Below are 977,273 nucleotides of genomic sequence, written 5' to 3'. Positions count from 1 at the left end.
AGGGGTCTCCACATTCTGCATGTGGATATCCAGTTTTCCCAGCACCATTTATTGAAAGCTGTCATTTCCCCCATTGTAAGTTCTTGGCGCCTTTGTAGAAGATGAGTTGGTTATAAATGCGTGAATTTATATCTGGATTTTCCATTCTGTCTCATTGATCTATGTGTCTGTTTTTATGCCAGTTCCATGCTATTTTGGTCACTATAGGTTTGTAATAAATTTTGAAGAAAGGTTGTGTGATGCCAGCTTTGTTGTTTTTGCTCAGGATTGTTTTGGCTATTCGGCATCTTTTTTAGTTCCATACAGATTTTAGGATTTTTTTTTTTTTTCTATTTCTGTGAAGAATGTCATTGGTATTTTGATAGGGATTGCATTTAATGTGTAAATTACTTTGGGGCAGAATTGTCATTTTAACAATATTCATTCTTCAAGACCATAAGCATGGAATATCTTTCACTTTTTTTGTGTCCTCTTCTGTTGTTTGTTTTTGAGACAGGGTCTCAGTCTGTTGACCAGGCTGGAGTGCAGTGGTGCTATCATGGCTCACTGCAGCCTTGACCTTCTGGGCTCAGGTGATTCTCCCACTTCAGCCTCCTGAGTAGCTGAGACTACAGGCTCACGCCACCCTGCCTGGCTAATGTTTTGTATTTTTAGTAAAGATGGGGTTTCATCATGTAGCCAGGCTGGTCTCGAGCTCCTGGACTCCAACAGTCTGCCCACCTCGGCCTCCCCAAGTGGTGGGATTACAGGTGTGAACCACCATGTGCCTGGTCCACACATTAATTTTATAACAATAAACAAAAGTCTTCTGTATCAGGGGAACCACCCCCAATATTTCAATGTAGGTTCTTTTCTATTTTCCGTAAGTGTCAGCCAGTCTGAGAAATAAAGAGAAAGAATACAAAAGAGAAAAATTTTACAGCTGGGCCTCTGGGGGTGACATCACATGTCGGCAGGTTCCGTGATGCCCACCTGAGCCTCAAAATCAGCAAGTTTTTATTGCGGATTTCAAAAGGGGAGGGGAGTGCAAATAGGGAGTGGGTCACAGAGATCACATGCTTCAAATAGCAATAAAAGATCACAAGGGCAGAAGGGCAGAGCAAGGTCACAAGGCCAGGGTGAAATTAGAATTCCTAATGAGGTTCCATGTCCCGCTGTGCACGCATTGTCATTGATAAACATCTTAACAGGAAGTGGTTCAAGAGCAGAGAACCAGTCTGACTAGAATTCGCCAGGCTAGAATTTCCTAATCCTAGCAAGCCTGAGGGCACTGCAAGAGACAAGGGCATATTTCATCCCTTATCTTCAACTGCATAAGGCAGACAACCCCAGAGCGGCTGTCCATAGGCCTCCCCTGGGAATGCATTCCCTTCCCAGGGTTATTCCTTACTAGGAAAAAAATTCAGTGATATTTCTCCTACTCGTTTTCTGCAATAAGAAAAACATGACTCTGTTCTGCCTGGCCCCGCAGGCGGTCAGACCTTATGGTTATCTCCCTTGTTCTCTGAACATTGGTGTTACCCTGTTCTTTTTCAGGGTGCCCAGATTTCATATTGTTCAAACACACATGTTTTACAATTTGTGGAGTTAACTCAATCATCACAGGGTCCTGAGGTGACACACATCCTCAGTTTATGAAGATGACGGGATTAAGAGATTAAAGACAGGAATAGGAAATTATAAGAGTATTGATTGGAGAAGTGATAAATGTCCATGAAATCTTCACAATTTATGTTCAGCGATTGCAGTAAAGGCAGGTGTAAGAAATTATAAAAGTTTTAATTTGAGGAACTAATAAATGTCCATGAAGTCTTCACAATTTATGTTCTTCTGCCGTGGCAGGGTCCCTGATTTCCCGCAACACTCTGAACTCTACTGATACACAAAGTAGTTAATGGTAAATGCTTTTATGCTCAGCTGAGACAAAGGAGAAAAAAAAAATTGGTCAGATTGATAGAAAATGAAACCTTACATACAAAGTCCCTGGAAACCACAGAAACCCAAAGGATCAAGTGGCCTGGGCTCTCCAGTTGAGTCCTGAGGGAACCAAAGGTAGTAGCAGGAAGTGGGGCAACTGGAATGAGCTTCTGAAGGAACTGCCATCAATTATGACAGATCTGCTCAATCCATTGCGTCTCATGAATGCACTGCTGAAAGCAGCTCCTTGGTGCCTAGGCTGCGTTAAGTGGAGTGCACCCGAGGGGAACAGACCCGAGGGAGCGTGTGGGTAGGTGGGAAGCAGAGCTATGAGAGGAGACCCGAGGGCTGAGGGTTGGGAGCCGCTGTTCCTAGTGCACCCTCCTCTGCTGGCAGAAAGTCCACGTGGAGGGCCCTGTCCCCTGGGCCTCCTTGCCTGCACCCCTGCTTATGAGAGGTGCCCCCGGGGGCAGGGGACAGCCTTTCCCTCCTGACTGCGACCCAGCCCCTGCAGCTGAGCCCGGATGCTAGAGCCTTGGGGTGCAGTACTGGGTTACGACCCCCAGAACCACACCCCTCTTGTTTTGGGAAAACTGAATAAAACCGCAGCACCCTGGAGACAGTGCCAGGGACCTGATGTGGGCCAGTTTCCCCAGAGATGGCCAGACAGACTTGGTGCTGCTCAGTCTTCAGAGCTGCTGGGTCTTCGGGGCCTGCAGGTGTCCCCCACGCCCTGGATGGTGTGGAAGGTCCCGGGGCCTTCTCACAGCACCACCTCCCGCTGCAGGGACCTAGCCACTCTCCACACTTGGGGAAGGGAGGCATCGGGTCATGCAGCAGAGTGTCAGGGGCCACTGAGCAGGCAGCAGGAAGGGAGAGGGGCACACACAGCCACACCACATACACACCCCATCACACACACACCCATGATACACCACACCACACACCCCATCGCACACCACACAACCACACCAAACATCCCATCACACACACCACAACACACACAACTACACCACACACACACCATCATACACCACACACCCACAATACACCCCATCACACCACACACCCCATCATACGCAACACACGCCATCACACAACCACACCACACCCCATACACACCACACAACACACAACCACACCACACACCCTCACACTACACCACACACACCCCATCATACACCACACACATCCACAATACATCCCATCACACCACCATGCACACACCTCACGTCACACCACATGCAACCACACCACACACACCCCATCACACACCACACACAACCCATCACACACACAACCACACCACACACATTTCCTCACGCCACCACACACACCACACAACACGCAGCCACACCATACACCCTATCACACAACACAACCACACATCCCAGCACACACACATCCCATCACACACTATCACACACGCCATACCCCATCACAGCAACACACACAACCACATCACACACCCCTTCACACACACCACACAGAACCACACCACACACCCCATCACCACACCACACACACGCCATCACCGCACCACACACATCCCATCATACACACCACACCCCATCACACCACCACACACCACAACCACACCATACACCCCATCACATACCACACACATCTCACGCACACCACACGATCACACACCACACACCATGACACACACACCACACACACCACACCACACGCTCCACACAGCATCACATACAGCATCATACACACCACACCACACACACAATTGCCCCACACACATCAAACCACACAGCCACACCACACACACCCCACACTCACATATCACACACACTCCACACAGACATACACACAGTAGGAGGTTCACTGCAAGGAACTGCCTTAGAAGACTTGGTCTGGCCTGGCCTGGCCAGTCTGAATCCTCTTGGGCCAGCGTGAAGCCACTGTCCCAGGGGGACTGTTTCTGGGGGACTCGGCTGCGGCCCTGAGCCCTGTCACCTGCCTGGATCCTGACCATGCAGGTGGTCCAGGGGCATCTCCTCGGCCGGTGAGGATGGTGGTCTCATCTACACGAGACTGCCTCACTGCGGCCGGAGCCCAGCCCGGCCGCGCAGAAAGCGGACAGTAGCGGCTAGGGAAGATGCGCACTTCCCTTAGGGAGAATAATGGGTCTGTTCGCATAGACTCAGACAGTGTTGGGTTACAATCTGCTGCTATGCTGTTCCTCTTCTTGCTCAACTTCACTTTCACACGTTTTGTCACTGTAGAACGCCAAGCCCTGGACCCAGCCAGACATCCCAGGACCAATTGGGACGACAGAATGGGGTTTAGAAACCCAGGGCTGGGCACCACATGTGCTGTCACTAGTTGGCAATCAGAAACACCGATTTTTAGCTGAGCAGACTAAAACGCTAATCCCCGGCCTCATGTGCAACTTGGAGGAAGCCTCCCCCCGGGGTCGGGGCACAGGCTTCTCTGCAGGGGAAGGGAGCAACCGTGCGTGGTTTCCTGGCTCTGGCAGGGCAGACCTGACTGCCCGCCCCTGGACTTCGTTTACATGAGCGAGAAAACCTTTAGACCTGTGAAGTCAGATATTTTGGACTGCCTGTTACCCCAAATGAAACCGAATACACAGGAGCATGTTTTTTTTAGCAAGGCTAGAGTTCCACAGCATTCACACAGTAAAAGTCACGTACAGCAAAGAAGCACACACAACTAAATGAGCTTACAATTGAGTACCGCGTTTCAGCTCACTTGAGATGTGCCTGAATCTAAGATGCACCGAGACTTTATGTACCACGAAGAAAGAAAAATGCTTCCATTTAAACAATGACCCAGGCTGGGCGCGGTGGCTCACACCTGTAATCCCAGCACTTTGGGAGGATGAGGTGGGTGGATCACCTGAATTCAGGAGTTACCAGTCTGGCCAATGTGGTGAAACCCCATCTCTACCAAAAATATAAAAATGAGCCAGGCATGGTGGTGCGCCTGTAGTCCCAGCTACTCGGGAGGCTGAGGGAGGAAAATCGCTTGAACCTGGGAGGCAGAGGTTGCAGTGAGCCGAGATTGCACCACTGCACTCCAGCCTGGGCGACAGAGACTCCCATCGCGCACACACACACACACACACACACACACACACACACAAAGCCAGGCTCCGTGGCTCACGCCTGTAATCCAAGCACTTTGGGAGGCTGAGGCGGCTGAATCACCTGAGGTCAGGAGTTCGAGACCAACCTGACCAACGTGGAGAAACCCCATCTCTGCTAAAAAATATAAAATTAGCCGGGCGTGGTGGCACATGCCTGTAATCCCAGCTACTTGGGAGGCTGAGGCAGAAGAATCGCTTGAACCCGGGAGGCGTAGGTTGCGGTGAGCCGAGATCATGCCATTGCACTCCAGCCTAGGCAAAAAGAGCAAAACTCCATCTCAAAAAAAAAAAAAAAAAAAAAAAAAAAAAAGCAATGACCCAAAGCTTCCATCTATCTTTTTTTATTATTATTTATTTATTTATTTTTGAGATGGAGGCTCACTCTATTGCCCAGGCTGGAGTGCAGTGGCACAATCTCGGCTCATGGCAACCTCTGCCTCCTGGGTTCAAGCGATTCTCCTGTCTCAGCCTCCTGAGTAGCTGGGACTACAGGCACGCATCACCACTCCCGGCTAATTTTTGTATTTTTAGTAGAGACTGGGTTTCACCATGTTGGTCAGGCTGGTCTTGAACTCCTGACCTCCTGATCCGCCCTCAGCCTCCCAAAGTGCTGGGATTACAGGCGTGAGCCACTGTGCCCAGCCTATTTATTTGTTCGTTTATTTATTTATTTATTGAGAGGGAGTTTCCACTCTTGTTGCCCGGACTGGAGTGCAATGGGAAGATTTAGGCTCACTGCAACTTCTGCCTCCCAGGGTCAAGCGATTCTCCTGCCTCAGCCCCCCAAGTAGCTGGGATCACAGGCGTACACCAGCACACCCGGCTAATTTTGTATTTTTAGTAGAGACGGAGTTTGATCATGTTGGCCAAGATGATCTTGACCTCAGGTGATCCGCCCACCTCAGCTTCCCAAAGTGCTGAGATTACAGGCGTAAACCACTGTGCCAGGATCTAAATATCTTTTAAAAATAGATTGTATATTGCCTAAATACTTTTTCCCTGTTGTTACATTAATGGGTGACTTATAAGTCTCCTACGTATTTATTTATATTTATCCTTTTATTGAGGTAAAATTCACAACATATTCTCCATTTAAATCATTTTAGTGGCTGCGTGCGGTGGCTCATGCCTGTAATCCCAGCACTTTGGGAGGCCAAGGCATGCGGATCACTTGAGGTCAGGAGTTCAAGACCAGCCTGGCCAACATGGTGAAATCCCATCTGTACTGGAAAAAAAAAAAAAAAATTAGCCGAGTGTGGTGGTGGGTGCCTGTAATCCCAGCTACTCAGAAGGGTGAGGCAGGAGAATAGCTTGAACCTGGGAGGCAGAGGTTGCAATGAGCCGAGATCATGCCATTGCACTCCAACTTGGGCGTCAGAGCAAGACTCTGCCTCAATAAATAAATAAATAAATAAATAAATAAATAAATAAATAATTTTAAAGTGTATAATACAGTGGTATTTATTACTTTCACAGTGATGGGCATACATTATTTCTATCTAGTTCTAATTTTCAATACAACCAAAGGAAACCCCTCCCCGTTAAGCAGGCACTCCCCACCTCCAGGTTCTGGCTGCGAAAATCTGTTTCTTGTCTCTATAGATTTGCCTCTTCTGGATATTTATACAAACAGAATCATATAACATGTGCCCGTTAGGGTCTGGCTTTTTTCATTTGGCAAATGTTTTTGAGGCTCATCCATGTTGTAGCATTCATCAGTACACGTTCCTTTTCAGGACTGAATAAGATTCTGTATTATTGATACATCACATTTTATCTATTCATCTGTTGCTGGACAGTTGGGTTCAAAAGGTTGTTTCCACCTTTTGGCTACTGTGAATCATGAGCATTCATATAGAAATTGGTGTGCGAATGCCTGTTTTCAGTTCTTCAGAGGTACATAACCAGTAGCAGAATTTGTTGGTCATATGGTAATTTAACTTTTTGAGAAACTTCCAAACTGTTATCCACAGCAACTGCACCATTTTACATTCCCGGTATACGCCAGTAATGCGTGAGGTCTCCAATTTCTCCACATCCTTGAAAAACACCTTTTATTGGGTGGCTTTATAGCCAACTAGGAACAGCTCCGGTCTGCAGCTCCCAGTAAGATCAATGCAGAAGGCGGGTGATTTCCGCATTTCCAACTGAGGTACCCAGTTCATCTCACTGGGACTGATTAGACAGTGGGTACAGCCCATGGAGGGCAAGCTGAAGCAGGGTGGGGCATCGCCTCATGCAGGAAGTGCAAGGGGTCAGGGAATTCCCTCCCCTAGCCAAGGGAAGCCATGAGGGACCATGCTGTGAGAAACAGTGCATTCCAGCCCAGATACTATGCTTTTCTCATGGTCTTCGCAACCCGCAGACCAGGAGATTCCCTCGGGTGCCTATGCCACCAGGGCCCTGTGTTTTAAGCACAAAACTGGGTAGCCATTTGGGCAGACACCAAGCTAGCTGCAGGAGTTTTTTTTCATACCCCAGTGGCAGCTGGAGCACCAATGAGACAGAACCGTTCACTCGCCTGGAAAGGGGGCTGAAGCCAGGGAGCCAAATGGTCTAGCTCAGCAGATACCACACCCACGGAGCCCAGCAAGCTAACATCCACTGGCTTGAAATTCTCGCTGTCAGCACAGCAGTCTGAAGTCAACCCGGGGCACTCGAGCTTGACAGGGGAGGCAGTCCACCATTACTGAGGCTTGAGTAGGCGGTTTTCCCTTCACAGTGTAAACAAAGACACTGGGAAGTTTAGACTGGGTGGAGCCCACCACAGCTCAGCAAAGCTGCTGTAGCCACACTCCCTCTCTAGATTCCTCCTATCTGGGCAGGGCATCTCTGAAAGAAAGGCAGCAGCCTCAGTCAGGGGCTTATAGATAAAATTTCCATCTCCCTGGGACAGAGCACCTGGGGGAAGGGGCGGCTGTAGGCTCAGCTTCAGCTGACTTAAATGTTCGTGCCTGCCAGCTCTGAAGAGAACCATGGATCTCCCAGCACAGTGCTCGAGCTCTGCTAAGGGACAGACTGCCTCCTCAGGTAGGTCCTTGACCCCCATGCCTCCTGACTGGGAGACATCTCCCAGCAGGGGTGGACAAACACCTCATACAGGAGAGCTCCATCTGGCATCTGGTGGGTGCCCCTCTGGGATGAAGCTTCCAGAGGAAGAAACAAGAAGCAATCTTTGCTGTTCTGCAGCATCAGCTGGTGATACCCAGGCAAACAGGGTCTGGAGTGGACCTCCAGCAAACTCCAGCAGACCTGCAGCAGAGGGGCCTGACTGTTAGAAGGAAAACTAACAAACAGAAAGTAATAGTATCAACATCAACCAAAAGGATGTCCACACAGAAACCCCATCCAAAGGTCACCAACATCAAAGACCAAAGGTAGATAAATCCACGAAGAGGAGGAAAAACCAGCACAAAAAGGCTGAAAATTCCAAAAACCAGAATGCCTCTTCTCCTCTAAAGGATCACAACTTGCCAGCAAGGGAACAAAACCGGATGGAGAATGAGTTTAATGAATTGACAGAAGTAGGTTTCAGAAGGTGGATAATAACAAACTCCTCCAAGCTAAAAGAGCATGTTCTAACCCAACGCAAGGAAGCTAAGAACCTTTTTAAAAAAGTTAGAGGAATTGCTGACTAGAATAACCAGCTTAGAGAAGAACATAAGTGACCTGTTGGAGCTGAAAAACACAGCACAAGAACTTCGTGAAGCATACACAAGTATCAGTTGCTGAATTGATCAAGTGGAAGAAAGGATATCAGAGATTGAAGATCAATTTAATGAAATAAAGCATGAAGACGAGCTTAGAGACAAAAGAATGAAAAGGAACGAACAATGCCTCCAAGAAATACGGGACTATGTGAAAAGACCAAACCTATGTTTGATTGGTGTACATGAAAGTGACGGGGAGAATGGAACCAAGTTGGAAAAAATTCTTCAGGATATTTTCCAGGAAAACTTCCCCAACCTAGCAAAACTGGTCAACATTCAAATTCAGGAAATACAGAGAACACCACAAAGATACTCCTCGAGAAGAGCAACTCCAACACACATAATTGTCAGATTCACCAAGGTTGAAATGAAGAAAAAAGTGTTAAGGGCAGCCATAGAGAAAGGTCAGGTTACCCACAAAGGGAAACCCATCAGACTAACAGTGGATCTCTCTGCAGAAACCCTACAAGCCGGAAGAGAGTGGGGGCCAATATTCAACATTCTTCAAGAAAAGAATTTTCAATCCAGAATTTCATATCCAGCCAAACTAAGCTTCATAAGCAAAGGAGAAATAAAATCCTTTATAGACAAGCAAATGCTGAGAGATTTTGTTCCCACCAGTCCTGCCCTACAAGAACTCCTGAAGGAAGCACTAAATATGGAAAGGAAAAACCGGTATCAGGCCCTGCAAACACATACCAAATTGTAAAGACCATCGATGCTAGGAAGAAACTGCATCAACTAACAGGCAAATAACCAGTGAACATCATAATGACAGGATCAAATTCACACATAACAATATTAATGACCCCAATTAAAAGACATGAAACAGAACCATTCACTCTCCTGGAAATGGGGCTGAAGCCAGGGAGCCAAATGGTCTAGCTCAGCAGATACCACACCCATGGAGCCCAGCAAGCTAACATCCACTGGCTTGAAATTCTCGCTGTCAGCACAGCAGTCTGAAGTCAACCTGGGGCCCTTGAGCTTGACAGGGGAGGCAGTCCACCATTACTGAGGCTTGAGTAGGTGGTTTTCCCTTCCTGCATTGGGAAATTTGCAATTTCCCAATGGCAAATTGGATAAAGAGTCAAGACCCATTGGTGTGTTGTATTCAGGAGACCCATCTCACATGCAGAGACACACATAGGCTCAAAATAAAGGGATGGGTCAGGCCCAGTGGCTCACGCCTGTAATCCCAACACTTTGGGAGGCCGAGGCAGGCGGATCATGAGGTCAGGAGATCGAGACCATCCTGGCGAACATGGTGAAACCCGTCTCTACTGAAAATACAAAAAAATTAGCCGGGTGTGGTGGCGGATGCCTGTAGTCCCAGCTTCTAGGGAGGCTGAGGCAGGAGAATGGCGTTAACCCGGGAGGCAGCAGAGCTTGCAGTGATCCGAGATTGCCCCACTGCACTCCAGCCTGGGCAACAGAGCGAGACTCCGTCTCAAAAAAAAAAAAAAAAGGGGGGGGGGGATGGAGGAATATTTACCAAGCAAACAGAAAGCAAAATAAATAAATAAATAAATAAATAAATAAATAAATAAATAAAAGCAGGGGTTGCAATCCTAGTCTTTGATAAAACAGACTTTAAGCCAACAGAGACAAAGAAGGGCATTACATAATGGTAAAGGGAGCAATGCAACCAGAAGAGCTAACGCTCCTAAATATATATGCACCCGATACAGGAGTACCCAGATTCATAAAGCAAGTTCTTAGAGACCTACAAAGAGACTTAGTCTCCCACACAATAACAGTGGGAGACTGTCAATATTAGACAGATCAATGAGACAGAAGGTTAACAAGGATATTCAGGACTTGAACTCAGCTCTAATAGATATCTACAGAACTCTCCACCCCGAATCAACAGAATACACATTTTTTTCAGCACCACATCACACTTATTCTAAAATTGACCACATAATCGGAAGTAAAACACTCCTCAGCAGATGCAAAATAATAGAAATAACAACAAACAATCTCTCAGACCACACAGTGCAATCAAATTAGAACTCAGGATTAAGAAACTCACTGAAGGCCAGGCACGGTGGTTCATGCCTGTAATCCCAGCACTTTGGGAGGCTTAGGCAGGCAGATCATGAGGTCAGGAGATCGAGACCATCCTGGCTAACATGGTGAAACCCCATCTTTACTACAAATACAAAAAATTAGCCAGGCATGGGCATGGTGGTGGGCACCTGTAGTCCCAGTTACTTGGGAGGCTGAGGCAGGAGAATGGTGTGAACCCGGGAGGCAGAGCTTGCAATGAGTCAAGATCATGCCACTGCACTCCAGCCTGGGCGACAGAGCAAGACTCTGTCAAAAAAAAGAAAGAAGGAAAGAAGGAAGGAAGGAAGGAAGGAAGGAAGGAAGGAAGGAAGGAAGGAAGGAAGGAAGGAAGGAAGGAAGGATGGAAGGAAGGAAGGAAGGAAGAAAAAGAAAAGAAAAGAAAAGAAAGAAAGAAACTCACTCAAAACTGCACAACTACATGGCAATTGAATAACCTGCTCCTGAATGACTACTGGGTAAATAATGACATTAAGGCAGAAATAAGTAAGTTCTTTGAAACCAATGAGAACAAAGACACAACATAACAGAATCTCTGGGACACAGCTAAAGCAATGTTTAGAGGAAAATTTATAGCACTAAATGTCCACAGGAGAAAGTGGGAAAGATCTAAGATCAACACCCTAACCATCACGGTTAAAAGAACTAGAGAAGCAAGAGAAACAAATTCAAAAGCTAGCAGAAGACAAGAAACAACTAAGATCAGAGCAGAAAAAAGGAGATAGAGACACAAAATACTCTTCAAAAATTCAATGAATCAGCCGGGCACCGTGGTTCATGCATGTAATCCCAGCACTTTGGGAGGCCGAGGTGGGCAGATCACCTGAGGTCAGGAGTTCAAGACCAGCCTGGCCAACATGATGAAATCCCATCTCTACTAAAAATACAAAAATTAGCCAGGCATGGTGATGCACGCCTGTAATCCCAGGTACCCAGGAGGCTGAGGCAGAAGAATCGCTGGAACCTGGGAGGCAGGGGCTGCAGTGAGCCGAGATCACACTACTGCACTCCAGCTGCGGTGAGCCGAGATCACTACTACACTGCAGCCTGGGCAACAGAGCAAGACTCTATCTAAAAACAAACAAAAAAAATCAGTGAATCCAGGAGCTGTTTTTTGAAAAGATTAACAAAATAGATAGACCACTAGCCAATAAAAAATGATAAAGGGAATATCACCACTGATCTTACAGAAATACAAACTATAATTAAGGAATACTATAAACACATCTACGTAAATAAACTAGAAAATCTAGAAGAAATGGATAAATTCCTGGACGCATACACCTTCCAAAGACTAAACCATGAAGAAGTCAAATCCCTGAATAGACCAATAACAAGTTCTAAAACTGAGGCAGTACTTAATAGGCTACCAACCAAAAAAAGCACAGGACCAGATGGATTGACAGCTGAATTCTACCAGAGGTACAAAGAGAAGCTGGTACCATTCCTTCTGAAACTTATCCAAACAATAGAAAACGAGGGACTCTTTCCAACTCATTTTATGAGGCCAGCATCATCCTGATACCAAAACATGGCAGAAACACAACAAAAAAAGAAAATTTCAGGAAAATATCCCTGATGAACATCGATGCAAAAATCGTCAATAAAATACTGGCAAACCGAATCCGGCAGCACATCAAAAAGTTTATCCACCACGATCAAATCAGCTTCATCCCTGGGATGCAAGGCTATTTCAACATACACAAATTAATAAATGTAATCCATCACATAAACAGAACTAATGACACAAAAGCCACATGATTATCTCAATAGATGCAGAAAAGGCCTTTGATGTAATTCAACACCGCTTCATGCTAAAAACTCTCAATAAGCTAGGTATTGATGGAACGTATCTCAAAATAATAAGAAGTATTTATGACAAACCCCAGCCAATATCATACTGAATGGGCAAAAGCGGGAAGCATTCCCATTGAAAACCAGCACAACACAAGGATGCCCTTTCTCACCACTCCTATTCAACATAGTATTGGAAGTTCTGGCCAGGGCAATCAGGCAAGAGAAAGAAATAAAGTGTATTTAAATAGGAAGAGAGGAAGTCAAATTGTCTATATTTCTAAATGACATAATTGTATATTTATAAAATCCCATTGTCTCAGCCCAAAATCTCCTAAAGCTGATAACTTTGCAACTTCAGCAAAGTCTCAGGATACAAAATCAATGTGCAAGAATCACAAGCATTCCTATACACCAACAATAAACAGAGATCCAAATCATGAGTGAACTCCCATTCACAATTGTTACAAAGAGAATAAAATCCCTAGGAACACAACTTACAAGGGATGTGAAGGACCTCTTCCAGGAGAACTACAAACCACTGCTCAAGGAAATAAAAGAGGACACAAATGGAAAAACATTCCATGCTCATGGACAGAAAGACTCAATATTGTGAAAATGACCATACTGCCCAAAGTAATTTATAGATTCAATGCCATCTCCATCAAGCTACCATTCACTTTCTTCACAGAATTAAAAAACTACTTGGCCGGGCGCGGTGGCTCACGCCTGTAATCCCAGCACTTTGGGAGGCCGAGGCGGGCGGATCACAAGGTCAGAAGATCAAGACCACGGTGAAACCCCGTCTCTACTAAAAATACCAAAAAAAATTAGCCGGGCGCGGTTGTGGGCGCCTGTAGTCCCAGCTACTCGGGAGGCTGAGGCAGGAGAATGGCGTGAACCCGGGAGGCAGAGCTTGCAGTGAGCCGAGATCGCGCCACTGCACTCCAGCCTGGGCTGGGCGACAGAGCAAGACTCCGTCTCAAAAATAAATAAATAAATAAAAAACTACTTTAAATTTCATATGGAACCAAAAAAGAGCCCTCATTGCCAAGACAATCCTAAGGAAAAAGAACAAAGCTGTAGGCATCATGCCACCTGACTTCAAACTATACTACAAGGCTATAGTAACCAAATCAGCACGGTACTGGTACCAAAATAGATATATAGACCAATGGAATAGGACAGAGGCCACAGACATAACGCCACACATCTACAACCATCTGATCTTTGACAAACCTGCCAGAAACAAGCAATGGGGAAAAGATTCCCTATTTAATAAATGGTGTTGGGAAAACTGGCTAGCCATATATGCAGAAAACTGAAACTGGACCCCTTCCTTACACCTTATACAAAAATTAACTCAAGATGGATTAAAGACTTAAACATAAGACCTAAAACCATAAAAACCCTAGGCTGGGCATGGTGGCTCACACCTGTAATCCCAGCACTTTGGGAGGCTGAGACAGGTGGATTACGAGATCAGGAGATTGAGACATCCTGGCTAACATGGTGAAACCCTATCTTTACTAAATATACAAAAAAAAAAAAAAAAAAAAATTCCTGGCATGGTGGCATGCGCCTGTAGTCCTAGCTACTCTGGAGGCTGAGGCAGGAGAATCGCTTGAACCTGGGAAGCAGAGGTTGCAATGAGCCGAGATCACGCCACTGCACTCCAGCCTGGGTGACAGGGCGAGACTCTGTCTCAAAAAAGCAAAGCAAAACAAACAAACAAAAAACAAACCCTAGAAGAAAACCTAGGCAATACCATCCAGGACATAGGCATGGGCAATGACTTCATGACTAAAACACCAAAAGCAATGGCAACCAAACCCAAAATGGACAAATGGGATCTAATTAAACCTAAGAGCTTCTGCACAGCAAAAGAAACTATCATCAGAGTGAACAGGCAACCTACAGAATGGGAGAACATTTTTGCAATCTATCCATCTGAAAAAGGGCTAATATCTAGAATCTACAAAAAACTTAAACAACTTTACAAGAAAAAAAAACAACCCATCAAAAAGTGGGTGAAGGATATGAAGGGATACTTCTCAAAAGAAGACATTTATGTGGCCGACAAACATATGAAAAAAAGCTCATCATCACTGGTCATTAGAGAAATGCCAATCTAAACCACAATGAGATACCATCTCACCCCAGTTAGAATGGCAATCATTAAAAGGTCAGAAAACAACAGATGCTGGAGAGAATATAGAGAAATAGGAACACTTTTACACTGTTGGTGGGAGTATAAATTAGTTCAACCATTGTGGAAGACAGTGTGGCTATTCCTCAAGGATCTAGAACCAGAAAGAAATACCATTTGACCCAGCAATCCCATTTCTACTACAAAGACACATGCACATGTATGTTTATTGCAGCACTGTTCACAATAGCAAAGACTTGGAACCAACCCAAATGCCCATCAGTTATAGACAGGATAATGAAAATGTGGCACATGTACACCATGGAATGCTATGCAGCCATAAAAAAGGGTAAGTTCATGTGTTTTGCAGGGACATGGATGAAGCTGGAAATCATCATTCTCAGCAAACTATTACAGGAACAGAAAACCACACACTGCATGTTCTCACTCATAAGTGGGAGTTGAACAATGAGATCACATGGACACAGGGAGGGGAATATCACACACTGGGGCCTGTCAGGGAGTGGGGGGCTAGGGGAGGGACAGCATTAGGAGAAATACCTAATGTAGATGACAGGTTGATGGGTGCAGAAACTACCATGTCACATGTATACCTATGTAACAAATATGCATGTTCAGCCCCTGTATCTCAGAACTTAAAGTATTAAAAACAAACAAACAGACAAAAAAAAAAAAACAACAAAAAAACAAAAAACAAAAAAACGCACCTTTTATTTTCTCTTTATTTTTAAAAAAGTCTCCATCCCAAGCCTGGGTGTGGTGACTCATGCCTGTAAATCCAGCACTTTGGGAGGCCGAGGTGGGCAGATCACTTGAGGTCAACAGTTCGAGACCAGCCTGGCCAACATGGTGAAATCCCAACTCTACTAAAAATACAAAAATTAGCCAGGCATGATGACACTTGTAATCCCAGCTACTCTGGAGGCTGAGGCAGGAAAATCACTTGGACCCAGGAGGCAGAGGTTGCAGTGAGCGGATATCACACCACTGCAATCTAGCCTGGGTGACAGAGTGACACTGTCTCAAAAAAAAAAAAAAAAAATCACCATCCTAGTGTGTGGTGTGGTGTGTCTATAGTGGTATCTTATTGTGATTTTGATTTGCATTTTATCAATGATTAATGATGTTGAGTGCTTTTCTTTGTTATTATTATTATTACACTTTAAGTTCTAGGGTACATGTGCACAACATGCAGGTTTGATACATAGGTATACATGTGCCATGTTGGTTTGCTTCACCCATCAACTCATCATTTACATTAGGTATTTCTCCTAATGCTATCCCTCCCCCAGCTCCCCTCCCCCCACTGACAGGCCCCAGTGTGTGATGTTCCCCCACCCTGTGTCCAAGTGATCTCATTGTTCAATCCCCACCTATGAGTGAGAACATGCAGTGTTTGGTGTTCTATCCTTGTGACAGTTTGCTGAGAATGACAGTTTCCAGCTTCATCCATGTCCTCTGCAAGGACATGGACTCATCCTTTTTTATGGCTGCATAGTATTTCATGGTGTATATGTGCCACATTTTCTTAATCCAGCCTATCATTGATGGGCATTTGGGTTGGTTCCAAATCTTTGCTATTGTGAATAGTGCCACAATAAACATATGTGTGTGTGTGTCTTTATAGTAGCATGATTTATAATCCTTTGGGTATATATCTAGTAATGGAATTGCTGGGACAAATGGTAATTCTAGCTCTAGATCCTTGCGAAATTGCCAAACTCTCTTCCACAAGGATCGCCACACTGACTTCCACAATGGTTGAACCAATTTATACTCCCACCAACAGTGTAAAAGTATTCCTATTTCTCCACATACTCTTCACCATCTGTTGTTTCCTGACTTTTTAATGACTGCCATTCTAGCTGATGTGAGATGGTATTTCATTGTGGTTTTGATTTGCATTTCTCTGATGACCAGTGATGATGAGCATTTTTTCATGTGTCTGTTGGCTGCATAAATCTTTTCTTGTGAGAAGTGTCTGTTCATATCCCTTGCCCACTTTCTGATGGAGTTTTTTGTTTTTTCTTGTAAATTTGTTTGAGTTCTTTGTAGAGTCTCGATATTAGCCCTTTGTCAGATGAGTAGATTGCAAAAATTTTCTCCCATTCTGTAGGTTGCCTGTTCACTCTGATGGTAGTTTCTTTTGCTGTGCAGAAGGTCTTTAGTTTAATTAGATCCCATTTGTCCATTTTGGCCTTTGTTACCATTGCTTTTGGTATTTTAGTTATGAAGTCCTTGCCCATGCCTATGTCCTGAATGGTATTGCCTACGTTTTCTTCTAGGGTTTTTATGGTTTTAAGTCTAATATTTAAGTCTTTAATCCATCTTGAATTAATATGTGTATAAGGTGTAAGGAAGGGATCCAGTTTCAGCTTTCTACATATGGCTAGCCAGTTTTCCCAACACCATTTATTAAATAGGTAATCCTTTCCCCATTTCTTGTTTTTGTCAGGTTTGTCAAAGATCAGATGGTTGTAGATGTGTGGCATTATTTCTGAGGCCTCCGTACTGTTCCATTAGTCTATATATCTGTTTTGGTACCAGTACCATGCTGTTTTGGTTACTGTAGCCTTGTAGTATCATTTGAAGTCAGGTAGTGTGATGCCTCCAGCTTTGTTCTATTGGCTTAGGATTGTCTTGGCAATGAGGGCTCCTTTTTGGTTCCATATGAACTTTAAAGTAGTTTTTTTTCCAATTCTGTGAAGAAAGTCATTGGTAGCTTGATAGGGATGGCATTGAATCTATAAATTACCTTGGGCAGTATGGCCATTTTCATGATGTTGATTCTTCCTATGCATGAGCATGCAATATTCTTCCGTTTGTTTGTGTCTTCTTTTATTTCGTTGAGCAGTGGTTTGTAGTTCTCTTTGAAGAGGTCCTTCACATTCCTTGTAAGTTGTATTCCTAGGTATTTTATTCTCTTTGTAGCAATTGTGAATGGGAGTTCACTCATGATTTGGCTTTCTGTTTGTCTGTTAATGATGTATAGGAATGCTTGTGATTTTTTCACATTGACTTTGCATCCTTAGACTTTGCTGAAGTTGCTTATCAGCTTAAGGAGATTTTGCGCTGAGACAATGGGATTTTCTAAATATACAATCATGTCATCTGCAAAAACGGACAATTTGACTTCCTCATTTCCTAATTGAATTCCCTTTATTTCTTTCAATTGAATTCCCTTTATTTCTTTCTCTTGCCTGATTGCCCTGGCCGGAACTTCCAATACTATGTTCAATAGGAGTGGTGAGAGAGGGCATCTTTGTTTTGTGCTGGTTTTCAAAGGGAATGCTTCCAGTTTTTGCCTGTTCAACATGATATTGGCTGTGGGTTTGTCATAAATAGCTCTTATTATTTTGAGATACACTCCATCAATACCTAGTTTATTGAGAGTTTTTAGCATGAAGGGCTGTTGAATTTTGTTGAAGGCCTTTTCTGCATCTATTGAGATAATAATGTGGTTTTTGTCATGTTGGTTCTGTTTATGTGATGCATTACATTTATTGATCTGCATATGTTGAACCAGCCTTGCATCCCAGGGATGAAGCCAACTTGATGGTCATGGATAAGCTTTTTGATGTGCTGCTGGATTTGGTTTGCCAGTATTTTATTGAGGATTTTTGCATCGATATTCATCAGGGATATTGGTCTAAAATTCTCTTTTTTTGTTGTGTCTCTGCCAGGCTTTGGTATCAGGATGATATTGGTCTCATAAAATGAGTTAGGGAGGATTCCCTCTTTTTCTATTGATTGGAATAGTTTCAGAAGGAATGGTACCATCTCCTCTTTGTACATCTGGTAGAATTCAGCTGTGAATCCATCTTGTCCTGGACTTTTTTTGGTTGGTAGGCTATTAATTATTGCCTCAATTTCACAGCCTGTTATTGGTCTATTCAGAGATTCAACTTTTTCCTGGTTTAGTCTTGGGAGAGTGTATGTGTCCAGGAATTTATCCATTTCCTCTAGATTTTCTAGTTTATTTGTGTAGAGATGTTTATAGTATTCTCTGCTGGTAGTTTGTATTTCTATGGGATTGGTGGTGATATCACCCTGTTATCATTTTTTATTGCATCCTTGATTCTTCTCTGTTTTTTTATTAGTCTTGTTAGCAGTCTATCAATTTTGTTGATCTTTAAAAAAAAATCCAGCTCTTGGATTCATTGATTTTTTGGAGGGTTTTTTGTGTCTCTATCTTTCAGTTCTGCTCTGATCTTAATTATTTCTTGCCTTCTGCTAGCTTTTGAATGTGTTTGCTCTTGCTTCTCTAGTTCATTTAATTGTGATGTTAGGGCATCAATTTTAGATCTTTCCTGCTTTCTCTTGTGGGCATTTAGTGCTATAAATTTCCCTCTACACACTGCTTTAAATGTGTCCCAGAGATTCTGGTATATTGTGTCCTTGTTCTCATTGGTTTCAAAGAACATCTTTATTTCTGCCTTCATTTCGTTTTTTACCCAGCAGTCATTCAGGAGCAAGTTGTTCGTTTTCCATGTAGTTGTGCGGTTTTGAATGAGTTTCTTAATCCCGAGTTCTAATTTGATTGCACTGTGTTCTGCGAGACAATTTGTTGTGATTTCTGTTATTTTACATTTGCTGAGGGGTGCTTTACTTTCAACTCTGTGGTCAATTCTAGAATAAATGTGATGTGGTGCTGAGAAGAGTGAATATTCTGTTGATTTGGAGTGGAGAGTTCTGTAGATGTCTATTAGGTCTGCTTGTTGCAGAGCTGAGTTTAGGTCCTGGTTATCCTTGTTAACCTTCTGTCTCCTTGATCTGTCTAATATTGACAGTGGGGTGTTAAAGTCTCCCATTATTATTGTTTGAGGGTCTAAGTCTCTTTGTAGGTCTCTAAGGACTTGCCTTATTAATCTGGGTGCTCCTGTATTGGGTGCATATATATTTAGGATAGTTAGCTCTTCTTGTTGAATTGATCGCTTTACCATTATGTAATGGCCTTTTTTGTCTCTTTTGATCTTTGTTAGTTTAAAGTCTGTTTCATCAGAGACTAGTATTGAAATCCCTGCTTTTTTCCTTTCCATTTGCTTCGTAGATCTTCCTTCATCCCTTTATTTTGAGCCTATGTGAGTCTTTGCATGTGAGATGGGTCTCCTGAATACAGCACACTGATGGGTCTTGACTCTTTATCCAATTTGCCAGTCTGTGTCTTTTAATTGGGGCAGTTAGCCTATTTACATTTGAGGTTAATATTGTTATGTATGAATTTGATCCTGTCATTATGATGTTAGCTGGTTATTTTGCCCATTAATTGATGCAGTTTCTTCATAGCACTGATGTTCTTTACAATTTGGCATGGTTTTGCAGTGGCTGGTACTAGTTTTTTCTTTCCATGTTTTGTGCTTCCTTCAGGAGCTTTTGTAAGGCAGGACTGGTGGTGACAAAATATCTCAGCATTTGTTTGTCTGTAAAGGATTTTATTTCTCCTTCACTTATGAAGCTTAGTTTGGCTGGACGTGAAATTCTGGGTTGAAAATTCTTTTCTTGAAGAATGATGAATATTTGCCTCCATTCTCTTCTTGTTTGTAGGGTTTCTGCAAAGAGATCTGTTGTTAATCTGATGGGCTTCCCTTTGTGGGTAACCCGACCTTTCTGTCTGGCTGCCCTTAACAACTTTTCCTTCTTTTCAACCTTGGCGAATCTGAAAATTACGTGTCTTGGAGTTGCTCTTCTCGAGGAGTATCTTTATGGTGTTCTCTGTATTTCCTGAATTTGAATGTTGGCCTGCCTTGCTGGGTTGGGGAAGTTCTCCTGGATAATACCCTGAAGAGTGTTTTCCAACTTGGTTCCATTCTCCCCATCATTTTCAGGTACACCAATCAAACATAGGTTTGGTCTTTTCACACAGTCCCATATTTCTCGGAGACTTTGTTTGTTTCTTTTTACTCTTTTTTCTGTAACCTTATTTTCTAGCTTTATTTCATTAATTTGATCTTCAATCACTGAAACCACTTCTTCCACTTGATTGAATTGGCTATTGAAGCTTGTGCATGTGCCACGTAGTTCTCATGCCATGGTTTTCAGCTCCATCACGTCATTTAAGGTCTTCTCTACACTGTTTATTCTAGTTAGCCATTCATCTAATCTTTTTTCAAGGTTTTTAGTTTCCTTGTGATGGGTTCGAACACCCTCCTTTAGCTCAGAGAAATTTGTTATTACGGACCTTCTGAAGCCTACTTCTGTCAACTCGTCAAAGTCATTCGCCGCCCAGTTTTGTTTCATTGCTCGTGAGGAGCTGTGATCCTTTGGAGGAGAAGGTGCATTCTGATTTTTAGAATTTTCAGCTTTTTTGCTCTGGTTTCTCCCCAACTTTGTGGTTTTATCTACCTTTGGTCTTTGATGTTGGTGACCTACAGATGGGGTTTTGGTGTAGATGTCCTTTTTTGTTAATGTTGATGCTATTCCTTTCTGTTTGTTAGTTTTCTTTTTAACAGATCCCTCAGCTGCGGGTCTGTTGGAGTTTGCTGGAGGTCCACTCCAGACCCTGTTTGTCTGAGTATCACCAGTGGAGGCTGCAGAAGAGCAAATATTGCAGAACAGCAAATATTACTGCCTGATCCTTCCTCTGGAAGTTTCATCCCAGAGGGGCAGCCACCTATATGAGGTGTCTGTCAGCCTCTACTGGAGGTGTCTCCCAGTTAGGCTACATGGGGGTCAGGGGCCCACTTGAGGAGGTAGTCATTCCATTCTCAGATTTCAAACACCATGTGAAAGAACCACTGCTCTCTCCAGAGCTGTCAGACAGGGACATTTAAGTCTGCAGAAGCTGTCTGCTGCCTTTTGTTCAGCTATGCCCTGCCCACAGAGATGGAGTCTAGAGGCAGTAGGCCTTGTTGAGCTGTGGTGGGCCCCACCCAATTTGAGCTTTGTTTACCTACTCAAGCCTCAGCAATGGCAGACGCTCCTCACCTAGCCAGGCTGCCACCTCTCAGACTGCTGCGCTAGCAGTGAGCAAGGCTCTGTGGGCGTGGGACCCACTAAACCAGGCACAGGAGAGAATCACCTTGTCTGCCGATTGCCAAGACCTTGGGAGAAGTGCCGTATTTGGGCGGGGAGTGTCCTGTTTTTCCAGGTAGTCTGTCATGGCTTCTCTTGGCTAGAAAAGGGAAATCCTCTGACCTCTTGCACTTCCCGGGTGAGGCAACACACCACCATGCTTCAGCGTGCCCTCTGTGGGCTGCACCCACTGTCCAACCAGTCCCAGTGAGATGAACCAGGTACCTCAGTTGGAAATTCAGAAAATCATCTGTCTTCTGTGTCAATCATGCTGGGAGCTGCAGACGGGAGCTGTTCCTATTTGGCCATCTTGGAACACCTTCCAACTTTATCTGAGTGCTTTTGATTTCTTCTTGGTCATTTGTATGTCTTCTGTGGAGAAAAGGCTATTCAAGTCTGTTGCCTATCTTGTAACTGGGTTGTCTTTTTGTTGTTGAGTTCTAAGAGCTCTTTATATATTCTGGATACTAGACATTTATCAAAATATGGTCTGCAAATATTTTCTCCCATTCACTGGCTTCACTTTTCACTCTCTTTATGGTGTCCTTTGGTGCACAAACATTTTAGTTCTGATGACGTCCAATTTATCTATTTTTTTCTTTTGTTGCTTTGCTTTTCATATCATTACAAAAATCCATCAACAAAATGCAGGTCATGAAGATTTACTCGTATGTTTTCTTCAGAGTTTGATGGTTTTAGCCCTTACATTTATATCTTTGATCCATTTTCAGTTAATTTTCCTATGAGGTGTGGTGTAGGAGCCAAAATTAAATCTCTTGTTTGTATATGCCCAGTTGTTTCAACATTTTTTTGTTTTGTTTTGTTTTTTTGAGACTGTTGCCCAGGCTGGAGTGCAGTGGCACAATCTCGGCTCACTGAAACCGCCACTTCCTGGGTTCAAGCAATTCTCCTGCCTCAGCTTCCTGAGTAGCTGGGACTACAGGCATGAGCTGCCACTCCTGGCTAATTTTTTTTTTTTTTTTCATTTTTAGTAGAGACGGGGTTTCATCACATTGGTCAGGCTGGTCTCGAACACCTGACCTCATGTGATCCACCTGCCTCAGCCTCCCCAAAGTGTTGGGATTATAGACATGAGCCACTGCACCCAGCCAAGCTTTTGTGTAAGAGACTATTTTTTCCTCATTGGATGGTCTTATATTTCTTGACTCACGATTCTATTCTATTGATCTATATGTCTATGCAGCACCATATTGTGTTGTTTACTATAATTTTGTAGTAAGTTTTGAAACTGGAAAGTGTGAGCCCTCAAAATTTGTTATTTTTTCCCCAAGATTGTGTTGAGGTTCAGGTCTGTTACAATTATCTATGAACCTGAGAATCAGCCTTTCTAGTTTTGCATAAAGGGTCATTTCGAGTTTGATAGGAAATGCACTGAATCTGTAGATTGCTTTGGGCAGTTTTGTCATCATAACACTATTAAGTCTTTCAGTCCATGACATGGGATTTCTTTCCATTTATTTACATTTCTTTACAATATTTTGTAATTTTCAGTGTATAACACACTTAAATTTTCAGGTCTTTTGTTAAATTTATTCCTAAGTATTTTATTCTTTTCAACGCTATCATGAGTAAATTTTTAAAAAAATTCTCTTTCAGATTGTTCATTGCTAGTGTACAAAAATACAACTGATATTTGCATGTTGATCTTGTACCCAGCATCTTTGCTAATTTTATTTAGCTCTAACAGATTTTTATGAATTAAAAAATGTTTTCTATAAATATAATGTCCTCTGGAATAGATACAATTTTACTTCTGCATTTCCATTTTGTTTGCCATTGATTTTTCTTTTCTTGCCTAATTGTTCTGTCTAGAATTTCTAGTATTGTGTGTGTGGAAAGCAGGTACACTTGTCGTTCCTAATCTTAGAGAGAAACAGCTTTTGTTTCTCCCCATTGAGTATGATGTTAGCTGTGGCTTTTTCATAAGTACTAATTATTCTGTTGATGAAATTCTCTTATATTCCTATTTTGTTGAGTGTTTTTATCAAGAAAGGACATTGGATTTTGTCAAATGCTTTTTCTGCATTAATTGAGATAATCTTATAGGTTTTTTCCTTCATTTTATTAATGTAGCATTGATTGATTTTTTTCTGTATGCAGAATTAGCCTTGTATTTCTGGAATAAATCCTACATGGTTGATATGTAAAATCTGTGTAAAAGGTGGTTGGACTAAGCTTTGGTAGGTTCTTAGTTTTTATTTTATATTTTTTGGGGATTTCTGCATTCCCTATATTCATGGGGATGTTGGTCTGCAAATTTTCTTTCCTTTTTTCTTTTCTTTTCTTTTTTTTTAAAGACAGGGTCTTGGGCTGGAGTAGTGGCTCATGCCTGTATTCCCAGAACTTTGGGAGGCCAAGGTGGGTGGATCACCTGAGGTCAGGAGTTCAAGGCCAGCCAGCCAACATGGAGAAACCCCGCCTCTACTAAAAATACAAAAAATTAGCTGGACGTGGTGGCAGGTGTCTGTAGTCCCAGCTATTCAAGAGACTGAGGCAAGATAATCACTTGAACCCAGGAGGCGGAGGTTGCAGTGAGGAGAGATTGTGCCACTGCACTCCAGCCTGGCTGACAGAGTGACACTCCATCTCAATAAAAGCGGGGGGTCTCACTCTCTCACTCAGGCTGGAGTGCAGTGGCATGATCACGGCTCACTGCAGCCTCAACCTCCTGGGCTCAAGCGACCATGCCTGGCCAGTTTGCAAATTTTCTTCTCTTGTGATATCTTCATTTGGCCTTGGCATCAGGTAATATTTATACGGATTTATAGAATGAATCAGAAAATGTTCCCTCCCCTTATTCCTTTTGGAAAACTTTGATGTTAATTTTTCTTTTTCTTTTTTTTTTTTTTTTTTTTTTTTGAGGCGGAGTCTCGCTCTGTCGCCCAGGCTGGAGTGCAGTGGCGCGATCTCGGCTCACTGCAAGCTCCGCCTCCCGGGTTCCCGCCATTCTCCTGCCTCAGCCTCCCGAGTAGCTGGGACTACAGGCGCCGCCACCACGCCCGGCTAATTTTTTTGTATTTTTTTTTAGTGGAGACGGGGTTTCATTGTGTTAGCCAGGATGGTCTCGATCTCCTGACCTCGTGATCCGCCCATCTTGGCCTCCCAAAGTGCTGGGATTACAGGCTTGAGCCACCGCGCCCGGCCAATTTTTCTTTTTCTTTTTTTTTGAGATGGAGTCTGGCTCTGTCGCCCAGGCTGGAGTGCAGTGGTGCGATCTCGGCTCACCGCTACCTCTGCCTCCTGGGTTCAAGCGATTCTCCGCCTCAGCCTCCCAAGTCGCTGACATTACAGGCGCATGCCACCATGCCTGGCTAATTTTTGTTATTTTTAGTAGAGATGGGGTTTCACCATGTTGGTCAGGCTGGTCTCGAACTCCTGATCTCAAATGGTCTCCCTGCCTTGGCCTTCCAAAGTGCTGGGATTACAGGTGTGAGCCACCATGCCTGGTCAATTTTTCTTTAAATGTTTTTTACAATTCACCAGCGAAGCCATCTTGCCCTGAGCTTATTTTTGTTGAAATAATGTTTGATTACTAATTCAAAAACGTTATAAATTTGCTCAGATTTTCCATTTCTTCTTTAGTTAGTTTTAGTAGTTTGTTTCTAGAAATTTGTTCATCTAGATTATTTAATTTGTTGGTGTATAATTTTTCATATTATTCTCATGATCTTTTTTATTTATATAAGGTTTATAGTAATGGCCTAGTTTCTTACTGGTTTTCATAATCTGACTCTTCTTTTTCTCTGCTCAATCCAGTTAAATCTACCTGAATGTTTGTCGTTTTTTGTTAATCTTGTTAAAAGAGCCAAATTTTGGTTTTATTGATTGTATTATTTTTCTGTTCTTTCTCTCTTTTTTTTCTGTAATCTGTATTAATCCTTTCTTCTGCTAACTTTGGGCTTAGCTTGTTCTTTTTTTTTTTTTTCTGGTTTCTTAATGTGTGAAATGATTGATCTGGGAGATTTCTTTTTCTCTTTTTAAAACGTAGGCATATATTGCTATAAATCTCCCTCTGAACACAATTTTCACTATGTCCCATAAGTTTGGATATGTTCTATTTTTGTGTTGATATATCCCAAAAAAGCTTTTTCTAATTTCAGCTGTAATTTTTTCTTTTGCCCATTGTATGTTGTGTAAGTTCCACATTAATCGTGAAAACTGAGTTTTCCTTCTATTTTTGATTTCTAGTCAGAGAAAGATTGTAGTCAGAGAAGATGCTTTGTCTTATTTCAGTCCTTTAAATCTGTCAAACTTGTTTGTGACCTAACATGTTGTCTGCCCTAGAGAATGTTCCATGTGCAATTCAGTAGAATGTGTATTCTGCTGCTGCTGAGTGAAACAGTCAGTGTATGTCCATTAAGTCTAGTTGGTGTGTAGTGTTCTTTAAGGACTCTATTTTGTTATTCATATTGAAAATGAGGTATTTAAACTCCAACGATTATTATAAAACTATCTATTTCTTCTCACATCTCTGTCAAATTTTCCTTCATGTATTTTGGGGTTCTTTTTTCATATGTACATCTGTAAAACTGATTTATCTTCTTGATAGATTGACCATTTTATCTACATATAATGTCTTTATTTGTCTCTTGTAACAAGTTTTGACTTAAAGTCTATTTTGTTTGATATCATATAATCCACCTCAACACCTTTGTTATCATCTGCATTTCTACTAATTAAAAAGCACTTTTATCATTTTGCTTTTTTTCCCCTGTAAGATTCACTTTATTTTTGTTCCTGAATTCAACTAATATTGCCTTCTTTTGTTCGATTTTTTTCTACCACACCATTTCCCCCCACTTATTATTTATTTTTTATGTAAAGAATATAAGGTAAAGAAAGGGGAAATGGACCAGGTGCACTGGTTCACCCCTCAGCACTTTGTGAGGCTGAGGTGGGTGGATCATGAGGTCAGGAGTTCGAGACCAGCCCAGCCAATATGGTGAAACCCTGTCTCTACTAAAAATACAAAAATTAGCAGGGTGTAGTGGTGCATGCCTGTAGTCCCAGCTACTCAGGAGGCTGAGGCAGGACAATTACTTGAGCCTGGGAGGCAGACGGTGCAGTGAGCCAAGATTGTGCCATTGCACTCCCGGCTGGGTGACAGAGTGAGACTCCATCTCAAAATAAATAAATAAATAAATAAATAAAAATAGATAAAAGGGGAAATGACTTGGCTGGGTGTGGTGGCTCACGCCTGTAATCCTAGCATTTTGGGAGACCAAGGCAGGTGGGTTGCCTGAGCTCAGGAGTTCAAGACCAGCCTGGGCAACACGGTGAAACCCTGTGTCTACTAAAACACAAAAGTCAGCCAGGAGTGGTGGCCTGTGCCTGTAGTCTCAGCTACTTGGGAGGCCGAGGCAGGAGAATTGCTTGAACTGGCGAGGTGGAGGTTGCAGTGAGCCGAGATTGCGTCACTGCACTCCATCCTGGGCACAGAGTGAGACTCCATCTCCAGAAAAAAAAAAAGGGAGGGGAGAAATGACTCGCTTAAGGTCACACACAAAATTCCCTTTATTTCAGAAAATCTTATTGAGTGCAAAATATGTGCTTAAAAGAGTGAAAGACACTAGAGAAAAATAGTGTTACAGCGCTTAACCTCACCGTATTTGCATTCTTTCAGGAGAGACCAGGTTTTCTTTTTATTTAAACCTCCAGTTTACTTGATATTTTGCTCCTTTAAAAAAACAGACCTTATGGTTAGAGCAGTTTTATGTTCACAGAAAAATTTAGTGAAAGGTAGAATGCCCATAGGCCTCCTTGCTCCCATCCCAATACACACTCCCTCCTTCACTGCCAATAATCTGAGCCAGCGTGGTGTGTTTTCTACAATCCATGAACCAACATTAACACACTGTTATCAACCAGTGTCCATAGTTTACATTAGTGTTCACTCTTGGTGGTGTACATCCTGTGAGTTTAAACAAATGTATCTACTATTATAGTATCATACAGACTAGTTTCAGTGCCCTAAAAGTTCCCTGTGCTCTACCTACTCATCTCTCCCCCCTTCCCGCTGAAGCCCTGGCAACTAGTGATCTTTTCACTACGTCCATAGTTTTCCCTTTTCCTGGATATCACAGAGTTGGAATCATACAGCATGGAGGTAGCCTTTTCAGATGTGTTTCTTTCACTTAGCAATATGAATTTAAGTTTCCTCCCATGTCTTTTCATGGCTAGAAACTGGGTGTATCATAGTTTATCCATTCGCCTACCAGAAGACATCTTCCAGTACACCACTTTGATTCCCTTATTTCCATTTCTGTATGTATTTTTAGTGTTTGTGTTAGTGTTTACTTTGAAGAATAACAATTAACTTTATATCAACCAAATTTTAATGAAATACCAACTGAGTTTCATAGTATACAAAGACTCTGCGCCTTTACAGCTCTGTCGTGCCCCTCTTCCCACACTTTATGTTGTAGTATCACAAACTGCATCTTTATATATTGTGTGCCCATTAACATAGCTTTACAATTCTCGTTTCAGGGGTTTGTCTTTTAAACTATTTAGTAAAATGAAAAAGGAAGTTGTAAACCAAAGAGTGTTTTTATATTTACCTATGTAGCTACATTTACCATTGTTCTTTGTTTTTGCATGCTTTTGAGTTACTGTTTGATGTCCTTTTGTTTCATCCTGGAAGACTCTCTTTAGGATTTCTAGAGCAGGTCTATTTGTGAAATACATCAGTTTTTGTTTAGCTGGAAATGTCTTAATGTCTCAATTTTTGCTGGATATGGTATTCCTGGTTGACTTTTTTTTTTTTTTTATCCCACTGTCTCCTGACTACCATGGTTTTGATGAAAAACTGATTATTAATTTTATTCAGGATCTCTTGTATGTGATGAGTCATTTTGCTCTTGCAGTTTTCCAGACTGTCTCTTTTTGTTTGGTGTTCAATAATTTGACTATAGTGTTTTTAAGTATGGATCTCTTTGAGTTTGCTCTACTTGGTGTTGTTGAGCTTCTTGGATGCATAGATCATGTATTTTATAAAATATGGGACATTTTGGCTATTCTTTCTTTTTTTTTTTTTTTTTTTTTTTGAGATGGAGTCTCACTCTGTCCCCTAGTCTGGAGTGCAGTGGCACAATCTCAGCTCACTGCAACCTTTGCCTCCCAGGTTCAAGCGATTCTCCTGCCTCAGCCTCCCAAGTAGCTGGGATTACAGGTGCCCAGCCCTATGCCTGGCTAATTTTTGTATTTTTAGTAGAGATGACGTTTCACCATGTTGAACAGACTGGTGTTGAACTCCTGACCTCAGGTTATCCACCCACCTTGGCCTCCCAAAGTGCTGGGATTACAGGCGTGATCCACTGTGCCTGGCCTATTATTTGTTTAGGTAGTCTTTCTGCTACTTTCTCCTTGTCTCCTCTTTCTGGGACTCTCGTCATGCATATGTTGATCTACTTGATGATGTCACACATGTCCCTTAGGCTTGGATCACTTTTCTTCATTCTTTTCTTTTGTGCTTCCCTGGCTGCATAATTTCAATTGTCCTATATTCAAGTTTGTCCCTTCCTTCCTTCCTTCCTCCCTCCCTCCCTCCCTCCCTCCCTCCCTCTTCCTTTCCTTCTTCCCTTCCTCCCTCCCTCTTCTTTCCGTCCCTCCCTCTTTTTTCTTTCTTTCTCTCTCTTTCTTCCTCTCTTCCTCTCTCTCTCTCTTTCTCTCTTTTTCTTTCTGATGGAGTCTTGCTCTGTTGCCCAGGCTGCAGTGCAGTGGCATGACCTCGGTTCACTGCAACCTCTGCCTCCCTGGTTCAAGAGATTCTCCTGCCTCAGCCTCCCAAGTCACTGACACTACAGGCATGTGCCACCATCCCTGGCTAATTTTCTTTGGATTTTTAGTAGAGACAGGGTTTTACCATGTTGGTCAGGCTGGTCTCAAACTCCTGACCTCAAATGATCTGCCTGCCTTGGTCTCCCAAAGTGCTGGGATTACAGGTGTGGGTCACTACACCCAGTCTCATTATTTCTGGTGCCTGTTTAAACCTGTTGTTGTAACCTCCTAGTGATTTTTCATTTCATTTCAGCTCCAGAATTTATAATTGGTTCTTTTTGGTAATTTCTTTCTCTTTACTGATATTCTCTATTTGGTGATACTTCATGCTTCTGGCTTCCTTAGTCCTTTGTACATGGTTTGCCCTAACTCTGAGCATTTCAAAGACAGGTGATTTAGTTTTTGTCCACTAAGTCCAATGTCTGGCTTCCTCAGGGATAATTTCTTTTTTTTTTTTTTTTTTTTTTTTTTTGAGACGGAGTCTCGCTCTGTCGCCCAGGCTGGAGTGCAGTGGCCGGATCTCAGCTCACTGCAAGCTCCGCCTCCCGGGTTCACGCCATTCTCTGGCCTCAGCCTCCCGAGTAGCTGGGACTACAGGCGCCCGCCACCTCGCCCGGCTAGTTTTTTGTATTTCTTAATAGAGACGGGGTTTCACCGTGTTAGCCAGGATCTCCTGACCTCGTGATCTGCCCGTCTCGGCCTCCCAAAGTGCTGGGATTACAGGCTTGAGCCACCGCGCCCGGCTCCTCAGGGATAATTTCTATTAATTTCTTCAGAGTATGCTTGTGAATGGTTCATACTTTCTTGTTTCTTTGCATGCTTCATAAATGTTTGTCAAAAACTCAGCATTTTGATAATTACAATGTGGCAACTCTGCAAAGTAGATTCTGCCCCCACCCTCCAAAGGTTTGTTGTTGCTATTTGTTGTGGGCTGTTGTTATTTGTTACTGACTTTTCAAAACTACTTTTGTAACATCTGTATTGTTTGTTGTGTGAGGCCGCTGAAGTCTGTGTTCCATTAGCTTAGTGGTCAGCTAGTATTTTTAACAGAGTAACCTTAAATACCGAAAACCCCCAACCCATAAAAGAAAGAGGGAAAATACAAACAAACAAACAAAAACATACCTACGGAAACTCTTCCAGTCTTTAGAGATTGGCTCTGTGTTGGCATACTCCCTTAACACTTAGCCAGGTTGTTTATAATTCTGTCTTAGCTTTCTCTTCTTGAATGTGCACATCTTGAAGGTCAGCCAGAAGTGGAGGCTTGGGGTCTTCTCAGGCCTTTTCTGAGCACTCCACCCATGCTGGGCATGCACGTGATTCCCTGGTACACGCAAGAGCTTTTAAAAGCCCTATTCCCCCACTTATGTTCTTCCTCCAGCTCTTCCTTCCCAGACTTTTTGGTCTTTCTATTGCTTGTCTCAGGCTGCTACAGCCAGTACTTTTGCCCTTGCTGCTCTTGGCAAATGCCCAAATGCAAATGCTACCCTTGCTCTAGTCCATCAGGGAGCTGCCAGCCAGGTCCAAACACACTCCCCTGTTTCTTTGAGAACAGAGTCTGTGTTGTTCACTCTGGCACTAGCAGCCTGTGTCGGGAATTCATGCTGCCAACTTCATGGCCACCAGCGATCTGGAGAAGGAGGGATGGCAAGCAGGCAGTTTAAAACACCACAGTGCTCTCTTAGTACATTGCAGCAGCTTCTTTCTTCATTATACTTTCCCTGGTTGCTGTAAGTTTGTGGCTAGATTTCAGAGTTCTGTAAAAGTTGATTAGGACGGCTTTTGCCAGTTGTATTCGTGGAGCACCGGAATTCCTTACTATGCCATTTTTGGTGATGTTGCTTCTCTCATAATTCTTAAAATTTTGATTTTGTACTCATAGAAAGAACTTAATTTCTTTCAGACATTGATTTTAATAATATATCACTCTTACGTACATGTAGAAAAGGACAATATAAGTAAATTGCTTAAGATATTCCCAAATGCTTTCATGTTCACTCACTGTCTCCTCTGAATCACTTTTCATTTCAGAGTCATTACCCTGCGGGTTTTTATACACCACTGCTCTCCATTCCATCAAGACAGCGAGCGCTGTAGCATTTTTTTAGAAAGTGCTCTCCGCCATCATTCTCAGGATTCACTCCCAGCCACTGGCACCCGTATGTGGACGAAGACAAACATCCTAACTGACACTCTGGACAACAGTGATTGTCAGATGCATCTGAATTTCAGTAAAATATTTTAAAAAGCGCACTTAATAATTGACAAGATGTGGGATGTATTTTTCCTGAGAAGTCAGATGAGGAAGTGATTAAGTCAGTCACAGAAAGCACCATCGAGGCAGGCACCATTTTAAGCCAGTCTGTAACAGATGGAAGGCTCTTGCCAGTGGAGTGGTGCAGAGGAGAAAGGGCTCTCGGTAGAACCATCAGCTTCACACACAGGAAACCAGGCATGTCCTGGTATTTGGAGTTGAGTCAGGTGCCAGTTGTTGTGAAAGGAAAATGACTTCTTCTTGAAGTGGGCAGTGGAGGGCTCCCACTTGAGAACTGAAACTCCATTCTCTAGGGCAAGAAAGCTTCAGCAGATTCTAAGGAACACAGTGATGTGACAGGCTCTCTTGGGCGGCCATCTGGAGAACGGATTGGACAGGGAGAGCAAGCTGTGAGTCCAGACCTGCTGCACCCTTCCTGGGTGCAGGTGCAGCTGCAGCATCACTGTCACCAAGGAGGCAGCTGGGGACCTGGGGTGCAAGGAGGCTGGCAGAGGGGCTGCCGGGTGTGGGCCAGGGAGGGATGAATCCACCTGATGAAAATGTAGGCTGGGAAGACAAACTGCTTTTCCTTTTCTGTTGTGGAGAATGTGAGCAGGTATTTGGCAGGTGGGACACCCAACCCACAGAATCCAATGCCTGTTGTCAGCTCTGGCTACTTTACAATCTGGGGACTCAGCCTCTTAGATTCTAGAAGCTGAAGCACACATATAAATTGTTACCAATCACAGCAGGTTTCAATGACATGCGCATGCTTTAATAGCATGAGGGGTGCGTGACCCCAACAACCAATAATTTTGTCCCTTTGACTCTTGTCCTTCCTTTTCCAAACTCACACATTGGCAATAAGGTTCATCCTAAAAAAGTCAGTATTTTTGGATATAAACATGTAACATATAAAAATTTCATGGCCGGGTGTGGTGGCTCATGCCTGTAATCCCAGAACTTTGGGAGGCCAAGGCAGGTAGATTACCTGAGGTCAGGAATTGGAGACCAGCCTGGCCAACATGGTGAAACCTCTTCTGTACTGAAAATTACCTGGGCATGGTGGCACACGCCTATAATCCCAGCTACTCAGGAGGCTGAGGCAGAATTGCTTGAGCCCGGGAGACAGAGGTTGCAGTGAGCCAAGATCGTGCCACTGTCCTCCAGTCTGGCCAACAGAGCAAGACTGTATCTAAAAAAAAAAAAAAAAAAAAAAAAAAAAAAAAAAATCCTACTGTGACACAAAAACAGAAAAATAAGCCGTAAAGTTAGAATAGCCTGAAGGCAGAAGGTAAACAAAACCATCTAATCTGGTAGTTGAGAATAAAAATCTGAAGAAAGCACTAAAAAGTTTCCCATCTCTTGAAACTTAATTTCATATTTACGTTTAGAGAGCAGTGCTCAAAAATGTTTTACTTTTTCAGACTGCAATTTGGAGCAGAACTGCTCTTCTGCCATCTGAAGTATCCAAATATGATCCCTAGGATGAGAGACAGCTGAATTATGGTCAGCTTCATCCTATGAATGAAGGGAAGTCAGACTGGCTTTCGGACCCCAAGAGCATATATTAACAGCATATATTAACTCAAACACATTTTAACAGTTTTCAACCTCCTGAATTTCTTTTTTTTTCTTCTTTTTTCTTTTTTTTTTTGAGACGGAGTCCTGCTCTGTCGCCCAGGCTGGACTCAGCCTCCCTAGTAGTTGGGACTAGAGGTACCTGCCACCACGCCTGGCTAATTTTTTGTGTTTTTAGTAGAGACGGGGTTTCACAGTGTTAGCCAGGATGGTCTCCATCTCCTGACTTTGTGATTTGCCCGCCTCGGCCTCCGAAAGTGCTGGGATTACAGGTGTGAGGCACCGTGCCCGGCCTTTTTTTTTTTGATACGGAGTTTCACTCTGTTGCTTAGGCTGAAGTGCAATGGTGTGATCTTGGCTCATTGCAAATTCCGCCTCTAGATTTCAAGCGATTCTCCTGCGTCAGCCTCCCAAGTAGCTGGGATTACAAGGCACCTGCCATCATGTCCGGCTAATTTTTGTATTTTTGTAGAGACAGGGTTTCATCATGTTGGCCAGGCTGGTCTTGAACTCTTGATCTCAGGTGATCCGCCCACCTTGGCCTCTCAAAAGTGCTGGGATTACAGGTGTGAGCTACTGCGCCAGGCCTAGGCAAGCGCTTTCTAACCACTTCCTGTAAAGCACCTCAATATGCATCACTGTCACGTAAACTCAACTTAGTGTTAATAAATGTAGCTTTGGGAGGCGGAGGCAGGTGGATCACGAGGACAGAAGATCGAAACCATCCTGGCTAACACGGTGAAACCCCGTCTCTACTTAAAATACAAAAGTAGCCGGGGTGGTGTCATGCGCCTGTAATCCCAGCTTCTCGGGAGGCTGAGGCAGGAGAACCGCTTGAACCCGGGAGGCGGAGGTTGCAGTGAGCTGAGATCGTGCCACTGCACTCAGGCCTGGCGACAGAGCGAGACTCCGTCTCAAAAATAAAAATAAAAAGTAATTATGTTGACTATCGGAATCAGTAAATCATCTCACTGAAAATAGTCTGAGTTGTTTTTAGGAGGATATGGTAATCTCTTATAAATATTTATTTTGCATTCCCTAAGTGATTAGGGAGGGCTTTAATAGTGTTTCTGTGGCTTCTTAAATATATGAGAACGAAAAAAATTGTGCTAGAACTTTTTCTGGATGTGTGTAAGTCCACACTTACATGCATTGCTGGATTTGAGTCTTAATAGGTAATTGTGTGACATCATCATTGCGTACCCTCTGAGTCACTCTAAAGAAATACGTTTGTTCTTTAGGAAACCTATTAAATATCCCATAATGCAACATTAGAAATGACCTCTGGAACTGACTGCAGAAACTGCGCACAGTTAGTAGGGCTTGGTGTTTCAACGCAGATCTGGTGAGAGGCCTACGGAAGAAGAGACTCAACATGGAGCAGGTGTGACTAGGGATAGTGAGTTAATAGATTTGGGCCGGGCATGGTGGCTCACGCCTGTAATCCCAGCACTTTGGAAGGGTGAGGCCAGCGAATCTCTTAAGCCCAGGAGTTTGAAACCAGCCTAGACAACATTGTGAGATCCCATTTCAGTTTTTTTTTTTTTTTTTTTTTGAGACGGAGTCTCGCTCTGTCGCCCAGGTTGGAGTGCAATGGCACGATTTCGGCTCACCGCAACCTCTGCCTCAGGGTTTCAAGCGATTCTCCTGTCTCAGCCTCCTGAAGAGCTGGGATTACAGGCACGCACCACTATGCTTGGCTAATTTTTGTATTTTTAGTAGAAATAGGGTTTCACCATGTTGGCCAGGCTGGTTTCAAACTCCTGACCTCAAGTGATCCGCCCACCTCAGCTTCCCAAACTGCTGGTATTACAGGCATGAGCCACTGCGCCCGGCTGAAAAAACCTTTATTTTAAATTCAAAATAATAAATGGGTCTGACCAGAAATGCCTGCCTCAAATTGCAGGACACATGACAAAGCCCATCCTTACTTAAGACATTTTCAGTGTGCGATGGGTCTACCGGGATGTAACCCCATCATGAGCCAAGGCCCATCTGCACCCTGCTATAGCTACTGGTAGATATCTTACCTGTCTCCCAAAAGGGACCCAACTACTTTACGTTCAAGGCACTTTTTTGGAATATTTAACAGGGAAAGAGCCTGGAACTAAAAACAGGTCTAACGCAGGTACTGCCACACGATGGCACTGCTTCCGTAGACCTGGAAGAGACGCGGGCGCGGGAGCTGGCGGGGGGCGCTGGGCTCTGCGGGGTCGGGGAGTGGCGTGCGGCGGGAGAGCCCGCACCTCGAGGGGCCGGCGGAGGACACGATGTCGTGACTGCGTCTCCCTCATCTGCTCTGCTTTTGGCGACGGGGTCGCGCCGCCCTTTCGGCCAGGACGCAGCAGCCGCGTCGCTGGGCCTCGACCCCCAGGGCCGGCCGGACCCGGGACCTCCGAGGAGAACAGCGAGAACCGGGCCGCATTACCTGAGGCGCCCGAGTGCGGTGCTGGCAGCCCTCCCCGTCTGCCAGGCCGCCGCCTGGGGACCTTACGACGAGGCTGTGGCTGTCCCCACGTCCCGTCCCCCGCGCCTCTTCCCGCATCTGGTCCCACGGTGGAGGCGCGGGGCCAGGGTCTCACACGCGTGCCCACGGTCGGGGGGCATCCTTGAACGCGCGGGTCCTCTCCCACGTGTCCCCACCCCCCGCCCTCCGGCGACAGGAGCCGGCCTGGGGCGCGCGTGCTGTGGCCAAGTCCTGGTTTTGATTTCACTCCCAGCCCCTAGGAGCGAGGAGGTTCCAAGCCCACAAACAGGAAGGAGAGAAGGCCCTGGAGTGCGGGCAGAGGGAGTGTCATTCCCAGCAGCGCAGCGCGGGCCGGCCCGGGCCGGGGAGGGGGCACTAGCGCGCGCACCCTACTGCAACGCGCCTGGGGGTCCCGCGGGTCTGGGAGGGGGTCCAGGGGAGGAGCAGAGAGAGGACGTGCCCCTGGAAGGCTCCGGGCAGCTCGGGGGGTCTCCCAGGCGCCCCCGCCCCTTCCCCCGCGGCCCTGGGGCGCCCCCGCTGTGCCGGAGCCGGGGCGGGGCGTGCACGTCAGCCGGGGCTAGAAAAGGCGGCGGGGCTGGGCCCAGGGAGGTGACAGCCGCGCTTGGACGCAGAGCCCGGCCCGACGCCGCCATGAGCGCCGCCCTCTTCAGCCTGGACGGCCCGGCGCGCGGCGCGCCCTGGCCTGCGGAGCCTGCGCCCTTCTACGAGCCGGGCCGAGCTGGCAAGCCGGGACGCGGGGCCGAGCCGGGGGCCTTAGGCGAGCCAGGGGCCGCCGCCCCCGCCATGTACGACGACGAGAGCGCCATCGACTTCAGCGCCTACATCGACTCCATGGCCGCCGTGCCCACCCTGGAGCTGTGCCACGACGAGCTCTTCGCCGACCTCTTCAACAGCAATCACAAGGCGGGCGGCGCGGGGCCCCTGGAGCTTCTGCCCGGCGGCCCCGCGCGCCCCTTGGGCCCGGGCCCCGCCGCTCCGCGCCCGCTCAAGCGCGAGCCCGATTGGGGCGACGGCGACGCGCCCGGCTCGCTGCTGCCCGCGCAGGTGGCCGCGTGCGCACAGACCGTGGTGAGCCTGGCGGCCGCAGGGCAGCCCACACCGCCCACGTCGCCGGAGCCGCCGCGCAGCAGTCCCGGGCCGACACCCGCGCCCGGCCCCGCCCGGGAGAAGAGCGCCGGCAAGAGGGGTCCGGACCGCGGCAGCCCCGAGTACCGGCAGCGGCGCGAGCGCAACAACATCGCGGTGCGCAAGAGCCGCGACAAGGCCAAGCGGCGCAACCAGGAGATGCAGCAGAAGCTGGTGGAGCTGTCGGCCGAGAACGAGAAGCTGCACCAGCGCGTGGAGCAGCTCACGCGGGACCTGGCCGGCCTCCGGCAGTTCTTCAAGCAGTTGCCCAGCCCGCCCTTCCTGCCGGCCGCCGGGACCGCAGACTGTCGGTAACGCGCGGCCGGGGCGGGAGAGACTCAGCAACGACCCATACCTCAGACCCGACGGCCCGGAGCGGAGCGCGCCGTGCCCCGGCGCAGCCAGAGCCACCGGGCACCCGCTGCAGTTTCTTGGGACATACGAGCGCAAAGAAGCTACAGCCTGGACTTACCACCACTGAACTGCGAGAGAAGCTAAACGTGTTTATTTTCCCTTAAATTATTTTTGTAATGGTAGCTTTTTCTACATCTTACTCCTGTTGATGCAGCTAAGGTACATTTGTAAAAAGAAAAAACCAAGACTTTTCAGACAAACCCTTTGTATTGTAGATAAGAGGAAAAGACTGAGCATGCTCACTTTTTTATATTAATTTTTACAGTATTCGTAAGAATAAAGCAGCATTTGAAACCGCCCTTGCTTCCTATATTCGCAGTGACTCCCGCCCGCCAGCCCGTCCGTCGGTGGCGCAGGACCCGGCTGGGGAAGGGTGCGTTCCGGACCCGCAGCCAGCGAGCACCAGGGAGCCCGGGCGCCAGGTGTGTGTGTGTGTGCGTGCGGGCGGGGGGATGGGCAGTAGGCCTGAGCTGCTCAGGAGAGAGTCTGTCGCTTTTGAAACGCGCTAAAGGTTCCCTCCTAGTCTTATTTAACTTGCTTAAGCTCGGTGGAGCACGGCTGAGCTCAGGTAAGCTAGCAGTTTTCCAGCGGAAGGTGCGCTCCCCAAGACGTGGGGAAGGGTTGGCTGTTTGGGGGGCCCCTGCTAAGAACAGTCCAAGAGCTCCCTAACTGTAGAGGCTGCTGGAGGGGCGAAGGGCAGAAGCCCGGCTGAATCATCTCCCACTTTCCCGGGACTTTGCTTTCACTTTCCTCAGTCTTGTGGACAGAGTCAAGAAGATTTTCATAAGTGCTCCAGAAAAGCCGGAATAGTCATGTAGTGGATTAAAAGGGCAGTCACAAAACTGCTTTTAAGACCAGCTGTCTTGCCTGTAATTGCAATGTTTTAAGATTTAATTTTAAAAAAGCCTTCTGCCTTTAACCCAGGAACACTTGGTATTAGGCACCATTTCTTGGTCGTAGGCTGCTACGTTTCTTATTAACCATGGCCTGTCATGATTATATTTCTATGAGGAAGGCAACAAAATATAGTGTCCAAAGATGATTAATTCTTGGTTTAAATCTTTGCCAGCAAAGCAAATGATAAGGGACTGTTCCTTAGTCTGTGATCTTTGCTCTTGGTGCACATTACCCAGCCTGATTAAACAGGTGTGTGGTGGAGCCAGCTATCCCCACCACCATTCAGCAGAGCGACGATCAGACCGGTTCAGAGAGCTACACTTTATGGGTAACAGTTTCACCTCTGATACAGTTCCCTAGAACATTTTCCAAAAAGTAGTGAACTGCGAAGTGCTTAAGTTTGACATTTATTGTAATAGAACAGTAATAAGTATGGGGCAAAGGTTTACGCTTTGCAGGGTATTCTTTGGGGGAATGTTAAAACAAATACTGTAAGAAAAACATGCTCAATCCTGGTAAAATGTTCAACTTGTTAAAATTACAAATGAACAAAATTTTTTCTTCTCATATATTGCCTGAATACCAAATGAAGAGCTTAAGCTTAAGATTCAATGTGAAAACAAAAGTAAATATGTTCCTAAATTTGCAGAAAAAACATAAAACTGTAGAAAAAGGTATTTTGATTTACAGTTCACAAAACTATATCTTAACATTTCCCCAGAAAAATATGTTTCAAGATCATAAACTACATTCACTGTGTCCATAGTTAACAAGTAACTACCCCAAATCACCACCACCACCACCACCCTTGCAGCCACACTGCAAAGTTCACAGATCCTGCGGCAACTGCTAGTGTTCTGCAGAGGCCCCTCCTGCACTCAGAAGCTCGATTTCCTCCAATCCAATGCAGCTGGTCGGGTGGGCGGTTACGGACTGGACGAAACAATTTAACAACCCCACCTCCTTTCCCAGGACACTCTTCACTTCGTAGCTCTGCAGGGATAAAAGGCACGCTGGTTAAAGCAAACAGCCTGGGACATACTGTTTCCAACAACACGGAAAACCAGAGCCAGAGTGGGTTTCCCCAGTCCACAACCTTCCACGCCTCAAATGGCTGAGAACAGTGGTAGGAAAGAGAAACAAATGAAGAGCCATTACATATATATATATCCATTTACTTTAGCAAGTGAAGGAACTACCCCATTTTGGTAAATGAATTCTATTTTTACTTGGGTGGGACATGATGCACACAGGCTCTGCTGGGAAGGCCAGGGCTGGGCACACAGTGCCCACAGCTGTCTCCCACTTCCTTTAGGACACTTCCTCAATCTAGCAACACTTCCGGTCAAGGGATTTCCTGGTGCTTTGCCCCAAACTTCCTTCCTTAATAGGATCCCATTTCTTCTAGAGTTAAACTGGGCCAACATCTGTGTTTTTGTAATGAGACTTCGCTTTTTCTTCAAATTCTTTTTGGTTAGTCCCAGGTGAGTTTCATCTCCAGATGAGACAGGTACAGGGAGTCCTTGGCCCCCATCCCTGATGAAGCTGAGAGGGTGTGGTGCACCCCATTATAGATCAAGCTGCATTATGCTGCTGCGGGTAGGGTTGAAAATAAAGGCTCAAAAGCACTGAGATATTGCATCTCTGTCTTTCTGGGAGATTAAAGCCCTAGAAGGAAACGCCACTTGCAGTGTAGTATCACGGGCACCCCACACCCCTCCGCTGTGCAAGGCACTTGGCAGTTGCTACAGCAGTTCTGTTTGGTGTCTGTTAACTCACCCCTCCCATCATTATGGTGTCATGGCCAAAGAGACTGAGGATGGAGAAGCCAGACAGTGTGGCCAAAGCAGGCAGAGTGTGGCTCCTTGGTGCCCTTCCCTTCAAAGGTGCGTGTCTCACTGCCTTTCCCTGAGTTTGAGCTGGCTTCAGTGTCTGGCTTCTCATGAACAGAGTGCAGTGGAAGGGACACCAAGTGATGTTCCACGCTTGGTTAGGAAAAGTGCCCAGCTTCCAGCTGCCCTTGGGATCCACACATGCTGTGAGGGAGTCCAGCCAGAGCTGCAGCCTGGACATAGGAGCCTTCAGTGACTCCTGCCAACCTTGGAGGCACCCGCTAATGCCCAGTGGAGCCAAGGGGAGCTATCCTGATGGAGCCCTGTCCAAACGAGTTCTGTGCACAGAATGAATATTGATGCCACCAAGTTTTGAGATGGTTTGTTTTGTAAAAATAAATGTCAGGATCAGTCGGGGATGTGAACGCTACTGATGCCAACTCGTGGGGGGACTTTTATTTTCCCATTTGTAAGACAGGCATGGTGCCTATTCACTGTGTTTCGTCAAGAGTTTTGGCTTCCTTGGTGAAAAAGAATAAAGTCAACAGAATGGTTTAATGTAATGATAGGGGCAGTGGGTGTTACTGGTCAAGACAGGTGAAGAGATGGAACTTGGCGATGGAAGCTGAGGCCTTCCCAAGGGCTCTGAGGTGGCATGGACAGCAAGTGCAGCTGCTTACTCGCTCCCAGCCACTGTGAGTAGAGCTGGGCATGGGGTAAAGAGCCTCCTAAGTTGTCTACTTCCAGGCTTGGAACTTACCCCACAGTCCACTGGTGTTGGCCCTGAAACCAGAGCACCCGAAAAGGTGATATTAAGGGGTTTATTAGGAGCCCATGTGGGCCTGTCACTGAAGAGATGGCAGTGAGCAGGACAGAGTCTCCAGGCTGCTGGACTGGAGGGGACACCAGTGGGTACAGAAGCAGAAGCAGGGGGTCACCGCACGGGGAGGGAGGGTGGAGGCGGCATGCTGGACACCCTTCTGTTGTCTTACAGTTTCAGTTAGTCTTGCATGTTTGTGCAAGTGTGAAACAGATGACCCTGTGGTCTTCTGGAGTAAAAGTACACAATTCTGACTTGGAAAAAGCCAGCAAAAAATCATTTATTTGTAAAATGTTAGGTTTGGCTATATTATTTGTAAATGGAGTTTAAAATTTTTTAGTAGTATTATTTTTGAGACTGAGTCTTGCTCTGTCACCCAGGCTGGAATGGAGTGGTGTGAGCTCTGCTCACTGCAACCTCTGCCTCCTGGGTTCAAGCAATTCTCCTGCCTCAGCCTTCCAAGTAGCTGGGATTATAGGTACACACCACCATGCTGGCTAATTTTTGTATTTTTAGGAGAGATGAGTTTTCACCATGTTGGCCAGGCTGGTCTCAAACTCCTGACCTCAGGTGATCTGCCCGACTGGGCCTCCCAAAGTGCTGGGATTACAGGTGTCAGCCACTGTGCCCAAGTAAAAATCTTTTATGTGTGGGAGAAATTAACATGGAGAGGGTTAAACAACTATATCAGCAGACTCCCAAGCACTATTCATATGAATGTGTGTCTGCACAGGTATAAAATGTGCTCTCTCTTAAAAAATCACTATACATGTTCCTTTAACTTTTCCTTTTCTGAAAGCCAAGGAAACAAACTTCAAGTTCCATGTCACAATAATGTTACTATTGAGAAATGAGATGCACAACTACAGACAATCCTATTGTTTTCACATCTGCAGCTTGAACACATTACAGTACAGGCATAAAGCTTAACACTCACATACCTTAACCGAAACAGTACATTTGCCCTAGGGAATGGAGTCACGGATCTTGTGGAAAGCCCCAGTTTGATTCTCTGAATTTTGGTGAATGTGCATGCTCACCCAGAAAACTGACAGAATCCATACTGGGTGTCTCTCAGCTAACGTCTCTACCTAGGCCCCTCTGGTACCCATCTTCTATCAGCTTCTTTCCAGACCTGCAGTAAAGACCTGATCAGCCACTGTGAGTAGAGCTGGGCATGGGGTAAAGAGCCTCCTAAGTTGTCTACTTCCAGGCTTGGAACTTACCCCACAGTCACTGGTGTTAGCCCTGAAACCAGAGCACCCAAAAAGGTGATATTAAGGCCGCTGCCACCCTCTAGCCCTCACCCAATGCATACACATACACATATGCACACACATACATCCATGTACACATGTCAAGCATATGTGCATACATAGCATAGTCAAGTGGACACATGCGCATGGGCAAAAGTGCTCTGAAGCACACACACTGCACAACGTGCACACACGTGCACTTAGGTACACACACCTTTGAGCTCTTTATAAGCAGGGCTTTTACCTATGGGAATATTCTAGTTGACAAGTTAAATGTATAGGAGGAACAAGCGCCTTAGCCAGAAGGAAACCAAGTGAAGGAAGGAGGATTTCTGCCAGGGTTCCTGGTCTCTGGATCTCTAAAGAGGGGTGGGGATTGGAAGGGGTGTCAAGCACTGTCCATTGCTGGAGGCTTCCTGGATGGTGACCAGCTACGCCCAGCAGGCAGCTGCTGCCACAGCACTGCCCCGCCCTTCTGAGTAGTATGGAGCAGCTGGAGAGCTGTGTGCCATGCCCAGGTGTTGTTGGTTGAATCTGTTGAGGTTGTGGGTTTTGGTTCATTTTGTCATGCGTTCTCAAATGCACGTTTCTAATGCTTTCTCCCAACATTCTCCATCAAGATGCGTTCCCTGAAAACTCAGATCTGCCATCTTTAGCACCTACTCAAACCCTGCTAGTTGGAAACTTCTACTCCATCAGCTGTGGGCAGTTCCCCACTTTCTGGGCACTGCCTCCTCCTTTCTTCCTCCCTACCCACAGGACTCAGACAAGGAGACAAGGAATTGGCCGACAGGCACCGCTGTGTGGTCGGTTGCCTGTTATACACTTAAACTTCCTTAAGGACAGGAAAGCACATATGCTGTTCCCCATTATGCCCCTTGGGCTGGCTCCCAACTCTGCAGGTGGTCACTCTGTGGGGCAACAATGACTTTCCCTCTGTGGGATGTCTTTGCCTTGGGCACTGCACTCATCCCCCTAGCAGGGAAATATGGGCACTACCTTGCTGGGACATTGGGAGGTTCAAGGGGGAAACGTGAGAATGTGGTAGGCTCACTTCTGGCCCGTGGTGATGACTCACCTTTTGTACCACTGGGGAACACTTGCTGATGAGTCCAGCCTCAGCATCAATCCCTGTGCGCAGCAGCTCAGGGACAGTTCCGAGCTTGAGCTCGGGGACACTGAGGAGCTTTAAAGCTGGTGGGTGTTGTGCCAGGAAGGAGCAGAAGCTGTTTTTTTTTTTTATCTTGAGCTGCAGTCTTGCTCTGTTGCCTAGGCTGGAGTATGGCGCAATCTCGGCTCACTGCAACCTCTACCTCCCCAGTTCCAGTGATTTTCCTGCCTTAGCCTCCCAAGTAGCTGGGGTTACAGATGCGCACCACCTCCCCCGGCTAATTTTTTTGTATTTTTAATAGAGATGTGGTTTCACCACGTTGGCCAGGCTGGTCTTGAACTCCTGACCTCAGGTGATCTGCCCGCCTCGGCCTCTCAAAGTGCTGGGATTACAGGCATGAGCCACCATGCCCAGCCCAAGAGCGGAAACTCTTTAGAGCATGCAGGTGATTCTAGTGTGTAGTCACTTGTGATCCTCAAAGCTCCCGCTCATAGACTTATCCATGTTCCAATTTAATCCAACTCTGATAGACATGGTTTAGATGAGAGAGGACAAACTGCTGCTCTGCCTCACGGGGCTGCTGGCCCCTCCTGAGGTGCAGTGGGCGAGAGGGTGGCAGGGGTAGTGGGGCAGGGAGGAGTCTCCATAGGACAGGTCAAATCACCACAAATTTGGGTTGGATACTTGGGAGGTTGAGGCGGGGGAATCGTTTGAGCCCAGGAGTTCGAGGCTGTAGTGAGCTTATGGTTGTGTCACTGCACTCCAGCCTGGATGACAGAGTAAGACTCTGCCTAAAAAAAATAAAATAAAATATTCTGGCTAGACTCTGGCCATGGGGACCCATTAGACAAAGACCCCTATTTGACCACAGAGCTCCAGGCATGACTGGCCTCCCCAGTCACCACACTCCCTTCCAGTGTGGCCCAAGTCAGCTCCCTGGATGTGGAGCCCTCTCTGGTTCCAGATGTCTCTTGTGAACTGGGGCTGTGCCCAGGGGCCACTGAGTGGCTGGTCCCTTTCTGTGGCTATTCCATGAGCCACTTGTGGTGCTTTTAGATGGCTTTGATACGACACAGGTGGCATCTCCAGGACAGATGTCTCATTTATGAGGGTCAAATTTCACACAGCAGAAACTCTTTGGCCCATCAATTATATATTTAGGTGGCTTTTCTTGGAGGAGCCACCCTACTTTACTAAGCTTCACCACAGTGACTCTCAGGGCAGGATAGTCACATTGCCGGTTATTCAGAGTCTGGAATACCCAGTGTTTAAAAAAAGAAAGAAAAAAAAAAGCATCTTGGGGAATTCCATCCAATTAACATGACACCTTGACAGTAGGACTCCAACCTCAAAAATGTGTTTCTGTAATCAAAGCCAGGGGCCAGGGTGGGCGCAGCGGCTCATGCCTGTAATCCCATCACTTTGGAAGCCCAAGGCGGGAGAGTCGCCTGAGGTCAAGAGTTCGAGACCAGCCTGGCCAGCATGGTGAAACCCAATCTCTACTAAAAATACAAAAATTAGCTGGGAGTGGTGGCTCATGCCTATAGTCTCAGCTACTCGGGAGGGTGAGGCAGGAGAATCGCTTGAATCTGGGAGGCAGAGGTTGCAGTGAGCCGAGATCATGCCACTGTGCTCTAGCCTAGACACAGAATGAGACTCTGTCTCAAAACAAAGGAACAAACAAACGAAAACCAAACAAAACAAAAAGCCAGGGGACAGCTTCCTGCATCTACCTTAAGGATGATCCAAAATAACCTCATTCCCACAGAGGAAAGGAACCCATCAGCCTGAATGGCAGACGTATCTGCATTTGACTCTCGAGTATCTACACCACTTCCTAGTGGGATGGATTGTAATGGAACACATTTGGGAGTGGGGGCTTCCTCTGGGGATGAGTTGCTCATGCAGGCTACCGAGTGTGGGGCCCCCTGGGCTGGGCCCCCTACACTTACCCCATCTTCACCGGCGGCAAACCTCAGCAGGGAGGAAATGCTGCGCTGCAACAGCTGCAAGAGCAGAAGCAGGGCTGGGTTAAACTTCTTCCAGTACAGTAAGTGCTCAAGTTAAATCACTCATTCCCAAAAATTAACATGTTACCTCCAAACTACCTGTCTTCAGAGCTTTGGTCTCACAGTCTTAGGTCAAAGATGTGTTTTAACATGGAGAGACTGTGTTCACACAGGATGCATCCTCCCACCTTTCCTAGGGAAGCTCCTAGGACCTAGAGGGAGCTCCAGATGCAACCCATCCCAGCCGAGTCCCAGTGCCTCTGCAGATGTGAGAAGGACGTGCACCTGCTTCAGCTCGGTCTCACCTTCCCTATGTTGGAGTGAGCTAGGAGTGAGTGCGTGCTCTGGCCTGGTTCCTACCTTGACCTTCACTCTGCACTGGGGTCTTGAGCGGCAGTCCAGGAAGACCTGCAGGTGCCTCTTGAGAATAGGAGATGTGACAACCCGGGAGCACTCCCCACAGGAAAAGGCGCCTCTGGTACATGAAAAGCCAAGGAAAGACAAGGCCCCGGGAGGCACAAGTCAGGAAAGCTCCAGTGGGAGATATTTTCCTAAACATGAGTGTCTGCTGAGATACAAAACGGGGCTTTACTCTCAGAATCAAGTTTCTGAGACAGGCCTGCAGCTGCCTGGACTCAGCCTGTCCAAGGGATGAACATCAGCTTCGAGTAGCACTGGCTGGAGGCTGATGAGAGGAGCAGAGGAGGGGATGCTGAGCCTCCCAGGAAGGGAAGTCAGAGCCTGGGAGGCCAGGTGTCAGCCTGCCCCCTGGCCTGGGAGAGAAAGTCGGCTCTCAGCTGCCAGCACAGTCACTGTTTTGTGCTACCATGCATGCCTGCACACGCGCTCATCTCTTCCACGCGGTCCAGTGATGGCTTGTGTAAGGCCACCAGCCTAGGCGTGCCAAGAAGACATTTGCTCTTTGTTTTGAGATGGAGTCTCGCTCTCGCTCTGTCACACAGGTTGGAGTGCAGTGGTGTGATCTCAGCTCATTGCAACCTCCACCTCCCCCTGGTTCAAGAGATTCTCCCACTTCAGCCTCCTGAGTAGCTGGGACTACAGGTGTGTGCCATCATGCCTGGCTAATTTTTGTATTTTTAAAATTAATTTTTAAAATTAATAGTAGAGATGAGGTTTCACCGTCTTGGCCAGGCTGGTCTTGAACTCCTGACCTCAAGTGATCCACCTGCCGAGGCAGGTGGATCCCCTCACCCACAGTACTGGGATTACAGAGTCTCATTCTGTCACCAGGCTGGAGTGCAGTGGTGTGATCTCAGCTCACTGCAACCTCTGACTCCCTGGTTCAAGAGATTCTCCTGCCTCAGCCTCCCGAGCAGCTGGGATTACGTGCACACACCACCACGCCCAGCTAATTTTTGGATGATCTGGATCTCCTGACCTCGTGATCCGCCTGCCTCAGCCTCCCAAAGTGCTGGGATTACAGACGTGAGCCACCGTGCCAGTGTCTTTGCTTTTTTTTTTTTTTTTTGGAGACAAGAGTCTCACCCTGTCGCCCAGGCTGGAGTGCATTGGCGCAATCTTGGCTCACTGTAAGCTCTGCCTCCCGGGTTCACACCATTCTCCTGCCTCAGCTTCCCGAGTAGCTGGGACTACAAGCGCCCGCCACCACACCCGGCTAATTTTTTGTATTTTTAGTAGAGACGGGGTTTCACCGTGTTAGGCAGGATGGTCTCGATCTCCTGACCTCGTGATCCGCCCGCCTTGGCCTCCCAAAGTGCTGGGATTACAGGCGTGAGCCACTGTACCTGGCCACCTCTTTGCTTTTTAAGGAGCAGAAAAGTAATGAGCCTGTCCCTTTCTATCACATGACACTGCACTTGGGAGGCCGGAGGACTGACTTCACAGGGATGGACTGCACTGCACTGACACCGGCCCAGACCCTGAGGGAGGGCAGCACAATGGGGTGGGTAGGGACATCTGTCCAGCAGCTGCTCACTGTAAATGTGGTCTCTGTAAACATCTGCACCTTTCACAAAAACCAGGCTATATGTAGTCACCAAGTTTTTCTCACTTATTCATGTTTGTCCTGTTTTTTTAATTCTCCTGACTGATAATAAAGGAGGTGGGGACAAACCCAGCACTTCTATCTCATAACAGGAGCAGCTGCAAGAAATAGCAGAAATCTCAGTAAGGAAAAACCACCGGGCCCCAGGGGCCTCTTCCCTTGCCGCTCAGCAGAGGCGGAGGTTGCCCCTTGAGCTCTCGAGGGAGTCACCTGAGGCAGCAAGGCCCAGGTTCTGGGGGCTGGGTTGCTTCTGTGCCCTTTGGGTTCTAGGGCTTTCAGGACAGCCCCTGTCCCCTTACCTGTCTTCCGGCCTCTGTTCCAATCTCCCGTTGCCACACATGTCACACACAGGCCATGAGAAAGCAGTGCTCTCGTCCACGCCAACCACAGTGCCTAGGCCCAAGAGAAGGAAAGCCTACCTCAGAGGCAGCTCTGCCCTGTCCGACTCCTTTGCTCCTCCATGTGCAGAGGACAACATGAGGGGCCTCGTAATTTTTTTTCCTTACTTGTGAGTTTATATATATGTTCCTAAGCTTTTTATAATTTCCACTTATTGTACAAAGAAAAATTATAACAATAAGAAGTACATTTTAAAACCTGCCTGCATATTACCACCTAACCAAAGTATTTTCGTTGGGATATTTTTCCAGTTGCATACGTAGTTACATCACCACAGCTGAGCTGGCCCTCAGTCCCTCAAACATTCCCCATATTGCATATTTAGGTCTGTGCTTTTTCTTTTTTTTTTTTTTTTTTTTTTTTTGAGACGGAGTCTCGCTCTGTCGCCCAGGCTGGAGTGCAGTGGCGCGATCTCGGCTCACTGCAAGCTCCACCTCCCGGGTTCACGCCATTCTCCTGCCTCAGCCTCCGGAGTAGCTGGGACTACAGGCGCCCGCCACCACGCCCGGCTAATTTCTTTTTGTATTTTTAGTAGAGACGGGGTTTCACCGTGTTAGCCAGGATGGTCTCGATCTCCTGACCTCGTGATCCGCCCGCCTCGGCCTCCCAAAGTGCTGGGATTACAGGCTTGAGCCACTGCGCCCGGCCAGGTCTGTGCTTTTTCTGTAGCACATTAATAGTATATAGACTCCTTAACACAGTAACGAGTGTTTGAGCTGTGATTATGCCACTGCACTCCAGCCTGGGTGACAGGGCAAGATCCTGTCCCCCACCCCCTGCCAAAAAAAAAAAAAAAAAAAAGATGAAATAAATGGTAAATTGACAAATGGAAAAGACACCTGAGACGTGTGTCAGAGACACCCCTGGGCATCCCAGAGGGTCATGGAAGGCTTCCTGAGGAAGGGAGTGAGGGGGTCCACAAAGCAACCAGGGTGGGCCACATGGGACCTCAGCACAGGGACTCTGCACACCATGGCAGGGCTGAGGCCGGGCAAGCACAGTTGGTCAGTGCTTGCTTGGGATTGGGATGGTCTGATTTTCTTGGATGTGAAGCACTGTAGATATCATCTTGAGACACCAGCAAATCGCAGACGTCCTTGTTGAAAAGTGGTGAAATTAGATGTTTGAAGACAAAGTAAAATCTGAGTTTCTAGAAAAATAGAAGGGTCTTCCTTTCCACTCTTGGTGCAAAAAATTTAATTCCCCACTAGAACAAACATTGGGAGAAAAATTACCTTTAGAGGATAAATCAGAAGTATGAGAATGAGTAGGCTTGGTTTATTAAAGTGCATTCATGCAATGCATACTTGAATGGCTTTTAAAAAATGAAAATAATAGATCTTGATTTTGAAAAGGCTGCCCTAGCTAATGACATTGTCAAAGTGGGTCAAAGGGATGAAAAGCAAAGTCAATAAAGGCTCATAACGCAGCTGGAAAGCAGTGTTGACTAATTCACAATAGGCAGGCGCATGAGGAGGTGCAAGGGGAGAAAGGAGCGGCTGCATCCCCAAGACCCCAGCATATCTGGCACCGTGGCCTGGCTCCTGCCCAGGGCCTGCAGGCCCACCAAAGGCCCGCTCACTGGTTTACTGGTGCTTGAATGACTGCTACCTTAATAAAAAGTAGACTGCCACCAGCCAAAGTTCCTTTTTATGCTAGGATATCCATGGGTGTTAACAGCATTTACATTTACATGGGATTAAGCAATTTCCTTCCAATTAGAGAATAAGGAACGAGTTGAGGAAATACATTTCATCTGAGGTCCATAAGCCATTGTGGAAATCTTTTCTGGCAACCCTAAATAAATTTCAAGAGATGGCTGGGAAGTGTATGATTAAACATTTACTTAAGACCGGGCACAGTGGGTCACACCTGTAATCCCAGCACTTTGGGCGGCTGAGGTGGGAGGATCACGAGGTCAAGAGATCGAGACCATCCTGGCCAACATGATGAAACCCCATTTCTACTAAAAATACAAAAATTAGCTGAGTGTGGTGGCACGCGCCTGTAGTCCCAGCTACTCGGGAGGCTGAGGCAGGAGACTCGCTTGAACTCAGGAGGCAGAGGTTGCAGTGAGCCGAGATCGCGCCACTGTACTCCAGCCTGGCGAGAGAGAGAGACTCTGTCTCAAAAAAACAAAAACAAAAACAAAAGACATTCACTTAAAGGAGCAACAGAAAAAGATAGTTTACATCAGGGTTGAGGACACCATACTCATGAACCTGCCAGCAGTTTGCCATTACGTCTTTACTTTGCTTATGTGCAGAAATATCTTGTAATTAGGTTTAGGAAGGGTGTATTGCTAGCTACGAACACATCTTTTTAAAAAGGTCCTTTCAAAGGGACCTCAGGATGGGTGGGTCTGGCGTTCACCGCAGCCTGGTGCACACATTTCTTCAGTAACTTGAACTCTGCTATACCCTCTTCCTCCCTATCTCCTGATGGAAAGAAGTCAGGGCTCACAAGTCTTCTATTTAGAGCCTGGAGCCTGGGTTTAGACAGGAGTTCATCACTCTTTCCACAGAGATGTGAGCCTACTGCATCCCTTCCTGCATCCCTGCTCCAGGTCCCATCGCTAGTGAGTGGTGGACAAAGAGGTGGTGAGCAGAGTGAGGGAGGGAAAACCAGCATTGCCAAACGACTTCACCCCAGAAGACACAGCAGAGAGACATTTCCGCACACCCCAGAGCTGCCACTCAGGGAGAACAGAGACGAGGAGGCCTTGTGACACCAGCAAGGAGTGAGTGCCTCCCCCTCACCCCGTCACTGAGGCCTGGATGGACAGAGGGATGCTGCCAACTCTTAGTGAGTGACTGCTCCATGCTCAGAATACATTCAGGGTCCTTTTAAACTCTGCTCAGAGAAAACGTTCCGTACTCAGCCATCTGAGACCCAGACGCTCAGCTCGTTCAGCTGTTGAGAGAGCTGCCCAAACCCAGCACCAACTCTGCAGAAGTGAAGGGGTCCCCTTGGAGCCATGCAGGGGACATGTCATCACCGAGACCTTCTGGACCACGGCAGGGCAGAAGCGAGCAAGGCTGAGGTGCTGAGATGGGGGCAACTGCTATTGCCAAACAGCAGTGAGGACTCCAGCCTTGCCTGGATTTGATAGAGGTGGGCAGGCCCGTGGCTGGCAGGTGTGCAGGCTGAGGACTGTGTAGGAGCAGGTCACTGCCTAGCTGCTACCTTGCTATGGGCATTCCTGCATGTGAGGCTTGGATAATCTTTGTTATTTTGCAGCTGGGGGTTTGTTTTCTCTTAATGCCCAGTTGACTGGTTCTCATTAAAGGATCTGGCAGCACTCAGCCCTGCCTCTGTGATAAGTCTGTTTACAAATCTTGAGCCCTATATGCGGGCCTGCAGGGCAGCTATAGAGCAGGCCTGGAAGCAGAAGAAGCCCACAGGGAATGGTACATGAAAATGGTGAGATATGAGGAAAATGAAATGTCAGAAATTTGAACCTATATAGAGAAGGAAAGAGTATTAGAGAAGGAATAAATGAAGGTAAAATAAAATCTTTTACATTTCTAATTCTAAATTGATAGAAAAGATAGTTTATTTAAATAATAATAACAATAATGTAATCAATGATTATACCTTTTGAGTAAGTGAAATGCATAACAGGAGTGTTACAAGGGATGGGAAAGAAAAAAAAAAAGAAATCAGGAACACTCTGATATAAGGTACCTGCATTACCTGTGAAGCAGGACAGTGTTATTTGAAAGTGGACTTGATTGGCTGTAAAGTGTATTGCAAACTCCACTAGAAAACCTTAAAAATCAGTATAATTGGACCGGGCGCGGTGGCTCACGCCTGTAATCCCAGCACTTTGGGAGGCCGAGGTGGTCGGATCACGAGGTCAGGAGATCAAGACCATCCTGGCTAACACGGTGAAACCCCATCTCTACTAAAAATACAAAAAGTTAGCCGAGTGTGGTGGCGGGCACTTGTAGTCCCAGCTACTTGGGAGGCTGAGGCAGGAGAATGGTGTAAACCCGGGAGGCGGAGCTTGCAGTGAGCTAAGATCGTGCCACTGCATTCCAGACTGGGCGACAGAGCAAGACTCTGTCTCAAAAAAAAAAAACAAAAAGTATAATTGATATTTTGAAAGAAAAGAGAAAATGGAAACATAATGCTCAATAAAAAATGAAAATAGTTAGAAAGAGAGTGGAAGACAAAAAAAAAAAGAAACAAGCCGTGCAATAAATAGAAAACAGTTATAAATACAGTTGACATTATCTCAGTTATATGAATAATCACTTTAAATGAGAATGGTCTCAATACACAAATTAAATAACAGAGACTATCAGAGTGAACGAAAAACAAGAACCAACTATATGTTGTTTATATAAAGACACATGGCTAGCCACAATGGCTCACACTTGTAATCCCAGCACTTTGGAAGGCCAAGGCTGAGGGATTACTTGAGGTCAGGAGTTTGAGAGCAGCCTGGGCAACACAGTGAAACTCTGTCTCAACAACAACAACAACAACAACAAAAATTAACTGGGCATGGTGGTGCGTGCCATCCCAGTAGTCCTAGCTACTCAGGAGGCTGACATGGGAGTATTGCTTTAGCTCAAGAGTTCAAGGTTACAGGAAGCTATGATCACACCAATGCACTCCAGCCTGGACGATCCTGTCTCAAAAACATTAAAACCAAAATATGCCCAGGAGTTTGAGAGCAGCCTGGACAACACAGCAAGACCCCATCTCAAAAAAAAGGATGGGCCGGGCGCAGTGGCTCAAGCCTGTAATCCCAGCACTTTGGGAGGCCGAGATGGGCGGATCACGAGGTCAGGAGATCGAGACCATCCTGGCTAACACGGTGAAACCCCGTCTCTACTAAGAAATACAAAAAATAGCCGGGCGAGGTGGCGGGCGCCTGTAGTCCCAGCTACTCGGGAGGCTGAGGCCGGAGAATGGCGTGAACCCGGGAGGCGGAGCTTGCAGTGAGCTGAGATCCGGCCACTGCACTCCAGCCTGGGCTACAGAGCGAGACTCCGTCTCAAAAAAAAAAAAAAAAAAAAAAAAGGATGAAAAAACCAATAAAAAATCCAAAACACTTCTGGTTACAAGCATTTCGGATATGGGATACTCAACTTGTATAATCATAATAATATAAATGCCATTTATTGATTTTCATCTTTGAGAATCAATCTGTAGAAAATGTGTGCAAAGCTTAATTATAGTTATACAACAGAATGTTACCAATCTTAACAATATAAAGTGCAGATGCAAAGGTAGGTAGATGGAAAGGAACAGTGTAATAAAAGAAGGGAAGGAGAGCTAATATTATTTTCTTCCAAAGTGATACTATCTCCAGCAAATGGAACAACAAAACCCCTCTGTTTAACATCATAATCAATGGTGAGAAAGTACATGGTTAACCCCTAAGATTAAGAACAGGGCAAGGTTGTTCCCACTACTGCTATTCTACATGGTACTGATGGTCCTAGCTAATGCAGTAAGACAAGAAAATAAAAGCTACACAGATTGAGAAGAAAGAAAGAAAACTGTTCACAGATGACTTAGTTTTCTATGTAGAAAATCCCAAAGAAACAACAAAAAACCACTGGAACTACTAAGTGATTACAGCAAAGTTGCAGGGTTAATATCAAAAAGTTAATTGTTTTCCTATGAAATGCAATGAACGATTGGAATTTGAAATTAAAAACAATACTATTTACAATAGCAACAAAATAAATGAAATACTTCAGTATAAATCTAACAAAATATGTATAAGATCTGTATGAGGAAAACTAAAAAACTCTTCCGAAAGATATCAAAGAAGATATAAATAAACACAGAGATATTCCATGTTCATGGATAAGAAGGCTCTAGTATTAACATGTCAGTTTTTCCCCACCTGATCTACAGACTCAACACTATCCCAATCAAAATCTCATCAAGTTATTTTGTGGATATCAACAAATTGATTCTAAAGTTTATATGGAGAGGCAAAATGACCTAGAATAGCCAAGACAATATTGAAGAACAAGAACAAAGTTGGAAAACTGACAGTACCCAACTTCAAGACTTAAAAGTTGCAGTAATTGGCTGGGCACAGTGGCTTACGCCTGTAATCCCAGTACTTTGGGAGGCCGAAGCGGGTGGCTCATGAGGTCAGGAGATCGAGACTATCCTGGCTAACATGGTGAAACCCCGTCTCTACTAAAAATACAAAAAAAATTAGCCAGGATGGTGGCGGGCGCCTGTAGTCCCACCTACTCGGGAGGCTGAGGCAGAAGAATGGCGTGAACCCGGGAGGCAGAGCTTGCAGTGAGCAGAGATCATGCCACTGTATGTCACTGAGTGACAGAGAGAGACTCCATCTCAAAACAAAAAAAACAAAAACAAAAACAGAAACAACCCCCCCGCCCCAAAAACAGAACAGGCAAATTTCATAGAAACAAATAGTAGATTGGTGGTTTCCTAAGACTAGGGTGTGGGAGGGTGGGTGGTAATGGGGCGTGAATGATAATAGGTGTGGGTTTTTGTTCTAAAATTAGATTGTAGTGATGTTTGCACAATTCTGTGAATACTAAAAACACTTTAAAGGAGTGAATTATAGGGTATTACTGAGTTATAGCTCAATAAAGTTGTTTAAAAATCTCCATGAACCCCAAACTGCTGAAATCCTCCTTTACAGAAATCAGTTAAGGATCAATGTCCAAGAATGTTTATTTATTTTTTTTTTTTATTTTTTTTTTTTTTTTGAGACGGAGTCTCGCTGTGTCGCCCAGGCTGGAGTGCAGTGGCCGGATCTCAGCTCACTGCAAGCTCTGCCTCCCGGGTTTTTACGCCATTCTCCTGCCTCAACCTCCCGAGTAGCTGGGACTACAGGCGCCCGCCACCTCGCCCGGCTAGTTTTTTGTATTTTTTAGTAGAGACGGGGTTTCACCGTGTTAGCCAGGATGGTCTCGAACTCCTGACCTCGTGATCCGCCCGTCTCGGCCTCCCAAAGTGCTGGGATTACAGGCTTGAGCCACCGCGCCCGGCCCCAAGAATGTTTATTACAGTCTTGTTTAATAACTGCAAAAACACGAGAGATCCTGGATGTCCATGAGTGGAGGGAGAGTTTATTCATATGAGGGGATGCTATGCAACTATTAACTTCTTGAGTTGGATCTCTCTCCCCACCTGGACAGATATTCCTGCTACAGAGAAGCAAGTGGCAGAATAATGTGCAGTAAATCATCTGATGTGCAAGCACACACACCCCCTCAAGGCGGGCAGCTGTGTCTCCTGGATGCGCCAGTGCAGCAGAAAGCCGGGGACAGAGGGCGGGCTGTTAACTTTCTCTTCATTTATTTTTCACTAGTTCCACTAGCCATGTATGACTTTTAGTACTAAGTTTTATAAAGTTAAAAAAGAGAAAATATTAATGCTGTTTTCAGCTCCAGACTCGCATATCTAACCAGCTGCTGAAACATCTCAGATGTATGCAAAACATGCAAACTCTCCTGACAGAACTGAGAGTGTCCCCTTAAAGCTGACCTTGCCTGCCACATCCTACTTAATGAACAGCACTACCATCACCTTATCTGAGCCAGGAGCTCAGAGGTCGTCAGATATATCTTCTGCCTCCATCTATGCCCAATTCATCACTTAACCTGCCGATTTCCCTAAGTCCACCCTTGAATTTCCTTCTCTACCGCTGCCCCCAATGCCATCCAGCCCCTCCACTCTGCTCTGCAGGGAGGACATCAGACCAGGCTGCCTGTACCAATGACAAAGCACACTCCTGACACCACCAGCCTGGTGGGCCCACCAGCCTCAGCTTAGTCCCACCCCCATCTGGCTGCCTGTCCTGCCTCTTTCTGGACACGCCTGCTCAGCAGCTTTCTCATGCCAGTGGCCTTACGAAGTCCTGCTTTCTTCCCAGGAATGTTCCTTCTGCTCCATCCCTGACCTAAGTAGTCTCATCTATGCTTCAGAGCTCAGCTTGAGGCTCCTGTCTTTGGGAAGCCTTCCCTGAGCTCCCCACTAAGATGTGGGCGCAGGTATCAGCAGCTAGAGCACTCAGAGCCTGAGGATAGGCCTGTCTGTGTTCATCTGATTCACCTCCTTCTGTGCAGAATCGAGTTTGATAGCAAGAACAATTTCTGCTTTTGTTCTTTATGTATCCAGTGTCTGGAACTTGGCAGGCACTCCACAAATACTTGTTGAATAAATGAGTAAATGAATATAAAGTATAATAGTTAAGAAAGTATAAACACCAATTCCTGTGAGACGGCTGCCTACCTTGAACACTGCAGATGGAGTTGACAGGTGTGGCAGAGTCCAGACTGTCAAGCATCACCGGATCAGGCAGCTCACAGGAACTTGCACCAGAGACCATACTCAAAAGGGGTTTCTGAAGCAAGACGACAGTCCGTTCAGCACAGACAATCCGACCTGCCGACAGAGACACTTCAGGTTACTGAAGCCTTGAAGAAAAAGTGAATTATGCTCATAATGGCAGTCTCCTTTGCTACCCCTCGAGTCATGCATGTGAAGGTGTAGTTATGGGACTGTGTCCAGCAGCACATGCATTGTGTGTACACATTCCCAAACCCCGTGAGCTAAGCTAAAGAAGCACTCAAATGTGAGAGTCAAGTCAATCCACAAACGGTAAATTATGTGGTATGTGAATTATGACTCGATAAAAATTTAAAAAGATAGCTTAGGCAGGATTTTAGTTTGATCCTGGAAAAAGGGGATGGCTGATCTAAGTATATGCATTTATAATATTCTAGCTTTTGGTTTGTTTGTGGATTCTGCAGCAGTACAGGGTGCCACCAGCAGACAATTCTGGAGTGAGCAACAGCCATCTCCATGGAGCTAGTTCTGCCCAGGTAGCCGCTACAGGGTCAGTGAAAGCTGGAGGCTGGTACATGGGGCATGTCTGTGATGGGCTCCGCGAAGGTGCTGGCAGCGTCCAAGCAACATGGAGGCATCCAGAGGTCACAAGAGCTACTCTATGGGCACCGATCAGTCGCCTCTGTATCAAAGCTGTGGAGAAGCAAGCACACCCTGGTCACGGAGAGCGTCCTTGAAGAAGAGGCTGTGAGGGGCAGCCCCAGCGAGTGCCTCCAGGACTTCAGAGCCCAGCACACACAAGGGGGCCACATAGACAAGCAGGGTTTTGGGGAGCTTGGGGTCACTCTCCTCCTGCGTTTGCAGAGTGACATCGGTTACCAGCAGCCAGATCTCCCTTTGCTCCAGAAGAAGCAGACTCTTCAGCTATAATTTGAAGACACAATAAAGATTATTATATCAAAAAATGTTTTAAAAGCATTTAAAAGCAAAAGTTATACTAACAATTTAAGATATTATTTCAAAAACACTTTAAAACATACACTAGATTTTGCACATCTTGGTCACTAGCCCCATGTGCCCTGGGTGCCTCGACTTTGCACCTGGTTAAAGGCTTCCTTGATTGGGAACAGGCCACCCTTCCCTGGCAGCATTCCATTTGTCCCCCGACATCTTCAGGCTGAATCCACTGTTCTTTTCCTCCTGGTCCTCTGCTCATATACTTACAATGTTAATTACAACATTGTTTCCTGTCTAGTACATACATATTATTCTTTCTGGGCAGTTGTAAGTTTCCTGAGGGTTAGGAACAGATCTTACTTGCCCTCAGACTTTGTACAGGGCCTTTGTATAAAGCTGGTGTCACATATTTGTTGCATCTGCAATAGGTTTTATTATTTTCTTTTCTTCTTTCCTTCTATATTTTTTCATCTTTTTCTTATCTTCCAAACCTGTAATGCCTTTTCAATTTTCATTAAACTGGTATTCTGCCCCTTCCTTTTGGTCAGGGCTTAGGACTCAGTAGACACAAATGGGGCCAAAGATGGTCAGCAGGGCCAGGGCCTGAGGATGTGGGTAGTTGGAGGTTCAGCTGGTGTTGCTGGCACAGTGTGGTCAGGCTGAGGATTCCACATGGCTGGTTAACAGGACTGGGCAGAGAAGGTCACTTGTGTGGTGTGTAGCTGGGGGTTGGGGTGAAGGAGGTGGCCTACATTGTCAGGAGGTTGATTACATACAGGAAATATGAATAAGTAATATTGAGGAAACTGAAGCCAAGCTTCTTGCTGTTGGAGAAGGGAGTTATACATATAGAAATAGCAAAACTTAGAATAAATTCTGTGGTAATGCTCTAGAGTTGGAAGTATTGGTATGAAATCATGATTTTAGATAGACAGAAATATAGAAGTAGATACAGTTGTGTATGTGTGTATGTGGATGAATATACACACACATTTCCTTCCTCTGTACACTGAGAGGGCATAGAGGCAATGATATCCCAATAGCAGGAAGCCCACCTAGAACCTGGATCTTGGCTTCTAAATACCATTCTTAACCAGGCACAGTGGCATAAGCAACTCAGGAGCAGTCTCAGCTACTTGGGAGGCTGAGGTGAGAGGATTGCTTGAGCTCAGGAGTTTGAGGCTGTGGTACACCAAGATCATGCCTGTGAATAGCCACTGCATTTCAGCTTAGTAAACATAGCAAGATGCCATCTCTGAAAAACTGAAACTAAAACTAAAAAAAACCAAAAACAAAAAACCATATCCATTAAAATCAACCAGAACTTCTTGAAAAGATGGCTGATTCCAGAGCACAGATAGCAAAAGATTAATCATGACACATCTTTCTGTGTCAGAAAATAAGGAGGTACTCAAAGAATGATGGGCATGTGTCCAAGGACACAGGAGCCAGCTTAAATATGGTAAAATTGAACATCAAAATGAACAGTAATAGATATAACTTGCTGAATAAAAGATGAATTCATTGGTCCATACTGATATTTAATAAGTGGGCTGGGCACAGTGGCTCACGCCTGTAATCCCAGCAACTTGGGAGGCTGAGGTGGGAGGATTACTTGAGCTCAGGAGTTTGAAACCTGGCTATATAGTGAGACCCCATCTCTACAAAAAATAAAGCTGGGTGTGGTGGCAAGTACCTGTAGTCCCAGCTACTTGGGAGGCTGAGGTAGGAGAATTGTTTGGGCCCAAGAGGTCAATGTTGCAGTGAGCTGTGATTGCACCATTGCACTACAGCCTAGATGACAGAGCAAGACCACCTTCTCAAAGAAAAAAAAAATTAAAAAAATTAGTGGGCCAAGCATGGTGGCTCACGCCTGCAATCCCAGCACTTTGGGAGGCCAAGGCAGGCGGATTATCTGAGGTTGGGAGTTGAAGACCAGCCTGACCAACATGGAGAAACCCTGTCTCTATTAAAAACACAAAATTAGCCAGGTGTGGTGGGGCATGCCTGTAATCCCAGCTACTTGGGAGGCTGAGGAAGGCTGCTTGAACCCGGGAGGCAGAGGTTGTGGTGAGCTGAGATCGCACCATTGCACTCCAGCCTGGGCAACAAGAGCAAAACTCCATCTCAAAAAAAAAAAAAAAAAAAAAAGAATTGGTGAATATTTCAGGAAGGGCAAAGATTTCTATAAGGTTATCTGAGGGTGGGAGTTCTGACATCCTTCAAAGATTTTAGATGCTCTTTGTAAATATTCTGGATTTGGCCAGTGGTCTCTCTTTCAATCTATTAATGAACCAAAATGTTCTAATCTCCTTTGAAATTAACTATGAAATTATCTCTACTACTGGGGTTATGAACAAAGTCAGTAACAATAAAATCATCTGGAAAAAGACATCAGTAACTAATTAAAGCAGTATTACCAGGGAAGGTAGATAGTCGGTGCCAAGATGGCCAAATAGGAACAGCTCCAGCCTCCAACTCCCAGTGTGAGCGACACAGAAGATGGGTGATTTCTGCATTTCCAACTGAGGTACCGGGTTCATCTCACTGGGGCGTGTTGGACAGTGGGTGCAGGACAGTGGGCGTAGCCCAATGAGTGAGAGTCAAAGCAGGGCGAGCCACCGCCTCACCCGGGAAGCACAACGGAGAAAGGAATTCCCTTTACTAGACAAGGGAAACCGTGAAACACAACACCTGGAAAATCGGGTCACTCACACCCTAATACTGCACTTTACCAAGGGTCTTAGCAAACAGCACACCAGGAGATTATATCCTGCGCCTGGCCTGGAGGGTCCCACACCCACAGAGCCTCCCTCATTGCTAGCATAGCAATCTGAGATCGAACTGCAAGGTGGCAGCAAGGCTGGGAGAAGGGCGCCCACCATTGCTGAGGCTTAAGTAGGTAAAGAAAGCGGCAGGGAAGCTTGAACTGGGTGGAGCCCACTGCAGCTCAAGGAGGCCTGCCTGCCTCTGTAGACTCCACCTCTGGGGACAGGGCATAGCTAAACAAAAGGCAGCAGAAACCTCTGCAGATGTAAATGTCCCTCTCTGACAGCTTTGAAGAGAGCAGAGGTTCTCCCAACACAGAGTTTGAGATCTAAGAACGGACAGACTGCCTGCTCAAGTGGGTCCCTGACCCCTGAGTAGCCTAACTGGGAGGCATCCCCCACTAGGGGCAGACTGACACCTCACACTTCCCATGGCCAGGTACACCTCTGAGACAAAGCTTCCAGAGGAACAATCAGACAGCAACATTTGCTGTTCAGCAATATTCACTCTTCTGCAGCCTCTGCTGCTGATACCCAGGCAAACAGGGTCTGGAGTGGACCTAGAGCAAACTCCAACAGACCTGCAGCTGAGGGTCCTGACTGTTAGAAGGAAAAATAATCAACAGAAAGGACATCCACACCAAAACCCCATCTGTACGTCACCATCATCAAAGACCAAAGGTAGATAAAACCACAAAGATGGGGAAAAAGCAGTGCAGAAAAGCTGGAAATTTTAAAAATCAGAGTGCCTCTCCCCTCCAAAGGAACACAGCTCCTCACCAGCAACGGAACAAAGCTGGATGGAGAATGACTTTGACAAGTTGAGAGAAGAAGGCTTCAGACAATCAAACTTCTACGAGCTAAAGGAGGAATTACGAACCCAGTGCAAAGAAACTAAAAACCTTGAAAAAAGATTTGACAAATGCCTAACTAGAATAACCAATGTAGAGAAGTCCTTAAATGACCTGATAGAGATGAAAACCATGACATGTGAACTACGTGACAAATGCACAAGCTTCAGTAACTGACTCGATCAACTGGAAGAAAGAGTATCCGTGACTGAAGATCAAAAGAATGAAATGAAGTGAGAAGAGAAGTTTAGAGAAAAAAGAGTAAAAAGAAATGAACAAAACCTCCAAGAAATATGGGACTATGTGAAAAGACCAAACTACATCTGACTGTTGTACCTGAAAGTGACAGGGAGAATGGAACCAAGTTGGAAAACACTCTGCAGGATATTATCCAGGAGAACTTCCCCAACCTAGCAAGGCAGGCCAACATTCAAAATCGGGAAATGCAGAGACCACCACAAAGATACTCCTCGAGAAGAGCAACTCCAACACACATAATTATCAGATTCACCAAAGTTGAAATGAAGGAAAAAATGTTAAGGGCAGCCAGAGAGAAAGGTCGGGTTACCCACAAAGGGAAGCCCATCAGACTAACAGCGGATCTCTCGGCAGAAACTCTACAAGTCAGAAGAGAGTGGGGGCCAATATTCAACGTGCTTAAAGAAAAGAATTTTAAACCCAGAATTTCATATCCAACCAAACTAAGTTTCATAAGTGAAGGAGAAATAAAATCCTTTACAGAAAAGCAAATGCTGAGAGATTTTGTCACCACCAGGCCTGCCCTACAAGAGCTCCTGAGGGAAGCACTAAACATGGAAAGGAACGACCGGTACCAGCCACTGCAAAAACATGCCGAAATGTAAAGACCATCAATGCTAGGAAGAGACTGCATCAACTAATGAGCAAAATAACCAGCTAACATCATAAGGACAGGATCAAGCTCACACATCACAATGTTAACCTTAAAGGTAAATGGGCTAAATGCGCCAATTAAAAGACATAGACTGGCAAACTGGATAAAGAGTCAAGACCCATCAGTTTGCTGTATTCAAGAGACCCATCTCACATGCAGAGATACACATAGGCTCAAAATAAAGAGATGGAGGAAGATCTACCAAGCAAATGGAGAACAAAAAAAAGCAGGGTTGCAATCCTAGTCTCTGATAAAACAGACTTTAAACCATCAAAGATCAAAAGAGACAAAGAAGGCCATTACATAATGGTAAAGGGATCAATTCATCAGGAAGAGCTAACTATCCTAAATATATATGCACCCAATATAGGAGCACTCAGATTCATAAAGCAAGTCCTTAGAGACTTACAAAGAGACTTAGACTCCCATACAATAATAATGGGAGACTTTAACACCCCACTGTCAACATTAGACACATCAACGACACAGAAAGTCAAGAGGGAAATCCAGGAATTGAACTCAGCTCTGCACCAAGCAGATCTATTAAACATCTACAGAACTCTCCACCCCAAATCAACAGAATATACATTCTTCTCAGCACCACATCGCACTTATTCCAAAATTGACCACATAGTTGGAAGTAAAGCACTCCTCAGCAAATGTAAAAGAACAGAAAGTATAACAAACTGTCTCTCAGACCACAGGGCAATCAAACTAGAACTCAGGATTAAGAAACTCAATCAAAACTGCTCAATGACATGGAAACTGAACAACCTGCTCCTGAATGACTACTGGGTACATAACGAAATGAAGGCAGAAATAAAGATGTTCTCTGAAACCAATGAGAACAAAGATACAACATACCAGAATCTCTGGGACACATTTAAAGCAGTGTGTACAGGGAAATTTATAGCACTAAATGCCCACAAGAGAAAGCAGGAAAGATCTAAAATTGACACCCTAACATCACAACTAAAAGAACTAGAGAAGCAAGAGCAAACACATTCAAAAGCTAGCAGAAGGCAAGAAATAACTAAGATTGGAGCAGAACTGAAGGAGATAGAGACACAAAAAACCCTCCAAAAAAACAACAAATCCAGGAGTTGGTTTTTTGAAAAGATCAACACAATTGAGAGACCGCTAGCAAGACTAATAAAGAAGAAAAAAGAAAAGAATCAAATAGACGCAATAAAAAAATGATAAAGGGGGTATCACCACTGACCCCACAGAAATACAAACTACCATCAGAGAATACTATAAACACCTCTACGCTAATAAACTAGAAAAGCTAGAAGAAATGGATAATTTCCTGGACACTTACACTCTCCCAAGACTAAATCAGGAAGAAGTTGAATCCCTGAAGAGACCAATAGCAGGCTCTGAAATGGAGGCAATAATTAATGACCTACCAACCAAAAAAAGTCCAGGACCAGACGGATTCACAGCTGAATTCTACCAGAGGTACAAGGAGGAACTGGTACCATTCCTTCTGAAACTATTCCAATCAATAGAAAAAGAGGGAATCCTCCCTAACTCATTTTTCAAGGTCAACATCACCCTGATACCAAAGCCTGACAGAGATACAACAAAAAAAGAGAATTTTAGACCAATATCCCTGATGAACATCGATGCAAAAAAATACTGGCAAACCGAATCCAGCAGCACATCAAAAAGCTTATCCACCATGATCAAGTGGGCTTCATCCCTCGGATGCAAGGCTGGTTCAACATACGCAAATCAATAAATGTAATCCAGCATACAAATGCAACCAAAGACAAAAACCACATGATTATCTCAACGGATGCAAAAAGGCCTTTGACAAAATTCAACAGCACTTCATGCTAAAAACTCTCAATAAATTTGGTATTGATGGTCGTATCTCAAAATAATAAGAGCTATTTATGACAAACCCACAGCCAATATCATCCTGAATGGACAAAAACTGGAAGCATTCCCTTTGAAAACTGGCACAAGACAGGAATGCCCTCTCTCACCACTCCTATTCAACACAGTGTTGGAAGTTCTGGCTAGGGCAGTCAGGTAAGAGAAGGAAATCAAGGGTAGTCTCAGGATACAAAACCAATGTGCAAAAATCACAAGCATTCTTATACACCAGTAACAGACAAACAGAGAGCCAAATCATGAATGAACTCCCATTCACAATAGTTTCAAAGAGAATAAAAGACCTAGGAATCCAACTTACAAGGGATGTAAAGGACCTCTTCAAGGAGAACTACAAACCACTGCTCAGTGAAATAAAAGAGGACACAAACAAATGGAAGAACATACCATGCTCATGGATAGGAAGAATCAATATTGTGAAAATGGCCATACTGCCCAAGGTAATTTATAGATTCAATGCCATCCCCATTAAGCTACCAATGACTTTCTTCACAGAATTGGAAAAAACTGATTTAAAGTTCATATGGAACCAAAAAAGACCCCGCATTGCCAAGACAATTCTAAGCCAAAAGAACAAAGCTGGAGGCATCATGCTACCTGACTTCAGACTATACTACAAGGCTACAGTAACCAAAACAGCGTGGTACTGGCACCAAAACAGAGATATAGACCAATGGAACAGAACAGAGCCCTCAGAAATAATACCACACATCTACAGCCATCTGATCTTTGACAAACCTGATAAAAACAAGAAAGGGGGAAAGGATTCCCTATTTAATAAATGGTGCTGGGAAAATTGGCTAGCCATAAGTAGAAAGCTGAAACTGGATCCTTTCTTTACTCCATATATGAAAATCAGTTCAAGATGGATTAGAGACTTAAATGTCAGACCTAAAACCATAAAAACCCTAGAAGAAAACCTAGGGAATACCATTCAGGACATAGGCGTGGGCAAGGACTTCATGTCTAAAACACCAAAAGCAATGGCAACAAAAGCCAAAATTGACAAATGGGATCTAATTAAACTAAAGACCTTCTGCAAAGCAAAAGAAACTACCATCAGAGTGAACAGGCAACCTACAGAATGGGAGAACATTTTTGCAATCTACTCATCTGACAAAGGGCTAATATCCAGAACCTATAAAGAACTCAATCAAATTTACAAGAAAAAAACAAACAACTCCATCAAAAAGTGGGCAAAGGATATGAGCAGACACTTCTCAAAAGAAGACATTCATACAGCCAACAGACACATGAAAAAATGCTCATCATCACTCGCCATCAGAGAAATGGAAATCAAAACCACAATGAGATACCATCTCACACCAGTTAGAATGGCAATCATTAAAAAATCAGGAAACAGGTGCTGGAGAGGATGTGGAGAAATAGGAACACTTTTACACTGTTGGTGGGACTGTAAACTAGTGCAACCATTGTGGAAAACAGTGTGGCGATTCCTCAAGGATCTAGAACTAGAAATACCATTTGACCCAGCCATCCCATTACTGGGGATATACCCAGAGGATTATAAGTCATGCTGCTATAAAGACACATGCACATGTATGTTTACTGCAGCACTATTCACAATAGCAAAGACTTGGAATCAACCCAAATCTCCATCAGTGACAGACTGGATTAAGAAAATGTGGCACATATACACCATGGAATACTATGCAGCCATCAAAAAGGATGAGTTTGTGTCCTTTGTAGGGACATGGATGCAGCTAGAAACCATCCCTCTCAGGAAAGTATCACAAGAACAGAAAACCAAACACCACATGTTCTCACTCATAGGTGGGAATTGAACAATGAGAACACCTGGACACAGGAAGAGGAACATCACACACCGGGGCCTGTTGTGGGGTTGGGGGAGCGGGGAGGAATAGCATTAGGAGGTACACCTAATGTAAATGACGAGTTAATGGGTGAAGCACACCAACATGGCACAAGTATACATATGTAACAAACCTGCACGTTGTGCACATATACCTTAGAACATAAAGTATAATAAAAAAAATAGTGGGAAGGTATAAGAGTTTAATCTAAAATTACTTAATACAGTACGACAAAAAGGTATCAATGGCTTTATATTACTTTTAATTGCAGCTTATTATTCCCTTTATATTGACTAGATGTTATGTGAAACTTCTGAATAAGAGGCTGAAGACATTCAGGGGAGTAGTAAGTGTGGCAATTGTTAGCCATTTCTATTATTATTAACCATTAAGCATAAGCAGCGATTTTAAAGGAGAAATGAAATAAAGAGAACGCACTTACGGGTTGAAGCCAAGTGTGGGGTCCAACATATAAACTTCTTTTCTCTTCCAGTGAGATCTATTCACTGAGGTTCTTTTCAACCAGTTGTTGTTTTCACTAAATTTAATATCCCCTTTTTTTTCTTACAACCAGTGAGCAGGGAATAATCAATGGCTTTGTATCAGGAGTTTGCAACAAAAAAAAAAATGTGTTGATCCAAGTGATGCTTGAAGCGGTAGAAAGATTAGGGAAACTATTTTTTAAATGCAGGCCACCTACTTTACCTCAATTCTGACTATTGTTCTTATGGCTTTTTTTTCATTTAATAAACAGTTATTTATTGAATATGTTCTCTGAGTCAGACATGTCAATTCTTGTGTCACCTAGAGGGATCTGTGTACCACATACCCATTTTTCTTCATTTTGTCTTATTCTTCTTGGGCTTAATAAAAACAAAAGCTTTGATGGGGAAAATGGAGTATGATAAAGCTGGAAATGTAGATGGTCACTCAGAGATATTTACAGAATCAAAATTCTGGTGTCTCAAGTTGGATGACTCCTTAATATATAAGGTGATATTAGAGTCTGGATGACTGCATGAGCTTTTCCGCCATTTAGTGTTATGTGAAATTTTCATCAATGTAACTTCATACATATTGAGACACTATTGATTTGTAACCTGAGTTTGTATTTATCTTGCAGCTGAGATTTTGGAGTGCAATACTTTTTCTGCTACTGATCTGCTAATTTAAAGAATGCTTGCTTTCTTTTAGCCAGTTTTAGAAAATGTTAAAAATATTTAAGAGTTTTTTCTTTTTTTTTTTTTTTTTTCTCAGACAGGGTCTCACTCTGTCCCCCAGGCTAGAGTGCAATGGTGCAATTTCAGCTCACTGCAACCCCTGCCTCCTGGGCTCAAGCAATTCTGCCTTAGCCTCCCAAGTAACTGGGACTACAGGAGCACAGCACCACATCTGGCTAATTTTTGTATTTCTTGCAGAGATGGGATTTTTCTATTTTGGCCAGGCTGGTCTTGAACTCCTGAGCTCAAGCAATCCACCTGCCTCAGCCTCCCAAACTGCTGGGATTACAGGAATGAGCCACGGTACCTGGCCTTATTTAAGAGTTCTTATTGATAATCCTACCAGTATAGTATTAGTTTGAATTAAGCATTTAAAAAACATACCATGAAAGTTTATTTTTCTAGTTATTGTATATATAATAGTACATTCTCTTGTTGCAATCAGATCGCAAAGCTGATTATTCTTTTCTGTAACCTTTTAATAGAGTATTTCAAAAAAGTTTTTATCTAAAAATAGATGGCAATACAGAAAACGTTTTCTCATGAAATATCCTAAGTGAGTAGACTTACTTATAAAGCAAAACAGCATGTTATTCTACACCTCTGTTGGTTATTTTGGACAACTCTGAATTTCCATTACATTTGAAAAATAGTCAAGAGTCAGGTTATTTTTAAAAATCACCTAAGGCGGCCAGGTGCGGTTCACACGTGCAGTCCCAGCAATTTAGGAGGTCGAGGCGGGTGGATTGCGAGGTCAGGAGATCCTGACTATCCTGGCTGATGTGGTGGAACCCAGTCTCTGCTAAAAATACAAAAAATTGGCAGGGGGTGGTGGCGGGCACCTGTACTCCCAGCTGCTCGGGAGGCTGAGGCAGGAGAATGGCGTGGACCCAGGAGGTGGAGGTTGTAGTGAGCTGAGACGGCCTGGGCAACAGAGTGGCACTCCGTCTCAAAAAAAACAAAAACACAAAACACCCTAAGGCACTACTATCTGTTTTTCTTTTCTTTTCTTTCCTTTTTTTTTGAGACGGAGTCTCACTCTGTCGCCAGGTTGGAGTGCAGTGGCGCGATCTCGGCTCACTGCAACGTCAGACTCTGATTCGGGCAGTTCTCCTGCGCCTCAGCCTCCTGAGTGGCTGGGAATACAGGAACTCACCACCACGCCCCGCTAATTTTTGTATGTTTGGTGGAGAAGGGGTTTCACCATGTTGACCAGGATGTTCTCAATCTCCTGACCTCGTCATCTACCTGCCTCGGCCTCCCAAAGTGCTGGGATTGCAGGTGTGAGCCACCGCGCCCGGCAGGCATCACATTTTTATCGAAGAAGAAAGAAACACACAACAGTTTCCCATCTCACCTTAAACTTTTGGTAAAAATATCTTGGATTTTCATTATATGAGAATGTTGCTACATGGAAGAAGGATGGGTGGGTAGAAAAATATGATGGCATACCTGTTTTTTAAAAAGAAATGAGGAATAGTGTTCTTTGAAAAATGAGGCAGAGAGGACCCTTACAAACAAACGAGAATTTATATGTGTATTTTAGCAGTGCTTATCTTTGGGTGATGGAGTTATCTATGTCATACTATCTTTCTCACTTTCATGTTTTTAATAGATTTTCACAAGCATGTATTCACTTCTATAATTGGGATACATGATACCCAACTAATGTACTTGAAAGTAAGTTTTAGCAATATTTCTAACCTAGCTACGTTGTGCTTTTTCAAAGAAGCTTGGAATAATAAGTACATTATTTATATTTTATTGCCATTGAAAACTTGGAACTTTGTTTTACAACTGTATGCATTTTATCATGCTTTCATCTTTGTAGATTGTCCATTTTTACATGAATGGCTTTTTTCAAAAGATCTGTTCATTTGTTATTTTATTATCTTTTAATAAATGTTTTATATCTAAAAAAATAAAGCAGTACTACCACTACACTGCTAAAATTTTATTAAAAATAGATTTCTTCTCTGGCCAGGCGTGGTAATCCCAGCACTCTGGGAGGCCAAGGCGGGTGCATCACTTGAGGTCAGGAGTTCGAGAGCAGCCTGGCCAATGTGGTGAAACCCCATCTCTACTAAAAATATAAAAATTAGCTAGGCCTGATGGTGCACGCCTGTAATCCCAGATCCTCTGGAGGCTGAGGCATGAGAATTGCTTGAACCCAGTAGGCGGAGGTTGCAGTGTGCGAAGATCATACCACTGCACTCCAGCCTAAGTGACAGAGCATCTCCAAAAAAAAAAAAAAAAAAAAAAAAAATTGGTGAATATTTCAGGAAGGGCAAAGATTTCTGTAAGATTATCTGAGGTTGGAAGTTCTGACAATGTCCAAAAATTTTAGATGCTTTTGTAAATACTCTGGATTTGGCCAGTGGTCTCTCTTTCAATCTATTAATGAACCAAAATGTTCTAATCTCCTTTGAAATTAACTACAAAATTATCTCTACTATTGGAGTTATGAACAAAGTCAGTAACAATAAAATCATCTGGAAAAAGACATCAGTAACTAATTAAAGCAGTTCTACCACTACATTGCTAAAAGTTTATAAAAAATAGATTTCTTCTCTGTCCGGGCACAGTGGCTCAGGCCTGTAATCCCAGCACTTTGGGAGACAGAGGCGGGCAGATCACTTGAGGTCAGGAGTTCGAGACCAGCCTGGCCAACATGGTAAAACCCCATCTCCACTAAAAAATACAAAAATTAGGCTGGGCGCCGTGGCTTACACCTGTAATGCCAGCACTTTAGGAGGCAGAGGTGGGTGAATCACCTGAGGTCAGGAGTTTGAAACCAGCCTGGCCAACACTGTGAAACCCTGTCTCTACTAAAAATACAAAAATTAGCCGGCATGGTGATGCGTGCCTGTAATTCCAGCTACTTGGGAGGTGGAGACGAGAATTGCTTGAACCTGGGAGGTGGAGGTTGCAGTGAGCCAAGGTCGCGCCACTGCACTCCAGCCTGGGCGACACAGAGAGACTCCGTCTCAAAAAACAAATAAAAATTAGCTGGGCGTAGTGGCAGATGCCTGTAATCCCAGCTACTCGAGAGGCTGAGGTAAGAAAATCTCTTGAACCCGGGAGGCAGAGGTTGCAGTGAGCCAAGATTATGCCATTGCATTCCAACCTGGGTAACAGAGTTAGACTCTGTCTCAAAAATAAATAAATAAATAAATAAATAAAAAATAAAAAGTCTTCTTATTCATAATGCCAAAATCCGGAAGCAACCAAGAAGTCCTTCAGTAGGTGAATGAATAACTAAACTGAACTATGTGGTACATCCAGACATGGAACATTATTCAGTGCTCAAAAGGAAATGGGCTATCTAGCCATGAAAAGTCATGGAAACTGAAATTCATATTATTAAGTGAAAGAAGTCCATCTGAAAGGCTACAGATTGTAAGATTCCAACTGTATACAACATTCCGAAAAGGCAAAACTATGGAGACGGTAAAAATAAGAATGTTTGCCAGGGATTTGTGGAGAGGGGGAATAAACAGGTGGAGCACAGGTGTTTAGCTCCATATGATACTATGATGGTAGATACATGTCATTACATATTTGTGCAAGCCCATAAAATTACACCACCAAGAGTGAACCCTTATGTAAACTGTGGACTCTGGGTGAGTATGATGTGTCAGTACAGGCTGATTAGTTGTAAGCAATGTGCCGCCCTGGTAGGGATGTTGATAATGGGGAGGCTGTGCATGTGTGGGAGTAGAAAGTGTATGGAAAAATCTCTGTACCTTCCTCTCAATTTTGTTGGGAACCTAAAACTGCTCTAAAAGAAAAAACTCTAATAAAAATTTTTATAGCCCTATGTAATCAGGAAAAGTTTTTTTTTTTTTTTTTTTTTTTTTGAGACGGAGTCTCACTCTGTCGCCCAGGCTGGAGTGTAGTCGCACAATCTCAGCTCACTGCAACCTTCTCCTCCTGGGTTCAAGTGATTCTCCAGCCTCAGCTTCCTGGGCAGCTGGGATTACAGGCACCTGCCATCATGCCCAGCTAATTTTTGTATTTTTGTAGAGACGGGGTTTCATCATAGTGGCCAGGCTGGTCTCAAACTCCTGACCTCAGCTGATCCACCTGCCTCGGCCTCCCAAAGTGCTGGGATTACAGGCATAAGCCACCACGCCCACCCCAGGAAAAGTATTTAAGCATAGATGATATAGACACCTATAATGCTAGTAATTAGGCAAAAATATTACCAGTGCAAATTTATCAGGAAAAAGTAGATCTCTCCCACACAAATATGCCCAATTAATTTTTGACAAAGGTGCAACAGCAAGTTAATGGAGGAAGGATGATCTATCAACAAATGGTGCTGGAATGAATGGGTATCCAAAGGTGAAAAAATTAACCTTGACCTAAGCCATGCACCTTATACAAAACCCAACTCCAAATGCATCATGGACTTGGAAGGTAAAGTGTAAAATTAAATTTTCTAGAAAAGAACACAAAAGAATAACTTTGGGACTGATGATAGGCAAAGAGACTTGATTTCTCTTAGACTTGACAACAAAACTGTGATCTGTAAGAAAAAAATTTGGTAAATCTGACTGTATCAAAATTAAAAACTATGTTAAAAAATCATTAAAAGGGTGAAAATACAATTTAGAAATCCTGAGAAAATATTTGCAAATCCTGTATCTGACAAAGGTTTTGTATTTAGAAAATAGAAATAACTTTAAAGACTCAACAATAAACCAACAACCAAGCAATCCAATTAGACAATGGGCAAAAGATGTGAACAGGCATTTTACCAAAGAGGACATATGGATGGCAAGTAAAAACATGAAAAGATGTTCAACATTATTTGTCCTTTGGATGAATCTCTAGATAATGCTGTTAGCCAACACCTTGTATTTCTTTTTTTTTTTTGTTTTTTGAGACGGAGTCTCGCGCTGTCATCCAGGCTGGAGTGCAGTGGCGCGATCTCGGCTCACTGCAAGCTCCGCCTCCCGGGTTCATGCCATTCTCCTGCCTCAGCCTGCTGAGTAGCTGGGACTACAGGTGCCCGCCACCGCGCCTGGCTAATTTTTTTGTATTTTTAGTAGAGACGGGGTTTCACCATGGTCTCGATGTCCTGACCTTGTGATCCGCTCGCCTCGGCCTCCCAAAGTGCTGGGATCACAGGCGTGAGCCACCGCGCCCGGCCAACACCTTGTATTTCTTTAATGATTTTTTTTTTGTTTTGTTTTTAGACAGAGTCTCACTCTGTCACCCAGGCTGGAGTGCAATGGAGCGATCTTGGCTCACTTCAGCCTCTGCCTCTCCTGCCTCAGCCTCCCAAGTAGCTGGGACTACAGGCATGCACCACCATACCCAGCTAATTTTTTGTAGTTTTAGTAGAGATGGGGTTTCACCATGTTGGATAGGCTGATCTCCAATTCCTGACCTCAGATGATCTACCTGCCTCAGCCTCCCAAAGTGCTGGTATTACAGGTGTGAGCCACAGCACCGGGCCTAAAAAACAATTTAAATAGAGATGGAGCCTCACTATGTTGGCCAAGGTGGTCTCGGGCTCCTGGCCTCAAGTGATCCTCCTGCCTCAGCCTCCCAAAGTGCTGAGATTACAGGTGTGAGCCATTTTGCCTGGCCACTGCTAACACTTTGATTTCAGACCTCTGGCCTCCAGAAGTGTGAGAGAATACATTTCTATTGTTTTAAGCTATCTAGTTTTTGGAACTTTATATGATAATCCTAGGAAACTAATACAGATATATATTGCATGGTTCTAGTTATGTAACAACCATAAAACAACATAATTATAATGACAGAGAACACGTGAGTGGTTGCCAGGGGTAGGGATGAAAAAACGATCGACGTGGCTATAAAGGGCAACACGGGAATCGGTGGTGATGGCACAGCAGAGGATTCTGACTGCAGTGATGGTGATGCAAGGCTGTACATGTGACAAAACTGCACAGAAGCGCACACACACACACAAACACACAGAGTGCACACAAGGATGTTGAAACCTGAATGTGCTCCATGGATTGTGCCTGTGTCAGTTTCTTGTTGTTTTTTTTTTTGTTGTTGTTGTTGAGACGGAGTCTCACTCTGTTGCCCAGACTGGAGTGCAGTGGCGTGATCTTGGCTCACTGCAAGCTCTGCCTCCCAGGTTCACGCCATTCTCCTGCCTCAGCCTCCCAAGTAGCTGGGACTACAGGCGCTTGCCCAGCTACTTTTTTTGTATTTTTAGTGGAGACAGGGTTTCCACTAAAAATTAGCCAGGACCATTAGCCAGGATGGTTTTGATCTCCTGACCTTGTGATCCGCCTGCCTTGGCCTCCCAAAGTGCTGGGATTACAGGCATGAGCCACTGCGCCCAGCTGGTTTTGGTTTTTACTGTGGTTACTGTGGGTGTGGGATATTAACATGGGGGTGGAGGGGTGCACCAGACCCCCCGGTATATTTCTTTGCAATCTACTGTGAAACTATAATTATTACAAAATAAAAGTTAAATATGAAAACTATCTTTTTCACCTTCATGACTTAGTCTTTAGTGTAATATAAATACAACTGAATCTGTTTTTTTTTTTTTTTTGAGACAAGGTCTTACTCTGTCACCCAGGCTGGAGTGCAGTGGTACAATCACAGCTCACTGCAGCAACCTCCTGGGCTCACAGGATCCTCCCACGTCAGCCTCCCAAGTAGCTGAGATGATAGGTATGCAGCACCATGCCTGGCTAATTTTTTATTTTTTTGTAGAGATGGGGTTGTGCTTTGTTGCCCAGGCTGGTCTGGAACTCCTAGCCTCAAGAGATCCTCTAGCCTCAGCCTCTCAAAGTGCTAGGATGACAGGTGTGAGCCACCACACCTAGTCTAGGTCTGTTTTTATGGCTCGAGTTCCAGCAGTGACTCATGGTGCCATTCTGAAAGTCAACTCTCACTGCCAAGGATGCAGGCCACTGGCTTCACTACGGACTGGCCCCAGGACTCAGCTTATTTCAATTCCTTCTTGAGACAGCTGGTTTCTGGTGATTCTTTTACAAAAGCAGACTACAGGAGACAGAATTTCAGTGGATCATAGAACCTGTTCCATTGGGTTCCAGGTCTTTGACTGTTTTGTGGCTACAGGACCACTGATTCCTAGGCACACATGCCCACTGGAAGTCATGCTCACTGAAAGCTGCACTTGCACTGGTGGAAGGCTGTTTTTTGGATAGGAGGTGATTAACATATCTTCTCTACTTCCCTGAGGGAGGACTCTTTCACAAGGCAAGCTGGATGACCTGCTTCACTCTTGGTCTTTCTCTGCCCCAGAGTTCCCCTCCAACTGGTTTTGGTGCAAGCATTTTGACATCTGCTTTCTTTACTTTCAACCTCAGTCTCAGCCAGAGGGCCATGGGCAGGAGTGTGAGCTGCAACTGCCACGTGGCTGCTATGAGGACAGCATTCTCCCTGTGGGTGAATGGCACCTTCACAGAGAGCCACCGCCTGGCCCATGACCCAGAAGAGCAGGAATGTGCCAGATGTCAAGGGCATCCCCCCCACACACTGACCCTTCTCAAGGTGAGCAGAGGAACGTGAAGGCAGTCTTAGGTCTCCTCAGGCTTGGAAAGTATGAGACATAGTACATGCCCTGCCTCATCCTTGCTGGGAGCCCTATCCTCCTATCTGCTGAGCCGGACACTGGGGTGCTCACAGGGAGTACCACTGAGGGACTCATGTCAGTCATTCTCTAATTCTTCATGAGGGGCACTGATCAGCTGTCAAATGATGAAAAGGGGAACAGATGAAGAGAAAACAAACGAAAAAGGGTATTTTAAAACTCCTAAATTCATCCTAGAACAATCCAATATGGTGAGAGAATGTCACACCCATTTGACAGACAAGGACATGAGACAATGTGGTGAAGCACCTGCACAAGCTCAGCCAGCATGTGGTTGGGGGTAGGGATGTGTTGCGTCCCTGCTCCACCCCCAGGGCTCCAGGTAACTGAAGGACTGTGGAGTCAGGAAGCACCATGGGACACTGGGCTGAGTAAGAGTTAGGAAACCCATGCCAGGCTCCACCTGGGTTTGGTTGTGTGTATCAGAGATAGCAGATACCAGGCCTAGCCTTGGTCTCCTCCACTTGGAATTAAGAACAGTGACACTATTGCTGCTAAAATGATATATACACGAGAATGGTTGGAAAATCTGACAAATCTCTCACAGAAATTAAAGGTGAAGTATTGATAATAAAAAATAAAGAGCTAAATGTGGTTCATTTATATTCACAACTCAGCCCTCTGATTTCCTTTCTGTGGGCAACACTCTATGCGTTGGCAAGCACTAGATAATCCACAGGTTAAGCTGCAGAAACACACACACACTTTCTGCAGAGAAGGAAAGGAAAGGCAATTGACAGTTACTAGCATATCACCTAAAGCACACTCCTTACATCTGAAATGTAAAAATTAAATTGAGATAAAGCCTTAAAGTTCTTTCATATGATGATCGTATGTACCAGCGCTGTGTTCTTGCACAGCACCTATGGCATCCTTAGGTAACAAGCTTGCACCCTACTCGGTGGCTGTCAGTAGATGGCCCTCCCTGTCTCCTCTCCCTGACACACACCACACTGCACATTCAGTACAACCTACAGGATGCCAGGAGACACAAGGGTTGTTTTTTTTTCCTGCGTCACAGTTCCTGTGTCCTCCAGCCATGCTCAGCACCTGAAGAACGTGAGCAAACCAAGGCCTGTGGGCTAATCCAGCCTGCCCCCTGCTTATGTGTGGCCTGTAAGCTAAGCATGGTTTTTATATTTATTCAAGGTTCTTACATTTTTAAATGGTTAAAAAAACCATAAGAATATTTTGTGACAAGTAAAAATTAAGTTAAATTCAAATTTTGGTGTCTGTAAATAAAGGTTTCTGAAACACAGCCCTGCTCATTCATTTGTGAACGACAACATGGCTGCTTTTGCACTGCAAGGTGGAGCTGAGTAGTTGCTATGAAAACCATACAACCCAAGAAGCCTAAAATATTGACTATCTGGCTCTTTACAGAAACAGTCTGCCCACTACTCCTGATGCAGATGGAAGAGGAGCTGATTTAACATGCTTGTGATAACAATGATTTAATGATACTCGTATATATGCAACTCATCAAGAACTTGACTAGAAGTTAAGAAACATATTCTTTTAGTCACTCTCTTGTTCTTCCACTAAGAATGATCAGAGAAATGCAAAGACTTTGTTCAAAATAAATGCACAACAGAAAATAACTCTGAATAACTTAAGCGGAAGAGAAAGGCTCCAAAACCAGGCAGCTGAATTGGGTTGTATGCAAGCATGAATGCTTTGTAGAGATTCATAACAAGCATGTAAGGGGAAATGGCACAAGGTGTCTGGGTGTGCTTTAGCATATTTCATCAGCAAAAAGAAAAGTGAGGGGTGTGAGTGTCAGATCTTGATAACCAGGCATAGTATGATTAGAAGACAGCCCCTGGTGCCACCCACACCACTGTCCCCTGACTCAAGGTGCACTGGGGCACCTGGCCGAGGTTGCTGGCTGAGGTGCCAGCCTCCTGCCCTCCCTTGAGACTCCTTGCTGGGCAATTCCTGGGTATTCTGGCCTGGCTGGTAGCTGGTGATCCACTGACAGCCCAGGTGAGTGCAGGCATCTGGGGCCTGGTTTGCTCCACTCATACACACCCTCAAGGAGGCAATGTGTGGGGCACTCACTCTCTCCTGCACCATGGCAGATGCACCCAGTGCACACTGCCTATGAGTAGATAAGAGTTTAACAAATAGGATGTTCTCAATCCCTCTTGGATGATCAGATCTACATGGATATTCCTCCATAAGGTAAGGGCCAGCAGAGGTTTCTTGCAGAATGTAGTGAATGCATTCAAACTGGCAAGCAGGTCTCCTTCCCTCCTCTACTCCTAGCTGATTGATAGCAAGCTCCTCTAGGCCGCTGCTCCCTAGAATAGGCTGAGGCCTCATAGGGACCATGGAGGTGGGATGGGAGGGCTTTCAGTTTCAAAGGCTCTAAAAGTTCCCAGAAGTAGCTGAGCTCAATCCTGAGATTACCATTTCCACCACATAAATGAGGTTTCTGCATCTCTTTCCTTTCTTCAACCTGCCTAAGTGTCAGGAAAGAATGAAAATTACTGGGCTGAGAAGCTTTGGGGACAGGGTTGTACTTGGGTGTCTTACACCCCAGTGCTTAGCACACTGGCTGATAGTCCGCACCTGTAAAAGGAATGGATTTACTGCCACTTCAGTATATGGGGCATACTTAACTGGACTTTAAAAACGCTTTTCTGTTTTGGCAATCTATTAATTTCCAAAGGAGACTGCCCTTTCACAAACCTCTAACACCGTGTGTGTGTGTGTGTGTGTGTGTGCATGTGTGTGTGTGAGAGAGAGAGAAAGAGAGAGGGGCTGAGAGATAGAGAGAGAGAGAGAGACTGAGAGATTGAGACAGATTATTACCTGTGGTCTTTGGTAAATCACCCTGGCATAGAAACTGCAACGGGTACCAAGATCATTCATCTGGAAAGGAATTAGAAAAGGTTGGCAGCATTACACAAAGCACACAGACACAGCTAATACCTAAATAACTTGTTAGAAACAAAAACATTACCTGGATAATGTCTCTTAAGCAGCGGGTAACTGGAGGCTGGTAAAGCTTATAAATGGGGTCTCCGTCAATTATATCAATTTGTCCCAGATTTGGATGAGCTGTGAGGATGTAACATAAGGCTGGAGGAGGCAGATGAGTTTTTATCTGTTTACATGAGGCAAAAGCAGAAGGTGAATATATTGTTAAAAGACTCAAGCACATGATTAAAATCTCCTCTTTAATATATACATACTCGCTTACAGATGCATCCTCTCTCTGGAATGCTATACAAGGAATGGACTGCATTGTTTACTTCTGGGACCAAGTATAAGAACTTCTTATGAACCTATTAATTCAAGATTTCATTTTAGAAATCTTTCAGGTTATACTGAAAATATCATCTAGAAATTACTTCCCCTTAAGTAATCTAGAAATGGCTTTTTTTTTGTTTTTTGAGACAGAGTTTTGCTCTTGTTGGCTGGATTGCAATGGCGCCATCTCGGCTCACTGCAACCTCCGCCTCCTGGGTTCAAGTGATTCTCCTGCCTCAGCCTCCTGGGTAGCTGGGATTGCAGCCATGCGCCACAATGCCCAGCTAATTTTGTATTTTTAGTAGAGATGGGGTTTCTCCACGTTGGTCAGGCTGGTCTCGAACTCTCGACCTCAGGTGATCCGCCCACCTCAGCCTCCCAAATGCTAGGATTACAGGCGTGAGCCACCGTGTGTTTTGACAACTACTATGCTGTTTGGCACAGTACAGGGTCACAGACTTAGCACTACTAAGAAGTCAGCCACAACCTAAGGAAGACAGCCTCAGTTGTTTTGGGAGCTCTGGCCCAAAGCAGCAGCTGGTTAACCTGCTGGAAAAGGCTCAAGAGGGAGGAGGGAACACTTTTCATCCATTTTGCTTCTTCTGAGACACTATCATAGACAAGCAGGGCAATGGAAGTTCCTGGCTACCCAGGACGTTGTACGAATGTCTATGGATTGTATTGAGTTCTTGCTCCAATTGGTAACTGAGTGTTGGTTCTATGAGTCACTAGAAGTTCGTGGGAAAAATTCTATATGTTTGCTTTAGTATGAGGCTGAGACCCCAATTGTTCCAACAGTATATGAGAGTTGTGGTTTACGCATTCATCATAAGTTAACTTCAAGAAAATGTTGTGCAGCACAGTAGGGAAGGCAGCCAGAGCTTGGTCTCCAGGACCTGAATCCCAGTCCTGGCTCATATTCATGTGTCACCACAAAGGAACTGGCTGCACAGGGGCTCCTTGTTGCTACTGGAGTGGGGGACACAGACCATGTGGGTGGCAGTGATGATGCCTGGCTTGGCACCTGGCATGGAGTAGTCCGCAACTGGGGAAGTTTTTCCAGTGCCGGGCTTACCTCTTCACAGGGCTGGTCGCGGCCAGGTGTTTTCAGAGGTATCGCTGGGGGCCATAGGGTGTCAATCAAACTAAAAATCCCCGCTATCCTGGAACAAGGAAAGTTAAAGGTATTCATCATCAGACTCCCTTACTGAGTACTAGGCCAGTGAGCTGGTAGAATGCTTAACAGCCTCTAATGCCTAAGGCCATGGAACTACAATTCGAGATGTGAGGCGATTCAGATGGGGAAGAAAGAAGACACACAGACAGATGGACAGACACTGTGGGAAATCAACTGCACAACAGGAATTTGCTCACTAAATTAGGATCCATCCACACAGTGAAATATTATACAGTCACTGAAATGGTTACAAAAAAAAAATTTATGGACATGGAAACACGTTTGTGACACCCTGCTAAGAAAAAAGTAGGCAACAAATTAACTCTCTCACTCACTGTGTGTGTGTGTGTGTGTGTGTGTATGTATGTGTATCTATGCATGCATCTATATACATATTAAGCCAAAGGAAAAGACTGAAGCCTATAAGAATGTTTTTAGTGGTTATCTGAGTAGAGTTTGAAGGTGATATTTACTTTCTTCCTTTGGATTGGGCATTTTGTATATTTTTCCCAAACAGATATGTATTACATGTAAGAAAAGTTATCTGAGCTGGGTGTGGTGCCTCATGCCTATAATCCCAGCACTTTGGGAGGCTGAGGCGGATGGATCACCTGAGGTCAGCAGTTCAGGACCAGCCTGGCCAACATGGTGAAACCCTGTCTCTACTAAAAATACAAAAATTAGCCAGGCATGGTGGCAGATGCCTGTAAACCCAGCTACTCGGGAGGCTGAGGCAGGAGAATCTCTTGAACCTGGTAGGCGGAGGTTGCAGTGAGCCGAGATCACGTCATTGCACTACAGCTGGGCAACAAGAGCCAAATTCCGTCACACACACAAAAAAGAAAAGTTATCTGAAGTAAAATATATAGAAGGACACAAAAGGACAACACTGTTATGATTTCAGTTATATGGTTCTCACCTTAGATCTGACTGCACTTCCGAGACCTGGCTCTAACCTTTACCTGAGCCCCTTGTTAACAGAGGTGGGAAACAGCAGGGCCCCTGGAGTCAAGAAACTCATCTTGCTTAAGCTCTGCCTTTCATACACTGTGAGACCTTAAGAAAATGCTTGACTCTTACATCAGCCCTTCTGGGAAACTGGGGGTTGCTGCTGGCATTATTGCAAGGAGTAAAGGAAGTAAAGAACATATGTGCAGCACCTACTAGGGTTTCTATACTCAGAGTGAGTATCCAACACATTAGCCACTTGATATTACTATAGTTACCAGTATTGTCATTGCTAAAGCCATAAACTTTTATGCTGTTTTTTGCTCAAAAATCTGCCCAGTTTAAGACAGGATTTTAATCCTAGTGTTACTCTGTGAAGAAACCGAGTAAAATTAGGAGGATGATAAAAGATGAGTGTAAAAAGAGGTCTTTATACAGTATAGAAAAATAAACAACCCTTTCCAGATAGTGACAGAGTGCTTATCAATTTTCCTAAAATTTTGGAGTTTCCCAAAAAGTGTTCTGTGAAGTGTAACCCATGAGAACAGAACTCCCTGCCTATTGCCGTGTGGTGCATCTGTGGCTGGCAGGACCCTCACACGCTACAGTGGGACTGGACATGGCGGAGGGCCTGGAGAGCCCTGTGTAAAAGGCACCTGTGGCATACTGTTTTAAACTAAAGCTTCTCCCATTTATAACCACGAAACCCTTTTTGGTGTCATCACTAACAATGTCCTGAGAAACTAGTGTTCCCTTGGAATTCTCTTTGAGAAATGCTGTTCGAGAAGCACACAGCCATAGGAAAGTTCTATTTGAATTTAATGGCTTTTATTTAGAGGATGGTACCAGCTAATTAAAAAAGTTTAGACACATTATACATTTATATTTAATGCACGACGCTTAGCTGAAGAATGGCTATGGTTAAATAAAATGCTTAGTCTCATAAAAAATCAGCTTCTCTACTGTTTTTAAAAACTATTTTTAAAATAGATAATGGTTTGGATGGCCACTGTTGCCTTGTGAAGCAGAGTTGTCTGGGGCCAGCTAGCACATTCAAATGACTCCCACTTCTGCTGGGCATAGACGTGGTGTAGAAACTCACTTTTAGCACAGTTAAAAAGTGTATTGTTCCTCCCACTGCAATTCATTCTTTACTATTCATTTGGTTACACAGGAAACATTCTTTTAAAAAAGTGATCCTTTAAAAATATGTTTAAGAAACAAACAGTCTGACAGGGGAGTGGCTACCATAAGTCTGTCTTTTAAAAAATTAATAAACATTTTTATTTAAAAAGTTTAAAATGTAAAGTAAATGTTTAATTAGAGAAAAAGGGGACATACAGATTAATTCATTATGCTTATGATTTGATAACATCATCATGTTGGAATAAATTTCTTGGGGTATACCTTAATTTATAGATTGGATAAAATGAGTCTGTAGACAAATTTTGGTCATTAATCTGTGACAACAAAAGTTTGTGGAGCAGACAAGGAGAGAAGCAGGGCCAGCTGTCCTACCCACCAGGTCCCCAGTTTGGCAGGCTCTGCAGCAGTCAGCAGCTCTCCCAGCAGCTCCCACAAGACACCCAGAGAGCATGGGTGGAGGTCAACTCAGCTACCCGTCACTGAAGGGAGAGCCATGTTTCCCATCACACTCAGTCACAGTTCATCTGACCTCTAAAAATCAGCTGTATTTGAAGAGCAGCAAGAAGAGGGCTGCGGCGTGGTGCAGAACATGCAAAGGAAGGTGACAGCATGGCACAGGCAGGGAACAGGGACAGCCTGGGAGCCTCCTCTGTGCACTCACTTGGGGGCTGTGGCAGACCCACCTGCATGCACAGGCTGTAGAACACGCAGCTGCTCCTGGAGGCGGGAGGAGGGAGGTAGGAGGCCTGGAGGGACCCAATAAGAGCTTTCCTAAAGTCACGCTCAGGAACCTGAAAGACTTTCAGCGCTATGTTTTTATTATAGTAACCAGTGTACTTTTTAAGTGGAAAGATACCAAGATCTATACACATGTTAAAATTATATCTACCAAGTTATACTTAAAATGGTTGAAATTATAAATTTTATAGTACGTTATTTTACCATAATGAAAATTATATTTAACATAAAAATAAATACTAAGTGTTTTTTTTTTTTTTCTTTTTTAACAGGGTCTCTTGCTCTGTAATCCAGGCTGGAGTGGCGCAATCATGGTTCACTGAGGCCAACCCTAAGACTGTTTTTGAGTCTTCCACATTCTTTAAAGCAAGGCCACCCCGACATGTGACTAGTCACTGAAGTGTAAGAGGCACTTTCTAAGAACATGTTCTCACTTATAAAAAAGCCCTTGGAGACACCCCTCAAGAGAGACAGAGTAAGGATGGGGGCACCACATCACTTACATCTCATGAGGGCCCCATGGAGAGGCTGAGACTGGGCTGTACTGGAGATGACCGGCACGCAGAAGGGGGTCCTGCCAACTCACTTCCTCCAGGGCTGAGCCTGCACACTCCAACCCCATGACACTGCGGGTGATGTGCATTTGCTCAGAAGAATGCTGGCCACAGACTTGGACAGAGAGGATACTGTCCACCTTCTACAGTGGAAATTCCAAATCTCTCTCAGCTTCATCTTCCTCCCTTGTAGGATTCTGTGATTCTCTAATTCCTAGTGCTGCTGCTGTCCCTCGCTGACATGTGCCTCTGTTTGAGGAGGAAAGACGATTCCAAAGTCTCCAGTGCTAGGTGTGGGTGGTGAAGCAGACACCTTTCTATGCGAACATGGCAGCATGGGGCGCTAGAAACAGTCAGCCATCTGCGATAAGTGCCTTCTGCACTTGACAGGTGAGTTTGGCTGACTGAAGACTTTCTGTGTTACAAAGTGCTCTCTGGTGCAAAACAGAATTGCACCTGAATATTTCCAATCTATTTGTAATGAAAAATTTACAAAGACAGAGCCACTAACTTTAATTTTAAAAACAGTTTCAAATTTGTTTTAGTAATTACCAGATCCTTGAGAGAGAAAAAAATACTCTAAACATTATAAAGGATTAGGAATAAACCGATGGAGATATTTACATGAAGCAAAGTTAACTTATTTCTTAGAATGAAAAAAAAATCAATTTTCTTGCCTGAATTCTGTTTTTGGTAACATATTTTGGAGGCTGTCAAAATCTAAGTAGAAAACAAACCACAAAGGAAGAGAACTAACTTGAGACCATCTTCAGAAAAAATTTACAAATTCAGTTCAAGAGTTGGAAGTGATGTCAAAGGACAGATGTTTCTCCTGAGTAAACTAGAGCCAAGATTTCCCACCGTGCGACAAGAAAGGTGCATGGAAATGAGTAAGCTACACAGATGCAGATAACTTTAACTGGGTACCTCCATTTCCTGAATTCCTAAAAAGGCAGCCCCAGCATCACCCATGAGCTCAGAAATGAGGATGGGGCAAGTCCTGGGGCAATGGAAATCGTCTGCAGACCAAGAAGAGAGTGGGAGTGGCACCATGCCCAAGAGAATTCTAAGAAATACACAACAGAGGAAGGAAGCAGAGTTCTCGCCTCACTGCCATTGAAACAATGCTAAATTTCCATATTTCTACACACATTTTATGGATATTTTGGTGTGGCAAATGATCTACTTCCTCTGGCCTCATTATAGCTGGTATTATTATCTTGACTGGTAGATGACAAATGTCATTTGAAAAACCAACCATTCAAAGTAAAGGCAACCAAGATTTCCATACTTCAGTCCACCGGAAGAGAGTAAACATGGAAAATCTTGTTTGTACACCAGAACATTAGCTGATATTATCAATTTGCTTACCTATTCTCTAAGTTATTTCAGGGGTTATTTTTTCCATCTGATACTGTCTCATCCAGCTAACTCTCAAATCTTCACAGGGCAATTTAAAACTGCCTGAACCACTTTCTTTTGGGTGTGGATAGAGTGGAATTTGCTCTAGGAGATTTAAGCCACAATGGTGCTGTGGACAACAGAAAATGGAAAGACAACAAGGAAGCACCTGGCCCATGATGCACTCATCCTCACAGAGCTTGGAATCATTTTTTTTTTCTAACCAAGCAAGTATTTTGGGTATAAAATGTTCTTAAAATTTGTCATGTTGCTGCTAATTTCTCTGTACCTGTCACTGTTGTAGAACTCATACCTCTCCAAGAGAGTTCATTTGGATAGTGGAATACTTTAGACCAGTCATTCTTAAAGTGGGGTCTGGGGGTTGCTGGAGGTTCCGAGAGCCTTTCAGGCAGCCTACAAGGCCAAAACTGTTTTCTGCCAAGCCTTTATTTTTCTTTCTCACTTCCATTCTCTCATGAGTGTACAGTGGTATTTTCTAGAGGCCCATGATGTGTGATATTACAACAGATTGAAGGCGGAGCACAGATGATAATCCATCATCTCCTGTTCAACCAGTGAAGAGACCTGCAAAATACAGGGCAATGCGACTCTCATCGCTAAATATTTGTTTTTGTGTTTTAGGAAATATTTTTCATAAAAAATGTTATTTAGGTCATCATGTAATGGGTTGATTATAGACGCTTTTAGGTAAATTAATGTGTTAAATCTTTTTCAGTTTTAATTTCTAATAAGGTAAACACTGAGTAACATATTTTTTAAAAAAAACCTCTTTGGGCCCTCATTACTTTTTTATATTACACACACTTCCCCCCCCAACCAAATACATATATTTTTTGGAGATAGAGTCTTGCTCTGTTACCCAGGCTGGAGTGCAGTGGTGTGACCTCCTGGGCTCAAGCAATCCTCTAGCCTTAGCCTCCCAAGTAGCTGGGACTACAGGTGTGCACCACTATTCCTAGCTAATTTTTTAAATTTTTCGTACAGATGGGGTTTCATCACTATGTTTCCCAGACTGGTCTCAAATGTTTGGCCTCAAGTGATCCTTCTGCCTTGGCCTCCCAAAGTGCTAGGATTATAGGTGTGAGCCATCATGACTGGCCAGCCCTCATTCATTTTTATTTGTTTCTTTCCTCCCTGCTTGTCTGTTACATGGTCCTGTTCTTTATATTGTCTCCCCTCTCTGACTATCTCCCTTTCCTGCCCAATGCTGGCCACACACTACACATCTTCCCCGACACAGCAGGGTCTCTACATGCCAGAGAAAACAGACTTCAAACATATCTGGTAGGCTGTATTTTAAGATATAATCTCAATGCAGTCTAAGAAACAATTTCCTAGTTGCTGATGAATCATTATTAATAGTGTCCAATAACCTTAGATAGGAGTCCTATTTTGAGTTGCAAAGGTAACTTCCCATTCATTGTAAAATTAGGTCAATGCATGTGGGTTATTTATAAACAATGTAACACTTCCTATAACTCCATTCTTTCCTGTGGTTCCACACTCAACATAAAAATAGTAGTTTCAGGAGCAGGCCAACCTGCAGTATTGAGAAAGACCTGTGGAGACTCTGAGGAAGTCTCTCTGGACCAGAAAGGAACTCTTCATGTGGCTCTCGGGGCTAGGGCCAGCCTCCCACACTCCCACCCTGGAGGTCCACCTCTGAGAAGGGCTCTTGGCACTGCTGTGGCTCCCACTACATGAATGTCACATCGGTGCCAAAAAGAACAGCAAAGGCCGAGCAGTCTTGAAGAGGCAATTCCTGTAACAATCACTGTTGGGTTTTGTACAAGGGCATAGGTGAGAAGAGGCAGAAAGGTCACCCCTGATGCCACTCCGAGGTGCCTCTGCCCCACCTCACCCTCTGTTCTGGGGCTGGTCACCACCGAGATCCTCTGGTTTAGTTAGTGCTGCCTGTTTTGTGTCCTCACGAGAATGTGAACCTCCTGAGGGCAGGCTCTGTGTGTCTGTTCTCTGTGGAATCTCAGTGCCTAGATGAGTCTGGTTCGTGGGAGGCGCATAACACTGGCATGGCATGAGGCCATGAATCTGACATGCTAGCTAGCAGGGCCGGCAAGACTCTTCAATCCCACCAGCCAGTACTGCACAGTGAGGACACATGGCATTTCAGCAATGCTGGCACCTGTCACATATCACAAGTGTCCCTCAATGCTTCAGTCTGAGAACTTTTCATGAGCCCTGATTTCTTCTGTAAGAAACCCATGGCTTCTGATAAATTTCTTTAACCTAAATTCTCTTGTTCATTTCATTCATTTAATATTAAACTCTAGGCTAGTTGGAGATACAGTTTAGGTATATAATTAAGAAGTAAAAATAATGCCTTCCAGAAGACAGCTTATCTCCTTTTATGTCACCCTTATATACACAAAAAACAACCCTGAGTGAATTAAACTTTTGCCTTGATACTGAAATGGATTTCCTCCAACAAGGTTTGTTCTGCTAGGTAGACAGTAACAAATAGCTCAAGAGATCATGAACAAACTGGCAGGAGCCATGGAAACCTTGAAACTCTAACAAGATTACATTTGCAGTGATTAAAATGTACCATTAGGCTGGTGGGATGGTAAAATGAGGCCATCACTCTGGAAAACTGTGTGGCAGCAATCCAGCCATTCATCTCCTTGCTGTCTATCCAAGAGAACTGGAACTTACATCCACACAGAAACTTACATATGAATGTTCGCAGCAGGATTATTCAAGATACCCAGAAAGTAGAAACAACCCAAATGTCCATCAACTGTTGAATGGATAAATTTGATGTATCTATGTCATGAAATATTCAACCAGAAAAAGAATGAAATTCTGGCCTGGTGTGGTGGCTCACACCTATAATCCCAGCGCTTTGGGAGGATGAGGCAGGTGGGTCACCAGAGGTCAGGAGTTCGAATTAGCTGGACATGGTGGCGTATACCTGTAATCCCAGGTACTCTGGAGGCTGAGGCAGGAAAATCGCTTGAACCCAGGAGGTAGAGGTCGCAGTGAGCTGAGATGGCACCATTGCACTCCAGCCTGGGCAACAAGCGAGAAACTCGGTCTCAAAAAAAAAAAAAAAGGAAATTCTGATACATGTTACATCATGGATGGACCTTAAAAACATTCTGCTAAAGTGAAAGACACCAGATACCAAAGGTCACATCTGTATGGTTCCACTGACAGGAAACGTCCAGAACAGGCAAATCCACAGGGATGGAAAGTAGAGGAGTGGCTGCCAGGGGAGGGGAAGCGCAGAGCTCCTGCTGAAGGTACTAGGTTTCTGTCTGAGGTGATGAAAATGTGCCAGAATTAGGGTGCTGGTTGCATAACTTTGTGAGTAAAATAAAAACCAATGATTCGTACACTTTAAAAAGGGTAAATTTTAGGGTATGTAAATTATGTCTCAGTTAAGCTGTTATTTAAAAAGTGTTATTAATTTAAGACAGGGGCCTCTAATCAGGAGACCACTAAACCTAACCTGAAATACATCCATTGCTATACTTCCTTCAACTCTGCTTAATGATTTTGCTACAAGCATTATCTTTCTTCTCTTTCCTCAAAGCCCCACTCAAACTAATCTCAAAGTTTCCAGGAAATGAAAAGCTGAGGACACTTCTGCAATAAGAGTAGTCCTGTTATCTTCACTGGAAAGCTGACACAGAGTCCAGGAGCAGCACAGGGCTGGGAGCGAACCCAGTGGCTTCAGCACTCTACTTTTGGAGTGGCTGCACTTCCTTTTCCTAAGTCAAGCTAGTGGAATACTAGTTCCATGTAATCCCCGGTGTGCCTGTCGGCCCCGCTAAGCCACAGGAGCGGGTCTTGAGCACCAGGCAAGACAGCCCTGCACTGTGGCTCCTCAGAGGACAGAGTCAGTACCTGTGCTGAGCCCAGGGTTTGTGGCAGCACAGGAGAACATGGCTTAGAATACAAAGAAAAATACTTCCTTGGGTTTCCACATCTGTATAAAACTGTGGCCATGTGAATTTCATACTTAAACCCTCTTCTATGACATAAGATATTGTGGAACAGTAAAATGCACACCATAAAACAGTATTCCAGTAATACTTCTGGTGTGCCCTGGAGCAGCCCTTCAATCACCATGGTGGGACAGCCAGGAAGGGAATCTGATCAGGCATTCTGACTCCAGAGATTTATCTCTGCTAAGAATATCCTATGAATACCGTATAGATGTGGGAACTTAACGAAACATTTCCAAAGCAAGTTCACTGAATTTCAGAAAGATAATTTTCTTTTTCTTTTCTTTTCTTTTTTTTTTTTGAGATGCAGTCTTGCTCTCTTGCCCAGGCTGCAGTGCAGTGGCACAATCTTGGCTCACCGCAACCTCCGCCTCCCAGGTTTAAGTGATTCTTGTGTCTCGGGCTCCTAGTAGCTGGGATTACAGGAGTGCACTACCACACAGGGCTAACTTTTGTATTTTTAGCAGAGATGGGGTTTTGCCATGTCGCTCAGGATGGATTCAAACTCCTGACCTCAAGCAATCTGCTCTCCTCGGCCTCCAGAAGTGCTGGGATTACAGGCATGAGCCACTGCACCCGGCCAGCAAGATATTTTTCAGATCGTAGCTAGCTGGAGAAACTGAAAGAAGGAAATTAAAACACCCATCTGAAATTAAGCCCTTTGCATGATTCCTTTGAATCTCTGCTTAAATTTATATAATTATATAAGATAACTTTGTAACTCTGGAATGTCTCACATTTTACAGGACATCTGCTAGTTTTTTTATTTTTTGAGACGGAAACTCGTCTTGTCACCCAGGCTGGAGTGCAATGGTGCGATCTTGGCTCACTGCAACCTCTGCCTTCTGGGTTCAAGTGATTGTCCTGCCTCAGCGTCCAAAGTAGCTGCAACTACAGGCATGTGCCACCATGCCTGGCTAATTTTTGTATTTTTAGTAGAGATGGAGTTTCTCCATGTTGGCAAGGCTGGTCTTGAACTTTTGGCCTCAAGTGATGTGCCCATCTCAGCCTCCCAAAGTGCTGGGATTCCAGGCGTGAGCCACAGTGCCCAGCCTGCTAGTTATATTTAAAAATGTCTTTTGTTAAAGACAGGGCATTAAAAATAATATATATATAAAATATATATGTGTAATATAAAACTAATAATATATATAAAGAAAAAATCTTCCTAATCAACTCTTGACTCAAGATTGGGGACATGAAATTATCAAGTAGTATAATTTAGAAACTTTGTTAAAAAAAATGTTCTTTACACACTTCTGTTCTACTTCATCAGGAAATTACACACACACACACACACACACACACACACACACACACACACACACACACACTCAACTTCACAGGAAATGAAGAGCTCCTGAAACATGTTGCTATCTGCAACTCTGCAAACAGTTCTCTCTTCTGTCCTGGTGGTACTTATTATTCCAAAAGCCTCACATGATCCACGTGCTCACCAGCGTGGAGGTGGAAAAACCCACACTTCCACACAAAATCTGTCAACCCATATCTCTTATAGACACATAAGTTTTTTTTTTAACCAAATATTACAAGTGTGCTCTGATACTTAACAAAAATCCTTGTCTCCTTACAATTCATCCTATTATCTTGAATTCACACATCATGTAGCTTCCCCTCATAATGCTTCAAAGACTGAAACTGTGAGTCCTATTAAAATAATTTACACTGACGTGCCAAATAATGAAGAGGAAAACAACAAAATATCCTTTATGGAGCAACCAGGCTTCAACCGAATCAGTAAGCAGCCTGCACTGTGCCACGGCCGGCATTGGAGTGTGGTTCATCAGAGCTCCCATGCCACCCCCAGTCACAGAGAGTTGCGGAGGGGAAGGGGCTGTGGCTTGTGTCACAGTCAGACATCTGGTGTGGACTCTGTTCCACCGATGCCTCCCCAGCAAGGTGCCCAGTACCATGAAGCTACGCTATGCTTCAAGCTGCCAGAATGGATGCAGAATTTGCTTGGGAGCCATGTGAAAGTGAGCTTTAACCCCACTTTCCTACTTTCCAGTTGTATGGCACAGGGTAAAATCTTTATTCCTGATGAGCTTCAAGCTCCTCATCTGTGAAGTGGGTAAAATAATATCTGCTTCTGAGACTTATTTTGAAGATCACACAAAACAGGCCTAACTGGCCTATGATAAACGGTAGCTCTTGACTTTTACACTCCCGTTTCCCTTGGTGCTCAAGTTAATCTCATTTTACCTGAAGGAGACACAGACCCATAGCCTCTGCTGGGAGTGTTCTGGTTAAAAGTAACCCAACCAACCTGGGAGAGCTATGGGTCCAGAAGCCATTTCAAAAACACTTAATGCTTCCTGGGGCCCTGCCTGTGGGTCATGAAAACAAGTCCAGTTACATACTCTGGCCAGGCAGTCCCACTTTGGGAATGCTATCTGCTCCCCCTCCAAAAATCGGTTCTTCTGCTGATAAAAAGACAAGCCACTTATAACACATAATTATATACAACCAATGAAGGACTACTACTCAAAATATATAAAGCTCAAAACCCCAAAAGAAAAATAAACAAAAGACTTGAACAGCACTTCATCAAAGTGGAAACACAAACAGCAATACACAGCAAAAGGCTCTCAGTCTCAGCAGTAATCAGGAGCTGGAATTTAAACCACAGTGAATTCCACTACAGACCCACCAGGCTGAAAAAAAAGCAGTCGGGAAAAAAGATAACGAGGACACCTAAGTGTACCAAATAATGGAAAGACAGCAGAGCAGCAGGAGCTCTACTATGCTAATAGGAATGGAGGCTGAACTCCGCTTCTGGAAGACAGTTTAGCATTATCCATTGAAGGTTAGGAACACCCCACCCCCATGATGTGCACACCTGTGGCCTAGGGGATACACAGCAGGGACTCCTGCCCCTGCCAGCAGTGACCAGAAATGCCTAGAACAACTGCATGAAGAAAGAGATTGTGGTAAATGCATAAAATGGAGTGAAAATGAATAAACCGGAGCTACCTGCAATAGACAGATGAATCTTACAAGGTTTATTGGTTTAACACTATGTGTCTCCAGTCCTCCTCTGTAAGGGGCCCCCACACCAGGGTCCTTTTGTGTGCATCTGGGGCCGCGGCATCTCTAGTGAGCAAAAAAAGCAAAACACAAAGAATGTGCAAGCATGATGCTGTTTCCATAAAGTTCAAAAACAGGTAAACCTATATGCGCACACATACACGCCTTTTTTTTTTTTTGATAGCCAGGTCTCAATCTGTCACCCAGTGATTCTCCCACCTCAGCCTCCCAAGTAGCTAGGACTACAAGTGTGCACCATCAAACTCGGCCAGTTTTTTATTTTTTTATTTGTTTAGAATGAATTCTTTTTAAAAAAATGTTTGTGGGTACATAGCAGAGAATCAGGAGGGTTCTTCTGTTTTCCCTAGAGTAGATTTTTATTTTTTGTAGAGATAAGGCCTATGATGCCCAGGCTGGTCTCGAACTCCTGGCCTCAAGTGATCCTCCTGTCTTGGCCTCCTGAAGTGCTGGAATTACAGGCGTGAGACACCGTGCCCAGCCTAAATATATTTTTTAAAGATGTATAAAAAGCAGTATAACTGCAAAGAACCACATGGAAGAAATTTCAGAAGTGTGAAGATCTTTAGGATCGGGGTGGGGGCAGCAGGTGGCTTTTGGATACCCGCCATGTTTATTGAATTACAGTGGTGGGTTCGTGAGTGAGCTTTATTTATTCACTTATTATTTGTTACAATCTACAATTATGCCATTGTTCATATGCTTGTTATATCTCACAGTAAAGAAGGTTAAAATATAATCTCAATAAATAAAGGAGATACAGACAGAGATACACAAGGAAGTGTGTTGCAGCACTGCTTTGAAGTGTTAAAAACCAGAAACAATCTGAATATCTATCAGGAGAGGGACATCCTGGTGAAATTAAGTGAAAAAGGCAAACCATATATTTTGTTTACAGATATGTCTACATTCATGGAGAAAGATGTGAAAGATTACTTACTGGGGTAAATATCCAGTGAGTAAAAGGTAAAAGAGAGATTATTAAATTGTTATAATTTATGTTAGTTATGTGAACAGCAACAACCAACAAAAGCAGTGGCTATATTACTATTGCATTTACAGATCATACTGAAAGCCCTAATCTGAGGCCTTTTACAAATGTATGGTCCACGTTCAACGGCTTCATCACAACCCACCCTGTTGTTGGTGTCTTGAGAAAGAGAAGTAAATTATCTTGCTTTCATTTAACAGTAATGAAAACTAAAAGTAATGATATTAAAAGTAATGGTAAAAACCGCAATTACTTTTGCACTAACCTTTTTTAACACCTGATTAGTTTTGTTAATAAGTATCTAAGTAAACGGAAAAAAAAAAGAACACTAACTAAACCAAAAGCAGGCAGTGTAATTATTTACTATGGATTTAATACTCTTCCTGGTTACTCAAGACAATCCTAGTATAGTTTATTGCTGTTGTTTAACAAAAACAGTGGAAAATACCAAGAATCTAAATTAATATCAACATCACTGACAAGAAATAATCAGATTTTTGTTTTGAGGGCCAGGGGTTATAACTATAAAACAAACGAGAAATTTATAGAAATGAATTATCCTAAAACTGGAAGTAATTAAATGTCAGCTGTAGTACCGAAAATCAGACTTTGGAATTTGGTGGACCTGTCTTGAGACTCATCTCACATACAGGGATCCAAATTACTTAATGTCAGTGAACTTCGGGGTCTTATCTAAAAAATAAATACCATGATCTAATTTATTACCTAGTTTGAAGGTAAAATGAAAAAAATAGAGTGACTCTAGTGAAACTCAAGCTTTCTTTTCTTTCCACTTTCAGCATCCCATATTAACAGAGAGATTTTCTTGGTAAATTATAAAGATTTAAGTGTTTTTTCCAAAATTCAAATCTGTAAGGTTTTCCAATTTTGAGAATTCAGCTAATAATAGCATATTTAAAGTAAGTATTTGGATTTTTAATTTGAGATTAATACAGGAACATTTCTATTCTGCTTCTGAATCATACTGCTACCCAGTGTCCCCATGATAGCAACTACTGCCGCAAGCTATTAACCTGAGAGGAAGAAAGAACAACAACTATGGAATATGCGAAATGTTTTTATGAGCAATTAATCCACAACAGATGCTTTCAGACTATGCTGCTGGACTCCTAAGGAGCTGGGTGGGGAGCCATGGTGGCCCAACTCATCCACCTTCCAGAACAAACAACTTCACATAATTTGTTTTATAAGCTGCTCCTTCCCCTTCCCTTCTCTCTCCTCCTCCCTTCCTTCCCTCCCTCCCTTTCCTTGTATATAGACAGGTCTCGAGATGTTACCTAGGCTGGCCTTGAACTCCTGTGCCCAAGTGATCCTCTTGCCTTGGCCTCCCAAAGTGCTGGGATTACAGGTATGAGCCATCGTGCCTAAACATATTTATATTAAAGAAAAACAGGGCCAGGTGCAGTGGCTCACACCTGTTATCCCAGCACTTTGGGAGGCTGAAGTGGGCGGATCACGAGGTCAAGAGATCAAGACCATACGGGCCAACATGGTGAAACCCCGTTTCTAATAAAAATACAAAAATAAGCTGAGTGTGGTGGTGTGCACCTGTAGTCCCAGATATTCGGGAGGCTGAGGCAGGAAAATCGCTTGAACCCGGGAGGTGGAGGTTGCAGTGAGCAGAGATCAAAAAAAAAAAAAAAAAAAAAAAAAAAAAAAAAAGAAAAACAAAAACCGAAAGTCTTAAAACCACTGGCCTCCACCACTGCACTCTAGCCTGGGCAACAGAGTGAGACTCTGTCTCAAAAAAATAAAGAAAATAAAATCACTGACCTCCTACTGGTAGATGATTATGATTTCTGTGGTAGGAAGGACAGTGAGGGGTAGGGTGGGGGAAATATTTTTAAGAGAAGAAATGATTAAAAAAAGAATAAAACAAAACCCTGCCCATTTACTGAATTCTAGACTTACTGTGCTATAAGGTAACTAGTTAAATTACTAACCTGGAGGGATAAGTGGTATGTTTTTATGCTGTCATATCAGCTGATCTTCCATTTGTTTTGTTTTGTTTTGTTTCTTTTTTTGAGACAGAGTTTTGCTCTTGTTGCCCAGGTTGGAGTGCAATGGTGCGATCTTGGCTCACTGCAACCTTTGCCTCCAGAGTTCTAGCGATTCTCCTGCCTCACCCTCCCAAGTAGCTGTGATTACAGGTGCCTGCCACCACGCCCGGCTAAGTTTTAGTATTTTCAGTAGAGACGGGGTTTCACCACATTGGCCAGGCTGGTCTTGAATCTCTGACCTCAGGTGATTCACCTGCCTCGGCCTCTCAAAGCGCTGGGATTATAGGCATAAGCCACCGCATACGGCCCATTTGGTTTCTTTTATCCCTGTTTTAAACTAAATCTCTCTGTACAAATCCCAATGGCTTCATTATCCATTCTTTCCCATTATTGGGTTATTGACAATGCCTAGCAATGTCCAACTGGATGATTTATATTCTTCCTTGGGAAAAACATGGAGCACTTTCAAACTGTATCATGTTTCTAAATTACTTCTGATTTCTTTCTTCTACCCATTTTGTTTGTAAAAACAAGACAACAAAGTCTTGGGTCAGTGCTGGCTAGATTTCTACTTTTTCAGTTAAGTAGAAAGAAAAAGTCTGAGGAAGAAGGGAAAAGCAACTTCTTACATGCTGGTTTACACTGCACAAGGTACTTCTATGAATGTGATCTCATTAAATTCTCCTAACAACTTTCGGAAGTAGATTTATCCTTGTTGATAACTAAGGATGGGATTAGTACCAATCAACCAGCAAATTTAAGAACCAATGTATTAACCAAGATATATGGATTCTAAAACCAGAGCTGTGAATCAGTGCCGAATCACAGCTGTCTCCCCTCAGTGATCAGGGCGCTCCTAGAAGTTTTTTTTTTTTTTTTTTTTTTTTAAACCAGCAAGTTCCCTTGAGTAAGCCTGGCCCACACAGTCAAATAATTCAGAGCTAACTTGGTTATACTGTGTCCCTTGGTCATGTGGGAAGTAGGTAGTGGAGTGAGGGAGGAAGAATAAAGTCACTTTTGAGAACACTTCTAAAAAATTTGTTTTTATAGCCAAGAAAAATTTTTAACAGTTTGTTAGGTTCAGATTTCATCATTTATTAATCAGGTTTTTTTTTTTTTTTGAGACGGAGTCTTGTTCTGTCACCCAGGCTGGAGTGCAGTGGTGTGATCTTGGCTCACTGCAACCTCTGCTTCCTGGGTTCAAGTAATTCTTCCTACCTCAGCCTCCCGAGTAGCTGGGACTATAGGCACGCGTCACTATGCCCAGCTAATTTTTTGTACTTTTAGTATAGACAGGGTTTCATCGTGTTACCCAGGATGGCCTCGATCTCCTGACCTCGTGATCCGCCTGCCTCAGCTACCCAAAGTGCTGGAATTACAGGTGTGAGTCACTATGCCTGGCCAAATTGGGTTTTACTGAACACTGTGCTAACTGCTATAGAGGATACAAAAATAACACTTGGCCCTGAACAGCAGCCTATTTTTGGTCAAAAGATGGTCTAACCAAATTGAGTATCCCTAATCTGAAATTCAAAACTTTTTGGGCACTGATGTGACACTCAAAGGAAATGCTCTTTGGAGTATTTTGGATTTCATATTTTCCCATTAGGGATGCTCAACCAGTAAGTATAATGCACATATTTCAAAATTCATAAAAATTGGAAATTTGAAACACTCCTAGTCCTAAGCATTTCAGAAAAGGGATGCTCAACTTGTACTGGAAAAATAAGTTTATGGGTGGAGGGTAAGGTCATTTTACTCTGAGTGCTTTCCCATGGGCCTCTGCCTAGAAACTCGAACCTATGAGTCCTAGCCAAAGGGCTCCTCCCCTGCTGACCAAAGCAGATGAAGGGGTTGTTCACCCACTCCAGCAAAAGTGTTATTAACCTGCTGCTCTCTGGAGTGTAAATGCCTTGAGGGCAGGAGCTATGAATTCACATGCCCATGCTGTTTGTTAAATGAGTAAGTGAAGCCATAGCAACATACAGAAGACTGTAGTCAAAGCAGAACTTTTATCTAATTGACAATAAGGTGAACTTATTTTTGTTGAGTAGTGGTAAGTACAGTCCAACAGTTTTAAATAGTTTTAGCTTCAGTAGTAGAAGGGTAGGTACTCAGGGCAGGAATGCTGGGAATGGTTAATGCTTAGCCTACACAGTTCAAACAGAATCTCTCAGATGGTTTGTGGTTCTCATTCATCCTCCTTCCTGTGATCAAACAGATGGGTGTTCCAAGCCTGATCACAGTCCCTTGTCTTCCCTTTGCATGCTTTAATCACTCTTGATTTTCACTCTCATTGATAGTGAAAGTAGATTACATGGAGTAGACATAAAATCAGGATTCTTATCTTAAGGATAAGAGATCTTCCACTGAAAGACAAAAGTGATGGCTGGTTTAGAGGGGTGCCTATTTTAATAAACAAATCCATGTTCTTATTTCCCCAAAATAGCCTTACTGGCCAAGGTTAATAATAACTGGCATTTCCTTTTTGAGCCCCTATTCCTTATGTTATACCTTTTTGATATATGTGGAATTATGCCCAGAAGTTCCATTGAGACACTATTCTTTTCCAACTGAACTTATGAAATATCTGTAGTTATTTTCATAAGAGCATAAGCACTTTCTAGACATTCAGTTCATTTTTCTTTTTTAAACTTGAGGTAAAATTAATATAAAATTATAGTAAGAAAATAATTAAAGTAAATTAAAACTTCATAAAATTAGTCATTTTAAAGTATGCAATTTAGTGGTATTTAGTACATTCAGAATGTTGTGCACACACTACCTCTATTTAATTGCAGAATATTTCCATATCCCAAAGTAGACCCCATCCCCATTAGCAGTCACTCCCATTTCCTCTCTTCTCAGGCCCTGGCAGCCCATCTGCTGTCTCCATAGATTTGCCTGGTCTGGACATTTCACAATAAGGGAGTCACAAGGCATGAGACCTTTTGTGTCTGTTTTTTTTTTTTTGGACTTAGCATCATGTTTTTGAGGTCCATCCATGTTGTAGCATGCTCCTTTTAGTTAGTTCACTTTGGATGTAATAAAAACCTATTTTATGGCCCATTTCATGTCTTCTCTTAAAAAATGTTTCCTTCCTTTACTTCCAGTTCTACTTCTCTGTTTGCATTGGGGTGATGTTTCAGGACAACGACCAGCTTGGTTTAATTGTATCCCTTTCAATTTTATTATTGATGCTATATCCCATATTCTTCTGACCTAAGCATATAAATTCCTCCTTTTTTCCCTCCTTAATTAAATCACTGAAGATTCATGACTGCTTAGCTGCTAATGAAAATGAAGAAACTAAAGCTTAGAAGTATAATATTAGTCAGTTTACTGTACTTCTACACATTCCTTTATTATTCTAATGAGAAAATAAGTCTTTGTAAATGAAGGATTCAACTTTTCAACTTCTGATTTTCCTCATTGTTCTTGTGCAAAATATACATTATCAAAATTATTTTAAGCAGATTAAGTTATTAAGATAAAGACTCTTTGTATAAGAATCAATTAATGTGTTCAAAGTAAAGCAACCAAATATATAAGGAAGTGAAGAAACAGTTGAAGCCTTAGAGAGTTATAAATTCTAATAATGACATGTGTGACTTGGGACTAGGACTTTAGATTTAAAAAATATATTTCCTTTAAAATAAAAATAAATCACGATCTCTATTAATCTTTGATTAGACTCACTAGTAAAAATGATTGTCAGTTTATAGTAACAACAAAGGCACTCAGAAATAAAGCGATTAAACAAAAATCAGAAAAACAGACTTCATCTTCCTAAAATGTAACCAATCTAAAGAAAATGTTTTGTAGAGCTTACTTTACCTTCTAAAATGCTCTACGTTTAAAATAAAAAAATCGCAATCCAGATGCTGAGAATGCATTATTTTAGCAGAAGACTTTACAAAGAGATACTTCACAATAGGTAAATATTGGTCAAAAAAACCCCAGTCTTAAAGGACAGTAAAGTTTAATTTAGACTTAAAATCCTAGTGGGAGGTAACATTTGGCAGAAAGAAAACAAACTATAGGGAAAACACAAAACACACTTCTAAACTGATGAAGGGCTTGAAGTAACAGCATGCTGCTCAGGTAGAAAGTGTCTACTGCTGCTGCTCTGAGCAGTCCTGGTCTCAAGATTCGCATTCTCTCTCTCTCTCTCTCTCTCTTTTCTTTTTTTTGAGATGGAGTCTTGCTCTTTCACCCAGGCTGGAGCGCAATGGCATGATCTTGGCTCACTGCAACCTCCGCCTCCCGGTCCAAGTGATTCACCTACCTCAGCCTCCCGAGTACCTGGGATTACGGGTGCACACCACTACATGGCACGCCTGCCTGGCCAGAAACTCCTGACCTCAGGTGATCTGCCTCTCGGCCTCCCAAAGTGCTGGGATTACAGGTGTGAGCCACTGCGCCCGGCCCAGCACTCTCTCTTAAGTGATACTTTATTTTCCTTTCAGACACTCTGGTGAAGTCACAGGAACAATTATATTTTTCAAAATCATGAAAGAATTCTTAAAAATGTCCTTTGAAGCAGCGTTTCTAAGCATAGCAATTAAGAAAGAGATTCTGGACCTCAAACCCCAAGGGAAGTGTGTGGCTTTTTAAAAGGGTGGCCTTTTTGAAGAAGGAAAATCAAAGGAAGTAAATTACTATTGAAGTTTCTTACCCAAGGAGAGCTCTTACCACTACATATTTCCTGTTGAAGGAGCCTCTGAAATGATTCTCCAATAAATAACCCAGCCCGGTAAACTCATGTGGAATGATTCTTAAGGGTTCCCTCTCCAGCACTTTGGTGTATCCCAGTTTCACTCAGCTAGACGGAACGTGATGGGCTCTGTGGGAGACTGAAGACCCCAGCATCCTGCCCAGTCACAGCTGGGCTGGCTGGTGGACCCTGGGCCAGTCACCCTACCTCTGTCTCAGGCCCTCTTCTGTAAGACCGGGTAGACGCTGAGCCTCCTCCTCTGTAACTGACTTTTGTGAAGACTAAAAGGAAAAGGGAAAGTGCAATGCATTCAACTTTTTTTTCTGTGAAAAATTCATAATGAACACTCACACTCTTGCCATCCGTGATAAAGTGCTTTCACTGCATGCCCATGTTCACTTTCCCTTAAATTAGTGAGGACACCGAGGGTCTGTGTCCACGGGCACATGGCTAGTGTGGTTGTCACCTGCACCGCACACAGACCCTGGCACCAAATGGGTCGCCACCCTTACTGCTATAATTGAGCTCCAATAATTATGAAGTATAAAAATACACATTTAAATCTTGCTGACAAAAGTTCTAAGATTAACCCAAGAAAACACCTAATGTGCATCCCACAAATAAAAATTGTTTGCTTATCATGTGTCAGAAATTCTGCTATCTACAGAAAATATAATGGTAAATGAGAAACAGCACCTGCCCTGAGGGAGCCTACCAACCACCAGGCAAGTGTGAAATATGGTGGCTGGGCACGCAACTGACACACCCTCACTGACTGTCTACGTGTAGACACCCTACAAGGAACAGTTGTAATGATGATGAAGCCATCATAGGTCCATTAGACTCAGAGACCAGTGGCCCAGAGCATGGCACAGGCCACCACTGGAGGGGATGGAGGCAGGCGGGCACATGGCGCAGGCAGCACTGGAGGGAGTGGGGAAAGGTGGGCACCTGGCACAGGCCAGCGCTGGAGGGGATGGGAAAGGTGGGCACCTGGCACAGGCCAGCACTGGAGGGGGTGGGGGAAGGTAGGCACGTGGCACAGGCCAGCACTGGACAGCAGCCCTTGTATGATGCATCTATGATGCACTGGAGGACTCCTCATATGAATGTCATGATGTTCTCATATTATTCATCAAAAAAAGGGGCACACTCAAACCTATACCAGTGACATCACTCACTGACATTAAAACATGCGTCTGTGTTGGGCCACAGGCCAGCAGACATCCCACACAGTCCTAGGCACAGGCACCAGAGTGAGCTGCAAGCTTACCTCCATGGTGCTGGTGGAGAGGAGAGGGCATCCTGGTGGTGGTTGCAGCACGAGGCAAGTGAGGCAGTGCTGGGCCCTTAATGAGGGTACAGTATGAGACTGGCCTGTGAGGGAAAAGGGGCTTAAATAAAGCCCAGGAAACTAGTGCACAGGCTAGCAGGGCAGTGGACTGGGAATCCCACTGGGGGCTACAAAGGAACTTTCTATCCTGACTCGGATTGGTTAATTTCTGAGCATGCTGACTGAGCTTGGCTTCTGATATAAAGCTTATCACCACTTAATCTGCTGCCATAAAAATGGAAGTTCGTGTTTAGACAATAGCTTCTCATTGGCTCATTCTCTGAAATGCACTTCCTCCCCTCACCTTTTCATGGAAGCTGACCAGGGCAGCAGTCCTCGCCTTGTCCTCACTCTGCAGGGGATGAAATGGCTATGTGGGCCTGGGAGCTTGCCCTCCCTTTCCATTTTAGCCCTTAGCCCATGCCTTTCCCATTCTCTCCAGAGCTCCTACATCCTACCCCACCCTCTGCACCCCCACCAAGGTGGGTGCTCTGAGCCTCCGCTCCCTGTGTGGGTGCTTGCCAGGTGGTGCCACATCACCAGCTATCCTTCTGAGTCTCCCCTTGGCTCCTACACTGCTGTAAGTGTAGAGGAAGCGAGCTGTTTTGTGCTCCTGGCATGTGCCACAGCTCCTGAGAGCTCCCTATGTATCACTTCTCTGTTCTCCTTCCTTCAACTGTGGGAAAAGTTTCCAGCCTTGTGGCCCTATCCCAATCTCTCCCTCAATTTCCCATCTATTGTAGGTACAGGAGTAAAGATAGTCTTACTTCATTTTTGTGTTTATGACCTCTTCTCTTCTTCACTCAAAAACTCATATTGAACCTCATTTCTCCAGAACCAATGCAAAATCCCTAATAATAGGATTTAGGCTTTATCTAGCAGACTTTATACCTCAGTATATTCTGGTTTGGGATAAATCCCCCAAATCTCGCACACAGCTCAGTGCCATGGCAACTAGCTAGGAACATAGTACAAATAGGGACTAAATAATATTTACTGAATAAGTGAGTGAATTATCTTATTTATTTATTTATTTTTTTGAGGTGAAGGTCTCACTATGTTGCCCTGGCTGGTCTCAAACTCCTGAGCTCAAGCGATCTGCCCACCTTTGCCTCCCAAAGTGCTAAGTTACAGGCATGAGCCACTGCACCCAGTCATAATCTCTCTTGAATAAACCCTCTTACTTCCCCTTTCGCATCTCTCTCTCTCTAAATCCTATATTTGTATTCACAGATAACATCTCACCAATTTAGAGACACTTTTCTTTCTGCTAGATCAAGATGTTTAAAGCTTTTGTTCTCATTTCTTTCATGAAACCTTCTGGGATCAGTCAGCTAAGGTCTAGTTATTTCAATCATCAACTACTCTAATACTTCCACCTGTCCTGTTTTGGGTTGAAAGGGACACAATTCAAGGTCAAAGACCATGTCAGTTGCTTTCTTTGTCATTCTCAACACCCAGACAGCACCCTCTGTAGACACTGAGTATTGACAAAATGCTCTTCAGTAAGAGCTTCTCCAGTACATTGCTGTAAAAGGGCCCTTCAAGTGGCCTACAGAAAATAGTACCTATAAATTAATAATGTATTTTGGACTCAGTGGTTGTTTTAACAAGTTGGGAAATAAATATCAGATTTTTGAACTGAAAGAGGTCTCCTTTCCCCACTCTCCCCAAAAGAATTTGTTAGCTATAGTTTCTATACCTATGATAGGTTAACATATTTCAGGGAATTTCTTTTCTTTTTCTCAGTATTGCCCTGGCAAATACAAATAAAAGCATATAATAAACAGCAATAAAAAAATAAAGTTCACACACAGAATTATGACACCAAAGCCCTGTGACTTCTCAGCTTGTTTGGCCTACTAAAGTGCTGCACAGGCTACTTGGGAGGACAGAGGTCGGTGGTGGGCGGGGAGGTGGGCTGGAGGGTGGCCCTTAGCAGAGAGTCACTGAGGAATAGCAGGAGTGCCCTGGAGAGGAAGGAAGCACAGGCTGTGCTGCATGTTCTGCGGTGAGCATATATCAGACTGGCACTGTTGTGAAAACTGTACAGTTTCTAAACCGAAGCTCGGGTTGTTTTTCTGACTCTTCTTCCTCTGACCAGTCGACATAGACGCTCAAATCCAAAAAATTAGTCTGTCAGAGAAACAAAAGCTATGCTGCTGTTTTTCTGCGAGCCTCTGGACTACAGTCCCCTGCAACACAGTCACTCAACAGCAGGTAGGGCTGAGTGATGCTTCATCACCAGAACTGTGGATCAGGTGAAATTTAGATCTGGTAGGCCAGATCTAAGAGGCTCTGTGACTTAGCCCAAACATACAACTATCTTCCAATTGGGAAAAGGTTATTTTCTGTATTAGATACTGAAATTATAAAATTAATCATTTTAGCTTGAATTTGGGGAATTATATTTTGTTAAGGTTTATGAGAAGTGTATTTTGTTAAAGTTTACGACAGTTGCTATGAAACACAATAATTTGGGGGAAAAAAAAGAGAGACAATGTTGTGTTTACTGGGCCACGGATGGATGATGTCACTAATAAGCAATTATAACATCCCGCATTCCAAAACGATTTAATAATTTGTTTTGAAGAAATATAGCTTCCAAAAGAACAAGAAAACAATCTAAACATTTATTTGGATGTTTTGCATGGCAAAATATAATTAAATATATAAAATAATTAATCCGTATCTAAAAAAGCATCAAATACTAGTCACCAACTTTAACAAGGAAGGAGGTTCAAAAGTTTATCAGTAAATGAATTTGTTGGAATACTCAATGCATTTCCCATGGAAAAAACATTTCCCATGTAAATGTTATAGATGGTTAGGCTTCTAGTGCCAACCACAAAAACTAGATTAAATGTTAGGTACATGTATGGCTATAAAGAAGAATGGTGAAAGAACAGGACCTTTAGAGAGACAAAGATTCCCAGGTCCCGTCTGGCTGCGTCCTTCCCCAGCAGTATTTCCGTAAGATGCTACGTCCTGCAGTCTTCAGCCAGAACAGCTGCCTCTGGCCTGGAGCACAGCTGGAACATCCTGTGGTGGGAGCCCCCTCATGTCCTTGCCAGGCTTGGGTGGGTGGCAGCCGAGTGAAAGAGCCCTCCCCTCTAAACGGCCCTGATGGTTACCATTACTACACTTAGTCTTCAGATGCTTGTGAGTCTGAAATGTTTACAATGAATATTTTTTTCTTTTTGAGACAGAGTGTCGCTCTGTCACCCAGGCTGGAGTGCAGTGGTGCAATCTCAGCTCACTGCAACCTCTGCCTCTAGGGTTCAAGCAATTCTCGTGCCTCAGCCTAAGTAGCTGGGACTACAGGCATGTGCCACCATGCCCAGCTAATTTTTTATTTTTATTTTTAGTAGAGACAGGGTTTTGCCATGTTGGCTAGGCTGGTCTCAAACTCCTGGCCTTAAGTGATCAGCCTGCCTCGGCTTCCCAAAGTGTTGGGAGCCACTGTGCCTGGCCTACAATGAATATTCTAATGAGGACTAAAATGAGGTTCAGTCTTAATAAGGGTAAGACTCATGTGACCCAACCAAGCTTTTCTCGTATCTAGACATGCTTTTCAAATATCTGGATGAATCGCATTCCGCAAACACATAATGCAATTAAATTATAATACAGCTGCCTGTTTAAAACAAGAGGAAGTATTTATTATAAAATATAGCTGGCCGGGCGTGGAACCTCACGCCTGTAATCCCAGCACTTTGGGAGGCTGAGGTGGGTGGATCACCTGAGATCAGGAGTTTGAGACTAGCCTGACCAACATGGTGAAATCCCATCTCTACTAAATACAAAAAATTAGCCGGGTGTGGTGGCAGGCGCCTGTAATCCCAGCTACTTGGGAGGCTGAGGTAGGAGAATTGCTTGAATCTGGGAGGCGGAGGTTGCAGTGAGCCAAGATGGCACCAATGCACTCCAGCCTGGGTAACAAGAGCGAACCTCTGTCTCCAAAACAAACAAACAAACAAACACACAACAAACCAAAAACCAAACCAAACCAAAACAAAACAAAAAAACAGAAAACATAGCTATACAGATCAATAAAAATGTGCTCTTATCTACTCAGGGCTTACAGGGGATATGTCTCCCAGGAAAACAAGCTCTTGGGCAGACCTGTCACTCAGCAGTATGGTATGCCAGGACTCAAAGTCAAGGCCTGTAGGAGAGCTAAATGCCTACTGAGGTCAGTCAAGGAAATGCTCACTAAACACTCACCATTTAGAATGGCCATAGCCAGAGTGGTCATGATGCAAACTACCGAGGATACTATCAATAAATGCTCCAAAAGCAGAATATCATACACTTAGAATGGGACATTTTCCCCCTCCAATACAGTTATAGCTCAGATGTTCTATAATTAAACAAAACATCAACAAGAGAGCTAAAATAACACACTACTTAAAGAAAGAGATGTAATAAGAAGATTGAGAAAAACCCCAATTCACTATATGACTGGGTAGTTCCATTAAAAATGTTTCTTTTTTTTTTTTTCCCTAATTCATAGATTAGAATGATTACTGGAGCTATAACAGGCACAGATAGGCCAGATCTTTGTAACACTCCACCTCTGCCTATCAAAAACAACATTTTAGGGCGAGGTGCCATGAAACCTGGCAGAGAACAATGCTTGCTTATTTTGGAAAGTGCAAAGACATGACAACTTAAGAATTTTGCTTAAAGCTCACAAAATGTTTTTTCACTAAATTAGGTTTTCATTTATACTTACCACCCAAAGATGCTTTATTGTTATAGTGAAGAAAACACACAAAAGACAAATCTTCATAATTAAAACACATATATAACATTTTAATCTTCTTTTAATAAAATTATGAATCATGAAACCTGCCTAATTCTTTTTGTTCTCAATTACAATTCTTCCCCTAAAGATACTTTATAGGTTCCACTCAACTTCTGGCCTTGTTTTATGGGCAAACTCTAGGATCCTGGTTTACTGCCTTTAAAAATAAAATTAGAGACAAAAGACTAATAAAAAGAACCAACAATTGTAGCAAACTGGATGCCATTCTGGCACGTTCTCACCTTCCTCTGGTGGCTTTCTGTAGAACCTTCATTCCCACCAGGCTGCAAGACTTCCCTTCCAACTGTCTTGCCTTCGACATGGTGAACTCTAAGTGCACTTCACCGAACATTCCACAGGCATCTTGTACCAGAAGGCAGGGTCTGTAAAAAACCATTCACATTTGTTCTTTGAGGAGGCAGTTTGGATTAATGCAGAGATCAAGATTTCCCTCTTCTTCTTCATTAGAAAGCCACTATATACTGCTATGACTGGCCAATATAATTTAAATAAATTAAAGAAAAACCAAGGGGAAAAAAAAAAAAGAAATTCACTGTAGTCATCTTCCTAAATGGGTGAGTCAGGCTAAAAAAAAAGTTGAATTCAAGACATTCTTTCTGTATGTGTGCATGCAGGTGTTTGAACCACCATCCACAGGCATGAAACAAAAACCTAAGCCAAATATGGCTGAAAAGTACATCAAGATGACCATTCTCTTAAACCAAATATATTACCTAGAAACAGAGTGTCCTTTTCCCATTTTTACCCTGTTTCCCATGAAAGAAATATTTGTTTTGTGTGGATGCTCAATACTGAGAAAAGCTGCAGGATAACATTACGGTGAGAACAACAATATGAGGCTTTCTGAGACAGTACACATTTAGAGACATGCATACCCCAGCAGGATAAAACCTGGTGTTCCAGCTTGCAGCAACACAGCCATAATGGACAGCCAGTGACATGATGGGATTCCCCCTAGTTTTTAAGTTTAGATGGTGTTATTCATGAAAGCCTATTTATGACTGAATTTCCAATCCTTTCGTTTTATAACTGAAGTAAATGAAGTTTATTTATCAAAAAATGACACATTCTCAGAAAACATTTCATGGAGGCTGAAGAAATTATAGTCAGTAAATAACATCACAAAATGGACATAAAAACTATTCTAAAGATAAGAATGTGAAAAAAATACATGTTGGAGGAGAACAGATGAAGTCAGGAGCCTTAAGTGCTGCCTTGGCAAAAGGGTCAAGAACTGTAGACTCCTTGATGAAGTCTCCCAGGCCCACAGGGCCAGCTGGTTTGCAAGAGAAGCAAAAATATATCCTGTCTGAAAAATAGCACCTTTACTTGGATTGCTAGTTCACCATGGAGTAAAGGCCAAACAAAGATGTGCTCAAATAAAAATCAAACACTCAGAAACAAACCATCATGTGGGAACAGTCAAAAGAAATAACACTAGACCTGCTGGGGACTTGAGATATTAGAATTAATGGATAGAAAATATAGAATAACTGTTTTAAAGAGGTAAAAAGTCCCCAAAATATGAATAGGAGACAAGAAACTCATAAAATGACTTGATAGATTTGAAGAAGGATGAAATCACACTTTCAAAAAGGAAAGCTACATTTACTGAAATAAAAATATTCATTGAGTAGGTGTAACAAATGGCTATATGCATCTGAAGAGTGTATATATCAGATCTGAGGTATAAATCTGAATAAATTACTCAGAATATAGCTTGAGAAGTGAGAGGAAAAAAACATGAGAGAAGGTGCAGAAATACAGAGGACAGTGAGAAGGTCTAACATGTCTAATAGGAATTTCAGTAAAACAAGACAGAGGAGGGGAAGCAATAACATGTAGATTTATAGTGACTGAGAATTTTTCCCACCTGATCTAAGATACAGGAAGAAAAACAAATACCAAGTAAAGCTGGCCACAGTGATTCACACCTATAATCCTAGCACTTTGGTAGGTTGAGGTGGGAGGATTACTTGAACTGAGGGGTTCAAGACCAGCCTGGACAATGTAGTGAGATCTTTTCTCTAGGAAAAATTTTTTAAAAAGTTAGCTGGGTGTGATGGCGCACACCCATAGTCCCAACTACTTTAGGGGCTGAGGTGGGAGGATCACTTCAGCCCAGGAAGTTGAAGCTTAAGTGAGCTGTGATCATGTCACTGCACTCCAGCCTGGGCAACACAGCAAGACCCTGTCTCAAAAACAAAAACAAATCGGGGAGAAAAAACCCAAACAAATACCAAGCAGTACAACTAAATGGAAATCCAACTAATAAACTCACCATAATGAAACTAGAGAATACCAAAGACTATGAGCTGTTAAAAGCAAGAAGCACACAAATAAGATTTTCAAAGCACACACAGTGAGATTTAGAAGACAGTACATCTGCAAAAGAATACAAATTTGACTTAAATCAACCTTCTACAGAACAATGAATGAAGCCAGAAGACAGTGGAATATTTTCAGAATTCTGAAAGCCATCTCAGAAGTGTATCAGCAAAACTCCTTTCAAGAATGACGGTAAAATAAGGACATTTGAATTTTTTAATTTTTATTTATTTATTTTTTTGAGATGGAGTCTCGCTCTGCTGCCCAGGCTGGGGTGCAGTGGAGCAATCTCGGCTCACTGCAACCTCCATCTCCTGTGTTAAAGTGATTCTCTTGCCTCAGCCTCCTGAGTAGCTGTGATTACAGGAGCCCCACCACCACACCTGGTTAATTTTTGTATTTTTAGTAGAGATGGGGTTTCTCCATGTTGGGCAGGCTGGTCTCGAATTCCTGGCCTCAAGTGATCTGCCTGCCTCGGCCTCCCAAAGTGTTGGGATTACAGGTGTGAGCCACCACGACTGGCCTGGGACATTTTTAGACAAAGAAAAACTAGGAGCATTTTCTACCTACAGAACCTGACGTATTTACTATTTTACTAATTACTAAAATGATTTCTAGACCAGGTGCAGTGGTTGACACCAGCACTTTGGGAGGCTGAGGTAGGAGGATCACTTGAGCCCAGAAGTTCGAGATCAGCCTGGGCAACAAAGTGAGACCCTGTCTCTACAATAAATAAAAACATTAGCTGGGTATGGTGGCACATGGTTGTGGTCTCAGCCACTCAGAAGGCTGAGGCGGGAGGATCCCTTGAGCTCAAGAGTTTGAGGGTTGCAGTGAGTTACGATTGTGCCACTGTACTCCAGCCTGGGAGGCAGAGTGAGATCCTGTCTCAAAAAACAAATAAAATGATTTCTAAATTATGTACTTTAGGAATAAGGAAATTATCGTGGAATAAAGGCCTGAGACACAAGAAGGACTAATAAGCAAAAATACAAACAACCCAGAATAAACACAGGATAGAATAACAACACAATCAATAATATTAAAGCTGTAGAGCTGAAAAACTGAAAATGGATAGCAATGAAATCAAACAGGCAGTGACTGGAGCTCAAATGTTCCCAAGTCCTCATATCACTCTAAGCCTGGAGTTAAGATATTAACTTAACAATAGTATATGCGGTACAATTTCAAGGATAATCACCAAAGACCAGAAACAGGGAATATACCTCCTAATCACTAGAGGAAATAAATGGAATGAGAAATATAGGAAAACAAACAAAAAGGAAAACAGAAAAAACATTAAATCGCCAATAAAATATAAAGTGATATGTGAAAGGATAAAGTCCTTGCATATTAGAAATGGAACAAAAATGATTTAAACATGTCAAAGACAGAACTTGTCATGTTGTTTGAAGGAAGAAAAAATGTCTTCCAATAAACTGGTGACAGAAAACCTTCCAAAGCACAGAAAAGTTCAAAGTAAAAGGACAGAAAAAAATGTTTCTGGCAAATATTAACCAAAAGAAAGCTGAAAAGGTGGTTTTGATGGTAAGCAAAATAGATTTTAAGAAAGTATTACTGGCTGGGCATGGTGGCTCATGCCTGTAATCCCAGCACTTTGGGAGGTCGAGGCAGGCGGATGACGAGGTCAGGAGATCGAGACCATCCTGGCTAACATGGTGAAACCCTGTCTCTACTAAAAATACAAAAAATTAGCTGGGGGTGGTGGTGGGCCCCTGTAGTCCCAGCTACTCGGGAGGCTGAGGCAGGAGAATGGCGTGAACCCGGGAGGCAGAGCTTGCAGTGAGCCGAGATCGCACCACTGCACTCCAACATGGGCAAGAGCGACACTCTGTCTCAAAAAAAAAAAAAAAAAAAAAGAAAGTATTATTAAGGATAGAGAGGTCACTAATATAGATAAGAAGGTTTAATTCACCAGGAAGACATACAATTATAAACTTTTATGCTCTTACTAGCCTCAAAATACATTAAGCATAAATTAATAAAACTACACAGAGAAATGAAAAAATCCACCACCACTGTGGAAGATTTTAACACATCTCTGCCAATTATTGGTAAGTCAACAGATGAAAAAGTTAGTAAAAAATTAGAAAATTTGCATATACCTAACTAGTTTGATTTGTTGGATAAACAATTAGAAAAACTGCCCGTAATTAGAAAAAATGCATTTTCAAGCACACATGGAAGATTTATAAGAGGTGACAAGAGGCTGGATGAGGTGGCTCAGATCCGTAAGCTCAGCACTTTGGGAGGCTGAGTTGGGAGGACTGCTCAAAGCCAGGCTTCAAGACCAGCCTGGTCAACAAAGCGAGATGTTATCTCTATAAAAAATAAAATAGGCCGGGCGCAGTGGCTCACGCCTGTGATCCCAGCACTTTGGGAGGCCAAGGCGGGCGGATGATGAGGTCAGGAGATTGAGACCATCCTGGCTAATGCGGTGAAACCCCATCTCTACTAAAAATACAAAAAATTAGCTAGGCATGGCGGCAGGTGCCTGTAGTCCCAGCTACTTGGGAGGCTGAGACAGGAGAATGGAATGAACCCGGGAGGCGGAGCTTGCAGTGAGCCGAGACTGCGCCACTGCACTCCAGCCTCGGGGACAGAGCGAGACTCCGTCTCAAAAACAAACAAACAAACACACAAACAAACAAACAAATAAATAAGCAAGCTGGGCACAGTGGTGGTGCCTATAGTCCCAGCTACTCAGGAAGCTGAGGCAGGAAGACAGTCTAAGCCAAGTAGTTGGGAGCTGCAGTAAGCTATGATCTGGTCAGTGTACCCCAGCAGGGGTGACACAGATTCTCTCCCTTCCTCTCTAATTAATTCTCACTACACACTTGGCCATAAAGCAAGTCACAGTTAATTTCAAAGTATCTTATAATATAGAACACACTCTTTGCCTAAAATACAATTAAATGAGAAACCAAGAAAGAAATATATATTTTAAAAATCTTCTTACATTTGGAAATTTCACGTTTTTTTAACTCACAAGTCAAACAGGAAATCACAGAGAAAAGAAACAATAATTTGACCTAGTTGATAATGAAAATACCACATGTCAAATTTATTGGCTTTAATATAATAAAACAATTTCTTTTCTGATATACATTTATTTACTTATTTTTTTGGAGAGACAGGGTCTCATTATGTTGTCCAGGCTGTTCTCAAATTCTTGGCCTCAACCAAGCCTCCCACCCTGGCTCCCAAAGCTCTGGGATTACAGCCACATGCCACCACACCTGGCTCCCTATATTCATTTTAAAATTAGTTTTTTATGTACTTATCACAAAATCAACCCTAAACCTCAGTCAATTACCAAGATCTTCTCTTAGGATGCTGAACTTCACAGGTATTCTACCCTGAAGAGCTCTTCTGGATCCTTCTACTGTGCTTCAATCTGAATGGGTCAGCATCTATACCTGGGCACAATATCATCCCGGGATCTCTTGGCACAAAATCTGCAGGTTCCCCTTTGCTGCTCTGCTATGTTGGAGCTGCTATTTCCTACACCCATATCTTTTAATTGACTTCTTCAATTCAGTAGTTCCTGTCTTCCAGTTTTCTGAAAAAAGAGTGTGAGGTAAAAATTTTAAAACCATTCATAAAGTTGTTGGTAATCGATCCACAAACTTTATGGGCAGTTTGGCTGGGCATGGATTTCTAGATGAGAACTAATTTTTCCATTCACAGTCCAATCATGCTTTGTTTCCCTCCCTTCTCTCCACGTCTGAGGTCTTTTTTAGTTTACAGTATGCTACCTGAGAGCAGGTATAAAAGTATACATTTTGATGTTGAATTTATAATGTCTTTTTTTTGTCTATATACCATTTAAAGTCCTCCTTACCTCCTAGTTAACTCCTCACATGACTTGCTTCTCCGTTCCATATCTAAATAGAGAAGTCCAAGGGGACTTCCTTGGGGACCAGGACATGGAAGGGAACTGGAGGTAGGACCAGGCTGCATTTCCTAGGAGTCTCCAGGTTCTCCTGTTACAGAACAACCCATGGTGGCCCCTGACCCTCCACATGTGATTACGTTAAGGCCTGGTCGTCTCCTACTGATACCCCCAAGACTTTGCTTTAAATGTTATTTTATTTTATTTATTTATTCTTTTTTTTTTTTTTTGAGACGGAGTCTCGCTCTGTCGCCAAGGCTGGAGTGCAGTGGCCAGATCTCAGCTCACTGCAAGCTCCGCCTCCCGGGTTTACGCCATTCTCCTGCCTCAGCCTCCCGGGTAGCTGGGAATACAGGCGCCCGCCACCTCGCCCGGCTAGTTTTTTGTATTTTTTAGTAGAGACGGGGTTTCACCGTGTTAGCCAGGATGGTCTCGATCTCCTGACCTCGTGATCCGCCCGTCTCGGCCTCCCAAAGTGCTGGGATTACAGGCTTGAGCCACCGCGCCTGGCCTATTTATTTATTCTTTTGAGATAGAGTCTCACTTTGTTGCCAGGCTGGAGTGCAGTGGTGCAACCTCGACTCACTGCAACCTCTGTCTCCTGAGTTCAAGCAATTCTCCTGCCTCAGCCTCCTGAGTAGCTGGGACTTTAGGTGTAGGCCACCACGCCCGACTAATTTTTGTATTTTTAGGAGAGACGGGGTTTCACCATGTTGGCCAAGATGGTCTCGATCTCTTGGTCTCGTGATCCATCCGCCTTGGCATCCCAAAGTGCTGGGATTACAGACGTGAGCCACCGCGCCTGGCCTACATGTTATTTTTTTAACCTATACAAAAGTCAAGACAAATACAAAAATCCCCACAGATCCAAATACAAAGTTTCTATATTTCTGATTGTGTTGAAAAGGGAGAGGTGTGGAATTGGCTACTACCTTTAAGTTTGCCCTGACATTTTCCTTTGTCTCAAATAACAAGGAAGGGTGCTTCTGTCTATTCTTTTGCCCTAGAGACGAGTTATCACTCTTCTCCTGGTATTCACACCCATCACACACACTCTCCCACTCTGTTCTGCTCACACAGCTGCAGCTCAGAGGCAGGCTGGCTCAGGCCCGAGGTGGAGTCATCACCCCACTGGTTCAACTGGATTGGAACTGTGGCATTCCACAGACTGCCCAGACCAGCGTCAGCTTATCAGCAGCCTGCGTTGAATTCCACCTACTTGTCAATGCTTTCTGCCCAGTGAAACGCTATTTCCTAAAATCAGTGCTAGTGTGACTGGTCTGAGCAGCATAGTATCCCCATGATTTACTTGCTTTTCCTGAACTACCACATATTTACCATAAATTTTATCACATTCAATGGAACATAAGTGGCTTCCCAGGGGGGCAGCATTATGTTAACAACTCTGGATCTTGCAAAAGTTGCTTATCTGTATGAGCTTGATTTTACTCATTTTTAAGACAAAATAAGAGAATCTAATTCAGAGGACTGTTGTGAACATTAAAGTCATTCACATGATACAGTAATTTAGGGCATGGTAGAGTGACTGGTAGATAAATCTTTTCTTGGTGGGGTACTTAGATCAATTTTTATAATAAAATTTTGTAAGTTTCTCCATATAGCTCTTGTACATGTTTTGTTAGATCTATGCCTAGACTGTCTATGGGTTTGTGTTCTATTTTAAATGGTGTTTTGTTTGTTGTTGTGTGTTGCTGGTGTGTGATCAATATACAATGGCCTTGTATATTGAACTTTTGTAATCCATCATCTTTACTAAACTTTATTACTATTTATAATCCTTTTAAATGTACTTTTATGCAATAATTTCATAATTCCAATTTTGCTTCTTATTTTGTTTTATGGCTGCCTTTTAGGACCTTCAGGGCAATGCTGAAGAGATGCCAGTGACTGGGCATCCTTATTTTGTTCCAACTGTAAAGAAAAAGTCTTCAATGTTTTTTTTTTTTTTTTTTTTTTTGGGACGGAGTCTCGCTCTGCCGCCCAGGCTGGAGTGCAGTGGCCGGATCTCAGCTCACTGCAAGCTCCGCCTCCCGGGTTCACGCCATTCTCCTGCCTCAGCCTCCCGAGTAGTTGGGACTACAGGCGCCCGCCACCGCGCCCGGCTAGTTTTTTGTATTTTTTAGTAGAGACGGGGTTTCACCGTGTTAGCCAGGATGGTCTCGATCTCCTGACCTCGTGATCCGCCCCTCTCGGCCTCCCAAAGTGCTGGGATTACAGGCTTGAGCCACCGCGCCCGGCCAAGTCTTCAATGTTTTACAGTCACTAATGTTTGCTTTTATTGTTGGTGGTTGTTCATTTTTGTTTTTTTGTAGATGTCCTTCATCCAGTTAGGGATTCCTAGTTTGCTAAGGAATTTTCTTTTTTAATCATAATGGGTGTTGGATCTTATCAAATGCATTATCTGTATTAACTGAAAGAACTGTTTTCCCCCTTTAACATGTTAATGTGGCAAATGACAATTACAAATTCTTTCTGAGTATTAAAGTAGTTTTTCACTCTTGATGTAAAGCCAAGATCCTATTTGCTATGTCTTATTTAGAATTTTTGTCTCTAGGTCCATTAATGATATTGGTCTTTAATTTTATTTTTCATACTACATTTGGTATCAAGATCATTTATATCAGCTTCACAGAACAAGTTGATTACCTTTTCTTCTGAAAATTTTTGATACAAATTCTAAGTCTAAGACTCAATCTGTTATTTTGACAGTTAGAAATAATTAGGTAATAAAATCATTTAGTTTAGTGTTTTCTTTCCTGAGAAGATTCAAAACTACCAGCTCAACATCTCTAATGATAATTGGACTATTTGAATTTTCAAATTTTTTTCTTAAGATATTTTGGTAATGTATTTTTCCAGGGATTTTTCCATCTTGTCTATTTTCAAACTTAATGGCATAAAGATGCTACAGTAATCTTACAGTTTTTCAAGTTTTATTAATATTACTAAAAAATACGTAATGTTTCATGAATTTGCATGTCATCCTTGCCCAGAGGTCATGCTAATCTTCTCTGTATCTTTCCAATTACAGTATACGTGCTGCCAAAGTAAGCACATCTATGTTTCCAATCCCTGATGGGACTGCTATCCCTAATTTTCCTTTTTACTATTATTTATCTTCTCTTTATCAATTTTACCATAGATTATCATTTCTCGCTTTTGTTTAGTCACTGTTTATGTCATTAATTTCTACTCATATTTATAATCTTTTTATCCATTTTCTTTGGACTTATTCTATTGTTCCTTTCCTATTTCTCATGTTGGAGGCTTAGCTCATTAATTTGCAGCCTTTCTCTCAAGCTAGCCTCCTACTTCAGCCTCCTGAGTAGCTAGGACTACAGGCACATGCTACCATGCCTGTTTTTTTTTTTTTTTTTCCTTTTGAAGAGGCGGGGTCTTGTTATGCTGCCTGGGCTGGTCTCAAACTTCTGGCCTCTAGCAATCCTCCTGCCTTGGACTCTCAAAATGCTGGGATTATCGACATGAGCCACTGTGTCCAGTCCTTTCTTCTTTTTGTTTATTTTTATTTATTTATTTGAGACTGAGTCTCCCTCTGTTGCCCAGGCTGGAGTGCAATGGCATGATCTCGGGTCACTGCAACCTCTGCCTCCCAGGTTCAAGTGATTCTTGTGCCTCAGCCTCCCAAGTAGCTGGGACTACAGGCGTGCACCACCACACCAGGCTAATTTTTGTATTTTTAATAGAGATGGGGTTTCACCATGTTGGCCATGCTCATCTCGAACTCCTGACCTCAGGTCATCTGCCTGCCTTTGCCTCCCAAAGTGTTGGGATTACATGTGTGAGCCACCGCGCCTGGCCCCTTTCTTCTTTTTAAAGTTGAGCTAATTTGACTAAAATTTATTCTAAATATCAAGTCAATGACATCACATAAATTTTAATATTTAGTATTTTTACTTTTCATTAGTTGTAGATATTTTAAAATTGTCATTATTTCTTTTCTGACCCAATAGGAAGTATTTTTCAAATTTTATAGGGATTTTTATGTTTTTGTTATTAACTCCTACTGCATTCGTTGTATGTTGCTATACACATTACTCCCACAAATCTGAAGCTTAAAATACAAACATTAATTTTTTTTCATAGTGTATGTGGGTTAGTGCCAGATCCTGTTCTGTTTGCATTCTTCTCCTCAAAAGGCCCTTAGGAGCTAGGCTATTATTATCCCTATTTAGCACATAGAAGACTGAAGATCAGAAAGGTTTACTATCTTGCCCAAAAACCTTACAACATTAAATAAGCAAACTAACAATAAAATGAAATGAATATATAAGCATATTTGATATAAATATCTCTTTAAATTTACAAAAGTGGGGAAATACCAGCCTAATTTCCAGAGCTAAACCTCCATTAGAATTCAAGTGCAGGTGAAATTGATTTATATACCACTGTAGTCAGCAATAAGGAATAGACCATCATTCTAAAGCACTGTGTTCTAAGAGAACTCTCTGCAAGTATGGAATAAACGTTCTATGTCTATGTTGTCTAATGTGGTAGCTACTAGCCATATGTGGCTACTGAGCACTTGAGATGTGGCTAATGTGACTGAGGAACTACATTTTTAATTTTATTTAATTTTAATTAGTTTAAATATAAATAATCACATGTGGTTAGTAGCCACCCTATTGGACAGCACAGTTTAAAGGCCTACAGAACTAGAAGAAGAAAAAACTATGAATACTTAAAAATTGGTTAATCAACCTTTCAAACACAGTAATTAAAAAGTGATGAATTTTTAAAGTGACTAGGGAAACCATGGCATAAATAAATAAGAGGTTATTTCAAATAACCTTCAATTTAAAGCTTTTCCAAATTATGTTTTTTAAAAAAATGCACAAAATTTATGTGTCATCAAACACTAATACTCTCAAAGTATTAATAGGTGTTTCTCAAAAATTAGCACTAACACCAAAATGTTGTTAGCAATATTTTTTCTAATATGTATTTTAACATATCAAAACCATATATAAATTACTACTGTGTTCAATCTCCTTGATAATATGATCTTTTATACCCAAGAATGCCAGGAAATACCTGAGTGGTCACCTGATGCAGAAAAACAGGATTTTAGGTCCTCCCACTGTGTATTAGCAGTATTTAGCAAGTGATATGTGAAAGAATGTATCGCCTATTTTAAGATAACTAGTCTTAACATTTCCACAGATACGTATGACATTATTTAATTTGTAGCGGCTATAAGATATTTATATAGTACAAACTAATTTCTCATGGTTCTGTGACTGAAGGAAATTTTATATAAAAATTAGGGTTCTGTAGCTAATAATTAGGTCTAGTCCAAACAAGTAAAAAGCTAGAATACTTCAAAATGAAGGTGAACAACTGCCGTCTTTGGTTTCTATAAAAATGAAAAGGCGAGCTAAGATAAAATAATTCATGTTCAATCCTACTCACCTAACCTCAGGAATTAAAGGCCAGAAAGTAAGTATGGTGTAAGCAATTTAATTTCTTTCAGCATTTTGAAGATATATCCCAGTGCCTTCTGGCCTCCATTGTTTCTGATGAGAAGTCAGCTGGACTGTCACTGGGGTTCCCTTGTATTAATATATGATGAATCATGTTTCTTTTGTTATTTTCAAGATTTTCTCTTTATCTCTGGTTTTCAACATTTTGACTTTGAGGTGTCTAGGTGTATGTAATACATTACACATTTTAACTTATTAAAATTTTGCATCAAATTTGATAAGTGCTCAGCCATTATTTCTTCAAATATTTTCTGCATCATCCTCTCTCTGGCACTCTCATTACACACATTTTGGTGCACTTAATCATGTCCAACATTTTTATGAGGTTCTCTTTCATTTTCTCCATTCTTTTCTCTCTTTCAGATTACATAATCTTAATTTCTCTCTTTTTTTTTTTTTTTTTTGGAGACAGGGTCTCACTCTGTCACCCAGGCTGGAGTGCAGTGGCACAATCTTGGCTTACTGCAGCCTCGACCTCCCGGGCTCAAGTGATCCTTCCACTCCAGCCTCCCAAGTCCACCATACTCAGCTAATTTTTTGGTGTGTTTTTTGTAGAGATGGGGTTTTTCCATGTCGCCCAGGCTGGTCTCAAACTCCTGAGCTGAAGTGATCCACCAGCCTTGGCCTCCCAAAATGCTGGGATTACAGGCGTGAGCTACCATGACCTGCCTCATTATCTTAATTTCAAGTCCACGAATTCTTTGCTCTGCCGTCTCAAATCTATTATTGAGCCCCTATGGTGAATTTTTCACTTTGGTGGTTGTTCTTTTCAACACCAGAATTTCTATTTGGTTCTTTTCATAGTTTATATCTTTTTATTGATGCTCTATTTGATTAGACATTGTTAATATTAACATACATTCCTTTAATTCTTTAGACATGGTTTCCTTTAGTTCTTTGAACATAGTTATAATGGCTGGTTTGAAATCTTCATCGGCTAAATCAAACATCTGGACCTCCCCAAATGCAGTTTCTATTGCCTTTCCCACCTCCCCCAACTAGTCTTCTGGGCTTGCCTCTCTAGCACGAAGCCTCCAACCTACGGGTGAGCTGGAGTGGGACAATCAGGTCCGTAATCTTGGCCTGACTCATTTGGTGGGTGATGAGAAATGTTGAAGGCTGGCCATGAAGGGTGAAATGTACCCTACACTGGGAGCTGGGGGAAGAGGGGACCATCTTCGTGACTAGACTCCCTGGAGTAGAGCCCCAAGTTAGTTTCTATAAAATGAGTTTGGATGGTTGGGGAGTGGGTTGTGGCTCACAGACCGTAGACTTGCCGTTCTCACTTAGATTTAATAGTTATTTTTGATTCCATTCATGGAATGTTTCTCCATTTGCTGTATGCCCTGAGGACAATTTCTAGAGATTTTAAATGCTTGTCTTTCATAATTTTCTCCAGCTAAATGTTTGTTGGAGAGAGAATCCACTGTGTCCTCATTCTGCTATTTTGAAAGTTGGTCTTCTGTTTCTTCGATTTATTCCCACCGGAAATAAAGATTCTCTAGATGATTAGCATGCGTCGTGTGAGAAAACAAAATGGGTCTTTCGCCCTTATTTGTAAGTCTTGAGAGTATTTGGAAACTATCCATTCTGAATTTGTAGACTTAAGTGTGAGTTGTTATTTCTTGAGACATCTTGATTTGTTTGAACACAAGAAATGAGCCAAGTACAAAATTGCCAAGCCAGATAATGGAAGTACAACACACGCAGTGAGGCATGAAGGGCTGCACAGCCATGAAATAAGTGTCACAAGATCCTTGATAACAAAAGCACTTGGGGGTTTGTCATTGTGCTCCAAAACAGTGCCTTGGCCTTCTTAGGGTTTCTAGTAAATCAATGATCCATTCATTCATGTGCTAAATACAACAGGACTGCCTCCTGGATAGACCCTCTGTGAGGTGCTAGGTACAGGATAGTGGGCAAACAGTCCCTGCCGTCTGTGCTCCTTGGCAAGAGAGACCAATCACACACAAATGTGCAACCACAGATTGTGTGAGTGCTAGAAAGGAAATAAAGAGTGCTGTGAGAGATAGCACTGGGGTGGAAGGATGGTCTAGTCAGGGTCGTCAGGGAAGGCTTCTTAAAGGAAGGTGATCTTTAAGCTGAGCCTAAACAGAGAGAAGCAACGAGTCATGCAAAGGCTGAGAGAACACTGAAAATAGAGAGCATAGCATGTATGAAACCCTAGGATGGGAAAGAGGTTTTCCACAGCTGAGACACTGGAAGGAGGCTAGAAGATAATAAGAGAGAAAGACAAGATAGGTGTCTTAGTCCATTTGAGCTGCTCTAACAAAAATACCACAGACTGGGGGGGTCATAAACAATAGAAATGTATTGCTCACAGTTCTGGAGGCTGGGAAGTCCCAGATCAAAGCACCAGCAGGTTTGGCATCTGGCGAGGGCCTGCTGCCTCATAGACGGCTGTCTTTTCCAAGCAACCTCCTATGGTGGAAGGGTTAATGACTCTCTCGGGCCTCTTTTATAAGGATGTTAATCCCAAAGGTCCCACCCCCTAATATCTTGGGGGTGAAGATTTCAACATATGAATTTTGGGGGAGATGCAAACATTCAGACCATAGCAATAGGAGAAAGCAGGGATAAGAGGAAAGACTATTTGTTGCATTATTCTTACTTTAAAATTAAACATATTTAGGAAAAAATTAAAAATTTGATAAAAATTATTTTCTCTAACGGCATTGGTGAGGGAAAGGGTTTTGTGAGGAGTTCGCTTGAAGAGAGAACTTTTAGACAGTCTCTTTAGACCCAGTGGGAGTCCACCGCCCTAATCAATGACAAATGCCTGAGAGGAAGGAGTGAAGGTGCAAAGTAGTGCTCACTGGCTAGCATGTTTTCTTTTGTTTATATAGTGTTAACGTTTTCAGAAACTAGTAACTAAAATTAAGAACTGGAAGACTTTACATAAAATTCAACTTTCTAGTTATCTTGAGAAACCTGCAACCCTGGTAGTGGCTGCCTCAGGATGAGACATGGGCTTCCAAGTCCATCCTGGTGCCCTCCCCTCCATGCCTGGTCCCAGTCCTCAGATGCTGCCACCCTCTTTGTCTCTTTGGCTTCTGTCAGCATGTGAAAACACATTCAAGAAACATTTCAAGGTAGAGACCGGAGAGCATAGTTGTGGGTAAGGGATGCGGGACAGAGCGCCTGCGCTGGCCTGAGGTTTGGAGGAGGTGAGTGGGTGTGAAGAGTGTAGAGCAGCCTCGGCATCAGGCATAGGATGGGCCTCATTTCAGAGAACAGGGAGCTGTGGAAGAACCCAGAGGCTGCTCAAGTGACTTGAGGCAGGATGCAAGTGAGAACGGGGCTGATTAACACAGAACTGGAAAGGGCAAACTGCTCTATGGAGAATGTGACTCAAAACAGGAGGGCAGGAACATTGGGATCCCAGCTCTGCCACTATCGACAAGGCACAGAAGCTCTCTGGGCTGAGAGTCCTTTTATAAGATAAGGGGATACTCTCTAGAAGTCCTTTCAGTTATTTTTGTTTAAGGAATGTTAAATAGATATGTATCTATAGAGAAGGCTGCAGCTGCAGCTCAGGCACCAGCACCCAAGTTGAGGAGCAGATGCTCACTGTGTGTGGCTGTGCTCTGCATGACAACCAGCAGACACCGGCACTGTCCTTAGTAAGCTCTGAAATACTGGGAACCAGTGGCTAGCCAGGCCACAGCAGGCTCAAGAGATCTGACATCTTAAAGTTATGTGATTAATGTTCATAAAATGGAGCTTCCACTTTGGGAAGCAGTTGAGTACCTTCCTTTGCTGTCCTGCCATAGAATATCCACTGCCAAGGCAAAGGTATACATCCAGTACACCACACTCTCCGCTGCTAGTGATCTTGAGCTAAGGCCTGGGCTGCAGGCGACTTCTCTGCCCCATGCAGCACTGAGCATGGTTGGTGGGTCCCTTATACCTGGTGTGAGGGGATGCTGCTATCTACAGGAGTGATTAACTTAGATAAGTGCTTAGAACAGCCATGATAAAATATCTCACAGAGAAGAAGTAGGACACGTGTTTAGAATGAGAGTCTCAGAACTGCACTGATTCCATCAGCCAGAAAGTCATTCAAAACTCCTTGGAATAAGAGTCCGCCAAGTGAATTCCACTTATTTAACGTTTAAGATCAATGTTTCTCCCATAGACACTCAGCCAAATAACCCCCACTTTCATGACTGTAAGACTGCGGTCTGCAGGGGAGCAGGCACCACATGACACGAATGGACACAGGCACTAGGAGTTCGGGTACCTGCACAATCCAGATTATGTGAACTCGTTTCACAGTCAGTTAAGTGCCTGCATCTCTTCTGTGCTCAAAATCTTAGTTTCCTTCACCTACCAGATAAATGCGCATTATTACAGATGTAGTTAACTGACAAGAAAATAGGGTTCCCGCTCATTAAGTGCCAGCTCTCCTAAGTCCTGAAGCAGGTGTCTGCGTTTTTATAAAAGGCCTAATCTTATGGGAAGGTGCTCACAGGACGGTGCTTGAGAACGGCACAGGGCATACCATTTCACACAGATGCGGCCTTACAATGGTGACCTCATCATTCAGCTACTGCTGTTTTGCTTTGCAAGGTAAAGCTCCATTGTGGGTAAAGCAATACATAATCATTAGAATACCATGTCTACAGCGGGTCCCTGCCCTTAGCCACCCACACTCCAACCCTCTCAACTGGGAAAACAAGGCAGCAGTCAGAAAGTGATTCCAGGGAAACAGGGTAGCAGCAGAATCGCCTGTTTCAGGCATCAGCAGCCATTCTGCAGGACTTGGACTCTGTGCATTTCTGAGCCATGAGGGTGAGGCCTGGACCATGTTGGAAGAGCCGATTAAAACTGGTGCCAAATGAAACCACATTCCACCGCGCATTCCCAGCAACATAAAATAAGACAGATAAGAGGTTCCTTGTTCTCGTTGTAAATATAAAAGTCCATTATGAAGTTAATATTTGTCTTTAAGAATTTTTTTCCTTTTCTTACCAACTTAATGTCCATTATGCCAATTAAAGAATATTTCAAAAACTGTAAAAATACATGTCTTATCTGTCAAGGCAACAGAACAAATCACAGGGAATAAAAAAATAAAACTCTTGATTTGTAGTGGAAGTTGTGGGAGTACAATTCAATGTCTCTTTTAAAAAAGTTTTAAATGTCCCTTCCTCGTTTCCAAAACTACGTGTTTTCCCTGTCTTTCATTCACTGGCTCAGTTTCATAGCTACACGAAGGAGGGACAGCGAGAACACAGCAAATGTGTGTGCCTGCGCACGCATGTGCTGAGAGGGCAGATTAAGTGGCTATGTGGGATGTTTACGTGAGTTATGGGAGCAGTTCTTAGCAGTCCACCAAGAATTCCCGGAATCGGAGTCAGGCCCGGCTGTTTCATTCTAGGTCACTGTCAACTTAAGCAGGCTCTAAAGATCAACAAAGACCTGCCCTTCACTTTATAATCTCTTATGAAGCCTCAACCCAAGGAAAAAACAGAAGAAATCAGAGGAAGAAGTGATAAAACCAGAGAGAGAAAAAAAGGGAGCATGGGGAGAAGAGGGCTGGAACCTGAGCGCAAGGGAGCCACTGAGAAAAGGCGGGGGCGAGAGCGAGGGCGGGGCGGGGTGGGGGAGGGGAAGCATTGGGGGCGGGGGCCTCGCCCACTCCTGCAGAGGCTTGGGAGGACGGCCGGGAAACCAGAGACAGCAGGACATTGTGTTCTTCTTCTCAAAAACAACCAGCCTCTGCACTCCCAAAGTAAACAGTTAATCCTGTTGTTTATCTTTTTAACATGAGATGTTAGCACGACTTCTACTGCACAGAAATGTGTTTTTTATTCATTTAAAAATCATATTTTCTCTTTGCTGGAATAAAAGTGTGACATGTAAACTTTTAAATATCAATGAACCGAAAGGAGTAACAATCTTACTTTCCTAAAAGTGACTTAACCAAAAGAAGAGGACAAAAACCCTCAGCCTTTTTTTCTTTTGAGACAGGGCCACCCTCCTTCTGTCTCTCAGGCTGGAGTACCGTGCTGTCATCTCGGCTCCCTGCAGCCTCCACCTCCTGGGCTCAACTGATCCTCCCACCTCAGCCTCCAGAGTAGCTGGGACCACAGGCGCACTCACTACCTCGCCTGGCTAATTTTTGTATTTTTGGTAGAGACAGGGCTAGGCCATGTTGCCCAGGCTGGTCTCAAACTCCTGGGCTCAAGTGATCCACCAGCCTCAGCCTCCCAACGTGCTGGAATTACAAGTGTGAGCCACTGTGACCGGCTGAGAAGGGTCTTTTCTTTTTTTTTTTTTTTGAGATGGAGTTTTGCTCTTGTTGATCAGGCTGGAGTGCAATGGTGCGATCTTGGCTCACTGCAATCTCCACCCCATCGGTTCAAGCGATTCTCCCGCCGCAGCCTCCTGAGTAGCTAGGGTTCAGGTGCCTGCCACCACGCCCAGCTAATTTTTTTGTATTTTTAGTAGAGACGGGGTTTCACTACGTTGGCCAGGCTGGTCTCGAACTCCTGACCTCAGGCGATCCATCGGCCTCGACCTCCCAAAGTGCTGGGATTACTGGCATGAGCCACCAAGTCTGGCCAAGAAAGGCCTTTTCCATACTCACACATCATCTTTATTTTAGAAAAATATTGTGTTGCTGAGATTAACAACAACAAAACCCTGCTGCAAGCTTGGTCTTTAAGGAAGACACAAATAAAACCGCTGACACAACTGGTGCCAGTCTAGACTTCGATTTGTTTACTGCCGGTGAATATCGAACTTTTTTTTTTTTTTTTTTTTTTGAGATGGAGTTTCTCTCTTGCTGCCCAGGCTGGAGTGCAATTGCGGGTCTCGGCTCACTGCAACCTCTGCCTCCCAGGTTCAAGCGATTCTCCTGCCTCTGCCTCCTGAGTAGCTGGGACTACAAGCATGCCCACTACGCCCAGCTGATTTTGCATTTTTAGTAGAGACGGGGTTTTTCCATGTTGGTCAGGCTGGTCTCAAACTCCCAACCTCAGGTGATCCGCCCGCCTAGGCCTCCCAAAGTGCTTGGGATTACAGGTGTAAGCCACCACACCTGGCCAAGACATCTTGTAATTTGATAGACGTTTACCCATGGAACAAGTTTTCAAAGATACTTACCTCTTTTGCCTTTTTTTTTTTGAGACAGGGTCTCAATCTGTTGCTCAGGCTGGAGTGCAGTGGCATGATCATGGCTCAGTGTAGCCTCAACCTCCTGAGCTCAAGTGATCATTCCACTGCACTCTCCCAAATAGCTGGGACTAAGGCCTGTGCTAACGTGCCCAGCTAATTTTTAAATTTTTTGTAGAGATGGGGTCTCGCTGTATTGCTCAGGCTAGTCTGGAACTCCTGGGCTCAAGGGATCTTCCTGCCTTCGCTTCCCAAAGTGCTGGGATTGGAGGCAAGAGTCATTGCTTCCAGCCTGCCTTTTTATTAATTGAAACTTTTATTAATTGTAGAATCGCATGCAGTCCTAAGAAATACCACAGAGAGAACCCCTGTACACCTTACCCAGTTACCCCAAGAGTATAAACTATATGTACTAGTAAACAATAATACAATATCACAACTAGGATATTGACATTGATAAAACCTGCCACTCTTTTACTTGGATGTGTGTCACATATTTAGTTTGACAGTTTTATCACCTGTGTAGGATCCTGTACCTTCTACCACAGTCAAAATACTTAACAGTTCCATCACCATAAGGGTCCCTCAGGCTGCCCTTTAATAACTCACCTCCTTCCATCTCCCAACCCTCATGACTAACATCAGAAAAACACTAAACTGTCCTCTCTTCTAAAATTTTGCCATTTCAAAAATGTTATAAAAATTGAATCATCCAGTATACAATTTTTGGGATTGGATTTTTTTTTCCTCAGCACAATTCCCTGGTAATTAAAACAAGCTATTATGCCTTTTATTTTTATATCAGCTTTACTGAGGTATAATTCACATACCATAGAATGGACCTGTTTATATTGTAGCAAAATACACATAAAATAAAATTTACTATTTTAATCCTTTTAAAGTGTACCACAGTGGCATTAAGTATATTCGCAATGTTCTGCAACCATCAGCGCTATCTAATTCCAGGATATTTTTATCATCCCAAAAGGAAACCTCCATCCATCAATTACTCCTATTCTCCCTTCCCCTGAGTCCCTGGCAATAATTGACTGGATTTCTGCCTCTATGGATTTGCCTGTTCTAGTTATTTCACATAAATGGACTCATATGATATGTGGCCTTCTATGCCTAGCTTCTTTTCACTTAGCATGATGTTTTCTAGGTTCACTCATGTTATAGCATGGATCAGTGTTTCATTCCTTTTTGTTGCTGAAAGATATTCCATTACATGGATATATCACATTTATTTATCTTCTATCAGCTGACAGACATTGCAGTTGTTTTGACATTTTTGCATTATGAGTAATGTTGCTATGGAGTGATTGTGTAGAAGTTACATGGACATATGTTTTCAATTCTTAAGAGTATATACCTAGCAGTGGAAATTCTGGGTTATATGGTAATTCCATGTTTAACTTTTTGGGGAACTGCCCCACTGTTTCTCAAAATGGCTGCAACATTTTGCATTCTCATCAGGTAGTGTGCAAAGATTCCAACTTCTCCACATCTGAATTCATCCACACTTAGTATTGTCCTTCTTTTTATTGCCATCCTAGTGACTGTGAAGTAGTATCTCATTGTGGTTTTTATCTGCATTTCCCTAGTATCTAATGATGTTGATCATCATGTGCTTACTGTCCATTTGCATATTTTGAATGTCTATTCAAATTTTTCAACCATCTTTTATTTGGGTATCTTTTTATTGTTGAGTTGTAAGTGTTTTTTACATATTCCAGATACAAGTCCCCTATCAGATTAGTGATTTGCAAATTTGTTTTTTGATGCATTAAAGTTTTTAATTTTGATGAAGTCCCATTTATGTATTTTTTCTTTTGTTTATGATTTTGTTGTCACATCCAAGAAACCATTGCCTAATAATACATAAGGTTAGGAAGATATAGTCCTACATTATCTTCTGAGAAATTTAGTTCTTACGTTAGGTCTGTGATCCATTTTGCAGTAATTTTTGTGCATGGTATGAGGCAGGGGTCCACCTTAATTCTTTTATATGTGGATACCTAGTCATTCCAAAACCACTGATTGGAATGACTCTTCTTTCTCCATTGAATTGCCTGACACCCATGTCAAAACTCAATGGACCAAAAATGTAAGATATTATGCCATTTTAAGAACATATACATCATGACAGTTGTATTAAAAGATAATGTCTTATATGGGTGTAGGTATTAAGAAAGAAAAGAGTCTAAACCTTCTCAAGAAGATCAACCAGAATTTTATCATTGACAAAGAGTTATACGAATGCATCTGTATTTCCTAGGGTACACAGAATAAAATCACTGCTGCATTTATTTAGGTCATGAATACACAGCTAATGTAACTGGCCAGTATCTCTCTTTCTATAGATCTGTTACTTTACCATCATTATGCAGAGATCCCTCTTGAAGAATGCCCCACCGTTCTCCCAGTCACCGAGTCTCAAAACCTGGGAGTACTCTATTTCCTTTCACATCCAGTTGCTGTAACCTGTCCATTTTCCCTCTGCATCACCTTTTTAATATTCTCCTCCTCATCCCCATTGTCATGGTCTTGTCCTTCCTGCCACCTACATGGATTAGGCAGATGATTCCCAACCTGTCTCTTAACCCCTGTTCTTTCCTTTCTTCTAACCTCTCCTGCAGGTTGCTACTACAGTGCTCCTTCTTATTGAATATAGTTAATCATGTCACTCACCTGGCCAGAGAACTTTGGGAGTATCCCAATGGCTCCTGCATGCCTCTTGGTACACACATGGTGGGGTCTAAGATCAAGATGCTACCACGCCCCTATCTATCTTGGCTCCCACCTGTTCCCCTCATAGAATCTGATAGTCCTTGCTACTCCCACTCATCTAGGTATCATTTTTCAAGTCAAACTGAAACTCCATGTCTTGTATGAAGACTTCTCTTATTCTCATGGTGTAAACAATTCTTTTTCCTTTTTTTCTTTGCGTTAAAAAGTGTTTTCTTTCTTTTTTTTTTTTTTTTTTTTGTCTTTTAGTTCTCATCACATTTACTATGTATTATAATAACATGAGGAGATCTTTTCTCTCTCCTGGAAGTTTCTTGAAGGCAGGAATCATATTTCTTATTCCCTATGTACCTGTCAGAGTCCTTAGCTCAGAGACTTATGCATTATAGATAATATATGCTTGTTACACCAAGTTGAGTTAATCAACAGGCATTTATTCACCCTTCATGGGGAAAAGGGACATAAGACATAGTTCCTGCCCTTGGGGACAATATGAGGTAGTTCACAAACCAAAACATATATTGCTACAAAGTATACAAGTGGGAAAGGAAGAACTTAGTGAAGTTGTAAATTAGGACAAGAACAATGAAGAAAAAGAGAGCAAGGAAGGAGGGATCTACACTAAGAAAGTTTATTGCTCAAAATGTGCCATCAGCTCAGCATCCCTGGGCACACTGTGGTCTTATTTTCTCTCATGCATTCCCCAACTGACTACCAAATGAGCAGCCATTTGGTATTCCCACTTTCCCATGCCCATTCATCACTGAAACCCGAGGGGCCAAGGGTTTCTAACTGGGTATAGAGTAAGGAACAAGACATGGGCCTGGAGATGCAGGTTTTGATGGTACCATGGGTAATTTAGTGTCCTACAGCTTCCCTTAGGCCACCAAAGGGCATGTTGGCCCACACAAGAGTCACACAGGCTTTCAGAGGCAGAGTTCTTGGAGGGAATAAAGCCTGTAAACCCTGAGGCTCCACTCCATGGAATGGATTAGCATCCCTCTCCTTAGTCATGAACAGTCTAAGGAGAATGAGAAGACAGTTGCTCATATAGTCTTCAGGCTCTATAGTTCCAGTGTGGGACTGGGCCAGAGTCTAATGAACTGGGTGAGGTGGGGGTAAACCACTACTGTAGTGTTCCTACTGGCACAACAGGAAACACAGCGTTGAATCATCCTTAGGGGATTCGCTTCTGAATCAGGGTTTCACATTCTAAGCTGACTGACCGGCTTGGAAACCAGTCCTGTCTAATGCAATGGCTTATAAATCACCTGTTTTTGTGAAGTATGCATACATGTTCTACCTGCTCTGACCCTACCAAATAAAAAAACAAGCTGCCTTGGCAAATGCATACACATACAAGGCTTTCTTCTTTTTCAAATATCAACGGTAATTTTGTAAATTCTGCAATCCTAAGAAAACCTGTTTTAGGAACAGTATCACTGAGAAATATTAAATTGTTTTGATACATTTTTCAATGAAGTAATTTCAAATTTGAAGACTAACCATATTCAGTTTACTGTACTTAAGACAGCAGACAACGGCCACTTTCAGAAGACAACTCTAGTTCTCAGAGAGAAGGAAGGTTCCTAGGTAGAAATTAGTTTTGTTTCCAGCCAGCCCACCTTGGAACTGCCTGCCGTGCCCAGCTGATGTCCTCCTGCTGCCTGCTCAGCCTGCTCTTTCCACTGGACCTGGGTGCCCAGCAAAACACAGCCTCTAGGATTTTGCTTTGCAGTGGTCACCATGTAACCTAGGTGTATCTCTTCCCTCTCTACACACTGGCTCCAAATGCTCAGTGCAGTCTCTGCTGGGAGCGTATGTCACCCTCTCTTTCCTGCCAACCTTTTGAGAAAGTGTGGGCCTCACAGTTCCATTTGACTGCCTCCTACTCACTTTTCTGATCATTTAAAAAAGTTTTTATTTAATTTCTGACCCGTATTTATTTTTTAAAAATTTCAATGGCTTTTGTAGGTACAAGTAATTTTTGGTTACACAGATTAATTGTATGGTGTTGAAGTCTGAGATTTTGAGGTTTTAGTGCATCCATCACCTAAGTAGTGTACAGTGTACCCAATAGGTAGTTTTTTTATTCTTCACCCTCTCCCACTCTCCCCCATCTGAGTCTCTGCAGTCCATTATATCACTTTGTATGTCTCTGTGTGCTGGCAGCTTAGCTCCCATTTCTAAGTGAGAACATACAGTATTTGGTTTTCCATTCCTGGGTTACTTCATTTAGAATAATGGCCTCCAGCTCCATCCAAGTTGCTGCAAAAGCCATTGTTTTGTTCTTTTTTTATGGCTGAGAAGTATTCCATGGTGTGTATAGTGATTTTTTAAAATCTACTCATTGTGTGATGGATGGTCACTTAGGTTGGTTCCCTATCTTTGTAACTGCGAATTGTGCTGCAATAAATAATATGTGTATAGGTGTCTTTTTTAAAATAATGATTTACTTTCCTTTGGGTAGATACCCAGCAGTGGGAATGTTGAATCAAATGGTAGATCTACTTTTAGCTCTTTAAGGAATCTCTATACTGTTTTCCATAGACCTGTACTAACTTACATTCCCACCAGTAGTGCATAAGCGTTCCCCTTTCACCACATCTGTTCCAGTATCTATTGTTTTTTAACTTTCAAAATAATGTCCATTCTTGAGGGGGTAAGGTGCTATCTCACTGCGGTTTTAATTTGTATTTCCCTGATAATTAGTGATGTTGAGCATTTTTTTTTCATGTTTGTTGGCCATTTGTAAATTGTCTTTTAAGAAATGTCTATTCATGTCATTTGCCAACTTTTTGATGGGATTACTTGTCTCTTTTTTCCTTGCTGATTTGCTTGAGTTCTTTGTAGATTCTAGATATTAGTCCTTTGTCAGATGCATAGTTTACAAATATTTTCTCTCATTCTGTGAGTTGTCTGTTTACTCTGATGATTATTTCTGTTGCTGTGCAGAAGCTTTGTAGTTTAATTAGGTCCCATTTATTTATTTTTTTGTCTTTGTTGTAATTGCTTTTGGGTTCTTAGTCATGAATTTTTTGCTTAAGGGATGTCCAGAAGAGTTTTTCCTGGGTTATCTTCTAGAATTTTTATGGTTTCAGGTCTTAGATTTAAGTCTTTGATCCATCTTGAGTTGATTTTGTATAAGGTGAGAGACGAGGATCCAGTTTCATTCTTCTCCATGTGGCTTTTCAGTTTTCCCATCACCATTGATTAAATAGGGTGTCCCTCCCCTAATTTATGTTTTTATATGCTTTGTTGAAGATCCATTGGCTGTAAGTATTTGGCCTTATTTCTTGGGCTCTTTATTCTTTTTCAGTGGTCTGTGTATCTACTTTTGTATCAGCACCATGCTGATATAAGGTAACTATAGCCTTATAGTATAATTTGAAGTCAGGTAACATGACACCTCCAGGTTTATTCTTTTTGCTTACTATTGCTTTGGCTATTCAGGCTCTTTTTTGGTGCCTATGAATTTTAGGACTGTTTTTTCTAATTCTGTGAAAAATGATGTTGGTATTTTGATATGATTTACATTAAATCTGTAGGTTGCTTTGGGCAGCATGATCATTTTCATGATAGTGATTCTTCCAATCCATGAGATGAGTCGTGTTTACATTTGTTTCTATCATCTATGATCATTTTCAGCAGTGTTTTGCGGTTCTCTTTATCTTTCACCTCCTTGGTTAAGTATATTCCTAGGTATTTTATTTTTTGCAGCTATTGTAAGAAAGACTGGGTTCTTGATTTGATTCCCAGCTTGGTCATTGTTGGTGTATAGCAGTGCTACGATTTGTGTACATTGATTTTGTACTCTCAGACTCTGCTGAATTTGTTTATCAAGTCTAGATGTCTTTTGGAGGAGTCTTTAGGATTTTCTAAGTATACAATCATATGAGTGGAAACAATACCAGTTTGACTTCCTCTTTTCTTATCTGGGTGCCCTTTAATTCTTTCTGTAGCCTGATTGTTCTGGTTAGCACTCCCAGTACTACGTTGAATAGAAGGGTGACAGTGGGCACCCTTGTCTTGTTACAGTTATCAAGGGGAATGCTTTCAGCTTTTCCCCATTCAATATGATGTTGGCTGTGGGTTCGTCATATATGGTTTTTATTACTGTGACGTATGTCCCTTCTATGCCAGGTTTGTGGAGGGTTTCTATCATAAAGGGATGCTGGATTTTATTGAATGCTTTTTCTGCATCTATTAAAATGATCATATGATTTTTGTTTTTATATTTTGTCAATGTGATGTTATCATATTTATTGACTTGTATATGTTAAACCATCCCTTTAAAGTTTTTAATCTCAAGTTTACCAAAAAGTTCTAAATACAGTAAAAATCATGTTTTTTTTCCCCTGAATTATTTGAGGGTAACTTCCTGACATGATACCCCTTCATTCCCAAATACTTTTGTGTGTTTTTCCTACAAATAAGGACTTTTTCCCATATAACCGCTCTACAGCCATAAAAGGAGGACATGAATCCTAATCTTCCCTCCATCTAATCTTCCTACTCACTCATGTTTCACCCATTGCCCTGGTAACGTCCTAGAGCAAAAGGAGATAGTTCAGAATCGGGCTGCATTTAGTTATCATGTCTCTTAATACTCTGCAGTCTGGAATGGTTCCTCAGTCTTTCCTTGACTTTCATAACCCTGACATTTTGTAAGGAAACAGTTCAGGTATTCTGCAGGGTATGAACCCTCATTTTGGGTTTGTCTGATTTCTTCTGATTATGAGATTCAGTTGATGTATCATTGGTAAAAATAACACAGAAGTGATGCTGTGTACTATTTTTTGTTTGTTTGTTTGTTTTGCATTCTTTCCACTTTTTCTTAAGACGGGCTCTTTCTATGCTGCCTAGGCTAGATTACAGTGGTTATTCACAGGAATGATCATTGTGCACTACAACCTCAAACTCCTGGACTCCAGTGATCCTCTCACCTCAGCACCCTGAGTGGCTGGGACTATAGGTTTGCATCCCGGGCTGGCTTCTAATTACATTCTGTGTATTACAATAATTAAATTCTGTGTAATTAAAATAATTACATTATTTTAATTTGTCCCGATACTGATGATGTTCACTTTTGAAAACTTAAGGTGATATCTGTCAGGCTTCTCAACTATAAGTTACTCTTTTTCCTTTTGAAGTTAAAAAACATTATGTGGGAGATACTGTGAAACCGTCTAATATTCTATTCCTTATCAAATTTCCAATTCATTCATTTTCTTAAATTCTTTTTCATTTTTATTTTTCATTTGTTTTTATATCAGTGTGACTCATGGAGTCTTACTGAATGGTTTATAATCCATAACTATCTTTTATTTTGATGCATGAATTGCCCCAGATTTGGCTAGTTGGGGACTCTTTCAAGCTAGCTTTGGTGTCCTTTTTCTTTTTGATGTCCCCATCATTCTTTGAGAACATTCTTACTTTCTAACATAACAAGATTTCAAGGCTCATCTTGTATTTTCTCTCATCCAAACTTGGAATCAGCCACTTTGCCAAGTCCCTTCAGGTATTTAAAAGCTACTATCTGGCACTAGGTGTGCTCATTGCTACTGACGTATCACTGTCCCAGGGCCTCTTAGAACAGCTGGGAAGTGTGTGCACATATACACCCTCTCACACACACTGACTTCTATTCATTCATCCATCCATCTTGAAAATCATGAGTTTGTACTACCCTAATTCTGATCAAACATGACAGGGTTCATTTTACTTTTCTTCCTTTTGATATTTGTGACTCACAGGTCCCTCAACAAATTCAACATGTTTAAAACAAAACACATCATCTTCTCAGCTTTCTCCAACTCTGTTCTCCCTCCTGAATTTTCTGTCTCATTAATGGTACCACCATTCATCTTGTTGCCCAAACCTTAGAATCCTTCTGGATCCCTCCCTTTTCTCCACCTCCCACATCCAATCAGAGTGCGAAGTTGAATTACCTTTCTACCTCTTGGATATCTCCAGTTCTACACCATGTCTTTATCCACCAGCTTGCCCTAATGGAGGACTCAGACTCTCTTGCTTCTCACATAGTCATTTAGAATCACTTCTGCAGGGGTTCCAGAATTTCTAATGGCTTTGTATCACACGTGGAAAAAAACCCAAAGGCCTTATTGTCATGGCTTTTTAGACCTCCTCATGATCAGAGTCCCAACCCTACCCTACCTCTCTGACCTTCATGTATGTGATGCACAGAAACACTGGCCTCCTTGTCATTCCACAAACATGCCAAACAGATCCCTTCTTGCATCCTCAAGTACCAGATCTCCCTGCTGAGATGCTCTCCCTACACATTTATATGACTTACCCATCTCCATTCAAGTATTACCTTCTCAGTGAGGCTTTCCTTGAGTCTTACGTAAAAATAGCAGACCTCCACCTTCACTGTCCCTTATCTTTATTTGAAGTTGTAACCATCATTTCTTTCTTTCTTTTTTTTTGAGACAGAGTCTCACTCTGTCACCCAGACTGGAGTGCAGTGGTGCAATCTCAGCTCACTGCAAACTCCGCTGCCTGAGTTCAAGCGATTCTCCTGCCTCAGCCTCCTGAGTAGCTGAGATTATAGGTGCGTGCCAACACGCCTGGCTAATTTTTGTATTTTTAGTAGAGATGGGGTTTCATCATGTTGGCCAGGCTGGTCTCGAACTCCTGATCTCAGGGATTCCACCCACCTCAGCCTCCCAAAGTGTTGGGATTACAGGCGTGAGCCACTGCGCCTGGTCTTAATTTCTTACATTATATCTATTGGTCTGTGGCCAGTCTTGCCCCAAATAATGGCAGTTCCAATGGTGTATGGATTTATTTATTTATTTTGGCTCTTATTTCTTGCTGTATCCCTAACACCTAGAACAATGCTTGAAACACAGTACGCACACAATAAATATTTGTTGAATGGATAAATGTTTCAGCATGGTCTTCTTAATTATATTACACAGTGGCTTCACATTATATCATGCTGTATGTCATATTCAATTAAATAATTCCCCTACACTGACACTTAGGTTGCTTATATTTTCCCCATTATTATAGGTATTGCTACCATGAAGAGGAACAGTGTTGCTTTTGTTATGTGTACTTTTTTAGTTTTCATGAATTAAATTTCTAGGGAGTACTGGATCAAAGAGTATAACACTATTGCTATATATACTGCTTTCCAAAATATATATAATGTCTAAAAATTTCAAGATAAATAACTATATATAAAGTCCTTTCATTTTTCTGAATAATATATATGACTCAAAATTTAAAGGTATATGGTGACGTTTCCCTCCCTCCAGCTCCCATCCTTCATCTTCTAGTTCCCAGCTACCTCTCACAGATAATCACTGTTACTTGTTTCTCACATATGCTTCTAAAGTTTCTCCGTATATATTCCAGGAATATAGCCCATTTCAAGCATCCCACCATTCCTTCAATGTAACCAATGTCACATATTTTTCTGTGACAGTTCATTGAGTGTTTCCTCATTCTTCTTGTAGTCACATAGAGAGCTGCATGGTATTCCACTACAAGCATGTGCCATAATTTTTAATTTCCTAATGCTGACCTTTATGCCATTTCCACTTGCTATCACAAAGAATGGGGCAAGGAATAAGCTTATATTTCATATATACACAAGTATATCTGTTGGATAAATTCCAAGAAGTAGAAGTGCTGGGTCAAAGAGCTGACCTGTTAAAAATTCACACACACACACATCTGTATATACACATGCCAAGGTGCTCTCTCTGGAGTGGTGACAATGTAATCTCCCTCCACCAAACGAAGAGTGTTTATTGCCTCTCAGCCTCACCAAACAAAAGTTACTAAAATTTTAGATTACTGCAAAATTGGTAGGGGAAAAATAATAGTGTTATTTTAATTCATTTTTTTTAAAATCATGAGACATTGAGCATATTTTCCTTTTATGAACTCTGTATGCATAACCTTTGCCCATTTTTATACTGAGTTGTCAGTCTTCCCTACTAATTTCTATAAGTACCTCATGTACTAGGAAGAGTGGCTCTTTGTAATACAAATTATACATACATATTCTCGATTTGCCATTTAACTTTTAATTTTGTCATGTGGGCTTAATTAATACTTTCTTTTGGATCCATGGATGTTGAATCACAGAAAAAACTTCCACCTCAACATACTTCTCCCACTATTTCTTCTAGAACTTTTACAATTTCAGTTTTTATGTTTAAATCTTTGATTCATTTGGAATCTATCTTGGTGTAAGATTAAAGTATAAATCCAATTCATTTCTTTTTCCAGATGGCTAACCTATTGTCCTTACCCATTTATTGAATGGTTCATCTTTCCCTATTGATTTGAAATGTATTTATTAACTAAATTCCTGTATATATTTGGGACTCTCTATTCCACTGGTCTATCTACTACATTAAGGTGAAAAAAATCCTTTAACTTAAAATTAACCTTAGAAAGTGGCTTTCATTAATTTGTTTCCCATAGCTAGATGTTATTTATCTTACGGTGTTTCTATAAAGACTAGAGAAGATAATTCCTTCCTGGGTCCAGTGCCTGGCCGTCACGTGCTTACCTCTCTCCCCCATTGTAAGTACATATCCAATTCGACTTCTTCAGCTTGGAGTCTTAAAGGTCTCCACTTCAACAAGGCCATCACTAGAACTCTGGCCTCCCCCAGTCACCCCTCACCTCAATAACCACCATACCACCACCAGTCCAACAACTTCACAGTCATCCTTGAGACCCCACTTCCTATCATCCCACATCCAATTTTTAGCTGGTACTGTAAACCATATCTCTAAAACAGACCCTGAACCTTTCGCTTTTCACCATAAGCACTCTGGTCCAGGTCGTCAGTCTGACCTGGCTGGATTTTTGAAATGGCCTAACTTGTTTCCTGTTCCTACTCTTGTACCTCCACATTCCATTTGATCTGGAGCAGCTGATGTGATCTTTTCAAAGCACAGATTGGATCACATGTATCTCATGCTGAAAACCTTAAAGGCTTCTCACTGTCCTTGGAACGAAGTCTGAACTTCTGGCACCTGGCTCTTCTCTGTGCTAAGCATCTGTCTCAGCCCCTGGGTTCTCTACATCCCAGGTACACTGGCCTCTCCTCTGCTCCTAGAACACACCAAGTCCATCCTTTTCTTTGCAATAGCTGGTGTCTTTGTGTGGAAAGTGTGTCTCCTGGAGCTTTTCATGGCTGACTCCACTTCATCCGTTAGGTTTCACCTTGAAGCTCTCCCTCCTCAGCTTCCCCTCACTGCTCATTCCAAGGTGACCTTGATGCTCCTACCCAGGTTACTCCATATCATGGCACACAGTGTTATGTCTCATAATAATTGGGAGTGCTTTTTTAGCACTTAGCATTTACCATGTACCAGGACCTGTTCTAAGTGCTTTGTGACTATTATCTCATTAATATATCAATCACATAAGGAGATACCATCATAACCACCGTTTTACAAATGAGAAAAGCAAAGCATAAGGTAATCTGTCCAAGGTTACCTGGCTACAAACCAATTGAAAATGATCTTATTTACTTTATTCTGGAGAGCTAGCCCCTTGTCTGTTTTGTTCATTGCTCTATATTCCTAAACCCAACATGAGGAGGTGCTCCATAATTTTGTGATGCCTAGCAAGCACTCAGTAAATGAAGGTAACACGGTTACCTCATCATCACAGAATGTGCCACATGAAACACCTTGCGTGATAGTGGGGCACAGCTAAGAAGGAGAGAGACCTGACATCAGCTTCCATTCAGATTTATGCAGTGCTTGGCTGTCCTACCTAACCCTCCCTGCCAGGTATGTAAGTAAGGGGATGCCTAGGGAGGCAAACAGTGGAGCCTGCAATCCCCAGGGCCCTTCTTCCTTGATAAACACCACAGGACTGGCTTGGCCATGTGGCTAAGCTTGGGTGTGAGGTGGAGTGACTGCTAAGGACCAGCCACCAGCACTCCATCTTCACAGCAGCCAGGACAGACCGAGGGTGGAATGCAGAGGTTCCAGGACAGACTGAGGGTACAGCCCATAGGTTCCGGAAATGTGAATACCATACCCTATGCCTCTGTTGACAATGTTTAAACAGTGTGTAGTTAAAAAGCATTTACATGTCACTAACTATATGAATGACCTCAAAAAGGTGTATCTAGTTGAACAAAACATAACATAAAAAGACCCAATCTCTAGTAATATTCTACAGTCATGATCAAATATAGCTGAATTTCTATTTCATGAGGGCAGGAATGAAAGTCTTTCCATTTTGAATAATAGTGTTCATATTAAAGCTTTTGAATACACAGTTTAGGTTTTTCATGGCAAATGCTTTTTTGTGTATATAATATACATAGGAAATATTCCACTAACTATTGAGTTGCAACTTTCTCTAAAACAGAAGTTGCAGTCAGGCACAGTGGCTCATGCCTGTAATTCCAGCACTTTGGGAGGTCAAGGTGGGAGGATCACTTGAGCCTAGGAGTTTGAGATCAGGCTGGGCAAGATGATGAAACCCCATCTCTAGAAAACAACAACAACAACACTAACCAGGTGTGGTGATATGTGACTTAAGTCCCAGCTACTCTGGAGGCTGAGGTGGGAGGATCGCTTGAGCATGGGAGACTAAGGCTGCAGTGAGCTGTGATTGCACCACTGCACTCCAGCCTGGGTAAGAGAGCAAGACTGTCTCAAAACAAACAAATAAAAAATTAAAATAAATAAAATAGAAGTTGCAGTTATAGAAGTATGGCAAATACTACAGAATGCAGACTAGACGGTAAAGAATTATACCTATTAATCATCTGAATATTACAATTTTCAGACTTTAGATATGGACTGAATTTGACTTAAAATACATTCAGTTAAAAAAAAAAAAGCATCCCACAGTTGTGTAGGTATTATTCATGTTTTAAGGCCTTTATAAACCTCGACAGTTATCTAGGTATAAGAAGTTAGCTGAGAAGACTAAATATACTAACAATGATTTCAATGCAGTAGAACAAAGTAGAATCAATTAAAATAATCCAGATTCAATCCATAAGAGTCCATATGCTAGAATCCGTATGTATGATTAAGATCTTTATAATTTCCCAAATTTGAAAAATATTGCAATATCTGTGCATGTTCCTGCCTTCTATCAAATCCCATTTTTTTTCCCGTTTATTTATTTAGAGACAGGGTCTCACTCTGTTGCCATCATGGCTCACTGCAGCCTTGAGCTCCTGGCCTCAAACGATCCTCTTGCCTCAGTCTCTCAAATAGCTAAGACTAGAGCACGCGCCATCATGCCCCGCTAATTTTTAAATTTTTAGTAGAGACGGGGTCTCACTTTGTTGCCCAGGCTGGTCTCAAACTCCCGGCTTCAAGCAATCCTCCTGCCTCCCAAAGTGCTGGGATTAAAGGGATAAGCCACTGTGGCCAGCCCACAGTTGCTTTTCAACCTTTCCTAAAGTTTCCTCTTTTATTGGTGAGCTTTTTTGAATACGAAAAACATTAACACTTTAAAAGAGTTTATGACAGGTCCCAAAGAAGTCAGCGGGGCTGTCCTGACCTATAAATCCTGGGCCTCAGAGTGCAGGTTCACTCACTGGCCTCACATAGCAAGCACATGTCAAATTCTTTTTTATTTTTTTTTGAGACGGAGTCTTGCTCTGTTGCCCAGGCTGGAGTGCAGTGGCGCGATCTTGGCTCACTGCAACCTCCGCCTCCCGGGTTCACGCCATTCTCCTGCCTCAGCCTCCTGAGTAGCTGGGACTACAGGTGCCCACCACCAGGCCCAGCTAATTTTTTGTATTTTTAGTTTAGTTTTACTATGTTAGCCAGGATGGTCTTGATCTCCTGACTTCATGATTCGCCTGCCTCGGCCTCCCAAAGTGCTGGGATTACAGGTGTGAGCCACCGCGCCCGGCCACATGTTAAATTCTTGACCCACAAAGTCACTGCTCCGTATACACAGTGCCCACCTTCACAGCATCCTCACCCAAGGCCTTCAATGCAAATCCTTGAATGCCAGGGCTGCTCCCACACATGGCAGAGCGCACTCTGGCTGGAATACCATGCCAGGGCCCGAGGCTCTGCACAGCTCTGTTGCCACTGTTAGTCCCCATCAGGATGTAAGTAGGTGAAGCGTACCTTCCCAGAGTGCTGGCTTTCTTCCCTCTGCTCAGTTCACCACTGAGCACCCAGAAGTTTAGGGAATTCAGTGTTGTCTCAACTAGTTCTTACGCATGGTAGGCTGGGTAAGATGTAGCAGTCAGCTGGGCTTCTGTGTCAGGCAGTATGTGGCCAAGTTTCCCTGCTTCAGTTGGTCTATCCCTTGAGTGTTCATCCTCCTCCCTTGAGGCTGCAGGGGAACCCAGCAGCACTCCAGTCACATGTGGCATTCCTTCATGCTTGTGTTAGTAACACCACCTTTTACTTAAGTTTCAAGAACTGTTAAAGCTTAGCATTATTACTATAAGTACTTACTACCCACTCTCATTAAACATATATTTGTAATGGCCATACTGTTTTAAAACGTCTCATCTACAGTAGGCACTCAAGTAAATGCATCGAATTGAATCTTGCTTGAGATTTAGAGCAGGAATCAGTAACAAATCTTATATCACAGAAATAAAAAATATTCAAAAATAACACAAGTTCATGCTTGGATACAGCAAGTAGTACAGAGAAAAGTCAAAATTGATTCGTCTGGCTGGGCACAGTGGCTCACACCTGTATCACCAGTGCTTTGGGAGGCCAAGGCTAGAGTATGGCTTGAGGACAGGGGTTAAAAATTAACTAATCTTATTTATTTAATTTCTTAGTGTTTGCAATATCTATTTGCATTAAGATTTGCTTATTTAAAAACATTTTAAAGTATACCTCAAATATGCATACCCTTTTCAGCATGTAATTAAAAATTTCCTTTTAAAAATCACAGTTCGGCCAGGCGTGGTGGCTCACGCCTGTAATCCTAGCGCTTTGGGAGGCCGAGGTGGGCAGACTGCCTGAGCTCAGGAGTTCAAGACCAGCCTAGGCAACACAGTGAAACTCCGTCTCCACTAAAATACGAAAAAAAAAAAAAAAAAAAAAGCTGGGTGTGGCAGTGTGTACCTATAGTTCCAGCTACTTGGGAGGCTGAGGCAGGAGAACTGCTTGAACCCTGGAGGTGGAGGTTGCAGAGAGCCAAGATCACACCACTGCACTCCAGCCTGGGCAAAGGAGCGAGGCTCTGTCTCAAAAACAACAACAAAAAACAAACAAAAAATCATAGTTCAATGGTTGTAGTGCATAGCACAAAATTTTATACTTTTAATACTTATTACCAAGTAATACGTATAAAAATATTTGGACTTTGAATTCTTTTAAAAAGGCAGAACATTAAGTTAAAGGACAAAACATTTTTTCCGCACGCCACCCTCTATCTTTTTATATGCTACATTCTACAGCTAATGGCATGCTAAAATGAAATTTTAGGACTGTGGGACTTTGTTGTTATTCTCTGCTTTGTTCATATGTTTTTACTTCTCTCTTCCTAAGAGTTCTTTCTAACTCTTTTGGTGGATATGAAGGAGTCCAATCGTCTTCTATGGGCCTTCCTAACTCCAGAGGCCAGACAGCACACTCTACCCATCTCAGGTTCCCCTGTGACTTGGGACCTGTCAATCAGAGCAGAGGGCCTAACTGTGCTACTTCTGCCAGCAGGCATAACATTAACAAAAGAACTCAGGGTGTTGGCCAACAGCTCTGCAGCATTAAATGGCAGGAATGGGGCATCTAGTGTGTTGATTCAGCTTGCAGCCCACACTAAGTGGTTCGAAAGCTGGAAGGCAACAGCTTCGGGGGTCATGCAGTTCCCTTCTGTCGGCTGTGGCTCTGGGGATGCAGGTGAGCTGACTTGCCATATTTCTGGTTGTATTAATAGAAGAGGCAGCAGCTTCCACAGCAGTGTTGCTTAAAAGTCACTTAAAATCCATTAATAAATCTCTCTCTCTTTTTTTTTTTGGTCACCCAGGCTGGAGTGCAATGGTGCAATCTTGGTTCGCTGCAACCTCTGCCTCCTGGGTTCAAGTGATTCTCCTGCCTCAGCCTCCCGAGTAGCTGGGACTACAGGTGTGCAACAGTAAGCCCGGCTAATTTTTGTATTTTTAGTAGAGAGGGGTTTCACCGTGTTGGCCTGGCTGGTCTTGAACTCCTGACCTCAAGTGACCCACCCGCCTCAGCCTCCCAAAGTGCTGGGATAACAGGCATGAACCACCTCACCTGGCCAATAAATCTCCTGTTTAAGTTGGATAGTAAAGATTCGTCACTGAGCCTGACACATTCAATATGTAGTCGAATATGACAATTCCACATCCAACATTTGATATGTGGAAGTGAAGTTATAGGGTAAAGGAAGGCCAGACACTCTTCCCTAGATAAATCAACAACTACAACGTAAAAGTCATAAACAAAATCATGAACAAATCCAACAATTTGGTGTCCATTTTTATCCAGAAATAATGTATCTCTCTGTGAGACAAGTGAAATAAGGAGTGAATCATTTCACTTACCTAGTCTAGAAATCCCTAGAGAGCAGACTTAATTAATTTGCTACACTGAGGTATTTTAATATATATTCATTGTTATGACTTATGCAACAAAACATTTTTTATAATGTGTGAAGAACTACAGAACTTCTCCATGGGAGTCACACATACAACAAAGGAGTGCACATGGATGATTCCACCTTCCCTCCCATGTACTGTTAGTGTCATTTTACCAAAGACAACCATAACTAGAACACTCCTTAGCTAGCATACCAAACTTTTATAAAAACAGAAATTCGGAGGCTAAAAGAAAGCTTTTACTATTTGACAAATGGTAGTTAAAATACTTAGTTCCTATCTAGCCAAACAATATTTTAAGAAGTATTTGAGAATGCACATTCTTTCAATACCATTATCACTGATCATAGAAGCCATGGTATCTAGGCACCAGAGACTCATAAAAAGAATGGTGAATCATTCAGAGAGCCTTATTTTGAATAGGAACCGTTCATGCAGATGATATCCTGAAATGATTTAGATTATGTGATAATGCTGGCATGTAGTTAAGAAGCCTGGAGAGGAGATAAAGGAAGAGTGAGGCCCATCAGGGATCTGGAATGGCACAGGGAGTTACTGAGAATGACAGAAGTCCTCACACTATCTCGTCCAGAAATACTTCATGAAGGCAGTAAATGATAAAAATATTGTCTGTGGAGATAGGATACCAGGGATACTGAAAAATGAGCAAGAGGAAAGAAATAGCAAATTAGTAAACAACTAAAGTCTATGTATAGAACAGTTTAGAGAAAAGGACTTTGTCCTGGGGCTATAGAAGCTTTCCCAGTAGCAAGAGTTATATATCAAACATTCCACAACAGAGCATTCATACTTCTAAAGTCTCTATCTGGCCATGACTACCAATGCTAGTATCAACTCTATGGTTTAAAATGCATTTGGGCTGGGTATGGTGGCTCACGCCTGTAATCTCAGCACTTTGGGAGGCTGAGGGAAGAGAATCTCTTGAGTTCAGGAGTTTGAGACCAGCCTGGGCAATAGTGAGACCCCGTCTCTATTTAAAATAAATAAATAAATAAATAAATTGCACTTGTATTTCCTTCATCTTCTTGTACTTCTTGGTATCTAATACCATTCTTGAAAAAAGGGAGCCAGGTCTCCTTGGAAAAATGGCTGATTCCGAGATGAGCACAGAAAATATACAAGATGAGCCTAGAACATCTTATAGTGCCAGAGAGCAAAGAAGTACTCAAAACAAAACAAAACAGAACACTCAAAATTATGGGAGTGTATCAAAGGGATATAGACATCAACTGAAATAACTCCAAGGGAAAGAAAACTGGAACAATCTGAGCAAAAAAATAAAATAGTATTGGATTACAACTCAAAGTGTAAAATAAATATGCACAAGTCCATAGTGATATAAATAATTGAAAAAAAAAAAAGTAGAGAAGAGACAAATCTCACATGCAGAGGAATTCCAAATAACGGCTCCACCATCACAGAAGGGGATCAGAGCTCTCTGTTTCTCAGATGTACATTGTGTATGATGGCTTCCTTCCAAAGACTTCAGGATGGAAAGGAGGAAAAAGTACAGTAACTTCACAGTGCAGGAACCTGACAAGTACTACCTCAGCCAGGGGATCAAGGAAAGCATCAACAGCAAGAACTCGTGTTGACAGTGTGTACATTGGATATGACATGATGAAAACTGTACTTTATCATGTGGTCTTCCTCCTAAGAACACATAACTCACATAACTCCAATCTCATCATATGTAATAAATCAGACAAATTCCAGTTAAGGAGATTTCTTTCTTTTTTGAGAAAAAGTCTTGCTCTGTCACCCAGGCTGGAGTGCAGTGGCACCATCTTGGCTCATGGCAACCTCTGCCTCCTGGGTTTAAGCAATTCTCCCACCTCAGCCTCCTGAGTAACTGGGACTACAGGTGTGCGCCACCACGCCTGGCTAATTTTTGTATTTTTAGTAGAGAAGGGATTTCACCATGTTGGCCAGGCTGGTCTTGAACTCTGGGCCTCAAGTAATCCATCCCCCTTGGCCTCCCAAAGTGCTGAGATTGCAGGCGTAAGCCACTGCACCCAGCACAGTTAAGGAGATTCTACAAAACACCAAACACTCCTCAAAACTGTTAAAGTCATAAAGAAGCCTCAAAAGTTGTGACAGCCAAGAGGAGTCTGAGGAGACATGGCAACTGAGTATAATGTGGTGTCCTGAATGGGATCCTAGAGCAGAATTAGGTAACACTAGGTAAACACTAAGGAAATGTGAATAAAGTACTTTAGTTCATTAAAAAATCACATCTACGTGCATTCCAAAAGTAGAATATATTTGTGTTGGACATACTATTTGAGTCTATGTCGACAAAGGTAAACGTCTGTCAATTCCAGCATCCCTCACCCTCCTGCGGAGGCCCCTGGTTGAGATTTGGTCCCTCAGAAGGAACAGTACTCTCATGACAGGCATGATTATCTTACTGTTCTGTCACTAGTAAATGTTTCCAAATAGCTGAAATTTTAGACAATCTCTTTCTCTCTTTTTTTTTTTTTTTTTTTTTTGAGACAGGGTCTTGCTCTGTTGTTTAGGCTGGAGTGCCGTGGTATGATCATGGCTCGCTGCAGCACTGAACTCCCAGGCTCAAGTGATCCTTACACCTCAGCCTCTCAAGTAGTATATTTTTCTTAGAGATGTGGTCTCACTATGTTGCCCAGGCTGGTCTTGAACTCCTGGGCTCAAGTGGTCCTCCAGTCTTGGCCTCCCAAAGTGCTGGGATTACAGATATAAGCCACCTTGTCAACCAACTATCTCATTTCTTAGTACAGGCATACCTTAGAGAGCATGTTTGGTTCCAGACCACTGCAATAAAGCAAGTATCACAATAAGGCAAGTCACACACATTTTTTGGTTTCCCAGTGCATATAAAAGTTATGTTTACACTATACTATAGTCTACTAAGTGTGCAATAACATGTCTCAAAGAGTACATACAATAAGAAAACACTTTACTGCTAAAAAATGCTCATGACCATCTGAGCCTTCAGTGATTTGTAATCTTTTTACTCATAAAGGGTCTTGCCTCAATGTTGATGGCTGCTGACTGGTCAGGGTGGTGGTTGTTTAAGTCTGAGGTGGTGGTGGCAATTTCTTAAAATAAGACAACAATGGGCCGGGTGCAGTGGCTCATCCCTGTAATCCCAGCACTTTGGGAGGCTGAGGCGGGAGGATAATGAGGTCAGGAGATCGAGACCATCCTGCTAACACAGTGAAACCCCATCTCTACTAAAAATACAAAAAAGTAGCCCGGCGTGGTGGTGGGTGCCTGTAGTCCCAGTTACCTGGGAGGCTGAGGCAGGAGAATGGCACGAACCCGGGAGGTGGAACTTGCAGTGAGCCGAAATGGCACCACTGCACTCCAGCCTGGGCGACAGAGCAAGACTCTGTCTCAAATAAAAACAAAACAAAACAAAAATAAAAACAAAAACAAAAAACAACAAAAAGATAACAATGATGTTTGCTGAGATGACTAACTCTCTTTCATGAAAGATTTTTCTATAGCATGCGATACTGTTTGACAGCATTTTAACCACAGTAGAACTTCTTTCAAAATGGGAGTCAATCCTCTCCAACCCTGCCTCTGCTTTATCATCCATGTTTATGTAATATTCTAAATCCTTTATTGTAATTTTAACAGTGTTCACAGTATTTTCACCAGGAGTAGATTCCATCTTAATAAAATACTTTTTTTGCTCATCCATAAGAAGTAACTCCTCATCCCATTCAAATTTTATCATGAGATTGCAGCAATTCAGTCACATCTTCAGGCTCCACTTCTAATTCTAATTTTCTTGCTATTCTACCACATATTCAGTTCCTTCCTCCACTGAGGAAGTTCTGAAGTCCAGAACCCCTCAAAGTCATTCATGAAGGTTGGAATCAACTTGCAAACTCCTATTAATATTGAGATTTTGACCTTTTCCCATTAATCATAAACGTGGTTTTTTAAAATTTTAAATTCAGGGGGTATATATGCAGGTTTGTTACACGGGTATATTGCGTGATGCTGAAGTTTGGGCTTCTAATGATCCCATCACCCAAGCAATGAAAGTACTATCTGATAGGTAGTTTTTCAAGCCTTCCCTCTGCGGTTGCTTCCCCGCTTTTGGAATCCCCAGAGTTTATTGTTCTCTTTGTGTCTGCGTATACACAATGTTAACTCCAACTTATAAATGAGAATATGTGGTGTTTGGTTTTCTGTTTCTGCATTAATATTGTTTAGGATAATGGCGTTCAGGTGCATCCACACTGCTGCAAAGGACACAATTTTGTTCTTTTTTATGTTTGCAATGACTGTTTCTAATGGCATCTAGAATGGTGAATTCTTTCCGAAAGGTTTTCAATTTACTTTGTCCAGATCCATCAGAGGAATCCTTGTAAATAGCAGTTATAGCCTTACGAAATACATTTCTTCAATTACTCCTTTATCCATGGGCTGCAGAATGAATATTGTGTTAGCAGGCATGAAAACAACATTCATCTCCCTGCACATCTCCATTAAAGCTCTTGAGTGACCAGGTACATTGTCAGTGAGCAGTAACATTTTGAAAGGAATCTTTTTTTTTTTTTCCTTTCTGAACAGTAGGTCTCAACAGTGGGCTTAAAATATTCAGTAAACCATGTTGTGAAAAGGTGTGAGGGCATCTAGGTTTTGTTCTTCCATTTATAGAGCACAGGCTGAGTAGATTTAACATTATTATCATTACTGTTTTTCTTTAGAGACAGGGTCTCACTCTGTCGCTCAGGCTGGTGTGCAGTGGCACAATCACAGCTCACTGACTCGAACTTATGGGCTCAAGTGATCCCCTTGCCTTAGCTTTCTGAGTAGCTGAGGCTACAGATACACAACATGATACCTGGCCAGCTTTAAAATTTTTTTGTAGAGATGGGGTCTCACTATGTGACCCAGGCTGCTCTTGAATTCCTGGCCTCATGGCATTCTCCTACCTCAGCCTCCCAAAGTTCTGGGATTACAGGCACGAACCATCTATGCCCAGCCCGATTTAACATAATTCTTAAGGTCACTAGGATTTCTGGAATGGTAAATGGGTATTTGCTTCAACTTAAAGTCACCAGCTACATTAGTTTCTAAGAAAAGAGTCAGCCTATCCTTTGAAGTTTGATGCCAGGTATTGACTTCTCCTCTCTAGATATGCAAGTTCTAGATGCCATCTTTTTCCAACAGAAGGCTGTTTTATCTGCATTGAAAATCTTTTGTTGAGTGTGGCTATCTTCATCAAGTATCTTAGGTAGGTCTTCTGGGTAACTTGTTGCTGCTTCTCTATCAGCACTTGCTGCTTCACTCTGCACTTTTATGTTATGGAGATGGCTTCTTTCCTTAAACCTCATGAACCAACTTCTGCTGGCTTCATACTTTTCTTCTAAAGCATCCTTACCTCTCTTAGCCTTCACAGAATTGAAGAGAGTTAGGATCTTGCTCTGGATTAGGCTTTGGCTTAAGGGAATGTTGTAGCTGGTTTGATCTTCTATTCAGACCACTAAACCTTTTTTCATATTAGCAATAGACCCATTTTGCTTTCTTATCATTTATGCATTCACTGGAGAAGCACTTAATTTCAAGAACTTTTGCTTTGCAGTCACAACTTAGCTAACTGCTTATTTTATTCTTTTTGAGACGGAGTCTCGATCTGTTGCCCAGTCTGGAGTGCAGTGGCGCGATCTCAGCTCACTGCAAACTCCACCTCCTGGGTTCACGCTATTCTCCTGCCTCAGCCTCCTGAGTAGCTGGGTCTACAAGCGCCCGCCACAACGCCTGGCTAATGTTTTGTATTTTTCAGTAGAGATGGGGTTTCACCGTGTTAGCCAAGATGGTCTCGATCTCCTGATCTCATGATCTGCCCGCCTCAGCCTCCCAAAGTGCTGGGATTACAGGCATAAGCCACCGTGCCTGGACAACTTGGCTGTTTAATGCAAAGGTCTAGCTTTTGATCTGTCTTGGCTTTTGACATGCCTTCCCCACTAAGCTTAATCACTTCCAGTTTTTTATTTCGAGGCCACCAAAGAGGGAGAGAGATGGAGGAACAGCCAGCTGGTAGAAGAGTCAGAACACACACATTTGCTGATTAAATTTGGCATTTAATATAGGTGTGGTTGGTGGTGTCCTGAAACAATTACAATAGCAACATAAAAGATCACTGATCACAGATCATCATAACAGATAATAATAATGAAGGAATTTGAAATACTACGAGAATTACCAAAATGTGATAGAGACATGAGGTGAACACATGCTGTTGGAAAAATGACACTGATAGAACTGCTTGATGCAGGGTTGCCACAAACCCTCAAGTAGTAAAAAAAATGCTCTATCTGCAAAGTGCAGTAAAGTGAAGCATAATAAAGTGAGCCATGCCTGTATAGCATTCACAAATTACTGCAAAGCTTTTCTGACTAAAGTTCTCTACATATAAGGAAATAGTTACCTCTGTGGGTGGGTTTCCTTATCCAAGGCTACACAAAAAGCCAACATGTATGTCTGCCCAATTTTCACCCACTGGGAAGCAGGTAAGCATGTCAGCTTTCTCCTTCCTCCCAGAGTTCAGAAGCACCTTCACCCAAATATCCTCTTCTTAGGGTAATCTGTTCTTTTTTAAGTTTTTTAGAGACAGGGTCTTGCTATGTTGCCCAAGCTGGAGTACACTGCCTATTCATAGGCACGATCATAGGGTACCACAGACTCAAACAATTGCTTCAAGTGATTCTCTGACCTCAGCCTCCTGATAGATGGGACTACAGGTGCCACTGCGCCTGGCAAGGGCAATCTGTTTTTTGATGCTTGGTTATAGTTCTTCCACAGTTTGTTTATTTTTTAAAATTTTGAGGGTACATAGAAGGTATACATATTTATGGGGGTACAAGGGATATTTTGATACAGGCATACAACACTTAATAGTCACATCAGAGTAGATGGGATATCCATTACCTCAAGCATTTATCCTTTCATTGTGTTACAAATAAGCCAATTTAATCTTTTAGTTATTTTATTTATTTATTTATTTATTTATTTATTTATTTATTTATTTTTGAGACAGAGTCACTCTGTCACCTAGGCTGGAGTGCAGTGGCGCGATCTCGGCTTACTGCAACCTCCACCTCCCAGGTTCAAGCAATTCTTGGGCCTCAACTTCCCAAGTAGCTGGGATTATAGGCAGGTGCCACCATGTCCAGCTAATTTTTCTATTTTTTTTTCTTTTGTTTTTTTTAGTAGAGACAGGGTTTCACCATGTTGGTAGCCTCCCAAAGTGCTGTGATTATAGTTGTGAGCCATTGCACTCAGCCTATTTAACTATATCTCTGTATCTCTGGACCCATTAACCATCTCCCTTTTCCCCAACCCACAGTTCTTTTTAACTGACAACACAGCAAATTTTAGGACTCTACTCTCAAGAAAAGTGTTACTTGATCATACAAATACTTTACTGGGGCCAGGTCATCAATCATTACAGCCAGATATATGAGATGCACTGGTGAAATCTGGATGGTGAAAAACTTTCTCCAGCTGTTCAATTCTCCATTCATTTCTGTGGAGGCAGTACACTACAAAGCAGAAAACAAATGTTCTGTAGAAGCTAAGTCAGCAAAGGTTGCCTGGCCCAGGCGTGAGAGGATGGTGCGGGTACAGGCTCTGAGCCAGGGGAATAGGTTGCACTGCTCAATGACAGCTCGCCTTCCCACTCAGCCATGGTGGGCAGGAGTACCACAGCCAGGCCTGGGCCAGGTGAGCAGGGTGTCCTCTGGCTCTTGGGCAGTGCAGTGCATGATGCTAGAAAAACACAATGGCTTTAATGAACACCCTTACTAATTTCAGGGTCTCTAAAGAGTGGAGGTTTTCCACTGGAGGAATTCAGTGAGTCAGAATATTGAGTTTCCTTTCTCATTTTTGTATTTGGAAAAGTTCTTTTTTCATTTTTTTTTAAATTTGTTTTTTGAGATGGATTCTTGCTCTGTTGCCCAGGCTATAGTGCAGTGGCATGATCTCGGCTCACCACAACCTCTGCCTCCCGGGTTCAAGCCATTCTCTGTCTCAGCCTCCTAAGTAGCTGGGATTTACAGGCACCCGCCATCATGCCCGGCCAATTTTTGTATTTTTAGTAGAGACAGGGTTTCACCATCTTGGCTAGGCTGGTCTTGAACTCCTGACCTCGTGATCCACCCACCTTGGCCTCCCAAAGTGCTGAGATTATAGGCTTGAGCCACCATGCCCGGCTCATTGTTTTTAAAGTTGCATTCAGGATCTAACTAGACAGGACTCACGGTTATTATTATTATTATTTTTTTGAGACAGGGTCTTACTCTGTCACCCAGGCTGGGGTGCAGTGGCATGATCTTGGCTAACTGCAGCCTCAATCTCCTGGGCTCAATCCATCCAACCACCTCAGCATCCAGAGTAGCTGGGACTACAGGCATGCACCACCATGCTCAGCTAATTTTTTATATTTTTGGTAGAGATCAGGTTGTGCCATGTTGCCCAGGCTGGTTCTGAACTCCTGGGCTCAAGCAATCTGCCCACCTGAGCCTCCCAAAGTGCTGGGATTACAGGCAAGAGCCACCACACTCAGCCTCAAGGTTATTTTTAACTTATTACGTTCATCATGCTGTTTTCAAGCGATAATACTGCCCTGTACTTTGAATATACCTAATAAACATTAACTGAGGGTGATGAGGAATGCAGTCAGTAAACAGTATCTCCCACCCCCACTTCCTGAGTGTCTGCCCAGGTTGCCCATGTTGGTCTTGAACTCCTCACCTCAAGCAATCCTCTTGTCCTGGCCTCCCAAAGCTACCATGCTGGTTTTTTTTTTTTTTTTTCAATCATTACCATATCTAGTCTTCAAAAAGAAAAAACCTAAATCTTTCCATATCCTTTGTACGCATCAGGTGGCATGGCCTGGAGGCCCAACAGCATCAGGCGAGAACATTCTCCTTGGTTCATGGCCCTGTTGCTTCTGTTGCCATCCCCCTCCTATGCAGAAGACTGTAGTCCTTTCCTGGTTACCCACACAGTCAACAAATGCAGGAGGTGACAAGGAAACACTTCCATTGACTTCTTTCCTTCATCAGAGTTTCAGATGACTGGCTTTTTGTTTATAAAATAATATGCAAATAATATTAATTTGCCTAACTCCTGATCACAGACACTTATCATGACAGCCAGGTTTCTTACAAGTTAAGTTGACAGATAAATGCTCATGCCTCAAATGAAAGTATTACTTGTATTTTTCAATTCTGTACTAGTGGTGGTTTCCATTAGAGTGAATGAGAATAATTGTTTTTATTCTGTTACCAGCGTTTCCAAATGGTCACTGTTCTACTAAGCATAGAATGTGAAATAAGTTGGATGCTACATTTATAGAGGCAAATTGCCTCATGCCCTTGTTGGCTTGAAGGCGCAGAGGCAGACAGACCTGATTTCAAGTTGCAGCTCAGCCTGGGAGCTTCTGCTGCAGGCCCCTTGGCTGTTTCTTCTGAGCAGTGGGGAACTCACCCACCCTTGGAGATACCATCCTCTCCAGAACTGCTGTGCAGCATGCCCCTGAAAGGCCAGCTACTGGAGATTTTTTATGCTTTATTCATTAATTCCTCAAAAAAAACCAAGACTAAACAAAAGACAAAAACCAGGCACTTGGGATCTCGCAGTTTCTCAACCAAGCTGCCTTCTTTTCCCCTGAGTATGTAACTGAAATGCTGTGCACTGGGAATGAGGACCATTAGAGTTTGCCGACATTCTTTGGCTAAGAACAAAAAAAGGTTTTATGATTTCAATTTAAAATAAATATTATAGAACAGACTAGAAGATAATATGCAAAATAATTATACAGGAAGCAGAATTAGAATAATATTTCTATTTTTGCAAATTTTGAAACCTATAATGGCACTATATTGAGTTTATCATTTAAAATTACATGAAAAATACTAATGAACCAGGCTGTCACATTATTTTATGCACAAGACGGGCTGTGAGTGCAGTGAAAGGGTGTGAGGTTGAGCAATGTTGCTTGTATTTTGAATTTTGCCAAGCCTAGCCCAGGCCTGGGTACCATGTGTTAACTCTCAAATTTCAGAGTAGGCGAAACTGCAGTTTGTTAGAAGAATATGAAATGGTAGTTCAACTCAGTATTTCACTCTCAGTAGGGTGAACCACAGTACAGCACATGTCATGATTAAATTAAAACGTAAGTATTTTTTATAGTACATAATGAAAAAGGTTGTGAAGAACATGTTTCCTAGCCACCCCTCCCCCCGCCATTTCTCTAAAAATAGTCCATTCCAGAGGGTTTAACTGAAAATATGTTCCATTTGGGTGCTGGGGAGGGGGATGCGTGTGCAGAATTCTCTTTTACATCTGTGACTCCTGCAAAAATATCTGGCAGTACATTCAGTTCTATGTCTTCAAGCCTCGCAGGGCCAATTTTAAAATATTATTATAAATGCTCATAGTTATCATCACCTAACTGATCTAAAGCAGTAAAACTGTTAGCCTTTTGGTTTTCTCAGACCATCCCGAGGTAAGGGTTGAATTCTGAATATTGGTCTCATTAGAAAGATTTAGTTTGTTAGACAGTAAATTTCATTATAAATGAAGGAGCTGTCTCACTGGCCTTCCAGAAAATAAACTACCATTATAATTTGTATGTTGATTCTCTGAATTTCTGGTGAATAGTGAACTCTTTGAAGAGTCAAATAAGAATTCTTTATCAACTCTTCCTTCCTCTTTTATATGTCCCAAATAAATAAAATCTAAATCTGTTTTAGAGACACACATTTCCTCTTTCACCATTTTCTCTGATAAATTTATTGTGATGATTCATAAATCCAGTACTTTTCTGTGTTGCTTTTTAGTTTGAATATATTCAGTAATATTTGTGTGGTTTTAGAATTCATTTATTAATGCATGCAATATGCAACCACCAGAAGGGAAGATCCAGTTGACTGTCAATGAAGCCTCAGTTCTTACTTTGAAGAACTGTAAATTGACCCTAAGACAGATTTTTCTAAAAACCTATTGTTATAACCGAGGGCACAGAGAATGCAAAGACTTAAACTAAAGACTGCAATCTTTCTTTTCCCCATTGTTACAAAGCCTTGGGGTAGTCACAAGTTTGGGTCTAGGGTGCCCATCTGCCCACTTCAGAGTCAGAGGATCATTGGGTTGCCTGAGGCAGGGCAGAGACTTGGAAAGAGAAAGGGCTTATTTTCTGCCTCTACCATCCAGTGCCTACATGAACTTTGGGAGTGGTCAGAGATGAGGGCCTCAGCCTCTTCATCGCTGTCTCTCTCTGTCCTTCCCTCCGAGGCCCTCATCCTGGCCTCTGCCTGCCTCTTCCCTCAGGGTGCTGGGGGCTGTTGTTGAGTTCTTGCTCTCACAGTCTGTAGGCTGCCCTTTAAGAAGGCCTGGGATTCAGTGTGACAGGGTTACTGTGACTTCTGCCCAGGTTGTAGCTTTTACTTTCTTGAGTCAACAGGGCATAATAAATGGATGTCATCTATATCCCACATGAACAAGAACCAGGCACGTCAGATCAGCCATATAGGTGCATGGTAAGACCACAGGGGGCTACAGGTCATGTGGTATTTTCTGAGTAAGGAGTTAGAACATTTGACCTATGCACACCTGTAAAGGCTGGGATGACAGCCAAGGCCAATGTGTGGGTAACTGAGACCAGCTACAGGTCCTCTTAAGTCCTACTGCCCTGGAAAGGCCAACTATGCTTCTCAGAAGGCAGCTTCAGATCGCCCAGGATGGATGAAGGGAACTGCATCTATTACGTGGACAGTAAACAGTAGTATTTATAGCAATGGAAAGTTCTAGGTCAAAGCACTTCACACATTTCTTTAACACTCTAAAACAACGTGTATAAAGTATATTATTCTGTCCACTCAATACTGGGAAAACTAAAGCTCAAAGCAATTAAGTAAGTTGCCCCAGGTCACAAACCTGTGGACACCAGAGCTGGCACTGGAATTTACAGCTTTTGATGACAAATCCTGGATGCTCTTCCACTCCTCTCTACTGCTCTTTTCAGCATTTACATTAAATATTGCTTTCATCATATTTTACATGTTTTTCCTCCTCAGGCTCTTCTGTTTTCCCCATTATTCATTCTTTCACTTGTGAACAATAAATTCTGGTATAAGGGTTTTAATTTTTACTTTATCTTAGTTCAAAAATTCAATTTGCTACCTGTATTATTTTGTAATTTAACATATTTGAGACAAAGTGTGGTGAGAAAACTTGACATTTCAAAATGTCACATCATTTTACCTCATGTGACAGAAGCTGTTTTATCTAAAAATTAACATATGAATACATTCAGCACTGTAATTTTACATTTTTTCTGCATGTAGTTCAAAATATTTAAGCACATATTTGTACCTTTAGGTATTATTTTGATGTGCAGTATGGGAACTTGGAACTATAGTAAAACAGTGGCTGAAAATTCCCTTTTATCCCTTTAAGAAAGGTCAAGGGAAATACCAGACATAAAGAAATTTACCTATTTATATATATCAGAGGTTGGCAAATTATGGCCTGTGGGGCAAATTTTGCCTGTCCCTGATTTTTGTACATAAAGTTTCTTTTTTTGAGACACAGTCTCATTCTGTCACCCAGGCTGGAGTGCAGTAGCATGATCTTGTCTCACTGCAACCTTAGCCTCTCCTGGGTTCAATGGTTCTCTTGCTTCAGCCTCCTGAATAGCTGGGATTATAGGTTCGTGCCACCACACCCAGCTAATTTTTGTGTCTTTAGTAGAGAAGGGGCTTCCCTATGTTGGCCAGGCTGGTCTTGAACTCCTGACCTCAAGTGATCCACCTGCCTCGGCCTCCCAAAGCGTTGGGATTACAGGCGTGAGCCACCACACCTGGCCCTTTGTACATAAAGTTTTACTGGCAAACAGCCACAACCATCTATCTAGACATTACTGTCTGCAGCTACTTTCAGTGTTTCAGACTGATGCTTTCAGACTGTGGAAAGGCCCGCCAAGCCTAAAATAATATGCTTGCCAATACCTGCTATGTATAAATAAAATAAAACCCTCCAAATCCAGACCTACTGGGTGTCCATCATCTATCTCATCTTTGTTATCTCACTTAATCTACTAAACAATCTCCTGTGAGGTGGATGACAATTGAGTCCTTACTACTATCCTAACACGTATGATTACTAAATCCCTAATACTGTCTACCCTATTCTGGGGGAAAAGAAAGCATCAGGAAGACTCAAACAAAACTTTTCCTTAAGTGATCTAGCTAAACTGTGAGAGATGCCTGCATCTCTTCAAACAGCCGCTGTGACACTTAAAGGAAGAATCTCAGTCCTTATGTTTTTACAACTTAATCATTTAGCACTTTTCAAAGGAAGGTCCTAAACTCATTTTTGCAAATAAATTAAGTTTAAATGGAGGATACATTTTCAATGAGACTGATCCAGAAAGTAGCTGAGCCCTACAGATTTTCAGCTACTTGAGAATATTGGCTAAGTTGGTTTATACTTTAATCCCAAAACAAGCCACAACAAAAAACCAACAAACATTCTCCATTCAATGTTTTTTATCTCCCATTTCCATTTTGTTAGACAGAAGTGAGTATATGTGTATTCACGATACACACAGGTTGAATATCCCTTACCTAAATTGCTTGGGACAGGATTTTTTTTTTCAGATTTGAAAATATTTGTACAGACATAATAAGATATTTTGGGGATGGGACCCAAGTCTAAACATGACATTCATTTATGTTTCATATACACCTTATAAAGAGCGCCTGAAGGTAATTTTATGCAAATTATTTATATTTTAAATAATTTTATATATGAAACAAAGTTTGTGTACACTGACTCATCAAAAAGCAAAGGTGTCACTATTTCAGCCACTCATGCTGGTGCTCAACCAGTTTTGGATTTTGGATTTTTGGAATAGGGATGCTCAACTCATATTAATGTATCCTAAACTACTGATTCTTAACATTGTTAATTTTTGCCTTTAGTCAGAGTTCTACCCATGAAAAACATGAACAATTCTGTTTAACTTTGCCAGAAATGGTTGGTTAAATTATTCTCTATCCCCATAAGATGATTCCTTGCTGTGACTGGAGGAAAAACAACCTTCTCTACTCAATTTTTAAAACACTATGGGGAAAACATCCTGAGTAGCCAAAATATAGCTTTCTTTAAAAGCATTATCTAAGGAAGCATGTTCTGTGGAAGGACGGCTAGTTTAATAGGGAAAACCATCTATATTTTTGAATCTCTTGTTTGTTTTTAAGGATGGATCTGAATAGCACCTAGAGAGTTCCTGTATCTTAACGAAGCCATTCTAAATCACATCCCATGACAGAATGAATGAGTTCATGTAAACACAGTCAGTGGTATCATGAGTAACAAAATCTGTTTTCATCAGAAGCCCTTCATCCTGCGTAAGAGACCTGTGCACTACTAGGCAGCCCAGGCTAATGTTAACCAGCTCCAGCTGGTCCACTGCTATAAAAAGAACTAATGAAAACACAAACGCTAACTTCTCCATTCCACTCCGGCCAGTACGTCAAGGCTGCACAAAGACAGCCCTTTCCAAATGCTCTCAGTGAATGAACCGGCGGGTCTGGTTCTCTAAAGTTGTTTACTGAACAGAGTGTGCAGGGGACTCGCTGAACACCGACGGGGGTGCTGGGGGCCAGGGAGTGGGGAGGAATCACATGATCTGTCAGTGCACAAAGCCAATTTTTCCCGTTTGGATTTAGTTCTATAACACATAGAAGGAAGAGAAAGTTTTCAAAAGCAGAGACAGAGTATCTTCAGCAATTTCTTAAACACATACACACACTTAGGGTACTTTGGTTTTCTTATGAAAATACGTATCTCAGATAAATTAATGCCTTATCAAATATTCAAAATTCTTAAGGGAAATCATTTCTTTTTTTGTGACATCAGAAATTCCTACTAACGGTAAATCATTTCTTATTCAGTGACTTACTTTACAAGAGGAGGCAATCTTATGGTAAAGAGATGATCCTTATTTTAATTCTTTACATGGCTAAAAAACTCAAAGCTGTTAGTGCGCTGGAAGGTCTCATGGCAATTTCTCTCATCTTCATCTCACAGATGGACAGACTAGGGCTTAGCGGATACTATGCCTGCTGTGGGCCACACTGCTTAGTGGCAAAAAGAACATGGGTGTCCTGGCACTCACGAGTGTTTTTCTACTCCATCTCATTCTAGATGTGGCTAAGTGAACATGGCCAAGAATAAACCAAAGAGGGTGCCTGGATAATTTCATAATATTATGGGCTTGACCTAACCTAGCCTTTTAATGTATGAGGTTACTTGCAATGTCAACTGAAAATTGAAGGAGTTGACCTGACATTTTTTCATTTTCTTGAAGAGGCTGAAAGTGTGATTCAATTAGTTATCCTGGTAGATGAAATGGTTTTCGCCTATCCATGCAGGGCCGATGCTGTGCCTGGGACATTAATCTGCAGTACAGATGCTAACTCTCGAGTCACCCCCATCCTCCTGGGACACCAGCCTCTACTTCCCATGACATCCTGTCATTACCTCCCACCTTCTGTGCACCCCCTAGCTGGCTGTGAGGCTGCAGCAGTGAGGCAGAGCACCAAAGGAGACCTGCGTCAGATCAGCAATGCCTGAGTATAGGCCTGACTCAGGCCCACTCTTACCTCTAACCAGCCCTTGGAGGGCTATGCCTCCTGTGGCCAGGAGGCCAGCAGCTTAGGGAATGTCACAGGCTGTACAGCTGCTCCAAGCGGTGGGTCTCTGATTTCAGGTCTAATCCTTCTCCTGCCCTCTCCCCATACCTATTATTTTTTAACTTACTGAGGTTGAAAACTTCAGAGCCATCTTTAGACCTTTCTTTTCCTTATTCCTCAAATCCTAACCATTGCTGAGTCCAAATTTTTCCATCATTCAAGAAGCCCTTCTCTTGCATCCATTCCTCTGCTGGGCCTCCCTGCAGGGCTGACAGGGCTGAGCACCTCACCCTGGACATTTAAGCTCTCAACTCTGCTTCCTGCCTGCCACTAAGACACTACTTGGATCATATCAAACGCCTCAGCAGTTTGCCCATCAGATAACTCTCAAGCCCTCTGCAACATGATCTAAATCTACCTTTCCAGTCTTATCTTGCAATGACTTCCCTCCATCTCACTCTGTCGCCCAGAATGGAGTGCAATGACATGATCTCCGCTCACTGCAACCTCCATCTCCCGGGTTCTAGGGATTCTCCCGCCTCAGCCTCCTCAGTAGCTGGGACTACAGGCACCCACTATCATGCCTGGCTAATTTTTGTAGAGACAGGGTTTCACCATGTTGGCCAGACTTGTATTGAACTCCTGACCTCAGGTGATCTGCCTGCCTTGGCCTCCCATACTTGAACTTTTAAAATTTGAAAATCTGACTACGGTCTAGGCACTCAACTTAGAACTAAGCACACCTTTTATTTCTCTAATAAGCATTTATGGGGGCCCTATATTCACACAGCTCTGTGGCAAACGGCACTGAGAGGCCTGGGCCAAATGGATATGTGCACACATAGGCAAGAAAGGGCACAGCCCCTTCCCTCAAAGACGCTCAGGTCATCAAGAGAGAGGCGTGCACAATAAGACAGAAGCAAGAACAGAGATGAGAGGATGAAGAGATCACATAACCCAAATCTACAATCTACAGATGAGGCAGCCAAGGCAGGGTGAGACGACATGACATGCCCAGATGATTCATTTGGGCTTCACTTTCAAGATGATTCATGTAAGGAATTATTAAAAAACCGAATGATCCAGACATTTGGAATTAGATAGTGGTGATGGTCACAATAACGTTGTGAACACACTAAAACCCATATGAATTGGCCGGGTGTGGTGGCTCACGCTCCTGTAATCCCAGCACTTTGGGAGGCCAAGGTGGGTGGATAACAAAGTCAGGAGATCGAGACCATCCTGGTCAACATGGTGAAACCCCGTCTCTACTAAAATACAAAAAATTAGCTGGGAGTGGTGGTGTGCGCCTGTAGTCCCAGCTACTCGGGAGGCTGAGGCAGGGGACTCGCTTGAACCCAGGAGGGGGAGATTGCAGTGAGCCGAGATTGTGCCACTGCACTCTAGTCTGAGAGACTCCATCTCAAAAAAAACAAAAACAAAACCCCAAAGAATTGTATACCCTTTAAAATGGTTTAAACGGGCCGGGCACACTGGCTAATGCCTGTAATCACTGCACTTTGGGAGGCCGAGGTGGGTGGATCGCCTGGGGTCAGGAGATCGAGACCATCCTGACCAACATGGTGAAATCCCCTCTCTATTAAAACACAAAAAATTAGCCGGGCGTGGTGATGCATGTCTGTAGTCCCAGCTACTTGGGAGGCTGAGGCAGGGAACTCACTTGAACCTGGGAGGTGGAGATTGCAGTGAACTGAGATCACGCCACTGCACTCCAGCCTGACGACAGAGTGAGATTCTGTTTCAAAAAAACCCAAAGAAACAAAAAACACAAAACCAATAAATTGTGTATACCCTTTAAAACGGTTTAAATGGGCTGGGTGGGGTGGCTCATGCCTGTAATTCCAGCACTTTGGGAGACTGAGGCGAGTGGATCACCTGGGGTCAGGAGTTCGAGACCAGCCTGGCCAACATGGCGAAAACTTGTCTCTACTAAAAATAAAAAAATTAGCCAGGTGTGGTTCCTGTAATCCCAGTTACTTGGAAGGGTAAGGCAGGAAAATCGCTTGAACCCGGGATGCGGAGGTTGCAGTGAGCCGAGATTGCACCACTGCACTCCAGCCTGGGTGATGGAGTGAGACTCGGTCTCAAAAAAATAGATAAATAAAATAAAATGGTTTAAATGGTGAGTTTCATCTTATAATCAAAACAAAACCAAATGATCCCATGTTACCATCACAGACAGATCTAACTTGTCCTTCTCAGAACCTGGCTGAACTCTGTCTTTCAAAATGTCTTCCTTGACTACTCCTGGCAGCTGCTGTAATTCTCTGATCTGTATCCTGCTAGTACGCTTTCTATTAATAGCTTGCATTCTATTAGAATAGAACACATGCATGTGTATGAATATATCCTCTCTGTCTTCCTGAAAAGATAGTGGGCTCCTTCAGCACAGACATGATATCATAGAATTCTCTGGTCAATCTTTAGCGTAAACTTTCTTCTCTTCCTTCCTTTCTTCCTTTTTTCATTTAGCTAGACCACTTTAAAGGCAGCACGGTAGGGGAAATAGAATACATGTGCTGAGCAGGTGGCTAAAATTATTTTGTAACTAATATTAATAGAGTTGCTCTTAAAGACATTAAAGAACCACAGAAGAAAAGAATGTGAAGCTCAGCACTATAAAGACTTAGCACCTGTAGTTCCAGCTACTCAAGAGGCTGAAGCAGGAAGATCACTTGACCCAGGAGGTCGAGGCTGCAGTGAGCCATGACTGGGCCTAGGCAACAGAGTAAGACCCTGTCACTCAAAAAAAAACAAAACAACAAAAAAAAGGGTAAATATACATATATGCATATTCAGAGTATCATGTAGAAAAAGCAAACAGACTGATCCTATATGACCCTACATGACCCTGAGAGGAAGTGTCAGTTCCAAGGGGCAGAAGATCCAGGGAGAGAGGTTCAGGCTCAAGATAGGAAAGAGCCTTCTGGGAAAGGGAGCTGCACAGGGGCTGCAGTAGAGCAATGTGCTGCCATGGGAGGTGCTCAAACGTGCAGCTGAGATGAAGCAGTAAATCAATAATTTGTAACTGGTATTTAAGGGCCAACTGAACTCTTAAGCTTCCATGATTCTGTAACACCAAAAAGACATTTAAACCAAGACCCCAAACAAGCATCTAAATTATTTAAAGCTGAATAATTCTACCACCTAAAAAGACATATGCAGAGATTCACTGTGTAGAATTATATCTCAGAGCACACAAGATCAACTCTATGACTAAAACCAACTTAATCATTAACAAAACTTAAAGCTGGCCAGGACTCTGTTTAAGATTATTCATTACAAAAGGCTTTTTAACACACATAACCCATTCACATGGTGCAAAATTCAAACTTCTCCCTTCTTTTCCTAACTGCCTCATTCTCCCATGGGGCAATTAACGTTGCCAGCTTCTTGTGTATCTTCCAAAGATAGTTCATGCATAGAAAGAACATTAGTGCCCATGGTACCCCTTTGTTTTAACCAAATAGTAACACACTTTTGTGCTTGTTTTGGACCTTGTTCATTTATAATAATACTGGTGATCATTCCATATTAACACAGAAAGACTGTTCACATTCCTTAATTTTAGATGACAGCATAATATCCCATTTTTGACATTGATATTGTTCCTAAACTAAGTTGTAAGTTCTCACAAATGAAGCTGAAGACCAATGGAACTAAAAAACGATTACTTTAAAGTTGGTTGCTCAGCTGTTCTTACCTCAAAGTATACACACACACAAATTTTAATTATATAAAACAATTATATGTGGGTTTTTAAAACTAAGGCCTTGTATACAGTAATAAATTACTTGTCAGGTAATTCCGAGAAAATAACACAACTGTTTATCTCCTCCATGTATAATATGCAGACATGTTTTCAAAATTTATCTATAGAAAATTAAATTATTAAAAACTATAGCTGAATAAAAAAATTAATTCCTGCTAAAATTTATAGAATGTTTACTGTACAACCTATCTATCACCCTTGGCAATATTATATTACAGTTTGAGTTAATGTATGCACCTTAAAGGGAAAAATTTTTTAAAATTCGTATCATTCAGATTTTAATAAACTCAGTTTGGTTTTCCTTCAAGACTGAATAATGATAGCTGGACTGTACAGAATGAAGAGGATGACAGGAAAAGTCTTTACAACAATAGATGCATCTCTTTTGCAGAAGATTAAGGAATGAGATTATATTACTTAAAAAAAAATCCAGCCAGACAAACCAACTAGAAAATGACATAAGAAGAATTCTGATTCAAACACAAATCACACATACAAAAGCGTGTTAACCCTGCATTGATCTCCTGACTTTAGAGATCCTTGCCCAATACACTAAACCTCCACAGTGCTCTTATTGACATTATAGATATCTTTTGGCCTAAAGGAACTCTATTAGAACATAATGTACCTGAAGCTGTGGCAAATCTTGATGACATGATTGTCAGTGCCCTGAAGACTAGGGCTTGTCTCTGGCACATCCCAAGAACTGAGCAGCAGCTGAGCACCAACAATGTGGCTCAGAGAAGCAATATTCATTTTAAGTTAGTATTTCCCACTCCCAAAATGGCATAAAGTAATCTAAGGTCAGTATTTTGGAAACATTGGCTCATATCATCCAGGACAAAACTTATTATGCAGGTGACTTTTATTCATACAGATATTTTAGGACAGGAGCTGTTTTTTCTCTCTTTTGTACATGCCACTGTTTGCACTGCAGGATGATGTGACACAGTAGGCACTTGACAAAGGTCAATTAATGGAACAATATCTCTTATATATTATCCTATTAAACCCTTGCAACAAAAGGTAACTTACAACAGGCCTTATTATTTCCATTTGACAGCACTGAACGGTGATGGTGCATCTTTTGATGGCCCCAATGTTCATAAACTATGAATGGATACAATTTGATATATTTATCCACTGCAAAATTATGTTTAAGGTCTTAGAAGTGCCCCCAGTTCTATGCCGTTAATCCTGAAACAAACATGAATAATAGTTGACTTCAAAGACTACTCAGAAATTTGGCTTGTATGCCACCCCTTCTCTGATGTTGTCATCTATGTCACAAATGCTCTTGCTTCAGACTATCTTAGGTACCAATGGAGGTAACAGTGCATGCTCCAGTTTCACCTCCCAGGCATTATAAAATGGGAGTTTAAAAATAGCTTAATTTTCTTAAAAAAGTAACTTCATAGACACCTGACAAATCATGACTGCTACCTGAGCCAGCAAGTATGATTAATGCCAACAAAGATACATCATGTTGACAGTATGCAGCTTTGATAGGATGTAATTAAAATGGAATTTTATGTTTGCAATCTTTTTCTCCCAAATCCATACCTGTCTAAATATCAAAAAAACACAAAATAGGGATCTTCGACAAAATATCTGTCCAGTAATCCTCAAAACTGTCCTGGTTAAGTAAAAAGCAAAAAGCATTTAAGAAAGTCTACAGGAGCCTAAGGAGACATGACAATGAGATGTAATGTGCTATCACGAACGGGGTGCTGCAACAGAAAATGGACACCAGGGAAAATCTAAGGAGATTTAAATAAAGTATGAACTTCAGTGAATAATATTGTGACAATACTGCTTAATTAATTGTTATGTATGTGGCATAATAATGCAAGATGTAACAACAAGGGAAACTGGATATGGAGTACGTGGGAACACTCTGTATTTGGGAACGCTCTGTATTATCTTCGCAAACTTTTCTATACAGTTAAAACTATTTTAAAATGAGAAGCATGTTAAAGTAATTAAATAAAAAAGTAATGATAAGTACATATTTGTAAATTCCCACTATAGAGAGTATCACTGCAAAGAAGGATCCAGTAGAACTGAACTGGTTCTATATCCTGATGACTCAAAGCAATTATTTTAGTAATTTGATTATAAACACCTTCCCTACTAAGAATCACTGTAGGTTACACACTTCTCTGATTCCTAAATATATAGTATATAAAATTTAAAAAGTGTGATTATACTATGCAGAAAAATCATTTGACAAAATCTAAGATTCTTTCAGGACAAAAAAGATTCAACAAAGCAGGAAAAGAAGGAACTTCCTCAACCTGGCACAGGGCATTGATGAAAACTTCACAGCTAACACACTCAATGGTGAAAGAATGAGAGCTCTCCCCAAGATCAGGAACAAAACAACGATTCCTGCTTTTGCTACTTTCATTCAATGCTGTACTGGAAATTCTAGCTATAGCAATTAAGTAAGAAAAAGAAATAAATAACAAACTAATTGGAAAGGAGGAAGTAAAACTGTCTTTACTCACAGATGACAATCTTCTATGGAGAAAAAATTTTTAAAAATCCACAAAAATCTATTACAGCTAAAAACTTCAGCAAAGTTGCAGGATACAAGGTCAACAAACAAAAATAAGTTATATTTTTATACACTAGCAATGAACAATCTGAAAAGAAAATTAAGAAACAAACTGGTTTATAATAGCATCAAAATAATAAAATAGAAACAAATGTAAACAAGGAAGTATAAGACTTGTACAATTAAAACTCCAAAACATTTCTGAAAGAAATTAAAGAAGACCTAAATAAATGGAAAGGCATCTTGTCTTCATGAACTGAAAAACTGAATATTATTAAGCTACTGCCATATAGTGATTCAATGCAATCCCTATCAAAAACCAATGGCTGGCTAGGTGCAGTGGCTCACCAGCCTGGCCAATATGGCGAAATTCCTTTTCCACAAAAAATGCAAGAATTAGCCGGGCATGGTGGAGTGCCCAGGGTTTAGCAGAGATGTCAATTACAGTGTGCGCACCTATAATCCAGCTACTCAGGAGACTGAGGCAGGAGAACTGCTGGAACCTGAGAGGCAGAGGTTGCAGTGATCCAAGATGGTGCCACTGTATTCCAGCCTGTGCGACAGAGTGAGACTCTGGCAAAAAAAAGAGAGAGAGGGAGAGAGAGAAAAAAAAAAAAAGAAAAAAAAAAAGGCTATTTTCACAGAAATGGAAATGTCAATCCAAAGATTAAGAGGGAACTGCAATGAACTAGCCAAATTAATTTAAACTGTCCCCAATACCTAAATGCATATACAGGCTAAAACTATACAATTCTTGAACAAAAACACAGGAGTAAATCTTCATGACCTTGGATTTGATAACAGTTCATAGAAAAGATACCAAAAGCACAAGCAACAAAAGAAAAAATAGATAATTTGAATGTCATCAAACGTAAAACTTGGCTGGGCACAGTGACTCACCCCTATAATCCTAGCACTTTGAGAAGCTTGCATGAGTCCAAGAGTTTGAGGCTGCAGGGAGCTATAATCCGACCACTGCACTCCAGCCTGGGTGACAGAGCAAGACCCTGTCTCTTTAAAAAAAAAAAAAAAAATTGGAGAAAGAGGAAGTTGAGTCTCCAGCTCCCAGCGCGAGCAACACAGAAGACAGGTGATTTCTGCATTTTCAACTGAGACTCCACCTCTGGGGACAGGACACAGCTAAACAACAACAACAACAACAAAGCAGCAGAAACCTCTGCAGATGCAAACGACTCTGTCTGACAGCTTTGAAGAGAGCAGTGGATCTCCCAACACGGAGGCTGAGATCTGAGAACGGACAGACTGCCTGCTCAAGTGGGTCCCTGACCCCTGAGTAGCCTAACTGGGAGACATCCCCCACTAGGGGCAGACCGACACCCCACACCTCACACGGTGGAGTAAACCCCTGAGAGGAAGCTTCCAAAGCAAGAATCAGACAGGTACACTCGCTGTTCAGAAATATTCTATCTTCTGCAGACTCTGCTGCTGATACCCAGGCAAACAGGGTCTGGAGTGGACCTCAAGCAATCTCCAACAGACCTACAGCTGAGGGTTCTGACTGTTAGAAGGAAAACTAACAAACAGGAAGGACACCCACACCAAAACCCCATTAGTACGTCACCATCATCAAAGACCAGAGGCAGATACAACCAGAAAGATGGGGAAAAAGCAGGGCAGAAAAGCTGGAAATTCAAAAAATAAGAGCACATCTCCCCCTGCAAAGGAACGCAGCTCATCACCAGCAACGGATCAAAGCTGAACGGAGAATGACTTTGACGAGATGACAGAAGGCTTCAGTCCATCAAACTTCTCAGAGCTAAAGGACGAATTACGTACCCAGCGCAAAGAAACTAAAAATCTTGAAAAAAGAGTGGAAGAATTGATAGCTAGAGTAATTAATGCAGAGAAGGTCATAAACGAACTGACAGAGATGAAAACCATGACATGAGAAATATCGGACAAATGCACAAGCTTCAGTAACCGACTCAACCAACTGGAAGAAAGAGTATCAGCGATTGAGGATCAAATGAATGCAATGAAGCGAGAAGAGAAACCTAAAGAAAAAAGAAGAAAAAGAAATGAACAAAGCCTGCAAGAAGTATGGGATTATGTAAAAAGACCAAATCTACATCTGATTGGGGTGCCTGAAAGTGAGGGGGAAAATGGAACTAAGTTGGAAAACACTCTTCAGGATATCATCCAGGAGAACTTCCCCAACCTAGTAGGGCAGACCAACATTCAAATTCGGGAAATACAGAGAACGCCACAAAGATACTCCTCGAGAAGAGCAACTCCAAGACACATAATTGCTAGATTCACCAAAGTTGAAATGAAGGAAAAAATGTTGAGGGCAGCCAGAGAGAAAGGTCAGGTTACCCACAAAGGGAAGCCCATCAGACTAACAGCAGATCTCTGGGCAGAAATTCTACAAGCCAGAAGAGAGTGGGGGCCAATATTCAACATTCTTAAAGAAAAGAATTTTAAACCCAGAATTTCATATCCAGCCAAACTAAGTTTCATAAGTGAAGGAGAAATAAAATCCTTTACAGATAAGCATATGCTTAGAGATTTTGTCACCACCAGGCCTGCTTTACAAGAGACCCTGAAGGAAGCACTCAACATGGAAAGGCACAACCGGTACCAGCCATTGCAAAAACATGCCAAAATGTAAAGACCATTGAAGCTAGGAAGAAACTTCATCAACTAACGAGCAAAATAACCAGTTAATATCATAATGGCAGGATCAAGTTCACACATAACAATATTAACCTTAAATGTAAATGGACTAAATGCTCCAATTAAAAGACACAGACTAGATAAAGAGTCAAGACCCATCAGTTTGCTGTATTCAAGAGACCCATCTCACATGCAGAGACATACATACGCTCAAAATAAAGGGATGGAGGAAGATCTACCAAGCATATGGAAAACAAAAAAAAGCAGGAGTTGCAATCCTAGTCTCTGATAAAACAGACTTTAAACCATCAAAGATCAAAAGAGACAAAAAAGGCCATTATATAATGGTAAAGGGATCAATTCAACAGGAAGAGCTAACGATCCTAAATATGCACCAATACAGGAGCACCCAGATTCATAAAGCAAGTCCTTAGAGACTTATAAAGAGACTTCGACTCCCATACAATAATAATGGGAGACTTTAACACCCCATTGTCAACATTAGACAGATCAACGAGACAGAAAGTTAACAAGGATATCCAGGAATTGAACTCATCTCTGCAGCAAGCAGACCTAATAGACATCTACAGAACTCTCCACCCCAAATCAACAGAATATACATTCTTCTCAGCACCACATCACACTTATTCCAAAATTGACCACATAACTGGAAGTAAAGCACTCCTCAGCAAATGTACAAGAACAGAAATTATAGCAAACTGTCTCTCAGACCACAGTGCAATCAAACTAGAACTCAGGACTAAGAAACTCAATCGAAACCGCTCAACTACATGGAAACTGAACAACCTGCTCCTGAATGACTACTGGGTACATAACGAAATGAAGGCAGAAATACAGATGTTCTTTGAAACCAATGAGAACAAAGATACAATATACCAGAATCTCTGGGACACATTTAAAGCAGTGTGTAGAGGGAAATTTATAGCACTAAATGCCCACAAGAGAAAACTGGAAAGATCTAAAATTGACACTCTAACATCACAATTAAAAGAACTAGAGAAGCAAGAGCAAACACATTCAAAAGCTAGCAGAAGGCAAGAAATAACTAAGATCAGAGCAGAACTGAAGGAGATAGAGACATTAAAAACCCTCCAAAAAAATCAATGAATCCAGGAGTTGGTTTTTTGAAAAGATCAACACAATTGAGAGACTGCTAGCAAGACTAATAAAGAAGAAAAGAGAGAAGAATCAAATAGACGCAATAAAAAGTGATAAAGGGGATATCACCACGACCCCACAGAAATATAAACTACCATCAGAGAATACTATAAACACCTCTACACAAATAAACTAGAAAATCTAGAAGAAATGGATAATTTTCTGGACACTTACACTCTCCCAAGACTAACCAGGAAGAAGCTGAATCCCTGAATAGACCAATAGCAGGCTCTGAAATGGAGGCAATAGTCTACCAACCAAAAAAAGTCCAGGACCAGATGGATTCACAGCTGAATTCTACCAGAGGTACAAGGAGGAGCTGGTACCATTCCTTCTGAAACTATTCCAATCAACAGAAAAAGAGGGAATCTTCCCTAACTCATTTTATGAGGCCAACATCATCCTGATACCAAAGCCTGGCAGAGACACAACAAAAAAAGAGAATTTTAGACCAATATCCCTGATGAACATCGATGCAAAAATTCTCAATAAAATACTGGCAAACCGGATCCAGCAGCACATCAAAAAGCTTATCCACCATGATCAAGTGGGCTTCATCCCTGGGATGCAAGGCTGGTTCAACATATGCAAATCAATAAACATAATCCAGAATGTAAACAGAACCAAAGAAAAAAACCACATGATTATCTCAATAGATGCAGAAAAGGCCTTTGACAAAATTCAACAGCCCTTCATGCTAAAAACACTCAATAAACTCGGTATTGATGGAACATATCTCAAAATAATAAGAGCTGTTTATGACAAACCCACAGCCAATATCATATGAATGGGCAAAAACTGGCAGCATTCCCTTTGAAAACTGGCACAAGACAGGGATGCCCTCTCTCACCACTCCTATTCAACATAGTGTTGGAAGTTCTGGCTAGGGCAATCAGGCAAGAGAAAGAAATCAAGGGTATTCAGTTAGGAAAAGAAGAAGTCAAATTGTCCCTCTTTGCAGATGACATGATTGTATATTTAGAAAACCCCATCGTCTCAGCCCAAAGTCTCCTTAAGCTGATAAGCAACTTCAGCAAAGTCTCAGGATACAAAATTAATGTGCAAAAATCACAAGCATTCTTATACACCAGTAACAGACAAACAGAGAGCCAAATCATGAATGAACTTCCATTCACAATTGCTTCAAAGAGAATAAAATACCTAGGAATCCAACTTACAAGGGATATAAAGGACCTCTTCAAGGAGAACTACAAACCACTGCTCAGTGAAATACAAGAGGACACAAACAAATGGAAGAACATACCATGCTCATGGATAGGAAGAATCAATATTGTGAAAATGGCCATACTGCCCAAGGTTATTTATAGATTCAATGCCATCCCCATCAAGCTACCAATTAGTTTCTTCACAGAATTGGAAAAAACTGCTTTAAAGTTCATATGGAACCAAAAAAGAGCCCGCGTTGCCAAGACAATCCTAAGTCAAAAGAACAAAGCTGGAGGCATCACGCTACCTGACTTCAGACTATACTACAAGGCTACAGTAACCAAAACAGCATGGTACTGGTACCAAAACAGAGATATAGACCAATGGAACAGAACAGAGTCCTCAGAAATAATACCACACATCTACAGCCATCTGATCTTTGACAAACCTGAGAGAAACAAGAAATGGGGAAAGGATTCCCTATTTAATAAATGGTGCTGGGAAAATTGGCTAGCCATAAGTAGAAAGCTGAAACTGGATCCTTTCCTTACTCCTTATACGAAAATTAATTCAAGATGGATTAGAGACTTAAATGTTAGACCTAACACCATAAAAACCCTAGAAGAAAACCTAGGGAATACCATTCAGGACATAAGCATGGGCAAGGACTTCATGTCTAAAACACCAAAAGCAATGGCAACAAAAGCCAAAATTGACAAATGGGATCTAATTAAACTAAAGAGCTTCTGCACAGCCAAAGAAACTACCATCAGAGTGAACAGGCAACCTACAGAATGGGAGAAAATGTTTGCAATCTACTCATCTGACAAAGGGCTAATATCCAGAACCTATAAAGAACTCAATCAAATTTACAAGAAAAAAACGAACAACCCCATCAAAAAGTGGGCAAAGGATATGAACAGACATTTCTCAAAAGAAGACATTCATACAGCCAACAGACACATGAAAATAAGCTCATCATCACTGGCCATCAGAGAAATGCAATCAAAACCACAATGAGATACCATCTCACACCAGTTAGAATGGCAATCATTAAAAAGTCAGGAAACAATACGTGTTGGAGAGGATGTGGAGAAATAGGAACACTTTTACACTGTTGGTGGGATTGTAAACTAGTTCAACCATTATGGAAAACAGTATGGCGATTCCTCAAGGATCTAGAACTAGAAGTATCATATGACCCAGCCATCCCATTACTGGGTATATACCCAAAGGATTATAAATCATGCTGCTATAAAGACACATGCACACGTATGTTTACTGCGACACTATTCACAATAGCAAAGACTTGGAATCAACCCAAATGTCCATCAGTGACAGACTGGATTAAGAAAATGTGGCACATATACACCATGGAATACTATGCAGCCATAAAAAAGGATGAGTTTCTGTCCTTTGTAGGGACATGGATGCAGCTGGAAACCATCATTCTCAGCAAACTATCACAAGAACAGAAAACCAAACACCGTATGTTCTCGCTTATAGATGGGAACTGAACAATGAGATCACTTGGACTCGGGAAGGGGAACATCACACACCAGGGCCTATCATGGGGAGGGGGGAGGGGGGAGGGATTGCATTGGGATTTATACCTGATGTAAAAGACGAGTTGATGTGTGCAGCACACCAACATGGCACAAGTATACATATGTAACAAACCTGCACGTTATGCACATGTACCCTAGAACTTAAAGTATAATAATAATAAAAAAAAAGAAAGAAAAGAGTCAGTCACAAAAAAATAAAAATAAAAATAAAAATAAAAAAAATTAAAACTTTTGTGTATCAAAGGACAGTATCAAGAAAGTGAAAAGACAACCTACAGGATGGGAGGAAAATTTCACAAATCATGTATTTGATTGGGGTCTTATATCCACAATATATAAAAAGAGAACTCTTACAGAAATGCAAATCAAAAAGACAATCAGATACCGTCTCATGCCAGTCAGAATGGCAATTATTAAAAAGTCAAGAAGCAACAGATGCTGGTGAGGCTGTGGAGAAACAGGAACACTGTTACAGTGTTGGTGGGAATATCAATTAGTTTAACCTTTGTGGAAGGCAGTGTGGTGATTCCTCAAAGACCTAGAACCAGAAATAGCATTTGACTCAGCAATCTCATTACTGGGTATATACCCGAAGGAATATAAATCATTCTATTATGAAGATAAATGCATGCATATGTTCACTGCAGCGTTATTCACAAAAGCAAAAACATAGAATCAACCCAAATGCCCACCAATGATAGACTGGATAAAGCAAATATGGTGCATATACACTATGGAATACTATGCAGCCATGAAAAGGAATGAGATCAGCTGGGTGCGGTGGCTTACGCCTGTAATTCCAGCACTTTGGGAGGCCGAGGTGAGTGCATCAAGAGGTCAGGAGATCAAGACCATCCTGGCCAACATGGTGAAACCCCGTCTCCACTAATATACAAAAATATTAACCAGGCGTGGTGGCGCATGTCTGTAGTCCCAGCTACTTGGGAGGCTGAGGCAGGAGAACTGCTTGAACCCAGGAGGCAGAGGTTGCAGTGAGCCAAGATCACACCACCACTCCAGCCTGGCAACAGAGCGAGACTCCATCTAAAAAGAAAAAAAAAAAAAAAGGAACAAGATAATGTCCTTTGCAGGGACATGGATGGAGCTGGGAGCCATTATCCCCAGCAGAGTATCACAGGAACAGAGAACCAAACACCACGTGTTCTCACTTACAAGTGGGAGCTGAACAATGAGAACTTGTGGACACAGGGAAGGGAACACACACTGGGGCCTGTATGGGGTAGGGAGTGGGGAAAGGGAGAGCCTGAGGATAAATAGCTAATGCATGTGTGGCTTAACACCCAGGTTATGGGTTGATAGGTGCAGCAAACTACCATGGCACACATTTACCTATGTAACACATCTTGCACATGTAACTTGTAACTTAAAATAAAATAAAATAAAAAGAGAAAACTCTTACAACTCGACAATAAAAATACAACACAATTTTAAAAAGAGTAAAAGACTTGAAAAGTCATTTCTCCATAGTAGATACGCAAATGGACAACAAGCACATGAAAAGAAGCTCATCATCAGTCATTAGAGAGATGTGAATCAAAGCCACAGTGAGATACCACTTCACACCCATTAGGATTGTTATGGTTACAAAAAGAAAACAAGTGCTGGCGAGGATGTGGAGAAACTGCACCCCTGGTGAAAATTTAAAATGATGTAGCCACTGTGGAAAACAGTATGGTGGTTCCTCAAAAAGTTAAACATAGAATTAACATATAACCCAGTAACTTACTCCTAGGCATATCTACACCAACAGAAATGAAAACAGATGTCCACAGAAAAACTTCTGTGCAGAAGTTCATAGCAACATTATTCATAAAAGCCAAAAAGTGAAAACAACACAAATGTCCATAAACTGATGAATGCATAAAATGTGATATATCTATACAACAGAATATTATTCAGCCATAAAAAGAAATGAAGTACTGGCACATGCTACAGAATGGATGAGCCTTGAAAACATTATCCCAAGTTTAAGATGCCAGACACAAAAGGTCAGATGTTTTATCATTCCATTTATATGAAATATTCAGAACAGACAAATACACAGAAACAGAAAGCAGACTGGTAGCTGCAACGGGCTGGGTAAGGGGTTAGTGGGGAGGGACTGCTTAATATGTATAGGATTTCCTTTGGTGTGATTAAACTGTTTTGGAATGATATAGCGTTGGTAGTTGTACAACATTGTGAATGTGCTACCACTGAATTACACACTTCAAAATGGTCAATTTTATGTTAATTTTATCTCAATAAATAAATAAATATAAGTTAATGCATACATACACATAAAATTCACATGGTTCTACCAGGCATTCCGGGAGCCTGCCGCATAGCATCCATTTCCTCCATGGTGGCAGTGACTGGAAACAGTCTCTTCTTATGGAAGCTTCCAGGTAGTGTATAAAGGGGACACATATGAATGCATATATGTAAATGGACATACTTAGTGTTTTTTACCACAACATTAACAGAGCATACTCTGACCAGGCAGAGGTGACAGATGAGTCATAGCTGTCACAAGGCCTAAAAGTCACAGTGCTCACAGGTACATGGCTTCATCGTTGCCCCTCGGCTCCTTGGGTTATACTCTCCCCAATTTTCCACCCAAACATAAAGCAGAGACCAGATATTATTATTTAGGAAGCACCTGGAAGAAGTTAAAAACTGAAACATAAAAGTAAATTACCAGATAATGCCTTTATTGTCTGCCATTAGGAATGACACTTTCTCCCAAATACGCGGTAGCTCTTGAACATATATCATTTCAGGAAATCTTGTTCTAGCCTTTTCTGGAGAGAAGATGATGCAACCATGAGCTGAGTACAAACCAGAATTAAGTTCAAAAATTTTCAAGACAAGATTTCCTGGTATCCTTGCTGTCACTGCAGTTTCCCACTTTTCCATAGCTCTTGAGGAGATGGGTCCTCAGAGATGTTCAGCTTCTCCTCATTCAATGTCTGCGGGATTTCAGGGTAGCCAGGGTTCTATTTAACTTACCTGTGTGCAAAGACTCGAAGTACAAAGCTGAATAAGCCACTTCTGAAGTTTTCCAAAAATCTGATTTCATTGGGAGGCATCAATAAGATTTTGACATTTATTTCACTCTTCTTCCCACTCCATAGCATGCATATAATCTAGTCCTCTCTTGTTCCCTCCTCTAGGAGCTGTAGACAACCTGCATTGAGATTCCACACCAAAGATAGGAAGGGTGGTCTTGCACTTACGGGAAACCAGGTGGCAGGCCAGGTACGTGTGGAGGGCCTCACACAGTTGCCTTGAGATACAGATACCAGAGGCCTGTGGAGTCTCTCCCCACAAGCTACCTCTGGACGACTCAGTTCTCCTTTTTTGTTTAATTCAAATGATGAGTTCCTTCCTCTCAGGTAATTTTATTTCATTCGATGTTAAATGTCATATTTTAATTCTATCATCTGCCTGTGGTTGTTTAATTTTTGCTTGAACTTTTAGTTCTACATTAATTGTAATAAATGCTTTAAAACCCTTACATCATTATCCACTGAATTCTCTATTTTCTTTTTTTTTTTGAGATGGAGTCTCGCTCTGTTGCCCAGGCTGGGGTGCAGTGGCGCCATCTCGGCTCACTGTAAGCTCCACCTCCCGGGTTCACGCCATTCTCCTACCTCAGCCTCCCAAGTAGCTGGAACTACAGGTGCCCCCCTACCACACCTGGCTAATTTTTTGTATTTTTAGTAAAGACAGGGTTTCACTGTGTTAGCCAGATGATCTCAATCTGACCTCATGATCTGCCCGTCTTGGCCTCCCAAAGTGCTGGGATTACAGGCGTGAGACACCGAGCCCAGCCTCTATTTTCTTTATAAACATCTTCACCCAAGAGCTGCCCTTGTTCCTCCCCTGCCACTTCCCTAAGTGTCCCTCCTTGTGCTGTTCCCTATTTGTTTATACTGACTGAACATTCTTCAGGGACCTTGGTTCCCAGTGTCTCATCCTCTATCTGATTGGAACACACATCACCTCTGTCCCAAAGCAGAGTATTCCTGGCAAGTTCTACCTCACTGGCCTCGTCAATCTCCTTAGACAAACAACAACATTTGTAGTACAACTCCATGGACTGGTTCATCCTGAGAAGGGAAGGGGAGCCACAACCTCACCCCACCTTCTTAGCTGCTCAATCAGCCATTGCTGTTTCCCATCAACACATACTTGCTGGGTGTCTACTGCATTCATGGTCCAGTACCAAAACCAGATGAGTCACAGCCCCTGACCTCCGAGGGCTTATTTATGGTTAAATGAGACAACTGAAGTAAAGAAAACACATAGAGCTTATTTTGAAGGCAATGACAAGTATCAGTGCAATGTTTAATACCTGGTTGTTAGTCTCATTATATAATCAAGCATCTGTCACTCTCTTTTGTATCTGTGCAAATAAATGTGAAAGTTCAGACCATTTATAATACCAGTGCCAGAGCAGCAAGTGAGGAAGAAACAAGGGCATCTGTTCATGTACAATCCTCTCTCCTGGGAAGACGGTGTCCAACCCAAGAATTGCTCTGCAAGATTTTTGCTCCAGTTCCCTGTGGAGAAGGAGCTGAGCTGGCTCAAGCCACTGAGAACTGTGGAGCCAAGAAATCAGCATAACAAGGGTGAGCCTACCAAACCTGCCAGCTGGCTGCACCAAATGCTCTGGGTCTAGCAGCAGCTGGAAGAGAGGGCAGAGTAGGTCATTTGACAGAGGCAAAAGGGGAGGAGAGGGGCAGCAAGGTGTGGCGGCTCAGCTGGAGGAGGAAGTCAAGTTGGGTCAGGCTTGATCTCGCCCTGTCTCTGCTTCTTGCCCACAGAGGCACGTGGCACTGTGTGCTTGCATCTGGCCACCCCTGAAGACTCTGCCAGGCTGTGTGCTGTCTCCCATGGCTCTTCTCTGTGCCATCATCTCAGCAAAGCACACTCCAGAGCTGCAATCTGACTCACAGGAAAGTTCTAGTGTGATCACAGTGCTGCTCCAGATTGCAGCTGCAGGAATGGGGTGGGGGTATGGTAGGAAGAGTGGGGAGACTGTTCCAGGTCTCCAGCCTCTTTCAGGAACAAAAGTTTCCAGAGAAAGGAGGTCAGAAATAGGGAGGAAAAAATTCCATGCCTTTTATATAGGGCCACCTTGAAATCCTTCTTGTTCTTGATGGATGACAGGTGCTGGAAAATCACCATGGCCAGGTTAAGATGCAAACTTAGAATGGTGGTTACACATACCATGACTGAATATGAATCTGGAAAATTACTCTTGCTGTTTTCATTCTATTATCAAAACTTCATAATTGTCTGTACTCATATCCCTAGGCTGTTGCCATTCCATTTCATTTTTTCCTTCAAGTCTATCACTGGTTTAATATATAGAAAAAAAGAGCATGGAAACTTTCACTGCAGTTTTCATATTATCCATAAGTTTACCAAGAAAGTTATTCAATGTGTGTAGCCATAAATGAGAACATAGGTCAAATGATATAGGTTCATATTATCAAGTGTTTAAAGAGCATGAACATACTACTTTCATATTATTTACACCTCTAACTCTACTCTGAAACTTTTACTGTTTCAATCAGATAGCTGTGTAACACAACACTAGATCAATAAAATGATAAAAGTTAAAAGAGACAAAGGGTGGAGAAATGGATCTATTTTCTGCTACCTACAAGGGAAGAAATGCTATGCACACAAAGACATAACAGTGCAAACTGTAACAAATGCCAAAAATAAGATATATATTTAAATAAAACATAAAGACTACTATTAGTACTAAACATAATCTTTAACCACAAGGAGGGTCCAACCCACGATGTTGGACCATACACACAAATTAACTCAAAATGGATCACAGACCAAAATATAAGGGCAAAAGCTATAAAATTCTTGGAAGAAAACATAGAAGTATGTTTGCATAACCTTGGATTCACCAATGGTTTCTTAGATATGACCCTGAAAACACAAGCAATAATAACAAAAATGATAAATTGGACATTGTCAAAATGATAAATCTTTGTGTTTCAAAGGACACTATCAAAAAAGTGAAAAACTCCACAGAATGGGAAAAAATATTTGCAAATGATAAAGGACTTATACAGAGAACTCTTACAATTCAACAACAAAAAATAACCCAACTTCAAAAATAGGCAAAGGACTTGAAAGACATTTCTCTAAAGAAGATATACGAACAGCCAATAGCCTATGAAAAGACGCTCAACCAGGTGCAGTGGCTCACACCTGTAATCCCAGCACTTTGGGAGGCTGAGGCAGGCAGATGATGAGGTCAAGATATTGAGACCATCCAGGCCAACATGGCAAAACTCTGTCTCTACTAAAAATACAAAAAATTAGCTGGGCATGGTAGCGTGCACCTGCAGTCCCAGCTACTTGGGAGGCTGAGGCAGAAGAATCGCTTGAACCTGGGAGGCGGAGGTTGCAGTGAGCCGAGATTGTGCCACTGCATGCCGCCCTGGCGACAGAGCGAGACTCCGTCTCAAAAAAAAAAAGATGCTCAACATTGCTAGTCATCAGGAAATGCAAATCAAAGCCACAATGAGATACCCACTTCAGACACAAGTGGATGGCTACAATAAAAAAGACAACAATAACAAATTTTGGAGTGGATGTGGAGAAAGTGGAACCCTGGTATATTTTACATTGCTGATGGGAATGTAAAATCGTGTAGCCACTTTGGAAAATACTGTGGCAGTCCCTCAGAAAATCAAACATAGAGTTACCTTATGACTCAGCAATTCCATGCCTAGATATATATTCAGGAGAAATGAAAATATATCCACACAAAAAACTTGTATGCAGATATTCATAGTAGCACTATTCATGTTAATCATAAAGTGGAAACAACTCAGGTGTGCATCAACTCAAAAGAGAAATAAAATATGGTATATTCACAGATAATGGATTATTATTCATCCATAACAAGGAATGAAGTACTGAAACATATCACAACATGGATAAACCTTAAAAATATTATGCTAGGTAAAAGAAGGCAGTCACAAAAGATTTGTGATTCTACTTATATGAAGTATCCAGAATAAGCAAATCTGTAGAGACAAAAAGTAGATAAGTGGTTGCCAGGGGCTGGGAAGAATTGGGAATTGGCAGTCAATTGGTATGGGGTTTCTTTTTGAGATTGCAGAAAGTTCTAATTTCATATTATAGTCATGATTGCACAAGTCTGTAATTACAATAAACATAACTGAATTGTACACTTTAAATAAATGAATTTTATGGGATATGAATTATGTATCAATAAAGCTCTTTAAAAATGTGATAGAGGTAAGATAGATTCCTTCGGGTCCCCATGAGTCAAGTTCCAATTTCTAGATCTCTCTGTGTATACATGACAGAACCATAAACACCAGACTGTAATTCCATGGGTTACGATATGTCTTTATTCTTACAGTAAGTCGGCATGTGGACAGGAAGAATGGCAAAGAATATAAAGGGTCTGGATGTCAATTAGTAGAATAAGCAGTAGTAAGACTAATTCTGCTACTAGAATTAGCCTTTGTGTATGTTTGGACAGTGGAGAGAGACTCTTGGATGAAGCTTACTAGATTCCTTTTGAAAATTTCGGACCACCTTTTCAGGTAGTCAAAATGGTTGACTACCTTTTCAAAAGGAATTTAGTAAAGCTTGATGCAAGAATCTTTTTCCACTGTCCAAACACACACAAAGGCTAAGGCCCCTAATCATCACATCCACGATCTACCAGTGCATGTTCCTCATTAGGCTTTAATATTGAGCCAGGGCTGAGAAGAAACAATGTCATATGGCCCTGGATATCATAAGGACTGACAATAACTGTTTTAGAGAGGAAACAAACAAAGGTTAAGAAGAGATGGGCAGCTGAGATTAAAAGGTTTATTTAAGACTCATGGACACAGAACTAATAATTAAGGGATGATTTAAATGAATTGAATGAGCACAGGTAAGAACAAACCTAAGGCATGGGCTATGGCATCAGTTATAAGGACATGCAAAAAAAAAAAAAAAAAAAGATACTCTGCACTCACAATCTTTCACATTACAATAAAAAAATTCAAATCATTGAAAAGGAACAATTCGAACTTTTCTACAACAGGAAGAAGCAAAGAGACTTCAGAAATAAAGCAAGTATGAGTGACAACAACCACCTTACGAAAATGTGATGCTAAGCAGATGGATGAACAGTCATTCCACCAACTCTGGCAGTATGTGGTGGTACATAAAAGAAAAGCAGGTGAAATGGTTCCCTGTGTTGTTGACGAGGGAGCTGTCTTCCCTTCAGGCTCTTCAACTGTAGACAGGGATATGCCACTGTTACAGAGAAGGAATGTATGCCACCCTATCTCAATACAGAGAAAAGGAGGCAGAGTCAAGAATATCTCCCAACTGTTCAGCGGGAAGAAAAGTAAGGTTCACAAGCAGGGAGAAGAGCTGTATTCACCCAACAGGACACAGCAGGTGAGCACACAGCTGGGGAATCAATGTGTCACAGCTGACCAGCTTTTCAAAAGGAGTCTAGTAAGCTTGATCCAAGAGTCTTTCTTCACTATCCAAACACATGCAAAGCCTAATGCCCCTAATCATCACATCCATGATCTACTAGTGCATGTTCCTCGTTTGGCCTTAATCTGAACCATTCTCACCATCAGGAGTTTGGGATCTTTGTTTTTTTGTTTGTTTCTTTGAGATGGAGTCTCACTCTGTCACCCAGGCTGGAGTGCAGTGGTGCGATCTCAGCTCACTGCAAGCTCCACCTCCTGGATTCACACCATTCTCCTGTCTCAGCCTCCCCAGTAGCTGGGACTACAGGTGCCCACCACCATGCCTGGCTATTTTTTTATTTTTGTATTTTTAGTAAAGATGGGGTTTCATCGTGTTAGCCAGAATGGTCTCGATCTCTTGACCTCGTGATCCGCCCACCTCGGCCTCCCAAAGTGCTGGGATTACAGGCATGAGCCACCGTGCCTGGATGGGATCTTTATTTGTTTAATGCTCTGGACAAAGTAAAAAAATTTCCAACCACAGTATCAGCACCATTCAACACTGGCCCCAGCATTAGCGCAGTTTTCTGCAATATGTTTATTCCAGAGGAACTTCCATATCTCCATCATTTAGACAGTGGTGGTCATACTTCACATACAAATTTACACAAATGTTTCTTTTCCAAAGTAAATGGGCATCAACTCCTATTTGATGGCAGTGGTAGGGGTAGAGGTGGGGAATGAGGTGGCCAAAAGTATAGAAATGAAAATCACCTTCAAGCAAGCTTCCTCAGCAGCCAGATGGCAGACTCAGTACCAACACTGAGTGCTGATTTGTAAAGGAATAGCTTATCTTTGCTTAGTTCAAGTTTGTATTATTGTAGCAATGCTCTTTACCACTATTTTTTTAAGCATCTATGTTGCTGTTAAAGAGGGAGTGAGCTGCTTTTTACTGAGTACTTGTCATATGGGAAGCATCCCGCTGAGTACTTCACATACATCATCCCAATCAGTCCTCACCATCAGTCTGCATTATAGTATTATAATACCAGTTTCACGGACAAGGAAACACAATTTGCCCCAGTCTCCCTGCTAAATGTCCTGTCACCAGTGAACCCACACCAGTCTGATTCCAGACTTTTTGTCCTTTCCATTAAACCACCGGTCTCAATGCATTTTTAAAAGAAAAATGGTACCTGCATACACATTAGGAAACAAGAGACAGAATGCCCTCATTGCAGTTCTGTTGTTCTATGTAAATTTGGATATTGTCATCCCCTTGTGCATCAAGAAAACATTTATTATCCAAGCCTGTTCCTCCTCTGGCATCCCACCCACTCTACTCTGCTAAGTGAGCTTCTGCGCTCACTGTTCCCTACACCTCCTGCTCATGAAGTGACCCAGCAACTCCTCCCAAATCTGGGGCACAGGTTTTCAATGCCCACTTTATTAGACTTTGCAGTACTATGGGTCCCCTCCCACATGGAAGCACCATCCTGAGCGCTTGCCACCAGTTCTGGTTTCCTCTTGCTTCACCAGCCCAGCCTCCTCTATTTCCTCAGCGGTCTCCTCTTCTACCTGCTTTCCAATGCAAGAGGACCTTGGAGCTGAATGCCTGCATTTCTTCTTTCCTTTGTCTCTACTGTTTCCCTAAAGTGACCTCCTCCACAGCCCTGGTTGTAGACTCAGCTGTGACAGGACACTGCTGCCTTGCACTCACAGCCATTAGCGCCTTTGGAGCTTGGCACCATAAACAAACATAACCTGCTAACATCCACAAACAAAATGAATGAACATACAAAGATACATAGTGACCAGACACAAGCTGAGAGCCCCCAAACATTTATGTCCAATCTAAAACCTTCTGGGTGTAAGGTATGTATGTCCAGCTTTCTCACAGGACATCTGTTCTTGGATGTCTCATAGGAATCTCAAACTCAGTAGGCACAGACTGCATTCTCAAGCTTTCTTCCAGACCTGCTCTCACTGTAGTTTTTCTCATCTCAGCAAATGGGAACATCCTTCAACTAAATAACTCAAGCTGAGGCTCGCTCTCTGAATATTCCCTTCTACTTTGCTCCTCCCCCAACCAATCCATTATGAAGCCATCACACACATCCAGAACACGGACCTTTTCTCTAGCTCTGGCAAAGCCACAGGAGACTCAGGAACCCACCAGTCCTCTCTGACCTGGACTATGGCAGTAGCTGCTTCCTGGGTCTCTCTGCTTTCACTGGGCCCTGGCCCATGTGCCCATCCTACTAAACCCCTGATAGCTAAAGCTGATTTTCAAGCGGGTCAACCTCATTCTTGATCAGTGGGCAGCCACAGCAGACACTGCAGCTCCTGCACATGGTCCACTAGGCTGTGGCCGGTTTCCTGCCTGGGATCTCTTGCTGGCCCGCGCAGCATGGTCATGCTGGCATCTCCCTCCTGTCCAAGAGCTTTTCAAAGGTATTCTCTCTTCTGTGAGCAATTCTCTTTCATCTTCTCTTTACCTAACACCTAAACTTAAAGAGTACTGCCTTAGAACACCATCTTTGAACCCTCTAAACTAAATTATGTACGTTCTCCTTTGTGCCCTATTTTTTTTCTCACCAGGGCACTTACTGCAACTTGTAATCATAAATGCATTTGTTGTAAATTATTTTGTGTGGAATCTCTCACTAGGACTATGCTCTAGGAACACAGAGACAATGTCTGGTTTTGTCAACCACTGCAGGCCCAGGACCTGGTCCAGGGCATGGTGGATTTTTTTTTCTTAGTGAAAAGAAGGAATAAATACACAACATGAAAATAAAGAAAAGGCCAAAAGACCAAAAACAGGAGTAAAACATCAAGGTATGGAAAAAGGAAAATGTGCTTTTTTTCTGAGTCCAGCTCAGTGAATTTCTCCAGCTTTTTGTCTGAAGACACAACTATTTAGCAAGTTCTGTCCTCTTGCAAAGGACTAACTCTCCACTTTAAAATATTTCTGCAATGAAGGGCAAGAAATAATTTGCATCTCTAAAGGATAAAGATTACATTACTTGGTCAGGTATGGTGGCTCACGCCTGTAGTCCTAGTACTTTGGAAAGCCAAGGCAGGAGGATTGCTTGAGGTTACAAGTTTGAGATCAGCCTGGGCAACAGAGTGAGACCCTGTCTCTAAAAAAAAAAAAAAAAAAAAAAAAATTAGCTGGGTGTGGTGGCACGTGCCTGTGGTTCCAACTACTTGGGGGCTGAGGTGGAAGGACTGCTTGAGCTCAGGAGGTTGAGGCTGCAATAAGCCATGATTGCTCCACTGCACTCCAGCCTAGGCAACAGAGCAAGACCATGTTTAAAAAACAAACAAACAAACAAAAAGTACTGGTCCCTAGGTTAAATATCTCAAGAAGAAAGGAAGAGAATGTTTTAGAAAGGGAGAAAGAAAGGTGATGTCTGCTGACAATCACCATGGGCTTGGAGTGAGGTAATATGGTCTGGACCTGCACCACCAGGACACAGAGAATCACTAAGGAATCATCACTTTCTCTCTTTGCCTCAGTTTTCGTTATAAATTACCTCGACGGCCAGTGCTCCCTTTCTCTTAAAAAAAAAAAAAAAATGCCTATGGCTTTATTAGTCATGCATTAATCTAACGATCATTCAACATGTAGTGGATCTATAAAAAAGGTGTGTTTGGGCTTTGAACAGACTGCCTATTCTGTGGTTAGGGAGTGCCTTCTGCATCAGTTTTTTGTTACCTTTGATTTTAGTGATTTATAAAACTTAAGTTTGCGTTGGTTACTCTGACCTACAACACCTTGAGAAACCTCACAGAAATGTTTTCATTAACAGCTCAAGTTAAAGGAAGTCATCCAGAAGAACAATGGACAGGGGACTCTAACATATTATATTTCTGAAATGTAAAGTCTATTTCTGATAATGTTTCACAGTGCAGAGGACATGAACCTTTTGAGAGAATCTATCTGACCCTGAACAGGACTAGCTGCTTCAAAAAATTTTCTTTTAATTTCAAGGTTGGCACTAATTGAGCTGTCAGCTTTCAGAAGATAAGCTGTTACTGGTATCAGAAAAGTGACACTGCCTGAGAACTGGGAACAGACTGAGATTGACACCTATGATCAAGGTGCAAAGTAAACTTAGACAGAAATTAATTGCAGGGTTTTATCAGCAACCACCTGACTTGGGCTGGGAAGGGGCAACTATTGTGGCAAACAAATCTGCCATAAGATACCTTCGTTTCTTTTCACCCAGGTTTAATTTCTTCTCACACGGTAATTTCTGGACTTCACAGAAAATACACAGTAATCAAGGTTGTCTTTGAGTTTACTAATAGCTTGAAAGATCTCTGGGGTAGAGCAGATAACGACAAGAGCTCAAGAAAAGCCATTCTGAAAAACAAGGAGACCAGACTTAGAGCTGCCTTTAGTTGGAAGGGGTCACTGCTTATGCAATTTTCCTTCTGTGTGTGCTGGGCTGATGAGTCTGTACTAGCTAAGCCCAAGTTTGTCTATCCTGTGGGACCCACAGAGTGTTCCATATGTCATCTCTGATCAGGAAGCTGAAAGCAGGAATCACAGGCAGAAAATCTTCCAGGCTACACATCTGCATCTTCTAATAATGTTCGTGCTACATGTACATGTATAAAAAACTGCCTTAGAATGCATACTGCTGTGTCTTGAAGGCAGATACATTCTCTAAGTTTTTCTTTCTAAATATATTAGCAAACAATTAGTAGTGAATAAAGTACAGTTTTACTTCTATATTAATTTGATATATAAACTAGAGAGCTTGATCATTATCACAGCAAAATAATCTAGAAAATATTAATGATCAGATCTTCTTGTACCCAAAGACATCTCAGCAGCCCTGTCCTCAAACTCAAGGCCAACACTATGGCCCTTAGTTCAAAAGTTCATCTTTGTACACAGTCCAACCAAGTCTCCCCAGGGCAAGGCACCTGCACTTCTGCTGCCCTGGACAACTTGACCCTGGGTCAGCCTTAAGCTAAACACGGCTTGGTTCTAACTCAATTTTCTGCCTTTTCTTTTCGAGACAGAGTCTTGCTCTGTCCCCAGGCTGGAATGCAGTGGCACGATCTCGGCTCACTGCAACCTCCACCTCCTGGGTTCAAGCGATTCTTCTGCCTCAGTCTCCAGAGTAGCTGGGACTACAGGTGCGCACCACCATGGCCGGCTAATTTTTGTATTTTTAGTAGAGACAGGGTTTCACCATGTTGGCCAGGGTGGTCTAGATCTCCCGACCTCGAGATCCGCCTGCCTCGGCCTCCCAAAGTGCTGGAATTACAGGCATGAGCCACTGCGCCCGGCCTCTCCCTTTTCTTTTAAACTCTAACACTCTACAACCATGTCATCTGGGATTCTATATCCCATTGCATTTTTCTTTGTGTCCACCTGTGTCAGCAGTGAGATCCTCCTTGAGGCTCCGTTTCCTCATCTGCAAAGTGGGAATAATATTACCTAGCTTCAATATTGTACAATCTCCGATGTGCTACAGAAAATGCATCACACAGAATGCATATTCATTAACTCTGAATAACTGGATGTTGTTTTCTTGTTTTTGAAGTTCATGCCTGGCCTTCTTTCAATCTACCACCAGCATATTCTCGTTGGATATGTCACCACATGTATTCCAAAGTACAACTCCAAAGCATTCACAATGCCACTCACATTGGTAGAATTTCACCAGATTTTAGCTTCTAGTTTTTCTCTCTTTGCTAAACAAGTAAAACCACCACCACTGGAGGACCTAGAGGGACAGCCTTCATAACGTGCATTGGCTGTGATTAGTCAGAGGAAGCAACCACACCGTCAGTTTCGTCGTTCCTTCTTGTCAGGGTGATTCAGTTCCCCACTGTCTCTGTTTCCTCGTCCCCTTGGAGTGTGTGGTCTGTGTGCTGAAATGAGGAAGCTCTACCAAGTTCCTCATTGCCAAGGTAACTAGTATTCCCTTCTTTAAAACCTAACACTGGATGTGTCATTAAAAAGGCCAAGCAAAACAAAAACACAAAACAAAAACCTATGTCTGATGGGTAGCTGTCTTAGAAAATTCTATATAAATTTACCACAGATTTAGGGCACAGGGTGCAAGACTGGTCTATATTTATAAGCCATGATAAAGACCTTAAAACTGATTTCATGGATTTCACAAACATGCATATTCCAAAAAAGAATCATTTTTTTTTTCTGTAATTCCAAAAGAAACATTCTCCAACTCTAGACCTCAAGGTGACTTTCTGAAATTCATAGTATTTTCAAATAAAGTGCCTCCACTTGAAGATTATTCATAATTCACATAGGAGCGTAGGTATCCTGTTTCTCTCTCTGGCATCAGAAGGCAGTGTTACGACACGATGATTGCTTTGTCTTTATGTTAGAGATGTGGTCTTGCCATCTTGCTTTGTCCAGGGTGGTCTCAAACTCCTGGGCTCAAGTGACCTGCCTGCCTAGGGCTCCTCCCAAAGTGCTGGGATTATAGGTGTTAGCAACCATGCCCGGCCAGGATGATTGTTAATTACTATTTCTTCAGTATGTGTTTTCTTATTAATAGTTAAACAAAACTGATGAAGTAGCATCTACACTTTTAATTTCTATTCTGTTGGAAATCCATCTTACTTCCTTGAGGGCAATTATCATTGCCAGAGATAACTTCAAAAGGCTATGCCAGGCTGGGCGTGGTGGTTCACGCCAGTAATATCAGCACTTTGGGGGGCTGAGGCGGGTGGATCACTTGAGGCCAGGAACTTGAGACCAGCCTGGCCAACGTAGCAAAACCTTGTCTCTACTAAAAATACAAAAATTAGCCAGGCATGGTGGTGCATGCCTGTAATCCCAGCTACTTGGGCACGAGAATCTCTTGAACTCCAGAGGTGGACGTTGCAAAAAGAAAAAAAGACTATGCTGAGGCTCTGATGTAAACAAACAAACCTCTCTGTCAGTCATGCGTCTACAGCTATCTGTAAGAACCAACACCAGGAAGGGCCTAAATCTGAGTAAAGACAACATCACTTCTACTACATTTGTCTGCACTTAACTGCATTGGATGATGCAGACAGACAACATTTACATCATTGCAGAAAGTTCCATTAGGCAGTTCTGATACAGATGGTTTGATACAGTACTCTCTGAAAGCCACAGGTTTACCAATTGCCATTACTTACTCAGGTTTTCAAGACATATAAAACTGGATGTTGCAATGGTCTTTTGAGGTATGACAACCACATGTCTTGGCTTTGCCAGAACAAAACCAATATTTCTTGCATTTGTATGACTTTCAAGAACATGAACCATTAAAGGTAAAAGAAAATGCAGTAAATTTAATTTTTAATAGGACTTTAAAATTAAATAGATAGATAAAATCCTTTATCATACCATGTAGCCCAAATTTTGATGCAAGGAAAAACAAAAACAGTGCACGTATATGGTGAATGCAGCTAAGAACGTGCTCTGGGAAGAGCCTCCACTTTCTAGAGCACTCTGTCTAAGTGACTCTTCACCCCTGCCCCACACCAGCATCTTGGCACTCACCGAGTTCCAGCTGGGTCTGTGTGTCCTGAGCTGGCCCGCTGCTGACCCCTGGTGCTGTCTCTGCTGGGAAGAGAATACACTCTTTGCACCACCACTCGGACCCCAGCTCCTGGCCATGAGGCAGCTCCCTGGCTTTCCACCACGTCCAGGAGAGAATCCCTTAGGGGAGTGCCGGCTGGGATGTGCTGTTTTGCTTCTTTGTGCCCGTGGGTCGAGGTTGTCCCTGTGGTGGCTACACCACTACACACAATCTGGCCGAGATACATAAAGGGAACAGTTTCAAGACTCACAAAGTTTCAGGTTTGGCTAACAACAAGCAACATGCTGCACACCAAATAATGACATCCTTAAGCAGCCCCCCAGTGGATCTGCACTACACTGAAGTGATGATGAAGATGAAAACAAAGGAACTTGTGGTGTGGGGCTCTGGGCCTGCCAGGTGGCTAAGATTGCAAGCTGAAGGCCAGTGAAAGAACAAGGAGCACAGCAGGATGTCTGCTATACCAGGCAGGTCTTTGAAAACACACAGAAAGTTTTGCTAATAAAATTCATGATAATTCAAGAAATTTTTCTCTTTTGAGGTAAGAATTCCAACAGAACAAACCAAAAATGAAGATAAAAGAATGACTAGGGATACTACAAATGCTTCATTTTATTAAGTTCTTGTATGTGCAATCTCCGAGGCTAAGCATTTTACATACTCACATATTCTCCCAACAACCCCTTACATAATATCACCTGTCATAATAAAACACCACCACTTCCAGAGTGCTTCCTATATATTCCAGGCTTTTAAATTTACATATTAAACATGCTTATCCTCACACAACCACCCAAGAAGATAGATAATATCACACCTCCATTTTACAGATAAGAAAACTGAGACACAGAGACCACGGATCTTGCCCGAGATGATCCAGCAGGAAGTGGCTGAGTTAGGATTTGAACCAGGTTATCTGGTTCCAAAGTTCACACGTTTAACCATTATGCTACAAGTAGTTTCATTATCACTGTTATAGGCCAAAAATGTATCTCATGGGATTAATATTACATAGCTGTTTAAAACTATATGTTAAAACAGTAATGTGCTTTGGGCCATATTTTTTATCTGTTATAATTAAATTGATTAGAGAGTCTTCCTTTTTGCATAATCCTCTCCAGATACTTCTTTTGATAGTCAAAGAGAGATTTTGCTTGACTAGCTGGTACAAAACAGGCTGAAAGTTTGTCTACTTTTCTTTCGTATTCCTCCTCCCTTGATCTGTCAGTCTCAGGAAGCATTCTGCTTAGCGACAACTTATATAACCCAGAGACCTTGAGGCCAGTGCACTGGGAGCCACACGAACATTCAGTGCTTAGGGTGGTCCCAGGGGCGCCCACAGCAAGTGAATTTTAGTAGTTCCCTAAATTCATCTTGGCAAATGATCATGGCTTAGGACAAGTAAAATTGCAAAAAACAACTCCAGCATATAATCTCAAGCTTATGCAGTTCTTTTTATCCCAAGGGATAATAGATATTGTGGAAAAGAAAAATATGATTTTTTAAATAAATAAAGGAGGGTTTTAAAAAATTCTTAGACATTACAAGAATAGAGAAAATGAACGTTGTCAAATACCAGCATGCACTGTATGATGATGTTTCTGTCAACAATGGACAGCATGTTTGACCGTGGTCTCATAAAACTATGATGGAGATGAAAAATTCCTGTTGCCTAGTGATGTATGCACGTTTGTGGTGATGCTGGTGTAAACAAAAATAGTGTGTTGCCAGTTGCATAAAAGTCTAGCACATCCTGTTATGTATAGTACCTAATATTTGATAATAATAAACAATGTTACCGGCTTATGTATTTACTGTACTATACTTTTAATTGTTATTTTAGAGTGTTCTACATGTTAAAAAACAAGTTATGTGTAAAACATCCTCAGGCAGGTCCTTCAGAAGGTATCTAGAAGAAGGCATTGTTATCCAAGGAGATGACAGCTTCATGCACATTACTGTCCCTCTACATTCCAGTGGGACAAGATGTGGAGGTGGAAGATGGTGATATTGATGGTCCTGACCCTGTGAAGACCTAGGCTACTGTGTGTGTTTGTATTTTAGTTTACAACAAAGAAGTTTTAAAAGTAAAAAGAAATAAAAAATAAAAACAGAAAAAAGGATATAAAGAAAAAATATTTTTGAATAGCTATTTGTATTTGTGTTGTAAGCTAAGTGCTGCTATAAAGAGTAAAAAAGTTAATGAAAAATTTAAAGTTTATAAAGTTAGAAAGTTACAGTAAATTAAGGTTAAATTATTTATTACTGAAGAAAAAATTTAATTTAGTGTAGTGCAAGTGTTCAGTGTTTATAAAGTCTACAGTAGTGTCTGAGGCCTTCACATGCACTCCGCACTCACTCACTGACTCACCCAGAGCAACTTCCAGTTCTATAGTCTCCATTTATGGTAAATGCCCTATACAGTTGCACCATTTTTTATCTTTTGGACTGTATTTTTACTATCCTTTTTCTATGTTTAGATATGTTTACATACACAAGTACTTACCATTGTGTTACAATTGCCTACAGTGTTCAGTAAAGTAACATGCTGTGCAGGTTTGTGGCCTGGGAGCAATCAGCCATACCATATACCCTAAGTGTGCAGTAGGCTGGAACATCTAGGTTTGTGTAAGTGCACTCTTATGATGGTCACACAATGACAAAATCACCTAATGACAAATTTCTCAGAACATATCCCCGTTAAGTGATGCATGACTCTGTTTTAATAAATTAGAATAAAGATTAAAGATACATAATTAGAAAGATGAAATACTGTAAAAAGAGCACCACTAAATGCTGAACTGAACTATAATATATTCAGGCATAACAATAAGTTCCTGCAGCATATATACTTGTGGTGGGATTTTTGGAGGGACACAAAAGGTAAACATCTTCACTTACACTGAAGCCCTTCCAAATCCAGTCACTAACATATTACAAGCATAAAACCTTTAAGTCAATAGGACTTTACCTGGATTTCAGGTGAATTATTTGTTATACCCTTAATTACAAACATCTGGGCCAAAGAGATGCTTCTTCTTGGAAGGGGTATGTCCGGATAGTACACATCACAAGTTTTTTTTGAATCTTCTTTGGCAACAACTTTCTCACAAAAGTAAGTATTCAGAATAACAGGGCAACTTCCATTTGGAATAATCAGTTTTTGCCTGGAAAAGAGAAAGACATGCAACAGTTTCTTTGCAATATTGGGGTCCCCTCATGTTCTTGCTAAATCAGGAATGCAAAGAGCAATGACTCGCCTGCTATGGACAGCTAGAGCCAAGCCCACCCACAGAGGCACAGCTATCCTTCATGCTCCAGCATGGCCGCCAGTAGTCTGACTTCACTGTTCTAGTGAAAGCCCTGTGTCAGGAAGGGATGGAAGAAGGCTAAGTCCCTGGGCTTGGACTTCCTTGTGCCCTCCCAGTATAGCCTCAAGACCCCTCAGGGGGAAATACAGAGGATGAACAAAAACTGTCAACAGCCTCAAAAAAGTGCCCAAACAATGAAATAAAATGTACAAATAAAACCTTCAGACATTTTGACAGCTCTAATCTTTCAAAGAACATACCATTAAATGTCAAAGGAGCATCTACCTTTGCTATCAAACTGACTATAGTTGCTGAATACCTCATATTTAAGTATTAATGAAAAGGAGTCAGGAAATAGAGCAGACAAAATTCTCCTGGTTCTTCTCAGTCCTTGGACAAGAGAAAACACTTTAATGCCTATTCCTTAAAACATGGTGCTGCTTAGTATTAAGAGAAATTTGGGACTTCTGATTCTGGGAGGATAGAGTATCACACTTTTCCCTATTCCTCTCATTAAGAACAACTACAATGGCTGACATTATATGTAAAGTAAACATAAGAAGACACCGAGAGGTGGAGAGAAGAGGCAGACAGGCTAAAACCTAGAGACTTTAGGAATGAGGCAGTGGCAAGTTCCTGGGTTTTCTTTCTTTTCTTTCCTTCCTTCCTTTCTTTCTTTTTTTTTTTTGAGACATGGTCTCACTCTGTTATTCAGGCTGGAATGCAGTGGTGTAGTCTCGGCTCACTGAAACCTCTGCCTTCCATTCAAACGATTCCCGTGCCTCAGCTTCCTGAGTAGCTGGAATAACTGGCATGAACCACCAAGCCTAGTTAATTTTTTAATTTTTTAGTAGAGAGAAGGTTTTGCCATGTTGGCCAGGTTGGTCTCAAACTCCTGACTTCAAGTGATCCATCCGCCCTGGCATCCCAAAGTGCTAGGATTACAGGTGTGAGCCACTGTGCCCAGCTCTGGGTTTTCTTTTTGCCTCGTATATCTCAGGTTTTGAGTTGAAGGAGCCAGCAACCCAGAAACAGCAACAGGTGCTGACAAAAAGCTCTACCAAAGCCTGCTCTCTTTAACCAAGGACCAAGGAACGGGCAGCCTAGAAAGGCAGAAAACTCTTAGATGGTAACTGCTCTACTCTAGGTAAACATCATGGAAAACCTATGACTTGTCCCCATGCATGCTAGCACAGGCCAAGTGAGGACCTGGACTTCCCCCCTCATTGGGCTGTAATGAGAGACCCCAATATCCCAGCTGGGGTATGAGAGAAGGTGGGGCCAAGGAGATGACTTTCTTTTCTTTTTTTTTTTGAGATGGAGTCTTGCTCTGTCGCCCAGCTGGGGGCACGATCTCAGCTCACTGCAACCTCGGCCTCCCGAGTTCAAGCGATTCTCCCACCTCAGCCTCCCAAGTAGCTGGGACTACAGGTGCCCACTATCATGTCCAGCTAATTCTTACATTTTTGTACAGATGGAGTTTCATCATGGTGACCAGGCTGGTCTCAAACTCCTGACCTCAGGTGATTTGCCCACCTCGGCCTCCCAAAGTGCTGGGATTACAGGTGTGAGCTACCGTGCCTGGAGGACTTTCATCCCCGACAGGCCTGCAATGAGTACTCCCCTCATTGTGACAGTGGAGAGACTACCTGGGGGCCTGGACTTCAACTCCTCCTGACAGTAGTAACCAAGCACCACTCCCTATCCCTCTGGGGTGGTGCCAGAGGAAGCGTGGCAGAGAATCAGGATTTATACCACTGCTCAGTGGTGCTGAGGCCACCCTTCCCTCCTACCCCTCCTACCCCTCAGCAGAAGGCATGTGAGAAACAGCAACAAGGCTTCCCTGGCCTTCCCAGCCAGGGTGGTGTCAGCAGAGGCTTAGCAGGGAGCTGGAACTCATACCCCTGCCCATCAGGAACAAGGAGTCTCTCCCTCTCTCAAGTGTCAACTGAGGAATCTGGACTTCCCTCTCCACCTGGCAGTAACAACCCCACTCCACTCCTCACTTTCTCCTACCAGAGCAGTGTCAGATGAAGCTACCTAAAAGAGGTTTAAATAAGATCCAGTCTCAAAACATAATACTCCAAATGTCCATGTTTCTATCAAAAATCACTTGTTATAATAGGAACCATGAAAAATCTCAACTTGAATGAATAAAGACAATTAACAGATGTCAATGTTGACATAACATAAAGGTTAGACTATCTGGCAAAATTCTAAAGCAGCCATTTAAAAATGCTTTAATAAGCATCTCGATGCACTTGAGACAAATAAAAAAAAGTATCTCAGCAAATAAACAGAATAATTATTTCTTAAAAATGGAAGTTTCAGAACTAAAAAAAATAGTGAAAATAAAAGAATAGGTTCAACAGCAGAAGGGAGAAGGAAGAGAAAAGAATCAATAAACTTGAAGACAAAAATAATAAAAATTACCCATTATAAATAATAAAGCGAAAATAGACTTAAAAAAAAAAAATCTGGTTGGGCATGGTGGCTCACGCCTGTAAACCCAGCACTTTGGGAGGCCAAGGCGGGCGGATCACCTGAGGTCGGGAGTTTGAGACCAGCCTGACCAACATGGAGAAACCCCCTCTCTACTAAAAATACAAAATTAGCCGGGTGTGGTGGTGCATGGCTGTAATCCCAGCTACTCGGGAGGCCAAGGCAGGAGAATCGCTTGAACCCGGGAGATGGAGGTTGCGGTAAGCCAAGATCGCACCATTGCACTCCAACCCAGGCAACAAGAGCAAAACTCCGCTTCAAAAAACAAACAAACAAAAAACCCCCAACAGAACCAAGGACCTGTGGGAAGAAAGAAATAGAAATGGAAGGCTACAGATAAAGTAATACAGGTAAATACAAGAGGCTTTCCTACTCCTCTTGAGTTTTCTAAATTTTTATTCTCATAAAAATTATAACACTGTCTGAGGTGGTTCTAAATGCATGCAGAGAAAACATTAAAGACAATCATATTATAAATAGGGAGGGAAAGGGGATATAAAGGGAGGTATGGTTTCTATACTTCACAGAAACTGGTAAAGTGTTGACCTAGTAGACTGTGCTAAGTTACGTGTATGTAATACTTAGAGCAAGCAATAAAATATCTATAAAAAGAGAAACACACCAAAACATTATAAATGAAATCCTAAAAAAAATTAATGTTCAAGTAACCCACATGAAATCAGGAAAAATAAAATAAATAAAAACAGAGAACAAAGAAAACAAAAAGTAAAAAGGTACACTTAAGTCCTAATGTATCAATAATTACATTGAGGATAAATGGTCTAAATAAACCAATTAAAAGACAAAGATTGGCAGGGTAAATTTATGATCCATCTACATGCCGTCTACAAGAAACTCACTTCAAATATAGAGATATAGGTAGGATAAAAGTAAAAAATGGGAAAAGATTCATCATGTAAACATTGATTAAAATATAGTGGGGGTGCTATATTAATATCAGATGAAGTAGATTTCGGAGCACAGAAAACCCCAAATATAGAAAGGCACATTACATAATGAAACAAAGATCAATCCACCTTGAAGACATAGCAATCCTAAATGTATCTACAACAAAGAACATAGATTCAAAATACATGAAGCAAAAACTGATAAAACTCAAAGAATAGACAAATCCTCAATTAGAACTGCAGACATCAATACCCCTCTCTCAACATTTGATGGAACTAGAGAGAATATCAGAAAGAATACAGAAGAGTACACCACCACCATCAATAAACAGGTTCTAGTTGACATCATAAAACACTCCACCAAACAACAGTAGAATACTATTTTTTTCAGGTGCCCACAAAATGCATGTGTCATAAGACACATCTAAACAAATTTAGAAGAACTGAAATCATATAGAGTACATTCTCTAATCACAGTAGAATCAAACTGAAAATCAATAACAGAACGATAACATGAAATTCTCCAAACACTTTGAAACTAAACAACATATTTCTAAGTAATCCAAGGGTCAAAGAGGAAGTCTCAATGAAAACCTAAAAACACTGAACTAAATGAAAATACAAATTTAACCTATCAAAGTTGTGAGAAACAGCTGAAGTGATACTGAGAGGAAATTTTACAGAACTTAAAGCTTACATTAAAAAAGAAAAAAGTCTCAAATCAACAATTTTTCTTACCTCAAAAACCTAGAAAAAAGTAAAGCAAAATAAACTCAGAGCAAGTGAAAAGAAATACTTTTTTTTGTGTGTGTGTGACAGAGTCTTGCTCTGTCACCTAGGCTGGAGTGCAGTGGTGCGATCTCGGCTCACTGCAATCTCTGCTGCCTCAGCCTCCTGAGTAGCTGGGATTACAGGTGCCCACCACCATGCCTGGCTAATTTTTATATTCTTAAAGTAGAGACCAGGTTTCATTCACCATGTTGGCCAGGATGGTCTCAAACTCCTGACCTCAGGTGATCCACCCACCCCAGCCTCTCAAAGTGCTGGGATTACAGGCATGAGTCACCGTACCCAGCCGGAAATAATTAAAGAGCAGAAATAAATAAAATTGAACAGAAAAACAACAGAGAAAAAAAACAATGCAATAGAGTTATTTGAAAAGATCAATATATTGACTAAAAAATGAAAAAAGGGAGAAGATACAAATTACCAATATCAAGAATAAGATGGAGGCTGTCACTACGGGCCCTGTACACATCACAAGGCTAGGTGAAGGACTACTATGGACAAGTCTACATACATACATTCTCAGAACTTAGATGAAATGGACAAATTTCTCAAAAGGAAACAAAAATAACTACCACAATTCATGCAATATGAAACAGATTATTTGAACAGCCTATAAATATTAAGGAAAATAAATATGTAATTTTTTATTTTTTTGAGACGGTGTCATGCTCTGTTGCCCAGGCTGGAGCACAGTGGTGCGATCTCGGTTCACTGCAACCTCTGCCTGCTGGGTTCAAGCAATTCTCTTGCCTCAGCCTCCCGAGTAGCTGGGACTACAGGCATGCACCACCATCCCTGGCTAATTTCTTGCATTTTTAGTAGAGACGGGGTTTCACCATGCTGGCCAGGCTGGTCTCAAACTCCTGACCTCGCGACCCGCTGCCCTTGGCCTCCCAAAGTGCTGGGATTATAGGTGTGAGCCACCATACCCAGCCAAATTTATAATTTTAAAACTCCCAAAAGTGGTATCTCCGGGTCCAGATACTTTCACTGGAGAATTCTAACAAATGGGAAAAGAAGAACTAGCACCAATTCTACACACTGTCTTCCAGAAAACAGAAGAGGAGGAAACTCTTCCAATCCCTTTTATAAAGCATGTATTACTCTGATACTAAAACCAAAGACAGGACAAACAAACAAACAAACAAACAAAAACTATAAACCAATATACCTCAATAACATAGATACAAAATTCTTTAACAATATGTTAGCAAATAGAATTCAGCAATATATAAAAAAAGTTATGCAATATGACCAAGTGGTGTTAATTCCAGGCAAGATGGCCTTGTTTGGTATTTGAAAATCACCTTCACCAAGTTGAAGGCTGAAGGAGAAAAATCAGTTGATTACATTAATCAATGTGGAAAAATCACTTGACATAATTCAACGCCCATCCTTAATAACAATTTTTAAAAACCTCTAAAAATTAGAAAGAGAACTTCCTCAGCTTAATAAACAACATCAACAGAAACCCCAGAGCTAGCATTACAATTAATGATGAAAGAGTAGATGCTTGCCACCTAAGATGGAAAACAAGGCAAAAATTTCCTCTCTCATAACTTTGATTCAACATAGTACCAGAAGTTCCAGCTAGTGCACAGTAAGACAAGATAGGTGGGGAAAGGCATACAGATTAAAAAGAAGAAATGAAAATGTCCTTATTTGCAGGTGACATAATTGCTATAAAGCATATGTCTAGGAATATACAAAATAACTCCTAGAACTATTAAGCAAGGTTGAAGAAACCAACACATACAAAAATTAGGTGTATTTGTACATATTATCAACGAATTCATGGACGCCAATGAAAAATATACCATTTAAAATTGTAAAACTAAAAAAAGAGACCAAAATAACCCATGTCAGTGTGAATCTCACAAAACATGTAATGACAGATAATTGGACAGAAATTAGATACTGACCATTGTTAATTGGTGTTTTTTCTTAATATAGGGAAATCTTAAAGACTGGAAAACTCATGAACATAAAATGACCAGTGGGATGATTGAGAGGAATGTTGTTTTAGATTGATTAATGTCATACAATTCCTATTTTTTCTTTAAAATTTTTATTTTTAGATAATTGTAGATTTACATTCAGTTGTACAAAATAACACAGATCAACTTCCTTCTTTCTCCTTTCCCTACCCCCACCCCTACCCCCACCACACAACCTAAACCCCTGACAACCACTGTCTTATTTTCTGTTGCTTATAACAGAATATCTGAAACTGGGTAACTTACAAAGAAGAGGAAGTTATTTCTTACACTTATGGAGGTCGAGGGGTTGCATCTGGTGAGGGCCTTCTTGCTGGTGGAGACTCTGCAGAATCTTGAGATGGCACCACTATTACATGGCAAGAGAGCGGAGCATGCTAGCTCAGGTCTCTCTACCTCTTATAAAACCACCAATCCCACTCCCATGATAACCCATTAGTCCATTAATTCATGAGTGGATTAATCCATTCATGAGAGCAGAGCCCTCATGACCCAGTCATCTCTTTAAGGCCCCACCTCTCAATACTGCCACATTGGGGATTAAGCTTCAACATAAGTTTTGGAGGGGTACATATTCAAACTATAGCAACCAAAATACGCTCTCCACTTCTTTAGGTATTGGCTTTTTTCACTTAGCATCATTCTCTGGAGATTAATCCAGTCATTGTCTGTTTCAATAGTTTATTTTTATTGAATAGTATTCCATGATATGGATTTAACATTCTGTTTAACCATTCACCCATTGATAGACATTTAGGTTGTTGCCAGTTTGGGACTACTATTAATAAAGCTGCTAACATTCATATGTAGGTCTTCATATGAACATAAGTTTTCATTTCTCTGAGATAAATGCCCAGGAGTACAAATGTTAGGTTGTTTGGTAGTTGTGTGCTTAGTTTTTTGTTTTTTTTCCAAAAGCAAAAAACTTCCAAACTTTTCCAGAGTAGTTATGTAATTTTACATCTCTGTAACCAGTATATGAGGAATGTAGTTTCTCCACATCCTTGCCAGCATTCAATGTTGATATTATGTTTTGTTTTAGCCATTTTGCCTTACTGTGGGGTTTAATGTGCATTTTCTTAATGGCTAATGATGTAGAACATCTTTCCTTGTGCTAATGTGCCATTTATATAACTCTTCAATGAAACGTCTGTTCATGCCTGTTGCTTGTTTCTTAATTGGATTGTTCATTTTTTATACTGTGTGTTTTTCAGAATTCTGTATGTTCTAAATACTAGTCCTTTCTTGGGTGTGAAGTTTGAAATTGAAATTATTTTCCCTATGTCTCTATCTTGTCTTTCCATTCTCTAAACAGGGTCTTTCTCAGAGCAAAAGTTTTCAGTTTTGATAAGTTTTAGTTTATCACGTTTTTTTTTTGTTTGCTTGTTTTTGAGATGGAGTCTCCCTCTGTTGTCTAGGCTGGAGTGCAGTGGCAAGATCTCAGCTCACTGCAACCTCCGCCTCCTGGGTTCAACAATTCTCCTGCCTCAGCCTCCCAAGTAGCTGGAACTATAGGGTGCATGCCAACACACCTGGCTAATTTTTGTATTTTTAGTAGAAACGGGGTTTCACCATGTTGGCCAGGCTGGTCTTGAACTCCCGACCTCAGGTCCAGCCTTGGCCTCTCAAAGTGCTGGGATTACAGGCACGAGCCACTGCGCTCGGCCTCAAGTTCCTTTTAAACAGATCAAATTTTTATCTTAAGTCTAAGTACTCTTTTCCTAGTCCTAGATCCTAAAGATTTTCTCTTTTTTCCCTAACATTTTTCTAATTTTATAGTTTACATTTATATTCATCATCAATTTTGAGTTAAATGATATATAACTTGTGAGAACGAGGTTAAGGCCTATATTTTTCTGCCTATGATTATTCAAAGTCTATCCTTCCTTAATTGAATTGTCTTGGCACTTTTGTCAAAAATCAGTTGGTAGGCTGTGCGCAGTGGCTTATTTTCCCAGCACTTTGGGAGGCCAAGACGAGCAGATTACTTGAGGTCAGGATTTCAAGGCCAGTCTGGCCAACATGGTGAAACCCCATCTCTACCAAAAAAGTACAAAAAAATTAGTGGGGCATGGTGGCGCACCTGCAGTCCCAGCTACCCGGGAAGCTGAGGTGGGAGAATCACTTGAACCTGGGAGGCAGATGGAGGCTGCTGTGAGCGGAGATGTTGCCATTGCACTCCAGCCTGGGCGACAGAGCAAGATCTTGCCTCAAAAAAGAAAAAAAAATCAGCTGGTGCTGAGCATGGTGGTGCACACATCTATGGTCCCATCTACTCAGGAAACTAAAGCAAGAAGATCACCTGATCCCAGGAGTTTGAGGCTGGTCTGGGCAACATAGTGAGACCCTATCTCTAAAACAAAAACAAACAAAATCACACTGTGGAGATCAATTTAAAAAAAAAATCAGCTGGGCATATTTGTGTAGTGTATTTCTGGGTTCTTTATTCTGTTTCATTGATGTATGTGTCTATCCCTTCAATAACACCATATAATATTGATTATTATAGTTATATAATAAATATTTAAATTGGGGAAAGTGATCCCCTTTACTTCATTCTTTTTCAAAATTATTTAAGCTATGTTAGTTCCTCTGCCTTTCCATGCAACTTTTAAAATCAGCACACACATATATATCTGCAAACAAAATCATGCTGGAATTGATGGGAATTTCTTTAAGCCTATAAATCCATTTGGGGAGCTCCTTATGATTTTGGCATCTTTATGGTTTTGAGTTTTTCAATCCATAAATATGTCTCCCATTTGTTAAGATCTTTGATTTATTTTATCAGTGTTTTGTAGCTTCAACATATAAGTCATTACATGTTTTGTAAGATTCACACTGACATGGGTTATTTTGGTCTCTTTTTTTAGTTTTACAATTTTAAATGGTATATTTTTCATTTTGGTGTCCGTGAATTCATTGATACTATGTAAAAATACACCTAATTTTTGTATGTGTTGGTTTCTTCAACCTTGCTTAATAGTTCTAGGAGTTATTTTGTAGATTCCTTGTCATTTCCTGTATAAGCAATTATACAGGGAGAGATACTGTGGCAATCATGCTACAGGCGTACATTTTTTTAACTGACTCATTAATTTGGGGAAGAAAACCCAGCCTTTCACTCAAAAACATGACCCCGCTTATAACTGTGGAATCAAAGAAAGCCCTTAGGTTTAATTCTAGCTTTGCAAACTTACTAATACGTACTTAGGAAAACAATATTTTTCAATTTAGACTATGAGTTAAAATCACTTTGAAAATGAAAATGACTGGGTTTTTCACTAGATTTACGGAAAATAAACTAGGATCTCTGGGTGGGGGCTAGCCAAGAGGGCTTTAAGTTCATAGAGAGACATACACCAGGAAACAACAAAACACAGTAAAGCATTACTGGTGCTGCAACAGAAAGAATATGGCCTTCTACACAAGAGACAGAAGATAGACTTCTTCATGTTAATTAAGTCCCTTCTAGAATGTTGCCTCTGTGAGAGAAGGAACTTTGCCTGGGGGGTTCACCAGTACCTGGAAAATCAATGACTTTGGAATGAATGTCATTCCTTCTTCCAGTGTCCTGGGAAAAGTTGCTCTTTCCTCTGTGCTCCAACAGTGCCTTTCACACTGTCATGTTCAACGGTCTGCCTCTACAACTAAAAACTGAACTTCTAGAATACAACAGCTGTTTCTCTTTTTACCTCTCTTTTTTATTAGGTACTTCCCAGTATCTGACATGTGCAAGGGACTCAATAGATGTTTATTAAATTAATGGATATACACACATTCACATTTACAGGGAATAGAGGAAGGCATGAGAGTATATTTTAAACAGATAAACCAGACCTTGTAACAACTGAGTCCCGTGTATTCTAATGTAGGCATCTAAGAATGGCATAAATTTAAAATAAAGACTTAGAATAAAAACGCTGGGTGGCAAGTGACCAAGCACATGAGAATCTAATGCACAGCACACGATGACATGGGAGGAAGGAGAGGACGTACAGCTTTTAGACCTAAAAACTCTGCAATTAAATCCTGGCTTTCCCACTTACAAGCTGTGTGACTGTGGACAAATTTAACGTCTTTGTGACTTGGTTTTTATAAATTGGGAGTATTCACAGTAGATGTAAGCACTACACAGATTTCTTGTGAAAACGAAATTAATGAATTGATGCAGAGTTCCTAGAAGGGCTTCCCACATGCAAGGGCTCAGTGGGAAGGATGTCGGCACTGCTGCTGTCATTATTGTGAATTATATCTTCAGCAATTTCAAATTAGTTGTTGCCTATTGTTTAGCAAAAACTAGGGTTATTTAGTGTTACTTACTCAAAACCTATTATCTTTATCCTCCTAAATATTAAAAAGAATCACAATCATTGGCAGTGGATATCACTTTTCCATCACCTGCTCATATGCACATTTGCACTGAGCCTTCTTTGCTACCCATACTAGCTGGTTAGAGTCTGATGATGGCTTTACTTTACTTGCTGTGCTCTTAGTCCTCTTCACAACAACCCCACAGGGTAAACATGACTATTCCAATCTTCAGAGGAGGCTAAATAACAACCAATTAATTATATACCACTAGTCCATGACAGGGCTGTAATACAAACCAACTGGCTTCAAAGCCAGTCTGTTCTCTTTCCAAGATACCAGGCCATCTCCCAGGAGGGAGGACAGGACTTCCTACTTGGATACGGGTAAGGAAGATCTTGCTACAATCAACCCTGGAGGAACCAACGTATGAGAAAGGGAAGGGACACAAACTGACGGGGCATTTGGCTAGCCAGGCACACGATTAGATGGGGTTCACATGAAGGCATGAAATTGGGTGGGGGGTGGGGATGGTGGGGTAGAGGAAACTATGCTTCTCTATCTGTTCACAGTTATCAAGTGTTAGGCAGTTTGGCAAGTTGCTGTGGAAAGATTTATATTTACTCTGCAAGGGTCCCTGTGGTGAAAGAACCTTGAAAGCCACCTTCTACATTGTGTTGGCCAGTAAGGTAGCCACTGGGCCATGTAGCTCATCATATTTAAATGAAACAAAGTAAAATGAAATAAAATAATTTAAAAATGCCGTTCCTGGGTTGCATGACCCATATTTCTGGTATTCAGTGTGGCTAGTGACTACCATAGTGGATAGCACAATAAATAGAACATTTCCATCAATGCAGAAAATTCTGGGGGGTTATCAGAATTCTGGTTCTCAAGACAGACAATAAATCACATTCTAGTTACTTCGTAAATTCTTTTCGACTGACTGGATTTGAAAAGGGCTACTACATCTCAGTGACTTTCAGAGCTAACTTCACAGACTTTGACACCACCTCTGTTTCTGACTTTGGACACCTGCGTCAACACACCAGCATGAAATACGACTCGGTGACAAGGCAATGTCAATAGTGCTTGCTACTAATGGATTTGTTAAAATAGCAAAATATTCTGCCCACCATCCCGGCCATTTAGTGACCGGGTACCACTCCTCCTCATCAAAAATCAGATTTACTCTAATAAAACTTTGAAAATACAAGTCTTAGAAAATGACTCTAAACTGAAGTATAAAGATAATTTCAGAAATAAGAAGTTTAAGCCTCATATTCCTTTTATTTTCAGCTTCTTAATTGACAAGACTTTATTCAAATGTGTTTTTCTACCCAAGTCAGACAGTTACATATAACTAAGAAACTGACTATAAAAGACTGGCGTTTATGATTGTGTGTGCTACTTTACAATTCCCCAAGTGTAACTTGTCTAATTCCCTTTTTATCAGAATAAATACAACACTGAGGAACAGACCATATTTTATATGATTTATTCCTGTATGAAAGTGAACAGTATAGTAAATAAACGTACATTTTTTCTAATTTAGATTCATACTAATTATGAAGTAGTATGAATCTAATAGGATCTATCTACAGGGTTTGGTTTATGAGTCTAGCACTCAAAAGTAACACGTTTCAGACACTTGGCTTCATTGAAGCACCTTGTTACTAGGTCAGTGGTAGCACAATGCCATGGCTGAGTATTCCATACATATGATTTCTGGGTAAAGAATTATAGTTGTTCTATTTGAATTTTTTTTTGAGACCTCCCCTCCCTTCCCCTCCTCTCTTCTCTTTTCTCGAGATCGAGTCTTGCTCTGTTGCCCAGGCTGGAGTGCAGTGGTGCGATCTTGGCTCACTGCAACGTTTGCCGCCTGGGTTCAAGCAATTCTCCTGCCTCAGCCTCCAGAGTAGCTGGGATTACAGGTGCCTGCCACTATGCCTGACTAATTTTTTTTTTTTTTTGGCATTTTTAGTAGATATAGGGTTTCGCCATGTTGGCTTGGCTGGTCTTGAACTCCTGACCTCAAGTGATCCACCCGCCTCAGCCTCCAAAAGTGCTGAGATTATAGGCGTGAGCCACCACATCCGGCCTGTAAAACATGTTTTTATGGTTGGATGTTTTGATGTCACAAGTTTGTAGAAGCAGAAGTAAAACTGGAGATGGCACAAGATAAGAACAGATTATAGTATTTGAATAATGCAACTGAGAATAAAAAGGGGAAAAAACAAATCAAATGAATTGAAAAATGTGTTTCTAAAATCCACAAAATATCCTAAATTGAACTTCCAGTCAAAAATTTATGTAGGAATTCAGAACAAAAGGATTCACACTGACTGGCAATAAAAGGATTTTTGGAAGACAATGACCACAAGAGAGATGAAACTGACATTACAAACATAAAAGAATCAGTAAAATAAGACTAAGAAATATTGTCCTCAGAAATCACAAAGCCCAACTTTAATTATTACCACATAGAGGCAAGTCCTAAGCTTAGTTTAGCTTCAAACAGAACAAACCTCAGCTAAACTAGATAAATGTGCAAGGCTGGTTAAAAGACAATGCTTTGAATTCTTAAAGCAGTAGGAACATTCTTGGATTAAAAGTGTTTTACAGAGGAAGCATAATTTCTCTTGAATGACGCTGCTTATTTTCACAAACAAAGAAATTAGGGCAACAAGGACAGCAAAAACCTCAGAATGTCACATAGCAACCAAAGCACAGCAGAACTATAGCAGGACATGTATCATACGCTAACATCAAAATAATACCCTAAGGTCAGATTCAACTACCTGCCTATGAGAAACACTACAATAAGCATAGTCAGAAACATGTGTATAATTTTTGGCCTTCCAAAAGTGAGACTGTGGCCTGAGAAGGAAAACTGCATCTCTACAGCTATCAGAGGCTGCAGTCCGAAGAGGATAACCCATCAGGGTCGGGAATCAGGCCTCCCAGACTTTGCTTCTCCTCCAACTTACTCCTGTCACCTTCCTCCAGGCTGGTGAGGATGGAACACAGACCTGGCCCTCGTCTCCAACATCCTGTTGCCCTCACAAATGTGGTGGCTCAGCAGAGGGGTGTCTGGCAGGGCCTGAGGGCTGCTGGGCAGCTACTACACTCATGACAGACCCCTCAATACATTCTGACCCTCCTGCCTTATCACAGAGGCCTACTGAGTGTGCCCTGCCTGAAGGTAAAGTATGTGGCTACAGAGAAGTCAGTACTAGGCCATTATACTTTCAAATCTTCATCCTCCAAGTTTGGTAACACTAACTTGAAACATAAACTTTTAACTAGTTACTTACAGTGCCCACACACACTTCCAAGACTCCCCAGGGGCCCGCTGTGCTAAGCCTGCCGAAAAATAATCAGGACAAACACCAAGTGGACTTTTCACTCGAAACTTCACTGTGTAGACTTTCTGATTTATATTTAGACAACTTATTTTAAATAGAACCTCAAGTACATTTTATACTTTAGGTATATTTGTCTTCAACTTACTACCTGAAAAATTAATGTAAATGGGTTTTTACTTAACAAACCCAAAATGCTGTTTGTTAAAATAAAGACATAGAAAGATTTGTTTTCATCAACGATGTCATTCTCTTGTCTGTAGGACATCTTATTTAGCACTCTTCTTGTCCTGCACTGGGCTTAGGGAGCTTCCTTGGGGATAGGCAGCGGCATCGCCCCTGCTCCATCAGAGATGCTGCGTCAATGTGTGGGAGAGCTCAAGAGGGTGACAGACCCATCCGATGGAAGCTTTTCATCTTTTATTTCTGTCTCAAAAATGTTTCTCAATTGCAAACCACATCTTCAAAGGAAACAATACAGGAATCGTACAAGTTATTTATTTTATTTTATTTTATTTTGAGATGGAGTCTTGCCCTGTCACCAGGATGGAGTGCAGTGGTGCAATCTCGGCTCACTGCAACCTCTGCCTCCTGGGTTCAAGTGATTCTCCTCCCTCAGCTTCCCAAGTAGCTGGGACTACAGGTGCCCACCACCACCATGCCCAGCTAATTTTTGTATTTTTAGTAGAGACGGGGTTTCACCGTGTGAGCCAGGATGGTCTCGATCCCTTCACCTTGTGATCCACTCGCCTTGGCCTCCCAAAGTGCCGGGATTACAGTCATCAGCCCTCGCGCCCAGCCCTCCTACAAGTTTTTACACCTTCTTTGACCACTTTATTACTGATAATATCTATCGACTGAATTCTTGGCCTCCTAAAATTTATAGTTAAAGATAGATGTATGTTAAGATTGTAAACTATCACTCTGCTGGGCTATAAATACAATGGTAAGGATTATCTAAGTTACCTTTATCAAAATAAACAGGTTATTGATATTACATTCAAAACAGTCTGTGGTACCCTCTCAGGAAAACAAAATACTATCTAATTTTTCTCTAGTACATTTACTGAGCATTCACTACATACAAGAGATTACTTGGTACACCGATGGATAGAAACGACAATAGAACCAACTTAAAAGTAAGTTTGGTCTATTAGAAGAGGGAAAGCATAATATAATGTTACTATATTTATTTAATACAGCAATTCTCTCATCCACGGTTTTGCTTTTTGTGGTTTCAGTTGTCCTCAGAACACCAAGGTATAAAAATAGGTGAGCACAGTACAATAAGATATTTTAGGAGACCACATTCACATAACTTTTATCACAGTATATTGTTATAATTGTTCTATTTTATTATTGTTGTTGTTAATCTTTACTTTGTCTTCTTTATAAATTAACCTTTATCACAGGTATGTATGTATAGGGAAAAATAGTTTATACACAGTTGGGTACTATGTATCCACTGGAGGTCTTGGAATATATCCTCCTTGAATAAGGGGGTACTAATATAATGTTTAATAATGACAATTATGTTTATTGCTATAATATTGGTATTTTATGTATTAATTAAATTTGCATTTTATAAATTACTTTCTTTAAGTTACCTCATTTGATTCTTGTAACAATTCTGGGAGGGAAGTAGGATATATATAATTCGATTTTTCATTTTATTTCACTATTATTTTATTTCCTCCTTCCCCCGAGGTTTACTGAAATAAAATTGGCAAATAAAAATCAAATATATATAAAGGTGGCACAATGTGATGCTTGAAGTACGTACAGAGTGTGAATGACGGCCACAACATCAACATCTCCATCTCCTCACATGTTCCATGAGTATGCTTACAATACTTAAGATCCATTCTCTCAGCAAATATCAGATATACATTAACTGTAGACACCATGCTATCCATTAGGTCTCCAGAACTTACTCATCTTATAAATGAAAGTTTGGACCCCTTTAACTAACATCTCTCCATTTCTCCCACCCTTAAGCCCTGGTACACCCTTCTACTCTGTTTCTATGAGTTCAATCTTTTTTTTTTTTTTGAGACAGAGTCTCGCTCTGTTGCCCAGGCTGGATCTCGGCTCACTGCAACCTCCACCTCCTGGGTTCAAGCAATTCTCCTGTCTCAGCTTCCTGAGTAGCTGGGACTGCAGGCACCCGCCACCACACCCAACTAATTTTTGTAGTTTTAGTAGAGACAGGGTTTCACCATATTGGCCAGGCTGGTGTCGAACTCCTGACCTTGTGATCTGCCCACCTCCGCCTTCCAAAGTGCTGGGATTATAGGTTGTGAGCCACCACACCCGGCTAAAACCTTTCATCTTAATCATTACTCTTATTGGCCACTTGTATATCTTCTTTGTAGAAACATCTATTCAGATTCTTTGCCCATTTTAAAAATTAGGTTGCCTTTTTATTACTGAATGGTAAGAATTTTAAATATATTCTCTATGTAACTCACTTATCAAATATATGATCTGCATATACTCCCCCCATTCTGTGGGTTAACTTTTCACTTTCTTTTTTTTTATTATTTTTTTGAGACGGAGTCTCGCTGTGTCTCCCAGGCTGGAGTGCAGTGGCGTGATCTCGGCTCACTGCAAGCTCCGCCTCCCGGGTTCACGCCATTCTCCCGCCTCAGCCTCCCAAGTAGCTGAGACTACAGGCGCCCGCCACCACGCCCGGCTAGTTTTTTATATTTTTAGTAGAGACGGGGTTTCACCATGTTAGCCAGGATAGTCTCGATCTCCTGACCTCGTGATCCACCCGCCTCGGCCTCCCAAAGTGCTGGGATTACAGGCTTGAGCCACCGCGCCCGGCCACTTTTCACTTTCTTAATAGTGTCTTTTGAAACACAAAAGTTCTTCATCTTGATGATGTGCAATTTTTTTTTTCCTTTTGTTGTTTATGCTTTTAGTGTCATACCTAAGAATCCATCACCACATTCAAGGTCAGGAAGATTTATTCTTGTGTTTTATTCTAAGAGTTTTATACTTTTGGTTCTTACATTTAGGTCTTTGATTCATTTTGAGTTAATTTTTGTATATGTTTAAGGTAAGGATCTTTATTATTTTGCATGTGGATATCTGGTAGTCCCAGCACCATCTGTGGAAGACCATTATTCTTTTCCCCTTGAATGATCTTGGTACCTTTGTTGAAAATCAACGGACTGTAGACAGAGGGGTTTAGAGGGCTTTCTAATATATTTCATTGGTCTACATGTTTATCTTTATGTCAACACTGTCTTGAATACTGTAGCTCTGTAGTAATTTTTTAAATTGGAAAGGGCGAGTCCTGTAACTTTGTTCTTTTTCAAGACTGCTTTGGCTATTCTGTGTCTCTTGGGTTTACATATGAATTCCCATGATCAGCTTGTTAATTCTACAAAGAAGCCAGATGGGATTCTAATAGGAATCATGTTGAATCTACAGATCAATTTGGTGAGTACTGCCTTCTTAACCCTATTAGTCTCTTTCAACACTGTTTTGTAGTTTTCAGAGTGTATTACACTTGTTTTATTAAATTTATTCCTAAGTACTTTATTCCTTTTGATGCCGCTGTAAATAAAATCGGTTTAATTTCATTTTCAGATTGTTCATTGCATTATACAGAAATACAGCTGACTTATACTGACTTTGTACCCTGCAACCTTGCTAAGCTCATTACTTCTAACAGTTTTTTTTTAGTGAATTCCTTAGGATTTTCTACATTTGAAATCATGTCATCTGTGAATAGAGATAATTTCACTTCTTCCTTTCCAATATGGAAGCTTTTAAATTCCTTTACTTGCCTACTTGTCCTGGGTAGAAACTCCGGTACAATATTTAACAGAAGTGGTAAAAATGGATATCCTTTTCTTATTCTATTGTAACCAGAAAATATACCCTGTAAGGCCTGAATATTTTTGTCAGGCCTCTGAGCCCAAGCTAAGCCATCATATCCCCAGTGATCTGCAGGTATACATCCAGATGGCCTGAAGCAATTGAAGAACCACAAAAGTGAAAATAGCCTTAACTGATGACATTCCACCATTGTGATTTGTTTCTGCCCCACCCTAACTGATCAATGTACTTTGTAATCTCCCCTACCCTTAAGAAGGTTCTTTATAATCTCCCCTACCCTTAAGAAGGTTCTTTGTAATTCTCCCCACCCTTGAGAATGTACTTTGTGAGATCCATCCCCTGTCCCCAAAACATTGTTCTTAACTCCACCGCCTATCCCAAAATCTGTAAGAACTAATGATAATCTCACCACCCTTTGCTGACTCTCTTTTCGGACTCAGCCTGCCTGTACCCAGGTGAACTAAACAGCCATGTTGCTCACACAAAGCCTGTTTGAGGGTCTCTTCACACGGACGCGTGAGACAATTTTAACTTATTAAGACTTGTTTGATGGTTTAACGAATAATCTATCCTGGAAAATGTTCCATGTGCACTTGATAAGAATGGGTATTAGGTTGTTGTTAGGTGGAATATTCTGTACATGTCTGTTAGGTCTAATTGCTTTACAGTGTTGTTCAAGTCCAATATTTCCTACTGATCTTCTTTCTAGTTGTTCTAATCCTTATTAAAAGTGGGAGTAGTTAAGTCTCCAATTATTATTTTAGAACTGTCGTTTTTCCCTTTGATTCTGTCAATTTTTACTTCTTATATTTTGGGGCACCTTTGTTAGGTGTATGTATGTTTATATCTGTTATCTCTTCTTGCTGTATTGAACCTTTTAATTAATATATAGAGTGTCCTTTATCTCTTATAACTGCTTTTGAAAGTTTATTTTATCTACAATGATATACCTATCTTGGTTCTCTTTTAGTTAATATTTGCATAGAATATCTTTTTCCATCCTTTAACTTTCAACCCCTTCTGTCCTCATATGTAAATTGTGTCTCTTGTATATAACATATAGATGAATCCTGTTTTTTTTAATGTAATCTTCTAATCTCTATCTTTTCATAGTTGAATTTCATCCATTTATATTTTTTCCATTTTTAATTGTTATCCATTTACATTTAATGTGATTACTGACAAAGAAGGATTTATGCCTGCTCTCCATGTTTGGGCTTTAACAGTTTGACTCTAATATATCTTGGCATTAATCTCATAGTGTTTATCTTGCTTGGAGTACATTGAGCTCGTGGTGGCATATATTCAGGTCTTTCCTTTTGGGGGGGATGTTTTGGCCCATTATTTCTTTAAATATTTTTTCTGCCCCTTTCTCTTTCTCTTCTGATATGTGAAAATCCACTTTGCTCACCCTGGCTCCAGCATGCTGCACCAGGAAGGCTTGTGGACTGACAGCTGGTTGCCATGAGGTTGGGGGTGGAAGATGGTAGCTGCTACAATGTGAAAGCTGAACTTGACCATGATTTTCTGAAATTTACCAGAGACTTTGCCCCTGGATGCTACAAGTGTTCTTCTATACTCAGCGTTCCAAAATAGTTATCTCACACAGTTCCTTACACAGTTAATTCAACTGTTTTGGTGAAGGCACAATTTCCCGGGGCTTTCTACTCTGCCATCTACCCTGATGCCATTCCAATAATAACTAATATTTACTGAGTACTTAGTCTGTGCCAAGTATTGTTCTAAGTGCTTTTCATCTTCCTCTGAGGAAGTGTATTATGAAGATCTCCATTTTACGGATAAACGGAGGCAGATTAATGAGCCTAATCAAAGAGAGGAGCAATGGTTGATCCAGGACACAAACATGGTAGATTCATGCTCGTAACTACCAAACTCTCCATATATTAATATATATTTCTATAAAGTGAGAAAATGCCTTGAAAAATCATCAAGGCATGTTACACATTTTGAAAATAAGAAAATAGGCCAGGAGTGATGTCTCACGCCTGTAATCCCAGAACTTTGGGAGGCTGGCGGGGAGGTCTGCTTGAGCCCAGGAGCTCAAAACCAGTCTGGGCACTCAAAACCAGTCTGAGACCCCATCTCTATATAAAAAATTTTTTTAAATTTCTAGGTGTAGTGGCACATGTCTATGGTCCCAGCTACTTGGGAGGATGAGGCAGGAGGATGCTTGAGCCCAGGAAGTCAAGGCTGCAGTGAGCTGTGATTACACCTCTGCACTTCAGCCTGGGTGACAAAGAAAAGAAAAGAAGAAAACAAAAGTTCAAGTTAGCGCACCGTCCAAAGGTCACAGATAGAGTCTGTTAATGGCAAAGCACTGATGATAAGTTCGTCTCCTAATTGCCAGCCCCTTCCTACCACACTAACCTCACTTCTCTAAGTAACTGAGCTTTTGAAGTCTGAATGAAAATGTTTTTCTAGTAGCAGGATCTTTGAATGCAATGGCAGAGTCCAGAATTCACATTCTTTAGAAGTATTTTTTATCCTCAGGCTGGGGAGGGTGGCTCCCACCTGTAATCCCAGCACTTTGGAAGGCAGAAGCAGGTTGGTCACCTGAGGTCGGGAGTTTGAGATCTGCCTAACCAACATGGAGAAACCCTGTCTCTACTAAAAATACAAAATTAGCCAGGCGTAGTGGCACATGGCTATAATCCCAGCTACTCGGGAGGCTGAGGCAGGAGAATTGCTTGAACCCGGGAGGCAGAGGCTGCGGTGAACTGAGATCGCACCATTGCACTCCAGCCTGGGCAACAAGAGCGAAACTAAAAAAAAAAAAAAAAAAATATATATATATATATATATATAGTTTATCCTCCAAAACCAGTGTAATCCCCATTTTCCTGCCCTCATGAGTTAAATGCAACCAGAAAAAAAGACCCCTCCACCTGTCTCTATTATCTGCACAGAACTCCCTATCTTATACTGCAATTACTTATGTACTTGTATATTTAAAATCTTCCAACCAGAGAACAAATTGTGTTTTCTAGTTATTTATCTGTTTCATATTCCTTAACCTGATGACTTATATATATTAGAGTTTGACCAAATATTTGCTGAATGAATGATAAATAAAACCATGCTTCCCAGAACCACACATTAATTCTACTTAAAATATCACTTCCACAGTGTCACATTTACACTAAGATATCCGTGATGGCTCGTAATAAAGTCCAAAGTTTTTAAGGTGATATTCAAGGCCATCCAATCCCCACAAAAAGCTCATCTGGTCTTTGGGGCTGAAACCCTGATTTGTGTACTTCTCGGCGCCTAATGTTGTGTCCTGCACATAGCAGGTGATCAGTAACTATTGACTGAGTGAAAGGAGCTTACACTATAGTAAATGTGATTTAAGATTGATCTACACGTCACTGCACTCTAGCCTGGGCGACAGAGCAAGGCTCCGTCTCAAAAAAATAAAAAAAATAAAAAGTAACAGTACTTCCAGTAGAGTTACGAAATCTCTTTCCCAGGAGAACTTCAAAAATAAAAAAAAGATACTCATGTACCTCAGTGACTGAGTATCCCTACTGTCTGGAGGCAAGAAGCTGGACTTTATAAGTCCTTTCTAGTCCTACAATTCTATGACTACTCACTTAAAACTGCATTATTAGCTTACTGGAAGAAAAGTGAAGTAGATTTGTACCTGTGACTGAATATGGAATTTCAGAGAAATTATTTAAGGTTAGGACGGAACAAATTTCAAGTTTAAGAAAGAAAAAAATGCCAGGCATGGTGGCTCACGCCTGTAATCCTAGCACTTTGGGAGGCTGAGGCGGGCAGATCACCTGAGGTCAGGAGTTCAAGACCAGCCTGACCAACATGGAGAAACCACATCTCTACTAAAAATACAAAATTAGCTGGGCATGGTGGCGCATGCCTGTAGTCCCAGCTACTTGGGAGGCTGAGGCAGGAGAATCACTTGAATCTGGGAGATGGAGGTTATGGTGAGCCGAGATTGTGCCATTGCACTCCAGCCTGGGCAACAAGAGCTGAAACTCCATCTCAAAAAACAACAAACAAACAAACAAACAAACAAATATATATATATCTGAGAATAAATATCACATTCTTATCCATAACTATTAATATATCTGGTATATGGTGGTTATATAGTTTTCAGCTGCACAGAATTTCCCCTTTGCTGTCTTATTTTTTCTTTTTTTAAACCTTTAATACCAAAATCTTAATATAGGTTAAACAATATGGGATTGTTTAAATAATTTATGAGACAGCAAATGAAGAAATATTATGTAAATATTCAAATAGTATATAAGGACTATATAATCATGCATAAATGCTTAATAAAATATCAAGTAAAAAAGCATAATGTAAAATGGCATGGCTAATTTAATTGCAACAATAAAAAAATACAAATGAGTAAAGAGTATAAAATATTTTTAAATATTTGTAGTTGTATTAAATATTATAACAGTGGGATAATTAGGGATATTTTACATTTTTAAAAGGTATAAACTATTTTTTTCTGTATGATATCTATGCTATAAGAATTCCAGAGAAATAAAATTTTAACGGTAATATTTACACTTATTTAAAATGCTTCTAAAAGCCTAGAATGATACAAGGTTCTTTATTTTCACTTTTAAAATGTTAAAAAGAATTTCCTTAGATACACGTTAGAACTCAGTGTAAACATCACTCTGTGCTCTAACTCAATGTTGCTTCTCTTTACTGCCCAATGCATGCATGTCCCCCAAACAGGAAATCAGCCTTCTTCAGTTAATTTCTTTCTTTTTTTTTTTTGAGATGGAATTTCACTCTTCTTGCCCAGGATGGAGTGCAATGGAGCAATCTCGGCTCACTGCAACCTCTGCCTCCCAGGTTCAAGCGGTTCTTCTGCCTCCGCCTCCCAAGTAGCTGGGATTACAGGCATGTGCTACCACACCCAGCTAATTCTGTATTTTTAGTAAAGATGGGGTCGCTCCATGTTGGTCAGGCTGGTTTCGAACTCCTGACCTCAGGTGGTCCACCCGCCTGGGCTCTCAAAGTGCTGGGATTACAGGAGTGAGCCACTGCGCCCAGACGTCAATGAATTTCTTTTACACAAAGGCAACAAGCCTAAAATAAAAGAAACCTGTGCGCAATTTTGCTTTATATTTCTTGCAATAGGGAACTGTAAAATAATAAGGTCAAGTTGAACAAGGAAATATTTTTAATAGGTTTATCTGAAAAATGATGAAATGATGTATTATATATATCAAACTATTTTATTTTTAAAACTAGTCTACTTTTAAAGAAAAGCGCAATGTAACAATGAATGATGAAAATTTCTTTAACTACAAATTTTTTTTTTCTCTTTTGGAGACGGAATCTTGCTCTGATGCCCAGAATGGAGTGCAGTGGTGTCATCTCTGCTCACTGCAACCTCTGCCTCCCGAGTTCAAGAGATTCTCCTGCCTCAGCCTCCTGAATAGCCACCATGCTCAGCTAATTTTTGTATTGCTAGTAGAGACGGGATTTCACCATATTGGCCAGGATGGTCTTAATCTCTTAGCTCAGCCTCCCAAAGTGCTGGGATTACAGGCATGAGCCACCACGCCCAGCTTTTTATAGAATTTAGTAGTTAGGCTGGGTGCAGTGGCTCACACCTGTAATCCCAACACTTTGGGAGCCCAAGGCAGCCTGGCTAACATAGTGAAACCCTGTCTCTCCTACCAATTAAAAAATTAGCTGGGCGTGGTGGCACACACCTGTAGTCCCAGCTACTCGGGAGGCTGAGGTAGGAGAATTGCTTGAACCTCGGAGGTGGAGGTTGCAGTGAGCTGAGACCGTGCCACTGCACTCCAGCCTGGTGACAGAGTGAGACTCCGCCTCAAAAATAAATAAATAGGAAGCAAATATTTAAATACAATTCCCCAAAGGGACTAAATCATGGTTAAGTATAAGGAATTGGATTTAAGTTCTTCTTCACACTTTATAAGTTTTACTACATCAAAAGACATTTAACCTCAGACTGAACATGAAAGTAATCAAGAAGCTGAAAGACTGGTCAGATATTGTGTTAAACAGATGTTTCCTCTCTCTTATTTCCAACAAGAGCAACTAAAAAATTATTCATAGGTATTAATCCCACACAGATGTCCTGTTACTCAAATACCTGACTTAAAAACTTTTGAAAACTTGCCCAGTTTCTCCCAGAATTAGAATAAAATTTAGATCACCTTAGAGACAATGAGTAGTTCCGTCTTTAGGAGTATTCTTACCAAGCTGATAGCATGCCAACGATCTGGACCCTTGCAGATTCTAAATCTTATTTTCTTAACCACTAGCACCCATCCTCGCATGTGACAGTCGACAGGGACACAATGGTGCATGACAACCCAAGGCACAGTGACAAGTGATGTGGCCAAGAGGAGAACATGGGATGTGGAATCCCACAGACTTGGGTTTCAAGAGGGATGAGGTGCCATGGCTCACACCTGTATAATCCCAACATTTTGGGAGGCTGAGGCAGGAGAATAGCTTGAATCCTAGAATTTGAGATCAGCCTGCGCAACATCTCCACAAAAAACAAAAAAGAAAAAAAAAGAAAAATGAGTCAGGTGTCATGGCTCACGCCAGTAATCTCAGCTACTTGGTAAGCCGAGGCAGGAGGATCGCTTGAGCCCTGGAGTTTGAGGCTGCAGTAAGCCATGACGGGGCCACTGCACTTCAGTCTAGGTGACAGAGTATGACCGTGTTTCAAAAAAAAAAAAAAAAAAGAGGGCCTGTGTGACCTGACCTGCCTCCCTCAGTGGGCTGTAGTGAGAATTTAATGAACAAAACATGTAGTAGTCCTTGATTGAAAAAGATTAGCTTCTTTCTTTCCTTCACTGACCAAAAAAAAAGAGAGAGACAGAGAAAATAGTAAAGTACTGTTTCTAATTAGCCTAATGATTCTAAATACTGGGAAGCATATTTGCCCCCCAAAAAAAAAATTGTCATACATCAAAACAGAGTTAAGAATTCTTTCTAGCCTTCATTCAGAAACTTTCTCAAGAGAGATAAAGGCTAGACTGAAAGTGCATCCAGGCTGGATGGGTAAGAGAATGCTGGAGAGGTAAGGTTTGGCGGGGATGAAGGGTGGGACAGAGGCACAGGAGTAGGAATAAGTCTCTTCCCTGTTCTCTTCCTTTCTCCCCACATCCTATAACTTTAAACAAATCTATACACATTCACAAATGGGGAAAGCTGAGTCCTTTGCTGCCAAAATGAAACAGTGGCAACCACAAGGGCAGTTGATTCTGGAGTCTTCAGCCTTCCGACACCCAGAAGCAACAGTGTCGGCAAAGGCAGTTACCTCAGGTGACAATGACATCTGTCAGCTTTTCTCCGCTGACTTTGAGGTGGAGCGCCCTGTGTGTTTGGTCCTACCAGTGAACCCTGCCTCCATGGGGGCTGAGGGTGCAGAGGAGAGAGAAATCCTTTCACAAAGACCAGGCAAGCCCTTCAGGCAATGCCCTGTCCAGTGCCCCACAGCATGTCCATTGTTCTCATTTTACCCCTGAAGGAAACCAAGGACTTTGATGTCCTCAGGCTCAAAACTGAAAATTCACAACCTCCATCACTGACCGTTACACAGGTAATATTAAAATCAACAAAAACTATTTAAAATTAGATATCTTTTTAAACCAATGAAATGTTATGACATCAATAAGATGGTCACAAATACCATCCGAGGAATGGGGAAATCTACATTATATAATGCCAAATGGCAAGAGGAAAAGAAAATTACGTCTAGGGCTACAGTTGTTAACTAGGTGAAATTATACTTATTATATGCAGATGTGATCACTCTAAGATACATATATACATGTACAGGAAGCATAAGAGATAAGAGAAATCTTTTTCTGGTTATAAAAGTAATAAGTGAACAATATAAAAAACTTGGAACATCGGAAAAGAAAGGAGGAAAAAAATCACAAGGCAGACAACCGAACACTCGTGTAATTCCCTCACCTCATTCTTTGAACATATTTTGTGGTTTGTAGTCATGCTTTACCAACAACATTCAGTATTCCATGTCTCAATATTATTTATATTATTATAATTTTTTAATTATTATATTTATTTATATTATTATAATGTGTCAGTTATTGTACATGTTATACAAGGCTATATGTTGACCCATAGTAACCCTTACATATAGGATGGGCATAAGAAGGGCAGCCACTGGGAGAGATGGTGCAAGGGACTCAGGGAAGAGGGCGAGAAAGTTGCCAGAGGGAGATGGGGGAGGATCCCAGCAGGGGCAGGGGTGGGCACTGCAGTTAGACTAGCAAGTCAGAAATGGCAAAGGTACAGAGAAGGCAAAAAGGATGCAAGCTGGAAAAAGCCAATGGATTTAAAAGTTAGTTGGTCAGAGACTGACTGCTGAGCAGCCACTCTCAGCAGAGAAGTTGCAGCTAAAGATCTACCGCAGTGGGCTGAGAACGGTATATGAAATCTGCACACAGTGGAGAGAGGCTGCTGGCAGCTTCTTTTTTTTTTTTTTTTTTTTTTTTTTTGAGACGGAGTCTCGCTCTGTAGCCCAGGCTGGAGTGCAGTAGCCGGATCTCAGCTCACTGCAAGCTCCGCCTCCCGGGTTTACGCCATTCTCCTGCCTCAGCCTCCAGAGTAGCTGGGACTACAGGCACCGCCACCTCGCCCGGCTAGTTTTTTTTTGTATTTTTTAGTAGAGACGGGGTTTCACGGTGTTCGCCAGGATGGTCTCGATCTCCTGACCTCGTGATCCGCCCGTCTCGGCCTCCCAAAGTGCTGGGATTACAGGCTTGAGCCACCGCGCCCGGCCATGCTGGCAGCTTCTTCAAGTGGTTGAGGGAGGTGTCCTGAGGCCTGGCTTAAGGGGACACAGCTCAGAGGGAGAAGCAAATGAGCAAGGTGCTGAACAGGTTTGGGATTAAATGTTAAATCAGTTCTGCTTGGAGGCTCCAGGTGGAAACTCTGAAAGAAATCCAATACTCTAATTGAGAAATACTTCTACCTGCTATGCTGCCACACAGACAGACATGACACTTCATAGACTCTGGCAGTACAGCCTGGGTCTCACTTGAACATATGTGCCATGGGGGAAGTCATTAAAACAACAGTAAAAATTTTAGGCCACTAATGTTCCATGGCAGGCATTGTGCCAGGCATTCTGCTGCTTTATCCAGTGGAGCATCCCAGCGGCTCCATGAAGGAGATGCTATTATTACCACAAGTTTAAAGTTGAGGAAGCTGACAACCTGGCAAACTGGAATGAAGAAGCTAGGCGTGAACTACCTCTGCCTTAGGTAATCTAACGCTATACCCAGAAAGGAGGCCCTGGGGTCACCGAAGAATGAAACAGTTTCATTGTGCAGCAGAGCACAGAAGGGACCATTCAAAATGAAATGTGTATGTCTTTGGAGGAAAATACGCACAGATGCTAACCCTTAAAGTGGCAAAATGTGGGAGTCTCTATGGACTTAAAATAGCTAGATCACCCTATGATCCATATAAAGGAAGGATAGGAGAACAGCAAGGCAAAAGAAGTATTTTCTGATTATGAAGGTCATAAATGGCCATTATAGATAACTTAGAAAAACAAAAAAAGTAAAAGAAGAAAAAATCATCATCAGCCAGACAGGCACAATGAATATGTAATTCTGTAGGAACATGTAAAAGCAGTTACACTGGGTTTCTGGGACTTTTGTACCTGAGCAAACCCAGGAGATTCTGGTGGACCGCTTCTACAGTCTGAATTTATGAGCAGAAACTGGAAGGCTTTTCAGGGAACTGAGGACTCGAAACAACAGCCAGCTACAAGAGGACAGCTGCAGGCGGGACAAAGGGAAAAGGGCACACCAGGCTACCCAGTGCCCAAAGACACAAGGATAGAGCTGGTGAGGGATTAATTTGGGGCTTCCAGAAAAGATGCTGGGCCTAAGAATCTGTACAGACAGTGGAGAGGAGAAGTCTTCCCTTGGCCTACCAGCACTATATGTGAAAGTGATATTGGAAAAGAGTCAAGATTGTAAAAATATCCCACAAGGTGAAAGAACAGCCATTCCTATCAGAAGAGCTGGGCAAATGCCAAGTTTCACACTGACAGTTGCATCTCATAGTCAAAGAGCTAATACCAGGGAAAATGATGAAATGCTCTTTAATTCAGCCAACAAAATGACCACTTTTGATAAGATGTATGGCTTGTCAATATAAGCACACCTGTCAGGTGTGGCCTATCAACATAAGCAAGGAAATTTTAGGGTATCTATGTCTGTTTTCCCAAAGGGAATACATCTTTCACTTTAAGCATATAACATTATGTTAATGTTATTCTTATCAGCAGGTCGTCTTTCACAAATTACTTAAAAGTGAGACCAGCAATCAGTTTCTGTTTGTATTTGCTAAAGTCAACCTGCTCAGAAAGAGAAAACCTGGATTTGGGTCAGGGAAGATATATGATGCAACCATATAGAGTCTTTCCTACCAATTATTTCATAATGTATTTCACTTCATGTTCTTCAAAAAGGAAGCAAGGAACATGGTACCACATGCGACTGCCCCTTGTTCTCATCTTTAAACCCACTCCAATAGGCACAGGGGACACTTCTGGGTCAAACCATACCTGAGACTCCTGTCTTCTCAACAACATTTGCATTTAAAAAAGGCCCCACGAATTATCAGGATCACCCCTCCTAAGAAGAATGTACAATTGCTTCTTTATGCTGCATGGACACTTGCAGACAGGCAAGGAAAGACCTGGGTAACTGGATGACCATCTCACAGGGGAGGGGGTCAGGAGCTGAGGAAGGAGGACACTTGTGTGTTCCAATCTGGTCAACTGGACTGTGCAAATCTTCTGTTTCCAATGGAACACACATATGTAAGGAAGACAGTAACAGCCAGGCAGGGCATAGCAACTTTAGTCAGAGGGCACATTGGTATATACTTATAGATAGTTAAACGCAACACATTTGTTCAGTACTGAATTGTTATTATTCCAATTGTTAGTATATTACTTTAAAATGTCCACTATTTATGCAAGTGAGTTTTTTAACCTCTCTATGACTAAACTGTTTTTATTTTCCTTTTATATTACACATTGGTTGTTTAAAGGAACACTCCAAAATGAACTAGTGACAAACTAGAGAAATGAAACAAGAGCAAACATTCTTTGAAGACTAAAACCAGCAACCACAAAGGATGTTAAAATCTACAGATAAGGGCCAGATACAGCACAAGACTCATCACTGCCTATTTCACTGGCTCGTTACAAGGTTAATTTGGAATTCAAACTTATGTTTAAAAAACGGTGAAGCTGGGCCAGCACGGTGGCTCACGTCTGTAATCCCAGCACTTTGGGAGGCCAAGGGCGGGGGGATCACAAGGTCAGATCGAGACTCATCCTGGCTAACACAGTGAAATCCTGTCTCTACTAAAAATACAAAAAAATTAGCTGGGTGTGGTGGTGGGCGCCTGTTGTCCCAGCTACTCGGGAGGTTGAGGCGGGAGAATGGTGTGAACCCAGGAGGCAGAGCTTGCAGTGAGCTGAGATCATGCCACTGCACTCCAGCCTGGGCAACAGAGCAAGACTCCTCAAAAAAACAAAGAAACAAACAAACAAAAAAGGTGAAGCTAGTTACTTATCCAGGGTTTGTGAAGACAATCACCATTCACAAATGCTGAGTGTAACCTTAACTTACTCATTATCTACTGGTATCTTGCTGGAACACTGCAGAACCTATCCTCTTTGGGGGGAAATAATTTGTGTTCAATTGTAGCTACAAAAAGACTCAAGATATATGCTTTATATTTATATGATATAAATATTCCATCAGAGCTCAAGAAAAGAGCTCCGTTTAAAAAAACACATTAGATCTACTATATAACAGTGCACCCAGGCTGGCTCTTTTCTTTTTTTAAACAAATTTTATTTTCTTGTAGATTCAGGGGATACACGTGCAGGTTTGTTAAATGAGCACATTGCATGATGCTGATGTTTGGGCTTCTACTGATGCTGTCACCTCAACAGTGAACGCAGTACCCAATAAGTAGCTTTTCAACCTTGCCCTCCTCCCTCCCTCCCCTCTTGCAGTTTCCATTGTTCATTATTCCTATCTTTATGTACATGTGTACCCAGTATTTAGTTTCCACTAACAAGTGATTATATGTGGTGTTTGGTTGTGTTTCTGCATTAATTCACTTAGGATACTGGCCTCCAGCTGCATCCATGTTCCTGCAAAGGCCACTGATACCAATTTTTATGGCTGCGAAGTATTCCACGGTGTGTATGTACCACATTTTCTTTATCTAGTCCACTGCTACAGGGCACTCAGGCTGACTCCAGGTCTTTGCTATTGTGAATAACAGTATAGCCCATTTCTACACAGAAGCATTAAAGTACAAAACTGGCTTCTTTAAATAAATTAAAGAACACAAAAGTCTTGTGCATATCTCAAAAGGTCTTAATTGTCTTTAGCAATACGCCAAAGGTTCATGAACTAGAAATGAGATGAGTCTACTTATACACAATGTTGGCCAACAACATTATTTAAGTATTTAAGAGATAGCCAGGCATAGTGTGGTCTTCAGGCTGTGTAGGAAGGGTTAAGCCAACACTTGTTTTTGCCCTCCAGGTTATTCACATTTTAATATAGTAACAATGAATAGCCTAGCATGTTTTTTAAAAATAAGAAATATATACACCAAAGATTATATAATCAGTTTCTGACTTGCATCCAGTTTAGGACATACCCAAACAGGTACACAGATTAGCATGAAAGACTTTGCCATATGACGCTCATTATCTCCTCACAACTGCCCTTCTTGTTATCAGTTCAGAACAGAGGCACAGCAACTGGCCTGGATAGGCGCCTTCTCTAAGACGGCATCCAGACTTAGGTTCCTAGGGTTCAGGAATGTTTTTCTAATTTATTCAGATATGCCTGCCCCATTAGTACCTAAAGTTGGTCCCTTTTTTTCCATCTTCACCTTCTCTCCACTTCATGAGGACATTCTACAGCATCTGAACTTGATTCAAAATTATTTTTCTCAGAGAAATAATATTATAAATGTGGCTATGAGGAGCTGAAGTCCCATTATCAGTAAAATGTTATAATGCATTAGTATAAAACAGACTTTTGGGGACTGGCCTGGGAATGCAGCTATGATTTCTACTGCTGTTCTCTGGGAAAATGCAGTCTAAGTTCTAAGCAAAGAACTTTTGGGAAACAACCTGTTCATACTTAAAGGTGTGTCCTTTGAAATCAGAAAGCAAAAAGTAGCAAAGGGGGGGGGGGGCATAAAAACACCTTAATTTATATTTACTATGCTGGCTGGGTGTGGTGATTCACACCTGGAATCTCAGCATTTTGAGAGGGAGAAGTGGGAGGGCTGCTTGAGGCCAGGAGTTCAAGACAAGCCTAGACAACATACCCCTTCTCTATAAAAAATTTAAAAAAATTATCTGGGCATGGTGTCATGCACCTGTAGTCTCAGCTACTCAGGAGGCTGAGGGGGGCTGATCACATCAGCCCAGGAGTCCAAGGCTGCAGTAAACTGTGATTGTGCCACTACACTCCACTCTGTGCAAAACAAAGCAAGACCCCATCGCTATAAAAAACAAAAATGAAATAAGAAAATAAACTTACTAAGCTTTACTCCTCATTCCATGACCTGTGACGACAACTAATCCTAAATATCCACCTACAGACTTAAATTACAACATGTAGTTTAGGCATTATAGGTTGCTGGCTAACCAAAGGATTTCATTTCTCAAGTAATGTGAAGGCCAGAGATGTTACTATGATACATGTATTCCAGAAAACATAAAGCAGTTTTTTTAGCCCAAGTACCTAGGTCTCAGACAATAGTTCTGGCTTGGAAGCAATACTTAATTTGCAGGTAAAGCCCCAGATTAAACCCAGTGTCTCTAGAGTAGAATGAAGCCAATGAATGGAAGGAAGAGGTGAGGTAGACTGAGATTCAGTATGGAACAATCATTAGGGAAGCTAAGCCAGTGAAAAAAAATTGCACATCCAGCCAGCCAGCCCCACTGAGGCCATCTAAGATCAGCCAGCTATCTTCAGATCTCAGTTGTGGTTCTATGCTTGAAGCTGCTAGGCCTATGGGCTAATTCTCATTGTCTGGCTTCTCTTTGGCCTAGCAAGATGGAAAATTGTCCCTGGCTGACAATAGATAATGAATGTAACAGGAGTTGGTATGGCATTCAGGGAGCATTAGAAATTGGGCACCTGTGTAGGGTCATATAAAAACTCATTAACATGCCTATACCGTCTTTAAAATCTTAAGACAACTAAGAGTTTTTGTTTCTGTTATTTTGTTTAGTTCCCAGAACAACCCTGTCAGACAGACAGACTATTGTCAACATTCTGACTTGATGAATGAAAAAGTAAGGCTCTGAGAACTGTCCAAAATTTCTTTGCTGGAACTGACAGTGTGGTATTCTTTCCATGTTACTGTGATTTCTACCAGATGAAGTAAGAACCCACATTCATAGAGTGGCTTGATACCCATCCCCTTGAGAATGTCTCACTGGCCATTGAGAGGTCATGTATACAGAAAATCACACGTCTTCCTTCCCAAAAAGGCACATCATATAGTGCAACATGCCCCACTCCCAGCCCCAACTATTAGCACCTCCATTAAAATGGAATATACACAGGAAGGAACATGAGTTCCATTATACTTTAGTTGTTAACAGTATAGATTTTTTAAAAATTACTTATTCTATTGCTCAATTTTTGAGGAACCAAATTAAAAGTTACTAGATTATATTATTATACACAAGTATCTATCTCTCAATTCCTTTTGTAGATTGTGTCTATTTCCCCAATGAGATTTTAGTGATGCAAGGGACTGGAGTTGCATCTTCTATTTATTTCATCTCTACAGTACGCAACAAGTGCTAGGCACATCCTAGGCAGGAAGAGATACATACTGGAATGAATGTTTCTCAGTTCTTTCAGAAAGCGATTCTTATCTTGGAATTGTTATTTTACGGCAATAAAGTGGCATGGCTGGATTCATTTCTAACATATTCTAATTGCTTTATTTCTAGGAGTCCATATACAGCTTCTAAAATCTACCCTTTAGGACAAAGAATGATCATTAAGTACAGAGTGGGAGAAAGGCTAGCAAAACAGAGATAGAAGACAGAACGAAAAGGAACAGACTATACCACTTGTTTACTCATAAGTACTCTAGGTTAGATCAAGACTAAGATTTAAGAAAAAAAATTTGCTATTAATTTCTAGACCAAGATCCGGAAGCATAAAAGTCTGGTATTTCCAAATGATCAAAATTACAGGCCACCTGCTTTTGAAAATTTAACTGGGCAACATGTATTTAAACACAAAGAGGAGAGGAGGAACCAAGATGGCTGAATAGGAACAGCTCCAATCTACAGCTCCAAGCGTGAAAAATGCAGAAGACAGGTGATTTCTGCATTTCCAACTGAGTTACTGGGTTCATCTCACTGGGGCTTGTCAGACAGTGGGTGCAGCCCACGAAGTGTGACCTGAAGCAGGGCGGGGCACTGCCTCACCCATGAAGCAGAAGGGGTTGGGGAATTCCCTTTCCTAGGAAGGGTAGCAGTGATAGATGGTACCTGGAAAATCGGGACACTACCACCCTAATATTGCGCTTTTTGAAAAGTCTTAGCAAACAGCATACCAGGAGATTATATCCGTGCCTGGCTCGGAGGGTTCCACGCCCACGGAGCCTAGTTCACTGCCAGCACACCAGTCTGAGATCGAACTGCAAGGCCGCAGCAAGGCTGGGTGAGGGGCGTCCGCCACTCTTGTGGCTTGAGTAGGTAAACAGAGTGCCGGGAAGCTTGAACTGGCTGGAGCCCACCTAAGCTCAATGAGGCCTGCCTGCCTCTGTAGACTCCACCTCTGGGGGCAGGGCACAGCTGAACAAAGGGCAGCAGAAACTTCTGCAGACTTAAACGTCCCTGTCTGACGGCTTTGAAGAGAGTAGTGGTTCTCTCAGCACAGAGTTTCAGATCTGAGAACGGACAGACTGCCTCCTCAGGTAGGTCCCTCACTCTCGAGTAGCCTAACTGGGAGACACCTCCCAGTAGGGGATGACTGACACCACATACAGCTGGGTGCCTCTCTGAGACGAAGCTTCCAGAGGAAGAATCAGGCAGCAACATTTGCTGTTCTGCAATGTATTTGCTGCTCTGCAGCCTCTGCTGGTGATACCCAGGCAAACAGGGTCTGGAGTGGACCTCCAGCAAACTCCAACAGACCTGCAGCTGAGGGTCCTGAGTGTTAGAAGGAAAACTTAACAAACAAAAAGGACATCCACACCAAAATCCCATCAGTATGTCACCATCATCAAATACCAAAGGTAGATAAAACCACAAAGATGGGGAGAAACCAGAGCACAAAAGCAGAAAATTCTAAAAATCAGAGCGCCTCTCCTCCTCCAAAGGAAGACAGCCCCTCGCCAGCAACGGAACAAACCTGGACGGAAAATGACTTTGACGAGTTGAGAGAAGAAGGCTTCAGACAATCGGTAATAAACTTCTCCGAGCTAAAGGAGGATGTTCGAACCCATTGCAAGGAAGCTAAAAACCTTGAAAAAAGATTAGACGAATGGCTAACTATAATAAACTGTGTAGAGAAGACCTCAAATGACCTGATGGAGCTGAAAACCACGGCACAAGAACTATGTGACACATGCAAAAGCTTCAGTAGCCGACTGGATCAAGTGAAAGAAAGGGTATCAGTGATTGAAGACCAAATGAATGAAATGAAGCGAGAAGAGAAGTTTAGAGAAAAAAGAGGAAAAAGAAACAAACAAAGCCTCCAAGAAATATGGGACTATGTGAAAACACCAAATCTACGCCTGACTGGTGTACCAGAAGAGTGATGGGGAGAATGGAACCAAGTTGGAAAACACTCTGCAGGATATTATCCAGGAGAACTTCCCCAACCTAGCAAGGCAGGCCAACATTCAAAATCGGGAAATACAGAGACCACCACAAAGATACTCCTCGAGAAGAGCAACTCGAACACACATAATTATCAGATTCACCAACGTTGAAATGAAGGAAAAAATGTTAAGGGCAGCCAGAGAGAAAGCTCGGGTTACTCACAAAGGGAAGCCCATCAGACTAACAGCGGATCTCTTGGCAGAAACTCTACAAGTCAGAAGAGAGTGGGGGCCAATATTCAACAGGCTTAAAGAAAAGAATTTTCAACCCAGAATTTCATATCCAGCCAAACTAAGTTTCATAAGTGAAGGAGAAATAAAATACTTTACAGAAAAGCAAATGCTGAGAGATTTTGTCACCACCAGGCCTGCCCTACAAGAGCTCCTGAGGGAAGCACTAAACATGGAAAGGAACGACCGGTACCAGCCACTGCAAAAACATGCCGAAATGTAAAGACCATCAATGCTAGGAAGAGACTGCATCAACTAATGAGCAAAATAACCAGCTAACATCATAAGGACAGGATTAAGCTCACACATCACAATGTTAACCTTAAAGGTAAATTGGCTAAATGCTACAATTAAAAGACACAGACTGGCAAACTGGATAAAGAGTCAAGACCCATCAGTTTGCTGTATTCAGGAGACCCATCTCACATGCACAGACACACATAGGCTCAAAATAAAGGGATAGAGGAAGATCTACCAAGCAAATGGAGAACAAAGAAAAGCAGGGTTGCAATCCTAGTCTCTGATAAAACAGACTTTAAACCATCAAAGATCAAAAGACACAAAGAAGGCCATTACATAATGGTAAAGGGATCAATTCATCAGGAAGAGCTAACTATCCTAAATATATATGCACCCAATATAGGAGCACCCAGATTCATAAAGCAAGTCCTTAGAGACTTACAAAGAGACTTAGACTCCCATACAATAATAATGGGAGACTTTAACACCCCACTATCAACATTAGACAGATCAACGAGACAGAAAGTCAAGAGGGATATCCAGGAATTGAACTCAGCTCTGCACCAAGCAGATCTATTAAACATCTACAGAACTCTCCACCACAAATCAACAGAAGATATATTCTTTTCAGCACCACTCGCACTTATTCCAAAATTGACCACATAGTTGGAAGTAAAGCACTCCTCAGCAAACGTAAAAGAAGAGAAAGTATAACAAACTGTCTCTCAGACCACAGGGCAATCAAACTAGAACTTAGGATTAAGAAACTCAATCAAAACCGCTCAACTACATGGAAACTGAACAACCTGCTCCTGAATGACTACTGGGTACATCACGAAATGAAGGCAGAAATTAAGATGTTTTCTGAAACCAATGAGAACAAAGACACAACATACCAGAATCTCTGGGACACATTTAAAACAGTGTATAGAGGGAAATGTATAGCACTAAATGCCCACAACAGAAAGCAGGAAAGATCTAAAATCGACACCCTAACATTACAACTAGAAGAACTAGAGAAGCAAGAGCAAACACATTCAAAAGCTAGCAGAAGGCAAGAAATAACTAAGATTAGAGCAGAACTGAAGGAGATAGCGACAAAAAATACCCTTCAAAAAAATCAATGAATCCAGGAGCTACTTTTTTGAAAAGATCAACAAAATTGATAGACTGCTAGCAAGACTAATGAAGAAGAAAAGAGAGAAGAATCAAATAGACATAATAAAAAATGATAAAGGGGATATCAACACTGATCCCACAGAAATACAAACTACCATCAGAGAATACTATAAACACCTCTACACAAATAAACTAGAAAATCTAGAAGAAACAGATAAATTCCTGCACACATACACCCTCCCAAGACTAAACCAGGAAGAAGTTGAATCCCTGAATAGACCAATAACAGGCTCTGAAATTGAAGCAAGAATTAATAGTCTACCAACCAAAAAAAGTCCAGGACCAGTCAGATTCACAGCCAAATTCTACCAGCAGTACAAAGAGGAGCTGGTACCATTCCTTCTGAAACTATTCCAATCAATAGAAAAAGAGGGAATCCTCCCTAACTCATTTTATGAGGCCAGCATCATCCTGATACCAAAGCCTGGCAAAGACACAACAGAAAAGGAGAATTTTAGATCAATATCTCTCATGAACATCTATGTGAAAATCCTCAATAAAATACTGGCAAACCAAAACCAGCAGCACATCAAAAAGCTTATCCACCATGATCAAGTGGGCTTCATGCCTGGGATGCAAGGCTGGTTCAACATACGCAAATCAATAAATGTAAACCATCACATAAACAGAACCAAAGAAAAAAACCACATGATTAGCTCAATAAATGCAGAAAAGGCCTTCAACAAAATTCAACAGCCCTTCATGCTAAAAACTCTCAATAAGGTAGGTAGTGATGCAAACAATGAGAGCTATTTATGACGAAACCACAGCCAATATCACACTGAATGGGCAAAAGCTGGAAGCCTTCCCTTTGAAAACTGGCACAAGACATGGATGCCCTCTCTCACTACTCCTATTCAACATAGTGTTGGAAGTTCTGGCTAGGGCAATCAGGCAAGAGAAAGAAATCAAGGGTATTCAGTTAGGAAAAGAAGAAGTCAAATTGTCCTTGTTTGCAGATGACATGATTGTATATTTAGAAAACCCCATTGTCTCAGCCCAAAATCTCCTTAAGCTGATAAGCAACTTCAGCAAAGTCTCAGGATACACAATCAATGTGGAAAAATCACTAGCATTCTTATACACCAGTAACAGAGAGCCAAATCATGAATGAACTCCCATTCACAACAGCTTCAAAGAGAATAAAATACCTAGGAATCCAACTTACAAGGGATGTAAAGGACCTCTTCAAGGAGAACTACAAACCACTGCTCAGTGAAATAAAAGAGGACACAAAGAAATGGAAAAACATACCATGCTCATGGATAGGAAGAATCAATATCGTGAAAATGGTCATACTGTCCAAGGTAATTTATAGATTCAATGCCATCCCCATGAAGCTACCAATGACTTTCTTCACAGAATTGGAAAAAACTACTTTAAAGTTCATATGGAACCAAAAAAGATCCTGCACGCCAAGACAATCCTAAGCCAAGAGAACAAAGCTGGAGGCATAACGCTATCTGACTTCAAACTATATTACAAGGCTGCAGTAATAAAACAGCATGGTACTGGTACCAAAACAGAGATATAGACCAATGGAACAGAACAGATTCCTCAGAAATAATACCACACATCTACAACCACCTGATCTTTGACAAACCTGAGAGAAACAAGAAATGGGGAAAGAATTCCCTATTTAATAAATGGTGTTGGGAAAACTGGCTAACCATATATGTAGAAAGCTGAAACTGGATCCCTTCCTTACACCTCATACAAAAATTAATTCAAGTGGGATTAGAGACTTAAATGTTAGACCTAAACCCATAAAAACCCTAGAAGAAAACCTAGACAATATCATTCAGGACACTGGCATGGGCAAGGACTTCATGTCTAAAACACCAAAAGCAATGGCAACAAAAGCCAGAATTGACAAATGGGATCTAATTAAACTAAAGAGCTTCTGCACAGCAAAAGAAACTACCATCAGAGTGAACAGGCAATCTACAGAATGGGAGAAAATTTTTACAATCTACCCTTCAGACAAAGGGCTAATATGCAGAATCTACAAAGAAGTTAAACAAATTTACGAAAAAAAAACAAACAACCCCATCAAAAAGTGGGCAAAGGCCATGAACAGACACTTCTAAAAAGAAGACATTTATGCAGCAACCGACACATTAAAAAATGTTCATCATCACTAGCCATCAGAGAAATGCAAATCAAAACCACAATGAGATACCATCTCACACCAGTTAGAATCGTGATCATTAAAAAGTCAGGAAACAACAGGTGCTGGAGAGGATGTGGAGAAATAGGAACACTTCTACACTGCTGGTCGGACTGTAAACTAGTTCAACCATTGTGGAAGACAGTGTGGCGACTCCTGAAGGATCTAGAACTAGAAATACCATTTGACCCAGCCATCCTGTCACTGGGTATATATCCAAAGGATTATAAATCATGCTGCTATAAAGACACATGCACACGTATGCTTATTGCGGCACCATTCACAATAGTAAAGACTTGGAACCAACCCAAATGTCCATCAATGATAGACTGGATGATGAAAATGTGGCACATATACACCATGGAATACTATGCAGCCATAAAAAAGGATTAGTTCATGTCCTTTGTAGGGACATGGATGAAGCTGGAAACCATCATTTGAACAAACTATCCCAAGGACAGAAAACCAAATATTGCATGTTCTCACTCATAGGTGGGAATTGAACAATGAGAACACTTGGACACAGGGTGGGGAACATCACACACTGGAGCCTGTCGTGGAGTAGGGGGAGAGGGGAGGGACAGTATTAGGAGATATACCTAATGTAAATTATGAGTTAATGGGTGCAGCACACCAACATGGCACATGTATACATATGTAACAAACCTGCACGTTGTGCACATGTACCCTAGAACTTAAAGTATAATAAAAAAATAAATAGATGAACAAAAAGAGGAATGAGGATATTCAAACACACAAGAAAGAATATTTCCAGTTGTCTCCTAAAATGATTTTTAATTAGTCCTTTCATCATTCTTACTTTTCCCTTTTGTTCTGTTTTTTGAGATGAAGTTTAGCTCTGTTGCCCAGGTCGGAGTGCAGTGGTGCAATTGCAGCTTACTGCAACTTCTGCCTCCCAGGTTCAAGTGATTCTCCTGCCTCAGCCTCCCGAGTAGCTGGGATTACAGGCACCTGCCACCACGCCCAGCTAATTTTTGTATTTTTAGTAGAGACAGGGTTTTACCATGTTGGCCAGGCTGGTCTCGAACTCCTGACCTCAGGTGATCCACCAGCCTCAGCCTCCCAAAGTGCTGGGATTACAGGTGTGAGTCACCACACTCAGTCTATTTTTACTTTAAAAAGCTTAAAATATCATCTATTTACTTTATTCTATTTTCTTCCCTTGTGTTAATGTGCATAGCAGACTTAATCATTGCATATGTAATTATCAATTCACTTCATCTGTATAATTCATGTACCCCAAGTCCATACTTTATCATATTAATTATTGAGTTTTAATTTAAGGCAAAAGCTACTTTTTCTTATCTTCTAATTAATAATAGAAAAATGACAGAAACATTTCCAAACACTTGGAAACTAAACAACACACTCCAAAATATCTATGGGTCAAACAGGAAGTCTCAGGAAATTAAAAAAAAAAAAAAAACATTAAACTGAATGAAAATGAAAAGATTACATATCAGAATTGGTGGGAAGTAGCGAGAGCAATGCTGAGAAAGAATTTTATAGGGCTGATGTTGGCCTCATCCTGATACCAAAGCCTGGCAGAGACACAACAAAAAAAGAGAATTTTAGACCAATATCCCTGATGAACATCAATGCAAAAATCCTCAATAAAATACTGGCAAACCAGATCCAGCAGCACATTAAAAAGCTTATCCACCATGATCAAGTGGGCTTCCTCCCTGGGATGCAAGGCTGGTTCAACATTCGCAAATCAATAAACATAATCCAGCATATAAACAGAACCAAAGACAAGAACCACATGATTATCTCAATAGATGCAGAAAAGGCTTTTGACAAAATTCAACAGCCCTTCATGCTAAAAACGCTCAATAAATTCAGTATTGATGGAACGTACCTCAAAATAATAAGAGCTATTTATGACAAACCCACAGCCAATATCATACTAAATGGGCAAACTCTGGAAAAATTCCCTTTGAAAACTGGCACAAGAGAGGGATGCCCTCTCTCACCACTCCTATTCAACATAGTGTTGGAAGTTCTGGCTAGGGCAATCAGGCAAGAGAAAGAAATCAAGGGTATTCAGTTAGGAAAAGAAGTCAAATGATACCTGTTTGCAGATGACATGATTGTATATTTAGAAAACCCCATTGTCTCAGCCCAAAATCTCCTTAAGCTGATAAGCAACTTCAGCAAAGTCTCAGGATACAAAATTAATGTTCAAAAATCACAAGCATTCTTATACACCAGTAACAGACAAACAGAGAGCCAAATCATGAATGAACTTCCATTCACAATTGCTTCAAAGAGAATCAAATACCTAGGAATCCAACTTACAAGGGATGTAAAGAACCTCTTCAAGGAGAACTACAAACCACTGCTCAGTGAAATAAAAGAGGACACAAACAAATGGAAGAACATACCATACTCATGGATAGGAAGAATCAATATCGTGAAAATGGCCATACTGCCCAAGGTAATTTATAGATTCAATGCCATCCCCATCAAGCTACCAATGAGTCTCTTCACAGAATTGGAAAAAACTGCTTTAAAGTTCATATGGAACCAAAAAAGAGCCCGCATGGCCAAGACAATCCTAAGTCAAAAGAACAAAGCTGGAGGCATCACGCTACCTGACTTCAAACTATACTACAAGGGTACAGTAACCAAAACAGCATGGTACTGGTACCAAAACAGAGATATAGACCAATGGAACAGAACAGAGGCCTCAGAAATAATACCACACATCTACAGCCATCTGATCTTTGACAAACCTGAGAGAAACAAGAAATGGGGAAAGAATTCCCTATTTAATAAATGGTGCTGGGAAAATTGGCTAGCCATAAGTAGAAAGCTGAAACTGGATCCTTTCCTTACTCCTTATACGAAAATTAATTCAAGATGGATTAGAGACTTAAATGTTAGACCTAATAACATAAAAACCCTAGAAGAAAATCTAGGTAGTACCATTCAGGACATAGGCATGTGCAAAGACTTCATGTCTAAAACACCAAAAGCAACGGCAGCAAAAGCCAAAATTGACAATGGGATCTAATTAAACTAAAGAGCTTCTGCACAGCAAAAGAAACTACCATCAGAGTGAACAGGCAACCTACAGAATGGGAGAAAATTTTTGCAATCTACTCATCTGACAAAGGGCTAATATCCAGAACCTATAAAGAACTCAAACAAATTTACAAGAAAAAAACAAACAACCCCATCAAAAAGTGGGCAAAGGATATGAACAGACATTTCTCAAAAGAAGACATTCATACAGCCAACAGACACATGAAAAAATGCTCATCATCATTGGCCATCAGAGAAATGCAAATCAAAACCACAATGAGATACCATCTCACACCAGTTAGAATGGCGATCATTAAAAAGTCAGGAAACAACAGGTGCTGGAGAGGATGTGGAGAAATAGGAACACTTTTACACTGTTGGTGGGATTGTAAACTAGTTCAACCATTATGGAAAACAGTATGGCGATTCCTCAAGGATCTAGAACTAGATGTACCATATGACCTAGCCATCCCATTACTGGGGATATACCCAAAGGATTATAAATCATGCTGCTATAAAGACACTTGCACACGTATGTTCATTGCGGCACTATTCACAATAGCAAAGACTTGGAATCAACCCAAATGTCCATCAGTGACAGACTGGATTAAGAAAATGTGGCACATATACACCATGGAATACTGTGCAGCCATAAAAAAGGATGAGTTTGTGTCCTTTGTAGGGACATGGATGCAGCTGGAAACCATCATTCGCAGCAAACTATCACAAGAACAGAAAACCAAACACCGCATGTTCTCACTCATAGGTGGGAACTGAACAATGAGATCACTTGGACTCGGGAAGGGGGACATCACACACAGGGGCCTATCATGGGGAGGTGGGAGGGGGGAGGGATTGCATTGGGAGTTATACCTGATGTAAATGACGAGTTGTTGGGTGCTGACGAGTTGATGGGTGCAGCACAGCAACATGGCACAAGTATACATATGTAACAAACCTGCACGTTATGCACATGTACCCTAGAACTTAAAGTATAATAATAAAAAAAAAAGAAAAAAAAAAAGAATTTTATAGGGCTAAATGCATATATGAGCTCTTTCCGTGCCTAATGCAGCCATGGCTGGTGGTCCCAAGCAGCACCTAAAGCGGGTAGCAACTCCAAAACATTGGATGCTGGCTAAATTGCCCAGTGTGTTTGTTCATCGTCCATCCACCAGTCCCCAGAAGTTGACAGTGTCTCCCCATCATCATTTTCCTAAAGAACAGACTTAAGTATGCCTTGACAGGAGATGAAGTAAAGAAGATTTGTGGCCAGGCATGGCAGCTCATGCTTGTAATCCCAGTACTTTGGGAGGCCGATATGGGCGGATCACGAGGTCAAGAGATCGAGACCATCCTAGCCAACACGTTGAAACTGTGTCTCTACCAAAAATACAAAAATTAGCTGGGTGTGGTGGTGGGCACCTGTAATCCCAGCTACTCAGGAGGCAGAGGCTGAGCCAGGAGAATTGATTAAAACCAGGAAGCGGAGGTTGCAGTGAGCCAAGATCACGCCATTGCAGTCCAGCCTGGCAACAGAGCGAGACTCCATCTCAATAAATAAATAAATAAACAAATAAATAAATAAATATAAAGAAAGAGAGAAGATTTGCATGCAGTGGTTCATTAAGATCAATGGCAATGTTCAAACTGATACAACCCATCCCACTGGATTCACAGACGTCATGGGCATTGACTAGATAGGAGAGAATTTTCGTCTCATCTATGATACCAAGGGTTGCTTTGCTGTACATCGTATTACACCTGAGGAGCCCAAGTACAAATTGTGCAAAGTGAGAAAAATCTTCGTGGGCACAAAAAGAATCCCTCATCTGGTGACTCATGATGCTTGCATCATCTGCTACCCTGATCCCCTCCATCAAGGTGAATGATCCCATTCGGACTGAAATGGAAACTGGCAAGATCACTGATTTCATCAAGTTTGGCACTGGTAACCTGTGGATGGTGAATGGAGGTGCTAACTTGGAAAGAATTGGTGTCATCACCCACAGAGAAAGGCACCCTTGATCTTTTGATGTGGTTCACATAAAAGATGCCAATGGCAACAGCTTTGCCACCCGGCTTTCCAACATTTTTTCTACTGGCAAAGGCAACAAACCATGAATTTCTCTTCTCCGAGGAAAGGTATATGCCTCACCATTGCTGAAGAGAGAGACAAGAGACTGGCAGCCAAACAGAGCAGTGGGTGAAATGGTCTCTGGGTGACAGATTAGATCTTTGTACATAATTAAAAATAATGTGGCATGATTAATAAAAATAAATTTAAAAAATGTGTACATGAGAAAAGGTTCAAATCAATAATCTAGGCTCCTCTCCAGGAACTTAGAGAAATAAGAGCAAAATAAACTCAAAGCAAGCTGAGAAAAGGAAATAATAGATTAGAGCAGAAATCAATGAAGCTGAAAATTTAAAATGAAGAAAATTCATGAAACAAACCTGGTTCACAGATAAGACCAATAAAATTGACAAACGTCTAGCAAGACTGACACAGAAACAAAGAACATGCGAATTACCAATAACTAGAGTAAAAAAGGGAATAGCACTACAGACCATGTAGACATCAAAAGGATAACAAGGGAACATCATGGACAGGTCTGCACAGAAAATTTGACATGTTAGGTAAAATAAACCAATTCCTTGAAAAAAATACAAACTACCACAAGTCAGCCAATACAGAGCTGATTATTTGAATAGCCCTATGACTACTAAGTAAATTGATATTGTGATTTCAAAATTTCCCAAACACATATCTCCAGGTTCAGACACTTTCATTATTGAATTCTACCAAACACTTAGGCAACAATTAGTATCAATTCTCCATAATCTTTTCCAAGAAATAGAATAGAAGGGAATACTTCCCAATCCATTTTATGAACCTAGAATTACCCTGGTATCAAAACAAAAGAGTACAAAAAGAACACTACAGGCCAATATGCTTTATGAATATAGATGTAAAAATCCTTAACAAAATATTAGCAAATAAAATTCAGTAATATGTAAAATATATGTATACATCATAACCTAGACGAGTTTATTCCAGGGATGTAGGGCTAGTTCGACATTTGAAAATCAATCTATGTAATCTACCACATTAAATTATAAAGAAAAAAATCGTATCACATAAATCAATACAGAAAAACCACTTGACAAAAATAAATACCCTCTCACGTTAAAACTTCTCAGAAAACTAGAAATTGAGGGAAATTTCCTCAATTTGAGTTAGAGAACATCTATAAAAAACCTAGAGTTAATATTATATTTATTGGGGAAAGACTGAAAACTTTCCTCTAAGATTAGGAACAAGCCAGAATGTCTATTCTCACTTCTTTTATTCAGTGTAGTACTGGAAGTTCTAGCCAGTGCAATAAGGCAAGAAAAGGAAAGAAAAGGCGTACAAATCAGAGAACAAGAATTAAACTAAGCCTATTTACAGATGGCATGATTGTCTATGTAGAAGTTATGAAAGAATATACAAAAAACTTCTAAAACTAATAAATGAGTCCAGCAAGGCTGCAGGGCACAAAAATCAACACACAAAAATCAATTATATTTCTATATAATAGCAAACCAGAATACGTGGACACCAAAATTTTAAAAAGCAACACTTTTTATGATTTCAGAAAAAGAAAGAAAAAAAGGTCGGGCACAGTGGCTCACACCTGTAATCCTAGCACTTTGGGAGGCCAAAGAATCACTTAGGTCAGGAGTTCAAAACCAGCCTGGCCAATATGGTGAAACCCCATCTCTATTAAAAATACAAAAATTAGCTGGAAATCGCTTGAACTCAGGAGGCAGAGGTTGCAGTAAGCTGAGATCGCACCACTGCACTCCAGCCTGGGCAACACAGTGAGACTCTATCTCGATGACAACAACAACAACAACAACAACAACAACAACAACAAAAGATAAAAAGAAAGACTTTGGTGTAAACTAACAAAACAACTATGAGAGTTGTATGCTAAAGCTACAAAATGCTAAAGAAAGAAATAAAAGAAGAATCAAACAAATGAAGAGTCATACTATGTTCATGAACTGAAAGACTTCATTATGTCATATAATTAGTAGTTCAATTCTTTCCAAAATAATATACATTTAACACAATTCCTATTGAAGTTCCAGAAAATTTTTTTTGTAGAAATAAAATTACTCTAAAATTTATGTGATAAGGCAAAGGAACTAGAACAGCTAAAACAATTTTGAAAGAGAAGAATAAAGTGCGATGAACCTGATTTCAAGACATACAGCTTCTGTAGTCATGAATGTGTGATGTACAAAGAAACATACACAAAGATCAATGGAACAGAACACCCATAAATAGATCTATGTGATTTTTGACAAAGGTGCAAAAGCAATTCATTGAAGGAAAGATGTCCTTTTCAACAAATGGTGGAGAAACTGGACACCCACAGGCAAAAAAACAGAAAAACCAAAACCTTCCACCTAAGTCTCACACCTTATATGAAAAGTAACTCAAAACAGATCATAAATACAAAATGACATAGGAGAAAATGTTGGATTTACAGCTAGGTGAAGAGTTCTTAGACTTGACATCAAAAATACAATTCATAAAAGGAAAAACTGGTACTTTGAACTTCATTAAAATTAAAACATTCTGGGAAAGACCTCGTTGAGAAGGTATGAAAAATATAAGCTAGAGATTGCAATTAAGTACTAGTATCTAGAATATATTAAGAACCTTCAAAATTTCACAATAGCAAACAATCCAATTAGAAAATGAGCAAAAATCACGAACACCTATTTCACTGAAGAGGATAAACAAATGGCGAATGAGCACATGAAAAGATGCTTAATGCCATTAGCATGAAAAATAAAAATAAAACCCTAAGCCTCCCAACCAACTGAACAGAACCCTCTTGGCCAAAGGGACCCCAGAGAAACCCTGAAAAACGAAGTCCCGGGCCGTGATAGGATAAGAGGTTGGTTACGCCTCAGTATGCTCCCTCCTTATTAACCTTTAACCAGAATTCTTTCCTAAGGAGTAAGTGGAAACCAACTCTAGAAAACAAGAAACAGATGATTCATTCCTTTATCGCCTTCAGCCAATTATCTGAGGCCAAAACCAGGCTCCCTCTCCCTCTTTGAAGTTTTGATGTGACAGCCCACCAGCTTGACAACGCATCCCTTCCTAAAAACTGACCACCATATCTCTGGACCAGTTCTGACTGACTAGCACAGGATGTACTATGAGGGTTTTCAGGTCCTCTGTTTCACCTTTTGATGCCAGAGGGCCAAAAACTCCATCCCTGCATCATGCTAATGCCATCATTTTTTGAACATGTGACCTATGAAGAGGCATGAAGCTCAGTTGTGCTTTTTTCATAAATCTTCATGACTCCTTCTATAGCTTATTGAATATGTATACTTAGCCAACCCATTGGGCATTAAGTACCTGTGTTAGGCTTTCCTACCTTAAATTGCTTTTTCTCAGCTTTTGCCAAAGGCTACATTTCCCAGCCTTTGGTGTGCCACCCTTTATGAGAAATAAAGCTCTCCTTTCCAATTTTTTGAACCACATGATTCTTCACTTGACAAGCATTAGGGAAATGCACATTAAAATCACAATGAGATATCATTACCTACTTATCAGAATAGAAATTAAAAAATAGTGACAACATCAAATGCTGGTATGGAGAAACTGCATCACTCACACATTACTGGTGGCAATGTAAAATGAAACAGCCACTCTGGAAACCAGCTTGGCAGTTTCTAAAAGAACTAAACATGCAACAACTATAGGACTCAGCAATTGCACTCTTGGATATTTATCCCAGAAAAGTGAAAACTTATCTTCACACAAAAACTTGTAGACAAATATTCATACCAGTACTATTCATAAGTTGGACGTCCTTCCATGGGTGAATAGTTAAATAAACTGATATACCCCCATGCCATGGATGTCCACTCTGCAGTAAAAAGTAACTACTTATACATGCAACAACTGGGATGAATCTCCAGAAAATGATCCCAAGTGAAAAAAGCCAATTTCAAAAGATTACAAACTATGATTCCATTTCCATAGCATTATTGAAATGCAAAATAATAAGAACATAAAATAGACTAGCAATTGCTAGGGGTTCTGGAAGGTGGAAGAAAATAGTATGCCTATAAAGAGTGGCAGGAAGGATCCTTTGGTGTTGAAACTATTATATCTTGACTACACTCATAACAAGATCTGGTTTTTATACAGTTCTGCAAGATATTTCCCTTAGTGGAAACTGGGTAAAGGATACATAGGATCTTTCTGTATTACTTTTCACAACTGCATGTGAATCTACAATTACCTCAAAATAAAAAGTTTAATTAAAAATCTCTGCACTTGGGCCGGGCACGGTGGCTCAAGCCTGTAATCCCAGCACTTTGGGAGGCCGAGACGGGCGGATCACGAGGTCAGGAGATCGAGACCATTCTGGCTAACACGGTGAAACCCTGTCTCTACTAAAAAATACAAAAAACTGGCCAGGCGAGGTGGCGGGCGCCTGTAGTCCCAGCTACTCGGGAGGCTGAGGCAGGAGAATGGCGTAAACCCGGAAGGCGGAGCTTGCAGTGAGCTGAGATCCGGCCACTGCACTCCAGCCCGGGCTACGGAGCCAGACTCCGTCTCAAAAAATAAAAATCTCTGCACTTGGATTCCTCTCATTAGCTCCAGGTGTATACATTAATTGAAAGATTTTCAAGCAGGGGAAGTGCTTTGATTTACTTTTATTTAAAAAAAAAATCCTTAGCTGCTGTGTGGAATCTGAATTAGAAACCAGTGGGACAGGTATTCCAAGGGAGTGGTAACTCTTCTTTAATGTCAGCTTTCCCCCTTCAGAAATCTCTGCTCTGATTCCTTATCACTCTCCAGTCACTCACAGCAACTCTGGGCACTCACAGGGTCTCCTCGGATTTGCCTCTGGTTACATTCACTACAACCCTCATCCAGGTACCCATAAAATAACAAATGGTTGGCAACCACCCACCCAGCCCAGAATTTTCTCTTTCACAATCTTAGTCATTAGAAAATGAAAGTTAATCCCTCGTGTACATGGGGATATCAGATAGAGATTAAAAAAAAAAAAAAAAGAAAATGACAGTTAAGATGACATTGCTTACAGAAAATTTCTCCCTTAATTAAGAAAACTTTGCTGCAGTTTCTTCTTGAGACTTTGTAGACCTTCATTTGATCAGGAGAGAGAGCAAGTGCATGTGTGTAACTGATTTGACTGGGGTTTCCAGAATGTGCCTGGGGGACAAAATATTTTATTGTCGTTTTGCAATTATGTATTTTTTTGAATGCCTTTCTTGGTAAAATAAGTTTTCAAAAAATATTTTTAAAAAATATCCCTGTAGTAACAGGGATACTTTTAAAACAAAATTCAAAAGTAAATTAAAATAACCAATTTTATTTTCCTTTTCACTTACTTGAATACAAAAAGTTAGCAAATAGTTTTTGGATGACATCAATATTTATTTTCCCCTATGCTTCAGGACGGCCTACCCACTCTCCATCAAAGGAGAAATCGAGAGAACAGTTTTATTGCTTGTTTCATTAGAAGTTTTGGTCCTAAGTTAGCCTTATAACCTTCTCATGATATTATTCAAGAAAGTGTTTAGAATTCAAATTCAAATTCAGCACAGTCCCTCAAACTGTAAACTACACAAGTTCCAAGGGTTTATTTACCTCCTATCAAGCATAATGTGGGGGAATAACACAGTCAACTTGGAACAATAAATTCAGCACAACTGTGCTTCCGTTTTCCTCTTATTTGTTCTCTCTCAGGGCCACAGTATATTTTTACTTCTTTCTTTAAAAGTTGGGTTAGGATAAGAAGGAAGCCGGTCCAATCCCTAATCCATGAACTAGAAAGGCCAGGTCAGCTTCCCACCTTGGAAGGAGAGGAACCCAGCTGCTAGCAGACAGTCCTAAGACTGCAGGTCCCACAATAAGCACTCAAACCACCATCTGATAGCATCCCTTGGGAAAAGGGGATTTTTTAGGAGAAAAGTGAAGGGCCTTAAGATTGTCAGGTATGCACCAAACCCCACTTCCCAAGACTGAATACAGTCCCCTGTTGGACACAAGTCTTGATTTATAAAGCATTTATATAAGTGGATTAGAAAAACGTCAAGTGGGCAAAGGACATGGCCAGAAAAACCACAAAAAAGGACATATGAAACGCTTGAAAAAGTGTTCAATCTCTTTAATTTAAAAAATGCAAATTAAAATGAGATGCCATTTATCTTTTAAAGTGAAATATAATAATCAATAGCACTGAAAAGTCTCAGCACTGCCCTGAGCCCCAGGTAGGATGGGCCCCATGTGGTCCTTGTCTGGCTAAGAGAGGTGGCCTCACTCTGGGCACTGCATACCCACTATCTCTTCTTTGCCTTTTAATAATGTAAGAAAGTACTTACGTATGATGGTGTGCTGGTAAGGAAAAAAATTACCAGTATATAAAATCTTAATATATTTTTAAAAAGGTTAATCTCTGCTAGTGCAGTAATGGATAGTTTCTAGTCTCTTTATCTATCACATCTCTCAGCATTTTTTTTTCAAATATCTCACAATAGGCCGGGTGTGGTGGCTCACGTCTGTAATCCTAGCCCTTTGGGAGGCTGAAGCAGGTAGATCACCTGAGGTCAGGAGTTCGAGAGCAGCCTGGCCAACCTGGTGAAACCCTGTCTCTACTAAAAATACAAAAATTAGCTGGTCGTGGTGGCGGGTGCCTGTAATCCCAGCTACTTGGGAGGCTGGGGCAGGAAAATCACTTGGACCTGGGAGGCAGAGGTTGCAGTAAGCCAAGATCGTGCCACTGAACTGCAGCCTGGGTGACAGAATGAGACTCCGTCTTAAAAAAAAAAAAAAAAAGAAGAAGAAGAAAACAAAACCAAACCAAAACAAATATCCCACAATAATTATTTCTTGCCCTTATTATTGGAAAAAAATAAATCTATTCATAAAGAGAAAAATATGATTCAATTTATATAAATTTCCTTTTGAAGGCTTTGGTTTACTCTCTATTTTATAAAGCAAGACAGACAGCTATATCAAATTTATAGAGGCAAAAACTGAAAACTCAAATATTAAATATAATTACTAGGACCAGAATAAAGAAGCTCAAAACTGAGACTGAAAAACAGCAGTCTTTGACAATGAACATTAACTTACTTAGTTCTTTTTTTTTTGAGGCAGAGTCTCACTCTGTTGTCTAGGCTGGAGTGCAGTGGCGTGATGTCATCTCACTGCAACCTCCACCTTCCAGGTTCAAGCAATTCTCTCGCCTCAGCCTCCCTAGTAGCTGGGACTACAGGCACCTACCACCACACCCTAGCTAATTTTTGTATTTTTAGTGGAGATGGGGTTTCACCATGTTGGCCAGGCCAGTCTTGAACTCCTGACCTCAGCTGACCTATTGCCTTGGTCTTCCGAAGTGCTGGGATTATAGGCGTGAGCCACCATGCCCAGCCTTAATTTACTTTCATAGTATTTTCTCCTTCCAAAGTTAATCTTCTCAGCAACCTCTGGGAACTCCTGTTTTTTCTTTATTCTTTTTTTTTTTTTTTTTTTTTGAGACAGAGTCTAGCTCTATTGCCTAGGCTGGAATACAGTGGCACGATCCCAGCTCACTGCAACCTCTGCCTCCCAGGTTCAAGCAATTCTCCTTTCTTAGCCTCCTGAGTAGTTGGGATTATAGGCGCAAGCCACCACGCCTAATTTCTGTATTTTTAGTAGAGATGGGGTTTCACCATGTTTCCAGGTTGGTCTCAAACTCCTGACCTCAAATGATCTGCCTGCCTCAGCCTCCCAAAGTGCTGGGATTATAGGTGTGAGCCACCATGTTCGGCCCTGTTTTTTCATTCTTTAAAAAATACACTAATTTTTAGAGTAGCTTTAGGTTTATGAAGAAATTAAGCAGAAATACTGAGAGTTCCCACATACCCTCTCACCTATCTCAGTTTCCCTATTAACATCTTGCATTAATGTGATATACTTATTACAGCTGGTCAGCCAATATTGACACATTATTGAGCAAAGTTCATAGTTTACATTGGGTTCACTCTTTCTGTTCTACAGGTCTATGGGTTTTGGCAAATGTATAATGGTACATGCCCACCATTACAGTATCATACAGAAGTTTCATTGCTCTAAACATACCCTGTCCACCACCTATTCATCTCTCCCTCCCTCTAAACCCCACGGATCTTTTTAATATTTCCATAGTTTTGCCTTTTCCAGAATGTCATACAGTTAGAATTATACCGCATGCAGCCTTTTTAGATTGGTTCCTTTCACTTAGCAATACACATTTAAGGTTCCTCTATATTTTCTCATGGCTTGACAGCTCATTTCATTTTGTCACTGAGTAATATTCTATTGTGTGGATGAATAAGCACCAGTATGTTTATCTATTCACCTACTGGAGACATCTCAGTTACTTCCAAGTTTTGGGAAATTATGAATAAAGCTGCTATAAGCATTTATGTGCAGGTTTGTATAGATATGTTTTCAACAATTATTCGGATAAATATCAAAAAGTGCAATTGCTGGATCATACGGTAATATGTGTATTTTTGTAAGAAAGTGCTGAACTGCCTTCCAAAGTGGCTGTTCCAATTTGCATTTCCATCAGCAATGAATGATAGTTCTATTGCTCCATATCCTTCCCTACATTTGGTATTGTGTGTTTTGGCTGTTAGCCATTCTAATACATGTCTAGTGGTATCTCATTGCTGTTTCAATTTGCAATTCCTAATGACATATGATGTTAAGCATCTTTTAATGTGATTATCTGCCATCTGTACATCTCCTTACTGAGTTGTCTGTTCAGAGCTTTTATTAATTTTTTAATTGGGTTGTCTGTTTTCTTACTGAGTTTTAAAAGTTCTTAGTATATTCTGAGTACAAGTTCTTTACAAGATATGTGTTTGTAAAGACTTTCTCCCAGTCCGTGGCTTGTCTGCATTGTCTTAACAGTATCTTTTACAGAGCAGAATTTAAAAATTTTAACAAAGTTCATCTTGTAAACTTTTTCTCTAACAGATAGTGCCTTTGGTCATTGCCAAACTTAAAGTCATCTAGATTCTCTTCTATCTTATATTCTAGTTTTATAGTTTCACATTTTACATTTAGGTCTACGTTTCATTTTGAGTTGCTTTTTGGTGTAAGACCTGTGTCTAAATTCATTCTTTTTCATGTAGATGATCAGGTGTTCCACCATAGTTTCTTGAAAAGATTATTTTTCCATTAAATTTCCTTTGCTTCTTTGTCAAAGATCAATTAACTATATTTACGTCAATTTCTTGTTCTATATTCTGTTCCATTGACCTATTTGGCTATTGTTTTGCCTGTATCACTGCCTTGCTTACAATAATTCTTGAAGTTGGATAATGTCAGTTCTCCTTGTTCTCTTTCAGTATTGAGTCGGCTATTATAGGTATTTTGCATTTCAACAGAAACTTTAGAATCAGTTTGTTGATAACCATGAAATAACTTAAAGGCATTTTGATTGGAATTACACCGAATCTACAGATCAAGTTGGGAAGAACTGATATCTTAATAACATTGAGTCTTCTTATCTATGAACATGGAATATACTGTTTAGCTCTTCTTTGATTTCTTCATCAGAATTTTGTACATTTCTTCAGGTAGATGTTTTATATGTATATATATTTAGATTTATACCTGTTTGATTTTTTGATGCAAATGTAAATGGCATTGTTTTTATTCTCCAATTGTTCATTGCTAGTATATAAGTAACTATTACATGTTAACATATTCTGCAGCCTTGCTATAATCACTTCCTAGGTCAGAAATTTTTTTGGTGATTCTCTGGGATATCTACATACATAATCATAATCATGTTATCTGCAAATAAGGACAGCTTTATTTCATCCCTCACAATCTGTGAGTGGTGAAAAGGGCATTCTTCCTTGTCTTGCTCCTGTTCTTAGTGGGAAAACATCTAGTTTCTCACCATTAAGTATGATGTCAGCTGCAGGTTTCTTAGAAGAGGTTCTTTAACAAATTGAGGATGTGTCTTCTATTGCTAGTTTGCTGACCTTTTTTTTAAACATCAAAAATGGGTATTGGATTTTGTCGAATCATTTTCTTCCATCTATTCATAAGATATGATTTTTCTTCTTTAGCCTGTTGGTGTGATGTATTACATTAATTGTTTTTTGAATGGTAAACTTGGTCAAGGTAGATAATTCTTTTTATATGTGTTAGATTTGATTTGTCAATATGTTGTTAAATATTTATGTATCTACATTCATGAGAGACACTGGTCCTTAGTTTTCCTTCCTTATAATGTCTTTGCCTGATTTTTAATACTAGCCTCACAGAATTAGTTATTTGTTATCTGCAAATAAGGACAGCTTTATTTCATCCCTCACAATCTGTGAGTGGTGAAAAGGGCATCCCTCCTTGTCTTGCTCCTGCACTTAGTGCTTAAGTGTTTCCTTAAGTTTCTATTTTCTGGGAAGGATTATAGAGTATTCCTTCTGCTTCTATTTTCTGGATGAGACTGTAGAAAATAGGTATAATTTCTGCCCTAAATGTTTGGTAAAATTTACTAGTGAACCCACCTGAGTCTGGTGCTTTCTGTGTGGAAAGGTTATTATAGATTTTCTTTAATAAATGCAGGTCTATTCAGATTATCTGCTTCTCCTTGTACGAGTTTTGGTAGAGTGTGTCTTTCACGTAATCGGTCTATTTCCACTAGGTTAATGAATTTGTGGGCAGAGTTTTCCAAAATATTATTTTATTATCCTTTTAGTATCTATGGGATCAGTAGTAATGGTCACTCTTTCATTTCTGATATTAGTAATTTCTGTCTTTTTTCCTTTTCTCTTAATCTGGCTCCACATTTATCAATTTTATTAATCTTTCAAAGAACCAGCTTTTTTTTTTTTTTTTCCTGTTGATTTTCTCTAATTTCCTGTTTTCAATTTCATTTTAGGTTTGGGAGTACATGTGAAGGTTTGTTACAGAGGTAACATGTGTCATGGGGGTTTGTTGTATGTATTATTTCACCACGCAGGTATTAGGCCCAGTACCCAACAGTTATCTTTTCTGCTCTTCTCCCTCCTCCAACCCTCCCACTTCAAGTAGACCCCAGTGTCTGCTGTTTCCTTCTTTGTGTTCTTAAGTTCTTATCATTTAGCTCCCACTTATAAGTGAGAACATGTGGTATTTGGTTTTCTGTTCCTGTGTTACTTCACTAAGGATAAGAGCCTCCAGCTCCATCCAAGTTCCTGCAAAAGACATGATCTTGTTCATTTTTATGGCTGCAGAGTATTCCATGGTGTATATGTACATTTTCTTTGTCCAGTCTACTGTTGATGGGCATTTAGGTTGATTCCATGTCTTTGCTATTGTGAACAGTGCTGCAATAAACATTCACATGGATGTGTCTTTATGGTATAATGATTTATATTCCTCTGGGTATATACACACTGTATTAGTCTGTTACCATGTTGCTATGAACAAACACCAAACACTGGGAAATTTATGAAGAAAAGAGGTTTAATCGACTCACAGTTCTGCATGGCTGGGATGGCCTCAGGAAACTTACAATCATGGTGGAAGGCATCTCTTCACAGGGCAGCAGGAGAGAGAATGAGTGCCAGCAGGGGAAATACCAGTCACTTACAAAACCATCAGATCTCATGAGAACTCATTCACTATCACTAGAACAGCATAGGAAAAATGGCCCCCATGATTCAATTACCTCCACCTGCTCCCACGCTTGGATGGCCTCAGGAAACTTACAATCATGGTGGGAGGCACCTCTTCACAGGGCAACAGGAGAGAGAATGAGTGCCAGGAGGGGAAATACCAGTCACTTACAAAACCATCAGATCTCATGAGAACTCACTCACTATCACTAGAACAGCACAGGAAAAATGGCCCCCACGACTCAATTACCTCCACCTAGTCCCGCCCTTGACACGCGGGGATTATTGCAATTCAAGGTGAGATTTGGGTGGGGACACAGAGCCAAACTGTTATGACTCAGTAATGGGATCGCTGGATCAAATGGTAGTTCTGCTTTTAGCTCTGAGGAATCACCATACTGCTTTCCACAATGGTTGAACTAATTTACACTCCTATCAACTGTGTATTAGGGTTCCCTTTTCTCTGCAGCCTCGCCAGCATCTGTTATTTTCTGACGTTTTAATAATAGCTATTCTGACTGGTGTGAGATGGTATGTAACTGTGGTTTTGATTTACATTTCTCTAATAGTCAGTGATGTTGAGGGTTTTTTTTCCCCATATGCTTGTTGGCCACATGTATGTCTTGTTTTGAGAAGTGTCTATTCATGTCCTTTACCCACTTTTTAATGGGGTTTTCTCTTGTAAATTTAAGTTCCTTATAGATGCTGGATATTAGACCTTTGTCAGATGCATAGTTTGCAAATATTTTCTCCCACCCTGTAGGTTGTTTACTCCTTTGAGTTTCTTTCGCTGTGCAGAAGCTCTTTAGTTTAGTTAGATCCCACTTGTCAGTTTTTGCTTTTGTTGTGACTGCTTTTGGTATATTTCTCATGAAATCTTTGCCCATTCCTATGTCAAGGATGGTACTACCTAAGTTGTCTTCCAGGGTTTTTACAGTTTGGGATTTTACGTTTAATTCTTTAATCTACTTTGAGTTGAGAATTTTTATTATCTTATTTATTATTGGTAAAAATTATTTTGTTCTATTTAGATTTAATTCACTCTTCTTTTTCTGGTTTCCTAAAGTGGAAGTTTAGATTTACTGATTTAAATATTTTTTCTTTTCTATTGTGTACATTCAATGCTATAAATTTTCTTTACACTGCTTTCACTGAAACTTACAAATTTGATTATGTTGCATTTTCATTTTCACTTTGTTAAAATAGTTTAAAGTTCTCTTGAGATTTCTTGATGTGTGTTAGAAGTGTACTGTTTAACTTCCAAGTATTTTGTTACTGAGTTCCAATTTAATTCCATTATGGTCTGAAACATATTCTGTATGATCTTATCATTTAAATTTGTTAAGGTGTGTTCTATGGTCCAGAATTTGGTCTGCCTTGGTGAATGTTTTGCATGAGCTTGAGAAGAATGTATATTCTGCTGCTGTTGAATCAAGTATTCTATAAATGTAAGTTAGATTCTGTTGATTGTGCTGTTCAGTTCAACAACGACTTTATTGAGTTCTGCCTGCTGGATCTATCAATTACTTACAAAAGAGTGCTGAAGTCTCCAGCTGTAATAGTGGTTTTGTATATTCTTCTTTGCTGTTCTATCAGTTTTTTTGCCTCATGTGTTTTAAATCTGTTGTCACATAAATACACATTAAGGGCTGTTACATCATCTTGGAGAACTGACCTCTTTTTCATTATGTAATGCTCCCTCTTTATCTTTGATAATTTTTCTTGCTCTAAAGTTGGCTTTGTTTGAAATTAATATAGGTACTCCAGCTTTCTTTTGATCAATGTTAGCATCCCTATCTGTGTTTTTATATTTAAAATGAGGTTCTTATAGTCTTCTTGTAGTTGAGTTTTATTTTTGTTTAAATCCACTCTGGGCCAGGCATGGTAGCTTATGCTCTAATCCCAGCACTTTGGGAGGCCAAGGCAGGTGGATCACCTGAGGTCAGGAGTTCAAAACCAGCCTGATCAACATGGAGAAACCCTCTCTCTATTAAAAATATATAATTAGCCAGGCATGGTGGTACATGCCTGTAACCTCAGCTACTTGGGAGGCTGAGGTAGAAGAATCGTTTGAACCTGGGAGACGGAGGTTGCAGTGAGCCGACCCATTGCATTCTAGCCTGGGAAACAAAATAACCAAACTCTGCCTCAAAAAAAAAAAAAAAAAAAAAAAAAAAAAAAAATCCACTCTGACAATCTTTGTCTTTTAATTAGAGTTCAGATCACTGATCTTTAAAGCAATTATTGATATAGCAGGACTAATATCTATTTGTTACTGTCGTCTATTATTTGCCCTTGTTCTTTCTGTTATTGTATTCCACTTTTTCTCCCTACAGTTTTAATTGGCCATTTTATATGATTCCATTTTTTTCTTCTCTTAATGTAATAATTTTAGTTGTATGCCACATAATGGTGGTTCAGTCAATGGCAGACTACATATATGACAGTGGTCCCTTAAGATTATCACGGTGCTGAAAGATTCTTACCGCCTAGTGATGTTGTCCTGAGAAACTGACTAATAAGGCTTTCTTGGAACTGGAACAGGAATGCATACATCAAGAAGAAGTAAGAGAAAAGGAAACTGCAGGAGAAGAAACAGAAGTAGAATCTTGGAACTGGAACAGGAATGCATATATCAAGAAGACGTAAGAGAAAAGGAAACTGCAGGAGAAGAAACAGAAGTAGAATCCCCAAGAAAATTCCCAGTGAAGGGTTTAGCAGAAGCTTTTACAGACCTCAATACGCTCCTTAAAAAGTCTTCTGAAAACATAAACCCCAGTACTAAAAGATTTTCATTAATGTTGAGGAATGTTCACGGTGTGTTCTCTGCTTATAAGCAAATCTATGATGATAAAGCAACAAACCAACTGATCCATCATGGATATATTTCTAAAAGGAATGACATCTCCTGAAGAGGAGCCTCAGGCAGGTCCTTCAGGAAGTTTTCCTGAAGAAAAGAATTGTCATAGGAAATGACAGCTCCATTCACATTATTGCCCATGAAGGCCAGCCAGTGGGGCAAGTTGTAGAGGCAGAAGACAGTGTGACATTGATGATCCTGACCCCGTGTAGGCCTAGGTTAATGTTTGTGTATCTCGGTTTTTAGCAAAAAAGCTTTACAAGTTTTTTAAAAAGGTTGGGCACAGTAATTCATGCCTGTAATCCCTTTGGGAGGCCAAGGTGGGAAGAACACCTGTGCCAGGAATTTGGGACCAACCTGGGCAACACAGCAAAGAACATTTTTAAAAAGTAGCTGGGCGAGGTGGCACATGCCTGGAGTCCTAACTACTTGGAATGCTTAAGTGAGAGGGTCACTTGTGCCCAGGAGTTTGAGGCTGCAGTAAGCCATGACTGCGCCACTGCACTTCAGTCCGGGGGACACACGACCTTGCCTCTTAAAAAAAAAAGTTATAAAAAATTTTGTTTTAATAGAAAAAATTTTTAAAATAAGGATATAAAAATATTTTTGAAATAATTTTGTACAACTGTACTATGTGTGTTATAAGCCAAGTATTACTACAAAAAGATAAAAAAGTTAAGAAAAATTAAGTTTATGAAGTAAAAAAGTTACAGTAAGCTAAGGTTAATTTATTATTAAAGAAATGCTTTTTTATAAATTTAGTGTAGCCTAAGTGTTCAGCGTTTATATAAAGTCTACAGTAGTGCACAGTAATGTTCTATACCTTCACATTCCCTCACCACTCACTGACGGCTCCCGACCCCAGAACAACTTCCAGTCCTGCAAGTTCCATTCCAGGTAAGTGCCCTATAGAGAGGCACCATTGTTAACCTTTATACCATAGTTTTACTGTACTTTTTCTATGTTTAGATATGTTTATTTTTTTTCTGACACCATGGTTCTAAAGGTGTTTTGTTTTGTATTTGACACACAGTCTCGCTGTGTCACCCAGGCTGGAGTGCAGAGGCCCGATCTCAGCTCACTGCAACCTCCACCTCCCAGGTTCAAGTGATTCTTGTGCCTCAGCCTCCTGAGTAGCTGGGAGTACAGGCGAGTGTCACCACACCCAGCTGGAGTTTCACCATTTTGGCCAGGCTGGTCTCGAACTCCTGGCCTCAAGTGATCTGCCTGTCTCAGCCTCCCAAAGTGCTGGGATTAACAGACATGAGCCACTGCATTTAGATATGTTTAGATACACAAATATTTATCATTTTGTTACAGTGTTCTATGGTGTTCAGTATAGTTACATGCCGTACAGGTATGTAGCCTAGGATCAGTAGTCTATACCATACAGCCTCAATGTGTAGTAGGTTATATCACCTAGGTTTGTGTAAGTGCCCTTATGATGTCTGCATAATGATGAAATCACCTAATAATGCATTTCTCAGAACATATCCCCATCATTAAGTGATATATGATTGTACTTCCTTTTTTACTTTTTTATGTGGTTCCTCTTGAGTTTGATATGCATTTAAAAGTAATTTAAGTCCACTTTTAAATAACACTATGCCACTTCCCGGGTAGCACAAGTACTTTACAATAACAAAATATTTCTAATTCCTCCTTGTATCTCTTATAATATTGCTGTCATTCATTTCATTTATACATGAACTATGACCACTGAATGCATTTTAGCTATTATTTTAAACTAACTTATCTGTTAGATCAACTGAGGTTTTATTTTACCTACATTTATTCCTTCACTTATAATCCTCCTTTCTTTATATAGATCTCCATTTCTGACCTATATTATTTTTCTTCCTTTTAAATAATTTCTTTTAACATTTCTTGCAAGGTAGCCTTAGTATTGACAAATTGTCTCAGTTTTTGTCTGGGCTAGTGTTTTATTTTTCTGTCCTTTGAAGGATATTTTTGCTAGATATAGGATTGTAAGTTGGTGAGTTTTCTACTTCAATACTTTACTTTTATTTTTTATTTTATTTATTTATTTTTTGAGATGGAGTCTCGTTCTGTTGCCCAGGCGTGCAGCAGTGCGATCTCGGCTTATAGCAACCTCCACCTCCTGGGCTCAAGTGATTCTCCTGCCTCAGTCTCCCGAGTAGCTGGGATTACAGGCGTGTGCTACCATGCCTGGCGAACTTTTTGTATTTTTAGTAGAGATAGGGTTTCATCATATTAGCCAGGATAGTCTTGATCTCCTGACCTCGTGATCCTCCTGCCTCAGCCTCCCAAAGTGTTAAGATTACAGGCCTGAGCCACTAGGCCCAGCCTCCTTTAATACTTTAAATATTGTGCTACATCTTTTAGTGTGCAAGATTTCTGAAGGGAAGTCTGACGTAATTCTTATCCTTCTTCCGCTATAGGTGGTATGTTTCTGCCAGCTCCCCCTCTGGTGTTTTTTATTCGTCTATAATTTTCTGCAGTTTAAGTATGACATGCCTAAGTGTAGATTTTGTTTTAGATATTGTTTTATTTATCCTGTTGCTGTTTAAGCTTCCTGAATCTATGGTTTGGAACATATCATTAATCTGGAAAAATTCTTTTTTTGACTTCCTGTCTTTCCTCTCCTCTGGTATTCCCATTACATGTATGCTATACCTTTTGCAAATGTCCCACAGTTCTTGAATATTATGTTCTGTTTTTTTCTTTTACTCTTTTTTCTTTTTGTATTTTAGTTTTGGAAGTTTTGGTTGACATTTCTTCAAGCTCACGAATTCTTTCAGTGGCCATGTCCAAGTCTACTGATGAGTCCATTGAAGGCATTCTTCACTTCCGTTATGGTGCCTTTGGTTTCTAGGATTTCCTTTTGATCTTTCCTAGGGTTTCCATCTCTCTCCTTTACCCACCTTTTCTTGCCTGTTTGTCCAATCTTCCCTTTAAAGCCCCCAGCATATTAATCTTAGGAATTAAAAAAATTCTTAGTCTGATTAATTCTAACATCTCTGCAAAATCTGAGTCTGGTTCTAATGCTTGTTCTGTTTCTTCAAACTGTGATTTATTTGTCTTTTAGAATACCTAGTAGTTTTTTGTTGTTGAAAGCCAGACATGACATATTATGTGAGACAGACTGCAGTATAAAGATCTTTAGTGTAAGGTTTTAAAATTTCACTTTTTAAAAAACTTTTATTCCTTTTTCATTTTACATGAGATATGTATTTAAACAAGCAGATGCTGGACTTGAAGGGGAAAGTATCAAGGATTCCTTTACTCACTTTTTTTTTGTAAAGACAGATTGGCCCCATGTGAAAAGCTATATAGAAAAAAGTGATGAAACTGTTCTTGGTTTTACAACGATTTATTTTTAAAAATTACAATTATCCAGTGGAACAACATATGTGAGGTTTGTTATTATCATGTTGTTGCTGTTGATGAAACAGGGAGAGTCCTGGAACAGAAAGATCAGAGCTGGATGAGCAAGCCACTAATGGAGAGTCTTTCCACAGAACCAGTATTTTCCCCATCCACTTCTCCATGAGATGTCAATCAAGACACACCATCTCAAAGTAGATAGTTTTTTAAAAAAGATACACCACTGGTAAAAGTAATTTAGGAAAGCCAGAAAACAATGACAGCAATATGCTTGTGTGCCTTCACCATTTCACGTCCAATAAAAGAATAGTAGCTCTCTGTCCAAAGATGGAAATAGAAAAATAAAACAGTAGCCCACAGGCAACATCTGGTGAACCTAACCAAGACTGGCACCAGTGGGGGCCATCTGGCGAACTATACTGATCCTATGCTGATAGCCAAGACAACACCTACAGAGGCTACATCTGGTTGACCTGGCGACTTTAATGATGGGCTGTCTTTTATTGTTTGCTATAGGGCTTTCCAAAGCTACCATTTTCTCTGGTGTCCATGTTTTTGTCTCTCCTGTTATCTTTGGGTTTCTCTACAGCCTTCTTTTTAAATAAGGTCTGAGGTGCTCAGTTCTTTCCGTTTTGTTCCTCTGTTACTACACAGGAGCCTTGCTGATGTGGTGGTATGGTATCAGGGTATGGGAGGTGTTCCATAGTCCTATGACGAGGTCTAGCTCTTTAGTAAGCCCACTGTGCCTCTGGGCTGTGATCTTGACAGGTGCTTCAGAGCTTTTTTCTCCCCAGAGAAACAGGAAAGCGGGAGGAAATCTGGAGTTGGTGTTGGTGTTTTTCCTTCCCCCCAAGTTAACTGGGCTCTGATAAAACCCCAATTGGTTAGACTCTGGTAAAATAGTTTATCTTGAGGGCTGAATGCTCCATTTACTGTTAAATGGCTACCTTTCCCTTCCCCCGATACAAGCACAACGGGTTGTTCCCTGATCTTCACAGTGAGAAACTAGCAGGGTTCCTAGACATAGAATGTAAAACATAAAACAAAAGTGTGCCCACTCTCCCCAAGACAGGACCCCCTGGAGTGTAACTTGCAAGCTTGTCCACACCAAGCCTCTGGCAATGTGTCAAATAATTGAAGTTTTCTTAGGCTGGTTCTGGGTTCCGCTGGATACTTCTGCTCCAGGTCTTTTGCTCTGGAAAGCTGTGATTCTCTGTTTATTTGCCTGTCGTTTGCTCCAGTTTGGGGGGCAGTTGTTTGTTCTGTGACAATTCTCTGATGAAGCTAAAAAACATTGAGTTTTAGTTTGTTCAGCTTTTTCTTATTGTGAAGATAGGAGTGACAACTTCCACCTGCCTTACATGCCAGACTAGAAACCAGAAGTCAGAACCTCCTGCTTTGGACTGCTTCATTTTTATCTATTTAAACACTGTCTTGTTACAGTTCCTGGATGTTCAGTTGCCACATCCCTGCAGCACCCTGCAGTTAGCTCTGGGAATCTCCTCAACGGTTTCATTTCTGTACATTTGGTTCCTCTAAACACCAGGCAGCTGAATGCACATAAAACAGCCAAGAAGAAGCTGGGTTCATTTTTTTCTTTTTGCTCATGGTCTGCCACTACGTGACAGTTACGTGGTTTTTAAGGCTTCTTAGCCAATAAAGAGTAGATTTTGCTCCCTGTGACCAAAATCCATGCCTTAAATTTTCTGATTTCTCTCTTAGCACCTAGCAAAGTAACAGTAAGGTAGCAGGACTCCACTCTTTGTTAATAGTAAACTCAAAATTTATTGATGTTTAATCTGGCTCTAATCCAATGGACCAGACCAGAATTAAATAACCAAGAACGGTGAGAAATGCACATGTTGTGATGTCAGCAAGGTCACTTGCTGACCCCAGGCATCATTGCAATGTTCCTTATTTCAGTACTGGGTGCACTGCCTCAGTGTGAGGAAGCCAAGCCTGGGAACAGCCCCACAACAGAACATCTTTCCTCTCTGTCCTTTCCACAAATTCAGAGGCTCTAAGTTTAACTCAGGGGAATACAAGATTCCTAAGGACACATAGGCTGATGCCACTATATGCTTCTGGATTCCTTCTGATCCACACTCAAGTTTTGCCAGGTATCTTAATGAGGTGGCTGGAACTACACTGAGAAGACTGCATCACATTTTCTACAACTGCAGGGAAAATGGGTAAGTCCCCGACACTTCCCACAAATCTAGACAGCAAGTACACAACCTGGTGTTCTCTCAGGACAATTCAATAGGCACGGCCAGCTCCAACTAGCCAGCAGTGCTACCACCTTGTGACTTTTTTTTTTTTTTTTTGAGGTAGGGTCTCACTCTGTCACCCAGGCTGGAGTGCATTGGCTCCTGGGCTCAAGTGATTATCCTGCCTCAGCCGCCTGAGTAGTTGGGACTAAAGGTGTACGCCACCACACCTGGCTAATTTTTGTATTTCTGGTAGAGACGGGGTTTCACCATGTTGGCCAGGCTGGTGTTGAACTCCTGACCTCAAGTGATCTGCTCACCCTGGCCTCCCAAAGTGCTGGGATTACAGGCATCAGCCACTGCGCCTGGTGGTGACCTCTTTTTATAAGTTCTTTCTTCATACAGAAAACTTTGGAAACAGGGAGAACATAAAATTTTCTAAATTTTCACCTATGTTTGTTAAAGAAAAAGAAAGTAGACTATTCAGTTAGTAATGCCATAGCTAGAACCATAAAAAGAAAGACACTTTTTTTGTTTGTCTGTTTTCCAGGCTGTCTCCTATTCTGGTAAATGGAATATCAGGATTCTCCACAGAATCCTGTGACGACAAGGCAGCAAGCAGCTGCCCTTTGGTACGGCATGTAAATGAACTCAGTCACCTCCTGGGTTTTCCCCTCTTCTTTCCCTGCTCTTTAGGAGGACACAGAATCATAGGGAGTAACGAGCTGAAGTTTGCTCTGTACTTTAACAGCAGGCAGGAAGCCAAACTGCAAATACAATGACCAGATTCAGTTTTACAAGCAAACACTGGAACTGAATTCACCCTAGTCCGGGAAGAATGCCTCGGATCAGAACTAGCAGGAAATCCAATTCAAAACAGGGTGTGTCATCCCTAATTCACAGTGTGGCCTTTACACCTTTCATGAAGTCCTTTGGAAATAAAAGCTTCCTTCTGTAAAAGGTCTCCCCTAAAAACTACATTTTACTAAATTGTATCAGAAATATTTTGCAGGAGATGTCTGAATTCCCAACACCAGCACCCTTGGTACAAAATGTTAGTTCCACTATTTCTCCTTTGAATATTGATTAAAGTTTTAGAATTTATTAATAATTACTTAATTCTCCCAATTCCCTTCCAACCTCTGAGTGTTCTCTGATATCATGTAGTAGCAACTCCCTTCTTGTTCTCTGGGTCACTTGAATAACTTAATATGAAAATGCTTTGAGACCTTCAGAGAATTAGGCCAGTGGCATATTTTGGCCCAGGCATCCCCAAGATGTGCCAGGAGGTTTACGTGCCTGTCTCTCTGCCTCCAGCTGGCCAGGGTTGTCCCAGGGCTCTGAGGAGGAACACACGCAAATGCTGAGAGTCTGCAGTTCCTCGGAGGTGGTCAGGAGAGGTCAGGACCTGCTGCCCATGGCTGACCCACCAAAATGGTGCTGTGACTATAGGATACCAGAGGGGCTGCAGTTAGGCATGTGAAATAGTGAGCCACATGCCAGATATACACATTTTAATCTGGATATACATGGGAGGAGAGTATATGAGAAATGATGAAGCACAGGCTTCCTAAACTGGTTTAGAAGAGGAGGAGGAGATTTCTCAGCCACACAATGACAGTACTTTTTATGTTAATTCTTAGTTTGCATAATCTAGTTTCAGGTGGAGAGTTGCCTGATTTACCTAATAAAATACAGGATGCCCAGGTAAATGTAAATTGCAGATAAACAAGTAATAATTTTTTTTAGTATACATGTGCCTAGTAGTTTATAAAAAATTCACATTTACCTGGCACCCTTTATTTCATTTGGTAACCCAACTCAGGTGTCAATTCTAAATAATTCATCTCTAAAATAACTTTTAGTGGTATTTTAGAAGCTACCACACCAGGTATCCTTCTGACACTTCAGGACGCTTAATCCGTCATTGTGTTTTTTCATGAGTGTATGGACAAAACTGGCATCTCCTCACCTCATACAGGAAAACAGAGAGGCCTGCAGTTCTGTGGGAAGACTTCAAAACAGCTCTCAAAAACTAAAATTGTATCACCAGAGAAACTGGGTTATGTAATGGTGCATACCACACTTCTGTTTTCCTGAGGAAGTTAGCACTTCTTATTGAGAAGGCTGCGGCCTGATCGTGCTGTTATCACCACTAAAAAACAAAAATCGGTGAGGCCCCCCAGAGGCTGCCCAGCACTATATAACAGAGAAAAGAGGGGCAGGCCTGGGTGCAGGGTGGTCAAATCCGTGATCCAGCCTGACCCCCATCACCAGCCGGCAGGGAGACAGACTCACAATGAAGATAAAACAGAGCTGCTGTACTGGCTGGACTTGAGGTGGTTTATCCAAGTTGGCACTACATCGAAGGACTTCTAAAAAGCTCAAGTGATAGTTACACCTATGTACTCTCCACATTCAGCAGGCCTTTTCCCTTAAAACATGCATAATCTTCAAACGTCCCTGACCAGGTGGAAATGCAACTTTCTTCCAAGCCACCTTCTCAGTCCACACTAGTCCATACTTGGCTACAGAACTGATGTTTGTGGCCACAATCCTACTAGAAACCACCTTTGGGTAATATCCTTATCTTGTTGATCTGGTTAGGGTCAAGTAAAACGAAATAGGTTTTCAATCAAATACTAAGAAGCTCACAAAATGGAATTTAGGTGAAAACACACCAAAGTAGTATTAAAGTTCAAATTCCAAAAGAAATACTTGCATTAAAAAAGAAAAGTCACGCATGGTGGCTCTCTATGCCTGAAGTTCCAACAATTTGAGAGGTGGGAGGATCGCCTGAGCCTGGGAGGTCGAGGCTGTAGTGAGCCGAGATTGTGCCCCTGTACTCCAGCCTGGGGGACAGGGTGAAACCCTGGCTCAAACAAATAAAAATAATAATAATAACAAAAATAAAGAAGAAAGAAGGAAAGAAGGAAAGAAAGAAAGAGAAAGAAAGAAAGAAAGAAAGAAAGAAGAAAACCACACACACACACACACACACACACACACACAGATCACTTTAAATCTTTAAACTATTCCTTTTAAAACAATGTGACAGAAACATCATCAGGTTACTAGGGATTTCACAAATGATGCATAATATAGAGCTTTCTCAGAAACAGACTACCACCTAAAGAAAAAATAAAACCCATCCAAAACCAAGAATCCTAGGTAAATAAAATGCTTTTAGCATTAAAAACTAATAATAAAGATAGGTTTAAAAACCATGTTTTTAAAAATTCCAACAAATACTTCTTACTTTTAACTGTCTTTTTTAAGAGAGCAAAGCAATGGAATATTGTGCATCCCACACAGTGACAATGTGTGATTTTGGGTAGGAACACATTTGAACCCTAACCAACCTTGGCAGGAGGAGAGGGTGGGGGAGTCATTCGACCTGGGGTCACGCCAGTAACCAGGACATAGAGACTTCCTCTTTCCCTAAGAGCTCACAGGCCCTTCCCATTCCCACGCTGGCTCAGATCCTTCAGCAGCCTTTCCTGCTGCTGACAACCAAATGGAGAAAATAAATGAACTTTAAAACAGCTATTTTCTTCACAGATTTAGGGAAAGACACCATGCGAGGGAAAACACATGTGGGTAGATACAAAATACAGTCACATATTTATTGCGGATGCTGCAGAAACCCTGGAGTCAAAGCACATGCTCCACTGGTAAGAGTGGAACACAGCAGGAGAGGCCGACCCCTTCAGTATCACAGTTCTTTTTCTCCTGCTCATTTATATATTTCTTTTCTTCTTTTTTCTTTTTGTTTTGAGATAGACTCTCGCTCTTGTCGCCCAAGCTGCCAGGCTGGAGTACAGTGGCACGATCTCAGCTCACTGCAATCTCTGCCTCTCAGGTTCAAGTGATTCTCCTGCCTCAGCCTCCCCAGTAGCTGGGATTATAGGCACCCGCCACCATGCCTGGCTAATTTTGGTATTTTTAGTAGAGACGGGGTTTCACCATGTTGGCCAGGCTGGTCTCGAACTCCTGACCTCACGTGATCCGCCCGCCTCCGACTCCCCAAGTGCTGGGATTACAGGCATGAGCCATCGTGCCCAGCCTCATTCATATATTTCTAAGAACTAGGAACATACTTCATTAACACAAAATACTCCCCAATCTTGCTGATTAGATTTCAAAACTAACTGGAAGAATTCCAAATGCAAAACGGATTTCTCTTCTAAGCTGTCTTGAGTAGAGGAAAATAAAAAATAAGGAGTGGCTGGGCGCGGTGGCTCACGCCTGTAATCCCAGCACTTTGGGAGGCTGAGGTGGGCGGATCACGAGGTCAGGAGTTTGAGACCAGCTTGGCCAACATAGTGAAACCCTGTCTCTACTAAAAATACAAAAATTAGCTGGGCATGGTGGGGCATGCCTGTAATCCTAGCTACTCCAGAGGCTGAGGCGGGAGAATTGCTTGAATGGGGACCCGGGAGGTGGAGGTTGCAGTGAGCCGAGATGGCGCCACTATACTCCAGCCTGGGCGACAGAGCAAGACTCCGGCTCAAAAAAAAAAAAAGAGAAAAAAAAGAATCACAACAAAACGACTGGGTATTGTTTCTGTTATCTTCCATGTAGGCTCTGTAATTTCTTCATTTATAGCCACACGCATCCCATAATACCCAAGACAGAAATTTCTGGTATTAATTATTTGCTCTTAAGGAGAAAGCAGTAAAGAAAGGAAGAAATGTGAAACATGGTTATTACTAGTTGATTAGCCAAAGCATGTCCAATTAAATCTCTAGTAAAACTGAATGAAGTTGACCTAAATTTTCCCTTGGAACAGCCCGCTAGAAACCAGGAAGGGTTCAGAGGCATACATGGATCCCGTCCAATCTTTGTGATATATCACCCCATTCTTCAGAGCCTCTTGATTGTCAGACGTCTTGGATCCAACATTCATTCTCAAAATGGTACACATGCATTTTCCTCTAAAGAAGTGAAGCCTTTTTACTTCTCTTCAGAGCAAGGCCATGTCTATACTTACATTGACGCCATATGCAGCAGCAGGAGGAGGTCATGCTGAACACGCAAAGGGAAGGTCACAGTTCTGGAGTCATATCCCTGGAAAAGTCTTTGAGCCTCATCCAGTTTGTTAAGATTTTCTCAGGGCCATCAGCAAACCCTACTTTCATCTACAGATTATAGGATGACAAGATGGGGTTCTTTTGGGAAGTCATGCCTAGTGTCACACAGCTTTGTGATCCACTGGTGGTGGGAATTCAGCAAGTTATTTAACCTCAATGACTTCAGGTTCACCATCTGCAAATTTACAATAATGCCTCCCTTCCGTTTGTGTTAAGGATGAAAAGAAATAGCCTACACAAAGCATTAAATATAGTTGGCTTCTTTTTTGAAAGGAGTAAGTTAAGAATTTTCATGCCATTCCAGCACATGGTCTTGTGCTGCCAAAGATTAGACTGAAAGGGGTGGGAATTGGCTCTGGGGCTGAGAGAGAAAAATATTCATGCTACAAAGATACTGAAGGCTAGATTTTTAAATGAACAAACAACTCTTTAGCCAGACTTCTGGGAGCTTGCCTGACACAAGCATAAAATTAAACAATTCAAGTTTTGTTCAGTTCATATCAGACACTCGACATATACCAGTTTCAAAAGGAAGAAAAAAGCTGAATGGAACAGGTCCCTGCCATCCATGGGGCTTTACACATGTTCAACGGATCATTAACAAGCTGGGGGATCATTTAACGAGCCGGCTGATCAATACAGGAATGTGTACAGAGCTTATAAAATATTTGCCTCTCCGTGTTACAAGAGGTGTGTCACTAAAATTCCTGTTTATAATTTTTCAGAAAAACTAAAGATAACTAAGTGGGAATCAAATAATAGATACTCCATATTCAAATATAACTATATTATCTATAGTTAAGTTCAGGCTATAAGATTCTTGGTAGCTAACCCCTTTTCCTCCCATAGGATTCGGGATGAATTTGTGCTACACCAATTGGTATAAGGGCTTAATATAATGACGAGAGGTAGAATTTTAAAATCTGTCATACTCTATGCTCATTGACTAATTCAGTTGTCTTTGATCATATACCTTGTTTAAAAATCTTTAAAGATGTCTCCAATCAAGCATATGCATTTATAAATTAATCTTTTTTTATTTTGCAAACTTGCTATCACATATAATCAAAGTATCTTTTTTTGTTTGTTTTTTTGAGGCAGGGTCTTGCTCTGTTACTTAGGCTAGAGTGCAGTGGTGCCATCATAGCTCAGTGCAGCCTTGACCTCCTGGACTAAAACAATCCTGCCACCTCAGCCTCCTAAGTAGCAGGGACTACAGGCCTATGCCACCATGCCTGGCTAATTATAAATTTTTTACTACAGACAGGATCTCGCCATATTGCCCAGACTAGTTCTGAACTCCTGGTCTCAAGTGATCTTCCCTCCGTACTTTTGGACTCCCAAAAGTGCTGGGATTACAGGCATGAGCCACTGCACTCGACCAAAGCATCTTTTTAAAAACTTTGTTATGGGGTTTAAAAGAACACATAGTGGCCAGGCACAGTGGCTCACTTCTGTAATCCCTGCATTTTGGGAGACCGAGGTAGGTGTGTCACTTGAGGTCAGGAGTTTGAGACCAGCCTGGCTAACATCGATGAAACCCTGCCTCTACTAAAAAGACAAAAATTAGCTGGGCATGATGGCATGCGCCTGTAATCCCAGCTACTCAGGAGGCTGATGCAGGAGAATTGCTTGAACCCAGGAGGCAGAGGTTACAGTGAGCTGAGATGGAGCCACTGCATTGCAGCCTGGGCAACAAGAGCAAAACTCTGTCTCCAAAACAACAAAACAACACCACCACCACCACCACCACCACCACCACACATAGCCAGGTCAGAGAACTGTCCACTCTATCATTTTCTTGATCATATGTACTTGGCATTATTAAATTATTTCCAACGTATAGTTCTTTACAGGAATCTTAGAGCTTGAGTTTCAAAGGTTTCACCAATTATTCACATTTCTTCATTTTGCTAACATAAGACATTAAAAGTAGCATAAGACTTGAGGCTGGGCACAATGGCTCACGCCTGTAATCCCAGCACTCCGGGAGGCCGAGGTGGGTGGATCACGAGATCAGGAGACTGAGACCATCCTGGCTAACACGGTGAAACCCTGTCTTTACTAAAAATACAAAAATTAGCCGGGCGTGGTGGCAGGCGCCTGTAGTTCCAGCTACTTGGGAGGCTGAGGCAGGAGACTGGTGTGAACTCGGGAGGCGGAGCTTGCAGTGAGCCGAGATCGCGCCACTGCATTCCAGTCTGGGCAACAGAGCGAGACCCCATCTCAAAAAAAAAAAAAGTAGCATAAGACTTCAGTGATATAACAACATGCCCTACCACCCCAGTTCTAGCAAGTGGCTGTCACCAGATGTAAGGCTCTGGTGTGAGTGTGCTCCTGTTTCCCAATGCCTTCAGCACAGCGTCTAGACACATAATGGGACCACCATAACATTCCTTGGTCAAATAAAGAGAAAAGCATCATAAATCAAATAAAAATATTTGTTTCAAATACTTCAAAAAGGAAATGCTATAAACATTTCTACTCTTCTTTTTTTTTTTTTTTTGAGACGGAGTCTCGCTCTGTCGCCCAGGCTGGAGTGCAGTGGCGCGATCTCGGCTCACTGCAAGCTCCGCCTCCCGGGTTCACGCCATTCTCCTGCCTCAGCCTCCCGAGTAGCTGGGACTACAGGCGCCCACAACCGCGCCCGGCTAATTTTTTGTATTTTTAGTAGAGACAGGGTTTCACCGTGGTCTCGATCTCCTGACCTTGTGATCCGCCCGCCTCGGCCTCCCAAAGTGCTGGGATTACAGGCGTGAGCCACCGCGCCCGGCCACATTTCTACTCTTCTAACAGAGATAATTAGGTGACCCCCAAGGCAAAATAGTTACCATTGCAAGAATGTTGTAGCCAATTAAATGGAGCAGCAGTTTCTATAATTTAATTTCTGTTAATAAGTTTCTGAATATTATAATAAGCACATCACAAGAATATACCTGAACTTTTAGGATGCTTGCATGTCTAGCATGAGGTGAAACTGGAACTAACAAAGTGCCTGGCTGCTGTACCAGACCAATGTATCTATGAATTGCCACCCATGCACTTTTTCATGTGGAGAATATCTGTGAATGCTCACTGGATAGCCTACAATTACTTCAAAATATTTTTTAAAAGTATTAACAACCTTAGAATTTAAAGTAAAAACTCCAACTACAGAATGTAGATTAGTTTAGTGAAAGACATTAGAATGAGAAAGAAAAGCTATAACACAATGAAATAGAATATAGAGTCAAGAACTCTTACGATGTATAGGAATATAACATACGATAGGAGAAGCATTTAAAATCAGTGAGGGAAAATTATTCAGAAAGTAGTGCTGATAAAATTGTTTGAAAAGTAATTAGAATTAATCTCTACCCTCAAATGATACATCAAAATAAATTTCAGATGAATTAAAGTTAAATACGAATAATGAAACCATGAAAATTAGCAAATTTTTCATTGATTTCATGATTACAAGATGTTCTCACTGTGAATAATTTCACAAACTTCTTTTCAAATTATTTAATGCCTACATATTATTGATAGCTTTAGGTTAAAAGTATGTTTTCTGAGAAAACTACAATCAGGATAGGTGAACATAATCATTTTGGATACTTAATGAATTTGATACAAATATATCAACAGAATATTGTGTAGACAGACCAGCTAATGAGGGAGGAGGCCACTCGTTTCTGAGCCCTCAGGGATCAGCAGCCTCAGGGACATCTGTGGTCATGGATATGCACCTCATATCAAGCAACCAGTGTCTGCGGGCACAGGGAGGGCTGGTATTAAGAGTATAAAGGATTGATGAGGAACTCTCTGTATCTTAGTAGCAGACTTCTATTTCTTTTCTTTTTTTTTTTTTTTGAGACAGAGTCTCGCTCTGTTGCCCAGGCTGGAGTGCAGTGGCCAGATCTCGGCTCACTGCAAGCTCCGCCTCCCGGGTTTATGCCATTCTCCTACCTCAGCCTCCCGAGTAGCTGGGACTACAGGCGCCCGACACCTCGCCTGGCTAGTTTTTTTGTGTTTTTTAGTAGAGACGGGGTTTCACTGTGTTAGCCAGGATGGTCTCGATCTCCTGACCTTGTGATCCACCTGTCTCGGCCTCCCAAAGTGCTGGGATTACAGGCTTGCGCCACAGCACCCGGCCGCAGACTTCTATTTTGCAAGTAATAGTAATAGTTACTTTTTTAAGTGGGGGTATTTCATAATTTAAAGGTGTATCTGCCAGGCACAGTGGCTCACACCTGTCATCCCAGAACTTTGGGAGGCCTAGACGGGTTGATCACTTGAGGTCAGAAGTTCAAGACTAGCGTGGCCAACTTGGTGAAATTCTGTCTCTATTAAAAACACAAAAAATTAGCTGGGCATGGTGGTAGGTGCCTGTAATCCCATCTACTTGGGAGGCTGAGGCAGGAGAATTGCTTGAACCTGGGAGGCAGAGGTTGCAGTGAGCCAAGATTGTGCCACTGCACTCCAGCCTGGGTGACAAGTCATTAGGGAAATGCAAATCAAAACCACAATTAAATACCACTTCACACCCATTAGAATGGCAATTATCAAAAAAAGAAAATAACAAGTGTTGGTGAGAACATGGAGAAACCGAAACTCCCATGCATTGATGGTAGGAATATAAAATGATGCAACCTCTGTGGAAAACAATATGGCAGTTCCTTAAGAAGTCAAACCATAAAATCCATCAATTCCACTCCTAGATCTATAGCCGAAAAAAAATTGAGAGCAGAAACTAAACAGATACTTGTATACTTATGTTCACAGAAGCATTATTCACAGAGTAGTCAAGAGGTGAAAACAAATCAAATATTTCACAGGATGAACACATGAATGGATAAAAAAAATATGGCATATACATACAAGGAAATATTATTCAGCCTTAAAAAAGGAAGGAAATTCTGACACATAATGTGGATGAAACTTTGAAAACATTATGCTAACTAAAATAAGCCAGACACAAAATAACAAATATTGTATGATTCTACTTAAGAGTTACCTAGAATAGGCACCTTTATACAGGTAGAAAGCAGAATACAGGTTACTAGGGACTTATGGGGAGAAGAAGGAGTTAGTGTTTAATGGGTACCAGAGTTCATGTCGGGGATGATGAAGAAGTTTTGGAAATGAAGAGCGGTGTTGGTTGCGCCACATTATGATTGTAGTTAATACCACTGAAAATACATCTAAGAATGGTTAAAATGATAATTTTTATGTTATGCATATTTTACCACAATTTTTTTAAAAAGCATTTCATGAAGCTGGGTATGATGGTTCATGCCTGTAAACCCAGCACTTTGGGAGGCCGAGCCAAAGAACTAACTACTTGAGCCCAGAAGTTCAAGACCAGCCTGGGCAACAAAGGAAGACTTTGTCTCTTAAAAAACAGACATTGGCCGGGCACAGCGGCTCATGCCTGTAATCCCAGCACTCTGGGAGGCCGACGTGGGCAGATCACGAGGTCAGGAGATCAAGACCATCCTGGCTAATATGGGGAAACCCTGTCTCTACTAAAAATACACAAAATTAGCTGACATGGTGGTGCGCGCCTGTAGTCCCAGCTACTCAGGAGTCTGAGGCAGGAGAATCACTTGAACCCGGGAGTGGAGGTTGCAGTGAGCGGAGATCGCACCACTGCACTCCAGCCTGTGCGACAGAGCGAGACTCCGTCTTAAAAGAAAAAAAAGGCATTTCATGGACTGTATGTGTATACACAAAAAAGCTTACAGAGGAAATGTATTTCTGCCTCAAAGAAGAGCAATTTCATTTATTCAGTCAACAAATGTATTACGCTTATGAGATCTGCATAGAAAACAGTTCAGACAATTTAGACCTAGAATTTCGTACAGTATTGGGAATGAGACAAAATATAATAAAGTCCTGTAAGTGCTATTATACAGCCATATATGTCACTATTCCAGTCCTAAGATTTGTAGATTAGCCTCCCAAGGGGATTGGGACACTTCCCAAGGATCCCTGGGAACAGTGGCAGGCCCTAATTATACCCCGTCTTCATCATTTTCAGTCTTTTCTATACCAGAGGACATCAAAGCTAAGGACAACAACATAACAGTATTCAGTTGGTTCTCAGACAGAATATTAGGTAGATGTTCACAAGGTTCTTCTTTGCTAAGTGTTCGGAGAACATACACTTAAAAAAGCAGAGAACAATCCTTCATATTTTGAACTATGAGCTTAATTCTGTTAGTAATTCCTCATAAGCACCAAAATAGGTCACTGGTTTCTTTAGCAGAAGATCTTTTAGCTGAAGAAACTGGCAGATAGAAAGTTTAAGTAATGGACTATTGTCAGAAAGCACACTAGAATCAGCTGAAGGCTAGTGGGGGTCAGATGTGCAGGTTAAGCCTCCATAGCACAGTGTGGCCCAGCCCCCCATTTCCATCCCCTACCCTGCACTGGGACTTCTGTTCAAAAGGAGGACATGTGCTCTTCCTTTTGTTGAACTTTAAAGAAAACAGGAAATCGTGTTTAAAATAATTTCTATGGTTTTGTGAATCTTCATGATTAACAAATAGTCATTCAAATTCTTCAGGAATGATGAAAAATATAAACCCAGAAACATAAGGGTAGAATGTTTTTGAAAAGCATAGCCTTTTACAGCCTTTAAAAGCAGTCAGAGGTGCTTGTGAAACCATGTGTGCTGTTTTGAGTGTTAGCCTCAAAGCATATACAAATACAATTTGTAGTATACTGTTTATTTGTTTTTACTTTTCATATGTCTGAATATCAGTCACCTACATACTTATATCTCCCTTATCTCCCTCATCATATTCTGGTTTCTATTTTTTATGTCTCTCCTAACATTGCCTATTCAAATTACTTTCAATCAGTAACTTGTGACAGCCTCAGAATCACATCCAAAAAACCAGTTCCACAGACTTTAGCACAGATTTGAGTATACCCCTCTTTTATGCCTCACTGTTTTCTTAGATTTCTACCGTAGTAACTGAAAAGTAACACTATACATATTTCTGTAGACACATCCTCTGCAGTGGCCTCCCAGCGCCTCCCTCCCCTCAAACAGGTAACAAGGAGCACACCTTCCTCTTCTCCATGTCGTCAGCGCCAACACAGAGCAGTGAGTGCACGCTTGTAGAATTGATAGATAAGTGCATTTGGGATATATTAACTTTATGAGCCCAGGGATGAGTTTAGGTGGTGAGTTTTTGTTTTAGAAATCCCTGTTCCAAACCCAATCTAGCAGTCATTTCTATACCAAATGAATGAAAAAAAACTCAATCAGTAACTTCAGAGTCAGACAATTTAATGAACGTAAAATATACAGGACAAAAGCAGGCATATTAAAGGCAACAAATCCTAGTTTTCCTCTGCACTCCTGTCAGCTAATACTTAAATTGTTATTATTAGATTCAGGGACTTTTGATCACAGACACAAAAGGTGCAATGCCATGGACCTTTTTCTGCAGCACTCTCCTGAATGCAAGCACTATGTTACTTTCACATTATAGAGCCCATGGTGAGTCACCAGCCACAGCCCAAGAAGGCACATGGTTCACCTGTGGGCAAGAGGCAGAGAGAACAACAGTAGGGTGACTATAGCAAAAACAACCTGTTTTTCAAATTCTAATAATAGACGGTAGGAAAACACACATTTAGACACACATCTAACCCTAGAACTTGTAGCCATTTTAAAGTTATTAACATAGATCCCATGCCAAGCAACAGTCTCTCCTCCACCCTCACCCTTATATCTAAAAATAAAATGAAACATTACAGCTACATATTTTGCTTGCCTCAGCCAATAGCTCAAAAAACCCCCTCAAGTCCTACTGTTGCTGGATCAGTCCACTGTATACTATGAGTCAGCACTTCTCCACATTTCTGGAAATTCCTCACCAGCAACATGACCTACAAGAGGAAGCCAACTTTCCATTTCAATGTATAACAGGAAGTATTCAAACAGATTTCACCTAAACTGGAGAACTGTTGTTAATGTAACTGCTGTTACATCAGAATGAGTGCAAATCTACTGAAAGACATCAAGTTGTTTTTTTTTTTAAAGTATAATATTTTATTTTAAAATATAGACGTATAGATTGTTAATTAGCTAAACCAGTATACTGATTTTGAACAGAGGTATTTTAGTGGCTGGAAGGCAAGAAAAACACAAACTTTAAATTTAACTCAATTACTGTCCATTTTTCTATTGCATATATTATTGCAGAGTTGTAAGACTTGGGCAAAACCTGTTTGTTAAGAATCTGTTTTGTTTTGAATATATGGTTTGAGCAGTAATGTACAGAAATAACATTGGAAGTGTAAATATTTTGAGAAAAGACATTCTGCAGCAGATGCTAAAATAGAGTTTAACTCTCTCAATGATTGGCTTAAATTTGTTTGAACAGAACAAGCTATGTTAATAGATTACAGAGATTTTATACTTCAGAAGTGGTCTTTCAGAATATTAACAGATCTTAAAACGGCCTGTAGATTAACTAGAGGGTTATTTCATCAGGGTCCTTGCTTTTACACTCAGAAAGCTGCTTTCATAGTTAAAATATCAACTACAAGAAGTCGTTTTTCCATAATTCTTACAGAGTTTCAAGACTCAAGTTCAGTAAAAAGCCAAATAGCTTAGTTATTACAGTCATTAATAAATTTATTTAACATTCGTGCAGCATCGGAATGCAAGACATCTGGTTCTAATTTCAATTTTGGCTTAGAATAAAAGTGCCTCCCCCACAATACTTTGATTATAAACTATCCTTTTCCTCCTCTCTTTTTTTCTTCTTTGGAAGCTGTTGTCCTTCATTCTTGCTGGAAGCCACCTGACCACTGCCAGGAAGAAGAATGCAAAACATTCCCAGGAGCGGCCGTGACGTCAGCGCCACATTCCACCTCTCCGTGGTCAGGGCTGTCGGGAAGCTCCAGCCTCCAGCAAAACCACTGGGAGCGATAGTAGCTGAGGCCTGCACTAAATCATATTATACTAAAACCTCCTTCATGTTATGCTTTAAAAATGCACAATGTCTTCCCCCCAAAACAGAGAGAGAGAGAGGAAACAGAGCTGGCTTTATAAGCCATATTTACTGTTTATCTTCATATTTACTTTTTATCTCCAAAAACACTTTGGGTTTGGGGAAGAGAAAAACAAGTAAAAAGTGATTAACAATAATCCTCAGCAGACCAATCACCATAGGCAGCAGTGTGTGGACAGGGTGAGATGAACAACAGAAGAGTTTGGGTTTCAGCTAGCACATCCCCCTCTATTAAACCATCCTCAACAACCCAGTCACTAAGCTCCCTCTCAGGAGAAAGACAAAAGTCCCATTCAAGGATGCTTTAGAAAAGCTAAGAAAGTAGTGAACGCAGGGAGGTGCATGGGAGAAGATGGCAGTGGAGCAATAGGAGGAGCTGAGGGAGTTCGTGGTGGTGACAGGCACTGAGGAGGACCAGGCCTGCTTCTTCCTCGAGTCGGCTAACCTGGGACTTGCAGATTGCGCTAGCGAGCTTTTATGAGGACAGAGGGGACGAAGACATCATAACCATTTCAAAGGCAACCCCCAGTTCAGTGTCCAGAGGCACAGCCCCCAGTAATAACAGAGTGACAGCCTTCAGAGACCTCATTCATGACCAAGATGAGGATGAGGAAGAGGAGAGGAAGGCCAGAGGTTTTATACTGGGGCCTCAGAGAGAGGTAGACAGCAGACTGTCGGCCCTCCCAGAAAGAAAAGTCCCAATGAGCTGGTGGATGATCTCTTTAAAGGTGCCAAAGAGCATGGAGCTGTAGCTGTGGAGGGAGTTTCCGAGAGACCAGTACACCAAGACCATTTGCAGGAGGTGGCTATGGCCTTGGGGCAGCACCAAAGGAAGAGTCTGCTTATGTGGCAGGATAAAAGAGACAGCATTCCCACCAAGATGTTCATGTAGTACTGAAACTCTACAAGAGTGGATTCAGCCTGGATAATGGAGAACTCAGAAGCTACCAAGACCCATCCGATGCCCAGTTTCTGGAGTCTATCCACAGAGGAGAGGTGCCAGCAGAGCTGTGGAGGCTAGCTCACAGTGGACAGGCGAACTTGGATATGGAGGACCATCGGGATGAGGACTTTATGAAGTCCAAAGGAGCCTTCACTGGTGAGGGTCAGAAACCGAGCAGCACTGCCCCCTAGGTGTTGAGTACCATCTCTCCAGTCCAACTGGCAGAAAATGAAGCCAAAGCCAGCTCTTCCATCTTAATCGTCAAATCAGAGACTACCACAAACATCCAAATTTGGCTTGCAGATGGTGAGAGGCTGGTACAGAAATTTAACTACAGCCACAGATCAGCAACATCCAACTCTTTATTGTGGATGCCTGGCCAGCCATGGCTGCCACCAGCTTTATCCTCACGACTACTTTCCCAAACAAAGAGCTGGTTGACGAGAGCTGGACCCTGAAGGAAGCCAACCTGCTCAATGCTGCCATCATGCAGCGGTGAACCTAACTGCCCAGCCAGCTGCCTGGCCTCTCTCCTCTGTTTCCCACGACCAGTGGCCATGCCCCATGGGGATCGTCCCTCCTGCCCCCTTATGCACACCAGTAGTCCAGTGTGACCTCTTCTCCATAGCTCTGGGTTCTTAAGTCTTGGTTGAACATTTGTTTTCTTCTTAGTTGCATTTCCTGGGTTTTTGTGACGATCAATGGACTTTAAGGAAAAAAAAAAACAAAACCAAAAACGAGTAGTGGATGTATTTTCACTAAAAATAAATATTATATAGACATAGAAACTGAAGACTGTAATTATTGCAAAAAATTCCAAACATACACATAATTCTTACACAATTTTTCATTTGTAACTTCCTAGACTCTATCAACAATTCAACAAGTGTATCTGTTAACTATATGTGCAACTACATTATACACATTTTGGTTTTTTTGCAAATACTATACTGAATATTTCCCCATTCTATTTAATATGATCTTTCACACTTTATGAAACTCTAAAACTAAAATGATTTTTGGGAGGGAGAGAAGAGTTCTATTGCAAAAAAATGCTTATGCACATAATTTTTTTATGCTAAACAATTTCCTTGGAATAAACTCGCAGGCATGGACATTTAGATTAAGTATGCAATTTCTTTTGACACTTGCTACATATTGCTATGCTGATTTCCAAAAGAACTGTACTCAGTAAGACAATTACACATTTCAGCATACCCACTGTAACTTTGTCAGCATTTGTGTGTGCACACATAATTACACATAGAGTTGACATAGACATTTTGCCAAGATACTTTACATTTCTTTGATTAATAATGAGACTGAAGATTCCTTTATCAGTTGGGTTTTGGGCAACTTCTGAGGTGAGAATTTTTAGAAAAAAACCCCGACATTGCAAGTAATGATTATAGCTGAAATCAAAATGCAGATTTTACCTTCATCCAAACAAAAGAAATTGTTGTATTTGAGTTTCTTAATAATATATGCTGTTTTTAGAAGCATCAACATTTGACATGACACAAATTGTAGTTTCTGGATAGGCAGTGTGTGTGGTGTATAGATGTGTGTTAAGTGTGTGTCGTGTGTGTGTGTGGTATGTGCATAAGTGGTATGTGATGTGTGGTGTGTGTGTCACATATGTGTGAGTGCACCATACTATATGCATGCACACATCCACATGCCACTACAGTATTTGTGTTGTAACAAAAGAGAACAAGAAGTCAAGAGATGTATGTTGTAGACCTAGTTCTGCCCCAGAAAAGTTAATTACCTTTTCTGAATTTCTTTCCTCATCTGTAAGAATCTAGTTTTACGAATACCATACAGTTATCTAAAGAGGAAGTAAGAAAATAAATGTGAAAGTAGGCTGAAAAGTTATTTGACTTGCTTTTTTGTCTGTTAGATTTTGTAATGTGTTACTAGAGAAAGATATCCAAGGTATAAAACTGGGAGTTCATCATAGTTGCCAAAATGCCAGTCTATAAGTGGCACTCTCCTGGGCCCTAAAACCAAGTACCTTAAAACTTCTACCTTCTGCATAGTATAACAGCCCCCTGGAATAGAAACCAGAATACCTAGATGCCAGGAACGTCTTGATAAAATACAGATGTAGAAATACAGACTTAGGGGGATCTACTATGTCTCCTGCTTACCCACCTTGTAACTACACTCTCAGGAGGCCACGGACAGGAATTTCGGCCTGCATTGCAGATGCTGCCTCAAGGGCTTCTGGATTTCTACAAGAACAGGAATGGCTGAGGCAGCAGAGCTAAGTGTCCAGAGGCAAGAGGGTCTGGCTAACATAACAAGCTGAAGGGCCAAAGTGTGTGTAAGCTAGCCAGGTATTTGGGAGTGGACAATTAATGAGAGGGTTTGTAGGGCCAGAATAGTGAGAAAGCCTCAGACACTCTGATCTGATCTGTAGGCAGGTGACAGAGGCCTGGAGGGACATCCTCAACAGTCGCTGGTTTGATCGACATCCTCAATAGCCGCTCTTCTCGCGTCTGACAGCCTCTCACTGCAGGAGTGGTTGGTCCTTTAAGGAAGAACACTTCCATAATATGGTAATCATGTAACAAGTCTTTCTTCTACCCATTCCCAAAGGATGTGCAGCTGCTTTTGAGGAGAAAAAGAAATAACTGGACTTCTCAGCACTTATTGGACACTGTCCCCGAGGACTCAACACCTCTGTGTCCTGATGGTGGGGTGGAAGCTGCATGGGAGTCAGACACAAATGGAGGCTGTGGTATTATTACCTGACCAGAATCTGGGTTTACAGATGGGATCTACACTCACACACAGGGAGAATTTCCACAGTTGTGTCTTGACCTATGCAGTGAGCATTGTTAGAATTCAACGGGCTCAAGAAAAGCTTCTGAGCTTCTCTTCCCTGCCACAATAGCAACCGAAAGCAATATGGCATCTTTTAGAGGAATCGCCAAAATTAATGCCACTGTCAGAGACTTGAAAGGTTCAGGGTGGTGATTCCTACCACATCTCTTTTTTTGTGTGCAGGCCTGTGCAGAAGACACACAGGTCTTTTGAGAATAACAGTTGATTATAACAAACTCTATCAAGGAGAAACTCCAGTTGATCAAACCTGGTAGATCAAATCAATGCATTCCCTTATCTGGTGTGCAGCTACTGATATGACAAAAGTGGTGTGTGTTTGCGTGTGCATGTTTTCCTATCCCAATAGCAGGAAAACAGAAAGCTACTTGCTTTCACCATCTTGCCTGAGCACTATGTCAATTCTGGTTCTGTGCCATAACTCAGTCTATAGGAACCTCAATAATTTTACCAGCCCACAAGACATCATAGCATCACGCTGATAGGATTTGTTAGTGAGAAGTAACAATACCTGAGGATAGCCTGGTAAGGCAAGTATATGCAGGAGGGCAGAGAACACATACTCCAAAAATCCAGCTGGCTCCCAGGGTAGCCTTTTGAGTACTACCTTGATTTATTTACTGAGTAACCCATAAAGCTTCCAGTATTGAGCGGGACAAGAAAAAGTCCTCCATATGGGTTAGGATGGAAGAAGGCAAGCAACTTTGCCCTTGCCCCTGTGGCCAATGAACTGGAATACTCGAAGTCAAAACAGAATAGTGGAAAGTCCCAAGGTTTTGGGGTCACGCAACACTCCATATTGCAAATAACTATTTTCCTTTTGATACACACAGATTGACTTAATACTGGCTCCTAGTGGAGAATGAACAGGGGACATTTCACATTAGTTCACTGTGCAACTGTGGCTATGGAACCCACATGAACTGGGTGTTGAGGCTACAGAGAAGGACATGTCAAGGATACTGTGTCCTCAGGTAAAAGTCATATAGATAGCATATTTAGGTGTGAACAGCATCTGAACCTAAGTTCCGTCAACAGGAAGCTTATATTACTGATGTGCCTACTCTTGTATCCTGCCATCCTTCCCTCAGCCCCCACCAGGGCTCATGGGAAAGTCTGCATGACTAGTTGTCTGAGGAGCTGGTATCCAGATGGAGCAACACAATATGAGCAGCTGAAGTCGGCTGTTACAGCTTTGCAGCTTCCTTCACAGAAGGCCCTGACAGAGGAGCAGAGCTTCCCATAGCATGTCTTGGGTCCAGTCTGCCCAGAAGAGATGGCACGATCACACTGATTCATAGGCAGCAGCAACTACTAAGCTAAACCATTGGGAACATGCTTTAGGGGCACATACTATGGACCATCTGACTCAAGCTAAAGACAGCTTGCAGGCCAAGCCTCTACTCACAAAGAAATCAGAACACAGACGAGGGAGCAAGAAGACTGAGGAGCTGGCAGCAGGTGGCTGGGAAGAGGCATATGGGTGGATTTCCTGAACCAGGAGTAAGACAGAATACGGTGTTCATCTGAATGCTTACTGCAGAGGAGGCTCTCAGAAACCAGGTGGACATGAAAAATCACCCTATGAATGCTTGTCTCACTCTCTCCACAGTAGCCCAGAGGTTGCTCAGTGGGCTCATCAGCAAAGTGACCACAGTGGTAAAAGTACAACATGGGCAGCCTCCCTGCACAGAGCTCAGCTATTTCCTAACACAGTGGAGTGTCAACTTGCCAGGAACAACAATCGGTCTGGAGGGACCGCCTGATACATAACATCCGGTTAATTACACTCAATCACGACAGGATACCATTTTATCCTCACTCGAATATATACCTACTCGGGGTTGGTTTTGTCTTCACTGTCTGCCAGTAACACTGCATATGTCCTTCAACCCACTAGGTGATACATTTGGATATTTTAGGGCATGCAGACCATGAAATGGGTAGTAACCACTTGTAGAAATGAGAAGTCTAATAATTATGCATACTTCTTCCTTTCTCGGTGTGGCAAGTATATGTTTACGCATGTTAACTCATTTTCTTCCTCCATTTCCCCAGTTTTAGATAGGGTGTATTGGTGATACTAGCCTTGCAATTCATTCCATAGGTTACAGGATCCCAGAATTCTAAGACAGAACACTGCCTAAATTAGAGAAAGAAAGAAAGATCACCCTGAGAACCTGTACTGGTGGAGCTGACTGCAGAAACAAAGGAGATTTTGGGACTGCCCTCTAGGTAGAGCAAGATCCTCATTATTTCTACAGGGGAGAGCTGTATGATGGTGTAAATAAGTTGTTGCTGCTGTTGTTTGAAAATGTAAGGGGGTTGATACAGAACAGCCAAACATGCAGCTGCAATAGCAGCATGTGTGCTGAACTGTCTAGTAGCTTCCCTCCTCCCTGTGTTACTTCCAGGTGGGTGGGCAGCAGCCAAACATGTTCTGCTTAGAAAGCCTCATCTGCATTCTATCATGTGTAACTGAGCTCTCAACTCTTGTAGCATTACTGTAAGAAACAAAGGAGGTACTACATTTGCAGAAATGGTTTGAGAAAGTACAGAAACATCCACAGAAGGCATAATTTTCCATTTTGTAGTTTAAGATTGAGAAAATGATGAGTCAAAAGATACATTCAATGTGCCAGGAGGGCAATATTCAAAAATAATAGAATTACACAGACTGAAATTATGCATAAGATATAGGCTAAGTATACATATGGTTGAGAAGTGATGGCAAAAAATTCACAAAAGGTAAAAGTTCGGAGAGAGTGAACACTAACATCCGTAGTAGGGAAGCCTGGGTGGCACTGCTAGTTTTGTCACTAGATGACCACAGATCAGTGCATTTGAAATGCTGCCGTATCATTTGATGGTCTCTATTTCTGAACGTCATGGTGCTCAATTGTCCACAAGTAGTTCAAATGTTTTAATGAAGCCAAAGTGGTTCTAGAGCTATTCCGAGGATTCAAGTCTGCTTGACAGGAGAGACAGAGAGAAAACCTAGAGTGGAACTATATTTCAGAGGCAACCCCAAAGCTCTAAGTAACTTTCTGAGCCAACACTAATGCAAACAAACATCCATCATTTGGATGATACCAGTCTATATTCTAAAAGTCTGACAGTCATAGATTTTGCATGAACTTCTGTCCTTAGTTACATACCAATGTAGTACAGCCAAGAATCATGCATCAAGTAATGTGTTATGTACTCTTCATATTTTCTCTGCTTAGTATTACCAAAGCAATTTTCCATCAGTCAACAGGCATGTATTGAACGCCTCCAGGGCAGATAGCAATAAATGCTCACTGATCCACATAAATGGTTTTTACGGTTTCTTTCGCTAAACAGTTAGAATTTCTGATACTGAAAGGTAACTGAAGGAAAATAGAGGTGTTTGCTTCTAGATGGTAATGAAAAACCCAGTGGTAGCAATTACAAATATTTTTTTAAATGAGCAAAATAGGTACATATCGCGACACTGTTTATTCAGTACGTCATCAAAAAGCTAAATGAAGAAACACTGAATTTGGGATCCAAATGAACCAGCTAGGTAAAGGCACGGCAATTACTCAATATAGATATAACATATTCTTAACATTATGCCTTTCTTTTATGGCAAAGACAATGGAGTATATCATATACTATGGACTGGTTGAACATAAATGCAAACATGTTAGGTCTAAGTTGGTATGGCAAACATACAAGTCTTGACCTGATAGATGTGACATTCTCTCCCTTAGGCAGCAAAGGAAAAGCCCAGAAAATAGCACAGAGTATCTAGCATATACCAGCAGTAACAGTCAAAAAAACTTGGTCCTATTTTTATAGTCAGAATACAGACAGTCTTCCTAGAGACTATCTGGATATGTTACAAACACTGAAAGTATTCATTGTAACCCATAACTTAACCATTGTTTTGTATTACTGCTTTATTTTAAAACAAAAAAGCTATTTTTCAATAACGTTCTGGGTTGCTTTTAAAAATGGTGATTTGTATATTATAGTGTGTTAGATCATAGAAGAGCATATTTAACCTGGGTTGCCTTGATAAAGAAATTGCTGACCCAGTTATTCAAGATGGAACGTTTGCCAATGAGTGCCTTTGTTGCTCATTACCAGAATGATGCAAAGGAACTTTTAGATCAACTGGCCAACAATGTGCTTCCCTTTGGCCTATCACTGCCAAAACAAGGGAGAGACAGAGAGGGAAAGGCGTCATCCGTCCTCTAGTCTTATAAGAAAACACACATCGGTCTTTTTCTTTGTTTCAACATTGAAAGCTATAGTTAATTCTTGACATTCTGTTTGTATTGATGTCATAGTCAATTCAGAAAAGAAAGCAGTGCTTACCTTGCTTATTTGCTCCTCTTTGGGTACCTCTAAATCACTCTGCTGTGCAAATGCATGCCTTCTTTCAGCAACGAAGCACTGCCACAATTCCCTTTATTAAACTAACATAATGAACAGGCTCTCCACATGAAGACTCTGCCTTAGGTAGTTTCCTTGCTAGCCTGTCTTTAGAGTGATGCCTGACAACAGCTGTCTAAAGAGCAGATGGACTGTAGACAGATACTCCAACCCCTATAAAACACTGTATTTACATGCAATGTCAATTTAAACTAAACCCTTTACTCTTGTAGAACTAATACTTCCATCAAGTCTTACCAAAAAAAATCAAGCAAAATTAAAAGCTACGGTTATGCTAAATGAAAAGTTGTAAAAAGTTTACTCTTTATAAGTGCGCACAGACATTCTCTCCAACAGACCAGGCTCAGTAAATTCAAATGACTGAAGTCATACAAGGTATCTTATTTGACCACAGTGAAATGAAATTTGAAATCAGTAGCACTATGAAATTTGGAAAATTCACAAAGATGTGGAACTTAAATGGCACACTCCTAAATAACCAATGGGCCAATGAAGAAATCACAGGGACATTAGAAAATACTTTGAGATTAACAAAAAGGAAAATACAACAAAGCACAACTTATGACATCAAGCTAAAGCAGTGCTTAGAAGAGTATTTATAGTTGTGAATGCCTATATTAAAAAAGACAGACCTCAAATCAACCAAAACTTTCATCTTAAGAAACCAGAAAAATAAGAAAACAAAACCTAAAGCACACAGACGAAGAAAATGACAAAGATTAGGCAGAAATACATGAAATAGAGAATAGAAAACGATAAAGGAAACCAATGAAACCAAAAGATGGTTGCTTGAAAACACCAACAAAATTAACAAACTATTAGCTAGGCTGACCTAGAAAAAATGAGAGAAGGCTCAAATTGTGAAAATCAGAATGGAAAGAGGGGAAGCACTACCAAGCTTACAGAAAGCAAAGGGATTCTATAGCACATTAAAAGGAAATAAACTAAGCAACCGTATGCCAACAAATCAGAAAATGGAAATAAAATGGACAAACTTCTAGAAAGGCACAAACTCCCAAAACTGACAGGTAGAAATTAAAAATCTGAATAAATCTATTATGAATAAAGAAATTCAGTCAGTAACTTAAAACTTCTGACAAACAAACAAACAAACAAACAAACAAACAAACAAAATTAGGCCCAGACAGCTTCAGTGGTGAATTCTACCAAATGTTTAAAGATAAATTAATAACAATCTTTTACAAACTCAAAAAAAAAAAAAAAAAAAGAGTAGGGAACTCCTTCTATGAGGTCAGTATCACTCTCATAATAAAATAAAGGACATCACAAGAAAATTACAGACCTGTATCTCTTACGAATATATATGCAAAAACTCTGACAAAATGTAAGTAAACCAAATCCAGCAACACATAAAAGGGATTATATACCACAACTAAATGAGATTTATACCAGGAATGCTAGGTTGCTTTACCACTTGAAACTCAATTAACGTAATGGAATCATCTCACTAAGGAACAAAAGTCACAGAATCATCTAAATAGACACAGAAAAAGCATTTGACAAAATTTAATACGTTTTCATTTACAAAAATACTGTCACTGAAATAAGAGTTGGTTAAATAAGAGTTGGTTACAACTCAAAAGATTCACTGGGGTGGCCCTGTCTTATCAATGGAGAACATTACAACAGTCACCTGTAGCCCCATACCACTTCCCCTTCCCTGGGGTAAAAACATAAATAAATCATGCAAATGAACACCCTACTAAAAGATGCAGCATAAATTTGTCATAGATGGATTGAAAAATAAGAAGTATCTCACTTCACTCCTAAGAACTAGCAGGGCAAGCTGAGTGACAGTGAAAGAAATCCTTAGAAATGGGAAGTCTCCCTTGCTTTGAAGAGGGGAGGAGGAAGGTCTCAATCTCACATCCTAATAGCCATAGTAAAAGCCATACAAAGTGACATGCCACTTACTAGAAACACCTGTACTTCACAGTTTGTGAAAGACTTTCAGATATATAATCTCATTTGATCCTCACAAAAGCCTTGTGAAATCTAGTATCCTAAGCCCTTTCGTTTCAAATTATCAAATCAGAGACTAAATTGTGATTTATAAATCCCATAAATTCAATCAATATGAAGTTTGACAGTATAAACAGCTCCAAAGAGCAGTGAGATCTGCCCTCAAAGTGTTGATATGTATAAAGCCCTTAAAAGACAAGGGAGCGCTCATCAAAAGTTACTATTTTCATTGCTATGATTCCTTCTATTGGGTTCCTGACTTTGGTGAAGAAAACTACAACTGCAACTTCCCTTCACTCATTCCACACTTTATTAAGTGACTTCTTTGGGTCAGGTCACGTGTCAAGCACTCGGTCTATCTTCCCTTGTGGAGAATACTCCTATAACCCCAGCTATGGAAATCTGAAAACCCGTTCAATCAAATTACTCTGGAAATAGACAATCACAGAAATAGTTTGCTAACTTGATAAAGACGCATCGACATTTTTTTTTTTTTTTTAACATGAAGCTGTACTTGATAATTTTCCAGGTTTCAAGTTGGGTATCAAAATTTGAGAGCCTTCTCTAGTAAAACTTGAACTCCACCCCATCCTCTCTCATACTCGCTTCTAAGAACGCACAGGAGTCACTTGACTGAAGTAGCTAGAATCCAGTGACACATACCACAGAGGTGACCAAGGTTTTCAGATCACAACCATAATGAACCTCAAAGTCTATACAGCTGGGACTGCTGATTTTACTCTGGGCCACAGATCCCTGTGACAATCAAATATAAAGGGATCCTCTTCCTAGAAAAAAGAGCATACACTAACCTTCACAGAATCCCTATCCCAGAGTTAAGACAATGACACTGTTCATCAATTCCTTTGTCTTATCTTTGGAGTTCAGCTTCTTAGTCACCTCCCTCAGAGATAATCTGTGCAACTACCTATCCTAAATGGGCCATCCATTCCTCTACACTAACTACTTTTGGGATGACACTCACCTCAAAGGGGCAGCAGAGGGAAATGATTTGGTGCTACAGGGAGTATCTCTTCAGGGCTTATTAGAACCAAGAAAGGCATTTAGCCTGCCCTGTTTGGGGTGTGGACAGACTGCATATCTTACCTCTTGGGCTGCCATTTTCTACTAACTCTTGTTGACTGGCAGGAAATAAAAAAGTTGATATAAGCTGGATGACATAGCCTGTAAAGATTTTTAACAGACAAAAACAAACAAGGCTTACTTTAAAATAAGTAAATATGCCAAGATACAAGAATAAAATAAAGTTTTAAAAAGACAACCCCAAGCATAAAAGACACACACACACACACACACACACACAAAGTCAAGTGGCTATGACTCCCTGAATGGGAAAGAGCAGGGTCTCTATAGCTGGGTCAGCAAGAATAGGGAAGCCCAGACCTGTCCCCTGACTCTGTGCACCACCCACTGTGGAGGGGCGGAGGGGCCTTTCCTTGGGGAGGGGGCAGCCAGCAAGTGGGAATTTTACAGGTCAGGATTGAGTAAGGAAAGGAGCAGAAACGCTTCTTAAAAACACAGCTGCCGAGATCACGCCACTGCACTCCAGCCTGGGCGACAGTGTGAGACTCCATCTCAAAAAAACAAAACAAAACAAAACACAGCTGCCCATGAGGACTCAGCTGGGGAGGGGTATCAAATCCACAATACGAAGGTCAGAGGAATCAGGAGCTGCGCCCTCCTCCCTCATATCTTGCCAACTTCTCTTTATTTTTCAGGAAGCATCTCTCAAGTCTATGCCTGGGCTCAGTGCGTAGATAGGAGCCCTATAGAAACCTCTCTCCAAACACTTTTCACCTGTAGTTGCCTTGCTTGTCATTTCTCCCCTTCACTAGGTGGTAGAATGAGGAAAAGATCTGTGCCCCGGCACCTACAGCCTCAGAGAACATTTGCTCCATCCGTGTCTGCTGGCCCTGCACATGAGAATGCAAGCAAAGGCACCAGCTAGAGATGGTCTCATCTAGAAGACGAAGTCATGAGACTTTTTTTTTTTTTGAGACAGGGTCTCGCTCTGTAGCCCAGGCTGGAATGCAGTGGCACATCTCAGCTCACTGAAACCTCCAGCTCCCGGGTTCAAGTGATCCTCCCACCTCAGCCTCCTGAGTAGCTGGGACTATAGGCACACGCCACCATGCTCGGCTCAGCCTCCCAAAGTGCTGGGATTAGGCCAGAAATGGAAAGATGTATACGAGTTTGAGGAGTCCCAAAGGGTACAAAAAATTAAAATGAATAAGCGTTTGAGAGATTTCAAAGCAGAGGTAAACACTGAGGGTGGAACTGCTCATGACAATATCAGCAACAGAAGGGAAGTAGGTACTTCAGGTACAAATACCTGCTGACCACGCTTAACATGTGCTGTACATAACCTGTAAACTGAGTCCTCACATGAAAACTGACAGATGCTAAGACATGAAGAACCATGCCAAAATATTTATTATTTACTCTGAGTAGAACAATATATGAAAAATATTGGCTTTGGTCTACATTAAAAGTGATATTATCATCTATTTGCAATTGAAGGCAGATCACTATCTTACCTAAAATGTAGCTGAATATTTTAAGGAAAAAAAGCAGAGACTAAGAACTCTACTACCTCCAGAGAGTTCCTCTTCAACAACTTCAAGTAGTCCTTTCTAGTCTTTTTTAAAACTCAATTATGTAGAGTCAACTTTGTCAATAATATAATCAGCCTGGTCACTCACATGGGCTGATCTCCCACAATTGTTTTCCTACCTCCAAGTTTTTTTTGTTTCTTTGTATTCATTCTGTCCATAGTCATTAAATACACATTGAAAACAAACACTGAGGAGGCCAGAAATACAGTGGTAAGCAAAACAGGTGCGCCCTGATGGAGCCTCCCAGGTTCAGGCGATTCTCCTGCCTCAGACTCCAGAGCAGCTGGGATTACAGGCATGTGCCACCATGCCTTACTAATTTTTCTATCTTTTTATAGTAGAGATGGAGTTTCTCCATGTTGGCCAGGCTGGTCTCGAACTCCTGGCCTCAAATGGTCTGCCCACCTTGGCCTCCCAAAGTGCTGGGATTACAGGCATGAGCCAATGCGTCTGGCCAACCATTAGTCTTGGAACCTAGAGCTGCATTACAATTCTTAGTTTTTCACTTACCGTTATACATACAAATGTCCAATTATATCCCTGTTTTCCCAGATCTTTCTCATATAATACGAAACCTAAATGAAATGTAACGACCAGAATAGACCATTACACCTTATAGCAGTCATAACATTGTGATAGTGACCAAGAAGTCAGTCAGAAGACAGCAGCACCTCACATATACTCAACAGTAATATCACAAAGATAGCATTAGAGTGGTGATTTCTGTGCTGTCTTTCAAGAAAGAGCCTTCACCTTTTCTGCCATTACCACCATCACTATTCAACAGTATCATGATGGCAGCTGGCTTTGCCAATTATGTTGAATTAACTTTTCAATATCCCTTTTTGCTTTCATAACAAAGAGTGGTTGCTTTTATCAATAAGGTCCAGCAAGGTTAGTAAAATTACTATTAAAGCCTCTGAAGTTTGCACAATGACAAATCAAATCCATTCCCAATGAAGGGTTTAATCATTACAAAGGAATGAAGAAACCTCTCATAGAGCCTCAGGAATAGATGCTGAGACCCTTCTTGCTGACTTGGCTCATCTGGAGAGGAAGGAGAAGATGCTGTGCCTTTTCCAGACTCTCAGCTGTGCCTCATATAAACTCTGAAATCCAAGTCAGGCCACATTGGGAGCACACAGACTGCGCTGATCCCTGAGAACAGCGAGAACACTTGATCCCAGATTGTACACTTTGAGTTTATATGAACGAAGCTGTTCACCATGCTGACATTTGACGTCATCCATCAACTACCCACTAACACTATCTATTAGTGCAGAATGCTTGGAATTTCCTCGTTTTTGAAGAGCTGGAAAGTTTCAAGTACGGGCCTTACATTTTAACAAAATAGTACATGCTATTACTTTTAGGGATTTAGGACCTTTCCTCCTGGATTACTCAATTAGGACATACTCATCTAATCAAATACTTAACCCACACACTAAGAGACAAACATGTTTGTTTCTAAGATATAGCTTTTAAACAATTCCATGAACACTGTAGGGTAACATTTTAAATCAGGTTAACTGCTTTCCTCCCAATCTTTTACTTTAGACACTAAATCCATCTTGTCTTTTCCTTATATTCACCTCTAAATCTTCAGTGCCCAGCAGCACAGTATTCAACTGTGGCCAGGCTGGTCTCGAACTCAGGCAGGCTCTCATGAGTATTGGATGGATACATTTTCCTTCATTAGGTAGATTTTAAACAGGAAAATACTGGTAAAATAGGGGAAGAAGTTCTCCAAGATATTATATTACTTTTTCTTTCACCCTGAGCCTCAAATAAGATGAATTCACCTTTTTTGGCTGGTGGTCCAATCTTTTTACTGTGATTCATTTAAAGCTCAACACTGAAGAAACTATTGTAGTTCTCACAACACTATTGGACTCGAACTGTTAGTGTTCCTAGCTGCTGTTCAGTTCTTGAGCACAAGCTATTCTGCTTTGTAAAACTGGTAAGCCTTACTTCCCCAAACTTACAGTTCTATTAGTCTACAAGAACTTTCCACTAGAATGTGTAGCAAAGTCCTTTCTGACAAGTTGCCCTGGGCCCCTCCCTTCCTGGTCTGAAAAGAGCAGGCTGGCTTCAGGCCACTCCCCAGCCCCTGCTCATGGCTGCTTTACCACTTGAAGGAGAACCTCAGCCACAGGATCAGGCACAGCTCTCCCTGCATTTCCCCCGACTGCCCCACTTTACTTGGGGAGTGGAATTCAGCTGTGGGCTATGCTGCTATGTTTATAACCTTGAGACAGAAGTTGCACCCGCTATGGGAGTCAGAGCAGGGGAAACCTTCTCTTATAATATACTTCCCAGCAAAGTAAGACAGAATGTGCTCCACATCCCTTTTCTTTCTTTCTTTTTATTTAGACAGAGAGTCTCACTCTGTTGCCCAGGTTGCAGTGCACTGGCGCAATCTCGGCTCACTCCATCCTCCGCCTCCCAGGTTCAAGTGATTCTCCTGCTTCAGCCTCCTGACTAGCTGGGATTACAGGTGCCCACCACCACCCGAGCTAATTTTCTGTATTTTTAGTAAAGACAGGGTTTTACCATGTTGGCCAGGCTGATCAGGAATTCCTGGCCCCAAGTGAACTGCCTGCCTCAGTCTCTCAGTGTTGGAATTACAGGCGTGAGTCACCGCACCCCGCCCCACATCCCTTTCTTTAAATTTTTTTTTTCACTGACTTTATACCACTTTTGGATGAGATGAGTATCTTCCTAACCAAAACAAAGAACAAATGGAAAAAAACGACTCAAAAGCAAATCATGTATTATTACCACAAGCTAAGAATGGCCTGGATGAGTAAGCACCTTTGCTAATTAAACACGGCTTCCAATTAATTCCTCAGAAATCAAAGTTATGTTCTGTGGTGAACATTTCCCTATATTCAACAGGTTTAGAGCTATAATCGTAGGTAAAGCATTCAGTTACACATTTTATAGCCAGTTTAAGAAGGTCCACCTGATGTCTCACTGCAATTACACTTTATGAACATTTTACTGGGATCTCCTTTTTGATCAACAGATGAGTATCTGTGAACACTGAGAAATGCTGCTACTTGATGGAGGAGAACCTTGAAGACTTAAACCACAGTGACCATGTGTTCATATGAACCCAAACTGTCCTTGCTAGGATGAATGTGGCTCTGCAGCATGGGCTCCCCAGTGCTTTGTTCCAGCACATGCTGCTCTTAGGCTCCTCACTTTCTGCAACCTCAGCTGACTTTTAAAGCAGTTAGTTCATCTACACTCAACCAAGAAATGAAACATAACCGAGGTCTGTCCTTCCTGCTTCTTCCATCTCTGTGAAGGTGCCACCATCTCCCAGTCAAGGCAGCCTAAAACTTCCAAGATGAAACTGTCACGCACAACCCCAATCCTCATCCTTGGCACTCTCAGAAGCCTGTCCCTTCTTGTGGCTGGTCAATGCTCCCCACCACGCTGTCACCACCCCACTAGTTGCTCCTCCTCTCACTGCCTTTTGCCTCCTCAGAGGCAAACCTCCTCAGAGGTGTGTTTGTCGCCAAGGCTGGAAGCCCAGCCCACCCTCAATTCATTCTTCACATTATTTCTGTTGGTTTTCTAAAACACAGACCTGATGCACGTCCTCTGGTACTCCTTGTGCTTTCCATACTGCATCTTTTCCTCACATGAAGTGTCAGCCCTTCATGCCCTGGGTGCTTCTAGCACTCTAGCTTCAACCTTCAACTCTAGCTTCAACCATACCACTTCCCCTTCAAATGTTCCACTTGGGTGAGTTATCCCACCCCTTGCTGCCCCTAATCCTGCAGCCAGCCCCTACAATTCCTCCTTCCCAGCTAAGCACAGCTGTCTTTCCTGGGGGCGCCTCCCCTAGGGCTCTGCCTCCCCATGCTCCCCTCTGAGCCCTGACAGGCTCCCCCTGCACCCTGCGTGGCAACTATCTACTTACAGGACTGTCATTTCCACCAAGACCCTGAAATGGCTGCATCCTCAGCACTCTACACTAAAGATATTTACTGCATGAAACAAAGGATGAAAGTATGCCAGCAGTATAACTTTAAACTCACTGCCACTTTAATACTTACTGAGGGACAATCTGCAAGAAGCCATCATTTATTGAGCAGCAGCTTAAAAGTTTGGCTCTTTTATTCCCTCCTCTAGATAGCTTAAGGAATATTCCAGGACTAAATTTCTAAAATTACTTCTACTACATAAAATATTACAAATTACTATGAACAATAAAATAGCTAAAATTAATTGAGCATTGGCCAGGCGCGGTGGCTTACGCCTGTAATCCCAGCACTTTGGGAGGCTGAAGCAGGCAGATCGCTTAAGGCCAGGAGTTCGAGACTAGCCTGGGCAACATGGTGAAACTCCGTCTCTACTAAAAATACAAAAATTAGCTTGGCACGGTCACCAAGCACCTGTAATCCCAACTACTCGGGGGGCTGAGGAAGGAGAATTGCTTGGACCCTGGAGGCAGAGGTTGCAGTGAGCTGAGACAGCACCACTGCACTCCAGCCTGGGCAACAGAGTGAGACTCTGTCTCCAAAAAAAAAAAAAAAAAGAAAAAATTATTGAGCATCTTCTATATACAGACTCTGGTACCAGACACTATGCTTCATTAAGTTTTTCGTAGCCCCTGAAGTGTTTTTAATCTCCATTTTACTCATTAGGAAACTATGTTCAGAGATGCTTAAAACTTTCCCATGATAAGAGGGCCAATAAATACTACAGAATCTACAATCTCACTGAGCTGTTATTCTGGCAGCTTGTACCAACAGATATTAACAGAAATCATCCTAATTAAACAGGATATTATATTTGTCCTCCTGTATTATTTTATTTCTGTATTACAGCTTCCTCCTTATAAGGAAATTTTTCTGAGGTGTCACTACCAGATATTGCTGTGCTTTTCTTGTTAACAGATCTGTTTCCGGGCAGAGTCCTGAGCCTTGGTGTTGACCGAGTCTCCTACTTTAACACAGCTTGCTGCTTCTCTTGCATACAGATTTGTGCACTCTGTGAATCCTGGTATTTTTCTAAGCCAATTAAAATCAATTTTTAAACAAGATAGGATGCAAAATAAACAAGCAAATAAATGAGAACTGGTGACCTAGATACAACCTTGGTTCAGCAAAGAATCAGAAGGACCAGGTTGGGGTGGTCTGGGCAGGGGTGGAGGGAGTCTCGGAGGCGGTGAGGTGAGAAAGGGGCAAGGTGTGTCTCAGGAGGAACAGAAGGCTACCTGTGGGGAACTGTGTGACTCACAACGGCACGACTGTGTCTTGCAACTTAACTGAATCAATCTGGACTATCATTTATTGAACTGCTGCTGTTTATTGGCCGCATGCTGGGTGCTTTCACATGGCATTTTCATATCTCCTAATCGCCCTAATGAAGTAGCTGTAAACGCTGTGTCACAGCTGCGGAAAAGGGAATTTGTGGCTCATTGCCTGTCCAATCTCAATCACAAACTCAAGTGCTATCACTTAAGTGCTATGCCTTTTATTAAAATGAAATCAGTAACTTAAAAAATAGACTTTTCTTTTTCCAGTTATAATATTGTATCAAACCTCCCACAACTCTTCCACTGCTAAATTTGACTGGCTTTACAAAAAGGGGAGAGTGGCGGGGCGGAGGGGGGGAAATAGTGTATTGGTTTAGATAAAGAAATCTTAACCATTTACTTCTTATCTTTTGGGTCCATTTTATGTGTGTCTTCTTGGCTCTGGTACCAATATACTTATTATTTCCTCTCCTCTTCATAGTTAAAACTGAATGTAAAGTCAGCACCGCATTCTCTGAGTGATACAAAAGGCGAGAAACACGTAGCCTTTTATTATAATTCTTTCACAGAAAAGAGTTACATTCAAATCCTTAGGTACATACAAGGCTACCAATTACCTAAAGATTATCAAAGTGATATTTTACTTGCAGTTTTAATTGTAATAAAAATTATTCTTCAAATTAGTGCATGGCTTTAAAGATCACTGCATGATCTTCGGATTATTTTAATTACAAAATAATGGTCTGACACACAACTATTCCTCAATATCTGTTTCTTTACATGAAAGGTAGGAAAGAAATTAAAAATAAAGTAAGTTTGAGACCAGACATCTTTGCTATCTTTCATGACTACACTCTAATCCGAGCATGCTCTGGGCCCAGCAGGGGCCCAGAGCATGCCCTGGGAGAACAGTGAATTGAGGGCAGGGTGTGCTACCAGCCTGTTTTCCTAGCAGATCTGCTAATCCAGGAGAGAAGGGACCAGTGCAGGTATACGAACTCAGCTACATTTATCTTCTGAGCTGCATGTGAGGACAATATTGCTGTTTCAAGTGGTACAAATAAAAAGCTTCCTTTCCCAACACACACTCTTTTTTTTTGGAGACAGAGTCTCGCTCTGTCACCCAGGTTGGAGTGCAGTGGTGTGATCTCGGCTCACTGCAAGCTTTTCCTCCCGGGTTCACGCCATTCTCCTGCCTCAGCCTCCGGAGTAGGTGGGACGACAGGAGCCTGCCATCACGCCCGACTAATTTTTTGTATTTTTAGTAGACACGGGGTTTCACAGTGTTAGCCAGGACGGTTTTCGATCTCCTGACCTCGTGATCTGCCCGCCTCGGCCTCCCAAAGTGCTGGTATTACAGGCGTGAGCCACCGCACCCAGCCTCCCAACAGACTCTCTTATTTGTCCCCTGTCATCTTAGTAGGTGAAGAAAACCTATGAAACACTTCCAGAACATCAAGCTGCTTTACCAGAGGTCTAAAGGAGCTTAAAGCAACATAAGAGAATTGGCTTTCCATAACTTTGTTTTTTTGAAACTACTGGGAAAAATGACAATAGATAAAACCCAAGCTGACCTAAAAGCCAAAGAATTAAATGTTAATTATGGCTTAGCCACAGATGTAACTACTTTCAGCAAATCAACTACAGTTAAAAACTCTGTACTCTTATCTGTAACATGAAAATAACAAATTCTACTGACATTCTACAAAAGAGGGCAGGTAATAAATTCTCTGTTGGACTGAATTCTCATTTCTTAAATCAATTCTTTAAAAAAGCTTAGGATTCTAGATGTTGGAATAAAATCAAACAGGTGTTTCATCTTGTTGACACCGAAAAATCTCTGAAGCCAACTTTGAAAAGGGAAGAAATTGAGAACTCCATTTTCATATTACTGACTTGTCTGAAGGAGAAAATGTGCCAGACGGCAGCTTGATAAGTTCACAGATCTCCTAAAGGCAAAGAGCTGCCACCAGAAAGAGAACCAACACTCAGAACTACTCCTGAGAGTGCGATGTTGTGACTGGGGCTAGAATAATAGGCACTGGCATTCCCACATTCTTACCCTTTGCATTATTCTCACAAGATTGTATCTCTCAAAGAGCTAAAGATGGCATACTTATAGAGAAAAATTATTAGGTAAGCCCAAAATAAACAAGACATTCATTTTCAAAATACTACTTCTGAATTTTCAGAATACACATGGGTATTCTACACAGAATTAAAAGACCTATTTTATGAGAACTATACTCCATAATATGCTGAGGATTCATGGTCAAATATATAGAAAGAAGGACCTCCACTTAGCAATCATTCATCAGACAGGTTTGATATTTTTCCTTTTGGTCAGTTTTTTTTCACTCAATAAGGAATGCTGAAGGGATTCTAGATAGCATGACCACACAGGTTGGAAAGAGAACTCACCCACGTGAGAACAACTGGAAGCCCAGCGATCATGCCTGCTCGTGTTCTCCTTGTCTGCTTGGCACTAATTTAGCAAGAGAGCACTACTGTTGAGTGAACACCACCCACCTCTCCTACTGTAAGCCCTCTGGCCTATAAGTTGTGGATGAGAATAAAAACTTTCCAACCATTTGTGTCTTAGCTGGGGTAGGAAGATCCACTGAACCATGTATTTTCATAGGTGCAAATACTAGCATACGAATTCCCATTCTCCTCCGGGTTTCTCACAAATCAGTTGGGATCTAATTTATAGATCCTGTGAGAAAATATGAAGACTATACGGCTACACTGGTCTTGCAAAGCCAAAATTTCCACTTAAGCCACAAATCATACTTGCCTCACTCCAGAAGCTCATAGTGTAGAAAAAAGGCAGACATGCAACCACAGATCCTATTGAATGTGCTAAAATAGATGCGTGTGGAAGGCCCATGGTGCCACGCAGAACAGAGGGACCAAGTATGTCCAGCGTTGGGAAAACGATGGCAGTGAAGGTACAAAGAAAAGGAGCAGAAGAATTATGAGCTTTTCAGGCAGACCAGTGGTGGGAACGGCTACTCCAGGAAGAATTAACAGAGCCCACAAAGCAAGGAGACACGATGGGAACCCTAGGTGGTCATAATAAGCCCTTATCATTTTGAGAACAAGCCAAGTCAAAGGCCACCTCTATCCTAATCCTTTGCCTTTAGCTTATAGATTATGTTGAAAAAAGAAAATAAGCTAGAAAAAGTAAGGAAAACCTTCATTCTAGCTGGGACATGTGTGGGTGTAGCGTATTATGCTTCTACGCTGTGAACTCACGGAAGACAGAGAATATGCTTGCTTCCAAGACCTTGTAAGATAGAATAAATCTGTATTAAATTATAAAATATTTTGTTCATATATATAATTAACCTGATGGGTGTGTTATGTGTCCAAAAGCACGAGTGTGCTAAGTGGTGTGTTCTTCCAGATGGCAGCCCTGGAGAGAGTGCAGGGGCTGGCACAGCCTGGCCATCCAGGCAATCGCAGGTTGTACTGAGGCCAGTAACTCAGGGGTGTGCTGGTTAACACCCAACCCCCAGAAGACCACCGCCAGAAAGGAAAGATTTTCTTAAGCAGTGAAACTGTTTGCTTTTCCAGTCTTTACCTTTGTGATAAAGAATACAAATGGACCCACTGAGAGGCTGCATTAGATATGAAGCATTCTATTCATTCAATAATGTTTAATATTTAACCATAAGTTTATTGCTCTAACTGTAAAGTTCTTACTAGGGCTTCAAAGCTGTATCAAAACTATCTTATACCTCTGACAAGTAATTACTTGGGTTGTTGCATCAAAATTACTTATTTTGAGGTCAGTGATGTCTAGATTCTCTAAAGTAAATAAACTGTGCTCTAGGAGAAAAAGTACAGTATCCTCTCAATAACTCACATTCTTTCAGAAACAAAATAGCACATTTCACCTCTACGACTTCACTTAGTTTACACTGCATGTGTGATATCAGCAGTGTTTTACTTGATCCTTGAACACCTGCAATACTCTGCAAAATTATGTTACAATAATCTGAAGAATTTCTCCTGGGCCCCACTGGCCCCTGAACCCAGAACACTCTCCTGGAATGTTGGTCATCTCTCAACAGAGTGTCCACCCTTCAGGTCAATCAGACACAAGCTCTCCACCAAGCCTTCTTGAGTTACATGATCAGACCTTGCAGGGAGACAGTCATCATCCCAATCTCTCCTAGGACAGAATGTGAAGGAGGGGTTAGCCCCAGAGCAGCAGACTTGTACACGGATGTCTGCAACAAGCTGCAGCTTTGTTCAATACGGCAAGGCCTTGACTGCAGCCTTCCTGTGCAGCATTTACTACTTTCAGGGAGACTATATAGAAAATGGGGGAAGATACGGAATAACTCTGAGGGTTGCTGCAAGGTTAAAGGAGATTCAGGAATTGGGCACTGTACTGGCATACAGTGAACATGAATGTAAAAGTTTGCAATCACCACTCTTATACTATTTATAAGTCTAATAATTAATCAGTTGGAGCATAACTGGCATTTTGGAACCTTGTGCACTCACAGACATTACAATAAAGGAATTATTGCCCTTAATTCAATATACCCATTCCTAATATGAGAACTAAGTTTTACTAAATATTTTATTGTAAACTATTTAGTTTTACTAAATATTTTATTGTAAATGTACTACACAAGTATGAATTTGGGTTACAAAACTAATTTATGAACTGAAACAAACACCAGAGAAGAAGTAGCCAATAATAACTTTTAATTGCTCCCTTCTCTTTTTATATCCATTTTTATTGTCATAAAACATATCATCATTTTGACCATTTTAAGTGGACTATTCTGAGGCATTAAGTATATACATGATATTATATATAACCTTCAACATTATCTATTTCCAGAACACTTTCATTTCCTGAACTGTTTTCCTTAGTAATTGTGCCTTCTTATATTTCCAGCAGAAGTGCAAAAGCATTCCAATTTCTCTGCATCTTTGCCAACAATTTTTATTCTCAGTGGTCTTTGATCAAAAAGTGGTATCTCATTGTGGCTTTGATTTGCATTACCCTAATGACTAACGATGTGGAGTGTTTTTCATGTGTTTACTGGCAATTAGTGTATCTTTTTTGGATAAATGTCCATTATAATCCTTTGCTTGTTTTTGAACTGGGCTTTTTTTTTTTTTTTTTTTTTTTTTGACATTGAACTATCAGAGTTCCCTATATATTCTGGATAGTAATCCATTAGCAGATACACAATTTGAAAATCTTTTCACACTGTATGGGTTGACTTTTCACTCTTCTGAGAGTGTTTTTTGATGCAGGAAACTTTCAAATTTTGATAAAGTTCAACTTATCTATTTTTCTCCTTTGTTGCCTGTGCTTTTGGTGTCATATCCAACAAATCACTGCCAAATCCAGTGTCATCAAGACATTCCCCTATATTTTCATCTAATTGTTTTATAGTTTTGGCTCTTAAGAGTTTCAGTCTTTAACCTATTTTAAGTTGATTTTTGTATATGGTGTAAAACAAGGGTTCAATGTCATTAATTTGCACAGGGATTTCCAACTTTCCCATTTGTTGAAAAAGACTGTTCTTCATATTGAATGATCATAGTGCCCTTGTCAAAACTCACTTCATGGTCAGGCGTGGTAGCTCGGAACTGACCAGCAGTTTGGGAGGCTGAGGTGAACAGATTACCTGAGGTCAGGAGTTCGAGCCTGGGCAACATGGTAAAACCCTGTCTCTATAAAAATACAAAAATTAGCCAAGCGTGGTGGTGGGTGCCTGTAATCCCAGCTACTTGGGAGGCTGAGGCAGGAAAACTGCTTAAATCTGGGAGGCAGAGGTTGCAGTGAGCTGAGATTGTGTCTCTGCACTCCAGCTTGGACGGCAGAGCAAGATTCCATCTAAAAACAAAAAACAAAAAACAAAAACAAAAGCAAGAAACAAAAACGAAACTCACTTCACCATATATGTAAGAGTTCTTATTTGTGGGCCGTCTAATTCTATGCCATTGATCTCTATCTCTCTCCTTATACTATTACCCTAGTGTTCCGTTGTTGTTGTTGAGACAGAGTCTTGCTCTGTCACCCAGGCTGGAGTGCAGTGGCACCATCTCAGCTCACTGCAAGCTCTGCCTCCCAGGTTCACACCATTCTCCTGCCTCAGTCTCCCGAGTAGCTGGGACTACAGGCGACCGCCACCACACCTGGCAAAATATTTTTTTGTATTTTTAGTAGAGATGGGGTTTCACCGTCTTAGCCAGGATGGTCTCGATCTCCTGACCTCATGATCCGCCCATCTCGGCCTCCCAAAGTGCTGGGATTACAGGCGTGAGCCACTGTGCCTGGCAAGCACCCTAGTGTTTTAATTGCTGTAGATTTATATTAAGATTTGAAATCAGGAATTGTGAGTCCTACATATTTGTTCTTCATTTTCAAAATTATTTTGGCTACTTGAGGTCTGCTGATAGTCCATAGGAATATTCGAATAGATTTTCTACAAAAATGCTGTTGGAATTTTGATAGGGATTGCATTGAACCTGTAGATTGCTTGCTAGGATACTGGCACCTTAACAATATTAAAGCCTGAAATTCATGAACATGGGATGCCCTTATATTTATTTATGTCTTCCTTAATTTCTTTCAGCAATGTTTTGTAGTTTTCTTCTTTACCTTTTAAGTTCAGGGGTACATGTACAGGTTTGTTTTATAGGTAACATATAATAGAAATTTGTTGTACAGATTATTTCATCACCCAGGTATTAAGCCTACTACTCATTAGTTATTTTTCCTGATCCTCTTCCTCCTTCCACCCACCCTCTGGTAGGCCACCATGTCTGTTGTTCCTCTCTATGTGTCAAGGTGTTCTTATAATTTAGTGCCCACTTATAAGTGAGAACATGTGGTATTTGGTTTCCTGTTCACGCATTAGTTTGCTTAGGATAATAGTCTCTAGCTCCATCCATGTTTCTGTAAAATCATGACCTAATTTTTTTTTTAATGGTTGCATGGTATTCTGTAGTATATACATAGCACATTTTCTTTGTTCAGTCTACCGTTGATGGGCATTTAGGTTGATCCCATTTTTTCGCTATTGTCAACAGTGCTACAACAAACATGCTTGCCTGTGTCTTTATGGTAGAATGATTTATATTCCTTTGGGTATATATACCCAGTAATGGGATTTCTGAGTCAAATTAGAGTTCTGATTTTAGCTCTTTGAGGAATGGCAATGCTGCTTTCCACAGGAATGGCAATATTGTTTTCCACAATGGTTGAAGGAATTTACACTTCCACCAACAGTGTACAAATGTTCCTTTTTCTCCACAACCTTGCCAGCATTTGTTATTTTTTGACTTTTTAATAATAGCCACTCTAACTGGTGTAAGACGGTATCTCATTGTGGTTCTGACGTGCATTTCTCTAATTATAAGTGATGTTTAGCTTTTTGTCATATGCTTGTTGGCCATATGAATGTCTTCTTTTGAAAAGTGTCTGTTCATGTCATTTGCTTACTTTTTAAAAGAGGCTTTTTTTTTTCCTTGCAAATATGTTTAAGTTCCTTATAAATGATGGATATTAGACCTTTGTCAGATGTGTAGTCTGCAAAATTTTTCTCCCTTTCTGTAGGCTGTTGATAGTTGTCTCTGTTGATAGTTTCTTTTGCCGTGCAGAAGCTCTTTCATTTAATTAGATCCCATATGTCAATTTTTTCCTTTTGTTGCAATTGTTACTGGTGTCTTCAGAATGAAATCTTTGCCTAAATCTTATGTCTAGAGCGGTGCTGCCTGGGTTGTCTTGCAGGGTTTTTATAATTTTAAGTTTTACATTTAAGTTTTTGATCCATTTTGAGTTGATTTTTATATATGGTGTAAGGAAAGGGTCCAAGGCTCAATCTTCCACATGTGGTTAGCCAGCTATCCCAACACCATTTATTGAATGGAGTCCTTTTCCCATTGCCTGTTTTTGTCAGCACTGTCAAGGATTAGATGATTGTGGGTGTGCGGCCTTATTTTTGGGTTGTTTATTCTGTTCCACTGGTCTGTGTGTCTGCTTTTGTACCAGTACTATGCTGTTTTTGTTACTGCAGCCCTTTTGTATAGATTGAAGTCAGGTAGCATGATACCTCCAGCTTTGTTCTTTTTGCACAGGACTGCCTTGGCTATTTGGGCTCATTTCTGGATACATGTGAATTTGAAAATAGTTTTTATTAGTTAAGTGAAAAATGTCATTGGTAGTTTGATAGGAATAGCATTGAAATCTGTAAATTACTTTTGGCAGTATGGTCATGTTAATGCTATTGATTCTTCCTATTCATGAGCATGGAATATTTTTCCATTTATTTGTGTCATCTCTGATTTCTTTGAGCAGTGTTTTGTAGTACTCATCTAGAGATCTTTCACCTACTTGGTCAGTTCTATTCCTAGGTATTTTATTCTTTTTGTGGTAAGTGTGATTGGGATTTGCATTCCTGATTTGGCTCTCAGCTTGATGGTTGTTGGTGTACAGAAATGCTAGTGAATTTGCACACTGATTTTGCATCCTGAGACTTTGCTGAAGCTGTTTATCAGCTTAAGGAGCTTTTCGGCCAAGACTATGGGGTTTTCTAGATAGAGGATCATGTCTTCTGCAAACAGGAATAATTTGATTTCCTCTATTCCTATTTGGATGTCTTTTATTTATTTCTCTTGCCTGATTGCCCTGGCCAGGGCTTCCAATACTATGTTGAATAGGAGTGGTGAGAGAGGGCATCCTTGTCTTGGGCTGGTTTTCAAGGGGAATGCTTCCCACTTTTGCCCATTCAGTATGATGTTGGCTGTGGGGTTTTTACAGATGGTTCTTCTTACTTTGAGGTATGTTCCTTCAATGTGTAATTCAGAGTTTTAACATGAAAAGGTTTTGAATTTTATCAAGAGCGTTTTCTGCATCTATTGAGATAATCATGTGGTTTTTTTGTCTTTAGTTCTGTTTATGTGATGGATCACATTTATTGATTTGCATATGTTGAACCAATCTCGCATCCCAGGAATAAAGCCAACTTGATCATGGTGGATAAGCTTTTTGATATACTGCTGGATTCAGTTTGGTAGTATTTTGTTTAGGATTTTTGCATCGATGTTCATCAAAAATATCGGCCTGAAGTTTTCTTTTTTGTTGTGTCTGTGCCAGGTTTTGATATTAGCATGATGCTGGCCTCATAGAATGAGATGGGGATGAATCTCTCCTCCTCAATTTTTTGGAATAGTTTCAGTAGGAATGATACCAGCTCTTCTTTGTACATCTGGTAGAACTCAACTGCAAATCTGTCTGGTCCTGGGCTTTTTTTGGTTGGCAGGGTATTTATTACTGACTCGATTTTGGAGCTCACTACTGGTCTGTTCAAGAATTCAATTTCTTCCTAGTTCAGTCCTGGGAGGGAGTATGCATCCAGGAATTTATCCATTTCCTCTACATTTTCTAGTTTCTTTGCATAGAAATGTTCATAATATTCTCTGATGGTTATTTGTATTTCTGTGGGGTCAGTGGTGACATCACTTTTGTGATTTCTAATTGTATTAATTTGGATCCTCTCTTTTCTTCTATTTAGTCTAGCTAGCAGTCTATTATATTAATTTTTTTTTCAAAAAAATCAACTCCAAGATTCACTGATGTTTCGGTTTTTCATGTCTTGATCACCTTCAGTTCAGGTCTGATTTTGGTTATTTCTTATCTTCTGCTAGGTTTTGAGTTGGTTTGCTTTTGGTTTTCTAGTTCTTTTAGTTGTGATGTCAGGTTGTTAAATTGAACTTTTTCTTTTTTTTTTTTTTGGTATTTTTCGTAGAGATGGGGTTTCGCCATGTTAACTAGGCTGGTCTTGAACTCCTGACCTCAAATGATCTGCCTGCCTTGGCCTCCCAAAGTGCTGGGATTACAGGCGTGAGCCACTGAACCTAGTCAATCTTTCTAACTTTTTGATGTGAGTGTTTAGTGCTACAAATTTCCCTCTTAACACTGCTTTAGCTGTGTCCCAGAGATTCTGGTATGCTGTATCCTTGTTCTCACTAGTTTCAAAGAACTTCTTGATTTCAGCTCTAATTTTGTTATTTACCCAGAAATCATTCAGGAGCAGATTATTCAATTTACGTGTAATTGTATGGTTTTGATCAAATCTCTTAGCCTTGATTTCTAATTTGATTGTGCTGTGGTCTGAGAGAATGGCTGTTATGATTTCATTTCTTTTGCATTTAGAGAGGAGTGTTTTATGTCTGATTATGTGGTCAATCTTAGAGTATGTGCTATGTAATAATGAGAAGAATGTATATTTGGTAGCTTCTGGGTGGAGAGTTCTGTATCTCTATCAGGTCCATCTGACCCAGGGCTGAGTTTAGGTCCTGAACATCTTTGTTAATTTTCTGCCTCGATGATCTGTTTGATATTGTCAGTGGGGTGTTGAAATCTCCCACTACTATTGTGTGGGAGTTTAAGTCTCTTTGAAGGTTTCCAAGAACTTGCTTTATGGATCTGGGTGCTCCTGTGTTGGGTGTATATATATTTAGGGTAGTTAGGTCTTCTTGTTGAATTGAACCCTTTACCATTATGTAATGTGATTCTTTATCTTTTTTGATCTTTGTTGGTTTAGTCATTTTGTCTGAAATGAGGATTGCAACTCCTGCCCTTTTTGTTTTCCATTTGCTTGGTAGATTTTTCTTCATCCCTTTATGTTGGGCCTATGGGTGTCACTGCATGTGAGATGGGTCTCTTGAAGACAGCATACTACTGGGTGTTTTTTTTTTTTTTTTGACGGAGTCTTGCTCTGTTGCCCAGGCAGGAGTGCAGTGGTGCGATCCTGGCTCACTGCAACCTCCATCTCCCAGGTTCAAGAGATTCTCCTGCCTCAGTCTCCCTCAGTAGCTGGGATTACAGACATATGTCACCACACCCAGCTAATTGTTTTGTATTTTTAGTAGAGATGGGGTTTCACCATGTTGGCCAGGCTGGTCTCAAACTCCTGATCTCAAATGATCCGCCAGCCTTGATCTCCCAAAGTGTTGGGATTACAGTGAGCCACTGGTGCCCAGCCGTCTATTAGGCCTTGAATCTTTATCCAGCTTGCCACTCTGTGCCTTTTAATTTGGGCACTTAGTCTGTTTCCATTCAAGGTTTGTAGTGATATGTGTGGATTTGATCCTGTCATCACGAAGGTAGTTGGTTATTTTGTAGACCTGTCTGGTTGCTTTATAATGTCACTGCTCTGTACTTAAATATCTTATGGTAGTGGCTGATAATGGTCTTTCCTTTAGATATTTAGTGCTTGCCTCAGAAGCTCGTGTAAGTCAGGTCAGGTAGTAACAAATTCCCTCAGCATTTGCTTGTCTGAAAAGGATCCTACTTGCCTTCACTTATGAGGCTTAGTCTGACTGGATACGACATTCTTGGTTGGAATTTCTTTCTTTAAGAATGTTGAGTGGTCAGGCCCAGTGGCTCATGCCCATAATCCTAACACTTTGGGAGAACAAGGCAGGCGGATCACCTGAGGTCAGGAGTTCAAGACCAGCTTGGCTGACATGGTGAAATTTCATTTCTACTAAAAATAGAAAAATTAGCCAGGCGTGGTGGTGCATGCCTCTAGTCCCAGCTATTTGGGAGGCTGAGGCAGGAGAATCACTTGAACCCAGGAGGCTGAGGTTGCAGTGAGGCGAAACTTTGCCAAGACACTCCTGCCTGGGTGAGAGAGAGAGAGAGCAACAGAGCAAGATTCCTTCTCAAAATAGAAAAAATAAAAGAAAAAAAAGCAAAGGAAAAAAGAGGCAAGGTGGGGCAGGGCGGGGCGAGGTGAGGCGAGGACAAAAGGGGTCTTTGCCTCCTGGGATTCCAGAGGCTTATGGTGAGAGCAGGTTGCTGCCTGTCAGTCCAACTCAGCCATTCCCCCAGAATCACTGGGGGCTAGGAAGGAGTCCCAGTATGCAGTAGCCCTGTGCCGGGTTCCCAGCTTCCTATCCCTTCAGCCCAGCTTCTGTTTCTTCCTTCCATCCACTGTGAGTACCTTCCCTCTCAAGATCTGTTAGGAATACACCAGGTCTTCCCGGTTCCTTGGTGACAGCTGTTCTACCTTAGCTGCATCTAGTTGGCCATCTTGCCCAAATCTGTTTTGTAGTTTTTACTGTAAAAGTCTGGCATCTACTTGGTTAAATTTATTTTCCTAAGTTGTTTTAAAAATACGCTACTGTAGTTGATACTGTTTACTTAAATTCATTTTTTAGATTACCCACTGCTATTGATAAAAATCCAACTAATTTTTGTGTATTAATCTGCATTGTGCAACTTTCCTCAATTTACTAACTTGCTCTCTCTCTCTCTCTCTGTGTGTGTGTGTGTGTGTGTGTGTATAATCTTTAGGGTTTTCTACATATAGGGTCATGCCATCTCTGAATAGAGATAATTTTATGTCTTTCTTTCCAATCTAGATTCTTTTCTTTTTCTTGCCTAAGTGCTTTGGCCAGAACTTCTGATACTATCTTAAATGGAAATGGTGAAAGCAACCATCTTTGTTTTGTTTCTGATTTTAGAGGGAAAGCTTCTAAGTTGTCATCATTTGGTATGTTAGCTATGGGTTTTTCATAACTGCTCTATGTTAGGTTGAGGAAGTAATCTTATGCTCCCAGTTTGTTGAGTGTTTTTATCATAAAGTGTTGGATTCTGTCAAATGCTTTTTCTGCATCAATTAAAACAATTGTATGGTTTTTCTCCTTCATTCCATTAATAGGGTATATTACATGGATTGCTTTTTGTGAACTATCCTTGTATTCTGGGAAATCCCATTTGGACATGGGGTATAACTCTTTTAATATGCTGCTCGATACAATCTGCTAGAATGTTGAGGATTTTTTTCAATATTCATCAGGGATATTGGTCTCCAGTTTTCTTGTAAAATTTTTGTCTAGTTTGTTACCAGGGTAATACTAGCCTCAGGGAATGAGTTAGGAAGTGGTCCTTTTCTTTCAATTTTTGGGAGGAATTTGAGAACAACTGGTGGTAATTCTTCTTTAAATGTTTGGTGGAATTTACTCATGAATCCATCTGATACTGAGTCTTTCTTCATTGGAAGATTTTTTTTTTTTTTTTGAGACGGAGTCTTGCTCTGTTGCCCAGGCTGGGGTGCAGTGGCCGGATCTCAGCTCACTGTAAGCTCCACCTCCCGGGTTTACGCCATTCTCCTGCCTCAGCCTCCTGAGTAGCTGGGACTACAGGCGCCCGCCACCTCGCCCGGCTAGTTTTTTGTATTTTTTAGTAGAGATGGGGTTTCACCGTGTTAGCCAGGATGGTCTTGATCTCCTGACCTCGTGATCTGCCCACCCTGGCCTCCCAAAGTGCTGGGATGACAGGCGCGAGCCACCACGCCCAGCCACTGGAATGTTTTTTATTACCGATTTAATATCCTTACCAGTTATAGGTCTATTCAGATGTTTAATTTCTTCATGCGTCAGTTCTTGCAGACTGTTTTTGTAGAAAACTGTTCATTTCATCTAGGTTACCCAATTTGTTGGTGTTCAGTTATTCATAGGATTCTCATATAATCCTTTTCATTTCTGTAAAATCAGTAACAGTCTCTTCTTCAGTTTGATTCTATTAATTTGACCAGTTTTCTTCCTGGTCAATCTAGCTAAAGTTTGGTCTATTTTGCTGACTCCTGCAAAGATGTGATGTTTTTAGAAATGTTCTCTGATTTTCTCTTATGTTTGTGCTCTTTCATCTCCACTCTAATCTTTATTATTTCCATCCTTCTGCTAGCATTGCATTTAGTTTGCCTTCATTTTTTCTAGTACCTTAACATGTACAGATAAGTTACTGATTTACTATCTTTCTCTTCTTCAATATATGTATTTACATCCATAAATTTCCAACTTCATACTGCTTTCATGTCATTGTGTAAGTTTTGGTACATTATGTTTTTGTTTTCATTCATCTCCATAATTTCTTCTTGGAGATTTTGGGGGAAAATGATGGACAGCAGGCAGGACTAGATTGCAGCCCTTACTCGGACAGACAGGGCAGCTCACAGAGACTCACATCATGAACTTTTGCTCCAGAACTACTGCAGGAATATACCAGGAAAGCCAAGAGAATCCACAGACCCTCTGAAGGAAGCAGATTGCTTCTTCAGGACCCAAGAGACACCCTAAATACTGTGTTGGTATCATTGGCAGAGAGACCTCAAGACAGTTCACATTATAGGACTCTGCAGACAACTCTCAGTAGCAGTCGAGGGTTTGGCAGCCCTGCTGAATGGCTAGATCCAGAAGAGAAATAATAATCACTACAGCTTGGCTCTCAGGAAGCCACATCCCTAGGAAAAGGCAGAGAGCACTACATCAAGGGAACATCCTATGGGACAAAAGAATCTGAACAGCACCCTTGAGTGCCAGATCTTCCCTCTGACACAGCCTACACAAATAACAAAAAAATCAGAAAAACAATTCTGGTAATACGACAAAACAAGGTGCTTTAACACTCCCCAAAAATCATACCAGCTCACCAGGAAGGGATCCAAACCAAGAAGAAATCTCTGATTTACCTAAAATAGAATTCAGAATACCAATTATTAAGCTAATCAAGGAGGCACCAGAGAAAGATAAAGTCCAATTTAAGGAAATTTAAAAAATGATACAAGAAATGAGGGGAGAAATCTTCAGTGAAATAGATAGCATAAGTTTAAAAAAAAAATCACAACTTCAGGAAATAAAACAGAGAAACGCAAAATGTTCTGGGAAGTCTCAGCAATAAAACTGAACAAGTAGAAGAATCTCAGAGCTTCAAGACAAGGTTTTTGAATTAACCCAGTACATCAAAGAGAAAGAAAAAAGAATAAAACAAAAAAACAAAAAAACAAAAACAAAAAAACAAACAGGCCGGGCACAGTGGCTCACGCCTGTAATCCCAGCACTTTGGGAGGCCAAGGTGGGCAGATCATGAGGTCAAGAAATTGAGACCATCCTGGTAAACATGGTGAAACCCCATCTCTACTAGAAATACAAAAATTAGCTGGACGTGGTGGCACGTGCCTGTAGTCCCAGATACCTGGGAGGCTGAGGCAGGAGAATAGCTTGAATCCGGGAGTGAGCCGAGATTGTGCCACTGTACTCTAGCCTGATGACCGAGTGAGACTCCATCTAAAGCAAAGAACAAGGCCTCCAAGAAGTTTGGGATTCTGTTAAATGACCAAACCTAAGAATAACTGGTGTTCCCGAGGAAGAAGAAAAATCTAAAAATTTAGAAAACATATTTGGGGGAAAATCAAGAAAAACTTCCCTGTCCTTGCTAGATATCTAGACGTCTAAATACAAGAAAGAACATCTGGGAAATTCATCACAAAAGATCATCGTCGAGGCATACTGTCACCAGGTTATCTAAATCAAAATGAAGAACCTTAAGAGCTGTGAGGCAAAAGTACCAGATAACCTAAAAAGAAAAACTGATCAGATTAACAGCAGATTTCTCAGCAGAAACCCTACAAGATAGAAGGGATTGGGGCCCTATCTTCAGACTCCTTAAACAAAACAATTATCAGCCAAGAATTTTGTATTGAGTGAAATTAAGCTTCATAAATGAAGGAAAGATACAGTCTTTTTCAGAAAAACAAATGCTGAGAGAATTCGCCACTACCAAGCTAGCACTAAAAGAACTGCCAAATGGAGGTCTAAATCTTGAAACAAACCCTAGAAACACATTAAAGCAGAACCTCTTTAAAGCATAAGTCTTAGAGGACCTATAAAACAAAAATACAATAATTTAAAAAGGCACCAAGGTATACAGCCAACAAACAGCATGATGAATGAAATAGTACCTCACATCTCAATACTAATGTTGAGTGCAAATGGTTTAAATGTTCCACTTAAAAGAAACAGACTAGCAGAATGGATAAGAGTTCACCAATCAAGTATCTGCTCCTTTCAAGAGACTTAGCTAGCACATGAGGACTCACATAAACTTAAGGTAAAGGGGTGGAAAAAGACATTCCATGCAAATGAACACCAAAAGTGAGCAGGAGTAGCTATTTTTATAACAGATAAAACAAACTTTAAAGCAACAGCAGTTAAAAAGGACAGAAAAACTGGAAGCACACCCAAGATGGCCAAATAGGAAGAGTTCCAGCCTCCAGCTCCCAGCGTGAGTGACACAGAAGACGGGTAATTTCTGCATTTTCAACTGAGGTACCGAGTTCATCTCACTGGGTCGTGTCGCACGGTTGGCGCTGGTCCACGGGTGCAGCCCAATTAGTGAGAGCTGAAGCAGGGCAAGGCATCGCCTCACGTGGGAAGCGCAAGGGGGAAGGGAATTCCTTTTCCTAGCCAAAGGAAATTGAGACACGCAACGCCTGGAAAATCAGGTAACTCCCACCCTAATACTGCGCTTTATCAAGAGTCTTAACAAACGGCACACCAGGAGATTATATCCCACACCTGGCCCAGAGGGTCCCACACCCACGGAGCCTCCCTCATTCCTAGCACAGCAGTCTGAGATCTAACTGCAAGGCGGCAGCGAGGCTGGGAGAGGGGTGCTGGCCATTGCTGAGGCTTAAGTAGGTAAACAAAGTCGCTGGGAAGCTCAAATTGGGCGGAGCCCAACACAGCTCAAGTAGGCTCGCCTGCCTCTGTAGACGACTCCTCTGGGGACAAGTCATAGCTAAACAAAAAGCAGCAGAAACTTCAGCAGAGGTAAATGCCCCCATCTGACAGCTTTGAAGAGAGCAGTGGATCTCTCAGCACGGAGGCTGAGATCTGAGAATGGATAGACTGCCTGCTCAAGTGGGTCCCTGATCCCTGAGTAGCCTAACTGGAAGACATCCACCACTAGGTGCAGACCTACACCTCACACCTCACATGGTGGGGTACACCCCTGTTACGAAGCATCGAGAGCAAGAATCAGACAGCAACACTCACTGTTCAGCAATATTCTATTTTCTGCAGCCTCTGCTGCTGATACCCAGGCAAACAGGGTCTGGAGTGGACCTCAAGCAAACCCCAACAGACCTACAGCTGAGGGTCCTGATTGTCAGAAGGAAAACTAACAAACAGGAAGGACACCCAACCAAAACCCCATCAGTACGTCACCATCATCAAAGACCAAAGGCAGATAAAACCACAAAGATGGGGAAAAAGCAGGACAGAAAAGCTGAAAATTCAAAAAATCAGAGTGCATCTCCCCCTCCAAAGGAACGCAGCTCATCGCCAGCGACAGAACAAAGCTGGATGGAGAATGACTTTGACGAGTTGAGAGAAGAAGGCTTCAGTTGATCAAACTTCTCAGAGCTAAAGGAGAAACTACGTAACCAGTGCAAAGAAACTAAAAACCTTGAAAAAATATGGGACGAATGGCTAACTAGAATAATCAATGTAGAGAAGTCCTTAAAAGAACTGATAGAGATGAAAACCCTAACACGAGAACTACGTGACAAATGCACAAGCTTCAGTAACTGACTCGATCATCTGGAAGAAAGTATCAGCGATTGAAGATCAAATGAATGAAACGAAGCGAGAAGAGAAGTGTAGAGAAAAAAGAGTAAAAAGAAATGAACAAAGCCTCCAAGAAATATGGGATTATGTGAAAAGACCAAATCTATGTCTGATTGGGGTGCCTGAAAGTGACGGAAAACGGAACCAAGTTGGAAAACACTTTGCAGGATATCATCCAGGAGAACTTCCGCAACCTAGTAAGGCAGGCCAACATTCAAATTCAGGAAATACAGAGAACGCCACAAAGATACTCCTCAAGAAGAGCAACTCCAAGACACATAATTGTCAGATTCACCAAAGTTGAAATGAAGAAAAAACCTGTTAAGGGCAGCCAGAGAGAAAGGTCGGGTTACCCACAAGGGAAGCCCATCAGACTAAGAGCAGATCTCTCGGAAGAAACTCTCCAAGCCAGAAGAGAGTGGGGGCCAACAGTCAACATTCTTAAAGAAAAGAATTTTCAACCCAGAATTTCATATCCAGCCAAACAAAGTTTCATAAGTGAAGGAGAAATAAAATCCTTAACAGACAAGCAAATGCTTAGGATTTTGTCACCACCAGGCCTGCCCTACAAGAGATCCCAAAGGAAGCACTAAACATGGAAAGGAACAACAGGTACCAGCCATTGCAAAAACATGCCAAAATGTAAAGTCCATCGATGCTAAGAAGAAACTGCATCAACTAGCGAGCAAAATAACCAGCTAATATCATAATGACAGGATCAAGTTCACACCTAACAATATTAACCTTAAACGTAAATGGACTAAATGGTCCAATTAAAAGACACAGACTCGCAAATTGGATAAAGAGTCAAGACCCATCAGTTTGCTGTATTCAGAAGACCCATCTCACATGCAGAGACTCACATAGGCTCAAAATAAAGGGATGGAAGAAGATCTACCAAGCAAATGGAAAACAAAAAAAAGCAGAGGTTGCAATCCTAGTCTCTGATAAAACAGACTTTAAACCATCAAAGATCAAGAGACAAGGCCATTACATAATGGTAAAGGGATCAATTCATCAGGAAGAGCTAACTATCCTAAATATATATGCACCCAATACAGGAGCACCCAGATTCATAAAGCAAGTCGTTAGAGATTTACAAAGGGACTTAGACTCCCATACAATAATAATGGGAGACTTTAACACCCCACTGTCAACATTAGACAGATCAACGAGACAGAAAGTCAACAAGGATATCCAGGAATTGACTCAACTCTGCACCACACAGACCTAATAGACATCTACTGAACTCTCCACCCCAAATCAACAGAATATATAAAAATCATTCTTCTCAGCACCACATCACACGTATTCCAAATTTGACCACATAGCTGGAAGTAAAGCACTCCTCAGCAAATGTAAAAGAATAGAAATTATAACGAACTGTCTCTCAGACTACAGTGCAATCAAATTAGAACTCAGGACTAAGAAACTCAATCAAAACCGCTCAACTACATGGAAACTGAACAACCTGCTCCTGAATGACTACTGGGTACATCACGAAATGAAGGCAGAAATAAAGATGTTCTTTGAAACCAATGAGAACAAAGATACAACATACCAGAATCTCTGGGACACATTGAAACAGTGTGTAGAGGGAAATTTATAGCACTAAATGCCCACAAGAGAAAGCAGGAAAGATCTAAAATTGACACCCTAGCATCACAATTAAAAGAAATAGAGAAGCAAGAGCAAACACATTCAAAAGCTAGTAGAAGGCAAGAAATAACTAAGATTAGAGCAGAACTGAAGGAGATAGAGACATTAAAAACCCTCCAAAAAAATCAATGAATCCAGGAGCTGGTTTTTTGAAAAGATCAACAAAATTGATAGACCGCTAGCAAGACTAATAAAGAAGAAAAGAGAGAAGAATCAAATAGATGCAATAAAAAATGATAAAGGGGATATCACCACCGACCCCACAGAAATACAAACTACCATCAGAGAATACTATAAACACCTCTACACAAATAAACTAGAAAACCTAGAAGAAATGGATAATTTCCTGGACACTTACACTCTTCCAAGACTAAACCAGGAAGAAGTTGAATCCCTGACTAGACCAATAGCAGACTCTGAAATTGAGGCAATAATTAATAGCCTACCAACCAAAAAAAGTCCAGGACCAGACGCATTCACAGCCGAATTCTACCAGAGGTATAAGGAGGAGGTGGTACCATTCCTTCTGAAACTATTCCAATCAATAGAAAAAGAGGGAATCCTCCCTAACTCATTTTACGAGGCCAACATCATCCTGATACCAAAGCCTGGCAGAGACACAACAAAAAAAGAGAATTTTAGACCAATATCCCTGATGAACATCGATGCAAAAATCCTCAATAAAATACTGGCAAACCGAATCCAGCAGCACATCAAAAAGCTTATCCACCATGATCAAGTGGGCTTCATCCCTGGGATGCAAGGCTGGTTCAACATACGCAAATCAATAAATGTAATCCAGCATATAAACAGAACCAAAGACAAAAACCACATGATTATCTCAATAGATGCAGAAAAGGCCTTTGACAAAATTCAACAGCCCTTCATGCTAAAAACGCTCAATAAATTCGGTATTGATGGAACGTATCTCAAAATAATAAGAGCTATTTATGACAAACCCACAGCCAATATCATACTGAATGGGCAAAAACTGGAAGCATTCCCTTTGAAAACTGGTACAAGACAGGAATGCCCTCTCTCACCACTCCTATTCAACACAGTGTTGGAAGTTCTGGCTAGGGCAATGAGGCAAGAGAAAGAAATCAAGGGTATTCAGTTAGGAAAAGAAGAAGTCAAACTGTCCCTGTTTGCAGATGACATGATTGTATATTTAGAAAACCCCATTGTCTCAGCCCAAAATCTCCTTAAGCTGATAAGAAACTTCAGCAAAGTCTCAGGATACAAAATTAACGTGCAAAAATCACAAGCATTCTTATACACCAGTAACAGACAAACAGAGAGCCAAATCATGAATGAACTCCCATTCACAATAGCTTCAAAGACAATCAAATACCTAGGAATCCAACTTACAAGGGATGTAAAGGACCGCTTCAAGGAGAACTACAAACCACTGCTCAGTGAAATAAAAGAGGACACAAACGAATGGAAGAACATACCATGCTTATGGATAGGAAGAGTCAATATTGTGAAAATGGCCCAAGGTAATTTATAGATTCAATGCCATCCCCATTAAGCTACCAATGACTTTCTTCACAGAATTGGAAAAAATTGCTTTAAAGTTCATATGGAACCAAAAAAGACCTCGCACTGCCAAGACAATCCTAAGCCAAAAGAATAAAGCTGGAGGCATCATGCTACCTGACTTCAAATTATACTACAAGGCTACAGTAACCAAAACAGCATGGTACTGGTACCAAAACAGAGATACAGACCAATGGAACAGAACAGAGTCCTCAGAAATAATGTCACACATCTACAGCCATCTGATCTTTGACAAACCTAAGAAAAACAAGAAATGGGGAAAGGATTCCCTATTTAATAAATGGTGCTGGGAAAATTGGCTAGCCATAAGTAGAAAGCTGAAACTGGATCCTTTCATTACTCCTTATATGAAAATTAATTCAAGATGGATTAGAGACTTAAATGTTAGACCTAATACCATAAAAACCCTAGAAGAAAACCTAGGCAATACCATTCAGGACATAGGCATGGGCAAGGACTTCATGTCTAAAACACCAAAAGCAACGGCAACAAAAGCCAAAATTGACAAATGGGATCTAATTAAACTAAAGAGCTTCTGCACAGCAAAAGAAACTACCATCAGAGTGAACAGGCAACCTACAGAATGGGAGAAAATATTTGCAATCTACTCATCTGACAAAGGGCTTCCAGAACCTACAAAGAACTCGAAGAAATTTACAAGAAAAAAAAACCCCATCAAAAGTGGGCAAAGGATATGAACAGACATTTCTCAAAAGAAGACATTATACAGCCAACAGACACATGAAAAAATGCTCATCATCACTCGCCATCAGAGAAATGCAAATCAAAACCACAATGAGATACCATTTCACACCAGTTAGAATGGCAATCATTAAAAAATCAGGAAACAACAGGTGCTGGAGAGGATGTGGAGAAATAGGAACACTTTTACACTGTTAGTAGGACTGTAAACTACTGCAACCATTGTGGAAAACAGTGTGGCGATTCCTCAAGGATCTAGAACTAGAAATACCATTTGACGCAGCCATCCCATTAGTGGGGATATACCCAAAGGATTATAAGTCATGCTGCTATAAAGACACATGCACACGTATGTTTATTGTGGCACTATTCACAATAGGAAAGACTTGGAATCAACCCAAATGTCCATCAGTGACAGACTGGATTAAGAAAATGTGGCATATATACACCATGGAATACTATGCAGCCATAAAAAAGGGTGAGTTCGTGTCCTTTGTGGGGACATGGATGCAGCTGGAAACCATCATTCTCATCAAACTATCGCAAGAACAGAAAACCAAATACCGCCTGTTCTCACTCATAGGTGGGAACTGAATAATGAGATCACTTGGACACAGGAAGAGGAACATCACACACCGGGTCCTATTGTGGGGAGGGGGTAGGGGGGAGGCATAGCATTAGGAGATATAGCTAATGTAAATGACGAGTTAATGGGTGCAGCACACCAACATGGCACATGTATACATATGTAACAAACCTGCATGTTGTGCACATGTACCCTAGAACTTAAAGTATTAAAAAAAAATAAAAACTAGACAAACACTGGCAAAATGACTGAAAATAAATACTGAATGTATACAACCTAAATGAAAGCAAATATGGAAGTTGACATGTCAGAATAGAAAATAAATGTCATATCCCCTGCCAAAAAAAAAAAAAGGGACAGAAAAAAACAGCAAAAACCACAATTACTTTTGCACCAAACTAATATAAAAGGCCTTGTCCAACAGGAAAATATCACAATTCTAAATATATATGCACCTAACACTGGAACTGCTGAATTTATAAAACAATTACTACTAGATGTAAGTAATGAGATAGACAGCAACTAAATAATAGTGGAGGACTTCAATACTCTTACTGACTGCACTAGACAGGTCATCAAGACAGAAAGTCAACAAAGAAACAATGGATTTAAATTATGCCCCGTTACAAATGGACTTAACATATCTACAAAATATTCTACCCAACAACCACAGAATATGCATTCTATTCATCAGCGCATGGAACTTCCTCCAAGACAGACCATATGATAGGCCAGAAAACAAGTCTCAATAAAGTTAAGAAAATTGAAATTATATAAAGTACTCTTTCAGATCACAGTGGAATAAAAATGGAAATCAATTCCAAAAGGAATCTTCAAAACCAAGCAAATACATGAAAATTAAATAACCTGCTTCTGAATGATTATTGGGTCAACAATGAAATCAAGATGGAAATTAGAAAATTATTCAAACTGAATGATAATAGTGACACAACCTATCAAAACCCCTGGAAGACAGCAAAGGTGATGCTAAGAGAAAACTTCATAGCCTTAAAGGCCCACATAAAAAAGTAAAAGAATACAAACAGCCAATCTAAGGAACTAGAGAAACACCTCAAGGAACTAGAGAAACAAGAACAAACCAAATCCAAACCAGCAGAAAAAAGGAAATAACCAAGATCAAAACAGAACTAAATGAAATTGAAACAAAAAAATACAAATGATAGATGAAAACAAAAAGCTGGTTCTTTGAAAAGATAAATGGACAGATCATTAGCAAGATTAACCAAGAAAAGGAAAGAGAAGATCCAAATAAGCTCAATTAGAAATGAAATGGGAGATATCACGACTGACACCACAGAAATACAAAAGATTATCTAAGGCTACTTACTAAAAACACCTTTATGCACATAAACTAGAAAACCTAGAGGATGCTGAATTCCTGGAAAGATACAGGAAGCTTCAATCAGGAAGAATTAGAAACCCTGAACAGATCAATAAAAAGCAGCGAGATTGAAACAGCAATAAAAAAATTACCAGAAAAAAAATTCCAGGACCAGACAGATTCACAGTTGAATTCTACTAGACCTTCAAAGAAGAATTGGTACCAATCCTATTGACACTATTAGACAAGATAGAGAAAGACGGAATCCTCCCTAAATCATTCTACGAAGCCAGTATTACCCTAATAACAAAACCAGGAAAGCACATAAGACATGCAAAAAAACTAGACCAATAACCTTGATGAAAATAGATGCAAAAACTCTTAACAAAATACTAGCTAACCACATCCAACTATCAAAAAGACAATCCACCATGATCAAGTGTGTTTCATACCAGGGATGCAGGGACAGTTTAACATACGCAAATCAATAAATGTGATATACCACATAAAAAGAAGTAAAAACAAAAATCACATGACCACCTCAAGAGACATGGATAAAGCCTTTCACAAAAGCCAGCATCCCTCAAAATCTGGCATCCCTTTTTGATTAAAATCCTCAGGAAAATCAGCATACAAGGACATATCTCAGTGTAATAAAAGCCATCTATGATAAACCCACAGCCAACATAACACTGAATGGGGAAAAGTTGAAAGCATTCCCTCTTAGAACTGGAATAAGACAAGGATGTGCACTTGCACCATTTCTATTCAACATACTACTAGAAGTCCTAGCCAGAGCAATCAGACAAGAGAAACAAATAAAAGGCATCCAGATCAGTAAAGAGGAAGTCAGACTGTCACTGTTTGCTGATGATTTGATTGCATGCCTAGAAAACCCTAAAGACTCCTCCAAAAAGCTCCTAGAATGGATAAACAGATTCAGCAAAGTTTCAGGATACAAAATCAACGTACACAAATCAGTAGCTCTGCTATATACCATCAGTGACCAAGCTGAGAATCAAATCAATAACTCAACCCCTTTTATAATAGTTGAAAAATAAAATAAAATAAAATACTTAGGAATATGCCTAACCAAGGAGATGAAAGGCCTCTACAAGGAAAACCAAAAAACACTGCTGAAAGAAATCAGAGATGACACAAACAAATGTAAACACATCCCATGCTCATGGATGGGTAGAATTAATATTGTGAAAATGACCATATGGCCAAAAGCAATCTACAAATACAATACAATTCCCATCAAAATACCACCATCATTCTTCACCGAACTAGAAAAAACAATCCAAAAATTTATATGGAACCAAAGAGCCCACATAGCCAAAGCAAGACTAAGCCAAAAGAAGTAATCTGGAGGCATGACATTATCTGATTGCAAACTATACTATAAGGCCATAGCCACCAAAACAGCATGGTGCTGGTACAAAAATAGGCACACAGACCAACGGAACAGAATAGAGAACCCAGAAATAAATCTAAATACTTACAGCCAACTGATCTTTGACAAAGCAAACAAAAACATCAAGTGTGGAAAGGACACCCTATTCAACAAATGGTGCTGGGGAAACTGGCAAGCCACATGTAGAATAATGAGAAACTGGATCCTCAGCTCTCACCTTATACAAAAATCAACTCAAGATGGATCAAGAACTTAAATCTAAGACCTGAAACTGTAACATTTCCAGAAGATAACATTGGAAAAACCCTTGTAGACACTGGCTTAGACAAAGATTTCATGACCAAGAATCCAAAAGCAAATGCAAGAAAAACAAAGATAAAGAGGTGGAACTTAACTAAAGAGCTTTTGCATGGCCAAAGGAATAGTCAGCAAAGTAACAGACAACTCACAGAGTGGGAGAAAATCTTCACAATCTATACATCTGACAAAATACTAATATCCAGAATCTAAAAGGAACTCAAACAAATTAGCAAGAAAAAAAATCCAAACAAAAAGTGGGATAAGGATATGAATAGACAATTCTCAAAAGAATATATACATATGGCCAATAAACATACGAAAAAATGCTCAACATCACTAATGATACAGAAATGGAAGTCAATACCACAATGCGATACTACCTTACTCCCTGCAAGAACGGCCATAATTAAAACGTCAAAAAATAATAGATGTTGATGTGGATGTGGTGAAAAGGGAACACTTCTACACTGCTGGTGGGAATGTAAACGAGTACAACCACTATGGAAAACAGTGTGGAGATTCCTTAAAGAACTAAAAGTAGAACTACCATTTGATCTAGCAATCCCACTACTGGGTACTGACCCAGAGGAAAAGAAATTGTTATAGGAAAAAAATACTTGTACATGCATGTTTATAGCGGTACAATTTGCAATTGCAAAAATGTGGAACCAGTCCAAATGCCCATCAATCAACGAGTCGATAAAGAAACTGTGGTGTATATATATATATACTATGGAATACTACTCAGCCATAAAAAGGAATGAATTAATGGCATTCACAGCAACTTAGATGGGATTAGAGATTTTTAGTCTAAGTGAAGTAACGCAGGTATGGAAAAACAAACATCATATGTTCTCATTCATAAGTGGGAGCTAAGTTATGAGGATGCAAAGGCATGATACAGTGGACTTCGGGGGTGGGGGAAGGGTGAGAAGTAGGTGAGGAAAAGACTGCAAATTGGGTTCAGTGTATACTGCTTGGGTGATGGGTGCACCAAAGTCTCACAAATTACCACTAAAGAACTTACTCATGTAACCAAATACCACCTGTTTCCCAAAAACCTATGGAAATACATTAATTTAAAAAAAAGAAAATAAAATCTTGGACCAAATGGTTATATAAGGCTGTGTTGTTTAATTTCGACATATTTATTAATTTTACAGTTTTCCTTCTGTTAGTGTTTTCTAGGTTCATTCCACTGTGAACAGAAAAGATACTTGGTAATTTGAAAGTTTTGAAATGTATTAGTTTGCTAGAGCTATCCTAACAAAATACCAGTCCGAGTGACTTAGCCAAAATTTATTGTCTCACATTTCTGGATGCTGGAGGTACAAGATCAAGATGTAAGTAGGCTTGGTTTCTCCTGAGGCCTCTGTCCTTGGCTTGTCTCTCTCACTGTGTCCCCACATGGCCCTTCCTCTATGTGCACACATCTCCTTCTTGTTATAAGCGCACCAGTCATATTAAATTAGGACCCACTCTAACCTTAATTACCTTTTTAAAGGCTCTATCTCCACATAGCCACATTCTGAGGTGTAACGCGAGTTAGGATTGTACATTTTAAATTTCAGGGAACCACAATTCAATTCATAACAATTTGTTTTGTGGCTTAACATATGGTCTAACCTAAAGAATGTTACGTGTGCACTCAAGAATGGGTATTATATTTTTGAATGGAATGTTTTACACATGTTTATTGGGTCTAATTGGTTTATACAGCTGTTGAATCCTTTATTTCCTCATGGCTCTCCTGTATGTTTGTTCTGTCCATTATTGAAAGTGGGTATTGAAGTCTTCAACAATTATTATAGATCTATTTCTCCCTTCAAGTCTGTCCATTTCTACTTCATATATTTTGGGGCTCCTTTGTTAAGTGTGTATATATTTAGAATTATTTTATGTTTTTGCTGTGTTAAACTTATTATCAATTTATAATGTCCTTTGCATCTCTTGTAAACTTTTTTAGACTTAACAAGTCAATTTTGTCTGATAATAATATAGTCACCCCTGTTCTTTTTTAGCATTTTCATTTTTTTGCTATCAACCATTTTGTATCCTTATATTTAACTTGATTCTCTTGTAGATGGCTTATAGATGGATTCTTGTTTTGTTTAATCTTTTCTACCAATTGCTACCTTTTAACAGTTGCGTTTCATTCATTTATATGATTACCAATAAAGAAGAAATTCACTTTTTCCTTATGCCTTATACACCTTTTTCTTATGCCTTATATACTTTTTTGCTTTTCAATTACTTCATTACTAGATATTTTTCTATTTTATGTGTGTGTGTGTGTTTCACTTTAATTCCCTTCTTTTCTCCCATTCTCTATATTAGTTATTTTCTTAATAATTTTCTGGGAAATTACAATCAATATCTTAAATAACAACATCCTTTGAATAATACCAACTAAGTTTCAATAGTCTACAAGCACTCTGCTCCTCTATATCTCTACTCCCTCCCTTTTTCTTATTGTCACAGACTATATCTTTATACGTATTATTAAATGCATTTGCCCATAAAATTATATAGGAAAAAGAGAAATAACAATACCAAAAGCACAGTAACATTGGCTTTTACATTTACCTATGTAACTACCTTGACCAATAGTCTTTATTTTTTTCTTTTGGCTTCAAATTGCTGTTTTAGTATTTCCTCCTTTCAGCCTGAAGGACTTGCCGTAGCATTTCTTGTCTATCAGTAATGAACTACTTTGGCTTTTATAATATTTGGAAATGTGTTAATTTCTCCTTTATTCTTATTTATTATTATTTTTGAGACAGCAGTTTGCTGTGTTGCCCAGGCTGGAGGGAATGCAGTGGCTGTTCACACACATGCTCATAACACACTGCAGCCTCAAGTTCTTGGGTTTCAGCAATCTTCCTTCCTCAGTCTCCCAAGTCATTGAGGTTATAGATGCATGCCACCAGGCCCAGCTTCATCTACTTTATTCTTAAAGATATTGTTGTCAGATATACAATCCTGACTGACAGTTTCTTTCAGGTCTTTAAATACATCATCCCACTGCTTTCTGGCCCCCATAGTTTCTTTTTGCTTTTTTTTTTTTTTTGCTTCTTTTTTTGATTGATTGATTTTGGACCTCATAGTTTCTGATGAGAAATAAGCTGTTAATATTATTGAGGATCCCTTATACATAACAAGTTCCCTCCCTCTTGCTGCTTTCAATACACCATCTTTGTCTTTGGGTTTCATCAGTTTCACTACAATGTGCCTTGGTGTACACCTCTTTGATTTTATTATGCTTGAAGTACACTGGCCTTCTTGGGTATGTACAGTAAAGATGTTCATCACATTTGAGGAGTTATATTATTCTTCAATAATTTCAAATTAACATTTCAAATGGTAGCAATTACCATGCCACATTCCCTAGCTCCACAATCCTGGTTCAGATTGCTGGGACCAGGGTGGATTACGTGTTTTGATTGCTAATTGCTGGTTTTGATCACTGAGGGGCTGGCACAGAAGCTGGCAGACATTGTTCCTCAGCCATTATTCTTCAAATATTTTTTCTGGTGTTTACTTCCTCTCCTCTCTTCTCCTTCTGGTACTCCTATAATACACAGGGTTCTACGCTTGATAGTGTCCCACAGGTCCTTCGGGCTCTGTTCATTTATTTCATTCTGCTCCTCAGACAGAAAGAGTTCAATTTTCTTTCTTCAAGTTCAATAAGCCTGTGTTCTGCCTCCTCAAATCTGCTGTGGAATCTTTCTAGTGTGTGTGTTTTTTTTTTTTTTTTTTTTTTTTTTTTGTGGCAGGGTTTCACTCTGTCACCTAGGCTGAAGTGCAGTGGCATGATCTCAACTCACTGCAACCTGCGCATCCCAGCTTCAAACCATTCTTGTGCCTCAGCTTCCCAAGTAGCTGGACTGCAGGAGTGCACCACCATATCCAGCTAATTTTTGCATATTTTATAGAGATGGGGTTTCTTCATGGTGCTCAGGCTGGTCTTGAACTCCTAGACTCAAGCAATCCACCCAGCTCAGCCTCCCAAAGTGCTGGGATTATAGGCGTTAAGTCACCACACCCAATCTCTAGTGTGTTTTTGAAATTTAAATTATTGTACTTTCAGCTCCAGAATTTCTCTTTGTTTTTTAAATAATTTCAATATCTTTGTTGATATTTTCATTCTGTTTTGATATCATTTTCCTGATTTCCCTTAGTTATTTATCTATGGGTTCCTTTAACTTATTGAACATATTTAAGACAACTGATTTCACATTTTTGACTAATAAGTACAATACCTGAATTTCCTCAGGGATGGCTACATAAAATTATGTTTTTCCTGTATTGGGCCATATTTTCCTGTTTCTTTGTTTGTTTTGTAATTTTTTGTTGAGAATTGGACATTTCAGTAGTATTTTATAAAAACTCTGGGAATCTATCCCACTCCTCAGGGATCGCAGAATCTTACTTGCTGAAGACTGGAATTGTCCATCTGTGATTTTTCCAAATTATACTTTAATACTTGCTGTAAGTGTTCAACTGTACTGTAGAGTTCCTCAACAGGCACTTCATATGGTTCCTTCCAGGTTGGTAGTTATTTAGATAGAGGGATGGATTTCTGGAACTTCCTACTCTACACCATTTTCATGACATTACTCCTCTCAGTTGCTCTCTTTACTTAGTATCTTACATTAGGAAGAGCATGGTAATTTGTTTGGTAATATTTAGTTCAAATGTTGCCATTTCTGCTTCCCTCTACTGGAAATAACAATATACATATGAATATGAGAGACTCTGAGCAGTCCTACAATATAACAACTGGTACACATTTGAGGAGCCGTTTCCAAACTTATTTGAGCACAAAACACTTTAATCATATTTCTATGAACACCCTGCTATAGTCTGAATATGTTTCCCGAAGTTCAAGCATTAGAAACTTAATTTCCAATGCAACAGTACTGGGAGGTGGGACCTAATAAATTATGAGGGTGCTACCTTTCTGAATGGATTTATGTCATTGCCATGGGAGTGGGCTAGCTATCACAAGAATGGCCTTGTTATAAAAGCACGTTTGGCTCCCTCTTGCTTTTGTGCTCTCTTGCCCTTTCACCTTCTGCCATGGGGAGATGAAAAATGAAGGCCCTCAACAAATAGTGGTGCTATGCTCTTGGACTTCCCAGCTTCTAGAACCATAAGACAAATACATGTTTTTCTTTCTTTGAGACAGTGTCTCACTCTGTCACCCAAGCTGAAGTGCAGTAGTGTGATCATGGCTCAATGCAGCCTTGATCTCCCTGGGCTCAGGTGATTCTCCCACCTCAGCCTCCCAAGGAGCTGGGACTACAAGCATGCACCATCGTGCCTAGCTACTTTTTGTATTTTCTGTAGAGATGGGGTTTGCCCAGGCTGCTCACAAACTCCTGAAGTCAAGCAATCCACTGCCCACCTCAGCCTCCCAAAATGTTGGCATTATAGACAAGATCCACTGCACCAGGCTGACAAATTTCTATTGCTTATAAATTATGCAGTCTGAGATTTTCTGTTATAGCATCACAAAACAGACTAAGATATACCCCATTGAAGAGTGTCATTTAATTTCACTTCCTCCTCATGCAGAATAAATGACTACCTTCCTTCCAGTTTTTCAGATTATCCAGATTATCCTCACAGTCTTTATCTTTTCCCTTTTCATACTGCATTAATTTTCTTTCCTACTTATTTCTTCTCAAGACACCCTGTAATTTTGTATGAAAAAGACTGAATTCCTCGTTGTCCCAACAGGAAGATAATCTCACCCAGTAAACAAATCTTCCATCTTTAGTACTGCTTTGGTCTCAGCAATAGGAGCCAGCAATTTATTTATTTCAAAGAATCTCACGTGGCAAATATAAAACAGGAACCAAAGCAGTTATGAATAGGCCAATGGGCTCTACCTCTGTCTGCTGCCAATTACCACACATGGGTTATACTAAAAACCCAGACAAGCCGACAGAGTTTCTCTTTTGGAATCACAACCTCTCTTGTGTTTACTCTAGGCTCTAATTACTGCTGGCACCAAAAAACTACCATTGACTGGGCCCCACAAATCGTCCCAAGTCTCCCATTTCAGTACATGGCATGATCATTCACTTGTTTGTGCAAGCCAAAAACTTAGTTGTCTTCCTTGTTTCCTATCTTTCCTTAAATACCACATCAAACCCATCAGCAAACCCTGTTGCCTGTAACTCCAAAATATATTCCAAATCCACTATTCCCCATCATAGTCCAAAGCACCACCTTCTTCCACACTTGGGCTACTCCCACAGCCTCCGAGATGCATTTATTCTGCCCTTCTACCTCCAGTCATCCTCCACAGACTTTAAAGGGTGAATCAGATCATCATGCCTCTCCTGTAAATCTCAGCTTGTTAACACTACACATGGGGAGGTTCTCCAGATTCATTTTCTGCTGCTACTGCCTTGGAATTTCCACTTTGTACACAAAGCACTATATACACCCCTGCATATGTCTTACACTAGGCCATTCTGACTTTTTGGTCTTTACTCATGTGGTCTCCTCTACTCCAAATGCCCTCATAGTCCCTCCCCTGCTTCTTTCTAACATAGCCCTTTTAGCTCAGATAGGACATCACCAACTTCAGGAAGCTACCCCTGATACCACATCTCTCAGTCTGTACTCTCCCCAGCACACACACACATAAACACAGGTACACACACACACACTCTCACACATACACTCACATACATAACCACCCAGCCTTATTGATCTACCTACTGGTTGTGCTTATCTCCTCAATCCTCTTGCAACCTCTGTACAGATACCTATTACTACGCCTACAATGGTCTTTTATAACTTGTTTGTATTACTTTTCTCTTCCACCACACTGTGAGCTCCTTAAGGGCAGAAACAATTTGACATTCATGTTGAATGTTGTATTCCCAGGAATTCTAGTACAAGGCTTTTTAAAGAGTAAGTTAAGTAAACATTCAGTAAATCATTTTAAATGAATGTACAAATCAACAAAGTCTCATTCAATTAGGGAGGATAAACAAGGCTGACAACATCTTCATGATGATTTAATACAATATTAATCATATAGTTACTGAGCGCCTACTACGTTTCAACCATTATTCTAGGCATTGGGAATACAGTAGTAAAAAAAATTTTGATTTGAATGTTTTAGCCAAAGCAGTAAGACATTAATCAGATAAAGAAGCATTAGTATTGGGAAGGAAATAACAAAATTATTATTCTAAGTGATACAACTATAAAAAGAAAAGCTGTCACCAGTAAATAAATATAAGAAAAAGTACAGGCATATCTTGGAGATACTGTAAGTATAGCTACAGACCACTCCAATAAAGTTATTAGTAAAGCAAGTCACATGAATTTTTGTTTCCCATTGCATATGAAAGTTATGTTTACACTATATTATAGCCTGTAAGGTATGCAACAGCATTATATCTTAAAAAAAGTGCATACCTTAATCAAAAACACTTTATTGATAAAAAATGCAGCCTTCAGTAAGTCATAATCTTTTTGCTGAGAGAGGGTCTTGCCTTGATGTTGATTGCTACTGACTGATTGGGGTGGTGGTGTGCAAAGGCCGGAGTGGTTGTGGCAATTTCTTAAAGAGAACAATGAAGTTTGCTGCATCAATTGACTCTTCCTTTCTAGAAAGAGTTCTCTGTAACATGAGATACTGTTTGATGGTATTACTGGAACTTCTTTCAGAATTGCAGTAAAACCTCTCAAACTTGCTGCTGTTTTATCAATTAAGTTTATGGAATACTCTAAATTACTTGTTGTCCCCTCAACAATGTTCACAGCTCTTCACCAGTAATATATTCATCTAAAGAAATCAGTTTCTGGCCAGGCGCGGTGGCTCGCACCTGTAGTACCAGCACTTTGGGAAGCCGAGGCGGTCAGATTACCTGAGGTCAGGAGTTCGAGACCAGCCTGGCCAACACAGTGAAACCCCATCTCCACTAAAAATACAAAAATTAGCCAGGCGTGGTGGCACATGCTTGTAATCCCAGCTATTAGGGAGGCTGAGGCAGAAGAATTGCTTGAGCCCGGGAGGCGGAGGTTGCAGTGAGCCAAGATTGTGCCACTGAACTTCAGCCTGGCTGATAGAGCAAGACTCTTGTCTCAAAACAAACAAACAAACAAAAACAAGAACAAACAAAACCAGTTTCTTTGCTCATTCATAAGAACCAACTCCTCATCCGTTAAAGTTAGGAGACTTCAGCAATTCAGTCCCATCTTCAGGCTTTACTTCTGAGTTCTCTTGCTTTTTCCACCACATCTGCAGTTACTTCCTCCACTGAAGTCTTAAACCCCTGAAGTCACTAATAAGGGTTGGAATCAACTTCTTCCATACTCCTGATAATGTTGATATTCTGACCTCCTCCCATGAGTCATGAATGTTCTTAATGGGAGGTAGAATGGTGAATCCTTTCAGGAAGGTTTTCAATTTACTTTGCTCAGACCCTTGAAAGGTGGCCGGGCACGGTGACTCACGCCTGTAATCCCAGCACTTTGGGAGGCTGAACTGGGTGGATCATGAGGTCAGGAGTTCGAGACCAGCCTGACCAACATGGTGAAACTCCGTCTCTACTAAAAATACGAAAATTAGCTGGGCATGGTGGCACACGCCTGTAATCCCAACTACTCAGGAGGCTGAGGCAGGAGAATCACTTGAACCTGGGAGGCGGAGGTTGCAGTGAGCTGAGATCGCACCACTGCACTCCAGCCTGGGCAACAGAGCGAGACTCCATCTCAAACAAACAAACAAAAAAAGGAATCATTATCTATGGCAGCAAGACTTGAAAGTCAAAGTTACCCCTTGATCCACAGGCTGCAGAATGGATGTTGTGTTAGCAGGCATGAAAACAACGTTCATCTCCTTGTACATCTAGAGCTCTCGGCTGACTAGGTGCATTGTCAATGAGGGGTAGTATTTTAAAAGAAATTTTTTTTCTTTCTTTTTGTTTTTCCTGAGTAGTAGATCTCAACAGTTTGGCTTAAAGTATTCAGTAAACCATTCTGTAAACAGATGCACTGTCATCCAGGTTTTATTGTCCCATTTATAGAGCACAAGCAGAATAGATTTAGCATAATTCTTAAAGACCCTAGAATTTTCAAAATGGTAAATAAACACAGGCTTCAATTTAAAGTCACCAGCTGTATTAGACCTTAATAAAACAGTCAGCCTGTCCTTGGAAGCTTTGAAGCCAGGCATTGCCTTTTCCTCTCCAGCTATGAAAGTCCTAGGTGGTATGTTCTTCGAATATAAGGCTGTTTCATCTACACTGAAAATCTGCTGTTTAGTGTAGCCACCTTCATCAATGATCTTAGCTATATCTTCTGGATAATTTGCTGCAGTTTCTCTGTCAGCACTTGCTACTTCATCTTGTACTTTTATATTATGGGGGAGTTTCTTAAATCTCATGAATCAACTTCTCATGAATCATGATCATGATTCTCACGAATCAGCTTCGAATTTTTCTTCCGAAGCTTCCTTACCTCTCTCAGCCTTCAAAGAACTGTAGAGGGTTACAGTCTTGCTCTGGAGTAGGCTTTGGTTTAAGAGAATGTTATGGTTTGTTTGACCTTCTATCCAGACAACTCAAACTTTCTCCATATTAGCAATAAGGCTTTCTCAATATTTGTATGCTCACTGGAATAGCACTTTTAGTTTCCTTCAAGAGCTTTTCCTTTTAATTCAAAACTTGCCTAACTGGCACAAGAGGCCTAGCTTTTAGCCTACCTTGCCGTTTGACATGCTTTCCTCACTAAGCTTAATCACTTCTAGCTTTTGGTTTAAAGTAAAAGATGTGCAATTCTTCCTTTCATGTGACCACTTAGAGGGCATATTAGGGTTATTAACTGGTCAGATTTCAATATTGTTGTGTCTCATGGAATAGGGAGGTCTGAGGATAGAAAGTGAGATGGGGGAACACCTGGTTGATGGAGCAGTTAGAGCACACACGGTATTTATCAATTAAGTTTGCCATCCTATATAGCCATGGTTCATGGCACCTCAAAATAATTACAATAGCAATATCAAAGATCACACATCACGGATCACCATAACAGATAATAATTATGAGAAACTCTGAAATATTGGGATAATTATTCAAATGTGATATAGAGACACGAGGTGAGCACATGCTGTTAGAAAAATAGCACTGAGAGACTTGTTGGATTCAGGGTTGACAAACCTTCAATCTGTAAAAAGTGAAACATGGGTGAAGTGCTATAAAAGCAAAAAAGCACAGTAAAATGAAGTGGGCTATATTCAATGCGACCAGCTGCAGGCACTCTGCTATGAGGTTTACAGATGACTTAACAATATCAAGGAGTCAAAGCAGCAACAGCAAAAACAAAACACATACCCTTTACTATACTAAAACAGTTCCTAAAACCTACTTTGAAACAGTATCTGAAGTACATACCAAACTACATATATAACAATATCTACCACATAGCTGTTTATGATAGTAAAAGAACCAATATGTACCACATCCTGAGAATATGGAAAGTGTTTTAAAAATTATATCACATGTGTCTGTTGGCTGTATGAATGTCTTCTTTTGAGAAATGTCTGTTCATATCCTTTGCCCACTTTTTGATGGGGTTGTTTGTTTTTTTCTTGTAAATTTGTTTGAGTTCTTTGTAGGTTCTGGATATTAGCCCTTTGTCAGATGAGTAGATTGCAAAAATGTTCTCCCATTCTGTAGGTTGCCTGTTCACTCTGGTGCAGCACAGCAACATGGCACAAGTATACATATGTAACAAACCTGCATGTTATGCACATGTACCCTAGAACTTAAAGTATAATAATAATAAAAAAAAAAGAAAAGAAATAAAAATGGTCCATGCATGAACTAAAAAAAAAAAAATTATATCACACTGTGCAGCCATAAAAAATGTTGAGTGTGGTGTGATGAGAAACTGGCAGCAGCTGAGACAGCTTCAATCTTTACAGGTTACTAGGGAAATCATATATCAAAAGCCTCAAAACCCACTGGTACTCTATGGCCAAGAATTTCTACTTCTAGAAATAGTCTAAGAACCAAATCAGAAGGCAGGTATAATGATAAATATTTCACCCAAGCAGTGTTTAAAACAGCTAAAAATAGAAAGCAACCTTAACAATCCTAAATAAGAGGATGTTTAAATTACCACATATTCATATAGTGGAATACTAAGTAGTGACTAAAAAGATGACGATATGAATGGACCGATGGAAGGGTATACTCATGACAATAGGGAAAGTCAGACTTCACTCTTCCAGCATACTGGGATGTGTATTCTGAGGAGAAGCAAAGTATTGGTATCAGGGGATACCAATAAATACTTCTGAATGAATGAGAGGTGTCCTGGTTGTCCCTGGATACACTCTCACACACTTAACCTCTCACCCACCCTCATTCTGGCATTAGATTTCATGGCAGGATGTAATCAGGCAGATGGTTTCTACCTTCCTCTCTCCCCAATATCATTATAGTAAATTCCTTCATTTGTTTTTTCTACTATATCTGTGTTCAAGTGGTGAGATGTTTCTTTGGAATCATTATAAAGCTTTCAATTTGCTTGAGTAGTAAAAGCTGTTTATTCATTAGTTAATAAATGTTGAAACTATGGGACATGGGATTCATTTTACTATTTTATTTTTATATGTCTGAAATTACATAGATTAATGCTTTTTTTAATAAGTTGGTTACTGTTATACAATTCTATGACTATTTCATAATGCAATTAATTAGAGGCAAGACATTTTACTTCTATCTTTATTTTCAGATTGCCAGAGGCAAAGCTGCATTACATCTCATTGGAATCCAATGAGAATTTATCAAGTAATGTCTACAGAGGGCTCTTGAGCACCTCGGGGTAAGCAGCCATTATACCTAAACTCACATTTATTACTCCAGGACCAATATGAGCATCTCAAGTCTACTGATTCTTTTAAAAAACTGTGCCCATGTTAAAAAACAGTTTAAATGAACACAGAAGGGTGCTAGTGGGAAAAGGACAGCCAGCCCACAAGGAAAAATATATTTACTATTATTTCTCAAGTTTCCATAAAAAAAAAAAAAGACTAGTCCTTTAAAAATTAGTTTGATTTTCTTTCATTAAGTATGAGGTGTTTTTTTTTGTTGTGCTGTTTTTTTTTTTTTTTTTTTTTTTTTTTGTAGACAGGGTCTTGCTCTGTCACCCAGGCTGGAATGCAGTGGTGCAATCTTGGCTACCTGCAACCTCCATCTCCTGGGCTCAAGTGATTCTCTCACCTTATCCTCCCAAGTAGCTGGGACCACAGGCACACGCCACCCACACTCAGCTACTTTCTGTGTTTTTAGTAGAGACGGGGTTTCACCGTGTTGGCCAGGCTGGTCTCGAACTCCTGACCTCAAATGATCCGCCTGCCTTGGCCTCCTAAACTGCTGGGATTATAGGCGTGAGCTAACGCGCCTGGCCTCTTCTATTTTCTTAAGTATTATATGTTGAATACAGGCAAATAATCACTTGACAGCCCACAGGCATTCCTGCGGAGAGTAACACCCAGGGGTTGTTTGGTAAGATCCAGACCAACAAACATTCCAAACTCTAATGATAATAACTCATTTACTTGTAAAGTCTAAGGAGTCACTGGGATTTAGAAATTCTTGGTCATATAAATCTTTGTAGATAAGCTTGATCTAATTTTATTTCTCATAAGCCCAAGAAAATGTCCTACATTTAAAGCCTCTAAAACATCTTCCCTGAAGGAAAATAATCATATTTAGGTATTTAAAAAACAAGGTCATTTAATAAATGCATTTTAAAACATATAAAGGTGTGCCGAAAAAATTAGAAGTTGAGAAGGGACCAGGCCTGGTGGCTCAGGACTATAATCCCAGAACTTTGGGAGGCCAATGTGGGAGGACTGCTTGAGGCCAGGAGTTTGAGACCAGCCTAGGCAATATAACAAGACTCTGTCTCTACAAAAAATAGAAAAAGAAAAAAAGAATTTAAAAAGCTGAGGAGGGAGGAGATTTTTTAAAAATAATAACAATAAAAGGCTCTGCCACCACAAATGAACTTAGACACTAATGAAAGAGCTAAATTCTACAAGGGAGTAAAACCAAGGGGTGAACAAAGAAGATCCGAATGAGGACTGATTTCTGAAGGAAGGAAGACAGGTTCAAGGTAAGAGAGATGCTGACAGAAGTCCTGTGCTGCTGTGCACTCCATGAACACGGAGAGGGGAGCATCACGTCAGAACCCTGGCCAGACACTACCTTTAAAGCCCTACTCCGTGAATGCAGAGATTAACCTACCCTAAAAAACCTATCAATTTGTTTTTAATCCAGTAAGTTAAACCTAAAGTTATTATAGAAAAATAGGCAGGATTACATAACTTACATATAGATTACGTATTACTGGGATGTGTTAAACACATAATTGAATATTTAAGAATTAAAAAAAATGTTGGAAGATTATACTCCAAATTGTTAACAGCAGTCATCTACAATGAGTGTGATTAATTGAAGAGGTGGGGGTAAGAGGATTCACTTTCTAAGTTATATATTTCTGAATTAACTTTTACAATGCATATTTGAAAATAAATGTTAAAGGCAAATATTTAAAGCAAAAAAGGAAGGAAGCAATTATTAGGAGGAAAGTTCTAAAAATTAAGCTTAATGAGATGTGAGTAGTCCCAGCGGTTATTAAAACACCATATAAAACTATAGTAATTGAAATAGTATAATACTAGCATGTGCAAATACAGTTACATTAAAAGAGCAAATAGCCCAAAATATATGTAGGTATTTAGTACACGATAAAGGCAGCATTAAAATCATATGAAGAAAAAACAGAATGTTCAATAAATAATGTTGGGACTCCTGGTGGCCATTTGGAAAAAAATAAAATTGCATTCATTACCTCACATATTACACATAAATTCCAGGGGTGTCAAAAGACTTAAATGTAAATTTTTTTAAAATCCATAAAAGTCTTAGAATAAAACAGAGAATAACTTTTATACCTCATAGTAAGGAAAACCTTTCTATCAATGACACAAAACCCACAGAAGAAAAGATGGGTAAAATCAACCACAGAAAAACAGAAAATTTCTGCTCATCAAAAACAAAGCAACAAAACAAACCCCTGCCCCCTAAAAACGTCAAAAGTCAAATGACAAATGGGGAATGAACTAACTGCAATGTGTATGACTGACAAGGCGCTACTTTTTTTTTTTTAATCATTTATAAAAAGTTGGTAGAAATCACTAGGACCGAGAGTCTAAGAGAAGAAAGGTCAAAAGTTATCAATGGACATAAAATGAAATACAAATGATTCTTAAACATGGAGAAATATGCCTAAGCCCATTTTATGTAAGAGAAATACAAATTAAAATGATAAACATCCTATTTCCAATTTTTAACTTGGTCTAGATCAATACAGTAGGTTTGTAAAGGAGAAGAAAAAGGCACTTCAGGCATTGCTAGTGGGAACATAAAATGGTGCCATTTGACAAAGTCTGCTAAAATTAAAGAGGCACATATCCTCTGATCTAGCAATAATACTTATAAAAATTTATCCTATAGCCCTTCCTCATACACAATGAAAACTTATAAAAAATTACCAGCAAATTAATAACTAGCTCTTAAAACAAGGGTGCTCAAACTTTTCCTCAGAAGTAGTATGTTTTTCTTCTATTCATGCTAAAAATCAATATCCCACTGCAAAAGAGAGCAAACGTAGTATCCTTTAAAATACTTTCTGATCCAATAATGACCACTTTTGCTCCTGCAATTCAAACACTAGTATATCTTAATTCATGCTTTTTATTCTCCCCTCTCAAGTGACTAAGAAATATGTAATTAATGTGTTATCCTATTGTCACATAATGCCTGTTAACAAAATTATTTTTCTAAGAAACATAAAAACAAAAACAGCCAGATCTTATAACACATCCTTGGGCAAGAATCTTAATACAGTTGTTTCCTCAACCCTCTCACCCCAAATTATCAGAAATTTGCTGACAGAAGTGGAAACGAGCCATCAGAGACAATCCAGTGCTTCTCTGACAGAAAACCCATGTCCAATCCTGGCTCTCTTCCTCTGGCATTGCTCTATGATAAAGTGACAAAAATGTTCCTGATAAAAATGTCTTTTCTTATGAGGCTAACTCACAGTTGGTGACTGCTGGATTCAGTTCTACGCACTCACCAGGGAGGGAAGATCCGGACAGTGTCCTGGGGACGGCTCCTGAGGTAGCCTGCAGTCTCCTTGGTGAAGAGAACTTTCAGGCCAGCTCCAGGCCTGGGTGTCACGCTTCGGGAGGGGCTGGTGGCTGGTGGCCCCAATAACTGCTCACACATGGCAACTTGCATGGCACATTCCTCATGCAGCTCTAAAATTTTCACAGTTAATACACCGGATTTTCTACCTAGAAGTTGAAGAAAAGAACAAAGCAAAAATGAAATCAAAAGACAGATGATTCAAGCGTGAATAAAGTGTCATGAAAAAAAGATCCACATGCAGATAGCACTCTTCACCTGGAGAAAATGGTCTCCACATTTTGCAAAGTAAAACAGAGACACTACCATGCTCACTATAACACTTTTCTTTAATCAAAATAGGCTTGCATGTTGCATTTAATAAACAGATTTTAAGCAACATAAAATAAACAGTCTTCTGTCATGAAGAAATAGGCCTGTATAAATAGAAACCTTAGACCCATCATTTTAAGGAGCACGCTTTTTACTCCAAGTCTCAAATCCTTTGATGACCACAAGGAGAATATGGCCACTGTGGATTCTTCTTCTTCTTCTTAAGGATGGACCCTCCTCTTTATTATGTTTTGATTCTCTGCTTTGAAATCATGTATGTTACTAGCTGGCTGCAACTATTCCAATCATCAGAAGGGCTAACAGTTGAAGAGTTATGTGGACTGCTGGGTATTAGAGCTCTAGATTGAAATGGGTGGAATTTGATCTGGATTCAAGTACTGGTTTCCTTATTAAGTTGGCCAAGTTCCATGGCATTCAACACTTCAATTCTCTTATGTGTAAAATGGAGATCCTGCCACCTGCCCCAGGAAACATTTGTTCGGATTAAATGAGATAACTGAAGTTGAGAGTGTGCATAGCCTACACCCCAGAATTCTTAGGTAGGTACCCAGAAACTGTCAGATGCGCCAGTATACCTAAACAAGGATACACATCTCAGCGTTGTTTATAAGAGTAGAAAACTGCACCCAGCATAAATCAGTAAGATGGGTAAACTATGGTGTGTTCATACAACAGAACACTGTACGGCACTTAAAATGAGGTGAACTAGATGTGTAAGAATCAGATGAAGAGGTCTCAAGAAATGAAAGGGGATAAACAGGATATACAGAGTATGACACCTACAATGTAATTTTAAAAAACACAGAAATCAATATAATATTGTTTATGAATACAAGATAAATATAAAAATATAAATAGAAGGATTCACAGAAAAGTCATGAAAGCCACTGTCTCTAAGGAGACAGAGAGAGGAGTATGACTCAGGAGGGGAACCCGGAGGGTTTCAAATTTATGTGTCATATTGTTTCTGTTACAAAAGTATGGGAAACAAACAAAAAAAAAGACAAAGGATTGACATGTGTTACTAATTCTAGGCAGTGAGTCTGCTTATGTGTTTCTATTACTCTCTGTGCTTTTTAACTAAAAAAAAATACATAAATTGAGAACAACAAAAATGAAGGGTACAACATACTGCCTTGTTAATAACAGATATTCACTAATGTGAGTTTCTCTACCACTTCAGCCAACTGGTTAATAGTGAATAATAAAAATTAATATTTAGACAGTGCTAAGATTTTAATTGTACAGTTTGAGTTTCTATTTCTTTCTCCCTCTCACTTTTTCTTCATTCATTTCACATTCAACCCCAAATTTTTCATCTCTTTCTTTATCTAGGTGTCCATGGCACATGCCCATATACTGGGCCCTGGGTCACCTTGCCTCCCCTGAGCACTGTCTTGGACAACTATTTCTTAAGGCAAGAAAACAGAATGGGGGAAGGATATGAATAAGCACAATGTACAAGCAGCATATAACGAGTTTCTGCTAGTCACTCTAGGGAGGGAACAGAGGAATGAAACCAACTTGTAAAGAAAGGCACTAAGAAGTGAACACACAGATGCTTCACCACAACAGGCATTCTGTGAATGAAAAGTAGCTCATCTTCAATTGGTAAACTGGAAAAGAAATCAGGATAATGTGGAGGTCACTTCAGTCCACAAAATTTTTTTCCTCAGCAGGGCAGCCAGAGCAGTCTGTGCAGAATTAGAGTCTTCAGAAGCAAAGGGAAAAGCCCTAGATTTAGGAGCTACAGTGGCCACAGGAGCATTCTGAGACATAATTTAAGAATTTTTAAAACTTGTACCTATACTCAACTCAGGGTTCATTCCCAGCACTGCACAGGCCTCAAGCCTCCCCTGTCCCCCACTGACAGCAGCAGCTGTCAGGGCTCCAGGGCCACTTCTGCTCTCAAGCACCAACGGTCTGCTCAAGTTCAAGTGTGCCAGCTGAGTACAGGCTCTTGGTTATGGGCACTGTGGCAGCCCCCAGCCATGCTCAGCTGCCTGCCCAAGCAGCACAAGTTCTCTTCAGAAACTAATTCTTGTCTTGGGCAGCTCAAGTCCCCATAGACCCTGACAGATTTTATAAATGCAGGCTATTATAGAAATACATAAATAGTATTACAGAAGAAATACTTATGTATCTAAGATGCATCATACTGCCTGACTACAGTTTCTTCGAAGATTTCTATGATAAATCTTGACAATATTCTAGTAACTATGAATTTTGATCAAGATCTATAGCACCAAATAACTTGTAGAATAACACTTTATGATGTTGGCTACCACTGCAGTGCTGCACACAGCAGCTCATGTGGTGACTAAATAGCCCTTGGAAGCAATACTGAGCAGCGCTCCCATGGCTGTGACACTAAGTCAGGGACAGGGCTATCCTTTCCACCAAGCATTCTAAAGCTCTTTCTACAAAACACCCTCCATGGCCTTCCTTCCCAGGAGAAAATAAAGCAGGGTAAGCTCCTCCTTGTCTGAGAGAGAAAAAAGCAAGGGGCAACTTATACCAAAAATGTGCTTGAAGGAAGCTTTTATTTTATTTTTAGAGACAGGGTCTTGCTCTGTCGCCCAGGCTGGAGTACAGTGGTGTGACCTTGGTTTACTGCAGCCTCAATAACCTGGGCTCAAGGGATCCTCCCACCTCAGCCTCTCAAGTAGCTGGGATGACAGGCTTACACCACCATAACATCCAGCTAATTTTCTTATGTTTTTGGAGAGACAGGGTCTCACTTTGTTGCCTAGGCTAGTCTTGAAGTCCTGGGCTCAAGTGATCTTCCTGCCTCAGCCTCTCAAAGTGCTGGAATTACAGGCTTGAGCCACCATGCCTGGCAGAAGTAAGCTTTTAATCCAAGCAGGGGATATACTCATTTTACAAACAAAGAACAATGCTTTGCAATTAGATGTTGAGTACATAAAAGGCCATTTTAGTGCTACCAGGCAACATTTTCCATAACTGCTACAAGACAGCCAAAATATCGCCTTGTCCAGGAAGTGTTTTCTGAATCCCAGCCAGAAGCAACTATTCCTTCCCTTGAAAATCCCCAAATACTTTATCTGTCTCATAAGAGTGTCCTCAGTTTTAAATGGACACAGTAGTGGCTAACCCAAGAGCACTACAATCACAGGTGCAAACACAGCAAATGTACCACGAAGTGCCTGGCCATGCAAGGATGGCAGCCACTGTCACTGCCATCAGTTCTTCAAGGCATTTTCAAGGCCATTCTCTTATTTGATCCACAACAACCCTATGAAATAGGTAAGGAACATATTAATCTCACTTTTCGCCACATAAGAAAACTGAAAAATAAAGCTAGTTGCTCAAGTGACTTTCTTAAGAACAGAGAGGATGACTGGCAGGTCTAATATCAGTAATCAAGTATCCTTACAAGTCAAGGACCAAAATGTCTCTCAGATAAATGCCAGTTAAGCATAGGAAATTGTGAGTGATGGGGTTTTTCCCCCCTACTTCATTATGCTATGACATAGGGCTTGTTTAAAATGTAAAGACAGACAATGCTTCAGGTTGAGAAATGGACTCTGAGGCCTATTGCTGTGGCTGGACACACTGAGGGTTTCAACAGAACTTGCACTGAAAAAGAGGATAACTTGCCAAGTGCTCATCATCAAAGAGAAAGTACCATAAAGATCAAATGGTGACCACAAATACTAACATACAATAGCAAAGATGTTAAACAATTAAGAAACAGGAACAGAAAGATTCAATGAAGATACACCAAGATATCTAGTAATTTCTATCCATGCATATGCCTAGCAGATGAAACAGAATTCTTAGTTAAAAATGGACAGTATTTAACTTAAAGAATAACATTTGCTGAACAACTGCATGAATTCGTTATTTAATCAGCTAACTGCTCTTTGAAAAGTCTTTCGTTTTAAACAACCAAGAGGCCACCCACACACACACAAATCTGAGCAAATGACTCAGCATGGTGGCTCACACCTGTAACTCCGGCACTTTGGGAGGCCAGGGCGGGAGGACAGCTTGAGGCCAGGAGTTCGAGACCAGCCTGAGCAGCACAGTGAGACCTCCCAGCTTTACAAAAATAAAAATATAAAAATTAGCCAGGCACATTGGAGTATACTGTAGTTTCAGCTACCTGAGAGGCTGAGGCAGGAGGATCTCTTGAGTCCAGGAATTTGAGGTTATAGTAAGCTATGATGACACCACTGTACTAACTGGCCTCCCTAGTCAAGTACCTGACTCACAGAGTGAGATCCTGTCTCTCAAAAAAGAAAAAAATAAAAATGAAAAAAAAAGAAACACAAAACAATAAATTGAGCAAATGATAGAATAATAAAATATGTCTGACTACTGATAAATGCCTTTTTTGTTGTTGTTGAAATATACAGGTAGTCAGGGTCCAATTATACTCATGTCAACTCAAGTCTTCCTAAGTAGGTTATATTGAATTAATATATGAGTGTAACAAATAACTATACAAGAAAGGACAAAGTGAAACAAGTTAGTATGAGGGGAGAGATACTGAAATTATTCTCCAATAGAGGGCAGGAACATCTGTAAGTCTTTCTAACAGAAACACTTTTCGTAACATAATTGCTGCCACTAATGTTAAGTTGTCTATTTTCCAAACACTGACCATATGGTAATTTGGAATTTTCCTCCTACATTACTGCTCTGTCTCTCTTTATCTTCAGAGATATCCTGAAAGGCTAGCCTACCCAGTTATCTTGCTCTAAAACATATGTTCTAGTATTCCCTGAAATTGGTACTTTTGTCTTCTTCTGGTCAATTCATCAACAAGTGTCCACTGTTCCTTTTCCCTCTCACGTTCACCCAGCATGCATGTGAGTGTGCAGATGCACACACATACACACACAGAGAATCATGAGCAAGTACCAGGGGTCAAGGATGGACATCAGGGGGTTTTAAAGTCAATCTGCTTCCCATATGGACAGGACCTCTATCTTTAACACTCTGACACTGGTTACCACCAGCTGTGATAATTATTTATCTTGCTGCAGTCACTCCAAACTACCATGCTATATAATCAGTGTACATTTTACTATTTTTGAAATATTTTATAGCTTTCCCCCCAAAATAATACATGTATCCATTACTAAAATGGTTTTATTTGGTGTGTTTCTGTTAGTTACTTGTGAAGTTTAATATCTTTAACAAACTCTATGCCCTATTTTACTGACTTCTCACAGCATTTTGAGGCTCCTAGCATTGTAAAATGAAGAAGGGCGTATACCTTGCTCTATGTTTTTCCTCCCCAACATGCTACACAGTTTTAATTCCACATAATTCCACTTTCATTGTCAAGGTTAATGTTCATAGTATATCCTATAACCTATGCCAAATCTCTGTGCTCCAGCCATGTCTGACTCCAAGAGTTAACAAATAACAAATTTACATTAGCACAATTATATAAACAAAATTCAATATCTGACCAGGGTCTTAGGATTGCATTTAAATAAGAATATCTCAGACTTAGGTCAAATGATCTGACTGTAATAATTCTTATGATCATTTAGGCCTTCCAAATGCCAAAAGAAAAAGGACTATAATTCTGGTGGCCCCAGCATACCCATTCGTAGTCTTAGCTTTCCCCAAAAGTTCACCACAGCTTTTTAGAGAACAGCCCATTCATGTTCTGCCTGGGACTAAATGTGGTCGGCTGGAGCCTGGGCAGGGAAAAAGAAGATCAAGTCAGTTCAGAATTATGAAGCAGGGAAGAAACAGGTCTTCTATCTTCAGATGTGTGAACCAGGGTGTTTCCTCTGGGTGTGATGGGAAGCCAGCAGGGAAGTCACATGATGAGCTGTGTTGAGACCAGACTGAAGAGGACAAGAGATTAAGTGGGGAAGCTAGTTAGGAGGGTCTGCAGCAAATCAGGACGGATGATGGTGTCTGGGATTTAGGGAGTGACAGAAGAGGTAAGAAATGGTCAGATTCTAGATATTCTTTGAAGGTAGAGTCAATAAGGACTTGTTAATGGACTAGGAGTGAATATGAGACAGAGTACAAGAATGACCCCAGTGTTTCTGGCCTGAGTAAGAATAAGAACAGAATTAACATTTACTGAGACAGTAAAGATTTCTAGGCAAATGTGTTTCTTTTCTGGGAGGTGCAGGTATTATGAGAATACTGGTACCAAGACATAAGTTTTTAATATATTAAAATTGAGATGCCTCTTATTTATTACAATAGTCTGGCACTAACTTACCTCCCCAATCTAATACCTGATTCTTCCAACCTGCTCTTCATAAGGCCCACCTGAATGGCATTCTTAAATGTAGATGTAATGATAGCTGCCCTGTACTTGAACCTTTCCATGGCTATCCACTGGATTAAATCCAAACTACTTGCCATTGTATGGAAAGTCCTTTGTTACCTGTTACTTCTTACTGCTCTAGCCTCAAATTCCATAGCTTCGTTCAAGCAATTTAAAATTATTTCTACGACAAGGTGAAAAATAAGCAATTGTGCATTAAGACAGTTCTATCACTGTCTCCCTGGTGAGCTTCTCCCTGGGCATGATTCTCCTTTCCACTCTGCAGTTTATCATTTCTCTTTATGTTATCACTGTACATCTTGTTTATACCTCTGATTTTAAAAAGTAAACAATTCCATCTATTAAACCATGAACTCTGTGTTGCACCTGGATCAGTACCAATACATATGTAAGAAATGAATGAATCCTAATACACACTGATGTAAGGCATGTGGGGGACTCTGTTTCCAGTCTTGATTTCACTGCTAACCATGATGCTCCTGACCCGGCTCCCCTTCACCTCAACTGCACTTTGCATGTACCCAGAGAATGCAAATTAAACTATGACTCGAATGATGCTCCAAAGAGAAATACAAATAATACATTCCGAAATCAAATCCAAATGACATTTTATCTATTCACCGTATTATACCATTTTTTCATTAACATGCACTAAAAACTCAATTGTATTTACTTGTTTATATTGTTTTTTCTTTTGAGAAGTTACAACTACACCTAATTTTACCAATGATTCTCAAACACACAGCACTGATATGCTCCCATAAGTATTCAGTAAGTGAATACCTGTTAAATTATTGATTGTGTTATTAATGATTGGTAAACCAAAATTGTAATTTCTGAGTAAATCTTATAAGATGCCATTAGGTTCATTTCACAGATAACTTCAGGATAAAATTCATAAAGCTGTAAGCAGAAGATCCTGATTATAATACCTAAAAATACGAATTCTGGAGAAATTCACACATTTATCCTATAAACAGCACAATTCATTTTTGTTTAAAATGTATGCTCCCCCATAAAATTTTAAGTCATCTGGAAATGATGAATAGACACATTTCTTTACCACAACTGCTTACTAAACTGTAAACAATTGTGCTTTCACTTCTTGATTCCACATTTTTTGCCTTTTCACCCAGTTTAAAACATTCTTCTCCAAAAGCCACAATTATTCTAAGCATGAAACAGAAATCTGAAACCCAACTCTTAAAAAAAACCCAAAAACAAAAAAGTAGACAAGACTGACCAGGCGATCAGAATGTTTTCACAATCCCCAGTGATGAGAGCAGTCAAAGCCTAGTTGAGTACCTCTGCCTCCAGGGTCACAGTGTCACAGTGACCCCACCTCCCACTGGGCATGTCGCTGTGACTCATTCTGTAGGAATAGCCTGTTCTGTTCTGTAGAGGGTGAGTGGGCAATGAAATGTCCAATTTTAAAAGAAATTCCAAGTAAGAATAAAGCATATAAAGGCTCTAGAAAAGCAACAGATCCCTTAAGTGAAGATAAGCCAGACAACAGGGGTGTGTTATGGATTGAATGTTGGTGTACCCTCAAAATTCCTATGTTGAATCCCTAACCTTCAGTCTGGTTGTATTTGGAGACGGGAGCTCCAAGGAAGTAACTGAGGTTAAATGAGGTCATAAGGGTAGCCTGATCTGACAGGCTTAGTCTCCTCATAAGAGACAGCACCGGAGGACTTCTTCTTTCCATGCACACACACGGGAAAGGCTCTGTGAGCACACAGCAAGAAGGCGGCTGCCTAAAACCAGTACGAGGGCTCTCACTAGGACCCCACCACGCTGCGCCCTGGCTACCAGCCTCTGGCACTGTGAGAAAGAACTGTCTGCTCTTTACGTCACAGTCTATGGGATTTTGTGATCAACTAGCCTGAGCTGAGACGGGACAATGCAATACATACAGGACCGCCCAATACACACACTGACACTGATGACCAGCCATGCCTTCCACTGAGTACCCAGAATACAAGTTCTTCTTTCTTGAAAACTTCTTCATTTAAAACACCTTATTTCATACAACTATAGATGATAATTTTGGCTCAGAAAATAGGATTCAAATGGAGTCCAGTAATCACAATGAAAACGTTTAAAAGGTCATATAGCTAATGACAAAGTACAGAAATAGATATTTAAGTATTTCTATTTTTATGAATGTGGCATCAACTGAGAAACAAATGTGTTGGGAAAAACTGCAATAATCCAATATTAAAATAGCAAGTTACTAATTATGGGTGGACACTATAATCCTCCTAAACCTACCTTTAAACCATCCCGGGGAATGCCAGGAGCACGTGGGCATCCGGCCTCCCTACCACGAGGCCAACACACTGAATCTCTGTAGCACAGAGAGTTCAAAATATGTTTACTGAGTCTAGGGCGTCCCCACTGTCACTTTATCCTTGATTCTTAAACTCCAACATCAATCCAGCCCCTGCCATAATGACTATCAATAAAGGACATTCTAACGAACAACTTTTAATTTATCCTAAGTTGGGTGGAAACAGGCAAAACCTGTGATGAGCCAGAACAAGGCATGTCCAAATGGAGCATGGCAAATTCCTAACTCCTAGACACAAGGAGGTGTTTGTGTCTTGCTGCCATCTTCCCATGGCATTTCAACAAATGGGTAGGGAAGAGAAGAAAAAGGAGAAGAGAAATTAGCTTAAGGATTAAAATAGATAATGTAGTAACAAAAACATAGAGTGACCACTACCGTGAAGTGCCTCTCCTGAAAGGTGTGCAGAAGACCAGAGAGCACCAGTGCTGGGAAGGCTCATGGGCATCAGACACAAAAGACACAAAAGTTAAAAGACACAAAGTAAAAAGCACTCTGAGAGAGAATTTCACATGGGAATAACAGACAAGGCAGGGGAAAACAGCAATACCAAATTTAAAAAGTGGAAATAACCCAAGGTTTAACAAAGTCACCCTTTCTGAATAAAAAAACTGCAGCACAGATGAAGTAACCCACATAGGCCTTCAGCCCTGGCCAAGTGGACCAGAACCAACGCTGCCTGATGAGGGCCATTTCTGCACGCTGATGCCATGTTGTAACATTTTTAAATTACTGGGCATGGCTTAGGGATGCCCTGTGTATCTTTGTAGCTCTTTGTGCAGTTCTTATTTGTTTATATTTTGGGGAATTAACTGTATTAACTACAGGATGCTGGAAGTATAGTTACAAACAAATCATTAAGAGATAAAAGTGTACGTCTTAGGCCTGGTGCCCAACTTATCCCACGAAAGCCACGGCTTTGACCCATGGAGATATTGCATGCTGTGCACACGGAGGTGGGGGGTCACCGAAAGGGGGCAGAGAGAAATGAGTCCAAGGCAGCTGGGCTGAGTGTGTAAACAAAGAATGTCATGTAAAAGAGTTTACAGGAAATGAAGCTTTGTCCCATGGACACCGGACAGTCAATGAAAACGTCTTAAAATAGGAGGGTAATAGTATCAGTTTTGCCTCTCAGGATGATAATCCTGATAGGGTGAACATAAGGGAAGGTTGGTGGCAGGGAGACCAGGTGGAGCCTGATAGGGCAATCCTGGCACAGGAGAATAGAGGCCTGAGCACAGGTGGTAGCAAATGGGGTAAATGAGGGGATCTGCTCGAGAGATGACTCTGAAGTGGAATCATCATCTGAACCTGGGGAGCAGATGGATTGAAAACATGTCTGAGAGTCCATGTGCGATGGCTCATGCCTGTAATCCTTGCACTTTGGGAGGCTGAGGCAGGTGAATCACCTGAGGTCAGGAGTTTGAGACCAGCCTGGCTGGTATTTTTTGTAAAAATACAAAAAAATTAGCTGGCTATGGTGGCGAGTATCTGTAACCCGGGCTACTCAGGAGGCTGAGATGGAAGAATTCCTTGAACCCGGGAAGCACCGGTTGTAGTGAGCAGAGATTGCGCCACTGCACTCTAGCCTGGGTGACAGAGCAAGACTCCATCTCAAAAACAAAAACAAAAACAAAAAACAGAAAACATGTTAGAGAAAGCCCAAAGACTGCTGAGTTAACAGGCAAGGCAAGGCAAGGCAAGGGGCATACTGGGTCTGAGGTGTGCAGGACACTCAAGTGCAGGTGGACTGGGGCAGGGCCACAAGATCCAGCAGAACAGAGGCTGGGTGGAAGCAGCCATGAAGGTCACCGAGTACCAAGGAAGGGCACATGGAACAAGAACTAAAGAGGCATAGGCAGAAGCCTGAGGAGCCCATGTTGAAGTAGCACACAGCCAAGAGTATGCAAAGAATACAGGGAAACGAGCACAGAAGGCAGAAAACCAAGGAGTGCTGTCCTTGAAGCTGAGGAAGACAGGTAACAGGCCATGCATGTGCTGCAAGGAGGCAGCACTCAGAAAGATAACGATTTCCGCACACTGGTGGAAATGAGGCTGTGCAGTACTATAACAGAAGAAGAGTGAATGCGGGCCACAGGCTACTCTTTCAAATCATTCTCACAACACAAAAGTTTCCATTTTTTTTCAACTTCATAAGGAATTTTACTAACCCAAGAACTTGTTTATTCCATCTGCCAGCCAAGAACTTGTTTATTCCATCCCTATATTATAATGGAAAAAAAAATTTACCATCTAGTCAGAAAAATAACAAGTACTGAATGATAAGTAGCGATCCATTCTAGGATCACCTTCCCAGCATTCTAGGATCACCTTCCCAGAAGATCTTCACCAGGGGCTGCGCAGAGCATGGATGCCTGCCTTGTGACCCGCACCCTCTGTAGCAAGCTGCAAGAAAGAGAAGGAGAAATCCAGTCTGGGTTTGTGCATTCCAACAGGCTTCTCAAGGCAAGAGGTTCCCAATGGAAAACCTAGAACCCTTTTGAAAATAAAAGTGAGCTGAAGAAGTTTGGAAAACCAGATTAGTGAAAGGTTAAGATGGCATACACAAAATTTCACAGCATGGAAAAATGCTAGCATGATTCCAAACCAGGCTAGAGACTCAAAATGACAACTTGTTGAGCAAGCAAAAGAAAATGCTCCCTTGCCAGTATCAATACTTTTTCTAAGGCCAAAAACAGCGTTTTCAATGTATAGATAATCTTCATCATAAACAATGTCCCAATTTAACCCTATGAATGAATTTTTATTTATCAAGCCACATACGGAAATCAACAAGTTTCAACAGGAAACATGTTTCACCCACTATATATTTAGAGTAGACTAACTTTGCAGTCTTATTTTTGGATCACTTACAACACAGCAGAAAGAAAGAATCTCTTAAACTTCAGGTCTATGAGAAACCAATTTTAAAACTGTAGAACTACATTTTTCTTTTCATGGAAAAAGAAATGGAGAAAGTACAGATGAAATAAATCCAACGGGAATCCAAATGCATCATTTAATTCTGTGGTATTACTGAATCTCACTTCATAGTTCTTTAGGTATGAAAATTCACAAGAAATAATGTATTTCTAGGAACAAAGGTACAAATGGGAGACAGCTAAAGAGTGGCAGATACGTTAGCTGCGGAACTGAGTATGGTATTAAGTACCCCTTCCTCTATTTCTTAGGTCCCACCATTATTTTTAGTAAGATTATCAAATAACTTGGCATTATTAAATTCTAATAAGAACTCTTTACTGTTCTGTTAATACACACTTAAAACGATCACTGGAAATTATGATATTTTCTGACATGGAATCACACCTCTAACAGTAGACAAACTAGTATCACAGTTTGTTTCCTGACTTGAACAGTTCAGCCTCAGTATTCACACAAAATCTTCTGGCCCATGACTACAAAGAACAATACTAAATATCACTGCTGCACTGAAACGTGGGTAAGGATATAACAGAGGGAAAAATAAAGCTTGAGCACTAGTTGGCTTTGTGGTTTTATTGGTCAGAGGGAAGCTGGAGATAACCCAGAGTCAGCTCCCCTGACCCCAGAGGAAAGGGGATATAAGAAAAGGAACGGAAGCAAAACCTCTCTGGCCAAATCAGAGCTGACCCATGCTGAGTGGGCACTGGCAGTATCCCTTCAACTGAAACACAGGGAGGGAGAAGACAATGTAGCAAAGAAGTTTAAGGACAAATTTTAAATGACTTTTTAAAAGATGCTGACCTACAAAATTAACAACCCTTCTTTAAACCATGTTATTCACATTTCTTAAATCTAAAAAAACAAATTGTTTTTAATAATGTTTCATATTACATAAAAAAATCCCCAGAGAAACTAAAGATTTTAAAGGCATAAAATATTGCCAAGAATTGGCTAAATAAGCAGCTCATCATACACCTACCTTTTCTGGGTTTAAATATTTAATACTAGGAGACTTAGATTAAATCATATGTATTTTCTAACACTTATTTTTTAATTAAATAAAGGGATCTTATTTTACCAACTGAGTTGCTTTGGTAGGAATGACCAATCTACCATTTTTTACCCCAAGTTAGGCTTTAATTATTGGAAAATACTGCATCAAGGAAATTAGTGAAATCTTGTAGACATCCACGTATCTACACAGGATTCTTTGTGCATTCTCCTGCTAACATCAGTTTCTGTATAGAAATTGCTGATCCCAGGCCGGGCATGGTGGTTCGTGCCTATAATCCCAGTACTTTGGGAGGCCAAGGCAGATAGGTCATTCGAGGTCAGGAGTTCGAGACCAGCCTGGCCAACATGGTGAAACACCTTCTTTTTTTTTTTTTTGAGACGGAGTCTCACTCTGTCGCCCAGGCTGGAGTGCAGTGGCCGGATTTCAGCTCACTGCAAGCTCCGCCTCCAGGGTTTACGCCATTCTCCTGCCTCAGCCTCCCGAGTAGCTGGGACTACAGGCGCTCACCACCTCGCCTGGTTAGTTTTTTGTATTTTTTTAGTAGAGACGGGATTTCACCGTGTTAGCCAGGATGGTCTCGATCTCCTGACCTCGTGATCCGCCCGTCTCAGCCTCCCAAGGTGAAACACCATTTCTACAAAAAAACATAAGTTGGGCATGGTGGCGCATGTCTGTAATCCCAACTACTAAGGAGGCTGAGATGGGAGAATCACTTGAACCCGGGAGGCAGAGGTTACAGTGAGCTGAGATTGTGCCACTGCATTCCAGCCTGGGGTGACAGAGTGAGACCGTGTCTCAAAACAAAAAGCATAAAGAAAATTGCTGACCCCAACTTTCCTTCTTCCTCTCCCAGCCACTCAAGTGGTGACTCTGGACCACAACCCCATCTCAGGGGCCCCCAGCCTCAGAGGAGTTCCTGGTAGCAGTAAGAAACAGGTGGGGGACCAGATTTCTGGCTACACACTTGCGACAAGACCGAGGAAACCCCACTCTGTGGGCTACACTGTGGGGCACCACATCCACTGCTCCTGAGGTAGCCTGAGGGTCAGGGCCGCCCCAGCCTCCCCGTTCCCCTGCATCTGGTGCACAGAGACACTCATGTAACGTTCACACAGGTAACAAGGAGGGTGCAGAAGTACTGGAGATTACAAACCAAGCCTGTCAGGCTGGTGACAGATAATCTTGTCCAAGGAAAAAGGATCACTACACTCTTCATTCTGGAAAACGACTGCACTACAAAAACCAGTCTTGTTACTGAATTTTTCACTTCTTGACGAAGTATAACTTTTTAGTACTTCATAAGTAAAATTCAGGGTGGAGTTTACTATCACTTCACATCTATCTCCCTATAATGGTAAGAACAATATTTGATTCTGACAAATTTCTTCTTTCGTAAAGGCATATTAAAAAAAAAACCCTGTCCCAACCCTTTTCCAATGGTAATCCTTGTTAACTGCTTCTGACATTTTATATTTATAGTATTTATAAAGTATTTATAATATTTACGAATATTTCCAAACCATTATATAATGTGAAGAAAGTCTAAAAGCATTAGAAGTGTCCAGGAGTGTTATCCTGAGTATTAATTTTAATCATCAGAATATGGAAATAGTATATGATTTCAGTTTCTCTTGAAATTGTATAAATACAACATTATTCAATGAGTAAGTCATCACAGTTTTTCTCCTTTACAAATCCTAAGAGATAATACTTTATCTCTTAGGCTTTGTTTCTTTCTTTCTTCTGATTCTTCAAAACATACTTCAATAAATGGAAAGTTACAGATGTCCTTGCCATGGTCTGAATGTGTCCCCCAAAGTTCATGTGTTGGAAGCTTAATCTCCAAAGCAACAGTGTTGAAAGGTGATCTTTAAGAGGTGATAAGACCCTGAGGCTCTGCCCTCATGGATTAATGCCATTACATGGAAGTTGGTTCCTCATTAAAGGATGAGTTCTACCACCTTCCCCTCCCTCTCTCACACTTGTTTTCCCTTCCGGTGAGTTGGGTATCAGGCTTCCCAGCCTCTAGCCATGTGAGAAACAAATTTATCAATTATTCAGTCTGTGGTGTTCTATTATGGCAACACAAAACAGACTAAGACAGTTATTAAAACATCTTCAAGTATAAAATATGGTTTTGTTTCCTTCTAAAGAATGAAAGTTTAATATCTTAAAAAAGGAAGCAAGGAAAAATGAATTATAATGTAATGATGGAATGAGACAGTTCTGTCAGTGATGATAATCTACTTGTTGCTTAATAAATACTGAACGAAAGTAGTAAGGAACAAAGTAAAAAAAAAAAAAAAAGATTAGCCAAAATATTATAGCCATTTGGCAAGAAAAAATAAAAAGGCACAATGCATCAATTTACAATATTGCTGTAGTAAGTTAAAAAATACTGAACAGAAAACCATCTATTTCTATTCTATTATTATTCTTTTTTTTGAGACCAGGTCTTGCCCTGTCGCCCAGGCTGTAGTACAATGGTATGATCTCAGCTCACTGCAAACTCCACTTCCCGGGTTCAAGTGATTCTCCTGCCTCAGCCTCCCAAGTAGCTGGGATTACAGGCGTGTGCACCACCATGCCTGGTTAATTTTTTTTTTTTTTTATCATAGTAGAGACGGTGTTTCACCATGTTGGCCAGGCTGGTCTTGAACTCCTGACCTCGTGATCTGCCTGCCTCAGCCTCCCAAAATGCTGGGATTACAGGCGTGAGCCACCACGCCCAGCCCATTTCTATTCTTTAAGTACTGGTAGTAATACGGGCACTTTCTATATAACACTTGTTAAGCTGTATATCTGTGTTTTCTGTAGTTTCTTATATTTCAATACAAAAAGGTAATTCAATAAAAGCAAATATTCACATGGCAAAGGTACTCCTAAACTGAAATTTTGTCCCACCCTCAATTTTCCAAAGGTTTAAGTTGTACTCACTTTTTACTGTGTGAATATAATGTATACTAAATAAAGTGCTTCTTACTGAACTTCAATAATAACCTAAAGAAATCTTTCAAATATAATAATCTTATACAATAAAAAAATTTAAAATATGGAATATTTAAAATCTGTTACATAAAATATAATTTTTCTAGCAAGAACAAATAAATAAGAAAACTTCCACCATCCCAAAACTGTTTAGCCACCTCATACTGATATTCTGGCTCATAAACTAGACAGAGGTTATAGTTACCCACTGTAAATATGAAGCTCACTTTCATAGCCTGTTCTGCACAGCTCCCACCACAATCATGCAGACCCTCCACTTTACCAACCTGTCCTGATTTTCTCTCTCTCTGCTTGTCATCCATCTAGTCCACTAAAGAGAAGGTCTAAGGGTGCAGTGACCAGATCTTGCTTATTCAGTGTGTCTTTAGAGCCCAGCAAGGAGTCTGGCACACTGGAGGCCCCTGCTGAGCAACTGCTGAGTAAATGAATGAGACCTGCCAGCTTGGTATCTGTAACCCTCACTTCCCACTATCCCATCTCCACCACCAGATATAGGGACCAGTAAAGCATTTACTTCATACAACAATAAACACAGAAATATGAGCATATACAAAATTTTCCTCTGTATGACTGAAAAACACTGAGAATATTACTTGGTTGCTTACCCTCTATAATACAATTTAAATAAAAATCATTGTTTTTGCAAAAATTTTCTCCCATTCTGTAGGCTGCCTGTTCACTCTGATGGTAGTTTCTTTTGCTGTGCAGAAGCTCTTTAGTTTAATTAGATCCCATTTGTCAATTTTGGCTTTTGCTGCCGTTGCTTTTGGTGTTTTAGACATGAAGTCTTTGCCCACGCCTATGTCCTGAATGGTACTACCTAGGTTTTCCTCTAGGGTTTTTATGGTATTAGGTCTAACATTTAAGTCTCTAATCCATCTTGAATTAATTTTTGTATAAGGAGTAAGGAAAGGATCCAGTTTCAGCTTTCTACTTATGGCTAGCCAATTTTCCCAGCACCATTTATTAAATAGGGAATCCTTTCCCCATTTCTTGTTTCTCTCAGGTTTGTCAAAGATCAGATGGGTGTAGATGTGTGGTATTATTTCTGAGGCCTCTGTTCTGTTCCATTGGTCTATATCTCTGTTTTGGTACCAGTACCATGCTGTTTTGGTTACTGTACCCTTGTAGTATAGTTTGAAGTCAGGTAGCGTGATGCCTCCAGCTTTGTTCTTTTGACTTAGGATTGTCTTGGAGATGCGGGCTCTTTTTTGGTTCCATATGAACTTTAAAGCAGTTTTTTTCCAATTCTGTGAAGAAACTCATTGGTAGCTTGATGGGGATGGCATTGAATCTATAAATAACCTTGGGCAGTATGGCCATTTTCACGATATTGATTCTTCCTATCCATGAGTATGGTATGTTCTTCCATTTGTTTGTGTCCTCTTTTATTTCACTGAGCAGTGGTTTGTAGTTCTCCTTGAAGAGGTCCTTTACATCCCTTGTAAGTTGGATTCCTAGGTATTTGATTCTCTTTGAAGCAATTGTGAATGGAAGTTCATTCATGATTTGGCTCTCTGTTTGTCTGTTACTGGTGTATAAGAATGCTTATGACTTTTGCACATTAATTTTGTATCCTGAGACTTTGCTGAAATTGCTTATCAGCTTAAGGAGATTTTGGGCTGAGACAATGGGGTTTTCTAAATATACAATCATGTCATCTGCAAAGAGGGACAATTTGACTTCTTTTCCTAACTGAATACCCTTGATTTCTTTCTCTTGCCTGATTGCCCTAGCCAGAACTTCCAACACTATGTTGAATAGGAGTGGTGAGAGAGGGCATCCCTGTCTTCTGCCAGTTTTCAAAGGGATTTTTTCCAGTTTTTGCCCATTCAGTATGATATTGGCTGTGGATCTGTCATAAATAGCTCTTATTATTTTGAGGTACGTTCCTTTTGCAATCTACTCATCTGACAAAGGGCTAATATCCAGAACCTACAAAGAACTCAAACAAATTTACAAGAAAAAAACAAACAGCCCCATCAAAAAGTGGGCAAAGGATATGAACAGACATTTCTCAAAAGAGGACATTCATACAGCCAACAGACACATGAAAAAATGCTCATCATCACTGGCCATCAGAGAAATGCAAATCAAAACCACAATGAGATACCATCTCACACCAGTTAGAATGGCGATCATTAAAAAGTCAGGAAACAACAGGTGCTGGAGAGGATGTGGAGAAATAGGAACACTTTTACACTGTTGGTGGGATTGTAAACTAGTTCAACCATTATGGAAAGCAGTATGGCGATTCCTCAAGGATCTAGAACTAGATGTACCATATGACCCAGCCATCCCATTACTGGGGATATACCCAAAGGATTATAAATCATGCTGTTATAAAGACACATGCACACGTATGTTCACTGCGGCACTATTCACAATAGCAAAGACTTGGAATCAACCCAAATGTCCATCAGTGACAGACTGGATTAAGAAAATGTGGCACATATACACCATCGAATACTATGCAGCCATCAAAAAGGATGAGTTTGTGTCCTTTGTAGGGACATGGATGCAGCTGGAAACCATCATTTGCAGCAAACTATCACAAGAACAGAAAACCAAACACCGCATGTTCTCACTCATAGGTGGGAACTGAACAATGAGATCACTTGGACTCGGGAAGGGGAACATCACACACCGGGGCCTATCATGGGGAGGGGGGAGCAGGGAGGGATTGCATTGGGAGTTATACCTGATGTAAATGACGAGTTGATGGGTGCTGACGAGTTGATGGGTGCAGCACAGCAAAATGGCACAAGTATACATACGTAACAAACCTGCACGTTATGCACATGTACCCTAGAACTTAAACTATAATAAAAAAAAAAAGAATCATTGTTTTTAAATTAGCTAGTGGACATGATCTTAAATTTCAAAAACAAAGTATCTTGCTTAAGAATAGGCAGCTAAAGGCTGGGCAAGGTGGTTAATGCCTGTAATTCTAGCACTTTGGGAGGCTGAGGCAGGCTCTACTAAAAATACAAAAATTAGCCAGGTATGGTGGCGGGCGCCTGTAATCCCAGCTACTCAGGAGGCTGAGGCACGAGAACTGTCTGAACCCAGGAGGCGGAGGTTACAGTGAGCCAATGCTGCGCCACTGCACGCCAGTCAGGACAACAGAGCAAGACTTTTCCCTTTCCCCCCAAAAATTTCATCATGAAAAATAATTTATCTGAAGTCCATCAATTTCTTTGTTACCACTTGTTCTTTTTTCCTTACTCTCTTCCTGTAAAACACAGCAAGTTTTTTTGCATTTAAGAACATATAAGGGTCCAGGTGCAGTGGCTAATGCCAGTAATTTCCAATGCATTGGGAGACTGAGAAGGGAGGTTACCTTGAGGCGAAGAGTTTGAGACCAGCCTGGAAAACATAGCAAGACTCCATTTCTATAGAGAAAAACAATTTATTTTTTATTTTTTTTATTTTTTGAGACGGAGTCTCACCCTGCCACCCAGGCTGGAGGTGCAGTGGTGCAGTCTCGGCTCACTGCAAGCTCCGCCTCCTGGGTTCATGCCATTCTCCTACCTCAGCCTCCCGAGTAGCTGGGACTACAGGCGCCTGCCACCACACCTGGCTAATTCTCTGTATTTTTTTTAGTAGAGACGGGGTTTCACCATGTTAGCCAGAATGGTCTCGATCTCCTGACCTCGTGATCTGCCTGCCTCGGCCTCCCAAAGTGCTGGGATTACAGGCGTGAGCCACTGTGCCCAGCCAAAAATTTTTTTTTTAAAAACAGCTGGGTGTGGTGGCATGTGCCTGTAGTCCCAGCCACTCTGGAGGTTGAGGTAGGAGGAGCCCTTGAGCCCAGGAGCTTAAGGCTGCAGTGGGGAATTGTGATGGTACCCCTGTACTGCCTGGGCAACAGAGGGAGACCCTACTCAAAAAGATAAAAGAACATTTGTAACTACTTTTAGTTTTAAAAACTATGATATCAAACATATTGTGAAAATATTTGTCATACTGTTACTAAACAGAGATCGAACAAGGGAGCCAGGGTGCAACCACTGCTGCACTCACATCTCCTGAACTCAGTACCACCCAGACCTGCCCCCAAAACAACTGGGCTATGAACATGGGCCACCAAGGTAGGCTGCCCAGTGTAAATCCGGCTCTGCTGCCCACTGGCAGGCACGCAGGGCTGTACCCATCCATATTCTCCTGTGTCTGCATTGTCCTCATCTCTAAAGTAAGGAGAGCAAGACCTAACTGGAAGGGTAATTGTGGTTAATGTACATGCACAATGCTTTGAGTATCATTTAGTAATCACTGCTCACCATCATGCAGATAATGAGCAAAGCAATGTTGGGAAACTGTTTCCTCTTTTAAAAAAAGGAAAATACAATGATTCCTGAAGATAAACAGAACATATTTTCCCCTTGCCTCTATAGCTGTCCATTCTCTATGCCACAGCTGCATTCTAAAGTGCAGGTTTCCAAGGCATCACCTTGGAAGTGAAATCCAGCCAAGGCCTTTGGAAGTGAAACCCAGCTCTGTATGATCTCGGCTCCCCTGCCTATCCCATGCTATGTCATCAAACCGTTCTCTGCAAGGCCTCTGTGTGCAACACCTATGCTTTTTGTTGCTCTTTTTTTTTTTTTTTTTTTTTTTCAGACAGGGTCTTGCTCTGTTGCCCAGCGAGGAGTGCAGAGGCGCGATCTTAGCTCACAGCAACTTCTGCCTCCCAGGTTCAAGTGATTCTCATGCCTCAGTTTCCAGAGTAGCTGGGATTGTAGGCGTGCACCACCACACCTAGCTAGTTTTTTTTTGTAGTTTTAATACTTTTTCGCCATTTGGCCAGACTGGTCTCAAACTCCTGGTCTCAAGTGATCAGCCTGCCTCAGCCTCCCAAAGTGCTGGGATTACAGACATGAGCCACTGTACCTGGCTCTTGCTGCTCTTTTTTTTTTTTTTTGAGACAGAGTCTCGCTGTGTTGGCCAGTCTGGAGTGCAGTGGTACAATCTCGGCTCACTGCAACCTCCACCTCCCGGTTCAATCTCCTGCACAGCCTCCTGAGTAGATGGGATTACAGGCGCCCACAACACACCCAGCTAATTTTTGTATTTTTAGTAGAAACGGGGTTTCACCATGTTGGCCAGACTGGTCTTGAACTCCTGACCTTGTGATCCACCCACCTCGGCTTCCCAAAGTGCTGGGATTACAAGCATAAGCCACCATGCCCGGCCTTTGGCTGCTCTTTTAAAGCCAAGCTCAATACCTTCTCAGTGTATCACAAAGAATCTTGAGATGTATGTCTTTTATACTGAAATGTACTAGAAGGGACCAACAAGCAAGAAAACATCGATTGTTATTAAAAGTTACAAGTAGGAGTTATAAAACAGCCCAGCAAAGTCAGCTATCCAGGAAGGAAGAAAGGAAAAATTGACATCCACATACCAAAGATGTTAAAAATAAAATTTCTTGAGCCTAGAAAGATGTGTTAGAATTCACTGAAATATTTGGTATTCATATGCATTTTTTAACATAAGAAAACAACATGCCCTTACCCTAACACCTGACAATTATACTCTTGATCATTTATCCCAAAAAAATAAAAACACGTTCACTCAAAAACTGGTACACAAATGTTCACAGCACCTTTTATTTGTAATGACTCAAATGTGGAAACAACCCAAAGGCCCTTTAGTCAACAAATAGTTCAACAAACTGTGGCACATTCATACCATGGAATACTACTCAGCAATATGGAGTGGGTTACTGACATACACAACAACCTGGATAAATCTCCAGGGAATTATACTGAGTGAAAAAAGCCAATCCCAAAAGGTTATAAACTATATTATTCCATTTCTGTAATTTATTTTATTTTTTGAGACAGAGTCTTCCTCTGTCGCCCAGGCTGGAGTGCAGTGGTACGATCTCAGCTCACTGCAACCTCTGCCTCCTGGGTTCAAGTAATTCTCTGCCTCAGCCTCCTTCGTAGCTGGGATTACAGGTACCTGCCACCACACCTGGCTAATTTTTGTATTTTTAGTAGAGGCAGGGTTTCACCATGTTGGCCAGGCTGGTCTCGAACTCCTGACCTTGTGAGCTGCCCGCCTTTGTGGGCATTACAGGCGTGAGCATTTCTTAGATGACAAACTATGTGCTGGGATTACAGGCATGAGCATTTCTTAGATGACAAAGTATGGAAATGTTAAACAGATTAGTGGCTGCAAAGCATCAGGGAGGAGAATGGGAAAGAGGTGACTGTGGCTATAAAGGGTGGCTCGATAATCCTTGTGGTGATGGACCCTTCTGTGTCTGGACTATGTGACAGTCATATGAATCTACACAAGTATCTTAGCCCATCTTGGCTGCTATAACAAAAAACCAGAGCTGTGTGGCTTCGAAGCAACAGAAATTTGTTTCTCACAGTTCTGCAGACTGGGAAGTCCAAGATCAACACTCTTGCAGATTCTGTGTCTAGTGAGGACTTCCATTCTCACAGATGGATTCTTCTTGCTGTATCCTCACATGGATACAGGATACAGGATACATTAGAAGGGTCTCTTCTAATTCCCTTCATGAGGGCTCCACCTCATGACCTAATCACTTTCCAAAAGCCTTACTTACCTCCTAATACCATCAAATTGGTGATTAGGTTTCAACATACGAATTTTGGGAGGATACAAAAATTCAGACCACAGTAACAGGTGATAAGATTACATAAAACAAAAAAATAGACACACAAGTAAATACATGTAAAATTGGTGAAATCTGAACAGGGTCAATGGACTGTATCGGAGATCACCATCCTGGCTGTCCTGTCATTCCACAGTTATAAAAGATGTCATTACTGGGGGCATGGTACAAGGGATCCCTCAGTATTATTTCTAACTGCCTGTGAATCTACAATTATTTTTAAATACAAAGTGTTTTAAAAGGGCAGAAGAGGCTGGGCACGGTGGTTCACGCCTGTAATCCCAGCACTCTGGGAGGCTGAGGCAGGTGGATCATGAGGTCAGGAGATTGAGACCATCCTGGCTAACATGGTGAAACCCCTTCTCTACTAAAAATACAAAAAAATTAGCTGGGTGTGGTGGCGGGCGCCTGTAGTCCCAGCTACTCGGGAGGCTGAGGTAGGAGAATGGCGTGAACCCGGGAGGCGGAGCTTGCAGTGAGCCGAGATCGCGCCACTGCACTCCAGCCTCAGTGACAGAGACTTTGTCTCAAAAAAAAAAGGGCAGAATAATGTGTTAGAGACATTCAAACATTTTAAATCATTTGATCATTTATCCCAGAAAAATAAAAACATATGTTCATTCAAAAACTGGTATACAAATGTTCACAGCACGTTTTATTTGTAATGATTCAAATATGGAAACGAACCAAAGGCCCTTCAGTCAACGAACAGTTCAACAAACTGCGGCACATTCGTACCATGGAATACTACCCAGCAATATAAGGGAGTGGGATACTGACATACACAATAACTTGGATAAATATACAGACAAAAACATACCTCTCAACCATGGGTAATTAAATAATGCTCCCCAAATGGAAGACACATGGAAAGAAAGATCTCAAGCTAAATCATTATAATCTACAGATCAATTCTGTAAACCATAATTTCTCATCTCTGGAGATAAATAAGGAGAATCTTAGTTTGACACGCTATACTTAATATCTAGAACAAAATTTAAGAAGTGATATTGTAAGGAACATTCCAAATAAGCTGTTTTGGTTATGAGACAAACAAAAAAATCACCTTTTTCTCCCTTCATTCTGGACCACCAGTCACACATGTTTAACTTGGTACTTTTCTATCCAGACAAGCAGAAGACACTCTGTCAACTACATATTTGACAATTTGATCAATTCACTATAGTGAGTAACCAGGATGACAATGTCTAGTGATTTCTATATATATTAATATCAATAATTAAGAATACAATCTGTCACTTCCCATCAAAATCATAAGACTTTAGGACATCCTATACAGTTCCACAATTTACACAGTCTCTGCAACCTTCAAACCTATGTCCTATGCTTCGCCAATTAGTGCTGTCCCAAGAATGTGATACAGACTTATATTCTGAAAGATTTTTTCCAAAGAAAAACATTTGTATTAATATTTCTAATTTTGCTAATTCCTTAATCCCTTGTCTTCTTAAACCTAACTTTCTCCAGCCCAAACAGATTAACTAATGAAGGTCTGTAGAGATTAGCAAATAAGAACTTGGACTTGACAGTTCAAATCTGGGCTTAGTCATCTATAGCATATACTCAACCTACAGTTTTTTCATCTGGAAAATAAGGAAAGCAAACTCCTTTAGAAGATTACTTTGCATACTAAATGATTTAATACGTAGTAAGCCTTCAGCATTGTACCCACCAACATCAAACCTCCAAATTTGATACAACAATAAGGATCATGTTGAAGGGGGAAAGAGGACAGATAGAATCCAAACTATTTAAGAATTTATGAACCAATTCAAAGTTTGCCCATGTTTTGCTCCTACTTGGAAGATATTTACAATTTGTCAAGACTATAATAACATCAGCAAAATTCAAGACAGCTACCTTAACCAAACACACAAAGTCCAATTTGGACTATTTGGTTATTCCCCACTAGTAATATCAAGAGGAAACTGGGAGAGGAGTAAAATGATTATTTTCATATGGCAGAAGAGCGGCAGGGTTTGAAAGAGCATGGCCCTGGGAACCAGGAGGCCTACTTTTGGCCCTGTCTCTTCTTTGGCTAGATAATCAGAGCAAGTCACCTCCCTACCCTAGGCAATCCGCCAAAGAGGGGCTCAGACTGGAAGGTCTCTAAGAGTCCTCACAGAATTAGCATTCCATCTCCTCACGTGGAAAAACGAAACAAAAGTGCTGCATGAATGCCAATGCAGCAGCAAATGATGTCTTCAGGTCTGGCCTTTTAGGCCTCTAGTAGCCAGAGTCCTGTGTGCCACGCTCCTCTTTTCCATCTGATAGCTCACCATCCACCATAACCCAACACAAAACTAATGTTAAAACTAAGAACTGAAAGTGGCCTTCCTGAAACCCAGTAATGCAAATATTTATATACAGTTGAAAGAAATTCAAGCTTACCATTCTCTCATATCATTACTGCAAAAGAAGGGAAGCAAAAGAAGGAGGAGCCATTTGAGAATTTAAGTGTCAAGGAAATATTTTTCTGGTTCAAGTAGAACAAAAGAAGTTTATAATGCATAGAACCCCAAACTAAATTGAAAGCAATGAGTGACACACAGAAACTATTTACAGATGGAGGGAGGTAGATTATAAGACACAGTGGTCACTCCCGTTCAAGGTCATTCACATTTGAGAGGTTAAATATACACATGCAAATACTGATAAAAATAGGAGAACATGAAGAATCACTGAAAAACTAAAATGAGATAACATACTGTAGAATTGCAAATAGTTCCTGCTGATTTTTATTAAATAACTCCAGAAATAAAATAATCAGGAGTTAAGGATATGGCTGGTAGTGTGTTACTGACTGTAGCCCATGTTGGGCAGAGTGATTAGGATGATTTCAAGCAGGGACTCCTGTCTCTACCAGATCAATGAAAGTCATTTTGGGCATTTCTGGTAAAATATTGGAAAGAAAGCATTTTTTTTATTGGACTTGAAGCAGAGAATTACCACATAGAGAACGACTGCCAGCCTTTTCAAAACCAATATGCCTGAAGCATGGTCCCTGTGGAATTCAATTACAAGTACCATTAAATTATTTTTTGTGCTTAAGCCAATGTGCTATTAAGACTTCCCTAAATAATAAGACCAGGAAACCTTTATGTTTGCCTGGCCTTCAGGGTGGTCAAATGAGTTGTAAAGATTATTATTAAATGTCGTAATCATTAACATAAAAAAAACCCCAAGAAACAAAGTCATAAGTGTAACAATGGACTGACCCACAGATATGTATAGAAGAAAAAGTGACTGGGCGCAATGGCTCACACCTGTAATCCCAGCACTTTGGGAGGCTGAGGTGGGTGGGTCACCTGAGGTCAGGAGTTCGAGATCAGCTTGGCCAACATGGCGAAACACCGTCTCAACTAAAAATACAAAAATTAGCCAGGCGTGATGGCAGGCACCTGTAATCCCAGCTACTCGTGGGGCTGAGGAGAAGAATCACTTGAACTCAGGATGCGGAGGTTGCAGTGAGCCAGGATCGCGCCACTACACTCCAGCCTGGGTGATAGAGCGAGACTCTGTCTCAAAAAAATAAATAAATAAAATAAAATAAGAAAAGAAAAAGTATTCTTGGGTCATACGTATTAGGTCATCCTGATACATATATATGTACTTCATATTACAGTACTTTAATACAAGAATGTGAGAGAAGGCAATTGCTAAGTGACAGCTGGGAAAGGATTTTTTTGTATTTTTTAAGAGACAGGGTCTTGCTGTGTCACACGGGCTGGTGTGCAGAGGTGCGATCATAGCTTACTGTAACCTAGAACTCCTAGGCTCAAGCGATTCTCCCATCTCAGCCTCCCGAGTAGTTAGGACGTTTGTAACGTGTGCCACCCTGTACAGCTAATTTTTACATTTTTGCAGAGAACAGGTTTCACTACATTGCCCAGGCTGGTCTTGAACTCTTGGCCTCAAGTGATCCTCCTGACTTGGCCTCCCAAAGCATGGAGATTACAGGCATGAACCACCACACCTGGCCTCAGAAAGGATTTTAAAAGGAATAAATGAGATAAGAATTGAAAAGTCTTCTAAAGAAATGTGTAATAGAATAGTTGAGAACATAACAGTTGAGTGATCTATTTAGTAGAATATATTATTGGGAATGGGGGGATCAACTCTAAGAATAATGTTTCTTATATTCTAGCATGTGCAAAACTCACCTGGGAGCCTATTAAAATGTATATCCCAATGATCCCCCAGGAAAGACTAATAATAGTTGGTTTGGAATTCATGACTGTGCCCATACCTACCCATCCCCCAACTCCAGATGGAGGGAACACACAGGAAAAAACCACCAAATCAGCACTGTTTAGGAGGAGAGGAGGCTTTTCTAGACATGTGGGATCTTTTCAATATCAAGCAATTTGTTGAAAAACAAGAGTTTTCAGTCATTAGACCTTGCAAGAATAAACTCATCTCTTGGAATAATTTCTGAAACCTGTAAGACACCTGAAAAAAAGAGTCAGTTTTCAGAGTACAAGTCCTTGACATCCATGATTAAGTTTATTCCTAAGTATTTTATTATTTTTTTTTTTGAGACGGAGTCTCACTCTGTCACCAGGCTGGCGTACAGTGGCACGATCTTGGCACACTGAAGACTCTGCCTCCTGGGTTCAAGCGATTCTCTTGCCTCAGCCTCCCAAGTAGCTGGGACTACAGGCGTGCAGCACCACGCCCAGCTAATTTTTATATTTTTAGTAGGGATGGGGTTTTACCATGTTGGCTAGGATGGTCTCAATCTCTTGACTTCATGATCCATCTGCCTCGGCCTCCCAAAGTGCTGGGATTACAGGCGTGAGCCACCACGCCTAGTCCCGAATTTCGTTCTTTTTGATGTTATTGTAAATGAGACTGTTTTTTCAATTTCCAATAGAAAAGAAAACTCATTATTAACATACAGAAATTTCATTGGAAATGCAATTGATTTTTGTATGTTGATTTTTTTTTTTTTTTGGCAGGGGCTGGGGGTCTTATAGGGTTTTCTAGATATAAGATCATGTCATCTGCAAACAGAGATAACTTTACCTCTTGCTTTCCAACTTAGATATCTTTTATCTCTCTTTCTTGACTAAGTGCTCTGGCTACAGAAGCAGAGACTGCAATGGTGGCTGCCAATAGGGAGGTACTCATCAAAGGGTACAAAGTTTTGATTATGTAAGATAGATCAGTTCTAGAGATCTACAGTACAGTATCGTGTCTATAGTTAACATACTGTATTGTATTCTTAAAATTTTGCTAAGAGGAGCTGGGCATGGTGGCATAAGCCTGTGGTCTTAGCCAGTCAGGAGGCTGAAGTGAGAGGATTTGCTTGAGCCCACGAGTTTGAGGCTACAGTACACTATGATTATGTCACTACACTCCAACCTGGGCAACAGTGAGACCGTGTCTCTAAATAATGAAATAAAATAAAATAAATTTTGCTAAGAGGGTAGAGTGCTCTTAATGATAAGAATAGAACAAAACTTTTGGAGGTCAAGGGTATAGATTTATAGCACAGATTGTGGTGATGGTTTCATAAGAGTATACTTATTTTTAAACTCATCAAGTTATATATATTAATTATATATAGTTTTTGTATGTCAAAATTAAAATGTTGGAAAAACAAAATTTTTAAAAAGTCATGAAAATATTAATAATCAACTTCATGTATTTTAATGTAAGAATTCTTTTAACTAAAATATTTATTTACACATTGTCTCAGGTACCCACACAGCCTTACCTGAAAGTGTCTTTTGGTAAGAAATACATTGATGTCTCCACAAAGAAATAGCAGATCTCTCTCGATTCTGCAGTCCATTCAGTCTTTCTGCTAGTCCACCTCTGTTTAATAAATTATAATGTACTAAATTTAGTTAAAAGGAAAACTTCAGAATATTTGGAACATTTATATTGTATAACCCCCAACCAGAGACAAACAGATAAAACATGCAAAATACCACATTCTCTTCCTAGAGGCCATATCCTCATAAGTCAGTTTTTTGTTTTCTTAGAACCTTGGTGTTCTGATTCCTAGAAATATGGGCTAATACTATGTCCTAAAAATATCATATTCTTGGAAATATGATAGCTAGGTATCAGTTTACCTCTTTTTCTATTCTTTCTTAGTTCACTTATTCAATCCTAAAACAAGTACTGCTTACTTACCACCTGCTATATGCCGGCACCTAGCACTTCGTTAGGTACCAGGGACACAAGGACAGCTATGAGTGCTGCCATGGAGGTGGGAAAGCTCCCAATGAGCTCAGCAGATGGGAGCAAACAAAGAATTGTAAAGTGGGCTCAGAGTTCCAGTCAAGAATAATCTTGCCAACTGTTGACAGAACACTCAAATAAGAGCACTTAGGTATGGGTCCCTGATTTGGACTCCAGAGATAATTTGAGTATCAATCACAAACACACAGCAAGGATACCAATGTTATAAAAAAGAAAACTTCCATGTGCAGCAGAAAGACAATTTATAACGATAGATATGCAGGCACTGCAGAAGAGCATTAACCTATCAATGAACACATATACTCACTGAGATATATTTATGCTTATAAATATATAGGTGAATGTAAATTACAAATATAAGTAAATACATATATATGTAGAGAGAAAGAGAAGTTATCAACTCCTAACATAACTATAATATCAACAAAAATCAAGATCAGTTGTTAATTACCACTATAGCTACCTGCTATATAGGTTATCAATGTATTATCTCATAAGTTTATTATCTTATTACCAATTAATTAATCATTTCACATTATCTTTATTCAAATAATATCCCTTTGAGGCAGAAAGAAGAGATATCAATACCCACTGCACAGATGATAAAACCAGAATTGAGAGAGAGATTAAGAAACTTCTCCAACATTACATAACTAGCCAGATGAGGAACAAGCTGTTAAAACCAGAATGGACTTAGCACACCATGTGGCATTTAGTAAAACTTTCAAAAAATGCCCACAATTGGTGTAACTGTTTTTGTTATGTTTTTTACTTGCAGCCTATATATAGCTCTTTCAATTATGATGGAAATATTTTAATATATAATATTGCTAGTATTAATACCCATAGAAAAACCTAGTATGTTTTCCTATAGGTTATTATTTCTGAATGACCTTGTGTGTAGCACATGTAACAGAAAAAAAGTTAAAACCTCTTATACTCAGAAATATGCCATAGCACCTCTACATGTCAACCTCTACTTCCTATTAAGCCCTTCTTCATATCATTCTGTTTACATTAAGTAACTCGTTTATGCTTCCCCTTTATACAATACTCTGAAGTAGGTACTATTATTATTCCATTTTATAGATGACAAACTGAGGCACCAAGATGTTAAACATCTGTTCAAGGTTAAATGTCTAATGAGTGGTGTAGCTGGATGCACGCCTAGGCAGTCTGGCTCCAGAGTCCAAACTCTTAGTCTTGAAAATATACTTAGAACCTCTTAAACAGTATTATTTAAAATGATATGCATAATAAATACAAGAAGCAAATGCTGTATTCTTTGGCCAATTATCTAGATAATTATTTGCCAAATGTTGCTTTTCAATGCTGTGACCTTACAGGAAAAAAAAAGGCAAAATGAACTCTGAAAATAGTATCTGGTTAAAGTCAAGCCTAGAACCTCGTAAGAAAACTGTGGGGATTACAGGACAAAAGGTAAAAGCAACAGTAAACATATGCACAGGAGCTCTCTACACATAGCGGTATCTGGAGCCCTCAGATAAAATCTGCATCTCCCGCTGAGTTTGGCCATTAGGGACTGTCCTGCAGGGAGTTCGGATCAGATGCACTTGAACTTAAGATAAGAAACACCATGTCCTCCAATGAACAATTCTATTTCTAGTAAAAAACCTATCTCATGTTAAAAAAATTAAGTCATACCAAAAGTTCAGGAAGGCCCTACCATCTATATCCAAATTAATTCTTTTGAACGTAGCCAGACAAGTTATTTATAAAGGCCAAACTCCAACAGAATAAAGATACGACGAATGCACTGAGCAATTTAAGATATCCTAATTATCTTTTCTATAAAATTAACAGATTGGAAACCTATCTCAAAAGATTACTGGTATCAATTTGACATTGGTAAACATTTCTACAAAATCAATATGGAGAAGTAAAGAAGGATAAAGATTCAAAAATATTCCAACTCATTTCTAGTCAAGATATTTTTAATAAGCTCTACAACCAGGTAAACAATAAACAATTAGAATGACTGTAAATACAGTATTTTCAAGTTTTGCTTTTATTTTTATTTATTTTTATTATACTTTAAGTTCTAGGGTACATGTGCACAATGTGCAGGTTTATTACATATGGATACATGTGCCATGTTGGTGTGCTGCACCCATTAACTCGTCATTTACATTACGTATTTCTCCTAATGCTATCCCTCCCCAATTCCCCCACCCCATGACAGGCCAAGGTGTGTGATGTTCCCCACCCTGTGTCCAAGTGTTCTCATTGTTCAACTCCCACCTATGAGTGAGAACATGCGGTGTCTGGTTCTCCGTCTCTGTGATAGTTTCCTCAGAATGATGGTTTCCAGCTTCATCCCATGTCCCTACAAAGGACAGGAACTCATCCTTTCTTATGGCCACATAGCACTCCATGGTTTATATGTGCCACGTTTTCTTAATCCAGTCTTATCACTGATGGACATTTGGGTTGGTTCCAAAACTTTGCTATTGTGAACAGTGCCGCAATAAACCTACATGTGCATGTGTCTTCATAGCAGTATGATTTAGAATTCTTTGGGTAAATGCCCAGTAACGGGATGGCTGGGTCAAATGGGATTTCTACTTCTAGATCCTTGAGGAATTGCCACACTGTCTTCCTCAATGGTTGAACCAGTTGACAGTTCCACCAACAGTGTAAAAGCATTCCGATCTCTCCACATTGCTCCAGCACCTGTTGTTTCCTGACTTTTTAATGATCACCATTCTAACTGGTGTGAGATAGTATCTCATTGTGGTTTTGATTTGCATTTCTCTGATGGCCAGTGATGATGAGCACTTTTTTGTATAAGGAGTAAGGAAGAGATCCAGTTTCAGCTTTCTACATATGGCTAGCCAGTTTTCCCAACACCATTTATGAAATAGGGAATCCTTTCCGCATTTCTTGTTTGTCAGGTTTGTCAAAGATCAGATGGTTGTAGATGTGTAGTATCATTTCTTTCTTTTTTTTTTATACTTTAAGTTCTATGGTACATGTGCACAACGTGCAGGTTTGTTACATATGTATACATGTGCCATGTTGGTGTGCTGCACCCATTAACTCGTCATTTACATTAGATATATCTCTTAATGCTATCCCTCCCTTTCCCCACAATAGAACCCGGTGTGTGATGCTCCCCTTCCTGTGTCCAAGTGATCTCATTGTTCAATTCCCATTTATGAGTGAGAACATGCGGTATTTAGTTTTCTGTTCTTGCGATAGTTTGCTGAGAATGATGGTTTTCAGCTGCATCCATGTCCCTACAAAGGACATGAACTCATCCTTTTTTATGGCTGCATAGTGTTCCATGGTGTATATGTACCACATTTTCTTAATCCAGTCTGTCACTGATGGACATTTGGGTTGATTCCAAGTCTTTGCTATTGTGAATAGTGCCGCAGTAAACATACGTATGCATGTGTCTTTATAACAGCATGATTTATAATCCTTTGGGTATATCCCCAGTAATGGGATGGCTGGGTCAAATGGTATATCTAGTTCTAGATCCTTGAGGAATCGCCATACTGTTTTCCACAATGGTTGAACTAGTTTACAGTCCCACTAAAAGTGTAAAAGTGTTCCTATTTCTCCACATCCTCTCCAGCACCTGTTGTTTCCTGACTTTTTAATGATCGCCATTCTAACTGGTGTGAGATGGTATCTCATTGTGGTTTTGATTTGCATTTCTCTGATGGCCAGTGATGATGAGCATTTTTTTCATGTGTCTGTTGGCTGTATGAATGTCTTCTTTTGAGAAATGTCTGTTCATATCCTTTGCCCACTTTTTGATGGGGTTGTTTGTTTTTTTCTTGTAAATTCGTTTGAGTTCTTTATAGGTTCTGGATACTAGCCCTTTGTCAGATGAGTTGATTGCAAAAATGTTCTCCCATTCTGTAGGTTGCCTGTTCACTCTGATGGTAGTTTCTTTTGCTGTGCAGAAGCTCTTTAGTTTAATTAGATCCCATTTGTCAATTTTGGCTTTTGTTGCTGTTGCTTTTGGTGTTTTAGACATGAAGTCCTTGCCCATGCCTATGTCCTGAATGGTATTCCCTAGGTTTTCTTCTAGGGTTTTTATGGTATTAGGTCTAACATTTAAGTCTCTAATCCATCTTGAATTAATTTTTGTATAAGGAGTAAGGAAAGGATCCAGTTTCAGCTTTCTACTTATGGCTAGCCAATTTTCCCAGCACCATTTATTAAATAGGGAATCCTTTCCCCATTTCTTGTTTCTCTCAGGTTTGTCAAAGATCAGATGGCTGTAGATGTGTGGTATTATTTCTGAGGGCTCTGTTCTGTTCCATTGGTCTATATCTCTGTTTTGGTACCAGTACCGTGCTGCTTTGCTTACTGTAGCTTTGTAGTATAGTTTGAAGTCAGGTACTGTGATGCCTCCAGCTTTGTTCTTTTGGCTTAGGATTGTCTTGGCAATGCGGGGTCTTTCTGGTTCCATATGAACTTTAGTTTTTTCCAATTCTGTGAAGAAAGTCATTGGTAGCTTAATGGAGATGGCATTGCATCTATAAATTACCTTGGGCAGTATGGCCATTTTCACAATATTGATTCTTCCTATCCATGAGCATGGAATGTTCTTACATTTGTTTGTGTCCTCTTTTATTTCACTGAGCAGTGGTTTGTAGTTCTCCTTGAAGAAGTCCTTCACTTCCCTTATAAATTGGATTCCTAGGCATTTTACTGTCTTTGAAGCAATTGTGAATGGGAGTTCACTTACGATTTAGCTCTCTGTTTGTCTGTTATTGGTGTATAGGAATGCTTGTGATTTTTGCACGTTGGTTTTGTATCCTGAGACTTTGCTGAAGTTTCTTATCAGTTTAAGGAGATTCTGGGCTGAGATGATAGGGTTTTCTAAATATACAATCATGTCATCTGCAAACAGGGACAATTTGACTTCCTCTTTTCCTAATTGAATACCCTTTATTTCTTTCTCTTGCCTGATTGTTCTGGCCAGAACTTCCAACACTATGTTGAGTAAGAGTGCAGAGAGAGGGCATCCCTGTCTTGTGCCAGTTTTCAAAGGAAATGCTTCCAGTTTTTGCCCATTCAGTATGATATTGGCTGTGGGTTTGTCATACATAGCTTTATTATTTTGAGATACGTCCCATCAATACCTAGTTTATTGAGAGTTTTTAGCATGAAGGGCTGTTGAATTTTGTCAAAGGCCTTTTCTGCATCTATTGAGATAATCATGTGGTTTTTTGTCTTTGGTTCTGTTTATATGCTGGATTATGTTTACTGATTTGCACATGTTGAACCAGCCTTGCATCCCAGGGATGAAGCCCACTTGATCATGGTGGATAAGCTTTTTGATGTGCTGCTGGATCTGGTTTGCCAGTATTTTATTGAGGATTTTTGCATCGATGTTCCTCAGGGATATTGGTCTAAAATTCTCTTTCTTTGTTGTGTCTCTGCCAGGCTTTGGTATCAGGATGATGTTGGCCTCATAAAATGAGTTAGGGAGGATTCCCTCTTTTTCTATTGATTGGAATAGTTTCAGAAGGAATGGTACCAACTCCTCCTTGTACCTCTGGTAGAATTCAGCTGTGAATCCATCTGGTCCTGGACGTTTTTTGGTTGGTGGACTATTAATTATTGCCTCAATTTCAGAGCCTGCTATTGGTCTATTCAGGGATTCAGATTCCTACTGGTTTAGTCTTGGGAGAGGGTAAGTGTCCAGGAAATTATCCATTTCTTCTAGATTTTCTAGTTTATTTGCGTAGAGGTGTTTATAGTATTCTCTGATGGTAGTTTGTATTTCTGTGGCGTCGGAGGTGATATCCTCTTTATCATTTTTTATTGCGTCTATTTGATTCTTCTCTCTTTTCTTCTTTGTTAGTCTTGCTAGCGGTCTATCAATTTTGTTGATCTTTTCAAAAAACCAGCTCCTGGATTCAGTGATTTTTTGGAGGGTTTTTAATGTCTCTATCTCCTTCAGTTCTGCTCTGATCTTAGTTATTTCTTGCCTCCTGCTAGCTTCTGAATGTGTTGGCTCTGGCTTCTCTAGTTGTTTTAATTCTGATGTTAGAATGTCAATTTTAGACCTTTCCTGCTTTCTCTTGTGGGCATTTAGTGCTATAAATTTCCCTCTACACACTGCTTTAAATGTGTCCCAGAGATTCTGGTACTGGGACATGAGTACCACTTGATTTCACTGTGGTCAGAGAGACAGTTTGTAATAATTTCTGTTCTTGTACATTTGCTGAGGAGTGCTTTAATTCCAACTATATGGTTAATTTTGGAATAAGTGCAATGTGGTGCTGAGAAGAATGTATATTCTGTTGATTTGGGGTGGAGAGTTCTGTAGATGTCTATTAGGTCTGCTTGCTGCAGAGATGAGTTCAGTTCCTGGATATCCTTGTTAACTTTCTGTCTCCTTGATCTGCCTAATGTTGACAGTGGGGTGTTAAAGTTTCCCATTATTATTGTGTGGGAGTCTAAGTCTCTTTGTAGGTCTCTAGGGACTTGCTTTATGAATCTGGGTGCTCCTGTATTGGGTGCATATATATTTAGGATAGTTAGTTCTTTTGCTGAATTGATCCCTTTACCATTATGTAATGGCCTTGTCTCTTTTCATCTTTTGGTTTAAAGTCTGTTTTATCAGAGAGTAGGACTGCAACCCCTGCTTTGTTTTTGTTTTCCATTTGCTTGGTAGATCTTCCTCCATCCCTTTATTTTGAGCCTATGTGTGTCTCTGCACATGAGATGGGTCTCCTGAATACAGCACACTGATAGGTCTTGACTCTTTATCCAAATTGCTAGTCTGTGTCTTTTACTTGGAGCTTTTAGCTCATTTACATTTAAGTTTAATATTGTTATGTGTGAATTTGATCCTATCATTATGATGTTAGCTGGTTATTTTGCTCGTTAGTTGATGCAGTTTCTTCCTAGCATCAACTGTCTTTACAATGTGGCATGCTTTTGCAGTGGCTGGTACTAGTTGTTCTTTTCCATGTTTAGTGCTTCCTTCAGGAGCTCTTGTAAGGAGACCTGGTGGTGACAAACCTCTCAGCATTTGTTTGTCTGAAAGGATTTTATTTCTCCTTCACTTATGAAGCTTAGTTTGGCTGGATATGAAATTCTGGGTTGAAAATTCTTTTCTTTAAGAATGTTGAATATTGGCCCCCACTCTCTTCTGGCTTGTAGAGTTTCTGCTGAGAGATCCCCTGTTAGTCTGATGGACTTCCCTTTGTGGGTAACTCGACCTTTCTCTCTGGCTGCCATTAACATTTTTTCCTTCATTTCAACTTTGGTGAATGTGACAATTACGTGTCTTGGAGTTAATCTTCTCGAGGAGTATCTTTGTGGCGTTCTGTGTATTTCCTGTATTTGAATGTTGCCCTGCCTCGCAAGGTTGGGTAAGTTCTCCTGGATAATATCCTGAGGAGTGTTTTGCAACTTGGTTCCATTCTCCCCATCACTTTCAGGTACACCAATCAGATGTAGATTTTGTCTTTTCATGATATAACAAACACTGTGAAAAACAACTTGAGCATCAAAATAGGGAGATAGATATAGCTATATTATTCCCAACACACTTAAATATCTAACAATTTTGCATTGGTGTTTTTTATGCTTCAAATAGTTCCATGAATAAAAAAAAAAAAGACAAGACAAGACAAGAAAAAGAAAGCCAAAAGAGACTGAGTGACATTTCCCACAGGGCAAACCGGAGAGAGAAGGGCCAGTGTGCTCCAGGCTTCAAATGCCAACTACCTCTCTCAATCCTTGCTACCTGGCCTTTATCAGGTAAAAAAAAGTTTTTAATCACCACAAACCACCATCCCTTCACCAAAGGCAGTCAAAGCAGTCACAGGCCTTTCTAGACAGCTCAGTGAAACAGGAACTCTTCAGTTTGAAGGCCTGAGACTAACAACCCTAAGCACACCAATCTAATTTTTAGTATTTAAGCATAGTAACTTCAAAACAGACATCTTCATTTAGTTATTCCTAGAAATCACAACAAGAAAATGATCAATCGCATGTTGTTTGAGCAGCTTCAGCCACTTCTATGAATGTCCCCTCCACCTTCTATTGAGGACTCCCTGACAGTGACCTTAAACAGCACTGTGTTCTCTCCCCTACCCTCTCACCGGGCCTGAAAAGCCACGAAGGGACGGCCTTGCTCTTCACTGCAGCTTCCAGACCATCTGGCACCCTCCGTTACACTCCAGCTCCAACCCAGCCTGCCCAGTGCCAGGGCAGGCATGTCAGTGCCCGCCCAGCTCCAAGACAGTGTCCTCTACCCGCGTCAGCTACTCTAATCTTGAAGTCCCGAACTACCTCCCTCCAGCGGCTCAACTCTGGGGGCCCGTCATCCTTACTGCCCCAGCTCATCACTTACAGTAGCCTGACTCCGTAAGTGTTTGACCAACCTTTCACCAGTCCTCAATCAGTGAGTTCTACCCCAACTCACCATGATCCACATCCTGCATGTTCTCATTCCCACCTTACCCAGCTTAGGTTTCACAGGTCATTACTATAGTTACTCTCGGAACTCCTGTCAACCCCTTTTAGTGCGCCCCCGGACCATCCTTGTGCTCTGCCCATATGTGCAGCCCAAGGGTCGAATCCACACTGGCTGATCGGTCTCAAACTCAGTCCGTGACCACAACTTCCCAACAGGGCCTGATCATGTCAGACAGCCCTGGAGCCCTTCTCCAGTTCATTTGTCCTCACTATATGCCCATTTCACAGATTCTCTCTCCTCAGACCTCCACAGCTCCCTCCTCATCCTCCCTGTCAGCTAATGAAGGACTGCCCCGTTTTACTGGAATAGAATTATCAGAAAGAACTAGTTCCCAAGTCAGATACACGTGCCTGAAACAGCAGGGACTTCGCCTTCCCAGCTATCCGTGGATGGCCTGTCTGCTCCTCACCAGGTCCATTCCGGCACCTGCATGGGCTCTGGCTGCCCCGGCCATGGGTGCACGCTCTGAGCTCCTGACAAAGTCACCCCTGTTTGTGCCTCCCTTCACCATGGCAGAGACAACTCCATCAGTTGTCCCCTCCCTCCCCTGCCTCAGCAGTTTCCCCTTTTCTCTTGGACTTTCCTATCAACATACAAACATGATGAAATTTCTACCACCTTTAAAATAAGAAACCTTGACCCTCACATTCACTTTCAACTAATGCACTATTGATCTGTTCCCCTTAAAGCAAAACTTCTTCAGAGTTCCATCGTGCTGTCTTTAGTTTCTCTCTTTCCATTCTCTCGAGTCCATGGCAGTCTGCTTTGCCTGGTCAGGCCACTGAGATGGCTGCACACCCTGCCCTTCACCGTGGAATCACAGAGGTCAGCCCTGGCAGCGTCTGTCACAGTGGGTCACCCTCTCTCCTCACTTGCCTCAACACACCATGCTCCCTTTGTTTTGGCTCCTCCCTCAGCAGTCTCTCCCCCCACACCCCAACTTCTGCAGAGCACCCAGGACTCAGGCCTTGGACAGGTTCTCCTCTCGCCTAGCAGTGGATCTCCTGTGACCTGACCTAGCTCATGCTTCAAAAGATCTGGACACTGAAGTCTACACATTCACATCTCCAACACCAAGCCTGCCCGTGGACTGCAGACTCAAAGTCCCACTAAGATGTATAATGTCTAACTGAAAATGGCCAAAAGCCTCATGATTGTCAATCAAAGATACAAAAACAAAAGCACCTGCTCCACTGCACACTCTATTCTTCCAGCTGCTCAATGAGACACCTCCTCAGGGATTCCCTGAGCCTGTTTCAAACTGAAATGTCCTCCCCCACCTCTGGACCCTTCTCTGTCCCCCTTTTTCTGCCTTTTCTCCATAAAATTTCTCTCTCTGACTTGACATCTATTTTACTTCTTGGCTCCGTATTACCCTTCCCCCGACACAGGCCGGGCTCCATTCACCTTTGCTCTCTGTTATGAGCAACCATTCCACTTTGCTTGCTCCTGTGCATGAACAGTGCTTGGCAAGTGGTAGGCCCTCAGCAGGGCTGGGGACATGACTTTCTGTAATTGCATGGCATCACCTTCACCAACAAAGACATGCTAATTCCTCTAATGGGCTTCCTTTCCTTTCTTCCCAAAGACTATTACAAACCACCTTCTATTACAAATTACATTCTATTACTATTACAAATTACATTCTTTTTTGAGGCCACAACTTCTTTACTTTGGGTATAAGGCCTTCTGTCTCATGGTGAGTGGGCATGAATGGATCTCTGTGCCCTGGCCATACCACTAGACTTGGCCACATCCTCATGCTCTTTCCTCCACTGGTGTACTCAAGCTGGGTCTCTCCTCTCCACCTTCCTTCCCTACCTCCTCTTCAGGATGCTGATTGAGCTACGGTGCAAACTCTGTTTATTCGGAACCCCACTGTTTTCAAAATCTGTCTCTCCTATTCCCTGAACCTTCTCTAGAGGCTGGATCTTTTCCAGGTGACTGGCAATCCCGAAGAGAGGAATCAAAGCCCTCCTGCCTGGTCCCCAACTCCCACATAAGAGCCATGACCCTGTCTTCACTCCTTGAACCGTGTTCTACTTCAGCCACAGACCCTGGGCTCCCCTCAGTGCACACCAGGCTTGTCTTCTCATGATGTTACAATATCATCTGTGGATCCAACACCTACACTCTTCATGATCACATTCACTCTTTCTACTGAAACTCCTTTGCCTTGAAATGCTCTACTACTTTTGCTTTTGTGGCCATGCTTCATACAGGTTCTCTTTCTTACTTTCTTTTTTTGTTGTTGTTTTTTGAGACAGAGTCTCGCCCTGTCGCCCAGGCTGGAGTGCAATGGCACGATCTCAGCTCATTGCAACCTCCACCTCCCAGGTTCAAGCAATTCTCCTGCCTCAGCCTCCCGTGTAGCTGGGATTACAGGTGCGTGCCTCCATGCGCAGCTAATTTTTGTATTTTCAGCAGAGACGGGGTTTCACCATGTTGGCCAGGCTGGTCTCGAACTCCCGACCTCGTGATCCACTCGCCTCGGCCTCCCAAAGTGCTGGGATTACAGGCGTGAGCCACCCCCTGGCCTCTCTTTTTTTTACTTTCATTGAGTCTTTGCTTGGCATTGTTTGGTTCAACAACAAAGAGAACCTTGTATTACACAGGATTGGGGAAGGTCCCTACAGGCTCCTTCATGTTATCTTTCCTGCTTTGCTCATCATGGCCACAGCCTAGCCCCAGACTGACACTGTAGTTCATGGCACACCAGACACGTCTTGTCTGTGGGTTCTGCTCTCTCATACTTTTTTTGCACTTGCAAGTGTTGCCCTGGCAGATCTCTCTCATAAAAGTAATCTGACACGATCTATACATATTTCCATTTCCCTTTTTAGATTGTAAGTTACTCAAGAACAGAACAATTATATACTTGTCTCCACAGCACCTAGAACACTGACTCTCAATAACATTTGATAACTCAAATAAATCTCCATTAAGAAAGGCAGTCACATCCGCTGGGCATGACTGAAGCTATCACCCTCAACTTGGACGAACATTCTATTAATCGGCTCCAGAACTTAGGACTTCATATAGAAGTATTTTAAAATTAACATTTTAGATATTTGGGTTTTTAAAGAAAGAGAAAAATTAAAAAAGAGTATTTAAAAGGGTATAATTTAACCTTAAAAGCTTCTTCTTCGCTGACTTTTCTGGAGTCCTGGGAAACTTAGCTGTGGGTTTCTGAGGTGTATGCAAAATGGTCTCTGTTGATTTTGTCTTTGGGTCTATCAGTCTCTCCACAATCTGTCTTGCATCTGATTCAAACTCCACGTGGTATTTGTGAGGGGATTCCGAATCAATGAGTAGGACATTTTCCAAGTCATCTTCTTTTTCACTATCTGATGAATACTCTAAAATTTCTATAGAACTTGGCTGAAAAAAATTAAAAGGCATATTTTTAAATACAAAGCATACTTGATTCAAGTTCATATTTATATACATCTATCATTCCATTTCCTTACAGTTATATTTCTTGAAGGACCTTTTTGAACACAGTATCTGCAGCTTAAACTTCTGTTCTGACAAAATCCAAAAGTAACCAAGACCAAGAAGAGGTTAAATCAACTGTAAGCCAGACTTTACCTCACAGAATCCACAAAAATAAGTATAAATACTCCAATCTTCTTTCAGAAAACTACAAGACAGTACCACACATACAGGCAATCTCCAAAACTGAACTAATAACACTCATCTGAAAAGCTGATGATCATCAATACAATCTGACAGCTACTGAAAAGAAAGTATTTCTTGGATTTTGAAATTTAACATGAAGCTAAATTGTCTCTTCAGGTATAAATCATTTAATTTGCCAAAAGAAGTCCCCAAGGGTAAAGATCAAGACTTGACTCTCTCCATACAATTATATAATTATTTCCAGAGACAAGTTTGAAATTGCAAATATCAACAGGAACTATTTAAGAATATGAGTCACTGTCTCCTTTTCCTAACATTTCCTAAAATGTTTCTTTCTCCAACTCAGATTTCTAAACTTTCAAAATAATAATTTTTTGAAAGCTGATAATAAAACAAGAATTCATATCGTATGGCCAATTAAAAAAAAAAAAAACCATATGGCCAATTCTGGAGGGAAGAATCAAAACCTTCTCTGATGTTTTCTGTCTTTGCCAAGACACACGCCAAATTTAAAGCACAATAGGATTTTATTTTCCTATTACTTCATTGTATAGGTCAATTCCATATTATTCTGTGTCAGCAACAACTCATCCTTCAATATCCTAGTTTCCAGTGCACTAGAAGTCCCATCTAATTCACTACCTAAATATTGGGGGTGGCACTAGAATTTACATCATTAGCTACATAAAACAAAGAGCTTTTTTTCTGAGGATTATATGGTTAAATTCTTTTTTCTTTTTTCTTTGAGACGGAGTCTCACTCTGCCACCCAGGCTGGAGTGCAGTGGCATGATCTTGGCTCACGGCTACCTCTGCTTCTCGGGTTCAAGTGATTCTCCTGCCTGAGCCTCCCAAGTAGCTCGGACTATAGGTGCCCAGCATGATGCCTGGCTAATTTTTGTATATTTAGTAGAGACGCGGTTTCACCAAGAAAAAATCACCCGCAGTTAAGAACCATTATCCTACAAATAAGTCAACAAATAACCAACCACAGGAGGCTTGGGCTGGGGACTCACATGCAACCATGAAGAGGATTCATGCTGCTTGTGAGGATGGGGGAGACCAGCCCAGATAGTTATAAAACACTGGTAGGGAGGGGCAGAGCAAGATGGCCGAATAGGAACAGCTCCAGTCTCCCAACTCCCAGCGCGAGCGACACAGAAGACAGGTGATTTCTGCATCTTCAACTGAGGTACTGGGTTCATCTCACTAGGGAGTGCGGGACAGTCGGTGTTAGTCAGCTGCTGCAGCCCGACCAGCCAGAGCTGAAGCAGGGAGAGGCATCGCATCACCTGGGAAGCGCAAGGGGGAAGGGAATCCCTTTTCCTAGCCAGGGGAACTGAGACACACAGCACCTGGAAAATCGGGTAATTCCCACCCCAATGCTGTGCTCTACCAAGGATCTCAGCAAACGGGCACACTAGGAGATTATATTCCACACCTGGCCGGGAGGATCCCAAGCCCAGGAAGCCTCCCTCATTGCTAGCACAGCAGTCTTCGATCTAAGGGCAAGGCAGGAGCCAGGCTGGGGGAGGGGCACCCGCCATTGCTGAGGCTTAAGTAGATAAAGCGGCTGGGAAACTCGAACTGGGTGGAGCTCACAGCAGCTCAAGGAAACCTGCCTGTCTCTGTAGACTCCACCTCTGGGGACAGGGCAATAACAAACACAGCAGAAACCTCTGCAGATGCAAACGACTCTGTCTGACAGCTTTGAAGAGAGCAGTGGATCTCCCAACATGGAGGTTGAAATCTGAGAAGGGACAGACTCCCTGCTCAAGTGGGTCCCTGACCCCTGAACAGCCTAACTGGGAGACATCCCCCACTAGGGGCAGTCTGACACCCCACACCTCACAGGGTGGAGTACACCCCTGAGAGGAAGCTTCCAAAGCAAGAATCAGACAGGTACACTCGCTGTTCAGAAATATTCTATCTTCTGCAGCCTCTGCTGCTGATACCCAGGCAAACAGGGTCTGGAGTGGACCTCAAGCAATCTCCAACAGACCTACAGCTGAGGGTCCTGACTGTTAGAAGGAAAACTATCAAACAAGAAGGACACCTACACCAAAACCCCATCAGTACATCACCATCATCAAAGACCAGAGGCAGATAAAACCACAAGGAAGGGGGAAAAAGCAGGGCAGAAAAGCTGGAAATTCAAAAAATAAGAGCGCATCTCCCCAGGCAAAGGAGCGCAGCTCATCGCCAGCAACGGATCAAAGCTGGACGGAGAATGACTTTGACGAGATGAGAGAAGAACGCTTCAGTCCATCAAATTTCTCAGAGCTAAAGGAGGAATTACGTACCCAGCGCAAAGAAACTAAAAATCTTGAAAAAACAGTGGAAGAATTGATGGCTAGAGTAATTAATACAGAGAAGGTCATAAACGAAATGAAAGAGATGAAAACCATGACACGAGAAATAAGTGACAAATGCACAAGCTTCAGTAACCGACTCGATCAACTGGAAGAAAGAGTTTCTGCGATTGAGGATCAAATGAATGAAATGAAGCGAGAAGAGAAACCAAAAGAAAAAAGAAGAAAAAGAAATGAACAAAGCCTGCAAGAAGTATGGGATTATGTAAAAAGACCAAATCTACGTCTGATTGGGGTGCCTGAAAGTGAGGAGGAAAATGGAACCAAGTTGAAAAACACTCTTCAGGATATCATCCAGGAGAACTTCCCCAACCTAGTAGGGCAGGCCAACATTCAAATCCAGGAAATACAGAGAACGCCACAAAGATACTCCTCGAGAAGAGCAACTCCAAGACACATGATTGCCAGATTCACCAAAGTTGAAATGAAGGAAAAAATGTTAAGGGCAGCCAGAGAGAAAGGTCGGGTTACCCACAAAGGGAAGCCCATCAGACTAACAGCAGATCTCTCGGCAGAAACTCTCCAAGCCAGAAGAGAGTGGGGGCCAATATTCAACATTCTTAAAGAAAAGAATTTTCAACCCAGAATTTCATATCCAGCCAAACTAAGTTTCATAAGTGAAGGAGAAATAAAATCCTTTACAGATAAGCAAATGCTTACAGATTTTATCACCACTAGGCCTGCCTTACAAGAGACTCTGAAGGAAGCACTCAACATGGAAAGGAACAACCGGTACCAGCCATTGCAAAAACATGCCAAAATGTAAAGACCATCGAGGCTAGGAAGAAACTGCATCAACTAACGAGCAAAATGACCAGTTAATATCATAATGGCAGGATCAAGTTCACACATAACAATCTTAACCTTAAATGTAAATGGACTAAATGCTCCAATTAAAAGACACAGACTGGCAAACTGGATAAAGAGTCAAGACCCATCAGTCTGCTGTATTCAGGAGACCCATCTCACACGCAGAGACATACATAGGCTCAAAATAAAGGGATGGAGGAAGATTTACCAAGCAAATGGAGAACAAAAAAAAGCGGGGGTTGCAATACTAGTCTCTGCTAAAAGAGACTTTAAACCATCAAAGATCAAAAGAGACAAAGAAGGCCATTACATAATGGTAAAGGGATCAATTCAACAGGAAGAGCTAACTATCCTAAATATATATGCACCCAATACAGGAGCACCCAGATTCATAAAGCAAGTCCTTAGAGACTTACAAAGAGACTTAGACTCCCATACAATAATAATGGGAGACTTCAACACTCCACTGTCAACATTAGACAGATCAACGAGACAGAAAGTTAACAAGGATATCCAGGAATTGAACTCATCTCTGCAGCAAGCAGACCTAATAGACATCTATAGAACTCTCCACCCCAAATCAACAGAATATACATTCTTCTCAGCACCACATCGTACTTACTCCAAAACCGACCACGTAATTGTAAGTAAAGCACTCCTCAGCAAATGTACAAGAACAGAAATTATAACAAACTGTCTCTCAGACCATAGTGCAATCAAACTAGAACTCAGGACTAAGAAACTCAATCAAAACTGCTCAACTACATGGAAACTGAACAACCTGCTCCTGAATGACTACTGGGTACATCACGAAATGAAGGCAGAAATACAGATGTTCTTTGAAACCAATGAGAACAAAGATACAACATACCAGAATCTCTGGGAAACATTTAAAGCAGTGTGTAGAGGGAAATTTATAGCACTAAATGCCCACAAGAGAAAGCAGGAAAGATCTAAAATCGACACTCTAACATCACAATTAAAAGAACTAGAGAAGCAAGAGCAAACACATTCGAAAGCTAGCAGAAGGCTAGAAATAACTAAGATCAGAGCAGAACTGAAGGAGATACAGACACAAAAAACTCTCCAAAAAATCAACGAATCCAGGAGTTGGTTTTTTGAAAAGATCAACAAAATTGACAGACCACTAGCAAGACTAATAAAGAAGAAAAGAGAGAAGAATCAAATAGACGCAATAAAAAATGATAAAGAGGATATCACCACCGACGCCACAGAAATACAAACTACCATCAGAGAATACTATAAACACCTCTACGCAAATAAACTGGAAAATCTAGAAGAAATGGATAATTTCCTGGACACTTACACTCTTCCAAGACTAAACCCTGAATAGACCAATAGCAGGCTCTGAAATTGAGGCAATAATTAATAGCCTACCAACCAAAAAAAGTCCAGGACCAGATGGATTCACAGCTGAATTCTACCAAAGGTACAAGGAGGAGTTGGTACCATTCCTTCTGAAACTATTCCAATCAATAGAAAAAGAGGGAATCCTCCCTAACTCATTTTATGAGGCCAACATCATCCTGATACCAAAGCCTGGCAGAGACACAACAAAAAAAGAGAATTTTAGACCAATATCCCTGATGAACATCGATGCAAAAATCCTCAATAAAATACTGGCAAACTGGATTCAGCAACACATCAAAAAGCTTATCCACCATGATCAAGTGGGCTTCATCCCTGGGATGCAAGGCTGGTTCAACATTCGCAAATCAATAAACATAATCCAGCATATAAACAGAACCAAAGACAAGAACCACATGATTATCTCAATAGATGCAGAAAAGGCTTTTGACAAAATTCAACAGCCCTTCATGCTAAAAACGCTCAATAAATTCGGTATTGATGGAACGTACCTCAAAATAATAACAGCTATTTATGACAAACCCACAGCCAATATCATACTGAATGGGCAAAAACTGGAAAAATTCCCTTTGAAAACTGGCACAAGACAGGGATGCCCTCTCTCACCACTCCTATTCAACATAGTGTTGGAAGTTCTGGCTAGGGCAATTAGGCAAGAGAAAGAAATCAAGGGTATTCAGTTAGGAAAAGAAGAAGTCAAACTGTCCCTGTTTGCAGATGACATGATTGTATATTTAGAAAACCCCATTGTCTCAGCCCAAAATCTCCTTAAGCTGATAAGAAACTTCAGCAAAGTCTCAGGATACAAAATTAATGTGCAAAAATCACAAGCATTCTTATACACCAGTAACAGACAAACAGAGAGCCAAATCAGGAATGAACTTCCATTCACAATTGCTTCAAAGAGAATCAAATACCTAGGAATCCAACTTACAAGGGATGTGAAGGACCTCTTCAAGGAGAACTACAAACCATTGCTCAGTGAAATACAAGAGGACACAAACAAATGGAAGAACATACCATGCTCATGGATAGGAAGAATCAATATCGTGAAAATGGCCATACTGCCCAAGGTAATTTATAGATTCAATGCCATCCCCATCAAGGTACCAATGAGTTTCTTCACAGAATTGGAAAAAACTGCTTTAAAGTTCATATGGAACCAAAAAAGAGCCCACATCTCCAAGACAATCCTAAGTCAAAAGAACAAAGCTGGAGGCATCACGCTACCTGACTTCAAACTATACTACAAGGCTACAGTAACCAAAACAGCATGGTACTGGTACCAAAACAGAGATATAGACCAATGGAACAGAACAGAGGCCTCAGAAATAATACCACACATCTACAGCCATCTGATCTTTGACAAACCTGAGAGAAACAAGAAATGGGGAAAGGATTCCCTATTTAATAAATGGTGCTGGGAAAATTGGCTAGCCATAAGTAGAAAGCTGAAACTGGATCCTTTCCTTACTCCTTATACAAAAATTAATTCAAGATGGATTAGAGACTTAAATGTTAGACCTAATACCATAAAAATCCTAGAGGAAAACCTAGGTAGTACCATTCAGGACATAGGCATGGGCAAAGACTTCATGTCTAAAACATCAAAAGCAACGGCAGCAAAAGCCAAAATTGACAAATGGGATCTCATTAAATTAAAGAGCTTCTGCACAGCAAAAGAAACTACCATCAGAGTGAACAGGCAACCTACAGAATGGGAGAAAATTTTTGCAATCTACTCATCTGACAAAGGGCTAATATCCAGAACCTACAAAGAACTCAAACAAATTTACAAGAAAAAAACAAACCACCCCATCAAAAAGTGGGCAAAGGATATGAACAGACATTTCTCAAAAGAAGACATTCATACAGCCAACAGACACATGAAAAAATGCTCATCATCACTGGCCATCAGAGAAATGCAAATCAAAACCACAATGAGATACCATCTCACACCAGTTAGAATGGCGATCATTAAAAAGTCAGGAAACAACAGGTGCTGGAGAGGATGTGGAGAAATAGGAACACTTTTACACTGTTGGTGGGATTGTAAACTAGTTCAACTATTATGGAAAACAGTATGGCGATTCCTCAAGGATCTAGAACTAGAAGTACCATATGACCCAGCCATCCCATTACTGGGTATATACCCAAAGGATTATAAATCATGCTGCTCTAAAGACACATGCACACGTATGTTTACTGCGGCACTATTCACAATAGCAAAGACTTGGAATCAACCCAAATGTCCATCAGTGACAGACTGGATTAAGAAAATGTGGCACATATACACCATCGAATACTATGCAGCCATCAAAAAGGATGAGTTTGTGTCCTTTGTAGGGACATGGATGCAGCTGGAAACCATCATTCGCAGCAAACTATCACAAGAACAGAAAACCAAACACCGCATGTTGTCACTCATAGTTGGGAACTGAACAATGAGATCACTTGGACTCGGGAAGGGGAACATCATACACCGGGGCCTATCATGGGGAGGGGGGAGGGGGGAGAGATTGCATTAGGAGTTTTACCTGATGTAAAAGACGAGTTGATGGGTGCAGCACACCAACATGGCACAAGTATACATATGTAACAAACCTGCACGTTATGCACATGTACCCTAGAACTTAAAGTGTAATAATAAAAATAAATAAATAAATAAAACACTGGTAGGAATGCTGCCATGGAGATACTGCTTGGGCTCCAAGGAGAACACATAAGAAAGGCGACAAAGCCAGGAGAGGCACAGGGAGAGAGAAGAGTTAAGTGTCAGAAAAGGTCTGTTTCTGGTTGGGTGGGTGTAATCCCAGCACTTTGGAAGGCTAAGGCGGGCAGATCACTTGAGGCCAGGAGTTTGAAAGCAGCCTGGCCAACATGGCAAAACCCTGTCTCTACTAAAAATACAAAAATTAGCCGGGTGTGGTGGTGCACACCTGTAATCCCAGCTATCGGGGAAGCTGAGACAGGAGAATGGCTTGAGACCCTGGGAGGCGGAGGTTGCAGTGAGCTGAGATCATGCCACTGCACTCCACCCTGGGTGACAGAGTGGGAAGGAAGGAGGTTCAGGGAGGGAGGGAGGCAGGGAGGGGAAAAGAAAAGAAAAGAAAAGAAAAGAAAAGAAAAGAAAAGAAAAGAAAAGAAAAGGAAAGGAAGAGAGAAAGAGAGAGAAAAGAAAAGAAGGAAAGAAAGGAAAGACAAGACAGACAAAAGAAAGAAAGAAAGAAAGAAAGAAAGAAAGAAAGAAAGAAAGAAAGAAAGAAAGAAAGGGAGAGAAAGAGAGAGAGAGAAAAGAAAAGAAGGAAAGAAAGGAAAGGAAAGACAGACAGAAAAAAAGAAAAAGTAAAAGAGCGCTGCTTCCCAGAATCTGGCACCTGAAGTTCAATGCTAAGTGTGGATTAATTAGACAGAGAGAAGAGGGAAGGACATTCCAGGGAGAAGAAAGAGTAGGACCAATATTCTGAGGCAGGAGAGAGCCACTGGCAGCTTGATACAGGAGCTAACAACCTCAGATGGTAATGTGGAATTGACCATTCGAACATTTGAATGGTGATACAGAGAGGGAGGAAATCACACCGGCTGGGGAAGGGCAGCTAGCTAAAACGCTCTTCCATAGTCAGAGCAAGACATTGAGAGGATCTGAGTGGTAGTGGGAATAAAGAGGTGGACTGAAAAGAATACGAGGAAAAGGATGCAATAACACTTGAGGACCAAATTCAATATAGCAGGAAATACATTCGGGCAGGAGTTGCTAATACTCAAGCTGGTTTTGATGTGTGAATGTTGTGGTGCCTATAGGATACCTGGGGAAAAACTGGTCAACAGGCAGTGGCTCTGCAGGTCTGGAATTCTAAGAGTGATGTGGGATGGGAACACAACTTCAGAAATCATGAGAATCAGGATGTGAAGGCACGAGGGCTGGAAAAGACTATCTATGGAAAAGTATGTGAAAGAAGAAGAGAAGGTCCAGATTGGAACCTTGGAAACATCAAGAACATTCATGCTGTCTTCAGGTGACAAGAGACTGAACAGTGTTCTGCATTTGACAAAAGAGAAATTGTACAGATACAAGAAATCCATGGGACCTTGGTAAGAATGTGCCTTAAAGAATAAATGGAAGATAAAATGAAAACAGCAGATGTGACAATTTGTTTTAGAAAGTTTGGATAGGCATATTTTATTTTCCTTCCCAGAAAGGATGGCATAAAAAGGTACATTTGCTCAGCTGTGAACAACCTGGCAAGACGATGCTTAAGTTAAAATCATGAAAACCATGAAATCCAAATGAATTTCCTCAGTGAAGAATTTAACATCAGTAAAACTGGTAAGACTTAGCAGCTCAGGTAGTACTTCAAAATTCTCAGCATCAATCCATGATAACAAATTTTAGGTATTTTAAGCTATTGCTTCCTCAGTGAGAACTAGCTAATATCTAAGAATGCACTGAATGCCAACTACCCACATGCTATGTTAGCTGCTACAGTAGTATAAAGAAATTTTCAAGTCCATCCTTGCTCTTGCATCCTTATACCCAATTTAAAAACTGAAGGAAAAACTAAACTAAAAATACAAAACAATTTATGGACAATTCCAAACGTACCCTGCATACAGCAGATGTAGAAATGGAGAAGACTGCTTGGAGCGGTAGCAGCCTAGAAGGTCTTTCCCAATAAAAGTGGTGTCTGACTCGAACACTGTTGTGGTCTCAGCCCTACTCCCTACTAGTGGGCTACCTTAGGGAATTTATTTAACTTCCCTAAGGTAGTGTCCTTGATGAGGTTATTTCCTCATCTTCAAATTGGAGATGCAGTAATAAATGCTAACGTATAAACATTTAGCAAATGTTAGCTATTCTTTTTAGCCCCTATAGTTTACATGTTGTTTGGTTTTAAATTTAATATTTTAAAATTTGTATTTATTTTCTGTTAAAACTTTTTTCTCGGTTTCTAAGAGGATTTCTATACAAAAGACAATGAGGAACACCAAGAATGTCTTCTGTAGACAACCAAAAAGACAAACACTGTCTTAAACCCACAGAGCAAATCCTGGATTCTTTGTGTAGTCGTTTTTTAATTAATTATTTACTTTGTTTGTTTTTTGTTTTTTTAAAAACAGGATCTTACTCTCTTGTCCAAGCTGAAGTGTGGTGGCATGAACACAGCTCACTGCAGCCTTGACTCTCCTGGGATTGAGTGATTGTCCCACCGCAGCCTCTCAAGTAGCTGAGGCTACAGATGTGTGCCCCCATGCCTGGCTATTTTTAAAACTTTTTTTTGTAGAGACAAGGTCTCACTTTGTTGCCCAGGATGGTATCAAATTCCTGAGCTCAAGCCATCCTCCCACCTCAGCCTCCCAAAGGGCTGAGATTACAGGTGTGAGCTGCTGCACCTGGCCCACGTAGTCATTTCTAACAGGAACCAAGGCAGAAGGAACACCTTTAGGAAAGGATAACTAGAAGCCACCATTTTAGCATATTATATTTTAGAACATTCCCCATGCCCGTAACCCCAGATGAACATGGAGGAATGCTCACGCCACAGACAGAGAGGGCCTACTGGCTCACCAGACACCAGCTCTCTTGGCCTGAGCCTGACTGTGAGGAACACGTAATCTTTCAGAAAGAATGATATGTACACGTATGCATGTGTGCACAGATAAGTGTGTGCCAGGGACCGGGTGGAAGAGAGAGGGAATAGTCAGAGATAGGTCAAAGGCGACTGCAGGTTCATAGGTTCAAGCTTGTATTCCCTCTCTACATTGTAGAATCAGATTAATGAGAAAGGAGGGTCATGAGTTTTGGAACAAGACAGACTTGTTTTTGATCACAGCTCAACTATTTAACTACTTTGTTACTTTGAACAAGTTGACTCCCCCATTCCCAGCTTAATCATCCAAAAATGGAAAAATTCTTTGAGAAATATTTTAAGATACAGATAATGACTATTTATTATGAAATATTTAAGGGCACAGAAAGGTAGGGAAAAAAAATAACAAGTAGATGTACCCATCACCTTCTGTCAAATTTTAATACAATGCAAATTTTTCTTTAGATTTTTTTTAATGGTATGGGTGAAATGTCCTGTATTTCTCTTCCTGTGCCTGTTCTCCTTAGAGGCAACTCTCTCCTGAATTTGGCATTTCATTATTATCTGTTTTGATTTTTTTTAATAGCACACATACAAACGAACTATTTTGCAAGGACACGGCAGCTGTAGATCACTAATTTTCATTGCTATATTCTGACTATACCACTTTTTACTTACCTATTTCACTGTTGGTAGACACTTAAAGAGTTTTGTAAATTTTCACATTACAATAAAACTGTAACATGTAGTACTATACTTGTTTCACTGGGCACATACATGCTAGCTTCTCAGTGGTATACACTAGCCCAGTGGATTCTTGGACAGTCCATTGTCAACTACACTGGCAATTGTGAGATGGTTCTATAGAGACCCTGTGCTGACAGAAATGCTCATCAGCAGTGTTTGAAAGCTGTGGCACACTATCAGCATCACTGAGTAATTTTAAACTTTTAAATTTATAACTATCTGATGGGTGTGAAATGTTATCTCTCTCCTATTTAAGTGTGCACATCCCTGATCATTCACAGGGTTCAGCATCTTTGCACTCGTTGATCGGCTCTTCACATTTCTTCCTGTGTGTTCATATCCTTTAACCGTTTCTCCAGTAGGAGAGAAAATTAATTTTTCAATCATCTGGATCTATGGAACACATAGATGTTCAGAAAATTGTTATTAAAATTTTAAAGTAACAGAAGGACCTGGTATACACCACTGACATCTTTCCCAGTACCTTAAAAACATCAACCACTTTTCTTAACCATAGTTATTCCTGATAGGTTGCCTACTGCTGCCACACACTGACCCAATGTACTTGGGCAAAATTTGTGTTCCACGGAAACTTTTTTTTTTTTTTGAGATGGACTCTCGCTCTGTCGCCCAGGCTGGAGTACAGTGGCATTATCTCAGCTCACTGCCAGCTCTGCCTTCCGGGTTCACGCTATTCTCCTGCCTCAGGCTCCCAAGTAGCTGAGACTACAGGTGCCCACCACCACGCCTGGCTAATTTTTTGTATTTTTAGTATAGACGGGGTTTCACTGTGTTAGCCAGGATGGTCTTGATCTCCTGACCTCATGATCCGCCTGCCATGGCCTCCCAAAGTGCTGGGGCGTGAGCCACCATGCCCAGCCAGAAACTTTTATCCTTTACCAAATCATCCTTACAAAAAAAAATTACTTTGCATAAATGATGAATTTCAAGAACAAAGATTTAAATTTGTTTTTCTTTTAAAACACTTACATTTTACATATTTTTCCTATTTTTGCAAAGTTAACCAACTGATGCCCTCTTGAAACTTTCACAGATTACTTCCTTCAGAAATATAGCCCAGTTATAGAAATAATATGGATGAGTAAATAAGGAACTTTTACAGCAGTAAAACATCTGCAATGGTCAAATGCACAGAGCAAAGAATGACTCTGTAGCTATTATCATAATCTGCTAATGTTTAAATACAATAAAATTATCATCAGGACTTTTTTTCTTCCTTGATGTAAGGAAGTTTGGAAGGAGGAGTCTTCTAATTTAGTGATTAAATATCACAAACAAGACTGGCATGAGGCAAGGAATAGTTTTTATGAAGCCAGTCAACAAAGACAGTAGTCTGGTCCTATTTCCATTGCAATATACTAACAGGACCTTGGTTAAAGCCATCTGCAATTTCTCAAAACCATAAAGTATTCAATACTGACTCTGTTTCCAAAGTTAGCAATACTGCTGTAGTACACATCTGTTGCAATTTATTTCTGACTCCTCTTTTCAGAGAACAAATGTCTCTGTCCACAGAAGGAAACCCTTCAACCTCTGGCAGTCATAAGGTTACGGACATCTCACATCTCAGTAGCCATGTGTCTAGGATAAGACTTCTGTCAGAGGTCAGAGCTGATTGGCCTCAAGTAGACAAGTGACCAATGCTAAGCCAGTCAGATTCTTTTCCTCCAGATTTTGAATTGACAGAGTCTGGGAAGGGGAAGTTAAGCTACACTAATGACAAACCTCTAGATGAAAAGTCCATGAGCTCCTGCTGGTGAGGTTCCCAGGGCTGCCCCAAGGCTCACTTCATCCTTCAACTTTATCTTAAGTTACTCAAGATTTGCAGTAGTGTTCTAGTGAATTTCCTCTTCTTTTAAAACCAGCTACATTTGGTTCCTGCTACTTGCAACCAAAAGGATAACTTACCTGAAAAAATCTCCAAATAGAGAAAATATTAAATAAATATTTATTCAGTACACACCACGCATAAGGTATTATGGAAGAGAGAAAATATGATGAGACACACTTCCATAAAGAGCTTGAAATAAAATAAAGCAGATATAAGCATGGCTCACACTAGTGCTCCAAATGGACAAAAAATGGAGCCCTTATTTCTGGATGATCTAAAACCAGCAGGCATAGTGGAAGAGGTAAAACCTATACTGAGTCTCAGAGGATTGGAAAATTCTCAACCGATAAAGATGCAAAAAGAGAGACGAAAGCACATAAGGCAGGAAAGTAAAATGACTTTCATGATCTATAGACGAGTCTAGGCAACTGAGAGTTTAGAGTTCATACTGGGAGGCAAGAGACAGTAATGTGAAAAACATAATCCTATGGATTGGGTGAGGAGCAAACTGTGGAGGATCTTGAATGTCAGGTTTAACAGTTCAGATATCACTGAAGAAAGCAGAAAGCTTTTGAAGATTTCCAAGTATGCAAGGAGGATGAATTTGGAAGACACGTTGAGAAGACTGTTGTGGAGACTGCGTATGGGATTATTTGAAGAAGGGAAATGCTCATGCAGGAAGTTACTGTAAATATCCCAGCCAACCTCTCTCCATTTCAGAACTGCCCATCTTCTCTTAAAGGGTTTAATTCACATATTCACAAATATCTCAATACAACAAGTTCAAAATCAAACTCCTATATGTTCCTCAAAACCAGCTGTTTACCCCAGTATCACCTGATCAATACCATGTGCCACCCATGTGCAAGTCAGAAATCCCCTGATATTCAATTCATGACTAAGTTTTACCTCCAAAACTAACCAGGATGTGCCCCTTTCTCTCCACCCACTCCCACCTGGCACCACAATGGCTGTGACTCAGAGATGGTCTCTTGCTCCACTCCTGCCCTCCTGCCAGGGTCTGCCCCACACACCACAATCAGAACAACCTAAGTCAGAGCATTCCATGCTCTTCCTTAAGATCCTATAAACAACTTCCCAGTACACCTAAGATACCATTCAATGCCCCCCACCTGCCCTGTGGTCTCTAAGGCCTCAGGTGGCCCCTGCTCCCACCAGGCCTCTACTCATAGCTGTCTGTCTCCTGGCTGCTCCCTAGCCTTTCTGATGTGCTTTCAGGTTTCCACACCATGTTCTTCCCTGCCTGTGGACGCCACAGCCCTTTCTGCCCTAGAATACGCTTCCTCATTCCCACCCCAAATCTTTCCCTAAGTCTTTCTCATGTTTCAAGGTTTCAGCCTAAAAATCCCCTCATCACACAGGTCTGCCTTCAGTACCCTAGCAGAAACTGGTGAGTGCTGGGGCTGGGGCAACAGCAGTAAATTCAATCTATATCTGTATCTATATCTATATCTATATCTGTCTCTCTCTCTCCCCCCGCCCTTGCCCCCCCCACTTCCTCCTTATTTTCTGGAACATGAGAAAATTAGGCTCCTTTCAACTAAAGTAAAACAGAAAAAATAACCACAACACTATCATCATCATCATCATCAACATCATCAAAGTTCTTATACTAGGCTCTACCAGTTTTGAAATATTTATAAATGTATTGACTCATTTATTCCTCACAACGGTTGAATGAAAAATAGTGATGGAAAACTACTCATTATATCTAAATATCAGTAACTATGCTGGCACAGGCTGTCCTATACATGGGAACCCATGAGGGACACTTCAGTGACTTGCTTGAGCCCCCACAGCAATCTAGTAACACAGGCAGGAAGCACCCCACTTCCTACCACTCCTGGCTCCACTCTTCCAAAACGTTGTCCCACCTCTCCAGGCCTACACACCTGACTTCCTCAGTGAACTTCAAAGCAACAGTTAATAACTAGGAGCCTCAGTGAAACCAAAAAAATTTTTAAAATACATAATAAAGTATATGAATACTTATGTCAAGTAGAATTACTCCATTAAATTTAAAGAATTTCCCTCAAGTTTTTTTTTCATTTAAGCAAGGAAAATTCTAAAAAAGAAAATAAATTAAGGGCAACTACAAATAATACATCATAGTGTAGAACTATAGTTATTAAAAGCTTGGTACTAACACAGGAATAGACCACCCAATGATTGATATTTCTGAAGTATACCCAAATTAATATTCCTGAAGTATACCCAAATAGAAATAAGATTGCATATAAAAATAATAAAAATAAGAGTGCAAATCACTAAGCAAAAGAAACTCACTTGGGAACAACTGACTACCTATCCAGAGAGGGAAAAAAAGCTGGATCCCTCTCTATTTACACCAAAATAAATTTCCAAAAGATCAAAAAATCAAAATAATTTTATAAAGAACTAAAAATACGGATACATTTTAAAAATAATTGTAAACTGGAGAAAGGTTTTTCTAGTATGACACAAAGTCCACAAAAGAAATGACTGACCACATAAAAATTTAAAACTCTGTCCAAAAATTTCCCGAAGTAGAAACATTTAAAAGACAGCAAACTGGTAAAACAACAACAACAAAAGAGGACAAAAAAGAAAAAAATCTGCCACAATTAACAAGCAGTTTGTTTTCTTTGATGTACAAAAAACCCCCATGAATCAATAAGAAATGGGAAGCCAACCCAATGGAAAAAATGAGCAAAATATGCAAACAGGCATTCCAAGGAAACGTGATACAAACTACCAATACAAGATGATCAGTCTCACTGGGAACCACATGCTGGCAGAAGCTCTTGGCCACTGAGACAAAGAGTGAATTCGTGTGACTGTGCTGGGAGACTAAAAGCAAGATATGTTAAAACTTAATATGTAAAGACTTTTAACCTATCAATTCTCTTACTGGGTCTATTCATTCAACTGTCCAGACACATATGTACATGAAGGCATAGTGTAGCATAGTTTATAGGTAAAGAACACCCAAAACCAAAAAACTGGAATCATCCATTAATCAAGTGCTGGTTATGGCATTTATACAAGAAAATATCATGCAGCCATTAGAAACAATGTGATAGATCCATAAGTCTTGATAAGAATACAGAAAATTACAAAACTAATGCATATATAGGAAGAGCTTATGGGTGGAAAAACCAAAAACAGAAGAACATATACAAATATTCTTATATACAGAACAGTTTTTGAAGACTACACAAGAAACAACAATGATTAATTCTGGGAGCTGAGTTTATTATTCTTTGCTTTAACTACTGTTCTAATTGAAATATTTTCCGTAAGTATGTATTCTTTATTTAAAAATATTTAAAATTTAGTAAATTAAAAGTAGAGAGTATAAAAGCCACCTAGAGGATCCAGACACTCAGGTGCCAAAAGAGGAAACAAAACAAAACAAAACAAAACAAAATGGAGGGAGAAGGAACAAAAGAGAGAGACTGGCAAGAAGAGATCTCATGGGTAGGAGAGGACACATCATTTCAGTTAAGTAACTAGGGATGTCTGTTCTCCCTTCTTAAAATGAGCAGAACAAGAAATACAGAAATATTTCTTAGGCCATCTAGATAAACAAACAAAAATATATCAGTGGCCACTAACTTGAGTTGCCAATGGAATTTTTTAGCAGAGGGTCTGAGCTCATGGCCTCCAGCCCCAGAGGGTGAGAGGGAGGAGGAGGAGAGGATGGCAGGGGTGTGAGGGAAGCCCCACATCTGTCTAAACTGGCAGCTGCTGCTCAGAGCAAACTGACTCCCGCAACGTGGGCAATCTGCCCAATAACTAGCAGAGTTTCTTCAAGGGAAGATAAAGAAATCTGAAACCTAAGTGAATTTTCCTAATTTTAAAACGTTTGCCACTAACTGAAAAAAAAAAAAAAGTTTTTAAACATGGTATAAGGGTACTGCCTGCGGATACCAGTTTCTATTCAAATTATACTGAAGTACTAAAAATAAAAGTGATTTCTAATAATATTTCCAACTTTCCTTCAATGCTAGATTTGTTTCATTAGTCTTATGTAACACAAAAGCTTTATTTTAGCATTTTGAAAGTAAATAGAAAACCAGAAGTATCAGTAAAGCTATGCTTTTTCAAAGGCTAACAAAAACATATATATACAACTATATAAGAACAAAGATTTCAAAGTAGTTTCACCAGAAACACTGATGTTTTGCTTTACTGAGGGGGACTGGGTGGGCTTAAAAAATGAGTGGTAAACTCTCATTCACTAATTAATTCAACAAACCAATACATGCTAATGTAGCCATAAGAATTCAGTAGGGAAAAATGGAATCCTTGATAAACTGCTGTCATTTTTGTTCAGGTAATTCTCTTTCCAGTTTTAGAGTTTCATGAATGCCCTACCAAAACAGTAAGTTGCGAGAATTAAATACTATATATCAAAACATGAACATTTTATACTAATAATACCTGGTGGCATTCAGGTCTACCAAGTTCACTGAAACACTACACTGCAAAAGATGAAGAGACTACCTGGAATTTCTGTCCTTCAGTCAGAAAGAAAAAGCAAATAATCAGAATGGCAAGCCCAAGCCTCCTTTCTATTAATTATAAAGATTTTAATTAAAAAACACAAATATACAGTTTTACTTATAAAAATAATTTTCTAAAGCATAATTAAATACAAGCGTGTGCCTGCAGGTGGATGTATAGAAAGAGAGCACATAGGTCCTCTTGCACAAAGACAAATAAATCAACAGAACCATCAGTAGTGGGGACAACACTCAAAGTATTTTCGTAGAATGATGATGAACTTGGGCAAAATCACCCACATCTATTAAATAGGGCTTTGAGACAGTGGGGTCTGGGGGTCAGTGGTAAAGTCTGTGCATTCTGACTTGTCTCCATCTCCAACTCCACTGACGAAATGCTCTGGCAAATTAAGTTAATATAGCATTTTAATGTAGTAATTCAGCACACTGGCAAGTGCTGATTCATTTCTGGCCCATTACTTTAATAACTATTATTCTAAAACAGTTCAGTAACCAAATAGTGTTTTCATTAGAAAACACTCTCAGAGAGACAGAAAACAAATAGTACTAATGAAAACTCTCTCAGAGAGAGAGAGAGTCAGTTGGTTCAAGTGATGTATTAGAAGAGGCCAAAGTTCATGCTAGCCAGGATAATGGTATTAATTGAATCAGATAAAATATTAGGGATCAAATAAAGAAGAAATAAAATACTATTTGGAGTTTTAAATGCTCACAGGACCAGCACAAAGACACAGAGCACCTGGCAGAGGGCTGGAAAAGCAGCTGTTTGGCAAAGAGACCACGGAGAAGAAAAGATCCCAGTGAGATGTGCCTGTAGTGGGTAGGGTGAGGATGCAGCAGCGCCCTAACTCCTGGCCTCCCAAAAGTTCCGGGGCATTTCTACAGCTTCCCCTCACCACAGCCAGCCTCCCACAGACTGTATACTAGGAGTTAAAATGACTCCACAATTCCATTCCTTTTGAGGATTCTTTATTTTGACAATCTATAATGCTGGGCAGTCAAAACGATAAGATAGAGACCTATTGTTTCTCTAACTTGAAATCTGCCAGTTTTTTGGTAATGTATGCAATGGTGGGGGGAAGGGGTGCGTAAAAGGGGAAATGCGGGCATATACTTACAGGAGCTGACCAGAAAAAACAATTTTAAAATCCTACAGTTCTCTAAAGAGGTGGATATTCAACAATATCACTCTTAAAAAAAAAATTAATAATAATAATAATAACAACAATAACAAACTTTAGGTTGGGCATGGTGGCTCATGCCTGTAAATCCAGCACTTTCGGAGGCCGAGGCGGGCGGATCACGAAGTCAAGAGATCAAGACCATCCTGGCCAACAAGGTTAATCCACGTCTCTACTAAAAATACAAAAACTGGCTGGGTGTGGTGGTGCACACCTGTAGTCCTAGCTACTCCATACGCTGAGGGCAGGAGAATCGCTTGAACCCAGGGAGGCAGAGGTTGCAGTGAGCCGAGATCGTACCACTGCACTCCAGCCTGGCAACAGCGTGAGATTCCATCTCAAAAAAAGAGAAAAAACTTTGAATTTAAAAATTAATTAGTACAATGCTTTATATAGTTCAATTGCTACTCTTTAAGCTAATGTTACTTCCTGTAATCCTACCTACACATTTCTTTATGAAATGTTCAGAAAAGCTTCTTGTGATTGCCCTGAATACCTGAAGTGCTACCCCTGGACTGCAGTGTCCCAGTTCCTATCAACCAAATCTTAACCTAAGTCCGTGTATGACAGTCTACATGTGTAGGGTCCTCCTAGATGAAAAACTGTGTCTCTATCAAGTCAGGAATACATTAAAGTCTAATTTCAAGATGAAGCAGTGCCTCTGTGGTATGAAACAAATTAGCCAGATGAAACACCATTCTTTAATGTTCAGAAATTAAAGCTCTTAATTCTAAAATTTATAGAAAGGTCACACCAAGAGCAATAATGGAATATCACTAATAAATGATCACCTCCTTATTTTAAAATTACACCTTTGTAGCTAAATGCTACCCAGCTGGTAGAACAAAGGGAGGATGGTAACTAAGCTAATATCATTCTTTGAGAGAACCAATCGTAAGACAGAAAACTTCTCACTTGACTCATATTTCATGCAAAAACAGAAGTCTCAAGTCTTTGGTCTCGGTCAACATGCAAAGGTGTGCCACAGGGCGGCTCTGTGAGGACACCTTGTGCGCCTGGTGCCATGTGGGGCAGGTCCAGCTGAGCCCAGACTCGCAGGCCAGGTGAGCTCCCCATGCCACTTCCTGCCAGTCACCGGTTTCTGTTCTCTGAGGCCTCCCACCCAATTACTGACCAGGCCCAGACCTGCCCGAGTAGGATCTTCTGAGAACACCCAGAGCAGTGTTATGCCAAGTTCACCCTTCCTATCCTGAGTTCAGCCTCTCTTTCTTAAAGTCACACTACAAACGAGCACAGTCAGTAGCACCATAAGGAAAGAACAAGAGAGTCAGAAGGCCCTGGCTGCCTAGAAGCTTTTAAATCCCATACAAACCACTGTTTTAAGGAGGTTGGATGGTAAGAGCAACAACAAAAATGCTACAGAAGATACATCATGGCAAGTAAAAATCATCAAAACCAAGACTGCTCTTCACAGTGAGGGGAATGAAAGAGTACTGGTGACTGATAGGTCAATAGATTTGGTTATCATATGCCTGCATTTCCACTCCCACTTCTAAAATGAAATTTATTCATGTAACACATTAAATGAGTGCCTAGTGTGTATCAGGAATCATTCTGGGTACAATGCGTACGGAGGGAGGGAGGGACCCAAAGTCTTTATCCACAGGTCTATCACCCCAATGCAGTCAGTGCACACATACACCATTAATTCATGTGGAATGCTCTCTGTTTATGCAATATGAACTTCACTGATTGTGTGGAAAAGAACAGCAAAACAACACAAAATAAACAGTATACTGAACTCCCAGTTGCTAACTACATTTTATTTTCTATTGAATTAAAACCAACATAACAACAATTCCAGACAATAAAAAGGCTTAAGCTACCAATAAGAGATCTACTTTCACTGTTTACATGGTGTGCTTTTTGCGACTGAAACTTTATCCGTGAAAACTAGCCAGCTAGTGAGAGGCAAAACAAAAGCTACAGGTCTTCTCACACATTCAAGGAAAAAAATCTTTTCTTAGGTGAACAGGTTTAACAAGTTACACCCATAGTTATACCTCTGAAAACCACCTGGCTTGCCTTCCTCAAACCAAACACGTGTTTCCGACCTCAGCTGCAGCCCAGTGAGAAGGAGAGAACTTAACTCAAACCTATGGACTGGCTTACAGAAGCCCTCTCCACCTATTGTCAGCCCAGCACCTGCTCTAAGGAGCCCAAGGAGAAATGAGAGACAGCAGGGCAAGAGGGGAGGGGAATCACGAGGCTCAAGAAAGGCAACTGGCGGGTCAAAGTTCACCAAGCAGTAGCAGGGGGTGCAGAAAGCAGCAGTGACCAAGGCCAGGGGGCTCCACAGCAAACAGCAGGCCCGGCCCAGCAACAGGGTCCTCCGAGGTCCTCATGCATCTTATCTGCAGTGATCACAGATGAAAAGTACCCCCTTCTCCAAAAAACAAAACAAAACAAAACAAAAAAAATAGCGTACACCTGGGGAATTCTGACACAAACTGTGATACGACCTGTCTGGCCATTCTGCGTGTTTTAAAACCCGCTCAGTGAGTGTGAATCCTGAGCTGCTGCAAGGGTGCCTTCTGCCAGTCCCAGGCAGGGGCAGCACGTGTTGCCATGGTGCAGGCTGAGAGGTCATCCACTCAGACCTACTACTCAAAACCTAGGCCTCAAAATTAGTAGAAACAAACATGATGGCATGTTTTAAAAATAAATCTGTTCACTTATGCCCCTGGACCCAAGGCAAGACAGGTTGCTTCTGGTTATGAGCCAAACTTTATTTTTATTCAAGGCAAATAATTAAAATGCTACACAATGGAGGGGGAAAATGGAAAAAATTGAAATAGAATTCCTAAGAAGGTGGAAGATTTCAGAGGAATCAAGCCAGGAGAGTGTTCTAGGATAACAAAAGCAATAAAGAAAAGCAAAAGCAGTAACTAGTGAGTGGACAGCCCTGAGCTGTGGGCCCAGGGGGTGGTCCTCACCCGGGAGCTCCACAAGGAGCAAAGGCAACAGGGATCAAGGGGACACGGAGCTCCGCAGGCACATGGGCTTGAATATACTCAGGTGAATAAAGTTAAACATGCCTTGTCACAGGCCTCAGAAACCTTGAATATGCTTGCATGCCCTGTGCCCTCTACGAGGAGTCTGCAATAAGCAGTCTTTCCTAAACTCCTTTAGCCACAATTTAACCAGTGTTTCACTGCACCTCATGGAGCTGAATTTTCTAAAACCTTATATTTTAATCATTTTAATGAAAAGATCTTGCAAGTGAAGTTTTCCATAATTTCTTCTTTCACCCAATTCATCCAGGTTGGAGTGCAGTGGTGCTATCTTGGCTCACTACAACCTCCACCTCCCAGGTGTATCTCAATCCCGAGTAGCTGGAACTGCAGGCGTGCACCACCACACCCGGCTAATTTTTGTATTTTTTGTAGAGATGGGGTTTCATCTTGTTGCCCAGGCTGGTCCCAAACTCCTGGACTCAAGCCATCCGCCCACTCCCAAAGTGCTAGGAGTGCAAGCGTGAGCCACCAAGCCCAGCCTCTTCTAACTTCTTATTATATGTTGAATATAAGCGAATAATCTCATAACACCCACAGGCATTCCTGTGGAGAGCCATTATTTTGGACTCTGAGGTACTGCAGTTCTGCTTGCCAGCTGGGCTTCCTTCCCTCTGGTTACAAGCTGCTCTGCTCGCTGGCCCCACTCGTAGGGTGCCGGAGACTGCCCTAACAGCCTTTTCTGACTAACGCCAAAGCCACGAGCCCCTTCCAGTTTGCCTTGGGTTTAGGGGCCAGATAACAGCAAGACTCAATGTGGACACCAAGAGGACTATAAAGATGAATAAAATATAGGTTCTGCTCTTTAGAGATTTACTTCTGGTTACTTGATCACAATTAAGTTGAGCCACTGAGAGCTCAAAACACTCAACTGTAAAGCAAATCTACTAGCAATTATTTCAGAGTCCCAGGGCCCCCTTCAAGATCCAAGGTTAGCCCCAAAGGCACCGGCTGGACTTTTGGCAAGTACCATCTTGCCATCTTAGGTGTACCTAATGATCCTTCTTTGAAATAATCAAACTTGAGCAAAATAATCCTCATGAGATTACTCTGGGGTGAAAGAAGACAAATGAGGTAAACTGACACCAGATTAAATGAATTAGATGCAGTTGTTCACAGTCACACAAGAGAAAAATCTCAGGAATGACCACTATCCACACAGCATCTTACACACAATGTACCAGGCTCCATCTAGAAAATAATGGAAGCCAGAAGAATAAGAGAGGAAAATCTATATGTATGTAGATACATTTAACTTGGATAGCTGCAATTATGAAGAAAGGCAAAATGAATTCTCTTTAAAGAACAAATTTGTCCTTCGTATTTTTCCATAACCATGATATTCAACAAGCATGATTTCCCAAGGACTTTAGTATTAAGGAATTTGAAAGGTGTCATGTTTCATAATGCTTGTTTCATAATTATTTCAAGAGTGAAAAGATAATCTTTAATATACTGTTGGGAATTTTATTGGCCACAATGAGCTAAAACAATATTATGGACGTAAGTCATCTCTGAAAATAATTGCCCCTTGATATTCATGCAAGAACATGAACTATGGGAAAAAGTGCCACGTACTCTCAGTCCCTAAGAAAAAGTAGAAATGTAAAAGGTAGTGCTGGAAACCCCACTCTTGGGAAGACACTTGGTTTAAGTTATGAATTCAAACAAAACAATGTTTATCTTGGTGTAACTGTACCCATAACTTTAAGTACTATAAAGTTATCCTGTGCTTGATTTATAAAGTCATATAAGTGTTTCTTAAATGAAGATAAGATACTACTGAATAAAAATAATTAAGGCACTAAAAGGACATTTTGTAATATAATTATAACTAGTGAAACATGTTGTGTTTCTGAAACATATGCTACTAGAGATTCTTATTATGGAGAGTTTGGGAATGAATTAACTCAGCAGGTTGAGCTGCTCCAACCTGCTCAGGTGACTGGCCCTTGACCTGGCCACTTGGGAACTGAGTTCTTGGAATAGTCTGATAGAAATGTTTGCATGCTTCAAACCTTGACCACACTGTACCACTCTGTCTACATAGTCTGTGCAAACAACATAATTTATGGTGAAACCTGCTGTTTCCTCCTGAGGGACTACAGTTTCAGTAGCTGTGGTCAGTCACACAGGCACTGTGAATCTACAAAACTGAATCAGAATAAAAATCCTGAACTGTTAGGACCAAGTGACAATATCTGCACATAAAGAACTGCCAAAATTCAATGCTAGAGGAACTAAGTGTATCCTGTACAACTCCCATGGAACAGGACACTTGGAGGCTTCTGCTTGGTCTCCTCTAGACTGCTCCCAACACACCTTTTCCACTTGCTTCCTTTGCTGTAATAAACTGCAGTCATGAGTATACCTACTTCTAAGTCCTAGGGCTCCTTCTAGCAAATCATTGAACTTGGAGATAATCTTAGGGACCCCAAACACACACATATGGGATTTTATTAATTTTATCACATTTCCTATCATTTCAATACAGTGAGATGTAAAAACCAGTCTATATAACCCTAATAATCAGGTATAGCTAAATACGTTAAAAATAATAACTTAAGGCCGGGCGCGGTGGCTCAAGCCTGTAATCCCAGCACTTTGGGAGGCCGAGACGGGCGGATCACGAGGTCAGGAGATCGAGACCATCCTGGCTAACACGGTGAAACCCCGTCTCTACTAAAAAATACAAAAAACTAGCCGGGTGCGGTGGCGGGCACCTGTAGTCCCAACTACTCGGGAGGCTGAGGCAGGAGAATGGCGTGAACCCGGGAGGCGGAGCTTGCAGTGAGCTGAGATCCGGCCACTGCACTCCAGCCTGGGCGGCAGAGCGAGACTCCGTCTCAAAAAAAAAAAAAAATAGTAATAATAACTTAAAGGACTTAAAGAAATATCAGTCCCCAGAGATGGAAGCCATTTAGGGTTAAATGAATGTGGCTGTGACTGGAAAGCACATCACCATCCAGAACAGGGGTCAGCAAACTACTCTATAAAGGACTATACGGTAAATACTTTAGGCTTTGTGGGCCATGAGTGTCTGTCACAATAAACCTTGCCATTGTAGTGCAACGGCAGCTAGAGATAACACATGAACTAGTGAGTGTGGTTGTGATCCAATAAAACTTTATTTATGGAGACAGGTAATGGGCCAGATTTGGCCCGTAAGCTACAGTTTGCCAACCCCAATCCAGAACAAATGAGCTTCAATAAAAATGATGTTTCTCAATTTCTTTTCTAGCTTAAAAAAATTTTTTTAAAGGAAAATCCCAAGATGTTTTTCCTCATCACTCAATGTACCTTGACATGCTACAAAACTCTATAATTCAAATTACCTACACTGCAAGTATAGTGATTTTGAAAATTCAACTTACTATTTATTGGAACCTACCATGACCTTAGTACAACATCAGATGTTCTGAAGAGACATGGATGTATGAGATCCTGCCACTGGCACTGCGATATTCCAGACTGGTTAACGTTGCCCTGTATGGGTTTTCTAATGCTTCACACAAATTACCACAAACTTAGCAACTTAAAACACCACCCATTTATTAGCTCACAGCTCTGTTCAAACTTCTATCTGGGTAAACAGAAGGCTGGGCATGACATGACCGGGTTCTATACAAAGGGCTTCCCAAGGCCAAAATCAAAGTCCTGGCTGAGCTCCCTTGTCATCTGGAACTCAGGATCCTCTTCCAATCACACCTGCTTGGGATGTAATTCAGTTCCTTCCACACTGGGGTCCCTGTTTCCTTGCAAGCAATTGAGGCTGCTCCCAACTTCAAAAGGCTGCTCACATTACTTGGCACGTGGTCTCCTGCATGTTTAAAGCCAGCCAAAAATAATCTTTTTGTGCTTCAATTCCTGCTCAGTTCCTGTAACTGGCTCTTACAACAAAAAAGTTTAATTTACCCAGATTCAGTGTTGCTCAGAGACCTCAAAGTGTGTCTAACCCAATCAAAGTCCCTAAAAAGGCACAGTGAGAAATGATCTTCAAATGATTTTTTTCTTAGAAATCATTCTATCTTAAGGTCATGTAAAATGATGGATTTCCTGGGATTAATAACAAACTTCCTGGGAACACTGTCTCAGTATTAACATAATCTTAAGCATTCAGGTAATGTACAACTTTGAATTAAGTCAAACTTAAAAAGCTTTTCTATTGTGCTACATTCTTAATGCTTATAAGAGTCGAAATGTATTCAAATTCCTTTCTTCATCACCTACAACTTACTGATTTAATGGCAACTATCTTAAAAGAAACTGAACAAAACAAGAAATTTCTGGGCACAATGGTGCGTACCTGTAGTCTCAGCTACTCAGGGAGATCCCTTGAGCCCAGGAATTCGAGGCCAGCCTATGCAACACAGCCAGACACTATCTCTTTAAAAAAACTTTTCTAGTAGCTTGAGAATATGGAACAATTAAACCTATTTCTTTGAAGGCTGTGGTTTAGAAAACAATTGTTATTTTTGTTTTCTTAACAGCTATTCACGGCCAGCGTGGTGGCTCACGCCTGTAATGCCAGCACTTTAGGAGGTCAAGGCAGGCAGATCATGAGGTCTGGAGTTCGAGACCAGCCTGGCCAATACAGTGAAACCCTGTCTCTACTAAAAATATAAAAATTAGCTGGGCATGATGGTGCGCGCCTGTAGTCCCAGCTACACGGGAGGCTGAGGCAGAAGAATTGCTTGAAGCTGGGAGGCGGAGATTGTGGTGAGCCAAGATCACACCACTGCTCTCCAGCCTGGGCACGAGAGTACGACTCCGGCTCAGTAATTGGGCGCCAAGATGGTCAAATACAAACAGCTCCAGCCTCTAGCTCCCAGCATGAGTGACACAGAAGAGGGGTGATTTCTGCATTTCCAACTGAGGTACCAGGTTCCTCTCAGTGGGGCGTGTCAGACAGTGAGCGCAGGACAATGGGTGCAGCCCAACGAGCGAGAGCCAAAGCAGGTCAAGGCATCGCCTCACCCAGAAAGCGCAAGGGGGAAGGGAATTCCTTGTCCTAGCCAAAGAAAACCATGACACACAACACCTGGAAAATTGGGTCACTCCCCCTCTAATACTGCACTTTACCAAGGGTCTTAGCAAATGGCACACCAGGAGATTATATCCTGCTCCTGGCTCGGAGGGTCCCATGCACACGGAGCCTCCCTCATTGCTAGCACAGCAGTCTGAGATCGAACTGCAAGGCAGCAGTGAAGCTGGGGGAAGGGTGCCCGCCATTACAGAGGCTTAAGTAGGTAAACAAAGCCGCTGGGAAGCTCGAATTGGGTGGAGCCCACCACAGCTCAAGGAGGCCTGCCTGCCTCTGTAGACTCCACCTCTGGGGAGAGGGCATAGCTAAACAAACACCAGCAGAAACCTCTGCAGATATAAATGTCCCTGTCTGACAGATTTGAAGAGAGTAGTGAAACACCCAGCATGGAGGTTGAGATCTGGGAACAGACAGACTGCCTGCTCAAGTGGGTCCCTGACCCCCGAGTAGCCTAACTGGGAGACATCTCCAACTGGGGACACACTAACACCTCACACTTCACACAGCTGGGTACACCTCTGAGACAAAGCTTCCAGAGCAAGAATCAGACAGCAACACTTGCTGTTCAGCAATATTCTCTCTTCTGCAGCCTCTGTTGCTGATACCTAGGCAAACCAGGGTCTGGAGTGGACCTCAAGCAAACTCCAACAGACCTGCAGCTGAGGGTCCTGCTTGTTAGAAGGAAAACTAACAAACAAAAAGGACATCCACACCAAAACCCCATCTGTACGTCACCACCATCAAACACCAAAGGTGGATAAAACCACAAAGACAGGGAAACAGCAGTTCAGAAAAGCTGAAAATTCAAAAAATCAGAGCACCTCTCCCCCTCCAAAGGAACACAACTCCTCGCCAGCAACAGAACAAAGCTGGATGGAGAATGACTTTGACGAGTTGAGAGAAGAAGGCTTCAGTCGATCAAATGTCTCAGAGCTAAAGGAGGAACCCAGCGCAAAGAAACTAAAAACCTTGAAAAAAGATTTGACCAATGGATAACTAGAATAACCAATGCAGAGAAGTCCATGAACGGCCTGATAGAGATGAAAACCACAACACAGGAACTACGTGACAAATGCACAAGCTTCAGTAACTGACTCGATCAACCGGAAGAAAGAGTATTAGTGATTAAAGATCAAATGAACTAAATGAAGCGAGACGTTTAGCGAAAAAGAGTAAAAAGAAATGAACAAAGCCTCCAAGAAATATGGGATTCTGTGAAAAGACCAAATCTACGTCAGATTGGTGTACCTCAAAATGATGGGGAGAATGGAACCAAGCTGGAAAACACTCTGTCGGATATTATCCAGGAGAATGTCCCCAACCTAGCAAGGCAGGCCAACATTCAAATTCAGGAAATACAGAAAAGGCCACAAAGATACTCCTCGAGAAGAGCAACTAAAAGACACGTAATTATCAGATTCACCAAAGTTGAAATGAAGGAAAAAATGTTAAGGGCAGCCAGAGAGAAACGTCAGGTTACCCACAAAGGGAAGCCCATCAGACTAACAGCGGATCTTTCGGCAGAAACTCCACAAGCCAGAAGAGAGTGGGGACCAATATTCAACATTCTTAAAGAAAAGAATTTTCAACCCAGAATTTCATATCCAGCCAAACTAAGTTTCCTAAGTGAAGGAGAAATAAAATCCTTTACAGACAAGCAAATGTGGACAGATTTTGTCACCACCAAGCCTGCCTTAAAATCCTTTACAGACAAGCAAATGCTTAGAGATTTTGTCACCACCAGGCCTCCCTTACAAGAGACCCTGAAGGAAGCACTAAACATGGAGAAGAACAACTGGTACCAGCCATTGCAAAAACATGCCAAAATGTAAAGACCATCGATGCTAAGAAGAAATTGCATCAACTAACGAACAAAATAACCAGCTAACATCATCACAGGATCAGGTTCACACATAACAATATTAACCTTAAATGTAAATGGACGAAATGGTCCAATTAAAAGACACAGACTGGCAAATTGGATGAAGAGTCAAGACCCATCAGTGTGCTGTATTCAGGAGACCCATCTCACATGCAGACACACACATAGACTCAAAATAAAGGGATAGAGGAAGATGTACCAAGCAAATGGAAAAAAAAAAAAAAAGGCAGGGGTTGCAATCCTAGTCTCTGATAAAACAGACTTTAAACCAACAAAGATCACATGAGACAAAGAAGGCCAGTACATAATGGTAAAGGGATCAATTCAACAACAAGAGCTAACTATCCTAAATATATATGCACCCAATAGAGGAGCACCCAGATTTATAAAGCATATCCTTAGAGACTTCCAAAGAGACTTGGACTCCCACACAATAATAATGGGAGACTTTAACACCCCACTGTCAACATTAGACAGATCAACGAGACAGAAAGTTAACAAGGATATCCAGGAATTGAACTCAACTCTGCACCAAGCAGATCTAATAGACATCTACAGAACTCTTCACCCCAAATCAACAGAAGATACAATTCTTCTCAGCACCACATCACACTTATTCCAAAATTGACCACATAGCTGGAAGTAAAGCACTCCTCAGCAAATGTAAAAGAATAGAAATTACAACAAACTGTCTCTCAGACCACAGTGCAATCAAACTAGAACTCAGGACTAAGAAACTCAATCAAAACAGCTCAACCACATGGAAACTGAACAATCCGCTCCTGAATGACTACTGGGTACATAACGAAATGAAGGCAGAAACAAAGATGTTCTTTGAAACCAATGAGAACAAAGATACAACATACCAGAATCTCTGGGAAACATTTAAAGCAATGTGTAGAGGGAAATTTATAGCACTAAATGCCCACAAGAGAAAGAAGGAAAGATCTAAAATTGACGCCCTAATATCACAATTAAAAGAACTAGAGAAGCAAGAGCAAACACATTCAAAAGCTAGCAGAAGGCAAGAAATAACTAAGATCAGAGCAGAACTGAAGGAGATAGAGACACAAAAAACCCTCCAAAAGATCAATGAATCCAGGAGCTGGTTTTTTGTAAAGATCAACAAAATTGATAGACCGCTAGCAAGACTACTAAAGAAGAAAAGAGAGAAGAATCAAATAGATGCTTAAAATGATAAAGGAGATATCACCATCGACCCCACAGAAATACAAACTACCATCAGAGAATACTATAAACACCTCTATGCAAATAAACTAGAAAACCTAGAAGAAATGGATAAATTCCTGGACACATACACTCTCCCAAGACTAAACCAGGAAGAAGTTATATCCCTGAATAGATGAATAGCAGGCTCTGAAATTGAGGCAATAATTAGTAGCCCACCAACCAAAAAAAGTACAGGACCAGACAGATTCAGAGTTGAATTCTACCAGAGGTACAAGGAGGAGCTGGTACCATTCCTTCTGAAATTACTCCAATCAACAGAAAAAGAGGGAATCCTCCCTAACTCATTTTATGAGCTCAACATCATCCTGATAGAAACACAACAAAAAAAGATAATTTTAGACCAATATCCCTGATGAATATCGATGCAAAAATCCTCAATAAAATACTGACAAACTGAAACCAGCAGCACATCAAAAAGCCTGTCCACCATGATCAAGTGTGCTTCATCCCTGGGATGCAAGGCTGGTTCAACATACGCAAATCAATAAACATAATCCAGCATATAAACAGAACCAAAGACAAAAACCACATGATTATCTCAATAGATGCAGAAAAGGCCTTTGACAAAATTCAACAGCCCTTCATGCTAAAAACTCTCAATAAATTCGGTATTGATGGAACGTATCTCAAAATAATAAGAGCTATTTATGACAAACCCACAGCCAAAATCATACTGAATGGGCAAAAACTAGAAGCATTCCCCTTAAAAACTGGCACAAGACAGGGATGCCCTCTCTCACCACTCCTATTCAACATAGTGTTGGAAGTTCTGGTCAGGGCAATCAGGCAAGAGAAAGAAAGAAACGGTATTCAATTAGGAAAGGAAGAAGTCAAATTGTCCCTGTTTGCAGATGACATGATTGTATATTTAGAAAACCCCATCATCTCAGCCCAAAATCTCCTTAAGCTGATAAGCAACTTCAGCAAAGTCTCAAGATACAAAATCAATGTGCAAAAATCACAAGCATTCTTATACACCAATAACAGACAAACAGAGAGCCAAATCATGAGTGAACTCCCATTCACAATTGCTTCAAAGAGAATAAAATACCTAGAAATCCAACTTAGAAGGGATGTGAAGGACCTCTTCAAGGAGAGCTACAAACCACTGCTCAATGAAATAAAAGAGGACACATACAATGAAAGAACATTCCATGCTCATGGATAGGAAGAATCAATATTGTGAAAATGGCCATACTGCCCAAGGTAATTTATAGATGCAATGCCATTCCCATTAAGCTACCAATGACTTTCTTCACAGAACTGGAAAAAACTACTTTAAAGTTCAAAAGCCTATTAACTCTGAACTCAATCTATTCCCCACTGCCCCTCAAAAGAATAAAACTTTTAAACTAGTCATAGCAAAATAAGAAGATCATATGCCTTGAAAACTGTCCATCAACCATGGCTACACATCTCTCTGGCCTTGTCTGTTATAATTAAATGTTTCATTTTTTGGGGGGAGGAGATGGACCAAGTCTTGCTCTGTTGCCCAGGCTGGAGTGCAGTGGTGCGATCTCAGCCCACTGCAAACTCCACCTCCCAGGTTCAAGTGATTCTCCTGCCTCAGCCTCCTGAGTAGCTGGGACTACAGGCCTCTGCCACACCTGGCTAATTTTTCATTTTTAGTAGAAAACTTCTCAAACTTCCTAACTTCTAGTGATCTGCCCATCTTGGTCTCTCAAAGTGATGGGATTACAGGCATGAGCCACAATGCCCCGCCTAAATGTGTGTTTTTAAATCACATTCTTGAAACAGACGGCTTTGTCTCCTTGATTAAATTAGGTATAACTGAAAGTCAAGCTGTCTATAACAAATTAGAAGATTAAAACTTAGCTAAAAATGAAGAAAGCATCTAAAACTAAATTCATGAAGAGACCTGGGGTGGAGACAAACAGGAAGATATTCTCTTCTGACAGACATGAAAAAGAAGTAAACCAAAAGTCCACCTAACTGGATATTTAGACTTAAACCTACATATGCAAGACAAAATAATTCAGTTCAAATTATTTGAAAATATAACCAAAATGGGACAATTTATATTTCTAGGCAACAAAGTTTAATTACTTTTTAATAGATACAGTCTTTATTTTACAAGTTTAAATGAGTAATTCAGGACATAAAGCAGATAAGAATTTCTTTTTCCCTAAGAGACAGGGTCTCAATATGTTGCCCAGGCTGGTCTCGAACTCCTGGGCTCAGGTGATCTTTCTATCTTGGTCTCCCAAAATGTTAGGATTACAGGTGTGAGCCACCATGCCTGGCCAGCAAATAAGGTTTTAATGGAACTACTTTCTATTATCCTGTTTTAACTTCTAGAGAAATGTCAGGTTTATCTATTTATTTTCTTCTAAAACCCCTTTTGATAGACTTTCTCCAAATCTGTCCCTAATCCTAGTTTTTAAATTTTCCAGATGAACAAGAAAAAAAAAAGATGGCTCAGTAGAAACCATCACCACACCCAGAATGAATAAAACAAATGAACCTAAAACAGCATACACCAACAGATCAAAAACAGCTCAACTTTCATTATAAGAGCAAATAAAACAGAAACACATACCTACCAGGGCTAACTGTATGTAGCACTTTATAAAGTAAACCTCAGGGGAAAGTACTTACCACAACTTATTTCTCCTAGGCCTGTGCCCCTGTATATTTATTAATAACTGAAAATCATTACCTTTCACATTTGATTTATCTTTTTAATTTGGAATTTTAAAAAATTGATTTTAAGCCAGAAAACTGCATTTCAACACAATCTAATATTAATGTGAGTTCTATAGAAGTTTTAAATAATAGCAGTTTGGGCCTACCACTAACACCCTCCTTGATTTGCAAAGACGGTGGATGACTTATTTTGAATCTACTGGAAATCACTGAAGCAATATGGCTAGAGCATATACTTCACACCCACATAATGAAAAGCATTGACTTTTATACCTATGTAACGAAATTGCACGTTCTGCACATGTAGCCCAGAACTTAAAGTATAATAAAAATAAAAATTAAAAAAAAAATCCCATCTAGACTACTGCCACATTTTAAACCTTGAAATGTCAAATGCTTTGAATGCACATCTCCCCCAAATTGCCAAATACCACACAAAGCACTAGTGTGTACCAACCATATGCCCAATTTTCTCCACACTATAAGTAAAACTTTGCTTGGATCAGAAATGTTCAACATACCCTAAATAAGAGTGACACAATGACAGTCTCTACTTCTTTTGAAATAAAAATTGGCAAGTTAGGAAATTAGTCTCTGCAATTTTCAACAAATGTGATTTTTTTAAATTGATGCTTTTCAATTAAGAGATAGGAGACTCCTATCTGAAATATTACTTCTCTGGTGAACTGAAGATTTTTAATAATTTTATACTATCATTCCAGGAATACATTCCACAGTAGTGCACTGAATATTTTCAGGTGTATCTCCAATTTCTACAGTTAGATCACAAGGCTGATAATTAAGAAATAAATTCTTGGAGATCCTAATCCTCCTAGCCCTATCACCTCTTCCTTTTCATTTCCCTCGTGACTAGCACAGTACCTAACCATTAAGAATTTCAGGCACAGTGTTCTGTTAGCAGTGTAACCTGGTTTTGCAAAGTCTCTATGCCTTACTGTCTCCAACTTCAGAGAAAGAATAATAAATACCTATCAGGTACAATGTTCAGTATTTGGGTACTGGGTACACAAAAGCCCAATCACCACGAGTATGCAATATACCCATGTAACAAATATGTACACGTACCCTATGCATCTAAAATTTAAAAAGTTGTAAAAGAATAATAATGCCTATTCCACAAAGTCATCATGAGGATTAAATGAAAAACACTATAAAATTATTATATTATTATCATTTTTGAGACGGATTTTCACTCTGTCAGCCAGGCTGGAGTGCAGTGGCACGATCGCGGATCACTGCATCCTCCTCCTCCCAGGTTCAAGCGATTCTCCTGCCTCGGCTTCCCAAGTAGCTGGGATTACAGGCATGCACCACCACACCTGGCTAATTTTTTGTATTTTTAGTAGAGATTGGGTTTCACCATATTGGTCAGGCTGGTCTCAAACTCCTCACCTCAGGTGATCCACCCACCTTGGACTCCCAAAGTCAAAATTCTTAAGGACAGGGATAGTACCTTGTCTCCCTAATGCCCAGCACCGGCTATGCCAAGGTAAGCTTTACTATCATTATTCACTCATCAAACACTAATTACATGTTTACTATGGGCCTGACAATGTCCTAGGCTGGGGACAAAAGATAAATAAAACATTTTTTTCTTGACTTCAGAAACTCAAAGTATAGAAGAAGGATCAGAAAGGCAAATACATCAAAAACATCAGAGTTACAGGTGCTGTAATATATCAGGGACATGGGCAGACTTGGGTTTCCAGGCATGGAGGTTAATGGGGAAGTCTTCCCAGAAGAGGTGACTTGAAAATGAGTAAATGTTTCACAGGCTGGGGCCAAGACTGGGAAGAGGAGGGTGCTGCTGCAAAGCAATAGCAGGAGAACAGAGATGGAGGAATGAACACTTGAATAGTCCACCATGTTTGGAGAGTCACCGTGTAGTCAATACAGCAGAACCAGGGGACAAACAATATGAGCAGTTAGGCTGAAAGGAGATTAACACATCCCAGAAAGCTCCAAGCAGAGGATTTCTGTCTTACCTGGTGGAATCTAGCCAGTTACTTCCTACTAATTTTTTGAAGCAATGCACTATGTGACAGAGGCTTTATTTCATGACCTCTTGATCCTTACTACAGCACTATGAGATAGAAATTATTATACCCATTTTACAGAGAAGTAAACCATTACACTGAATGTGTCTCCCCCAAGATTCGTATGTTGAAATCTAATCCACAACATGGAGGTGAGGACTTTGGGAGGTGAGCAGGTCATGAGGGCAGACCCTTATAAGCAGATTACAAAGAGCTAGCTTGTTCTCTTTCTGCCATGTGAGCATACGAGAAGTCGGCAGACTGCAACCTGGAAAACGGCCTTCACCAGAACCAGACCATGCTGGCACCCTGAGCTCTTACTTCCAGCCCCTAAAACTGGGAAATTTCTGTTGTTTATAAGCCACCTAAGAAGCTGAGACTCAAAAAGGTTAAGTAATTTGCTCTAGGCATAGTTACTGAACAGTGGGCTCCAATCTGGCTATCTGAGCCCAGGTTGTCCATGCTCTTAATCCCTGTGATCTAAATAAGGGTTTTCAATTTTTTTTCAAACTTCTTTGGACCACAACACACATTTCACCTGGAAAGACAGACATGTCTGTAATTGAAACAACAGTTTCATGCAGTGGCATCTATACTTTAACGGTTTTCTTTTTTCTTCCTTTAAAAAAAAAAAAAAAATCCCTGCTTGTGGTATCCAAGGAGGCGAAAGTGATCAACAGTCCCAGTGCTGCTTGTTTGTAAGCAATTTAGGCTGGATAGTCTGCCTTTGGATTCTACCTTGTATAGGTCCTTGGTGACCAGCACAGTGGAGGTCAGAGGCAGAAGCTGGACTGCAGTCAGCATGGGGGGATGGGAGAAGAGACACTAGAGACAGCAAACCTAGACAACTATCTCAAAGGGGCTTTGCTTTAAGCAGGAGCAAGAAATGTGGCAGGGGCTGCAGGGAACTGTGGTTGAGAAAGGTGAGGGTTTTCTTTTTAACTTAAATTTTTTTTTTCATATTCACTGGCCAGTTACAAGATTTTTTAGTATATACATATGAAAAAAAACTCTATCATTTACAAGCATAAATAAAAAGCAAACAGTCTGGCATTCAGGACCCTTATGATCTTAATTGTCTAATCTCATTTCCTGCTGCTCTTCCACAAAAAATACCTAACTCAGCTACACCAAATTACTGAAGTTTCCCCCAGAAAGTTAGATATTTTTTTCCCCCTCCGTATTTTTAACATACTGTTTCTTTTACCTGGAATGCCCTTCCTCTTTCCTCTTCACCTGGCAAACTCTTACTCAGTGCAGAAGACTTTATTGAAACATCCTTCATTTGTAAAACCTTTCTCCCACCCCAACAGTCTATGATGAGTGAATCTGACAGCATCCACCTAGGTTCTTTTCTTTTCAGACACTCTCGCTCTGTCACACAGGCTGGAGTGCAGTGGTGCAATCTCGGCTCACTGCAACTCCACCTGCTGCCTCAGCATCCCAAGTAACTGGGATTACAGACACATGCCACCACACCTGGCTAATTTTTAATATTTTTAGTAGACATCCACGTAGGTTCTACCATTCATCTTACCCTATACCTGCTTTAGCATCATCTACTACAGGGTCTTTCTGAAGCCACAGAGGGCTGGTCACCACCACATATTATACTGTTTCTATTACTTAATTTCTGTGTACTACAATAACTTATATATACATCTGTCCCTTCTTTGAGACTGTGAGCTTTAAACCCTGGCTTGGTTTTTATAGGCCTGGCTCCAAGAATATAGACGGTCATAGAAAAATCCACTATGCAAGAGAATATAAAATAAATAAATCTTGGCCAGGCACGGTGGCTCACGCCTGTAATCACAGCACTTTGGGAGGCCAAGGTGGGTGGATCCCGAGGTCAGGAGTTTTGAGACCAGCCTGGCCAACATGGTGAAACCCTGTCTCTACTAAAGATAAAAAAATTAGCCGGGCGTGATGGCACGCGCCTGTAATACCCGATACTTGGGAGGCTTAGGCAGGAGAATCACTTGAACCCGGGAGGCAGAGGTTGCAATGAGCCCAGATCGCGCCACTGCACTCCAGCCTGGGCAACAGCGCAAAACTCCGTCTCAAAAAAAAAAAAACCTTGACCACTTCACTTACTGAAAGCATCTGCTTATCTGATCTCTAAATAACAATAGCAGAAATTTTTTTGTGTGTGATAATACTGTTTCTTTATGGTTAGCAGCCCTAGAGGCAATTGCCTTATATGAATAGCAACACAGAGAAAATCAACATTGAGCCTCCTATGCAGTTGATACAGAAGGCAACTAAAGAGGTCCCTTCTGCCTTCTGAGGAGAGGGACAGATTTCTTTCTCCATAAGATGTTATACACAGGAAAAGACACTCCAGAGTCCACGACCACATTTATAATCACCGCTCACTTCATAGGTTAATTACTGCTGACCTATTGTTGTGCCTACAAAACCATCTTTTTAGGAGACAATCATGAAGCCAGGTCCTGAAAAGAAAGATGAAACCAACAGAAGACACTTGCAGTGCAGAAAATAAAGAGAATGGAAGAAGGAAAAAAAAAAAAAGATTTCTTTACATTGTGTTAAAGACTCTCCCTTAAAATGGGGGGTAGGGACCCCTTAAAAAATAAAAAAAAAAAAAAAAACCAGACAAACCAAGAAAGTCCCCATTGGAAATTAATGAATTCAATATGACTATAAGAGAAAACGGCACTGGATCATAAGATCTTTTTTAGACTGTGGTTAAAGTATTTCCTTTCCGCATGCATTTTGTTCTCCAATGATCAGGCTCTTAAATATATCTCTAGAAAAGAAATCCTTTCTATAAAGTATCCTCTTCACAACTGCCATTCAGAACACCAACTGCCTATTATGACACAGCAACCAAGAAACATTTGGGCTTGTATTGGGGACAATCGACTTGTGACTTCCTGCTAGACTTTCTCAATTCACATGATGATGAAATGGCTAGTGTTGCAATGCACTTATGGCTTTAGATAAAAACATAGGCACCCAAGACAGAAGTGGCCAAAGAGGGCAGCGCCCAGCAGGAAGTTGTTCCTACAAAGGAAATTGCAGTTTCTAAGATGAAGAGGAAGTCAAGAGGGAGAATTAAGTGTCTTAAGGGCTTGAGAAAATATTGAAGAAACTACTTGTGGTCTCAAATACAGTTAAAACACTAAGTAGTCCAGGCTATCATTAATTCTAAATTCAAAAATTTAACAATGCAATTTGGGGTAAAGCTAGTTCAAAAAAGGTAAATCATGTCTGTGTAACCTTTGTTGTTAGAAGCTGCCTCTCTTACTCCTTGCAGAAAGCTTTTCTTAAAAAATACCTGACAATGATACCAACTGAAAGGGACATAGGGGAAGAACACTGTCACTCACCTGCTCCTGCACAATGTGAGAATCTTAGTCACATTTCTCTGCATTTTATGATATCCTGCAATGTCCTCTTCATATACAAACCCACTCCCCAATAAGATTCTAGTTAATGTATAATAAATGGCACCTTCTAAAGTTTGTTTGTTCTCACGTGCCTATGAAATATATACTGGACACAGAGACACATTACCAGTCATTTATCTGGTATCACAGCAGTTTACTTTACTACAACTTTCATAAGTTCTAACAAACCTCTGATAGAAGCTGTTTCCAGCCCTTTCATCTCTAGACATTTCAACCATATGGGGACTTCATATCTCACTTACTTATTTCCCTTTTTGGTTTTTAAAAATCATGCCCAGACTTCTTTGATGCTGATAAACATTCACAGAACAGACCTTTTCAATCATTAAACAGGAAACTATATATTGCATGTATGTTTTACAGTCAATAGGCTATATAAAGTTATTAGTGATATTAACAAGGAGACTATTGATTTTTCATAAAAGATCACACATGACCTTCTTTTCCATAGGTTAGTCACATGTTAACCACTTCTGCACAGAAAAGACATGTGCATTGAAGGCAAGTATGAAGAACATGCCGACACATGGCAATTTTCTTGTCTCATCAAGACCACAGCATGCTTACCAAGATGGCTGGCAAGATGACACGAGGATTCAAGGATCTGCTTTTTAATTCTAATTACTGAAATCTTGTCTTAATTTTCAGTACTACACTCAGCAGTGGGATCTCTCTCTAGCAAAATCCCCCCCCCCCCTTTTTTTTTTTTTGACTTCTTCTGACTCTGTTAACAACCACTGACTGACATATGCTATGGACTGAATGTTGTGTCCTCCCCAAAACTTGTACATTGAAACTAATTGCCAGTGTGGTGGTATCAGAAGGTGGGACTTTTGGGAGGTAATTAGGTTAAGGGGGTAGAACTCTCATGAATGGGATTAGTGCCCTTATAAAAAAGGTCCCAGAGAGCTGCCTTGTCCCTTCCACCATATGAGGTTACAGCAAAAAGATGGCTACCTATGAACCAGGAAGCTGCCCTCACCAGACACCAAATCTGCTGATGCCTTGACCTTGGACTTCACAGCCTCCAGAACTGTGAGAAATGCATTTCCATCGTTTATACGCCACTTAATCTGCGGTACTTTGTTACAACAGCCCCAATGGACTAGGAAAACAAGCATCATCCTACAATTTCTAACTTGGCTTTGATCACTGTGTTCTTATACTCTCCAGGTTCCCTTCTTTCCTCCAGCTGCTTATTTTCTCCAACTAGCATTTCACAATTCCTTCCTACATTCATTCACTTAATACATTCAGGCGGAAAAACCAAGTATCTGCTACATGCTGCTGCTACAACACTGACCAAGACTTGGATGGGTTATGGACACACTCCACTAAGTGCTATGAAAGGAGTGGAGTGGGCTGGCCAGGGGAAGGGTGGCAACGGGGGCTAAGTAGTAGAATTTCTTGACAACCATTTAACTTCTTTCTATTCCCATATTCCCACTGTCTTAAATGTGTGAGTTTATATAATGGTCCATACTACCTGCAACTTTCAACTGTTGTTCAAAAACTTTGTTAGTTTCCTATTGCTGTGTAACAAATTACCACAAACTTAGTGGCTTAAAGCAACACTCATTTATTAGCTCCCAGCTTCAGAAGTCAGAAGTTTGGCCATGTTTTAACTGGGTCCCCCGCTCAGAGTGTCATAAAGATGAAATCAAGGTGTTGGTGGAGCTTAGTTCTCCTCTGGGAGCTCTGGAGAAAAATCCAATTCCAAGCTCATTCTTTGTACTAGCAGAATTCAGCTCCTGTGGTGGTAGGACTGAGGTCCCTGTTTCCTTGTTGGCTATCAACTGAGGTTTGCTCTGGGCTCCTGGATACTGCTACATTCCTTGCCAGGTGGTCCTCTCCATCTCCAAGCCAGCAACAGCATATAAACCCATCTCCTGCTTCGAATTTCTTAACTCCTCAGCTTCTGACCTCTAAATACAGGTTTAAAGGGCTCTGGCAAGTGGATCAAACCCACTGACAATAAATTCCCTTCCCAAAGTCAACTGTGCCATATATTAAACCTAATCACAGGAGTATAACCCACCCTAGTGGGTTATACAGTCCCATGGATTATGCAGTGTATACTGGGAATGGGCATATTGGAGGTCATTTAGAATTCTACCTACCACAATTTATAAGGAAAAAATAAAAACTTGGCATCAATAAAGAATTTTATGGCACTAATTAGAAACATGGTACTGAGATTCTTTAGTTTTCAATCCTGAGAGCAGAATAACCAAAAGAAATCATAGGTAACTCCCGAATCTGTTTCTCCAACCCTTTTAGCCTTAATCTATACATCTTTGCAAATACCCAAGAGGCACTTAAATTTAATTATTTCATTCAACCTTACCTGATAAAACTGACCTAATAACCTCCCCCTTTCTCAGATTTCTATTATACCACCAGGCTGCCAGCACGCCAAGATCTCCACCTTCGAGGGATTATCATTTACTCTACATTCTCTTTAACATCAAACTGAAACTAATTCAACAATCAATCTTAACAACTTGCCCTTCCTCTCCACTCTCAAACACACTTTGTATCTAGAGCAGAATCATTAGAAATGCTGATCTCCTATACTGACCTCCCTTTCCTTTCCTGTTCTTTCTATCTGTGCACAGCCTTGCCCTATCCTACACAGATCTCCCAAGGAAGTCCCTAACACTGTGTTCCATGCTCTCCTCTCCAGGAACCACAGCCCCTCAATCTAATCACAGCAATCCAAGCTCCTCATCCCAGCACTTAAGGCCAACAGTGTGCCCTGGACTCCAGAGTCACACTCCAAACCCCGTCATCCAATGCCACACCACACCCTCAGTCCCTGGGACACCTCACATTCTGACCCCACCATCAGCCTCTGCTCAGCTGCTCTCTCAGGCAGACACGCCCTAGCAGGGGAAGGGTCAGCTCCAAAAAGACGTCTCATCACTCTCATCTGCAACTTACTTGCTGTCTTCTGACCTATACCACCTGGTTTTATCTTTATGTTGCTTTGGCTTTATGTCATTTTTTAATAGGTGCATTTTACCTTTCCCACTATATCAGGAACTCTGTGTGTGCGTGCACGCACGCTTGTGCATGTATGTGTAAACATACATATTCTTTTTCTTATCCCATAGCATTTTATGCAGCACACACATGAAATTAAACAAATTTTGCTTTTCTTTTTTCTCACAATCCAATCTGCATTTCCTGTCCTGACCTTTCACCTATTTTTATGATCTCCTTATCTTTACTTGCCTGGAAGAACAGTCTTTAGAATAGAGGTTAATAAAATAGGTCTTCCACCCTTGCCTCTGTATGAATGAAGTAACAGCATAAATAATAGTCCAGAGGCATAGAAAAGTACATTTATTTCATGTTTCAATTAAATAAAATTCAAAACTCTTAAAACAGGAATAAACAAAAAATTCTAGGAAAAAGGTCAAAAAGCTTTAAAGCAGGAAAAGGAACAGAACTTGGAAAATGTGCATTTTCACATGCAAAAGATGGGAAACAATCTGAAAGTCCACCTAGAAAGGACAGCTAAACAGATGAGGGTACTGCCACGCAATGCAAGGCTGCACACCATGGGGGTAAAAAAAAGAAACCTGCCCATGTTGCTCGGAAAGAGCCGAGGCATGCTAAAGTGTGCATGGGTCTCCTGAGCAGTTGTGGAACATGCTGCCAGGTGTTTGTAAAGGGCGGGCAACAGATCTTCAAAAACATTTATTTAAGTCTCTGGAAGAACTCAATAATGGTGTTTGCCGATAGGGAACGGCGACTCTAGGTAAATGGGCACAGGTGCGAAGAGGCTTCCATCCTTTCTCATGCCAGTTGGACTGTGTGAATGTGGAAGAAGGCCAGGCAGACACTCTCTGCAAGTGCAGGAACAGGGCAGATTCACCCACAGATTATCATAAAGTTCAATGTCCAGGAAGGAGCTTGATGCCTCCAAAGGAAAAATACATGTATGTCTTTGCCTGTTCTAGGTTCTCTGGCAGAAGAAAACAAGCCATGCAGGTCTTACTCTCCAAAATACTTGCAGACTCCTTTTGCTACAGATGCTGTGCCGTACATGCACAGAGAAGCACAAGCTGTACAGGCAGCAGGCTTGCTGTGGGGAAGACGGAGGGCAGCAGCAGGGCTCTGCTGGGGCTCCTGCACATGACGGGGCATAAAGGCCCATCCAACTGCTACCTGCCTCCATGCATGCAGGGAAAGTCAGGAAAATCACCTGAGACTCCACAGGATTTACAGATTCAAGATGAGGTCTGATTACAAACTCAGAAAAAAGGTAATGATTATAGGCAAATCTGCTTTTTAACAGACTTCTTTTTGGATTATGAGGCCGGCATTATCAGAAAATGCCACTGAAAAGACTTCCTGAAAAACATGGTATTTAAAAAACTCAAATCATAGTAAGATTTGCTGCAACTGAAAGAAACCAAATGAACATTGGATATATTCCAAATGAGAATTCTATTTGTGAACTGAAGAAAAACTGGGGCCTGCCAAACCGATAATTAAACAACTGAGTACCCCGAACCAACTAGTGGAATGACTCCCTCTTCCTGGGGTAGGTTCGTCACACCATACATATTGAAAAACAAAACTTGCATTGAAGCTCTACATCAAAAACACTTTTTGGAACAAGAGCCAGGGTTCTTTTGATTACTTTTGACCCAAATTAGGCCAACATGATGGCAGTAACTCTCCAGGTGAACTCTTCAGCTGGGAGCTACCAGGAGGCTCCAGCTGCAGAATACAGGTCAAGGACACAGAAGGTACCAAAGGAATGTCTACTCATAGTAACCCTGGCTTGCTGTCCAAGAAGGCAGAAGCCCTGTGAGAGTTTGGAAGAGGCTGAGGTCAGTTTCAAGCCTATACAGGATTAAATGTCACCAGTTACTGTTCTAGGCAAAATGTACAAAATACTTTCATCAAGAACCAAATGCTTTATTTCCTATTTAGCTGAAGAATAACAGTTTTACAGAAGCAATAACTCAGCACAAACAGCTTATTTTCCCCTTCTCCATGTTCTCTCCTGAAATAATGATCCAAGTGTATTTAGAAGATCACTACCTTCAAATGAGTGTAGACCCTCTAAAGGGACATCCACCACCTTCCTTCATGTCCCCAAAATAGCTCATAGACCTTGCTAGAAGAGAGTGATTTTCCTTACCCACCACCAAAATGAAAGAGAGAGAGAAAGAGAAACCGACAAAACAGAAAAACCACCTAGATACCACTCTGGTAGCTGGCCACCACACCCTACTAACTAGAATGTGAGCTCAGGGATCCCCAAATTGAACTGTAGCATAGAGCATAGTTCAGTTCCATGGACGGCAAAATCAGAAAGGGAGTATTTTTTTAAAATATCATTTAGGTAACATAAATAACTGTTCACTATGGCCCCAAATATAAGCATTGTGAAAAGTAGCCATCCAACAAGCTTCCTCCCCAGAGATCACTGCCAGAGCCTGGGGAGGAAAGAAGGGAAACCAGGAGAGTGAAGAGTCTAAAATACTCTTTGACCTAATTTTTTTTTTAGGTCAAAAAGGCTGGGCGTGGTGGCTCATGCCTGTAATCCCAGGCCAAGGCGGGCGGATCTAGAGGTCAGGAGATTGAGACCATCCTGGCTAACATGGTGAAACCCCGTCTCTACTAAAAATACAAAAAAATTAGCCAGGAGTGGTGGCAGGCGCCTGTAGTCCCAGCTACTTGGGAGGCTGAGGCAGAAGAATGGTGTGAACCCGGGAGGCACAGTGTGCAGTGAGCTGAGACTGCACCACTGCACTCCAGCCTGGCCAACAGAGCGAGACTCCGTCTCAAAAAAGAAAACAACTTTAATTTCTACACCTTTTAATTCCCTCAGAGATGCTTTTGCTACATGAACTTGTCTAGGGGACTCTGTGGAGCTTACTGTAATGTGAGCCCTGAGAAACTCACTGCCCTGTCAATTTACTAGGTAGAGACGACACATCTGGGCTGACCACCTGCAGGCAGAATAGGATTTGGTGAGAACAGGTATGTTGTCTAATGGGCGATGTTGGCCAGAAAAAAGAACTCTGGCTGGGCGTGGTAGCGCACGCCTGTAATCCCAGCACTTTGAGAAGCCAAGGTGGGTCACTTGAGGTTAGGAGTTCAAGACCAGCCTGGCCAACATGGTGAAATCCTGTTCTAATAAAAATACAAAAAAAAAATTAGCCGGGCATGGTGGCACACAACTGTAGTCCCAACTACTAGGGAGGCTGGAGCAGGAGAATCACTTGAACCCGGGAGGTGGAGGTTGCAGTGAGATTGTGCCACTGCACTCCAGCCTGGGCGACAGACTCTGTCTCAAAAAAGAAAACAAATAAACAAACAAAAAACACCATATATGAGTGTTCATTCCTTCTCTTTATATTTTTTTGGTTTTTCTCTTTACACTTTTGTGTGCCTGATCTATTTCATTTAAAACGAAGAAGACGATGCAATCAATATACATTCTAAAACTGGCAGAGATCTGGCATGCCAGTATGTAGTGATGTGTGGTCAAAGAGCAAGGGGAGGAAATGCTGGAGATGAGGCTGAGTCAGGGGCCTTCATACCAGGGGAGATGCGTTCAAGGCAGCCTTCCAGGCCACAGGACGCATAGGAGGACTCATCAGTCCTGACTCCCAGTAGTAAGCAATAGCACTTAGGGAGTTTTCAACTCTGCGGCTAATCACAATCATTACAGGTCTTTAAAAGTGATACAATGGATTCTGTCAACACTATAAACGGCAGTCACACTCTCAGCAGAATCTCTCAGGCTGCGGCACCATAGGCCATGTCTAGGACAGCACAGCTGGCCTCCACTGAGCTGACCTCAAATGAGTGTGCTACACTTGCATGCAAATACACAGGTGGCACACCCACTGCTGCAGCACGCAGTTCCACACCTGCCAGGCTTCGGCACCTGTGATCACACTTCTGGCCACCAATAAGCTGTGCTGGGCCCACTCTGGATACTTCTCAAGGTCTACCTCTGACTATCAAGGGCTGAAAAAAATGTGTAGCACATGGAGCCTCTGTTCTGGACAGCTATGCCAAACGGCAGTCCGGGAGCACATGTGCTGTCCCTCATAACTAAGGGTCCCTGCATCCCTGACTTTCATCATGAAGGGCCTGTTCTCTCAAACCATATGGAGCCAACTAAAATAAAGCCTGGCCTCAGGCTGGTGCTCCTGCCCTTGCCTGCCCTCTTCTGTCTTACATTCCTCATCTCCCCTAAACTGTAATCCTCCCACCTACAAGCCTGCTGTTCAGCATGGCCCTCTAAGATCTCAGTGACTCTCAAACCAGAGAACCACCATTAGAGCTGTTAAAACAAGGAGGGTGGAGCCCCACCCCAGAGTTTGATTCAGAGGTGGCTGGAGGGTCTGAGAATGTGCATTGCTGAGAAGTTTCCAGCTGCTGTAGTCAGTGGCTGGAGGAGCATCCTTTGAGAAACACAGATCTAACTAGCACTCACGTGTGAATATTTGGTTTTGGTTCCTACCTGCCTAACCCAGCCTCATCCAACCCAAGCTTATTAGCTCTGGGACTGTGGACTGCCCAATTCACAAGTGGGATGCCCATCCCCACCCAGGCCCCTCCTTGGAGCCACAGTGTGCCACAGATCCACAAACCAGCAGCACTGAGTGCTCATCCTGTCTCCTCCTAGGATGGATGGAAGGCTGAACTGAATTCTTATAAAAATTAATGATTTATTCCCATGATAAATTCATGTAGTGCCTTGTGGCTGACAATGCACCTTTCCTCCTCCTGTTGCTCCATATGAACATCACCACAAGTTCTAGAAGTAGATATTACCATTCCCAATTTGCAGATGATAAAACTGAGGTCAGAAGTACCTGAGATCACAGCACTGGGACTTTTGCTACCTTCTTTTAAGTAACTGTGGTCATGTTACACTTTTATCAGCATCACTTGTTTATTTTTAATATTAAAAAATCCATCAGCATTTTTTTAAAGTGTGAAATAATATGTGAATGCTCACCACATACTCCAGAAGTATTGGTTGAATCAAATTCTTATCCTACCATGAACACAAACGGCACCAAAGCAATGTTTGTGGTCCAGCATGTCCAAGAAGGCTGAAAACACCACTAGATACCTTCAAGCACTGGACACAAACTGGTGACCAGTAGACAAATTTTTGCCCCACAGACTTTTTCACTTCTGTTTTTTTGTTTTGTTTTCCATTTGAACTAGCTGCCAACATGCAGAAAGTGGGAGATTTCACATACTTATCTGGACAGCCAGCTCTCTTAAAACTGAGAAGACCTGACAACGCTGGAAGCACATCCTTTCAAGGCACACACAGCTGGCTGGAGTTTACCAACAGCCCCGGTGCTCAGTCATGGCAGCCTCTCCAGTCAAACAGAGCCCTATGGGCCTATGGGTTTTCACCACCTGCCTGGTCCACAGGCATTCATAGGCTCCTGCCCTGGAGCTTATTCTACAATATAGTTAAAATAGATCAATGACAAACAAGTTGTGCAAAATTAATTTCTCCTGGCTCACCAAATTAAAACTGAAGAATGATACAGTTTGGCTACTTAGGGACTACTGAGAAATAACAGACAAATCACTAACCACGCAGCAAGTAGACGAAGAACCTGATTCTTGTTGCCTCTCTCCAGGGAAAGCTAGTCCCTCTATTTCAATGATAAATTGTTCCAGGCTCTTTCAAACACTTTGACATACATGCATACATATGTACAATATAGCATGGAAGCCAATACTTATCACAGTATCATAGCTTGTTCTTATGGAGGATCACGTTTTTTTAAAGAAGGGGGCTGGCAGCACATTCCAAAATGAAAACCAGTAATTATGAGTTAAAGAACATACAGAAACAAGGACTATACTTTCTTCAGAGACAAGATGCTCTCTACCCACTATAGAATAATCACAAACTCTATAGGGCACAATCCTGAGCGATCAAAATCTCATTTAACATCTACCTGTAGTAGTAGATTTTCTAGAAATACGGGAAAAAAGAATTTAAACAAATTCATTCTCTACCCATGCATGTCACTACAGAAAAGGTGAGTCATAAAATCACTACCTTGCATTCATCGACTCTTTTTTCCTTTTTGCCCCCTTTGAGGACAGCCCAGAAGAAAGGCTGTTCCAGGTTCCTTTACATGCTCTGACACACAAAGGGGACCCAGGACTCCTAAACAAACAGGGCCCTTGACCCATGGTGCTTTCCAAAAAAAGAGAAGTTCAAAGTTTGAAACTTTCACTGAATGTGCCAGGGTGGATATTATAAAACAGAACTATACAAAATTTGTTTAAAAAACCTTTTTTTAAAACAATTTTTTTAACTGGTGGGAGGGAATCAGATCTCTGTGCTCAATCCTATAAACAGATGTCTTTGAAATCCTAGTCATGCTAGAGTTAGTGTCTTAACATGAAAACAAACTGTACAAAAATGTTAACTCCAATTGCCTCCACCTAGAGACTACCAGAAATTTTTGCGATCACAGGTTAATAGAGAGAAAAATCAATGAGATTTATTTGTGCTGGAATGGGTGGCAGGGAGGAGATACCTGTATATATGTATCCTACGTCCTAACTTCCTAAATGTAAATACCAATGGGCAGAACTAAAGCCCATAAAAGCAGAAAATGGACATAAAGTGTTTAAAATTCTGCTACTGAAGTAATATAGGGATCAGATAATGCAATTGAACTGCAAAATAAATTCTAATGAGACAATCCAAGCCAATGCCATGCCATGTTTAGAAATAGCAACAGGGAGAAATGACATGGCTTGATTTCATCATTTCTTCTTCACGAGATTGTTGTGGGAAGGCTGTAGAGAGATTTTAGCCTCAAACCTTAATCTTAAAATCTAGTATTAGATCCTGTCTTCTGACACCTCAGGAAAACAGGCCAAACTCAGGAGTGAGCATATGTTGTAAATTTATCATTTCTAACATAAGGTATTTGAGAAAAAATAAGATAATCTCTTAATATTTATTTCTTTAAAAATTAAAAAAAAAAAAAAAAAAAAAAAGACCAGGCAAGGAGGCTCACATCTGTGATCCTAGCAACTCAGTAGGCTGAGGCAGTAGAATCACTTGTGCCCAGGAGTTTGAGACCAGCTGGGGCAACACAGTGAGACTCTATCTCTATAAAAATTTTTATAAAAATTAGCCACTGTGGTGTGCCATGTCTGTAGTACCAGCTACTCAGAAGGCTGAGGCTAGAGGATTCCTTGAGCCCAGGAGGAGTTCAAGGCTGCAGTGAGCCATGATCACACCTGTGAACAGCCACTGCACTCCACTGTGGGCAACAGAGCGAGACCTAAAACAAAAACACACGCAAACAAGAATAAAAAATAAAATGGTGTGCCAAACAGTCATTTACTGATTAACAGGTCTAGAAAACAGGGTTGCTAATTCTCACCAGGTTGGAGAGGAAAGACTGCCAGAGTGAATGTAAACCACACATATTTCCGTGACTACATACAAGCCTGCTGAAATCACAGGTGAGTACTTCTTGTTTAATGCTCTCCAGTATCATTTACTGACCTTCATGTGGCCTTAATCACTAGATGATCAACATGTATGAGATCTCCTTTCCTTTCTCCTTATTTCCTCTCCATTTCCTTCCCTATTTTTTTTCACAACTCCAAATTCCACACTTCAAATTTCTTTCTTAAAAGTGAAAAACAAAACAAAAGCACATATTTATGGAAATGAGTATTATGCTCATTGTGCTTGCCTTCTTAGAAGTTCAATTCAATTAAAACAAAAGAACCAAAAATTATATGGTGCGGAAAATAAATGCTATCTTGCTCCATCATACCACAGAAAGAATGTAACCCATGGCCAGAATAAAACAATGGACGAAAGATAAGATAAATAAACAAGTTTGATTTGAGCGAATTTCTTTCTTCTCTTGGCCATCTAAGCCCCTCCACTCCATCTTTTCTTCGGGCAGATATCCTAGAGCTAAGCCTGGTGGATGTCTCAAGTAACCACCAGACATACACTGAGCAGGGCAGAGTGCTGCCATCTCCCACGCAGGACAGATAAGCACAGCGAGTTCTGACAGGTAGCTATGGCGTGGGTGTTGGGCCATGGGAACCAGGTAGAATGATTTTCCTTTCTTCATAACAAATACCAAAGTGTGCCAAGGTCCAGAAATCTGGATGCCAGACTCTTAGTAAAAGATGAACAAGAAGCAGGCTAGCATAGAAAGTTTAACTGCTCTCTTATAAGCCTAGCTGATAAATTCACACTCTTTCCCCTAATTTCCTACCTATTTAAGAAAATATGTTACACAAGCACTCAACTTAAACTGACTAGTAGAATACAAGGGGATTCTTCTCTTAATGATCTAATTCAAAGATTCCCTTGGTTGTCCTCATTCTGCCCCTTCTTGGCAAGTAATGCTAGGCAAGCTTTTAATTTATTTGAGACACAGCCAAGTTATCTCACATGCAAAATAAACCCTATTTCAACAGGGTAATTGAGGGAACTGAGTGAGAAAGTATGTGTAAAATAGATTCTGCAGCATCCCACATAGTAGGTAGGTGCCCACAAAACAGCAGCTGTCATTTACGGTACGCATTTTAAAAACCAAAGCTCAGCAATCAAATTTTTCTAGGACTGTATGTTCATACTGGTCTTACTTTAGGTAACAGATGCAAACCACCCCCTATCCTCTGCTATCGCCCACTACAAATGTGCTGTCTGTGCTATCATGTTTTCCACCAAAATTTCTTCTGGAAATGTAAGTTATACAATCACAGCCACATAGTCAACCCATGGGACACTTCAGCTTTGTTAATGAGCAGTCTACTTAAAATTTAACTGTCGTATATAATCCTGGTAATAGCTTTTCAAATGACCAAGCCATGTGATCATTAGACACTCCTTTCTTTAACTATTTTTCCTAATTAAGTGCAGAATCTTTCTCCACTTAATTCTTCTCATGGTTGAAAATTTTGATTATATCAGGAGACATATTTTGTTAAATATTCTCAGCTCCCATAGGAATGCGTCGATATTGATGAATACTCTGAGGGAGCCTTCACTGAATGACTAATTATGCTCCCATGACAGCGACTCTGATCTCTTAACTTTATCCCATCACCTTCACTTCAGGAGTAAAACTGTTTGAGAAAAGTAGAGAAATTTAAGGGAATAAGTATAAATCAAAAAGTATAATATCACCAATTCTATTTTCATGAAGACTTAATGTTTAAACAGTTGTATCTATTATGCTGTTATCATAGATACAGGTATTTCGATCATTAGCTCATGAGCATAGAAGTCTTTGCCACCAGCTTTAGCTCCTGCCACTACTTGTCCACATGGGTTGTATCTGCTACATTCATTCATTCACTCACTCATTCATGATGATCCTGGCCCTCAAGGAACCTGCAGCCTATCTGGGGAGAGAGGTAAATAGGGCAATGATTACCAAGAGCTATGCCAAGGCTCTTGGCACTATTGTGATATGATACCCAAGCTGAGCTCTCAACTAACAACTGCAACAGAGCCACCACAGGGGAAGTGGGAGGAAGCAGTAAACTCCTTCCAGAATTTAACAGGAAAAGGTTTTCTGAGAAATCTATGCACGTCCAATCTACATTTAAAAAATATTTAATAGTGTTTAGAGGTCCCTGGAAGAACAATGAATAAATATCTTTGTCAAAGGAAGATTTAATCGGAAAATACGTAACTTCCATTCGAACTTCACTGGACTCTGATTTTAAGTAGCCCAGCCAATGTAACCCATGCAGAAAAATATCCCAAAGGAATGGTTATAATATAGCTTTCTGATAATATGTTTGGTTTTAAATACTTATTCTATGTCTGTAAAAACATATACTTGTGATTTACTTGCTTTATTTATTTTTTATGTATGTGTGATATCAAATAGGTTCCCGGACATAAACGCTCCATTACTGCAAATCTGAGCCATGGTTGTTACCCATTCACTGTTCAGGTTTTGAGTACCTGATGAGCAACTATGAGCCAGGCATTCTATCAGATTCTAGAAAGGCATTAATGAACAAGGACATAATGATTAATCACAAAAATGCTAATTACCAGACATTAGTAAAAAAAAAAAAAAAAAAAAAAAAAAAAAAAAAATCACATATTACAACAGACATTAAGGCAGTTTTTTTTTTTTTTTTTTTTTTTAAAACAAAAAACCTTCATCGGCCAGGCACAGTGGCTCATGCCTATAAGCCCAGCACTTTGAGAGGCCAAGGTGGGTGGATAACCTGAGGCCAGGAGTTCAGTGACCAGCTGGCCAATGTGGTGAAACCCCGTCTCTACTTTAAATACAAAAATTATTTAGGCACAGTGTTGCATGCCTGTAATCCCAGCTACTTAAGAGGCTGAGGCAGGAGAATCACTTGAACCGGAGAAGCAGAGGTTTCAGTGAGCCGAGATCACTTCACTGCACTCCAGCCTGGGTGACAAAAGTGAAACTCCATCTCAAGAAAACAAAAACAAAAAACCTTCATCAGGGCTCAGTGTGGTAGCTCATGCCTGTAATCCCAACACTCTGGGAGGCCGAGGCAGGAGTATCATTTGAGTCCAGGAGTTTGAGACCAGCCTGGGCAACACATCTTCATCATGTCTTCATCATCTCTACAAAAAAATTTCAAAATTAGCCAGGCATGGTGGTACGCACCTATGGTCCTACCTACTCAAGAGGCTGAGACAGGAGGATCACCTGAGCCCAGGAATTCAAGACTGCAGTGAGCTATAATTGCACCACTGCACTTCGGCCTGGGCAACAGAGCAAGACCCTGTTTCTAAAAAAAAAAAAAAAAAAAATTTACAATAAATAAGTAACAACAGTCATCAGTATCGACATAAATTTATTACCTTGGTTAAATACTACAATGAATAGAAAAAACATTAGTGTCTGAATGTCTTGTGAGCTAGTTTTAAGGCAGAATATGTTTGTTCACTCAGAAATCAAATATTTTCTTTAAAAAATTATTTAAATATGTGTAATTTTCAGGCAAAACTACTAAGTGCTAAATGAGTAATCAATAAGCTATAATCCTTAGCTTTTTGTACACTGGTTGCATTTTTAATGCAAACAAGTCAATGCACCTCTGTGGCTGAAAAAAAAAAGGATGGCAAATGAAATAAAGAAAAGAAACTGAGGAAGAACTATCAGTGAAGGAATTAATAAAATACATAAACATGAATATATCTTCATAGGTATATACACCTTATCAAACACCATGTATTTGTAGCTTCTAAGTCACGTTTCACAATTTTTAGATTCACATATATGATTGAGAAAAGCACTTCGTGAATATATTTTCTTTAAAGGTATAAAATACTACCTTAAAATGATACAGCAGAGTCAATATGTTATACGGTAGATTCTAATCTGGTATGGTTAGGACAGCTGTTATTTCACCAAATCAGGCACAGAAAATCAGTAAATAGAGAAGAATGTGATACTAGTATCAAAGCATTGTCTGTATATGAAGCCTTAAAAGCAAAAAAAAACCGATAACCCTGAAAAAACAAAAGTGTTAATAAGCTTGTTTTAAAACAACTAATTTCCCAGACCCACCTAACATGCAAAGACAAGAGGAACATTCCTCACTCAGTCAGAATCTACACTGAAACTTATGTGAATGAACTTGACCGGGGCTGGCAGCAAGCCAGCAATCTTCGTCACCGAATGACTTAACAGAACACTGTGTTCTTGGCAAAAGCACAAAAAAAGTGTTGAAATCCACATTAAAAAAAAAAATTCAGTATAGATTTAAATCAATTTTAAAATACAATGATAAAAGATACTAAAATATAATAAGGGATTTTCAGTGTTTGGTACATGTTTAATTCAGGTAACATTTTTATCCTCACACCATTTTGGTCATGTTCAATGCTTCCCTTGAACAACTGCTCCAACCCTTTCCCCACACTAAACCTACGCTCTGGCCTCCTCCTGTGTTACAACTTCTCCAACACTGTACCTGGAAAATTCCAAAGCACCCTAAGCTTGCATATTAGGGAGGGACAGCAAGTAAAGCCAGAAACAATGTGTTGACTCACTTCCGTGGAAAGCCCTAGAGAAAAATCTAGGCCACAGTTCAGCCCTCTCACGCGATGCAGCTGGAGCAGGTAAGAGGTGGTGAAGTTATGTCATTCCCACACAGGTCCTGCTAACTCAGCCACAAAGACAAGATGCAAATGAGAAGGCAAGTAAAACACCATCTTGCATATATATAAGTAGGCAGGCAGTCTATACACTTTCAGAAAAAACACGATTATAATTATTTTGACTCCCCCCATGTTTTATGTTATTTAGAACTTAACTGTTTGAACAAAAATTTAACAAAATTAAGTTGAACAATATTGTATCATAATTTTGAAAGAATAACTTTTTTTGAGACAGAGTCTCGCTCTGTCGCCAGGCAGGAGTGCAGTGGTGTGATCTCGGCTCACTGAAACCTTTGCCTCCTGGGTTCAAGCAATTCTCCTGCCTCAGTCTCCCAAGTAGCTGGGACTACAGGCGCATGCCACCATGCCCAGCTAATTTTTGTATTTTTAGTAGAGATGGGGTTTCACCATGTTGGCCAGGATGGTCTCGATCTCTCAACCTCGCTGCCTTGGCCTCCCAAAGTGCTGGGATTACAGGCATGAGCCACTGCGCCCGACAGAAAGAGTAACTTTTCAAGTTACTTTACTAACTTAGTTTTTGCCATCCTCCTTTTCCCCTAAATTTTGGGTCTCCCAAAATGCCATCCTTGTTATATAACATTATGATAGCTCATTCTCACCATTAGCAAAAGCAGTTCACAACCACCTCATACTCTGGGGAAAACCTACACAAGGCCTAAAGCGTTCAGAGTGAACAAGATCCAAACCACAAACATTTCGCAGTCTACACTGGCAGAATCCACCGCAATGAAAAATGTTTAGTCCTTCCTTTCACCCCTCAGCATTGGAGTTTTCAGTCTTACTTTTTCACCACATTTACTGCTAGTGGCTAAAATAAATCAGATCTCTCATCCTATAGCAATACATATCCAATGTCTAGAGTAAGACAAACAGACATAAAAAGCCTTTAACTGTAATGTTTATATTTTATAGCCTAGACCCCAGATGAAAACAAGAAGTACATGGTCAAATTCTTTTCTTTTCTTTTCTTTTTTTTTTTTTTTGAGATGGAGTCTGGCTCTGTCTCCATGCTGGAGTGCAGTAGTGCGATCTTGGCTCACTGCAACCTCCGCCTCCCGGGTTCAAGTGATTCTCCTGTCTCAGCGTCCTGAGTAGCTGGGGTTACAGGTGCCCACCAACATGCCCAGCTAATTTTTGTATTTTTAGTAGAGATGGGGTTTCACCAAGTTGGCCAGGATGGTCTCGATCTCTTGACCTCGTGATCCACCCGTCTCAGCCTCCCAAAGTGCTGGGATTACAGACATGAGCCACTGCACTCAGCCCAAATTATTTCTAACACAGTAAAATGTTTAAAGGATTCTGAATATCTGCTCTTTCAAAATAATAATATACAGTCATCCCTCAGTACACATGGGGGGCTGGTTCTAGGACCTGCTCACTCCGATGACAAGAAAATCCAAGGATGCTCAAGTTCCTGATCTAAAAATGATGTAGTATTTGCATATAAGATTATGTACATCCTCCTGTATACTTTAACTCATCTCTAGATTAGTTATAATACCTAACACAATGCCTACGTATCACTTCATTCAGTGTAGTACTCAGTGTGGCAAAATCAAGTTCTGTTTTTTGGAACTTTGTAGAATTTGTCTTTCTGAATATTTTTGATCCATGGTTGGTTGACTCCACATATTCCATGGATATGGAGGGCCAACTGTACTTTAAAAGTTATGCTTTCAAAATTATGACATCATTTTGTTCAACTTGTGTTCAAAAAGTTAAGTTCTAGGTAACATCAAACATGGAGAGAGGGGTCAAAGAAAAAGAATTAAAACATAATATATATGGTTTACCCTCAATACGAGCTTCTTTTTTTCCTAAGCAGATTTACTTTTCCAAATATAGTTTACTTATATGAATGTTAAAAACTAATCAAAATATCTTGATATCAACTGATGCCTATGGGATATATGGACCAAAATTGTGTTTAGAAGTCAGCTTGGGCTTAAAATTTTTCTGTAATTAAAAAGTCATCTCTCACGCCTGTAATCCCAGCATTCTGAGAGGCTGAGGTGGGTGGTTCACGAGGTCAGGAGACCGAGACTATCCTGGCTAACACAGTAAAACCCTGTCTCTACTAAAAATACAAAAAATTTAGCCAGGCGTGGTGGCAGGTGCCTGTAGTCCCAGCTACCTGGGAGACTGAGGCAGGAGAATGCCATGAACCTGGAAGGTGGAGCTTGTAGTGAGCCAAGATCGCGCCACTGTACTCCAGCCTGGGTAACAGAGCGAGACTCTGTCTCAAAAAAAAAAAAAAAAAAAAAAAAAAGCCATCTCTACTACGTATTTATATGCTATAACCATGTATCCAACAAATAAAAACACCCTGTGCACTATGTTAGTTGATTTTTTAATACAAAACCATCATTTATATTATGTATTTGCTAGGATGTCCTCTCATGTTGCATTTCACAGTATTAAACAAAAGCACTTCAACAATTCAGGGAGTCTTGGCACTAGAATTGTGCCAAGGTTCAAAGAACATCTGCATCATCCTTATAGAAACTATTCCACCTACACAGAGTGATAAAGAAATGAGACTACCTACTTTTGTACATACCCTCATCTGTGCATATAAGAAGGTAGTGCTCATTTAATATACATGAGAATTAGGGGACTGGCAACCTCAATGAAGGGAAGAATGTTTTAACTTTTTGTTCTAGTAATATTTTAGACATACAGAAGAGTTACGAAGATAGTAAAAACAATTTCTACATGGTCTTCATCTACCTTCAGAGATGTTAATGTTAACATCTTATATAACAATGGCATAATTAGGAAAACTAACAAATTAACATCAATACAACACTACTAATTAAATTAAAGGCTTCAATCAGTAGACATCAGCTTTTCTGTTTCAGGATTCAACCCAGGTTTCTATGTGGCAGTTAGCTGGCATGCCTTGAGTCTCCTCTCACCTGTGACAGTTCTTCTGTTTATCCTTGTCTTTCAGGAAATTGGCACATTAGAGAGTATCGTTCAGGTATTTTGTGGAATGTCCCACCATTTTTGGGTTTGTTTAATACTTTCTCATGATTAAATTGTGGGTAAAGAATTTTGTGGTCGTGTGTCCTCACTTCATATCAGAGAGTACACAGTATCAATACGTAATCATTTCTAATATTCATCACTTGGTGAAGAGGATGTCAGCTAGGATTCAATATATAAAGTTACTATTGTTCCCTGTGTAGTTAAGAAATATTTGGGGCTGGGCATGGTGGCTCATGCCTGTAATCCCAGTATTTTGGGAGGCCGAGGTGGGAGGATCATTTGAGACCAGGAATTCAAGACCAGCTTGGGCAACATAGTAAGACCCCTTCTCCACAAAAAACCTCCGCTTCCCGAGTTCAAGCGATTCTCCTGCCTCAGCCTCCCAAGTAGCTGGGACTACAGGCAAGGACCACCACACCAAGCTAATTTTTGTATGTTTACTAGAGATGGGGTTTCACCACGTTGGCCAGGATGGTGTTGATCTCTTGACCGTGTGATCCGCCTGCCTTGGCCTCCCAAAGTGCTAGAATTACAGGAGTAAGCCACCGTCCCCAACCCTTCATTTTTATTTCATTTATTTTATTTTTTAGACATAGAGTCTTGTGGTGTCACCCAGGCTGAAGTGTAGCAGCGCAATCTTGGCTCACTGCAACCTCTGCCTCCAGGGTTCAAGAGATTCTCCTGCCTCAGCCTCCCAAGTAGCTGGGATTACAGGCATGTGCCAACACATCTGGCTAGTGTTTTGTATTTTTAGTAGAGACGGGGTTTCACCATGTTGGCCAGGCTGGTATCAAACTCCTGACTTCAAGTGATCTGCCGGCCTCAACCTCCCAAAGTACTTGGATTACAGGCCTAAGCCACCATGCTCAGCCAATCCTTTTATATTTTTAAACTTAAAATTCTCCTGAAAAGCTGCTCTTTCTCTATTATGTATTTACTATCTATATAAGTATGAACTTGTATTTATTTGATTATTTGAGCTATAATCTAATGTTCTTTATCTTACCGCTCAAGTTGTTTCAGCTTTGGCCATGTGTAACATTCAGATTGGATGTGTCCTTTGGACATTCCCCTACCTGCTTTGTTCAGAACACTTCCTTATTTTCTGACCACACATGATCCTCCAGATTCATCCTGTATTTTCTCTGCCTTGGTCATAGAGTCAGCCATTTTTCTAAGGGGCCCTGGTTCCTCTTACAGGAGAATGGTACTACAAACCAAGATGGAGGTGCTAGGTATGGTTGTTTCTCACTGCTTTTAGGACCTATCGGTGGACAGAGAAGGGAAATGGTACACACAGATTTGTTGCTACATTTATTCCTTGAATTTGTGCGTGTGTGTGTGTGTGTGTGTGTGTGTGTGTGTGTTTCAAAGAAAACACCTAAATTCCCATTGACAGATTAGCTCCAATCCAGCACAAGGTTCATTCCAGCATTCCTACGGCTTATTTGCAACTTCCTCCCCTCCTAGTTTTAAATATCTACAATGTGAAATGTATTTACTTATTCAATTATAGTATACATATACAGTAGCTTCAAAATTGCTAAGTCATACAGCTGTGAAAAATGAATTTATCAACTCAAGTACAATGTTTGTGTATAACTCTTTTTGTCTTTAGTGTTACAAAATACAAACACTGTATTTCAAAGTTACTTGGGTCAGTTCCCTTTTCCTCACCTCCTTCATAAGGTTGTATCACTGGTCTACATTTCATCTTGGGTTCCCTTGACAACCTGGTTGATTTATTTCAATGTGCATAGAATAAAATTCACTCTTTGGCATTTACAAATATACAGGTTGTGTATCCAATGCCATAGTACGAGAAGGATTGTTTCCTCATCCCCAACTCCCCACCCCCTCCATTCCACAGCAAAGCGATTGCCCTTCGGTAATCAATCCTTTACCCCAACCTCTTTAACCACGGATCTGTCTTCCATCATGAGATAATTGTAGTATACTTGATTATGCCTTCTTTCACTTAGCAAAATGCATTTAAGATTCATCCACATTTTGCATGGATTAGGTCTGTTGCTTCTTATTGCTGACAGTAACCTACTGTGTGGACGCATCCATTCATCTACTTAAGGACATCTGGGTTTTCAGTTTTGGGTGACAATGAACAAAGCTGCTATCAACTTTCATATTCAGCTTTTTGTGAGAATGTAAGTTTTTAGTTCACCCAGATAAATATCTAAAATTGGGATTGTTGGGTTGTATGGTAAATTTATTATTAACTTCATAAGAAAGTACTAAAATGTTTTCAAAGCAATGTATGACAGTTCCAGTTAATCCCTATTCTTATAGCACTCAATGTTGTCAAATTTTTTGGGTTTCATTGTTTTGTTTAGCCGATCTGATAGGTGTGCAGTAGCAGGTATTCTTAGTAAATCAGAAGATCACATATATAAAACCAAATTCCTGACTTCTAACGGAGAATGAGAAGTTTAGATAACATGGTACCAGTATTCTTACACAGCAACAAGTGGCTAGAATACTACTATGGTTCCATGAGCACATTTTCTCCATTTTCCTGCAGCCCCTACCCATTTCAATTGTCTAGCATCAGCCTGCTTCACACATTCAAATCACCTGCCTGATTTATATGGCCACCTGAGTTTGTGACCCAATTACTTGGTGGCCTAGTGTGGCTATACCTAGTCCTATCCTCTAAGACTTAAATCCACTCCTAACATCTCTTCACAATCTTGCCCCAAGCCACCTTTATAATTTAATCTCTCATCATCTTCCTCACCCTAGGGTCCCATACTCCAGCCTGCAATGACAATTAAACACACGTTTCATCCCAGCTCTTTACCACGTTTTCTACTTCAAACGTGGTAAATCCCACTCGGTCTTCAAAACCCAACTCAGTTGACTTTCTGAACTCACCTACCTTCTTCACACTGCTTTTAAAACGTGAGACCTCAAAATAATAATCAGTTCTCAGAGGATATGTTTCAAGACCCCCAGTGGATGCCTGAAAACATGGATAGTACCAAATGCTATATTCACCATAGTTTTTCCCATGAATACCTACCTATAATAAAGTTTAATTTATACATCATACACAGTAAGAAATTAACAACATAATAATAGAACGATTATAACAACATGCCAGCATTACTATTCGTGCACTTTGGGGCCACTATGAAGTAAAAAAAGTGATGTGAACACGGCACTGAGATGCTGTGATAGTCAATCTGATAACAGAGTGGCTACTAAGTTACTAACAGGCAGGAGCACCTACAGCATGGATAGGTGGGACAAAACGGGATTCATGTCCCAGATGAGACAGAATGGGGTGGCAAGAGATTTCATCATGCTGTTGAGAATGGTGTGTGTGTGCTTTAAAATTAATCACTCCTAGAATTTTCCATTTAATACTTTCAGATTGAGGCTGATCATGAGTAACTAAGGCCTCAGAAAACCAAACTGTGGATAAACGAGGAACTACTGTGTATCACACAAAAGCTGTTTCTTAAATGGTATAGTACTGCTTTCAAATTTAAACTTTCATTTAAGCCAGCCATTCATGACCATAATATGATATGGGCTGTGGTCAACAGCTAGGAAAATATGTTAGATATGGTCATAAAATAATAAAGTACTAACGTTTACATTTACTCCTTTAAGAAACCAGGCCGGGCACAGTGGCTCACGCCTGAAACCCCAGCACTTTGGGAGGCTGAGGCAGGCAGATCACTTAAAGTCAGGAGTTCAAGATCAACCTGGCCAACATGGTGAAACCCCGTCTCTACTAAAAATACAAAAGTTAGCCAGGCATGGTGGCACAAGCCTATAATCCCAGCTACGTGGGAGGCTGAAGCAGGAGAATCACTTAAACCCAGGAGGTAGCGGTTGCAGTGGGCTGAGACACGCCACTGCACTCCAGCCTGGGCGACAGAGTAAGACTTTATCTTTAAAAAAGACAAAACAAAACAAAAGAAAAAAAAAATTAGAGCAGATTCCCATCACACTTACTCATTTGCCTTCCATTAGGCTTTCTTTTAGTAAAAAAGGCAGACATGATATTATTAGCTAGTGCCAGAAATGCATATATCTGAGAACATGACACATAAATTGTAACAAATGTCATCTTTCACGTGTCAAGGAAAAAAAGGTTTAAAACCACTAACCTTACCAATCATACTCAGAGCTGCTCAGAGAACTTTCTTGGGAATCTGCAAATTTTCTTTGTCATAACTTACATAATTCAATTCCTACAAATTTCATTAAAACGGGGATTACAATAACAGCAAATTTGTTGGATTATTAAGAAAAACCCAATCATTCCAAGATGGCCGAATAGGAACAGCTCCAGTCTCCCAGCATGATCAATGCAGAAGACGGGTGATTTCTGCATTTCCAACTGAGGTACCGGGTTCATCTCATTGGGACTGGTTAGACAGTGGGTACAGCCCACGGAGTGTGAGCTGAAACAGGGCGGGGCATCACCTCACCCAGAAAGCGCAAGTGGTCATAGAATTCCCTTTCCTAGCCAAGGGAAGCCATCACAGACGGTACCTGGAAAATCGGGACACTCCCGCCCTAATACTGCGTTTTTCCAATATTCTTAGCAAACGGCACACCAGGAGATATTATCCCACACCTGGCTCGGTGGGTCCCACACCCACGGAGCCTTGCTCACTGCCAGAAAAGTAGTCTGAGATCAAACTGGGAGGCAGCAGCGAGGCTGGGGGAGGGGCGTCCACCATTGATGAGGCTTGAGTAGGTAAACAAACTGGCCAGGAAGCTTGAACTGGCTGGAGCCAACCACAGCTCAACAAGGCCTGCCTGCCTCTGTAGAATCCACCTCTGGGGGCAGGGCATAGCTGAGCAAAAGGCAGCAGAAACTTCTGCAGACTTAAAAGTCCTTCCTGTCTGACAGCTTTGAAGAGAGCAGTGGTTCTCCCAGCACAGAGTTTGAAATCTGAGAACAGACGACGTGCCTCCTCAAGTGGGTCCCTGAATCCCAAGTAGCCTAACTGGGAGACACCTCCCAGTAGGGGCTGACTGACACCTCATACAACCGGGTGACACTCTGAGACAAACCTTCCAGAGGAAGGATCAGGCAGCAACATTTACTGTTCTGCAATATTTGCTGTTCTGCAGCCTCCGCTGATGATACCCAGGAAAAGAGGGTCTGGAGTGGACCTCCAGCAAATTCCAACAGACCTGCAGCTAAGGGTCCTGACGGTTACAAGGAAAACTAAAAAATAGAAAGGAATAGCATCAATATCAACAAAAAGGACATCCACACCAAAACCCCATCTATAGGTCACCATCATAAAAGGCCAAAGGTAGATAAAACCACAAAGATGGGGAGAAACCAGAGCAGAAAAGCTGAAAATTCTAAAAACCAGAGCACCTCTTCTCCTCCAAAGGATCGCAGCTCCTCTTCAGCAATAGAACAAAGCTGGATGGAGAATGACTTTGACGAGTTGACAGAAGTAGACTTCAGAAGATCAGTAATAACAAACTTCTCAAAGCTAAAGGAGGATCCTCAAACCCATATTGAGGAAGCCAAAAACCTTGAAAAAAGATTAGACGAATAGGTAACTAGAATAAATAGTGTGGAGAAGACCTTAAATGAACTGATGGAGCTGAAAACCGTAGCATGAGAACTACATGATGCATGCACAAGCTTCAGCAGCTGATTCGATCAAGTGGAAGAAAGGTGATTGAAGATCAAATGAATGAAACGAAGTGAAAAGAGAAGTTTACAGAAAAAAGAGTAAAAAGAAACGAACAAACCCTCCAAGAAATATGGGACTATGCGAAAACACCAAATCTACGTTTGATTGGTGTACCTGGAAGTGACGGGGAGAATGGAACCAAGATGGAAAACACTTCAGGATATTAACCAGATTTCCCCCAACCTAGCAAGGCAAGCCAACATTCAAATTCAGGAAATACAGGAAACGCCACAAAGATACTCCTCGAGAAGAGCAACCCCAAGACACATAATTGTCAGATTTACCAAAGTTGAAATGAAGGAAAAAATGTTAAGGGCAGCCAGAGAGAAAGTTCGGGTTACCCACAAAGGGAAGACCATCAGACTAACAGAGGATCTCATGGCAGAAACTCTACAAGCCAGAAGAGACTGGTGGCCAATATTAAACATTCTTAAAGAAAGGAATTTTCAACCCAGAATGTCACATCCAGCCAAACTAAGCTTCGTAAGTGAAGGAGAAATAAAATCCTTTATGGACAAGCAAATGCTGAGAGATTTTGTCACCACCAGGCCTCCCTTACAATAGCTCCTGCAGGAAGCACTAAACATGGAAAGGAACAACTGGTACCAGCCACTGCAGAAACATGCAAAATTGTAAAGACCACTGATGCTAGGAAGAAACTGCATCAACTAACGAGCAAAATAACCAGCTAACATTGTAACGACAGGATCAAATTCACACATAACAATATTAAACTTAAATGTAAATGGGCTAAATGCCCCAATTAAAAGACACAGACTAGCAAATTGGATAGAGTCAAGACCCATCAGTGTGCTGTATTCAGGAGACCCATCTCACGAGCAGAGACACACATAGGCCCAAAACAAAGGGATGGTGGAATATCTACCAAGCAAATGGAAAACAAAACAAAACAAAACAAAAAGCAGGGGTTGCAATTCTAGTCTCTGATAAAACAGACTTTAAACCAACAAAGATCGAAAGAGACAAAGAAGGCTATTACATAATGGTAAAGAGATCAATTCAACAAGAAGAGGTAACTATCCTAAATATCTATGCACCCAATACAGGAGCACCCAGATTCCTAAGGCAATTCCTTACAGACCTACAAAGAGACTTAGACTCCCACACAATAATAATGGGAGACTTTAACACCCCACTGTCAACATTAGACAGATCAACGTGACATAAAATTAACAAGGATATCCAGGACTTGAACTCAACTCTGCACCAAGTGGACCTAATAGACATCTACAGAACTCTCCACTCTAACTCAACAGAATGTACATTCTTCTTAGCACCACATCACACTTATTCCCAAATAGACCACATTGTTGGAAGTAAAGCACTCCTCAGCACATGTAAAAGAACAGAAATCATAACAAACTGTCTCTCAGACCACAGTGCAATCAAGTTAGAACTCAGGATTGAGAAACTCACTCAAAACCGCTCAACGACATGGAAACTGAACAACCTGCTCCTGAACGACTAATAGGTACATAACAAAATGAAGGCAAAAATAAAGATGTTCTTTGAAAACAATGAGAACAAAGACACAACATACCAGAATCTCTGGGACACATTTAAAGCAGTGTGTAGAGGGAAATTTTTAGCACTAAATGCCCACTACAGCAAGCAGGAGAAATCTAAAATCGACACCCTAACATCACAACTAAAAGAACTAGAGAAGCAAGAGCCAACACATTGAAAAGCTAGCAGAAAGCAGGAAATAATTAAAATCAGAGCAGAACTGAAGGAGATAAAGACACAAAAAAATCCTTCGAAAAATCAGTGAACCCAGGAGCTGGTTTTTGAAAAGATCAACAAAATAGATAGACCAATAGCAAGACTAATAAAGAAGAAAAGAGAGAAGCAGCAAATAGACGCAATAAAAAATGATAAAGGGGATATCATCACCGACCCCACAGAAATACAAACTACCATCAGAGAATACTATAAACACCTCTACACAAATAAACTACAAAATCTAGAAGAAATTAATCAATTCCTGCACACACGCACCCTCCCAAGACTAAACCAGGGAGAAGTCGAATCCCTGAAGAGACCAATAACAGGCTCTGAAATTGAGGTAGTAATAGCCTACCAACTAAGAAAGTCCAGGAGCAGACGGATTCACAGCCAAATTCTACCAGAGGTACAAAGAGGAGCTGGTACCATTCCTTCTGAAAAACTATTCCAATCGATAGAAAAAGAGGGAATCCTCCTTAACTCATTTTATGAGGCCAGCATCATCCTGATACTAAGGCTGGCAGAGACACAACAAAAAAAAAAGACAATTTTAGACCAATATCCCTGATGCACATTGATGCAAAAATCCTCAATAAAATACTGGGAAACCGAATCCAGTGGCACATGAAAAAGCTTATTCACCACGATCAAGTTGGCTTCATCCCTGGGATGCAAGGTTGGTTCAACATATGCAAATCAATAAATTTAATCCATCACATAAACAGAACCAAAGACAAAAACCACATGATCATCTCAATAGATGGAGAAAAGGCCTTTGGCAAAATTCAACAGCACTTCATACTAAAAATTCTCAATAAACCAGGTATTGATGGAACGTATCTCAAAATAATAAAAGCTATTTATGACAAACCCACAGCCAGTATCATACTGAATGGGCAAAAACTAGAAGCATTCGCTTTGAAAACTGGCACAAGACAAGGGATGCCCTCTCTCACCACTCCTATTCAACACAGTGTTGGAAGTTCTGGTCAGGGCAATCAGGCAAGAGAAAGAAATAAAGGGTATTCAATTAGGAAATGAGGAAGTCAAATTGTACCTGTTTGCAGATGACATGATTGTATACTTAGAAAACCCCATCATCTCAGTCCAAAATCTCGTTAAACTGCTAAGTAACTTCAGCAAAGTCTCAGGATACAAAATCAATGTGCAAAAAAATATCAAGCATTCCTATACACCAATAACAGACAGACAGACAGCCAAATCATGAGTGAACTCCCATTCACAATTGCTTCAAAGAGAATAAAATACCTAGGAACCCAACTTACAAGGGATGTGAAGGACCTCTTCAAGGAGAATTACAAACCACTGCTCAACAAAATAAAAGAGGACACAAACAAATGGAAGAACATTCCATACTCACGGATAGGAAGAATCAACATCGTAAAAATGGCCATACTGCCCAAGGTAATTTATAGATTCAATGCCATCCCCATCAAGCTACCAATGACTTTCTCCACAGAATTGGAAAAAACTACTTTAAAGTTCATATGGAACCAAAAAAGAGCCCACATTGCCAAGATGATCCTAAGTCAAAAGAACAAAGCTGGAGGCATCACGCTACCTGACTTCAAACTATACTACAAAGCCACAGTAACAAAAACACCATGGTACTGATACCAAAACAGAGATATAGACCAATGGAACAGAACAGAGTCCTCAGAAATAATACCACACATCTACAACCATGTGATCTTTGACAAACCTGACAGAAACAAGAAATGCGGAAAGGATTCCCTATTTCATAAATGGTGTTAGGAAAACTGGCAAGCCGTATTTAGAAAGCTGAAACTGCATCCCTTCCTTACTCCTTATACAAAAATTAATTCAAGATGGATTAAAGACTTAAATGTTAAACCTAAAACCACAAAAACCTAGAAGAAAATCTAGGCAATACCATTCAGGACATAGGCATGGGCAAGGACTTCATGTCTAAAACACCAAAAGCAATGGCAACAAAAGCCAAAATTGACAACTTTGATCTAATTAAACTAAAGAGCTTCTGCACAGCAAAAGAAACTACCATCAGAGTGAACAGGCAACCTACAGAATGGGAGAAAAATTTTGCAATCTACCCATCTGACAAAGGGCTAATATCCAGAATCTACAAAGAACTTAAACAAATTTACATGAAAAAATCAAACCACCCCATCAAAAAGTAGGCAATGGATATGAACAGACACTTCTCAGAAGATTTATGCAGCCAACAGGCACATGAAAAAATGCTCATCATAACTCGCCGTCAGAGAAATGCAAAACAAAACCACAATGAGATATCATCTCACACAAGTTAGAATGGCGATCATTAAAAAGTCAGGAAACAACAGGTGTTGGAAGGATGTAGAGAGATAGGAACGCTTTTACACTGTTGGTGGGACTGTCTACTCGTTCAAGCATTGTGGAAGACAGTGTGGCGATTCCTCAAGGATCTAGAACTAGAAATCCCATTACTGGGCATATACCCAAAGGATTATAAATCATGCTGCTATAAAGACACATTCACATGTATGTTTATTGTGGCACTGTTCACAATAGCAAAGACTTGGAACCAACCCAAATGTCCAATAACGATAGACTGGATGAAGAAAATGTGGCACATATACACCATGGAATACTATGCAGCTATAAAAAAGGATGAGTTCATGTCCTTTGTGGGGACATGGATGAAGCTAGAAACCATCATTTTGAGCAAACTATCACAAGGACAGAAAACCAAACACTGCATGTTCTCACTCATAGGTGAGAACTGAACAATGAGAACACTTGGACACAGGATGGGGAGCATCACACACCCGGGCATGTCATGGGGTGTGGGGATGGGGGAGGGATAGCATGGAGAAATACCTAATGTAAATGACGAGTTAATGGGTGCAGCACACTAACATGGCACATGTATACATATGAAACAAACCTGCACGTTGTGCACATGTACCCTAGAACTTAAAGTATAATAATAATAAAAAAAGAAAAAGCCAATAAAATACATAAAATGGCCCAGTAGAGTCTTTGCCACAGAAGATTAAATGCATAAGAATGTCCTACAAGCATTATCTTTTTCCCCCATGAAGGACAATTCTCCAGGTGGCGTTGGATGGACCCAGTTCTCCCTGCTCCTCCTAGTATTCTTAAGAATTAACCGTAGAACGTTCTGGGAATGAAACATCCTGAAAAAGGGAAGGACTGGCAGGAGAAGCCCAGGTTCTGTTTCAATACCTGCCCGAAACAGGATGTCCTTCCACACTTTAGTCTAACAGTTCTGTGGCCTGTGGAGTATAAAACCCATGTCAGGCTGCTTTCTGAGGTCCTGCAGCTATGTTAGAAGTGGAGCACACAGAGATGAGACTCCACCCACCCCAGGCAGCTTTCCTCAGCCTTGAGAGACTGGCACACAAGAAATCCTTAGGCTTCTTCTGGCCCTCACTGCCTGTCTGTAAGTAATAAACCAGCTTCATGTAAGTTGTGTCTCACTGAACTTGGACAAGTTGGTAACCAGTGCACAGTGACCCTGTTTCACACCCTCCACTTCATTAGTTGATTGATTCAGTAAACATTTAGTGAGTATCTAGCACATGCCAACCTCTATGCTAAGTACTGGGAATGAGAAATCCTAACCTAAAGAAGAGACTCAAGTGTCTCCCTGAACACAAAAGTCCAATTTTCAGATACCTGATTTCAAAAATGGTACAGATAAAGGGAATCTTTTCCTATTTTGCATCTTAATTTTAATCCTGTCAATCAGATTTTTATATTCCAAATAATTTTTTTATATTAAAGGCACTCTGTATTCTCAAACACTAGAATTTGTATTAGGTATTTAAAAGAGAAAAAAATCATCAATAAACAAAACAAGGCTAGAATCTTCAAAACTTCTCCTAAGAGTTAACATGGATGATATAACATCCACCTAAACATAATATTAATTTACTAGTATAATAAAGTTAGAACAGCTAGATAATGAGCTTGGAGAGTGTATGCCTTAACAATTTCCAATCAAACAGAACCCTAGATGCAACTGGGAGATTTGTTTTTATAAATTATGTACATATTCTGAAATATCTGCTCATAAATATGACTAGTCTGGTTTTAAGAACATGCTGGGAAAATGCTCACAATTACTTTATAAATACAGTACAGCCTAAAGTCAGAAAGAAAGGGTAGCCAGGAGAGGTATCTGCACTAAAGGTATGTAAATATTTAAACACCAGCGTGCATAAAAAAGGTAATAATAAGAGAATCTACAATGTGTACTAAAAGGTACCTTTAAAAATATAAAAATAAGACATTTCAGGCCGGGCGCAGCTGCTCATATTTGAAATCCCAGTACTTTGGGAGGACGAGGCACGTGCATTACCTGAGGTCAGGAGTTCGAGACCAACCTGGCCAACGTGGTGAAACTCCATCTCCACGAAAAATATAAAAATTAGCCGGGTGTGGTGGCATGCACTTCTAATCCTAGCTACTTGGGAGCCTGAGGCAAGAGAATTGCTTGAACCCAGAAGACGGAGGCTGCAGCGAGCCAAGACCGTACCACTACACTCCAGCCTGGGCGACAGAGCAAGACTCTATCTCAACAACAACAACAACAACAACAACAACAACAAAGACATTACGAAGTACAAGAGAAGATAGGTCAGAAACATGAGGAAGAGAATCTGCGTTGTGTTACCATGACAACTAAATAGGTAGGGCAGCACAGGGGGTAGCCCATGCAGGAGGTCAGGCCTGCCCTAGGCTGCTTTCCTAGCTCTAAAATTCAGACAATTCCATATGACAATAAACAAATGAAAATGTCTCCTAAACTAGACAAAATCCTTCTCCCATTCTAAATCTTAATACAAATATTTAGACTTTTTTCAACAGTTTCCTTAAATACACAATTTCACATAAAATATCCTTTTCGAGATCACTAGAGATAGTAATAAAAGGTGAAGAATGGAAAAAAGCCCGACAGAAGGCAACAAATACATTGGTGATATTCTCCATGCACAACTCCGAGAAACATGTCTTGTGTGGTTTTGGCAGGGACTTCGGAGGGGAAGATTCTGTAGGAGTTGCTGAGAAGGCCGAGTCAGACAGTGCTGCTGCTTTCTATGTACTGTGATGAGAAGTTATCATAGATGGCAATAAAGCTTTAGCAAAGAAATCTGAAAAATGCTCCTGGATGCACACAGGAATATTCCCATACGTTGTTCCACCATGAGGGACAAATGTTACTAGTGGCTCTGGAAACCGAAACTTAGGGAGTGGGTATCGACGATGTAAAACTTCAGACTCTTAACAGTAAACACAGGGGTGGAGATCCAGTATAGGAAAAAAAAAAGTTCTGTTTTGCATAAGCATTATCTGCAACAAAGTAAAACATTAAACAGAAAAAAAATTTGAAAATGGAACAGAAAATGGAATTTAGTATTTACTAACCTATTATTACGAATTATATCTCCCCTTGGGAACTCGTAGCCATACAGGACAAAATGCCCCTAAAAGCACACATTTATTGATAAAGCCCATAACCTCTTTTGTGTGAGAAACTTTATCTACTTTTGGAAGGTGAAGAAAGAAGGCATAATATAAAGTTATAACAGCCACTAAAAATAATAAGCATGAAAAACAGGAAAAGCCCCACAAAATTATACCACATCTAGAATACATTTATGGAAAGACTACGTTTACAATCATGGATACAAATGAAAGCAGCAATAGAAGAATGTAAACAGGCCAGGTGCGGTGGCTCACGCCTGTAATCACAGCACTTTGGGAGGCCAAGGTGGGTGGATCACGAGGTCATGAGTTCCAGACCAGCCTGGCCAACATAGTGAAACCCCGTCACTACTAAAAATACAAAAAATTAGGCAGCTGTGGTGGTGGATGCCTATAATCCCAGCTACTCGGGAGGCTGAGGGAGAAGAATTGCTTGAACCTGAGAGGCGAAGGTTGCAGTGAGCCAAGATTGCACTATTGCACTCCAGCCTGGGTGACAGTGCAAGACTCCATCTCAAAAAAAAAAAAGAATGTAAACAATTATGTTATGCTCAACATGTATTCAGCTTAAAGTTTGTTTTAAATAAAAAAGTGAGTTTTCCTTTTCACTCTAAACAAGTCCTCAAAATGCAAAGCTTATCCTTGTCTTGTGGGTGGTTTAAATAAACACCCATTTTCACAAGCCCCAGTACTTAGTTCATTGTCATCTACTGATCTTCTTCAGGTAAGCGAGAAAAACATGGAAATTAAGATATAGGTTAATTACATAAAAAGAATGGTAAATAAATTTTCACCTTCAAATATTTTTCTCTGGCTACAACCACACAAACATGGCGAATTAGTTTTTAATACGGGCATGTTAGGTTAGTTCTCCATAGAAAAATAGTAGGATCATAGTAAATTCGTTCTCACTAGAAACACAGTAAGTTAAACAGAAGGGGCCATCCTTTCAAAGCACAACGTAGAACACTTTCAGTTTCTTTTTTATAATAAAGGCACAAAATCTCTAAACTTCCAACAATCTAATCCCATGATTCCGTGTTAAATCTTAATTCTTGAATGGTGACTCATTTCTTAAAGATAATAATTAAAATGGAAATGTTAAATATTAAATATTTAAAAACCCCTGAGCAGTTGTACTAAGACAAATTCAAAGATCTAGTTAAGGAAATTCTTTACTTTCTCATAGTGACCTCTCGCTCATGAAGATTCACTCTAAGTAGTACTTTTATCCAAACTAGAACAATGCAAGCTCAATTAATTTTACTCATTTTTTCCTTTACTTTTAAAAGCAATTCCCTATTCCCACCTATGTTAAGCCATTTAGGCTGAAAGACGTCAAGGCTGACCACCCAACAACAGGTGGGATGGTATCTACTAACGTAAACTTGAGCAGGACTACCCTTAGGATACATAGAAGCCCCCCAAAAAAATAATTTTTTTGTGAGGCCTCTTTATGTATATATAATTTTTCAAGTATATTACAAAATCATGGGCCCATGGACACGAGTGATTTTTCAATTAAGTTTTAGAACATAGATAGAAAATAGATACTCTTAAGTATTTATTTATTGTTCACATGCACATGAACTTTCTTCAAAGTGTCCAGGCACCATCTCTAAGTTCTTCATTGTTATATCTGCTTTCCTGGCTAATCTCCTAACTTTCACCCAAGAAAAAGGCAATAACGCTAGTATTACTCACAATGCCATGATTCCTATTGAGAGATGGCAACGTGCTAGCAGCCCTTGCTCTCGGCACCTCCTCAGCATCCGCGACCACTCTGGCAATGCCTGAGGAGCCCTTCAGCCCCCCACGGCGCTGTGGGAGCCCCTCTCTGGGCTGGCCAAGGCTGGAGCCACCTCCTTCTGCTTGCAGGGAGGTGTGGAGGGAGAGGCACGGGCAGGAACCGGGGCTGCACACGCTCACGGGCCAGCTGCGAGTTCCAGCGGGCGCCCTGCACTCTGAGCGGCCAGCTGGCACTGCGGGCCAATGGCAGTGAGGGGCTTAGCACCCGGACCCACAGCTGCGGAGGTTGCGCTGGGTCCGCCAGCAGTGCCAGGCTGTGCTCAAATTCTCACGGGGCCTCACCTGCCTCCCCACTGGGCAGGGCTCAAGACCTGCAGCCTGCCATGCCCAATCACCCTTCTCTGCCATGGGCTCCTGCACAGCCCAAGCTTCCCGGATGGACACTGCCCCCTGCTCTGTGGCACCCAGTCCCATCAACTGCCCAAGGGCTGAGGAGTGCAGGCACGGCTCGGGACTGGCGGGTAGCTCAACCTGCAGCCCCTGGGCAGGATCCACTGGGTGAGGACAGCTAGGCTCCTTAGTCTGGTGGGGACTTGGGGAACTTTTATGTCTAGCTAAGGGATTATAAACATACCAATCAGCACTCTGTGTCTAGCTCAGGGTTTATAAATACACCAATCAATACTCTGTATCTAGCTAACCTAGTGGGGCCTTGGAGAACTTTTATGTCTAGCTAGAGGATTGTAAATGCACCAATCAGCACTCTGTCAAAACAGACCAATCGGCAGGATGTGGGTGGGGCCAGATAAGGGACTAAAAGCAGGCTGCCCAAGCCAGCCAGCGGCAACCTGATCAGGTCCCCTTCCACACTGTGGAAGCTTTGTTCTTTTGCTCTTTGCAATAAGTCTTGCTGCTGCTCACTCTTTGGGTCCACGCCGCCTTTAAGAGCTGTAACACTCCTCACGAAGGTCTGCAGCTTCACTCCTGAAGCCAGCGAGACCACGAACCCACCAGTAGGAAGAAGCTCCAGACAGATCTGAACGTCTGAAGGAACAAACTCCGGACACACCATCTTTAAGAACTGTAACACTGCAAGGGTCCGCGGCTTCATTTTTGAAGTCAGTGAGACCACAAACCCACCAATTCTGGACACACTATGACATGTTAGTACTGAAACAACATATATCTGCTGCAGTTCATTAATGCCATTTATTTAATCCTGATTCAATCCTTACTAATGATGCTGCATCTTCCACTGTAATATATATGAATACAAACTTCCAATGACTCTCTCAAAGGTAGTTACTGTGTTTCATTTGACAATCTCAAAATTTCTGGTCATGTTAAATTTATATGGGGAATTTCATACCATAAAAGTAGAACAATGTATCTTTTAACCATGTCCCATCTTGAAATCTTCAGGCCAAGTTTACCACCAGATCACTACAAGAATGCAATCTCTTTCCATTTGGAATACACCTCTGGCCTCCCACACACAACCACCAGGAAAGGGACAGGCAAGAGACCTACAGGCTGGGGATAAGAGCACAGAAATGGAAATGCTTACTCTAAACTTCATATAGAAATACAGAAGAATCAGAAGAGCCAAAACAACCTTGAAAAAGAAATCAAAGTTATAGGGCTCTCACTTTCCAATTTTAAAACCTACTATAAAATTACATTAATTAAGGTAAGGTGGAACTGACATGAGGATAGACATATAGACCAATGGAACTGAATAGAAAATCCAGAAATAAATCGATACACCTACAGTAAACTAAGTTTTCACAAGGGTGCCATGACCTTTAAATAGTAAAAGAACAGTCTTCTTAAAACATGGTGCTACAACAGCTGAATATTTACATGTAAAGTAATAAATCTGGACACCTACCTAATACACCACCAAAAAAGTTAATTCAAAACGGACCATACATCTAAATCGAAAAGCTGAAACTAGAAAGGTCTTAGAAGAAAACACAGGTAAAAATCTTCATGACTTTTTTTTTTTTAAAGGTTTCTTACATGTGACACAAAAAGCAGCAGCAACCAAAAACATACTAAAAACAAAAACTTTTATGGAAAAAAAGATATTTCAGAGGTGAAAATAAAACTCAATGATGGGAAAAAAATATTTACAAATCATACATTTGGAAAAAAAAAGACGTGTACACCGAAAACATACAGAACTCTTACAAGTTAATAATAAAAACACAGATAAGGGCCAGGTGTGGTGGCTCATGCTTATAATCCCAGCATTTTGGGAGGCCAAGGCAGGAGGATCACTTGAGCCCAGGAGTTCAAGCCAAGCCTGGGCAACATGGTACAACCTTGTCTCTATGAAAAAATTAAACAAGTAGCCAGAGGTGGCGGTAGGCCCCTCTGTAGTCCCAGTTACTTGGGAGGCAGAGCTGGAAGGGCAGGTTGAACCCAGGAGGTCAAGGCTGTGGTAAGTTATGATAAGGCCACTGCACTCCAGCCTGGGTGACAGAGCAAGACTCTGTCTCAAAAAAGAAGCAAAACCAAACAAAACACACACACACAATTAAGCCAATTGAAAAATGGGCAAATAATTTAAACAGACGTTTCTCCAAAGAACATACACAAACGGCCAATAAGCACATGAAAATATCATTAGCCATTAGAGAAATGCAAATCAAAACAAAAAAGATACCATTCCACACCCACTTAGAATGCTATAATGAAAAAGGAGATGAAGGGCTGTGTTGATAAGAATATGGAGAAACTGGAAACCCTCAAACATTTCTAGTGGGAATGCAGAACAGTGCAGCCACTTCAGAGAAAAATGTCAGTTCCTTAAAAAGTAAAATACAAAGATAACATGATCTAACAATTCGACTTCTAGGTATATACAAGAGAACTGCACACATACTGAAACCAACTCAACAGTCCCACAGATAGTTTTTTAATATAAACAAAGAAATTCTTTAAGCTTAAAACTTACCTTTATCTGAGTTCCTTCTTCAGGAAATAACCTTCTACTCTGAGTTCCTTCAGCAGGAAAGGACCTTCTGCTCTCAGAAAGTATCAAAGAACTGAAATTCACCAGATCACCACATCCAAACAATGAAATGCTGAACCCCTCATCATGATTGCTTCCTTGCCCCTCCCTAGCTCTTGTTTTGTTTCACATTGTTACATTTTCCCCTGCTACCTAAACCCCTAATTTTAGTTGGTCAGGGAGAGGGATTTGAGACTGAGCTCCCATCTCCCCAGCTATAGCACCCAATTAAAGCCTTCTTCTTTGGCAATACTCTTTGTCTCAGTCACTGGCTTTCTGTGCGGCAAGCAAGAGGACCTAGACCAAACCCCTGGTGTTTCAGTAACAGTATGTTCACAGAAAAACTTGCATATCAATTTCAGAGCAACAGTATTCATAATAGCCAAAAAGTGTAAAAACACCAAACACAAATCAACTGGTGAACAGCTTTTTAAAATGTGCTACATCTACACAATGGACTACTACTAACCTCCAAAACTGAAAAGCAAACAGGGAAAAGACTAAAAAAATAGAATATCTAAGAAGTGTGGGAAAACTATAAAAGATGTAACATACACTTAATGGGAATACCAGAAGTAGAAAAAAGAGAAAAATGGACATTAGAAATATTTGAAACAACAATGACTGAGAATCTCCCCAAACTACTGTCACACACCAAACCACACACAGATCTGAGAAACTAAGGAAAGCAAGCTAGATAAATGCAGGAGAAAAAAAAAAAAAAAAGCAAAAACTTAGGCATCTATCATTTTTAAACTGCACAAAAAATCTAACAAAAACAAATTTCTGAAGGAAGTTGAAGGGGGTGAAAATACCTTATTTATAGAGAAGCAAAGATAACAACTTCTCAGAAACAATGCAAGCAAGAGAGTAGAGTGAAATGGTTAAACTGTTGAAAGAGGTCTGGGCATGGTGGCTCACGACTGTAATCCCAGCACTTTGGGAGGCTGATGTGAGTGGATCACTTGAGGCCAGGAGTTCAAGACCAGCCTGGCCACCATGGCAAAACCCTGTCTCTACTAAAAATACAAAAATTAGCCAGATGTGGTGGCACACGCCTGTAATCCCAGCTACTCGGAAGGCTGAGGCCAGAGAATCACTTGAACCTAGGAGGTGGAGGTTGCAGTAAGCTGAGATCGTGCCACTGTACTCCAGCCTGGGCAACAGAACGAGACTCCATCTCAAAAAATAAAAATTTAAATTTAAATTTTAAAAAAAAATGAACTGTTGAGAGAAAAAAATTACCAATCTAGAATTCTGTTGTAGTGAGTAAAATTATGCCTCAAAAGTGAAGGAAAAATATTTTGTCAGATGAACAAAAATTGAGTGACTCTATTGCCAGTAAAACTGCCTTGCAAGAAGTATTGAAGTTCTACAGAAGAAGGAATTATAGGTCAGAAATTCAGTTCTACATAAAGAAAGGAAGAGCTGATGAAGGAATAAAGACAGTAAAATTTTATTTTTATTTTTTTATTCTTAACTGACCTAACAGATAATGGTTGTTCAAAATAGTTACAGCAACATGTATTCAATTACGTATGCTCTTATATGTATTTACGTATGCTTACATATAAGTAAAATGAATGCCAGGAACAGAAAGAGAAATTAGGATAATTTTGCTATTATACTCCACATTATCTGTAAATGTGTAACAGTGTTATTGGAAAGTTGGCTTAGATTAGTTGTAAAAGTATACTGCAAACTCTAAGGCAACCATTTTAAAAGCTAAGAAAGAAGTGTAAGGGTTATACTAAGAAGATAAGAAAAAAAGAGAATCACATAAAATGCTCAAAGAGTGGAAAATAAAAATAAGAACAGAGAACAAGAACAACAAATAGAAACCAGTAACAAATATGGTAGATATTAACCCAATTATACCAATGATCATTTTAAAGGTCAACACACTAATTAAAAGACAAGTTGTCAAAGTGTAATAAAAAACAAGAGCCAACTGCATGTTGTCTACAAGAAACCCACTTCATATGTAAAGATACATATAAACTAAACATAAATGGATTGAAGAAAGATATATCAGGCTAACATTAACGAAAGAAAAGGAGGAGTAGCCTATTAATTTCAGGCAGAATAGACTTAAAGCAAGGAAAGTTATCAAGGATAGAGAAGGGCATTACACAATGATAAAGGATTCAACTATCCAAGAAGACACAACAATCCTTAACATGTATATACCTATCAACAGAGTGTTAAAATATATAAAACAAAAACAAACTGCAAAGTGAAATAAATTAGTCCACTATCATAATCTGAGACTTCAAGATCTCTCACAGAAATGGGCAGATTTAGCAGGCAGAAAATCCATAAAGATATATTTGAACTCAATAACACCACCTATCAACTGGATATAATTGACATTTACAGACCACTTCATCCAACAATAGCAGAATACATATTCTCAAGATTACATGGAAAATTCATCAAAACAGATCACATTCTAGGCCATAAAACACATGCTAACAAATTTTTAAAAACAAATTATGTAACATCTTCTCTTAGACCAAAATGAAATTAAACTAAAAATCAATTAACAGAAAGATACATGGAACATCCCAAAATATATGAAAATGAAATACTTCTAAATACACATGGGTCAAACAAGAAATCTGATGAGAAATTTTTAAATGTTTTCAACTATATGAAAGTAACACACAACTTATCAAAATTTGTGGGATGTAGTGAAAGCAATGGTTAGAGGAGAAATTTATAGCACTAAATGCATATACAGTCATGTGCCACATAATGATAATGATATTTTTGTCAATGAACACACCTCATATACAACGCTGGTCTTGTAAGATTACAATGGAGCTGAAATTCCTATTACCTAATGATGTCATGGCAGTTGTAACTTTATAGTGCAATGCATTTTTCGTATGTTCATGGTGATGCTGTTGTAAACAGACCTACTGTGTGCTGCCAGCTGTATAAAACTATAGCACATATAATTATGTACAATACATGTTTGATAATGACCATAGTATTAAGCTATGTATTTACTATACTATACTTTTTATCATTATTTTGAAGTATACTCCATGGCCAGGCGTGGTGGCTCATGCCTGTAATCCCAGAACTTTGGGAGGCTGAGGTGGGGATCGCCTGAGGTCAGGAGTTCGAGACCAGCCTGACCAACATGGTGAAACCCTGTCTCTACTAAAAACACAAAAAAACTAGCCAGGCGTAGTGGTGCGTGCCTGTAATCCCAGCTACTCGGGAGGCTGAGACAGGAGAACTGCTTGAACCCAGGAGGCTGAGGTTGCAGTGAGCCAAGATCACACCACTGCACTCCAGCCTGGGCGACAGAGCAAGACTCCATCTCAAATAATAATAATAATAATAATAACAGTAATAATAAAGTATGCTCCTTTCACTTATTATTTTTCAGTTAACTGTAAAACATCCTCAAGATCCTCAAGCAGATCCCTTCAGGAGGTATTCCAGAAGAAGGCATTGATATCATACAAGATGACAGCTCCATGAGTGTTACTGCCCCTGAAGACCTTTCAGTGGAACAAGATACAGAGGTGGAAGACAGTGATATTGATGATCCTGACCCTGTGTAGGCCTAGGCTAATGTGTGTGTCTGTGTCTTAGTTTTTAACAAAAAAGTTTAAAGAATTTTTTTAAATAGAAAAAAGCTGACAGAATAAGGATATATGAGCTGAGATCACGCCACTGCACACCAGCGTGGGCAACAGACTGAGACTCCCTCTCAAAAAAACATTTTTTTGTACAGCTGAACAATATGTTTGTGTTTTAAGCTAAGTGTTATTACAAAAGAGTTATTACAAAGTGGTATTACTAAAGAGTCAAAAAGTGAAAAAAACGAAGTTTAAGAAGTGAAAAATTACAGTAAGCTAAGATTAATTTATTATTGAAGAAAGAAAAATTTTAAAAATAAATTTAGTGTAGTCTAAGTGTACCATGTTTATAAAGTTGATAGTAGTGTACGTTAATGTCCTAGGCCTTCATATTCACTCAACACTCACTCACTGACTCACCCAGAGCACCTTTCAGTCCTACGAGCTCCATTCATGGTAAGTACCCTATATATGTGTACCATTGTTTATGTTTTATACCATATTATAATGTACCTTTTCTATGCTTAGATACAAAAATAATTACCATTGTGTTCCAATTGTCTACAGTATCCAGTACAGTAAGATCCTACACAGGTTTGCAGTCTAGATATAGGCTATACCATATAGTGTAGGTGTGTAGTAGGCTAAACCACCTAGGTTTGAGTAAGAGCACTCTATGATGTTTGCACAAGGACAAAATCACCTAATGATGACACATTTCTCAGGATGTATTCTGATCACTAAATGACATATGACTGCATTAAAAAAGAAAAATGATCTAAAATCAATAATCTAAGCTTCTACCTTAGAAATTAAAAATTGGCCCAAAGCCTTAACCGATATCTCACCAAAGAAGACACAGATACAGATGGCAAATAAGTACAAGAAAAGATGCTCCACATCATATATTACCAGAGAAATGCAAATTTAAACCACAATGAGACATCAGGACATACTTACTAGAATGGCTAAAATTCAGAACACTGACACCACCAAATGCTGACAAGAAAATGGAGCAAAAGGAACTCTTGCTGGTGGGAATGCAAAATGTTACAGCCACTTTGGAAGACAGTTTGGCAGTTTCTTATAAAACTAAAAATACTCTTACCCAATACAATCCAACAATTGCTCTGCTTGGCACCTACTCAAAGGAGTTGAAAATTTATCTCCACATGAAAACGTGCACATGTATGGTTATAGCACCTTTAATCATAATTGCCAAAACCTAGAAGCAACCTTCTAGATATCTTTCAGTAGACGAATGGATAAATAAAATTTATATCCAGACAATGGAACATAATTCAGTGCTGAAAAGAAATAAGTTATTAAGGTATGAAAAGACATGGAGGAAAGTTAAATACATATTACTAAGTGAAAGAAAGTACTCAAAAAAAGTTACATACTATATGATTCTAACTGTATGACATTCTGGATAAGGCAAAACTATGGAGACAGTAAAAAGATCAGTGGTTGCCAGGGATTAGGGTGGAGGGAATGATTACTAGGCAGAGCATAGAGGATTTTTAGTGCAGTGTCGCTACTCTGTATGACTGTATGACATTATAATGGTAGACAGGTATCTTTATACATTTGTTCAAACTCACAGAATGTACAACGCCAAGAATTAACCCTGATAGAAATCAGTGACTTTGTGTAAGAAAGATGTGTATACACAGGTTCATCAACTGTAACAAATACACCATTCTGGTGGGGGATGTTGATAAAAGGAAGGCTATGCATATGTGGGGGAAGGAATTATGGGATATCTCTGTATCTTCCTTTCAATTTTTCTGTAAAACTAAAGCTGCTCTAAAAAAAAAAAAATCTTAAGAAAAGCACCACCAACAACAAAATGAAGGCATGATAAATACATTTCTAGATAAACAAAAACTGATTATTGCTTGCAGACTCACCTGATAAAATATAAACAGAATTTCTTAAGGCTGAAGGCAAGTGACCTAAGAATCCACACAAGCCCACATGAAAAATTTGGGTGTCAGCAAAAGTAATTATCTAATTAAAACTCAGCATATGTGCGTATTTGTTCTCTTAGCTGATTTTTAAAAACTGCATAAAATATGTATATAATTGTACTGCTTGTACCTATAACATATAGAAATGCCATACATCTGTGAGTAACAGAAGAGTGGTGCGTGGGAACAAAGCTTTATCAAACTAAGGAAACACCACCACATGGTAACATGATTCCATAGGAACCAATGAAGAGAACACAAAATGGTAAATAAGAAGGGTCATCTAACACTATAAATGCTTGCTCTCCTTTCTTTTCCCTTCTAATACAAAATTATATTAACAATTATAGCAGATACAATATGTATAACAATAATAGCATAAAGAGGAGGAAGAGAAAGTAGAGCCATACAGTGGTAATGTTTCTATGCCTCACTGGAATAAAACTAGCAACAAATCTGAGGGAGATTTGGTTGAGATGTACATGATAAGCACTAAAGTAACCCATAACATCTCCCTCAAAAACATACTGTAGGCTGAGTACAGTGCCTCATGCCTGTAATACAGCACGTTGTGAGGCCAAGGCGGACAGACCACTTGAGACTAGGAGTTAGAGACCAGCCTGGCCAACATGGTGAAACTCTGTCTCTACTAAAAACACAAAAATTGAGCTGGGCGCGGTGGCTCACGCCTGTAATCCCAGCACTCTGGGAGGCTGAGGCAGGCAGATCATGAGGTCAGGAGATGGAGACCATCCTGGCTAACATGGTGAAACTCCATCTCTACTAAAAATACAAAAAAATTAGCTGGGCGTGGTGGCGGACACCTGTAGTCCCAGCTACTCAGGAGGCTGAGGCAGGAGAATGGCGTGAACCCAGGAGGCGGAGGTTGTAGTGAGCTGAGATTGCGCCACTGCACTCCAGCCTGGGTGACAGAGCGAGACTCCATCTCAAAAAAAAAAAATTAGGCTTGGTGGCACATGCCTGTAATCCCAGCTACTTAGGAGACTGAGGCACGAGAACTACTTGAACCCAGGAGGTGGAGTTTGCCATGAGCCAACATTCTGCCACTGCATTCCAGCCTGCGCAACAGAGCAAGATGCTGTCTCCAAAAAAAAAAAAAAAATTGTGAAAATGACATTAGAACTAAATGTTACCAAAGAAAATATTGCTTTCAAGTAAAAGAAATGAGGAGCGACCCAAGAAAAAAACGCTGAAACATTTAGGAAATGAAAAAGTAAACTGGTGTACATAAATGCAACTATATCAATAATAACATCAAATGCACATAAATTAACCCAGCCAAAGGTACTGCAATGTGGGATAAAAAAGTGAACATTTCCACTGTATGTTCTGTATGAGAGATGCAATACACTGAACAAGGGTGTCACAACCTGCCCGTAAGGAATAATCTTTTCAACAAATGGTGCTGGGACAACCGGATTTCCATATTCAAACAAATGAAGTTGGTGCCCAGCATGGTGGCTCACGCATGTTATCCCAACACTTTGGGAGGCTGAGGCAGGAGGATCACTTGAAGCCAGGAGTTTGAGAACAACCTAGGTAACATAGCAAGACCCCATTTCTTAAAAAAAAAAAACAAAAATTAGCCAGCCTTGGTGAAGTCTTAGCTATTTGAGAGGCTGAGGTGGGTGGATCACTTGGGCCCAGAGGTTCAAAGCTGCAGTAAGCTATGTTCATGCCACTGCACTCCAGCCTGAGTGACAGAGCAGGACTTTATCTCTTTATCTCTTTAAAAAAAAATGTAGTTGGACCCCTGCCTCACACCATACACAAAAATTAACTCAAAATAGATCAATGGCCTAAATATAAGAGCTAAAACTATAAAAGCCTAAGAAAACAGATAATAAATCTTCATGATCGTGGATTTGGCAATTGTTTCTTCGATATGACATCAAGATTATGAGCAACAGAAGAAAAAATAGATAAATGAACTTTTTCAAAACTAAAAACTACTGTGCATCCAAGAATATTGTCAAGAAAGTGGGGGGAAAAAAAAAAAAACCATGGCCAGGTGTCGTGGCTCATGCCTGTAATCCTAGCACTTTGGAAGGCCAAAGTGGGTGGATCGCTTGAGCTCAGGGGTTCAAGACAAGCTTGAGCAACACGGTGAAACGCTCTCTCTACAAAAAAATACAAAAATCAGGCCAGGTGTGGGGGCTTATGCCTATAATCCCAGCACTTTGGGAGGCCAAGGCAAGTGGATCACCTGTGGTCAGGAGTTAGAGATCAGCCTGGCCAATATGGTGAATCCCCGCATCTACTAAAAATACAAAAATTAGCCAGGCATGGTGGTGTGTGCCTATAATCCCAGCTACTCGGGAGGCTGCGACAGGAGAATCACTTGAACACAGGAGGCAGAGGTTGCAGTGAGCCGAGATCACACCACTGCACTCCAACCCGGGCAACAGAGCAGCACTCTGTCTCGGTGGGGAAAAAAATTAGCCAAGTGTGCTGGTGCATGCCTATAGTCCCAGCTACTCGAGAGGCTGAGGTGGGAGAATTATCTGAGCCTGGGGAAGCTGAGGCTGCAGTGCTACATTGAGCCATGATTGTACCCCTGCACTCTAGCCTGGGCAACAGAATTAAAACCCTATCTCAAAAAAAAAAGTGAAAAAAACACCTACTGAATATGAGAAAACATTTGCCAGTCATATATTTGACAAGGGTCTAGTATCCAGAATACATAGATCATTCTCTTATAACAAGAAAAAAAAACAACAAAAAACTTGAATAGATATTTTTTCCAAGAAGATATTCAGATCACCAACCAGCACATAAAACAGTGCTCATTATCAGTAGCCATTAGAGAATTGCAAATCAAAACCTTGATAAGGTATCACTTCACACCCACTAGGATTTTTTTTTAAGTGGGTAGAAGAAACCATAATGTAAGTGCTGGCAAGAGATGTGGAAAAACTGAAACCTTTGTGCACTGCTGACAGGAATGTAAAATGGTTCAGTCACTGCAGAAAACAGGTAGTTTTTCAAAATGTTACATAAAATCACCACATAGTCCAGCAATTATGCTCCTTCATATATATCAAAGAGAACTGAAAACAGGTACTCGGATATGTGTACACCAGGCTTCTAGCAGCTCTATTCACAATAGCCAAAGGGAGGAAATAAATACACATTAGTGAATGAATGGCTAAACAATGTGTGGCATATACATACAATGGAACATTATGCAGCTATAAAAAGGAATGAAGTACTGATACATGCTACAATGTGGAGGAAGCTCAAAAACATTTTGTTAAGAAGCCAGACACAAAAGTTCACATGCTGTATGATTTCCATTTATGTGAAATAACAGAACAGGTAAAACCATAGAGACAGAAAGCAGATTGGTGTTACCAAGGACTGAGAAGAGGTGGGGAATATGGAATGGATGCTTAATAGTGTAGTATCTCCTTCTAGGGTGATGAAATGTTTTAGAATGAGATAGAGGTGTTAGCTGCAAAACATTGTGAATCCACCAAGTGCCAAAGAATTATTCACTTTTGAATGTTAATTTGATGCTATGTGAATTTCACCTCAATAAAATAAAATTTTTAAAAACTAAACTGAGAGACCTGGTAACAAACTGGATGTTGCTAAAGATGTGTATGTACGTGGCAAGGCTGAAAGCAAACATTCTGTAAAGAAAAGAGCTGTACTTTCCATAATTACATAAAAGAAATTACGTGTGGTGGCTCATGCCTGAAATCCCAGCACTTTGGGAGGCTGAGACAGGCAGATGGCTTGAGCTCAAGAATTTGAGACCAGTCTGGGCAACATGGCAAAACCTTGTCTCTCCAAAAAAAGAAATAAGTAAGTAAAAATAAATAAATACAGAAACCAGTAGGGCATGGTGGCATGCACCACTAGTCTCAGCCACTTGGGAGGCTGAGCTGGGAGGATCACCTGAGACTGGGGAGGTGGAGGCTACAGTGAGCTGTGAGATCACACCACTGTAGTCCATTGTGAGAAACAAAGCCAGACCCTGTCTTAAAAAAAAAAAAAAGTGTGGACGTAAGCTTATTTTGTAAAAAGATACAGAGATGGTCAAAAGAAAGGACAATCAAGTTGCCATTATCTTCTATCAACTTTAGGTGTGCTGGAAGCCTTTCTTCCACTTAGATCCCCTAAAATAGTGCTTAGGGCCAGGAAAATTTCAACAACCTAGACTTCGCAGAGATATTTGGGGAAAACAGAAAGAGGAGGCAATGATCCCACCTCAGGAAATCAGGCACCCATGCCCAGAAAAGTCCTCCACTTTCAAAGGAAAGAGCACAAATCTCACATAACTCTATCTCGAATGTTGAAGCTACAGCTGCCAGAGACAGAAAAAGGGGTAGATTGTCTGGAGCACCATAAAATGTCTCCATGGCTTTGGAACTCAAGAAGTTGGTTGGATCAGTAACTTGTTTTAAGTAAATCCCTTCCAAAATATTTACAATCTGAAAAACATTTTCATTACAATTGATGTATTAAAATTTCTGGCATTTAATAAAAGGAAAATAAACTGACCAACTGAAATAAAGTCCATGAGAAACAAATCTCGTTCTTCAAATGTCTCTTGTGGGCTCCTTTCTTCATACTTTCTAAGAATTTTTACGATTACTTACACTATTTTTTCCTCTTGTCCCAGAAATGTGGAGAAAAATCAATTTCCTTATGTTGCTCTAATTCTAATATACTACCTCTAAGCAAATGCTTTCCAAATCAAGCAACCAACCTTGTGTTCTCTTCCAAATCCCAAGTGACAACATCAACTATCTAGTATATATTCCCAATTTAACATTCTAAAAGCAAACTTATTTTTTTCTTAAAAAATAAAATCTCCATCTTCATTTTTGAACTTCTCTTTATAGCACTATTATAGGCTAAATTGTGTCCTCCCAAATTCATACGTTTAAGTCTCAGGTCCTCAGAATGTAATGTTCTTGGAGATAATAAGGTCTTTAAATAGGTGATTGTTAAAATGCTGTCGTTAGGGTGGGCCCTAATCCAATCTGACTGACATCCTTATAAGAAGGGGGAGGGTCACACAGAGAAGAGGCCATGTCAAGACCCAGCCACCTTGCAAGCCACAGAGAGAGGTCTCAGGAGAAATCAACCCTGCCAGCACCTGGACTTGTCCCAGAGGATCTTCCAGCCTCAAGGACTGTGAGAAAATAAAGTTCTGTTGTTGAAGCCATCCAGTATGTAGTACTTTATCAACGCAACACTAGCAAACTAATTTAAGTACCACTTTCTCAGATATTCTAACTCAAAGCAATATAATCAACCTAGACTTCCTCTTTCAAATAATTGGTGAACTGGCCAAAAAGCCCCTTTAAGGGAAGCATCTCATGTGTAGATTTCAGAACCATTTAACCATTACCAAAGCGTGCATACTACTGGAAATATTATTAGTAATATAGACGTTAATTGCTCTAACTTGTGATTTAAGGACTTTTTAAAAAGATAAAACATAAGGTTTTGCTGTTGAAATCAAAAGAGATCTAATTTCACTTCACAGAACAGATAACAACATACTTGCCAATTTGTCTTGAGTATGGGAGCAGCAGGATTAAAGATCCTGTTTGTTTAAATGTAGACAGCTGGCCTATTTGCATATAAGAAGAAAGAGCTAGTAGAGAATGACAACACACACATACATGGAAATGGGGGATAAGGGAAAGAAGGAAAGGCCATTCGGCAAAATGGCTAAGATAGCCAGGTAAAGAATCACACAGAGTTGTGTTCAAATGACAACTTTCTACTTTCTAGCTGTGTGATTTCAGACAAGATACTCAATACATATAAATGACATAAAAATGTATTTTATTAATAGGATGGTAAGAATTAAATGAGATATCTATAAAGAATTTCATAAGATATATTTTTATATTATGATTCACAGAATAAGATCTCTAGAAAAGAACACGTATTTCAGTTAATGTCAACAGAGAACACAGTTGGATTATAACTTTTTAGCAACGTAAAAGTTATACTATTAACTAAGACCAATAAACTAAAATTCAAGAAAAAAATTTTTAGCTTAAACAAATTACAGTATTATTTCTTATAAATGTTTAATAGTTTCCAATCAAGATGCAACCAGGCCCTAGAGACCAGAAACACAGCATTTAGTGACTAAAGGTGGGTGTCCATGGGTTCTGTAGTCACTCAGACTTCAAAGGAGATCTGAAGAAGTAAAAGACTAATTCTACTTCTAAATCTATTATAAGCCCTAGGAATGTCTACCTGCATCCTAAAGGAATCTGGCATTGCTTGAATGTCTTCTATGTTCAGCTGTGTGCTGTGCCATGACTCACCAATCTTCACAGCAACTATGTGAAGAATATGTTATTGAAGTCATTTGACAAACCAATTGGATCTAAAAAAAAAAAGTTAAATACCTGCTTAAGGCCAAGTATTGAGTGAGAGGTAGAATGGAGATCTGAGCCTAGGATGATTGACACAACACCAATGCTCAGGGCCTTTTTCTGTCTCTCAAAAAGTAAAAGCTAGAGCACTATACATTCCATGTCTAGGACAAAAATATCAAAAAAATTTCATTATCAATTATACTGTTTTACAACAACCGGAAATAAACTCAGGTGGTAGTGAGACACTGTACACCCACATTGGAAATTTCAGATTCTCTAAGATCAAAGAATTACATGACAACTACTTACATAAATACAAAAACACAATTCTACGTTCCCTGAGAAGATTTTTCACATATATTATGCAAATTTAGACCAGAAAGTTTTTAGAGATACTATAGTAAAAACCAATACATGCATCACCAAGACTTTACAATTGTTATTATTTAGCTATGACCAGTTTATCATATTTCTCCATCCATTAATCCATCTTACTTTTCGACGCATTTCAAAGTTGCAGATGACAGTACACATCATCCCATTATACCTCAGCATGAACATCAATAACAAGAATTCAACGCATATTTCTTTTAAAATGTATTTACTTTTTTCAGGTTTTATATACAATAAAAGACATACCATTTAATAAGTTTTAACATATACGTATAGCATTGAACTCAAACTCCAAACAAAAAATAAAATATTTCCTATCAACCAGCAAGTTCCTCTAAGACTTTTCACAATTAATCCTCACCCCACTATCGAAAACACTGCTTTTTCTTCCATTACGTATCAATTTGGCCTGTTCTAGAACTTGATGTAAATAGAACACAGAATGTACTCTGTTGTGTAAGCTTTCTTTCACCTATCATGTATTTGAAATTCATTACGTTGCTGACATACCAAGACAGTGTTCTTTATCATTGCTAAGTTGTATTCCATTTATGACTATACTTATTTGTTGATCCAGTCTCCAGCTGGTGAAAAGAAAGGGATTATGCCTTATCTGTGTCCAGTTTCAGCCTATTATAAGCACTTTTGAACAAATCTTGGAAATGTGCTTTCATTTTCTATTAAATAAATGACTAGGAGTAGAATTGCTAAGTCATGGGTTAGAGCATAAAAACTCTGAATTTTATAAGAGTTTTCATCGCTCTACATGTGGTGTATTACTCTTTAAGCTAATGGGACAAGTAAAGTAGCATCTCCTTGCAGTTTAACTTTGTATTTCCTTAATAATTGATGATGTTTGGTAACATTTTCATGTGTTCACTGGCCATTCAATATAGCATCATTCATCAAGCATCTGTACTGATCCTTCTCCAATTAATCAAGCTGTATTTTCATTGTTCAGTTGTAGAATTTCTTTATATAGTCTTAATACAAGTCCTTTACAGATACAGGTTTTGCTATTATTTTCTTCATGTCTCTTGACCAGCAGAAATTTTTTATTTTGAAGAAGTTTATAGAGTGTTAGGTGTTTTCTTTAAAACAGTTGCTGTTTTCTGTATCCTATCAAGGAAACCTTTGCCTATTCTTTACTTGTTTATTCTAAAAGCTTTATACTTTTAGCTTCAACATTTAGATCTATGATCCATCTTGATTTATCTTTTGGGTACCATGTGAGGTAGGGAGTCAAGGCGAACTTTTATCCATACAGATGTCTAGTTGTTCCAGCATTTTTTATTTAAAAGCCTTTCTTTTCCCTCATTGGATACTTTCTTTGTTAAAAATGATGTATCAGTTCTCTGTTCTGCTCCATTTATATGACTATATATCCTTATGCTGATATCACAGTCTTGATTACTGTATAATTAGAGTAAATCTTGAAATAAGGAAATTTAAGTCTTCCACCTTGTAAATCATCAAGATTGCTTTGTATAACATAGGTCCTTTCTATCTTCCTATAAATGTTATAATCAGCTTTTCAATGTCTACCAAAAGAGAAAAGTCCTGCTAAGATAATGATTTGAACCACATTAAATTCATAGATCGACTAGGGATAACCATGTTGTTTTACTTCCAAATATTCAGATTTTTCCTGAATATCTTATTGCTATTGATTTCTACTTTAAATTCTACTGCAGTTACACTATATACTCCTTAGGATTACAATCTTTTGAAATGTACTGAGACATGTTTTAGGACCCATATATTATTTATCTCAGTATGCATATCATGTGTACTTGAATAGAATGTACACTCTATTTTAGTTGCCCATGATATTCTACAAATGCCAGTTAGGTCAAGGTGGTTGAAGTATTTTACAGATCTTCTATATTCTGATTTTTGTCTAGGTTTTCTGTAAGTTACAGAGTAGTCTTAAAATTTCCATTTATGACTGTAGATCTTATTAGGTGCATACAAATTTATGATTACTATGTATTTCTAATGAGTTTTATCACTATGAAATGCCCTTGTTTATCTCCAATACTGTCCTGAAATCTATTTTATCTAATATTAATATAACAACCCCATCTTATACTTACTATTTGCATGCTACACCTTTTCTCATACATTTAGTTTCAATCTATCTGTGTCATTATTTTTAAAATGCATCTCTGGTAGACAAAATACAGGAAGGTCTTACTTTCTATCCAAAGTGTGAATCTCTACCTTTAAATAAAACACTTAATCTATTTTCAATTAAGGTAATTATTGATAGACTCGACCTAGGTTTGTAGTTTAGCTATTTGTTTTCTTTACATCCTGATATGGTTTGGCTGTGTCTCCACCCAAATCTCATCTTGAATTGTAGTTCCCATAATCCTCACATGTCGTGAGAGGGACCTGGTGGGAGGTAACTGAATCATGGAGCAGTCACCCTCATGCTATTCTCGTAATAATGAGTGAGTTCTAAGGAGATCTGATGGATTCATAAGGGGCTTTTCCCCTGACTTTGCTCTCATTCTGCTCCTTGCTGCCACCCTGTGAAGGACATGTTTGCTTCCCCTTCCTCCATGATTGTAAGTTTCCTGAGGCCTCCCCGGCCATGCTGAACTGAGTCAATTAAACCTCTTTCCTTTATAAATTACTCAGTTTTGAGTATGTCTTTATTAGCAGTATGAGAACAGACTGATACACATCTCATTTGTTTTATATTCTGCTGTTCCTTTACACCTTTTTTCAAACTCTCTAAATACATTTTAGAATTCCATCTTGACTTCTCGTTTTTTAGCTATCACCTCTTTGCATCTTTTTCTTTTTTAGTGTTTGTTCTAGGAATTATAATGTATATTTTTAACTTTGCACAGTGGACTAATTCTACCCCTTCATAAAATAAAGACCACAGTAAGCACGTAACTCCACCTACCTAGACTCATCCTTTATGCCTAGCAGTCATATATAAATGCCATATCGTAACATTATAATTTCTGCTTTAAACAGTCAGAATTATGTATTTCTGAATGGAGTGGGGAAGACTTACGTTTTTCCAATTGCAGTGCTCTTCATTTCTGAAGATCTGAGTTTCAACTGGTATCACTTTCCTTCAGCTTGAAGTATCTCCTTAAACATTTCTTGTAGTATAAAGATTTTCTTAGCTAGAAAGTATGTTTTCTTATTTGGCCATAGAATTCTGAGTTGATGTTTACTTTACCTGTACTTTAAAGGTGTTTATAGCCTGCTGGCCTGCACTACTTCTGATAAGAAGTCAGCTACCATTCATTAGCATTTCTCAGGGTGCTTTCAAGATTTTTTTCTTTTTGTAGAGATGAAGTCTCACTTCATTTCCCAGGCTGGTTTCAAACTCCTTAGCTCAAGCAACACTCCCTCTTTGGCCTCCCCAAGGGCTGGTATTACAGGAATAAGCCACTGCATCTAGGCAAGATTTTTTGTCTATTAGTTTCAACAGCTTCACTATAATGTACTTAAGTGTTATTTTGTTGTAGTTATCTTGTTTGGAGTTCACTGAACTTCTTCAACATGTAAATTCATGTTTTTTTTTTTACCAATTTAGGGAAATTTCCAGCCATAATTTCTCCAGAATATTTTGACCCAATTTCCCCTGGCCTCTATTTCTAGGACGCCAAGTGTTAGACCTTTTGATATTGTCCTACCAGCCACTGACGCTAGCTAGCTTCACTTTTTGAAATCTCTTTTTCACTTTTTAAGAAAGAATAACTTCTATGAATCTAGCAACTTCAATGACTCCTTTTTTTCCTAACATTCTGTAATCTCTAATCAGTTTTCATTTGAAATATTGCATTATTTATCTATAGAATTTTCATTTAGTCCTTTTATCTAGTTTCCATTTTTCAGCTGAAGTTTCTTATCTGTGTATTCATGGTGTACATATTTTCTTTATATATCCGTAAGAAGAGTTATAACAGCTGCTAATTCTAACATAGGAGTCATATCAAGGCCAGTCTCAATTAATTGGCTTTTCACTTAAGTATAGGTCACATTTTTCTGTTTGTGTATGTGTGTGTCTACTGAATATGGACTGTATTCTGGACACTGTGCATGGTACAGTTTTAGAAACACTGGATTTGATTATGTTCTTCTGAAGAGTTTTTTTTTCTTTTTTCTTAATAGGTAGGTAAGTTGGCTATACCACTCTCTAAACTCTTTCTTGCGAAAATGAAATATCTTTAGTTATTTTAGCCTAAGACTTTTATGCAGAATTTGGGACACCCTTCTCTATGAAAGACTACTTTATACTCATCAACTTTCTAGCTGCTAGAGTCACTCCCAACTCTGTCTTGTGGTTTCTATTCAAACTTCCATCACCTGCACAACCAATGACTGAGTCCTGTCCTACGGGAAACATCCACAAAAAATGAAAGGCTCATCTTACGCCATTCTATCTTCCAAATGTCAACATCCCTCAGTTTCTTCCTACTTTCTGTCCTCCTACTGTGCTTTCACATACTTTTTTTTTTTTTAATTTTGTCCAAAAGTTGTCATTGTTATTTTCAGGAAAGGTACTGCAACATGTGCAGCTCTGTCATTATTAAAAGTATAACTCAGAGGAGGGCGGAGCAAGATGGCTGAATAGGAACAGCTCCAGTATCCAGCTACCAGCACCAGCGACACAGAAGACAGGTGATTTCTGCATTTTCAACTGAGGTACTGGGTTCATCTCACTAGGGAGTGCCGGACAATCGGTGCTGGTCAGCGCCTGCAGCCCGACCAGGATAGCTGAAGCAGGGTGAGGCATCGCCTCACCTGGGAAGCACAAGGGGGAAGGGAATCCCTTTTCCTACCCAGGGGAACTGAGACACACAACACCTGGAAAATCGAGTAACTCCCACCCAAATACTGCGCTTTACCAAGGGTCTTAGCAATCGGGCACACCAGGAGATTATATCCCACACCTGGCCGGGAGGGTCCCACACCCACACAGCCTCCCTCATTGCTAGCACAGCAGTCTGCGATCTAATGGCAAGGCAGCAGCCAGGCTGGGGGAGGGGCACCCGCCATTGCTGAGGCTTAAGTAAACAAAGGCAAGCTGCTGGGAAGCTCGAACTGGGTGGAGCTCACAGCAGCTCAAGGAGGCCTGCCTGTCTCTGTAGACTCCACCTCTGGGGACAGGGCACAGCTAAACAACAACAACAACAACAACAAAAGCAGCAGAAACCTCTGCAGACGCAAACAACTCTGTCTGACAGCTTTGAAGAGAGCAGTGGATCTCCCAACACGGAGGTTGAGATCTGAGAACAGACAGACTGCCTGCTCAAGCGGGTCCCTGACCCCTGAGTAGCCTAACTGGGAGACATCCCCCACTCGGGGCAGACCGACACCCCACACCTCACACGGTGGAGTAAACCCCTGAGAGGAAGCTTCCAAAGCAAGAATCAGACAGGTACACTCGCTGTTCAGCAATATTCTATCTTCTGCAGCCTCTGCTGCTGATACCCAGGCAAACAGGGTCTGGAGTGGACCTCAAGCAATCTCCAACAGACCTACAGCTGAGGGTCCTGACTGTTACAAGGAAAACTAACAAACAGGAAGGACACCCACACCAAAACCCCATCAGTACGTCACCATCATCAAAGACCAGAGGCAGATAAAACCACAAAGATGGGGAAAAAGCAGGGCAGAACAGCTGAAAATTCAAAAAATAAGAGTGCATCTACCCGTGCAAAGGAACGCAGCTCATTGCCAGCAATGGATCAAAGCTGGACGGAGAATGACTTTGACGAGATGAGAGAAGAAGGATTCAGTCCATCAAACTTCTCAGAGCTAAAGGAGGAATTACGTACCCAGCACAAAGAAACTAAAAATCTTGAAAAAAGAGTGGAAGAATTGATAACTAGAATAATTAATGCAGAGAAGGCCCTAAACGAACTGACAGAGATGAAAACCATGACACGAGAAATACGTGACAAATGCACAAGCTTCAGTAACCGACTCGATCAACTGGAAGAAAGAGTATCAGCGATTGAGGATCAAATGAATGAAATGAAGTGAGAAGAGAAATCTAAAGAGAAAAGAAGAAAAAGAAATGAACAAAGCCTGTAAGAAGTATGGGATTATGTAAAAAGACCAAATCTATGTCTGATTGGGGTGCCTGAAAGTGAGGGGGAAAATGGAACCAAGTTGAAAAACACTCTTCAGGATATCATCCAGGAGAACTTCCCCAACCTAGTAGGGCAGGCCAACATTCAAATTCAGGAAATACAGAGAACGCCACAAAGATATTCCTCGAGAAGAGCAACTCCAAGACACATAATTGCCAGATTCACCAAAGTTGAAATGAAGGAAAAAATCTTAAGGGCAGCCAGAGAGAAAGGTCGGGTCAACCACAAAGGGAAGCCCATCAGACTAACAGCAGATCTCTCGGCAGAAACTCTCCAAGCCAGAAGAGAGTGGGGGCCAATATTCAACATACTTAAAGAAAAGAATTTTAAACCCAGAATTTCCTATCCAGCCAAACTAAGTATCATAAGTGAAGGAGAAATAAAATCCTTTACAGATAAGCAAATGCTTAGAGATTTTGTCACCACTAGGCCTGCCTTACAAGAGACCATGAAGGAAGCACTAAACATGGAAAAGAACAATCGGTACCAGCCATTGCAAAAACATGCCAAAATGTAAAGACCATCAAGGCTAGGAAGAAATTGCATCAAAAACGAGCAAAATAACCAGTTAATACCATAATGGCAGGATCACGTTCACACATAACAATATTAACCTTAAATGTAAAGGGACGAAATGGTCCAATTAAAAGACACAGACTGGCAAACTGGATAAAGAGTCAAGACCCATCAGTTGGCTGTATTCAGGAGACCCATCTCACATGCAGAGACACACATAGGCTCAAAATAAAGGGATGGAGGAAGATCTACCAAGCAAATGGAAAACAAAAAAAAGCAGGGGTTGCAATCCTAGTCTCTGATAAAACAGACTTTAAACCATCAAAGATCAAAAGAGACAAAGAAGGCCATTACATAATGGTAAAGGGATCAATTCAACAGGAAGAGCTAACGATCCTAAATATATATGCACCCAATACAGGAGCACCCAGATTCATAAAGCAAGTCCTTAGAGACTTACAAAGAGACTCCCATACAATAACAATGGGAGACTTCAACACCCCATTGTCAACATTAGACAGATCAACGAGACAGAAAGTTAAGAAGAATATCCAGGAATTGAACTCATCTCTGCAGCAAGCAGACCTAATAGACATCTACAGAACTCTCCACCCCAAATCAACAGAATATACATTCTTCTCAGCACCACATCACACTTATTCCAAAATTGACCTCATAATTGGAAGTAAAGCACTCCTCAGCAAATGTACAAGAACAGAAATTATAACAAACTGTCTCTCAGACCACAGTGCAATCAAACTAGAACTCAGGACTAAGAAACTCAATCAAAACCGCTCAACTACATGGAAACTGAATAACCTGCTCCTGAATGACTACTGGGTACATAACGAAATGAAGGCAGAAATAAAGATGTTCTTTGAAACCAATGAGAACAAAGATACAACATGCCAGAATCTCTGGGACACATTTAAAGCAGTGTGTAGAGGGAAATTTATAGCACTAAATGCCCACAAGAGAAAGCTGGAAAGATCTAAAATTGACACTCTAACACCACAATTAAAAGAACCAGAGAAGCAAGAGTAAACACATTCAAAAGCTAGCAGAAGGCAAGAAATAACTAAGATCAGAGCAGAACTGAAGGAGATAAGAGACACAAAAAACCCTTCAAAAAAATCAATGAATCCAGGAGTTGGTTTTTTTGAAAAGATCAACACAATTGAGAGACCGCAAGCAAAACTAATAAAGAAGAAAAGAGAGAAGAATCAAATAGATGCAATAAAAAATGATAAAGGGGATATCACCACCGACCCCACAGAAATACAAACTACCATCAGAGAATACTATAAACACCTCTATGCAAATAAACTAGAAAATCTAGAAGAAATTGATAATTTCCTGGACACTTACACTCTCCCAAGACTAAACCAGGAAGAAGCTGAATCCCTGACTAGACCAATAGCAGGCTCTGAAATTGAGGCAATAATTAATAGTCTACCAACCAAAAAAAGTCCAGGACCAGATGGATTCACAGCTGAATTCTACCAGAGGTACAAGGAGGAGTTGGTACCATTCCTTCTGAAACTATTCCAATAAATAGAAAAAGAGGAAATCCTCCCTAACTCATTTTATGAGGCCATCATCCTGATACCAAAGTCTGGCAGAGACACAACAAAAAAGGAGAATTTTAGACCAATATCCCTGATGAACATCGATGCAAAAATCCTCAATAAAATGCTGGCAAACCGGATCCAGCAGCACATCAAAAGCTTATCCACCATGATCAAGTGTGCTTCATCCCTGGGATGCAAGGCTGGTTCAACATACGCAAATCAATAAACATAATCCAGCATATAAACAGAACCAAAGACAAAAACCACATGATTATCTCAATAGATGCAGAAAAGGCTTTTGACAAAATTCAACAGCCCTTCATGCTAAAAACGCTCAATAAATTCGGTATTGATGGAACGTATCTCAAAATAGTAAGAGCTATTTATGAAAAACCCACAGCCAATATCATACTGAATGGGCAAAAACTGGAAAAATTCCCTTTGAAAACTGGCACAAGACAGGGATGCCCTCTCTCACCACTCCTATTCAACATAGTGTTGGAAGTTCTGGCTAGGGCAATCAGGCAAGAGAAAGAAATCAAGGGTATTCAGTTAGGAAAAGAAGAAGTCAAATTGTCTCTGTTGGCAGATGACATGATTGTATATTTAGAAAACCCCATTGTCTCAGCCCAAAATCTCCTTAAGCTGATAAGCAACTTCAGCAAAGTCTCAGGATACAAAATTAATGTGCAAAAATCACAAGCATTCTTATACACCAGTAACAGACAAACAGAGAGCCAAATCATGGATGAACTCCCATTCACAACTGCTTTAAAGAGAATCAAATACCTAGGAATCCAACTTACAAGGGATGTGAAGGACCTCTTCAAGGAGAACTACAAACCACTGCTCAGTGAAATAAAAGAGGACACAAACAAATGGAAGAACATACCATGCTCATGGATAGGAAGAATCAATATCGTGAAAATAGCCATACTGCCCAAGGTTCTTATAGATTCAATGCCATCCCCATCAAGCTACCAATGAGTTTCTTCACAGAATTGGAAAAAACTGCTTTAAAGTTCATATGGAACCAAAAAAGAGCCCGCATGGCCAAGACAATCCTAAGTCAAAAGAACAAAGCTGGAGGCATCATGCTACCTGACTTCAAACTATACTACAAGGCTACAGTAAGCAAAACAGCATGGTACTGGCACCAAAACAGAGATACAGACCAATGGAACAGAACAGAGGCCTCAGAAATAATACCACACATCTACAGCCATCTGAGGTTTGTACACATCTACAAACCTGAGAAAAACAAGAAATGGGGAAAGGATTCCCTATTTAATAAATGGTGCTGGGAAAATTGGCTAGCCATAAGTAGAAAGCTGAAACTGGATCCTTTCCTTACTCCTTATACGAAAATTAATTCAAGATGGATTAGAGACTTAAATGTTAGACCTAATACCATAAAAACCCTAGAAGAAAACCTAGGGAATACCATTCAGGACATAGGCATGGGCAAGGACTTCATGTCCAAAACACCAAAAGCAACGACAACAAAAGCCAAAATTGACAAATGGGATCTCATTAAACTAAAGAGCTTCTGCACAGCCAAAGAAACTACCATCAGAGTGAACAGGCAACCTACAGAATGGGAGAAAATGTTTGCAATCTACTCATCTGACAAAGGGCTTCCAGAACCTACAAAGAACTCAAACAAATTTACAAGAAAAAAACAAACCACCCCATCAAAAGTGGGCAAAGGATATGAACAGACATTTCTCAAAAGAAGACATTCATACAGCCAACGGACACATGAAAAAATGCTCATCATCACTGGCCATCAGAGAAATGCAAATCAAAACCACAATGAGATACCATCTCACACCAGTTAGAATGGCGATCATTAAAAAGTCAGGAAACAACAGGTGCTGGAGAGGATGTGGGGAAACAGGAACACTTTTACACTGTTGGTGGGATTGTAAACTAGTTCAACCATTATGGAAAACAGTATGGCGATTCCTCAAGGATCTAGAACTAGAACTACCATATGACCCAGCCATCCCATTACTGTGTATATACCCAAAGGATTATAAATCATGCTGCTATAAAGACACATGTACACGTATGTTTATTGCGGCACTATTCACAATAGCAAAGACTTGGAATCAACCCAAATGTCCATCAGTGACAGACTGGATTAAGAAAATGTGGCACATGTACACCATGGAATACTATGCAGCCATAAAAAAGGATGAGCTTGTGTCCTCTGTAGGGACATGGATGCAGCTGGAAACCATCATTCTCAGCAAACTATCGCAAGAACAGAAAACCAAGCACCGCATGTTCTCATTCATGGGTGGGAACTGAATAATGAGATCACTTGGACTTGGGAAGGGGAACATCACACACTGGGGCCTATCATGGAGGGGGGGAGGGACTGCATTGGGAGTTATACCTGATGTAAATGATGAGTTGATGGGTGCTGACGAGTTGATGGGTGCAGCACACCAACATGGCACAAGTATACATATGTAACAAACCTGCACGTTATGCACATGTAGCCTAGAACTTAAAGTATAATAATAATAATAATAAAAATAAATATATAGAAGGACAACTGAAAAGAATTGTTTATAATACTCAAAGACTGTGAAAGTCACATCCATAGTGACTTATTACTTTCCTTTATTTTTTTTTTTGAGACGGAGTCTCATTCTGTCCCCCAGGCTGGAGAGCAATGGTGCGATCTCGGCTCACTGCAACCTCTGCCTTCTGGGTTGACGCCATTCTCCTGCCTCAGCCTGTAGCTGGGACTACAGGCCCCCACCACCATGCCTGGGTAATTTTTTGTATTTTTAGTAGAGACAGGGTTTCACCGCGTTAGCTGGAATGGTCTCAATCTCCTGAACTTGTGATCTTCCTGCCTTGGCCTCCCAAAGTCCTGGGATCACAGGCGTGAGCCACTGCGCTGGACGACTTATTTATTTATTTATTTATTTATTTATTTATTTATTTATTTTGAGAGAGAGTCTGTCACCCAAGCTGGAGTGCAGTGGTGTTTTTTGTTTTATTTATTTATTTTTTTTGAGACAGTCTGACACCTAGGCTGGAGTGTAGTGGTGGGATCTCGACTCACTGCAAGCTCTGCCACCTGGGTTCACGCCATTCTCCTGCCTCAGTCTCCTGAGTAGCTGGGACTACAGGCGCCTGTCACCACGCCCGGCTAATTTTTTTTTTTTTTTTTTTTGTATTTTTTAGTAGAGACGGGGTTTCACCTTGTTAGCCAGAATGGTCTCGATCGCCTGACCTCGTGATCCACCCACCTCGGCCTCCCAAAGTACTGGGATTACAGGCGTGAGCCACCGTGCCTGCCTGACTTACTACTTTTTAATATTACATAGTTTTAACACTATTTCCTAAAGCAATCCTTTTCTATTATAGTCCTTCCTGTATCAGAAAACAGAGGTATTTGAGAAATGAAAAGATGGAGAAGAAAGGGGAATGAAGGGAAATGAGATGACCCAGTGATAGTAGTGAAAGGGGAAGAAAGTTCACGCAAAGAAAAGGAACAATCTGACAAACTCCTTGTCCTGGCATCTTTTAAGCTAAAGTTCAGCTATACAAGAAGGGAGATGATGAAAAGATAAAATATAATTTCTGGCACAGATGCAACAATCGATATTGGTACATAAAGTTACTCACTTTCATAAAGAGAATAAAAGCCCGAAAATGCCATACTAAGATAACGAACAGATACAATATATAATACATGAGTTATAATATAAAATAACAGTAAAAAAATAGACTCCTCAATACAATCTCCAACCTTTTTTTCAGCATTAGAACACACTGGAATATAGACTTCAGTAAAATGTTTCTAAATTAAATCTTTAAAATATAATCATGCAAAAAACATGACTAAGAACTCTAGAATTCCCTTTACAAGCACTAAATTTTATCAGTTTTTATATAAACATAATCATATGAGAGACTTCTAAAATGTATGATGATCAGAATTAAACTCAACTGTATGTAAATTACACACAGAGGATTCTGAGAAGATGGTGGAGTAGGAAGCACCACGAATGTGTTGCTCCACCTAGAAGATCATTGCACTGGCAGAATCTCTTCTATTTAAATATTTTGAAATTCTGGAATCTACCGAAGGCTTGTAACGTCCAGAGGAATGCCTGAACATAATTTTAATCCCTTGCAGGTATTAGCACAGTAGCAGCTATCCATTAGCCACCCTCAACCCTATGGCAGGCAGTTGAGCATGCATTCCTAGCAGCAGCTTGTGTGCAGCTTACAGGAACCAAGGACAGGCAAAAAGAACCCTCTCTTGCAAATATAGGGGATATGTGCCCTGATCACTGAATGCTACTTCTGATCACAGAAATGGGACAAAGAGGTGGACACACATTGTTGCTTCATCGCCACTCACTGTTACAAGCCCTCTTCTACCCCCAGCCCCACCCACTAAGTAACTGCTGGGGATTTAAAGGATTTAGTTTTTCTCTTTTTCCCTTTTGGGAGTCAGATGTTAAAGACTAGGGCATTTGAAAGCAACTGTCTATAAAGGAAAAACAGAAACTTCCTACACATTCCTGGAGAAAAACTCAGGCTTAGAAAAGACTCAGAAAATCTTAAGTTTACACCTCAGGCTGATCCTTCACATAGAGACAGCCTACAACAATAAAAATAAACAAAAACAATAACTTTAAAAAACAAAAAAACAGCAGGCCAGGCGTTGTAGCTCATGCCTGTAATCTCAGCACTTTGGGAGGCTGAGGTGGGCAGATCACCTGAGGTCAGGAGTTTGAGTCCAGCCTGGGCAACATGGTGAAACCTCATGTCTACTAAAAAGCACAAAAATTAGCTGGGCATGGTGGCATACACCTGTAATCCCAGCTACTCGGGAGGCTGAGGCAGGAGAATCAGTTGAACCCAGGAGGTGGAGGTTGCAGTGAGCCGAGATCACACCACTGCACTCCAGCCTGGGCAACACAGTGAGATTCTGCCTAAAAAACAAAACAAAACAAAACAAAACAGCAAATGCTGGGGAAGAGAGAGAATTTAATTTCCACACTTACCACATCATTATATTCAAATGCCCTGTTTTCAACAAAAAATAAGATAAACAGTAAAGTATTGAGAGGTGACAATGTGCTAGCAGCCCTCACTCTCAGCGCCTCCTCAGCCTCGGCGCCCACTCTGGCGGTGCTTTAGGAGCCCTTCAGCCTGCCATGGCACCATGGGAGCCCCTCTCTGGGCTGGCTGACGCTGGAGCCGCCTCCCTCTGCTTGCGTGGAGGTGTGGAGGGAGAGGTGCCGGCCGGAACCGGGGCGAGCCAGTGCAAGTTCTGGTGCAGGCTCGGCAGGCCCTGCACATGGAGCACCTGGCTGGTTGCTGGCCTGGGGCAGTGAGGGGCTTAGCACCCGGGCCAGCAGGTGCAGAGGGTACCCTGGGTCCCCCAGCAGTGCAGGCCCACTGGCACTGTGCTCGAATTCTCACTGAGCCTCAGCCGCCTCCCCACGGGGCAGGACTTGGGACCTGCAGCCCACCATGTCCGAGCTCCCCCACTCTGCGGTGGGCTCCAGCATGGCCTGAGCCTCCCCGACAGGCGCTGCTCCCCTGCTCTGTGGCACCTGGTCCCATCGACAGCCCAAGGGCTGAGGAGTGCAGGCGCAGTTTGGGACTGGCGGGCAGCTCCACCTGCAGCCCTGGTGCAGGATTCACTAGGTGAAGCCAGCTGGGCTCCTGAACCGGATGGGGACTTGCAGAACTTTTATATCTAACTAGAGGATTGTATGTACACCAATCAGCACTCTGTATCTAGCTAATCTGGTGGGGACTTTGAGAACTTTTATGTCTAGCTAGAGGATCGTAAATACACAAATCAGCACTCTGTGTCTAGTTCAAGGTTTGTAAATACACCAATCAGTACTCTGTATCTAGCTAAATCTGTATCTAGCTAACCTAGTGGGGACTTAAGAGAACTTTTCTGTCTAGCACTCTGTGTCTAGCTCAAGGATTGTAAACGCACCAATCAGCACTCTGTCAAAATGGTCCAATCAGCTCTCTGTAAAGGGGACCAATCAGCGCTCCATAAAATGGACCAATCAGCAGTATGTGGGTGGGGCCAGATAAGGGAATAAAAGCACGCTGCCCAGACAGCCAGCGGCAACCCACTGAGGTCTCCTTCTGCACTGTGGAAACTTTGTTCTTTCACTCTTTGCGGTAAATCTTGCTGCTACTCACTCTTTGGGTCCACACTGCCTTTATGAGCTGTAACACTTACTGTGAAGGTCTGCAGCTTCACTCCTGAAGCCGAGACCACGAACCCACCGGGAAGAATGAACAACTCCAGACACGCTGCCTGTAAGAGCTATAACGCTCACCAGGAAGGTCTGCAGCTTCACTCTTGACAGCGAGACCACGAACCCACCAGAAGGAAGAAGCTCCAGACACATCTGAATGTCTGAAGGAACAAACTCCAGACACACCATCTTTAAGAACTGTAACACTCACCGTGAGGGTCTGTGGCTTCATTCTTGAAGTCAGCAAGACCAAGAACCCACCAATTCCAGACACAGTATGACACATTCAAAAGAAAAAAAAAATAAGCACAACTGTCCTTGAAAAAGACTTGATGGCAGATCTTCCAGAGAAAGATTTTATGACAACTGTTTTAAATTTGTTCAAAGTACTAGGCCGGGCGCAGTGGCTCATGCCTGTAATCCCAGCACTCTGGAAGGCCAAGGTGGGTGGATCACCTGAGGTCGGCAGTTTGAGACCAGCCTGGCCAACATGGTAAAACCCCGTCTCTACTAAAAATACAAAAATTAGCCAGGCATGGTGGCACATGCCTGTAATCTCAGCTACTAGGGAGGCTGAGGCACGAGAATTGCTTGAACCCGGGAGGCGGAGGTTGCAGTGAGTTGAGATTGCGCCATTGCACTCCAGCCTGGGTGACACAGTGAGACTCTGTCTCAAAAAAGAAAAAAAAGAAAAATGAGAGAAGAGGCTGGGTGCAGTGGCTCACGCCTGTAATCCCAGCACTCTTGGAGGCTGAGGTGGGTGGATCACCTGAGGTCAGGAGTTCGAGTCCAGCCAGGCCAACATGGTGAAACCCCATCTCTACTAAAAATACAAAAATTCACCAGGCGTGGTGGCACATGCCTGTAATCCCAGCTACTCAGGAGGCTGAGGCAGGAGAACTGCTTGAACCCAGGAGGCAGAGGTTGCAGTGAGCCAAGATTACGCCACTGCACTCCAGCCTGAATGATAGAGACTCCATTAAAAAAAAAAAAAAAAGAAATGAGACACGAATTTAAACATTTCATTAAAAAAATCAAGTAAACACAAAAGAAGACAGTAATGCAGGAAATGAGGGCCCCCACAAAAAGCAGTAAGTTATATAAACAACAAACAACAAAATGACAGAAATCTTTCTGTACAAATAATCTAAATTCAAATGGATTAAACTCTCCAATCAAAAGACAAGAGATTGACAGAATAGAGAAACAGGATTCAACCATATGTTGCCTATACTAGACTTACTTTAGATCCACAGACACAGTTTGAAAATTAAAAGATAGAAAAAGATATTCCATGCAAATAGTAACCAGAACAGAGTAGAGGTGTCTATACTAATATCAGAGAAAACAGACTAAATCAAAAAAGGTTACAAGAGACAAAGGATATTATATATGAATACATTATTTGATACAGTAAGCAGCAAGAAGACAAAAATTATAAACATTTATGCACCAATTAAAAGATTTCAAAAATATATGAAGCAAAAACGAACAGAATTGAAGGGAGAAAAAGACCTTTCTAAATAACAGATGATTAAATCAATACCCTGCTCTCAATAGTGGATAGAATAGCCAGATTGAAGATAAGTAAGGAAACAGAGGACCTCAGACACTAACCAACTAGATCTGACAGACACATACACAACACTGTACCCAACAATAGCATACATATTCTTCTCAAGTGAATATAGAACATTTTCCAGGATAGACCATATGTTAGGTCACAAATTAAGTAAAAATGTGGTATAAACATACAATGGAATACTATTCAGTCTTTAATAAGAAGGAAATCCTAGCCGGGCTCAGTGGCTCATGCCTGTAATCCCAGCACTTTGGGAGGCTGAGGTGGGCAGATCACTTGAGGTCAGGAGTTCAAGACCAGCCTGGCCAACATAGTGAAACCCCGTCTCTACTAAAAATACAAAAGTTAGCTGGGCGTGGTGCCATGTGCCTATAATCCCAGCTACTAGGAGGCCAAGGCACGACAATCACTTGAACCCAGGAGGCGGAGGTTGCAGTGAGCCAAGATCGCACCACTGCACTGCAGCCTGGGCAACAGAGTGAGACTCCATCTCAAAAAATAAAAATAAAATATTCTAACAACACGGATTAACCTTAAGGATATTATGCTAAGTGAAATAAACCAGTCACAGAAAGACATATACTATATGATTCTATTCATATGAAGTAATTACAGTAGTCAAAATCATACACAAAGTAGAACAGTGGTTGCCAGAAGCTGGGGGAAAGACAGAAGGAGGAGTTACTGTTTAATGAGTATAGAGTTTCAATTTCACAAGATCAAAAGAGTTCTGGAGATAGATGGTGGTGATGGTAGTTGACACAACATTATGAAAATATTCAATACCACTGAACTGCACATTTAAAAATGGTCAAAATAGCAAATTTTACGTTGAGTGTATTTTACAATGTAAAACATTGGGAAAAAAGATGAAAACAATGGGCAGTTCTTAGGCATTAACAATTAGTACATATCTAGTCATATCATTTTATTCTAATTCACTATTAAAACGGATTAAAAGCAAAACTGATTTTCAAAAATTTATATAAGTAAAAATAAAGAAAATTATATATATGCACATTAAATTTAGAAATATTTTTAAAGGTTTGTCAGATCACTTTCTGCAAGGTTATAATACACTCCCATGTGATACAAAATTTTGTTTATTCTTGTTTTATTTTTAAACTTTTCCATAATTCCACCTTCTATGAGTTACTGAATCATTTTTCCTACCCTTACTGGTAAGAACACAAACAAAATAGCTGCTTCATAAAAATGAATCCATTATTTCAAATTTGAAAGCCACACTTACTTTTCCTTTAAAACTACACGAACTACTTTCAGATCTTTTATCTGTGCCAACCAGCTTCTGTTGCTTACCTTCTCACAAAAGTTCCTGAGTCTCACATTACTTTACATTCATTATGTCTATTAGCCTGTATTTGCATAGAAGTCACTACATAAAGTATATGAGAATTACATAACAAAGTTCACCTAAACCCAATTTCCTTCACACTTCCTGAAAAATTAGGTTATGAGAATTCACTGCTATGTCTCTGCTGCCCTCTGTAGGTATGGTGTCTTAGTCCATTTTGCTTTGCTATGACAGAATACCATAAGGTAGGTAATTTACAGAGAAAAGAAGTTTATTTCTTTCAGTTATGGAGAGTGAAATTCCAATATTAAGGTGCTGGCTCCTGGTAAGGACCTTTGTCCTACACCTTCCCATGGCAGAAAGCAGAAAGACAAGTGAGGGTGAGAGCAAGGGACAGAAAATTTTTATAACAACACGTCCTTGTGGTAACAAACCCACTACTGTAATAATGATATTAATCTATTCATGAGGGCAAGGCCCTCATGGCCTAATCCTAATACAGGAACCATTAAAAGGTTCTTTTAACATAGACCATTCTTTTAATATATACCATTCTTACATTGGTATAAAGATATGCCTGAGACTGGGTAATTTATAAAAGACGAGGTTTAACTGTCTCAGTTCTGCAGGCTGTACAGGAAGCATGGTAGCATATGCTTCTGGGGACGCCTCAGGGAGCTTTCACTCATGGTGGAAGGCAAAGTGGGTGCAGGCACTTCACATGGTGAAAGCAGTGAGAGGAGGGAGCATACACTTCACACGGTGAAAGCAAGAGAGCAAAGCGGGCAGTGCTACACACTTTTATGTATTTATGTATTTATTTTTTTAATAGAGACAGGGTCTTGCTATGTTGGCCAGGTCAGTCTCAAACTCCTGGGCTCAACTGATCCTCCCATCTTGGCCTCCCAAAGTGCTGGGATTATAGGCAGGAATCACGGTGCCAGGCTGCTACACACTTTTAAATTATCAGCTCTCACAAGAACTCACTCACTATTGTGAGGACAGTACCAAGGGGGATGGTGCTAAACCATTCATGAGAAACGCACTTCCATGATCCAGTCAACTTCCACCAGGCCCCATTTCCAACAATGGAAATTACAATTCAACATGAGATTTGGTTCGGGACACAGACCCAAACTGTATTAGTCCCATATTTTAATATTGTCACCATGATAATTAAATTTCAACAAGAGTTTTGGAGGGGATATTCAAACCACAGCAAATGGTTCTTGAAGACACCAATAAAATAAATTATAAAACCCCAGCCAATAATATCAAAGTACTATCAAGTTAATATGGAAAGTCATATCAGTAATCAAATACATCTGTTAAATGTCCTAAAAGAAAATACTGCAGGCCAGGCGCGGTGGCTCACACCTGTAATCTCAGCACTTTGGGAGGCCAAACTCTTGTACACTGTTGGTGGGAATGTAAATGAACACAGCTATTATGGAGAATAGCATGAAGGTCTCTCAAAAAACGAAAAAATAGAACTACCATATAATCTAGTAATCCCACTTCTGGGCCAAAGGATTGAAATCAGTATGCTAAAAAAAAATCTGCATTCCCATGTTAATTGCAGTGCTATTCACAATAGCTAAGATTTGGAAACAATCTAGGTGTCTAGATGAATGCATAAAGAAAATGTAGTATATCTACACAATGGAATACTATCCAGTCTTAATAAAGAAGGAAATTCTATCATTTGCGACATGAATGAACCTGGAGGACATTACGTTAACTCAGATAAGCCAGGCACACAAAGACAAATACAGCATGATCTTACTTACATGGGGAATCTAAAAAAGTAGAACTTACAGAATCGGGGTAGAATGTTGGTTACCAGAGGCTGGGAGAGAAAAGTGGATGGAGAAAGGGAAGATGCCGATTAAAGGATACAAAATTTCATTTAGACAGAAGGAATATGCTTTAGTAATCTAATACACAGAATGATGACTATAATAACAGTGCATTGCATTTTACAATTTTTTAAAATGTATAGGCATGCAAAAAAGCAGAAGAATACAACCCATAAGGAGGCGAAATAGACACAGAAATGACACAGATAGATTTACCAAAATAGCCATTAAAAAGTTATTATAAATATACTCTATGTTCAAAATATAGAATGTATGACATGTTAAGGAAAGGCATGGACAATATAAAAAGACTCATATCAAACTTCTAGAAATGAAAACTACAATGTCAGAGATGACCAACACACTTATAGTATTACCTGCAGAATATACTGAAGAATTTAAAAAAAGTTATTAAAAAAAAGAATTTAAAAAAAACTTGAAGATGTAGCAACAGAAACCACCCAAAATGAAATGAAGGGGACAAAACAATGACAGCAAAGATGAGACATGACACATTAGGCAGCCTAATTAATATACATGTAATTGGAGTCACAGGAGGAAATGAAAAGGGGAGTCAGAAAAAAAATTTATTGAGAAGTAAAAGCCAAAAACTTACCAAATGTGATGAAAACTACAAACTCACATATATGCAGAAAAGAGTTAACATAGTTGGCCTGAAGTAGCTATCCTTAGAAAACCCTGCTTGCAAAGCTGGTCCTTGCCTAGCTTCTGAAAACAGATTTCAGGAGAATCTTCATCATTCCATAAATGATAAATAATGGTGGGTCACTGTGCCTAAACTGTGCAAACAATATGGTTTATACTGAATACCCATTTTCTTTCTGAAGTCTGGAATTTGGGTAGATTCTAGGGAGAGGGTGCCTATGTTACCAGTCCCTAATAAAAACCCTGAGTCTCTAATGAGTTCCCTAGTACATAACACTTCACACATGTCATCTAAACATTTTGCTGAAAGAATTAAGCATATACTGTGTGACTCCACTGGGAGAGGACTCGTGGAAGACTGCTGATTTAAATTTGCATTCTTTTGGCCAGGCATGGTGGCTGACACGTGCAATTCCAGCACTTTGGGAGACCAAGGTGGACGGATCCCTTGAACACAAGGGTTCGAGACCAGCCTGGGGAAGATGGCAAACCACATTATACAAAAAACACAAAAATCAGCCAGACGTGGTGGCACATGCCTGTAGGACCAGCTACTCTGGAGGCTGAGGTGAGAGGATCACTTGAGCCCAGGAGATCAAGGCTGCAGTGAGCTATGAGCGCACCATTGCACTCTAGCCTGGGTGACACAGCAAGACCCTTTTTTATACCCTTTTTTTCACCCTATTTTTGTATCCTTTCAGCGTAATAAATGATGGCCATGAGTATGACTATATGCTAAGTCCTGTGTATCCTCCTAGTCAACTGCTGAACCTGGAGGTGGTCTTGGGGAACCCCCAAAACACCATAGATTCAAAAGGCTTGACAAACACCAACTGAAAAATCATACCAAGGCATATCACAATCAAACTGCTTAAAACCAGTAATGAAGAGAAAAATCTTAAAAGGTCAAGAATGAGAATAGCTTCAAGGTTATGGACAGCAACTTGAGCTAAGATAATGAAGCAATGCCTTCAAAACTTCGAAGGAAAATTATTTCCAACCTAAAAATTCTATACAAATTTTCAATCACACATCAAAATATGACAAAAGCATCTTCTGACATACCAAATAATTCCTCAGGAAGTTACGGTAAGATGTGTTCAACCAAAACAGGGTGAAAACCAAGAAAGAGGAAAACATGAAATCCTGGATAAAGGAGCACAATACAGGACAGAGGTCAATAAATTCCCAGAATGATAGCAAAGTCCGGGTGACAATGTTCACGAAAGGAGAGAGGACGCTGAGTTCAAACTGGAGCAGCTAGGAGGTTGTGGGAAAGAGTTCTCCAAAAAAATGAAACTCACAGAATGCCTGCTGTCTGAAAATCTTAACAAGAGAGCTAGGCAATGATGAAAAAGTATTTTTTTCCATCAGTAAGTAAAACTAGATGAACAAAAACCAAAATAATTATTAAGTCTAGGGAAAGCAAATAGTTGCAAAGGATAATAATATTTCCCTTGGCTATCAATATTATTTATTCACAATTGTGTAAAATGCTGAATATAATCTAACCAAACTTTGATATATCTGCACTGGGAGAACAGTAGGATAAAAAAAGTTCAGCGTGCAGTGAGGGTGGGAAGTGAGCGAGAAGAGAGATCAATATTTATCCACGTTGAGAAGTACAGCACAAGCATGTTATTTAGAGATAAGCGAGTAAAGAAGAAAAGAATCCCCTAAGAGTCAAAAGTGGTTGTTCTTGAGGAAGGACAGGAAAACACACACACACACACACACACACACACACACACACACACACACACACACACACACAACAACTATGATTAGCAGATGTTATACAGAGACTAAAAGTTTTGAAATAATTCATTCTTACCTTGGGAAGCTCCGATAGCTTCTCATCACTTGTCAAAGACTGATTACTTGCACAAGAAGCACAGTCTGAGATTTCCACAGCACCCTCATCATCTTCAAATTCATTACAGTCACTAGCCTCTGCCCTGTCACTGTCGATCTCCCAGTCAATAAACTGTAATTCACCTAAAAAATACAATTTTTAACTTGCTTAATTATCTCCTTAATCTTTCACTTTTAAATCTCCTTTATTCTTAGTAGTTATCCATGTCACTTAGTAATTTTAAAAAACATATCTAGGGCCAGGCACAAGGCTCATGCCTATAATCCTAGAGCTCTGGGAGGCCAGGGTGGGCAGAATGCCAAAACTCAGGAGTTCAAGACCAGCCTGGTCAACAAGATGAAATGCTGTCTCTATTAAAAATACAAAAAATTAGCTGGACATGGCAGCGCACATCTATAGTCCCAGCTACTCAGGTGGCTGAGGCACCAGAATCGCCTGAACCCGGGAAGTGGAGGTTGCAGTGAGCCGAGATCGTGCCACTCAACTCCAGCCGGGGCAACAGAACGAGACTCTGTCTCAAAAAAAAAAAATTTAGACAGTGAAAAGTATATTTCTACTCTCATCTCAAATCACTGTTTCTCCCAAATCTTACTCCAACTCCAATTTTAAGTTAACTACTTTTATTGTTTCTGTATCCTTGTAGAGTTTCTCCAGCATGTTTAAGCAAATAAACTATGTATTATTTTTTCCTCCTTTCTTACATGGCTAGACTTTTTCACTAAATATAATTAAGAGGATATAGTAGGATTGCTTGAGCCCAGGAGTTTGAAGTTACAGTGAGCTATGATCCACTGCACTCCAGCCTCGGTGACAGAGCAAGACCTCATCTCTTAAAAAAAACAGCCACTATAATGATTTTAACAGACTGAAGGTCCAGCCACCACTGAGAGAAGCAGATGCATAATGGCAACTGCTTCCCACATAAACATCAAATTCAGTCATGGAAGCCAGGCAGGGGAACACATTAGAGATTTTCCAGGCTGCTGAACCTTCCCAACAGGAAGCCAGGGACAGACAAGGGAAAAACACAAATGCCCTCAGAGCTGCCGCCAGTATCACACATCTTTGCAGCACTCGTTCATTCATTCACTCCTTCATTCATTAGACAAAGCAAGTGCCTAAAAAGAGCCCATCACACCATTCAAGATACTCACAATACGAAATAAATACAAGAGAGAAAACAGCACCATTCCTAGCCTGAAGTAGCCCACAAATTAATACATATTGCAATGTGATGCATGCTATGAAATAACTGGCGCTTTCATCACAAAACTTTTGTGGTCACAAAACTTTTAAAAAACAGGAAGACTGCTACTATTACACTTAAATTTGCATTTCACAGATGAGGAAATTGGATCTCCAATAATTTAAGAGATTTTCCGAAAGTTATAAAAACTTTTAGACAATTGCTAAAAACCAAATGGAAGGGAGGCTGGGCACGATGGCTCACATGTGTAATCCCAGCACTTTGGGAGGCACAAACCATACTATTTACCCATAAAAAGCATAAACTTTGTATTCTGAAATGTATGAAGACAAACCAAGAGTTATGTAACAATAAATTTAATTTACTATGGTCGAATTGCTATCAGCTTATATATAATCCTAAAATACCACTTCACCTGGTAACTACTAAAATGTCAATGGAATTAATAGTTACCAAAATGACATACAAAGTGGTCAAAAGAATTTAACTACCCTCCCGAGAAGCTGTCTCTGTACAAACCTAACCCTAGGTAACTAACATGAACTGTCAAGAGTTAAAAGTCACAAGCTTATTTTGAAAACATTAAGACATTTAAATATTCTACAGATTATTTGTATATTTTAAAAATTCTAAAAGGACATGATTTCCATAATTCTACATCTGTGGTTATCAACTAGGGGTAATTTTTGTCCTTCAGGGGACCCTTGACAACATCTGGAGACATCTCTGGTTATCATCACTGTGGTTGGGATCCTACCGTGACCCAGCAGGTAAAGGCAAGGGACACGGCAGAATATCCTATAGGCAGAGGAAGGTGCTACTCCCCATAACAAAGAATCATCTGGCCCAAAATGTCAAGAGTGTCAAGGATAAGAAACTCTGCTTTCAATTGTTTAAAACATGACACAATATAAAACGCCATCTGAATAGAAATTTGTCAGTACGTTACACCTCTACCACACACTGGTTGTCACAGTATTTACCCAACAGGTTGGGAAGAAGGCAGTGTGGGCGTGGCACTGTGTAGAAGGTGAAAGAACTGGCTATGGGCCGGGCGCGGTGGCTCACGCCTGTAATCCCAGCACTTTGGGAGGCCGAGGCGGGCGGATCACAAGGTCAGGAGATCGAGACCACGGTGAAACCCCGTCTCTACTAAAAATACAAAAAATTAGCCGGGCGCGGTTGTGGGCGCCTGTAGTCCCAGCTGCTCGGGAGGCTGAGGCAGGAGAATGGCGTGAACCCGGGAGGCGGAGCTTGCAGTGAGCCGAGATCGCGCCACTGCACTCCAGCCTGGGCTGGGCGACAGAGCGAGACCCGGTCTCAAAAAAAAAAAAAAAGAACTGGCTATGGAGCAGAGAGACCTAAAATGGAATGCCAATCCATTCCATCAGTCCAAGCTTAAGTTGTTAACTATAAAAATAATATCTGTAATACCTATCTCCTAGAGTTGTTTTGAGAAATATTAAACAAGAAAATGTTTCTGAAGTGTTTAGCATAGAGGGTGGAACTCAGTAAAATCCTAACTATTAGAAAGGAATTTAATTTTCATTCTCTGGGACAAATGCCTAAAGGTGCAGTTGCTGGGCTATATGGTAATTGCATGCTTAGTCTTTAAGAAACTGCCAGACTCTTTTCCAGAGTGGTTGTACCATTTTACTGTACACCTGCAATGTACTGGTGATCCAGTTTCTCCACAACCTCACCAGCATTTGGTATTGTCACTATTTTTTATTGTAGCCATTCTGATAGGTGGAATGTTAATGATAAATACTAGAAAGGAATGTAAGTTTCTTCCAATATTAAATCCAATATTTAACAGAAACTGGATTTCTAACAAAATTATCAATTTACCTTCACTAGTCCCATCTTCTGGACACACAATGTTCCTGTTACAAAATCTGTCTATTCTAGAGCAATGTCCATTATCTCTCTGTAATTGAGAAAGTGTCTTATCTTCATCCGAAAAATCACTTCCACTGGAACTCCATGTTATATCTGTAAGCCCACTGGTGCTTTTAAATGTGGTAGTTTCTGTTGAAGAAAAAGAAAGCACATAAATATCATCTCCTTATATGGTCATTTATCAGAATACAATTTTATGTGTGTAATTTTGCCAAAGTCACGAATACACAAAACTCTGTGACAGGAAAAGCAATGTCTACGTCAAATCTTTCTACCTGAAGTTCTATGCACAATCTCACTAACATTCTCTTGAGTTCGAAGCCAAGTTCCAAGAAGAAAAAGAAGTAGAACTGGTTAAGTTATACAAAAAAAGGAAAGTGACTAGAGCACAAAAGAACACCAGAAAAATAAGACCTGAAATAACATTTTATAAAAGTATAACTTCCTGGGGTATTTGATGAAAACAAAAAATTTTTTAAAATGCAAAACACAAAGTCAAAACTTATGAGTAACAGGAATGCTTCTGTGTGCTTCCTTTGCCGTGCTAAGAGCTCTGGGAGCAGGGTGCTTAAAACACTTAAGACCAAACATTGTATTTAATTACACTTTTTATTTTGAGATAATATTAGATTTATATACAGTTGTAAGAAACAACAGAGAAAACTCTTGTATCCATCACCCAGTCCCTCCAATGGTAACATCTTGCAAAACTGTAGTACAACACAACCAGGATACTGACACTCATCCAGTCAAGATACAGATCACTTCTATCACCACAGGATGCCTTGCATTACCTTTTTATAGCTACACCATCTCCTGGCCCCATACCAATCCCTGAACTCCGTCAACCACTACTCATTTTTGCATTTCTGTAATTCTGTCATTATAAAAATGTTATATAATCAAGACCAGCCTGGCCAACATGGCGAAACCCCATCTCTACTAAAAACACAAAAAAATTAGCCGGGCGTGGTTGCAGGTACCTGTAATCTCAGCTACTTGGGGAGGCTGAGGCAGGAGAATTGCTTGAACCCAGGAGGCAGAGGTTGCAGTGAGCCAAGATTGAGCCACTGCACTCCAGCCTGGGCAACAAGAGCGAAACTCCATCTCTCTCTGTCTCCGTCTCTCTCCCTTTCTCTCTCCTCTCTCTCTCTCTCTCTCTCTCTCCTCTCTCTCTCTCTCACACACACACACACACACACACACACACACACACACACACACACACAGGTTATATAAATAAAATCACTATGTAACCTTTTAGGATTGACTTTTTTCACTCAGAATAATTTCTTAGATATTCATCTAAGTTATCAACATTTATTTTCTTTTTATTACTGAATAGTACACCATGATACTATGCACCATAGTTTGTTTAATCATTCACCTACTGAAGGACATCTGTGTTGTTTCTAGTTTGGGGCTATTATGAACAAAGCTGCTTATAAACATCTGTGTACAAGATGCTATGTAAATTTAATTTTCATTCTCTGGGACAAATGCCTAAGCATGCAGTTGCTGGGTTATATGGTAATTGCATGTTTAGTCTTTAAGAAATCACCAGACTGCTCTCCAGAGTGGTTGTACCATTTTACTGTACACCTGCAATGTACTGGTGATCCAGTCTCTCCACAACCTCACCAGCATTTGGTATTGCCACTATTTTTTATTATAGCCATTCAAATAGGTGGAAAACGTAGCCAGAATGGGGCTATTTCATCTTGGTAGAATCAAAAGTCAACAACAAACTTTTCTGATATTGGTCAGAAAAGGAATATATACCTAATAAAACTCAATTATTCTGTTTATATTCATAATTATAAATATAATGCTAAAATATATATATGTACATATATACATACATATCTTATCCTACGTGGTATATTTGATATATTTCAAAGCGCATTTCAATACACTATGAAATGAAGAGATTAGATATTTATAAAATTCATGTTTTACAAAAAATAAACCTAGGCTTCATCAGATACATATTTACAGAACCCCTCTGATACAGTAAACCATGAGGAAACAAAAAAAACTCCAGCCTAGGCAACACAGTGAGACCCAATCTCTACAAAAAATTAAAAAATTAGCTGAGCATAGTGGTGCATGCCTGTAGTCCCAGCTACTTGGAAGTCTGAAGCAGGAGGACGAGTTTAAGAGCAAATGTTTGAGGCTGCAGTGAGCTATGACTGCACCACGGCACTCCATCCTGAGTGACAGAGTAAGATCCCATCTCTAAAAAAGAAAAGAAAAGAAAAGAAAAGAGAAAAGAAAAGAAAACTCTTTCCCACAAGGAACATGTGTGGTCTGGAAGGAAACACTAATCATGAAAAAAACTAACACTATACCAGACGTATGTCATGGAATAGTGGTGGCACAAAAAAACTGAATGTTCCACTTTGCATTGATCAGGAAAAGAGGATTCACTAACACGATGTCTGAAAAAACAGTATTTACAAAGGCAAAAAACATGGAATAGTCAACATTTACTGAACACTTACTACTTTGTGCCACAAACATCTAGAATTACTGAAGTGGCCTATTGTTCATGTTATAAAAGGAAAAATAAACTATTCAGAACATCCTAAGAATCTATATCTATCTAAAAAGCTAATAAACTGGGTACTTCCAAGAGACATTATCGATCTCTCTCATTATTGTGCATTTGAAAAGTAAGTCAAGAAGCAAGTTATCGACCGGGAGCGGTGGCTCACGCTTGTAATCCCAGACTTCGGGAAGCCGAGGTGGGTGGATCACGAGGTCAGAAGCTCAACACCAGGCTGGCCAAGATGGTGAAACCCCATCTCTACTAAAAATACAAAAAATTAGCCAGGCGTGGTTGTGGGGGCCTGTAATCCCAGCTACTCCAGAGACTGAGGCAGACAACTGCTTGAACCCAGGAGGTAGAGGTCGCAGTGAGCAGAGATCGCGCCACTGCACTCTAGCCTGGGTGACAGAGTGAGACATCATCTCAAAAAAAAAAAGAAAAGAAAAGGAAGTTATCACTATTTGCAAATTATAAAATGAATTCATGGAAAAGTCAAGAAACCAACTGAAAAATTACTACCATTAATAAGAAAGTCCAATAAAGGTGGCAAGGTACAAACTATGATACGAAATCAAATTTAAAGCAGTAGAAAAAACAATAAAATACCTACAAGAAACTTAAGTGTCGCGGGAAGTCAGGGACCCCAAATGGAGGGACCAGCTGGAACCATGGCAGAGGAACATAAATTGTGAAGTATCATTTTAATATGGACATATATCAGTTCCCAAAATTAATACTTTTACAATTTCTGTACTTCAATCTCTGAACATAAATTGTGAAGATTTCATTCTAATATAGACATTTATCACTTCCCAAATAATACTTTTATAATTTCTTATGCCTGTCTTTAATCTCTCAATCCTGTTATCTTCATAAGGTGAGAATGTACCTCATCTCAGGACCACTATTGTGTTAAACTGTACAAATTGATTGTAAAACACATGTGTTTGAACAATATGAAATCAGTGCACCTTGAAAAAAAAGAGAACAGCAATTTTCAGGGAACAAGGGAAGACAACCATAAGGTCTGATGGCCTGTGGGGTTGGGCAGAATAGAGCCATATTTTTCTTCTTGCAGAGAGCCTATAAACGGACATGCAAGTAGGGAAGATACCACTAAATTCTTTTCCCAGCAAGGAATATTAATAATTAAAACCCTGGGGAATTGAATGCATTCCTGGGGGGAGGTCTATAAATGGCCTCTCTGGGAGTCTCTCTCCTATGTGGTTGAGATAAGGACTGGTCTCCTGCAGTACCCTCAGGCATAATAGGGTGGGGGAAAAAACCCACCCTGGTGAATTTGAGGTCAGACAGGTTTCTCTTCTCAAACCCTGTTTTCTGTTGTTTAAGATGTTTATCAAGACAATACGTGCACAGCTGAATATAGACCCTTCTCAGGAGTTTTTGATTTCGCCCTTTGCCTTGTGATCTTTGCTTTGCCCTTTGCCTTGTGATCTTTATTGTCCTCAGAAGCATGTGATCTTTGTTCTTCTTTTTGCCCTTTGAAGCATGTGATCTTTGTGACCTACTCCCTGTTCGTATACCCACTCCCCTTTTGAAGTCCTTAATAAAAACCTGCTAGTTTTGCTGTTCAGGTGGGCATCATGGTCCTACCGATATGTGATGTCACCCCTGGAGGCCCAGTAGTAAAATTCCTCTCTTTGTACTCTTTATTTCTCAGCTGGCCAACACTTAGCTAAAATAGAAAGAACCTATGTTGAAATACTGGGGGTGGGTTCCCCTGATACTTAAGAGACATGTAAAACCAAAGTACATGTTTTTAGACTTCAAAAGAACATAAAAGAACAAACAGAAAGACATATACTAAGATTTTGGATGATCTGATCAGAAAAAACTGACCTCACTGCCTTGAGGCTGAGCATCTTTTCATACATTTGAAAATCATTTATATTTCCTTTTTTGAAAGCAGTCCCTCCATAACCATTATTTTTGCAACAGTTATCTTTTTTCCCCTAGATTAAGTTCTGACGGTTCTTTATGAGAAAGATCAGCCTTGGTTTGTGACATGAGTCACAATATTTTCCCTGGTTTTTCTGAATTTTAAATTTTGTTTATGTATGTGTAATTTTTTGTAAGAGATGTGGTCTTGCTATGTCGCCCAGGATGGACTGCAGCAGCTGTACACAGGCATGACCACAGCACACTGCAGCCTCAAACTCCTGGGCTCAAGTGATCTTCCTGCCCTATACAATACCAGACTTATATATGTAATTTTGGCCATGCTATTTTTCCCTTTAGGTTTAGGTGAATTTACAGCTTTATTCGTACAGTTCCTATGTTATGAATCATTCATTGAAAAGCACTTCCCAAATGTAATGCCTTTTTTCGGCCAGCAGCTGTGGTGCCTGAGAGGCACATCCAGGCAGTTTAGCTTCTGAGTCCATGTTCTTAACCATTATGCGTGGCTCCCAAGTCAGAGAGACCTGCAGTTGTTTTCACGATTAGTGTGAGTATCTAAGAAAATAAGTCTGATGCTTATGTACCATCTAATTTAAAAGACAGGATAATCATTAGTTATGTCATTCAAAACCTCAGAGACCAGGACTCTAGATTTATAAATCCATGAATTATAGGCACCTGACTGCACAACTAGATAGTTAAAACCACTACCATCTCAAAAAAAAAAAAAAAAAAACCACTACCAGGAATTGATTAGCAACTCATTTTACTTGCTGAAAAGAGGGTGTCCTTGATATCAAGGCTCATTCCAATGGAACCGTAGGATAAATATTAGCCAGACTGAACATTTCTGGGTGCCCACTGTGGGCTAGGCACTGTCCTAGCACCCGGTGTTATGAGCTGAACTGTGTTCCCGCCCCGCCCCCCAAAATTCATATGTTGAAGTCCTAACCTTCTGTACCTCAGAATGTAACTTTATTTGGAGACAGGGTCTTCATAGAGGTAATCAAATTCAAGTAAGGTAATTAGGGTGGGCCCTAATCCAAGATGACTGAAATCCTTATAAGGGGAAATCTGGACACAAAGACAGACATGCACAGAGAAAACAATGTGAAGAGACCTGGGGAAGAGACAGAGGAAGAACGCAGTATCTACAAGCCAAGGAGAGAGGTCTGGAACAGATTCTTCCCCCACAGCCCTCAGAATGAACCAACCCTGCCAACAGCTTCATTTTGGAGACTGGCCTACAGAACTGTGAGACAGTCAGTTTCTGCTGATTAAAGCCACCCAGTTTGTGGTACTTCCAAAGGCCATAATACAGCCTTTGGAAACTAGTTCAGCAGTGATATAAAGATGAGCAACAGATGGGGTCTGCCCTTAAGAAGCCAGTGGTCTAGTGGGGAAACAGGCAGGTCAAGAAATAATAATTATTAGTAATTTTTTATTAGCCGGATAATTTTAGTTTTTTCCTCTTCTCATTAGTGTCAATTGCTATAATATTCAAAGATCAAGTTAATTTTGGTTTCTAAACTTTTATAATATGTCGGGGGGAAAAGTATTTTTCTTTAGCAGATATGGCTTGAATCTTCTCTGGAGATTTTAAACATGTATAAGTAAATTCAACTTTGAAAAAGAAACATTAAATAAGTTGTTACCTTGTATTTCATAACAAAAATACATTTTTGGATGATTTTCCCATGCCACTACTTATTTGACCCATACTCTGGTGTACTTTCTACTCTATAGAATGATCAATATATTCTGAAAGGTTAGAAGAGCTTGTATGAATGTACAGTTACTTTATTTATAACATACGCAGCTTGCTAAGGCAAAAAATCATTATTAATAACTTAATAAAGGCTCGCTATTTGTAGTGGAGACTGATAGAAAAAGAGACTCGAGGAATTTCGTAGAACTGGTTCATTTTTAACAGGTTCATTTAAACTAATACTGAAGTATTAGTTTAAGACATCCTATTAACAAAAATTCCAGGATAAAAATTCTATACTACATTTTGGGTGAGGAGGCAGTATTTTTATGACAGCTGGGAAGCAGAGTTGGGGAACATGCTTTTGTAATGTGTGCCTAAGGTCAGAGGCTTGTCTCCGCCAACAGCTTCTGCAATTCCATCAGAAGATTATAGTATTTAAAAGATGTGTACACTTTATTTCATAATACAACATTTTATAAATTTTAAAGAAACATTTTTGGTAAATTTTCTTTTTCATTTGTATAGAAAAGAATGCATGTCACTGAAATAATAACATGGTTTAGAATGTCACAGAAAGTTATGCCACTGACATATGAGCAACTGCTGTCATCAATCAAGCACCTACTGAAGCACCTCTAGGCATTTAATCTACTATTTTTAGCTCACTTAATATTCATAATAACCCAATGATTATACCCATTCTCCAGATACAAAACTGAGACTGCGAATGTTTAGCTTAGTTTTCAAAGATTATAGAGCTAGGATGCAGCAAGATCCCGGAAGTCACAAGCCCTCACTCTTCCTACACACCCACAGCGGGGCTGACTGCCTGTGGCGGCAGAACCAGCGGCCTACCTAATATCCACCCACCCCCTCTTCATTACTAATAACCCCAGTTTTCTTTAGCAGCAACATACCTATCTAAAAATCCTTAATTTCACTAAAGTATCTTTAGTGGAGGTGACCCTTTGTAACAGGTTCTAGTCAAAGGTAGACTAGACTGGGAAGGGCATTCCTTCCCAAAAGAAAGGCAAAGCTGACTTGGCAAAAATCCTCAGCACCTACACTATTCCAAGAATTCAGCCTGGAGAATTCAGCCACCACCTACCGACCGTAAGAACCAATCCCACACTCAGGCTACAGAATTCAGAAAGAATTTAGCCCTCTGGATGTCCTGCTGCAGGAGACAAATTCAACCTCATTTATCCAAATACTCTAGTGTTTGAACAGTTTTCTACTACTTATTTAAAGTTCCCTAATTCATCAAGAAAGAATTTCAGAGCCTGAAGCAGTATAGTTCTTTTGGCATAGGTCACGTTTCCTTCCCAAATCTGATTTAAAAAAAAAAAAAACCACACAAAACCCTGGAGCTATGAGCATGAGCTAAACCTACTGGGCTCTGTGATAAAAATGAACTCAGGGGCCAAGCACGGTGGCTCACGCCTGTAATCCAGCAATTTGGGAGGCCAAGGCAGGCAGATCATGAGGTCAGGAGATGAAGACCACCCTGGCTAACACGGTGAAACTCCATCTCTACTAAAAACACACAAAAAAATTAGTTGGGCACGGTGGCGGGCACCTGTAGTCCCAACTACTCGGGAGCCTGGGGCAGGAGAATGGCGTGAACCTGGGAGGTGGAGCTTGCAGTGAGCCGAGGTCACACCACTGCACTCCAGCCTGGGCGACAGAGCGAGACTCTGTCTCAAAAAAAAAAAAAAAAGAACTCAGCAAGGACACACAAAAAAATGTTAGTTAGGCGGGCAGGAGAAATAGGGTAGATGGTGACAGCGATGACAGAGTTCTCAAAAATACCTTTTTACCTTGTCTTGATGTTTTTTAACTATGAATATAGTCTCCCCAAACCATGTAACTTTTTTAAAAAAACAAATTTTTAAAATAATCACAGAAGGATTTATTAGTCTTATATCTTCTCTGTCAAGAAATCAACAAAATAGTTACCTTGCTTGGGTCTAGGGGATAATTCAAGGTGTTTTTCTGTAATCGTCTTCTCTTCAGCTGTTAATGACTGCAGGCAAAATAATAATCATGGAATTTATGTGACAAATGCAAAAAAAAACTTTTATAAAATATTCAAAATCTTAAACTATACTCTCCTTAACATATTCTTCTCTGATTTCCTTTACCAATTCACCAATTTCAGTATTCCCAAAGCATGTACTCCTTATATATTTATAAATTTGTTGTATTTTTCCAGAATCTAAAGAGATCTGACTGACCAAAACGTTTCATATTAACATTCAATGTAATATCTGCTCACTCATATGACTCTGACTGCCTATGAGGTACTCATTACTACTCATAACCAAATATCTTGAGTTTGTAATAGCATTCCTCCGTAAGTACACAAACACACAAAAATTATCCAGAACATCTCATTGCCAAAAGATTCTGAATATACAGGCATACCTTGTTTTATTGTGCTTCACAGATAAAGCGTTTTTTACAAATTGAAAATTTCTGGCAATCCTGTGTCAACCAATTCTGTGTGCCATTTTTCCAACAGCATCTGCTCACCTATAAACTTGTGTCTCTGTGTCATATTTTGATAATTATCCCAAGATTTCAAACTTTATCATTATTATTAAATCTGCTATGATGGTCTGTGATCAGTGATCTCTGGTATTACTACTGTAACTGATTTGGGGTGCCATGGTCAAAACCAATATAAGAGAGCAAAATTAATAAATGCTGTGTGTGTTCTGACTGCTCCACCAACCAGCTGCTCCTCCATCTCTTGCCTTCTCCTTAGGCCTCCTATTCTCTGCAACACAACAATATTAACATTAAGTCAATTAACAACCTTACAGTGGCCTCAAAGTGCTCAAACAAAGGAAGAACTGAATGTTTCACACCTTAAATCAAAAGTTGGAAATGGCCGGGCGCAGTGGCTCACACCCGTAATCCCAGCACTTTGGGAGGCCAAAGTGAGTAAATCACCTAAGGTGAGGAATTCGAGACCAGCCTGACCAACATGATGAAACCCCGTGGCTACTAAAAATACAAAAATTAGCTGGGCGTGGTGGCAGGCGCCTGTAATCCCAGCTACTCGGGAGGCTGAGGCAGGAGAATTACTTGAACCTGGGAGGCGGAGGTTGCAGTGAGCCAAGATTGCACCACCCCAAGTGACAGAGACTCCATCTCAAAAAAAAAAAAAAAAGTAAAGAAAAGCTGGAAATGATAAAGCTTAGGTAGGAAGGCATGGCAAAAACTAAGATAGGCTAAAATTTAGACCTCTTGTACCAAATTGTTAAGCCAGTTGTGAATGCAAAGGAAAGTTCTTGAATGAAACTGACAGTGCTACTCCAGTGAATACACAAATGATAAGAAAGTAAAACAGCACTATTGCTAATACAGAGTTTTAGCAATCTGGATAGAAAATTGAACCGCTATAACATTCCTTTAAGCCAGAGCAGAATTCAGAGCAAGGTCCTAACTCTCTTCAATTCTACGAAGGCTGAGAGAGGTGAAGCTGGAGAAGAAAAGTCTGCAACTAGCAGAGGGTGGTTCATGAACAAATCATCTCCATAACATAAAAGTACAAGGTAATGCAGCAAGTGATCTAGAAGATCTAGTTAACATCACTGATGAAGGTAGCTATGCTAAATAATAGATTTTCAATAGAGATGGAAGAGCCTTATATTAGAAGATGATGCCATTTAAGACTTTCGTAGCTAGAGAGAAGTCAATGCTTGGCAATAAAGCTTCAAAGAACAGACTGATACTCATATTAGGGGCTAATGCAGCTGGTAACATTAAGTTGAAGCCAATGCTCATGTATCATTCTGAAAATTCTAGCGCCCATATGATAAATCTGCTCTGCCTGTGCTCTATAAATGTAACAACAAAGCCTGGATGACAGCACATCTCTTTACAGCATTCTTTACTGTAATACTTTAAGTCCACTGTTGAGACCTGCTCAAAAAAAAAAAGATTTCTTTCAAACTATTACTGCTGACTGACAATGCACCTGGTCACCCAAGAGCTCTGATTGAGAAGCACAAGGAGATTAACGTTATTTTCATGCCTGCTAACACCACTTCCATTCTGCAACCTATGGATCAAGGGGTGATTCTGACTTTCAAGTCTTATTATTTCAGATATACATGTCACATGGCTGTAGCTGCCATAGATAGTGACTCCTCTGATGGACCTGGGCAAAGTAAATTGAAAACTTTCAGGAAAATATTCACCATTCTATGTGCCATTAAGAACATTCATGATTAATGACAGAAGGTCAAAATATCAGCATTAACAGGAGTTTGGAAGAAGTTGATTCCAACCCTTATGTATGACTGAGGAGTTCAAGACTTCAGCAGAAAAACTGATGTGATAGAAACAGCAAGAGAACTAGAATTAGAAGTGCAACCTGAACATATGACTGAATTGCTGTAATCTTCTAAGAGTTGAATGGATGAAGAGTTACTTCTTACGGATGAACAAATAAAGTAGTTTCTGGAGATAAAATCTACTCCTGGTGAAAATGCTGTGAACATTGTTGAAGTGATAACAAGGAATTTAGAATATCCTATAAACTTAGTTGATAAAGCAGTGTCAGGCTTTGGAAGGATTGAGTCCAATTTTGAAAGAAGTTCTATTACAGGTCAAATATTATCAGCATCACATGCTACTCAGTAATCTTTCATGAAAGGAATAGTAAATAGATGTGGTAAACTTCACTTTTACCCTATTTTAGGACACTGCCACAGCCACCCCAACCTTCAACCACCAACCTGATCAGTCAGCAGCCATCAGCATCAAAGCAAGACTCTCTCCCAGCAAAAAGATTACACCTTGGTGAAGGCTCCTATGATTGTTAGCATTTTTTTTTAGCAATAAAATATTGTTAAATTAAGGTATATACATTGCTTTTTTAGACATAATACTATTGCACACTTAACAGACTACAGTATAATATAAATATAACTTTTACATATACCGAGAAATCAAAGAATTCATGTGATCACTTTATTGCGATATTCACTTTATTGTGTTGGTCCTGAACTAAACCTGCAATATCTCCAGAGTATGCCTCCAGAGTAGACGTGCATTTCTTGTGAAGAGTGGTATGCTAAATGGTTTCATCTTCTGAGAACATTCTTAGTAAACATCCTTCATTTACAAACAAAGAAGTAGAAAGGTTCTGCATGGATTAAAGAGGTACAGGTGTGAGCTGGGCATGGGGGCTCACACCTGTAATCCCAACTCTCTGGGAGGCGGAGGCAGGAGGATGACTTGCAGCCAGGGGTTAGAGACCAGCCTAGGCAACACAGCAAGACCCTGTCTCTACAGAAAGTTTTTTAAAAATTAGCCAGGTGGCCAGGCACACTGGCTTACGCCTGTAATCCCGGCACTCTGGAGGCCAAGGCAGGTGGATTACCTGAGGTCAGGAGTTCCAAACCAGCCTGGCCAACATGGTGAAACCCGGTCTCTACTAAAACTACAAAAATGAGCCGCGTATGGTGGCACGCACCTGTAATCCCAGCTACTAGAGAGGCTGAGGCAAGAGAATTGCTTGAACCTGGGAGGCGGAGGTTGCTGTGAGCCAACATAGCCCCACCGCACTCCAGCCTGGGTGACAAAGTGAGACTCTGTCTCAAAAAAAAAAAAAAAAAATTAGCCAGGCATGGTCCCAGCTATTTGACAGGCTGAGGCAAGATAGCCTGAGCCCAGGAGTTCAAGGGTTCAAGGATGCCGCTATGACTGCGCCAGCCTGGGCAACAAAGTGAGACTTTGTCTCCAAAAAAAAAAAAAAAAAAAGGTGAATACTAACTTGCCACGATTATTAAAGGAATGAAAGGGAAGAAAAGGAGTGTACCAATTACAGTGTCCTGAAAGAATAAGAAAGGGAATTACAATGAAATGTAATTACAATGTTCTGAACACTCAGGATTTCCTCTTTGGCATTCAGGGAAAACAATTCTACAGATACTTTACCGGAGTCCCAGAAGCGTCCTGAAACCCTTCTCCACACCTGAGCCATGCTTCAGAGAGAGAGGCAGCTGCCCCTGCTGTCCTGAGACCTGCTCTTCTGACCTGCAGTGGTCTTTCTCCTGGAAAGGATGGGCATTCTATATCCCAACTCCTTTTTCTCTGTGGAGATGATTAACAGAAAAATCAAAACAAAAAAACACTATCAACTTCATTAAATAGACATTAAGTTAACAATTTACAATCTGAAAACCCAGAAGTGTCATTAGTAAAGGCATAGTTTTCGAATGTCTCTAAATCTTCACATAAACAGCAACTGGACAGCAAAGCCAAAAACATAGAAACACAATTAATCAGCAAACTCCAAAACACAAGTGGGTAAAGACAAACCACCAACCCTCCAAAGTCCAGCATGGTATCAGTGTCTGAGAGGACAGAAGCCAAGGAAAGTAAGAGAGCCAAGGAGGCCCTGAGAACCTAGACATCAGTGCTCACCAGGAAGCAGAGCAGGTGACAGATCTGAGAACAGCACCTGAAACTAGGTGAGAGCAGGGGCTCTACGGTAAGAAGATGTGAAGAGATGGGAGCAGCTGGGCCACCCAAAACTGGTCACCCTGGACTCCCTTCTGGGCCCCTCACTGAGAAAGTGCTGGGAGTGGAATCTACTCAGCAGCACAGGGGTGGCAGAGACACAGAAAACGTCCAGATGAGCAGAGTCAGGGAGAATCTACAAGACCAAATACACAAGTGGCCATATTTTTACAAGCCATATGAAAACAACACAAGGTATAAAAGCTATGCTGAGCCAGGTGCCATGGATCACACCTGTAATCCCAACACTTTGGGAGGCCAAGGCAGGAGGATTCCATGAGCCCAGGGGTTCAAGACCAGCCTGGGCAACACAGCTAGACCCCATTTCTAAAAAAACAAAACAAAACAAAACAAACTTTTTAGTGAGCTGGGCATGGTGGCACACGACTGTAGTTCCAGCTACTCAGGAGGCTGAACCAGGAGGATCACTTGAGCCCAGGAGTTTGAGGCTGCAGTGAGCTATGATTGCACCACTGCACTTCAACTCGGGCAACCCAGTGAGAGTCCACGTCCTTAAAAAAAGAAAAGAAAAGAAAAGCTATCCTGAATCCTGCCTCCTATCATTTCAGAAGACAGAGACATAAAAATAAGCAACAGGAAGGTATAAAAGCTAAATCCCATAAAATTATTATTAGGGAAAAACTAACGAGAATAACATCCCAACATACCAAAAAAAAAAAAAGTACATCAAAGACACACAAAACAGATAAAATGGTAAACTACAATTTTAAAACAAGATAAAACATTCAGAATAAAAACTCAGAAATGAGGTGACAAAACTTAAGAAGTAGAATAAAATTTAAAAAGGACTAAACCAGAAGGAATCCAAGAACAAATCGGTATTACAGATATCTTAAATCTTCAGTGTAAAAGTAGTAAAAATTTAAACATAACACTATCTTACAAACTAGCCGTTTTACTCCTATTTACGCAAAGAAATAAAACTGTCTACACAGATTTTTACATACATTTTTAAAAGCATTTTTATTTGTAATAGCCAAAACCTAAAAACCACCCAAAGTCCATTGCAGTAGCTTTAAAATATGACAACAAATTCTTTAACATTGCTCCCCTCAAAACCAGCCTTTGAAAGAAAAAAACTAATTCTTTACTCTTTGAGTGAGGGCTGGATGTTGTGACTTATTTCTAGCAAATAATATCATGAGGAAAGTGACAATGTGTGACTTCTGAGAGCAGGTCATAATAGGAATTGAGGCTTCCAGCAGGCGCAGTGGCTTATGCCTGTAATTCCAACACTTTGGGAGACCAGGGCGGCCAGATCACTTGAGGCCTGGAGTTAGAGGCCAGACTGGTCAACAGGCCAAAATCTCATCTCTACTAAAAATACAAAAATCAGCTGGGTGTGGTGGTGCACACCTGTAATCTCAGCTACTCAGGAGGCTGAAGCACGAGAATCACTTCAACTCGGAAGACAGAAGTTGCAGTGAGTCGAGATCACGCCACTGCACTCCAGCCTGGACAACACAGCAAGACTCTGTCTCAAAAAAAAAAAAAAAAAAAGGCATTGCAACTTTCTCTTTGTCCATGCTGCTCTTGGATCACTTGTTTTAGTGGTTACCAGATTCCATAAGAACATGGTTGGGCATGGTGGCTCATACCTGTAATCCTAGCACTTCGGGAGGCTGAGGCGGGCAGATCACTTGAGGTCAGGAGTTTGAAACCAGCTTGGCCAACATGTTAAAACCCCATCTCTACTACAAATACAAAAATTAGCCGGGGGTGGTGGTAGAAGCCTATAATCCCAGCTACTCGGGAGGCTGAGCCAGGAGAATCGCTTGAACCCGGGAGGCAAAAATTACAGTGAGCCAAGACAGCACCACTGCACTCCAATCTGGGCAGCACAGTGAGACACCATGTCAAAAAAAAAAAGACTCAAGCATCCCTGCAAAGAGGATCCTTGGTCAGAAGATCAGAGGCTGAAGCCCACAGCCATAGAAGTTAACTATCTTTGAATTGGTATGTCAGCGAAGCCTTCAAATGACTTCAAAGCATCCAGCATCTTGACAGCAATCTCATGAAAAACCCTACGCCAGTCACCCAAATAAGCCACTCCCAAATCCCTGGCCAAAAAACTGTTAGATAATAAATGCATATTGTTTCATGCCACTAAGTTTTTGGATAATCTGTTATACCGCAATAGATAGCTAATATACCCATCAACAAATGGATGGATTTTAAAACTTGTGATATATCCATACAATACAATCGTAGTGAGCAATAAAAAAGGAATAATGGCTGGCACGGTGGCTCACGCCATAATCCCAGCACTTTGGGAGGCCGAGGTGAGTGGACTGCCAGAGGTCAGGAGTTCAAGACCAACCCTGTCTCTACTAAAAATACAAAAAAAAAAAAAAAAAATTAGCTGGGCGTGGTGGCAGGCACCTGTAATCCCAGCTACTGAGGCAGGAGAATCGCTTGAACCCAGGAGGCAGAGGTTGTAGTGAGCCAAGATCATGCCACTGCACTCCAGCCTGGGCAATAAGAGTGAAACTCCGTCTCGAAAAAAAAAAAAAAGAATGAAGTACTGAAACATGCAATAACATAATTGGATTTCAAAATAACACTAAACAAAAGAAACTAGACCATAAAAATCCATCTACATACAATTCTAGAAAACGCAAACAAATCAATAATAATAGAAAGCAGGTACACGATAGGCTAGGAATGCAAGGAAAAGAGAGGAATTACAAAGTGGCAAAGAAAAACTTTGGGACATGATTGTTATATTCGCTAAACTATTTGTAGTGATAGTTTCATGGAGATGTGTGGATCTCAAAAGTTATCAAACTGTATGCTGTAACTATAAAGTTTATATCAATTATTTACTTAATAATGCTGTTAAAAAATCAGTATAATTCAACAAAGAGAGAAACAGGTGAAAAATGATTTTTTTTGTAAATTTTATTCCTCATGCAAACTTGTCTAAGAAAAAAAAAAGGAAATTTAAAGGTTCCACAATCCAGCTCCAGTGAAGAAAGAGAAAAAGTATTCAAGAGAAATAGTATGCTTAAGTCTCTTTTGGGATCCAACATAAAGGTAACAGGAATTCCTGAAGAAGCAAATCAAAGGAATGGGACAGACAGTAAAAACCACAATTCCAGAAAACTTTACTGAATTTTAAAAAAGAACATAAGCCAAGGAGTTTGTATTTGCTAGGCTGGAAATTGTAGTGATAACACTAATCTATTCTCTAGGCTTTTTTTGCCCGTTTTTCCTTTTTTAAAACAAATGTCTGCAACAGACATATCTTCATTTCATAATATTTTTAATTTGCATTTTAAGAAAAATTTTAGGTTTGTGTTGGGAATTAAATTGAGGTTAACAATTATAACTTGATCACCTAATCAGAAATACGTCTCCACATCAATATCATTGTAGTTTAAGCAATAAGAATAAATTAAAATTAAAATACACCATTAAAACTTCCTTAACTAGTGCTATGGTCTGAACCCTGCTGTCTCCTAAAATTCATATGTTGACATCCTAATCCCCAATGCAATGCTATTAAGAGATGAGGCCTGGCCAGGAACAATGGCTCACGCCTGTAATCACAACACTTTGGGAGAGAGAGGCGGGCGGATCATGAGGTTCAGAGATCGAGACCATCCTGGCTAACATGGTGAAACCCCATCTCCACTAAAAATACAAAAATTAGCTGGGTGTGGTGGCATGCACCTGTAGTCCTAGCTACTCAGGAGGGTGAGGCAGGAGAATTGCTTGAACCCTGGAGGCAGAGGTTGCAATGAGCCGAGATCCTGCCACTGCACTCCAGCAGCCTGGCGACAGAGCAAGATCTGTCTCAAAAAAAAAAAAAAAAAAAAAAGAGAGAGAGATGAGGCCTTTGGAGGTGACTAGAACAGGAACCAGAGCCCCCACAAATAGGATTACCGTCCTTATGAAAAATTAGTCAGCAGCCTAAGCAACATCGTGAGACCCCATATCTACAGAATTTTTTTTTTTTTTAAAGAATTAGTGAGGCATGGTGGTACATGCCTGCAGTTCCAGCTACTTGGGAGGCTGTGGTAGGAGGATTGCTTGAGCCCAGGAAGTCAAGGCTGCAGTGAGCCATGACTGCACCACCGCATTCCAGCCTGGGTGACAGAGCAAGATCCTGTCTTTGAAAAAAATAAATAAATAAATAGCTGGATGTGGTGGCGTGTGCCTATAGTCCCAGCTATTCAAGAGGCTGGGGTGGGAGGATCACTTGAGCCTGGGAGGTCAAGGCTGCATCACTGATTACGCCACTGCATTCCAGCCTCGGTGGCAGAGTGAGATCCTATCTCCAAAAACAAAAAGCAAAAAACTACAATGATAAGCCACTTCACACTCATGAGAACAGCTACTATTTAAAAAAAGAAAAAAAAGAAAAGAAAAGAAAGAAAACAATAAGCATTGCCAAGGATGTGTAGCAATTTTAACTTTTAAGTAAAATGTTGCAGTTAAAAATTATTTGGTAGAGCCTCAAAAGTTAAACACAGCTGAGTAAGGTGGCTCATGCCTGTAATCACAGCACTTTGGGAGGCCAAGGCGGGCGAATCATGAGGTCAGGAGTTCAAGCCCAGCCTGACCAACATGGTGAAAACTCATCTCTACTAAAAATACAAAAAATTAGCCGGGCGTGGTGGCATGCACCTGTAGTCCCAGCTACTCGGGAGGCTGAGGCAGGAAAATTGCTTGAACTCAGGAGGCAGAGGTTGCAGCGAGTCAAGTTCGAGCCACTTGCACTCCAGCCTGGGTGACAGGGTGAGACTCTGTCTCAAAAAAAAAAAAAAAAAGTTAAACACAGGGTAGGGCACAACGGCTCACACCTGTAATCCCAGCACTTTAGGAGACCAAGGCAGGAGGACTACTTGGGCCCATGAGTTCAAGACCAGCCTGGGAAACATAGCGAGTCCCTACAAAAAATAAATTAGCAGGGGTGGGAATGTTCATCTGTGGTCCCAGCTACTCAGGAGGGTGAAGCGGGACAACTGCTTGAGCCCAGGAGTTTGAGGCTGCAGTAAGCTATAATCAGGCCACAGCTCTGAAGCCTGGGCAACAGAGCAAGACTGTGTCTCTAAAATAAAATAAAACAAAATAGTTAAACAACCATGATCTAGCAATGCCACTGCTCAGTATATACCCAAAACTCAAACAGGGCCGGGTGTGGGGGCTCACGCCTGTAATCCCAGCACTTTGGGAGGCCGAGACGGGCAGATCACGAGGTCAGGAGATCAAGACCATCCTGGCTAACATGGTAAAACCCCTTCTCTACTAAAAATACAAAAAATTAGCCTGGCGTGTTGGCGGGTGCCTGCAGTCCCAGCTACTTGGGAGACTGAGGCAGGAGAATGTCATGAACCCGGGGGATAGGGCTTGCACTGAGATCGTGCCACTGCACTCCAGCCTGGGTGACATAGCGAGACTCCGTCTCAAAAGAAAAACAAACAAACAAACAAAAAAACCTCAGATACTTGTATACGAATGTTCATAGCAGCAATATTCACAATAGCCAAAAGGTGGAAAGAACAAATGTCCATCAATGAATGACTACATGAACAAAATGTGGAACACATAAAAAATGAAATATTAATTCAGCCTTAAAAAGGAATGAATTTCTGATACATGTTACAACATTGTTGAATCTTGAAAACATTCACAGTAAAAATAAGCCAGACACAAAAGGGCAAAGATTATATGAGGGCAATTAGAATTGACCCATATTATGAGACAAATTCACAAAGACAGAAAGTAGAACGGTTGCTAGGGGATGGGGAGGGAAGAATGAGGAGTCATAGTTTAATGAGTACAGAATTTCCATTCTGATGATTGAAAACATTCTGAAGATGGATGGTGGCGATGGCTGAAAAACAATGCTATCTTAGTTTGTTCTGGGAGCTATAACAAAATACCATAAACAGAGTGGCACAGAAACAAAAGAAATTTCTCATAGTTCTAGAGGCTGTAAAAGTTCAAGATTAAGGCACCAGCAGATTCAGCGTCTGGTGAGAGTCTGCTTCCTGGTTCATAGATGGTTTCCTGATTCTTCTCACTACATCCCCATGGGACAGAAGGAAGAAGAGTCCCTGGGAACTTTTTTTTAAGGGCACTAATCTCATTCACAAGGGTACCCTCATGACCTAATCTCTTCCCAAAGGCCCCAACTCTAAATATCATCACATAGGGAAGTAGGTTTCAACATCTGAATACCAGAGAGAGAGAAACATTCAACCTACAGCAAATGTGAATGTATTTAATACCATAGGACTACACACCTAAAAATGGTTAAAACAGTACATTTCACAGCACGTGTGCGTGTGTGTGTATATATATATTTATTTATTTACATATATGTGTGTGTGTATATATACATATCTCTCTCACAATTTTTAAAAAAATGCAATCCAGGGAACAGGTACATCAGAATCAGGGATGCATTTACAGATACCTAGGTACCCAAATCACAAGTTAGAATTTTGAGAGAGGTAAGGCTCAGGAATCTGCATTTTGACAACCATCTCTGCTGATTCTTATTCCATAAATGTTTGAGACCACTGTTAAACATGTTGGATTAGAATTCAATCTGTAGGCCAGGCACAGTGGCTCACGCCTGTAATTCCAACACTTTGGGAGGCTGAGGCAGGCGGATCACGAGGTCAGGAGATCGAGACCATCCTGGCTAACATGGTGAAACTCTGTCTCTACTAAAAATACAAAAAAAAAAAAAAATTTAGCCAGATGTGGTGGCGGGCACCTGTAGTCCCAAACACTTGGGAGGCTGAGGCAGAAGAATGGCAGGAACCCAGAAGGCAGGGCTTGCACTGAGCTGAGATCGTACCACTGCACTCCAGCCTGGGCAACAGAGCGAGACTCCGTCTCCAAAAAAAAAAAAAAAAAAAATCAATCTGTAACAGGTAAATTAAACACAAAATTTAGATCCTCAGGATCTAATTCAAACCCACGAGCTTCTCTGTGCACGCTTGAAATTTCTTTATTGGAGTATATAATGTTTGGTAAAACAGTAAAAATATCACAAACTTTAGTAAGTTTAAAAAAAGAAAAAAAAAGCCTGGCCAGGCACTGTAATCTCAGCACTCTGGGAGGCTGAGTCAGGCGGATCACCTGAGGTCGGGAGTTCAAGACCAGCTTGACCAACATAGAGAAACCTCGTCTCTACTAAAAATACAAAATTAGCCAGGTGTGGTGGAGCACGCCTGTAATCCCAGCTACTTGGGAGGCTGAGACAAGAGAATCGCTTCAACCTGAGAGGTGGAGGCTGCGGTGAGCCAAGACTGTGCCATTGCTCTCCAGCCTAGGAAACAAGAGTGAAACTCTGTCTTGAGAAAAAAAAAAAAAGGCTAAGGAAGAAACTCGTAATGCCTTACATTCCAGTGGTTTGAAGTATAAAAAGGAAATCCTGAACAGAAGAACCGGGTGCTGATCATGAGACACAGCAATCAGGATTCCAATCCCCTCCACTTTAACCAGTTCCATCACTAAGTCCACCATTCAATCATGTTCAAGCCTCTAACACTAAACACCATAAAAATCTCTCCCTCACCTTGACACCATCTAGCTTGCTCACTCCCTTCTCTAGCAGGCTTATATATAGAGTTATCCACTTGAATATTTTATTTTTCTAACCATTGCAAATTCTTTACTAGCCTTCCCATCAAAATCGTTTCCTCTTTGGTTATTTTTTTCTTTCGTTTTTTTTATTCTGTTTCCCCTTGGTTACTGTATTTCTCTACATTATAGATGTACAAGTATATTTGTTACCTACATTTCATTAATGTGTAAATGACAAAGAACTGAACATGAAATTCAATAAACTGGTTTGAAATAAGGAAGGTCTTACAGAGTAATGTACAAAGAGAAATACTTTCAAGATCTTGGTAAAAGTACATACAAAACTCAGGCACAAAGTAGGTTTCGCTTTTTTCCATAAATAAACTAGCATTTGGACAGACGATATTGTATACTGCTTTTCCTTGGTCATAGCATTTAACAAGTACAGAATATAATCTAGAGCTATACAAACTGGACAGGTAACTTTCAAAGAAATTATTCATATGTGTCTAAATATTTACAGAAATTACACCTTCTATATTTATTCTCTTAACATTATAACAGGAAAGGCATGGTGGCTCATGCCTGTAACCCCAGCACTTTGGGAGGCCAAGGCAGGCAGATCACTTGAGCCCCACAGTTTGAGACCAGCCTGGGGAACATGGCAAAAGTCCATCTGCCCAAAAAAGAAATACAAAAATTAGCCAGGCATGGTGGCATGTTCCTGTAGTTTCAGCTACTCAGGGGGCTGAGGCAGAAGGACTGCTTGAGCACAGGAGACCCAGGCTGCAGTGAGCTGTGATCATGCCACCGTACTCCAGCCAGGGCAACAGAAACAAGTTCCAGTCTCAAACAACAACAACAACAACAAAACACACACACAGAAAATTTTAAAAAATAAATAAATAGAAAAAAGTCATCAAGGTCTCACTATTTGTTCACATTCCAAAAATATTTACTAAATACAAAATTACGTACGGGGCACCCAGCTACCAACCTGACATAACTATTTTAATGTTTTCCTACCCTATTTGAGTCTTCTGATTAGACATTATCTTCCAGTTATAACTGTAAAATAGTGTTGTATAACTGTAAAATAGTGTTGTATTCTGCTCCTTTTATTTAAAATAATAAAATATTTTCTTTATACAGAAGTTCTACTCATTGTAAAAAAGGAAACTAAAACAAAAATATATGCAAAGCCAATGGAAATCTTATTTACACATAAGAATGCATGCTCTGCTTTTGATTTTATCAGAATGGAAAATATTATTCTTACCTATTTTTCAAACAACACATCCATGTAAAACTAATGACACTAAATTTTAAAATAATAATGTACAAATTTTTAAATATATATTAAGCATTTGTATAAAAACATGTGCAGGAAACAGATCCAAATGCTTATATTATCAAAATGTTTATGTTTTGCTGATTATAGGTTTTACAGGTTTATGGGGGATATTTTATTTTTTCTTTCTTTTTTTTTTTTTGAGACTGAGTCTCGCTCTGTCACCCAGGCCAGAGTGTAGCGGCACAATCCAGGCTCACTGCAAGCTCCCCCTCCCGGTTTCACACCATTCTCCTGCCTCAGCCTCCTGAGTACCTGGGACTACAGGTGCCCACCACCACGCCCGGCTAACTTTTTGTATTTTTAGTAGAGATGGGGTTTCACCGTGTTAGCCAGGATGGTCTCGATCTCCTGACCTTGTGATCCACTAGCCTGGGTCTCCCCAAGTGCTGGGATTACAGGCGTGAGCCACTGTGCCCGGCCTATGGGGGATATTTTCTATTGTAGTCTTTATTTTCTAGCAACTCCACAATCCCTGTGTATTATTTCTATGATTAGTAATGAGAACAATTGTTTAAAACTGTTCTAGGATGGGCGCGGTGGCTCACGCCCGTAATCCCAGCACTTTGGGAGGCCAAGGTGGGCGGATCACGAGGTCAGGAGATCGAGACCACTCTGGCTAACACGGTGAAACCCCATCTCTACTAAAAATACAAAAAGTTAGCCGGGCATAGCGGCGGGCGCCTTGTAGTCCCAGCTACTAAAGAGGCTGAGGCAGGAGAATGGCGTGAACCCGGGAGGCGGGGCTTGCAGTGGGCCGAGACAGCCCCACTGCACTCCACCCTGGGCGAAAGAGGGAGACTCCGTCTCAAAGGAAAAAAAAAACTGTTCTAAATTGGCACATACTGAAATCTATTTCTCTGGCTTGCGTCCCTGTTCCAAAAGAACATGAGTACGTGCTCCCCCTGCTGGTTACATGAAAACATTAAACACCTATAATGGAGAGTTGCTAGCTAGTTTCCAAAAAGTATGAGCAGTAGTTAGAAGCAAATGAGCATTTTAAATGAAATCACGTGAAAAGGCAATGATACTTAACTATAAATTTAAGAGTAAATGAAGACATCTGAAAACAACCTAACTACTCGATATGCTTTCTTCCCTAACTTTCTCTACATCCTATTTCTTCCACACATCCATACTTTTTTCTCCCTCCACCTCAACCTATGACACTGTCTGATCATTATCCATATGATGCAACAGGATTTTTATGTAACAGTATTGAAATAAGTTTTAACTTACTTTTCCCAAATACATCTGTGGGCCTTGAATATCCCCAGCTCCAATCCCATCCCCACTTATATTTTAATTAAGTTGGGTCATTTAAAACAAAATGGATGTTAGAAGACAGCAGAGCAAGGCCTTAAAATTCTGAGGCAGCCCAGTGCAGTGGCTCACGCCTGCAATCCCAGCACTTTGGGAGGCTGAGGTAGGTGGATCACAGGGTCAGGAGTTCAAGGCCAGCCTGGCCAAGGTGGTGAAACTCCATCTCTACTAAAAATACAAAAATTAGCCAGGTGTGGTGGCGGCACCTGTAATCCCACAGGAGGCTGAGACAGAAAATTGCTTGAACCCAGGAGGCGGAGGTTGCAGTGAGCCAAGATCGCGCAACTGGACTCCAGCCTGGGTGACAGAGCGAGATGCCATCCCAGCACTTTGGGAGGCCAAGGTGGGCAGATCACCTGAGGTCAGGAGTTTGAGACCAGCCTGACCCACATGGTGAAACCCCATCTCTACTACAAATACAAAAATTAGCCGGGCATGGTGGCGGGCGCCTGTAATCCAGCTACTTGGGAGGCTGAGACAGGAGAATTGCTTGAACCCGGGAGGCAGAGGTTGCAGTGAACTGAGATCGTGCCACTGTACTCCGGCCTGGGAAACAGAGAGAGACTCCATCTCAAAAAAAAAAAAAAGGCGGGGGGGTGGGGCCACGTGCAGTGGCTCACATTTGTAACCCCAGCACTTTGGGAGGCCGAGACGGGCGGATCACAAGGCCAGGAGATCGAGATCATTCTGGCTAACACAGTGAAACCCCGTCTGTACTGAAAATACAAAAAATTAGCCGGGCGTGGTGGCCAGCACTTGTAGTCCCAGCTACTTGGGAGGCTGAGGCAGGAGAATGGCGTGAACCTGGGAGGCGGAGCTTGCAGAGAGCCGAGGTTGCACCACTGCACTCCAGCCTGGGCGACAGAGCAAGACTCTGTCTCAAAAAAAAAGGAATAGGTCAGGCACAGTGGCTCATACCTATTATCCCAGAATGTTGGGAGGCTGAGGCTGGCAGATTGCTTGAACCCAGGAATTCAAGACCAGCCTGGGCAACATGGCAGAACCCCCTCTCTACAAAAATTACAAAAATCAGCCAGGTGTGGTAGCATGTGCCTCTGGTCCCAACTACTTAGGAGGCTAAGGTGGGAGGATTGCTTCAGCCCAGGAGGTCAAGTCTGCAGTGAGCTGTGACTATGCCTCTGAACTCCAGCCTGGGTAATAGAGAGAGACGGTGTCTCAAAAAAAAAAAAGGAGTAACAATGGAATCCTGGCAAGGTGCAGTGGCTCACGCCTGTTAATTCCAGTACTTTGGGAGGCCGAGGCAGGTGGATCACAAGGTCAGGAGATCGAAACCATCCTGGCTAACACGGTGAAACCCCATCTCTACTAAAAATACAAAAAATTAGCCAGATGTGGTGGCGGGCGCCTGTAGTCCCAGCTACTCGGGAGGCTGCGGCAGGAGAATGGCGTGAACTCGGGAGGTGGAGCTTGCAGTGAGCCAAGGTTGTGCCACTGCACTCCAGCCTGGGCGACAGTGCGAGACTGTGTCCAAAAAAAAAAAAACAGATGGAACCCTGAACTTGTTTAAGTAACCCCAAGAAGGCAAAAAAGAAACAAGACAGAGCTCAGAGGTGTAAAAATAAGATGGCTGACTTGAGCACTAACGATATCAGTAATTATCTTAAACAGGCTAGGCGAGGTAGCTCATGCCTGTAATCCCAGCACTTTGGGAGGCTGAGGTGGGCGAATCACTTCAGCTCACAAGTTCGAGACCAGCCTCAGCAACATGGCGAAACCTCGTCTCTACCAAAAGTACAAAAAGTATCTGGGTATTGTGGTGTGCACCTGTGGTCCCAGCTACTCGGGAAACTGAAGTGGGAGGACAGTTTGAGCCTGGGAGGCAGAGGTGGCAGTGAGCCAAGATCATAAACCAATCATACGCTGTTCCGAAGAAGCTAACTTCAAATTCGACATTATAGGGAGGCTGAAAGTAAAAGAATGGAAAAAATTATACCAGGCAAACATTGATCAAAGAAGCAGGAATAACTGTATTAACATCTAATAAAGTAGACTTGAGAGCAAAGGTAATTACTACAAAGAGAGAGAATGCATAATGATAAGAGGATCAATTCGCTAGGAAAACATAGTACTAATTATGATAGAGACAGGAGACAGCCAAATGCCACCCATGTCATTGTGCACCGGGGCTTGCCTAAACATGCCCATGGTGAAAAATTCCATCCCTTAACACATGCACAGTAAGGGAAATAAATCAATGTGGAGGGGCTCAGACTAAGGCCCAACCTGCAAACTGGGAGAATGGGGTAGAGCCAAAGGGAATTCACGTCTTATGGCAACGGGTGGGGGCAGGGAGGAGCCTGGCCTCTCCAGCTTATGTGGGGTGGCCTGGTATTCAATCTGTGAGGTGGGAGCCTGTTGGCAGGACCCCCTTTCTTCCACTGAGAGCTTTCTTTTCATAAATACTGCTCTCCTCACCTTTCAATGTGGCCCTGTGCGTAATTTTTCCTGATCATGAGACAAGAATCCAGATTTTAGCTGAACTAAGGAGCAAAAAACCCTGCATCACTATGCGCATGCCCAAGAAAAAACTGAAAAGGCCCTAACCTCTGAACTCTGGATCATCTCAAGGCTCTGCACAAGGAGGAAATGAAGGTTAAACTGGCATTACAAACTGCCAAAGCATATGTCTCAACAGAGTCCCTCCATAAAAGATGACAGACTTACTGGCTCAAAGCATTTAAGGTAATCTCTATCCAATAATCCACAGACGACTAAACGAAACACAAAACATCTTCATTAGCTACACACAACAGGCAATACGAACTTTACAAAATTCATCTAGTAAAATCATTAAACAAAATTGTAGCACCAATAACAAACAGAAACCCTGGGGAGGGGATGGGAGAATTTAATATCCAGGGTCGTCACATCACACTATTTAAAACGTCCAGTTTTCAAGCAAAAATTATAGGCCAGGCAAGGTGGCTCATGCCTATAATCCCAGCCCTTTCGGAGGCTGGCAAGGCGGGTGTTATCATTCGAGACCAAGAGTTCGAGACCAGCCTGGCCAACATGGTGAAAGTCCGTCTCTATTAAAAATACAAAAATCAGCCAGGTGTGGTGGCACACGCCTATAATCCCAGCTACTCAGGAATCTGAGGCAGGAGAATCGCTTAAACCCAGGAGGCGGAAGTTGCAGTGAACTGAGATCGCGCCATGGCACTCCAGCCTGAACAACAGAGCAAGACTCCATCTCAAAAAAGAAAAGAAAAGAAAAAAAATACAAAAATTAGCCCAGCGTGGTAGTGCAGGCCTGTAATCCCAGTTACTCAGGAGGCTGAGGCAGGAGAATCGCTTGAGCCCGGGAGGCGGAGGTTGCAGTGAACTGAGATCACGTCACTGCACTCCAGCCTGGGCATCATGGCGAGACCGTCTCAAAAAAAAAAAAAAAAATTATAACACACATGAAGAAACAGGAAAGCATGAAAAGGAAAAAAATGCAGTCAAGAGAAAATGTCCCTGAGAGGAGCCAGAAGTTGGACTCACTAGACAATGACTTTAAATCACTTACTATAAACATATTCAAAGACATAAACTATATCCAAAAAGTGAAGAAAATTATAAAAATGCCTCACCAAATAGAGAATATCCATAAAGACACAGAAATTATAAAAAGACAGAACCAAATACAAATTCAGAAGTTGAAAACTATAGTAACTGAAATGAAAAATTCACCTGAAATCAAAATTTGGCCTGGCAAAAAAAAAAAAAAAGGAATTCACAAACTTAAAGACAAATGAGTTTATCCAAGCTGAGAAACAAGAAAAAAAGAACATAAAGAAAAACGAACAGAGCCTCAGAGACCTGTGGGACACCATCAGACACACAAATATATGCATAATAAGAGTCTCGGAAGGAAGGGGAGAGAGAGGTAGAAAGAATATTTGAGGAAACAAAGCCCAAAATGCTTCCTCAATTTGATGAAACGTTATGCAACCAAGAAGCTTAAAAACTCCAAACTGCATAAGATCTAAAGAGATCCACCCTAAACATACCACATCAACTGGTGAAAAACAGAAAAAACTACGAAAGTAGTTAAAGAAAATGACTCATCATATACAAAGGATCCTCAATAATCGTAACAACTGCATTCTTGACAGAAACCATGAAGACAACCCCCTACCCCAAGGAACAGCAGAATACACATTCTTCTAATGTAAACATGAAACATTCTCCACGACAGACCATATGTTAGGCCGTAACTCAAGCTTCGATAAATTTAAAAGGAGTGAAATCACAGTAATACTATAGTAATACCGTTCTTAGACAATAATAGAACGAAATTTAAACCTTACAATAAAAATAAAATGAAAATTCAGAAGTATGCAAACATTAAACACACTCCTAAACAGCCAAGAGATCAAAAAAAGATATCATGAGAAAATTAGAAGATAACTTTAAAAGGAATGACAACAAAATACACCAAAACCTATAGATGCAGCTAAAGCAGTACTTACTGAGAAATCTGTAGCTGTAAATGACTATATTTAAAAAGAAGAAAGATCTTTAGTCAAGATCTTTAATCAAGAACTTAAACTTCCATCTGGCAGAAATAAATGACATAGAGAATAGAAAAACAACAAAGAATATAACAACAACAACAACAAAAACTAAAAGTTGGCTCCTCGAAAAGATCAACAAAATTGACAAGCTAGGCTGACCAAGGAGGTTTAGGGGCGGGGAAGAGAAGATTCAAACTACAAAACTCAGGAATAAAAGAAAGTGAGGAAGCACTACCAATTTTGGAGAAACTCAAAAGATTAGAGAGAGCATTATAAGGAAATAATATGAACTACATACCAACAAATTAAATAACTAAAATAAAATGAACAAATTCCTAGAAAGACAAACTAGCAAAACTGACTCAGAAATAAAAAACTGATCAGAGCGCTATAACAAATAAAGAGACTGAGTCAGTAACTTTAAAACTTCCTACAAAGAAAAGCCGAAGCTCAGAGGGCTATAATGGTGATTTATAACATTTTAAGAAACAGTATCTATCCTTCAGAAACTCTTCCAAAATACAGAAGAGGGAATACTTCCTAATTCACACCATGAAACCAGTATTACCCTGATAAAACCAAAACATAACAAGGAAGCACAGAGCAAAACTGTTTATGAATATAGATGCAAAAATCCTGAATAAAATACTAGCAAACTGAATCTAGCAACATATACAAAGAGTTATACACTATAACCAATAGACATTTTTCCCAGGAATAAAAAGTTGATGTAATATTCAAAATTCAATCAATGTCATACGTTATATTAACAAAATAAAGGATAAAAACCACAGGATTGCCTCAATTAGATGTAGGAAAAGCAACTGACAAAGGCCAACAACTATTCCACGGTAAAAACTCTCAACAAACTAGCAATACAAGGTTATTTCCTCAACCTGATAAAAACGTACAAAGAACCCACAGCTAACATTAAACAGAATAGTCAAATATTGGATGCTTTATCCCTAAAAGAAAGAACAAGAAATAATGTCAACTCTTCCCATTTACATTCAATATTTGACTGGAGGTTCTAGCCATGGCAAGGAGAAGAAATAAAAGATGTCTAAATTGGAAGTAGTAAAATAACGTCTACTGACAGACAGCATGGTGTTTTGTTTGTTTTCTTTCTTTTTTTTTTTTTTTTAAGAGACATGGTTGGCCAGGTGCGGTGGCTCACACCTGTAATCCCAGAACTTTGGGAGGCCGAGGTGGGTGGATCACAAGGTCAGGAGTTTGACACCAGCCCGGCCAACATGGTGAAAGCCCGTCTCTACTAAAAATACAAAAATTAACCAAGCATGGTGGCACATGCCTCTAACCCAACTACTCAGGAGGCTGAGGCAGAAGAATCACTTGAACCCAGGAAGCAGAGGTTGCAGTGAGCTGAGATGGTGCCACTGCACTCCAGCCTGGGTAACAGAGCAAGATTCCATTTTGAGGGGGGCGGGGGAAGAGAGAGTCTCACTCTGTTGCCCAGGCTGGAGTGCAGTAGCACGATCATGGCTCACTGAAGCTTCTACCTCCTCGGCTCAAGCAATCCTCTTCCCTCAGCCTCCCAAGTAGCTGGGACCACAGGCATGAGCTACCACACCCTGCTAATTTTTGTGGTTTTTGTAGAGACTAAGTTTCACCATGTTGCCCAGGTTGGTCTCAAACTCCTACGCTCAAGTGATCCACCTGCCTCAGCCTCCCAAAGTGCTGGGATTACTGGTGTGAGCCACCATGCCTAGCTGCATGATCCTGTACATAGGAAATCCTAAGGAATCCACACCCCAGAAAACCCAAACAACTATTAGAACCAATAAATGAGTTCAGCAAAGTTGCACGATACAATCTCAATATTTTAAAAAACCAGTTGAGCTGGGTGCGGTTGGCTCATGCCTATAATCCCAGAGCTTTGCGAGGCCAAAACAGGAGCATATCTTGAGCCCAGGAATTTGAGACCAGCCTGGGCAACACAGTGAGACTCCATCTCTACCAAAAAATTAACAAAAAATATTAGCCAGGCGCAGTAGCATGTGCCAGAAGAATTGCATTCAAAATAGCATCAAAAAGAATAAAACTCGGACTAAATGCTCCAATTAAAAGACACAGACTGGCAAACTGGATAAAGAGTCACGACCCATCAGTCTGCTGTATTCAGGAGACCCATCTCACACGCAGAGACATACATAGGCTCAAAATAAAGGGATGGAGGAAGATTCACCAAGCAAATGGAGAACAAAAAAAAGCAGGGGTTGCAATCCTAGTCTCTGATAAAACAGACTTTAAACCATCAAAGATCAAAAGAGACAAGGCAATTACATAATGGTAAAGGGATCAATTACATAATGGTAAAGGGATCAATTCCCTTTGTAAGGGAGACTTACAAAGAGACTTAGACTCCCATACAATAATAATGGGAGACTTCAACACCCCACTGTCAACATCAGACAGATCAACGACAAAGAAAATTAACAAGGATATCCAGGAATTGAACTCATCTCTGCAGCAAGCAGACCTAATAGACATCTACAGAACTCTCCACCCCAAATCAACAGAATATACATTCTTCTCAGCACCACATCGCACTTACTCCAAAATTGACCACATAATTGGAAGTAAATCACTCTTCAGCAAATGTACAAGAACAGAAATTATATCAAACTGTCTCTCAGACCACAGTGCAATCAAACTAGAACTCAGGACTAAGAAACTCAATCAAAACCGCTCAACTACATGGAAACTGAATAACCTGCTCCTGAATGACTACTGGGTACATAACGAAATGAAGGCAGAAATACAGATGTTCTTTGAAACCAATGAGAACAAAGATACAACATACCAGAATCTCTGGGACACATTTAAAGCAATGTGTAGAGGGAAATTTATAGCACTAAATGCCCACAAGAGAAAGCTGGAAAGATCTAAAATTGACACTCTAACATCACAATTAAAAGAACTAGAGAAGCAAGAGCAAACACATTCGAAAGCTAGCAGAAGGCAAGAAATAACTAAGATCAGAGCAGAACTGAAGGAGATAGAGATACAAAAAACCCTCCAAAAAAATCAATGAATCTAGGAGTTGGTTTTTTGAAAAGATCAACAAAATTGACAGACCGCTAGCAAGACTAATAAAGAAGAAAAGAGAGAAGAATCAAATAGATGCAATAAAAAATGATAAAGGGGATATCACCACCGACCCCACAGAAATACAAACTACCATCAGAGAATACCATAAACACCTCTATGCAAATAAACTAGAAAATCTGGAAGAAATGGATAATTTCCTGGACACTTACACTCTTCCAAGACTAAACCAGGAAGAAGTTGAATCCCTGAATAGACCAATAGCAGGCTCTGAAATTGAGGCAATAATTAATAGCCTACCAACCAAAAAAAGTCCAGGACCAGATGGATTCACAGCTGAATTCTACCAGAGGTACAAGGAGGAGCTGGTACCATTCCTTCTGAAACTATTCCAATCAATAGAAAAAGAGCGAATCCTCCCTAACTCATTTTATGAGGCCAACATCACCCTGATACCAAAGCCTGGCAGAGACACAACAAAAAAAGAGAATTTTAGACCAATATCCCTGATGAATATCGATGCAAAAATCCTCAATAAAATACTGGCAAACCGGATTCAGCAACACATCAAAAAGCTTATCCACCATGATCAAGTGGGCTTCATCCCTGGGATGCAAGGCTGGTTCAACATTCGCAAATCAATAAACATAATCCAGCATATAAACAGAACTAAAGACAAGAACCACATGATTATCTCAATAGATGCAGAAAAGGCTTTTGACAAAATTCAACAGCCCTTCATGCTAAAAACGCTCAATAAATTCGGTATTGATGGAACGTACCTCAAAATAATAAGAGCTATTTATGACAAACCCACAGCCAATATCATACTGAATGGGCAAAAACTGGAAAAATTCCCTTTGAAAACTGGCACAAGACAGGATGCCCTCTCTCACCACTCCTATTCAACATAGTGTTGGAAGTTCTGGCTAGGGCAATCAGGCAAGAGAAAGAAATCAAGGGTATTCAGTTAGGAAAAGAAGAAGTCAAATTGTCCCTGTTTGCAGATGACATGATTGTATATTTAGAAAACCCCATTGTCTTAGCCCAAAATCTCCTTAAGCTGATAAGCAACTTCAGCAAAGTCTCAGGATACAAAATTAATGTGCAAAAATCACAAGCATTCTTATACACCAGTAACAGACAAACAGAGAGCCAAATCAGGAATGAACTTCCATTCACAATTGCTTCAAAGAGAATCAAATACCTAGGAATCCAACTTACAAGGGATGTAAAGGACCTCTTCAAGGAGAACTACAAACCACTGCTCAGTGAAATACAAGAGGACACAAACAAATGGAAGAACATACCATGCTCATGGATAGGAAGAATCAGTATCGTGAAAATGGCCATACTGCCCAAGGTAATTTATAGATTCAATGCCATCCCCATCAAGCTACCAATGAGTTTCTTCACAGAATTGGAAAAAACTGCTTTAAAGTTCATATGGAACCAAAAAAGAGCCCGCATCTCCAAGACAATCCTAAGTCAAAAGAACAAAGCTGGAGGCATCACACTACCTGACTTCAAACTATACTACAAGGCTACAGTAACCAAAACAGCATGGTACTGGTACCAAAACAGAGATATAGACCAATGGAACAGAACAGAGGCCTCAGAAATAATACCACACATCTACAGCCATCTGATCTTTGACAAACCTGAGAGAAACAAGAAATGGGGAAAGGATTCCCTATTTAATAAATGGTGCTGGGAAAATTGGCTAGCCATAAGTAGAAAGCTGAAACTGGATCCTTTCCTTACTCCTTATACGAAAATTAATTCAAGATGGATTAGAGACTTAAATGTTAGACCTAATACCATAAAAACCTTAGAGGAAAACCTAGGTAGTACCATTCTGGACATAGGCATGGGCAAAGACTTCATGTCTAAAACACCAAAAGCAACGGCAGCAAAAGCCAAAATTGACAAATGGGATCTCATTAAACTAAAGAGCTTCTGCATAGCAAAAGAAACTACCATCAGAGTGAACAGGCAACCTACAGAATGGGAGAAAATGTTTGCAATCTACTCATCTGACAAAGGGCTAATATCCAGAACCTACAAAGAACTCAAACAAATTTACAAGAAAAAAACAAACCACCCCATCAAAAAGTGGGCAAAGGATATGAACAGACATTTCTCAAAAGAAGACATTCATACAGCCAACAGACACATGAAAAAATGCTCATCATCACTGGCCATCAGAGAAATGCAAATCAAAACCACAATGAGATACCATCTCACACCAGTTAGAATGGCGATCATTAAAAAGTCAGGGAACAACAGGTGCTGGAGAGGATGTGGAGAAACAGGAACACTTTTACACTGTTGGTGGGATTGTAAACTAGTTTAACCATTTGGAAAACAGTATGGCGATTCCTCTAGGATCTAGAACTAGATGTACCATATGACCTAGCCATCCCATTACTGGGGATATACCCAAAGGATTATAAATCATGCTGCTATAAAGACACATGGACACGTATGTTTATTGCGGCACTATTCACAATAGCAAAGACTTGGAATCAACCCAAATGTCCATCAGTGACAAACTGGATTAAGAAAATGTGGCACATATTCACCATGGAATACTATGCAGCCATAAAAAAGGATGAGTTTGTGTCCTTTGTAGGGACATGGATGCAGCTGGAAACCATCATTCGCAGCAAACTATCACAAGAACAGAAAACCAAACACCGCATGCTGTCACTCATAGGTGGGAACTGAACAATGAGATCACTTGGACTCAGGAAGGGGAACATCACATACCGGGGCCTATCATGGGGAGGGGGGAGGGGGGAGGGATTGCATTGGGAGTTATACCTGATGTAAATGATGAGTTGATGGGTGCTGACGAGTTGATGGGTGCAGCACAGCAACATGGCACAAGTATACATATGTAACAAACCTGCACGTTATGCACATGTACCCTAGAACTTAAAGTATAATAATAAAAAAAAAAGAGTAAAACTCCTAGGAATAAATTTAACCAAAGAAGTACAGGACTTTTTCACTGAAAACTGTAAAACATAGCTAGAAATTAAAGAAGATCTAAATAAATGAAAAAGACAACCCATGCTCACAGGAAATAATATTAAGATGATAATATTCTCTAATTTGTCTATATATTCAACCCAATCAAAATCCCAGATGGCTTTCTGCAGAAATTGACAAGCTGCTATTATTCATATGGGAATGCAACAAACCCAAAACAGTTTAAAAAATCTCAAAACAGAAAACAAGTCAGAAACTCACACGTCTAATTTCGACACTGCCAAGTTACAGTAATTAAAACAAGATATTACTAAAATAAAGGGAGACATGAGATCAGTGGAATAGAATTCATAGGCCAGAAACAAATCTTTACTTTTATGGTCAACTGATTTTCAATTAAAACAAAAAAGTGCCAAGACAATTCAAGGACAAAGAACAATTTTTTTCAACAAAGAGTGTTGAGACAACTGAGTATCCACATCCACAAGAATGAAGTTGTATCCCTATCTCACTGTGTAGAAAAATTAACTCTGAATGAATCACAGACCTAAATGTAAGAGCTAAAACTATAACCCTTGGAAGAAAACAGAGGAATAAATCTTTGTGACCTTGGTTTAGGCAATGATTTATTAGACATGACACCAAAAAGCACAAGCAACAAAAGAAAAAACAAATTGGACCTCATCAAAATTATTTAAAACATTTGTACTTCAATAAGAGAATGAAAAGGAAACCCAAAGAATGGGAGAAAATATCTGCAAATCATACATCTTATAGGGGAACAGTATACAGAATTTTAAAGAACTCATGATTAAACAATAAAATGGCAAATAACCCAATGAAAATGCAGCCAAATATGCTGAATAAACACTTCTTCAAGATACAGAAATGCCCAATAAGTACATGAAAAGATGTTCAACCTCATTAGAGAACTGTAAACCAAACCACAGTGAGGTGACACTTCATAACCTCTAGGATGACTAAAATCAAACGACAGGCAATGGCAAGTGTTAGCAAGAATGTGGCAAAATTAGAATATTCATTCCTTGCTGGTGAGACCGTAAAAGGTGCAACCACTTTGGAAAATTTTAAGTTATCCAAAATGTAAACATACAGTTATTATGTGACCCAAAAATTCCACTGCTAGAGAAAAAAAACTCAGGTCTACATAAAAACACATACACAAACGTTCAACGCAGGCCAGGCATGGTGGCTCACGGCTGTAATCCCAACACCTTGGGAAGCTGAGATGGGAGGATCTCTTGAGCCCAGGAGTTTGAGACCAGCCTGGGCAATATAGTGAGACCTCATCTAAATTTTAAAAAAAAATATGTTCAAAGCAACATTATTCTTAACAGCCCAAAAGAGGAAATAATCCAAATGTCTATCAACTAACAAATGGATTTTTAAAATGCAGTATGTCCATGCAATGAAAAATGTATTCAAAATAAATAGGAATGAAGTACTGATACATGCAACAACATGTATAAACCTGGAAAACATTATGCTTAATCAAAGAAGCCAGTCACAAAATGACCACACTTTATGTGAAATGTCCAGAATAGGCAAATCCATACACACGGAAAGTAGCTTAGTGGTTGCCAATGGATGAGGGAAGAGAGAATGGGGAGTGACTAGTAATAGCTAGGGGGTTTCTTTTTGGGGTCATGAAAATATTCTACAATTAGGAACGTTTGTACAACTCTGTAAATATACTAGAAACCACTGGATTTTCCACTTTAAAAAGGTGGATTTTATTATCTATAAAACTGAGTAACAACATTGCCAATGAGACTGTAAAATTATACAGATACAACCACTTTCAAAAAGTTTGTCACTTTCTTACAGAGTTAAACATCAAATTACCATAGGTTCTGGTAATTACACACTTAGGCATTTATCTCAGAGAAATGAAAACTTATGTTCACACAAAAACTTGTACACAAATGTTTATAGCAGTTTTATTTGCAATAACCAAAATCTGAAAGCAGCCTAGAGGTCCTTCAATAATAAATGTTAATCCAAACTCTGGTATGTCCATTATATGGAACACTACTCAGCAATTAAAACAAAGAAACTACTGGCTGGGCGCGGTGGCTCATGCCTGTAATCCTAGCACTTTGGGAGGCCAAGGAGGGCAGATTGCCTGAGCTCAGGAGTTCAAGACCAGCTTGGGCAACAAGGTGAAACCCTGTCTCTACTAAAATACAAAAAATTAGCCGGGCATGGCAGCGGGCGCCTGTAGTATCAGCTACTCGGGAGGCTGAGGCAGCAGAATCACTTGAACTGGGGAGGCAGAAAGTTGCAGCGAGCTGAGATTGCGCTATTGCACTCCAGCCTGGGCAAGACAGTGAGACTCCAACTCAAAAAAACAAATAAAAACAAAACAAAACAAAAAGAAACTACTGATATTCAAAACAACTTGGATAAATCATGAGAGTTTGATGTTGTATTTAAAAAAAAAAACCTCAGACTAGGCACTGTGGCTCATGTCTGTAATCCCAGCACTTTGTGATGCCGAGGCGGGCGGATCACCTGAGGTCAGGAGTTCGAGACCAGCCTGACCAACATGGTGAAACCCCATCTCTACTAAAAATACAAAATCAGCCAGGTGTGGCAATGCATGCCTGTAATCCCAGCTACTCGGGAGACTGAGGCAGGAGAATCACTTGACCCCAGGGAGCAGAGGTTACAGTGAGCCGAGATCATGCCATTGCACTCCAGCCTGGGCAACAAGAGTAAAACTCCATCTCAGAAAAAGAAAAACAACAACAACAACCTCAAAAGGTTACATACTACGTGATTCCATTTATGTAACATGCTTGAAATGACAAATTTTTTTCTAGTAATTAGGGGAGCTGGAGTTACTGGAAGTGAGTGACTGTGATTATAAAAGAGATACTTGTGCTGATGGACAGTAACTTGACTGTGGTGGTGGATACACAAACCTACAGAATCTACATGTGATAGAACTGCACAGAATTGCTATGGCCTGACGTTTATGCCTCCTCAAAATATATTTGTTGAAATCCTAACCCCTGAGGTGATGGTATTAGGAGGTGGGGCCTTTGGTAGGTGATTAGAAGTTACGGGATTGATGCCCTTATAAAAGAGATCTTGGAGAGCTCCTTTACCTCTTCCACCATATAAAGACATGGTGAGAATATGGCTGTCTATTAACCAGAAAGCAGGCCCTCACCAGACATGAAATCTGTCAACACTTTGATCTAGCAAGGTCCAGCCTCCAGAATTAGTTTATAAACAATTATTCTCTATGTTACTCACAATTGTCTGTGAATTTACAATCATCTCAATTAAAATAAATGGAATGAGATGTGCAAGGGACTGCTGGGTTTTACAATAAACTTTTTTGTAGTATTTTACCTTACCTATAAACATGTATTATTTTGACTAAAAAGAAAACACGTTTTCCCTTAAGTAAGGTACTCTATGCAAAGTGCTTAACATACAGAAAGTTTTCAATATAAAGCTCTCCTTCCCTTTGGTTTGAGGAATAAGACAACCTCTAGGCCAGGCACAGTGGTTCACGCTGTAATCCTAGCCTTTGGGAGGCCAAGGAGAAAGAATGCTTGAGGCCAGGAATTGAAAACCAGTCTCAGTAACACAGCAAGACCCTATCTCTACAAAAGAAACTTAAATATTAGCCAGGCACAGTGGCATGGCCTGTGGTCCCAGCTACTCGGGAGGCCAAAATGGGAGGATCCCTTCAGCCCAGGAGCTCAAGACTGCAGTGAGTCATGATCACGTCCCTGTGCCCCTGCGCCCCACAGCCTGGGTGACAGAGGAAGACCGTCTCCCAAAAAAAAAAAAAAAACAACAACAACAAGACAACTGAGATGTCTATACTAAGTAGTCTAATTCTGAGATGTAGAGCCAGCAGTAAATCATTCAATGAGATTATCAAGGCCCTAAACTGGAACCATGAGGTACTCCTACCAAGATAACTATGAGAATTTCCTGCCATCACTGAAAAACTTGAAAATGAGCCTTTTTTTCTTGTTCAACAAGCTGAAAGACAGCAATTCCAGGGAAATCTAGAGACAAAGTAGTAGAGGATGTACACTATCTTTGTCCTCATATGATTTAATTATCATGGTGTTTCATTATTAATTGCTTTCATTATCACCAACATTTATTGAGTGCTTATATGCTCAGTATATCATCCCATGCATTCTCATTACTTAATCCTCACATCAACCCAGCAACATAGGTATTAACCCCATTTTATAAAGAAAAGATAACTCAATGTTAGGTATATTGCCCTATTCAGAGAGCTAGGAAGCAATGTGTCAAGATTTTCTCCCATGTATGTCTATGTCCAAAACTAAAGATTCTAGCCACTTGTTCTCCATTATCTCACGTTAATAAAAGTGTCTATCAACAACTATACAATCACTTCCCACACACAGGCACCACAAGTGAGTTTCTGACTGGGCTCTAAGTATCCGAAAATTCACTGGGACTTTTCAGTCCTACTCACATTAGCAGAGTCACTCCCTCCCAATCATGATGTCTCCCATGCCATTCTGCACTCTATAGCCTACTTCTTCAGTGCTGCCTTTCAAGCACTAAGACCCCTACCCTTTGACCAACCCATGGGGTTACCAATCACCAACCCATGGCGCCACTGGAAAAAAGTCCAAAAATGATAGCAGCTCCCTCCAGTTATTCTTATTACATGTCCTTGACCACTGTTGAACACTTATTCCCTAGTCCTCCATTCATTCACACACACACACACCCCCCTACACAGAATCTCACACATACATGTGAGTTCCATACCCACACTTCTCGACATCTCCGTATCAGCCCCATAGCTCATGTTGTCACATCTTCCCCAGGAAAAAAAAATTAGCCATCGTAAAAATCAGCTAACTTCCCATCTACTGAGCTCTCCTTCTTCCCTACAGTCTCCGGGGGAAATGTTACTATTCTCTGAAACTAACTCTGCTCTGTAATGGAATCCAATCCTTCTAAGATACTAAAAGGTCCTGACTCTCCCCATTGGCTTCTTCCTTCCTACTTCAAAGAGGCAAAATGTTGCCCTTTCTTGACAAAGAAAACACTTTTCAAACTGCAGCCTTGAGTACTCTTCAAACTCATGTGCACATTGTATTTAATCAATACCTACCATCTGCTTGCCCTAGTGCAAGAAGCACCAGAAATAAAATAAATTGGCTGAGTGCCGTGGCTCATGCCTATAATCCCAGCACTTTGGAAGGCTAAGGCACGGAGGATTGCTTGAGGCCAGGAGTTCAAGACTAATCTGGATAATATGGCAAGACACCATCTCCACAAAAAAATTTAAAAACAAGCTGGGTGTTGTGGTGCACCCCTGTAGTTTCAGCTACTGGGGAGGCTGAGGTGGGAGGATCACTTAAGCCTGAGAGGTCGAGGGTGCAAAGAGCCACATCGCACCACTGCACTCCAGCTTAGGGTGACAGAGTGAGACCCTGTTTCAAAACATAAAAAATAAAAATAAAAGAAAGAAAAGAAGTTTCAGTGATGAGAGGGACCCAAACGGTTAGAGAAAGAAGGTGTCATCAGCAAGATGTACTCTTCCTTTATTTCTCTCTTTCATGATCTTGCCGAGATAGTTTTTCTTTCAGTGGAAGAGTGAGCAGAAGGCGGGGCGAGGAGCTAGAAGCTATAACTCAGCCTAACGAGGTGAAAGGAGCTGTGAGAGTATTACAGCTGGGGAGGAACAGAAAATCTCAAAAGGCACCGGGCGCAGTGGCTCACACCTGTAATCCTAGCACTGCGGGAGGCTGAGGCGGGTGGATCACCTGAAGTCAAGAGTTCAAGACCAGCCTGATCAACATGGTGAAACTCCGTCTCTTCTAAAGTACAAAAAAAGTTAGCCGGGCATGATGGCAAGTGCCTATAATTCCAGCTACTCAGGAGGCTGAGACAGGAGAATGACTTAAACCCAGGAGACGGTGGGTGCAGTGAGCTGAGATCGGGCCACTGCACTCCAGCCTGGGTGGCTGAGCAAGACTCTGTCTCAAAAAAAAAAAAAAAAAAAAGAAAAAGAAAAAAAGAAAATCTCAAAAGGCAAGCTGCTGCCCAAGAACAGAAGTATATGTGGTCGTCCTTGGCTACTTCATAAGGTAAGGGAGAACACAAGGCATAAAGGGAAGAATCACAGCATGTTAAGGGATAGTGAGGGGCTAAAGCAGGAGAAACCCATGGAGGGAAGTGAGGAAAGAACTAAGATACCTCAGTCTTTGAGCAACTGACTGCCTTAATCTCCTTGAGTCTTAAATTCCACATATCTATATATCCTAATATCAGTTAAGGGGCAAATGACTTTCCCACTTCTCACAGGTTCAACTTCCTGAATCATCATGGGTTCCTTCCTCTTCCTCTTTCAATTGCAGTTGCCTAAATCTCACCTTCCATTTGTAGTCTATCAACTCAGTCCTTTCCATTCTATTCCTAATTCCACTACTTTAGTCCATGACCACATCACTTTTCATCTTAAGAGTCCTGATACATCTGTGTGGCTTGTCCAAAATTGCAAAATCATTCAACTGTATTGCTGAGGCTGATACCCAAGTCTTCAGACTAGGGTATTTCCTCATGTTTCTTCACACCTAGAATACTTGCAAATCTTCTAAACTAGTTCCCCTTTCATAAATTAATCACATGTTTATTAGGTATCTAGTATGTACAAGGGATATGACAGGTACTCTGGGGAATATAGGCTGAAGAAATAGTCCCTAATCTTAAATGTCTAGACTGTAAGCCATTAAAGGTGTAGACACAAATAAACCTAATGTAAGACACGGAGTAGTAAGAGTTACCTACATAAAATTCCACAGACTACAGAAGAAAGTTCATTTACAGCTGGGATAATTTGGGGGAAGGTGGGATTTGGAGTAGGCCTCAATGGATGATAAAGATTCCATGGCTGGAAGCGGTGGCTCACACCTGTAATCCCAGCACTTTGGGAGGCTGAGGCAGGTAGATCACGACGTCAGGTGACTGAGACCATCCAGGCTAACACGGTGAAACCCCGTCTCTAACAAAAATTTTTAAAAATTAGCTGGGTGTGGTGGCGGGTGCCTGTAGTCCCAGCGACCCGGGAGGGAGGCTAAGGCAGAAGAATGGCATGAACCTGGGAGGTGGAGCTTGCAGTGAGCCGAGATTGCGCCACTGCATTCCAGCCTGGGCAACACAGCAAGACTGCGTCCCCCGCCACCCCCCCCCCAAAAAAAAATTATCAATCAGCAGAAATGGGAGAACTGGCATTATTCCAAACCAAGAACATATGCAATTACCACTAAGGGGCAAGAAAGTACAGTGACAGCAATAGTTTTTACCTATAAGATAAATAATGAACAAAGCTGTAAAGTTAAGAAATAAGACACAGATACATTATGGAGGCTGTGAAAAGCAGGCTGAGAGCCTGAACAAAAGCAAGGTCTGGGGCAGACTAGCTGAATATAAATCCTAGCTTCTTCCCTTAACTGCTCTGTGACCTAAGGCAAATCAGCCTCTCTGCTGAGCCACAGTTACCTCATCCATAAAACAAGACTAATGGTATCTACCTCACAGGACTGTTAAAATAAATTAGTTAATACATATAAAGCACTAAACACAGGGTAAGTCTGCAATAAATTATGATGTAGCCAATAAGTAAAACGAGATTTAGGTAGAGGACTAACAATATAATCAAAGTAGTGCCTAAGGGAAAGTCACCTCTGAAGATGGAATGGGAGCATGCTAGCTGGCACCACACAGCAACACTCCAACCATTAAAGTCCTTTGAGACTGACCAAGGGAGACAAAAACAAAAAATAAATTCCTGGGAAATACTGTGGAAGCCAGCCTCCAAGGTGGGCCCTGTGATCCCCAGCTCCTGGGGATCCTCTATAGTCTCCTCATACATTGTACCGGGTTGGTCCATGCAATGAATAGACAGCAGATGGGATGCCACTTCTGAGATTAGGCTATGAAAGACACGGGGGCGAATATCTCGTTGCTCTCTCTCTTGCTCTTGGGAAAGCCAGGACCCTGTTTTAAGCTGCCCTATGGAGCTATCAAGAAACAACCATGTGAGTGAGCTTGGAACTGTATTCTCCAGCTCCAATGACCTTTATTTGACTGCAGCCTTGTGGGAGATCCTGAACTACAACCACATAGTTGAGCCGTTCTCAGATTCCTGACTCTCAGAAACTCTATGATATAATAAATATTTGTTATGAACTTCTTCAGTTTTCAGCAACGTATTACACAATAGACAACTGTACGACTACTAAAAAAATTTGATAAGAGTCTTGAAAAACGACAAGATGAAGAGACCAGAAATGAACATCAATTCAAAAATACTAAGATTTCTGAGTCAAGAGAAACTGTTAGGGCCTGGAGGACTAAGGGTGAGATGATGATTTTGTGATGCACCAAGTTTGAGCTCTAGGGAAAGATCTAATATAGATCTGAAAGTCATCTATACAGCAATGACAATTAACTTCAATGTATGATAATTGCCCAAAGCAAATGTGGAAAATGAGAAGCAGCACAAGGTCAAAAATTAGAACATGGCACGAACACAGTAAAGAGAAGAAAATAAGCTGTTGCAAGACAGGAAGACAATCAGGGTAGCAACATCAGGGATGTTCCAAAAGAAATAAAAGCAGGTGGTCAATGTGTCAAATGCTCCAATGACCAAGTAAATAACCTACACTGGATTTAGCAAATTGATGTATTTCCTTGATTTCTTTTCATACATTAATACTTCTGAAATCAGGCTGTATCTTATAATCAACAGAGGTGCCTGAAATGAATTTCTTTATTCCCTAAAGCCAGTCGCAAAATTGATGGTGTGGGCTGATAATAAATGGTATTTGAGAAGCAAGAAAGCATGGTAGTGGTAAAGAAGTTGAACCAGTATATGTGGACTATTTTTTTCAGAAGTTTTCGAGTAAAGGGAAGAGTCAAGAAAGGAGGTCCTGTGTTTGCTTTTTAAAAACTATTTTACTATGAGACAAACGTATTTGAAAGCAAGGAAGTTAGAAGGAACTTTAAAACGATAAAGGACACATGCCACAACAAGCACAATTAGCAGAACAAAAAAGGATGCACTGGCGGATACAGGTGCAATTAAACACCATTCACCCAACGATTCCTAGGCACCCGCGCTCGTTCTGGACCCCGAGGCAGCGCGGTGTCCAAGAACTGGGCGGTCAGACGCACAGTCCCCTCCCAGTGTTGCAGGAAGAAAGGCAGAGTTGACAGGGGATTATCCGAGGAGACTGGCAAAGCCATGCCAGGATTACCTGCTGTTTGGTGCAGTACACCAGAATCAAAAACAGACAAAAGTAAAGCCAAGTATCCCCGAGGCGGACACACGCTCCCGCCCGCGGCGTCCCTCGGCGGCCCCACCCCTTGCCTTCCGTACTGCGGCTGAGGGCCCGGCCCACACGCCAGGACCAGACCCGGACCTGGGGGCGGCACCCCGCTGCGCTGGCTGGCTCCACGCGAGCAGACGGGACCCACCACCACCTAGCCCTCCACTCCCAACGCCCACCCTCTCTCACCCCAGCAGCCCTGGGCCGGCCCCGCGCCGGCCCGCCGCTTGCCCGCAACGCGGGAAACGGCGCGGCACCCACTCCCAACCCAGAGCCTACCTTCGAAACTCCAGCGCGCCAGCCGCGGGGCATCTCCAGAAGCGAAGCCTGAGCGTACCGCCCCCTCAGCGCGCCGCCGTCCCACCTCGGCGCGCCGCACCGCGCGCTGCCATTGGCGGGCGCTCGGGCGCAGGGCGGGGCTTCGGCGGGGGGCAGGGCTTCTCCGGGCCCCAGAGCCCCAGGGCCTCCGGGACTGCCTGGTTGGGCCCAGAGCCCGGAAGGAGTGCAGCGCGGAGGGGAGAGCTTCCGCCCCCGGGGCTGGTGGGGTCTGCGGGGTGCGCTCTGGGCTGTGGCGTTGCTCGCCCGCGAGCTCCTGGGGGGTTCGGGAGAGCTGCTGGGCTGGCGCCTGGAGTGGGGGCCGCCTCCAAGTGTTGTCTTTCGAATTCAGTTACTTTCGTTTGTGTTGTCAGGCAACAACTGACCTTAAATAAAAATGAAAACCAGAAAAGTAGGCTACACATGCAATAATGGATACTTAAGGAATGGGAGTGGCTGCTGGTGACTGGAGCAGAGAGGGTGTGGTTTCCCCATGTTTGGGGGCCTGGGGTAAGGACTAAAGTCTAAGTGTCCAGAGCCCGAACTGCATGTTGGTCATCACATCAACAGGAGAACTCGTGGAGCCTGCGGAAAGGCTACGGGGTGCCAGAATCTGAGGGGGCGGGAGATTGCGTTCCTGCCACGTTTCGCCGGGGCGCACAGGGGCCCCGCGGGGCCCGCCGCTCCTCAGGGCGTGAGAGAAGTGGGTCTGAGACCGTGCGGCGCCGACCACAGTCGACCCAGCAGAAGCCGGGGAAGGCCACGAGTCTGACTGGGTCCGAGGACTGTGAGGAAGGCGCCTCCCATGGAGAAAGCTACCAGGTAGTTTAACAAGGTGAAAAAGCGTCGGCCTGCGGAGGAGGAAAGGATGCTCAGAAAGTTGCCTCAAAAGGACGCAGAAGTGGAGGTGAATCTTCTGCTTCAGAGGCACTTTTTTGTGCCTCTGTGAAAATGCATTGCTTTCTGGTTGATCCATCTTCAGGTTTTCTCTCCGTCCTAGTCCCTGTTCTGCCAACATCCCGTGTTTGAATCTGGTACCTAAAGCCGCAGATACTTGGTTCATAGTAGATGTCCACTCTGCAGTGGCTGAAAACACAGAAGAAAAACCATCTTCGCCTGGGAAGCACATTATTGCTAGTGCCATTACTGTCAACAGTTGTAACAAGATAAACGGCATGCCCAATCTAGTTGAGAATTTTGGACACCGGGCCTCCCACTGGGACTGCACCAAGAAACCAGGTCTGCCATTGCCGCCTCCGCCGGGCCTCACTGTCTTACCACAGCAAGTGCACCCAACCGCGCCAGGAGTCCCCATTTCACTCCCACAACCAGGCCTGTGGTGAGGCTCCCGCTTGTTATCTCCACGAGGAGGTGCTGTCCTGCCGAAATGTTGGGATTTTTCTCCAAACTTCCTCCTGTTCAGAATTCACCATCTCAGTAGTGGCGTGGACATCCACCTGGCCATAGCTCACCCAGAAACCTAGGAATTTTTGTGAACAGGTCTGTATCCCTTACCAATCTGTCAACTTTCCACTGCCACCACTGTTTCCCAGGCCGCTAGTGTGTTTTGCCCAGACTGCTGGTAGCTCCTAACCCATGTGCCCTAATCCACTGTTGCCCCTCACACACCACACACATACAATCCATTCTCCACACAGACACCACGGTGATGTTGATGCTGTCTATATTGGCCTTCCTTTTGGTGGTCAAACGTGTCTAGCTCCTACAGCCTTGGGGTCTAATAAGCATTTGCTCTTCCTTTTGCCTAAAAGGCTCTGGCCTCCCTCTGCCATGCCATTTCCTATGCACCTGTCAAACCTGAACCTGGTGGCCAGCTTCCCTAAACTAGCAAGCCTGAACCTCCCTATTCTTCATGTCCACAGGACCCCTACTCTGTTGAAGATGTTGTGACAATCACAATCTAAATAATTACGATAGTTATTTGTTATACCATGTGGCTCCACCTCCATGCTGTAAGGTAATACCATTTCTATCTTCACCGTTTTTGTATCTCCATCAATTAGCACAGTGTCTTCCATATACAAAGTACTCAATTATTTACTATGGATGAACTACTCATTGTGAAACAGAAATGACTTGCCAGAGGCTGCAAAGCTAGTAAGTGTTCAGGATTAGAACTCATATGTGATACCAAGATCCACGCATTCTCCACTACACCAATCAGATCATAGTAGAATCATGAGGAATTTTTCACTTGAACGTATGAACTCAGCAAAAGGGAACTGTTGATGAGAAAGATGAGCCCCTGCCGAAAGGGACTTATGAGGCCTCTCCAGTCTTGTCTTATTTCCTCCTCAACAAACACTCGATGGCAAACATCAAGACAAACCAGAAAGTCCTTCTTTTAACTTTTTTCTCATCAAACTTTTTGGCCTAGTTGTTGTTCTGCAGATATCTGTGGTCTTCACTCTGCTTACAACCATCCTAAGGATTCCATGGAGATCCATGGAGTCTGGGGAGGTTGCGACTCACAAGAGCATCTCTGCTGCACCTTCAGGGCAGCTCTCCTTCCATCTGTCTTATATATGGGGCAAGATTGTATTTAAAGAAAGATCTAATATGGGGAGAAATGTTTAGAATCTACTCATCAATATTCTTTTTTAGTCTGGTAGATGATAGTGCTCTAGGCTACAAATGAATCCAAGATTTAAACGTGAAAAAAATGTCAAGGTATTAGAATAAAACATGACCAGATTCCTTTATAATCTTAGAGTGGGAGAAAGGTTTTCCAACTATGACTCAAAATGCCCTAGTTGTAATAGGAAAGATTGATCAATTCAACTACATAAAAACCCTAAATTATGCATGGCAAAAAAAAAAAAGGCAAAATCAAAGAATAGTTCATATTGATATCATATAGAAACAACCCCCTAAAGTATAAATTACTCTTGGAGGAGTAACCAAGAGTATTCCTTGGGGGAAATAACCAAAAACCCAGTAGAAAATGGGCAAAGGACAAGGGCAGTTCACAGAGAAAGGAACAAAAATGGCTTTTATACAATGAAAAATATACTGTCTCACTCATGACAAGAAAAATGCAAACTTAAACTGCACACCTATCATATTGGCTAAAATCCAAGTCCTCAACAACACATATTGGGGTAAGAGTCCTCTCGTGTATTGCTAACAAAAGTACAAAATTAGGCAACTCCTATCAGTGGGACTGTGAAAATATGTTTCAAAATTATAAGTGTATTTACTCTTTAAGCTAGCAATCATACTTCTGGGAATTAATCCTACACATACACCTGCACACATATTGTCTTAGTCTGTTTTGTGCTGCTATAACAGAATATCTGATACTGGGTAGTTTACAAAGAACAGACGTTTACTTTCTCACTCTGAGAAATCTGAGATCAAGGAGCTGGCATTTGGTGTCTGGTGTGGGCCTTATTGCTGCATGAAGGCCACGAAAAGAAGAAGGCAGAAGGCCACGAAAGCAGGCTAGCCAAATGCTGCATGAAGCCTCTTTTATAAGAGCCTTAATCCCATTAATGATGGAGGAGCCTTCATGGCCTATTTGGCAACACCTGAATTTTAGAGGAGACACATATGAAATGATAACACATGTGAAATGATATGTATGTAAGGGTATTTATTGCAGCATAGATTGCAATAGCAAAAGACTAGAAACAATTGTTATATTTGTTTACTTGGAGAGTAAGGAGACTATTAAATATGCCGTGCTAATACCTTCATAATGATCTCCAGCTTTACTAAATGAAAAAAACAATTGACAGAATATGATTCATAGTGTGCTGCCTCTCTAGTGCAAGAAAACAGGAAAACATATTGCTTATATCTGCATGAAGAAATGCAACATCAAAATAGATATATAGAAAATAAATAAAAGGGGTTACCTAGTAGAGGGGAGGAACCAAGTGATTGGGATGAGGGAAGACTTCTCCATTTCTACTTTTTATTTATTTTTATTTTTTTTATTATTATTATTCTACTTTAAGTTCTAGGGTACATGTGCATAACGTGCAGGTTTGTTACATATGTATACTTGTGCCATGTTGCTGTGCTGCACCCATCAACTCGTCAGCACCCGTCAACTCGTCATTTACATCAGGTATAACTCCCAATGCAATCCCTCCCTCCTCCCCCCTCCCCGAGATAAGCCCCAGTGTGTGATGTTCCCCTTCCCGAGTCCAAGTGATCTCATTGTTCAGTTCCCACCTATAAGTGAGAACATGCGGTGTTTGGTTTTCTCTTCTTGCCATAGTTTGCTGAGAATGACGGTTTCCAGCTGCATCCATATCCCTACAAAGGACACAAACTCATCCTTTTTTATGGCTGCATAGTATTCCATGGTGTATATGTGCCACATTTTCTTAATCCAGTCTGTCACTGATGGACATTTGGGTTGATTCCAAGTCTTTGCTATTGTGAATAGTGCCGCAATAAACATACGTGTGCATGTGTCTTTATAGCACCATGATTTACAATCCTTTGGGTATATCCCCAGTAATGGGATGGCTGGGTCATATGGTACATCTAGTTCTAGATCCTAGAGGAATCGCCATACTGTTTTCCATAATGGTTGAACTAGTTTACAATCCCACCAACAGTGTAAAAGTGTTCCTATTTCTCCACATCCTCTCCAGCACCTGTTGTTTCCTGACTTTTTAATGATTGCTATTCTAACTGGTGTGAGATGGTATCTCATTGTGGTTTTGATTTGCATTTCTCTGATGGCCAGTGATGATGAGCATTTTTTCATGTGTCTGTTGGCTGAATGAATGTCTTCTTTTGAGAAATGTCTGTTCATATCCTTTGCCCACTTTTTGATGGGGTGATTTGTTTTTTTCTTGTAAATTTGTTTGAGTTCTTTGTAGGTTCTGGATATTAGCCCTTTGTCAGATGAGTAGATTGCAAACATTTTCTCCCATTCTGTAGGTTGCCTGTTCACTCTGATGGTAGTTTCCTTTGCTGTGCAGAAGCTCTTTAGTTTAATGAGATCCCATTTGTCAATTTTGGCTTTTATTGCTGTTTGCTTTTAGACATGAAGTCCTTGCCCATGCCTATGTCCTGAATGGTATTACCTAGGTTTTCCTCTAAGGTTTTTATGGTATTAGGTCTAACATTCAAGTCTCTAATCCATCTTGAATTAATTTTCATATAAGGAGTAAGGAAAGGATCCAGTTTCAGCTTTCTACTTATGGCTAGCCATTTTTCCCAATACCATTTATTAAATAGGGAATCCTTTCCCCATTTCTTGCTTTTCTGAGGTTTGTCAAAGATCAGATGGCTGTAGATGTGTGGTATTATTTCTGAGGCCTCTGTTCTGTTCCATTGGTCTATATCTCTGTTTTGGTACCAGTACCATGCTGTTTTGGTTACTGTAGCCTTGTAGTATAGTTTGAAGTCAGGTAGCATGATGCCTCCAGCTTTGTTCTTTTGACTTAGGATTGTCTTGGAGATGCGGGCTCTTTTTTGGTTCCATATGAACTTTAAAGCAGTTTTTACCAATTCTGTGAAGAAACTCATTGGTAGCTTGATGGGGATGGCATTGAATCTACAAATTACCTTGGGCAGTATGGCCATTTTCACGATACTGATTCTTCCTATCCATGAGCATGGTATGTTCTTCCATTTGTTTGTGTCCTCTTGTATTTCACTGAGCAATGGTTTGTAGTTCTCCTTGAAGAGGTCCTTTACATCCCTTGTAAGTTGGATTCCTAGGTGTTTGATTCTCTTTGAAGCAATTGTGAATGGAAGTTCATTCATGATTTGGCTCTCTGTTTGTCTGCTACTGGTGTATAAGAATGCTTGTGATTTTTGCACATTAATTTTGTATCTTGAGACTTTGCTGAAATTGCTTATCAGCTTAAGGAGATTTTGGGCTAAGACAATGGGGTTTTCTAAATATACAATCATGTCATCTGCAAACAGGGACAATTTGACTTCTTTTCCTAACTGAATACCCTTGATTTCTTTCTCTTGCCTGATTGCCCTAGCCAGAACTTCCAACACTATGTTGAATAGGAGTGGTGAGAGAGGGCATCCCTGTCTTGTGCCAGTTTTCAAAGGGAATTTTTCCAGTTTTTGCCCATTCAGTATGATATTGGCTGTGGGTTTGTCATATAGCTCTTATTATTTTGAGATACATTCCATCAATACCGATTTTATTGAGCGTTTTTAGCATGAAGGGCTGTTGAATTTTGTCAAAGGCCTTTTCTGCATCTATTGAGATAATCATGTGGTTCTTGTCTTTGGTTCTGTTTATATGCTGGATTATGTTTATTGATTTGCGTATGTTGAACCAGCCTTGCATCCCAGGGAGGAAGCCCACTTGATCATGGTGGATAAGCTTTTTGATGTGCTGCTGGATCCGGTTTGCCAGTATTTTATTGAGGATTTTTGCATTGATGTTCATCAGGGATATTGGTCTAAAATTCTCTTTTTTTGTTGTGTCTCTGCCAGGCTTTGGTATCAGGATGATGTTGACCTCATAAAATGAGTTAGGGAGGATTCCCTCTTTTTCTATTGATTGGAATAGTTTCAGAAGGAATGGTACCAACTCCTCTTTGTACCTCTGGTAGATTTCAGCTGTGAATCCATCTGGTCCTGGACTTTTTTTGGTTGGTAGACTATTAATTATTGCCTCAATTTCAGAGCCTGCTATTGGTCTATTCAGGGATTCAACTTCTTCCTGGTTTAGTCTTGGGAGAGTGTAAGTGTCCAGGAAATTATCCATTTCTTCTAGATTTTCTAGTTTATTTGCGTAGAGGTGTTTATAGTATTCTCTGATGGTAGTTTGTATTTCTGTGGGGTCGGTGGTGATATCCCCTTTATCATTTTTTATTGCGTCTATTTGATTCTTCTCTCTTTTCTTCTTTATTAGTCTTGATAGTGGTCTATCAATTTTGTTGATCTTTTCAAAAAACCAATTCCTGGATTCATTGATTTTTTTGGAGGGTTTTTTTTGTGTCTCTATCTCTTTCAGTTCTGCTCTGATCTTAGTTATTTCTTGCCTTCTGCTAGCTTTCGAATGTGTTTGCTCTTGCTTCTCTAGTTCTTTTAATTGTGATGTTAGAGTGTCAATTTTAGATCTTTCCAGCTTTGTCTTGTGGGCATTTAGTGCTATAATTTCCCTCTACACATTGCTTTAAATGTGTCCCAGAGATTCTGGTATGTTGTATCTTTGTTCTCATTGGTTTCAAAGAACATCTTTATTTCTGCCTTCATTTCGTTTGTACCTAGTAGTCATTCAGGAGCAGGTTATTCAGTTTCCATGGAGTTGAGTGGTTTTGATTGAGTTTCTTAGTCCAGAGTTCTAGTTTGATTGCACTGTGGTCTGAGAGACAGTTTGTTATAATTTCTGTTCTTGTACATTTGCTGAGGAGTGCTTTACTTCCAATTATGAGGTCAATTTTGGAATAAGTGTGATGTGGTGCTGAGAAGAATGTATATTCTGTTGATTTGGGGTGGAGAGTTCTGTAGATGTCTATTAGGTCTGCTTGCTGCAGAGATGAGTTCAATTCCTGGATATCCTTGTTAACTTTCTGTCTCAATGATCTGTCTGATGTTGACAGTGGGGTGTTGAAGTCTCTCATTCTTATTGTATGGGAGTCAAAGTCTCTTTGTAAGTCTCTAAGGACTTTATGAATCTGGGTGCTCCTGTATTGGGTGCATATATATTTAGGATCATTAGCTCTTCCTGTTGAATTGATCCCTTTACCATTATGTAATGGCCTTCTTTGTCTCTTTTGATCTTTGATGGTTTAAAGTCTGTTTTATCAGAGACTAGGATTGCAACCCCTACTTTTTTTTGTTCTCCATTTGCTTGGTAGATCTTCCTCCATCCCTTTATGTTGAGCAGATGTATGTCTCTGCATGTGAGATGGGTCTCCTGAATACAGCAAACTGATGGGTCTTGACTCTTTATCCAGTTTGCCAGTCTGTGTCTTTTAATTGGACCATTTAGTCCATTTACATTTAAGGTTAATATTGTTATGTGTGAACTTGATCCTGCCATTATGATATTAACTGGTTATTTTGCTCGTTAGTTGATGCAGTTTCTTCCTAGCCTCGATGGTCTTTACATTTTGGCATGTTTTTGCAATGGCTGGTACCGGTTGTTCCTTTCCATGTTTAGTGCTTCCTTCATGGTCTCTTGTAAGGCAGGCCTGGTGGTGACAAAATCTGTAAGCATTTGCTTATCTGTAAAGGATTTTATTTCTCCTTCACTTATGAAAGTTAGTTTGGCTGCATATGAAATTCTGGGTTTAAAATTCTTTTAAGAATGTTGAATATTGACCCCCACTCTCTTCTGGCTTGTAGAGTTTCTGCTGAGAGATCTGCTGTTAGTCTGATGGGCTTCCCTTTGTGGTTGACCCGACCTTTCTCTCTGGCTGCCCTTAAGATTTTTTCCTTCATTTCCACTTTGGTGAATCTGGCAATTATGTGTCTTGGAGTTGCTCTTCTCGAGGAGTATCTTTGTGGCGTTCTCTGTATTTCCTGGATTTGAATGTTGGCCTGCCCTACTAGGTTGGGGAAGTTCTCCTGGATGATATCCTGAAGAGTGTTTTCCAACTTGGTTCCATTTTCCCCCTCACTTTCAGGCACCCCAATCAGATGTAGATTTGGTCTTTTTACATAATCCCATACTTCTTGCAGGCTTTGTTCATTTCTTTTTCTTCTTTTCTCTTTAGATTTCTCTTCTCGCTTCATTTCATTCATTTGATCCTCAATCGTTGATACTCTTTCTTCCAGTTTATCGAGTCGGTTACTGAAGCTTGTGCATTTGTCACGTATTTCTCGTGTCATGGTTTTCATCTCTGTCAGTTCGTTTAGGGCCTTCTCTGTATTAATTATTCTAGTTATCAATTCTTCCACTCTTTTTTCAAGATTTTTAGTTTCTTTGCGCTGGGTACGTAATTCCTCCTTTAGCTCTGAGAAGTTTGATGGACTGAAGCCTTCTTCTCTCATCTCGTCAAAGTCATTCTCCGTCCAGCTTTGATCCATTGCTGGCAATGAGCTGCATTCCTTTGCAGGGGGAGATGCGCTCTTATTTTTTGAATTTCCAGCTGTTCTGCCCTGCTTTTTCCCCATCTTTGTGGTTTTATCTGCCTCTGGTCTTTGATGATGGTGACGTACTGATGGGGTTTTGGTGTGGGTGTCCTTCCTGTTTGTTAGTTTTCCTTGTAACAGTCAGGACCCTCAGCTGTAGGTCTGTTGGAGATTGCTTGAGGTCCACTCCAGACCCTGTTTGCCTGGGTATCAGCAGCAGAGGCTGCAGAAGATAGAATATTGCTGAACAGCGAGTGTACCTGTCTGATTCTTGCTTTGGAAGCTTCCTCTCAGGGGTTTACTCCACCGTGTGAGGTATGGGGTGTCGGTCTGCCCCGAGTGGGGGATGTCTCCCAGTTAGGCTACTCAGGGGTCAGGGACCCACTTGAGCAGGCAGTCTGTCTGTTCTCAGATCTCAACCTCCGTGTTGGGAGATCCACTGCTCTCTTCAAAGCTGTCAGACAGAGTTGTTTGCATCTGCAGAGGTTTTTGCTGCCTTGTTGTTGTTGTTGTTGTTGTTTAGCTGTGCCCTGTCCCCAGAGGTGGCGTCTACAGAGACAGGCAGGCCTCATTGAGCTGCTGTGAGCTCCACCCAGTTCGAGCTTCCCAGGCGCTTTGTTTATCTACTTAAGCCTCAGCAATGGCGGGTGCCCCTCCCCCAGCCTTGCTGCTGCCTCGCGGTTAGGTCACAGACTGCTGTGCTAGCAATGAGGGAGGTCCATGGGTGTGGGACCCTCCTGGCCAGGTGTGGGATATAATCTCCTGTTGTGCCCGATTGCTAAGACCCTTGGTAAAGCGCAGTATTGGGGTGGGAGTTACCCGATTTTCCAGGTGTTGTGTGTCTCAGTTCCCCTGGCTAGGAAAAGGGATTCCCTTCCCCCTTGCGCTTCCCAGGTGAGGCGATGCCTCGCCCTGCTTCAGCTCTCACTGGTCGGGCTGCAGCAGCTCACCAGCACTGATTGTCTGGCACTCCCTAGTGAGATGATCCCAGTACCTCAGTTGAAAATGCAGAAATCACCTGTCTTCTGTGTCCCTGGCGCTGGGAGTTGGAGACTGGAGCTGTTCCTATTCAGCCATCTTGCTCCGCCCCCCTCCTATCTCTACTTTTTAATGTAGTTTTGTATACCTATTTTTAAAACAGATTGAAAAATTAAGAAAAATGTGTACTTTGTTCTAGAATGATGATGGTTGTACAACTGTGAATATTGTAACAAATCACTGAATGGTACACTTTAAATAATTATTTTATGGTATATGAATTATATTTCAATAAAATAATTATTTTTAAAATGTTTGGTTAGGGGCTGGTAGCATCAGCAGCATCTGAGAAATTGTCAGAAATGCAAATTCTTGGACTCCGTACTAGACCAATTGAATCAGAAACCTGGTGGACAAGACCTGGTAATCTGTTTTGAGAAGCTCTTCAACTGACTCTGATGCATGCTCACCTGTGAGAAGCACTGGACTGGATGCAGTTGCACGGAGTAACAGGCTGTCACACAGTGGTCGCCCACAAAACATCCATCTAGGAGATCTGTGCACTCAGGGTGGGAAGAAAAGGCCTTGTCAGCCTCTTCTTTCATCATTGACTACAATAATGTTAATAATAATAATAATATGATATTTATATGTGCAGGCAATGTTAATCCCTTTTTATGAAATGAAAATAGTGCCTCACCTGATGAGTTAGAACACAGCAGATACATAGTAAGTGCCCAGGAAGTGTTAGCAATTATTATTATCACTTATCTCAGAAAATCTCTATGACAATTGTGTGAAGTATATTATGATTACATATGAGATAATTGCATCACAGACATGTTACATAACTTGCAAAAAGCCACAAACCCAATAAGTGGTAAAGCACAGAGGTTTTCAACTTTGGTGAATCTCACTTTATCTCTTTTTCCTGATCACACTTTGAGAACCATGGATCTAGGTTCTCAAAGGTATACAAATGGTTTTTATACACGTAAAAAGTAGGAGTGGAAAATAGAGTCAAATGCAAATTATTCAAGGAATGTGCACTCATTCATTCAACAAACAAATATTGAAGTTTACTATGTGCCAGCCCTATGTTAGGCCTTAGGCCTTAGTTGGTTTTCTTCGTCTATTTGGGTTACTATAACAACCCATCAACTAACAACCCATAACTGCATAGCTTAAAAAGAATAGAAATTTAGGCTGAGCACAGTGGCTCATGCCTGTAATCCCAGCACTTTGGGAGGCCAAGGTGGGTGGATCACGAGGTCAGGAGTTCAAGAGCAGCCTGGCCAACATAGTGAAGCCCTGTCTCTACTAAAAACACAAAAAAGTTAGCCAGGCGTGGTGGCGGGGCACCTGTAATCCTAGTTACTTGGGAGGCTGAGGCAGGAGAATTGCTTGAACCCAGGAGACGGAGGTTGCAGTGAGCTGCGATTGCACAACTGCACACCAGCCTGGGCGACAGTGCGAGACTCCGTCTCAAAAAAGGAGAAAAAAAAAAAAAGAATAGAAATTTATTTCTCAAAGTTCTCGAGGCTAAGAAGTCCAAGATCAAGGCACTGGCAGATACAATGTCTGATGAGGGTCCATTCCTCATAGATGGCACCTTCTAGTGTGTTCTCACTCACATAGTGGAAGGGGCTAGTTATCCCTTTGGGGTCTCTTTAAAGGTGTTCACCCTATTCATGAGGGATCTGCCCTCATTACCTACTCACTGCCAAAAGTCCCACTTTCTTTTTTTTAACTTATCTTTTAATTGACAAAAATTATATATATTTATGGTATACAACATGTTTTGAAATATGTGTACATTGTGGAATGACTAAATCAAGCTAATTAAAACATGCATTACCTCACATAACTTTTTTGTGGTTGAAAACACTTAAAATCTACTCTTAGCAATTTCCAAGTATATGATACATTTTGTTTGTTTGAGAAAGGGTCTCACTGTGTTGCCCAGGCTGGAGTGCAATGATGCAGTCACGGCTCACTGTGTCCTCAACCTCCTGGGCTCAAGAGACCCTCTGCCTTAGTCTTCCAAGTAGCTGGAACCACAGGTGCTTACCAACACATTTGACTATTTTTTTTTTTTTTTTTAATTTTTTTAGAGACAGGGTTTCACCATGTTGCCCAGGCTGGTCTCAAACTCCTGGCCTCAAGCGATCCTGCTGCCTCAGCCTCCTAAAGTGTTGGAATTACAGGCATGAGTCAGTGTGCCCACCCAATACATTGTTATTAACTATAGTCACCATGTTGTACAATAAATAGATCTCCTGAACTTATTTCTCCATCTAACTGAAATTTGGCCAGTCCTACCCATCTCTCACCCCAGCCCCTGATAACCATCATTCTACTCTCTGCTTCTATGAATTTAACTTTTTTAGACTCCACATATGAGATCAGCAGTATCTGTGTTTATGTGTCTGGCTTATTTCACTTAACATAGTGTCCACCGGGTTCATACATGTGCAAATGACAGGATTTCCTTTTTTTTAAAGACTGAATAGTATTCCATTGTGTATATATACCACACTTTCCTTATCTTTTCACATGTTGATGGACACAGGTTGATTCCATATCTTGGCTATTATGAATAATGCTGCATTGAACATGGCAGTGCAGATGTCTCTTTGACACACAGATTTCAGTTCCTTTGGGTATGTACTCAGCAGTGAGATTGCAGGATCACATAGTAGTTTTATTTTTTAGTTTTCTTAGCAATGTCCATACTGTTTTTCCTTAATGGCTATATTAATTTACATTTCTTTTTAATGGCTGTATGATATTCCATTGGGTGGATTACCATTTTGTTTATCCATTAATCAGTTGATGGACCTTTGTGTTGTTGCCACATTTTGTCTATTATGAATAATGCTGCCCTGAACATTTGTGTAAAAGTTTTGTTTGAACACGTTTTCTTTTATTATTATTATTATTATTATTATTATTATTATACTTTATGTTCTAGGGTATGTGTGCACAACGTGCAGGTTTGTCACATATGTATACATGTGCCATGTTGGTGTGCTGTACCCATTAAGTCGTTATTTACATTAGGTATAGCTCCTAATGCTATCCCTCCCCCCTTCTCCCACTCCCAACAGGCCCCGGTGTGTGATGTTCCCCTTCCTGTGAACGCATGTTTTCACTTGGGGGTATATACGTAGGAGGGGAATGACTGGATTATGTTTACAATTTTATGTTTAACTTTCTGAGGAACCAGAAAACTCTTTTCCACAGAAGTTGCACCATTTTATATTACCTACAGCCATGTTAGAGGGCATCCTTGCCGATACTTATAATTTTCCACTTTTAAAAATATTTTAACCATGCTAGTGGCTATGAAATGGTATCTTATTGACTTTGGCTTGTATTTCTATAAAGATTAATGATGTTAAGCATCTTTTCATGTGCTTTTTGGCCATTTCTCTATCTTCTTTGTAGAAATATCTATTCAAATCAGTTGCCCATTTTTAAAATGGGTTGCCTTTGTTTTGGTTGGGGGAGTGTAAGAGTTTTTATTGTTTTGCCTGGAGTCCTTACTGGCTAACACATATCTGGGGTGTACCAAACTTGCTTTATTGAGGCGAAGTTGTACAATAAAAATTTTTTTTTTAATTTCTAAAATGATCTTTTAAATGAAAATCACTCACCACAACTTTACAGCACATTATCATTTGCTTTAGTGACACAATATTAGGCTTAAATTGCTGGGAATTTACAAATGCACTTAAGAGATCCTATTAACAAGAAGTCTTAACGAAGAAAAATTGAGGACCAGGTGGCTTCACTGGTAAAGTCTACCAAACATCTAAGAAGAATTAACACCCTGTAATCCCAGGACTTTGAGAAACTGAGGCAGGAGGATTACTTGAGCCCAGGAGTTTGAGACCAGCCTGGGCAACATAGCGAGACCCTGTGTCAACAGTTTTTTTTTTTTTTTTTTTTTTTTGAGACAGAGTCTTGCTCTGTCCCCAGTCTGGAGTGCAGTGGCGTGACCTTGGCTCACTGCAACCTCCACCTCCTGGGACCTCCACCTCCTGGGTCCAAGCAGTTCTCCTGCCTCAGCCTCCCGAGTAGCTGGGACTACAGGTGCGTGTCACCATGCCAGCTATTTTTTTTGTATTTTTAGTAGAGATGGGGTTTCACCATGTTGGCGAGGATGGTCTTGATCTCTTGACCTCGTGATCCACCCGCCTTGGCCTCCCAAAGTGCTGGGATTACAGGCATGAGTCACCGCACCTGTCCCACAAAAAAATTAAAAAAAAAAAATTAGCCAGACATAGTGGCACATGCCTGTAGTCCCAGCTACTTGGGAGGGCTAAGGTGGGAGGATTGCTTGAGGTGAAGGGTTTGAGGTTGCAGTGAGCCATGATTGCACCACTGCACTCCAGCCTGGGTAACAGAGTGACAGAGTGAGACCCTGTCTAAAAACAAACAAAAAAAAGAAAGTAAAAAGGAGAATTAACACCAGTTATTCTCAATCTCCTTTAAAAAATAAAATATGAAGGGACACTTCCTAGTTCATTGTATGAGGCCGGTATTACCCTGATACCAAAGGCAGGCAAAGATATCATACAAAAAGAAAAATAGAAAGTAATTCTTGGATGTTACAAGATGGCTGACTGACTGGAAGCTCCTAGGTTCATCTTCAACTCCAACAAAAAATCAAAATACAGTGAAGAAGCAACTATATTTCAATCAAAATAACTAAAGGAGAGCTCTGGAGAACAATAAAGAAGCAGCAGAAATTCTGTAGAGTATGGAAACCCGGGATGGCTGCACAGGGAAGGAAAGGATACACCTCATCTTTGCCACTCTATCCACTCAGGATCAGCTTGGAACCAGGAGAGACCTCTTCCTGCAGGGAAAAGGTGAGCAGGGGGACCCCGGCAACCCCCATCACCACCATGGACACATGCAATCTTCATTACCAGAGGCTCCCACAGTCCTCACAAGCTCTGAGCCCAACTGAGGGAGCTCCCCAGAGTTCACATGCTGAGCTATCCAAGAGAAAGAGCTGATACTGTGCCCTCCCCCATGGTCTGTGCTGCTACTGTACTGCACCATCTTGGAACCAGAGCCACTGCTAGAGTGCGTTGTGCTCTGGGAGCGTGCAGCTATGTACCCCTTCATCCCTGTGGCTTTGCCAATACTAAAACCATCTTACCCAGTAACACATCATCCCCAAAACAGGCTGTTCCAAGCTCTGTCCCCTAGGGCCAAGCTCCATCACCCCCATGTGAGACACTGGCGAACCCTCCACTTATGGCTGAGCTGAAGTAACTCCCTACCTCCCAGGGACCTCAGGCATCCTACAAACCATAGCAGACACAATCCTGGTGCCACGGCAGAGGCATGCCCTGCTCCCCAGGGGCCTTATGTCTTTGGCACTCCAGAGCCACCACAGGTGAGGCAGCACTTTGCCCCGGGGCTCTGAGCCTCTGGCACATTGGAGCAGTTGCACCTACCAGTGCCACAGCTGATATAGAACCATGTCCTAGGGATCTGAGCCTCCACTGACCCATGTAGCCATGCTTTCTGGGTTCTTAGCTGCACCTTATACCCCAGGGAATCAGGATTTTGCCTGAGCTGGGTCATGTCAACCTCCAGACTAAACATCCACAGTGCCCCACCTATCCGGAACTGGAATAGCCCCTCAAAGTCTGAGCTGCTGAGGTGCTCTACCTCTCTGGAGAGTGGAGTCATTGCTATGCTGCTCTATTCCCCCCAGGTCCCAAGCACAGGGGCATCTTGCCATGTCCAAGTCCTTGCTGTTGCTGCCCCTAGACTCACAGAGCCTTGGCTACTGCCATGTCCCACCATCCCAGGGTCCAAAGTGACCACTGTTTGGTACGTCATCTCCCAGAGCCTAAGCTGTTTTTGTACCCTCTTGGTTCTGTGTCCCAAATTGCAGCTGTGTCCTGCTCCCCAGGACCTGAGCCTCCAGAGCACCTCTTTACTCCATAGCTGTGTCAGGGCTTCACCCTGCCCTCAGGGTCAGAACTATAGCTACATCCCAGCCCCCTTGGCCTGAACTGCTGGAGTGTGCCTCAGCAAAAGACCCTATCTTAGCAAGAGAACTACATCTACTTGTGCCTTGGAAATTGAACGAGTGCCTCAAATCCTGAGCCCAGGAACCCAGCTTCACAACTGCTCTGAACACCTATGGACCTATGCCCTGAATCCCAGTGCCATTGTGGCTGCCAGTGGGTTGTGTCAGACTCTACACCAAGAGAGATCCCTTTAGTGAAGACTCTCCACTGTGGGTAAGATAGGAATAGATGGATCCCAAAAGCCCTTGCCCTAATAACCTACATAGCCATTGTCACTTCCACAAACTTCTGCAACCTAGACCACCCAGGCACCACAGTCGTTGCTGACATTTGTCACAACTGATGAAACTGCATGCAGTCTACACCAATGCACTGACACAGAAACAGAGCCACTGCACCCTGCTTAACCAACACCCTCAGGCCCATATATAGGAGAAAGTCTTCCCCTACGAAAGCCAATCTGAAAGGTTTAGAAGAGGTAACTGCACCACCAGATGCACACACATTAACACAGGGACACAAGAACATGAAAAAGCAAAGAAACAGGACACCACCAAAGGAACACAATAGTTCTTTAGTAATTGACCCCAAAGAATAGAAATTTACAAATTGCCTGAAAAGGAATTCAAAATAATGATCTTAAGGAAACTTTAGGCTGGGTGTGGTGACTTACACCTGTAATCCCAGCACTTTGGAAGGCTGAGGTAGGAGGATCACTTGAGGCCAGGAGTTCAAGACATGCCTGGGCAACATAGTGAGATTCTGTCCATACAAAAAAAAGAAAAGAAACTCCAAGAGATGCAAGACAATACAAATAGACAAGTCAATGAAATTAGAAAAACATTTTATGAGTTAAATGATAAATTCAACAAAGAGATAGGTAACATTAAAAAGAATCAGAAATCCTAGAGCCGAAGAAGCTAAAATATTTATTACAGAACTTAAATAGCAGATTAGATCAAGCAGAAGAGGGAATCTCTGAACTTGAGGACAGGTTTTTTGAAATGACTCAGAAAAAGGGGGAAAAAAATGAATAAAAGTGAAGACAGCCTATAGGGCTTGTGGGACACCGTTAGGATTTTAAAGAGAGCATTGTGGATTTTAAAGAAAGAAACAAGACTGAGAAAGGAACAGAAAGGTTATTTAATGAAATAATTCCTGAAAACTTCTCAAGCCTTGGGAGAGATAGGAGCATCAACATCCGTGAACCTCAAAGGATCCCCAACACAGATAAAACACAAAGAAGGATTAATATGGTTAATTTTAACAATATTACTACCATTCTACCAAAAGCAATATACAAATTCAATGCGATGCCTATCAAAATCTCAATGGCATTCTTTACAGAAAAAAAAAAACAACTTTGAATTCATAGGTAAACATAAAAGACCTCAACTAGCCAAAACAATTCTGAGAAAGAAAAACAAAATTGGAGGCATCGCATTTCCTGATTTAGAATTACATTACAAAGCTATAGTAATAAAAACTGCAGGCCAGGTGCAGTGGCTCAGGCCTGTAATCCTAGCACTTTGGGAGGCCAAGGAGGGCAGATTGCCTGAGCTCAGGAGTTCGAGACCAGCTTGGGCAACATGGTGAAACCCTGTCTCTACTAAAATACAAAAAATTAGCCGGGCATGGTGGTGTGCGTCTGTAGTCCCAGCTACTCAGGAGGCTGAGGCAGGAGAATTGCGTGAACCCAGGAGGCAGAGACTGCAGTGAGCCGGGATTGCACTGCTGCACTCTAGCCTGGGCAACAGAGCAAGACTCCATCTCAAAAAAAACAAAAACAAAACAAAAAACAAAACTGCATATTACTGGCATTAAAACAGACATACAGATCAGTGGAACAGAATTGAGAGCCCAGAAATAAATCAATCATATGCGGTCAACTAATTTTTGATGAGCACCGAGAGGACACAATGGAGAAAGGATAGTCTCTTCAATAAATGGTGCATGGAAAAATGGATTTCCACATGTGAAAGAATGAAATTGGACGTATGTCTTACATTACACACAAAATTCAACTCAAATGGATAAAGACCTAAATGTAAGATCAGAAGCTATAAAACCCCATTACATGCTGAAAGCTCCTGGAGATTGGCCTTGACAATGATTTTTTTGGATATCACACAAAAGCTCAGCTCATAAAAGCTAAAATAAATAAGTGGAACTACATCAAATGAAAAGCTACTGCACAACAAAGGACACAACAAAGTGGCAGTGAATTGGGAAAAAGTATTTGCAAACCATGCATTTAATGAGGGGTTAATATTCAGGCAACTCATACAACTCAACAGTAGAAAAGCAAATAATCCAATTAAAAATGGACAAAAGACCTGAATAGACATTTCTCTGAAGAAGACGTAAAAGTGGCCAACAGGTATATAAACAGGTGATCAACATCATTAATCATCGGAGAAATGCAAATAAAAACCACTGTGAGATACCACCTTATATCCATTAGGATGGCTATTATAAGAAAATCAAAAGATAACAAGTGTTAGTGAGGGTGTGTGGAGAAAAAAGAACTCTTGTACACTGTTGCAAGCATGTAGATTGATACAGCCTTTATGGAAACAGTATGGAGGTTTCCAAATAAATTAAAAATAGAGCTACAATATGACCCAGCAATCCCTCTCCTGGGCATCTACCCAAGAGAAATATACCCTTGTAAAAATATCTTCACTCTCATATTCATTGCACCATTATTCACAATAGCCAAGATACGGAAACAACTTAAGTGTCTGTCAATGAATGAATGGATAAAGAAACTGCAGTATGTTTAAAGCTAAACTATTATTCAGCTTTAAAAAAGAATGAGAACTTGCCATATGCCACAACATGCATGAGCCTGGAGGACATTACGCTAAGTGAAATAAGTCAGACACAGGAAAAAATATATTGCATGATCTTATATTTTATATATATATATATTATATATATATATATATATATATATATATTTTTTTTTTTTTTTTTTTTTTGAGATGGAGTGTCGCTCTGTGGCCCAGGCTGGAGTGCAGTGGCCGGATCTCAGCTCACTGCAACCTCCGCCTCCCAGGAGAATGAACCATTCTCCTGCCTCAGCCTCCCGAGTAGCTGGGACTACAGGCGCCCGCCACCTCGCCTGGCTAGTTTTTTGTATTTTTTAGTAGAGACGGGGTTTCACCATGTTAGTCAGGATGGTCTCGATCTCCAGACCTTGTGATCCACCCATTTCGGCCTCCCAAAGTGCTGGGATTACAGGTTTGAGCCACCGCGCCCGGCTATAAAATATTTTTTTTAAAAAATCAAATATACAGAGCTAGAGAACAAAACAGTGCTTACCAGGAGGAGGCAGGGAGGAAATGGGGAGATATGAGAAGATACAAAGTAGCAGATATGTAGGATGAACAAGTCTAAAAATCTAACGTACAACATGAGGACTACAGGTAATAAAGTTGTATTGTATTTGGTATTCATGCTAAGTGAGATTTTAGCTGCTCTTGTTACAAACACACACACAAATGGGTAACTGTGATATCATGGATGTGTTAATTTGCTTCATTATAGTTACCTTTTTATTATCTATATGTGTCCCATAACGTCATGTTATATACCTTAAATATACATAATAAAATTCCTTTGAAAAAGAAAAACTGGCCAGGCGTGGTGGCTCATGCCTGTAATCCCAACACTTTGGGAGGCTGAGGTGAGTGGATCATCCGAGGTCAGGAGTTCATGACCAGCCTGGCCAACATGACGAAACCCCGTGTCTACTAAAAATACAAAAAAATTAGCCGGGCGTGGTGGTGGGCTCCTGTTATCCCAGCTACTCGGGAGGCTGAGGCAGGAGAATCACTTAAACCCAGGAGGTGGAGGTTGCAGTGAGCCAAGATCACACCATTACATTGCAGCCAAAAAAAAAGAGAAAAACTACAGATTAATATCCCTTGTAAATATAGATGCAAAGGCCCTCAATAAAATACTAACAATCTCAGTGTAGCAACATATTAAGAGGACTACATGCCCAACCAAATGGGATTTTATCACAGAAATGCAAGGATGGTTCAAATATGAAAATCAATCAGTGTTTAAACCATATTAATGGAATGAAGGAGAAAAACCACATGATCAGTTCGATTGATGCAGAGAAAGAATTTAACAAAATCTAGCACCCTTTTATGAGAAACAAAACAAAATATGCAACAAACTAGAAGGAAACTTCTTCAGCTGGACATAGGAGTTATGAAAAACCCAAAGCTAATAGCATACTTAGTGATGAAATACTAAGAACTTTCCCTCAGAAACTGGGAACAAGACAAGGATGCCTGCTTTTTCCATTTCTATTAGATGTAATACTAGAAGTTCTAGTCAGGGCAGTTGGAGAAGAAAAAGAAATAAATAACAAATAAATAGAGTAAAACTATCTCCATTCACCAATAACATTATTTTATAAATAGAAAATCCTAAAAATCCACAAAGAAACCTGTTAGCACTAATAAACAAATTCAGAAAGTTGTAAGATACAAGATCAACATACAAAAGTCATTTATACTTCTATACAACCTAGAAAGAAGATTAAGAGAATAATTTATTTATAATAGCACCTAAAAGAATAAAATTGAGGACTGGGTGTGGTGGCTTGTGTGTGTAATTCCTGCACTTTGGGAGGCTGAGGTGAGCAGATCACCTGTGGTTGGGAGTTTGAGACCAGTCTGGCCAACGTGGTGAAACCCTGTCTCTACTAAAAATACAAAAAATTAGCCGGGCATGGTGGTGCACACCTGTAATCCCAGCTACTCGGGAGACTGAAGCATAAGAATCACTTGAACCTGGGAGGCCAAGGTTGCAGTGAGCCAAGATAGCACCACTGCACTCCAGCCTGGGCAACAGAGTGAGACTCTGTCTCAAAAAAAGAAAAAGAAAAACAAGAAAAAAATTGGAATAAATTTAACCAAGGAAGTGGAAAGTTTGCACAATGAAAACACCAAAATATTGCTGAAATAAATTAAATAAATTGGAACCAAATAAATGGAAAAACATCCTATGTTCATATTTTGGAGAACTGAATGTTGTTGGGATATTAATATACGAAATGATCTACAGATTCTATGCAATCCCTGTTAAAATTCAAATGGCTGGTTTTCCAGAAGTGGAAAAGTCAGTTCTGCAATTCAGAAGGAGCTGCAAGGATCCCAAAAAGTCCAGACAATCGAAAAAGAAGCACAAACTTGGTACGACTCACACTTCCTGATTTTAAAACTTATTTCAGATGGATTAAGCCATTCTACAACGTATACATTTTTCAAAACAACATGTACATATTTATTATATTTGTATCTATTCTTGCAATGTGTTATTTGCAATTTTTTGTCAATTAAAATAATAACAAAAAATGTATTACAAAGCTATACTAATCAAAACAGTGTCGTACTCACATAAAGCTAGACATATAGACCAATAGAACAGGATTGAGAATCCAGAAATAAACCCATATATTTATGAGTAATTGATTTTCAACAAGGGAACCAAGATTGTTCAACATAGAAAACACAGTCTCTTCAACAAATGATACTGGACAACCAGATATCCACATGAAAAGGAATGGAGTTGGATCCCTACTTCCCACCATTTACAAAAAAGTAACTCAAAATGGATCAACAACCTAAATAAAAAATCTAAAACTATAAAACCCTTAGAAGAAAACATACAGTTATGTCTTTCTGACTTTGGATTTGGCAATGGATTCTTAGCTATGCCACCAAAGCAGGAGGAACAAAAGAAATGATAGGTCAAATGGATTTAATGACAACGAAACACTTTTGTGTAACCAAGAACATCATCAAGAAAGTGAAAAGACAATGTACAGAATGAGAGAAAATGTTTTTAAATAATATATCTGATAAAGGTCTCATAGCCAGAATATATAAAGAACTCTTAACAACCTAACTTTTAAAACCCAATGACCTAATTTTTAAAATGACAAAGGACATGAATAGACATTTCTCTGAAGAAGATATATAGGCATGTGAAAAGGTGCTTAATATTATTCATCATGAGGATAATGTGAACCCAAACCACAAGGAGATATCACTTTACAACTACTCAATGTGTATTTAAAAAAAAAAAAAAAGACTCAGTAATTTCATTTCCAGGTATATTGTCAAAACAATTGAAAACAGGTACTCAAACAAATATTTGTACACAAATATTCATAATATTGACAATAGCCAAAAGGCAGAAATAACACAAATGTCCACCAGTGCATGAATGGATGAACAAAATATGGTTTATACATATGATGAAATTCACCATCAAATAAAATTAAGTACTCACACACGTTACAACGTGGATGAACCTTGAAAACAAAGAAACTAATCGCACATCTGTAATCCCTAGTGACTTAAGTGGACGCAAATTTTTAATGTTACATTATACTTCTGTAGCTTTTGTAAGTCTGGTACAGACCTCACTGGCCTGAAATTCCTTGCTGAAGGCTCTAAAGGAGAATCTATTTCTTTACCTTTTAACTTTCTAGAGACTGCTGCATTCCTTGGCTTATGGTCTTTCCCTCCATCCTCAAAGCCAGTGATGCTGCATTTCTGTGGCCTTCCTTTCCTAGTCACATCTCCCTTTATAACTATAGCCAGGAGAGGTCCCCTGCCTTTAAGGACTTGTGTGATTAGACTCGGCCCACCTGGATAATCCAAGGTAATGTCCCCATAATAATATCTGAACTTACCCTCACCCAAGCCTGACCTGTAGCCTCATTCTGACCCTGATCTTCACTATCATCTTGGCCCTGACCATAACCCTTAACTTCATTGTATTCCTGACCACCACAGATCCTAACCCTGAACCTCACTCTACTGTTGACCACGGCAATAAACCTTATTGACTTTCCATCTCCTTTTCACATGACCCTGACTCTGACCCTCACTGTGAGAGTCTGAACCTGACATTGACTTGGATACTGATCCTTGAAAGGCCTTTTCACCCTGATGCTGGCCATGACCTGAATATGCCTAACACTGAGTCTGATCATGACACAGATCCTCAGATGACCCACCTCACACTGCTCCTTACTGTGGCATTGCTCTGACCTTAACCACCCTGTGAGCTAGCACCTAACCCTCATATTGACCCTGACTCTAATACTATCCTCACTCAGACCCTAACTCTAAACTTGGCACCCACCTTTATGCTGACCTGGATCTCTCTGTGTCCCTCATCATGACATTGGTCATGACCATCACCCTCCCCTTCATCTGTTAATCTGAACCTGCAGTTCACCCTGCCCTTGACCTTGACCTAACCCCTCATCTTTACCTTGACACTACCCTAAGGCTGGCCATGAAACCTGACCTTAACTCGACTCGACTGTATCTGACCTTGACTCTGCACTGGGTTGAATAGTGACCCCAACAAGGTACGTCCATGTCTTAACTCTTGATGTCTATGAATGTGATTTGGTGATTGAGTCTTTGCAGAAATAATAAGGAACCTTGAAATGGGAGTGTGGAACACTGCTTCATAGTGGATTGAATGTGTACATTTGTTTAGGAATATATGTTGAAACACAGGGAAGGAGGAGACTGACTTCGAGGAGATGCACAGGAAGGTGGCCATGTGGAGACAGAGGCAGACATTGGAGTGGTGCTCACAAGAAAAGGCACTCTAGGAGCCTGCAAAAGCCTCAGAGGTAAGGAAGGATCCTCCCCTGGAGCTTTCGGAGGGTGTGGTCCTGCCCGCACCTGGATTTTAGACTTCTGATCAGCACAACCACGAGACAATAATTTCCGTTGTCTTAATTCATTCTGTTTGTGTCAATTTGTTACTCAACCCTAGGAAATGAATAGACACCCTGACCTTCACTATGACAGGGCATCTGACATTTCCCATGGCCTTAGCCTGACACTGACCCTCCTCCTGGCCCCAGCTCTTACACGGCCACTTAACTAGAGCTGGACTTTATCCTGGCCCTCACCATGACACTGAGCCTGACCCTCACCATTATCCTGAATGTTCTGTGTCCCTCACCCTGAGCCTCTTCTACCGTGTGCCCACACATTCACTTAGAGCTAGACCTTGACTACCCCCTGCCCTGCAATCACCCTGATATTGAATATAACCTTCTTCATAACTTTGACCCTGACTCTGACCTTGACCCTCATCTTAATATGAACCCTGACATGAATTCTTTCATTTATTTTCATCATGAAGATCCCATGACCTTGAATCATGCTGAATACTGTCCTAACCCTGATCCTTACCCTGAGACAACCTCACCATGACCCTGAACCTGTCCTGACCGTGACCTGTACCTTGTGCCTCAGTCTGACCCTGACCTTTTTAATGATATATGTGAAATAGCGTGTTTAATAGTGTTAGGTTAGCATGCTACCCTGTATTGAGATATGTGTTAGAAACACTACATTTAAGCCAAGTGTGGAATGATGGACAGGAGACTTCAAGTGGGAGTGAGAGTGGGGTGGATGATGGGAAGTTACTTGCTGGGTGCAATGTGTATTACTCCAGTGATGGATAGGCTGACTTCACCACAATGCACTGTAGCAACATAGCAAAACTGCATTTGTACCCCCTGAATATACACAAAACAAACAAAAACATTGGGTTAACACGTGTGTATATTACTTTGTTAAATAATATGCCATAATATATTTAAGAGTGGTGGGTAAGTGTATTATTATGTATGTTTGAAGCATCCTGTTTAGCAGTGTGCAGTACACGTGCTGTTATCCCTGACATATATTGAAACACTGTTTACAGAGCCCGATGTTACTGAGTATAATGATACATATGAGAAACAGTTGAATTTACACTGTGTGAGGCACTTAGGACTTTGTGTTTAACAAAGATAATGTTGGCTGGGCGCCGTGGCTCACGCCTGTAATCCCAACACTTTGGGAGGCCAAGGCGGGTGGATCACGAGGTCAGGAGTTTAAGACCAGTCTGGCCAATGTAGTGAAACCCCATCTCTACTAAAAATACAAAAATTAGCCAGGTGTGGTGGCATGTACCTGTAATCCCAGTTACTCGGGAGGCTGAGGCAGGAGAATTGCTTGAACCAGGGAGTCAGAGGTTGCAGTGAGCCGAGATCACACCACTGCACTCCAGCCTGGAAAGAGAGTGAGACTCCGTCTCAAAAAACAAAAACAAAAACAAAAACAAAAACAAAAAAGAAACCCCACAAAGTTAGTGTTATGTGTTCCTGTATGTAGTGATATACGTGTGAAACATTGTGCTAGCAGTGTGAGGTGCATGTACTATCTTGTTTAATGACATTTTGAAACTGCATTTAGGGGAGGTGCATGTGTTGCCTGAGAATAGTGATATAAGGGATATATGAAATATGGGATAAGTTAGTAGCACCTACTAAATGTGTTACTTTTTTAAAAAGAGAGATGTGTGTGGTGCAGGTACTGCTTTGTTTTGGGGAATGTTGGAACACTGTGCTTACAGGACTAGGTGCATACCATCTTGAGGACTGGATATACACAGGAAACACTGCGCTTAGCAGTGTGGAGTGCATATACTACTTTACTTAAAGATTTATGCTGAAAAACTGTATTTATCTTAGCTAAGTGCCTCTTTAATTGAGTAGGGTGATATGTGTGAAATGTGTGTAGAAGTGTGTTATGCGTATACATGTGGTTTAGTGACGTGTGTTGAAGCTGTGTTTAACAGAGTTCTGTATGTGTGTTAATGAGTTTAGTGTGTGTAACCAACATTGTGATATATGTGTGGGACATTGGGTGTAACATGTGGGGTGCATGTTCTACTTGGTTTAATGATATACGTTGGAACTTGTTTAATACAGGTGGTTCATATGATACAGAAAATAGTAATATATTTGTGAAAGAGTATGTTAACTATATGGATGCACATCCTTCACACTTTAGTGATATATACTGAACCTCTGTGTTTAGTGATATATACAAACCACCGCTAAGTTAGGGGTGTGTGTGTGTGTGTGTGTGTTTGTGGGATAAAAAATGTGGGCCGGGTGCAGTGGCTCACACCTGTAATCCCAGCATTTTGGGAGGCCAAGGCGGGTGGATCACCTGAGGTCAGGAGCTTGAGACCAGACTGACCAACATCAGGAAACCCCGTCTCTACTAAAACTACAAAAATTAGCCGGGCGTGGTGGTGCACGCCTGTAATTCCAGCTACTCGGGAGGTGGAGACAGGAGAATTGCCTGAACCTGGGAGGTGGAGGTTGCAGTGAGCCAAGATCGTGCCACTGCACTCCAGCCTGGGCAACAGAGCAAGACTCTGTCTCCAAAAAAAAAAGTGTGCTTAGCAGTGTTTGCGTGCTCACTCTGTGAGTTTATGTGGTTTTACTATTTTGATTGGGAAAATATTTTAAAACACAGCTATGTGTATGCATTACCAGGTGTAGTGATATGTGTGTGAAATACTATTAACAGTGTGTAGTGCATGTATTACTTTGTTTAGTGATTTCGTTTCTGCTTTTTTTTTTTTTTTCTAATAGACCTCAGTTTTTAGAACAGTTTTAGGTTCACAGCAAAGTTGAGTGAAGGTACAGAGATTTCCCATGTACCTTCTGCCCACACATGCATAGCCTCCCCGTTATCAACATCCCCACCAGAATAATACCTGTGATTGTCACAATTGATGCACCTATATTAATGTACCCTTATCACCCAGAGTCCATAGTTACATTAGGGTTCACTCTTAGTGTTATGTATTCTATTGATTTTAACAAATGTGTAATGACATTTATCCACCATTATAGTATCACGGAGTAGTTTCAGTTCCCCCAGATCCCCTGTGCTGCACCTACTCATCCCTCCCTCTTCCTTAACCACAGGCAACCACTGATCTTTTTACTGTTTCTTTGGTTTTGCCTTTTCCAGAATTTCATATAGTTGAATTCATATAGTATATAGACCTTTTCAGATTGCGTTCTTTCACTTTGTATTATGCGTTTTTTTTTCCCCATGTCTTTTCATGACTTCGTACCCACTTCCTTTTGGTGCTGAAAATACTCCATTTTCTGGATGAACCACACTTTATTTATCCATTCTCCTACTGAAGGACATGTTGGTTGCTTTCAGGTTTTGGCAAAAGCTGCTATAAACATCTGTATGCAAGTTTTGTGTGAACATAAGTTTTCAGTTCCTCTGGGTAAATGCCAAGGAGCACAGTTCCTGGATCATATGGTACAAGTATATTTAATTTTGTAAGAAACTACCAAGCTATCTTCCAAAGTGGCTGCAAAATTTTGCATCCCCACCAGCAATGAATGAGAGTTCCTGTTGCTCCACATCCTCACCAGCATTTGGTGCTGTCAGTGTTCTGATCTGGGTCATTCTAATTCACATGTGGTGATATCTTATTTTTGTTTAAATTTGCATTTTCTTGATGACATATGATGTGGAACATCTTTCATATACCTATCTGCCATCTGTATATCTTCTTTGATGAGGTGTCTGTTAAGGTTTTCTGACTAATTTTAAATGGGCTAATTTTCCTATTGTTGAATTGTAACACTTGTATATTTTCAATAACAGTTCTTTAACAGATATGTCTTCTGGAAATATTTTCTCCCAGTCTGTGACTTTTTAATATCTTGATAGTGTCTTTCACAAAGCAGATATTTCTAATTTTAATATGACCCAGTTATTAATTATTATTTTATGGATCATAGCTTTGGTGTTCTATCTAAAAGGTCATCACCAAACCCAAAGTCATCTAAGTTTTCCCCTACATTATATTCTAGGAGTCTTATACTTCTGAGTTTTAGATTTAGGTCCGTCATCCATTTTAAGTTAATTCTCATAAATGAATAAGGTCTATATCTACATTCATTTCTCTTTTGCAGATGGATGTCCAGTTGTCTCAGCAGCATTTGTCAAAAAGACCAACTTTGCTACGTTGTATTGCCTTTGCTTCTTTGTGAAAGATCAGTTGACTATATATAGATGAATCTATTTCTGAGCTTGCTTTCTGTTCCATTAATCTATTTGTTTATTCTTTTGCCACTAACACACTGTCTTGATTATTGAAGGATTATAGTAAGACTCAGAGTCTGGTAATGTCAGTCCCCCAACATTTTTCTCATCAATATTGTATTGACTATTCTGGGTCTTTTGACTCTCAGTATAAACTATTGAATCAGTTTGTCAATATTGACAAAGTAACTTGTTAAGATTTTCATTGGGATTTTATTGAATCTGAGTGGTACAATCATGGCTCCGCAGCCTCACCCTCCCAGGCTCAAGTGATCCTCTTACCTCAGCCTCAGAGTAGCTGGGACTGCAAGTACATGCCACCAGATCTATCTAATTTTTGTATATTTTTGAAGAGATGGGGTTTTGCCATGTTGCTCCAAATGGTCTTGAACTCCTGGGTTCAAGTGATTCCCCTACCTCAGCTTCCCAAAGTGCTGAGATTGCAGGTGTGAACCACCATGCCTGGCCAGTATTGTGTTTTTAGTTTCAAATTCAACTTGTTCATTGCTGGCATGTATGAAAGTAATTGGATTTTGTATATTAACCTTGTATCCTGCAGCCATGTTATAAGTGCTTATTATTCCACTAGTGTTTTTGTCATTTTTTGGATGTTCTACCTAGATGACGATGTTATCTGTGAACAAAGTTTTATTTTTTTCTTCCTAATCAGTGTACCTTTTATTTCCTTTCCCCTTATCTTATTGCATTAGCTAGGACTGCCAGTATGTGGTTGAAAAGGAATGGTGAGAGGGGACATCCTTGCCATGTTCCTGATCTTAGTAGGAAGGTTTCTAGTTTCTTGTCATTAAGTACAATGTTAGCTGTAGATTTTTGTTGTTGTTTTTGTTATTCTTTATCAGGTTAAGGAAGTTGCTACTTATTCTTAGTTTCTGGGAGCTTTGATCATGAATGAGTGCTGAATTTTGTCAAATGCTATTTCTGCATCTATTGATATGATCATATTATTTTTCTTCTTTAATTTGTTGATGTGATGGGTCATGTTAATTGATTTTCAAATGTTGAGCCAGCCTTGCAAACCTTGGATAAATCCCACTTGATTGTGGTATATAATTCTTTTTCTATATAGTTGGATTTGATTTGCTAAGTTTTGTCAAGGTTTTACATCTATGTTCATGAGAGATATTAGTCTTTAGTTCTTTTTTCTTGTAAGTTCCTTTTCTTGTCTTGGCATTAAGATAATATCAGCCTCATAGAATGAGTTAGGAAGTATTCCCTCTACTTCTATCGAAGAGGTTGTAGATAATTTTTATAATTTCTTCTTTAAATATTTGATAGATATCATCTATGAACACATCTGGGATTGGTTCTTTCTGTGTTGGAAAGTTTAAATATTGATCTGATTTTCTTAATAGATATAGGCCTATTCAAATTGTGTATTTCTTCTTGGGTGACTTGTGGCACATTGTGTCTTTCAAGGAATTGGTCCATTTTCACTAGGTTATCAAATTAGTGGGCATAGAGATATTGGTAGTATTCCTTTACTATCCTTTCTTTTTTCTTTTTTTTGTTGAGATGGAGTCTTGCTCTGTCACTCAGGTTGGGGTGCATGATGCAATCTTGACTCACTGCAACCTCTGCCTCCCAGGTTCAAGCAATTCTCCTGCCTCAGCCCCCAAGTAGCTGGGATTACAGGTGTGTGTCACCACGCCCAGCTAATTTTTGTATTTTTAGTAGAGATGGGGTTTCACCATATTGGTCAGGCTGGTCTTGCACTCCTGACCTCATGATCTGTCCACCTTGGCCTCCCAAAGTGCTGGGATTACAGGCATGAGCCACCGCGCCCGTCCTATTACCCTTTTGATGTCCATGGGATCTATGTAATGTCCCCTCCTTCCTTCCTTCCTTCCTTCCTTCCTTCCTTCCTTCCTTCCTTCCTTCCTTCCTTCCTTCCTTCCTTCCTTCCTTCTTTCCTCTCTTCCTTCCTTCCTTCCTCTCTTTCTTTCTTTCTTTTTTTTTTTTGAGTCTTGTTCTGCCACCCAGACTGGAGTGCAGCAGCATGATCTCGGCTCACTGCAACCTCTGCCTCCCAGGTTCAAGCGATTCTTGTGTCTCAGCCTCTCGAGTAGCTGGGATTACAGGCACACACCACCACGTGTGGCTAATTTTTGTATATTTACTAGAGCAGGGATTTGCCATGTTGGCCAGGCTGGTCTCGAATTCCTGACCTCAGGTGATCAGCCTGCCTCAGCCTCCCAAAGTGCTGGGATTGCACCCATAAGCCACTGCACCCAGCCCCGTTTCATTTCTGTTATTAATAATTAGTGTCTTCTCTCTTTTTTTCTTAGTTAGCCTGACTAGAGGCTTATCAACGTATTGATCTTTTTTTTTCAAAGAACCAGCTTTTAGTTTTGTTGATTTTCTCTATTTTCTGTTTTCAATTTCATTTATTTCTGCTTAGTAAGACCTTTACTTATTAATATTTTTATTATTAATATCTAATTTTTTTCTTAGGTGTAGTGGGTCATGCCTGTAATTCCTGTAATTCTTAGGTGTAGTGGGTCATGCCTGTAATTCCAGCCTTTGGGAGACCAAGGTGAGAGGATGCCTTGAGTCCAGGAGTTTGAGACCAGCTTGGGCAACAGAGAGACCTTGTCTCATGAATGCTACTAATAATTTTCTTCTCCTTCTCCTTCTCAACTTCTTCTTATTCTCTTTTTTGTGACGGATTCTCGCTCTGTTGCCTTGGCTGGAGTGCAATGGCGCGATCTTGGGACACTGCAACCTCTGCCTTCCAGGTTCAAGTGATTCTCCTGCCTTAGCCTCCTGAGTAGCTAGGATTACAGGCATGTGACACCATGCCTTGGCTAATTTTTGTATTTTTAGTAGAGATGGGGTTTTGTCATGTTGGCCAGGCTGGTCTCAAACTCCTGACCTCAGGCGATTCACCTGCCTTGGCCCGCCAAAGTGCTGGGATTATAGGCATGAGCCACCGAGCCTGTCCTATTTTTTTCTTTTATATTTGGATTTAATTTGGTTTTCTTTTCCCAGGTTTTTAAGGTGGAAGCTTATATTGTTAATATCAGATCTTTCTTATTTTCTGGTATATGCATTTAGTGCTATAAATTTTCCTCTAGGTCAGCTTTCACTGCATCTCACAAATTTTGTTAAGTTGTGTTTTGTTTTCATTCAGTTCACCACATTTTCTTTTTCTTTTTTCTTTTTTTTTTTTCTGATGGAGCCTCACTGTGTCACCCAGGCTGGAGTGCAGTGGTACAGTATTGGCTCACTGCAGCCTCCATCTCCTGGGTTCAAAAGATTATTCTGCCTCAGCCTCCTGAGTAGCTGGGATTACAGGTGTGTGCCACCACTCCTGGATAATTTTTGTATTTTTAGTAGAGACGGTGTTTCACCATGTTGTCCAGGCTGGTCTCAAACTCCTGACCTCAAACAATCTGCCTGCCTTGGCCTCCCAAAGTGCTGGGATTATAGGTATGAACCACTGCATCTCACCCAGTTCAAAATGTTTTCTAATTTATCTTGGGATTTATTCTTTGAAATCTTTCTTCTTTTCTTCTTTGTGTTATTTAGAACTGTCTTGTGTAATCTTCAAATATTTTGAGATTTTCCGCTGGGCATGGTGGCTCATACCTGTAATCCCAGCACTTTGGAAGTCTGATGCTGGCAGATCACTTGAGGCCAGGAGTTTGAGACCAGCCTGGCCAACATGGTGAAACCCATCTCTACTAAAAATACAAGAATTAGCTGGACATGGTGGCACGTGCCTGTAGTCCCAGCTACTCAGGCGGCTGAGGCAGGACAATTGCTCGAATCTGGGAGGCAGAGTTTGCAGGGAGCCAAGATCGCACTGCCACACTCCAGTCTGGGCGACAGAGTGAGACTCCATCTCAAAAAAAAAAAAAAATTTTGAGATTTTCCATCTATCTTTCTATTATCTACTTTTAGTCTAATTTCACTGTGGTCTGAGAGCAGATGTTGTATGATTTCTATTATTTTAAATGTGTTAAGGTATGTTTTATGACCCAGAATGTGAGCTATCTTGGCAAATGTCCCATATGAGCTTGAGAAGAATATGCAAGAAAAATCTTTAAATCCACCTATACCCTGTAAGCCCCCCACTTCAAGATATCTCACCTTTTCAGATTGAACCAATGGTCACTTTCCATATTTTGATTTATGATGTTACCTACAAGTCCTGTCACCCTAAAATGTATAAACCCAAGCTATAACCCAACTGCCTTGGGCACATTTTCTCAGGATCTCTTGAGACTATACCCTGGGCCATGGTCACTCACATTGGTTCAAGATAAACCCCTTTAAAGTATTTACAGTTTGTTTTTTCCATTAACGGGGTGAAGAGCCCATCTCCATCTGATCATTTCAATCTTTCATTTCTTTATCTCTACCCATTAAGAAGCAAAGAAAAAATCCTACATCATGGCATCTGTAATTTAGTGTATACTTTAAAAGGTGGTAATTTATGTGGAATAAATGTCCTATAAAGCTACATATCAACATGATAAAAGTGGTGAGAGAAGTGGGGCTTATTGGAAAAATGTTATTTCATTTAATTATCTAAATTTTCTTATATTTTAAAAATAAACCAGCACTTTGCGAGGCTCAGGTGGGTTGATCATGAGGTCAAGAGATCAAGACCATCCTGGCCAACATGGTGAAACCCTGTCTCCACTAAAAATACAAAAATTATCTGGGTGTGGTGGCGCGTGCCTGTAGTCCCAGCTACTCAGGAGGCTGAGGCAAGAGAATCATTTGAACCCGGGAGGTGAAGGTTGCAGCGAACCGAGATTGCACCACTGCACTCGAACCTGGCAACAGAGCGAGACTCCATCTCAAAAAAAAAAAACAAAACGAAACAAACAAACATGCAAAAAATGAAGATGTATATTTCTTATAGTAACCACAAAATGAAATGCTTGGGGGGAAAATCCAATGCAAAGTAAATAAACACATGAAAGTTTTCAGGGCCCCCACAGGCTAAATGATCCTCATGAGAGTGACATGAAAGCCCCATTCTTCTGTGTCTATCTGTTAGCTGAGTTCCAAGTCTAAGAGCAAAATATGAAAGATGTGGGGACATGGGAGGGCCTTAGAGTGTGAGGCCCAGAACCTTGACCTCTGTTCCATAACTTCCTCCCCAACTTGCCCTGTCCCCAGCAAACCAAGAGAGTGGTTTCTGTGCAGCACCATCACCATCCCAGCATCATCAAAATAACCAACACCCAGGGCCACCACCTGCTGACCCACCCTGAGCACCCCTCTGCTCAGGCTGCTGGGGCCAGGCTTTCCAGGCCACACAGTCTTTGGACAGCTTGAGTGGTGCAAAAGTAATGCCAAGGAGGATGCTGTGTCCCTTCTGACAGGTGAGAAAAGGGCTTCAGAAAGTTGAATGGCAAGAAAAGTCAGCCCCAGTCCCGAGGCAGCTGGAACGTGTTGGCAGCTCTTGCTGCGTCCAGGTCCTGGAGACAGAAAGCCCCACAGCTCCAGGCATCTGAGTGCAAAGAGTCCACAGAGGCCCCTGCAGAAGTAGGTGCCTGTATACCTCCCCCAGTGACTCCCACATTCTGTCCTCTTTTAATCTTCTCAAGTGAGCATCAATATGTCAGTTTGAACAATCAAAGCAGGGAGAGACAGAATGAGAGCCCCTCTATTGAGAGAATCAGAAAATGGCTCAGCTTGGGGTTCTGACTTTCCTTTGCAGCTTTTGCTTTTTGTTTTTACTTTTGTTTATTTATTTATTTATTTATTTCCACACGGACCAGGATACTAGGCATTATTTCAAGGCTTGCAAAGTTTGGAAAAGTAGAGGGTGGAACAGGTCTCAGCTCGGACCTACTTAGGGTCGTCCACCCCTAGCCTCATGAAGACCCTGGCCTGGGGCTTTGAGCTGACACGCTGACATCTTAGAACTCACAGTAAAACAGGAGTTCAGCAGGACTGGTTTCACCAGATACAGGTCACAAAGACCTCGCTGATAAAACAGGTAAAGAAACTGGCCAAAATCTGCCAAAACCAAGATGGCAATGGAAGTGACCTCTGGCTGTCCTCACTGCTCATTATATACTAATTATGATACATTAGCCTGCTAAGAGACACTCCCACTAGCACCATGACAGTTTACAAATGCCGTGGCAATGCCCAGAAGCTACCCCATATGGTCTGGAAGTAGGAGGAACTCTCAGTTCTGGGAATTCCCCACCCTTGGAATTTCTTAGGAATTCCAGGAAAATTAATGAATAATCCACCCCTTATTTACCATATGATCAAGAAATAACCATAAAAATAGCCGACTATCAGCCCTTGAGGCTGCTCTGCCTATGGAGTAGCCACCTTGTTATTCCTTTACTTTCTTAATAAAGCCTGCTTTCATTTTACTCCGTCAGCTCACTTTTGAATTCCTTCCTGTGTGAAGCCAAGAACCCATGTGACCTCTGAGGCTGCACCTCAAATTTGGGATTCACCCTGTGATATCTTTTCCGGTGATAATTAAGGGATGATGGAGACCTCTCTCTGGACCACAAATTAAGACTGATCAGCACCATTTGGACCTGAAAGGTGGGTGGGTCTCCTCTGTCCAGATTCAATTCCCTACCTTTTTTCTCCCTCAATTTTGGCTGCTCTGTTCTTTCATATGCTGTTTATTTAAAGTTGGAGAAGTGGCCATGAGACCTCTGCTGTGGCAGCCTGACTGCAGTCTCCCATTGTCTGGTGCCCTGGACAGGAGCCTGCCTGGCTGGCCATGTCTTTTGTAACCCACCTGGTTGCCTCTTCTCTTGTCCCCTCCTTCTGTAAAGATTGGCTGTTTTACTTTTCTGCTTTTAGTGCTGAAATGCATGTGCATGTTTATTCCATTGTTACATTTGTAGTCTCTGGTTTTGCCATTTGGGCAGTTGTCTCTACTCTATGTGAGGCAGGGCACTTTCCTTGATTGTTTGAATTTTTTTCTTTTGTTATTTTGAGAGATCCCCCATTGTGCTGACCCTGGGATGCCAGGGTCACTTTATTCTGTGGTCCCAAATGTGTTTGGTCTCCTGTGTTCCCCACATCCCAGCCTTTCTGCAGCACCCCCCCCTTTTTTTTTTTAACTCTGGCCCTAAACATTTGTGTAGTTTGCTTAACCTAACCACATCTCATTCTATTTGTCTTTCCTGTGTACCCTCAGTTCATTAATCAACAATACTGATTATTAATGATCTCGATAGACTGTAACCATTAAAGTTGTTTTCTCCATAAAGGGATATATTTGAACTATTCATCATTCAGGAAAAATCCTTCTGTGTGAAGTGAGCTTTTTTATGATACAGGAAGACTAATGAGACTATAAAACAATTATTTTCCCACTTTGTTTTTTAGAGATGTGTTAAGTTTTGCAGCCTGTCTGGAAATGGACTTAAATATCATTAAACTGCCTTGCTGCTGGTCATGTAGGCCATCTCAGGTTCTGAAAGGGAGAAGGCAAAGGTGTTGAGGTTCACTGATAACCACCCTCTGGATGCTCTGGGGTTTTTCAACATTTTGGATGGGCACCCTTATTGGCTGATACCTGGGTACTCAGTTTTTTTTTTTTTTTAGCATTTGGTACTGTTAGCCACCCCCGGATGCTCTGGGGTGTTGGGCATTGGCATTCCTTCTAGGATTGTGGATTAGAGTCCTTTCCTAGGGGAATCTTGGTCTTGCATTTTGTATTCTACCCTAAAGTTATCATTTTCTCTAAAGTGTTTTCTTTGCTTAATGTCATGTTAACACTTTGGTAGAGGAGATGAGAATTTGCAGGGGAAAATAACTGGGCTCTTGCTACACTGAGAAAAACTTTTGTGTTTAGTAGAGATCCTTGTTAGACAACGGCACATCTTTGTTTATGTGTGTGTATACATGCCTAGATGTGTTTATGTGTATGTACATTTCTTATGTTATATATTGTGTGTATGGAGTACCCAATTGGCTTGTAAACAAAAGAACAATCATAAGTTCAATAAATAAGTCTACGTATTTTTCAAGTTAATGTGACTTAAGTTCAATAAAATGTAGGGTTACTGAAAATTCATATGTAATTCTGTGTATAAAATGTGCCAAAGAAGATATCCGCTTATTAAAAAAAAAATTAGACCAATTCAAACGTTATTTAAAGTGGGGGTTTTTAATGTGGACTTAGGAAGATAATAGAAAGAAAGTAGAAAAAAAGAAAAAAAAACAGTAAGTAGGGGAGAGAGATGTGAAGAGAGTTATGAATATGAAGATGTCTTTTTGGTAAGGAAGGCAATAAAGAAAAGAAATTTTATATGAGAAAGAGTCTTACATGGCATGTTCTTGTCCCAAAGTAGAATGATTGATTATTTAGGAAAGAAGGAAATAAAGGACAAATCACAAAGTCCAAGCTTGTCATAGATGGTCTGTGTAAGTTACGATAAGGTTCATAAAAGGGAATTTATCAACAATTTTATAATTAAATTAGCCATAACTGAAAGAAAATATATTTATCTAAATTTTGGTTCCCTATATTTAAAGAGTTGTTTCTTGTAAGTATTGGTTTGCTTTCAGTAAAATTGCAAGAAATATTGACTTAATTATAAAATCTGTTTCCTTTTAAGGCTTCTCATATTTGTATCTGTTCCTTTTCCCTTGAAAGGTTACATCTTTTGCAAGCTCAAAAATGACTACTCTAGATTTCTACTGGGAAAACAAATATGGCACTCACCTTATGCTGTAACTGAGTATCTAAGGCTTTGGTCTTCCATGGTGGTGGCTGGGGTTCAATTCCTGGCTTAGGGAATGAGTTATTTCTGGTTTGATACTTGTGGGACTTTTGCCATTTATTTATTCTTTTTCCTTCCATGGCCAACTTACTGCAAGGGCATTCCCCCAAGGATGGTGGGTAACCCAAAGCCAATTAGCCTAATTAACCAAGTCTGGTTTCCTGACTTCAATTTTCTTTGAGCTGCCTTAGGAGTGATTCTAGATACTGTAAAAATCACTCACCAGCGCTTTGTAGGCAACTCATGTGTCCATGGTTATGTTGTAACCATAGTTAGGGCTTATTGGTTTCACCTGGGGAAATACCGTTGCAGGAAGAAAAAGGTTCAAAAGCCAGAGGTTTCAGCTCTTTGTCCTGGATAGAGTCTGGTATTAAGAGATTTAACATAATGTTTTTAAAAAAGAGCTCTATGGTTAAAAATCAGCTTAATTAAAAATGAAGATCCAACCTATATATATTTAAAAGGCTATATGCTTTTTCCATTTTTGGATTTTGGGTTTTTTGGAGAACAAGTGGATTTCTTTTGGTTTTTCTTCTAAGTTGACTATATTATTTCTCCAATCTCTCTTCTTGCCACCCTAATGTCTGTATGAAAGGACCTTATGTAATTTCTGAGAGTTGGGCTGGGCATGGTGGCTTACACCTGTAATCCTAGCACTTTGGGAGGCTGAGGCGGGTGGATCACAAGGTCAGGATATAGAGACCATCCTGGCTAACATGGTGAAACCCATCTCTACTAAAAATACAAAAAATTAGCCGGGCGTGGTGGTGGGTGCCTATAGTCCCAGCTACTTGGGAGGCTGAGGTGGGAGATTGGCGTGAACCTGGGAGGCGGAGCTTGCAGTGAGTCGAGATCATGCCACTGCACTCCAGCCTGGGTGACAGAGTGAGACTCCATCTCAAAAAAAAAAAAAGAAAAAAAAAGAGAAATTTCTGAGAGTCTGGGACTCTTTGAGAAAAATAGAGGAGGCACCACAGAGCCTACTTGGAGAAAAACCTCTGTTTTCCTCATGGAAACCCAGAAATTGTAAGCAGGTAGATCCTTCTCAAAATCTAAGTCTTTGATCTATTTTGCATTGTGTTACATGACCTTTTGACTTTTGGGGGCATCACAAATTGCTTATGAAAAAACTTTTAGACTTAGTATATAATTGAGAGCTGGAAAATATACCTTTGGGGATGGCTAGCAGCAGTTATGAGGGTAAAATACTCTGCTCTTTGCATGTTTGTATAAGAAAAGCATGCTTTTGGCCACTTGGAAGATACAGAAGCATTCCCAATCCCACTGAGAGGTGAGACTCCCATGGGAGGTGGGCTAATTATTGACTGGACTAATTGGTTTTGAGTTGCCCACCAGCCTTGGGGAAATGCCTTTGCAAAAAAATGCACAGTGAAAGCATTGCACTGTCTCATCCATGGTGTTTCCTTTTTTGGGAGGACCCAGGATAAGGTCTAAAAATGGGATTTTTTTACCTGTGGAGATCTGTTTTGCCTTCCAGCTGTGCCCACCTATTAGGCCCTAAAAACTGCATGTTTTCTTGGCTTTGTTCCTGAAAATGCTTTACCCTAAAGTCAATAACCAATTAAGAAATTTACATCTTTTTTTTGAGACGGAGTCTCGCTCTGTCACCCAGGCTGGAGTGCAGTGGCGCGATCTTGGCTCACTGCAAGCTCCACCTCCTGGGTTCACACCATTGTCCTGCCTCAGCCTCCTGAGTAGCTGGGACTACAGGTGCCTGCCACCACACCCGGCTAATTTTTTGTATTTTTTTTTTTTAGTAGAGACGGGATTTCACTGTGTTAGCCAGGATGGTCTTGATCTCCTGACTTCATGATATGCCCGCCTTGGCCTCCAAAAGTGCTGGGACTACAGGCGTGAGCCACTGTGCCTGGCCAAGAAATTTGCATCTTTAAAAAAATCTCCACATGTAAGTATGTCTGCTTTTCCTGCCCATCTTGACTAAACTTTCACTGACACCATTTTTTCACCAAAAATTATTCCTTTAAAAATGTAAATTTGGAACTGCCTGGGTGACAATTGTTTAGGGCAAGGGAACACATAATCAAGAGACTGTTTGTTTAAAATTAAAAAGGAAAACTTAAAAACAGGCAAATAGAAAGCCTTATCACCCTACTAGATCTATATCCATCTGTCTATATGTGTTGTGTGTGTTTCACTATCAAAATATATAAAAGAGCTATAATTAATTGGCTTTTAAAAAGCACTTAACTATTTTGCCAGAAAAATTTTTTAAATGCCTTTTAGTTCACATGACTCATAAGCTTTTTTAAAGAAAAGACATTTTAAAATTGCTGGTAAAACATTCTTCAAAATTTGGATATTTGGTCAAAATTAGGCAGATCACATATTAGGTTTGCTAAATGCTTTAAGGTCAGAAACTGCTTTTAGGACTTTTTTTTTTGAGATGAAGTTTTGCTCTTGTCGCCCAGGCTGGAGTACAATGGTATGATCTCTGTGCACTGCAACCTCTGCCGGCTGGGCTCAAGTAATTCCTCTGCCTCAGCCTCCCTAGTAGCTGGAATTACAGGCACCCACCACCACACCCCGTTAATTTTTGTATTGTTAGTAGAGAGAGGGTTTCATCGTGTTGGCCAGGCTGATCTTGAACTCCTGATCGCAGGTTATCCACCCGCCTCGGCCTCCCAAAGTGCTGAGATTACAGGTGTAAGCCACCACACCTAGCCTTATATAACTTCTGATAGTTGTTCCACTGGCCTGCTTTAGAGCCATTAGATTCTAGACAAGGCCTAGGGATGTGTGGAATTAGCCATGCCCCGTGGCTATGCTGGAAAGCATCAGGCTATCTGCAGTTCTTTGCTTTATCCTAGGCTTTTCACTTGGTATATAATTACAATTGCTCACACTAAAAAAATAAAAATTATATGTTCTTGGTAAAAAGGCGTCAGGATGTGGTTTTAAAAATAAAGTAGATCCAGCATGGTGGCTCATGCCTGTAATCCCAGCACTTCGGGAGGCTGAGGCAGGTGGATCATGAGATCAGGAGATCGAGACCATCCTGGCCAACATGGTGAAACCCCATCTCTATTAAAAATACAAAAATTAGCTGGGTGTGGTGGTACGAGCCTATAATCCTAGATACTTGGGAGGCTGAGGCAGGAGAATCACTTGAATCCAGGAGGCGGAGATTGAAGTGACCCAAGATCGGCCACTGCACTCTAGCCTGGTGACAGAGCGATACTCCATCTCAAAAAAATAAAATAAAATAAAGGAATTTTGTCTAATTTAGATGGTTTAATAATTGTTTTAAGTTAAACAAATAGGAAGAACTGAAGGTTTAAGCAAGTTGTAGAAGGTTTGTGAAAAATTAACCTTGTAAAGAATTCTGTGTGTCAGCAAGTTGACTAAAAATAAAAGAGTATTATATAGTTTTTTCATAAATTGGATATTAAAATAAAAGCACACTGATTCAAGGCCAGAATCTGAGCCCATATGTCAGAATAACAGTGTTTTTTTTGTTTTTTTTTTTTGTTTTTTTTTTTTTGCACATTAATCTGATTTTTAACATAAAATTATAATGAGTTATAAGTTTATGGAAATCTTATATCATCAAACCAATTAAAATCAAACAAGTTTGTTTATAAGATTTTATTTAAAATTAGTTTTAGCATTAATGAGGTGGAATTTGGTTTTCTCTTTTGAACAAGATTACTGTATAATATTGAGAGACAGCCAGGTGTGGTGGCTCATGCCTATAATCCCAGCACTTTGGGAGGCCGAGGCAGGGGGATCACCTGAGGTCAGGAGGTCAAGACCAGCCTGGTCAACATGGTGAGACCCTGTCTGTACTAAATATACAAAAGAATCAGCTGGGCATGGTGGTGGGCATCTTTAATCTTAGCTACTCAGGAGGCTGAGGCAGGAGAATTGCTTGAACCCGGGTGGTGGAAGTTGCAGTGAGCCAAGATCGTGCCACTCCACTCCAGCCTGGGTAACAGAGTGAGACTCCATCTCAAAAAAAAAAAAAATTGGGAGACAATAAAAATCATTTTGCCTTTTAAATGAACTAAAACAAAAATGGAGTGAAACAGGACAGATTCGGATAGGCTTGTGCTATCTTTATTGTGTTTTGTGGATTGGAAAACTGAGTCTTCCCTCTATCATTAAGTAAAGGTTTTTACTTTTTTGAAATCTTTGCATTATCATTTTGGCTAGATAAATGACTTATAGTGAGTGACCTAGGATTTTATTTTATAATATCAAATGTTTTAAACAATTGATATTTGCCAAAGTTTTCAAAATCAAATTCTAAATTATGTTTTTTTGACCTGATTAATCCCTTTTGATATTAGGTTCTCCAATTTCCAAAAAAAGACATATTCAGCTTATTTCATATATTAAAATTATGCATGAAGCATTGTCAAATATAAAATGGTATTTAACTTTCTTTGAGTTATGTTCATATAAGTATGTTTTAGTATCTTACAAAATTACATAAAATTTCTATAATTCTGATATGTCTCAGTATATACTAGCAGTAATAATTATAATTCTTAAGTTAAATTGTTGTGTAGCACAAAAATCACCAAACTCCCTTGTCAATTGAGTCTTTAACTGTGGCTGTCCTGAGACTTGTTTTCCACAGGAAGTCATTGTCTTGTTGTAATCATTTTCAAAAGGTGGTTTAGAATCAGCTACAGGACCCTGATGGGTATTGTTAAATGCAGATATCTGATAGCTTTAAAATTTATGCCACTGAGCCAGGCGTGGTGGCTGATGCCTGTATTCTCAGCACTTTGAGAGGCCAAGGCAGGCAGATAGCTTGAGCTTAGGAATTCCAAATCAGCCTTGGCAACATGGTGAAACACTGTCTCTACAAAAAATGCAAAAATTAGCCAGGTGTGGTGGCACATGCCCGTAGTCCTAGCTAGTCATGAGGCTGAGGTGGGAGGACCGTTTGAGCCTGGAATGCAGAAGTTGCAGTGAGATGAGATCATGGCATTGCACTTAAGCCTGGGCAACATGAGTGAGACCCTGTTTCCAATAAAAAAGAAAAATAAAGAAAAAATAAAATTAAATTTAAAAATGGTGCCATTGAAACAGAAGAAAAAACTTCTAGGGCTGTTGTAGAAAGCTAATATATTCATAAGGACTGCTGGCTTAATATCCGTGCTATGAAGAGTTAATAGCATAGACTAAACCAGTAAAAACATGTAATCTTTTGTCACGTTTTCTGCTTTGAATGTTTCTGATTCCTTCTGTTGTTTTTAGAGTCAAGAAAACTTCTTTTTCTTTGGAGCTATTTACAGCTTTTAACAATTGAATAAATTATAGTCCTGTGAGCAAAATTTGGAGCATATTTCTTTGTGTCTACCTGATTTATCTAGAATTTGAAAACAATTTGTGAGTACTCTTAAATTATAGCAATATAGTTATTTGCATAAGTGCAATATAAATCTATTTTCTTTTGTAATAGCACAGTAGTTATTTTACCAAGGCTTTGACTGGAATGGCATGCTTTTGATTATAAACAGACTGCTTTATGGAATCTAAGTTGACATATAAGGCCAATAAAAGCCCTTTAGAAAACTAGCCACATACCTTATCTATGCAGTACCTGTACAGTGTTCCTGACCTGTGGTGAACAAAGAATGTCACTTTCTGACAGGCCCAGGCGCCTCCAGTTATCTTGGGACCTCAAGAGGAGAGAAATTCACCTAACTCATAGAGATACTTGCAAGCACAGATAAATCTGAGGCTTCTTCAGGACAGGCCTTCATACTGTCACAGAGGAGCTACAAAGAGGAAAACTTGCCAAAATCACTAGATCAGGTAGCAAGAGATATATATGCCTCTGTGTGGCTGAGCTCAAGGAAAAAAGTAAAATACATTTAAAGAGGTTAATGTCAAAATACATTTAAAGAGGTTAATTCTGAGCCAATATGAGTGACTGCACCCTGGGGTTACACAGTCTCACCAGGTCCTGAGAAAGCATGCCTATGGTGGTGAGGTTACAGTTTGCTTTATACATTTCAGGGAGACAGGAATTGCATGTGGAGTCATAAATAAATACATGGAAGGTATGCATTGGTTCATTTAAAAAAGGCAGAATATCTCCTACTGGTGGAGAGGGGCAGTGCTTTCAAGTCATAGGTGGGTTTTGAGGATACTTTAGTGGACAGTTGGTTGAGAGAGTTAAGCTATTATCTAAAGACTTGAAGTTACTAGAAAGGAATACCTGAGTTAAGATTAGCGGGTTATGGAGCCAAGGTTCTTGTTATACAGATGAAGCCTCATAGGTGGCATCCCTCAGAGAGGATAAATGGTGACTGTCTCCTTTCAGACCTTAAAATATGTTGGGTTCTCTCCTAGATCCAGGAAAGGCCTAGAAAGGGAAGGCCTGGCTGCATGAATGGAGATTCTCGAAAGACGCAAATTTCCCACAAAAACAGTTTGCAGGGCCATTTCAAAATATAGAAAAGTATATTTTGGGGTTATATATTTTTATTTCCTTCAGGGTCTGCTATCTGTCATGTGATGCTATACCAGAGTCAGGTTGGAAAGTAAGTCACATTGTACCAGATTAATACAAATCTGCCTAACTAGATGTTATAGTTTGTAGGTTCGTTAGATAGGAATTTGGGCAAGAAAAAAAAGAGTTTAGTCCTGTCCATGAAAAGAGTCAAGCCCTGTAAAGTACTTAAAGAGTTCATTCTGAGCCAAACATGGGTGACCAATGACCTGTGACACAGCCCCAGGAGATCCTGAGAACAAGCGCCCAAGGTAGTTAGGACGCAGTGTGGTATTTTATTTTATCTTATTTTATTTTATTTTACTTTTTGAGACGGAGTTTCACTCTTGTCGCCCAGGCTAGAGCACAATGGCGTCATCTCAGCTCACTGCAACCTCTGCCTCCTGGGTTCATGCAATTCTCCTATCTCAGCCTCCTGAGTAGCTGGGATTACAGGCACCCACCACGCCCAGCTAAGTTTTGTATTTTTAGTAGAGACGGGGTTTCACTGTTTTGGCCAGGCTGATCTCGAATTCCTGACCTCAGGTGATCCATCTGCCTTGGCCTCCCAAAGTGCTGAGATTACAGGTGTGAGCCACTGCGCCCAGCCTACAGTGTGGTTTTATACACTTTAGGGAAACATGAGACATCAATAAGTACATGTAAGGTGTACATTGGTTCTATCTGGAAAGGTGGGACAACTGGAAAGGTGGGGAGTGACTTCCAGGTCATAGGCGAATTTGAGGATTTTCTGACTGGCCATTGGTTAAGTCATTATTTAAAGACCTGGAATCAAAATAAAGGAATGTCTAGGTTAAGAGTTTTGGAGACCAAGCTTTTATGCAGATGAAGCCTGCAGGTAACTGATTTCAGACAGAATGGATTGTAAATGTTTCTCATCAGACTTAAAGAGTCTGTTCTATCAGTCTTAAGGTCTCTGTGTTAGTGTTCATGCTCGTCAGCTGTGCCTGAATTCCAAAAGGGAGGAAGGCATAATAAGCCATGTTCGACTCCAGCTTCCCATCATGGCCTGAACTCATTTTTCTGGTTAACTTTGGAATGCCCTTGGCCAAGAGGAGGGTCCATCAGTCAATTGGAAGGCTTAAAGTTTTACTTTATAGTTATCAGGCTGTAAATGGAACCACCTAGGATGTGGATCTCTGAGTCCTTTAATAAACTAATTTGTTCTGGACTATAGGAAGGTTGTGTGGAGGGCAGACCTAATGGTGTGAGGGGATTAATCCCCTGTGCTTCTCCTTGAGCTCTGGGAACTGGTGAGGAAGCAGCTGAGGATTGGGCGTTGATTTGTCAGAGATGTTGGAACCAGAGTGACTCTATCTTGAATAGGGGGTGGGTAAAATGAGACTGAGACCTGCTGGGGTGCATTCTCAAGGGGTTAGGCATTCTTAGTCACAAGATGTTTGTAGTTAAGGGAACAGATTAATAATACTTACTAAACAGATGCAGGACTCAACAGACTCAGAAAATGTCCTGATGTCCCGGTATCTTAAGAACAAGAGCCCTCTTAGTTCTTAGTTTAAGAATATTTTGCTTTAAAGTAAAAATATAGATTCTTGTAGAAGACAGTAGTTACACAAGATGAACACTGTTTTGTCATGAGCCCTTGTAGTGGAGCACATCTCCCCCATGATTTTTTTGCTTTGTTCTCTTGTACATAAACAGGCATTGCACCTAAGGTGGGCATGTTCCTCCTCTTGCTTTTGGAAATGCCCTGCTCTGCCTATGGAGTAGCCATTCTTTCATTCCTTTACTTTCTTAATAAACTTGCTTTCACGTTACTCTGTGAACTCTTCCTGAATTCTTTCTTGTGCAAGATCCAAGAACCCTCTCTTGGTGTCTGGATCAGGACCCCTTACTGATGGGTGGACACATAGTGTCTGCCATGCAGCCATTGCTGAGCCAGGCTCAGGGAGAAGGGGCAGAATCCCACAGTGGACTTCAACCGACTCAGTCTGATGGAATATTCACAGCCACACAGGGGGCACTAGAGGGGGCTCAGTGTGACAGCAGAAGTGAGAGGTGTGTGGGCAAAGGAGCAGTTCATTGAGACTTCAGTGGATCCAGTATAGAAGAGGAGCAACTGGCCACGCGGTTGGGGCAGAGGGCACTTTGAGAGAGGGCGGGGTGAGGGAAGAGTTTCCAGAGATGAGGCCTGCAGGGGAAGTGCAAGACCTCCCAGGGAATTAGCAAGTGGCCTGGTGTGTCTCACGGGGTGGGATTCTAGTCCTCAGGATGGGGACAGCTGCCCTGGAGCAGCTCAGGGGGAGACCTCAGGAAGGAAGCTCACCTGAGAGCAGCTGTGACTTCTGGAGCTGCACAGTTGATTCTTCCCAAGTGAGACACACAGGAGTTTTATTTTCATTGCCTTTTTCTCAGATTCTTGACTTTGTTAACCTGGAGTAAGGGATGTGAGAGAAAGCAAGAACCCCCTTTTTAAGGGGCCTGCAGACCCCAAACACAGAAATAAAGGAAAATCCTGAGTTCCTCTGAGGGCAATTCCAGGCACTTCGCAATCTCCAACAAGTAAATAAGTGACTTGTTAAACAAGAAGGCAACAGTAGGCTAAAACAATAGCTAAAGAAGTTAGAGTCCCAGAGATATTTGTTTTCCCTACAGAAACCAATGATAATCTCTTAGCATATGTCCCTAAGTTGTCTTTCAGAGGCTTGGACCCTCACTGAGGACCCCACAGAAAGGATCCATTGACATATTTCCCCAGATAAAGGAGAAGTGAAGACTAAACTTTAACTACCATTTTTGGTTCTAAGTTTCTTCCCGAGGGGTTTAGGGAAAGGCACTCCTCACAACCAGTTAACATTCTTCTACTGACCCCAAGTGTTTAAACAAAGCTTCTCTATTTTAGTCAACTGCAAATTAGAAGATCTTTGAATCTACCTATGACCTGTAAGCCCCTGCTTCAAGATATCCCACCCTTTGGGGCCAAAAACAATGTGTAACTTCTGTGTATTGATTTGTGGTTTTGCCTGTAGCTTTTGCTTTCCTGAAATGTACTCCTAGTTTTAAAAAGCCTTATATACAAGCCATCAGGGAGTTTACGTTTTAAGCAGGAGTCCACCAGATTCTCCTTGCTTGGTGCTCTGCAATAAATGCCTTCCTTTCTATTCACTGCAAAACTCTCAGTGTAGGTATCTGGTTTTACTGCACTGGGCGAGCAGACCCCAGTTCGATTTTATAACAAGCCTTGGGCGTTCTCAGGCAGTCAGGGGAGGAGGTAGTTACTGATCCTTCCCCAGTCTCTGGGGAGCATCAGTCCTGCAGAAGGTGCTTCCAGGCAGAAGCCTGAGCAGCAGCAGCACCTCCTTACTGATTCCCATAGGGTCAGCCTCAGGACCTCCCAGTCCAGAGACCAGCCCACAGGTCACATTCCTTTCTCTTTCAGTGGGGTATGTGTGCATGTGCATGCATGTGCAAGTGTGTGTGTGTGCATGTGTGTGCATGTATGTGCATGTCTTCACAAATTCATTTTGGACTGCCACTGCTTCTCTCCATCACTGTTGCCCATCTCCAGGCCGTGGCCTGTATTGCATGAGGAGGGCAGCCGTGAAATTTAGTGGGGGAGGATCCCTTCTCCTCCCCACCCTCTCAAATCCAGTCAGAACAGGTATTTCAGGGAGAGCCTTAGAATCCACAAGTCCAATGTTTTAAAAGTCAGCCTCAGAAAGGGAGAGGGAAAATTCCATTCCTCTTGGGTGTGGCAGCTGAAAATACCTGGAAGTAGATGTGCTTAGAGTCCTGAGAAGACAGGGTGGGGCCTGGAGCCCCAGACACTGAGGGGTCCTGGATCAGTGTTCCAGGCTAGAGGTGCTGGCCTCACGATGCCCTCACCTGCAACTCAGTGAGGAGAAGGGTTGCACACACACGCCCCCAAATTGCTTCCTCTCCTTTCCCTCAGTCTACAGCCTTGAGAACTAAGAGCTCACCTAAGCTTTCATCAGTCACTGCTGTGTGTGTGCACTTGTCTCTGTGTGTGATAGTGTTTGTAGATTTTCCCACCACACTTGGACGCTTGTATCTATTTCACAGAAAACAAAATATAGTCACTATCTGAAATACAAGACAATGAAAAGTACATAAAGTCAGCTCCTTGTCATTCATTCACTGAATATTTATTGAGCACTAGGCTTTCCCAGATACTGGTACCAGGAGTATTGGTGTGAATACAGCAGCCACAGTGCTTGCCCTTAAGAAGCTGACATTCTAGTGAGGGAGACAGACACAAAACAAGTTAATGTGAAATTACCAAGCATAGCACATGCCTATAAAGAAAAGAATAAGGTTCTGGAAGAGGGAGCACCTCAGGGCATCTCCTAAATCCTTATCCAAAACATGATTAAAATCAATCATGTTTTCCAATGGCTTATTTCAGTGATTTATACATCTAGGCTCAACAGCAGAACCATCTGAAGAACTTTTATTTTCTGTACTACAGAAATCTGTGCTGTACCTGACCTCCTGAATCAGAAGTTTCACCCAAGGATCTATACATTTATGAAGCTCCACAGATTATATTGAGACACGCAAGGTTGAGGACCATTGGCCCATCTAGGAGGTTGTGCGCACATGACTCCTGTTTCTGTGGTGAAAACAGAGGTGAGCTCAACATTCCTGTGTGTCTTTCAGGTTCCATAGTACCACCTCCTGAGCCTGAGCCTGTTCAGCGTTGGCCTGTGGGGGTTTTTTTTTTGTTTTTTTTTTTTGAGACAGTATCACTCTGTCACCCAGGCTAGAGTGCAGTGGTGCAATCTTGGCTCACTGCAACCTCCTCCTCCTGAATTCAAGCGATTCTCCTGCCTCAGCCTCCCAAGTAGCTGGGATTACAGGCACCCGCCACCATGCCTGGCTAATTGTTTTCTTTTTATTAAAATTAGAGACAGGGTTTCACCATGTTGGCCAGGCTGGTTTCCAACTCCTGACCTCGGATGATCCGCCTGCCTCAGCCTCCCAAAGTGCTGGGATTACAGGCATGAGCCACTGCGCCTGGCTGGCCTGTGGGTTCTTGTAAGCATGGCCATGGCCTCTGCACCCAACAGTGCTTTGGTGGACTGAGAGGAAGAAGCAAAGGGGCTTTTCCACTGACCCTGTTGTGCTGTGGGAGGAAGGCCTGACTGGACACATGCAGGACATTGCTCTGTTTTGGAATCATGTGAGGACATATGTGTGAGTGTGCATCTATGTATGTGTGCTTGTGTGACTCCACATGTGTGCACATGTGTATGTGTGATGGTGCATGTCTGTCTATATGTGTGTGTACGTGCCTGTGTGCCTGGGCTTGTGTGTGTGTGTGTGTGTGCGCGCATGTATCCGTGTATATGTGCATGTCGTCTCTGTGTGTGTATATGTGTATGTGTGACTGTGTGTGTCTGTGTGTGTGCACATTAATGGATTTATTATGTTTTTTAAAGAAAACCCTCTTTTAAAGCAAAATTCAACTGAATTTGACTCTGCAAATATTGTCAAAAAAGATCATTTGATTTCATGGTAATTTTTATAATTGATGGAAAAGCGAACACTCAATCTTTTTAATTAATAGTCTATTTTTAGAGAAGTTTTAAGCTTACAGAAATTCAGCAGAGAGCACACAAAGTTTCTAAGCATTCTCAGACTGTGGTCACCCAGTTTCTCTTATTTTAACATCTTGCATTGGTGTGGTATGTTTGTTATAATTCACAAATAATAATTATTATAATTGACAAATATAATTGACAAATAATCATTATTATTATAATTGACAAATAATAATAGTTATTAACTAAAATCTATAACCTACATTAGGCTTCAGCTTTGCATTATGCACTCTAAGAGTTCTGAGAAACGCTTAGTGTCTCATATCCACCATTATGTGTCCTACAGAATAGTTCTACCATAAAAATCCTGTGTGCCACCAATTTATCCCTTCTCTCCAACACTCATTTTAAGAAAGGAAACTCCGTTGATGGAGGAACTGCTGAGGGATTCACTGCATCAGGGTTTTAAGCTGCTCCATGATATTCACACTAACTTGTTCACACACAGTGCCATTTCTATTTCCGGTTATGTGGTGCGTGTTTTCCTAGTTTGCTGTTTTTGATGTTGGGATAAATCCCATAATGTAATGGTAAATTTATTCTCTTTCTCTTCAAAATCTGCAGTTCTGTTGGAGGTCCTCCTTACCACTGATGGCTTCTTAGTGGGTGAGAGAGTCTGCCCCCAGCCTGGCAGTGCTGCTCCGTGCACAGGTCCCCTCAGCCCTGGGCCCCACACTGAGGTTCCTGAAGACAACGCCCCGGACTGAGTCAGACCCTGCCTTGGGACGTGGTTAGAGAGCCCACCCCAGAGAGAGCTCTGTGGATTCCCAGTGGGCCCTCTGCTGGAGGAAGGAGGCCCTGCTACTCACTCCCAAAGAAAGCAGCAATCATTTCATTGCGGAGGGAAGAAAATGCTCCCCAGGTCAGGGGAAGGGACTCTCTGCATCCCTGGAGGGACCGAAAAAAGCAGGGTCCAGGTTACCCTTATCCCCATGACCATAACTCTGTGTCTCTTGTTGGTTTTAGGGGTGGATTCTTAGTCTGTGGTGACCCAGGAGCCATCACTCTTAGGGCCTCCTGGAGGGATGGTCACACTCACCTGTGCCCTGAGCTCTGGCTCAGTCTCTACCAGTCACTACCCCAGCTGGTACCAGCAGACCCCAGGCCAGGTTCCACATATACTCATCTGCAGCCCAAACACCTGCCCTTCTGGGGTCCCTGGGCGCTTCTCTGGCTCCATCCTTGGGAACAAAGCTGCCCTCACCGTCACGGGAACTCAGTAGATGATGACTCTGATCATTACTATGTGCCATACATGGGTAGTGGCAATTTAAAGCGGTTTTAGTTGTACCTCCTTATGGGTTTAAACCACAGTGATTTAAACCCATAAGGAGGTACAACTAAAACCGCTTTACATACTCAGAACGATTCAGCCCTTAGAGGCAGGAGAGAAGGTAAGAGGGTGGGAATGTCAACACCATGAGCAGGGAGCCTCCTTGCCCCAGTGTCCTGTGCAAGGGTTCACTGCCAGGTGCCTTATCCAGTCTCTCCCAGGGTGTGTCCATCTCCCCAGTGTGATGCTTCCGTGAATACATAAACTCACAGTGAGTCACAGAGACGCCCGTGCTCCAGAAAGACTCTTCTTACTCAGAGAGAGTCAACAGACATATGCTCATTCATTAATTTGTCCATGGAGACCAATTTGTATTTTATTTATCACTGAAGTAAGGGCCTTGCCGAGTGCCTTGTTAAAAATGCAATTTGCCAATCTAGACCTACTGAATCAGAAACTTGTGTTGGTGCCTAATAATTTGTATTTAACAAGATGTACATGAGACTTTTGTTAGCATTAATATTTGGGAAGAGCCTACTTTTATTATTATGAAATTATTCCTGGGAGTCTCTGTTTAAAATGATCTCAGGTAATATTCCATGACCCTACTCTCCTAAATTCCCATTCAAAACCTCCAGAATGCTCAGAAACAGACTTAAAATCTCAAGCCATGGCCAAATTTATAACTTTATTTCTGCAGACAGAGATGGGAGGAATTTCCAAAACCATACGTTCTTAGGTGCCAGGTGTGGTGACTCATGCCTATAATACCTAATACTTTGGGAGGCTAAGGCATGAGGATTTCTTGAGGCCAGGAGTTTGAGACCATCCTCCTCCACATAGTGAGTGAGATTCCATCACTACAGAAAAAAAAAAAAAAAAAAAAAGGACATAAGCCCCTTTAGGAATTTCCAAAACCATAAGTTTTCTTAGGGTATATTTAGTAGCTCATATGAATATTTCTGTTATTGAAGACCATCCCCTGTAGGATTGGCTCCAGAATCTCTTCTCCCTCTCACTGAGCTGGCCTACCTGCAGCTCTAGTTCTTAGGATCTTTGTAAGACATAGGGATCAGCCCTCCCCATCCTCTACCTCTTATCATAGATTATCCCAGAAGATCCCCTCAGAGCATATATGTACTTGTCCTGAACAGTGTCTCTTAACATGACACTGGCAAGATGAGGAGGACTGAGCGGTGACAAAGCCTTGGAGCCACCTGGGGATGACCTGTGACTGCACGGCCGAGCTTTGCTGAGCCGACCCCAGGCTCCCTCCCTGCTCCCCTCCCCTGGATCTGTCTCTTGGCCACCCTAGATCCAGGAGCTGCCTCCACTTGACCTGAGTTCTGGGGTCACCTCAGAGACCCCCTCAGTGAGATAAAGGAGGTGCTGTGGGGGATCTGACACACGTGAGGGCAAATTTCAAGACTGTCCTGCACAGGAAGCCCTGTGAAAAGAAACAAACCAGCCCTACCTGTGTGTGACACCTGAGTTTTTAGTCCTGACTCCCTGGTCTCATGGCTATGTTGAGATTGCAGATGTGCGGTTTATTATGCAGGTCAGTTTATGAGGACAAAGAAGACAACTACCCTATGTACTTATCACACAATTAAGACACTCGCCTACTTTGGGAGGCTGAGGTGGGTGAATCACCTGAGATCAGGAGTTCAAGACCAGCTTGGCCAACGTGATGAAACTCCATCTCTACTAAAAATACAAAAAATTAGCCAGGCATTGTGGCGGGTTCCTGTAATCCCAGCTACTTGGGAGGCTGAGGCAGGAGAATCGCTTGAACCCGGGAGGCCGAGGTTGCAGTGAGCCGAGATTGTGCCACTGCACTCCAGCCTGGGCAACAAGAGTGAAAGTCTGTCTCAAAAAAAAAAAAAAAAAGAAAAAAAAGAAGACACTGGCCTTTGATTTGTCAGTGCCCTGGAAGAATTCTGGAACGAGAGGGTCAAGGTTACTTAGAAGATGGAGCTTAAGCATGAGGATCAGTGGAGAAAACACCTCATGGTGACCCAGAGAGATAAAGATGGGATCAGTTGAGAGGGTGGGAGATGTGGATTTCTTAAGGTCATTTTGTTGGCTTCTTTCTCATTCCATAAGATTCAAATCGAAATACACACATGATTTTCCTAATAAATGCTTATGAGGCTTCCCCTTAAGTTTAATTATCTTTCTTGCCTTAATGAAAATAAAATAGAAAGTAAGAAATAAAATATACTTCTATGATTTCTTCCAGATTGTGTATTTTTAGACTAGAAGAAATCATTACTTCTAAAGGAAAACTACTAGGATTGTTTGCATTTTAATCTGGGATCCTGCATGATGGCTACAGATACAGCTACTGTGCAAGATTTTAACCTGGAATTTCTGCCAATTCAGTAATAGAGGCAATAAAAATGGATACAAATATAAATATGGAATTCATTTATTTTAAAAGTTTTGAATGCTATGAATATCTATCAAGAATAAAATACATTGTACAAAAAATTTATTAGAATGAATTTTAAAATTGCCAAATTCGCAACTAATGAAATAAAATATATTATAAAGAGTTCAAAATCCTTATTTTTTGATCTCAGTATACAAAAATAAACATTGAATATATCTATTAGAAAATAACTAGCAAATTTAGTAAATGATATAAAAGAAAATATGAACAAATGGTACAACAGGCCAGGTGCGGTGGCTCACGCCTGTGAATCCCAGCACTTTGGGAGGCTGAGGCGGGCAGATCACCTGAGGTCAGTAGTTTGAGACCAGCCTGTCCAACCTGGTGAAACCCCGTCTCTACTAAAAATACAAAAATTAGCTGGGTGTGATGGTTAGTGCCTGTAATCCCAGCTACTTGGGAGGCTGAGGCAGGAGAATCACTTGAACCTGGGAGGCAGAGTTTGCAGTGAGCTGAGATTATGCCACTGCACTCCAGCATGGGCAAAACAGCAAGATTCTTCTAAAAAAAAATTGGTAAAACATTTCCTTATCTGCAGACATCAAATAAAAAAAATTCAGGCCAGATGCAGTGGCTCACACCTGTAATCCCAATTACTTTGGGAGGTCTAGGTGGTAGGATCTCTTGATCCCAGGAGTTCAATACCACCCAGGGCAACATAGTGAGACCTAATCTCTAGTGAAAATTATTAAATTAAATTGAAATTTAACTAAAATTCTTTAAGTAAAAATAATTAAAATTAGCCAGGCATGGTGGCCTGTGCCTGTAGTCTCAGCTACTAAGGAGGCTGAGATTAGAGGATTGCTCAAGACTGGAAGGTTGAGGCTTCCTGCTGTGAGCTGGGATCCTGCCACTGCACCACAGCATGGGCAACAGAGTGAGACCCTGTCTCAAAAAACAAAACAAAACAAAAATTCAACAGCAAGTAGATTGGTGATGTAAACGCTTTGTTATTATTTTTATCATTGTTTGCTTGTGTAGGTTTTCCTCTGAGAAGGAGGACGGAGGGTGTTAGCGGAGGAGATAGCGCAGTCCCCTTAGATGTCAGAAACAGGGATCTATGGTAAATGGAAAATGCCAGTCACTTGTCACCATGCAGGGGCAGCTGTGCCCTCCCTGTGTCAGGCTCTGTGCCAGCAGTGATGGGCCCCATGTGCCTCTTTCAGGGTCCAGAATGCCATCTGTGCTACCCTCCGAACTCCCCAGGGCTGGGCATTGGTGCCTGTGTTGCTGATGAGGACTCAGCACTGTGTCTTCCCTGAGAGGGGCAGAGTCTGTAGAGGGTTCTAGTATCTGCGTCCTGTCTGACCCTCCCATGGGACAATCTCTGCATCTCACCCACCAGCCTCCTGTGTCTAAAAAATAAACGCCAGACTGCAGCTGTCTTCTCAGGTGGAACAGAGATCACCAGGAGGAGAGCACACTTGTATAAACAGCTCCTCCTCTATCAGAGCAATGAAGATAAAAAGAGGCCTGAACCAGCAGCCTTCACTACAGGCAAGAGTAGTGTGTCCACTGTGACCTGGACAACTCTCTTCTTCATGCTCCACCATTATTGCACAGGTGAGGACAAAATTTGGGTGTCCAGGGTGAGCTCCTTAGCTTGTCAGCCCCTCTGGCTCAGCCCCCCAAGGGACTTCACCCTGGCCCTGGCCCTGCCCCAGCCCCCATGTGAGTCTGCGTCTGCAGTTCTCTCTCCCAGCCTGTACTGACTCAGCGCCCTCCCTCGCTGCATTGCCTGGAGCATCAGCCACACTCACCTGCACCCTGAGCAGTGGCTTCAGTGTTAGTGACTGCAATGTACTGCTTCCAGCAGAGGCCAGGGAGTCCTCCCAGGTTTCTCCTGAGATACTCCTCAAACTCTAGTAAGCAGCAGGGCTCTGGGGTCCCAGCTGCTTCTCTGCCTCCAGAGATGCCTCAGCCAATGCAGGGATTCTGCACATCCTTGGGCTGCAGCCTGAGGACAAGGCTTACTATTATTGTTGTAGCAGCTTGCAGGCTTACACAGTGCCCCAGACTCATGGGGAAGTGAGGCGCTAACCTACTCTCTTCTCCCCTTGCCTGGTGCAGTCACCCCACTAGTGGTTCTGACCAAGTCCAGCTCAGGGGGTGACTTAGGTTGTCAGATCTTTAAATAGCAACTGATTTTCCCAAATGGATCTGACAATGTGGTATCATTTTCTTCAGTTTAACTTTAGATCAGTTCACTTCTCATTTCTTCTCACTCTGTTCATGTTTATTCAGGCAGAAATGTTTTGCTTAAAGCTAAAAATCTCCCAGTGGAGACTTTGGAGGAGGCCCAAAGAGGCTGGTTCAGGCCATGCCCAGTTCAGGGTCCAGGGGTGATACAGAGATGCTTCTGCTCAGAGGTCGTCAGTCTGGGCCCTGGATACAGCACCAGCGTGCAGGAGAGAGCACTATTTTCTATACTAGCGATGAACCATCACTCATTTTAAAATAATCTTCCTGGAGGAACAGAAAACCATGGGGTGAGGCTGCTCTAAGAGTCACAGAAATAAACTCGGCTGGAGGGCAGAGAGGGGAGCCAGACGCCAGTGAACCCAGTCCTTAGTGCTGCTCATGACCTTGAGCCCCTGACCATGTAAGATTGCCAAGGTGTGGGCAAATCTAAGACATTTTAGGAGGGAAAATAATACAACCATCCTCATTTCTTCATGACTCAGTGAAGGCACCAGCCTTGGCTCTGTGAGTTTCCTGGAAGATGCTGGAAATGGGGGAGTATGTCATGTCGCCTAGCAGGTGTTGGGACTCAAACATGAAGATTAGTGATAAAAATAAATTAACAGAGGCAAAATAATAAAATTTAATGTTTATAATAAGTTAAGAATAATATAATACCTTTATAATAAAGATAGGATAAGTCATAAGGGTGGAAACAGTGGATTTATCTCAAGGCCTTTTTTTCTGTTTTTTTTGTTTGTTTGTTTGTTTGTTTGTTTTTTTGAGATGGAGTTTTACTCTGTCACTCAGGCTGGAGTACAGCAGTATGATCTTGGCTCACGGCAACCTCCGCCTCCTGGGTTCAAGTGATTCTCCTGCCTCAGCCTCCCAAGTAGCTGGGATTACAGGCACCCACCACCACACCTGGCTAATTTTTGTATTTTAATAGAGACGGGGTTTCACCCTGTTGGCCAGGCTGGTCTTGAACTCCTGACCTCAGATAGTCTGCCCACTTCAGCTTCCCAAAGTGTTGGGATTACAGGTGTGAGCCACTGCACCTGGTCACATCAAGGCCTTTTTATTAACCCTTTCCCGTTGCAATTTTTTCCTTTTTAGAGTTGGGATCTCGCTTCATTGCTTAGGCTGGAGAGCCGTAGGGGGACGGGGTCACTGAAGCATTGACCTCAACTGCAAAATATTCAAATAGAAAAACATTTAATAAGCATTTCAATCAGTGCTCAAGAAACTTCCTATTAATTTCAGTCACTGTCTTCATAAAAATAAACATAAAATTAATGAAATAGATTATACTTCCCTAGTGTCTTAATGACATTGCATCTTTAACCTAGATGGGGTGCCCCACTCCTGGATCAGCCTCCTGGGTCAGCCCCACCCAGCCAGGCCCTGCACTCTGTCCCCTGCCTTATACCTTCATCTACACGCATGTGGGCCACTGGAAAGGAGGAGTCCAGTAGCCTTTTTTTTTTTTTTTTTCTGCAGTGCTGCTCAAATGGGGGTAAGGAGGCATCCAGAACCATGAGCCATTTAAAAAAAATAAGGAATAGAAAAAAGCATTAGTCCTCAAGGTGAGATACTAGGACTGTTTCTATGTTAATTTAGAACCACCCATGATGGCTGCTGACGGAGCTATTAAGAGCAAATTTAACCTGGAATACTGTCAAATCACAGTAGAAATAACAAAAAGAATAAGGAAATGAAGATTCATTTGTTTAATTTAAGAATGTCACATATTCTACCTAGAAGATAAGAGATTTTACTACAAATTCATTAGAAGTTTCCTTCATGGCATGGACCACTGATGTCCCTGCACCTAACCTCTGCCTTCTTGGGTGGTGTGATGTTACAGGTTGGGGCAGTATCCGTGGCCAACACTCCTTGGGGTGGAAGGGGGGAGCAGAGGTGGGAGCCTGAGCCTGGGGACTTGGCTGGGCCAAGGATGACCTTACCAAGGCTTCCTGCTTGTCAGCCATCCTCACATGCAGGTAGTCTGGCAGTGACACTGTGAAACCCAGTCACTGGAGTTCCCCCGGCATGGCCCAGTGGTGACTGTGGTGGCCATTGGCATCTGGGGCAGATAAAGCCATGTGAGCTGGCAGACTGTGGCCACCATTCCAATGATGGTTTCCACCCCTCACAGGTGGAAGGTGGCCAAAACCACCCAGTAGGAGTTCTAGCAGCAGTAGTACCATTAAGGGGAGCTCCTGGAGAAGAACTTCAAGCAGCTGCTCTGTAGCTATAGTGAACTTATTGAACCACATCATGTTCACAGCAAAAATGTCAGCCATATTGTGGGAGTTGAGGTTCGCCTAGAGATGAGAGACTATGAGGAAGAGGTTCTCTCAGGGGCAGATGCTGTCATAGCTGCAGGAGGTGATGGTACAATGCTTCTGCTGTGAGTAAAGTCTTGGACAAACTTAAATCAGTTATGAGGTAAACCCTGATCCAGAACTATCTGAGAGTCACTTATGTTGACATGTTCAATATACACATTCCTTCCCAGAAGCCTTACCAAAGGTATATAGTAGTGAGTTCAGTATGGAGACAGCAAATCAATTTATACCCTAAATGGATTGGAATAAACCCCAGTCCTGAGGGACTTTATGAACAGCAACTAAATTTGAATTAACAGAGTAGAGCACTTGACATAGAAGAATTCATGGCGAAAGAACTGAGGCTTCAGGACTCTGGCATTTGCCAGTGAGAGCACTACCTGAAGTCTTATTGGGAAACATCCATCCAGAATGTCCTATACTGGGACTGTGGCAATGGAAAACTTAAGAAATAGACCCACTCTAAAGGATTGGCTTCCCACTATCAGATTTCAGCTTATGATGATCCATGGAAAAAATAGAAGAGTTGAGGGCTCAATTTGTAAACTGGAACAGGAGCAAAGGCTGGCCATTCAATATTAACAGGGTTGAAGGTCTGGCTTTGGAGCATGTTTAAAATATTGCAAAATGACAAGGACATTGGAGTCTTGCATTGAACTGAGAATTGATAGAAAAAATAGCAAATAGATATAACAAATCACTGCTCTACAGTCCAAAAACCCAAAAATGCTTTCCTGTACTCAAGAACCAAAAGAGTTTTCTCAAGCACCTATGAGCATTGTTTCTCCTGAGAGATTTGTGTTTATTCTCATTGTTGGGACACCTGTATGGTGAATGGGGGAACGTCTTTAGAGCCAAATGTTGGAGCCATTGCTTCAGTGATGATTAATAAAGATGATCTTGGAACTATGCTTCCAGAACAGTAACGATGTCTTCAGATGGCAAATTTTGATTAGTGGAAAAAAAGTTTTACTGCAGAAACAGACTACCAGTGCCAGGTGTGATGGCTCACGCCTATAATCTGAGCACTTTGGGAGGCCAAGGTGGGAGGATAGCGTGAGCCCAGGAGTTTGAGACCAACCTGGGGAACATGGTGAGACCTCATCTTAACCAGATATGGTGGTATGTGCCTGTGGTCCCAGCTACTTGGGAAGCTGAGGTGTGAGGATCAGTTGAGTTCAGGGAGTTGAGACCTTGGTAAGCCAAAGTCATACCACTAAACTCCCACCTGGGTGACAGAGTAAAACTCTGCCTCAAATAAAATAAAAATAAAATAAAATAAAAACAGATCAGTCATTTACTACATTTTTTGGTTATCGTTGAGACAGGTTGCCTCTGGGCTCGAAGGTGACAGGGAAAGTGAGATTTACATTATCCTTCCATGGGAACCTGACCAAAAAAAAAAGATGTTCACTGTATAGAAAATTAATGGACTCAACTGATTAAAATCGATACCTGTAGCTGGGTGTGGTGGCTCCCAGCACTTTGGGAGGCCGAGGTGGGTGGATCACGAGGTTAGGAGATCAAGACCTTCCTGGCTAACATGGTGAATCCTCATCTCTGCTAAAAATACAAAAAATTAGCAGGGCGTGGTGGCATGTGCTTGTGATCTCAGCTACTTGGGAGGCTGAGGCAGGAGAATTGCTTGAACCTGGGAGGCAGAGGGTCAAGATTATGCTATTGCACTCCAATCTGGCGACAGAGTGAGACTCTGTCTCAAAAAAAGAGTAAAAATTGATACTTGTGAAATTTCTATATTGTATAGAATTGGTAACTGAAAGTGCTGATACATTTTTAATTTAGAGAGGCAGTCTTAAATAAATGATGAATTGTTTAGGACTTCAAATTTAACTGTAAAAGTGCTTTTTCCTTCCCTTTACTCCTAACTTTGTGGAATTGTCAGACAAAACACATCATTTCATTAGTGCATTTTTTTAAGTACCTAAAAATGGAGATTTTGAAATATGTTGATGATGATGGAGAATGTTGTAAATCTTGATATTGCCCTAATTGAAATAGGTACGTTTTATTTTTATTCCCCCCCCCACCGAGATGGAGTCTTGCTCTGTCGCCCAGGCTGGAGTGCAGTGGCACGATCTCGGCTCACTGCAAGCTCTGCCTCCCGGGTTCACACCATTCTCCTGCCTCAGCCTCTAGAGTAGCTGGGACTACAGGCGCCTGCCACCATGCCCGGTTAATTTTTCTTTTTCTTTTTTTGTATTTTTAGTAGAGACGGGGTTTCACCGTGTTAGCCAGGGTGGTCTCGATCTTACGACCTCACGATCTGCCCACCTCGGCCTCCCAAAGTGCTGGGAGTACAGGTGTGAGCCACCGCGCCCAGCTGAAATAGGTAAGTTTTATATGTGCTAAGAAGTCTCTAATTTAAGAACACAATAATGTTTTATGCCTTTTTTCATTTCAAAATGTTAATCATTTAAAAATTATAGATGAATGTTTTCATTAGACTTTAGTTCTGGTTAATTTCAACAATGCTATGTGAAATACATATATCTGAAAACAATCAATGCTGTTCCAAATGTATTAATTATGTAATAGCTGTTTTAAGTCAGACAATTTTAAAAAATGACTTGAATCTAATAGGTTTCTTCTATTTCTAAAACTCTCTAACATAGATTCAAGGATAAAAATGATAAATTGATTAGACATTTTATATTATGAGTTCAGTAACGTTGTTAAAAAGTATATTCATCTAAGGTTAGGCGTATTGTCAGAAAGAGAATGCGTTCTGTAGTTAATTTGTGAAACAATAGTTTTGGAATTGCCTTACTTAGCGTTCCGGTGGTTTAAAATTAGTTTATATTGTAAATATCACTTACTAGGCTTGTAGAACAAAGTGTCACTGTTTTTCTTTTTTTCCCATAATGCAAATTTATTTATTTTTGGAGGAAATTACTTTTGTTGCACTCTTCACCTACTTACGATAAGTAATCCTAGAATGTTTGCAAAAAGCTCCTTTTGTTGTGTAATGAAACAGTTGCTATTCTGGTTCCATTTATTTAAGGTCACTTTTTTTTGACTTGCTGGAGAAAATATTTATTCAATTATTGACAAATATTTATTGAATACCTGCTCTGTGCCATGTATTCCTGTGTCAGGTGTTGGCTATATGTTGGTGAATAAAACAGACTTTCTCCTTATAGAAATTGTGTCTAGTGAGCACACGAGTAAATTCTGTGAGCGTTATGATGGAGAGTCAAACTGAGCACTTTTAGATTTGCCAACATGTAACATATTGTTCTTACCAATTTCTTTTATTAAAATAAATGTTAGTGTACAAAGGTAATCAAGGTTTTAAAGTATATTCATAAATATCTATTTTTATGAGTTAAGAGTATCTGCACAGACACAGCAAATAATTTATAGTAGGCATCAGATATAAATAGTATAAAAGTAAATGAAATGTTTTCCAGAGCTTGATCTAGTTTCTGATTTGATATTTTAATAACATAGGTAAAATATCACTTTATAAAGAAGAATTGTTCCACACTATAGAAACTTCCCTAACAGCTTTAAAATAACTTCTTGAAAAAATACCAACACCATCTTTAATCTGAGGGAAATCTGATTGTCCAAATACATCTGTTAAGATGTAACATGTGAATAGGTAACACTGTGTAAGATTACTTATAAGACATATTTTAAAGATTTTAAAAATACTTAATGTGCTCACTTTGTGCTATACCTTCTAAAATTTCTGCTGTGTGGTGTTTGACTTACTTTAAGAAATGAGAGGTGGCAGGGCGCAGGTGCAGACTGTGGTTGGGTGGGTCAGTTGACCCCAGGGTCCTTTGAACTGATTTAGGCCACTCACCTTGGTCTCAGAATCACCACTGTCGTGGCCAGTCAGTTGCAAGGGATCCAGCAGCTAATGCAGGTTGAGAAGCAGGCCGTTAAGAAGGTGTCAGAGGCCTGCAGCCAAAAGAACCAGAGGCTGAAGCAGGCCAAAGTGGCAGTTCGGGCTGAAATTGAATAGTGCCACCTGCAGAGGGAGAAAGAGTTCAAGGCCAAGGAAGCTGTGGCACTGGGATCCCAAGGCAGCTGCAGCACAGAAGTGGAGGAGACCCAGGATAAAACGACCATCCTCCAGACCTACTTTCAGCAGAACAGGGAAGAGGGCATGGATAACTTCTTGGCCTTTGTCTGCGACAACCAGCCAGAAATCCATGAAAACTACGGCATAAATAGATAGGAGGACAAACGCCTGTTCTGTGGACTGGCATTTTAGCTGCCCTCATGGAATAAGAAACTTTAGCAAAGCCCTAGTTCTATTCTAACAAGAAGGCATTTAATTATTTCTGTATGTTGTATAGTTGGTCCCTTCACTTTATGGAGAGCAGCAAATCCAGTTTCTTGTGCAGACATAGAACTAAATGTGTCATCCTTTTACTTCATGTTTCTTAGGAATTTAATGGTTATGTGCTGTCTGTTTTCCTATGCCTTTTGGCTCAAGTAACATATAGCAATGTTGAGTTTTTCTTTTTTAGATCTAGTAAAACAACAACAAAAAAACAACCTTTGAAGAAAGGAAGGGATTAAATAGTTTTCCTCTAATGCTTTCTTGAAGGTCAATGAAAAAGTGGTAAATAGTTATTTGTAACCTGTGTGAAGCAGCAGCCAGCCCTAAGGAGTCCATTCCTTCCAAGGCTTAGAACAGTGACTACTGCTGTAATTGCCTGGGCTGCTGTAAGTTTCTCTTAATCAAAATTGCTTTTTGATAGAATTCATGTTATTACTTGTTGTACTAAAAATAATTTGAAAGTAAAGACTCTTTGTTGCGCAAGAAAGGAAGAAATGAGAGGCAAAGAATGTTAAAATAGAAAAAATGTTTTTTATGAGAGAGTTAACCTTTTAATGGCAACTGTATGTCAATTAAATTAAACCATCACTTAAAATATTCATTAGAATGAATAATAAAATAACCCAGTTCATAATTAATAAAATATAATATATATATATTTAAAATTCATACTAGAATTTCTGTCAGTGTTTGAACATTAATATTTATAGTTTGTACATTTTCACCTTCCAAGGTTTAAAATGAGAACCACACTACATCACAAAAGGTAACTAATAAACATTTCACAATTGTGTGAATATCCACTCACTCTCACTCTCTTACCACTGTTAATTTTTTCCTCGCTGTAATTTACAATGAAGTGTGCCCCACTCATATCTCAGCAAAGTTTCAGACATTATGGATTCATCACATGTATATTCTTTGAAAATATTCTTCTGTCAAAAGACTTGATAACCATTATGTACATTACAAAAACAAATTTTACATAAATTATATGGCATACTTTTATCTTTGTAATTGAAATGACACAAACTAATTTACACCAAAATTGGCAATAAGACCCAGTTTGAATATTTATTTCCTTTAAACTCTTTACCCTTTTTCTACCATGAGTCCTTAATGTAAATGTTATATACTCCAAACTATTTAACATTAGTAAGCACCCTATACAAGTAAGAATTCTGTTCAAAAGTAAAACATAGCTGTAGTAATGTGTTTCGGGAAGTCAGGGATCCCGAATGGAGGGACTGGCTGAAGCCACGGCAGAGGAATGTAAATTGTGAAGATTTCATGGACATTTATTAGCTCCCCAAATTAATACTTTTATAATTTCTTGTACCTCTCTTTAGTGCAATCTCTGAACATAAATTGTGAAGATTTCATGGACACTTATCACTTCCCCAATCAATACCCTTGTGATTTTCTATGCCTGTCTTTAATCTCTTAATCACATCATCTTCTTTGTAAGCTGAGGAGGATATATGTCGCCTCAGGACCCTGTGATGATTGTGTTAACTGCACAAATTGTTTGTAGAGCATGTGTGTTTGAACAATATGAAATCTGGGCATCTTGAAAAAAGAACAGGATAACAGCGATGTTCAGGGAACAAGGGAGATGGCCTGGGAGTCTGACCGCTGGTGAGCCGGATGGAACAGAGCCATATTTCTCTTCTTTCAAAGGCAAATAGGAGAAATATCACTGAATTCTTTCTCTCAGCAAGGAATATCCCTGAGAAAGAGGGATGCACCCTGAGGGTAGGTCTATAGACGGCCCCCTTAAGGTAGTCTCCTGTAGCGCTCCCAGGCTTATTAGGACAAGAAAGTTCCCGCCTGATAAATTTTGGTCAGACAGGTTGTCTGCTCTCAAACTCTGTCTCCTGATAAGATGTTATCAATGACAATGCACACCCGAAGCTTCATTAGCAATTTTAATTTTGCCCCATCCGGTGGTCCTGTGATCTCGCCCTGCCTCCATTTGCTTTGTGATATTTTATTACCTTGTGAAGTATGTGATCTCTGTGACCCACACCCTATTCGTGCACTCCCTCCCCTTTCGAAAATCGTTAATAAAAACTTGCTGGTTTTACGGCTGGGGGAGCATCATGGAACCTGCTGACATATGATGTCTCCCCTGGACACCCAGCTTTAAATTTCTCTCTCTTGTGCTCTTTCCCTTTATTTCTCAAACCAGCTGAGATGCCTAGGAAATAGAAAAGAACCTATGACAAATATTGGGGGTGGGGTTCCCCCCAATAGTAATGTTTCCAATAGAAATAAAATTCCTGCATTTCTGTGGTTATAAATTGGTATGACAGATACTGTAGAGGGAAACATTCTTATGATACAAAATTTAAAGTATCAGAAAGAATTTTTTAAATTAAAACATCCACATGAACAAATAAGACATTCAAAATGAAACTACTGAAAGAGAGAGAGAAATTCTAATTACCTGCCAGCCCCCAAGTTCTCCTTTTGCCAATGTGACTATTGGAGAAAGTTGTACACTGTGCAGAAATCAGGGGACCACACAGGCTCTGGCACAATACAAGCTGGGCTCAGAAAAGGAGTGAGGGCATGCCAGGAGCCAGAAGGAAATTGACTTCAGAATTTTGCATCCTGTCTCCTTGACACAAGATATAAGTTTTCTGAGCAAAGCCGGGTGTTAAGTAGGCAGACAATGTGGGTGACAGAGAGGCATCAAGATAGCTACAGGGGGGCTGCCAGTGTCCCCGGCAGAGTCACACACACAGCCAGCAGCCACAAGTGGCTTCCAGTCAATATTTTAGAGTTTCATGGTGAGTATCAGGGTCTGAGGTCACTACGCTGCAGGTATCCCTGGGGGCCCATTGCCCTTGCATTAAGATTTCCCACATAATTTAAGAGAGAGTAACAGGAGCTGCTAGTCGTGAGCGCCTCATAGTAGCTTAGGCTTCTGTCCTGCAGGGACCCTGCCCTTTCCTCTGACTTCTTGTCTGTAACAAGATGCTTGTGTTGATTTGGAATGGGAGCCAGACACTGGGTGCTTCCCTGACATTTGCTGGTCTCTGGCTAAGAGGTTGAGGGAGCCCACACCTTAAAGCAAAAGAAGAGCAGTACAGAAGCAACTTTTAAAAAAATATGCCCAGTTGAGAGATCTGCCTCCGCCTACATCCTTCAGTGGGGTGTATGCCATCCTCCTGCTTTTCCATGTCACACTGAAAAAGTGCTATTAATGGAGAGGATGGAGACAATGATGATTTATTTAGGAAGTGTGCATCCCAACACTGACACACTGAGGAGAATCCTTCTGGAGCTTGTATCTCACAGAATGCCTGCCTCTGCATCACAATGCAAACTCACCATTTACTTTCAAAGAAAATGGAAACAGATCCAGAAAGCCCCAATGAGCTGTTCCATTTAAGAAGAGAGGGAGTTTAAATCACAGTAACTCAAAACATCATTTCTGGGTTTATTGTGGGCCCAGGAATAACAGAACAGGTTTTTCTACCTGTACCAGGGCCACGGTCTCCAAAAGATTTGCAATCCACTCTTAAATTTTGGGGTGCTGGGGGACAGGTCATGTGTGTGTTGGTTGTGAGAGGGGCACAATACTGCATGCTTTTTAGAGTATACTCTCATGGCCCATCCAAGGCTTACCACTAGGCATGTTACCCAATTCTTTAACATCCACGATGATGAACAGATGTTAGCTCTACACTCTGAGGTTTCAATGTCCATCATGATGATCCATGAGAAGGAACTTATTTCCTCTGCAGCACAAATTGAGGTGTCTGGATGACAACCAATGATATTAAGAGATGCTGTGGACATGATGCCAGTCTGGCCTTTCCTGGGCCCATTGAAAGGATTAGGCAGATGTTTAGGGCCAGCCCTCACCCAGCACAAAGCCACAAAAGATCCTTATGCTTCTTCTGGCCTGACTAGGTCAGAGCCTACTAAGGGTTACAGACATTGAGGAGAAGCAAAACAAGCAATAAAAACAAATCACAGTACAGTACACTGAGAAATCACACATGTGTTCATATGCACCACCACTCGAGAATCGCAAACACCTACACTGAGAGAAGACACCGGGATTAACGTGCTTTGCTCATATCTGTTCATCAAACAAAAAACGTTATCATGCATAACATAATTGGAAATTAGGCCGGGCGCGCGGTGGCTCATCGCCTGTAATCCCAGCACTTTGGGAGGCCGAGGTGGACGGATCACAAGGTCAGGAGATGGAGACCATCCTGGCTAACACGGTGAAACCCCGACTCTACTAAAAATACAAAAAAATTAGCCGGTCGTGGCAGCCTGCGCCTGTAGTCCCAGCTAAGTAGGAGGCTGAGGCAGGAGAATGGAGTGAACCCGGGAAGGAGAGCTTGCAGTGAGCCGAGGTCGCGCCACTGCACTCCAGCCTGGGACACAGAGCGAGACTCCGTCTCAAAATAAATAAATAAATAAATAAAAATAAAGTTAACAGTAACATTTCAGGTCAGGGGCTGGGGGAGGGATAGCATTGGGAGAAATACCTAATGTAAAGGACGAGTTGATGGGTGCGGCAAACCAACATGGTACATGTATACCTATGTAACAAACCTGCACGTTGTGCACATGTACCCTAGAACTTAAAGTATAATAATAATACAAAAAAAAAAAAAAGAAAAAAAGAAAAAAAACCTGTAACATTTCATACTACCACAGGGTTGTGATATGCAAATTTAAAATATTTAAACAGAAAGCTTTACAAAATAATCCTATTACATAAGCATTATTCACATAGAATTATACAAGTAAATTACACAATATATACATTTTTTATTTTATTATTTTCTTTTTTGAGAGGGAGTCTTGCTCTGTCACCCAGGCTGGAGTGCAGTGGCGCAGTCTTGGCTCATTGCAAGCTCCACCTCCCGGGTTCACGCCATTCTCCCGCCTCAGCCTCCCGAGCAGCTGCGATTACAGGCGCCCGGCTAATTTTTTGAAATTATACAATATTTAAGCAGCAGCAACATATGCTGAAATTTAAATCAAAGTGAAGCTTGGTTGTGGCACAGAGATCAATGCACAAATAAGGAGAGGCCCCACTGCAGCCTCCATACTCTGGGGCAGGAGTGGAGAAGCCCTAGATCATACTGCTTTACATCCTTCCTTCCTATATTACACATATATTACACCTCTTAAATATTTGTGGAAATGTTTAACAAAATAATACAATCAGTTACAGCAACAATGTACTGCTATACTGGCTCAAAGTATCTTTACCCTAACTACAAGCAGTTCTCTCCAAGCAGTTCTGGAAAGATGTGGGGGCAGGGGTTTCCAATCTTTGACCTCTTTATTTTAGATTTTTTTTTTTTTTTTGAGATGGAGTTTCGCTTTTGTTGCCCAGGCTGGAGTGCAATGGCACAATCTCAGCTCACTGCAACCTCCCCCTCCCAGGTTCAAGCGATTCTCCTGCCTCAGCCTCCCGAGTAGCTGGGATTAGAGGCGCTCGCCATCGTGCTTGGCTAACTTGGTATTTTTAGTAGAGACGGGGTTTCACTATTTTGCCCAGGCTGGTCTCGAACTCCTGACGTCAGGCGAACCACCTGCCTCGGCCTCCAAAGGAGCTAGGATTACAGATATGAGCCACCGCGCCCGCCCTGCTTTACATTTTAATCACCCTCAGTTGGAGCTGCTTCCCTGGGGCCTCTCCTCGCACTCCACATCCTGCAGCTGTATGACTTCTATCTTCAAATCCATCCTCTCACCCTGGACCTGGAAAGGCACGTGAGGACCCACGAACAACCCGTGGTCAGTCCCAGAGTAGCCCTCTTGGCCTGTGCAGAGCCCCGCTTAGGGGTCCTGCGTGGGCCCGGGGACAGGCGGAGGGTGCACAGCGACAGTCACAGAAGCGGATGCCATCACACTGGTGATGGAGGACGCTGCAGGCCTCAGGCGGCTCGGCTCTGGTCGGGGTTGACAGACTGCTGCTGCGGCAGCTGCGTCCGGTGTCAGACCCTGCGCCTTCCACTGCCACACTGCGCGGGTCCCAAGGTCTCTGAGCGAGGGCGAGAGCCGGCACCCAGCAAGCCTGTCCTGAGCTTTCCCTGCGGCTCCAGCTTTCCCTACCCGACCTCCGCCCCGCGCCGCGGCCCCTCAAGCGCAGAAAGAGCCAGCACATCCCTGCGGTCCCGCCGGCGGCGTGGGCTCCCTCGGCCCCTCCCGGTCTAGGGCACCCGCGGAGCCGCCGCTGCGGGGTACGAGGGGGCCCGGCGGGTCCCTGTGCTGCCGCTGCTCCTGAGGTGGCAGCTCCCAGCGGTGGTGGCTCCAGGAGATGGAGGTTCCCGGCGGTGATGGCTCCCGGCGGCCGTAGCGGCTCCTGGAGGTGGCGGCTCCCAGGAGATGGAGGCTTCCGGCGGTGGCGGCTCCCGGCTGTGGCAGCTCCCAGCGGTGGCGGGTCCTGGAAATGGAGGCTCCCGGCAGTGGCGGCTTCCGGGGGTGGCGACTCCCAGAGCTGCTGGGTCCGCTGGGTTTGGGCTGCTGGGTCCGGGGGGCTGTGTGGCCCGGCCTCCGCTTTCCTGTGCTCCTCCACAACCCACGGAACCATCCGGTCTCCGAGCGGCGCTGCTCTGGCTCCTGGACCCTGGGACTCTGCTCTGTGTGTGCAGCGGGCAGCGGGCAGCGGGCGGCGGGCAGCGGGCAGCGGCTGCAGCGGCTCCATGATTGAGTAGATGAGACGGAAGAAGAAAAAAAGAACTCCCTCCATTTGGAGAAAGAAGGAGGAGGAGGGGAAGGGGAGACAGCAAGCGAAAGAGGAAAAGGCTGTATTTTTTTTAAATGTAATTCTTTAAAACTTCAGAATGTTTGTTATTCTACTTTCATTAAAATGACGAACTTCCAATGTATCTAAAAGAAAACAACCACAAAACTCAGCAAATAACACAGGAGGTAATTTGAACAAATGGTGAAGTTATTTTCTAACCTGAGGAAAGTAATAAAAATTTTAACGACGGGTAGATAGGTTCTACCGGCCCATTTCATTATTTTATTATTGTGTGTTTTTATGTGTTTTCCCTTGACATGGTGCGCAGGTGGGTGTCAGCAGACGAGACAGCACAGGACCCTCAGATGCCAGAAGCAGGGACTGGTAAATGTGAAACACCAGTCACTGTCGCCATGCAGGGGTCGCTGTGCCCTCCCTGTGTCAGGCTCTGTGCTGGCAGCGGTGGCCCTGGTGCCCTTTTAGGGTCCTGCCCGCACTCTGCACTCCACTCAGTCAGCCCCATCTTCTAGAACTGAGGGTCACCTCCTTCTGCACTGGAGCAAGCAGCAGAGTCCTGTGGACACTGTGGCCTGGGCCGCCAGCTCCTAGGAGAAGCCCCATACAGTGACGCCTGCTGTTTCCACTGCGTGCAGGGGTCTCTGTGGGAGCTCTTGTTCGGGGTCTGGCCTGGCGGCCTCCCTTACTACTCTGGGCTACCGTCTGAGGCTGAGGGTGAGCACTCCCATTCAGGAGATGGACAGAGCCCAGTGCAGCCCAGGGTCCCTACCCCCCAGGGAAATGAGGCCCAAGCTTCCTGTCTGATCCCCTCTAGGACCCCTAGACCCACTCTCCCCTCTTGTCACTAAGGCCAGAATAACAGAAAACTTCTGCAGGCACTTCTCCTTCCTGGACCAAGGATCTGAGACCTTCGCTGAATTGGTAGCCTTTATCCCTCCAATATTTATGCTTAACTATTAAGATAAATCATCTCAGCCCGGTCATTGCCACACAGGCAGGAAGCTCAGGTGGAAAATATTCTGGTCATCCCATGTGTCTGGGCATGTGACCTTGATGTGTGTTTGTGTTCGCGTCTCAGGGTAAGTTGTGGGTTAGGGGAGTAGTCAGCATGTGACCCAGGGAAAAGGCGCTGAGGTTTGTGGAGTCAAAGAGGAAACTCATGTACATTAGTGCTCTTTATCTATACCCAAAGCAGCCTGTGAAGTCTGCAGGTTCTGAGACCGTCTTCAAGTGGATCAGTAACGTTCCCCAGGATGGACGACTGGGACACCACAAAGGAAAAGACAGGAGGAACTTGCAGACTTTAGCACAGGCCACACAGTGAAAGTACACCTGCCCATGCCCCAGGATGCTGAAAGCACTATGAGTGTCATTCAGTGTCCTCAGGGCTGAGTGGAAAGAGCACAGACCACCTTTGCTCTGCTGGCATCACAACAATCAGCACAGAAGGCTTCCATGACCAAATGTGTGGGGATTTTTCCTTCCCACAAAATAAGCCGTCAATTTTATAGAGGACCTCACCTGGGTGTCCTCTAACTCAACTCAGTTCTGATACTATCTACATGAAGATGGGGTCAGATCTTACAGCTTGAGGGCTCTTTCACCAAGACTGTGCCCCACTTCTTATGCCAATCACAAGTACAGTTTGCTTCATCTGTGCTTCTGACCAAAGACCTATAAATTGAAGATCCCGCAACCCCTCCTTGGCTTCAATTAATTTGCTAGAACGGCTTGTGGAACTCAGGAGAATACTTACTTAAATTCACAGGTTTATTATAAAGGATATAACCAAGGACACAGATGAAAAGGTGTGTAGGGCGAGGTATGGGAAGAGGTGCACCACCATCCAGTAACCTTCATGTGTTCAGAAGCTCTCCCAATCCAACACCCTTTGAGTTTTTATGGAGGCCTCATCACACAAGCTTGATGGAGTAAACTACTGGCCACTGGTGATTAACCTGCAGCCTCTCTTCCCTCCATGGAGGTTGGGAGACAAGGCTGAAAGTCCCAATCCTCTAACCCTGCCTTGGTCTTTCTGGTGACCAGCCCCTGTCCAGAAGCTACCTAGGGACTGCCCGCCATCAGTCATCTTGGTGGCATACAAAAAGGCATCACTTTGGTGATTCTAAATGTTTTAGGAGTTATGTGATGGGAAATGGGGTCAAAGACCAAATTCATGATTTATAATATCACAGGGATGGAAAAGGAACAGGAGACTGAGAATTTCTAGGCCACACTAATCCCTGTTACGACAGATGTGGAATCCCAGTCCACAGGAGGCAGGAGGCTGAGAGGTGAGACAAAACCTGTGAAAATCAGAGATGGGGGCAGGTCTCAGTTTCTTGTGACTGAAGTGATAGAGCTCTGCCAGGCTGTCACTTGGATTGACAAACTAAATAAAAATACACGCCCTTAAAACAAAGAACACATCTGAGTATACATCCAAAAGAATGGAAATTAGGATCTTGCAGAAATATTGACACACTCTTATTCAATGCAGTATTAATCACAGTTTCAAAGACAAGGAGACACCGTAAGGTCCACTGATCAATGAATGTTTACAGAAAATGTGGTGTATAGATGCAATGGGATACTATTCAAATTCACAGAGAATTAAATCTTGCCATATACTACAACATGGATAACATGGGAGGACATTATGCTGAGTGAAATAAGTCAATCACAGGAGGAGAAATGCTGCCTGGCTCCATTTGTGTGAGGTCTCTATCATAGTCAGCCTAACAGCAGTGGAGTAGAATGCCAGGGGCAGGGGGAGAAGGAAATGGGGAGCTGCTGTTCAAGGGCTATGAAGCTTCAGTTATACAAGATAAGTAAGTTCTAGAGATGTGCTGTACAACACTGTGCTTGCAGTTTACAATGCTGTATAATGTACTTAAAATTTTGTTAAAAGGGTAGATCTCATGTTAAGAGATCTCATGTTAAGTGTTCTTATTAAAATGGAAAAAAAAGGCCAGGCGCAGTGGCTCACGCCTGTAATCCCAGCACTTTTGAGAGGCCGTGGCAGTGGATCACGAGGCCAAGAGATCGAGACCATCCTGGCCAACATGGTGAAACCCCATCTCTACTAAAAATACAAAAAATTAGCTGGGCGTGGTGGCGGGCGCCTGTAGTCCCAGCTACTCAGGAGGCTGAGGCAGGAGAATCATTTGAACTGGGAGGCGGAGGTTACAGTGAGCCAAGATTGCGCCACTGCACTCCAGCCTGGCGACAGAGCGAGACTCTGACCCAAAAAAAAGAAAAAAAAAAAAAAAAAAAAAGGAAAAAAAAAAACCTTAAAAATAACAGGATGGAAAAAACATACCATGAAACCACTTACAGAAAGTTGCTGTGGCTATATTAGTGGTACTAGGAAGTGCAGAAATCCTCAGCCCTTTGTTTGTATTGGGAAAAAGATTTCAGCCAAGAGACAAGTTAACCAAAAAAATAGGGAATTTATTGAAGGAAGATAGGGAGCAGAAAGTCTATGTGGCAGGACAGTACTTTGAAAGGTGCAGTTAATGAATGCACACTGCTTTTTCTTGATACTGGGGCAGGTAAAGAAAGACCCTTTCCTGCATCTGTGTTGTGAGTAGCTCATTTTCCACCCTGTAGAGCCATGAAGGTCAGGGCCATTTGCGAGCACAGAACCTACATTTTCTTTGTATGGTGATTCCACATGCACATATGAGTCACTGCTGGTCACTGAGTGAGGCAGCATCCTTACTCTCAGTGACCTTGTTAGTAAGCTTTCCTGGGATTTCACAGTCAGTAATAGGTGCACGTGTAGGCATATGGATGTATGTATGTGTATGTGTGTGTCTGTGTGTGTATATATATATATAGAGAGAGAGAGAGAGAGAGCGCACATGAGTGCTGGGGGAGGGGAGGAGGCTTCACAGAGGTCTTGAAGCATAAGTAGTAGTTTGGCAGGAGACGAGATAAAGAACATTCTAGACAGATGGAAAAGGAGGAACAAAGGCATGGAATGGGGACTAGACAGTTTGGAGAGGGCAGAAGGGAAATGGCTGGAGGGGTCATGAAAAGCCTGGAATGCCACTCTCCAGAGACTGAGTTCCACCTTGCAGTACAGAGGATGACCTGAGGGTTTTATTTCGTAGTAGTCTTCATTTCATTGATAGTGTGCTAATTTCAGAGCATGTGTTAAGAAGGATTCTGAGGTGGGGCCTGGCGCGGTGGCTCACGCCTGTAATCCCAGCAGTTTGGGACCAAGGCGGGTGGATGACGAGGTCAGGAGATCGAAATTCATCCTGGCTAACATGGTGAAACCTCATCTCTATTAAAAAAAAAAAAAAAAAAAAAAAAATTAGCCGGGCATGGTGGCGGGTGCCTGTAGTCCCAGTTACTTGGGAGACTGAGGAAGGAGAATGGCATGAACCAGGGAGGCAGAGCTTGCAGTGAGCTGAGATTGCGCCACTGCACTCCATCCTGGGCAACAAAGCGAGACTCCATCTCAAAGAAAAAAAAAAAAAAAGAAGGATTCTGAGATGGCATCAGGGCAAAAAGTGACAGGATCAGTTAGCAATGTCACCTGTACTGCAGAGGTGGAGCAGGGTAGCCTGGGCACTGGAGATTTGCCACCCCTGCTGTAGGACAGTGAGAGCCACTGAAGGATGGGAGAGTGTTGGGGTGGAGGAGCAGGGGCTCGGTACGTGTGTTGTAGAGGATCAACTGGAAGCTCTGGGAGCACGAATCATAGGGAGGCAAGGCTAAGTTCATGTTGCCAATGAGCCAGCACTGAGTTAAAAAATATCTGAGGAACAAATGAACCGCTAAGTGTCTGCAAGGCAAAGAGTGGACATTTGCCATGTGGAACACAAACACCAGTATATTTTATGTGCATAAATGTGAAAAGGAAGAGACAGAAGGACCAACGGAGACATAGAGCAGACAATGGGTGCACAAACCGTCTGTCCTTCTCAAGAGCTGCCCAGTTGGGAGTCAGCCCCACCCACCTCAAGGCCCTTTAGCAGAGGAGGGTACTGCAGCTCCTCCAGGTCTAGGGTGGCTTCAGGGTGGAAGGCACTCTCCCTGCCATAGCTCCTCTAAGGGCTGGGCCTCTCACCTGTCTCAATCCCAGGGTGATGCCTGCACAGCCCAGAGCTTCCTAAATGCAGGCTCCCAGGAACTGACCCACTTAGCAGCTGCCTCCCCAGGGGACCCATGCAGAGCAAGGGACCAGGACAAAAGGGCTTCATGGGCACTCCCTAGGTACTATTGCTCTGAATAAGCATAGGCCATTGGAAGTCACTGGCATCAAAAGGGAGACAGGGCACATGGGACAGAATGCCTAGTAGGCATCAGAAATGGTTCAACCACGCAGGGCAGCACATTGCAATCTGTAACTCAGAGATGCTGCCATGTCCAGTGGAGAGAGGCCTGGTAAACCAGAGGTTCATGAACAGCCAGTGGACACTCCCCACCAGCACCCCTACTTCTTGGCAGGGCTAGGATTACTCCAAACTTTGAGTCCCTGGGCACTAAGGGATCGGGGCCCTGATACTCAAAAAAGCAAGTTGAAGTCTAGGCTATCCCTGGTGAGATCTGAATCTGCAGATCTTGTGGTCAGGCCAGGGGTTGCTGACTCCCTTTGCTGGAGGCTTGGTGCCCTGTGAGGGGCAATGGAAGCAATGAGACACCTCAATGGAGAGGAAACACAGTGCTGGATGTTGCCAGGCACACAGGTGTACTCCAAGACCTCCTGCATTTGGGAACTTTTAGGACCCAGAGAGAAAATGGTGCCAGGAATGCCCACAAGGTAACACCTGGAGTGGCAGGGCCTGGTGAGCTATCCAAGGGTTTGCTCTGGCTGAGAATTATGAAGCATCAGCAAGCTGGTCAATGGATTCAGTTATGAGAGTGTGAAGGTGAGTAGTGTGATCTAGGGGCCCACATGGAAGGACTGGAGGGGTGCTGGGGTACTGGAGACTGAGACAACATGGAGCTGGGGAGAGAACCAAGGAACCAATTGCCCAGAGAACAGGGAAGTCAGACAATATTCTCTTTCCGGAATCTTTTCCACCTACAGATAAAAAGCAATGTATCCCCACTGGAAGCCTGATTCCTTGTCAGCCCCCAAAATCCTGGATTTGGGGACACAATAAAATCAAAAGGAGGGCTGGTCACTTCAGAATGTAGTTAATCCCTGGATTTGAGGAGCCTGCCCAGGAGACAGTCTGGGAAATACCCTTCATTCTACCCTGGACAGAGCTAACTACGGAAAGATCCTGCCAAAGGCACAGTCTGCAGACTTCTCTCCAGACCTAGGGGACCATTGCTGCCCACCCCACTACACCCTGCCCCAGCCTGTACCCTGGGTTTTGCTATCTGCATAGTCTGAGTGGGGCAGCCAGCAGGGAAGAGGACATTCTCTATACAGGTGCTATTACCACTTTTTAATGATCCATAAAGGGGGAAAGCTAATTTCTACCTGAGAGTCCTAGTGTGGCTATGAAGAAACCATGTACCATGGGACAAGCCACTTTCTAATGGACCCTTCCCTTTGGTGAGTGGGGGCTGATCAGAAAGGAGGCTGGAGTGAGGACTTCACCTGTCCATTGCCAGCAATGGACCTGTCACAGGAGAAAGGGGGATGGGAGAACCAAGATGACAAAGTCCATGAGTGTGGCAGGGTTAATTACTGTTATGAAGTAAGCTCAAAGGGTCAGCCTCACTGGCAGAGGCTTGGGGAGAGGGGCAGCTGGGGCTATGGCAGAACCAGAACTGATTCCCTCCCACAAAGATTGCTCCAAAGAGCATTCCACAGCTGAAAGATCATCCTCTCTTACCTCCTCTCATTCTCCATGGGTCTTGAATGCTGAATACCTGGCTCCTTCATTCTGTAGAAAGCTGGATTGCTCAGCCATCTTGAAAATAAACCATTCAGGGCATAGAAGACCTAGAACTCTGCCTTTTCCCCAAGAACTTACTTTCTCTAGGTTTCCACTGTGGATGCACAGGGCCCATCTCAGCCTGACTGTGCACCGGAAGGCATCATTCATTCTCAGCTGGGCCACTTCGAGGAGGAAGCACTGCCTCAGCCCACTAGACTGAGGGTTGGGAAGGCATAACTCAGAAACTCCCCTGGCATCAGGCCAGAGGGAACAGTGTGGAGAAGGCTGCAAGGGGGTGGGGATGGGGGTGTTTCAGGGCTTGGTCTCGGGCAGCTGCTGTGCTGGCTAGGGAGTTGGGGTGGGGCAGGCATGGTGACCAACATGGATAAAGGGCCACTCATGGTAAAGGCCTTGAAAACAAGAGAGAAAAGGGGAAATGCCACCAAACACATGGGGATTGGAATCTCCAAAACCCAAGGTTGGTGGGAATCCAGTACCATGGGGCCCCCAGAAAGCCAAGGGAGCAGTGCAGGGCCCTGCCAGAGGGGAGAGGAGCCCAGGGAAGGTCTCCCAGCCCCTGCAGACCAGCGTTGCTGCCAAGCAGCCTCCCAACTGCCCAGTGTCTCCTAGGCTGCAGCTCAGCAGGCCCCCGGAGGTATTGGTTGCAAGCGCGCACCTAAATATGGCCTAATGGAACCAGCCAAAGACCAACTAAATCCAGATGGGAGGGAGGGAGTTGAGGCATTGCCTCCCACCTGCATCCCATTCTCAACGTCCCTTAGCCAGGACAGGGCCTTCTACTTCCAAAGTCAACCACATTGTTCACTGCTGCTCAGCCACAGGCCTCCCGCCGCCAGCCTCTGCGCTGGGCCGAGATCCACGCACCCTTCCCAGTGTCGCTCTGCTGCCTCGACACCCCACCCCCAAAACCTGATCACGGCCCCCCAAGACTGGCCCATCACAGAGGGTAGGGGCCTGTGTGTGCAAGTGGACGTTATTGTAGCTGCTTCTATAATGATGACGTGCAGGAGAAATAATTTCTGTGGAAAACACTGTCAGCCTTCCTCTTCCTTTTAGCGGTAATTTCAAGGTTAAAAACCAAAGTTGGGGCCATTGCCTGGGCTGATGGAGACCCTGAGGTGGAATCAGCCTGCACTGCGCAATGTGATCGGCAGGGATCGCCAAACCGCCTTTTTGTCCCCCTTGTGGTATGCGTGCGTGTTGTCTCCGCACATGCAGCGTGGTGTGTGTAATGTCCGTGGTGTGCGTGGTGTCAGTGGTGTGATGTGCAGCGTGGCGTCCTTACTGTGGAGGAGAAGTAGGGCTCCAGTTCTCTCTCCGGCACTGCAGCAGGTTCAGGACGACTTGTGGCTGTGCCCTGGGGAAGAAACAGCTCCTGTTCCTGGCTGACTGCTGAAGACCGAGCTTCGGTGTGGTTTCTTTGTGGTGTGGTTTCTCCAGAACCTTTTTTCCTTCATGGTGAGTACAGAAGCTTTTGTTTTCTAGAATGTTCTGTCTCTTCCTGTTAGGTTCTCCTTTTCATCTTAATCTAGTAGTATTTTAGTATTTATTTTACAGTAGTTCTCATTCCCTGAGGGCTTTGGAAGGTGGCAGCATAGGAGGCTGTGATACTTTAGGGCGTTAGGACTCCTTCTGAGGGAAACTCCCCCCTGCAGACAGAGAGAGGAAAGCACCGGCCTTGGGAGGAAGGGGAAGCCGGGCCGGGGTTGGGGTTTGACTGCGCTGGGTCCAAGCCTCAGACAGAAGAAAAAGGATCGCAGCCACCGCCAGGGTTTGCTGAATTTTTTATCTGAGTTCCCGCCTTTGGGGCACAAGGGCCACTTTTCTCCACCCCCGGCAGCGCGTGTCCCCTCCTGTCCCTCCCGTCACCGCCACTTGATGCGGGGAGTTCATGCGGTTTGCGGTGCAGCAGCTTTTCAATTTACTGTAGCCCTGCATGCCGATTTTTGGTTTTGTTGCTTGTGATTTTGGTGCCCAGTTTTAGAATGAGATCTTAACCTGTTTTACTTTCTCTTCTCTTCTCTGCCCTCCTCTCTCTCTCTCCTCTCCTCTCTCTCTCTCTCCTTTCCAACCTGTGAGCCTGGATTCAAGTTGTCCTGGAAGTAAGCTCCCCGCTGTGGTTTCTTATAGTTTTATGATGATTCATGGTTTCAGGTATTCTGTGGAGGGTTTTTTTTTTTTTTTTTTTTTTTTTTTTTTGACTGAGTCTTGCTCTGTTGGCCAGGCTGGAATGCAGTGGCACAATCTCAGCTCACTGCAATCTCCGCCTCCCAAGTTCAAGTGATTTTGCTGCCTCAGCCTCCGGTGTAGCTGGGACTACAGGCGCCGCACCACCACATCCCGCTAATTTTTATAGTTTTAGTAGAGACCGGGTTTCACCATATTGACCTGGCTGGTCTAGAATTCCTGTCCTCTTGATCCGCCTGCCTCGGCCTCCCAAAGTGCTGGGATTACAGGCGTGAGCCACCGTGTCCAGCCGTGTTGAGGTTTTAAGTCCATTTTGAGTTGATATTTGTGTTGTGTAACAAAAGGGTCCTATTTCATTCTGTTGCATATGGATATTGGTTTCCTTAAAACCGTGAATGAAGAAAACCTCTTATTCCCATGTGTCTTTCTGAAAAGGCACCTGGGACAGAGGAGCCACCTGCAGGCTCCACCAGCCCCACTTGAGGGAGGCGTGGTGAGAAAGGGACTCCGTGTTCTGCAGCTTACCATTATCTCTGTGGCCCACCCATGGAATCTGTGAAGAAGTGTGGTGTTCCTGTGTCTCCATTTTCTGCTTACATGGAAAATCTGTGGTGTGACGTCTTCAAACTCCAGAGGATGAATGAGGGTGGGGGAGAGGAGAGGAGAAAAGAAAAGAGAGAGAAAGGGGAGAGAGACAGAGGAGAGAGGAGAGGAGAGTAATGACAAGAGACAAATATGAGTGAGAAACAGGAAGAATGGACAAGATGATTGAAGGCTGAAAGAAGGAGAGAGCAATCTAAGATGAGAAAATACTGCACATAGAAAACATTCTGAAGGAGAGAGAAGGAGAGGCAGATCAGTTAGGGGAAACAACGAGGGGGTGGAGAGAGGTTGAGAGGGTGTGAGTCACCTCTGGAGGGCTGGGTTTTGTTTTTACTGGGAAGAAAAAAATATGTTCTTTGTTATCAAAAGCCTTGAGTGACACCAGCGGGTCCTCCCCGCCCCACTCATGAACCAGCGCCCAGATTGGTGAGTGCAAACACACATGCATTCATGTGCACACATGCTCACTCATGTGTCCACACAGATACATGCTCACATACTCAAGATATACATATATTCACATGCACACATATACACAAATGCACACACGTACACGCATACATGCTCACATGCACACTGGTGTTCTCATATGTACTCACATGTACATGCACAGGCACACACACACTCATATGAACATACTGACATACACACATTAACATTTTCTGTTTGCCCCTGGTGAAATTGAGTGCCAGAAAATTTTGCCCAACCATTGTTATGTCTTCGGTAGGCAAACTGTGGGAAATTTCGTCACAGCCATGGTGCCAAGTTTTGAAGAGGTTTTTCCTAGTGTGGATGTCTTAGCATGAGCTAGGTCTTCCCTGAGGGTGGCATCTGGCCCCAGCTCCATGCGGCCCTCACCAAGTCCTGTTGCCTATACATCCTAGGTTCCATCTCCCAAAGCTGGCTTTGTCAGTGGTCTGTGAAGTGGGCTGCAGAACCACTGAAGTGTGGAAATAGAGATCAAAACTTTATGTATATCTATACTTTATCTCACATTTAAAAATTTCCTTTTCCTTGTATGTGTGTAATAATGTCTCTATTAGTGGAGTTGAACATTTAATTGATCATTAAATAAAAATGCAATATGGCTGCATGCTAAGAAAGATTTTGCTATTAGTGGTATGTTATTAGGAAAGCTTCGAGTTGCTGGGACTGCCTTTTGGTCACTTTTCTCTGCATCTTTTCTTGGACAATCTTTTTGTCCATTCTCCAGTTTAGTTCAATATGATTGTTTAACAATTCTCACCTCTCTTCCATCTATCCCCATGCTTAAAAGCCTTTAGTAGCCTCACAATGTTTTTAAATAAAGTTAAGAATTTAAGTGTTTTTTTTTTTTTTTTTTTTTTTTGAGATGGAGTCTCTGTTGCCCAGGCTGGAGTGCAATGCTGCGATGGTGCGATCTCTGCTTACTGCAACCTCTGCCTCCCAGGTTCAAGTGTTTCTCTTGCCTCAGCCTCCCAAGTAGCTGGGATTACAGGTGCATGCCATTGTTCCCAGCTAATTTTTTTTTTTTTTGAGATGGAGTTTTGCTCAGTTGCCCAGGCTGTAGTGCAGTGGCACGATCTCGGCTCACTGCAAGCTCCACCTCCCGGGTTCACACCATTCTCCTGTCTCAGCCTCCTGGGTAGCTGGGACTACAGGCACCTGCCACCACGCCTGGCTAATTTTTTGTGTATATTTAATAGAGATGGGGTTTCACCATGTTAGCCAGGATGGTCTCGATCTCCTGACCTCGTGATCCACCCGCCTTGGCCTCCCAAAGTGCTGGGATTACAGGCATGAGCCACCACGTCCGACCATGCCCAGCTAATTTTTGTATCTTTAGTAGAGACGGGGTTTCACCGTGTTGGCCAGGCTTGTCCCAAACTCCTGACCTCAAGTGATCCACCCACCTCAGCCTCCCAAAGTGCTGAGCCACCACGCCCGGCCAAGTGTGTTTTGCTATAGTGAGTATTAATTTTTTTTTTTTTTGCCTGAGTTCTTTCTACCCCATAACTAGCACCCTGGGCTTCTTTGAATTTCTTGGATAAATCTCAATCCTGCAAGCTACTTTCCCCTTGCTTGGCAAAACTTCTTCTCTGTCCTCATTGCCCACCTGTCTAACCTTGACTCATTCCTCAGGACTCTGCTTAAGTAACATTTTCTCTGGTAGGTCTTTTCTGATCCCATAGACTTACTACCTAGTCCCATAGTATCTTGTATTTTTGGTGACTACAAGAGAGTGGGGAACTTGTCTGGGTTCTCTAGATCCAGTGGTGTGCTGGTAAATGCCTAACATCTGACTCTCTGAAAAACACAAAAACATGGCTGGCAGTATTTGCACATTTCTGTGTTGGTAATAGGATTGTCATGGTCAGATTCAAGCTACCAAGCTGATGTCACTGAATGATGAGTTGGGATGAGATGCATGGTAGCACACCATCATATGCTATTTCCGCCATATAGATGCAATAGATGCATCATGAGCATAGATAATAAAATATAGTAAAATAATTAGAATATGAGGAGTTGTAGGTATTACTATTGTTTTAATATAATTTAGTTGGAAGTTTATATAATGCATTTTAATAATGACTTTATGTAACAACTAACTCTCAAAAATTCCTGAAAATTTAATAACCTGGTCTCTTTCAGTGATATGAGCCAGGACTAGAGATCCCTTGCGTCAAGCACAGACAGGTCACATTGTTTTGCATTGATTGCAGACACTGGAATAAGTCAACATGTATATGTGCTGCCATTTCTTGGAATTTACTGTGTCTTTGAATTATTGACTTACTTGCTTATAACTGGGATGTTTTGGATTATACTAGCTTACTATATTATACTACTATACTATATAAGAATAAGTATGTATACAAAAGGGAAACATACACAAGTGTAACTAGATATTCAAGGGCACTCCAGTAGTGCAGCTGATTCACTGAGGCATTAACATTGATCCGATAAAGTTTAATGACAGGTGATTGACTCAGATGAATGAATTATTATAAACATTAATCTTGATTTGTTGGGTATTCAAGGTAGAAAGGAAAATGGTGAACATGTGATTGCTTTTCACCTCATTTTGCCTTTTATTTTCTTATTTACCAATCATTGCGAAGTGAATTATTAAAAAAAAAAACACTTTAGTAGTATTTGTCTGCAGCTACTACATTGCTAGTTTTGACTGAATTAGTCAGTTAACCTAAGTTCCTAAATTGACTAAGCATTTGACTGAAAAGATTCTTTGGAAGAAAATATAGACTATTTCCCAAGATTATAGTGACATATCGTGTGAAAATGTGGATTAAGGGCACTCAACACATTTCCGTTAATCCAAATATATATTTCTAGATGGATATAAGAGTAAACGCCATTCGGCTGGGCGTGGTGGCTCACATCTGTAATCCCAGCACTTTGGGAGGCTGAGGTGGGTGCATCACGAGGTCAGGAGATCAAGACCATCCTGGCTAACACGGTGAAACCCTGTCTCTACTAAAAATACAAAAAATTAGCTGGGTATGGTGGTGGGCACCTGTAGTCCCAGCTACTCGGGAGGCTGAGGCAGGAGAATGGTGTGAACCCAGGAGGTGGAGCTTGCAGTGAGCTCCACTGCAGTCCAGCCTGGGCAACTCTGTCAAAAAAAAAAAAAAAAAAAAAAAGTAAATGCCATCAGGGTTACAAAAGTTGGTGCAAAATTTAGACATTTTAATAGTCATGTAGTAGGGGATTTCAAATATTATTTTCTAAAGGTTAACCGTTAACAATTAGGTCCTATAGAGGGGGGCAGAGCAAGATGGCCGAATAGGAACAGCTCCAGTCTCCAACTCCCAGCGCGAGCGACACAGAAGACCGGTGATTTCTGCATTTTCAACTGAGGTACTGGGTTCATCTCACTGGGGAGTGCCGGACGATCGGTGCTGGTCAGCTGCTGCAGCCCGACCAGCGAGAGCTGAAGCAGGGCGAGGCATTGCCTCACCTGGGAAGCGCAAGGGGGAAGGGAATCCCTTTTCCTAGCCAGGGGAACTGAGACACACAACACCTGGAAAATCGGGTAACTCCCACCCCAATACTGCGCTTTAAGCAAACAGGCACACCAGGAGATCATATCCCACGCCTGGCCGGGAGGGTCCCACACCCACGGAGCCTCCCTCATTGCTAGCACAGCAGTCTGTGATCTACCGGCAAGGCAGCAGCGAGGCTGGGGGAGGGGCGCCCGCCATTGCCGAGGCTTAAGTAGGTAAACATAGCCCCTGGGAAGCTCGAACTGGGTGGAGCTCACAGCAGCTCAAGGAAACCTGCCTGTCTCTGTAGACTCCACCTCTGGGGACAGGGCACAACTATACAACAACAAAAGCAGCAGAAAACTCTGCAGACGCAAAGGACTCTGTCTGACAGCTTTGAAGAGAGCAGTGGATCTCCCAACACAGAGGTTGAGATCTGAGAAGGGACAGACTCCCTGCTCAAGTGGGTCCCTGACCCCTGAGTAGCCTAACTGGGAGACATCCCCCACTAGGGGCAGTCCAATACCCCACACCTCACAGGGTGGAGTACACCCCTGAGAGGAAGCTTCCAAAGCAAGAATCAGACAGGTACACTCGCTGTTCAGAAATATTCTATCTTCTGCAGCCTCTGCTGCTGATACCCAGGCAAACAGGGTCTGGAGTGGACCTCTAGCAATCTCCAACAGACCTACAGCTGAGGGTCCTGACTGTTAGAAGGAAAACTATCAAACAGGAAGGACACCTACACCAAAAGCCCATCAGTACATCACCATCATCAAAGACCAGAGGCAGAGAAAACCACAAAGATGGGGAAAAAGCAGGGCAGAAAAGCTGGAAATTCAAAAAATAAGAGCGCATCTCCCCCGGCAAAGGAGCGCAGCTCATCACCAGCAACGGATCAAAGCTGGACGGAGAATGACTTTGACGAGATGAGAGAAGAAGGCTTCAGTCCATCAAATTTCTCAGAGCTAAAGGAGGAATTACGTACCCAGCGCAAAGAAACTAAAAATCTTGAAAAAAAAGTGGAAGAATTGATGGCTAGAGTAATTAATGCAGAGAAGGTCCTAAACGAAATGAAAGAGATGAAAACCATGACACGAGAAATACGTGACAAATGCACAAGCTTCAGTAACCGACTCGATCAACTGGAAGAAAGAGTATCAGCGATTGAGGATCAAATGAATGAAATGAAGCGAGAAGAGAAACCAAAAGAAAAAAGAAGAAAAAGAAATGAACAAAGCCTGCAAGAAGTATGGGATTATGTAAAAAGACCAAATCTACGTCTGATTGGGGTGCCTGAAAGTGAGGGGGAAAATGGAACCAAGTTGGAAAACACTCCTCAGGATATCATCCAGGAGAACTTCCCCAACCTAGTAGGGCAGGCCAACATTCAAATCCAGGAAATACAGAGAACACCACAAAGATACTCCTCGAGAAGAGCAACTCCAAGACACATAATTGCCAGATTCACCAAAGTTGAAATGAAGGAAAAAATCTTAAGGGCAGCCAGAGAGAAAGGTCGGGTTACCCACAAAGGGAAGCCCATCAGACTAACAGCAGATCTCTTGGCAGAAACTCTCCAAGCCAGAAGAGAGTGGGGGCCAATATTCAACATTCTTAAAGAAAAGAATTTTCAACCCAGAATTTCATATCCAGCCAAACTAAGTTTCATAAGTGAAGGAGAAATAAAATCCTTTACAGACAAGCAAATGCTTAGAGATTTTGTCACCACTAGGCCTGCCTTACAAGAGATCCTGAAGGAAGCACTAAACATGGAAAGGAACAACCGGTACCAGCCATTGCAAAAACATGCCAAAATGTAAAGACCATCGAGGCTAGGAAGAAACTGCATCAACTAACGAGCAAAATAACCAGTTAATATCATAATGGCAGGATCAAGTTCACACATAACAATCTTAACCTTAAATGTAAATGGACTAAATGGTCCAATTAAAAGACACAGACTGGCAAACTGGATAAAGAGTCAAGACCCATCAGTCTGCTGTATTCAGGAGACCCATCTCACACGCAGAGACATACATAGGCTCAAAATAAAGGGATGGAGGAAGATTTACCAAGCAAATGGAGAACAAAAAAAAGCAGGGGTTGCAATACTAGTCTCTGATAAAACAGACTTTAAACCATCAAAGATCAAAAGAGACAAAGAAGGCCATTACATAATGGTAAAGGGATCAATTCAACAGGAAGAGCTAACTATCCTAAATATATATGCACCCAACACAGGAGCACCCAGATTCATCAAGCAAGTCCTTAGAGACTTACAAAGAGACTTGGACTCCCATACAATAATAATGGGAGACTTCAACACTCCACTGTCAACATTAGACAGATCAACGAGACAGAAAGTTAACAAGGATATCCAGGAATTGAACTCATCTCTGCAGCAAGCAGACCTAATAGACATCTACGGAACTCTCCACCCCAAATCAACAGAATATACATTCTTCTCAGCACCACATCATACTTACTCCAAAATTGACCACGTAATTGGAAGTAAAGCACTCCTCAGCAAATGTACAAGAACAGAAATTATAACAAACTGTCTCTCAGACCACAGTGCAATCAAACTAGAACTCAGGACTAAGAAACTCAATCAAAACCGCTCAACTACATGGAAACTGAACAACCTGCTCCTGAATGACTACTGGGTACATAACGAAATGAAGGCAGAAATACAGATGTTCTTTGAAACCAATGAGAACAAAGATACAACATACCAGAATCTCTGGGACACATTTAAAGCAGTGTGTAGAGGGAAATTTATAGCACTAAATGCCCACAAGAGAAAGCAGGAAAGATCTAAAATTGACACTCTAACATCACAATTAAAAGAGCTAGAGAAGCAAGAGCAAACACATTCGAAAGCTAACAGAAGGCAAGAAATAACTAAGATCAGAGCAGAACTGAAGGAGATAGAGACACAAAAAACTCTCCAAAAAATCAATGAATCTAGGAGTTGGTTTTTTGAAAAGATCAACAAAATTGACAGATCACTAGCCAGACTAATAAAGAAGAAAGGAGAGAAGAATCAAATCGACGCAATTAAAAATGATAAAGGGGATATCACCACCGACCCCACAGAAATACAAACTACCATCAGAGAATACTATAAACACCTCTACGCAAATAAACTGGAAAATCTAGAAGAAATGGATAATTTCCTGGACACTTACACTCTTCCAAGACTAAACCAGGAAGAAGTTGAATCCCTGAATAGACCAATAGTAGGCTCTGAAATTGAGGCAATAATTAATAGCCTACCAACCAAAAAAAGTCCAGGACCAGATGGATTCACAGCTGAATTCTACCAGAGGTACAAGGAGGAGTTGGTACCATTCCTTCTGAAACTATTCCAATCAATAGAAAAAGAGGGAATCCTCCCTAACTCATTTTATGAGGCCAACATCATTCTGATACCAAAGCCTGGCAGAGACACAACAAAAAAAGAGAATTTTAGACCAATATCCCTGATGAACATCGATGCAAAAATCCTCAATAAAATACTGGCAAACCGGGTTCAGCAACACATCAAAAAGCTTATCCACCATGATCAAGTGGGCTTCATCCCTGGGATGCAAGACTGGTTCAACATTCGCAAATCAATAAACATAATCCAGCATATAAACAGAACCAAAGACAAGAACCACATGATTATCTCAATAGATGCAGAAAAGGTTTTTGACAAAATTCAACAGCCCTTCATGCTAAAAACGCTCAATAAATTTGGTATTGATGGAACGTACCTCAAAATAATAAGAGCTATCTATGACAAACCCACAGCCAATATCATACTGAATGGGCAAAAACTGGAAAAATTCCCTTTGAAAACTGGCACAAGACAGGGATGCCCTCTCTCACCACTCCTATTCAACATAGTGTTGGAAGTTCTGGCTAGGGCAATTAGGCAAGAGAAAGAAATCAAGGGTATTCAGTTAGGAAAAGAAGAAGTCAAATTGTCCCTGTTTGCAGATGACATGATTGTATATTTAGAAAACCCCATTGTCTCAGCCCCAAATCTCCTTAAGCTGATAAGCAATTTCAGCAAAGTCTCAGGATACAAAATTAATGTGCAAAAATCACAAGCATTCTTATACACCAGTAACAGACAAACAGAGAGCCAAATCAGGAATGAACTTCCATTCACAATTGCTTCAAAGAGAATAAAATACCTAGGAATCCAACTTACAAGGGATGTAAAGGACCTCTTCAAGGAGAACTACAAACCACTGCTCAGTGAAATAAAAGAGGACACAAACAAATGGAAGAACATACCATGCTCATGGATAGGAAGAATCAATATCGTGAAAATGGCCATACTGCCCAAGGTAATTTATAGATTCAATGCCATCCCCATCAAGCTACCAACGAGTTTCTTCACAGAATTGGAAAAAACTGCTTTAAAGTTCATATGGAACCAAAAAAGAGCCCGCATCTCCAAGACAATCCTAAGTCAAAAGAACAAAGCTGGAGGCATCACGCTACCTGACTTCAAACTATACTACAAAGCTACAGTAACCAAAACAGCATGGTACTGGTACCAAAACAGAGATATAGACCAATGGAACAGAACAGAGTCCTCAGAAATAATACCACACATCTACAGCCATCTGATCTTTGACAAACCTGAGAGAAACAAGAAATGGGGAAAGGATTCCCTATTTAATAAATGGTGCTGGGAAAATTGGCTAGCCATAAGTAGAAAGCTGAAACTGGACCCTTTCCTTACTCCTTATACGAAAATTAATTCAAGATGGATTAGAGACTTAAATGTTAGACCTAATACCATAAAAATCCTAGAGGAAAACCTAGGTAGTACCATTCAGGACATAGGCATTGGCAAAGACTTCATGTCTAAAACACCAAAAGCAACGGCAGCAAAAGCCAAAATTGACAAATGGGATCTCATTAAACTAAAGAGCTTCTGCACAGCAAAAGAAACTACCATCAGAGTGAACAGGCAACCTACAGAATGGGAGAAAATGTTTGCAATCTACTCATCTGACAAAGGGCTAATATCCAGAACCTACAAAGAACTCAAACAAATTTACAAGAAAAAAACAAACCACCCCATCCAAAAGTGGGCAAAGGATATGAACAGACATTTCTCAAAAGAAGACATTCATACAGCCAACAGACACATGAAAAAATGCTCATCATCACTGGCCATCAGAGAAATGCAAATCAAAACCACAATGAGATACCATCTCACAGCTGTTAGAATGGCGATCATTAAAAAGTCAGGAAACAACAGGTGCTGGAGAGGATGTGGAGAAATAGGAACACTTTTACACTGTTGGTGGGATTGTAAACTAGTTCAACCATTATGGAAAACAGTATGGCGATTCCTCAAGGATCTAGAACTAGATGTACCATATGACCCAGCCATCCCATTACTGGGTATATACCCAAAGGATTATAAATTATGCTGCTATAAAGACACATGCACACGTATGTTTATTGCGGCACTATTCACAATAGCAAAGACTTGGAATCAACCCAAATGTCCATCAGTGACAGATTGGATTAAGAAAATGTGGCACATATACACCATGGAATACTATGCAGCCATCAAAAAGGATGAGTTTGTGTCCTTTGTAGGGACATGGATGCAGCTGGAAACCATCATTCTTAGCAAACTATCACAAGAACAGAAAACCAAACACCGCATGTTCTCACTCATAGGTGGGAACTGAACAATGAGATCACTCGGACTCAGGAAGGGGAACATCACACACCGGGGCCTATCATGGGGAGGGGGGAGGGGGGAGGGGGGAGGGCGGAGGGGGGAGGGGGGAGGGATTGCATTGGGAGTTATACCTGATGTAAATGACGAGTTGATGGGTGCAGCACACCAACAAGGCACAAGTATACATATGTAACAAACCTGCACGTTATGCACATGTACCCTACAACTTAAAGTATAATAATAATAAATAAATTTAGAAAAACAAACAAACAAACAAACAAACAAAAAAAAATTAGGTCCTATAAAGAAAAAGTTTTTAAATGTCCTATAATATAGTCTTTATTTTATAAGCAATGTTTCTAGACAAAAGGGACCTGCTAAACTTTATTTCTAAAAATCAAAAGTTGTTAGATTCAGAAAGGTTTTTAAGATTGAATCTAAGCTTTTTTTGTTGTTGTTATGAATGAGGAAACTGGAGCCACACATGAATATGAACAGCCCTGTTATGTTTGAATCTCAGTTTTGGAATGCGTGGTTTACCATTTGAATGAAGACCTGAGCAGGTAAGAGCTTATCATTGTTCCAAATGGTGTTAAGGCATACACTCTATTCTATGCTGCCCCATCATCCTGGATGACTCTCTCCTTTTTATGTTGAATTAATGCATGGTCATATTTGCAGAGAAAGGTAAGCAGGCATATTAAAAATCCATAGTAATGTAGATAAATTTTGTAAAATCAAATAATATTGATCACCTATTTCTACTTAATTCAGAGCAAAGGACGGGAATTTTTCTGTTTTATCACACCTTGCTTTCAAAACATAATGAAAGTAACATTCTGCTTTGAATCATTTCCAGTGAAATGATTTTCAAAATTATTGTCTGTGACATTTTGACGGTTAAAATGCATTTCTTAAGCCTACTGGAAATGCTGCAGTGTTTTTTCTTGTTTTCATCCCCCGCAACCACAGTGGTCCTATCTGTGCTTGTTGCCTAGGAAACTACAATGTTGAATATTTTCATGCTTGTTGGCTTTCTATGTCTTCTTTTGAGAAGTGTCTGTTTACATCTTTTGCCAACTTTTTTCTCTTTTTTTTTTTTTTTTTTTTGGAGACAGAGCCTCGCTCTGTTGCCCAGGCTGGAATGCAGTGGCACAATCTCAGCTTACTGCAACCTCCGCCTCCTGGCTTGAAGCGATTCTCCTCCCTCAGCCTCCTGAGTAGCTGGGATTACAGGCGCCTGCCACCACATCCAGCTAATTTTTGTGTTTTTGGTACAGACATGTTTCACCATGTTGGCTGGTCTTGAACTCCCAACCTCAGGTGATCTGCCTGCCTCGGTCTCCCAAAGTCCTGGGATTACAGGCGTGAGCCACTGTGCCTGGCCTTTTGCCCACTTTTTAATGGGATTATTTATATTTTGCATATTGATTTAAGTTTCCTATAGATGCTAGATATTAGACTTTTGTGAATATTTTCTTCCATTTTGTAGGCTTTCTGTTTACTCTGTTGATAGTTACTTTTGTTGTGAAGTTCTTTAGTTTAATTAGGTCTCACTTGTCAATTTTTGTTTTTGTTGCAACTGCTATTGAGAACCTAGTCATACATTCTTTTTTTTTTTTTTTAATTTGAGACAGAGTCTCACTCTATTGACCAGGCTGGAGTGTAGTGGTGTAGTCTTGGCTCACTACAACTTCCATCTCCTGGGTTCAAGCAATTCTTGTGCCTCAGCCTCCCAAGAAGCTGGGATTACAGGCACACACCCCCATGCCAGGGTAATTTTTTTTGTTTGTTTTTTGTTTTTTTTATTTTTTTTAAATTTATTTATTATTATTATACTTTAAGTTGTAGGGTACATGTGCATAACGTGCAGATTTGTTACATATGTATACTTGTGCCATGTTGGTGTGCTGCACCCATCAACTCGTCATTTACATCAGGTATAACTCCCAATGCAATCCCTTCCCCCTCCCCCCTCCCCACGATAGGCCCCGGTGTGTGATGTTCCCCTTCCTGAGTCCAAGTGATCTCATTGTTCAGTTCCCACCTATGAGTGAGAACATGCGGTGTTTGGTTTTCTGTTCTTGTGATAGTTTGCTAAGAATGATGGTTTCCAGCTGCATCCATGTCCCTACAAAGGACACAAACTCATCCTTTTTGATGGCTGCATAGTATTCCATGGTGTATATGTGCCACATTTTCTTAATCCAATCTGTCACTGATGGACATTTGGGTTGATTCCAAGTCTTTGCTATTGTGAATAGTGCTGCAATAAACATACATGTGCATGTGTCTTTATAGCAGCATAATTTATAATCCTTTGGGTATATACCCAGTAATGGGATGGCTGGGTCATATGGTACATCTAGTTCTAGATCCTTGAGGAATCGCCATACTGTTTTCTTCTTTCTTTTCTTCTTTATTAGTCTTGCTAGTGGTCTATCAATTTTGCTGATCTTTTCAAAAAACCAGCTCCTGGATTCATTGATTTTTTGGAGGGTTTTTTGTATCTCTATCTCCTTCAGTTCTGCTCTGATCTTAGTTATTTCTTGCCTTCTGCTAGCTTTTGAATGTGTTTGCTCTTGCTTCTCTAGTTCTTTTAATTGTGATGTTAGAGTGTCAATTTTAGATCCTTCTAGCTTTCTCTTGTGGGCATTTAGTGCTATAAATTTCCCTCTACACACTGCTTTAAATGTGTCCCAGAGATTCTGATATGTTGTATCTTTGTTCTCATTGGCTTCAAAGAACATCTTTATTTCTGCCTTCATTTCGTTGTGTACCCAGTAGTCATTCAGGTGCAGGCTGTTCAATTTCCATGTAGTTGAGCAGTGTTGATTGAGTTTCTTAGTCCTGAGTTCTAGTTTGATTGCACTGTGGTCTGAGAGACAGTTTGTTATAATTTCTATTCTTGTACATTTGCTGAGGAGTGCTTTACTTCCAATTATGTGGTCAATTTTGGAATCAGTGCGATGTGGTGCTGAGAAGAATGTATATTCTGTTGATTTGGGGTGGAGAGTTCTGTAGATGTCTTTTAGGTCTACTTGGTGCAGAGTTGAGTTCAATTCCTGGATATCCTTGTAAACTTGCTGTCTTGTTGATCAGTCTAATGTTGACAGTGGAGTGTTAAAGTCTCCCATTATTATTGTGTGGGAATCTAAGTCTCTTTGTAAGTCTCTAAGGACTTGCTTGATGAATCTGGGTGCTCCTGTGTTGGGTGCATATATATTTAGGATAGTTAGCTCTTCCTGTTGAATTGATCCCTTTACCATTATGTAATGGCCTTCTTTGTCTCTTTTGATCTTTGATGGTTTAAAGTCTGTTTTGTCAGAGACTAGGATTGCAACCCCTGCTTTTTTTTGTTTTCCATTTGCTTGGTAGATCTTCCTCCATCCCTTTATTTTTAGCCTATGTGTGTCTCTGCGTGTGAGATGGGTCTCCTGAATACAGCAAACTGACGGGTCTTGACTCTTTATCCAGTTTGCCAGTCTGTGTCTTTTTTTTTTTTTTTTTTTTTTTTGAGATGGAGTCTCGCTCTGTCGCCTAGGCTGGAGTGCAGTGGCTGGATCTCAGCTCACTGCAAGCTCCGCCTCCCGGGTTTACACCATTCTCCTGTCTCAGCCTCCCAAGTAGCTGGGATTACAGGTGCCCACCACCTCGCCTGGCTAGTTTTTTGTATTTTTAGTAGAGATGGGGTTTCACTGTGTTAGCCAGGATGGTCTCGATCTCCTGACCTCGTGATCCGCCCGTCTCGGACTCTCAAAGTGCTGGTATTACAGGCTTGAACCACCATGCCCGGCCAAGTCTGTGTCTTTTAATTGGACCATTTAGTCCATTTACATTTAAGGTTAATATTGTTATGTGTGAACTTGATCCTGCCATTATGATATTAGTTGGTTATTTTGCTCATTAGTTGATGCAGTTTCTTCCCAGCATCGATGGACTTTACATGTTGGCATGTTTTTGCAATGGCTGGTACCTGTTGTTCCTTTCCATGTTTATTGCTTCCTTCAGGATCTCTTGTGGGGCAGGCCTTGTGGTGACAAAATCTCTAAGCATTTGCTTGTCTGTAAAGGATTTTATTTCTGCTTCACTTACAAAACTTAGTTTGGCTGCATAGGAAATTCTGGATTGAAAATTCTTTTCTTAAAAATGTTGAATATTGGCCCCCACTCTCTTCTGGCTTGGAGAGTTTCTACTGAGAGGTCTGCTGTTAGTCTGATGGGCTTCCCCTTTTGGGTAACCTGACCTTTCTCTCTGGCTGTCCTTAAAATTTTTTCCTTCATTTCAACTTTGGTGAATCTGACAATTATGTGTCTTGGACGTGCTCTTCTTGAGGAGTATCTTTGTGATGTTCTCTGTATTTCCTGAATTTGAATGTTGGCCTGCCTTAGTAGGTTGGGGATGTTCTCCTGGATGATATCCTGCAGAGTGTTTTCTAACTTGGTTCCATTTTGCCTGTCACTTTCAGGCACACCAATCAGATGTAGATTTGGTCTTTTCACATAATCCCATATTTCCTGGAGGCTTTGTTCATTTCTTTTTACTCTTTTTTATCTACACTTCTCTTCTCGCTTCATTTCATCCATTTGATCTTCAATCTCTGATACTGTTTCTTCCAGTTGATTGAGTCGGTTACTGACGCTTGTGCATTTCCCACGTAGTTCTCATGTTATGGTTTTCATCTCTATCAGTTCTTTTAAGGACTTCTCTACATTGGTTATTCTAGTTAGCCATTCATGAAATCTTTTTGCAAGGTTTTTAGTTTCTTTGCACTGATTACATAGTTTCTCCTTTAGCTCTGAGAAGTTTGATTGACTGAAGCCTTCTCTCAACTCGTCAAAGTCATTCTCCATCCAGCTTTGTTCTGTTGCTGGCAATGAGCTGCGTTCCTTTGGAGGGGGAGATACGCTCTGATTTTTTGAATTTCCAGCTTTTCTGCACTGCTTTTCCCCCATCTTTGTGGTTTTATCTGCCTTTGGTCTTTGATGATGGTTATGTACTGATGGGGTTTTGGTGTGGGTGTCCTTCCTGTTTGTTAGCTTTCCTTCTAACAGTCCGAACCCTCAGCTGCAGGTCTTTTGGAGTTTGCTTGAGGTCCACTCCAGACCCTGTTTGCCTGGGTATCAGCAGTGGAGGCTGCAGAAGATAGAATATTGCTGAACAGCGAGTGTTGCTGTCTGATTCTTGCTCTGGAAGCCTCGTCTCAGGGGTGTACCCAGCCCTGTGAGGTGTGAGGTCTTGGTCTGCACCTAGTGGTGGATGTCTCCCAGTTAGGGTACTCAGGGGTCAGTGACCCACTTGAGTAGGCAGTCTGTCCATTGTCAGATCTCAACCTCCGTGCTGGGAGATCCATTGCTCTCTTCAAAGCTGTCAGACAGGGACATTTACCTCTGCCGAGGTTTCTGCTGCTTTTTGTTTAGCTATGCCCTGTCCCCAGATGTGGAATCTACAGAGGCAGGCAGGCCTCCTTGAGCTGTGGTGGGCTCCACCCAATTCGAGCTTACCAGTGGCTTTGTTTACCTACTTAAGCCTCAGCAATGGCAGGCGCCCCTCCCCCAGCCTCGCTGCCGCCTTGCAGTTAGATCTCAGACTGCTGTGCTAGAAATGAGGGAGGCTCTGTGGGCATGGGACCCCCAGGCCAGGTTTGGGATATAATCTCCTGGTGTGCTGTTTGCTAAGACCCTTGGTAGAGCGCAGTATTAGGGTGGGAGTTACCTGATTTTCCAGGTGTTGTGTGTCTCACTTTCCTTTGGCTAGGAAAAGGAATTCCCTTCCCCCTTGCACTTCCCAGGTGAGGTCATGCCTCGCCCTGCTTCAGCTCCCGCTGGTTGGGCTGCACCCACGGACCAGCAGCAACTGTCTGACATGCCCCAGTGAGATCAACCCGGTACCTCAGTTGAAAATGCAGAAATCACCTATCTTCTGTGTTGCTCATGCTGGGAACTGGATGCTGGAGCTGTTCTTATTTGGCCATCTTGGGTGCGCCCCCTGGTATATTTATTTCTATCACGTAATACAAGTAATGTGTTTTTCCTTTTGCCTTGACTGTCAGAAAGCTTGATCTACATCTATTTCTTTGTGATGATATTATTACCATATTTTGTCTCCCTTAATGTTACTCTTTCTGTTTATAGTTTAATTCCCCTTGTGGAAAATAATTATATTTACATTACCTGTTAAAAATGACCTGAACACTTAACAAAAAGAAGGAATAACTTATAAATGCATTGATTTTATATAATAAAAATAATAGTTTTGGACATTCTTTGTATTTTATGTGTTTGCTATTTGTCTAAAAGGAATTGTTTTCTTTTTCAGGCCTGAAAAGAAATTTAATGAAAAGAACAAGGTATTGTAAAATTAAATTATCTAAAACATTACTGTTAAGAAAAAAACACATTATAAAAGGTACAGTGAGAATCTTTTGTTACAAAGACATTTAGTTAGAAAGAAAGGACTTGGACGGGCATGATGTTTCATGCCTGTAATCCCAGCACTTTGGGAGACCCAGGCAGGTGGATCACAAGGTCAGGAGTTTGAGACCAGCCTGGACAACATGGTGAAATCCTGTCTTTAATAAAAATACAAAAATTAACCGGCCGTGGTGGCATATGCTTGTAATCCCAGCTACTTGGGAGGCTGAGGGAGGAGAATTGCTTGAACTTGGGAAGTGGAGGTTGTAGTGAGCTGAGATGGCACTATTGCACTCCAGCTTGGGTAACAGAGCGAGACTCTGTCTCAAAGAAAAAAAAAAGGAAAAGAAAAGGGCTTAGGGAAAGAAAAAGGGGCTTAAGAAAGAGTCGCCATTTATAACGGAACCCTTTTAATAAAAATCTGTTGTTTTAAGAAGTGCCTGTGGTTTTGTTCATATAAAAAGATGAATAAATACCACTTTTGTACATCTACTATATTCTGTAAATATTTTGAGGGCATTTGAAGCAGTATTATTTATCTTACAGGTCAAAAGCGAAATACATTCAGTGGATGACCTGGATGACATAATGTGGCCATCTGAAATAGCCTCAGAAGATTATGATTTGCTTTACCCTAATTATGAGACTTTTATGTTGCTCGCTGAACAACTCAAAATGGATTTTAATGGTAGGACCATTGCATAAGTAGAATGAGTTTTTATGTATCCTACAGTAATATTCACACACATTGCTTAGCATTGCACTATAGAACACTGATGTGTCATAGTGTTGCTTATCTCAGAAATATGTTTAAAATTAAAATAGACTGAGAAATAATGTATATTGTATACCAAAGAGCTATGATAACTCCACTGTACCTTTCTCAGTATGAAGAGCAGTACCAGCCTTTTTGTTAACTCTGCTTCTCTCGTATGCCTTCTTCCCAGATCAGGTTACCATTCTCTCCCACTCGGAATACTGCAATAACCTTAGAACTGTTTTTCCCACTACCCCACTTCCTGAGACCATGGTCTGCTCTGAAACTATAATTATTAATTTTTAAAAATTCAGATCTGTTGTTGTCTCTTGCTTATAACTCAGCTTACCACTTGCCATTGCTATCAGGTTAAGATTTGAATACTCGAGCTCTCTCCTGCATCATTTAATACACTTTTTTCCTCTGTGTCCTAGCCATTGTCTTAGATGTTTATTCCTGCAATTGATAGCTTTAGTGAGGTATAACTGATACGTGATAGACTGCACATATATAAGATGTACAATTTGATAAGTTTTGGCATATGTATGCACATGCGAAGCCATCACCATAATCAAGAGCGATAACATACCCATCATCTATAAAAGTGTCTTCCTGTCTCTTTGTATTCCTGTATTGAGAAACTACTAAATGTTTAAGTATTTGTGCTATTTTCCATTCCCATCAGCAGTATATGACAATTCTCATTGTTCCATATCATCACGAGCTCTTAGTATTGCTGTTTATTAGTTTTTAGTTTTTAGCTATTCCAATGGGTGCGTGTTGTGCGTGTCACTATGGTGTGAATGTGCATTACCCTAAGGACTAAGAATGTTGAACATCTTCCCGAGTGCTTTATTTGCCACCTGTATATCTTCTTTAGTGAAATGTCTTTTCCAATCTGGAGAGCTTATAAAGAATTAAAAATTAGTTTTTACTCTTATTTCTTGAGTTTTAAGAGTTTTTTTTTTTTAAATAGATTCTAGATAACATTCCTTTATTATGCTTTTTGGAAGGATTTTTTCCCAGTTTGTGGCTTGGCCTTTTGTTTTCTTAATATATTTTAAAGAGAAGGAGGTTTTCATTTTGATGAAGTCTGATATATTTGTTCATTTAATTATGGATTAAGACAGAAACATACTCATTTTCCCATCACTGGACTTCCAGGTTGTTTTCAATTTTTCACTGTTACAAACAAGGCTGCAACATTTATCTACAAACCTCTGGATATACACGTAGGAAGCTTTTGGTATTTCCACTAGCGAAACTGCTCAGTTGAAGGGTATGTGGATCTTCACCTTTAATAAATATTGCCAACATTTGAAAAGCCCGACAATGTCAAGGACTGGCAAGAGTGTCACATGTGATGGGTGTGGAAAGGCAGCTCACTGTAGCAGGTGCTGGGGACTCAGTTGGGGTCTTGCAGAAGCACTTATTTATAGCAAGAATGTTTCATAAATGGTATCTGATAGAGTCAAGAGTAGTGGGGAATAAAAACAAGTGGCTTAGAAATAATTATAGATCTAAAGTCAACAAAATACTTTTTTTCTAATGTAAAAATCCATACTTTTTTTTAGAGGGAGGGGGAACAACTTAAACCAGAAAACACCTTCATATTAATCATTCTTCTCATATACATCAAATTTGTACTTAATGCCTTTCTCCTCTTGGACATCAGAGAGAACACCTGGGTATTCTGGTAGAAGTTTATATTTCTCCAAATCAATTTCTGGAAGAAAGGTGTCACTTTCAAAGTCTTGCATGATCCTTGTCACAAATAGTTTAAGATGGCCTGGGTAATTCATGGCTTCCTTATAAACAGAACTGCCACCAACTATCCAAATCATGTCTACTTTATTTGCTAATTCTGGTTGTTCAGTAAGTTTTAAGGCATCATCCAGACTTCTGGCAAGAAAATGAGCTCCTTGTGGAGGTTCCTTGAGTTCTCTGCTGAGAACTAAATTAATTCTACCCTTTAAAGGTCGATTCTTCTCAGGAATGAAGAACCAAGTCTTCTTACCCATAATCACCAGATTCTGTTTACCTTCTACTGAAGAGGTTGTGGTCATTCTCTGGAAATATCTGAATTCATTCCTGAGCGGCGGCCAGGGCAGGTCCCCGTTCTTGCGAATGCCCATGTTCTGGGACACAGCGACGATGCAGTTTAGCGAACGAACCATGACAGCAGCTCTATTTTTTTTTCTTGTCTGACAAAGCATTCAGTGTGTCATTGTGATACACATTAGCTGTAGGTTTATCATAGATGCTTTGTGTCATGCTGACGAAGTTCATTTGTGTTCTTTGGTTGCTGAGAGGGTTTTTTTTTTTTTTTTAAATAAAGAATGAAGTTGAATTTTATCAAATGCCTTTATCTACTGAGATAATCATAAGGTTCTTCTGTTTTAGCTTTCTAATGAGTTGAATAACTAATATTTTAATGTTAAACCAACCTTGCATTTTAGAATAAACCCCATTTGCTTAGGATGTAGGCTTTTTAAAAATAATAAATCACTGGCACCAGACACGGTGGCTCATGCCTGTAGTTTCAGCACTTTGGGAGGTCAGAGCAGGAGGATTGCTTGAGGCTAGAGTTCGAGACCAACCTGGGCAACAAAGTGAGACCCTATATTTATTTGTATTCAGTTTGCCAAAATTTTGTTTAGAAATTTTTAAAATACTATTTTAATGTAGTTTTAGGTTCACAGCAACATTGAGAGGTACAGAGATTGTCTGTGTACTTCCTGTCCCCAGACATGCATAGCTTTTCCCATTATCAGTATTCTTCACTAGAGTGGTACAGTTGATATGATTGATGAACCAAAATGGCACGTCATAATCATCCAAAGTTCATAGTTTATATTAGTGTGCACTCTTGGTGTTGTACAATATGTGGGTTTGGAAAGGGCATATATTCATCATTATAGTATTGTACACATTATTTTTACTGCTCTAAAATTCCTTTGTGTTTCACCTATCTGCCCTTTCCTGCCCTCCTCAAACCCAGGCAACCACTGATCTTTTTACTGTATCCATAGTTTTGCCTTCTCTAGAATGTCATATGGTTGAAATCATACAGTGCATACCCTTTGGACTGGCGTCTTTCACTTAGTAATATGCATTTATGTTTCTACCATGTCTTTTTATGACCTGATAGCTTATTTTTGTTTAGCATTGAATAATAGTTCATTGTATGACTGTACTAGAGGTTGTTCACTCACCTATTGGAGTATATCTTGATTGCTTCAGAAATTTGTTAAATTTTTTATGAACGTTCATGAGGGAGTTTTCTTTTTTGTAATATCACTATTTGGTTCAGGGTAATGCTAGCACTATAGAATGAGTTGTGTTGTATTTTTCCTCTTTATTTTTGGGGGGAGAGGTTGTGTAAAATTATATTATGTCTTCCTAAAATGTTTGATAGAATTCACCAGCATAGCTGTCTGGGCTTGGAGTTTTCTCAACTTTATTTTCTTTTTTAGATATAGGGTGATTTGAGTTATCTATTTCTTCTTGATTGAGCTTTGGTAATTTTTATTTTTCAAGGAATGTGTCCATTTAATCTAAGTTGTCATGGTTAGTTACATAAAGCTCACATTATTATCTTGCCATTCTTTTAATATCTCTAGAATGTATAAAAATGTCACATTGGGCCAGGCACAGTGGCTCATGTCTGTAATTCCAGTACTTTGGGAGGCCGAGGGGGGTGTATCATCTGAGGTCAGGAGTTCAAAACCAGCCTGGCCAATATGGTGAGACCCCCTCATCTCTACTAAAAATGCAAACGTTAACTGGGCTTGGTGGTAGGCACCTGTGATCCCAGCTACACAGGAGGCTGAGGCAGGATAATCTCTTGAACCTGGGGGGTGGAGGTTGCAGTGAGCTGAGATTGTGCCACTGCACTCTAGCCTGGGCAACAGAACGAGACTGTATCTCCAAAAAAAAAAAAAAAAAGTCACTTTACTTATTTCTGAAATTAGTAATTTGTTCCTTTTTTATTATCAGCCTGGCTAGATCGAGGTTTATCACTTTCATTGACCTCCTCAAAGTGTTTGGTTTTATTGATTTTCCCTATTCTGTTTTATTGGTTTTATCTTCGATGTCATCGTCTGTTTGGCCTGCTATCACCCATAGACTGGATAGCTTATAAACAACAGAAACTGATATCTTATATTCCTGGAGGATGTAAAGTCCAAGATCAAGGTGCCAGAAAATTGAATGTCTGGTGAAGGATTAATTCCTGGTTCCTAGGTTCCCTTTTTTCCCCTGTGTGCTTCATATGACAGAAGGGGTCAGTGGGCTCTCTATGGTCTCAGATAAGGGCACTAATCCCATTCATGAGGGCTTGTAATCCATGAGCTAATTGCCTCCACAAAGCTGCAGTTCCTAATAACATCACTTCTGTGATTAAGTTTCAGCGTATGAGTTTTGGGAGGACACAAATGTTCAGACCATCGCAGATGTTTATTATATTATTTCCTCTGCTTCTTTTGGGTTTAATTTGCTCTCTCTCTCTATCTTTTTTTTTTTTTTTTTTTTTGGTAGTTTGTTCTGTTTTACTTTCTTAAGATAGAAGTCAAGGCCATTGATTTGAGAGTCTTTCCAGTATGGACATTCAGCGCCAACTTTTTAAGTACATTGTAGCTATAGTCCACAAATTCTGATATGTACTATTTTCATTTTTATTCACTTCAAAATATTTTCTAGTTTCTCTTTGCATTATGTCTTTGACCTAGGGTTATTTAGATGTATGTTACTTTGTTTCTAAATTTTTGAGTATTTTGATGAGATATTTTGTTAGTGATTTTAATTTGATTCCTTTATGGTCAGGGATCATACTTTCTATGACTTAAATCCTTTGACTTAATTCTTTTATGAAGATTTATTGTATAGCCTAGAATATGGTCTGTTTTACTAAGTGTTCCAAGGGTAGTTGAGAAGCATTGTGTTCTTCAAGTCTACTCTCATCTTGCTGATTTTCTGCCTCCTTGTTCTATCACATATTGAGTAAGCGATATTGAAATCTCAGACTATACCTGTGAATTTGTCAATTTGTTCTACCAGTTTTTTCCTCATGTATTTCAAAGCTGTTATGTTACTAGGTACATAAACATTTAGGGTTATATGTTCTTGATTAATTGAACATTTATCATGAAATGATGTTGTTTATAGCTAGTAATATTTTTTTGCTGTGAAACCTACTTTGGAATTAATGTAATCATTCCTGCTTAGCTTTCTTTTGTCAACTGTGTGGTCTATATTTTTCATCCTTTTAATTTGCATCTTTACAGTTAAAGTGTGTTTCTTATAGGTAGCATGGAGTAGGATCTTGCTTTTTATACAATTTGACAATCTGTCTTTTAGGTTTTTAGGCCAGTTTTATTTATAATGTGATTATTGATATATTAATAGTTAAGTTTATCTGTCATGCTGTTTGATTTTCATTAGTTCCAGCTGTTTTTTGTTCCCTTCTTTTCCTGCTTTCTTTTCAATTAGTTATGTAATTTTTATGATATAGTTTTATCTCTCTTTTTGGCTCATTGGCCATAACTCTTCTTTTGCTGTGGTAGTGGTTGCATTACAATTTGTACTGTATGATTTTAACTTATCACAGTTCACCTTCAGGCAGTATTATTTAATATCATATATGGCATAAGAAAATTAGAGTAGTATACTTTCATTTTCTCTCTCCCAGCCAGATTCTTCCTGGATTTGTGGGATTATAGTTTTTATTAAGTTTAGAAAGTTTCTGGCCACTTTATGTTTTTGTTTTTCTCTCTTCCTCCCTCTTTGGGGACTTATATATTATTGCTTAAAATTTTCTCATGGTTCTCTGATGTCTCAAATTTATGAATCTTCTTTTCTGTGATATCTAGTCTGTATTTACTTCCACCCAGTGTTGTTTTCAGTCCTAACTTTTTTTTTTTTTTTTTTTTTTTAGACCAAGTCTTGCTGTGTCACCCACGCTGGAAGTGCAGTGGCTTGATCACCACTCATGACAACCTTCACCTCCCGGGTTCAAGCCATTCTCTTGCCTCAGCCTCCTGAGTAGCTGGGATTATAGGTGCCTGTTACGATGCCCGCCTAATTTCTTTGCATTTTTCGTAGAGATGGGGTTTCACCATGTTGGCCAGGCTGGTCTCGAACTCCTGATCTTAAATGATCTGCCTGCCTCGGCCTCCCAAAGTGCTGGGATTACAAGCATGAGTCACTGTACCTGGCCCAGTCCTAACATTTTAATTTTAATTTCAACTAGTACAATTTACTTTCAAAAAATACCTTCCATACCTCTACTTGAGATTTATTTGAGGACACAGTTGACTTGCTTATAAACAACTTGATCTTTCTGGTCTTGCTTTATGATTTTTTCTAACTTTCCACTCTTGAGGCAAGGTGTTTTTGGTGACTCTATTCTTTGCCCTGTGAAGTTTTTCCAGTGTCAGTCATAGGAATGAACACTCTTCCTGGTATATTATGTGAGCAACAGGCACTGTTTCTTTTAATTTTTTAAGGATTTTTTTCTCTCTGGTCTCGAGTAGTTTCCTAGCACACATGTACTGTTCATTACTCTGTTAAATAAATACCCTAGAGGATATTTTTGCAGATCTTCTTTGTTCTTCTCCTGTACTGCTCTCTTCTTTCCCGTGTTTTGTTTTGTGATTTCTGTCTGCCTTGGTGTTTTTTTGAGACTCTCGGCTTCATTGTTCCAACTCAGGGAATCTGGTGGACTCTACCTCAGTTTAATTTTCTCCTGTTGTCATGGCCTGGAAACTGTCAAGTCAGTTTGCTGGGGTGTTTGTAAATCTTACTTCATTTGTTTCCTGTCTTCCAGGGATCATCATCTTCATTACCTGCAGTCCATGTTATTGAAAATCATTGTATTATGTATTTGGTCTTTTTTGTTTTTGTTTTAGGCAAGAAGGTAAATCAGTATCTGCCACTCCATCGTGGCCAGAAGCAGACTGCAGCAGAGCTTCAGCACATGCCATAGACTAGCGAGAATGCTTTTCTACTCCCTTTACTTAACTGCTTCCTTCTCACCCTTCATTACTCAGTGTAGCCATCTCTTCCCCAGGGAAATCTTCCTCAGCCCAGTATAGATCAAATTCTATGTTATCATAGAACTGTTTTCTTGTAGCATCTATCTGAATTTGCAATTTCACTTTTATAGTATTTGTTCTTCACTACACCTAAAGCTAAACAAGAACAGAGTTACTGTTTGTTTTATCTGCAGAGCTCAGTAGAATGTCTTCCACATGGTGTGAACTCAGTGCATGTTTGTTTGGTGTATGGATGGGTGAATGTTAAAATGCACAGGACTTTATATCCAAAAAGTACTCGTATATTTTACTTCCACCTTGTTTCCCCCGATGCAGGTTCTACTAGCCTATCAAAAATCCAGGATGCAGTTCTTTCAGATGAACATTTATTAGAACTTAAAAATAATCAACATGAACAACTTACAGTAGAAATTGAAAAAGTGGAAAATATGATTCATGTACTACAAAAGAAGCTGTCTGAAACAAAAGAAACACAATTACAGTTAGAGCATGAAAAAGATGAATGGGAGCAAGAACTCTCCGCTTTGAGGTATGACATTCTAGTTTTAAAGAATATTTTAACTATTTAAGCTAAAGATGCATGTGAGAATTATTGTGATTGCTGACTTTCTGGGCTTTAATGGGAGAAAACGTCTTGGTCTTGTGGAGTATGAAAATCTTAGAAATAATATAACAAATTCTTAACTGTGATTCTTGTAATTAATTGCGTATTCTTTTAAATCGTCATTTCAATGGCTATATAGAAGTCTGCCATATAGAAATCTCTTCATTGAACAAATTGAATTTGGGGTTTTAAATTCTTTTGTATTAGAATTAATGCTGCAAGGAACATCTTTCAGTATTACTATAATTGTTATCATTAGACACTTATTAGACACTATTATTAGACATTATTACTAGACAGGGTTTTGCTCCATCACTGAGGCTAGAGTGCAGTAGTGCAATCATAGCTCATTGCAGCTTTGAACTTTTGAGCTCAACAGATCCTCTCGCCTCAATTTCCTAAGTAGCTAGGACTATAGGCACATACCCCCCATGCCTGGCTAACTTTTTAAATTTTTCATTGAGACAAGGTCTCACTATTTTCCCAGAATGACCTCCAACTACTGACCTCCAACAATCCTTCTGCCTAAGCCTCCCAAAGCATTGGAATTACAGGTGTGAGCCATCACACACAGCCCAGAACATCTTTTATATAAATAATTTTCTACATTTCTAATTATTTACTTTGAATAAATCTTTAATATAATATAGAATATTTTGGTTAAAATACAGAAAGTTTAAAAAAAGGCCTTGGATCAATATTTCTAAATTGTCCTCAAGAATATTTGTATTTAAGGCATGCTGGGCTTAATACCTAGGTGATGGGTTGGTAGGTGCAGCAAACTACCATGGCACATGTTTACCTATGAAACAAATCTGCATATTCTGCACATGTACTCTGGAAATTAAAATTTAAAAAAAATATTTGTATTAATTTACAGTTCAACTAACAGAGCATGAAGTGGCCATTTGTCTCAACCAGAATACTTCTTTAAAACTTTATACAGTTTTATTCTTTTTTTCTCCCGGTTTAAATTTATTTATTTATATTTCGGTAGCTGTAGGGGTACAAGTGGTATTTGGTTACATGGATGAGTTGTATAGTGGTGAAGTCTGGATTTTAGTGTACCCATCACCAATAGGTAGTTTTTATTGCTCATCCTTCTTCTACCGTTTCTTCTTCTGAGTCTCCAATGTCATTATATCACTCTGTCTACCTTTACATACCCATAGCACAGCTCCCACTTATAAATGAGAAAGAACGTGTGGTATTTGTTGTTCTATTCCTGAGTTACTTCACTGAGAATAATGGCCTCTAGCTCCATCCAGTTTGCTGCAAAAAACATTATTTCATTCTTCTTTATGGCTGAGTAGTATTGTAGTATTCTGTGGTATGTTTGTGTACATGTGTGTATACACACACACACACACACACACACATACACATGACATTTTCTTTATTCCACTCACCAGTTAATGGACACTGGTTGATTACATATCTTTGCATATTGTGAATTGTGCTGCAGTAAACATATGTATGCAGGTGTCTTTTGATTTAATGATCTCTTTTGGGATACCCAGAAATGAGAATGCTGGATAGAATGGTAGAATCTACTTTTAGTTCTTTGAGAAATCGCCATAGTGTTTTCCATATATTTTGTACTAATTTGCATTCCTACCAGCAGTGTATAACTCTTCTCTTTTTGCCACATCCACACCATTATCTATTGTTTTTTGATTTTTAATAATGGCCATTCTGGCTATAGTGAGATGATATCTTATTATTGTTTTATTTTACATTTCCCTGATAAGTGATATTTAGCATCTTTTTATATGCTTGTTCACTATTCGTACATCTTTTTTTTTATTATTATTATACTTTAAGTTCTAGGGTACATGTGCATAACGTGCAGGTTTGTTACATATGTATACTTGTGCCATGTTGGTGTGCTGCACCCATCAACTCGTCAGCACCCAACAACTCGTCATTTACATCAGGTATAACTCCCAATGCAATCCCTCCCCCCTCCCCCTACCCATGATAGGCCCCGGTGTGTGATGTCTCCCATCCCGAGTCCAAGTGATCTCATTGTTCAGTTCCCACCTATGAGTGAGAACATGCGGTGTTTGGTTTTCTGTTCTTGTGATAGTTTGCTGAGAATGATGGTTTCCAGCTGCATCCATGTCCGTACAAAGGACACAAACTCATCCTTTTTTATGGCTGCATAGTATTCCATGGTGTATATGTGCCACATTTTCTTAATCCAGTCTGTCACTGATGGACATTTGGGTTGATTCCAAGTCTTTGCTATTGTGAATAGTGTCGCAATGAACATACGTGTGCATGTGTCTTTATAGCAGCATGATTTATAATCCTTTGGGCATATACCCAGTAATAGGATGGCTGGGTCATATGGTACATCTAGTTCTAGATCCTTGAGGAATCACCATACTGTTTTCCATAATGGTTGAACTAGTTTACAATCCCACCAACAGTGTAAAAGTGTTCCTGTTTCTCCACATCCTCTCCAGCACCTGTTGTTTCCTGACTTTTTAATGATTGCTGTTCTAACTGGTGTGAGACGGTATCTCATTGTGGTTTTGATTTGCATTTCTCTGATGGCCAGTGATGATGAGCATTTTTTCATGTGTCTGCTGGCTGTATGAATGTCTTCTTTTGAGAAATGTCTGTTCATATCCTTTGCCCACTTTTTGATGGGGTTGTTTGTTTTTTTCTTGTAAATTTGTTTGAGTTCTTTGTAGGTTCTGGATATTAGCCCTTTGTCAGATGAGTAGATTGCAAACATTTTCTCCCATTCTGTAGGTTGCCTGTTCACTCTGATGGTAGTTTCTTTTGCTGTGCAGAAGCTTTTTAGTTTAATGAGATCCCATTTGTCAATTTTGGCTTTTGCTGCCATTGCTTTTGGTGTTTTAGACATGACGTCTTTGCCCATGCCTATGTCCTGAATGGTACTACCTAGGTTTTCCTCTAGGGTTTTTTATGGTATTAGGTCTAACATTTAAGTCTCTAATCCATCTTGAATTAATTTTCGTATAAGGAGTAAGGAAAGGATCCAGTTTCAGCTTTCTACTTATGGCTAGCCAATTTTCCCAGCACCATTTATTAAATAGGGAATCCTTTCCCCATTTCTTGTTTCTCTCAGGTTTGTCAAAGATCAGATGGCTGTAGATTTGTGGTATTATTTATGAGGACTCTGTTCTGTTCCATTGGTCTATATCTCTGTTTTGGTACCAGTGCCATGCTGTTTTGGTTACTGTAGCCTTGTAGTATAGTTTGAAGACAGGTAACGTGATGCCTCCAGCTTTGTTCTTTTGACTTAGGATTGTCTTGGAGATGCGGGCTCTTTTTTGATTCCATGTGAACTTTAAAGCAGTTTTTTCCAATTCTGTGAAGAAACTCATTGGTAGCTTGATGGAGATGGCATTGAATCTATAAATAACCTTGGGCAGTATGGCCATTTTCACGATATTGATTCTTCCTATCCATAAGCATGGTATGTTCTTCCATTTGTTTGTGTCCTCTTGTATTTCACTGAGCAGTGGTTTGTAGTTCTCCTTGAAGAGGTCCTTTACATCCCTTGTAAGTTGGATTCCTAGGTATTTGATTCTCTTTGAAGCAACTGTGAATGGAAGTTCATTCCTGATTTGGCTCTCTGTTTGTCTGTTACTGGTGTATAAGAATGCTTGTGATTTTTGCACATTAATTTTGTATCCTGAGACTTTGCTGAAGTTTCTTATCAGCTTAAGGAGATTTTGGGCTGAGACAATGGGGTTTTCTAAATATACAATCATGTCATCTGCAAAGAGGGACCATTTGACTTCTTCTTTCCCTAACTGAATACCCTTGATTTCTTTCTCTTGCCTGATTGCCCTAGCCAGAACTTCCAACACTATGTTGAATAGGAGTGGTGAGAGAGGGCATCCCTGTCTTGTGCCAGTTTTCAAAGGGAATTTTTCCAGTTTTTGCCCATTCAGTATGATATTGGCTGTGGGTTTGTCATAAATAGCTCTTATTATTTTGAGGTACGATCCATCAATACCAAATTTATTGAGCGTTTTTAGCATGAAGGGCTGTTGAATTTTGTCAAAAGCCTTTTCTGCATCTATTGAGATAATCATGTGGTTCTTGTCTTTGGTTCTGTTTATATGCTGGATTATGTTTATTGATTTGCGAATGTTGAACCAGCCTTGCATCCCAGGGATGAAGCCCACTTGATCATGGTGGATAAGCTTTTTGATGTGTTGCTGAATCCGGTTTGCCAGTATTTTATTGAGGATTTTTGCATCGATGTTCATCAGGGATATTGGTCTAAAATTCTCTTTTTCTGTTGTGTCTGTGCCAGGCTTTGGTATCAGGATGATGTTGGCCTCATAAAATGAGTTAGGGAGGATTCCCTCTTTTTCTATTGATTGGAATAGTTTCAGAAGGAATGGTACCAGCTCCTCCTTGTACCTCTGGTAGAATTCAGCTGTGAATCCATCTGGCCCTGGACTTTTTTTCGTTGGTAGGCTATTAATTATTGCCTCAATTTCAGAGCCTGCTATTGGTCTATTCAGGGATTCAACTTCTTCCTGGTTTAGTCTTGGAAGAGTGTAAGTGTCCAGGAACTTATCCATTTCTTCTAGATTTTCTAGTTTATTTGCGTAGAGGTGTTTATAGTATTCTCTGATGGTAGTTTGTATTTCTGTGGGGTCGGTGGTGTATCTCCTTTATCATTTTTTATTGCGTCTATTTGATTCTTCTCTCTTTTCTTCTTTACTAGTCTTGCTAGCAGTCTGTCAATTTTGTTGATCTTTTCAAAAAACCAACTCCTGGATTCATTGATTTTTTGGAGGGTTTTTTGTATCTCTATCTCCTTCAGTTCTGCTCTGATCTTAGTTATTTCTTGCCTTCTGCTAGCTTTTGAATGTGTTTGCTCTTGCTTCTCTAGTTCTTTTAATTGTGATGTTAGAGTGTCAATTTTAGATCTTTCCTGCTTTCTCTTGTGGGCATTTAGTGCTATAAATTTCCCTCTACACACTGCTTTAAATGTGTCCCAGAGATTCTGGTATGTTGTATCTTTGTTCTCATTGGTTTCAAAGAACATCTTTATTTCTGCCTTCATTTCGTTATGTACCCAGTAGTCATTCAGGAGCAGGTTGTTCAGTTTCCATGTAGTTGAGCGGTTTTGATTGAGTTTCTTAGTCCTGAGTTCTAGTTTGATTGCACTGTGGTCTGAGAGACAGTTTGTTATAATTTCTGTTCTTGTACATTTGCTGAGGAGTGCTTTACTTCCAATTATATGGTCAATTTTGGAATAAGTGCGATGTGGTGCTGAGAAGAATGTATATTCTGTTGATTTGGGGTGGAGAGTTCTATAGATGTCTATTAGGTCTGCTTGCTGCAGAGATGAGTTCAATTCCTGGATATCCTTGTTAACTTTCTGTCTCGGCGATCTGTCTAATGTTGACAGTGGAGTGTTGAAGTCTCCCATTATTATTGTATGGGAGTGTAAGTCTCTTTGTAAGTCTCTAAGGACTTGCTTTATGAATCTGGGTGCTCCTGTATTGGGTGCATATATATTTAGGATAGTTAGCTCTTCCTGTTGAATTGATCCCTTTACCATTATGTAATGGCCTTCTTTGTCTCTTTTGATCTTTGATGGTTTAAAGTCTCTTTTAGCAGAGACTAGTATTGCAACCCCTGCTTTCTTTTGTTCTCCATTTGCTTGGTAAATCTTCCTCCATCCCTTTATTTTGAGCGTATGTATGTCTCTGCATGTGAGATGGGTCTCCTGAATACAGCAGACTGATGGGTCTTGAGTCTTTATCCAGTTTGCCAGTCTGTGTTTTTTAATTGGAGCATTTAGTCCATTTACATTTAAGGTTAATATTGTTATGTGTGAACTTGATCCTGCCATTATGATATTAACTGGTTATTTTGCTCGTTAGTTGATGCAGTTTCTTCCTAGCCTCGATGGTCTTTACATTTTGGCATGTTTTTGCAATGGCTGGTACCGGTTGTTCCTTTCCATGTTGAGTGCTTCCTTCAGGGTCTCTTGTAAGGCAGGCCTGGTGGTGACAAAATCTCTAAGCATTTGCTTATCTGTAAAGGATTTTATTTCTCCTTCACTTATGAAACTTAGATTGGCTGGATATGAAATTCTGGGTTGAAAATTCTTTTCTTTAAGAATGTTGAATATTGGCCCCCACTCTCTTCTGGCTTGGAGAGTTTCTGCTGAGAGATCTGCTGTTAGTCTGATGGGCTTCCCTTTGTGGGTAACCCGACCTTTCTCTCTGGCTGCCCTTAAGATTTTTTCCTTTATTTCAACTTTGGTGAATGTGGCAATTATATGTCTTGGAGTTGCTCTTCTCGAGGAGTATCTTTGTGGCGTTCTCTGTATTTCCTGGATTTGAATGTTGGCCTGCCCTACTAGGTTGGGGAAGTTCTCCTGGATGATATCCTGAAGAGTGTTTTTCAACTTGGTTCCATTTTCCCCCTCACTTTCAGGCACCCCAATCAGACGTAGATTTGGTCTTTTTACATAATCCCATACTTCTTGAAGGCTTTGTTCGTTTCTTTTTCTTCTTGTTTCTTTTGGTTTCTCTTCTCGCTTCATTTCGTTCATTTGATCCTCAATCGCTGATACTCTTTCTTCCAGTTGATCGAGTCGGTTACTGAAGATTGTGCATTTGTCACGTATTTCTCGTGTCATGGTTTTCATCTCTTTCATTTCGTTTATGACCTTCTCTGCATTAATTACTCTAGCCATCAATTCTTCCACTTTTTTTTTCAAGATTTTTAGTTTCTTTGCGCTGGGTACGTAATTCCTCCTTTAGCTCTCAGAAGTTTGTTGGACTGAAGCCTTCTTCTCTCATCTCTTCAAAGTCATTCTCCGTCAAGCTTTGATCCGTTGCTGGAGATGAGCTGCACTCTTTTGCCGGGGGAGATGCGCTCTTATTTTTTGAATTTCCAGCTTTTCTGCACTGCTTTTTCCCCATCTTTGTGGTTTTCTCTGCCTCTGGTCTTTGATGATGGTGACGTACTGATGGGGTTTTGGTGTAGGTGTCCTTCCTGTTTGATAGTTTTCCTTCTAACAGTCAGGACCCTCAGCTGTAGGTCTGTTGGAGATTGCTTGAGGTCCACTCCAGACCCTGTTTGCCTGGGTGTCAGCAGCAGAGGCTCAGTTGAAAATGCAGAAATCACTGGTCTTCTGTGTCGCTCGCGCTGGGAGTTGGAGACTGGAGCTGTTCCTATTCGGTCATCTTGCTCAGCCCCCTCGTACATCTTTTGAGAAATGTCTATTCATGTCATGTGCGCCCTTTTTAATGGAATTATTTGAATTTTTCCTGTTGATTTGTTCGAATTTCTTGTAGATTATGGATATTTGTCCTTTGTTAGATTCATAATTTGCAAATATTTTTCCTGTTCTGTAGGTTGTTGGTTTACTCTGATGGATTTTTTCTTTTGCTGTGCTGAAGCTTTTTTGTTTAATTAGGCCGTATTTATTTATTTATTTATTTTAATTTTTGTTGCATTTGCTTTTAGGTTCTTCATCATAAATTCTTTGCCTAGGCCAGTGTTTTCAGGTCTTAAGTTTAGGCCTTTAATCCATCTTGAATTAATTTTTGTATATGGTTAGAGATAGAGATCTAGTTTCATTCTTCTACATGTGGCTATCTTTTTCTCCCAGCACCATTTATTAAATAATGTGTACTTTCTCCAGTGTATGTTGTTGTATCCTGTCTCAAAGATCATTTGTTTGTAAGTGGCTTTATTTCTGGCTTGTCTATTCTGTTCCATTGATCTATGTATCTACTTTTATACTAGTACTATGCTGTTTTTGTTACTGCAGCCTTAGAGTATAATTTGAAGTAAGGTAATGTGATGCCAACATATTTGTTCCTTTTGCTTGATATGTCTATTGCTATTCAGGCTCTTTTGTGGTTCTACATAAATGTCAGCATTTTTAAATAATTCTATGAAGAATGACATTGGTATTTTCATAGGAATTGTATCAAACCTGTAGACTGTTTTGGGCACTATGGTCACTTTCACAATATCAATTCTTTCAATCCATGAGCATAGGATGTATTTTCATTTGTGTCATCTATTATTTTCTTCAGTGGTGTTTTCCAGTTATCTTTATATAGATCACTCACCTCCTTCATTAAGTATATTCCTAGGTATTTTACAGTTTTGCAGCCATTGTAAAAGGGTTTGGGTTATTCATATGACTCTCAGCTTTGTTGTAGTTGGCGTATAGTGGTGATACTGATTGGTATTCATTTATTTTGTAGCCTCTGAGACTTTACTGAATTCATTTATCAAATCTAGGAGTGTTTTGTAGGAGTCTTTAGAGTTTCCTAGGTATAAGAGCATCATTGGCGAAGAGATAGTTTGACTTTCTCTTTTCCAGTTTGGATGCCCTTTATTTCTCTTGCCCAGTTTCTCTGCCTAAGACTTCTCAGTTTTGTTCTTATTATTCATGAAATGAAAAGTAAAATGGAAAGTGATTAGTTCGTTTCACATCTATCATACACAGATAAAATTAATTAAAAGTTCTATGTTAAAAACACATGTTTAAATACTAGTATTAAATACTAGTTTAAACACATGTTTAAATACTTCATTGTTTAAATACTAGACCATGCCTTGTTCCAAAAGGAATTTCTAAGTTGTCGATAAAACACATAGGAATCAAGAATGTAAGTGGAAAGTGTTTCCAGAAAATAAACATAAAAAGTATGGGTTAACACGGGTTCCCAATCCCCAGGACAAGGACCAATACCAGTCCCTGGCCTGTTAGGAATTGGACCACCCAGCAGAAGGTTAGTGGCAGGTGAGCAAGTGAAGCTTTATCTGTGTTTTCAGCCACTCCCCATCACTTGCGTTACTGCCTGAGCTCTCCTCCTGTCAGATCAGTGGTGGCAATAGATTGTCAAGAAGTGTGACCTGAACCCTGTAGTAAGCTGCTCATGCAGGGGATCTAGGTTGTGCACTCCTTATGAGAATCTAATGCCTGATGATCTGTCACTGTCTCCTGTCACTCCCAGATGGGACCATGTAGTTGCAGGAAAAGAAGCTCAGGGCTCCCATTGATTCTACATTATGGTGAGTTATATGATTATTTCATTATATATTACAATGAGTAATAATAGAAATAAAGTGCACAATAAATGTAACATGCTTGAATCATCCTGGAACCATCCCCCCACCTCAGGTCCGAGGAAAAATTATCTTCCTCAGAGCCAGTCCCTGATGCCAACATGGTTGGGGACAGCTGAATTAACAGATGTGAGACCCCTTTGCCTTGTCTTGGATTAATCAGCAGATATACATTCTGTGAATGACATCTGATGGTACCATCTTGCCCTGTAAATCATTTTAGGGACACCTGCAGTATTTCATGAAAATAAAATTTCTTCTAGTGAACTTATAAACTTGTTTAAGTAGTATGTTCTTTTTAATTAGTTAGTTTGAAATGATCTGTCATAATTGAGATGTTCCTATGGCTGTGTGAAAAAGAGATAATTTTCATCTTGTAAATTAACTCAATAATTTCTAATATCATTTTTCATAATATTTATTGGTGTTACTAGTAACAGAAACTGACCAATTAGCAAGATGTTCTTTCCTCACTACCTTTCAAGTATTTGTCCCTTGGAAGAGATTGAAGGAAGAAATTAAAATAATGAGAACTGGAAAGAAAAAATAGTCAAGAACACATAAATTTTATTTGTATAATAAATCTATGCAGGAAGAGCCACATCACAAAATAAACTTTCTTATTTTCTAACAAGACAAATTTGAATGTAACTATATTTAACTGTATAGATTGACCTTAAAACGAGAAGAAGAAAAGAGAAAGGATGCTGATATGTTGTATTAAAAAGGTAGTGAAGAGTTAGAAAGAAAAGAAGAGGAATATAGGAAAGATGTTGAAATGAACCAACAACTGAAACGGACTCTGAAAAATACGAGCCATGGAATTGGGGACAGTAAGAAAGAATTTGGATCAGGTAAATTTCTGATGAAAACTTTATATTTCATCAATATTACTTATATTGCTTTGATTTAATGTAGTATGCTCTTTAGGTGTAAACACACCAAAGCTGTTAACTAATTTTTAAAATGAACTATGGCATTTATAGTTACAATTATTTTATTGTAAACCTTGGCATCTCAGTCTGTGTTTTCAGAATAAAAAAATGGAGGATAAGTTGAGTTTAATCACTTAGTTTAATCACTAACATAAATGCTCATTTATGGATTTTTATGTTAAGATACAGGCTAAATAACTTTGAAACTAAAATGTGTCAAATGTTTTGAAGGAAATTTTATTACACAATACTGTGTCTTTATATAGGTAAGAACAGTTTTTCCTCTTAGAGAAATTTAGGTCTCACGTATGCAATTAAAATTTGAAAGATTCTTGAGGGTTAAAAATTTTTGTGTTTTAATAGGCTACTTTCTTTTAACAGTTTTATAACAGAGTTTCTGCTCTTTTAGACTTTTTCAGTCCTATTAAACCAAAAATGTACTGTATCTCTAGGTTGTGCAGGACTGAAATGATACCCAGAAGCAACTTTCCGAAGAACAGAATGCTACAATATTACTAAACAAGATTCTGTTTAACAAACCAAAGCAGACAGAAGTAGCTGAAAAAAAAAATGAATTCTGAGATATTTTCTTAGCCATTTTCAAATGTTTTTATATGTGTATATATTTGAAAAACCAACTCTGTGTATTTTGGAAAGTATAAAGGATTTTTAAATCTATATATATACACACATGCATATGTATGTGTATATATACACACATGTATATGTATATATATATATTCTGTGTGTGTATATATATACTATATATTCTTTATCATTTACCTATACATGTATATATAAGATAAAGCTATGTTCTTAATTCAACTCCATTTGCCTGCAGCAGTTGAATAGTGACATTTACAATGGCCTCAATCCAAAGGAGAAGCATTTGATATTTTCCATAAGAATTGATTATCTTTATAATTTCAAAAATAATTTTTACTACTAACAACATATTTTTTAGTTTTTGGACATTAGTTCGTCTTCTTAACATATTAATGGAGAGGTCAGTTTATTCATAAAAGGAAAGTTTTTTCAGTAAAAGTTTATATAGAAAGTTTATTCAGAAAAAGTTTATTCAGAAAGTTTATTCAGAAAAGTCAGTTTATTCAGAAAAAGGAAATTAAAGAACTTTGAGAAATTGCTTCTATCCAAATATATGCATAGCTAAGGCTCTTACAGTGGTGTAGTTTATAGATTATAGGTGGCTATCAAGAGTATACAACCAATTTTTAAAATATAGTCAAATGTATTAATCTTATATTTTATGCCTCTGGGTTTGTTGTAATTCAGAGAAAGGCTTTTCCAATTCTGAGATTCTTAAAAATCCTCTGGTGATTTATTTTTCATGGTCTTTAAATAGATTAACTTTTGGGAATTTACACTCTCTTAGGTTTGAAGTTTTGTCCAATTTTTTCCAGTTAAATATTCACCATGGGAATTATTTCATTATACAGATATACAGGTTACTCTTTAATTTCAGAAGAAATTATAACGTGTCATTCTATTGAGCACTAACTAAAAGTTTCCTTTGTTTACTTAGATTTCTCTTAGCCATAAGAAAGAAAAAGATCTTTTGCATGAAAATAGCATGTTGCAGGAAGAAATTGCCATGCTAAGACTGGAATTGGATACAGTAAAACATCAGAATCAGCTAAAGGAAAAGAAGTATTTTGAGGACATTGAAAGTGTGAAAGAAGAGCATGATAACCTTCTAAAGACTATAAAATTGAATGAGGAAGCAAGAACAGTATTTCAGTACAATGGACAGCTTAGCATCTTGACAACTGAGAATAAAATGCTCAGTTCTGAGCTGAAGAACGTAAAACACAACAAGGAATGACTGGACACAGAAATTCAATCATTTCATGGTAGACTGGTTGCTGCTCTACATGATTGTGACCAAAGTCAGATAGCAGAAAGAGACCTCTTTCCAGGGAACAAGACATGAATGGGTTTATTTATAGGAGACAGTGAATTTTCATATGTCTAACCTAAAAGATATCAGTGAGATTCTTTCTGAACAGCCCTCTAATGCTGACAGTAAAATTAACAGCCTGAAAATTAAGCTCTATCACACAAGATAAACTCTGAGAGAAAAGATGGGGCAGGCTGCCATCTTTCCTGTTTGGGCAACTTAGCCATTCCAGCCTGCTGGCTTTGGAGAGTGCAAACTGACCAGGGGCAGAAGAGATCTCGCAGCACAGCACAGCTGCTTTGCCAAATCATGGCCAGACTGCTTCTGTAAGCAGGCCTCTGATGCTCTTCCTCCTCACTGGACAGGACCTTCCAACTGGGTCCTCCAGCTACCCCCACCAGTATTCCCCAGCCAACAGAGATTTGAAACCCCCCTGGGACAGAGTTCCCAGAGGAGAGGGGCAGCCACTACCTTTGATGTTTGGGGGACTAGCTGTTCCGGTCTGTGGACTTCGGAGAGCCCAAGCTGACTGGGTGCAAGTGGTACCCCAGCACAGCACAGCCACCCTACAAAAACATGGCCACACTCTTTTTTAAGTCAGTCCCTGCCCATGTTTCTCATCACTGGGTGGAACCTTTAAACCAGGGTCTCCTGCTACCTTCACTGCTATTCTCTGGCCTTCAGAGGTTTCAGGCCCCCTGGGTCAGAGCTTCCAGGGGGAGGACCAGTCTGTCATCTTTGCTGTTTGGGTGACTTAGCCATTTCAGCCTTAGGGCTTCAGAGTGTCTGAGGCGACCAGGGGCTGAAGTGAACCCCAGCACAGCACAGCTGCTCTGCAAAAATGTGGCCAAACGTCTCTTTTTTTTTGAGAAGGAGTCTCGCTCTGTTGCCCAGGCTGGAGTGCAGTGACTGGATCTTGGCTCACTGCAAGCTCCACCTGCCGGGTTTACGCCATTCTCCTGCCTCAGCCTGCCGAGTAGCTGGGACTACAGGCACCCGCCACCTCGCCTGGCTAGTTTTTTTTTTGTATTTTTTAGTAGAGACGGGGTTTCACCGTGTTAGCCAGGATGATCTCGATCTCCTGACCTTGTGATCCACCCGTCTCGGCCTTCCAAAGTGCTGGGATTACAGGCTTGAGCCACCATGCCCGGCCGCCAAACGTCTCTTTTAAGTAAGTTCCTGTTCTTGTTCCTCCTGTCTAGGCAAGACTTCTCAACTTGCCTCCAGCCACCTCCTACAGGTGTGTTCATACCTCAATGGTACAGAGCTCCCAGAGGAAGGGGCAGGCTGTCATCTTTCCTTTTTCACAGGCTTCACTAGTGATACCTTCAGGCACTGGAAAATCTGAGGCAACTGGGGGCTGGAGTGAACTCCCAGTGTACTACAGCGGCTCTAAGGAAAAGTGGCCAGACGGTTGTGTGGGTGCCAGTTTCCATATCTCCTTGATGGGCAGGTCCTCCTGGCCTGGGTCTCTAGCCAATCCCCCACTGAAGCTATCAAGCTGGTAGCAACTTGGCAGTTCCCTGGACAGAGCTTCCAGGAGCAACTGAAATCCTCTCTGCCACTGCCTCTGAAGTGGAACTGTCCTTGCTACTCTCAGAATATCAAGGAGCAAAGACTTTAAGTGCTGTATTGACACCTCCAACAAGCTGCAGTTGGCTCAAGGAGCATGCCAGCCCATCTCCCATGTGTCCCACACACCCTCCACTGCTCATCACCAGACAGGGAACCCTGACTTGGCCCACAGCACAGACGCTCCATCCTGGCTGATTGTACTTAGTGATTGCTAACTCACATCTCTGGGGTGGAGCCCCCAGGAGACAAGCAAAGTGGTGGAGCAGAAAGACAGCTCATGTGGAGCCCAGAGGGCAGGGACAGCTATCTAAGCTCCACTTGCTCTTGTGAGACACTTTACCTCAGCACTTTAGGAGTGCTGAGGTCAGACCAACCACATCTCATGTGCAAGATTGCCCAGCAGAGATCAGGTCTGAGAGTTCCCTTCTTAAAAAAGGGGACTTGCTTAGAAAAGAAGTAGAATAGCTTTGCTGTGCTGGGTCTTTACTTTTGAGAGAGTTCTCCTCTCAGACCTGATCTCTGCTGGGCAATCTTGCACATGAGATGGGACTGGTCTGACCTCAGCACTCCTTAGTCTGCTTGCCTCTCCCAGGGCCCCAGCCTGGCCACACTTGCTTACAGGACACTCTCGGGTGCTCACACCGTAGCTTCTGTGCCAGTGGACTGTGCTTGACCAGTGGAGAGCTGCAGCAATGTGGCCCCTACAGCCATGCACCAGCCTGCACATTGCCTCTCCATACTGCAGCTCTTTATATGGAAACTTCCTACATCACTTTGCTGGTGTGTGTCTACACAGGTGGGTTTTGCTGTACTTGCCCTACCAGCACATGGGAGTGCAGCCACACACCCCAAATGCACGCCAACTGCCATTGAAGATGGAGCTATGGTGGGCACAGAGCCAAAAATCCCCACCTCCACCAGCACCCTTGAGCTAATGCTGCACAGAGAAAAAGGGACCCTCTTATACCCTGAGCGACCACTGTTGCTTGGGGGGCACAGAGAAGGCACCTAGACCTGCGCTTGCCAGCACCCCACCCCAAACCAATACCTCCTCCAGTGCAACAGCACACACCGTCAGCAGGGCCCCCTTGGCCCCCACCCCAGCTGTCTTGCCTCCACCACTAGGTGAATGCCCGCAGGGAGGCAGGCACTTTTGCATCTGCTAGCACTCTGCTGCAGCTGCTGCACTTTGGTCCTCCAGTACAGTGGACTCCAAACCTGGAGGAGCCAGGGAACAAAGATGGGGCTCAATGCAAGTTCCCCATAGTTAAAGCACATAGTCCAGGAATTGGGAGCTGAACGTTGGCCACCTAAAATCCTCCAGAAACAAAGCCAATTGGCTGAATCCACCTTACACCATAAACTCTCAAAGTCATCAAATACGATTAAAAAAAAAGTACCCTGTCCAAATGTCAGCAACCTCAAAGGTTGAAGGTGGGGTAAGCCCATAAAGATGAGAAAGAATCCATGCAAGAACACTGAAAACTCAAAAAGTCAGCATGCCTTCTTTCCTCCAAATGACTGCATCAACTCTCCGGCAAGTGTTCAGAACTGGGCTGAGGCTGAGATGTCTGAAATGATACAAGTAGAATTCAGAATATGGGTAGGAACAAAGTTCACTGAGTGAAAGAAGTATGTTGTAATCCAATGCAAGGAAGCTAAAAATCATTGTAAAACATTGCAGGAGCTAACAGACAAAATAGCCAGTATAAAGAAGAACATAACTGACCTGATAGAGTTGAAAAGCACACTACAAGAATTTTCATAATGCAGTCACATGGTGATTGTGTGTGATTGCATTATGAAAATTCTTGTAGCTTGTGTATGGGCACCCAAGAGTGCCCTGTAAGAAGGTGTGACCAGGCTGGGGCCCTGGGAGAGGCAAGCAGACTAAGGAGTGCTGAGGTCAGACCAGCCCCATATCATGTGCAAGACCAACTAGCAGAATAGACCAAGCAGAGAAAAGAATCTCAGAGCTTGAAAACTGGCTTTCTGAAATAAAACATGCAGGCAAGTATGGGGGAAAAAAGAATGAAAAGGAATGAATGAATGAAACCTTTGAGAAATATGGGATTATGTAAAGAGACCAAATCTATTACTGATTAATACACCTGAAAGATGAGAATGGAACCAACTTGGAAAAATATTTCAGAATATCATTCATGAGAATATTCCCAACCCAGCCAGACAGACCAACATTAAAATTCAGGAAATCCAGAGAACCCCAGTAAGACATGCCATGAGAAGATCATCCCCAAGACACTTAATCATCAGATTCTCCAGGTTCGAAATGAAAGAATAAATATTAAAAGCAACTAGGGAGAAAGGTGAGGTCACCTACAAAGGGAATCCCAACAGGCTAACATCAGACTTTTCAGCTCAAACCTTACAAGCCAGAAGAGATTGTGGGGCCCAATATTGAACTTCTTAAAAGAAATTTCAACCCAGAATTTCATGTCCAGCCAAACTAAGCTTCATAAATGAAGAAATAAGATCCTTTTCAGAGAAGTAAATGCTGAGGGAATTCATTGCCACCAGACCTGCCTTAAAAGAGCTCCTGAAGGAAGCACTAACTACGGAAAGATCACCACCAGCCACTACAAAAATGCACTGAAGTACACAGATCAGTGATGCTAAAAACCATCCACATACACAAGTCTGCAAAATAACCAGCCAACAACATGATGACAGGATGAAATCCACACGTGTCATTCCTAATCTTAAATTTAAATGGGCTAAATGCTCCAAATGAAAGACCCAGAGGGGCAAGCTGGATAAAGACCCATTTGAGTATTCTGTCTTCAAGAGACTCATCACAGATGCGATGCCACACATAGGCCCAAAATAAAGGAATGGAGAAAAATCTTTCAAGCAAGTGGAAAACAAAAAAGCAGGCGTTGCAATCCTAACCTGACAAAACAGACTGTATACAAATAAAGATTAAAAAAAGGCAGAGAAGTACATTACAAAGATGGCCCTGACCTTTGATAAATCTCTTATTTTTGCTTGATACCATCTGGGCTATCTTTATTTCTCACACCAATAGGATAATTGGTGGAGCTTGGGGAGCTTCTCCCCTCCAGAGAGTCCTTGATCTCCCCAAATTTGGTTGATATTTAAAGTTATTTTGCTGTGCAACTCCTTTTCTGAAGTTTTACTCATTTCCAACAAGGAAGGCAAGTTTTCCTGCTTCCATGATGATGGAGAGCAGGCACCTTCTTTCTTGAATTTCAACTTGCTTCTGACAGAGAAGGTGAGTGTGAGTTTTTTCCTGCCTCTCTAAGATGGTAGGGAGTGATCATCAACCTGAGCGTTATTTCCAGGTAAGTAGCTGAATTAGAGTTTTGTCTTAAAAGTGTTCCTTAATGACTAAAAGTTAAGATTACCAACCAGCTGGTTTTAATTTCTCCTTACTGTTAGAACACTCGGCAATCATATGAATTTGTTTGTTTTGCTTAACTGTTTTTGTTTATGTTTGGGGTTTTGTTGTTGTTGTTTCACATTTCTCCCATGAAGTATGACCATCTTTTCCTGACTTGGTCAAATCCAAAGGGATGTTCCAAATTGTGGGGAACAAGGCATCTGAATCGGCTAAAACTCCTGTAGCTGCAAAAAGAAAAAACAAAAAATCCTGTTAGCAGAAAGGACTTTTTAAAACTTTTTTTTTTAAAACCTAAGAGGCTTCGTCTACATAACAAGGCTGTCTTTTGCTAGCCAAGGCCAAACTGAAGGAGCAGTGGTGGCCACTCAATGTTAAGGTTGTGCCCTGTTCACCACAGCAACCTGAGTTTGGTTCCTAAGTCTGGTTCTTTCTGGTTTGGTATTTGTATTACTTTAAAAATACCAGCAGTTTGTCCTAGCTATGATGTAGTAGTAAGATATTTCAAAGGAATTTTTTAATAGCTCCATGAATAAAAGTCAGCTTAATTAAAAGTAAATTTCTAATAAATATAATTATATTTAAACATAATTACATATATGTTATAAATATATAAATACATATATTTATGTATAAACAAATACACGTATGTATGTTAAAAATATGTGTTTTTATGTTATTTTCTATTATATATATGCATATGTTTGTGTGTGTGTATCTGACTTTTCTGTGGATCTTGTTTTCTGAAAAATATTTGTTTTTCTTCTCATTCAACTGAATTATATCTCTCCATTTTACTTATGTCTGTCCCTTTTTTCTCTTGCCACCCTTGATGCCCACATAAAAGATCTAAAATAATTTCTGATAGCCTGATTGCTTACAACAGAAAAGGCACCAGACTCCTTTTTGGGAGGAACCACTATTTTTCTAAACAAATCCCAAGAGTTGTAAACAGACAAGTTTTTTGCAGATCTTAAACTGCTCACTTTTTAAATTGCATTACTGGATCTTTTTTTTTTTTTTTCTGAGACAGAGTCTTGCTCTGTCGCCCAGGCTGGGGTGCAGTGGCCGGATCTCAGCTCACTGCAAGCTCCGCCTCCCGGGTTTAGACCATTCTCCTGCCTCAGCCTCCCGAGTAGCTGGGACTACAGGCGCCCGCCACCTCGCCTGGCTAGTTTTTTGTATTTTTTAGTAGAGACGGGGTTTCACCGTGTTAGTCAGGATGGTCTCGATCTCCTGACCTCGTGATCCGCCTGTCTCGGCCTCCCAAAGTGCTGGGATTACAGGCTTGAGCCACCGCGCCCGGCCGCATTGCTGGATCTTAATGGCTTTTGAGGGTGTCAAAAATCACTTTGCACAATGAGAAAGTTTTTGATTTTGGTGTGTGTAATAGCTAGGTAAGAGATATATTTTTAGGGCTGGTTATTGGACGAGATAGTATGCCTTTGGCCACCTGGAAGGAATGGAAACATTCCAACCCCCTACTGAATAGTGAGACTGCCATGGGATATGAGCTGGTTATTGAATGGGCTAATTGGCTTTTGTTGGCCACCAGCCTCAGGGGAAAGGTACTTGTAGTGAAATGCATGGTAAAAACATGGCATTGTCTCATCTCATAATGTTTTCATCTTTTGAGGTCCTGAGGATTTTCTGTAAAAATGAAATTCTTGATTTTTAGATATCTGTTCTGCTTTACAGCTCTGCCTGCATGTTAGGCTCTAGAAGCTGCATGCTTCCTTGGCTCTGTTTCTTAAAAGGCTCCATCCTAAAGCCAGTAAGCCAACTTTTATTTTATTTTTATTTTTTTTTAATTTATTTATTATTATTATACTTTAAGTTGTAGGGTACATGTGCATAATGTGCAGGTTTGTTACATATGTATTCTTGTGCCATGTTGGTGTGCTGCACCCATCAACTCGTCATTTACATCAGGTATAACTCCCAATGCAATCCCTCCCCCTTCCCCCCTCCCCACAATAGGCCCCGGTGTGTGATGTTCCCCTTCCTGAGTCCGAGTGATCTCATTGTTCAGTTCCCACCTATGAGTGAGAACATGCGGTGTTTGGTTTTCTGTTCTTGTGATAGTTTGCTGAGAATGATGGTTTCCAGCTGCATCCATGTCCCTACAAAGGACACAAACTCATCCTTTTTTATGGCTGCATAGTATTCCATGGTGTATATGCGCCACATTTTCTTAATCCAGTCTGTCACTGATGGACATTTGGGTTGATTCCAAGTCTTTGCTATTGTGAATAGTGCCTCAATAAACATACGTGTGCATGTGTCTTTATAGCAGCATGATTTATAATCCTTTGGGTATATACCCAGTAATGGGATGGCTGGGTCATATGGTACATCTAGTTCTAGATCCTTGAGGAATCGCCATACTGTTTTCCATAATGGTTGAACTAGTTTACAATCCCACCAACAGTGTAAAAGTGTTCCTATTTCTCCACATCCTCTCCAGCACCTGTTGTTTCCTGACTTTTTAATGATCGCCATTCTAACTGGTGTGAGATGGTATCTCATTGTGGTTTTGATTTGCATTTCTCTGATGGCCAGTGATGATGAGCATTTTTTCATGTGTCTGTTGACTGTATGAATGTCTTCTTTTGAGAAATGTCTGTTCATATCCTTTGCCCACTTTTTGATGGGGTGGTTTGTTTTTTTCTTGTAAATTTGTTTGAGTTCTTTGTAGGTTCTGGATATTAGCCCTTTGTCAGATGAGTAGATTGCAAACATTTTCTCCCATTCTGTAGGTTGCCTGTTCACTCTGATGGTAGTTTCTTTTGCTGTGCAGAAGCTCTTTAGTTTAATGAGATCCCATTTGTCAATTTTGGCTTTTGCTGCCGTTGCTTTTGGTGTTTTAGACATGAAGTCTTTGCCCATGCCTATGTCCTGAATGGTACTACCTAGGTTTTCCTCTAGGGTTTTTATGGTATTAGGTCTAACATTTAAGTCTCTAATCCATCTTGAATTAATTTTCGTATAAGGAGTAAGGAAAGGATCCAGTTTCAGCTTTCTACTTATGGCTAGCCAATTTTCCCAGCACCATTTATTAAATAGGGAATCCTTTCCCCATTTCTTGTTTCTCTCAGGTTTGTCAAAGATCAGATGGCTGTAGATGTGTGGTATTATTTCTGAGGACTCTGTTCTGTTCCATTGGTCTATATCTCTGTTTTGGTACCAGTACCATGCTGTTTTGGTTACTGTAGCCTTGTAGTATAGTTTGAAGTCAGGTAGTGTGATGCCTCCAGCTTTGTTCTTTTGACTTAGGATTGTCTTGGAGACACGGGCTCTTTTTTGGTTCCATATGAACTTTAAAGCAGTTTTTTCCAATTCTGTGAAGAAACTCATTGGTAGCTTGATGGGATGGCATTGAATCTATAAATTACCTTGGGCAGTATGGCCATTTTCACGATATTGATTCTTCCTATCCATGAGCATGGTATGTTCTTCCATTTGTTTGTGTCCTCTTTTATTTCACTGAGCAGTGGTTTGTAGTTCTCCTTGAAGAGGTCCTTTACATCCCTTGTAAGTTGGATTCCTAGGTATTTGATTCTCTTTGAAGCAATTGTGAATGGAAGTTCATTCATGATTTGGCTCTCTGTTTATCTGTTACTGGTGTATAAGAATGCTTGTGATTTTTGCACATTAATTTTGTATCCTGAGACTTTGCTGAAGTTTCTTATCAGCTTAAGGAGATTTTGGGCTGAGACAATGGGGTTTTCTAAATATACAATCATGTCATCTGCAAACCGGGACAGTTTGACTTCTTCTTTTCCTAACTGAATACCCTTGATTTCTTTCTCTTCCCTGATTGCCCTAGCCAGAACTTCCAATACTATGTTGAATAGGAGTGGTGAGAGAGGGCATCCCTGTCTTGTGCCAGTTTTCAAAGGGAAGTCTTCCAGTTTTTGCCCATTCAGTATGATATTGGCTGTGGGTTTGTCATAAATAGCTCTTATTATTTTGAGGTACGATCCATCAATACCAAATTTATTGAGCGTTTTTAGCATGAAGGACTGTTGAATTTTGTCAAAAGCCTTTTCTGCATCTATTGAGATAATCATGTGGTTCTTGTCTTTGGTTCTGTTTATATGCTGGATTATGTTTATTGATTTGCGAATGTTGAACCAGCCTTGCATCCCAGGGATGAAGCCCACTTGATCATGGTGGATAAGCTTTTTGATGTGTTGCTGAATCCGGTTTGCCAGTATTTTATTGAGGATTTTTGCATCGATGTTCATCAGGGATATTGGTCTAAAATTCTCTTTTTTTGTTGTGTCTCTGCCAGGCTTTGGTATCAGGATGATGTTGGCCTCATAAAATGAGTTAGGAAGGATTCCCTCTTTTTCTATTGATTGGAATAGTTTCAGAAGGAATCTTTAAGGAAGTCACATTTAAGGGTGTCTGCTTTCCCTGGCCATCTTAACTAAACTTTTACAGCATTTTTTTTTTTTTTTTTGGCTTGAGTAAAATATAAATCCTCCATTTGTTTCACTTAAGAGTCATACCTTTAAAAATGCACATTTGGAGTTGCCTAACTGATACTTGTTTACAGCAGGGAACAGGTAATCAAAAGACTAATGGTCTAAAGTGGAGAAGAAAAACTGGCAAATGAAAAATCTTATGAATCCCTAAGATCTAATTCTGTGTGTCTATATGTCTAAATGTTTATATGACATATGTATATAATGTTTGAGTATCAAAAGTATATAAAAGGGCCCTAATTGACTTTTTAAAATGTTCTTAAATATTTTATCAGAAAATTAGAAACTTATTCCCAAATGCTTTTCAAGTTCATGTGACTTAAGTAGATTTTTAACAAAATGAGTTGGCTTTAAATTGATTGTTAAAAAGAAAATTCAAAATGTCTTCATAATTGTCAGCATACATTATTGTTTAGATGTATTGGTCAAGTGGTTTATTCTTTTTTAAAATTTTCTGGTCACGTGGTTTTATATTCATCTCTGCTAGCTACTATAAGATGTCAAAATTTGGCACAAAGGTTATAAATTATAAACCCAGCATAAAACAATGAATTTTGTTTATGTAATTTTTGATAAATAAGACATTTAATATTGTTGATTTAATGGAAACAGCTTAATCCAGAGTTATCAGTAAGAAAAACCTATTAATAATAAATTAGGTAATATGTAATAGAATAAAAGCTTATAAATGAACTTATCATATAAGTTGAATCTTAATGTTGTACCAAATAATAGATATTAAATGCCTGGGTCATTATCAATTTTTAAATTACATTATTAGAAACATTTTCCAAATAAGTATAAGGTGGTTCTCACCGGCAAGGCATGGTGGCTCACACCTCTAATTCCAGCACTTTGGGAGGCAGATCACAAGGTCGGGAGTTTGAGACCAGCCTGACCAACATGGTGAAACTTCATCTCTACTAAAAATACAAAAATTAGCTGGGCGTGGTGGTGCATGCCTGTAATCCCAGCTACTCAGGAGGCTGAGGCAGGAGAATTGCTTGAACCCAGGAGGCAGAGGTTGCAGTGAACCGAGATCGTTCTATTGCACCCCTGCCGGGGGACAGAGCAAACCTCCGTCTCAAAAAAAAAAAAAAAAAAGATGATTCACACCTATAAAATGCTGATGTGACAATTAAAGATGTCCAGCTTCCTAGGTTTTCACAAAAAATTATTATAAAAAATCAAAATTTTAATTAATATGTGATTTTACGAATAAAATGTGCCAAAATAATTATTCCAATGAAAAAAGAAAAACTGTAAGAAAAAAATGAATTGAAGAAATGATAAGAAATAAAATGAAAATAATTGTCCAATTCAGTTTATTAAAATATTTCTTATATAACAAGATAAAGGAAACCCTCCAGTAAGAGAGAGATCTAAAGAAAGTTAAGTTATAAAGAGGTATTTTTGGTAACAAAGATTAAAAGGAAAATAATTTTGTATAAAAAAGAATCTCATATGATAGCTTTTTATCCTAAAATGAAATGACTGGTTATTTAAGAAAGAGTATGTTTAGGATGAAACAGAAAGTCCAAGCGTGTTATAATTGGTCTGTGTAATAAGCTTCATTAAAAAGAGAATTTATTTTAAAATTTTGTATGATATTCTGTTGGCTAGAATGGAAAGGAAATTATTCATAATAGCCTTTCTAAAAAATTGGACTTTGATTTTTTTCTTTTGTTATGCTTTAACTTCTGGGATACATGTGCAGAACCTGCAGGTTTGTTACATAGGTATACAAGTGCCATGGTGGTTTGCTGGACCCATCAACCTGTCATCTACATTAGGTATTTCTCCTAATGCTGTCTCTCCCTTAACCCCCCATCCCACGAGATGCCCCAGTTTGTGATGTTCCCCTCCCTATGTCCATGTGTTCTCATTGTTGAACTCTCACTTATGAGTGAGAACATGCAGTGTTTGGTTTTCTGTTCCTGTATTAATTTGCTGAGAATGATGGTTTCCAGCTTCATCAATGTCACTGCAAAGGACACGAACTCATCCTTTTTTTATGACTGCATAGTATTCCATGGTGTATATGTGCCACATTTTCTTTATTTAGTCTATCATTGATGGGCATTTGGGTTGGTTCCAAGTCTTTGCTATTGTGAACAGTGCTGCAATAAACATACGTGTACTTGTGTGTTTATAGTAGAATGATTTATAATTTTTTGGGTATGTACCCAGTAATGGGATTGCTGGGTCAAATGGTATTTCTGGTTCTAGATCCTTGAGGAATTGCCACACTGTCTTCCACAATGGGTGAACTAATTTACACTCTCACCAACAGTATAAAAGCATTTCTATTTCTCCACATCCTCTCCAGCATCTGTTGTTTTCTCACTTTTTAATGATCACCATTCTAACTGGTGTGAGATGGTGTCTCATTGTGGTTTTGATTTTGCATTTCTCTAATGACAAGTGATGATGAGCTTTTTTTCATGTGTTTGTTGGCTGCATAAATGTCTTCTTTTGAGAAGTGTCTGTTCATATCCTTCACCCACTTATTGATGTTCCTTTTTTATTGTAAATTTGTTTAAGTTCTTTGTAGATTCTGCATATTAGCCCTTTGTCAGATGGATAAATTGCAAAACTTTTCTCCCATTCTGTAGGTTGCCTGTTCACTCTGATAGTTTCTTTTGCTTTGCAGAAGCTTTTTAGTTGAGTTAGATCTCATTTGTAAATTTTGGCTTTTGTTACCATTGCTTTTGGTGTTTTAGTCATGAAGTCTTTGCCCATGCCTGTGTCCCGAATGGTATTGCCTAGGTTTTCTTCTAGAGTTTTTATGGTTTTAGGTCTTATTAAGTCTTTAATCCATCTTGAGTTAAGTTTTGTATGAGGTGTAAGGAAGCGGTCCAGTTTCAGTTTTCTGCATATGGCTAGCCAGTTTCCCCAGCACCATTTACTAAATAGGAAATCCTTTCCCCGTTGCCTGTTTTTGTCAGATTTTTCAACGATCTGATGATTTGTAGGTGTTTGGTGTTATTTCTGAGGCCTCTGTTCTCTTCCATTGGTCTATATATCTATTTTGGTGCCAGTACCATGGTGTTTTTGTTACTGTAACCTTGTAGTATAGTTTGAAGTCAGGTAGCATGATGTCTCCAGCTTTGTTCTTTTTGCTTAGGATTCTCCTGGCTATACCAGCTATTTTTTGGTTTCGTATGAAATTTAAAGTGGTTTTTGTAATTCTGTGAAGAAAATCAATGGTAGCTTGTTGGGGATAGCATTGAATCTATAAATTACTTTGGGCAGTATTGTCGTTTTCATGATATTGATTCTTTACATCCATGAACATGAAATGTTTTTCTGTTCGTTTGTGTCCTCTTTTATTTCCTTGAGCAGTGGGTTGTAGTTCTCCTTGAAGAAGTCCTTCCCATTATTTGTAAGTTGTAATCCTAGGTATTTTATTCTCTTTATAGCAGTTGTGAATGGGAGTTCACTCATGATTTGGCTCTCTGTCTATTATTGGTATATAGGAATGCTTGTGATTTTCGCACATTGATTTTGTATCCTGAGGCTTTGTTGAAGTTGCTTATCAGCTTAAGGAGATGTTGGGCTGAGATGATGGGGTTTTCTAAATATACAATCATGTCATCTGCAAACAGAGACAATTTTACATCGTCTCTTCATATTTGAATACCCTTTATTTCTTTCTCTTGACTGATTGCCCTAGCCAGGACTTCCAATACTATGTTGAATAGGAGTGGTGAGAGAGGACATCCTTCTCTTGTGTTGGTTTTCAAAAGGAGTGCTTCTAGCTTTTGCCCATTCAGTATGATACTGGCTGTGAGTTTGTTATAAATAGCTCTTATTATTTTGAGATAGATTTCATCAATACCTAGTTTATTGAGTATTTAGCATGACGGGATGTTGAATTTTATTGAAGGATTTTCTGCATCTATTGAGAAAATTTTGTGGTTTTTGTCATTAGTTCTGTTTATGAGATGGATTACATTTGTTGATTTATGTATGTTGAACTAGCTTTGCATATCAGGGATGAAGCCAACTTGATCATGATGGATAAACTTTTTGATGTGTTGCTGGATTCGGTTTGCCAGTATTTTATTGAGGATTTTCACATTGATGTTCATCAGGGATATTGGCCTGAGATTATTTTTTTGTTGTGTCTCTGCCAGGTTTTGGTATCAGGATAATGCTGGCCTCATACAATGAGTTAGGTAGGAGTATCTCTTTTTCTATTGTTTGGAATAATTTCAGAAGGAATGATACCAGCTCCTCTTTGTACCTCTGGCAGAATTCAACTGTGAATCTGTCTGGTCCTGGGCTTTTTTGGTTAGAGGTTATTAATTACCACCTCAATTTTAGAACTTGTTATTGGTCTATTCAGGGATTCAACATCTTCCTGGTTTAGTCTTGGGAGGCTGTATGTGTGCAGCTTTTGGTGTTGCTTTTCTGCAACTGCCATTTGCCATTGATGATAATTCTTCACTTCCTCTGGGAGTGTAAGAGGGAGAGGATGCAGTCAGAATTAAAAAAAAAAAAAAAAAATAAGTAGGAGGGCGGAGCAAGATGGCCGAATAAGAATAGCTCGTCTCCAGCTCCCAGCGCAAATGACACAGAAGACAGGTGATTTCTGCATTTTCAACTGAGGTACTGGGTTCATCTCACTAGGGAGTGTCAGACAATTGGTGCTGGTCAGCTGCTGCAGCCCAACCAGCGAGAGCTGAAGCAGGGCAAGGCATCGCCTCACCTGGGAAGCGCAAGGGGGAAGGGAATCCCTTTTCCTAGCCAGAGGAACTGATACACATAACACCTGGAAAATCAGGTAACTCCCACCGCAATACTGCGCTTTACCAAGGGTCTTAGCAAGGGGCACACCGGAGATTATATCCCACACCTGGCCGGGAGGGTCCCATGCCCACAGAGCCTCCCTTATTGCTAGCACAGCAGTCTGCGATCTAACTGCAAGGCAGCAGTGGGGCTGGGCGAGGGGTACCTGCCATTGCTGAGGGTTAAATAGGTAAGCAAAGGCGCTGGGAAGCTTGAACTGGGTGGAGCCAACAGCAGGTCAAGGAGGCCTGCCTGTCTCTGTAGATTCCACCTCTGGGGACAGGGCAAAGCTAAACAAAAGGCAGCAGAAACCTCTGCAGATGCAAACGACCCTGTCTGACAGCTTTGAAGAGAGCAGTGGATCTCCCAACATGGAGGTTGAGATCTGAGAATGGACAGACTGCCTACTCAAGTGGGTCGCTGACCCCTGAGTAGCCTAACTGGGAGACATCTCTCACTAGGTGCAGACCAACACCCCATACCTCACATGGCAGGGTGCACCCCTGAGAGGAAGCTTCCAGAGCAAGAATCAGACAGGTACACTCACTGTTCAGCAGTATTCTATCTTCTGCAGCCTCTGCTGCTGATACCCAGGCAAACAGGATCTGGAGTGGACCTCAAGCAATCGCCAGCAGACCTACAGCTGAGGGTCCTGTTAGAAGGAAAACTAACAAACAGGAAGGACACCCACACCAAAACCCCATCAGTACGTCACCATCACCAAGATCAAAGGCAGATAAAACCACAAAGATAGGGAATAAGCAGTGCAGAAAAGCTGGAAATTCAAAAAAATAAGAGCGCATCTCCCCCTCCAAAGGAATGCAGCTCATGGCCAGCAATGGATCAAAGCTGCTTGGAGAATGACTTTGATGAGTTGAGAGAAAAAGGCTTCAGTCCACCAAACTTCTCAGAGCTAAAGGAGGAATTACGTGCCCAGTGCAAAGAAACTAAAAATCTTGAAAAAAGAATGGAAGAATGGATAGCTAGAATAATAAATGCAGAGAAGGCCATAGACGAACTGACAGAGATAAAAACCATGACATGAGAAATACACGACAAATGCATAAGCTTCAGTAACCGACTCAATCAACTGGAAGAAAGAGTATCAACGATTGAGGATCAAATGAATGAAATGAAGCGAGAAGAGAAGTCTAAAGAAAAAAGAGGAAAAAGAAACAAACAAAGTCTTCAAGAAGTATGGGATTATGTGAAAAGAACAAATCTACGTCTGATTGGGGTGCCTGAAAGTGAGGGGGAAAATAGAACCAAGTTGGAAAACACTCTTCAGGATATCATCCAGGAGAATTTCCCCAACCTAGTAAGGCAGGCCAACATTCAAATTCAGGAAATACAGAGAACGCCACAAAGATACTCCTTGAGAAGAGCAAGTCCAAGACACATAATTGTCAGATTCACCAAAGTTGAAATGAAGGAAAAACTGTTATGGGCAGCCAGAGAGAAAGGTCAGGTTACCCACAACGGGAGGCCCATCAGACTAACAGCAGATCTCTTGGCAGAAACTCTACAAGCCAGAAGAGAGTGGGGGCCAATATTCACCTTTCTTAAAGAAAAGAATTTTCAACCCAGAATTTCATATCCAGCCAAACTAAGTTTCATAAGTGAAGTAGAAATAAAATCCTTTACAGATAAGCAAATGCTTAGAGATTTTGTCACCACTAGGCCTGCCTTACAAGAGACCCTGAAGGAAGCACTCAACATGGAAAGGAAAAACCGGTACCAGCCATTGCAAAAACATGCCAAAATGTAAAGACCATCGAGGCTAGGAAGAAACTGCATCAACTAACGAGCAAAATAACCAGTTAATATCATAATGGCAGGATCAAGTTCACACATAACAATATTAACCTTAAATGTAAATGGACTAAATGGTCCAATTAAAAGATACAAACTGGTAAACTGGATAAAGAGTCAAGACCCATCAGTTTGCTGTATTCAGGAGACCCATCTCACATGCAGAGACATACATACGCTCAAAATAAAGGGATGGAGGAAGATCTACCAAGCAAATGGAGAACAAGAAAAAGCAGGGGTTGCAGTACTAGTGTCTGATAAAACAGACTTTGAATCATCAAAGATCAAAAGAGACAAGGCAATTACATAATGGTAAAGGGATCAATTCACCAGGAAGAGCTAACTATCCTAAATACATATGCACCCAATACAGGAGCACCCAGATTCATAAAGCAAGTCCTTAGAGACTTACAAAGAGACTTCGACTCCCATACAATAATAATGGGAGACTTCAACATCCCACTGTCAACATTAGACAGATCAACAAGACAGATAGTTAACAAGGATATCCAGGAATTGAACTCAACTCTGCACGAAGTGGACCTAATAGACATCTACAGAACTCTCCACCCCAAATCAACAGAATATACATTCTTCTCAGCACCACATCGCAGTTATTCCAAAATTGACCATATAATTGGAAGTAAAGCACTCCTCAGCAAATGTACAAGAACAGAAATTATAACAAACTGTGTCTCAGACCACAGTGCAATCAAACTAGAACTCAGGACTAAGAAACTCAAATCAAAACCACTCAACTACATGGAAACTGAACAACCTGCTCCTGAATGACTACTGGGTACATAACGAAATGAAGGCAGAAATAAAGATGTTCTTTGAAACCAATGAGTACAAAGATACAAATTACCAGAATCTCTGGGACACATTTAAAGCAGTGTGTAGAGGGAAATTTATAGCACTAAATGCCCACAAGAGAAAGCAGGAAAGATCTAAAATTGACACTCTAACATCACAATTAAAAGAACTAGAGAAGCAAGAGCAAATACATTCAAAAGCTGACAGAAGGCAAGAAATAACTAAGATCAGAGCAGAACTGAAGGAGATAGAGACACAAAAAACACTCCAAAAAAATCAAATATCCAGGAGTTGGTTTTTTGAAAAGATCAACAAAATTGATAGACTGCTAGCAAGACTAATAAAGAAGAAAAGAGAGCAGAATCAAATAGATGCAATAAAAAATGATAAAGGGGATATCACCACCAACCCCACAGAAATACAAACTACCATCAGAGAATACTATAAACACCTCTACGCAAATAAACTAGAAAATCTAGAAGAAACAGATAATTTCCTGGACACTTACACTCTCCCAAGACTAAACCAGGAAGGAGTTGAATTCCTGAATAGACCAATAGCAGGTTCTGAAATTGAGGCAATAATTAATAGCCTACCAACCAAAAAATGTCCAGGACAAGATGGGTTCACAGCTGAATTCTACCAGAGCTACAAGGAGGAGCTGGTTCCATTCCTTCTGAAACTATTCCAATCAATAGAAAAAGTTATTTTATGAGGCCAACATAATCCTGATACCAAAGCCTGGCAGAGACACAACAGAAAAAGAGAATTTTAGACCAATATCCCTGATGAACATCAATGCAAATATCCTCAATAAAATACTGGGGAACCGAATCCAGCAGTACATCAAAAAGCTTATCCACCATGATCAAGTGGGCTTCCTCCCTGGGATGCAAGACTGGTGCAACATACGCAAATCAATAAACGTAATCCAGCATATAAACAGAACCAAAGACAAAAACCACATGATTATCTCAATAGATGCAGCAAAGGCCTTCAACAAAATTCAACAGCCCTTGATGCTAAAAACTCTCAATAAACTAGGTATTGATGGAATGTATCTCAAAATAATAAGAGCTATTTATGACAAACCCACAGCCAATATCATACTGAATGGGCAAAAACTGGAAGACTTCCCTTTGAAAACTGGCACAAGACAGGGATGCCCTCTCTCACCACTCCTATTCAACATAGTATTGGAAGTTCTGGCTAGGGCAATCAGGGAAGAGAAAGAAATCAAGGGTATTCAGTTAGGAAAAGAAGAAGTCAAATTGTCCCTGTTTGCAGATGACATGATTGTATATTTAGAAAACCCCATTGTCTCAGCCCAAAATCTCCTTAAGCTGATTAGCAACTTCAGCAAAGTCTCAGGATACAAAATTAATGTGCAAAAATCACAAGCATTCTTATACACCAGTAACAGATAAACAGAGAGCCAAATCATGAATGAACTTCCATTCACAATTGCTTCAAAGAGAATCAAATACCTAGGAATCCAACTTACAAGGGATGTAAAGGACCTCTTCAAGGAGAACTACAAACCATTGCTCAGTGAAATAAAGGAGGACACAAACAAATGGAAGAACATACCATGCTTATGGATAGGAAGAATCAATATCGTGAAAATGGCCATACTGCCCATGGTAATTTATAGATTCAATGCCATCCCCATCAAGCTACCAATGAGTTTCTTCACAGAATTGGAAAAAACTGCTTTAAAGTTCATATGGAACCAAAAAAGAGCCCACGTCTCCAAGACAATCCTAAGTCAAAAGAACAAAGCTAGAGGCATCACGCTACCTGTCTTCAAACTATACTACAAGGCTACAGTAACCAAAACAGCATGGTACTGGTACCAAAACAGAGATATAGACCAATGGAACAGAACAGAGTCCTCAGAAATAATACCACACATCTACAGCCATCTGATCTTTGACAAACCTGACAAAAAGAAGAAATGGAGAACGGATTCCCTATTTAATAAATGGTGCTGGGAAAATTGGCTAGCCATAAGTAGAAAGCTGAAACTGGATTCTTTCCTTACTCCTTATACGAAAATTAATTCAAGATGGATTAGAGACTTAAATGTTAGACCTAATACCATAAGAACCCTAGAGGAAAACCTAGGTAGTACCATTCAGGACATAGGCATGGGCAAAGACTTCATGTCTAAAACACCAAAAGCAACGGCAGCAAAAGCCAAAATTGACAAATGGGATCTCATTAAACTAAAAAGCTTCTGCACAGCAAAAGAAACTACCATCAGAGTGAACAGGCAACCTACAGAATGGGAGAAAATGTTTGCAATCTACTCATCTGACAAAGGGCTAATATCCAGAACCTACAAAGAACTCAAACAAATTTACAAGAAAAAAACAACTCCATCAAAAAGTGGGCAAAGGATATGAACAGACATTTCTCAAAAGAAGACATGTATACAGCCAACAGACACATGAAAAAATGCTCATCATCACTGGCCATCAGAGAAATGCAAATCAAAACCACAATGAGATACCATCTCACAGCAGTTAGAATGACAATCATTAAAAAGTCAGGAAACAATAGGTGCTGGAGAGGATGTGGAGAAATAGGAACACTTTTACACTGTTGGTGGGATTGTAAACCAGTTTAACCATTATGGAAAACAGTATGGCGATTCCTCAAGGATCTAGAACTAGAAGTACCATATGACCCAGCCATCCCATTACTGGGTATATACCCGAAGGATTATAAATCATGCTGCTATAAAGACACATGTACATATATGTTTATTGCGGCACTATTCACAATAGCAAAGACTTGGAATCACCCCAGATGTCCATCAGTGACAGACTGGATTAAGAAAATGTGGCACATATACACCATGGAAACTATGCAGCCATAAAAAAGGATGAGTTTGTGTCCTTTGTAGGGACATGGATGCAGCTGGAAACCGTCATTCTCAGCAAACTATCGCAAGAACAGAAAAACAAACTCCACATATTCTCACTCATAGGTGGGAACTGAACAATGAGATCACTTGGGCTCGGGAAGGGGAACATCACACACTGGTGCCTATTATGAGGAGGTGGGGGGGGGAGGGATTGCATTGGGAGTTATGCCTGATGTAAATGACGAGTTGATGGGTGCTGACGAGTTGATGGGTGCAGCACAGCAACATGGCACAAGTATACATATGTAACAAACCTGCACATTGTGGACATGTACCCTAGAACTTAAAGTAGAATAATAAAATAAAAAAAAGAAAAAAGAATAAAAAAAAATAAGTAAACTAGGCTGGGCATGGGGGGTTCACACCTGTAATTTCAGCACTTTGGGAGGCCAAAGACAAGTGGATCACCTGAGCTCAGGAGTTCAAAATCAGCCTGTGGGCAATATGGCAATACCCCATCTCTACAAAAAGTTCAGATTAGCTTGGTTTGTTGGCATGTACCTGTAGTTCCAGGTACTTGGGGGACCAAGGCAGTAGGATTGTTTTAGCCCAGGAGTTCGAGGCTGCAGTCAGCGGAGATGGTGTCACTGCACTCCAGCCTGGGTGACAAAGTGAGACCCTGTCTCAAAACAAAAAACAAAAATGCTTTCATGTGATTCTGGGCTAGCCCTGTGTACAAAGACATAAATACTAAATTATTTTTTCTCTATTTTAATATAATTTGTTCTATTCCTTAATACTAGATAATTTAAATGTTTAACTACCTGTGAGTTCTTTTTCTGTCATTGTCAGAGCTACGCAGGGCTTATGTCCTTTGTGTTTAAACATTTTTAATTCTGGGCCAAGCACGGTGGCTCACATCTGTAACCCCAGCTTTGGGAGGCCAAGACAGATAGACTACTTGAGGCTAGGAGTTCGAGACCAGCCTGGCCAATCTGGTGAAACCCTGTCTCTACTAAAAGTACAAAAATTAGCTGGGTGTAGTGGCATGCTGCTATAGTCCTAGCTTTTGGGAGGAGAGGTAAGAGGATTACTTGAACCCAGGAGACAGAAGTTCCAGGGAGCTGAGATCATCCCACTTCACTCCAGCCTGGGTGACAGTGAAACTGTCAAAAAAAAAAAAAAAAAAAAATATCAGTTCTATATAGAGCTTATAAATTTGGGTAAAACAACAAAAATTACCTTTCTCTATGTGGTATCTCCACAATTTAAAACTATTTAAATCCCACTAGGCCCAATCCATTTTTATTGCTGATGTCCCACTGCTAAAACTATATAAACACCTTTTCTCATAGGTGCAAGTACTCTTGTAGAAAAGTTGAGCAGATGGGACTGTAAGAACCAGTTTTGAGGGATGAAAGTAGTTTAGCTTCTTCAAATAAAGACAGGCACCCGTACCTAAACAGCTGACAAAATGAGAAACTGCCTCCTGGGTTCTTTCCATCTGTCCCAACTATAAAGCATTTTCTACTCTCCATAAAATTGAAAGAAAATTACTGAGAGGAGGACACTAAGATACTTAGTGACAAAGCCTCATGGGTAGAGTGCTCCAAGTTATGAAACTTATACAGATAAATATAGAAAGCTCTTTTAAAATCAGCCATCTTAGTATAAATTACTAAAAAGACCACACAAAAACCTTTGTGGCATAACAAAAGTCTCTAAATTCCTAAGCTTAAATGGTTTTAATAAGATGATTGTGTTTCACATAGCTAATTACTACCGTCTGTAACTACAACCAAAATTATGCTAGCTTATCACATAGAAATTAAAAGAAAAACTTCAGCCGAATTAAACTTAAAAAGTTTACTTGAGCAATGAATGATTTGTGAATTGGTCTGCCTCCTGAGCCAGCATAGACTCAGAGACTCAGTGCAGCCACATGGTTGAATGTTTATGGACAGAAAAAGGAAAGTGATATTCAGAAAATTGAAGTGAGGTACAGAAACAGCTGGATTGGTTACAGCTCAATGTTTACCTTATTTGAACATGATTTGAACAGCTGTCTACATTTGATTGGCCTAATCTCAGTGATTGGCACAAATGTAGGGTGCAGTCTGTTTATACGTTTACTTGTTATAGTTCAAGTACAGGGAAACCTTTGGCCTTAACCTTTAGGCCAAACTTAACATTTGTAAGGAGGAAGCTTTAGGCTAAACTTTAGCAATTTCCCTCCTTTGGTCACCGTCTCAATTTTGAGAGATGGCCATACTTTAGTCATTGATGTTCCTATTACTATTGTATGTGTACTTATTTGGTCTTGAAACCCACTGGGAAGTAGCAGAACAGTGGGTTTTGTAAGATGGGAACAAGGACTTTAGATTATTTAATTTTTTTGTAAGGATTAGAGTAGAGGATCCTCCTTATGCTGGAACATCCTTTTTATAGGAGGGGGAAAAAAAAGTCTGTTCTAGGATCTGTGTTTTTCCTTAAAGTTTTAGTTTGATTATGTCACATTTAGCATGAGTGACTCAATTTTGGTTTGGTTTGATCTGGTCTGTTGGGGCCTAATGTATGAACTCAGTCCAAAAACAAGGGCCTCTCATTATTTTGTTTAAAAATTCCCCCATTTTGGTCAGGTTCTCACTTAGGTGATTGACACTGTGACCAAAACTTAGGGTCTTAGTGCCACTCTTAGTTACCATCACTTTGGGTTTCTGGTCTCAGTATGTCACTTATAGGTTACAGTGTCCTCATGGTCACACATTTTTTTCAGCTCTTGTCATTCCAGTTGTAGAGAGACCATTTGACATTCCAGAGATGGCTGCATGGAAACATTTAAAATTTTAAGGAGAATACAGTGTACCAGGAAAACTATAGTGTATCAGGAAGATAATAACAAGAGTTTGGAGTAGTTACTTAGGGTCCTCATAAACCAAACCACCTACAATCAAAAGAATGAGCTAGAGTTTTCTCACTTAAGTAAGCAGTCTCTTCATTAATGTCCTGCATCTGAATATAATACCTGATGTGATGTATTTCTTCATAGGCCACATATGCCAGCAGCTGCACAGTTACTTCTCTGTTTAGCCAGTAAGTAATCTAGAGCAATTCTATTATTTAGCATAACTTTCCCAAGAGAATTTAAAGTCTGTTTTGTAACTTTAGCCTTTACAGTAGAATTTGCTATAGAACCTATCATGAGGGATACATTTGAAATCATTGCCTCTTTTACTTTAAACCATGGGAAAAATATGACCTAACAAATGATGCCCTCCTAGAAGAGTGAAGGCTTCCTGGCAATGTTCTCTTTAACCCATGATGTAGGTTAAGAGGAGTGAACAAATGTCTGTTTCCAACTGATTATGATGCAACATATGTACCATTAAAATTTCTCACATTTGGCTTTCATCTTGCATCTATCAAGGTGTAAGGTTATCCAGATGTGAGGGCGATATGGCTCTGACATCTCTTACCTCATTGATCTCCAGGTTTGATTTGGCTGATCTGGCTGGCTAGGCAGGTGTCCCCTTCCTCTCTCACTACTCCAAGTGCATCCCTTTTGAAGCTGCATAGGAGGACCATTTTTTGGTCAAGGGTATACGAGTAGCTGCACTCCCCTGCTAGAACCTCCAAACAAGCTCCCCAGGTTTAAGGTTTTATATATGTATATAACTGGCTACAAAATCTTTCACAGATAAAAGTATACCCCATGAGTGTGCACAATAGAACTGCCTTTTCACATCTATTATATATAGAGATATAAGCAAGGGAAAAAATATTCAGAGTCTCATGATAGAGAAGTCTTGATCTGTGATCTTGGGAAAAGGTGTTCACATCAAGTATGCCATCTTCTGGGAGAAACTTCTCTAATTAGCTTTAAGGGTTCCAGTGGGTGTACAGTTCCAAGACTGTGGAGGGAAGCTTCTTTGTGGTGAGATTATGAACCCAAGGTTCAAGGTTCCAAAGCTTTGCTACAGTGTGGATATTAAGGGCAGTCTTTCTCTGATGTTCTCAGAAGATCCAATCTTCAGGCTCCAGATTGTGAAGGGTGTTGATTGTTCTCAGTCAGTGAATCATAAAAAGCTTTTTTTACGTGGTGAAAATACACTGTGGCATAATAATCTACTGTTATAACATCAGGTCTTTTGCATAGGAAAGCTTTTATACAACCAGAAACCATGCATTGAAAATGACAATTCAGTAAAATCCCTTTATAAATGTTGAAATGGCCTATTAAGTAGTGGAATGTATTTGAAACTTTGACTCTCTTTCCAGGAATATGAATTTGACAAACTAAACATTGGTCGTAAACTATTTTAGCAATTTAGAATTCACCACATCAATATATATTTAACTTGGATTATTTTATCTTTTCTGTGATGAGTCATGCAATGCAGAAATTTTAATAATGAAAGCTTTAAGGATGGACTCAGGAAGGACAAGGCAGCTGTCCTCCATGAGTCCATGCTTAACATTGAACTCATGCCCTCTTGAATACCAGTTATTTCTCTAATTTAGTTTCATAGCACTAAAAACTGATGGGTTTTCATTGGTAATTTGACTTAGAACATGGAGTTCATTCAATTGTATATCTAAACAATTTCAGTATTGGCTTATTTAGCATGAAGGTTTGACAAAGTGTTTTCTTGTTATTCAATTAATTTTTGTTCTACATGAGTAGAAGTTTTAAAAACAAGTAAGTCTTTTCATTAGAGTTACAGGAATTCTTTTCTTTTCTTTTTTATTTTTTTGAGATGGAGTCTTGCTTTGTTGCCCAGGCTGGAGTGCAGTGGCACAGTCTCAGCTCACTGCAACCTCCACCTCCCAGGTTCAAGTGATTCTACTGCCTCAGCCTCTGGAGTAGCTGGGATTACAGGTGCCTGCCACCACGCCGGCTAATTTTTTCTTTTCTTTTTTGTATTTTTAGTAGAGACAGAGTTTTACCACTTGGCCAGGCTGGTCTCAAACTTCTGACCTCGTGATCCACCTGCCTTGGCCTCCCAAAGGGCTGGGATTACAGGTGTGAACCACCACATTTGGCCAAGTTTCAGAAGTTCTACACATCCAAATGATACAATTCTAAAGTTTCCAGAAACTTGTATTCAAGAGGTCTTTTCGTGGTCCTTCCATCCTTTCAGGAACCTAAAAGACACCATATTCTAGGATATTTTGTGCTTGTGAAGTTTTCAGAAACTGCATCAGTATTAAGCAGTTAACTGTGGAAATGATGTTAAAGAGTCATAGTTACACAATTGACAAGTAAATTTGGTTATTTCTGTGGTCTACAATTTATTGTAACTGTAATTATGATTGATAGCATGTATTTAGACATATTAGAATTTTAGAAATCCCACACAATGTTGTAACATATATTAACATTCATTAGAATATAACCTGAAGAAGGTTAAACATTTCTTATTTTGACAGTGGTTCCTGTTTACCCCTCTTTTGGATGCTTCAGGGGCCTCTGTAGCATCCCAAAGTTAGAAGTCAAAAAAGACTTAATTTTGAAGCTGAAATTTGATTTTGGGAAGGCTATCAAATATATTAAAGGTTTAAAACACTTGGTATTACAAAATGGAATTCCAGGTCACAGTAAGTCATTTAGCCAAAATAATTCAAAAAATTTTTAAAGGCAAAAAAGTTGACTCATTGATAGAAGACGTAGCTTTTCAAACAGTCTGTGTCTTTCTTTCTTTTTTTTCCTGTAGTTTATTTGGAGGGGAAACAAGTATTTTATTATCCTTTAATATTACATGCAAATCTTATTCAAGAGAGAATGCCAAATTTCATCTTTGCATTAATGTACTATTAATGTCAACCCCAATTTTTAATAAAACCTTATAGACAAATTCAGTCTTTATCAGTCTGACCATAAGGTGAGAGTCTCATAAACTTTTGATAACCTTTTATAAATTTGTATTAAAAAGCAGTTCAGTGCTCTACTAAAACCCTGTTGTACTTTTATTCCAATGTTCAATTTATGGAAATACTGAATAATGCTACTTTAAATTTAGCCAATATGTTCACACACAGTTTCTTTTACAAGGTTAATTTTTCAGAAACCTTCCACAACTTGTTCAAACCTTTAGCTTTATCCTTTCTAAATTAAAACAATCCTTTAACCCTCTAAACTAGGCAAAAATTTACATTCCAATGCCTTCTTATAATCTTTTACTAGAAGCACATTTCACTTTGCTCACACAGCTTCCATGTAAAACTTTTCGGTGCTCTCAATTACGTGTTACAGTGTTAACTCTTAGCAATTTTTAGTTTTGGTGAAAAATCTGGCAAGTAACTGATTTTAATTATGTACTAGGTGTGGAGCCTAGGACATCAGAAGTGCAGATAAAGTCTGACTCTTTCAAGCATAGTCAGGGGGCATGGCTAATTCCACATGTCCCTAGGCCTTTCCTAGTGGCTCCAAGGCAGTTAAATTGAACAAATTTTAGAAGTCAAAGAAGCAGTTTATTTAAAGCATTTTATAAATCTAATATCTGACCTGCCTAATTTAGACCAAATGCCTTTATTTTACCAATAAACTTTAAAACTGTCTTTATTTCCCAAAGCTTACTAAAGTCACATGAACTAAAAGGCATTACAGTTTTTATTTTTCTGAAAAAAATATTTGATTTAAGCACTCATTGATTTTTAAGCCAATTAGAGCTTTTTCATTTATAAACATAACACACAACATATAAAAATACAGACAGAAGTAGATCCAGTAATTGTAACAGTTTTTCATTTGCCAGTTTTTGTCAGTTTTGTCTTAATTGGATTACTGACTTCAGGATGAAGTTGTTTGTGGAAGAGAGCTAGGAAAATATACAGTTTTTAGGACCTAATAAACAGGCACAGCTGAAAGGCAAAAGAGATCCCCCAAAATTTAGGGTCCCAGTTTGTACTGGATCCCCAAAAGAGAAATGTTATGGAACAAGACCGTGCAATGATCCTTACCATGCATTTGTTGCAGAGCAATCCAAAACCAATTAGTTCATTTTGTGATCAGCCCATCCCTTATGGGAGCCTTATTTCTCAGTGGGGGGTGGGGACATTTCCATACTTTCTAGGTGACTAAGAACATGTTTCTCTGATTGAAACGTGCAAAGAGCCAAGTATACCCCCCATAACTGTCATTTGCCATCCCCCAAAATATTGCCTTAGATTTTGCGAGGAATTTATCTGCTTTCAAATCCTGGGGTTTCTGCAGTGCCTCCTATGTTTTTCCCAAGGAGTTCCAGGCTGTTATAAGTTATCTTAGGTTCCCTCGTGCATGCATCAAGAATGGCAAGAAGACAAAATGAAGAAAAACGATTGAGTTGACTGAAAACAAAAACACCTTTTTAAAAAAATTTTTCTTCTTTTTTTTTTATAAGAAAAATATGATCCAAGAAGAGAAAAAATCAAAAAGGACTTTAAAATATACCTATATCTTGGATATTCTATTTTAATTAAGCTGGCTTTTACCTATAGTGCTCTTAAAAAAAAAAAAGCCATTTTAAACTCCTATTAACCTGACTTAAGCTAGGCCAAACAGCCAATATTTCTGGCTTTTGAACTATTACAGAAGTAATCTCCCAGGTGAAACCAATAAGCCTTAACTAAGGTTATGACTTAACCATGAGTGTATGAGGTATTTTCAAAGAGGTAGTAAGCAATTTTTAAAAAATCTAGACTCTCCAAAGGTAGCCCAGAGAAGGAAAAATTCAAGATGGATGTCAGAAGTTGTTCATGGAGGGAGAGAGAATCAATAAATGGCAAAGGTCACACAGATAGCAAACCAGAAAGGACTCATTCTCTGAGCCAAGAATTGAAACCAGCCTGCCATTGTAAAAAGGCAAAGTCTTAGCCACTAAGCTATGGCATTGGGTAGTTTCCATTGCTCTTCACAGAAGAAGCCTAGATCAGCCAGTTTCGAACTTGCAAAGGCTTTTAACTGCTCAAGATAATTTTTAGAACTAACTATGACATGAACCCCACAATTCCTGTCCTGCAGATGGTGGAGAACAAGAGAAAGTACTAACATGTGGTAGTAGGACAAGGACATAAAACTAGATGAGAGGGAATCCCCATCCATTTTTTTTTTTAATGTTTCAGACACTGCAGCAAAGTTTGTAACTGACCACACTGGCTTTAACAGTGAGCTTATGGAGTCCTAGGCCTGCATTCTATCCTGTAGTACCCCTTTTTAAGGCAAAATGACACCAATTCATAGCACAAAGTACACCAGATTTGCTACATTTAAGACTAGTCTCACAAATCCTTTTTTTCATTAATGAAAACTTTGCAGAGGAGACTGTGATTTTTTCCATTTCTACAGCTAGTTTGCAAAAAGAGAGGCCAGAAGTGTGAGGGTACGCTTTTGGAAGCATGTCAGGCTTCTGGGTTCCCTTTCCCTTAGTGATCCTAGCAACCCTGCTTGCCACCCCATAGCCTTGGCCAAGCCACATTACAAAGGAAAATTACCTTTTTCTATTTCTTAAAACCTATTTCTGTTTCTTAAAACCATAGGCAAAGCCTCTCAAATTTGCAAGATGCTTACAAGAGGTTACATGGGGTAACCAAATTAACATTTTCTATTCTGGCCAATGCAAAATACATGTGACAAAACTCTGCTTAGTGCCCAATATTGAACTGGCAAGGGTCAGACTTGCCTCAGGTTGGGCCCTGTCGTCCACTCAAAGTGAGATGGAATGAGCTTCCAACTAGGAATTTCAATATATGGACTCTGGGCAAGATGAAAGAGCAGACAGTTGCCCTGAGTAACAGAAAAGTTAGAAAAGGGAAAAGAGAAAAATATTGCCTGTGGCAGGGTAGGGAAGGCAAGGAGCTCAGGGAGGCCAGAAAAGGACCTACCCGTTGCAGTAACACTGAATTACTGAATTACACTGTAACTGAATTACAGTTCAGGTGGCTGCTTATCAGTCGTGAAGGGATCTTTTTTAAGAGTACCATCAGCGCGTTTCCCTTTTTGAGGAGAAAAACAGTTCCCCATGTCCCATGATCCTTTACATGCCAAATCCTGTCATCCACAGCCATCAGCAGAGTGCAAGGCAGATTTAATTTTTTAAATTAGTCTCTTAAGCTGTTTGTTTTTTGTGAAGTCTTTAAAATACTGAAATATTTTTAGAAACTTTTGCATACCAATAGGCATCCTTCAATGAGACTGATGTAAGAGCCTTCATTTTCAAATCACTTCAGTTCTGTGTTGTCCATTTAAAATGTTGCACTGTAAATTATCTTTAGTAAGATTTTGCCATTTCTGTAAGACTTTGCTGCTTCTGGGGCTTAATACTTATGCGTGTGTAAGGCAGAACTCAATTCTTCAGAAATTAAGATGCCATTTTTACCACAAATATTGGCTTTGCTGTCAGGTTCCCTTGATCAACTTAGCCAATGAATTTTTTCCTACTTAAGTCACAAGAAAAATCAAAGGGATAGAACACAAAAATCCCTGCAAATTTCCAAAAGCCAAATTTTACGCCCCCTGTGATATTGCCATTTACTTGGGTTCTTTTTGACCCCATCAGATGTAAGAGGCCTCTAACTGGATCCAAGTCAGTTAATTACCAGATTCTATCCTGGACTCAGTCTAGTTTTGGTCACGACTTCCAAACCCAGTTTGGATCAGAAATTTGCTCAAAGAAACTTGGACAGCTCAAAACACAAATCCGTGGAACTTCAAAATCTAAGAGAACATACCACTATCCCCAGTTGCTGCGAGAAAGCAACAGGCACAGTGGGCCCAGCAGGTACCTTGTTTGGTCACTGAGCACTCCTGGGAGTCATTAGAAGTTCTACTTCAGATCCCACTTCTGATGACATCTGTTAAAAGAAAAACTTTAGCCAAATTAAATTTAAAAGAGTTTAATTGAGCAATAAACGATTCAGGAGTCAAGCAACCTCCTGAGCCAGAGTAAGCTCAGAGACTCCAGTGCCGTCAACATGGTGGAAGAAGATTTATGAACATAAAAAGGAAAGTGACATACAAAATACAGTAGTGAGGAATAGAAACAGCTAGATTGGTTACAGCTAGGAATTTGCCTTATTTGAACACAGTTTGAAAGGTTGGCTGTATTCGGCCAATGGTCTGTCATTGGCACAAGTGTAGGCTGTGGTCTGTTTACATGTCCACTTGTTATACAGAGAAACCTTCAGGCTGAACTTAAAATATGTAAGGAGGCAGCTTTAGGCCAAACCTGATTTAACAAAGTTATACAAGTCAATTTTATCATCTTTGCCTTTTGGTTTTTGGTTTTTATGTTGCTTTAAAATTTTTAAGAGTTGATGAATACCTGCTTACTCCTATTCCTGTCTGGCCTAGAATATGTCGAAGAAAAGAGTCAAACTTTGTAAAATATTTGAAGAGATTTATTCTGAGCCAAATTTGAATGACCTTGGCCCATGATGCAGCCTGCAGAAGGCCCTGAGAAATTATGCCCAAGGTGGTTGGAGTGCAGCTTGGTTTTATACATTTTAGAGAGGCATGAAACATCAAATACATTTAAGAAATACATTGGTTTTGTCCAGAGAAGCAGGACAACTCAAAGTCGGGGGGCTTCCAGGCTATAGGTGAATTAAAAATTTTCCGGTTGATAATTGGTTGAGTTTGTTTAAGGATCTGGGATTCATAGAAAGAGAATGTTCTGGTTAAGGTAAAATTTGTGGAGATCCAAGTTCTTTTGAAGTGTTATAGTGGCTCCCCTTAGAGATAGTAGATGACAAATGTTTCCAATTCAGATTTTAGTTATATCTCTTTAGGATTGGGAGGGTCTTGAAGAAAAATTTCCAGATGTGAAATATGTGAGATTCTTTACAGATGCAAATTCTCCCCCACAAATAGCAGCTTTGCAGGGCTATTTCAAGATATGGCAATGAAACATGTTTTGGGGTAACATATTTTGATTTTCTTCCTCGTCTCATAATGTTATGCCAGAGTCAGGTTGGAAAATAAGTCATGATATATAGGATTAAATAAAACCCTTCTGATGAGAATTTAGCATATGTAGGGCATGGCTCTCCAGACCCCTTAGATAGGAATGTGTGCAAGATTAAAAAAAAAAAAAATCAGAGTTTAGTCCTCAAATATATAAATTGGCTATAAGTCTTTTGGCTTTAAGTCTGTTGGCCATAGGGGCCCCATCAAGGAACAGAATGAATCCAGGGCAGGTAGCTTCACCACCCTGGCAACAGGGAAAAAATTAAAGTTTGACTTTTTTTTTTTTTTTGGAAATAGAGTCTTGCTCTGTTGCTTAGGCTGGAGTGCAGTGGCATGATCTCAGATCACTGCAAACTCTGCCTCCTGGGTTCAAACGATTCTTTTGCCTCAGCCTCCCAAGTAGCTGGGATTACAGGCATGCACCACCACACTTGGCTAATTTTTGCATTTTTTTATAGAAATGGAGTTTAGCCATGTTGGCCAGGCTGGTTTTGAACTTCTGGCCTCAAGTGATCTGCCCACCTTGGTCTCCTGAAGTGCTGGGATTACTAGCATGAGTCACCAAGCCCAGCCAAAGTTTGACTATTGATGTTGCCTTGCAAACGTTTGCCAGAAAGAGCAGGATGTAAAGAACAAATAAAATTGTAAGTCCCCCAACTAAGTAGATTTCTTAATCAAGGAGGACCAAACCAACCTGAAAAACTAGTTCAGGCCATGATGGTAAATCGAGTCAGACATGTCTCATGTACCCTTCTATCCTTGGAGTTGAGGTACAAGTGAACAGCATTAACATTATAACTGACAAAACAGCCTCTTTGTAACAAGAAGACCAACTCCAACCTGACTGTGGCATAACTTCACATGACAAATAACAGGCCCTAAAAGAAAATCAAAGTACTTTACCCCAAAATATATTTTTTTGATATATTTTGAAATGGCCCTGCAAATCTGTCTCTTGATAAAATTTGCATTCTGTAAAGAATCTCCCTCCCTTTCTAGGCCTCTCCAGGTAGTCTGACACCTATGATAAGAACATTCACATATATTCTTTCTGAAACTTGCTATCTAGAGGCTTCATCTACATAACAAGAACCTTGGCTTCTGCAACCTTCCCCCTTAACTGAAGCTGATTCCAGCTAGGTTGTACTAATTTACATTGTATATGCATTCACTTTTTTCTTTTATTTACTTTTTAGTAGTAGCCATTCTGACTGGTGTGAGATGGTATCTCACTGCAGCTTAAATTTGCACTTGTCTGATGATTAGTGATGAGCATCTTTTCGTAAGCTTGCTGGCCCCTTGTATGTTTTCTTTTGATAAATATCTTATTACATCCTTTGCTTGCTTTTTAGTGTTTTTTGTTGTTGAGTTGCTTGAGTTCCTTATAGATTTTGGATATGACTACTTTGTCAAATGCATAATTTGCAAGTATCTTCTCCCATTCTTTAGGCGGTCTGTTTGCTCTGTTGATTATTTCTTTTGCTGTGCAGAAGCTCTTTGGTTTAATATAATCTTAGTTGTGTATTTTTTGCTTTTGTTGCATTGACTTAGTTATAAATTCTTTGCAAAGACCAGTATCCAGAAGAGGTTTTTTTTAGCTTTTCTTCTAGAATTTTTATAGTTTCCAGTCTTACATTTAAGTCTTTAATCCATTTTCTGTTAATTTTTGTATATGGTGAGTGATAAGGGTCTTGTTTTATTCTTCTACACATGGCTGTTTGATTTTTTTTAGGACAATTAATTGAATAGGTGGTTCTTTCCTCATTGTGTATTTTTGTTGACCGTATTGAAGATGACTTGGTTGTAGGTATAAGGACCCTGTTCAGTTCCATTAGCTAGTTGGTATAATTCTGTACCGTCATCATGCTGTTTTGGTTACTACAGTCTTATAGTATAATATGAAGTCAGGTAATATGATGCTTCCATCTGTGTTATTTTTACTTAGAATTCCTTTGGTTGTTTGGGCTTTTTTTGTTCTGTGTGAATCTTAGAATTGTTTTACTAATTCCTTGTAAAATGATGGTAATAGTTTGACCAGAATGCATTGAATTTGTTTTATTTCCTTGGGCAGTATGGTCATTTTAATGACATTGATTCTTCCAAATATCTGGTTATAGGTTTTTTTTAATACATTTGTTTCATCTGTGATTTCTTTTTTTTTTTTTTTTTTTTTTTTTTTTGAGACGGAGTCTCGCTCTGTCGCCCAGGCTGGAGTGCAGTGGCGCTATCTCGGCTCACTGCAAGCTCCGCCTCCCGGGTTTACGCCATTCTCCTGCCTCAGCCTCCCGAGTAGCTGGGACTACAGGCGCCCGCCACCTCGCCCGGCTAATTTTTTTGTATTTTTAGTAGAGACAGGGTTTCATTGTGTTAGCCAGGATGGTCTCGATCTCCTGACCTTGTGATCCGCCCGTCTCGGCCTCCCAAAGTGCTGGGATTACAGGCTTGAGCCACCGTGCCCGGCCTCATCTGTGATTTCTTTCATCAGTATTTTGTCTTTACTTGGAGTGTAGTTCTCCTAACAGAGATCTTCCACCTCCTTGACTAAAATGAACATCTAGGTATTTCATGTTTGTGTGACTATTGTAAATAGGATTGAGTTCTTGATTGAGTTTTCATCTTGAACGTTATTGGTGTTTAGAAATGGTACTGCTTTTTGCACTTTGATTTTGTATCCTGAAACATTACTGAAGTGATTTATAAAGTCTAGAAGTTTCTCATACGAGTCTTACGGTTTACCAGGTATAAGATCAATAAGCAAACAGAGATAATCTGACTTTTTTTTTTCCAATTTAGATGACTTTCATTTCTTTCTCTTGCTTACTTGCTCAGTCTAGGACCTCAAGTAGTATCTTGAATAGAGGTGGTAAAATTGGGTATCCATGTTGTGTTCCAGTTCTTAGGGAGAACACTTTCAACTTTTGCCCATTCTGTATGATGTAGGCTGTGGGTTTAGCATACGTGACTTTTTTTATTTTGAGAAATGTTCCTTCAATGCCTCATTTGTTGAGGAATTTTTTTATCATGAAGGGATATTGAATTTTATCCAATACTTTTTCTGCATCTATTGAGATAATCATATAGTTTTTCTTCATAGTTCTCTTTGTGTGTTGAATTACATTTATTGATTTCCTTATGTTGAACCATCCTTGCATCCTTTGAATAAAACCCACTTGTATGTGATGTATTGCCTTTTTGATGTGCTGTTTTACTTATGTCTGGTAACATTCAACTGTGAATATGTATGGCCCTGGGCTCTTTCTAGTTGGGAGATTTTCTAAATTACTGAGTCAAATTAATTACCTTTTATTTGTCTGCTCAGGAATTTTATTGTTTCCTGTTTCAGTCTTATGAGGTATGTATCCAGGAGTTTGTGTTTCCTAGATTTTCTAGTTTTTGAGCATATGCTCATAGTAGTCTCTAATAATCTTTTGTATTTTTTTGGTATTGTTACAGGAGTTATTAAATTATTTTAGGCAGCTAAGAAGAGTAAAAGAGTCCTCAGTAAGGCTTTATCTTTTAATAAAAAAGCAGCCCCCAAAACATTTCTTTTTTTAAAAAAAGTAGTCTGAAAAACCATACCTGCAAGCATTGATATGCAAGCTACACATTTGCATATGTAAATGCAGGTAGCTAAGAACCAGGTCCACCCAATATGGTGGTTCCCACTACTTTTTCTTTGTTGCCACGTGTACGGACATCATGGTGGGGAGTCAGGTAGAGGCCACCTGTACAGGTGTCATGGCGACCAGCTAGGTAGCTGAGTTTGCATAATAAAAGGCCAGTTTTATTGCAGGCTATACGAATGACACACCTGGTCAAACCAATCCCCTGGACCCTATACAAATCAGACATCACCTCCTTGAACCTCCCAATATAAGCGACTGCTTTCCCTCCCTCTGTACAGGGGAGCTGCTCTCTTCTTTTTTGCCTATTAAACTTTCTGCTCCTTAATCCACTCCACATGTGTCCATGTCACTAATTTTCTTTGTTCAAGACCAAGGACCCTGGGTGTGTCCCCAAACAACAGAGCCATATCAGTATCAGTTGGAATGTCACCTTTACTCTTTTTGATTGTGCTTATTTGAGTGTTCTTGCTTTTTTTTTTTTGTTTGTTTAACCTAGCTACCAGTTTGTTAATTTTGTTTGTTCAAACAGCCAGCTTTTCATTTTGTCAATCCTTTCTATCTTTTTTCATTTCAATCTCTTTTCATTGGGCTCTGATGTTTGCGTTTTTTGTTGTTATGCTGGCCTTGGGTTTGTTTTGTTTTTATTTCTCTAGTTCCTTGAGGTGTGACATTGGGTTGTTATTTTGAGCTATTTCTGTCATTTTGACATAATTAATGCTGTAAACATTCCTGTTAGCATTCCTTTTGTTGTATCCCAGAGGTTTGGGTATTTTTTTATCTCTATTTTTATTCTTTTCAAAAAATTTTTTGATTTCTGCATTAGTTTTTTTGTTTACCCAAAGATCATTCAAGAACAGTGTTTAGTTTCCATGTATTTGTGTAGTTTTGAGATTTCCTCTTGGTATTGATTTCTAATTTTATTCAAAATTACAATAGGATTACTGTGGTCTGAGAAGATACTTGATATGATTTTTATCTTTTTACATTTATTGAGACTTTCATATGGTAAAACATATGGAGTATTTTTGAGAATGTTCCATGTGCAGATGAGAAAAATATATATTTTGTGGTTGTTGAGTAGAATGTTCTGTCAATGTCTATTTGATCCATTTGGTGTATAGTTCATTTTAAGTTCAGGGTTTCACTGTGGATTTTTATCCTTGATGATTTGTCTACTGCCATCAGTGGGGTGTTGAAGCGCCCTGCTATTACTATATTGCTGTCTGTGTCTTTCCTTCAGTCTACTCATATTTGGTTAATGAGCCTGGGTTTCCCGTTTGGAGTATATGCATTTTAAGAATAGTTATATCTGCTTGTTTAATTGACTTCTTTATCATTATATAATAACCTCTTTTTTATTGTTGTTGTTAATTTAATGTCTGTATTATCTGATAAAAGTACAACTGCTCCTGCTCATTTTTGTTTTCTGTTCACTTAACTTTGAGTCTGAGTGTGTTGATTCATTAGGTGGGTTTCTTCTTGGCAGCAAATGGCTGAATCTTCTCTTAAATTCAATTTGCCATTCTCTATCTTTTAAGTGGAGCACTTAGGCCATGTACATTCAAGGTTTATATTGATAGGTAATATTTTATTCCTGTCATAATATTGTTATCTAGTTTCTTTGGTGTCTCAATTGCAATTGCTCCATAAGATCTGTGAGATTTGTATTTATATGTTTTTTTTTTAACTTTAATGATTATTTATTTATTTTGGGACAGGGTCTTGCTCTGTCACCCAGGCTGGTGTGCAGTGGTGTGATCTCAGCTCACTACAACCTCTACCTCCCGGGTTCAAGTGATTCTCCTGTCTCAACCTCCTGAGTAGCTGGGATTACAGGCACATGCCGTCACACCCACCTTATTTTTTTCTATTTTTAGTAGGGAGGGAATTTCACCATGTTGGCCAGGCTGGTCTCAAACTCCTGACCTCAAGTGTTCCACTCACCTCGGCCTTGCAAATTGCTGGAATTACAGGCGTGAGTCACTATGCCCGGCTAACAATTATTTTTGATGCAGAGGTACATGAGATTGATTGTTGCAAGGGTACATTGCAACCAGTTAGTAAGAATATTACCCAGTAGGTAGATTGTCAACCCATACCTCCCTTTCTACCTCCCCAGTCTAGTAGTTTACAGTGTCTGTTGTTCCCATGTTTATGTCTTAGTGTGCTGAATATTTAGCTCCCACTTGTAAGTGAGAACATGTAGTATTTTCCGTTGCTGTGTTTATTTGGTTAGGATCATAGCCTCCAGTTTATGCATGTTGCTTAAAAGAACAAGATTTTATTCTTCTTTTGGCTGTGTAGTATTCCATGGTGTGTATGTACCACATTTTCTTTGTCCAATCTACTGTTGAGGGATATCTGGGTTGACTTTCCATGCCTTTGCTATTGTGAAAAGCACAGTAATAAACATACAAGTGCATGTGTCTTTTGGCATATTGATTTATATTCTTTTGAGCATATTCCCGGTAATCGGATTGCTGGGTCTAATGGTTGCTCTGTTTTAAGTTCCTTGAGATATCTCAAAACTGCTTTCCCCACCAACAGTGCATAAATATTTCCTTTTCTCCACGGCCTCACCAGTATCTGTTTTTTTTTTTTTTTTTGATTTTTTGATAATAGCCATTCTGACTGTGTGATAGTATCTTATTTGGTTTTGATTTGGATTTCTCTTATGATTACAGATGCTGAGCAGTTTTTTTATTTATTTCTTGGCCACGTGCATGTGTTTTTATAATGGTACGATTCTTTTGTTTTCATGTTTAGAACTTCCTTGAGCATTTCTTGTAGGGCTGGTCTAGTGGTGACAAATTTCCTTAGCATTTGCTTGTCTTTGAAAGACTTTCTCTCTGTTTCATTTGGCAGGATATAAAATTTGGGGCTGGTATTTTTGTTTTAAAAAGGCGTAAATAGGTCTTTAATCTCCTGGTCTGTAAGATTTCTGCTGAGAAATCTGCTGTTAGTCTGATGGCATTTACTTTATGATGATTTGATGCTTTTCTTTAGATGCTCTTATGATTTTTTCTTCATGTTGACTTTGGACAGGCTGATGACTACATGCCTTGGTGATATTCACCTTGTAAAGTGTCTTCTAGTTGTTCCCTGAGCTTCTTGCATTTGCATATCTACATGTCTATCAAGACCATGAAAAATTTCCTAAAGCGTTTCATCAAATGTTTTCCAAGACTTTAACTTTTTTCTCCCTGAGGTATGCCTATAACTGGTGGGTTTGCTCACTTTTCATAATCCCATATTTTTCAAAGTCTTTGTTCATCTTTTTTGTTGTTGAGATGGAGTTTCACTCTTGTTGCCCAGGCTAGAGTTTAATGGCGTGATCTCGGCTCACTGCAAACTCTGCCTCCTGGGTTCAAGTGATTCTCCTGCCTCAGCCTACCGAGTAGCTGGGGTTACAGGCATGCACCACCACGCCTGGCTAATTTTGTGTTTTTAGTAGAGATGGGGTTTCTCCATGTTGGTCAGGCTGGTCTTGAACTCCTGACCTCAGGTGATCTGCCTGCCTCAGCTTCCCAAAGTGCTGGGATTACAGGTGTGAACCACTGCACCTGGCCCAAAGGCTTTGTTCATTTTTAAAAATACTTAAAAATTTTTTTTTTGTGTGTGTGTGGGTGAATTTGAAAGATTAGTCTTTATGTTCTAAAATTCTTCTGCTTGGTCTAGGATATTGTGAAAACTTTTGACTCTAACTTTGCATTTTCAGAAGTTCTATTTTTTAAAATCTGTCTTTGCTTTCACATTTTAAATTGTTTTTGGTGTTTTGTTGTGTTTAATTTTTAACTTTTATTTTAAATTCAGGGGTACACGTGCAGGAAGTTCAGATCTGTTACAAAGCTCAACATATACCATGTTGATTTGTTGCACAGATCATCTCATCACCCAGGTATTAAGCCTAGTACCCATTAGCTATTCTTCCTGATCCTCTCCCTTTTCCCACCTCCTTCCCTCCTACAGGTTCTAGTGTGCTGGATATTAGTACTGGGAGCACTATCCAGTGCTGGATATTAGACCCTTTGTCAGATGGGTAGATTGCAAAAGGTTTTTCCCATTTTGTAGGCTTTCTGTTTGCTCTGTTGATAGTTTCTTTTGCTGTGCAGAAACTCTTTAATTTAATTAGATCTTATTCATCCATTTTTGCTTTTGTTGCAATTGGTCTTCATCATGAAATCTTTGCCTATGCCTGTGTCCTGAATGGTATTGCCTAGGGTTTCTTCCAGAGTTTTTACCTTTTGGGGTTTTACATTTAAGGAAGGTTTCCAGTTTCAATTTTCTGCATATGGCTAGCCAGTTCTCCTAGCACCATTTGTTAAATAGGGAATCTTTTCCCCATTGCTCATTCTTGTTAAGTGTGTCAAAGATCAGATGGTGGTAGTTGTATGGTCTTATTTCCGGGTTCTCTATTCTGTTCTACTGGTCTGTGTGTCTGTTCTTGTACCAGTACCATGCTATTTTGGTTACTGTAGCCCTGTAGTATAGTTTAAAGTCAACTAGTGTGATGCCTCCAGCTTTTATTTGTCTTTTTGCTTGGGATTGCCTTGGCTATTTGGGATCTTTTTTGTTTCATATGAATTTTAAAATAGTTTTTCTCTAATTCTGTGAAGAATGTCATGGTAATTTAATGGGAATAGCATTGAATTGATTAATTGCTTTGGGCGACATGTTATTCTGTTTACACACTTCTATAAAGAACTACCTGAGACTGAGTAATTTATAAATAAAAGAGGATTAATTGACTCACAATTATGCATGACTTGGGAGGCCTCAGGAGACCTACAATTATGGCAGAAGGTGAAGGGGAAGCAAGGCACATCTTACCTGGTAGTAGGAGATAGAGAGTAAGGGGGGAACTGCCACACACTTTTAAACCATTAGACCTCATTACAACTCACTTACCATGAGAATAGCATGGGGAAAACCACCTTCATGATCCAGTTATGTCCCACTAGGTCTCTTTCTTGACATGTGGAAATTACAATTCGAAATGAGATTTGGGTGGGGACACAGAGCAAAACCTTATTCCACTCCTGGATTCTCCCAAATCTCATGTCCTCCTCACATCTGAAACCAATAACACCTTCCCAACAGTCCCCCAAACTCTTAATTCATTCCAGCATTAACTCAGACATCCAACTCCAAAGTCTCATGTGAGACTAGGCAAGTTCCTTTCACCTATGAGCCTGCAAAGTAAAAAATAAGTTAGTTATTTCTTAGATGCAGTGGAAGTACAGGCGTTGGGTAAATGCTCCCATTCCAAATGCGAGAAATTGGCCAAAACAAAGAGGTTACAGGCCCCATACAAGTGCAGAACCCAGCAGGGTAGTCGTTAAATCTTAAAGCTCCAAAATAATCTCCTTGGACTCCATGCCACACTGATACAAGGCGTGGCCTCCCAATACCTTGGGCAGCTCCACCCCAGTGGCTCTGCAGGATACAGCCCCTATTGCTGCTTACTGGGACTAGCACTGAGTGCCTTTGGCTTTTCCAAGTGCATGGTGCAAACTGTCAGTGGATCTACCATTCTGGGGTCTGGAATATGGTGGCCCTCTTCTCACAGCTCCACTAGGCAGTGCTCCAGTGGGGACTCTCTGTGGGGTCTCCAACCCCACATTTCCCTTCTGTACTGCCCTAGTAGAGCTTCTCCATGAGTGCTTTGTCCCTGCAGCAGACTTCTGCCTGGACATCCAGGCATCTCCATACATCCTCTGAAATCTAGGTATAGGCTCCTAAACTGTTGCCTTCTGTGCACCCACAGGCTTAACAGCATGTAGAAGCCACCAAGGCTTGGGACTTGCACCCTCTGAAGCCAGTGTCTGAGCTCTACCTTGGCCTCTTTTAGCCACAGCTGGAGCTGGAGCAGCTGGGACACAGGGCTCCATGTCCCAAAGCTGCACAAAGTAGTGAGCTCCTGGGTACAGTCAACAAAACTATTTTTTTCTCTTAGGCCTTCAGACCTTTGATGGGAGGAGATGCCATGAAGATCTTTGAAATGCCCTGAAGACATTTTTTCCTGTTGTCTTGGTTATTAACATTCACCTCTTATGCAAATTTCTACAGCCAGTAGCTTGAATATCTCCTCAGAAAATGCATTTTACTTCCTAACACATGATCAGGCTGCAAGTTTTCCAAACTTTTATGCTTTTTTTTTTTTTTTTTTTTTAAACATAAGTTCCAATTTCAGACCATCTCTTTGTGAAGACACATGACTGTACACGTTAAGAAACAGTCAGGTCATGGCTGAGCACAGTGGCTCATGCCTGTAATCTCAGCAGTTTCAAAGGCTGAGGCGGGTGGATCACGAAGTCAGGTGTTCAAGACCAGCCTGGCCAACATGGTGAAACCCCGTCTCTACTGAAGACACAAAAATTAACCAGGTGTGGTGGCGTGTGCCTGTAATCCCAACTACTCAGGAGGCTGAGGCAGGAGAATCGTTTGAACCCGTGAGGCGCAGTTTGCAGTGAGCCAAGATGATGCCACTGCACTCCAGTTTGGGCGACAGAGCTATACGCAGTCTCAAAAATAAATCAATAAACAGCCAGGTTATATCTTGAATGATTTGCTGCTTAGAAAGTTCTTCTGGGATGGGCACCGTGGCTCCTGCCTATAATTCCACGGTTTTGGAGGCTGAGGTGGTTGGATCACTTAAGGTCAGGAGTTTGAGACCAGCCTGGCCAACATGGGGAAATGGTATCTCTACAAAACATACAAAAATTAGCTGGGTATGGTGGCATATGCCTATATTTCTCAGCGGGAGGCTGAGACATGAGAATTGCTTGAATCCAGGAAGTGGAGATTGCAGTGAGGTGAGATCACACCACTGCACTCTAACTTGGGTGACAGAGGAAAACTCTCTCAGAAAAAAAAAAAAAAAAAAAAATTCTTCTGCAAAGATACCCCAAATCATCTCTCTGAAGTTCCAAGTCCCATAGTTCTCCAGTTTAGGGGAAAATGCTGCCAGTCTCTTCTAAAGCATAGCAAAAGTGATTTTATTTTTGTGGCAGTTGTGAATGAGATTTAATTTATGATTTGGCTCTTGGCTTGCCTGTTGGTGTATGGGAGTGGTGGTGATTTTTGCAGATTGCTTTTATGTTCTGAGACTTTGCTGAAGTTGCTTATGAGCTTTTTCTTTTTCTTTTTTTTTTTTTTGAGACAGAGTCTAGCTCTGTTGCCCAGGCTGGAGTGCAATGGCCGGATCTCAGCTCACTGCAAGCCCCGCCTCCCGGGTTCACGCCATTCTCCTGCCTCAGCCTCCCGAGTAGCTGGGAGTACAGGCGCCCGCCACCTCGCCCGGCTAATTTTTTTTTGTATTTTAGTAGAGACGGGGTTTCACCGTGTTAGCCAGGATGGTCTCGATCTCCTGAACTCGTGATCCGCCCGTCTCGGCCTCCCAAAGTGCTGGGATTACAGGCTTGAGCCACCGTGCCCGGCCACTTATGAGCTTTTTCTATGAATCTGTTTCTATGAATCTGTTGGGCTGGGATGATGAGGTTCTGTTGAGTCGTCATCTGCAAACAAAGATAGTTTGACTTCTCTTTATATTTGAATACCCTTCATTTCTTTCTCTTGCCTGATTGCCCCGTCCAGAACTTCCAATACTATGTTGAATAGGACTGGTGAGAGAAGGCAACTTTCTCTTGTGCCAGTTTTCAAGGGGAATGCTTCTATCTTTTGCCTATTTACTATAATATTGGCTGTGGGTTTGTCATATATAGCTTTTATTTTGAAGTATGTTCTTTCAATACCTGGTTTATTGAGAGTTTTTAACATGAAAGGATGTTGAATTTTATCAAAGGCATTTTCTGCATCTGTTCAGATAATCATGTGGTTTTTATATCTAGTTCTGTTTATGTGATGAATTACATTTGATTTGTGTGTGTTAAACCAGCTTTGCATCCTGGGAATGAAGTCAGCTTGATTGTGGTGGATAAGCTTTTTGCTGTGGTGGATAAGCTTTTTTGCAGTGCTAGTGGATTCAGTTTGTCGGTATTTTGTTGAGGATTTTTGCATCGATCTTCTTCAAGAATATTGGACTGAAGTTTTCTTTTGTTATATCTCTGCCAGGTTTTGGTGTACTGGCCTCATAGATTGAGTTAGGGAGGAGTCCCTCCTTTTTAGATTTTTGGAATAGTTTCAGATGGTACCAGCTTTTCTTTGTACCTTTGTACCTCTGGTAGTATTCAGCTGTGAATTCATCTGGTCCTGGGCTTTTTTTGTTTTTTTGGTTTGTAGGCATTTATTACTGCCTCAAGTTCAGAACTCATTATTGGTATATTCAGGGATTCAATTTCTTCCTGGTTCAGTCTTGGGAGGTTGTATGTGTCCAGGATTTTATCTGTTTCTTCTAGATTTTCTAGTTTATGTGCCTAGAGGTGTTTAGAGTATTTCCTGATAGTTGTTTGTATTTTTGTGGGGTCAATGGTGATATCCTTATTATTATTTCTGGTTTTGTCTATTTGAATCTTCTCTCTTTTCTTCTTCATTAGTCTAGCTAGTAGTCTATTTTAATAATTTTTTCAAAAAACCAGCTCCTGGATATGTTGATTTTTTTTTTTTTTTTTTTTTTTTGAGGCGGAGTCTCGCTCTGTCGCCCAGGCTGGAGTGCAGTGGCGTGATCTCGGCTCACTGCAAGCTCCGCCTCCCGGGTTTATGCCATTCTCCTGCCTCAGCCTCCCGAGTAGCTGGGACTACAGGCGCCTGCCACCACACCCGGCTAGTTTTTTGTATTTTTAGTAGAGACAGGGTTTCACCATGTTAGCCAGGATTGTCTCAATCTCCTGACCTTGTGATCCGCCTGTCTCAGCTTCCCAAAGTGCTGCGATTACAGGCTTGAGCCACCGGCCGGATATGTTGATTTTTAAAAGGGTTTTTTGTGTCTCTATCTTTTTTAGTTCAGCCCTGATCTTGATTATTTCTTGCCGTCTTCCAGCTTTGAGGTTTGTTTGCTCTTGGTTCTCTAGTTCTTTTAGTTGTTATTTAGGTTGTTGACTTGAGATCTTTCTAGCTTTTTGATGTAGGCATTTAGTGCTGTAAATTTCCCACTTAACACTCTTTTAGCTGTGTCCCAGAGATCCCCAGGTGTGTTGTATATTTGTTCTCATTAGTTTGAAAGAACTTCTTGATTTCTTCTTTAAGTTCATTATTTACCCTTTCAGAAGCAGGTAGTTCAACTTCCATGTAGTAATATTGTTTGGAGTGAAATTCTTACTCTTGAGTTCTAATTTGATTGTGCTGTTGTCCGAGAGACGGTTTATTGTTATTTCAGTTCTTTTGGATTTGCTGAGGAGTGTTTTACTTCCAATAATGTGGTCGATTTTATAATAAGTGCCATGTGGTGATGAGAAGGATGTATATTCTGTTATTTTGGGGTGGAGAGTTCTGTACATATCTATTAGGTTCACTTGGTTTAGAGCTGAGTTCAGTTCCTGAATATCTTTGTTAATTTTCTGTCTCAATGATCTAATATTTTCAGTGGTGTGTTAAAGTCTCCCACTATTATTGTGTGGGAGTCTAAGTCTTTCTAGGTCTCTAAGAACTTGTTTTATGAATCTGGGTGCTCCTGTGTTGGGTTCATACATATTTTGGATAGTTAGCTCTTATTGAATTGTGCCCTTTACCATTATGTAATGCCCCTTTTTTGTCTTTTTTGGTTTTAAGTCTGTTTTTTCAAGAAACTAGTATTGCAACCCCTGCTTTTTCCAGCTTTTTATTTGCTTTGTAAATTTTCCTCCATCCCTTTATTTTGAGCTATTTGTGTCTTTGCACATGAGATGGGTCTCTTAAAGACTGCATACCAATGGGTCTTGATTTTTTTATCCAGCCTGCCAATGTGTATCTTTTAATTGGGGCATTTAGCCCATTTACATTTAAGGTTAAAATCATTATGTGTAGGCTGGGCGTGGTGGCTCACACCTGTAATTCCAGCACTTTGGGAGGCCGAGGCAGGTGGATCATGAGGTCAGGCATTCGAGACCAGCCTGGCCAACATCGTGAAACCCCGTCTCTACTAAAAATACAAAAATTAGCTATGCATGGTGGTGCGTGCCTGTAATCTCAGCTACTTGGAGGCTGAGGCAGGATAACCACTTGAACCAGGGAGTTGGAGGTTTCAGTGAGCCAAGATCGTGCCACTGCACTCCAGCCTGGCAACAGAGCAAGACTGTCTCAAAAAAAAAAAAATTATTGGTGTAAATTTGATCCTGTCATCATGACACTGCCTGGTTATTTTGTAGACTTGTTTATGTGGCTGCTTCATAGTGACACCGATCTGTGTACTTCAGTGTGTTTTTGTAGTGGTTGGTAATAGTTTTGTGCTTCCATATTCAGTGCTTTCTTCAGGAACTCTTGCAAGTCAGGTCTGGTGCTAATGAATTCCCATAGCATTTGCTTGTCTGAAAAGGATCTTATATCTTCTTTGCTTATGAAGGTTAGTTTGGCCATGTATGAAATTCTGGATTTGAATTTCTTTTCTTTAAGAAAGCTGAACATTGGCCTTCAATCTATTCTGGCTTGTAGGGTTTCTGCTGAGAGGTCCACTATTCATCTGATGGGCTTCCCTCTGTAGATGATGTGTCCTTTCTCTCTGGCTGCCCTTAATATTTTTCCTTCATTTGGACGTTGGAGAATCTGATGATTATGTGTCTTGGGGATGATCTTCTGTGGATTATCTTACTGGAGTTCTCTGCATTTCCTGAATTTGAATGTTAACCTGTCTAGGTAGATTGGGGAAGTTCTCCTGGGTGATATCCTGAAATATGTTTTCCAAATTGGTTTTATTCTCCATGTCTGTTTCATGTACTCCAGTTAGTCATAGATTCAGTCTCTATATAATCCCATATTTCTGTGAGGTTTTGTTCATTCCTTTTTATTCTTTGTTATCTCTTCTTGCCTGCCTATTTCAGAATGCCAGTCTTCAAGCTCTGAGATTCTTTCCTTTGCTTGGTGTATTCTGCTACTAATACTTGTGATTGCATTGTGAATTTCTTGTAGTGTGTTTTTAAGCTCTATCAGGTCAGTTAGTTATGTTCCTCTTTATACTGGCTGTTTTGACTGTCAGCTCCTGCATTGTTTTATCATGATTCTTAGCTTCCTTACAATGGATTATAACTTGCTTTTTTAGCTCAGTGATGTTCGTTTTTATCCACATTGTGAAGCCTACTTGTGTCATTTTAGCTATCTGAGTCTCAGCCAAGTTCTGAATCCTTGCTGGAGAGGTGTTGTCATTTTGGAGGAGAGGGGCACTCTGGCTTTTTGAGCTTTTATTATTTTTGCACTGATTCTTTCTCATCTTTTTGGACTTACCTACCTCCAATCTTTGAGGTTCCTGATCTTTGGGGTTTTTGTGTTTTTGTTGTTGTTTATCTGGTTGTCTGTTTTTCTTTTAACAGGCTGGCCACTGTTTGGTAGGGCTGCTGCAGTTTGCTGGGGTTCTATTCTAGACCCTTGTTGCCTCAGTTTTTCCGGTACCTGAAGGTATCACCAGTGAAGCCTGTGAAATAGCAAAGATGGCATCCTGTTCCTTCCTCTGGTAGCTTCATCCCAGGGGGTTACTGATCTTTTTCCACCTTGAAAGCACCTGTAGGAGGTGGCTGGAGACCTGGGTTGGAACATCTCACCCAGTCAGAAGGAAAGGGATCAGCGACCAACTTAAAGAAGCAGTCTGGCTACGTTTTGTAGAGGAGCTGTGCTGCATTGGGGATCCCTTCAGCCTCCCAGTTGGTTTGGACTCTTTAAGGCCCACAGGTTGGACCAGCTGAGATACCCAAAGAGCAAAGGTGGTGGCCTGCTTCACTCCTCAGGCACTCCATCGGAGGGAGAAATTAGAACTTTGTTTGCCATAGAACACGAATGGTGGTGGCCAGAGGCTTTGGCTGGGAGAGCCAGCAAGGAGGAATGGATGTGTCCTGTTTAAAGAAGCAGTCTGGCCATGCCTCAACAAAACAGCCATACCATACTGGGGAATTGCTTTTGGCCTGGTCTGCTTAGACTCTCCAAAGCCCACAGGCTTGAATGGCCAAGTCACCCAAACAGCAAAGATGATGACCCACTCCTCCCCACAAGCATTTTGTTTCAGAGAGCTATCAGAATGCTGTCTGTAGTATACAGGTGGGTGTGACTGGAGGCCCTGGCTGGAGGACCCACCTTGTAAGGAGGAGTGGATCAGGGACCCATTTAAAGAAGCAGTTTGGCCACGCCTCAAGAAAACAATAATGCCAGGCTGCAAAACCACCTCTGCCCCTTTGGGCTTTGACTCTCCATAGGTCTATGGCTGGAATGGCTGAGTTGTCCAAACAACCAAAGTGGCAGCCCATCCCAAGAAGAGATCAGAACTCTGTCTATAGAATATGTGTGGGAGGGGGTGGCTGGAGGCTGGGGGTGGCTGAAGGTTCCAGTTGGGAAGTCCCAACCAGTGAGGAGGAATGGATTGGAGTCCCTCTTAAAGAAGCAGTCTGACCATGTTGTGGCAAAGCAGCTATGCTGCACTAAGGGTACTTTTTCTTATCTGGACTGTTGGTACTCTCCACAGCCTGCAGGCTGGAACAGCTGAGTTGATCAAACAGCAAAGATGATAGTGCGCCCCTCCATTGAGGGCTCCATCCCATCTCAGGCAGGCTCCACACTATTTTTCGTGGCTGACTGGAATTCCAAGCCAATGTGTCTTATCTTGTGAGGTGCCATGGAAGTGGGGCCTGCAGACTGATGCTGCTCAGCCCCTTTGATTCAGCCCTCTTCCTAGGGGTATGTATGGACCTTTGACCTTGCCTGAGTTGCAGTCACCTTTGTCAGGGATCTTGGGCTCAGAGTCTGTAAAACCCCTGGGTCTCTGTGCATGCCTCAGCAGCTGCTCTGCTGAGACTCTACGCAGCTCTGTGTGTTGGACCCAAGGCCCCTGTGGTGTGGGCTTACAAGGTGATCTCCTGATTGGAGGGTTGTAGAGATCCAGGGGAGAAGTGTGGTTTCCCTGGGGTCGCACACTGACTCACTGCTTTTCTTGGCTGGGGGTGGGGACTCCCTTTCCAAATTCTTTATCTGATTTCTTTGTGGTGGTTTTCAACTCTCTTGGATCTCATTAAGCTTCCTTACAAGCCATAGTTTGTGTTCTTTATTTGTCATTTCAGAATTTTTATTTTGTTTAGGACCCATTTCTAGACCACTAGTGTGATCCTTATGGGTGTCACAACACTCTGTTTTTCATGCTGCTAGAGTTCTCATTCTGATTTTGTTTTTAATCTGGAGAAGCTGTCATTTGTCATTTTTGAATTCACTTTTGTTCAGATGGGATTTTTACCCTCCCAAGGCCGTGACTATTTCATATGTCAAGTAGCCAGTTTTTTGGCTTTGCTTCTTTGTGCTATTAGGGGGCTAAGCTTTGTATGAATTCCTTGGTTATAGATATCCTTTGTGTAGTGGTGTTCTCAAATGCTGGTTTTTTGTAGTATGTAGTAGCAGTGTTCTGTGCATGTGAGTAGGCTTACTGTCTTTTGCAGAGATGGGGAGGAGGCTCATAGTTTTTCACACCAGTGTGCACTCTGTCAGCAGGAATTATTTTGAATTTTACCGTCCATCCTATATACCAGTAGGTGGCAGTGGTAAGAGCTAGCTGAATGCTAGGCAGTCATGTCAGCATAAGTTATAATGGATATGCAGATTGGCATCAAAGTCAGTAGGCTGTACTTGCCAGAAAGAGGCAGCTTCAGTGGTGGCAGTGAGATTTTTACCTGGCCTTTTAAAACCAAGAGAAGTGCCAGGGTATCTTAGTGATGGGCAGGCTGTGGAGCTCCTGGGGGTCCCTCTCCAGTTTTCTGCTGCCAAGGTGACTAGAGTGGGCAATGCTAGCCATGTCTGGGTTGGTATATCAGTGAGCAGGCTTTTCAAGGCAGGCATAAGTACCAACTATTGCAGCAGTCTAGGCACAGCTCCCAGGCTGCTGGCGCAACCCTTCAGGGAGGAATAGAGGTGTCTCTCCACCACAGAGCCCACTGAGAAGAAGAGAGTGACCCAGAGTGTTCAGCATAGTAGGTGGCAGTAGGATCCACCCAACTCCCACACCCCTGACCTGGTAGGTCTCCCTCCAGAGTCCACCTGCTGCCAGCAGGCCAGAATGTTTAAGCTGGTCCCAAACAGTCTACATTCAGATTGTTGAACAGTTCCAGAAATTGTGGCTATGAGACCACACCCTTTTAGGTCTAGTCTCATGACCAAAGTGGGGGCCCAGGTACTATGGCACAGCATACATTCACACCATAGTCTTCTCTGTGTTCTGACAGCGGGAATTCCTCCTCTGCTGGAGGTCACATCACAGATCTCATCTCCACGCCCCTGGGTGATTGTGTTGAGTCCTGGGGAACTAGGATAAGGCCAGTAGTTTTGTCCTGTGGCCACTCAGGCTTTAGCACCTGCTGTGATCAGAAGGTGTAAATTGTTTCCAGGCCACCAACAGAACACTCAGGTAGGGCAACTGCAACTGTGCCACATGTCTCAACTGCCTGTGAGAATGGTCAGGCAGGCAGTCTTGGGAGGAGCTGGAAAGCCTGTGTGTGGCTTGAATGTACCTCAGTCCCACAGCAATGGTGGTGGAACCTGTTTAGGGAGCAATGGAGTGCCTTGGGCCCCACTCATTCCTTGGCCTGACAGGCAACAGCATCAAGGTATGTTGCAAAGCCTTCAAGGATGGGCAACAATATTATGCTTTGCTGCAGCTGCCCAGGACATGGAAGTCTTTCACTTTTTATTTAAATGCATACATTTATAAACATTGTCAGCAGGGGTTTGAGGGATAGAGGGGGTGTACTTATATACATCAACATGTTTTGTTTTTCTTTTTATCATGCTAGGAGTTGATTTGGTTCAGGCAAATATTCTTAAAGTTTAAAATGTACAGACCTCACCATACAGAAAACACCTGTTTAATGTCTGACCTGCTCAGATTTCATTTACTTGTATTGAGAATGCTTTTTTGTTTTATTTATTCATGACCTTTTACATATTTATGAGGTACATGTGATTATTTGTTACATGTGTAGAATGTAGAATAAAGTTGGGAGTATTTGAGGTATCAATCAGCTTGAGTATTTATAATTTTTTTGTGTTGGTAACATTTCAAGCCCTCTCTTCTAGCTACTTTGAAATATACTGTGCTATCTGTAGTCACCCTACTCTGCTATCAAACATTATAATTTATTTCTCCATTAACCAACCTCTCTTCATCCCCACTTCCACCCTCACACCTTCCCAGCCTCTGGTAGTTATAATTCTATTCTCTATCTTCATGAGATCAACTTTTTTAGCTCCCACAAATGAGTCAGAACATACAATATTTATCTTTCTCAGCCTGGCATGTTTTACTTAGCATAATAACCTCCAGATCCATCCATGTTGTTGTAAATGACATTTAATTTTTCAACAACTGAAAACATTCCACTGTGCATATATACATTTTCTTTATGTTTTATTGACACTTTGGTTGATTTCATAGCTTTGCTATTGTGAAGAGTGCTATAAACATGTGAGTGCTGGTATCTCTTTGATATACTGATTTCTTCTCTTTTGGATAAATACCCAATAGTGGGATTGCTGGATTGTATAATAGTTTTACTTACAGTTTTTAAAGAAATGTTTGGCCAAGCATGGTCTCATGCCTGTAATCCCAGCACTTTGGGAAGTTGAGGCGGGCGGATCACAAGGTCAAGAGATAAAGACCATCCTGGACAACATGGTGAAACCCCGTCTCTACTAAAAATACAAAAATTGGGGCTGGGTGCGGTGGCTCACGCCTGTAATCCCAGCACTTTGGGAGGCAGAGACGGGCAGATCACGAGGTCAGGAGATCAAGACCATCCTGGCTAACACAGTGAAACCCCATCTCTACTAAAAATACAAAAAATAAGCCGGGTGAAGTGGCGGGCACCTGTAGTCCCAGCTGCTCGGGAGGCTGAGGCCGAATGTCGTGAACCTGGGAGGTGGAGCTTGCAGTGAGCCGAGATCGCACTATTGTACTGCAGCCTGGCAACAGAGTGAGACTCTGTCTCAAAAAAAAAAAAATGTTTATAATGTTTTTCGTAGTAGTTGTACTAGTTTACATTCCCACCAACAGTGTATAAACATTCCCTTTTTCCACATCCTTGCCAGTAGCTGTTTTTGTTTGTTGTTGTTCTTGTTTGTTTTGTCTTTCTAATCATTTTAGCTGGGGTAAGATGATATCTCATTGTGGTTTCAATTTGCATTTCCCTGATGATTAGTGATGTTGAGCACTTTTAATATAACTATTAGTTATTAGTATGTTTTCTTTTGAGAATTATTAATGTCCTTAGCCAACTTTTTAACAGGATTTAAAAAAAATTGTTGGATTCCTTGTGTATTCTGGACATTAGTCCCTTGTTTGATGAATACTTTTTAAATATTTTCTTCCATTCAACAGCCTGTCTTTTCTCTCTGTTGATTGTTTCTTTTGCTATGCAGAAACCATGGAGTTGAATATAGCTCAATTTGTCTGTTTTTGTTATAATTGTCTTTGCCCTCAAGGTCTTAGCCATGAAATATTTGCCTAGACCAATGTCCTGAGGTGTCTTATCTATGTTTTCCTCTAGTAGTTTTATAGTTTTGGATCTTACACTTAAGTCATTAATTTATCTTGGTTGAATTTTGTATATGGTGAGAGATTGGGAGTCTAGTTTCATTCTTTCTACATATGGTTATTCAGTTTTGCCAGCACCTTTTATTGACTTAGGGTGACCTTTCTCCAGTGTGTGATCTTGACAGTGTTGATTTGTTGGCTGTAAATATGTGGATTTATTTCTGTATTCTGTTTGCCCTATTCTGTTCTATTGAATTATGTTCCCGTTTTTATACCAATACCATGTTGTTTTGGTTACTATTGCTTTGAAATATAGTTTGAAGTGAGGTCCTGTTAAGTTTTGTTCTTTTTATCAGAATTGCTTTGCTATTTGGGATCTTTTTTGGTTCCATATGAATTTTAGGATTTTTTTTTTCTAATTCTGTGGAAAATGATGTTGGTAGTTTGATAGAAATTGCCTTGCATCTGTATTTTGCTTCCAGCAGTATGGTCATTTTAGCAGTATTGATTCTTCCTTTCAGAGCACTTAGGCATTGGAAAAAAATAAAGATACTGATTCTTTCAATCCATGAACATGGGATGTTTTTCCATTTGTTTGTATTATCTATATAGTTCATCAATGTTTTATAGTTTTTGCTTTTTTTTTTTTTTTTTTTGAGACGGAGTCTCACTCTATCGCCCAGGCTGGAGTGCAGTGGCGTGATTTCGACTCACTGCAAGCTCCGCCTCCCTGATTCATGCCATTCTCCTGCCTCAGCCTCCCGAGTAGCTGGGACTACAGGTGCCTGCCACCACACCTGGCTAACTTTTTGTATTTTTAGTAGAGATGGGGTTTCACCATGTTAGGATGTCAAGATGGTCTCGATCTCCTGACCTCGTGATCCACCCTCCTTGGCCTCCCAAAGTGCTGGGATTACAGGTATGAGCCACTGTGCTCAGCCTGTAGTTTTTTCTTATAGAGATCTTTCACCTCCTTGGTTAAACATATTCCTTGGTATTTTCTGTTTTGTTTCTGATGTAAAGAGGATTGAGTTATTGACTTTGTTTCAGCTTGACCATTATAGGTGTATAGAAATGCTACTGATTTTTGAATTTTGTTATGTTAATTTTGTATCCTGTGACTTTACTAAATTTGCTATCAGCTCTAACAGGGTTTTTTGATGAAGTCTTTTGTTTTTTCTAAATATTACTTTATGTCATCAGAAAGAGGGATGAGAAAGGTTAAATTGGAAAAGCCCATTCCCATCGTGGGAACTTACGGAGCCTGTTAAGGTGGTCTCTTTGCAGGTGTGACATGTTAGCTACAACTCTCTTTGGAAAATGGGAAAGGCTTTTCTGACCCATAAGGGTTATCTCATACATGAAGATAAAAACCTAATGTTTGGTTGCTTTGTTGTATTTTTGTTCTGTTGATAATTTTAGGGAATTTATTAAGACCCATAAATATTTATTTATTTATTTATTTAGAGATGGAGTCTTGCTCTGTCACCCAGGCTGGAGTACAGTGGTGCGATCTTGGCTCACTGCAAGCTCTGCCTCCCAGGTTCACACCATTCTCCTGCCTTAGCCTCCGGAGTAGCTGGGACTACAGGCGCCCGCCACCACGCCTGGCTAATTTTTTGTATTTTTAGTAGAGACAGGGTTTCACCGTGTTAGCCAGAATGGTCTGGATCTCCTGACCTCATGATCTGCCTGCCTCGACCTCCCAAAGTGCTGGGATTACAGGTGTGAGCCACCGTGCCTGGCCAAGACCCATAATTTATGGGATAGAGGCTCGTAGGCTAGGGGTGATGCCACTATGAGATTCAGACTCACTTAATGTAAGGAGGCTGAAGGTATGTTTAGAAAGAATGTCATAATTATAGCCACCTTTTGACTTCTGGATACAAGGGGAGGAAGTGTGACTTTTTCTTGACATACAGTTGCCAAGTAGGCAGTTATTTGGCTGTATAAATAATTGTAATTTTATAGAAAAAATTTGGAGATTGAAAATAGAAATTAAAATTATCATTTCATCACTCAAAGACAATTGTTATTACCATGTTTGTATAATTTGCGTTAGAGTGTATAATTTTCAGATATATATATTTTAAATTTATAATATAGATTAAATAAAGACGAGCTTTTGCCACATTGCCCAGGCTGGTCTTGAACTCCTGGGCTCAAGCTATTCTCCCGCTTCAGCCTCCCAGAGTGCTGGGATTACAGGCATGATCTATTGTGCCTGGACTCATGTATATTATAAAAACTGTTGAGATTATTTTATATGAGAGATTTATATTTGTTTAAGGTTTGAAGGCTTCAGGGGTTATGTAGAAAGTTACAGTTAATGTTTCTGCTCATGTATCAAAAGAAAAATAATACTCAGAGACTGAAGTTTTTGTAGGGAAATACCACAGGGGTTAATGTCCTTAGAAGTTAGCAGTGGCCTATATAGTGCAGTGTGATTGTGGTGATTGTTTTTTGTTTTGTTTTCTCTATTCTCTCTTGTTCTTTGGCAAACAGCTTTCAGCCTTAGACAGTGCACTGTGTGACATCGATGAGTCTCTTAATTTATGGCCCTCTTTCCCACAGGTTTTTATGCAGCCAGTGTTATAGCTGCTGGTCTTAAGCTAAAGGTGGGCAGGTTATGGCACCCAGTGTGGGCTGGATTTAGAATATGAATTGCTACAGTTTTATTTTGAAGAATATGGAGCATCAGCAGATGATGGGCATGTAGGGCCTCCATAAAGAGTGCAGCTGAGGGAAAGATTCACTTACAAGTACAGGAGCATCATGATTGGGAGGGGTCAAGGTAATTATTGACCACAACTTTTACAATCTGCTTTGTCAACCAGGGTTGCAGGCCAGGAATTTAGTGCAACTAAATTTTATGTATAAACTAAAGAACTAGTGTGTAAGTGAACTTTACGTTATGTGTGCAGATGTAGGTTGGCATTCACTTTTTGCACTATTTTAGGCTGAATTCAGGGTCTAAAGATGGGCTAATTCATGGATATACATGGCTTTGACACAGGCTTTTAAAAGCCAGTCCCCACATTGTAGTTTTAAGTTGGCCATGGATTTGTTAATCAAAATAAACTGTGATCTCGGTATTAGACCATTTTGAGACCTAAAATGCACCCTTGCCCACAGAAGCGTAGTACATTTTTATTAACAAATGTGCAAAAAGACATGAGACTTATTATTAAAAAAGGTCCCTTTTTGGATTGACATAGAAAAACACCTCAAGGAAGCTATTATGACACCAAAGTCTAGAAAGCCTGTGTTTTGAGGACTGCGTCTCAAGAATCAGCTTTGCTCAGGAAGCCATGGGCTTAAGAGTATGCTTCAACCTTACTATAAGAATAAGTGCATCAGAATAACAAGAATAAAGAAATTTAGGCATATTTAACTGAAGGAAACAAAGGATTTCCTTATGAGAAAGGTTGCAGTTTTATTGGTTTGGATCAATAGATGTAAAGGGGAAAGAAGACCTGTAAGGAGAGACAGATGTAGATGGTCTACCTGTTCTCAGAAGGTTTCAGAAAAGGGTTGTGCTTTCATTGTTGCTATATCAAAAAGAGTAACTGAAGCCTGATAAAATTTAGAGAGGAAGCAAGGCAGGATCTCAGTAGACTAGAGTAATTTCTGAGAGGGTGTGTCCAAATGCTGCAAACTGGCTCATAAGTGTAAGCAGAAACCAACTCTCCAAGCAAATATTGAGACAACTGTATGACTTGGTTACAAAATATTAGAACAAATTTGAGGGTAAATGTGGGGAAGAGCAGCGCAGAAAACCAAAAAAACGAGGTGACTTAAGGTGATGATGTATTACACACTGTTCCCTGAGGAAACATCCCCAAGCAATTTTTGGTTAGGACTCAAAGTAAGGCACAGAAAAGATCATTTATATTGGAGGGGTGTGGACAGAAGAACTATAATATGTACTGAGCCCATTATAGATATTGGGCTATGGAGGGGTATCTTCTGGGATGGATAATCTTCCCAGGAAGCTTGAATGTAGACAAAATATGCTTAAACAGCAGATATGTTTGACAGACCCAGAACCTGCTATTTTCGTATATCTCACCATGGAAAACTCTATAAAACACAATCTAGCAGAATATAGTAGTAAAATATCTGGGCCCGAGAGCAATGGAAAGGTAAAAAGAAAGAATTCAGATCCTGCCAACATCATGATCCTACTTGGTAGAAGAAAAGAAACTTCTCAGGTAGGTTAATCAGCTAAGTCTTCCTGAAACTACTAGTGGAGAAAATGAAAACATTTGAGATATATAGCATAAAAGACATGACAGACAAAAATGTTCAGAGCCTGTAGCATCCTAAACCAGAGGAAATGTCATCTCTTGGGGAGTAATCATGAGGGATTTTTTTTTCTGTGAGGCTGCAAGGAATGCAGTTCACCAGAAGCAGCTTTGTTTAAGGAACTTGCTTAAGGTGGTTCTCCAGCTGGAACAGTTCTGGGGACTGAGGGGCAGGAGAATCTTCACTGGGAGCCAGGTTTCACGGTTCTAAGCAATTCTGTAGTGATTGACAGCAGCCATTGTGTCTCAGGACCAAAACTGTAGTTCCTAGGATACAGTGTTGGCTACATGGCCAGGTCCACACTTACTACAGCATTAGAATGGCACTCAGTAGGAAAGTTGAGACTAAAAGGCTGAGAAAATACTGAATTGGAAGAACTTCTTAGTTAGGACCTGATGCCCAGTGGGTGAGGTGGGGGATGCTTCCACTGCAAATTTTAGAGATTAAAAGGCCAGGAATATCTCAGATGGCAATAACTCGGAAAGAAGATAAGTAAATCTCAGCCTTTAACCCACTCTGGTCCCATAGTTAAGATGAATCCCATAGAGTCAAATTTAATCTCTTATGAGAGGTTTCTCTCAATTTATTTTTAATTGTGATATAATCTATATAACATAAAATCCGGTGTTTAAAAGCATATAATTCAGTGATTTTTAGTATATTAACTATGTAGTGTGACCATCACTTTCTTTCTGCCACCCCAAAAAGAAACCCTGTACTGATTAGCAGTGAGTCCCAATTCTTCCCTTCTCTCATATCCTGACAACCAGAAATCTAGTTTTTGTCTACACAAATTTACACAGTCTGAATAGTTCATGTCAGTGGAATCAAGCCATATTGTTGCCTTTTGTGACTGGCTTCTTTCCATTAGCACAGTGTTTTCAAGATTCATCTATATTATATCATATAGCAATACTCATTCCTTTTTATATCTGAACATGTTTTGGAAATATACCACATTTTGTTCATTAATTTATCAGTTGATGGGCATTAAATTGCTTCAGGTTTTTAGCAATATGCATAATGCTGCTATGAACATTTCTATACCACTCTAATAGATTTTTAGGGTAATTCTCATGTACCCCAGACAAGTATCTCCTATAGAGATCTTTTACCTCCTTGGGCAGATGTATTCCTAGGTTTTTGTTTGTTTTCTTTTTGTTTTCGCTGTAAGTGAGATTGCATTCTTGATTTGGTTCTCAGTTTGAATGTTGATCGTGTATGGAAATAATGCTGATATTTATATGTCGATTTTGTATCCCAAAACGTGACCACATCATTTATCAAATCTAGGAGTCTTTTGGACTTTGGGTTTTCTAGGTATAGAATTATATTTTCAGTGAAGAGAGATAATGTGGCTTCTTTTTCTATTTGGATGCCTTTTATTTCTTTCTCTTGGCTGATTGCTGTGGTTAGGATTTCCAGCACTATGTTGAATAGGAGTGGTGTAAGTGGACATCCTTGTCTTATTCCAGTACCAAGAGGGAAGGTTTCTAAATTTTCCCCTTCAGTATGATGTTAGCTGCAGGTCTGTCACAGATGGCTCTTAATATTTTGAGGTCTGTTTCTCTGATGCCTACTTTAAGGGTTTTTATCGTGCAGGGATGGGTTGATCAGCAATTTAGTAAAGTTGAAACTAGTATTTCTTTTTCAGATACTTTTGAGTTTCTATAATGACCTTTGACAACAGTATGTACTGGGTTCTAGAACATAATTATGTTTAGGATAACTGTACTAGCAAATGGGGATTGCTTTATTTTCTAAAACGTGTGGGTTTGGAAAACCATGGTGTGCACTTTTGTATTCTCTATTAATGCTTTGGATCCTTAAAAGTGAGACTCCTGAGTTGACTTGTGAGCAAATAAACAAATTTCTGAGGCCCTGAAGGAACTGTACCCATTCCCGAGAAAGAGTCAGGCTGTAGCTGCTGAAAGAAATGCAGATATAGAGAATTCATCTAACTGAAACTGAACAGAATGAGAAGTTGGAGAGAATAAGTTTGGAATTTAAATTGGGATTTGAGGCTTTACTTTCTTTGAATTCACACTGCTCAACAAAGACAGCAGGAATTTTTCAGACTTTAGCTTTTATGGACTTTAAGGTAAGAATTTAGATTTTTTTTGAAGATTTTAATCTTTGAATTTAATTATATTTCTTGGGAAATTCTTAATGAGAGGGAAATTATATTTAATTGTGGAGTATCAATATATGTTGGCATATGATTATTGGAATATTTTATCGCCATCATTTAATCTCATTGCAGAAGATTTGAGAGGCTATATTAGGCAATATGGCTAGATACCATTTAAGATAGGAAACAGAACAGAAGTGAAATTTCAGCTTTAAATTCAGAATGGTCATTAAGATCTTTCAATTAACATACCATTCTGTTTCATTTCAGGGCCAAGAGCAAACCTAAATTCTTTCAGTAGAAAGAAGTATCCCAGAAAATCCCAGGAAGATCCACAAAAGAGTATGGAAGGGCAGTTATTTTCTTATAAGAAACATGTCTTTATTATGGTGAATGTATATGTGATAGTTCTGTTCTAATGATGCCTCATGGAGTGATCTTAGAGGACATTTAAATAACTACAGAACCACACTTAGACTAAAATTTTTAAAAATGTAACAAAAAGTTTTTTTTTATTCAAAGGTAATGGCAGAAGTACAGAAAGTGATCATTATATTAGCACTTAGTCTTCCATCTGAAACATGGAAAGTTTATTTTGCTCTAGGTTTTTTAAGCAGATTGATCCTACAAACATTGAAATGTAAAAGAAAAAAGTTTCTGATTTTTCTCTTTTAGCTGAATCTTTGCTGCTTCCATTGCCAGGTGTGAAAAAGTAGTGATCAGATTTTGGCCCTTTGGTGTTTTCTTGTTAGATCCAAGTAAAGACTTAGTTTGGCAGCTCTTCAAGCATAGGCCCTGGGAAAGAGGCTGGAAATCAAGTATGCTTTTTATGCCCTCCGAACTGTCTGTACTGAGGCTTTCCAGAATTTCCCTCACTTGCTGCTACTTTGCATACTTGTCTCTGGAAAATGAATAACTCGTACATTGCAGAGATTTTATTTTAATTTGGGGCAAGGTTTGTGGCATAAGGTTGGACCTGTTTGTAGCCTCAATGTGGAAGACATGCTTTTCATTTTTTTTTTTTTTTTTTTTTTTTTTACTTTTTAGATTGCATAACTCAAAGGGAAAAGAAGTTTCAAGAATCTGCAATTACCTGGCCATTTTGTTCTGTAGTATTCTAGTCTTTTAGAATGTTTCAGCTTCTCCTTTAAAAATGTCTAGCATGTTTATTTGGTCAATGAATTGGCACCATGGTAGGTACTGAAAAAGAATGCCATGTATGTTAAAAGTTATCTCTAGATATTTAGTTGCAGGAAAAAAATCTGAAAAAACCTCATCTAGGTATCAAATTTTAGTAATGGTAGGGAAACTGCATATTTTTTTCTTTTTTCAAAGAGGATTAAATGAATTGTTACATAATCACATAATCAGCACTTAACATTCCACCAGGCATATGATGAGTATCCAACAAATGTTGGCTTTTATTGTTACTACTCTTATTCTGCTCAGCAAACTGTAACCTAAGGCACATGATTTCACCTTGTGCTTGTGTAATGAATGCCTCTTGGTCTTTGTCTTTCACTTGCTCTCCTCCCACCTCACTCTCATTCTTCATCTCTCTCTTTCCACTTGCTGTGGCCAACTCCATAGTCATACCCCAAGTCCTATAACATTTTTGTTTTTATCTTTTCTGCCAATAACTGCCAAACAAGTAGTACAAATTTGTATGTTTATTTTTATTTTTACAAAGTAGGAATTTTTTAAATAAAATATTGAGGCATGTTATTAACTTAAAAATTACTATGTTAGTTTAGACTGAAAGTATAAATGCAAGTCACACAAACATTGTTTTGAAGGAAATTCATCTAATTTTCATGAGCTCATCTTCCCATGGACTTACCAGATTGTATATTGCAGAGAAAAGCCTGCTTCTTTTTTTCTATGACACAATTTTGTATTCATAGAAATAATGCATATGAATGACTTCTTGGCATTTTCCTCCAATCTGGTCCTATTTGCTTTTTAATGTAGAATTCTACAAAATTTGAGGCATTTTGGATGACATTTTGGCTCATATTCATCTGGGTGGTTTTTTTTTAATCCAATAATTTCTGGGAAGATGTTTCACATCTCTTCTTAAAGCACTGTATTTTTTGGAAGTCAGTCTGTACTTTCACGGACTCCTGAAAGTCAGGTTACTGGGGGCAGAGCAAGATGGCCGAATAGGAACAGCTCCAGTCTCCAACTCCCAGCGCGAGCGACACAGAAGACCGGTGATTTCTGCATTTTCAACTGAGGTACTGGGTTCATCTCACTGGGGAGTGCCGGACGATCAGTGCTGGTCAGCTGCTGCAGCCCAACCAGCGAGAGCTGAAGCAGGGCGAGGCATCGCCTCACCTGGGAAGCGCAAGGGGGAAGGGAATCCCTTTTCCTAGCCAGGGGAACTGAGACACACAACACCTGGAAAATTGGGTAACTCCCACCCCAATACTGTGCTTTAAGCAAACAGGCACACCAGGAGATCATATCCCACACCTGGCCAGGAGGGTCCCACGCCCACGGAGCCTCCCTCATTGCTAGCACAGCAGTCTGTGATCTAGCGGCAAGGCAGCAGCGAGGCTGGGGGAGGGGCGCCCACCATTGCTGAGGCTTAAGTAGGTAAACAAAGCTGCTGGGAAGCTCCAACTGGGTGGAGCTCACAGCAGCTCAAGGAAACCTGCCTGTCTCTGTAGACTCCACCTCTGGGGACAGGGCACAGTAAACAATAACAAAAGCAGCAGAAACCCCTGCAGATGCAAACGATTTTGTCTGACAGCTTTGAAGAGAGCAGTGGATCTCCCAACACGGAGGTTGAGATCTGAGAAGGGACAGACTCCCTGCTCAAGTGGGTCCCTGACCCCTGAGTAGCCTAACTGGGAGACATCCCCCACTAGGGGCAGTCTGACACCCCACACCTCACAGGGTGGAGTACACCCCTGAGAGGAAGCTTCCAAAGCAAGAATCAGACAGGTACACTCGCTGTTCAGAAATATTCTACCTTCTGCAGCCTCTGCTGCTGATACCCAGGCAAACAGGGTCTGGAGTGGACCTCTAGCAATCTCCAACAGACCTACAGCTGAGGGTCCTGACTGTTAGAAGGAAAACTATCAAACAGGAAGGACACCTACACCAAAAGCACATCAGTACATCACCATCATCAAAGACCAGAGGCAGAGAAAACCACAAAGATGGGGAAAAAGCAGGGCAGAAAAGCTGGAAATTCAAAAAATAAGAGCGCAACTCCCCCGGCAAAGGAGTGCAGCTCATCGCCAGCAACGGATCAAAGCTGGACGGAGAATGACTTTGATGAGATGAGAGAAGAAGGCTTCAGTCCATCAAATTTCTCAGAGCTAAAGGAGGAATTATGTACCCAGCGCAAAGAAACTAAAAATCTTGAAAAAAAAGTGGAAGAATTGATGGCTAGAGTAATTAATGCAGAGAAGGTCCTAAACGAAATGAAAGAGATGAAAACCATGACACGAGAAATACGTGACAAATGCACAAGCTTCAGTAACCGACTCGATCAACTGGAAGAAAGAGTATCAGCAATAGAGGATCAAATGAATGAAATGAAGCGAGAAGAGAAACCAAAAGAAAAAAGAAGAAAAAGAAATGAACAAAGCATGCAAGAAGTATGGGATTATGTAAAAAGACCAAATCTACGTCTGATTGGGGTGCCTGAAAGTGAGGGGGAAAATGGAACCAAGTTGGAAAACACTCTTCAGGATATCATCCAGGAGAACTTCCCCAACCTAGTAGGGCAGGCCAACATTCAAATCCAGGAAATACAGAGAACGCCACAAAGACACTCCTCGAGAAGAGCAACTCCAAGACACATAATTGCCAGATTCACCAAAGTTGAAATGAAGGAAAAAATCTTAAGGGCAGCCAGAGAGAAAGGTTGGGTTACCCACAAAGGGAAGCCCATCAGACTAACAGCAGATCTCTCGGCAGGAACTCTACAAGCCAGAAGAGAGTGGGGGCCAATATTCAACATTCTTAAAGAAAAGAATTTTCAACCCAGAATTTCATATCCAGCCAAACTAAGTTTCATAAGTGAAGGAGAAATAAAATCCTTTACAGATAAGCAAATGCTTAGAGATTTTGTCACTACTAGGCCTGCCTTACAAGAGACCCTGAAGGAAGCACTCAACATGGAAAGGAACAACCGGTACCAGCCATTGTAAAAACATGCCAAAATGTAAAGACCATCGGGGCTAGGAAGAAACTGCATCAACTAACGAGCAAAATAACCAGTTAATATCATAATGGCAGGATCAAGTTCACACATAACAATATTAACCTTAAATGTAAATGGACTAAATGCTCCAATTAAAAGACACAGACTGGCAAACTGGATAAAGAGTCAAGACCCATCAGTTTGCTGTATTCAGGAGACCCATCTCACATGCAGAGACATACATAGGCTCAAAATAAAGGGATGGAGGAAGATTTACCAAGCAAATGGAGAACAAAAAAAAGCAGGGGTTGCAATACTAGTCTCTGCTAAAACAGACTTTAAACCATCAAAGATCAAAAGAGACAAAGAAGGCCATTACATAATGGTAAAGGGATCAATTCAACAGGAAGAGCTAACTATCCTAAATATATATGCACCCAATACAGGAGCACCCAGATTCATAAAGCAAGTCCTTAGAGACTTACAAAGAGACTTAGACTCCCATACAATAATAATGGGAGACTTCAACACTCCACTGTCAACATTAGACAGATCAACGAGACAGAAAGTTAACAAGGATATCCAGGAATTGAACTCATCTCTGCAGCAAGCAGACCTAATAGACATCTATAGAACTCTCCACCCCAAATCAACAGAATATACATTCTTCTCAGCACCACATCGTACTTACTCCAAAATTGACCATGTAATTGGAAGTAAAGCGCTCCTCAGTAAATGTACAAGAACAGAAATTATAACAAACTGTCTCTCAGACCACAGTGCAATCAAACTAGAACTCAGGACTAAGAAACTCAATCAAAACCGCTCAACTACATGGAAACTGAACAACCTGCTCCTGAATGACTACTGGGTACATAACGAAATGAAGGCAGAAATAAAGATGTTCTTTGAAACCAATGAGAACAAAGATACAACATACCAGAATCTCTGGGACACATTTAAAGCAGTGTGTAGAGGGAAATTTATAGCACTAAATGCCCACATGAGAAAGCAGGAAAGATCTAAAATTGACACTCTAACATCGCAATTAAAAGAACTAGAGAAGCAAGAGCAAACACATTTGAAAGCTAGCAGAAGTCAAGAAATAACTAAGATCAGAGCAGAACTGAAGGAGATAGAGACACAAAAAACCCTCCAAAAAATCAATGAATCCAGGAGTTGGTTTTTTGAAAAGATCAACAAAATTGACAGACCACTAGCAAGACTAATAAAGAAGAAAAGAGAGAAGAATCAAATCGACGCAATTAAAAATGATAAAGGGGATATCACCACTGACCCCACAGAAATACAAACTACCATCAGAGAATACTATAAACACCTCTATGCAAATAAACTGGAAAATCTAGAAGAAATGGATAATTTCCTGGACACTTACACTCTTCCAAGACTAAACCAGGAAGAAGTTGAATCCCTGAATAGACCAATAGCAGGCTCTGAAATTGAGGCAATAATTAATAGCCTACCAACCAAAAAAAGTCCAGGACCAGATGGATTCACAGCTGAATTCTACCAGAGGTACAAGGAGGAGTTGGTACCATTCCTTCTGAAACTATTCCAATCAATAGAAAAAGAAGGAGCCCTCCCTAACTCATTTTATGAGGCCAACATCATCCTGATACCAAAGCCTGGCAGAGACACAACAAAAAAAGAGAATTTTAGACCAATATCCCTGATGAACATCGATGCAAAAATCCTCAATAAAATACTGGCAAACCGGATGCAGCAACACATCAAAAAGCTTATCCACCATGATCAAGTGGGCTTCATCCCTGGGATGCAAGGCTGGTTCAACATTCGCAAATCAATAAACATAATCCAGCATATAAACAGAACCAAAGACAAGAACCACATGATTATCTCAATAGATGCAGAAAAGGCTTTTGACAAAATTCAACAGCCCTTCATGCTAAAAACGCTCAATAAATTTGGTATTGATGGAACGTACCTCCAAATAATAAGAGCTATTTATGACAAACCCACAGCCAATATCATACTGAATGGGCAAAAACTGGAAAAGTTTCCTTTGAAAACTGGCACAAGACAGGGATGCCCTCTCTCACCACTCCTATTCAACATAGTGTTGGAAGTTCTGGCTAGGGCAATCAGGCAAGAGAAAGAAATCAAGGGTATTCAGTTAGGAAAAGAAGAAGTCAAATTGTCCCTGTTTGCAGATGACATGATTGTATATTTAGAAAACCCCATTGTCTCAGCCCAAAATCTCCTTAAGCTGATAAGCAACTTCAGCAGTCTCAGGATACAAAATTAATGTGCAAAAATCACAAGCATTCTTATACACCAGTAACAGACAAACACAGAGCCACATCATAAATGAACTTCCATTCACAATTGCTTCAAAGAGAATCAAATACCTAGGAATCCAACTTACAAGGGATGTAAAGGACCTCTTCAAGGAGAACTACAAACCACTGCTCAGTGAAATAAAAGAGGACACAAACAAATGGAAGAACATACCATGCTCATGGATAGGAAGAATCAATATCGTGAAAATGGCCATACTGCCCACGGTAATTTATAGATTCAATGCCATCCCCATCAAGCTACCAATGAGTTTCTTCACATAATTGGAAAAAACTGCTTTAAAGTTCATATGGAATCAAAAAAGAGCCCGCATCTCCAAGACAATCCTAAGTCAAAAGAACAAAGCTGGAGGCATCACGCTACCTGACTTCAAACTATACTACAAGGCTACAGTAACCAAAACAGCATGGTACTGGTACCAAAACAGAGATATAGACCAATGGAACAGAACAGAGTCCTCAGAAATAATACCACACATCTACAGCCATCTGATCTTTGACAAACCTGAGAGAAACAAGAAATGGGGAAAGGATTCCCTATTTAATAAATGGTGCTGGGAATATTGGCTAGCCATAAGTAGAAAGCTGAAACTGGATCCTTTCCTTACTCCTTATACGAAAATTAATTCAAGATGGATTAGAGACTTAAATGTTAGACCTAATACCATAAAAATCCTAGAGGAAAACCTAGGTAGTACCATTCAGGACATAGGCATGGGCAAAGACTTCATGTCTAAAACACCAAAAGCAACGGCAGCAAAAGCCAAAATTGACAAATGGGATCTAATTAAACTAAAGAGCTTCTGCACAGCCAAAGAAACTACCATCAGAGTGAACAGGCAACCTACAGAATGGGAGAAAATGTTTGCAATCTACTCATCTGACAAAGGGCTAATATCCAGAACCTACAAAGAACTCAAACAAATTTACAAGAAAAAAACAAACCACCCCATCAAAAAGTGGGCAAAGGATATGAACAGACATTTCTCAAAAGAAGACATTCATACAGCCAACAGACACATGAAAAAATGCTCATCATCACTGGCCATCAGAGAAATGCAAATCAAAACCACAATGAGATACCATCTCACAGCAGTTAGAATGGCGATCATTAAAAAGTCAGGAAACAACAGGTGCTGGAGAGGATGTGGAGAAATAGGAACACTTTTACACTGTTGGTGGGATTGTAAACTAGTTCAACCATTATGGAAAACAGTATGGCAATTCCTGAAGGATCTAGAACTAGATGTACCATATGACCCAGCCATCCCATTACTGGGTATATACCCAAAGGATTATAAATTATGCTGCTATAAAGACACATGCACACGTATGTTTATTGCGGCACTATTCACAATAGCAAAGACTTGGAATCAATCCAAATGTCCATCAGTGACAGACTGGATTAAGAAAATGTGGCACATATACACCATGGAATACTATGCAGCCATAAAAAAGGATGAGTTTGTGTCCTTTGTAGGGACATGGATGCAGCTGGAAACCATCATTCTTAGCAAACTATCACAAGAACAGAAAACCAAACACTGCATGTTCTCACTCATAGGTGGGAACTGAACAATGAGATCACTTGGACTCAGGAAGGGGAACATCACACACCGGGGCCTATCATGGGGAGGGGGAGGGGGGAGGGATTGCATTGGGAGTTATATCTGATGTAAATGACGAGTTGATGGGTGCTGACGAATTGATGGGTGCAGCACACCAACATGGCACAAGTATACATATGTAACAAACCTGCACGTTATGCACATGTACCCTAGAACTTAAAGTATAATAATAAAAAAAAAAAAAAAAGAAAGTCAGGTTACTGCTGTTTCCAATATTTGGGCCATCTCTCAAAGACATTTGCTGATTACCATGTTAATGCTTAAAAACCAAAGCTTTTTCATGATTATACCACATTAATATTCAGAATTAAGTCCTGACTTTGATCCAATAACCAAAGTATAATAATGAATGTGATTTTTTCAAGAAATTGGAATTTCCTGGCTGAAATAGCATAGAGCCTAACTGTCAAGGGAAGGAGTTTACACTTTAACAACATTCTGAAGGAGGAATAAAGAGGGTTTACTTGATGATTTCAGAACACCAAAGGAAATAAAGTGGGCCTGTTTTAGTCAATGATTCTTTAACATATGAAGAAGGAGAGATAAAGGTTTTACTTTCACGTCTTCAAAATACAAGATGACACTAATTTCCCATTTTAAAACTTTAACACATTGTGCTTTTACTTTATTTTTTTCAAGATTTTAAACTGTTAGGGGAGGTATGGTTACAACCTTTCCTCAAATATGGACTCATACAATATAAAACTAGTATGACTACACTAAACAAGAATCTACAGGAGGAATAAGATTTCTAATTTTCATTGCTTATATCAGGGCTGTAATGATTATAAGGTAGAATGTTTAGTAATTTTGCTCACAATGCAGATTGCATCTAATTACTAGTTTTCTATTATATTAGAAATGGAATGTGCATTTCCCAAAATGCCCACAAAATAGAATTTGGCTAAACATTGTATGATCACATTTTCCATGATGTTGGTTTTAAAGTGACTTGAGATTGTGAAATCCTTCTGTGTTGGTTTTATAGCTCTGAGGCTCTAACCTCTCGTAAATTTTGAATAGTACCTGGAAATGATGCAATGGCATCAGATTAAACATGTCTGTTAGAGTTATTATTATTATTTTTTCTATATTAGTCTACAAGTGTTAGAATGTCTGTACCAAAGGGAGGCAAAGATGACATTTATTTTCCTATTCAACTCAAAATGTCCACTGATAGCCTAGCTTCTTATAAAGCTGGATTCCGGACTGAAACAGAGGGTCCCCTCACCTCCCCGCACCCCTTCCTTTCTTTCTTCTTTCTTTTCTCTGCTTCTCCTCTCTGCCTCCCACTGCATTGGCTTCATATGAAAGTTCTCCATATAACTTATAAAATTCCTAGGCTCTCTTTGCTTGATGAGAAGATGACTGTAGCAGTTTTAGGCTCAGATGAGTCCAAGAGTGAAGTCTAGTGGGAAACAGTGAGCCCTTTTACTTGCAGGGGAATCACTCTGTGTCCACAAGCACCACGGCCAGGGGAATATAATATGCTTACTGGCTTGCATGTGACACATGTTGTGCACCTTTAGAGCAGGGGTAGAGCTCACCCAGAACACATACACTAGATTGAAGGAGGAATAATCTCCAAGTTAAAATTGAGTGAGGGGAGTTATATGAGAATTGATGGGGCAAAAGGACCTTACTCTAGAAAACTTTTATGTATTCCTGAGCCTAAGCATGAGGAGTACTGGGTTCACAGGGGCTCTTTCTACTTCTTACCACATTATTTTTTGAATGACTATTTAAAAAACTTTGGACAGAGGATTAAGATGGTGTACGGGAGGCAGCACTAGCTTGCAGCTCTCACTTGGACAGAGCAGCATGTGGAGACCCACATCATAAACTTTTGCTTCAAGATCTACCACAGCAACATAGCAGGAAAGCTGAGAGAATTCACAGACCCTTTGAAAAAACTGGATCGCCACTACAGGCTCCCTGAGATGGTGGAAAACCATGAGTCTGTTTACTTTCTCAGTGCGGTGACTGGTGGTCTAGGGCAAGTTCTCACCCTGCTCACTAGCTGTGGAGGGCTTTGTGGGAGTCATACTGGTCTTATGGGCTGTGTGGGAATGGTATGAGGCCTGTGACTGCTGGCATTCCTGGTGGTCTTTCTCTACCCACCCTGGTATTCAAAGACAAAGTTCATAATCTCTTGGGAGTTCTATGGCCCTGCCCACCACCTGAAAAACCTGAATAGTTAAGTTTTGCCCAGGCAACCCTAGGGCAAGTTTACTTTCTCCTTATAGTGCTGCAGCTGATGCACTCATGAAAATGCCACCTCCTAGCTGGAGGCCAACCAACACAAAACCCCCACACTAAAAAACACAACCAACGACCCTCACAGAGTCCACTTAACTTTTCCTGCTACCTCCACTGGAGCAGATGCTCCAGCTGAGAGACCTGAAGATGAATCACATCATAGAACTCTTTGTGGATACTCTCCAGTACCAGCCCAGTAGCTCCACTGGGTGGCTAACCCCAGAAGAGCAAAAGCAATCACTGTGGTTTGGCTCTCAGGAAGCCCCATCCCTAGGGGAAGGGGGAGAACAGCACATCAAGGGAGCACCCCATGGGACAAAATAATCTGAACAGCAGCCTTTGAGTTCCCAGGTCTTCCCTCTGACATGGTCTACCCAAATGAGAACAACACTTTTGGTAACTGGACAAAACAGGGTTCTTTAACACCCCCAAAATATCTCATCAGCTCACTAGCAATGGATCCAAACCAAGATGAAATCTCTGAATTGCCGGAAAAAGAATTCAGAAGGTTGATTATTAAGCTAATAAAGGAGGCACCAGAGAAAGATGAACTCTAACCTAAAGAAATTAAAAACATGATACAGGATATGAAAGGAAAAATCTTCAGTGAAATAGCACAAATAAAAAATGATTGCAACTTCTTGAAATCAAGGACACACTTAGAGAAATGCAAAATGCCCTGGGAAATCTCAGCAATAGAATCAGACAAGCAAAGGAAAGAACTTTAGACCTCAAAGACAAGACTTTTGAATTAATCCATCCAAGACAAAAAAAGAATTTTAAAAACTGAACAAAACTTCCAAGAAGTTTGGGACTATGTTAAGGATCCAAACCTAAGAATAATTGGTGTTCCCAGGGAAGAAGAGAAATCTAAAAGTCTGGAAAGAATATTTGAGGGAGTAATTGATGAAAACTTCCCCAGCCTTGCTGAAGATCTAGACATACATATACAAAAAGCTCGAAGAACACCTAGGAAATTCATCGCAATAAGATCATCACCTAGGCACACTGTCATCAGGTTATTTGAAGTCAAGATGATGGAAAGAATCTTGAGTTGTGAGGCAAAAATCATGAGGTAACCTATAAAGGAAAACCTATCAGAGTAACAGCAGATTTCTCAGCAGAAACCCTACACACTAGAAGGAATTGGGGTCCTATCTTTAGCCTCTTTTTTTTGTTGTTGTTTTTTTGAGATGGAGTCTCGCTCTGTCGCCCAAACTGGAGTGCAGTGATCGGATCTCAGCTCACTGCAAGCTCTGCCTTTCAGGTTCATGCCATTCTCCTGCCTCAGCCTCCAGAGTAGCTGGGACTACAGGTGCCCGCCACCTTGCCCGGCTAGTTTTTTGTATTTTTTAATAGAGACGGGGTTTCACCAGGTTAGCCAGGATGGTCTCGATCTCCTGACCTTGTGATCCGCCCGTCTTGGCCTCCCAAAGTGCTGGGATTACAGGCTTGAGCCACCGCGCCCGGCCTATCTTTAGCCTCTTTAAACAAAACAATTATCAGCCAAGAAATTTGTATCCAGCAAAACTAAGCTTCATGAATGAAGGAAAGACACTGTCTATTTCAGACAAACAAATGTGAGAGGATTCACCACTACCAAGTGATTACTACAAGAACTGCTAAACGGAGCTCTAAATCTTGAAACAAATCCTCAAAATAGAATCTCCTTAAAGCATAAATCTCACAGGTCCTATATAACAATAACACAATGAGAAAACAAACCAAGGTATTCAGGCATCAAGTATCACGATGAATAGAATAGTACTTCATATCTCATTACTAATGTTGAATGTAAATGGCCTAAATGCTCCACTTAAAAGATACAGAATGGCAGAATGGATAAGAATTCACCAACCTATATCTCAGTAGATATTGGAAAAAATGAATAAAGAAGTAACAAAGATTTGAAACTTAAGGTAGATGGTACCAGCAATCTGCTTTTCAGAACCTGTAAACATTTGCCTATTCTGACAAAGGATTTCTAACCAACCTGCCTAATCATAGCTTTTAAAATATTGTACACATGGTGGTTCATTCCAATATTATAGCCCTTATGGGAAAGCTACTACTGAAAGTATTGGTTTGATATCAGATTGTATCTCCTTATCTGTCTCATGTTAAGCCTTTTAAAAAATTCTTCCATTCATTTCATAGAGATAGTTGGGAACAACATTAGCTGTTCACTACACGTTCAAAAATAATCTGGCAGAGAACAGTATGTGTTCATCTATGAGTTTTCCTTCTTTTTTTTTTTTTTGAGATGGAATTTAGCTCTTTCACCCAGGTTGGAATGCAATGGCGTGATCTCAGCTCACTGCAACCTCTTCCTTCCAGTTTCAAGTGATTCTCCTGCCTCAGCCTCCTGAGTAGCTGGGATTACAGGCACCCACCACCATGCCCAGCTAATTTTTGTAGTTTTAGTAGAGACGGGATTTCACCATGTTGGCCAGGCTGGTCTCCAACTCCCGATCTCGTGATCTGCCCGCCTCGGCCTCCCAAAGTGCTGGGATTACAGGCTTGAGCCACCGTGCCCAGCCTGAGTTTTCTTTTCTCTGGATTAGAGTATAAACTAATAGCTTGTGCCAGGTAAAGCGAAGGCTGCATATGTGAAATGTTATTTACTGGGAATACTATACGATGTGGATGTGTAAAGGTCCGTGTTTCATAGAGTGGAGAGCTGCTCAAGTGAAGTAGTAGTTCTAAAGTAAGTATGATTGGGTTAATGAGAATGTGTGTAGATCAATTTAGATAATGTCTGATTGAGGATAAGAAATATCAAATATTACCTATAATTTTTTCCAAAGGCTTAGAGAGGAGACATGTTGCCTAAATGTGTATAAGGGTCATCATCATTCCTTTATTATACATTCCTTAGCTTGCAAAGTTTTGCATTTTTTTTGGTATTTTTGTTTGTTTATTTGTTTTGTTTTTGAAAGAGGGTCTCACTCCTGTCCCCCAGGCTGGAGTGCAGTTGTGGGATGTCTGCTTACTGCAGCCTCCATCTCCAAGGCTCAAGCATGCCCAAGGTAGAAACAAAAATATAGAAGACAATTCCACCGACTTCTCAGCTGTGGTGTGATTCTGTGAACATATTCTGGTTTGGCAAACCGTCTTGGGCCTTCAGATGATGAATGAAGGGAACGAGTGGGGAACCAGCTGACTCCTGTCATAAATGCTGTTTTCTAATCACAGCCATGAGAGCTTCCTCTGCTCACTCTCTCTTTGTCACCTACTTTCCTCCTCTGTATTAGCAAACCAACATGAGGAAAAGGGAATTTATTAACTTATAAAATTTAAAATTTTCAGGTTGGAATGGCTTCAATCACATATAGTTGCTCCACTCTTTCCTCTGCTTTTCCCTGTTGTCTTCATTCCACTCTCCACGACCCCCAGCCACCATCTGTCGATGTGGTGAAAAGTCATCAGTCTTTTCTAATATTCCCGTAAAGGACTTTAATTGATTGGTCTGGATTACATGCCCACTTGACTGAAAGCTCCTTAAGAATCACATGGCCCACATGAAGTGTGCTTGTCAAAAGAAAATGTCTTTGGGCATATTTAAAATGTAACCTTTGCCCATTACATCTTCCTAGAAAGTATCTGGACTGCAGCATTGCTTCAGGCCAATGTTGTAACTGCAGTAAGAACTCCCCTACTCAGTGCAGTGAAAGTGTACCACAAAATAATTATAGATAAGGACTAGATCTACAGTCTACAGATCTTCAACTTAAGTCTTATTGGGCTAATTGCATGCCTGACCTGTTGTTCCCATCTGTATTTCATTTCATTTATACTCCTATGGCTAAGCTTTAGGGTGGGCAGTTTGACCTCAGAAGGATCTCTCTCTCTCTCTCTCTCTCTCTCTCTCTCTCTCTGTCTCTCTCTCTCCCTGTCTGCCCCTCCTTCCCTCTCTCCCCCCGCCCCACCTCTCCTTTCTCTCCTCTTCCTCCCTTCTCTCTCTCCAAATATGACTGGGATTTCTGTTTACTTATTGCATATATTAGTTGCTCGAAAGCCTGAAATGAAGGCATTCAACAGAAATCTTGGGACTAAAATTACTGTGCTCACAGTTGGGCCTGAGGATGCTTGCTCATAATACTAATATGTGGTTATATAATTTTGCTGATAGTGAAATCTCTAGATGTAGCTATATTTTTGACTTTCATTAATTTCCTTCTTGCCAAGTATACTGAGTCTTCTATAGCGAGCACCTGGGAAGATGTGGAGAAGAATATAAGAAGAAAGGAGTTCTGGGTAAAAAAATCTTGATGTCAAGTATTGAAAACTATTATAGAGCCAGTTCAACAGTGTACTGTGAAGTTTACTTATATGCATGTATTTTAGAATTTCCAGTTGAACTTTCTTTAAAGATCAAGGCCATTATATTGATTGACACAGTGAGCGTACTTTTCTTTGGTCTTGGGAAATAGACTAGTGATGTGTTTCTCTCCTGCTATGAAAATTGTATTACCTTTACTTTTGAGGGAATCAAATTTGGTTTGTTATAGCCTTACATTGATACTTCTTACCCAAGTTTTGGACAGCATTCTCAAGCATATTTAACATTTACTTTGATAGCAAGGCTGGGGTTCTATCTGATTAAGTAAATATGCATCAAATACCAAGTAAGTATTTCATACTCACCTGGTAGATAAATACCTGGCTTTTAGGCATAATTTCTATGCTGTTAATTCTCTTTTGGGGAAGTAGGTTAAACAGTAATCCATTCCTAGTGGGATAAGGAGGAGAGATAGCTGAGAAGTTTGAAATATTAGAAAATTAAATTTCCATCTCATACTATTAGAAAATAGTACAGACTATTACAAAACAACTAAGGATGTCAGAAAAATATACCTGAAGATTCCTTGGCTAAAATCTTCTGTAAATCAGACATGTAATCTTCACATTATTTGAAGTTTCAACAACTGAATATTGGTAAAATTAATGATGCCAGCCCCTCAGATCCTGAACTTCCTTACACAAAGTGTCCTTCACTTCACCTTGGGAGTCACTCTCAGGATTGCACCTTGCATCTTGCCATTATCCACAACTTCACCTCCAAAGTCACCAAAATTAGCATTCTGCCTACTGACTACAACCTCCCATCATTCCAGATCACGTGGTTATCACTTCCCACCATTCTCAAGCCCACTGGTGCTGATGGACAACTCATACTTTATTTCCTTCCAGTGCATCTGGCCTCTCCCCTTTTAGCATTTCCACCTGAGATTTCTCTTTTTCTCAATAATCAATCCCTCCACTAGTATTTTGGATCCCATTTTCCTCTTCCTTCTCTAGTACCTTATATTATTAATAATCCCTTCTCAATGTTGTAATTTTTATTTCTGACTGCATTCTTCTTTTATATTTTAAACATGTTAAAGATGCTTTCATCAAAAATAACTGTACTTTGGTTCTCACATACCACTCCAGTTACCCTTCTGTATTTTCTCCACACTTTGTGAAAAATTATTTGAGCTCATAGCACCATTTCCTCACCTCCCACTTACTGCTTAATCCATTCCCATTTATCATCTGCCTATTCTCAATACCTTTCATTGAAGTCACTAGTTACTTCTGAGTGTCTCTGCCTGTGTCTCTGCCTCAATTCAGTGTCTCTGCCTCATTCTTCTCAAGCTCTTACCATCATTCAGTGTGGTAGGCCACTTACTCCCCTCTGAGCCATTCTCTGTGTCCTTATCCCCTATCACTGGGCCTCGCTAAGATAAGATTCAATTATTCCAGGAGATGCTTCAATGATCTCTAAGGAGACTGTTGAAATTTTGCCATGAAACATATTTTCTTTCATTTGGAAAAAGATGAGATTGACAAGCCATCAATGTTAGTCCTGAAGCATGGCATGGCAAGGCTCTGTGAGTTTAAAGTGATACAGTCAATCAGTCTTTCACTCGTGGTTTCTGCTTTCCTTTTATCGGTATTTAGAAAATCAGTTTCATTGCAAGGTTATACAAATATCTATGTTTACTTTTGTACTTCTATAGCTTGCTTTTAAAATGTAATCTTTAATCTTGTGAAATTTGTTTTGTAATAAGTATTTTGAAATATATTTAATTACTAGCAGATTGCTCCAATATTTTCATTGATATTCTAGATGTAGCTATATTTTCCTGTTGTAGCTATGTTGATGTAGCTAGGTTTTCCTGTTGATTGCAAATGCCAACTATTATAATATTTCATTCCCATCTTAATAAATACAACTAGTGAAGATCCTTGCTCTCTTTATATCATGATTACTTCCCTCTTACATGCTGCATAGAATGTAAAGTCAAAAGAAATCTAGACACCACCTACTTCCACGGCTGTGGAAACCAAAAGAGACATTGGTCTTTCCATTAGTAATATCACAGGTATTCAGTTCTTCATCCTATACTTGTATTCTTTTTTATGTATAATGTGTCAAGCTCCAGTGTTAACTTGGGCTTGTACCTGACATATTTTTTTTTCACTGTTCTCTTGCAGACCAACTTTTATGTACTGTTAGTGTTATAGACTATTTTAGTTTAATTGGTGGATTAAAACAACTCTAATTTATTACCTTCCCTTTCTGAAATTTAGAAGTCTGAAATGGGTCTCCACTGGCTAAAATCAAGGTTGTGGCAGGATGGCATTTCTTCTGGACACTCTTGAGGAGAATCTGTTTCTCTGCCTTTTTGAACTCCTGTATTCCTTGGCTCTTGGCCTTACTCTTCAATCTTCAAAAGAGGCAACATCAAGTAGTCTTCCTCATGCTGCCATCTCTGTGATTCTCCATCTTCTGCTTCCCTCTTCCACCTGAAGAGGTTGGTGATTGCATTGGATTCATCTTGATAATCTAGGATTCTCCTTCTATTTTAAGGTGAGCGGATCAAAAACTTTAATTCTGTCTGCAACCTTAATTGCCCTAAGTCATGTAACATAATATATTCACAGGTTCCAGGAGTAAGTGTGTGGACCTCTTTGGGGGACCATTTTTCTGCCTATCACAAATACCCTTGTTGTCTTCATTTTTCCATTTTACTACTTTGACTTTAGGTTTATTCGAAGTTTTATACATTCAATAAATATTTGAGTGCTTTTATAGAAATACAAACAGGACATGGTCCCTGAACTTGAGGAGCTGATAATTTAGTAATGTCTTATAAAACGTTATAATTTATAACATTCAATTTTATGCAGTCACCTGAGACTGTAGATAATTGTTCTAGATATTCTGTTTTATTCTGTTCTTGATATTCCAGGTCTGTGTTTTGTGTGTTTTCATTTTATAGATTGGTAACTAGAAGTTTATTGAGGTAAAGACACTCTAACCTTGATGCACAATTAGAAAGATATAGAGGTGATATGCAAATTTCAGTATTCTTACTTGTCCAGTGTTCTTTCCTCTATAATAGTGGATATATTCTAAGAAGTGCTTACTTTGTGTATAATGAATTAAAAATCTTGCATTTATTTTCCAATAATTCAAAGATATGTAAAACAAAATAGGAGTGAGGCTTACCCTGTTTTCACAGAAATTCAAATGAAACTAGAAAACTGAGGACAGTGAATGAGAGAAGCCTTGTTTTATCCATGAGGTTTAGTGACAGTCACCTCCAACAGTCTAAAAGAATAAGGTCAGAGATTTATTGAAGTATTATTTGAAGGGAATGCAAAGCATAGTGAATGCTGTGGCTTTTCCTTTCTTCACCTCTTGGTGCCTTCTCACCTTTACCCAGAATACAAATGAGTGGAAGCTATCTTCTCCTCCCTGCAAAATAAAGCAGTCACAGAGACTATGAAGATCTTCAAGTGAAAAGCCTGTTACCTCACTCCCTACCTGAATGCTGGCCAAGATGTAGAAACTTGGTGAGTCAGCCCCATGCTGCTAGAGCTGAGAGAGAGAAGATTCTTGAAGGAATGTGCCACATGTTAACCAGAGGAGATAATTGTATGAGTATTACCTTAAGAATTCTGACAACAGGGCTTTGGTGGGACTTATCCACTAGCAAGGCAAGGAGTAAGGGGCACAGAATTTTATGTGGAAGGTAATGAGGGGATCACATGGATCAAGTAGATATTTCAGAGAAGACCTAGGCTTGAATGAACTGGACAGTTTCCTCTCCGCAGGGCAAAAAAACCTCAAAAAGGAGGCTATGTAGACTGAGCCACAGAAGGAGCCTTATAAGAAGTCAGCCAGACAGTGGCGATGTCAGCAAGATGGCAGAATAGAAGGTTCTTATCCTGGTTTTCTCACTGAAACACCAATTTAACAATATCTATGAAAGAGAGCACCTTTGTAAGAGTTCCAGAACCCAGGGATTGAGCACCCCAGTAATGCACAAAAGCCCAGGAAAACTACATTAAAAAGCATAATTTAAAAATTTCTGTTTTATCCATGTCTCTGGTGCCAAGAAAGATATCCTCACTCTGATTTCTCCAGTGAGCTAAAGAAAGACCAAGGTGGGTGTTCAACTCACCCAGCATTTGGGGCCCTTCCCAAGAGGCCCACTTCTGTCTCACCTCAAACAGAACACCGAGGAAATGAGCATGGCTAGGCCATCTGGGAACAGCTAGGAACAAAGAAAGATGGTGGTGTCTTTCAGTGGCCAGGGTGTATGGATCTTGGCAGTAGTCCACAGCCAGAGTCATCAACCTGGCCTGACTGAAGCCCCTCTCTCTGGCCTCACCTGTTCATGAACCAAGCCAGCTGGCCCACACTACTGCAAAGCAGAAGCAGCAAGCTTCTTCTGACCACAGACTCTGGAGACACTGACAGAAGGCGTATCCATTCACAGATGCAACCATCTGGCTTGCCAACATCTCAGGAGAGGCTGACTGGTGAAGGGTTTTCCCCTGGAAAAGCCAGCTTGTAAAGACTAGAAGGAGGTGGCTCCTCCTTCAAATGAACCACCAATGTAAGAATACAAAGATTACAAACTACAAAAGAAAACTAACAGAGCTCCAAAAACTGACCCTAAATAAATAGACATTTATAAACCACTTGAGATATAACTGAAAACAGTCATCTTAGATAAGTTCAGTGAACTACTAGAGAACATAGATAAGCTCAGTGTACTACTAGAGAATAGATAAATAAGGAAACTATATGAATAAGAAAAGTTCACAAGGGGAGGCAGAGCAAGATGGTGAAATGGAATGCTCCACTGACTGTCCTTCTGCAAGGACACCAATTTTAAAACTACATGAAAAAATACCGTGGCCAAAAATTAGGTGAGCACTTATAGTACCTGGTTTTACTTTATATCACTGAAAGAGGCACTGAAAAGACAGATAAAAAACAGTCCTGAGTTATTAACATCACTCCTCTCTTGCCCCCAGCAGCAGCATCATGGTGTGGAGATTGTCTCTGAGCACTAGGGGAGGGAGAACACAGCAATTGTTAGGCATTGAACTCAGTGCTTTTCTGTTAGAATAGAAAGGAAAACCAGACCAGACTCAGCTGATGCCTGCCCACAGAGGGAGCATTTAAACCAGCCCTAGCCAGAGGGCATTTGCTGATCTCAGTGGTCAGAACTTGTGTTCTCGCAAACCTCAGTACTGAGGGCTACAACACTCTGTCTCCCAGTAAACTTGAAAGGCAGTCTAGACCATAAGGACTACAATGCCTAGGCAAGAACTGGGCCCAGAGACAGTGGACTACAGTGGACTGGTTGGGGGCAGGGTGGGGAAACATGACCTACTGAGACACAAGGGAGTACTGACGTCACTCTGATACAGGAACTGAAAAGATATTATTTAGGCAGATAGGGTAAAAGTCCTCAGTAAGGTTTTCCTTTCAATAAAAAGCAACCCCCAAATCATTTTTTTTTTTCTAAAAAATGCAGCCTGAAAAATCAAGCTGCACACATAGACAACTTGCATAGATAAATGCTGGCAGCTGTGCCAATAGAAAGGGATACTTGGAAGTCAGGTATAGTCAACATGGAAGTTCCCTTTTTCCATTTTTTTGTCACCACATGCGCAGTAAAAAGCAGGCAACATGGTGCCAGCCTGTTAGAGACCGAATTTGCATAATAAAAGATCAGGGTGGGGTGGTCAGCCTCTTTGTGCACTATGTAAATGGCACACCTGGTTTAACCAATCCTCTGTGCCCTTTGTAAATCAGACACCACTTCCTCAAGCTCATCTATAAACCACTGCATCTCACTGTGAACCCAAAAACCATTTGGGACCTCTTTGCACAAGAAAGCTCTCTTCTTTCTTTTGCCTATCAAACTTCTGCTATTAAACCCACTCCTTGTGTGTGTGTCTGTGTCCTTGATTTCCTTAGCATGAGGCAATGAACTTTGGGTACTACCCCAGATAAATGACACAGCTTCATTGTGGGGGCTTGTCTGGGATTATCAAAAGGGTGAGTATATAGGAGTGGACCTCAACTCTGTCCTTTCATTTCAAGGCTCTCTGCCTCCATTTTATTTATTTATTTATTTTTATTTATTTTTGAGACAGAATCTCACTATATCACTCAGGTTGGAGTGCAGTGTCATGATCTTGGTTCACTGCAACATCCATCTCCCAGGTTCAAGTGATTCTCGTTGCTCAACCTCCTATGTAGCTAGAATTACAGATATGTGCCACCACACCCGGCTAATTTTTGTATTCTTTAGTAAAGATGAGGTTTTACCATACTGGTCAGGCTGGCCTCGAACTCCTGGCCTTAAGAGAGCTGCCCACCTCAGTCTCCCATAGTGCTGGAATTATGTGCGAGCCACCACACCTGGCCCTTGGCCTCCATTTTAAAATCAAATCAGACCGTATATTGTGTGTCTGATGGCCATCTGGATGCCTGTAGGGTGAGCTGTGGTTCTCAAGTCTTATGACAGGCTTTTTGGAGAGAACATGGTGAATACCCCAGTGCCCTCAGATTGCTGGACATGTTGGCTATGTTTCAAACTGGTTTCCCTTCATGGAAGACCTAGCCATCTCATGGGGCTGGAAGAGGTCCTGGAGCAACTGAGGATTTCTGGCCAGGGCTACACGCTGGTGTTATTCAAAGGCTTCTGGACTGACCCAGCCTCCAACTGCCCAATCAGATTGGCAACAGGATCTCCAGTTTTTTAAATTGCAAATGTTCTCCTTTGCTGTCCATGACCATCATGTCTTCTATCCTCTCTCTCTCTCTCTCTCTCTCTCTACGCGATGCTTGTGAAGGCAGCAGCTTTCTCCTCAAACCCAAAGGATGGGAAGCTTTCCAGGAGAGGCCTAGCAGATAGACTTCACCCACATGCCAAAGGTGAAGGGCATTCAACACCACCTGGCATGGGTAGATACTTTCACACTTTCACTAACTGCATAAAAACCTCTCCATCCCATACAGAAAACACCTCTGAGGTAATAAAGCTGTTTTTCTGTTTTGTTGTTGTTGTTGTTGTTGTTTTGTTTGTTTGTTTTTTAAGATGTAGTTTCACTCTCATTGCCCAGGCTGGAGTGCAATTGTGCGATCTCGACTCACCGCATCCTCCACCTCCCAGTTTCAAGCGATTCTTCCTCAGCCTCCCAAATAGCTGGGATTACAGGTATGTGCCACCATGTCCGGCTAATTTTGTATTTTTAGTAGAGATGGGGTTTCTCCATGTTAGTCAAGCTGGCCTTTAACTCCCAACTCCAAACTCTGGAGATTTGGAATCATGAAGGCTCTCCCTTCTCTCTCTTTGTCCCTGAACCCAAGCTGGGAAGGGCGGGAAGGGCCCTACACTGTTCTTTCAACCTCCTCAGTGGTAAAAGTTACAGGTATCAACTCCTGAGTTTATCACACTGGAGTCAAAGCCTGGAAAGCTGTGGGAGCAACCTTTGACAGCCCAGAGGAACACCCTGAATATCAATGTGAAGAAATAAGATATCTGAAGCTACAAATCATAAAAGATAAGTGAGAGCTACTCATCTTAGTCCCACCTTTACCTCAGCAAATACTTTCGGTCATTTCTATTTTCCGCTTCAGATTTGCCACCAGATATTACAACTTCCTTTTAATGCATTTTTGCAGAAAAATTTCAGTTATCCTTGGGATTACATTTGTAACTTCATAGACCCGCAAAGAGAAATTCTATGTTTTGGCAAGTAAAACTTTTTGATGGAAATTATTTACTATACCACCCTTGCAGAATTGTATACTCACTCTACTATTTGCAGGATTATATACTGTAGCACCCCCAGAGGCTCTTTATTGGATAAAGAGCCTCAACTACTGTAATATTTTGTGGAATTATTATCCTTATAGCAGGGATAATAGTTACCAACAGGAAGTAAACATGAAAATTTTACTATCACTAAGTTTGCTAGGACTTCTTATTGGGTTTGGTAAACGTCACATCCTAGCTATTCAATTAAGGTTATAAAGGAAAGTTATTTTGGCTGGGTTCAGTGGCTCACGCCTGTAATTTCAGCACTTTGGGAGGCCAAGGTGGCTGGATCACGAGGTCAGGAGTTCAAGACCAGCCTGGCCAAGATTGTCCCGAGTAGCTGGGATTATAGGCATGTGCCACCGTGCCCAGCTAATTTTGTATTTTTAGTAGGGACGGGGTTCTCCATGTTGATCAAGCTGGCCTCTAATTCCTGACCTCAGGTGATCTGCCCACCTTGGCCTCCCAAAGTGCTGGATAAGATGGTGAAACCCCATCTCTTTATGAAAAATACAAAAATTATCCAGGTGTGGTGGTGGGTACCTGTAATCCCAGCTACTCAAGAGACTAAGGCAGAGAATTGCTTGAACCTGGGAGACTGAGTTTGCAGTTACCCGAGATTGTGCCACTGTACCCCAGCCTGGGTGACACAGCGAGACTCTATATCAAAAAAAAAAAAAAAAAAAAAGATTTCATATAAGAAAGGATCTTGGATGGTAAATTCTTGTCCTAAAAGGAAATAGCTGGTTGTTTAAAAAAGGGGTGTTTAGGACTAGCCAGAAAGTTTAAGCATGTCATAAATGGTCTGTGGAAATTGTGAAAGGATTGATAATTGCTGGAAAAATTTAGCCAAAGTTAACACTAAAGTTACTTTAGCCACCCAAATTTAATGCCATTTATCCTAAAAAGAATGTTGCTTTATTTTTTTTTTTAGATGGAGTCTTGCTTTGTTGCTCAGGCTGGAGTGAAATGATGCAATCTTGGCTTACTCCCCGATTCAAGCGAGTCTCCTGCCTCAGCCTTCTGAGTAGCTGGGATTACAGGCACCCACCATCATGCCTGGCTAATTTTTGTATTTTTGTAGAAATGGGGTTTCAGCATGTTGGCCAGGCTGCTCTTGAACTACTGACCTCAGGTGGTCTGCCTGCCTCGGCCTCCCAAAGTGCTGGGATTACAGGCATGAGCCACTGTGTCTGGGTAAAGAATGTTATTTTTATCTTAACATTTCTGGTAAAGACAGCAACATTTGGTGGAGGCAAACAAGTATTATAATCCATTAGAATAGCTAACAGGTATCAAACTCTACTATCATGGTTATGGCCTATAGTACCCCCACTAATAATGGTAATCTTACTACTTATATTCAAACCCTATATTCTAAACCTTCTTGTAATATTTATCTTTTCATCTAGAAGCAAACTAACCAATTGGTGCTGCAGACAGAAGCACCTACGGACACTCCTTTCTTCTGAGGAACTGTAGATCGACCCCAGGAGGAGCCCTAAGTGCTGTTCCCAACACGACACTTCTTTTCAGCGGGAAGTAGCCAGAAAGAGTCATCTTTTAACACCCCCTAATGGCAGTTAGGGATACCACTCTTGAGGAATGTGTCACTAGTAGACATAATTATAAAGACTTGCTAAAGGAAGTTTTTAATAGACAATTGCCATTTGAGTTTTATATGTCATACTTGATACTTGAAACAAAAATTATTAACAGCACTTGATATTCAAAGCAATGATGTTTACAAGTATAAAAAATAAAAGGACTTAAATGGGAGTAATATTTCCATACTTCAAAGTGATAAAATGTTTGTATCAGTGGAATGAGATATATTATAATATCCACAGCAACTACTATGAAAACTACGTACTTAAAGTGTGTATCTCTCTAAAACACCATAAATAAATGAAGATGAAAAAATTTTTTAAAATGTTTAACCTACAGGATGGCAAAACAACAACAACAACAACAACAGTAAAGAAACAGGAACAAAACCAGAGGAAACAAACAGAAAATAATAAAATAGCATACTTAAGTTCTAAGGTATCAAGAATTGCCTTAAGTGTAAATAATATACATACACTAATCAAAAGATAGAGATTGACAGTGTGTTAAGTAGTAGTAGTGAGGAGAAACAAAGATTATTTTCGAAAATGACCTAACTAAATTCTGTCTACAAAAACTCACTTCAAATTCAATGACAGGTAGGTCGAAAGTAAAAGAGTGAAAAATGTATATTATGCAAACAATAATCAAAAGAAAGCAGGCGTGGGTGTATTAAAAATGGAAAAGGTGGCCAGGTGTGGTGGTTTATGCCTATAATCCCAGCACTTTGGGAGGTTGAGGTGGGTGGATTGCCTGAGCTTAGGAGTTCACAACCAGCTTAGGCAACACGGTGAAACCCTATCTCTACTAAAAGACAAAAAATTAGCTGGGAGTGGTGGTGTGCACCTGTAGTCCCAGTTACTCAGGAGGCTGAGGCAGGAGAATTGCTTAAACCTGGGAGGCAGACGTTGCAGTGAGCTGAGATCGTGGTACTGCACTCCATTCTGGGCAACAGATTGAGACTTGTCTCAAAAAAACCACAAAAAAACAAAACAAAACAAAAAAACTGGAAAAGATAGACTTATAAAGCAAATAAAATTACAGAAAGGAACATTAATTATAGCAATCTGGGGCTTCCTGAGAGCGATTAGCATATGTGCTTAAGAATAAAAAGGCTACTTTAAGCTAAGAGCAGAGAAAGATATCCCTTCACAAAGCAGTAACTCCAGCACTTTATCTCTTGGTAAGAACATGTTCCAGGCTCAAGACACATTATTTGGCAAAGCAGAGGTCCAAAGACTGCCTGCACAAAAGTGCCTTTCCCAATGATATCTATATACAAAAACATGAACCAAACCAAAACAATTTAGAGCTGACGTCACACATGACACAACATACATGCCAATGAATCAAAGGGCTGTTGAAATCAAAATAAAGATGTAGAGATGAATCTCTAAATTTAATGTTAAGAAAGAATTGCAATTTGAGGCATACATGCAGATTGGGTGGTCTTTGGTATATCCAAAAAACAGAAGGTTGGGAGTTTTATGTTAATAAAAAAGAGGAATGTGACATGTATTCCAGAGAGAAAATGTACTGTTTTTGGTGAAGCTTTGATTTGACTCTCCTACCTGGGTCTAGGACTTAGGTGATTTGGCTGTCTTACCTGGGTGCAATGGTGCAGAGCCTAGGTTATTTGACTCTACCTGGGCCTGGCTGACAGGTCAGATTATGACATATACAGGGGCCCAGCACCTGGGTGACTCCTACCTTGGCCATGCCCACAGGTGAGATTGTGACATACACCTGGGCCTGGCATCTAGGTGATTTTACCCTCATGCATTGGCACAGCCCACAGTGGGGTGTGGTGACTCATTTCTGAACTCAGCTCACTGGCCATATGATGACTCTAAAACCTGGACCCAGCTAGTAGGAGAGATTTTGATTCTCATACCTGGACTAGGAACACAGGTAAGATCATGAGTCTCATAGCTATATGAAAGTATCAGAGAACATTGTGATTCATTTACCTACTGTATAAAGCCCTCAAGTGGTACAGAGTGTCATAATAGGGCCCACCTCATAGGTGAGAGTGTAACTGTTCTATGCACACCAAGCCAACAGCTAGGATTGTCACCCTCACATATGGACACAGCCTGCTGCTGAGGTTTTCAATCTCACATCCAGATGCAGTCAAAAGGTGGAATTGTGACTCATACATGGATCTGGTCCACAGGTGGAATGGTGACTCATTTCTGTACTAAGGCCACAGAGAGAATTGTGACTCCCATGCCTACTGTATAAAGCCCTTGGATGGTACAGAGTGTCATAACAGGACCCAGCACACAGGTGAGATTGTGGCTCTGATGTGCACATCCAACCAACACTTAGGATTGTCACCCTCACACAAGGACACAGCCTAATCAGGTGAGATTCTGAATCTCACACCCAAACACAATGGAAAGGCTGATTTGACTCATTGGGGCTGGAGGACATGGAAATAACTTTTACCTCATTTGCATTTGTGACTTTTTCACATAGAAATATTTACAAATGGACATTATAGACATTCATATAATAATGTATGTGTATATGTGTATGTGTTTATATACCTTCGTACCTATATATATCTACCAAAAAAGCCAAGCAGAAAAAACCTAGGTCGGAAGTCATTTTTCTGTCAATCCCCTTGAGCCCAGGTGAATCAATTCAGCCAGTTAGTTCAGTTAAAGTAAATCAAACCAGAGCCACGCATGACTTCCCAATTTTCTTGCACCTGTGAAAATGTCCGCCTAACCTGGTACCCAAGTGTTTTAAAATCAGGAGCTGATCAGATTAGCTCAGTGGGGTACTAGCCATCCAGCTAAGACTGGGCAGAGCTGGCTGACACCAGTGGGTGTAGCATTCAACACAATGATTCTTTGACCTGGCAGACACGTGTCACTTTTGGTACTTCAGTGACTGATGATTCTGGCCTGGTTGTCTTTTGCTTGGGTACCACATTCCCTGACATTTATGTTCAGTACCCAAGCCTACTTTCAGAGAACAGACTTAGGCTTTTCTTCTCCTATATGAAAGGACACTTCTCAAGCCACCAAAACTGAAAAAAGTGTACTCCTGTGTCACCTGTTCATAGAAAAAAGAAAGTGCTCCTGTCTTGATGGGAGCCCTAATGAAAATGAGTCAGCACTCTCAAATCTGTGTGAGAGCCTTTGTGCTGGGGCTGGTTTATCTCTGCCTTGTGTTCACCAGAATGGAAGGCGTCAACATTGACCTGCTAATGAGTGACTCTCATGGCCTTAGTGCATTTTCTGCTCACAGAAGTGAGCAACAAGGGCCAGTGGTTCCTTAGTGTACATTGACTGCAGCAGGATGTATGCCACAGTGGATCTCCATTTGTTTATTTGTAGGTGTAGGTGATAGGGCAGATAATCCTTTACCATGTATGGAAGTTTCTTTTTATATTACTATCAGTACCAATATCAATACATCTACCCTTTCTATTTAGACTCTATCTAAATATTGATTGGTTGATGTAGAGATAAGTAGATAAAAACACACATACAGGATTATATAAGTATGTCTCTGTAAATATTCATGTATACATACAATGTTCACCAACATACATTTTGAATAATTCTGCCTATCATAAGCATGCAGAACTAGACTTTTGTCATATGTGGCTCTATACCATCTCAGAATAGAACACGGCCATGGAATGTTGTATGTATGAACATAAACAAAGCTTCACCTTTAGGGGCAATGCCTGGCAAGTAAGCTGGCAGTATTGCCATGTAAGGCATGCCCAGCTTAGCACAGTGGGCCCTGTTCTCCTTGGTGGATTCCTGCACTGCTCATTTCCACTGCTGAGATCCTGCTTGATCCTTCAGTACTGCCAATTCGACTAATGAGCTGATTGGATTCACCTATGCTGAGCTAATTGGCTGAATAGATTTAGCTGGGCTGAGCAGATTGAATGATTACATGTACCTGGGTTGGAGAGGATGGAAACAGAAATGGCCTTTTACCTAGGTTTTATTTGGGCTGCTTTTACATAGCCATACTCACAAGTGGACATTACATAGTCATATAACCCTGTATATGTGTGATTGTTTATGTATCTATTCATGTCTATATCTAAAACAAAAAGCCCCCAAAGAAACTAGGTCATAGATCACTTCCACTTCGAGCCCCTCCATCCCAGAAGAACCCAATCAGCCAATTACCTCAGACCAAATAAATCTAGTCTGAGCCACACATCACTTCCCATTCTTGTATCTGTGGAAAAAGTCATTGTTATCTGACACTTGTGTTTTTAATTCAGGTGCTCATCAGATCACCCAGTAGGGTTCTTATTACCCAGGTAGGACTGGCCAGAGCTGGCTGACACCAGAGGGTGGGTGTAGCCTTCAGAAAAAGGAATCATTGGCCTGGTCTTTCAGAGCCTCTTTTGGCAGTACAGCACACGTTGACTCTGGCCTGGTTGTCTTTTGCCTGAGTACCACATTCCCTGACATCTGTTTTTAGTACCACAGTCTACCTTCAGGGCACAAACCTATACTTTCTTTGCCCTACCCCAAAAGACCCTTCTCCAATCACCAAAACCAAAAGACAAGACTGTACTCCTATGTTCCATGTTCATAGAAAAAAAGAAGAGCTCCTGTCTTGATGGGAGCCCTAATAAGGAGTCATTATTTGTGAATTTGTGTTAGGGCCATAAGCTGGGGCTGGTTCATTTCTGACCTGGTGTTCATAAGAAAGGAAAAGGTCAACATTGACCTAGCAGTGAGTGGCTCTCATGGCCTTAGTGCATTTCTGCTGACAGAAAAGAGCAACAAGGACAAATGGCTCCTTAGCATACATTAAGTGCAGCAGGATGTATGTCACAGTGTACCTCCATTTGTTTACTATTATAGATACAGTTTATAGGGCAGACAGGCCTCTTCATGGATGGACGTTTGATATTACTGTCAGGATCTAAAAATATCAGTACTTCTACCTTCTATATCTGCATCTTGTATGAATATAGATACATAAAGATATAGATATGTATATACACACACACACACAGAAATATATGTGTATTTCTATGTAAATATGCATGTATACCTTGATACTTGCCAACAAACATTTTCGGTAATCCTGACTTTCCTAAGGGTGCAGACTTAGTCTTTCTTCCTTCCTATAGGGCTCAATACCATCCTAGAATGAAAAACAGCCATAGAACATTGTATGTATTAACATAAAGTTTCATTTTTAGGAGCAAGGCCTGGCAGGTAACCTGGCAGTACTGCTACTGCCACTTAAGGTTTTTATTTTTGTTTTTTCCTGAGATGGAGTTTTGCTCTGCCCAGGCTGGAGTGCAGTGGCACAATCTCTGCTCACTGCAACCTCAGCCTCCTGGGTTCAAGTGATTCTTCTGCCTCAGTTTTCCAGGTAGCTGGGATTACAGGTGCCTGCCACCATGCCCGACTAATTTTTGTATTTTTAGTAGAGGTGGGGTTTTATCATGCTGGACAATCTGGTCTCCTACTCTTGACCTCAGATGATCCACCTGCCTTGGCCTCGCAAAGTGCTGGGATTACAGCCATGAGCCACTGCGCCTGGCCTCCACTTAAGGTTTTTTGTCCACCTTAACAGTTCAGGGCCCTGATTCCCTTCTGGATGTAGGCCTGCATTCCTAATATCCGCCATTGTGGGCCTGCCTTGATTGTTAAGCAGTTCCAATTCAGCTAATATGCTGATTGGATTTACCTAGGCTGAGCTAATTGAACAGATTCACCTGGGCTGGGCAAATTGGCTGATTAGACTCACCTGAACTGGAGGGATGCAACTGGAAGAAGCCTTTGACCTAGTTTTCATCTGGGTTTTACAGACATACTCACAAAATTGACATTACATAGACATACTCATATAATCCTGTGTGTGTGTTTATGGGTCTTTCTATTTATACAAATATCTACAAAGAAAAGCTCCAAGAGAAACCTAGGTCAGATGTCTTTTTTGTTTCCAGCCCCTCCATCCCAGATGTTTCTAATCAGTCAATTAGCTCAGTCTAAGTGAATTCAATTTGAGCCACACACCACTTCCCGTTCTTCTACCTATAAAAAAGCCTTTGTTATTTGGCACCTGAGGTTTTCTTTAATTCAAGAGCTCCTCAAACCTGCCCAGTGGTGTTATGGCCATCCAGCTAGGACCGTTAAGCTGTATGGCCATACAGCCACACCAGTAGGTGTAGTCTTTGATGCACAGAGCCAATAGGGCCACCTTTGGCACTTGGGCACATGTTCACTCTAATCTAGTTGACTTTTGCCAAGGAACCATGTTTCCTCACATTTGCTTTCAGTGCTGCAGTTTATCTTCAGGAAACAGACTTAGAGTTTTTTTCTTTACCCAAATAGACCCTTCTCCAGCAACCAACCCTGAACAACAAGAGTGTACTTGTCAGGCCGGGTGCAGTGGCACATGCCTGTAATCTCAGCACTTTGGGAGGCCAAGGCAGGTGGATCACCTGAGGTCAGGAGTTCGAGACCAGCCTGGCCAACATGATGAAACCCTGTATCTACTAAAAATACAAAAAATTAGCCGGGTGTGGTGGTGCATACCTGTAATCTCAGCTACTTGGGAGGCTGAGGCAAGAGAATAACTTAAGTCTGGGAGGCAGAAGTTGCAGTGAGCTGAGATCATGCCACTGTACTCCAGCCTGGGTGACAGAATGAGACTCCATCTCAAAAAACGAACAAACAAAATTGGGTGAAGGCCTTTGGAACTAGGTCTGGTTCATCTCTGGCCTGGTGTCTACTGGAAAGAAAAGGGTCATGACTGACCTGGCAGTGAATGACTCCCATGGCCTTAGTGAATTTACTGCTGAAAGAAGTGAGGAGAAAAGATCAATCATTCCTTAGTATACATTGAATGCATCAGGATGTATTTAGAGTATATGTTCATTTGTGTACTATTGTAGATATCATTTATAGAGCACATAGGTCTTTACATGTATGGAAGCTTTTTTTATATTATTATTTTAATATCTAGCAATACTTTTACCTTGTATCTCTTTTACTCTGTATGAATATTGATAGATATACACATATATGGATATAGATATAGACAGATAAACACAGGCATAGAGTATTATATGAGATGCTTATGGAAATATTCAGTATACATTGAATATTTCCCAACAGATGTTTTCAATACTCCAGCTTATCCTAAGGGCACAGATCTTGTCTTTTTTCTCTCCTATACGGTTCAATACCATCCCAGGATGGAACACAACCACAGAATGTTGTCCATATAAAGATAAAGCTTCACCTTCAGACAAAAGGTCCAGGAAGTGAGCAAGCTGTGCTGCCATATAAGGCGCCATGTCCTGCTCAGCACCTCAGGGCCCTGCGCTCCTTCTTGAGGGATGTCTGTGTTCTTTGCATCCATTCTTGTTGGCCTGGCTTGATGCTTCAGCAGTCCCAAGTCACCTCATTGGCTGACTGGACTCACCTGGCCTGAGCTAATTGGCTGATTTGACTCATCTGGGCTGCAGGGGCTGGAACTTGAAATGACCTTTAACAGATTTTATTTGGGGCTTTTTTACACAGACATACTTACAAATGAGCATTACATAGACATATAATGCTGTATGTGTGTGTTTACTTATGTGCCTATCTATATACAAACGAAAGCCCCATAAAAAACTAGGTCAGTGGTCATCGCTGCTGCTCCAGCCCAAGTGAATCCAATTGGCCAATTAGCTCACTACAAGTGAATCTAATCCAAGCCACACACCATACTCCATTCTCCTACCTGTGACAAAGTCTGTGTTACCTGGCACCCAGGTGTTTTTAATTCAAGGGCTCAGGAAACCAGCCCAGTGGGGTTCTGTTCATCCAGCTAGGACTGGGAAGAGCTGGCTAACATCGGTGGGTAAAGCCTTTGACAAAAAGAACAATTGGCCTGACTGAAACAGCCAGTTTTGGCCCTAGAGTGCATTTTGACCCCAGCCTGTTGTCTTTTGCCCAGGTACCGTGCACCCTAACATTTACTCTCAGTACAACAGTCTATTTTCAGGGAATAGATCTAGGCTTTTCTTCCCATAACAAAAAAGACCTTTCTCCAGCCAGCAAAAATTAATGACAGGAGTGTATTCCTACATCACACATTTATAGAAAAAATAATAAAGCTCCTGTCCTGATGAAAAGCCTGAAGAGAAGTCGTCAGCATTCTCAGATTTGGGTGAGGGTCTTTGGACTGGGGCTGGTTCATCTCTGGCCTGGTGCTCACCAGAGGAGGAAGGATTAACATCAATGTGGCAATGAATGATGCTTTGGCCTTAATATGTTTTCTACTCACAGAAGAGCAACAAAAATGAATGGTTTTCTAGTATATATGAAATGCAGCAGGATGTATGTCAGAGTATACCTTTATTTGTGTATTATTGTGGATATAACTTATAGGGCACATATGTCTTCACATGTATGGAAGTTTCTTTTTATATTATTTTCACTGCCTCCACCTATCAATACTTCTATTTTCTATAGTATTACTCTGTATGAATATAGACAGATATAGATAGGTAAATAAACACACACACATACATGATGATACGAGCGTGTCTTTGGAAATATTCATGTGTAAATACAATGTTCCCCAGCAGAGGTTTTCAGTACCCCAGCCTATTGTAAGGGCACAGACCTATATTTCTTCCCTTCTATATTACTGAGTATTATTCCAGAATGGAACAAAATCATAGAACGCTGTATGTATAAACATAAAACATCAGCTTTAGAGGCGGTGCCTGGGAAGTAAGTGTGAAGTAGTGGCATGTAATGTCCACTTCTAAGTGTGTACTTGAGAGAACTAAAAACACATTTACATTTACATAAACACCTGTATATCACTGTTCATAGCAGCAGTATTCATAGCCAAGAGAGGGAAAAACCCAAGTTGGTCTGTCCATCCAGTGGGGTATCATTGAGCCATAAAGGAAATGCAGTGCGGATGCGTGCATGCCACAGAACAGAAATGCCTTGAGAACACGGTGCTAACTGAACACAGCCAGGCACAGAGGGCCACACACCGCTTGATGCCATTCCTAGGAAAGGCCAGAATAGCCAGATCCATAGGGACAAAATATGGATTGGTGGTTTTTCTTGTCTGGGGGTGGAGTGGCTGCTTAATGGACATGGAGTGTCTTCTGGAGATGATGAAAATCTTTCTGAATTAGGTAGCATTGATGTTTGGAGAGCATTGTGAATATACTAAATATCTCTGCCTTGTATACTTTAAGATGGTTAAAATGATGAGTTTTATTTTATGCAAATATTATCTCAATAAAATAATATTCAGCAAATGATTTAGAAAGGTTAGTTAATGCCTGAGAACCACGTGAAGCTCATGGGAAGATGCTCTCCCACTGGAGTCTCATTTTCTCTGCTGTCAGTCAGGCAGCCTGGGCGATGCCTTGGCATGGAGCAGGGCAGCAGGCTCCCTGACTGCTTTGAGGATGGAATGGGAGTTTGTTGGTGGTGCTAGCTTGGCTGCTGTGAGTGCGATGAAGATGGCTGCAGAGTGCCCTTGTCTACTCATGAACAGGTTCCTTCCACTTCCTCCTCCACATCCCAGGATGGCTCCAGCAGCTTGGTGTTATCTGGGGCCCAACAGTCAGAAGTTGAAGGAGCAGATGTTTAAAGGTGGGAGGTCAATTCCGAGGGTCTTCCTCTAGGGAAGTTACCAAGTTGGTGATAGATCACTCGTCAAGTGGTGCAGTGCACAGCAGTAGGGTCCACAACAATGGCTCAGGAACTGGGTTTTCTGGGTGAACCGTGGCGCAGCATGGTGTGCACGACCCTGTCTGAAGCTCATACTTCCTATGCACCACCTACTTGCTTCTCCTCCCTGTCTCCCTTTCTGCAGCTCCCAGTAGGTGAAGGTCATGGCCCTCTGTCCTCTTGGCCTCGTGCTGCCTGTAGCTGTCTCTGAGGTGGGTCAGGGCCAGAACTTGTGGACAGACTCCTGCTTTCCTCCATGGACTTTTAGAAAATAACTATTTGCAGTCACAGCAGACCTTTATTTTTCTATTCTCTATTCAGAAACTCCTACAATTTTTTCTGAATTTTTTAGATGAGAATCTTTCAAATGTTGTTCAACAATCACAACTGCACCCTCCCCTTGCCAGGTACTATTTGAACACCTTTGGGTGTCCTGTGGCAACACCTTTTGTTAATTTATAGTGCATGTGGAAAATCAGATCTTAATGAGAGTTTGCCCAGTCTCTAAAGCTGGCGATAGCTTGGCCTGGCCACCCTACCCTGAGCTCCACCTCTGAGGCCTTCTGCCCTTACCCCTCTCCCAGAGGCCACGGTCCTTTGGCCGGTTGTCCACACCAGTGCAGGTGCTACATGGCTGCATGTTGCATGGCAGGCTTCACTCCCCAGCCATAGGTGGATCCTGAGGCAGGCTGCCACATCTGGCTCTATGTGGAAACCTGCTGTGTGTCCCGTTACCTCTTCTTGAACCCCATGTAGTTCTTCTCAGGGCTGTGGACATCCCACTGCAGCTGGAGGCCAGCTCCCCGGGCTCCCCAGGTGGTTCTGTCTCCCTGGCTTCAGAGGCAGTATCCACTCTTGGCCCTTGACTGGGCCTACCTTGTCTATGACTTTGAGTAATGCCTCTTCCAGAGAGCCATTCCCACCCCGCTCATGAACAGACCTTGCCTCCTCAGGACACTGCTTTTCCCATCTGACCTTTTTTCTTGCTTCTTGGGGCCAGAGCCTTATTTGTCACTAAATAAACTGCAGAGTCCCATGCAGCAGAGGTGTCCTGTTTTCACTCTGTGGCCACCTGGAGCACACAGCAGCTGGTTCACAAGAAGGGCCCAGCAGACACTCAGAAAGTGATCAACACAAGTGACTTGAAGATTGGAAGAGGAGCTTCTGCAAAATGTACGGTAATAGATTAGTTTCTCCACAAAATACTTTCTCAGGAGAGTTTTGAAAAGCAAATGTCAGTCTTCTTGGTTCACAGTTCTACTGCCAGTCAGTGGCAGAGGCCGGGTTTGAACCCAGGTCTGTCCAAGTCTTGCTGATGTACATTGCTGCCTCCTCTTCCATCTCAGCCACAGGAAATATGACGTGGTTGCTCATCTTGGTATATTTGGAGTCTCCTGACAGCCTGCTCCCCACTGGCCTCCACCCCCAGACCCACGTTGGAGTCTTTTCTGCTGATTCACCTGTCCAGGGGCTGCTTCCCCTCCAACTGACAGCCACAGCCCAAGCTTTGGGGCATTCACCCAGCACCTCCTCTTGTTGTGTAAGCAGAGAAGTGCTTCAGAAATCCCAGAAAGCATTAACCCTGCCTTTTTAAGGTCATTTCTGCCTTGGTCAGCTCTTAAAGTGCAAGAGGAAATAAGCAACCCAAACCTGACATTTCTCAAGTCGAGAGTCAGTTCTTCAAGCCCCCAGTCCCAGCGAGGGAGTGAGCTGCCAAGTTAACATAATGGTGCCTTCTTCTACCTATCAGAGGCAACGTTGGGGAGGCCAGACTGCAGCTTTAGAGCTTACTCCCTGGGCCGTTCCTTTGATTGGTAATTATTTTCGCCTTCGCTTTTCTCATTCTCTGGTTTTGTATCTGTTTGGATTTTTTTTTTTTTTTTTTAAAGAGAACGGTGTAATGACACTTGGAGGTATTTAAGATTGGAGGTAGAAGGCGTAAAGACTGCTGTGCATCATGCTGAGTCAGGTGACCCGGGCTGACAGGGTTGGGAGAGTGAACTAATCCCTCTCTCGGGCCCTGCTCCTGCCCCTTCTGAGCCTGCAGCTACGCACAGAGTGGGCAGGAGCCAAGGAGGAGTGACTGTACCCTCTCTCACCTCCTAGTGTCCACCTGTGCTGCTGGAGCTCACATGCTCATCACAGAGGTGGGGCTGGGGCTGGCCCTGCAGGAAGCACCTGCGAGGTAGACAGGGCTCGGGTTTAAATGGAGACCTCAGCAGGGCTTGTGACCTGCTGAGCTGTTCCCTCATCTGGAACCTGGGGACCTAGTGGTGGCACTGCTTTTGTGTTAGATTACTGTGGAGATTAAGTACAATCATGTGTGCAGGAGCACCCTTTAGACTGGAAAGCTCTGCCTGGATGTGAGGCCAGCGTAACTACTCAAGAGATGAATTGTTGAGTTCAGACTCTTACGAGGACCCTGGCTGCGGACCTCTTTTGCTTTCTTCTTTAGTCCCATATAGATTTAGGAAAAGAAATCATAAACTGAATTTCATCTGGCTCTCCATCATGGAGGGCTCTTCAAGCTCTACCTTGGCTTCTCTGCACACCTAGACTCAGAGGGTGGATGCTGCTCTTTCAGGCCAGACATGGGAGGAAGCTGAGACTTCCTGCACATTCACTCATGTGCTTTGCACTTGGCATGCGTCTTATTACATTCTCCACAGCCCCATTAAATAATGGAGATATTGATGATGGTCTTATTTTCATCAAGAGAGGGTGGAAGGTCACAGGTGCATCCTGTGCTCAGACCCACTCCACAGTCAGCTGCAGCTGGGGATTTGTACGTGGGTTGATTGAATCCCCTCAACCCCATGGATCCCCAGGTTTCCTTGTTCTCTCCAGAAGCAGCTGTTGATTTTCCCTCTCAGGAGGATCTCGAGGCTCTCTGTGAGCCTGCAGCAGCCATGCCAGCCTCCGGGGTGTGACTGGGGGCTCCAGTGGCAGAGATGGCTTCGCTTATGGTCAGAGTGGGCCTGCTCCCTGATGTTCTTTCTTGGCACCGAGCTGACATAGACACCTGAAAATGTACAGCTTTGCTTCTGCTCCATCTGGGAGCCTTGGCCTTCTGGAAGAATATTCCTGAAACCAGTCTGTGCTCTGTCCAAAATTTTACCACCACATCGTGGGGCTGCCTCGTGGCTCTCTGCCAGGCCCCTGTAAACATAGCTCTGTGCATTTCCCATGACTCGGGAGCGTGTGCATACGGCTTGGGAGGTTGTCCTCGCAGATGGTATTCTTTCAGAATCCGCGGGTTCTTCCAGAGTGGAGCAGGGCAGGCTCTCCTCAGCAGGGCTCCAAGCGGCCTACAGGCGATGGAGGCTTCCTCAGCTCCCTCCAGCCTCCCAGGCCCGCTCCCACCCTCTGCTTCCAGCTTCCAAAAGCCCCATCCAGTGTGTGTCTGCTTTTCTCTAGTACATGGGTCTCGAACCTCCCAACACCTAGCTCGGCCCCTGTCGTCCTTCCTACCCTCTCCTTAAGGCCCAGGCGTCCTGTCCCCTCTCTCTGTGGTGTGTGCAGGAGCAGCTGAGAGTGAGCACTCCAGGGCCACCTCCAGGCCTCGCTTCTTACATGGGGCTGGCCACTCAGGAGCGACACAACAGGGACTGCTTAGGGCCTCGTGGGGAAGCATGCCGGGAGAGGGGTTACTGGGGCAGATGCCCCTCTGCCTTCCTGGAATACAGGAGGGGAGCTGATGGACACAGGGTCACAGAGTTGTCACAGAGTTGTGGTGCGAGGGGGACGTGAGGGCCAGCAGGAAGAGCAAGGCTGGGTTTAGCCTGGGGCAGTGAGGGACAACGGGTCTGATGATGCGGAAGAAGCTCTCTGGGTCAGATGCTTGGCACTCTTGAAGGCAGAGGAGGCAAGAGCACGGCTGTCTGCGGGATGAGGAGGAGCAGGGCGTGGGGGACTGGGTGGGGTAGGGGCGGGGCAGGCGGGAGGCAGGCTGAGGAGGCCTCCTTTGAGCGCAGCGGGAGGCCCAGGCGGAGGGACAGTGTGGGTGGGATGAGTCTGCAGATGGAGCTGACATCAGGGAAGAGATGGGCTTGTGTTTGTGCCGTAGAGAGGTGAGTGTGCTGGACAGCGGAGCAGCAGGGAGGTGGCAGAGACTGTGGCAGTTGCTCATGGGAGACAGTGGCTCGGCCTTGGACCGGGTCCCCGGGGTAGGGCAGATAGCCTGAAGCCTGGGCTCTGTGGTTGTCCTGGAGGCCTTGCTGAGGGGCTGCATGTGGTGGGAACAGAGGCGTCAGGGAGGAGCCACTCCCTGGCTCAGGGAGTGGGGGGTGGGGGGTGGTGGTGCTTTTCCCAGAGCAGGGGAAGGACCCAGGCCTCTCTTGGCAGCCTGTGGCTGGGGTGCTCCCTGCCTAGAGCCTTGGACCCCTGGTCTGACCTCTTCTTTTGCCTCCTTTCCAAGCTCGTTTGGCTTCTTCTGGCTCCCGTAGTCCCGGGTGCTGACCTGGGTTGGTTTTCACTGTCTCTGGGTCCCCACTCAGGTTTGGATCCTCAACTGCCGGTATTCCCAACACCTCCCTCCAAAGGTGCCTCCAAAGGTACCTGGAGGGCAGGCTCTGCCCTTCCTGGTCTGTGGCCCATGGGACCCTGGCTTCCCTCCCATTAGATTTCTGCAAATATGCCCTGTGGAGAGCAGAAGCCCAGGGCACAAGGAGCATTCCACACCACAGGATCATGGTGTGAGTTGCCCTCTCTGCCCTGGAGGACCAGAGTATGGCAGAGCTGGTGAAGGGTGGGCAGGGCCTCCCATGCCTACTGATGGCGCCACCTGCGCCTGGCCAGGCGGGCCTCTTGTGGGCTTCATCCCACATCTCTCCGTGTGCTTCTCTACACTCAGTGGTGCCCCTTTTCATTTTTGTTGAACAATATTTTGGAAACTGAAGCCTCGCTTGGTGACAGCTGGTGAAACAGGAGCCAACCTGTGGCTGGAAGGCTCCGCTGCACGGGCAGGAGGGAGCCCACATGGGCCTTGCTGCTTCCTGTCCAGCTGAGGGATTGGTGAGTGCACCCTGGCTGGGGTGTGGTGGCTCTTCCTGTGCTCTGCTGGACAGCCACCGTCTGCTCATGATAGGTCCTTCAAGCCGTGCCTGCTGGAAATGAGGCATCCCCGTCCCGTCCTGTGGGTGGCAAGCCCGCTGTTCACAGAACCTCATCAGCTCGGGCTTGTGCCCAGCCCCAGTGCGTGTGATTCGCCTTCTGGGCCAGGAGCAGAGCCTGGTGCCCACTGCAGTGCCTGTCCATCTAGTGGGAACTGCAGGCCCCTGCCCCGTGGTCTATGTCAGGGACTTTCTCTGCACCCGTTCTGTCTGTGGCCCTTCGCAGCTCGCTCTCTCGTGCACTTGACAAGCAGACACGTAGAACCTTCCTTCAGCTTCTGCAGACTCCCTGATGAGGTATGAGGGGGCGAAGATGGGTCCACTTCCTCCTGCCCCTGGGGGCTGCAGGACGTGCTCTGTGCAGGCCTGGGGCTGTGGGGGAGGCTGAGTGTGCTCCGTGGTGGGAGTCCGGCTGCGTCCTTGTGCTTCTCTTCCTGGTAGACTTGTAGTGAGCCAGTTGTTTGGCGGTGGCTGGGCTTAGGTGACTCCTGACTGAGGTGTCTGCCCTCTAGTGCTGTGGGAGTGCTCTGTGGGTCAAGCATGACTGTGTCCTAGGGGACATGGCAGCCTCCCGTACATGACTCGGTTACTTGAGGTGGGACTTTATCCATCTGTAAAGTGGAAAAGTTAAAAAATCATGTGTAGGGGTGGGTTTTGATCTATGTTCCTCAGATCTCCAAGAATAAAGGTGCTTTTAGAGATTTTGCAAAAGTTCAAATAAAATTGTGTGAATATTTTCCTGGTTTTATGTCAAACTGTCCTTATTAAAGAACACTGTGCACGTGCAGCTGTACTGATGTCTTCACCCACCAGAAGCTGCCAGCGAGCTAAGGAACACTGTGGGTTAGAACGGGGCAGTCATAGAAATGAAGCCTTCGGATAATCCTCTGCCCAAGTGTGAACATCGTGTCCTCATGTTACTGACTAGAAGGCTATCTTCATTTGGGCTCTTATAACAAAAATATCATAGACTGGGGATCTGGACAAACATTCATTTCTCACAGTTCTGGAACTGAGAAGTCCAAGATGGCAGCAGCGGCAGGTTTGAGCTCTGATGAGGGCTCTCCTGGTTTGCAGATGACTGGCTCCTGTCCTCCCAGGGCACAGAGGGAGAGAGGAAGCAGCACTCTCATGCCCCTTCCAAGGATGCTCAGCCCACCAGGAGGGCTCCACCTCCATGACCTGACTACCTCCCACAGGCCCTGCCCTCAAAGAGCATCGCTTTGGGATGAGGGTTTCAATGCACGAATCCGGGGGCACAAGCACTCACAGCAAAAGTTGTGCTTAACTTAGAATTTTTCTGATTTTGCCTCTGGGCCTGGTCATAGCTGTTAAGGCGGATGTGTACCCTGTGTATTTACACACCAGGCCTGATTCTGGCATTGTGACTGTAGTGCAAGGCCCCTCCAAACACCATCCCAAGCATTGAGTCAGGGTCCAGAGAGGGTAAAAGTTTCTCCTCAGATGCACAGCACCAGTCTGTCGGGCCTTTCTCAGAGCCAGTCTGTCATGGCAGCCTCACCGTGGGCTTCTGCAGTCCAGGGCCCCATGGTTTCCAGGGAGTCTTGGGATGGCTGTGTTTATTGTTCTTCCCGTGCCTTGGTGAGTGCTCAGGGTGGGTTGGGCATTGGGAGAAGGTAGACAAAAAGCATGTAGTATTCATGGGTCATGCATGGGAAGGGCCATATAAACAGTGCCTTGAAGGAACTCACTGAAGTGTTTCCTGCTTCTTAGGAATGTACTGTCTCCTTTCATTGTTCCTTGAGAGCGGATTCTTAGGCTGAGGGTTTTCTGATGGAGATCGAAGTGGCCTGCAGTGGCTGGTCTGAGTGGAGAGGTGGAATTGCAAAAGCTGAGTTCTGGTTTCTTTCAGTAGATGCTGGCTCAAAAAGACAGTGATCGATAAACACACCCGACTTCTGCTTTAAGAACTGAGACTATACTCTAAACTCCCAAGGTTCACAGCAATGCCAGTGAACCTCAGAGTTCAACCTAAGCATGGAACTAGAGGCTTCACATCATTTTTTTTTTTTTTTGAGATGGAGTCTCGCTCTGCCGCCCAGGCTGGAGATGCAGTGGCGCGATCTCAGCTCTCTGCAAGCTCTGCCTCCCGGGTTCATGCATTCTCCTGCCTCAGCCTCCCGAGTAGCTGGGACTACAGGCACCCACCACCTTGCCCGGCTAATATTTTGTACCGTTTTAGTAGAGATGGGGTTTCACCATGTTAGCCAGGATAGTCTCGATCTCCTGACCTCGTGATCCTCCCACCTCGGCCTCCCAAAGTGCTGGGATTACAGATGTGAGCCACTGCGCCCAGCCTAGAGGCTTCATTTTTATGGGTTTTCTCTTCTTTACTTCAGAAGAAAGGCTGAGGTTGGATGGAGAGAACATTCCCAACAGAGAAAAGCCACCAGAGTGGGATGCTGATGTTAGGGATCAGTGCTCTGGGATTTGGCTTCTCAAATGCTTCTAAACTGCAGAGAGATCCCTGCTGGGGTCTGGGGAGTGGGTAGTAAAGCCTTTTCTGACCCAAGGGTATGTGCTGTCACCCATTTGCACACTAGGATAGGGAGGGTCATTTGTTGGCCATGGTTTGAGAATCTAGTTTGGGGGCCTCTGGTCTGGATTCTGGAAGCATCTGAAGACTGCATGCAGGCTGGGAAAGGTCGACTGCTTCTGGGGCAGTGCATTCCAGCCCTTCTTTCCACTCAAGGACTTTGTTGTTAACTGTCCCTGCTGTCCTGTATCCTCAGGACTCTGCCTCCGGTACTAGACAGCCCTTGAGCACACAAGCACAGACAGCTCCTTGACTTCCTGTCCACTCCAGCTTAGCCCCGTTCTCTACTCTCCTTTGCAGCTGAGAAAACATCCTGAGAGGCTGTGCATGCTTTCTGTCTTCCCTCCTCTCCTGATCCCCAGCCCTTTACATAGGCTCTACCTGGTTTGCTTGTCCTCTTCTGACTTTGCTCTTTGCCTCTGGTGGGCAAGCCTTATGCCTCCTTGCTGGCCAGAAGCACACAAGGCTGCTTCCACTGTCTGCCCATAGCTGGCGCCAGGAACACTCCCGAGGTCTGAATGCATCCATCCATCTCAGCCCACCCAGCAGCCCCTCACTCCAGCTCCTCCCTGCCTGCAGTTTCCTTCTCCCACAGCTCATCGTGTAAGGAAGCATCTACTCTCTTGTTTGCTTATGGTCTGTCTTCTGCCTCAGTCAGTTATGAAGTTGTCGCCTCTCAACTCCACACTCTTTTCTGTGCTCAGCTTTGCAGTGCTGAGACCTGAAGACCATGTTCCTGCTTTGACAGCTGGTGCCTTTCTCCATCCCTGCCACAGGGGACACTAGAGAGAGCTCCGTGGTGAGATTGCAGGTGCGGCCTGGCTCTGCCCTTGTAGGTAGCTACACTGAAGTGTCACGGCCTCCCACCCTCCAGCAGCTGATTCCAGCTTACAGTTTCTGCAGCTCTCAAAACTGCCTGCTCTGGCAGACTGGTGCCCTGTCCTGGTGAGTCCAGGCTTTCCAGGGTCTCCCTCCCAGCTCAGACACCAGCAGAGCCTCCCTCAAAGGTCTCAGTTTCCATTCTGTGGGGGCCCTCCTCTAAGTTTCTAAATTCTAATGACTTCAACATCTTCCTTTTGTTCCCACAGCTCAAGGCATGGGAGTTGCTTCCTGAGTTGCTGCCTCCTTGAGGCCTTGAGGTTCCCTTTTTTTCCCCTCTGTTACCTGAGTACCCACACTTGATACTAAATTCTCTCTGTTCCTGTACATGTGTGGCATCTTTGCCTGAAATTCCTACCCCAGCAGAGCGAGGGCCTGGTGAGATGAGGCTGGCTGTGGTGTCTGATCTCTGCTCTCTGGTGCCTTGGACGATGTGCAGCTGGCCTTCAGTCCGTGTTCCGCCTGTTGAGTGGATTGAGCGAAGGAGTCCATGAGTCAGGTCTGAGTGGTGAATGGGCCTGAGCAAGGCTCTGCAGAGAGTATTCCAGAGGATTAGCTTCTGTTATATTTCAAGGTGGAGTCTTAAACTTTAGTTCTGTCCTTTAGGAAAATTGGGCACTAAACATCGGGCCTTGGGAACATGGCCCCGAAGATGCAGGCCGGGCTGCCTGCCACACTTTCCTGCCTGCAGCCTGAGGGTCCTTGGGTACACAGGTCTTGGCTGCCCACTGTGCTGTCCTGCCTGCTGTGGGGGTCTCTGTTATGAACCTGTGTTCCTCTGGCTTTATTTCTTCCCATTCTCGCTTAATGACATGGATTTCACTACAGGGAGTTGAAAGGGGTTTTTTTTTTTTTTTTTTTTTGATGGGGGATGCTATTTGATTTTCATTTGTTATCAAAATGATTATAGCAATACAAACTGAAATGGCAAAGGATGCAAAATTACACATAATTGGATAACCCAAATAACCACATAAAGTACTTATTCCTCCATATCTCTGTCCAGCCTTTGTCCTTTTGTGTATGGATGAAATTACTAGTACTATTTTGAACTCTTTATGTTTTTTAACCTAAATATCCAAAGGACTTTCTGTCTTAGCATATACTCTGCATTGGCACAGTAGTGCACAAGACAAACTGGGATCTAGCTAGGTGATCAATGTAAAACACTGAAACAGAATATTGAAATAAAGGCCAGGTGTGGAGGCACATGCCTGTAATCCCAGCACTTTGGGAGGCCGAGGCATGTGGATTGCTTGAGCTCAGGAGTTTGAGAATAACCTGAGCAACATGGTGAAAGCTCATCTGTACAAAAAGTAAAAAAAAATAAATAAAAAAATTCAGTGGTCAGGGTGGTGGTGCACATCTGTAGTCCCAGCTGAGGCTGAGGTGAGTGGACTGCTTGAGCCTGGGAGGTGAAGGCTGCAGTGAGCTCTTACCATGCCACTGCACTTCAGCCTCAGCAACAGAGTGAAACCATGTTTTAAAAAAAGAAAAAATTCTGGGCACAGTGCTTCACACCTGTAATCCCAACACTTTGGAGGCCAAGGTGGGCCGATCATGAGGTCAGGAATTTGAGACCAGCCTGGCCAACATGGTGAAACCCTGTCTCTGCTAAAAATACAAAAATCAGCCAGGCGCAGTGGGATGTGGCTGTAATCCCAGCTACTCAGGAGGCAGAGGCAGAAGAATCGCTCGAACCTGGGAGGTAGAGTTCGCAGTGAGCCAAGATCACACCACTGCACTCCAGCCTGGGCAACAGAGCAAGACTCCATCTCAAAAAAAAAAAAAAAAAAAAAAAAGAAAAGAAATAAAAACATTGAACAATGAGATAAAAAGTTAAGAAACAGAATACCTTTTGTGTAAGCAACTAAATTAACATGTGATGGTTCTTGGCAAAATCCCTCCCATGTTAGCTTTCCTGTTGAGCAATGTTTTCTTGAGGCTGGAGCTCCTTGGATACAGTGTAATGACAATTCCTTCCATTAAAAGGCCCCTTCAGGCTGGGCACAGTGTCTCATGCTTCTAATCCCAGAACTTTGGGAAGCCAAGGCAGGTGGATCACTTGAGCCTAGGAGTTCAAGATCAACCTGAGTAACATAGCAAGACCCTGTCCCTATAAAATATTTCAAAATTAGCTGGGCATGGTGGTGCCCATGTAGCTACTTTGGAGGCTAAGGTGGGAGAATTGCTTGAGCCAGGGGGTTGAAGCTGCAATGAGGTATGATCACACTGCTCCACTCCAGTCTGGGTGACAGACTCCATCTCAAAAACAACAACAACAAACACAAAAAGGTCCCATTGTCAGTTCTAGATCTCAGAGCTTTCCTACCAGAAGGTGACATAAACCCACTTCTTTTCAAGTAATCCATCACACCAGGGCAAAGTATAACCATATGTATGTGTCAATGTACCACAGGCTGGGGGTCTTCAGGCAACAGAAATTTACTCTCTCACAGCTCTGGAGGCCAGAAGCGTGGAATCGAGGTATTGGCAGGGTGGGTTTATTCTGGAGGCCCTGAGGAAGAATCTCTCAGGCCCCCTCCAGCCTCTGGGACTTTGCCCACTATCCTTGACTTCCCATGGCTCATAGACCACTCCAGTCTCTGCCTTGTGATCATGTGGCTTCCTGTCTGTCTCAGCTTCTTCTTTTCTTATAGGGACACTACTCATTGGGTTTAGGACCCATCCTAAACCCAGGACAATCTCATCCCAATCCTAATGCAATGACATCTGCAAAGACCCCATTTTCAAGTAAGGTCCCATTCACAGGCACTGTGGTTAGGACTTATCTTTTGGGGGGACACTATTAAGCCCCTCCAGAGGGGAAGGTAGTATGTTTCTGTGGTGGACCTTGAAGCTGAAAGGGTGAGTCGCAGGCACAGGGATGAGGTGTCATCCCAGACACTGACCCTCAGTTGAGCTGCTCAAGATCTGTGGGAAAAGTGATTCTGCCCATGTTTCCTGCAGCCTGTGGAGGTGTAGAAACATCCTCAGTGCAGAAGCCTCTCCTCCCACTGCTGGATTCACATGGACACAACAAAGCAATGGATCTGGATTCTGGAAATGGGGCAGCCGCCAGTGCAGCTGTCCCATCCCTGCCCTTGCCAGCCTGCTTTCCGCACCTCGTGTCCAGTTGGTGGTGCGGCCTTCAAGGTGTCTCCATCTGATCTCTGCTCTTCTGCACCCACACATGCTGGGTGCCTTGTTGGAATGGGGAGTGGAGCTCCAGGATAATGGTTTAGGCTGCAGAGTTGGAGCAGGCCCCAGAGGTGCACAGAATCTGCAGGCTTTGGTGACATTGCTGCCCAGGGAGAGCCAAGGCAGAATTCTTCAAATGCCCCTGCAGGGCCTTTTGGGAGCTGCCCACACAGCCTGAGAGCCTCTCAGGCAGGACTCTCAATCCCTTGAGATGACTCCTGGGCCAGCTACCTGGTATCATCTCCAGCTCTGCCACTGGGGAGCAAGTGGCTTCCCTTTGCTCAGATGGGGTGTGGGGTGATGGTGATCGTGCCTCCTTTGTGGAACTGTGACAATAATTGAAGGACCACACCCACAGAGAGCACCTGGGACATGGGAGTTTCCACAGACACCTGCTGCTGTTGTCAGTGAACACACCCAGGACCCCTGCCTTACCCTGGAGGCCAGATTTTGCTTTTATGTTCCTTTTTCTGGGAAGAGATGGTATAACTTTTAGAAGACTCTAACTTGCAAAAAAGTGAAGAATCCTTTATTTCTTCATATTTGAGGAAACTGAGGCCTATAAAGGCCTTCCAACTTGGAGGTCAACTTGTTATGTGAGGGACATTTACAGCATCACTTTAAAGCACTCAGGAGACACTGGTTTGACCCTCCCACCTTAATAACACTCCGCTACAGTGTTGGGGGCATGGGAGTTTGCTCTGAGCTTCTTTTGTACCCATCTTACCTCCCAGCCAGAACACAGGAGCCCTAGGAGCAGGGATTGGCAGCGCAGCTCACCAGCACTCGCTGGTCTTGTGCTAGACCAGTGAGGGGCCCCAGGGTACAACCTCTGGGGTACGTCATCCCCTACTCTTGGGGCCCAGGTGGGGCCGACCAGATAGAGCCAGATGGAGCCTCCAGGTGTTTCAGTGGAGGTGGCTGCTGGTGCTGAAGTAGCACTGACAGGACCCGGCTGCTGAGGACTGGGAGCTTAGCTCTGAGGGAGCTCTGGGAGTGTCCTGCACCCTCCAGAGCACCATGTTGTGTTCTGTGTGGGGCTGGGGCATTTTCATAGGATGCTGGGTGAACTCAGGGGCCTCTTAGGAGACTGTAGAAGAGATGGAGCCCTTCTTCTCTAAGTGGAATTGGCCAGATTTAGTGAAGAGTGGGGGATGCTTGGGTGGAGGTTGGTCTCCAGTGCGGTTGAGTGTCCAAGAATGAGAGTCATGGGTGACAAAGCCATGCTGCACCTGGGGTGGTGGAGAGCAGGCAGCCCTCAGCACCCTGCCCTGCAGGCCCTGCTCACTCCCAGGCAGGAGCAGTGTCTGCTCCTCTTCAGGCAGAGGTGGCTGCGGGTCTGACCACCCTACTGCCCTCAGCCTATGGCACAGTCTTCCTGTCTTCCTGCCTTAACATAACAAATACTCTGGAAGCTATTTCTGAGTCTCAAACCCAGTGACATGAGCCAAGGTCTTCAGTGGAAACTCTCCTAGCCTAAATGCCTCTGCTCAACGAGCCCTCCTTCCTTCCACTGCACCCAGCCTCCTTCTCTTTCTACTCCTCTGCACTTAGCATCTTGTGGGTCATTCCCGCCCCTCTCTATCATCAACAGCCCTGCACCTCCCGCTCCTCCCCTGAAGGCAGCTTCTCTGGCTTCCTCTCTTTATCACCTCTCAGCTCACAAATCTTCACTGCAAAGAGGCTGTCTTTGACCAACCAACAGAAATTAGGCCGATCTGTCTATTTGATTAAAATAACTCAGTACAAGCAGCAAATATTTATTTTCTTCCAATTGTTTCCTTGTGTATTACATACCTCCCTCTCTAAAATATAAACTTGACCAATATAGCCATCGTAACTACCTTATTTACCTATTTGTTTCCGGCATATAGTAACATGTTTGGGGGAGATGTGTGCACAATAAATATTTTTGAGATACTTAGATAGATGTTCTCCCATCAATCAAACTGAATGAAATGTCTGAGGCTCTTTTGATAGGTCTAAGATGTAAGTAATTCAATTATATCATTCTAGCATGGTTTGTTAAAAGGCAACTCATGGGCTATAAAGGCAGAGACAAAGTAAATATGGAAGTTTATATTATTAGTTTGGTAAATAATATTATGAAAAAACATTTAAGCTTTCCCTTAATTTATTCAGTATTGAAGAATAGATTAAAATATCAATGTTTCTCTAGCATGGGTGATCTCAATACAATGGGAGAAAGTTTGAAGTTACTTAATATTTGGCTAACTGAACTTGCTAGTCTGCATATATAACAACCCCGCAAGTCTTGACACACTGGTCTTTTTAAATATGGACTAAAGAAAATTGGACTGACTGGAACTTTCATTCTTATTCCTCTGAATATACAGCATATTCTGAGTATAAAGATGGTGACATTTTAATCCCCCCCAAAATAAATATTCCTGGAAAATTGCATTCTATCAGTTTTCTTTGTTACCTATTTTATGTTAATTTTGGCTATGTTATATGTTTCAGAAATACCAAAATTTTCTCACTTAAACAGTAACAAGTTAATTTCAGTTAAGATTGTTTATTTGGGAAAGCTGTTTAACTGCAGCTATGAGAGGCACTGTGGGGAGGGAGTCTCCAAACTGTTAAGACAGAAAAAAATTCTCATGGAAGAGTGAATGTGAGGCATTGTTTGCTAGAAAAAGAATAAACAAGAATAATCTAGTGAGAAAGAACACAAAAAATTACAAATGTGAAAGGAAGCCTCTCTCCCTAGGAATAACAATTGTCTTCCCATCAATAGTAAAATTAGGAAAGTAAGGAGAGAGAGTAGATATTGACTTTGTAATATTAGATGAGAGGAACTGAATTTAAATTTTAGTATTCTGGCTTTACAAATTACAAATTGGATAACCTTGTGTTGACATCCTAATTTTTTGTTTTGAAATTTTGCTGAACTATGAAATCCAAAAATACTAGAAACCAATTGATACTAAAAAAGATAGAAGTGACACACAAATAAAAACAGATGCAGAAGTAACAGTGAGATATATCATTAGAAACTGTCAGATGACATGGCAGCAGAAGACGGATTCTCTGTTTAATCTCCTCAAGTGTCATGACAGACTAGTAAGACTGAGTTTGACACCTTGGTAGAAACTCTTTTGCCAAGTTGGTTTGTCATCCATTAAATTAATATTAAATTACAAGAGTTGACCAGATTAATGTTACTCCAGAAAGAAGATGAGTATTATTTTTAGATATTCAAGCAATTTTTAGAAGGTAGATATTCCAAACCACAGATACTCTATAAACTAATAGCTAGGAAATGTCACATAAAGTTGAAATAACATAGATACAGCACTGTTTAAATGGTGATATTTTACAGTTATTCAAGGATTTTTATGACAGATTCATGAATTTATGTTTTTTAATAAAAATTATTTATTAAATGTTGCTTATAGTTTGACCTAATTGATATTCATAGATCAAATGAGAAAGTAGCAAAATAGGTTCATATTGTGTTCTTAAGAGCTTAAGAATTCATTTTCTTAAATAATACATTTTAGCAAAAAAAAAAAAAAAAAAAAAGAGTTTTAAAAAAAATTACTTGGAAACTAGAATGTTTAAGGCCTGACTTCCCAAATCAGCCATGTTTAGATAACTTGGTCAAAATACCACTTAAATAAATTGATCATTTAAAATGGCTTGTTATGTAAACAGAGAGATCTGAGCAAACTTCTTAGATTTATTAATAAAGGAAAGAAGAAAGGGAAAGAAAGAAAGGAAACAGGAAAACAAAAGGAGGGAGAAGAGATTGAAGAAAGAAAGTTGCTGAGGACAGCACAGTATAGAACAACAGTAAATTAATTTTTGAAACAATGAAGTATTTGTTTAGGTGGCTGAAGGTGTGTGTCTAGCATCCATTTGTTTGCTAAAGGGAATAATATATGTTTGCTAAAACTTGAAAATGTTTGACATCATGCTTAAAAATTTCTTATTTTTAAGAAATAAATAACCTATTTCTTATTAATTATGTTAATAATTATTAAAAGTGAAAAGAGTATTTTATTGTAAAACCATTTGTGTAAACTTACTCACTTGTAGAAATATTGTATTTTCATTTGGTCCTGACAGTTATGAACCCATTGCTAATTTTTCAGCTAAGTGATGTAAACAATGTGTGTATTAATAAGTTTGCAAACTAGGCATTGTCAGGGCTGTGGTGTGGTAGGTGGAACTGTTAGACAGTCTCTTCATACACATAAGCCCTGAAATTTAGAGATCTGATGTCATAGAAAAATGAGTTGATTGTATGTGAAGTTATAATAAAAACTAATAGAGGCCAGGCATGGTGGCTCACACCTGTAATCCCAGCACTTTGGGAGGCTGAGGCAGGTGGATCACCTGAGGTCAGGAGTTTGAAACCAACCTGGCCAACATAATGAAACCCCATTTCTACTAAAAATACACACACACGCACGCACACACACACACACACACACACACAAATTAGCCTGATGTGGTGGTGCACGCCTGTATTCCCACCTACTTGGGAGGCTGAGACTGGAGAATTGCTTGAATCTGGGAGGTGGAGGTTACAGTGAGCCGAGATCACACCACTGCATTCCAGCCTGGGTGACAGAGTGAGACTCTGTCTCAAAAACAACCAATCAACCAACCAACCAACCAACCAAAAAACAAACAAAAATACCTAATAGAACAGGCAGATGATTTTGCAGAATAAATGATGAATGCTAAAATGTAGAAAAATATATAAAAGACAGGATTGGAATTGAGAGCAGAAGACATAGATGTGAGTCCCAGAGGTGATTTGAAGCTGTGCAAATCAACAAGATCCTGAGATGAAGAACAAAGAAAAGGAAGAACAGGGTGACCACCAAATTCCGAGTAGGGCGCGCATTCAGGTGGCAAAGAGAAGAGAAGATGCAAACCAATATTGAGGCAAGAGAATAAACAGAGTAAAGCCCCACAGAGACCAAGACCAAACTGTAAGTGCGATGAACTGCCTTTGGCTGGTAGAAAATATAGGCTGCAGGATTAGATCTAGCCTTAATCCTTTGTCTAACTTCAGCTATTCTCTCTAACTAGACTTTCTGATCAGGAATGAAACTGAAATGGGCCATCATTGATTTATTTTATTTTATTTTATTCTATTTTTGAGATGGACTCTTGCTCTGTCACCCAGGCTGGAGTGCAGTGCTGCAATCTTGGCTCACTGCAACCTCCGCCTCCTGGGTTCAAGTGATTCTCCTGCCTCAACCTCCTGAGTAGCTGGGACTACAGGCGCATGCCACCATGCCTGGCTACTTTTTTGTATTTTTAGTAGAGACAGGGTTTCACCGTGTTAGCCGGGATTGTCTCGATCTCCTGACCTCGTGATCCGCCTGCCTCGGCCACCCAAAGTGCTGGGATTACAGGTGTGAGCCACTGCACCTGGCCCATTGATTTATTTTCTAATGCTTTATGAGGACCATTCATTATACCAGGTATTGCAATCATCATTTTCTGAGTAAAAATAAGGCCCACAAGTTTTTAAATTCTATGTAAACTAAGCAATTGTGATTTTGCATGTAAATGTAAGTACTGGTGTAGACCAATGGTCTGAAAAGAGCAGAGACGGTAGTCAATGGGTGCAGACCAAGAGAGGGCAATATCCATGGAAAATAAAGATGAAAAAATCCAACTGGCCAGCAGAATCTGGCAGCACGTTGAGCCTCTGCAAGAGAACGTTCTGCACTGAGTGCCTTGGGAACTACTTCCCCTCTGGTGGTCTGTCTTGGCACAGAGAGCTCAAGAACAGCCCTTTAACTTACCTTTTTTCTCCATGAACAGAATCCTGAGGGTCAAATTGGTTCCCATTGCTGTCTGCTCCTTGGATGAATACCAGTGCAGCCATTCACTGCAGGTGGTTATCAGTCAACACTTGCAAACATGGTGCAGATCAGTTTTCCAGCAGAAATGCATCATGAAAGGCAATTCATAAAATATATTTCAAAAGACTAAGAGATGGCCGGATGTGGTGGCTCACTGTGTAAACCCAGCACTTTGGGAGGCGGAGGTGGGTGGATCGCCTGAGGTCTGGAGTTTGAGACCAGCCTGGCCAACATGGCAAAACCCCGTCTCTACTGAAAATGCAAAAAATTAGCTGGGCGTGGTGGTGGGTGCCTGTAATTCCAGCTACTTGGGAGGCTGAGGCAGGGAGAATCAGTTGAACCTGGGAGGTGGAGGTTGTAGTTCGCTGAGATCACTCCATTGCACTCCAGCCTGGGCAACAGAGTGAGACTCCATCTCAAAAAAATAAAAATGAAAATAAAATAAAAGACTCAGAGATGTCAATAATGTCTCAAAAGAACTCTGAAAGGGTTTTAAAAGATAGATAAATCTTTACAGTTCAATTTTTTTCAGTTATCTTGAATCATTTCAACAGTTTCCTCTTTTCCTCCTCAAGAAAAGCATTTAGAAAGAATGCTTTTTTTTTTTTTTTTGCATTTTTTTTTCATCAACACACTCTGAGTACATATATACTCCAGGGGCAGACCCTGTTTTGGACTTAGAAGACACAGCAATGCGTAGGACAGACACAGTTTCTTCTTTGTGCAGTTTACATTCTAGTGAAGCAAGAAAATAAAACATAAATAGACAAAATGGTTAGATACAGTGTTAGACACAGGGAGTGATGCTGAGGAGTGAGGACTGGTGAAGGAACTAGCATCTGAACTGAAAGGTAAGCAATGGAACTGACCCAGCTGTCTAAGCATGTGAGAGGACACCCTCAGTCATAGAAAAAGCAAGTGAAAACCCTGAGATGACCTAGAGCAACAGCAACAGTGACAATAGTCTGACTGGCTCAAAGTGGGCAATGTCAGCGGTGGCAAAAATGATACAGAGCAAGCAGGCAGGTGTGGAGTCATTTATAGGCCTATCGGCCATGTGGAAAAATCTGGAGTTTGCTCTATGGGCAAAGGAAAGTCATTAAAGTGTCCTTAACAAAGAAATGGCATAAGTTGATTGACATGTTGAACCTACCCAGTTTTTACATGGCAGATTCATTGCAGGAGGGCAGAACTCTGCTATGCTTTCCCTGTATGACTGCAAGAAATGGTGGTGCTGCTTTCTTTGAAAACAACAAGGGGTGAAAAATACTTCTGTGTTCAATAGGTGAAAGTAGCTCCATCTAGAACACAGCTTTTCACTAAAAAGTATCATGAATTTTCACTAGGCTCCTGATGAGGTCTTTGTTAAGCGAAACATATTTCCTCAATTTTTATACGTGAGCATATCTCCTCTTCCTATTATTTTAGCTGGAAGCAATGACAAATGTCCTAAGATGTGGAGTTTTAGCAGGAGTAATAGTGCACATATTCTCAAGTAGAGCCTTTTGGAATGATTCAGAAACCACAGCAAATTCTATAGCAAGGAGAAATGAATGTGGCAGCCTTTTATAAATTATAATGCATAAGGCAAGTAAACATTACTGGGAGTGGAATACTAGTTGTGCATAAACTAGGGAAAGCACCTGTGCTAAACTTCTGCTTTTCATTTCTTGGCCCATGAAATCTCTATTTGTAAGCAAATATCAGAAAAAGATGTTTACCGTTGCAGTGATGACCAATCTATCAAAGTTGGAAGCTTTGAACTCTGAATTACTTCCTAAAATACAGACCACAAACTGGAGAGAGCTTGTATTCACCAAGGGCATTTCTGTAAGAATAAATTAAATATTATATAAAGAGACAAAGGACATAATTACTATCAAGATTGGTATATTCTTTTCTCTTGACTTTCAGAAGGAGGCACTTGAGCAAAAATGCACTTTCACCTTGTTTATATTTCTTTCACTGAAATTTATTTAACAAGCCCTTTGACGTAAATATCAGATCAGCCAATTGATGTTTAGCACAGTAGCACAAGATCATTTCATTGAAGGGAGGAAAAATTAAAGCTATATAAGAGTAACTCTGGAATGAGCCTTTAGGGTTATTAGTTAAATTAAAACATCATTTTCAATGACTATGCAAAAAATTCAAAAAGCATTTTTTTCCACTTGAAATTATCAGACTAATGCCAAAGTAGAAACATCATTTTCCCCTCAGCTCTGATTAGTATGGTGTGTAGAAAATGTATGGATAGTTTTTCAAGGTTATCAGGGCTGAAAGATGTATTGACTCCATTGTGCTACAGGGGCTCAGATCCTGAGATCTGAAGAGATGGTGCAGAGGCCCCTTGTGGTGGTTAATACAGAGTGTCAACTTGATTGGATTGAAGGATGTGAAGTATTGATCCTGGGTGTGTCTGTGAGGGTGTGGCAAAAATGATTAACATTTTAGTCAGTGGGCTGGGAAAGGCAGACTCACCCTTAATCCGGGTGAGCACCATCTAATCAGCAGCTAGTGTGGCTAGAATATAAAGCAGGCAGAAAAACATAAAAAAGACTAGATTGGCCTAGCCTCCCAGCCTACATCTTTCTCCTGTGCTGGACCCTTCTTGCCCTTGAACACCAAACTCCAAGTTCTTTAGGTTTGGGGCTCAGACTGGCTCTCTTTGCTCCTCAGCTTGCAGACAACTTATTGCAGGAGCTTGTCATCATGCGAGTTAATACTTAATAAACTCCCCTTTATATATATCACACACACACACATATAATAGGAGATATATAGGATATATATATATTATATATAAAATATCCTATTACATATAGGATATATATTATTTATTATATATCCTATATGTAATAGGATAATATATATCCTATATATAATATCCTATATAGATCATATATCCTATATATATAATATATCATATGATACATATATGTGATCTATATAGGATATATATGTGATCTATATAGGATCTATATAGAATATATACATCCTATTAGTTCTGTCCCTCTAGAGAACCCTGACTGATACACCCTTCAGCTAGAGGAATGCGTGGCTCAGGTTTTTGTTTGCTAGCTGAGTACACAGATCCAAAAGGCGGCATGTCTTCATGGAGCCAAAATTAGACTTTGTTTCTCATTCCGACAACAAGTCAAACTTTATGATAACAAATATTCTATGATCTAAGTGTACCAGATCCAGAAGTTCACATTCTTCCAGATTTGTCAAGTTGGGTATGTCTTTGTTGTTACTCAAAACCAGAGTAGAACTAACTTTGAAAAGATAAAAATTACTTGTTCTGTATGACACCCAAGTAGTACTATTAATAGCTTTGTAAGTTCCCCATATGAAATGCTTAAATGAAATGTCAGTTGAAACTTCTATAATTAATAAAGCAGTTTTCCCTACTGTAGTACACAAAATTATGAATTGACCTTGAAAGATAAAGATTGAAATGGGATCTGGTCAACGTATGTATGTGCAAACAGTTAATAACATCAGAGAAATATTACTAAATTATAAAATAAGTATAATATCAAGGTATTCCTGAAAGCTTAAATGTGATGATTTTAAAAGAAAATGTTTATTTTTTAGTTTACAATATATGGGATAAACATCAACAATCACTTACTTATGTAGCACTAGGTGTTTAAAAACATTGAAATTTGATAACCAAATTTTCATCCTGGCTCTCTTACTTTCTGTACATCCATCAGGATAGGACACAGTGGGTCTGCTCTTCTCCAAATGCCTCTTTCTATGACATTTAGCCACTTGAGTTTCAGGTAACCTGTATAAATGTGGAGTGAATTTGACACAGCTGCCAATTAGTACAGCATAAGCAGTTAACATCAGGGTTCCGCTGTTGGATTGTCTGGGTAGAGTCCCGGATCTGGCTCTCACTTACTGTGTGACATTTGGTAAATTATTTGAAGTCTCTGTTTTGGTTTCCTCAACTTTATAATAGAAATGTTAACATGACCTACCTTTAAGGATAGGTAGGATGGTTGAAAGACATTATACTGTATACATAAAATGCTTGAAACAGTGGCTAGTACACACTACTGCTAAAAAGATGTTTAGTGGTGGTGGCGATAGGCTTGGGGTGCTGACAGTGGTGGTGGTGGAGGTGAGAGAATTTATTGTCAATCATTGGATACATATCTAAGAAATGACATGTTATTTCAAACTTGGAAATACTCAGGCTGATATCTTCTCTGATATTATGTAACCTCCATGTTAGGTACTACATTAATAAAAATGCACACATACATTTAATATCTCTGGAGGAGACAGATCAACCATTCGTATTTCTGTCTTTTAGAAGAGAATGTTGAAATGGAAGATAATATGATAGTTTGTCAAATCAAGTAATTTTGTGATTCCTTACCTCCTACTTCTTAGAAAAAAATAGCATTAGAATGGAACCCCATCTGATGTCCTGTCATGAAATATAAAGTCTTGCCTGGATGTGCAGCTTCCCTTTCACCTTCCATCATTGTTCATCTGAAGTGTTTCCTCTCATGCCTGCAGTTCCAGCACTGTGGGAAGTGGAGGTAGGTGGATCACTTGAGGCCAGGAGTTTGAGACCAGCTTGGCTCATATGATGAGACCCCATCTCTACTAAAACTACAAAAAACTTAGCAGGGTGTGGTGTTGCACCTGTAGTCCCAGGCACTTGGGAGGCTGAAGCAGATGAATCACTTGAACCCAGGAGGTGGAGATTGCAGTGAGCTGAGTTTGCACCACTGCGCTCCAGCCTGGGAGACAGAGTGAGACTCCATCTCAAAAAAAAAAAACGGAAGTGTTTCTTTTTGCATGATTAATCCCTCTTTCTTGACTCTGGTTCCTGTCTCTGCCTCTTCCTGCCTTCTCAACTTATTCCATTTATATAATATTGATCACATCTACTGTATTTTCACACACTCTCCACAGGCTCCTTCCTATCATTGTTTAAATTTTAAAAATCAACAAAGAAGCCAAAAAAAGTATGAGCTCCGTGCATCTAGTTATTACTCTGGCTCTCCCCTCACTTTCAAGAATAAGCTTATTTAATCAGATTATCTGCATGTCCTGGCTACCTGGTGTCACCTCCAACTAAAAAGTCCTCACCACATTGCAACTGGGCTTTTAGTCCAATCATCTTCCACAAGTGACCTTGCAAATGACAAATAACCTTCATATGCTAAACCCTCTTAACATATTTTATATCATTCAGTGCTTGATTTCTCAGGATTATTTTTTACTGTTCAGTACTCTTAACCTTCAGAATATTCTTTTTTTTCCCCATGATATAATTTCTATGATTTTCTTCCTTTACCTTCTGCCAGTCCTTTTCAATGTCTTCATTAGGGTATGTTTGCATTGTTTTATAATTAGATCTTTATTTATCTTCCCTTTCTGGTTTGCTCTCAGTCCCTTGCTTGTATGAAACATGTCTTGTTCTTCTTTATATCTCCAGAGACATTACAATGTTAAATTGATGATGAAGCAATAAACAAATGAATGACTGAATGGTTTTCCTAGAAAGTTTATGCATTCAAGGGTGGCTACAAATATATCATCATGATAAATATTTTAAAAGGTATGGATTAACTTTAAACGTCATTTCCTGTAATAAAGTTTGTCTTGTTCCATTTTGTGTTGCTGTTAACAGAATACCTGGGACTGGGTAAGTATAAATAAAAGAGGTTTATTTGGCTTACGATTCTGGAGGTGGGGAGGTCCGAGGAGCATGGTGCTGGCATTTGGTCAGCTTCTGGTAAGGGCTTCATGCTGTGTTGCAACATGGTGGAGAAGTGCAAGTGAACACAGAAACAGGTATGCAAAAGGAGCAAGACACCAGAGGCAACCTTGCTCAATAACAACCTGCTCTCTTAGAAATGGATTCATTCCCACAGGAACTCATCTAGTCTTTAAGAGTGAGAACTCACTCACTATAATTACCATGGCTCTAAGCCACCCATGAAGGTGGAATCCCCATGACCCAACACCACACATCTCCCTTAGGTCCCACCTTTTGAACTTTCCACTTTGCAGCATTGCTGCACTGGGAATTAAGGTTTTGACATGAATTTTGGCAAGGACCCTCAAACCATACCTAGAGGATGAAGTGATGAGAGTAAAACTAGCTAATTTCATAGGTAAAATACTGTGTTGCATATTAATTTAATAAATATAAGAATATAACATAATGGAAATGAGTAAGTTAATCAACTCACAGTTCATGTTTATCCCTTTGTTTCCATTTGCTTCATGCGCCCTTAACCGGTAAAACCTGCCATTCCCATCCCACCTTCATTTTACTTAGAAGGAAACATTTAGCTCTTATCATAATTTGCAAACTAAAGCTGCTAGTAATAAGCCCAAGGAACACCATTCAATGAACACTTGTTAAAACTGTGAAGTCCTGAGTCAGATGCTATGAAGAAAAAGAACGATAAAATATCAATCTTGTCTTTGTTTTTAGAGCATCATACAATCAAGATATGAGGGGACTTCAAAAAGTTCATGGAAAAATTAAATTAAAAAATGATGAAATAAAAAAATATAAACTTTATCAACATAAGCTCCATGAAGTTCAAGACACTTTTGAGAGCAATGCTATCAGCCATTTATTCCATCCCTAAAGATCTGAGGGTCCTTGGAATTTAATCATGTCAAAGGTAACTGGGAAATAAAAATGTTCTCCAACAAAGAGTGCTAAAATAAATACATATCCATATAGAAAAAAATAAAAGTAAAACTTAACCCCATTTTACACTATGCTCAAAAATTAGTTTGAAATAAGCCGGGAGTGGTGGCTCACATCTGTAATCCTAACACTTTGGGATCCCCATTTGAGCCCAGGAGTTCAAGACCAGCCTGGGCAACATAGCGAAACCTCATCTCTACAAAAAATACAAAATTTAGCTGGGCATGGTGGCACTTACCTGTAGTCACAACTGCTTGGGATGCCGATGTGGGAGGATCGCTTGAGCCTGGGAAGTAGAGGTTGCAGTGAACTGTGATTGAGCCACTGCACTCCAGCCTGGGCAACAGAGTGACACTGTATCTCAAAAGAATGTTCATTGATACAAATAAATGTAGAAACTAAAACAATACAGCTTTCAGAAGAGAAAAGAGAAATAAGCTTTTGTTCCTGTGGCAAAGACTTTTTATGGTATAGAAAGAAATAACCAGGACATTTGATAGAGTCCATTAAAATAAACAACTTCTGTTAATTAAAAATCTACCCTATTGAACAAAATCTAAAGTAAAAGACTTGGAGTAAATATTTACAAAGCAATCTATAACAAAAGGCTGACATCTTTATAAATCCAATATTTATTAAGAATTTCTATAACTAATAATACAAGCACAAATTACCTCATATGAAAGATTTTAGCAGTCATTTCAAAGAAAGAGTATAAATGGACAGTATCTACATAAAATGTGCTCAATATCACTTGTATTCATGGAAATGTAAATTAAAGCCTCCAGCAGATATAGAAGAAATGGAAAAAACCAATAACGCTGAACATGGGCAAGACTGTAGAGCAATCGAAACACTCATATATTGTTGGTTGAAGTGAAAAATAATATAACTACTTTGCAAAATAAGTTATATTAAACAGCTAAAATTATACTTACCTTAAGACCCCACAATTCCAATTTTAGGTATTTCTTTAAGACAAATAAAAGCATGTTTACAAATATCTACATAAGAATATTCATAATTGCCAAATTTTTCAGTTAGTCCTTTGTGGCAGATACTATTATTTGATTGAGCTCATATCTACAATTGTTTGGTGAGCAAAATAAAAAATTATATTATGACTAAATAGTATTTTCTGTTACTATGTAATACATCACAAGTAACTAAATCTTGAAAATATAAAATTTCAGTAATTTATGTTATTATTTATTTATTTTATATCAAGAAATACATAAGCTGTTTCCCACTGTTTTCCTGATGTCACCAAAACTTCAAGTAGAGATTTTTGGTTTAACAAATATATAAATTAAACTTTATATTAAAATCTAAAGTTATTTTAACGACCACCCCATCCCATCCCACCCCATTAGAAGTGGTTATTTATATTATCATGGAAGAAAAGAAAAAAGCAAACAACAAGACATAGAAATCCATAGAACTTCTAAAACTGAGACTATTTTATGTATTTCTATGGGATATAACAGCAGTGCTATCCATATTTAATTTTATTTTTTGTTGTCTGTCTGCTGATCCTATAGAAAGTCAGTGAGCAATCTTCAATGTGTATTAAATAAGGTAGGGTGTATAATATGGTTATAAAACTGTAACATTGAATTATTACTTAAATACTCACACAACTTCCTACTTAAAAATTTACTTATTTTTCTTATGTTTCTATTGAAAGTAAACTAATAATTAACAAGTCTCTTGTTTTCTGATTTTTTTCATTAGAGGCTACATTAGTTTCTATTAATTAAATTAGATGGCCTCTTATACTGCTGGGATTGAAAAATTCATTTGTAAGTACAAAGTAGAAATCTGATAAAGTGAACATTGATTTGTTTTTTTCAGTATCATGTGTATTGATCATCCAGTTGGATTTAGCTTTTCCTGATTATGTGATGTTTTGTTGCAAAATGGCTAGTGAGTGATGCCAGCTAGTAAGAGCAGCTGCTGTGAAAGGGTAGTTTGATTTGTGTTGCCACAATAACAAAACAAATTTGAAAAGGCTGAAGTGCAGCCACTGCAACCAGAAAGGGCTTAGAGAAGTCATGTCCATTCACCGACATTCTTGTTTTGTCCTTCAGAATAGAGAGAAAATAATTTGACTGTCATTCCGTTTCTGAGTATTTTTAAATAAGCGGCAAGGTATCTTCATGATTTTAATGTGTTGCCAGATGAATATTTAAAACACAATTATCTGAATCTCTTCATTCATAAATATCCTGGAAATACATTTTCTCTGTGTCAGGCAGAATATAAGTAATTGGCAATTTGTCTTGGCATAGGAGAGTTCTGCATCTTCTGTGCAGTTGTTCATCTTGGATGTGCACTTCCTCCTGGCCACTAAGTGACCACATACTTCCTCCAACGCCATCTTTCCCTTCAGGCATTGAGCTGACTTACATAATCTAGGACTGACTACTAGGATTTTCTAAGTTCATACATCATCTTATGGAATGTTCAGCACATTTAAATGAATGTTTATTGTATACATTTTAATAGAAAAAGATTTGGTCAAATGAATACACTTCTTTTTTTGTTTTTTTCCTTTATTTCCTTTTTTTTCCCCCAAGATGGAGACTCGCTCTGTCACCCAGGCTGGAGTGCAATGGCACGATCTCGGCTCACTGTAATCTCTGCCTCCCAGGTTCAAGTGATTCTCCTGCCTCAGCCTCAACCTCCTGAGTAGCTGAGACTACAGGCGTGTGTCACCATGCCCAGCTAGTTTTTGTGTTTTTAGTAGAGATGGGGTTTCACCACGTTGGTCAGTATGGTCTCGAACTCCTGACCTCAGGTGATTCACCAGCCTCAGCCTCCCAAAGTGCTGGGATTACAGGCGTGAGCCACCGCACTTGGCCATGAATACACTTCTAAGTATAGAATCTTAGACATCAGTGTCTGTTTTCCATCTATATGGGGAGGGAATTAGTGGAAATGATACTTCTTTAAACCTCCGAATTTTCATAGCTTGCAAACCCAGCAACTCTGTAGTTCATTGAAAGAAAGATAAAATGTTGCATCACATAAAATGAGAACATTCCTTTCAAATATTTAGATGATAAAATGTTTTGTTTTAATTTTATAATTTCTCTTGGTAGCAGATAATTAGGTAGATATCAAAGGTTTCCCCCACTTTGGGGAAATTATATCAATTTAAATAATCTTTCATGTAATTTTAAAATGTACATGTTTTTCTAAATCTAATTAATGGAGATATCAATAGCATAAGATTTTTATATTAATATACATTTTCAACTGGATGTATTGGAAAAACTATTCCGGTGCTTCATTAAGTCAATAACATCTTCTAATTCTCTAATTCTGGAAGGTGTTAGAAAATAGAAAAAGAGAGATTTAAAAATTTTTTATAATAGTTTGGAGAAAGCAGGGCGTTGTGGCTCACGCCTGTAATCCCAGCACTTTGGGACGCTGAGGTGGCAGATTACCTGAGATCAGAAGTTCAAGACCAGTCTGGCCAACATGGTGAAACCCCATCTCTACCAAAAATAAGCTGTGATGAGGCCAACTGACAATTAATGTTCTGATTGCTTTATTCATAGAGCTTGTCAAAGGGGTCAATGAAAAGAAGATAAATAGAAACTGGTTACGGCACAAATCAAGTGTGTAAATAAACATCATAATCTCATTTTGACATCCAGGGTTTGTAGGCAGTTCAGCAACCCTCAATCATGCCCCAAGCAGGTGACCATCTTGCACTGGTGGACGACCCAGCAGATGCCTGGTCGATGGACGCTCCCATCATGCCTCTTCCAAGCCCTGAGAACTACACCTCTCTCAGATCAAATTCAAAAGTCTCTGGCCTGGCATGCCAGGTTCTTAGTATTCTCATTCTGCTTTTCTCTCCAGCTTGCTGGAATGATTCTATCTATATCTCTACCTCTATCTATCTATCTATCTATCTATCTATCTATCTATCTATCTATCTATCTTTCTATCCTATTCTATACTTCCTCTATTCTAAATGCCATTTCCATATTTTCCTATGCTTGCCCCCCCTTTTTTTAACCACTGAAGATCCATCCTTTCTGCCCTGTGGGACAGGGCAGATCTGTGGGACACAGTGAACTGTTTTTCCAGCCATCTCACAATAAAAACTAAACTGCACCAACTTTTTTAAAGGACATACTAGAAAAATTTATGGAATAGCCTGCCAGCTTAGTTCCAGGGAAGAGTATCGAGTGAAATATTATGTGAAGACAGAATGTCTATTACAGTTTTCAACACCATGATGGTGGGGATAAGTTCTAAATTAGAGATGAGATTATAGCCCCACACACCCCCTATCAATTCCCTAGCTGGCTTCTTGCCTTGGGTGTCTAATTTGGTCATGCTAATTTAGTCTCTAAAAATATTCTATTTTTCTTGTTAATATTTTCAATTCTAGAAGTTGTTTTTGTTGTCTTTAATTTTTGTATATTTAAAATAAAAGATCAAAACTATCATTTTAAAATATACAAGTCTTGCTTCTACTCCAAAATCATCTAACCTGTTGTTACCCATGATTTTCATTAGTTCCTAGTTGATATCCAGGTATATGTCTAGTGTTTGGGTATATTCCAATTTATTCTTTTTTTACACAATATATACAACATCCTGTACCCCTTGCTTTGATCACTTACAAATATATCCTGGTGACTTTTTATTCTTTCTTTCTTTCTTTCTTTCTTTCTTTCTTTCTTTCTTTCTTTCTTTCTTTCTTTCTTTCTTTCTTTCTCTCTCTCTCTCTCTCTCTCTCTCTCTCTGTGTGTGTGTGTTTAGTTGAAAAATATTCTACTTGGGGATGTGTTGTAGGTTGATGGGCATTAATTGTATTCCTGGGTCTTTTTTTTTTCTCAATGATGGCACACTGAATAAACTTGTGCATTTTTTTCCCTATTTGTGGAGGAATAATACTTCTAAAAATTTTCTAACGATACAGAAAGTTAATAAGCATTATAGAAGAAATAATGTTCTCATTTTATAGTTTTAGAAATGTTCTATTATTTACAAATGGCTCTTTCATGCCCTCAATTTGCAGAACACTTTAAAAATACCAATAGCGGGCATTACAATATTGGTTCATTTGCCGTCCAGGGAGAGAGCTGAATCTTTCTGTGTATTCTCTAAAGAGAAAATGTATAAAGTGAACCTTAAATTTCATTAGGAAATGAAGAACCCCCCATTTGTACTCTAATACTGCAAACAATATGGTTGGGTATGCTGCATTGCAGTCAGACTGTTTCAATTTATATTTATAAATGTTTTCTCTGTATAAATAAAATGACTTTGAGATTCTCTTCTAAATTTGTTGTCAATCTCCTAAGATTTGACATTGAGGATATTATTTATTGCAATTAACCAAGGAGTAAAAAAAAAAAAAAATATATATATATATATATATATATATATATGTATTATTTTCATGAAACAATAGGGGATTTTCTAAATAATCTGATATTTTACTTAGCTATTATAATTCAATTTATGTAGCTTTTCTGCTCATTCTTTGAAGGCATTTTTATCATCCATGAAAATCTGAAATATCAAGGGAAAATATTTCAATATTCTTTTGTCCCTGCAGAGATCCTTGTGCTGCTCCACTGCAAATAACTATGTAGAACAGGCCTTTCAATGTTTTCAGTGCCAGAAAGCAAGTTCCAACTTTTTTATATCATTATTTTTTATTGCTGATAAAACAAATGAAAAAAACTGAATTACTTATTATTATCACTAATATTAATTATCCAATTATCCAACAACAAAATAAAGGTAGTTAAAAACTCCTTTTTATTATATTATGCCATGCTAGAAAATAAAGTATCATTAATAATATGTTTGTGTGTAAGAGTCTACTATTTTCTAGATTGTATTTAAAGCAACAGTACTTGGTTATCAAATTATTTTATTTCTTAGTCATGCAGCTTCATTCTCACTATTTTTATAACTTTTTTCTAAAGAGAACCAAGACTACATAAAAATGTAGTGTCATGTTCATCATTGGCTTTCTAATGAAGACAGCATATGAATAGCAATAAATTTGCATGACACTTAAAGTAATAAGTGCATTTATTTGCTACAAATCCTCTAATGTATACACTGGTCATGTTCCAGTGATGCTTTAGCTCATAGATAAACCCAACACATTTTTATTACAACATAACTAAACTTTTGTGTTTCAATCTAAAAGTAAAATACATCCTGAGAAAAAAGTTTTGAAATAGGCATGTGGTGCCCAATAGCTTAATTATTTGCAATAGGTAAAAACGTGGGGAGAAAAGCTATGTGGATGAGATGAAAATGTTATTTCCAATGATCATATGCAAATGTGTGCATTTTCCAAAGATCTAGAAAGAGGCCTGATGATAGAACATCCAGGTTTAGCTGTTACAGTCCATGTTCTTTTCTAGATCTCCATTCTCTAGGCTGGGTGTCTTGATGATGCACAAGCCAGTGTTCAGGACATGGAGAACCTAAGTGTCTTCCTCCTGCTTCCAGCATTTAATAAATATGCAGGCTCTGGAAACTATGCATTTCTCCAAACCCCATCTAGGCTTTCGTGATTCCAATCTGCTATGGGGCTAGAAATAAACACTGTCCTTTAAAATACAGAGCCAGGCTGGGTGCAGCGGCTCATGCATGTATTCCCAGCACTTTGGGAGGCTGAAGCAGGAGGATCCTTTGAGTCCAATAGTTGAAGACCAGCCTGGGGAACATAGGGAGACCCCATTTCTACAAAATAAAAATTTCAAACTTAGCCAGGTGTGGTGGCACCAACTGTAGTCCCAGTTACTCTGGAGGCGAGGTGGGAAGATCACTTGAGCCTGGGAGGTGGAGGCTACGGTAAGGCAGGATTGCACCACTGCATTCTAGCCTGGGTGACAGAGTGAGGGCCTGTCTCCACAAAAAATTTAAAATTAGCCAGACACAGTGGCATGCACTTGTAGTCCTAGCTACTTAAAAGGCTAAGGAGGGAGGATCGCTGGAGCCCAGGAGGCTGAGACTGCAGTGGGCTGTGATTGCCACACTACACTCCAGCTTGGGCCACAGAGCAAGACCTTGTCTCAAGAAAAAAATTACAGACCCCAAAATATTCCTCCATCCACTTTTCAATTTCCTTTACACTTTAGTTAATGTTATCTTTTGACTCCAGTCCCTATCCCTTGTTTTCTACACATAATTTTGGAGACAAGCAGACAAGTCTCCATTCTTGGAATATACAAGGCACTTTTATGCCTGCTTGCTTTGATTTTAATTGCTTCTGCTTAAATCCCCCCTTCCACCTGCTGCCTCTCATCGCATCTGCATCTGGCCATGTAGTCAGTTCCAGCCAATATGATTAGTTAAGAATGATTAGGAGTGTCCCACCCAGATTTCAAGAAGTGGTTGTGCTTCCTCCACTCTCTTTAGTCTTCTGGTAGGTGGATGCAGAGGTTGAGGAGGCCCTAGGAAGCAGCAAAGTACGGGAAGGAAGAAACTCAGGTTCCAGAATCACTGGGTATGATAACTGCACACCCATTTGCACAGCTACATGAGGCTGTCACATATGCAGTAACAAAGCTCTGTTAGTAAGCCCCTGGTATTTTGGAGTTGATTTGTTCAGCAATTTAAAACACAGAATATCAGTCCACGCGTGGTGGCTCACTCCTGTAATCCCAGCACTTTGGGAGGCCAAGGTGGGTGGATCACCTGAGATCAGGAGTTCGAGACCAGCCTGGCCAACATGGTGAAACCTCTTCACTATTAAAAATACAAAAATTAGCTGGGTGTAGTGGTGGGTGCCTGTAATCCCAACTACTGGGGAGCCTGAGGCAGGAGAGTAACTTGAACCTGGGAGGCAGAGGTTGTAGTGAGCTGTGATCGTGCCACTGCACTCCAGCTTGGGCGACAGAGCAAGATTCTGTCTCCAGAAATAAATAAATAAATAAATAAATAAATAAATAAATAAATAAAAACACTGAATATTGCAGATCCTAGGAGAGGAGGAGGATTCCACAATTTAAACTTGGTCACTTGGTTCTCATGGGTCAGGGTTACATGGCAGCAACTGTGCAAAGTGAGAGCCTCAGAGATGCTGCTGCTGTCAGGACAGCCTGAGACCTAAGCCGACACTGGGGGCTGTCCGCGGGCCCCACACTCTCTCAAGGAGTTGGAAAAGTCCCATTGTATCAGAGTAAGATAGATGGTAGCTTTGATTGTGATTGTGGTGAGCTGGAGCCACCTGATCACTGACAGAAGACATCTTCTGTTAACCAACAGCCACCAGGGCTTCCTGTTGAAATATATAGCAACAAAGAAAGAAAAGAAGCAAAACGGAAATAGTGCTTGCCAGTACCTTAGAACAATGCTGCTCAGGACTAGTCCAACACTGAATGTATCTGTACTGTGAGGAGAATGTTCATAGAAGCCTGTTGTGTGCATATTTATTCACATGTTTGTTAAATGTTATATCATTTAGCACAGTAATCTGAGTGCATAATAGGTCATTTCTTTCCATTTGAGTTTCTTGAGTGTTTTCTTTAAATGTCTGCAGAGTTGCTGCCCCTTTCTTGAACTTTGAGTACTGCAATATTTTTAATTGTTGATATGAGTAGAGCTTTTTGAGCTTTAAGTCTAAGGGGAACTCAACAGGCCTGTTTGGCATATGTAGCGAACATCAAGAAACCATCTTGCTGTGGAACCATAATTATTTTCTTCTCCCTTTTTGAAAGATCTTTCCTTCTGATGCCAAGTTTCTTCCTTGTTTACACAAGTTCAACCAGTTGAAAGGAAAAGGCAATAGTAAGGGTTTCAAAATGGCAGAGAAATTTGAAAGTCTCATGAACATTCATGGTTTTGATCTGGGTTCTCGGTGTATGGACTTAAAACCATTGGGTTGTGGAGGCAATGGCTTGGTTTTTTTCTGCTGTAGACAATGATGGTGACAAAAGAGTGGTCATCAAGAAAATGGTCCTTATCAATTCCCAGAATGTCAAACATGCTGTACGTAAAATCAAAATTATTAGAAGACTTGACCATGATAACACTGTGAAAGTGTTTGAAATTCTTGGTCCCAGCGGAAGCCAATTAACAGATGATGTGGGGTCTCTTACAGAGCTGAACAGTGTTTAAATTGCTCAGGAGTACATGGAGACAGACTTGGCTAATGTGCTGGAGCAGGGCCCTTTACTGCAAGAGCATGCCAGGCTGTTCATGTATCAGCTGCTACTGGGGCTCAAGTATATTCCCTCTGCAAACGTACTGCACAGAGATCTCAAACCAGCTATTCTTTTCATTAATACTGAAAACCTGGTGCTGAAGATAGGTGACTTTGGTCTTGCACGGATCATGGATACTCATAATTCCCATAAGGGTCATCTTTCTGAAGGATTGGTTACTAAATGGTACAGATCTCCACATCTTTTACATTCTCCTAATAATTATGCTAAAGCCATTGACACGTGGGCTGCAGGCTGCATCTTTGCTGGAATGCTGACTGGTAAAACCCTTTTTGCAGGTGCACATGAATTTGAACAGATGCAGCTGATTTTATAATCGATTCCTGTTGCACATGAGGAAGATCGTCAGGAGCTTCTCAGAGTAATTCCAGTTTACATTAGAAATGACATGACTGAGCCACACAAACCTTTAACTCTGCTGTTTCCAGGAATTAGTCAAGAAGCACTGGATTTCCTGGAACAAATTTTTACATTTAGCCCCATGGATTGGTTAACAGCAGAAGAAGCACTCTCCCATTCTTACATGAGCATATACTCTTCTCCAATGGGTGAGCCAATTTCAAGCCATCCTTTTCACATTGAAGATAAAGTTGATAATATTTTGCTTATGGATGAAACTCACAGTCACATTTATAATTGGGAAAGGTACCATGATTGTCAATTTTCAGAGTATGATTGGCCTATACATAACAACTTTGATATTGATGAAGTTCAGCTTGATCCAAGAGCTCTGTCTGGTGTCACTGATGAAAAAGAAGTACAAGTTGATCCCTGAAAATATTTGGATGGAGATCAGGAAAAGTATCTGGAGGACCCTGCTTTTGATACCAATTATTTTACTGAGCCTTGTTGGCAGTACCCAGATCATCATGAAAACAAATACTGTGATCTGAAGTGTAGTCATACTTGTAACCACAAAACAAGGTCATCATCATATTTAGATAACTTAGTTTGGAGAGAGAGTGAAGTTAACAATTACTATGAACCCAGGCTTATTATAGATCTTTCCAGTTGGAAAGAACAAAGCAAAGAAAAATCTGATAAGAAAGGCAAATCAAAATGTGAAAGGTATGGATTGGTTACAGCCCAGATAGCACTAGAGGAAGCATCACAGCAACTGGCTGGAAAAGAAAGAGAAAAGAATCAGGGGTTTGACTTTGATTATTTTATTGCAGGAACTATTCAACTTAGTTCCCAACATGAGCCTACTGATGTTGTTGATAAATGACTTGAATAGCTCAGTGTCCCAACTAGAACTGAAAAGGTTGATATCAAAGTCAGTAAGCTAAGACAAACAGGAAATGACAAACAAAAAGGAATGGCAAATCTGGCTCAATTAGAAGCCCTGTACCAATCTTCTTGGGACAGCCAGCTTGTGAGTGGTGAGGAGGACTGTTTTCTCGTAAATCAGTTTTCTGAGGTAAGGAAGGATGAACAAGTTGAGAAGGAAAACACTTACACCAGTTACTTGGACAAGTTCTTTAGCAGGAAAGAAGATCATGAAATGCTAGAAACTGAGCCAGTAGAGGATGGGAAACTTGGAGAGAGAGGACATGAGGCAGGATTTCTGAATAACAGTGGGGAGTTCCTCTCTAACAAGCAGCTCGAGTCCATAGACATCCCGCAGTTTCACAGTCCAGTTGGGTCACCACTTAAGTCAATACAGTCCACAGGAACACATTCTGCTATGAAACCTTCCCCTCAAATTCCGCATAAAACATACAGCAGCATTCTGAAACATCTGAGCTAAAATATTCAGCAGACATTTATCTTTGAATTATTCAAGAAATGTGTTTTGTCTTTTTTTATTACTAGTGTTTAAGTCATTTTTTACTTGAAGCAGGTGGTGTCATTTAATAAGGATTTTATTAGTTCTTGGTTTTTAAAATCCAGACTTTCTTTTTCTACAGGTGAGATAGTTTTCGTTTTAACTGGCATGCCATTTGCACACAAAAATAAAGAATAGAGCAAAATAATGCAATGTAGAAGGAGACAAAAGGAATGCACTAAGACAAGTAAAGAACATTCTCTCATAGAACAGTGATCTGTTTTACAGGAAACAAATCTTGCCTTAAAATTTACACAGTGAGACTATACATAATTGCATGAAAATATCCTTTTTTTCCTAAGACATTTTTCATTCATGAGTATTTTCAAATTTTTCATATTGTACACATTTCTTAAAACACATAATACCAGCAGCAACTGAAAATGAATGTCGAATTTGGTACATATGTGTTATCTACCTCAAGGTAGCAAGAGTATGTGGCAACACATATACCACCCACAGTGCTTCACAATATGCACTTCTATTTAGCCAGCGTTTATTGTAGTAAACTATTCTTAATAAGACTCATTTGTTGTTTATAAAAGTTCTGTGTTATTGTGAAGTGTTAATACATCACATCTTATTTATTTTAGCAAATCAGTGTATTTCTGTATTTAATTATAAAAATTAACTTAGTTTTAAAAATTTATTTGCAAATACACTTTTTCCATTTGGTTCTATGGTTCATTGCCTACCTAGCTGAATATATAATGTCAGCTTATCCTAAAGCTGTTGAAGTACTTAATTTACCTAGGTGTTCATTTTAAGTAATGTGCTCACTGTGTATAGGAATTTGTATTTTGGAGGTGCTTGATCTATCTACAAAGAAAAATTAATTAGGAATTACTTTATTATAAAATGCTCCTAGAAGTCTTAATTGTGTTTATTAAAAAAACAGAATGTTAGACTTGTGTGCATGGAAGTATTTAAGGTACATCATTGTTGTAGTTTAAAAGTTGCACATGATAAGACATTTTATTTTTACTGTATGTTTTTACTGAATGATCTATTCCCCATCCCAAGGCAAGCATGAATACAATTAGGTTAAATATAGGAAAATAAAATAAAATAAACTTGGCCACTTGTCCTTCATGTTGTATCTGTTTGTGTTAAGAGAAAAAAATATTTATTAAACACCTTATTTTCATTAGAAAACAATGTTAGATTCTCTTGGGAATGTGACTATGATCAAAGTGTGGTCTTTATTCTTGAGAAACTTAAAATTTAATATCATCATAGTTTTCACTAAGCTACAAAGGGATCTTCCTTGTTTACCTATTGTCTTGGAAAACGTGTTCATTAAACAGCAACTCTAGGTGAGGTTTCTAACTCTGTATTTTGTGCAAATGAAAAAGAAATCTCCATCAAATGTTATCTAAGAAATCTTTTTTTTTTTTTTTGAGACAGAGTCTTGCTCTGTCACCCAGGTTGGAGTGCAGTGGCACAATCTCGGCTCACTGCAAGCTCTACCTCCTGGGTTCACGCCATTCTCCTGCCTCAGCCTCCTGAGTTGCTGGGACTATAGGCACCCACCACCACTCCTGACTAATTTTTTGTATTTTTAGTAGAGGTGGGGTTTCACCATGTTAGCCAGGATGATCTCGATCTCCTGACCTCGTCATCTGCCCGTCTCGGCCTCCCAAAGTGCTGGGATTACAGGCATGAGCCACCACGCCAGGTCAATATTTTTATAAAATGTGTAAGGATCTTACTCTGTGTAATGTTCTGCACAAGTCACCATAGAAACTTTTGAAGGACACAGTCCCTGAAATAGATGAGTTTAAAATATCATGACAAGCAGAAGTGTTAGACCATTTTCTTCTCCCATTTTGGAGGAATGTCTTGTTTATATAAAATTAGCTTTTTATCTGTTTCAAATAGTTTTAAACTAATAGAGAAATCAATTAGATAAAAACAAAAATAAGATAATTGAAACTCTATAACAAGATCCTGTCTTTATGAGGAAAGCAAAGCTTCTTAGAAACTAAAATAATTCTTTTTTTAAGAGGAAAAAATAGAGTATAAAAATCTCAATTAGAAAAGCAACTTACTTTCAGTGCCAGTATTCTCCCAGAACAATATGACATTAATAAACAATTCACAAGGCTCTACTTGAAATTTTCATTTGTTTTACACTCTTTGGGCCAGCAGCTTACTCAATCCTGACTCTGTCCCATGTTATCTAAATGTACTACAGTGCAAGTGAAATCCCTTCAAATAAAGGAGATGCCTTAGAGACAATCATCGGATACTCCAGATTGCCCCAGGAAAGTACCCGCACATGCTTTGATAAGACAGTAAATGCCTTCCTGATTTTCAAAGTAATTCTATCAAGCAAATCACCTATATGCTGTTATGTAACAGCAATAATTTTTTGTTTTCACTTAAGTGGCCATTCTGAATGAAATGCCTGTTTTAGAATAATGAAAAGAGTAGAACTGGAATGTTTCTAACACACAAAATAATGATAAATATTTGAGGTGATAGAAACCCCAATTACCCTGATTTGATCATTACACATTGTACGCTTGTATAAAAACATGACATGGATCCCATAATACATATGGATACACCTTTTATGTTCCCAAGATAACTTTAAATAAATTTTTTTTAAAGAAGGTAAACCTATGCAAGCTTCCTAAAAAATTTGGCTCAATTTTGAGTTATTAAATAAAAAACTAAAGTTCTTAGAAACAATGTTGTATCCTAGTTTAAGGATATATTCTGGTTTTGGTTGTAGACGAGCCCCATCAAATTCAAATATGTCAGCCCCAGCTCATTCTGCCTGCACTTCCAATGCTGCAGACAAATAGACAATGCCTCTCACAGCATGAAGAGTTCCACCACTAAATGACTTCCCCTGTTACATCCATGTAAAGTTCATCAAGGCAACAATCCCACTTTTTCCTTGTTAATAGTTTACTATTACATGCATGCATTTTTTTTTGTTTTTGCTTGTGCAAAATATTTCTAACTATTGACCTTAATTCTCTCTTGCATTCGTACTAAGATTAAGATTGCTATTATAGACACATGCAAACTTTAACAATACATAAGCATACCTAGAATACATATACACACACAAACACAAAAAGAGTAACTGTAGACAAAATTATTTGCTTTCCTACTTTTATTAATAGTTTTAAAACCATACAAAATTTAAATATTTAATATCTATACCAAAGATAGCTGGTTAAGATACTATGATTAGAAAAACAATTAATTAATAAAACAGTCAAGGATTAAATATTTTATTACTGTTCTAAATCTTAATATTTTTCAAAATTTTGCTCTAATGGATCTGTTTTAAAATATAATATTCAATATGAAATGTAAATTATTCCTTAACTAACTTTATTAAGTAAAATCATGCTTTTGGTAACGCATACTGTGTTAGTTCATTTTGTGTTTCTGTAAAGGAATACCTAAGGCTGGGTAATTTATAAAGAATAGAGGATTATTTGGCTCACAGTTCTGCATGCTGAGCAAGCATGGTGCCAGCCTCTGCTTCTGGTGAGACCTCAGGATACATAACTGTAGCAGAAGGTAAAGGGCAAGCAGGTGTGTTATATGGTGAGAGAATGAGAAAGAGGGAAAGGAGGAGGTGCCAGGCTCTTTTTAACAATCAGAGCTCATGTGACTAATAGAGCAGGAACTCACTCATTAGCTCAGGGATTGCGCCAAGCCATTCATGAAAGATCCACCCCCCTGACACAAACGCCACCTGTGAGTGTCCGTCTCCAACACTGGGGATCACATTTTGACATGAGATTTGGAGGGGATGAACATCCAAACCATATCACATATTCATCTGTCTCTTGACAGTTAAAAATCCAACTTTATAACCAAATAGTACTTTACCAAGTGATAAGATATTCTAGAAAATAACCCTAGAAAGGAATAGACCTCTATTTTATTATCAATAATTGTTTATTGAGCTGATTCATATGGCAATATGTATTTGATATTTGCTATATGTAAATTTGCATTATTGGATATTAGTGTGATTCGGCAACACATACTTCTTCCTCTATAAGTTGACAATGAAGCAATTCCTAGAGGATAATATTGGTAATATTTCTTTGTATTCAGAACATCTCAATATTAAATTCTCTATATTGTGGTTGGCTTTTTCTTAGACCTTTATACTACCTCAGTCACCCAGGTATTGCAGAGCTACATGCAATGAAAATAGAGAAAAGTTTCTTTCAAATCTATCTCCATTCTCTCCCTTACTGCATTTATATACATTCTCGTAATTCATTTGATAATAGCAATTCTGTCAGAGACTGTAGTTGTTCACCAAAATGTATGCTGCTGTTCTTACTGAGCACACATACAGACTACATTCTCCATGCTTCGTGAAAGTTGGGTGAGGCAAAGTGAGTAATTTAGGCAGCAGAATGTGAATGGCGCTGGTATGTACCACTTGAGGGTGGGTCTTCCAGATAGCAGCATGCTTTCTCCATATTCAATTCCCTGTTTCTCTTAGCCAGGAAGGAAATGAGCTGAGTGATCTTGGAAGTGACCTCAAAAGTCATGTGCTAAGGATTGCAGAGTTGCCAGGCCTGGGTACCACAACAACCATCTGAGGCCAACTTCCTGTTTACTTGAACCAGTCTGATTGGTACATGACAGCGGGGGCGTTGGCGGGGGAGACTTTTAATTGCTTGACTCACTAAATTATTGTTAGTTTTGTTATGGAGGCATAGTTACTCTAACTAATATAAACTGCCAAAGTCAGGTGTTACCATAATAAAAATGTGTGACATTTTTTAACAGTTGGGAAATAGATGGTAAAAACAAATTTATAATATTTTAACCTTTTTTATGACATCAAATATTTTGATAAACTGGTTATGTGGGCTAAATTAGAAACGACCCTATTTGCCTCTTATTATCGTGTAAATGTCTGAAGGGCTTCTAGTGATAACCTCTGTTTCCTTTTGATATTAGTAATTTGTTTCTTCTTTTTTCTTTGTAATCACTGCAAGAGGTTTGACAACATTATTGATCTTTACAAAGAACCAACTTTTGGTTCATCGATTTTCTTTATAGTGTTTTGTTGTTTTCAATTTCGTTGATTGAAGTTATTATCTTTATGATTTCTTTTTTCCTTCTGGTTTTGGTTGTATTTTGCTCTTTTTTTCCAGTTTGTTGAGTTGAGAGCTTAGATTATTGATTTGAGGCCACTCCCTTTTCTGATATAAACATGTAGTGCTATAACTTCCTCTTTCAGCAATGCTTAAGCAGTTTCCCATAAATGTTAAGTTGTGTTTTCATTTTTAGTTAGTTCAATGTATTTTTATTTTTGTTTGTTTGCTTAAGTTTTAGAAAATTTCAACTTTTAATACAGATTGAAGGGTAAATATGCAAGTTGGTTAGATGGACACATTGCATGATGCAGAAGTTTAAGGTATAAATGCTCCCATCACCCAGGTAGTAAGCATAGTACCTAGTAGGCAGTTTTGCAGCACACATTGCCCTCCCTCTCTTGCAATACTTAGTAGGCCCCAGTGTCTGTTGTTTCCATCATTGCGTGTATGTGTATTCAATGTTTAGCTCCCACTCATAAGTAAGAACATTCAGTATTTGCTTTTCTGTACTTGCATTAATTTGCTTAGAATAATGGCCTCCAGCTGCATCAGTGTTGACGCAAAGGACATGATTTTGTTGTTTTATGGCTGTATAGTATTCCATGGTATATAGATACCACATTTTCTTTCTTTAATCCACAGTTGATGGGTGCCTAGGTGATTCCATGTCTTTGCTATTGTGAATAGTGCTGTGATGAACATAAAGGTACAAATGTCTTTTTGGTAGAACAATGTATTTTTCTTTGTGTATATACCCAGTAATGGGATTACTGTGTCAAATGGTATTTCTGTTTTAAGTACTTTCCTGCTTTGAGTAACTGAATTAGCTTCTTGAAGAAATTCTTAGAAAGAGGCAAAACCCCATAGGCAAGGTGTTTGGATCAGCAGACAAAGGCACAAATCATTCACTACCAGTACCACCATCTGATGTGATAAATGCACAAGAAGGTACTATGAAAACTTTAAAGCTCCATGCAAATATTAACTCAGTGAGACTGGCCAGAAACCTGGAATCAGTAGTCAGAGCCTACATCTGGATTTGATGGCCAGAAATGAAGACATATGCTATATACATATTTGATTATTAATGTCTGTCTAGCTCAGAATAAAAAAATACCCTTTTGAAATTATCAAATCCCAGGGAAATATGTTTTATCTCCCTGAACCAATGGCAGTTCATTCTCTCGAGTTCAAATGGTTTGGGACCAAGTCTGTTTCACACATAAATGAATACTCCAGAAAATGTACCCAGGAAAACTTAAGATATATATGACTCTCCACAAAGCCTCTAACACAGCATGGGTGACAGGCATAACAGTCTGACTTTCAGGTTTGCAAAATTAGCAGAAACATCCACAAGAGTTCCAGAGTATGAGATTGTCCAGTGAGAGAAACTGCCTGTCAAGATTCTGGAATGATCTCTTTTCTCTCTCGGTCAAAGAGTATGTAATGGAATTAAAAGTCATATACACTTTTACTCAGGCAAGGAAAAGGTAGCATCTCATTTTTTATAACTAACTGGCTCTCTCACCACCCTCCACCATGATGGGATACCAGGGGGAGCTAGAATGAAATCCTTTCAATTTTCCATTTAATATTGTCTCATTCTCTTACAGTTCAAAGAGTCTCTTAGCAACTGGCTCTGTCTCTTCAGGTAAATATTCAGCCTTTCGGGTATCCATGGTGGTGGCCCAGGCAATGGGCATATGTAATGGAAGAAAGGGGTTTTGGGTCTGCATGAGTTCTTTGAGTCTTCACTAATTTCTGCTCTAGAGCCACCAACTGACTATGTTTCCTGGTGCCTGGTGGATTCTGCTAAGGTGTGCCTGGTGAGGTTGTATTTACTCTCTTTTCTGGGTCAGTGCCTAGTGGGGCTGTGGGCCCGTTCCCCACAGCCCCAACCCCAAGTCTCTTCCATGGCCATGTCTGTTTCCTGGAGGGCTATTTGTGCTATGGCCTTTGCAGCAAGTTCACACCCATTTACCATAGTGGCCCCTGGAAGCAGGTGTCAGCTCCCAGCAGAGCTGGTGATCATGAACCTCCTCTGTGGCCTTCAGGGCCCTAGTATGCTAATCAGACTCCCTCTGCCCTGCCATAGCATGTCTTGCTCTGTGATCACAGCCCCATCCGACCAAAGTTCAAAACAGTGAACAGGGGAACATGCCCTCTGCCTTTGGCTTTCCCCTCAGCCCTAACTCCTCTGAGAGATTTCAGCCTGGAGTGGGAGCCACAATACCCCTGCACGGTCTACCTGCCACTCTCTCCCACACCCTGCTGCACTAGTCAGACATCTTTTTAAAATAGTTTTATTGAGATATAGTTTAAATACAATTCGCTCATTTAAAGTGTACAATTTAATGGTTTTAGCATATTCACAAAATTGTGCAACTATCACCATGATCAATTTTAGAACATTTTCACCAACACAAAAAGGAACCCCATACCCATTAGCAGTCACCATCCCTTTTCATTCTAACCCCCAACCTTAGGGTACTATGAATCTACTTTCTGTCTCCATCAATTTTTCCAACAATTTGCCTATTCTAGGCTAGGCATGGTGGCTGTCACCTCTAATCCCACTACTTCAGGAAGTCAAGATGGGATCACTTGAGGCCAGGAGTTTATGACCATCCTGGACAATGTAGTGAGACTCTGTTTCTACAAAAAAAAAAAAAAAAAAAATCAGCAGAGCATGGTGGTGTGTACCTATAGTCCTAGCTACACAAGCAACTGAGGTGAGAGGATCCCTTGAGCCCAGGAGTCTGAGACTGCAGTGAGCTGTGATTGTGCCACTGCACTCCAGCCTGGGCTACAGAGTCACAATCTGTCTCAAAAAAAAAAAAAAAAAAAAAGTAGAATTTCAGAAGGAAATAATTTAAAATATTAGTACTTTCAGGTCAGTTTGTTAACGGAGTAATGATTCTGTATTAAGAAGATTATCCCAGTGAGTCCTGACAAAACATCCTGTTCTAGAGATGAGAAGACAGAGGCTTACCCGGGTGAGAGGGGGCAGTGCACTGCATAGGAGGATGCTCACTGTGGTGCTGGGAAAATGGCCACAGAAGAGACCCCATCGAGGTCCCACAGCAGAGAAAGGCTGAATTGCTGTGCTGATCGGCCTCCCTTCCAGCTGTGTAGGACACTGAGGCCCCGGGTCCCAATCTGCTTGGCTATGGGCGCGTCTTCCTCAAGACAGCATGGTAGGGAAATGTGCCCAAGAGCATAATTCCCTGTCCTTTTGGGGTAAACGGCGCTACTACTCATGCTGGTGTGTGAGACTTGGAGATGGTGTGGAATCACAGGCAGGCCACCTGTTACCAGGATACCTGGGACAGAAGTCAAAACACGGTAAAATAGTGAAATACAAAAATAATTATGGCCTGAAGTGAAATAGTATAAAATAGTGTATTTTTTGATATTCCTATGAATATGTGGAACAGAGACTTTGCACTTGGTCAAGAACATGGCTGGGCAGTGAGGTGGCATTGAGGAGTGTAGTGTGATGAGTTCCTCACTGGGTTACTTAAGGGCATTATGTCCACTGCTCAAAACTTGTATGCTGGTCAGTGAGCCAAGGTCACTGTGCCTAGCCAAGAAGCAGGTGTTCCTGAGAACCCGAACATCCCAGAGAGTATCTGAGAGCACAGCAAAGCAAAAAAAACGTACTGCTCAAACACAGTATGCAGAGCCAGAACATCAGCCTAAAAGCAGTTTAGAGGTGGGAGGCAGCACAGGTCTCTAGAGCTGTCCTGCCGCTATCCAGGGATGCCCTGCGTGTAAGTCCCAATGAACTCATCTAATGCTCAAGCTGAGCTTGTCTGAGTCAGTCTTTGGGCTAACAGCACCTTCTCAGTTTGTGGGGGCACATTACAGTCCCAAGATTTTCTTGTAATAGGGAGGACATGGGGCCCAGATGCTTGTGGGAGAAGAAGCGCAACTCCCTCCAGCAGCAAAGCCCTGGGACGGAGGAGGTTAGGGAGGCATCTGGGCCCCAGGGCCCTCTCTGGCTGTCTCCCCAGAGTGTGGAGTCCTCTCTGCACCCACACTCACCAGCAGCCTGCATGGTCCTTGTTGGCAGTGAGGGGCCTCTGCCCTCATGGAGGGGAATATAGTAGAGGACCTCACTGAGCAGCTCCTGCTGTTCTCCTGCATGGAGATCTGTAGCAACAGTTCCTGCAGCAGAGTAGGACACAGAGAGCCCTGCCTGCCATTGTCCAGGCTGTTTATGCACACAGATCCTTGTATACAAGGACTTCTACCTAAGAAGGAAGGAAATGACCACCTGAGGGTCAGGGATTCACTTTGGAGAAGATAAGAGCAGCCCAGCACTCACCTTCCCACCCTGCCAGCCAGGATCTGGGGTGTTAGCATGACATGACCTTGAGGATGACCCCTCTCACCCACCTGATCCTGCCCAGGGCAGACCTCCCCTCACATCCCCTTTCCCCTGCCTCAGGCAGAGGGGTGTGGGCTGCCCAGGCATGCTCACAGTGATGGCTTATCCTGGACTGGCTTGCCCTGGCTGCCTGTGTTTCCTTTGGGGATCTCCTGGAAAATGGCCTGTGGTGAGGGCTGAACCCATGTCTGTAGCATCAGGAAAGGCTCTCATGCCAGGGTTTCCTGAGGCTACAGCCTGGATAAGTCAGGCTACAGCAGGATGTTTTCTTGAACATCTCTGGCCAAGTGAGCTGGGGAGGGAGCTGTTTCTAAATTATGGGTGCCTGATCACTGGATTCCAAGTTCTATTGGGACCTATTGCCAAGGAAGTGAGGTCATTTCCTGAGTTTACCTTACCTGGCCCTTCCTTTGATAAGACCCCAGGTGCTCCTCTTGGCTGACTTCTCACCTCCTACCCTGGTACCTCTCCACATCTGTGCACAATTACAAGAAGATCACTTCTCTACAGCTACTGTGGAAGGCCTGGGTATAGCCAGGGTCCCAGCTTTGAGGGACAGGCCTGGGTTTAGACCCAGCTTCTCCTTACTACTTATGTGACCCTGGATAACCCACTGTGCCTCTGAGGGTCTCCCCAGGTTTGCCCCTGCACAATGAGGATCATTCTAGCACCTGCTTCCTGGGGCTGTCCTCAGGCATGTGTGAGATGATGCTATGAAGCCTGTGGTTTGCACTACTGGGTATGTGCCAGAGGAAATGAAGTCATTATACAAAAAGATACTTGCACATGCATGTTTATAGCAGCACAATTCCCAATTGCAAAAATGTGGAACCAACCCAAACACCCATCAATCAATGAGTAGATAGAGAAACTATATATTCCATTTGATGAAACACTACTCAGCCATAAAAAGGAATGAATTGATGGAATTTGCAGCAACCTGGATGGGATTGGAGACTATTATTCTAAGTGAAGTAACTCAGGAATGGAAAACCAAACGTCGTATGTTCTCACTCATAAGTGGGAGCTAAACTATAAGGATGTAAATGCATAAGAATGACATAATAGACTTTGGGGACTCAGGGGGAAAGGGTGGGAAGGGGGTGAGGGATAAAAGACTAAAAATCAGGTTCAGTGTATATTGCTCGGGTGCACCAAAATCTCACGAATCACCACTAAAGAACTTACTCATATAACAAAACACCACCTGTTCCCTGAAAATCTATAGAAATAAAAAATAATTAAAAAAGAAACCCTAAGCTGGCATCAAGTGTAGCCAATGCACAAAATTAGAGAAAAAATAGAGCAAGAGGGTGACGTAGCCTGGAATGCTTTCCAGGAACTGAAAGCGTACCTGAGTTCCTGCTGTGTAATCTTGGAAATGTCACTTGCTCTCTTGGCCTCATTTTCCTGCCTGCACATTCTCCTGTCATGCTCCATAAAAATCTTGCAGTGGCTTCCCATTATGTTTAGATTCAGATCCACATGCTTCATCTCAGCTTCCTTAGTGGCTGCCACGACTCCCACCTCCTAGTTCATGCATCATGTATAATTCCTTCCCCATGAGTGTAGACTGGACTTAATGGCTCACTTCTAACAGTAGAATATGGCAAAAGCCATGAATGTCTCTTCCAGGATTTAGTTATGAAATGACTGTAGTTAATGTTGCACTCTCCCTCCTCTTCTCTCCATATTTATCTGTTTTTTTCTGTCTCTCTCATGTGTTTTAAGACCTAAAGAGGGCAACAGATGGAGAGGCACTCAGGGCGTCTGTGCAAACTGAATTCTTCCAGTGAGCATCCCATGAGCTTGGAAGTGCATCCTGCTGCAGGTGAGCCTCTGCCGAGACAGCAGCCCCAGCCTTGTGAGACACCTTGTGGCGGAAGCTCCCAGCTGAGCCCTGCTGGGTTCCTGAGCTACAGAAACTGTGAGATGATGAATGTTTGTTGCTGTAAGCCCCTGTGTTTGGAATAATGTTTTCATATAGTAATAGATCCCTAATACAGTCTACCTGCTTCAGAATCTGCTCCTGCCCTTCTGCCTCTCTTCTCTTATCTCCCTGCAAGTTCCCTGCAATCACACTGGCTGCCTTTCTCACTTTCTCCCTGGCCAAACTCACTTCTGCCTTGGAATCTCTGCGCAGTTGAAGCTTCCCCCCAGCATGCCATTCCCAGACTTTTGCAGGGCTGATTTCCACTTGTCATTCTGCTTCCAGGGCAAATGTCACCTCACTGATGCCCTTTCAGATCCCCCATGAAGAGGTCTCCAGCTCTCCCTTACAGCAGTCTGATTTATTTCTACATAGCACTTGATCTTTTTTTCCCCACTTTTACAGTCACGAGCTGTATAAGGACATTTTGGTCAATGATAGACCACATATGTGATGGTGGCTTCATAATATTATAGTGGAGCTGAAAAATTCCTATTCTTTAGTGAGGCCATTGCCATAGTAATTTCATAACCCAAGGTATGACTCACGTGTTTGTGGTGATGTTGGTGTAAATAAACCTACTGTGCTGCAAGTCATATGAAAGAATAGCCCAGGCCGGTTGCAGTGGCTCACGCCTGTAATCCCAGCACTTTGGGAGGCTGGGGTCAGGAGATTAAGACTATCCAGTCTCACAAGGTGAAACCCCATCGCTACTAAAAATACAAAAAATTAGCTGGGAGTGGTGGCGGGCGCCTGTAGTCCCAGCTACTCCGGAGGCTGAGGCAGGAGAATGGCGTGAACCCGGGAGGCGGAGCTTGCAGTGAGCCTAGATCGTACCACTACACTCCAGCCTGGGCGACAGAGCAAGACTCTGTCTCAAAAAAAAAAAAAAAAAAAAAAAAAGCCCATACAATTATATACAGTACACAAAGCTTGATAATGGTTATTCACTACTATTTTACTGGTTTGTGTATTTACTATACTATACTTTTTATCATTATTTTAGAGTGTACTCATTCTTCTTATGAAAAGATTTAGCTGTAATACAGCCTCAGGTGGGTCCTTCAGGAGGTTTTCCAGAATTAGGCATTGTTATCACAGGAGAGGATATTTTGAGCTCAGCTCCATGCATGCTATTGTGCCTGAAGGGTTGCCAGGGAGACAAGATGTGGAGGTGGAAGTCAGGGGGATTGATGATCCTGACCCTGTGTTGACCTACTCTAATGAGTGTGTTTGTGTCTTAATTTCTCTTTTAAATTATATTTATTTTTTGTAGAGGTGATGTCTCACTGTGTTGCTTAGGCTGGTATTAAACTCCTGGGCTCAAGCAATCCTCCCAAAGTGCTTGGCCTCCCAAAGTGCTGAGATTGCAGATATGAGCCACCACACCTGGCAGTGCATCTTAATTTTTAACAAAAACACATGGAGTTCACACGCAAGCAAGCAAGCATTCACAATAAATTATTAAAGGCAATAATTAGGGGGTAACAAACCACAGTGGATGCTCAGAAGGCCAGCCCACTGATGGATGAACTCCAGTGAGTTTGGAAGTCCCTCTGGGGTGCCCATCGGTGGGGGGTAAATCTGCTGCTCTCCAGGCAATCATTCTTGGCTGCAGCTGCCCAAGTGTGGAGGAGGCTTTCAGAATTCTCAGGGGCTGAGATTCCAAGAGCGCCTCAGACGTTGCCAGTCCCTTGCTGCCTTTATGATTCTCCAGAGGGGGCTCACCACCATGATCTCAGCCACAGGGTCTCACCTGGCACCCAGCCACAGCAGGTGTTATCTCATCACCTTAGTCTAGCACACATATATTTATCACTTTAAAGAAAAACAATCTTACTGTGACTTCAATGCTCACATATGCTTATCATTTTAAAGAAGACTAATTTTGCTGTGGGCTTAATGCCACCTAATATGAGTGAATCCATTTTGAGACACTAGAAATCACAAATTATTAATATATATCAGTTGGAGACCTGTCTCAAGATGATAGCAATTGAGATTCACTTTTAGAAATAAACAAGACTGGTTGTGGAAAAAGATGACAGTGGGAACTATAGAAGCATGTAATTTATGCATAATATATATTAAGGAAAACTGTGCATACATTAAAATCATATTTTCCAAAGCATTAAATGACATAGATGAGTGCTCATATTAAGGGCAAAATTAATTGGAAATAAAAGATGATTTCAGTTTTAGGAAAACTCTGTATCTAAACAAATAAGAGCATATAGATATGACTTTGGGAGGCCAAAGCGGGCAGATAACTTGAGGCCAGGAGTTCGAGACCAGCCTGGCCAACATGTTGAAACCCCATCTCTACTAAAAATACAAAAATTAGTGGCCATGGTGGGGGGCACCTGTGATCCCAGCTACTTGGCAGGCTGAGGCAGGATAATTGCTTGAATCCAGGAGGTGGAAGTTGCAATGAGCTGAGATTGCAGCACTACACTCCAGCCTGGGCAATAGAGCGAGACCCTTTCACCAAACCAAAAATAATAAAATAAAAAGTACACAGATATGTGGGGTGATTGTTTTTAAATTTTCCAAACTGTGCTTTTTTATGTATAATCAGAAGGATTTCATAAATGTGCTTTGGTCTGAAATGGTATTTGATTGAAGCCATTCATACCTAGCTGTGACCTGGACCAGTTCTGCTCACTGCATCCCCTCTCCACACCCTGAGGGTCCTGAGGTCAGTAGCCCTTGACTCTATGTTCTGCCCTGAATCCAGGGCAGAACAGGGGCTCAAATACTCACTAAACCATTTAACTTGGCAAGGGGCCTATTTTTTCGTGGTGTAAAATGACAAAACAAGGCCTCCTACCAGTGAACACTCCAAAAACATTGACTCTTACAGAATTTGGATTCGATCTAACAGCAAGCAGGTGAAGATGTCTAAGTGTGAATGCCTGGAGCCAGGCAACGTTCATGCCATTTCCCATGTGGCCATCAGAGGGCAGTGGGTGACAGATTAGGACAAGGACATTACCCCTCCCTCATAAGTTTTACAAGGGAGCCTTCCTCAGCACATATTTTCTAACCTTAGGGAGCTTCATTATAAAATGATTATTTGCTTTTATTCTGCAATATCAGTTGGGAGCTAAATGCAAATTCACTACAAGGAACAAATGTAAGGTAATCCTCTAACTGGAAGATTGAGCTGGTGCTACATACAGACAGAGAAAAGTATGTGTCCAGCCTCACAATCTGTGCCCAGATGTGTCCCTTTCTCTACATCCATCTATCTATAAATATGTCTATGTTTTGTGTTTTGTGTTTTAGTGTGTGTGGGTTATTTTTTAAAATTAATTTTTTTTTTTTTTTTTTTTTTTTTTTTTTTTTTTTTTTTTTACAGGTTCTCACTCCTGTCACCCAGGCTGTACTGCAGTGGTGAGATCGCTGCTCACTACTGCCTCAACTTCCTGGGTTCAGGTGATTCTCCCACCTCAGCCCCCAGAGTAGCTGAGACTACAGGTGTGCACCACCTGTATTTTTAGCAGAGACGGGGTTTCACCGTGTTGCCCCAGGCTGGTATAAACATGTCTATGCAATACCTTTTGAGAATTAGATATAATATAGACATTTGCCAATCACATTGCTGCTTTTTGATTATGTTGTAGGACAGGGAAAATGGAACTGAAACTTCGAGAGATATAATGAAGAACATTGGCAGGATGTCTCAGTAGAAGTTTACCAAAGTGGGAAATTTTGTGGTTAGCATAGACAAGATCTAATACCCATTGCCTGCTATTCTCAAAGCACGGAGTCTTCTTTTCCCCAGGGGATGTGCTAAAATCTTTTATACCCTAAAATAGCATCATGTCAGAATAATGAAAAGTGGCTACAGCAGTGTTGAGGTGGAGATGAAGTTATGATGTGGTTGACCTGGCATCCAATCTACAACAGTTCATCACTCTGTATTATAATCCTCAGCCTCCCTCACCAGTCAGCAACCTGAGAACAGAGTCCACACCTTGGTTCTGACTGTAGCATAGGCCCCAGCCCAGCAGCGGGCATAGAACAGGTGCCAAATACAACTGAATTAATAAAACAGAGACTCATATCTAACAAACTGGATAACACACTTGAAATTGGGACTCTCCCAGGACAGCCCAGATAGGAGGTCACCAAAAACCTGTTGCTTGACATCCTGCCTAGGTCTTGGACCAGATTGCCTTCCCACAGCATCCCCCAGCCAGGAAATGTGCAGAATCTCTGCCTGCTTTGACTCCGGTTTACTTTGGCTCCCGTGATTGTCCTACAGTGTGGTTCTCCACTCTGAGTTGCAGGGGACACCTGTGACGGCAGGGAAAGCCCGTTGGCTCTCTCTTCTCCAGCCCCCTGCCGTTGCCTTGCTCTCGGTTCTGTGTACAGCCTGGTCGCGGATTCGCCTGCAATTCCCTTTGAGAGATACCCCACATTAGCCAGGACAGGCCCCACCGCCCCATTGCTTCCAGCATCCGCAGCAGAGATCCAGGATCAGATGTCTACAAATGAATAGGAAGAAAAGCGATCTCATCCCATCTTAACTGAAAACAAACCCCAGTTCAGACAAGTTAGTAGAAAATTGGGGTTTATTTGTCCTACTTGATGGAATAAGAATAGGATGGCAATAAATAAAATAAATGAAATTGCAAAATGCTGAACAAGCGACAAAGAGTAATGTCTCCACAGAGATGCCTTGTCCCCCGCAGAGATGCCTTTCTTTTCTGTTGATAGCCCCGACAGCCTTCTGGCATGGCTACATGAGTTAGTTCAGCTCTTGGAGGCGGGGACAGCAGCACACCACTGGGCCACAGGGCCCCATCCACCGCTCCAGGGCGGGACGCCGGCTCCCACACTCCCTTTTCCTCCGGGTTGGTTGTGACCATGGAAGTTCAGGGCTTCTGGCCATGGCTTTTCAGGAAATCACTCCTTCAGGAAAAGCTGCCCGCTTTTTAGAAGGGAAGCGTCCGGCCGCAGCCCTGGCTGTGGGGCCGGGCCTGAGGCCACCATGCAGGACCCCCAGGTCCAAAGCCGCGAGCGTCCACCACTCCTGTTCCTTCGCGACTCACCGGGGTCGAGAACAGACTGAAATAGAATGGGAGACTCCCTGACATCACCGGGTCTCACAGGCCAATCCCATTCCCCCCGAGCCAGCCGCTCTCACCCTCCTCCTGCAGACACTTCGCAGCCTCCCTGCACCGCAGTCGCTGGCCCTTCCCCTGCGCCCGGAAAGGCAGCGGCTCTGCAGCCCTGCGCCGGCGATCACCCCAGGGTTCCGGGCGGCGACGCGCCTTAACGACAAAGACGGCCGCCTCCAGAGAGGCCTGCGTGCACCAGGACCCCGCGGGTGCTCTGGGGGACCCCCTCAGCTGCAGCGCTGCCAGTGCCAGCCAACCACCACCCCGTGAGTCCTCTGTTCTGGTTTCCATCTCCCGCTGCCTAGTCACCAATCGCATTCATCCTTCAGCAGCACTTGACAAAGTTCTTTCCACCCCGAATCTCATCAGGGGTGGTGTGAGGACAGTCTGAGACTTCAGTCACCATTGATCTGTTAATTCCAGGCGTCAGCTTGACGGGCTATGTGCTACCCAGTGGTTTGGGCAAACATTCTTTTGGGCAGGTCTCCGTGAGTGTTTTTGGATGAGATGAATATTTGAATCGTAGATTAACCACAGAAGAGAGCCCTCCCTAATTTGGGTGGGTCCCATCCAATCAGCTGAAGGCCTGAACAGAACACAAAACTCATTAAGACAGAACTCCTTCTGTCTGACTGCCTTTGAGCTGGGACATGAGCTTTTTGCTGTCTTCACACTCCTTCTGAAACACCAGTTCTTCCTGGGTTTCAAGCTGCCAGCATTTGGACTGGAACCTGCTGGGTCTCTTGATGACTACAGACCTTAGGACTTAGCCCCCACAATACCCATTATATATAATTATGTCATATATCTAATTAATATAAATTACATAGTTATATAAATTGATATGAATATATAATACATGTAAACATATAATGTATATCATATATAAGTGTTTCCCTAGGGAACACTGACTGATACGGCCATCCAGCACACAGCTGGTTCTGGCTGTACTGCCAGTGTTCTTTGCTCCATACTGAATGTATCTAAGTCAGGTCTTGTTGCTAATTACGCAAGAGTGGCGGAAACCCCTAACACCAAGAAAGCATTCAAATAAAACATTATTTTTCCATTTTATCTCTCTTTTGCAAGAGAGTAAGATCTTGACAATACTTACCCTAGATCAGTATCAAGAGAAGAGAGTTCAGCAAAGATAACACAGGGAAGAGAAATTGAAAGGTATCAATGGCCCTCATGTGCCATCTATAAAATACATAAAATTCTACCTTATTTAATTCACATGTCAATTTGATTTGGATCAGTCTCAGACATGAAGAAAGCAGTACTCTGAGAGATAAAGTTGCCCATCCACAGTTCATAACCAGGGAGTGGTGGAGCTGAGAGGAAAGCCTCCTGCTCCATACGCTGCACAAGTGGATGCCTGATCCCCTCTCGTAGTTAACCATGGGACATCATGACAAATCCACCCCTCCTGGAGCCCACACTCACCCCAAGCCCTGCTATGCTCACCTTGAGCCTCACCCACTTCCCAGTTCTCCCCTCATCCTCCTACAGCATGGACCTGGGCAGACATCCTGTGAACTGCTTGAGTGCAGTCAGGAACTCAGGCCCCCCAGAGTGCCAAGGAGTCAGGTTTCACCTGACCCCACAGACCAGAGACAAGGACTGACTTCAGACACATCTAGCAACAGCCTCAAGCAGAACACTGAGCTGCGCCTGCTGGATACAGGGCTATTACTCAACCCCGTGGGGCCTCAGCTTTCTCCTGTCCTCTGTGAAATGGCAAATAAATAATGGCCTCTAATCTGCCCTGGGCTCAGATCTGCCTTTGCCCCTAATAGCTGTGTACTGTGGCCCTTCCCCTCTTGTAGCCCTGCCTTCTCACCTGCCCCCCAATACTCTTCTTTTACATCCTCTCAACTTGAACTCTGCTGCAAGTAAGAAGATGTAAAAGAAGAGTATTGTGAAGTCACATCTCACTGTGTGCTCTGACCATGCCCCTGTCTGTCATGATGTTTGACACAACCCAGCCCCGTGGTTAAAGCGTGTGATTCCAGAGCCTGAGTCCCTGGGTTGGTCTTAGCTCTGCTGTGGTTCCTAGGAGTGTGACCTTGACAGTGATTGTAAACTCTGCTCACTGGGTTCCTCACATGTAATGTGAGGAATATTGCGAGGGCTAAGGGAGTAGGTACTCAGGAGAAGCACAACAGCATGCCTGGGGAAAGTCATCAACACTGGTGGGAATCACAGAGTGATGCCCTGGGCACAGAAGGGAGGTGCTCTCAGGGAGTGATAGGTGGAGAGCATGAGGGTGGTGTCCAGATCCTGGGAAATCTGATTTGATGCAGCACTGGTTTCTTGGTGTAGTCAGTGATTAATGAATCATCATGCTGTGTGCTGATGATGTTTACATTTTCTGTCTGTGTATTACACTTTTAAAGTCAACATTTTAAAAATAATTCCTGGAAATTTAATAATAATTCCTGGGAGGTGATCAGACCTCTCAAAGCTATGGAGGTGGTGAGGTCCAAGCATATCTCTAAGGAAGAAAAGAAAATTTAATGAATATCTGGGGTAAAGTTGAGCTAAAGAGGAAATTGCATTAAGGGAGATGATATGTAGATAAGAAAGATAGGTATAAGATAGACATAGATTAATTGGTGATAGGTGATAGATAATAGATTGGTTGATTGATTAATAAATGATAGATAGATGAATATATGACAGATGATAGATAGTTGACAGATGACAGATGGATGATATAGATTAATAGGCACCAGACAGATGATGATAGACTGAAACAGTGATTGTGATAGACAGTTGATAGATAATTGATTAATAAGTGATAGATGATAGATAATTGATAGATTGATAGATCAATAGGTGATAGATAATAGACAGATAGATGATACATGACAGATCACTGATAGGTAGATGATGAGTAGGTGGATGGGTGAATAGATAGATAGATGATGAGTAGAGGGATGGGTGAATAGATAGATAGATGATAGAAAGAACAGTTATGGGTTACAAGTAGGAAGGACCAGAGAAGAGAGGGGAAAATAATGGGGGCCTTGGGGTCACTTCCTCCTTTGTCCCCTCCCTAAGCTCAAGACCCCTTTTTGATGCGGGTCAGGAACTCTGGTCTAGAGAGCACATTCTCTGCTCAGTTGCCCAGGGAAGCCACAAGATACAGATGCTGGAGAATTTGGGCTGGTTTCTTCTGCATTTTAACAATCCCTGGGGCTTTCTTTGGTTCTTTCTTTATTTGAGTGATGTTGATATCATCTTTCTATCATGTCTTTGCATTAAGTAATGTGCACATTTATCCATGTTTGAAAAGACACAGACACCAATCTGGTAAGGAATCCCAACGGCTGCCCACATTAGAGGTTAACTTCTGTTTTCCTATTCCTATTTTCTCTTTTCAAAATCTATCCTTGGGATGGAGAGACCTCAAGAATGGGAACTCCCAGGGGACATTAGAATAGCATCTGTCTAAGAGAACAGGTTGGGCAGCACAGGAGGTAGGTGGGGACAAAGGCTTTTATCCAAAAGTTACAGACCATTTGCCCAGCTGTGATAAAATCACAAATACCATGGAACTCAGGCCCACAGATTGGTTACTTAAATATTTCAGGACACCAGAGGGCAACAGGCTCTCAAGAGTTGTTCACCAGCAGCCTTCCCATCACAGTAGGCTCTGGGTCATGACTCTCCCAAGAGTTAGGGCTGAGCTGGAGAGCAGTGTTGACCTATGAGAGGCTTTGGCCGCTTTCTGCTCCTTCATCCGTCCTCAGGAGGCAGAATCCTAGAGAATGAAGCAGAAGTTGCCAAAGGTCTGCAAATCTGTGCTCCTCAGTAGAGGACCTTCCAGGAGTCCCAGGACTGCTGTCTGAAATATCCATTTAGAAGCACATATGAAAAACAATTCTTTATTTGAAATTGACAGAGAAGGAGTCAAACAAAACATGATCCATTTTAAAAGTGAGTAACATGAAAGCAATATAGATCTCAATTAAATCAACATAGGAAGTCACGTAATTAATTAAGAAAAGTTCACCTTTTTTTTTTTTTAAGACAAGGTCTTACTCTGTCTCCTGGGATGGAGGCTGGAGTCCAATGGCACAATTGCAGCTCACTGCAGCCTCAAACTCCTGGGCTCAAGGGGGCCTACCATCTCATCCTCCCGGGTAGCTGGGACTACAGGCGTGCACCATCATACCTGGCTAATGTTTTGTATTTTTTTTTGTAGATACGGGGTTTCTCCATGTTGGCCAATGTGGTCTTGAACTCCTAGGTTCAAGCAATTCTCGTGCCTCAGCCTCCTAAAATGTTGGGATTACACGTGTGAGCCACTGTGCCCAGCCTGCTGCTTTTTTAGAAAGAGGAGAGGACGGTCTAAAACTCCCATTTTTTCTTGTCATTCACCTGGCAACCCAGAGTCAGGAGGAAGATGGGAGCTTTGAGGTAAGGTTCTGCTGCCCCACCTTGAGTTCCTCAGGGGTCACCTTCATCTCACCCTTCCCATTAGTCCCAGGTCCCCAGACTGAAGACAGCAGTTCCTGGAGTCAGTTCTCAAAAGAGTAAGTTCTCAAGGGAGAGGCTCAAGAAAAGGGAATAAGGACCTGGAACACTTCTCCCCATCCCTATTCTGCCCCTCATAGGAATTAAACAAGATGGAGCTGGGCAATGGTTCTTATCCACTGGTGATAATATGAGATTCTACAAAGAAATATTGGGGTTTTTTGGAGGCAAAATTTGTTGCATCTTCACTTTGTAAAAGTTGGTGGCATCCCTATTTTCAGACTGTTCTTGGAGGTAGTGCTAGGCTTGTTTGCCTCATACAGTTGTGATGGTCACCTGGGGCTGAGCGAGGAGCGCTTGCCTTCAGCTCTTCATGAAAGCCAGTTTTGACTTCTTGAAGCTGAAGGGTCAGGCAGAGCTACGTAGTGGTATTGCACACATCACCATCTTCAGATTCCTAAACTCTATCTTTACAAAAAAAGAGAGTTCAGCAGGGGCTCAACATGTAATAGAGTCCACTAAAGAACAGTCTGAGGCTTGCATTTTTCAGCCTTCTCCGTTTCCCCACCATTCTACCTACCAGCCATGGGCTATAGTGCTTGGGGTTCTACAGGTGCCATAGGGTAAAAACCTTCCCACTCAGGTTCCAGGAAAAAAAAAGTGACAAGAAATTTTACAAGTCCCAAATGCGGAACTAGAGTTTGGCAGTCTAAGTTCAGAAGGGTAAGAAGCCATCTCCATGGCCCTGAGTATTTTGGAAGGAAATAGATTTCTACTTTCCCCAAATCCCCTTTTATTCCCAGTGTGAGTGAGGGAGGAGCACTGCTCTCAATTCTTAGCTTAGCCTTCCGGAACATGAATAAGTCAGTCGCCAGCTGCCCTTTCCCTCCCCAGAGCAGCAAGGAGTCCAGGACTCCAGCTCTGTTTCTACAGGCAGGGACAGGAGGCCAAAGGGCAGGCAGAGCAGGGGCAAGGTCTCAGCACACCCAGGGGTGGATGGAGAACAAACATATCATTAGGCTGAGAAAGGAAGAAAAGATCTCAACTCATGTTCAAGCAGTACTCAGCTCATTGTTTATCCACAGGAAGAACTGGATTCCAAGCCAGGGACATAAAAATTAACTCATGACCTGGATCACTTTGCCCCCCACATGCCACTCATACCAAGGCAGCCCAGATCTGAAAGCATTGAAAGATGACACATTTTGCAGGAAACAGTGACTCTCTGGAAGTTAAAAAATCTAGCCACTGCCCAGTGGACACAGCCTCAGGGAGCCTTAAGAAGGCTGATGTTTGGGGGTACTGCCAAGGAGGATCATCGAGTGGGCATGATGAGCCCAAGAGACAAGGTGACTGCTGCTTAAGGATATTCCACGTCTGTGGGGTCCACCCGTCTTGGGACAAGTCTTGAACTCAAAAAGAATTCTCCCTCCTGAGTGGGGACATTAGGAAAGTTAAGGCCCTCCCCACGGAGACTCTGCATGAGGCCTGGCTTGGTGACATAATTGTGGGGCAGAGGTATCACAAGCTTTCACCGATGGGTTAATGGGGCAGCCACACAGCACCAGGAGAATGAGTCAGTGGGGAAAAATGTGAAAGTTGAGGGTGTGGGAAACAAGAAAAATCAATTAAGAGGGCAAAGGATGACCCATTTTGTGGGAAGGAATGAATTGTTTCCATTGTTGCTAATCATGACACCCCCTCATCAAATACACACACACACACACACACACACACACACTCACTGCCTGACACAGGCTGCTCCTGCTTGTGAATAAGGAGGTCTCTCTGGCATAAAAGGGTGCTATAGGTACAGGGAGAAGCATATTTTTGAATACAAAGAATGTTTGCATGGAGGTCTTCATGCCTGGCACCTGCTTTCTTGGGCAAGTGATTCTGTTGCACTCCTTCCTGACATTCTTTATGACAACACTAAGGATCTTGTCCTGAGTTGGTCTATGATGGTTGGGGTGATCCTTTGATGCTCACAGACAGGCGTGGCACACCTATGGGAGGTCTCTTTCAGAAACACCCACAGCTTGTGCACCAGTGGGGGGTTCTGCAACGTGTAATAAGATGCAGTGTCTGGGGTTCAGTTTGGACCTGTCCTGAGCCCATGTAAGTCAGTTTAAGCCAAGCTGCCTGGGGCACACCCAGCCACCTCCACAGCCATGCCCTCAAAGCTGTGGAGCATTGAGTGGAGAAGCTGGGGAAAAAAGCCACAAAGCAGTGTGTTCATCAGAAAAGGAGGTATGAGTGGCCTGAACCCATGAAATAAGGAGAGAGAAGAACCTCTGGAGCCACCTGATGTGCTCTTTACACTAAAGGGAGAGGGGCTAGCGACCATCTTGGTCTCATTAGCGTCAGGCCTGGGAACGCCCACCCGAGTGCCCAGATCCAGGTCTAGACAAGAACCTTTGTCTCCTGTAGAGAGGTTTACACTTAGAGAGATTAATCGCTGCTCTTCGCTACATATTTAATAACACTGCACATTCAGCCTTTTGTTGAATTTTCCCAACTTGACGTTCAGGGAGGCTGAAGGCTGACTCATCCAGTAGTGGACAATTCAGAACTGGAGAGCTCAGAGGTGGTAGCTCGCAGGTGGTGGTGGGAGAGAGGAGGTACCATGTGACTGGCTGTGGGTCACATACCAACCACAGCAGCTCCCATATCTGTACTGCTCCCTAGAGACACACCAGGTGAGGCCCTCAGACAGGATGTGCACACACAGTGAAGTGATGTGGCCACAACTAGGTGAGGGTGCACTACAAAGGATCCCTCACTGTAGATCTGCTTCCAGTCATGGTTTCCTCCCTTTCCCCTGATGCCTGCACATGCAGGAAGACAACATGGGCCCCAAACAGAGGGAAGCTGCTTGGAAGAATGTACTATGGGAGATGAGAACCTACAGCACAAGAACAGTTTCCAGCACTGTTCCCTCCCTCAAGATCTTCAGTATTGCCCAATACTGGGGGCATTATGAACACTGCAGAGCTCTGTTTAAGGGGGAGCCATACAAATCCCTGAACTTGTCCATTACCAAACGCTTCAGCCCGCACCAAAGCCGGGAAAACCAAATGCATGGAGGGATGGCCCCTCTGTGTGGCACAGGGTCTCCAGAGGGCAGTGGCTAATGTCAAAAATGTTTCTATGTAGCCAGCTGCTGTGTAAAGGGCTCAGATTTCTGGAGGCAGCAACCATACTGGAATTAATACTAAATCCAAATGTTCAGATTTAGAACATGGGCCAATCAAGGCTTGGAGAGGGCTCTACCTATTGGTAACTTTCATCCAGGATTTCCATCAGCCCTGTGTGCCAGCATCCACATTACCCTGCCTGAGTCTCAAGAATAGGTTTGGGTTCAGTTAGAGAGGTCACTGATAGCGTTGAGACTTTGGCAGCTGCCTCCCCTCAGCCTTAGTCCCTTTGAGATCCAGGGTCTGCTCTTTCTTCTGCCAGGGTCCTTGCTACAAGGGAGATGGTTGTCAGTTGTGTTTAGGGGATGGGGTTGATGTGAGAGGGAGTTTGAGATGACCGTGGCAGTGGTGGTTAATTTCCATCTTGGGAGATGTTTGCTCTGCCTGCTAACCACTGGTTAAGGGATTTATATTTTGGGAAGATAATTTGCCAGGTTATTAATTTTGGGGGATACTATCTGCCTGAGTAGACTCCCTGAAGGAGAATGAACTTTGCCCTCCTCTCTCTCACAAATTTCTTGGCTTGTGGTCTAAGGTTTTGTTAATGGTTTTTGTGTTTGCTCGCCCAGGTTACTGCGTGGAAGAGAGATTTAGCATTTAGCTCCATGTCCTTAGAGTGGATAGGTAGTGTCTCAGGTGGGGTTGTTTCTGCTGGGTTAAAAGAGGTAAAGAGTAAGCTCGGCTCAGTGGCTCACACCTGTAAACCCAGTAGACTGGGAGGCTGAAGCAGGAGGATTGCTTGAGACTTGGAGTTCAAGACCAGTCTGGGCAACATAGCAAGACCCTGCCTCTACCAAAAATATATATTTTTAAAAAAAGATGTAAAGTTGCCCAGGGTAGCACTTTTTCCAGGGTACTAAGCAAAGAGATATGGCAATGTGTCTTGTAAGCATCACAATGTCAAGTGGAAGTTCCCTGGGAGATTACAGAAATTGTGATGGAGTGAGCAGATTTGACTGCTAAGGGGCTAAACCCCAAGCACCATGAACCTGGGCCCTGCAGAAAAGATATGAATGCCTCCCTCACCTTTGAATGACCATACCACCACACTCTGCATTTGCAGGGGCAACCATGACAGACCAAGGATCAGAGGCTCTTCCCTAAGTATTTCTCATGACATGCCCTTTGCTAAAGAGAGAAAGAGCTACCACTGACTGATTATTTTTTACCCTCCCACTCCTCAATAAATGTGGGATTCAATTTTGTTTGAACAACTAAATAATTTTGTTTCTTGCACAAATGAGTGTAGTTGTATCCCAATGGTCATGGGAGTTTAAATTTTATATCATTTTTATGCATCATGAAATACACCTTTTAGTTTTTAATCATTAAACAATGTAAATGTAATTTATTTGATAAAAATACAGTTGAACAATATAAATATTCCTCCTATCTTGAGAGAAGTTATAAAAACAGGCAAGATTCAATCTGTCTGAGGTCCCCTGACTTGCATCATTCTTTCTGTGGTCACCTTTCTCATCCTTAGCACAGTTAAGGATATCCCTTCAAATATCCTCCACCTCACCACACCTCCACCCCAGCTGCCAACAGTCTCCACTGATAGACTGGATCCAACCACACAAAGAAGGTGAAAACCATCTGCTCAAAACTTTTCTTCACGAAATCTTAAGAAACAAAAACAAGGAGGGCAGAGCAAGGTGGCCGAATAGGAACAGCTCCAGTCTCCAGCTCCCAGCGCGAGCAACACAGAAGACGGGTGATTTCTGCATTTTCAACTGAGGTACCGGGTTCATCTCACTAGGGAGTGCCAGACAATGGGTGCTGGTCTGCTGCTGAAGCCCGACCAGTGAAAGCTGAAGCAGGGCAAGGCATCCTCTCACCTGGGAAGTGCAAGGGGGAAGGGAATCCCTTTTCCTAGCCAGGGGAACTGAGACACACAACACCTGGAAAATCGGGTAACTCCCACCCCAATACTGCGCTATACCAAGGATCTTAGCAAATGGCACACCAGGAGATTATATCCCACACCTGGCTGGGGGGGTCCCACGCCCACAGAGCCTCCCTCATTGCTAGCACAGCAGTCTGCGATCTAACCGCAAGGCAGCAGCGAGGCTGGGGGAGGGGCGCCCACCATTGCTGAGGCTTAAGTAAGTAAACAAAGCTGCTGGGAAGCTCAAACTGGGTGGAGCCCACAGCAGCTCAAGGAGGCCTGCCTGTCTCTGTAGACTCCACCTATGGGGACAGGGCACAGCTAAACAAATAAACAAAAAAAGCAGCAGAAACCTTTGCAGACGTAAACTATCCTGTCTGACAGCTTTGAAGAGAGCAGTGGATCTCCCAGCAGGGAGGTTGAAATCTGAGAACGGACGGACTGCCTGCTCAAGTGGGTCCCTGACTCCTGAGTAGCCTAACTGGGAGACATCCCCCACTAGGGGCAGACCAACACCCCACACCTCACACGTCAGGGTATACCCCTGAGATGAAGCTTCCAAAGCAAGAATCAGACAGGTACACTCACTGTTTAGCAATATTTTATCTTCTGCAGCCTCTGCTGCTGATACCCAGGCAAACAGGGTCTGGAGTGGACCTCAAGCAATCTCCAACAGACCTACAGCTGAGGGTCCTGACTGTTAGAAGGAAAACTAACAAACAGGAAGGACACCCACACCAAAAACCCATCAGTACGTCACCATCATCAAAGACCAAAGGCAGATAAAACCACAAAGATGGGGAAAAAGCAGTGCAGAAAAGCTGGTAATTCAAAAAATCAGAGTGCATCTCCCCCTCCAAAGGAACGCAGCTCATCGCCAGCAACGGATCAAAGCTGGATGGAGAATGACTTTGACGAGTTGAGAGAAGAAAGCTTCAGTCCATTAAACTTCTCAGAGCTAAAGGAGGAATTACGTACTCAGCACAAAGAAACTAAAAATCTTGAAAAAAGAACGGAAGAATGGATAACTAGAATAATCAATGCAGAGAAGGCTATAAAAGAACTGACAGAGATAAAAACCATGACACAAGAAATACGTGACAAAGGCACAAGCTTCAGTAACTGACTCGATCAACTGGAAGAAAGAGTGTCAGCGATTGAGGATCAAATGAATGAAATGAAGCGAGAAGAAAAGTCTAAAGAAAAAAGAGGAAAAAGAAATGAAAAAAGCCTGCCAGAAGTAAGGGATTATGTGAAAAGACCAAATCTACATCTGATTGGGGTGCCTGAAAGTGAGGGGGAAAATGGAACCAAGTTGGAAAACACTCTTCAGGATATCAACCAGGAGAACTTCCCCAACCTAGTAAGGCAGGCCAACATTCAAATTCAGGAAATACAGAGAATGCCACAAAGATGCTCCTCGAGAAAAGCAACTCCAAGACACCTAATTGTCAGATTCACCAAAGTTGAAATGAAGGAAAAAATGTTAAGGGCAGCCAGAGAGAAAGGTCGGGTTACCCACAAAGGGAAGCTCATCAGACTAACAGCAGATCTCTCAGCAGAAACTCTCCAAGCCAGAAGAGAGTGGGGGCCAATATTCAACATTCTTAAAGAAAAGAATTTTCAACCCAGAATTTTATATCCAGCCAGACTAAGTTTCATAAGTGAAGGAGAAATAAAATCCTTTACAGATAAGCAAATGCTTAGAATTTTGTCACCACCAGGCCTGCCTTACAAGAGACCCTGAAGGAAGCACTAAACATGGAAAGGAACAACCAGTACCAGCCATTGCAAAAACATGCTAAAATGTAAAGACCATCGATGCTAGGAAGAAACTGCATCAACTAACGAGCAAAATAACCAGTTAATATCATAATGACCGGATCAAATTCACACATAACAATCTTAACCTTAAATGTAAATGGACTAAATGCTCCAATTAAAAGACACAGACTGGCATACTGGATAAAGAGTCAAGACCCATCAGTTTGCTGTATTCAGGAGATCCATCTCACATGCAGACACACACATAGGTTCAAAATAAAGGGATGGAGGAAGATCTACTAAGGAAATGGAGAACAAAAAAAAGGAGGGGTTGCAATCCTAGTCTCTGATAAAACAGACTTTAAACCATCAAAGATCAAAAGAGACAAAGAAGGCCATTAAATAATGGTAAAGGGATCAATTCAACAGGAAGAACTAACTATCCTAAATATATATGCACCCAATACAGGAGCACCCAGATTCATAAAGCAAGTCCTTAAAAAACTTACAAAGAGACTTTGACTCCCATACAATAATAATGGGAGACTTCAACACTCCACTGTCAACATTAGACAGATCAACGAGACAGAAAGTTAACAAGGATATCCAGGAATTGAACTCATGTCTTCACCAAGTGGACCTAATAGACATCTACTGAACTCTCCACCCCAAATCAACATAATATACATTCTTCTCAGCACCACATCGCACTTATTCCAAAATTGACCTCATAATTGGAAGTAAAGCACTCCTCAGCAAATGTACAAGAATAGAAATTATAACAAACTGTCTCTCAGACCACAGTGCAATCAAACTAGAACTCAGGACTAAGAAACTCAATCAAAACCGCTCAACTACATGGAAATTGAACCACCTGCTCCTGAATGACTACTGGGTACATAACGAAATGAAGGCAGAAATAAAGATGTTCTTTGAAACCAATGAGAACAAAGATACAACATACCAGAATCTCTGGGACACATTTAAAGCAGTGTGTAGAGGGAAATTTATAGCACTAAATGCCCACAAGAGAAAGCTAGAAAGATCTAAAATTGACACTCTAACATGACAATTAAAAGAACTAGAGAAGCAAGAGCAAACACATTCAAAAGCTGACAGAAGGCAAGAAATAACTAAGATCAGAGCAGAACTGAAGGAGATAGAGACACAAAAAACAGTCCAAATAAATCAATGAATCCAGGAGTTGGTTTTTTGAAAAGATCAACAAAATTGATAGACTGCTAGCAAGACTAATAAAGAAGAAAAGAGAGAAGAATCAAATAGATGCAATAAAAAGTGATAAAGGGGATATCACCACCGACCCCACAGAAATACAAACTACCATCAGAGAATACTATAAACACCTCTACGTGAATAAACTAGAAAATCTAGAAGAAATAGATAATTTCCTGGACACTTACACTCTCCCAAGACTAAACCAGGAAGAAGTTGAATCCCTGAATAGACCAATAGCAGGTTCCGAAATTGAGGCAATAATTAATAGCCTACCAACCAAAAAAAGTCCAAGACCAGGTGGATTCACAACTCAATTCTACCAGAGGTACAAGGAGGAGTTGGTACCATTCTTTCTGAAACTATTCCAATCAATAGAAAAAGAGGGAACCCTCCCTAACTCATTTTATGAGGCCAACATCATCCTGATACCAAAGCCTGGCAGAGACACAACAAAAAAAAGAGAATTTTAGACCAATATCCCTGATGAACATCGATGCAAAAATCCTCAATAAAATACTGGCAAACCGCATCCAGCAGCACATCAAAAAGCTTATCCACCATGATCAAGTGGGCTTCATCCCTGGGATGCAAGACTGATGCAACATACACAAATCAATAAACGTAATCCAGCATATAAATATAACCAAAGACAAAAACCACATGATTATCTCAATAGATGCAGAAAAGGCCTTCAACAAAATTCAACAGCCCTTCATGCTAAAAACTCTCAATAAATTCGGTATTGATGGAACGTATCTCAAAATAATAAGAGCTATTATGAAAAACCCACAGCCAATATCATACTGAATGGGCAAAAACTGGAAAAATTTCCTTTGAAAACTGGCACAAGACAGGGATGCCCTCTCTCACCACTCCTATTCAACATAGTGTTGGAAGTTCTGGCTAGGGCAATCAGGCAAGAGAAAGAAATAGAGTGTATTCAGTTAGGAAAAGAAGAAGTCAAATTGTCCCTGTTTGCAGATGACATGATTGTATATTTAGAAAACCCCATCATCTCATCTCAAAATCTCCTTAAGCTGATAAGCAACTTCAGCAAAGTCTCAGGATACAAAATTAATGTGCAAAAATCACAAGCATTCTTATACACCAGTAACAGACAAACACAGAGTCAAATCATGAAGGAACTTCCATTCACAATAGTTTCAAAGAGAATAAAACACCTAGGAATCCAACTTACAAGGGATGTAAAGGACCTCTTCAAGGAGAACTACAAACCACTGCTCAGTGAAATAAAAGAGGACACAAACAAATGGAAGAACATACCATGCTCATGGATAGGAAGAATCAATATTGTGAAAATGGCCATACTGCCCAAGGTAATTTATAGATTCAATGCCATCGCCGTTAGGCTACCAATGACTTTCCTCACAGAATTGGAAAAAACTGCTTTAAAGTTCATATGGAACCAAAAAAGAGCCCACATCTCCAAGACAATCCTAAGTCAAAAGAACAAAGCTGGAGGCATCACGCTACCTGACTTCAAACTATACTACAAGGCTACAGTAACCAAAACAGCATGATACTGGTACCAAAACAGAGACATAGACCAATGGAACACAACAGAGCCCTCAGAAATAATACCACACATCTACAGCCATCTGATCTTTGACAAACTTGAGAAAAACAAGAAATGGGGAAAGGATTCCCTATTTAATAAATGGTGCTGGGAAAATTGGCTAGCCATAAGTAGAAAGCTGAAACTGGATCCTTTCTTTACTCCTTATACGAAAATTAATTCAAGATGGATTAGAGACTTAAATGTTAGACCTAATACCATAAAAACCCAAGAAGAAAACCTAGGTAATACTATTCAGGACATAGGCATGGGCAAGTACTTCATGTCTAAAACACCAAAAGCAACGGCAACAAAAGCCAAAATTGACAAATGGGATCTAATTAAACTAAAGAGCTTCTGTACAGCAAAAGAAACTACTATCAGAGCGAACAGGCAACCTACAGAATGGGAGGAAATTTTTGTAATCTACTCATCTGACAAAGGGCTAATATCCAGAACCTACAAAGAACTCAAACAAATTTACAAGAAAAAAACAAACAACCCCATCAAAAAGTGGGCAAAGGATATGAACAGACATTTCTCAAAAGAAGACATTCATACAGCCAACAGACACATGAAAGAATGCTCATCATCACTGGCCATCAGAGAAATGCAAATCAAAACCACAATGAGATACTATCTCACACCAGTTAGAATGGCAGTCATTAAAAAAATCAGGAAACAACAGGTGCTGGAGAGGATGTGGAGAAACAGGAACACTTTTACACTGTTGGTGGGATTGTAAACTAGTTCAACCATTATGGAAAACAGTATGGCGATTCCTCAAGGATCTAGAACTAGAACTACCATATGACCCAGCCATCCCATTACTGTGTATATACCCAAAGGATTATAAATCATGCTGCTATAAAGACACATGCACACGTATGTTTATTGCGGCACTATTCACAATAGCAAAGACTTGGAATCAAACCAAATGTCCATCAGTGACAGACTGGATTAAGAAAATGTGGCACATATACACCATGGAATACTATGCAGCCATAAAAAAGGATGAGTTTGTGTCCTTTGTACGGACATGGATGCAGCTGGAAACCATCATTCTCAGCAAACTATCGCAAGAACAGAAAACCAAACTCTGCATATTCTCACTCATAGGTGGGAACTGAACAATGAGATCACTTGGTCTTGGGAAGGGTAACATCACACACCAGAGCCTATTATGGGGAGGGGGGAGGGGGGAAGGATTGCTTTGGGAGTTATACCTGATGTAAATGACGAGTTGATGGGTGCTGATGAGTTGATGGGTGCAGCACACCAACATGGCACAAGTATACATATGTAACAAACCTGCACGTTATGCACATGTACCCTAGAACTTAAAGTATAATAAAACAAAACCAAAAACCCAAAAACTTACAGCCCAACTCTCTTTATTCCATCTTTTCTGTTTCAGTTTTTAGAAAGGTGTCACTCAGCAGTCCTTCCTTGATCTTTCCAAGGTAGGAATGTTTACTTCTTCAAACACACTTCTTACTCTGCATTTTGCCTTTTGGTTTAATATTTCACCTTAGGGTAAGCTCTTCTCATACCTGGAATCTTTTCTATTTCTTTGGCTTCCAGGCAGATAAAGTTTCTTTTCAAAAATGTAAAATATACAAAACATAAAATTTATCATCGTAACTGTTTTAAACCTACAGTCCAATGGAAGTAAATACACTGTTGTTACCTCCCTCCCTTCCTTCCTTCCTTCTCTCCTCCTCCTCCTCCTTCTTCTTCTTTTCTTCTGCTTCCTTTCTCTCTCTCTCTCTCTCTTTCTTTTCTTTTCTTTCTTTCTTTTTTTCAGTCTTGCTCTGTTGCCCAGGCTAGAGTGCAGTGCTGGGATTACAGGCACCTGCCACCATGGCTGGCTAATCTTTTTGTATTTTTTGTTTGTTTGTTTGTTTTTGGAGACCGAGTCTTGCTCTTTCACCCAGGTTGGAGTGTAATAGCACAATCTCAGCTCACTGCAACTTCTGCCTTCTGGGTTCAAGCAATTCTCCTGCCTCAGCCTCCCAAGTAGCTGGGATTACAGGTGCATGCCTCCATGCCCAGCTAATATTTTGTATTTTAGTAGTGACGGGGTTTCACCGTGTTGCCCAGGCTGGTCTCGAATTGCTGAGCTCAGGCAATCCACCTGCCTCAGCCTCCCAAAGTGCTAGGATTACAGACATGAGCCTGGCCTGTATTTTTAGTAGAGATGGGGTTTCACCATGTTTGCTGGGCTGGTCTCCAACTCCTGATCTCAGGTGATCCACCTATCTTGGCCTCCCAAAGTGCTGGCATGAGCCACGGCACCCAGCCTGAACTGTACTTTCTTAAAGAAGCTTACAGATTATTTTTATGTACAATTTAAACCTAATTGCTTAATTTCTGCTCTTTTCCCTCACATTGCACTTTTCAGTTTTTTCATACAGCTGAAAGAAATTCCACCCAAAAATTCTGTATTAAAAAAAAAAAAAAGAAATGGCCATGTGCAATTTGCCTCTGTCCAAACATTTCAGCCACATGTGTGCAGCTGTCCATCATCCTTTTATATGGGATTGTCCTGGACTCCCCTCCTGTATGGGCTTGTGCATGGGATCAAATATTTCTGTCCTATTATGATTCTAAAATTTGACTTAAATGGCAAGTGACCCTTCCTTCAGGTGTGTCAATAAAAGTACAGTTTTTACCTGTGGAGGGAAAAACAGGTTTGAGAACCACAATTTTTAGATTGGCAAACATAAGGGGTTGCTACCTACATGTCAATACAGCGAGCATAGGCAGGGGTCAGTGAGAAGTGGGGAGTGGCCACACTCATGGGCCATGTTGTGCTGTTGGCTACAGCTGGCATTTTCCTGATGCACCCAACAAGTCCCATGGAAAATAAGCATTGTCCACGATGTGGTTGAAGCCCATTCACCTCTTCTTTTACTCATTTGTCTATTGGTTAATTCATAAAAGTGCATTAAGTGTAGAGTCAAAGACATATCTCACTGTGTGAGTGTTAGGGAGGGGAAGGTCCTAGGCCCAGTTAGAAGAGCTAAGATGAAAACACAGTCCCTCTCCTGTAGGAATTCACACTGTAGGAACATTTGTAAACTAAATGCACTATGATCTACCTCAAAGAGAAACTCACTCTGTCTGGGTGAGTCCCAGTCACACACAAACATTAACTCAAAGGAGAAGTGGGTGTTTCCCCAGTGGAAAGAGGGAAGGGGTGAGGGAACCCTAGCCTCTGACATTATTCAGTGACTTGAACATGTTTATATGCACACAAGTATGGATGTGTATGAGCTTGTCTATGACTGTGTGTGTGTAGCCGAATGTTGATGTGGCTGGGTGTCCCCTGCATATACATGTCTAAGTACACGGTCATATATTTGCCTTTTTGTTATGTGTGTCTGTTTATACCTAACAGTAGCTGATGGTGGGCATTGACTGTGTCAGGCATCATTCTGACTGCTGTAAGGACATCTCATTTAATCCCCACAAGAGCCCTATGAGGAAGGATCTATGACTATTTGACACATCATGAAACTCACATGGGGAGTTTAAATAACTTGCTGGAGGTCCCACAGCTTGTAGGTGGAGCTGCATTTTAACACAGGCAGTCTGGCTTCAGAGTCCACCTCTTTGTGACCATGCTTGTCTGTGTGTGCTGTACATACTATACATTAATAGACAAATACATATGTATGGGAAAATATTAAAAGAACTATATTTTTAACACTTTATTTAAAATACAGAACATATTCTGAAGTGTTCATATCAACACATCACAATTGAATGTTTTCATAAAGGTAAGTTTTACTCTTTGTGTGTGTTTCTCAAAAGCACTTCTGAAAATGCTTCACCACCTCATACATGGAGCCCTTCAATTCATCGCATCTGTAGCTCCTACCCTCCAAACTCCTAACCTGGATGGTTGCTGCATTTCTTCGTTAAAGAACCACTTCTCTTTAGAGAAATATCCTCTTGGCCTGGAGGGCTGGGGAGAGCCCCTTAAACATGTGTCTCTTTGGAAGTAATCAATGCCCTGCTGCTCATGGCCTGACAGCTCTGGTTTACTTGATGGGAAAAAGTTACTCCCCAGTTGCAAAATCCTTTAAAACATTTTTTTTCAGCATCATTAATTCTGCTTCATATGATCACAGAAAATCCTAACTTCAGAACTGAATTGTGAATTTGTTAATTGACAACTAGATGTTGAGAGCTTTAAAATCTTTCTCATTTGAAGAGATAAAGCCCTTTTTACTTCCATTTATTTCCCCTAATAATTTTCTCTTCTCTTGGTCTTCATTTTTCTTTCAGTTGGTGAAAAGGTTTTTAAATATTCAATCACTTCAGGGAACAGTAATGACTGCCCATCTACTGTGAGCAGTAGGGAAAATCTTCCACTAGGATAAGCCAAAAAGTGGTATTTAAGTGAAACATAATATATGCTCTGAAGATGAAGAAATAAGAGATGGTCTGTTTCATGTTCCCAAAAGAAATGCAGCTGTCTAGTGTCTGCACACTGTTCATGTCCCCCAAGCCCATAGCCTGGTGACCATGGTCTTCAACTCAAACTTGGTGCTGTTGATGCTGTTAATGTGGAATTGAAGACAGAGAAGCAGAGATTTTTAAGCCAGAAGCAAACTTCAGAAGTTTTAGTTTGTAACTATTGTTTATTTCTGGAAATCATTTGGAAGATATATTTTTACTTTTTGTCTCTCCCAATTCCAAAATGTTTTTGTTATAATTTTCTTTAAACAGGAAAATAAAATCATAATTTTAAAAAAGTGAATCTTGTGTTTAAGAGGTGTCAAGTTTGTGCCCTTACCTTACCTCTGCACCAGGATAGTGAACCACAGCAACCTCTCCTGCTGCACCCACGACCGATAGCACCAAGCCTTCTCAGCCAACTTCCCTCTTGGATGCTGTCAGGCATTTTCTCAGTAAGCATTCCAGGAAGCCATGACTCACTTATCAGCATCAGTGCTTCCACCAATTAGCTAAGATAATATTGCTACTCAAGAAACTACCCCAAAACTCAGTAGGAGAAGTCAGGACTTCTGAATGACAGAATAGAGTTTGGCAGTCCCTTTGCCCAGCAAAACAGTGTAACTGGTGAAAATTATTTAAAACAAACAAAACGGACAAAAACACAAGCATTCAACATCTCTGGAAATTATCCTAGGGACCTAGAGGAAATGGAGAAAATGCATTTAAGAAAATCCACGAACCTTGGTGTACAGTGAGAGTCTGTGGCACTTGAGCTGAGGCCCTATCCACACTGTAATCCCAACTTATGGAACCTCTGCTCTGGGCATGTGCAGTTCAGAAAATGAGGGCTCTTTCTCGCCAGCCTAGAGTCTAGGACTACAGTTTTACACTGGAAGGGGAGGCTACAGGAGTTTCTCATTCCCCTAGCTCTGTGTTGCAGAAATTGTATTCCAGGTAGGTATGGGAGAGAGTGTGTCCGGAATTGGTGGGTTTTTGGTCTCACTGACTTCAAGAATGAAGCTGCGGACCCTCACGGTGAGTGTTACAGTTCTTAAAGATGGTGTGTCCGGAGTTTGTTCCTTCAGACGTTCAGATGTGTCTGGAGCTTCTTCCTTCTGGTAGGTTCATGGTCTCGCCATCAGGAATGAAGCTGCAGACCTTCGTGGTGAGTGTTACAGCTTTTAAAGACAGTGTGTCTGGAGTTGTTTGTTTTTCCTGGTGGGTTTGTGGTCTTGCTGGCTTCAGCAGTGAAGCTGCATACCTTCACGGTGAGTGTTACAGCTCATAAAGGCAGCCTGGACCCAAAGAGTGAGCAGCAGCAAGATTTATTGCAAAGAGCGAAAGAACAAAGCTTCCACAGTGTGGAAGGGGACCCCGGTGGGTTGCCAGGGGTGGCTTGGGCAGCTTGCTTTTAGTCCCTTATCTGACCCCATCCACATCCTGCTGATTGGTCCATTTTGACAGAGTGCTGATTGGTGCGTTTACAATCCTTGAGCTAGACACAGAGTGCTAGACAGAAAAGTTCTCCAAGTCCCCACTAGGTTAGCTAAACACAGAGTTAGCTGGATACCGAGTACCAATTGGTGTATTTACAAACCTTGAGCCAGACACAGAGTACTGATTGGTGTATTTATACCCTGAGCTAAACACAGAGTGCTGATTGGTGTATTTACGATCCTCTAGCTAGATATAAAAGTTCTCCAAGTTCCTACCAGATTAGCTAGTTACAGAGTGCTGATTGGTGCACATACAATCCTCCAGCTAGATATAAAAGTTCTCCAAGTCTCCATCCGGCTCAGGAGCCCAGTTGGCTTCACATAGTGGATCCTGCACCCGGCCTGCAGGCAGAGCTGCCCGCCAGTCCCAAGCTGCGCCTGCACTCCTCAGCCCTTGGGCTGTCAATGGGACCGGGTGCCACGGAACAGGGGGCAGTGCCCGTGGGGGAGGCTCGGGCAGTGCTGGAGCCCACCGCAGAGGGGAGCTCAGACGTGGCGGGCTGCAGATCTGGAGCGCTGCCCCGCGGGAAGGCAGCTAAGGCCCGGTGAGAATTTGAGTGCAGCACCAGCGGGCCAGCACTGCTGGGGGACCCAGCAACCTCCGCAGCTGCTGGCCCGGGTGCTAAGCCCCTCACTGCCCTGGTGCTGGCCGGCCGCTCCGTGTCTGGGGCCCGTGGAGCTCGCTCCCGCACCTGCCAGAACTCACACTGGCCCGCGAGGGCCCCCCGCAGCCCGGGTTCCCGCCCACGCCTCTCCCTCCACACCTCCCCGCAAGCAGATGGAGGCGGCTCTGGCCTCAGCCAGCCCAGAGAGGGGCTCCCACGGTGCCACGGTGAGCTGAAGGGCTCCTCAAGCGCCACCAGAGTGGACCTGAGGCCAAGGAGGCGCTGAGAGTGAGGGTTGCTAGCACACTGTCACCTCTCAAGAGGACTGGTCCTCTTTTCCCCAAATCTGCCCCCACTCTCAGTCAGGAACTCTATCCCAGTCATGGCAGTCTGGGAGTACTAGGTTTCTACTGGCCTCACCTAAGCTCACTCATACGATGGAAATTCCATACCAGTAAGAGCACATCGAGAAGACCAGGGGCTGCCAATCACTCCAATAGCACCCGCTCATAGAGCAGGGGTGTCAATCCAAGAAAGCCATTTCTCCACCACCAACTCCAGTGCAAGGATGCAGGGGATCTGGCCAGGGAGAAAGGCAGTACATGAGGATGAAAAGCTCAGCAGCTGTTCCTGAGGGGACTGAAAGTGAAGGGCTCAATGCCTTAGGGCACTAGAACAGGCAATGGTGCCACTGGGGAAAGCAATGATAAGGCTGGGAGCTTTGATGCAAGTGAAACAGAAGCCAGATTTTTAACAGAGAACTAGGAAAAGAGACGGATAAGAAGAGCCCTCCTGAGACAACAGTGAATTCTGGGGTTTGAATGCTATGTGCATGGTCTAGGTAGCACCAACACAGGAGTGATCACAGAAGGATGCATTAGAAGCGTGAAAGTACTCCCCATGCTGCACACAGACCCATCAACACACTGGGAAAGCCACCCAGCACAACCTCTGGCTAAACATGAAGTGAACAGAAAGCCACATTAAAAATAACTTCTCAGTGACCCCCTAGAAGTCTGGAAGACAGTGAACAGGTTCAAGGCTTTGCCTGTTGGGGCAATTAGAGAAAGAATCTCCAAGTTTCTAGTCACTGGGGAAAAAAATGGAGCAAAAAATAAACTACCTGTATTGTAATTAGAGTTTCTAAGCCACACATACACATCTAGCAATAAAAGGTAAGCATGTCACTAAGTGGACCTAAGCACAACATTTGACCTATAAGTGGCTTCTGTTAACCCAGAATTGGCCTTTAGAAACCCAGGTTAAAAGATAAAAATAAAACCCTGTTGCTCAAACAGATGGGCCCTGAGCTCACCAGGGCCCTACGTACTTCCTGTAGCTCTCTGACATGAATGGACCACTCAAAGGAGAGGACTTGCATCTTCTCTCTCTCTCTCTCTCTCTCTCTCTCTCTCTCTCTCTCTCTCTCAGAAAGATCAAATGCTACACACTGCAGGGGGAACAGACCTCTCAGAATTGGTTCAGCCAGATCTCCAGGCAAATGAGCAAGCAATGAAGCAAAAACAATTCCATACCCTTGGGAGATGTAGACTCCATATTCAGAGTTGCTATACTATATTACCTAAAATGTCCAATTTTGAACAGTAAAACATAAGAGACATGTCAAGAAAAAAGAAAGTGTGACTTCTGCACATGAAAATAAGCAAGTGATAGAAATTGCCTTTAAAGGACTCAGATGGTGAACTTAAAGGAAAGAGACTTCAAAGCAATTAGCTATCTATATTGTTTCAAAGAAATAAAGAAAATCATACTTAAAAGTTAAAGAAAGGGTGATGCATGGTGGCTCACACCTGTAATACCAGCACTTTGGGAGGCTGAGGAAGGAACTCGGGGCTGCTTTGGACTCATGGAGCCTGGGAGCATGGCCGGCTGACTTCACAGTCAGCTTGGAACCATGGGTTCAGGGGGATTATTATTATCTAGTAAGGTCTCTGGAGGACATGTTTTAATGTCTAGTTAAGACTGAGTGGTTTTTTTTTAAATTTATTTTTTATTATTATTATACTTTAAGTTCTAGGGTACATGTGCATAAGGTGCAGATTTGTTACATATGTATACTTGTGCCATGTTGCTGTACTGCAAACATCAACTCGTCAGCACCCATCAACTTGTCATTTACATCAGGTATAACTCCCAATGCAATCCCTCCCCCCTCCCCACTCCCCATGATAGGCCCTGGTGTGTGATGTTCCCCTTCCCGAGTCCAAGTGATCTCATTGTTCAGTTCCCACCTATGAGTGAGAACATGCGGTGTTTGGTTTTCTGTTCTTGTGATAGTTTGCTAAGAATGATGGTTTCCAGCTGCATCCATGTCCCTACAAAGGACACAAATTCATCCTTTTTTATAGATGCATAGTATTCCATGGTGTATATGTGCCACATTTTCTTAATCCAATCTGTCACTGATGGACATTTGGGTTGATTCCAAGTCTTTGCTATTGTGAATAGTGCCGCAATAAACATACGTGTGCATGTGTCTTTATAGCAGCATGATTTATAATCCTTTGGGTATATCCCCAGTAATGGGATGGCTGGGTCATATGGTACATCTAGTTCTAGATCCTTGAGGAATTGCCATACTGTTTTCCATAATGGTTGAACTAGTTTACAATTCCACCAACAGTGTAAAAGTGTTCCTATTTCTCCACATCCTCTCCAGCACCTGTTGTTTCCTGACTTTTTAATGATTGCCATTCTAACTGGTGTGAGATGGTATCTCATTGTGGTTTTGATTTGCATTTCTCTGATGGCCAGTGATGATGAGCATTCTTTCATGTGTCTGTTGGCTGTATGAATGTCTTCTTTTGAGAAATGTCTGTTCATATCCTTTGCCCACTTTTTGATGGGGTTGTTTGTTTTTTTCTTGTAAATTTGTTTGAGTTTTTTGTAGGTTCTGGATATTAGCCCTTTGTCAGATGAGTATATTGCAAACATTTTCTCCCATTCTGTAGGTTGCCTGTTCACTCTGATGGTAGTTTCTTTTGCTGTGCAGAAGCTCTTTAGTTTAATTAGATCCCATTTGTCAATTTTGGCTTTTGCTGCCGTTGCTTTTGGTGTTTTAGACATGAAGTCTTTGCCCATGCCTATGTCCTGAATGGTACTACCTAGGTTTTCATCTAGGGTTTTTATGGTATTAGGTCTAACATTTAAGTCTCTAATCCATCTGCAACGTACCTCAAAATAATAAGAGCTATTTATGACAAACCCACAGCCAATATCATACTGAATGGGCAAAAACTGGAAAAATTCCCTTTGAAAACTGGCACAAGACAGGGATGCCCTCTCTCACCACTCCTATTCAACATAGTGTTGGAAGTTCTGGCTAGGGCAATCAGGCAAGAGAAAGAAATCAAGGGTATTCAGTTAGGAAAAGAAGAAGTCAAATTGTCCCTCTTTGCAGATGACATGATTGTATTTTTAGAAAACCCCATTGTCTCAGCCCAAAATCTCCTAAAGCTGATAAGAAACTTCAGCAAAGTCTGAGAATACAAAATTAATGTGCAAAAATCACAAGCATTCTTATACACCAGTAACAGACAAACAGAGAGCCAAATCATGAATGAACTTCCATTCACAATTGCTTCAAAGAGAATCAAATACCTAGGAATCCAACTTACAAGGGATGTAAAGGACCTCTTCAAGGAGAACTACAAAACACTGCTCAGTGAAATAAAAGAGGACACAAACAAATGGAAGAACATACCATGCTCATGGATAGGAAGAATCAATATCGTGAAAATGGCCATACTGCCCAAGATTATTTATAGATTCAATGCCATCCCCATGAAGCTACCAATGAGTTTCTTCACATAATTGGAAAAAACTGCTTTAAAGTTCATATGGAATCAAAAAAGAGCCCGCATCTCCAAGACAATCCTAAGTCAAAAGAACAAAGCTGGAGGCATCACGCTACCTGACTTCAAACTATACTACAAGGCTACAGTAACCAAAACAGCATGGTACTGGTACCAAAACAGAGATATAGACCAATGGAACAGAACAGAGTCCTCAGAAATAATACCACACATCTACAGCCATCTGATCTTTGACAAACCTGAGAGAAACAAGAAATGGGGAAAGGATTCCCTATGTAATAAATGGTGCTGGGAAAATTGGCTAGCCATAAGTAGAAAGCTGAAACTGGATCCTTTCCTTACTCCTTATACGACTGAGTGGTTTTTAATAATGTAAAACTATATGCCTAAGGAGCTTAATATATTTGTTCTTTTGAACAGTTCAAGCATTTTTACTAAATCTAATTTATTCTCTTAATTTGCTTAGCAAATCTTTTTAAAACACATAATGAAAAGATAAAGATAGACTTTGAAAGAATACAAGTTCTAAATGAAGAGAATCTGCACATTAGAGATTGTGTCTGCTTGTTTTATCTGCAGTTAAGTTGTGTGCATGAGTGTGGCGTGGTCAGTAGGGAGCCACGGACTGGTGGAAGCTGATGGGATCCTAGGACAGCTTCTGGGCCTTCAGAGAAGCCCACATAGCTGTGCCTTCCATGGACTTAAAATTACAGTGGGTTCCCTCATTAGGTTGTGAGGAGGGAGCACAACAAGGCTCACAACTTCTGCTTGGAGGTGAGCGGCAGGCCTGGTCTGTCTCATGGGGCACAGGAGCGAGCTGGGGCTGATCCCCCACAGAGGCTGTAGGAAGATAGAGGAACAGGGAAATCTTTACTGCTTTCATGGGGTAGGCTTGATGCATTTTATTTCCAGGAGGAGAAAATATTAATGGTTGTAAGTGATTTTCTAGATTTAAGGATCTTTTTTTCATAGAGTAAATCACAAAGTGTGGCAGGAGTTCAACCATGTGTCTTAGTCCAGTCAGGCTGCTGTACAGATTAATACAGGTTATGTGGCTTATAAATGATAAGCATTGATTTCTCCCTCAGTTCTGAAGGCTGGAAGCCCAAGATCAGGGCACCAGGGGTGCCTGGTGAAGGCTTTCTTCCTCATTCTTAGATGGTGCCTCCACTGTGTCTGTGTGGTAGGAAGGGCAAGGGTCTTGGAGCCTCTTTTATAAAGGCACCAATCCCATTTTTGAGGGCTCTTTCTTTATGACCTCATGAGCCCCACTTCCTAATATCATCACTTTTGGGGTGAGGGTTTCAAGATACGAATTTTAGGAAGATACAAACATTCAGATTCTAGAGACCCTCACCCATATCTATATTAAAGAGTGTGACATCTTTCAGAGAAGAAGCAGGGGGCTGTGCACACCCTCATCTGGGGGAGAGCTGGGCTTGGCCTTGGTCAGACAGCAAGCCTTTCAGGAGAGCACCCTGTGTTTGTGGGGTCGCAACTTCAATATGGCAGGGTTCTGTGGTCAGTTCTGCATTCACAGGTTATGCAGACCCCTCTTGGCTGTCTATGTGGCACCTCAGAACCTCTCACTAAATACTCACCTTACACAGTGGTTATAAGAATGGAATGCATAATAGATATTATCACTACACCAGTCCCTGACACAGGATGAAAACTCAATCTATGGGGATAACCACATATTGTTTTTAATTTTCCTCACAGCTCTTACAGTCTACTCAGGAATGCCAGAATTTTAATTAACAAGAAGAAGTGCTTATGGTTTAAGAGCAAGTCACAAGGCAGCATTTGAATCATTTGTAAAGTCGTCCTCATATTTCTTGCCCCTGGAGAATTATGTTTGTAATATAATAATTTACTCATGTACAGTAGAGATCCCTCAGCCCGAGCAGGGTTGGGATAAATGCTGCGAAGGAAAGTTACAGCTGGGACTTGTTGAACCTGAGCAGTAGGTGCTTATTTAGGGTCCTTCCTCCACTTTAAGGTATTATTTGAGGCTGAATTACCTGGGCTCTGAGGAAACTCATCATTAAAGGGGAGGGTGCTGGTCTCAGATCTGTATGAGCAGATGTATTCAACTCAAAAAATATACCACATTTTACCCATATGCATACATTTTCATGTATGTATTTAATGCTTAAAAGGTTGAAAAAATTATTTTGTTTTTTAATCTGGAAAGAACAATGTGAGGACAGAACCCCTGCTACTGTGTGTGTCTCTCATCCTGATGTTGACCTATGTAAAAGAAAAAATCTGCTCCGGACACTTGTGAAAACCAGCAAGACAGATGTTATTGGAACTCCTGCAGTAGGCGACGACTCTCAGTACAGAGCTGAGCTCAGCTCTGGAGGCAGCACGGAGAGTGAGTGGAGTGTTTATGGACAATGAACAGAGGGTCGGCCAATGGACAGTCACTAAGAGGAACTTGATGAGGTATCAAGGTAATGGGGGTTCTTATTAAACTGGGCTACAAAGTGTCTTTCTAAAAACAAGACAAGAAGCCAGATTATCAAGGTTGGGAAGGGGGCTTCCTCACTAAACTGATTTAGCAGGAACCTACAGAAGGCCAAGTTTAGGCTTAGCCAAGAATAGGGATTAGAGGAACTGGACTACAGTTGGTCAAGGAGGGACTCCTTGGTGCTGGTGCCACTGGCTCTAAGTCCTGCTGAGCTCCAGGAGTGACCTCTGCATGGAATCTCTCCTTGGGAAGGGTCAGTTACAGGGATAGGAAATGGGGCCAAGGCTGTGGGCCTTGGTCTGTGGTGAGGCCTGAGGGATGAGAATCTGAGGGGGCAAAACATACTTAAGACCCTCTCAAAGGTGGGGTGAAGCCAACTTTCACCCTAAGGAGCAGGTGCAAGGGCAGCCATGGGAGCATGGGGCCAGGCCAGGCCTGTGGGCTCTGGGAGCAGTCAAGCTGAAGGGCTGTTATCCAGCAGAGCAGGGCAAGGCTCCCACCCTGGGGCCACACTACCTGGTGCCAATCTCTTTTCATCACCCATTATCTGTGAGGCTCTGGAGAAGTCCTTCCCCTCACATAGCCTCAGGCTCCCTCACCTGTGAAGGTGCAGACAGGGATAAAAGGCAGGATCAATGTGGGTGTCAACAAGCTGAGGCCACAGAAGCCTTCAGGCCATGTAGAGGCAGCACTAGGAGGTCCACGGTAGAAAGGAATATCCTTCAGTGCTGCCTGCTGTGTCCTGACTTCAGCTGAATTGGCTCCTGGGGAATGGTGGCCTGCAGGAAAGTGTGGGTGAGTTGGCTGGTCCTGGGGCTGCAGGGGTAGTCTTTCCAGAACGAGGGCTATCACAGCCAGGGGCTGCGGAGTTAGGGAGCATCCAGGGGGACTCTTCCTGGAACAAGTTGGGGAGAGCTGAGGGACACTCAGGCAACACTCACATGCCCATTGTAAGTGACAATGAGTCAGGCATCCCAGTGAAAAACCAAGGCTCACAGTGACAAGTGACCTACAGTGCGAGAGAAGAGGGCCATGTCCCGTATGTGGCTGACCTGACACAAGATATCTCCAGGGCCCTCACCCAGTGCCCTTTTGCCAGGTACCATCTGTGAGCAGGCACTCTCTTAAGATACAGGAAACCAAGGACCACACGTAGACATGCCCTGGTCAGAGAAGTTGCTGCCCTTGTAACACCTGGGGCTCTGGGCCTCTCTGTGCTGCTCCAGAAGACTTCCCCTCTTGTCCTGTGAGCAGATGGAAGGCAGATCCCGGTGGGCACCCTACTGGGGAGATGGCACAGTTGACATAGTGGGACCTTAGCTGTGGAATGTGGCAGTGAAGGAAGGCTCAAGCATCAGCAGGTGGGAAGGAGGTGGTGAGGGCAGTGTGCAGCCAGGCCCCAGGGCCTGCTGTGGAGGAATCAGAACCCCACAGCTATGGGGCTTGTGCTGAGTGAGTGGTAAGAGGCAGAACTTGACACAGAATGGGAGGCCAGGCCAGGCCCAGCCCAGCCAGAGGGAGCTGCCTCCGTGGGGAGTGAGGCTGGGAGAAGGGAGGGGCTCTGATATGTCTCAGCATCTCTCTGTGGGTGACACGAAAAGCCCTCACAGAACATCTTGGTTGCAGGAGGTAGTGATTTCCTTAGTATTTTATCCTAAAGCTCCAATAAATTAAAGACCCTAATATCTGAAGGTGAAGACCCCATTACAATGATAAATGGCCTCTACTGCTCTCATTAGTTTATAACCCAGATAGAAGAGGCATGTGTGGCCATCTTCAAGGAGCAAAACTCCAGGCCAGAAAAATAGCCCCAGAGATGGACATTTGGAGACATGAATCTGGGTCCAGGGGACTGAGAGAGGCCAGGGCTGGCAGCACCACAGGAAAGACTGATGGAGCGCACAGCAAAAGGGCAGGCCTGGGTTTTAGAAGTGCCCAGCCTCTCCCCAGCCATTCACTCAGCAGCTGAGATCCCTGCAGAGCTGTGGGCCTGGCTCTGTTCCATATTTGGCTGGTGACTCTCTACTGGCCACCCCCTTTCTATGAGCTTTATTTTCTTTAATTTGTAGGATGCTATCCTTCTCAGAGGGGCTACACAAGTATTAATCCTTCCAAAGTCATAAAGGGCCTCACACCATAAGGTGTTATAAGTGTCAGTCCTAGGCTTGGCTGATTGAAGATTAATCCAGGTGGATCCACGTGTATGGAAAATGGTGAGGGAGGGGGCATAGCCTTGGGAGCAGCGGCCAGAAGACAGGGGCTGTGTGCTTGGCTCCACTTGGTCTTGGAGTCACTGGGTCTGTAATGCAGGTGTGCTGCTCCTGTTCCTGCCTCAGTGGGCCCCGCATAGAGGCCCCGGCCCTGTACTGCCCCTACCACACAGGGAGAGTCTCGTCCTGGCTTGGGGTATCCCAGGCAAATATCAGAGATGGTGCCTCTGTAGCTCTGCCCTCCCTGGGAAACAAAGCACTTGTCCCTTTAGGCACTCTCTTATTTAGAACCACAGGAAGCGCTCATCAGCCTCCACAATGTGGTCTGTGCATATGTGGCATTTTGCTTTCCAGTGTGGCATGGTACTGGTACTGGACTAACCCTGCAGCATCAATCAGCAGTGGACATAGGGAAGAGACACACATGGTGAGTCCACCATCACCCCAATATCACCATGGCTTTCTGCCTCCTGGCCACAGCAAAGGGTGGTGGGGAGCAGAGCAGCAGGAAGAGCCACAGCCTCGCTGAGCCCTGGAGCCCAGTTCAGAGCAGAGTTGCAGCTGCAGAGGCAGGCAGGAGGCACCTGCGGGCACATGGTAGGCGAGGGCAGACATCCACATGGGTTGTCCATGTCCATGCCCTTGTTTCAGGGCTGGCTGGGCAGGTGAAGGCTCAAACTCCACGTCCTCATAGAGAGGGCATCCGTAGCTGAGAGCTGAACAGAGGCAGGGTGGGGAGATGTGGGAATCCTGCCCAGTGGGATTCAGAGAACTCACCAAGCACTGCAGGCCCTTCCATCAGACCCAGATAAGCCACGCCTTACAGATGAGAAACATGGCCTGCAGGAAGGCTTCACCTCAGAGTAAATTACAAACAGAAAACAGACATAGACACACCATAGAAGGAACCAAAACCATGCCTGATAGATGCAAAGATCTGTGACTTACCTGTCTCTATAACAGAACTTAATGTAATGGCTGTCTTCTCTCTGTCTCTCCTTAGGGGGTTTATCAGCTGTACATCCATCTCCTAGCAGCTTCTGTGTCTTTTCTCCCTGGAATGTTCTCCTGTGCCCTCCTTTTCCCTCCCTCAATGAGATATAAACAAACTGCTTCATGTCTGTCTTGTCTTGTTGGAAGCCTGGGGCTTGACATCAGACACTTATCATCTCAGGATGTGTGCACCACACAGTTCTCTATCTCAAAACTCTTTTTCTTACTTTGTTAAACAATGTGATTTTCAGGCATTGCTGAAAATAATTTAGTTTTTTTTTTTTTTTTTTTTTTTTTTTTTTTTTTTGAGACAGAGTCTCTCTTTGTCGCCCAGGCTGGAGTGCAGTGGTGTGATCTCAGCTCACTGCAAGCTCTGCCTCCCGGGTTCATGGCCATTCTCCTGCCTCAGCCTCCGAGTAGCTGGGACTACGGGTGCGCGCCACCACGCCCGGCTAATTTTTTTTGTATTTTTAGTAGAGACAGGGTTTCACCATGTTAGCCAGGATGGTCTCGATCTCCTGACCTCGTGATCCGCCCGCCTCGGCCTCCCAAAGTGCTGGAATTACAGGCATGAACCACCGCGCCTGGCAATAATTTACTTTTTAAAAAATATTGACTCAGCTTAAGATCTGGATTTTGCAATGCATTTATTACTTTATGTGTCTCCTTATTCTCATCTGAAATTGTATTCCAGGTACTAATTAATCCTGCCAAGGCTTTCTTCCCTTTCTAGATAACTTGCAGTGTTTGGGGCGCTAACTGCATGGTGTCCTTACTGTTTTGTCAAACATCAGGCCCTTTATTGTCTCTGGCCCATCAAACAAGTCCATGGTCCTTTATTTATTTTCCAAGACTGGTTTTCCTGTGGGGATGAGCAATGACCTTGATGGTCCCTCTAAGGTTGCACATGTGGTTGTGAAGAACTGTAGTGGAGCAAGTGCCAGTCAGAGGCAATGTAGCCAAGCCCAGATCCCCACCGGCCCAGTCTACAGCCTCTCTGTCTCAACTCCTCACTGAAGCAAAGGGCAGAATGCCTCAAAGGTCAAGACAAAGCTGGGGCATATTAGAGCTCCTGGGACCATGACAGAGTGGACAGCAACCCCAGAAATCTGCTAACACTGAGTGAGGCAGGTAGTGGACTCTGTTTATCCAATTTGTTAGGTCTTATCTTCAGATTCATCAGAACTGAGTAGGAGACCAGGTGAGAGACTGCACCGAGACTGTCCCACACAGGGTGGGATTGCACCTGAAGGTAATTGATCTTGCTGTTGATACAGGTGAATAACTCCATTTGGTTGGCCAAAAAGGACATCTAAATACACATGACAATGGTGGACCAGGTAGAGAGTCAAGAAAGGTTGGGCCCAAAGTAAAGAAGCAAAAGTTTCTCTGACACACAGATTGGGTGGAATTTGGGAGTCCAGGCAGCTGAGCCCCACGGAAGTCTCTTCACATGGAGCAAAAGCCCAGTCAGCCTAGAATTGAGGGCTTATTCTCAGGAAGGGCTGGTAATACCTAGGCAGTGCTTTGGACTCAGGAGAGACTTGGAGTACTAAGGCATCCACTAAAGCACGACCCAGTGTAGAAATATAGTCCTAAGGATTAAACCCAGGGTGGGGCTTGGGCTCAGAAATCACACCATTGGACTCTGGGCACTAGGTCAGATTTGGGCCAGTAATAAGTATTCTTAACATCAAGTCCCTGAGTGTGTGGCCATAGCTGTTGAAGTACCAAAGGGCCTCTGCTAGAAGGGCTGACACTTTCTGTGGACAGGGATCAAGTGGCCTTGCTGTGTTGAGGAGGCTGTGTGTAGAGGCTGGAAACTAGGCTGACCCTGGCAGATTGGAAGGTTGTTCATGGACCAAGCACATGGGCTTCAGTCCACGTGAGCCACTTGGCATCATTACACAGCTAATGAGTGCTCTTTGTGAATGCTCCTTGAATGCGCATTGTAGTTGAATGAAAAAATTCATTCATGTGAATAATGAGAGAGGGAATTGGAATACTAAGAGGCTGGCACAAGCAGACCCTCACCAAACTGCAGAATTAATGAATGATTAATACAAAAAGGATCGCCAGCTGGAAAAAAAATCACTCCACGCACTCTAGTGAGAGGAAAGAATCATGAGGCTGTGGCACATGGCAGGGTTTGTTGGTGGGTCAGTGACAGGTTTCAGTTTGGAGGATGACTTGGGTACATTGGAGACAAAATAAATCAGTACAACTCTCAACTTTTTTGTGACAACTTGTCACATTGCATACCTATTTTACCTTCAAGATGACCTCATGAACTGGGCATTATTATCTATATTGTAGAGGCCAAGAAGCTGAGCCTCAGAGATGGGTTGACTGACAAAGGTCCCTCAGCTCTTGGACACCTAGAACTGTGCAGTTTGAAACAAGCCATGGTGAGAAGTATTCCCTAAGGCAGGGAGAAGAGGCTGGCTCCACAGAAACAAGCCCTCAGCAAGGCAGGGTTCAGGAAGTCAATGTAGGTGGCTCCAAAGGCAAGGCTAGTGCATTCTGATTTTTGACAGAAGGTGGCTTTTCCTCTGCAGGATGTGGGCAAGCTCATCCCCAGGTGTGCATAACTTTGGGAAGAGGGTCACCTGGCTTATGTTTGAGGCAGGAAGAGACATGCAAGGATTACATTTATACCAAGTTTGCTACAAAGTAACAGATTGTGAAATCTCACAGCTCCAAGTGAGGTAAGCAATGTTCACTGATGCTCATGAAGAGTGACAATACATTTATTATCTCATCTGTGCAACTTTCAGAAGTGAATGTTTGCATATTTAACAATTATCCTAGACCTCAGACATAGCCGAGGAGTGTCTACAGCAAGCCGAGACCAATGGCACCATGGATCTGGGGACTAGGTCTCCACAGCAGGCTGGGCGCAGTCTCAAGACTCCAGGATGAAGAATCCAATGGCAGAAGCCAGATAAGGGCAATGCACAGCACACACTATGGGCCCACACTGACCTCTCTCTGCAGGGATCATCCCCACTAGACCTTGGAACACTGTGAGGGGATAACTAAAAGGAAAGCACTGAACTCAATGTACATAAGAAAAGCTGCCTCAAATGGTTTTGTGACTTAGGCAAGTCAAATGATCTGTTTTGGGTCTCATGTTCACCATCTGTAAAATAGGAATAAATAATTTCTTGCCTGTCTCCTATGAGATTGTTCTGATGTTTGAGTGGAACAATACCTGTAAAGGTGCATTTTGAAGGGGCAGTGTGATGCACACGGAAGAGCACAGTTCACTCATTTCCACCACTGTAGCCACATGAGGGAGTGGGAGTGATATTTTATATCCTTCTGTGAGACTGTGAGCTCAGGGATAACATGAAAGAATCTGATACCCAGGTGGAGAATTTTGGGGAAAAAGTTCAGGGAGGGGAGGGCTAGCACAGGTGCTCTCAGGGTGATGTGTGGTCCTGGAGAGCCTGGTTGGAGCAAGGGCACTGCAGGAGCCATATTTGGGTATGTGGACGCCCTGGGTCTTAGGATTTTATACTTGAAGTATAAGTATACTTTATATTATACTTATAATATGTGTTATTATAAGTACTTGTTTATTAACACATGTTTCAGGAACACTCTCTTCCTAAACTAGAGAGGACCCATGGGAGGTGCACTTTCTTCCTTTGGATTTTACAAGGACACACTAGAAAGAGCGATGGAAAACTTTCTAATCTGCAGCACAGCCAGAATGTTCAGAGGTGAGGAACAAGTGGCCAAGTCAGAACAGGGTCTGATCCAGAAGTCATACGTGTCATTTTATCTAAATGAGAGTGAATGAGATGGGAAAGACCTTGTGTGTACTTTGCTTCTAGAAGTAAAGGCAATGAGGATGCCAGCAATACATCCTGAGCATTTACATTTACTGACAGAAACCATACTTGTTTGTTATGCAAAAGTTCTGTAAAAGCTTAGATATGCAGTAGAAATTATTTAGGTTGAGACAAGTGGTAACAATTGTGGCTATTGCTAGAGGTCATTTCACTTAAACACCAAATGCTCTCCTGCCCGGGGCATCACGTTCCTTCTGTGTTAAGCATAGAGTGGACTATTGGTGTGTTGATGAAGTAGAATTTATGCAGTTTTCCCTCTTCCAAGTTGCTATCATCCATTGAAAGACTTTCTCAGTCAACCCTGTATGGAAGGAAAGTTGGAGAAATCTTGAAGAATAAAGACTTGCACAGAGTTGAGCAGCAGGTTCTTAGAGAAGGCAGTATGTATTACTGCTGTGTAACACATCGCCACAAATTTAGCATCTTAACATCACACATTTATCTCGCAGTTTCTGTGGGTCAGGAATCCAGGCCCAGCTGGGCTGAGTCCTCTGATTCTGGCCCTGGAATAAGCCTGCAAACAAGGTGTAAGCCAGGCCTGTTGTCTCACCTTGCAATGGACAATTTTGTGTGTCAACCTGACTGGATTAAGGGACACCAGATAGCTAGTAAAGCATTCAGGTGAGTCTCTGAGGATGTTTCTAGAAGAGATTAGCAATTGAACCAATAGACAGTGTATTTATTGGAATTTTCTAGAAAAAACCGATAGTATATCAATATCTAGCTACAGACAGATATATGTGAGAAGAGACTTATTAGGGGAACTGGATCACATGATTATGAAGTCTGTAAAGTCCCACAATAAGCTGCGTGCAAGCTGGAGACCCAGGGAAGCCCATATGTAACTCTCAGTCCCAGGCTTAATGTCTGGGAATCCAGTGAGGTGGTAGGGGCTGGGGGATGGTTCTTGTGTGAGTCCTGGAGTCCACAGGCCAGAGAGCTTGGAGTTCTGATGTCCAAGGGCAGAAAGGTGTCGTAACTCCAGGAGAGAGAGCGGGATAATCACCTTTCATCTGCCTTTTTCTTTAGAATTATCTCCAGCTGATTGGACAGTGCCTACCCACATCCAGGGCATCTTCCCCACTCAGCCTTACATACACTCAGCAATAATGCTTTATTGGTGCTCTAGATATTTCTTAATCTAGTCAAGATGACACACAAAATTAACCATCACACAGAGTAAAAAAGAATTGTCCTCACTGATGTGGGCTGGCATCATGAACAAAACAGAACAGAAGCCTGGGGAAGAGCGGATCTGCTAAGCTAAGGCATGCAACTACTCCTGCCCTCCAACATAGGGTCTCCTGGTTCTCAGGCCACTGGATGCTGTTTGAACTACACCATGGGCTTTCCTGGGTCTCCAGCTTGCAGAGGACAGGTCATGGGGCTGACTCCTCAGCCTCTGTAATCACAATTTCCATAATAAATTCCCTTTCATAAATCCACATATATATGCTATCAATTGTCCTTCTCTGAAGAACCCTGGCTAATCCACACCTGAGATCTTGACTGGGACAGGGCTGTTCCTTCCTCACATGGTATTGGCAGGACTCGGTTCTCTGTGGGTTATTATGTTGACTCCTTTGGTTTCCTGCTGGCTGTGGCTGCAGGACACCCTCAGTGCCTGGCCACATGGGCAGCTCATGGTGTAGCAGTTAGCATCACACAAGCTGGCAAGGGTGTGTCTGCTGTCAACAAGGATGTTATAATCTCATGTGAGTCAATCATATCTGTCACAGAAGTGGCATCCCTTCGACCCTGAGAGATCCTAACATCACAGCAAGTTACTCAAGAAGAGGGAATTGCACTAGGCTGTGAATACCAGCAAGCAGGGGTCACTGGGGTCATCTAGAGGCCACCTACTGCAACCAGCCTGCTGGTCGCTGGTGATGCCACCCCCTAGCATCCAGGTCCTCATGTCACCTATTCCCCTAAGTGTGGGCAGGACTTGTGGAAAATTCAACAGTCCACGAAATGTCAATCCTCCAAAGACCACATGAGCTTGGAAGTGGATCTCTCCCCAGTCACATTTTGAGATGAGACCTCCAACTCTGGTCAACATCTTGGCTGAAGGCTCATAAGACCTCTTAAGGAAAAGAACCCAGGGGAGCCCAGATTTCTGCCCCTCCAGAAACTGCAAGATGATGACTGCAAGGAGTTTAAAGTTGGTATGTTTGTGGAAATGTGTCACACAGCAATAGACCACTAATGCATCATCTGCAATAATTCCTCCAAAAGGTTTGTGATGCTGGGAGGATTTCTTGTACCAAGAGATTCAGATGCTGTGCAACTAAACTTCCAGGAGAGACTTAGTGTAGAGATAAACCCTGGAGTAAATGAAAAGAGGGCACTGTAGCAAGTCTGTGCATAGAGCACTGGCCTATGTGATATGGTGATTAACAAGTCCACCATGTATTATGTGATATTATAGAATACCCCGCTTTTCTGTGGCTCTTGTTAAGTTTTGCACCTCTGAATGGTGAACTATGCACTTGGCAAAAAGTTTCTGGCATGCGAATATAAATGTCGAAGGCATGGGTCTGGCCTTTCCTTTCCTTGAAGTTTTCGCTATTTATCAGCAGACATCAACTATCTGTTTGAGTTTGGCACTGGAGATGCTGACCTGAGCTGACCTCCTGGCATAGTTTTTTCACTGGGGGAAGCTTTCACCCTAAAAATGGCATCCCTCTAGCAAGGAGTCATGTGTCTTGACTCCTACTTTTGGCTCAAATCCTGGCATGGGGGTGCTATTGGCTGAGGAAAAGTCCTCCTTTCACTGCCTTTGAGACGTTTGTAAAGCCCCACGATCCTCCAGCCTGGCCTGTTTCCCCTGGGGGGCCTCCCCCTGGGCAGGACATGCCATCCATGTGCTTCTCATGCCTGTTCAGGCTGCTCATGCAGGCCCAGGTGAAGTGATGGGTGATGGAGCCTGGGAGGGATGGTGTGGGTCCTTATGCTTCTTGCCCTGGTGCTCAACAATTCTCCTGGGGACCCAAGTGGCCCCAGATGTTGGCATGCATCAGGAAGGGTCCCAGAACAGCTGGGCTGGCCCCATCGTCTACCTCATGGGTTTCAGGGCAGTGAGAGCTGGCCAGTCACAGTCCAGTGGCAGCCCAGCAAGGCACAGCAAAGGGGTGGGTGGTGGGATGGCAGGGCTTGCAGGGCAGAGCATTCTGATGGACCAGGGCCTAGTTTGAGCAGGGTTGCTCTGTGGGTCTATATCCACAGGCATTGATGTGACTTTGGCCAGTACCTCTAGGCTCCCTGAACATCAGGCAGCCTCTCCTCCTTTAGGGATGATGGACAGTTACCTCTGAGCAGGGCCATGTGGGGCAAAGCACAGTGGTGGTTGTGAAGATTTTTCAGAAACAAGATGCTGTAATCACAACACGTGTGGATTTCCACTGCAGGAATACCCAGTGCCATGTTAAAAGACATGTGAATTGGGAGTTTATGTGGGTGTGGTATTGGCCTAATGGTTTCTCCCCATCTTTTTTGTCTACTTTTCTCTTTGTCCTCCTGCTTGCCATGAGCCTGAAGGCAGGGCCTGAATCCAGCAGCACCAGAACCCAGGAGGCCTGGCTCTCCAAGAAATGGAAAAGAAAGCTGGGTGGAAATATGGAGGACAATGGTAAAGGCCTGGATTACAACTGAGTGTATACAGATCTGAAGTGGCCAGCGTCCAGGTGCTGAACTTGTAATAGTCCATGCTATGTGGCTCAGTGATTCCAGCCATCAGCCATTCCTAGTCCCTGCTCTGCCCGCCTGCAGACCCCAGGCTCCCTGCAAGGCACTTTCCCACTGCCCTTGATCTCAGGGCATTCATGTCTCCCTGCTCTATTCGAAAACTATCCTGCACAGACCACAGCTAAGCACACCCCTACTATAAGAGTCCAGCTGCATTTCTCTCCAGCCCCAACTCTGGCCCTCACTCCTCATTCTGGTTTCCTGTCTTTAACATCTTAGCCTCTGCACTTACTGTTCCTCTTGCCGAGCACACCCTTCCTCTCCATTCCACATAGTACAGTCTTACTCATGCATCGAGCCTGAGCACAGGCGGATGGCCCTGACAACTCTGTGAGTTCCCACTCCTCTTAATTTCTATGTTATTAGATGACCAGCCCTCTTATTTTGTCCTCAAATGTAGTTGGACATGATTGATTTAAGCAACAGAGGCATTTGTCTGGCTTTGTCTCTGAGACTGCCATCTCCCTGTAGACAGAGAGCAAATGTTGTGCATCTTCCATGTGTCCCCACAGCTTGCATGGTGTTGGCAAGTAACCGAGCCTGGCATGTGCAGTGAGGTGGATGGGTGAGCAGGCCAAACACCGTTCCCAGGAAGATGGAGAAGATAGGCAGGAAGGCGGCAAGGATGCAAGACAGAGAAAAGCTCAGGGTGAAAAAATCCTATCTAGGTGCAGGTGCTGGGGCTGCAGACCCTAGAGCTTCTCAAAGGCAACTCGATGTTTTACAGTCCCATCCAGTCTCCAGCATCATTGTGCGGCCTCAGCATCTGTGGTGTCCAAGCTACTTTATCCCTGGGGGAATATGGGCATCTCCCTGGGAGGGTGTCCATAGGAGGATATCAGGGCTCTGTGGGTGGCCTGGCATTTGGGGTCTGGGGGTCGTGCTTGGAAGGAATCAGATAATGCCTGGAATCCGGAGCTTGCCTCCTCTTTGTCTCTTAAGAGCTCCTTGGGACTTGGGCTCCCATTAAGTGGTTTTGAACCCCAGTTTTCCTGATTCTCAGATTCATCTGGCATGGAGGCTGGGTAGCTTTCCTGCATTCTGAAGCTTTCTTCCCACTGGCAGTGAGTTTATGGGAGTGCTTCTGTGCTGTTCTATTTTTTACAGGAAAGGATGAGTGACACTTGGAGGACAGGGCACACAGAGTGCCTTTGGGCCAGTTCCCAGGCAACAGAAGGTCACAGCTGGCTTTGGAGTTGGGAAGAGCTGGATTTCATTTTCATGCGACCCTGAGTCTGTTTCCTTATCCAGAAAACAGAGAGAACAACAGAATCCAGCTAACAGGGCTGGAGTGGGGAGGGATGGCTTACAGCAGAGCCTACCTGGAGACAGGCATGGCTGTGCTGGAGTGGCTGAGGCCACCTCATTTCTCTGAGCCTCAGCTCTCATCTGTAGAATGCCGCATCCTTAGGTCTGTCCCAGCTCCATTCCAGTCAGTCATGGTGTGCTGATGGGCACCTCCCTGGTCAGGCAACCATCCATGGCTCAGCAGCCCAGCATGGGAATAGGTGTGTCTGAGAGCTTGGTGGGGCAGAGCCCATGTGCTCCCCCTTCACCTGTTTCCCCATCCCCAAAGGTCTCTGCACAGAGGCAGGTAGCATATTTGGGAACAGAATAAAAGAGAAACCAAGGATTCTTCTGAGATCTGTGAATGAGGGTAGTAACAGTTATTACGCTCCTACTGCAAGCCAGAGAATTCTAGGAGATGCTCCATGTGTGACAAATAACAGGCCTCACAAGAGCCCCATGAAGGGCTGCGGTTGCCTGCATTCTATAGAAGTGGAAATTGAGATTTAGAAGAATTAGCTGATCTGTCCGTGACACACAGCTAGCAGGCAGAAGCGGAACCTGAGCCGACACCACCTGTGCAGACCCCAGGTCCTCTCACCTGCCCTCCCTAACCCAGAGGGATCTTCTTTTTTTCAACAGAGCCAGCGCATGGCACATGTGGATGGTGGGTCTCGCCCCACATCCTCTGGGACATCGGCAAGAGACAGGAGTGACTTGGTGGGTGAGGGGCTGGCATGAACACCTAGCACAGTGTGGGGCGGGCAGGTGGGGCACCCCAGTACCCTGTGATGGGCAGCAGGGGCACAGCTTCCTCAGTGTCCCGTCCATTCATTTATCACCCAGCCATCTTCCGAGTGTTTGCTGACAACGTGTCATCTTCTGGGCACCGTCTGATCCTCCTGGGTCTGACTGCAGACAGACTGTGCTGCCCTGGGAGCACGTGTCCCAAAGTAAGCCCATGGGAGAGGAGGGATGACACCAATTCTTGCCCCACCCAGCCTGTTCCTCTTTCCCCTGAGCCCTGACCTGTCCCTCTCCCGGGGAGCCCCTGGCCTCCAGTCCCCTTCACCCAGACAACTCAGCAGCTCATTCTCCTTTCCAGGGCCCTCTGAGGATAAGCAACACCAGGCTGTGTGTACTGAGATGAGAACTTCTGACCCTTTCTCCTCCTTTCCCTGGTGATCTAATTTAAAAGGTCTGGGGCAGGAGCTTGGAGGTCAGTGCATGGATTTCTGAAGGGCAGTGAAGAAGCCCTCTGAGCTTCTCCAGCAACCTGCCTGGCCTCCTGTGCCTCTCCCCTCCTCCCCTCCCCTGTAACTGTCCAGCCCTGAGAGGAGACAGAGCTCCCTCCCTGAGGCCACAGCCTCCTGTGCATGGGCTGGCATCCCCAGCCCTGAAGAACAGGATGTCCTGATGAGCAGAAATCCTCTCCGGGTCTGGGATGAGTGTGGCAGCCACAGGAGTGGGCCCTTGAGTGGGATGGGTCCTGGGAGGGGCTGTTCCCAGCCATCCCTGCTGGTGAGGTGCAGGGGAGTGTGAGGCCATCAGGAATGGTCATGGGGGTCAAGAATGAAACCATACTGGACAGGGTGAATGCATGCTACTGCCCCATCAACACAGGAGAGAAACATGTGGCCTATATAGGGAGTGGGGCTGTGTAGGCAAGGAGGGTGGCATGGAGGAGCCAGATGCTTAAGGACCCCTCTTATCTAAGCGTCCTGTGGTGCCCCCTAAACAGCTCAGTGTGGAATGTTCAATGCTTTTGACATTTCCTGGGCAGGGCTGGAACCGGAAAGGCTCTCGAGTTTTCTACATCCTGCATCCTTCCCTTGTCACCAAGCAAGGAAAACCTTGGCCACGTCAGGACTGGTGGAGTCATCAGACTGGGCAGATTCTCCTGCCTCAGCCTCCTGAGGAGCTGGGATTACAGGCATGTCCCACTGCGCACAGCTAATTTTTGTATTTTTAGTAGAGATGGGGTCTCACGATGTTGGCCAGGCTGATCTCAAACTCCTGACCTCAAGTGATCTGCCCGCCTTGGTCTCTCAACTTGCTGTGATTACAGGCCTGAGCCATTGGGCCTCACCCCTTCTTTCCGGAGACTTTCTGGCATGCCCTTCCTTCTCCATCTCATTCTCCCTTCTCTTCTCTCCTTTCCCCCCTCCCTCCTTCTCCACAACTTCTTCTCCGGAAAAGGACCCAGAGGGGACAGTGGCACCCTCCTCCCCTTTCCTCCTCTTCCAGCCTCTCCCTTCTGGCATTTTGTGCTGTCCTCCACCCTCCTGATCTCCTCCCCAGGGCAGGCCATACTGGCTGATCTCAAAGTAAGCCACGTGGGTCCAGCTGGGCTTCCTCTCTCCCGTGGGAAGGAACCTAGGGCCAGTGCAAACTCCGGAAGGTTCCCTGGAGGTGGAGGCTGTGGCTGGGTGAGCTCCAGGAGCAGAGGCACAGCCAGAGCCTGGGAGGCAGTGATGGCCCCTGGTGCAGCAGTGGCTGGAGCCTACCTTAGGTCCCGCTGCTGTGAATCCGGTGGGGAAGAAGTCACAGAGCGGACATGGCAGCGTATATCAAATCACCATGGTTTCCAATGTGCATTCTGTGCAGTTCCTGCAGGCAAGAAAACGAGAGCAAACTTTAATCTGTGTCTAGGCAATTTAACACACACGAAAACAGTTAAAAGCCACTCGCCAGGCCCTGGGTTCCCAGGCTCCTTTCATCGCATTATTGAAACTAGACGTATCTGACATGGCAGTGCTCCTTCCTCCATACCGCCGCATCTCGCCATATCAGCTCCCTAGAGCTGCCATAACAATGACCACACGCTGAATGGCTGAAGCAGCACACATATATTATCCTACAGCTCTGGAGGTCAGCGTCTAAAGGGTCTAAAATCCAGGCGCGCGCAGGGCTGGTTCCTGCAGAGGCTCTGGGGCAGCCTGGCTTCCTGCCTTCCTCTACCCTTCGGGTCCTGGCTCCTCCCTTGTCTCAAAGCCTGTGGCCCAGCGTCCTCCGATCTCCTCCCATCACGGCTCCGTCCTGGCTCTGAAGGACCAGCGCCAAGGCTCTGCGCTGGCCTGGGTGGTCCAGGGCCATCTCCTGCCTGGAGGTCCTGGCACCGCCCCTCTGCCAGTCCCTTCCGACCTGGGGATGACCCCCCCCCGGGGCCGTGAACCCACCTCGCCCTCCAGCCTGTGGGCTCCTTGCAAGGCGAGGGGTCCCCTGGGCCGGCAGCTTGCGGGGCAGGGTCCACCGTGGCAGGGCCGGCTGTGTGGCTGTTTTCCTATGACTTTCCCGCCGTGCTCTCCCCAGGCCTGGGTTCACACTCGGCCACAGCCCAGCTGTTTATGGCACTTTTATTATTTCGCTGCTATTCCTGGGGTGGGGCTGGGTGAGGATCAGGCCCACCTCTAGATGATAGGAAGCCACTACCGGTCTCGTGGGACGAACTCCAACCACGGCTGAAACCACGGCCGTGGCTTCCTGCTCCCCGCGCCTGGCGCGCCCCCTGCTGCCCCGCAGCGCTGCACACCGGCTTCAGACCCGTGGCTTCCCCGTGGGAATCGCGCCTCGAGGGTTCCTGCATCTGGCCTGGAATACATTCAGGAGTCAGTACTGAATTGTTGAGGGCAAAAGCCCTAGAATTGTAACCGTCAGTGGGTTCACCTTGCCCGGTGCTTAGACAGAGTCATTTATCAAGACGGGGAATGGCGGTAGAGAAAGGCTAATTCACACAGAAGGGGCTGTGCAGGAGACTGGAGTTTTTTTTTTTTTTTTTTTTTTTTTTTTTTGAGACGGAGTCTCCCTGTGTCTCCCAGGCTGGAGTGCAGTGGCGTGATCTCGGCTCACTGCAAGCTCCGCCTCCCGGGTTCACGCCATTCTCCCGCCTCAGCCTCCCAAGTAGCTTATTATTACTCAAATCAGTCTCCCTGAGATTTTGGAGATCAGAGTTTTTAAGGATAATTTGGGGGGTAGGGGGGTGCCAGTGAATCAGGATTTCTGATTGGTCAGGAAAGGAAATCCTAGGGAGTTTAGGTTGTCCTCTTGTGCTGGGTCAGTTCCTGGGAAGGGGAACTGATCAATGACCCAAGACCAGATGAACCTGTTTATCCATCTGGGTGGTGCCTGCTGATCCATCAAGCTCAGGGTCTGCAAAATATCTCAGGCACCGATCTTACATTTTACAACAGTGATGTGATCCCCAGAAGCAATTTGGGGAGTTTTAGAATCTTGCAGTCCCCAGCTGCATGACTACTAAACCATAATTTCTAATCTTTTGGCTAATATGTTAGTCCTACAAAAGTAGTTTATTCTTCAGGAAAGAAGGGGGTTTGTTTTGGGAAAGGACTGTTATTATCGTTGTTTCAAACCATAAACAATAAACTAAGTTCCACCCAAAGTTAGTTCAGTTTACGCCCAGGAATGAACAAGGACTGCTTGGAGGTTAGAAGCAAGATGGAGTTGGTTGGGTCAGATGCCATGCTCAGTTGTAATTTTGCAGTGGTGCTTTCAGAATTACTGAGCCCTAAGTCAGTCCTGCACCCAGCTAGTAGTGACAGTGAAGGCGGTGTTGGATGTGTGTGTGGTGGACAGGCCACATTTCTCTGGAGATGCACAAACTGTCAGTGGAAGAGCCCCAGTTCCCATCAGAAAATCCAGACACACCAGAATCTTCCCCAGCCTCCCAACAACCTCACTTGGTGTTGGGGTGTAGGGGGCCTCACTCCTCTCTAAGACTGATTTCAGCCCTTGCTTGGGCACCCTCTTTGCAGACTTACTGCAGCCACACCCCGTAAAACAAAAGTTCCACTGGATTCTGCATCTCTTTTCAATTGTTGCCCTGTCTTCCTCTCCCCTTCATAGAAAGGCTTTCCAAAGCAGCTCTGGGGCTGCCTTCCCTCGCCACATGGTTCAGTCTTCGCCCCAGGCTGCTCTGGGGAAGCGACCACCTCCTCTATGCCCATGCAGGCATCCCTCACATTTCAGCCCTGGATCTAGGGGTCTCAGCCACAGCCAAGGCTCCTCCCAGAATCTTCCAACCTGGGCTTGGGGCCCCACGCCCTGGCCCTGCTGGCCTCCCGGCCGCTTTGCTGCTTCTTAGTCTCTGTGGTTGACACACCTTTTCCTGCAGACCTCAGCAGGCCCGAGTTCCCCCAAGTCAGTCCTGGCCACACTTTCCCTTCTCACACCTTCCTCCTGGATGGCTGCCCGCTTCTTGCCTCCCCAGGCTTCGCAGACCCTGCCAGCTGTGTCCCCTACTTTTGTATCCCAAGCTCTTCCCTCCAGTTGGCCTCCACGCTCTGCTGGCCCAGGTCCAAACACACCCCCATCACACTGCACCCTCCCCCAGAAACCTGTTTCTCCCACACAACACTGCACCGTCCCCGCATAATGTACCCTTCCCAACAATGCACTCCCCACCCCACAAAGCACCTCACACACACCACAATGCACCTTTCACCAACACACTGCACTCTCCTTCCGCCAAAATGTACTCTCCCTCCTCACAGCACACCCCACCCATCATAATGCATCCCCCAACACACTGCAGCCTCCATCACCACAATGCACCCCCTTGCCACGATGCACCGATGCACTCCTTCACCTCACAACCCCACAATGCACCCTCTCCTCCCCCAAGTCTTCCCCATTTAAGATAAATTATACCCATAACTACCTATTGCTCAAGTTTGCAGTCTGGAAGTCACCCATGCTTCTTCTCTCTCCTGAGCTCTGTCATGAAGTCCTGTTATTTATAATTAAAATATGTCCTGAAACTATTCAGGGTCTTCGCCCATTTTGCCACCAGTCAGATCCAAGCCTCCTTGTGTCTTGCATGTACCCTGGCAGAAGGACCCAATGCCTGCCTTCCCTTCCTGTCCCAAGCCCTGCCCAGCCTGCTGAGCACTGGCTTCCAGCTTGCCCTACTCTCTGCTTCCCTTACACTTAGGACTCTCCTGGTCTACAAGGACCTGCCCAGTCTAGCTTCTCCCCGCCTCTGTGCCTCTCCACAGTGGCCACCCTACCTGCCTTCTCCTCAACCCACAGCTCTTCCACCAGGGCCTTACCTGCAATGCTCTTTCCCTGCACTTTGAGGGCGTTGTTTCCTTCTCAGCCTTTGGGGTATGTCTTGAATGATACGCCCTTGGGATGGGCTTCTTCTGAACAAGATCTGCTCTCAGCCTTACTTCTTAGGGCCACAGCTCCCTGGTTCCTCCCCTGGATTTGAGGACTGTGCTGTGCCTGCCTGTGCACTTAGTGATTGCCCCCACCCCCTCCCATGCAATGAAGCCATGCCAGGAACTGTGCCTCTCCTGCTCCCGCTGCATCTCTGGCAGCTGACATTGTTCCTAGAATAAAGCAAGTGGCCCGCACATTTCACTGACTAAACAAATTAATTTATTAAGTTCACATTGTATCCATGGCCCTTAGCAAACATTTTATACATTTGTCTCATACATACTCAATGAAGAAACTGAAGGCCAGGGTCATTTCATTTTACACACTCACAGAGCTCAGAAGAGGCAGCACTTGGGCTTGAAGTTAGGTCTGAACTTGGTTCCAGGTGCTGAGTGCAGAGCAAGAGCTGCCTATCACTCGAAAGGATGGCACACCACTGCAACTTCAACTCAGAGGAGCGCAGCTCCCCTGAGGCTACACTGGGAGAAGGAGTCAGGAGGGTTATTAGTGAGGCCAGCCTGAAGCTCAATGCTAGCTGGAGACAGTCCTGGACCTCAAGGTGAAGCAAAGAGGAGTGAGGGAAACAGGGGTGCTGAGGGGAGGATGGGGCTCTTGTGAACTGAGCAGGGAGAATGGGGAGGGGCCTCCTGGGGCTGCATGATCTCAAATGCCCTTGTGGTCCCTGACATGCACACGTCACCAATCTTATCTTCCTCTTTAGTCCTCTGTCATTTTCTACCTTCTGGGTAACAAAGATGTAATAAAGCAAGTCCAGGACTTCTCAGCTGAGTTGAATGAGACATCCTTTGAGATAAATACCCCATCCCCCACCATTTCTTCCATGTTGTGTTAAATGACCTTTTAATCAGGCTGTTGAGTTGGACTCAGCTCCTATACTGGTCCAACAGACCAAACCAATATGGAACCATTCACGCTAAGTGAAACTGAGCTTTGTCCTCATATGCAGGAGGGCTGAGCTTGAGGCATCCACTATGGCCAGTGAGTTCAAGCAAGGCTGGAACCTATGAGGCCCCACACCGCAATTCCGGTCTCTGCCCTGGATGCTGCCTGACCATGCTTCTGGCCAGAGTTCTTTGAACCTGTTCTGGTCCTGAGGGCTGCCTGATTCTACAATCTTGAACAAAAGCCAATTAAGATCTTTAAGCTCAACTTGTTATAGTGCTATCTTTTGACAGTTGCTGCCACTGAGGTCGCACGTGTCTTGGGAACGTGTCTTCCATTTTCACCTTGCTGGGATGTCTGTTGTGGCTCCCACGAGAAACCACTGTGGTGGGTACTCCTCCACTTCCACCTGCTTCCCCCACAGCCAAGGCTGAGAGAGCAAACACAGGGACTGACCCTCACCTGCCATCACACGTGGTTTTGCGGTTAATGAAATTGTCACTAGTGATGGGCTGTCCGGACAAATGCTTACACTTCTTGAGCAAAGAGAAAAGTGGTCGCTGGCCCACATGGAAAACTGCTCATGCTGGGGCAAGTATGGTGTTGAGAACTTCTGGAGAGAGGAGCCACCTGGGCACTGCTCCTGCCCTGAAGGAGCTTACAGCCCAGTAGGAGACAGGCCTCCAGCTGACTCCTCACATCATGCTAATCAACAGTGGTCCTCAACACAGAGCACACAGCCTCAGGGGGACATGCACAGGCGGCATGAAGACAGGGACCCTGCCCATCAGGGGATCAGCAAATGGCTCCCTGGTGCCAAAGACCAGAGCAACCGGGCTCACTCACGAGCCTCTCCAATCGCTGTGGCAGAGAAGAGAGGCCAGGATGTTAGAGGAGTCAGGCACTGTGAGAGATTCAGGATGAGGAGCAGGCACACTGGGGACTGATGCTCAGATGAGAGGAAGTGCCGAGCAGGAAGTCTACAGTCCAGGGGAGGGGGATTGTGGGAAACGTGAGTTATCAGGAGGGCACCTTATTCCCATGAGAAGGCACCCCCTGCAGCTGTTTTTGGGAGAGTGGGTGGCCGGTTTGCCTGCATATCTGGAGGTAACGTGCATGCTAGTTAGAGGTATGGACCCCGGAGCTCCGAGGTCTGGGGTGGGGGCCCCCTCACTACTGGCCCAGTCACTGGGCCTCAGGTTTCCATCTGTAACCTGGGCACTGACACATGCCCCAGGATCTCAGCCCAAGAGATGAGAAGGTGCTCGGCTGAGGTGGCCCCACAGCATGTGACCCTCAGTGGCAGGGGTGTGTGACCCTGCACCCCATGTGAGCTCCCAGCCTGTGCCCCTGTATGCTGCATGTGCTCTGAGGAGGGAGGGCAGGGCCACCTTGCAGAGAGTCACATAGGCTCATAGATCAGCTGTGAGCCCATCAGCAGAGAACTGCAGTCACCAACACAGAAGCACAGGAAGAGCTGCAAACTGGAGAACACGGTCTCTGTGAACACAGAGATGCTTGTGAACACGCCTGCACCTGCTGCCTCTCTCTCTTGTTCATTCTCTCCTTAACTTATTTGCCACTACATTAGAGAAACAAAGGCCATCTCAACTTTTCTGAAAACCTCAGATCAGCCCAACAGGGTCCCTTACCATCCTGGTGGAGCCTTTGTCAGACAAATTGAATCACTCATTCATTAATAATGACAGTTCTCACAGGGAGAGTTCCTTGTGGAAGGCCAGCTGGAGAGGAGCCCACAAGATCACAAAAACAAGAGCTAGTAAGGCAGAAAGAAGTAGAAAATGCTCCAGACTGCCCAGCACTGCCTGATCCCGGCACTGCTCATGTGTCCGGAGCGCTCTGATTCCACCACCTAAGGCAACCAAAGCTGTTGGCCATGCACCGGCACTGCAGGAGGCAGAGGTCCTCCTGATCCTGCACTGTGTGGTTTTAACCGAGTCTCCTGGTGCAGGCCTCTCTCCTTCCCTGGTTGCTAACACATGCTTGAACTGGCAACCAGGCAGCTGGCTCTGTCTTAAATTCCATAACCCCTGTATCCCAACACACACAATTGCATAATTATAGTGCCTCTGAGGCTTGCTCCTCATGCAGATGAATTCACCCCCACGGTAGGTTTTAACGGGATTAGCTTGTCAGTGCTTGGCTTTCCCTCAAGAACCACTGCCTGGAGGTTCCAGAGCCTCCTCTGTCAGCATACTACCTCCTAGGAGGTAGCAGAGGTGCCTGAAACTCTAAGGCCAAGAGGTGGCCAGGCAGGGAGCACTTGGTCAGCACTCAGCAACCCATTACTACTGGGATTATTTCCACTCTCCATGGCAACCTCAGGCTTGGAGGTGGGCATGCAGATTCTGCCTCTCTGAGGCGCAGTTTCCTTCTTTCTAAAATGTGTTAAGAAACATCGTTTGGGGCAGGCCTCAGGGCAGCCTTGTTGAGACTCTCATGGGGTCCAGCCACAGCTCAACTGTAGGTAAGAGGTGCTGGACACCAAGTGAGAGAGGAAGGCTTCATATGCCACTTGTACATTTTCAGAATGTGTCCATACGCTTGTCAGGACACCTGGATAAAAACTGTCTTCTTCCCTGGTGTTGGGCAACTGCAGGAAATGTCACCAGCACTGGTGACACCAGCTGGAGCAGCCACGCTGGAGTTTCTCCTTCCTGATGAGAGACCTCTTTCGCCTTTTTAGGGTAGTGAGTCATGAGCACACACAGGCTGCCTCTGTGGTTGGAGGTGGCCAGGCTGGGACTGGCAGTTGAGACTCCCTGAGAATAGGAGGTGTCCCCAAACCCTAGCTCTGTCACACACTGCAATGCGAGCCAGGAAATTGCCTTAGCCTCCCTTGGCCCTAGTTTTCTCATCTATAAGATAGGAATAAAACATGTTAGTGAGTAAATTTAAAAAAATGCATGGAAAGATAGTTTTATGGTACAAAGGGTTGGTATATGTGTAAGCTTTCTTTCATATACACACTTTGGAGTAAAAGTGTTGGCCATAGATTAAGTCAAGCTTGTCTAACTCGTAGGCCACATGCAGCCAGGATAGCTTTGAATATGACCCAACGCAAATTTGTAAATTTTCTTAAAGCACTGAGTTTTTTTTGTGTGTTTTTTAGCTCATCAGCTATTGTTAGTGTTGGTGTATTTTATGCACGGCCCAAGACAATCTTTCTCCTTCCAGTGTGGCCCAGGGAAGCCAAAAAGTTGGACGCTCCTAGGTTAAGTAACTTCAGCATAAGTATTGCCCATTTGCTCCTTAAGGTGGCTGTACCCTTTTGTACTCCAATTAGCAGTATATGAGAATTCAACTTAAATGTCCAGTAACCTTAAATAATAGACCGTGGCAGATTCTTCAGTGGAAAATTTTAAGACAGTGAGAAATAATGGGCCTGTGAGGCTCTCCTGAGAGCAGCTGAACGGGGGCCAAAACTGAGAGGCAGAAGACACCCCAAGTCACCCAGAACACTGTTTTTCTTTCACAGATGAAGATACTGAGGACAGTGATCCCTGGGCTGCAGGTGGGACCATCAGGGGGATGGAACATGACTCTGTGGAATGCAGACTCCAGCCAGTGAGGCCTGCTCCAACTTCTCTAACCAGCTTCACTACCTGCAAGGGAAAGTGTGGGCTTTTCAGCTGTGCTCTCCAGATCTCCAGGCTATCTGTCCCTAGCCTGCTTTCTAGATCCGTCTCCTGGCTGCTCCCTAATGCCCTGCACACCCCTCTTGCTGGTGCCCTAAGGCTGGCAGTGTGTTCCACCTGCTTTCTTCACAGTATTCTCTCTTGGCCTGTGTATCATCTCTGCTGAACTTCATCTGCTGGCTCTCAGGACTATCTTGGTCATGCCCTCTTCAATTTCATTTTCCTGATACCTCTGTGGATTTTGTAATAACAGTCCTTTATTTTTTCAGCCTTTAGACGTAGTGTTTGTTTGCTCCTCTGAGCCTCCTTCTGAGGCAAGTTTCTTCATCCACACTTTATGGATGAGGGCACAGCACAGCAAGCTAAAGGCCCATCCTGAGGCTGTGCAGTGAGCCGGTGGCTGAGGCTGTTCTTCTGACTCCAGTTCTACACATACTGCTTGTCTCCAAAATTGTCCCAAGCTTCCATTTTAGTATGTGCCATATCACCTTGCTTGTCAGTTACCTGTGCATTTATCTTCCAGTTCTTTTTAAAAGCCTTGTGGGGAGTGTATTAGTCCTTTCTCATGCTGCTAATAAAGACTGGGGAGGCCTCAGGAAACTTATAGTCATGGCAGAAGGGGAAGCAAACATGTCCTTCACTTGGCGGTAGCAAGAAGTGCAGAGAGAATGGGGGAAAAGTCCCTTATAAAACCATTAGACCTCATGAGAACTCACTCACTAACATGAAAATAGCGTGGAGGTAACCGCTATTATTATTAAATTATGTCCCTCCTATGACACTTGGGGATTATGGAAACTACAATTCAAGATGAGAATTGGGTGGGGCACAGCCAAACTATATCGGGCAGGAATCATTTTTTTACTCAACTTTGCATTCCTCCAGCTCTTCTCAGCGTTTGGTTTACAGTTCATGTTTACTGTTAAATGTTTGTTCGCTTCCTAAATGGGATCGGTGCTCAGTATGTGTGTGTTTATGTGCACACTTAGGTATGTGTGCTCATGTATGTATTTGTGTGCACATGTGCATGCATAAGTATGTATATGTATGTATGTGTATATGTGGGTGTGTGTATATGCATATGGATGCACACATTTGTGTGTTTATGTATGTGTGCCCGTGTGTGTATGTTGTATATGTGTGTGTGTCAGTGTTATTTGGTGGAAAGGGGAATTAGGAATGACAAGGCAGAGTAAATATCTCCAAGATCCACGGCATGTGTTTGCATATAAACAGACACTGATATTTGGAAGCACTGAGGCTGGTCTTTCTTACTCCCACTCTCTCCTCTCCTGCCTTGATTCTCACATAAAGACAGCCACATTTGCAACATAGGCCTGCCTCCATCCCTCTGGCTGTTCCTTAACCCATTCTAAGAGGACCAAGCTCTTGATAGCATAAAAGAATCTCCATTGTCCATGGTGACAAGGATGTTTCTTGAGCAACAACCAATGATTGTCATGAAGCATGCTTGAAAGAAGAGAATAGGAGAGAGATAAGAAGTGAGACCTGCAGACAGAATGCATGCACATCCTCCTACTTGGTAACCTTCTTCTTTCTTCAAAGAGCAGCAGATACCCACTGCTTGGCTAGACCCTTTTATCAGCATCAGAGAGGTGGGTCCCAGCTGACAAAGTAGCTTCTAGGCAATTCAACAGCATCTTTTTAATTCTACAGCTGCTCCTTTTGATAAAGAAGGAAACAGAGAGTCATAGGACAATGTATTATACCACCCGTGTTACTTCAGCCTATAGAGTCCTGTGACAAGCGTATGTCAAGGTAGGAGTTTGGCAAATAGAAACACCTTTCATCAGAGCCTTTGGGATGGAGAAGCACGGGGCTGGGCTGAGGTTGTGGTGTTCCTCTTCACTTCCTCCTGGGAGCCACCGTTTTGTCCCCAAAGACAGGGACCAGGTCCTGAAGGCAAGGATGGGCATTACTCTATTTTTACGTCTTATGGGGCACTGTGGTGATGGCTTTATATGCATTTCCTCATTAATTCTTAGAACATTATTCATAAAATTGGTATAATTAAACTATTTCTAAAGTTAAGGAAACAGATTTAGAGTGACAGTGATTTTATTGGGTGATCTAGCTAATAAACTGCAGAGAGAGAACTCAAACCCAAGTCTGCAGGGTTCAATAATGTGTGCTCCAGACATGCATTGCTGTGGACAACAATTACAGACTTCCCAGTTCAACTAAGAGACAAAGCTGAGCATGCAGCCTATAGGACACAGTGCTCATGACCAAGAGTTGGGAGAACAGAATCTTGTGTTGGCTCCAAGTAAATATCATATATATCTGTTGACTCATGGGACATGTGGCACCAGGAGTCCATGAAGAGGAGGCGTGCCTTCTTTATTTACAGGGTCCTGGAAGGAACACTTGCTTCAGTAGCAGGAGGAGTCCCTGAGCAAACCCAGACATTGCCAAGTGTCTGCCCAGGGGAGAATTGGTGCAGAGGGCCCCAGTTGTGCATCAAGCCTCCTCACAGCACTGAGGGCAATGTCTGAAGACAGAGATTTAGGTGAGCAAGAGAGAACAAGTCAGAAAGTGAGCAAACCTCTTTCTCCCACGTCGATCCTTTTCCATTACAGTCTGGGATTCTTTCTAAACTAGAGCAAGAATGTGGCCTCTCTGTGAAGCTGAATGGTGGCTCCTTGTCTGCAAGTGCCCTGATGAGAGTCAGAGGACCCAGGCTGAGCCTGGGCTGTGCAGGAGCATGATAGATGCCTGAGAGAGGCACAAGGTGTTTCACCTGGCAGAAGCTGGCTTTGGTTTTTTTACCTTAGACTCTCTTCTGTGAGGTTAAATCTTCAGCACTGCTGAAAAAGATTGATTGCCAGACAAATCCCGTTCTCAGGCCATGAGCCAGTGGAGGCTCTGGAGGCTTAGATAAATCTATGATCCAGGGATCTGGGGTGTGGGGCTTGAGATATGTGTGCAAGAGCAGGCCAGGATCTGCAAAGACAAGAGAGACTTAGCATTATTCACCAGCAGCGAAATGGGCTACACATGTGAGGGGGCAGGAGCTTCATTATCTCCATCAGACAAGGTTCAAAATCCTCTATGAAAATCACCAGTATTTCCCTCACTGTCTTCCTGCTTCCCAAAGGCCGACAGTCCAAAAATGCAGTTACTTGGACCTGATCCTGAGTTTTTTTCAGGCCTGGAGCTTCCTAAGATCACCAGGTAGGTCCTGCCTCTGGCCAGACCCAGACCCCAGGCTGGAGGGGACAGGAGAATGTAGTTCAAGAAGTAGAGAAGCCCGGAGCTATGAGATAAGGTCACTCTAAAGCCTGAAAACCAGGCAATTTCACCCTCATGGAATAAGAACCAGTGTTAGGATCACAGAATCATGAACGTCGGAAGTGGAAGGAACCCAGGTTCAGCTCCCTGTGGATCTGGAGTCCGAAGATCCAATTTCAAGTCTGATTTCTGCCTCTCACCAGTGGGTGACTTTGGCTGCATCCTCAGCCTCTCTGAGCCTCTTTGTCTCCACCTATAAAGTGAGGATGTGGTGCCCCCTTGCAGGCCCACTGTGAGCATAGGGCAAGTGCAAGTGTGGGTCAGCCAGAACCCCTGGCAGGGCCCAGAGGTGTCAGAGGGGTCTGGAGACAGAGAACCAGTGAAGGGGAGGATGCCCCAAAGCAAAGGGATGGAGACTTGGTGGGAACATTTGGGGGACTTGGGTTGAATGGAGAGAGGGATACAGAGAGGAAGGCATGATTGTATTTTAGCTTTAAGCAGCAGAAGAGCTGCTTACTGGGATGACCATTTTAAAAATTTGTCTGGGTAAGTCTTGGACAAAGCTCTGGAATTATCAGTTCCTGAAGCCATGAAAGCCCAATGTGAGTAGCTGAGTCAGGTCCTTCAGTCAGTGCGTTGTGCAATGCCTTGTCAGAGAGGAAGAGGAAGAAAGTTACAGCTCTGGAATTCATCTGCAGTGTCTTCCTAAGGACGCAGATGCATTTTTAAATTAGCTTTTAGGCAGATAACCATAAGGGATGAAGCAATGAGGGGAAATAAACCTTATGAAATTGGCAGTGGCTCTCCGGCAGTGCAGCCCCTGGGACCTCAACATCTCTGGGAGTGCTGGGATGAGCTGCAGTATTTTCCACTCGCTGCCAGTGACCGCCCCAGGCAATGCCAGGACCTAGAATAGCACTGCAGGAAACACCAGGAGAGTCACTCTTTCACAAGCCAGAGAAAGACTGGAACATCATATTTTGCAGTCTGGAGATTTTTTTTTTTTTTTTTTTTTAGGTAAACATAAGTGTTTATTTCAATTGGGTAAAATAAAATCTCCTGTAGGAGTTGTATGGCTAGGCGATATGCCAAGAGCATGTCTATGTTCATAAGAAAGTGCTGCACTACTTTTTTTAAAAATTTTTTTATTTTTTAAATTTTTTATTATTATACTTTAAGTTCTAGGGTACATGTGCATAACGTGCAGGTTTGTTACATATGTATACTTGTGCCATGTTGCTGTGCTGCACCCATCAACTCGTCAGCACCCATCAACTTGTCATTTACATCAGGTATAACTCCCAGTGCAATCCCTCCCCCCTCCCCCCTCCCCATGATAGGCCCCGGCGTGTGATGTTCCCCTTCCCGAGTCCAAGTGATCTCATTGTTCAGTTCCCACCTATGAGTGAGAACATGCGGTGTTTGGTTTTCTGTTCTTGTGATAGTTTGCTAAGAATGATGGTTTCCAGCTGCATCCATGTCCCTACAAAGGACACAAACTCATCCTTTTTTATGGCTGCATAGTATTCCATGGTGTATATGTGCCACATTTTCTTAATCCAGTCTGTCACTGATGGACATTTGGGTTGATTCCAAGTCAAAACCACAATGAGATACCATCTCACACCAGTTAGAATGGCAATCATTAAAAAGTCAGGAAACAACAGGTGCTGGAGAGGATGTGGAGAAATAGGAACACTTTTACACTGTTGGTGGGATTGTAAACTAGTTCAGCCATTATGGAAAACAGTATGGCGATTCCTCAAGGATCTAGAACTAGATGTACCATATGACCCAGCCATCCCATTACTGGGTATATACCCAAAGGATTATAAATCATGCTCCTATAAAGACACATGCACACGTATGTTTATTGCGGCACTATTCACAATAGTCTGGAGATTTTTTAAGTAGAATTTCATCTTAGCTTTCCCATACAGAGGAGTATTCACTCTGTCTTTTAAAGTTTTTGTAAAGAGAAACCAGACAATCTTCTCTCTGCAGTACCACATCCTTATAGTTAGATAGTTGTTGTGTTTGTTTGTATTGACTTCCTTTGGCTGTTGTCTATTAAAAACAGAGTGCAGATAAAAGATCATTCTTGGAGCCAAAATTTACTGGTTGCATGACCCACTTAAGTTTTCACTGGACTTTCTGAACCTCAGTTTTCTCATCTGTAAAATTAGAGCACTGGCTTGTTTTATAGTGTTGGAGACCCATAAGAAATTTGTAAACACAAATGAGATAGACTTGTGTGCACAAGAATAATTAGACAACCTGAGTAACAGATGGCAGATGCCCAATGCCAAAGACTCACCCTGACTATAGGCAGTGAGAAGATGCAGACCAAGAATGGGTGCCTGGGTGGAGCTTCGTGGAACAGGCAAAACTTGTACTGGTTGGAGAGCAGTTTGGATAGAGAATGATGCCAAATTAGCTTCGGCAAAGGAGGTGCATGAGCAGGGTCTCTGAACCTGAGCTCACAAAGTTTAGGTAATATCTACCTCTTGGTGAGAACCTGGGTGACACAGTGGCCTCTGTATCCTGAAGGGACTTATGTGAGAGCATTCATGAAAATAAATACAGTAACAATTCTTCAGAGAATTGTGCATGTTACATGACATGATATTTGTGAAGCAAATGGCACATGACAGAAACCCAATACACAGATGCTTCTCTCCTCTTACCAGATTGTAAGATGAGGCTGCCCTGATTCTTTTCTTTTTCCCTGTTCTTAATGCGAGAGAGATTAGCAAACACTGCTCTAAGTTGAGGCAAGAGGCAGGGAGACGGATCCCAGCAGTGGTTGTCTCATCTCCCCAGAGCAGGGACACTGTCCCTGGCCACAGGGCAGCAGTTTGAAAATTGGGGACCTGATATTTCCAGGTCTCTTTCCGGCATCTGGTCCAGGTATCTCTTGGAGACATTTCCACATCACCCCTGCAAGCGGCTGTGGAGCTGCGAAGACACTTTCTGGGTGCCTTCTGAAGCAGCATTTTGGACATGGTTTCTCTGTGCTGGAGAGCCTTCATTTCAGACCATGCGGAGGTGAAACAGGAAGGTGCTGGGTGGCTTCTGAGACATGTTCCCACAAGGAACTGCCCTGGGCCTAACAGCAGCTCCAAATCTGTGAGTCTATTCCATTCTCGGATTGACTTCACCAGACCCTGAATAAACGGCTTTGTCCACCCTCCTCCCTCTTTTCTCCTCCTCCTTTCCTTGCTCTATCACCACCCCTCTACTCGCTCTTATCCTTCCCTTTCTTCCTTCTCTACCTTTCTTTCATTTAGCCTCCACTCCACTTAGATGCTTTCCCCCCCAGTGTCTATCCCTTCCCTTCTACCTCTATCTTCGTCTCTTTCTCTAGTTTTCTCTCTACTTCTCTTTTCCTCTTCCCTCTGTCCCCAGTGGAATAGTTCGATGCAACTCAGCAGATACTTAGATAGCACACAGTACATGCCAGTCACTGTGTAAGTGCTGTAGAGAAGATAACAAATGAGATGTGACCTTGGCCCTCAGAGAACTTACCATGACTTTTCTTGTTTCCTGCCTTTGAATCTTCCTCTGTCTCTCCATGTGTTTCTGTCCCTCCCTCTCTTTCCCTCTCTACCTTCCTTCCTTCTCTCCTCTACCCCATTCTGTCTTATCTTTCTTTTCTCTCTCACTCCTTCTTTTCTTCTTGTCTCCTTCTATTTTTCTTTCTGCTTCTTTTTTGTCCTTCTCTGTCTTTCTTCTGAAATGATGTCACCAGAGTCCCATAATAAAACTAATCTTATAGGTTACAAGGTTGCATTATGCTAATCACATTGCTACAAATAAATATAATGCAAGCAAATGAATTTGCTACAAATGAATATAATGCAAGCAAAAAGTGTTTAACTGAATAAATTACAAAATAATGCAGCACAGATTCTGTTTGATCGCTTATTTATAATCAGTATAAAATCTGTGGCAGTATAAGGCATTTCTTCTTTGATTATATGTGTGATTTCTATTGTTTTGTACATTGACAATGTTTTCAAATGAAGTGATCTCCCATCACTTCTGCCTTCTTCACATGATCTGGTGGCAGGCAGGGCAGTGTATTGTCCCCTCTTCACTGCTGAGGCTCAGGAGGGTCAGAGGCCTGGCAAGTGGCTTGTTCCACCCACACAGCCTTCATTTCTGGCCCATCTGAACATCTAAGGTCCCAGTGCAGAAAAAAATTGAAAATCATCCTGAAATCACTGTGTGGTCAGCAAGAGCCTGGGGCAGAAGCTCATTTCCATCAATCTCTTTTGCTAACTCAAACAGCCAGGGCTGTACTCACAGGGGCATTCTTGGCTCTGAAGTCTGGCAGAGGAGGCTGCAGAAAGAGGAGGGACTCAGGTGGGCAGGTACCTTCTCCTCTCACTGTCTTTCCTTCTCTCCAGCTTTCAGAGCCCTGACAGGGCCCTGGCCTTTGCTGGCCCCAAGCTTCCTGAGGGTAAAGATGAAGGGGACTCAGGCCAAAGGCACCTCTGCAGGGTCAGACCCCTCTCCAGGTGGAGGCAGCAGCGAGTCCCAGCTGCCAGTGAATCCTCCTGACAATGCGCTCCTTGACAGGTGCACATTTTAATGAGTCTGCTGGGATTTGTGGCTGACACCAGCGCAGAAAGAAAGAATGATTAAAAGCCTTTGTCGCAGGCACAGGGAGAAACTATGCCCCTGGACAGAGAGATAGCTGGTTCATCTAGGCCATAATCCTGTCAGGCTCCTCGGGGGTGGCAGGTGATTGGCAGATGCTGGGGAGAAAGCAGTGGGGAACTGCAGAGAGGGGCCATCCAGGCAGCCCTGAGCTCTACAGAAGGCCCTGCTGTGCTCGCAGCACCCCTGCCTCCCCATTTAGGGAGGGTCTGCAGGCTACTCTGAAAGCTCAGCTTGACCTCCAGATTTTATTGGATAAGCCCGTCTGCCTCTACCACCTGTCATGGTAAGAGTTGAGGTGGATGGAAAATTTTCAGTCTCAGCAGTGACATTTGAGACATCAAAATCCCCTACTCTAATGACTCTTGAGGGGCAGAAATTACTTCCAAATATTTTTGCCTGGTATATAGGTTATATGTGTTCAGAGTAGGTGGAAAAAATTATTCCAATCCTTTATATGATACACTTTACAACTTCATGTACATGAACTTTGTACTAATCAGTTAATTTGCAAGTTAAAAGTCAACAGTAAATTAATGAAAAATTGTTATTGCATCAACTTTATATGTAGCAAGCTGTTTCTGCCCTGGTGAAATAATGTAACAGGTACACAAAGCAGAATGTTTGAGAGAAACCTGAAGTACGAGGTGAGGTAGGTGGCCAGTGTGGAGCAGCCAGGCCAGGGCAAAAGAGCCCTGCACTGTGCCAGTCTACAAGCCCATCCTCAATCACTGAACAGACATGAGGCCCCCTGAACATCTGCTTCCTTGCTGAGAAAATGGGGCTGATGCAGTAAATGACTTCTAGGGACTTTTCCAGGTCACAGTAACCACAGTGTCTGCTTCCCTTTTCCTGGCTCCCTGTACTATGAAATCCAACCTGAAGCCACTCCAGGAATCTAGGCTTTGCCAGGTGGCCGTCCCACCACATTCCTCTGGGTCTCTCCCATCCAGGATCTGCCAGATGGCCTTCCCACCACTTTCCTCCATGTCTACCCCATCCAGGATCTGCCAGGCAGCCTTCCCACGACCTTCCTCCTGGTCTTCTCAACAGGTTGTGTACTTAACTAGGCTCTATCTTTGAGAAACCTATTAAAAATTTCTAAGCTGCTGATGGCCCCTGTCATGATTTCTACAATTTTTACTGGATTATGTCACTTTAAATATTCTTATTATTTTAAGGTAGTCTTAGAATAGAGGGAAGATAAATGCAGGAAATTGGTTTCACAATTTGGAAGTGATAAAGGGAGTTTACTGCTATTTTGTTTGTTTTGTTTTTAAATAAGATCTACCTAAGGTTGTTTAAAAGCTTATGGTAATGAACAAGTACACAGAGAGAATATGTGTGTGTGTGTATATATATATATATATATATATATATATATGAATGAATGAAAAACTATCACCAAGAAGAAAAATATTAGAGAAATTGAGAAGGGATGGAATCTAAACTCTATGGGTAGGGTTGGCCATCTGTAGTGTGGTTAGATATGGTTTCTGGAGTCTGATTTTGTGCCTACAAATTTTAACTGCAGTGTTTAATGGCTGTGCAATCTGGGAGAAATTATTTCAACTTTGTGTGATTCATGTTTCTTTCTTTTTTTTTTAATATATATTATACTTTAAGTTCTAGGGTACATGTGCACAACGTGCAGGTTTGTTACATATGTATACATGTGCCGCGTTGTTTTGCTGCACCCATTAACTCATAATTTACATTAGGTATTTCTCCTAATGCTATCCTTCCCCAATCCCCCGACCTCACACCAGGCCCTGGTGTATGATGTTCCCCACCCTGTGTCCAAGTGTTCTCATCATTCGATTCCCACCTATGAGTGAGAACATGCGGTGTTTGATTTTCTGTCCTTGCGATAGTTTGCTCAGAATGATGATTTCTAGCTTCATCCCTGTTGCTACAAAGGGCATGAAATCATCCTTTTTATGGCTGCATAGTATTCCACGGTGTATATGTGCCACATTTTCTTAATCCAGTCTATCACTGATGGACATTTGGGTTGGTTATGAGTCTTTGCTATTGTGAATAGTGCTGAAAATAACATACTTGTGCTTGTGTCTTTATAAATGATTTATAATTGTTTGGGTATATACCCAATAATGGGATCACTGGGTCAAATGGTATTTCTAGATCTAGATCCCTGAGGAATCGCCACACTGTCTTCCACAATGGTTGAACTAGTTTGCACTCCCACCAACAGTGTAAAAGCGTTCCTATTTCTCCACCTCTTCCAGCACCTGTTGTTTCCTGACTTTTTAATGATCACCACTCTAAATGGTGTGAGATGGTATCTCATTGTGGTTTTGATTTGCATTTCTCTGATGACCAGTGATGATGAACATTTTTTCATGTGTCTGTTGGCTGCATAAATGTCTTCTTTTGAAAAGAGTCTGTTCATATCCTTTGCCCACTTTTTGATGGGGTTGTTTGATTTTTTCTTGTAAATTTGTTTAGGTTCTTTGTAGATGCTGGATATTAGCCCTTTGTCAGATGGGTAGATTGCAAAAATTTTCTCCCATTCTGTAGGTTGCCTGTTCACTCTGATGGTAGTTTCTTTTGCTGTGCAGAAGCTCTTTAGTTTAATTAGATCCCATTTATCTATTTTGGCTTTTGTTGCCATTGCTTTGGTGTTTTATTTATGAAGTCCTTGCCCATGCCGATGTCCTGAATGGTATTGCCTAGGTTTTCTTCTAGGGTTTTTATGGTTTTAGGTCTAAAATTTAAGCCTTTAATCCATCTTGAATTAATTTTTGTATAAGGTGTAAGGAAGGGATCCAATTTCAGCTTTCTACATGTGACTAGCCAGATTTCCCAACACCATTTTTTAAATAGGGAATGCTTTCCCAGTTTCTTGTTTTGTCCGGTTTGTCAAAGATGTGTGGTGTTATTTCTGAGGCCTCTATTCTGTTCCATTGGTTTATATTTCTGTTTTGGTACCCATATCATGCTGTTTTTGTTACTGTAGCCTTGTAGTATAGTTTGAAGTCAGGTAGCGTCATGCCTCCGGCTTTGTTCTTTTTGCTTAGGATTGTCTTGGCTATGCAGGCTCTTTTTTAGTTCCATATGAACTTTAAAGTAGTTTTTTCCAATTCTGGGAAGAAAGTCATTGGTAGCTTGAGGGGGATGGTATTGAATCTATAAATTACCTTGGGGAGTATGGCCATTTTCACGATATTGATTCTTCCTATCCATGAGCATGGAATGTTCTTCCATTTGTCTGTGTTCTCATTTATTTCATTGAGCAGTGGTTTGTAGTTCTCCTTGAAGAGGTCCTTCACATCCCTTGTAAGTTGGATTCCTAGGTATTTTATTCTCTTAGTAACAATTGTGAATGGGAGTTCATTCATGATTTGGCTCTCTGTTTGTCTGTTATTTGTGTGTATGAATGCTTGTGATTTTTGCACATTGATTTTGTATCCTGAGACTTTGCTGAAGTTGCTTATCAGCTTAAGGAGATTTTGGGATGAGATGATGGGATTTTCTATATACAATCATGTCACTCGCAAACAGGGACAATTTGACTTCCTCTTTTCCTAATCGAGTACCCTTTATTTCTTTCTCTTGCCTGATTGCCTTAGCCAGAACTTCCAACACTGTGTTTAATAGGAGTGGTGAGAGAGGGCATCCCTGTCTTGTGCCAGTTTTCAAAGGGAATTTTTCCAGTTTTTGCCCATTCAGTATGATACTTGCTGTGGGTTTGTCATAAATAGCTCTTATTATTTTGAGATACATTGCATCAATACCTAGTTTACTGAGAGTTTTTAGCATGAAGGGCTGTTGAGTTTTGTCAAAGACCTTTTCTGCATCTAATGAGATAATTATGCGATTTTTGTCTTTGGTTCTGTTTATGTGATGGATTACGTTTATTGATTTACATAAGTTGAACCAGCCTCACATCCCAGGGATGAAGCCAACTTGATCTTGGTGGGTAAGCTTTTTGATGTGCTACTGGATTCAGTTTGCCAGAATTTTATTGAGGATTTTTGCATCGATGTTTACCAGGGATATTGGTCTAAAATTCTCTTTTTTTGTTGTGTCTCTGCTAGGCTTTGGTATCAGGATGATGCTGGCCTCATAAAATGAGTTAGGGAGGATTCCTCTTTTTTACTGATTGGAATAGTTTCAGAAGGAATGGTACCAGCTTCCCTTTGTATCTCTGGTAGAATTCGCCTGTGAATCCGTCTGATCCTGGGGTTTTTTTGGTTGGTAGGCTATTAATTATTGCCTCAATTTCAGAGCCTGTTATTGGTCTATTCAGAGATTCAGCTTCTTCCTGGTTTAGTCTTGGGAGGGTGTATGTGTCCAGGAATTTACCCGTTTCTTCTAGATTCTCTAGTTTATTTGCATAGAGGTGTTTATAGTGTTCTCTGATGGTAGTTTGTATTTCTGTGGGATTGGTGGTGATATCTCTTTTATCATTTTTTATTGCATCTATTCAATTCTACTCTCTTTTATTTATTAGTCTTGCTAGCAGTCTATCAATTTTGTTGATCTTTTCAAAAAAGCAGCTCCTGGATTCATTGATTTTTTGAAGGGTTTTTTTCTGTCTCTATTGCCTTCAGTTCTGCTCTGATCTTAGTTATTTCTTGCTTTCTGCTAGCTTTTGAATGTGTTTGCTCTTGCTTCTTTAGTTCTTTTAACTGTGATGTTAGGGTGTCAATTTTAGATCTTTCCTGCTTTCTCTTGTGGGCATTTAGTGCTATAAATTTCCCTCTATACACTGCTTTAAATGTGTCCCAGAGATTCTGGCACATTGTGCCTTTGTTCTCACTGGTTTCAAAGAGCATCTTTATTTCTGCCTTCATTTCCTTATTTACCCAGTAGTCATTCAGGAGCAGGTTGTTCACTTTTCATGTATTTGTGCTTTTTTGAATGAGTTTCTTAATCCTGAATTTTAATTTGATTGCACTGTGGTCTGAGAGACAGTTTGTTGTGATTTCTATTCTTTTACATTTGCTGAGGAGTGCTTTACTTCCAACTATGTGGTCAATTTTGGAATAAGTTCAATGTGGTGCTGAGAAGAATGTATATTCTATTGATTTGGGGTGGAGAGTTCTGTAGATGTCTATTAGGTCTGCTTTGTGCAGAGCTAAGTTCAAGTCCTGGATATCCTTGTTAACCTTCTGTCTCGTTGATCTGTCTAATATTGACAGTGGGGTGTTAAAGTATCCCATTATTATTGCGTGGGAGTGGAAGTCTCTTTGTAGGTCTCTCAGGGCTTGCTTTATGAACCTGGGTGCTTCTGTATTGGGTGCATATATATTTAGGATAGTTAAGCTCTTCTTGTTGAATTGATCCATTTACCATTATGTAATGGCCTTCTTTGTTTCTTTTGATCTTTGTTGGCTTAAAGTCTGTTTTGTCAGAGACTAGGATTGCAACTCCAGCTTTTTTTTTCTTTCTATTTGCTTGGTAGGTGTTCCTCCATTTCTTTATTTTGAACCTCTGTGTGTCTCTGCACATGAGATGGGTCTCCTGAATACAGCACACTGATGGGTCTTGATTCTTTATCCCATTTGCCAGTCTATGTCTTTTAATTGGAGCATTTAGCCCATTTACATTTAAGGTTAATATTGTCATGTGTGAATTTGATCCTGTCATTAAGATGTTAGCTGGTTATTTTGTTCGTTAGTTGATGCAATTTCTTCCTAGCATTGATGGTCTTTATAATTTGGCATGTTTTTGCAGTGGCTGGTACTGTTTGTTCTTTTCCATGTTTAGTACTTCCTTCAGGAGCTGTTGTAATGCAGGCCTGTTGGTGACAAAATCCTTCAGCATTTGCTTGTTCGTAAAGGATTTTATTTCTCCTTCACTTATGAAGTTAGTTTGACTGGATATGAAATTCTGGGTTGAAAATTCTTTTCTTTAAAAATGTTGAATATTGGCCTCCACTGTCTTCTGGCTTGTTGGGTTTCTGCAGAGAGAGCTGCTGTTAGCCTAATGGTCTTCCCTTTGTGTGTAACCCAACCTTTCTCTCTGGCTGCCCTTAACATTTTTTCCTTCATTTCAACCTTGGTGAATCTGACAATTACGTGTCTTGGGGTGCTCTTCTCGAGGTGTATCTTTGTGGCATTCTCTGTATTTCCTGAATTTGACTGTTGGCCTGCCTTGCTAGGTTGTAGAAGTTCTCCTGGATAATATCCTGCAGAGTGTTTTCCAACTTGATTCCATTCTCCCCATCACTTTCAGGTACACCAATCAAATGTAGATTTGGTCTTTTCACAGAGTCCCATGTTTCTAGGAGGCTTTGTTCATTCCTTTTTACTCTTTTTTCACTATACTTCTCTTCTCAGTTCATTTCATTAATTTGATCTTCAATCATGATACCCTTTCATCCACTTGATTGAATCAGCTACTGAAACTTGTGCATGCATCACGTAGTTCTTGTGCCATGGTTTTCAGCTCCATCAGGGCATTTAAGGTCTTCTCCACATTGTTTATTCTAGTTATCCATTCTTCTAATCTTTTTTCAAGGTTTTTAGCTTCCTTGCAATGGGTTTGAACACCCTCCTTTAGCTTGGAGAAGTTTGTTATTACCAACTTTCTGAAGCCTACTTCTGTCAACGCGTCAAACTCTTTCTCTGTCCTGCTTTGTTCCATTGCTGGTGAGGGGCTGCGATCCTTTGGAGGAGAAAGGGTGCTCTGGTTTTTAGAATTTTCAGCTTTTCTGTTCTGGTTTCTCCCCATCTTTGTGGTTTTATCTACCTTTGATGTTTGATGATGGTGACCTACAGATGGGGTTTTGGTGTGAATGTCCTTTTTGTTGATATTGATGCTATTCCTTTCTGTCTGTTAGTTTTCCTTCTAACAGTCAGGTCCCTCAGCTGCAGGTCTGTTGGAGTTTGCTGGAGGTCCACTCCAGACCCTGTTTCCCTGGGTATCACCAGTGGAGGCTGCAGAAGAGCAAATATTGCAGAATAGCAAATATTGCAGAACAGCAAATATTGCTGCCTGATCTTTCCTCTGGAGGCTTCATCTCAGAGTGACACTGGCTGCATGAGGTGTCAGTCAGCCCCTACTGGGAGGTGTCTCCAAGTTAGGCTACATGGGGGTCAGGGATCCACTTGAGGGGGCAGTCTGTCCATTCTCAGAGCTCAAACACCATACTGGGAGAACCACTGCTCTCTTCAGAGCTCTCTGACAGTGACGTTTAAGTCTGCAGAAATTTCTGCTGCCTTTTGTTCAGCTATGCCCTTCCCCCAGAGGTGGAGTCTACAGAGGCAGGTGGGCCTTATTGAGCTGTGCTGGGCTTCACCCAGTTTGAGCTTCCTGGACACTTTGTTTACCTACTCAAGCCTCAGCAATGGTGGACACCCCTCCCCCAGCCAGGCTTGCTGCCTTGCAGTTTGATCTTGGACTAGCAGTGAACAAGGCTCCGTGGCCGTGGGATCTGCTGAGCCAGGTGCTGGATATATTCTTCTGGTGTGTCGTTTGCTAAGACCATTGTGAAAGTGCAGTATTTAGGTGGCAGTGCCCCAATTTTCTGGGTACAGTCTGTCACGGCTTCCGTTGGCTAGGAAAGGGAAATTGCCTGACTCGTTGTGCTTCCTGGGTGAGGTGATGCCCTGCCCTGCTTTAGCTCACCCTCTGTGGGCTGCACCCACTTTCCAAACAGTCCCAATGAGATGAACCAGGTACCTCAGTTGGAAATGCAGAAATCACCTGTCTTCTGTGTTGATCACCCTGGGAGCTGCAGACTGGAACTGTTCCTGTTCGGCTATCTTCCAGGTCTTTATTTCTTAATATTCTCACATTTCTTATTTGTAAAATTAGTATAATGATGATATCTCACAGGGTTCTTATGAAGATTTAATGAACAAATATGTGTCATCTGCTTAGTGCAGTGACTGGCACACAGCAAGTGCTGCATAAATGTCAGCTGTTCCTCACAGAATGGAAGTCATTTCTGTTGTATTAGGAGGGTAGAAAATGTGCACAGTACAGGAAGCCATAGTTTTGTTTATCTTCTGGACATGGAGGGAGTTCCTCTCTGATAACTTCTACATTCTCATGAGTTGAGAAGAGTATGGCCGATAAATACGTTGAATATTTCCATGTGACATTTCTTCCCTGTGATTTTTTTGAGAAAATTGCTTATCAAGACAATGACCTTACTAGTTTGAAAGAATTCACTGACACCCAGCCAAAAGAAGAACAGGAAAAGCTGACACACAGAGGGCAGTTAAGGGTGACATTTCTGGAGATGGAGATGGGCACACATATTTGAGATGTGGCCCACCCAGTTTGATCAGCCATGGCTGCTGATAGCCACTGCCATGCTGTGGGTGTGTTTTCATGGCCCTGTCTGCTGTGAATAGGGACTGTTCCTAAAATAAGCTTCATGGGCCTGCCTACTGAGGGCACTTTTACATATCACTGGGACCAGAATCCAGGTGATGTGAATTGTTTGCCTGATCTCTGCCTATAAAAAACACTGTGGCTTATATCTAGGCCCATCATGTTAGTGATGTGACTCCCTTCCACTGCCTTGGCCCTGCACTTATGGTGCATTGTGACACATAAATGGATACTGCATCTGGGTGACGTGACTCTCTGTTTTGGGTTCTGCCAACAGGAAGCTTTGTAACATATCATTTGGCTCAGCACCTGGATGATGTTTCTCCTCTCTTGCCTTGCCCTGACCACAGGGGAGATTGTGACATATTGCTAAACCCAGCTCCAAGGTTAGGTCACTTTCATACCTTGGTATTGCACATAGCAGCCATTGTGACATATATCTAGGCCAATTGCCTAGGTGAAGTGAGTCTCCTCTACTTCCTAAGCCCTGCCCAAGGGACATATTTCAATATATCACTAAAACCAGCATCCAGGTGCTGTGACTCTTCTTCCAGGGTCCTGCCCACAGGAAGGATTGTGACACCTCACTGGACAAGCTCCCACCCAGGTGATGCGACCTTCCTGCTTGCTCTCTGCCCACAGGTGATATTGTGCCATATACCTGAGACCAGATAAGAGGACTAGTTATGACTCTTAAACCTGGAGCCAGGTCATATTCAAGATGGTGACTCTCACTCCTGGAACTTTCCACCAGTGTTATTGTGACATATACCTTTGCCCAGCTCCTGGGTTATTTAACAATCCTGCCTAGGTGCAACTCACAAATGAGATTTGGACATTTACCTCAGCTGACCACCTTGGTGATTTGACTCTTCTGTCTTAACAATATCCTCAGGAAGGATTGTAACATGTCTCTGGACCCATCATCTAGGTTACCTGACTCTCCTCTCCTGTCTCTCCTCTTCTGCCTGGACACTGCCCACAAGGAGCATTGTGTCATATGTCTGGACGTACCCCCAAGTTATGCAACTTTTCTGCCAGGAACTTGCCTACAAGGAAAATATTGGAAATTTTCTGGCTCAGCATTTAGGTTATTTGACTGTCGTGCCTGTTTCATTACCACAGAGTAAATTGTGTCATATACCTCCCAGGCATGGTAACGACTATCATATGTGGACCCCACAAATAGGAGTAATTTTGACTCTCATAGCTTGCTTTAGAAACACGACTGATTAAATGTCTTCCTGGTAAAAATGGTCAAGAAGATTATAACAGCCTAAGATATTTTATAAAGCCCTTGGCTTGTACAGAGAAAGTCATGACAGAACCCAGCAGAAAGGTGAAATTGTGAGTCCCAGCACACCCAACTGACAGTAAGAACTGTCAGTGTCTCACATATATGAAGCCAACTGTCATTCATGGAGACAGGACATGCATGGTATTATAAATATCATCCCAGGAATTTTCTGCCAGTGTGATTGTGATATATATCTTTGCCGAGCACCTGTGTGATTTGACTCTCCAGACTGGTTAGAGCTGGCATATGTTATTGTGATAACTACCTGGGCCAATCTCTAGGTGATGTGACTCTCCTGCCTGGGCCCTTCTCTCAGTGAGAATCATAACATATCACTAGATTCAGCACCCAGGTCATGTCACATTTTTGTCTGAGCCAGGCCCACGGAAATCACTGTGACATATCACTGTGTCCATCATGTAGGTGACATAACTCTCCTCATTAGAATGGGCTGTGCACACAGTGGGGGATAGTGACATATGGCTGGGCCAGGCACAGAGGTGATGGTACTCTTTTGCTGGGGCCATGTCCTAAAGAGGGCATTGTGACAAATCTCTGGGCCTATCACCTAGGTGATGTTCCTCTCCTCCTTTGGTATTGCTAACCTGGATAGTGACATATTACTAGGCTAGGCACACAGGTGATGGTACTCTTTCAGCAGGGCCTTGCCTCATGGAGGACATTGTAACATATCTCTGGGCCTATCACTTAGGTGATGTGACTCACTGCTCAGTCTCTGCCCACATGGAGCATTGCTACATAAGGGTATAACCTGGACCTATTTGTTGTAACTCTCCAGCCTGGGTCCTGTCCTAAGGGAGCCTTGTGACATATCTCAGGACCCCAGTATCAAGGTGATGTGACTCTTCTGCCTTCTTTCACCTCACGTGTTAAATTGTTTCATATACATAGGGAAGCACCAAGATGATATGACCTTTCTCTTCTGCATGAGCCTTGCCTACTTGGGATATTGAGCCATGTATCTGAGCCCATGTCCTAAGTTATGTGACTCCTTTCTTCTGCCTGAGCCTTTACAGTGGGGTGATGTGACATATTACTAAGCCCAATGCTTAGGTAATATGACTCTTCTTTTTTTCCTGAACCATGCCCATGAAAAGGGATTTTAACATATTGCAGGACCCAGCACACGGGTGATGTTCCTCTTCTGCTTGGGTCCTGCCTAAAGAGAGAATTATGGCATATTGTTGGGCCCCCACCCTGATAATGTAATTCTCCTGCCTGTGCAAGAGAAACAGAATTATTTTTACATATCTTGGGCCCATTCTGTAGGTGTTTTTGCTCTCATCATTTGTCTGGGTTTCTTTTTTCCACATTTGGGATTGCGTCATATTGCTGGGTCCAGCACCCAGTTAATGTAGAACCTGCCTAGAGAGGGCATTATGACATACTGCTTGGCACAGCACCTAAGATGTGCTATCCTCCTGCCAAGTTATTTTCCTACAAATGGGATTATGAAATTTACATTGCTTCAGTTCACAGGCATGATGATCAAACTTAAACTAAGATTCTACCAATAGTAGGTATTTTGTCTCTCATCACTACACTTAGGGCAATAGCTAAGTTTATGAGTTGCATATTTGTACAAAGCTCAAGAAGGTTACTATGCTAACTCATATTTTATAAACTCCATGGTTGGTCCACAGAGTTTCATAACAGGGCCCAGCAAAAAGTTAAGATCATGACTCTTGATTGTACATGCAGTTGAGAGCAAAAGTTGTCACCATCCCACATTTACAAAGCCCACTGTTAAAGTCCTGAGTCTAACAAGTGAATAAAGAACAAAGATGGAATCGTGACTTTCATATGTGGATCTTGCTACAGTTGAGATGGTGACTCATTTCTGGACCCAGATCACAGGCATAATAATGGGTCTCCAATCTGAACCCAGCCTTAAAGAGAGATATGGACTATCATAACTGGGTTTAGGGCAATATGTAAGATTGTGAGTCCATATGAGCATGTAGGCTTCAGAGTGGTTTGCAACTCTCATGCATGTTGCATAAAGCCTTCGGATGTTGTCGAGTGTGTCATACAATGACCCAGAACACATGTGAGATTATGAATCTTATATACACACCAAGCTAACTGTTAAAGATGTCACCCTAAAAGATGAGGAGATTGTGTCATATCACTAGGGCTAGTACCCCTAGGTGTTGAGACTTTTTGGCTTAAACTCTTTCCCAAGAGTACATTGTGAAATATTGCTGGGTAAGAATCATAATAATGTGACTCTTTGCTTGGACCCAGTCAACAGGGGATATTATCACATATCTCTGGGCCTATCAGCTAGGTGATGTGTTTCTCCTGCCAGTGTCCTGCCCACAGAGGATGCTGTAACATATTGCTAGGTATAGTATCTATGTAATGTGACTCTCCTCTCCTGCCAGGATCCTGCCCACTGAAGAAATTGTGCATACCACTGAATGCAAAACCTATATAATATGGCTCTTCCCTTTGTCCTGAACTCTGCCAAGAGAGGGACTTATAACATATTCCTGAGCCCAGCAGGTAGGGAATGTGACTATACACTATATTTTTTTAGCACTGTATATAGTGGATATAATGATATTATTTGTGACTGTACTCAGGTGATGTGACTCTTCTGACTGGGTCCTGCCTACAAAGGAGATTATAATGTATCTTTGGCTCAGCAGATGATGATGACTCTTCTGTCTTGTCTCTGTTGAAAGGTGAAATTGTGACATATACTTGGATGCAGCTCGTAATCACAATAATAACTCTTGTACCTAGATCCACCCAGAGGAGATATTTCAACACTCATAGAAAGTCTTGTGGCCATGAGTAAAGTCCTAGATCTCCCACCTGTAAGAATTCGTAGTGCTACTCAGGCATATCATTCATTCTGATACATGAACAGAGCCTACAAATGAGGTACTATACTCACACTCATAAGCAGTCTAAGCTTGAAATTGTTACTTTCATACAAGAATCTGATCCACAGGTGGTTTGGTGATGTCTGAACCATGATTCAGCAGACCTGTGGTGCTTTGACTCCCCAACTGGAACACAATCTTCAAGTAGGATTGGGGCTCTATGCATGGATCTTGCCCATTGTTGAGATTGTGACTCTTGTACTTCTACCCAACTCATAGGAGATGTGGACACTCATACCTGATGCCAGGACTTGTGCAGGACTGTGAAACTTATTCCTCAACATTTTCAAGTGTGTGATTGAGAAATATGACTTTGCCCAACATCTGAGTGTTTTGGCTCTCGTTTCTAGGCCCAGAGCACAGTTGAAATTGTGACATATCTGCACCAAGTCCCTAAGCAGGCCCATATACACACTCATTGGCAATGCGACAAAGGGCACTTTTACATATCACTAGTGTCAGCACCCAGCTGATGTAAAATCTTGACCTGAACCCTGCCTATAAAAAGCATTGTGGCTTTTATCTAGGTCCATCATGTAAGTGATATCACTTCCTTTACTGCCTTGGCCCTGCAATTATGGTGCACTGTGACACATAACTGGGTACTGCACACAAGTGATGTGACTCTTTTTTGGATGGGGTTCTACCAATAGGAAGCTTTGTAACATATCACTTGGTTCAGCACATAGGTGATGTTTCTTTTCTCTTGCCTAGGTCCTAACCACCAGAGAGATTGGGACATGCTGCTGAACCCAGCACCAAGGTTAGGTCACTCTCCTGCCTTGGACCTACTCATAGGGGCCATTGTGAAATATATCCAGGCCAATTGCCTAGGTGAAGTTTCTCTCCTCTTCTGCCAAGCCTTGCCCACAGTGGGGATTTAGATGTGTCAAGGAAACCAGCATCCAGGTGATGTGACTCTTCTTGCAGTCCTGGCCACAAGGAGGATTGTGACATTTCACTGGACCAGCACCCACTCAGGTAATGTGACTTTCCTTTCTTCTCCCTGCTAACAGGTGATATTATGCCATATACCTGAGACCAGATCAAAGGCCTAATAATGAATCTTGTACCTGGACCTAGGACATGTGCAGGATGGTGACTCTCATCCCTGAAATTTGCCCCAGGTGTTATTGTGACGTATACCTTTGGCCAGCTCCTGAGTGATTTAATAATCTTACCAAACTATAGTCCACAGATGACATTTTCATCAAGACTTTTTGTGATTTGACTCGTGTGTCTTAATAGTGTCCTCAGAAGGGATAGTAACATATCTCTGGACCCATCCTTTAGGTTATGTGACTCTCCTCTCCTGCCTGAACCCTGCTTCCAGGGTAGCATTTCTACACACTGCATCCAAATGACATGACTCTCTTACCTGGGCCCTTTCAGCAGGAGGCATTGTGACATATCTCTGGGCCCATGATATTGGTGGTATGACTCTCCTCCCCTGCCTGGACACTCTCCACATGGGGTATTATGCCATAGTGCTGGGTCTAGCACCCAAGTTTTATGACTTTTCTGTTAAAGCCTTGCCTACACAGAGAATATTGGAATATTTCTGGCTTAGGATTTAGATGTGGTTGTCCTGCCTGTTTAATAATCACAAAGCTGACAGTAAGTACTTTCACCATCACATATGGATGAAGTCAACTTTCATACATAAAAACAGGATGGATGAAGGCAACTGTCATACATGAAAACAGGACATGTATGGCATTGTAAATATAATCCCAATAATTTTATTCCATTGTCACTGTGGTATAAATCTTTGCCAAGCACCAGTGTGATTTCACTACTCAGACTGGTTCCAGTCTACCTATGGGATTTTGATATCTACCTGGGCCAACACTGAAGTAATGTGACTCTTCTGTTGGGGCTCTGCTCTCAGTAATAATTGTGACATCACTGGATCCAAGCACACAGACGATGATGGTACACTCTTGCCTGCGCCATGCCCACAGACATCATTGTGACATATCACTGGGTCCGTTACTTAAAAGGCGTAACTCCTCTCTGGAATGGGCCCTGCACAACGTGCAAAATAGTGACATATTCCTAGGTCAGGCACACAGGTGATGATACTCTTTTGCCAGCACTATGCCCAAAAGAGGGCATTTTGACATATCACAGGGCCTATCATGTAGTTGATATGGCTCTTCTGCTTGGGACCTGCCCACTTGAATAGTGACACATTGCTAGGCCAGGCACCAATGTGATGGTACACTTTTGCCAGGGCCTTCCTTTAAGAAATGCTTTGTGACATATCTCTGCGTCTATCCCTTAGGTGATGTGACTTCCTGCTTGGCCCTGCCCACATGGAGCATTGTGACATAAGGGTGGAACCTGCACCTAGGTGATGTAACTCTCTTGTCTGGGTCCTTTTCTAAGGAGTACTTGTGAATATCTCAGGACCCAGGACAAGGTGATATGGCTCTTCAGTCTGGTGTCTGCCCACATATAACTAAAGAAGCACCTAAGTGATATGACTCTCTTTTTCTGTCTGAGCCTGCCCTACTGGTGACATTGGGCCATATCTCTGAGCCTGTGACCTAAGTAATGTGACTTTCTTCTTCTGTCTGCTCCTTTACAATAGGAAGATTATGACATATTATTGAGCCCGGCACTTAGGTAATGTGACTCTCGTCTTGTTGCTGAACAATGCCCACAAACAGGACTTTTGCTGTATTTCAGGGACCAGCACTTTAATGATGAGAGTCTCCTGCCTGTACCAGAGCCAGGGAAGGTATTTTGACATATCTTTGGCTCATTCTATAGGTGTTTTTTCTCTCATCACTTTGCTGGGTTTCTTCCATGTGTGGTTGTATCATATTGCTGGCTCCAGCCCTCAGTTGATGTGAACCTCTTTCCTAGGCCCTGCCTAGAGAGGGCATTGTGACATATTGCTTGGCACAGCACCTAAGTGATGTTAACTTTCTGCCTAGTTTTTTGCCACAAATGGTATTATGACATATACCTTGCTTCAGTTCAAAGGCATGACGATCAAGCTCATATTGGGATTCAGCCAATAGGAATATTTTCTTCTCACCACTAGGTTTAGTTCAACAGGTAAGGTCCTTCGTTGCGTATTTGTAAAAAGCTCACAGACGTTGACAACACTAACTCATATTATAAAACTTGGATGGAACATAGAGTTTCATAACAGAACCCAGCAAAAAGTGAAGATTGTGACTCTGGACAACACATTCGGGTGGAAGTAAAAGTTGTTACCATCCTACATTTACAAAGCCCATTGTGGAGGTCCTGAGTCTAACAAGTGAATACAGCTCAGAGTTGGAATTATGACTTTCATAAGTGAATCTGGCCACAGGAGGGATGGTGACTCATTTCTGGATTCAGCTCACAGGCATAATAGTGGTCTCACCCCTGAAGGCAGCCTATACAACAGGTGTTGACTGTCATACCTGAGTTTAGGGCAATATGTAAAATCGAAAGTTTATATAAACAGATAGGCCACAGAAAGGTTTACAACACTTATGCATGTTGCATAAAGTTCTCAGATGTTGTAGAGAGTGTCATACAATGGCCAGCACACATATGAGATTGTGACTCTCATATACTCAGGTAGCTAACAGTTAATGGTGTCACTCTGAAAGAAGATTGTGTCATATCCCTTGGCCTAGTACCCCAGTATTGAGATTTTTGGTTTAAATTCCTTTCCATAGGGCATTATTGCATATCACCGGATCAGAATCATGAGATTGTGACTTTTCTGCCTGGGCCCTGCAAACAGGGGACTTTTTCACATATCTCTGGGCCTATTGGCTAGGTGATATGTCTCTCCTGCCAGTGTCCTTTCCACAGGGGACACTGTGACACATCACTAGATATAACATCTAGGTAATGTGATTCTCCTCTCCTGGGATCCTGCCAACTGAAGAAATTGGGACATATCCCTGAATGAAAAACCTAGGTGACATGACTCGCCTCTTTGTCCTGGCCTCTGCCAAGAGTGGGAATTAATACATATTACTGAGCCTAGCACCCAGGTGGTGTGATTCTCTTTTTTTTCTTTAAACCTGCCTACACTGGGCATGATGACATATTACTTGAGTCTATACCAGAGTGATGTGGCTCTTCTGCCTGACTTCTGCTCACATGTTAGATTAGGACATATAACTAGGGAAGCACCTAGGTGATATGATTCTCCTTTTCTTCCTGAGCTCTGACTACTAGAGACACTGGGATATATCTCTGAGCACATGACCTAGGTGAAGTGACTCTCTTCTTCCTGGTCTTTACAATGGGGGATCGTGACGTATTGCTGAGCCCAGCACTCAGGTTATTTGACTCTCTTTTTTTTTCCTCAAACCATGCCCGCAAACAGAAATTTTGACTTATTGCAGGGTCCAGAACCCACATAATGTTACTCTTTTTCCCTGGCCCTGAATATAGAGTAAATTATGTTATATTGCTGTGACCAGCACCTGAAAACGTGAATCTTCTGCCTGTGCCAGAGCCACAGAATATATCCTGGGCCCATTTTGTAGGTGTTTTGACTCTCATCCCCTGGCTATTTTTTTTCCCACAAGTGTCATAGTGTCGTATTGCTGAGTCCAGCACCCAGTTAATGGGACTCTAATTCTTATACCCTGCCTAGAGAAGGCATTGTGACATGTTATTTGGTCTAGTGCCTAAGTGATGTTACCCTCCTGGCTAGTTTTTTGTGCAAATGGGACTCTGACACATACCTTACTTCAATTCACAGGCACGATGGTCAAACTTATGTTGAGATTCAGCCAATAGGAGATATTCTGCCTTTCATTGCTAGGCTTAGGGCAATAGGTAAGGTCCTGGGATGCATATTTTTACCAAGCTCACAGAAGCTTACAACACTAACTCATAATGTACAAACTCCTTGCATGGTAGAGAAAGTTTCATGACAGGGACCAGCAAAAAGTTCAGATTAGGACTCTTGATTTGCTTTTACCTGAAAGCAAATGTTGTCACCATCCCACATTTCCAAAGCCCACTGTTAAGGTCCTGAGTCTAATAAGTGAATATAGTACAAAGTTGGAATTGTGACCTTCATATGTGGATCTGGCCACAGGTGGGATGGTGACTCATTTCTGGATCCAGCTCACAGGCATAATAATGGGTCTCCTCCCTGAACACAGCCTACAGAAGAGATGTTGACTATTATACCTGGGTTTAGGGCAATATGTAAGATCATAAATCCATATGAGCATGTAGGCTTTAGAGTGGTTTACAACTCTCATGCATGAAGTACAAAACCTTCAAATGTTGTAGAGTGTCATACAACGGCCCAGGAAACATGTGAGATTGTAACTCTCATATACACGCCCAGTTCACTGTTAATGGTGTCACCAAAAAAGACTAGGATAGTTGGCATATTACTAGGCTTAGTACCCTAGTGTTGAGACTTTTTGGCTTAAATTTCTTTCCATGGCTGCATTGTGACATATTACTGGGTTAGAATCATAATAATGTGAGTCTTCTGCCTGGACCCTGCCAACAGGAGATATTATCACATATCTCTGGACCTCCTGCCTGTGTCCTGCTCCCAGGGGACATTGTGAAATATCATTTGACTTAACATCAAGTTAATGTGACTCTCCTCTCCTGCCTGGGTCCTGCTCAGCAAACAAATTGTGGCCTACCACTGAGTGCAAAACCTAGGTGATGTGACTCTCCTTCATATTCTAGACTCTGCCAAGAGATGGAATTATTACAAATTGCAGAGTCTAGCACCAAGTTGGAGTGACTCTCCTCTTTTACTTCCACCCTGTCTGTAGTGGGCTTGGTGCTTGGTGACATACTATTTGAGGCTGTACTCAGGTGATGTGACTCTCCTGCTTGTCCCTGCTTACAGATAAAATTGTGACATATACCTGGCTTAAGCACACATGTGCAATAACAACTCACATGCCAGGACCCAGCCAGTAGAGATATGTTGAGTCTCATAGTCAGTCTCACGACCATGGGTAAAGTCCTGGGTTTTTCACTTATATAAAATTCGGGAAGGATTATAACACTTAGGTATATCACATAAAGCCTTAATGGTATAGAGTGTCATAACAGAGATCAGCAACCAGGTGAGGATGTGATTCTTTTATGTACACCAAGCTGATATGATTGCCATTCTTACGCATGAACAGGGTCTAGGAATTTGGTACTAAATCTCACACTTAAAAAGCAGTCAAAGGTTGAAATAATTACTCTCTTACATGGATCTGATTCACGGGTGGTTGGGTAACATTGAACCATGATTCAGCACACCTGTGGTGCTGTGACTCCCTTAATGGAACACAATCTTCAGGTGTGTCTGGGCATCTTATACATGGAACTTGCCCATTGTTGAGACTGTAACTCCTCTACTTTGACCCAACTCATAGAGAGAGTTGACTCACATACACAAAACCAGGACTTGTGTGGGATGTGAAACTTATTTCTGAACCTTTCTGAGAGTGTGATTGGGACAGGTAACTTTGCCAGCAGGTGAATAATTTGACTCTCTTTTCTAGGCCCAGACCACAGGTAAAATTGTGCCATATGTGGAACAAGCACGTAAGCAATATATAATGCCTTCCTTGGCTCTTTCTACAAAGGGTACTTTTATATATCACTGGGACTGTCACCCAGGTGATGTGAATTAACTGCCTGAAACCTGCCTACAAAGAGAATTGTGTCTTATATCTAGGTCTATCATGTAAGTGACGTGACTCCTTTCTATTGCCTTGGCCCTGCATTGTGACACATAACTCAGCACTTCACCCAGGTGATGTGATTCTCCTTTATGGGTTCTGCCAAAAGGAAGCATTGAAACATATCACTTGGCTCAGCACCTAGGTGATGGTTCTTTGCTTTTGCCTGGACCCTGACCTTGGGTAGATTGTGACATATTGCTAGGCCCAGCACCAATGTGAGGTCACTCTCCAGCTGTGGTACTGCACGTAAGGGTCTTTGTGACATATATCTAGGCCAATTGCCTAGGTGAAGTGAATCTCCTATCTTTCCAAAGTCCTGGCCACAGAGGGCATTTTGAGATGTCACTGAAACCAGCATCTAGGTGATGTGACACTTCTGCCGGGCTCTTGCCCGCAAGGTGGATTGTGACATCTCACTGGACCCATACCCACGTAGGTGATGTGACTTTCTTGCCTTCTCTCTGGCCATAGGTGATATTGTTCCATATGCCTGAGACCCTAACAAAAGCCTAATAACAACTCATATGCCTGGAGCTGGAACATGTGCAAGATGGTGACTCTTATTTTTAAATCTTTCCACAAGTGTAATTGTGACATATACTTTTGCCCAACTCCTGAGTGATTTAATAATTCTGCCTAGGTATAGCATACAAATCAGATTTTGACAAATACCTGGGCCAAGCACCTTGGTGATTTCACTGTGCTATCTTAACAATGTCCTCTGGGGGGATTGTAATATATTTCTGGATCCATCATCTAGGTTACATGACTCTCTTCTCCTGCCTGTACCCTTCTTCCTTTGGTAATTGTAGCCTTTCTAAACACTGAATCCAAATGATATGACCCTCTTCTCTGGGCCCTGGCAACAGGAGGCATTGTTACGTATCTCTGGGCCCATCATTTAGGTAATATGGCTCTCCTCTCCTGCCTGGACACAATTCACAAGGGGCATTATGCCATAGAGCTTGACCTAGCACCCAAGTTTTGTGAATTTTCTGTTAGGGCCCTGACTACAAAGAGAATACTGGAATATTTCTGGCTTCGGATTTATGTGATGTGGTTTTCCTGCCTGTTTAATACCCACAGAGTGGATGGTGACATATACCTAGGCACAGCTTTCAGGCATGATAATGACTCTCATATGTGGACCCAGCCAATAGGAGAAATTTTGACTTGGGTAACTAGGTTTAGGGACTTGAGTGATATCCAGGATTCCCTTCTGGTAAAAAGTCACAGAAGATTACAACACTCACACATATCTTGTAACACCCTTGGGTTGTGCAGAGAATGTCATTACAAGGCCTAGCACACAGAGGAAATTGTGCATTTCGTATGCACACCCAGCTGTGAATAAGGACTTTTACCATCACAGTTGGATGAAGGTAACAGTCCTACATGAAAACAGGACATGTGTGGTATTGTAAATCTAATGCCTAGAATTTTATTCCATTGTGACTGTGATATAAATCTTTGCCAAGTACCTGCGTGATTTCACTCTTCAGACTGGTTCCAGCATACCTGTGGGATTTTGATATCTACCCAGGCCAACTTTGAAGTGATGTGACTCTTCTGCCTGGGCCCTTCCCTCAGTAAGAATTATGACATCTCTGGATCCTACACCTAGGTGACGTTACATTCTATCCTGCATGATGCCAACAGACATCGTTGTGACATATCACTGTGTCCATCACTTAAAAGACATAACTGTCTAGACCAGCTCAGTTGGGGAGACCCTAACCCAGTTGTGCTAGAGGAATTAGAGACACACACACACAGAAATATAGAGGTGTGGAGTGGGAAATCAGGGGTCTCACAGCCTTCAGAGCTGAGAGCCTTGAACAGAGATTTACCCACATATTTGTTGACAGTAAGCCAGTGATAAGCATTGTTTTTATAGATTATAGATTAACTAAAAGTATTTATTATGGGAAATAAAGGGATGGGCCAAAATAAAGGGATGAGTCTGGCTAGTTATCTGTAGCAGGAGCATGTCCTTAAGGCACAGATCGCTCATGCTATTGTTTGTGGTTTAAAAATTGCCTTTAAGCAGTTTTCCGCCCTTGGTGGGCCAGGTGTTCCTTGCACTCATTCTGGTAAACCCACAACCTTCCAGCGTGGGCGTCATAGCCATCATGAACATGTCAGAGTGCTGCAGAGATTTTGTTTATGGCCAGTTTGGGGGCCAGTTTATGGCCAGATTTTTTGGCGGGGGGAGGCCTGTTCCCAACATGTCCCCCTTCTTTGATTTGCAAAGTGATAACAACAAAGGCATTTCATCACAGTGTTCTTGCAGGAGTTGGGATCTGCATCTGCAGACTGTACAAAGACAAACAACACAGATTAACAGTGCAATCATTATTGAAATCACAGAGCTTCTGAGTGTTTTTATTCATTTTAATGGGTTACTAGCTGCTAATTTGTCTGCAGCTCCTTTAAGCACTCCAGTTCCTGGCATTAAGGTCAGGTGTGCCTGGGATGGTTTAAATATTTGTTTTTTAATTTTGTAATATCCAGAAACAAGTTTGTAGAGTGTCCTTCTAGATGCTTTTTTATTCTTTCATAAATTTTGATCTTATTAAGAACTGTTAATAGTTTCCACAAATCCTTGTGTTTAGCCCCTACCAAGGGCCATATCATTTGAGGTTGAAGTGCCACTATTCTGCCATGGTTCCAGATAGTAGGAACTCTTGCCGCACTTCTTATCATTTCTACCATCTGTTCATTTTGTTCAGACCAGCCGAACATAGTGTGGCCGTGGCATGCAGACTGAGAGGTGTAATTCAAGCTAAATATCCCCTTAGGGGACTAATCAATAATGATTCCATAGGAATTGCTCTGCATCACCTCTGCCTGTTCTGTAATGTAATCCTCCTCAACAAGTACGTTCATTATTTCTAACTGGGTCCAATCCTGTTTACAAATAGATTTTTGAGGGTGGTATGCCTCAATTACAGGAGCAGATTTATTATGGCAAATACTGAGACCAGAAAGCATGTGTAACTGTGTCATAAAGTGATTACATCTAGGCATTATTGCCAGCCAAGATTGATAAATACGCCCAATAAGTATAATTGTTCTCTGTGCCAGCCCTTGTTTAAGGAATGCTCATGGCAATGGTGATCATCAATATCATAGCTACCATTAAATTACTCATTGTGACTGGCTGTCCCACTTTTCTCAGGTTTTTTTTTTCTGCCATCTGTGACAGCTTCTTGATCTGTCCCCAGGTGGGTGGCTGTGTTTGATGGGTGTTGCTCATGACAGTTGGGGTCCTCCTTGGTGTCAGTCTCGACATGGTTGTAATTGGGGGATCCTCGGAATCCTCCTGGAATCTTTTCCTCAGCATCTGGCTCATGATAAGGTTTTAGGTGTCTTGATGGCATCCAAATCGGCTGTTGATTCAGTCTTGGAGAAACACAAGCATAACCTCTACCCCAAGTTATTATTTGACCTATTTTCTAACTTTTTGTTATCGGATTGCATTAGTTACCAGGAAATCAGTCATTTGATTCCCTTTAGTTAAAGGTCCTGGAAGAGGTGTATGAGCCCTAATGTGAGTGATGTAAAAAGGATGCATTCTACTCCTAACTGCTGTTTGTAATTGGGTAAATAAAGTCATAAGTTGTTTATATGTGTGAAATCATAACAGAGCATTTTCAATTAACTGTGTGGAATGAATCACTTATGAAGAATCAGAAATCACATTAATAGGCATATCAAAAGTAGTCAATACCTCAATTACAGCTACAAGCTCTGCTTTTTGAGCTGAAGTATAGGGTGTCTGGAAAACTTTACCTTTTGATCCAGAATAAAAAGCATTACAATTACTAGAGCCATCTGTGAAACAATGAAAACACTCAGCAGGCTACAGGTTGTTTATGACAGGAATTGTAAATGCAAACTGTTCACAGTCTTGCTCAGCTAAGGGGATAGTAAAGAAACAGTCTTTTAAATCTATGACAATTAAAGGCCTTTTTTTTTTTTTTTTTTTTTTTTTGGAATTATAGCAGGAGAAGGCAATTGTGGCTGTAATGCTCCAATAGGTTGTATAACTGAATTGATGGCTCTTAAGTTTAACATTCTCCATTTACCTGATTTTTTTTAATTCCCAAAGCTGGATAATTCCAAGGGGAAAATGTTGGAGGTATGTGCCCGATTTTTAATTGTTTAGTAACTAATTCCTCTGAAGCCTCCAGTTTCTTTTTACTCAGTGGCCACTGTTCTATCCAAATTGCTTTATCTCTTAACTATTTTACAAGTATAGTTTCTGGAGGCTTAACAATGTCCGCCATCAAAAATGATATCCTAAACCTTGGTGGGAACTTTGTCTATCCACTTGAAGCGGTTCTTTCAAATCTTGCAAATTTTTTCCTAGTCTAATACCAGGGACTTAACCCATTTCATGCATCATATGTTGACTTTGAGGGCTATATAATTGTTCTGGAATTAGAACTTGTGCTCCCCATTGCTGTAATAAATCTCTTCCCTATAGATTTATAGGTACAGAAGTTAAATTGGTTGTCCATCAGGCCCCTCACAATGCAAAATATAGCTACTTTGATATACTTCAGGGGCTTTACCAACTCCAACTATGTGAAATTGAGTGGGTTGAATTGGCCACGCGGACAGCCAGTGCTATAGAGAAATGATTAAAATGTCTGCTCCTGTATCTATCAAAACTTTAAATTTGTTTTCCTGAATAGTTATTTCATAGGTAGGACATTTATCAGTAATTTTATTTACCCAATAAGCTGCTTTGCCTTGTTTATTCGTGCTTCCAAATCCTCCTGTTTGTTTAATTTCACTTTTCCCCATTCCACATGCGGCATAATCAGGAGTTGTGCTATGCGCTGTCCTGGCTCTGCTTGCCAGGGAACAGAAGTAGATATAACAATTTGAATTTCCCCATGGTAATCTGAATCAATGACTCCTGTTTATATTTGTACCCCTTTTAAATTTAAACTAGACCTCCCTAGAAGTAATCCTATTGTCCCCACCAGCAAGGGTCCACAGACTCCTATTGGGACCTTTTGCGGGGGATCCCCAGGCAGAAGGCCCACAACTTTTGTGCAGCATAATTCCACTGTGGCACTACTGGCTGTGGCAGGGGACAGACATTGTACAGGGGTGAAGGAATGGGCTGAGCCAGAAATGGCCATTTGGAATGGGGCCCAGGATGGGCCCCTCATGGCATTTCCCAAAATCATATTCCCATCTTTATCAAACTTAGAATGACACTGATTAGCCTAATGTTTTCCTTTTCTATATTTTGGACATATTTCAGGCTCAGCAGTTTTCTTTTTTCCCCTATCTGGTGGCCTGACTCACTGATTTTTTTCTACAGTCTTTTTTAGTATGAATAGCTTGTTTAAATTCTTTGAGTAATTTAAAAGGAAAAGGCTCAAATGTAGCTATAATATTTCCCTGTTGATCTGGGAAGTGTATTCTAACAGGGAACTGCCAAGCCTCTATATCACCCTCTTGTCTAGCTTGCTGGATTCCTGCCTGAAGAGAACTGAGAGTGGTTGCTCGAGGCACCACTCAAACAGTCACTGGGGAAACTACTTTTTGCCCAGTGTCCTCCAGAAAAGAAAGATCTGGAGGGTCAGGCCACTCTTTTTCTTCAAAATAATAACGAGGGGGTGTAGAAGGGTAGGGATGAACCTCTTCCTCCTTTGCTGCTTTAGCTTTAGCTGGCAAACAAACCTGCTCTATTACTTCATTATACTCTCCTTCCTCGTCATCATCAGTGTGAAAAAGTTCCAAGGTGGAATGAACCAGAGCTCACACTTGTCCCATTGTTACCCTGATGCTTCCCAGTTCCCCTTCTTACTATTGGGATTCCTTAAGAGTACTCGGTGTCCTCCAGCTTGTTCCATATTCTCCAACCGTCACTCCGGTGACCCTTTGACCTGGATTCCAGCCCCCACAATGGACGCCACTTGCTGAGACCAGCTTGGTCAGGGAGACCCTAACCCAGTGGTGCTAGAGGAATTAAAGACACACACACAGAAATATAGAGGTGTGAAGTGGGAAATCAGGGGTCTCACAGCCTTCAGAGCTGAGAGCCTTGAATAGAGATTTACCCACATATTTATTGACAGCAAGCCAGTGATAAGCATTGTTTTTATGGATTATAGGTTAACTAAAAGTATTTCTTATGGGAAATAAAGGTATAGGCTGAAATAAAGGGATGGGTCTGGCTAGTTATCTGTAGCAGGAGCATGTCCTTAAGGCACAGATCACTCATGCTATAGTTTGTGGTTTAAAAACTGCTTTTAAGCAGTTTTCCACCCTCGGTGGGCCAGGTGTTCCTTGCCCTCATTCTGATAAACCCACAACCTTCCAGCATGGGCATCATAGCCATCATGAACGTGTCAGAGTGCTGCAGAGATTTTGTTTATGGCCAGTTCTGAGGCCAGTTTATGGCCAGATTTTGGGGGACCTGTTCCCAACACATAACTCTCCTCTCTGGACTGGGTCCTGCACAAAGTGCAAAATAGTGACATAGTCCTAGGCCAGGCACACAGGTGATGATACTCTTATGCCAGGGCCATGCCCAAAAGAGGTCATTTTGATGTATCACAGGGCCTATCATGTAGGTGGTATGGTTCTTCTGCTTGGATGTGCCTGCTTAAATAGTTACATATTGCTAGGCCAGGCACAAAACTACTCTTTTGCCAGGGCCATGCTTTAAGGAAGGCTTTGTGACATATCTCTGGGCCTATCACCTAGGAGACTTCCTGCTTGTCCTTGCCCACATGTAGCATTGTGACATATGGGTAGAACCTGCACCTAGGTAATGTTACTCTCTTGTCTGGGTCCTTTTTTAAGGAGGACTTGTGACTATCTCAGGACTCAGTACTAGGTGACATGGCTCTTCAGCCTGTTTTCTGCCCACATATTAAATTGTGACATATAACTAAAGAAGCCCCTAGGAGATATGACTGTCTTCTTTTTTTTCTTAGATGGAATCTCACTCTGTCACCAGGCCGGAGTGCAGTGGCCCCATCTTGGCTCACTGCAACCTCTGCCTCCTGGATTCAAGTGATTCTCCTGCCTCAGCCTCCTGAGTAGCTGAGACTATAGGCATGTGCCACCATGCTCAGCTAATTTTTGTATTTTTAGTAGAGACGGGGTTTCACCATGTTGGCCAGGATGGTCTTGACCTCTTGACCGATATGACTGTCTTTTTCTGCCTGAGCCTTGCTTACTGGTGACATTGGGCCATATTTCTGAGCCGATGACCTAAGTGATGTGACTCTCTTCTTCTGTCTGGGCCTTTACAATGGAAAGATTGTGACATATTGATGAACCCAGCACTCGGGTAATGTGACTCTTGTTTTGTTGATGAAAATGCCCACAAACGGGACTTCTGCTGTATTTCAGGGCCCAGCACCTGGGTGATGTTACTCTTCTGCCCAGGTCATGCATAAAGAAGTAATTGTGGCAAATTGCTTGGCCCAGCACCCTAATGATGTGACGATATTTTGACATATCTTTGGCCCATTTTGTAGGTGTTTTGTCTCTCATCACTTTGCTGGGTTTCTTCCAGATGTGTTTGTATTGTATTGCTTGCTCCAGCCCTCAGTTAGTGTGAACCTATTTGCTAGGCACTGCCAAGAGAAGACATCATGCCATATTGCTTGGCACAGCAGCTAAGTGACGTTAACCTTCTGCTTAGTTTTTTTTTACCCACCAATGGAATTATGACATAGTAACTTATATTGTATAAACTCTTCGGTGGTAGAGAGGTTCATAACAGGGCCCAGTAAAAAGTTCAGATTGGGACTCTCTGTTACATACCCAGGTGAAATTAAAAGTTGTCACCATACCACATTTACAGTGCCCACTCTTAAGGTCCTGAGTCTAACAGGAGAATACGGTAGAATGTTGGAATTGTGACTTTTACATGTGGATCTGGCCACAGGTGGGATGGTGACTCATTTCTGGAAGCAGCCCAGTGACATAATAAGTGGTCTTTTTTCTTAACCCTGTGTATAGGAGAGATGTTGACTATCAAATCTGGGTTTAGGGTAATATGTAAGATTGTGAGCACATACAAGCACGTAGGCCTCAAAGAGGTTTCCAACTCTTATGCAGGTTTTATACAGCCCTCAGATGTTGCAGAGAGTGTCTTACACTGGCCCAGCACACATGTGAGACTGTGACTCTAATATACATGCTGAGCTAAAAGTTAAAGGTGTCACCCTCAAAGATAAGGAGATTGTGTCATATCACTGGGCCTAGTACCCAGGTGTTGAGATTTTTTGGCTGAAATTCCTTTCCATGGGTGCATTGTCACATATTGCTAGGTAATAATCATAATACGACTCTTCTGCCTGGGCCCTGTCAATAGGGGATATTATCACACATCTCTTGGCCCATAAGCTAGGTGATGTGTCTCTCCAGGCTGTGCCCTGCCCCCAGAAGGCATTTTGAAATATCACTGAAACTGGTGTCTAGGTAATGTAACTCTTCTCTCTTGCTTGCATCCTACTTACCAAAGGAATTATGACATAAGGCTGAATGCAAAACCTAGGTGGTATGTCTCTCCTCTCTATTGAAGAGTTTACATCTGTGCTGCATTCTGTTTCATTACTTTGGTGTTCTACCTTTATACCTGTACCAAAGTGCTTTGATTACTGAAGGTTTGTTTTATGTTTGTAAATTGTTAAATGTGATGTTTCCAATATTTTTCTTCTTTTTAAAGATTGTAAGGCCTTTCATGTTCCCTTGAGATCTTATGTAATTGTGTAGGGTTTTTTTTTTTCTATTTTTACAAAAGTAAAATTTAAAATTGAAAAAGGGCTTGTTGAATGTGTGGGTCACTTTAAGCAGCATGGAAATCTTCACAATATTATATCTTCCAACCCTTGAAAAAGAACATGCTGAAAAGTGTGTTGTTGGCTGGGCATGGTGGCTCATGCCTGTAATCTCAGCACTTTGGGAGGCCAAGGAAGGTGCATGGCAAGGTCAGGAGATTGAGACCAACCTGGCCAGTATGATGAAACCTCATCTCTACTAAAATACAAAAAATTAGTTTGGTGTGGTGATGCACACCTGTGGTCCCAGCTACTCGGGAGGCTGAGGCAGGGGAATCTCTTGAACCTTGTGTGCTGTTTAATTTTTGCATTTTGAATTTTTCAGCTTTTCTTCTGTTACTGATTTCTATTTCCATTCCTTTTGGGCTATAAACATTGTCTGTAAAATTTCAGTTAAAAAATTGTTAAGGCCTCTTTTGTGGTGTCACAGGTGGTCCATCCAGGAAAATGTTTTATGAGCTATTGAAAGTAATGTGTATTCTGTTGTCTGTATACATTTGTTAGGTTTAATTATTGTACAGTGCATTCAAGTTTCTTGTTCCTGTATTCATATTCTATTGTGCTTTATTTATTACCAAAAGTGGGATATTGATGTATCCTTCCATTATCATATTGCCGTCAATTTTTGCTTCAGTTCTGTCAATGTTTGCTTTATGTGTTTGGGAAAAATGTCATATATTTATAGGTTCTCAGTAAATGAACCCTCTTACTATAATTGAAGGTCCTACTTTTTCTCTTGGGAATTTTGACTTAAAGTAAAAATATGAAATAAGACAGTTTTCAATTAATAAATTGTTGCCTCTTCTTCTCTCATCTGGTTAACACTTGCATGGAAAGTATTTCTCATCCTTCCATTTTCAGTCTTTTTTTAAATTAGATCTGAAGTGAGTCTCTTGAAAACATGAATAATTAGATCTTGATATAGGTCATGATATAGTTAGATTTTTATTTTCATTTTGAAGGATACTTTTGCCTGATATAGTATTCTTACTTAGACTTTTTTTTTCAGTGTTTTAACTATAGTTTCCTACTCCCTTCTTGCCTAAAAGATTTATGTTCATAAATTTACTGGTAATCTTGCAGAAGCTTGCACATAAATAACACATCTCTTTTTTCTTCCTGCATTCCACATTCTCTACTTTTTTGTGACTTTCAATACATTGCTTAGGTTGTGTCTTCTTGGAAATCTCTTTGTGTTAATCTTAGTTGAAATTTGCTGAGCTTCTTGATTTACTTATTTTTTTTACTAATGTGGAAGTGCATATTATTCTTTTTTGTACTCATACTCCACAATTTTTATTTCTTTTTATGATTTTTATTTTATGGTTTGGTTTCATTTTTGTTGTTTCATTTTGTTTTCTTTATTTCCATTTACTCATTGAGCATCATTGAGATGGTAATTTTGATTTTTTAGGGTAATTTATTTTTTCTTTTAAAAATAGATCTAGCTCAAGCCTGTAATCCCAGCACTTTGGGAGGCCAAGACGGGTGGATCACGAGGTCAGGAGATCAAGACCATCCTGGCTAACACAGTGAAATCCCGTCTCTACTAAAAAAATACAAAAAACTAGCCGGGCGAGGTGGCAGGCGCCTGTAGTCCCAGCTACTTGGGAGGCTGAGGCAGGAGAATGGCTTAAACCTGGAGGGCGGAGCTTGCAGTGAGCTGAGATCCAGCCACTGCACTCCAGCCTGGGTGACAGAGCGAGACTCCGTCTGAAAAAAAAATAGATCTAGATTTTAATTCAAAGTGTCTCAGGTAATTTTTAAATCTTCATTTTTTTATAACTGTTTTCTGGATATTCATTTTTATCTTTGAACCATATTTTCTTTATGTTTTGTATATGTTGTAATCTTAGGTTGCAATTTGTATAATAAAAAGCCACATATCAAAATCTTTATTAAGTGGCTTTTGTCTGTGGGAATATGATACCAACTTTTTAGGGTAGAGATTCTTGGAGTCTCTCAAGCCTGTTCTATGGGCATTGTCTCAGGATTTGTGTATTTTTTAGTTAAAAAAGATTCTGAATTTTTTTCTTTCTTCTTTCTTTTATTTTGAGTTAGAGTTTTACTCTTGTTGTCCAGGCTGGAGTACAATGGCATGATCTTGGCTCACAGCAACATCCACCTCCCAAGTTCAAGCGATTCTCCTGCCTTAGCCTCCCAAGTAGCTGGGATTACAGGCACCTGCTGCCACGCATTTAACGTCATCATAGGATAAAGAATGGCTGTGGAGGGTAAATATGAAACACTTATAATACACTACTATGTGGTTCTTGGCATTTTGCTCACTTAGGGTCCTGCAAATGCTTATCTGGTTCTTAGACTTTTCACAAAGGCATTGTTTTCTGTATATTTCTGTTAGGTTTATATGTCTATAAAGGAATTAGAGCCTGTGGTATTTTATTGTTAGCTTCCTCATATGCTTTGTGTAATTATATACTTGTCAAGTGTATTCACCTGAGTCCAATGAGGGAGAAATTTTGTTATGTTTTTTTCTTCGGTTGGCTTTTTTTCATTTTACTGCAAAGATATTGCTGAAGCATGACATAAAAGATTCATTTCAAAAAGTGATTCTGATAAAATATGGAATGACTACCAAAGCGTGAGTAATTGCAAGAGACAGAAAAGTTATAATGGCCTTCCTCAATATTTGTCAACTACCCATAACAAAACCTATAAATGTAATAAATATGTCAAAGTTTTTGAGTTGTGCTCAACTTTCACTGAATGAAAGAAAATTTTTAGCAGAGAGAAATGCTACAAATATGAAGAATGTGGCAAAGACTGTAGGTTGTTCTCAGATTTTACTCTACAGAAGAGAATTAATTCTGCAGAGTGATGCTACAAATGTGAAGAATGTGGCAAAGACTTTACAAATTTCTCAAATGGAACTGAACATAAGAGAGTTCATCCTGGAGAGAAACCCTACAAATGTGAAAAATGTGGCAAAACTTTACCCTCTCCTCAATGCTTATTAGACAGAGGAGACTTCATCCTGGAGACAGACCCTACGAATGTGAAGAATGTGACAAAGCCTTCAAGTGCTTCTCAAATACTACCAATCGTAAGAGAATTCATACTGGAGAGAAACCCTACGCATGTGAAGAATGTAACAAAGCCTGTAGGTGGTTTTCAGACCTTACTAAACATAAGATAAATCATACTGGAGAGAAACCCTTCAAATGTAATGAATGTGGAAAAGATTTTACATGGTTCTTGGCCCTTAGTAAACATAAGGGTATTCATGCTGGAGAGAAACCCTACATCTGTGAAGAATGTGGCAAAGCCTTTCCCCACTCCTCAACCCTTATTAACACAAGATAATTCATATGAAAAAGACACATTACAAATGTGAAGAATGTGGCAAAACCTTTAAGTGCTTCTAAGACCTTACTAATTATAAGAGATTTCACAGTGGAAAGAAACTGTACAAATGTGAAGAATGTGGTAAAGCAATTTGCTCATTCTCACACCTCATTAGACATCAGAAAATTCATACTAGAAAGAAGCTCCACAAGGGTTTAAAATGTGGAAAAGCCTTTAACAAGTCCTCATACTGTGTTCAATATCAGAGGCTTAATACTGAACAAATGCAGTATAAAGGTAATGACCATTGAAGAACATTTAACTTAACATCTTGGAGGATCTCTAAGAACTTGCTTTATAATCTGGGTGCTTTTGTGTTGGGTGTATATATAGACCTTTACTATGCCCTTCTTTGTCTTTTTTAAAAAAAATCTGTGTTGATTTAAAGTCTGTTTTGCCAGCAACTAGGATTGCAACCCCTACTTTTTTCTGTTATATATTTGCTTGGTAGATTTTTCTTTTTCCCTTTATTTTGAGCTTATTTGAGACAGGCGTCTCGATTACTGCATACCATTAGATCTTGATTCTTTATTCAGCTTGCCACTCTGTTTTTTAATTGGGGCATTCAGCCCATTTACATTTAAGGTTAGTATTCATATGTGTGGATTTGATTCTGTCACTGTAATCTTAGCTGGCTATTTTGCACAGTTGTTTACATGGTTGCTTTGTAGTGTCTGCAGTTGTACTTCAGTGTCATTTTGTAGTGAGTGGTAATAATCTTTTTCTTATTTAGTACTTTCTTCAGAAACTCTTGTTTGCTAATCTGAATAGGATCATATTTATTTTTTACTTGTGAAGCTTACTTTGGTCAGATATGACATTCTGAGTTGAAATTCTTTTTTTAAGAATGTTGAATATTGGCACCTAATCTCTTTTGACTTGTCGGATCTTGGCTGAAAGATTTGTTTGTCTGATGGGCTATTTTTAGAGGTGACCTGCCCTTTCTCTCTACCTGCCTTTAACACATTTTTTTTTTCTTTCATTTTAACCTTGGAGAATCTCATGATTATGTGTCTTGGAGATGAACTTTTCATGGGATATCTTACTGGGGTTCTCCACATTTCCTGCATTTGAATGCTGGCCTCTGTATCTAGGTGGGGAAAGTTCTCATGGATGATATCCTGAAATATGTATTTCAAGTTGTTTTCATTCTTCTCATCACTTTCAGGCACTCTCTTTAATCATAGATTTGGTTTCTTTACATAATCCCATGTTTAATAGAGGTTTTGTTCATTCCTGCTTATTCTTTTTTCTTGTCTGTCTTATTTCAGAAATCCAGTCTTGAAGTTCTGAGATTCTTTTCTCTGCTTGGCCTATTCTGCTGTTAATACTTGTGATTACATTAAAAAGTTTTTGTATTGTGTTTTTCAGATCTATCAGGTTGGCCGCATTTTTCTCCAGACTGGTTGTTTTTTTCTGTCAGTTCCTGCGATTTTTTCCCTTCCTTGAATTGGGTTGCAACTTACTTTTGTAGCTCAATGAAGTTTATTTCTATCCATATTCTGAATTCTACTTCTGGCATATTAGGCCTCGCTGGAAACGTTATTTGGTCATTTGGATTAAAGAAGTTACACTATCTTTTGGGGTTTTCAACATTTTTGCACTGATTTAATCTCATCTTTGTGGGCATATCTTTGAGGTTGCCAACCTTTGAATGGCTTTTTTTTTTTTTTAATCCTATTTGATGGTCTTGAGTATTTGATTGTGGTATAAGGTGCATTCAGCCAACTGGCTTTGTTCCTGGGTGATATTTTTTTGTGTGGTGGTGGTGGGGAAGCAATGCTCAGCTCGCAACTCAGAGGCTGCATACTCTGGGGGACTTGTATTGAGCCCCAACTGTCTTCTCTGGCTCCTTGATATTTGGAGTCTGCCACTCTGTGGGACTAAAGTGCCACCACTAAGCAGAGTGCTAGTGGATATGGGGTTTCTGCCTGTCTTTGGGCATTCACCTCAGTGGCAGGAGCAAAGCAGCTGGAAGGGGAGTGGGGATACCTGCTGGAGACTGTGTGCAATGTTGCACTAAAGGTGGTATTGGCTTGGGGCAGGGTGCTGGCTAGTGAAAATTTTGATGCCTTTTTATGCCCTCCCAAGAAGGAGTGATTGTTTAGAGTCTGGAAGGATACCCTGTTCTCTGTAAAGTGTTAGGAAAAAGGTAGGGGTGGGGCTTTCTGGCTCTCTGCCCACCAAAGCTTCATCTGCAATGGCAGTCGCTGAAGATGGCAGGGGCATACTGCATTCCCATTTGCTGGTGGGGCAAGCAAAGCCAAACCCTCCTTTGCAGACATGTGCCAGCAAAGTAATGTGCGGAACTGCCCTGGTGTCAGGGCTTCCCCTTCAGTGTGGGGAGGAATCATGTGGGTTGGTGCAGTCATATGGGCTGCCTTGCTGGAGCACTTCAGGAATCAGGCATGGCCCACCAGTGCAGATGCTATGGTATGGGCTCTCAGAGTACCTGAGACTGCCCTGTCAGCATCTGTAGCCAGACTGGGCCCCTGGGAGAGGCCAACAGACCAAGGAGTGCTCAGTTGGACCAGGTTCTTCTGAGTTGCAAGACCATCCTGCAGAAATTAGGTCCAACAGTTCCCCTAGGGCTAAAGTCTTTTATTGGAGAAAGTTGAGCCTAGAGAAATGGCCATCACAGGCCACACTTAACTATAGATTCCCTTGTGCCAAACCCTCTGGGCACCACGTGAGCTGGTTTTCTGCCCCATCTTTTTGCTTGTCTTCTGGGGGCTGCATCTCAGAGAGATGTAGGTCAGCAATCCCTCAGTGCATTCAGCTCAGGATGGAGGATCTGTGCTTTTGGCCAATTTAGGCATTCATTACCTAAATTGGTGACTCTTAATTACACACCCAGGTGAAATTAAAATTTGTCACTATCCCACATTTACAAAGCCCACTGTTGCAGTACTGAGTCTAATAGGTGAAAACAGTACAAAGATGGAATTTTGACTCTCATATGGGCATTGGGCCACAGGTGCAATTGTGGCTCATTTTTGGAGCCAGCTCACAGGCATAAAATGTGTCTCATTCCTGAACTGAGCCCAAATGAGAGATGTTGACCGTCATACCTAGATTTAAGTCAATATATAAAATTGTGAGTCCATATGAGTGTGTGGGCCTCAGAATAGCTTGCAACTCTCATGCATGCCGCATAACGCCCTCGGATGTTGTAGAGGGCTTCATACAATTGCCTAGCACACAAGTGACATTGTGACTTTCATACACACCAAGCTAACAGCTAAAGGTATCACCTTGAAAGATTAGGAGATTGTGTCATGTCACTGGGCCTAGTACCCAGGTGTTAAAACTTTTCCTTTAATTGTATCCCATGTGTGCATTATGACATATCGTTCGGTCAGAATCACAATAATGTGATTCTTCTGCCTGGGCCCTTCCAACAAGGGATATTATCACATATATCTGAGCCTATCAGCTAGGTGACTGGTCTATTTTTACTGTGCTTTTCCCCCAAGGGACATTGTGACATTGCAGGATGTAGCATCTAGGAAATGTGACTCTCCTCTCCTGCCTAGGTACTGCCCACAAAAGGAATTGTGGCATACCACTGAGTGCAAAATCTAGGTAATGCAACTCTCCTCTATATTCTGGAGTCTGCCAAAAGAGGGGATTATTACATATTGTTGAGCTCAGCACCTAGGTGGTGTGACTCTCCCCTTTTTCTTCAGCTCCGTCTACGGTGGACGCGGTGCCATATTACTTGAGGCTGTAACCAGGTGATGTGACTCTTCTGACATGGCCCTGTCTGCAAAGGAGATCATAATATATCCTGAGCCCAGAATCCAGATGATGAGACTCTCCTGCCTGGTTTCTGCTCACAGGTGAAATTGAGTAGCCTAGAGCACTGTGACCCTTAATGCTTGGCTCATACAGTCTTCAGAGGAATTTGAAAAATGTCAGGATGTTGGTGGGGGTAGAGAAAGAGCTGGTACAAATGACAAGCTGCATGTGAAATAATTGGAGGCAGGAAGAGAGTGGGACCTGCTTCGAATAGGACACCCACTTCCTTGGTACAGCAGCACAGTCAGGCCAGTTCTCTGATTTGGGCCTTGTGCCAAGGAATTAACAGGCCCACTTCTGCTCCATCCCAGGTGCTGAACTCCTTGGTTCTGGAACTAAATGTGAATTCTGAACTCTGGAATGCCAGTGGGTTTCACATGCCAGTGGAGTGAGGAGGCCCAGGTGGGCCTAAAAATGTGGCTGTTGGTTGGCCTACCACACGTCTGGTTGCTTCTGTGCCTACGCTCACAAGGAAGAGGGATCTTCTTCCTCAAGACAAGACCAGGGAGGTCTCAAGCAAGCCCAGGGAGGTCTGAGGCTTATGGGAGCCAGTGAAAAAAAAAGTCATGCCTCAGTCCAGCGCTTTTGTCCCTCCTGGCTTGGGGCTATGGGGGATCAATTTGCTGATCAGAAAAATGGACAATGAAAGCCCCTCATTGACTGGCTGCTCACCCCACTTTTAACAGGCCACTGCACAGTGCTCACCCTGCAACTCCAGGTACAGCCTGGACTTCAAGATCCTGGGGCATCTCTGGGTTGGGTTCAGGGCCCTGAGAAGGTCCTCTCCCTCAGGGACCCCCCATGCCTACCCTTTTGTGCCCACCTGACAGCTCAGCATGTCTGCTGTATGACACCCTTATTGCCTGCTCTTGCCAAGTCCATGTCTCCCTGAGGTGGCTAGGGGCACACGCTTCCTGAAGCCCAGGTGGCCTGTCCATCCTTCCTCCAATGCACAGCCTCAGGCAGGTGCAGGTGCCCCCCAGGTTTCCTCCTAAAATGTGATCTCAGGGGGTCATAGCAGCACATTCTGCTCTAACTTATTGACTAGTTAATAAGTCACTAAATGTGCGAAGATGGGTGTGGACCTTGACACTCTTGATCGCCTTCCTCTAGTGGGGCTGCATTGGGGGTTGCCATCCTGAATTGTCTGTGGAAAAAGCTAGCAGGTGAGGCAGGACTCAAGGGCCAGGGACAGGACAGAGCACCTAGGCTGGCCTCTCCCAGGGCCCTCTGAGGCCCCTGCAGGTAGGAGGGTGCAATGGAGCTCCAGGCCCCTTTTCTAGTGTGGTGCTGATAATGCCTTCCCGGACCACCAAGAAGGCCCTACTCTTTCTGCAACCACCACCCACTGATCTCTAGGAGGTGAGCATCCATTTACATTTGTGGACATGGCCTTCTGCTTCATTTCCATTGGCTATTCTCCTGGAAGAAATGCCTAGGGAATCCTGGGCCTATGGTGGAGTTTCTTTAAGTGCCAGTCTCAAGAATACAATTAATAGTATTTTGTGCACATTACTATCTCAGGGTTACTTTTGCCCAATAATGTGTAAAAAATAAATATTAACATTTTTATCCTTTACATTATTTTAATCAGGTAATCATATAAACCTTTTATTTTCCTGAAATTTATTTTCATGCCAATCATCAAATTGTGGGATTTTTTTGTTCAAACTGTTACCTGTTTTAGAGGCAAAATCTTAAAAAATAATATGCTAAACAAATAGTAACATGTGAGAGCAATTTGTCTAAAATGTAATTAGATTTCTTAAATAAGTAAATAATTTAAGTAAACTTAGTTTATATTATTTGTATGAATTATTTTACAGCTTATCCTCAATGTTAAAAATTTTAGCTAGGTATGCAATTCAAAATTGACAGATTTTTTTAAATAGGCAACTTAAAAACATTTTATTGGACATGTTGGGCAATATAATTCTCAAATATTTTACCTCAGAAATTAACACACTTGACAATTAATATTCATAGTATCTACGAAAGTAACATTATGAACATGTTTTTATAGGTGCCAAAAATTTAGAAGAAAAAAAATTTATTCTGTTCTTCAGTAGTAAATGTAAGATTTTAGAAATGAGATTAAATGTACTTGCTAAATGCCAACAAAAACCGAAACAGATTCATTTACTAGTAGAACATAATAAAGAGATTTTAAGACATTCAGAATCTGCTTCAGTATAGAAATAAGGTCAAAAGGCTCTTGTAAAAGAATCATTAAAAATGTACAGAACAAACCTATCATTTATTTTATTATTATTTTTAAATCACCTAAGTCATAGTCAAAAAAACTACCAGCCTTACTGGGTTTTATTATGGGCAAAACCCGGGGTTTTTTAGGACCTGATGCAGCATAACCACTCTTTATACATCAACCAATTGCCCAAAATCTACCGGGAACTGAAGGCTGATCCTGCCAGTTCCTAAGAGGATAGCCTTGTACACACCCAATTTCGATTTAGGCTTCTCACTTTTACCTTCCAGTAATGTCTGCTAGAAGTATACTTCTGAGAGCCCAGAACAGCAGGGTAGGTAAAAAAGAATATAATACAAAACAGAGAAAATAAATTTGCTTTCAAAATCTTTGAACTTTCTGGTTTGCTGGTGAGTTATCAACACTGGTAAAATTATCTGTCTCTTTCTAATATTTTTCTTTTCTTCTCAAGTTGGTACACAACCATAAAGAAATATGACTAATTTCTGTATAAATCTGTTACACCTAAAGTTTATTTTACAGTGATGCATCTGCATATTTAAATCCATGTAAATCAAAGGTAAAAGTCTGTGTATGTTTAGCAGACCAGAGAAGTCATATGTTCAACAAATATAATAGAGTAAAATTTTGTAAATAGTTGCTTAGAATTCAGAATCATATAGTTCCATTACACTCATACAATCTTCATTACAACTATCACAATAACCTGTAGTTACAATAAAAACAAAAACGTAAGTTGTAGGAAGCATATTGTTTAAATCATTTAAGTTAAACACCACTGACAAAGGAATTGTTACAGAAGTTATTCCACTGTCACCCAATAGTATATTGTTACCATCTGTTACCTACAATCTTGGGTAAGATGGGATAAGTTAACATCAGTTGCAAGATACACATTCAAAGTAAAATAGCCTTAACACAATAGCAACAATTTTGGCTTATTAAAACAAATTGAGTTCACACTTTGTCATTAAAAAGGCATTTTGAAATTCACTGTATTTTAATTACCTTAATTTGCAAAAGGTAATTTCCTTATAAAATTTAAATTACTTCTCTTACTATATGCAGAATATTATCTTGATCACTTTCTACTCTCCTATCATCATGTCACCTATGATACTGTTGTAAATCAACCACTAAGTGGCTTTTCCACTTAGAATGTCTTCATGTATCTTAGATTTCAGTTTTCTAAATCTTCTGTAAGAAAGTATATAAATCTGTCCATCTAATATAGAAGAACCTCTCATAATTCTGGTGCAACAACCATTGACCATGTTCTTTCCCATAAATTCTAGAAATGAAGACATAGCATCAAATGTAAGAGGTAAATTACACCAATATTTGCGTTTGAAAATATATTGAATTCTTTTAATATAAAAAAGTAGATTCCTTTTAGAGGAAAGTGATCAAGTTTGCTGACTGAAAGCAGCTAGACTGCATAGTTCTCATAGAGAGGAATGCAAGGTGTGCATAAATATAGCACTTTCAAATGAAACTTCCAGCTACTTCCATTGGGAGTAATTTAAAAAAACAACTTAAGTTACAGAGAATGGAGTAAACAAGGCAGGACAACAGGCCACCTGGGAACAACATGGAGCCAAGGGAAGCTCCCCACCCAGCAAAGCAGTGAGTGCATGCAGACCCTGGGAACCCACGATTCTCCCACAGATCTTTGCAACCCTGAGGTGAGGAGATACCCTCATGAATCCACTTCACCAAGGCCTTGAACACACAGAGCTACATGGAGTCTCAGCAGAGCAGCCACTCAGGCCTGTGCAGAGATTCAAGAGCCTTAGATACTCTGGCTTTCAAGGCTTCTCAGAAAAAGTAGCTGCAACTCCAGCAAAGCAGGAGGTTACACCCCTGTACATACCCATAGGAAAGAGGTGGAATCCAGGGGGCTGAATAGTGATGGTCTGTAGGACCCGCTTCCACAATGCCTCACAAGGTATGGCCTGCTGGCTTAGAATTCCAGCCAACCATTGGTAGGAGCACTGCACCTCCCTGGGATGGAACTACCAGAAAGAGGAGTGGTCCACTGTCTTTGTTGCTTGGGCAACTTAGTCATTCCAGCCTTCAGGCTTTGAAGAGTCCAAGTTGACTGGGGGCAGAAAGGATCTCCTAGCACAGTACAGGTGCTCTAAAAAGACATGGCCAGACTTCCTGTTAAAGCAGGTTCCCGATCTCGTTCCTGCACACTCGAAAATACTTCTTAACCAGGGTGTCCAGCTACCACCTTTCCATCTTTGGTCAATGGAATTTTGAAACCTCTTTGGGATATAGTTTCTAGAGCAAGAGTGAGTTGTCATTTTTGCTGTTTTTATGACTTAGCTATTCCAGCCTTCTGGCTTTGGAGAATCCAAATAAACTGGGGGTGCAAGTGATACTTCTGCACAACATACCTGTCCTACAAAAATGTGGCTAGGCTGCTTTCTTAAGTCGATCCCTAATCATGTTCTCCTCACTGGGTAAGACCTTTCAAAAGAGGCTTCCAGCTACTTCCTACAGTAGCTTTTGACTTGTAGACAAGTCTATACCTCCCTAGGATGGAGCTACCAGGGAAAAGGGCATGCTGCCATTGTTGCTGTTTTGCAGCATTCACTGGTGATCACTTTAGGTATTGGAAAATCTGAGGTGACTAGAGACTGCAGTTGACACCAGCATACTGCAGCAGCCCCTCAGAAAAGTGGCCAGACTGTTAAGTGAGTGCCTGCTCTCATATTTTCTCACTGGGCAGGTTCTCCAGGCCTGAGCCACTAGCCAAACATCATATGGCCAAAACACCCATATAATGGACCCAGGATATGTCAAAATACCTTCTTCGGCTCCGGCGCAGGCATGAGAGTCACATTATCAGGATGCTGGGCCCAGCAATATGCCATAATCCTCTCTATATGCAGGACCCAGGCAAAATAGTAACATTATCTGCTTGCTGGACCGTGCAATAGGTCAAAATTTCTGTTTGAGGGCATGGTTTGAGAAAAAAAGGAGAGTCAAATAACCTGAGTGCTGGTCTCAGCAATATGTCATAATCCTCTGAATGTAAAGATGAGGCAGAAAAAGAGAGTCACTTCACTTAGGTCATGGACTCAGAGATATATCCCAGTGTCCCCAGTAGGCAGGGCCCAGGTAGAAAAGGAGAGTCATATCACCAAGGTGCTTCCCTAGTTATATGTCACAATCTAACATGTGGGCAGAAACCAGGCGGAAGAGCCACATTACTTGGGTATAGCCTCAAGTAATATGTCACCATACCCTATGTAGAAAGGTTTAAAGAAAAAAAGAGAATCACACGACCTGGGTGCTGGGCTTAGCAATATGTAATAATTCCCTCTCTTGGCAGAGTCCAGGACAGAGAGGAGAGTCATGTCAACTAGGTTTTGCACTCAGTGGTGTCTCACAATTTCTTCAGTGGCAGGATCCAAACAGGAGAGGAGAGCCACATTACATAGATGCGTATCTAGTGATATGTCACAGTGTCCCCTATGAGCAGGGCACTGGCAGCAGAGATATGGCAACTAGCCAATAGGCCTGGACATATATGAAAATATCCCCTGTTTGCAGGGCCCAGGCAGAAGAGTCAGATTATCATGATTCTGACCCAGTGATATGTAACAATACACTTACGGAAAGAAATTTAAACAATAAAAGTCTCAACACCGGGGTACTAGGCCAAGGGATATGAAACAATCTCCTCGTTGTTAAGGGTGGCACCATTAACGGTTAGCTAGTTGTGTATATGAGAGTCGCAATATCATGTGTGTGCTGGCCATTGTATGACACTCTCTACAACATCTGAGAACTTGATACAACATGCATGAGAGTTGCAAACCTCTCTGAGGCCTACACGCTTATATGGACACATGATCTTACATATTGCCCTAATCCCAGGTATGACAGTCAACAGCTCTCCAATAGGCTGGTTTCAGGGATGAGACCATTATTATGCCTGTGAGCTGGGTCAGAAAATGAGTCATCATCTCACCTGTGGGCACATCCACTTATGAAAGTCACATTTCCAACTTTGTGCTGTATTCACTTGTTAGACTCAGGACCTTGACAATGGGCATTGTAAATGTAGGATGGTAACAACTTTTACTTTCAACTGAGTGTGTAGTCGAGAGTCACAATCTTAACATTTTGCTGGGCCCTGTTATGAAACTCTGTACCACCCAATAAGTTTTTATGATATGAGTTAGTGTCGTAAACTTCTGTGAGCTTTGCACAAATATGCAATGAAGGACTTTAGCTATTGACCTAAACCTAACCACAATAGAAGCTTGATCATCATGCCTTTGAACTGAAGCAAGGTATTTGTCATAATCCCATTTGTGGGCAGAAAACTAGGCAGAAGGTTAACATCACTTAAGTGCTGTGTCAAGTAATATGTCACAATGCCCTCTCTAAGCAGCGCCTAGGAAAGAGGGTCATATTAACTGGGGGCTGGAGCCAACAATATGATACAACCACATGTGGAAGAAACCCAATAAAGTGATGAGAGCTAAAACACCTACAAAATGTGCCAAAGTTATGTCAAAATACCTTCCGTAGCTCAGGCACAAGCAGGAGAGTCACATAATTAGGGTGCTGGGTCAAGCACTATGCCACAATTCCACCTTTACGCACAACCTAGTGAGAAGAGTAACATCATCCAGGTGCTGGGCCCTAAAATATGGCAAAAGTTCTATTTGTGGCCATTGTTCAGCAACAAGACAAGAGTCACATTACCTAAGTGCTGGGCTCATCAATATGTCGCAATCATCCCATTATAAAGGCCCAGACAGAATAAGAGAGTCACATCATTTAGGTCATGGGCTCAGAGATATGACCTAATGTCACCAGCAGGCAGGGATCAGGCACAAAAAGAGAGTCATATCACCTAGGTACATCTTTACGTATATGTCACAATTTATTATGTGGGCAGAAACCATGCTGAAGAGCCACATCATCTGGTTCTGCATACTGAGATATTCGTAAGTCCCCCTTAGAAAAGGATTCAGGCAAGAGAGTTACATCACCTAGGTGCAGGTTTTACCCTCATATCACAATGCTCCATGTGGGCAGGGCCAAGCAGGAAGTCGCATCACCTAGGTGATGGACCCAGAGATATGTCATAAAGCCTTCCTGAAAGCATGGCCCTGGCAAAAGAGTACCATCACCTTTGTGCCTGGCCTAGCAATATGTCACTACTCAAGTGGGCAAGCCCCAAGCAGAAGAGCCATGTCACCTACATGATAGGACCTGTAATATGTCAAAATGCCCTCTTTTGGGCCTGGCCCTGGCAAAAGAGTATGTCTGGCCTAGGAATACATCACTATTTTGCCCTGTGTACAGGGCTCATTCCATAGAGGAGAGTTACGTCATCTAACTGATGGACACAGTGATATGTCACAGTTATGTCTGCAGGCATGGTGCAGGCAAAAATGTAACATCTTGGTGCAGGCAAAAATGTAACACAAGTGATGTGGCTCTTCTGCCTCATTTCTTCCCACATGTTGCACTGTGACATATTCCTAGGAAAGCAGCTAGGTGATATGATTCTCCTCATCTGCCTGAGCCATGCCTACTGGGGACATTGGGACATCTCTGTGCCCATGATTTAAGTGATGTGACTCTCTTTTTCTGCCTGGGCCTTCACAATAGGAAGATTTGGACACATTGCTAAGCACTCAGAATATGTGACTCTCCTCTTTTTCCCAAATCATGCCCATCAAAAAGGAATTTTGACCTATTGCTGTGCCCAGCACCCAGATGATGTTACTATTTTGCCTGGGTTCTGCATCAAAAGTGGAAATTATGGCATATTCCACATTGCTGGGCCCAGCACCCTTATGTTATAACTCTCCTGCCTGTGCTGGAGCCACCGAAAATATTTTGACATATCCTGGGCCCATTATGTAGGTATTTTGGCTCTCATAACTTGGCTGAGTTTTTTCCACATGTGGGATGGTGTCATATTGCTGGGTGCAGCATCCAGTTAATGTAACCCAATTTCCTATACTGCCTAGTTTTTTGCCCACAAATGGAATTATGACATACACCACATTTCAGTTCCAACTCATGATGATTATACTTATATTGGGATTCAACCAATAGAAGATATTTTGCCTCTCATCATTAAGCTTAGGTCGATAGGTAAGGTCCTGAGTTCCGTATTTGTACCAAGCTCACAGAAGTTTACAATGCTAACCTATATTGTACAAACTCTTTCTTGGTAGAGAGATTCATAACAGGGGCACCCAAAAGTTCAGATTGAAACTCTTCATTACACACCCAGGTGAAATTAAAAGTTGTCACCATCCCACGTTTACAAAGCCCACTGTTGAGGCCCTGAGTCTAACAAGGGAATACAGCACAAAGTTTTATTTGTGAATTTTATATGTGGATCTGGACATAGGTGGAATGGTGACTCATTTATGGACCCAGCCCACAGTTATAATATTGGGTCTTCTCCCTTAACGCTGCCTGTAGGGGAGACATTGACTATCAAACCTGGGTTATGTGTCACAATGCATTGTAAGTGCAGGGCCAAGGCAGTAGAAGGGACTCACATCACTTACATGATGGACCTAGATATAAGACACAATTCTCTTTGTAGGTAGGTTTCAGGAAGATAATTCACATCACCTGGGTGATGGTCCCAGTGATATATAAAAGTGCCCTTTGTATACAGAGCCAAGGAAGGTGTTATATATTGCTTAGGTGTTTGTTCCACATATTGCACAATTTCATCTGTGGTCTGGGCCTAAGAAAGAGTATCAGATTATTCATGTGCTGGGCAAAGTTACTTGTCCCAATCTCACTTTCAGAAATGTTCAGAAATAAGTTTCACATCCCACACAAGTTCTGGTTTCGTGTATGTGAGTCAACTCTTTCTACGAGTTGAGTTTAAGTAGAGGAGTCACAATCTCATCAAGATACATGGCAAGATCCATGTATAAGATCCAAAATCCCACTTGAAGATTGTGTTCCAGTAGGGGAGTCACAGCACCACTGGTGTGCTGAATCATGGTTCAATGTTACCAAACCATCTGTGAATCAGATCCATGTATGAGAGTAATTATTTCAACCTTCGACCACTTTTTATGTGTGACATTTAGACCTTATTCCTAGGTCCTGTTCATTTGTGGGAATGGTAATCATGTCAGATAGTTGTGCACACAACAGTTGCACTCTTATGTCATTGCTGGTCTCTGTTATGATACTCTGTACCATTAAGGCTTTATATGCTATACCTGAGTGTTATAATCCTTCGTGAACTTTACACAAGTGAAAAACCCAGGACTTTACCAATGGCTGAGACTGACTATGAGAGTCAAAAATCTTTACTGGCTGGGTCCAGGTATGAGAGTTATTGTGCATGTGTGCTTAACTCACGTATATGTCACAATTTTATGTGTGAGCAGGGACAAGGTAGGAGAGTCACATCACCTGGGTGCTGAGCCAGTGGTACAGTATAATCTCATTTGTAGGCTGGGCCTAGTCAGAAGAGTCACATCACCTGGGTACAGCCTCAAATAGTATGTCACCAAGCCCACTATATACAGAGTAGAAGAAAAAGATGAGTCACTCCACCTAGGTGCTGGGCTCTGCAATATGTAATAATCCCCTTTCTTGGCAGAGTCTAGAATATGAAGGACAGTCACATCATTTAGGTTTTGCAATCAGCGGTAAGTCACAATTTCTTTGGTGAGCAGGACCCAGGCAGGAATGTGGAGTCACATTACCTAGATGTTAATCCAAATGACACCTCACAAGGTCTTCTGGGGACAGGGCACAGGAAGGAGACACAAATCACCTAGCTTTCAAACCCAGAGATATGTGATAATATCCACTGTTGGCAGGGACCTATCACCTACGTGCTTCCCTAGGTATATGACACAATCTAACATGTGAAGAGAGTTATAACAAATAGGTGCAGGTTCTACCCTTATGTCATATTGCTCCATGTGGGCAGGGTTCAAGCAGGGAGTCACATCACCTAGGTGATAGGCCCAAAGATATGTTACAATGTCCTCCTTGAGGCATGGCCCTGACAAAAGAGTACCATCACCTGTGTGCCTAGTCTAGTAATATGTCACTATTCAGGTAAGTAGGACTCAAGCAGGAGAGCAACATCACCTGTGATAGGCCCAGTGATATGTCACAATGCCCTCTTTAGGACATGGCCCTAGCAAAAGAGTACTGTCACCTGTGTGCCTGGCCCAGCCCTATGTCACTATCTCCCACTGTGTGCAGGGCACATTCCCTGAGGAGAGTTATGTTACCTAAGTAGTGGACACAGTGATATGTCACAGTGATTTCTGTGGGCATGGCTCAGGCAAAAATGTAACATGACCTGGGGGCTGGATATAGTGATATTTCATGATTATCACTGAGAGCAGGGCCCAGGCAGGAGAGTCACATCACCTAGAGATTGGCCCAGGTAGATATCACAATAATATATGCTGGCTCTAACCAGTCTGGAGAGTCAAATCACACAGATGTTCGGCAAAGATATATATCACAATCACGCTGGCAGAAAATTCCCGGGATGAGATGTACAATACGGCAAATGTTCTGTTTTTATGAGTAACAGTTGGCTTCATATATGTGAGACAGTGATAGTTCTTACTGTCGGCTGGGTGTGCATATGAGACTCACAATTTCACCTTTCTGCTGGGTCCTGTGTGTACAAGCCAAGGGCTTTATAAAATATACAAAGCTGTTATAATCTTCTATGACCTTTCTTTTACCAGAAAGAGATTTAATCAGTCATGTTTCTAAAGCAAGGTATGAAAGTCAAAATTACTCCTATTGGAGCAATGACTCTCATATGGGGTCCACATATAAGGGTCATTATCATGCCTGTGAGCTGTGCTAAGGTATGTGTCACAATTTACTCTGCGGTAATGAAACAGGCACGACACCCATGTCACGTAAATGCTGAGCCAGAATTTTCCAATATTCTCCTTGTAGGAAAGTTCCTGGCAGAAAAGTCACATAACTTTGGGGCTGTGTCCAACTGTATGGCAAAATGCTCCTTGTGGGCAGTGTCCAGACAGAAGAGGAGACTCATATCACCAAAATGATAGGCCCAGAGATATGTCGCAACATTTCCTGTTGAAAGGACCAGGCAAAAGAGTCGTGTCATTTGGATGCAGAGCTTAGAAATGCTATAGTCCCCAGTGGAAGCAGGGTCCAGGCAGGAGAGGAGAGTCAGGTAACCTAGATGATGGGTCCAGAAACATATTACAATCCTTCCTGAGGATGTTGTTAAGACAGGAGAGTCAAAGCACCAAGGTTCTCAGTTGAGGTAAATGTCCAAATCTCACGTGTGGGCTACACCTAGGCAGGATTATTAAATCACTCAAGAGCTAGGAAAAGGTATATGTCACAATAACACTGGTGGAAAGTTCCAGGAATGGGGACACCATCTTGCATATGACCAGGCTCCAGGTTTAAGAGTTATGACTAGTCCTCTTATCTGGTCTTAGGTGTATGGCACAATATCACCTGTGGGCAGAGAGCAAGCAGGAAGGTCACATCACCTGGGTGGGTGCTTGTGAAGTGAGATGTCACAATCTTTCCTGTGGGCAGGACCCTGGAAGAAGAGTTATATCAACGAGATGCTGGTTTTTGTGATATATCAAAATTCCCTCTGGACAGGGCTTAGGAAGGTGAGGAGACTCACTTCACTTAAACAATTGACCTAGATATATGTCACAATGACCGCTACGTGCAGGACCAAGGTATGAAAGTGACCTCACCTTGCAGCTGGGTTTAGCAATATGTCACAATCTCCCCTGTGGTCAGGGTGAGGAAAGAGAGGAGAAACATCACCTAGGTGCTGAGCCAAGTAACATTTACAAAGCTTCCTGTTGGCAGAACCCAAAACGGAGTGTCACATCACCTGGGTGCAGTACCCAGTTATGTGTAACCATGCACCATAAGTGCAAGGCCAAGGCTGTAGAAGGGAGTCACATCACTTACATGATGGACTTAGATATAAGCCACAATGCTTTTTATAGGCAGGGAACAGACGAAGAATTCACATCACTTAGGTTTTGGTCCCAGTGATATGTAAAAGTGCCCTTTGTAGTGGACCCAGTCACTTTTGCTTAGGTGTATGGTCCAAGTATGTCACAATTTCATTTGTGGTCATGGCCTAAAATAGAGTCAAATTATTCAGGAGATGGGCTAACTTTTACATCCTAATCACACATTAGAAAATATTCAGAAATAAGTTTCACAGTCCCACACAAGTCCTGGCTTTGTGCATATGAGTAACACCTCCTGTGAGTGGGGACAAAGAGAAGAGTCAAATCTCATCAATGGGCAAAATCCACTTGAAGATTGTGTTCCAGTAGGGGAGTCATAGCCTCACAGGTGTGCTGAATCATGCATCACCAAAATACTCGTGTGTCAAATTCATGTATTAGAGGAACAATTTCAATCTTTGACTACTGGTTTTTTTTTTTTTTGAGTTGGATTATCCCTCCATCACTCAGGCTGGAGCGCAGTGGCACGATCTCAGCTCACTGCAACCCTCGTCTCCTGGGTTCAAGTGATTCTTCTGCCTCAGCCTCCCAAGTAGCTAGGACTACAGGCAAACGCAATGATGCCAAGCCAATTTTTGTGTTTTTAGTAGACTGGGTTTCACTGTATTTGTCATGCTGGCCTCGAACTCCTGACTTCAGATGATCCACCCGCCTCGGCCTCCCAAACAGCTGGGATTACAGGTGTGAGCCACAGTGCCCGGCCTTTGACTGCTCTTTTGTGTGACATTTAGTACCTTATTTGTACGTGTTCTTGTGAAAGAATGACAATCATGTCAGGTGTCCATCCAAGAGTCACAATTGCACCTGGTTGCTCTTCCCTGGTATGACACTCTGTACCACTCAGGCTTTGTGTGATGTGCCTGAGTGTAATAATCCTCTGTGAACTTTATACAATTAGGAGACCTATTACTTTACTTATTGACACAAGACTGGCTACGAGAGTCAAAATATCTCTCCTTATGTCACAATTTCACCCATGGGCAGAAACAAGGCAGAAGAGTCTCATCATCTGGATTCTGAGCTAAGGATCTGTTATAATCTCCTTTGCAGCCAGGGCCAAGTCAGAAGAGTCACATCACCTGGGTACAGCCTCAAGTAATATGGCACCATGTCCACTGTAGACAGGGTTGAAGAAAAAGGGGAGAGTCACACCACCCAGGTGCTGGGCTCAGCAATACATAATAATCCCGTCTTTTGGCAGACTCCAGAACATAGAGGAGAGTTGCATTACCTAGGAGTCACATTTCCTAGATGCTACGTCCAGCAATGTCACAATGTTCCTTGGGGGCAAAGCACAGGAAAAATAGACCAATCACCTAGCTGATAGGTTCAGAGGTATGTATAATATCCCTTGTTGGCAGGGCCTAGGCAGAAGAGTCATATTATTATGATTCTGACCTAAAGATATGTCACAATGCACAAATGGGATACAATTAAAGGAAAAGTTTTTTTTTTCTTTTTTATTATACTTTAAGTTCTAGGGTACATGTGCACAATGTGCAGGTTTGTTACATATGTATACATGTGCCGTGTTGGTGAACTTCACCCATTAACTCGTCATTTACATTAGGTATATCTCCTAATGTTATCCCTCCCCCCTCCCCCCACAACAGTGTGAGGTTCCCCTTCCTGTGTCCAAGTGTTCTCATTGTTCAATTCCCACCTATGAGTGAGAACATGCAGTGTTTGGTTTTCTGTTCTTGCGATAGTTTGCTGAGAATGATGGTTTCCAGCTGCATCCATGTCCCTACAAAGAACATGAATTTATCCTTTTTTATGGCTGCATAGTATTTCATGGTGTATATGTGCTACATTTTCTTAATCCAGTCTGTCATTGATGGGCATTTGGGTTGATTCCAAGTCTTTGCTTTTGTGAATAGTGCCGCAATAAACATACATGTGCATGTGTCTTTATAGCGGCATGATTTATAATCCAAATAAAGGAAAAGTTTTAACACCTGGGTACTAGGCCCAGTGATATGACACAAACTCCTCATCTTTGAGGGTGGCACCTTTAACTGATAGTTTGGTGTTTATACGAGTCACAATGTCATGGATATTAGGTAATCGTACGAAACCCTCTACAACATCCAGGGGCTTTATATGGCGTGCATGAGAGTTGCAAACTACTCTGAGGCCCACATGCTCATATGGACTCACAACTTTATATACTGCCTTAAACCCAGGTAAGACAGTCAGCATCTCTCATTTAAGCTGAGTTTAAGAATGAGACCCATTTTATGCCTGTGAGCTGGGTGGAAAAATGAGTCATGATCGCACCTGTGGTCAGATCCCCATACGAGAGTCACAATTCCATCTTTTTACTGTTTTCACCTATTAGTACTTCAACAGTGGGCTTTGTAAACGTGGGATGGTGACAACTTTTACCTTCACCTGGGTTTGTAATTGAGAGTCACAATCTTAACTTTTTGCTGGGCCTTGTTATGAAACTCTCTGTACCACCCAGGGAGTTTGTACAATATGAGTGACTGTTGTGAACTTCTGTGAGCTTTGTACAAATATGCAACCCAGGATTTTACTTGTTGCCCTAAGCTTAGGGATGATAGGCAAAATATCTTCTACTGGCTGAATCCCAATATAAGTTGGAACATCATGGCTGTGAACGGAAGAAAGGTATATGTCATCATCCCATTTTTGGGCAAAAAATTAGGAAAAGAGTAACAACACTTAGGTGATGTGTCAAGTAACATGTCACAATGCCCTCTCTAGGCAGAACCTAGAAAGGGGCATCGCATTAACTAGTTGCAGGACCCAGCAATATGACCCAATTTCGAATGTGGAAAAACTTAGCCAAGGGATGAGAACCAAAGCGCTTACAGAATGGGCTGAAATTATGTCAAAATACTGTCTGTGGCTCTGGCACAGGAAGGACCGTAGCATCATCAGGGGGCTGGGCCCACTAGTTTGCAATAATTCCCTCTTTTTTCAGGACTCTAGCAGAAGAGTAACATCATCTGGGTGCAATAGGTCAAAATTTCCCTTTGTGGGCATGGTTCACACAAAAGAGTAGAGTCACGTGACCTAAATGCTGGGCTTAGCAGTATGTCACAATCCCACCATTTTCAAGGCCCAGGAAGAGGAAGAGAGGCATATCACTTAGGTCACGGGATCACAGATATGTCCCCATGTCCCCAGTAGGTAGAACTCAGGCAGATGAGGAGAGTCATATCACCAGATGCTTCCCTGGAAATATGTCACAATTTAATATGTGGGCAGAAACTGGGCAGAAGGGCCGTATCATTTGAATGCTGGGTGTTGAGATATGTCACAAGGCTCTCTTAGGACAGCACCCAGGCAAGAGAGTTACATCACCTAGATGCTGGTTCTCTCTTATGCCACAATGCTCCATGTGGGTGGGTCCCAAGAAGGGAGTCACTTCACCTGGGAGATAGGCCCAGGGATATGTCACAATGTCCTCTATGAAGCAAAGCCCTGGCAAAAGAGTACCATCACCTGTGTTCCTGGCCTAGAAATACGTCACTCTCCAGGCTGGCAGGGCCCAGGCAAAAGAGTCACATCACCTAGGATATAGGCTGAGAGATATGTCAAAATGTACTCCTTTGGGCATGGCTCTGGCAAGAGTACCCTCACCTGTGTGCCTGGCTTTGCAATATGTTACTATCATTCCTTTGTGCAGGACCCATTCCAGAGAGGAGAGTTACATCACCTATGAGGTGGGCACAGAAATATGTTACAATAATTGTTGTGGGCATGGTGCAGGCAAGAATGTAACATCACCTGAGTGCCAGATCCAGTGATATGTCACAACGCTTAGTGAGAGAAGGGCCCATGCAGGAGAGTCACATCACCTGGAGGTTGGCCTAGGTAGACATCACAATCCCATATATGGGCTGGAACAAATCTGGAGAGTCAAATTACACAGGTGCGTGGAAAAGATTTATATCACAATCATGCTGTCAGAAAATTCCAAAAATGAGATTTACAATACCACACATGTCCTGTTTTCATGTGTGACAGTTCGCTTCATCCATGTGCGATGATAGTCCTTACTGTCAGCTAGTTGTGCATACAAGACTCACAGTTTCGCCTGTGTGCTGAGCCCTACTTTGACTCTGTCTGTATAACCCAAAGACTTTGTAAAATATGTGAGAGTGTTGTAATCGTCTGTAAACTTTTTATAAGAAGGTGATCTAGGATATCACACATGTCCCTAAACCTAGTTATAAGAGTCAAAATATCCTCTATTGGCTGAGTCCACATGTGAGAATCATTATCATGTCTGTGACCCATGCCTAGGTATATGTTACAATTCCCTCTGTGGTTATGAAGCAGACAGAACAGCCACATCACCTAAATGCTGGGCCAGAAATATTCCAATATTCTCTTTGTTGGCAGGGTCCTGTCAGAAATGTCACATAACTTGTGTGCTTGGTTCAGCTCTGTGGCACAATGTCCCTTGTGGGCAGTATCCAAGCAGGAGAGGAGAGTCTTATCACCTAAATGATGGGCCCCAAAATATGTCGCAATGCCTCCTGTTGACAGGGCCCAGGCAAGAGAGTTACATCATTTGGATGCAGCGCTTAGAAATGCTACAATTACCAAAGGAAGCAGGGTACAGGCAGGAGGAGAGACTCATGTAACCTAGATGATGAGTCCAGAAATATGTTGCAATCCCCTCTGAGGACATTGTTAATATAGCACAGTCAAATCACCAAGGTGCTTGGCCCAGGTATCTGTCAAAATCTGATTTGGGGGCTATACCCAGGTAGAATTTTTAAATCATTCAGGAACTGAGCAAAGGTATGTCACTAGTACACTTTTGGAAAGTTTTAAGATTAAGACTCACCATCCTGTGCATGTCCTGGCTCCAGGCATATGAGTTGTAATTAGGCTTTTGTTAGGGTCTCAGGTATATGGAGCAATGTCACCCGTGGCCAGAGAGAAGGCAAGGAAGTTACATCCCCTATGTGGGTGCAGGTCCAGTGAAATGTCACAATCCACCTTGTGGGCAGGACCCTGGCAGAAGAGTCACATCACCTGGATGCTGGTTTCAGTGACATATCAAACCCGTCTCTGTGGGAAGGACTTAGGCAGGAGAGGGCATTCACTTCTAGGCAATTTGCTGAGATATATGTCACAATGTCTATTCTGTGCAGTACCAAGTCTGGAGAGTGAGCTCACATTTGTGCTGAACCTAGCAATATGTCACAATATCCTGTGGTCAGGGCCCAGTCAAAAGCAAAGAAACATTATGTAAGTGCTGAGCCAAGTGATATGCTACAATGCTTCCTATTGGCAGAACCCAAAAAGGAGAATCACATTGCCTGTGTGAAGTGCCCAGTTGTGTGTCACAGTGCACTGTAAGTGCAGGGCTAAGGCAGTAGAAGGGAGTGACATCACTTATGTGATGCACCTAGATTTAAGACACAATTCGGTTTTAGGCAAATAACTCACATCACCTGGGTGATGGTCCCAGTGATATATAAAAGTGCCCTTTGTAGACAGAGCCAAGGAAGGTGTTACATATTGCTTAGCTGCTTGTTTCACATTCGGGCAATTTTCTCTGTGGTCTGGGCCTAGAAAAGAGAGTCAAATTATCCATGTGCTGGGCAAAGTTAACTGCCCCAATCACACTCTCAGAAAGACTGGGAAATAAGTTTCATATCCCACACAAATCCTGGTTTCCTGTATGTGAGTCAACACTTTCTGTGGTTTGGGTGGGAGTAAAGGAGTCACAATCTCAACAATGGGCAAGATCCATGTATAATTGTCCCGATCCCACTTGAAGATTGTGTTCCAATAAACAACTCACATCGCCACAGGTGTGCTGAATCATGGTTCAAATATTACCAATCCATCTGTGAATCATATCCATGTATGAGAGTAATTATTTCAACCTCTGACTGCTTTTTATGTGTGAGATTTAGTACCTCATTCCTAGGCCCTGTTCATACGTGAGCATGACAATTGTGTCAGCCAGGTGTGCATAGAAGAGTCACATTTTCACCTAGTTGCTGGTCTCTTTTATGACACTCTGTACCATTAAGGCTTTATATGCTATACCTGAGTGTTATAATCCTTCGTGAACTTTATACAAGTGAAAAACTGAGGACTTTACCCATGGCCGCGAGACTGGCTATGAGTGTCAATTATCTCTACTTTCTGGGTCCAGGTATGAGAGTTATTATTGTGCATGTGTGCTTAACCCAGGTGTATGTTACAATTTCACCTGTGAGCAGGGACAAGGCAAGAGAGTCACATCACCTGGGTGCTCAGCCAGTGATACAGTACAATCTCATTTGTAGGCTGGGCCTAGTCAGAAGACTCACATCACCTGGGTACAGTCTCAAAGTATATCACCAAGCCCACCATAGATAGGGAAGAAGAAAAAGAGGAGAGTCACTCCACCTAGGTGCTGGGCTCTGCAATATGTAGTAATGAAGGACAGTCACATCATTTAGGTTTTGCAATCAGTGGTATGTCACAATTTCTTTGGTGAGCAGGACCCAGGCAGGAGAGGAGGGTCACATTACCCTAGATGTTAAGTCAAATGATATTACACAATGTCCTCTGGGGACAGAGGCAGGAGAGACAAATAACCTAGCTTATAGGCCCAGATATATGTGATAATATCCCCTGTTGGCAGGGTCCAGGCAGAAGAGTCACATTATTACAATTCTAACTCGGCTATATGTCACTGTGCACCCATGGGAAGGACTTTAAGCCAAAAAGTCTCAACACCTGAGTACTAGACCTTCATGTCCTGAATGAGGCAGCCACACCCACATAATCCTCAGGCAATAACCCCCGCCATGCTAAAAAATGATACAACTCTTTACGCTATTAAAATCAATCGTGAATACCACCTCATCATACTCAACTATTCATCAAACCAACATCAACTCTATTAATAATCCTAATAACAAAGCCCCTCAAATGTCAAAACTTGACCCTCATATTTCAGGATATTCATCAATAGTCATAGCCACAGTATAACCAAAAACAACCATCATACCCTCCAAATAAATCAAAAAGACTATTAACCCCATGAAAACTCCACCAAAATTCAACACTATATCACAACCCACAGCATCCCTAACAATTAGCCCTAGGACTCCATAAATAAGAGTAAGTTTCGAAGAAAAACCTACAAACCCTATAACCAGAGAATACTTAATAAAAATAAAGCATATGCCATTATTCCCACATGAACTATAAAAATGACTAATGATATGAAAAACCATCCTTCTACTTCATTTGTAAGAACACTAACGACCAATACCCACAAAACACATCCGCTAATGAAATTTACTAGCTATTCATTTATTGATCTTCCCACACCATCTAACATTTCTACATGATGAAACTTTGGCTCTCTTCTTAGTGCCTGCCTAATTCTCCAGATCATCACAGGATTATTTTTGGCTATGCACTATACATCAGACACCTCAACTGCCTTTTCTTCAGTGGCTCATATCAGCCTAAATGTAAACTAAGGCTGAATGGTCTGCTATTTTCGTATCAAAGGTGCTTCAACATTTTTCATCTGCCTCTTCTTACATGTTGGTTGAGGCTTACACTATGGCTCATTTCCATTCCTTGAAACCTGAAATATTGGCATTATCCTCCTATTCATGACTATAACAACAGCATTCATGGGCCACGTGCTCACATGAGGCCAAATATCATTCTGAGGCCCTACAGTAATTACAAATCTACTATCAGCCATCTCATATTGGAACTGACATTGTACAATGAATCTGAGGCAGATTCTCAGTTGACAAAGCCACCCTCACATGATTTTTCACCTTCCGTTTCATCCTACCCTTCATCATTACAGTGCTCGCAACTGTTCTTCTTTTATTCTTGCATGAAACAGAATCTAACAACCCTTCAGGGGTTTCATCAGATCCTGACAAAATCACTTTCCACACCTACTGTACAACCAATGATATTCTAGGTTTAATTTTTCTTCTCCTCCTTCTAATAACTGTAATACTATTTTCGCCTGACCTCCTGAGCAACCCAGATAATTATCCTTTAGCCAACCCCCTCAGTACCCTACCCTACATTAAGCCAGAGTGGTACTTTTTGTTTGCATATGCAATCTTATAATCTATTCCTAACAAACTAGGAAGCATATTGGCCTTTGTATTATCCATTCTCATTCTAGCAGTTATTCCCATATTTCACAAGTCTAAACAACAAAGCGTAATATTCCGGCCATTAAGTCAATGCCTATTATGAACCCTAGTGGCTGACCTGCTTACACTCGCATGAATCGGAGGGCAGCCAGTCCAATAACCTTTAATTGCCATCAGACAGACAGCATCTATCATGTCTCTACCATCCTCACCCTTATACTGCTCACTACCCTAATTGAAAATAAATTACTTAAATGAAAATGCTATTGCAGTATAATTCAATACTCTGGTCTTCTAAATGAGAAATGGAGAATCCCCTCCCCAGGACAACTCAGGGAAAAAGCATTTCCACTTCACCATCAATGCCCAAAGCTGAAATTTGGATTAAACTACTTCCTGAATTTTTTCACAGCACATATTTTAACTGCTATGTCAGTATTAATCAACTAGCACTAATACATTAGTGCTTTTATGTACTTTGTGGATTACTGTTAGCACCAATGAATAATATATAGTACTATAATTGTTTACTTATACATAGTACATTGATACATGAGGATACATTACAAATCCAGTCCACATACATAGAAGCATGTATTAATATTCCCTTAATCAACTATGGTACATCTACTTTTATTGACTATACAAGTCTAATCCTTGCAAATATTGACCCGTGCTAGATATCCTTAATATTACATAGTGCATACTTCGTTCATTGGACATAGCGCTTTTCAGTCAAGAAATCCCTTGTCAACACAGATATCCCCTACCAACTTCTGATCTCTTAATCCACCAAGCTCTGTGAAATCATCATCCTGCTCGGTAGTACTAACTTCCTTGCTGTGAGCCCATAACACTTGGGGGTGACTATTTTGAAACTATACCTGGCGTCTGGTTCTTACTTCAGGGCCATAAAACTCAAATCACCCACATATTCCCCTTAAATAAGACATCTCAATGGACTAATGACTACCACCCTATTAACCAGTCACGGGAGCACTGTCATACATTTGGTATGTTTAACTTTGGGGGATGCTATCACTCACCATTGCGGAAGCCCTGGTACCTGCCGAATCAGCTGTAGACGAACTCGGATTTGATTCCTGCCAAATCAATTGTAGAAGCTGAGCTTAAATCGAATATTCTGGGCTGGCATAATAACAATAAGTTGTGAATTAATTAATGCTTGAAGGACATAACAATTAATAGACACGTATGCTCACGTACGTATGCTCATGCACGCATGCTCGCTTTCAAGAACTATTTCCGATTAAATTTGCAAACTCCTCCTCCCCATCTCTGACTTTACCATCAACCAAGGTAAATGCACCCTTGCCAAGCCCCAAAAACAAGACACTAAAATGCAACCCAGTCAGAGCCCAAAAATAATATTTTAACCATGAATACCCCAACAGCTATCCCTCAATTGATGTAATTTTCCTAAAAATCTTAAAATCCCCGCAAATCGAGCCTCCATTTTATTTTATTTTATTTTATTTTTTAAAATAATGATGTTTCCTTTTTCTATTTTCATTTATTATTATTATTATTATACTTTAAGTTCTAGGGTACATGTGCATAACGTGCAGGTTTGTTACATATGTATACTTGTGCCATGTTGCTGTGCTGCACCCATCAACTCGTCAGCACCCATCAACTCGTCATTTACATCAGGTATAACTCCCAATGCAATCCCTCTCCCCTCCCCCCTCCCCATGATAGGTCCCGGTGTGTGATGTTCCCCTTCCCAAGTCCAAGTGATCTAGTGATCTCTTTGTTCAGTTCCCACCTATGAGTGAGAACATGCGGTGTTTGGTTTTCTGTTCTTGTGATAGTTTGCTAAGAATGATGGTTTCCAGCTGCATCCATGTCCCTACAAAGGACACAAACTCATCCTTTTTTATGGCTGCATAGTATTCCATGGTGTGTATGTGCCACATTTTCTTAATCTAGTCTGTCACTGATGGACATTTGGGTTGATTCCAAGTCTTTGCTATTGTGAATAGTGCCACAATAAACATACGTGTGCATGTGTCTTTATAGCAGCATGATTTATAATCCTTTGGGTATATACCCAGTAATGGGATGGCTGGGTCATATGGTACATCTAGTTCTAGATCCTTGAGGAATCGCCATACTGTTTTCCATAATGGTTGAACTAGTTTACAATCCCACCAACAGTGTAAAATTCCTATTTCTCCACATCCTCTCCAGCACCTGTTGTTTCCTGACTTTTTAATGACATTCATACGGCAAACAGACACATGAAAAAATGCTCATCATCACTGGCCATCAGAGAAATGCAAATCAAAACCACAATGAGATACCATCTCACACCAGTTAGAATGGAAATCAAGCCTCCATTTTATATAATAAATACAATAATTAAACTTCCACCCTAAAGTAATATAATACCTTGAGCATATTCCTCTAAAAGCGCTACCCCATATATTGTACCCTAAATTGATTATATTCTAATTATGAGTAAACCTCTCAACCAAATCTCTTCCAATTCAACTTTAAAGACCCTGAATTCCCAGAACTGTAAACGACTATTTATATTTATTTATTTCCTTCTCATATTCTAATTTTAGACTTAAGTATTTATACAGTTAAAGTAGCTTAATTATTTCAAAGCAAGACACTAAAAATTCTAGATGGGTTTGCACAACCCCATGAACAAATAGGTTAGGTTTGGTCTTGGCCTTTCTATTAGCTCTTAGTAAGATTACACATGCAAGCATCCCTGCCCAGTGAAAACGCCTTTTAGATCACCTGGATCAAAAGGTGCAAGTATCAAGCATGCACAAATGCAGCTCAAAACAGTGCTCAACCACACCCCCATGGGAAAAAGCACTGATAAATATTTAGTAATAAATGAAACTTTAAGCTATACTGATATCTAGCATTGGTCAATTTCGTGCCAGCCACTGCAGCCATACGATTAACCCAAGCTAATTGAACGTGGTGCAAAGAGTGTTTAAGGTCTGCCCTCAATAAAGCTAAACTCCATTTAAGTTGTAAAAACCTCCAGCTGAAATAAAATATACTATGAAGGTGCCTTTAATATCCTGAAGACACAATAGCTAAGACCCAGACTGGGATTAGATACGCACTATGCTTACCCCTAAATTCTAACATTAAAAAAACAATTCGCCCGAATACTACCAGCAACAGCTAAAAACTTAAAGTGCTTTATATACCTCTAGAGGAGCCTATTCTAAAATCAGTATACCCCAATATACCTCACCACCTCTTGCCCTCAGCCTATATACTGCCATCTTCAGCAAACCCTAAAATGGTTATAGAGTAAGCACAAGTATACACATAAAAATGTTAGGTCAAGGTGTGGCTCATGAGGTGGCAAGAAGTAGACTGCATTTTGTATACCCAGAAAATCTCACAACAACCTTTATGAAATCTAAGGGCTCAAGGAGGATTTAGCAGTAAACCAAGAGCAGAGTGCTTGGTTGAATAAGGCCATGAGGCATGCACACACCTCCCCTCACTCTCCTCAAATATTATTTTAGAAATTACTAAAAACTCTCTATGCATGTATAGAGGAGATAAGTTGTAACATGGTAAGCATACTGGAAAATGTGCTTGGACAAACCAAAGTACAATTTAACTTAAAGCATCCGGCTTACACCCAGAAGATTTCATCAAGACCTGATCATTTTGAATTGACTCTAACCCCAAACTTCACTAAAAATATCAAACCATCTTAATCAAACCATTTACCTTAGACAAAAGCATAGGTGATAGAAATTTTCACCCTGGCATAATAGACGTAATACCCTAAGGGAAAGATGAAAGAACTGAATAAAGCATTAAAAAGAAAAGACAAACCCTTATACCTTCTGCATAATGTATTAACTAGAAATAACGTTACACAGAGAACCACAGCCAAGTACCCCAAAACCAGAAGAGCTACTCAACAACAGCTAAAAGAGCACACCCATCTATGTGGCAAAATAGTGGGAAGATTCATGAGTAGTGGTGACAAGTCTACCGAGCCTGGTGACAGTTGATTGTTTTTCAACTTTAAACTTATCCACAGACTTACTTAATCTCCTTGTATCTTTAACTGTTAGTCTAAAGAGGAACAGCTCTTTAGACATTAGGAAACAACTGTCCTACGGGGAATAAAAAATATTACCACCATAGTTGACATAGATGGCCCAAAAGCAGTCACCAATTAAGAAGCTTTCAAGCTCAACATCTAATTGTCTAAAATTCTAATCATCCTACTGAACTTCTAACATCACATTGTACTAATCTATTACTTAATAGAACCAATAATGTTAATATAAGTAACATGAAGATATTCTCCATTGCATAAGCTTGTATGAGATCGCAATAATCCACTGACAGTTAACAGCCTAATATTAATAAACAATATAATAAGCACCTTATTATTTATACTGCTAATCCAACACAGGCATGCTCTAAGGAAAGATTACAAAAACTAAAAGGAACTCTGCAAATCTTATCCCACCTGTTTACCAAAAACATCACCTCTAGCATTACCAGTATTAGAGGCACTGCCTGCCCAGTGACATATGTTCAACCACCGCAGTATCCTGACAGTGCAAAGGTAGAATAATCACTTGTTCCCTAACTAGGGACTTGTATGAATGGCCACTGAGTGTTCAGCTGTCTCTCACTTTTAATCATTGAAATTGACCTATTCGTGAAGAGATGGATATGAACAAATAAGATGAGAAGACCCTATAGAGCTTTAATTCATTATTGCAAATAAAAACTCAAAAAAGCCGGCAGGCCCTAGCATACTATCCCTGCATTAAAAATTTTGATTGGGGTGACCTTGGAGCATAATTCAATCTCCGAGCAACCCAAACTAAGACGGCACTAGTCTAAGCAAGTTGACACACATTGACCCAATAATTTGATCAATGGAATAAGTTACCCTAGGGATAACAGCACAATCCTGCTCTGGAGTCCATATTGACAATAGGGTTTATGACCTCGATGTTGGATCACGACATCCTAATGGTGTAGCCGCTATTAAGGGTTCACTTGTTCAAGGATTCAAGTCCTCCATGATATGAGTTCAGACCAGAGTAACCCAGGTCAGTTTCTATCTATTTAACATTTCTCCTAGTATGAAAGGATAAGAGAAATAGGGCCCAACTTCATAAAGCACCCTTGCCCCATAAATGATGTTATCTCAGTCTAACAACTCACCACACACCCTGCTCAAGAACAGAGTTTGTTAAGATGGCATAGCCCAGCAATTGCATAAAACTTAAGACTTTATAATCAGAGGTTCAATGCCTCTTCTTAACAATATGCCTATAATTAATCTTCTTCTACTTATTATTCCCACTCTAATTGCTATAACATTCCTTACACTAATTGAACAAAAAATCTTAGGCTATATACAACTACACAAAGGACCTAACACTGCAGGTCCCTATAGACTACTTCAACCATTCATTGATGCAATAAAACTTCTCATCAAGGAATCCTTACGGCCCTCAACATCTACTATTACCCTTTATATCATTGCTACAACCCTTACCCTTTCTATCACTCCCCTCTTGTGAACTCCCCTCCCTATACCAGATCTTCTAATTCCACTCCAAACATAGGAAATATGTTCAACAAAAGAATTACTTTGATAGACTAAACAATAGAGGTTAAAATCCTCTTATTTCTAGAACTATAGGAATTGAACCTACTCCTGAGAACCCAAAATTCTCCGTGCTACGTATTACACCACGTCCTAAAGTAAGGTCAGCTAAAAAAGCTGTCAGACCCATACCCTGAAAGAATTGTTTATACCCTTCCCTTACTAATTAATCCATTAGCTCAACTTACTATATCCCTTACTATTTTCACAGGAACTCTTATCACAATGTTACCCTCACACTGATTTCTCATCTGAACTGGACTAGGAATAAATACACTAGCTCTTACCCCAATCTTAATTAAAAACTTAATCCCCACTCTACAGAAGCAGCCACCAAATATTTCCTTACACAAGCAACCGCATCTATAATTCTCACAATAGGTATCCTTTCCAGTAACCTGTCCTGCAGACAATGAACAATAATAAACACTGTTAATAAATTTTCATCCTTAATAATAATAACGGCCCCAGTAATAAAACTAGGAATAGCCCCTTTTCACTCTTGAGTCCCAATGAAAACCAAAGGAAACTCTCCTAATATCAGGCATACTTCTCCTCACATGACAAAAACTAGCCTGTATCTCTATTATGTTTCAAATTTTCCATCGATAAACATGAACATTCTCCTATCTGTCACAATCCTATTCATTATAGTGGGTGGTTAGGGAGGACTTAATCAAAAACAACTTCATAAATTCCTAACCTACTCCTCAATTACTCACATAGGTTGAATAATAGCAGTACTAATTTATAACCCAAATATTACCATTCTAAACCTGATTATTTACTTTTAACAACTAGTGCATTTCTAATACACAACCTGAGTAAAAGCACTAAGTGATTATACAAGAATATATGCTAAATATCCTTGTCTTTGAGGGTGACACCATTAACTGTGAGCTGGGGGTGTATATGAGAGTCACAATCTCACATGTTTTCTGGGCCATTGTACCATACTCTACGGCATTCAAAGGCTTTATACAGCATTCATGACAGTTGCAAACCTCTCTGAGGCCTACATGCTCATGTGGATTCACGATCTTACATATTGCCCTAAGAACAGGTATAATAGTTAACATCTCTTCTGTAGGCTGGGTTCAAAATTGAGTTCCATTATTATGCCTGTGAGCTGGATCCAGAAATGAGTCACCATCCCACCTGTGGCCAGATCCACATATGATGGTCAAAATTCCAACTTTGTACTGTATTCACTTGTCAGACTCAGTACCTTAACATTGGGCTTTGGATATGTGGGATGTTGACAACATTTGCTTTCACCTAGATGTGTAATCAAGAGTCCCAATCTGAACTTCTGCTGGTCCCTGTCATGAAACCCTCTGTACCACAAAGGGGTTTCTAGATTATGAGTTAGTCTTGTATAGTTCTGTGAGTTTGGTACAAATATGCAACCCAGGACAGGACCTTACTTATTGCCCTAGGCCTAGCGATGAAAGTAAAAATATCTCCTATTGTTTGAATCCCAATATAGGTTTGACAATCATCCCTCTGAACTGAATAAGGTGTATGTCATAGTCCCATTTGTGGCCAAAAAGTAGGCAGGAGGGTAATATCACTTAGGTGCTGTGGTAGGCAGGGTATAAGAATTAGAGCCACATTAACTGGGTGCTGGACTCACCATTCCACATGTGGAAAAAACCCAGCCAAGTTATGAGAGCCAGAACACCTACACAATGGGCCCAGGATATGTCAAAATGCCTTCTGTGGTTCCGTGACAGGCATGAGAGTCGCATTATTATGGGGATGGGCCCAGCGACCTGCCATAATTCTCTCTATACGCAGGACCCAGGCAAATGAGTAACATTATCTGGGTTCTGGACCCTGCAGTAGGTGAAAATTTCTGTTTGTGTGCTTGGTTCAAGAAAAAAAGGAGAGTCAAGTACTTGACTGCTGGGTTCAGCAATATGTCACAATTCCCCCATTGTGAAGACCAGGCAGGAGAAGACAGTCACTTCACTTAGGTCATGGACTCAGAGATATATCCCGGTGTCCCCAGTAGGGAGGGCCCAGGCAGAAAAGGAGAGTCACATCACCTAGGCGCTTCCCTAATTATATGTCACAATCTTACATGTGGGCAGAAACCAGGCAGAAGAACCACATAACCTGGGTAGAGCCTCAAGTGATGTGTCACCATGAGCAATGTAGACAGGTTTGAAGAAAAAAGGAGAATCACACCACCTGGGTGCTGAGCTCAGCAATATGTAATAATTCCCTCTGTTGGCAGGGTCCAGGGCAAAGAGCAGAGTCATGTCACCAGTGCTTTGTATTTGGTGGTATGTCACAATTTCTTCAGTGGGCAGGATCCAGGCAGGAGAGGAAAGTAACATTATTCAGGTGCTATATCTAGCAATATGTCACAGTGTCCCCTGTGGGCAAGGCACTGGCAGGAGACACATATCACCTAGCCAATAGGTCTGGACATATGTGAAAATATCTCTTGTTTTCAGAGCCCAGGCAGAAGAGTCACATTATCATGATTCTGACCCAGTGATATGTAACAATGCCCTTATGGAAGGGAATTTAAACCAAAAAGTCTCAAGCCTGTGGTACTAGGCTGAGGGATAGGACACAATCTCCTCATCTTTAAGGGTGACACCATTAGCAGTTAGGTAGTTTTGTATATGACAGTCAAAATCTCATGTGTGTGCTGGCCATTGTATGACACTCTCCACAACATCTGAGAACTTTATACAACAGGCATGAGAGTTGCAAACCTCTCTGAGGCCTACATGTTTACGTGGACTCATGATCTTACATATTGCTCTAAACCCAGGTATGATAGTCAACAGCTCTCCTATAGGATGGCTTCAGGGATGAGACCACTATTGCTCCTGTGAGCTGGGACCAGAAATGAGTCACCATCCTATCTGTGGCCAGAATCACTTGTGAAAGTCACAGTTCTGACTTTGTGCTTGCTGCATTCACTTGTTAGACTCAGGAACTCAACAATGGGCATTGTAAATGTAGGATGGTAACAAATTTTACTTTCACTTGAGTGTGTAGCCGAGAGGCACAATCTTAGCTTTTTGCTGGGCCCTGTTATGAAACTCTCTGTACCATCCAAGAAGTTTATACATTATGAGTTAGTGTTGTAAACTTCTGTGAGCTTTGCACAAATATGCAGTGAAGGACCTTACCTATTGACATAAACCTAGTGGTGAGAGGCAAAATATCTCCTATTGGCTGAATCCCAATGGAAACTTGATCATCATGCCTTTGAACTGGAGCAAGGTATATGTCATAATCCCATTTGTGGGCAAAAAACTAGGCAGAAAGTTAACATCATTGCTTTGCCAAGCAATATGTCACAATGCCCTCTCTAGACAGCACCTAGGAAAGAAGGTCACATTATTTGGGGGCTGGAGCCAAAATATGATACAACCACACGTGGAAGAAACCCAGCAAAGTGATGAGAGTCAAAACATATACAGAATGGGCCAAAAGATATGTCAAAATACCTTCTGTGGCCCTGGCACAGGCAGGAGAGACACATCATTAGGGTGCTGGGCCGAGGAATGTGCTATAATTCTCTCTTTATGCATGACTTAGGCAGAAGGGTTACATCGTCTGGGTGCTGGGCCCTGAAATATGGCATAGGTCCTATTCATGGGCAATGTTCAGCAACAACACGAGAGTCGTATTACCTAAATATTGGGCTCATTAATACAGCACAAAATTCCCATTGTAAAGGCCCAGAGAGAAGAAGAAAGTCACATCACTTAGGTCATGGACTCAGAGATACGGCCCAATGTCACCAGTAGGCAGGGCTCAGGCACAAAAAGGGAGTCATATCACCTGGGTGCTTCTTTAGGTACATGTCACAATTGAATATGTGGGCAGAAACCAGGCTGAAGACACCAGGCTGAAGACCCACCTGGTCCTGGGTACTGAGATATTCACTAGTCCCCCTTAGAAAAGGACACAGGCAAGAGAATTACATCATCTATGTGCAGGTGCCACCCTTATGTCACAATGCTCCACGTGGGCAGGGCCAAGCAGAAAGTCATATCACCTGGGTGATAGGACCAGTGATACGTTACAAAGCCTTCCTTAAAGCATGGCTCGGGCAAAAGAATACCATCACCTTTGTGCCTGACCTAGCAACATGTCACTATTCCAGTGTGTAGGCCTCAAGCAGAAGTGCCATATTACCTACATGATAGGCCCTGTGATATGTCAAAATGCCCTCTTTGGGGCATGGCCCTGGCAAAAGGGTATCATCACCTGTCTGCCTGGCCTAGGAATATGTCACTATCCTGCCCTGTGTGTAGAGCCAACTCCAGAGAAAAGAGTTATGTCTTCTAAGTGATGGACACAGTGATATGTTAGAATGATGTCTGAGGGAATGGTGCAGGCAAGAATGTAACGTCACCCAGGTGCTGGATCCAGTGATGTCACAATTCTTCCTGAGAGCAGGGCCCAAGAAGAAGAGTCACATCACTTCAAGGTTTGACCAGGTAGATATCAAAATCCCACATGTAGGCTGGAAATGGTCTAAAGAATGAAATCACACAAGTGCTTGGCAAAGATTTATATCACAATTATGAGAGAATAAAACTGTAGGGATTAGATTTATAACACCACACATGTCCTATTTTCATGTAGGACAGTTGCCTTCATCCATCTGTGATGGTGAAAGTCCTTACTGTCGACTGGCTGTGCATAAAAGACTCACAATGTCTTCTGTGTGCTAGGGTCCTGTTATGACACTGTATGTAAAACTCAAGGGTGTTATAAAATATGTGCAAGTGTTGTAATCTTCTGTGACCTTTTCACCAGAAGGACATCCTGGACATCACTCATGTCCCTAAACCTAGTTATAAGAGTCAAAATTTCTCCTATTGGCTGGGTCCACATATGAGAGTCATTATCATGCCTGTTAGCTGTGCCTAGGTATATGTCACCATCCTCTGTGTGGTTATTAAACAGGCAGGACAACCACATCACCTAAATCCTAAGCCGGAAATAGCACAATATTCTCTTTGTAGGTAGGGCCCTAACAGAAAAATCACAAAATTTGAGTGCTAGACCCAGCTCTATGGCATAATGTCCCTTGTGAAGAGTGTCCAGGCAGGAGAGGAGAGTCATATCACCTAAATGATGGGCCCAGAGATATGTCACAATGCCTCCTGTTGAAAGGGCCCAGCCAAGAGGTCATGTCAATTGGATGCAGTGCTTAGAAATGCTACACTCTTCACTGGAAGCAGCGTTCAGGCAGGAAAGGAGAGTCACATAACCTAGAGGATGTGTCCAGAGATATGTTACTATCCCTTCTGAGGACACTGTTAAGACACGAGAGTCAAATCACCAAGGTTCTTGGCCCAGGTATATGTCTAAATTTCATCTGTGGGCTATAACTAGATAGGATTATGAAATCACTCAGGAGCATGGCAAAGGTGTATGTGACAATAACATCTGTGGGAAGGTTCAGGGATGACAGTTATCATCCTGCACGTGTCATGGCTCCAGGTACAGGAGTCATTATTAGGCCTTTGATCTGGCCTCAGGTATATGCATAATATCATCTGCGGACAGGGAGAAGAAAGGAGTCACATCACCTGAGTGGGTGCTGGTCCAGTGAAATGTCACAATCCTTCTTGTGGGCAGGACTCTGGTGAAGAGTCATATCACCTGGATGCTGGTTTAAGTGATATATCTAAATCTTCCCTGTGGGCAGGGCTTAGGCAGGAAAGGAGACAAACTTCACCTAGGCAATTGGCCTGGATATATCTCACAAAGGCCCCTGTGTGCAGGACAAAGGCAGGAGAGTGACCTTATCTTGGTGCTGGGTACAGCAATATGTCACAATCTCTCTGGTGGTCAGGGCCCAGACAAAAGAGAAGAAACATCAGCTAGGTCCTGAGCCAAGTGATATGTTACAAAGCTTCCTATTGACAGAACCACGCCCACCTCAAAAAAAAAAAAAAAAAAAGGAGTCATGTCACCTGTGTGCAGTACCCAGTTGTATGTCACAATGCAACTGCAGGGCCAAGGCAGTAGAAGAAAGTTACATCACTTATATGATGCAGCTAGAAAAAAGCCACAATGCACTTTACAGGAAGGGGTCAGGCCAAGATTTCCCATCAGCTGGGTGCTGGTATCAGTAATAATAAACAATGCCGTTTGTCAGATTGCCAAAGAAGGTGTTATACATTGCTTAGATGCTTGCTGCACGTATGTCACAATTTCAACAGTGCTCTGGGCCTAGAAAGAAGAGTGAAAACACTCAGATGCTGGGCAAAGTCATATTTCTCTATCACACACTTGAAAATGTTCAGAAATAAGTTTCACAGTCCCACACAAGTCCTGGCTTTGGGAGGAGTTGGGTCGAAGTACAGGAGTCACAATCTCAGCAATGGGCAAGATCCACATACAAGAGCCCCAATCCCACTTGAAGATTGTTCCAGTAGAAGAGTCAAAGCCCTACAGGACTGCTGAATTGTGGTTCAAATGTCACCAAACCACATGTGGCCTAGATTCATGTATGACAATAACAATTTCAAGCTTCAACTACTTATGTGTGGGAGATTTAGTACCTCATTTGTAGGCTCTGTTCATGTGTGAGAATGACAATTGTGTCAGCTGGGTGTGGTTCCAAGAGTCACAATAGCACCTGGTTGCTGATGCCTATTATGACACTCTTTGTACCCCTCAGGTTTTATATAATATGCCTGAGTAGCATCCTTTTCTGTGAATTCTCACAGGTTGGAGATCTAGGACTTTACTCCTGGCCATAAGACTGGCTATGAGAGTCAAAATATATCTGCTGTCTGGGTCTAGGTATGAGAGTTATTATTGTGCATATGAGCTGCATCCAGGTATATGTCACAAATTTACCTTTGGACAGAGACAAGACAGAAGAGTTACATCATGTTGGTGCTGAGCCAGGGATACATTATAATCTCCAATGTAGGCAGAACCAAGTCAGAAGAGTCATATCACCTAGGTACAGTCTCAGATAATATGTCATCATGCTCACTGTATACAGGGTTGAAAAAATAGTGGATAGTCACATTTCCTAGGTGCTGGGCTCAGCAATATGTTATAATTCCCTCTCTTGGCAGAGTCTGGGACAAATAGGGGAGTCGCAACACCTAGGTTTTGCACTCAGTGTTATATCACAATTTCTTCAGTGGGCAGGATCCAGGCTAGAGGGGAGAGTCACATTACCTAGATGCTATATCTAGCAATGTGTCACAGTGTCACCTGTGGGCAGGGCACTGGTAGGAGAGACACATCACCTAGTTGATAGGCCCAGAGATATGTGATAATATCTCCTGTTGGCTGGATCCAAGCAGAAGAGTCACATTATTATTATTCTAACCCAGCAATATTTCACAATGCTCCCATGGGAAACAATTTAAACCAAAATGTCTCAACACCAGGGTACTAGGCCTAGTGATATGACACAATCTCCTCATCTTTTAGAGTGACACCTTTAACTGTTAGCCTTGTGTGCATATAAGAGTCACCATCTCACTTGTGTATGGGGTCATCGTATGGCACACTCTACAACATTCAAAGGCTTTATGCAACATGAATGAGACTTGCAAAAAACTCTGAGGTCTACACACAATCTTACATATTGCCCTAAACCCAGTTATGATAGACAACATCTCTCTTATAGGCTGGGTTCAGATGAGAGAACCATTATTGTGCCTGTGATCTGGGTCCAGAAATGAGTCACCTGTAGCAAGATCCATATATGAAATTCACAATTCCATCTTTGTACTTTATTTACTTGTTAGACTCAGGACTTCTACAGTGGGCTTTGTAAATGTGGGATGGTGACAATTTTTGCTCTCGCCTGCATGTGTAATCAAGAGTCTCGATCTTAACCTTTTGCTGGGCCCTGTTGTGAAACTCTGTACCACCCAAGGAATATATAGAATATGAGTTAGTGTTGTAACCTTCTGTGAGTTTTGTACAAATAAGCAACTGATAACCTTGTTTATTGCCCTAAGCATAATGATGAGAAGCAAAGTATCTACTATTAGTAGAACCCAAATTTAAGTTTGATCATCATTCCCATGGACTGAAGCAATGTACATTTCATAATATCATTTGTAAGAAAAAAACTTGGCAGGAGGATAGCACAACTTCGGTGCTGTGCCAAGCAATATGTCACAATGCCCTCTCTAGGAAGGATCTAGAAATCAGGGTTGCATTACCTGGGTGCTGGACCCAGCAATATGACACAATCCCAAATGTGGAAAAAAAAAAAAAAAAGAAAAATGATGAGAGCCAAAACAGCTACAGAATAGGCCCAAGATATGTAAAAATACTTTCTGTTGCTCTGGCACAAGCAGGAGAGTTACACCATCAGAGTGGGAGGCCTAGCAATATGCCATAATTCTCTTTATGCAGGACCCAGGCAGAAGAGGAACATCATCTGGGTGCTAGGCCCTGCAATACATCAAAATTACTTTTCATGGGCATGGTTCAGGAAAAAAAGTAGAATCATATTACCTAAGTATTGGGCTTAGCAATATGCCATGTCACCCCATTGTAAAGGTTCTGGCAGAACAAAAGTGTCATATCACTTAGGACACAACCTCAGATATCTGGACCAATGTCCCAAATAGGCAGGAGTCAGGCAGAAGAGAAGACTCATATCATCTAGGTGATTCTCTAGCTATATGACACAACCTAACATGTGAGGTCAAAGCAGGCAGAAGAGCCACATCACCTTGATACTGGGTTTTGAACTATGTCACAAGGCTCCCTTAGGGCAGGACCCTGGCAAGAGAGTTACAACAAATAGGTGCAGGTTCTACTCTTATGTCACAATGCTCCATGTGGGCAGGGCCTGAGCAGGGAGTCACATCACCTAGGTGATAGACCCAGAGAGATGTCACAATGTGCTCCTTGAGGCATGGCCCTGCTGAAAGACTACCACCACCTGTGTGCCTAGACTAGCAATATGTCACTATCCAGGTAAGCAAGACCCAAGCTGGAGATCAACATCACCTTGGTGATAGGCTCAGTGATGTATCATAGTGCTCTCTTTAGGACATGGCCCTAGCAAAAGAGTACCATCACCTGTGTGCCTGGCCCAGCCATATGTCACTATCCCCCATAGTGTTCAGGGCCCATTCTAATGAGGAAAGTTATGTCACCTAAGTGGTGGACACAGTGATATGTCACAGTGATTTCTGCGGGCGTGGCTCAGGCAAAAATGTGACATGACCTGGGTGCTGGATCTAGTGATATGTTATGATTCTTACTGAGAGCAGAGCCCAGGCAGGAGCGTCACATCACCTAGAGATTGGCCCAGGTAGATATCACAATAACATATGCCAGCTCTAACCAGTCTGGAGAGTCGAATCACACAGGTGCTCGGCAAAGATATATATCACAATCACACTGGCAGAAAATTCCCAGGATGAGATGTACAATACCACGCATGTCCTGTTTTCATGCGTGACAGTTGGCTTCACATATGTGAGACAATGACAGTCCTTACTGTCAGGTAGGTGTGCATTTTAGACTCAAAATTTCACCTTTCTGCTGGGTTCTGTTATGACACTCTTTGTACAAGCCCAGGGCTTTATAAAATATCTGAGGCTGTTATAATCTTTTTTGCTTTTTTTTTTTTTTTTTTTTTTAACCAGAAAGAGATTTAATCACTCATGTTTCTAAAACAAGTTTTGAGAGTCAAAATTACTCCTGTTTGTGGGGTCCACATATGAGAGTCATTATCATGCCTGTGAACTGTTCCTAGGCATATGTCACAATTTACTCTGTAGTAATGAAACAGGCACGACAGCCAAGTCACCTAAATGCTGAGCCAGAAATTTTCCAATATTCTCCTTGTAGATATTTTCCTGGCAGAAAAGTTGCATAACTTGGGGTTACACCCAGATGTATGGCACCATACCCCTTGTGGACAGTGTTACAATCCCCAGTGGAAGCAGGGTCCAGGCAGGAGAGGAGAGTCAGGCAACTAGATAATGGGTCCAGAGATATGTTACAATCCTTCCTGAGAATATTGTTAAGACAGGAGAGTCAAATCACCAAGGTGCTCAGCTGAGGTAAATGTCCAAATCTCATTTGTGGGCTACGCCTACGCCAGATTATTAAATCACTCAGGAGCTGGGCAAAGGTATATGTCACAATAACACTGGTGGAAAGTTCCAGGAATGGGGACACCATCTTGCATATGACCTGGCTCCAGGTTTAAGAGTCATGATTAGTCCTCTTATCTGGTCTCAGGTATATGGCACAATATCACCTGTGGGCAGAGAGCAAGCAGGAAGGTCACATCACCTGGGAGGGTGCTTGTCCAGTGAGATGTCACAATCTTTCTTGTGGACAAGAACCTGGAAGAAGAGTCACAACACCTGGATGCTGGTTTGAGTGATTTATCAAAATTCCCCCTGTGGACAGGGCTTAGGAAGTTAAGGAGACTCATTTCACCCAGGCAATTGGCCTAGATGTATGTCACAATGGCCACTATGTGCAAAACCAAGGTATAAAAGTGACCTCACCTTGGAGCTGGGTTTAGCAATATGTCACAATCTCCCCTGTGGTCAGGGCAAGGTGGGAGAGGAGAAACATCACCAAGGTGCTGAGTCAAATGATATGTTACAAAACTTCCTGTTGGCAGAAGCTGGTACTGCAGAACTGGTGCAGTACCCAGTTATGTGTCACAATGCACCATAAGTGCAGGGCCAAGGCAGTAGAAGGGAGTCACATCACTTACATGAGGGACCTACATATAAGCCACAATGCCTTTTATAGTCAGGGATCAGGCAAAGAATTCACATCACTTGGGTGCTGGTGCCAGTCACATATAAAAGTGCCCTTTGTAGGCAGGCCCAGGCATTTTTGCTTAGGTGTATGGTCCACGTATGTCACAGTGTCGTCTGTGATCATGTCCTAAAAAGGAGAGTCAAATCACTCAAGAGGTGGGCTCACTTTTATGTCCTAATCACACAGAAATAAATATTCAGAAGTAAGTTTCGCAGTCCCACACAAGTCCTGGTTTCGTGAATATGGGTCAACATCTCCTGTAAGTTGGGTCGAAGTAGAAGAGTTACAATCTCAACAGTGGGATAAATCCATGTATAAGATGCCCAATCCCACTTGAAGATTGTGTTCCAGTAGGGGAATCACAGACTTACAGGTGTGCTAAATCCTGCTTCACCAAAACACCTGTGGGTCAGATCCGCGTATGAGAGGAAAAATTTCAACTTTCATTTGCTCTTTTGTGTGAGATTTAGTGCCTTATTTGTAGGTCCTGTTCTTGTGAGAGAATGACATTCGGGTCAGCCAGGTGTGCACCCAAGAGTCAATTGCACCTGGTTGCTGTTCCCTGTTATGACACTCTTTGTACCGCTGAGGTTTTATATTATATTCCTGAGTATCATAATCCTCTGTGAACTTTATACAATTAGGAGACCCATTACTTTACTTATGGCCATGAGGCTGGCATTATGAGTCAAAATAGTTCTCCTTTGTGGGTCCAGGTATTATGCTTATGTTCGTGCATATGAGCTGAACTCAAGTATATGTCACAAATTCACCTGTGGGGAGAAACAAGGCAGGAGAGTCTCGTCACCTGGATTCTAAATTCGGGATGTATTATAATCTCCTTTGCAGGCAGGCCCAGGTCAGAAGAGTCACATCACCTTGGTATAGCCTCAAGAAATATGGCACCATGTCTATTGTAGACAGGGTTGAAGAAAAAGAGGAGAATCACACCACCTAGGTAGTGTAGGGTACTAGGCCCAGTGATATGACACAATCTCCTCATCTTTGAGGGCAACACCTTTAATTGTTAGCTTGGTGTGTATATAAGTCACAATGTCACTTGTGTGCTTGATCATCGCATGACACCCTCTACACCATTTGAAGGCTTTATATGGCATGCATGAGAGTTGCAAACTACTCTGAGGCCCACGTGCTCATATGGACTCACAACCTTATATATTGCCTTAATCCCAGGTATAATAGTCAACATCTCTCATTTAGGCTGAGTTCAAGAATGGATCCTCTTTATGCCTGTGAGCTGGGTCCAAAAATGAGTCATGATAGCACCTGTGGTCAGATCCCACATATGAGAGTCACGATTCCATCTTTGAACTCTTTTCGTTTGTTAGACCCAGTACCTCAACAGTGGGCTTTGTAAATATAGGATGGTGACAGCTTTTACTTTCACCTGGGTGTGTAATTGACAGTCACAATCTTAACTTTGTACTGGGCCTTGTTATGAAACTCTCTGTGCCACTCAAGGAGTTTATACAATATGAGTTAGTGTTGTAAACTTCTGTGAGTTTTCTATAAATATGCAACCCAGGATTTTACCTATTACCTTAAGCCTAGCAATGAGAGGCAAAATATATTCCATTGGCTGAATTGCAATGTAAGTCTGACCATCATGCCTGTGAATTGAAGCAAGGTATATGCCATAATCCCATTTTTGGGCAAAAATCTAGGAAAAGGTAACATAACTTAGGTGATGTGGCAAGCATGTCACAGTGCCCTCTTTAGGCAGAATCTAGGAAGGAGGGTCACATTAACTGGGTGCTGGATCCAGCAATATGACATAATTTCACATGTGGAAAAACTTAGCCAAGGGATGAGAACAAAAACACCTACAGAATAAGCTGAAGATATGTGAAAGTACTCCCTGTGGCTCTGCCACAGGCAGGACCGTAGCACCGTCAGGGTGCTGGGCCCATGAGTATGCAATAATTCCCTCTTCATTCAGGACTCTGGCAGAAGAGTAACATCATCTGGGTGCAATAAGTCAAAATTTCCCTTTGTGGGCATGGTTCACAGAAAAGAGTAGAGTCACATGATTTAAATGCTGGGCTCAGCAATATGTCACAATCTTGCCATTTTAAAGGCCTAGGCAGGGGAAGAAAGTCACATCACTTAGGTCATGGGCTCAGAGATATGTCCCAATATCTCCAGTAGGCAGGGCTCTGGCAGAAAAGCAGAGTCATATCATCTAGGTGCTTCCTTAGTTATACATCACAATCTAACACATGGGTAGGAACCAGACAGAAGAGCCACATCACCTGGGTGCTTGGTCCTGAGCTATGTTGAAAGGCTCCCTTAGGACAGAACCAAAGCAAAAGAGTTATATCACCTTTGTGCAGGTTTAACTTTTATATCACAATACTCTATGTGGGTGAGGCCCAAGCATTGAGTCCCATCACCTAGGAGATAGACCCAGAGATATGTCACAATGCCCTCCTTGAAACATAGTCCTGGCATAAGAGTACCCTCACCTGTGTGCCTGGTCTTGCAATATGTCACTACCACCCCATGTGTTCAAGACCCATTCCAGAGAGGAGGGATACATCACCTAAATGGTGGACATAGTCATATGTCACAATGGTGTCTGTGGGCATGACCCAGGCAAGAATGTAACATAACCTGGGTGTTAGATCCAGTGATATGTCACAATAGTTACTGAGGGAAGGGCCCAGGCAGGAGAGTCACATCATCTAGAGGCTGGCCCAGGTAGAGATTACAATCCCATATATTTACTGGAGAGTCAAACCCCACAGATGCTCGGCAAATATTTATATCACTATCACACTGGCAGAATATTCCAGAGATGAGATTTACAATACCACAAATGTCCTGTTTTCATAAGTGACAGCTGGTTTCATATATGTGAGATGTGACAGTACTTATTGTCTGCTGGGTGTGCATATGAGACTCGCAATTTCACCTTTCTGCTGGGTTCTGTTATTACACTCTCTGTATAAGTTAAAGGCTTTATAAAATATCTGAGACTGTTTTAATCTCCTATGACCTTTTCATCAGAAAGAGATCTAAGATATCACTTATGTTTCTAAAGCAAGTTACAAGAGTCAAAATTACTTCTATTTGTGGGGTCCACATATGACAGTCATTATCATGCCTGTGAGCTGTGCCTACGTATATGTCAAAATTTACTCTGTGGTAATGAAACAGGCATGACAGCCACATAACCTAAATGCTGAGGCAGAAATGTTCCAATATTCTCCTTGTAGGCAAGTTCCTGGCAAAAAAGTCGCACAGCTTCAGGGCTATGCCCAACTGTATGGCACAATGTCCCTTGTAGGCAATGTCCAGGAAGAAGAGGCGAGTCGTATCACCTAAATAATAGGCCCAGAGATATGTCGCAATGCCTCCTGCTGAAAGGGTCAGGCACATGTCATTTCTGATCATAGTCATTTTAACTGGAGTGGTTTGGTATCTTATTGTGGCTTTGATTTGCATTTTTCTAATAATTAATGTTGCACGTCTTTGCATGTACTTGGCTGTTTGTATGTCTTCTTTGGAGAAATGTCACTTAAAGTCTCTTGCCCGTTACTAGATTGTGTTATTTTTGCTGTTAAGTTTGTTATCTATTCTGTATGTTTATCCATTGTCATATGTATAGTTTGCAAATATATTCACCCACACTGTAAGTTGTCTTTTCACTCTGTTAATCCATTTTTTGCTATGTAAATTTTTTTCAGATTCTGATAACTCCACTTGTCTCCTTTTGCTTTTGTTGCTTGTGGTTTTGAGGTCTTATTTAAAAAATATTTTCTGTCCTATTTGGTAAAGAATTTCTCTATGTTTTATTCAAATAGTTTTATAAATTTGAGTTTTACATTTAAATCTTCTATTTATTTTTAATTAAGTTGTTTTAATATGGTAACAGTGAGGCACTTAGTTGTATTCATTTAAATAATCAATTTTCCTAGCTCAATTCATTGAAAAGATTGACTTTTCTTAAATGTGCATCCTAAATAACTTAAAAATTACTTGACTCTAGGTTTATAAATTTATTACTGGGATCACTGGATATTTCGGTCCATGTGTCTGTTTTCTATGCCAGTATCATGCTCTTTTGCTTGTTATAGCTTTGCAATATATTTTGAAGTCAGGTAGTTTGATGCTTTCAGATTTGTTCTTTTTTCACAAGATTACTTTGGGGAGGGTTTTTTTTTGTTTCCTATAAATTTTAGGCCTGTTTTTTTCATTTCTGTGAAAAAAAGTCATTGGTATTTTTATAGAGTTTGTATTGAATCTGTAGATTACCTTGAGTAGCATAGCTATTTTAACAATGTTTTTTATAACTCATGAGCAAAAAACATCTCTCAAATTTTTCATGTTTCAGTTTCTTCATCAGTTGTTTTTTTTTTTTTTTTTTTTAGACAGAGTCTCGCTCTGTTGCCCAGGCTGGAGTACAGTGGAGTGATCTTGGCTCACTGCAAGCTCCGCCTTCCGGGTTCAAGCAATTCTCTGCCTCAGCCTCCTAAGTAAATGGGACTACAGGCACCCACCACCACACCCGGCTAATTTTTTTGTATTTTTAGTAGAGGCAGGGTTTCACTATGTTAGCCAGGATGGTCTCGATCTCCTGACCTCATGATGCACCCACCTCGGCCTCCCAAAGTTCTGGGAATACAGGCGTGAACCACCGCACCCAGCCCTTCATCAGTTTTATAACTTATAGTGTAGAGAGTGTTTATCTTTTTAATTAAGTTTACTGCTAGACCCCTTTATTTTTTGTTCTAGATGCAGAAAAAGTATTTGGAAAAATTTAACATGCCTTTGTGATTTCAAAAACTGAACAAATTAGGTATAGATGGTATGTGCCTCAACACAGTTAAGGTGAAATATGACAAATCAATAGCTAATATCACACTGAACAAGAAAAGAAGAAAGTTTTTTATTTAAGACCTGAAACAAGACAATGATGTCTACTTTTACCACTTTCATTCAACAGAGTACTGGAAGTCCCAGCCAGATTATTTATGCAAGAGAAAGAAATGAAAAACATCCAAATAAAAAAGGAGAAAGTCAAATTGTCTTTGTTTGCAGATCACATAATTGTCTATATAGCAAAACTTAAATAGTACACTAAAAATCGAGAATTAATAAAGAAATTCAGTAAAGTGGCAAAATATCAAATTAACATAAAAATTAGTAGGAGCACTTTTACATGCCAAGAACAAGCCATCTGAAAAAGAAATTCAAGAAAAAAATTATTTACAGCAACTATAAATAATAAATCTTACTTCATTTTAAGTTCATGCTTGCGGTAAGGTTCAAGTTTATTTTTTATCATTTGGATATTCAGTATTCTCCAACCCAATTTTTAAAGAGACTGTTTTTTTCTCATTTTGAGTGATAGAGACAGGAGATAGCCAAAGGACCTTTTCCCATTTTGAGTGTTAGAGACAAGAGACAGTCATGGGTCCTCGGCGAAACTTCTCCTTTAAGCCTAAAGCAGCCTGAAGGCCGAAAAATTGGACTGCTGGTTTAGGATGAAGCTGGCCCTTTCCTGACTGTTTCTCTCTGAATAATGCCCCTGTGTACACTGGTAAAAGGAGGTGGAGCCATGGAAATTCACACCTTTTGGCAGGGGAGGAGCCTGGACTATTCAGTTGCTATGTGGTTACCCGGTGTTCATCAATCTGTGAGGTGGGGGCCTGTTAACAGGAGTCTCTCTCACTTTGCTGACAGTTTTTTTTTTTCTTTTTCCTTTTTGCCCAATAAACGTTACTCCTCACCCTTCAGTGTGTTCATTAGTCTATTTGTTCCTGGTCATGTTACAAGATCCTGATTTTAGCTGAATTAAGGAGAAAGTTCTACAACAGTTTGGTGTCCAGATGTGGGGCTAGAGGAAGGGTAAGAGGTGAACCAAAAGCTCTTTTCCTCTTTTGTTTGTAAGTCTTTTCATCCTTGGACTTCTTCCTAGGGTAGAGGAAACTGTGCACCACCCCACTCTAATAGCCCCAAGCACATGCAGGCTGGACAGGTAGGTGAATGGCAGCTCCTCACCCCCATCTCCTCTGGGCTGGAAAATGGCAGGCATTCATGGTGTCTTCCCCTTCTTCAGCCAAGGGATCCAGCCTTATCCAACAGCAATTAAGTTTTTCTCTCTGTTGAAGGAACCCATTTGCATCAGAATGAAAATTTTCTTCCCTGCCTACACCTAAGCCTTATTTTTTTCTTTCCTCTTTCCTCTACCCTGTCAGCAGTTTGCTTTTAACCAAAAGGCTATTTTTTTTTCTTCTTAGAATATGTTTCGCTAGGCTAGGATCCCAACGATCACTGCTTATATTCTTTGTAGAGTTTTAACTGTGAAAGGATATTTGTGAGGTTGGTCTCGAGCTGTGGCCAATCTGGTGTGCTTTGTATGTCATTCTCTATGGTTGTTAGGACATTTTGCTGCAGGCCTCCATCTTGTTTTAGGCTGTTAGTAGCATGATCTGTAACCACGTGGCAGTGTTTTGTTCTGGCCTCTGCTATTTTACAATGGTGGCCCAGGTTTAATCCTGGCTTAGGAAATGAGTCCCTTCTGATTTTATATCAGCATGTAACTTTTGAGATTTGCTGATTTTCTTCCCCTTCACAAACTGCCTTAATTTTTTTTTTTTCCTCTGAGCACCTGGTAAGTTAACTTTGGTAAAGTTTGAATGCCAGAAATATTGGCTGCTTAGTGCTGCTAGAGTCAGGTAATAATGAATTTAAAAGATTTTCTTAAAGAGTGCTCAACTTAATTAAAAGTGGATATCCAAATTACAGGTATATTTAAAAGATCTTTATGTTTTTCTCTTCTGGGATCTTGTTTTGCTGGGAAAAGGTTTTTTCTCAGCCAACTGAATTTATTTTTACTTCATTTTGTCTTGCCACTCTAATGCATGCGTGAGAGGTCAGTAATTCAATCAGGAAATTGGCAAATAATAAATCTTATGGTTACTGGGTTTTCTTCTGCCTGTCTGTAGTTATATATGTGTTCTGTGTGTGATGTCTGTCAAACAGAGCTCTAATAAATTGACTTAAAGAATGATAAGAACTTGGATCAAATATTTTTTGAAGGGAAGATAAAAGCTGTGTACCTTTTAGTTTACATGACTTTTAATCTTTGAGAGATAAAAACAGCCTAAAAGATTATCGATAAAACACAAATGTGATCAACAGATGAGTAGGTGGACTTAATTATGCAGGTCAGATACTAGGTTTGCTAAATGTTTTAAGGTTTAAACTGTTTTTTGGTTTTTGAGAACAGCTCAACTTTGCTTCACAATTGGTAAGGCCTGAGAACAAATGGAATTAACCACACCCTTAATTATGCTGAAAGGAGTCAAACCCTTGGCTGCATCTAGCACATAATTAAAACAATTTACCTGGTTTCACGTTAAAGTTAAAATTGCTAGAAGTTACCATTATAATATGTAATTGAAACCACTGGAAGTAGATTTACATGCAAGGTGTGTAAGAACAGTAAAATGTATTTTTAATAAAAGATTATAAGAAGTGATGAAAATATAAATTTTTGCCTAGGGTCAAATAATTGTTTTGAATTAGATAAAATAAAGCTAAAAGTTCAAACAAGTTGTGGAAAGATTGTAAAAATAAATCTTGCCAAAGAAATTCTGTGTGTGAACATTAATTAAATTCAAAAAGGTATTATATGGGTTTTTTTGTATATTAAGCATTCAAAGAAAAGCACAACAAGACACTCATAAGGCACTAATCTGTTCTTTAGCAAAATTTGTAAATAATTATAAAAGGTTTTTGCTTTTTACATTTTTAAGTCATCATTTCAGTTAAGTAATTTATGGGCATCTGGAATTTTATTTCATAATATCAAGTGTTTTAAACTTCTAACATTTAATATCTTTCTCAAAATCAAACTTTAGTTACAAAATTGTCTTTTCTAATTATTGGCTGCTGGATGCTAAAGAGGGCCCCTGGAGTATCCACAAGAGACGCAAACAGGCTTATATGACATGTTTAGTTACGTGGAATTGTCAAAATGGTGTTTGTCATGCGTGTCCATGTGAAGAGACCACCAAATGGGCTTTGTGTGAGCAATAAAGCTTTTTAATCACCTGGGTGCAGGCGGGCTGAGTCCGAAAAGAGAGTCAGCGAAGGGAGATAAGGGTGGGGCCGTTTTATAGGATTTGGGTAGGTAAAGGAAAATTAGAGTCACAGGGGGGTTGTTCTCTGGCAGGCAGGAGTGGGAGTCACAAGGTGCTCAGTGGGGGAGCTTTTTGAGCCAGGATAAGCCAGGAAAAGGACTTTCACAGGTAATGTCATCACTTAAGGTAAGGACCGGCCATTTTCACTTCTTTTGTGGTGGAATGTCATCAGTTAAGGCAGGGCAGGGCATTTTCACTTATTTTGTGATTCTTCAGTTACTTCAGGCCATCTGGGCATATACTTGCAAGTCACAGGGGATGAGATGGCTTGGCTTGGGCTCAGAGGCCTGACAGTGTGTTCAATATTCCTTTTTTTTTTTTTTTTTAATTATACTTTAAGTTCTAGGGTACATGTGCATAACGTGCAGGTTTGTTACATATGTATACTTGTGCCATGTTGCTGTGCTGCACCCATCAACTCGTCAGCACCCATCAACTCGTCATTTACATCAGGTATAACTCCCAGTGCAATCCCTCCCCCCTCCCCCCTCCCCATGATAGGCCCCGGTGTGTGATGTTCCCCTTCCTGAGTCCAAGTGATCTCATTGTTCAGTTCCCACCTATGAGTGAGAACATGCGGTGTTTGGTTTTCTGTTCTTGTGATAGTTTGCTAAGAATGATGGTTTCCAGCTGCATCCATGTCCCTACAAAGGACACAAACTCAACCTTTTTTATGGCTGCATAGTATTCCATGGTGTGTATGTGCCACATTTTCTTAATCCAGTCTGTCACTGATGGACATTTGGGTTGATTCCAAGTCTTTGCTATTGTGAATAGTGCCGCAATAAACATACGTGTGCATGTGCCTTTATAGCAGCATGATTTATAATCCTTTGGGTATATACCCAGTAATGGGATGGCTGGGTCATATGGTACATCTACTTCTAGATCCTTGAGGAATCGCCATACTGTTTTCCATAGTGGTTAAACTAGTTTACAATCCCACCAACAGTGTAAAAGTGTTCCTATTTCTCCACGTCCTCTCCAGCACCTGTTGTTTCCTGACTTTTTAATGATCGCCATTCTAACTGGTGTGAGGTGGTATCTCATTGTGGTTTTGATTTGCATTTCTCTGATGGCCAGTGATGATGAGCATTTTTTCATGTGTCTGTTGGCTGTATGAATGTCTTCTTTTGAGAAATGTCTGTTCATATCCTTTGCCCACTTTTTGATGGGGTTGTTTGTTTTTATCTTGTAAATTTGTTTGAGTTCTTTGTAGGTTCTGGATATTAGCCCTTTGTCAGATGAGTAGATTGCAAACATTTTCTCCCATTCTGTAGGCTGCTTATTCACTCTGATGGTAGTTTCTTTTGCTGTACAGAAGCTCTTTAGTTTAATTAGATCCCATTTGTCAATTTTGGCTTTTGCTGCCGTTGCTTTTGGTGTTTTAGACATGAAGTCTTTGCCCATGCCTATGTCCTGAATGGTACTACCTAGGTTTTCTTCTAGGGTTTTTATGGTATTAGGTCTAACATTTAAGTCTCTAATCCATCTTGAATTAATTTTCGTATAAGGAGTAAGGAAAGGATCCAGTTTCAGCTTTCTACTTATGGCTAGCCAATTTTCCCAGCACCATTTATTACATAGGGAATCCTTTCCCCATTTCTTGTTTCTCTCAGGTTTGTCAAAGATCAGATGGCTGTAGATGTGTGGTATTATTTTTGAGGACTCTGTTCTGTTCCATTGGTCTATATCTCTGTTTTGGTACCAGTACCATGCTGTTTTGGTTACTGTAGCCTTGTAGTATAGTTTGAAGTTAGGTAGCATGATGCCTCCAGCTTTGTTCTTTTGACTTAGGATTGTTTTGGAGATGCGGGCTCTTTTTTGGTTCCATATGAACTTTAAAGCAGTTTTTTTCCAATTCTGTGAAGAAACTCGTTGGTAGCTTGATGGGGATGGCATTGAATCTATAAATAACCTTGGGCAGTATGGCCATTTTCACGATATTGATTCTTCCTATCCATGAGCATGGTATGTTCTTCCATTTGTTTGTGTCCTCTTTTATTTCACTGAGCAGTGGTTTGTAGTTCTCCTTGAAGAGGTCCTTTACATCCCTTGTAAGTTGCATTCCTAGGTATTTTATTCTCTTTGAAGCAATTGTGAATGGAAGTTCATTCACGATTTGGCTCTCTGTTTATCTGTTACTGGTGTATAAGAAGGCTTGTGATTTTTGCACATTAATTTTGTATCCTGAGACTTTGCTGAAGTTTCTCATCAGCTTAAGGAGATTTTGGGCTGAGACAATGGGGTTTTCTAAATATACAATCATGTCATCTGCAAAGAGGGACAATTTGACTTCTTCTTTTCCTAACTGAATACCCTTGATTTCTTTCTCTTGCCTGATTGCCCTAGCCAGAACTTCCAACACTATGTTGAATAGGAGTGGTGAGAGAGGGCATCCCTGTCTTGTGCCAGTTTTCAAAGGGAAGTCTTCCAGTTTTTGCCCATTCAGTATGATATTGGCTGTAGGTTTGTCATAAATAGCTCTTATGATTTTGAGGTACGTTCCATCAATACCGAATTTATTAAGCTTTTTTAGCATGAAGGGCTGTTGAATTTTGTCAAAAGCCTTTTCTGCATCTATTGAGATAATCATGTGGTTCTTGTCTTTGGTTCTGTTTATATGCTGGATTATGTTTATTTATTTGTGAATGTTGAACCAGCCTCACATCCCAGGGATGAAGCCAACTTGATCTGGTGGATAAGCTTTTTGATGTGTTGCTGAATCCGGTTTGCCAGTATTTTATTGAGGATTTTTGCATCGATGTTCATCAGGGATATTGGTCTAAAATTCTCCTTTTTTGTTGTGTCTCTGCCAGGCTTTGGTATCAGGATGATGTTGGCCTCAGAAAATGAATTAGGGAGGATTCCCTCTTTTTCTATTGATTGGAATAGTTTCAGAAGGAATGGTACCAGCTCCTCCTTGTACCTCTGGTAGAATTCAGCTGTGAATCCATCTGGTCCTGGACTTTTTTTGGTTGGTGGGCTATTAATTATTGCCTCAATTTCAGAGCCTGCTATTGGTCTATTCAGGGATTCAACTTCTTCCTGGTTTAGTCTTGGAAGAGTGTAAGTGTCCAGGAAATTATCCATTTCTTCTAGATTTTCTAGTTTATTTGCATAGAGGTGTTTATAGTATTCTCTGCTGATAGTTTGTATTTCTGTGTGGTCGGTGGTGATATCCCCTTTATCATTTTTTATTGCGTCTATTTGATTCTTCTCTCTTTTCTTCTTTATTAGTCTTGCTAGCAGTCTGTCAATTTTGTTGATCTTTTCAAAAAACCAACTCCTGGATTCATTGATTTTTTGGAGGGTTTTTTCTGTCTCTACCTCCTTCAGTTCTGCTCTGATCTTAGTTATTTCTTGCCTTCTGCTAGCTTTTGAATGTGTTTGCTCTTGCTTCTCTAGTTCTTTTAATTGTGATGTTAGGGTGTCAATTTTAGATCTTTCCTGCTTTCTCTTATGGGCATGTAGTGCTATAAATTTCCCTCCACACACTGCTTTAAATGTGTCCCAGAGATTCTGGTATATTGTATCTTTGTTCTCACTGGTTTCAAAGAACATCTTTATTTCTGCCTTCATTTCGTTATGTACCCAGTAGTCATTCAGGAGCAGGTTGTTCAGTTTCCATGTAGTTGAGCGGTTTTGATTGAGTTTCTTAGTCCTGAGTTCTAGTTTGATTGCACTGTGGTCTGAGAGACAGTTTGTTATAATTTCTGTTCTTGTACATTTGCTGAGGAGTGCTTTACTTCCAATTATGTGGTCAATTTTGGAATAAGTGCGATGTGGTGCTGAGAAGAATGTATATTCTGTTGATTTGGGGTGGAGAGTTCTATAGATGTCTATTAGGTCTGCTTGCTGCAGAGATGAGTTCAATTCCTGGATATCCTTGTTAACTTTCTGTCTCGTTGATCTGTCTAATGTTGACAGTGGAGTGTTGAAGTCTCCCATTATTATTGTATGGGAATCTAAGTCTCTTTGTAAGTCTCTAAGGACTTGCTTTATGAATCTGGGTGCTGCTGTATTGGGTGCATATATATTTAGGATAGTTAGCTCTTCCTGTTGAATTGATTCCTTTACCATTATATAATGGCCTTCTTTGTCTCTTTTGATCTTTGATGGTTTAAAGTCTGTTTTATCAGAGACTAGGATTGCAACCCCTGCTTTTTTTGTTCTCCATTTGCTTGGTAAATCTTCCTCCATCCCTTTATTTTGAGCCTATGTATGTCTCTGCATGTGAGATGGATCTCCTGAATACAGCAGACTGATGGGTCTTGACTCTTTATCCAGTTTGCCATTCTGTGTCTTTTATTTGGAGCATTTAGTCCATTTACATTTAAGGTTAATATTGTTATGTGTGAACTTGATCCTGCCATTATGATATTAACTGGTTATTTTGCTCGTTAGTTGATGCAGTTTCTTTCTAGCCTCGATGGTCTTTACATTTTAGCATGTTTTTGCGATGGCTGGTACCGGTTGTTCCTTTCCATGTTTAGTGCTTCCTTCAGGGTCTCTTGTAAGGCAGGCCTAGTGGTGACAAAATCTCTAAGCATTTGCTTATTTGTAAAGGACTTATGAAACTGAATTTGGCTGGACATGAAATTCTGGGTTGTAAATTCTTTTCTTTAAGAATGTTGAATATTGGCCCCCACTCTCTTCTGGCTTGTAGAGTTTCTGCCGAGAGATCTGCTCTTAGTCTGATGGGTTTCCCCTTGTTGGTAACCCGACGTTTATCTCTGGCTGCCCTTAAGATTTTTTCCTTCATTTCAACTTTGGTGAATCTGGCAATTATGTGTCTTGGAGTTGCTCTTCTCGAGGAGTATCTTTGTGGTGTTCTCTGTATTTCCTCGATTTGAATGTTGGCCTGCCCTACTAGGTTGGGGAAGTTCTTCTGGATGATATCCTGAAGAGTGTTTTCCAACTTGGTTCCCTTTTCCCTCTCACTTTCAGGCACCCCAATCAGATGTAGAATTGGTCTTTTTACATAATCCCATACTTCTGGCAGACTTTTTTCATTTCTTTTTCCTCTTTTTTCTTTAGATTTCTCCTCTCGCTTCATTTCATTCATTTGATCTTGAATTGCTGATACTCTTTCTTCCAGTTGATCGAGTCGGTTACTGAAGCTTGTGCATTTGTCACATATTGCTCATGTCATGGTTTTCATGTCTGTCCATTTGTTTATGGCCTTCTCTGCATTAATTATTCTAGTTATCAATTCTTCCACTCTTTTTTCAAGATTTTTAGTTTCTTTGCGCTGGGTATGTAATTCCTCCTTTAGCTCTGAGAAGTTTGATGGACTGAAGCCTTCTTCTCTCATCTCGTCAAAGTCATTCTCCATCCAGCTTTGATCCGTTGCTGGCGATGAGCTGCGTTCCTTTGGAGGGGGAGATGTCCTGTTAGTTTTTGAATTTCCAGCTTTTCTGCCCTGCTTTTTCCCCATCTTTGTGGTTTTATCTGCCTTTGGTCTTTGATGATGGTGACGTACTGATGGGGTTTTGGTGTGGGTGTCCTTTCTGTTTGTTAGTTTTCCTTCTAACAGTCAGGACCCTCAGCTGTAGGTCTGTTGGAGATTGCTTGAGGTCCACTCCAGACCCTGTTTGCCTGGGTGTCAGCAGCAGAGGCTGCAGAAGATAGAATACTGTTGAACAGCAAGTGTACCTGTCTGATTCTTACTTTGCAAGCTTCCTCTCAGGGGTGTACTCCACCGTGTGAGGTGTGGGGTGTCAGTCTGCCCCTAGTGGAGGATGTCTCCCAGTTAGGCTACTCAGGGGTCAGGGACCCACTTGAGCAGGCAGTCTGTCCCTTCTCAGATCTCAACCTCCGTGTTGGGAGATCCACTGCTCTCTTCAAAGCTGTCAGACAGAGTCACTTGTGTCTGCAGGTTTCTGCTCATTTTTTGTTGTTGTTGTTGTTGTTGTTTAGCTGTGCCCTGTCCCCAGAGGTGGAGTCTACAGAGACTGGCAGGCCTCCTTGAACTGCTGTGATCTCCACCCAGTTCGATCTTCCCAGGGCTCTGTTTACTTACTTAAGCCTCAGCAAGGTGGGTGCCCCTCCCCCAGCCTCACTTCTGCCTTGTGGTTAGATCGCAGACTGCTGTGCTAGTAATGAGGAAGGCTCCGTGGGCGTGGGACCCGCCTGGCCAGGTGTGGGATATAATCTCCTGGTGTGCCAGTTTGCTTAAAGTGCAGTATTGGGGTGGGAGTTACCCGATTTTCCAGGTGTTGTGTGTCTCAGTTCCCCTGGCTAGGAAAAGTGATTCCCTTCCCCCTTGTGCTTCCCAGGTGAGGCGATGCCTCGCTCTGCTTCAGCTCTCACTGGTCGGGCTGCAACAGCTGACCAGCACCGAATGTCCGGCACTCCCCAGTGAGATGAACTCAGTACCTCAGTTGATAATGCAGAAATCACCTGTCTTCTGTGTCGCTCGCACTGGGAGCTGGAGACTGGAGCTGTTCCTATTCGGCCATCTGCTCTGCCCTCAATATTCTTTACATAGTATTTTGGTGAATAATACTAACATAAGTTCCAAACTTGTATGGGATTTCTAAAATTCTAATGTCTGAAGTATATGCTATCAACCACAATTAGGTTATTATGCTAATGTATTGTAAACCACAGAAATAATCAAACTTTTTTTTGTCAATCACGTTTCTGACTGTAACTACTCTGGACATTTTGTTAAACACAGACAACTGTTGCCTTGTTTTGATTTTTTTAAAAAAAATGTTTTTTAATCAGGTATAGAACTTTGACAGGTGATCTCAAATGCAGGCTTTTGATAACATTAGAGCTTTTGACACTGGAATACAGGAAAAATGTACAGGCCTCATGAAAAGCTAAAAGGTTCTGGAAAATCAAACAAAACAAGTGTTAACTGAATGCAGTGAACTAATAGAAAGCTGAAGTAATCTTTCTGACTTTTGCTTGTAACATTAGTGATCCTTGTATTGTTTACCAGAGTGAACAAAACTTATCTTGAGATAGTGACAGCCTTTAATATGTGTAATGTGTACTCCTGTGAACAAAATTTGGAGAATGTATGTCTCTCTCTGCCTGGCTTCCCCAGAATTTGAAAAATGGTTGTGAGTATTCTTAACTTACGGCAATATAGCTATTTGCATCAGTACAATAATAATCCACTTTTCTTTGCAATAGGACACAATTGGAGAAACTGGTTGTCTTACCAAGGCCTTGACTGAAAGGGTATGTTTCCCTTTAAGGAGTCAAGTTCAACTTGCAGAGCCAATCAAAGCCCCTCGGAGAAACAGGCCTCATATCTCATCTACACAGTCCTTCTGCAGGGTTTCTGATCTGTGCTAAGTAAAGAATGACACTTTCTGACAGGCCCAGGAGCTCCAAGTTAATTGTGGAACCATAAGAGGAGCGGATCACCCAACTCATAAGTATTTGATGGTAAACCCATGGCTGGGCTTGACTTTAGAAAGTCTGAAATTTCTTGTGGAACAGAGTTCCATCAAAGCCAATGTCAAAGACCTATGCAGAAATAATTATTCTTGCTGCACTTTATGCAAATAATCAGGCCAAGTGTAGGACTAAAGTTTTTTTCACAAACAACTCAGTCCTATCATGATTTGTTTTTAACAGAAAAGAGGACTGAATAAATATTATGTTTCAAAACTTATACATTTGTCATTACATTCTAAAGTCATTAGTTTGGCATTTTGCCTACATTTTAGACCAACCCTGCTTATTTCTGTGAACCAACTAGCGATCCTCAACTGTAGCTCAGAAGAAACAAAAAGGGATGGGTAATGTAAAACTTTGGATTAATATTCTAGTCCTGGGCAATTATCCTGCAAATCCTGCAGAGGGATGGGAATAAATAGGGTGCCCACCTAAATCTTAGCAAGCATAACTGTAGCCACTAGTCTTCTGGGTGTGTCACAAGACATTCTTTTCTTTCCCTTGTGGAAAGAAGACTCAATTTCACAGCTTCATCTTAGCATTCAGCTCATGATAAGTAGTCCATGCAATCCTCTGAGAAACATTTTTGTTCCAACCTCAATTCCAAGTTTCAGGTTGAAACCCTCGGAAAGAATCCTGGATCTGAGAAATCCAGAGGCAGATGACAATGGAGGTTATAAGGCACAGTGAAGGTGAGAATGACTAATTCCAGCTGATTAAGGCAAGCCTCCCATTTAATGGGTAAAGATTATGATAGTATCCATGCCATAAATGAGGTCTAGTGAACTCCAGAACTACTGACTGCAGGGGAGATAGGGCATATGTGGGTAACAGCAGATATTTTCACCCCCTAGGCCTCCCTGTTAACATGGATGAAAGCTGCTTGACACCCATGGGTGGCACCCTGTCACAATCACTAGGACTCAGGGTTACAAGGAAAAGGGAGAAAGAGAACATTCTTTTCCTATCCCGAAACATACACTGGGTATTTGCTAAGAAGAGAAAGGAACCAGGGACACCTGGTCCTCTCTTTCTTTCTAAATGAGTAGCCATTCATCTTCAGTCTATATCCCTTTTTAAGGCGTCCTGAGCCCTTAGGACTCCTTTGAACAAATGCTTACTTTTTTTGGGTTTTGTTTGTTTGTTGTTGTTTTTTTCCAGTTGGGGTTTTGTCTTCCCTCTCCCAATGTAAACTGGTAAAAGACCTTGGAATTTTTGACCCATCCTTGCCACCTTCCCCTTGTTTCATTTTAATATGTGTTTTTTAATAACCCAGTTTGATTCTTCTCACCTTCAGGCTACCAAACTTTAAACAGTCACACAACCAGAGCCTCAGAAAATGGTCCCTTTCACTGGGAACACTCAGGCATCTTAAGCAGATCTGACCACCATTTTTCCAAAACAGTGCCCTCTTTCAGCAGGAAGCACTTAGAAGTGGTTTTTGTCATCATCCTTATCCTTATTGTAACAGCAGTTAGATGTACTTCTCTAGAGGGGAAAATAACAGAGTTAGGAAACAGCCAAGGGTCTTGGGTAAAACAGCCAAGGGTCTTGGGTAAAACCCCACCTTCAAGCCTAAAACAGCCTGAAGGCTGAAAAATCGTACTGCTGGTCCCAGATGAAGCCTGCCTTTTTCCAACTGATTCTCTCTGAATATTGTCCACCTGCACACTGGGAGAAGGAAGTGGATACATGGAAAGTTCACCCCTTGTGCAGGGAGGAGGAGTCTGGCTTCTTCAGTTCTTGTTTGATGGTCTGGCGTTTATCAATCTGGAAGGTGGGGTCTATAAACAGGACTCCAACTCACTTTGTTGAGAGTTTTTTATTTTCCCAGTCAACTCTACTCTTCATCCTTCAGAGTGTCCCTGAGCCTAATCTTTCCTAGTCATGTGACAAGAACCCAATTTTGCTGAAGGAGAAAGTTCTGCAACATGAGGATTTGGAATCTTCATTTAGGATAAGTTGAGTGTATGCATGTGGGTTTCTTTCTGGATTCTCTTATCTGTTTCAACATTTATTTTTCTGTCTGTATGCCAGCACCACACTATTTTGATTACTGTAACTTTGTAATACTTTTTTAAATAAAAAAGAATTATGCCTCTGAGTTTATTCTTTTTTTCAGGATGTTTGGCTACTTTTGGTTTTTTGAGTATTTATAGAAATTATAGGGCAATATTTAGTGACTCACTTCTGTGATCCCAGAACATTGGGAAGCCAAGGCAGTTGGATTACAGGAGCCCAGGAGTTTGAGACCAGCCTGGGCAATATAGTAAAACCCTGCCTCTAAAAAAAATACAAAAACTTGCACATGATGGCATGCACCTGCAGTGCAGCTACTTGTGAGGCTGAGGTGGGAGGATCAATTGAGCTGGAGAGGTCAAGGCTACAGTGAGCCATGATTATGACACTGCACTCTAGCCTGGGTGACACAGCTAAATATTGACTCAAACATTTTAGAGTATTTTAGTACGTCTGCAAAAAGAACCATTGGTTTTGTGAAAGAGATCTGATTGATCTGTAGATCATTTCAAATACTATTAACATCTAAAGAATCTAGCACATTCTAATTCTTGAAAAATAGTATGCTCAATAATTTGTCTAGTTTTCATATGTATGCAGACATGCTAGTTTTCTTTTGATTTTTAACTTCCAGGTATATTTTATTGTAGTCAGAAATAATACTTTTTGTGATTACCATCTGTTTAAACATGCTAAAACTTGCATTCTAGCCTAGAAGTTTGCCTATCTAAGAAAATGTGCCATATGTAATTAGAAATATTATGTATTATGCTATTGTTGGGTGAAGTGTTTTGTAGATTATCCCCAGGTCTTGTTTTTCTTTTTAACCTTTTACTTCTCTGCGTATTTGTCTTTATTTTGTTACTATTTATTTTTATTTACTTTCATTTTTTCTATTAATTTAATTTTCTTTTATATTTTTCTGATTATATTCTCTTCATTTCAAATTTTCTCCAATTTGTATCTTGTTTGTAACATTTTCTTTAATTTCTTTTTGTTTCTTTTATTTATTTCCATTAATATCCTTTCATATTATTTTATTTTCTTTCTCCATATTTATCTTTATTATTTTCAGTTTTTTCTTCTCATTCTTAAAAATTTTCTTATTTTGTTGCATTGCAAATTATTTCATTTCTTTTATTTCTCTTAATTTTATTGTATTTATTAAGTTCATCTTCATTTTATTTATTTTCACTGATCTTAATTATATTTCTCTTTATTTTTCTCTATTTTATTTGTTTATGTGTCCTTACTATTTTTAATTACTTTAAACTTATTTTTAAATTTTATTTTATTTCTCTTGATTTCATTTTTTCACTTTATTTTTCTATATTTTGTTTTGTAAAAAAGAATAAATGAGCTATTTTAGATTGGCCCAGCCACAGTGGTCAAGACTCCTGTTTGCTGAGGCTCTCTGCCAGCCACTCTACTTCAGGAGTCTCCAATCCAGGGTATAGTAAGGACCTCCTAGCAGGATTGCTAAGATCCCTGGGCAGAGCTTTCATTGTTACAGGCCCATCTAGCATTCAGGGTCACAGGTCATTTCTGCTGCTTTCGGAAGTCCACTGCGAGCCTCAGTGTTGCTATGCCAAGGCCCTGACTGCCTCTTTATTTGTGTCCCAATGGATCCCCCACACATAATGCAGGGCAATGACTCTTCTTCCTTCTTTCCCAGGACAGGCTCCACACCCACTCCACTCCACCAGAGCATGCCTAGACCATATGTGTGTCTTTTTGTTGTTAAAAAATTTTTTTTGTTTTAGTGTGTTTGTTTTTGAGACATAATCTTGCTATGCTGCCCAGGCTGGAGTGCAGTGGCACGATCTCGGCTCACTGCAACCTCTGCCTCCTGGGTTCAGGCAATTCTCCTGCCTCAGCCTCCCAAGTAGCTGGGATTACAGGTGTGTGCCACCAAGCCCAGTTGACTTTTTATTTTATTTTATTTTTAGTAGAGACGGAGTTTTGCCATGTTGGCCAGGCTGGTTTCAAACTCCTGACCTCAAGCGAGCTGCCACGGGTGGCTGAAAAAAATATTTTTTTATTTTAACTTGACATATAACTTAATTATTATAAAATGTCAGCTTTATGGGTAGATATACATGAAAATATGTGCAAAAATGCCAATGATGTGAGAAGATGAACATTTCTACACTTCAATTAATGATTTCATGGAGTTGCTATTTTACCTTTTCCTGTCAGTATCTCTATATGTTCAGTGGGAAAATCCTCAGCGAAGACTCCTTAGTATGATAGACAAAATGTGGTGCAATCAATCATCAACAGATGCGTAGTGAAGTAACTTCTGGTTTTCATTTGGAGCTCTCACAGCTAGGATTGAAAACTCTTGGTTGTAAACTCACACAATGAGGAGTTATACTGTGCTGCCCTCTTCTGCACATTTGTCTACCTTCCCAGTTGTTTGAACTTGCCAAGCAAAAAGGTGGGAAACTGTTTCCCTCAGACCTACTCATCTCCCTTTCATAGGTTTTTAGGCTGTGCATTGTCCAGATTGCTTAGAAGCTCATGATCAGAGAGGTCATATTTTTTCAAGTGAAAGCTTTGTTGCACAAAGATTAAGTGAAAATTTTTACCACTCAGGGCCCATAGTTTCCCCAGAGCCAGGATGGAGTTGAAAAACTATTACTGAAGCCAGAAAGTGATGACAGAATTTGAGGGCCGCCCACAGGAGAAAGCAAAATGCTCCCTTTTGCTTTCCAAGTGGTCACTGCTTATTCTGGCATGAATCTTGCTTCTGACCATGATATGTTTCTTCTTCATCTTACTTGTTATTCTGCTGATTGTGCATCTAAGGAAAAGAGGATGATAGTGATAAAGAGAACAACTGTATCCTTCTATAGCTGATGCCTTGGTGAGCTTTGAAACACATTGAGCAGAGCCTGAAATCCTTCCTCACTATGGGGTAAGCTGTATCAACTTCGATTCCCATGTAAATGGCACCAGATTCAAGGTGTCAAAGCAGAGACTCAGTACCAGTGAATGAGATATGGAGTTTTACTGGGGATTTACATGGAGGGGAGAAAGTCCAGTGTCAGTGGGCTTAGCAAGATAACCATGCCCAGGACAGACCAGGGGCTCAGATGTTCCTCATAGATAAAGAACAATCTCCAGGTTAGCCACTACTAGTTTTTTTTTTTTTTTTTTTTTGTTTTGTTTTGTTTTTGAGATGGAGTTTCACTCTTGTTGCCCAGGCTGGAGTGCAATGACACAATCTTGGCTCACCACAAACTCCACCTCTTGGGTTCAAGTGATTCTCCTGCCTCAGCCTCCCGAGTAGCTGGGATTACAGGCATGTGCCACCAGGCTCGGCTAATTTTGTATTTTCAGTAGAGACGGGGTTTCTCCATGTTGGTCAGGCTGGTCTCAGACTCCTGACCTCAGGTGATCTGCCTGCCTTGGTCTCCCAAAGTGGTGGGATTACAGGCATGAGCCACCGCACACAGCCAGGCCACTACTACATTTTTTTTAGCTTGGAACTCTGAACACTCAGAAGCAATTTTTATATAGGGTCAGTCTCCATGCCCAAGTCGACACTGTCAGTTGCATCCATCATACAGGCTGGTTCAGGCAATGGATGTTCTTCTTCCTGAAACCCTAGATTCAAAAAATTTTTTGCCTTTTCTTGAATTGTTGGGTTGACAGCAGTTTATCTATTAGGCCTGATGTGTGTGCACATTGCTTGTACGGTTGTGTAAGTTTACGAGATGGCTTCTTAGTTGGTAGGGTCTGTTCCTGTTACAGGTGTGTACAGGCTGCTGAGGTGCCCTTGTCCAGATTTTCATTGGCCCATGACACTCTGGGGCCCCAGTTCCACTATTTTCCAAGGTGCGGCATGCTAAACCAGACCCTGAAATTGTGATTCAGGGTGATCAGGCTGAGGCTGCCCTTTAAAAGGCAGAACTGCCAGGTTTTTATCTTATTTGCCTTGTCATTCGAACATATTTTTTGGTATGGAGACCAAAAAAGAATCTGAGTATGTGACAGCCCTCCTGCTAGAGCTGTTACTATTTACACATGACTCTTAAGTGTCAAGGTTGGTTGAGAGCTCTATCTTCCTGGCACAGCCTGAGTAGGCTAGAGCACTGTGACCCTTAATGCTTGGCTCATGCAGTCTGCAGAGGAATTTCAAAAACCATAGGATGTGGGGGGTAGAGAAAGAGGTAGTACAAATGACAAGTTGCAGGTGAAATAATTGGAGGCAGGAAGAGAATGGGACCTGCTTGGAACAGTACACACACTCTTGCCTTGCTGCGGCTGAACAGTCAGGCCAGTTCTCTGATTTGGGCCTTGTGCAATGGAATTAACAGGCCCACATCTGCTCTGGCCTAGGTGCTGAACCAAATGTGAATCCTGGACTCTGGAATTCCAGTTGGGTTTCACAGGCCAGTCCCAGTGAAGTGAGGAGGCCCAGGTGGGCCCACAAAAGTGACTGTGGTGGGTTTACCATACAAGTCTTTTTGCTTCTGTGCCTACACTCACAAGGAAGAGGAATCTTCTTCCTCAAGGCAAGCCCAGGAAGTTTTCAGGCAAGCCGAGGGAAGTCTGAGGCTTATGGGAACCAGTGAAGAAAAAAAAGTGATGTTTCAGCCCAGTGCTTTTGGCCCTCCTGGCTTGTGGCTTTGGGGGCTCAATTTGCTCTTCAGAAAAATGAGCAATGAAAGCCCCTCAGTGACTGGTTGCCCACCCCACTTTTACCAGGCCATTGCACAGTGCCCACCCTGCATCTCCAGGTACAGCCTGTACTTCAAAAGGCTGGGGGATCTCTGGGCTGAGTTCAGGGCCCTGAGAGGGTTCTTCTCTCAAGGACCCCTCATTCCTACCTCTCTGTGCCCATCTGACAGCTCAGCATGTCTGCTATCTGCCACTGTCAAGCCCATGTCTCCCTGGGTAGGCTAAGGGCACATTCACATTGAAGCCCAGGTGACCTGTCCATCCTTCCTCCAATGCACAGACTCAAGTAGGTGCCACCCAGGTTTCCTCCTAGAATGAGATCTCAAGGGATCACAGCAGCACATTCTGCTCTAACTTATGGACTAGATAATCAATAATTCACTTAATGTGCCAAGATGGGTGTGGGCCTTGACACTCTTGATCTCCTTCCTCTAGTAGGGCTGCATTGGGAGTTGCCATTCTGATTTCTTTGTGGAAAAAGCTACCAGATAAGGCAGGATTCAAGGGCCAAGGACAGGACAGAGCACCTAGGCTGGCCTCCCCATGGGCCCTCTGAGTCCCCTGCAGGTAGGAGGGCTCAGTGGAGTTCCAGGCCCCTTTTCCAGGATGGTGCCCATAGCCCTTCCATGGACATCCAAGAAGGGCCTACTCTTTCTGCAACCTGCATCCACTGGTCTCTAGGAGGTGAGCATCGATATATCTTTGTGGACATGGACTTCTGTTTCATTTCCATTGGATATTCTCCTGGAAGAAATGCCTAGGGAATCCTGGGCCTGTGCTGGAGGTTCTCTAAGTGGCAAAGTCAGTAAGAGAGTCTCAAAAATATAATTAATAGTATTTTCTGCATATTACTATCTCAGGGTTACTTTTGCCCAATAATGTGTAAAAACAAATATTAAGATTTTTATCCTTTAAATTATTTTTATTAGGTCATTATACAAACCTTTTGTTTTCCTGAAATTTATTTTCATGACAATCATCGAATTTTTGTTTCCGTCTCTGTTCAAATTGTTACCTGTTTTAGAGGCAAAATCTTAAGAAAAGTGTTACAAAAATAATAACAGATGACAGCAATTTATTTAAAATGTAATTAGATTTCTTAAATAAGTAAAAAATTTCAGTAAACTTACTTTATATTACTTGTCTGATTATTTTACATCTTATCCTAGATCTTAAAAAAATTTTAGCTAGGTGTGTAATTCAAAATTGACAGATTTTTTAAATAGGCAACTTAAAAACATTTTATTGGATATGTTGGGTGACATAATACTCAAAGACTTTATATTAGAAATCAATACACTTGACAATTGATATTCATAGTATCTATGAAAGTCACATTATGAACATGCTTTTATAGTTGCAAAAATTTAGGTGAAAAAAATCTATTCTGGTCTTCAGTAGTAAAACTTAAAGATTACAGAAATGAGATTAAATTTACTGGCTAAATTACCCACAAAAACTGAAACAGATTCATTTACTCATTCTTTATCTTTCAGTATCTGATAACAAAGAGACTTTACGACGTTCAGAATGTGCTTCAGTATAGAAATAAGGCCAAACAGGTCTTGTAAAATAATCATTAAAATATGCAGAACAAATCTATCATGTATATTATTTTTTAAATTCACCCAATTCATACTCCAAAAAAATACCAATCTTACTGGGTTTTACTACTGGAAGAAGCCAGGTTGCCTTAGGACCTGATGCAACATAACCATTCTTTATATATCACCCAATTGCCCCAAATCCACCCAGAACTGAAGGCTGATCCTGCCAGTTCCTAAGAAGACACACACACAATTTTCATTTAGGCTTGTTTCCCACTTCTACCTTCCAGTAATGTCTGCCAGAACTACCCAGGACAGCAGGGCAGAAATAAAATTTACTTAGGTATAACAAATGTTCAGTTTTGTTCTTCCATATCACACACCTTTCTATCCTCAGAGACAATAAATTGAGGATGTGCTGTGTCAACAGCCAGAATCAAGGCTGGGCATGGTGGCTCAAGCCTGTAATCCCAGCACTTTGGGAGGTTGAGGTGGGAGGATCACGGAGTCAGGAGATCGAGACCATCCTGGCTAACATGGTGAAACCCCATCTCTACTAAAAATACAAAAAATTAGCTGAGCATGGTGACAGGCCCTGTAGTCCCAGCTACTTGGGAGGATGAGGCAGGAGAATTGCTTGAACCCAGGAGGAGTAGGTTGCAGTGAGCCGAGATCGCACCACGGCACTCCAGCCTGGGCAGCAGAGGGAGACTCCATCTCAGTAAATAAATAAATAAACAAACAAACAAACAAATAAATAAATAAAAATAAAAAAGATCTAGAATCAAATCTACTTGAAATGACTTGATAATTTTGTCTAAGCCAGAATAGAGAGGAGGAAGACTAAAACCATATTTCAGTAATCTAAATGAAAATAGTTCAGGGCATTTTAGGTTTTGACACCTGTGGTGCATACTCTTCACACGTGTCAGCAATTCCAGGTTTGACTGAATAGACTTGCTTTCTACCTACCTCAGTAGATGTTTAAATGGAAAAACATAATCTGAAAATTTTTATAAGGTTTTCACTTCATTTTGGTAAAAGGTCCATCTCTTCTTCCTGTTTCAATTATGAGAGTCAATTGTGCAGCATAGGTACAATTATGTTCTCTTCATATGGAGAATTAATGGCATTTCTTTACTATAGACATTTTCAATTTTTCACCTGACACCACAGGCTAATTTATAAAAGAATATTTATTTCTAATTATGCAGCTTCTATTACATAACCAGTATTATCTCTGTTTACTTCATGTTTATGCCAAAAAATACCTCATGACTTATTAAATGTTGAACTGTTCACTTGAATAAATTGGCCCAATAAATTTAATAAACTAAATTATGTCAATTTTATAAAATAAAATGAACAATAGCTAAACAAAAATTGGATTAAATAGCATTCTCTAATGGAAACAAAATATAAAATGTGCTAAAGAACATACACGCACTGTTAAATCACTTGCATGTGAAACTTATTTTGTGCATACCACTAAATTTTATCAAAGTCACTTTCATAATCTCTGAGGGGATTATACAAAGACTTTTTTGTTTGTTTGTTTGTTTGAGACAGAGTTTTATTCTTGTTGTCCAGGCTGGAGTGCAATGGTGTGATCCTGGCTCACAGCAACCTCTGTCTCCCAGGTTCAAGTGATTCTCCTGCCTCAGCCTCCTGAGTAACTGGGATTGCAGACACCCACCACCATGCCCAGCTAATTTCTGTATTTTTAATAAAGATTATATGTCTATGGTGAGCAACAGGCAAACAGACAAACAACAACAACAAAAAAGGAGAATTTGCACAAGATGATTCTAAGCCAGGAGCAGTAACATTTTAGATAAATGAGCTTAATACAAAGCAGATAAAATAGATTTGCTTTCAAAATCTTTGAACTTTCTGGTTTGCTAGCAAGTTATCAACACTTGTAAAATTATCTATTTCATTCTAATATTTTTCGTTTCCTCTCAAAGTTGGTACACAACCATAAACAAATATGATTATTCTCTATAAATCTGTTACACACCTAAATTTTATTTTAGAGTGATATATCTGCATATTTAAATCCATGTAAATCAAAACTAAAGGTCTGTATGTGTTTAGCAGACCAGAGAAGTCATATGTTTAACAGAAAAAAGTAGGATATTTTGTAAATAGTTGTTCAGAATTCAGAAACAAATAGCTCCATTATACTCACATAATCTTCATTACAACCCATCATAATAACCTGGAGTTATAAGAAAAACAAAAATGTAAGTTGTAGGAACCATATTTTCCAAATTATTTTAAGATAAAGACCACTGACAAAGGAATCACTAGGGATGTTATTCCACTGTCACACAATAGTATATTGTTACCATCTGTTACCTACAACCTCGGATAAGTTGGGATAAGTTAACATCAGTGACAAGGTACACATTCAAAGTAAAATAGCCTTAACACAATAACAACAATTTTGGTTTATTAAAACAAGTTAAGTCCACACATTGTCAATAAAAAGGCATTTTGAAATTCACTGTATTGTAATTACCTTAATTTACAAATGGTAAAGCAATTTCCTTCTAAAATTCAAATCATTTCTCTTACTATGCAGAATATTATCCTGATCACTTACCACTCTCCTATCATCCTGTCACTTATGATACTGTTGTAAACCAACCCCTAAGTGGCCTTTCCACTTAGAATGTCTTCATTTTTCTTAGATTTCAGTTTTCTTAATCTTCTATGGGAAAGTATATAAATCTGTCCATCTAATATAGAAGAATCTCCCATAAATCTGGTGCAGTAACCATTGACCATATTCTTTCACATAAATTCTAGAAATAAGACATAGCATCAAATGTAACTGTTAAATTATATCAACATTTGCTTTTGAAAATATATTAAATACTTTTACTATAAAAACATAGATTCCTTTTAGAGAAAAGTGATCAAGTTTGCTGACTAGAAGCAGCTAGACTGTGCAGCTCTCATAGAGAGGAATGCAAGGTGGGCATAAATACAGCACATTCAACTGAAACATCCAGGTATTTGCATTGGGATTAATCAAAGAAACAACTTAAGTTGTAGAGAATGGAGTAAAGCAAGGCAGGACAATGGACCACCTGGGAACAACATGGAGCCAAGGGAAGCTCCCCACCCAGTAAAGCAGTGAGTGCATGTGGACCCTGGGAACCCATGATTCTCCCACAGATCTTTGCAACCCCGAGGTGAGGAGATACCCTTATGAACCCACTTCACCAAGGCCTTCAGTTGAACACACAGAGCCACATGGAGTGTCAGCGGAGCAGCTGCTCAGGCCTGTGCAGAGATTCAAGAGCCATAGATATTCTGGCTTTCCAGGATTCTCAGAAGAAGTAGCTGCAACTCCAGCAAAGCAGGAGGTTACTCCCCTGTACATACCCATAGGAAAGAGGTGGAATCCAGGGGGCTGAATAGTGATGGTCTGTAGGACCCACTTCCACAATGCCTCACAGGATAAGGCCTACTGGCTTAGAATTCCAGCCAACCATTGGCAGGAGCACTGCACCTCCCTGGGATGGAGCTACCAGAAAGAGGAGTGGCCCACCATCTTTGCTGCTTGGGCAGCTTAGTCATTCCAGCCTTCAGGCTTTGAAGAGCTCAAGCTGACTGGGGCAGAAAGGATCTCCTAGAACAGTACAGATGTTCTAAAAAGACATGACCAGACTGCCTGTTAAAGCCTTTCTCCAAACTTGTTCTTCCTCACTAGAAAGTACTACCCAACTAGGGTGTCCAGCTACCACCACTGGTGCTCTTTGGTTGATGGAATTTTGAAACCTCCTTGTGATATAGTTCCTAGAGCAAAGAGTGAGCTGACATTTTTGCTGTTTGTATGACTTAGCTGTTTCAGGCTTCTGGTTTTGGGGAATCCAAAAAACTGTCAGTGGAAGTAGTACCTCTGCACAGCAGAGCTGTCCTACAAAAATGTTGCTAGACTTCTTTCTTAAGTGCATCTCCAGTTATGTTCTCTTCACTGGGTAAGACCTTTCAACAAGGGTTTGCAGCTACCTCCTACAGGGGCTTTTGGGCTGGAAACAGGTCTATACCTCTGTAGGATGGAGCTTCCACAGAAAAGGGCATGCTGCCATTGTTGCTGTTTGCAGCATTCACTGGTGATCACTTTAGGTATTGGAAAATCTGAGGTGATTAGAGACTGCAGTGGACACCAGCATACTGCAGCAGCCGCTCAGAAAAGTGGCCAGACTGTTATGTGAGTGCCTGTTCTCATATATTCTCACTGGGCAGGTCTCCAGGCCTGGGCCACTAGCCAATCATTGCCAGAGGTATTGAGCCAGTAGCAACTTAGTAGCTCCCTGGACAGAGCCTCCAGGGGCAACTGAAAATATTTCTGCCACTGCCTCTGCAGTAGAACTGTCCTTGCTACTGTGAGACTACTGATAAATCCAAAACCCTAAGTGTCTTATTCACACCTCAAACAAGCTGCAGTTTACCCAAGAGAGGAGGGCAGTTCATCTTCCATGGGTCCCAGAAACTACCCACTGCTCCTCCCTAGACACTGAATCCATAACTTGGTTGAAAAAATAGATCCTCTGTCCTGGGCTGAATGTACTAAGGGATTGCTGACCTACATCTCTCTGAGATGCAGCCCCCAGAAAACAAGCAAAGAGATGGGGCAGCAAGCCAGTTCATGTGGTTCCCAGAGGGGTTGGCATGAGAGCATCTGTAATAAAGTGTTGTCAGTGATAGTCATTTTCCTGGACTCAACTTTCTCCCATAAGAGACTTTAGCCCTAGGGGAACTGTTGAACTTAACTTCTGCAGGATGGTCTTGGAAATCATAAGAACCTGGTCCAGCTTAGCACTGCTTGGTCTATTGGCCTCCCCCAGGGACCCAGTCTGGCTACAGATTCTTACAGGGCAGTCACAGGTACCCTGGAAGCCCATACCATAGCATCTGCCCTGGTGGGCCATGCCTGACACCTGAGGAGCTCCAGCAAGGCAGCCCCTACGACTGCACCAGCCCACATGTTTCTTCCCCATACTGCAGTTTCCCCCGAGATGAAGGCAAATCCCCATATTTTTTTGCTGGCACATGTCAGCAAAGGCAGGTTTGGCTTTGCTTTACCCACCAGCAAATAGGAATGCAGTATGCCCTAGTCACCCCCAGCAACTGGCATTGTAAATGAAGCTTTGGTGGGCAAAGAGGCAGAAAACCCTACCCCTGCCTTTGTGCTAACACTGTGCAGAGAACAGGGTATCCTCTCACACTCTCCACAATTACTCCTTATGGAGAGCGGGGGGCGCACAAAGAAGGCATAAAAATCCGTGCTGGCCAACATTCTGCTCCAAGCCAATACCATCTTTAGTGCAACAGCATATACAGTTTCCAGCAGGTACCCCCCAGTCCACTCCTAGCTGGTTTGCTTCTGCCACTGAGGTGAATGTCCAAAGACAGGCAGAAACTCCATATCCACTAGCACTCTGCTGCAGCTGTGGGACCTTAGTCCCATAGAGTGGTGGACTCCAAATATCATGGAGCCAGAGAAGAAAGTTGGGGCTCAATACAAGTCCCTGAGATTATGCAGCCTCTGAGATTTGAGCTGAGCATTGCCCCGCCCCACCACTACCACCAAAAAATCTCCCAGGAACAAAGCCTGTTGGCTGCAAACATCTTATACCACAATCAAATACTCAAGACCATCAAATAGGATAAAAAATAAGAAAACCCCATTCAAAGGTCAGCAACCTCAAAGATATGCCCACAAAGATGAGACAAAGTCAGTGCAAAGGTATTGAAAACACAAAAAGCCAGAGTGGCTTATTTCATCCAAATCACCAAATTACGTTTCCAGCGAGGCCTAAGATGACAGAAGTAGAATTCAGAATATGGATAGAAATAAACTTCATTGAGCTACAAAAGTAAGTTGCAACCCAATGCAAGGAAGGGAAAAAATTTCAGGAACTGATAGAGAAAACAGCCAATCGAGAAAAATGTGGCCAACCTGATAGAGCTGAAAAACACAATAAAAAACTTTGTAATATAATCACAAGTATTAACAGCAGAATAGGCCAAGCAGAGGAAAGAATCTCAGTGCTTCAAGATTCGTTTTCTGAGATAAGACTGACAACAGGAGTGAAAAAAGAATAAAGAGGAATGAACAAAACCTCTAAGAAATATGGGATTATGTAAGAAACCAAATCTACAATTAAAGAGAGTGCCTGAAAGCAATAAGCAGAATGAAAACAACTTGAAATACATATTTTGGGATATCATCCATGAGAATTTCCCTAACCCAGATAGAGAGGCCAACATTCAAACGCAGGAAATGTGGAGAACCCCAGTAAGATACCCCATGAAAAGTTCATCCCCAAGACACATAATCATGAGATTCTCCAAGGTCAAAATGAAAGAAAAAATCTGTTAAAGGCAGCTAGAGAGAAAGGCCAGGTAACCTCCAAAAAAACCTATCAGACAAACAACAAACCTTTCATCTGAAATCCTACAAGTCAAAAGAGATTAGGGGCCAATATTCAACATTCTTAAAAGAAGAGTTCCAACCTGGAATTTCATATCCAACCAAAGTAAGCTCCAGAAGTGAAAAATAAATATGATCCTATTCAGATCAGCAAATGCTGAGGAAATCTATTGCCACAAGACCTGCCTTACAAGAGCTTCTGAAGAAAGCACTAAATAAGAAAAAGACTATTACCAGTCACTACAAAAACACACTAAAGTATATAAATTGCTGACACTATAAAGCAACAACATAAACAAAGGTCCAAAATAGCCAGCTAAGATCATAGTGACAGAATCAAATCCACATATATGAATACTAACCTTAAATGTAAATGGGCTAAGTGCCCCAATTACAAAACAGAGTGGCAAGCTGAATAAAGAATGAATATCTAATGGTATGCTGTAATTGAGACACCCATCTCAAATAAGCCCAAAATAAAGGGGAAAAGGAAAATCTACCAAGCAAATAGAAAACAGAAAAAAAAGCAGGGGTTGCAATCCTAGTTTCTGGCAAAACAGACTTTAAATCTATATAGATTTAAAAAAGACAAAGAAGGGCATTACATAATAGTAAAGTGCTATATATGTCCAACACAAAAGCACCCAGGTTATAAAACAAGTTCTTAGAGACCTTCCAAGATGTTAAATGTTCTTCAACAGTCATTACCTTTATACCGCATTTGTTCAGTATTAAGTCTCTGATGTTGAACACAATACAAGGACTCATTAAAGGCTTTTCCATAGTTTTAACACTTGTGGAGCTTCTCTCTAGTATGAATTCTCTTATCTCTAATGAGGTGTGAGAATGAGATCAATGCTTAGCCACATTCTTCACATTTGTAGGGTTTCCTCTCCAGTGTGAATTATCTTATGATTAGTAAGGTCCGAGAAGCACCTAAAGGTTTTGCCATATTCTTCACATTTGTAAGGTCTCTCTTCCACATGGTTAATAAGGGTTGAGGAGTGGGTAAAGGCTTTGCCATATTCTTCACAGATGTAGGGTTTCTCTCCGGTTTGAATTCTCTTATGTTTACTAAGGGCCGAGAACCACATAAAAGCTTTTCCACATTCATTACATTTGTAGGGTTTGTTTCCAGTCTGAATTATCTTATGTTTAGTAAAGTCTGAGGACCACCTATAGGCTTTGTTACATTCTTCACATGTGTAGGGTTTGTCTCCAGTATGAATTCTCTTATGATTAGTAAGGTCTGAGAAAAACTTAAAGGCTTTACCACATTCTTCCCATTCGTTCAGTCTGTCTCCAGATTTCTCTTGTGTTGAATAAAGGTTGAGGAGCAGGTAAAGATTTTGAAACATTCTTCACATTTGTAGGGTTTCTCTCCACTATGAACTCGTTTATGATCAGTAACTTTTTAAAGGCTTTGCCACATTCTTCACATCTGTAGCATCTCTCTGCAGTATGAATTCTCTTCTGTAAAATCTCAGTAAAATCTGAGAACAACCTACAGTCTTTGCCACATTCTTTACATTTGCAGTATTTCTTTCTGCTAAAAATTTTCTTATGTTCAGTAAAGATTGAGCATAACTCAAAAGCTTTGCCACATTTATTACATTGACAGGTTTTGCTATGGGTAGTTGACAAACATTGATGAAGGCCATTATAACTGCTTTCTGCCCCTTGCAATTAGCAACACTTTGGTAGTCTTTCTTTAAATAAACTATTAAGGTCACAGCTTCCATATTTTATCAGAATCATTTTTTGAAATGAATCTTTTATGTCGTGCTCCAGCAATATCTCTGCAGTAAAATGAAAAGACCCAGGTGAATTTAAAAAAATTTATTCCTCATTAGATTCAGGTGAATACACTTTACAACCATATAATTACACGAAGCACACTAACAAGTTGACAATAAAGTACCACAGGCTCTAATTCCTTTATAAACATATTAACTTAACAGAAATGTACTGACCAAAATGCCTTTGTGAGAAGTCTAAGAACCAGCTAAGTGTGTGCAGCACCCGAAGTGAGCAAAATACTGAGAACCACACAGAAGTGTAATAAGGGTATTTTGTATTTACCCACCACAGCCATTCTTCATCCTATGATGACTTTAAATGCAGACTTCTAACTCCTGTCTTTCCCTTCCAAAAATAAATAAAATAGTGGCACCTGTGTCCATGCTTCTGGCTTTTTGAGACCTTACCAAAGACTAATTTCTATATTCCATGACAGTATTGAAAGGAAAGGTGGTATACTTTGACAGTTTGGGACAACTGAGACCAAAAGTAAATGACTCTTACAAGAGAAGAAACACTTCAGTATCATAGACAGAAAATTGGTATAGCAACTGACTACAGGATTTCAATAAGAAACGTGGGGAATGGCTGGGAGTGGTGGCTTACGCCTGGAATCCCAACACTTTGGGAGGCTGAGATAGGCAGATCACCTGAGGTCAGAAGTTCAAGATCAGCCAGGTCAACATGGTGAAACCCCATCTCTACTAAAAATACAAAAATTAGCCAGGCGTGGTGGCAGGCACCTGTAATCCCAGCTACTTGGGAGGCTGAGGCCAGAGAATTGCTTGAATCTGGGAGTTGGAGATTGCAGTGATCCAAGATAATGTCATTGCACTCCAGCCTGGGCAACAAGAGTGTAACTCCAACTCAAAAAAAAAAAAAAAAAAAAAAAAAAAAAAAAAAAAAAAAGGAGGAAAAAAAGAAAAGAAAAAACATGGGGAATGCTTTTTAACTAAAAAACACACAAGACCAGATAAAACTTCCATAGAACAGGCTTGAAAGACTCTGAGAATCTTTAGCCTAAAAAATTGGTATCGTATTTCCCCAGACAAAAGCCACTTAATAAGGATTTTGACATATGGCTTATGTTATACAAATTTCAACCTACGATTACAACATATACAAAATATCAAGATAATATGGGTCAAAGATAAAAATGAATATCCAGAAATCAGTTATAAAAAAGGGAGACGTAAAAATTACCTGAGACAATTTGAATGAATGTCTAGATCTATTTGTTAAAAGAAAAAAATAAATTAACCCCCAAAATTAAAATTACCACCTCAGTGATGCTCAATAAATAAAATGGAAACAAATAAAATAAAATAAAATAAAAAATGAAAACAACAAAAAGATAAAAGGCACAAAAAGAAATAAATATTGTGGAGTAGAAGTACAAAAAAAAGACTAATATGCACTTCTACGTTAGTAAAAAATATAAGAAAATCAAGAAGCTTAGCAAATTTCAGCTAAGATTGACACAAAGAGATTTCTAACAAGACACAACATAAACAATGTTTTGAAAGTCACAGACAAGAAGAGAATCTGGAATGCAGGAAGAAAAAAGAGATATGTTATATATATGTATGCTTCTGCAAGATTACCAGTAAATTTATGAAAATAAATCTTTTGGGCAAGAATGGAGGAGGATGACATAATTAAAACACTGGAAAAAAAGAGTGTAAGCAAGAATACTATATCCAGCGAAAGTATCCTTCAAAACGGAAAAAAAAAAAAACCCTAACTATATCATGATCTATATCAAGATCTATCTATGTCATATGTTCAAGAGAATCACTTCAGAACTAATTAAAAAAATAGACTGAAAATGGCAAGATGAAAAATGCATTCCACGCAGGTGTTAAACAAATGAGAGGAGAAGAGGCAACAACTTATTAAGTTGAAAACTGTCATATTTCATATAATTTACTTTATGTGAAAATTCAAAGAGATAAACTAGGGTATTCAATTACGGTAAGAGAGTTCATTCACTGAGAACCTGTAAATATATGACAGTTTTCCCAAACACACAAAGCAAACATTGACACAATTGAAGCAAAAATAGACAGCAATATAATAAAAAAAGGACATATCAATATCCCACTGTCAGTAATAAATAAAGCAAGACAGACTATCAATAAGGGAATGAAAAACTTGAATGCACTATACTCTAATTACACCTAACAAACGTATATACAGACAAGAGAATACACATTATTTTCAACAGCTCATAAAACATTTTCCTAGATGGAACACATGTGACACCACAAAAGAAGACTTAACACTTTTTGTAAATTGAAATTTTACAGACAATTATTTATAGTGCAAGTGGAATGAAACTAGAAATCAGTAGCAGGAGAAAAACTGAAAAATTCAAAAAATATAAAAATTGAACAACACAGCTTTTTTCTTTTTCTTTTTCTTTTCTTTTCTTTCTTTTTTTTTTTTTTTTTGAGACAGAGTATCACTCTGTTGCTAGGCTGGAGAGCAGTGGCAAAAAAATCTTGGCTCACTGCAACCTCCAACTCTCAGGTTCAAGCGATTCCCTGCCTCAGTCTCCTGAGTAGCTGGGACTATAAGCACACACCATCATGGCCAGCTAATTTTTCTGTATTTTAGTAGAAACAGGGGTTTCACCATGTTGACCAGGATGGTCTCGATGTCCTGACCTTGCCATTTGCCCTCCTCAGCCTCCCAAAGTGCTAGGATTACAGGCATGAGCCACCGGGCCTGGCCAACAACAAACTTTTGAGCATGCTCTTTTTCGATGGTTAGAAGACATAATAAGGCAAAGATGTCCATGCTGCTTAAGGTGACCCATACATTCAACACACCCCTTTTCAATTTTAAATTATACTTTTCCAAACATAGAAAAAATAAACCACAAAATTACGTAAGATCTCAGGGGACCTTGAAAAGCCTGACAATCTTTAAAAAGTAGAAAAGTATTGGAAGCATTACACTTAATAATTTCCAAACACAAAACAAGCCTACAGTGATCAAAGAACTTTGGTGCCAGTATAAAGGTAGAACACCAAAGTAATGAAACAGAATGCAGCACAGATACAAACTCTTGAAAACAGAGGAGAGACATACCACCTAGGTTTTTCATTTAGCCAAATGTCACAATTCCTTTGGTAAGCAGAACCCAGGCAGGAAAAGAGAGTTACATTACCTAGATGCTAGACTCAGCGATATTTCAAAATGTCCTCTGGGAGCAGGGTACAGGTTGGAGAGACACACCACCTAGCTGGCAGGCCCAGAGATATGTGATAATATCCCCTGTTGGCAGGGCCCAGGTAGAAGAGTCACATTATCATGATTCTGACCCAGTGATATGTAACATTGCACCCATGGAAAGAAATTTGAGCCAAAATTCTCAGCACCTGGGTACTATGCCCAGTGATATGACACAATCTCATCATCTTTGAGGGTGACATCCTTAATCTTTAGCTGAATGTGTATATTAGAGTCACAATCTCACGTGTGTGCTGGGCCAATGTATGACATTCTCTTCAACATCTGAGGACTTTATAAAACCTGCATGAGAGTTGCAAACCTCTCTGAGGCCTACATGCTGGTATGGACTCACACTCTTACATATTGCCCTAAACCCAGGTTTGATAGTCAACATCTCTCCTACAGGCATGGTTAAGGATAAGATCCATTATTCCTGTGGGCTGGGTCCAGAGATGAGTCACCATCCCACTTGTGTCCACATCTACATATAGAAGTCACAATTTTAACTTTGTGCTGTATTCGCTTGTTAGACTCAGGACCTCAGCAGTGGGCATTATAAATGTGGGATGTGGACAACTTTTAATTTCACTTGGGTGTGTAACAGAGTGTCCCAATCTGAACTTTTTGCTGGGCCCTGTTATGAATCTCTCTACCACAAAAATGTTTATAAAATATAAGTTAGTGTTGTAAGCTTCTGTGAGCTTGGTATGAATATGCAACCCAGGACCTTACATATTGCCCTAAGCTTAACAAAGAGAGGCAAAATACCTCCTATTGGCTGAATCCCAATATAAGTTTGATCATCATGTCTGTGAACTGAAGCAAGATATGTATCATAATTCCTTTTGTGGGTAAAAACTAAGCAGGAGGGTAACATCACTTAGATGCTATGCCATGTAATATGTCACAACGCCTTCTCTAGCCTGGGTATAGAAAATTGGGTCATATTATCTGGGTGTTTGACCCAGCAATATGTCACCATTCCATATGTGGAAAAAACCCAGCCAACTTATGAGAGCCAAAACACCTACATAATGGGCCTAAGATATGTCAAAATAACTTTGCTGGCTCCAGCATGGGCAGAAGAGTCACATCACAAGGGTGCTGGGCCCAGAAATATACAATATGCCATAATTTCCTCTTTATGTAGAACCCAGGCAGAAGAGTAACATCATCTGGGTGCTGGGCTGTGCAATAGGTCAAAATTCCTTTTTTGTGGGAATGGCTCAGTAAAAAAAAAGAGAGTCACATATCCTGAGTGCTGGGCTCAGCAATGTGTCAAAATCCTCCTATGGTGAAGGTTCAGGCAGAAAAAGAGTCACATCACTTAGGTTATGGGCTCAGAGACATGTCCCAGTGTCACCAGTAGGCAGGGCTGAGGCAGGCAAGGAGAGTCACATCACCTAGGTGCTTCCCTAGAAATATGTCACAGCGTAGCATGTGGGCAGAAACCAGGCAGAATAGCCACATCACCTGGGTGCTGGGTCCTGAGATATGTCACAAGGCTCTCTTAGGACAGCACTCAGGCAAGAGAGTTACATCACCTAAGTACAGGTTCTCTGATTATTTCACAATGCTCCATGTGAGTAAGGGTCCATGAAGGGCATCACTTCACTTCAGTGATAGGCCCAGAGATATGTCACAATGCCCTCCATTGGGCATGGCTCTGGCAAAAGAGTACGTTCACCTGTGTACCTGGCCTTGAAATATGTCACTATCCTTTCTTTGTGCAGGGCCCATTCCAGAGAGGAGAGTTACATCAAGTATGAGGTGGACACAGAAATATGTCACAACAATTTTGGTGGGCATGTCCCAGGCAAGAATGTAACATCACCTGGATGCCAGATCCAGTGATATGTCACAATGCTTACTGAGAGAAGGGCCCAGGCAGGAGAATCACATCACCTGGAGGCTGGCCTAGGTAGACATCACAATCCTATATATGGGTTGGAACAAGTCTGGAGAGTCAAATTACACAGGTGTTTGTGTAATTTGGAAAATCTTGGAAAAGATTTATATCACAATCACACTGTCAGAAAATTCCAGAGATGAGATTTACAATACCACACATGTCCTGTTTTCGTGAGTGACAGTCTGCTTCATCCATGTGAGATGATGACAGTCATTACTGTCAGCTGGGTGTGCATGCAAGACTCACAATGTCACCTGTGTGCCGAGCCCTGCTTTGGCTCTGTCTGTATAATTCAAAGACTTTGTAAAATACATGTGAATGTTGTAATCTTTCATGACCTTTGTACAAGAAGATGACCCAGGACATCATGCATGTTCCTGAATTTAGTTATAAGAGTCAAAATATCCTCTATTGGCTGAGTCCACGTATAAGAGTCATTACTATTCCTGTACGCTGTGCCTATTTATGTTACAATTTCCTGTTTGGTTATGAAGCAGACAGAACAGCCACATCACCTAAATGCTGGGCCAGAAATATTTCAATATTCTCTTTGTAGGCAGGGTCCCACCAGAAATGTCACATAACTTGTGCTCTAGGTCCAGCTCTGTGGCACAATGTCCCTTGTTGGCAGTGTCCAGGCAGAAGAGGAGAGTCATATCACCTAAATGATGGGCCCCAAAATTTGTCACAATGCCTTCTGTTGCCAGGGCCCAGGCATGAAAGTCATATCATTTGGATGCAGTATTAAAAATGCTACAATTACCAAAGGAAGCAGTGTACAGGCAGGAGAGAAGAGTCATGTAACCTAGAAGATGAGTCCAGAAATATTTTACAATCCCTTATGAGGACATTGTTAAGATAGCGCTGTCAAATCACCAAGGGGCTTGACCAAGGTATTCATCACAATCTGACTTGTGGGCTATACATAGACATAATTAGTAAATCACTCAGGAGCTGGGCAAAGGGATATGTCACAATTACACTTGTGGAAAAGTTTGAGTCACCATCCTGCACATGTCCCGGCTCCATGCACATGAGTTGTTATTAGGCTTTTGTTATGGTCTCAGGTATATAATGGCACAATATCACTGGTGGCAAGAGATAAGGCAAGAAAGTCTCATAACCTACATGTTTGTGGGTCCAGTGAGATGTCACAATCCACGTTGTGGGCAGGACCCTGGCAGAAGTGTCACATCACTTGGATGCTGATTTCAGTGATATATTAAAACCCCTTTTGTGGGAAGGACTTTGGCAAGAGAGGAGATTCACTTCACCTAGGCAATTGGCCTAGATATATGTCACAGTGTCTGTTTTGTGCAGTACCAAAGCTGGAGAGTGACCTCACATTGGTGCTGGGCCCAGCATTATGTCACAATCTCCCTGTGGTCAGGGTCCAGACAAAAGTGAACAAACATTACCTATGTGCTGAGCCAAGTGATATATTATAATGCTTCCTGTTGGCAGAACCCAAAAAGGAGAATCACATAATGTGAGTTGTTTTATTAGACCTATTAAAAGACAGAGATGTCAGGTTGCTAAAAAGATAAAAATGTAGCTATTTATTATTTACCAAAAGATAAACCTGAAAAAAAGAAAAGTGTTAAAAAATAAAGGGATATTTTAAAAATCTGCCAAATATTAACATAATGATTACATAGCAATTTTCCTGCCATACTAGTCAGTAAAAAATTTTCCTGGTAAAAATTCCAGGAAATCAAAAATGATTATTAATATTGATAAAAGGAACAATCTACTAAGAACACACAACAGCATCAAACCTTTATGAATATGATATATGTTCAAACATACAAAGCAGGCTGGGCAAAGTGGCTCTCACCTGTAATCACAGCACTTTGGGAAGTTAAGGAAGAAGGGTTGCCTGAGTCCAGGAGTTTGAGACTAGCCCAGGAAACATATTGAGATCTCATCTCTACCAAAATGAATTTTTAAAATTGTGTGTGTGTATACACACACACACACACACACATATATACACACACACACACATATATATATAAATATATTTTTACTGGTAATTGTGAAGAATGCTGCAATGAACATAGGGATGCAGGTATCTCTTCAATGTACTGATGTCATTAAAATATATATATATATATATCTAGAAGTGGGATTGGTGGATCATATAGTAGTTCTGTTTTTAAATTTTTGAGGAATCACCATATCATTTTTCACAACAGTTGTACTAATTTATATTCCCACCAACAGTGTGCAAAGTTTCTCTTTTCTCTACATACTTGCAACACTTGTATTTTGTCTTTTTCATAATAGCTATTCTATTACAAGAAGTACGTATATATATGCCAATCAAAATATTTTAAAGTATTAAAAATAAACAAATAATTGCTATGAAAAATGTCACATTTTTTCAGCCAAAAGGTAACCAAGAGTAAGAGGAATTAAATAACATAAGAATTTTTATAAAATAGGCATATAGAGAATTAAGACAAATAGACATATGCAATCAAGAATCTTCATCCCTGATGAACCACAAAAATCCTCAAAAAGTACATAAAGCCAAATTCCACAGCACATTAAAGGAATCATATACCATGATTATGTGGTATTTATTTTTGGGTTGCAAAGATGGTTTAACATATGCAAATCAATTGATGTGACTTAATAAAATGAAAGATAAAAATCATGTGATTATTTCAATAGATGCTGAAAAAGCATTTGACAGATTCAACATTCATTTATGATTAAAACTCTCATCAAATAACTACAGAAAGAATATATCAATTTTTTTTTGTTATGTTTCTCAACATGATAAAGGCCACACATGACAAGGTTACAGTTAACATTATACTACACAGTAAAAAGTTGAAAGCTTTCCCTCTAAGATTAGTAATAAAGCAAGGATCTCTACTCTCACCACTTCTATTCAATATAGTACTGGAGGTCCTAGCCAAAGCAGTTAGGCAAGAAAAAGAAATAAAAAGCACCAAAATTGAAAAGAAAGCAGTAAAATTGTCCCTCTTTGCTAATGACATGACCTTATACATAGAAAACTGTAAAGATTTCACCAAAAACCCTTGGAACTGATAAATTCCATAAAGTTGTATAGTGCAAAGTCAGCTATAAAATCAACAGCATTTCTGTACACTAACCACAAACTATCCAAATAGAAATCAATAAAATTCTATACAATAGCATTTTAAAAATACAAAAAATATTTGGAAATAAATTCGACCAGGGAGTTTCTACATTGTTTTCTATGTTGAAAACTATAAAATATTGATGAAATAAATTGAAGATGAAATAATAAATGGAAAAATATCTTATTTTCATGGATTGGAAGAATTAATATCATAAAAATGCCTATACTACTCAAAGTGACCTACGGATTTAATGAAATTCCTACTAAAAATTCCAATGAGGTTTTTACAGAAATTTTTTTAATTCTAAAATTTGTATAGCACCACAAAAATCCTGAATAACCAACGCAATTTTGAGCAAAAAGAACAAAACTAAAGGCATCACACCATCTGACTTCAAAATATACTACAAAGGTATAATAAAACAGCAGAGTACTGGCATAAAAACAAATATATAGACCAATCGAAGAAAATAGTGGGCCCAAAAAGAAATCCATACATTTACAGTCAAATGACCTTCAACAAAGGCAGCAAGAACACACCACGGGGAATGGACAGTCTCTTCAATAAGTGGTTTTGGGAAAAATGAATACACACATGCAAAAGAATGAAATTAGACTGATTTCTTGTGCCATATGTAAAACTCAACTGAAAATAGGTTACGTACTTAATTGTAAGGCCAGAAACTATAAAGCTACTAAGAGAAAACATAGGGAAAAAGCTTCTTTACATTGGTCTGGGAGATTACATTTTGGATATGACCCCCACAGCTCAGGCAACAAACGCAAAACTGGGCAAATGGGATTGTATCAAACTAAAAAGCTTCTGGACAGCAAAGAAAATAAGTGAAGAGACAGCCTACAAAAGGAGAGAAAATGTTTGCAAATCATACATCTGATAAGGGGTTAATATTCAAAATATATAAGGAACTGAAACAACTTTATAGCAAGAAAATGAATAACCCAATTTTAAACTGGGCAACAGATGAGAACAGACATTTCTTAAAAGAAAACATATGAAAAAATTCTTAACATTCCTAATCATTAGGGAAATGCAAATAAAAACCACAGTGAGCTATCACCTCACACTTCTTAGAATGGTTATTATCAAGAAGACAAAACAAATGTTGCAAGGATGTGGAGAAAATGGAAATCTTTGTATACTATTGGTGGGAATGTAGATTAGCATAACTATTATGGAAAGCAGTATGGATATTCCTCAAAAAAATAAAACCGGAACTACTATATGATCCAGCAATCCCACTTCTGGGTATATGTATTTTAAAAAATGAAATCAGTACATTGAAGAGATACTGGCATTCCTATGTTCATTGCAGCATTCTTCACAATTACCAAGATATGGAATCAAACTAAGCATCCATTGACAGATAAATGGATAAAGAAAATGCAGCACATACATATATATAAAGAAAATGCTGCATTTTCTTTACCCATTTATCTGTCAATGGATGCTTATGTTCAAGCTTGATCAGGTTTCTAGATCTAACTACCAATTTAGAGGAAATATAAAAGTCAGAGGCATATAAAAAATTACTCCATGGGAAAGAAAATGGAAATTCTAAAGAAAAACACCCAGCTCCTCAACAAATATATTTTCAGATTAAAGAAAAGGAAAGGAAATGGAAGAGTAATTTCGAGACGAAAAGAGACTTAAGAGATCAACCAGTTGCAATACATGGACATTCTTTTAATCCTATATTAACAAATACAAATGAGGTATGAGATAAACAGAGAACTTTTAACACTGGACATTTGCTGACAATAAGATATTATTGTTAGCGTTTAGATGTGATAATGGTATACAGTTATGGTTAAACAATATATGAGTTGCACTCATTGATCTTAAGAAGTTCACAGAAAGGCAGGGGAGTATGCAGGTTAAAATACAATTTGATGAGGCTATGCCAGTGATAAGTGAAAAGTATTACGGGAACACAGAGACAAGTACCACCTAGGAGGCTGAAGGAATAGCTATTGTATAATAGAGATATGAATCTTAAAGGATGAGAAGTTTGGCAGGGAAATTAGGCAGGAAGTGGGCCCCGAAACAAGAGAACAATATGAACAGAGACAAAGAGGGATAAAAAATGGGATGTGTTCCAAGCAGTGCAAATATGTGAGCATTGTCACAGCACAGAGAAAGTGGTGAGACATGAGGTTAGAGAGACAGGTTTGCATGAGATCTTACCGGATCTGTCTTGATTCTGTGTTAAAGCCAATGTAGTACCTGTTTGATGTTTAAGTTTTTTTCAGAGATGGAGAAATGTCATTTAAGAGTTGTATCAGGTTTCTCTTTCTAGAGATGAAGACTTCACTGTACTTTGAGCTTCTAATATAGGTTACAAAAGTGTTATTCAATGTGATGTGGTTTGTCATCACTAGGATCCCTGCTAAAATTCTGCTATTTTTTAAATCCAGGAACAGAATATTCAGGAGAACTGGCCCATGTGCTAATGAGGTCCCCACTCTCCCTTCTAAGCCTTATGCCTGGATCAGCTGAGGACTCTCATTTTATCCTGCAGAAAGGTTCTGCTTTAATATACTCCTGAGAGCTGGAGTTGGGCCTCTGTGGGCTGTAAACAGAAAACAGAAAGCAGCCCACTCTCTGTGGCCATGCTTTTTCTTGGTATCTGGTTTCACATCTAGCCCACCTTTCTGCCAAATTTCTTTATGCTTTCTAGGACAAATTCTTATCAAATTGTCCTTTTTCCAGTTTCCTCAGGAGGGGCACTTGTAAACTCCAAAGGAAGTTGAGACCAGCATGTGGCCCAGAAATTCTATTTGGCTTACCTTCCCTGGAACCTTCCTCTAATAGTATAGTGGCAATATTCTCCTTTTCTTACACAGCTAGGTTTGCACTTTTTACTCAGTTAAAAACAAAAATAAACTAAACAATACATTGTTTAGAGATACATAAGTAAGTGGCAAAACGATAAAGAAAACCAAAGACATAATTAACACAAAACACCAGATAGTGGTTTCCTTTGCTGGAGGAAAGAAGAGTACACAGGGCATTTCTGAAGTACTGGGTGGATATGATTTCTTAACATGGAGGATACACTGATGTTTATTTTATTATCATAACCATTCTTCAAACCATATGTATATGTATGATATACTTTTCAGTATGTATGTAACATTACATATACCCAATTTTTTTAAAGTTATGGGGTTCAAGACAAACATCTTTCATAACTCCATCATTTGTAACTTTTCTCTAGACATCAGTCTTGCAAATTGATGGCAAGTGGTGGTGACCGACATTCGCCTTCCCTTATGCTAACTATTCTGTATCTTGAAAGGAAGAGTGAAGCAAATGTGTGTGTGCATGTGAGGAGCTATAGTCCATTTTACTACTATTGCATAACTCTGCCTCTGAATTTCTGGGCAAAACCATAAATTTGAAATAAATTCTTCCCTTGCCCCATGCCTTTTGAAACTGAAGAACATTTTTCAAAGTTAAGTGAAATACCTTGTATAAAAAATGTAATTGAGTCTGCTCATGAACAAAAATAATTTATACCAAAATAATTTAAGTATATAAAAAAGTAAAGATAAAATGACAATGTTGGGGCAGGAAGTATAGGAAGAAATTAAAAGCTAAAGAACAGAGCGGAATAAGAGAAACCCAAATGACATCTCAGAAAGGAAGGAAGATGCCTCAGCGAAAGACATTTCCAATAGACATTTCCTTTCCTCTCTTCCCTAAATTTTGTTCATATTAATCTCATTTTAAAAAAAATTACCTATGTAACTTATTTCTTCAAAGATCATTTACACACATGAAAGGAAACTCTTTCTAAATAAACCAAAGTGCAGAGATAATTTCTAAGCTTTGTTCATTGAGTCATTATTATGCAAAAAGAAATATTTAGGGAAGTATAAAAAACTTCCCTGCTGCAATTTCATAAAATACCATTATTTTATAATACACATTAATGGCCTCTTCTAAGTGTTAAGTGTATTAGGTAAATATACCATTCTACATTTTCAGCCTTTTTTCCCTTCCTGGTTTGGTTAGGTTAGGTTATAAAAATGCATTCCAAAATTCCAAATAAATAGGTTTGGATGACTTTTAAAATTTTATTATGATAGCTTTTTGGTGCCCCCAAATTTTATATGACTCTAATCGAAAGGCTGAGCTTGTTTTGTGCTATTTCAAAAGAGTAAAAATTATATTGCATTGCTCAGGCATAATAGACCAGATATTGATTCATTCGGTCCTCTATTTGATCATTCATTTAATCATCACACTTCAATGGTTTTATAGTGGTAGTGGTAAGACCTTGTGATAAGTGCAATGGGGAAAATATTCATGAATTAGACCATGAGGCTGACATCAAAACACTTTATATCTAACAGGAGATCAAAATATGCCTAAATAACAAAACTATGTTAATCACCACAACATAATTTTTAAAAAATGTTCAATTACCTCTGTGATGGCACAGATCATTTTCTCCTTTCTCTCTGGTGATGCCTTGCACCTGGAATAGTGCTTGGCCCATAGCAGGTGCTCATGCTTATTGAATGGGGGTGGGGGGAAATGAATGAATGAGAAAAGAGGGGACACATGACCTGGGCTTGGATAATGGAATAAGCTGGTCATCAGAAAATATATAAAGCAATTTCAAAAATCAAGATCATGTTTGTGAGTCTTATTTTGACCTAATTCAGTTCTTTTCAACAATAATTACCTCAGCATGGTCTTAAATCTCCCTCTCCATACTTGTTCTGTCACAACAACTTAAGAAAACATCCATGAACATGAAGGCAAAGGCAGTCCCAGGAACTAGGGGAGATTTGTTGAACTATGGTTCATCCATTAAAGGGTGCTGTTCATTTCAAAAGCACCACCTTGGTGTGTTATGCACTTAGTTCCATGATGCTAACAATATTTAATATATGCATAGAACTCCAGAAGTTGCCTTCAGAGTCTGCATCAGCTCCTCTAAATATCCACAATGGCTACATTGTTATCTTTTTAAAGTGGCTTTAATATTTGAGAGTCCTGATATTTTCTCTAATTAAATGTACAAATAAATCAGCTGAGTAATATTATTGCTGGATATCTTAAAGAGGTACACCAATTACATTCGCAGAATATTTGCTCTACATAATGGCAAAGTATATAAAGTGGAAAGGAGACTTGTTTAGGTTTTATTTAATGTAATAAGCATTAATTATAAATATATAAAATTATTTATATAATTATTTTTAATTTTTTATATAATTTAATATATTATATATTATGTAAACAAAATGACTTGCTTACAATTTTATTTAAAAACATATTCAACTACTCACTACAATGTAATAGAATAGTTTTTGAAAGATCAATGGGGCTGAAGTACTAAGTGAACATATATTGGAGCTTCTGAGTTGCCAGCAATTAAACAAAAGCTTGGAATAAAATAAGACCAACAACTTGAAAGTCTGAAGTTACCATTTTCAAGAGTCATTTTGTAGCAAACAAGAATATAGAGAGGACTAGAATTATTTAAATTAGTGAAAACATGTAGGTGGTTCTGAAATACAGAAAATAGCCTTGCAAAAGTTCAGAGTGGATACGCATCTCTAACGTAATGAATACGCACCCTGCAGTGATATATTCCATAGAGCAAACAAAAGAATACCTTATTTTTTAATAGTGAAAGATTGATCAGAAAGGGTTCTTATCTATGCTCCTAGGTGGCTAACATACTTTATCTCATATCATCATGGTGATATAGTATTGATGGTGTCAATGTTATACATAGTGAAGACATGCCAGTGTATTTTCCTCAATGTTCCGGATAGACTACATATTTTTGTATGCTTTCTATATTAATAGCATATGTCTTCTATTATTCAATAATAGTCTAAGATACTCTGTCCTCTTTGCAGTTGAACCAGAAAATAAATCAATCTTGTGGGTTACCTCAAATCCTGGTTTTCAATGGAGGAAAAAAATAGTTTCAGAAGTTCTATTAACTAACAATAGTATAAAGAATATTAAAAAGTGCTGTTGTATATTAAACAATGTGCCTGTCTCATTTTTCTTTTCACTTTGCTTTTTGGGTTGTCAAAGTTTTCCTCAAAATTGCTGTAATGATATAGAAGAGAATGTCACGTCTCCTTACTCTTCCAAAACTTTATAAAAAATTTATTACAAGCTTGTGAATGTAATTGTCTTGATTTTAGGAGAAGAAACTGAGAAAGAAAAATTTCTAAGCAAAGAATTTTTCAAATATTTTAGAAACTATTGAAACTTAAGAAAAATGTTCTTTTGAAGAGCAAATCATTTATGTAATAATTTGTAATTATGTCATGATATATGATTAATAATTACTACTCATGTTTAAATAAACTGCAATTGTTTTCCTGTGTGATTTATATTATAAATTATTAGGCAAAAAGTAATGCTTAATATAAATATCATTTTATTTCATGTAATAACATTAATTTGAAATAATTATATAAATTATTTTATTATAAATGATTGGAAATATATCATTTGGGTGATATATTTCAGTGGCTCTCAAAAAGAACTTTATTATGGAACCACAGTGCATCACAAAACACATGTGATGCAATCACAAGACATATATCTAGATGGAGGACTGCAGAAGAGACAGTAGATTCCGAAGATTATCAACAATTCCTAATGAAGTGATCCTCAAAAAACTTACACTTGAGAAAACATAGAGAATGTAAGTGAATTAAAATGATGCTATTTTTTTGCATTAACTTTTATTCTTTTCAAATTTCAAAATCTTCTAATTTTTACTAGTAACAAATTTATTGTGATCTACCTGATGTCTGATTCAGACACAACAATGTTTTATTCTAGTTGCTAATGCTGCTCTATTCTGTGTCATTGATTAGTTCATTCATCCAAACACTATCCGTTTACCATACATTTACTGAGTGTCTGTTAGGTGTTAGGGTCTGTAATAGGCACTGGCATTACAGAGATGAACAAGCCATCTTTGAACTCAGTTTCATCTCTTAAAGATGAATATAATGAATGCCTGAGAATGATTAATGTACTGAATTCTTGTTTCATGTTAGAGTTTCATAATTGATGAGCCATAAAATATTCTTTACCCTAAGAATCCCTGCAATTTTTAAAAGTATTGAACAACTTCCATATTTTACTTAATGTGCATTTACTGATTACTATCTATTTGATAGTGAGGCTATCCTGGTTTTCAGGAAGACCAAGCAGAAATTAAGACATGAGCTTCTGATAAAGAAGGCAGTAAGTATAGGAGAGAAAAAGTACCATTTGTTCCTTAACCATCTCAAGGTTCATGACTGAGACCCCCATAACAAAAAACAGATTAATATAAGCATAAAAATTGATTTATTATAAATTGTAAGTGACACAGAAGCCTCAGAAATGAAGATCTGGAAAAAACAGGAATATCTCTGTATATTTTATGCTAAGTCTAATTAAAAAATAGACAGTTGTGAAGAAACGTGATTGGACAAAAAGGAAGATGATATGATGGTAATAAACTGGGGGGAAATCAGTAAGGCCTGTTTTATCAGATTATTTTCTGTGCCTTCAAAGATAAGGATGGTCCTTTCATCAAGTTAGATGGAGGGCCTTTTGGAATGAGGGTCTTTTGGAATGAGGGTCACATAACTTGCTTCAGGGAAAGGTCAGTTTGGTTTTATGGCCCACTTCAGGGGAGAAAAGGAAAAATGAATTCTAGATTCTATGGCCTGCTTGAGGAGAGAGGGTGGCAGGAGAAGGTCAAAGAGACCTTCTTGCTTCCATAGTAATTTTTCAGCTTAAGACACTCACTATTCCAAGATGCCATATTTTGGGTTATCATGTTCTGAGTTCTGTCTGCAGTTTACTCATATGTTATATTTTACCCTCCCTGAAACTTACTGAATTTGAGGGAAGATAAGGGATTCTGTGTATAGCTAAAATAAAAAAAACTTAGCTTCCTAACCAAGAAAAATTTTAAATGAACCTTGCAGCTCCTCAGTGAAATGAATTGAATTAAGACAAATGCTGAGCCATCAAGTAAAAGCAGTGTGAATTTTGTTCAATTTTTAGCAATATGGAATACCAGAGAGCCCAAAGTCATATAGCCTCAAATCATTTAAACTATTTTAAAAGAAAGAATATTTTAAAATATGCTTTTAAATGAATGAAAGACACTGTTGAGAAATTGCAATAAGCCATGTGAAGCTGATAGCAAAGCAGGAAATCCAGCCTGATAAGGTAAGTTTGGAGCCCAGAGGTCCAGAGCACTATAATGGTTCTCAAACTGTGTTCCCTGGGCAAGTAGCAGCAACATCACCTAGGAAGTTTTATTTCTAACAACTTCCTAAGTCTCTTCCTAAACCTACTAAATCAATCACTTTAGAAGTTGGGTGCAGTAATTAGTGTTTTAAGAGAACTACAGTGGTTCTGAAATGATAGCATATATTAGAATTATTTAGAGGGCTTGTTAACTTCCTCAATGTATATTCTGGGAATCACCAGCATTGTTAGAAACGCAGAATCTCAGGCCCTACCCCAGACCTACCACATCAGAATCTGCAGTTTAACAAGATTCCCAGGTGATTTATGCACATTAAAATTTGAGAACCAAGCCCGGCACCCAAGATGGCCAAATAGGAACAGCTCCAGCCTCCAGCTCCCAGCGTGAGTGACACAGAAGATGGGTGATTTCTGCATTTTCACGTGAGGTCCTGGGTTCATTTCACTGGGGAGTGCTGGACAATCGGTGCTGGTCAGCTGCAGCAGCCCGACCAGCGAGAGCAGAAGCAGGGCAAGACATTGCCTCACCTGGGAAGCACAAGGGGGAAGGGAATTCCTTTTCCTAGCCAAGGGAAACTGAGACACACAACACCTGGAAAATCGGGTAACTCCCACCCTAATACTGCACTTTACCAAGGGTCTTAGCAAATGGCACACCAGGAGATTATATCCCACACCTGACCCAGAGGGTCCCACGCCCACGGAGCCTCCCTTATTGCTAGCACAGCAATCTGAGCTCTAACTGCAAGGTGATGGCGAGGCTGGGGGAGGGGCGCCTGCCATTGCTGAGGCTTAAGTGGATAAACAAAGCCACCAGGAAGCTCGAATTGGGTGGAGCCCACCGCAGCTCAAGGAGGCCTGCCTGCCACTGTAGACTCCTCCTCTGGGAACAGGGCATAGCTAAACAAAAAGCAGCAGTAACCTCGGCAGAGGTAAATGCCCCTGTCTGATAGCTTTGAAGAAAGCAGTGGATCTCCCAGCATGGAGGTTGAGGTCTGAGAATGGACAGACTGCCTGCTCAAGTGGGTCCCTGACCCCTGAGTAGCCGAACTGGGAGACATCCCCCACTAGGTGCAGACCGACACCTCACACCTCACATGGCTGGGTACACCCCTGAGATGAAGCTTCCAGAGCGAGAATCAGACAGCAAAACTCGCTGTGCAACAATATTGTATCTTCTGCAGCCTCCGCTGCTGATACCCCGGCAAACAGGGTCTGGAGTGGACCTCAAGCAAACTCCAACAGACCTACAGCTGAGGGTTCTGACTGTTAGAAGGAAAACTAACAAACAGAAAGGACACCAACACCAAAACCCCATCAGTACGTCACCATCATCAAAGACCACAGGCATATAAAACCACAAAGATGGGGAAAAAGCAGTGCAGAAAAGCTGGAAATTCAAAAAATCAGAGTGCATCTCCCCCTCCAAAGGAACGCAGCTCATTGCCAGCAATGGAACAAAGCTGGACGGAGAATGACTTTGACAAGTTGAGAGAAGAAGTCTTCAGTTGATCAAACTTCTCAGAGCTAATGGAGGAACTACGTAAACAGCTCAAAGAAAATAAAAACCTTGAAAAAAGAATGGTTGAATGGATAATTAGAATAATGAATGCAGAGAAGACCTTAAAAGAACTGATAGAGATGAAAACCATAACATGAGAACTACGTGACAAATGCACAAGCTTCAGTAACTGACTTAATCAACTGGAAGAAAGAGTATCAGTGATTGAAGATCAAATGAATGAAATGAAGCGAGAAGAGAAGTGTGGAGAAAAAAAGAGTAAAAAGAAATGAACAAAGCATCCAAGAAGTATGGGATTATGTGAAAAGACCAAATCTATGTCTGATTAGTGTGTCTGAAAGTGACAGGGAAAATGGAACCAAGTTGGAAAACACTCTGCAGGATATCATCCAGGACAACTTCCCCACCCTAGTAAGGCAGGCCAATATCCAAATTCAGGAAATACAGAGAATGCCACAAAGATACTCCTTGAGAAGAGCAACTCCAAGACACATAATTGTCAGATTCACCAAAGTTGAAATGAAGGAAAAAATGTTAAGGGCAGCCAGAGAGAAAGGTCGGGTTACACACAAAGGGAAGCTCATCAGACTAACAACAGATCTCTCGGCAGAAACTCTCTAAGCCAGAAGAGAGTGGGGAACAGTATTCAACATTCTTAAAGAAAAGAAGCTTCAACCCAGAATTTCATATCCAGTCAAACTAAGTTTCATAAATGAAGGAGAAATAAAATCCTTTAGAGACAAGGAAATGCTTAGAGATTTTGTCACCACCAGTCCTGCCCTACAAGAGATCCTGAAGGAAGCACTAAACATGGAAAGGAACAACAGGTACCAGCCATTGCAAAAACATGTCAAAATGTAAAGTCCATTGAGGCTAGGAAGAAACTGCATCAACTAACGAGCAAAATAACCAGCTAATATCATAATGACAAGATCAAGTTCACACATAACAATATTAACCTTAAATGTAAATGGACTAAATGCTCCAATTAAAAGACACAGACTGGCAAATTGGATAAAGAGTCAAGAACCATCAGTTTGCTGTATTCAGAAGACCTCTCTCACACGCAGAGACACACATAGGCTCAAAGTGAAGGGATGGAGGAAGATCTACTAAGCAAATGGAAAACAAAAAAAAGCAGGGGTTACAATCCTAGTCTCTGATAAAACAGACTTTAAACCATCAAAGATCAAAAGAGACAAAGAAGAACATTACATAATGGTGAAGGGATCAATTCATCAGGAAGAGCTAACTATCCTATATATGCACCCAATACAGGAGCACCCAGATTCATAAAGCAAGTCCTTAGAGACTTACAAAGAGACTTAGACTCCCATACAATAACAATGGGAGACTTCAACATCCCACTGTCAACATTAGACAGATCAACGAGACAGAAAGTTAACAAGGATATCCAGGAATTGAACCTAACTCTGCACCAAGTAGACCTAATAGATATCTACAGAACTCTCCACCCCAAATCAACAGAATATACATTCTTCTCAGCACCACATCGCACCTATTCAAAATAGACCACATAGTTGGAAGTAAAGCACTCCTCAGCAAATGTACAAGAACAGGTATTATAACAAACTGTCTCTCAGACCACAGTGCAATCAAACTAGAACTCAGGACTAAGAAACTCAATCAAAGCTGCTCAACTACATGGAAACTGAACAACCTGCTCCTGAATGACTACTGGGTACATAACGAAATGAAGGCAGAAATAAAGATGTTCTCTGAAACCAATGAGAACAAAGATACAACATACCAGAATCTCTGGGACACATTTAAAGCAGTGTGTACAGGGAAATTTATAGCACTAAATGCCCACAAGAGAAAGCAGGAAGGATCTAAAATTGACACCCTAACATCACAATTAAAAGAACTAGAGAAGCAAGAGCAAACACATTCGAAAGCTAGCAGAAGGCAAGAAATAACTAAGATCAGAGCAGAACTGAAGGAGATAGAGACAAAAAACCCTCCAAAAAATCAATGAATCCAGGAGCTGGTTTTTTGAAAAGATCTACACAATTGATAGACTGCTAGCAAGACTAATAAGGAAGAAAAGAGAGAAGAATCACATAGACACAATAAAAAAATGATAAAGGGGATATCACCACCGACCCCACAGAAATACAAACTACCATCAGAGAATACTATAAACACCTCTATGCAAATATACTAGAAAACCTAGAAGAAATGGATAATTTCCTGGACACTTATACTCTCCCAAGACTAAACCAGGAAGAAGGTGAATCCTTGAATTGACCAATAGCAGGCTCTGAAATTGAGGCAATAATTAATAGCCTACCATCCAAAAAAAGTCCAGGACCAGACGGATTCACAGCCGAATTCTACCAGAGGTACAAGGAGGAGCTGGTACCATTCCTTCTGAAACTATTCCAATCAATAGAAAAAGAGGGAATCCTCCCTAACTCATTTTACGAGGCCAACATCATCCTGATATCAAAGCCTGACAGAGATACAACAAAAAAAGAGAATTTTAGACTAATATCCCTTTTGAACGTCAATGCAAAAATCTTCAATAAAATACTGGCAAACCGAATCCAGCAGCACGTCAAAAAACTTATCCACCATGATCAAGTGGGTTTCATCCCCGGGATGCAAGGCTGGTTCAATATACGCAAATCAATAAATGTAATCCAGCATATAAACAGAACCAAAGACAAAAATCACATGACTATCTCAATAGATGCAGAAAAGGCTTTTGACAAAATTCAACAGCCCTTCATTCTAAAAACTCTCAATTAATTTGGTACTGATGGAATGTATTTCAAAATAATAAGAGCTATTTATGACAAACCCACAACCAATATCATACCAAATGGGCAATAACTGGAAGCATTACCTTTGAAAACTGGCACAAGAGAGGGATGCCATCTCTCACCACTCCTATTCAACATAGTGTTGGAAGTTCTGACTAGGGCAATCAGGGAAGAGAAAGAAATCAAGGGTATTCAGTTAGGAAAAGAAGAAGTCAAATTGTCCCTGTTTGCAGATGACATGATTGTATATTTAGAAAACCCCATCATCTCAGCCCAAAATCTCCTTAAGCTGATAAGCAACTTCAGCAAAGTCTCAGGATACAAAATCAATGTGCAAAAATCACAAGCATTCTTATACACCAGTAACAGACAAACACAGAGCCAAATCATAAATGAACTCCCATTCACAATAGCTTCAAAGAGAATAAAATACCTAGGAATCCAACTTACAAGGGATGTAAAGGACCTCTTCAAGGAGAACTACAAACCACTGCTCAGTGAAATAAAAGAGGACACAAACAAATGGAAGAACATACCATGCTCATGGATAGGAACAATCAATATCGTGAAAATGGCCATACTGCCCAAGGTTATTTATAGATTCAATGTCATCCACATTAAGCTACCAATGAGTTTCTTCACAGAATTGGAAAAAACTGCTTTAAAGTTCATATGGAACCAAAAAAGACCCTGCATTGCCAAGACAATCCTATGTCAAAAGAACAAAGGTGGAGGCATCATGCTACCTGACCTCAAACTATACTACAGGGCTATAGAAATGAAAACAGCATGGTACTGGTACCAAAACAGAGATATAGACCAATGGAACAGAACAGAGCCCTCAGAAATAATACCGTGCATCTACAACCATCTGATCTTTGACAAACCTGACAAAAACAAGAAATGGGGAAAGGATTCCCTGTTTAATAAACGGTGCTGGGAAAATTGACTAGCCATAAGTAGAAAGCTGAAACTAGATCCTTTCCTTACTCCTTATATGAAAATTAATTCAAGATGGATTAGAGACTTAAATGTTAGACCTAAAGCCATAAAAATCCTAGAAGAAAACCTAGGGAATACCATTCAGGACATAGGCATGGGCAAGGACTTCATATCTCACACCAGTTAGAATGGCAATCATTAAAAAATCAGGAAACAACAGGTGCTGGAGAGGATGTGGAGAAATAGCAACACTTTTACACTGTTGGTGGGACTGTAAACCAGTTCAACCATTGTGGAAAACAGTGTGGCAATTCCTCAAGGATCTAGAACTAGAAATACCATTTGACCCAGCCATCCAATTACTGGGGATATAACCAAAGGATTGTATGTCATGCTGCTATAAAGACACTTGCACACGTTTGTTTATTGCAGCACTATTCACAATAGCAAAGACTTGGAATCAACCCAAATGTCCATCAGTGACAGACTGGATTAAGAAAATGTGGCACATATGCACCATGGAATACCATGCAGCCATAAAAAAGGATGAGTTTGTGTCCTTTGTAGGGACATGGATGCAGCTGGAAACCATCATTCTTAGCAAACTATCACAAGAACAGAAAACCAAACACTGCATGTTTTCATTCATAGGTGGGAATTGAACAAAGAGATCACTTGGACACAGGAAGGGGAGCATCACACATCGGGTCCTATTGTGGGGAGGGGTTAGGGAGGAGGGATAGCATTAGGAGATATACCTAATGTAAATGATGAGATAATGTGTGTAGCACACAAACAAGGCACATGTATACATATGTAACAAACCTGCATGTTGTGCACATGTACCCTAGAACTTAAAGTATTTAAAAAAAAATTGAGAACCACTGGCCTAGAGTCTTCCAAACTTTTTTGACTCCAAGAAAATTTTCTTTGTGACACAATACACACACACACACACACACACACACACACACACGCACACACTGCAATGGAGTCAGGAGTGAGGTAAATAAGATACCCAGGATATGAAATTTCAAGAGTAACTCACTTTCAGAGTCCTGCAAGTGTACTTACATAAGTGACTGCCTCTTTTAATTTTGTAATCTAATTGACTCACTTCATCTCATTCTCGGCCATTGCTAGCTTTGAAGGCAGAGAAAAAGAACCATGAGCCAAGGATTGTGGGTGGCCTCCAAGAGCTAGAATATCCTAATCTGAGAGCCAGCAAGGAAATGAGGACCTCAGTAGAATAACAACATGGAACTGAATTCTACCAATCACCTGAGTTACCTTGGAAGTAGATTCATTCTTAGAACTCCCAGAAAGGAATACAGCCTGCCTGGCCCTTCTATTTCAGTACTGTGGCATTCTAAGCAGAGGACTCCACTGAACCACACTGTATCCATAAACAGGAAGTCTTTTATGCAGCTGGTTTCTATGGGAATTGGAAATTTTGACCTACACATCTGTGAGATAATAAATGGGTGCTGTTTTAAGTCACTACATTTTTTGATTTTTAAAATTTACTTTTATTTTTAAAATTTACTTTTATTTTTTATTCGGTTTTGGGGGAACAGGTGGTATTTGGTTACATTAGTAAGTTCTTTAGTGGTGATTTGTGAGATTTTGGTGCACCCATCACCTGACCAGTATACACTGAACCCAATTTATACTCTTTCATCCCTCACTCCCCTCCCACCCTTCCCCCCGAGTCTCCAAAGTCCATTGTATCATTCTCATGCCTTTGCATTCTCATAGCTTAGCTAAGACTTATGAATAAGAACATATGATGTTTGGTTTTCCATTCCTGAGTTAGTTCACTTAGAATAATGGTCTCCAATTCCATCCAGGTTGCTGTGAATGCCATTAATTCAGTCCTTTATTTATTAAGCCACAAATTTATAGTAATTTGTTATGGCAGTAATAGAAAACTAATACATGCACATGCATACCTACTGCATGTATGTATATAATTGGTGTCAAAAAATACCCTTACTATAAGAATATACTATATGTGATAAACTGTTATTTTTATGTTCTCCTATACTATTTTATTTTGCTTTTAATGTTGGTCATACTGTACTAAATTAACTTTATAAACCATTAATCAGTTGTTTTGATTAAAAACATTTTAGCCTAGATATTTTGTACATCATGGAGGGTAGAAAGTGGTAGACTAAACATTGCCTCCTTGGTGGGGCAGGGAGATGGGCCAGATACAATCCTAATTAAAATCAAGAATTGGGAAAAAAATATATAGACGATAGATAGATAGATAGATAGATAGATAGATAGATAGATAGATATGGAAAAGAAAGGAAGAGAAAACCTCTTCTGCAGAGGAAAAATAACATGAAGGAAAAGTAGAGTTGTCTAAGTAGGTGTATTGAACACGTTTTGGAAGGTAAAATGAAGCACAGGCCATATTCCTTCTGCTGTTATTGCTTGCAAGCCAGGCCATAGAAGTGTGAGTATTTAGAAACAGATGTGGCAGCCAGACTCAGGGTTGCAATGTGCAGCAACAGCAGCTTCTGTCCCATGCATTTCAGCTATGGTACTGTGCTCTTGAATTCACTATTACAGTGGTAGGCTTAACTTTTGTTTCCCTAGTTATTCCAGTGATTTTATGAGTACAAGTGCCTGTTTCGATTCTCTGCTTGAATGATGTTTGCCCCTGCCCTGAATCCAGATCCATTGATAGGAATCCTTCCATGCGGTTGCTATTATATGGAAATTGGCTAAACACTTTGGAGAATAATTTTGCATTGCCTAGTGAAGTGGAACATGTGCATACCACACAACTCAGGAATCCTACTCCAAAAAAGTATATCTTAGAGAAAATTTTATATAAATATATCAGGAAGCATGTATAAAAATGTATATAAAAACACTGTTAATCATGACAAGAAATGGATACAACCCAGAAGACAGAGTTCCCTATGAAAAAATCAGTAAGGAACCTTAAAGACCAAGAAGTTACAGAAACTAAAAGATAAAAAGCAATTCCACAAGTTTTCTGATAGAAAAGCAAGGACACCTTCCAGGCAGAGGAGGTGGTAGCTGGAGAGCAGAATTAATTAATTAGCAATTAATTTTGATAATTGAAGAACTGCCCACTAAGTGTTGCGGAGAGAAAGATTTTATCCAAAATGTGGTATTCCTAGGTAATTCATATATCAAGGAAAATAAGCCAATTGAAAAGGGGGGGTGGAGCAAGATGGCCGAATAGGAACAGCTCCAGTCTCCAACTCCCAGCACGAGCGACACAGAAGACCGGTGATTTCTGCATTTTCAACTGAGGTACTGGGTTCATCTCACTAGGGAGTGCTGGACAATCGGTGCTGGTCAGCTGCTGCAGCCTGACCAGTGAGAGCTGAAGCAGGGCAAGGCATCACCCCACCTGGGAAGCGCAAGGGGGAAGGGAATCCCTTTTCCTAGCCAGGGGAACTGAGACACACAACACCTGGAAAATCGGGTAACTCCCACGCCAATACTGCGCTTTAAGGAAACAGGCACACCAGGAGATTATATCCCACACCTGGCCGGGAGGATCCCACGCCCACAGAGCCTCCCTCATTGCTAGCACAGCAGTCTGTGATCTACCGGCAAGGCAGCAGCGAGGCCGGGGGAGCGGTGCCCACCATTGCTGAGGCTTAAGTAGGTAAACAAAGCCGCTGGGAAGCTTGAACTGGGTGGAGCTCACAGCAGCTCAAGCAAACCTGCCTGTCTCTGTAGACTCCACCTCTGGGGACAGGGCACAGTAAACAATAACAAACGCAGCAGAAAACTCTGCAGACGCAAACGACTTTGTCTGACAGCTTTGAAGAGAGCAGTGGATCTCCCAACACGTAGGTTGAGATATGAGAAGGGACAGACTGCCTGCTCAAGTGGGTCCCTGACCCCTGAGTAGCCTAACTGGGAGACATCTCCCACTAGGGGCAGTCTGACACCCCACACCTCACAGGGTGGAGTACCCCCCTGAGAGGAAGCTTCCAAAGCAAGAATCAGACAGGTACACTCGCTGTTCAGAAATATTCTATCTTCTGCAGCCTCTGCTGCTGATACCCAGGCAAACAGGGTCTGGAGTGGACCTCAAGCAATCTCCAACAGACCTACAGCTGAGGGTCCTGACTGTTAGAAGGAAAACTATCAAACAGGAAGGACAGCTACACCAAAACCCCATCAGTACGTCACCATCATCAAAGACCAGAGGCAGATAAAACCACAAAGATGGGGAAAAAGCAGGGCAGAAAAGCTGGAAATTCAAAAAATAAGAGCGCATCTCCCCCGGCAAAGGAGCGTAGCTCATCACCAGCAACGGATCAAAGCTGGACGGAGAATGACTTTGACGAGGTGACAGAAGAAGGCTTCAGTCCATCAAACTTCTCAGAGCTAAAGGAGGAATTATGTACCCAGTGCAAAGAAATTAAAAATCTTGAAAAAAAAGTGGAAGAATTGATGGCTAGAGTAATTAATGCAGAGAAGGTCATAAACGAAATGAAAGAGATGAAAACCATGACACGAGAAATACGTGACAAATGCACAAGCTTCAGTAACCGACTCGATCAACTGGAAGAAAGAGTATCAGCGATTGAGGATCAAATGAATGAAATGAAGCGAGAAGAGAAACCAAAAGAAAAAAGAAGAAAAAGAAATGAACAAAGCCTGCAAGAAGTATGGGATTATGTAAAAAGACCAAATCTATGTCTGATTGGGGTGCCTGAAAGTGAGGGGGAAAATGGAACCAAGTTGAAAAACACTCTTCAGGATATCATCCAGGAGAACTTCCCCAACCTAGTAGGGCAGGCCAACATTCAAATTCAGGAAATACAGAGAACGCCACAAAGATACTGCTCGAGAAGAGCAACTCCAAGACACATAATTGCCAGATTCACCAAAGTGGAAATGAAGGAAAAAATCTTAAGGGCAGCCAGAGAGAAAGGTCGGGTAATCCACAAGGGGAAGCCCATCAGACTAACAGCAGATCTCTCGGCAGAAACTCTCCAAGCCAGAAGAAAGTGGGGGCCAATATTCAACATTCTTAAAGAAAAGAGTTTTAAACCCAGAATTTCATATCCAGCCAAACTAAGTTTCATAAGTGAAGGAGAAATAAAATCCTTTACAGATAAGCAAATGCTTAGAGATTTTGTCACCACCAGGCCTGCCTTACAAGAGACCCTGAAGGAAGCACTAAACATAGAAAGGAACAACCGGTACCAGGCATTGCAAAAACATGCCAAAATGTAAAGACCATCCAGGCTAGGAAGAAACTGCATCAACTAACTAGCGAAATAACCAGTTAATATCATAATGGCAGTATCAAGTTCACACATAACAATATTAACCTTAAATGTAAATGGACTAAATGCTCCAATTAAAAGACACAGAATGGCAAGCTGGATAAAGAGTCAAGAACCATCAGTCTGCTGTATTCAGGAGACCCATCTCACATGCAGAGACATACATAGGCTCAAAATAAAGGGATGGAGGAAGATCTACCAAGCAAATGGAGAACAAAAAAAAGCAGGGGTTGCAATACTAGTCTCTGATAAAACAGACTTTAAACCATCAAAGATCAAAAGAGACAAAGAAGGCCATTACATAATGGTAAAGGGATCAATTCAACAGGAAGAGCTAACTATCCTAAATATATATGCACCCAATACAGGAGCACCCAGATTCATAAAGCAAGTCCTTAGAGACTATCAAAGAGACTTAGACTCCCATACAATAATAATGGGAGACTTCAAACTCCACTGTCAACATTAGACAGATCAACGAGACAGAAAGTTAACAAGGATATCCAGGAATTGAACTCATCTCTGCAGCAAGCAGACCTAATAGACATCTATAGAACTCTCCACCCCAAATCAACAGAATATACATTCTTCTCAGCACCACATCGCACCTATTCAAAATAGACCACATAATTGGAAGTAAAGCACTCCTCAGCAAATGTACAAGAAAAGAAATTATAACAAACTGTCTCTCAGACCACAGTGCAATCAAACTAGAACTCAGGACTAAGAAACTCAATCAAAACTGCTCAACTACATGGAAACTGAACAACCTGCTCCTGAATGACTACTGGGTACATAACGAAATGAAGGCAGAAATAAAGATGTTCTTTGAAACCAATGAGAACAAAGATACAACATACCAGAATCTCTGGGACACATTTAAAGCAGTGTGTGGAGGGAAATTTATAGCACTAAATGCCCACAAGAGAAAGCAGGAAAGATCTAAAATTGACACCCTAACATCACAATTAAAAGAACTAGAGAAGCAAGAGCAAACACATTCAAAAGCTAGCAGAAGGCAAGAAATAACTAAGATCAGAGCAGAACAGAAAGAGATAGAGACACAAAAAACCCTCCAAAAAATCAATGAATCCAGTAGTTGGTTTTTTGAAAAGATCAACAAAATTGACAGACTGCTAGCAAGACTAATAAAGAAAAGAGAGAAGAATCAAATAGATGCAATAAAAAATGATAAAGGGGATATCACCACCAACCCCACAGAAATACAAACTACCATCAGAGAATACTATAAACACCTCTATGCAAATAAACTAGAAAATCTAGAAGAAATGGATAATTTCCTGGACACTTACACTCTTCCAAGACTAAACCAGTAAGAAGTTGAATCCCTGAATTGACCAATAGCAGGCTCTGAAATTGAGGCAATAATTAATAGCCTACCAACCAAAAAAAGTCCAGAACCAGATGGATTCACAGCTGAATTCTACCAGAGGTACAAGGAGGAGCTGGTACCATTCCTTCTGAAACTATTCCAATCAATAGAAAAAGAGGGAATCCTCCCTAACTCATTTTATGAGGCCAACATCATCCTGATACCAAAGCCTGGCAGAGACACAACAAAAAAAGAGAATTTTAGACCAATATCCCTGATGAACATCGATGCAAAAATCCTCAATAAAATACTGGCAAACCGGATTCAGCAACACATGAAAAAGCTTATCCACTATGATCAAGTGGGCTTCATCCCTGGGATGCAAGGCTGTTTCAACATTCGCAAATCAATAAACATAATCCAGCATATAAACAGAACCAAAGACAAGAACCACATGATTATCTCAATAGATGCAGAAAAGGCTTTTGACAAAATTCAACAGCACTTCATGCTAAAAACGCTCAATAAATTCGGTATTGATGGAACGTACCTCAAAATAATAGGAGATATTTATGACAAACCCACAGCCAATATCATACTGAATGGGCAAAAACTGGAAAAATTCCCTTTGAAAACTGGCACAAGACAGGGATGCCCTCTCTCACCACTCCTATTCAACATAATGTTGGAAGTTCTGGCTAGGGCAATCAGGCAAGAGAAAGAAATCAAGGGTATTCAGTTAGGAAAAGAAGAAGTCAAATTGTCCCTGTTTGCAGATGACATGATTGTATATTTAGAAAACCCCATTGTCTCAGCCCAAAATCTCCTTAAGCTGATAAGCAACTTCAGAAAGTCTGAGGATACAAAATTAATGTGCAAAAATCACAAGCATTCTTATACACCAGTAACAGACAAACAGAGAGCCAAATCATGAATGAACTTCCATTCACAATTGCTTCAAAGAGAATAAAATACCTAGGAATGCAACTTACAAGGGATGTAAAGGACCTCTTCAAGGAGAACTACAAACCACTGCTCAGTGAAATAAAAGAGGACACAAACAAATGGAAGAACATACCATGCTCATGGATAGGAAGAATCAATATCGTGAAAATGGCCATACTGCCCACGGTAATTTATAGATTCAATGCCATCCCCATCAAGCTACCAATGAGTTTCTTCACAGAATTGGAAAAAACTGCTTTAAAGTTCATATGGAACCAAAAAGGAGCCCGCATCTCCAAGACAATCCTAAGTCAAAAGAACAAAGCTGGAGGCATCACGCTACCTGACTTCAAACTATATTACAAGGCTACAGTAACCAAAACAGCATGGTACTGGTACCAAAACAGAGATATAGACCAATGGAACAGAACAGAGTCCTCAGAAATAATACCACACATCTACAGCCATCTGATCTTTGACAAACCTGAGAGAAACAAGAAATGGGGAAAGGATTCCCTATGTAATAAATGGTGCTGGGAAAATTGGCTAGCCATAAGTAGAAAGCTGAAACTGGATCCTTTCCTTACTCCTTATATGAAAATTAATTCAAGATGGATTAGAGACTTAAATGTTTGACCTAATACCATAAAAATCCTAGAGGAAAACCTAGGTAGTACCATTCAGGACATAGGCATGGGCAAAGACTTCATGTCTAAAACACCAAAAGCAATGGCAGCAAAAGCCAAAATTGACAAATGGGATCTAATTAAACTAAAGAGCTTCTGCACAGCAAAAGAAACTACCATCAGAGTGAACAGGCAACCTACAGAATGGGAGAAAATGTTTGCAATCTACTCATCTGACAAAGGGCTAATATCCAGAACCTACAAAGAACTCAAACAAATTTACAAGAAAAAAACAAACAACCCCATCAAACAGTGGGCAAAGGATATGAACAGACATTTCTCAAAAGAAGACATTCATACAGCCAACAGACACATGAAAAAATGCTCATCATCACTGGCCATCAGAGAAATGCAAATCAAAACCACAATGAGATACCATTTCACACCAGTTAGAATGGCGATCATTAAAAAGTCAGGAAACAACAGGTGCTGGAGAGGATGTGGAGAAATAGGAACACTTTTACACTGTTGGTGGGATTGTAAACTAGTTCAACCATTATGGAAAACAGTATGGCGATTCCTCAAGGATCTAGAAGTAGATGTACCATATGACCCAGCCATCCCATTACTGGGGATATACCCAAAGGATTATAAATCATGCTGCTATAAAGACACATGCACACGTATGTTTATTGCAGCACTATTCACAATAGCAAAGACTTGGAATCAACCCAAATGTCCATCAGTGACAGACTGGATTAAGAAAATGTGGCACATATACACCATGGAATACTATGCAGCTATCAAAAAGGATGAGTTTGTGTCCTTTGTAGGGACATGGATGCAGCTGGAAACCATCATTCTTAGCAAACTATCACAAGAACAGAAAACCAAACACCGCATGTTCTCACTCATAGGTGGGAACTGAACAATGAGATCACTTGGACTCGGGAAGGGGAACATCACACGCTGGGGCCTATCATGGGGAGGGGGGAGGGGGGAGGGGGGGAAGGATTGCATTGGGAGTTATACCTGATGTAAATGACGAGTTGATGGGTGCTGACGAGTTGATGGCTGCAGCACACCAACATGGCACAAGTATACATATGTAACACACCTGCTCATTATGCACATGTACCCTAGAACTCAAAGTATAATAAAAAAAAAAGAATGAATAATAATAAAAAAAGAAAAATAAAACAAAATTTAAAACTCACAAGTGGACAAGGCAAAATATAAAAAACTCTTGATGATCACTTAATTCAGTCTAAATCACTATGCTAACAAGAGTTACAGAACAAAATGTAATTGCTATAGTTATTGAAAAAACCACTACATAATTTAAAAATAAGAACAGTTTGAGGATAATGGACTAGGTCATAAATTTCAAAAAATGCCTACTCAATGAAGGTAAAAGGCAGGGGTGATAACATAAAAGTATATATTTATTATTTGTCTTGGGGACTGACAGAAAATATAATTTTACTTCAAAGGTTGACACATGGGAATACACAGATGTATGCATTTATTTGAAAGGTACATAGAAAATTTCAAGGAGAATAAAAAGCAGATGCTTTTAAATTCCAACTGGGAAAGGAAGAGAAGGGAAGAGGGTAAAAATGTGAAGAAATCAGAGACTACATATCAAAAGAGAAGGAATAGTAAAACACAAACAAAGATAGCAGATGCAAAACCAAACACATGTACTATGACAATAAATGCAAGTAGGACAAACTTGCCTATAAAAAGTGAAATCACTGAATCTATATGTTATATGTGGAGAGTTACCTAAGACAAAGGAAATCAAACAAATTAAAACAAAAATCTGGCGGGTCACAAAAATTTAAGAATAAAAAACAGGAAACCTGGTACTATAAAATTAATATCAATATTCAAAGCAAAACAATTAAATGGGACAAGGAGTGTATTATCCACAATGAAAAAAACTTATGAATATATACTTTAAAAATCACATGGCGTTGAAACACACAAAGTGAAAACTTACTAAAAGGTAAAGATAAAATTAACTAAAATATAATAGTGGTTTTAAAATATGTGTTCCTAAATCTTTAATAGATTTGGTAGAAAAAAGGGGATATGAAAGAATCTGTGTAATTGAAAGTAAGATAAAGTAACAGATGTGTTTGGACTCAGCTTGTTGGAAAAAGGAGAATGACTAGCTGTTCCAATGCTGGTCAAGGTGGTAAAGAGTCACTTTGAATCAGTATTGGCTCACCATAGCCAACAATACCACTAAAAGAATTAGGGCCCCACCTTATGTCTAACAAAATTCCAAAACATTTCAACTAAATTCATGATATAAATATGTTTTTAAACTTATTTTGAAAAAGAAGAATTTAGAGTTTTGTAATCTTAGGTTACAAAAAGTCTTTTAAAGGCAGAGATAAATACAAATAGTCCCTAATACACAATTTATTTGGCCCATTTTTTCACTTTACCACGGTGTGAAAGTGACATACATTTAGGATGCTCCTCTACTTATGATGGATTATCCCAACATAGGCCCATTGTTAAGTCTATACATAAAGTAAAAAATTGACAGTAAAAGATTGTTCATTGGTTCAGCAAAACATTAAAATATTTTATAATATTCTTTTTTAAGGAAGGAATGAGAGAAAGGACAGTTTAATACACTGTTGATAGGAATGTAAATTAATACACTTTGGAAAGTCAGCTTGATGATTTACATTTTAAAATCTTAAAATTGTAGTTTCCTTTGTTTCCAGTAGGGTTGCAATTAACAGACACTATCTTTGACTAACTTATGTGAAAAATAAATTTGTTGGAAGGATGTTGGATAGTTCACAGAATCAAAGGGAAAGTTGGAAAACCAAGTCCAGGAAAAAAAAATGGAACTGGACAAATCATCAGATCATCCTCATGGAATAAAAGAATGAATAAACAAAAGAGCCCCCAACATTTTTAATTTTCTACATCACTTCCCTCAAGAACTACTATCAAGAGAAAATAGATAATCTTATTGACCTAGGTTGACTGGTGAGAGCAGGAAAATTTATGTTATGATTCTACCAATACTACACACAAAGAGGGGGTGGTGGCACCCTTGAAGAATTAGAGTGCTTAGTTTTGTTTCCAAACAAGAGAGTGAGTAGATGCTGAATGGTCAAAAAAGGACAAATATCAATTATAGCAGTTTACTCAGCAGTTCTATGTGGAGTACCTCATCCCAAGAAAATAACTGGACAAAGATGCAAATATAGCCAGGCACAGTGGCATGTGCCAGTAGTCCCAGTTTTACTCACTCACACAAGGGGAGGGGTCAGCGGGTGACAGTCAAATGACCACAACTAAGGAGAATTTAATTAACAAGGAGATTTTACCATTTGCAACAAGTAAGAAGGACACCAGGGATAATTCCCCAAAGCAACTCCTCCTTGAACAGAGGTGAAAACAGGATTTTTAATAGGCTGGTTAGCTGAGTCATTGTATGTAGCACTGGCATAGTCCCATGAATAGAATATGGCAAATGAGCTCCTCCCTGGGAGGAGTTTTTAGTGTGGTGGCGAGGAGAGTTTGCCAAAGTTCATCTTAGACTCAGGCTACTCTGGATCCAGCTGGTTATTTTTCCCCCCTGGAACTTCTATAAACAACAAGAACTCCAGGTGCAACAGTTATAAGGAAGTAGTTTTTTGGGTACCTGGTTTTCGGTACCCGAAAAACCAGGGACTCTGGGTTACTTCACCTACTGGGGAGACTAAGGCAGGAGGATGTTTGGGCCTAGGAGTTCGAGGCCAGCCTGGGCAACATAGCAAGACCCTATCTCAAGAAAATGCAAATATTTGCAAATAAGACATTTATCACAGTGGTTTTTGTTACAGTAAAATCTAAAAATTGTTTAACAATATAGGATTGGCTCAAGAAATTACATTATAGGCATCTGAAGAAATAATATGCAACCACTTAAAAGGATAATGCAAGTCAACATTTACAGACATGGACTGATTGTGCTTAATATAGAAAAGCCATGGGAGGTGATAGCAGAGAAGGAAAAGCTTTGAGGGATTAAAAGGAGGGAGGAAGGAGTAGGTAAGGCTAGAGGAAAGTGGTTAGGGTGGGGCATGGTTGAATAAAAGTGGGCTGGGAAAGGTGAATGAGCTTATTCTGAGCTCTGGGTCAGAAGCCACTGGAAATAGCCCAGGGAACATGGAAGGTGGAAGAGTGGCAATTTAGTACTATGGCACAGACAGGCCCTGGATGTGCCCAATCTCACAACATTCAAATAAATGTCTTCATTCTTTTAAATACGGAAGGAGGCATACCCAGAATTTAACAATGACTTTTTTCTGATTAGGACTGTAGAATATTTTTGCTTGTCTGTACCATTAATATCTTTACAGTGAACTTTAATTAATTTTGTAGTTTAAAAAAGAGAAAAATATCCTCTTAGTCTTCAAATATAACAAGAGGAATAAACAAAACAAATCCTAAGATTCTTCTTCAGATTGTTGTGTTAATAGGAGTCCCAAATCACAGTGAGGTGGGTATAGAGATTTCACAATTCAGAATTTATCTAAGCTTTATAGGAAAACTTTATCACTGAGTGTGTTTAATCATCACCATCTATTAAGTTGCAGCACAAAATCAGTTTATTGAAGGTCAGGATGCCTGGCTTTAGAAACAGTATAATGATCATCTCATCATTTTTCTTTCTCAGCACTGAGTTGGTGTGTCGAACATGCCACACTTTTCTATGCCCACAGCGACAGGGAAAGAGTTTTATGCTGGAAATAAATTGCATATTCCATCTGCCAAAGAAGCAGAGACAAGATATCCCTATTGGATCAACTGATATGTTTTTATTTTCTTGTTTTGTACAGTTTGTTCTTGTTTTAAGTAAAATAATGTACAGATGAAACTGCTTGAGATAACAGACCTGTAACATGACACATTTACATTTCAAAATATTTTTATTCATAAATCTCCCAAGAAAGACCAAACCATCTGTACAGCTTTTAATGTTTGCTCAGAGTACTGACCCTGTAGATTTCAATGTCTATCTCATGTATGGCACAGATGAGTGAACCAGGAAGTAGGGATAGAAAAATAAAGCCATATCTTCAGCAAGCACTGCAGAATTATTTCCAGCGAGTACACTTCCTCCTCCCCGCTCAAGGTTGCAAGCAGAAAATGGAATTACTCTTGTAGCAATAGCTTTCTTTTTGTCAGTTATAGGTGAAGTGGCCAAGAAAGAATCATAGAATATTGGGGCTAGAGAAACTAGATACCATCTTACCTACCTTCTTCATTTATGACCCAGGACACTGACATGCAGAGAAGTCATGCCACCCTTCAGTGACATTGGAGCAGCAAGGACAAGGCCTTCTTCTTAGTTTCCAAGATAATTATTTGGTTGTAGTTGTGGGAATATCATTTATTGGCTTTTCTTAAACCCAGGCAAATTTCAGGTTTAGAATTTGATTTCATTTCTACTGCAGCATAACCAGTTACCACTAACTTAGCAGCTGAAAACAATTTTCATTTCTTAGCTCACAATTCTGTAGGTTGGAAGCCCAAGCATACCATGGAGGGGTCCTCAGTTCAGGATCTCTCTAGGCTGCAATCAAGGTCTTGGTCAACTGCACTTGCACCTGGAGCTCAGGGCTTCTTCCAAGCTCATGTGGTTGTGGCAGAGTTCAGTTCCTTGTGGTTTTAAAACTGAAGGCTCTGTTTCCTTGCTGGCTGTCACCTGTGGGATGCTCTGAACTCCTAGATGCTGCCCTTACTCATAGCCATGTGGTCCACAGCCAACAATGGAGCCAAATCTGTCTCAAACTCAATCTTCCTATGCTTCAAATTTCCCAGACTTCCAACCTCTCTCCAGGAAGAGCCCACTCTCTTTTAAGGCTCACCTTATTAGCTAGGTCAGGTTTATCCAGAGTTATCTCCCTCTTTTAAGGCCAGCTGTGCCATCTTACATTACCTAATCATGGGAGTGATAACCCATCATATTTACAGGTTCCTTCCACACTCGAGGGTTGGAGATCGTCTTAGAATCTTGCCTGCCACAGAAACCAGACAATTCAGTAGATTGCCACAGCACTGGCCCAGCTGTAAGAGCCATTGAGCTGAAACAAAAGGCATATCAGGTTTCAGCACATTTCTAAGGTTGTGTTATGAAGATTATGGGCATGGAGATTAATGAGCTACAGAAGTTCTTGCTCACTCACCAAATTTTAAACAAAACGTAGAGGCTTACAAAGCCTTATGTAAGGGAGAGATACCAAAGCTAAATTTCATAAGATTATTGAAGGGAACAGGATCACTTTATAATTTCTAGTTTGAGATTATATATATCAACTATTCAAAATTATGTTCTTCCTATAAAAGAGCTGTGTTCCAATTCTTTCCTTCATCATGAAAATAAGAGAAGAGGAAAATGATGACTTTGCATATTGCAAAGACAATGCTCCATCTATGATGATCTTAAGCCTCTTTTACGAACTCAGTAAAAAAAAATGCATTTATTATACAGATCAAAATGTGTCATCTGCTGCTTGTAACTGCTCCAGCTATCAATTTCCACAGCTACAACTCTATTTCAGAAATAACTGAAATAAAATGTTTGTCCAGCCTGGGCAACATAGCAAGATAACTGAAATAAAATATGTTTCTCCTGGACTCTGCATTAGCTCCTCACCAGAGATTTAGGGTCCCTTTTTCCTTTTTTACCCAACCTTCACACAGTCACCAAATTTGATTCCTGTTAGTCTGCTCCTCAGCCTTATCTAAGCTTATAAATATTCCACCTGTTTTCCCCAGTCCAGCAACCTCCAACCACTTGGAACTACCTAGCCTCTCCTCGATCTATAATAACCCTCTGTTCCACTTTCATCTCACTACCTGTTCTTTGTACTGTTGATATACTAGTTAGCAAGTTCCTTGAAAGCAGGAATCTTGCCTTTCTCATTCATAGAGCTTTCTACAAAATGAGTTCTATGTATACATTGATTGATTAAAGGGATAAATTTTTCATTCTTCTTTTTTTATACTGACTTATGCTGGTTGAGAATGGGAAATAAATAAGTTCTGAAATCTACTCACACAAAAGGCTTTATTATAGTAGGCCAACTGAGTATTTACTTATCCATCCAGTCAAGTGCTTAGTCATCTCTTTGGTAGTAAGTCAGCATTTAGGAAGATGAATTAATATCCTAGCTACTGAGGGGTCATGTGGAGTTCTGCAGCAGTAAGTAAAATACATATGAAATGATGACACATTTAAGAGAGCACACATAGGACAGAATAATAATTCACTCAGTGACTTGAAGGAGTCCAAAAATAAGTCTAAACACCAAGTTTACAGTCAGGACTGTAATTGCATTGGTCTACATAGACACTGAGGTAAATAATCTATTGGGCACCCAGAGTAGTAGTGTTATAGTATTGTGATAATCTAAGCAGTAATTGATCATAGTCCTAGGCTCTGCAAGAGATGCCAACTATAGGTATAATTATCCACCAAAGATACATGACGGATATGTCATCTAACTCCCAGGAATCCCCACTGACTTATTCTTAACCCACTGAAATAAATAAATAAATAATTTTTCATCTTGCCTTTAAAGACCTTCCATGATTTGGGCCTACCTTACCTGTGTAACTATATCTCCCTCACTTACCAAGACATGCTCTCAATTCTAGCCATCATTGTCTTCCTGCTAACTTCAAGAATAGCCCTCCATATCTTTGCCAGTGATCTCTTTTCTTTCTTAGAAAGACTCCTTACTTTCCTCCATGCCTGTCCAATGCCCCTCATCAGGGTGTTCGCAAATCCCAGCTCCTTCAGGAACCTTTACTAACAATGCTTGAGAACAACTGCCTATTGCTATTCCATTTCTGCTTCAAAAACATGTTGGCTGGCTATAATATCCTTGAGTTACACCTTATTTCCCTCAGAACAGAGATTTCTTCAATGCCTCT

The 977,273-nt window shown here is 41.3% G+C and overlaps 2 protein-coding genes, 1 long non-coding RNA gene, 1 other non-coding gene and 9 pseudogenes across 52 annotated transcripts; 8 read left to right on the top strand and 5 right to left on the bottom strand.

Moving 5' to 3' along the window:
- The first annotated feature begins 36,508 nt into the window (after positions 1 to 36,508).
- Positions 36,509 to 37,759, top strand: CEBPD (CCAAT enhancer binding protein delta). Its single transcript, XM_002805334.4, has one exon. The coding sequence runs from the start codon at positions 36,553 to 36,555 to the stop codon at positions 37,360 to 37,362; it is 810 nt and encodes a 269-aa protein (XP_002805380.2). The 5' UTR covers positions 36,509 to 36,552; the 3' UTR covers positions 37,363 to 37,759.
- A 990-nt stretch (positions 37,760 to 38,749) lies between these two features.
- Positions 38,750 to 519,964, bottom strand: SPIDR (scaffold protein involved in DNA repair). 48 transcript variants are annotated; one of them, XM_077943592.1, is made up of 21 exons: positions 519,915 to 519,964; positions 488,845 to 489,000; positions 484,849 to 484,915; positions 476,657 to 476,836; positions 473,557 to 473,720; positions 365,227 to 365,477; positions 353,121 to 353,221; positions 324,713 to 324,932; positions 277,697 to 277,774; positions 188,254 to 188,449; positions 185,243 to 185,493; positions 104,574 to 104,714; positions 78,513 to 78,600; positions 77,148 to 77,291; positions 76,997 to 77,056; positions 56,829 to 57,039; positions 56,059 to 56,211; positions 47,712 to 47,805; positions 45,747 to 45,861; positions 45,330 to 45,383; positions 38,750 to 39,351 (listed from the first exon to the last, which is right to left on the bottom strand). In XM_077943592.1, exons 1-21 carry the CDS (start codon positions 519,945 to 519,947, stop codon positions 39,208 to 39,210), a joined length of 2,901 nt encoding a protein of 966 aa, XP_077799718.1. In that variant the 5' UTR covers positions 519,948 to 519,964; the 3' UTR covers positions 38,750 to 39,207. The 48 variants fall into 48 exon arrangements, with proteins under 48 accessions (XP_077799718.1, XP_077799756.1, XP_077799745.1 ...); XM_077943630.1 differs by lacking the exon at positions 277,697 to 277,774 and adding an exon at positions 139,089 to 139,206; XM_077943619.1 differs by lacking the exon at positions 519,915 to 519,964 and adding an exon at positions 491,049 to 491,146.
- Positions 113,566 to 113,672, bottom strand: LOC114680564 (U6 spliceosomal RNA). The gene has a single exon (XR_003732764.2). It is a non-coding gene; the product is annotated as a U6 spliceosomal RNA (small nuclear RNA).
- Positions 231,139 to 232,449, top strand: LOC707794 (small ribosomal subunit protein eS4, X isoform-like; annotated as a pseudogene).
- On the top strand, positions 266,611 to 267,924 carry LOC106999758 (NSFL1 cofactor p47 pseudogene; annotated as a pseudogene).
- A 34,339-nt stretch (positions 519,965 to 554,303) lies between the features above and the next one.
- LOC144330787 (uncharacterized) lies at positions 554,304 to 570,649 on the top strand. Its single transcript, XR_013397268.1, has 4 exons — positions 554,304 to 554,562; positions 558,539 to 558,687; positions 567,722 to 567,882; positions 569,421 to 570,649. It is a non-coding gene; the product is annotated as an uncharacterized LOC144330787 (long non-coding RNA).
- A 5,747-nt stretch (positions 570,650 to 576,396) lies between these two features.
- Positions 576,397 to 581,861, top strand: LOC144330576 (V-type proton ATPase subunit G 1 pseudogene; annotated as a pseudogene).
- A 34,375-nt stretch (positions 581,862 to 616,236) lies between these two features.
- Positions 616,237 to 616,891, bottom strand: LOC106996384 (dihydrofolate reductase pseudogene; annotated as a pseudogene). Its single transcript, XR_001442621.3, has one exon. The product of XR_001442621.3 is annotated as a dihydrofolate reductase pseudogene (transcript).
- Positions 616,892 to 758,580: 141,689 nt separating this feature from the next.
- Positions 758,581 to 760,753, top strand: LOC694444 (mitogen-activated protein kinase 6; annotated as a pseudogene).
- A 104,677-nt stretch (positions 760,754 to 865,430) lies between these two features.
- On the top strand, positions 865,431 to 866,826 carry LOC713658 (uncharacterized; annotated as a pseudogene).
- Positions 894,488 to 896,011, top strand: LOC100499550 (MTRNR2L pseudogene; annotated as a pseudogene).
- Positions 930,988 to 938,283, bottom strand: LOC114680138 (tripartite motif-containing protein 60-like; annotated as a pseudogene).
- Positions 938,284 to 938,287: 4 nt separating this feature from the next.
- Positions 938,288 to 939,315, bottom strand: LOC144330941 (uncharacterized; annotated as a pseudogene).
- Between the last annotated feature and the right edge of the window lie 37,958 nt (positions 939,316 to 977,273).

This window comes from Macaca mulatta, chromosome 8 (assembly GCF_049350105.2).
Source record: "Macaca mulatta isolate MMU2019108-1 chromosome 8, T2T-MMU8v2.0, whole genome shotgun sequence".
NCBI lineage: Eukaryota > Metazoa > Chordata > Mammalia > Primates > Cercopithecidae > Macaca > Macaca mulatta.
The sequence above is the reverse complement of the archived record's forward strand: the minus strand, read 5'-3'. Positions and strand labels throughout refer to the sequence as shown.

What these genes read in the sequence shown, in the direction of transcription:
- CEBPD (XM_002805334.4), top strand. Translation starts at nt 36,553, where the DNA reads ATGAGCGCCGCCCTCTTCAGCCTGGACGGCCCGGCGCGCGGCGCGCCC.
- SPIDR (XM_077943592.1), bottom strand. Translation starts at nt 519,947, where the DNA reads ATGCCCCGCGGCTGGCGCGCTGGAGTTTCGAAG. An exon ending in GCGACCAGCCCTGTGAAGAG is followed by an intron (nt 77,292 to 78,512) that starts GTAAGCCCGGCA and finishes TCATGTAAACAG; the next exon opens with ATAAAAACTCATCTGCCTCC. An exon ending in GAACAGAGGCCGGAAGACAG is followed by an intron (nt 45,862 to 47,711) that starts GTAAGGGGACAG and finishes TTCATGTACCAG; the next exon opens with AGGCGCCTTTTCCTGTGGGG.